The sequence below is a fragment of the Podarcis filfolensis genome (genome assembly GCF_964270895.1).
Source record: "Podarcis filfolensis genome assembly, chromosome: 2".
Lineage (NCBI taxonomy): Eukaryota > Metazoa > Chordata > Lepidosauria > Squamata > Lacertidae > Podarcis > Podarcis filfolensis.
In genome coordinates, this window is record NC_139605.1 from 43340694 (window position 1) to 44350294 (window position 1009601).

The 1009601-nt window shown below is 41.2% G+C and overlaps 11 protein-coding genes and 3 long non-coding RNA genes across 66 annotated transcripts; 8 read left to right on the top strand and 6 right to left on the bottom strand.

The window, feature by feature from the left end:
* Nucleotides 1-1950: 1950 nt before the first annotated feature.
* Nucleotides 1951-490524, bottom strand: CACNA2D3 (calcium voltage-gated channel auxiliary subunit alpha2delta 3). Of its 2 annotated transcripts, XM_083602944.1 has the most exons (38): nt 489423-490524; nt 488701-488782; nt 381280-381396; nt 327602-327661; nt 291889-292051; nt 272795-272926; nt 267706-267766; nt 267460-267610; nt 260093-260167; nt 249395-249484; nt 246836-246949; nt 188826-188904; nt 175994-176127; nt 151483-151500; nt 139446-139517; nt 138209-138289; nt 131951-132025; nt 116055-116138; nt 105515-105586; nt 105161-105222; nt 102426-102493; nt 100748-100793; nt 100505-100602; nt 99226-99319; nt 97135-97230; nt 95886-96007; nt 95166-95246; nt 57258-57319; nt 55421-55465; nt 52527-52589; nt 49227-49297; nt 39702-39777; nt 37970-38022; nt 36256-36311; nt 32161-32272; nt 3828-3943; nt 2970-3049; nt 1951-2394 (listed from the first exon to the last, which is right to left on the bottom strand). In XM_083602944.1, exons 1-38 carry the CDS (start codon nt 489530-489532, stop codon nt 2302-2304), a joined length of 3264 nt encoding a protein of 1087 aa, XP_083459070.1. In that variant the 5' UTR covers nt 489533-490524; the 3' UTR covers nt 1951-2301. The 2 variants fall into 2 exon arrangements, with proteins under 2 accessions (XP_083459070.1, XP_083459071.1); XM_083602945.1 differs by lacking the exon at nt 151483-151500.
* LRTM1 (leucine rich repeats and transmembrane domains 1) lies at nt 76742-92509 on the top strand. Its single transcript, XM_083603116.1, has 3 exons — nt 76742-77395; nt 79385-79981; nt 84720-92509. Exons 1-3 carry the CDS (start codon nt 77389-77391, stop codon nt 85154-85156), a joined length of 1041 nt encoding a protein of 346 aa, XP_083459242.1. The 5' UTR covers nt 76742-77388; the 3' UTR covers nt 85157-92509.
* Nucleotides 490525-505088: 14564 nt separating the features above from the next.
* LOC310757702 lies at nt 505089-644949 on the bottom strand. The gene is made up of 3 exons (XR_014545430.1): nt 644084-644949; nt 641624-641767; nt 505089-505302 (listed from the first exon to the last, which is right to left on the bottom strand). It is a non-coding gene; the product is annotated as an uncharacterized lncRNA (long non-coding RNA).
* LOC310757645 (parapinopsin-like) lies at nt 575459-588535 on the top strand (the record flags this gene model as incomplete). Its single annotated transcript, XM_083603119.1, has 4 exons — nt 575459-575786; nt 583349-583677; nt 585579-585821; nt 588259-588535. 4 exons carry the CDS (start codon nt 575459-575461, stop codon nt 588394-588396), a joined length of 1038 nt encoding a protein of 345 aa, XP_083459245.1. The 3' UTR covers nt 588397-588535.
* SELENOK (selenoprotein K) lies at nt 590639-598179 on the top strand. Of its 2 annotated transcripts, none has more exons than XM_083599912.1 (5): nt 590639-590765; nt 594267-594357; nt 595071-595151; nt 596306-596398; nt 597873-598179. In XM_083599912.1, exons 1-4 carry the CDS (start codon nt 590687-590689, stop codon nt 596391-596393), a joined length of 339 nt encoding a protein of 112 aa, XP_083456038.1. In that variant the 5' UTR covers nt 590639-590686; the 3' UTR covers nt 596394-596398; nt 597873-598179. The 2 variants fall into 2 exon arrangements, with proteins under 2 accessions (XP_083456038.1, XP_083456039.1); XM_083599913.1 differs by lacking the exon at nt 590639-590765 and adding an exon at nt 591701-591847.
* ACTR8 (actin related protein 8) lies at nt 599729-613855 on the top strand. The gene is made up of 13 exons (XM_083603055.1): nt 599729-600238; nt 601700-601870; nt 602838-602948; nt 603795-603899; nt 606182-606355; nt 607599-607692; nt 608698-608830; nt 608907-609060; nt 609306-609401; nt 610520-610660; nt 612415-612679; nt 612910-613073; nt 613615-613855. The coding sequence occupies exons 1-13, from the start codon at nt 600107-600109 to the stop codon at nt 613756-613758; spliced, it is 1884 nt and encodes a 627-aa protein (XP_083459181.1). The 5' UTR covers nt 599729-600106; the 3' UTR covers nt 613759-613855.
* Nucleotides 614538-632940, bottom strand: IL17RB (interleukin 17 receptor B). Of its 2 annotated transcripts, XM_083603084.1 has the most exons (11): nt 632785-632940; nt 630345-630369; nt 627444-627569; nt 624580-624698; nt 622232-622358; nt 620821-620868; nt 619806-619957; nt 619558-619623; nt 618748-618832; nt 618206-618313; nt 614538-616231 (listed from the first exon to the last, which is right to left on the bottom strand). In XM_083603084.1, exons 1-11 carry the CDS (start codon nt 632854-632856, stop codon nt 615720-615722), a joined length of 1440 nt encoding a protein of 479 aa, XP_083459210.1. In that variant the 5' UTR covers nt 632857-632940; the 3' UTR covers nt 614538-615719. The 2 variants fall into 2 exon arrangements, with proteins under 2 accessions (XP_083459210.1, XP_083459211.1); XM_083603085.1 differs by lacking the exons at nt 630345-630369; nt 632785-632940 and adding an exon at nt 628649-628727.
* On the top strand, nt 640108-686453 carry CHDH (choline dehydrogenase). 8 transcript variants are annotated; one of them, XM_083603064.1, is made up of 9 exons: nt 640108-640818; nt 646174-646980; nt 648362-648513; nt 649512-649641; nt 649862-649996; nt 650882-651024; nt 653073-653175; nt 655011-655078; nt 679891-680893. In XM_083603064.1, exons 2-8 carry the CDS (start codon nt 646227-646229, stop codon nt 655070-655072), a joined length of 1479 nt encoding a protein of 492 aa, XP_083459190.1. In that variant the 5' UTR covers nt 640108-640818; nt 646174-646226; the 3' UTR covers nt 655073-655078; nt 679891-680893. The 8 variants fall into 8 exon arrangements, 4 of the variants coding, with proteins under 4 accessions (XP_083459190.1, XP_083459189.1, XP_083459188.1 ...); XR_014545352.1 differs by lacking the exon at nt 679891-680893 and adding an exon at nt 656574-657060 and having other exon boundaries at nt 640109-640818; nt 655011-655643; XM_083603063.1 differs by lacking the exon at nt 679891-680893 and adding an exon at nt 685763-686453 and having other exon boundaries at nt 640110-640818.
* CACNA1D (calcium voltage-gated channel subunit alpha1 D) lies at nt 661658-857122 on the bottom strand. Of its 35 annotated transcripts, none has more exons than XM_083602889.1 (50): nt 856139-857109; nt 851304-851622; nt 849936-850041; nt 788998-789137; nt 787094-787236; nt 784223-784375; nt 782525-782721; nt 773133-773236; nt 762072-762241; nt 754435-754522; nt 753441-753467; nt 748210-748370; nt 747073-747298; nt 746697-746904; nt 742441-742561; nt 740666-740780; nt 739344-739413; nt 738543-738612; nt 736760-736898; nt 736128-736257; nt 732689-732748; nt 730651-730757; nt 729476-729563; nt 728273-728380; nt 728041-728093; nt 727798-727944; nt 727155-727356; nt 726620-726778; nt 726231-726341; nt 724236-724265; nt 719806-719889; nt 719405-719488; nt 708717-708761; nt 708157-708285; nt 706192-706257; nt 705148-705239; nt 702456-702615; nt 701990-702117; nt 701774-701870; nt 700311-700413; nt 698808-698909; nt 694208-694338; nt 679196-679309; nt 676534-676925; nt 675705-675731; nt 674458-674607; nt 672883-673046; nt 668930-669051; nt 666014-666334; nt 661658-663851 (listed from the first exon to the last, which is right to left on the bottom strand). In XM_083602889.1, the coding sequence occupies exons 1-50, from the start codon at nt 856173-856175 to the stop codon at nt 663558-663560; spliced, it is 6594 nt and encodes a 2197-aa protein (XP_083459015.1). In that variant the 5' UTR covers nt 856176-857109; the 3' UTR covers nt 661658-663557. The 35 variants fall into 35 exon arrangements, with proteins under 35 accessions (XP_083459015.1, XP_083459013.1, XP_083459014.1 ...); XM_083602887.1 differs by lacking the exon at nt 732689-732748 and adding an exon at nt 732549-732608 and having other exon boundaries at nt 736760-736901; XM_083602888.1 differs by lacking the exon at nt 773133-773236 and adding an exon at nt 772421-772524 and having other exon boundaries at nt 856139-857108.
* Nucleotides 813831-825640, top strand: LOC310757683. Of its 2 annotated transcripts, none has more exons than XR_014545405.1 (3): nt 813831-814383; nt 817086-817206; nt 823819-825640. It is a non-coding gene; the product is annotated as an uncharacterized lncRNA (long non-coding RNA). The 2 variants fall into 2 exon arrangements; XR_014545406.1 differs by lacking the exon at nt 813831-814383 and adding an exon at nt 815529-816421.
* Nucleotides 857123-897706: 40584 nt separating the features above from the next.
* On the top strand, nt 897707-937272 carry DCP1A (decapping mRNA 1A). Of its 4 annotated transcripts, none has more exons than XM_083603073.1 (10): nt 897707-897949; nt 901871-901911; nt 910982-911109; nt 916198-916264; nt 919809-919932; nt 923485-923595; nt 926287-927036; nt 928024-928089; nt 928894-929112; nt 932582-937272. In XM_083603073.1, exons 1-10 carry the CDS (start codon nt 897815-897817, stop codon nt 932660-932662), a joined length of 1722 nt encoding a protein of 573 aa, XP_083459199.1. In that variant the 5' UTR covers nt 897707-897814; the 3' UTR covers nt 932663-937272. The 4 variants fall into 4 exon arrangements, 2 of the variants coding, with proteins under 2 accessions (XP_083459199.1, XP_083459200.1); XM_083603074.1 differs by having other exon boundaries at nt 928024-928080; XR_014545356.1 differs by having other exon boundaries at nt 897726-897949; nt 928024-928080; nt 928894-931600; nt 931982-937272.
* Nucleotides 937273-939670: 2398 nt separating this feature from the next.
* TKT (transketolase) lies at nt 939671-975112 on the top strand. Its single transcript, XM_083603078.1, has 14 exons — nt 939671-940058; nt 951414-951531; nt 952593-952706; nt 954307-954404; nt 959436-959627; nt 962172-962290; nt 965477-965670; nt 967043-967207; nt 968392-968548; nt 971218-971348; nt 971939-972022; nt 972156-972249; nt 973544-973666; nt 974773-975112. Exons 1-14 carry the CDS (start codon nt 939952-939954, stop codon nt 974958-974960), a joined length of 1884 nt encoding a protein of 627 aa, XP_083459204.1. The 5' UTR covers nt 939671-939951; the 3' UTR covers nt 974961-975112.
* A 1942-nt stretch (nt 975113-977054) lies between these two features.
* TMEM40 (transmembrane protein 40) lies at nt 977055-997374 on the bottom strand. Of its 5 annotated transcripts, none has more exons than XR_014545359.1 (12): nt 992658-992816; nt 988969-989054; nt 985075-985131; nt 984117-984212; nt 983478-983513; nt 981694-981726; nt 980657-980725; nt 979526-979597; nt 979368-979442; nt 979116-979178; nt 977993-978682; nt 977055-977961 (listed from the first exon to the last, which is right to left on the bottom strand). XR_014545359.1 is itself a non-coding variant. In XM_083603158.1 (12 exons), exons 4-12 carry the CDS (start codon nt 985121-985123, stop codon nt 978663-978665), a joined length of 513 nt encoding a protein of 170 aa, XP_083459284.1. In that variant the 5' UTR covers nt 985124-985131; nt 988969-989054; nt 992658-992721; nt 997128-997374; the 3' UTR covers nt 977055-978662. The 5 variants fall into 5 exon arrangements, 4 of the variants coding, with proteins under 4 accessions (XP_083459284.1, XP_083459285.1, XP_083459283.1 ...); XM_083603158.1 differs by adding an exon at nt 997128-997374 and having other exon boundaries at nt 977055-978682; nt 992658-992721; XM_083603159.1 differs by adding an exon at nt 996777-997081 and having other exon boundaries at nt 977055-978682; nt 992658-992721.
* Nucleotides 997375-1001060: 3686 nt separating this feature from the next.
* Nucleotides 1001061-1008279, bottom strand: LOC310757696. The gene is made up of 4 exons (XR_014545424.1): nt 1008137-1008279; nt 1005792-1005915; nt 1001427-1001553; nt 1001061-1001123 (listed from the first exon to the last, which is right to left on the bottom strand). It is a non-coding gene; the product is annotated as an uncharacterized lncRNA (long non-coding RNA).
* Nucleotides 1008280-1009601: the final 1322 nt, after the last annotated feature.

Consider the following 1009601-nt stretch of genomic DNA (forward strand, 5'->3'; position numbering starts at 1 on the left):
TGTAATCTGCCTTTTTGGCCAACAACGAGAGAGTATGGGAGTTGCAGTACAGCAGTGTCTGACGGGCACCATGTTGACTATCCCTCATATAGGCCATATGTGCTCAGGGCCCTTTTTGTTCAACTTGTGAATTGTGTGAGCAAATAAAATAAGAGACAGAAGAAGTTAAATGGGTGCTATCCTGAAAGTAAGTTCATATCAAACCACAGTGCTTTTTTCTGGGGGGACGCAGGGGTACACATACCCCTAAGCATTTTGTGAATCTAAGTTTGGACTTACTGAGGGCCAGTATTTCAATGTGAGAAGGAAAATGAGAGTACCCCTAAACATTGTTTTAAATAGAAAAAGCAGTCAAACCCTATAATATACAGTATGCAGACCGATAAAATAAGTTTGTTTCATTTAGATGCAGTGTGTGGTTATAGTTCTATTTCCCAATCCATCCTCGATACTGAACCTTTTTTTGCAATAAATAAATAAATACGTATGTTGTATTTCTGCAGTTGGCAAAGATAATCCAAAGATGTTTCTGCTAGAAACTAGAAAAAGCCAAATGTAACAAGGGTGAATGGGGGTGGGGGATATGTTGTGTTACTCCCTTGAGCAAAAATAAGTTTTGTGGCATGTTAAAGCCTTAATAAATGCCGTCCATACTCCTATGTATACTTGCTTGGGAAAGCAAATCCCATTTGAAGTCAGTGGGGCTTACGTCTGAGTAAGTATGCACAGGAACAAGCTGCATAACAAAGAATCATGAGCAAAGGCACAAAGAGTTCCTTTAGGAGAGATATAAGCAAAACAACTACAAATGCTCGGTCTTCCACCTTGATCTCCAAACCAGAAGGGGGTAAAAATGCCCACGGCCTGCAGGGTTTCAGTTCTGAGGGGGAAATGGTCCTTTATAGTTGCTTACACAATGAAACAGTTACTGCTTCTTTTGAATCAATCTGCCTCAGGCAGCCACCTGTTCAGGACACATTGGCAGAACTGAAAGGAGGCCATGGATTGAGAGTTCTAAGTGACACAGATGCAAAAAAAGAGAAAAAGAAAAGAGAGACAGAAGACAGCACAGCTGTAAACTCAAGGGCTGGCAGGAGTCTCTAAAGACTTCTTTGCAGCACAAGCAGATGCATCTAGCACACTTTATTAGATTTTGGGTCTGGCCTTAAGCCTCATTTACTTGTGCCGGATTGTAACAGCCCTAGTTTTTGCTATTCAGATATGAGGAATAACTGTAAATAAATACAAAAATCTTGTGGTTGAATGTGATTCCCTAACCATGTTTTGTTAAGCACATGTCAAGAAAAATGACTGAATCACACATATAGATTTAAGCAATGATAGTTTTGTGACATTTCTAAATAATATGGTTTCCAGCAGGGCTTAATTTAAATGAAGAACTCTGGTTGATCAGATAGCTCTACCCGTGAGAGTTTGCATCATTTATCATAAATTGCAAACAGTTTTATCTACAACACATCAGCGAAGACACAGTGTTGATGAAAATGACAAGAAAATGACAGTGTGGCATACTACGTTTAATCAAAGTGGCAGGAAGGCTGATCATTCCCCCAATACCTGTATTCTAAAGCTCCATCTTTTTACATTTGCTGCTGTACTGTGTCAAAATCAGACACACTGTCAAATTAAAAATGGGCAAACATTCACTAGTCTGATTTAGAATTAAGAAAAAAAGAAATCAGCATTAACTGTGTGTGTGTGTGTGTGTGTGTGTGTGTGTGTGTGTGTGTATAAAGGTTAGTCTGTTTCCCCCAATTAGTTCTGAATCAGGCTGAAAGGAGTCTCACACATTCAGGGTTATCAGTAAGCTTATAGGTTCACTGTGTCTCCCTGTTTTCACCCGTGTAAAATGTTTTGGAGGCGTAAAATACATTCTTTTGCACAGAGGCTTGCTTCATGGCTAGGTTAAATCAAACACCTGCTAGAAAATTGTGATTTTAATATACTTTATTTAAAAAGTACACAGTTTTAAACCGTTTTCCATGGAACAAAGCAGAAAATAATGACCATCTGTTTCTATCTACTGAAGTCCTGTTCTTGATGAATTGTGACTATTGTATGGCAAATCCATCTTTGCATGATGCACCAAAAAAAGATAAATCTCTCCCTCTCTCTCTCTTTTTTTACATAATTTGGAGAGTTTATATCATCCCACCATTTAAAATCATGAAATGCTGATGTTTTGACTATAGTTTCATGTCTTCTAAGTTGCACCTTTTCTCAGTTCACAGTTTATCCATGTATTGTTTAGCATGCCAAGTGATTGCTTCTCAGTCAGTGTCACCTTGAGAAAACGGCCAGAAGCAGAGGAAGCGCAAGAAGAGCAGGCTTAGCACTCAGGCCTAAAACACCACCACATTCTCTGGCATTCTCCTGAAAAACAAACCCACAATAAGTGAAGCGGGAGAAAAGCAGAGTGTTACAATCGTTCAAGCCAATATTTACCAACACACACATTTTAATAACACATTATTAACGTTCTAAGCTAAGTGGAATGTGACCCTTACAGCTTTCCTTAACCCTTTTAAATGTTAGAAACCATGGGTGTAGATCTGTCCACAGGCAAAGACAGGAAGCTCACGGTCCCCTCTTCGCTCACCAAATGACTAATCTGGTAACAGGGGGAGGGAGCAATATGAATAACCACCGAGGCGTTAGGCTCTGCACACCCCAGCACACTCACTCTTTTCTTTTTGGACCCCTGCCACCAAAATCATTGGATGGGGTGAGAAAAATTTGCTTGGGGAACCAGATCAGGCCCCTAAATGGGGGCTTAGCCACCCCTGTTTAAGAAAGAAATGTGGGAAAGTCCGTCTTGTGTATACCGAGTCTGCGATAACGATGAAGCACCCTAGCTGAAAACAAAGGCGGTGGGAGATGCAGAAAAGGAACAAATACACTTTCATTCATTCTTAACACACCTTTTCATTGTAAACTAAAACACATACCTCAGGATGAAATCCATGGCAAGACTCTGGACGTCTTCTAATCTTGTGGGATTTTAAGCGTTCACATTTTAGGGATTCATTATGTTCTCAGAAGTTAAGGATATGCCTTAAAAATCAGGATTTATCAAGCTCAAAGAAACTCCCAAACCCCTCTAGTCCAATGCCTGTCACAAAACAGGAACATCTATTTGCAGTACCACCTCCCCACAGGTGCCAACTCCCTGGGGCCCCGGGTGCCCAGGCACCCACATATTTCAGTGCCAGGGCCATACATGTTGCATGGCACCCACGGCCCCGGGTACCCACAGTCTTGGGGCCAAGCAGGCACTCCTGTTTGGTGCAGAGGTGTGTCCTGAAATCCACAAAGCAAAAACCAGATAAGTTAAACCAACTGGACTATCAGATTCGCCACCCTTCCCAGGACCCTACTATTAAAATAGATTATCTAATCTAGCATGCTATCAAATGAAACCTCATCACTTCTGCTACAAAGAAAATATAAAATAAATTCACCAAATAAAGGTACTGTATAGTTTTATAATCTCTCTCATTTTTTTTTTTTTTTTGGCATTCTGGACTTGTTTGTCTTCCCAAGAGCATCACTGAGGCAAGTGCTTACCAAGAGAACTAGCCACAGCCCCAAGTTTGCCACTGCTGCTGCAGAGAGACTATGGCTGTGGCAAACCTGCTATTGTTGAATTCACAAGTGCTCAAGATTTGGCTTTCTTGGTGATGGAATTGCATTTGTGTGGCGGCAGGGAGGTTATATGCAGTCAATTAGCAAACCAATTACCACTTTACTAAAAAGTTCATATTTGCATTGCTTGTCTGAGGTCGTGTCTGCATCAAGTAAAAGGATATACCTTATTTCTATTGGTTCCATGGTAATTGGCAAAACAGACTCGCAGTCACATTCATTACTTACTACCACCATGAAGAGATTGCTGTTTTGAATTTGCTGGATAACGAAGGACCTGTGAAAATAGAGTCAATTCAAATATCAGCCAAAGAATCACAGAGGAAACAATCCTGCATATGTAGGTTTACTCAGAAGTAAGCCCTACTGTGTTCAAAAATGCTTACTACCAGTTGTGTGTACAGTGGTACCTCGGGTTAAGTACTTAATTCGTTCCGGAGGTCTGTTCTTAACCTGAAACTGTTCTTAACCTGAAGCACCACTTTAGCTAATGGGGCCTCCTGCTGCCGCCGTGCCACCAGAGCATGATTTCTGTTCTCATCCTGAAGCAAAGTCCTTAACCTGAAGCACTATTTCTGGGTTAGCGGAGTCTGTAACCTGAAGCGTATGTAACCTGAGGTACCACTGTACACAGATTTCCAGCCTTGATTTCTAAGGTACCAATAAAGATTAAGACTTTCTTCACCACTGGAAGCTCAGTGGCAGAGCATCTGATTTGCCTGCAAAAGGTCACAGGTTCAATCCCTGGCATCTCCAGGTAAATTGACCTCTGTCTGCAACTCTGGACAGCCTTTGCCAGTCAGTGTAAATAATACTGAGGTCACTTATGTGTCACTTATGACCATTATTACAAGACAGCAGAAAATATTTTTTTAAAAAAGTCAGATCAGAAGAATCTTTATTTGCAGCAGCCACTAGCCATGGCAATAAAATAAAATAAGTTTTTACCTCTATCTTCAGTACATTTTAACTATACAAAATACATTTTGGAGGTTTACATGAATAATCAAATAACAGATCTTATTCTAATTGCCCCTGCTAAAATTGTTGCAGTTTTTGCTGTCACCTGATTATCTTGATCTGCTAGAAGAAAGGACACAGTAGCAATGGTTGAGTGACCCAGCATGGACAGTATAAAGAGTGCAAGCCAGAAGCACATGGGCCACTGACTCAATACTGCCATCTCCACATGGACATAACTGTTTTTCCAGCTGAATTTTTTGAAATCGACCCTCAAGTATAGCCGATGGTAGTGGCGCCCGCCCTGTGGAACGCCCTCCCATCAGATGTCAAGGAAATAAACAACTATCTGACTTATAGAAGACATCTGAAGGCAGCCCTGTTTAGGGAAGTTTTTAATGTTTGGTGTTCTATTGTGCTTTTAATTCTGTGGGGAGCCACCCAGAGTGGCTGGGGAAACACAGCCAGATGGGCAGGGTATGTGTGCATGTGTGTGTAATATTCAATCTTGCCTATGTGAAAGTGCATCTGTATTCTGGTATTGTTAAATTTTGCAAATATTGCAAATAGGGTGCCAATGTGTCAAAATGGAAAATAATCATACCATGGACAAAATTTCCTAATCGTGGCCAAATTATTCTGTCACTCAATATCATATAGGCATGGTCAAATTAGATTATTTGTTTTACTGAAGCAAAGTGTTAATAACTGTTGTGATAAACCAGAAAAGTAAACTTTTGGTTGACAATTTTAGTCCAAGCGCTCTCATGACAATCTTGCGATACTAAAGGTAGTAGACCAGTGGGATTTAAATTTAGCCAAAACCAGTAATTAAATGTCCTACACCAAATCTATAATTCAACAGAGGAGAGATTAGCCTCCAAGTGCAATGAAGCATTTGGAACATAGGATGGAACAGAAAAGAATTGCCTTAGGAACTTAGACTGAACAGCTTCTGTAGATCCAAGGTGAGCGCCTGTCCAAATCTGAGCCCCATAGAATAACACTGCTAGGGGTTTAGCTTTAAACACTTCAAGTGCTGATGGTATGTGCTTGCCACCTTTTGTACGAAAAAAGCTGTCAGAATTTTGGCTATTTGAGATGCTTTTTCCTTTGCATATTTCTGATGTGCTCCCCATGACCCCAATGACTGAAAAATAAGGCCGAGGTATTGAAAGACTTGTTCGATCAACTGATTATCCATATACCATCTATGGGCCCTATAGTTTCTTGAAAACACCATGCCTTTAGTTTTCTTGTATTTCACAACCAGCTGTTCTCTTTGGGAGTATCCTGAGAATGCCTTCATCAATCTTTTAGGCCCACTTTTGTTTGAGATAGAAGTACCGCATCATCTGTGTATAATAATATTGAGATGGCTTTTGTGGCCCATTTAGGGGCGTAATACTTTGGGGATGTTAAACTCTGGATAATATCATTTATATATAAATTAAACAGTGCGGGAGCTAGGATACAACCTTGCTTAACTTCCTTTGTGGCTGGTACGGATCCTGTGAGTTGCCCATTTGTAGAGCAATGCACTTTCAGCACAGTGTTTTTATATAGACATTTAATCAAGAACAATAATCTTTTATCTATACTTGAAGAGTTGAATTATCGCACAGTCTTACTCGAGAGATTGAATCTAATGCAACTTTTAAAAATGTAAGTCAACAAAGTATTTTAAATTAATCCACAGATAACAGTATGTGCCGGGGGGGGGGGGGGGAATTAAACATTGAAAGAACTGCTCATGCATGATGTAGAAATACCAGGAGCTTAGAAATTACATCTGATTTCAAAAGGCTCCTATAAAAGTCTATCCTTGCCCTGTCAAGAGAGGCGCATCCCAGTGTTCTCCTATCTCCCCGCAGTGGTAACTGTGGTCAACCTCTATGCTAATCTTTACATCAGTTCAGTATAACATGCTGTGACATGTATTGCCACCAAATCCAGAATAGATGTTTTCAGTTTGGTGGTCTGGCAGGGAATGTCTGAAGTTAAGTGAGGACTTGACCATGTGTAGATGTGGACAAAAGCATATTTCCACTCAGACGTCTCTACTTAAAATACATATTGTCTTACTAAGAAAATGCTCTGCTTTTTCCAAAAATCACAGAAGATGGGGGGAGGGGGCAGACGTGAAAGGGAGGACGGCGTCTTTGAACCAATTCTGGGAATGAAACAACTGGGAAGTCTGCAATTAAAGTATCGTCAACAGAAAGATTAAATGCTGCTTGGTATTCTTCAAACCTACGGAACCTCCATTAAAGTTACACTTACCCCTATCTGTAGTATGAGAGCTTTGTGATGATAAACACAATGTGCATTTTACAGTATCTCTCACACACAGGGTTTGAACTTTCTACAGAAACCTCCAAGCAGCTGGACCATGTAGGGAGGCTGACATCACCGCAGCGGAGCATCTGTGGCTTTGTGTGTGGGAGAGAAGGGGCCAATAAAAAGGAAAAAGGAGGGAAATTCTTTCACAGAAAATAACAGCTACATTTTTATATACGGTGCTATCTCAGAAAGTTATAAATATATCGGGTCTTGAGGGGAATAAAATGCAATTCCCGTTTATCCATTTCAAGAACTGAAACAACCCAAATCCTACATGTTGTGCAATATTATATAGGGATTGTATGTGCAAAATTAGCTTAGGAGAAGCCTGAAAGGAGATACTCTGTAGTGTTGACACAATTGCTGTTTGCCTTGAATCGCTCATGGGATTTTTTTTTAAAGAGGGTTTGGTGTGGGAAGGGCTGCCATGTTGAGGTCTGACTACAGTACGGTATTGTGCAGACTGCCCCACGCATGGAAATGCTGCCAGAGGACATTCAAAGCATGGGAGGAAATGTAACATGACAGACATTGGTGGGCTGACACACAGTCTCACATCGTGCATGCTGAGGATGTACTGTAGTAGCTTTCGTGCTAGAAAACATTAAAGCCTTCCCTAGAGCTTCACCTACCTCACAGAACCAGCATAAAAAAACCAGGCTTTAAGGTGGCAGTTAAGTGTGCATTAGATGTTATTGTTAAAGGGGAAGGATTTCTGGCAATTACAGCAAGGAACCCACTTTCAGCAAGTTCTTGGTTTTCAAAGAGAGCTCACAAATATTTGAATCGGCACCTATGTGTGCAAGTTTTAACTGCGGGGAAAAACACCACAGAAACCAGCAGGAACATGGGGCACCTCGCTACGAAACATCTTGCCAGTTCATGTATTTCCCCAGCCAGATACCCAACAGCCAAAGAATTAATGGCTACTTCCCTATTTGGAACAATACAGCATTTAATGCAAAGACCCACATGAACGCCTCCCCCCTCCCTAATCCACCAAGAACTGATTGAGGTAACACATTCAAGTACTGACTCCTCTGATTCACAGCAAGTTTCAATTCAGCTGACAACACACTATGAAGAAGAAACCATCCCAGAGAGAGCCAAAGAAACCAGTCCAGCTTCAAGGTACATTTAGAAACAGATAATAAGCATCGTCATCACAAAAACAACATCTCACCTCTTCCGACCTCTCGTATGTTTCACTAAAATAAATCTTCCCATACTGCTATTCAAGCTTCAAACATTATACCTCTGGAGATCAGGTAACCTTCATTGGCTCCAGCTGACCCCAGTTAGCACTCCATGGACTAGAATGGATCGGATTTCTAGAACTGGGCTGGCAGGTCATTAGCATCAGAGCTGAACCATTTTCAAGTCCTTTCAGGGCTACCCCATCCTACTATGGCAAAGCTGTCTGTGTACAATAAATAGACCACACACAGACCACGTGCTGTCTGTAGAAACTGCAGATAAAACTTTTTGGATTTCCTCAAGTCGCTCTTATCACAAAGTTTTCATGTGTGCATAATTTAACAAAGTATTGGCTGCTTCCCCATTCCCAGAGCCTAATCTCGACACAAAGCTGCAATGGTGAATTTGTATAAACGCCCAGGCAGTTCCACGCTGGGTCATAAGCAAAGGATTAGGTTGTCACTGTCAGATGAGGATGAAAGACGTGGCTGGAGTAGTGCTCTGTCTCTAATCTCTGATGTGCAATTCATCAGAGGAATTTATGCTGCCTTTCTGCTCGGTAGAACAGCAGGTCACATTATTCACAAATATGCAATGGGTTTCCCATTCAGTAGATTGACTTCAAACAGTTATGATGCCTGGGAAAAAATTACTGAGATATGCCACATGGTATGCTTTCTGATGCAATTCAGGCAAGTTCTCAAACGCATGTTTTTACTATAAAGGGTGAAACCCACAGACTGGAACTGGGAGTTCTAGCTTCTGGGCATGACTGGACTCCTCAATGACAACACTCATGGCAACCAAGGCTGGGTCCTTAAAAGAGTCCAGAGCCATGTGAAATGAAATAGTTTTTTCTAGTGTGGCTTTCTGCATCGCTGCACCATTGTGGTGGAATTGTAGTACAGTGGTACCTTGGGTTACAAACGCTTCAGGTTACATACGCTTCAGGTTACAGACTCCGCTAACCCAGAAATAGTGCTTCAGGTTAAGAACTTTGCTTCAGGATGAGAACAGAAATTGTGCTCCGGCGGTGCGGCAGCAGCGGGAGGCCCCATTAGCTAAAGTGGTGCTTCAGGTTAAGAACAGATTCAGGTTAAGAATGGACCTCCGGAACGAATTAAGTACTTAACCCGAGGTACCACTGTAGTAGCAGCTAGTTGGTTATTACCCAAATGTCTCCAAGTGACTTACAACACACACATCATTAGTGCAAGCTCTGAAGCCAGCCAGATGGAATGATCCTCTCTTCTCCTCCTCTCGGCACTGCTGTGGGGGGTTATTCTAACACCCTTAGCCAACTTTGGGAGTGTGGGGAGGGCGCAGGGGGAAGAGAGGTGGAAAGCTCCATTGCTTGTGCTGACAGGCACATTAAGCGAATCCCACCCATTATGCCATAAAAACAAAGTGAAACAACTCCCACAACAGCCATAGCGAGCTTAGCAGCACACTAATAACAAAACAACATCTATCAAAAGTCTGGGTGGGGAGGAGTTGGCACCAAAACAAAGGCACTGAATGTGTCAGGCAGACCTCGCAGGGGAAAGCATTCCACATAACACGAGCCACCACTGAAAAGGCCCTCGTCGCTACCCTCCAAGACTGCCTCAGCGGTGGAACTTGGAGACAGGCCTCAGAAGAAGAGCTAAGAGGCATTCCAGAAGGTAACGGGGTCCTGAGCCATAAACAGGTTCAAAGGTCAAAACCAGCACTTTGAATTGTAATAGAATTGGTGTTATACGATTGCTTAACTTTAACCTGTTGATCGTCAGGCAGCTGCATTCTGCATTAATTGAAGCCTCTAAATCATTTTCAAAGGCAGCCCCATGTACAGTGCATCACAAGAGTCCAATCCATTCATTAGGTTACCAGAAGATATATTACTGTAGCCAAGTCATCCCTGTCCAGATAGTGCCTAAGTTGATGGAAGGCACTCTGAACCATCAAGCTGCACCTGATGAAATTCTGCTTTCTATGCAGCACTTAAAGGTATATGAGCCTTCTTATGGCTTGTAAATTACACTCAATGCATGGGTAGTGCCTTCTCACTGTGCCCTCGTAACAGCACTCCTTAGGCGATAAAGCAGAGGCAAAGGGGAAGAGAAATATAGGCCACAATCATTCTTCTTAATGCCCTACCTGCATAGTGGTTTTGGCTAACACCTGGAAGGTGCTCTGAGCAATCTACAGATGCCTACAAAGAAACCTACTATTAAGGGAAAGGGATTGGAGAAGCGATGGCGCCTGGTGGTCTCCCAAAGCCATAACCCTTGTTCAAGCTGGTTTAAAAAGAAAAATGCATTTTTGTGGCTGCAGCATGAACTAAATTAGACTAAAACTAGGTTGTGGGGAAACCAGTCTTTTCAAATCATTTAGAAAGGTTTATACTTATGGCCTATCCTCAATTCTTTGATTTTTAGGGCAGGTAAAGTTATTCTCTAATCTTTTGTTTCCATTTTCAGGTGGAAGCGAAGATGAGACAGTGGCACCCAAATCCACTGACAGTAAGCTCTAATTTGAACCTAAGGCAAGCAACCTAACTATGGATTACATTGGATCTATGCAGTCAACAAATACAGTTGCAACTTTGGTGAAACTTGTAAAAATACAGCAGAAAAATGAAAAGCAGAAGGGATCTCATTGCAATGGCTGCAAGGGAACTTTTTTAATATAAACACACACACAAAAAAAACAAAACCCTGCATTAAAAAGTGCTCTGCTTTCAAAGGATTCTTCGAATCTTGGATTTTAAGGTACCCTCAGGATTTCAAGGGAGAGTGTGTTCTGAACCACCTGCTGAGCTAAGGTGACATTTATGTCACTAGCGATATGGGAGCTGCAGCTCAGGGGAAGATAAAGGTTTCTTTTATTGAGCTCAACAACTGGTCTAAAAATCAAATGAAGGTCTAATGTTGAATATTTATGGTGAATGTTTCATGTTTAAACAAGAGAGCTCTTTTGAAGTGAAGTGACGTAAATCAAGAATTTGAGCCGTTGCATTTTACAACACTGTCGTCGTCAGCATCATCACCAACTGCCATTTGAGGTAAGGTAATGCCACAATAGATAGCAGCAGCATGCAAGGAACCTTTTCTTTTGAAGCCATAATTCAAGAGCCTTCTTAATTATCTCCACTTGTTTGAGACTACTGCTGAATTTAAACCAAAGTATTTCCTGTGCAGAAAACTTCCTAAAAACAAAAAAAGGCCTCAAGACTTCAATTTTCTTCATAAAAAGCAATGTGGAAGGAAGGGGGAGATAAATCACTCAAAAGAAAGGAAAAACAAATACTAGATTGCTAGCAGCCCATCCATTAGCACAGGGTTATGTTCAGGACCCTAATCTTCTCTCTCCCAGTGGAGAACCACTCCAAGAGGCCACTGATTTTTGTGGTAGTGGTGGCAAAAAGAAAACAAATTTAAAGTTTAGGGAAGTTTAAAGTTTAAATGTTTGATGTTTTATCGTGTTTTTAATATTCTCTTGGGAGCCGCCCAGAGTGCCTGGGGAAACCCAGCCAGATGGGCAGTGTATTAATAATAATAGTAATAGTAATAATAATAATAATAATAATAATAATAATAATAATAATAGAGACACATTGCTGGGGCATATGGAGCCCAGCACCCTGATCAGGAGGCAAAGCCTCCCCTTGCTGGTCCTCAGTCTGATCATTTGATGTGCAGAGAGGTGATGAGGGAGGGCATAAAGAGAACCATACTTTTAAAGCATAAAAAAAAAACCTGGCCAACAACTGGTTTTGCTGAAGAGTTTATTATGGAAATAGTTGAATAGCTGTGCATTTTGATACGCCCTTGGTCATGTGAGCCTTTTCTCTAATTGGACAATCCCCCCTTTTTTGGGACACACATACCCACAGACCACAAATGCGGCCTTTATATTTAGAAGTGAACTTGTGCGGGTGCCTTTCACTATGGCAGGCTGAGGGAGATGGAGGGCCCTTGGACTGCAGAGAGCCAAAGGAGGGGTATGCAGTACCCGAAGAACAAGCCTTGACAAAGGAGAGGCACCAGAGCCAAGGTAGGCTGCCCAGAGGGAAAGAGAGGGCCTCTGAGTCTTGACACTCATGGCGCCACTGCTTCTGCAGCACAAGCAAGGGAAGAAACCTTCTCGCACGCGCCATGACGAGGTCGTATTTGAGAAAGACCCTTCTCAGCAGTAACAGTCACTCTTGCCACAGCTAAAGACGGCAAAGCAAGGCCTTCCCTGCTCTTGCAAAGCACCAGAATCCCCCATCATATCCAGGGATCAGCAAACTTTTTCAGCAGGGGGCCAGTCTACTGTCCCTGAGACTTTGTGGGGGGCCAGACTATATTATTTGGGGGGAAATGAACAAATTCCTGTGCCCCACAAATAACCCAAAGATGCATTTTAAATAAAAGCACACATTCTACTCCTGTAAAACACGCTGATTCCTGGACCATCCGCGTCCAACGGTGAATGGGCTGGATCCGGCCCCCGGGTCTTAGTTTGCCTACCCATGATATGTACCCTTTAGGCCAGGATGACATATCACACAGGAAATACAGCACAATCATGCAACAGCAGTCAGAAAACATTTTAGGTTTATGATTATCAATAAGCCAGGCATTATGACCAAACATGTGTAGACGTGTGAAGGGCCTGTTTATTTCAGGGACACCTGAAGGCCTCTTGCTATGTATGCCAAGTCAGTTGCACAGATTTTTGGATTGTGACTTCAGTTGGAAAAAATGGCAGGGGCATCAAGAATATCACTTCAATCCCGATTAAACAATTTAAACCTGCAAAATCAACAATGAAGCTTTTTACCCCCAGGGCATGAGTACATTTTCAGAGGATCAGGATCCGAAGAACCAGTCAGCCAATATCATGAATCCAAGGGATATGTGTGTTTCAAAATGTGTGCGATCACACTGCTGTGGGGATAGGAAGGCCTAGTCTGTTATTAAAAAAAAAAACAAAAGCCCAATAGGGACTGTAGGCCTTGTGGGTAGCCCAAAGAAGGCTTCTAGATGGCCACAGTGGCTGAGAAACTGCAGGGCTCATTGACTTCCTTAGGTGCTATAGGTGCTGGGCACCTGTTAAAACAAAGGCCTTTTCCTACGGGGGCCAAGATAGGCAGCTAACTTTCAGGCATTCTATTTTAGCTTGCATTCTTTAGTGGTTACTATGGGATCTCATTTCATAGCTGTCACATTTTGATTTTTCCTATTGTTGGTTTAAGTTTAAAAAAGAAAACACGCATGCACACACACACACACATCAGGATGTCGTAAATGGAAAATGATGTACAGCCTATACTCAAATATCTGTTACTCACATAATTGTCAGTTGCATAAACCAAACCCTAATGGAGTGGAACAAACTTCAACTGTTCAACATGCAGATATCTGTTGTTCTGGTTTCCAAGTCCTGTAATGTGTTTTCCAGGCTGCTGGCTATACTTCTAACTCACATTTCTCTCATATCCATTTTTTAAAAAGAAAAGAAACCATGAATGAGTGTAACATCTATATTGCCGTCATAAATTAGGCTGCTCAGGATTTTGAACAGTAGATGAAATAGAGAATGGAACATTTTGGGACAATTTAAAATAATAATATGTATTCCAGTAGCTATGGCTCAGTGAACCTTAGATTTAGATACATGAAAAGATAAATCTTTAGGTCAGACATTGTCTGAAGCATTTGTGCATCTAGGTCCATTCAGTCATCCCCACCATGTGCAAGTTGTGTGAACTATGTTTATTGGCCCTGCTTCTGAAGTCCACCCTGCTCGCAGCACATCCAATGAAACACCTGCAATGTATGCTGTAGTTGCATAGGTATTATGTTGGATTGGGCACCCTATGTGATTGGGTTTCCTGACTGTGCAGTGTGCCAACAAGGTAAGCTATATGTGGTGTGGTGCTGAACACATGGATGTGAGAAGGCAGGCCACCAAGGTGTGACAATGTAAGGGTGCAGCCACTGAGTGCAGTTCCATGTCATTCTTCCCTGCAGAGCCTACACATAGAGAGAACAACTGAACACACCCCCTCCAGTGATATGGGGCCCACTGTTTCTCTTGAAAAATGATTGCTAAACTGTCTGAAGTTTTATATTATAGTGTGCAGAGAGCAGGACTGAAGCATTCCAGATTATAACAGGAATTGCTCCTATAAGATCCCACACTTTGCCTTTCCTTTTCCAGGATAATACAGGAAAGCAGATCTTCACATGCATCCCTCCAATGCAGCACCTAAAGGAGGAGCACTGGAGATGGGAAAGTTGGCAGAGTAGGAGAGGTTCTTTGCCATTGTGCAAATGCTCAGCTTCTGACCCCAAATAACTGGTGATCAGAAACATCTCCTGCTGCACTCTCCCCCTCCCCGTCAACAGCAACAACAACAACAACAGACACAACAAACCGACATGGGCTGAACATTTTCCATGTGCTCTACTGACAGGGGCTCAAGGTTTGTGTGGGAATCCCCTACCCCCAACAATATGTTCATGGTCAAAGAGTAATAAGCTTGCTTCTATACCGCCCTTCAGTTCTAAATCACACATGGACGGTGGGGAAAGAACCTTGGACTCAGGGAATTAGTTTTATTTTTTTAAAAAAAATAATTTTTATTAACTGGCCAATCACATCAAATTAAATCACATCACATAATTCCAAATTACAAAGCCAAATGTTAATTTTTGTTGGGGGAACCCATACTTTAAGATCCAAAGGGGGATTCAAATCATCTTCTTATTACTGCGTTAATGTCCAAATCAGTCCCATTCCACATCATATCTTGTTCATATAATTTCTATTTTTCCTTTACGATCTCTTCTGTTAGTCTCCTTAAGCCGATAAGCAAAATAATAATCCTGTGTGGATTTCCCGTTCCTCCACTAAGTCCAGATGGTTTCCATATTTCTCCTTCGTAGATAGCATCGCTCTTTCCATCATGAATTTGGCATTTGTCGCTCTTAAGTCCCACCGAGGAGTTGATCCACGATATGTAAACAACTCTATTTCTCTCTTTCTCCTCCGAGACCCAAGAGCTCCAACAATGCCTCCCAAAATGGCGACGGCATTTTTAACTGCGTCATTCCAAAACTCTTAGCTTTCCAGCTTCATCTTGAAACATTGCTTTGGTTCGAAAGTTTATCTCCACACAGCTCAGGGAATTAGTTTTAATCTCCCTGTATAATTTAGTGTAACAACTCCTATTCTACGCAGGAAATAAGAGTTATCATTTGTTTATTATTCATTAAATTTATATCCCTTAATCTTTCAAACTGAATCTCCTGTTTCAACAGCAGTAATGCTTCAATAGGATTGTTGTATTGTGCATTTTAATGGTGGATGTTTATATTTTAATGTTTCTGAAACTGGTGTTTTACTATGTAAACTGCTTAAAAGCCTATCTGGGCATTAAGCAGTATGTAAATAACAGTAGCAGCAGCAACAACAACAATAGCCCACCCATCTTCTCCAAAGGGTGCCTAAGGCAACTAACAACATAAAATCCAGTCAACCACATCCAATAATTAAAATGGAAGTTATAAAACCTATAGTACAAAAATATACCTAACCACTTGCAAAGGCCTGGAGGAACAAGAATGCTACCTCATCCTCCCTGATCTCCCCAGGAGGGAGTTCCAGGAATGGGGTGCCACAACTAAGAAAGCTTCCTCTTGCATTCACAATCTCCTTTACCATCCACAATGGTGTTTCTATGAGAAGGGCCTCTGTCTCTGTCATAAACTACAGGAAAGGCACTTTTTCAAGTAAGTTGGAACACTAATAAAACAGCAGAACAAAACAGTGAATAAATTTTATTTTCCACAGCCACATTAATATATTGTTTGGTGCTGTGTATGCAATAAAAACATTTCCTCTGACTTGTGAACCACTTTTGAGTTTTTCCCGGTGCTGAAGGTATATTCTATGATTACTTAAACCTCACATTCTCTGACATGCAGCACCAAGGTCACTGCAGATGGCAGAGAATGCTGCATTCTTGCTTTTCATCAATCAAACATTGCTAATCAACTGCAAAGATTTATTATTCACTAAAACAAATCCTTACCTAAATAAGGGCCGATTCACAGGAATATCTAACTTTTTAAAGTTGGCTGAAATGTATTTCTATTCCAGTTTTAATCAATTTTCTTAACACAAACAATTCCTCCCATATATTTCTAGTGACTTAGCTGAAAATATTATGACAATAAAAGTCTCCTTGTGTTTAAAATGATCCCCTCCCTATGTAAACTATAATCATTAGGTTTAACTTTTTCTGCGGTATGTTACAAATGGAAAGTCATTCCTTGGACTTTTCAGCAATGCCTTGTTATTAGTATTTTACAAGAAGAAATATAGTCAGTCCCAGATTGTGGATGGGGGAAGAAAAGGTCTAGTCATGGGTGAGCTCCCCTCTGCTAGCTTCAGAAAGCATTCAGTTTTTCCAAGCTTTTTCATAATCTCCTTGGAAAAACTTTGGGTCTTTCCAAGCCATTTTTGAGAAAGCTCGGAAAAACCAAACATGGAAAATTGTCTCCAGTACTCCCTGCCACCCTTTCAGTCAAAGAGGACCTTGTGAAGACTTGGGGGGACTGGTTGTAGAAAGGGCTCCCTGTAGCCAAGAGAAGCCATCCAGGTTTCTTCTTCACTGGGCCAGATGTTACTGAGCATGCTCTAGGTCAGCACAGCCATTTCCTGCGATTTGTAGTTTCTCAGGCTTCCTGATTCATAATACTTTACCCTGGCCCAGACTGTCCTGGCTCCACCAGAGAACCACACTTGCCACTGGTCACCCTGTCCCTTTCGTAAATAAAAGTTGCTTAGGGAAGGCAGGAGGAAGTGGGGGGCTGGTGTTGGTCAAGCCCAGGTACAAGCTGGGTCCAAATTCATTTGGGCTTGGACGCAATTCAATCTGGGTTCATCTAGGAAGTCTGCACACAGCCCTTCCTGTCACTACACTTATGGTCCTAGAAGTTCACAAATGACAAGGTTGGAGAAGGCGGAGATGATAACGTCTCCTAGGTAAAGGTCTGTCTTTGCACATTCTATGAAGGCACAAAATCACCAGAAAGAAACTAGCATTGCAGAGTTAAAAACAACAACCCTGTTTGATAGAAGAAACACGCCCTGCCAAAGCAAATCTTTGCAATGCACATGCAGCGGTTCCCTCGCTGCCAGAAGCCAAGTTACAGAGAACCAGGCAAGTGGCGTAGCGTGGGGGGTGCAGGGGGGGCGGGCCGCACCGGGCGCAACATCTGGGGTTAGGGCAAATCCACGGGTTAGGGGGCGCAAATCCACAGGTTAGGGGGCGCAAATCCACAGGTTAGGGGGCGCAAATTACTTGCCTTGCCCCGGGTGCTGACAACCCACGCTACACCACTGGTCGCAACCGCCCTGTGGAACACCCTCCCACCAGATGTCAAAGAGAAAAACAACTACCAGACTTTTAGAAGACATCTGAAGGCAGCCCTGTTTAGGGAAGCTTTTAATGTTTAATAGGTTATTGTATTTTAGTGTTCTGTTGGAAGACGCCCAGAGTGGCTGGGGATACCCAGTCAGATGGGTGGGGGTATAAATAAATAAATTATTATTATTATTATTATTATTATTATTATTATTATTATTATTCTTCACAGATTCCTCCCCACAGAAAGGAAACTGTGGAAATGTTAAAACAAAAAAAAAATTTCCTTCCAGTAGCACCTTAAAGACCAACTAAGTTAGTTCTTGGTATGAGCTTTCGTGTGCATGCACACTTCTTCAGATACCACAGCAGACTTCGTGTGCATGCACACTTCTTCAGATGTGGAAATGTTGACACAGTTTATACCTTCAACAGGTTCTCTCTTCCACTGTTAACATTAAATTGGCAAGCCAATCCTACTCAAATATACTGACATAATGTTCATGCAATGGAATCTAAGATGTTGGAATGGTCTAGCGGTTGGTGATCAACTCCTCATAAGTATTTGGCTGCAATCCTAAGGATGCTTATTTACTAAGTTCTCATAAAATCAGTATGGCTTAGGGCTCATTCACCCTTACCTTTTGCCCCATGCTATCTAGGAACAGCTCGTTTTCCTGGTCCGTGTCTGAGTGCTTCTCTTTCTCCCCCTGCTGGTTTCCCCAGGAAAACCTTATCTTTACTGCTGAATTGGAGCAAACAGCAATTCAGGTTTTCTGCAGGTTGCTGTTTGCTCTGATTTAACGGTAAAGAGTGGGTTTCTGCAAGGTAAGTGCCAAGTTCTACTCAAAGCAGATCCATTCAAATTAAGGTGCCAAAGTTAGTCATGTGCAGTAACTTCAATAGGTCTACTCGGAGTAGGACTAACGTTGGCTCCCACTCATAGACAATGGATCCCATTTTACCTGTCATGCTTAGAGCAGGCTCATTGAAAGTGATGACACCTGTGCTGACTCTGAACATGGCTATATGTCTGCATTCAACCCACATTGACTAATCTGCATGAAAAAGAATTGGCTTGAATGGAAAAGCACAGTGATCATTTATTTTATTTTAGGTGGGTGGGGCATGTAGCTTTCCAGTTTAAATAATCAGCAAGAAGGTGATGTGAAAGACAGAGTGGACAATAATGGGTGAGATGAACAGAAGGTCAGACCAGGCATGAAACAGGTTCCTAAACTGTAATAACAAATATTTGCCTTTATATCACTGTATGAGCATTTCAAACTAGACATTGCTGTTGTTATAAGTCTGGGGGTGGGTGAGTTGTAAAGGTAAGTGCCCAGAATCCCTGGAATCTCATGCCACTCAGAGATTGGGGTGGCATGCAACACTATGTTATGCTGAGAGGTGGCTGGCTGAAAGGACTTGAAATGGTTTTTAATACAAAGAGTTATAGCTATTAAGAAAAACTTTCATTTCCCCACCCCAAAACAAATTAGAAAAGGTTTTTTTTGTAAGTTTACAAAACGCTCCTTTAAAGAATCTGTCATGTTTCAAATTCTTATTTATATATTAAGTACAAATGCATTCAAGAGTTTTTTTGGGCCTCCTTTGATCTGCAAAGCTCATTTAAGTCTCCAGCATTGATGAAACCTTTCCAAAGTAAACAGATAAAAGGAGGATCAGAGCCAACACATAGATTTGTACAGTTTTGACAACTCATCGGGCAGTCTCAGATGAAAAAGTGACAAGCAGATGTCTTCTTGACATTGAGATGTTCTGTTGCACACTTGAAATTGAAGATCATAAATATGCTTTAAGATAAGAGAGATACTGTATAGAATGCTTTCGAAGTGCCCAAATCAAACAAGTTTAAAAGATGATGGGAAACATGTTTCATTTCACCTATATTAAAGCTGTGCATTTTTATAAGGTGCAAAATATTTATTAATTCCCATCCTTGGTGAGTGTTAAAATATCCAGAGAAAACCCTTTGCTATCACACATTTCTAGCATCTTGCAGAAACTCCTTGGATATATTATTCAGTGATTGCAACTTATACATTATGAGATCAACATTCTAAAATATTTTTTTTCCTGGTGGGGAATATGAATCTCCCCCTCTGTCATAGCTTCCAAACAACTGTTCTCTGAACTAAAAATGAGTTAATAACAAAGTACAATGATGATATCCAGTTACACCCATCTGCCAGGGAAGCAGATACCGCAGCAGAATTGGACTTCCTATTCCTAGTGATAGGAGATTAATTTTTATGCTGTGAACCTTGAGATCTTTGGATGAAAGGTGGTGTGCAAATTTTACAGATAAATAAATAAATAAAATAAATGGGAGAGAATTTTGATTTAGATCACATTTTAACATGAACCCAGCAAATTTGCACTTTCTGAAACAATGCACAAACTGAAATGCAGCTACCCTCCAAAATTCACACTTCTCCAAATTTTGCAATACAATTCTCCAACTAAAAATAGTGTACAAAGTTGCCTATTTTAGGGGAAACTGTCACAAAAGTGCATACATTAGCGAAAATAACATAAAAATGCATTGCATTAGGTGAAACGGCTTCTAGTAAATGAGGCAAAATTGCATTAAAATGTATATATTAGGGGAAATGCTCACTAAAATACTGATGATTTTTGTGAGAGCATTAAAAAAAATAGCAAAGTGATGCAGAAAAGTAGTGAACTGAACTTAAGAACAGAAAACAGACAGATTTGCCCATCCCTACCCTTTATTTTTCTTTCCCACTGACAGCCTCTCTCTCACACACATCAAATCTGCTTTAGAAGAAGGCTGGGGGAGGAGGAGAAGGAAAAAGAGAAAGAGGAAATATTCCCATATAATGTTGGGTATTACCCAAAGTTCGTACTGGAAAATAGTGGACCAACAGAGCCATTCCAAGCACCAAAAATCACTGTCATGCCACACCAGGCTCTCAAGGTCTGGACACAGAACCAGTTTTGGCCAGGAGATGTTTTGCAGAGTTGTACTGTTACTTAGAGCTGTAAACAACTAGATGTACCCTGTCTATGCTGGTGGCCTGTATAAAAAGCAAGTTCTTAACTTATCATCTGAACGTAGTCAGGGCTTAGAATAGCTTACAAAAATTATGTTTCTTACATATAACAGTGTAATGATTATATAGAGAAGGAATCATTGGCCAGTATCACTCAGTATCACATTGCTCAGTTATAGACACTAGGCTGACAACAAGGGGAAGCAATCATGTTGTGGCAATTTGGCTGAAGGGAGAAGGGAGGAGTGTGGTTTCCTCAATCCCCTCTCTCCTTTCCAGTGGATCCTAGGCTATATGTGGGCTCCCACAATCATGGCAATCAAACATGAGCTGGAAGATGCTGCACATCTGTACAGCTCAAAAGTGAACACTGTGCTTCAAATTAGTTCTCCCTGTCGAGGAGAGCTATTATTCACATCATGTACTGTGTGCATTGTAAACTATGAAACACAACCCAGAATCAGAATCATAGAATTATAACAATTTATAAATTGTTTTCTCCATGTAACACATACAGAGGAGAATGAAACCCCCAATTTCCACTTGAAAAGGTTTCTTCCCCACCCAACCCATACGGTGTTATAGCATTATACTGTGTGATACCTGTCAAGATCCGACTTTGTATATGAAGAAAATCAAATAGAACCTAAATGGGTGCTAATTTTAACACATTTTAATGTGGTTAGCTGATCTGTTTACAAGTAAACAGTATATGCAAAGGGTATATAATTTTCCTCTCCCATAGGGAACTGAAGTGAAAGTTAACATTTTACAGCAATTTGGCAGAGCAACAGAAGTTAATATCCTTTAGCAGCTTATGGTATTTCTCAGCTTTAAGTGGTTTATTTTTAAAAAAAGGCATTTTAATGCTTACAAGTAATTCTATTCACAGCACTAACTGGTGCTTCTTGCTTCCAGTATAGGTCTTTATTTATTTAATAGTTGCTGGGTTCTGCAGAAATTCATTCCAAATTAGGCATGAAAAACTCTTACGCAAAATTTTCAGTGGTAGCTACTGCTTCCCTATGCCCTGGATAAGCATATATACCAGCTTTGCTGAAATTTCAATATAATCTGCCTTCTTTTCATGCCAAATGATGCAGAACAATGTCACCCTTCAGTAAAGTTATAATTGTACCTGATACGCTGCAGTAACTTTAGTACAAAAGGTTTATCACTGATGCAAATCAGAGGCACTGACTGTGCTCACACCTTTAAGGTGTACAATATCCCATCTTAAAGTTCTGGGCTGGGTTTCTTTCTGGGTGTTGTCTTACAATAAATGTCAGCAGCCCATGGCCAAGGTATACATTATAATAGGCACATGTAACTCTACTCTTGTAACTCTACTTTTGTAACTCTATTCTTTCATTTTATGCTGTTGAATGGAAATTGTAATGACATCACAGAACGTGTTTCCCTGTTCTTGTGAACCAATGATATAACATGGGGCCAGGAAAACATGCAACATAATTATATAGGCTGTTTGTTTTAGACGTTACACAGAAGAGAGAAGAGAAAGCGATGGAGAGCTTTCAGTTTTGTTCCTCTTATAACATCTTGTTTGGCCATTAGGCTTGCTAAGAGCCCATCCACACTTCCCTTTATCCAGTGATTTCAAGTGATTTTAAGTCATGGGTCCGAGAGGTGGGGTTTTTGTTTTGTCCAACCATGTCCCTGGGAAAACCAGCTGTTTACTGCTAAATTAGAACAAGCATCAATCTGCAAAAAACCAGATTGATTCAACATTAAACAGCAGGTTTTCCCAGAGAAAGCGGTGGGACAAAATTAAAACCACTCAGACCCATGGCTTGAACTCATGGGACAAACAGAAGTTTAGATGGGCCCTTAGTTAATTATTTATTCCCAATATTTATTCCATTTATTCCCAAGACTCATAGAATGTATATAGAGTTTCTACACTCTCGGAGCTACAAACTGCAAACAGTTGGGGCTGAAATCTATTCATAGAACAGTTCCATGACTGTTTACTCAGAAGTAAGTCTCCCTGTGTTCAGTGGGGCTTACTTCCTAGTAAGTGTGTTTAGGATTGCAGTCATAGTCCAGGAAAACAGCTAATGGCATTTGGAAAGAAGTAGCTTGTAATTTGCTCCAAGTATAGCTGGTTTGAATTTTTGAGCGGTGAACTTGTATTTCTGTGAAATACGCATTTGCTGCTTTGCTCCTATAATCACACCAACACAAAAAAAGTGTAAGGATGTCAAATGCCACCACACAGATTCCTCCTAAGACTGGTGCTCTATCATATTAAAGCCAAATCATTTTAAGGACCCTGCTATTTAGATATAAAAAAAGCACAGGCAAACAGAGTCCTCAGATGAACTTCACAAATTCAAATCTCAGCTCCCAAAGAAACTGATCAACAGCAATCTCCTTCAGTACAATCTGATAGCACAGTACAATCTTTGGTCAACAGACCACAGACCTTGTGCGACTCCTGGATGCCAGGAGAAACATCTTATTCCCTTTGCATACCAAAGAGTTTACAATCAACCTCTAACCAATCCCAGATCTCAACTCTCTTTGATAATTCCTTCAAGCTCTTTCTTTCTCCGCCTAAATCCAGCAGGATTGTAAAACTACCAAATCACACTTCCTCCCTCCCCATATCTTCCCCTGCTTTGATGTTACATTTATTTATTAATTGAAAGTTATATACCAGTGTTCACAAAAAATGTCATGATGTTCTTTTCCTACTCCATCATAGGTATTGGGTAACTGGGACCCCCAATCCGCTTTCTGCCTCATCCTATGTAGATAACTTTAGGAAAACTATAACAAAGCTTTCATCTCAGCTCAACATCTTATACTACCTTTTCTTCCACTATCCAATGAATATTACTTATTCATATGTTAACAAATAGCACAGGAGGCTATTGCTACATTCCATGCCAAATACATTCTTCAAATACCTGCAGGGCACTCAGAGAGAAGAAGGCAAAGAGGCGTGTTCTCTGCTTCCTCAGAAGGCAAGGCTAGATCCAATGGACTCAAATTACAGGGAGAGGGTAGATTTCAGCTGAATGTCTTGATGGTAAGAGCAGTGCAACAATGGGACCGGTTACTTTGATAGGAGGTCTGTTCTTTCTCTCTGGAGGTTTTCTAGCTGGGCAACTGTCTGTTGAGGATGCTCAAGGTATGGATTTCCTGCACTAAACAGGAAGTTGGACTGGATGCTCAATTCCATTCCAGAAAATAATTGAGGGACTCCCTGGTTCAGATTATGCATGTGGAAAGGGGAGGCTGAAAAGATGGGTGGAGGTCTGGGAGCAAGTCCAAGGACTACTCCTAACCTCACCATGAATTTATTTGGGAATAAAAACATCCTAATAGTCCCCCTCTCCGTCCAAAACTATAATAAAGATGAGTTAGTGGCCCTGATTTATTTCCATTGTGTGCAATCTTTAAATATGTAATTGTTAAAATTTAACTAATGCTACAGGGACGCGGGTGGTGCTGTGGGTTAAACCACAGAGCCTAGGACTTGCCGATCAGAAGGTCGGCGGTTCGAATCCCCATGATGGGGTGAGCTCCCGTTGCTCGGTCCCTGCTCCTGACAACCTAGCAGTTTGAAAGCACGTCAAAGTGCAAGTAAATAAATAGGTACCGCTCCGGCGGGAAGGTAAACGGCGTTTCCCTGCGCTGCTCTGGTTCACCAGAAGCGGCTTTGTCATGTTGGCCACATGACCCGGAAGCTGTACATCAGCTCCCTTGGCCAATAAAGCAAGATGAGCACCGCAACCCCAGAGTCGGTCACGACTGGACCTAATGGTCAGGGGTCCCTTTACAGATTTCAAAAATACTACAACAAACAAGAGGATAAATCATTTGCGCCCTGATAGGCAAATAAAGAGGCAGACATATAAGATGGGGTTGAACTGGGCCACTTTTATTTAGACCTTAAATTGAAATCAGCAGAGGGGGATGGACTATGAGTTGGAAACTAACTTAACTGTATAACTGTAGACATTGGGCGATCCGCCCTTGCCTAAGGAATTAGGGCACGGCTTCCAAGCCTGCCCCAATTCCTGGGCCACAGCCTGAAGGTGAGAAGGGAGGCCTTATCTTGTCACCACCTCCAGGGACCACAGAACCCCAGGTAGGCCCCATCTCACCTTCTGAACCGCGGAGTCCAAGAAGTGAGCCTCGGGGCTGACCCATCACCTGAAAGCTGCCTAAAGGGCATCACCAGGCTAAACCAAACTATTTCTTTTCTTGTACCTAAAATGCCCAAAGTGACCAAATCAAGAAGATCAACCTATTTAAACAACACAGCATACCATCTAGCACTCCATCCCGCTATTCAGTGTGAAGCAGGCAAAAAAACAATTTGCGATCCAAGATGCAGATTGGGAAAAATTTCTAGCGGCGACAACAAAGCACGCTGGGAGACAGGCAGGGAGGGAGAGTGCTGCTGCAAACAGAGAGGCTGGAGGGAAAGCAGATTGTACCTTAACTAGGGATCAAGCCCTGCCCACTCACTCAGACCACCATAGAAACGCACCAATTGGTGCAGGGAATTTTCCTGCTCTGCCTCTCTTGCCCAACAGGTCGCAAAAGCGTCCAGCCTTCTCGGCACCATCTGGGCCTTTTGGCTGAACGTTCATATGTTACCAAAACTGCTCTGTGAGATGTGCTCATTTTTCTTCTTCATAGGATCAAGATTTGACTCTAAAGGTTGTGTTGCAGGGAAACCTAATAACCAGTATCAGCGCATAGCTTTAAAATGTATTTTAAAACAAAAACAAAAAAACTTTAGTTTTGATTCAGCTAAAGCGAGTTGTGACTACACCAACAAAACAACTTGAATTGAATGAAACAACTCTGCTGAAACCAGTCTAATACATGTTTTGCTTTCAAAGTGGCTGAGGCTGCAAGCCTTAACACACTTACTTGGGAGTAAAGTCCATTGTGCTCACTGAAACTTGTTTCTGAACAACCATGCTTAGAGTTGAACAATCAGTTCATTTTTGCTTGATTGGGACGGCCAACTTATTCTGTCGATAGTATAATAGTGTGAATCTACTTTAAAAAAACTGCATTTTAAATGAACAAGAATAACTTACTGGAAAATACTAAAAGCAATCCAGTTTTGTGTTCTTGTTGACAGCCCCAGATGCTTAAAAAAATATGGGCTAGCTTGTTTTCAATTGATTTTTAAGTAGAAGATTTAAAAGATTCATAATCAGTGGGATATAGGATGACAAAAATTATCGATTGGGGCAGCCAAACCATAACCATAATGGCATTCTTATATAATCCTTATTTTCTTTCGGGCTCCTACATTCTCTAAGGCGTCTATATTTTGGAAAATAATTTAAACATTGCACATCATGAAGTGCGAGTTATTTCTTCATATCAAGTGGAAAGAAAGAAAAGTAACCCACACCCACGTATAGGATGTTGAGGACTGGATTAATTATTTCCAGGTTTTGATCCTGGGTTTTCTTTTTCCAAGTTTAAGAATCTAGCAACTGCATTACTCTTGGTTGAGATGAGGCCACTCACTATATTGCAGTTTTCTGAAGGGTGACTGGACCCATGACAGTACAGCTGTTCACACAACATTAATTATGGTGGATGAAGCTTTGGTTGGGAGGACAACACCCATGAACATTTAGTTCAATAAGTGCAAATCTGTGCATGCTAGTAGGCCTCTTTTCAGTCAGTTGGGGCTCCTAGTTATAGGGAGAAGTCCTCTACCAGCACTGGGGTGAATACATGTAAAGAGCACACAACAACCCCAACCCCAATACATTCAAGTTCTTCTCTGATGTATGTGCCTTGAGAATGAGGGTCTGCATGCAGCTGAATGCAATTAGGAATCAGGAATCCTGATTTCTGACCAGAGAGGACTCTAACAGTGTCATGGTTAGACTCACCCTTTGGACCTTTAGGGTAAGGAGAGGAGAGGGCAGGCCTGGTACTCACAGGGTCACTGGAAGCAAGGCCAGTGCGTACCCCCTGTGCCAGTTTGAGTCCTCACACGGTCACCCCAAAACCTGAAGAAGGCTAGAAAGTTCCACACCTGTATAGACTCAATGGATTCAACTGAATGCTGGGATAGGGCCTGTCACTGTGATGCCCCTCCACCACCTTATTCACTCAGCACCATTAAGTTTCATTTTTTATTTCTTTATAAAACTATTTATATAGCGTACAGAAAACATCTAAGCAGTGTCCAGCAAAATGAAATGGGCAAACACTTGAACATTTTACTTACAGCAAAGCATAGCTGTCAACTTGCAGATTTGAAAATAAGGGACCAGCAGCCTTGAAAATAAGGGACCAGCAGCCAAAATAAGGGACCTGCAGCCTCACCTGTTCCAGGCACTCCAGTCTTCCTGTCCTCCTGCAGTCTCGTCAAACTCATGCTGGTAGCTTCAAGAACACTGTCCAACCAACTTTGTAACCAGAGGTTCAACTGAATAGAATCTGAATCACATGCACCACAAGGCCTATGCAGCCTCAACTTAAGATGGCTCCCCGGCCTGGCTTTGCACTGCAAAGTTTGCAGCAGCACGTGCAACAAAATGGCATCCAGCATTCAAAAAACCCCTCAGCTTGCATTAACTAGCCACACACAAGGCATGCAAGCTCCACCCCCCAGTCGTTCTTAGACTTCTTACTGGGTGAGCAACACAGCCAAGCAACACAGTTGGCGCCTCCCTCCTCCCTGGCCGGCAGGGAGGGAGGGAGAGGAGCTGCTTCCTTTGAAATTTAAGGGACATCATTTAAGGGACATTTAAGGGACATCTATCAATAAGGGACAGCAGCGGGACATGGCGCTGGAATAAGGGACTGTTCCTTCAAATAAGGGACACTTGACAGCTATGCAGCAAAGCACTATACAAATTTCATTAAATAAGTAAAACTATAAAGGCAGAAAATGTCATAAGAAACTGGCCCATCACATAAAATCCATCCAACTGAATACGGCTGTTGTTGCACGAGTAGGACTTGGGACAGGATCAGAAAGTGTGTCTGCAAAGGCTTTCAAGCCAGATTATTAAAACATTTAGAAAGAGGTGGTATCAGGGGGGCAATTTAAATTTACTCTTCCAGATGTGGTACCTCACTGGACCTAGGGGCACCACCTCAGAATTCATGTGCCAATATGTCAGCAACAATATTAGGCTTCACATTTCATCATTATAGATTAGGGAGAAGTGCTTAGCCCGGTTGTAGGATGCAGTTTTAATGCAGGGAATCTTTATATAAGAAATCTCCCTTTCCTATGAATTCTGAACTAAGAAAGTCATGTGAAAGCACTATGCTGTCAGAAACAGAACATTTGAATCTGCCCAAAGTCATAATTTGTTGATTGTTAATGACAGTAATTGAATAAATTACACAGTGAACGAAAGTGTTCCCATGAGCCTCTAACACTTACTCAAAATTATTTCTTTTTGGTTTACCATTGCTTCCAGAGAAAAATAATGAGTGTCTTGAGATTAGAGTATTACTAACATAGGGAGGTTTTCTTTCCACTATGGAATACAAAATGATTTTCTATGAAAATTATCTTAGTTTATTATTTTTTAAAATACTATAATTTTCAGTAAACTCAGTTTCCAACTCACTTCATCCAAGTACTGCTGAAATATATTATTCCGTTTGACCTGAAATTATCTTTAAAAGAGTCGGCTGGATCTCTGTCTTTCATCTGGGGAGAAAACTAGCCCTGTTAAATTAAATCTTTTCTTCATTTAACTGAAGCCTTTTTGAATATTGAAATAATAACAAAAGGCTGCCATCCTAAACACACTTACAAGTGAGCAGGACTCATTCAATTCAGTGGAATTTGTTTCAGAGTATGCTTGCTTAGGGTTGCATTGCAAATGCTTTTCAGAGTTCTCAGCTCTTTGAGAAAGGGAAGCCTAGTTTGGCACCAGGGCCTGGAAGGCTATGGCCCTTGCAAGGGCATTCTGGAGACCACAGGAAGTTCTGTATCTCCCCCTCTGAAAGAAGAGAGGCCTTATGTTGCCAGTGGAGAACCAACATCATTGGGCCCCTTCCTACCACCAAAGAAAACTCTGTGACTTGCCATCATTTGAGGGTGAAAGAAAGCATTTACATATACTTCAGGCATAAAGATATAATGGTATAGGGGAAATACTGTCCCACGAAAAAGCAAACACAAAGTAGACATTAACCCAGAGGTTATTGGGATATATTGAACATTATTTTGTGAGGAAATCCTATGCCTATGTCTCGGACAGCACAAAGATGCATGCCTTCGTATTATTCACAAGGACCCAAATCAAGAAAACATTGGGATTGGACTGTAAACGAAAACTCTAGGAAAGGACAGAGGAGTACAAAGAATGCCACTCCACCCACACATCTGTCCCGCCATCACAAGCTAAGAAGGGAAATGGTAGTTCATCTAACTTTGCTTTTCCTTCCTCATGCATCCACAGTGTGGAAAATATCACAATGATTGTATTGAATTAAAATACAGGCTGCAACCATTTTGGGCATGTAACAAAAAGGGCCAAAACAGGGCAGGGGCGGAATGAGATGTTCACAGGCTTTTTCAACGTTGTTCCAAACATGCGCGATTTCACTTAAATGCACGGTGCCTTGGAACATAATCCCTGTGTAAATTGGGAGTTGCCTGTATCCCCCCAATTCTCCTTTAAAGAAGGCCAGTCCACTTAACCTGTTCTCATTCCAGGGGTGGATTTAGGGCAGTGTGACCAGTTCCACTGTACTGGGTGCTGAGCCTAGGGAGTGCTGCAACTATGATGTAGTGAACAGAGCAGAACAGAAGGTAAGGGGGGGGCCCTGAATTTTGGCCTCACACAGGGGCACCATTGAAAGACCAAAACCCGCCCCTGCTCATTCCTAGGTTGGTATATTTAGGCATAAAGATGTAATGGCACAGTGGAAATTCTTCTTAGGACTGACTTTGCTGGAAACTCAAACAATTGACGCAGATGTTATTGGGTAACATTAGTCATTCTCTTGTGAAGATATCTTACGCCTGTGGGTAGAACTTCACAAAGCCGCATGTGTCCATATAGTTCCATTTAGCAATGAGGTCTACATATCCTAGAAATATGTACAAAACTTTAAAACTATGAATCTTCACTTGTTTAGTTGATTCTTGGTGGATGCAAATAAATGGTCACATAGGAGAACAAAGTAGTAATGTGTGGTTTGACAGCTGACAGCCATTAGCTTCAAACAGTGAGAGTGCATTCCAAGGACACTGGACCTTCAGAGTGTGGTCCCATTTTCGGATCCAAGTAATTTTCCCCTTAGATCAACATGAAATATTACATTCTGAAGCCACAATCCTCGAACTTGCCAGCTCTGGGGTTGTCCCCTCATGACCTCAGAAGTAGAACAACACAACAGAAAGTCGTCTAGTGACCTTCAGATTCCAATGCCACTCTCAAAAAGCTTTAAAAATGTAGTAGTTGTGCCATATGAAAATTTAGTATTCAGGCACATTTCTGATGTTCTCAACAGGAGAAATACAAAAAACACCGACAAGTCCTTCACTAGAATTAAGATAAATGACATGTTTTAAGGCTTGCCTCATCATTATTAATCAGCAGACTAGGGCTACATGCTAGCAACAAGACAGATTTGCCAGCATCAGAAAATTAACCATTACAAATATCCATATACAGGACAATCCTTGTTTTCAAAAAATGTTTTCATGCTGAATTTATATGCTTCCCATGTCAAATGTCTGGTTTCAAGATGCAACACTCAGTGCAACTTGGATTCATTTTTAGTTGCGGACAATGCCACAAACAATGAATTATCTCTTGAGGGAGGCCTTCTTGGCCCAGTGTCTTTGATAAGCAATACACACACATACACACAGGCTCTGTAATGTTTTTATTACAGCACTGCTATTTTTATGCAGTCTTAGGAACCTTATTCTTTGCTGCTTTTATTTGCAAGCAGCTCCAGGGGTCCTTAGTGCAGGGTATGAAGTATAGAATCATAGAATTGTAGAGCTGGAAGGCACCACAAGGATAATCTAGTCCAACTCTCTGCAGTGCAGGAATGTTTTGCCCAGTATGGAGCTCAAACCCACGACCCTGAGCTATCCCTTGTAAGATAGACACTGTGACAGACAAACATTTTTTTGTGATAATCTTTGGACTGAGATATGGCTGATGAAAATCCTGGCCTTTAGCACCTAATATTACCACCACCACTACTACTACTACTACGACAACGACTGTTATACTGACTATTATATTATTATACTGTTCACATAGATGGCTCACATTCTATTATATCTATTTTTTGAGATACATGCATCTCCAAATTTTATTATGCAGCTATCCAACCAAAAATGCAAATAAAAGTGTATTCTAGGGGGTAAGTGTGCAAGAAAAATTATTACTAAAAGTAACATTCAAAATTGTTATGCAGGAAAATTGATTGCAAAAATGCATATAACAGGCAAAAGTCTATACCAAAAGTATATTGGGAGAACTTTCATGTGGATGTAGTTGCTGAGTACTGTGTTCTAAGGTATGATAAAGTAGTCTGGGATGTGGAGAAAAACTAAGCAAACACAGAATCATAGAATTGTAGAGTTGGAAGGGACCCTGAGAGTCATCTAGTCCAACCTTGTGATGTAGTTGCCTAAGTTATTTAAAAGAGTATGTCCCTTATGACTGTAGCTCCTCTGTAGCTGAAAATACAGCTAAAACTAACAGAAAGAAGGTTGAAAAATGGATTTTTAATTCCTTTATGCTTGGTACAATTTGAGGCTACAGAGCCAGACTCCAGAAAAGTTACGCTGTACTTGGAAAATCTTTTATCATGCACACATATAAATAATATACAGTAAATTGTACATTTTATTTAGCAACGTTCACCCTTGGCTAGGAATACTGAAATTGATACAAATTCTTAACAATAAGCTGAGGAGGCTTTGATCAACAAACTTCATTAAAGGACTAACAGAAACTGCTCAATAAAGCTGACATTGTCAATTCAGAAGACACAAGGACTCAGCACTCTATCCAACTTTGAACTCTACATCCTGAAATCAGAAGAAAGGTTGGCTGTGTTCCCCAGGTTGTGAGGCACCTGCAATGGGACTAGCCATCTGTGATAAGAGCTTCAGTACAGTTTTAGAAACAATGTGGACACCTAGTTTGTTGATAGATTGCAAAGTTAGCCACTAGGAGAGCTGCAATTTATAACTAGCTAATAAGCTAATAAATCAGATGGAGATACAGTGATTTGAATATGGGATCAGACCCAGATCAACCATGTGATGCAACTAGTTGCTATTGTTGACACTTTTGACCAGCAGAGTCCTGGTGGCTAGGACCACACATAAGTCTCTTCCAATAAGCTAGAGTAACTCATATTTTTATAGATAGCCAACACATTTCCTGGTCTCCTTGACAACTTTATGAACATCAAACTTTAACCGTTATCCATTCTCCCAGGATTAGACTAGACTAATTGCAGCAGTTTGTAGCACAGATTTTGGTGTGAAGTTTAGAATTTCGCAACCAGTAAGAATTAAGTACTTACTTGAAACAATCATCGCAATCAATATTGCCTGTGGTCTCCTTGATTGTGCGTTCAGAAACAAAGGCTGGGTATTCAGTGTCACAAGGCTCTAGGGTTTGTTTCAATCTCTGAGCTAAAGCAAATAAAAGAGATTGATGGAATTTGGTAATAACTTCACTCAGAATCGTACAGTGTAAGATACTATATCAAACGCCTTACAGTGGATGAAAACGTTACTCTGCTTCTGCCACCCTGTGATTTATATAGGTAATGCATAAACTTTATTTTACAATTAACAAATCCATTTATGAAGAGGATGTTATTTTTCTAGGGGATGTTATTAAACTAGATATTCACGATTTGCCCTTAGCTAACCCAGGGTGCACAAACATTTCTGACACAAGCTAAACTGTGTGCATGAACAAATGTGACTTTAGTATCTAGTATACAAAACAACAGGGCTGAAGGTACTGGAAACACTCTCTGACCAACAAACCCCAGTTACCGGGCTTACGCTTGTTGCTGTGCTCATTCCGGCAGCATCACAGAGGCTGAGGAGAGCAGTGTGAACAGACTAGGTAAGGCTGAAGGCTGCATCACAGAGGTAGTTAACCTGCAGTCCGCAGACTGCATATGTCCCCCAAGGGGTTTTTGGTGGCCCCCAAGACCCAGTAAAATTTGTCAATTTTAAATTTGTTTTAAAAGTTATTAGTTTTTTTTCCTTTTTGCTGCTCCAATGGGTCCCCTAATATGATGCAAAAAATTTTGTAACCCCTCCCTAAAATGTGTATTTTCAAAAATAAAAATTGCATTTTTTGCATGCTTGCTTTGATATGCAGCTCCCAGACAGCTGGCCATGGATCAATATGTCCCTCTGCCCCAAAAAGGTTAGGCACCCCTGCCATATAACAGTATTTTTGTACAGTTTGCCAAGAGTGTCTAACCAATAGTATTTTATTATAATTGCTAGAGCACCTACAATTAGCTCTCATTTGAAAAACTCAATTGAAGGCAAAATCTTCTAAGTTGATGAACGTGTCCAAAATAAAAGTGAACTTGCAGGGGTCCCACACATTCTTTTCATGTATACTTGACAATGGATGTGAACACACATATACTCATTTCTTCCCAGTTAATCTCCATTCTTTATGGCCTATACCGGCTACCCATTAGTTGGTCTGGGAGTACCTGATGCCATAGGATTCTTGCAATTGTGAGCCCTGATTGGAGACTGGATATGTGACCAATAGGAGCCACCTAAGTCGCCATCAATTTTACAGATTAAAAGTGGATTGCAAGCATAATAAAGGAATAATTCCAGGAATATTTCTCACAACCACAACAAAAGGATAGGGCTACTTTGAGTGCACTGTTCAGGAAAACAGACCCAGTAGATTTAATTCTCAATAGAATAGACAGAGAGGAAGACAACTCACTGTCTAGCTCAGGGATAGGGGCTCAGTGCTCCCAGACTTGGTTGGGCTCCAACTCCCATCATTCACGGTGACAGGGACTGATAGGAGTTGGAGTCCAACATCATCTGGAAGGCCACAGGTTCCCCACCCCTGTTCTAGTTTCTGAACCTGCTCTCTTTAATGCCTGCTAACCACCTTCCATATCACTGCCAGCTCATCCACTTCTAAACTATAAACACAAGCTGCATTAAAATGATACCTTTCTAGTGATCAGGATGAGGGGGTACTTTCCAGTCTCCTGGTAATTAAAGAAAGGGATCAGGTGAAGTGTATAATTACATGCTCTGCTTCCAGCTATAATGTGAATGAATACCCCTCAGGCTCAGTATCTTTATCTAGTGAGGTAATGGCAAACCTTTGCCCTTGAGGAAGGAAGGTTGCAAGGTAATAACACTGTTACAGTGGTAACACACATTTATTTCTATTTGTTTTGAGGAAGAGAGTCACGGGCCGAAAGGACATTTCATTGGGTAGCGTAATGTATGCCATTGGTGGCGGCGGGGCAGGGGTCGCATAAGGACACTGTATGATTTCATCAGTACTGCCCCAATCCAGCAGACCAGAAGAGCATCAGAGGACTACATTCGGCTGCTGTGTGCTACCCACACATTCTCCTAGCAGACTGCCAATGCTGGAAATGCTAGCAAAATGACCAAGATCACAACCCAGATGGTCTGCTGCACCTTGCATTTCCCTGTAGGATCCCCTGGGTAGGAGGAGCTGCACCAGGAGCTGTGTCAGGGGTAGGGGGCAGATCCTTCCCCCTTTGTCTACTGTAATGTAGTGCTTTGCCCCAAAGACATGTTAGCCCCATTCAATCAGGTGGGAAAAACTTTAAAAAGTACCCTCAGGGATTACTAGAATAGGAGCTAAAACTATCCCTGGTCCAGGAGATTCATAGAATTGAGGAGCTGGAAGAGAGCCTGGGGATCATCTAGTCCAATGCATGAATATCAACTAAAGCATCTATGACAGATGGCCATCTAACCTCTAATTCCTCCACTTGGGGAGGGAATTAGGGGGCAGTGCTATTTTTCTAGAAAAAGAGGTGCCGGAGCTCACCATAAACACCTTCCTTGTTTTCTTAAGAGTAGCAATGGCGCCCGCATGAAAGGAACTGAGTTCCTGTGAGTCCCCCCCTGAGAAAAAGCCCAGCTTGGGCGCATGATTTCACTCAATTTCTCCGTTGGGAGAAGAAATTCTCCAACAGCTTTTCAGGCGTGGGGTCACCACAAACAATTTATTTGTTTTGTCTAAAGGTTTTTAGTTTTTTAAGTGGCAGCAGCAGCAATAGCTTTGGCAGTCTATCTACCATTTCACATTCCTGGACTTATTGTTGTTCTAGGGGGCAAATATTCAGGTTTTGCAAGGTGGGGGCAAATATTCAAGTTTTGCAAAGTGGCCTTTGTTGGGGCCCTGGGATGAGAGAAAGAAAAGTCTTTGCAATTTTATCAGCGGGGAAAAAACTTCTGGGAAATTTCTGCTCTGCTCTCAGAGAAGGGACAAATAAGGAGCTCTTCCCATGTTGCTCAGTTGGGAATACCGCTTCCAGCACTGGAATGGGAAGATCAGCAATTTGCACTGGTTTCCCTCTCTCTTTGCCCCCCACAACCCTCTGGAGAAGATTTAGGGGGTGTGCAGAAGCATTGCAAGAAGGAGGTGGACTGCTGAAAACTGCTTCCCTCTCCCTTCTGCAGACAAAACCGGACACTGAGATCCAGTGCCGAGGGCCTTCTGGCGGTTCCCCCATTGCGAGAAGTGAGGTTACAGGGAACCAGTCAGAGGGCCTTCTCGGTAGTGGCACTCACTCTGTGGAACACCCTCCCATCAGATGTCAAGGAAATAAGCAGCTAACCTATCTTCAAAAGACATCTGAAGGCAGCCCTGTTCAGGGAAGTTTTTAATATTTAATGCTGTACTGTTTTTAACACTTGATTGGGAGCCGCCCAGAGTGGCTCGGGAAACTCAGCCAGATGGGCAGGGTATAAATAATAAATTATTATTATTATTACTGTCCCTTGAGTCTAATGAATGAAATAACTACAATAAATCAACAGGTAAGAAAGCTACAAAGCTCACTGTGGCTACAATCCCATACACAGTTACCTGGGAACAGGTCCTACTGAACTCAATAGGATTTCCTTTTGAGTACCCATGCATAGGATTGTGCTGTAAGAGGAAAATGGTTTGCATTCTAGAGAATCATATTGGACCAAAGGAGGAAATAAGTTTTGCTCTACAATATTCTCTTTTGCCTTTGCTGCAAAATGAAAGTGTTATTTCCAAATGGTTAAACATTTTGCTTTATGCCCTGTAATCTCACTGCAGTTTTAAAGCAAGGCTGCCATCAGATAATGTAATGGGCTTTGGCTGCAGTCTTCAAACCACTTACCCTTAAGTAGTCTCCATCATCTTACTATGCTTGACCCACAGGTTTCAGGACTGTAGCCAATGCCTGTCATCAGAAGCCCGCATGTGCAATGGAAAATGTCCCTGTGCATGGCAGGCTTCCCTTCTCATAGCAGAAAACTGGAAGGGCCTGCACACATGGAGTTCCATGGATCTTTTGGAATGCTGCCTTGTGTTTATAAAAGCAAATAACATATTTGTTAATGTCGCCATGAATACAAAGTGTGCTTACCCTTTGTTGTTAGATCTGAATGCCACCAATTGCATAGATTAAATTCCACCAGAAACCTAAACCACAAAAGATCAAATATATCAAATGATTACATCTGGCATGTTCATACCATTAGCTGTCAGTAACAGGATTCCTTTCATTCTATTCAAAATAAAGATAAATGTAGCTTAAGATGAACTCTTTTCTAACTGTTGTTAATTTTAACCCAGTTGACTTGATCCTGCCACTCCAAATTCTGCTAAAATTGGTATTCCATTGTATAATCAAGAGATCCCACAGGTAAAACTTCTCATAGTTTCTAGTGTTTGGCAGTCTTCAGCTATCTTAATTTTCAGATAAGTTGCAGAGTTATTTTTCAGTACGGTCTATTTTGATTCTCTAATTAAAAATAATATGTAGATTGAACTTTCATTGCTACTGTATTAAAATTCCATTGCTATGGTACAAACCTTCATTAGTAAGGTAAAGGGACCCCTGACCATTAGGTCCAGTCGTGGCCGACTCTGGGGTTGTGGCGCTCATCTCGCTTTATTGGCCAAGGGAGCCGACGTACAGCTTCTGGGTCATGTGGCCAACATGACAAAGCCGCTTCTGGCGAACCAGAGCAGCGCAGGGAAACGCCGTTTACCTTCCCGCCGGAGCGGTACCTATTTATTTACTTGCACTTTGACATGCTTTCAAATTGCTAGGTTGTCAGGAGCAGGGACCGAGCAACGGGAGCTCACCCCATCATGGGGATTCGAACCGCCGACCTTCTGATTGGCAAGTTCTAGGCTCTGTGGTTTAACCCACAGCACCACCCGCGTCCCTTTACAAACCTTCATTGCTATGGTATAAAAGAAGAAATAATGACATTATTCCAATTCTAGCCTTCATTCTACGCTATGGTATGACACTGGCATCCTAGATGTTACTGGACTTCAACTCCCATCAGCCCCAACCAATATGATCTATGGTCAGGGATGATGGAATTTGTAGTCCAGCATCCATCCTTGCTATAAAAAACAATATGTTTTTGATCATAACTATGTAGGGTGCAGATTGCTTTGTTCAACTTGATCTTAGTGATCACCAAGTTTTGATTTTGAATTTTACAAAGATTTTCATTGGCAATTAGCAAACACACCCACACATTTTTTTTCTTTGCTCCTTTCAAGAAATTCAGCTTTAAAACTGCATGCTGGGAGTCTGCAAAACCAGGTCAATCATATATTCCTTGGTCTGCAGATGAGATTATAATAAAAATGTTAAAGGTGTTTTGTACAATCTTAGTGTGGTTGAACTGCTTAGGAGCACTGCCTACTCAAGCTTTCATCCATTTTAATTTTAAATATTATTAGATAATGACAATAATTTATTATAATGCAAGAAACACAGACAGAGCTTGCATAAGCTTCACGTGTGACAGCCTATGTGTTTGAATCCCTTATGAAACTGCAGAACAGAAGATCCTCTGAAAAAGGATACTTGGTTGGGAACAGCCCACCCAAGCAGCACTGGAAACAGCCAAATATTCATATTAGATTTAACTGCAACCACAATAATAAATTTAGTTTGCATGTTGGAAATGACTACATCACAAAAACAGGTTTTAAGCATGTTCTGAAATTATGCACAGGAGATTTGAAAATCGATGCAAATTGCTGTATACATGAAAAAACATGCAAGATGGAAAGGTACAAATAATCTTCAAATCTTAGTAAGTGTTACTTACAAGACAAGTTCAGTCACAATCCATTTTATTGCAGCAAAGAAAGCTTTATAAGGCTGGAGAGAAGCAATTTGTTTAATCAAAAGACTAGAATATATAATATTTAAGTGTACCAAGTGATGGATTTATGTAATATTTCAAGAACATATAGTCTTTTGGTGGTAAATACCACCCCTTCAAGATTTTGTGGTTCAGTTAGTTTTGTAATACATTTTTTAACAAATGAGGATCAATATAATCAGTGGCCCAGAAGGGAAATGAATAAAAGGGATATTTGATTTTTTTTTATTGTTCAGTGGCTACTATTTCCCAGGCTTGAGCAGATTCTGGGAAGTGCAAAGATCTGGAGGAAGGATGAGGAATCTACTAGTGGATACATTTTGTCAGAGGAAAAGACACCATCAGACATCTCCCAGTGATGACGTCTACCTGAAATGATTAACTCTGAAACCTAATGTACAGCAGTAAGTGAAATGAAAAAGTAGAAAACAAAACATTGTATATTTCTTTACCTTACTTTTTCCATTCTAAAAAGAATATGATGGATCATAAAACAGTGAAGTTAAGGATTTCTAATGAAGGTTAGTCTGAGGTAGAAAATAAAATTCTTTCCATTGCGACTTTTTTTCCTTTTTATTTTGCTTCTGAAGAAAAATCACCCAAAACTGAATAAAATACTTAAGTCTATTTCTCAGTTCTTTCAAAACATTCAATCATAAGCCCAAAAATATTCCATTTCATTGTATATAATAAACGGTGAAGGTTTGGTTTGCTTCCATCACTTTGTGTTTTCAAATTTAAGAAATGGTAGGTACAAAACTAAGCTTCCTTTTCTACAGAGCTTCATAATTTTACAGAATTCTACTCATATTCTGTTGACAATTTCAGCAACCATCACACTGAAGACTAATAAATAGGCAAGGATTCTATTGCAAGTGAATTAAAAATATTCATGCTATATAACTGCCATTTTGCGGTGAGATCTAGTTGTGCGGGTCGGCTTTCACGATGAAAATATGCTTGTGCAATGGGGCTACCAGTTTTTCTTTCCCCCCCCTCCAGTCCTCCCTGAACCCAAACAATCTGCTCCCCTTCCATTCATTAACCATACTCACAAATCTTGCAGAAAATCCTGAGGCTCAAAACACACTAGGCCTCTCTCTTTATAATTTTAATAAAGGTGCATCTGGAGGAAGAACCCTTTTTGTAGGTCTACAAGTTAGATGCTTAGAAAATGAATCTATTGTTCATTAATGGCTGAAGTGTTGTTGGTTTTAATGTTAAGCTGTGGGCTATTGAAATTCCCCTCATAATTTAAAATATAGCAAATGTTTATAGGCAATTTACAAACTCCAGAAAGCAGGTGTTCATAACAGACAAAGACAGCGACAAAGCTTTAGTGCTAGTCTGGGAGAAAATGCTACTGTAGAGTGTTCTGAAATGGCAAATGTGGATCACACTGGGTGGTATGCAACACTAGTCCTACTCAGAGTAGACCCATTGAAGTTAGGTTCATTATTTTCAGTGGGTCTACTCTGAGGAGGGCTAAGATGAATACAACCCATTTGCCTTGATTTATTCCAAACCATTTTTCTCGTGATATGGAATAGTGCTGAAAGGCAATCTGAGAAGACTTCTGAGAAGGCTTGTAACATAAAGATGACACACATATACTGCATTTTCTCTCTCTCTCTCTCAGCAACAATGCAGGGATGTTCATGTGAACTGTACTTACATCCAGTAAGCTATGGGCGCTGTCGCTACTTTCTTTGGTTGTTTTGCACATGGCTTGGTAGTCATAAAGAGTAATTCTAGAGAGAAGAATAGAAAAAAAGGCTTGAGTAGAAGAAAGAAAACACATCTGGGGAAAACCGGGTGAAATACAACAGGACTTGCCCACAAGGCAAGTAGAACAAATAAACATTTAAAAGGGAGCAATGGGGTTAGAAAGGATCATTAATACATATTCCAGATAAAGAAGAATAAAGGGCAAAGGGGAAGAAAATACTGTAAAGTCTGTAAGTATTCAATAAAGCTGTGAGATTTTTTTAAAATAGGTATAATTAGAAACACTACAGACACAGAAAACAAAATGGGGGGGAGACAAAGAAGGCAAGGAAATGGGTAGAATGCACTCCATGTAATGCTAAGACAGCTAACCCTTGGTCCAAAATTAAGGGCCAAAGCTCATTAAGATTCAGTTAGTTTCAAAGGGAAAGAGAAATGTGTGCTTAAATCTCTACCATTATAAATCAATGGGACTCAAAAGTGTTTAACTTTGGGTTTGTCACAGTCCTGTGGTTGAATTTTGGCTTTAGAAATCATTTCCAAAGCGAGGAGACTGAAATATTCTTGCACTTCCATTTTTTGTGGCCTCCTAAGGTGTAGGTGGTTGAGTTTCAGCCAGAGGAGTTTTCATTACTTCAGCCTAAAGTATATAGACAGTTCTACCAAATAAGCCATATTTACACTTATAAATGAGCCTTGATCAGCACAAGGTGGACTGGCACATGACTTCTGCAAAATACAGAGGAAGGTAGCAACCGAGTGATGAAGGAAAGTTTTCAACTATTTGTCCATTTCGTCTATTCATTTTACATTTCATAAAAGCGGTTCAAGCACAGACCTCGTCTGCGGTAGTTTTATGATGAAGTAAGAAGAGTGGTGGTTTGGAACATGGGAGAGTCAGATTTAAATGTCCATAAAGATTATACATTGAGGTGCTACATTTAAAAAATGGTTTGAAATGTGACTTTCTTCATACTTAAACATATTTTTTTTAAAAAAATAGGACCCACAATATGACAATATTTGCAGAACTATCTTCATGAAGCTCAATGCTGACTACATTCAGCTACAAGACCTACAGTTTTAGAATTGCCATTCTAACACAAGTAGTTTCTCTTCTTCCCCACAATATGTTGCAGAGGCTGAATATGTCACAGTGGACAATTTGCCACAGGTCTCTGTGACCTAGAGGGGAAAGAAAGAAATCCATTCCGAGTTGGATTAGCCCTTTGGCTAAGAACAGATGTATGAATGGAAATATGACACAATTTTCTTATAGAATGAACAAGTTTGTTTGGGGAGGTATGTGGAGCTGGATATCATACAAATGGTTCTGCTGTGCCTCTCAAACAAGTGAAAGAAACACAAAGTATGCCTTTTTTTAGCCAAAGGTGCTCAATGTACATTATAGAAGAAGCAGAAATGTACAATGGGTGAAGCGCTCCTTAGCCAACACTACCTGCTAGATCAGCAGAAATTGCGTTTAGAAAGGGGTATGTTAATACCTAAAACTGTAGAGTTGCAAGGGACCACAAGGGTCATCTAGTCCAACCCCCTGTAATGCAGGAATCTTTTGCCCAACAGGGGACTCGAACCCACAATCCTAAGGTTAAGAATCTCATGTTCTACCATCTGAACTACCTGCTACCTGTAACATTACATAACATTGGTAGGGATGGGTAGTACAGTAAAGGAAAGGCACTCACTACAGTTAAAGCAGTAGCTCCCAGTAGGTGGTCTATTGGCTAAGGAAAAACAGTGTTATGACCTTGGCTCTCTTCCCCTCTCCATTTCTCATTGCCAAAACTGGAACAGGATACCATATGGGACTTAAAAGTAACATAATTCATGGGTTACAGTTGAAGGCCCGGTGTCCAAATGATCATTATAGAAGAGGCTGTACTGAACATCTGTCCACATTAGAGCAGCAAATTGCAATAACATATTTAGAAACCTTTTCCCATGGTACGCAATACTGCTGTCTGACTTTCCTGTTCCTTATCCAATTGTTGTCTCTGGCACAATGCCCCTTGGCCTTTTCCAATCTCTCCATGTAATGCATCACAATATGAAGATATACGTGGCTTTACTGTTCTTCTATATGACTAACACATTAATATTATAGGGATATCTTTGTACAAGAATGTGATGGATCTTGTGTTGGTGCAAGTGGCCTTCTGGTTGTTGTTTTCTCTCTGGGCCAAAGGCAGATAAGAGAGTACGGCAATGTTTACTTTTGCTATCCTCTCAAAATCGTCTAATATGTTCATATACCTGAAGAAATGCCTCCACCCCCATCGGACACTAAGGTCGTCCTCTGAGGGTCTTCTGCTGGTTCCCTCATTGCAACAAGTTACGTTACAGGGAACCAGGCAGAGGGCCTTCTTGGTAGTGGCACCCTCCCTGTGGAATGCCCTCCCTTCAGATGCCAAGGAGATAAAGAATTACACAACTTTTAGAAGACATCTGTAGGCAGCCCTGTATTGGGAGGTTTTTAACACTCGGTGTTTTTATTATATTTTTAGATATGTCATAAACTGCCCAGAATGGCTGGGAAAACCCAGCCAGATGAGCAGGGTATAAACAATAAAATTTATTATTATTGTTATTATTATTATTATTATTATTATTATTATTATTATTATTATTATATTACAGAGCAGTTCAAAAAAGCTGGTGATGGGGAGATTCCATCACAGAGGAGCCACTACTTCCTAACTCCTGCTGGCTCACGGCAGCCAGGGAGAAAGGAGTGCCTGCACAAGAGTGGCCTTTTCCATTCCCAGTTCCCATTCAGTTCCCAATGAGACAGAAAACAGCCATAACAGCTCCAGAGCTGGCAGAAGATGCCAGGGGAAGATGCCAGGGTAAGAAGGGGACTTTGGATCCATTCCAAAGTGCCCCCTGATCCATTCCTGACACACCCCATTTGTGGACAACTTGTTCGTGGAGCACTCACCGTGGAAGATCAATAGCTCCAGAGCTCTCCACCACCATACCAGGGAAACCTCTGCCTGCGGATCTCCCTCTTCACCCACAGAACAGGGTGCCCACAGCATCCTGCAGCCCCTCAGCCACCCTCCCAGAGAGCATAGGATTGTTTATTACTTGTCCAGTGCAGTCTTGTACATATCTATTCTGGAGAGAGTCCGACTAGTTTACAGTCAGCTAAGTGGCTACAGACTGCAGCCTTAATTGCCTCTTTTATTATTGTTTGTTTAAAATTACATAGCAAATGACCCAGAGTAAATATTATGAAGGGGGTGGGGACATGTGCTTGTTTTCACCCCATTGTTTAAAAACTAATACACCTGAAACCCATTTCATAAGATCCCAAAAAGATCCTACTGGATCAGGCCAATGGCCCATCTTGTCCAGTGTCGTATTCTCACATTGGCCAACTAGATGCCTGTGGGAAGCCCACAAGTACTTGTAAACTAAAAGCTGCAACACCGGCTTCACTAGCCTGGTGCCCTCCAGATTTTGGTGGCATGGCTGTGCTGGTTGGGGCTGATGGGAGCTGAAGTCCAAAATTTATGGAGGGCGCCAAGTTGGGGAAGGCTGCTGCAGAAGAATAACTTCCAGATTATCACCCCTTCTTGTAATGATTGTGTATCTTTTGAGTATCTACATTTTACAGATAGCCGTTTCCTCTTTTGCTGATTATAGCTAAAGAACACACTAACTATCTGCTTTCCCTCTGAACTAAATTTAAATCCATAAAACTGGCCCAGCCCAAGCCTTGGGCTGCGCACCACTGCACTTAGCTTCTGTGCTTTATTTTAGCAACTGATAATAATATGTCTGAGTGTTTCTGACATCACTGTGCTAACTGCCTGCAACCTTGTCATTATCAATGACCATGGGATAGTTTCTCTGTGTATCAGGCAAAAAGTCAGGTAAAACACATTCATGAGAAACTTGTTCCTGGAAGTAATGCCATAGAACCTTTTTTAGCGACTTAACATACATCCTTTTAGAGCAAACACCTTGAGACAAAACCTACTCTTTTATAGACAATTTCCTGATGTAGTAAAAATCAAGGTTTGAACTCTGCAATGGATTACAAGGAGAAAAGAAAAGCTGTCTGAAGTCAATTTAACTTCAAAGGATTACCAGCAGCTCAGGTTATGCCAGCAAATTATAACAATGTTTGCCCTGGGATGCTCTGTAGGCATCTCACATTTCAATGCAAAGTGTTCAGTTACATTCTCAAAGAGATATTCATGTGACTTACATGAATGGAAGGTCTTTACTTTGAGGAAAGTATGATATTTACCCTTGGACAGTTATTCAAAATATTCAATACATTTGAAAAACTCAAACTGGCAGTACAAAAATTTATCAATATAACATTATGGTCCAATTCTAGAGAACTACTGTCCATTGATTTTTAGGTTAGCATCATGTCTGGAAGCATATTGTGCCACATCTTTCTCAGAAGAACGTAAAATGCCCCAATAAAAAATTGTCAGATCAAAGCGACTGCATGGAAAGGGAATTCTGTTCCTAGAAACAGGAAGAACATTTGGCTTCCACACCATATAAACCTCCTAAAATGCACGTGATTCAGTTTTAAGGATAGCAAGCCTACGTAGTCACTTCATGCCTTTAAAGATTCATTCCAATTTGCTCACAATACATGAAACATGGTGGTTTTATTTTGGAAGAATATATGCACTGTGTACATTTCACAAGAGGGAGAAACATTTGCTGTTCTTTTCCACCAGAGACTAGTTAGCATCTTGGCTTTATTGAAATGGAAAGAACTAACATTTGACAATATGTATACTTTACACTGTCCAGTTGAAACTCCTCCAATGTTTTATAAATGTTCACATTTACACCTGCCGTGGATTTTAGTAGTAATGGGTGAAATCACAGGCTTGGGTCCGTAAGTCTGACAGAATTCCACTCAGGAAATGCTCCTGCCCAGGGAAGAGGGGGGAGTCTATTTTCATCAGTTCCTCATACCCTCCCTTCTCAAAATCCTGAAAAATGAGAGTTGGAAGTACCTGTAGAACAGTGTGGGACATGGCACAAAGGGGGGAAACTACCACCCTCCTTCCAGAAGGATCCTCCACTAGATCTCAGCCCCTTCCATTCACGTAAGAGACACTCTGGATCCAACTCATGAGCATTATCACCAAGTGCTGCAGATGTGCTTTAAGTGGTGGATAGGTGTCATTGTGACCCATGAGTTTTCCCCTTCCAGATCTCAGGGGTTTGGGATTATGCATATGTTAAAATAGGCATGTGTGTATGGGGAGGGGGGTTACTCCCTTCCAGCTCTTCATTAGTCAATTAAAAAATGTTGAATGTAGAGTAGATGTAGTCATATCCATTTTCCACAGCAACTGGGAAAATAGTCCAGCTGGAAGCTTCCTGAAAAAACATGATTACAATGGCCAAAAAAAAAAACCCAAACCAATCAACAACAACAAACAAACCAAAACAAACCCTCTACTGATGTCTTCTAACTATCCATTTTGTAATGTATTAAGGCTTAGACATCTGCCTATATGGAAACCCAGACAACACATAGCACTATAAACTGGATGCAAACTCCAGCAGCAATACTGGTGCAGTAAATAAAAAGGAGAAAAAAAGAAAAATGCTCATAAGAAGAACATTTTGCATAAGCAACATGATTTGAGACTGGTCTTGTAATATGACAATTCTGTAACATTTTGATACAAACTAAGTTTATCTGAACACACCACTGCAACACTTTAAGCACCAGGGTGCCCATTAGTTATTATATTGTTAAGCTCTCTGAAAGGGGAGCTTTCAAAATGCATCCGTCCTAGGTGAAAATATTCCTCAATCCAAAATGTGTAGGAGATGGTTGTGGCTATTCAGTGTCACGCCGTATACATGCTCAGAGGCACTCCCAACTATCTAGACTTTGCAACTTCCAGCCTTAGGTGCCGTTCATTGCAACCAAGCCTGAAAAGAAGGGGAATCAGAGCCAAACCACAAGTACAAGCCTCCTGTGACATTTTGGCTGCTTCTATTTGACTAGGTTTCCCTGTATCCACAGTAATGTTTTTGTCGTTTAGTCGTGTCCGACTCTTTGTGACCCCATGGACCAGAGCACGCCAGGCACTCCTGTCTTCCATTGCCTCCCGCAGTTTGGTCAAACTCATGTTAGTAGCTTCGAGAACACTATCCAACCATCTCGTCCTCTGTCGTCCCCTTCTCCTTGTGCCCTCCATCTTTCCCAACACCAGGGTCTTTTCCAGGGAGTCTTCTCTTCTCATGAGGTGGCCAAAGTATTGGAGCCTCAGCTTCACGATCTCTCCTTCCAGTGAGAACCCAGGACTGATTTCCTTCAGAATGGATACGTTTGATCTTCTTGCAGTCCATGGGACTCTCAAGAGTCTCCTCCAGCACCATAATTCAAAAGTATCAATTCTTCGGCGATCAGCCTTCTTTATGGTCCAGCTCTCACGTCCACAATAATAGCCCCTGTTAATTGGAAGCCATGTGAGGCAAGCCGGTGATGTTGTTCATTCTCTCCACTACCGTGGGGCCTTTCTTTTTTGGGGAGGGGTGAGCAGCACAGGTGTGGGAAATGACCACATTGTGTACTTGACATCTCTCACATGGTTCCTGTTTAGAGCAGTTACTGCTGCAGCATGTGGAACTGCCAGCCAGGTTGTTGCAGTCATTTAGATGAATAGGCCCTAAGTGACTATTCATAGCTTTGACAAAGGAAGGGGGGACTGCAGAAAAGTCTATGTTGCAGCTGGGCTATTTTAAACACCTCTGCTGTTTGCCTGCTTTCTCCCAGTCTACAACAAAAATTATCTGCTTTGCAGAGAGGGAAGAGGCAGGTGGGTTACTTAGGAAAATTACCCTATTTGGGATTTATCTCCTTTTTAATTGCCAGCTCCTGTTGTTTAAATAACCACCTCATTTTCTTTGTGTGCTGTCTTCAGGATGGAACTTGGTTGTTCTCAGCGTATTAACTTTTCAATCAATGAGCCGTCTCAAATTAGATACCAAGGCTATAAAAGGGGCTACACCCACTTTAGCTTTAGTCAGTCCCTAACTTTCCCTAACTCAGTATAATGCTCTACAACATATTACATGACAAAAATATAAGCCATGTGTGCATGAAGGTCTGTTTGTTTGCTTTTTAAAAACGCTAACACATTAGTTATACATGAAAGGTAAAGGTAAAGGGACCCCTGACCATTAGGTCCAGTCGTGGCCGACTCTGGGGTTGCGGCGCTCATCTCGCTTTATTGGCCGAGGGAGCCGGCGTACAGCTTCCAGGTCATGTAGCCAGCATGACTAAGCTGCATTACTTGCAATAAAATATGGTTGTGGGATGGGATTAGCTTTTCAATATAACTTGGAACTGGATTTCTTAATTTCTGCAGGTATTTTATTTGTTAACTTTTAAAAACATTTCTGTTTCACCTGAACAAAGTCTATCTTGGTTTAGCAATGATTTGACAGTTGTTAGATATTACAGTTCAGGAATATCTGTGTGTAATACAAAGGCAAATTCCCCCTGAGTATACCTCTAAGGTCAGTAACTACTTACATCAGAAAGTTAGCTGATGTAAATAAATTGTCTAGCCTCACTGAAGAAACTTTTTTTAGGGAGCTTCCATGCCTCTCCCAACCACTGATCACTGATCAAAAACCCAATTCTTCCAGAGAATATGTATATGGATTTTTCTATGAATGGCCCGCAGAGCAGGAATAGTAGCAAGACAACTAAAGATGGAGGAGAAATGTATTCCGTTTGCATTTAAAGGAGCATCTACGTAATTCAAACGGTATGTGAACCAAAACACAGGTATTTTTCAAAATTTACACTTTACCATTTGTGATATATTCTGTCAACAGAATAATGTGTACAAAAAGGCAACAATTACAATATGGGCTATAGATATTGGTTACAACATAGAATTGTCTGCATGGGAAAAATTATGGGGGCAAACCATGAATTTCTCTGCCTTCTATCTTATTAAGGAAAACCTACAAAAGATGATGTCTTCACCCAGCAAATTAGTGAAAATGTACAAAAGGGGGTTTAATTTATGCTGGAAGGTAGAGGGAACCCTGATTCATATGTGGTGGGCGTGTAAGTACACTAGAGAGTATTGGGAAACGATTCACATGGAATTTAAAAAGATTGTAAAACTCACATTTCCCAAAAGACCAGAGGGAATAATAGGTGATGACATTCCAAAAAAGGCACTCAATATATTTTTATACACAACCGCTGCAGCTAGAATAGTATATGCGAAAAAACTGAAAGAAGAAGAGTTTTGGCAGAACAAATTGATAGAATACATATAATTAGTAACCATAACCGCAAAACTAAGGAATAAGGATGAGTTAAAGAGAAGAGAAGAGTGGAGGTGTTTCGGAGATTAACTTAAGGGTACAATATACAATTTAACGTACAAGTAGGAGTTAACATGTAAGCAGCAGATAACATCAAAAAAGAAGACTTGAGAAGATAATGCATGAAATATCAGGATATGCAGCAAATCAAGATTTCCACAGAATGCTATCGAGAGATGGACTGAGAAAAGAGTTCAGTGATTGATATTGTATGGTGTGTGTATAAAAACTGTCAAAATTTCATAAATAAAAGCTAAAAAATAAAAACAAACAATGTGTACAAAAATTCATATACTATTGGAAAGTGTGCTTAATCCATATATTAGCAAAGATATACTAATACAGAGTGTTCATATATTCATATATATGCATATATTAGCAAAGATATACTAATACAGAGTGTAATAAGTTCCATCAGCAGATGTATTTGCAAGGGTGGGGAAAGCCCAGAAAAGTGCACTGGGGGGGGGGGTCCATTCATTAGGCCAAAATGGAATGATTGTCTTAGTGTGAATTCCTTCTACTACGTTAGTGGAAAGATCCAGTCTGGATTTCTCAAAAAACAAGTCATGCCAGATGAACCTCATTTCTTTTTTACAAGCTGAGTGGATCAGGGGAATGCTGTGGGCATAGTGTATCTTGATTTCAGTAAGACTTTTGACAAAGTCCCCCATGATATTCTTGTGGAGAAGCTGGTAAAATGTGGGCTAAATGAGGTAACTGTTAAGCGGATTTATAGCTGGTTGACTGACTGAATCCAAAGAGTGTTCACTAATGGTAAGTCCTCATCATGGAAAAAAGTGACAAGTGTGGTGCATCAGGGTTCTATGATTGCAACAGCCACAGTTAATGATAACTCTTCCGGGGGTGTGGGTGGGTTGGTGGAAGAAATACCAACCCAGAGCACTGTGATGCCCACAGGGGAAAGAACCAGGCCCAATGTGATTGCATTTTCACATAAGCCGCCTCAGACAGAAAATCAGGATAGAAATAAAGGAAGCCATTACACAGAAACAAGCAAAATAATTTTTGAACTTGTCTTCCTATGTATTATCATTTTTGTTTGATGACTGCGAAAAGTAGTGGAGAGTAGACTTCTTACCTTTTAAAAGAACCCATTATGAGCAATTTGTTCATCACTGCACCCTCAACCTCACCAAAGAAGTTTCCAGTCTGCAAGAGAAAACATAACCGTGTCCGGAGATTTAAATAAATGCCAATCTATGCTGGCTGCAATGTACCATGGCAGCTCCTATGAAACCATTGGAGGAGTTTTGACAGCTACGTAATGAAGTTTTAAGGGGTACTTCTCTTTCATAAAAATTGAAAAAGGATTTAACTGTCAGGACACGTTACAGGGATTACAAAATAATCCCTTGAGCAGATGTGAGAGCTTACACAATAGACTGGGGTTCATTGCATAACATCTGATGTTGGAAATAAAATAAAAAATACACTCAAACACTAAAGCTTGTAAAGAAAATACTCTAATCTGAGCATAAACCCATGTGATTAAAAAGCTGCTCCATAAAGATATAAACAGGGTTTGAAAGGATTTCCTAAACAAATCATAAAAAAGTATTTTTTTGTAATTCCTATATGACCTGCTTAAACTGTTTGAAACTACATTTTATCAGACGTATAAATGTTTATATTCTGTTTCTGTATGAATAGCTTCATACTGGGGAGTGCTGCATTATGGTCTTGTTCACTAAATTAAAGAGGCCTGGGATAATGAAGATAAATCTTGGACAGGAAAACAACCGTTTGGGTTATAGGTTTTCTGGGCAATCCCAAAGAGACCCGTTATCTCCCAGGCAGGCCTCTTTCCTGACATACAGTTTCGAAAGCCCCATACATATGTACTGAAGTGTCATTTTGTAGCACAGAAACTTGTTCGTTAAAAACCCTTGAGTACGTTGCTTCATACAACCGCCCCACCCCCCATGAAATTCCTGCATGCATTCTATCTACTCCTTAAAGGAGTAATCCCAAAATTTCTGTGGGAAGAAAAGGGATGGTGTGGATTCCATGGGTTTTGTTTTAATGAAACCCTGATACCATGGCAAATGATAGACATGGCCTCAAATATGCACCTGGGAGTTTGTTGGCAAAGAAATTACAGGCTAAGCCAAAAACAGAAGCATTCCTCTGCTTAAAGAACAAGCATTGCCTTCTCTACCCGAAAGTATTTGGGTGTGTAAATCTTGCTAGGAGCAAGGAGATCATTTGTACTTTATTGCTTTAATACATCAGGTTCACTGGGGCCCTGCGAGCAATGAATATCAAGAGGCTAAGGGTGTCAGGCATCAAACAGGCCCCAACAACTACACTTTCCTCAGCTTCACAAAAATGACAACAACCTATATCATTTCACAAAAAGAAGGAAATCTGATTCTACAACTATGCATCAGTTGCAGTTCAGCTTTAAAGGTTAGCTTTCATCGCATAATAATAAGCTTTGAATAATTTGAAACAATAGTAGAATGATGCAACCAAGCATGTTTAATTTCTGTTGGTTTATATGGGGGGTGGGTATTTAAGCATGTATTGAGATCATGCAGGTTTAGCTGGATAATGTTTCTAGAATTTTCTGCTTAACTGAACTTAATTTGACCTTTCCATTGAAAATTCCATACTAAGAATTTTCTAGAAAACACAATGCGAGTGCTTCTCTGGTTACCCATAAATGAGGAGTTTTCACAATATCCATAGGATGAAAAATGGAAGAATCCTTGTTTATCTTAAAAGTTACTGTAATTTCAAATATTTTGTGTACCCAATAACCTTTGCCTCTGAGTTGCTAGGACCATTTCCAATGTCCTCACAGACCTCAAAAAACTATGATCAGATATTCAGATTGCATTTCTAGGATATCCAGGAGGGGAAATACACATCAAGACAGTGTAACTGTGGCCATTCAACAATTTGCTGTCCTCCTGGGTCCTGCACAACTCTAAGGAGATATCTGCCCAATCCTCCTCTGTTCTTTCACATACATTCTCTCTGGTTTGAGTAGTTAACTCAATCTGTTTTAACTTTGCTATGCCAGGGAGTGTATCATAAAGGGGAAATAGGTGGGGTTGCCATATGTCCTCTTTTTCTAGGACCTGTCCTCATTTCGATTAGTATGTAAAATGAGAGCTGTCATAGAGATCCATAGTGAAAAGCAGAAGTCAGCAAATATGTCCTTTTTTTTGCTCTTCAAAATATGGCAACCCTAGAAATAAGTGTAGCACTGATCAAGGAAGTCACAGTTAAGGACAAGGATTTTGGGACAGACTGATCACAAAGTACAAAACAACTTGTGGAATTCAGTGACTTGAGCTGTGATGGTGCCCATGGTCAAAAAAGAGGAAACACATCAACCAGAAAGGGCACTGATCTGCAGAAATTTGCACATGCTAATTTATGTGTATAGATACAAATTTAGAAATGATTACTATAATGTAAACAGAAATATAATACATCCCCACACAGTGGGGAAAACTATGACCAGGGACCTGTTGTTGGGCAATGGCAAGGCTCCAGCTCTCCCTTCTTACGGTTCTTTATCTTTAAACAGGACTTTGACCAAGCAGAAGACTGCTCTTTGTAAAGTAGGGCTCATGGTTCCCCTAGAAGGCCACTAGTTTAAGTGGCTTTAAAAGGAGATTAGACAAATTCATGGTGGATAAGTTGAAAAATAAATATCTCCCAAATATCTCAAAAGTGTTCCAAAAATATTCAACTATGCAATCATAGAGTTGTTATCAGTGGATGCTTTTCAATTTAAATATTAAAATTTGATATGTTCTGCAGACTTATGGTCATTGTTTTCATACACTGTTTGATCCAAATTAATTTAGGTCTACGAAGTTACTTCAGCATAGATATGTATTGCCAGAGGCTGCTATATTGGGCCACTGCTAATCCGTATTTTCTGAAGTCATGCATAACAAACCACATTCTACTTGTTCCTAATTCTTCCGGTATATTCATTAAATAACTTGATTTTCTATCCAAAGCCATGGGCAAACTTTAACACTCTATATTAACAGCCATAATTGTATTGCTCATACAGAATTGTTTTATCTTCAAAATGTTAGAACAAACCTTTCTAATTTTTTTTTGGGGGGGGAGACTTTCAGAGAAACCTCCCTCTCAAGGTAAAAATTCCTAAAGAGTGACAGACATGTCTGCAGAAAGGAGTTCTATAAATTTAAAATTTTATGAGCTTTAGAGCAGACCCACCCTGCTGTGAGGCAGAAATTATTTCAGACCCCCATAAAGATAGACTACATGCTTTTGGGCAGGGAGGTTGCATTTATTTTTTAATCTTATGCTACTTATTTCCTCAACACAGATCAGACAGAAAACCTAATTTGTATGAAACTGATTTTAAAAAGAGTTTTACACTTACCTGTGTGTAATCTTCTGAAACTAGTATAAATCCATTATTATCAATGAGGTAACAGTTAATATTCTGTAACATAACACAAGTTATGATCAAATGCTTGATTTCAAGAATTAAAGAAGTTCACTGATGAGCTATATAAAGGGGAAATGCTTTATTCATATGCATTGGTAAATGTTCACTGTGGAGATTCTGTCTTTATGTTTCTCATCCAAGCACATAATAGTGATGTTTTCCATCTCTCACAAAAGGCACACTCTGCGCAGGTCTGGAGGCCAAACAGCACTTCTCTGAGACTGCACAGTGGTGCAGTCAGTTAATATTAATCTCTAATATATACTTTACACAAGATTGTGGTGTGTTCATTCTTTCAAGAGGGATATAAGGGGACTTACCAGGAATGTAATAGTGAAAGGCTTACACAAGCCTGCAACAGCTATCTGCTGTGCGTTTAACAGGGGAATGTAAAACTCTGCTAAGTAAAGGAACTTGCTAGCACAACTTAGTAATAATAATAATAATAATAATATTTTTTTATTTATACCCCGCCCTCCCCAGCCAAGGCCGGGCTCAGAGCGGCTTACAAGCAATAATAAAACAAGATTAATGATTACAACTTAAAAACAAAAATAAAATACAACATTAAAATAATGGAACATTAAAATATTAAAATGTAGCCTCATCGCAGGAGGAGAAGGAAAAGAAAAAAGAAAGAGAGCGAAGGAGGGAATCAAATTGGCTCCAAGCCAAAGGCCAGGCGGAACAACTCTGTCTTACAGGCCCTGCGGAAAGAAATCAGATCCTGCAGGGCCCTGGTCTCATGAGGCAGGGCGTTCCACCAGGCCAGAGCCAGAGTTGAAAAGGCCCTGGCTCTGGTTGAGGCCAATCTAACTTCCTTAGGGCCTGGGACCACAAGGGTGTTGTTATTTATGGACCTTGAGGCTCTCCGTGGGGCATACCAGGAGAGGCGGTCCCGTAGGTACGAGGGTCCTAGGCCGTGAAGGGCTTTAAAGGTCAAAAGCAGCACCTTAAATCTGACTCTGTACTCCACCGGGAGCCAGTGCAGCTTGAAAAGCACTGGGTGAATATGCTCCCATGGCAGAGACCCCATGAGGAGCCTCGCTGCAGCATTCTGTACCCGCTGGAGTTTCTGGGACAGCTTCAAGGGCAGCCCTGCGTAGAGCGAATTACAGTAGTCAAGCCTGGAGATGACCGTCGCATGGATCACTGTGGCCAGGTCGGGGCGGGAAAGGTAAGGGACCAACTGCTTGATGCGGCGAAGGTGGAAAAATGTCACCTTGGCTGTTGCTGTAACCTGCGCCTCCATGGAAAGGGAGGCGTCAAGGATTACACCCAAACTCTTAACGGAAGGCGATGGCACTAATTGGGCCCCCGCAAGAGAAGGGAGTTGGTCCCTCATCCCCATGCCATCCCGACCTAGCCAGAGGACCTCTGTCTTCGAAGGATTTAGTTTCAATCGGCTCCCACGAAACCATCCAGCCACAGCTTCCAAGCATCTGGTCAGTGTGTCCGGGGCCAAGTTGGTATGGCCATCCATCAGCAGATAGAGCTGAGTGTCATCAGCATATTGGTGACAGCCCAGCCCAAAGCTCCAGATAATCTGGGCAAGGGGGCGCATAAAGATGTTAAAAAGCATCGGGGAGAGAATTAGGAAGGATATGAATAAACAATATATCCTCTCCCGCCTCCCTGAACATTCCCACACTTGTGACCTCCTCAGTTGATGGAAGAGAAGATTTGGAGTGACCTACAAGCCACTCTGGAGGGCTTTGTGCATTACTTCACTTCCTTCAAAATGTAGTAAGCCAGCCCTGACCATCTGCTAAATGGGGCCTGAGACCTTTGTCCCAAAGTCCTGTTTTGATGACATCATGGACAGTGAGAGAGGATAAATGCATTGCAATATCCAACAGCATAACGTGGATGGGTGACATGGGCTTGAGGATTTTGCTCCATGGTTTGTAAGAGTTTCCATTCAGGGAAGGAGATGTGCACTCATGGAAGGATTCAAAAACTTTGGGTCCAATTCATGTTGTGGAGCTCTAGATGTTGGAACATATCTATTTTGCCACAGTGTTTGCAGATGACAGAAGGTGTGTGCATGTATTTGTGGCAATTTGTTAGGGGTGCAAAGTCCCCTGCCCTGCAGATGCTGTGAGCAGTAGGCCTCACCACTCCACAAAGCCCGGCCAGCGGAAGGTGGAAGTTTGGATGGCATCCAAACTGCACAATCTCAGATAAGGATGCAGTTAAGCACATACCTTGAAATGAACTCATTCTTCTTTTAGTCAACAGCACGGAAGGGGAATCTGTAGCCCTCAATATGTTGTTTGACTCCAAATCCTATAATCTGGCCATTTTGGTTGGGGCTGATGGGAGTTGGAGTCCAGCAACACCTGCAGGTTTTCTATCCCTATCTCTGGCCAAGAGCCTTAGCACAATATAAAAGGTATAACCCATTGCTGGGCAGCTTTGGGGAGGAAAAAAAGTTTCAAGAAAATGTTGCTTTATATAAGTAATACCAGGCCAAAACAATGGAAAACTCCACCTTTCTGTACATTTAAAATAATGGCAAAGAGAAGAAAAGCCCACATACTTCTTAGTAATATGTTTGCTTTTTACATAATCATTCCCCCAGCATTCAAGCATACAACCACCACTGGTATGTTCATATGTCCAGGAAAAGCTTCATCACTGGATCTTGTAGATTACTGGTAGATAAATTGACTCTTAGTCCTTTGGTGGGGTTGGTTGAAGGTTGTGTTGCGTATTCATTTGTAAATACATGCTTTAAGAAAATAAAAATGTCTCCAATTTTTACTTGTGTTCACTTTGCAACCCTGCAGGTATTAAATGTTAAGAAAATATCTTCTGCTTACCTCGTCATCACAGCTGATAGAGCATCTCCCATCCAGAGATGTACACTGTAGGAGAATATATTTATCCCATGAGAATACTGTTTTATTTTTCTGCTATTGAACTTAACAAAGATGCTTGATTTATAAATAATATTAAGAGAGTAAAATGAAACCTATGTGATTCCTACTTGATACTGGGATCTAGTTCTACAACAGACTAAGAGCTGTACCAAGTACTTATTTTACTTTAATAGATTTCTAATCTACTCTTCATTGCCAGTCCCAGAGCAGGTTACAGTGAGACACAATCATGACACAAAGTCATAATATTCAACAAATTCAATTACATCAGACCCGAGCAGCAAAAAACCACATCATTAAAACCTATTAAACATACGCTTTTACCATAGATGCGATTCAACTCACATCTCCCACATGTATTAGGGAGGGAGGGTTGTTTGTAAAGAAACCAAACACACTCAGACTCACTCACACAAGTTCACTTGGTCAGGAAAGGACTGGTGGTGGGTTGAGAGGCAGGCTAGAGGTGGGCAAAGAGGAAGAGAGTGAGCCAATCAAAAAAGATTGTGCCTGCAAGTATGGTCAGGAGAAATGTCTGTCCAAGTATGATGAAAGCATAAGGCAATCAGGTTTGGACTATAAGGGGATAATTAAAATAAGAAAAATGTGGATTTCTTTGGTAGCAATTTTAAGCAATGGTATGGAAGAGACCTTAAAGGTGAATGTGACCATAAGCCACAGGTGGGGAACCTCAGACTCCAGGGCCAAACGCCACCCTTCAGGCATTTCTAAATGGCCGTTGGGACTCTCCCCTGCTCTGTGCCCTCCTCAAGTGCTTTTGTCTGGCTGGGTCATGTCCTTGGACTGTGACCATTCATCTTGCTTGTTTGGATGGGAAACGGAGAGATGCTTCTGCGTGTAAGAGCCTCAAGGTTTCCATGGTTGGAATGCAGCCTAAGAGCAGCTGCTCCACCCACTTTTACCTCTGACCACCCACACTTCAGTACCTGGTCCCAGTGGCATAGCGTGTGCTACCACTGCCCAGGACAGGCAGGCGTGCACCGGAGGGGGGAAGGTGCAGAGGGAGCCCGCTGTGGCCACACCAACACTACTGCATCAAATCAGTCTTGGTTGGACTAATCTGAAGGGTACACTCACACCACCCTGGCAGCCCTGCGTGGCTTTGCGAGGCTGCGATCAGACTGTCTGACCCAGCCTCGCAAAGTGGCATGGGGGATGCACTCACATGCCGGAGCCCAGTGGAGAAGAGAGGTGGTGAGGCTGCCGATGCCTCTCCTTCTCTGCTGCTTACGCTTGACCTAGGAGTGGAGCTGCGGCTGGCTGGTGGCATTGGGCCATTGCACAAGGAAGCGGCCTCCCCAGGGTTCCTCGCGTGCCAGAGCCCAGTGGAGGAGAGGGGCAGTGATGCTGCCACAGCATCTCCACCACTTCCACCCCTCTTCCTCCCTCCTTGGTGGGCAGTGGCAGTAGCTGCGCCTTCCCCTCCCTCTTGGCTTTCAGTTGGTCAGAAATATTGATGTGGAAGATATACCTTGCATTTTGTTCAATCGCCTTCTTAAAAGTGCCTATAGACCGGTTCTGTTTTGCATGTAGTCCTGGTATAGCAGTACCACTTTGGACTTTAATGGATGGGGTGACTGGGGTGACTAAACTGATGGGCTTTATCTAGCAGGGAGTCTTTAGATTTTCTATTTAACCATAATTCACTGGAAACCATTGTTTCATTGGGAAAAAAATGCAGCATAGGTTCTGCCAAGATCTTTACCTCTTCTTCTCTTCGTGGGATAAAGCTATCCAATACCCAACTGTAACATACCTGTCTACTAGCAGTCCAAAATTTCCTCTGGAAAAACTCAAGTTTCATCTGGATACCAACAGCTGGTGAAATAATAAAGAACAGGGGTTTGTTTTGTAGGCTTTTTATGCTTTCATTTAATAATTTACAATTCAATGCTTTTTAAAACTGGAAACAATTGTAAAAAGAAAGAAAGAAAATCTCTCAGGGTTAACACCTCAGAAGGAACGTGGACAACAAATAGAAATCAACATGCAACTCTGCAAATAAGGTAAGCCCAACCTGAGGATACAAACTGACTTCTGCTTTCAATTCTAAATGCATTTATGTAGAATTAACATTTTTTTCAGTGGAACTGACTTCTACGCAGATTTACTTAGCTTTTGCAGCCACACAGCCATTTCTTGTGGCTGTCTCCACTGTGGGCTTACTCTCAAGTAAAAGGCTGTTATTGGTGCCATAGTTAAGGCTAAGGGGACCATAAAACATTGAAAGAGCTACTAGTGCATCTTGCTTGACCTGCTTCCTCTCCAAGCTAAATTCCTACACTAGTCTTTTCCAGTTTGGCGAGGTCCTCTCCCCAACAGGCTATTTATTCAGGGCCCTTTTCTGAGCCTGCTGGCCTTATGCTGTTGACCCTTGTTTTTTCCAGTCTGAATAATTCATTTTAACAGATGATAAAAAACAACAACCACGAGAATGCATCTAGTTTGGTGATAGAATACGGATATCAAATTCTAAATTGTTTTATTACATTGGTTCTGCGCAAGTTTGGTTCCATGTCTTCCTCATTTTTATTTATCTCCCCCCCCCCCCCACGTAAGAAATTTACTTTGGGCAAGGTAAAGCTAGCCTTACACGACACAGCAGAAGCCAATTGCCCTCAATGCAACTTGCCTTCCGCAAACAAAATACTGCAACCATTCATTTTCCGGAACAAGAGGTTTAAAGGCAGGGTCCAGGAATAGTTTCTGAGTAATACCGTGCCAACATATGGGAACTAGATAGAGACGGCTACTTTCCAATTGGCTTGAAAATGTCTCTTGTGGTGGCTGGAAAGTGTGAAGAACAAGTAATCTGTTGGCTTCATCCATGTGGGGAACTGTTATCATGCTCCTTCAACCACTTGGAAATGCAGAGATGAAAAAGCATGATGATGTTGGATTCCACACGTAGCTGGAACCTCTCGTTGAATGGCTCTCCTTGTGGATGAAATACCAACACCGGGTGATATCTGCATGCTAAGGAAGAGGGAGGCAGGTTCCTGGTCCTCCAAACTTCAGCTTCAAGGACTGATAATGTGACGTCTGAACTGGGTCTAAATCTCAAATGCAAGCATGTGTTGGAGGGTTGTGTAGTATCCACATCAAGGTACAAAAAACAACAACAAAAAACAAACATCTTTTAACAACCAGCCTACACCCAGCTTATAATGCTAACATTCACAGGCCTTCACAATGTAAAGACAGACACTATTTAATGGTGTCTGTTCTGCTGACAGAAAGCTCTTTGATTCAGCAAAGCCTTCCATGCATAGAGAAGGGAGGGGAAGGTGAATATTCTCCTCATGCAGCCCCTCCCACGCCCTACCAAAAGAACAAGATCAAAGGGGAAATGAGAAAGCAAGACCAGATCACAAGCTAAGAGTCAGGCCCAAAGAACAAGTCAAAACACACTGGAGACAGAATACCAAGAGAGAGAATACCATGAAAAAGACCACTGAGTCAGGAAGTGCTCTTCCTCCATTTCCTGCTCAGGCGGAGTTAATGGTCAGCCTGGGTCGAGTCAGTTCAGAAGGTTATTCCCTGAGAAGCTTTAGTGATGCTACTGTACATGGGGTGATTTAGTGATGCTACATGGGGCAGTGGTCAGCTCTTCTTAACAAGATTACAGAAATCCACATTGTGAGCAGGTAACAATCTTAGAATTACTCAGGGCTTTTTTTCAGCTGGAACTCACAGGAACTCAGTTCTGGCACCTCTCAGGTGGGTGCCATTGCCATTGCAAGAGAACAAGGCAGCTGTTCATGGTGAGTGCTGGCACCTCTTTTTCTAGAAAAATAGCACTGGAATTACTGGCCTTGGAATAAGATGGGGAAAACTTCCCTTACAACAATGTAATACTTTTGAGATCTCATTTTGATGACAGGCTTCACATTCAATATGCAGAAGAGTGGTAAGTTTATAGCAGATAAATCAAAGAGACTTTATGTTTCTTATAACATCCATACTGCATGGGAAGAAATTAAAATCTGTGATGAAACAATTATACAATGGATCATCTAGAAAACATTCCACGTGCAGATTATTTTTCTACTGAATGGTACTGTGCAATGTTTGACTCCAAAGGACAATTCAAATCCTGGGACTGATTTCTGCAAAGCTTAAATTATTCTCATTTCAAAGTAATGAGGAAAAGCAAGAAATTGCTATTTTGTGTGGTGTCACTCTTAAGTGTTTTAATGATTTTTTTTTTAAAAAAACTGGATTAAATAGGAAATAGAAGATCAGGCAGAATCACTGGACCTGCTCCTGCTTGTCTGCATTCAGGTAGAACACCTACCATTTTAATGGAATTTTTTCTTGTTTAAAAATGGCAGGACTGGATTTATTACTATTTTCCCAGGTGTTCCATTCTTTTTGATATCTTAAGCTTTTGGCTCATAATACAGCTGCAGCATTAACTTGCAAGGTACAGCTTAGCTATAATATTTCAGATGTGTAGCTGAGGCGATAGACTCAAACTGCATCATGATAAAATCAACAAATGTCCCATGTGATTCTTTGATGGGAGAGAACAGAAGAAAATGCTCCCACACACACTTGATGGGAGTAGTGGCTGGACCAAGAGTTTGCTTTGAAGAAACAGAGCATAGCCTGTCCTCTTACTCAAGCCTCTTTTATTGTTTATATGTTGTATTTTACAACCTTTTTAGGAAGACTGCATAGGGTTTTATGTGCCTTTGGAATGTCTCCCCAGAATTCATTTCCCCCAACACACTACGCTTTGAAAAGTCATTGCCATATGAAGCATAATAAATGGCAATTATGAATGTTTCCTGCTTTTCAGGTCATAGTAATTTAATTGGACTGATTTTCAGAAGAATTAGCAGCACTAGTGAATAGAATACTAATTTTCTTTTGAACCTCAGTGGCAAAAACAAAGCAATGCTGCAGGATTTAGTGTGAGAAAATATATGTATATTTCTTGTGCTTCTCAAGAGCAATGAAACAAACATAGGTTTGTTTGTTTTTTAAATGTTTGGATCATCTAATGCTCTGAGAACCATTCCACTACACACACACACACACACACACACACACACACACACAACCCTTCTGGAGCCAGCACATTCTTCTTCTGCACATTCTACAATCCAATCCGTCAATATACCAGAGCTTCAGAGTTCAATAGCTAAACCCCAAACTGGTTAATATTTGTCAGCGTCCTACAAATCAGTTGCACTTTTAAAAGGCAATGACTCAAACTTACAGCTCCCATGCCGTTAATTTCCTGTACAGCCAGGTTCATGAATATAGCTGTTGCTTTTAATGGATGAGTCAGGAAACATTTCATTGATGCTGACAACATGGTAGGGGCATTAAATGGCACTGTGCTGAGCCATCTCTATTGACCAATAATAAGTGTGGGGTTGGACTGTGTTGTTTCCTACCACTGTGTTTTGGGACATATGTGTTGTCATTTCCTAGCAACTAGTAGCCGACTCATTGGCCACACTGGCACAACACAAAAGGAAGGAGCTTATGGCAGTGCCAGTGAGTGTGCCCAGCAGCTGGCAACCTCATGCAGAGCTGGCATCCTAGGCAAACATCCCCTTTCTGCTAGAGCTCTGCTGGGCCAGGGTTCATCACCGACTATCTGGAAATAACTTAAAGACTAAATGCAGATGCTTGGGGACCTAGGAAGCTGCCTTATTCTGAGTCAGACCATTGATCTGTCTAGTTCATTGACACTCACTGGCAGCAGCCCTCCAAGGTTTCTTTCCCAGTCTGATCTGAAGCCATCATGGCCTGAACCTTGGGACCTTTTGCATTTAAAGCATGTTCTCTACCACTGAGCTATGGCTCTTCCTGGTAACACCCTGTCTTCCCTCAATTTATTTCTTTTCTTCTTTTTACACCTTTGACACCTAACTACCTGTTTGGACCATTTCTTACTGCATTAAAGGATGCTCTGTTGTTAGTTTCTAAGGGCACAGGATGCAATCCAAACACGTCCAGCTCTCATCAGTGCTTGGATGGGAGTCCACCTAACAGCTCTCATTGACATTGCCTCAAGGTGGGACACAAACATATTAAATAAATACAACAATAACTATAAGAAAGGGTTGAATCCAGGAGTCCTCTTTCCATTTGCAGAACAGGCTCTGATCCAGCAGAAGCTACTGTTGGAGAATGGCTAGCGGGTGGGAGAGGCAATTTTTGGCCAATCTCTCCCTTCCTCTTCATCTTCCACCCAAATTGGATTGGATTTCAATGTCTAGAATTAATAGTACATCAATGATATAAATACTAGGGCTCCAATGAAATCTGCCACCCCATTCCCGGTGGGGTGGGGTAGGGTGGGGGCACTTGCCATCGTGGTGAGAAGTAGCTCGTCAGCAGCAATCTCCCCCCAGTGGCTACAACCTGCCATTCTCCCCACCACAGCTAGGATACCCCTAGAATGATGTGGCATTTTGAGGGAAGCTAAATGGATTACTGCAGGGAATTAACTGAAGAGTTCTAAGTACATTTTAACAGTTTAGACTTAATATAAAGCGGCGTGGGGGTGGGGGTGGAGAGAGGAAATTGTCACATTTTGGCTCATTTCCTTTCCAATCCTTTCCAAACCATCCAACCCACTGTGAAGCAGAGGGAAAACCTCCCCCACCTCTTATTTCATTTTGGCGATATGCACAGCGGAGTTCACAATGAGGTTTGTCTTGGATTTTGTCGCAAAGGAAGAGGAGACATGAGTTGGAAACTTATTCATTAAAGCCTCTATATCTTGCCCTCTTGGTGCAAAAGCATCACCCAGGGTGGCTTACAACATTCAAAACGGCAATTTCATGAAAGATGATAATATAATAAAACAATCAGCGAAGGAGGCGAAACTAGCTGTCAAGACCAAGCATAAATGCAGTATTTGCCACATACTACAAAAGCCTGCTGGAATAAAATGGTCTAATAAATGATGAATAACAGTGACCTGGGAATGATCAGAGTTCTAGTCCATTACCTTTTGGGCACCCAAATATGGAGAAGGTTGCATTACATGAACACAGGAAAGATGGGAAGCAGGACCTACAACCTTTCATGCATCTACATCCCTAAAAGATATATTGTATATATTCATACCAGTAGATATATTAATATGTTCTAAATCAATATTTTATTTTTAAAAGTATCACCTATCTGCATAAAGATGCTTTAGAATCACTCACTTACTCATTCAGAGATATGGAACACATTTGCTGGGGTACCAAAATTGTTAGCTACTTCATCGTGATACAAAAAGCAAGTTTAGGTATGTCCTGATTCCTAGAAAAAAAAATCTGACAATGTGCTTATCTTCCTAAAAATGGTAACTATGAAATTCAGTCCAAAATAATTGAGGTAATTTACCACTCTAAAAGCTGAACTATGATACAAGCATAATCTGAGTAAACTTGGTTGTTGAGAAAGTCACTACCCTCTAAAGCGAAAAAAGTTAATGTGCAGATCTGTCTGAAAAAGAGCCACAAATCAATGCTAGATATATTTGTATGGGCAGCATACACCACCACCACCACAACAACAACTTCATAAAAACTGCTGCTCAACACATGTTGAGAAAACGTCTCTTCAAGGACTAATGTTACATGTTCTGTTTAAAAATATGGGAAGTTCGGTGCTGGCAAATGCCAGCTGTCCCATGACAAAAGCACAGATTTTGGAGGTACTGGGGAGACAAATGTGCATTTATTACACATATACCAGCAATTATGTACAAAGATCCCACATAGTTTGTATGAAAATGCATGTTCCTGTATTTTTATAATAAGGATGCTGGCATTTATAGAGATTAGCTGTTAAGAGTAAATTCCTTTAAAGCAGCTTACTCGTTTGTTGTCATTATCTACTGCTAGTCATTCATTCATTTAATATTTGTTTTTAAAAATGCAGCAGTTTCTAATCTGTGCAGAAGATAGCACCACACTAAATTGTTCAGTGATACTCAATGTTCAATATAAACATAAGGTACTTACTGGGTTGGCTAAGAGCCATCTATCCTGAAGTACCCTGATCTTTAGTTCTAAGCCATGTTGAAACATGAAGTCATTAAATCAATCCCAGCAAGATTTTAACGTAAACTGCAATGCTGAGATTTCCCTTTTTCTAATCTACCTTCATCCTGTAGCCTCTCAAAGCAGGACAGGGTTGTGCATATCTTTCTTTTTAAAGGACAGAGCAGTTGTGTTTATATAGCTTCTCAGAAAGATAATTGTAGGTGTGCCTGGTAAGATTCTATTGAAATCAATTTTCAATGGTGCACTTATAATAACTACATACTGGCAGGATCATTGTAAAAACCTGCAGTTTAAAAAATATATATGAGATATATATCAGAACAGATGAATAAAAGAATAAGTTAAGACAATTTGGAGTATGCAGGAAAGGACAAAAATAAATGTAAGGAACTGCAGAAAGAGGGAGAAGGGGGGTTGAAACTGAAAATTGTAAAACTTTGCAAAATTGTAATGTATGAATAAATGAAAATTACACACACACACACACACACACACACACACTACATACTGATAGCCTCTTGGTTTAAAATAATTTATCATTTCATTGGTATATGGTAAAATGGGGAAGCAGAAGACATGATCCTCAGAACTGATCCACTGATTCTCTAATCCACTGAAATCTATAATCTGTGACATGATTTACATCCTATGCCCTTTTAAAACGTGTTGGGGGTTATTGGGTTGTTGTTTTTATTTTGATTATGTATTCTGTGGTTTTATATTCTGATTTTATTCTGTGAACCACCCTGAGACCTGTGGGCATAGGGCGGTATATAAATAATAAATAATAATAATAATAAATAAATAATAATAATAATGCAAGTGCAGTGAAGATATGGAACACGTTAGCTGGGCTGAAATAGGTCACAACTAATACACAATACTCTTTGTAACTTGCCAAAATTGCAAACAACCAACTTAAGTCCATAATGGTGAAGAAGCAATGTTTTCCCTATACCCTTTTGGTGTGATGCTAGAGCAGGCATAGGCAAACTCGGCCCTCCAGATGTTTTGGGACTACAACTCCCATCATCCCTAGCTAACAGAACCAGTGGTCAGGGATGATGGGAATTGTAGTCTTAAAAATATCTGGAGGGCCGAGTTTGCCTGTGCCTGTGCTAGAGCATGAAAGAAGCCTAGGAACTGACATACAGTAGATTACATTTTATGATTCATCAGTTGTTACACTGAGAAACCCATCACATTTACAAAAAGAAAAACACACACCAATAAACAAATTTTAGAAAGGGGCAAGATTAGATGTAGACACACAAAGCATTTTTTTAAAAAAAACAACCAAGACTCCTTGTGCTCCACTCCCCCTTTCTTACCACCCAGGATGGCCCTGCCTTCTGCCTGCCCCTCAGAGTCAGCACATCACACAGGGCTGGGTCTCCTCCTCCTCACCCACTCACCAGCAGCCACTGCAAGCTGCCCAAGGGAGGAGGCCAGCAGCGGAGACCATAGAGATGTCTTGGAGAGACGATGGGATGCTTCCTCACAGCTGCTACCACTGCTCAGGACAAGCGGTAGCAGTACTGGCAGGGGGAATAGGGACACTCTAGGGTCAAATCAGACGGCTTTCATAATTCCAGCACTGTTCCTACAAAATCGGGACACTTGGAACATATGGCAACCACTGTAAATAATTATTCAATGGGGTGGTGTGAGCAGACACCTCTCAGAGACCAGGGGAGGTGGCAGCTGCTGCCTGGAGGACTCCCAAGGAGAGGGAAGAGGCGGCTGAGGGAACACATCACAAGGGAGGGTGTTTGAAAAGGGGTGAGGGACTGCCAACTCTGCAGGCAAGGGGTGACATAACGGTCCTGAAGCTTGGAGCATGTTTCCCCAAAGGGAAGCCTCAGAAAGAATGTAGTTGGAGCTGTGGACTCAAAAAGGTTGAAAACCTCTGCCCTAGGGAGAGCATTCTTCCTAAAATATCTAGATTTTTCACTACTCACATCTTAGCATCCCTTGGTTCAGTTATTAGAAAGAACATGTTCCAGAATTGCTCAACTTCTCTGTCACCATGGGTGCAATACAGACAGTTGCACTTATTAGGGGCGTTAGAGTAGCCTTTATGTTCGTGTCCATTGACTCTCCCTTTTGAATATACTTTTTGATGCAGCACCCATTCATTCTTTTCCCAAATGTGACTGAATTCAACTGAGCTTCCCTGATAGCAGAAGAGGCTGAGAGTGCCTGATGATTTTACCTGCCAAATTACTAAAATATATCTAGGCATTTCCACTGGTGAAACACTATACACCATCCCCGGGCTTAAACGAAAGCAGATTCCACAGCATTCTTGCTGTTTTCGTAAACGTGTGCTTTGCAATAGATTTTCTTTATAAAACAAACCCCATAGTGGCCTGCTTTGGAAGTGTTCGACAGCGAAATCAGTATAATTCATCCTCAATTGAGTGTTCCAAGGATTTATTATTTCTGACAACAGCACAATTGTGGTACATGTGGTGAAGAATGAGAAGTTCACCCATATACCTTGCTTTCCTCTCCGCCTTCATATATTTATATACATATATATAAGTTTTCTGTGGGTGGAAAAGAATTTTTAAAACATGGTGGGCACAGGCTAAAAAAATCTGCTTGTAGTTAAGAAATATGCCAAAAGCTCTCTAGGATGTTGTGGCAGATATAAAACTCTCTGCGCTGTCTGCTACATCAGTTGAAACAGAAGGTTAAAAAAAAAAATGCTGGAGGAAGAGGAATGGAGACACAGGAACAGCAGCCTGCTGTATATTGCCTTGTAAAACATACCTGCCATTGAAATGAAGAACAGCAGCAGCAAGCAGAGGTATCCCATGTCGTTCATGCTTGATAGCATCATATGGAAAGTGTTTGCCCCCTCTGTGCACCATTTGGGAAATGTCATAGAGAGCAGTAACACAGATATTCCTGTTTCTGCCTGGCTATTATACTCACATACACTACATGGCTACGACAGCTACTGATCACTAAAGAGGACCACTAGGTAGCATTCACCATTAAAGGGTATAGAGAGCATAGGGAGTGTGACCTTGAACAAGTGGGACTCTCTCCCTCTGGTTTCTTGTTGTTGTTGTTGTTTAGTCGTTTAGTCGTGTCCGACTCTTCGTGACCCCATGGACCAGAGCACGCCAGGCACTCCTGTCTTCCACTGCCTCCCACAGTTTTGGTCAAACTCATGCTGGTAGCTTCGAGAACACTATCCAACCATCTCGTCCTCTGTCATCCCCTTCTCCTTGTGCCCTCCATCTTTCCCAACATCAGGGTCTTTTCCAGGGAGTCTTCTCTTCTCATGAGGTGGCCAAAGTATTGGAGCCTACCCACCTTCAATTGTCAGCCAACATTTTGCGGCCATGGGAATGCTCAGACCACAATGGGTTACTTTGCTTCTCTTTGGCCCTTAGGTTCTTACCCAACCTTTCTGTACTTATGCAAATGTTGGGGTCTCCTCAAGCTTGCTGATACTTACCTCCTATGTAGAGGGTCTCAATTTGGCGATGTAAGTAAGCCAGACATGGAGAGTTTAGTTCAGTGTTAGTATACACATACAAAAACACACACACACACAATGAAATGTTTGGGCTTTGGTACATCTTTCAAGCACTTATTTCAAAGAAATGTCATCTCATGGGGAAACTGCGACATCCATCTAAGCAGATCTCAAATAGTCTATTCAACAAAAATCTGTAGGGAAAGATGTCTTGATGCTCTCCACTATATGGCCATTTCCCACTCATGTGCTTGTTTATATCTTTATGTAGGCCTACTACTGATCAACGTATGTGAAATTCTTTTTGTGTATGCAAGAATAAAACAAATCACAGAAGCCAGTATTTTGAATCTGAAGCTTTAAAAAAAAAAAAAAAAACAGGCTAAAAAAACCCCTATTATAAAGGCTTTGCATCCTTTTTTCCTTTTTTTTAGATTGATACTTTGCTTTAAAAAGATTGGGCACCCAACCCTCTCAAAACAACTCCATAGTCACTCTAAGATAGAATGTATACATTATTTCATTGTCATTGTATGAGATTGACAAATGTAATGCCATAATTTAGAACAACCGCAGAGCTACCAACTTGCAAAAAAGAAAAGCACCAAGACCAAGACAACATTGGAATCTTCTTTGATCTAGCCATGGATAATGTGGGCTATCCATCATAAGTGAAAATGAAATTGAGTAAAATGTATAGCCTTTGAGAAGAAATGATCTAAAATATCTAAATAAAACAACATGTAAACCCTGCGCTTAATCTCAGACATGCTTTTCTAATTCTTCCTTTTTCTTGATCCCTTTTGTTTCTATTACTTTTATGTAAAGTGTCATCTGCTTCTATTTACTGCAACAATATGAAGTCACTAATTAACTTTAATCATGCTTATCTGCTCGACATTTTCTCTGTATCTGCAAAAGGATGCACAGCACACACAACTCTGTATGTAAGCGGAGAGTTGATTGAAAAATTGAAACCTGTTTTTGCTGCCATCACTAAATAGGCAGACACATGAAATTTGATTTAAAGTCTCTGGCTACTACTTTATTTAACTTGCAATTAAATGTAAGCTAACCCAGTCTCTCATTTCCCTGGGGTAGTACCAGACTCACAAGGCCCCCTTTCCCGCAAACCAAAATGCTGGTGCGTAGGGGAGCCTAGCTAGTGTAGGAAAAGATTCTTGTATCTGGGCCAGATCACCGAAAAGCATGCTCTATGTATTTATATCCCACCTTCAAATGCTTATGGCTCTCCTTGTGCCACAAAGAGACCCAAATTTTGGGACTATCATACCCAGTTGCTCTTAATGAGTCATGGTTTTTCAAAACAAGTGAATGGATTCAAGCTGATTCTCCCAATGGAATTTGAAGTATAACCTCAAGCTAAGTAGCAGCAGAGCCAGTAGATAAACTTTGTTGCATCCAGCATAGAATAGAATATATGAGACTTCTTTGCATAATATTGGAAAGATCTCATCATCAAACCCCCAATTTGCTTCCCAGGATCTAATGGCTTAACTTTTAAAGGGATTGGGGGGTGGGGCGGGGAGAACCAAATTATTTTACCTACCGGTAGCAGTCGAAGAAACCCGATCCAAGTCCATTGAAGCCCAAAGACTAAAATTATTCAAAGTTTTGGACTGAGTCCAGCAGTAATATAATATGATCTCCTATTAACCCACTGGAAGCAGTTGGTATGTCTCTCACTAATCACCAAGCCACTTAACAAGGAGGAAGCAGAAACCCTGTATTTTAAACTCTCTCTGACATATAGTTCAACATTTTCTTTGAATAAGGGATCTTGGAACATTAATACAAAGTTCATTTAGAAAGCTCTGAGAAAGAGAAGCTTTAGAGATCTTTGTTTCATGACACAATACATGTAAATACATATTACTGATGTCCTTGTTTTATGTCCGGAAAAGCCACTTAAGCAGCAGACGGTTTGGATTGAAGAACCAGTTTGGGAATGTGTTTAACCCATTTGGGGACTGATTTCATAGCTCCAAATCATCCCCAAACTTCTTTCCCCCCAATTCAAACGTGCATTTTGGAATTGACAAGGGGAATTGCTTGGAAGGGTGTGTTTAATATGGAGAAACGATTGTGCAGAAAAGACTAAGCCCTACTACAAACATCTTGTCAGTAAGTGGCTTTTTTCAGGGTGGGTGGGGGCAGTGTTATCCAGTGCTTTATTTGAAAAAAAGGAGGTGCCAGTACGCACCCCTCCTCCCCCCCCACTTTGCCTATTTCCTCCTCCACCACTGCTTCCTGCCCCCCCCCCGGCATTTTGGCATGACCCACCAAAGCGTGTTTACCACAAAGTGGTGCGGCTAGAGCAGCCGGTGCAGCAAGGAAAGGAGGGAATGAAGTGTTGGCTGTTCTAACCCTGGCATGTTGTGATAGAGCAAAGCAGTCCTCCTCTACCACAAAGTGGCATGGCTAGAGCAGCCTGGCTAAATAAAGGAAGAAGGGAAAAATGTCAGCTGCTCTAGCCACACCACTTTCTGGTAGGCCCACTTTGTCACGTTGCACCAAAATGGCTCCAGGGAAGCCACGGGGGAGTAGGCGAAAAGAAACATCTGGTGTTATCAAGGTTTGGCTACACATGTTTACTCTTAGCTCCTACTTTCTAAACACAATGCATCTCCAGGAAAGCATTTGTTAGGCAAGTGTTCACATAACGAGCTGATGATTTCCATCATTTCCTATAGGAAAATAAAAAAAAAAGTCCAGTAGCACAATTTTTAATTTTTATTTATTTATTTAAAAAACATATATATTTCGACTGCGTCAGACCAACATGGCTACCTACCTGAATCTATTTCCTATAGGAACACTTCTAATCCATCCTTTCCCCCTCTATGCTTTCTGCCTGAAACTGCTGCAGCCAATCAGCAAAAACCAAACAAAAACTGATTTGTCTGATCTCTCCTGTTCCCTGATTTCTCCAATCTCTTTTCTTCCCTCCATGGTTTATGCCTGAAATGTTTGCCGCCCACCAAGTAAGGAAAGGAACAAACATTGGCTATTCAGATATGTGATTCAACCACTGGTGTAGCAAGGTTTGGGTATAACTTTGTGTTTGGCTGAGATTTCAGATGATGAGTGTTCTGATAGCGGGACCTGCATGCACTTTTTTCTGACTTCAGAAGCTTCAGATACTGTCTTCCGTATTAATTTTTGAACATTTGCTGAAACCTTTTTATGCGGTTAGGCTTAAGGGAAAAAAAATCTATTTCTGTAATAGTCAGTGAGCTGTGATTTAAGGGGGGAATTGTGTGTGGTTTTTATTGTATATATAATTGTTGTAAACCGTTCTGATACTATTTATGAAATTGTGGTATATAAGTATTTTTAAAAACAAATAAATCAAACAGTGCAAAGGCAGCAGCTTGTGGTTGCTGACCAGTTTGAATCTTGAAGATCGTATTACAACAGTCCTCAAAGGGACGCACTGGCTGCCAAGGTGCTACTAAGCCAAATAAGTAATCACTTATAATGTCCTACACAACTTAGGACCTAGATATTGGAAGGAACATATACTAACACACTAGCCTGATAGTGCACTAAGATCAGGTCTGCCAGGTTTTTCTACATCCTAGGGACAACCATTATGGTCTATGCACATGTTACTTCTAGATATGCTTAGTACTTTTTTTCTGGGGGGACGCAGACCCCTAAATATTTTGTGAATCTAACGGGAGAAGAAACTAATTTTAAAAAACTTTTTAGTTTCTTCTCTAGCATGGTGAATCATCAGTTCTGTTGCTACCCCCAATGGCGGCCTCGTTTCCTGTCACTGTGTTTTCTGAGTCTCATTTCTTTTTCATTTTTCTTTGTTTGTATGCTCGTTCCTTTTTTCTATTTTTTTGTATATTTGATGTGTGTATGTATATGCAATATCAAAATAAAATTTAAAAAAGAGAGTACCCCCAAACATTTTTAAAAGAAAAAACAAACACTGTGCTTACTGTAATTTGCTTTTTTTGGGGGGGTCATCCTTGAATTTGGTCTGGAAGCAGCAGCTATTGCAAAATGCTGCTTCATAACTGCTCTCTGGAGCAACTTATCAGCAACATATGATACCTTTGTTTAAAGCATTGTGATGACTGCCAATCTGATCCTATTTTAAGTATTATTGTCGTGAAATGTTTTACTGGTGACTGGATTTTCAAACAGTTGTACAAACATCAAAATTTGTGTAAAAGGTTGCAAAGAGCAGCCACAGAGATGATATGCTCCATCTCTGTAGCTAATCAATGGGGTGCCTTCAATAGAGAGGTAAAACTGAAACAGAGTTTTAAGCCTATTGCCAATTTTACCTGCGCTGTGAAGTGGCTTCTCCCTACTTGCTGCAGATACAAGGCTAGTACTTGTAAGTTTCACTGCTGCTCTCTTCAGCCCGTCCACACAACTTCTCTGAACTTATGACATTCTATTCAACCCACAAAGGCTGCAAAGAATGACACTGAAACTGACAGGCTCAATTCAGAATAATTCCCCATAGACGTAAAACTGGCAAGGGGTTTCATATATATTGTCAATTACTTTTCTACTATTAAGGAACCACTCAGTTCCACTGCTGCTCTTTGTGGCCCTTGAATTGGGACTACTTAATATGGAATTAACTCCTAACTTTCCAGAACTGGCAGCTGGTTGGTGGGGGGGGGGGATGCACACCTGCACTGAACTTGTTTGGAAATGTTGAAGATATCGGAGACAGCACTCCTCTGGATATCTGACACCCAAGGTTGGACCAACAGAAAACTCTCAACAACATATAAGGGACAATTCTGTACATGCCTAGTTTAAGCAGTTAAATAACAGTTGCCAGACTACATTAGAATACCAAAAGGAAGCTTGCTATTTTTTAAGTGACCAGCTTTAAGAGTAGTTTTCAAGATTATTCTTTTTTGTGCTCACAAGTTTACATTAGAGTTTTATCACAAAGGATAGGTAGGGTGGGGGAGGGAGGGGAAAAAAAAAGAAAATTAAAGAGCACAGGAACATCTGTGTACCCATTTTTATTGCCAATACCCTCAATAGGAAGACAGAAATAGCCACATAGGAATAAAAGGTAACTTGACAGCTCTAATCATATGTTGCCAGAAGATGGACCAAGTAGGAAGGTTTGACTAAAAAGGAAAAAACAACAACAACAACCAAAGGGTAATAATTTCTTCTACCACAACTCAAGAGTGCATCAAACAAGGCCTGTATTATTGTTGGAAAGGAACCTCACACAGTGCTGTAACTTTTCACTGACCCTGCTCTGTGAACATCTTTTCAATTTGTTAGTGCTAAAAATAACACAATTGTAGTTGCAAAGGATTACCCAAACTAAGAGAGGCAGTTGAGAGGCGTTCTTTAAAGCTTCCATTCTGTAGCACACAGAGCTGCAGGATCTTGGGAAAAACACCTGGCTTGGAAGACTCGTCTTCAAGACAATGGTTATAAAAACAATTTGTCATCAAATAGATATGCAAGCCAAAGGAAAAGTTTACTAAGCCTATAGAGAATTCTGAGCCGAGAAAAACCATAAAAGCCACAGCAGGAAGCAATAATATCTATATTACTGTTCTGTATCATACATCCCGTTCAAGACTCATGGGTGGAGCCTGGTGACAGTCATCATAATGAGAAGAGATGGGCTATGTCAAGAGTGGAGGGAATTTTATTTGTAGAAATTAATACAATGAAGCAGCACATCAGAACTTTCAGGTTGCCACAGATACTAGCAGCAAAATATTTTGACCCAACATTCACATCTAGGTTAAATGCAGAAAATGTGGATTGAAGAGTTTTGTTGAGTGACGGTGTAATGCCTTCACCAGCTCACACTTCAGATCACATTAACCACACTTCTGTAAAGAACAAGGCAAAGCAAATGCAGATAATGGCTATTATTGTCTACTTCATTATGTACCAGGCTTCTAGAGATCTATTCAGCCTACAACTTCAATACAAGATGTCATCTTGTATGAGACATCTTGTATTGAAGTTGTAGGTTTTGGAATAAACCCCTCCTGAGATCTGCAATCTCACTTCTTTATTGGCCTTCCAGGGGTGTGCAAAACACTTACCCCCCATTTGGCCTTTGGTTCAGCTGGCTAGAGTTACTTGGTTCTACTAGCTTTTCTGTTTTTGTTGGCTGTTGAGATAATTCATTTGTGGTATACCAGCTTGAGTGTGGAAGCATCATCCTAATCCACACAGAATATTCAAATAGACTCATCTATTCATGGTCTTGCGTTTACATCTGACTTTTTTCGATCATGGGACTAAGGTGGCCTGATGTCATGAGCCCCACAGCAGTGTGGGATTGAGTTTGGGTTGGCAGACCCTGATGGAGAAGCAGAAAGAAACAGAGGGGGAGCTTAGCTGAACTGGAAGAACCTGGGTTGGAGGAGGGGGGGGGTTCCTCTATTTCTATCCCAACTTCAATTGCTTTAGAAGGGGAAGCAGAGATGCCAGCTCTCCCCTCCAAACTTTCTGCAGAGAGGGACATCTCAGTGGAGGCTGGGGAGTGCTCTGATCAGCCAAGGAGGTGAGCTGAATAGGCAGCAGCAGTAACTGAACAGGAGCCTGAGCAGGAGAGGGTACCCTTTTGGCCTAGAACCAGGCACTGCCTTCACAGATGGCAGCAGAGCTGCCCTGATGGATTGTGCACGTGCAATCCCACAAGGTGAGGTAGTCTCGCAAGGGTGCATGCCACTCATCTTTAAAACCTTGACAGGAGAGGTGTGGAAACACCCATCACTTGTGTCCCATTCTGAACTTTTTGCCCTGCCCTTGAACTCCTGAACCATAACTCCTGAGAATTCTGTCTGTTGTCAAGCATGTACCATTGCTTGCTCGATTACTTCCAAGTAAGAGCCTCTGTCTGTGTACTTTGCGCAGGAGTCCAGAAGAAGAGGAGGAGTTTGGATTTGATATCCAGCTTTATCATTACCCTAAGGAGTCTCAAAGCTGCTAACAATATCCTTTCCCTTCCTCCTCCACAACAAACACTCTGTGAGGTGAGTGAGGCTGAGAGACTTCAGAGATGTGTGACTAGCCCAAGGTCACCCAGCAGCTGCATGTGAAGGAGTGGGGAAGCGAATCCAGTTCACCAGATTACGAGTCCACTGCTCTTAATCACTACACCACACTGGCTCAAGACACATACATGTCACTGTCCATCCAAGGACTACCTAGACTCAAGCCTACTGAAGTTCAAAAGTGGTGGCCCCATGTCCCTTCAGACCATACCCTGTGACAATAAGGCATGCTCCAGTTAACACTTCCCTATTATATACCTGCATCTGAAGAAGACAAGTAAGGTTCCAATAGGACAGTAGGAATCCACACAGTACAATGCCAGGATGTATTGACCTTGAAGTGCATACCCATTTTAGGAAACAGGGGGGTTTGAAGCCCAGCTTGAGTGCCGCACAATCTACATTCACAGGATTCCAGCAGAGTCATTTGCCCTTCAGTGTTCGCAGCATATCACTCGTCAAGAGCATTATGAGCTAAACTCTAGCAGATGCTACAATAGCAGAACAAACATTTGGATGAGAAATCATATTGAGTGAATGCAATGTCCCAGCCCATGTTCAGCTTGGCCCACTTTCCCATAGCGTCATCAGATCTGGTACCAGATGCAGCACCTCAGAGAAAAGAAGAGGGACAACAGAAAAGGTGCCAGGAAATTTTTCTGATGGAAGTGCATGCAGTATTGGTGACTAGCCTTTCTATCAGCTCTGAAATACTAAAATATAAACTATATCTTAATTAGCTACCAAAAGTTTCTAATTGTGTTTTGCGATAATCCAGACTAGAACAGTTATAGATTCATAGAATTGTAGAGTTGGAAGCGACCCTGAGGATCATCTAGTCCAACCCCCTGCAGTGCAAGAATCTCAACACGCAGTCCCCCATCCAACTTGAAACCATACCAGACCCTGCTTAGCTTTGCAAATGTGGTAGCAGTTTTATTGCTGCTCCATTCCGCAGACAACGGAATAAATGGGAGACCTGCAAAGGGTGTGTTTGATAGATTCCCTGCTCAGACCACTCAGTCCATTTCAGTAGAGTAAAGCAGTTTCCCAACTTTTTTTTTTACTGTGGCCCTCTTCTGATCTTCTCTCCTTCCGGTGCCCCCCATGGGCATAGCCAAGGGGGGCAGACAGCTACCACCCATAAGTAAAATCAATACAAATCAAAACAATACATATTTGAGGCTCCAAGGAAAGAGAGTCCAGAGCCTCCCGAGGGAGATCCATCTTCCATGTGTTATAAAAAGTAAACCACACTTATTTGACCCCAGTTATTTGACACAGAGGGAGAAACCTACAGATACAGCCCAAAAGCTGCGCAGGGAGTTTTGTAAATATGGGAAAATTTTAAAAAGCCTTTGTTCCTCACTTGACCTGGTGCAAAAAGATCTTGTTATCTGGAGCAGCCCTGGTTGCCTAGATAAAACACTATAGCCCCACACACCCTTACCTGAGAGTAAGCCCCACTGAACTCAGTGCGGCTTTCTTCTGAGTAGACACTTAGTTATTTACTAGATGCAAGTTAGCAGCACCAGACGATCCTGCTTGGGTAGGCACTGGGGTGGATTTCATCCTGCACCTTGCAGAGTCGCACCGACACTGCCAATGGGCCCTGCTTCATTCGGCAACATCCGAAGGCCCTGATCCACGGTGCTGGGGTAGACTGCTCCCTGGACCTTGCAAAGTCAGGCCCAGGCTGCCACTGGGCCCAGCAATGGCGGCAGCAACAAGCAGCTCCGGCTTGCCCAGCCCTACCCATTGCCACCCCACCGCTGCACTTACCTGACCTAGGGGCTCTGGATTGCGGGTTCTACTGGTCAAAATGGGAGCCTCAACGATCACCCTCTCCCACCAGAAACACACCAGGACTGCTCCAAGGAAATGCAAAAATGAGTGCTAGGCCCTGGTGGTCTGCCGCCTTACCCACTTCTGATTGGTCAAGCAGATAGCCAGCCAATCAGGATTTTTTTTAAAAATGGATTTCCCCCTTTCACTTCTCATTTCCCTGGAGTAGAGTATGGTGGACTGTGAATTTTACATCTGGTGAATTAGGGAAGACTAATGGACCTGGCAGGCCCAGGCAAATCTCCTATAAAACACACCCGTTATGTAAATATCAGTTTCATTTTAGCACTCTGCTGAATCTTCTGTGAAAATGGCAGCCAGGTTTCACTGGAAACGTGAAGTTGTGGGACTGTAGAAGGAAGTGTTATATTAAGAATTAAGAGAAATGACTGGATGCATTGGGCCACAATTCTTCCCAGCCCCCACCTTGAGAGCCCTCTGGGCACCCCACCCCACCCCATTCACCAGTGGAGAAACTGTTTCTAGCATTTTTGTATTAGGGGCTGGTCCTGTTCTTTATGTGACCCAAGCACTTATTCAGAGGTTTGGTAGGGAATTAGGAGGAGGAAGTTCGGTGTTTTCCTCCTGTTCCCTCAATGGCAACCTAAACGCATAAGTGAAAGCGATGATGAGTTATGTCAGGCATGTTCAGCAGCAGTGGCACAAGTCACTATACCCACAACTGCAGCATAAAGCTAATCCATATATCAGTTAAGGTTGTTCATTCTTGTTTGGGGAAAAAGAGAGGACTCATATTTTGAATGTCTGAAGTTCTTGGGCATTTTTTTTTTCTTCAAAAAGAGAAACACAAAAATTTGTTTTCCCCCTTTACAATAAAATCCTGTCAGCACGGCTAATCCCTAGGGAAATCTAAAGTATAAGCCCCAGAACAGTAAACAAGTGCACGGTCAAAACCATGTAATCAAGATGAAGGCCTCCTCGTACTGAGATTACACACCCCATTGCCTCCAATCACAGCCAAGGACGGCGGGAACGCAAGTTCAGAGTCATCTGATTTTGAACGGATTGACAAAGCATGGCTAACAATCCAACAGAAATCAAGAACTACATGGGATTTAAAAAGTCAGCTTTATTTTTGTGCCTTGGATTTGAGGTAGATTAAATAATTGAAAAGGCTAGGCTATTAGGTCATGATTTCTGTGTTGCAGCTGTCTAGCCCAAGTTGACAGACACTCTGCAAGGCCTGTTGATTTAATAAGAGAGGCATAGGAAATCTCTGTGGGTAGCACACGACGAGCAGTCAATGAATCTGAAAGGAAACATGATTGAATGGGGTGGGGGAACTAACCAGCATTTATAAAGCTGTGATTAGCTGGAGGTCCTATGGCAGCTACAGTTGTGTTTTCTGAATAAGTGCAATAATGCATATGCAGCAGTGAAGCAACTTTGCTACAGAGAGTTATTGCTTCATATAAAACTTGAACTGAGACCTGCAAGCTCGACAAGTGAACAGCCATGAAAGGTAAGATATACTTTTATGTAGACGTATTGTGAAGGGGTATTACTTTGCAAATAAACTATGCTTTAAAATCCAGACAAATCAATAAACCACAATTTTTTTGTGGACTCAAGGAAATTGTTGCAGGCTAAGCATACTGATTCAAAATGCATCTCCTTATCTTCCTTATATGAATGCAACATTCAGAAACAGTAATCAGGCATTTGTAGGGTCAGTTCAAATATTTGTAGGGGGACTTCAACACTATTTTTGGCAATGAAGTTTGAGAAATTATGTACAAGATAAACTGTAATCTCAGAAAGTGAATGGCTTCGTATGAAGGCTGACATGCTTGGTTATTAAATCAAAGGCTCTTAAATATCTGTATCTTTTAGGAAATTTAAGTTCTACATTCAGTGACTTTCCCTGAATATTTCAATACTATTTGACTTGAAGCTAAACGTTGTGCATGTTTGCCAAGTGCAAAGTCCCTCTGATTTCTTTGGGATTTACCCCAAAATAAATGTACACAAGACTCAAGCCCTTAAGACTCCTGCTTAGAAATAAGAGATACTACTGATCTGCCTCAGGGACCATTCATGAAAGGAGACGGAAAGCTTTTATCAATCTGGACATATGGCTCTTAGCTATCATTGCCTGGTATATGATTGCTTTTACTGTGTGCATACATACAAAGAATGTTGTCTGAGAAATATTATTTATAAAAAATAGTACTCATTATATTGTTTGCGCCATTGTAAGGAACTGTGTGAACTTCATTCACTGTTTCAAAGACAGGAGACATTTAAGATACCAGAGAATGCTGAGAATGCTTATGGATTATAGACATGAACAAGTGAACCATAATATGAAATATTGGTAATAGAATTAATAGAACTATAGATAATAACAGCAATAGAGATGTTTAAGAACATTTGTTCAAATAAGAGTTACTAGTTATCGTACGGTGTACAGTACAAAAAAGGAATAGACTCACGGAAATTAATGAAACTTAGTCGGGTCTATTCACTTGCATGGATCTGTTGAGAATAGGATACAACCCTCTGGTTTTATTTTTTTGATGTTTGATCCAGAAAAGCATCCCAGACACTTGCTCAACACACCAGATTCAGTTCACTCAAATGTGCATATTGTCTAGATCTCTAATGCATGTTGGCTATCTCATTCATTTCAATGTGCAAGCCGGTGAGCCACTGGAAAGGAATTCATAGAACTTAACAAGGAAGCTCTAGAAGGCTGGAAAGTTTCTAAACAGTTAAGAATGCTGTAGATCGGAGTGACTACAGATCACATGACGAAATATAAGAAGATGAGAAAGACTTGCTGAAGTAAACAAAGCCACTCATAGTCACTGGTTTAAGTGTTTTTCATAACCATGGTCTTAGTGTCTCCCAGGGAGCAGCCAATGCGAGGCTCATCAGTGAATAAGTAACATGGATGAAAAATTCCTTAAGCAGCAGTTGGACCTGCTGTTTTATTATGAGGCTTGACCAAACCATTAATACTGATAAAAATAAAATTACAATTACGCTCCACTGAAAACAGTCTGTTGAATGTTTTCTAGCTCCCTCCATGCTGTCAGTGGAATTCATTTACTATGCTGGGTGTAAAATTCATAGGGCACATTTGCATTTCTGACAAAGTTTTAGGATTCTCCCCAACAAAGCTTTGAGTTAACCCTTTGAATTTAATGGATCTAAATGCTGTACTGTTTTTAACACCTGAGTGGGAGCTGCCCAGAGTGGTCATTAATTTCAATTGGTCTACTTTGAGTAGGACTAGCATTGGCAACAACCCATGGAAACTTGGTTCATTTAGATACTGTATATTTGAGAAAATTGCTGATATGCATGACATGAGGATTTTATGACTATAACTACAGTTCATCCTGCTATTCAAATATGCAAACTTACTCTGTACATATCTTCAATATACTAACTGCCATCACAAGATGCAGAATGTAACACTGATACTTCTTTTCTTGTTGCATAGGTTCATTGCTTTTGATTTCAAGTGTCATCTTGCTAACAGATGTGCTGAGTGGCTGTCCTCCAAAATGTCTGTGTAATCGCTTTTTAAAGACAGTGGACTGCAGGAATCGAGGGCTTGTTGAAGTTCCTTCACACTTACCTGCTGAAACTCAAATACTGCTGTTGTCAAATAATCGCATTCAGAAAATCAGTCAAAGTGCTTTTGTTGACACTCTGGCCCTCAAAATCCTGGATTTATCTAATAACTCTATCACGGGTCTGTTGCCTGGCACATTCAAAGAACTGCAACATCTACAGATACTAAACCTAACGAAGAACTTCATTGAATATGTAGACAACAAAACTTTTAGTTCGCTTTCACGCCTAAAAGAGCTGGATTTATCCTCCAACAATATATTAAGTATGCCTGGAACTCTGGGAAAAAATACAGGGAACATAACTTTATTGTCTATGAAACATAATAAACTTCAGAAAGTAGACAGACTTCTGTTGGAATCGCTCCCAAACCTGAAAGTTGTTCTGTTTAAGGGTAACTTCTGGCAATGCAATTGTCAAGTCTTTGGCCTTAAGTTGTGGCTGGAAAGTTTTTTATATAGAGGTAAGTAATTTTTCTCTGTTACATATATAATGTATATCCAGCAAATGTCATTAAGACATATCTCACCTTCGCTATTTATTGAAGTTTTAATTCAAGGGAGCATCTAATAACATGGAAAATGGATTTGGTGGGGGGAGTCGCTGAGTATGGATGACTTCCTGATGTAGAATTTACTGTATAGCCTATACACTTCCTACACTTGATACTGTGTAACAAGGTTTAAATATAGCAATAAGTGATGATGGTTAGGGTTGCCGATATCATACATTACAACATTCTTAACTCTATACAGCAGTTTCTATGACTTCTGCTTATTGAGAGGGTTCATATTACGTTTAGTAGTACATACATGGCTTTAACAAATTGTTGACAAGGCAGCTACTTGCACACTGTAAGAGCATGTTGGGAAGTCTGGACCATTCACTTATGTTATATATACTGAAGCCACAACGTAAGAGCCTTGCTGGATCAGGCGAAAGATCTGTTGACCCTGATCTTTTGTTGGTAATGGAGACCTGCTAGATGCTTTCCTGATGTTTCTGAACAGTTGTTTGTCCCCCCAGCAGCTAGTATTGGGACCTTTTCTGTAAACTATACCTTTCCTGTAAACATGGAGCCAGGGGCCATCATGGCAGCAATTTATTTATTTATTTGTCATTTCATATCAGTGTCTTTAGGTGACCCTAAGTTTTAGAATCTTGAGAGCGAGCTTTGTATCTACATTAATCAACAACTAACATCAATTCATTGGTTTTTATCCCAATCTGTACTGAATTAAATGAATTCATGGATGATAAGACTATCAATGGATACTAGTCATTAAGGCTATGCTCTGCCCCATTGGTCATAGACAGTAATGCTTCTGAATGCCAGTTGCTGGAAACCACAGTTCTTGCACTCATGCTATGCTTGCAGGTTTCTCAGAGGCATCTGGTTGGCCACTGTGAGAACAGGATGCTGGACTAGATGGGCCTTGCCCTGATCCAGCAGGCTCTTATGTTCTTGAAATGTTATAAATGTGTGTATTTATTGTTGATGTTTTTATTGTTGAATCACTTCAGGATGTTTTATGTGAAGCAATTCATATAGCTGCAATTCAATACACATGTTTCAACTCAATCAATTCAACCACTTCTAACACAAATAAGAGCATACCCGTTACAAAGGAAACAAGTGGAGACACTGCTGTCATCTTTCCAAAATTCAGCATGGTTTCAAACTAGTAGTAGTAAGAGCAGATATATTGATCATGGAGCAATACATCATGCAGTTCTGTACTCAAAATATTTATTCAGAAGTAAACTTCCTAGTTAGCAGGCTGAGGAATGAAACTAGAGGAGTCCAGCCTTCTTACCTTATGTGATGGACACCTTAGCTACTGACTACATGGGATCATGATTAAGCTAAAATGTAGAAGAGAGAATTGGGGGATGGAGCTTGTGGGTTTCTTTACACCTCCTGCTTTTCCTGGAGGAACCCAGCCTGATGGGTGGGGTATAAATAATAAAAATATTATTATTATTTCAGAATTTGAGTACTGGATAAAATATACTCCCAAGGTGGTCATCACTTTCCAAGAGCCTTGAACGGTTAAAATATTACTAAGTAATTTCTTTCCATCCTAGGATATATTGCTGGAGTCATGCTCCATACAGACATCTTCTTATAAGCAAAAGAACATAATGAATGAATATAACTTAACTGTTAAGTTTGAAGAATAACTTCATAAATTTATCTCAGGGAAAGAAGCTTTCCAAGACAAATTAAGAACCCTTTTTGCTTTTCCCATCTTTGCACCATTCTAATCTGCATACATTTGTAACATGAATAGAAATCAAGTTACTATCAATGCTATCTGGGAAAAGCACATGTTGTATATTCCACCAGCAATTTTTCATTTCACTAGCAGTTTTCTTGTAAGACTTGCATAAAGCAAACTGATATATCCTGTGTTAATGATGCCCAATCCTCTCCCAGATCCACTAAATAATCTGCCCTAACTTAATATCCCCCAAATGGATGGATGGGCACATACACACACACACAAACAAAAATAAGAATGAAATGTCCACCTTAAAAAAACCCACACACACAAGTAAAACAGCATAACAATCTGAATATTACCTATGCTAAAGGTACACTAGAACAAAAAGTTTTAGCCTGGTGTGCAAATGTCCAGTTGTGCAGTTAGATAATTGCTGAGGATGGATGCAATGGAGGACAGTGGGGATGGGGGGGAGTTAGATAATAATATGTAGTCCTTCACTTACTACAAAATGTGGTAAGCAGTGTTTCAAAGGAGGAACCTTTCTGCTTGTGGGAGAAGCTATATTTTTGTCCCAGGAAATACAATTTAATCACATGGCATCTTTCTGGCAACATTAACACCCATTGTCAGAATACAAAACAGCCACACTGTCCACCTGTCAAATTTGGCCCATGAGGCAGAACCTGATAAGGATCTCACCCATGGAGTGAAAAAGTGTTAGGATATAGTTCCTTTCGACCTTAAAAGGTTCCCTTGACTATTGTATGTCACATGCCTGTTTACTTCCAGCACTTGCTGGGAACTTCCGTTTGCATATAGCTTTTGTGTTACTGTTTTGCTGGAGACGAAGGGAAGCAGACATGTTTTCCTCTGTTCCTAAACTATGCTGAATAAAATGCTGTACATTATGCTTACACATTTCTCTGTCTGCCTCTTTGGCTGTGAGAAGACTTACGCATTCTGCTAATAGAGCGTGCACGGGTCTCTAAGCATATCTGAGGCTCGTGTTGCTAATTGATGCTGTTCCAAGGGAGACTGGCTGCCGGCCGGTGGCTGGAGCCAGCCTGATGCCTGCCTGATACCCCCATCTTCCCGGCAGTATCCCAACAAAAAGATCCTCCCCACCACTGTTGTGCATGTTCTACTCAGATGCACGTTACAGTGAGCCCAACTGGGCTTATTTCCAGGCTACTGTGCATGGAATTACAGCCTTATATGATTCTTTTATTGTTTTTTCCAAGCCATTCATCAGCAGTTGTGGTGGACAATCCCATTGTAATTATTTGCTGGACAACGGAATAATCTTCTTACAAGATTATGACTGAATTTTGAGTCTCCATTATTCTTTCCTACCTAATCCCATCAACGTGCAGTAAATTGCAGCCCAATCGTATCCATTTTAATGCACAAGTAATTTCCACTAAGTTCAACTCCTACATAATGCGTTTAGGGCTGCAGTTGTACAGGACAATCCTAAGCAGTCAAAATTAAATCCCATTCAGCTCAATGGTGTTTACTCTCTGGTAAGAGTCTTGGGGTGCAATCCTATGCACACTTTATTGGGAGTGAGTTCCACTGAACTTAGTGTGCCTTCTTCCTGAAAAAAACATGCATAGGAGTGAGCTCTGAGAATATTTATATTACACTGAAGGGCATCATAGCATTTTTTAAAACAAAAATCACATAAAATCTTACAGTCATGGCAGCATGAATTCTACATACAAAATACTGCAGATCTGACTAAATTCCAAGTCTGAGAGAATGGGAGTGAACATTGTTTGAATATGCAAGGAGGGCCTTTTATATACAAGTTAAAGAAGGCAGACAGAAAGCAGATTTGTTGAAAAATGGCTCGCATTCAATAACTCTTGGGATAGCAAAAAGCAACAGACATATTACATCAGTTTTACTACTATATAACTTTTATATCTGTAACTTCTGTGTCCATACTTTTTGCTCACTTCATTTTATACCTATATGTATACTTATAAACAGAAACAATAAAATGGAAAAAAATAGGAGATTCTTCCCACCCACCCCTTTGTATGCTCAGACTGAAATTCACTCCTCAAGTGATTGAAGACATGTGTGATAACATTTTTGTCCCTGGAAAAAGAAACCAGAACCCTAGAAACCAATGTAAAGTCAATCCAAAACTAATTTCTCTGCGATCTTATACATACAGTTGTTTAAATATAAAGTGCAGTCAAAGAAAGTGTAGTATTTCCTACCTGTTAACTATCTCCTACCCTCAGTCCATCTCTGTTTCTTCTCTCCTCTTTAGCCATTGTATCTTCTGGGCCCCTACGTCCTGGTCCTATCTCCTGGCTCGTCTTGCTACTGAAACTTCCCTCAGCCTCTTTGCTTCCTGAGCTCTTTGTCTCTGCACTCAATTTCCACCAAAAGCACATAGACCTTCTTGGTCCCAGACCTTTCACTTCCTTCACAACAACTGTTGTTTTGTGGCATGCCATCACTCAGATCAGGCCAACTCTCTGACACTGAATGGAAAACATCTGATCATTCTCACATTAAAATAGGACCTAATTTGCTTTTGTCTCTGCTCAGCATCTATTTAACCATGGTTTCCAAAACACTGTTACTATATGGTGGCCATTTTAAACTTTCTCCATGTTGGCTTTAATCACGGTAATGTTGGGCTTCAAGCCAATGGTGTATCCCCCCCCCCCATTTGTAACCTTATTATCACCATTTGTTTTCCTTGGTTGGACTGTTTTCCAATAGCATCTATGAATGAAAGGAAAGCTTAAGTTTCACAAATGACTAACAAAACTACACACTAATATGAGGTTTTTCCATTGTTGTAATTTAACTGTAAACCAACTAGCATAGAAGATGGTTGTCATTTTTATACAGGAGAAAAATCAGTTTCTTCATTACTTTAGTTAGTGGGTGTTTGGTTGGTTCTTCTGAGTGAGCAAGAGCTTGACAAATGCTCCTTCTTTTCAGGAGGAATTAGTGACAGTATCATCTGCTCAGCGCCTGATCATCGGAAGGGAAAAGACCTCCTGAGAATTCCTTATGAATTGTATGGAATCTGCCCTCCTACAGCTTCTGATGTCCACCAGGCCAATGCTCTTCACTATACTTCTGAGCACAAAAGTTCTCCAAAGCTTGCCCATCACAATGAACACGGAGGAGACAGCAGCCGGTCACACTGTGAACCGAAACCAAAGCCACGGCCCGTTAGCTTGCGTCATGCAATTGCCACTGTAGTAATAACTGGAGTGGTCTGTGGGATTGTATGTCTCATGATGTTGGCTGCCGCTGTGTATGGCTGTGCTTATGCTGCAATCACTGCAAAGTACCACCGTGAAAAGAACCCCTCTGGCAAGGAGAAGAGGAGTCTTGAGGAAAAAGAGTCATTTGAGAGGTCATTGGCTTGAGCTACTGATTGCTATGGGCTTTCAGAAACATATACTACTCCCCTTGCCCAACAAGCTGAGTAGAGTCAGAATATGGCTGATTTATTAGTTATTTGATTTTCCACATTCAAAACTGTTTGCATATAACTACAGAGGTGCCAACAAGATTTTTCTGGCCACTGGTATACCATATGTAGATTGGGCAATCGGCTGCACTTGCCAAAGACACACATTTGCATAACAAAATATATTCAAATGTCATGTGCAGATTTGTACCCTCTTTTGCAGGTGGAGGTGGAGTGCCAAAAATAAAGCCAGTAATAAGTTGTCCAACAGATGGAATGTCAACCAGTGAAGTTTTCCCCCTAATTGTAGTTCTATACTCCACATTCTACCTGCCACATACCTGTTAAAGGTACAATAGCCCTACAGTCCTCCAATGCCAGGGAGACTTTCAAATTTCAGCAGCACCATGTGCCAGGCCAAAATTTGGTACTCCCCCACCTCTCTTCTTCCTTTCTGCTCAATTCAATATGTCATAGGTCTGATGCCCTGTGGTGCCCTCTAGTCTAGATGCCCAGTGCAGCAGAACCAGTCGTGCTGCCCAAAATCCACCTCTGCCAATGCCAATACTAAACTACACAAAGAACTCAAGTTTCACGAGTTGCAAACAAGGTGTGTTACTGTAGGTCATGGGTAGCCAAACTAAGGCCCAGGGCTGGGGATGGCCCAATTGCCTTCTAAATCCAGCCTGCAGACGGTCCAGGAATCAGCGTGTTTTTACATGAATAGAATGTGTGCTTTTATTTAAAATGCATATCTGGGTTATTTGTGGGGCATAGGAATTCGTTCATTCTCCCCCCAATAAAAATACAGTCCAACCCCCCCCCCCAAAGTCTGAGGGACAGTGGTCTGGCCCCTGCTGAAAAAGTTTGCTGACCCCTGCTGTAGGTCTCTCGTGTGCTGATCTTAGGGCTCCAATACTATGTTAAGTGGAGGGAGTAAAAAGTGATTTAAGATTCATAGCAATTCTGTTCAGATACTCATGCTTGGATAAATTCAAGATTTAAATAGTTCAAACCCCAGTATTCATTTGTTGTGGTCATTTATTAATGCCCCAACAAATACACTCATGGAGTCTGAACTGGCGGTGACGGACCAGGACTGAGACCTTGGGACCATAATACATGGCTTGATGAAGTTATTGACCCAGTGTGCAACAGTGGTGGAAAAAGCAAGTTTGATGGGAGGAGGCAGCAATGCTTCAGAATAGCAATTTCTGGAAACCACAGGTGCTCTTCCACTCAAATCCTGCTCGTGGGCTTCTCATAGGCATTTGGTTGGCCACTGTGATCACAGGATGGTAGGCTAGATAGACCATTGGCCTGATCCAGCAACAATAACATTTTTTTCCTTTTTCTTTTTTGAGCCAAAATGATTTGACACACCCACTCAGCCATGAAGTTTGCTCGGTGCCCTTAGGTAGGTTTGCCATATTTCAAGCAGTGAAAATTCGGACGGGGTTTTTTTTGGGGGGGGGGACAAAGTTTTGACTAAAGTTGTTGGGCTTTTTTGGCAAAGAGAGAGAGCCGATTTTGAGCTATTTTTATGGAAAATTGGCAAAAATGGCACTGCTGACATAGGCTGCCGTACATCTGGATTTTCCCAGACATTTTACCATTTTCCACCCAGGCACTGCTGCCAACTGCAGTATTCAGGATATGTCCAGGAAATTCCAGGTTTATGGCAATCCTAACTTAGGCCAGCTTCTGTTTCTTCACCTAACCTACCTCACTGAGTTGTTGTGAGGGTAAAACAAAAGGAAGGAGAACCATGTACACTGCAAAAACCCATTTAAGTTTTTATACCAGCAGCACCACTCCTCCCTGGAGAAGGAGGCCCTAAAGGGTGGTGTAGGAAAGCAGAGTTCGGCATGAGGCTGTTATCTCTCTCAAGGCTGGTCTTACCAGCATAAGCACTGAGTTGCATCTCGCCTCACTTGGTCACAGTCTTGGAGTTGCCAAATTGGCTAGATGTCTGTACAATAGCAATGAAGGCGCAGGCTACTGCATCCCAGCTCTGGAGTACCTGTGACTCATTTTGTGTGTCCCCTGTCTCAGTATTCCCACTCTGAGCATCAGTATGCCCTTTTTTGACTTGATACATTTAAAATCATCTGCACATTACATTATATAGAAATATTTAATGTGTTCCGATCAAAAGGTTGCGGTTCGAATCCCCGCGTTGAGGTGAGCTCCCATTGTTCGGTCCCTGCTCCTGCCAAACTAGCAGTTTGAAAGCACTTCAAAGTGCAAGTAGATATATAGGTACCGCTCTGGCGGGAAGCTAAATGGCATTTCTGTGCACTGCTCTGGTTCGCCAGAAGCAGCTTAGGCATGCTGGCCACATGACCCAGAAGCTGTACACCGGCTCCCTCGGCCAGTAAAGCGAGATGAGCGCCGCAACCCCAGACTCGGTCACAACTGGACCTAACTGTCGGGGTCCCTTTACCTTCAAGCCTATGTGTAGCATTTTAGCCCACAAACAACTAGTTGCAGCAACATGCTTACTAACACTGCAGATGCCGGCAGACATTTCAGACGTGGAAAAATATAGATCTAATCATTTAAATTAACAAATGCAAAGCTAGCATTTTGCAACTTGGGGCATTTTATGCCTAATGTAGTTAGATGAAAGGCATCATTTGCTATATATTCTGCGAGAATAAAAAATTATCTTCCACAAATGCTTGCAAGTAATTTTCAAATGCATTGCAGGTTATTTTTAGATACTCATTGGGTACCAAATAGCAGGAATCCCTACTGGAATGCCCTTAATTTGCAAAGCACTGGTGTGAACATCTGCTCCTAAATACTGAAATTATCTGCATGGGCTCATTTAATTTTATGTCTCAAATAAAAATATCAAAAGCAGTTTTCTAGAATCTGAAACTTAGAATGGAAATACATTTTATTTTGTATCCAATTTAGAAACATTTTATGATTGTTATTCCTTTAACATCTTCCCAAGTGAAGTTGCCTATGCCATTTTAGTTCCAGAAGCTATATATTATGAACAGACTTGTTCATTTGTAATTTTTAACTGTGATAAGATAAAGATTATGTTCTCATGCCAGAGATCACCAACTTTTTTATACTAGTGGGCACATTTTGAGGGCACTGGGGTTGCCAGTTACAAAATAGCTGCCAAGGGCCCATGGCATAGCATAAAATGACTTCCATGAGGAGTGTGGTATAACACAATATTAAAGAGACATCCACCATTCCCCAGGGAGAAAACATAGACTCAGCAGCAAACCAGATGTGATACTGATTGTGAATGCAATTGATGTGCACATATTTGCTATGCAAATAGCAGTCATGGGGAAGCCTAATCAGCCTTGTTTAACTATCTTTCAGACACAACCGAAGTCCTGACAAAAATCACCTCTTGGAAGATATATTTTTTCCAAGTGAAGTCTCCAATTTGATTTTCCCTTGAAATCCAAAAAGCAGTCTCACTGAGGAGATTTCTGTCAGGATTGTGTGAAGGAAAGAGTTGAACCCCTCCACAGCTGCTATTTACATAACAAAAAAGTAGCACATTAATTGTGATAATCATGTCTAGTTTTAGCCTGCATCATTTATTATGTTTCAGCTAGGTTGGGCATTCAGACAACCCAGACAAACAGAGACTAGGATATTACCCCTAAGCTCTATCTTTAAGGACTGGGGATGTGGGGAGCAGGGAGGAAAAAGAATAGCTATAGTTCTTGACAGACACCTCTAGCTTCCAACCAGTGAATAGCTTTACCGGGGCTCTTTTTTAAAAACTTTCAATCTCAGTGCTTCTAGAAGGGATGTAGAAAGAACTCAGCTTTTCAGCTGGTGCCAACCGAGCAGAAAACACACATCTCAAACAGTTTATCATTCAGCATACTTCCTAATTCTTGCATCTATCCTATGTAGAAGGTTATTTATTTTCAGGTACCTCTATGAAGTATGCTATTTTCATTCAAATTGCTCCAGAAAACATGGGAGAGCTGCACCATGCCCAGCTCCACATTCACCCTCTGAACAGTGAGGGCTCTGGCTCCCTCAAAAAATACACTGGGGGGCGGGTCACAGTGCCTTGGGTCCTAGGAGTCTGTGCACAAGCCCTGTTGCACTAATCTGTGTGAATTTTTGGCAGACTTCACCCCCTCATCTGAAAAGAAAATAAGCTATAGGTATACCCTAAAATGGAAAAGTAAAGGTGACTACACAAAATATTCTTTAACCTATTTGTCTAAAATATTGCAGTCACCCATGCACTAGCAGCTAATACACCTGCAAATTTCATCATTTTTAAAAAAGTTATGGTTATTTTACTATGCGGTCAATGGGGCTCCATTGAATTTTCTGATCTATGGCTCACTTCTTCTGCTTCTACAGAAAGTTCCAACACTGGAGTGGAATGGGCAACATGTTTCTGACACTTTCCCCATTTCCCATTACCGATTACAATGTTTAATATAACGATTATAATGTTGAGTGGGTTGCATTCTGAAGCAACAAGTAAATATATTTCTTGATTGAAAAAGGTAGCATAGACTCCATTTTGTTTGTGATGCACTGCATTTCCCCTTACACTTCCCTTGAAGCCATAGCATTCAAAGAAAATCTCTAATAGAGTGGATATTGTTGCAAAGGATTATTCATGCTTGTAAATGAAATTGTTTTCCATGTTTCTGTTGGAAAAATCTATCAAAATAGATTTTAGACTGGAAGAAATAGATTATCTAAACTAGTGTCACAGTTGATAATAAATCAATAATGCAAGAAGGCCTTCAAGAAAAAAGAGATTTGAGAGTAAAGAATATGGTGTAGTTTGTTTTTTTTTAAAAAAAGCTCTAGTCCGGCTTCTCAGTTTTAGGATCCTGTTTTCAGTATTTCTTGGAGAATGAGGTGGGCACATATAGAATCCTGAAGCTACTAAGCAGGTTACAGTGCTTTAAAACTGTATGTTGGGCATCCCTAGAATATTTTCCTTTGTGTTAAGAGGACACCAGCAACAGTGAACGAAAAGACACCTGTTAAATGCAGCTGATACTTCTTTGTGGTACATACCTTACTGCTATATTTAAATCTCAAATAGCCATAGGAAGAGGATACGCCCTCAGAAAGATAATGAGCATGATAGCAAAAGATAGAAGGCATCTGACTTTCTCTTCTTCATATTTTCTCTATTGAAATGAAAAACCAGCAACAGCATATAAAACCAGTAGTCAGACTTCAGAACTAGGTGTTAAAGACATGCTATTAGAACAGCATGGCTCTGAACAGGGTGGCTCTGAACGCATTCTAAGCATATATCTTCAGTAGAAAGTGATTTCATAGACCTTTCCCACAAAAGTCCAGTCCTGATTAGCTTTCTTCATTTGCTGTTTTGTTGTTGCTATTGTTAAACAGCTAAGCTCCTTTGGGAGGAAGGGTGGGATATAAGTTTAATAAATAAAACATCTGGGAGTCTACTAGCACATCCTGATCTACCTTCTGATCACCCCTAATCCATATACGACTTGGGAAAGAATCAACATTGGTGTTCTCAAATTCTTTTGGAATGCCAGTAAAAATGTTGATAGTGGCAATCTGATTTATTCACCTTCATTTTGTTTGTTTTGCTAAAGTTTTCTACAAACTCTCTCACGAAAGGTTCCTAAGTAAACTTAACCACTTGGTTGTGAGCCTGAGTTTTAGCTTCTGTGCAGCCAATGAGTTAGAAAGATTTCAGAGAACTCAGAGGACAGTTCCAAGTACCGGTAACTAATATTGTGGTGAAGAGCACCTGTTCTTCTCACTAGCCAGTTTATCTAATAATAAACTATTTTCTGCTGTAACCTTTCCCATTATGAAAGGAGTTTGATGACATTCAGACCACATGGTCAGCATCCTATCTCCAGTGAAAGATAACCAGAACATCTGCTAATGTGCAATTAATGCTCAGTGGCATCTCCTGCTCTTCAAAGTGCTTCTCATTCAAAAAGTCTAATGTTACTTTAGCACATCCTGAAACATTAAACATGTATTATATGCAAGTGTTCCTTCATTGGTTGAAAGTTGCATAATCTTATTAGAAGCACATTAGAGTTTTTCTGACTTACAAAGACATTCAATGCTGCATTTCCCTGTGGGCAGGGCTCTCTAAAACAACAAAATTTTGTAAAAATGCATTGAAGCAAAAATAAAAGTTATCCTTTCAGTGTGTCCTGGAAGTGTATCAGGACTGCATTGATCCTCAAGCTGTGTGGTTGGGCTAGGGATGTCAGATAATTCCAGCAAAAATGGAAAGTGGAACAGAAATTACCAACATTAACAGACTCATCCCATTCCCAGAATAAAATTCAGTCTAGAGAATACGATCAGTATTCACTGTTGTGATTGTTTTCAACCCACAAAGGATACATAATGATATGTAATTGATTGTTTTCCCCACCGCTCTGCAATCTGCCCTCTGTTTCTTTTGCACTGAAATGAATTGTGTGGAACAATTCAATGGTAACATATGATAACATAATAATAAGCTGACCTGAGTCCCTGTCAGGGAAAAAGATGAGATATTACTTAATAATGGTTAATTATGTAATTGATTTCAAAAACATTTGCTCTAGTAGACAGTGAGACAAATAACAGCAGAACTGTGACAGATCATAAACAGTGCTGATTGAAACAATTATGTGGGAGTGGACATTCCTAGCTTGGACATACTTAATATGTGATAAGAGCATGCAATAAAGTTATTTAACAACAAGTGTGCCTTGATAAATTAAGCCACATGTTGGGTGTATTCACCACTGTATGCCGAGAGTGGGAAAGTTCCATGCAGCCAAAATCCCCACCTCAGTGCCATGAGGGGTCAAGAATAAGGATGTACCAGGAGTCCTTAACACACCTGACAGCTGCATGGAATCTCTAAACCAGCATTGCTTCCCCAGAAAGCAAGCTCCCAACTACAGAAGTTGTAAACATTTGAACATGTAAGGGGGACTCTAGCAAAGGCAAGTACCCCTAATCAAATGTTTATGAGCAGAACTTAGGCAAAGGCAGCTTTGCTTGCATGGAGGAGTGTGTAAAGCTTATTGGCCTTGGGATGCTCTGCCAACATTCATATCAAATGCCCAAATGACTTACAGCAGCTGGGTTTCACATGCCATTTCTTAACATTTTGGATCTCATTATCATCGATGGTACCTTGTACTCAAATAGTATTCACCAGTAAGGCTAGGGGAAAGTTCTGTTCATTTTGTATTTTAATACAAACTAATTCACACTTCCTTGAACAGCTATCTTTAAAATTCACACTACTCTGAATTTTGCAATGCAGTTCTTCACCCCCCCCCCAAATAAGCATTCATGTATGAAAACAAAACACAAATGCATTACAGCGGTACCTCGGGTTAAGAACTTAATTCGTTCCGGAGGTCCATTCTTAAACAGAAACTGATCTTAACCTGAGGTACCACTTTAGCTAATGGGGCCTCCTGCTGCCGCTGCGCTGCTGGAGCACGATTTCTGTTCTCATCCTGAAGCAAAGTTCTTAACCTGAGGTACTATTTCTGGGTTAGCAGAGTCTGTAACCTGAAGCGAATGTAACCTGAAGCGTATGTAACCCGAGGTACCACTGTATGTTAGGAGAAACGGCTTGCAAAAATGTTTATATCAGGCAAAACTGCTTGAAAAAAGCTGTACATTATGATTAGAATGTGCACTAATCTTTTTTGTGATTTTAAAGTGTTGTGGGAATGCAGTGAACTGAACGTAAGAATCAACAGCAACAAAACAGCAGGGAAAGGCACACAGGGAAGAGCGTGGCTATATTGGATATAAATAAAATGCAGCATTACTGATCTGGCACTATTCATTACAAAATGAAAACATTGCAACAATTTATATCATAGTTTTATGTGAACAAAGTTCTAATTTGGTTATTCAACTATTGGCTCTGCCCCCAGTAACATTTCAGCCTCAGGCCCTCTTTCTATGCACACACCAGCTCATATACGAAGTCTGTACTTTTTGTGTACCCAAAACGCCTACTTTGCCTTGAACAGAAACCAGGAAATCCAGTATTCTGGAAGTTGGGTGGGAGGGTGGATTGTTGTACCTGACTGACACAGGTCAACTTAAAGATGCGCACCCACACCAGGATAATATGCCAGCCCAGTCCCACTCTTGAAAGTTCAAGTTCTCTTTCTTTAAGCAGCCCAGATACCTCATCTCAACCTGTAGACGGGAAAGGATTCTTTCATATTTGCATGGATTTCACTACACAGTGACTGATAATTTTACAATGTGAAAGGGAGAACACCATAAGAAGCAAAGAATAAAAGACTGCTGTCGGGGAGTGAAAGGTTTGTGAATAGCGAAGATGTATTTCAGAATGGTTTGACTCAAAATACTGCTTTTCACACCACAATTTAAAGATACTTTTTCACTAATCACATTTGTATCATTACATAAGGAGTATCCCAGATCCAGCCAGTTTGGTGCTCTTCAGATATGGCTGGACTGCACCTCCTTCCACCAACTTTGGCTGCTGGCTCAGCTGCGCAGCTACCTGGGCAGGGATAGCCTAACTTCTGTTTTCTGTGCTCTAGTAATCTGTAGGTTAGATTACTGCAACGTACAGGGCTGCCTCTGAAGACAGTTCGGAAACTTCAGCTGGTGCAGAATTCAGCAGCCAAGCTGTTCACCGGGTCAAGATGGTTTGAGCACATTAAACCCAACCTGGCCTGCCTGCACTGGCTGCCAATCAGTTTCTGAGCCCAATTCAAACCTTAAATGTCTAAATACTGTAATACCTCAAGAACGTCCTCGCCCAATATGAACCAACCCAGACCCTGCAACAGTAATAGTAATAGTAATAGTAATAGTAGTAGTTATAATATATTTATATGCCACCCATCTGGCTGGGTTGTCCCAATCACTCTGGGCGGCTTCCAACAAATTAAAACACAGTAAGACATCAAACATTAAAAACTTCCCTAAACAGGGCTGCCTTCAGATGTCTTCTAAAAGTCAGATAGTGGTTTGTTTCCTTGACATCTGATGGGAGGGTGTTTCACAGGGCGGGTGTGACTACTGTCATCATCTGAGGCCCTTCTTTGTGTGCCCCCTCCATGGGAAGTAAGAGGATGGCAATATGAGAATGGGTTTTTTTCTGAAGTAGCTCCCCGCTGTGCAATATTCTCCCCAGAGACGCTCACCTGGTGACTTTGTGACATATCTTTAGGTACCAGGCAAAAACATTTCTCTTCTCCCAGGCCTTTGGCTAATTAAACCATCTATGGCCTTATAAACTATGTGTTGCGGGGAGGCATTGCTTTGTTTGTTATTGTGTGTTTTTTATTTCTATCCTGTAAACCACCCTGTGATCCTTGGATGAAGGGTGGTCAATAAATTAAATAAAGGGAATAAAACAAATATTAGAAATAAGCTCCCATCAACCCTGACTCTTGGCCATGCTGGCTGGGGCTGATGGCAGCAACATCAGGAAGTTAGGACATTGAGTATGAAATAGCTTGTGGAAAACACTGGTGAACTCCAGTGCTGCTTCAGAAGTACTGTTGTCCATTGATGTTCCTGTTAAGCCAGTTGTATATATTGTTATTCTCAATATATACATTTGCAGCTAACTTCATACACACGTATGACTAATAAGGGTCCACCTATGTTAATTAAAATTTATAATAAGAAAGGTTTGTGATTTCAGATTTGCCATACTGAAATTTCGGTAAATACTGCCTTGTTAATGCAAATTAAACCCCTTCCAACTTATAATGAAGGATTTTCGTGTCTTCAGGGCATTCAGAATCAAGCATTTTAAGGTGAGGAGGCCTGCGATGGTCCAGACATTAGGTCATTAAGTTGCACTTCATTGAACTTACTTCCAAAACAGTCTTTAAGTGAGAATTTTTATAGGAAGTCTAAGTAGCATAAGAAAGCAAAGCCTGTTTACAATATTGATATAGAAAAGGAGCAATAATTTTTACCTGCTACCACTGGAGATTTTCTGTCATCTAGAAGCTGAATGGCAGTACTTGCTGTTACCACATTGCTTTTGTTTGCTGTTTCTACAATAAAAAAAGAAGCAGTTATTCAAATTAAGATTCTAACTATGTATTTTTAAACAACTGGTGGTATGTTTTCACAGTAGCAGATTAAAATAAGCTTTGCATGTCATCTGAACTGGAGATTGTAGTCAAGCTCCATCCTGCTAAACCATAATCTGTAACCAAGAACAAACCTTGGTTAAGGAGGGGAGAGATTAACCATGACCCCACATTCGAATGACATGCTAAGCCACACATTAATTTAGTTGCTAGGTTGTGCTGAGCTCAAAGGAGGGGCTTAAAGGACTGTGGCTGCCCCCCTGGAAGCCAGTATGTTTGTGTGTTCACGCTAAACAACAGTTCTTTGTGTGCACAGTGCAATTAGAAACTGCGAAATTACAGCATAATATTAAATTAAATCCTGCAAATCTTAACTGCCTGTAGTTTTAAGTAAGCAGAAATATTGGGTACCAATCTGGATTGATGGGTGCAATTCCTTCCTTCCTTCCTTCCTTCCTTCCTTCCTTCCTTCCTTCCTTCCTTCCTTCCTTCCCTCTTTTTATTTACTTAAAGGTTTTATACCACACATTTCACGTGTTTCTCAAAGTGGTTTTGAGTGTATGAATTAGCTATGAATCGAAGCACAATTAAATGACAAACCTGTGCTGAAAGGGATTGAGTAGACAAAGCTTCCTGGTATCTGTTCTGCAGCTCTTCTGTACCAAAGCGGGAAATGATCAGCATTGAAAATATTCTCCTTGTCTCCAGCTGTCAAGAAGTCTCTTGAAACAGAAGAAAACATAATATGTTTGCCTGTTTTGGTTTTTACATCTTAAGCGCCTTAAAAAACAAAAGTTTTCTTTCTTTCCTTCCTTCTTTCTTTAGTTCTCCTGAAAGTAACTTTAGAATAATGTAAGCTACCCTCTAGATACCAGAGTCACTGGTGTCAGGATGGCAGCCCCACATGCGCCTGGTTACAACTGTGTTTACAATGCCTTCCCAGGTAGAATGCACCTAAAATAAACATGCTGCAGTGAATAAGCATGGCTGCTGCTAAGAAACAGGAGCTGGAAAACCTGTCTCCTCCTCAGCTTGTAGGTAGCCCCAGTAAGTAAGCAATGAACATCTTCCAGGAAGCGTAACAGAAAAGCACATTAGGCCTTACTTTATTGATGTTTCAATATTTGGTTTCAATATTTGTATTTTTGTTATTTCAGTTTTGATTGTGTAGGTTACTTTGAGACCCTTTGGTTGGTGTAAGAAGCGACAAATAAATACAATAACAAATAATAATAGTAAAGTAGTCTTGAGATTCTGGGCATTCTCACTTAAAATGTTATTTTGTAGCTAGCAATGCATGATGAATTGGGTGCAAATGAGGAACCATTTTTCTTGGGAGATTCAAAGTGGGGGGGGGTCAAGGGGATAGATATCCATTGCCTTTTGGGGGTATATGAGCTGTATTAAACCTGCTAAAAACAGATCTGCATTCTTTGTGTGATGAGGCAGGATGAAACAGTTTGAAAATTGAATGAACAATCTGTTATGTACAAGCTTCCCAAATTAAATTGGAACAGAGAAGGCCTTCCCTGGTTGCTACCAGATGCATTTCTGCAGACTGTAGTGCAACCAAGAGGACCTCATTCTGAGATCATACTGGCTAGTCTGGTCTAAAGAGGTGAAGGTATCTCCTCATATAGCCAGGCTCCAAGTTGTTCAGGGCTTCCTAAATCAACAGCTGAAGCTCACACATGGCCCAGCAGAACTTAGGTGTCCTTTGTTTTGACACATGGAATCTGAACTAGAATGCAGAGAACTAGTGGGAAAGGGAAAGAAGGGACTATATAAAATTATGTGCATGGTTCTCTACTTCCGGTACTGCTTTCTTACATTGCCATATACTACTTACTGATTAGTTAGCTGTTCCGGTCCCACAAACAAATTGACACGAGAAAGACCCGTCCGAGTTCCAAGGAAGGCAACTTCCACTCCCTTGTCTGAATTTCTAAACGAGAGCAACACACAAGGAAGAATTACATTTCCAGACGGTAAATGGTATGCAGATATTCTGAGGTCACAAGAAGTGCAAGCACAAACCAGGACTGCAATTTTAATCAGTTTTAATAAATACAATAATCAACTTAAGCTTTAACTGAAATTAAAATATTTCCCCAATTAATCAGTGGGAGTTGGACTGAAAGGATAAACTGTTAAGCAGTCAACACAGATGCACAATCTCCCTAACCTATAGTTGTGTGCAAATGGCCGCTTGAAATTATCTGAATTATTCTATACATCTGAAGGCAGCCCTGTATAAGGAAGCTTTTTAAAGTTGAATGTTTTACTATGTTTTTATATATGCTGGAAGCTGCCCAGAGTGGCTGGGGCAACCCAGTCAGATGGGTGGGGTACAAAATAACAACAACAATACACCCTACTTTTTGATGGGTGGGAGCACCATTTCTCTCACTTTTTCAAGGTGGGGGAATAAGAAATTACCTAGCAGGTGTTTTCAGGGGGTGGTTGTGGGGTTCACCATTACCAGTGGCTGTAGCACAGCCTCTTCTGTTTTCACCTAAATTTCTAATATATATATGGCACTGGTCATGATGGCAGAAGCAACTATGTTGACATTGTGGCCACCATTTTGCATCCATTTTGCACAATGCCCTGGACCCAGAATTGTTCTGAGGTCTAGTGGCAGAGAAAAGTGGGCTGCTACCATTTAATTTAATTTAATGGTGGAGAATATTCTTGGGAAATTATGTGAGGCGAACTTTTTCTAGGGGTACGGGGGGGGGAATCTCAGAAATTTCCCCAGCTCTAATCTGATGCTCTATGGACAAGGCTGCAACCCTGTGCATTCTTAGGAGTAAGGACTAGCAAAGCCAGGATATTGTTTTTCATTGTTCCGCTTACCCTTCAAAAAGAAAAAAGAAAAAATGACACTCCACTATTCTTCATGTGCTTTTAGACATTGCCCAATTGGTCCCTTAAGTGAATCTTCTATATTCCCTTCCCAGTTTCCCTTTTCAAAATTGGTTTTTAATGGCCTCAAAATGTGGCTTTAATGCACTGATTTTATGCAAAACACTCTGAGAGCAAGTCAGCAGGGGCACTGCATGTCAATCTTGTTTTTTAAAAATTATTATTAAATTAAATGCTGTCCATGCAATTTCATTTTGCTGCTCCAGAACAAATGACGCCATGAGGGTTGTCAGGTGGCTGCATAGAGATTCCCCCCACGGCCCTTTAATGGGCTGCTAACTTGGAAGACGAGAGAGTCCTCATTTCTCCCATCCATTATGCTGCAGGCTCTGTCGTCAGCCTCCCTCCTCAGCTGATGTACAGCTCACTTGCTCATTACAGCGGGTAGTGGATGATTGTGGGGGAATGATGGGACTGAGGATAGCTACACAGCTGCCCAATCTTTTGTTTTAGTAATGGGTTTAAAGGAAAAGAGAAATAGCTTAGCAACTCTACATTGCAGGGCTCCAAGTGAAGTCACATCACAGCCCCAGTTTTAGAAAATGCCAACGGTTGGTAGCAGCACCTGAGAAGAGAGAGTAGTGGCACTCTCAGGATGCCAGGACAGCAAAGCCTGTACCAGGAGAACAGTCTAGATCAGGGGTAGCCAGTATGGCCATTGGCTTTGGGTTGATGGCTCCTGGAGTTCAACAATAGCTGGATCACACCACATTGGAAATCTATGATTTAGGTCATTATTCTGGAAGTAGTATTTTAATAATATATAACACCCATTACTCTAGTACAGAAGATGTATGTAGGCATGTAGAGGTATGAAGACATGTAGAGGTATCTAGAATGTAGACATGAATTGAATCTTTCCACTGATACAAATGGAAGAGTCTATAAGGGCAGGTGAATTATTTCTGTGCATCATATATTTAAAACAATGAATGAATTGGTGAAAAATAAATGTATGTAACCGAGTGAAGACATTATTAAAAGAATCATAAGCAATGCTTTGTTCACTTACTCTGATTTGTTCAGTGCAAGGCTGGTCCAATAAGCTTCTATTGGTGCGCTGACCACTGCATCAAACAGTACTTCCTGTATTAATTCTTTATCACCTATAAAGTTTTAAAAGCATTAATAAGGAGCATGTGTGCAGCCTTCTTACAACAGTAAACTTGGAGTCAGTAGATATTGGCAGGAATGCTACATGTCTGTTGTTAGAGACTGTATACTTCACTGCGGACTCTGGCCCCAGAAGAAATTGTAGGTACGTATGTGATGGAAATCTCACCTATTTGAGATGAGACGGGGAGGAGGGAAATCTCACATACCATGGCTAGCATCTTTCTCTTGCACATGAAAATCTAAATTTCCTGGATTCCTTGCACTAATCCTTATATGAGTTCCATATGTCCATACTATATTTCATCCAGGTACTATCATGCTTGGTAGCATCATTCCACAATACTGGTTGCGATCCACCACCACCCATATTCTGTCCCAGTACCAACTATAGAAGACACAATTAAATGAACACATGGAACATTTGCTTTCTGTGGCCAGCAATGGAAAATTCCCAGTTTCATGTGTAAGGTTGTGCTGCAGACAATACTGTCTCACATCCCAACCACAGCTCAATTAAGTTTTTGTTACCAAAGCACATACAGGTATGATCATCAAACAGTCTGAACATCAAAATCCATTTTGGTTTTCTCAGTAATACATGCCAATGTATTTCTAGTGAAGCAAGCAAAGGTTTCACCCAGCAGTCTGCTGTATAACATCCAGTACAAATAGAACTTTCTTAAGTAAGGCTACTTAGTGTTTGTTTGGAAAACCGTTATAAGGATATGCAATGAAATTCAACTAAGGGGAAACGAGGAAGTCGTTTTACAAAGTAAATAACTGTTATTTTCAATAAGGTTATGATTTATGTTTGTTATGTTTTGTTTGTTTTATGTTTTTGTTTGTCGCTGATATTGTAAAAACTAATAAAATTTTTGCAAAAAATAAAAAGGATACTTAGTGTTTGTGTAGCGTTCAAAGAGCTTCTGAATCTTTATTGTGTTATAATCCATTCAGTGGTAGGTCAGTATTATAACCCCAATATCGCAGATGGGGGAACGGAGGCTGAGAGAAAAAAGCTTGCCTAGACCAGCTATTGATTTGATGGTTCAAGCAAGCTCAGGCCCCCACCAATGATGTACGCTGCCCATTTCCTGTGTATTGCATTAAAAATGAAGCTGTAAAAGGCAAATACAGTTTGGAGGAATACTTATCAAAATTAATCAACAACTCACAAGGAAGCAATGGCTCTTTCCCCATGAGGTAGTTTTGAATAGCCTTCAGCTGAGTCATTTGGCGGTGCTCAGGATGCAAGTCTGTGTTGCAATATGACCTGAGAACATAGCATGGTTAAAAATAATTTCAACAAATATTTGTAAGCATGATCTCCCATTGTCATTCTGCAGGAGGAGTCAGGCACACCACGCATGAACAAAAAGGGCAACACAAATCAACAGCATGCTTTATTGAAGACTTACCATTCGTCTGCCAAAGATACATCAGGCTGTTCTAAATCATTCAATCCTGAAATCGGAATATGTGACAAGGGTCATTTTCTGAAAGCTATCAGCATCAGTTCAGTGTCTGTATACAGTTCATGACAGTCATTCCTCCTTTTTTGGGGTAGGCAAGGGACTGCTAGGTTATATACCATAACTAATCTAAATTAAGTGTATTTCTATCAGTACTCAAAAATATGCAAGAACCAAGGGAATGCATTTGATTAAACCTTGGGAACTGAATATCATTATATATACAGGACCACGTAGGTTAGACAGCTGGAAGACACCTGTACAAACTTCAAGCTGGTCTTCAAGCATGTTAAGACAACAGGCGCTTTTACCCTAGTTGTCCCACAAGCATGATATCCTAAGGATTGTAATCAGTGGGTTGTATCCAATGCTGAGTGAGTGGAATTCCATGCATGCGGCAGGACTTCCTTTTCCTCTCCTCTCCTAGTACACTACCCAAATATACTTTTATGAGTGCGCAGGGAGCTGGAGGGGACAGGAAAGGAAAAGGAAGTTCCATCACATGCACAGAAGCCGGTTGCACCAGTGAAGCTGCAGTGTTGGGAAATAGCCCAGTGTGTTTCTCTATTCCTTTAGTGATCTTGTGGTACTGTTACATATGCTCTTTTGTTATTGCTGTCTGTATTTTTTAAAAGTTTTTTTAAAAAAACAAAACTCATGAAGACGCACAGGCATAAAAAAGCATAGGAGGTGGGTATGAGAGATAGTCAAAAAGGCAAGTAGCTGAGGATAGGAATGGAAAAGGACGCTGAGATTATGAGTCTCAAACTCTACTGACTGAGATGACAAAACAGAATTTTTAATACAAAATTAAGATGACCAACGTAGGCTTGGGTGATTGTTTACAGAGGAACATAGGAAGCTGCCTTTTAGAAGACCCTATGCTGTCCACTCTGGCAGGCAGTTTCAGAAAGAGGTCCTTCACATTACCTGAATCCAGATCCTCTTAACTGGAGATGCCAGGGACTGAACCAAGGAAATTCTGCATGCAGAATGTGTGGTTTAGGCTGGAACTATCTATCAAGAGTAACTACAGGGGAATGAAAACTCTATCTCAACCTCAGCTATCATTGTCTGAACAGCAGGACCCAGGTTCTCTCGTATGTTTTGGCTCTAAAACATTCAAGAGTCCCACAACCGTGGTTAGCAGGCATATGGGTATAATTCAAATAGTAAAAGTAGAGGATCTGATACTCTGATTATGATGATGCTTTGACCATGAAAAACACAAATTGGCACAGATGGGGTGGGGGTTGTCCTGCTGGGCAAGCAAGGTGGCTGCATAGCTCTGCGGTCCGATCCACCTAATAGGCCTAATCAATTAAAACCACAAATCTAGCACAAAGATGCCCACAAAGTGAGGGATAAAATGATGCAGCCATGTTGCCGCTTTCTATGTTACAATGAATCTTTGTTTTGGGCATTGTCCCCATAAATCTCTCACATATATCTTTCATCCAATTAGATATGTGTGCATGCACACACACACACGTCCAAAACATGCACAAGGTCACTGGACAATAAAGCAGAAAAACTGCTTGAGAGACCTCCATGCCTTAAGCCCCATTATCATGCAACAGTTGAACCAATGCCTAGGAAATCTGATTTGCTGTGCAAATGCTACCTTCTTCTATAGTCACGTTTCCTCTGAAGAAATATTTGCCGTGTCCTCTAGAGAGAGCCACACCTAAACTGTGCAGATAAACAAAAAGCAGGCCATGAAATCTGTCCCACACACAAAGTTAGGAAAGTTCAAGAGAAAATATATACAATTTCTCCAAGCATTTTTAGTCCGTGCTCTAGAAACTAGAATTTCAGTGTCGTTTCCAAAACCTTGGTGGTTGCATTTATTGCTCAACCAGCCACTTCAGTGCCATTTCACTTTTACTGTGCCAGGAGCAATGGACTGTATCTATTTGTGTGTTTAGGGGTGCAGTAACCCGTGCCTTCTCTGGCAAGCTCAAATGCAAGCCCCACCAAGGTCAGAGTGGTTCTTCCAGCTGCTTCATTTTCCAGCCAAGATCTGAACATGCCCATGGGCTCACCGAGATGGAGGCTCAAAAATGAAAGTCATCTGTGTGCATGGGGAGGGGGGGGAATGGACTGCCCTTACTGATAGTTTGGGCGCCAGTAGAGCTGCTGAGTGCAAGGAAATACAAGAATGTGTTAATGGGGGTCATAATGACCCACTTGGCATAATTCTTTGTTGCATATTTTGGCATGTTAATATTTTATGTGATGGAAATAATACCGCATTGGGCTTATCTTCTCCATATAACACGGTCACACACGGAGGACTACTACTATATAATGTACAGCATGGACGAAGGGCTGGAAGACATTTCCTCTGTTTTCTAAAGCATTCATGAAACTGCAGTACAGGTGACTTGGAGGCCTGGCAAGAGATCAATAGGATAAAGCCCACATGGTTCCCACTCGGAGATGCAATCTATTCTCTGTGGTCAGGTATCTAATTTGTTTGAGAATCTACAAACCTTTGGAGAGGAAATTCCAAAGACTCTTTTTTTGGTACAACAGAAATGTATGCTATAAAAGCACGTTTCCTTTTCTGCCCTTTAAACCATCTACACACTACTATCTCTTATCAATATAAGACCCACAATAGAAAGGCAAGGATCTGGAAAACAATGTTCTACAAAATAGCTTTTGCACTGCACTTCTGTTTTGGTTGTACTGCTCTCTCATAGGTAGATGGGCATCCAGATCCACAGCAGAGTTAAGACAAGGGGCCAACCTGAGGCATGGATGCCACAAATGTCAAGAGCCATTACCAGAATCCGGTAATCTTCAGGCTTCTGTGCTAGTTACTGGTGCAGTGAGCTACCAGAACTATGGTTTACAACAGCTTTCACTAAATTATTATTATTATTTCCATACCATCCTTCATCAGAGGGTCACAGGGCGCTTTACAATATAAAAGCACAAAATATACAGTGCAATACATATTAACAAACAAAAACAATCCTCCCCCATCTAAAAGGCCTGGGAGAAGAAGAATGCTTTTGCCGAGCACCTAAAGATATGTAACAAAGGCGTCAGATGAACCTCCCTGGGGAGAAACTTCCACAAGCAAGGAACCATCACAGAAAAGGCCTGCTCTCATGTTGTTGCCCTGTGGACCTCTTGTGGAGGAGGCACATGAAGGGCCTCAGATGGTGATCACCGGGTCCGGCTCAGTTCATACAGGGAGAGGCCACTCTTGAGGTATTGCACTTTCCATATGTTTTTACTCCAACTCCCATCCCCAGACTGGATGGGATGATGGGAGTTGTAGTCCAAAACATCTGGGCAGCAATGCATTTTCAGGCTCCGGACTACCTACCCTGATTGGCTATTGGATCTTCCTGGACAGGAAGGACTCCAGAAGGCTTCCGATTTGGGATGAGATTTTGCCTGAGCTACAACAGGCTTCTTCGCTCTGGTATATTTTGGAGTGTCTCTCAGCTCCATTGCCACTTGGCTCTCCTCTGTCTGATGCCTAAGACTCAGAGCTGATATGCAGGCAGTAGGGGCTTACTGCACAACTGGGCAGAAAGAAGAAGAACTGGGGGCCCATTGGTGCCACAGCCAATAGTAAGCTGCCTGCTTACTACAGGCAGACCCACTTGCAGCCTGGAGCCTTTTACAGGTGTTATTGACGTGAAGGCCTGTCCCTGGAGCCACACAAATTCTCGCAACCTCTCATGCAATGAGCTTCTGGAGTGGGGAGTCTTTCATATTCATGAAAACAATAGAGAACTTTTATCTTCCTAGGTTCTCCATGAGGGGCTCAGGGAACGTTTGGAAATTTGGGGAAGAGCTAAACACACAGCTCTGGAGTCCTGCTGTACCCTTGTTGCCTCTTCAGTCTAGTTAACACCAAGTCAGGAGAGGCTGCATACACACAATATCATACTTTGAATGGCTTGTGGCTCAACAAGCCTCCTCAGTTCAGATCCATGGTGCACACAAGAGATGCATTTGTTAGTGTAATTCTTTAAATGGCGCCATTCCTTTCCCAGAGCTTTGTGCAAGCAGAGCTGCCTCTTCTCTGGTGTGGCAGGGGCAGTTCAGTAGAGACAGGAACACACACATGCTGCTTTCCCCAAGCACTGAAGGGAACGGAGGACTTCCTGAATGGAAGGTCCAGATCACAGCCAGGGAGTTTACCTTTCACAAACTACCCATCCCTGAATGAAACCTGAAAAGGCACGTTCGGAAACCTTTTCCCTTGCTCTTTGCAGCATTGTCCAGGAGTATTTTATTGTCAGCCCCTCCTGATGAGATTTTAATGAGCTCGCAAGGCTTGCAACTGCAATGAGCCTGATGAAATGTTCCATTTATTATGGCCAGCCCTACCTGAAAGGAGTCCCCTTGATGTCTGTATAATAGTAGTCATTTGTCATCACCAACACCCGCTTCTAGATTTAGAAAAGGAAAGAGAAACAACAACATGCCTGTTAGGAAAGGTTTGCAGGGTTAAATGCAAAAGCAAACTTAAAATCTGTGACAAGATTAATAACAGCAATATGCACACATACATGCAAATGTTTATATCTGACCCACAATTAATAAACACTGTGGACATCATGTCTCAGGGAAAGTTTTCCACTCCAAACATACACTTTAAACCAATGGTTTGTGGGTGGGTGTTTTTTTAAAAAGCAATTATTTGTTTTACTTCTAGTTGAAAAAGTATTTTCTATACGATACCCCTTTGTCCACGGTTTTCTTCACTTCCATAGAGAATTTTCCTGTTTTCTGATTCACCATTGCATTTCGAAGCTGAAAGTAAAATACAGTCATATAGTTAAACAAGGAATGAGAGAAAAATTATCTTCTTTGTAGTTCGCGTATTTGGGCAAAACGAAGATATTTCGCATAGCTGCCGAAGGCGTGTGCACACAGTAACCTTCCACCTTCGTGTAATTTAACTACCAAGGATGAGAGGTTTTCAACTCATGTTAATGGATTATAGATTAGAACCTGATAGGATAGATAAAAATGCATATTTGGATCCACAGGGTTCTGCTTAGACATCTTCAGGCAACGTCCTCTCAGCAAAAAACTTTTCCCGCAGTCTTCTTGGTCATGGGTTAAGTGTGTGGACACAATTAATATGAGGTTTGTTTGTTTTTCATGCAGCAGCCTTGTGTGGTGAGCATCAAAATTAATTTTTTTCTCTTCTGGCCATTGTTCTGACAAAAAAAAATCACTTTTCTGAAGCTGCTACTTTCAATGGAAGCTTCTGCTTGTAGGGAGAGAAGGATTAGTATGGAAACAAGACACAACCCACTTTAAAAAAAAATACACATTTTTAAATATAATGGCTGCCAGGAGCCAGAGTCAGGAGCAGGTCAGCAATAAAACACCCAGTGTCAGTGAAGTTAATTGTTTATTGAAAAGAACCCAAACAGCACAGGCCTAGCAATCACAGCAACTCTTCCCAGTAGGTCTTGCCCCAATGAGCCAGTTGTGAGGACTGAAGGTTCCCATCTTCCCACTACTCTCTAAGGCTCCTCCCCCAGTTCCTCCCCCAGCAGCCTAAGGTTCTCTCAATGTTCCACCTTCTTCATTTCTCTGCATGCTCTGGGAGCTACTCACAGCAGGAGGGGGAGACTCCCTGGCCTCTTCAGCAGCCTGCCTCTACTTCACCTCTTGACCCCCCCCTCTGCTTCTGCTGCTGATTCTGGACTGCTTTCTGCCACAGCCCCTTCCTGCTCACTAAACCCTGTTACCTCTTCAGTTTCTGACATGTCCTCCTCCCAGTCAGTTCCACCTTCTCCCTCCCTTCTACTAAACTACATGGGCATGTTCAGTGTTGGGGTTTCTGGGTTGGATAGAACATGCAAGAAATTCTGAGAAACCCTAAAAGAGTTCCATCCAAATTTGCAAAAAAAAATATGCACGTGGCGATGGGTACCCTATATATCTCCAACTGGGATCCTTCTGCACTGTGATATTACTTGTTTCTCACCAGACTAGATGACCTTTCGGAACCAAGGTCTGCAAAGAAACACTCCACACAGTGAGAAATAGTCATAAGACCAGAACTGTCTCCTATAATAATAATAATAATAATAATAATAATAATAATAATAATTTATTATTTATACCCCGCCCATCTGGCTGGGCCTCCCCAGCCACTCTGGGCGGCTTCCATAAAAACCAAAAATACAGTAAAATATCACACGTTAAAAACTTCCCTGAACAGGGCTGCCTTAAGATGTCTTCTGAATGTCAGGTAGTTGTTTATCGCTTTGACATCTGCTGGGAGGGCGTTCCACAGGGCGGGCGCCACTACCGAGAAGGCCCTCTGCCTGGTTCCCTGTAGCTTTGCTTCTCGCAATGAGGGAACCGCCAGAAGGCCCTCGGCGCTGGACCTCAGCGTCCGGGCAGAATGATGGGGGTGGAGACGCTCCTTCAGGTATACTGGACCGAGGCCGTTTAGGGCTTTAAAGGTCAGCACCAACACTTTGAATTGTGCTCGGAAACGTACTGGGAGCCAATGTAGGTCTTTCAAGACTGGTGTTATATGGTCTCGGCGGCCGCCCCCAGTCACCAGTCTAGCTGCCGCATTCTGGATTAGTTGTAGTTTCCGAGTCACCTTCAAAGGTAGCCCCACGTAGAGTGCATTGCAGTAGTCCAAGCGGGAGATAACCAGAGCATGCACCACTCTGGCGAGACAGTCCGCGGGCAGGTAGGGTCTCAGCCTACGTACCAGATGGAGCTGGTAAACAGCTGCCCTGGACACAGATTTGACCTGTGCCTCCATGGACAGCTGTGAGTCCAAAATGACTCCCAGGCTGCGCACCTGGTCCTTCAGGGGCACAGTTACCCCATTCAGGACCAGGGAATCCTCCACACCTGCCTGCCTCCTGTCCCCCAAAAACAGTACTTCTGTCTTGTCAGGGTTCAACCTCAATCTGTTAGCCGCCATCCATCCTCCAACCGCCTCCAGACACTCACGCAGGACCTTCACCGCCTTCACTGGTTCTGATTTAAAAGAGAGGTAGAGCTGGGTATCATCTGCATACTGATGAACACCCAGCCCAAACCTCCTGATGATCTCTCCCAGCGGCTGCATGTAAATGTTGAAAAGCATGGGGGAGAGGACAGAACCCTGAGGCACCCCACAAGTGAGAGCCCAGGGGTCTGAACACTCATCCCCCACCACCACTTTCTGAACACGGCCCAGGAGGAAGGAGCGGAACCACTGTATGACAGTGCCCCCAGCTCCCAGCCCCTCAAGACGGTCCAGTAGGATGTTATGGTCGATGGTATCAAACGCCGCTGAGAGATCCAGCAGAACTAGGAAACAGCTCTCACCTTTGTCCCTAGCCCGCCGGAGATCATCAACCAGTGCGACCAAGGCAGTTTCAGTCCCATGATGAGGCCTGAATCCCGATTGGAAGGGATCCAAATGGTCCGCTTCTTCCAGGCGTGCCTGGAGTTGTTCGGCAACCGCTCGCTCAATCACCTTGCCCAAGAATGGAAGATTTGAGACTGGGCGATAGTTGGCCATCGTGGCCGCATCTAAAGATGGTTTTTTAAGAAGCGGTTTAATAACCGCCTCTTTCAGCGGGTCTGGGAAGGCTCCCTCACGGAGGGAAGCATTCACCACCCCACGAAGCCCATCGCCCAGTCCTTCCCGGCTAGCTTTTATAAGCCAGGATGGGCAAGGATCCAGGAGACAGGTGGTTGGTTTCACTCGTCCAAGCAGCCTGTCCACATCCTCGGAGGTAACAGATTGGAATTGATCCCACTCAACTTGACTAGACAGAACTCTAGCACTCTCCCGCCCCGGCCCTGCTCCCACGGTGGAGTCTACTTCTTCCCGGATCTGAGCGATTTTATCTGCAAAAAACTTTGCAAAATCATTGCAGGAGAACATGTGGCCCGTACTGGGCCCCGATGTTGCAGGTGGTTCCGCTAAATTGTGAACCACCTGAAAAAGTCTCCTGCTGCTGTTTTCTGCAGATGCAATAGAGGCGGTGAAGAAATTCTTCTTCGCCGTCGCTATCGCCACTTGGTAGGCTCGACGTTGAGCTCTAACCTGTGTCCGGTCAGATTCGGAATGAGTTATCCGCCACCGGCGCTCTAGCCGTCTCAACGATTGTTTCATTGCCCTCAGATCCGTGGAAAACCACGGGGCTGTCCGGGCTCCATGCAATCGGAGAGGGCGCTTCGGAGCCAAACAGTCAATAGCCCTGGTTAACTCCACATTCCAGCGGGCCACCAGGGAATCAGCTGAAAGGCCATCAACATGGGATAAAGCATCCCCTACCACTCTCTGGAAACCATTTGGATCCATTAAGTGGCGGGGGCGGACCATCCGAATTGGTCCCACCTCCCTGCAGAGGGGATGGGTCGCAGAGAAGTCCAGTTGCACCAGGAAGTGATCTGACCATGGCACTTCTTTCGTTTCGCTTTTACTTAGTGTCAGATCACCAACATCCATAGAGGTAAACACCAGGTCCAAGGCATGTCCATGGCTATGGGTTGGGCCAGACTTATGCAGGGACAGCCCCATGGAGGCCATGCTTTCCACGAAGTCCCGAGCGGCCCCTTGTAAGGTCGTGTCGGCATGGATGTTAAAATCCCCTAGGACGACCAAGCTAGGTGTCTCCAGGAGAACATCCGCCACGACCTGAAGCAGCTCGGGCAGGGAATCCTTGGTGCAGCGGGGAGGTCGGTACACCAAAAGGAATCCTATGGTGAGTTGATAGTGAAAGAAGGAGGAAAATGAAAAATGAAACCTTATGAACAAGTAAAAAAGTATGTATATGATTGGTTGCATTATTTTCAAGTAAATGAAATGTTTAAAAAGGACCTTAGAGAGAATGGATATGTTGAAAAAGATTCAAAATTTCAAATAGAAATAATAAATAATGATTGTAAAATTTTATCAAAAATGTATAAAATGTTGTTGGAATGGCATACGAAGGACGAGGAAGTCAAGTCAGTTATGATACATTGGGCTAGAGATTTTGGATATAATATACAACTAGATGTTTGGGTAAAAGTATGGAAGGAAAATATAAAATTTACAGCATGTACTGCGTTAAAGGAAAATGTTATGAAAATGATATATAGATGGTATATTACACCGGTCAAATTAGTGAAAATGTATAAAACCTGTAATAAGTGTTGGAAATGTAAAGAAAAAGAAGGGACATTCTATCATATGTGGTGGGAATGTAAGAAGGTGAAGGGTTTCTGGGAGATGATATATAATGAATTGAAAAAAATGTTGAAATATACATTTGTAAAGAAACCAGAAGCTCTTCTGTTAGGAATAGTAGGAAATGAAATAAACAGAAAGGACTGTAAACTTTTCCAATATGCAGTTACAGCGACGAGAATATTAATGGCCCAAAGATGGAAACAGGAGGAAGTACCGACCCTGGAAGAATGGAGAATGAAAATGACGGACTATGCAGAATTGGACAAATTAACGGGGAAGATTAGATATCAATGAGACCATAAGTTCATCGAGGACTGGGGAAAATTTGTAGAGTATCTGAAAAATATATGTGATGAACAAACAACGTTCGTGGGATTTCAAGAAGCTCTGTGAAAGGTTGAGGAGTATTGTAAAAAAGAAAAATAAGATTGGGAAGGTATATAAAAAGGCAGTATTAAATTTAGGAAATGCGTAACTAAAATTTGACTACGGATGATTGGCAGATAAGCTGAAGGAAGTCCATAATATATAATTTGTGATAAACCTTTGGTATGGTATCATATGTATATTGTATTGAAAACTAATAAAAACTTTTATTAAAAAAAAAGACCAGAACTGTCTCCAATTTTTAATCAATATGCAGATTTGAGGTGAAGGTTTCTGCTCAGGAGGAATATCTGAAGAGTTTCAGAGAAAGCTAAAGGAATTTCTATAAAACTGGTGGGACTTCTAAATGGGTTCCACACATTCTTAATTTAAATTTCTTTCTAGAGATTACAGGATGTAGTCCAAAGTTGGAAGCTCCCTGAAAGCATGGTTCTGTGCCTGACAATGAAGTAATATTTGTGGGATGGTCATGTGAGCACCAGAGTTTTGCATCTGAATTATGGACTGGGAATTCAACTCACAGTTTTAGTGCCAGGACATTTATTTGCCCAAGCATTTTAATGTTTTTACTTTATAGTCAATTTAAACTGGTTTTATACAGTGTTTCTTCCCTCCTCCCTCTAGCTTTCTATATTTACATTGCTATAAATGATGTCATTTTCTTGTTTTTGGTATATTGTCATTTTGGTATGTTCTGTTTCCCATGCTTCAACCTCCCTGGTATTTATATAAATGAAGAATGTGTTCAATGCATGTCAGACTCAGAAGGAAGTTCCACTAAGTTCAGTGGGGCTTAATCCTGAGAAAATGGATGCAGGATGGCAGCCTGAATAATATTTTCAATAAATAAAAAAATCATTTCTGCTTTTCTTTTTTTCATTTTACCTTGAACTAGCCTAACAGAGCACACACAATATAGCATTTGAATGTGTAAATAATGCATACAGCCCTGGAGAAAGAACCTTTCAGAATACCTTAAGACACTGCTGCATTCCAGGATTTGAAACCAGTGAGCTTATTCTGCTACGACTGCACCTATTTATTCTTCTCCAATCCACTTGCATGCACCATGGATGATTGATTGGACAATAGGGACAGGCTTTTTTCATTGTCGATTTGCTATCAATGTCCTCCTGAAGGAGGCCTGTGCTATTGGGGTGGGGTGGGGGGTGGAATTGTTGCCAAAGCTTGTCAAGGAAAGAGCTGTTTTTGTTTTTGTGAAGAATTTGAGCATGGCTGACAAACTGAAAACTGCAATGTTTGCAGCTCTTTAAATTTAATTCTGGGCCATCTAGATCGGAGCTAACAATCTTACTCTTCAGTCAGCGAGTGTAAAAGAATAATTTTTCGCTGGAGGCATATATAAAATAAAACATATATTTTACTGTAGGTTTTTTTGTACATATATATATATATATATATATATATATATATATATATATATATATAAACACAATGCGTAATAGGCAATTCTGGAAATATTTTCCCTTTTTAACTTTTGTGGTTTTGGACTAGGAGAGCTGGTCTTAATTAACAATCTACTTTCTAACGTTTAAAGAACTGTTCCATTTATCTTTAACATGTTTCTCATTTTTCTCCATTTCAGAGCCTGTAGTCTTCCAGCGCCCACTCCCCACACAACCCTCGGGCAAGTCACAGACTTTACAAAAAGGGCCCCCAAAACCCTCGTAGCTTTTAAGATCAAGTGTGCATGTGGGAATTAGATTTTTTTATTTTTATTTTTTTAGCCTCTGAATGGAGTTCTTGGCTTTGTAGCTCAGTTTTTCATCTATTCTGTAGACTTTTGTTCTGCTACCTCTGGGGTTGAAACTGGTGACCAGTGATATGGATGCAGAACATCTTTCATCCAAAAGCAGGCCAGATACTTCTAAGTAACACAATGTACACTCCCAAATAGAAAGCTTCGTTTTCACTACGGAAGACATTTTAAACACAAAATAAAACTGTACCTCCTTTAATCTAATTAAAACTGCATGTTTTCTAGTCTTGTTAATGGACACAATGCCACAAAGCAATCTATAGAAAATGGGTAAAGAGGCAGGCAGACATGTTGACAAACGTATCACAATATAAGCTTGCATCCTCTACACCAGGCCTGCCAACTGGCAATGCACTCCCTGACTTGTATACAACCAGGTATTGCAGCTTCAGGTTTTGGGTGGCCCTGAGCAAGGTGTTGTTAATGCCCACCCCCCATCCCCGGGCAAAAAAAGGTCCCCCCAGAACTCACCGCCACTCCTCCCCACCCCAGTGATGTTGGTGCTGGAACCACCAGCAGTCTCTCTGTTCTATGAGTGAGGAAGCCAAATAGGCTTTTTCGTTTGTGGCAGTAGCGCCATAATAGGCTGGAAGCCACACAGCTGCTCAGCTCTGATGGCAGCTTCTACATATCTCTATCAACACTAAGGAAGCCTTTTTGGGTTGGACTGTTGGTGGCTGCAGTATTGCCATGGTCGACAGCAGTCACATTTGAACCAACAGAGGGCCAGAGCAGGGGCATTGACTTGCCCCCCCACATTGAGGGTGTGTGATCATGTGACGGGGCGTCTCGTGATGCCACCTGGAGTGCGCCAGGCAGGGGCAGGATGCACGGAGGGCAATCTCTGTTTGCTCATCCCAGCCACAGTCCAGGAGCTCAGGAGACAGGTGGAGGCTGGGACGAGTGAATCAAAGATTGTCCACGCTCCTCCCAGCGGTGCAGAGTTTGGGACGAGCATGGGTGATCTTTGCTTCATTCATCCCAGCTGCAGCCCGGCTCCTGGGCTGCTGGGTGGAGGCTGGGGCACACAGAGGGCATCCAGTGGCGGATCCCTTAATATTGTGGAGCACTGCCCCCTGCCCAAAAAATATTGGGGGAGCTGAAGCCCCTCTGCCCTCTATAGCTGGCGCCGCTGGGCCAGAGTGTTGGCTGAAGTCACAGTAAGGCTGAGATGAGGATGTGGTCCCAAACAAAACGCCGGCTACAGCAGATGTCCAAGTAATTGGAAGCTGACACTGGACATGTTTGTGTCCAGAGTCAACCCAAGATATTGCGTTGGTGCAGTTTTGCTGCCATTGCTATAGGAGCAACAGTTGGATGCCATTTTGAATCAAGATAGTGGATTGAAACATCCAGAGCTGCACCAAATAGCTTCTATGCCTCTGAGATGTACTGAGTCAGCAACCACACTTTCAAATATTCTATTGACTGGCAGGGAATAAGAAAAATAAATCTCCCCACCCCAGCTCCAGCTCCAACCACGGAGACAACAGGATCTGAGGTGTACTAACAGTTTCCTACTACCCTTGGTCCCTTTCTTGATGAGAGCAGCATTATAACAGCAGGCCCCTCCCTCGACCTCTGCAAACTAGTCTAAGGACAACATGCATATCACGGTTTCAATTTGAAGGGGGGTCAGTCTTTTCCCTTCTTCTAGAAAGCTTGATAGTGCAGATGCTCTCCAGTGAGTGATAATGAACAGATTAAACAGAAGTCTCTGAGTCTCTGGTGAGATGTTCAATGGACTTCAGCAATTGCAGAATCTGGGTATTTTGATTTGAACTGCACAAGTAGGGAATTTCACTCGCAAATCTCATTTTGAAATGAATTAAGCCCAAATTCTGGTTGAAAATGCAGAAAAGAACGTAGGAAACATCACAAAATGTAGTGGAAATGTTTAGGAGCAGAAATCACAAGAGCTGAAGGGAAGAAGTGAAAAGTCCCTGAAAAGATGAGCTGATTTAATCAGCAAAATAAAGAAAGACTGGCACTGCTAAACCCATGAAATGTTTCATTATTTATAAACTGAGTAGGGGTGGGCTGACAGAATCAGACATATATTTTGCAAGGGAGAAGGAAAACATAAACTTGAGTTGGAGAAAAAGGATAAGAAATGCCTACATCTGAATGCTGATAATGCTCCAGAGGCAGACATACGTGATGAATCCCAGATTTCAGAAAGACGTGACACTGTAAATATGGGAACCTTCCGTTGATATATTCAAAAGCTCTCCAAAATGAGTGGGTTTTGGAAGGATATAGGGGATGCTAATGTACTGCTGATATTTGAGAAGAGTGCTAGGAAATATCTATGAAAATGCAGACATGCAAGCATGACTTTAGTCGGCGCAGACATTATGGGAAAAGCTCAATAACAGGAACCGAAAGGAGAACACCTGGAAAGTTATGATTTAATTAAGGACAGTCAGCATGGATTTGCACAAAACGAATCATGCCTAACAAATCAGATTTATGGTGGAAGTAACAGAAAGACCAGGCAAAGGTTAAGCCATGGACATAAGGAAAACTTTTGATACAGTACAGCTCAAGGAATTGACGTGTAAATAAAGAATGACACAGAAGGGAGATGCAAACTGACTGGACAACAGAGATATGGACAAGGGAGGAGCATGATCTTGGAACAGAAAGAACTTAACTGAAAAGATTAGCACATACCTAAAAGAAGGTGTTAGATGGACAGCACTAACATGATCCTGCAGTTCTGGATTCTGGGGTTTGGACAGAGACCAAAAATGTGGTTCTTTTTAAAATATTGGTTGGTTTCTGGCATTTTAAACTGCTTCATAAGCAAGAGAGAAACTTCTTCAGAGATATAGAGCAGCCTGGCAAAATTTGGCACAGGATTTGTTCTTGTTGTGTAATCTAACATCTAAATGTTATTTACTCAGCAGGATCTAGAGGTGACTCCTGGCTTTTGAAAGTTTAAAATTCTGCCCCTATGGAGATGGTGGGGTTTGGCACCTCCTCCTCATTCATCTTACCAAGCTCTATGGCTGGGGGAGCTTGTAACAGGACTAGTCTCCCTCTGCCGATCCTTATAGCTGTATGTATCATCCATCCTGTGATTATTTATCACCTTTATTTCCCATCTTTCCACTAAGCACATTCAGGTTATTTATTTATTTATTTCAATATTTATACCCTGGTTTTTCACCTTTCAGGCTTCACAAGGTGGCCAAGTGTGTTTGTTTCGTTTGACCTATACAGCTTTGAGAAGCATTAGGCTGAGAGAGTAGGCCTGAGCATGGGTTTGAATATGAGTCTCCCTAGAGAGACCAATCCTCTCCACATGACATACAGATTCTGGCTTCCTGAAACCTTGCTGCCCCTTCCTACTGCAGCTGGTATATCAGCTGGGTTTCCACTAGTGGGGCACAATAGTTGAATCCCACCCAGGCTCCATATAACACTGGGCTCTCTTCGATTCTCTCTCTCTCCCCCGCCCTCCCAGTCACTGAGCAGCAGACTAAATGAACCAAGTGAACCAAAGCAGTATAGGGATTTATACACACGGCCTCTTATTAAGTGCTTCCCTGGACCACCACCCAATATGGCCTGCCCTTGAAGGTCACTTCCATGGTAACCAATGGAACGCAAGATGTTGTGCAGAGCAAATGGCAATATATCCTTGGTACATCTATACATGGGGATACGTATGTACGAAGCGGAAGGAGAGCGAGAAAGTCAGTACTGTATATACCTGGGGGGGACGACTAATACAAAACGAGAAGAAAAAAATAAAATTTGAATGGAGAAGGGGAAGAACATGGGCCATTATCTTTTGCTTCTTTTTTCTTCCTGCTGCTTAACACTTGAAAGTGGTATATTAGTGAATGCAATGACCTTTCTGACAAGCTCTGACAGAACAAATAACTCACCACATCATCCCTGTCTTCCCACTCCACCTCGGAAAGGTCGACGCTGCTATAGTTGGGCTTCCTTCGCTTTTTTACTTCTTCATACTAGAGTTTAAAAGAAAAATTTGTTGTTGTTTTTTTAAAAAAAGTCATTGGACAAAATGATGAGCCATTTCTTTACAACCTCAAGTTCAGCTTTTATGCTAGATAGGTGTTTAGATGCAATGGGTGGTTTCAGCAATGATTTTGGTTAACCCCAAGGTAAGCACACACAGCTTTACACAAACAAATGTTTTGTTTTGACACAACTCTTGGCGGCTCCAGAATGGATTTCCTTTCATAAGAACGTGCCCTTTTCACAGACTGTAAGCACAGCAATTGTCAGTGTACCCTCGACACCGAGGAATCAGGGACAAATAAACTTGGACACCTAATAAAAGAAAATTGCTTCGTATGAGCACCACAGATACACCACAGACTACCAGCTACTACACCATATGGAAAGTATGCAAGTCGTACTCTCAAAGTTTATAAAATACATCCTGAAATAGTTCTTGCAGCCATGCAGGAAGTGATATTTCCTAAAGTGTTATCAACAAAACGTTTACATATTTCTCTTTAAACAAGATAAGGCCCTATTCCTAGGAAGTTTGGTGTTAATATCTGCTGATACTGTAGTTTATCAACCCTTTCACGGGGGCAGATGGGTGGGAGAACACAAGAAGCACGCTAATAGAGACATGCTATTTGTTTTTATCACTAATATGGTAACACTGTAAATCTCACATTTTAAAATAAGCATCACATGATGACAAATGGCTTTGACACTGGTGTTCCTGTAATGTGGGAAAATCCTGCCCCCTGCTGCACATCACAACTGAGAGACCCTGAAGAAACACCTTGTTATGGGTTAAAGCTAATACCTACATTGAAATGTTGTGAGCTCACCCAAGAAAATAAATCAATGCATTCTGTTACGAGTACATCTCAAGTGCACACAGTCAGTTATTCTGTATTACTCAGTGTTAAAACTAAGGCTGTACAAAATCCACAGAAAGACATCCATCTGAAAAACTCTTTTCTGGCACCAAGCTATGAATTCTGCCAAAAATCTAACTGCCTATACAAATTCTGCCAGCATTACTCTGAGGAAATGTTTGCTTCAGGAAAAGGTGTTAAATTCTTTGAAGCACACATGCTTTGTTCACAGCTGCACTGCACAATGGATTCTGTAATCTCAGTGTGGCAATCTAGCAACATTTTTACCTTTATTCACACAGACGTGAGAGAGGGCTAAATTTCTGAGGAGTGTAGCATCTTCTGAACATTTTTGTTTTGGTCGGCATGTTTCACAACATTTCCACATTTAGGGCAAAATACAACCTCCCCACTCCACACCAGCAGGGTTCTGCAGAGTGGTGGAATTATTTACTACAGCTACAGCTCCACTGCAATGGAAGAGGGGGAAGACCATTCAGACCTGCTCCTTCACAAGCTCCAGGCTAGCATAGTGATTGGGTTTGAATCAGGCTTGAGGCCATCACCCAACGGCAGTGAAACTTGCTTAAGAGATAGCAAACTGCCACCTCCTCCACTCTCAGAACAGCACATTTTGGGGCCTTTTCTCTGGGCTCTGCCGACGTTGGTATAACCAATACTCTTGCCTACCCTCATATATGGCAGCAGGCAGCAGGCCTGCTCAGACAGCAGAGCTGCGCAGAGGGAGACTTCCACTCAATCCAACCCTCTTCCACAGCCTGGCAGAAGGAAAACTTGGATTGTCCTCTCAATCTCACTCTAATCCTCTTGAGGTATTACATACCCTCCAACATTCCTCAAATGAAAATAGGGAGATTTCTTTCTCCCTCCTGCAACTGACCCTCCTCAACCCCCCCATTTTTTGTCATCTACTCCCCCCCCCCGAGCATTTCCTCCACCACTACACACCCTCCACTGTCCTGAGATTTTGTTTTATTCTTTGGTAGATTTACAAAAAGTAAAACACATACAAATAAATAAATTTTAGACAGGAGCAAGATTAAATGCAGACACACAAAGCATTTTTTAAAATAAAAAAATCAAGACTCCTTGTGATCCGCTCCCCCTTTCTTCCTCTGTCTGCCCCTCAGAGCTGGCATGGGACGCAGGGCTGGGCCTCAGTGGTGGCAGCCTCCCCTCCTCCTTGCCCACTTTCTAGCAGCCACTATGAGCTGCCCAAGGGAGGAGGCTGGCAGCATTGGCATGCTTATAGCAGTACCAGCCTAATGCAACATGTATGAAACCCATAACAAACATGGGAAAGCACTGAAACTCCTTGTTTTTGGAAGGCTTTTGGGTAACTGTTACAGGTTTAATCTGGCACGTTGCCGAAACGTTAATATTGCTTTTCTTATTGTTAACATGCTTTTATAATTATTTCTATCTCAGTTTTTCTCTTTCTTTTATCTTGCATTGTTGCTCTGATGATTTACTCAAGTTGTTATAAGTAATGCAGGGTGTAAATCACGTTAATATAAATAAAACAGATTGGCTTGAATCCAGATAGTTGATGTCCAGGCGCTGGGGAACAACCGTGGGAGAGGGCTATTATTGCCTGCATGTCCTGATCGTTGACTTCCCAAAGTCATCTGCTTGGCCACAGTGAGAGACATAGGATGTTGGACGTGATAGGCCTGTGGTTTGATTTCAGCAGTGCTCTACTTCTGCTTCAAACTTCACTCACAGAATAATCCCATTGCGGGGAAAGGAGAGGGGGTTTTCATCATTTCCCCCCTCTTTTTGGAAAGCTTCCCCAGAGAGTTGGGAACCCTTCCTGAAGAGAGCGGGCTACAGTGGGAAGGTACCCCCCATCTTCCTGCAGCAGGAACCTCTGCTGGATCTTGTTCCCCTGCATTGATGGAAGAAGCAGAAGTTAAAAAGGGCATGCAACAGTGCCAGGTGTTGCCGGTGGAATAAGGAATTTGTTTAGTTCATATATCCAAATGACTCAAGCATGTAATAGGGAGATGGGGAGGGGGAGGGGGAGAGTAACATTTTAAAAGCAACATGCAAATCCAGTTTGCTAATATCCTTGGCTCTAGACAACATACTTTCTTAGCGAGTGAGCACTTAACAAGGTAAGGCAGAAATATCACGTGACAAGTCTAGCCCAGGGAACCCCACCCAGTGTTGGGTTTCATTATTAGAATGGAAGTTAGGCTTCAGCCTTTGGAGTTGCAAAACTACCTCTCTGCTCCATTTATCGGAGTTAAATTCCCAGAGGAAGAATTAAGTTGGCATACGTACAACTCTCCCCCTGGGGATGTGTCTGGGAGCAGCACGGGCTCTCAGTTTAAATCTCCACTGGCAGGCTTTTAAGCTTTTTTTATTTAATTTGCTTAAAAAAAAAACCTGGTTTCCTGCAATCCTAGTATCATGTGAGCTGCATTTATTTTGTAGCTGAGCATGATCCTTTACTGAGCCCTGCTGGGCCCTGAATTTGTAAAGCATTTGAAATGTGTTCACTCATAAAAGGGTCCTTGTAAAAGCAAACTCCCAAGATTAAGATTAAACAAAAGTGTGACTTTCTTTGCTTTCTTATAAGAGAATAAGAGCTAACCTTTTCCCTCCCTTTCCAAAGAAAGAGCTGCAGACCAAAGCTATAATTTAAGATTTTAATCCAGAAATTCTTAGATTATGGTTGGCAATGAAGACCAGTTATTTTGGATTGGATGTCCATGCCAGCTGGCAGTAGCAATCTGCCATGCAGTAAAATTTCCAACCCATAATGCAATGAAAAAAACCCAACCCTTAACTATGTCACATAAAAGGAGGGGCAGTGGGTGGGGGAATAAACCTCAGCTTTCACACAGGGGGAAAAAGGGAAGCAAATAAAGATGTACAGCCCTGAAAGAATCCCCTAGCAATGTAACATATGAGAAAATTTTGATTTCTCATCCCCCCCCCGTACACGCTTATGTTACAAATAACACAGAACACATCTAAACCTGTGGTTCTCAAAGTGAAAAAGTTAAGAGTTAAGGGACCCTGAGAGTAATCTAGTCCAACCACCTGCAATGCAGGAGTGCATGAATATATGAATGTATGAAAAGAAGCTGACTAATCCCTCCTCAGGCAAGTCTTTGTCCTAATTCATCAAACCTACCTAATCATAACAATGCAAGTATTGTAAGGAATCAACCAATGCAACTGATAATGGGAGCTATTGGAACTTCACCCACCTCTCCCGTAGATATTTTCAACTTTGGATAACTTTGAAGCAGAAGGTAGATCAGAATGCCCTGGCTAGACAGAAGATAGATCAGCTTCCACTAGATCTCAGACTGATTTACAGCATATCAGCAAGGATTCTGACTGATAATGTGTGATTCTGACACACTGATAATAACAATAACAACAACACCCTTGTAATTTAGGCTGCTGAGATAAAGTTTGTTGGGGTAGGATTTTGTGTGTGACAGGACTATGAGGATATGCTCAGAGGCACGCTGTTACTTAATTCTAAGAATATGCTGACACCCCCATTACTGTTCTGACTCTCGTTGGTGGATCCTGGGATTCTAGTAAAAAAACTAACTAAAAACAGAGCAGATCCCACAAGCCTGGAGTCTAAAGGCCCTCAAAGCCCCATTCTTTCTGAGCTGAGAACCTTTGCTATAGACAGATTATACAGCTGAGGTATCTGTATTTTTACCTTGGCCATCCTCTCATGCTACTTCTGAGGAGATAAAGTCACTCTTCAGTACAGTTGGAACTTGCTGCTTTTCAAAAGTCCCCCTCCCCCCTTGGTAAATACTACTTTCACAATGTGAAAAGGCAGCTGTATGGAATAGCCTGAAGCACTTAGATCTTGTGGTAAAATGCCTTGTGGAAATTTTGTCATATGAAATAGAGAATCTGCCCTCTGTTTTGTATTTCTGGAGAGCCAAATGGATCAAGCATGACTAAAAGGGGCTTCCTTACTACAAGGCTTTAACAAGTATTGATCAAAATAAGGGGTAGACAACATGGTGCCATCCAGCTACCTTTGGACTCCAATGCCCATCAGCCTTGGCCAGCATAACCAGGGATGATAGGAGCTAAATAAAATGTGGAGGGTACCACACTGGCTACCCCTGGTCTAAATTAATGACAGAGAAAATAGTGCACAGGTCTTTATGTACCTATAAAGACTGGGTAAACAATACCTTCAGATCAGATCAACCACATACAAGCAGATTAGTAGTGTGACGGGTACTTGATTCTTTCCACGGCAAACCCTCTTAATTTAGGATTTAATTTGCATTCTTAAGACCTTATCATTCAGGATTATGTAAAACTGACAGCTGCTTATAATTATATCTTCTTAGAGTGGAAATAATTTAAACCATCTGCCATCATTTCAACATTACCAGACTTAAAACTCGGTGAGCTTGTTTCTACCTAACGTCAAAGTTGAAAGTAAAGAAGCAAAGTAAACTGCAAGTATATTACTACCAAATTTCTTGCATTTCATTTGTATGTGCAACTGGTTTTTCCAGCAAGGCATTCAAACTGTTAATTATCTTTTTAATATATGTAATTTAGGATTGCTAATTAGATAGCAATTTAATGCCCTCACAGGGATTCAGATGCTCTTTCTTTTTTAACATGTAAACTCCGACAGGAATAATTGTTGACATTCAAGTAATTGAACTCTTCAGTTATTTAAATGAACACAAGGCATTTACACTGTTCAAATCATTTAAATATTCCACTGTCAGCTACAGCTGTAGAGTTTTATGGAGTCTCTGAAAAAGCAAGGGTAAGTGTAGGTTATCTTAGTTTTCAGGCAGGACTCCCCAGAGAGAAATGAGATTTGCTGCTTATGAAAGGCTAACACCGTTTAAGTGGGGCATTAATGTTTCCTCTGAGACTTGGATTTCTCTGTTTTTCTATATTAGGAGAAACAAATTTTCCCAGAATTTACAGCTATGAAAGCCTTAATACTGGTTTAGTAATCTTTAAATACACCGGGTCTTTTTTGCTACATACAATGCATTGTGGCTGTTAACATTTACCGGTAACTTAAACTCAGCAACTTGCTTTGGGTACAAAACTGCCATCGTATTTAGGGGAAGGTTTTTAATCTTTCGTTCCTATATATATACACAACTTCCTTTACCAAGGCCAATGATGAAAACAATTGTATAAGGGCAGTTATTATTTTGTGAATATTTTTCATGTTAACTTCCTTTTGAAAGAAGAACAAATAGTATTTTGTAGAATATAGGGTTACTACAAAAATGAAACCAACACTGTCATCATATCTGAACTAATGTTGGGAATTTGTGTTCTTATTATGTACATGAGTTGCAGTTTGCCTGTAAGGAAAGTTTCATTTGCACTGAGCTATCCTACGTGACGAGAAATAAGTGTGAGATCACGTGACCGCCTGCGCCTGCAAAGAAACAGCCAAGTTAAGCTGTCACATACTTGTGGTCGTAAGAATAGGCAATCGAAGAGGAGTGGAACTAGAAGCAAACTGCATGATTATTTTCATGCAGGGCAAATGCAGAGAGCTCAGTGCAAATGGTACCTGACCTGGCTAAACTGTTAATATGGAGATCTTCCTTGATGGAAAATACATATTGTTAAAAGAGATTATATACTGGTGCTGATGGCCTGTATGCAGTGCTAGCATGGAGTAAGTGGGCCTAATGTTTGAAAAAGTAAGAACCTATCTATGGCGATGAGCTGATACCCTTTCATCAATTATATGCTTCTGGGTTAGAGTGCTCCTAGTGGCAGATTTGCTCATTGAAATCACAGGGTTTTGGCATGCAGGTGCGAAGGTTGCTGGGCATCATGAAATGTTTTGATAAATTGATGAAAGATGGTACTGACCAGGAGTCAGTGTTCTTAGCATATGTGGGCACCAATGTCAATAGAAAAAAAGTATACCCTTGAACCCTAGATTCTGGAGGCAAGTGGCAGCAGGGGGCTATTTTCCGCTTGTCTTTGTATGATCTATTATAGAAGCTCTTAACAACGCATGGAAAACCTGGTGTGTGGTTTGAATCTCTCTTTCAATTTTTTAAAATACCATTTATTGGGGGGGGGAATAAAACCCTGTGGTAGTTTCTCAATGTCTTTTTCTCGCTTATGGTTTGATAACATAATGCTAACATTACATTCCTAAATTAAATTGTGTCTAATCCATGATGTTTCTCAATCCAGCATTGGTGCCTATAAACAAAACAAAGTACAACAGCTGATGAGGTTCTTTTCAGAAAATGAAAGTTCAACAGCCTGCTGTAAAATAATAACAAATAACATTTATTATTATTATTATTTATAACCCACCCATCTGGCTTGGTTTCCCCAGCCACCTTGGGTGGCTTAAAGCATATCTAAAAAACATAATAAAAACATCAAGTGTTAAAAACCTCCCAATACATGGCTGCCTTCAGATGTCTTCTAAAATTATCTCTTTGACATCTGAAGGGAGGGCGTCACCAGCAGAAGACCCTTGGAGGAGGACCAGGCTGAGTGATGGGGGTGGAGACACTCCATCAGGTATACTGGGCCAAGGTCATTTAGGGCTTTGAAGATCAGCACCAACACTTTGAATTGTGCTCAGAAACGTACTGGCAGCCAGTGAAGATCTTTTAGGGCCAGTGTTATATGGTCCCGATGGCCACTCTCAGTCACCAGTCTAGCTGCCGCATTCAAGATTAGTTGTAGTTTCCAAGTCACTTTCAAAGGCAGCCCCACGTAGAGTGCATTACAGTAGTCCAAGCAGGAGATAACCAGGGCGTGCACTTGGGTGAGACAGTCTGCGGGCAGGTAGGGTCTCAGCCTGCGTACCAGATGGAGCTGATAAACAGCTGCCCTGAACACAGAATTGACAGCTGTGAGTCCAAAATGACTCCCAGGCTGCATACCTGGTCTTTCAGGGGAACAGTTATCCTGTTCAGGACCAGGGAGTCTCCCCTCCCACCCTGCATCCCCCCAGCAAATCGAAATTATTAAACTGAAATGTGTTACTTTATTATCCCCAAGACCTTTGATACATTTAAGTAGGCAGGGAGAACACACACCACTTTGCTCTTGGACAATAATAGTACTGGAGTCACAGATCGGAGTTAACATTTATATACGGCTTGATTTTAGCAAAACTTCAAGCAGTTTACAGGAATAGTTCAAAATCCTAAACTCTCAACAATAATCACATTTACTTGGAAGCAAGTTCAAATGATTTCCAAGGAATGACTGGTCAATTTTCCTTGCTACACTCTTGTGGAACAACTTTACAAATATACTATTGGAGCAGTTTTCGCCTGCGCAAGGGCTTCCACTTATGTAAAATTGCTTCCCTCTCTTCTGCTGCACAACCAAAATTGGGTCTGGAGGGGTCAGGAGAACCCTCAGAGCAGTGTGTAGGGGAAAGAGAGGGCTGATCATTGTACCTGGCAAGCTGAAATGCTTGCACAGATGGAGTGTCTGTAATAGCACAATATTGAGATCTATCCTATACAACAAGATTACATTTAACACATTCCAAGGAAGGTTCATATTTTATTGTCTCTCAAATCGTGTTTATGTCAAACATTGGAGTATGCTCCTATTTACTGTTCTGTTCCATTTGGAGCCATTTTACTAGCCTCACTTGGGAGGGCGACAGGTCCCTCAACCCGAAAGTAGCGGATCAACTGCTTTTTCAAGACCAAGGTCTTAATGCGGTATCAACGTGAAATTGGCTACGACTCAGAATTGGAAGCATTTACACATGCTATTAAACTTTATTAGAGCAAATAGTCCCACAGAAATAAGTTTAAAGCTGTATAACTCCAATAAGCAAACTGAGAAACACACACCTCAACTGAAACCAGATTTTACTGAAAAGGCGCACTGATTTCAATAGTTATGAGAGCCAAAATTCCATATTCAGAGGCGGTAAACTTTTAATTGCCTCTGATTTATACTAGCGCACTATTTGGATCAGAATGCATCTGAATTAAGTCCCATTTGTTTCAGCTGGATTTATTTCTCAGTCCATTGAGAAATTTTGACAGTATGAGGAGAAATATCCTGAATATAGTTGGCATTTTAATTTAAAACACTTCCAATGTTATTTATACAGTATGGACCTAATTTTGTCCCACTTGCAATGTCCATGCTGATACATGGTGGCTGAAACATCTATAACCAAGGGAGAAAGATTGTGTACACAAACTTGGCTATAGAGCTGGCATCATTGCATCTACCACAACAAGGCACTTTACATGGAACAAATGTTAAAGAATGGTTAGAAGGTTCCTATGGATGAGAACAAGGCAGCTCATTTCTTGATGAGGAGCTTTGGATGGTCCAAGCACAGAACACCACTGCTGGCCCACAGGACAGCTTGCCAGGTAGCTTGTGAAAACCACTGAAAATCTGAGTGTATATGTGCTCACACTGAAAGCCCAAATAGTGTAGGCTTTTAAGGGTGCAGTTCTACCAGGAGCAAGGGTGTGCAATGGCAGATTCATTGCTGTTGGCTCCTGCTGGCTAAGGCAGAAGGTGAGGGAAGAGATGCTGTACCTATTTTGCTGTGCCAGCTTCAGGCTGCTGCAGCTCAGGGGTCCAAAATTAGACTCCTCTCCAGGAACTGTGTTTGCTTTGATCCATTGCCAGACCAGCTCTGACCTCTCCCCCAAATCACTCTGAGGACCTACTGCTGGTTACCGCTGCTTGAAATACCACCTTTGGCAAGGGCCTCTGCAGTGGTGCAGCCCACTGCTGGTGAGGCCTGTCAGGAGGACACCTCCTAACCATAGCGAGCAGCGCAAACTGGGATTACTCTGCCCAAATTCTAAATTGTTTGGGTCTCTCAGAGCAGTTACTCCCTTATAAGCCTTCATTCAGCCCAATTTCTTTTTCATCACTTGGGGGAGAGGAACTAGGGGGTGGCAATGCTCTTCAAAGTTTTAGGAAGAGTCTCGACAATTTTAGAGGTGTCAATTAAGTGAGTGACTTTCACTCACTAAAAAGAAAAACTAAGTTACTGATTGAAGTGGCTGGACTCAGCAGCCCAGCTGACATTCAGCATGTGAGAATGTCTCTGTGAATGATACTATACCATGATGTAGGGTAACAAAACTCTCTCTCTCTCTCTCTCTCTCTCTCTCTCTCTCTCTCTCTCTCTCTCAGTGTGTGTGTGTGTGTGTGTGCGCACCTAAGAATTTTTTTTTTTACAAATAATATATATATATTACACCACTATATATGTATTAAGATCAGAATTTTATGTTTTTAAGACACACGATGAGAACAAATGGAATTAATTTGAGGATGTTTCCTGTGCTCTGTTTTACACAGTATTACTATATATTCTAATCTGTAATACAAGAGGAGCCATTACTATTGTGTTTAGAATTGTGGCTGGTGTTTTTCCTTTTTTGTCTCTCTGACGCCTACTAGCTTTCCCGTTGTGGAAGAGAATATATATATTTATATATTTAAAACTGTGCGTTTTAAGTATATGCATTTTTTCAAGGCTGCTTCTTTGGACCGTGGAAACATTTCCTGTTAATATTTCCATACTGCAGCCAAACAGAGCTTTCAAATGTAGCAGAAAGTGAAACATATAGAGTTTCTGTTTCCTTGTTGCCATATATGATTTTATGCCAGTGGGGCTTTGTTTCTGCATTTTAATAATACTGTGTTTTGCAGTAAAGAGAAACACATTCAATACAAGTCTTAACTTTCACTTTTTACATAAACACAACATATTCAAAACATGCATATGTGTGTGTGTGTGTGTGTGTGTGTGTGTGTGTGTGTGTGTGGTTTGAATAATGGCTCTGCCTGCTCAGATTCCAGTGAAGGCTATGTCAATGGTTGATTATACATGGCAGTGCTATGCTGCCATCTAATGTCTGATCTTACATAGTTCATCACCAGCACAAGTATCTATAACGAAAGCTGCTCAGATGATTTGAGTTACACTCACCTTTGTTTATCCATAGGGTTTGGAAGATTCTGTGGCTAATTTAAACTTACTGCACTCCTCTGAAGGTCAACTCTAGCTTTCTTCTTGAAGACTTGATCAAGAGAATGTCAACTTAATTGACAATGATCACAATTCAAAGTGTTATTGATGTCAGGAATGCTGAACCCTCCAGATTGCCGTTAGGCTCCAACTCCTATCAGCCCCAAGTGGCACGCATGATGGGAGTTGTAGTCCAACAACCTATGCAAGGTCACAGATTCCCTCCTTTCTAATTTGTGTAAACCTGGCAGGGAACGGAATCTCAACAAGATGATTCAGTTATAAAGTTCAAGTCAGCAAACATATCAATCAAAATATGGCTGAAATGAAGAATTGTTAGAGAGCTTTAACTTGACTTTTTGTATAATGCACTTACTACACATGTTAGCCAGTTTTTCTAGTCCCCTCCAAAGGGGAATGTATTTCACAATACCTCCTCCTCTTGCATGGCTAACACATCATTTTTAAAAATCTTCATAGTCCCAATAACTTATATGATCTGAGAGCAAATTTCCTTCATACACATAATGACTTCTGGCCCATTCACATTTACAATTTTCCCACCGTAACAAACCATTCCAGTAATCACTGCACCACTAAAAATAAATAAAACATTAAATGGGAATTTTCTATCATTAGTTACTACTGGTTATTAGTTTATCATTTGAGTTCATTGCAATTAAGTTGCTCTTCATCCCACAAGCACCTCTGACCTGCACAGAATACACAAGCTAATCAGGATATATGTTCATATCCTTCAAATAAATGAGAAAATGGAGATGGCTTTTAAGTTCCTTCTATTGCTGCGCCTATATGAAACCATGCTGAAGGATCCAGATTAAAATAAAAATAAAAATCAGGACCCTAAAAACCCACGGAATGCATATAATGTAGTGAGCTCCCTGGCCTCACAGTTTTATTTATCTGTGCACTTACCATTGGAATGATTGTGTATGGTAATGAGCCAGAGATGTGCAGTGATGTGAGGAAGGGAAACATCCACTTTTTCCCATTAAAAAAACTGCTGTCGTGAACAAAAACAAGGAAGGAAGATTACATCATTTGCCAATCTGTCTTGTATCATTTATTGTTGCTGGAATTCATTCCACATTTCCCTCCTAAACAAGGAATGCATGAGATCTAGTTTATGGAACCCATAATTAAAGAGAGGAAGAAGACAAGGTAAGGGCCCTTGTGTTACTTTTAAGTTTCACAGAGCCATGTAGGAAGATACCTGCCTTGCAGGACCTACTTTGTACTAGAATCCTGAGATCCACCACCTGGATTAAAGGATTCTGAAAGCCCAGGAACTTGTTTTGAATACTAACCGAACAGATCTCACAGTCTTTACACAGTCCTTTAGCTTGGAGCATAACTAAATGGAATATCAACGAATATCCTCCTGGATCCCTGTTCTAAAATTAGTATGTGCCTTTTGTGTGGTCATGGATTCCTTGCAGAAACAGGATACCCATTCATTTAAATGGAACAGAAAGGTATGTACTGCTGAGCAAAATAAGGGTGCTGCTGCACATAAAGAAGTTTATGTGTTTACTAATGGTCCACACAAGGCTTTAGTTCAAATGCTCTTTTTGAATGAGATACGTATTCCTGCAGCATATACATATTTACACAAATGAATCCTTCCATGTCCTTTTGAATCATTATAGAAACAGGCCATGAAAGAAAATGGGATCTAGTAAACACATAGGATGAAATCTAATGTCTCATGAGTGGACTTCCCTGAATACCACAGGGCTGCCCTTCCTCCCTTCTCTCTCTCTCTCTCTCTCTCTCTCTCTCTCTCTCTCTCTCTCTCCCTCTCGTGGAGCTCCCAATAGCCCCCAAAATCTGCTCCAAAGGGTCTCCCATAACAGAGCATACAAGGGCCTGCAGGGGAAGCAGAAGGGGAAATCCAGTTGTATGAGTGGAAATCCGTGGGGGTTTTTTGTTCTGTTTTTTGGTGGATGGGCATAATAGGCTCACAGCCATCTATGTAATGCTCATTGAGGGAGATGTGAAAGACTTTAGGACCACTCTAAACAGCTCGTGTGACTTTGTTCAGTACATCAAATAATGTCAGTAAAATAGGATGTGGGAGTTCTAGGAAACTGGGGAGGACAAGAGGTTTCTAAAAGAATCCATGAATATTATAAATGGTCTCTTTTGACATTTTGTTCCTACGTATGCAGAAATTAAATAGCATCTAACAATGTTATTAGCAAAGCTTTCTGAGGACTTTTGATTTACTTCCTAAAGAATTCATGTTGATCTAGTCCAACCAGAAAATAACATTCTTCTTATAATGCTCTTAAAGTGCAAAGCTGGTTTCAAAGAGTGTGGATTTTCCTATAATACATTACAAAGCATCACATATATCTACAAAGGAATATATAGAGTTGAACAAAAGCTGAATACTCACAGAAAACTATATTTAAGTGAAACAACATTTGCTGAGTTTGTGTGTGTTCCACCTAGCAATAATAAACTAGAATTAAACTCTCCAGGAGTTTTTCTTTTAAATTTCACTGCTGAGAACAAGGCATGGTGAGATATTTGTCCATATTTTCTATAACTTGTTAATGTAGAAAAGGTGGGGAAGGAGACTATACAGGTTGTAAGAAATCCTGTTTACCCAAATGACATTTTAAAGAGTTATTCACAAACTCTTTTTTAAAAGCTGTACTAATGACAAAGCTAAGTACTGATTATATCTTGGCCACAAATTAGTGGTACATGGTAATTATTTGTTGTTGTTGTTTCTGAGGGGTGGGGGGACACACCAGACAATATGTATGCACACAAACAGGTTTGTCTCTTGTACCCTTCCCACCCCCACCCCCCAGAAGCAGGGTTACATATACGACTGAACATAACATTTACACTCTGCATACAATTCTGACCAAGGGTGCCCAGCTGGAAAGGACAGTTACTCAGCAGCTAATCTAAGAACTGAAGAGCATCCACTGCTGTTGCTCTGCTAGCACCACACTTCTCTTCCTTGCAGCCGCTTCCATGCATAAGGGGAAATCTCATTATGTGAGTGGAACTTCACACATGCGGCGCTGGATTCAACCCACCACTTCCAGATTAGCTTTGTACAATATCCATTGCAGCCACTGTGTTGGATCTGGGAGATTCTGGGTTTCTTATTTACAGATTCCCTGATAGCAACTAACCCACTGCCTCCTGGAATTTGTTCCCTATTTTTAAAATGGAAACCACACTGATCTACCTCATGGGTTGGTATTGGGGGGGCGTGCGGGATGGGAGACAGAATTAAATAGGAAATGCATAAGACTGTTTCAGCCATTCTTCTCTTGAACAACTGTAATCACACCAGGAGAGAACAAGGTTATGCTTGCTGGTTCTGACCCCCCGCTATCTACATGTGTGTGTGGGGGGGGGAGAGTCTGAAGCAAAGCCCCACCCCATTAGAAGACTGAATGATAAACAAAGGAAGGCTCCATTCAAGCAATTAGCAAATGAGTGTTTTGAAATCTAAAAGCAAATTGCAGGTGCTGGGAGTGACTATGGCCCCAGCACAGGAGGCAGACGCAAGAGGCAGACTGTGTCCTGTTGCAGTTCTGATTTGGGGTCACAGCACCTGCTATTTACAATTAAAACAAAAGGGAGCTTCCCTCTCATTGCAATCAGCCGGTGCAGGGGGCCTGATCTAGACTGAGACCACTGCAGGGACACCCCACACCAGGATCCTGCTCCCGATTTGCTCTGTTCATGCCTGCAGTTCACTTTGAGAAGCAATTCACATAATTGCTAATAGCATGACTAACATCACATCTATTGCTACCCCCAGCTTTACACTGCTGCTCCCATCCCAAAATACTAAGCAGTTTTTATAGGTAGGATAATTTGTCTAAATTTAGAATGTCCCTTAAAACAGTTTATACCAAAAAAGTAATTCCACTGCCTTTTTGCACTGTTCTCTTTTTAAAACAAAACTTCTTCAGGGTGGAAGGAGGAACAGCCAGGAAAATGTTGGTGTTCTGACAATTTCATTTCATCTTCTCATCAAAACCACTCAAATGTAAATATTAACCAAGTGTAATGCCTAATCCAAACGTTAGAGGGATAAATGTTTGTGCAAGCTCCAATTATGACTCCATCAATCCTTCTGTACAATAATCCTGATTTTTTTAAATATGCAAATACCCCTCTGAGATATATTGCTGCTTTCTGCTTATATATTGTTGAATTCTGATAATTACATTAAGTGCCTACCTGAGAAATGGCATCCATATTATATTATAGTGAATTCACTAATGCCACTCCTTTAGTTAGATTCAATGGTGATGAAACTCTTAAAGTGTTCCTATAAAACCAAAAAAATGAAGCTACAGCCTATGCTATCATTCAATAAACTTTTATATAACAGGCACATCAAACTTCTTTCTGACTCTGGTTAATTAAAAGAAGGCAAAAAGGGTAATGGAAATGAATTTTCACTTTTTAAAAAAAGAGTAATTGGGGGAATAATCCTTCAAGCGAAGATAAAGAAGAGAAGGAGCTTGCATACAATATCCACACAGTTTTAGAAATTTGAGTCCACTTAAACATGACAAATAGGGGCTATTACTTAGAAACACAGAATTCCACTTTAATGTAAGTGTACATAATTGCAGCAATTTATGGCTTTGCCTTGCACTTACAGGGGTTTGGGTCTCTCACCATACAACCTGTGCATTTCTATATCACCCAAAGGCTTATGTTATTATTTGCATTGGAGCTTCTAGGGGAAAAAATGTCTGCAGCATTTATGTTTAAATAGTAGCCTTTTTAGTAGTCGTCCTTGTGAAACCATTACACTCTGCTCTTTAATTCTGTATATCTTAAGAAGAAGAAAATGTAAACATCTCTATCTCGGCATGTATAAAATCGGTCAACATATTTTTTATCTTACCAGAGGCCTGAGTTCTGGATGAGTCAGAATGTATCCATTGTTCGTGATTGCGAATGCATATCCATGAATACCTAACTGTAAGGATATAGGAAAGAAAAGAACCTGAATAAATAGGGCCTACAGAGCAGGTAAACTTTTGGAACACAAAGCATCAGGAAGTTCTCTGGCACAGGACCCATCTAAAAAATGTGAACTGCACAGAAATACATTTCAGTAGTGGGTTTTCAGGAAAATTTCCTGGTGCTTTGTGCCTTGGCACTTCAAACTTGGCCATTATAAGCCTTTATCAACAAAGCATTTTGCTCAATTTCAAGTGAAGTCCCTTTTACTTAACATGTACAGTGGTACCTCGGGTTACATACGCTTCAAGTTACATACACTTCAGGTTACAGACTCCGCTAACCCAGAAATACTACCTCAGGTTAAGAACTTTGCTTCAGGATGAGAACAGAAATTGTGCTCCGGTGGCGCGGCAGCAGCGGGAGGCCCCATTAGCTAAAGTGGTGCTTCAGGTTAAGAACAGTTTCAGGTTAAGAATGGACCTCCGAAATGAATTAAGTACTTACCGTATTTTTCGTCCCATAGGATGCTCCGTCCCATAGGACGCACCTACTTTTTTTTGGGGGGGGGGAAATAAAGGAAATTTTTTCCCTTTATTTCCCCCCCAAAACCAGGTCGGGGAACAGTGGGATGGCGGCACTGCGCCTCCCGGCTGTCCCCCGAGCTTGTGGGGCTGGCCGATGTCTGCCCGGCGCGAGGGGCGCTCTGCTTCAGGGCGCCCACGCACCGGTGCGCAAGGCTTGCCAACACATGCGCGAAGCACGGGGCGTCCTCCGAAGGGCGCCCCGTGCTTCGCGCTGCAGGCTGCCGCCCGCAAGCCTTGCGCGCCCGGGGGGAGTTCCCCCCGGTGCGCAAGGCTTGCCGACACCTGAGCGAAGCACGGGGCGTCCTCCGAAGGGCGCCCCGTGCTCCGCGCCGCAGGCTGCCGCCCGCAAGCCGTGCGCGCCCGGGGGATCTCCCCCCCGGGCGCACAAGGCTTGCGGAAACCTATGCGAAGCACGGGGAGTCCTCCGAAGGACGCCCCGTGCTCCGCGCTGCAGGCTGCCGCCGGCAAGTCTTGTGCGCCCGGGGGGAGTTTCCCCCGGTGCGCAAGGCTTGCCGACACATGCGCGAAGCACAGGGCATCCTCCGAAGGGCGCCCCGTGCTCCGCGCTGCAGGCTGCCGCCTGCAAGCCTTGCGCGCCCAGGGGAACTCCCCCCGGGCATGCAAGGCTTGCGGCTAGCTTCCTGGAGCCTGGAGAGCGAGAGATGTCGGCGCACCGACGCCTCTCGCTCTCCAGGCTTCAGCGAAAGCCTGCATTCGCCCCATAGGACGCACACACATTTCCCCTTCATTTTTGGAGGGGAAAAAGTGCGTCCTATAGGGCGAAAAATACAGTAACCTGAGGTACCACTGTAGTAAAAAAAAAATCCCTATAGCTTTGGGGACTTCAGTATATTAGGGGTGGGGAGGTCTGGGCAACCTTCTTGGGGGTGTCACATAACAATGATGGGCAGGGCTAGAAGCAAAAGATAAAAGGCAAATTCTACTACTACTACAGTGGTACCTTGGAAGTTGAACAGAATCCGTTCAGGAAGTCCATTCGACTTCCAAAATGTTCGGAAACCAAGGCACAGCTTCCGATTGGCTGCAGGAAGCTCCTGCAGTCAATCGGAAGCCGTGGAAGCATCGGACATTCGGGTTCCAAAGAAAGTTCGCAAACCAGAACCCTCACTTCCGGGTTGGTGGCGTTCAGGAGCCAAAACGTTTTACACGCAAGGCCTTTGGGATCCAAGGTACGACTGTCCTACTACTATTTTTATTATTGAATTTGTATACTGCCCTTAATCCACAGATCTCAGGATGGTTTTTTCTACACACATTTCCACAGCCTGCTCTATCTGCCATCCAGGCAGCAAGAGCATTACCAGAGTTCAAGGACACTCAGGGAGGATGCAAAGAGGGGCTGGTGAGGTGTGTGGCATGGGGACAAACTGAAGGGCCCGACAGAGAGGCTTGGAGAACTGAATTTGGCTCCCGGGCCTGAGGTTCCACATCCCTGCAGGAAGCAACAGAGCTACAATATCCACCTCATTGCATGCATGCATCTTTTCTTACTCTCTTCTGTATTTTAGGGGAAATAAACAGATATATACACATCAATCTAACACATTTAGTGCTGCCAGTAGTGGCTGTGGGATGGCTTCCAGGGCACAGTGGGGCTCTTGGCCCCTTCTTTTCCTCCTCTAGCCACACCTCTCTCTCTTGGCCCCATCCCTTTAAACTAAAACACATATTGATCAGTATGGCAACCCACTATTGTCAAATATTAGTATTTCACTCGTTGCCTTTTTATTTATTTATTGAGCCAGCAGTATAACTTGGACTTCACCTAATCCACTACCCTATACACACTCATCTGGGAGTAAGTCCTACTGAACTCACTGGGGCTTACTTCTGAATAGACACATGTGATGGAACAGGTAAAAGGTAAAAGTAAAATTATTACATGATGGATTTCCCTGTCACAAGTAGACACCTATCACTTATAGAATCCCATGCCAGGAAAAAGTGCAAGAAGATGCTTAAGAAGGCTCTACTTGCCACCAGATCTCCACGACCATCCTTAGAATATATGGAAGCAAGTTTTGTTTATTTTAGTTTCTGTGGTTCCTTTGGAAAGCCCCCCAAATACAGTCTTCCCAGAAACTGGCACAGCTGTCACTGACAGAGCTTATGACTGAGCTCAATGTGAAATCTCAATTGTTGTGCTTTGCAAGAAATCCAGCTGTCTTACTAAATTAAAATGAGGGAAGGAGTTTCAAATATGCCTGCTCAGGGCTCCTCAGATTTTTAAATTAAAATATCCTGGATTGGGCTATGATGCTTACCATTTACACCCCAGGGTTTTGGCAGGGCAAACGTTACCCCTTCTCCAGTTCTACTGGCAGCAGAACTTTGGCTTTACAGAAGGGAAGAGAAAAATGAAGCATCCCTGCTTCCTTTACTGAGCAATATGATTTATCAGAAAGAAGGAACCTAAAACATAATTAGCAAGTGCGGAAGATGTGCTGCTCTTTATTTTCCATGGAAAATGGAAGTTGTTGTTTTAAACTTATTGGAGATAAGGAAAAACCTTGATTTGGTTTAAACCACTTCAGTACTGAAAGACAACAGGAGACTCTGGTAATTGGACCTAGGCACCTTACTGTCTGTGATCAAGAGAGTAAAAAAATAATAATAGATGGACATAATACTATATGCATAAAAAGGGACTATTTCTAATTCAGAGGCTCATACAATTTCCACTTTCAAACCTCAGAGATATATTGGAAGTAATCTGAGAGCAATGTAGTGTTGTATTAGGCCTGAAAGTACATGCATAATCAAATTTAGCACTGCACTTATTTCAATAGCAATCCTACCCCTTTTGACAATGCTTCTGTTACACAGCTGACTGCCCTCATTGATTGCAATAAATGTATCTTCAAATCACTGATGTCTAGTCATTAAAATGTCCCCTAGTGAAAAAACCCCGCTGCTGATAGCTTTGGCAGATGTTCTGTACAACACAGCTTTACCGCTGGGAAGGCAGATCAAATACGGAAATAGTTTTAAACCTGCTGGGTTGGGTTTGTGTGTGTTTTGCAGTGCATAATACAACTTATTTCTAAAATTGCCCAAATCATCTCTTAATCAATTGTGACTGTTCTCAAGACATTCTCTAGCTTAAAGGTCACATTGCTTTATATGAAAGGCCACTCTCTTCAGATAAGGTTCATTCTAAAGTAAGAATCAATCTTATATACCACCAGGGAAACTGTGGGATGGATCCAGCGAAGCATAAACAGGTTTCTGCTTACAAAACAGGGCTTTTCTCTCCTCTCCATCCCATCACTTTCCCATTTCTCCCCTGGCCCTGAAAAGCTGCTCTTGAAGGTCAGGGAAATGGTGTGCTATAGGACATGAGGGACTATAGTTGAAGAGGGAATCAGCATAATTCAAGAGCCACAGCTTTGATGGTACAAAGAGGTTGACAGCTGACCTGCCCTTGAACAGCCCTCATCACGTGTGTGCACTTGTACTTACACACACACACACACAGAGAGAGAGAGAGAGAGAGAGAGAGAGAGAGAATTATCAACTGAGGTCATTTCTAATACAATGTGGTGCATAATCAGGTACAGATTGCTTTGAAGAAAATGGCTAAGGACAATGAAAAGGGACTCCAGTCCAGTGCACTTGAAACTGGTACTGTACTCTTTTGGCTATATTGGATATTTTGGATATTATCAACTATATTGCACAAGGTACATTGGCAGACTTAAAATTGTGATGCAAGAATTTACTATTACTGCCAAAGCCCTGTCCTTATTTAGCTACTGTTTGAACCCAAACTAGTAATGTGCTGCCTTAGACCTTACTATTCACCTCAGCAAACCTTGAAGATACCAAATCACATATGAGAATTTCTCCTCAAGACCGCTTTGTAGCTAATTCAGAACCTTGGGCAATAATTGTAATTGCATACCCAAACTGTAACTCCAGTAAGATAGATAGCCACAAATCTTACAGAAGATAAAAAATGTGTTTGAGAAACTCAAGCTTTTTTGGGAATCTATGAAGAAGTGCTTAAGTCAACAATTAATCTCTCTCTCTCTCTCTCACTCTGTGTGTGTGTGTGTGCGTGTGCGCATTGCTGTATTGTCCTCTTGTATATTTGTCTATAGTTTTACAAGCAAAGGAGTGCATTAGTTGCATAGCAACGACTTGAATCTAAAATTCTCATTTGCCCAATATCTTATGTCATTCTTGCAGCTTGGCTAAGCAAGAGGAAGTCAGTGATATATTGTGCAGCCTGCAGTGTGGAATGTGGGAGAGGAAAAGCCACACATAGGCTTGTGTGGGTTATAATAGGCCACAACTTTATTGGTTACAGCTCACTGAGTTTTGGTGTGGCATAGGATGGGATCCAGTTATCAGGCAGCTGTTGATGGAAGTTGCATGACTTGCAGGCCAACCACTGTATGCACTGATACCACAATCCTATCATACAGCCTGGAATGCAATATGTGTGCTACCTCCCTGAGGCCTTGAAGCACCACCCAGGATCCCTTAAGGGGATCTCCCAGAGGGAAGAGAGGTGCTCATCCCTGCTCTGGATTCAACCCAACGCCTCTCCACCTGCAATAATGAGTTGTGGTGAAATATAAAATAATGAACAACAACCATCAGAACACAAATGTTGCTACGAGGAAGGTCAAAGACCCACACCAGTTGTGAATGTGTATGAAATTCCTTCCCAGCCCTGTCAACCAGTAGCTAACCCTCATTCACAGCAAACTTAAGTATCTTTCCTAAGAGTTTTCCCTACAGTCTGCTCCCTGGTTTTGCTTCCTAAGCTCCACTGGCAGCACTGGTTGTTCCTGAGCAGTGGTAGCCACACAACTGGGCAGTGCCCTACAGCGGAAGCAGCACTAAAAGGATTTGGGTCTGCTTCCCTTTCACATCCCACGTGGTGCAGCAAATTGATGTTTCCAGAAAGCGAGGGCTTGTAAGTTATTATCATGATCATGCAGGAGCTTGAGGATATGCTTAGCAAAGTTTTGAAGGGTTTATTAAAAACAACAACACACTTCTTTTTAAAAGATTTGGAAAATGTAGCAATTTCCAAAAAAGGGATAGTACATTACTGAGGAATATCTAAGGTATTAAGAGATCTGGGATTCCATTTTGGGGGGAATGATCTGTGAAGAAAGCTTACCTAGACTGGCTTTATTATACATAAGAAGCACACCCAATCAATAATTTGTTTGAATAATATGGGTTGGATCCCGTTGAAGAAATGATACACCCGTTGAAGAAATGATAGTACTGACAATGTTCTGCAAATAACAGAAGGCTCAGCACAACATGATTTATAGCATGAACACATCTTGGAATGGTGTGCAACACTTGGAGCAATGCCTGGCAAATGTTGTACAAGGCCTTGTGAAAGAGATTGCACAAGAACTTGCGCTACAGAACCACACAGTTGGATTTCACTTCTCTTTGCTTGCACAATGGTTGTGTGTTACATTAAGAAAAGCCCCTTCCCTTGCAGAAGAAGCTGCTCATTTGCAGAAAAGCATATCCGGATTCAATAGATATTTTGCAGCATATAAATGTAATTTACTTTTAAGTCAATACAATGAACTGGTAATCAAAAAGTTATTTACCTTGTATTTTGGAATAGTCTTTAGAAGTTCTTTCACTGGAACATCTGTGCCCACCACTCCCAAAAGAATGCCTTTCGATCTCTATTTTAAAAGATTGTTTGGAAAAAATGCAGATTAGTTGGAACAAACAATTACAGTTAGAGCACAGTAATTCAGTCAATAAGTATTTCCCATATGGATTAAAACTGCACTGAGCACTGCCGATAACTAGCTAATTCTTCCAACTATTTGACAAGGTATTATGGGTGGCTGCAGCTAATCTGGCTGAATACGCACACAAACAAAATCAATAGATGTCTTCTTTCCCCTACCCTAGAAATAAAATCAAAGGTTGTGTGCAAAGTTGCAGCTGATAAAGATGCTTTCAATTAAACACTCTGACTCAGGAAGCCCCATCCAGACAAAATATGGCATAGAAAAATGCAATTTATCTTCTGTTTCAAATAGCTTGCGAAGCCCATGAGGCAAGAATTAAATGTGAAGGGCAAGGTAAATGCAAATATAAAATGTAAATAGATTTTTAAAAACCAAGATCCCTATTATAGAAATATAGTAGAAATATTTCTGGATATATACACTAGCACTAGTCTAAGAAAAGAATAATTACAGACATTTGCTCCAATCAGAAAAACCACAGTGACAGCAAAAGCACACATGTTTGTGTCTGTGTGCACAGATGTACAGTATCTTATGCACAAACATGTGCACATGTTGTTGCAGGGAATTTCTATGGTAAAATTGGTTACAGGTGCACACGTGTTACCTTTTTCCTGCCTGTGATCTATTCCACCTTGAACAGTAGGCTGCTGTTCGCCCAATACAATAGTGTGGCAAATCTGAACACTTCAGGGAAAGATTGGGGTGCTTAGATCCTATTGAAACCAATAGCTTCCAGGCATAAATAAAAAAATATTTAGCTTTACCTGGATTGCATCCTATTTGATGTCCAAAAAACCCCCAACTATGCTAAACAGTATTTAAAACTTTGATATTTGTATTTTTAATGTGTGCTTCTTCTTAAAAAGGGACAAGGCGTTTTATTTCAAGAACCACTGAAAGTTTACTTTTCAGTTCTTTGCTGCTAAGTATGTTGTATGGCATTTATTTTAACACCAAGTACACATTTATGGGGAAAAGGTAGAGGATACCAACAGTCGAGAAATGCATAGCTTCATCAAGACGTTCACATTTGTGCTGATTTTGTAGCACATGGCTGGTGTATGGCGTGAGTACTTACAGTCTCATTTTGCTTACTAAATACTGGCATGGCAACAGTGGTCATCAAAACCAATCCCTGATCGTCTGCAAGCTACATTTAAAAAATAAGAAGAGATATTAATACAGAGCAATATGAGATGGGACCATTATCAAATCATAGCTATGAAAGCATCCAAAGAAGTTATCTTCTGATTAATGGAAATGATGTTTAAGAGCCCATTGCAACCTGCATTGCACTGCTTTTTAGTGCATCTGAGTGAGGCTCAGTCCAAAACATGTGCCTATCAGAAAGTGTTGTTGAAATCATCTTTCATTTAAAGAAAGAGAAATCTATTACTGTAATCTTTTACTCATCTGTTGGATATGTATTGAATATTTTTGTATTCAGACAAATCTCCCTTAATTTTCTTTACATTTCCACTTCTCGTGGGATCCAATTTACAACTTTTTGCAGGACGAACACTCTGATGGTAGTAGATGACGGTAGCCTTTGGGCTAACACCTACACTCCACTGGGCTGCTTCTTACATGGCTTTCATGCCAGCTTGGTAAGAAGTGAGTTGAGAGCTTATGGCTCTCAGCCATAGTCATTTCCACAATCTCCGATGCATTGCAGCTATGTTAGAGATCATGTACGACAATGCTGCTGACCTCCGTGAACTCCTGGCTCACAGACTGCATATAGCTCATGCAAACACAGATGACAGGCAAATTCCCTGTTAGCGAAAAAACAGTGCTATTCGGTGGCTGAGCCAGTCTTCTACCTCCTGCTTTCCCATGGTCTAATTCAGCCCCAGCATTGGGAAACAATCAAATTCTATGTTGTCACCAAACATATGGCAACCACATATTAAGATTGTGACTAGAAAAACGGGGACATATTTTCCCCCACCCCCGGTAGATTTGTGATGGACAATTTTGACTGTTTGCGAAACTGTTCCTGGAAGAATATAAAACTAAGTCTTTATATGATTCCTCATATCTCAAAGTTCATATGTCCAAGTTTTTTACCTGTAAAGCTGGTATAATGTGGTTTTGCCAGTCAGTGGGAGTTGAGGCATTAATAGTTAATATACGATAGCCTTTCATGTATTCTTATGAACAAAGTACACATATAAAGAATTGCTTTATATGGATTACTACTCAATATACTATTTATTTAGAAAGCACATTAAGTGGCAGATTAACACGGTGACAGGATATACAGAATTAAGTCACACACACATACATGCACTAAATTGTGGTTGGGGGCAAGCATATGTTTGGAATTTTTTAAAAAAATTCTCTCTGGATCTTCCCTCCCACACAATTCCCACACATCCCTCAATCCCCTCTAGCCAGGGGATGTTGAAACGTTCCCTCCCAGCCACAGAGACATCACTTGTAGGAGCACAACAATGGGTCCAGACAGTATGGCTGAGGTTTCCAGGGTGTAATGCCAGGAAGCATGTGGGTTATGCACTCAGGTGTGTGCCCACAGTGTCCTGGAGCACAGCACTTTTGGTGGATGCAGAGTTTTGCCATCTTACAAATGTATATTGGCATGGATAGTTTACAGATACAAAGAGCTTTCAAAACACGCTGCCATTTCCCCAGGGAGAAACAATTGTTCAAGCAGTCCACTGCCACTGAGAGAACGCCACACCTCAAAGTATTTTAGAAAGTCAAGAGCAAAACACCAAACATTTAGCAGAATGTATATTTAGCTAAAGCACCTGATTGACAGGTAGGGATTGAATAGAAGTTATGGGCTGACTCCAGAATTAAGCATCTATAATGGGGCTGGTGGAACTGATTTCTCCGCTCCTCCTCCCTGTGAAATAGGGTGCACTGTGGCATGGGGAGGGCTGAGGGGGGAGGAAGGATCCTGAAAAACTGGGCAAAAGTGTATTTCACAAGCAGAGCTCCCACTCTCTGGGGTTGCCTTTGCCTGATTGGGGGGGGGAATCACCCATCTGCCCATGCTGCAGCCTATCCATTCAGCAGGGTCCCCCAAACCTTGATGGACCATTTTTGAGGAGGCTGCAGTGCAGAGGAGAAAGCAGGCACGTCTGCTGCTGCCAGCATTGTTATGTACGCTTAATTCTGAATCCAACTATTCACTTTTGAAATTCTTTCATAGCCATTTTATTAAATGGCTCTTTGATATAATTAGGCAAAAAACAAGGCCAAGACATGATGGAAGCTGGAGGGTGTTGTTTTCTCTTTGAAGGTGGTGAACCACCCAAGAAATGTTGTTCTTGGACAGTCAACAAATGCCTAAACAAACAAATGCTTTAATTGGTATGTTCCACTGGAATCCATAGGAATTCTGTTATCGTGAAATAATGTAATCATAAGCACGTGTAAGTTTAAATCTAAAATAAAATACTTTTTAAAGGTAATAAACCAAGTGGAAATTAGCTAGCTTCTGAAGACAAGAGTCTTAACGTAGTTAGTAAAGGAGTCCCATGGGTTCAAACAACATATTTATTAATAATTTGTATAAACAGAGAAGTAGGACAAAATGTTAAATGGTTAATGCATCAGACTGAATGTTTTTACAGCTGCCAAATATCACTATTTTCTGAACTGGAAAGCACATTGTGAAAGGAATGCCCAACATGACCGAAACTGTTCAGACATTATGCATTTGCTTTTTAAGTTATAAAATGGTTACTTTCTGTTTAAAGGTTGTTCTTGCCAGGGATGCAAGATATCATGGAAAATACAAACTCAAGAAACTGAAACTTAAGAGTGGGAAGGAAGAAGAAACCTAGTTAATATAGGAAACAGAAATGTAGTGAACTATATTGCCTTTCCGGCTGGCTTATAGTGTTGGAAGGTAGTTTGAGATTAGTGTATAGAAATGAAGCTGGCAAGCATACAAAAAGAGTGAAGAAGAGCAAGAAATCAGAAGTAGCAGCCAGGACAGATAATACTGCAGAGAAGGTTATGGGAACTGTAATCCAACAACATCTGGAGGGCACCAGATTGGCGGAGGCGGGTGTCAGGGCCGGATTTAGGTTTGATGAGGCCCTAAGCTACTGAAGGTAATGGGGCCCTTTATATGTCCAGCTGTCCTTTGTCAACAACAAATTGTCGCTGTTTTTTGTTGAATATATGCTATAGGGTAATTTATGGACCTAATAGGTGTCTAAAGCCATTTGCACCTAACAAAATATGTATTTCCTCAAAGTAATTGTTGAACTGAAATACAATTAAGAAGTATATTAATAGTGAAATACTTTTAACTCCACCGCCCCCAAGAGAGTGGGGCCCTAAGCTATAGCTTGTTTAGCTTATACATAAATCCAGCACTGGCTGGTGTAGATTATGTTGCAAACAGAATCCCCCTTGCATCAGGCAGGGTATCCCTCCGCCTAGTTGTGCCAGCCTCTGCTTGGGGAGTGTTGCCTATACAGAATTCTCCATTCCACCAGCCCAATGTGTAAGTGGGCAGAAGTGTCACTGGCAGTATTCAGGCTAGCGAAGTGATATGCCTGCCTCCTTCCAGTCTTCCACCTCAGCCAGCATGAGCTGAAGGACTGCCGCTCCATTAAGACACACTGTTCTCCAGCCCCAGAGGTTGGCTGCAGCCTTAGATGCCCTTGAGTTATCTCAGACAAAGATAACTTAGGCCTTTAAGGACAGGAACTGAGACGTGCTTCTCCATGTCAACTATGAATACGATGGCTTCCAGGGAAGCAGAAAAACTTTCAGAAAATCAGTGAGGTAATATGTCCATCTTCCACAACACTTTGCTGCTGATTTCAAGAGGCATTCCATTCCTATCCTTTATACCTGGTCAACAGAAGATGCTTCAAGCATCTGAAAAAAAGTAGTCTCTAGTCCACAGTAAGTTATATATTGCTCCATAAATCTGTTCGTCTTTAAGATACCATAAGGTTAACATGGTTGCCTTCCTGAAACGTTCCAGCTTAACTTTAATTGTTATGTTAGGGAAAACATTAACATATTATGTAAGAAGTGGGACGCCACAAAGCAGAAGCAATTGAAATTAAAAAAACAGAGCAAGTCTTCCAGACATTGCATCAAGCTTTCTGAATGTTTCTCTTTACATAAATGGGTGAGCAGAGCTGAGTCACTTTTCCTAATGGAACTTGTTAACTATGAGTTGGTGACCAAATCAGAGAATTTCCTCCCAAAGATTAATGTAATATAAAATTTAGCCATCCTTGACATTGCTATATATTCCTGGCCTATTAATTCTATTCTTCCTAGAAGTTATTGTACTATATAGCTGAAGGTGTTTAATAAGCTAGTTCTAGACAGGATTTTAATAAAGTAGAAGAGCAAACCAAGTGCAAAGTTTTATAAAGTAAGGGTCCAGAATTCTAGGCATACATAAGAGAACTGTGGGAAGGTGGGATCAAGTCTTCTTCCTGAGCCTGGTACCTAGATGGATATGTATGGCAACACAGAAAATAGAAGGCAGAGGTGAGACAGGAGGCTAGTGGAGAGTGCAAACTAATCCATCAAAAAACCCTCCCTTTGTTCCATGGATGTCTCTTACCCTTCCATTTACCACTGAAGGAAGGACTGTTTCCCCCCAGCTGAGACAACAGTGGTAGCTGGTGAGGTGAAAAGCAAGAAGCCCAATAGTAGGAAGAGTGAGAACCAGTGTCAGGTGGAATCAGCTAATTCTAGTCTGGTCTTCATCATCCACCCAACAGTAAGCAGGCACCAGTGCTCAAAACTCCAAAAAGTGGGAGTGCAGTTTCTGGGGAAACCCTTTTCCTGGATGGATTGAGAAAGCAAGCAGTTCCCCCAGATAAGCGATTTGAAGCAAACAAGCAGGCAGAAAGAGAGAGAGAGAGAGAGAGAGAGAGAGAGAGAGAGAGAGAGAGAGGGAGAGGGAAGAAACACCAAGGCAAGGGAAATCTGAATACCTTCAGCCTGGATATTACAAATTCTACGCAAGATAGAATTATTATTATTATTATTATTATTATTATTATTATTATTATTATTATTATTATTATTTTCTATTTCTTGGACAGAGGGCACAGTTCACAGCAGAAGCAGGGATTGACGAAAGGCAGATGGAGGGACAATCCCCAAACCTCATTCTGAAAGGATTGTGTTCTTGGTTTTATTTGTAAAGAATGGTTTCGAATGCTCCCCTTCTAACACGACCAACTCTATAAACATTTCACACTATGCTTGGAAGACATGCTCTCCACATAGGGTGACAGCCTCCTGCTTTGGCTGGCCCAAAGACTTCCAAGGACTGTGCTCAGGCAGTATGTGATTGTGTGGGAAGGGAGCTCCCCACCCCCTGGCCAACATGTCGGTGCAGCTCTCAGGAATATGGCCACAGTATGAGGTATTTTGGTGGAGACGTCAAGATTCCCGAGGCCAGAGATCATTTACAAGATTTGTGCCTGCAAATCATGTTGTGTGAACTGGCCCAAAAGTTCTGCCTTTTACAACAAGTGTATATCACGAGGTTAGTGCACGTTGTCTTGCCTGAAATTCTAATACGAAAAGCCCCCAACCCACCGTTTGTTTCTGTCAATGTTAATACCAACTCCTCCTTTGTGTGTGTGTGTATAATAGAATTTATTTTTAAGATCTTCAGCATTCCTACTCCAAATAGAAGGGTGTGTGTTTGTCCTTTGAAATGCAAGAATAATTAGATTAAACCCAGTAACAAAGTCCAGATTCTCCCACTCCCATTTGCTTTGATTTTTAAAGGTAAACACATTGCCATTTCTTTTTAAGTGCTATTGCAAAGGGGTATTTTTACATTTCATGAGACATCTACATTTCCTAATTGTAAATGATATGCACAAAATTTAAATGGAAGGAAACTTCTTAAGAGATAATGATTTTGGGAGGGAGGGGGAGGAAGTGTGGGTTTTTTGTTGAGAAATAGAACTTTGGGTTTTATATTCTGACTCTCCTTTTGAGGTTCTGATAACACCAGATTTTTTTTTAAAAAAAAAACTATTCAAAGGACCAGTTCAGCTTTTAACATAGTAGAATAGTCAAATTCTACAGGCTCACAAGAGACCAGGCACTCCAGCATGGGGGGCTTCAGGATGCTGTGCATGTAATATAATAAGAACTGAAAAATAAAAAGCTGCTCTCCCCCCCCGAAAATAAATAAATCAGATTTACTTTTAGTTACAGCCTGCCTACATGTGTAGAACCCAGTCTTCATAGGCATGAATAATGTGATCCAGTATGATTCAGTTTTGCGATATACAGATCAGTGATTAGAGTCTACATGTGTTGGGATCTACCTATGCTGATGTTATGCTCAACATCTGGAAATTAAGTGTGGATCATGTGTGATCATGATGCTCCTCCAGGCACACAGACATTAGCTTTAAAAAGAGTTTAAATGCACTGCAAAGAAAATAAGCAGCACTGCAGAAAAACAACAACCCATAAATAGCTACTGTACCATTATATTGTTCTTTTGTACTTCATTTGGTTCAATTTAACTTTTTAGATAACTTTAATAAAAATGCTAAAAAAAATTGCTGATGCATTTCCACGGCAATATCAGGGTTGCAAATTTTCCAATTTTTCCTTGTAATTCAGCACCTTGAAGTAGGAAAAAGTAAATGAAGCAGCGAATGATAAATGATGTGTCTAGCTTTTTGGAAACAGAATAGTGTCAAGATAAAAGGACAGCAAGCCTTGCCCAAATAAGTTAAGACTCAAAGAGAAAAGAAGCTGCTGGAAACTTAGAGGGAGTAAGATTATATGCCAGAGGCATATTCTAAAAACATTTCGGGCAGGGGGGAACAATGTTTTCAATTTAGCAAAATTATATTTTCAAGGCTGACTCTCTTTCATTACTATGGCTAATATATAGTCCCTCCTGTTTCATACAGGCTCAGTACTAAATACCTCGCAACAGGAATAAGATAACACAGCTTGAAGCCTGCTGTTTCAACAAAGCAAGTAAAACAATGCCCCAGTGGGCTATTACACAGGAGTAGCTTATGCTTGAGGAACAGAATAGGTTAGGAATCAGGAGGGCTAAATACACAGATTCAAAGCCCAGAGTAAACTAATTGCTTCTCTGAATTAATTATTTGGGGTTTTATTGATGGCATCACAAGCCTGGAAGGCTCATCCAAAAACCAAATTATTCGGACAAGTCCAGATCTTATTACAGCATGTCTCTTCTTACATAGTGATCTAAAACTCATATTCAATTCTTATGTTTCAGAAGTGCCACAGTAACCCCTTCAAAGGATCAGTGCCATTCCAGATAGGAAGCTGTGTGAAACAGCACACCGGACATTCGCTCTGTTTACAAACTCCCCATGCAATATTTAACTCTTATGTCCTTGTGTTCATTTCAAGTAGTACAGTTAATCATATGCATTTGTAGATATGAGGTCTGTCTTGCATCTTGCGCTGTACCAAATGTTAACTGTTTATATAGCCTGACCAAAACATCACACAGAACTTCACAAAATAACAGATGGTTACAAGTTGAAAGATTGCCCCATACTGTTAAGCTTGTGTAAAATTTGTGAGCAAGTTGCTGTCCTAGCTCCATCTCTTCTCTTTTTATGGTAGTCATAATTTTTAAAAGTAACACTTCCACCTGTTGCTGTAGTTCTGCTGTTTTTCTCTTTAACCTTTAGATGACTCTAGAATGCTTCCAGCCATTACTATAAGAAATGCCACAGAAAGTTTGGTAACAAATACCAACAGAGAGATTGTTCTAGTGAAAATATGTTTGATAAATGTTGACAATTACTGATAAATCATGGAAATGGATTATACTGAAGGCACTTGGTTATTCTTCAGATGTTCTGTTGAATGACAGAAATAATTGAGTCGCCGGGGCATGACAAATGTTCCCTTTACCAATAAATTATAGAAATGTGAATGAAATGTGGTCATTTAGGTTTTAACCTTATGTACATTTGCCTAGAAGTCCCATTAACTCAATGGGGCTTACTTCTGAGCATTCCTGTATAAGATGACATTGTTACTGAAGGAACTTTTGAGTTGCATCCAATGTTCTATTCAGAGAAGACTCACTGAAATTAATGGGCATTAGTTACTTACATTCATTAATTTCATTGAGTTTACTCTTAGCAGTACTAACACTGAATGCAACATTGTTAATTTTCTTACATTTCTTGCTGGCAGCCTAAAAACGTATACTGGTAAATGTCAATTTGTCCTGAATTTCTACCAATGTCCATTGCATATAGGCATCCATATTTTAAATAACACGCACACTGCTTCGTATCTGGTAGGAATTTATAGTAGTTAGCTTACTTAAAACCATTTTCAGAATTATTATTATTTTTGCAATAAATACTTCGAAGTCTACAGTTAATAGTAGCATAAGAGAGAATCTGCCACTTGTCGCCAAAATGGTTGTTTATATCCACAAAGAATAACCACACACAATCCCTAAAAGTTGATATGAGATTTCAGGCAGATAGAAGTTTTAAAAAGTAAAGTTGGATGGCAACATTATTATTCTAGAAGCATCTGAAGATTAAAGTGAGCATGTTTATAGAGACATGACCATTTAAAATGTTTATACAGAAAACATTTGTAGATGATACACAGATTCCAACAAAAACACAGTACAAGTTCAGATACCATATGGCAAAGCGTACACTAGCATTGATTCAAGTCATTCACAAAGACAAGCATCAGTCCTGCACTGGTCTTCCTCAAACAAACAAATGCCAAATGGATTTGAAAATTTCTCATCATGCTTCAGTACGTTGGGGGGAAAGTCTCAATGTTAAACATCTCCGTGTTATTCAGAATGGGGAGAACTAATTAGTACACTCAACAAAACTCCATTTCCACTCAGAATTTTATACCAAGTTCATGTTAGCTATCAAACAACTCCCTGTTGCTTGATACAGATCTGAAGAAGATGATGTAGCTCTGTAAATATTTCTGTTTGAGGACTGCCTTATGACTTCATGAGCCAAATAAGCCATTAGATAGGCACACATACACTGCATCCAATTTACACTGCATGTCCTTAGCATTGCAACTGCTTATATATCACCGATAACCATTTACAGACAAGTTGCAAGGAATGGGGCTACTGCATATGCAAGCAACCTCGTTTATTGAGCAAAAAGGGATTTCTACTAATGAGTGAAGGTAGATGCTACTAGTGCCTTGAAAAAACGTATGCAAATTAAGGTGGGAGTGCTAAAAATACCATGACTGCATCCAACATCTGCTAACCATAGAAGAGGCTGGAGCTAAGCCTAGGAATAAGCAGCAGTAATATTACATTTTAAACCAAACCTGTGGGATGAAAACTAACTATGAGATTTGCAACAATAACTGAAAGACAATTATGATGCTATTCAAGAGAATGAAGTAGAACTGAGACAATAAACTTGACTGATGAGAAAAGAATAACTATTACAATATGGAATCCCTTAACAGTTTTGTAATATCACAAGGGAGACTGGCTTCTGAAGGCTGTTCCAAGTCAACTATAGAGAAACACAGATAAATTGCAGCAAGATATCTCCAACACCTATTATTGTTTCATACTTTTCACTTTTTATATCCCTCTTTCATTTCCCTGTTTATTTCCCAGCACAGGGCCCAAGGCTGCCTGGAAATTGCACCTAGTGACTTGCAGGTCATTTTCCTAACAACGTCTGGGGGAGCGGATTGTGGTTACCCAATGTTTTGGAAATGGGACTGTGCATATGCTTAACGATGAGTTCATACTTAACAGGGCTGTTCCTGGCATTAAAAAGCGGTTCAAAGAATGAACAGCAGTGATACCTAAAGGAAATGATTTTATTCCTTGGCGTTTGAGATGCTAAGAAAGCAACAATTCTGCCTTTAGAACCTAGCGTTAGTGACTCTGTGCTTGAGAATATATGGAAGTCTTGTAGATCTGTAACAATGAACAACAGCATATACTCCAGAGCTGGGAACTGGTGGCATGATATTGGCATACTCTTAACAGGAATCCGCCGCTACTTTAAACTGGTAATCATATGCCCATAACTGACATAGTGCTTCTACCTTGGTTGCCTTTGCCTTAACTCTAGTAATAGTCCTAACAAATCACCGACACTGTACACAAAAGCCCCTTTCATCTGTTCATTCCATACTGAATAAGCACACCAAAGTGGCAGGCTCCGCCCCCTCAAAAGCCATACTGATGTTCTAATTCAAGTATTCTCTCCCCCCCCTCCTGTGGATGGTTATTCTGAACTGAATGAACAACTAAAAAAGGGGCTCAAGCATTTTGGTAGAAGAGTTTAACCAAAAATTGTATTTACTAAATAATGTAGAAGGATAATGAAGCCACAGTTTTGCTAAGTCTAAAAAGGCTATTAACCTTTACAAATGGGTTTCAGGAGTTTAAAAAGATTATGGTCAGCACAATCCTACAAAGTTGAGGCAGAAGTAAGTCGCACTGTGTTCATTAGTTCTTGTTCTCTCGTATGAGCATTTAGAATTGAAGCTGCAAGCATCTTCCTAATGATTTTGCTTGCTCTGGAAACTAGAAACCAAAGGACCGTAGTTATTTTTGCACTGATAATTGGGTTGGAATAGATTTGGCATTTAAAAGTTATTGGTCCTCAATGTATTATTTATTTACTAACTACATTTTGATACGACCCCAAAGCTAAAGCTCCTTGGGTGGTCCATAAAACAGTTAAAGCGGTTTACACCTCAGTGACAATTTGAGTACTCAGTGACCATTATCATGAAGGCATAGTTCTCCTCACAGAAAACAACATGGAGGCCTCCACGTATGTGTGACCCTGTGTTTGTAATTGGACCATCTAAACTACAGCCATTGGCTCTGACCTGGAGCCAAGCTACATGTGAGGCAGAAGAAAGATTTTTGTTTTTGTGTTTTAACTTTATTACTCCAAACGATCAAAGTAACAGCTCTGAGGAAAGGAGCTTAAACCTGTCCCTGTAAGCTCCCCCCCCCACCACCACTTAAAATTATAATTGCTTGCCCCTGCAGAAGAAAATATAGTGGGTGCCTGTGTATTTTTCTCCTCGAGGAGAGAAGCAGCTGGGGCAAGGAAAAGCTTAAAGATCGCCTCTCCCATGCCAAAGGTTTTCTGCCACTCCGGCTTCTTTTATCCATACCATGCTACTTTATTCTCTCTGCGTCGATAAAGCAAGTTGTGCACCTTCATGAAACAAAAGTGAAAAACAGCAGTGGCAAGGGAGGCTTTCCTGCTCAATAATGGCAGGAAAAATCCAGCTGAGCACACAAACAAAGGGGCACTTGGACTTTTCCATTCAAATCTGCTGATCTAGTAATAATTACGGTAAAACAGGCGTGTGAGGGACAAAGCTATTTTGTTGTAATCACACAGGAATTCTGGGAGGCTAAATGCAGCAGCCCTAATAACACAATGACATTCTAAACTGTAACAGTGCGTGTGTGTGTATATACACACATGTGTGTTTCAATTATATTTGTGAATTATACAAGAATGATGCAACAGGCATCAAGTGATATGTTGTGCTGGCCACAATTGTTGTTTGTGATATCATGAAATGCAATGGGGTAGCTCTGGATCATACCATATCAAAGCAGAAGCTGTACAACAACAAGAGCATGTTGCATGGAAACCTCCTTGGACAAACCATATGCTAGATGTACTGAGAGGCTTTTGATAAGACAATACAATAGGGACCAGTGAAAGAATATAGCCATGCCATGAATCCCATTGTTCCTCCGGTGGGGAATGTAACGGCCTAGCGATGGCTTCTTCGTAACTGCCATGTCCATTTGATGGTTGTCTATTATTTTCAAAGTGATAACAAAATGGATCCTTTATTGTGCAACTCAGCAGTCCACTCCATGTCCATTTTGTTCAAATAGCTCTCACATTGTGTCTGAATTGTAACTCTCAGTGGGTGACTTGACTGCTTATAATGCCTGGCTTTGATTTAAGCAATGTTATGCTCTCCAGTTCATTACAGCTGTGACATTGTAAAGCATTTCACTGATCACCATTGTACCATATTCATGACACTGTGGAAACATGAAGAGTTGGTGATTTCTTTTGAATAAGTATTGATTGAAAATAGTTTACCTTTTGAGCCTGAGGAAGCTGGAAAAAAACAAGAACAGAATAGAACAAGCCATCATTATATAATTGATGTGATATATTAACGTGAGTTTAGCTGCTTCATTAATTTAAAAAAATCACCAAGCTAATAAAAATAGAGGAAGTAACAGGAGAAATATTTCCAATTAATTCAATCTGCTGCATAAACATGGGACTATAGGAGGAACGAAAGGACAGCTTCTCTGCTAAATATCACTAGCACTATGCAATTTGTTAAAACACTGCAGTGCTAGAGGAAAGGGATGGTTTCCCCAAAAGATATGGTATCACACTTGAATTGTGAAGTTCCATCTTCCTGTACACAAATATAATTCAATGTAGAGGTAACTGCATCATTTAAAAGGCCTTTCTTGTATCTTTAAGGCCCCTCTTACAGTTAAGATCCATTCCAATTAATGGACCGTTCAAAATACACATTCATAATTGTGTGTGCACATATTTAAACACAAGTATGAGCTGCATTTGAGTGCCTGTGCATAAGACACAATTATGATTTTGTAAACGAAAGCTTCATGCTACTAAATGGCAGAATGCTACTGTTACTACTGAAACTGTCACAATCATTTGCAAGAACTGTAAAATCTGTGCCATTTGTCTTACATACTTCCAAACTGATCAAAGTTGCTGTTGATATCTAAATAAAGGCATACGCCAGTGTAAAGCTACACACTAATTTATGTCACTGAAATTAGTGTGAGAGATGATTTAGAGATTTCAGTAGGAGAGCTGAGAAAATATTTGACCCTTCTGTAGAAATCACTACGCCACTGAAATGCTAAACTTTGCCTACATTACTCCCAAAGAAGACATGCTGATTCCGTCCACATAGATGTACCCATCAGGTATACCATGAGCTACGACTCAAATGAACAATCTAAAAGAGGGCTCTACAACTGTATATCATACATTATAGGGATGAGGGAGAAAATGGCTTGCATTTTAATGTGAGCGTACTTAACTTGCCCTTCCCAAACCGTTATATGACTTGAAACGCAGCTATCCTTCAAACTTTGCACTACTCTTGTTTTTGCAATGTAGTTCCACAGTGCACCAAAGTATACAAAAGGGTGTATTTTAAGGGAAAGTGCACACACACACAAAGTATATTAATGAAAACAATGTGCAAAGGTGCATTATATTGGTGAAAACTTCCTGAAAAAAATGCATACAGAAATGCGCAATGTGCATGAAAATACATACAGGCTTTTGGGAGAACTTTTAAATAAGCATTGCAAAGTGATGTGGAAATGGAGTGAACTGAACTTGAGACTGGAAAAGTGAGAAATCCAAAGGGACAGATTGGTACATCCTTACACACGTTACTAGCTAGGTAAAACAACTACATTGCATAATACCAACTCCAGGGGTGGGAGGGTAGCCACTATGTCTGGTATTTTGTCAATAAAACTGAGCATTAACCAGTAGAGTCAATTACAAGCCCCCTCCCCCCACCAACACACCCACACACCAATCCGTTAGTATTTTCATTCAAACTCAATTAACTTCCAACCCTGAAGTGTCTGTCTTGATCTGATCCCCTAAGAAACAGTGTCAGCAGCAAGTGCTTTCATTAGAAGCATCAGATGAAGACAGAAAACAACAACAAATTTATAAAATGCATTGCATGCAATGTAAAAACACAGATCAATATTAGCCAAAGAGAACAGCTGATAAAATACTTCCCAGCTGGAATCTACGAGTTGCTGACCTCTTCCTTAAATATTCTACTTCCAATTTAGTTTCCAACAGACAAGTGTAAACATTACAGGAAGAACCCATGTTCCTCCTAGCCAATTTGACTTCCATCCAGTCTTGCTTGCACTGACTGCCATGCCTTCAGTATCATCAACTGCTTGTTTCAATTATAGGTTTCCATGCATGCCTTCTTCACACATGCTAGCTCATGAGTTTTACAGTCTCAGGGCTGACATGCATCAACAGGCATTCTTGCCCATTTTGCTCATGGGAATAAGAATGGCTTGGCTGGGAAGGGTTAAAAAGAGAGAATTATCCTCTGAATTGAAATGGTTCTGGATTAGAACCCTGAGAAGTGCTGCTGTGACATCAGTGTCATGCTCCAGAATTTGGAGGACAAATCTTACCAGCACTGAAGCTGAGGCCTCTAGGCTAAAGCATATCGGGTGGTATCCAACTAAACAGCTCTGCTGGTGCAAGCAATTTTGGCTACACAATGGCACTTCCTCTCCCTCTCCTTTCCACTTTCTCCTAAATATATTCTGGGGTTTCCTCCAACCCCGTGGAGCAGATTTATGGGGCATGAGGTAGTTGGAAGAGATGAAAAGGAAGTGTCGCTGTACATCCAAAACTGTTTGTAGAAAACCAATGCAGCTATGTTCAGAATGCATTTTAAGTCATATGAATAAAACTAAAGGAAGAAGGAAGGGCTAGTTAGACAGAAGTGGCTGACTTGATGGGGCTAGAGTTGCTTTACTTGCTTCCTGGCAAGTGAGTTGCTGTTGTTTACTGGGAGGGGAAAGGGCTGGGTTGAGGTGGTGGGGAGGTTGGTGCAGTGATACTGCACAGCAGAAGCACTGGATTGACTCCACCAGCGCCTTTCGATAGGTTGATCTCTGCACTGCTTCATCTCTCCTGGTAAGTAGGAGAGGCACAATTGAAAAGCTAGCGTAGCATCTCAGTCCCCCAGCTGCTTCTGCATTTAGGATAGTCTCTTCCCAAAATCTACTGGATCCACATGGTTTCCATAATTTTTCAGGGAAGTGTTTGACTGACTCTATCTGGTTTGGCATTGTTCTAGGCACACAAGCAACTGACTTAGTAACTCCCAGGTTGTCTTCTCTTCCTTGCCAGGAGAGTTCAAGCATCTTCCTGGTTTACTGGGGGAAACTGAGGGCAATGGGGCAGCATGGATAATGGCTAAAGCATAGTCAGAGAAAAACTGAGCCTGACCATGCATGAGACACAGAGGGCATCTGTTACCGTATTCCGCATGGTGAAAAGATTGTGAACCCCTGTTCAATGAGGGCTTTGAAATAAACTGTATCAAATTTGAAAATAAAACCCTATATACATCCCCTGTCTCTTTCCATGGGGATGTAGGACTCACACCCAGTTCTTAGGTTTCATTGGTGATGCAATAAACACTCCAAAAAAGGGATGCAATTCTATACGGAAAGCTGTATGAAGCACCTTCTCACATTTAGCACCAGGCATTCCTTCTATTTGCAACCCCGCTATGCAATATTTAATATACCATATACTTGCACCCATTTCAAGCAGTACAGCTAATCATATGCATCTGTAGGCATGGGGGTCTGCATTTTATCTTATACTGTAGAAAATGTTAATTGTTTATATAGCCTGACCAAAACATCGCACAGAACTTCACAGAGTAACAGATGGTTACAAGTTGAAAGATTGCCCCATACTGTTAAGCTCATATAAAAGCTGTCAGCAAACTGATGTCCTAGGTATACCTCTGCTCTGTTAAAGGCAGCCGTAATTTTTTTAAAAAGTAATACTTTTGGAAACAATTTCAAATTCACTGGATTGACTTCAGATGCAAATAATCTGTAGGATTTAAGGCTCCTCTGACTGTAAAAAACAAAACATTTTAATTGTTTTAAACAACTTTTTAAATGACATTAAACATAGTAGTAGAGAGAAGCTGATCTAAAGCATCCTTTTCACGTTCAGTATTAGTGCAAGTCATCATTATCAGTGTCAGGCTTTTGACTACCACCTCAGAATTCCAGTACAAGAAGGAAGGAAGCAGCAGCTCCCAAAGGCTGGCTTTTGGAACTGCGTAGTCCCTGTAATAGCTCATTCATCAGACTTGAGAATGAGGAACCTTAGCAGTCCCCAAGTGCTGCTTGCCTTGCAACCCAAAGGAAGATTCAAATTCCCGCGGTCAGGGAGAGGGGAAGGAACCGTCAGCGCCCCTTCTACACACACATGGCCTGAGGACTTCACACTCGCTTGTGCTTCTGCCGGTCCACAGAGTCAGCGATGGCCTTTAATTTATTCCTATCCCATCTTTCTTTCATCATGGATCCCCAAAGCAGTGTGCATGTGTTCTGGTATCCTCACGTCCAGGCAACTGACCAAAGCAAGCTACTGACATTGCAACTGAATCTCAAAGAGATTGAGAAAGTGATCATAAGAAGAAGAAGGCAGCTGATAAGGGAAAGGCAAGGCAAACAACGCAGATCGTACACTCTCATACAAATGGACAAAATGTTTTTAAAGCACAAATCACAAGCCTGAGGAGTAGACAGCTGGAGAGTACACACACAAGAGAGAGAGAGAGAGAGAGAGAGAGAGAGAGAGAGAGAGAGAGAGAGAGACTGCTCTGGCTCAAAATGAGAAACAACCTGGTCAAGAGGAAGAGAGGAGCCAGTAATGGACAAAGACTTGTGATTCCTGTATTCGGACACAAGAGGGCAGCATAACTTATTGATGCCATGCATTTACCACCTCTGGAAAAATGCCTATTTTTGGGGGGGGGGGATAGTTAACATATAAATATTTCTGCAAATTTTTGGAAAATCACTAGATTCCTATGGAAAGGGACTGAAAATAACTCATAGGAATGAACAGATCAGGTCAAAGTGACATGGATTAGAAATTTGACCATCCCTACCTCTAAACCAAATAAAATAAAGATAAAGATAAGGCACTGTCTGTTCTTGGTAATCCTTGCTCTGTCACATGTGCCCAACCTAACCCTGTGCCTGTTGACAAGCACATGAGCCAGGGTGGACAGCTTACGAAGAGGATATAAAATGACCCTGACTAAGCTGTAGCTTGGTTGAGTTGGGGAAATGTTTCTAAAACTTTATTCAAACAGTTACCCAAAATTTATGAAATCTCCCATTTGCACAGCATTACTGATCCCAAGACTTGGGAGTGTTCCTAAACTGTGCCCTGCTTTAAGGGGGAAACACATTGTCCAATGTCCGTGTAGGTTCTCATTCCTCAAAACATGCTAATTTCAACACAAAATTCAAAACTCATTAAACTTTGGCTCAGCTCTTGTATTTTGACAACATGAATTCACCTATTATGATATGCAACGATTCTTAAGGAAATTCTAGCTGTTTGGTGAACTTTAGCAAGAGTATAGGAAGAGTTTTAGCTCCCGTGGAGCCGGAAGAAAGATTGGTTAAGTTTGGTATGTTGTAGAACACCTCTCTCAATTAATCTTTTTGATCCACAAAGATTAATAAATATATCGGGCAGGGTTCAACTAGGGTGCTGCATGCATGGAACGAGGTCCACTTGTGCAATGGGATTTTCACCCCACTCCTCCAACTTTGTGCCCCCACACTTTCCTCCCCACTGTGTGCAGGCAGAAGAGGGGAGGGGAAGTTTTATTGTGTGAGCAGACTCCATCCAACAGACGCACAGCCCACTAAATACTAAAGTACTATGTTGCATTCCACCCAACACTTTGGGTCATTTTGGCCCCTTTCAGAAAGTGGCGTATATATTATATTGAACTGGCCTGACTTTTGGTGCTCCTACCTCTCATCTAAAAGGCTTCTTTAAACCATCACATTCCTAATAATTACAAGAAAGTATAATAAGAGTACTAAAACATGACTATTCGTTGACTGTTTGCCTTCAAATTTAGTCCTAAAAAGCTGTCATAGTAAATATAAAATTGAAAAAAGTCTACTAACTGCAGCACAGATCAAGAAATATCCAGTTCAACAATGGATGCTTTCACATCTTTTTTTAAAAGGCTGATTAGCCATTATTAACAAAGGGTTAGTTAACCACTAAGGGTCTGACTTGCTGGACACTTAGTGTGACAACCAACCAAGTCTTAACCAGAGGAGATCAATGCGCTTAATTCTATTCATCTGAATGGGTGTGCTCTGCATATGACTAACACTAGGTATCACCACCTAGCTCAAGATCTAAGGAACCATTGTGTGATAAATCTTCATTCTGTTGCTAGATTGTTTAGAAGTTAGTTGTAAGCAACTCACATTAGACCTGGTTAGGATTTTCTTTGAAATTACTTGTGCTGCTTTGACTGACACTTTCCCTCCTGAGAGGCCACAGGAAACAAACAAATTTCATAACAGTAGAAGCAAGAGTTCTTGGCTGACCCTTTACAGCAGAGCATACAAATTACTTATCTCTGCAAAACCCGGTGGGTACTATTGACTCCAGTGGTTTCTTCAGGCTCTGCCAAGACAAGTGTTGAGCAAAAGAAAAGGCTCCTCAAGCTTTCTAATCCTCAAAAGCAGGGTGTAACAGTTCTTTTTCTTGCATCTAATGGAAATGGTTCCCCCCCCCCCTTCCTCATACCTTTGCCGAAGTCTTAGAGTATTATATGTCATCTGTTTGTCTTTTCAATGCCAGCATTTTTAATTCAGCTTTTTAATTCAGCATTTTTAATTCAGGTCCACATTAGTATCTTACTTAAATAAAGTGCAAATAATCATGATTCAGTTTCAATCCCTTTCTATGTCTTGCACATGTTTATCATTTTTATTATATATATTTTGCTAATGTTTTACAAGGCAGACTTATAGGCCAGTCAAAAACAATATCCACTTGGAGGTCCCACTGAGTTCAATGAGACTTACTAGGAAGGATGCTTAGGACTGCGCTCCAAGTAAATTACAAGACAAATATTTAAGGAAGAAAAGACAAAGCTGGCTGTTTTGAGCACTGGGGAATATAAAAACAGCTCAGATGAGAAATCACCAAAGCTCACTTTTCATTATTGGAGGATATTCAATAATTACAACACAGGAAGGGCCTCAATCTGGCTCTGGCCCTGCACTTTAGTGGCTAATTTATTCATGGTTCCTCTTATCCATTGCGTTAAACTATGCTATGAAATTGCATTACAAACAATTAGCATGATAATAAACAGCTTTCCAACACACCTAGCACACGCTTTCCCTTTTTACTGTCATTTGTTGAAATCTGAGAAAAAATATTTTTTACGTTTACAGAATGTTTTTAAATTATCTACCACTCTATACCTATAGGAAGTAGGGTGTGTGCATGTGTGATATGCCCACTGATATGTGGATTTCACATAGCCCTGTTCTATGCATGTATGCTTGGAAGCAAACCCTATTATGTACAAAGAGGCTCGCTTTCTTGTAAGTCTGCACAGAATGATTGCCATAAGCAGGCAAGTTGCCCATTCATTTAGTGGAGGGGGAGCTGTAGACAGTGACCCCTCTGAACACACTGAGCTATTAACTCAACTAAAACAAACCATGGAACTCTAGTGCTGAGCAGAACTCTCATGCCTCAAACAAATGATTAGAAGGTCATCCAAACAAGGACCACTGAGATTCTTTCTGAGAAGAAAGAAATCAAATAACAAAAAGGTGCCAGGCCGAAAACTGTGTTGCTATATGTATCATGCCATTTGACTAAAGAGAGAATGTTATCCCAAAGTCCCTAGTTTGGTTATGATGTACTGTTAGATGATGTGCTATGGAACACCTAATAAGACATGTAGATAAAGAGGCCTCATTCTCCAATGAGATCTGTGAAAGGTAACCGGACACCATTATTCAACTTTTTGGTTGTAATGATTTTGGAACTGAAACTATGATACTAGCAACCTTTGATCCTCCAGGGGTTTGTCTAATCCCATGTTAAAACCATCCAAGTTGGTGGTCATCACTAAATGGCAGCAATTTCCCTTATTTTAAGTTCATGCTTTATAGTTCCCTCCCACTTCACCTATTAGTCCTGCACATCCTCATACCCTGCATTGAGAGGGATACCTTCCAAGGCCTAGGCCAAGTTTCCTACATCTGAAATTCAATAAAGTTGTGGCTTAATTTGAACCCATAAGCTGGTGTCATGTCTCCTTCTTGGGGGCTCCAGGGACAGGGGTTCAGCGTGTGTGCTCGTAATTTCCCTTAGTTTAACTGTGAAGCACAGTTCAGTTTGTCTTGAATCTTCCACCTCTGAGCTTCCTTGGATGACCTCCAGTTCCAGTGGTATAAGATAATCTTTTGCAGGAGGTATCCCATTTTACAACACTGCTTTCTATGCCCTGAAAAACAGAATCTCGGTTTCGCTTGGATTGCTAACTTATGTTTGATCTTGTTGTGCACAAGTTTTTAAAACTTTCTTTTAAGACCTATGTCTCATTTGAACGGATGGGTTTTTATTATTGGCTTATCTTTTATTTGCTTTTTCATCACTGCATAAATGTAATTATAGTTGTTTTATATAGTTAATGGGTCGTCTCCAATGATTCTTGAGAAAACGTTTGGAACGGGAGACTGAAGAGGGGAGGAACTGGTAAAGCAGCCTCCCCCAAACTCCTCTCCCATTCAGGAATCGTTGAATACTCATATGTATGTAAGATTTTATTAGCACTGTGAAACATATGCCTTGTTGAATGGAGCCAGGCAATGCCAAACCACTTCTGCAATTGGGAATGGGGGAGACATTCCATTTTGTTGGAATTTAAGAGTGAACTTTGTAGCTTTCACTTTCCAAAACAGGATGTGAACCGAAGCACGGCCATCCAGCATAATTTGCATTTCATAGGGTTTTGTAGGTTTATATTGCTACTGTCCCATTCTACTACTTCTGCTCTTGGCAGAGCAAAGAAGAGGCTGTGCCTTATCAAGCCATACTAGGCTGACTTTGTTATTCGCCCTCCTCCACAACTTGACAGCAAAAGGGGAGTCATTTCCTGCCTGTCTACCTACTGGGTAGATAGGACAGAAAATGGCCACAATAGCAAGAGTAGGGAAACTCAGGCCCAGAGCCAGCTGTGGCCCGCCAGGCATCTCTACCCTACAGCTCTCTCTGGTCCTTGGAACTCTTCTCAGGCCACATTCCTCACTGGACCAAACTTTTTTTTGTCTGGCTGGACTGTGTCTTGCAACTCTGATAATGCCTCTTGCTTGTAAGGAATGGACTGCACCGAAGTAAAATATCATTGGGTGGAAGACTGTTTCTAAACTGTTTTAACTGCTTCTTGAATGTTTTTAACTGTAACTGATTTTAGATGTTTTAAATTGTAATCATTTTTGGGGGGAGGGGGGAACGTCATACTCTGCTTAGAATAGTTTTGTTTTGCTTTTGTTTCATCTGTCTGCTGAGCTCCTGGGGGAGGAAGGGTGGGATGTAAATTAAGTAAATAAATAGTAAGATTTAAATTAATTCCTCCGCTCACTGTGATCTCTAGTCCTGCCCATCACTGGCATGTGACCCTCAGAAGATTCCCCAGCATGTCTATAGTAATAAATAAAACAAATTAAGAATTCTGAAATAGGGAAATGGCTCCTGAATTCGGAAACAATGCAGGCCACCAGTGGATTTTCACCAGATTTTGTAGCGAGTATGTTAGGCCACCTTCAGTGAGCATGTATTTGGAAGAAGATTTTGTATTTTCCACAACTAGAAATGTATCCCTTGAAACGGGTGGCTGAAGGAATGTTACTATTCCTCTCAAACTCACATGAAAGCAGAAAATTAAATTTGTATATATAAAAATCTGTAAGAAAAGGTTAAGATACCCAAAATGGGAGCTACTCCCCTCCCCTAGCTTAATATAATTGAGTTAAACTCATATGGTGGAAGTATTTCACATCCCATATGAATATCCAAAAATAAATGAATGGGCAAGAATAAGAAAAAAGAAGACATGCATATATGCATATACGTATATATACACACACATTGTAGATGGCATGTATTGCAAATTGATGTCACTTTCCAGTCATTTTAGTTAAATTCACCATTATATCCCACCTTCGATAAGCTTCCAATACAAATTACAGGGCATAGCTGTGGTTTTCCCCACCCTTGCTACTACCGCTGCTTTTAGCACTTATTGGCTGCCGTACAAAGATGCTTGCAAAGCAGAAAGCATAATTTTAATTACTGCGAAGCCTAATCATTTTTAAATGAGGTATTTATGAAAATTGATGGGAAGGTGAAACACAACAGCAGGACTATCATTTCTCACACAGGAGTACTCTGGCACGAAAGGGAAAGGGGCATCGACGGATCACGTAAGTGTATGGAACACACGCACGCACGCACGCACGCACGCACACACACACTTATTTATTTTCTAGTTTGTGACAGATTAGAAAAAGGAATGACAGGTATAACAACTCGTGTAAAAGGGCAGGAAAATAAATGGCCCTGTATGTAAATGCTTCAGCATATGTAACCCTGGGTGTGTATGGCCCTTTAATTATAGAATTATAGAAGGTGGTGGCACGGGTTCACGTCTTGAGTGTTTATGTTAAGAGGGCTTCTGAGTGTCTGCTTTGCAGTTACTGGCCAATCAGGGGAGATTAGGCCTAGTTGGGAAGGAATTAATCTTAAACCCTGAACAGCTTGGCTTAGGTAAATTAGAATATTTATAAATTATGAGAAAATTCATAAAATATTTCATAAAAATATTCATCCTAATTTCTGCGTTGTTAAGTGGATACATTCTGTCAGGCGATGGTGTGCTTTTGTTAATTGTCTCAGAGTTTCTGCTTTTGCATGTAACTCTCTTTCCGCCACTGCTTTGGGAAACAGGGGAGGCTGTGGTTTTCAGGCTTTATCAGTTAATACATGGGCAAGAAGTTCCTCTGTAAAGTAACAGCAGGAAACATACCTTGGTGCTGATATTGAAAGAGGAGTAATAACTGGGACTGTGGGAAATTTTAATAATGGAGCTTTTTTGTCATTCTCATTGTATACTTCTGTTAGGCTGTCTAACAAACTGTTATATTGATGGATAATATAAATGTATTAATTTGGTTTATTCACCTTAGAGTATGCTTCCATGGTAGATCTTCTACAGTGAACCCTGAAGAAAGTAAGAGAAGATTACAGTGGTACCTCGGGTTAAGTACTTAATTCGTTCCAGAGGTCCGTACTTAACCTGAAACTGTTCTTAACCTGAAGAACCACTTTAGCTAATGGGGACTCCTGCTGCCGCTGCACCGCCAGAGCACGATTTCTGTTCTCAGCCTGAAGCAAAGTTCTTAACTTGAAGCACTATTTCTGGGTTAGCGGAGTCTGTAACCTGAAGCTTATGTAACCTGAAGCGTATGTAACCGGAGGTACCACTGTACAACACTGGAGGAAGACGGAGGTGGGGAGAGTGCACTGCCCTGGCACCACAATCCCAGTGGGGTGCCATCGCGGCTGCCCCCCTGCGCTGGAGCCATGCCCCCGCAGGCAGTGCGCCATGCCACCAGGATGTGCGCCACGCCCCTGGGATGCACGCCACACCCCTGCGGGCAGCGTGCCACAACCCTGGGACATGCACCATGCCCCCCGGGATGCACGCCAGCCACGCCCCCACCTGCTCTCCACCCCCAGTGCCAGAGCACGAAGCTCCGCCACTGGATTACACACATTCCCCCCCCCACACTCTCATGTTCCCAAAATTGTTTCCCACCTGCAGCTAGAATCTCAGAATGGATAGTCAAGGGACAGACCTCTAGCCCTATTTGGGTGTACAATTGAAAGGAAAGAGACTTGCACCTGGGACCCCAGAACAGCAGCCTTCCACTCCATTGCCATAATACAAACCTAGTAAAGTATTATCCAGTTCAATCCTATGCATATTCACTTAGATGTAAGTCCCATTGTTTCTATTTGAGACTACGTCTAGGTAAGTTTGTAAAGGATTGCAGTCTGGCACAACTAAAACAAAAGGATGCATCTGATAAAGCAGAATGTAACCTACCAAAGCTCATGACACAATCCTTTCATTAACTTTTATGATGCCACAGACAGGATCCGTGTTTGAGTTTCCTTTAAAAGACTAGCATGGCTATTCTTCTGGAATGTTGCATCTGCCTCAATCATAGCTTTTCATCTGTATTTTCCAATACTTTTCCAATTCGTTTGTGAAAAGTTCATTTATGTCTAGTGTCGCCCTCAGGAACTGATGACAGTACAATCAGTTTCTTGTTCAATAGCTTTACTCTGAGCAATGGACGGTGCACACCATCTGTTAATAACTCTGAAGTTAACACACTTCACTACTAGTTTTTAAAGCTACAGCTTATGAATTAGCTGTTCTGGGCCATTTCAGGGAGCTGCTATGTAGAATGAGTATAGTTTTGCAAAGGGATACATACTTTGTTCTTTCTCCATACTACAAACAACTCTGTAAAAGACATGTAGAAACTGTGGGCTCACTGGAAACTACAGAAACCAGCCCAAGGGAATAATTGGAATGTTTCCACCTTCTGCCATTAGTGCATTTTCAAAAATGAGAATTTTGCATAAAGTTTATTATTATTATTATTATTATTATTATTATTATTATTATTATTACTATTATTAAAACACATTAGTGTGTTTTTTCTCGTTTGATCTAATACATGAGAAATGCAGAAATAAATTCTTTCTTCATTTAATGATTTGTTGCCTTTTGATTTTCAGGTTTGGGTCCTGACAGGCACAACTAAAATTCCAGTGAAAACAGGTCTGAAAAATCTAAAAGCATTCTTTGTCCTCTCAGAGAAAGGGGTTGTACATCAATGACAAGTTGAAAAATTCCTTGCCCTGCTATATCTCCAGCACACAGGTGTGGAAGACATGTGTAGAGAAGAGTTCCCATTGGGATATTCTGGTAAATCAAAACTGAACACCAAGCCTGCTGCCTGTGATTTATACAGATAATTTTCCATAGCAGAAGACTGTGAGTTAAAGAGACAAACCCCTGAGCACTATGAAGAGCATCCTCAAAGATGCAGCACAAGATTCTCTTATAAGCGGTTATCCTGTAAATTCTAAAGTCACTAGGGTTCTTTCATTTACAAGGTACTGCTGTACTGGTGTATTTCACTAATGCAAATGCAGATCGGGGTCACACTGTAAAGAATACATGTTTGCAAAACATGGTAATACCAACTATGCCTTCCTAGGATCATACTAGCCTGCTGGCTCCCTGTGACTGCTTTGCTCCTTCCTGGTCTTTTCAGCAGAGCAGCTAAGCCAGTGATGGCCAAACATGGCCCTCCAGCTGTTTTGGGACTACAGTTCCCATCATCCCTGACCACTGGTCCTGTTAGCTAGGGATGATGGGAGTTGTAGTCCAAAAACAGCTGGAGGGCCAAGTTTCGTCATCAGTGAGCTAAGCCCAGGATTGGTTTACTGTGTCATCCAAACCCAGGCTTGTTATTTCCTCCTTAGCAATGAGCTGTAGTCAAGAACAAACCTTGGCTACAGCTTGTGATTAAAGGGGACAGAGACTGATATACAGCCAGGGTCCAGGTGCCACACTAAGTCAAACCTTGGCTTAGCTGCCATGCTGCACTGAGCTAAAAGGACCAGGATGAACAAAGCGGCTATGGCCACCTCCCTGGATGCCTGAATGCTCACACTAGACCATGGTTTGGTTTAGTATTATATGTGAATGCAACCCCTTTATCTCCCTTGGGATGTGAAATAAAAAAGTGGATGATTCTTAAGTCGCATATAGTACATTATATTTCTTTGTCACACCACACTGCACCACACCTTTGTGATTTCTGATCACAGAGAATGACTGCACACACACAGGGTGCATTGAAAAGAAGTCTTGCAAAAAGGAGGAGGAAGATGGAGAACAATCACAGTACTTCTCCCTCACCTCTGTGAAAAGTGAAAGTTTGGGGGAAAGGGCTTTCAAATGAAATGCTTCTGTGCAGGTGCTTATTGAGACTTAGCACCACCACCCAAAAATATGATGATAAGTCATGGACACTCAAACTTCCTTCCCAAAGATTCATTCCCAAACACCGAAGGTTAAATGCTAAAGAAAGGTGAGGAAGGGGGCTGGGGATGTAGTTCTGGAGGATGGAAGGCACTCTCACCAACAATAGTTATAATATAACATGTTTGACGCATATAAAATAAATCTGAAAAATCCCCGAATAAAGTAGCAGAAGTAGTGGGATAACTGCAAGTTGGTGAATGTGTCATGATTCATGAGAAAGCAAGAAGCATACTACCACCAAAACCCCCCACGCTCCTAATGTGGACTGGGTCTAGGTTAGAGGGCAATTAGAATGTACAGTAGGTTGACTACATGGACTAATCCAGCAATTTCTCATTTTTGGCACTGTTTTATGGATTTGATGTCATTAGACCCTTCAACACCTCCAGCAACAGTAGAACACATTCACTTAGCCATTTGAAAGGTCTGGATTTCTTTAGCTCTTTTTTAATCAAAGACGGGGTTTGAAATGTCAGCTCATGCCAGGGCTTAGATATAATGAAACTAAGCCACACTGGAGCTGCCAAAATACATTATTTAAAGAATGTGCTAATCACACAAGAACAACTTCAACATCCCTCCCTTTCGTAGCGTGGGAAGAAGGGGGAAACGTGACTGCAGGGATTTGTAAGTTGATGACCAGAGCAGACCAGGTCTCAAAAGTTTTGAAGAAAGAACCACAGATACAGTAGGTGAAAGAAGAAGGGGGGGGCGGAATGAACCTGGGGTAGGTGATGAGGAAAATGAGGAAATGATTGAAAGTTAAAGAGCACACTGCCAAGAGTTGTATAGATAAGAAATACTTTCCTCTCTCCTTAAAATTTGAGAACTTGGGTTTATGTTTGGCCTGTTCACTGCATTGTTGTCTTGATACATGTGCAAAAGACAAGTAATTGCCGATTAATTCTCCAATCCAATTACGATTTTTGTTATAAAAATCCTGCTCAATGAACTACGTAAGAGAAAATGACAAGCAATGCCAATTGGAGGACTGTTTCTGAAGTTGGCTAACACCTTGGTCTTACTAGATGCCAGTGATTGCCTTTTAGTTTCTGATGCTGCATGCAAGTCAAATAACAAATTAGAAGTGAATCTAATATGGGAGATGGAGCTAAAGTTCAGCAAAAATGTCCTTAAACAAAAAGTGGGATGCTGCAGGAAAATTGAAACAATGGCAGCCTTCGACACTTCTGAAGTTACTGTACATGAACAAAAATAATTAGAGTAGTCATTTGTTTCAATTGAAATAAAGTACTTTAATATTTATAGTCTGTGCCAGTATTATAATGACTCTGGGGCTAGAAGTGAAGTGTCACAGCATGTTCCACATGTTTTTAACACTGTTTCTAAAAGCTCTAGAGGCTATTAAATTTAATGAACCCATCTGCTACGAAATAGAGGTCCAACATAATCAGTTTTCTCAGTGCCATATAATGCAGATGGCATTCCACAATCCACGTGCCGGGATAGTTTTGTTTTTTATGGTCTTCTTTAGGTGTGTGGGTATTTTTATTTTACTTTGTTTTGATGGTCTGAACATCTTTTATTGTCTGTGCTATTTTATTTTACAAATACAGTGTACATGATGCCTGCAATGCAAAGTTTAACTAATTAAAATAAATACTGCCATTTAATAACACCCTTTCCCCTCCGTAGCAGTTTTGACAACCAGCAATTAGCTCAATGATATAATACTCTGCAGCTAATATAATCATTGAAAATTGCCCTAAGAACTTCCAGGTCTAGCACTAAGACAAAAGCAAACATGTAATTTATCAAATACAAAGGAGTTTGTTTCAAGAATCAAAGATTCTAGGTAAAAGACTAGATGTGCATAATGCAGTTTATTCATGATATTGTAAAAGGTCTTAGAAATCAGGTGTCAGTGTGGAAATGGAACCATTAAATGGCCATCTTTACAATAGCTTGTCCATCTCCTCATGTGCTCTCTTTTCAAGTGCTTTTATTTTATAAGAAGTGCTTTTACTGAGCCGAGCAACTCGACAGCTTCCTTAACCATTTGGAAGTCATCACAGCCCCTAGACTTTCACTGAAGCAGCATGTACATGCTTGTTCTTATTAACATCCAGCTGCTGAGGACAGGTCATCTTGGCTGCGCATCTACTGATTAAAAAAACACACCACTGCTCACTGCACTTTGAGCTCAAGTTCAGTCAAGATTGGAAGGGTTCATTATGTTTCGGCCAATTGCTACTTTAGTTTTTTGTGTGTGTGTCATGTAATGCAATGGGTGTCATGAGCAGTTCTATAGTTCACCTTTAACAAAATAGTCAGTAATGAAGTGAATATGGTACACTTGTCGAGAAAGCAGGATGCTTGGCTGCAACAGCTAGAACTCTGGAGCTAGGTCAGTCTTGAAAAATGTACATGGATATTTTTGGAAGTTTTTACAAAGGCTTATTCTGAACTTCAGAAGTGTGCCTTTTCCTATATTTGACTGGTTTGTCAGCAGCCACACTAGATGCTTCAGAGTCACCAGTTGGTACAGAATGCACGTATAAGAACTCTTATAGAAATCAGACTATCAGGGCATATTATACATATTCTGTTTCTGGGCCCAATTTGAAGTGCTGGTTTTGTTTTTAAATGCCTTGGGCCAGATTGTCTGAACACCCAGCTTCACGAGCCTGCCTAAACTCTTAAATCAGCTTCAATTCAGCAGCAATACCATAAAAATATGCCTTACCAATAGAAAAAAAACCATGCGTAGGGAGCACTCCTATGTTTCTTGTTCTGTAGCTTTTAAACAGAACTTAGCACTGGCTAAGTTTTAGTTGTTTTCAGTCAAGTCAACACACAGCCAAATCTGATTGGTTAAATAATGTTTAAGCACCAGGCAAAACTTTTCTTTTTACGCAGGCATTTGCCCTTAATTTAAAGGGTTTCAGGTATCTGTGGCAAGATATATAAGACCTGTCATTTATCTCTATAGCTGTATTTATTGGGCTTTTATTGGTTTTGTTTGCTATAATTCATTTTTATACTATGTTTGTACATCGCTTTGGGTCACTTTTGTGAAGAAAGTGAACATTCCAACTCTACAGTTCTATGGTTCTATAAAAAAATAAATAAACATTAAATAAATAAAAGCAGCAATCATAAAAATCTTGAGAAATGGTTTCTACAATGATGGACATGTCATGACAGAGTTTTCATTTTTAGCAAGTAAGGTATCCACAGAGGTTACGTATATGGAGAACTATCCAGTGTTTGATAGTCAACTAGTCTTTTGTCATTCTACCTACAGCAAAAAATGTAAGGGGGAAATAGTAGAAGTTCAAGTAAGAAATCTATGTCTGAAAAGAAAAGTACAAAAGGCTGATAGCAGATGCTACCACAAAGTATGGTGTTTAAAGCTATTTTGATTTTGTGAGATACTTGTAGAACAGGCACAAAATGAATTTCATTATTCCCTGCATAAATAACTGATTCACAAATACACTTCCTCCTCTCACCTTCTTATAAATGTTTTTTACTATACTTTGCATTCACAGTAATTGCTAATATTTACTTGCCGTAGTCATGTAAGAGCATTTCAAACTAACTGTGAAATATTGCAATGGGCTTTCAGAGCAGCAATCCATAATGTGCACTAGAAATAAGAGACCCTGGGCTCCTTTTACTGTGCTGAAAATGCTAATTATATTCACTTATGATAATAGCTCAATTAACAAAATGCCGTCTTTGGGAATATCATCTGGAAGAAAGAGAGTGCGAAATTACTTTGATTTCTTCCTAAAACCTGATAAGACATGGCTCTTTTATATATAATGCTGAAGAAAGGTGATTTGACATAAGCTCATAAAATCTCTGCCTAAGTCTAAAAGGAGAAACTCCTGTCCTACTGGATGCGGTTCATCCATAGGGGCAAGCTGTGAGCCACTCTTACCAACACCATGATCTGAACTGAGCCATAAATTGTTCTTCTCTTTGGTATAAAGAGGATCTATGGATGAAGTAGCAGGGGTGGCAAGACATCAGTGGCAATGAAGTGGCAGAATATTCCCAACAAGCTTCACCAAATATGGGCAAATATGGACTAGAGCTCATTTGAAGGTCTACCCAGGAGTAGCCAACACACTGCCTCCCATTGTTGCTGTTCTCCAACTCCCATCAGTCTCAGTCATCATGGCCGATGGTTAGAGATGATGGAAGCTATATTTCAACAACATCTGGAGCATTCGGTACCTCTACTGCAAGTCATGATCCCAGAATATAGTGTGCTGAAAACCCCACACTGGGCTACCCTCTAACATATTTCCAAGTGCTACCTACATTTGCCAAGTGTGCATTCATTGAACCCGACAAGGAGACATAGGACACAGGTGTACCTTACATTTAAAGAAGAGCTAACAGACATTTAAAGCCCAGAGCTCCCCCCCCCCAAAAAAAGCATTATATGAATTGTAGTTTCTTAAGGATAGTGAGGGATAAGCTAAAGTTCCTAGGATTCTGTTGTGGAAGCCATGTGCTTTGAATGTATAGCATGGATGTTTCCAAAGAGAACAAAAATGGCAAGAGTTGTACAGTGGTACCTCGGGTTACATACGCTTTAGGTTACAGACTCCACTAACCCAGAAACAGTGCTTCAGGTTAAGAACTTTGCTTCAGAAATCATGCTCCGGCGGCGCAGTGGCAGCTGGAGGTCCCATTAGCTAAAGTGGTGCTTCAGGTTAAGAACAGTTTCAGGTTAAGAACGGACCTCTGGAACAAATTAAGTACTTAACCCGAGGTGCCACTGTATATGATATTCCTTGGCTACCTCTGGGCTCCTCTATTGTAGTGGTGAATGATTTCCCCTAAAGCTGAGTGAACAATTGTGCAAGGAGAACTTTCAACCACATTTGTAAAGGGAGAGCTAGAGCAAAAGGGGAAGAAGGGTGGTTTGATGGGGATAATGAAAAGACATAGAAGCTGCCCATTCCCTCAACACAGCCCACGCATGTTGAGGAGTGAAAATGCAAGACGGGTTTGTACTGAGTTCTCCACCTATGGGTGAATGGATTGTGTTCTTACCATAAAAATCCCGAATGCTAATCATTCCCAGTGCTGAACCTTTCTTCTTTTTATTCCCCCCCCCCATTGCCTACTTTTTGGTGTGTTCCACAGAGACCCCAATATCTCTTTCCAGAGTACAGTCAATTTAAACCTCATCAATGTTTATGTGTACTTGGGATTTTATGTGTGTGGCACTTTGCAATTACTTACACTGGATCTTATCAGCCATTCTGTTGCCCAGTCACCCAGTTTAAAGGGAACCTTACAGAGCGGTTCAGAATCTGATTGGGATTTTATTATCCAGAACAATTTGTGCCATCTGCAAACTAGGGAACCTCCTTGTTCACTCCGACTCCATGTCATCCCCCCCACCCCAGCTGGAAATTGCAACTTTAGGTTTCCTGAGTCTTCCCTTCACTGAAATTAATCTTAGCCTTCAGGCTTGAAAAACAGCTTTTATAAATAATGGAAATATAGCTAATTCCGCAATAATCCACTTGAAAACACATTGAAGCTGTATTACAGTGATAATATGTTGATGTCAAGGTAGAGCAATTTGGAGTCTTGGTCACAATCCAGTGATCTTGAATTTGTAGAATTTTTAAAAAAATATATACAAATACAAATAGGCAGGAAATAAAGTGTAGCCTGGATTCAACCAGCCAGGTGCCCACACAGAAGCCAGCTCAAGGGCTCCCTCTAGCAATGGAACTTCCCTTCCTCCTCCTTCTGTGTCCCACCCCCAAATATGCCTTGAGGTTTGGGAGAACCCCCAGAATAGTGTGAAGGGGAGAAAAGGAGGACCATGCCATCTGGCAAGCAGAAATGCTTGTGCTGACAGAATGATTGGAAGAGAGTGACATTGAATTCCTCCCTATAAATGGATTTTGCCAAAGAAAGCAGTTTAATTGCACTGCATTGCAATGTTTATCAAACCAACATAGGGCTGCCTCTGAAGATGGTTTGGAAACTTCAGCTGGTGCAGAATTTGGTGCCCAGGTTGCTCACCGGGGCAAGATGGTTTGAGCATATTACACCAACCCTGGCCTGACTGCACTGGCTGCCAATTAGCTTCTAGGCCCAATTCAAAGAGCTGGTTTTGACCTAGAAAGCCTTGAACAGCTCAGGACCACAATGCCTCAAGGACCACCTCTCTCTATATAAACCAATCTGGACTCTGCGTTCATCATCTGAGGCCCTTCTTTGTGTGCCTCCTCCGTGAGAAGTCTGGAGGGTGGCAACACCAGAACAGGCCTTTTCTGTAGCGGCTCCCCGTCTGTAGAATGCTCTCCCCAGGGAGGTTCTTCCAGTGCCTTCATTATACACCAGGCAAAAACATTCCACTTCAACCAGGCCTTAATATTCTATGGGCTTTTAAATGTGTTTGTGGGAGGGGGCATCGTTATTTTATTTTTAACTATTTATTTTGTGCTTTTATCCTGCATTTTTATTTTGTGAACCGCCCTGAGATCTTCGGATGAAGGGCTGTATATTAAATACATACACATACATGCATAGAGAATTACACTAACAAACGGGAAAGCAAGCATGGCAAAAACTGATTCTAACATAGGAAGCTGTCTTTTAACAAGTCCGATCAGCAGTCCACCAACCTCAGCATTGTCTACAATGACTGGGAGAATTTGCAGTCCTACCTGCAAGGACTAAACCTGGCTAGGGCTTTCAGCATATAGCATACAGCATACAGCATACAGCATACAGCTGAGCCTCTACCACTGAGGTACAGCCCTATCAGCAGTTTTGTGGGCAGTTACTAAGTGCTTCGGTTATAAAGCTCCAGTTAGCCTTCAACTGACAGATACTGCATCCATATGATAAGATAGAAGAATCCAGGACAGCTGATGCGCACAGCAATTTCACACAACTAACCATTTGGCTCCCAGACACAAAATAACACTCTCAGGGCCTTAACTCAAGTGAGAGGTGCAATCAAAATAACATTATCAGCTCTTTTCCTGCCCACATGAAGGCAAGCACTTATTGATGACCACACCAAATGTTGCTGTGAAAGACAGATGATAAGCGAGGTCATCATAATTCCAATGTTACTTGAAGAAATCAGGTTTAAAGGTAGCTCAAGAGAGTATGAAAAATGGTATTGCAATTGGAGATGCTCAGATGTGACTAACATTACAAAAGAGGGAGACTTGCACAAAGACAAGACTGTATATATCACAAAGCTACTGTCCTATATTGTGTAAGACCAGTTTGCATAAGTTGCACAAACAGCCCCTAATAGTATAGTTGATATAGTTGATTGATATGTTGGACTCACAGAAGGTAATGCTTCTATCATCAAAAATTCTCTTTATACCCAGGGAATGCAGCCAGTAAATATCAGTTGAATCTATATAGAAGCCAAAATGATAACCAGCTTAGAGTTCCCCACCAACCCACAACACCCTCCCCACTTCTCTTTGCTTGCTGCCAAGCTGGGAAGGGCAGTGGCAGAAAGTGAAAAGTGTGGAGGGCAGTATTTCCCCTCCCTCTCTCCCTCCCTCTCACACGTGGTGTCACCACAGGGGGCTGCCTTGACAGGGCCTTCTTGGTGATGGCTCCCTGTTTGTGGAATGCTCTTCCTGGAGTGATGTGCTTGTCTCCCTCATTATTAACATTCAGGAGGAATATGAAAAGATCCCTTTTCACCCAGGGATTTGTTGGCTGAAAGATACTGTTTCCAGCAACCATTAACCATTATTAACTGTGAGAATACCTGAATAGTTTTAATGTTTTAGATGTTCTAGGTGTGGAGAGGTTATCCTGTGAGAAGGAGGAAGGGCTTTCAGGAAGTCTTTTGAGGATAGAACGGAAGTAAAACGGGGATTCTTCCTTTGCTTGGATTATGATCCGCAGCAGAGAAAGTGGAAGGTAGTGGACTTATGCTTTCAGGTGACTCATTAAGAAATTCTGAAATTTGTCTCCAAGCCAAGGTAAAGAAAAACTTGACTGGCAACACTAAGAAGAAGCTGCTTTTATAGTAGTTGAACTATTTGTCCACCTAGCCCAGTCTCATCTGCTTCAATGGGCAGCAGCCTGCCGGAGTTTCAGGTAGAGATCTTTCACGTTACCTGCTGCCTGTCGCGTTTAGCTGGAGGTGCCAGGTAGTCTATGCATACAAAAACCAAAATACAATTGTACTCCTGCACAATGCAAGTAGGTGGAATTTATTAATGCTTCTCCCTACTCTTGAGGAACTGTAAGATTCTCCTTTCTGCATCACCCACTTTAAAACTCCCTTATTAAGACAGAGGGAAGAAAATGGGCCTGTGGGAAAAGATTCCTTCTTATCAGGTCCTCACCATATGCCAGACAGCTGATCACGTGAGACTCAATAATAGACTTTACATAATGGGCCTAATTATCCTGTTATAATGTCTGAACAAATATCAACTAAAGATTTCTGCCAGGAAACTGCAATTAGCAATAGGGAACCAGAGCTATCAATTATTATCCCTTTAATATCCAAAAAGACAACACAAAAACCAGAGCCTACGAAAAAGAGGACTAGAGAAGATGAGATCAAGATTGGAAATCCACCATTTAACCCTGATTCAAACCAAAAAGCATATTAAAATCTATCCATTGTCACAGAATAACACAGTTTAAAGTTGTACAGTTCTTTTAGCACAGCAATGAATGTGGATGCTAACAATGTTTCCAGATAGAGGTAATGTTAGTTCTCATATAAATTTGCACAAAGCTAATGAATCTCAAATTTATTTATATGTTTAACATTTTCAAAAAGTGAGATTGAGCTCACCTGGTGAGATTTCTGAGATTTGTCTAGTTCTGGTGGAGGTTAAAAAACAGAAAAGAACTATAGAAAATATGTACAGGCAATTAGAACAAATGTTAGATTCTACTCACACTAAGCTACAAGTGTGTGCGATAGCTATGTTTGTATAAAGAGATCCCACCATATGTTATCCCTGTTTAGAAATGTATTGTTTCTAATATAATTGTAAGTAAGTTCTACAAACAATCAAAATGATCTACTACTTACCATAAAAAACACGTGAAAACGAAACAAACACAAAATAAAAGGTTATATTGTCATTGGAAAACAATACCGGTTCTAATATTTTCTACCAATCATGCTTATAGGCATACACTAAAAGGAGAAAGGGTATTTACTCAACTTCAACATGAAAGGCATCTCCCTTTTAAAAATGTAATAGTACATTCTTAAACATATTGTTCACATACTAAAAACTCCCAAGGCATTTCTTCAAGGTTTCCTGTTGGAATCCTGAGCATACCAGCTTCTATGTACACATATCTTCAGAATATGATTTCCAAACTCACCTTGAAGTTGTTTCCTCCTTTTTTTGGTTGGGATTTAACTGGAGATGCCCCCTCTCCATTCCACCCACCCCAACTTCAAATTAGGAGTGCACAATTTTGGATTAGATCTATCACATATCCACCAGATTCAGCTTAACATCTGCCACATTCATGAAAATGGTATGCAGAATTAGTTTATTGCGTGTAGGGTAAAATATGTAGATTAGGAGCCATTCACATACCTGGTATCCTTGTTAGTAATTAACAAGTTACCTACCTCTGCTTTATAGCATTGGAACTATAACCTTGTGACTTGACCTACTGGTATTGACTAGGGGTATGTGTCAGCAACGTTTGCACCCCAAATAACAAGAGGAATTGGAGTGATTCGGGTCCTGATCTCACATTCCTCAGGCCAGATTGCATCATTAACAATGTATCTCAAGGTGGATCAAGGGACCCATAACTTCCAAGTTGCTCTGTGGTCTCATTCCCCCCAAAAAACCTTAAATGTGCAACCTATTTGTTTGAGCTTTATCTAGGGGTACTTCCCTTGTGTCCAGTTTTCAATCTGATTGTCTGCAAATAAAATTGGGGAGGGAACATGATTTCTATTTTCTATCACGCTAAAGTCTTCCTTTGCAGAACCGCTAGATTTTTGAAAATTGGTAGGCTTCATCCCCTCCAAAAGCATGACCAAGCATGCAATTTGCATTCAAATCTATCAGGAAATCAAAACATTACAGGTCTTTTCTTTGTTTAAAAAAATAATTTTTAAAGGTTCCTTGCACAAAACCCCCTGGATGGGTCTGCATGAAATTTGACATGGGAGGGCTCATTTGCCTGCAAATTCTATCTACTTATGTGAAAAGAAAAAAATGTTATAGCTATTTTGAACTCCTGAATTTTGGATGTAACAGATCAGATTCAGACCCAAAAAACTAATCAATAGAATGACTAGAGCAGGTCCAAAGCAGATTGGGCTGCTTCCAAATGCTACAAATACAGATATAAAGCAAGTCTTGTGGTTGTTGCACATACAAATTTAATAAATTAAATTTAAATTTAAAAATCCCTAGTATTGACTGCAGTTGTATGAGTTTTATATGCATTAGCTGATTTATACTTATGCCATACATTTGTACTTTATATGCTTGGCAAGCAAAATGGCAGCTTTGTTTACTGGGCTTTAATACACGAAGCCTTACATTCTCTACAAATGAAAGACTTCCCAGTAACTGCTGCAGGTGAAATTAGTCAATTCAATGTAATGTAATGTAAATTGAACTCCATCTTAGCAGCTCATGCACAATCCAGTGTCAAGGAAGCAAAAGCTCAGGACATTCTATGTAGTGTCAAATGCAATATGAGAACAATACCAAATTCCTTTGGGTGTTCTGCAAATAAACAGGATGTATTAAACGTTGCCTCTTGAAGACTTACAGTGCTGTCAACATAGGCTTCAGTCCATACCACGTCGTGCTCTTGATCGATCACTTTGGGTCGACTAAGCACATGGAGATATTCCATAACGTTTTCCTGAACATCGGCTAGAGTAGATATCTGAGTGAAAAACCCTGCGGAAGTTCAAAAAACACACACAGAGAGAGAAACATGAGGCCATGCAGACAGAGGGGAGCGTAGAATATGCATAATAATTACACTCATCTTGTCTTCTGTTTGCGCAGAAAGAAATAGGGGAAAGGAGGGGGGAGGGTGGACTTGAAGAAAAAAAATTCTGAAGAAGCCTTGTCACGCATTAATTTGTGAAAGCACAAGTCTGTGAAATGATATGTCAGTCCTGAAAGGTTCCATTCCTCAGAGTGTTATACACCATTGCACAGCCTGTCCTAATTTGTTTGGTTCCAAGTCAATTTTTCAGCTTCAGGATAAAGTAAAAGTGGAAGAAGTTTGTTCTTAAAGGTAAATGCTTTTTAAAAATACTAGGGATCTATTAACTTTTTAGAGCCTCCCCCTACCCCCACCCCATTCTAAGTACCCAGCATCACAAACGTAAGGCTGGTATTGTAAAAAATGTCTGGTTGTATCCAATTCTTGCTCTTCAGCAGAATACAGAATTCCAAGCACCATAATTTCTTCTTCTGCCCATTGCAGTGGCCAGATGCTACATACAGTGCAGTCCATAGTTATCCGCTGAGCCAACTAAATAACTCTTATGTACTGAGAGTACTATGTGGACTGCATCACTAGGCTTAGGGAGTGATCCTAACTCAAAGTTTATTGTATGTTAGGAGTAATCCTAAATCCCAATCTATAATGGGAGTTGGAACCTGTATCCCTTCTCTGGCAGAGGGACTCGATCATGATGAAAATCCCTGCTGTGTCCACTGCAGATGTGAGCTATTGTGAAGCCAGCGCAGCAGTGGTAGCCAGAGTAAGTTCCCAAATGGGGTTTTCCAGGGTCAGGGCAGAGCTAATAAGTCTATTTGCTGAAGAAGATCCTGATCTTAGCCCCTCTGCTGTGCCAGCCAGAAGTTGGCAAGGGTTCGAAAGTGTTGGGTAGCTCCACTGCTCTGAGTGGCCCAGTCCTCTGTTAGGAGTGCTCATGCTGATATTTTAAAGACTTTTTTGGGTTTATGTGCATTTGTTGATATCTGGCACTGTGTGTGTGTGTGTGTGTGTGTGTGTGTGTGTGTGTGTAAATTTCACGTTCTGAGATTTTGTCAGTTTTGAGCATCACATTAGTCTCTGCATAGAAAAGGACAGCTGTGAAAAGAGACACAGCACAGTACTTGCAGACATTATTACAGCAAGGAAGCTTGAGGGCTAACCACACATATTGCAAGCAAGGCACAGACGTGTAAAAAAAAAAAAGCCCAATGGTTGTTTTTCTTAGGTGAAGTAGCTTCAGGAGCAGGATCTGGAGTAGAGAACTAACACAGAGGCAAGGGTACTTGAAATGCTGAATGAGGTCATCCACTGGTTTGAGCAGAATTTATTTGTTTTGTTTATTAAACCATTTACATACACCCTTTCACTTTACAAGCGCCAAAGCAGGGAAATCTGTGGATGGCACCCAACTCCACTACTTATTTCCACCAGCCACAGGTGGAGCAGTGGGAGTGCAAAGTCAGTGCCAGGATGCAGCAAAGGTCGGGAGGAGAGCCACCAAACTGAAGCTCAATCCATACAAGGCAGAGGCAATGCAAGTGGGTGGTTCACCTGCCAGGTAAGTGGTGTTCAACCTGTTCCAGAGCGGGTTGCACTCCTGCTAAAGAGAACTTCAGGCCCAGAGGCTAAACACAGCCCTCTGGGCCTCTCTTTCTGCCCCATGGGCCTCTTCCCCAGGTCACAGCCCCTCCCCAGCCACATTCCCCTCTCCCCAGGCCACACCACTCACCAGCCTTGCTTCACACCCTCCTTGAGTGTTTTTGCCTGGCTGGAATGTATCCTTGAACTCTGATAATGACTTTTGCTTGCCTGGATGGAAGATAGAGAGGGGTGTGTGAGAGTGTAAGTAGAAACTAGTCTAGGTGCTCAAAGGTCAAATAGACACCTGTTATTATGCCCACTTTTGCCTCTAGCCCTGCTGCCCCCCATAGGCATGTGAGCCCTAGGAGTTTTCTCCAGCCCTGGACTACATAGTCAGGTTGATAGCCTGGGGGTGCACATTGATCCATCTTTGTCATTGGGGAGACAAACTGCCTGGATTGCCATTGGGTCCGCTTGAGCTGGTATGCCTGGTACAGCCTTACCTGGGAAGGAATAGCCTAGTTTCAGTCACCTATGTACTACTAATCCCCTACTTGGTTTATTGTACTGTGCTGTAAGTGGGGAAACTGATAGAGGTCCAGAAACCTTTATCAGTTCAAAATACAACTGTGAGATTGATAACTGGGGAGGGGGAAAATATGTGTAAAACACTTCATCATCTTCACTGGCATGCAGTCCATTTCCAAACCCAGCTTGAAGTGTAAGGATCATTTCTTCACATCTGTATCTATCTGGACCTCTGAGGTCCTTATCAGAGTTTCCCACCTGGTGGGTTTAGCAGATTGCTACAAGTGAAAGGGTCTTTTCAGTGGTGACATGCCAGCTGTTGAATGAGCTCCCTAGAGCTCACATGGCACCTTTTCCATGCTAGACAAAGCCCATCTGATTTTTTATGCTGTATTACTTTTTCTTGTTACTTGTTTTTTCTACCATTAATTAATTTTAACTTTTGTATTATGTTTTAGGTTGCCTGGACATCTAAAGCTGCCAATAAATACAGTAAATAAATAAGTAAGATGGACAGTAAACTGGCAAGTGACAGTTTGGAACAGAAAAGCAGTGAGAACAATAACTAAGTGCTCCCATAACAGCTTTTCCCTAGAAAAAAGTCAGTGCCTGCTTTGTTACACTTATGCAGGTAGAATGCCATTTCATCCTTCATTGAAATGTGTGAGCCATTCTCTGCAGAACATCACAATTTAGGATACTACAGCAGTGGGTCTAAATAGCCAATCTTTTAGTTATTTCTTAGTGATATAATAACTCCACAGGTTCAACTGCCTCTTGTCACCATTTTGTCCCCACACAGACTGATGTATTGATGAATTTTCTCAACCTCTTTCATCAGTGTTATGTAAAGTGTGAGGCACATGGTGTACAATTAATATTTAAATAAACTAACATTAAAGGGAAGGGACTGTCAAATTACTATAGTGAGGTAGACTATTTTCTTAAAGACTCGCCTAATACTGGCTCTTTTGTTTGTGGCTAACTAAAACATTGAAGTACGCCTTTGTTTTCACAGCTGGCAAGCTTTCAGTTGTAATTGACTGTTGAGGGAGAGGCATGGCCGAATCCCTTAAAATTTGGCAAGCCAAACCTTTGGAAAATGTTACTTGTGCATCTGAAGACCTTGGTAACAATTTGCCCCTTCTCCTACAAACTGCTAGGAAGATAGTTGAAAACTTTCATACACTATTCTGTCGCGGTTTTGGGGTCTTGACTGTTTTAATGTATTTAAAATGGGCTGCCGCTCTGCCTCATTAAGCCCATGCTCCCTCAAGGTATGGCCTACTTATGTAAGGGAGAAACATGCTGCGGTAGGAGCGGGAGTTGGTGGTGGTCTCCTTCAGTGTGTGAAATTCCACCGTGATCCAGTTCCAGAGAAAGGATTTCACTATCCACAATCAAGTCGGCTGGAAATCTTTCAAACACCCTCCATCTCTGCTGTGTGCTTCCAAGGAGAAAATCACCACGAGGAAAATTGATTCTAGGGGCAATGACCTCTATGACAGCTACACGGTTTGGCTTACCCATCCATGCAAGAATTAGACTGCAGTGCAGTCCTTCTGAGACTCCGCAGAGAGGCACTGCCAGGTCTCAGTCCTCTCTTGCTGATATTATCTTTCATTCTCCCACCCCACAAAAAAAGAACCCAGCAGTGCTTCAGCTAATAAGGATACCCTCCTACTATTCCATAAGTGAAAGAAACTTGTGCTGCAGCATCTATAGGGGTAGGGTTCAATTAACATGACATGGAGTAGCAGATAAATTCATGTTGCTCTTGACACTCTAAGCAAAGGTTTATGGAGATGTTAATGAAACAGACAATAAAAGGTTCTGCTGACTTACACTAATTCCTTTTTTCTTTTTAGCTTTGGAATAAATTTATGCAGGTACAGAAAGAGGATTATTGGAAGATTTTGTTGAAAGATTTCTACCTTGCCTTTTGACCCCAAGATGGCTCTCTACCATAAAATAACTACAAAAGACAATGACAACGTAACAATCAAAATCGATAAAACAATTAAAGGCATCAAGAGAATCTGGCGAAATCTAATCTAACAGTAAAGCAGAAATCAAACACTAGTTTTGTTGAGACCAAATGTGTTGCATCATTAGAATCAGTGTGGTATCCGCTGTCAAATTGCCCTAAACCTTATTGGTTTAACCAGTGAAGCAAAGGAAATGTAGACAATCTAAATGAACAGTGGTTTGTTTCTGCTTTAGTTCCACTCACATGGCTCCTCTATCTAGTTGTTACCAGAGTGGTGTGAGATTGGAAGAAGTCAAAAAGCAACACCGTGTACACCCTTCTGCTAATATATCAAATGCCTAATATGCATCCCAGGATATTCTAAGGCATGGGTAGTTTATGTGATGTGCCCCATAAGTTGTTGGCATCCAGCTCCTCTCAGCATGGCCAACAACATCTTCAGGAAACCACTTTGGCTGCCCCTGCTCTAGGGCATTGTCTCATAAGACATTGTATTGGAAATCTTAGACAGGACTACTTCACTCAACTTCCGGTCAGCGCCGGCGCTTAATGGCGGATCTCAACCGGAGCTCCGGGAGAGATCTGCTTCGTGGGTTCGGGTCCTGTCAGCTACGGCGAAGCGGGGACCCTTAAAAATCACAGGCGCGTTGCCTGTGAACTGGAGACTCGGCGGGCACCTTTGCGCCCCCCCGACGCTGCGAAATAGCCTTTTTAAAGGCTCCGGAGGAGCGGAGGGGTCTTGGAGCGGTGCTGAGAGTCGTCTTCACCCAGCCTGCGAAGCGAAGCCGCGTCGCCATTAGCGGAGAGCGCTGACTTCTTCCCGGGAAATTGGATTAAAAGAACAACTATCCGTGAGTAGGATTGACCGCTAAAATATAACTGGACACTAAAAGTAAAGAAATTGGGCACCGAGACGGACAAGCACTAAAAAGGAAGTCTGCTTTCCGTTCTGTAGCAAGATCAAAGCGAAAGGCACTCTAGCTGTAACTGCTTGAGAGGAAATTTGCGGGATTTAAGAAATCCACCACCAAAGCAAAGAACTCCCCCCCCCCGAAGGCAGGAGGAGGGGGAAGAAGATTTTAAAAGTGTTTCCCTGCCAATTTAAAAGAATTGGATTAAGTATCGCTGCTCTTTAACCTGGGATCGGACTGCCGGAGAAAAGGAACCGGCTAAGGACTGTTGCCATAAGAAGCTAAAAAATATCTCAAATTGACTTTGGTTACTTCCAATTTGAAACACTGTTTCTGTGGCATTACAAAGTTACTTACAGGACACTATTGACTGGGATCCCCTTGAAAAAGGAAAGAAAAATTGAAAGGGACTAGGAAACTTTTATTCCTTCTTTTTTGAAGAGTGTGGGATTACTTTGAGAAGTATAGAACTGACTCTACGCCCCCTAGAGGACCTACAAATTGTTTCAGCAACAAGTGGAGTTTAAAATTTGAGAACTTTGTTTGTGAGTTTCAAAGTCTGGGAATGACCTTGACTAAAAGACTTTGTTATGGCAGATGGTAAAGAGAAAGGGGAGTTACAAGAAACAACCTTGAGATCTGGCAGACAATACAAAATTGACACTTACATGCAAAGAAGGGCTTCTGTAACAGGAGCCTCTGGAACTATAGTGGCTGCAAAGCCAAAAGCGAAAGCAATGTCTACAGAAGAATCATTTGCCAAGGTATTGGAGAAGATAAATGACTCTTTGGAGGAACTAAAAAAGCAAGGTGCGGAGACTAAATTGCAAGTTGCTGAAACTAAAGTACAAGTTGCTGAAACAAATAAAAAAATTGAAGAAATCTCTGGGAAAATTGACCTAAATACTAAAAGTATAACTGACCTAGGGAATAAAGTGAACTCAAATGCAGAAGCAATTGGGAAATTATTGGAAGATTCATCTACAACACGAAAGATAGCCGAGGAAGCTAAGGAAATTGCAACTGCTGCGGAGGAAAAATTTCCACCAGTTTACAAGAAATTGGATGAATATGAACTGGCACTCTCTATGCAGGATATGCAACGCAAGGAGAGGAACCTGAGGATCAGACTTGTGCCGGAAAAGGAAGGAGAGAACTTGGTGGATGATTTGACAAAAGAATTTTCTGACTTTTGGAAGCAGGAGCTGAAGAAAGAAGATTTTAAGATAGAAAGTGCATTTAGATTGGGAATAAGACAGAAGAGAAATCGACCCAGAGATTGTCTTATTACCTTAAGATCAAAGGAGGAGCGAGATAAAATATTGAACCTGCACTACCAAACAGCCCTTCGAATTGAAGACTTTTTTATTGAGATCTTTAAAGACATCCCTAAGAGTATCTTGGACGCAAGAGGACATTATAAAGACCTGGTGACACTGCTGAAGAAGAACTACATACCATTCAGGTGGGAATTTCCCCAAGGCTTGTCTTTTAAATATAAGGGAAAGAAGAGAAGAATAAAGACTGTAAGTGATAAAGACAAGTTCTTGGGAGAACACGAAGAAGACCTACAGAAAGAGACATTTCCAGGACAAGGGCATCCATCACTGGACACGAACACGGTACCACCGACAGACGAGGAACAAAAACAGGGAGCTGTAGGAGGAAGGAGTAAATAATCCCATCATGGCTCTGCAACTTCTAACCTGGAATTGTAATGGCTTAAATATTCCCAGGAAAAGAAAAAATATATTTCATGCCTTAAAGAAAGACCAATTGGACTTGATTTGCCTACAAGAGACCCACGTGACAAGAGCACACAGAAAATTATTAATAAATAAAAGACTGGGACAGGAATTTATATCTTCAGACAGAGTAAAAAAGAGAGGAGTGGTGATCTATGCAAAAGAAAAATTGCAACCGAAACAAATTTTTAAAGATGATCAAGGAAGATATTTGGCAATTGAAATTCAATCTCAAGGAGAGAAGTATTTGATAGTGGGAATCTATGCACCAAACGAAGGGAAAGCTGAATTTTTTAAGAAGTTGCATGAAATTTTGATGGACCATATGGATTACAACTTAATTTTGATGGGAGATATGAATGGAGTGGTTTCAACAAATATGGACAAGGCACAAAGACAGGTAATAACAAAAGATGGAAGACTACCAAAGACTTTTTTTGAAATGACTGACAATATGGACTTGATTGATATTTGGAGAACAAAACACCCATTAGAAAGAGAGGGAACCTTCTTTTCTGAAGCCAAAATGACATGGACAAGGATTGACCAAATCTGGGTGACTAGCAGTATGGCTCCGAATATAAAAAAAGTAGAAATCTGCCCAAAAACTTTCTCCGACCATAATGCTGTAAAGATGGTGATGAGGCAAACAACAACTGGTTCCTTCAGATGGAGAATGAATGACACCTTATTTAGAGACGAGGAGATCTGTAAGAAGGCCCAAAAAACCTTGAAAGACTATTTTGAAATCAACTTAAGGTCTGAAGTAGAAAAAAGAATAGTATGGGACGCAAGCAAAGCCGTGATGAGAGGGTTTTTGATTCAGCAAAATACTTTAAAGAAGAGAAAGCAAAATGAGAAAAAGGAGAGAATTTTGGAAAAGATAAAAGAAAGGGAAAAACAATTAAGATCGAAGCCAAAATCCCAAGAGATTCTAAGAGAAATCAAATTTCATCAAACACAATATATGGAACTGATGAATCAAGAATTAGAGTGGAGAATTAAACAAATGAGACAAAAGACTTTTGAATCTGCTGATAAATGTGGCAAGTTACTGGCTTGGCAAATAAAGAAGAGACAAAAACTCAACACGGTAACAAATATAGAAGTGGAAGGAAAAAACATAAGCAACCCAGCGGAAATTAGGAATTGTTTTCAGAACTACTTTAGACAACTTTACACACAAGGGCCGCAAAAAGAAATGGACATACAACAGTTCCTCGAGGAAAATGGGCTGAAAAAGGTTTCGCATGAAAGTAAGATAATATTGAACCAGGAGATATCAGCACAAGAAATAGAAGATGCCATTCAAGGCATGACGCTGGGCAAATCCCCTGGACCGGATGGACTGACTTCCAAATACTACAAAGTTTTGAAGGAAGGGTTGATACAACCTTTGAAGGAAGTCTGCAATGAGATTATGGAAGGGAAAAGGGCACCCGATACGTGGAGAGAGGCTTACATTACACTTATACCAAAGACAGAGACTGAAAAGACCCAACTTAAAAACTACCGACCCATCTCGTTATTGAATGTGGATTACAAAATCTTTGCTGATATTTTGGCAAAAAGACTGAAGAGAGTTTTGATGGAGGAGATTCACGGGGACCAAGCGGGCTTTCTCCCAAAAAGGCACTTGTCGAACAATGTAAGGAATATAATTGACATTTTGGAAAAGCTGGAAGTGAACATAAACACTAAAGCTGTTTTGATATTTGTGGATGCCGAGAAAGCCTTTGACAACATTTCTTGGAGTTTTATGTTGAAGAACCTCCGGGGGATGGGGGTAGGCCAAGGGTTTGAAAATGGTATAGGTGCAATATACTCTGAACAGAAAGCCAAACTAATTGTAAATAATGTGGTTACAGAAGAGTTCAAGATTGAAAAAGGGACACGTCAGGGGTGCCCTATCTCCCCATTACTTTTTATATCGGTCCTGGAGGTTTTGCTTAATATGATTAGGAGGGACCAGTTGGTTAAAGGGATTCAGGTCGGAGCCAAACAATATAAACTGAGAGCATTTGCAGATGACTTAGTACTTACATTGCAAGAGCCAGAAGCTAGCACGAAAAGAGTTTTGGAAATAATCCAAGAGTTTGGTCAAATGGCAGGATTCAAATTGAATAAGTCTAAGACAAAGGTTTTGGAGAAAAATTTGACACAGATAGAAAAGGAAAGGTTCCAGAATGAGACAGGGTTGACTGTGGTTAAAAAAGTGAAATATTTGGGTATAAATATGACAGCTAAAAATGTGAATTTGTTTAAAGATAATTATGAAAAAACTTGGAGAGAAGTGAAAAAAGATTTGGAGATTTGGTCCAACTTGAAGCTTTCCTTGTTAGGCCGTATTGCAGCTATAAAGATGAATGTATTGCCAAGAATGTTGTTTTTGTTCCAAGCATTGCAAATAATTGATAAAATGGATTGTTTCAAGAGGTGGCAAAAAGACATATCTAAATTTGTCTGGCAGGGCAAAAAGCCCAGAATTAAATTTAAGATACTAACGGATTCAAAGGAAAGAGGGGGGTTTGCCCTGCCAGACTTTAAACTTTACTATGAAGCGGCAGCTTTCTGCTGGCTGAAAGAATGGCTACTTCTTGAAAACACAGACATTTTGGATTTGGAAGGTTTTAATAACATTTTTGGGTGGCATGCATATTTGTGGTACGACAAGGTTAAAGCACATAAAAGTTTTAAAAATCATATTGTCAGAAAAGCACTACTAAATGTCTGGGACAGATATAAAGACTTGCTGGAAAATAAAACTCCAAGGTGGCTGTCGCCAATGGAAGCTAAGGCAGTTAAAAAGTTAAATATGGAGCCCAAGTGGCCAAGATACTGGGAAATTTTGGAAAAGGAAGGGGACAAATTGAGATTGCAGAGTTTTGAGAAATTAAAAGGGAAGGTGAGAGATTGGTTCCACTACCATCAAATTAATGAAGCGTTTAAACTGGACAGTAAAATTGGCTTCCAGGTGGAAAAATCAAAATTGGAGACAGAACTGTTAGAACCCAGTACTAAGAATTTGTCCAAAATGTACAATTTGCTGCTGAAATGGAATACACAAGATGAAACGGTTAAATCGGTCATGATTAAATGGGCTCAGGACATTGGTCATAATATTTTGTTTGCTGATTGGGAAAAGTTGTGGACCACCGGGATAAAATTTACGGCATGTAATGCCTTAAGAGAAAACATTATGAAAATGATATATAGGTGGTACATAACCCCAGTCAAGCTTGCAAAGATTTACCATGTGCCTGACAACAAATGTTGGAAATGTAAAGAAACTGAAGGTACATTTTTTCATCTTTGGTGGACCTGCCCGAAGATTAAGGCATTCTGGGAAATGATCTATAATGAACTTAAAAAGGTATTTAAATATACTTTCCCCAAGAAACCAGAGGCCTTTCTCTTGGGTATTGTCGGCCAAGGGGTGTTAAAGACGGATATAACTTTCTTTATGTATGCTACAACAGCAGCTAGAATACTCATTGCGAAGTACTGGAAGACGCAAGAACTACCCACACTGGAAGAATGGCAGATGAAGGTGATAGACTATATGGGCTTGGCAGAAATGACGAGCAGAATCCGAAACCAGGGAAGAGAAGCAGCGCAAGAAGAATGGAAAAAATTCAAGGACTATTTAAAGAAATATCATAAAGTTAATGAAAGTTAGAATGATGTTGGACTGGAAAGTAAATGGTTACTATTAGCAATGGTTAAGACAAGGAAAATAAGGAAGAATAGTCTAAATTTAAATTAAAATAAGGGAAGATTTGCTGAACAATCGATAAGAATTTGGAATACAGAAAGGGGAAGCATGAGGAAGTCGGGGAAGATAGGATATGAAATTAGGATATGAAATGATACATGTTTTTTGTTTTGTTTTTGTTTTTGTATGTTTATGTTTGTTGTATTGTGTTTATATGGAAAAATAAAAATATTTTTTTAAAAAAAAAAAAGGACTACTTCACTCAATCTCAAGATTAAATACTGAAACATTTGCTTAGCAACCTTCTAACATATTTCCAAGTGCTTCCTACAGGCATTAAGTGTTTACACACTAAACTGGCAGGGAGACTTATCTGGGGGCTTTTAGCGTGGATAAGGTCAAAAAGGAAGTGATAAAGAAACCATTAGGATAACAAGAGCGTTCTTTCAAAGACCACAAAAATATGGTGCAGAGCCATATATGCTATTTGTTCTTGGCAACCAACAAAATTCTTTATTTTTTCATTTATTGGAGATTGGGCTAGTACATGCCAAATTAGAAGAGAGGAAGGAAGCCACCGCCTCATGGCCCTACTTTCTGAATGGCTGCGGTTAGATCTTTATGAAGCACGGGTAATGTACTGTCTGAAAAGCTAGCATACTTTGTTGTTGACGAAACTGTCTTTTAAAAACTTGCTTCAAAGGATTCTTATACGGTGACTAAGACTAAATCCTAGCGCAATATTAGCTGATTAAGACAAGTCTTTAAATTGAGTAATTTCCATCAGATGGGCACAGACAGCGGTTACAGCAATAATCCATGACTAAATGGGTGTACTTCAAGTGAATCATTAGAATGTCATGTGGTGCGCACACACGCAAGAGTGGGAAAACTTCAGTACATGAAGCGATGACAGAAAGAATCGTAGCTTCACCAGAGCTTTCTATCACTGCGCTGTGATTAGGCCACGGCCAACCTGACATGTCTGCTTCAGTGTCTGCACATAGCATAAAATGAAGCTCCATTCCTGAGTAATACAGAAAGTAGCTCATTCCTCCAACACCCTCAGGGTCAAAATCCAGGGAAAAGGGCACTGCGGTCCACCTATTATCCGTGCCCCAAACCCTGTCTACAAACTGAACAGAAGAAAGCTCACATCCTGTTACAGGGTGTTTGGCGTTCTCTTATGGTAATAGAGCACAATACAGGAGATGTCATTCATCTTTGCTACATTATTTCATTCTACACTATAGAACTGCTAGATTTCATTTATTTCCAATTTCCCCAGTGTTCAAGGTAGATTAATTATTAAAACAGCACCAGTTTAAAACAAACAAAATACAAATTATGTTCTGAGGACTAAGAGAAACAGATCAGGCAAACACCTTTTAAATATCCATCCTAAAAGATGTATCAAAAGGGGAAGGATTTTGCCAGCCTTCCAAAAACTGCAATAATATTTTGTTAGGGTACGATATCCCACAGAGCTGGAACCTCAACAGAAAAGGTCCCATTTCTCCCTGACAATCTTGCTTCATAAAAGGAAGCATTAGCCAGATATACTGGGCAGATTCAAACAATTCTTTGCATGTTTATTTAGTCCCACTGACTGTGTTCACACATACATATGCACAGGATTGTAATCTTAACAAGGGTCTCCTGCAGCGAGAGGTGCTCTTAAACCTCAGTACCCAAGCCGTGCTTAACTTCGAGAAAAATCCAGCACCCTGAATTATTCCTAGGGGCCAGTTCCCTGTATCGCAGAGTAGATTGAGAAAGTTTCTGCTTTCTCACTACAACTAGTACTAGTCTTGCACAGAATGCATTACAGTAGGTGTGAAGGATGGTGACCAAATGAATTTGTTTCCTCTAGAAGCACTTCTAGTTCACTTTACAAGGTTACAAGTTAATTCTGCAGAAATAGTCTGAAAGTACCACCTTCTTGCACCCACCTGTGGGGTAGTGAAATACAGGTTTGTGCACAGATTGTGAGACCACAGAGTTAACTGAACCATACTGGGATGTGTTCCTTTAGCATGCCATAATTGGGATCACAGTTCAGTCTTCCTTCAAACAAAGAGTTAAAATGAGAACAGAGAGGATTTTACAGAGAGAAAGAACAGCCACCACAGGAGGAGGAAATAAACATATTTTGCAAGGAAAATTAACAAACCTTTGTTGGCACAAGCCATCCACTTGAGGTTATCAGCAAAGGCAGCTTCTCTTCCTATCAAGTAGGTGAATATACGAACCTGAAAATACAATGCTAAATTAATGTCTCTCTGCTACAGAAGTGTATTTAAAGGAAACACCTTAACCAAACTGATGAATGAGTATTAAACTGGTTATACAACACAGCAACATTAAATACAATCTAATATCCTAATCATATTCTACCGGAAATGCTCCACTGGTTTCAAGGGAACTTTATTCTGAGGATCAAACTACATGTCACACTTAATGCATAAAGGGCAACTTTGCCTGTGGTTTTTCTTCAATTATACCTCCCCTTCCTGTGAACAAAGAAGAAAATTGTGGTCCCTGCAGAGCTAAGAGGACTGGAAAGAAAAGTTCCCATTGATGTCAATGAGTGAGTTTAGGGTATCAGCCAAATAAGATATTTATGCTCCAATCAAGCATTGTTTAACCAAATTATATCTCTGTTTGTTTTTGTAATAACACACACACACTATCTGGCATTTTCCACAAACTAAGAGTAAATGCAAATGAGAACTTTACACTACTGAGGTATAGCCTGAAGTCACATGATAGAGAAGTCTGTTCTATGGTTCAAAATAGACTGTTCTGGTCTAAAGCTTACATTTAATTACTACACAAATTATTACTACAGATGTGAAACATGAGATGACCTACTGGCAATGCCTCTGCCTCTCTAACGCGTGATCATATATATATTAATATGAATCTTCCCACAGTATAGAAGCATGGCTACATTCTTTCAAACAAATTTCCCCACCCACACTACCTTGGAAAGAAAAACCTCAGAAGAATCCAACACAGTCTTTGTTCATGAGGTGGACAATTAATTTAAAATATCTTGGAACTCCGTACCAGACACAGTTATATGAGAAAACCTGACACAGTTAAGGCTGCGAAGGTCACATCACATTTAAGAAAGGCATACTCTCCATATTGCTAGAGACAGCCCTATTTTAGTTGCTGTTGTTAGGTGTCCCTGGTAAATCACTTTCCCTGTTTCTGCACTTTGTGAAGCCTTCATGCACTAAACTCCAGTCAAAAAGGCCTTGTCACAGGCCTTACACTGGGTCAGGGTTGCCACTTACACAGCACCAAAAAAAAAAAAAAAGAGGGCATGAATCATTTAAAAGAGAGAGACAGAGAGATCTAAAAGAGGGCACAGATTTACAAAAATTACATAAACTAATTTATGTATAAAGGTGCAAAATTAGAAATAATTACTGTAATTTTAATAGAAGTATATTTCACCACAGTGCAAAATACTGTGACCAGATGACCTGTGGATTGCTCACTCTGCTGTCCCCCTTCTTATCATTAAACTGGACTTAAACTGGACAGCCCTTCAGATAGAGGACTACTCCATATGACTGTCCTATGACAGCCCTTCCAAGAGAGATTTATCCACTGTGAAGTAAGACACATGGCCACCTTGCTTTTGGTGACCTGAAGAATGACCTCTGGAAAACACCTTAATGCCTGAACAGGTTTGTGTGCGTGTAAGTTTCCTTTGAAGAACACTTGTCCCAAGTCATTTACAGCTTTGACATACTTTGAAATGTATCAGAAACCGGCTGGGAACTACAAGCCAACGTATTCTGTTCTAGCATTAGTCTTTTTTCTACCATGGAACCCAAGCCAGCATACACGTGGTTCCATTTAGGCATTGGCCAGACCCAGATCTCCTCACCTTCCACAAGTTATTGTGGCCTCATATGCTTTCAGAACACACCTTAGGTTCGCTCAGTAATCAGCTGCTGTAATTAGCATTGACAGAAACTTCAAAGTCAGCCTCTTTATCTAATACACTGCAGTATATGGGATGTAACCAGTGCTTGGATATCAGGCCATCTCTTTACAGGAGAAGGATTCAGCATCAATGCAAAACTAAAATGAAACTGTAAAGAAGGATATGAATTCATTCACTGTACTCACACACCACCAGTCAATATAGGTTCGGATCATTCATCCTCCTCTACCAAGTTTATTGTTATCAAACTTGACAACATCCCTATTTCCTCCCCAAACCAGTTTTTGAAATCCAGTTTGAAATGAGAAGGATTGCTTTCATTTATTTATTTTGCATGCCCAGCTGTCAGTACAGTGCCTTTATTTATCCCTCTCTCCACTTTTCCCTGGCCAAAGGTCAAGGTGTTTGGCTATGGAACTCAAGCGCCCAAATGGAACTTTAATAAGAGAAATGGCAAGAAGAACTTCATTTTACACATTCAGCATAAGTCAATAAAGTTTGGGCATACCACCAGACACCACCCTCCCACCCCCCAAAAAAGGAAAGAAATATACTTGAAGCAGAGAATGAATCCATCAGATAGATTTATGTCTGATGGTTTCCTTTAATCTACACATAATCAAAAAGCAACGATGTTCTTAATAAAAGGAGAACAGAGAGAAGGATAGACAAATGTGGCAACAGGCCAGAGCAGCATACTTAATTAGATGCAAGTAATCAACTTTCAACAACTGTGTATTGAAGATGCTACAAGAAAAGGACAGGATTTTATCAGTTCTATGTGGAGGATGCTAAATCTTATCTTCCCATCTCCAACCACCACTGCAGAATGTAGACAAATACAAGTCCTAATATTTAGTACCTAAGAAAATTTAATAGTATTATTCATTGCTACTGAACTACAAGGTGCAACATGATTTTGTGAAGCTCATCTTGCATATTGTTTGTGATGCAGCTAGTGACAAGAGTCACAATTCCCCAGCCTTCATGCTGCACCATACCTGGTTTGTTTTTTGCTCTTTTGGGTACCTTGCCCTTTCTATATTCGAGAATGCATTTTTTGCCAATAGGGCTTTTAACTGTGTTTCATGGTTATCCCCTCTCTCCAGATCTGATCTCCAGATCCCTTCTCAAGAAGGGATATTTCAACAACAACAGCAATGGGTTGCTTCCAACAAAATATAAAAAGACAGCAAAACATAAGACATTAAGGAAAGGCCTTCAAGGCCACTAGCCAAACTGACCTGAAGGAGGGGAAATGTTTCCAATTCCAATGTTTGCATAAATATGCATTCATATTTCATTTTGTTTTATCAGAATAGTTAATGCACTGAAAATTCACCTTTAACTGTGAATAGATTATGATGAGGGTGGTGCTGTGGTCTAAACCACAGAGCCTAGGGCTTGCCAATCAGAAGGTCGGCAGTTCGAATCCCCGCAACGGGCTGAGCCCCCATTGCTCAGTCCCAGCTCCTGCCTACCTAGCAGTTCGAAAGTACGTCAAAGTGCTAGTAGATAAATAGGCACTGCTCCAGTGGGAAGGTAAATGGTGATTCCGTGCGCTGCTCTGGTTCGCCAGAAGCGGCTTAGTCATGCTGGCCACACGACCCGGAAGCTATATGCCGGCTCCCTGGCCAATAAGGCGAGATGAGCGCCGCAACCCCAGAGTCGTTCGTGACTGGACCTAAGGTCAGGGGTCCCTTTACCTAGATTATGATTATTTAAATGTTTATCGGACTGCTACGGAAAATAAAAACAACAGTCTCTTGCAGTGTGATCAGCACATTTTATGGGAAATGCCTTCTGTAGTGATTTTCAGTGAGCATACCACTACATGGAAATAGTAGGTAGATTATGTGGGAAATATGCACAAGTGTCACAGTATCTCTAATACAAAGTTAATGAGCAATCAGTCACACATGTTCTCCATTGATTTTTTGTTGAGCCAAAGAAGCAGAGTTGTACTCTTAAACTGATTGTATAAAATTGCCATCTACCCAGGCTGCTCCCCATGTATAGCACACGACCCCGCGTTACACAGATATGGAACTCAGGTGCTTGGGAGAGCAGCCAAAAATGAAATATTTTAATTTTCAGCCTTAAGCCTATGAGGCCTAAATGACCTACTACGCCTCGTAGAGATTATCCTCTGTGGGAGAGGAAGTATGCTTCGGCAGAAACATTAGTTTTCAGTTGTGAGCACTGCTTTATGTAACTTTGAAATATTGGACCACAAGCATATATTGCCTAAAAAGAAAAAGAAAATAACAATAATCCTGGCTTTGTTACAGCTCTGCATTTGCTATGTTTGCAACTTTGATATGGATGCCCTACAACCCCTACTGGCTTGTAGTGCTTTGGTGTTTTGAGAAGTACAAATAATTAACAGTTGTCTTACTTTTTCCACTTAGCATTTTCTCTTGGCCAAGTCATTTTTATTACTGCAGCTTGCCTTGAGTTAGACGACAGATTTATTTACACAGCCTTCTGTCCAAATCCCATCTATGTGGTTTTCCCCCCAGTTAACTTGCTACTCTTACAGGTCTGAAGGGTTCAAAGATTATAAATCACATTTATAAATGAGGTGTCTGGCTCCTACCTTTGGGAATATTTTGTGAGAAGGAAGAACAGCATCTTAGAAAGACAAATTATTCATTATTTAAATTTAACCCCACCCTTCATCCAATGAGCTTGGGTTGGTGTACATGTTGTCATGACCCCAGACCATGACTCTTCAGAGTCCTCTTACAACTGCAGTTCTACAGAGGAGATGCATCCATGCCCTAGTATGTCCTGGGTCTATCCACAGGCACCAAAGCTCCCCTGCCCTCCCCAGAGCACTGCTCAAAGACCTCTTAGCTGTAAGACTCTGATGGCTGGCCACAGACTTCCTGGAGAATCACGAGAGATTCCCACAGCTGAGAACCCATTACCTGCTTCTGCAGTCAATGGCTGAAGAAGAAACCATTCCTTTAAATGGCCAGGAAGCAGCCCTCAGGGGATGAGTCTTCCAGTCAATGACTTCCTAGGCCCTCTATAAAACTCAGCCAGTTGCTGAGACAACTTGGATGTTTGTTCAGCTGCAGGAGCACTGTCCATGGTCCTGAACCCACACCTTGATCTTCTGAAGTGCTGACTATTGCCTTTAATTGTTGTGCCTTGCCCTGTTGACCTTCCCTTGCTTAGGACATCATCACCCCCCTGCGGTAAATATTTTGCAGATAATGACTGCCCCTGCACACACATTTGATTTTCATACAAACACTGTGATAGGTTGAAAAATAGTGTTTGAGGATTTGAACTCATGTCTCCCCAGACTAATTCAAGTGTTCTAATAATTCTTTTTTAAAAAAGCAGTCCAGTAAAATGTTCTTGTGTGAGTGATATTTCAGATTAGAATATGACTATTGGTGCTTACAGAGCATATCCCTCTCAAGCTCACATTCAGAATGAGGGTAGCGCTTAATGCTCTCACTCTGAACTGGCTGTGTGAGAAATTATTGTCCTTTTTTGTTGGGATCGCTGTCCAATGAACAGCAAAAGGACAGCAGGGTGGGGTTGCACTGTAGCAGTAGTCAAGAGGGACTGGCAATACTATGTATAATTTATTCAGTATTTATTTATATGAAATATTTGTAAACTGACTTTCAGGATACAATCTCCCAATGCAGCTTCCAGAAGTATAACAATATATAAAACATAATTAATTTAAAATGAGGGAGAAAAACCACAATAATTAGTGAAGAGGTACCATGAAGGAGAGGAGGTTGAGAAACATTTTGCACATGAATGTATGCAAGTGCTTAATAATATCCCTCCCCCCCCCCCGCCGCCCCCCGTCTGGCAAAAAAACAGCAGGTCTGTTTGGACAATGGTGAGCAAAGCTGGCAAGCTGCTTTGGGCTTTGTGAGCGACAAGTTGTGGACACCCACTCTAGAAAGCATGTGATTTTCCTTTGTCAAGCATTCTTCTCTATGTGCTGCTTTAAAAAAATGGAACGAAGCCTTTTGTCCTGCTCCTTTAGATGCAGCAATCCAGGAGTGGGCATTGGCTTGGGGGGTAGCACAATCCTAAGAATATTTACTCAGAAGAAAGCCCCCCCCCCTAAATTCTCACTCCCTAAAAAAGCATGCCTAGGATTGCAGCCTCAGTTAAAAGATAATGCTATAGGATACATCCTCCTGCAGCTGACAGTGGAAGGCTCATTATTCCCTGCTGAATGTTTCTGGAGGCCCGAAGTCTCTGTGTGATGCGCAACAGCTGGCCAAATAATAATCTTAACTACTTAAATTTACTAGAGGGAAAGGAGGGGACTTTGGCTTATAGCCGCCAGGGAAACAGAGACCTTTGCCTACAGCTGCAAGCCATTTCCATGGACAGTACTGTCTGAATAGATTTCCTTACTCACTTTTCTCCCAAGAAATGACAGCTGTCTTTATTGCAAAAAACAAAACAAAACCAGAGCCATGTTAGACTTTATTTAGTCAATAGCCAAAAAGACAACCAAGCAGGAGGAGTTCTTTGCAAACTCCTTTTAGAGATCCTCAAAGCACTTAAAAACAATTCACAAGTCTGTAGAGTAGCCCTGAGTACCATGAAAGGGCTCAGCAGACTTTTGATGCACTTGTGCCTTTGAGCACATATTTTGCTGTGTACTTAAGAACATGAGAGCCAGCGTGGTCCAGCAAGCACTGAAAGGAATTGTTAGATGTCCTGCATCTATCTCTGTATCTGTGAGCAAAGATACACCAAAGATAGATACAGCCTATATCATGTAGGTAATTGGCAGGTCCTTGGTCCTGTCTCAGTTCACTATCCACTTGGATTGGTGTGTCAAAGGAATGAAACTAAGGGTGGAATGGTGCAAATCAAAGGCGATTCAGTTGTCAGTGGCTCCAAATGAGTTTCAAAGGGCAAAATATCAAGAGCTGCAACTTGAAGGGTGGGGAGACTCTTCTCTGTGGGTAGGGGACATTTTAGCTTTCAACCTGGTGGGTGTTTGACTGTCATCTAAAATAAGTGAATGACTACCAACTGGTCTTATATAAGAGCTTTGCAGCTGGGAACAACATCACAGTGCATCCAGTACTTGCCCATCCTCTGGGATGGCTTCTATTAAGAGGGATTAGTTTGCACACACACACACACCCCACGAATCCATCTAATATACTGGCCCACCATTCCCACACACCCTGTCTTTCAAACGCATAAGCATTTGGCACATGCTTAAACAAAAGGAATTGGCTGCAGTCCATCTCTTTGTCATAGTCTTTACTGTCTGCCCAGTTGGTGTTGGTGAATAGCTGTTGGGGTGCTATCTGTAAGCGAGCACAGACCTGCCACCCAAGGCCTGTCAGAGGGAAGTGTCAGTGTCTAGGTTGGGATTTAAATCACTGGGGATATGTCTGAGCAATTTTAACTTGTTGTCACTTAGAGCTCCAAGTTCAAAATAATTTGTATGTATCAGCAATGATCTACAGCCCCTTGTCCTGGCCAAGCCCAGCTAAAGAAGGCACATGTCTGATAGCTAAGTCTTTATTGACAAAGGAAGCACTTACAGCAACTTCCACAGTGCTGCAGATGCACATGCACACACACGCGCTTCTAGTCACTAGGCACCTGTCCCTCAGATCTGTGCCCTACAGAGCAGTTGCAGCAACGGTGAGACCCTTCCCCCTCTTCCAGCTTACATACCCTCCCCTGACGGGCTGCACATCCATAAGCTGATTCTTCACCTGTGTTGAAGTTGCCATTGCTCTTCTCACTTCAAGCCCCTCCTGGTTCTAGAAGACAGCAGGGCAGGCAAAGGTGGGTAGTCTACTGACTCATCTAACACCAGAATAGCCTCTTCGTCTACCAAATCCTGCACACTTTCTCAGATGGCCTGACTCTTCCTCTTCCACCTGCCCTGGCTAGTCCCCTCTCCTGGGTCACTCCCCTGGTCCCCTGCCTCCACCCCACACACTTCAGAGCCCTGGCAGTCCCTGACACCCATCCTAGATAAAGGGGTTGAATTCAACACAAAGGTAAGGATATTCCATCAGCACAAGCATTTCTGCTTTCCTGGCACAGCAATTTCCTTAAGACTTTAAAATTATCTGATAGTCAGTACCCACCCACCGCACCCAAAAAACATTTTCTTTCCCCTCAACAATAGTTTCATAACACCTAGAGGAAGAATAAACAAAACAATCAGTGAAGACACATGCCTAGAAGTTTAGTACAACAGGTAAAGGTAGAAGACAGATCCAGTAGGGAATAATAGAACCAACAAGAACTCCATGCCGGTGTCACCCAAAATAAACATGTTTTAGAAAACAGTGAACTTACAGTAACAGATGAAGCTACCTTATGGTGACCCAGTTTGCACATAACACTAAGCCAAACTATGACTTAGCATGAATAAGTAAAAATGTGAGCTCCTAGAGCAGAGATCACAGCCAGTTTGGTTCTTTTCTGAGCTCAGTCATAGTTTGACTTAGCCTGGTGTCCAAACTGGGGCTAATGGTTTACCTATCTCTAGACAAACTGCAAGCTCTTTGTATAACACAGCAGTAGAAGAATCAGGAAGGAGCAAAGCATGCTTGCTAGTTTTCGCTGAGCCACAGTTGGTTTAGTGTTACATGAAAACAAGCCTAATGGGTTACACCACTGGCCTAATCATCTTCTGTCTGCTTGGATCTGTAGAGGTCTCCAAGTAAATCAGGCAGAGACCTTTCAAAACCTTCCTTTGGGATCCTTTAATCATATATGCCCGGATTTAAATCTGAAAGCTCCTGCATGCTTAACATAGTTCTACTACAGAGCTATAGTCACTCCACACATTCTCTCAAGTGCAGGCTTGATTTCCCTTGGCCAGCCAGGCAAGAACAGCTTTCTGGGATTGAATTTCAGGGAACTTGCAACCTAAGTCAGAAAAATGGTGCTTGACAAGCAAACTTCACTTTTCAAGCCAATCCTTCTGACCAGTCTGCTTGATTTCTTAAGCAAAACTAGTGCAAATACTAAACTTTGCAACATCAATGTGGAAAAGCATTATCATGCATATTTAACTTGAGCACCCTCAAGAGATGAGGAAGCAAGAAAAAGGATAAGGTGCTGAAGAATGTTTGTATGACTTTATTTATGGGTGTTTATAGGCCACTCTTTACCATGCAGTCCCAGGGTGTGGTTACATAAAGCTTAACACATGTAGCATCTTCCAGTCCCTGTGCAAAAAAGTATGCCTTGACCTGATGTCAAAATATATACAATGCTGAGGCCAGATGCACCTCAGAGATGGTATTCCATAGCCTGGGGACCACACCACTGCCCTACAAACTTCACATGGCAGTGGAACCACTAGCAGGACCTCTCCTGAAGATTTCAACATCTGAGCACATCTGCATTGGAGGATGAACCCCTTCAGATTTTTAGGCCCAGGTCATTTAGCGCTTTGTATGTCAACATAAGCACCTCAAACTTGGCTTGGGAACCCACTAGCAACCAGCATAGATCTTTAAGAAATGGTATCATACATGACTAGCCAGTAGTACCATCCAACACCCTGTCTGCTGCATTCTGCACCAGTTGCATCTTCCATACCAGTTGATTTTCAGAATGTGTCATTTCTGGCCAGGTTTAATTAGACTGTAACTAATTACAATCTCTGTAACTACAGAGTGTAGCTAATGCCACAGTACCATAATACATTTCCTCCTTTCCCCTCCCTATAATAGTTAGATTTCATCACATTCCAAGTATCCACGCTGCCTTCCTACTTGCAGCGGGTGGGGAAGAAATGAGGTGTCAGCCACAGGTTTGAGTCTAATGTGTATTTCAGCCAAATGGTTTGCTTCCAAGGGTTTGCATTGATATACAAAGTGGTTTATTGAAAAGGGTATTTCAGCAGCATGTGATGTGGAAGTGGGGGAAATATATCTTAAGTTCAAGCTTGGCATGACAAAACTAATTGTGTTTTAACACACAGGCGACCAAACAATTTAGACAAAAGAACTTTGTCATTAACCCAAATGAAGCAGGTAGAAGTTACGGGAGCAACAGTAGTGCAGGTGAACTAAGCAGCCAAAGGTACAGTGGTCTTGTTTTATGTCTGTCAAGCAAGATAGAGCTCAGTCAGCCTGATTTCCCTCCCCCCAAGCCAAAGTTATAAACTCCCCTATTTACTCCAGATACTCAAGATAGCTGCAGGATGTTGCAGGGAATCAGGGAGAGACATTCACAATATATTGCACTCTGCACACAGCAGACAGAGATTAGTGGGATGACATAATGGATAAAGTGCTGACCTTTTACCCCTGGGATTCTGTCCAGGCTGCAATCCTATCAGATAATGAGTTTGGCAATTGCTGCGATTTTCTTTGGACACTAATCCCCATCATAGAATCTCTATAATTCATAATATAATTTAATACACCTGGCAGCCTTACTCCAGTTCATTCTTTTGTTTTGTAATAGCCCAATGTGAAGTCAAAGGTGATAAACACTCTGATAACAAGCTCTTATCTCTCATAACAACTGGTTTGGAGGGGATTATTGCAGCTATAAACCATTTTGTAAAAATTGTCAACCAAGACAGCAAGGTAACAAAATAAGGTGACATTTGAAAGGTTTGCCACTAATTGTCTACCTACCTGCCAGAGATTTGATAGCATCAGAAATGCTGGAGAGAAAATCTCAGATTAAAGATACAGATTCTGGGGCCAAAAACAGAACACAAAGTTTCCTAAAATTCTAAAATGAGTGATGGGGTTTCAGCCTTGAGGTTAATAGCTTCCCTGCCTTCCTTCCTGAATTTAGCAATATTTGTAACTGAGTAATGTATTCTGCCTGAAATATATTACCTACATTAACTGTTAAGTAACTATCAGGGCAAGGGCCACAGCTCAGTGGTACAGTGCATGCTTTGCATACAAAAAATTCCAAGCTCAATCACTGGCATGTCCAGGTGCAGCTGGGAAAGACTCCCATCTGAAACCCTGGAAGTGAAGACAAACCTGTAGTGAAGACAATACTGCGCTAGATGGTTTGCCCAGCAAAATACAGCTGTTGGCGTGCTGTGTTCCTCTTGCATTTTCTAAGGATCTCAGGACAACTGCACACATAGTTCTACCCTACAGTTTGTAGGTCCCCTGTGAGATTTTGCCTCAGCCCTCCTTGGTTTCCCTACTCTTTCAGATGCCCATGTTTTCCTCGGATACCTGTTTTCACTGCCCACAGTCCACTTTGGAGACCTCTGGATGCCCTCTTTATTGTGCATTCATGATGATTTGCATGCCTGATTGTATCAGGATGGTTGTAATACACAATCCCACTTTCAATACTGTTTGCACATGCAAAAGTTTTGGGGCGGACATACTGCTTGGCTTCCAATTGGTGCATGTCCTGTAGCATCCTGCTGACTTCCTGGAACTTCCATTTCATACCACAAATGTCCTGGGGAGAGGGGAGTTTGCTCTTGATCCTGCTTTTGCTGTACCATTGCACATGAGTGACTCCAGCAATGTTGGGAAAGCATCGCTGAACGACTAACAAATTGGAATTATGTGCGGACAGCCCAGTATAAACCCACCACTAATTCACTATTACTGCATCAATGACATGTTGCACAATATACCTGCAGAAATCACCAGTTTGAAGGGGCCTTTGTTCCATTTCTTTTAGTCAGTACCTTCTGCTCTAAAGCGCTATGAGTTTCTTCAGTGCTCTTTCTTGCCTCGTTTCTCCATCTCTGTTGCAAACATTCTGACTATCCCGCCCCCCCACTTCCCGGACAGCTTGAATTGTTCACAAATTGAACTATTCACAGCAGCTCATGCAATCAGTGCCAGTGGCTTCGTCACACAAGCAGCATACAAAATAAATATTGAAAATCTGTGTTAATTAGACAGCTGGGAAGTATTTCAGGCTTCAAAATGCAGGAGTGATGAAATTAAGTCAACTCCCTTTATCTTGATGTTTCAGCAGACTTCGAGGCAATTGCTTCTTAGGCTATCAGCATACTGCACTCAAAACTAAAATCAGTACATTGTCTTTATCTTTGATTAAAAATTAAAAATTAACTCCCCTTTATCATTTTTTGTAGCTTCACAGAATCCATGCGCTCCTAGAGTCAAATCAAGATGGACTGAATATTTAATACACTATTCTAATTAGCTACAAACTGTTACCTGATTTCTATCTGTAACTGAATGTGAAAAGCCTCTGGAGGCCTAACGTTAACCTTCATCCACTCCAGTTATATTACAGGCACTAATTAGACTCTTTAAATGGCAAAGAAATAGAATTTTCATAACTAGCTTATTAAAAGTCTAAGGCACCCTTGGGACAGGGCAAATTGCTTCTACCATGATCCGCTTATCCTTGTACGACACCATACAGAAGACTCATGTTGTCTGACTTACACAGCTCATATTTCTCTCAAATTAATGAGCAGTCAAATTATTCCCACTGCCCCCTTGGCACAAGGAAAAATTGAAAATCCATGGCTACCAAGTGACGTGTACAACCCAGATGCTAAATAAAAAACTGCTTAAGGGGACACAGCTGCTGCGGTGCCTGTTTACATTAAACTAAGGAAGGACACGAATATGGAACAAATTCTTAAAGACAGCAAAAAACTGCTTGACACAGTGGTTAAACCTTTCATTAGACAGGTCATTGAAGGCTACAGCTTCATTTTCAGACAGAAGAGACTGAAGCTTTCGCATTCAGAAGAATTCTGTTGAAGAAAGCGACCGCAATTTGTCACTTGCCTAATTCTTCCTGGAAGCTATTGGATTAATTTGTACCAATGCAAACTTGTTGAAATCATAATGGATGTTTCAAATTCAGAAGAAATTCAGTTTGCAAAATTTCACATGTTGCTTTCAAGGCCAATTTGGTTGTGAAAGAAAAGCAGGGTGGGGTGGGGAAACAACTATTCTGAACATAAAAATAATTTCTTTAAAAAAATTAATTAATTGTGGAACATGGAGGTGGGAAGGCATTAAACAATTCCTTTAAACTTAAAAGAAAGAAAATACCGTAACTTAGGGCATTTTGCACAGAAGATTGTCCTACATAATTGCTAGCACTGGAATAATCACCCTCCAAGAAGATCTCTTGTGGCTCAGAAACTCTGTGAATCATTAGGGTGTGGATTATGCTCAGTTTGAATAATGGAGGCGTATCTAAGAAACACAGAGCTGGGAATAAGGTTCATCTAGGGAAAGAGAAACACAGCACTGTGTGTTTGGAGTTTAGGTTGCACAATGGGACTTTGCCTTCCTTTCCTCTCCCAATGTGCCCCCCGAAATCTGCTCCGAATGGTTTCCTAATTCTTTGCAGCAGATTTTGAGGTGCACAGGGGAGGGCCTACAGTGGAGAAGAGGGGGATGTTCCAATGCACAAACAAAGTTTGTTGTGCAAGTGGAATGGGCAGCATTGTACACAACCCTGTATTCCAAAAAATGTCTCCATCAAATGGGATGAGATATGATATGAAGAAAAGTACTTAGAGATAATTGGTAGCAGCATACTAAATGTTGCAAATGTTTTTCAGGGTAGAAACTGAATACACAGACAGCTAACAGGGGTGGTGTTGTTATTTTTTCTATGCAAAATTTGAACATGTGTGTGTATGTGTGTGTGTGTCCCTCCACACTGATAAAACTACATTTGCCTCACAGTTGTTGGGCTTTACAGAATGTTGTTGTTGTTAATATCCTGCCTTTCCCCCTGACAGTGACCCAAGGCAGCTTATAGCTATAATACTAACAGCTAAAAACAGGGGGAAAACAATCATTTAAAAACAAATTATCATTAATATGATAAACAACTGTAAACCATTAGGCGGTCTCCATTCTTCCATTGTCCATGCCCTTCTCTGTCTAATTCAGTATCTTTTGTTATACCGGACACCATTTCTAAATGCACATCTTGACCCAATGTATTCTTAACAATCAGCCAGAAGAAGCAAACCATAATTCATTTTCCTCCAAATCACATTTATTTGAAAGCATTTTTAATGTAAAAGTAGAAACGGCTAAAACCTGCTGGTTTACTTTTAAAGTGTGTTCCAATTCAATTTACCCCTCTGTGAATCCCAGGAGTCAAAGATCCTCTAGTGGGCACTTAAACTTCTTCCTTGCATCGAAGAGCTCTAACCATTTTTTCCACTAGCTGCAACGTCTTGCAACTGATGGTGCTTTAGAGGCTTTCCCTACCTTAAGAAGCTGGGTGGTTTTGTTTTGTTTGTTTGTTTGTTTAATGAGGCTAATGAGAAAAAGAGAAGGGAGGATCACGGGAAGGGAATGCAGAAGGCTTGGTGTCGACTATGAGATGTCCATTTCATCACAGCCATTCTTGCCCAGCTAAATTACTTCTTATGGTGGGAGTGGAATAGAGACTGATATGTGCAGGTGTGAAATAAAATCTAGTGAATGTTTAGTTCTGTTCTCTTCAGCAACTAGTTTTAGAGGGTCACTCTGAGGAGCGATTGGCAGGTAGCAAACCAGGCCATCAGTCCCTGAAATGGGCTGCAGACAAACCAGTCTGCCACTCCTTCTCTACTCTCTCTTTGCGAAGGCAATTGATGACACTTTTCCAGACCCAAATTTGCTCATCCCTTTCACCTGCCTTGGATTATCACTATGATTACAATTGCAATGTTCGAGAAATAAATTAATTTGCAAATGATGTAAATTAAACTTCATGTGATGCCTTTTAAACTGGGGGGGGTATTGTTTCTGTTTGTTATTACAGTATGCATTTTTGTGTTTTTATATTGTACACCACCCTGTGATCTTTGGATGAAGGGCAATACAGAAATTCAATAAATAATAAAATAATAATACTAATACCATTAAAGAAACGACAATAGAATCTCCCAGTTCTTAAACCTAATCTCTCAGTCCTTAACAAAGAAACTCATTTGGCAAATTATTCTTGGGTTTAGAATTGTTACTACCTTTTTTTCTTTAGTGGGCTTTAATAAAATATATTTGAAATTCTGTGTTTTTAACTGTAAAAACAACCTGTTTGCTATCCCTTTCATTTACATTTTCTTCTCTCCAAACCATTAAAGAGAGAGAGAGAAATGTCATTAATGCATTATACACAGGAGAAAACAGATGAGCATTATGTAAACATGGTTTTACCCTAAAACACATAGCCTAAACAGAGGAATTCCATCTCTCTTCATAATAAGTGAAGAAAAATGAGCAGTGGAGAAAATACAAAACAAAATGAAGACATGAGGACTTCCGCATTTGAACAATTAGGGAGATTTCCATATGTAGCAGCCGCAACCTGATTCAAGCTGATTCATCCAGGAAGTCCAAGGTTCAGATGCCAGGATTTCCAGTTAATGCAGGAACCTGTGACCTTCCAGATGTTCTTGGGCTCCAACTTCCATCAGCTCTAGCCATTTTGGCCAATGGTCAGGGATGCTGGGAGACCAACATCTGGAGAACCACAATTTCCCAACCCCCAAGTTAAATGATCTCAAGTTGAAAGTTTTTGGAAATCTTCTGGAGAGGTCTTGCTGGTCAGAGTATGTAATACTAGATGAGTCAATTGTCTGACTCAGCATGTCAGCTTCATATGCCCCATAGCATTTAGTCGTATTTTAATTACACAACAAACCCAGGTTGTCCTTGCCCCAGGGTTTCCAAACACTGAAAGAAAAAGAAGGAACCCTAGCTTGGACTTTATATAACCTACTTTCCTCTCCCAAGAAATTTATCAGGGAAGGGCCACAATCGTTTTGGTGACTGTATTTTTATTGAAAAGAAAAGTATTCATGGATGGAGCATGATAAGAACAACGCATCACAACAGTATGTTGTCTACTCAGAAGTAAATTTGGTGGGTTCAACGTATACTTACCTGCAATCCTATACACAACTTGTCTGGGACTAAGCTTCAAGAGTAAACGAGAGTAGCCATGCACAGAAAGAGGAGGAGAGGGGAGATGAGAGCAGGTGAACCCAAGGCCCATCCTTGTAACCCTAAACCATGGTATGGCTTTCAGTGCAGTTGCAGCCTATAAGGAGATCTCGTCAGAATGGCATGCATCAGGAAAAGACCAATTCAGAACAATGGCAAATGGATACCAATCACCTAGTCCAATCTTTAAAGCAGGAAGAGTCATTTTCTATGTTTAGTTCTGCCAACCCTATTGTACAGCTGGGCTTAGAGGCTCTGCTTTCGTTGTTTCTGCAGGTATTTGTTTTTTAAAAACTTCACAACTTTCTCAAACTCTTTTTCAGGGTTGAAATTTCTGTCTGGGTGGATTTTTTTTTAATTTGCCAAAATGTCTCTGGCTGTACTTGCTGGATGAGACATAGACATAGCTGGTGGTTGAAGACTTGCTTCCCTCTTCTCTTCTCCTGCCCACACCCCCCCCCCAGCAATATATCACTGTTTCTATAGCCTACATATAGCAGGGGTATTTAAAATGAGAGTCATCATAGAGTCCTCTTTTTTGCTCTTCAGAATATTGCAACCCTATGTGAACAGATACAGAAATAATCAACATGCCTTATTAGGAGGGAGACTTAAGAAGTTATGAGCGCTACACCTGTCCTGCTCACTTGAGTTGGCTTGATCACAGTTGTAGCAGCCTGATGTCTAAATATCAGGGCAAGCAAGGTCAGGAAAAAAATAAGCTTCAAGTCACAAGTTTTTGAGGTTGTTGTTTTTTAAAGAAAAGAAATAAAGCATTTTGCCCAAAGAGCTATGGTTTAGAAGAGGCCTTATTTCTTTGAAATGTTCTTGACACACTATATCACTGTACACATTTTCCTTGTGGCAAAGGTTTGAAGAAAATAATTGAGTCTATTCAAAGAACATCTTTCCTGACTTTTTACTGCCTGCATGACTACCCTAGTTACAAAGTTTAAAATAATGGCAATGAATCAGAGCTCTAGGGCATTTTAATAGGTAGCAATGTTCTTAACATCTTAACACTCCTGATCTATCCAGAGTTTTATCGCAAATGACTAGTGCTCATTTCTACCTTCAGGGCAAAGAGAGAGAGATAAAAGTAAGGAACAGATTGATTCACAACTAGAATGACAAAGGGATATGTAGTGTTCAAAATGCTTTCTGAAAACCACAGCTCCCTTCACGAGGTTCAATAATGTATGTGGTATAGTTTCGATAAAAAGAATATAATTCAGTTTATAAAACTCATAATTGAAAACTGACCAATGAAGAGACAAGCCTACAATGTATAATGTAGGATTTATTATTAACAGTAGCAGTAATACGTTATATTGCTCTTATTAGCCATCCTATAGCAAATTTTAATCTGCTTCACAATCCTTTAACTTGTTTTTCCAATATGATGTGGTATTATCCCCACAGTTGGAGAGGGACTTGTGCCTTGGAAAGCCACATGATCATTCCTCATGACTGAACAGGAATTTCAACTCAAGTTTCCCTCAGCCAAAGTTCAACATGTCTATCCCCTTCTTCATCTATATAGGAATAGGTGTCGCTTCCAGAAGGGTTTGATCTCTAGCATTTGATCACCAGCTCCCATGGGTCATTTTAATGCGAAGTCCATGGTACTGCCTTCCATCAAAACGCTGCCCTTTCATGACACCCAAAACCAGACGTCTGTGGCAGCTGCCTAACTGTGCCTAAGGGTAGAACCGGTCCTGCTCAGCACAAGTACAGGTGTAGTTATCCACAGGGGGCAGTTCCTGAGGAAGAAGCATGCCCACATATTGGGGCTGCAAGGAACATAGATACCTGCAGTCCCAGCCTGTCAGACCTTCAGGAAGCGTCCCATCCTTACCTCCCACAACCTCATTCTGACCCCTGAGAGGTAGGCTTGGAAGAAGAGCAAGGCAAAGTGAGCTAGCCAAGTATCCAAGGTAAGGAAGCATGTACAACACCTGGCCATATTTATGCTTGGCTCAGAGGTATTCCCTTTGTGGCTTTTCCAAGTGCATGAATGCCAAACTCATCCCAAATAATAAATTTCTATCTGGAGAACGAAAAAGGAGGTGGCGGGGAAAGCTTCCCACTTTAAACTGCAGCTGCTCTGATTCTTTAGGCAATAACAGGAAACTGTAATTACACTACAAAGCAATTTTATGAATGACAATAGAGGAAAAATGCACCCCGGGGCCTGAATTATTATATAATAATTTATGTTGAAATGCTGTCAGCCAGCAACAGCTCTACAAAGTAAATTATTAGAACATACTTCCATCTTTGCCCTGTCACTTCCTTAACCATTTAATGCAAAGCTGACAGTTAATGGAGTAGAGGGCAAATTTTTTATCTCTTCTAAAGCTTGACTCTGGCAAAATTTTGGTCACCAATTCATACTCAATATACTCAGTATAACATATTGGTGTTTGGGGAGGGAGGATTCAAATCTGGATAGCATTCCATTGACAGAATACCTCTTCTCCACCTCTCTTGGCTTTTTGAGCCCCTGGTGTTGCAGGGACAGCCAATGTGAAGCCCTCCAGATTTTGTTTAACTCCAGTTCCCAGCATTTCTGAATACTGGTTATGCTCGCCATGGTTTGGGAGATGTAAACCAGCAACATCTGGAGGGCCACACACTATTCCTGTGTTAAAGGAAGAGCTGTAGCTCAGTGGTAGAACATCTGCTTTGATGCAAAAGATCTGAAATTCAATCCCTGACATTTCCAGGTGGGGCTAGGAATGTTTCCGATCTGAAACCTTGAGAGTCACTGACAGTCAGTGCAGTCCATACTGAGCTATATGGACCAACAGTCTGACTTGGTATAAGGCAGCTTCCTTTGTTTGTTTGTTTTGTTTGTTTATGGCATTTATATACCAATTTGTATGCAAAGAGAATTGCAAAAATGATCAATAAAAGGAAAAGACTACAGTTTATTAATATAAAGTTAAATTGCTGCTTCTCCTCTCCTCTCAGGACAAAATGGTCCTTCAGAAACCCCTCACCAGCTTGTTTCTGGCTTGCTTCTCAGGGCAGGGATTGGAAGCCACGGTGTTTATAAGCCTCTGCAGAATTGGAACCTCATGCTTTAAGAGGATTCTCAATTGCACAGAAGGGACCAGAGGAGGAATGACCGCTGGGAGTAACGCAAAAAGAAGAAATGCCATAGTGCACCGATAGCAGCAAAGCCGTACACCTTCATTTGCCCCAGATGCAAAAAAAAAACATGCCTCCAGTATCAATCTATACAGCAGGAGCTGGAACTCTCCAATGGTCTGACTTCACCTCTGAAGGCACACCCTTCCATTGTCTCCCTAGCGTCTAGGGCAGCCTTTCGCAACCTGTGGGTCCCCAGATGTTGTTGAACTACAACTCCCATCACCCCTAGCTAGCAAGGCCAGAGCTCAGGGATGATGGGGGTTGTAGTCCAACAACAGGTTGAGAACCGCTGGTCTAGGGTGGATGCCAACAACTAACACTGAGGGATAACAGAATGCCGCTTACTATTGCCATTCCATCAGGTTTCTGATATTCCCCCTTTCTGTAAGCTACAAGGAATAGAAAGTTATTACCAATATTTATCAGCAGCAGAAAAGAAAATACATTTTAAAGAATTAGCTGAATTGATTTTTTTGGACCAAAAGATCTGAGAAAGTCTGTTTTAGTTTAGTTTTCTCACCAAGAACTCAAAGGATAGATAAAATACAGAATTTCCCCAGATTTGGGTGTTTAAATTGTGGGAAAGGATCATAATGCATCTTTCCCTGAAATATTTAATTGATTGGTTGCCTGTTCAAATAATGGTCCCCACTTTCCTTCCCCCCCCCCTTTTTGGCATACTTTGGCTAAGTTTGGGCGTAGAGCACTACTAAAGCTCTACATTTCATGCTCTTCATTCAACACATGTCTATTATAAATATCCAGAATTCCATTTTGGCAGCATTCCAATCCGTTCCAATCAAAGAGATTTTGTTCAGTTTCATTCACTGGATTTCATGGCCTTTTTTTTGTTTTGTTTCTCCTTTGCAAACTATAACATCCCCAACAAACTCCTGCTAATGCAAACCTTCAAGCTATCTATCTCATGACAGAGATGCTCCCATTTCATTAATATACACATGTTCACCCCCCCCCAAAAAAAACCTGGCTCTTCTTTATCTGTTTAGATGTACCATTAAATTTATAACAGGTTAGACCCTCCAGATATTTCTTATTCAAGTAAGTTACAAATCAGGGGAATGGAATGGAGCTATGCAGACATGACTCTTGGAAATAGATATATGGTGGATTTATTTAACCCTCATTTATCAGAGCCAAGAAATGCAAAGCTCCAGGGGACCTAGACAGTTGCATGACTCTTGGCACTTTAACAAGGAAGAAACAGAATCATAATAATTCCCTTTCCTAGCAATGACTTCAGCCTTTTTAGAAACTATGTGCAGCAAAGCAGATTTCAGGAATATTCTGTATATGCCCCAAAATGAAAAAGATCCAACCCCCTATTTTAATTCAATTGGTTTAAACAATAGATTACAAAAATGCTTGTTAATATGTGCACATTGTGAGATGAAAATAAATATTAAAAATTACTTCTATAATCTGCACTGGTGGAAAGCTCGTTCATGCAGCAGGCAGGTGTAGCTTTTTGCCACAGTGAATTGTTTCCCCAGACACCCCAATCACAGGGATTTAGGGGAAAAAAGTAAATAGAGTTGTTCTTCAAATGGGGCACCATTCTCCTCCGGGTTTGGGTGGTGATTGTAAGTTGGAAGAGGGGTTGATGGTGTCACAGAGGGAAAAGAAGTTCTGTTGCACTTGTGGAAGTTGTTCTGCACACACAAGGGTTTAGTTGGAAACAGCCCACTGCTTTTTGGCTTGATCATGCTCAGACTCTCTAACTGAATTTACCTGTCACACACCTATTGAGAAAGGTTAGTTTCTTAAGAATACTTGGAAAGTTTTTGAAAGGTATTTCTGCTTATTACAACTACCACTACATTACTCTTAGTTTTGGAAGCCATTTTATAATTATTCTGGAGAAGGATGGTTGAAAGCGACTTTAAATACATAAATAAAATAATAGCTTTAGACAATTATTTGTTAAGGGCAAGGAACAAAGCTGTCATTAATGACATCAGTCCTTTAATCTGCACAGCAACCCAGTATTTCCCAGTCCTACTCATCTAGCAGCTGTGATCATAGGTTATCAAAAGGATAAGACAACTGCCATCCTCGTGGATGGCATCAACACACAAACCCAATTGGAAACCATACTGGCACTTAATTTACAGCTATTAACAAATGTTCTCTGAAAAGACCTGACTTTTTGCAATTGGGGCAGCAGAGCAGAAAATCCCAATCTGTTCTCTTTGATTACAGCATACTACAAATAAGTATTAGAGGGGAAAGTGAATTCCTGTTCTCTTTTGCTTCTGGGCATTCTTAAACCTTCAGATAGTCCTTGCCTTTGGGAGAAGAGGCAGATGCAAAAGTGTAGACTGACTCCAAGGAAATGCTCTCATAGACTGGACTTGAAAGCAGAAGAACCCTCATCCTATGAACATTAAAAGAATATTAGAAGAAAAAGCAATGCCAAACATGGCATGCTTGAAAGGCAGCTGTCAGGATGGATAAAAACTGATGATTTAAAAAAAAAAACACCATCAAAAAGTCAAGTTTAATTAAATCATTTTTTATTCTTTATTTTTTAATTATACTGTCTTGTTTAAAAAATTCAATACAGCACAAGCAAATATAATACACTTAACATTTCTTAAAACTGAACCTTGAGCACTTCTTAAACAAGATTGAGCTTTTTATGTAAAAATAGATAAAAATATCTCCCCTCTGAGGCTAATGACTATATAACTGACATAAAATCAAGATACTGGCTCTTCCCCTCCTCTTGCATACTTCACTACAGAGGATACTTTCTGGTCTCTTAACCCACAGTTCTTCCATAATATCAAAACCAAGAAACTGTGATTTAATCCAGGTTTGCAATCCTGATTTGTATGGAGCACTTAAGCCACAGCTTTTTGCTTTGGAAACTACTGGAAAGGGGCAGGATTGAGGCATCATAGTTCCAGACTACTGATTTCATGATATTTGAGATATCATAGTTCCAGAACCAAATGATTTCATACTAAACCACCAGTTAGTGTAAAGAGAAGAAACCACAGCAAGCCTCTGATTCCTTTCCCTCCTCCCTCCATCACAACCAAAAGAAAGAGGCTGGAAGCTTTAGACATAAATTTTGATTGGCTGCTGTTTATCATGTTGTCCAATCCCTAAACTGTGGTAAATATTAATTATGGTTCTTTAAGCAAGCCAACTTCTTGGCCCATAGTTTGACACTGGCATCTTTCAAACAAAGCACAATAATGATTAATCACTGTTTGTTAGATTCGGACAGCATGAATCTAATCCAGAAACAAAAACTTGAACCTTTTTCCCCACAGACACACCAAAGAAAGAATGGGAGGGAGAGCATGTTTGCTGCAACTCATTGTCAACATACTGAACTATGGTTTAGCCTGCATGTCAGACAAATAAATAAGACAGGAAAATGGAGCCTAGGTATAGGTATGTAAGCACACATACAAGCACATACACGGAGAATAAAGCATATCCTATAAATATGAGAAACAATGACCTAGGAACTTAAAGAGAATGAATCCATGACAGAATATAAAATAATTGACCCCCTAAGCTCTCCAGCTATATCTCTTCATATCCTAAAGTATATATCCTAAAGTATATATCTCTCTCAGAGATAATCTACTGTTCGCCAGAGATAGAACAGTGGTCGCAACTGCCACTTATTAAATCACTACTTTCTCTGCAACTGCCAAATAGCAGCTGTTCTTTTCAATCCAATAAGAAGTCCTTTTAGGATCCATTTCTGGGCCTTGTAAGCCCACAACCAGTCCTGTCATCCATAGGCTCAGCATTTTATTCAGTTTTGAGTTTTGTTATTTAGCAGGGAAGAAAAGAGAAAGGAGGGCTGCAGTCAGGAAGTAAGCATGCACAGTTTCCCCGTCAGCAATCCTTGCCCAGCACTGCCTACTTTAAAACTTTGTTTTAATCTTTACCTGAATTTAAAGGGTAGTTTGGGGACTTGACGTGAAAGCTGCTGATATAGGAACTCACTAAGAAAAACATGTGTGCCCAAGGAACCATTTTCTGATCAGTAGCTCCGGCACCAAATCCCCAAGGCTGGTCTTTCAAACTCTTCCAGTTAGTTCAACAAGCAGTTTACTGGTTCAGTGAGCCGAGCTGCTGATCGAGGTACACACTGACAGACACCTGTATATATAAAATGGTGCATTGTATTTTAATGGATTGTTGTTTACCACTCTGGGAATCTCAAGGCTGACAGATGGGATATAAAGCTCACAAAATAAATAAATAAATGGTGGTGATGATGTTCCAAGTTGGTAACAATATTCAATATTATCCCAGTAAACAGATATAATATGGCAGCAGATTTATTAGCTTATTTTAGCAGAAGCGTTGGGAGTTGCCTCATGTGGAGTCAGAACATTGGTTCAGGCAGCTCAGTATTGTCAACACTGATTGGCAGCGGCTGTAGAAGAGGACTAAACCTTGGACTTTATGCATACGAAGCAACTGCTCGCCTCTGAGCTATGGCCCTTCTCATAACGGTGGGATGGGGCTCCCATACATGGGGACATCTGAGAAAAACAGGAGCAGTAGTACGTATTGAGGCCGCCCTTCAATATATACTGAGTTACACTAACACTTCATGTACAGCTTCTTGAATTTCATTTCCAGAAGAAAAGAAAGAGGGCATGTTGAGAGATGGTTCTGGTGAGCTCTGGACCACCCATTCTCATGCATTAGATCACAGATGAGGAATCTGAGGTCCTCCAGACACAAACTCCCATCAGCTTAAGTTAGCATGGCGAATAGTTAGGGATGATGGGATCTTCAGAACCAGTGGAGTGTCATAGGTTCCCTATACCCGCAACAGACTAAGATGCAGTTTAAACATATTTCAGAGGTGACACAAGTTGTTTGTCACAGAATCATTTCATATAATCATTGTTATTACAGTCATACCTCGGGTTAAATATGCTTCAGGTTGAGCATTTTCAGGTTACGCTCTGTGGCGACCCGGAAGTAACAGAACATGTTACTTCCAGGTTTTGCTGCTCGCACATGCGCAGACGCTCAAAATGACGTCATGCACGGAAGCGGTGAATTGCGACCCGCAGATGCGGGTTGCGTTCACTTCAGGATGCGAACGGGGCTCCAGAACGGACCCCATTCGCATCCAGAGGTACCACTGTATGTGAAACCTTTGGAGGCCTGGTATCACTTTGTAGCTGTCTTACATTTTTGCTGAATGTCTCTGTTATTCTTGCTACAATTCCATTATCTGCTCTCTCTCATTTATTTACAAATACATTCCGATATTAGGCTTTGATATGGAAGAGCCTCTCAAAATCTGCCTTCTCTTCTTTATAGCAGAATGTGCACATATCAAACATGTGCAGAGCAGGAATGTGGTAAACAGCATGGACGAGCCAAGCAAAGCATATGTTGGTCCTGAAATGAGGCACTAACGGGAGGTGGGGGGAGAACTGTGGGATTCTTTCACAGTGAGATGAGTCCCCAACTGTCTTATGAAAAAGCTGATATCATGAGTGTAGCAACAACAGGAAGGCCTTTCCTTCAAGCCTATCACTGCGCCTCTGGTTCACATTATCCCTCTGGCCCGCCCGGCTGAAACATATTGTATCATAACTCCCCAAGAGGCTGCTGCTTCCTATTATCCTGATTGTGCCCAGCCTGCTTTCTTCAGTAGGGTGAGCATCAATTGAAAAGACAAGGATCCGCCTGAGTAAAAGGAGAAATGGGGTGTTGCTGTTCAGCACTAGCAACTGCTTGGCAATGTTCTATTGTGCTATGCCTGCACCATAAATACATATGTACCCAAAAGCACGCACATTGTAATGTAAGAGGCTGCCTAATACAAAGTGAGATTGGTCCATCAAGCTCAGGATTGTCTACTGTGCCTGGAAGCAGCTCTCGCAAGTTTCTGGCACAGTCCTGTTGCCTGTGATCCCAGTGATAGGGATCACCCATAGACACTGTGCTTTGAAAAGATCCCTGCCCATAGGGGCTCACAATCTAGAAACTGAACACAAGAGAGACAACAGAAGAAGGGGAAGGAAATGAAGGCAGGGCTAAGCAGGGGAACACAATATGCTATTATTTCAGCTGCACGTGTGCAGGCTTGGTTACAGCAGAATCTGGGAGAAGGGAGCTGTGCCAAAAGCTTCATGGAGCAGGTGGGTTTTGAGGAAGAAAAGGAGGGGTAGAATCACAGAGGCATTCTGAGAGGAAGCTCCAGTTGTAATGGGAAGCAAGGGAGAATCGTTAGGGAACCTGGGCGTTTCTGCATACAAAACATCTATCAGTGAGTCAGTACTGAAGATCCTGGAACAGAGGTTTTGATGTTCAGCCAGCCACTTGAAGGGCTGATAATTCTCTTTATCCTGGCTGATAAGGAATAATTTTGCTGTGCTTTATTTATTTGCAATTTTTGGCGCTAATTTTAATTATCTGTTTTTAATTGCTATTAACTATTTTTATTGATATTTTAAGATATTCCTTGTAAATATTAAAGGTTTTCCTACAAAAGCACTATATTAATGCTGTTTTTAGGCTGGGGTGACTTTTCAATTAACTTTGGCTAACCATGTTTCCCTGCACTAGTTCCATCCCTTCCACCACCATTAATTGCTAAAATGTTGTTGGTGGATACACTGTATGAATGTGGAGGTAGGAAAGTTCTGGGAGTGTATGTGGCACTAACCCACATGCTGTCCTCCGTCTGTTTTGTCTTCTAGAGATAGTGAACAGGAGTCAGCTGAGCAGCATCCTTACTATATGAGCAGTTTGAGCTCGTAGCATCAAGTTAATTCTTGCTGCTCTGCTCATTTGCTCACCACTACTATCTAGCCTCCCATTTCATGTCAGATGAGTGCAGGTAGTGATGGTGAGGATTACCAAGATGAGCACTCTTCCCCTTGGCAATCACCTTTTCTGTGCCTCTGGAACTAGATGTTCCCTGTTCTGGCCCCCACAGTACCAGAATCACTTATTGCAAGAGTTGACTAGGTATATTTCCTTGGCACCTGAGGACACGTCTGTACCAAAACTGCTTTGTGAGATCCTAAAGGGGAGAATGGCAGCCGGGGGGGGGGGGGGGAGAGCATCATCACTTAAATTCCATCATGACCTTGCCTATATGGGGTGGTGAAAAGATGAATCTTCAATAGCTTCCACTCCCAACATACATAAGTATTTAACAAAACACCATTCCTTCCCGCTCTGCCCCCTGTAGCAGTAGTCTTGGTATCCACTGACTTGGGAGGTCTGGCTTTGCTGAAAGTAGTTAGCATCTGAGAGAAGGAACTGGTCACATACACCACCCCCTCTCTTCTTTGGAATGCATGGAAAATAAGTAAAATCTGTGCGGCTTGGGATGCTGAATGAGGAACAGGATGAGCAAAGCAAGACAAGGGTCACCTACAAAAAAAAGAGGAGAAAAGCACTACAAGCGTTCTTCTGCAAGTCCCCAACTGATTTATATTAGAAGTAGTATTTAGGGCAATAACCCAGAGGCTGTTCTTGTGTCGACACACAGGGTCCTTAAGTAGTACACTGTGATGGTTATTATTCTGTTAAAGATGGTCTTGGCAAAACTCCGCACTTACTTGTTGCTCCCCTCTCTTCCTTGCTTTGTGTTAATCATTCCAATATGCATCTTTTTAATTAATTAATAGATTAAATGTAAGCTCCTTGGTGCAGGGACCTTTTTAGAATACACATTCTGTTTACCAATATGTTTTTCTCTATCACAGTGGTTCCCAATTAGCTAATGACTGAGGACCTCCTTGTTTTTCAAAAGCCAAGCCACGGACCCCCTACTTTTGAAAATTTTGATAACTCTATGGTAGTTACCTCTGGAAAGCAATTTTCTGAACATAATGTGGGGTAGCCCCTAATGAGCAAAGGATTTTAGATATACTAAAAAACAGACCAGGGCTGAGCAGTATCTGGTTTTCAACACTGTGATATACCAGCAGCTAAACATAACGGTATTCTGATATATTACGATGTCTGAAATTGGAGATCAGGCGTGGGGATGAGGGAAGGAGAAGTCACAGAGATTGGATGGGGGGTGGAGAGAAAGTGGAGCCACCTCCACCGCATGGTTTGAGTGGAAGAGGATGGGTTTCATCAAGCCACCGTCAGCAGTGCAGCCAGCAGTGGCAGCCAGTGAAAATGCACATCTGCTGTGGCTACTTCTGCTTTCCTGCTGACTGAGAAAAGCTGCTCCGCCTCAGTGCCAGGGAAAGGTAGTGCCACAGTGCCTTGAAATGAGGGCAGCCAGCTGCCCTGTTTTGCCTTGGCGTGAGGGAAGGCTGCAGCATTATCAGCTGGCCTGGTCTCCCTCAGCGTGAGGGAAGGCAGCTCAGATCAGCAGCCTTACTGGCTGAGATCATCATGCAATATCGGCAGTGTGATTTCAAAACTGATTTTGGCCAATATATTTAAAAATCGCACAGTGCTAAAACAGACCATAAAATTTGTGATACTACCATGCAAAAACAACAATGAAAAATAGTTGGGGGAGGCAAGGGATGGGGCTGCAGACCCCCTGGGTGCATTCCACAGACCCCCCCAGGGGTCCCCAGACCCCTAATTGGGAACCACTGCTCTATCATATTCAGTGACAGTGATTACCAAAGCATGAACGCATCAGCTTGGATCCTGCAAACAGAGGTCTGTTGACTGGGATATTCCTGGTAGCTGGTGGAAAGAGAGGGGGGGATTTTCCTCTGATTCCACCTTTCCTCTGCAAGCCCCTGAAAAATGGCTCCAGAACATTGGGAGAACAAAAATCTCTCCTAAATCACAGCCCCTTCCACAAATGGAAGGTGGGAGAGCAAGTCTGGATCCAAGCCAATAAATCACCAGAATGATCATCATTGTGACTCATAAAGACAGTGCAGTCAAAACCCATCTGGGCAGTTGTGCTCATATTTGTAGCTATTCAGTTCATGTCCTAATAATGGGAGAGGGAGGAGAATCCAACATGCTTCACATTGCTATGCTAAGCAGACCAAAAACATTATTTAGGGAATTATTCTGGTAATCAAACCTGCTTAAGTGACCTGAAACATCAAAACTGCTTAAGTGACTGTTGGCTTTCTGTGGGGTGAGGGAAGGAGGCAGAGACAGATCCAGGTTCCCCACAGCAGAGACTCATCAGACATAATGTTTCCTACTTCACCCAGAATCTTGTCAGTTTTTCCATTCTGCTTTTCCAGATATCCTCGAATGAATCATTAAAATTCCTTGCTTAACGAATGTGTACCTATTCCTGGACCATTCCCCCACCCCAAATAACCTCCCAGTAATGCCCATTTGTAATAAATGCAAAAGAGTAGTCTTACTATCCTGCCCAGTATCTCATCTTTGAAAGTAACCAGTGCTTGACTAAATAGGAGTATATTAGCAGAAGCTGCAGAGCACTGACAGAGTATTCCACAGTATTCCTTATCAGTTGCTTCCAGCTTCCTAAATATAAATATATATTCCTCTTACCAACAGTCCCTATTTTAGACCTCTATCTTAAATAGGCTGGTACGATCTGCAAAGTGTCCCACTTCGTTTACTTCCCGTTTCCCCCAGGTTTTCAATATGTTAAAAGAGCACATGCCCAATGCACATCCACGCCATCTATACATTCACTTCAGTGTTGACTTTTTCTACTGTGGAAATCTGTCGATTACAGCCTTATCTACAGCGAACCAGAGAAAATCCATTAAAACACTCCTGACTACAAGCTGTGTCAGCTAATCACTCCTCAACTGTTCTGAATGCTCAGACAGTAATGGCGGCTAATTAGCAATGGCCTAACCCTTTATTTTCTACACTGCTGTTCTTCAAAGAGGCATGTGCTGAATTCTACACACACACACACACACACACAAATCAGGCACACATGAATGTGAACTTGGGATTGTGTATCCAAATTCCATATGGTTGGTGAGAACAGGCCTTAAATGTGACAATGCATTTTCTCTCCTGATCTATAATCCTGGAATAGAATCCAGCATTCTGCAATGAACATTAGTGCTGAACCATAATTTGGGAGGGAGGGAGGATGTTTTGCAAAACTTTCCACACTGTATGAAAAGCAACTGTGCACAAATTCTAAAACATACAGGAAACCTCCACAAGTACAAGAGGCTTCCTGCAGCAGACCCTTGCCCTCCAACCCATTAAGGGCTATAAAAAGGACGAAGGTGAGGTGCAGGGTTAGGGTTTGCAGCCTTGTGCTTTTCGTCTTTTAAGTTGTTTACATCTGAGGTGTTGTTTTGCAGAGTTGGCCTTGCCATGAGCTAGGCAGAGACAGCTGATTCAGGGTGTCATGAAAGGGCAATAAATTGTTAGCGATTCAATTTATTATTGGCCCTTAAGGGGATTTTCTGCCTTTGGGCCAAAATGACTTGACAGACTAAGGTTCTATGTACCTTGACTTGGGATGGGGAAATGGGGGGGGACTACACTATTAGCTGCTTTGCTTCAAAGAACAAAATATCTCTCAGTTGCCCTGTTGGCTTTGTACTGAGAATATACTGTACTGAGGCAAATCATGGCAATCTGCTTAAATTTTCCAAAGTTTATGCCAACTTTGGAGGAGGATCTTAGAAGCCTAAGAGACTGCACCATACAAACTTGAGGCAGATGACACCTGGCTTGTGTAGATTTATTGAAGTTGAAATTCTCCACAGCAGCATGTGATCATGGGAAAAGAATGCAAACTTTTTTCCTTGACTTAACATTAATTTTTATAATTACATTTCCTAGGGAAGCAATCTTCTGATTTCAATAATGGGAGGAAAACAAATATAACTAATGTATTTTCCCTAATAGATAACATTTGTGTTCTTGAAGGAACATCTTTGGCTCCAACAGTACTTAGATTTCAGTCTCTGGGGAGTCATTAACTATCTAAAGGCCAAAGGAAAGAGGCAAGGTTAATGTATAACTCAACATATTAATTTGTTCTGTATGTCACTTGGGTTATACAGAGTGTTATTTATTCTTCTAGCATGCAAAATGAAGCTATTAGGATCCAGATGTGTTAAACACACACACACACACACACACACACACCTTATCTCTAGGATTACTTAATAAAAATACATATAAACAATTTGCACAGGATTAAAAATATATATACTCAGATAAAAAGAAAGCCACCCTGAATTTTTTAAAAAGTTCAAAGGCATGGCCCCTCAATTTCTGCACAGGAACCACAGGACAAACAAGACCACCACTGCAGTTCCAGACCTGAAACAAGTGAAGAACTACAGACAAAAAGCAAAAGGCAAATACGCCGTGTAATACCAGAAACACTTAATGTAAAAAAAACTTGTTCTCAATGCATTTCCTCTAAACATGTTTACTGAGAAGTGGTTCCCATAGAGCTCAGAGGAGCTTTTTTCATGGAAAACGGGTCCAATATTATAAGTTATGTGTAACTTTCCCCAAGTATGTGGGTGTGTGTGTGTGTGTGTGTGTGTGTGTGTGTGTGTGTGTTTAAGGAGGTGCAATTGGGGAGGGGGGGACATCCTCATAGGAGTTGGGCTGAAGTAGAGGATAGGTGAGCTTGGGAGGGACAGAGGTTGCTTAAACTTCTAATTTCTGGCCATTTTTATCCTCAAAATTGTCCCAAGCTATTTTACAGGACAGATGGAGGTATTTGTTTTGTCCTGCAGAATAAGAAGCTATTTAGGGAGATGATTGCAAGGGGAGATGTGTTGTGCGTACCCTTCTCCTGATCATTCCTCTCCTTAAACTCACCACCTACAAGGCTAATTTAGCTTAAGGCGGGCCAGGATAGTTACACTCAGGGGTGGTAATATCAGTGCTTTTCCCCCCTAAAAAAATGTTTAGGGGTACTCTCATTTTGATTCAAGAAAATCACCATTTTATAGTTCAAATCGGGGGAGGGAAATAAAATACAGTAAATGAACAAAAACACAAAGATTCACAAAATGTTTAGGGGTATGAGAACCCCTGCAAACCCCCAGAAAAAAGGCACTGGGTAATATCTAGTTTGGCCAAGAGTATATTTATGATTGAATTCTATTTCTCCAGTCCACAAGCTCCATTCATTTAATAGCATTTATTATTTCTTCAAAACTTAGCTGCCTCAGGGAACAGTAAGTTTCTTTCAAACAACGATATGAAATATTTGTTAGAACCCTGAGACTTAAAAATAAAAATATATATATTTACAATCTTCTCATTCAGCTTCCATCAGCACCAGCCAGCACAGCCAATAGTCAGTGGTGATGTTATGGTACAAAACATCTGGGGAATACCAGATTAATAAAGGTTGTTCTAATTAACAAGGCTGTCAAAAATCAAATAATAGGTGCATCATATGATTCTTCGCTGTCTGCAACACTCAAATTTTATCACGTTGCTCACATTACCCTGAAATTCACACTCAGCTCGTAACTGACATTTCAAGCCGATATTCTGCTTATGCATCTGCTCTGGAGTCAAAATGCCTGCTGGGCAAGTCAGATAGCCACTATTGGTATATGCAGACAACTTGGTTACACTGACCGCTTATGAATGGTCTTTTCCCATTGTCCACTCTTAGTCTTATTTTTACTGCAAGGGGAAGGGAGGGGGGAGATGGGAGGTAAAGGGTTCCCATTCTGAATTTGCCCACCATCTCAATTTTTGTTTCCAACTGGGAAATCATACTGTCATTTACCAGCATTAGGCTCTAGTTTTGGAAGGGGGGGAGAAGGATGGGTGGAGAGAGGAGGTCCTAGAGCAGTTTCCTGCTATGGGTGTGGGACAGCCTCCTGCTGACTGGTATGTGATTGCTGCCATCACTAATGCCAAGAGAATGGCTCATTCCCCCTCCTTTAATTGCAGGGCAAATTCTGAAAACATATTTTTACTGTAGTCGCATGTGGCCAGCAGGGGGCTAGATGCCCCTGACTTCATGCCCAGTGAAGCAAAGGAACTATACTATCCAAGGTGCAGCTACTTGGATTAAATGCATGACATTAATAGAAAGAGGCTTGGAGACATGTGGATTCATAACAAGTAGAAAGGAGTTACATGGGTAGTAGCATTCATGAATCTGAGGGCATAACAGAAGGAATAATGCCTTGTTCTCAATTAGACCATCAGTTTATTTAGACTGGGACGCAGGTGGCACTGTGGGTTTTTTTTTTAATTTATTATTTATACCCCGCCCAACTGGCTGGGTTTCCCCAGCCACTCTGGGCGGCTTCCAACTGAATATTAAAAACAGTACAGCATCAAACATTAAAAACTTCCCTAAAGAGGGCTGCCTTCAGTTGTCTTTTAAAAGTAAAATAGTTGTTTATTGCCTTGGCATCTGCTGGGAGGGCGTTCCACAGGGCAGGCGCCACTACCGAGAAGGCCCTCTGTCTGGTTCCCTGTAACCTTACTTCTCGCAATGAGGGAACCGCCAGAAGGCCCTCGGCGGTGGATCTCAGTGTCCGGGCTGAACGATGGGGCTGGAGACGCTCCTTCAGGTATACAGGACCGAGCCCGTTTAGGGCTTTAAAGGTCAGCACCAACACTTTGAATTGTGCTCGGAAACGTACTGGGAGCCAATGCAGATCTCTCAGATCCGGTGTTATGTGGTCCCGGCGGCCACTCCCAGTCACCAGTCTAGCTGCCGCATTCTGGATTAATTGCAGTTTCCGGATCACCTTCAAAGGTAGCCCCACGTAGAGCGCGTTGCAGTAGTCCAAGCGGGAGATAACTAGATCATGCACCGCTCTGGTAAGACAGTCCGCAGGCAGGTAGGGTCTTAGCCTGCGTACCAGGTGGAGCTGGTAGACAGCTGCCCTGGACACAGAATTAACATGTGCCTCCATGGACAGCTGTGAGTCCAAAATGACTCCCAGGCTGTGCACCTGGTCCTTCAGGGGCACAGTTACCCCATTCAGGACCAGGGAATCCCCCACACCCGCCCGCCCCCTGTCCCCCAAAAACAGTACTTCTGTCTTGTCAGGATTCAACCACAGAGCCTAGAACTTGCCGATCAGAAGGTCGGCGGTTCGAATCCCCGCGACAGGGTGAGCTCCAGTTGCTCGGTCCCTGCTCCTGCCAATCTAGCAGTTCGAAAGCATGTCAAAATGCAAGTAGATAAATAGGTACCGCTCTAGCAGGAAGGTAAACAGCATTTCCGTGCACTGCTTTGGTTCGCCAGAAGCGGCTTAGTCATGCTGGCCACATGACCTGGAAGCTGTACGCTGGCTCCCTCGGCCAATAAAGCGAGATTAGCGCCACAACCCCAGAGTCGGTCACGACTGGACCTAATGGTCAGGGGCCTCTTTACCTTTACCTTTATTTAGACCAATATCGTCTACTTAGACTGCCACCAGCTATTTATGCTTCCAGGCAGCTACTTCTTGAGATGCTTTTATACCTGGAGATGGCAGGGGCTAAACACCAGAGACCTTCTATATAGAAAACATTTACTCTACCACTGAGATATGATTTATGTGACCAGGTTTTAACAATCTGAGAAGAGAGATATGTGGCACGTAACAGGAGGAGATGGAACAACCCCCTTTCACTGCAGCCCCCAAGTGCTTGGCTCAGGAGTGGAGAAGCTGCAGATGTTCTCGGACTCCAACTCCCATCAGTCCCAGGCAACATGGCCAATGGTCAGGGATCATGGAGATTGGAGTCCAACAGTATCTGTAAGGCCACAGGTTCCCCACCCCTGGTTTGAAAGGTCTTCCTGGGCCTCTGGAGAAGCTTTTTGGAGAGGCGGTACAGCAGGCTGCAGAGAGAAGGGCAAGATGGGATTGCATGAGCTGGATTCTGCTTGTGCAAAGTTGGATTCAGTGCCATTTCATTAAATAATATATGGTAGCTGCAAGCTGTTTCAAAAGTCAGCCAAAATGAACCTAACACTGCTACTACTACAGTAGTACCTCCACTTACATAACCCTCTGGTTACGTAAACTTCTGAATACATATGCAGCAAACCCAGAAGTACTTTACTGGGTTTTGCCAGCGCACATGCGCAGAAGCGGTCCTCCAGTTGCGAAAGCCTCGGGATCTGGCCGGACCTCCAGAACGGATCCCATGCACAACCAGAGGTATCACTGTACTACTACTACTACTAATAATAATAATAATTTTATTATTTGTACCCAGTGCTTTTTTCTGGAAGAAAAATGTTTAGGGGTACTCTCATTTTCCTACTCATATTGAAATATTGTCCCTCAATGAGGCCAAACTTGTTTAGGGGTATGCGTACCCCTGCGTACCCCCCAGGGAAAAAAAGCACTGTTTGTAACTCACCCATCTGACTGGGTTGCCCCACCCACTCTGTGTGGCTTCTAGCATATACAAAAACAGACTAAGTATATGTTATTCTTCCTGCATAGCAAATACACACACACACCTAACCATGATGACACCAAGTGCAAGAAACAAAACACTATTCGCAATGGCATATTATTATTATTATTATTATTATTATCCTAGAACTAACTTTGCTAGTTTCACTCCAGCAAATTCCCTTCATTGTGCCCCACTGTGAGAGCTTCTGCTGAGACTGTGATGCTACTTGGACTTGATTCAAACCTCTTGGGCAGCCCAAAACAGATGTCACACAGAACTCTTTGCTGCTAATGGCTTGCTCTCCGCTGACACAAATGAAATCCCTGTGGAATTCACTTAACGCTGCACACATTGGATCGTGGTTTTGATTGTTACTTTTCTGCCATGTTGTTTTACTTAATGTAGCTAGTCATCTGGGGGAACAACTGCTGTAGGGAATAATAATTTGCTTCTAGAAGTAGTAACTCCAAAGTTTTGTTTTCAGATAAACATGTTTTAGTCCATTACAGCAGTCATTCCCTTGATTGAACATTGTGAGAGAATAAGGTGAGTGGTGTGAAAAATACATTAAATAAATTATGTATGGCTTCTGTGCATCCCTGAGGATCTACCCATGGAGAAAGCTCCTCACTGTAGCTCTCCTTGAGCCATTGGTCATGTACAGTGAATGCTGCCTAATACAGGAGAGTGCATTCACACATAAAGCAAAGCAGTTCCGCTTAGTTCAAGGCTGGGCAAAATGTTCCCCTGTGTCATTGCCCCATTTGCTATGAAATGGGAATCCACTTCAGTAATTTGAGGAACATGGGTATCAGCAGAAAATGGATGGGTTTTGATCCCATAAGTCTCTGCATAAGTGCTTGATGTATCATTTCACTTGGTTTGAAATGAACTCTGTAGATACTTTAGCCCTTCACATCACCATTGCTTCTTCCCTTCTCTGTCTCTGGGACAAGCTCAGTGAGATAATTTGGGAAATATATTTTAAAGAATGGCTAGTTTCTTAAGAAACTGGAAAATATTATTTAATATTTTCAAGTAAATCAAGTTTTTAAAAGAGCTTTCTCTCAAGTAATTTGATTCATATTTAACGCCCATGCAATGCCTGTCAGGACCAGCATGAAATACAGGTGTTTGTTCTTTATGGGTAATTTCACACATTCTGGTTAACATAAGCAAATCTGTGTTTATTTAGCTGCTGGGGTGTGAAAACTGTAAACAGCACACAACAGATGATTTGAGGGGCATAGGCAAATGTTACTGGAGCTATTCAAATTCTGTTGGATTGGCAGATGTGTTTAGATTTCCTATAATTTCCCATTCTGATGAACGGGGGTGATGGGGACATTGGCCTCCACACACAAAAAAGGTGGTCCCACTAGTGGACATTTCTTCACACTCAAAAAAATGCACATTGGAATGGAACACATGTGGAATTCCAAAACAGTAACAGCAAGTCCAGCAGAACGTTGATGAGCTCTGCTAAATTCTATTCCACCCCAATTAATTATACCCCAATCCCACAAAAACATGGAAAAAAGAAAGGGTGATTATCATCTCTTTCATCACTGACCCCCTCCTAATTTGGGCCAAGCTTCCAGCCTTTTCAGAGTTTGGTCTAGCTCCAGTTCAGATCTATTTAACTAAGCTGGAAAATTCCATCTATATGCTAAATTTCACCCTTTGGCATTATACCTTTTGGGATAATGACCGTTATGCCACCGACTGTGTTATTAAGAGCTATCCAGAAGTCAAACAAGATCAAGCTTTCAATATAAACTCCCATTCTTCCTTGCCAGAAGTGCTGCATTTTAGGTGGATTTGTGAAATCAGTTCACCCTGTTTTCATTTCATGAAAAGCGGTTAAACAGGATTCCACCACTGCAGGTGCATAATTTGTGGCAAGACAGCTTATGTCTGGAGCACAAATCAACTGCAATTAAAGTTTAAATACTTTGTGCTGAAGCACAGACCGCATTTGCTCATTGTCTGGTGCTAATGCAAACACGCATACATTTAGGGATATGACTTCACATATAACAGTTAAGTCTTTTCACTCAGCACTTTTTAGCCACCCTCATAATATTTACAGATCACTCTTTTTAGATCTCTTGGTTGGATGCTGTAGCTCAGCTGCCAGCCAAAAGGACCACATCTTGGCAGTATTCAGAACGTTTCAACTACTGAGCTGACATTTAGTTTTTTGGGAGGGAAATAGGTGTTTGTAAGCCCATTTACTGGTACGTAAAAAGCTTTTTCACATTTTCCAAGGTCTGGAATGGCTGGGAGCTATTTGATACGTGAGGAGAAGTTAACAGTTATTATGTCTTTCCTAGATGACTTGACTGACTGAAAGTAAAAAATGTTTCCTCCTGTAAGATGGGAGGCATTTCCTATCCACTATTTGCAGTCATTCTGATTGTTGATTTTGAGTTCCAAAATGCACACAACTATGATGGGACTTGTTAAACGCAAATTCTAAATCACTGTATACTTACTCACCAAGTGAGTAAGAAATTGTCTTGTAATATACAAGCCCTGGTTCTGGCATATATGGCATATATTTTATGGCATATATTCGTATTAGTACCTTTCACATGGTAGGGACCAGGACTGTATAGGACTATGGTGTGCATTGTATACCAAGCAGTTCTTATTCACCCAATATGCATTATCTGTCCTTCACTCAAAAGCAATGTAAGAAATAATGCCTATCAAGTGAACACCATACTCTCCTCTCAATCCCTCCACATCCATCCTTAGTCTCTCACTCTAGATGCCAGAAAAGAGACTAAGACAGGGAGAGAGGGATGCAAGCAGAGGCAGGGAGGGAGGGAAAGAGAAAGAGAGAAAGAGATGTTCCTGCTTCATCCCCTGCAATTACCCACTACTACGTAAGTTTGGTATAACAGAAGAAGCAGGATGTGGGAGAGAGTTGGTTGAGAGATGAAGAGTGCCTCTTTCTCCCCCTTGATTTTCTCGCAAATGCTTGAAAATACTCCTCCGTTTCTAGTTTCTGTGGACTCAGTCACCATTTCAAGGCCAGGGCCACCAAGCCAATATAAATAACACACAGCTTGTCTGTCAGGCAGCGGTGGACCAGAATGAGACAAATGCACCACATGGACTGGAAACTTTCCCAAGCGCTGCGGATAAGCCATCAGGAGAAAGCTAAGAAAACACAGGGCCTTGTCTGCTCTGTAGAGCTCAAGCATCTGCTCGGAGTGGAGCCCTGCCTGCTTCAAGAGCAGATGAGGACACAGGGGACGGTCCAGGAAACAGGCCATGGCCACTACCTCACTGGGTCCATGGATCAAAGGAAGCCTTACTCACTAACCCACACCATGATTATGGGGGGGGCGGGGAAACTGTCCCAGCATTTCCAAGAACAAGCAAGACAGGCCATCTGAGGAGCAAACTTATTTATATATTTATGACACGTATATCCTGCTTCCCAGCCGCCACCGCCACCCTGGAAACAGTTTACAATAAAATACACACAAATTATTATTATTATTCCAATGAAAGGTTGTTGTGTTGTTGGGCCTTTGAGAGTCCAGGCTGTTGATTTTGTGCTCCCTGCTGCTTTTTAAGGCCTGCGGTTGATTGATTATTTGTGCTGCTTGGCTGCTCTGTCATTTTTAGGCTTTCGTGTTTTTATTGTGGTTAGATTTTTTGTGTTACCTTGCTTTTTATGGAAAGGCAGCATGTAAATGTTAATTAAAAAAATAAAAAATAAACCCTATGACAGTCAAGTTATAAGAAAGCTCCCTAAAAAGGAATGACTTACTCAACTTCCTGAAGACAGGGAGATAGGTAGATGGGTCAGCCAGCAATATGTTTTGAAGTGGGGACCCTAAAACAGACAAAGGTCCTCCGCCTCATTGCAACACCTTCAGTAGATGAAGGCATCTGTAGCAGGTATTATGTTACAGATCTGAAGCTTCAAGTCTGAATATATGGGGAGACATGTGCATTATGTTTTTCCTAGCCTCCTTGAAAATAGTTATGTTGTGATATGTTTTCTACCACCCAACTGCCATAGCTGTGGTGAAAAAATTGATCTCTGAACCTGAAAGGCAGAATTTTACATGGAGCCTACATATTACCTGTACCCTCCTAAACTGGAAGACACTCTCCTAGCTCGAGCTATCATTCCAATGTTTCAATGGTCATGGAATGTACTATGTTATGTTTTGAATTTCCTTCTCCCCTTAAAACTGGATGTAGGGCTTATGTTGGTATTTGAACTTGAATGATAGGGTTATTACATTTATATACTGTACTGCCTTTCATCTAAAGATCACAGGGTAGTTTACAATATGAAAACACAGACATAGATTGGCTACTTATCCAAAGGCCCAGGAGAAGAGGAATGTTTTCCCTTGGTGCCTAAAGATATATAGCGAAGACACCAGGCGAGCCTCCCTGGGAAGAGTCTTCCATAAGTGGGGAGCCATCGCATAGAAGGCCCATTCTTGTGTTGCTGCCCTCTGGGCCTCTCTCAGATGAGGAACACAATGAAGGGCCTCTGATAATGATCACAGGGTCCAGGTCAGTTCATATGGGGAGAAGCTGTCCTTGAGGTATTGTCATCCTGAGCAGCTTAAGGCTTTATAAGCCAAAGTCAGCATTTTAAATTGGGCCCCAAAACTAACTGGCAGCCAGTGCAATCAGGCCAGGATTGGTATTATATGCTGTCTTGCCCCAGTGAGCAACCTGGCCACTGAATTCTGCACCAGCTGAAGTCTCTGAAGTGTCTCCAGAGGCAGCCCCACGTATAATGCTTTGCAGTAATCTAACGTAGAGGTTGCCAGGGCATAGATGACAGAAGTTAGGCTATCCCTGTCCAGATAGGGGTGCAGCTGGACCACCAGCCAAAGCTGATGGAAGACACACCCTGAAGCCACCTGAGTCTCAGACAACAGCAATGCGTCCAGAAATAACCCAAAGCTGCATACTTAGTGTGTAATCATTCAGTTCAACATTCACTCAATAGCTCAATTTTTTACAGACAGGGAAACAAACTAAAGTACAAATGAAATGCAAACAGGCAAACTAAACCAAATGTCTCCCATTGATCAGATCAGCCAATAATGGCATGATTGATTGGAAATGTGGCTGTTTTCACCTTGCTCATATGAACTTCTAGCTGGTTCACAGTAACACATGGTGGCATGGCTTCAGTTTCTTTTTATCACTGTTGCCAGACCATACTTTTGTCATGCATTTAATTCATTCAAGAATGTATGACTAATAAAAAAAAAAGTTGTAATGCATCCAGATTGACAATAATGGAGGATTAAAATACTTGAGAGCAAGTAAACCATTAATGCTAAAAGTATTTTCTCTGTGCCACAACAGCTGGTCTGCAGCACTGTCTTTCTTTTCACATTATACTTTTCCATCACTAACAACAAATCTTTTAGAGTCACTGACAGCACCACCTTATTCACATCTACTCAGAAGGAATGCTTTTTCTGGTGGTACTCACAGCTAAGAAGTACCATCACCTCTTTTTTTGCTGCTCAAGATCTGAGTATCAGAACCTCACTTTTTTATCCAAGAAAGAGCCTCACTGAACTCAAAAAAATTACTGGCTCCCAAATAAGCATGCATAGTGGGGATGTGCAGAAGAGCCATATCAATCTGAAATCTAGAACCAAGGCAGGGCTGCTTGAGACAGATCTGGGGCCTTCTGTTTTCATTTCTTATTTTCCTACTATCTGAGGGCCAACCAATGCAAGATGGCAGGCATGGGACTGCTACTGAAAATGGCTTCTTGTGTCACATTTTTTAGTTTAAGGATTTGTAACTCCATCAAAAACAAGCAAAATTGTGGATTTAAACATTCCTCTCCTTCATTCACACATAGTGCATTTTTGTATCATGAGCCTAGTTACTCTTTAGTGACATATATAAAATCTTGTACCTGTATGACCACTGTTTAATTAGCCAGAACAAGAGGAGCTGCAGCTCAAACATAACTTCGGATGTCCTCAAATACAACCCTAAATAGTAAGAGAAAGCAATGACAAACCTAGACAGCATCTTAAAAAGCAGGGACATGACCTTGCCAACAAAATTCCGTATAGTTAAAGCCATGGTTTTCCCAGTAGTGATGTATGGAAGTGAGAGCTGGAACATAAAGAAGGCTGATCACCAAAGAATTGATGCTTTTGAATTATGGTGCTGGAGGAGACTCTTGAGAGTTCCATGGACTGCAAGAAGATCAAACCTATCCATTCTTAAGGAAATCAGCCCTGAGTGCTCACTGGAAGGACAGATTGTGAAGCTGAGGCTCCAATACTTTGGCCACCTCATGAGAAGAGAAGACTCCCTGGAAAAGACCCTGATGTTGGGAAAGATTGAGGACACAAGGAGAAGGGGACGACAGAGGACGAGACGGTTGGACAGTGTTCTCGAAGCTACAAACATGAGTCTGACCAAACTGCGGGAGGCAGTGGAAGACAGGAGTGCCTGGCGTGCTCTGGTCCATGGGGTCACGAAGAGTCGGACACGACTAAATGACTAAACAACAACAACAACAAATAGTAAGATGCTCGCTGTGGTTAATCAGGACCAGAGTACACATCCATGGTCCACAGTGGACTTGTATGTGGCAAACATCCAGCTCACATTAATTGTCACATATTCTGACATCAAATCAAACACACTGCTTTTGAGTGGAGACAGTTCAAGTTCAGACATTCAGCAAAGAACACTCAGTAATTAAGTAACAATAGGTTGTGAACATACATTTGAAAATATGAAGGTGCCTTAGCAGGGAACAGTGGCGTAGCGTGGGTTGTCAGCACCCGGGGCAAGGCAAGTAATTTGCGCCCCCTAACCCGTGGATTTGCGCCCCCAACCCGTGGATTTGCGCCCCCTAACCCGTGGATTTGCCCTAACCCCCAGATGTTGCGCCCGGTGCGGCCGGCCCCCCCTGCACCCCCCACGCTACGCCACTGGCAGGGAAGGGCTCTAGACCAGTGATAGAGCACAAATCACATTCAGAAGGTCCTGCGTTCAATCCTTCGCATCTTCCAGTACATCCTAGAAAAGACTCCTGCTGGAAATTGTGGAGGACCACTCCCAGTCAATGTAGACAATACTGACCCATACAGTCTCAGTTGGTATAAGGCAGTACCTCTGTTTCCTTACACTGGGGTCAGACTTTTGGTTCATCTACTTCAGTATTGTCAGCAACTCTCTGAAATATTGGGATAATATATTGTTGGCCCTGCTACCTAAGATCCTTTAACTGGAGGTGTCAACGAATCCAGGACATTCATTCAAAGCATGTGCTCTCCCATTGATCTATGGCTCCAAGCGAAGTTTCGTGATATAGTGTTATGTTAACCAGTGTGCGAAAAGCATATTCAACTGCACTCCATTAATCAACATTATTTTACAAGTTCTAGAGTGAACACCTAGCACTGAAATCCATTGACTCCTTTCTACATCCATTTTAGAGTACATTTTTTTTCTAGCACTGAGGCTGAACTAAATATCAGGTAAGAAAACTTAGGGAGAGGTAACTTGTCCATGAGTATCAGACTGTACCTAATGCCTACGTAAAGTTTAATTAACCAGCACTTAATGTTAAGTAAATTGTCAACAAAGCAACATGTGAGCAGCAATTACTGTAATAATACAATAAGATTCCCATAAACAGAAGTGTGCTGTGACAATACTTAGCAGCGAATTTACATATTCATACTCAGCTGAACTGGAACTGCTAGGGCATTCCTCTCCCCTCCCTCAACCGACATGAAATGGAAAGACACATTCTTAGCATTTCCATGAGTTTGTTTTGTTTCTGCAAGGGGGTGGCATTAGACAGCTTTCTGTTTCTGCCAGCTAAGGAAGCTTTTGACGCAGTAGCACACAGTCCGGGGGGAGGGGCAGGTTACCTGACAGCATGGCTAATAAATGTAATTATGATAAAAGCCCCTAAACGGCTTCATTCTGCACTGTCACTCACAGCCCAACCTACTATTGCTCACTCCTGCTCCACAATATGACCTTTGTCATGCTTGAGAAAACAGCTCCCCACTGCTATTTGACTCTTACTGAGTGACCAGATGGGGCAGTTTTGCTTCATTATTTGTGCCTGTGAAGTGGAAACGCCAACAGAAAGATTCATTACTGTCAAGACCGTCACTGCAAAGCTCCCCTGATTTATTAGGGCATAACTGCTGTACTGGATGTAATGAGACATAAATGTTCTGCAAGGCCTATGAACTCAAGAAAAGGAAATACAGTGCCATCAAGAGGCTACAGCATGCCTAATTTATTAAAAGGTTGCAACAGTGCGGTGGGGCATGGGGATAGACTAGCAGTACCAACTAATGCATTTGTGTTTCCTTAACTTTCCAGATTGCAATGGTAAAAATTATTGAACATTAGTATCTTGGTAGAAAAGTGATGCAATTAACCTTGTTAAAAAAGAATCATTGATCTGTTGATATTCCCTAGATGGAATGTTCAATAAAAAGTTAAAATTGTATGTACATATGTATAAAAGACACGTGGGTGGCGCTGTGGGTTAAACCACAGAGCCTAGGGCTTGCCGATCAGAAGGTCGGTGGTTCGAATCCCCGCGATGGGGTGAGCTCCCGTTGCTCGGTCCCTGCTCCTACCAACCCAGCAGTTCGAAAGCACGTCAAAGTGCAAGTAGATAAATAGGTACCGCTCCAGTGGGAAGGTAAACGGCGTTTCCGTGCACTGCTCTGGTTCACCGGAGCTGGCCACATGACCCGGAAGCTGTACGCTGGCTCCCTCGGCCAATAAAGCGAGATGAGTGCCGCAACCCCAGAGTCGTCCACGACTGGACCTAACGGCCAGGGGTCCCTTTATCTTTAGTTTTATGTGTGAGTATGGAAAGATTTATACAAACTTCTGTTTCTCTGACTCTGCAGATCTTAGCAACTAAAGATGAATCCACGTCTGCTGTTCTGAAAATGAAAGTCATACAGATCTATGCAGAGTTCAATGTGCACTGAAACAAAACCATGCAGGATTAATGTTCCACTGCAAGGGTCCTCGATAGAGATGGTGAGTGATAAAGTTGATCCTGCATGGCTTTCACAGGCTTTAGTCATTTAGTACCACATGCATAGCAGATTGTGTGAATGTTGATTTCACATGAACCTTGCCATTGTTTCAGTGCCAGGCAAAAAAAGACACTTTTGTTTTCCCAGGAATTTTGACAACACCAATGATACAACCATATTGTGAAATCTGTTTCTAATATGTTTATGTGATTTTATTATTGTATTTTTTACTTGACTGCAAATCATTTTGGGACTTTTTCTTTTAGTGGGAAACTATCCATAAATTCAACTGAACCCTAAACCTAACATGAACATTTCAGAATGGACTATCTATCTATCTATGTGCCAGCATGGAGACAATTTTTAAAACATTTGCACCAGTATGAAAGACCATTCGCTATTTATTTCTGCACATGGAACTGGCATTCACATAACCTCTTCTGCAAATGACACTGTCTATAAAAGTCATCTGCTAAGCTGTGGCTGCCATACCCAGAAAAGCCCTGAGACAGCATAGTAGTGTAGTAACTTAGGCACATATTCAAAGAATCACACAACAGCTTCAGTAGCAAGCCATTCACCGATCCATACTCTTAGTATGCTGGAATAGATGGTGTGTATTGACTGAGATTGGGCCTTTCTAGTATTTCAGTTTAACTGGTTTGTAATTTGGCTGCTACTACAGTAATTGTAGAGCAAAACACAACAGAGAACGGTAGCGGTTTTTAGGAGCCTCATCCTCTTCCATCTCTTTTGCCATGTCTCTTGGCAAAGTAGAAAATAACAGTCATTATATTTGTGTGTTATAGGAGTAAGCAATGCCACTAGAATGTCAGTTCAATCTGTTTTCTGTCATTCTGTCTGCAAAATGAAACTCATTTCATGAAAGACCATCATAGCAAGGGTCCTTCAACTATGCCAGTGCTTCCTTGATAGAAGCTGAACACCTTGCAGGTATGTGATGAAGAAATAGGTGATCAGTAAGGTTGTGCTTGGAACTAACTTATGTATTTATAACTGAAGGCACCAACTACGTCTGACCAAACAAAATGAGATTATAGGAGGTTCATAACTGGTTCTCCAACCATTGTTATTCTTATTATTTTTAAAGTTAAAGGCAGATGTGGAGATGGGCACACGCTGGATTGGGGCCACAACACCATGGCAAATGATTAACTGTTTTGCCTCATATCATTTCTCCAATCTAAATTGTTCCCTATCACAGCTGCTGTTTTTCTTTAGGCAATATTTGACTATGTAATCCTTACTTGTAATTTGGATTAAGACAACCCCACGTGCAGGGGCTTACCACATGTTTGTCTGAACTCCTTGATTGTCTTCATTTTGATTTCTTTTCAAACTAGCCAAGTGTTTTCTGTCAGTCCAAATCCAGACTAATTTTCTTCAGAAACCCAAAATTTCAGCTTATATTGAATCTTAAGGTAAAAACCTAGTGTTAGTGAATAGAACAGTAGAATCAAGCAGCCATGTTTATTCCTGATTACCTGATGATGTCAATTGCACAATGCTCTAAAGCATATAGCATGACACTGTTACTATGCTATGCAAAATGCACTACAGTCATACCTCGGGTTACAGGCGCTGCAGGTTGCGCTTTTTTGGGTTGCGGACCGCCGAAACCCAGAAGTACCGGAATGGGTTACTTTCGCGTTTTGGCAGTCGCGCATGCACAGAAGCGCTAAATCACACTTTGTGCATGCACAGAAGCGCCGAATCGCAACCCACGCATGCGCAGACATGCCGCTGCAGGTTGCGAACGTGCAACCTGAGCGTCCACTGTAATAATAAAAGAACAGAAAACCAATTAGACACATAAAAAATGTAGCACCCTAAAATACAGCATCATTAAAGTATCTTAAATATTGGCATTCTTCAAAGGTTTAATCTTTATAGTATCAGAGCAATCCTCATTTTATTTTATAGAGGCCACCTCGCCTTCTTTTCCTGGGGGAAAGAGACCAAATAAACATCCTTCTCTTTGTAGTCTTGCACCTCAACACAAGAGAGCAAAAACTGCGAGACTGGGAGCTTTCCGTGTTTACTCACAATTAACTCCTATAAACTGGAAGCTGAGTCGCCACTGAGCTCCATTGGACTTACTTCTGTGTAATGGTGCCCACGATTGGGCAGCATGATACTTGCCTTCTAACAACTGCACATTGTTACGACTGAAATCCAATCATCTTAATATAGTGGTAAGAATAATTAAGCAAAAGAGTAATTAAGTAAAAGAGTAAGGCCATATGCCTCTTGCAGTTCTGTAACCTCAGCTTTGACTTTAATAATGCTCCATTCCTCAGTGAACTGGAACAGTTTATATCAGCCCAACTCCTCCTGGAATTTATGGGTCTTGTAGAGACTGAAGTGCTGTTAGCACCTGATTAAAGAGTAAGATGGGAATAAGAGCCAGTTTCTTTTGCCACTCAACAACCCATTAATAAGTCACTGTGGAGCACCAAAAAAGTAGCTCAAAAACATTTGTGTTTTGTTGAATCACTTTATTTTGGTAAATCTAGCTTGATACCTTGGTGGAAAAACTTAGTTCATTAGGAGTGTTTTATACATTGCTCAGTTTGCCTTATGGTTCCCTCATGCCTCTTAAAACATGTCTGTATTTAAAATGCTTTGAAATGAACTAGAGAAGCCAGGTGTTTTCTCATTAAATTATGGATAAAAGGACACTGGCTCCATTTTACTTATCTTTGGGTTTTTATTTAGTTTACTGTTAAAACCATCATAAGCAACAAGCCCTTCGTGCATGTGATCTTAAATGATTAGATTCAGTGGATATCTAAGCTGATACAAGCTTTATAAACTCTAATGTCAGGAATTGACACAAATATTTGAAGGCTCAAATGCATGAACATGAATTGCGGCTGGCTTTGGTAGCCGGTCAAAATATATGCTTGCCACTGTTCCTTTATTACTTCAGGGAAGGAATGGAATGAGCCATTTTTTAGGCACAGAAGAAATGCTTGCCGTTTGGTTAAGTTTCAGTGGTCTTGGAAGATCACTTAACGATTTCTCTGTCTGTTGTACCAGTTGTTGTGTTCTATGCTAGATGCTGTATGGTTTTTAATTATATTTCTTGCTTATTTTATTTCATATATTGTATTGTAATACAATACAATAACATATAAGAAACAAAAAGCAATAAAAATATACTTTAAAATTAATATGGTTATTTAATGCAGACATGCCACCTGAATGAAGTTCACAGACCACTGGTGATCCACAGACCATGATTTTGGAACCCCTGGGCTAGACAGTGTTATCTTGTCCTTCTCTCTTTCTGCTGCCTCCTACCTCCCTGTAACCTCAACCTTCCTTTTTTGTGGCTCCTAGGGAATCAAAAGGTTACTCAGAACTAACTACTTTCTATGGCATTTGTTTAACAATGAATTTGTTTCATTTTCCGCCCTTTTTCATTATGAATCCTTTGCATCAACCCTAGATCAGTAGCTAAAGTAGACAACAAAGCTAAACAACGAATCAACAGAGTGATAGTGCAGCAGAACAATTCAAGATGGATGTTGACAAGCTGTAAACAATTTAAAGGAGAGCAACAAATATGGTCCATGAAGGAAACCATATGAGGGGAAAATATTTATCAGGTGGGTATATTTTGGCAATTTTAAAATATTCAAAAGAATTTCAGAAATAAAATAATCTTATTCACAGAACATAATGCAAAAAATATTTTTAAAGGTGAGTTAAAATAAAATAAACTATAAAGGTTATTTACATTAAATAGCCTGGAGCTGGGGGTAGGAACACCTCATAACATATGCAATAAATTGTTCATGTAATTGCAGAATCAATTATTTTGGTTTTTTTTTAAACTGGACAGAAAGGTCACCTTAAATTCAGACTGTGGACTCCAGGCATTATATGCACGACGAGCTGGAAATGGCAATGACATAACCTATGAAATAAACTGCTTTTTGTATTGACGCAGAACAAATGCCATAAATGACAGTAATGAGAGTAAACAGCAACCTGTGAACATCACAGTTCATATAAAGGTGAATTCACCTGTTATGTCCTCACAGTACTCAGTGCTGGCTAACTGTGTAGCATGATAAGGGGAAATGGTACATCTATTTATTTTTTAAAAAATTATGCCCCAGGTTTCAATTCACAATACAATAATATGAATACAACAATGGAATAGCACTGAAACAAACAACGCACAACCACAAAAAAGCCAAAGAAAACAACATCAGAAGCATTCAAAGCAAGGAAACTAAGTCCAATAAAACAAGCAGCAATAATATAACAGAGGGTTGTGCCAAGTGAAGTCACGAGACTAGTGGAACTTGTGCAACAGAACTTCCCTTGCCTCACCCTTCCCGCATCTCCCCCAGTTTGCTCTTGGGTCCATCCCCCCCCCCAAGTATTTGGAGTAGTTTTGAGGGGAAGGGCACAGGAGGAGGAGAGGGAAGCAAAGCTCCACTGTTCAAGTGGAGGTCATTCTACTCATGCAATAAATTTGTTTATTCAATTCAAAATCGCTGCACATAAAACAAGGTTTTTAACTATGCATCTGAAGGTAGTCAAGGTGGGTGCAAGGCAAACCTTTCCAGGGAGAGAGTTTTAAAGTTGAGACACCGAACCTTGATGATGGAAGGGGCACTTGGGAAAGGGCCTCAGGGAAAAATCTTACTTAATGAATGAGCAGGTTCATAGGGGAGTAGGCAGTCTTTCAGATGTTATGCGTGTTGACTAAAGTTTAACACTTCCTAATGCTCTAGTCTAGTAGAAACTGCAGTTATCACGTGAAGAGAGTTTATGTGAAAGCCTTCCCACAAGAATAAGATTCAGGGTTGCCTATAATTGTTGCCAGTTAGAGGTGGAAGATTTGTCATATATATACAGTGGACCCTTTGGATACGAATTTAATTCGTTCTGGGGGTCTGTGCGCACCCCCCAAAAAAGTACCTGAAAGTTACGTAACCAGAGCGGTACATAACTGGAGGGTCCACTGTATATATATATATATATACAGAGAGAGAGAGAGAGAGTTAGTACAACAGTACAGTGGTACCTCGGGTTACATACGCTTCAGGTTACATACGCTTCAGGTTACAAACTTCGCTAACCCAGAAATAGTGCTTCAGGTTAAGAACTTTGCTTCAGGATGAGAACAGAAATCGTGCTCCGGTGGCACGGCGGCAGCAGGAGGCCCCATTAACTAAAGTGGTGCTTCAGGATAAGAACAGTTTCAGGTTAAGAACGGACCTCCGGAACGAATTAAGTACTTAACCCGAGGTACCACTGTATAGTCCTTTAACTGTGATAATGCCTCTTGCTTGTTTGGACTTCGGTATCTCTCTTACAAAGGTAAGAGTCACCTCAGACTTTGCATCTGGCCCTGCACACCACTGTTATGTGGCCCTTGGAATGCTGCCTACAAGAAAACATAGCACTCAGAATGGGAAGGAAAAGTTTCCAGACCCTACTTCAAAGTATTTAAGAGAGGTGGTTCTTTTTTACTTTATTAAAATATTGTTTTAAAAAATCCAATGCCTAGCTGTTGGGTTCAAGGCACAGGAGAAAAACAATAAACCCTTCCACACACGTGGAACTTCAAAACTGTACATTAATTGAGCACATGCAGAGTCACGTACTGGTGGAGCAACAGAATCAGAAACAGGAGGGCAGTAGGGGTTTGTTTTCACCAGCATAAGCAGTGCAGCTGTTTTAAAATGTGTTATATGAGTTCTGAATGGAACCTCAGCCGGTAATCTGGCCGCTGCAGTTGTTTCTGGGTCATCTTAAAGGGCAACTCCAAGTAGAGTGCATTGCAACAATCCACTCTGGAAATTACCAGACTATGAAGAACCATGGCCAAGTTATCTCTGTCCAAAAGGTTTGCAGCTGGTGAACAGCTGGAACTGGGCATTTCTAGTCATCAAGGCCACTTGAACTTCAAGCAACAACGTACTGCCAAGCTATCAACCTGCTCCTTCCAGGGAAATCTAGGACAAGCTGTCTTCCCCCTTCCAGACTTAAGAATTTAGAACATATAACACCTCTGCCTTTTAAGGATACCGCTTCAGTTTATTGACCCACATCCAGCCCATCACCATCTCCAAACACTGGTCTAGCACCTCAGCTGCCTCTCCCAATTCAGATGGAACAGAGAGGTAGAACTGAGTGTTAACTGCATATTAATGACACCTCACTCCAAATCTCCTGATGACAGCTCTCAGAGGCTTCATATAGATGAAGCATGGGGGACAAGATGGAAGCCTGCGGGAAACCACAGGACAGCTCCCCTGGTGCTGAACAGTAGCTTTCTAGAAATAGCTCTGGAGATAGGAGCAGAACAAGTACAGTGGTACCCCGCAAGACGAATGCCTTGCAAGACGGAAAACTCGCTAGACGAAAGGGTTTTCCGTTTTTTGAGCTGCTTCGCAAGACGAATTTCCCTATGGGCTTGCTTCGCAAGACGAAAATGTCTTGCAAGTTTGTTTCCTTTTTCTTAACACCGTTAATACAGTTGCGACTTGACTTCGAGGAGCAACTCATAGAACGCAGTGTACATAGTAGCCTTTTTTGAGGTTTTTAAAGGCTTTGGTGATTTTTGAAGCTTTTCCAAAACTTCTTTTGCAGCCATTTGGTAAGTTAAGCTTTTAAAACTTTTTTGGGGGGTTTTGGATTTTGGGTTGGGTGTTTGGAATTCAAGGACTTGGTGTTGGGGAGGGGTCTGCAAGAATCTGGAAGCTTGTGTGTTTTTTTTCTGCATTTTTATGATTTTTTGTGACCATTGGGGCACTCTGCTGTTTTTTTAAAAAAATTCTGGGTTTGAATTTTGAAATGCTCTTTACAGTATGTGTGACTTTAAAGAGCACTTAATAAACTCTTGTTGTACCAAATTTGGCTTTGTTTGGACTTTTTTTGACCATAGGAACGCATTAATTGATTTTCAATGCATTCCTATGGGATTTCATGCTTCGCAAGACGAAAAATTCGCTAGATGAAAAAATTCGTGGAACGAATTAATTTCGTCTTGCGAGGCACCACTGTAGTACCATGTCTCCAAGCACCAGCTCCAGAAGCATACCTTGGTCAATGGTATCAAATGCTGAGGAGTAGACTGGAGGAAAAGGCTCACAATGACTCAGTTCATCTCCATCCTGCTATGGAGTAAGTTGTTCAACAGGACCTCTCTATAGAGCTTCAACTGCCGGTCACCCTTGCTATCTTGGGTGCTATGTCTGCTGCTCACTGCCTTATCTTTTTGATGCTATAACTGCCACAGGGTCTTGCTACTCTGCTACTGTCCCTTAGGGGTACCAATTACAGATAAATCAGAATAGTCACTCAAGGCTTCTATGGCATGTGAAGCTGTTGTGCTGTCATGGATGCTTCATCACTATAGTGGCACCAGGAGCAGTGTGTCCCGTAAGTAACTTTGCCACGTCTGTGGGCCACAAGCAAGCAGCTTGGCAGAACCAGAAATAAGACTGCTTGTGCAGCCATGGCTCAGCCCTTTCATGTGCATAAGTTTTGTATGCAATCTAAATTAAAACACATGATCATATTCTCTTCTCTTCCTCAGACACAGATATGAATTTTCATGGGAAGTGAACATAAAAATAGGGGTGTGAACTTGATCAAAGCAAAATCATTCAAATCTCCGGGAAATGTTTATAGTAATCCACTTGTTTCTGTCACAGATGTTTCAGCTGGTACAATTTAGCTTGCGTGCACATTTACTTAAAGAAATGATTAACTGCTTCTCTTTTTGCAGATAGTTCTCACAGAAGAATGAAAAAAAAATAGACTTCATCGCTTTCTTTTTGTTCCACAGTATGCTTTTCTTATGAAATGAAATTAGCAAGCATATTTAAAAATATATCTGGTTCCGCACAATAGTCAGTTTTAAGGTAATTAAACACAGGCGTTTGCTATCCCCCAAAAAAGAGAGGGGGAAAAGAAAATTTCTTTTTCAGTTAAGGTGGGCATAAAAGATAACACAGAGCTTTTCCTGGGCAAGGAAGATTAACACGTAATCCATCACTTGATTGGTTGCTTTGCTGCACACATTTTGGTTTAAATTCAACATTTTAAAAAAGAGTTGACTACAGTTCCTGGATGCCATTTAATGATCATGATCATGTTCCTGGAAACAGTATTACTTGGATCCACAGCCAAACCCTGAATATTTCCTCCACCAAACCTCCATCAGACCATGTTCCTGCCCCCTGGTGTCCAGCACCTTACAGAAAGTTGCACAAATCAAAATGCATTCAAAGACTGGTGAAGGCAACTTCTGAGAACTCAGAAGGACAATAAGTTATGCCTCCTGACTATCCAAAGTTCTTTCCCACTATTATATAAAAGTAGCGATCTCTGCGACAGATCATATGGTTCCCATTTGTCAATGAGGGGTTGTTTTTTCAGCTGGTCCTTGGACTGGATAATTCCATAGCCCTTGCTGGGCATACCAAACCTTCTCTGCTGTATCAGTGCAAGACTGTAGTTCTGATTCAAACAAAATATACTCACATGGAAAAGACAACTTGTTTTCATTGATGAAGAACTGGTTTAATGTCTGGAGAGCTTCTCTTATGCCTGTTCTCCCCCTATGTGTCCCCCCCATGGGGCCCTGCTGAAATTTGAGAGCCCAAAATCCACCACTGGCAAGAGAAACAGATGCTAAATCTTTGGGTTGCTCTCTGCTGATCCAAAGGGTAAGACTAGAGCCAGTGGGTGGAAATTGCAAGAAAGCAAATTTGGACAAAGCTTTAGGAGAAATTTCCAAAGAGCTCCCCGACCTTGTTATAGACAGCCTTGGGAGGTGGGGAGGGAGGCGTTCTCCTTCACTGAATATATTTAAGCAGATATGGGACAGTCATATGTCAGGGGTACCATGGCTGCACAATAGACTCTGTGTGTGTGCTTGTGACTAGATGGCCTCTAAGGTACCTTCTAATGCTAATGATTTTTCATTCTAGAAATAGAATGTAGGCAGGTAATTAACAAAAAAGCAAGATAAAAATGTATAAAATAACTAATCTTCAGCATAAGAGCTATTTAAAAGAAAAAAGAAAATAAAAAATAGAATGGTCTTTTGTTAGTTCAGTTGTGGAGTCAGCCTATTTTATTAAATCATAACACAGAACAACTTCACATTTCTACTATTATTGAGGTACTCATGATGGCTTCTAATTTTTTAGCAGCATGTCAAACAACAGATGGTGAATTATACAATGAAAAATTACAGTGCAGTGAGATATGTTCTCCATTAATGAGTCCCTAGTGATTCATGATTCTGAGGTGTATTTTCAAGATATGAATCCCCAAGGAAGAAACACCACAAAACAAAGACACTGCGGAGCATCCAGCCATAAATTCAACTCATCTTCCATGTTATAAACCAGGAAATATTCTTTGATTGCTCTTAAGGGAAACCTCAGCTATTTAGATTAAAGCTTAACGGAAGTCGGTGCTCCAACGTTTTCCCATAAAAACAGAATGTATTTACTCTGATGTATAAGTCACCTCAACTTTTTATACAACCAATTAAAGTAAGAGCTGTAGAGATGGTTATGTTATAGTGCTAAAAATAACTCCAGTATTTAAAACCTTTGCACAGAACTGTATATGCTGTAGGACTTGCTTTCTGGTGGGCATGGGAAACAATCAATTAAGTCTACTAATGTTGATAACTAATTTAATAAACGCCCATCCTTCTCATAGCTAATAGTCAAATAGTGTTAATATCAGTCCCAAATATTAGGGGTCATAACGAAGATTACTCAGAATTCTGATCTTCCATTTGTACTTGTTAATGTCTGATGATTCCCCATTGCCCACCGGGCTTCTTCTCCTCCTCCTCCTCCTCCTCCTCCTCCTCCTCCTCCTCCTCCTCCTCCTCCTCCTCTAATGCTGAACTCAGATGGCTCCACACTGAAGCCACCCAGATTATTATTTTTTCAAAAATACCCAGGAGATACCTATAGTATACACATGTACATAGCATGAAAATTATTCTCTAAAAGGGCACCCAAATCAGGAAAAAATCCAGAACATTATTGTGTATGTATGGCTCACACAACAGGCTGGGAAGGCTTTTAGCAGCTTCCCACAGAGGAAGAAGTGTAGACTGTGCTTAAGATGCCCAGTGCATTCAGAGTAGGTATGATGGAAATTCCCACCAAAGATCTTTGCCACACTTTGAGAAGCAGCAGAAGTATCAGGATCATAGCCACCATTCTCCTACTTGAGATCATTTAATTAGAGATGCAAGAAAGGAAACTGGAAGTTCTACATGCCAAATATGCACTTTACCCATGGATCTAATTTCCCCCTCACATTCCCAATTTGGAAAACTATATTCCATTTCACTACAAAATCGTAACAGCAAGAAAGCCCTCAAAGGGTAGATAATCATCCTGTTTCAGGTTACAATGCCCTAGAAGGTGTCTGAATCCTTCCTTTTGCTCATGAGACACCTCATGATTCAACACACAGTACACACTGACCTTTGAAATATTCTGACTCTTTCTTAAGAAAAGAAAATCAATTTAATAACACCAGGACAACAGCGATTTGCCGTTCCTAATGTTCCGTGCGTGTAGCATCAGCATATTGCTAAGCTACACAGGGTTGGTTAACATTCTAGGGAATGCTTTAATCTCCTTGTAGATGGCAGTCTAGAGGAAACAGATAAATGGTCACTGCGGTTATGTCGTGGTCCAGCTATCCATTTTGCCAAATGGATGTTAATGTTCTTAAACATTATTTTACCCTTGTGGAAAGTGAGGGGGAGAACCATATGCTACCCTTTCTACTTTTTAGAAGCTCTCTACAGGTACTCTTGTACACTGCAGGGTTACAGTTTGTTCACTGAAATGCGGCATTTTATAGTTGCCTCAGCTCGGACTTGTATGGTGCTTTACTCATGAGTCTTTATTTTATAAAACTAAACATCTTGGTTTCTACTTGTGCAGGTTATCCATGAAGCTTAAAACCATGAAAGGTCAGACTTCTGAGTTGCAGTGAGACCCTAGTAAAGGTAAAGGTACCCCTGCCCGTACGGGCCAGTCGTGTCCGACTCTGGGGTTGCGCGCCCATCTCGCTTAAGAGGCCAGGGGCCAGCGCTGTCCGAAGACACTTCCGGGTCACGTGGCCAGCGTGACGAAGCTGCATCTGGCGAGCCAGCGCAGCACACGGAAACGCCGTTTACCTTCCCGCTGGTAAGCGGTCCCTATTTATCTACTTGCACCCAGGGGTGCTTTTGAACTGCTAGGTTGGCAGGCGCTGGGACTGAGCAACGGGAGCGCACCCCGCCGCGGGGATTCGAACCGCCGGCAAGTCCTAGGCTCTGAGGTTTTACCCACAGCGCCACCCGCGTCCCTAGTGAGACCCTAAATAAGTTTAAAAACAAAAAACCTGCTCCATGCTGCAGAAGTTACACTTAACACACAGGAGGCCAGGATTAGCCTCCTGACTGCCTTCACATGAGTCATACCTAGGTACACAATCAACTTCCTAGGCATCGATGACTGGTTCCCTGATTGGTGCCAGAGCTAAAGTTTAGGAAGCAGCAGTGGCAACTGTATAAATAGACTGTATAGTTTGAGCCATAAAGTGACTGTGACATGTGCATCATGTACTCCAGCAGAGACTAGCCAATAAGGCTGCTTCCCTTCACATCTTTTATAAAGGTTTTAATGACAAAATGAATAGCTGCCAACAGCATCAGTGTCAAGTGAAGAAATGTGTCAGTTTTGATTATCTACACTGTCCTTCATATGTATGAAGATGCTACTGCTGCCATACCATGCAAATAAGGTGCATTTATACCATTAACATCACACAATATTAGGGGAAGAAAACCCAAAGACACAAGGCAAATAATATTTTTATATTTCATCTACTACATCTACTTTGAACTAAGTTATCATGAGGTATACAATTATCAGGGGCAACAGGGTACAGTACAATTCAGGATACCTTTGCATGTGAAATTTTACTGTCTTTAATGGTTTTGTGTGGGATAAAATTTGGGGTACCTTTGCATATGTGTTTTTTTTTTACTCTGTTCATAATGGTTCTTGGACGTAGCTAAGGGGGGCAGGGAAGGGCAGCTGCCCCTGTTAAATCAATAAAAATCAATAAAAATACTTAACTAACTGAGGTTTTGTTTCCACCCATGTAATGGTTAATGTGTGATATAATTCAGTGTACCGTTGTATAAGAACATTTACCATTTTTAATGGCTTCAATGAGATATGAATGATTCAGGGCACCTTTGTATGCAAACCTTGGCCCTGGTTCTTTTGTATCTAAGATTGTGTATCAAAGACTGCTTCCTTTCAGACCTCTTCCTGCTTCCAGGTGGAAAGGGCAAAAGGGGAACAAAAAATAAAGCCCAAAATGCATGCACAAAGCCCAGAGAACATCAGATCACCAGTGCTGAACCCTTTTTTGAGATTAGAAATCTCACCTGGATTCACTATGGGCCACAAACGCATACTGTGTGCACATGGCAGGGAGCCTCAGCAAGCTGACCCTAAGACAATTACGTGTATGTTGGTCCTAATTTTCACAGGCTTCAGGGCACTAAAGTGTGCTCTTCCACAGCTACTGCCAGAAAGTCCGACTAGATTCCAGGACAGCACTTCAGCCAGCACACATTCTGCAGTCCTAAACCATCATCTTCCAACAGGAATGACCTTAGATTTCTAATTTCTAGTCAGTTCTACAAGCCCAGCCAACTTTCAACTGCGAAATTCAAAACACGTACTGTTGTTTCTGACTCAAACTCATGCATTTAAGATATTGCCTTGCCCATCTCATACCTCATACCAACACAGCAATACTCCTGAATAAGCAGACCTTGGGTGGAAGTCCTTTTCTCCACAGGATTTGGAAGTGTATCTCATTTAAGTTCAATGTGCTGGTACTAATGTACAAAGCCCTTGGGACCAGGATACCTATGAGATGGTCTCATCCCTATTTAACCGAACAAGCCCTGTACTTCGCAGGAGAGAGCCTCATGCAGATACCATCTCAGCAAGAGGTCCATCTGTATGATGCAGGAATTGGGCCTTTAGCCTGGCAGCACTTATCAAGCCTTCAGAACTCCATCCCTTTACATATCAGACAGGCAGCATGTCTCTTTGCCTTTTGTTGTTTAGTCGTTTAGTCATGTCCGACTCTTTGTGACCCCATGGACCAGAGCACGCCAGGCAAACCTGTCTTCCACTGCCTCCCGCAGCTTGCCTTTTACCACCTATTGAATACCTTCCTTTACAAATAAGCCTTTTAAGTTATTTTTATCCTAGTCTGTATCTGATTTGAAGCTGGTTTTATATATGAAATTGCTTTATGTATGTTTTTGTTGTTAAATCATTTCAAGATGTGTTATAGGAAGCAATTCATAAATGGAATTATTATTTTCTCAAAAAAATGTTTTTAAAAGGCAACTACTGACAAAGCACATCCTGCCTGATCATGCAGCATAAACACAATTACTAACCATTATAATTCTTTTCACAGCAGCTCATTTTGCATTTTTTATTTCGTGAATGGCAAGGGTGATTTTCTATAAAATCATCAGAAGAAATTAATTCCTGAGTCAATCCCAGACAATTAGCAGATACTCACACCTTCATTTCAACTTTACTAGGTCTAGCTGTCTTTCCCAAAAATCAGAGATACACGGCTAGAGTATAATTTCACTGTTGTTTAAAGCTGTGAAATTATACTCTAGCTGTGTCACAATTTCTATGCCATTTTACCCCAAAGTCTAGTAAAGTAAATGGGAATACTCTAAAGCAGACAGATTACTAAATACACCCCAATTCAGTATTTTATGCTGTCACTGAGCTGCCCCACAAATGGTAAAACAATTCATTTTTTTTTTAAAAAAAAGGAAAATAGTCATGCAAACCCAGCAGCAGATTTATAAGTATGTTCAGCATGGGCAAAATTAGAGGTCCCTGAGGTTGAAGTGCTCCCAAGTTATTAGCATGGAATGATAAGTGAGCCTTTGAAATGCAACTACAGACGGTGAGTTGCCATTGTTGAATTCTAGCATTACAAATTGTTGCATTGTTTCCACTCTTCATTTCTCCTACTCCCCAATTAAAGTCAGTGGAGGCTGGTCCAAAAACGCAACCAGGACCTAGCTCTACCAAACGAAATGTCAAGCGCATTTCTTTAAAGTTCTCCCCAAATCTCAAAGCCACACTCTTTCCTGTCTCATGCATCCTTCCATAAATATGCAGTTTCTCAACACCACTTTTTTAAAAGCAACAGTTAGGAGAAGATGCATTTACACAGGAAATGATCCATTCTAAGTTTGGTTGGGTTTTTAAAACGCAGCAAACACACATATAATAAGATAAGAAGAGCCCTGCTAGATCAGGCCAAAGGCCCATATAGTCCAGCATTCTGTTCTCACAATGGCCAACCAAATGCTCTTGAGAAGCCTGCAAGCACAAAAGCATACTCCTGGTCATTCTTAATCCAGATCGAAGCTTACCTGATATTGTTTGCTCTGCTTTTCAGTTGACAAATATCTGCCTTAGAGCACAACTCTGTTGGTCAAGGTTCCACTAGTAGAGAATATTTGTATTTGAGAGCATCAGGGCTATAAATGTACACCTTCTTAAATCAAAGAAATTTGCACGAAATATGCCACAATTTTGGCATGGTTTTTTTGTCATCATCAGATACATTGTTTCACAGATACAAGATATAATGGACTTACCTTCCTATCCGGCCAATTATACTTTTCAAAAATGGCATCATAAGTGTCCACAGCACCATCCGTAATCAGCATTATGGCTTGACTGCAAATACTCCCTTGTCCTGTATGATTGAACTGGGAAACAAGCAAACAAATATTCATTGAGTTCTGGCATACTTAGCTAGGCAAATGAGTATTTGCTGTAAGAAAACCATGCTCATAATTCCAGTGTGCATATGCTTTACTGAAAAGCATCCAGTGCTATAGCCATCCCTTTCCTGCTTGTTCCCTCAAAAAAAAGCAAGCTGCAGATGAAACCCCTATGGAATTTAGTACTACATCAGGGCTATAAATGTACACCTTCTTAAATCAAAGAAATTTGCAGGAAATATGCCACAATTTTGGCATGTTTTTTTTAATGTTAAGGTGAATGGGATTTACAATCACAATGGCGAGGGGAAAATACAACTCCCATTTTACTCATGGCTCTTTTTTCAATTTAGGGTATTTATCTTCTTGGACTCCTACCCGCTACTTCCCCTGGACTCACACCTACACCCAATCCCAAACACAAATTAAATCTATAGATTTTTCAAAGCAGATAAGACTCCCTCATCTTCTCAGGCACCCTGTAACTTTTCTGTCCCATCCTGACCCCACCAATTGTTTAGCCACCAATGAAGTACAGAAACCAAGGTTCCACCATAATGTTTCCTTTGCACAAAGTAATTATGTTATCTGTAATTCTGCATGCTCATATTAGAAACTGGGGCATGAATTAATCTAGCAGTCAAATCTTTTTCCAGTTAAACCAACCTCCCTTTGTAAGGAAGGCAGTTTTAATAGGAGTTCTTGTAGTGCCCAGATCACCCCATCTAGAAAGAGATTATATCAATGACTGTGCAGCAAATGTAGCAACACAGTAATTGGGTAATGGCATAGGTGCCAGTAAGTAACAGGAGGTTGTGTTTGTTTCTTTAACAACCAAGCAGAAGACTCCTCCCTCAGTGCTGTTACTGAGCCTTAGATTCCATCTACTTGGATTCCCTACTATGATGGGAAACAAGTCTGCCTTGCTGAAAATGGGGTGATTGGAGGAGAGGGTGGGGAAAATCGCACCTGCATTTTCTTTCACTTCTGGGATTACCTCTGGGGTTATAACTTGGCAACCACTAAGTAATGGTCAAATGTGGCGTTCAATGGCAACTTGCCAAGATAAAACCAGCCAAATCAGGGCCCATGACTTCTAAAAGTAGAAAACCCTTTTTGAAAAGGGACATTTCCCGTGTCTAAAGGCACCTGTTGTTCTTCCTGAACTAAATCAAGGACCGTATGTAAAAAAAGAAATGGTGTATTAAAATACCTTGGAGGTGGGCTGTCTTCATCTCTTTATTTTAAAACATTGCTTTATTCTGTCTGAATCTATCATATTCCACAGAATAAGCTACCGTATTCTCTTTTTAAAGCAGGTGATTAAATGTAAATGCTTTGATGAGTAATATCTCCTCATATGTGTCTAGAACTTTTTTTTTAATTTTTATTGAATAGAAGGAGTGATGAAAGTCTTTTCCATAATAATAACAATGACAAGAGCCTTATAATGAACTACAATTAACTCAGTGATTCATCAGTTACCACTGAAAATTTCGATGCATCCTGACATTTGTAGCTCTTGGTTGTGATTAACAGTCTTTGAAATGTCACAGATTTTTATTTAATTGGTTAAGACTTTTTTTAAAAAAAAAGATAATCACGGCAAAGATCACATTTATCCCCAAAAGAGATAATTGCAGTTGTCACATGATATAGCAGACATTGACTGCTGAAACAAGCATTTCTGTAGTCCTGCAGAAACCTATGGGAGTTGAATTTATCAAATGTTGGGGAGAGTTTGGACATAGTTACGATCACATCTTTCAAAATCATTTGTACCAACAACTATTAGCTCTTTAGCAAGCTAAGTTATACTAAAATACAAGAAATTATAAGTGAAAATTAGTCAAGCTTAAATGCTATAGCCTATGAACCAGTCTGAAAAGCAAGACTCAGTAGACTAACATAAGAAGAACACATTTAAGCATGAGAATGTGCCAACCTGTAATTCTGAAGAATAGATTTACATACCACATACTGCTGGATAAAAAGAAAATTACCTAAATTATCACTCTAAAAATATAGCACAGTGTCTTTTGATACTAATCTGTATCTGTAAGAATGCAGGAGGAAACCATTAATTTTTTTCATAGAAGGATACATACATACATACATGTATGTGTGTTTCCACAGTTTAAACCATGCTCAAGTTAGCTTACAACATGAAAAAATACAAAAATACAATATAACAAAAGTAGTTGTAAAGAATAAGTAAAACATAAAAAATGCACAAAACTTAACAGTTTCCACATAAATCAGAAGATCTGTAATAAAGATACAAAAACCCCAACAACCCAACAGCCACAACTTCCCACAACAACAAAAAACCCCAAACAATACCCCAGCCTAAGCAGGTGACAACTGAAACAAAATACAAAACTTATAAAGGCCAATAACAACAAAACTTAGCAAAAAGCAGTAACTTACATCACTGAGCATGTTGAAAGCTTCAATTAAAGCTATATCCAACATTCCGATTCCTTTGGCAAAAAGTTTGTCAAGGTGCTCCCTGAAGTGCTGGGGAGGTGAGAAGAAAATAAATGGTGTTTCAATCAACGTATTTGTGAAGATTTTTGCTTTACACCTACCCTTGAAATCTTAAAGGCAAAATCAAGGAATGTGGCTTCTGGAACAGCATCAGGTGCTTTTTACGAATTCTGAAAACAAAAGCTCAAATAAAGCAGGTCTTTGCCCCTCTGGTTTCAAGAAGAACGCTTTAAACTTTTAAAGAAAAGTGTGCCTGTCAGATATATTTATTGTGACAATTTATAAAGAAAAAGTACTGAAGAATATACAACAACAATAAAAACCAAGTGAACAAGTTCACAAAAATCATAAGATATATGATTCAAAGTTAAGTCCAAAGTGTGCTATATAGGTTATCTGGGGACAGAACAATGCTTCTTAACCAGGTTATATGATTCAATGATATTTACATTAACTGTTAATCAGTAAGTATTTAAAATTGTCTAAAGAATGCACAGTGTTGTCTCCACAGAGAATGAAATTCAGTGGACTCCTGTACAGGAAGACATGGCGGCTGTCTGGTCACAATATCAAACTTCTATTGTCAACCGTGGAAAGGGGAGAACTAGGAGGAAGGGAGAACAAGGAAGGAAGGGAATACTGCTCAAGATGGCTAGTCCAAACAAAGTAGAAAGACAAAGCTTCCTCAGAGCTCCAGAAGGCAGGGCCTAGGTGTGGCCTCACAAGAGACTAGTGGCATCTGAAACACAAAATGGAGGTTGCTGCTGCCTGCACTGTCCTAGGCAAACAAGAGACAATGCTCTAAGTCAGCAGATTGCATATATACAACCATCACCAACAGGTGGCATAGACAAGAGGTACTATGAATACAGCACAGGCTCTGTTTTAACACAATCCGTTTGCTAGTCTTTAAGGTGGCACAATGCTCTGTTTCTTCAGATGCGACAGACAAATACAGCCATGCCTATGGAACTCAAGATACTTGCAGTAGGATGAATTTTATTTCATATTCGTTTTGCCTGCTGTATCTTTTTATTTTCTTTTAAATGACTGAAAATGCTCAGTATGCAACAGCCCTTTCTAAAAACCAGTAATTTAAAAAAAAATTACACACACGAAAATATATATGAAAATGTAGCCTTTAGATTTAATAAGGAAAAGAGTGGCACACTGTTAAATAGGGTTCTATAAAAGGAAATTGTACGCACTAATTCCTTGTATGAGTTATTTTTCTAAATTTTCTCTGTGAAGCATTTTTTCCTGCTCTTTAGTGAAATAATGCATTCACATGGTTTAGTAGATGAAAAAATATTATGAAACTTTCATAAGTTAAGAAGGAAAAAAATCCCTGCTTAAGGCAATTTTGAAGCATATGTTGCTGCTGCAAAACTAGGCAGGTTTTCCAATGCAATTAGTGTAGCTTAATGTTCATGGTGACCCAGTAAATATGGTTCACACAGCTCAATATTTCAAAACACCTAACGGCAAAATCTTGTTGATCTAAATAAGCAGTTAAGGCATAATGAATCTTGTAGCCAAGATTGTGGAATGTGTTTCACAGCATTTTGCTATTAAAATTTAAGCAAACGTTGAGAAATATGTCTATTCCAACATGTTTCATTTTAAATGCTAGTGACATTTTATCTTCTTAACTTAGAAAGCATATCATGAATATAAAATCTAGGGACCAGAACAGGGATGGAGGTGGGGGGGGGAGAGATATTCAGATTTATAAAGCTATCTTGAGAGTCGGCTTCTGGTGGTTATGTTACATTGCAAACCTCTAAACTATGTTATAAAGCTGAGAAAAGGCCAAGAGAGTCCATGTTCCATTAATGCATCTTGTCCCTTCTGAAGGCAAATTTCACTATCCTATTGCAACTACACACATCATTATGGGCACAGCTATTAACTGTAAAGCTACATCAAGGCCAGCCAATGTGATGCGCTCTAGGTGATGTTGGACTCCCATCAACCCATAGGTAATGGTCAGGAATGATGGGAGTTGTAGTTCAGTACCATTTGGAGGGCAGTTATCCCTGAGATTAAAAATAAAATCTGCATAACCAAGGTTTGGACAGATTAACCCTCTAGTTCTTTGTTGGTTGGCATCTGCCTGTCATGAGACAAGGGAGGAGTACACCATTGCAGTCAAACTGTTGGAAGGTTGCAGCTCCTGCTGTAGCTGTAGAGACTGATGTGGAAAATACATGTTTTGTTGCAGGTGGGGAAGAAGGTGTCCAGTTGTGTTGCTGCAGATGCACCATGGTGTTTCTTCTCTCTGCACTCCTCTCAGCAGTCATTCCTCCTCTGGTCACTGCTATGGATACACTACTTGAGTAGCTTTTCAAACTGTTTCTCGAAATTCAAACTCACAAAGCGGTGTCCAAACCCTAGAAACTGCCGATGAAAACTCAAGGGAATGGCAAAGGCATCCCAACGTGGACCCTTTGACTACACCAAAGTCCTGTGCACCATGGCATCTGCCTTGGCATTACCACACCATTCAATCTCCAGCAGCGTTACAATTCTGGAAAGACAGCAGGAACACTGGTGGCTTGGTGCATGAGATATAACACCATTTGTAGCTACAAGTAGTCCCTGTGGCTTGTGTGAGCGGAGGGAAGGAATGTGATGCAACATTTCGGAACTGAAAACATAAGCAGACTTAAACTTTTGAATATTTCCAATGGGGAACAATAAACTTCCCTAATTAAATATGGGAACAGTCTAACTCTCACCCACCTTAACCTTGCACTTCTGAAACTGAAACCATGAATTAGACTGTACCGAAACGCACCTATGGGACAAATCAAAAAAGTGTTCCTTTAACATTAATAGGAAACGAGATGGGAAAACTTTTTTAGCCTCTTCAGCATGAATGTTTCCCCAGTAGCACTTCTTTGGATTTTAAATTTTTAAGCTTGCAGTAAGCCTTTCCCCATTATATTTATACGCTAACATGATGTTAATTAGACAGTGGCATGCATTAGAATAATCAACCAATTAATTTTAGAAAAAAACATTGTGGGGAAACTTTGATTACAATCTGAAACAAACAGTGTACGATCAAAGAAAAACCACTACAAAAGTTGGCAAATAAATATTCACCAATGTAAACAGAATTTCACTGTGTGTACTCAGGAAATAAGCAAATTTATTTATTTATCTATTCCCCATCTACTATCCAAAGACCTTGGGACGGCTGACAGGATATCTTAAACACAACAAAATGGACAAGAGTTCTTCTTCTTCTTCTTTGGCAATGACTCATAGCCGAGTAAGATTGTCTTCCATAAACACGGTTTTAAGAATGAGTCTGTAAGTGACTGTGGAGGCCAATTCTTTACCCACACATCCTTCAACAGTGGGGACATTGGTTCCCGGGTGGGAGTTGATCATGGTGTGGATTTGCCAAGCGTGCCTTCCTTTTAGCACATTTCTCCCTTGCGTTCTGAGTTTGAGTACCTTCAAAGTCCATGACACCTTTTGTAAAGGCTGTTCTCCAACTGGAGTGCTCACAGGCCAGTGTTTCCCAGTTGTCAGTGTTTATACTACATTTTTTAAAATTTGCCTTGAGACAGTCTTTAAACCTCTTTTGTTGACCACCAGCATTACGCATTTTGCTGCTGAGATTGCTCAAGGAAATGAACACCAGGATTTCTGGGGCTATATCCAAAGTTGCAGCTCTGAAGGCACAACAGGCTTCTATGTTTGCCATAGAACTTCCTTTTTCCCCCTGTACCCTCCACCTCACCCCATCCCTGCCCCTCAAAATCAGCATCAGATTGGGGAACCCTCGGAGCAGATTTTGGCAACCTGCATGGGAGGAGAGGAAAACAGAAGTTCTACAGCATGAGTGGAACTCTCTTCGCACAGCACTGGATACAACCCCTGTACTTTGATGCAACTTTGTAGTTTCCCAGGGTTTCTGGATCCCAAATCACAATTCTCAAGAACCTGGCACACATGTTTCTGCTGCTGCCTGCTAAAGGCCCCAGCAGCAGTCCCTATCATTGTCACAGAAAGCTAATTTTCAACAGAAAGGGAACATATTTTATTAAGTAGGAGCAGGGAGAGTTGGTGTTGAGTCGTTTCAATATGAGGCTCAAATTCTGAGTAATTTGGGTTTGGCCTATAATTAACTCTTGACTTCCAAACTGGGGAATTTCTTTTTCAAAATTTTCCAATTCTACATGTCAATTGTATTGCTAGCAGATACCTATTCATAACTGGGTTCCTGTTCTCAACTTGGCTCCAATAATTTGGAAGCCTGAAAACCCAGCCATGTATATGTTTACTCAAAAGTAAGAGTATAAATCTCTTCTTCAGTTAGGTTGATGCAATAAGATTCCAGTTTGCTCCAGTCGGTTAAAGGAAAGTCTGGTAGGTGGCTGCAGGAAAAACTGGAGAAATTACCTCCACTTCCCATTCATGGAAGCCTTCTGTGAGTAAAGAGACACAACTGGATATGACCCTGTGCTGATGAAATAAAATTCAACAGAAGGTTCACATTGCTGCAGAGAGAGGAAGGAACAACTTTTGTTATACTCTGAAATTTGATTGTATATTGCTATCCACCTTGTTGTTTTTTTTTATAAATATTTATTGGGGTTTTACAGAACAAGTAGAGTTTTACAGAATGAAAAAAAAAAACCACAAAAAAGGATAAACAATAAAAAAGAAAACACAAAAAATACAAAAATTCATACAAAAAACAAATAGTTAAAGAAGAAGTTAAAAAACAAATCCATATTTTTTTGATATCTTTAAATTCATATTGCTATCCACCTTGAACGCTACCAAAAGATGGGATACATTCTTTTTAATAATAATAACATAAGGTAAAAAAAAGATATGAGGGCTGGGCACAACAAATGAGGAAAATGCTTTTATCGTGCCATAAATTGACTGGGCAATAGGAACATAAATGAGATAGCTGAACATTCTGTGTCATTATACCAGTTCAGCCAACCAGCATCATAGATCTCACTGCCACAGCTATAGTTGCAATATATATAGGGGTTGATTCCTAATTTCATTTATTATGTATCTATCACTGAGATGCTCTGTCAACTTAATTTCATCTGGAAGTATTTAGAATAATGTGTGTAAGAGAGAGCTTAATGTATAAAGCAAAAATGCAAATTGCGATACTGTTGCCGTAAATGTGGAGTTGCATTAAATCAGATAGTCATATAATTCCTAAGAGGTAGGAAATTGTAATATGGAGTTTCTCAGACATGAAAACCTCTTGGCCCAACTAAACACGTATTAAACCAGGCAATTGCACATGTTTGTAATTTTGCAGGAAAAGTACAGACAATGATAAAATACTGTCTGCACTATTTCCCACTTTGAAAAGAAAAGAAAAAAATGAATGTTTTACAAATTGATACACTGAAAGGCAAGACCAGCTTAATAACAAAACTATAATATAAACCAGACTGGTACTATGTAAGAGCAGAAATGTATGTTTTTACTGTTTAGCTCAAGGAGATGCAAATCCAGATTCCCGCATTATACTTAAGATGATTGCAAATTTCACCATACACTGAACTTTAGTTTTGAGTGAATATGGCAAGGTCGACCCACATGACCACTTTAGAGGTAGATGATTAACCACAGAATTGCTTTTCCCATAAATGTTTACATATCAAGGTAAGAGTTCTTATGGATATGCCCCCACATTGCAAGACCGCAAGCTACTAGATCCTAAGATCACGTCAGCTGGGATCCAAGGGGTGGTTGCGTACAGCTGCACTGGAGTGCTTCTGAGCCCCAGCTCTTCTTCTGTCAGAGTTATTCCTGAAACTTGGAGGAGCTGGGGGATGAAGGGGGCAGAGATAAAACTCTCTCACACACATACACATTTGAATCCCATGTTTGTTAAGTTTTACAGCCATGGCAATTTGCCATATCACCAAAGAGGGGCACTTTGACATGACCACATGGAAATTGATAGGAATATCCACTTGTGGCAACTGTTCTACATTAAAATTGAAATTCGAATCTGCCGTCAGTCTAGAGGGTAGTTCACATGGTTCCATAGTGTGTAGTTTCAGGCTTGTGTGAGCCCCAACCTCACACTGCACATGGAGTATCACTAGGTGGCCTATACCCATAGAAAGGCATAATCCATTGTGTGCCCCCTACACACACACTGTATGTTTCTTGGTTTGCACATATGGGACACAGAAGTATATGTGTACACCCAGTGCTTTTTTTCCTAGAAAATATAGGTTCTGGTACTCACAATGAAATTATTACAGTAAGCACCGCACTTTTTAACAAAACAAAAAAGGGTGCTGGTACTGCGTACCCTTGAGTTTCCCCCTCCCTCCCCAAAAAAGCACTGTGTGCACCCCACTTTGCAAAGGATGTTCTATAGACAATAAAAAGTAAAACATCACAAGCCTCCTACAGCAACATATTGGGAAATTCAATGAACCAGCACAAGCACATTTATGGGAACCCTTTCAAATGGGACTGAGAAGCCAGCATAATAGAAATGCAAAACAAATTGACTGCATCAAATTATGGTACTTAATTTCAACTGGAAACTCAGTTGGTACTACATAGTTGCCTATATTGCACACACACAAAAAGCATACACTATTCAAAACCAGTGTTTTATAATTATAACAGAAACAGAACATCTTAATAAAACATTTTGGAACTAGGTGGCCTGCTTCCTCCCCATAAATTTATTCTAGTGCATGCTGTTCATGTAAACATATCAAATACTTTAACATCACCCTGTCATATCTGACACTAACCTTGCCACTTAACTCAATTCATTAAAACACTTCATTTGATTCAGATGTTTCTCAAAACTCTCTTTGTCTATAAACTGACAAATGAACAGTCTCAACTAAAGTAGATACAAATTAAACTTTTTGTAAAAAAAAAAAAAGCAACAACATGAATACTTACTGGAACAACTTTTTATTACAAAATGCCTGTAATTAAGATGGGTGGGGTGTATACAGAGTAGGAACTTATTTGTTGCATTGATCTGTGCAAGGAGCATAGAGAGAAATGTTGCATTGCAGGGCCAAATGAGATGTGATGTGGGAGACTCTAGACTGGATATCCTAACATTCCCCCGCCCCCGCCCCCAACTTTGGTTAAATACAGCTGTTGGCAGGCTATGGGTTATGGGTGGAAAACACTATTGAACCAGAACTATTGTGCTGGAATTAATAAGGTGTGGGTGTATTTAAGCTTTTCCCAATTCTCTCAGAAGGTACTTTTAATTATGGGTGAGAAAAGTTGCCAGTCCTGTACATGTCTATTCTTCATGTGTGGTTAATACGAGCAGAGGAAGGGGAAAGTTTAAGTCAGAAGAACTGTGCAAGAGCCAGAGTTAAGCCCTCCTCTTCCAGTGCAATGGTCCCAAGGTAAATCCTCCCTCCACCCATGGTTGCTAATCCCCCACCCACCCATTATCTAGAGAGTTTGCTCTCTTGAGGTTTGGTAATCCACTCTCAGCAATAGGTAATTTTTTCCCCGAGCAGCATGTTGATGCAGAATTTTACCCTCACCCTTAAGAGTGGACAGTAGAATGAAGAGGATACCAATTAATATGCTACAACATAAAAAGAATCACAACTTTCATCTGGCCACTGAAAAATAGCTCAGATAAAAATGTCTTGGAGTCTTGAAAATGGGACTAGCACCCCTTTCTCATGGATGAGAAGCCAGCCATAGGGGGTTTTGCTTATGCTCATTGGGCGGCATCCAATGCTGCTGTGGACTGTCTGCAGCCCCACAATTGGGACTCCCTCTGGAGCAGAGTTAATGGAGCTGCAATGGAGAGGAGGAGAAGGGGAAGGCCTACTGCATAACTGGAAGCCCACTGGTACAGCACAGAATGTTCTAGATTGATGAACTAATAACATACAATTAAAGACTACCTCTTGGCTGAGCTCTCCTTTAACTCAAACCCAGACAATAGGCTTTCTAGAACCTTTAAAAAAATGACATAAACATGTTTTAGGAGCAATACAATCAGATGGGTGGGATACAAGCAAGTAATAATAATAATAATAATAATAATAATAATAATAATAATAGACTGTCTAACTTTCAAGAGGAGAATTCTAATCTGGTTATAGCCAATATATTTCATCGGGACATTAGGGTGAAGGATGGGTAATAAATTATTATTATTATTATTATTATTATTATTATTATTATTATTATCATCATCATCATCATCATTATTATTATTATTAATGCAGAGATATGTTGCCCTATATTTTAATAAACTTGGATTATGAATTGCTAAAGACGTTTTGGAACTTCTGCTTTGTAGGTGTTATACCATGCTAAAATTTAACAGTCATCACCACTGCTCCTTTAGTCTTTCAAAACTATGTTAGGGCCCTGTTTATAGTATGGTATGGTATAGTTTAGTATTTTACAGTATAGTATAGTATCTTTACCCTTTGGCAAACATCTTTGTATGGTTTCAGAACACAATATATTTCACCCCTCTTTTCATCCTAAAGAAGGCGGTAAAACTAGAAGATATTTTCCATCACAGGACACATGTTTTTACAAGAGGATGCTTCTGCAATTAATCTTCAGACTATTCAATAGTATAATTACTGTAGCACCAAGTACTAATTAATAAGTACATAATGGAATAAAATGGCATTAAGCAAGCTGTCAGTTTACCATTGCTTAACACCAGTTGGCAAAAGCAGCACATTCAATCTGTCAAAAATAATTCGGATCAACATGCAAACTGTAAAGCTAAGAATATGGTCTACATTTTTTTCTGTGGTATCTAAAAGAATGATTTTTAAAAAATCAGCCAAATCTTAAACATGTATATATATATATATATATATATCTCTGTAACATCCGTAAAAGCAGAAAGAAGGAGACTGTATCACATGGTAAAACAACAATACCAGAAACAATACAGAATGAAGCATTAAGAAAGATACAAAATCATAGCGTTCTTAAAACTATACATGGGCTTAAAGCGCAGGGTTGTTTAAGAACAATTGTAAAATAAAGCCACAATATATCTAGATACATTTGCCATTACTACCCCCTTACTCATATTAATGGCATAAATTACAGCACATTGCTTTCCATGGAAATTTGCCTAATTCTATACAGTTTGGGTAATGTGAGAGACCTCTGCCAGTCAGAGCAGGCAATACTAGACTACATGGGCAAACGGTCTGAGAAGGCAGCTCCCTGTGTTTCTTAGAGTATCAGCAGAGCCTTCCCAGACGGTTCAGCTGAGGTAGCTTTTGACACTGCCAGCCCATACTGGAACCAACAGAGACCAACAACACCTTGCAAGATCAAACTTGTTGTTGAAGGAGTAACAACTTCACCTTCGGTTCAGTTCATACTGTAACTTTGCCACATGGGTGGCCATTTCAAACAGAAATGTGTGGTGGAGGGCCATTTGTGTGAAGCGACTTGGCTCCCCACATGCTTTGGGAGATTTCAACCACTTCACCACAAATCTCCACAATGCTTTTTCCAAAGACCATCTAGGGAAATGAAGCTAATGGCTCTTCTAGACTGCAGAAAAAAAGAATGAATTAATCAGAGATCTTTGTTTTGAGAGCCAAGAGCCGAGTCTGCAGCCCACTCTTGTTTAACCCTTTATTGGTCACATCTATTTGAGGTTCTTGTTGTCAACGGCCCTTTCTGCTTGGAGTGCCTACTTATTTTTATGTAAGCTCAAGTTTAGCTTCTCTCTTTTTTCATTTGTGCCCAAAGAAAGGAATCCGTGAGCTTGAACATTTGTATCAGATTCCAACAACAGATGTCAGTTCCACCCAACTTTAATGCACCACACAGTCACCTAGTTTGCTGAAAGCCTCAAAACCATTCCTAGTCTCATTAGCTGCAGTTATGAAGACATCGGCTAAAATGTTCCCCGGCTGCCAAGTATTCCAGACCACTTCATGTGTATCTGATTGCCTGCACCACCCTTTACTTTGCTTACATTCTGATACTGAAAGCAATTATCTTCTGGCAGACTGGGTAAGTTCCTGGTAATATTGTTACAGCAATGAGCACAGTGAGGAGCTGTTTCTGGAAACACACAGTGAACAGATTAAGAAGAAAGCCTAAAAATTGGTGGATTTTATACCAAGTACGTAGACTAAAACTGGTTCAATAATAGACGGGAATTTTATGAAAGAACCAACAATACTTATTATATTGTTATGGTTGTCCGATACAGATTCTATTTTAAGCAAGAAGTACACCCTGTATCATGGGACTTTTTGGTGTGGTCCTTATATGGAACTAACGGAGCAACATTTCCAGCCACTTTATAAAATGTTGTATTTCCCCACATAAAAAGCCAGGAACCCAGCCTCCTCAACACTGAAGAATTCCAAGGTTTCAGATGCTCCCCCGCCTTTGAAAGGAGAAATACGGAGCCCCTGAAGCTCATTCCTTGACCTGAAAGAGGCACACTTCAGTGATATCTCCACTGATCATATGCAGCCTCATCATACACCTGTCGTTTAAATGAGCAGAAGAACCATACGTTGCATCCAATCAAACAATGGGATTTCATCAGTTAGGAAATCATGGTAGTCATCTCACACATGGCCTTTGCTGTTTCATACAATTTCCATTATTTCTTACCTCTTTGTTGGCTCTGTCTGCTTGAACTAATGTTCCATTCAAGCAAGGTTCTACGTAGTGCAGTTCTTCATTGTACTACAGACAACGGGTGGGAGGAAAAGGTTGGACATTTAATACAAGCCTTTGAAAGATCTAAGTTAATGAAAGCAAACAATGGAGAAGATTTATCTGGACACAAAACCAACATAAAAAGCAATGGTTTCCTTTCAAACACGTAAGCTTTGTCTTTGCCTTATAGACTTTGTTTTCAAAAAGGATGGATCAGAAACTACCCCATCATGTATATTTGAATGTGCCATTCATGTCAGGCCCTGGCTGAAATGTGGATGATACTAGTTCTCTGCATCATGTGAGCAAACTCTTAACAAATATTTAAATCAGGGCACTGCCCATTGGTTTCTGTTGTAGCTTTGCTTCTGTGAGTAGAGTTTATATTCACAGAAAAGGGTGGCCCTGCCTCCCCCTTTGCTCTACAGCCTGCTGTCCCCTCTTGAAAATCTGCACCTGCGAGCTGGTTAACCCTTGGGAATGGTGTGGGATGCAGTGCAGGGAATAACAGGTGGAGAAGTTGGCAGAGTAGTTTAGTGGTATTTCATGCATTGTGACTTGCTGTTATTTTTATTGATTAGAGTTTAGTAATTCTTCATTGTAACTGATAAGTGTAACCTGTTTAATTATTATTTGCTGATATTGTTGAATATTGCTTTATTTGATATAAGTTGTTTATTTCAAAGTTATTGTGACTTTTTGTATTGGATCAGATTGTTATTACTAATGTCTGCCTTTTTATTACTTAAAAAAATTTATTCAATATTTTCTTGGTGTACAAATGCATGTCTATGTGAGGACCTGATTCTTGTCTCTTTTTTCAGGTTGTAAAGTCTTTACTACAGATCAGTTACATTAGTTACATTTGAACCAGACAGAGGGCCTTCTTGGTAGTGGTGCCCGCCCTGTGGAATGCCCTCCCTTCAGATGTGAAGGAAATAAGCAGTTCAATTGGGAGCTGCCAGAGTGGCTGGGGAAACTCAGTCAGATGGGCGGGGTATAAATAATAAATTATTATTATTATTATTATTATTATTATTATTATTATTATTATTATTATTATTATTTTGTTATGAGACATTAATGGTGAGTACAGTATAAAGTCAGGGAAGAAGATTGAGTGAGTGTTAGAAGCCACCCAGAGTGGCTGCACCCAGAGTGGCTGCAGCGACCCAGCCAGTTGGGCGGGGTATAAATTTAAATAACAACAACAACAATTAAATTCTGCATTTTGTGAATGGAGGAGCCACGTAGGATCCAAGCGGGGGAGTTGGTGTATAAAAATTATCAATTAATCCTAAAAAAATTATGTGTCTCTCCACTTAATTTACATGGTAGCTGTGAGGACCTGATTCTTTTCCCATTCTGCACAGACACTGAGAGACAACAGAATCACAACTAGTAGGTGAAACCATCAGACATTTAGCCTAATTATCACATGGGAACGAAGACAGCGTTGCAATAATTCATCTACAGGGGGGAGCAGGGTTAGTGAATTGCCTGAGAGCATCCTTGGTTTGTTGTGCTGTGCCTTCTCCTCAATTAAGCTAAGCACTCACTGGTTGCAATCTGCTCCATCTTGGACATCTGCCTCCATCACTCATATGGACAGTTCAATGCTCTCTGATAATCCTTAATTAATTACCCTGGCACGCAGGCAAGGGTGTTTAATCTGGACCATGTCAACCATTACTGAATATTAATCTCCTATTAATAAAACAATCTGAATTCAGATACTCATCCCTTTGGTGCAATCGTGTTTGGCGGCCACTTTCTGGATAACCCCATTTACTGAAATTGGGGATATTCTAATTTGTTTTAAAAATACCCATAGGTATTTTTAAGTTTTAAAGATATCCTGTTTGCAAAATATATTTCTTATATATTTTATGGTAGATTGGTTTGTGGACATCTTAGGATTCTGGAAGATTCTGAACCCAGTTAACATCCACACATCATTGTTCTCTATGTCTCTTTCATAAAAAGGACCTCTATTCTATATTGAAACACCTTGTGAAGACCATAATCTCTTTTAAATAAAAAATACACAACCAAGAGGAGTTCACTCAACTGAACTTGGGGAGATTGTTCTTTTCAGGGGCCACCCAGAAAATAAAACTTTCCAAACTGCTCTTCAAACTCATCAAAGTTCAAAAAGCAGTTTGGGGATTTATATATTTTAAGGGGGAATTAGAATGCACACAGCAGCTGCATTTGCCCTTCCTACATCAATTCCCCAAACTGCTTTTTGACTTTATGGGAGTGTAAACAGCAGTCTGTGGATTCTGTGGAGGTAGCTTGTGTGTGAAAAATAAAGTTTACGAATCAAAGCAAACGAATTCCAAAGAATATTGGCAAAGGGTCCTTTGAACCACAGCTTAAGCCAGTTTCATATTCTACCCTTTAATGACTGCATTATTTTTCACTCCAGTCTTTACCATTCTTCCCTTATTTTTTAAAATAAAATAATATTGCTGCAATTGTTAGCCTCTTTCACCCATAGTACGTTTTTTTAAACCCTGCAAGGATATTCTCTTCAGTGCATACTTACAAAAAAAAAAAATGTATATCCCACTATTCAGCATACAAGCTTCCAATGGGGCTAAATAAGGGACCACCAAATTTAAAGTTCAATAAAGAGCTTTGCTGTGTGACTAACATCCAGAATTCATGGCTGATGGAATTCCTGTGCCGTACAGCATTAGTCTGACCAGCCCACATTCTTTTTGCCTTAGTAACAGGATATTTCACTACAAACATCTTTATGACACAGCATATTTCATTTATTTATTTTGCCACCGATTTCTGTAAATCACAGCATCTCATGGTTTCTTGGCCCTTTCCCTCTCATTTCTCTCATGCTTCACATCCAAGATCTCTGGCTTCTGCTCCTCTGCTGTCACCTCTGTGTTTCACCACATTCTGCTCCTGATCTGATAACTCCTCCATTCCCCAGCTTTATCTGTCTCCCTTTTCTCATGCAGTGGTCAAGCCACAATAAGAGTTAAAATTGTGCACATTGTGATAAAAACACAAGGCTTGGTATATACAAAGTATATATATTATTCAGACAATTCCCTTGTTCAGAGATGACAATGTCTCCACATAACACCTCCAGTTTAAAAGATTTCCGGCAGGAAATATGTCTGCCCAAGTCTCAGGCAATTGGCGTAGATAGTATGGGACAATTGACTCAATTTATGGGAAGTTTATATGTAGTCCGTTTTCAATGTTACACAGGAAGCAGTCTTTAACACTGGTGCATTTAGCTTAGTATTGTCTTCATCAGCCTTCCACAACCTGGTGTCCTCCTCAAGATGTTGTTGGACTAAAACGCTTGTTGGTCTTGACGGATGGGGCTGATGGGAATTCAAAACATCTGGCATCAGGTTGGGAAAGGCTGGTCTTCACTGATAGCTGTTTTCCAGAGTTTCAGGCAGAAGTCTGATTACCCAGTCCTAGCTGAAGATACCAAGGATTACATCTGAGACCTTCTGCTTGTTAGCCATAACCTTTATCAGTGAACTACAGCACCTTCCCAGTAGTTCATTTCATATGACTATCCTTTTACTCTGAAACAGGAATTTGCAATCATCTCCTCCTTTCTGGGTACCTTCCACATAGTTTTTCTAGTTCATACAGGACTATCCTGCATATATTAAAATGAGCAACTGTGATGGATCTCTAAGGTCAACCATATTGTCCTTCCTCCTCAAAATGATAAGACAATAATGCTGAAGTAATATTTTGAGGAAGTAATACTTTTCTCCTGCCATAAAGTTGCTATAATACTGCTGAAAATCTTTAATTGAATTAAAATTTCCATCCCAGCCAGGGTGTTGTTAATTTAATGGCAAACTCATATTTCTATAAAAGCATTGTCCCCAGGTTTCAGCCCCAGACAGAATTAGCACTATGCTTTTTATGATAATATTGTTAATTTAACGCTTGACTTAGTATTTTACTTCAAAGCAGATCAGGAGAAAATGTCTATTTTTCTTACTACAGACATCTCTGTTCATGCACTGATGATCTGACCTTATATCTTAACTTAGGCCACACAAAATCAAGTGCATTGTTTAACAGTTCTTTTTGTAATTCAATCATCTAGTCCATCAATTTTAGATAGATTTTGCAATAACTTACCCATGAAAGCGACAATTATTTTTTTGGTACATTATCTTTTTATGTTTATACTCTGGAAAGGTCTGCATTGGACATTTGTGTGCCATTTATTCATGGGTATATTTAGAAACATAAATTATTAGAGGATGAAATGAAGCCAATACATATCAGGAAAATAACCCATTTATCTGTATCACTGAACTATTTTTCAGTATTCAATTACAATAATTTTAAGAGTTGATTAAATTTTTAATTATGATCATATGTACTCGCATTGTTGATAATGAGAACTATAGACATAATTCTATGCATGGATGATTGAAAAGATAACCTAAACTATTGCTATGCAAGACAGAGAGATTTGGGGGGGAAGTTTCCCAAATTTATTATATAATGTGCTTGAAGACAGAAGGGATTTCAGAAAGTGAAAGCAGGCTGAGCATTTCTGAAAATCACACCATTGTACAAGGGGGATTTCAAGTGACAAAGAAGTAGCAGAGTGTCATTAAGGATCCAGCGCCGAGGGCCTTCTGGCGGTTCCCTCATTGCGAGAAGTGAAATTACAGGGAACCAGACAGAGGGCCTTCTCGGTAGTGGCGCCCCTCCTGTGGAATGCCCTCCCTTCATAAGTGAAGGAAATAAGCAGCTATTCTATCTTTAAAATACATCTGAAGGCAGCCCTGTTTAGGAAAGTTTTTAATATTTAATGCTGTATTGTTTTTAACACTTGATTGGGAACCGCCAAGAGTGGCTGGGGAAACTCAGCCAGATGGGCAGGGTATAAATAATAAATTATTATTATTATTATTATTATTATTATTATTATTATTATTATTATTATTATTATTATTATATTACTTTTCTGAGGAGGCCTGTATCTCAATGTTTTGCATACAGAAGAAACCAGATTTAAACCCTAGGTTCTCAATGCAGGGCTAGGAAAGACTCCTATCCGAAACCCTGGAAAGTCACTGTTGGTTAAGGTAGACAAGCCTAAGTTCTTTATGTATTTTATTTATTTAATATATTTGTTGGTTGCTTTTCGTACCATGTAACTCACAAGCAGCTTACATTAAGGGCCTGTTCTCAAGCAGCTGATTTTGGGTGTTATGAAAAAAGGGGCAGCAAATTGTTATTTAATTTATTCTTGCTGTATTTTTTTTACAGGCGGGGAAAGTTTGCATGGGGTTTTCTGCCTCAGTTGCCAAAATAAGTTTGTCGGCCTTGGGAGCAAAGGCTATGGTTGGGAAAGGCGCCATTTTTCTACTCTGAGGCAGAAAAATGCTTTGGGCCGGCCTTGAGCTTACCCATCCATGCCCTCCCAACAACCACAGCTGGGAAACACAGGAGAACACTGCATTTCCTGGTTATATTTTCTGCCTCTCTTGAATAAGCAACAACTGGAGCAATGTTTTCTCACAGTATGTTTTAAAGCTTCTTTCGGACAACAGAATGATCTATTGTGTCAAAGCAGGTAGCAAGAAGATGGGAGAAAAATAAGGTTTATTGCATCACATTACATGAAAATAGGGGTGTAAATGGCAGAGTAGGGCAGGGACTCCATTTCCCATCTGCCCCAGCCAGCACAACCAATGTTGAGGGATGATGGAAGTTGTAATCCAAAGCAAATGGCCAAAGTTTCCTCACAGGAGTAGGAACTCAGAGCAAAAATCATGCAGTTTCAACCAACTGACTTTTGCTTTCTAAATACAACAACCCAACAGTAAATATTGATGGTGGTAGGGTTTATAAATAAGGAAAGTATTTTCTTAAAATACACTAATTTGTATTTTTTGAAAAAACATGCAGAATATAACTACTTATTAACCTCATGATTAACCACTAAATGCACCTATTTAAATATTTTGATAATTAGGTTGACACATTTAGTCTCTGAAACTTATTTACTGGAGTTTTTGTTGGGCAATAAACCGTTGCTGATAGAGAAGGCAATTAGGCTTTCCTTTTTTTTTTTTTTTTTTGAGCTTCTAGTGATATTAATGTAGTGAGCAATTACAGATTAATAATAAATAGAAATACAGATTAATAAGATTATTAATAATAACAAACCTTTCTTGATAGAGAATGCAATTACACTTTGCTATTATGTAAGCTTCTGGTAATAATAATGTAGTGAGTAATTGCCGATTAATAAGATAGATACTATTTCCTAACATTGTTATCTCTTAAATATACAGTATGTTTGGAGTCTAAGTGCCGTTATACCATTTGATATTAATGTGTGTAGCTGAACACAAGTTTGACACACATGAAACACCAATGGGTATCCACATTCAGTTCAATGGATAGGTATAGGTAAAGGGACCCCTGACCATTAGGTCCAGTTGTGACCGACTCTGGGGTTGCTTTATTGGCCGAGGGAGCCGGCATACAGCTTCTGGGTCATGTGGCCAGCATGACTAAGCCGCTTCTGGTGAACCAGAGCAGCGCACGGAAACGCTGTTTACCTTCCCGCCAGAGCGGTACCTATTTATCTACTTGCACTTTGACGTGCTTTAGAACTGCTAGCTTGGCACGAGCTGGGACCGAGCAACGGGAGCTCACCCCGTCACGGGGATTCGAATCGCTGACCTTCTGATTTGCAAGTCCTAGGCTCTGTGGTTTAACCCACAGCGCCACCCGCGTCCCCATTCAATGGATAGCACAGTTCTTAATACTCTTGCATTTATGTTTCCCAAAACTAAAATAGAAAACCAAATTTCTGCAACCTGCAGATAGGTTGGAAAAGCAGAGCATGTTGCTGTGAAGACAGAATAATAGAATTGTAGAGTTGGAAAGGATTCTGAAGGCCATATCATCCAACCCCCTGCAATGCAGGCATCTCAACTAAAGTATCCATGACAAATGGCCATCCAACCTCTGCTTTAAAACTTTCACAACCTCACAAGGGAGTCCGGTAGACTGTCGAATGGTTCTTACTAGAGGAGAATTCTGTGGGTCCTATCTACAGTGGTACAGCCCAGATCTAACTTTGCCATATCTGTGAAAAGTGTGTGTAAACAAATGAGTTTTCCAGGCAGACTTGGACTCTGGCACGTCTCTATTTCTAGAGATTTGGTATTATCCATGATCTTGCACACTGTCTTCATCTCTTGTCCTCTGAATCCCTGTGTGGACTCAAGGGGGAGGGGAAATAGGGGGGAATAATTAAGCAGAAAGTTAGACATACTCACAGCAATTATGTTAAAAAAATCATCATCTCCCAGAGTATCCAAAATGGACGACACAGTCTGCTTGGCAATTGTCAGGCGGAGTCCTTTCATGCTGCCACTGACATCCACTAAAATGACTACATCTTTGGGAGAAGTGGCTGCCTGGATATACCTGGATAAGCAGGGGAAGGAGGGCAGTATAAATTGAAGTTACAAGATTGTAGCTCCTGACCCCCCTGAAAGTTTTAGTGGACAGCTGTGACCTACCATTTTCGATTTCTGCAATCAAATGCAATCACTCCATTTTCGTCTGGCTCCCATTTAATTCCTGGAGAGAGAAGAAACAGGGTAGTATAGCAAAAACAAATTTTTATGTTTCAAAGTTTGAAAGAGAAGTCTGGTATTCTTATTCACTGTCCAGACTGGCTAAATGCTTTTTCTTTGTTGGGGTAGGTAATGATAATTGAAATAGCTACATTGCAGAATTCCTCACAACTGACTTTAGAACAAAGGCCATTCCCACAACACAGTTAGTGTCTTTCAAAGGGTGATTAAGATACTCAATATGCTAGAAGACGGGAACTGGCAGGGCCATGTTGTGCCAACGTTCCTCCTCTAAACTAACTTGCCAACAGTGATTACTGTCATCATGCCTAATGGTATTACTCACAGGCTGGGTGTCCAGACATTTTGGTCCAGATCCTATGATCATACTGAGGTAATGACTCTGATTAGTGGATCATAGAAAAGTATGTTAAAGGACATTACTGTTGTCATTTTTATTCACTGTTACTGTTACTACTTGGTATTCAAATCATGATGGAGGAAAAGAATTAACCACACTCTAATAATGGCATTAGGGCTGCAACTTATGGGATGAATTCGTGAGTGTTTTTATCATTGATCACAGAGTAATTAGAACCATATTTGATCCTTCCTAGTGACATGTGGATATCAACTAGAGAATAATCAAACACATTTCCTGCTTGACTGAACTGTGGTGCTTTCCGGTGTCAAAATGTAAAAGAAATGGAAATAACACTGCAAGGAAGTGAAATCTGCCAGGTTAAGGAGTTAGTCCCAAAAAAACTGAATTATGTTAGAAAGCTTTAATCTGGGTTGGCTCTGTCATGCAACACAGTGAAGCAACTCAGCTCAGGGAGTGCTACTAAAACAGGTACATTTTTATTGCTTGTAGGCAGTTCAAGTAGCCTCAGCCGTTGAGGCTGGATTTTATGTATGATGAGATATTGAGACTGAATTTTGATTGATCTAACAATGAGGTTCTACCTCAAATTCAAGATGACTGCCAATATGGCTGTTGCTGTTCTTAAAGTATGAAGCCAAATGGATTTCCTGATAACCCACAGGACGAAGAAGGACCTGCCTTCCCAGGAGAGGGGTGAAGACTCCGAAGGGACTGGAGGATGGTAAGAGAGTTCCAAGACAGGTGCTGGGGGAGCTGTGGTCTTGATATCTATGGCTTAGTATGTTTGCTGACTGTTCCTTTCCCCATTAATTACCTCCATGTTTTTGAGCACCAGACTCTGGGCACCTGAGTAAAAGTTCCACAGCAACTGTTCCTCAACAAGAATCAACAGCTGAAAATGACCCCTGGAAATTATTACATATATGAAATTAAACATGGTCTGAAATCTGCATGACTACATTGGGAGAATGTGTGTGTGTGTGAGAGAGAGAGAGAGAGAGAGAGAGAGAGAGAGAAAGAGAGAGAGAGATAATGTCCCTGGCAGTGGCGTAGCGTGGGGGTGCAGGGGGGGCCGTCCGCACCGGGGGCAACATCTGGGGGGGCGCGCTCGCACTCGCAGCTCTCTGCCCCTACCTGGCTCACTCACTCTAGGGGGCGCAAATTACTTGCCTTGCCCCGGGTGCTGACAACCCACGCTACGCCACTGGTCCCTGGAACAGAAGAAAGCAAGATGTATGTACTGCTTGGTGCTGCAAGTTGTGTTGGCCTTATTTGGGATCTATTTCAGGTAGCAAAATGTTCTGGGCCAACATTGCCTTTAATATGTGACTTTTTAAACTGAAACTATTTATGATGAATATTGTTTTGATTGTTGGGCTAGCTAAGAGCCAAACTACACATACAGAAAAGCATGAGATACAGTTGTCTTCAGGCTACAAACAAATATCTGAATGTTCCCAATGTCAGCAACTCTCTTCCTTGAAAGTACAAGCATGGCAGGAGGAAATGCCTAGTCTTCCTGCTGACAAGAATTTTTCTAAATGCTGGGAATTTTTGATGGGGCATTCAAACATGTGACCTCACAATTTATTCCCAAGTTATATAGCTCCAGGAGGCCTGAACGTGTATTTCAACTCCAAGCAATAATTGGGGATTAAACTCTGAGGATGTAATTTGAATACATTGTAATCCTACCCTGGAATTCAATTCAAACTTCAGACAAATAATAAGGGAATTAGATTCCACTTCTGAAATACTGATTATTAATGTGATTCCATTCAGACATCATGCTTAGAACCTAAATCAGGTATGAAGAGGCAGCAGTGATGGTGTTGTTCCCCTCAGCATTCAGGAAAAAAGCAAAAACACTGAATGGGAGGCATAGGCTTGATGAGGAATCAGAAAGATGAAAGCTGAGAGTGGACAGAAGCAGAGCGAAAGGAACTATAAGGACATACTTCCATTGTAGGGTGAGCACCTTATAAGCCCAGAGATAAGAGTGTGGTGCTCTCTAAAGCAGCATTCAAATAAGATGGGAGGCGAGCTCTCACATATAGAATAGTAGGGGAACAAAGTCCCAATAGTGAGCCTATAACAGGATATGGAACAGTAGGGGCAGAAAGTGGGACAAACGACAAGCCCAGGGAAAGATTCCGGTGAGCTCTTGTAACAATGGCCCCATCCAGCATAAACTAAACACAGGGTATATTGATGCTCTGAGGAGACTTTGGGCATGGAAGGTGGTGGATAAATCTAGAGTAAATATAACACAGAGGTGTGTATTTTCATTACTGTAATAGTTATTATTATTTCTTATTGGTAGAAGGCAATGCTAACTTAAACTTCTTCGTTTTGCTGTCTGTATAATTTTCTTAAATAAATAAATAAATAAAATAACAGAGGTGAGCAGTCATTTTTCCATTGAGGATACATTCCCTGGAGGGCCATCTGTGAGAGCCACACATGCCAGCAGCGGGAGGCATGAAGACAGCTGTAGGAAGGACCACTTCTTTTCCTCCCTCCCAACCACTCAGTTGCAACAGGCAGCTCTTACCAGATGTTTGAACTGATCATCTGCAGAGGGCTTATGAAATTAGTCCAAGGGTCACATGAAATTACAACAGGAGTTGTATGTATCTCTAGGGCTGCTGATTGTCCAACCCCAATCTAAACCATGGTTTGAATTTCCAAATATGCACATGAGCCGTGCTTGCTTTCATTTTCCAGCTGTTCAGCACTCTCCCATCTTCCCATGCAGCAGCCTCAGGAGGCTGAGCAACAACTATAATTATGGTTTACCAATTAAGACACATGATTAGATCATAGTTTGCTGAAACCATTGGTTCCAATTCTGGTTTGTCAGACGATCATAGTTTGTTGGGTCAAATATAAAACTAAACATTGTTAAGCTTCCTTAACAATGGTTTAGTGTAATGTCTGGATTGGATAAGGTTCATGGCTCAGTGGTAGAACATCTACCTTGCACACAAAAGGTGTCAAGTTTAATCCATGGTATCTCATGCCTGAAACCCTGGAAAGACACTGCCAGTTAGAGCAGACAATATTGAGCTAGATGTAGTACTGAGCTAGAAGGACAAAGGATCTGACTCAGCGTAAAGTGGCTTTCTGTGTTCCAGCCTGAACCATTAACAATCAGAGAGTTCTCATTCATTAGCAATCTTATACTAGACACGATGCAGCCAAAGTGTTTTTAAATCACAATAATTTTAAGCAACCACTTATGACTTGAACTGCATAGTTGTTGTTTTTTTAAAAAATGCTTAATTTTGGTTGGATCGTGTCCAATATAAATAATTTCATTTTAGCAGGCCAAAGTGTTCTAAATAGCTTATTTGTCCCTACAGGAACCTTCTGCAGTAAGCCCCTAGTAATTAAAATTTTCAGATGAGAAACTGAGGCTAAGGAATAATATTTGCCCATTGTCACCAAGTGAATTCAGAACTGAGGAGAAATTTAGAGCTGTGTTTCCTATGTACTTTCCGAGATATATATAAAAAAGTAACTCCAGCACATAAATCCTTAGAATGAAAGCCGCAGAACTTACGTTACTGTGATCTGGATTTCCAGAGATTTAATTGCAAATTATTGAAAGGAGGACACACAGAGTTATCAACTCAAAGCCATTCTATTATCACAAGATAGGATGGTTTATTGTGAGATTGGTGCTGTTGAAGCAAACAAGTTTTTCACAACACCCACACATTAGCATCACAATGGCATCCAGTATTATTTTCCTTGTTTAATCTGGATTTATCCTTTCTGCAGAAAATACAGTACTTTTTTAATGTTTCCAACAACGCTTTTGCAATTTTAAGTCCAAGTTTGACAGCACTCATAGTCTATAATTGCACTGCATATTTCTGTTTGATATAAATGGCTGCAAAATAAAACACATTACTAATGCTTCATCCTTTTGAACAAACACCAATCAAAACAGCTAGCAAAATAAATATTTGACAGCAGAGAAGAAATGGTGTGATCATATTAACTGTATGTAAGAAAACCAGGAAACAGTTAAAGTGCTCTAAAATTATCTGTTTAACATCATTATTTTTACTTATGTGCTTTTATTGCCACAGCTGCGGTGTCAGCACTACCGCAGCCTCAAGTCATGCTTTCTAAATTCCCAAGCAAAATTAAAACTTCCTTTCTATTAAAAATTCAAATGTTGCTGCAGTAGGAGAGATATCCTAAGGGTTTCAGCTGTTTCCTTCCTCCGAGAGAAAAAAGAAGACTATTTGCTGCTTCAGAAGGTCTTGGAGTATATGCCTGAGCTAATGGTGCCTACACTCAGAACAAATTCAACTTGAATGAACTGCTCTGATCCTAAGTCCAGGAAGCAGTTCACAAGAAGGAATATGCCAGCCATACCTTGGCATATGTGCTTCTGCTTCTCAGTACAAGCAGAGGATGGAAGGAGAGCAGAAGGGTGAGTCAAGAAAGGGTCAGTTCACTGGAACACAGTAAGCCAAGAATGTGTATCTTCCTTTTCAAAGAGCAATAATTTACTCCAGCCAAGTGCTGTCCATAGAGTACCATAGCTACTTCACTAACAAAAGCAAAAATAAAAATATGAACAGACCAGGGTGGAGGGAATCAGTTCCCCTCCCCAAAATGTCTTCTTACCTGGGTATTGCCTAAAAAAGCCCTTTGCGCTTCCAAAATATTGCCATATAAGGGAAGGGTCACGGTCAAAGTTGTCAACAAACACTTTGTTTAATGATTCAGACCAAAAGACTCCGTTCACAATAGCAGGATCTGAAAAAGAAGGAGGAGAAGGTGTGAGAGAACTTTGGTTGGGTAATTATCATCCAGGAACATCTTCCCCAGCGGCTGCAGTTGTGTGTTGGCATCTGCCTGCCTTGAAAGAAAATGGAAGAGCACACCTTCAGGGGTAAAGTCAAGCTGTTGGAGAGTTACAGCACCTGCTATGGCTGTAGAAACAGAAATGGGAGAGACATGTTTTATTGCAGGTGGGGCAGATCAAGGTGCCCAATATTGCTGCTAGAGGAAGACTACGGCGTTTCTTTTCTCTGTGCTCCTCCCAGTGGTCATTCCTCCTCTGGTCACTGCTGTGGATACATGACCTGACTGCCTCCAGGTACTGCGATCTGCAAGGGATTTCCATATGGCAGGGTCAATGTTGTCAGCCTCCATGTCATGATTGCAGAAATCTTTGTAATGCAGAGTTGGTCCGCCAACAGCCCTAGTGCCTGCACCTAGCTTCCCACGTCCTTGGGAATCCTGCCATCTTCCTTCTGTGGACATGACCGTGGGGTTGGCAGGGGGATGGAAACTGACAAAGATTCTTATAGCAATCTAGCCAGAGGTTTTAAAAGTCATTTTTAAAAAATAACTATCGGGGGGGGGGGACACTTTAAAATTCCTCAGTGTCAATGCAGAGAAACACATGCCCAAGCGTTCAGTACAGTAGTTCCAATGACGTGTAAAATAATGGTTGATCTCAATTGACTTAGTTTAATGGGGTAATTTTAATGGAGTGGAAAAGAGGTGAATTGTTTTCTGCACTAACATTCATCAAGGAAAACACTAGGAGAGGAAGGAGCAGCGAAATTGTCTGAGCTACATATCTTTGAACTAAGCTTCCATCTAAATATTTATATTTACAAGCACATGCTGTTCATTAAAACAGAGCAGACTTTGTTTAAAAGACGTGTCTCCCTTGAGCGGCATGCTTTTCTAAATATGGGAGGGCATGAAAAATTAAAACCAACAATACCAGAGATATCCTGGACAGGAACCATTGTTCTAGCTGAAATAAAACCGGGCTAAGAGGTCAGGGATCATCAGCTTGGAAAGACAAAAACTACCAATTTTTACTAGTTGAAGCACAACAGCCAAATTTTCAATCTTATGCACTACAGATGTACCCAGGTCTGGGAATTGAGGAGTTGAAAAAGTCGCTCTGAGAGAGCAGGCACATAGTTTGGGGATGCTCCTAGATCCATTCTCTCTCACTGGGAGCTCAGGTAAGCTCTGTGGTGAGAAACACCTGTTATCAGCGTAGTTTTGTTTGCCAACTATGCCCTTTCCCATACAGACATAGTTTAGTCTAGGCTTCCTGAACCTGGGCCCTCCAGATGTTTTGAGACTACAATTCCCATCATCCCTGACCACTGGTCCTGCTAGCTAGGGATAATGGGAGTTTTAGGCCAAAAACATCTGGAGGGCCGAGGTTGAGGAAGCCTGGTTTAGTCACTGTGATTCTGTTAAGTTGTGGGTGAACATATCAGACGACACAGCGATTCTTCCAAAGCAGCTCTTTATTTGTAAGCTGGAACAGAACTGGACTGAAGAGCTCAGTCAGCCTGTTTATATAGAGCTCCAGAACAACGTAACTGTAGCAACTTTCTAAAACTATCCAATCACTGAACGCCACTTTTGATCCTTCATTTGCATAACTACCTACAGTATCCCCCTGCTGGCCCAGGGTGAGAACTTCAGTACATAGCAGATTCATGAACTGGTTACCTCACAATTGGACTACTGTAATGCACTCCATGTGGGGCTTCCCTTGGGATTGATTTGGAAACTGCAGCTGGTACAGAATGCTGAAGCCAGGTTGTTTCAATACCAAAATAAATAAGGTAATGAAATATTTTCCCTGTTACTTTAATCACACTTACCACAGCAAACAAAATGTTAATCACTAAAAGCACCAAACTTTACATTTAGGAAGTTGAAGCCAAATTGAGGCCATTAAGAGTTTGTGGTGGTTCCCAGGAAGAATACCCTCTACCCATGCTGGGACAGCATAAGATGTTTGGATGTGAGGGGATCATCCTTGTGTTTTCTTCTCTTCTAGTAGCACCATGGCCACACAAAAGTGTTTTGGAGGGAAACAGCTGCCACATTTCTCACCTCTGGAAGCTGAGACCAAAGGTCTTTGACTTGGTCTTTCACACCTACACTAACTGAAATGGGTGCATGGTTCACCCTGCTCTGCTCTCTTGCAAAAGGGGAAAAAGCCAACAATTTTGGCTTTTCCATTCCACTTCCCTACACAAGGGAAACAGCCCACCATTTATCTAACAATGGAGCAGGTAGGAAGATTTCTCTTTCACGCTACTGTAGATTTAAATGTTGCTGCTGGAGTAGGGAAATGTTTGTTGCGGATGCTGCCGCTGACACCACACTAGATGTAAAATTGACCTCTATGTAGAACAGGGGTTTTTGGGTGGTGGCTTCTCACCTGAAAAAGAAAGTCACTTCTATCTGCTTTTAGGATAGCTGCAAAGATGCTTCTTTTTAAACAAGCTTATAATGGATTGGGGAAATGAGGAAGCTACATTTGCTTTGATTTGCTTTTGATTCTTGTGCTACTCGTAGGCTATAATTGCTTACTTTTAAAATTTCATCATTGCATTTTTATAAACCTACTTGCGTTATTATTTTGCTGTCACCTACCCTAAGAATCAAAATAACTGAAAACAAGCTATATGTTTTTTAAAATAAATGAAATGGAAACTATTGGCTGGTTTCCTGTGAACATTTCAAAATGTAAGTGGAAAAAAGATTACCTAGGGGAGGATAATTTACCCTAGGCTATCCAATAAATCATTTTCCAAGCCAGAGAATGAACACAGATCCAAGTCCATAGAACATGACCAAGTCAAGTTCTATATTCTCTGGATTACATTGACTCTTAAAATGACCAGATTATACCTACTCAACCTGTAGAATATGGAGATCAAGCCTCCTGGGTATGTAAAAGATGATGTTGAAAAAGACTATTAAAATCCTAACCATTTGTTATGATTAGAATTTCACAGCAGCTCTTATAACAATATGCAGAAGACTTCACTATTCATTCTATAATCCACTTCCATGAATTCCTTAAATTGTCACTGCTTTATCTGAAACATTTTCTCAATCTTACGGGTACTCTGTATCCTCTACTACTTAGATGTGAAATGTGTAAATTATTTTGGGAGCAGTAATAATGCAAAGCAGGGCGGAGATCATCCTCCTTCTTTCATGGAATAGAATCAGAAGCCAGCAAATTTAAAGCAAATCAGAAGCCAGCAAAATGAAGCAAATATATTTCACTTCTCTGTCAGTCCTTTAAAGGCCTCTCTTGATTAGCCTTTTTCAGAGAAGTTTCCCGGCAACAACCTTTGCAATAAAAAACCCCCGGAAGCTTTCTCCTTTCACCCTTTTGATAAGACATATGTGGCAATGTACAATTTGTTTTAGTGCCATTTCTGCAGTTGCTATCAGGTTCTTTATTGATATTTAATATAAACAGTGCCTGTGGACAAACAGGTACACTGACAGGAATCTGAAATATAATTGTCCAAATGCATGTAGCAATTAAGTTGTTGTCATAGATATTATTGACCCTAAAAGGTAGAGCTGAGACAAAGACTGCATTCAGCCAGAACAAATGCAATGCCATGGAATGTACAAAGGGAAAAGAAAGCTCACTGATAACACTTCTTGGCTCTTATATTTCTTCAGCTGATTAATATTCTATGGCCGTTTAAATGTGTTTGTTATAACTATTTATTTTGTGCTTTTACCTTGCATTTTTATCTTGTGAACCACCCTGAAATATTTGGATGAAGGACAATTTAAATAATAATAATAATAATAATAATAATAATAATAATAATCCAATGGTGGGCAAAGCCCCGTTTCCACAAGCATTATGCATTCCAAAAGAGAGGTCTGTCAAAATAAAGCATGTTTCTAAATAATATGCCTTAAATTCCAGATAGTCTAACTCAAGCTTTACAGTATCACACACCTGCTATCCACAAAGAGATATACAATGAAGAGTTTACAAGCAGATCAATTTTAACAGGGGCTGGAGAGTAGTAGTCTCCCCACCCCACAAACCCATACCTGGCCAGCTCTTACCAGTCAAGGCCAAAACAGGGAGATTTTGGGAGAAAACTTGGAGAAAAGGGAGACTGATCTGTCATCTACAGGATACATGGATACATGGCGTTTCCATGCACTCTGGCTTTCTTCACGGTGTTCCGTTGCGCCAGAAGCAGTTTAGTCATGCTGACCACATGACTCGAAAAGCTGTCTGCGGACAAATGCTGGCTCCCTTGGCCTGAGAGCAAGATGAGCACCGCAACCCCATAGTTACCTTTGACTGGACTTAACTGTCCAGCGGTTCTTTACCTTTACCTTTTACATGACTATCTGAAGTGTACGTGTGTGCGCTCAAAATAGCGTTTATATTTCTGTGGAAACTAGGGTTTATTGCTAGGCTATGGAAATAAGAAAGTTTAAGAGTTCACGTGCTTTTTGTTCTAATTGCAGCATGAAATGGAACAGAATTAATTATTGCCCAGACACAAATTTGTAATGTTCATGAGTCTGGATAAATTGGCAGACTACGTTGTCCAGACATACTTCATCAAGATGATTTTGATGTATGCGGCAAACTGTGACAGCGCTGCATACAGCCAGGTTTTAAGGCATCAGAATGTGCTGAAGCTATGCACAGCTGCACATACGCTCACAGGAATCAGTAGCATAAGTTTTAGAAATGTCTCCAGTTCACTATGAATTGCCTGAACATCTGGAGTTTTACATAGACAGCCCCTGGATGACCTGGGAAAGCACTTAATCAAGATCGGCTTTATTCGTGGCTGGCATCTGTGTCCCCACGCCCCCATCTCTTTTGTTTCAGCAGTAGGTAGCAATAGTTGCTACCATGCACTCCAAGAACACTGTAAGAATAATGCTAGACAGTTGTATTCTTCACATTCAGAGTAGCCCTGTTTTGCCTTAATACAACTGTGCTTTTGAAAGCTTATAATCACTGGTTCCATCATTGTTCCCCCTGCACTCCCAAAAAAACTAGGGTGCTCCTCGCTATTTAAAGGGTGCCTAAATTATTACAAGAATGTTGGAGCTGGAAGGGACAGCTATGTAGGAAGTTATGTAGTCCAATTTCCTGTTCAGTGCAGGATGCAATTACATCCATAAGAACATGAGAAGATCCTGTTGGATCAGGTCAGTGGTCTATCCTGCTCTCTCTGTGTCCAACCAGATGTCGATGGTAAGCCTGCAAGCAGGACCTAAGTAGCTCAGTCAGTAGCTCAGAGGATGAGGTCATGGGTTCAAGCCCCACACTGGGCAAAAGATTCCTGTCCTTCAGGGGTCTGGATTAGATGACCCTCATGGTCCCATTCAACTCTAAAACTATGATTCTGAGCATCTGCATATATGCTTCTAGTGAAGGAAAACTCACCATCTCCCAAGGCAGTCTTTCCTACTGTCAGACAGTTCTTGTTAGGAGGTTTCTCCTAATGCTTAGCCAAAGTCTGTTTCCCTGTTATTTCTCGTCCTGCCTCTGGAGGCACAGAGGACAAACCTTCCTATTCTGCATGCCAACCCCTCAAATATTTTGAAGACAGTGATCATGTCTCCCCTCAATCTTGTATCCTCCAGACTAATCAGACATCATATGTGAAAATCACCCATGACCTCCTAGCCTCATCATGATACCACTTTCTGTGGAGATGAAACTCTAAAGATTTGCTCCTGAGACCTGATTCCCAGACTGATTTGCCCATATTGTGTGGCTAAAATTACAGTATGGAGACAGTTTATGTGTTTACTCCTGAGACAAACACGGATATGCCAAGAATCTGGGAATAGTTAAGCATGCTCATGTCTGTCTCATTTGTAGACAGGCTAATAAATCCTCCCCATGTTGCAAATGTTGACAGAGGAGTGATTTGTGGGAGTGCTTCTCTGATGCAATTGTTAGCATGGGAAGTAGCCTCGAATGGTGATAAGGAGTTATTTTCAGCCTAATTTTTGTTTCCCATCCAAAAACTATACCAACGTTTTGAATTCATCTGGGTACAGATTTCGTTTCGCATTAAATTGCTTATGAGCTTCACAGCATATATCAGGGATGGAGCCAAAGTCCTGAGCAGAATTAGACTAGCTGGGCAGAGTGGGTTTGGGATCTGGCCTGCCTAAAAAGCTAGAGGGCTCTGAAAGAAGAGCCCGCTTCTGTTGTTGCGCTCCGGGCAAGGGTATATTAAATGATCACCTTCCCCACATGGTTTAAGATCTTCAGTGTGTGTGTGTGTGTGTGTGTGTGTGTGTTAGTCAGACATACCGAAGTCCCCTTAACCCAGACTCTATATTCCCCACTCCCTCTCTCCCCCTGGCTCAAGCAACTTGCAACAGCCTTCAGGCAGTGGAGCCCAGCCAAGGAGCTCTGCAGAACCCATTAATAAATCAGTTTAGTTTCACCATGCCAGGTATGGAACCTTACATCATATCTAACAAATCTTGTGTTAAAATTTATCCAGGTCTTGCCTGGATCCAGTATTGTAGAAACAAAGTCTAATTTACCTTGAAAAAATTATGTTGCTCAGATTCTCCTTTCCAAAGATACCTTCAACAAGTGAGTTTATTCATTAACATAATGTTTCAGATTCTCTGCTTCTAGTGCTGCTTCCACATTGGGCATTTCATGTAGAATAGCCTGTTTTCAGCCACAGGGTACTATAGGACAACATACACCCTCCTCTCTTCCGGCTTCTGCTGGTGGAAAGAGCACCACTGGTGGAATGGCTCTGCCATAGTGGAGTCCCCAAGCTGCACGTGATGGCTGAGACACAATGCTGGCAGTAGCCAGCAGAAATCCCAGAAGCAGGGTGTTTTGCACCAAGGGCAGGCTTGAAGGTTTCGCATTCATAGGATCAAAATCCCATGGCTGCCAATCTTTGGGATTCTCTGCTGCACCAATCTGGAAATGGCTGCAGCAACTTTTCTCCCATCCCTCACAAAAGACCCTGGCTAAAGCATGTGTGCCAAACTCAAGGCACCAGACTACACAAAGGTACTTTTCAATGCCCCCCAAAAGATGGCAGAGATCATAGAGTCATAGAACTAAGCTCCAAGGCTGCCATCAGACCAATGTTGTCTTGTTCTCTTGGATTTGGTCTTTAAGGAAATACAGTACCCATGGCTCAGGGACTTAACATATTCCATTCAGGATCCAATGATTTCTAACGTAAGGGGTTCACATGAAACTCTTCTTTTTTTTTTTTTCATTTTTTTTTTATAAATTTTTTATTAGATTTTAAACACATAATAAAAGACAATACAAGACAATACATAGACAAACAAACATATAAACACGTATACTTTCTTAACATTTTTTCCTTAACCTTCTTTCGGCGACTTCCCCATACCTCCCCTTTCTGCATCCCTGTTATCAATCTTTTCAGCATCCCCTAATTTCCATATAAGACTTTCTTTAGATCTTGTTTCTCATATCCAATTGCTAGTCGCTGCAATTCTGTTTTGCATTACCCAAAACATTTTAGCATTCATTAATTTTACAGCAGTTCTTAAGATAGATTTTAAACTTCTTCCAATCTTCTTCCACCGTCTCTTTCCCTTGGTCACGGATTCTGCCGGTCATCTCAGCCAGTCCCATATAGTCTATTACCTTAGTCTGCCGTTCTTCCAGTGTGGGTAGTTCTTGTGTCTTCCAATACTTTGCTAATAATACTCTTGCTGCTGTTGTAGCGTACATAAAAAACGTCCTGTCTTTCCTTGACACCAATTGGCCTACCATACCCAGGAGGAAGGCTTCTGGTTTCTTCACGAACGTGCATTTAAACACCTTTTTCATTTCATTATAAATCATTTCCCAGAAAACCTTGATCCTTGGGCACGTCCACCAAAGGTGGTAGAAAGTACCTTCAGTTTCCTTACATTTCCAACATTTATTATCGGGCATGTGATAAATTTTTGCAAGCTTGACTGGGGTCATGTACCACCTATAGATCATTTTCATGATGTTCTCTCTTAAGGCATTACATGCCGTAAACTTTATACCGGTAGTCCATAACTGTTCCCAGTCAGCAAGCATAATGTCATGGCCAATGTCTTGTGCCCATTTAATCATAGCTGATTTAACCATCTCATCCTGTGTATTCCATTTCAACAGCAAGTTATACATTCTTGACAAATTCTTAGTATTGGGTTCCAAAAGCTCTGTTTCTAATTTTGACCTCTCCACCTGGAAGCCAATTTTCCTGTCCTGTTTGAAAACTTCATTTATCTGGTGGTAATGTAGCCAGTCTCTTACTTTAGACTTCAACTTCTCATAACTCTGCAATTTCACTTTCCCCTCCTCATGTTCTATAATTTCCCAATACTTTGGCCATTTGGATTCCATATTAAGTTTTTTCACTTCCTTAGCTTCCATTGGTGACAACCACCTGGGGGTTTTGTTTTCCAGCAAATCTTTGTATCGAGTCCAAACCTTATACAATGCTTTCCTAACAATATGGTTCTTAAAACCTTGATGGATTTTTACCTTGTCATACCATATGTATGCATGCCAGCCAAATCTGTTGTTAAACCCTTCCAAATCCAAAATGTCTGTGTTTTCAAGAAGCAGCCAACTTTTCAGCCAGCAAAACGCCGCTGATTCATAGTACAGCTTTAAGTCCGGCAGGGCAAACCCCCCTCTTTCTTTTGCATCAGTTAATATCTTAAACTTTATTCTGGGCTTTTTGCCCTGCCAGACAAATCTAGATATGTCTTTTTGCCACTTCTTGAAACAATCCATTTTGTCTAAAATCTGCAATGTTTGAAACAAAAACAACATTCTAGGCAGGACATTCATCTTAATAACAGCAATACGGCCTAACAAGGAAAGTCTCAAATTTGACCATACTTCTAGGTCTTTCTTAATTTCTGTCCAGCATTTCTCATAGTTATCTTTAAATAGATTCACATTCTTAGATGTCAAATTAATCCCCAGGTATTTCACCTTCTTTGCTATCATTAAACCAGTTTCACTCTGGAACTTTTCCCTTTCAACAGCTGTTAGATTTTTATCCAGTACTTTCGTTTTCTGTTTGTTCAACTTAAAACCTGCTACTTGACCAAATACTTGTATTAGTTCTAAAACTCTTTTCGTACTAGTGTCTGGCTCTTGTAAAGTTAAAACTAAGTCATCTGCAAATGCTCTCAGTTTGTACTGTTTAGCTCCGACCTGAATCCCTTTAACCAGCTGATCCTCTCTAATCATATTTAATAGAACCTCCAGGACAGATATGAAAAGTAGTGGGGATATTGGGCATCCCTGTCGTGTCCCTTTTTCAATAGCAAATTCTTCAGTAACCACATTATTTACAATCAGTTTTGCTTTTTGCTCAGAATAAATTGCACTTATACCATTTTCAAAACCTTGGCCTACCCCCATCCCTTGGAGATTCTTTTTCATAAAACTCCAAGAAATGTTGTCAAAGGCTTTCTCCGCATCCACAAATATTAATACTGCCTTAGTATTGATATTAACTTCCAATAACTCCATAATGTCTATTATATTTCTCACATTATCTGACAAGTGTCTTCCTGGAAGAAAGCCCGCTTGGTCTTTATGAATCTCCCCCACCAAAACTCTTTTCAGTCTTTTTGCCAAAATGTCTGCAAAGATTTTGTAATCCACATTGAGTAATGATATAGGGCGGTAGTTCTTGACCTGGTTCTTCTCAGTCTCTGTCTTTGGTATAAGCGTAATATATGCTTCTTTCCACGAATCAGGTGCCTTTTTCCCCTCCAAAATTTCGTTACAGACCTCCTTCAACGGTTGCATAAGCCATTCTTTCAAAGCTTTGTAGTATCTGGAGGTCAGTCCATCCGGTCCTGGAGATTTTCCCAATTGCATATTTTGAATGGCTCCCTCAATTTCTTGGTCAGTTATCTTCTGATTCAAAATCGCTTTATCTTGTTCCGAAATTTTTTGTAATCCATATTTTTTAAGAAATTCTTCAATTTCTTTGTCGTTCACTGGCCCTTGTGCATAAAGTCTCCTGAAATAGCTCTGAAAACAGTTTCTAATCTCATTAGGTTTATAAATGTTTTTTCCCTCAACTTCTAAGTTGGTAACCGTATTCTGCTTTTGTCTCTTCTTCAGCTGCCATGCCAAAAGTTTCCCACATTTGTCTGCCGATTTGAATGTCTTTTGTCTCATTTGTTTTATTTTCCATTCTATCTCTTGATTCATCAATTCCATATATTGTCTCTGATAAAACTTGATTTCCCTCAGGGTTTCATGAGACTTTGGTTTAGATCTCAGTCTTTTTTCTCCTTCTTTTATCTTATCCATGATCTTGTCCTTTCTCTCATTCTGTCTCTTCCTTTTTACGGCATTCTGTTGTATTAAAAATCCTCTCATGACAGCTTTACTTGCGTCCCAAACCACTCTTTTTTCCACTTCTGTTCTCAGATTTATCTCAAAGTAGTCTTTAACTGCCTTCTGGGCCTTTTTATATACCTCTTCATCTCTAAATAGGGAGTCATTCATCCTCCATCTAAAGGAACCAGCTGTTGTTGAGTTCAATTCCATCTTTACAGCGTTATGGTCGGAGCAAGTCTTTGGGCAGATTTCCACTTTCTTGACCTTTGATGCCATCCCACTAGTTATCCATATTTGGTCGATTCTTGTCCATGTCATTTTTGCTTCAGAGAAGAAGGTTCCCTCTCTCTCTAGAGGGTTCCTTGTTCTCCAAATGTCAATCAGATTTATATTGTCAGTCATTTCAAAGAATGTCTTAGGTAATCTCCCGTCCTTGGAGATCACCTGTTTTTGTGCTTTGTCCATATTTGTAGAGACCACTCCATTCATATCTCCCATTAAAATTACATTGTAATCCAGAAAGTCTGTTAATGTCTCATGCAGTTTCTTAAAAAATTCCGACTTCCCTTCGTTTGGTGCATAGACTCCTATTGTCAATAATTTTTCTCCTTGTACTTGGATTTCAATTGCTATATACCTTCCTTGTTCATCTTTGAATATTAATTTCGGGGCCAACTTCTCCTTTGCATAAATCACCACTCCTCTTTTCTTCACTTTATCCGATGAGATAAATTCTTGTCCTAAACTTTTGTTGATAAGTAATTTTCGGTGTAACCTAGTCACATGGGTTTCCTGTAAACAAATCAAGTCCAATTGTTCTTTTTTCAGAATGTGGAAGACTTCTCGTCTCTTCCTAGGAAGGTTCAAACCATTACAATTCCAACTTAAGAATTTCAAAGACATCTTGTTATTTATTCAGTTGCCCCTCCAACGGCTCCAAGGAGATCTTCTGTCGATTTTCTAGCTCCAAAAGATAAATTCGAAATGTCTGGTAGGTTTTCTAGGTCCGTAGGTTCCGCCGTTTCCTTAAGAAGGTCCTCCTCGTTTCTTGTCAGGAACTGTTCTTTGTCTTGCACTGTCTTTATCTTAATTTTCTTTCCTTTGTAGTTAAAAGACAGACCTTGTGGGAACTCCCATCTAAATAGTATGTTGTTCTTTCTCAATAGGGTGACCAAGTCCTTATAGTGGGTCCTCGCTTCCAAAATATTTTTAGGAATGTCTTTAAAAATCTGCACACGTGAGTCTCCAATTTCAAGGGCTGTATGGAAATGCAAATTCAATATCTTATCTCTCTCCTCCTGAGATCTCAGAGTTATAAGGCAATCTCTTGGGCTCTTTCTGTTCTGTCTCCTTCCCAGTCTGAAAGCAGTTGTTATCTTAAATTCCTCCTCTTTCAAGCTGTCCTGCCAAAATTCCAGAAATTCTTTTGTCAAATATTCTATCAAGTTATCCTTTTCATTTTCTGGAATCGATCTCAGTCTTAAATTTTTATTTTTTCTCTGTAGTTCCAGTAGAGACAGAGCAGCCTCATGTTCTTCCAGCTTTTTACAGACTGGTACTATCTGTTCCTGTGTATTTCCTGCAGAAAGTTTTGCTTCCTCTGCCGAAACTTTTGCCTCCTCTGCAATCTTTCTAGTTATCTCGTTCTCTTGAACTAATTTATTTATAGTCTCTGTATTCAAATCCAATTTTGTTGATAATTGATTCAGCTGTTTGGAGTTTTCAGTGCTCTGCTTTGTTAGCACTTCTAGGGTTTCATTTATTTTGACTAATGCTTTGGTTATTGTTACTCACATGAAACTCTTCATGCATTAAAACCACGCTCAGGAATTATGAGAGTTGTAGTCCAGCAACATCTGGAGGGCCACAGGTTAGCTACTCTTTCAGTAAACATTCATGCTGTGCTCCACAGCCTTCCTGGCTGCCAATGCGTCCTGATTCGAAAAAGGTCCATGGGAGAAGTTGCTTCATGCTATCTTCAACTGGGCTTTAATTGGTGCTTTTGTAATCACCTACCCAGGTGGACTGTTTTGCATTGCTTTAACACAAGCCCTCTTACAAAACACCACATTCCTTTGGTAAATAAGGGCACTGTGGTCAGATATAACGAGCTTCCAGCTTTTGATTTGGGGGAAGTATATAAAAATAGAATTCTAAAATTCTGTAAAACTGAAATTAAGCTTGCAACCCAATGTACGGTGGCTAGTTTTATAGAACTCACAAAACTGATTTTAGTTATTTCTGAATAAATATCAGTGTTGTGCTGTATGAACTGCTTAATTTATTTCTAGAAACACTGCACATTGCATAGATTGGGTTGTTTTTGTTTTTATAATGTATTTTGTGTTTCTATATTGTGATTTTATGTTGCAACCACCCTGAGGTTACAGGGTGGTATAGAAACTTAATTAATAAATAATAGAAGAGTTCAGGATACTACAAATCCAGAGAAATTATGTTCAGTGCCTAAATAGAACTCATTTTGAATTGTGTCCAAGTAAAAATATAAAGAACAAAAAAGATTGGATAATCTAAAAAAGAAAAGAGAGGGAGACAGAGAGCAAGAATTTGTAAATTCTCAAACCTAGTTCTTAAATGTTGTACACTTCAGCTAAGTATTAACGCTAAGCAAGTAGAAGGCATCTTTTTTCTTTTCTTTTTCCAATACAGTTCCAAAGTGTGATCTGTTTTATATAGAAAGGAGAAATGAATAATTACCATATTCTAAGATAACAGAGTGAAGAAATCCCACCATGGAATAAGTGCTTAAGAAAAAGTGTGCATGTATCTTTTGTAGATCTTTAAACCTTCCTTCTATACTATAAATAAATGTTGTAATATTTACATTTGCCTCACAACCATCTGAATGTAAGCCTGGCATGGCCAATCCCAAAGGACTTCAGAAAGTACTGATTATGACGTCATTTGCCATTGAGTGCAAAGGTTTAGACTTGCTCCCAAATGCATATTTTCATGGCAGCTATTGCATCTGTTTTTGGTTGAAAGGGCAAAATAGTATTCCGTTATTCATACTGAAAGCAATATCTCTAGTCCAGAGATCTGTGTCCCCCTACCAAGGATTGCACTCTCATTTATTTATTTATTGCATTTTATTGTGGCCTTTGCTGTAAACATTCCGGGGGTGGATTCATCACAAACTGGACAAGGGGTAGATTTTAAAAAACAAAACAGAAGCAAAAAACAGAAACAAATGAAACAACCTCCTGATGAGAACTCTTCAGATGTATGGTGTAAATATATTTATTTCATTTAGCCCATCCCCGGAGCTCAGCCACTTCGTCCCTGGTGTAGGGACTGTGGCTGAAAAATCCACAGCAGTGAACTGTGAACAAGCAGGCTATCAATTTAAACAATGGAGCAGTTTTGCAGGAACGCAGGCTTGGAGGGAAGCTATTATAAATAATGGTGCCTCAAAGAAAATAGCTCTGTGGAATACAAATAAAAATCTATGCCTGCTTGCGAAAAGATTAGATCACTTGTTGAAAGAAAGCTGGTGCTGGAAAACATCAATACATGGTGCACTCAATTTACATTATAGGCCATTTCTACAAAGTGCTGCTGGTATCTCCCCACCAGTATCTCCCCAGAATGTAACTAATGCCTAGAATCAGGGCTACTGCACATCCCACTCACCTCTTTTACCAAACAAGATAAGCTGGGATGGGGCAGAGTTGCAGAGAGACACAGTGCCTTTTGGTTGTCGATTGCATTTTCCCAACCCCTTTGTTTCATCCCCTTTGTTTATATGCTTTTTCTCAATGAACTGAACATACTGTTCCAAACAGATCATACGAAATACCCACAATGAGATTTGAAATAGCCACACGATCTTTTTGTTTTACTTGCTAGGGTCAACGTTTGATTCCAAAATTACAACATGGGGGCACAGACGTGAGTTTATTTAGAAATATATCACTCTTAGGCACAACCACCTTGAGTCTTAGCTTCCAATTTTGTTGCAGAATATTTTTGGCTCAATAAACCTATTTCTGTGCACCTGGAGGCTTCCTAACCTTTTCTTTCATGGATTTTGTGGCTTCCCATTCCTCCCCTCTGTTTATGCTTGTGACATCATCAGGTCTGCCTCACGAACCCCTTGAGAGTATAATACTATTATAAAAATCTTGCATAAATGAAATTACTTAGCTGGGGAGGGGGCGTCCCCTGCCTAAGATACAAGGTACAATTGCTATTCCAAGTCGCACACAATCTAACAGCAAACTTAATTTACTGTTTCATAGATGACGAGAAGTACAAGGTTGCATGCCGCTATATCCATTTTCAAAAATCTGGTGTCCAGCACACAGGTATTTTCAGCTCCATGGTGCATAAAGGCTTATCAGCCATGAAAGCTAACAAATTAAACACAGCAGTGACAGGTGAAATTTTATTTCAGGTCTTCACTACTAGGCAGGAAGATAGATGTATATATATAGACTACAATCAATATGCATCATTCAAGGGATGAAAAATTTCTAGTTATAATATCTTAGAAAATAGGTAATCTTAGCTTGACAGTCACTTGGAAAGAGCTGCTAGGGAAGTATGACTGAATGATATTCATAGCTCCTTTTAAGTGGCAAATTGAAAAAAACCCTACTTCATCAAAAGTGGCTGTGGTTCATCACATTGCAATATATTTTTGAGAAGGCTCTATACACTCAGAAGAACTTCTTCTCCAAGGCAATCAGAGCATTGATTACAGTTTGCATTTATCAACTTTCAGCAAATCAACTCATAGTGTGCAGGGGAGCCAGAGAAAGCCATGAGATGGGGTTACGTCCCCCCCCCCAACGTGGCCTTCTCTCCCTCTCACTGGGCCATAAAGATTAAGAGACCTTTTAAGTTCACTTTCAAAAATCAAAGTTTGGAGTCTACCATCACCATAACTGCTGAGCTGGGAGAAGCAAATGACAAAATCAAACTACAAATGCATGTCCCACAGAGATCTGAACTGGGGGTGGGGGGAATCCAGTCTTTGTAAAGTTTCGTTTTTAAAAAAGCCAATTAGTTAACAACACATAACATAACAAAATAATACGATACAACCCCATCTGTTTCACTATACTTAGTTATTTTCTACATTTTCTGAGTGGTTTTTGTTCTACTGCCCAAAGGAAAGGAAAGTGTGAGAAATATACTTGTTATGTACGTGACCCCTGTTGCTATCTTAGCTGTTAAAAAAACAAAAAACCCAAGAAACAAAATTGCCATCCTGAATAGGAAATCAGTAGCAGATAAAAAAGTCATTTACCCAAACTAAATTATCCGTGGGCAAGATACCTGCAGCTGCATTCCTTTTAACTCCTGTCCGATGTATGATGCTGAAATCCCCAGAGACCAGTCCCCACTCCTATGTTTACGCTTTGCACTTGAAGCCAAACTACCATTCCCCTCAATGGAAGCTGTCCTTCTCACATTAGTAGCAGATTCAGGGGGGAAATCTGGACTGGGACTGCAGTGGGTGTAGGATTAGAAAATAGCTACCCCCACACCAGTGTTCTGATTCTGTTCAGCCCCACCATACCATTAAATAGTCATCTGTACAATGGCTCATCTAGTCCAGCATCCTGTTCTCAGAGTGGCCAACCAGAGGCCCATGGAAAGCCCATTAGCAGAACCTGGGTGCAACAGTTATCTCCTGTATGATTCCCAGTACAGTGGTACCTCTGGATGCAAATGGGATCCGTTCCGGAGCCCCGTTTACATCCTGAAGCGAACGCACCCCGCGTCTGCATGGGTTGCGATTCGCCACTTCCGCGCATGACGTCATTTTGAGCGTCTGCGCATGCACGAGCGTCAAAATCCAGAAGTAACACGCTCCATTACATCCAGGTCACCGCAGAGCGCAACCCAAAAATGCTCAACCTGAAGCTACTTCAACCCAAGGTATGACTGTAACTGATATTCAGAGGCCTTTGACAGTGAAGGTAGAACATATCCATAATGGCTGGTAGGTGTAGGTAGCCTTATCTTCTGTAAATTTGACTAATCCTCTTTTAAAGGAACAGGCAGGTCCTTGAGACAGGCCTCAGTTGAAGAAGGGAGGAAGGAGGGGGTTATGACAACCCTTTGCTACTTTTGCTGCATGCCCCGCAGCATGGATTGTTCCAAAGTTGTTGTGGGGGAGAGGAGCCCAGTGCAGAGGTGTCATAGTGATAATGGTGATAATAATGAGCATGACTAAGTTAGGGCCATTAACCTCTATGGGTTTACTCAGAGCAAAATCTAATTGAACGCCACACTAAATATCGGCAACTGTGAAGGACAATAATTCAGCTCTGTGACAACCAGCTGCCTAGCCCATCTAAAGTGTACATTGAAAAGTGAAAGACCTGTGTTGATATTAAGCAAACTGCACAACCGCTTCTGAGGAAACATCTAGTCATGATATCGCTAGATTGCCAATGACATCGCTTTGGGCCTGCACAGTCATTTTGTTTGGGAGGAGAACTGCCTCTCACATTCCTCCCCATTCCACCCAGCAACGAGAGCAAGTGTCAAGTGAACATGAATTAACTGAGTATAACTCAGACTCTCCCAAAGCACCTGATCTGTCCTCAGAATTCAGAGCAACGTTAACCAGGTGTCTAGAAATACTGTGTTCCACTAAAGGCAGTATAACACAGCTCCTCCATTACTTTATCTCCACAGGGAAAGGGACACACATACAGCCAAAGCTCATACTGGGTCAAGCGCTCTCCCCAGAATGTAATAACTGAATAGGCCCTCAGGATTGCTCCGAGGATTGTTGGGATGATAAATGAAGTAAGAATTGTTAATGTGCTATAGAAACCAAACGTTAATATTTTCCCTTAAACTTTTGTTCCAACACTGGTTTTGTTTCCAGATTAGCAGACAGATGGATTACAGAGTGGGGAAACAAAAGATCCCGACTTTTTCTTTTCTTTTGCAGAGTTGCATTCCTGTATCTGACAGAACGGTACCAGCAAAACTGGTCCATTTAAAATGTCATATAGATACATAACTTGTCACTTTATACGGTGTGAATGAGTATCATTCGCTGCAATATAATGATTGGAAATTAGTCAAGTTTTCTCAGTGTCTTTCTTCACATGATTGAATTTCCCGTCCTACATTTTGTGCGATCCATATGTTTTGATATAAAAACTTGATAGCACAGCTTCAATTTTTCGGCAACATATTGTTTGCTTTATATTTGTCAGTTGAGCTGAAGTAAAACATATCCCCCGCTTACAGGAATGCCTGAAAATATTCATGGACTTTACCATCTCTCAAGGAAAAAACCTCAATAATTCTGGTAACACGGATAAAATCTTTTCCTGCGTTTTCTTGAAACTCACTGCAGTACAAAGGGATTGGGCGGGGGGGCAGCTTCAGAAATAAAAATGCACCAAAAGTATACAACAATATCTAGCTTTGGTGATAGAGCAGCACCCAGAAGTCACCACTTAAAACAGAATTTGATTATTTCCCCCTTATTTGGGACAGGATTGAGAAATGTACTTTCTCATGAATTGCTTTATATTTATTAGCTGTATTTTTATTTTCTACAAAGGTGTTGGACTTTAATATATTGGTTCCCAGTAGCTTCTTTTAGCGTTGCTTAAACTCTAACAATGACTAGCTTTATCAAACTACTTTGCGTGGACAGGCGGAGTCCCCAGATCCTGCGCGGTCCCCCCGTCATGTGGAATAACGACTCATGACAACGTGCTATGGGATTAAATTGGCCACAACTTTATTAAATTTCAAATGTGGGTAGACCTTGGCTCAGGCATTGGGCGTTCTCCCTCCCCAGTCCCCAGCCAGGGACCTAGGGAGCATCAGGGTTATTGAGTGTGGGGGGGGAATGGGCCGGCTCTGGAGAACATATGTTCAAGCAGAGATAGCCGCCCCCGTTACGCCGCCGCCGCAGGGGAGAGCAATGACGACCTTTCAGCGTACGGTCAAAGCCTCCCTTCAGAAACCCCTTTAACGGGGAACCCTGGAATCGCCGCCGCAAAGAGGAAGATGGACTAAAGGATTCCGCCCAAGGCCTGATACCGCCAAAGTTGTGACGTTTTGCTACGGGAAAGGCGAAACCTGCCAATGCAGGGAAATTCATTTCCGGCCCTTTAACAGCGACCTTAACATAGCAGCGCCCGCATACCTGTGAAGAAAAGTTAACCTGCAAAACCTGTGAAGAAAAGTTAACCTGCAAATAAGACATTAACTGAGGGTGGGTAGGGTGGGAGAAGCTCTGGAGCCAAGTGAGGATTCCCAGGTAAGATCCTCCCTCTATTGTGTGGGCAGGTAATCCCTCCCCTACCTGGCCTGGTCTCCTTGGCAACGCTTCCCCCAGGTGGGATTGGACAACTGACTGAGGTAGGCGGAGACCTCCAGGTATCCCACCTGAGGGAAGGCAAAACAAGCCTATGCTGTTGGAGCCGCTCCAGATCTAGGGGCTGCGCGCGTCCACGCAAAGGGCGCCCCCCGTTTTAAGCGGGGAGCGGTCATTCTTGCGTGAAGAAGCAGCTTTAATGTCATACAATGGAGTACTTCCACTTACCTTTGTTGTACATGTTGGTTGGCACTTGGACATCACTCAGGGTAACATTCACAGGCAAGTTATTAAAATGGTCATTTGGTTCTAGGATGAATTCCTTCCCCAGTTCTAAGAAGTTCCCATCTTCATCCCGCTCATTAATGAGGACAGCATTGAAATATTCATACTGAAAAAAGAAATCCAGTAATGACATTACCAAAACAGCACTCTTAAGTACTTAAAACATGTTTATGCACTGCTTCAGTATTCATTAAATCCTATGATATGCAATATTTGGATGAGAATGTAAGAAGAATCCTTGTGGATTAGACCAGCTAGTTGAGCACTCCATTTCCTAACAGAGCCCAATCAGGTTCCTCTTGGGAAGCCCACTAGCAGCACACAAAGACAATAAACCTCTTGCATCGTTGGCCCCCAAAAGTATAATGCTTATGATCGGAAGGGGGGGGGTGTTTGCATATAAACCTCATGACTTGCAGCCATCAACTCCTTTCTGTGCCACAGCTTTTACCTAATGGCTATGGCACAATCATATATACTACATCACACATTGAACATATAGCCCATAGCCAAGCCAGGTGTTTCACAATTACATCAGAACAAATGACTGCTGCAGGCCGCCAACAACCAGGTGTGGACTGACTCTGTGAGCCCAATATTTAATGTTCAATCCACAACTGCACATAAAGATGGCACCTAGTTGAATGTGGGTGCCAAAGGAACAACACACAACCTGCTCAGCATCAGTACAACAAACACATCCATCTTTATATTTAAACCTAACTTGTATTGAATAACAATTTTTGAAGTCTAAGCATTCGTTCTTTTAATGATTGGCCCTGCAATTATTTTTAGCCAAATGAGTTGCATTTGTGGTGTAATTACTTTCCTCTTTACTACAGGCGTATATACCCTGATATGGCATTTGAAGGAGAAAGATTTGCAGATTTCTGGATAGGCTTTAGCCTTTCTTCAGACATTAAATAAAAGATAAGCAAAAGCAATTTAGATAAAAAAATATTGATTATTTTTGTGTGTGACCTAGGTCAAACAAGAATTCTATCAGATTCTATACAGAGCAAACTAACCTCTCGGTTATCTTTCACTCATAGGGAATTTTTTAAAAGTGAAAGTAAAATAATGAAGAAAATATAACATTAGAAGACGTGTTAACTGTTTTTGTTACTATACTATTGTTTCAATTTTGTATTATTATTTGATAATCTTTCACAATAGAAAAATTAGCCAACTATAACTGATTCAACTATAACGCTGTTTAGTACTATTAGCATAAATTACTCTGGTTTCTCTTCAGATCGTAGAAATCTTTCACCTTTACTAATGAGGAGCTTAATAATAATAATAATAATAATGATGATGATGATGATGATGATGATGATAATATATTTATACCCCGCCCATCTGGGGGTTTTCACCTTTCACCTGGCACAGTAACCAGGTGGGAAGACCCTCACACCAAAATGCAATACGGGTAGTAGTTGTAGATTGTGATAGCATCTACAATACCCACGAAATACACAATTATTATTCTTTTTTTAAAAAACCACACATTCTACACAGGATTGTATAGTGTTGACTCCAGGAGAGGCCTATTCCCAAGAAGCCACTGTAGAGGTAGCATGGGAGTATGGAGTGCCAAGGAAGCAAGACACACAGTCTCCAAGGAGCAGGTAGCAGACACCACTGCTGCTGAAGGCTTGATCTGCTGCCCCTGTGGATCCTGCCACCCTTCCTCATGGGTGGGCCGGCCCTGATTGAGGGTGTCTTGCCTAAAGGCCCTCCAAAACCAGGAGCCAATGCTATTCTTGTATCATTCTACTGTTTCACCCATTTCGTGATGTTGTGTAGTTGTTGTTGTTGTTGTTGTTGTTGTTTTCGCACTTTTTAAAAACTGTATTTTATTTTTTGGTGTAACCTACCCCAGGAACACTTGAACATTTGTCACTGCAAATGTGTGATATAAAATGAATGAATGGATGCTAAATGAATGAATATTAAGCAAAGTATTTCACTTAATAAATAAAATGAAGCCACTTTCCTGCTTTTCAAATCCAATACTTCGTGTCCTGTAGATGTATAATAATGAATAGCATTTTTTTTATCTCTAGCTCTCTGTGGCAACCACTGAAATATATGTACACAGTGATCTTTCTCATTCTTAATATCCTCCCCTAGCTAATCATACACGGCCCCTGCAACATTTCCTCTTCTTACACACTTGAATTATCTCTCATTTGCCAAGCTGAGTAGCACTGTCACTTCATGTGGCCAGAATACTATATTGTTTTAAGATTGGGGAATTATGACAGGAGAGAGTTTAATGGAGCCAGACATGCTGCTGGAGCCTCCCTTAATCACTTGTGGCAAAGTTTCCAGGTAATTTTGTGGGTGGAGCAGGGGGGCTAGGGAGATTTCTTGTAATTAAACTAGATAAGCTGGATTTTCCTTTATTCTAAAAGGGTGCATGACTTTCCCTCCCCCAGCTGAGGATGATGTAACCTCGGTGTCTGTCAATGGAAACAACAAAAATATTTCTAACCCACCCTTCATTATGACCGATCTCAGAACAAGTTACAGATTAAAATCCATCCAAATTCAACAATCACAATGGGGGAGGGGGAATCCACTTAATAACAAGACCAGATAAAATGAATATATTACAACCAAATCCTTAAAATACAGATCTTTAAAGCACAGAGTGGGCTATAACCTAAAGCTAATGCCCTGCAAATGCCCAAAGAAACAAAGAGGTTTTCGCTTGGTGCATAAATAAGAAAATAATACATGCCAAGTGTATCACTAATGAGAGGGTGTTTCACAACTGAGGTGCTGCCACCCAGAAGGCCTTTTCCCATGTCATCATACAGCCAATAGGGGGACAATTAAGAAGGGCTTCCTCTGAAGCTCTTGGCGCATGGGCAGCCCAGTACAGGCAGAGGCGGTCCTTCAGGTATAATGTCCCAGGTTGTTCAGGCTCATTACTAGCACCTTGAAAATGGCCTGAAAGCATACTGGCACCTAATGTTAAGTCTTTCAGAAATGGTATTATATCATTCTGGCCAGTTGAACCACTTAACTCACTAGCAGTCACTTTATGCACTAATTTGCAGAAAGTGTGGAATGAAGAGATTAACCAAAACAAGTTTCTGCCTTCCCTCAAAAAGCCTCATTATCTGCATTTGGAGGAAGTCTATGATGCCTACACCATTTGCTGAGAGGGGAGAGGCTGAGGTGCAAATCCACCTACTCACTCTCCTTTTCTCTGCCCCCCCACCCCCGCAACACACCTGAAGGTGGGTACAGAGGGCAGCCCAGTATGAAAGAGAAGACCCAGCCACCCTGCACCCTATGATATTTGGGAACTGCCTCTCTCTGGAGACTTGATGTGAGGCAGTAGATCTGGAGTGTTTGAGCTATGTTTCCACCTATGTTCAGTCGGTATACTTGTAATATACACATCTAACACATAATACATATTAACACACATGTTACAAAATGTCAATATGCTTCTTGTGACCTTCATCCAAAGGGAACAGTCCTGCATAAGCACTGTGTCCCTGGAGCTTCTCAGTGCCTAGAGACATCTGGCATAACAGAACTTCCACCTGAGTGCAGAACTTTGAGTAAAGCACTACTTCTAAAGGAGTAGAGATACCTGCTCAGTTCTATCATTTTACTCATGCACATTTATTTGCTTTTCCTTTGCTATATAACAGCACTTTGCAGACAAACCATATTTTGATGTTTACAGGAGGGAAGTCTGCACAATATTACTTGCATTCAACTTGGCATTGATCCATTAGCAATCTTTTCCCAAGTACCACTTTTCTATTTATTGTGTAATCATTTTTATTATCATCTTATCTTTCAAGATAACAACTCTCTCTCTCTCTCTCTCTCTCTCTCTCTCTCTGTCTTTCCCTCCCCACCCTGCCAGGCTTATATAAATATTCAGGTGCTGAACTCCACCCAGCCTCTTTCAACATTCTTCTTTCGGAGATAGTGACTACTGACACAATAGGTGGAATGTCACACTGGAAAATTTTATTACTTGGTTGACTTTCCTCTCCCTCCTCCTTTGACTCCCCATTCCTGCCACAAAGTCATGCTTCATATGCACACATGTTCTCTTTATTGCCCATTTCCTGGGTGCCTAACACCTTGTTTCACATACTTACCCCCCCCTGCTCTCTCACACAGAGGAAAAGAGCAGCGCAAGCAAGTTGGAAGGGAAACGTCATAGCTAAAGGAGAAGAAAAGTTAACGTATCCAGTCTCCTATCTCCTTGGCTAGAGTGTATGCTAATAACAGAACTTGTGAGGTGGTTCAGGATGGGGGTGAGTTTGCCTCCATTATTATTATTTTTCCTCACCAGGGTGTAATTAGTATCCTCAGCCAGAAACAGACTACGTTCACTAATGCTTATACGATAACGCTGGGAAAATCCCTAGTGGAGAGATTAAGGAAAGCTTTTTTTTTTAGACAGAAGTCATGTTGTACAGCATTTTCTCTTGTGAACATCTGCAATTGATTTTGAGAAGGAAAGTGTGTGTGACAACTGAAAGGTGGTAGAAGGAAAATTAAAAATAAAAACTGGGTTTTTAAAAAATGGAAAGTGAATCTATCTGGCTCTCTGACACCACATTTGAGATAATGCCCCAGGGAAAGGTGCTAAAAGCCATATTTGCTGACAACACAGATACTCGGAGCAGCTAAGCTCTAAGAGAAAATGACTTCAATTCAATCTTGTCAATAGAGGTCAGCCTGTAATACAACCTTAACAAGGTGATTCCAGAGACAGCACAGTACGTTGTGTCTAAAACATATTAGCCTAATAAACAACAAAATGATTGTTTACATTGGGACAACCCCAAGACAGACGGTGACATGAACACAAAGTGAGATCAATTTAACGGACCTAGAGAGAATAACAATAAGAAAATCTTGGAATGTAACCTAATAGCAAAAGTACTTAATAATTAGCATTTATATGGTGCATTTCAAAGGTTCAAAGCAATCCGTATATATTACAGTAATGAATCAACAATTCAGCGTCACAGCTATTATTATTTCCTTATTGTGCATGAGAGAGTGAGAGGCTTATAAAAGGTACTTAGTGAGTTCATAGCTGAAATACAGAGGCTGCCATGGTTGGACACCTGCCAAGACCCAAGCCTGAGAAGAGGACCTACTGCAGACCAACGCAGACCCCATGGACCTCTTGCCATTGCCCCCTACTCACCCACTCTGTCTTCCTGGCATGCAGGGAGAGCAACAGCAAGCAATGGATTGAGCAGCTGCCCCTTCGTGCTCACTCATCTGACCTGTGAATAGTGGTGGTGACTGGGACCAGATGCAGAGGGAGAACATGGTTGACCATCGTGCTCAATGGCTGACCGAGGGAGGGGTCTATTGAATTCCCAACCAGATCTCCTAAAAAAAAATCCCAGACTGACCACTGGTGAGATTAGTGTTGAACCAGTGACATGATGGCTTGCACTTCTTATTCCTACACTGGAGCAGCCTTTAATAACAAGTAGAAGTCATCTAGCAAAAAAATTAGTGTTGATATTCTATTGCACTTGTGCAACCAACCAAAACCTTCTTGTACATGAGTACTACTTACATAGTTCACACAACATTTCCCTTGTGTGATGACAGACAGATGAGGGAGGTAATTCTTCTGAAGTGGGGCACCTCTTATCATAATGCTGCTGTACAAATGTATGGTATGAACACACTTGGAATAGCATGTACAGTTCTGGTCACTTCGCTTCATAAAGGATACTGTAGTGCTGGAAAATATTCAGAAAAGGGCTACCAAAATGATCAAGGGGTGGTGCAACTCATCTTTAAGGTTAGAATAGGATGCACTGGATTATTGCAATCCACTCTATGTGGGGCTTCCCTTGTGCTTGACCTGGAAACTACAGTTAGTGCAGAACACTGCAGCATGGCTGTTGACAGGAGTGAGACCCTGCCAGCATATAACACTGCTACTCAGAGATCTGCACTGGTTGATGATTCATTACCGGGCCTAGTTCCAGGTGTTCCTTTTAGTATATAAAGCCCCTAATGGCTTAGGACTAGTTTACTCATAGAATCACCTTACCCCATAGATGTCAACTTGACCACTTGGACCTGTGGACAGCGTTCGAAACTCAAATTGTTCTAGGCATGTTTTGAGACAGGTAATTTCCTTAATGTGGGCAATTTTTTATCACTGGGAGTAGTACTGCGCCTAAGGTTTCAGATTAAACTGCCACTGCTGAAACAAAAGGAGGATCTTTTTCTGCCTCCCCACTTCCAGCCACTCTCTGAGGACTGGAGAAGGGACCCTCATAAGAATATTAAGGGGAAGTATGGCTTTGTTTTTAGCAGTCTTCAGATGAGGACTAGACTATGTGGAAGCTGAAGAGAAGATTTTAGCTGCAGTTCATTCATTTTCAGCTTTGTAAGGTAAAGGTACCCCTGACCGTTAGGTCCAGTCGCAAACGACTCTGGGGTTGCGCGCTCATCTCGCTCTATAGGCCAAGGGAGCTGGTGTTTGTCTGCAGACAGATTCCTGGTCATGTGGCTAGCATGACTAAGCTGCTTCTGGCGAACCAGAGCAGCGCACGGAAATGCTGTTTACCTTCCCACCGGAGTGGTACCTATTTATCTACTTGTACTTTCGGTGCTTTTGAACTGCTAGGTGGGCAGGAGCTGGGACTGAACAACAGGAGCTCACCCTGTTGCAGGGATTCGAACTGCCGACCTTCTGATCAGCAAGCCCTAGGCTCTGTGGTTTAGACCACAGCGCCACCCGCGTCCCTTTTTCAGCTTTGTATTCTTGTTATAAAAAAGCAGGCTAGACATTCATTTGCAGCGCCCATAACCTAGGTTTAAGGTGCCATTATCTCCTAGCTTTCATATATCAGTTTCTAACACTGCCTGCAGAAATTGCAGTGCTGCAGGTGCCACAAAATACTCATTCCACCCTGTGGTGGCACCTCCATTTTGGAACTCCCTAACTGTTAGCTGTAGTCTTTTTGACAGCTGCTTAAAACTATATTTTTATGCAAGCCTATAGAGACACACTGATGTCAGCATATAGTAGATTCCACAAGCTCCTGCATCAAACCACATCAGGTCTCCACAATGACTTATTCCGAAGTAGATGAATTTTCCTTTGTGATGTGCAGCCTTGAATTGCAGTTCCTGCTGTCCTTCTAGAACATCCTCCAGCTTTGTTTGATATTAGACAACATAATTAAGCAACGCTTAAAATCATCTAATGCAGCAACTGGTGAATCTTAAGTCTTACCATTCCAAACCAATTTCTTCAAACTGTATACAAACAGCTGAGAAAGGTGGGTGAAAGGGTACAAAATTACTGAATGTATTTGTAAGTAAAGTGAAAGAGATTCTGAACTGAACATGTACAAATCCTCTGCAGATTATTTATTGCTCTCCCATGTAATGTAGCAATCAGGTCAGCTAAACCTGCAGTCAGAATAACAAGGCCACAATGATGACTTAATTTTTTAAAGTTTTTTTAAAAGCACATCTGTCTAGAGCCAAAGAGTTTTGAAAAAGTAAAACAAATGCATCTGTCTTAGTCATAAAATCTCATTTTGACACAGAATTACTTAAAGAAAAGGAAGAAGAGAGGTAGTGAGGCTGTCATGCTATACAAACTTACTTGGAGCAAATTTGGTGGAATTTTGAATAGATATGCATAGGATTTGTTTCCATTCTTATATAGGACTGTACTGTACTGTAGTCTTGCTGTTAAATGATATCCAGGAAAAATCTATAAACAACTCACTAAATACTTGTAAAGATTCATATGGATGCTGCCCAAAGGGCAAAATAAAAATCTAGAATTCCATATCAAAAAGTTTATTATTATTGTCAGGGTAACATCAGAACTTATTAATAGTATAGTGTGCAGAAGTGCTGATTTACTCTTAAAAACTTTCTTACTGAGATTCAGCATCTGCATACAATAAATTGGATAGTTCTCCATGGGGGGGTGGGGAGAGAGAGAGAGAGAGAGAGAGAGAGAGAGAGAGAGAAATCAGCTCCAGTTTGATTAATAATTGCATTTGTACATTCTCTATATATAATAAAAATGCAATAATGTCACCATGCAGCCCCTATAGGAGGATTTGTAGTGCCACATCACAATCATGAAGTGGAGTAGGGAAACAAACCCTCCACCAGCAACAAAAAGGGAACAAGTTTTAAAGAAGACTGCTGCCACTGCCAATGACCTGTCCTCAAAAAAAAACTATTTAGAGACACACACCCAATAAGTGAAATGGTCCCCTACTCAGGGGGAGCTGAATTTCACCTAAATATGGGTGAATTTCACCTAAATCCTAAAATTATTGCTGAAAGTTGCCTTTGAATTACTTTTAAAAAAATACAGATGAGCAGCAACAGCTTCAATAGCAATTAATAGCTCAGAAATATAATATTATGTACAATATTTTATTATACTTTATTTTATAAACAGATCTCCCAGAGTAACATTTTCACAGTAACCCTTTGGCTATTTAGTTAAACTCCTTGTTAGGTATACTGTGAACAATTTCTAGTTGCTACATTAATCTGAAATACCTGTGAAACAATTTACTGGTATGATTACTGAGCCATAGACATGTCATTCAAATCTGAATACATTCAGAATTATGATTAGATTGTCAAAGTTTAAAATAGTATTAAATCAGCCAGCTTCCTAATTTAACCCCCCCCCCCCCCCAGATTAACAGTATTCATTGTCTAACATCAATTTGTATGACGTTGTCATCTACAGTGGTACCTCTGGTTACGTACTTAATTCGTTCCGGAGGTCCGTACTTAACCTGAAACTGTTCTTAACCTAAAACACCACTTTAGCCAATGGGGCATGCTGCTGCTGCTGCACAGCCGGAGCACGATTTCTGTTCTCATCCTGAAGCAAAGTTCTTAACCTGAGGTACTATTTCTGGGTTAGCGGAGTCTGTAACCTGAAGCGTATGTAACCCGAGGTACCATTGTATTTAAATCGAAACTAGATCATGCTTCTGGCTATGAAGTTCTGTTCTGAAAACAGTGCAGTTGATGAATTGTATTTGCTTTATTTACTGCCTACGATGAAAACTGGTTTGATTCCATTAAGTGTTTCAAACTCCAAGAAAACAATCCAGAAACAGAGATATTTGAAGTATATCTAAAACATTGTGCTTTGGAGGAAATATATTTGCGTATTATCATTATTATCATTTATCATACTGAGTACAAGACTGGAAACGAACGTCACACAAATGGAAGTCACAATTCAGAGCATATATTATTTCTCATTTTAAAAATAAATAAAAGTGCAACACTACATACTTTTTGGTTTATGACTGGATTTTTATTTCACCACTTTTAGAAATCCCAATTCTACTATATATCTGGCAATTAATTTGGATAAATGCTTTTATTAATCTAATAGCTTCAAATTCTGAGGGGAAATCTGCTTAAAACATGTCATCAATGGTATTTTAATTGAATGTGATTTACAATCTGAGTAACCATTGCTGCTGCCATTGTAAGAAAGTCAGTGCAGGGTTTTGTTTTGTTTTATTATTATTATTTTAAAAACACACCAAAAATGGTGAACAGATAAAAATGATACTTGAAAATTGTTCTATTCTATATTGAACTGATTAAAAGATATAAAAGGGCCAAAGATCCATTGTATGTGTTATTAAAGTATTCCTACATGGCTATAGAAGAAATTGGCATGGAAGAGGTACTGATTATTTTGACAGCTCCAAAAATAGTCATTGATTCTTTTTGATTCTTATTGAAAGAAGCATCCCCATCCCCCTTTATCAAAGAAGTTTTGCAGAATACTATCTGGAAGGGCATATTTTGCAAAACAAGCTTGCACAAAAGAACAAAAATCTTATTTCTTTAGAATAACAATTTTCAAGGTGCTGTAGCCCTGTGCACTCTTTTCTTTGACATAACAAAGACAGACATAAACCCTCTCTCCAAGTCAGCCAGGTGTGCATCCCAAACAACTACAATTTCCTCTCCTCTCCAGGAATCTTCACATTGTTGGAGGTTGTGCCGCTTTGTACGTTAAAGGGTCCTTTTAAACAAGTTAATTGGGATTGGATGGGAAAGCATTTCCTCTGACCTAAATCAATCTTCCATCGCAGGACATTTCAATCTTCCAAAGGGATGGACCTTCTAATGATAGCTGAAAGGATGCTTGAGGGAGATACTGGGTTGAAATATGCATACCATTAGGCACACATCCCACAATTTCACCCTCCACTCTCCCATGTAGCATGGGGAATGGGGTTTATCCCCTTTCAATGTGTTGTATCAAAGGATCCGGGGATAGACATGCCAGACCCAAATTTGAGCACTACGTCTACTGTATTTATTGCTTTATGATTCCCCCCACTTCCTCTAAGGAGTGATGGATGGGGTATGAGTAATAAATTATTATATTAAATTATTATACGTATATCCATCTTCTCCAGCAAGCTGACCTCTGTGGAGATTCCAAGCAATGTTGTGGAATAGTTGATGTCAGGTTTTGTAGCTTAAAGAACACGGAATTTGTTGCAGCCTGCATACACACACATTTCCTTTCTTTCTAAGACACCCAACCCACGACATAAATACAAATACACAAATGTTTCTCCTCCTTTTCCTTTCTGTATTTCCCATCTGTGCTTTCATTTGGGGCCATGATGTACAAAAATGGCATGGTTGTTTCGTACTGCTCTGAGTTGGTACACTGCTTTGAACAGTCCAATTTTCAACTCACTACCAGGAACTACTTATCCATAGTTTGGCAGTTCTGGATTATCAGACTGTAGTCAGCACAAGAAGATGGAATGCCAGGTTCACCCCTCCCAACCACCCAAAATAGAGCGGGGTGTGTGTGTGTGTGTGTCCACTTAAAGGGTATGTAGATAGGGCTTGGTGGCAGAAACACTAGCAAGAAGCACAGCATGACAAAATCACTGTCCTGGCATTGGTTCTTGGGGATTCTGCAGCACAGGCTACTCACTTTTCTTTGTCATTTGGCAGCCCTGCCAAGTGAATAAAACTTCCCTGGTAATCAGCAGTGGGACTGGTTGTAACCCCTGGCAAAGCAGCAGCATGCAAAGAATGTTTTGTTCGTCATTTCCTTGGAAACATAAGAAACTGGGCCAGCAATTCAGTCTTCTTTACCTAAACAGCCGCTTGGTGAGAACCCAATTACCTCTCCCGCCACTCCATTTGACTAAGCATGCAGAGCCCAGCTGCTAAATCAGGCTGGGGAGGCATGCATTCAACCCTCCTATGCACATATAATATTCCTCTTAAACTGGGAATATGCACATAGAAGCCTGCTTCCACCTATATATTGCCCCTGCTGGACTGGGGCACTGGAGTATAAGATTTATCTGACAGGAGGAAGTCAAAATAATGAACGGTCTACAAGGCTGACCCAATGGCTATTAATTCAGGATTTCCAGACCTAAGCTGCTTCATTGATGAGTTGCTATATGTAAATTCCAAGGGTAAAGTTGCAGTGAGTACCTTTATCTGCCAAGATAAAGACTGAACAAGGTCCTCCTACCTAAATATAGTGCCATAATAACACTTCATTAAGTAACCATATATCATTTCTTATTGTGGCTACAATAATATATGGAGTGACCAGACCACACAGACATCACAGCATAAATGCATACAGCATGTCGCGAAAAACCCAACACACAGTATGTATCTTTACCACTTACCGATTTGTACTTTAAACCAACACGGAGATTTAAACCAGACTTTCCTTTTTAAGATTTAGTGACAAAAAAATGCAAGGCTTGGTTCTCTTCACACTGGCAATACAACCTCAAATGTCTTCTAGCAATGTGGAAGTAATAATGTGAATCTTAGCTTAGCCAGTGTCCAAGAGTATGAACTGGGAGTATAGGCAGAGTTTTCCTCTGTTCTGGGATGGTACTGAAAAGTCTTAGGAAAGTGAGAGTAGAGAAAAGGCATCAATCAAATCAACATCAGGGTTTGTTTTAAAGGAATTTTTACAGTACAATAATATTGCTTTTGCGGGAGAAAAAACATGAGAAGCTATTGCTCTATGTGTTTACTTACACACGGCAACCACATTTGAATTTTGGAGTCAGTGGCTGCGCTTGGACATAATGTCAGTCAATCTAGACAATACTAAACTAGAAGGACCCATGGGGTCTGCGTGGGTATAAGGCAGCTTCTGATGTTCATAAGCCTGGATGAGTTTCCTATTTACTTATGTATGATAGCTCAGTCAGTAGAGCATGAGACTCTTAATCTCAGGGTCATGCCCACATTGGACAAAAGAGTCCTGCACTGCAGTGGATTGGACTAGATGACCCTTGTGGTCCCTTCCAACTCTACAATTCTATGATATATTTAGATTACTTTTCTGGGCAAATACCAACCCAACTAAAGGTTGCCTCATGTGTTGCGAAGCAGCACATTACTGGTTACACAGGTGGGGTGTGTAGAGGTAAGTGTAATGTGAACTAGATGTACACATCTACATCGTTTCAGGGATTCTTGCAATATTGGGGAGGGGGGATTAAAAATGCTAGCTGAATTTCCAGAAATTAGGGCTGTGACAATACCTACTGCTTGCTTGAAGAACTTCAAGAAGGTTTTCAAGGGTTCAAATGGCACACTAAAGGGGCCTAAGGGAATAGATTATCTAGCATAGAGATGAGAGTCCCTTCATCTTCAGAGAAGGGATGCTGGAAGAATACTTTGGTGTCATTTGTTTGCCAGTGACGGTCATGGGGTGAACTACAGGGAACCCATGATCCCTCCTGACCCACCCCCACCCCCCCAAAAAAAATCCCCAAACACTGCAGTGTCATTTCCCTGAATGGAGAAAAAGACCTCTCGCATCTTCACTGGAACCCTCTACAGACTGCCACCCTTTCCTCTTTCCAAGTCCTGCTATTTTGTCCTTGCAAAGGGTAACTTGGTAGGATCCAGGTGCGTGAGAGCAGAATCAAAGTGAGGGACTGCTTGAGTTGGGCTGCGAGGAAATTGAGGAAAAGAATGTGTGGATTTTCAATGGTATATTTTTGGTGTGTGCGTATACTGCATACACACAGACAAAATATACCATCAAAACTTGTATATTTTTGCAACTTAGGTGCAGATTGGTGGCAATAAAAATCAGTGGGGGTAAACAAGGCAGTGTTGTACTCTCAATTCTGTCTTATGTACAATCTGCCACTTCTATCTCCCTTGGCCAGATGGGGGAGGGAATCAAGTGGAGAATGGAAAAGATTTCTGTATCCAAATGTGCAGTCCAAATGTAGTTAATGTTCTTAAAGTGGGGAGGGAGAGCAGCATGCCTTGGAAAATGGCTTCCAGATCTACCTTGCTCTAGTGGGTCATAATCATTCCCAGGATATACCAAAGAAAAGAAAAGAAAACTTTGATTACATGTATTTTGATGAAAGATAGAAACATGTGAACTAAACCTCCCACACCCAAAAGCTTTTCCATCAGTCTTTATTGAGTGCCATGGGTATCTCAGAGAGCCCCCAGCGCAGAGCTACGTTGTTTCTTAGCCAAATCTCATCATCCATTACACAAGGTTCAGTTTCTCCGTCATAAGGCAAGTCTATATACGAAAAGTAAAATGTGTTTTTATTCATTCTTGCCAATTCAGTACCATTTTCATAAACAATAAAAAGATTAGCTCACTACCTCTCCTCTTGCTTTCCAGATTATATGAAAGATTTTTTGGATCGCGCTTGCTGTGTTTAATTCAGAAGGTACCATAAGTTTGCTATTCCATCGTTGGCCTTAAGCTTAGGTTGGCTTTTTCGTTATAGCTCGTCATAACAAAACCCATCTGGAGGATTCTTCCTCCTCTCTGACCTGTACCTGCTTTCCATTTCTTTCCCATCTAATTTTATTTCTTTATATAGACTATGGAGTGAAAATCCAAAGCAAGCTGCATACTGAAATCCTACTGATTCTTAACAGCACACACTACATACAGGTCAGGAGAATCTTTCAAAGATATCATTCCTAGAAACACAAGAAAGCTGCAACACACTTACCAGAGTGTAAGGCACATTGAACTCAGCTGGGCTTCCTTCTGAGTAGACATGCATAGGATTGCACTGCTCACTGCCTTACACTGAGTCGACTCATTTGTCCATCTAGTTTAATATTTGTCAACACTAAAGAGCAGCACCTGAAAATAACAGGGGTTTAACCCGAGACCTTTCGTAAACAAAGGATGTCATCTATCCCTGAACCACAGCCCTTCCCCATAGTTTTCGCAGATGAACCTCTAAAAATAAAATGAACCCTGGAAATCCTTAAAATTTGCACAGAGAGTTTTCCTTAGGTGGCAGTGATTTCTCCCAACACTGTCCCAACCCCAGTCCTAGGTGAGCTCACCAATGGATTGATCTGTAAATCAAGTCTTTGTTACTTAATTCACTTGCAGAAAGTTTTGGGAGCAAAACATTGTTGATGTGCGGCTATATATTGTATATGCAGAACAGCAACCAATACAACTAATACAATCTCTATTTGCTGTTGTTTTCAGTCTGCAAACAATATGAAATTGATGACTCCCTCCAGATTTGCATTGCTTTTCCTTTGCATTAAAATGAAAAAAAGATAATTACTTTATAAAATTCCACCACAGCGGGCAGCAAGACGAAAGACGTAGTTTTTGTTAGAAACCAAACTGCATTGGAACAGAAAGAGTGCTGCATGCAGCGAACATGGACTGGAATGGAAACCGATGTTTTATTACATCCTTACTCCCAATAAAATAGGCATCTGTTTGACACTATTACTCATCTCTTTAAAAAACTGTGTCTTTCCTTCTGCTTTCAATTCTGCCTCTTCTTGATTACATCTTCACTCTCCTGTGTGTCTTGTTAAAAAAGACATTTTCAACCATTCTTCTTAATGTAAGTGTTCTGAATTTTGATATTTATGTCTCCTAATGGAAGCCACAACTTTTTTTTCCACCCTCCCCTTTTCCTTTCTTTAAAGGCACACAGAAAATCAACTTGGGGATTTAGAGAGTGGCAGTAGCTTATGTGAAGCTTGCAAAGCTTGTAGTTTAATAGCAGTGCCTTGAGCACCAAGTCTGCAGGGACATTAAAGTAAAATTAATTCTCATTTTATCTTGCTCTTTCAGTTTTTGCTGTTGGCCAGCAAATGCCAGAGTGAGTAGTGTGTTCACTACTGAGGAATCTTTCACATCAGTTTGTAACATGGGGATTAGTAAATCTCTCAGAGACAGAGATGCTTACAACATTACTTTGCTTTTAATGCCTTTTTATTTTATTTTCCGTCAATAGGTCTTTGGGGCTTGTAGGAATTGAATGCCTATTTCGGAAGGGGTCTACATTTGAGGGGGTTTATTGTGGTTTGCTGTAAGGCTTAGGTCGGAGGAAGCAGACTTACTGCACAGAGTTTGGAAGAGTCTGGTGTTACTATGGCCATATTTTGCAAGAAATGTTTTCTGTGGATCACTGGTTCATGAAGCACACTTCTTACACTTCCCATGTAATGTGGGGGGTGGGGTCTTGTACAACACCCCTGCAGTCACCCAAATGGGAGGTGTGCATGTTGCACTTGTTATACAGGAGGCACAAGGCTCTTGCACTCATGCTATTGTCACTTGTTTGTAATGCCCAAAGGCACTCAAGGTCTCAAGTCTATGAGATTTATTGATGTCAACCTTCTGGAAGCATTTTCTCAGGCTCCACTTACTTCAATGTAGTGATTCAAGAGTAAGAAAAGTCTTGGCCAAAATTACTGATAATAAAAGTGCAAAAGAAAACTAGGCTCACTGGTCTGTCCATTCATGCTTGTATCGTACCAAAAAATTCTTAATAAACTGAGGGGTTTGGGGTTGTTGGTTTTTTTGCACAATTACCGTATTTTTCGCTCTATAAGACGCACCAGACCACAAGACGCACCTAGTTTTTGGAGGAGGAAAAAATATTCTGAATCTCAGAGGCCAGAACAGCAAGAGGGATCACCGCGCAGTGAAAGCAGCAATCCCTCTTGTTGTTCTGGCTTCTGGGATAGCTGCGCAGCCTGCATTCACTCCATAAGACGCACACACATTTCCCCTCACTTTTTAGGAGGGAAAAAGTGAGTCTTATAGAGCAAAAAATACGGTAGATAGTTAGTTGTTAGCATAAGTGGATCCCCTTCTGCTTAAACCAAAATAAATGCCTTAAATGAGCACAGCTCTTAGAGGCGTTCGTATCTATAGGCCTCAATGTTCCCAATGGGTCAGGAGATGGGGGAAAATGAACTTATAGAAACTGATGGTGCCATCATGGAACTCATCATTGCTTAGTTTCATGGGTGGCAGCGGCGAAAAAGGCAAATTCCATGCTGGGGATCATATGGGCTGGATCTAGACACATCAAAGAAGCGTTTCAGTTTAAAGCGTTGTAAATTTAAACAGGGAAAACAGGTATAGAAAAACGGGACTCCACATCGCCATCTGGTGGCAAAATGTTATATTGCATATATAATGCAAATGAATCGCTTTTTCTTTACCAGTCTAAATCTAAATCCTTGGAAAGAACTTGAAAATAAAACTGCCAATTTGTATAATGCAATTGTACAAATCTATGGTACAACTACATTTGGAATACAGCGTACAGTTTTGTTTGTCTTACCTCAAAGGGGGTGCTTTAAACTTGGGAAACATTCAGAAAATATCAACCAAAGTGCTCAAGGGGGTGGAGTGACTCCCCTATGGGGAAAGGTTACAGCATTTGGGGCTATTGCGCTTAGAGAAAATGTGAGTGAAAGGTGACGTGATAGAAAAAATTAAAATTGCGCATTGCATTGTACCACTAGAACTTGTGGACAGCCGATGAAGAACAATGGAAGATTCGGGACAGAGAAGAGAAAAAACTTCTTCATGCAATGTATGAACTATGGCACTTGCTCCCACAAGAGGCAGTGATGGCCGCCAACTTGGATAGCTTTAAAAGAGGATTAGACAATTTCATGGAGGATAACACCATCAGTGTCTACTAGCCTGGTGTACCTTATGCTCTTTTGAATACCACTTGCTGGACTGGAAACCTCAGGATGAGAGAGTGTTCCTGTGCTCAGAATCCTGCTTGTAGGTTTCCCACATGCATCTGGTTGATCACTCTAAGAACAGTATGCTGAGCTAGATGGGTCATTGGCCTGATCCAGAAGGTTCTTCGCCTGTTATTTTTGTTCTATAGTGGAAACATAAGATTCTTCATCATCGGACATGGAAATGTCCCATGGTATTGCAGGATGAGCACTACAAGTCTCTGAGGGCCCATTTTCACCTTCATAAACTAGTATCATTGTCATCCCTTTCTCTGCTAAAGAGGTCCCTTCACTGTTGGTGCTGAGACCTCAAAGCACCATCAGACTCTGAGGGTTTACCCCCTGTTCCATCTGCTTGTTCCACAATCCTCCTGTTGGTGCTGTGGCCTCAGATGTAGAGTGATTTGTTAAAATTCACTCGTGTCCTCTTTCAACTTCATCCCAGCTCCTCACAATGGAACAAAAGCATGAGCTGCTTGTACATTGACCTTTCACCCCTTCAGACATTTCTGCCATATAACCCGCTGCAGACCTCACACAGCTTTGTATAGTGGACAGGAACTGCATTCAAACAATGGTCTGTTCCTTTCCACAAACAGACTTAAAATGAGCAACTCAGGCCCATGGCTATGTTGACATACACCTTACACTTGGCCTTCATTTTCTGTGGTTACTGATTCTTATAGTCTCTGCCAAGTTGGTGCTTTGGGTTGTATCATGAATCACAAAAGTCTCTTGCCCATCAGTACCAAAACTCTGATGCAGCCATGGACATCAGATGTTTCTGAATAACTGAACCCACTGGCCTTAGCTTAATTTTTCTACTTTAGGCCCATGTCTTTCCATGTCATAGTTTTGCTCAACTATTTTCCTGGAAGTGTAAATTACCAGCAAAGCACATGAGCAAAGCAGCAAAGAATAATTAGGTCTGACTATGACACATGGCAAACAATTATGGACTCACATACACAGACTCATTGTCAAACTTGCTCCAGGCTTGGAAATGTCTTCACATTTTTCCACAGTTTATAGAGGAATTTGGTATGTATAAAGTATATAATTAGTATTATTAAATGTGATTAATTCATACTGTGGGAAAATGTAGAAAGAACTGAAAGATAGTTTGGCGAATTCCCTCCCCTCTCCCCATTGAAAATGCAATCAAGCATGTGCATATTTGTCTCCCTGAAAATCCAAACAAAGCCAGAACACAATTATGGAATCTGGCTTTTTTCTCCCCTAGCTGAAGTAATGTATGCCCCATTTTTCATTGTCAGAATCTGTACTGAAAGTCCTTTATTTGAGTCATATCATTTCACAACACAGTTATTGGGGTCAGCTGGCTCACCCTGATATCACTCCCTATGCTCTTGCATGTCTTTCTTCTCATTCCTCTCTCAGGTTTTTATTTGGCTGCTGGTGGCAGTTCAGCGACAGACACTGCAGTCACCATTTCTAAAAAAGAAAACCTCTCATTCTCTCTCTCTCCCCCATCTCTTTCTCTCTGCAGAAGCTGTGGGAAACACAGCAACCTGGGTCTTCTTCCCATTGTTCTAGAGAAACCCCATTTTGTATCCCATTACATTGGTTTAAACGCCACATTTCTGTGTTGAAGATTAGATCACTGCAGTGTGTTTTTTGTTGGGCATCCCATGCATTTGGTCTGGAAGCCTTCTGTTAGTGCAGAATGCTACAGTGCAGTTGCTGAGAAGGAATGAGTCCCTCTCAGCATGTGTCATCTCTGCTCAGAGATCTGCACTAGCAGCTGATTTGTTACCAGTCCCAATTCAAGGTGTTACAATTAGGATATAAAGCCCTTAACAGCTAAGGATCAGCTTACTCAAAGGATCACTTTATCCCATATACGCCCATTCAACCACTTCAATCTGCAGAACTGGCACTTTTACAATGGCTGCATAATGTTCATTTCTCAGTTGTAAGGAATTGATCTTATAGTGTGGTAGCTCCTAAACTCTGGAACTCCCTGCCCACTGACATTAGGTAGGCGGCCTTTCTTGTATCACAGAAGAAGAAGACAATGATTCTTTCGGTGCTTGCTAAAAGCTTTTTTGTTCAGGCAAGCCGACTCAGACATGCAAAGCTGATCTGTAATTATAATGTACATTTTAAACTGTTGAATTTATTTATATTTCTATTTTTAATGTAGTTCTAACCTGGACATCTATTAACTATTTGAATGTATATGTTATACATTTTTAAGCTGCTTGGAGGTTTTATTTACTAGTAAATAAATTCTGTTAAATAAATTTAACAGAGCAACTGGAGATGCAGCAAGTTAAGGGATGTGGTCATGTCAGCTTGTCAATCAGGTGGACTTCACTCACTGTGCTTGAAATGTTCTATGAGGATTGGGGTCCTTTGTTTCAATCCTGGCACCTTTGTGCAGCTGCTGGGGCCTAAACCTGCCGAGTCCCTCTTTTACAGTATGGAGCTATTACGTGGCTATTATTCACTTTTGCTATGGTGCCCAAGCCTGCATCAAGAATTAATTGTCCTTACATAAAAATTCAAAGCTCTAAAAGCAATTAGGGAGATGCTGCAACTGTTAAGAGTTCTATATTATAGTATTCCATAGATACAGAAGAGCTTTTAGGCCTCTTCAACCACCTGTGCCTTGACCAGCTACATTTTGTTACACAATCTGTGGTGCATTGGAAGCAATCTACAACCTTTAAATTCCAGCCATCTATGCTCCTTGGTAGGAATGGGGTAGGCAGTCCCAAGAAGACTAAAAACTGTCTCTGCTTCCAATGTGCTGTGGTTAATCTGAAGATAAGAAACTTCAGTGTCTTCAAAATATGGTGGTCAGGTTGCTGACTGAAGTCTGGTATGTTACCACCCCCTACCTGCTAAAACAACTGCAATGGCTCCCTATCTGTTTCTGGGTTCAGGTTCAGAGCCTCAATTTGGGTCTCTATAACTATAAATAGTTTACAACCAGTGTATCTGACTTCATTTTCCCATATGAGTCTGCCTGTGCATTAAAATCATCTGTATTCCCACCTGTGGTTCCTTGATCTCAAGGAAAAGCAGGATATAAGTATTTTAAACAGAAGTAAATACTGTAAATACCCTAAATCTGGAATTAATTTTACAAGTTCTTGGGTATAGGGGATGGTATACATGTTGCTGTTTAAGCACAGAGTCAAAGCTAGCAATATATGCATTCATTATGCCACTATGGTCTTATTTCACTTAAACATCCGTAAGAGAATTGCAGATGGCTTAAGGGTTGCAGTCTTTCACTGTGAGACAGACTAAGTGATTTTTGTGTCTGTTGCACTCAACGTATTGCATATGCTTTCCTTTAGACAATAAAAGAAATTTTCAACAAATTGATTTTATTTGATTATTTGACATTCCTCCATAATGTTCCCATTTTAAACTTGAGGAAAACATTCTGAATTAATAAGATTTTGAGGAACAAGATCTAGCTTAATTAAGAGTGGAAATATGTAATGTCTGCCAGATATTTATTTCACTGTTGTGGTGCAGCAGAGATGATATATACAAAATTAAGATGTACCATTTGCTGATGACCACAAAAAGCTCTTACTGAGTGAGCGGAAGGCCATTACCAAACAGATTACCGAGTCACATACTTTCAGCCATTGTAATAAGGTTTTACTACATTACACATGTGGGAAAAGGTAAACAAACAGTTAGGTTAGGGGAGAGCATGACCTACATATTTTAAAATGTCTCATTTATTGCTCAATTTTAAGAAGATGACACACTTAAAAGTTCCATTTTCCTGTCTTCTGTGTCATGAGTCTGATGCCTTATTTCCATAGCCATATCAGACTCTCTTTGTCTTCTTGTACATTTGATCTGTTTTAGCGTGTGTTTCGAAATTACAGATGCAATCCAATGCACAGTAACCTGCCTTCAATGGCAGCACAAATTGCATCACTGCTGTGTATTTGCAGGACACACATACAAGGAAAAGCAAGGAGAAAGGACAAATCTATATGAGGGAAAAGGATAATCAGAAAGAATGGGAGAGGGTATACTAGTGGCCAAGTACATTGGTGGCCCAGCAAGTAAATCACAACATCCTAAATGTGGGTGGATTCCAGATTTTTCCCATAAATTTTTGTGTCTCTCTTCTGAAAGCAATTAATTTCATAAAAGACAAAACATTTGCCATTTTTGGCCCACAGTTTGACTCTCCAGGAGGTTCTTGAGCTTCAAATCCTGCTAGGTCAAAAACAATGGTAATAAATTTAAATTTTCCTGAAATAATCCCAAAGCGTTTAAGAATGGGGTATCAGAGTTTTAACTGTTGTGCTACAGAACAGTAAATAGACGCACGACTAAAAAGTGTCATTTGCTTGTATCCTAAAAGAAAAATTATCACAGTGCAATTCTACACATGTCTACTCCAAAGTAAACACCACTGGATTGAATGGGACTTATCCTGGGGAGGAGCACATGGGATTGCACTCCCAAGTGAATTAGTGAGTCACATATTTTGAGTAATTTCTATTAACTTTTACTATAACGCATAGGAAGAAATAAACAAATGGCTTCATTGGGGCAATTGTTACTTAGTGTCAGACAATTTGAACCTTTATTGGATCATCGTTCCATTTTCTGTCTGATGGAGCTAAGCTCCACCTAGAAAGGAGCTTCACAAATGTAGTTCAAAGCGCTTCAGATTATACATTTTATAATCTGGGTTTTCAAGGAAAGGGGCCTTCCACCTGTTTGTTCTACCCATACCTTTGGGCCAAACTAGACCTACGCAACAGAAGCTGACGGATTTGGCTATGAGGTTTAGGTGTGTGTTTAAAATTTTAGAGTATACAAAGGGAGGAGAGCTTTAAGATGTTTCCCCCAATCTGTTTCTGATATCACAATACAACCAGCAGTGAGAAAAAGCAGCAGAGTCCAGAGATGTGAAGTGGGGAAGGAAATGTTTCTCTCCCCTATCCTGTACATTCCTTTTACTGGATTTATTCTGCTGCTCCGATACTTTTATGCCAGCGTTCAGAACTACAAAGCCCTTTCAAGGGGCACACACATCATTAAAAAAAGAAAAGAAATATAGAACATTGGATGGAAAACAGCAACAGGAGTACTGTAGACCACATAAGGCATATAAAAGGTGTTAACCTCCAACCCACTTTCCAGACAAGCTGATAAGTGCTAGTTTAACAAACACAGGGATGTCTGGTTTGGCTCTTAGTTGGTATGAGACAGTCATGTTGTGGGTGGACCTCCGGATGTTGATGGACTGCAGCTTCCATCAGCCCTGACTATTAGCTGTGCTGGCCAGGGCTGATGAGGGTCGGACTCCAACAACAACATCTGGAGGGCAACCAAGTTCCCCATTCCTATGTGAGAACAATCTTACAGGGGTCCATTCTAAAACTACCATCAGCAGAGATGCTTGTGGTATGAACCCCACCACCACCACCAATTTTCTGCAGCTGGACTATGATTTGGTTAGGTTTCTGAAATGCACATGACTTTAGATTTAGAGGAGTGTTCAGAGCAACAGAACTACAATTCTCAGCATCCCTAACAAACTACAAGTCCCGTTCTTCTTTGGGGAAAGCTTCAAAAGCAGGGTGCGACCTATGAGTAGTGTTTTTATACCAGGTTGTCATGTTGGCAGAATTCTGAGAGAACACCCCTGTTTAGATAGATACAAAGAAGAGTACAGCTATAACTGCACATGACTTGAAGGGCATTCATGTGAAAGGGATGCCAGCATCCTGCAATTTCAAGGACAAATACAAGGCACAATACCGTACAGATATAACACAGCATAAAGTACATGTGAAAATGCTATAAACTATGGGGGGGGGGGGATTGGTTGTGGAAGGAAATAAATTATATCAACAATAGTGCAATGTAAAAGCAAAAATGCTCCAGACACCCATATTCTCTTACATGACTTCTTTAAAGACTTATTTTTTAAAACAAACATAAAAATTCATTCTATTGTACTGGTATAAAACAACAGTGGCATCTAGTGGCTAGTGGTATTATAAAATGCCTTTTAACTGTTTTCACTAGTAATTCATTACATTCCTCTAGATTGAACTTGGATGCCTTGCAACTCCCATACTAATGAAAATATGGAGGAAAAGTTATGTTTTGAGGATATTACGGTACATATTATTCCCTGCTGGCCCGAGTTTTAAACGATTCAATAAGTTAATAGATGGTGGTGAGGGAGTTAAATCTCTAAGCTTATTTAGAAAGGAAGCATTCACAGAGCTTGAGAACCCCTTCAACACAATAACTTCAACAGTTATTATGTTAATATAAAACAGTGTCTTATAAACCAACAATTTTGGTTTTCTGTTGACTTAATATGATGCATACTTGTTTCAAAAGCATATTAAGGAAGAAAGATACATCTGCAGAATGTGCTCAAATTACTTCTATTAATGGGAACTGTTGGGAAAGTTCAAACACACACACACACACACACACTTTAGAAGAGTGTAAGAGCAGTGATTTCTTGCATCCAGTTTAATATTAATGTGCTGTGCTAAACTAAATGGCCATGCTCCAAATCCACACAAGAAGTTAACATCCAGGACGTTCAAGCATTCCTCACTTGCAGAAGAAAAGCTTGAGTCCCTCCAAATACTAGTTGCTGGAAATCACCAATGGAGCAGGGAGTGTTCTTGCACTCGGGTCCTCTTTGCAGGCTTCCCATTGGCCAAATTGAGAAGATGATGCTGGACTAGATGGGCCTTTGGCCTGATCCAGCAAAACTTTTCTCATGTTCTTAATACTGTCCAAAAGAGATTGCATGTTGTTTCCTGGCTATTGCCCATCAATTAATAAGAAAATACACTGCATTCAAATATTCTCAAAGGGTAGAGGAAATTTTGCTTAAATTCTCATGGGTAGGGATTCCAAGTAACTGTTCTTTTTTGAACTTTGCTTACTTTCAAGGTAAATCCCATCCTCAGAAAGGAACCTTATCTCTTCTGGTTTTCTTGTGGAGCCTTAGGAGTGTCTCCCTCCTGCTTTCCCGCAGGTAAAGCATTTCCCTTCACTCACCTTTGCACCTCATACCAAATGGAAGTATCACATACAAATTATGTATGCATTAATCATGCATATGCCACTATGTGTCCCAGACCCTGTTCTGTTTTAGAAATGCTTCTGAAGTTTCTAGCTAAACTAGAGGACAGAGGGGAACTTCAGCACCTCTTCCTAGCCAGAGTATATAGCCCTTCCAACTTTCTCAGACCAGAGGATAAGCCACCAATAACATCCCCACCCCCTCCATTTCATAAAAGCCAGTGCCTGCAGAATCAGACAAGGTTCACTTAAAGGAGCATAGCCAAGGCCTTAGAGCCAACTACAATACAACTTTGCCAGTCTACTGGCAGCTCACTGCTGGGACATCTTCCATATCTCAGTCAGCAGGCCAACTGGGAGCTGTCTGTGGTCCTGACTTGCCTAAAGATTTGCTTTGCTTTGGTCTGACTCTATCTGCCTGAGGCTGAATCTAGACACATCAAAGAAGCGTTTCAGCTTCAGCGAAAACAGGTAGAGAAAAACAGGACTCCACAGTGTCACCTGGTGGCACAATGTTATATTGCATATACAATGCATATAAATCACTTTTTCTTTACCAATCCAGCTGAGTCCTGGGTGGTGGTTTCCATTTCCCCCAGTGAACTACAAGACATCTTGGCATAACCAGGCACACAGTTTTGTAAAGAACATCTTTTTTTCAAAAATGGTGTCATGTCTGTGCAGCACCTAGCACACAGATGGCACTTAACAGGTATTAAATGGCAATTAAATGCTACCCATAGCTACTGAATACTATGGTTGGACTTTGTGTTTACAATTCACTTTTTCCATTATGAGGCTGCTCTTTCTTAATGATGGTAATAATATTTCAACTATAGTCATTACATTAAAGATCTATCATCTCAGGCGACATGTTAATTGGCATTAGTATTTATGACTATATAATGACACTGATAGTCAGTGAACAGTGAAAGCACTGTTATTAATATCAGCAGTTAAGATGAATATGAAAATGAAAAAATGTGAATTATTAGTTGTCATTTGCAAATTTAATTACTGCTAAGGAATGCTGATTTTGACTGAGATACAGAAACCTATGGTTGCAATACTTATATTTTAGCAAATACAACAAAAGCACTGCTTAACATTTAAGAAAATTGACAGCTCAGAAAGTAGAAATGTCAACAGTGTGGTCTCACAGGTGGCTGTACAGATTTTCAAAGCATATTTCAGGAGCTTCAGAAACAAAAACAAGGTTATGGTCATAGTTACTTCCCTATCAGTAAAGTAGATCCAATTTTCAAAACAAACACAGTGATAACTGAAAATTCCACAAAGATTACAAAGGAATCCAGTTATAACAAGCTGAGATGGAAATGCAGACATACTTCCATTCTGTCACCCCTACCCCACCCCCTGCCTTCCCAATGTAAGAGTCAAAGACTTGTAGTATATGGGAATGGAGACAAATTCACATGCTGATGGATTCATTCTTGCCTGAGTCCCTAGGGATGGTATTATTTCTCTCATGCATCTAATTACTACTAATGAAGGTTAAGGCTTAAATTGATCCCTTAATATAGCATAATTGCATGCGTAATATTCTGATGATAAAACAGAAAAAAGAAACCAATACAGCAAACATTCGGTGATCTAAATTTAATCATTATCCAAACTCACTAGGTAGTGAATTCCTGGCTACTAAAGTGTTGATGCAATGATTCTTCAACATCAACTTCGTTGGACTGGTCATGTTGTGCGGATGCCTGATGATCGTCTTCCAAAGCAACTACTTTATTCCAAACTTTAAAATGGAAAGCGTAATGCTGGTGGTCAACAAAAGAGGTTTAAAGACTGTCTCAAGGCAAATCTAAAAAAATGTAGTATAAACACTGACAACTGGGAAACACTGGTCTGCAAGTGCTCCGGTTGCAGAACAGCCTTTACCAAAGGTGTCATGGGCTTTGAAGACACTCGAACTCAGGATGCAAGGGAGAAACATGCTAGGAGGAAGGCACGCTTGGCAAATCCACACCGTGATCAACTCCCGCCCAGAAACCAATGTCCCCACTGTGGGAGGACGTGTGGGTCCAGAATTGGCCTCCCCAGCCACTTGCGGACTCATTGTTAAAATTGTGTTTATGGAAGACAATCTTACTTGGCTACAAGTGATCGCCAAAGAAGAAGAAGAAGACTGAGTTGGCTGTTCAGGAACTTACCTGGAGCTTAATTTCAGGGACAGCTTTTCACATGCACAAAAACACACGTACGCTTGGCCTATTTCTGCCACAGAAATTATTAGGATGAATTATTAGGATGTTCTTGCTTATATGGGAGTTCTTTTTGTGCCCGGGAATTGCTGTGGAGCTTTGGATTTGAGTGTGTGTGTCCCATCTCCAACCTTTACTTAACCATTTTACCAGTAAGACAGTCTAGATCCTCAGGCCACCTGGGTAAATGAGATTGGGCTTTATCTGTCAGTTCTCTTTTACACAATTAAAGCACAATCTACTCAGAAGTACATCTCAGTGAGTTCAGTAGGACTTTCTCCCAGGAGTTCTAGTTAAGTAGATATAGGACTGCAGCCTAACAGCACAACCATGTGAAAGTCTATGTAGACGTAAATCCTATTGATTTAAATAAAGCTTATTCCCAGGTTAGCAGGTTTAGGACTGCAGTTTTCTTTGACATTCCTTTCCCCTCTCTTTGAATATTTATGTTAAGAGGGCAGCGCCATTTAAGACAGAACTACGCATTTTTGAAATAACCAAATCATTAATTTATGTTTTATGTAAATGCCAGAAGTCTTCAAGTGCTCATTTATCAAATTGCCCAAATGTATTCAAAATTATCAATTTGCCATTGTTGTTTTTTAAACTAATTGAATTAAACAGGTTTTGTTCCAAGAGTTCATGAATTGAGTGCACAACTGAATGGTAACTTCATTTTTTTCCTGAACAAAAAAAGCACTGCTAATGAACACACTGCAATTAAGGGGGAAGTCAATGTTTTCTCTTAAATGCCAACTTAGTCACAGCTCTAATGATCTGAAACAGGGGCAGGCAACCTAAGGCCCAGGGGCCGGATGCAGCCCAATCGCCTTCTCAATCCGGCCCGCAGATGGTCCAGGAATCAGCATGTTTTTACATGAGTAGAATGTGTCCTTTTATTTAAAATGCATCTCTGGGTTATTTGTAGGGCCTGCCTGGTGTTTTTACATGAGTAGAATGTGCACTTTTTATTTAAAATGCATCTCTGGGTTATTTGTGGGGCATAGGAATTCGTTCATATTTTTTTCAAAATATAGCCCAACCCACCACATGGTCTGAGGGACAGTGGACCAGCCCATGGCTGAAAAGGCTGCTGACCCCTGATCTAAAAGCACAGGGCACAATCTGCTGGCTCACTTCATTTCAAAGTGGACTCACACAACAAAGTATTAAGTCTGAGCTAGGTTGCCCTATTACAAAAAAACAAAACAAAACAAAACAAAAAAGCTAGAGCTAAATGGTTAATTAACTGTGTGGATACAGCATAGCATGAACCCGACAACTGACTCCATAAAATGTGTCCTGCTCTGGTTAAAATTATAGAGCTAACCATAAACTAGTAGAACAATAGTAAGCTGTTGCAAAACCAACAGAAACCCTAAATGCATTTGAAAGTTAAAGTACTAATACATTTGACTACATGATAATGGAAAACAGAGCTCACCATTATGCATCAAATGATAATCAGTTACAGAAATCTGTTAATGCTTGCCCTTCAAAGAAACCCATCAGGAAACTCTATCGAAATATATGTGCAGATCACGAAAGGAAATAACAAAAGGGTTAGCTGAGATCCCCCTTTTTTTAATAAAGACACTTTGACAGATTTCCTGACCTCATTTTTATGAATATGAGTATCAAAATAGTCAAAAGCTATGGATATATCTATATGGAGGGTGTTATATTCAATCTGGGCTTGAAATGTATATGCTGCAGCCAATAGCAAAGGTTGTGTCCACGATATTCATTATCAGATTTGTACGTAAATGCCATGATATCATCACTTAGGAGCGTATAAGTCATTTCACATAATATAGTTTTATGCTACCCTGCTGGAGTTCATTTGCAGATAGGCTATACTGTAATGAAAAGAGAATTCATAATGATGCCTCAAGACTCTGAGATGCACAGAAAGGGATGCAATTCCATACAAAAGCCAAGTGTCACATTCAGAAACATCCATTTGTGCCACACCATAGCAGGAATTATTGCAGAAATGTGGTCTTCCAGATCCCAAACAAAATAACTGGGAAATTACACCCATTGATTGAAGTAGAATTTAATTGCTGAATGAAGATGCCACTTTAATTTCCAGTCCTATGCTCCACTGCTGTTGTTTAAATAGCAGAAGTTAAAGCTTGGGAACACGATTGGGTTGCCAGTGGAACAGTTTGCATTTTTTTCCATACAAGGTAAGAAAACCCTGCATATAGGCACATACATCTCACAAAGCATATGGATCTGTTATGAATGAATTCAAATCTACTGTGTTTTTGATAGTGGCTCCCAGTTCCTACTAAAATGTCAATCCCATTGGTGCTGTTTTAGGCTCTGGGCTTAATGGTTTAACAGAGGCACACAAACCACTCATTAGATGGAAATGTGTATTGCTTCAGAATGTGGTAAATTATCCATGCTGTATCTGGGAGCCTTCCTACTCATTCTGCTGAGCAGAGCCCTAGACTTGGCAAGCCCTGACAGCACTAACAGCTGTTCCAAGCTTTTCCCCAGCAAGTTATGACATGAGTTTTCATCTCTTCGTTCTCCAGAGCTTTCCCTTTATAGGCAAAAGGTAGGTCTCAAAGACCAGTAGTTCTCTCATACTAGGGATCTACCAATCTCTCAATTTTTCATTTTTTTCAATCACAACCAGTTTGTGATTTATTTATTTTTAAAAAAAGGCATCACAAAAAATCAGGCATAATTTAGTGCAAATATTTTCCTAACATGCACATTTTTCCAAAGCATTATTCTCTAATATAAAGCACTGTGTTATTTTCACAAATGTAGACATTTTACGCACATTTTAACATGCACATTTTGTTCACATTATCTGATGGGAGAACTGTGTTCCAGAATTCGGAGAAGTGCAGATTTCAAAGGATGGTTGTGTTTTAGTTTGCATATTGTCTTTGAAACTGTGAATTAGGTAGGTTTGCATTTAAATGTTGACTGAATCAAAATTATCCTCCATGCTGACCTTAAGCAGGCCCTCCTAAGTTGCCAGCTATAACACCAAGCATGCCTTGAACCAGCTCCCTCACCCATTTTAATCCCTCTGGCAGTAAGGTTCCCCTACAAAGTATGTTACAGTGCTCTGAACACCATCTGTGATCTGCTCGCATTTACTCACTTTCATATAATGCAATGCTCTGAGACAGAAAATTCGATTAAAGCAAATAATTGCACACTGACCTCTATTTTTCCTCCTCATATACATTCCTTAAATCTCTCTCAGCCCTATTATATTTTGAAAATGATTGTTAGTCCTGTTCATGCATCTAAATAGGGTAGGGCGACTGCATTGTGGGGGGAGCATGATTACAGTGGCAGCTCCCCTTCCCCAATTTCCACTTATTAATTGACTCCTCTAGGCAAAATCGGCCATCATAATGTTTGCCACCTGTTGACTCTCTACCTTGTTGCTTAGGTGCATGAATAGAGCTTTTGTGTTGTGAACAAATTGTTCTAACATCAAAACATGAAAAGCCCCCAATTACTTTCCGCTTCCAAACCCGCATTTATTTTGTTCAGTCTCACTGTAAATTCTAAGCCTGCAATCCTAACTCCTCTCACCTGGGGATTAAGACCCATTGAATTCAGTAGGACTTACTTCTGGTTAGGCTTGCTGGGTAACATTTTAAAATTATCGCCCAAACCTAGCTAAATAATTCTCTGACTACATCTTAGTATAGAAACACATTAACCAACATGTGTTCAAATGGCTTTGGTTTTAAATTTATTTAACAGGCAGCTAAGACAGTTTGTGGAATGGGTAGGTAGAAATTATGGATATTTTGTTTTGTTAAAATAGTGTTCTGAACATATTTTAGTAAGCCTCAACACACAAGAAATCAAGTGTAGTGCATACCAGTCAAGATGCAATGACAGTTATTGCCTCTTGATCATAGGGGAAAAACAGTTAGACATCTCATACAATGATAGGTATCCTGAGGATCATCTAGTCCAACCCCCCGCAATGCAGGAATATGCAGTTGTCCCTTACAGGGATCGAACTTGCAACCTTGCCATTGTTAGTACTATGCTTTAACCAACTGAGCTATCTAACATTTGTAGTATTCACAAAGTGCTCAGCAAACAGATTTCAGAACCTCTCCGTATACCGTATTTTTCGCTCTATAAGACGCACTTTTCCCCCTCCAAAAATTAAGGGGAAATGTGTGTGAATCTTATGGAGCGAATGCAGGCTCCATGGCTTCAGCGAAAGCAACGCTGAAGCCAGGAGAGCAAGAAGGATCAGTGCGCACCAATCCCTCTTGCTCTCCTGGCTTCGCTTCGCTGGAGAGGCACTGTGCAGGGAGAGCTGTGCAACGCCCCTTCAGCGAAGCGGGAGGAGAAATGGAAGGGGCTCCATTTCTCCTGCCACTTCACTGAAGGAACGCTGCGCAGAGAGGGAGAGATTTTTTTCCCCTTGTTCTCCCCCTCTAAAACTAGGTGCGTCTTGTGGTCCGTTGCATCCTATAGAGCGAAAAATATGGTAATTAGATCTTGCTTTGGCATTACAGGATGGCAGAACTGGAAGCACTAATGCAATTTCTGAATCTGTTAAAAAGGTGTCTTTTAAGAAATATCGTATCTGGGACACTGTCTATTTATGCTATCAAAGCAACCTGCTGGCTAGCTGTCTGCAATTGCTATTAAGGCAAAGGACACAGAATTCACAGGGCTGTGGTCAAATAACTGATGAAGGTTTGGGGGTTTCTGAAAGAAAGCAGGCTGTACTTCAATGATCTTTATGGAGATATATCTTTCCTAAGTTAGCTTCTGGTTCCTAACAATGCAAACCTGAATGCTAGTCTTACAGTAATAGGTAGACAACCTCCTTGCAGGAGCACATAATGGATGCTCTCCAGTTTGTTTAATACAGTCAAACCTCGGAACTCGAACAGCTCCGTTGCCAAACGTTTCAGTTCCCGAACGCCAAAACCCAGAAGTGTTTTGGTTTTCAAACATTCCTTGGAACTCAAACATCCAATGCAGATTCCACTTGAGTGCAAGAAGCTCTTGCAACCAATCAGAAGCCGCGCCTAGGAGCAAATTTCCAGTGTTCACTGACAGACATGCAGCAATCTGCTTGCTTTCCTCTTCCCTTTTGTATCATGTCTATTAGATGGGGATCCTGTGGGCAGCAGTTGTCTTGTTTTTTAAATATATGTACGCAACTTAGAAAATGTTAGGCATCTTGTAAGTGTTAAATGATAATGATGATTCTAGTTCACAAAGAAAAGCAAGAAAATCATACTTTCACGGTGAGGCAAAGAAAAGCATATTTTGGATTGTATGTTGACAGAGCTTTCTCCCTAATGCCCCCCTCCCTAATGCCCCCCCCAAAAAAACCTGGTGGAACTACCTCACCACAGAAGTATGTAAGGCAGCTTCACTTTACAGTAGGCAATAATTGAAGATTCCTCTTCTCTTTGGCCTTTGACAGGGGAACTATAATTTTTATTATCCCCCTATATATCAATATGTATGTGCTGTATTGTGTGGTATTATGTGGTGGGGTTCTTTTATTTGTATTGTTGTACAATACCTGTATTAACTGGTGGGTAGCAAATGCAATAAAGAAATAACATAACATAACATAAAACATAACATAACATTACATAACATAACATCATAACATCATAACATAACAACATAACAACAACAACATAACATAACATAACAACATAACATCACATCTCTGGAATTTACTTGCACATATGAGTTTAAGATAATTAACGCGATAGGTAGGATTATCTGCTGGTAGATTTAATTTTTAAAAGCCACAAATGATCTCTCTTGAGCTACACCCACAGAGGGCCATCCATGCTGTTGGGCAGGCTGCAGATCTTCTCATTGAAACTGATGCATTCTACCCTTTCACTACTACAGATCTACTCAGATGTTAAGGCACTAGCCTAGCTTCCTAGAAAAATACCTGAAATTGACAGAAAAGCAACAATGATCCAGCCATTAGAAGCATGAATGTTTGGAAAGTTCAGCTGCTACCGGGATATTACTATTAGTGCCCATGACCCTTAGACCTTGCAGAAATTCTGTCAAGGCCGAATGCAGCCAGTGAAAGCTTTAAATCCAGATATGCTTGAGGTTATGCTCTCCCATTCATCAAGCACATGGTATTTGATTTTAGTGAGACTGACAGTCCTATCCCCTATTATGATTTATTTCTTTAAAATAACAGGCAGCTTTATTTATGCCCCTCGCTATAGATTCCTGTGATTAATTCAAATAGGTCCAGTGTCAAGGACCATAATAATGCTGCACTCACATTTTATTGCATAGAAATTATATGAAGCAAGGGACGCAGGTGGCGCTGTGGTGTAAACCACTGAGCCTTGGGCTTGCCGACTGAAAGGTCGTGGTTTGAATTCCCATGATGGTGTGAGCTCCCATTGGTCGGTCTCGGCTCCTGCCAACCTAGCAGTTCGAAAGCCCGTAAAAGTGCAAGCAGATAAATAGGTACTGCTCTGGTGGGAAGGTAAATGGCGTTTCCGTGCGCTGCTCTGGTTTTGTCAGAAGCAGCTTAGTCATGCTGGCCACATGACCCGGAAAAACTGTCTGCGGACAAACATCAGCTCCCTCAGCCAGTAAAGTGAGATGAGCGCTGCAACCCCAGAGTCATTTGCGACTGGACTTAACTGTCAGGGGTCCTTTGCCTTTACCTATATGAAGCAAAAACAATATGGGAGATAAATGTACAAGATGGGACCGAGAGGGATGGCTTGGGACATGGTGAACAAGCTGCTTGCCGTTTTCTGAATTTGGTATTTCACAATAGACAAAAAGTAGTAATATTACATGATTTCCTCTTTATCAGCGCATATTTAGTTACATTCATGGGCTATCAATGAAAGTGGTGTAACATCTGCAGAGGGTCCTGAAAGAGGATCATGAGGCCATTTTTATAAGGATGAAAACCATGCAAGTGAGCACCATAAAACACACACATCACTTCCTGGATCTCAGGCTATAGTGTAAGTCAGAGGAACACTCAGACATGTATCTGAATGAACATCTGGGTGAAGATAGGGCTTACCAGCACTGTATTATTTGGAAGAACCTTCTGTGAATGGAGACACACAACTGAATACAACAACTCTCTCATTTTTTTGTGCCGCTAGAGTTCAATTAGACGCTGCAGTGCAGGCAGCTCGTCAAAGCAGCCATGCAACTGCTTTTCGCTGAGTTGCTTTTTGCCAAGGAAGATGGCAAAAACCTTTTGGTTCCACTTTGATACGTTTAAGTTTCTCTCTCTTTTTGTATTTGGCTGCCTTTCTAAATTGTCTTGCTTTTACTGATCCCGACGCTTTTAACTGTGCTTTAAGGATTTCATGTGAAACCACTGAGAGGACCCATGAAACAGTTCCCAGAGTGTTATAATACTAAATCAAGCTCATCCAAATACGACTAATACAGTCTTTCCTGCTTACTAGAAAGCACTAATGGTTCTTACAAATTTCCCCATTCCAAAGGAAAATTGCTGAAAGAACAATGTCCTCTTTGCCTCGCTTTCACTCTCAACCTGGTCATTGTTTTATACTGAGCAGATGGTATTACGAGATTTCCTTTTGTTAAATAAAGAACAACCATCTCCCTTCAAGGGTTGCAGAGAGGTCACTGAAACCAAGATTAACAATTGATTAGTTGTAATGGACCATGGCAACAATAAACAACAAAAGGCCTTGTCAGAGATTAGGCTCTGCAGCTCATGCTGCCAACACAAATGGCTTTTAACCTGAAAGTGCTAAGATCATCAACATTTCCCCAAACCTAAGGATTTAAGGAATGAGGATGAACTGTGGTGATAAGGCATCTTTAATAATGGTTTCTATAAATGTGCAGCTGGTTTATTCAGGCAATAGATCTGGCTTCTTGTGGATATAGGGAAAAGGAAATATGATAGATTTGCAAAATCAGAGATCCTATTCATTAAAAAACATAAGAAGAGTCCTGGATGAGACCACAGGCTGATCTAGTCTAGCATACTGTTCTCACAGTGGACAACTAGATGTCTATGGGAAGCCTGCAAACAGGGCATAAGCACAATAGCCTTTTCCTATGTGGTTTTAGAAGGGTTTTCAAATATTCCATTGATTAATATTGTTTCTAATTGTACAGAAATACCAAAGTTTCCATAGCTCCTTAAAACCAGCTCTCTGGTTTTTTTTACCTTTGGGGTTCAGTTTTAATACTGCGCAACATGTAATGTAGATTGACAGTACGTTAGACCTTTACTGAAAAGCGAAGTAATGGATTTTTTTTTTTCAGCTTCAGTTTTCAAGTGCTCAGTACTATATAAGCTAATCAACATGATAAGTGCTGGTCTTGGATATGGATACACATCCCCATTTCATCAAAATATGAATCCAGACAGTTCAAGAGAGCTGAGATGTTTGCTGTGCTTCCAATGGGAATAGGGCCTTTACACTGGAAGGTAATTGGAATGAGCCAATGGACTGTTATTTCTACCTTAATTTTCATGTGAATTCTTCATGGGCTACTTGCTACGCATTAGTCCAAAATGTATTGTATGCAAGTAGATGAAAGAGCATTTGGATTATTGCCTTGCCCTGCCTTTTAGACCCAGTTTAAGTAGTGGCTATCTAAACATGAAGTTCAACGCTTTTTCAAAGAGCAACATCACATCTCTAATTCCATCTCTGTAGGTTAAATTTCCTAAAAAGCAATTTCTTGCCAGTAGATTTTATTTAGTTTTCTTGTCTGCCCTTCACCATAAGGTCCCAAGGCAATATAATGCGCATTATAATAAGAGATAAAAGAACTGCAATTGTAAAAACAAATAAAACCATTTCCACCTGAACAGAAAAGTATAATTCCAGCAAAGAAGTGAGTCCCCCAAAAACAAGATACCGTAACTGTACACTGCAACTACACCTCATGCTTCTGGTTCCAGAGTTTGAAGTCTTGCCCAAAATTGGAAATTTTGATTACATTGCTGAAAAATTCAGCCATATCTTGTCATAATCAATGAAAGTATGAGCCTACAAAATAACTCAGTCATCTTCATTGCATAAAGGCACTAGGCCTTTTATGATACTGTATTTTCAGATGACCATTAGTTGTATCCGAGGGTTCTACACCATGAGCAAAAGAAGGTCCATCTTCCACGCATAGAAAAAAGGTCCATCTGTGAGCAGATCTCTTCTTCCATGAATGGTGACTCTTTCCACAACAGAATGTTTGGATTCAACATACTAACCTCAAAAAGATATATTTTTTCCTACCTGTAAATCAGCGTCAAATTCATGTTTCAAATGAGCATCTTCTGCAGCTTCAACAAGACGCTAAAAAAAGAAAGAAAACAAAGTATTACTTTCTAGAAATTTCAGGTATATTTTCAGGTATATGTTGATTAGCTGATAGACAATCTTGCACCCAGTTGTGAATATTTAGTAAACTTGGTGGTGGTAGCACCACTAAACTTATTGGGTTCTGGGGAGCCTTCTGTTCCGTCCTGTCCCCAGTTTGGGGAAATACAATTGACTTGCATAGGGGAAGGCATAGATCAACTAAAAAACCAAACACCTTTTTTAGTCCCTCTCCCAAATCACTGGGATTGGAGTAACCTGGGTAAATAACTGACTGAACAAAAACTAGAAATGTATGTCAAAGATAAAGATTCCTCAACCCCTCCCCCCAAGCTCTGGGTGTTTTTCAAGTCAGCTTGGTTTTGTTTCTCTGAATTGTGTGCGTGTGGAGGGAAATGGCCTCTGCTAAAGCCACATAGACACTTAGAAGCTTAGGGAATCCCTAATCTACCACAAGGTGCCTTATTAACAAGCACAATCCAACTCAGAAATTGAGTTTTCCCCAAATCATCCCGATTCACTTCATCATATGAGGTACAAACAAAGTTGATATACATCCATAGTATTTACTACTTAAAGGAGCCGCAAACAAAGCTCACAGCCGGGTCACCTCATGGAGAAAATCGGCTGAGGATCAGACAGAAGGATTTCAGAGCATTTATTCATTTACGGCAAAAATGTTTCCTATTATACATGAGTTGTTGGAAGCTGCTTGACAGCAGAACCAGGCATCAAAAGTTACTTGCTCTCCTCTTCACAGTGGGTGGGGATCTAGACTTCTGTAGATGTAGAGAGATCATGCCTGGGAGGCAACTTCTCCTGATTTCCCGTCTCTCCCTGCAACCCCCTGCACCACCTCCCATATTGTTCTGGAGGGTCCCATCCCCCCGCATCCTCCAGAACAGTATGGGAGGGTGCATGGGAGGTGGCAGGGCAAATCAGCAGAAGTCATCTCCTACAATCGCCGGAGGGAGCATTCCCTGAATGGAACTCTACTTAGGGGACGATCTCACCCACAGAAGCGAAGTCTGGATCGATCCTCAATGATGTAACACCATGCATGGCACGATGCATGTCCATCCACCCACCAGCCAATGACCAGCAGGTAGGCAAATGAATCGTGTGCTAAGCTACAGGAACCGGAAAGAAAGAGCCAAAGTCTGATAGAAGTTGAGATCTCGTGTAAAATTGAGTTCTGCCTCGGTTTTTGACAAAATGCTGTGTAAAAAAACAACAACCTTCAAATCACTAGACAACCTGACGAACTTGAAATATTATACTGTCCTACAGAGTGTTGTTTACATGTAGTAAACATACTGATCAGCGCTTGTTGCATTTATTATTGGCCAAAATAGAAAAACAGGAATTTGGGAAGAGCAGGGATTCAGGCTAGAAACTAAGTCAACAGCTGTAATCTGGACTCAGAGATCAATATATTTTTATTGTGTTCATTTTTTACTTATCAAATTAGTTATTAATAATATTTAAATCCTATAATTATTTTTCCTTCACTAAAGAAAGATAAATCATGAAAAGTATGTATTAATTACAACTGATAAGCACTGGGAGGACAAATATGAAATGGAACATATAAAATTCTCCACTGAATAATCCTTTAATAAAAATGTAACATTCATTTGAATGCCTTAAAATATTTCAAAATCAAGTCTCTGGCTTACCCACTTCATGTGCATTTGAAGTACCTGCCCTAGCAGGTTATGTTGGCTGTCCCTAAACCATTGGTATTCCATTAAAAATAGTGAGATCAGTCATGGTATAACTCAGTGATATAGTTCATATCAGTTTGGGTAAAACACAACATTTTGTAAGAAATAATAAAACAGCTTTCTGTATATAGTACTGTTAAATTGCACAAAATTAAGCAGAAATATTCAAAAGGCACACAGCTTAACCTATAATATTTCAAACTGAACGGCTAATTAAATGCCCCCCCAAAAAACAGCATTTTACACTCATTTCAGAAAACAGCATTCATATGACAATTTTGAGCAGCAGCACGTCCATAAAATCCAGTCACCAGGGTGTAATAGCAGAATAAAGCCAAGATGAAGCCGTTGTTTCTGGTTGTTAAGAAATAGTTATTTTATATTAACATATAAATTTTCAAAGCAACATCAGTTACACACACATTCATAGAAAAAATGCTTTCTCAGGAAGGGTGCATAAGATCATACATTGTACACTATGCACTATCTTTGTTCTTTTTGTTAATTAACTTATTATATTATTATCAGTCTAGGAGAGTTATACTGTATAGTAATAGCATTATGCATATCAGAAATAATGGCCACTTGTACCCAAAACTACATTTATAATATAACTATTTCCCCCTTCCACCCAGCCTACACACCCAGCTTGGGGAGTCAAAGAACAAACTATTTTTAAATCACTGTAGCGATTTGCTGCACTGACGTCACTGCGGAAAGATTACAACAGTACTCTGGAGACTATTCAATAGTAGATTATCAAAATAAAATAAAATAAAAACATTACCAAGATCCACTTCCCGTATTACCTCATTGGTGGGTTCATTTCAAAAGTGGGGAATAGACTTCAGTCCTAGCAAACTTTGCATGTTTGCAGGTGCCTTTCTAAAAGGTTGCTTTTTGTCGAGAAGGGCTTAGATTTATTAGTGTGGAGGGCTTTAGGTAATATTCTGGCATAGATGGGTAAATATGCTGAAAGTTCATCTTAATCCCATCAGAGTTCTTCACTGTTTTCCCATCATTTATATGTAAAGGCTGGAAAGGTAACAGAACAAAAGATTCCATTGACATCATTGCAATTTATCAAATTTAAAGAGAAGGGCAGACCAATTTCCTCCATTCCATTTTCTAAGTCTTCTGTGGATTAGCTGTGTCCAGAGTTCCACTCCACCAGTCTTCCAATTTCTCAGATCATTTCTGTAAGGTCCATGCACATTTTACCTTTGCTACATCAGTTTGTTTCATATGTTTACATGGCTCTACTACCCTCCCCACACAAAAAATAAGGTAATCTACATTTAGGAGTGATCATGTGGCAACATAATTGTAGATTGGATGGCTAAGGCTACAGTTAGCAGGCCACAGTCAGTCAAGTCCCGCTGCTGGGCTAAGGGAGAATAGCCTGGTGGCCTTCCAAATTCTATGCTATACTCCTTGGTTTGAACACCTGTCCACCCTTTTCCAAAGAGGGGGAAGGTAACTTTTTTTTTAATTCCTAAGAGCAAAGGTATGCATCAACCTTTCGCCCATAAGGCTATTTTTAAGACAAAAACCAGGCAATGCAATTTCAGTCATGGAAGAGGAAGCGGTGCCAATAAGCAAACTGGGTCTTCAACTATGTCAACAAATGTCAGCTTTGTTCATGGACAAATCCATGGAGGATTAGGTTACTGAGGGTACCAAGTCACAATGGCTGTATGCTCTCTTCAGTATCAATGGCGACATGCCTCTGAATACCAGTCACTGGAAGTGGAGAACAACAGTGCCAAACTCCCCATTTTAGCCAAGTCATGGCCATCCTCTGGCCTTCCGAAAACAGTAGCTAAAAAGGCCATAGTGAAAGATAAGGCCAGGCCTCCTCAGCTCCCTGAACATGAACAGTACATTCATATATTGTTATACATATAAAATTTAGCAACTAAATTCAGGAATGCATTATTAACAAAATGAGGCATTTATCCTTTCTTGCTTTGTTTTGTTTTTACAGGTGTTTTATGTGGATTTGGAACCTTTTAAAATTTTGTCTGTGCTAAACATATGTAGTGCTTCTTACATTATCAGAGGGGTGTGTGTCATGAACACATCATGCAAACCTTTGTTTAAATGCAGTTGATTTGAAAAAGAAAAAAGTGGCTTTGGTGTAATTTTTTTTGAAAAGTAAATTAAGAGCAAAACACATTTGCACCTATTTGGTCTAATAACTCCTCACACCAAATTGTCAAATTGCTTTTTTAAAAAAAAATCTGTGGAGTTCAAAGAGCATGGCTGGCTTTCATGAAAAGGAAAGTAGGGAGAAAAAGAATGGGATTCATGCATGGAATATGTTCACTTGCCATTTGGCGAGGGGGGTGGGCAGTCTTAGCTGCTGGCTGGGGAACCAGGACTTGACAGAGTGGGACAACTAGAGTCACATCCATAGCCCTGTCACTTGCACCAGCCAGGGTGGAAGTGGTGGAGCAGGGGAAATATGCCCCTTCGCTATTGCCAGCTCTGAGGCTAGTGCAGCATATAGGTCTGAACACACCCATGGTGGACTTCCGGGTCAGCGCCAACGACGAATGACGGAGTTCCTCCGATTGGAGGAACGGGCTCTGTGGAAATTGGGTCTTCCCGCCGCGGCGAAGGCGGGGGCCCGCTAGAAATCCCAGGCGGAGAAGCCTGGGAACGTGGGGTTTGGCAGAACACCAAGAGCGCCTCCCCTACTCACGAGGAAACCCCTTTTCGGGGCTCCAGAGTGAAGCGGGGTGAGCAGCGCGGTGCTGCGAACCGATCGCTATTTCCATGGAGGGAAGCCGCGCAGCCATCGCCGGAGAGCGCTGACTTTTTCCTGATGACATTTGGACTCTAAATCAAGTACCCGTGAGTAAAAACGGAGAATTGGATTAAGAAATTTGCAAAACTTATGAATTAGGCACGAAGCGGGAAGGTTTAAATAGGAAGTCCGCCTTCCGCTTTTTGTATATAGACTGAAGCAAAGACCTTGCAACCTAATAGCCTGGAAAACTGCTTTAAAGTTGGAAATTTCCTGCATCCACAACTAATAAAACCCCCTTGGAAGCAGGAGAAAAGGTGGGGGGGAATTTGACTGTTTAATCCTGCAGGAGGAGAGTAAAGGAATTTAAGTTTCCATCGTCCCAAACCTGGGGACGGGGTGTCGGGACAGAAATTGTTTGAGACGTCCATTGATTGAAAGCGGAGTACTTTTGACAGATAGTTAAAAAAAAAAAGAGAGAGAGAGAAACAAATTAATTTCAACGCTACTTTCTGCATTTTTGCATTTCAAAGAAACAAAGTATCTGAAAATCGAAAGGATTTGAAATCGAAAGTAATTTCCTTTGTTGGATACATTTTAAAAATGGATACAAATAGAAATTGTGTCCCCTAGAGGGAGCCTGTCAGTTTGTTGCTACAGTTTACTTGGAGACTTTACAGCTGCAAGATTTGGATCGTGGGACCAGCCGTTTGACCTTGACAGAAATGTGTTGGAAGGAAGGTTTGGTGTCTGCCCTTGGCATGACAAATGTTTTGCTGGAGCAGCTGCATGAGAAAATGAACTTGATGCATGAAAAATTGGACTTGATGAGTGCTGTGGCCAGTGAATATGATTTAACAGAGAATAAGGATAAAGAAGTTATACAGCGATCAATTCAGGAATCTGGTTTAACAAGGCAAGTCCAAGGGCAGATGAAGAAGGAAGAGGCAGTGATTACTCCTCAAACAACACAAATGGAGAGACCCAAAGTCCTGCAGGAACAAAAGCCACTGCGTTGGAAGATTGAACTTGGAGAGTGCTGGGAAGTGTTTGAAGTCAAGGAAGCTTTTAACTCTAGTGGGACTATGAAACAGGTGAATAGCTATCTTTTGGATAAATATTTTTTGGATTACAAAGATGACGATGGGGAGTGGAACTGGGGGGAGGGGGCCAGTCTGATGAAGGAAAATGGAAATTATTACCTGATGGAACCCTCCGGAGACCCACTCCCCAAGAAACCAACAATAGACAAAGAAGTGCATAAGCACAAACAAGAACAAGAAAATTTGCAGAAGGGGCCTAGAAGAGATTTAAGGGCCTCGGACTTAAGAACACCAGATTGATGGACTGGATGTAATGGACAGAAAGGACTGACATAACCCGAAACCAGGAAGAAGGGACGTTGGATAAAAATTAGAGATATCAAGGGAAATTCTTTTGTTAATCTTGGAATTAGTGCAACATTAATGAAATATCAGGGAATATGCTGGAAAGGAACTAAATTGGCTTTAGCAGAAATGATTTAAGGAGATATGTATGAATATGATGTAAACTTTGAAATTTTAAGATTTTTAAGATAAGATAAGGTTAAAGAGATTAAGGTAAAGTGAATAACAGATTATATTAAAAGATGGAAAGGTTATGTTGAATCAATAAATAAGATAGATTGTGAAGATTAATCATTTAAATTAAAATTGAGAAACATGGGAAGAATTTGCTGGAATAACAAATTAAACTAGAATACAAAAAGGGAGGTGTGAGGAGGTTCAAGAAATAAGCAAATGAAAAGTTGTAATTTAAGATTTGTATTTTTCTTTTCTTTTTTGGTTTTTTCTTTTTGTTTTATTTTTTTGCTGTATTTTTCTGTTTTTCTTGTTGTTTTTTTCGTGTTTATGTACTGATGAAATTTTGAATAAATATCATTAAAAAAAATGAACACACCCACAGTGATCATGTGACAGCAACAGGGCCACCTCAAGATCCAGCGGCCAAGATTCTGGGCCTGGTCAGCACAGCCTTGAAATGCTTTGTTTCAGAGTTTTCCACTGGCTACTGCCAGCAGGGATGGCAGTGGTAGCTTCTACCTACTGTTTTTGCAGACACACTGACGTACTCTGTGCTGGTGAGGCTTTACAGCTGACAGTGGAATGCCTCCACCAGTGGAGGCAGGTGGAGCTTGGCAGGGCTGGCCAGAGGGACACCTCCATTCCATCAAGTCCCCTCCAGGGGGGGATAAGGGGTCAGATTATTCTTCTCAGCTACAACCCTATGCACAGTTACCTGGAAGTACATCCAACAGGGACATAAGATCAGAGTCAGGCCCCAGTTTGTCCAGCATTCTGTTCTCACGGTGGACAACCAGATGCCTAGAGGAACCTCACGAACAAGACCTGAGTACAACAGCACTCAAGTAAACATGCATAATATTGGGCTGCATATGCAGATCCTAATAAATGTAACTTCTTTGTGAATCACGTTGTAAAGCCACATGTCACTCAACTAGAAACTAAAAGTAGGGCATGGAAATTAATCTAATTAAAATAAATGTCCTTGCAATAAAGCATTACTTAGATGCTAAGAGTGAGAAATCCACTTAATTAAACAGATTACACAATATTGTCTCAGTTAGATTGGGAGGCTCTGACTTTCAGCATATTGAACAACATACTGAACAACTCAAACATCTTTCTGTGTTGCTATCATGATAAGGATTATGCCCACTTTTATCACTAAGGCCTTGACTTCAGCCTCCCAAAATGCTTAAATAAGGAAGTGATTACAATACACAGACTTGTTCATTGTCTCCTGCTTAATTTTCTTTTTTGAGTAGGTTTTGTGTAATATTCTTAACAACGCAGCAGAAATAAATACAGCAAGTAACATCGTAGATATAATTTGAAAGACACTAGGGGGCAATAATTGCTGTTCAAACATCCTAACTATTCAAAAGCTCATACTCCAATATCATGAGCACATTGTACTTGAACTGAGATTTTGGCACAGAGCTTGACCAGTTTGTCTTCTACTTACAGAACACACCTGAACTTTTGATAGGATGGAAAGTAGCATATCCCTGGCAATGACACAGCAACACCCACACACTGTGATGTTGTATGGTGGTTTTTGATGCTGCAAGCCTGGCTGTGCCTGTATATTTGTAAAAAGAGGGCATCTTCATGCATCTGATGAAGCAGACTTCTACTCCCAAAGGTTTACACTGTAATAAACATGTTGACCTTTAAGGTGTCCGAAGACTCTTTGTCAATTTTGATATACGCATACTGTACTTGAATTATGGGAGGAAAGGTAGGAGGCCCTTTAAGAAATCCACAGACCCCAATCTCACCCCCTGCTTGGCTCCCTGCTTGTGAAATCCTTTCTCCATGGAGACTCACCTGGTGGCTTCGCTAGATATCTTCAGGTGCCAAGCAAAAACATTCTTCTCCCAGGCCTTTGCCTAATTAAACAATCTCTGGGTATTATTATTATTATTATTATTATTATTATTATTATTATTATTAAACTGGGGGTATTGCTTTTGTCTGTTACTATGTTACATATTTTGTAGCAGTAGTAGTAGTAATGATGATGATGATGATGCATAAGTCTGATGTGGGTTGTTATAATTTAACTTTAAAAATGCAGCTAAATTCAGTGGAGGCAAAAGGAGAAGAAATGGACAGAATGAGGCATTTACTTATTTTTTAAAATTTCCTTGTGTAGATCAAGAGACATTTCCCCCACAAAGCTCTCAGCCACATATTACGACTGAGCTACCCATGTTTTGTTTTGTTTTGTTTTGTTTTGTTTTGTTAGTTTCAAAAGTACAGACTTCTTTCCTTGTAATATTATTGGTTTCTGAGAGCCCTCCTGTGGCTAAAACCGAACATCTGCATATTTCCAGGGACTTGCAAGAAGGAAGTACATCTCACTGGATAAAGTGCTTAGTGGTTTTTATTGCAAAATGATGACTTAAAACCCAAAGGGGGTTGAACTTTATGAAGAAGTGTCTGTCACATATTCTGCATGTCTACTGAACTCCTAAATTTTCGATTTTAATTGCTTTTATAATCCTAAATATATTCATCGTATAATGCCAACTACTTAATATATTTCTGACCAAAAATCACAACCCAGAATAAAACAATCTGAACTGATGCCCTGCTATGAGAGAAGGAATATTTTCATCATTCTGATCTATCAACCCACCCATATGTGATATGGTATACACTTGAAGTTCCTACACCTACAAACTTCCCCCATTTATTTCAGTGGCGGGAACAGTTCTGTGCAGGCGCAGGTCTAAGCAGGAACAGAATTCCAGTGCAAACACAAAACCACCTATTCTCTTTAGCAGATCTGCTCGCTTCACTGAATTGGCTCTTATCATTAGAAGTGGATCATGCCATTTTATGGTCTAGTCACTAGATGGCACTGGGCTTAGTTGTAGCTGGGGGGGGGGAAAGAGTCTTCCCACTTGTTAAAAAGAGACAGTACAGTTAGCTTGCTGAATCATGTGTCCTCAAAGCATTCTATGACAAGGGGAATGCTTGTCTATTACTTTGTGTGATGAGCATGCATTATCCTAATCTTATTGTTGCTTCCTAAAGGAAGAGGGGGAAGACCTTATCCTTGTCTCCAGATGGAAGAACCTCACTGTTGGTGCAGCTGCTGAAGGGAGCATCTCTTTGATGCGCTAGTTAAAAATACTTACACCCCACCATTTGCCAAATAGCACCAAGGCATCTTGCATAAAGTCAAACAAGATGCAATATTAAAATAAGACACAGTGCAATCCTATACATGAAAGATTTGAGTTCACTAAGACTCCTACCTATCATGGATTGCAGCCATGGTATTTAAAACATAAACATGAATACGTCAATTACTCATAAATTCATCTTCCATTGTAACAGAGCAATGGGCCCTGGAAACAGCTGATCAACCCAATGAAGGTCTATGATTGGACTGGGAGATGACTAGTTACTTTTCTCACCTATATCCCCAGGGAGAGCAGTTTTGAATGTTACACAAAAGCAGTGGTGAGGGGAGACCCCAATACTCATGCTTCTTTTATGTATTTCCTCCCTGTGAAAAACTCACACTCTGAAAAGGAGCTCTAATATCTTCTCCATGTTATGTTGTTTTCAGGTTAAGCAAGTGAATGCCTGAAAGCGCTAAATTTCTTGTGTCTGGTAGGCTTTCTACGTTGGCACAGATTATTGTATGCAACCATGCGGGGCTCAAGCCATTATTCATTGCTCTGTATTGCCTGTGGCTTCTCCACTGAAACCAATGAGCTTTTTCTACACTAGGATGACCAGAAGTATTTGCATCATGCTTTTAAATTGCAAAATTTGCATTCACTCAACCACTGGCTATTAGAATGTGCAAGTCTTTTAGCCAGTTTAAAATCCGTCTGAAGACTTATTTATTTGACTTAGCGTTTAATTGGACTCTTTGCTGCTACTTTAGCAGCCACATGCCCTTTGCAGATTAGGGATTTGCCAATACCACAACAGTGAAGTAAAAGTAACACAGGAAATGAAAAGTAACTCATGAAATAGTTACTGTACTTTAGCTCTGCAAGATTGTGATTATTCTTCTGTTGACACTGGGAGTACAAACGCAAGGGGAAAGGGTACTTCGACTATCATATTTCATTACATTTCTATCCCACCTATGGAGCTCAGAGTGGCATACAAAGGATTCTCACACAATCTCCTATCCATTTATGCTCTAGCACTAATGTCCTGCACTGAGCAAGGGGGTTTGACTAGATGGCCTGCAACAGGTGTCGGGAACTTTTGGCCTTCCAAATGTTGCTGTATTTCCACTCCTGTTATCCCTTGCCATTGGGCATGCTTGCTGGGGTTGATGGGAGTTGTAGTTCAGCAACATCTGGATGGTGAAGGGTTCCCTGCACCTGATGTACATGGTCACTCCAGCTCTATGATTCTATGGGCACTGACCCACTCAGACCTGTTTAGCTTCAGCATAGTTGCTAAGCTGTTCCCCCAGGCCAGGCCTAGGTGACAGAAACTCACCTCATTTGAAACATAACGGGTTATACTGAAGTAAGTTCTACTCCAAGTAGATCCACTGAAATTAATGTACTTAAGTTAATTGTGCCCATCAGTTTCAATGAGTCCACTGAGGAAGGTTAGCAATTGATATAAACCAGTGTTATATCTACTGTATTCATTTAGTTACTGGAAGATTTTCACTGTCACCACCCAGAAAGTCCATAGAAATATATCAACTTAATTAGCAACATTATTCTAACAGTAGGGACAACACAAACCAAATTCTCTTCCATTTGGAAATCCAAAGCCTATTGAAAAATTAAAGTCTAAATAGCTCATCTAAATCACGGGTAGGCAAACTAAGACCCAGGGGCTAGATCCGGCCCAATCACCTTCTAAATCCAGCCTGCAGACGGTTTGGGAATCAGCATGTTTTTACATGAGTAGAATGTGCCCTTTTAGTTAAAATGCATCCCTGGGTTATTTGTGGGGCATAGGAATTCATTCATTCCCCTCCCAAAAAAAAATAGTCCAGTCCCCCCCCCCCAAGGTCTGAGGGACAGTGGACCGGCCCCCTGCTGAAAAAGTTTGCTGAACCCTGATCTAAATGGACCAAGCTCTTCAGTGCTACTGAATCTCACAATTGCAGCACAGCAACCAACAGATAACACTCTATCCATTGTTGCAGTGGCATCTTAAATTCATCACTAAACTTCAGTCATAGAACTTGTACATTTTGGAGTAGTTTGCCCCTCAGGTACGCTATACAGAGCTTTAAAGTTAAACCTGACTTGTATAAGCCATTCAGAGAGCCTTTTAGGAAATAAATGCAGGAAATAAATAAAGCCAGCACTTTGAAATCAGCCTGAGAGCAAGCATGCTCCTGTGGTATTGGTGTCATATACTATGGTGCCTTCCAGTGGAAACAGTTCATACTTTTAGCTTACAGGCATCAGCTGGTGTAAGAAATTCTGTGATGTACATGTAACTCAACAAAATGTATTTATCACATGTCAATGCATTTAGCTCATTAGTTGGTGCTATGAAAGCTCTTTTCATAGCATATACTCCAGTAATCAATCCTCTCTGCCTTCCTTAGGGATGAGGAACCCGTGCCATGTAAGTTGTTGTTGGACTCCAATTCCCATCAGCCCCAGCCAGTATGGCCAATGGTCAGTGATGATGGAAGATGTAATCCAATAACATCTGTAAGGTCACAGGTTCTCTGTTCCTGTTCCACATGAACCTATCCACCCACTGCATTCATAATCTGAGCCCTTTTACAATGCCTGTTCCCATCTACAAGTTTGAGTGGCTGAGACACCAGACAGGGTCTTTTTAGTAGTGGTGCCCAAGTTAAGGAAATCCTTTCCCTAGGGTGGGGGGCGTGGGTTAAATTGTTGTTTATTTCTTAAAATCATTTTATAAACTGCTTCTCAGCCAAGTGCCCTGAAGCAGTTTACAGAATAAAATTCCAATACTGAAATGTTAAAAATATAATCAAGTAAGTATTAAAATATACAGAACATCCAAATAATATTGACAATGAACAATGTCAAGCATACACAATATCTAAAATGGGCAAATAACTTAATCAGAGAAAGCCTGGAAGAAACAGATCTGATTTTAACACAGGCACCCTACTGTGGGAGTGTTCTAAAGAGTGGGTGCCACTACAGAGAAGGCCTGTCTCTGTTATTAGCATTCAGACATCATTTGTAACCCTTTTTCTTCCACCATGCCTTTAGTTTGATTTAGTTTTGTCATCCTCTGTTGATTTGGCTTTTTACGACTCTGATTCATACTTTGACCCTTTTTTTTTATTTTGTTTTGTTTGTTTTGCATTTTGTTCTTGATTGAGGTTGTGAGCAGTCCTTCCTGAACCAAAAGGCAGGATATAAATGTTTCAACTTCAGAAATAAAATATATCCTGCCTTTTCACAATGCAGCCCATGTGATATGTATGGAGTTTCCAGGTGATCTCCCATCCAGACACTGAACAGACTCAGACCTGCTTAGCGTCAACACAGTTGTTGCATCATATGCCTTTAGACACGAGCCCATTATCACAAAGTTTATTATAGAGTTCACCTGAAAGTTATCAACTAGACACATTTCCCCATTTTGAACATGAAAACAAAAATGACATAATTCAGTTCTTCAAAGGACAGATCTTGGACAAAGCTCAAAGAAAGAGAGACTGTGAAAATATTCCTTTTCCTGTTTCCATTTGTGGTATGGACCGAATAATTTTCTGAAGGCAGGAAGAAAAGAAAAGAAAAAAACCAAAAAACCTCTGATCTGTATGTGGCATGGGCCATGTTGAAATCCCTCACACACAGAAACTTCCTATACATGTCCAATTGCATTGAAATGCCCTTACTCTGTATGACTCCTATTTCCACGTACTAAAGCAATTGATGGCTCTATGTAGTGCTAGTATACAGGGTAAACAGAATCATAAAGGAAGGGACAGAAGAAAGGACAGGGTCCATGAACCAGGCCTGTCGGTCTAGACTCTGAGAGCATTCCTCTGCCTTTAAGACCTTTGCAGAAGGGACTATTCAGCAGCATCCCTTACCATCCCTGCATCATTACGACCTAGTAGCAATCCTAAGGAGGCAAGGAGGAGCAAGAGGCAGGGAAAGCATGCAAAGCTAATGTTCACATATTGATTTGAATGCAGTGGCCAGTTATTTGACTGTAAGCTTCTGGCTTCTATTGATATGTCATTAGTGGAGCTCCAGTTTATCAAAATACAAGATAATAATAACTGCATTTTCCTACATAATTTTGGAAAAAAATACATTTTGGCTGCAATCCTAACAACAAGCACATCTGAGTTTCAATTTATACGCCAACATGGCAGCACAAATAATCTGAATTTTCCAATAGAGTATTCACTGCCTGTTTGGTCCAAAGTACCACGGCAATATTTTACTCTTGTAAGCGGGGAAATGCAAGATCCAGTAGGCTCAATTGCTGTTTGCTTATTTGTTTTTTTAAAAAAACAGCAGTTTAGTCAGAACTGGCATAAGCAGGGGAGCTCTGGGTTCAAATCCACAGTCAGTCAATAAAGCTCAGTATGAGCAGCCCCAGGCTAGTCACTAAGCCTCAGGTAATTCTGCCTTCCATGATCATAGCCACTGTTACCAGCATGTGAAAAGCATGATCATTTGAATTCACTCATCTAACTTCATTTGTACGCAATAGATAACAGAAGGATAGATATGGGCTGAATAAGCCATTCTGCATGCAAAAGGTCTCAGGTTCAATCCCGGACATCTTCAAGTAGGGCTGGGAGAGACCCCTGTCTGAAAACCTGGTGAGCTGCTGTCAGTCAGTGTAGACAATACTGAACTAGACAGACTAATGGAATAACTCAGTAGAAAGCTGCTTCCCACATAGATATAGTGATAGAGATATACAAAATCTTTGATTGGTAGAATGTTTTTAAATATGAGCTTGCATATTTCTCATTTCACGTCTGGAAAATTAGGGTTCAAGAAGGATTAGCAACTTGCTGATAGAACTGCAAATGGATCATTGGGTTCATCTGTTCTAGTTCCCTGGATGGGTAATTCTTCCTACAAATCAAGCCAAAGGCAATGCCCCCGTTGAGAGTAGAGGAAAAACTGATTATTATTTTTTCAGTACAGAGGTAGAAATTCTAATGACTCTAACCATGATTCTGATCCTCTAAAAAGCAAAAAAATGAAGCCATCCATTTGAATATCTTAATTCTGGCTAACTCATTTATATTCAGGTTAGAGGTTTTAACAACTCATTTCACTCACAGCAAACCAAAATGAAATTGAACAAGCTTATTTGATAAGCTTTGCTTAAAGTGAATTCTTTGAAATTCAAATATATTTTGCTCTAGTGCCGATATAAATATTTGCACATGTGTTAGGGGCTGTTAAAATTACTTTTTAAATGGACTCGGCCACAACTAACAGAGACATAATTGGGTTCCCATCAATGATCAAAAGAAGCCAGTTAACCCTGGGATAAATAATTAGCTCCTGTTTAATTAAGATAATTTTCCATTTTAAGACCGAGGGATTAAAATTCAACCCACACAAAATTCCATTTCTTTTAATGAACTTCAAAAGGCACAATCATGTTTTTACCTATGGGAACTATGAAGGAAGATAAAAGAGGTGAGGCATGGCAGCTGCGCCATCTACCCATCTGGCATCAGAGCCTTCCTGGTTTTTGTAGAATGGGACAGCTCAGGGAAAGCTGGCATGTGAACTATTTACTGATCCTTTGGGCAGCTTTCAACCCTCCAATGTTGTTTCCAGTGAAAAGTAAAATAGGCAGCGAGCAGATTTCAGGGGAGGGGCTTGTGTTACTGATAAAACTAGGCTCATTTTGAGAATGTCACCTACACAGTGACCAAATATGACGCATGTTGTTTAAATAGCTCAGCAGACACACTTTGTACAGTACTTTATACATCATATCCTACATGGTTCTTTTTCTGGAGCTAAACTGCATGCTTTCCTCCCCAGAATATATTTCAGTTCCTGTAAATGTGGGTTTGTCTGAGCCAGTTCTTTTTACCTGTCATGTAGAATATTAGGGATGCCTAGCCCTAACAACTTCTTCTACTACTTTATTTCCCCAGCTCCACTACTTCTGTCCTACAGTGACATACAGAAATAAAAAACAGATTCTTCTTGACCCACAGACTGCTTCCCAGGGTTTGAACAAGTATATGACTTGCAGCCCATTTCTGTTATTATGTTTCAGCTCAGTGTTTGTATTTATCTCTGTCTTTATCAAGCTGTTTTTGTGCTTGCAGTTTGGTATACCGCTATTAGATCATAACCTAATTTCACATGATTCCTAATATAAAGGAGCAGGTTTTTCACCCATGTTTGGATACAAGCGGATGCCATTTTGAATCAAGAAAGCAGACTGAACCTTTGGAAACTTCACTGACTTTAACCACCAATTTCAAAGCCTTGCTGATTTCTTAGATTCCTGAGCAACCTCTGGAATTAGTTCCTAATACAGTTCAAGCTTAAGACTTTCTGGAGAGTGGCAAGGCATTCACGTATTGGCTTTGGGGGCTTCTAATAGATATAGACCTATATTTGTAATGCCTAATAACGGTTTGGCAAAGTAGAAGTAAGTAATTTCCAAACAGAGGATTCATAAATCTTTCTTCTGGAGAAACACGTGAGAACCAGGAATGCATACAAACATGATCACCACCAAATAGGTAAACATGCTTTTCCTTTCAGATGTTGTACTGAAGCACGGGTGCTCTGCATTTGATGTAGACATTATGGGATCCAAAACCAAAGTACCACTGTCCATTACATAGGACTGTTAATGTCAGTCTCAACTGTACAGCAAAGGTGACAGGACGAAGCAAGGAGGACCTGAACAAGATTCCAGTTTAGGTGGTAAGCAGAAGCCAGAAGTAATCCTGTTTAGAGCCATCCTGGCTGGAGTGTGGACAAACAGAGACCGGTTAGCCACCACACATTAGGCACCTGATGTGTCAAGTGGATGACACATCCAAGTCACCAGGACTTATTCTCCACTTAAATATATTTAAATTCTCTGGAAGCCTTTGCCAAGCAATTATACTTACTGGTCCCTATGGGAGATCATTATCAGTACAGTTGGAAGCAATAGTTCAGGGTCAATCCATTTTAACAGGCCACAGAGGACCCCTCATCAGAGGTGTTCCTCCAACATCCCCTTGACCCCCAAACACACATGATTTATTTTATTTTTACAATTTAAAATGAAAGTTGTTTGTACTATTCCCTGAAGAAAATTATTGCAATTGGAGGAGTAACAATGTACAACCTCTCAAGCCCCCTATATAAATGCATGGGTTGTTGTTGTTTTTTTTACAATCACCTTTTCCTGTTGATCAGCATCAAAAAGAAATACACAGATGTAATTCTAATGTAACAAAAGAGTTCAGTACCCTTACAAATGAGTTTCTCTGTTTCTTGCTCTGCCGTTCTGAAAGCCCCATGAAATCAAGTGAAACCCCCTTATTTTTCCCATTTCAGTAATTGCCGCCTTAAGGAACTGAACTATTTTTGCGCAGGAAAAATAACCCCAACAAGATGATACCCTGCAGGCCCTGCTTCAGCCCAATCTGTTTTCAAACCGCTTAGATATTAAGTCCTTAATAGGAAGTCAAACTGTTGTGTTTCCAGAGGAACATATTGGCACCCAGGGGCTGCTAATGTGCCATCGGCAACATCTTGTATGCAGCTGGGGCTATTGTGTTACAGTATTATTTTATTTCACTTGTTCCAGATGAAGATACAAACAGAACTGAAAGTCTTCAGGGCTGTCATGGCATGTGAATTGAGGGTTTGCTGCAACCTCTGGCCTAAACATTTTGATCAAAATGTGATATGACCCCATCAGCTGGGTTATGCTGTGGTGCCTGCAGGCAAACATTCAAGCTTTTTAATTCCCCTAACCCAGTAAAACATATTAACATGAAGCATCAGAAAAAATCTGTCCAAGTTGCCCTGCCATGCAGACAACTCTACTAATGATTCCAGCATCTTTCCTCCCATTTGAACACCAGGTTAAGTTCAAAACATTACTCCGTGTGCTCCTATAAACTTGATAAAGTCACTGCTACAACTTATATGGTTTTGAGTGTAATTTGGCAAGTTTGCAGACTTAAGCAGACTTCCCTGATCGGCACCTCCCAGACCGATGTGTCAAACTGTGATTCTACTTTGGAATCTGCATTCAAACCAGATCCCTTTACAAAGTGTTCTGATGAGAATATCTGATCTCTGTGTGTTTCCCTGCTAAAACAAAACCCTACTAGATGATTGGGGCAGCTAGTTCACACAACTCCTGCTAGGCATGTTGGAAAACTTACTGCAGTTCCCCCTGGGAGTGACAGGATGTAGTGCCATGCCTTCATTCTCAGGGAGAGTATATGGCAAAAACAAAACAAAACATGGCTGCCACACCATGTTTTTCCCACGATATATTGTCCTGTTAGGAAGATTGTACAGCAAGGAATGTGGCTTCTCTATGTTTTTTGCCACATAATTTCTATGGGAGTGACAACACATTATGATGTCCCATCACTCGAAGAAGGATTTGTGTTTTAACAGGTGTAATGGGAGCAAAGCATTCTCGCCACTCCAGCCAACTAGAACGTTTCAAACTGGGGGGGGGGGGGAATTGGCATCTGAGTGTCTCCTGTTGGGATAACAGCTCCTGCTCTAGCGCTAGATGCTGCCCCTGAGGACCCTATATATACCTATGTTGGCACAAGCAATGAGCCTGGAAGGGGATGGCTATGCTCCAGGTTAGAAGGCTGGCCCTTTAAGGCTTTCCACTCCTCACAGAAGGGGGAATTTGGAACTGGAAGAATAAAACCTTTTCTAGTTTCAGATGTCTTTGGAGCCAGTTGCTCACTCGGAACTCTCCAACGTGCTGCAGTGACAGGGCTTACTGGGCCCATTATGCCTAATGGGCTTGCTGTCAAGGTCAGGACTGGATAGCAATGACCAGCAACACTAATGTTTATAATGGCCCTAGGAAAAAGAAAATGGTTATTAGGCTATGGTCCCTTTTTGTTTTTCCTAAGAACGTGAGCCACACAGCCTGCACATTCTCTCCATACCGTCATGTGTGTGCTGCTCTGCACATGAAAGCTTCTTGCTACTGAGCTTTTCCCCTTCTGTGTAAGTCATCCACCTGGGTGAGCAGAAAGCAAATCAGAAGGGACACAAGATGCTAATGGATGCAGAAGGAACCAATGGGAGAGGACCCTAAGTTCCTTGTGCAATTGGCATCTGTATATAAAGTCATTTGACCAAACTGCGGGAGGCAGTGGAAGACAGGAGTGCCTGGCATGCTCTGGTCCATGGGGTCACGAAGAGTCGGACACGACTAAATGACTAAACAATGATGACGACGACGACGATATAAAGTCTAAGTCATATGCACAAGGTCAGTGCTTGTCCAAAATATAGTTTCCAGCTAAAAATATGCAACTTTGGGAAATACAATCTCTCTCTTTCCCTCCCTCCCTCCCTCACCTTAAGACTAAATTTAAATGTGGATGTCCTTGATCTGAAGGAGTATGCTTTGTCTTAATTCTCATCTTACAAAAAAAGGTTGTCTCACACAACAGAACACGAGTACACTACTGCAGTGTACTTAAGGGTCTATCACCATAAATGTTTTCCTACTCTGTAGAAAAGGAGAGGACTTCTGAATTCTTCTATGAATGAAAGCAACTAACACAGATGAAGTAAGCTCAATGGTAAATATGAACTTGGATTAGACTTAGTAACAACTGAAACAACATGGGCACCATCCAGCCAAATACAAGCACCTTTAAGTTCAATTGATTTTACTGGAAAAATTAAGTGCCTGCCCAAATCTTTCCCATTTGAAATCAATTAGGCTTAAAGTGATTAACTCTGTTTTTTGACTGCAGGAGCAATCTCCCTTATTAAAACAACAGTAGCAGCAAGCACCCTTATTTGACAACTAACTTTATAATAGCTTGTTACTATAAGTTTCCTAACATTGATTGACTGTACAATTCCACCTGGACTATGGGAATTGTATTACTTGCTTTCTTTAATGGATATTGACCACTTCCTTCAGTGCAAGGATGCCACTGCATTATATTTAGTGAAGAAAAGAGTAGTGTAAAAAGTATTAAAGAACTTATATTTTTGTGGGACGTTAAATATTTAAGTTGAAGAGAGAGAGCAAAGGAAAGAGCTATAGCTCAGTAGCAGAGCATCTGCTTTGCATGCAGAAGCTCCTGGGTTCAAGTCTCAGCATCTCCAGATGAGCCGGTGGAGACTCCTACCTGAAACTCTTCAGAGCTGCAGCCAATCAGTGTAGATAATACTGCCCTAAATGACCCAACGGGTCTGCTTCCTATGTTCCTATATTGTAGCAGCTTCCTATGTTCCTATATTGCAGAAGGGCGGGAGGAAACGAAAGAAGCAAAATATCTGTAATGCTGTACCTACTGAGTCACACTGAGCTCAGTGGGGCTTACTCCCAGGTAGGGGTGTATAGCAGGGTTTCCCAAATTAGATCCTCTAGCTGTTTTTGGAATACAACTCCCATCATCCCCAGCTAGCAGGACCAGTGGTCAGAGATGATGGGAACTGTAGTCCAAAAACAGCTAGAGACCTAAGTTTGGGGGACCCTTGTGTATAACATCGCAGCCTTAGTTACACTATGTTGCATTTGTAGGCAACAGGTCTTGTATTCATAAACAGAACTTTAAAAAAAAACACAGGCAAATGCAAACTACTCTGATCACTTCAATAATATATACTGTAAGGATAGAAAATATCCAAAAGGCCAGGCCAATTTATACAACCTTTTCTCCTGTACCAGCATTGCACACAGCTTTCGCACATTTCAGTTGCTAAAATGGATAAAGCGTTTGATGAGTGCAATCCTATGGTCCCGGGGAGCTTCATTGCCAATGGTGCTCTGGTGGGGCGGGAAATGGGATGGCTTAGAAATGCCTCAGCTGTTCAGGCACCTGAGAAACAAGAGGATCCACGGCTCTCTCATTCCCCAATACTCCTCTAGAGCTGGAATAGTCAATTGCATCCCACCGGAAGCAATGGGATGACTCTATTAAAAAATGCCTTTATATCCACCTTCAGCCTTAGCCGGTAAGAGCTATCAGGGCACAAGAAATGTTGGTAGCTCTGCCATGGTTCACAACCCACTAAAAAAATAAGGGTATATACCTCTAACAACCATAAGAAACAAAGAAATGTAAAACTGCTTTATGCATAAACAATTCATCTCATATTTTAAAATGGACCCAGAATCGTTATAGGGACCTGTCAGACAGCAGAGAGTTTAGTGTTGCAGCGCTAGTCACTAAGGTTGAGAAATGCTGCAGTTTTCTGTGTCCTCACATTCTGAACCTCCATTATTATTTATCTCTGCCCTTAATGGCATGCAGTGTCACTGAATATTTGTGAAGGCCATTGTTGTCAGATAAATGTTAATAGGACATACAGAATTAGGTGGGCTTTTAAGGTTGTTATTTTTTTTTTAAATGTATTTTTTGAACAGAATAATCATTTTGCATTAAGTAACCTTTGCCTGACATTTCAAAGCGATGTTTCAATTGCTACTTGCAAACTTTAACTATGGAAAGTAAGCTTCCTAATAGTATATAAAACTTGTGGCTGATCTTTTCTCTCTCTCTTTTCCCCTCCCAAACAATGTCAATTTAAAAAGTTTCATTTGCAGGATATTCTGTCCCTAGCAATATTCTATGGTGATAAAAAACAGGCTTGATCCAATTAAAATACTGTTTGCTTTTGTATTCATATGGGGATCTATAAGGCATGCTTCAGCCTAAAGTTGCTGATCTGGAGGCTTATAGAAGAAAGTATGTTTATATCAGAATGTGTTTAAGAGGGCGTATGGCTATGCTGATGAAATTTGTAGTCGGATACTCCTAGAGGCACCAGGCCAGGGAAGACTATGATAAATTGAAACTCCTAGCTGAAAAAGAGCTTATATTCCTAACATTTCCACCCAAGTTTGCCTTTAAATTATAATGTAGGACGAAAAAGCTGCACAGCATTGTTCCACATTTCAGAACACAGAAGAACATCATTATGTTATTTTGAATGCTTTCTCTATCACACATCTGCTTATAAATATTTTGAGAGCTCCTGTCTAGTCACCACTGTAAAAGCAGAAAGAGGCTTATGGCAGGAAATGTAAGCAGCAGAATCCAGATGATCAAAACCTCATTTTTATATGAATTTGTGTGTCCTATAACGACTTTTCAGTTTCTTCCAAACTGAATTTTTTGAAGTCCTAAACAATTGAAATAAATTCAGTTACACTACATTTCTTAACTTTAGGGGTTTGACATATAAGTTTTCAGTAAAACACATGTTATTCCCATTGTAAGAACCTTAGAAGAGTCCTGCTGGATCAGACAAAGGTCCATGCAGTTCAGCATCCTGTTCTCTCTGTGGCCATTCAGATGCCTATGAAAAACCCACAAGCGGAAAATAAGCTCAATGGCACTCTTCCCATTCATGTTCCCCAGACACCTGGCTGCATTTGGCCAAGGAGGACACCTCAATAGTACATTTCTGCCTTGTTCCAACAAAAAGAATTCCTGCTGAAAAATGAAAGCTTTTTCTGGAACCCATTGGGCATTAACAACTACAGTTAGTCTGGGGGGCAACTCTTCTCCTTTGTTCTCTTGCATTCAGTGCCTCCCTACTCCCCCCCCCCCTTTTTATATACCAAATCAGGCAATGGTTCCATACAGCTCAGAATTATCCACACTGGCAGGCAACAATCCCTTGCCCTCTTCAGCATCCTTAACCTCAACACACCACATAGTTAAAACTGGGGAACAGTCATCTAAACCCCTCCATGCTTCGTACAGTTTTGCGCCTCCAGGGGTGAAGTCAAACCGCTGCATTTGCAGCTCTCAAGTGACGACCACCACTTTGGCTGCAGGAGTTGCTGGAAGGTGACATATAAGGTACCATCCAACCATATTGGGGACTCCACTCTGGATTTGTGTAGGGTTTACTCCTTAGTCTCCTCCTCCTCCCAATATATCCTGCAAGGCATCAGCAGTTTAGGATATTTTCTTCTCCTAGATGAGAGACTTTCCCAGGATGACAAGTCCCACCTGCCCCTCATATTCCTCTACAGCAAATGCAGAAACCACTTTCTTGACTGTTAGACCTACTCTTGTCTTGTCTGCTTAATCTGCCAGAGCCTGTCTTTACATGAAGAGAAAGTCCATAACTGTCAGGGACAAACCAGAGGTCTCAAGTTCCCCAGAGGGAGGGAGAAGCCTGGGAGCAGAAGATGTGGACGAGGTGCCCAAGGGGGGGGGGGAAGCAATGAGGAGAGAGAGATTGGAATAAGCCCAGGAAGGGCTGGGGAGACGGAAAGTTCACGGGGAATGCAGGGGTTAAGTTCAGGCTCAGAATGGGGGGGGGGGTTATGACCGCCCTTGAGAGGCGTGTGATAAAGAGGAGGACTGAATGATGGGGCAGGAAACTTCACCATTTTATGAGCTGTTGGAGAGGCAAACGGCAGGCCTCAGCAGAGATCTGAACTGAGTGACTCTGATGGATGAACGGTGTGCTAATGACCCATTGTAAATATTGTAAATAAAGACTATAAAAACTTCAAAAGGCTCCCACGGCATTTGTGGTGAGGAGAGATGCCCACAGCTCTGACAATGACTCACTGAGGGTTTGAGACCTATCGGCTACCCTTACCTGGTTTAGCTGGCCAGTCGAACCTGTTCTTGGGGTGTGGTCATTATCGCATGCTGGAAGCCACTGGTGAGAGCTGAGTGCAGGGTGGAGACCAAAGGTAGACACCAGGAGGAACACAATGTGTCCCCCACCAGAGGTACTACCCCTCGCCTAACACTCAATACACTCTCTTATTTCATTTGCTCCAACCCAAGTGTTCAATCTGGATGTACAGAAGCCCTCAAGTGTTCTTGATCCACTTTTCAATTATAGTGCAACCCTAACTAAGGTTTGGGATGGAGACAGTGCACTGGCAAAATTCTACCATCTCAGGCCAACTAGAGCAGGAGGTGGGGGTGGGGTTGACTTACCCCATATGTATATTATCTTTTTATTTATTTACCCACATTAATTCCAAAGGGAAATCATGCCCCTGGCCATGCCAGGTGCCAGACTGATGTAGATGGTGGGGGCCTGATCCTAGAGCGTCTTGGATGAACACTAAGGACCAGTGAATCCAAAACTCACTTCCTCTTGCCCCTGCTACACCCCAAAGCCCCATATTTCAGGGCCCAATGCCAGTCACCAGCATCAAAACCACAGTGAGAAGTACAGTAGATCTATTGATGCAGAGCTATCTGTGAATGTACTAGGGATTTCCATGTCAGACTTGCCAATCTGCTGGCAAAGCTCTTTTCCAGCCCCGCTACTCCTTCCTAACCTCCTTCAGCCAGGCAATTCAAGGGTTAGGATTGGTCAGTCACTCTCCCCAATGCATTTGAACACCAATTGTATTTTAACATGACATCTTTTGAATACTCCTGGCAAAATAAAAAATTAAGTGTTATTCACAAGAGGAGGAAGAGCTAATTTCAAACACTATTTGAGCGTTTGAGTGAACATTAAAGTTGCATCTAAAGCAAGCTAAATATGGCTATTTATAAGAAATACATAGGAGAAGAAGCTGTACTGAATGAATTCAAATTATGTAATGACTAAAGGTTATTACCATCTGTGGTTGAAGACGAAATCACAAAGAATTTCTAAATATCTGGGGCATCCTTTTGTTCACATTAAAAAGGATTTAACTTGACAAGGCAGGTTTCACAATCATGAAAGGGGGATTAACATCCCTCTTGAAAAATAGATCACATACACATCATATGTTGTTTGGGTTTTAACCAAAATTAAGGGATTCAGCAAACAGTATAACAATTTTGAATCTGCCCTGTGAACAATATGTTTTAGTTATTAGGTGTATGAAATACCCTTCTCTAATATATGATTTAGGTGTATGAATCACCCTTCTGAGCAGTTGCCATTAAAACATCATGTGCCAGTAAATTATTAAAAGTGGATGTTATTGTGATGCAGGCATCATGGGACCGAGCAGGCTGAGCACTAACTTGGTAGGAGCATCACAGGATCCAGCCTACTGGCCTATTGAAGCATCATGAAATCAGGGATCAAGCTCAGTGAAGGCATCTAAAAGGAGAAAAAAATATTCCTCTCTTCAACCGGGAAAGATTTCCAACCAAGAAAGCTGGAATCAAGTCTCAGTCATGCTATGAGGAAGATGTCAGTACAGCAAATGGGCCCCCACTATACAGTTGCCTAGGTGACGCTTGAAAGCAAGGAGTTCTCTGGGGCACACTCAGCACGTGCTGAGATGTAAAAATCATAGCAATTTTTGACAACCATTGCTTTTTAAAAGAAAGATCTCTTAAATATATGTCAAATGAATGCCAGATGTGTTTGACATCCAACGTGCCAACAAGTTAGGTCACAGATTCTTTGTACGGGGCAAGAGCCAATGTTATACCAGTGGGTAATGCTATGCCAATGCTATGCCAGAGGACATGACCTCCACACCCACCCACAGCCCCCACAGCCCCCTGTAATCTTGGATCTGCTTTGTAGGGTCCCCAACTCACCAGAGCAGATTTGAAGGGGCACAGAATACTACAGGGTGGAGCAGAGCGCAGAGAAAGGGGGAGTATGCAAGCAAAATATGTTGTGCAATTTGGACAATACAAATGAGTATCACCTAGTATATTTTCAATCTTTTTAATCATGCTGCAATCCTTAATATTATTTTAGTTCTGTGGGATATTTTATTACTCTTTTTCCTGCTCTTAATTGATATGTTTTTATCTTAACTGGTGTGCTTTATTTGCTGCATCTTATTGTAACTTGACTTTAACTTCAGCGTTTTACTCTGAAACAACCCAGAGAGCTATTATTGGGTGGCCTTAATACATTAGTAAATAACAGCCTCTTTTTCTTAGCTGTAGACTGTTCCTAAGACACGGCGCACATGATACTGCAAATTCTTAAATCTCTCTTGGAAGAATTAGAAGCTAAAATAAATAAATGCAAACTGAAATCTGACAGCTGAGCCTGCATCTTTTACCTTCTGTTGGTTTAAATAGGAGACAAAACCTCGTGCTGAACAAATCAGGGCACAGTCTCATTGCCTGCTGGAATCGCACAGAGTGAAAAATTAAATCTGAACCATTCTGTGCTGTTCACAAAACACAAAAGCAATATTTGAGGACAAGGATTCCCTCAAAGCACATTCTCTACACAGCTGCGAAACTGCTCAAGGATGCCTGAAATTTAAGGGCTGTCCATACAGAGCGAATATTAGATATTTCCCCTTGGCAGTATGTGGCCGAAGTCGTAAAACGGGAAACGATCAAAATCTCTGCCTGAGGCAACCACACATCTTACAATTGCCAGCAGCAGGTTGTGGGGCACAGCTGCCACTTAACGACCCATGCAGGCCGTCAGCAGGGAAACGCAGCATACGAGCAAGAAATTTTAAAAAGTGGGCCTGAACAGCTGACAGGAAATCCTACCGGTCAGAAATTGTAATATACTTTTCATAAATGAGTAGAACAAAGGCATAATTTCTTCCAAGATGACCTGCTTGCAAGCACTCTCTAGAACTCTAGATTCCTGAGCCTCTGAGGAGCAGAGTGTCCTTAACTCTGAAAGTTCTTCTTATTACACTTCCCCAGCTGCCTACTTCTTTTCAGGCTTCCTGCTGCGTCTCCTTAGACTCAGCCAGTCTTCTTGACAGATCTGAGCAATTCACCTCATACACATCAACAGATTTGAACTGAGTGACTGAAAGTGCTCCTTATAGACTCAACAACATTAGCATCATATGGTTAATGAGTTTACAATGAGTCATTTGCTTTGAGGAGGCAGTTTCCATCCCCACAGTTAATCTCTCGGGAAGTCTACTGTAGATGGCAAAAGATGCCTGGAGGCACATTAATATACAAATGAGATTTTGAGTTGGTCCTTATTGGCCCAGAAAGCCACTGGAACCAGTTGGTATGTGGAGTGCAAAGAATTGGAATTCAGGGCAAAGTTTATATTTATCTGTAGCCAGGAAGAAGAGTTGCCCCGAAGAAGGAGTTTCTTAATTCCAAAACGCATTGGGCATAATAAAACATTTTCACACTTTGAGAACCTGTTATCCTTTGGAGTGGAGGAAATTTCCTACTTGTGTTGGACCTTGGAAAAGTGGGGTGCTTTTAAAAAGGCCTGAAAGCAGACAACAGTTTGTGGAGGGAGTTCTCCAAAAAGGTGGTCACTGCATACTGATCAATTGATTTTTCTCTAGTCAAAAAAGTGTTTCTTTTAAAAAGATTTCCACATGGTGACAAAAACTTAGCATAATTTCAGTGTCTGCCTCCAGGCTATTCAGCAGTAAAGAAACTGGCCCCAAGAAAGCCATGCTTTTCATAGGAAATGCTATTCCACCCCTCAGCAATAAGAAACTTGAGACCAGAGAAACAGTTTTTCCAGTGCAATTCCTTCTACTTAATAAAACTAATATCCCGCTCTTCTTTAATTTCAAGAAGCCAAAAGCAGCTAAAAACAGTTAACCCTGCAGAATTTAACAATGCCATATTTCATGATAGGATTGCTTGAATCTCTTCATGATGATTTAGGGCTGTTCTCCTTCAAATACCCACAGGAAAGCATTGACAAAGCATCCGGAGATTTGAATACTTCTCACAGGCAATAATGAGAAGAATGTGATAATATGGAGAAACACTTAGGGGTCATCCACACTTCCACTTGTCTTGGCACTTTCTCTCGGGGAAACCCACTGTATATCACTGAAGCAGAACAAATGCCAATAGTTTTTTTGTAAAACTGATGCTTGTTCCGATTCAGCAGGTAAACAGCAGGCTTCCCCCCGGGGGGGGGGGGGGAGGTAGGACAAGCCCAAATAAAACCACCTGTGCCTAGAGAGCATGAGACAAGTGTAAAATCTCTCGGATCCATGCTTTCCAAGCACAGGACAAGTGGAAGTGTGGGCAAGCCCTTAGCAGGTAGTCCATCTGATCAGGGAGACATCCTGTTTGTGATGCACCTGCACTTCTACCTAAGGGATAGAAAATACTGAAGTCAAACATCTTTACCTTGGCTTCTGGTGCTTAAGGCATATGTTTTTAGGAACTGCCATATTTTTGAGACTGCAAGTTGTTTTAAACTGCTTTCAATCTTGTGTTTTAATGTTGTGAGATGCCCTGGGACCTTAGGGCAAATGGCAGGCAACAAACAAATAAATAATAATAAATTTTCTCTCCTTCCCCCTGGTCTTCATCTAGGCACAAGCACACTGCAACACATCACCCTTCTTCCTGAATAATTCAGTTGATTAGAGCAGGCATAGGCAAACTCGGCCCTCCAGATGTTTTGGGACTACAACTCCCATCATCCCTGACCACTGGTCCTGTTAGCTAGGGATGATGGGAGTTGTAGTCCCAAAACATCTGGAGGGCTGAGTTTGCCTGTGCCTGGATTAGAGAGTAGTGCTGATAATGCCAAGGTTGCAGGTTCGATCCCTCTATGAGACAGCTGTATTGCAGGGGGTTGGACTAGATGATCCTCAGGGTCCCTTCCAACTCTACAATTCTATTATTTCCTTCCCTGGGAGGCTCCTATGCGTAGATCCAATTGGCCTGACTACTAGGACTCCTTGATAGAGAGCTAGGCACAAGAGCCTCCCAGCTGCATACAGTAATGGCTGGCAGGACTCTCCCCGCTGCCGCTTACCAAGAGAGAGCAGGAGGTCGATGCAGGGCAAGTGCATTGTCTGAAGTGTCAGATTGGCTCCACTGCTGTGACCACAACACCAAGCTGCCACTGCCTTGCCCCTCCATCTCTCCCTCTCAGTAAGTGGCAGGAACACATGGAATTAGGAAAGTGGTAGGAGAGCAACACAGCTGGCCGCTCCTGGCTACATGTGTGCAGAGAACAATGGATCGTGACTGCATTAAGCAGCATCTCGATTGAGAGACAAGAAAACGTTATTTACAGATATAAAATTCAATTTCTGTAATTCAATATTTGAGAAAACTGTTAACACTTAGCAGGTGTAATCCCTATAAATTCAAACATACATAAACCTTACTGTGCCTTTGTACATAATCTAATTGTTGCTGAATGATATCCGCTTCATGTAAATGCAACACATTTTCAGTTTAATAGGTTACGGACCTACTGTTAATTGTATTTCCTGCAGGCTCAAATAGAAGAAGAAGAAGAAGAAGAGTTTGGATTTGATATCCCGCCTTTCACTCCCCTTCAGGAGTCTCAAAGCGGCTAACATTCTCCTTTCCCTTCCTCCAACACTACTGTTGGACCCCAAACAGGACAAATCTGATTTGTGTTGCTTGTTTTGTTACAATGGTGATATACCACCTCAGACTGCCAAGTTATGATTTACCAAGTGCTGCCAAGGTATAACCTTGATGCTAATAAATACTAATTAAAGAATAAAATACCAGATCAGCACTGTCTTTGTACTGACCTGAGCACTAATTTGTATCTTAAGTTTTTGGTGTTCTTGATACAAATGAAAAGGAAACAGTGGTTCTTAGAATTTTTAGCATAATTATTTTACCTGAACAACTAAAAAGATAACAAAATATGGTAAGATATCAGGAAATGGGGGCTTAAATTGTGCACAAACACACAGAAAGTTTGTTCCATGTTTCCCTCATTGTTCACTTGGACTTCTCTTGTAGGATGTCTCAGGAATTTCCTATCTATTGTGCATTTTCTCTTCTAAAATAACATAATTAAAATGATGTGTATCACTTAATTCCTTCAGCACACCAAACCAGAAGCTTTATTAGAAGACTTATACAGACATCCAAGTTATTCCATTATATTAGAATACACTCTCTATTTTAAGCTTCTATTCATTTCTCTCTCTTTTTATTTAAAAAACAAAAAAACCCTGGAAATAATTAACTACCACAAAGGGGAGGGTGGATATTTTCAAGGAAGGAGAGCTGTGTGAGAAGCTGACAGGTCTTTTCAAAATAAGGGGAGATATTAAACAAATACATAAGGCATTTTCAAACACAACCTTTAAATGCAGCGTGAGACTGATGGATTAACAGAACCATTTTGCATTTTGAAAAAAACAACGCAGTCTCCCCCCCCCCCTCTCTCTCTCTCTCTCTCTCTCGCCCTGCTGCATTAAGCAGGGCCCAAATCATTGTAACCAACCAGTAACAAACAGTCTTCATCACAACCAACAGCCAAAGAAGAGTACTGTATCATCCAGTTCTGTCCTAACTACCATGTAAAGTATTAGCTACAATAATAGATAAAGATATTACATGTATTTTTGTCTGATGGGACCAAAAGCCCCTTGGAAAGTAACGTAGATAAAGTTACGTGGGCTAGAAACCCCACCCCCTGCTGGTGGTGCTCCTCAAGTACCACTGCATGGAATTCCCGTACCTATTACTGCATAGGGGGTCTTGCTATTACACTTCACTAATTAATGGTGCAAAACTCCAGCTCTAGAGCTTCAGCTACTCTGGACAGCGCTATTTCCAGGGTTTTATCTTACTCTCGCAATGGCAACATACCGTAGTTTTCGCTCTATAGGACGCACCTTTTCCCCTCCAAAAATGAAGGGGAAATGTGTGTGCTTCCTATGGAGCGAATGCAGGCTTTCGCTGAAGCCTGGAGAGCGACAGGGGTCGGAGCGCTCCGAAGGCTTGCGGATAGCAGCCTGAAGCCTGAAGCCCAGGGAGCGCAGCAGGAGTTCCCGCTGCGCTCGGAAGGTTTGCGGATAGCTGCCTGTTCTGGGGGCTGGGATCAGGGTAAGCTCGGGCTTCTCCCGTCCCCAGCCCCGCAAACCCCGCAAACTCCAGCCACCGCTCCTGGACCTGATTTGGGGGCTGGGGTCCCCAGCCCCGCGGCTAAAAACGAAGCCAAGACAGCGAGTGGGATCCATCCCGCTCGCTGTCTTGGCTTCTGCCAAAGCCGCGCGCAGCCTCTCCCAGCTGGAGAGGTTGCGTGTGGCTAAAGAGAAAGCCAAGACAGCCAGCGGGGTGGATCCTGCTCGCTGTCTTGGCTTCTTTGCTCTTTGGGGTTGAATAATTTTTTTTCTTTATTTCCCCCCCTAAAAACTAGGTGCGCCCTATGGTTCGGTGCGCCCTATGGAGCGAAAAATACGGTAATGTAATTCGGACCTTATGCACTTCAAACCATTGGGCAGGAGAGGGTAGAAAATCCCATCTTCTCCTTTAAAGGTATCGCTGAATGAATGAAACCTTCCAGGCGACTCATTGCAATTCAATCCAAGTCAGCAGTGACCAGATGCTACCATTATCTGCAGGCTGTTTGATGGCCTGTATAAAATAAGCTGGTCATCTTGATGCACTTCTTAAGGGACAAATGACCACATGATCCACGTCATGTTCAGTATTGCCCGCATATGTTCAGAGCTTCAGCCAAAGCAGCTGGAGCTAACTGGACGTTGGTAGAGGAAAAAAGTCACAAGCATACAATGCTGTCACTGAGCATTTTTCAATCAAAAGTGAACAGTGAAAACATGCTGCTGCTTTCTGGATCACAGGTAATTTGCTAATGGCACACCGAGACAGGGACTGGGAGTTGTATTGTGTTTTTAACATTCAGTTGGGAGCCGCCTAGAGTGGCTGGGGAAACCCAGCCGGATGGGTGGGATATAAATAAATTATTATTATTATTATTATTATTATTATTATTATTATTATTATTGGAAAATAGCACCTCCTCTGGGATCTGCGGCATAAAGCACCTACTTCATATTGTTCTATGGGGAATCTAGCAAGTACATTTAAAAGTAACTATCTTATGGCTTGCTAAATAGCAGTTTGTGATGCTGTTGATTACTGCAAAGACAGGCATGTGTTCCTTTCCAAATTTAAATGCATATATATATATATATATATATATATATACACACACACACATTCACACACACACACACACACACACACACACACAAGTATATGATTACATGTACATTGTTCAAGTACAAGTTCCAGTAAGGAAGCATGAATTTTAAAATATTTAAAACCATACCTGTCTTCAATAGTGTCATAATCAAAAATATAACACACATTGATATGGCAAAAGTGTGTGTGTGTGTGTGCGCGCGCCCGCGCGCGCACGTGTGTAACTGTACAATGATACACACTAACTCTCCTGCCCTTTCCATACATTGCATATATTATTAGATGCAATAAAATAAAAAATTCTGGTAACTGCCAGATACCAAGAGAGCATGGGAGCTTGACGATATAGTAAACCTTCTGTGAAAAAGGGATGAAGCTATTTATTAGCTCTTAATTCTACATCCTCAACTGATCTCGAGACAATATATAGTTTCTTTTATTGAAAGAGATATAAACAGGATTTGGTTACTATTTAGGAAATTTGATGGAAGCCTCTATGATCTAGCTCAGACAATAAGGAATGGTTTAGATCACTGGTAACAAGCTGTGGCAAGCCTTGGGCTTCTGTGTTTCCCCCTCCTCTCTGCTCTTCTTTTGTACATGAGAGACAGAGGGGGAAGGCTTCAGTACAGTGGTACCTTGGTTCTCAAACACCTTGGTACTCAAACAACTTGGAACCCAAACACTGCTGAAGTCTGTCTGTTTTTGCTATTTATTTTGCGTATTTATTTTTGTGGCTCTTTTTGTTTTTGTGACTGTGTAGAACCCAGTTCAGATACTGATTGATTAATTGTGTGACTGCAGTACATTGTTTATTGCTTTCATTTTATGGATCAATGGTCTTGCTAGAAAGTAAAATTCATGTTAAATTGCTGTTTTAGGGATTGTTTTTAAAAGTCTGGAATGAATTAATCCATTTTGCATTACTTTCTATGGGAAAGCGCGCCTTGGTTTTGGAACGCTTTGGTTTTGGAATGGACTTCCGGAACGGATTAAGTTTGAGAGCCAAGGTACCACTGTACTTTGGGGGAGACTGTGAGTTGTTGTAACTAGTTAGTTAGCAAACCAAGATAGCAAATCACAATTTGATTCCAGTTTGTTCTAGACTTAGAATAACCTACAGTTTTTCACATTTATATATCACTGGTAACTTGGGTTAAGTGAAAAAATGGAAGTGGAAGCCTGCACTGCACTGCTTAAGCTATTTTGCTGCCTGCAGGTGTGTAAGACGACACTGTCCCATCACCAGTACTGAAGTAAGGCTCAAAAGTGAGCCTGGTCAACTTCCGTACATAGTTTCAAGGGAGCCACTTGTCCTTTGCCTCAGGCAGCAAAATGTCTTCAGTCAGGCTTGCAGTAATGTATGAAGAGCAAAGCTGCACCTATGAGGCCTTGATCCTGATTTCGATTGTCACACATCTGGCAAAGAGTATTGCAGGGCGGGAACACCCTTAAGGATTCTGCACATCTTTAGTTTTAAAGTGCCCTAACAGGGGAACATCTGGAAAGGAGAGTCTAGGTTAGAGAGAAATTTTATTTTACATTTTGTACAGCTGTACCTCCCCTAGCTGCTAATCGGTTGAGCTAATTAATTTCAGTGTTATTTTCAAAGCTTCCATTTCAGGAAATTGTTTATTTTTTGACTGCCAGGAGTTTCAGTTAGCATTTTCACTAGGGGATTGCACTACAATTACTTTGACTGATGGCACTCTTGGAAGCATCCACCAAAATTGGTCTACTGAGCCACTTTAGCTGGCTAAACACAATGCTGGCCTGCAGATGAGCTGCCAAATTCTATCTCCATGCCTGCAGAGAGCCTGCGGTGAAAGATCAGTGGGCCTCAAGTGTTATACTGCCATGCACACATAGGAAGAGGAATATTACACTACGAAAGAGGAATATTTCTAAAATCAAAAACATTTCTTCACAGCAGGTGAAAGTGAAAAAGACACTCAGCGCTGATTGCATGCAGAAATAGAAGTTAAATGCAATAAAACTGTATGCATACCAGTATCAAAGCTGATCTTCCTGGAGCCACATGCATTGCAGAAATTTATGTAGCTGCTTATGTTTATTGAAAATATATGTATACATGTCTCCACTAGTTGTATGTATGTAACTCACACACACCCAATCTGTATGAGCTTGGTGTTCTGATTGTGGGTTGATGTTAGTTAGATGTATTTAGGAGACAAAAACTAATTAAAACAAATGCTGTTTTAAACTCCTCCAGATTTTTTTAAGCTGCTGTGAGAAAATAGTGCAAGGACATTGCCGTCCTTTTTAAACTCTCTTGGACACTACTATAAAGGAAATGTTGCAGGCTGCACATGGCAATTAAAACAAAATCCTACTTGCCTGCAGGAACGTATTTCTTCCATAACAGGAACTTAATATTTTAAAGAACTGAGGACTTAACAAGGCAATATAATGTAGTCAGTATACCAAAGATTTAGAATTCCATATGGCGTGTTTCACATTTAAACGTGGGATATGTTTTTTGGAGGAAAATATGCTTTTATTGGCAACGTTAAAGGATGTATATAACATGAACAGATAACGTGCTGGAACTGAAAAGAATTTGCTTTTGCTTTTTTTTTTTTTTTAAAGAAAAGATGCCTCTTACATGGAGTTTTGGAGCTCACTTTGGTTATTATTGCTGTCAGTGCTGTGTGCCCCTAAACAAAAAATCCAAGTTGTGGAGTGAGAGGGGGAACAACTATTTGCAAGGCTCTCAGAAATCATTCAAGCAACATCATGCAGTAACACTGCAAGACCAACTGTGTAATCTGTAGGCTTGTGTGTAGCTTGTTGTAATGGGCCAAAAGGGCAAAACTAGAATCCAGCAGTCTAGTGCTCTGCACACCATGACTGGATTCCAAAGCCCACCAGATAAGTGCTACAAGTCTAGGCACACCCCTTCCATCTCACCAGATAAGGTCACATAAAATGCTATTCATTTTATTTAAAATACTTTTAAGCAATATTCTAAAATTATTTGAATAATATTAGGCCATCTTTCTAAGCAAATCAGCACACGATCAAAAACAACGATCGACAAAAAGATCAGTAATGCAAAATTGTAAAACTTAGAACTGCAGCTCAGCAATTATATAAACAGGGGTAGATAAAGTGTATTTCAACAAGGCCATCACCCAGCTCATGAGCATCATGGAAGGAAAAATGGGGAAATAGCTCCTCGGAGCCTTCTGAAAAAGCTTGCAATGTTGAGATTGGATGTAGGTACGATGGAAGGGAATCCCATAAGAACATAAGAAGAACCTGCTGGATCGGGCCAAAGGTCTATTTGGTCCAGCATCGTGCTCTCACAGTGGCCAGCCAGATGCCTGCAGGAAGTCCTCAAGAAGCTGTGGGACCACCACAGCTAAGGACATCTCCCTTGTGGCCAGCCACCTTAGCTACCTACACAGAATGTAGTCATTCCATTTGAAGGCACTGCTCTTTCCTCTTAGAGCAATCTTACTGTGTTGGGGAATGTCACTGGAGAGGCGGGCAAATTGGCAAATTTAAGAAGATGGGAACAGAGACATCCCTCCCCACCCTCCACTTTTCAGTCCTGGTACGCTTTTTCCCTTTTTCCAGGGATGTATCAAGAATGTAGGTTCCAGCAGATGCAAAAAAGGACCCAGCAGATGCAGCATGCTTCCTTTCTGCCCTTTGCACAACAGGAGCTCCAACAAAAATGGTTCTTTCTATACTGGCTGTGAGGAAGCTTCCAATGCAGATTTTCCTCTCTGAAGTCTTCAGAGGTCAGAATCAGAACCAGAACTGTAGAGTTGGAAAGCGCCCTGAGGGTCATCTAGTCCAAGCCCCTGCAATGCAGGGATCTTCTGCCCAACATGGGGCTTGAACCCACGGCCCTGAGATCAAGAGTCTCATGCTCTACCAAGATGCTCCCTGCACAAAAACGCAGAAGTATGCAAGTTTGAGTCATACTGCCTTTTTCTTTTACCAGATGCTGCCATTTCAAGTTACAGAAACAAAAAGAGACATTGTACCAGACCAGGATACAGAACCCAGCAATTTATGTTCAATTCAGAATCAATATGCAAAGCAAGTTTCTTTTTAAACTTAAAAATACAGATTCTTTTACCACAATCTTAGTCCAAAGAAACAGAAGTTTAACCAATGAATGGGGTGGCAACTTAGGCATCATTTTCTTAAGTAGGAAATGCATCAATGACGGTACTGCTTTGCACAACATTTCACGGGCTAATGCCTGTGTATGGGTACAATGTAAATAAAATGTTATTTAATTAAAATATTAAATTTAAACAAAAATACAGTGCATCTCACCATGATGCGGAAGACTATGAGCTAGTGAGTATTCAATTTGCTGTCAAAGGGCCCTTGTTCTCTATTCTTAGGATTCCTTATCTTTAATGAGCCCTGTGTTGGGTGAAAGATTCCTGCACTGTAGGGATAGACTGGATGACCCTCATGGACCCTTCTAACTCTTCAATTCTATGATTTTATTGTTCTGTGAAACCACCCTTGATCTGGCCAGGAAAGGACTCTTCTCTGTTAAGTAGGACACAGGGCCACCTTACCAACCAAACTGGTTATTTCCATCAGATACTTGGAGGGGCAGAGGAGAAAAATAAAGCATTAATTGAAGCACTTAGGGTATAAGATCCTGTTGGTATTATTACATCCCACATAACTGGGCATTATCCTCTAATTGAATGCCTGTTAACCTGACACAAAACATAAACAAGACAAATGGAAGAGTAGCATTAAAACCTACAACATTTCTTCTAAGTGCCAACTCTTGTTTGCTTTTATGGCAGCAAACCTTCTCTCCACTCCAAGCTTCTACTATAAAACAAACACACTCCGCAAAGGCACAATACAATAGTTCTTTTTTCCCATTTCATTTTGCAAGTGCAGTTCATCACCCAACCTTATGCACTCTTGCTGCTTGTCTGGGCAACAACATTGCTCCATAATGTAGTCTTTGTGCTTCAATGATTGCTGTAATCTAACCTACATAATAAAACGGAGAACCATTTTCTACACAACAATTTATAGAACAGCTTTGGAACTGTTTACTTCTTTCACCCAGCCTTAGCTTTTGATTGGGATTTACTGAGTTTGCCTGTCCCTGGGAATGTATTTATAGACCTGCCGTGAATGATCACTGAAAACACACGGCACGGCACTCACTTAAGCGAGGAACCATGAGCTAACCTTAAATCATCTGTCTCCGTGTCAGCATTAGAGAAGGTGCAACTTTATCTACTCTTATTTTTGATATTCTTTTTTTCTGTTTTGGCAAAAGCTGCAAATAATTAAATAAATAAGCCTGCTCATGTGAACAATAAAATGGTCTAAGAAAATGAGTGTTCTTTGGCTGTGCACTCTCTGGAGGGGGGTGGCAATTTGTTTTTAAAAGATGCACAGGATGAGTTATTTAAAATCATTTGTTGCATTATTGCTTGCAATGGGTTGCTATTTCAAATAAACTAATTCATTTAACAAGTTCACAGGTTAAAGATCATGTTTGTAACATTACAGGATGCATTTCCAAATATATTTCATTTCTCCTCTGATGAACAGCATATAATGATGATGATGATGATGAGATGATGACAACGACGACGATGATGATGACTGGGTGGCTTCCAAATGGTATTGTCTACTCAGAAGTAAGTCCCACTGCCTTCTATGGAGCACAGGATTGCTGCCTTAATAAAGTAAGGTGGATAGGATTGCTGCCTTAATAAAGTTCATTGTTACAAAGGAACTAGTAGAAATATATTAAAATGCTCTTGCGCTGTCAGTATGGTGCATCTTTCAAGTTCTGCCCCTTTCACCCAGATCCCTTGTGCTCATGATCTCACTTTCTTATTTTGTTAAGATACATTCAAGACAGAGCCATGTTTGTGAAATCTGGCCTTTCCAACTTTTTATGTAAAAGAACAAAAAAGGAAAGAAATATTTGACTTTCAAGGTCAAGAATGGTAGCTAAGACATAGTAAGCAAATCTATATGTTATTATGAGATTGAGGGCTCGACTGGATGACCTCCGGGAACCTTCTGAATCCACACTAGCACAAACCTTGGCATGAGATTCTGGGATGGAAATTCACCCAATTGTCAAGCAGAAGGATGGCATAATAGCCAGCGCTACTCCAGTGCTCTCCACATTGACAAAGGCAACATGTTGATCAGCCCTTACTATAAGTGGACATGCTTAAGGTTTGTTACACATAAGATCATTTCAGTTAGGTAAAGTAGGACAAAAGGCAAATGTGTGGAATTTTTCTTCCTGTTAGTCCTTCACGCTGAGGTCCTGTTTCTGCTTTAATGGATACTATGCAGAGAAAGCTGTTAAACCTTATTCATTATTCTTTTCTTGTGCTTAATAACCCTTAATAGACCTTAATTAACTCACACCAAGTAATCCATATGCAAGCCTACTCCAACATCAGCCAATGACATATCATTACCATACAAAAAGCAACTTCTCTAGGGAGGGGTGGCAGATGCAAACCTCTGATAACAAAGAGAATAATCTCTCTTATCTGCATGTTGCAGAGATATTCTAATAAGCTCCATTGATACAACAAAACACGCAGCTGAGGCACACAGCTTCAATGGAAACTCTATGGGGCCATAAATATATAAAACTGTAGGAACACATGGATGCTAAAGGGGGACAGGACAAAGTACATTATTAATATAAGAACATACTTGGGCACCTAAACTAGAGTAAATGTATCTGTGTTTTTTGCAAGTTGGTTTAATACTGCAGCAAAACAGGATCCTAAAACACATGAAGCCATAAAGAGTCTTGTGAGGTGTAGGGAACATTTGGCCTTCCAGGAGTTGCTGAATTACCAGAAACATGGCTAATAATGGCCAGAGTTGATGTGAGTTGCAGTTCAACAACATCTAGAGGGCCACAGGTTCACAACACCTGTCTTGATGACTAATAAACATATATGCATGTTGTGGTAATCTATCTGCATGTAGACAGAAGAACAAAAGGGTCAAACAATGCAAGAGTTGCCCGATGAAGAGCACAAATGGATAAAGAAACCAAACAAATAAGAGATCCAGCCAATGGAACATACGAAGCTGCCAGGGTTTCAGGCAGGAATCTCTCCTAGTCCTATGTGCAAATGCTGTGAGATGATGCCAGGACCTTCTGAACACCTTAAGGTCCCTAGACCTCCTTAGGCCCCTAAATCTTTCTTCCTACCTAGTACCACAGGCCCTAAGGTGTTGACAAGGACCTAGCACATTTTGATTACTACCCTTTTCAATGCATTGTTTTCCCCCTGTCTTTCAGTATCATTAGTAGTTCTTTTCATTCCATTTTAATTTTCTGTTGTCTCCTTGTTGTTTCCGTTTGCATTTGTTTTAGTAGATTGCAATGCAATCTACTAAAGGTATCTCCCTAACTATCTAAGGTATCTCCCTTAGATAGTTATTGGTCTGGGGCCTTGCGTTTGAGTCTTTCTTAATTAACCTGAGTTGTTTTATTTTATTTATTCCGCACTCAGTCTTATTATTATTGCTATGTGTGAGAGCCAAGAGATTTTTGTTTCATTTCTCATCAGTCTCAGCCTACTGCTATTATCATCATCATCATCATCATCATCATCATCATCATCATCATCATCATATATTATTACTCACAGTCCTGTGTGGGTCTGGTGTGTGCCACAACACAGAGATATACATATCATGTCAAATCCCTGAGCTACATGAAATGATTATGAAAGTTTGCATTCTCTACTTGTTTGATTAAGTCTTCAAATCTTTTCCTGCTGCAAAGGCATATTTTCCCCTAAATAGCTACTATCCATATAATGAAAAACACCTAAAATGTGAAAAATCTACTTCCATGCTCTGAAAATGCTTGCATGGAAAAATAGCACAAAATCTTGCGTGGATGCTCCCCACAACACAGAAAATCTCCTCCATATTTCTTATTTCTGTGGAGTAAAAAACCTACTATGAATCTGATCATTATGAACTACCAGGGCAAAGAAATGACTTAAGTTTTCAGTCCAGCCCCAGTCATACTTTACTGTTGCTGCAACAGCAGATTGGTGTGTACATTGTTATTCCAATCCAACATTCACTAACATGGGTGTAAGTCTCACTGAACTCAGTTGGGCTTTCTTCTGACTGTCTTCTGAGTAGACATACTTAAGATTGTACAGCACTGTAAAATACTATAAACTGCAGAGGTCTGGTTGCACTGCTGCAGGTAAACAAATCAGAATAGTATATGCAAGAGCAGGGCACCCTGTGTTGAAGGGGCAGCAAGGTTGTGCTGCTGACTGCCTCCAATATCAAGTAGTTCCCTAGCCCTGCCCAGCAGCATCCATACCCTGAGCTTGGAAGTCTGTAGTAGGGAACCCTATGGATGTAGCATCTGTGAAATTAGGCTAACACAGGACTGCATGGAAGCCTACACACAGAGGCTTCCGTACTGCAGATGTATACACTTTATGACATTGAGGGCAGAGCCAGTGGTACAAACCTGTCTCCCTTTAAAATGAGGAGCCTCATTCATGTCCTTAACAAATAAAAGGGGGCTAATGAATCTGGTTATTCTCAACACATTCCATGAAAAGCAAAAAGAGATGCTAGAAGGAAAAGATTTTTACTTAGTTCATGAAATTTATACACCAACTGATTGTAAAAAACCTCAAAGCGGCTTACAAAAAGATAAAACCATAAAATCGTGAGATATTTACAATATGTTAAAACATACAGGAAGTTAAAATACTAAAACAGATCAAAATTCACAGCAGCTTTTTTTAAGCATCTGGGTAGGCTTGACTAAACAAGGATGTATTTAAAAAGGTAAAGGTAAAGGTACCCCTGCCCGTACGGGCCAGTCATGTCCGACTCTAGGGTTGTGTGCCCATCTCACTTAAGAGGCCGGGGGCCAGCGCTGTCTGGAGACACTTCCGGGTCACGTGGCCAGCGTGACGAAGCTGCTCTGGCGAGCCAGCACCAGCGCAGCACACGGAAACACTGTTTACCTTCCCGCTATAAAGCGGTACCTATTTACTTGCACTTAGGGGTGCTTTCGAACTGCTAGGTGGCCAGGAGCTGGGACCAAAAGACGAGAGCTCACCCCGCTGCGGGGATTCGAACCGCCGACCATACGATCGGCAAGTCCTAGGCACTGAAGTTTTACCCACAGCGCCACCCGCGTCCCTTAAGGATGTATTTACCAGGTGCCAAAAAGAATACAATGAAGGCACCCGCTTGGTATCAATAGGCAGGGAGTTCCGCCACAGTTGCATTCACTCAGCAAGCAAGCAAACAATAACCCACAACTACAAGCAGCACAAACAGATATTAAACAGGTCAAGCAAATGTTATAGTGCAAAACACACACACTTGCTGGCTGGGAGAACAGACCAGGCAAGGACAAGAGTGGCACAAAGCCAACCCCTCCCTGTTTTTCTGTGGGCTTGCTCTCCTTTTTCCTTTATACCTTCTTGCGCCAAGCTCAGCTCTGAGGGACAATTCACAATATCATGTAGAGGCAATACTCTGAAGAAGGCCGACTTACTTGCACTTTTAACTTCTGACATAGCGCCCTGCCTTCTGTGTAGAGATGTATCAGACTGCGTTGCTAGTGGAAACGTATGTCTCAATAAGAATGAAATCTATGTGCTCACATGTGGATGTCACCATAAATGGGGCCAACCCAGTGCTATTTTTCTAGGAAAAGAAGTGCCAGAACTCACCATGGAATGCCTCCCTTGTTCTCTTATCATGCCAAGGGTGCCCATCTGAGAGGAGCCAGAACTGAGTTCCGGTCAGTTCCATCTGAAAAAAGCCCTGGGCCCATCTATACCTGCTTTGCTTAGAAAAAGGCACTGAGAATCATGAGTAAAAACCATGCTCTGACAATCCCACTTCTGTGGAATGTCCAAATCAGCCTGAAGGGGGTTCTCAGTTCATTAGGATCACACAAACGTATCTTTATGATTGGCCAAAGCATGAACAAAAGTCATAATACAAGGAACCAGCAAAACATGTCGCTGAAATACTGAATAAAAATATCGTTGAAACCCTTTCATTTGTTGCTGGTAATTAATACAATTATAGCCATCTTATTTTATTATGTCTTTATTCTGTCAGTTGAGACTATTTATAGTGAAACTTGGTTGATTCACCATAATTTCATTCCTCCCACAGCCCATTTCAGCCCTGTGCTCAGAAAACTGTATAAATTTATTTTGTATTTTAATATCACAGCGTCTGAAGGCTAAAAAAAGGTCTAGAAGTTATAAATTAAATGAAGTTGTGTGGTACTGAATAATCACTGCTGGTGGGGAGGCCAAGTCACATGATCCTCAGGATTCTGGGAGCTATTTGGAAGTCTTCTAGGCAATAGCTATAGCCAGTTTTTGCACACTCTAGCACACACCTTCATTTCTGGGCATTGGTAATGGTGTGAAGAAGGGAGGGAGGGAGGGAGGGAGGGAGAAAAGGAACAGGCCTTTGTTAAGTAATTCTAATATGTTACATTTTTTATTGTGAAAGGTACAGAGAAAACCACATTTATATATAAAATTAAATGTCAGTTGGAAATACATTTTTTCTATGTGCTGTGTATTTTATTATACACTTTTTCTATACTGTTGAAAAGGATTTCCTGTCACTTCTTCAAGGCTAGAGTGGGAAACAAAATCCTTGAGATAAAAAACAAATTCCATAATCATTCAAGTTCGCGTTCTCTCTCTCTCTCTCTCTCTCTCTCTCTCTCTCTCTCTCTCTCTCTCATCTCTCGCTTTCTGTCTGTGAAAGGGGGTGATTATTTTAAAGCAGTTAGTAAACATAATACATTAAGCATTATAAAAAATAAATCATACAACCATACATTTTTTAAAAACTAATTCATTACTATGGGCAGTATATTTGTTTGTATATAAAAACGGGCAGATTTAAATTATGCAGCACAATGACGTTGCTGAGAGAGGCAGAAGGGTAAGAGATTGTATTGTGCTGTTAAAACACAAAGTAATTACACATAAATAAGAATTCAAAAAAGGTCAAGGCTTTGGCCCCTGAGTGAAAACATTTTATACAGCCTTTCACAAAGCTTCTAGGTAGGGAATTGATTGATTTGATCGATTTACTAAATTTCTAGGCCACTTTTCATTGACATGCATCACAAACTGGCTTACAAACAATAAATAACAATAACATAATGGAACACCACAGATACAACATCAATCATATAGAATTACAATTTTTAAAACACCATTAACAGAACAACTAAAACAAAATAAGCAAAACAGCATAATAATAATAATTACAACAAAAGTCATATTCACAAAGTACTATAGCATTCGTAGTCTGTTGAACAATATTAGCAACGGTAACAAAATAGCACCCAAAAAATACACTAAGCACTGTTGAATTCATACACACACTCTCCCCATCCCCAGGAAGAGAAGTTAGCCAACAGCAGAATCATAGCTGGAAGGGATCCCAAACCTAGTCCAAACCTCTGCAATGCAGGAAACTTTTTGCTCAACATGGGGCACAAACCCATGACCCTGAGATTAAGAGTCTCATGGTCTAATGACCATCCCAACCATTCCAAGGCAAGGAAGAGGGGGAATTTAAGAGAATTAAGTGGGTAGACTCAGAGAAGAGAGGTTAGCCAAGAGCAGAATCATAGAACTGTAGAGTTAGAAGGGATCCTGAGAGCCATCTAGTCCAACCCTCTGCAATGCAGGCATTAGGGCGATGTATTGATAATTGTCCAAAACCAGTATGAAAGTCACATCATGATAACTGGTTTCATAATAACAACCTGGAAATATATAGCTAATCACAATGTGGACCGTCGCTTCGCTCAAGATTTCAGCAGCCTCTGGCTTTGCCGGCTTGGCTTTCCCCTGCCTCCTGCAGGCAGCAGCAAACCACTAGAGCAGGCAGCTGACGAAAGCAGCCAGTCTGCCCAGGAACTTTCCACAGAGTGCAGACGCCCTACCTGGGGACTTTCTTCTATAATATAGATGGCATGAGCTTCTTTTTTTAGAGCCTCTTATTTTAAGTGTAGGCTAGGTGCCAGGCTGGTAGATTATTTAACCCTCCTTCCTCACTTCTCCCTCTCCCTCTCCTCCCCCCCTCTCTCTGCCTATGTCTCCCTTGCATCATGAGGTCTCCAATGTCTAGGGACGTTGTATGTATTAAAAAAACAAAATAAAACAGAATTCAACCTAGGACGTAGATTATATTAACATTGGGTTGAATCCAGGCTTCACCTTCCACACTGTTCAAAAGGAAACCCACCCACCCCACCAGGGAGATGATACCACCGATGGCAGCAGAGTCTGAATCCAACCCATTGCATTTGCAGCAAGGAAAAAACTTACACAACACATGTATGAACCTGATTTAATATGCATCAGACCACTGGTTCATCTAGTTCAGTTCATCTAGTTCTAGCTCCCCTAAATCTAAAAGATCCATCTTTTAGATTTAGGGGAGCTAGTCTCAAACATTTGTTGGGGGAGACCTAGGTTTTTTTGGGGGGGATTTATTTGTCCTGTCTTCATGCTTTTTATGATGGAGGACCACTGTAGTCACCCCCAACGACACGTTCTCAAGATGGAGGGTGAGGGAACAGCTGCAGTCGCCTGCGGTTCCTGCGCAATGTTTGCCATCTTGCCAAAGGTTGCAGGCAGCTTTACCTGCAGCAATTGCATGTTGATTGCCCTCTTAAAAGACAAAGTCCAGCAACTGGAGGAACGTGTAGCTACGCTCCAAAGAATTAGAGAGCTGGAGCTCTTCTTGGAAGCAACAGAGCACACCGTCTCCACCAAGGAGGAGACAGGGGACTCCCCTGAGAAGGAGGCTAGTTCACCAACACAGGAGCCAGATATATGGAGAAACGTGACTCAAAGAAGTAGGAGGCCCAGGGTTCGCTCTGATTGTTTAGAAATACACAATCGCTTTGAGGTCCTCTCCCCTAGCATGGAAGAGCAGACTCCATTTGAGGATCTCTCCCTCATTACAGTCAATCAGGTATATGAAGACGAGCAGCAAAGTCAGTCCTCAGGGAATGTGCAGGCGACCTTGGAACGGACAGCTCACGGAAGAACCCCGACCAGACCTAAGAGGAGGCGTGTAGTGGTGATAGGGGATTCCCTACTGAGGGGAACAGAAGCAGTGATCTGTGGGCCTGACAAGATGTCTCGGGAAGTGTGCTGTCTCCCCGGGGCTAAGATCCAAGATGTAACTGAACGACTGCAAGGAATCATAAAACCCACTGACAAATACCCCTTCCTCTTGGTTCATGTGGGAACCAATGACACTGCAAGCAATAGCCTCCAGAAGATCAAAAGAGATTACGAGGCTCTGGGCAGGAAATTGAAGCAATTAAATGCACAAATTGTCATCTCATCTGTCCTCCCAGTTGAACGACGTGGCCCAGGGAGAGAGGGAAAAATAGTGGAAGTGAACAGCTGGCTTCGCAAATGGTGTAAACAGGAACGGTTTGGATTCTTAGATCATGGACTGCAGTTTCTTGAAGATGGACTTCTGGCAAGTGATGGGCTGCACCTCACAACGGTTGGGAGGAATGTTTTTGCAAAAAATCTCAGAAACCTCATCAGGAGGGCTTTAAACTGACTAATGTGGGGGAGGGAGACAGTGCTCCTGAAGGTAGGAGTCTATCAATTGATGAAGATGATCATCCAAATGTCATAGACCGAATGGAGCAAACAGCACGCAGACCTAGTGGTGGGAGGAAAAAATCCTTAAATAAGAGACACGGGGGAATGATTAATGGACTTCAATGTCTGTACACTAATGCGCAAAGCATGGGAAATAAACAAGATGAGCTTGAGCTCTTGGTACAGCAAACTAAATATGACATAATAGGCATCACTGAAACCTGGTGGGATAAGTCCCACGATTGGAATGTAATAATGGAGGGATACAATCTATTTCAGAGAAACAGACCAGACAAGAAAGGAGGAGGAGTGGCGTTATATGTCAGGGATGTGTATACCTGTGAAGAGATCCAAGATTTAGAACCTCAAAGCCAAAGTGAGAGCATTTGGGTCAAAATTAAGGGAGAGAAGAATAACAGTGACCTCATTGTGGGAGTTTACTATAGATCCCCAAGCCAAACGGAGGACATAGACGATGCCTTCCTGGAACAGATGGCCAAGCATGCAAAAGGAAGGGAGATAGTAGTAATGGGGGACTTCAATTACCCGGATATTTGTTGGATGTCAAACTCAGCCAAGAGCATAAGGTCAAACAGATTCCTCACTGGCCTTGCAGACAACTTCATTGTCCAGAAAGTGGGAGAAGCAACAAGAGGAACAGCCATTTTAGATCTGGTCCTAACCAATGTTGATGACCTGGTTAGTGGGGTAGAAGTGGAAGGATCATTAGGCGCGAGTGATCATGCTCTTCTGAAGTTTACTATACAGCGGAAAGGAGCAGCCAAGCATACTAGGACTCAATTTCTTGACTTTAAGAAAGCCAACTTCATAAAACTTAGGGAAGTGCTGGGTGAGATCCCATGGACAGTAATACTAAAAGGAAAGGGAGTTCATGATGGCTGGGAGTTTGTTAAGAGGGAGATAGTAAAAGCACAACTTCAGGCAATACCAATGAGACGGAAACATGGAAGGTGCCTAAAGAAGCCAGGGTGGCTATCTAAAGAACTTTTAACTGAGTTAAGATTAAAAAAGGATGTGTACAAAAAATGGAAAAGGGGGGAAACCACCAAAGAGGAATTCAAACAAATAGCCAGCACGTGTAGACACAAAGTCAGAAAAGCTAAAGCACAGAATGAACTCAGGCTTACTAGAGAGGTTAAAAGCAACAAAAAGGGCTTTTATGGGTATGTTCGTAGCAAAAGGAAGAACAATGAAACAGTGAGGTCACTCAGAGGAGAAGATGGTGAAATGCAAACAGGGGACACAGAAAGGGCTGAACTCCTCAATGCCTTCTTTGCCTCAGTCTTCTCCGATAAAGAAAACAATGCCCAACCTGAAGAATTTGGAGCAAATGATTCAGCAGAGGAAACACAGCCCAGAATAACTAAGGAGATAGTACAAGAATACTTGGCTAGTCTAGATGTATTCAAGTCTCCAGGGCCAGATGAACTGCATCCAAGAGTATTAAAAGAACTGGCAGATGTGATTTCAGAACCACTGGCAGTCATCTTTGAGAATTCCTGGAGAACAGGCGAAGTCCCGGCAGACTGGAGGAGGGCAAATGTTGTCCCTATTTTCAAAAAGGGGGAAAGAGAGGACCCAAATAATTACCGCCCAGTCAATCTGACATCAATACCAGGGAAGATTCTGGAGCAGATCATTAAGCAAACAGTCTGTGAGCACCTAGAAAGGAATGCTGTGATCACCAATAGTCAGCATGGATTTCTGAAAAATAAGTCATGTCAGACTAACCTGATCTCGTTTTTTGACAGAATTACAAGCCTGGTAGATGAAGGGAACGCAGTGGATGTAGCCTACCTTGATTTCAGCAAGGCATTTGACAAGGTGCCCCATGATATTCTTGTAAAGAAGCTGGTAAAATGCGGTCTTGACTATGCTACCACTCAGTGGATTTGTAACTGGCTGACTGACCGAACCCAAAGGGTGCTCATCAATGGTTCCTCTTCATCCTGGAGAAGAGTGACTAGTGGGGTGCCACAGGGTTCTGTCTTGGGCCCGGTCTTATTCAACATCTTTATCAACGACTTGGATGATGGACTCAAGGGCATCCTGATCAAATTTGCAGATGACACCAAACTGGGAGGGGTGGCTAACACCCCAGAGGACAGGATCACACTTCAAAACGACCTTGACAGATTAGAGAACTGGGCCAAAACAAACAAGATGAATTTTAACAGGGAGAAATGTAAAGTATTGCACTTGGGCAAAAAAAATGAGAGGCACAAATACAAGATGGGTGACACCTGGCTTGAGAGCAGTACATGTGAAAAGGATCTAGGAGTCTTGGTTGACCACAAACTTGACATGAGCCAACAGTGTGACGCGGCAGCTAAAAAAGCCAATGCAATTCTGGGCTGCATCAATAGGAGTATAGCATCTAGATCAAGGGAAGTAATAGTGCCACTGTATTCTGCTCTGGTCGGACCTCATCTGGAGTACTGTGTCCAGTTCTGGGCACCACAGTTCAAGAAGGACACTGACAAACTGGAACGTGTCCAGAGGAGGGCAACCAAAATGGTCAAAGGCCTGGAAACTATGCCTTATGAGGAACGGCTAAGGGAGCTGGGCATGTTTAGCCTGGAGAAGAGGAGGTTAAGGGGTGATATGATAGCCATGTTCAAATATATAAAACGATGTCACATAGAGGAGGGAAAAAGGTTGTTTTCTGCGGTTCCAGAGAAGCGGACACGGAGCAATGGATCCAAACTACAAGAAAGAAGATTCCACCTAAACATTAGGAAGAACTTCCTGACAGTAAGAGCTGTTCAACAGTGGAATTGCCAAGGAGTGTGGTTGAGTCTCCTTCTTTGGAGGTCTTTAAGCAGAGGCTTGACAACCATATGTCAGGAGTGCTCTGATGGTGTTTCCTGCTTGGCAGGGAGTTGGACTCGATGGCCCTTGTGGTCTCTTCCAACTCTATGATTCTATGATTCTATGATTCTAGTTCCTGGGAACTTTTGCATGCAAAGCAGAGACAAAGCTGGTGTTCCACCTCTGAGCCACGGGCCCTTCACTAGCACACCCATTTCACTACTTGCATGACAGTAATACACTCATACCTCAGAAGTCGAACGGAATCCATTCCAGAAATCCGTTTGACTTCCAAAATGTTCAGAAACCAAGGTGCGGCTTCCGATTGGCTGCAGGAAGCTCCTGCAGCCAATTGGCAGCCACGGAACCTGCGTTGGACGTTAGGGTTCCAAAGAACATTCGCAAACTGAAACAATCACTTCTGGGTTTGCAGCATCTGGGAGCCAAAACAATCGAGTTGTAAGGCGTTCGACTTCCAAGGTACAACTGTACTGGCATTATATTGACCAACCTAAACAATATCATACTAATAATGACTGCAAGCAATTTGCAAGCCTGCTGTAAAAGCACCTGTGGGCAGAAAAATATTTGTCTGCTGTCGGCGGTGTTTATGAAATGCAAATTCCAATATTCGGCTCCTTGCAAAAATGTGTCTCTACATGTGGAATTTCATGATAAAAAGCTTTAATGTCCCTGTTTTCTCTTGATAAACCCTGCTGGTTTACTGACGCGTGAATGTGCTGAAATTGAATTACTGTACAACAGCAATTACTTTTCACAGTACACCTATAATGGAAATCAATTCTGCAGCGAACACCAGATAGCCAGAAAAAGGGGCAAGAAGAAAGTAAAAACTATTAAAGGGAGGTGAATCTCCCTTTCTCCCCATTTTCCTGTAAGGCTAAGGCATCAAGGCTTCAAAAAAAAGAGAGAAGAATATATACTCTACTGCACTTCAGAAAGTAGGGATTTTTAGTGTTATCAATGTAAATCAAACAGCCATCTTTAAAAGCACTCTACATAAGTAAAATGAAAACTGTCACTTAAAAACATTTCATGCCACAGAAAAGGCTAAGCAAGTGTTTTTAGCAATAAGGCTGGTACTGCATTTGGCACATGACCTTTACAAAGCCTGGTCAATTTCTTGGGTGTTTTTTTCTTCTTCTTCTATGGGCCTTCTTCAAACAAATATAATGAAAGCAACATGACTCTTTTCTCTTCTTCCCAGGTACATTATTGTGGCAGCAAGAATGTTCTCTTCATTTGTAAAAATAAACACTCTGTAATTGACTAGATAAAGTGTGCCTGAACAAACAAAACAGTGTTTGATTTCAGGTTCCTCCAACACATGCTTGATTATTCAAACAATAATTAAGGTGTTTGCTTGTAAAGAGGCTGGCAAATCCATTCATTTATATACCACCATTCCTCCTGAAGGAACCCAAGCCAGTGTGCAACATAAAAAAAATACAAAACGATGCATCCAAGCCAAATTTGAAGCATGCTGATGCAACACAGGCTGAATTACTTTAGCCTTCTACTCCGGATGTCTTGGACTACAACTCCCATCATCCCCAGCCAGCATGGCCAATTGTCAGAGATAATGGGAAGTGTAGTCCAAAACCAGGTTGGAGAAGACTGGATTAGATAGTCATAGAAAGAACATTGAAGAGAACATTTACATTCACTTGAATTTCCAGCACCAAATAGGAAGAATTAAAGCACAGCTGAAGGTAGTGTTTAAGAATATGCAACTGCTTAGTTTTCAGAAATCAAGATATAATCTTGACTATGAAGAATTGACAACTGACAGAATCCAAGATTTGTTTAATAAAACAAGAAATGGGAAGCCGAAGAACAAAATGCTCAATAAGGGAGTTTGGGGATGTCTTTGTTTGGTGGCTTTTGGCCAATAATTCTCTTCAGAAATAATTGAGAGAACATTCAGAATTAAATTCATGAAATTAGGAAAGAATAAAGTAAAGCATATATGAGAGTCTGACCTTCGGTTGGGCACATTTACCAGTTCAAATATATTAGTCAATTGATTTGCCCAAATATTTCTTTCACAGCCTGTCTATAAGTTTTGTTGGTGTTATTACATAAATATTAATGACAATTGTATTTTGTAATTAAAACATCATATTAATCAGCTCTTTGGACTGCCCAATCTAGAGGATGTATAAATTGCACTTATAATATGCCAGCTGAGGAACACTGGAATATGCCATGATACATAGTTCATAGTTGTGCATATGCCACTCATATTTATTTGGTATTAGCATGCATTTCAAATACCATTATTAAAACATGGAAATATTATTAAAATATTATGGAAACATTCTTTTGTCATTGGGAATATTCAAAAATCACCAATACTACTAATTACAATTTCCTCCAAATGTTTCAGGTATGCTTTTTAAAAAAGGCTCTGAAATAATCCTCTTTTACTCTTATACAATAACTCTCTCAATGAAAAACATGCTGTGTTAGCACAGATGATTTTCAGCTAATTCAATTAGTTGCTAGGAGACCATTTCAGTCAATGATATCATTTGAAAATAAAAACAGTATTAATATTTAGATCTCAGAGCATCTTGCATTGTACCGTGCTTGTGGCAATGGAGATTGTCAGTGAAGAGCACATCGTTCAGTGAGGAAGGTGCCCTATTATTATTATTATTGTTTGTTTGTTTGTTTGTTTGTTTGTTTGTATCTGCTCTTCATCCAAAGATCACAGGGCAGTTCACAACATAAAAATACAAAATGAGAACACAAAGTACATAAAACAAAAACAAACCAATAACCCCCCTCCCACAAACACATTTAAAAGGCCATAAAATGTTAATCAGTCAAAGCAGATTAACTTGATTAATTAATTAGAGGCCTTAAACCTTGGGGTCTCAAATTTCAGCAGTGCTTTGCGCACCACCAAAATCTGAAAGCTTTTGTCTCTTGCGCTCCATTCTAAATCATAGTTGTGGCATCCCCTGTGGTGCCCCCGAGGCTCCATGCCCAGTGTAACTGAACCAGTTACGCTCCCCTAAATACTGTCTTTATTTTAATTAAAACAGGTTTGTTCAAAAGTTACAATCCAGTTTTGTCCACTGCCATAATATCGCAGAATGATCACTCCAATCTTCAGTCCCTCATCACTGTCAGGTAGTCCTGAGCTGTTAAAGGCTTTATAAGGTCAAAACCAGCACTTTAAATTTGACCTAAAACTAATTGGCAGCCAGTGCAGTCAGGCCAGGATCAGTCTAATGTGCACAAACCGTCTTGCCCCAATGAGCAATCTGGCCGCCAAATTCTGCACCACCTGAAGTTCCCAAGCCATCTTCAGAGGCAGCCCCATGTATAACACATTGCAGTAATCTAATCTAGAGGTTACCAGAGCATGGACGACAGGCGCTAGCCTATACCTATCCAGATAGGGGCAAAGCTGGGCCACCAGCCAAAGCTGATGGAAGGCACTCCATGCCACTGAGGCCACAAGCAACAGCAAAGGATCTAAAAGTACCCCAAGCTACATACTCATTCCTTCAGAAGGAATGTAGCCCCACCAAGAGCAGGCAACTTCCCACCCATCCAGTCTAGGGAACCCCCCACTAACAGTGTATCAGTCTTATCAAGACTGAGCTTCATTTTGTTGGCTCTAATCTGTGCAACAAAACATTCCAGCACTCCCTGAGGAGCCCCACACTGAAGGCTCCACTCCATGCAGAGCAGCTAGGAGTTGCCACTCTTTAGAGTTCTGTAAGCTGTCTCTTCCTTCTCAAATCCTCTCCTTGATCGATTTCTAATCAGAGAGACCGGTAGAGGGGACTATCTATCCATGATGCACACACAAGCGTGAAAAAGATGAGGAAGCCAACAAAGAGATTTAAAGTTGGAGCAGGAGTTGAAATCTAGCCACAACTGGAGCATGACTAATTCCCCAGCACTGATCTACAAAATCTCTTTTTTTAAAAAGAATATTTATTAAAGTTTCAAGGGGTACAAAAAGAAAAAGTAAAAAAACATTATTTTAAACAAAAAACAATACAACACATCACAATAGGTAAAGAAAAAAGGATAAAATACAAAAGGAAAAAAGGAAAAATAACAGAAAAATAACATCCATTAAAAAAAAGACAACAAAAAATACAGCGAATCTTCCCATAACTTAACTTTCATTAGCTTATTTCCTTGACCTCCTCACACCTCCCTTTTTTGTATTCTAGCTCGATTATCTGTTTCAGCAAATCCTTTCCATCTTTTCAAATTTTTGTCCTGTAATTTATCTTAATATAATGTAACTTTACTTTCGCAAAATCAAGGCAGTGTGGTAGCTACTGCTCGAAAGTGTTATCTGACCCCGAGTTTCCAACTTTTTATACTGTTCGTAAAGTACTTAGATTTCCACTGGCCAATCAAAAAGCAGAAAACCACTACTGTCTGATAGAGGGTACTTAACTAACTTGTCCAACACAAGGGGAGATGAGAAATGGTGACCTTAGCTGGACTATAGGATCAGGCTGCTTCATCTAATCCAGGGGTAGGCAACCTAAGGCCTGGGGGCCGGATGCGGCCAATCGCCTTCTAAATCCGGCCCGCAGACGGTCTGGAAATCAGCGTGTTTTTAAATGAGTAGAATGTGTCCTTTTATTTAAAATGCATCTCTGGGTTATTTGTGGGGCATAGGAATTCGTTCATATATATTTTTCAAAATATAGTCCGGCCCACCACATGGGCTGAGGGACGGTGGGCCAGCCCACAGCTGAAAAAGGTTGCTGACCCCTGATCTAAACACTGCAAAGGGTCACCATAGAATGGCTTCTAAAAGCAGAGTGGTTTTTACAATTCCAGCACAGCAGGATTCAGAAAGAAGTAGATCTTCTGCTCCAATTTTCTGCCAGCTTAAAATAACTGGTCCTTTGAATCTCTGCATGACAGAAATTATGTGTGCCTAAATCCACCCCAAGCTGCAATTGATCAAAATACCCCTAATCTTCTTCTTGCTCTAGAATTTTGTCTTACATAATTCAGACTGCCATTCTTACTCCTCTGCACAATCCATTCTGTTTTGCTAGTTGCAGGGAGGGGAAATGAGCTCTGCAGGGCATAGAATCTCCATGTCCAGTCAAATGAAAATGTTCCTCAGCCATCCCACTGGCTTCAGAAGTCTTAGCACATTTAGCATATCTTCACACATATCACCATTTTTAAAAAGGAAGCCAAAAGACTCAACAAGCTGAATCCTGCGTCCAATACACTTTCTGCACTCTTGCTAATTTGCGGAAAACCCATGGTCCTGCTTACTGAACCAGGAAATCTTTTGTTTGCTTTTCATTCCTTTTTAAATGTGTTCTTCATATAATATGGATATTTTTTTTACTTTTACTTTTTTTTTTAAAGTCCTTGCAGATTGAACTGAAAAGTCCACAGTAACTAATCCTCAGGAAAGTCCTCTTAGAAAGACAAAATAGCTATAGTAAAAAGCCATGTACCAATTACTGGCTACATGGCTTTCAAAATAATTCATGTGCTTCTGCAGTACAGGTAGATTCTGAGATCTAATTCCCGGTCTCTGACTCTGAATTGTTTTCTTTTGTAAGAAATATTGACTATGGAGTACAGCGTGTATGTGTCACAAGTATGCACCAATCACAGAGTGTAGAAATCAGGAAAGTGAGGAAGGAATTATGGGACTGCGTCCATTTTTACTCCTCTGGTGTACACAGTTTACTAAAAACATGTATATGTCCTTTGACATTGACATATGTTTTCTAAATAAAACACTCCCCAGAAGGAATTTGAAATGCACAGAAGAAAGAGAAAACGTAGTATCAAATGATTAAGGTTTCTGTTTTGTTTGTATCAAAATAGATATTTAGTACTCTTTCAGATCTTCTCTTATAGAAGGCCACATATAGCGCAGTTCTCCCAAGGCCTTTCTGTCGGTCCATTTCCACAGCATCATACTGAGATGCCAGGAGTACAAGCTCATTACCCAAAATATAAAAGAAAATTTTATCTGCTACCTACCCGTACAGCTTCAGACTTTTTGTGAAACATCTCCTCCATATTTTTTGCCAGCTTCTTCACAAGCTGAAGACCATCAATTTCTTCTACAGTAACATCCTTCTCATATTCTTTATATTTCTGCAGGAGAAAAAGAAGTTGCTCAGTGGAACAGCAGAACTAATCTAATGCAATTAGATACATAGTGTAACTTCTCAAGCTGTGTGGGGAAATACTTATTTTGGTGTGTAACCTACAATCATAGAATTGTATAGCTGGAAAGGATACCAAGGGTAATGAGTCCAACTCCCTGTAATGCAGGAATCTTTTGCCCAACAGGGCCTCAAACACACAACTCTGAGATTAAGAGTCTCATGCTCTACCGACTGAGCTATGAGTCAGACCTGGAGATGCTTCACACACACACACAAATTATTGTAGGAAAAGAAATGAGTTGCTAGGTGGTTCCCAAAGATAACAAAAGCAGGCTATTTCACCCATGCTTTTACATTCAGAGTTACCTATGTGCTGTGATTTGCCCTACCTATGGGTCCATTGGCTATGCTTAAGCCTTGATTCAGGGCTAATCCAAAGGTTATGCCCCATAATGCTCTGCTGTACAGCATCACCACCAAAGAGTCCATCATGTACAGTAGCAATTGGTGATGCATGGTTGTCAAATGTAAAGTGCACCCATGCAGCCCTGATCCCACCCACCATCACTCTGCCCCAACCCAGACCCATCCAGGTAAGCTGTTGCAATGTGTGGCACTGCCCCACAACACCAGCTGCTACTGGCTGACCCCTTCCAAGCCTCTCTCATGGGGGTGGGAGGGGGAACATGGAGAAAATGCCACATCACTTTTGTTTCCCTCTTATTCACAGTTTTAAGTGTTGTAACTTGATTGACATTGGTACAAATTGCAATACTATGTGTTCTAAAGATACTTGGATTTGCACTTTCCTTCCAGGCTCTTTGAGACATTTTACCCCTTTTTAATGCATCAAAACATGCAGTAGTAAGAAGAAAGCATTCTAACGCGCCTTTTAAGTAGGTTCTGCTGGCAAACCTGCCTATATGAACCGTAATAACCAAATTAACAGCATAAGCCAATGCATATTTACTCAGAAGCAAATGCTATTATGTTCAGTGTGTCTGTTTTTTACTCACAGGAAACTGTATACAGGATTGCACAGGTTATTTTACAAGGGGGGGAAAGAACTATATTGGATTACTTTAATGAGGGTGCTTTTCCTTCCACCTGCCCATTTTCTTTACAAACAGAACATGCCAGGGTTTGCACAATTTCTCCCTCAATTTGTGAGCAATTTGTCATCATCAACAAGTAAGAAAGTATGCTTTTTTCTCATCCCTTTGATCATATTGTCTAAGATCAATAGCTACTTCCTTCCCATTTTGATTAGAGAAAATCAGAAGATGACAGTGAACAGAAGAAACAGGCAGATTACAAGTCAAAACCATCAATATTCAGTTTATTGAAATCAAAGTTAAATTTGCTTTTCTTATTTTATCCCTACCCAAGTCCTCAAGGATTTATATACTCTCTGGAATTGAAGGTTTCACTTTTCACAGGATTCCAAGACCTGTGTGTGTGTTTAAAGAAAACACTCAGTGAGAGAGATGGGAGTGCTGAATATATGAAACAGCTGAGTAACTGCAGACATTTCAGGCAAACTGGTTGCATTAAAGGTTTAATGTTTCCCTCAAGGATCATGGTTGGGTTTTCTTAAAATCAATATCTAAAACAACTGCCTTAAAAAACAACTTTACTCATTATACTGACAGGTTAAGAAGCAGAGAAGCAATTCCCCATCATGTTTATTTCTGATAAGAACATATTTGATTCTGATAAAGGATCTCTCCTTAGCACCTGACCTTAGTCTTCCTTAAAGTTTGCTAACACTCTGTACCTTGAGAAACTGTTTTCAGATCTAAGACCTATACGCCCATATCAGGAAGCAAAAGCAGAAATGAATGCACTCAGCTTATATATGTTACGCAGTACTGGCAAGACATGCAACCAAAAGTTGGTTTGAGCTTGGTGCTGATAATGCCAAGGTTGCAGGTTCAAGCCCCAGAAGGAAGCATATTCTTGTATAGCAGGGAGTTGAACTAGATGATCCTTGGGATCCCTTCCTATCCTAAAATGTAGGGACTGTATCCTCACCACCTTAGCAGGAGGCCTCCTTTTCAGAGTTTTTTCAAGCCAGCCAGGCCCTTCTCCAAAATACTCTATCCTAGAAGCTGCTGGGACTCAAACACCCATCAGCCTTTGCCATCATGGTCAGTACCCAGTGATGATGGGAGTTGTAGTCCAACAACATCACATTGGGGACCTCTGGTCTATTCCATTTTTCCTTCTTAATTCTCCTGACTTGCTTAGTCCTCACTGAACTGATTGGGGTTTTTAGGGAGGATGACCCTTAGGTTTAAAAATCTTTTTCATGTTTCTTAGTGGTCTGTTTCCACAAAACAGGCATAGGTATTCACCAGCTGAGATCACTATTAGAGGAAATGATACAGCCTGCTCAGTGCATTACTGTCATCCAGGGGTTCGTTGCCTTAAATATTTGCATTAAAACAATAAATAGTATTTAATGTTTGCATAGCATGCACAAGCGCTTAAAGAGATTCAGAGACATTATCCATTCTTAAAACAACACTGTAAGATGTCAGTATTACCCTCCATATAGCAGGTGGTGGTATCAAGCTAAGAGAAAGTAGCTTGCATAAGGCCATCTGGAGTATTCATGAAAGAGGCAAGGTTAATCAAAGTTATTGATTCATAGCACTAGAATCAAGATTCTTGTTTCATAGAGCAGTCCCTTAGCCACCACGCTTATAGATTATTACAGATACTAATCTCCTCTTTTTGACTATGCTAACACATGAATGTAAGTGCCAGACTCCATAAATTGCTCTTTGAATCCTAGAGAGCTGGGTGCACATGAAAAACATGCATGCATGTGCTCCTTAGGATCCCAGCCATTGCTTGATAAAGTGAATGTGAGATGTCTACGGCCAACTTTAGGCTCCAATCTGTTTTCATCTACAGGTAGTTGAAGATGCTACATTGGGTCGGGAAAACCCTACCTGTGGGGCACAGTTCTGGAGTTATGTAACTTCACAGCAATATCCAAATCAGTCAGAGCAATTATACAGGCAGACCTTTCTCCTGGTGCCTGAAGACAGACCAATGGTCCAGCAGAGAGATGGACAAGGCAGGCAATTCAGTGAGGAATCAAAGTAGAGATTTGCTGAGTGAGTTCCTCAGCCAGCACCTGAGCAAAACATAGCTCAAAATGAAGAGCAAAGAAAGCCAGCAGCTTATTTAGGGTTAGATGTAGCCCTATGGCACCTGATCCCTACTTAGTTAAAAGCTGCTGTATCACTCTCTACTGAAGTGATATGGCAGTACAACAGATATGAAACCAGCTGTTTCCTCTTGCTCCTATCATAGTGCAATGACCAGGGTTCAAATTCCTCACTCAGCCATGAAACTCATTGGGTCACTGTTCCTTAGCCTAACCTACCTCACAGGATTATTGTGAGGATAAAATGGGGAGAGGGGGAACCATGTATGTCACCTTGAGCTCGTTGGAGAAAAGGTGAGATATGCTATGCTATGCTAAATTATACTATATCATATATCATATGAAATAATAACATTACATCACATTATGTAAAACTTGGTTCCCACTGCCTTACACTGTCGAAAGTTCACATGTCTTGAACCTTCTTGAATTCTGTGGTCGATTAGACCCCTGGCTTCGATTAAATAGGACAAAACTTTTAAACTGATTTAGGTGAGGGATTATGCTATAAGAGGTCATATCTTTGCATTATTCATTGTGTGTTTTAATTATATATGTGTACTTTTGTGAGTTAATTATATATGTGTGCCCAGAGATTCTTTTCCATTGACCACATTAAACAAAAACCAAAATCATTCTAACAGTACACATGCATTAAAACTACTAAAGAGAAGAAAACAGACTCAAAGTCAGCAGTAAATAACTGTTTTGAAGTGGAGGAGAAAATAATGAAAGCTGACAAGCACAGGTAGATAGGAATCTTGTCACATTCACGAAGTGAATATGCAAATCTCCATAAGACTTCAGATTTGATACAGTACAAGAAATATTCAAAACACCAATTCCTTTTGTTAGCCGAATCAGCATTTGGCAAGGCATGGTCCCAAGAACATTTATCATTTCTGAAAGAAAACACACACACACAACCCCCACATTAATTCTGCAGCATCTATTTTGCCAGATCATTTCACACAAGCACAAGGAAAAGAGAAACACTGCTTCACTGTCAGAACTTTTAATGTTGTTCATGCACTTGGGTCAATTTTTTAGTTGCGTGTTCACTGAGTATATGGTAATAAGGTGCCAAAAGCAACTCACAGGAACTTGAAGTGGAAGGTTTGCGCAATAAAAAAAAGGATCTTGTCTACAAGCTATATGATCAAGAGTGCTGCCTAGCCTAATGAAATTTTATATTTTTTATTTTTACTTCCTATTTTATATTTTTAATTCACAGTAGGGAACAAATTCAAAGCCAATGGGATTAGATATCAAAGCAATATTTTCTTGATGACTGATAGTGTAAGTCACAAGATACTAGTCCTCCTGCCCTCTAGGGGGTCTCACACACCAGAAGAACCCACTATGCCCAAAAGATAACCACTGACACTCCCACAGCAAGCAGAACACAGAAAGAGAAAGCTTTCTAGTCTCCTACAACTATAGTCATAGAATCCTAGAGCTGCAAGTGCAGAAATGTCCCATACGAGGATCCAACCTGCAACCTTGGTGTTATCAGCACCACGCTCTAACCAATTGAGTCCTGATCTGGTATTATCCCTGAACAGTGAATCACAGCAAAAGCAGGTGGTTAGGGACCATTCCTGTGTGTGCTAGCCTTCCAATAGTCAACTACCAGCCTTCCTATATTGATCTGGAAGCTCTGATGGGGTTACTTAGCATGTTTGGGTGAACAAATGGGAAGGAAATGTTGATAAGGCACAACTGCTGAGCAGCATTCCTGCTTGCACTGATAACCCCTCCCTCATCAAATGAAGTTGGTACGGCAGCTGAAATACCACATCCAACTTCTCTCTTTAGCATAGTTACGGGGGAGGGGAACAATGTTGGCAACATGCTAATCTAATTTGAGCTTTCTCTACCTAGATATATGGTTCTTGCCCATTGCTTAATTGTAAATATACAAGGCATAAACTATCCTCAATTTCATGCTTGATTATATTTGATTTGGGGTATGTGGAACTGGATTTATACCCTTTGTTTGTTTATTATACCGCCTTCAAGAATAAGCAGCTTTCCCTGCCAGCACACAACAGCTTCATAAAACAAAAATAAAAAAATCAAATGAAATGAAAAAATAAATAAATGATGACAACATATAAAACCACCACAAAATCAATCCAAAAAGGCCTGTACTGTATTTTATAAGCCTGTAGTTTTTGACATTACTGAAGGCTAGATGTTGGAGGTTATGGCAAGTAAATGAGTTATTTCCTTTAGTATGGGTGATATCCAATATCACATTAGTGGGCTTCCACTCACACAGTTGGTGTTCCCTTCTTCTTCTCCACGTTGCAGCACTCCAAAATCTATTTTGGAGCCTCAACCCCCAGCACAAGAGCTTCGGGGGGAGGAAGGGGAAGTCCTATTGCATGAGTGGAAGTCTATTCTGATAGTGGGAAAACACAGGTGGATGTTACCCATTAGCCGGCAATACTGATGCATGAAGAAACATTGGTGCTGCTGCATCAAGTAAAGCTATTCTAGTATCTAGAGGTGATGAGAAATTATGGGGACCCACTGAATTTAGAGGTTGCTAAATTGGAAGTAGCTGTCAACTTTAAACTGGATCATATTTAATTCATCCCCAAGCCAGAGTTATTTCCAAACCAGGAACATGTTATAGGATTGCACACTCACATGGACCCATCCTTTCTTTGATTTGATTTTCTCCCTGATTTCCCAGAGAGGAATTCAGCAAGATGCTATGGCAATCATTCTGTCAATGGAAACATTTCAGATTTCCAGAAGGAGAAATCCCCCTCCCATCGCTCCGCAGTACACTTTCAAGGGGTTGTCCCAATGCCCCATCGCTTTGCATAAGCCAGTATTGGGGACAAGTTTGGTAAAGGGAAAGGGAACAGACCTCTGGATGGTTAAGTCCAGTCAAAGGCGACTAGAGGGTGCAGTGCTCATCTCTCTTTTCAGACCAAGGGAGCTGGTGTTTGTCCACAGACAGCTTTCTGGATGATGTGGCCAGCAGAGGACCACGACGAGTGCCAGAGCACACAGAAATGCCATTTACCTTCCCACCACAGCAGTACCTACTTATCTACTTGCACTGGCACGCTCTCAGACTGCTAGGTTGGCAGAAGCAGAGACAGAGCAACAGGAGCTCACCCCGTCAAGCGGATTCAAACCGCTGATCTTCCGATCAGCAAGCCCAAAAGGCTCTGTGATTTAGACTACAGCGCCACCCACTGGGACAGTTTCACACTGCGCTAGCAGAAGTCCCTGTGCAGGCTTCCAGTAGAGAGGCTCATTAGTTGAATCAGGCCCACATTCACACAACCATATTGGCAAATTATACTTTGCACTTGCCCTCCAAATTGAAATTCAAAGCCACAGCTTGGCTGTTGTTTCTGATTCTGATTTGGAGGGCAAGCACAAAAGACAAGAACCAGGAAGTCACAGAGGAAACTGAAGCACATGAGGAGAGGAAGAAGGGATGCAGAGAGAGTATCTGAGTCATGGTTTGGTGTTAAATGTGAACCAGCACGTTGCCTCGGTTCAGCTTAATCTGCCACCAACGTATTGTCAGCAACCCATTTTGGCAAGGAAAAGTTGGCAGCAACTATTACAAAACTTAATTGGCTTCTCTGAAGGTTGTTTAATTCTATATTTGGGATGTCCTGACAATCAAAAGTAATCGATAAATGAGTCTGCAAAGTCATAATAAGCTTAAAACTAATACAATCTGCAGCTGTTAATGTGGTTTTCTAGGTCCAGAGCCAAAAGCTTTTGTCGACAGGCTTGGAACTCTGCCGTAATGAATTCTTTAGAGTCCAAAACTGAGCAATGAAAAAGAATGCATAGATGGGTTGCTAATGTGCCTCTGATATCCAAACAAATTGTTGTCTTTTCACTTTTCTTACATTTATACATACCTACAGTTACCAGTACCTACCCATGCATGGCCTAAGATCACCTCCTAGTCACAGTCTGGTCTGAGGTTACAGCTAATTCAAAACACTGCGCTGAGCCACCAGGCAGCTCTATAGGCTTCCTGTGATGTGTGCCCTTTTTGTGTGTGTGAAGGCGAGGCAAGGGGAGCAGGCTCTGCGTATTGACATCACGCACTATGCTTGGATACAATAAGTGGCAATAACAGAACCTGGGGCTGCTAATAAGTGGCTATGCAGTTGGAGGACAGACTCCTGGATTGGAGAGGGGGCTGTCGGAGCTGGGAAGGAGATGAAGTAGGAAAACTCTAGTGGTGCAAAGAAAAAGAAAGAGTTCATACTGGAACATTTCTAATCGCCATGTGGAACCCTTTCACATCTCCAAATCACCAGAGGTGTAAGCGTTACATTGATTTTAATAGATCGGGGGGGGCAGGGATGCCAACGAAATTTATTGTCTAACAGTTCGGTCTGGATGCTTAAGAAACCAAAGATGCGATGGAAGGAGCGTGCGAGCAATGCATCACTGAGGACAAAGTTTCATGTTCCCCCTTCTCTTCAATCCGCAAACTCCAGGCACTTTCTTGGACCAAGGCTTTTCTTGTCGAGCAAGGTGAATCAGGTGAAACAACAAGGAGTGTGTTTGGACACAAGAGGGCCCCTTGCAGAAGGAGGCCCTTGTGCAGTGGTTCCACCCCAGCCTCTGAAGTGAGGAGGCTGGCAAGAGAGAGGGTCTGTATGATTGGACTGAGGCTGCTTACACACCACACGTCTTTAAGCACATTTACTACCCCTCCCAGCAACAACAACAAAAGAATTGTAGGAACTGCAGTTTCCCCTCACAGAGTTACAGTTCCTGACACTCTTAACAGACTACAGTTCCCAGCAATCTTTGGGGGAAGTCATATGCTTCAAATATATGGTGTGTACACAGCCAGTAACTCCAAGTCTAATCCAATTAAAAGATGCTATCTGCTACTCTTAAGTGATCTCTGTGTGGGGGGGGGGGGGAATTGGCATAGCAGAAAAATAAAAGACATGTTTTGTGACGGTGCATAGATATGTAATTGCTTTTGCATTAATTGCCCCATGAAATGATGCTGAGACAGTATAGGATGTATGAAATTGATAGTTTATTTTACCCATCAGTGATTTTCAGTGTGTTACCTTGTGAGAGTGACCTGGGAAATGCCCTATTAATTAGACAGGGCCATATGTACCACCATCCTACGTTCACTGTGACCCTGGGGTGAAGCTCTGATGAAGCCCCAAGCAAGCAGGCGTTCCTACGCTCACTTTCAATCTCAGAGTATGCGGTTCCAGAGTATGGTAAGTTTGCCAAGAATGACAGCTAGAATAGAACAATAGCCACTTTAATTAGATACACAAATTCTGTGTTTTTGTAGTAGAGGTATTTTATATGATAATTTCCAACAGCATGCAAAAAGAAAAAAAGAAAAGAGAGAAAACCCTCAAAAATAATTAGTTTTATTATGCTTCCCACTACTGCTCCACTACTGCTACTCAGTGCTATAGTTGATGGCATGCTGATGCCTAACATGTTTCCCCATTCCTCAGAATAGATGCTTTTCCTTAAACTTTTTCTATATTGCTTTTCCTGTGCATTTTTAAAAAACATTTCCTAAATAAGGCATTTAAAAACTTTGCAACAAATAATATGCAAGATCCCCACAAGTCAGAGCAACTTATCTCTCTGCATGGCAGCCGTGAATGTGAGCACCATTACTGGGTTATTTCTAGGATTCTCACACTAAACATGTGACATATGAAGGGCAGGTTCCATTCTCAACAACTGGGCCCCACACACAGCAGTTGTGTTAAACTATAACTCCCTGTATAGGAACTTGTGTCTGCCCATCATGCTTTGCACCAGAAGTGGATTGCAAAGGGGTGGGATGGGGGGGCCACTAGGTGGCGCATCGGAAGATGGCTGACAATAACATCTCTCCGACCCACACGAGGTAATTTGGAGGCTATGATGGGGGTAATTAGCCTCCTTAACCCCCCCAGGATTGTGGGGGGGACGGCCCTTGCCTGCTGTGCCCTATACCACCCCCGAATTTGTGGGGGTGGGGGCACTAGGCACAAAGCCCTCCTGTGGGATTCCAGCACTCCTGGACGCAGTCCCTGATTCGCGCCGCTAGTTGCAAGCATCTTCAAAAGAAACAATATGGACGAGATAAATTGCACATGCTTCAAGGAAAAAGGGGAGTAAAGACTGCTGACAGAAGAGATCTCTGATAACAAGACAAGAATAAAATACGAGAAGATACGTCAAGATACGGTATGACTGAGGGGGGGGGAAACCTGCCTTCCTTTTTCTTATGTGATTTAACAAGAATCCCCTCCCCTTATGAGTCAGAAACTAAGGACTTAAGCTGTGGATTTAAGGCTGTGTGGAGATAAACTTTCGAACCAAAGCAATGTTTCAAGATGAAGCTGGAAAGCTAAGAGTTTTGGAATGACGCAGTTAAAAATGCCGTCGCCATTTTGGGAGGCATTGTTGGAGCTCTTGGGTCTGGGAGGAGAAAGAGAGAAATAGAGTTGTTTACATATCGTGGACCAACTTCTCGGTGGGACTTAAGAGCGACAAATGCCAAATTTATGATGGAAAGAGCGATGTTATCTACGAAGGAGATATATGGAAACCATCTGGACTTAGTGGAGGAACGGGAAATCCACACAGGATTATTATTTTGCTTATCGGCTTAAGGAGACTAACAGAAGAGATCGTAAAGGAAAAATAGAAAATATATGAACAAGATATGATGTGGAAACACCAAGATAAGACTGGATAGAATTATGAATTTTGTTTGGACTGATTGGGACTGATTTGGACATTAACGCAGTAATAAGAAGATGATCTGAATCCCCCTTTGGGTCTTGAAGTATGGGTTCCCCCAACAAAATTTAAAAATTTGGCTTTGGAATTTGGAATTTATGTGATGTGATTTAATTTGATGTGATTGGCCAGTTAATAAAAATTATTTAAAAAAAATAAATGCAAAGGGGTGGGATGGCGTCACTACGCTAGCTTCCTGAAAGGTTGGTTGCTGTTGCTTACCAGGAACTAGGAGAAGGCAGAACCAATCTGATGCCCCCGCCTGTGCATTTGTACCACGACAACCTCCCCGCCAACTTCCCTCTTCCTCTTAGCACCTCAGCTCCACCCCTCCAACTGCTTCTGCTTTGCATACCCACTCCAAAGTGGTGTTAACACTGAGACAGTCACAGCACCTGATTGCCATATGAAGTAAGAAGGGGGTCAACAATGTGAATTTGGGGTATGTATCTCCATATGGTATGGGAGAGTAAGAAAGTGAGCTCAACTGGTACCCATACTGAGAGCTCATCCCCCCGCACTCCACAATTGTTTCGGCAGCAAAGTTTTGCACAGAACTGGCAGGTGGGATGATTTAGAGTCACAGGTGGTTCTTTCTATTTAATTCCTGATCATCCCACACAATTCCAACACCCATGTGGCCCTCTTTAGCTGGGGCTATTTCCCAGCAGCATAAGGATGCAAGTAAACACAACATGGGACTGCTTGTTCAGGGAATAGGCAACAAAAACCCTGCTGTTTTTTGAGCCATTGGTAGAGATCCTCCTCCTCTTCCCCGGCTCTCCATGATTTAGGTCTCCAAAATGTCCACATACCCTACTGAGAACTCACTTTGATGATTGCCATGTGTCTTTGCCTTATGAGACTGATATTATTATTATTATTATTATTATTATTATTATTATTATTAAGCTGGTGTGTTATGGGGCATAGTATTTTGGCACGGGGATGAGAGGGGTTTAATCCTTGGGGCTTACCACAAACCAAATTAGAATCACCCCCACCATGCCTGCCATTCATAATAGGATGAAAGATCCACCCATACCCTGGTCTGGATCCAGTTGGGAGCTTCTCACACCAGCTATTTGTTTGCTTTTTAAACAGATGTATAAGGCCAAACATCACTATAGGGCATAACATCCCTGCATTAAGTCTCCGTGCTCACTCATTCCCTAACCCATTAAGTCAATATCACTTCCTACATGAAAATGTTCCTTTGCTCACAGATTCCACCGTGTCAGCATAAAGGCCGTTTCCTAAAATGTCACTCCTTTCAGAGCAGGTAGCTTTGTGGAGATGACTCCTAGTCTGGAATGAAGATAACTGCCCTGCTATCAGCAATGTTCTGAGAAAGAAACAAAAGAGCTGTAATCACTGAGGTTGCCAGCATCTCACTATATTGAAATCAATTAGAGAAAAAGTGAGGACAAGGAAGATAAGGAGTGAATCAGCAGCAGTTACTAGGGAACTCTGAACAGGTTTCTTCCAGTATCCAGACAGAAATGCAAAACACATCAACAAACTATTGCCTTTCTGTATTAGACAAATCAGTCAACCATGTGCCTTAAAACAGTGGACAACATGAGATCATTCACAAGAAATGAGACAGTACTGAAATACTCATTGTCAGCTGTTCAGTGCCACCACTCTTTGGGCAATGGTTTAGAGGTAGTGGGATGGCAACCCAGGAACTAGACACATTTCCCAGTCTCAAAGGGACTAATTAGTTTTTAACACTTGAGTACAGTGAGATCTATATTAGTCTTTCCATAAAGATTGTAACACAGTGGGGATGGCACAACTTCACCTTCATCTATCCTTAGGGGTGCATACTGTTACAGAAGTTGCCAACCCCACTTTCTGCCAAGTGGTTAAAAAACAATTAAACATTGATAGAATTAAAACCAGAGAGAGAGAAAGAGATTCTGTTAAAGTCATACAAATAATTACAATAAAAACAGCATGGCACCAACCCTTTCGTTAAAGGTAAAGGGACCCCTGACCGTTAGGTCCAGTCGTGAACAACTCTGGGGTTGTGGCGCTCATCTCGCTTTACTGACCGAGGGAGCCAGCGTACAGCTTCTGGGTCATGTTTATCTACTTGCACTTTGACATGCTTTCAAACTGCTAGGTTGGCAGGAGCAGGGACCAAGCAACAGGAGCTCACCCTTTCGTTAAAAACCATCAGTTCCCAAAAGCCTGTTGGAACCAAAAAGTCTTCACCTGCTGGCAGTGGTGCTTTTATCTTCTTGTGTCCTATTCTGCTGCTGCCTACCTTTAGCAACATTGCTAAAGGGAGGGTGATACAGACAGTTGAATAAATGGGGGGGAGAGGCATCTCCTTGCCCACATGATGCTTTGACTCTAACACTTGAGAGTAAGGAAGACAGGTAAAGGGAAAAAGAGGGAGAGATAATGTTGGCCACGCCAGTCATCAATGCTTGGCATCTTAAGGCAGACTGGAGGGGCCCCAGCAAGCATTTGAGATCCTCCCCACCAGATTACTCAGACTGGGAAGCCACCAAATATTTGCATTTTTACACAGTGCTCTGGAGTGTCTGCCATAGAGCTTATCGCATAGATCAGTATATCACTGGGTTTCTCTTTCTCTCTCTCTGGGAGAAATGCTGCTATTCAAAAGTATTTCAGAAGCAAAAGAAAGAGATGGCTTAGCCATAAACTAAACCGAAAGTTTAACTTCAGCAGAAGCAGGGGGCACTGACCCGCATATATTTCCCTCAGCTCAAAACTCATCATGGCTGTGAAGTTTAATAGGGTCTACGCTTGCTTATCTCTTTGAATAACGTCCTCCTAAAACTTCCCTTTCTGGATAACGTGGGCCATTTACAGTACTTCCACTCTCACATTGGCTTTATTTCACTCCTGGCACTACTCTGCTTCTTGTCAAGGACAGAGCATTGACCTCTTGCCTGTATTTTGTCACATTCTCTAACACTTCTGCCACCATTGGATCCACATCCATTGGACAAGGCGGGTGCGTGTGTCAAATGCGGCCCCTGGAGTTATTAGCAGGAAGCATGAGTGGGGAGGGAGAGAGAATTTTTATGTTTTCATCAGTTTCATTCCTTTTAGTCTGTTCTATGGGAGCTAAACGGCTTGTCCAAACTAGACATTACATGGCAAGCTGGTATCCCAACTTTTTGTTTAATGGAGCGCAGGTTGGAGATTGCAGCTTAGGTTAAAGGAACAGCGTAGAGGGGCTAGTTAACTCTTCCCCCTCTGGATTTCCTTAACTTAAAATTGCAGGCTAGTTGCTTTTTCCATCCTGGGGAAAAGCAACTGGGGAACAGTGAGTTTGAACAGAAAATGGTCAGAAGGGAAAGGGTAAAGCAGCCTCCATAATGCTTCTGGTTCAAGAGAGCTGTTTGCTATTTTTATTAAATCAGGAGGTTTTTATGCTGTATAGCATCTATTTTGAAATATATTTTAAAAAATTAAAAATTGTCCAGTAGCACCTTAGAGACTAACTAAGTTTGTTGTTGGTATAAGCTTTCGTGTGCATTCACACTTCTTCAGGTGCACACAAAAGCTTATACCAAGAACACACTTAGTTGGTATCTAAGGTGCTACTGGACTATTTTTTTATTTTTATCTATATTTCAACTGCATCAGACCAACACGGCTACCTACCTGAATCTAGAATCTATTTTGTCACTATGTATGCCGAAGACTTAAATTTTAATTACATTTTAATTTAATAGGACTTTTTAACACACACACCCTTTTTCAAACCTGATCAGTGTAAGCCTATTATGTATCCATTTATATTTCACTGTGGAACAACACAGAATTCAGTCAGGCCTAATGAAATGGGTCCATATAATTATCCTGATCCAGAGAAGAGAGTTCCATTCTTGAAAATCTAAGAAAACCTACCAAGGACTCCCACAGGGGAAAAAAGTGGAACAAAAAATGGTCTTTCTTGGGGGTGGCTATATTGTACTTCCATGCTGTTGGGGGCATTATGCCTCTGGACATCAGTTGATGGGAATCATAGGGGAGCAGTGTGCTGTTGTGCTCATGCTTCCAGGCTTCTCATAGGTAACTGGCCGCCCTCTGTGAGAACAGGATGCTAGACTAGCTGGGCCACCAACCTGATCCAGCAGAGGATTTTCTTATGTTCATATTTTATATCCACATATCAAATTATATCAGTTATCCTTCCATTGTTCAAAATGGAAATGCTGGGGTGCATATAATATTCAGATCCGGAATCCATGCACTCCAGGCCCTGTTTCGTGTTCCCATCTATGCGCAGCAGTCGCCTTTGACAACAATATATGGCACTTGCAAATAATGAACTAAGAATGCCACTTATAGAGTCATTTCCGTAACTGCGACACTAGAAAACACTAGCTGCTTCTCAATTCAGTTTGCGCGCGCGCGCACACACACACACACATTTATGAGCACAGATGCAGAGGCTTTCCTTTTCCTTTTATCACACACTTTTAGTTAAAAATGAAGGAGATGAAGCTTGAAACCTAATTAAGGAAATGGCTGGTACACAAAGAAAACAGCCAGAGCTCATTATTCATGTTGTAGCTCTTTTCAGTTTTCTAGAAAAATGTTGATGAATAATCTACAGCTTACAATGCCTCTAACAAATATCATGTACCTACCATATCATATCAAATGCTATTATAATCAATCAAAACAAGCAACAAATGAACACATCTTCCCCTCCCCGCCTGCACCACCGCAGGGAGGAACTAGCACAACAAATGTAATTTCACCATAACTTAAAAAATAATAATACTTAAATGCATTTGGTTGTTATTATTTAGAAAACTGTGATAGTTTGAGCCAGTTGTATATTATCTTGCTAACTGTATTGCCCTCTCTCCTACCCACCGCCACCCCTCTCTCAGTTAAGGACTGCACAAATGTGAATCGCAGACTAGAAGTCACTGCTGAAAATCACCATACCACAAATCAATATGGCACAAATCATTTAGATAGCCACATCAAATCTGTACCCTCTACAGAAATCAGCAAAAGGGGGGGGGGGACATACCTCATCACACTCTTTGACCAGAAGTCTATTGTTTTCTACGTTCATCTGAAGTTATATCACCATATCTGATAGGGGGCTTTTACATAGATGCTTTTCAGTGACATATGCAAATCAGGGAAGGAGAGTACATACTTTTAATTTAAGCAAATAAGGAAGACACAAAATCCAACTTTATGATAACTCACATTTTCCACTGGGAAAAGCTGTATTCTGCAACTTGGTCCACTTAGCTCAGCATTGTCTACACCAATGGTTCTCATTTTTTTTCTCTGGGCCACACTTTCAGAATAAAAATATAGAATAAAAATGTAGATGGTAAACAGGTTTACCATATCCATTTAGTCCATCACCCATCTCCTACTACCCTCCTGAGAAAAACCCCACCCTGCCCTCCCACCATATATAAGGGTCTGGTGACTTCTGTCTCAGAGTATCTGAAGAAGTGTACATGCACATGAAAACTTATAACCAGAACAAACTTAGTTGGTCTCTAAGGTGCTACTGGACAATATATATATATATATGTATAGAATAAAAATGTGTTGTTCATGCCACCCTGAATTTTGTATTGATAAGAAATGCATGGGAAAACAAAAAGAAACAACTCCTAACAGTGCTTGATTTATAACACAGAACATAACTACTTCACAATATAATGGGGCATCCAGAAAGCATAAAACAATGCAGCTATATAAGAACATGAATCATTCCCAAAATTTAATTATAAACGAGCCTCTTACATATGTGCTCCTTCAGTATGTATACAAACTCGACGAGAGGTGTGCGCTTGCTTTATAAATGAGGTAATCTCATTTTCATTAGGTCTAATTTGAGACAAACGAACCCTCATTTCCTCATCAACATAAAGAAGTTTCTTTTTTTCTGGAGACAACAATATTTCATGGAGAACTGTAGAATAGCCAATGCTATACGATTTCTGGTTGTATGTGGGGGAAAATTATTTTGATACTATACTATAATACTGAAATGTTAAAATGTTTATTTGGTTGTCCTTGAATCTTCCCGCCACGCTTGCCATTCTCTCTTGCCACACTAAAGTGACATATCACACCCTCTGAGAATGCAGGCCAGTGGAGGAAACAGGAAACATTCCTTCTATGTATTTCCCTAAATTAACAAAACCTAGGCCCAAAAGAAAATGCAACTATACACAATCCCTTTACACATCTGTGTTTTCCTTATTGTCATTGCATAAGCTATACAATCAGTAATTCCTTCCTGAAGTTTACTTCTCACTGAAGAACTGAAAGAGACCCCTGTGCTTGGTATTGAGTGCAGCACTGCATTTTCTACTTGGGGAGAGGAAAGACTCTTAAAACATCGTGCTGCAGATGTACCGTTTTTCCTTTTGCACTTTCAAAGTCTCTTACTTTGAAGTCTTTTGAGGATATCTTGTATCTTTCAGTATTAGCTTTCTGCATCCAGGAACCTCAAGAACAAAGAAATGACAGGGTAATAGATGGCCTGGGTTTAACTAAGTAAGTGATGGTACAGATGAGGCCTGATAAGCTTAACATTTCATCTCCATGCTGCCACCATGGGTTGCGAGAAGATTAGAACTGTCTTACTGTGAGGAGGGCAAGCTCCACAAATTCACTCATACATGGCAGTTCTATAATGAGGTGATACTTCATTCCTTAAACTACTGAACTAGAACTGCACAAACAGATGTGTGCCTCTGGCAGTTCTTGTCTATGCTGCGCAAGCTCTGCAGTTTTCCACATACTGCAAACAGAATGTCCAGTTGCTGCAATTATTATTCAGCACTGGCAGATGCCAAATAATTGCATCCGGTGTGTTTTTGTAGATTTCCAAAAATTCTATTCAAAATGTCTTTTTGAGGCCAAACGTGCTGCCTAACTGTGCAAGCCTACTATAGATGCCTAGTTTTGTTTTCTTTTTTTAAAAAAACTTTCTTCTGGTGCAGAGTACGTATTTTCAGAATGCAATCCTAAACACACTTACTTACTAGGGAGTAAGCCCCATTGGTAACAAACAGAACTTACTTCTGGACAAACCTGCCTAAGACTGAAAAGATTTGCCGTGGGTGGATTTTACCATATGCTCTACTCTACGTCTGAACCTGATGTTTGGTAAAATTCTCATCATACGGCAGAATATATCTTTAAAAATTTGCCCAGTTGTCCAGCACAGTAACTATCTGTCTTCCAATTGTACACCTAATTTTCAGCCACAGTTTTGTTGAAAGTAAATTCCACAGAAGGTAACTAGAGGAATTTCCAAGATAATATTCTTAGGATTGCACTCTTATAGGCCAATCCTATCCATGTTTATTTTTTAAGTCTATGATATGAGGGCCAAGCTATATATGACCTGCCAAGCTTGAGTGCAACCTTTTTGTTTCACACGTTGTCAAAATGGGGGGGGGGGGCCTCCAATCCAGACTGGGACCCTGGCTGTGGGGCAGAATCAGCTCACTGGATGGTGGAGAGACACTATGCTAGCTTTCCAACAGGTGAGTCATTGTTGCTTATTGGGAGGGAGAAGGGAGATGCTAACACACTTTAAGGGGATGGCCTTTAATCTTACTGTTGCCATCCAAATCTGGGTCAAGGGCACTGTATCTGCCATTTGCATTAGAAGGGAAAGCTTGCATTCATTCCAATGAGAGTCTCTCCCCTTTGCCCCTCACATTGAAATTGTCAATGCAGGGACCTCAATTTGAATTAGGACCACAGCAGGAGCTAAGGATTAAACCCCACATTTCTTGCTTAGGGTTCCAATCTAGATCAGAAACTATGCTGAGAATTTCTGAAGCAAAAATATAGCACTAAAGGGCAAACTACACCATTAATGCCCCATATAGTTTGGCCCTGAATTCCACTTTATCAGAGAAGGAAGTATGCTTACTCTGAAGTATACAAGGATTATAGTCTTGGTCCAATGATTTGTTCCTAGAACAGTGCCTCTTTTGAAGGATTTAAAACAGCCCTACATAAACAACCTGTTCTATAGTCAGATAATAGGAAAGAAATTCCACCACAGAGAAACAGCAGTGCAAATATTAGGATAATGACATCTCAGAAGGTGCTCTCAATAACAGGTCCCATGTTATTCTAAAAATGTATTTGTTTATATGGCAATACTTTATTTCTGTGTTATGTACCAAAGTAAAAATGCAGAAACAAACCAACAAAAACTACCCCAAATATAAATATGACTTAACAGTTAATGTCCCTGGGTAATATTATGATTGCGTGGAGGGCCAAGATGGTATTACTGTTTTTAGTATCTACAAGGTAATTCTCTAATTATGAATTAAACAAAGGAGCAAAATCTATCTGTATTTGGCTTACAAATTAATAAACTGCATCCATTAGCTAAGTTTGCCACTTAGTCAATTTTTAATAGCCCCAGCTGATTTCTAGCCTTAGCGGTAGACAATAGGGAGGATCTAATTTGCATTTAAATGAATTAATCTATGCAAAAGAGCAGTGGCCTTTTAAAAAGAGATGGCCTCCTTCCAACTAGGTGGCCAGTGAAACTGAACTCGTTCATTTGGAAAACCTACATTTTTTAATGTATTAATTAAAAATAAAAGCTATAGCTTTCACTGGGTTTTGGTTTCTCTCATAGCACATTTAATAACAGTTTGAGAAAGAAGATGTGAATGAGTCCAGAGACTGAATATCAGAAGATGCTCAAGCTTTTGAAGTTTATTTTGCAAGCTGAACTCCCTCAATGGAATTTTGGGTCCTTCATTTAAAATGTACTCATGGTGCCTGTCTGCATCTGACTGCAGGTAGAATGTATTCGTAGAACACTGTGTCTGAATATATTGTTTCCCCTTGTTAATTAAAGAGGAATCCATCCTAACACAGTGAAAACAACATAAATAGCTCTTCCCTATTGGTGCAAACTATATCTAATCCAAAACCTGTGTGAGCTAGTTCTAGATACTTTTCTTTTGCAAAAAAAAAAAAAAATATTGATTAAATGTATGCATGGATATTCCACGCACTCTTTAAAACACTTATTTGAACGGAACGTGTTTATGTAAACATCGCTGCAAAAACTGGGATTCGTCATTCAAGTAAAAGCTGGAGGACTCTGATTCCGAATTGTGCAAATCCATGGGAAGTGGATGAGCCACTGCCCAGTGGTAGAGCACATTGCTCTCCATGCAAAAGGCCCAAGGTCCCTCCCATCTTCAGGCAGGACTGGAATCCCCTATTTGAATCCCCCAAGAGCCAGCCTGTGTAGGCAATGGAACATTAAAACATACTAATAGCCCTGTTGGAACAGTGGACCACAAGCAGGATGTGAGGGCAATAACCTTCTTCTGTTGTTCATCCCGAGCAGCAGGTACCAAAAAATGCCCTGCCCTGGAAGTGACTGGTCTGATAGAATAGCCTCGGAGGCAAATGAATGTAGAAGTTATGACCAGATTCCATGAACACATTCTCTTCTTCACTGTCACGGAGTAAATTCTCCTACATTCACCAATATATGGCTTGTGACCACAGTTGCAATCTTGAACAAAGCGACTAGTATTTGCTCCTTAAAGATTATCACATTTTATGCCAAAAGCTCTTGTGGACCATGTACTATTTCATCATGCATCTGATGAAATGAACTTTAGTCCACTAAATTTATGCCATAGTAATTTGGTTAGTTAGTCTTTAAGGCGCTAATATGCTCTGTTGTTTATGTTGACTAGCACAGCTATTTATCTAGAGTGGTGCCTTTTTACTCCACCTTCTTGCTTTTACATTGCTATTTACCTTCCAAAATTGATTTCTGCTTATTCCCATAAGGCCAGATTCTTCAACAAAAATCACCACTGAATTCATTCATATTCCTAAAATGATACTCTACTGCTTTTGTTAAGGATGAACACAATGGTTGAACAATCAGTTACTTATCCCGCCTAATTCAAGACAGCATCTAATAAAGTGAATTATGGGATGTCCATTGTCTCCGGGGGATTTCTTTCCGTGTATGTTTTTATTTAAGTCAGGTAATCAGAATTTGAATGATCCGACTGAAATAATAAAGCGTAAAGGAGGTAATCAAGAAGGTGAATTGGTTAGATGTTTCCTACACTGAGGGTTGGAATTTTTACTCCAGGTAAAAGCAGACAGCATTAAGACAATATTTGACAGGGTCCAGTATTCCTATTAATCGGCCCTGTAAATCTGTTACAATATTTATTATTTTAGATTTCCCAACACACACTTCACATGGGTATGATTTCCTCCATGTGAGAAGCTGGAGATGGAAGACATTAATCAAACAAGCATATCTTTGAATTCCCTCAGCTTAACATGTTATAAAACAAGCAGAACAAAAGGTCTGTCCATGTGGAAACTATTTTCAGACTGTAAGGGAAAGAAGGCTGAAACACTGGATGAAATGCCTAAAATAAAACCTCTATGATCACAAATCATATGGTACACTGGCAACAAAGCAGAGCAGATTATGTTAATTAAGATGCAGACGGATCGATAGGAGCATCTTCTGAATCAAGGAGACTCAGCAAATAAATGGTATGGCATAATCCATAAAGACAATATGATCTATTGCAGTAAATTGTAGCCTAGTCTACCTCAAAGAAATTGTTCCCTTGCCCCTTTTCATTTACCAAAGAATTCAAAACTTTTGAGATGAAATTATTACAAATTGTCATCTAGATACGCATTTATTGTCAGAAATACAGCAAAAAAACCCAACACTTGCAAAAACAAAACCAGGGACTAATCTAAAAGAGACATTTACTATCATAGTCAAGGACACATACTTAGTACAATTAAGCGAAGATAAACGTGTATATAAATGACATAAATACTGTCCTAGACCTCACGCTTTTGAGAGCAGCATCCTTACTACACCAACCAAGCCCCATTAGAGACCTCAGAAGATGGTCCTGTTTTCTGTTCAGACAGGAAAGATAACCTAGAAAGGGAAGGCAGGTTAGACCTATGTAGACAAGGCCAGCTTGCACAAGAGATGGGCTCAAGCAACCACTTCAGGCAGTGGGAGCCTGCAGGGTGGCACCCTGTGGGCAAACCATTCCTGCCACCACACAGTAGTAGCTTCTTCTGTCAAGATCTCATGAGAGTTCCACAAGATATCACTGGAAGCTGCCACACCAAAGTCCTGGTAAGTGAGGTTTCAAGGATGGGGGGTGGGGGGTGGTATGGTCCCATTTCATCTCAAGTAGTGAAACAGGACCCAGAGCTGGCCCTTTTCAGTGGTGTACACTTGACAACAGAATCTTCTTCCAAAGAAAACTGTATTTAAAAGTTACAAAACCTTCCAATGAACTTGAGAAAAAGAAAAGGTACTGTTATTTCTGTTTTACACCCATACTTAATGCGGATGGTGTGTAAGCTGCTTTGTATCATAGAGAAAAACGGGAGTCAATGTGATTGAACTCTAAATAAGTAAAAGAAATGAGGAATAAATAAAATGCAATAAAAGAATAAAGACAAAAAGTGGCAGATACAATCCTTTGCTGCATTGAAAATACACTTTAAATCTTTGTATTTATAGAAATGCGCTATCAAGGCTTCATACACATCCAATTAAAACTGATGGTACACTTTACACCATCATTACATTACAAAGCTTTCAAGGCAATTAATACTATTCATTTCCTACTGATTGACAACAGAAAGGCTCAATTAGGGTTCAAATTGAAAATTATCTTAAATGCATTCAGTGTTCTCTGACAGTTGTCATTCAAAATACCCTTGTAATATGAAATAGTTCAGCACACAACAAACAGGTAAACTCTCGGAGGATGCTGGCCTTAAGAAAAAGTATGTTTCCTGTCTTTAAGTGAGAATTATGGGGTTCTGTTGATAAGCTGCCCTGTAAACTGAGGCTGTCAAGTATGAGGAAACAATATAAAGATCATTTCTGTAATGAAGGGGTGGGTTTAAAATTTATAAATAAATAGATAACCAACCAGATTGACAAAATGCATAAAGCACTGTCCTTGAATCAAGGAAGAGAAATGCACGAGTAGAATACTGTGTATATGTGTATATGTGAAGAACAATGTAGTGGAGTCAAATACGTAGGTGCTGCAGGTTGTGGTCATGGTGTTCAGGAATGGTGACTGTGCCACAAAACATTTCTGACTCCAACAGCAGACATTCTCAATAGTTTGTAAGGTATTGTGGGCAGACCAAATTCAAGCATCGCCTTCTTCCACACATCTACATTGAAGACTTTTTGTTGAGCCTAAAGCTTCAGTTTAAGCTTTCTTTCAGAGGAATGTGGAGCTCAGGATGTTACAGGAGAGAGGGTGGAAACCAAGCCTTATGAGGAACGGCTGAGGAAATTGGGTATGTTTAGTTTGGTAAAGAGGAAACTGCAAGGAGATATGATAGCCATCTTCGAATATCTAAAGTGCTCTCACATAGAGTATGGATTTTTCTCCTGCTCTGTAGGATAGACAGTGGAACAGCTCCTACAAAAGGTGGTGGACTCGCCTCCCTTGGAGGTTTCTAAGCAGAGATTGGGTGGCCATGTCTCATGCATGAGATAGCTGGGATTTGTGCATTGCAGGGGGTTGAACTATATGACCCTCAGGATCCCTTCCAACTCTACAATTCTATGATTCTATGAAACATCATTTTTTAAATATAGACATTTATACTCCAATTTTCCCTGCTCCAGTTTTCCTTACTCAAAGTGGCTTACCAATTATAAAAGCAAGCCTGAAAATAACAATATGCCATCATTCAAATACAACTTCATGACCAAAGTAGCACCAAACAGAAAGAACACCAAGAGCCAAATCAAGTAACTGGGTTTTTTTTTTTAAGCAGGCAGCAACAGAATTAAAAGGGTATTTAAAGACAAATGTCTTCAATTGCTAATGGAGCACAAATAGCAAAGAATATGACCTAAATTATTGGAGAAATGTGTTCCAGATATAGTCCACCACCACAGAAAAAGCACTTTTCTTTTCCAATAACTCTTTTTATTAATGTAAAGTATCTACCATCTACCAATGGCTTCATGGTTTGAAAGAAAGCCTGGGAAGGGGGGCCATTTAACCTTTTCCTTGTTCATGTGCATTCAGGCAGACACTTGACGGCAGTATGAGAGAATATGAGTTCAGTTGGTTTTTGTAGTACTTCTAAAAACTGCAAACCATGTTTAACCAGATAACGTAGTGGTACTGAAACAAAGAATTTGTGTACCATAGATGCTGACGGTTCTCAAAAAGGCTATCGAAAAGGCATGAACTCAGTTGGACTTGACTTCTGGGTAGACATGCATAGGACTTCACTGCACATTTCTTACTAAAGCTACCTCTTTAGATCAGATTTTTAAAAGCCCAGCAAACCTGAGATGCATTTAAACATGCAATTTACAGTACAGATGCACTGATGAATTTCGAGTTTTACCTAAACGATATTTGCCATAGCATTCACTCCTCTGTTTTGAGCAAGTGTATTTAAACGATCCTTTAAATTAAACATTTCTGAATTTCATTTATTTTCCTTCCATTCACTGCCAACACACCTGAGTCTTGGATGTCACACTAAGATAGCATTTTATTTAATGACAGCATTTTATTCAAATAGCTCCCATGCTTGAATTGGTCTTTAAAACAATTTTCATTACATTTAGAAAACCTAGGGGGAAAGAATGTGTTTAGACTACATTGATTTTTAATTAGCATTTTACAAACTAGATTTACGGTATATGTTTGCATTCTGTCCTTATCAAATCTTATTGAAAGAAAACACATGAACTGATGGATTATTATGACTGTTGGGAGATTATGGGTAACTCTGCCAAAATGTCCAGGCAAACGAGATGCAATCCTGCTGTTACAACCATCATTCAAAAAGGTGAGACTTCTATTCAATATGAGGATTTCCCCTCTATGTGCTCCACAGAAACTGGCACAGCTCCCAAAGTGGCACATATTTTTCTCCATACCAAAATCTTCAAATGAATATCTAGCATAGGGATAGGAAACTCATCTCCCTTCGGACGTTTACAGACTACAACCCCCACCATCCCTGACCATTGACTATGCTGACTGGGAGTAATGGGAGCTGGAGTCCAACAACATCTTGAGGTTCCCCCATCTCTTGACTAACCCATTGAGGGACCCAGTGCATAGTCAAAATCGTAGAGTCAAATGTTCATTCAAAGGCATCCTTGACGTACTCAACAAAGCTGCACAGAATGCGGATCAGCAAATACAGTAATCAATCCCTAACTTTTATGACTTCTTACATCGCAGGGCATAGAATATATTCATTCCAGTTCATATTTTCACACATGATGTGTGTTATTAACTGCTACTCTCAGCCATGGTATTAGGAAAGTGTTCAATCAATACTTTGCAAATACTCATTCAGCTGGGCAGAAGGGTCTTTTAAGGGAAAAGCGGAAGTGTTTCCAGCCACGAGTTAAATTAATCTTTCAAGCGGTGTTTTTAAAATTCATTTTAGCTCGTTTCTTACAGAATGGTAATGCAGAAATATCTGTTGATCAACTTCCACCACACTCAAAAGAACATTTTCTTGGAGGTAAATCCCATGGAAATCAATGTGCTGAGTGAGTAAACGTATTTAGGAACCTGGGGACTAATCTAGCAGGATGGTAGAACAAAGAAAAAGACAGAGTTTACACACACAAACACACAAAATATCTTAATAACTTTGAAGGCTTCTCTGCATACCACTGCTGAAGGAGGTGCATTATGGGGTGATGAGAGAAAGACTTCTCTGTAAGCATTCTTGACCCCAACATTGTTTATTATTTATATTTTTTATTAAATTTGTATACCGCCCTATACCGTAAATCTCAAGGCAGTTCACAACATAAAATAATAATTTAAAACGACACAAAATACATAATAAAAACAAAAACAACCCAATAACTCCCCCCTTCCACAACACATTTAAAAGGGCATTAGAGGTCAATCAGCCAAAAGCCTCATTATCATTTTTCTGCCAAGTAAAATCTGCCCAGGCAGTTTCAGTGTATTCAGTTTATTGCTGGTAAGTTACTCTGCTCTGTGATCTTAAATTGGATTTTAAATTTTTTTTATTGTGCCTTAAGCAATGTTTTGTATTCTGAATTTTGTGCCCCTCCCAGGAAGAGATGAGGGGCCAAGCTATATTTTAAAAACAAATAAAGTAATAATTTTAAAAATACATTATAGTTAAGGTTCCAATGTGCAGGTACAACAGTAATTTGTCTCTAAAAAGCTGGTATATACTAATACACACACACACACACACACACACACACACACGCACACAACACAAATCTGTGTTTGTTTGTTACTTGCATTTCACAAAAACAACTCTTCATCAAGGCACAGTTTTGCTGAAATCACAGTTTTAACTATTAAAATCAATAATAAATACCCACAAGCTGAGACCCAGTATCATATTCCTCACACTTTAACTATAAAGCCACACAAATTGTCCTTCACTACCGATCATCAGTTTGGGTATAAAAACCCATGAATAATGTTTTGTGCTTTCAGTGATCCAGATGTTAGTTTTAAGCTGCATGGGTTGAATCCAGGCTTATTCTTCTGCGAATGGAAGGCGCTGAGATCCAAGAAAGGGTCAAGCTGAAGAAAGGCATAGGCATTTTTCATCAACTTCCCTTTTCTCCATGCCACCTCCCACACTTTTCCAGAGTAACCCCATACTCTCCAGAGCAGATTGTGGGCAAGTACAGGTGGTGAAAAATCACAAAACCCACCTTTTCTCCAGCAGAATTGTGCTATGAGTGAAGTTTCACTCATGAAAACTCTCCTACACATAACACACACACACACACACACACACACACACACACACACAGAGCATTTCCACACACATGGGATTGGACCCAGTCTTTCTTCTACCTTTAAGTCCAGTTCTAATATTATTATATATTTTTATTTTCTCACCTTCAAAATATTTACTTTCTACCGCCAATGTGGAATTTCTTTTTGAATAGGGGAAGAGTATTGATTGTCTGGGTTCATCTAACTAAAAACTATTCTGAGGCCTAAGAGAAAAAAATCAAAAGTTGATAGTCAACGCAAGACAAAAGAGAGAGGGGGACACCCTAACATAGCAAAGGGGGTCTTGTGCTCCGAAAATACATAACAGCAACAAATTACTCTCTCAAAAGAAGAATGCAGGTCTTACATGAAGTGGAACAATTAATTTCACGCTTGTCATCCCAGCCTCAATAATGTGTTGATTTGAATCAGATATTTGTGGTGCGTTACTCCATGCAGTGGAGAGGCTTGGTGCCTCCTGAGCCCTCGTACTGCCGTGATGGCTACCATTGTAAAACAATCCATCAATAAGAGTAATTACAGTATTGATCAAAGCGGTTGGCTGTTTCGTATCAGAATCAATTTGGAGGAGTTGCTAGAAACAGAAATGTCTAATGGACTATTCCATCACTAGTCACCGCAGCAAGTGAAACAGCTAATATTCTGGAAAGCTCTTAATAATTACTCATTGACTGTAGATTTCTGCTCCAGCAGTTAACTATATACCCTGCTTACTGTTGCTTGAAAGTCAGTGGTTGAAGGAAGGTCCCAATGCAAATGTATTAAGTGCCGAGATATGCCAAAAAGAAAGAGAAAGAGAGAGAAGTGAAAACACCTTAATTTTTTAGTGTTCTGTTAATCAGGGAACTAATTACATTTCTGCTGGGTGTTACATTGTTGCTGAATGAGGAAATGCATTCTAGATGTAGACAGCTCATTTTACAGTGACTGCTCTCCCACCGTTTTCAACAGGAGCAGCAAAATGCTTTGCGGTTTTATTGTAGACAATAGAAAGAGTCATGTCACTAATGTGAAATTGTTGTATACTGCATTACAGATTTCCAGAAGGTAAATAGATGCCCAGTGCCTTCCAAACACCTTAAGTTAAGGTTCAGGTACCATGCAGATAATAAAGTTTGGACCAAAAGAGGAGGCATGTAACATTCCTCCACTGTGTCTATTTTGTTGAAAGCAAGCTCAGGAGAATATGATTCGGAGTGAAAGAGCAACAGGAGAAGGGGTCTTTAATCCTTTTGCCACTAGCTATTTTCCCACCCTCCTTTTTTTTATTCTTTTCCTTGGAAAAAACTTGAGAATCTGTATCTTTTCCCCCAAAGGAGTATAGAAAGCAGAAGGTTTTTTTAAAAAAATAAAATAATAAATAGAGGTTTTCAACATCTCTTAAAATCAACTTCTTGATAAGCACCTTCTACATACATGCCCACAAACACAAACAACTACCAAGGCTGGTTTTTTTCATTTTTCTTTACAAAATCACTTTTTTGTAAAGCTTTTACATGCATTTGCTTGTGGCGAGTGATGTTTGTTTGTGGCAGTCCACTCACATAACAGACAACTAGAAGGAGACACATTATTCATAAAATGACACAGCTAACCCAACAGGTGTCTTGTCCTTGTGAAGCATGTTACACAACCCTTATTGGAACAACTATTGTTATTATAACCAGGGAAAGTTGCATTTATGTATAACCCCATGCCCTACCACTTGTGAAACAATGAGAACTTTCAAATTTCTGGTGCTAATATTATGCTGGATTTGACCCAATATCTAGTTTTAGCCTTGGACCTACAGACTGCAATAGCACATACCCAAATATTACAAAACAAGGGGCATCATCCTGCACATTTAAATACCATTCCGTGGAAATAGATTAAGCATATGTTGGAATCCTTTACTGAAATTAATGACACTTAACTGTTACTCAAAAGGCACTTAACTTTGGCTGCGTCATATGGCAGTCAGAGATGGTCTAGTAAATATCTGTTTTAATTAACAACTTGTGCACCAACAACTAGTATACAAATAATTAATATTTCCTTTTGAAATTGTTCAACTTGTATTAATTATGCATACTTTGTTTTAGTGTCCATGCATCATTAGCATAACTTAATGGGATACTACCGAACCATTAAATATTTTCTTCTTACAAAAGATTTCCCACAAGTCCATACCATGACTGACCAGCTCTAACTTGGATGAATTTAGAACTTTAACTCAGCAACAACAGCATCCCAATAAAACAAATACAAAACAACATATATTTTTGGTTGGTATCTGTCTGTCTTGAAAGACAATGGAGTGTGCCTCCAGGGGTGAAGTCAAACCATTGCATTAGCAGCACAGAAGTGACCTCCCTGAGGCACAAGCATCGGCAGTGTGTATGGAGGTCCTGAGCTGCCCAGACAAGACCCCCTTCTTAGCCTCACTGATGTGGTCCAAAGGAAAGAGCAATGCATCTGGCAGCAAACTGACTGCAGGAGTTGCCAGAAGGAGGCGTACAAGGTACCGTCCAACCATCTTAGGGACTCCACTCCAGATTTGTGTAGGCCTTTTCTCATGAGCCTTTTCTAAACCCTGCAAAACAGTGGAGGTTTAGGATCAGAGTATTCCTTCTCCTAGATACAATACCTTCCCAGTTTGATGAGCCCAATCTGCCCCTCACTTTCCTCTATAGCACATGCAGAAACCATCTTCTTAACTGCTGGACCCACAATAGTGCCCATGAGGTCTTCTGCTGACACCCAAAAAGCTTCTGAGCACTCCACGCGTGCGCACACACGCATTGCACTCCTACCTCGGTCTTGAGGTGGGGAGAGTGTTTACCTTTATTTCCCTTGAAAATTACTTAGAACTGAAGGAGGAACTTGGGATAATGGTGCTCTTTCCCATTTCCTCTTTTAGCGCTATTTTTTTCAAGACTACAACTACTGCTTTTTCCGTGTATAAGACACCCCCTATTTTGGGAGGCTCAAAATTAAGAAAATGAGGGGAGAATGCCCCCGTGTATAAGACTAACCCCCCTTTTTAACATTATTTTTTAGTAAAAAAAAACCCTAGTCTTATACACGGAAAAGTACAGTAATTCTCCTGAATCTGACTTTTACCTAGATTCCTCAGAAAAGTGAAGCATCTGCACTCACCTTCTTTCTGCCTGTCTCTTTGTGGAGAGTTTTCTCTAAGGGAGAATTGACTGGCGTGGAAGTGCCTATGTCACTCACTCAAAGATCCAAATGCCCCCATGGGCCTAAAAATGTTGGCAACTCCTGCAATGGCAAGCTAATTTTCAAACCAAGAGGAGTTCCAAAGTACTTTGTGATATGACATGGGATGCAGGCATTCTAAGTAATAATAAAAAAGTATATGAGCACATGAAAGTCCCTTGTGTGAGCCTAAGCAGCTGATTTTGTCTTAAACCAATTCTCAAACTTGGGGTGGCTGAACTTTAGTGACCCAGAAGCAAGGTATGTGATAACCAAAATCAATCACTCTCCTGTGTATGGTGAAGGCAAATGGAAACCTTATCTCCCTGCACACCGAGATTGATCATGCCATCTCCAACATTACCCACCATCCACACAGGTACATAACGGTAGAAAATCCAGTGGACGTATTTTGTCTGGTTGATATCATGGACAAGAGTGAGCTATAACATCCTGCAAGCTAGTTCCAACTCCAGAAAGGACTTCAGAGACACACCGAGAGATGTCCTCAGAGGCTACCCTCAGCTGCGGGAATTCCCTCCCCTCGAGATTCACCACAGCCTGAGTCAGAACCTTTTGTTCCCTCACCACAGATAGAACGATATTTTTTTTAAAGTTAGTTGGCATTTGGTAGCCAAGTATAGTGTTGTGACATTTTAATATTTTTTATGTTTGGTTTTAACTGGTATATATTAACTGTTAGCAAACCAGACCTGCAAAGCTGCATTGTATGATTTGTGTGATTCACACACCTGTCTGTGAGGAGCGTGAGAAGGGAAGACAGGCTTATCTTTCTTCTTCAGATAAGACTATAAAATTGTACTTTCACTTTTACATTGTGGATTCTTCTGCTCTCGGAACTGAGAGAGAGCGCACCATGATTGCTGGTCTGTATATTCTGTAAATAAATTAGTAGTTTAGAACTACAAAGTCTCTAACTTCTTGCTGTGTTAAGCCAGAAGGATAGTGTGCTTACACCAGCTGGTGTAGGTCGCTGGGAGCGCCCTTGGGAAGAAGGGGATGTCTTTTCCAGAGCTACACTCACCAGAGTACGTCCAGAGGAATGGGGGCTGCAGGCACCCCAGGGCGTTTTCTCTGACTATGCCCTTAAGCACAGGGCAGGCAGCAAAAGCCTAAGAAACAATATAAAAATAACACTAGCATTTCATGCAGCAGGACGGTGGGCGTTGCAGATGATTCATTCCAGCTGGGATCAAAAAGGTGTAACACTAAGGTAGGAGAAACCTACAGGTACTTCAACTGCCAGTCCTTCGGGAGACCTGATTGCACCGTTCTGCAGAGAAAATTACTATACTGCAATCCAGACACAAACTATCAGCACTTAGAGGGTGGGTAAGCAGCGACAAAAGGTTAAAGACTCAGCGCAGCATGATATCATACTGTCAGACCTTTGTAAGAACGTATTCTCTTCTCTTGCTGCTCATGTCTTCCCATCAGAACAAATCAGACAAAAGCATCCTTCCAGACAGCTAGGTTAGAAAAAGATTAACCTTTTCTAAATGCTTAAGACATACAGAGTGAAGACATACAATTGATAATATGCACAGCGATCGAGGGGGTTTTCCCCTCCCCGCAAAGCAGCAACATTTAAAGAATAACAAAAGTGGTTCCTTGGAGGATGTTTTCAAAGCTTTCACTTCCCCACAGAAAGGGGAATACATTTTCCCTTTTTCAAAAGAAGATTGTGTTTAGGTTGCACTGCAACAGCCAAACTAGACATAATCTTAATTATGTGGATGCAATTAGCATGGACACATTTTGTGATGTGAACCTGAGAACATGCCACATCCTACCTATAGGATGCAAAACTCTTTCTCTTCCTACAATCCTTCCCATAAAAAATGCTTCTCCAAAGGTGGTATTTGCCTCTCAGAGATGGTATTTGGCACCAAGAGAAGCTTCTCTTGAAGTGCAAATAAACAATGATCTCAGGCTGAGGCAGGGAGAGTGGGAAGGAGAGAAACTTCCCCTCCCCACCTCTACGATCCCGAGGCTGCTCAGATAGCTACTTACATAATGAAAAATGTGCACATTAATTGCATTCGTTAGACTCTAAGGCTAGTTGGGGTAACCAAAGGATACTAGGCAGTTGGCTCATATTACACGGAGCCTCTTGGGCTTGCCAATCAGGAGGTTGGCAGTTCGAATCCACGCGATGGGGTGAGCTTCCATTGCTCGGTCCCAGCTCCTGCCAACCTAGCAGTTCGAAACCACTCCAAAAAGTGCAAGTAGATAAATAGGTACCGCTCCGGCGGGAAGGTAAACGGCATTTCTGTGTGCTGCTCTGGTTTTGGTGTTCCGTTGTGCCAGAAGCGGCTTAGTCATGCTGGCCACGTGACCCAGGAAAACTGTCTCTCGTCCTGTAAAGCGAGACGAGTGCCGCAACTCCAGAGTCGTTTGCGACTGAACTTAACTGTCAGGGGTCCTTTACCTTTACCTTTTAACACTAATTTTGCATCAGTAGCATTGGTTACCCATTTGTTGCTAGCATTGATTTAAAGTCCTGAACAGTTTGGGACCAGGTTATTCAAAGGTCTATGGTACCCCTGTGGTTTATCCTACCACTATTTACTCAGAACTAATTCTGCTGAGTTCAGTATACCTTGCTCCCAGGGAAGTAGCATTAGGATTTCAGCCTCAGAATCCCCATTCTTTAGCCCGTCACTAAGATACCAAGGACATGGGCTTTTCAGGAGTGGCCCAACACACAAGGAACACAGCTTGGCTTCTCTCTTGTGGCATTTAAGTAGACCCCAAAATCTTTGTTATTTTGCCAAGGCTTTTACTGACATTAGTGTAGGATCATTACATATAATTTTATATGATGCTGGTTTTTTAAATACCGTATTTTTTGCGCCATAACACTCACTTTTTTCCTCCTAGAAAGTAAGGGGAAATGTCTGTGTGTGTTATGGAGGGAATGCCTACGGGTGGCGGGGGGATCTGCTGCAGTCGTGAGCAGAGGATCCATGGTTTCCCTTCCTTCCCTCCTTCGTGGCTCACTTTGAAACAGCAAAGGGGGAGAAGAGCCGCTGAGTGGGGAGGAGAGAGGGACAGAGAGCCTGCTTCTTTAAAGGAGCAAAGCTCCTTCTTTAAAGGAGTAAGCGGCTCCTGTCCGGTTGGTTCCTTTAAAGCAAGCAGGCTCTCTGTCCCTCTCTCCTCCCCACTCACCTCGCTACATAGCAGCAAAGTTTTTCAGCTCGCTAAGCCGGGGATGATCGGGAAGGAGGGAGAAAAGCAGAGCCTGCTTGCTTTAAAGGAGCAAAATGGGAGAGGAGAGGAGCCTTCTCCCCTTATACCCCTCTTCTTCATTATTAGCAGCATCCTTCTCCACCCACCCCACGCGTGTTCCTTGTCCCTTGAGTGCTTTTCCTTCCCTCCCCACTTAAAACGTGGTTACAAAGCACGGATCCACATGGATCCTCAGGATTTTTGCATTGGGCTACTCCAAACTCACTGTCAGATCACATGTCTGTGGCCACAGCATGAACCACAAAAATCATACATCCACTGTTTCGTTTAGAATATTTTTTTTCTTGTTTTCCTCCTCTAAAGACTATGTGCATGTTATGGTCGGGTGCGTGTTATAGAGTGAAAAATACGGTACATATTATTTACTCCACTATTGTCGTGCTTTTAACATTACCATTACAATCCTCCTTGTGATGACTTGCTCGAAAAGGAAGAATAGAAATAAACAAGCAAATAAACCAAGGTGATTTGAGAGATAACACCCCCCCACCCTGCCTTAAAAAACCACCTGCCCTCTCACTCACTCTTCTTCCCTTTGGCTGTCCATCATGTTAGCTCAGTTGCTATGGGAAACAAAAGCTACTGTGCTAGTGCTATGCATGCTAGAGAAGCCCTACAACCCAGGAGGGCAACTCTTGAGGAACATGGTTTAGTCTTCATCTGTCACCAATTTATGTGCATATCATTGCATGCATGCCAATCTAAGACTTGAAATCTTCTCCACACATAATTGGAGTAAGTCTCAATGAACTCAGAGAGAAGTACTGGCAAGTAAACATGCACAGGACAGGACTGTCAGGGGAAAATTAAAAACTTTTGTACAAAAAAAAAGTCATTCAGTTTATCTTCCTTACAGCTTCCAGGCTACTCTATAACTTGTTTTGCCCACCAAATCAATCCTAAATTTGTCACTTTAAAAAAAGAGAATAAATTGACTCTAGTCTTTTAAGGCCACAAGTAGGGCTGAGCAATAACTGGTTTTCAATATCACGATATATCACCAGCTAAACATTGATATATATATATATATAAAACAATCAACTATGCAGAGGCAAACAGGACAATGTCCTGGCAACTACTACTACTTAAGGGTCTAAAACTGATAAGTGATGATGTTATCAATCACCTCATGGTCACTTTCAGCAGCATGCAAGCCTAAATGCATCCAAATGAGACTTTTGGTTTGGGGCTTGGCTCCGAAATGGTGGTATTCAGGATAATCCAAAGTACAGTGATAAGTCATAGTGAATACAAATAATCTGGGACTGCTGGACTGCCAGCCGGCCTACTAGGAGGCAGAGAAGGTTGCAGTAGTCCGGGGAAGAGATAACCAGAGAATAACTGGACAGAGTGGACCAGGCAGTGGATTTGTGTAATGATAGCAAGGGGAAGCAATATGACTTGGCAACTGATTGTATGTGAGGAGCAAATAAAAGCAAAATGACATAGATGAAGACACTATCAGCAAGCAGAATAGTGACAGCATCGTTGGAAATCGGAATGAGCTGAGCAGAGGAAAGCTTTGGAAGAAAGAAATGTCCTGAACATCCAAATGGATGCATGCAGAGATGACCTGGATGAAAAGGGGAGATTAAAAAGATTGAAAAGGGGAGAGTAAAAGACGTGCAGCTGTGTGTCATCAGCATATATGCAATCCTGAAAGCCATGAGACTGGATGACATCACCATAGCAAGGAGAGGACAGAGACAAGCAGAGACCCAGAAGAAACCAAGAAGCAGAAAGTTAAGCTTCCATCCTCATCACCCTACAAGAAAATAAACATGGTAAAAGAAGAGGGAAATCACAGAGAGCTTGAGGGGAGTTGCTCACAACATTAACTCGTAGCCTTTCAGAATAATACTCATTATACAATCCCATGGCTAAAACTAATGTACTGTGAATTATCTACTACTTCATTATAATTTAAATGACTTTTTCTCCTATTTTGCAATTCATCATTTAGTAACTTTACCATGGGATGTGATGAAATATTCTATCTATCTATCTATCTATCATCTATCTATCACCCTTATTTTAATACTCAGATATTTTACGGATCCTGGTCAATAGTCTCTTGATGCCCATGAGGGTAAATCCACTGAACGAGCAAGCTTTCAGTCAACTCTGTAAGCAGTGAATATGTATTCAGCAACTAAAATTCATTCCATGCTGCACTACAAATGGGGCTAAATATTATTCAAATCCATCATCATGGCTTGGATTCAGAGAAGAATCAGTGGAAGGGGGTGGATGGAAAATGAATTTCCTACCAGCCTTCTGAGCACCCTCACCTCTTGCAAGGCTCAGGGACCCTCCTGGATGTGTCAGGTGTGGCACAAGGATTGGGTGAAGAGGGAGGTTACAAAAAAATCAGGCAGATAAACACAAACATTTTAAAGCAAAATGATATTTTTGTAACGAACAGGTGCACAAGTTAGAAATTAATTGATTGAAAAATTTGATATCCTCCAAAAGAAGTGCAAATCTGAAGGAACACCTGAGAACTGTAAACAACACATGGGAAACAAATGTGCATTCATTACACAGCAAGCTGATCCCCAAAGCAATTTCAGATAATCAACACAGAAAAAGCCTCTTCAATTATAAGCTTGACCTGTCAATCACAACTGAGTTCTCCTTCCATGCTCTCACCCAGTTAAGATGTTTGCTCTCCTTATCCCTGTTATCCCACCACTGTATTATGATGTTATGGCAAGTTTACTTTCAATTTCAGTAGACACTTGTGAGAACATTTTTAAAAAAATGTCTGGGTTGCTTAGGTGCCAAAAAGTGCCTTAGAAGTCCCTGCTTCAACTTCAATATAGACTTTCCCTTAGATAATCCCAAAATACCACGAAGGCATTCCACTTTACCTCAGAATCTAGGATTCATCCAAATCTAGTGCACACCTCTAGTTAATGTTTTCTTTATTTTGCTATCATACAGTAGCAACGAGAATGATTCGTGTTCTCATGCAGCTGCCTTGTTTTGCACTTTCTGGATGTCCCATGATGGTAAGTAATTGTGTTCTGTATTATAAATCAAGCACTGCTAGGGGTTGTTTCTTTTTGTTTTCCGATGGATTTCTTGTCAATACAAAATTCAGGGTGGTGTGAACACATTTTTATTCTGAAAGTGTGGCCCAGAGGGGGGTAAATTGAGAACCACTGGTGTAGACAATACTGAGCGAAATGAGCCAATGGTCAGACTTGGTATAAGACAGCTTCTATGTTGTTGTGTAGAAAGCTCTCATGGGGAGCCTCGCTCACCCTGATCTCTCACACTGATGTAACGGGGCCATGACATGCACCTAACCACCTGATAGCTGAGTTGTTGTTGCTTACTAGGAAGCAGGGGAGTGCGGCCAGGTGGTGTGGAGATCAGCACAGGGCAAACACAACAGTGGAGCTAATCTAGCACTCTTGCCAATACATTTGCATTTCTCTGACTTCCATGCCACTGCCTCCTGCTCTCCTTCCCAGAAAGTAGCAGCACCTCAGCTGTCAGGAGGTCAGGTGAGGACTGCTGTCCCATCACAATGTCCATTACTGAGTGCTGGATGAGATGAGTTGTACCAGGGAGACATCTTGTCTAGTGACCCATGCCTGTCTCCTTTGGCATCGCAACAGAATGTGTCACAACTTTCCCTCCATACCGGTATTGACAGCTCACCTGACATGTCATCTTCTTTGCAATGTTGAATCTCAAGTACGAGTCCTCATCTTTATTCTTTGTCCCTGAAATAAACATCTTATAAAATCTTTTATGCTTACCACAAGCAGTTCTGGTCATCCAGAAAGTGTCAATAATCAAGAAATGACCCAATTTGATGTGGAGCATGACTAACTAAAGATGTTGCATGCATGTTAAGCTGGCCAGAAGAACAAACTTTTGAACTGTGACACAAGACTCTTAGCAGCAAATTTGACTTCATAGATTCATCTCTTTATACAGTGGCCCACTGTGCATTTTACTAAAGCTTGCTGTTAAATGACCAAAATCAGCCAAGCATTGGCCCAGCTCGTTGAATTAAGTTGTATGGTTGAGCTAATTACAGTTTATATATGAAAAGTAATTTAACAGTTAGCAATTGCTGGATACATAAGTTTGTAGGAATGAGAAAATTTAAAAAAAAAGACATGACAGTACATATGAGGAGTACATAAATCGCACCAAAGATTCCTAAACTATTCTGAGCTTTAATACATAATCTGCAGGTCTTGAGATGTTCTTACACAGAGTTCTAAATCCTATTAAAATGGATTATGAGAAACACAGCATATAGAATACAAAAGATAATTTATAAATTATTCTAGTTGGACAACTACTGTGATAAAATATTAGGAAACAACAATTGAGTTTGGCTATTATTTGCAATATTTGCATTTATTTTACAGCCGCTGTTCCGTCCAAAGCCTCCTACAATTCTGAGTACAGTTGATAAAAGATCATCTCTCAGCAAAAGAATTTCTAATGAAATCACACTAATATTGGCTTAGCGCTACAAAGCTTTTAGGATTAGCAATCAGTGCAATCAGTACGATAGGAGAACTCTTAATATCTGGTTTGTACTTTATTCTGCTCCAAATTAAGCACTAAGAATCGTGTTGCGGTTACTTAAAGCTGACCCATCTAAACTAAATAACCAGAATGTTTCATTAGAATTTTTCACTACAAAGATTGCCGAGATCTGTTTCCTTTTCCTTTTCTTATTATTGCGTGCTTTACTTTGAGGGCAACAACACTAAACGATCTTGTGTTGGGCTGGCTTTTGGTGGTGACCTTAACCACGAGTCATTTTAGTCACCAGCCCAGCAAATCCTTTTATGGCGATAGCTCTGCTGGTCCATAATCCCTCTGAAGATGTTGGCTTTTAACACTTAAGACAGCCGTCTGATGTAATCACTCAATGATGAATTGGTTGCAAGAGACACTGAAATTACCAGCATCCAGCAAGAAAGAGAGAGATTTTTGAACCGAGTGTAGGATCTAGCTAGTTAGGTACTTTAGGTTACAAGCCTATGCCCATTTACCAAGGAAAAGTCCCATCGATGTCAGTGGGATGTACTTCTGAATAGACATGTCTAGGAGTGCACTTTTAAAAGTCCATTGATGCCAATGGGAATATCAAACACATTCCTAACTGCTCTTAACTTTGGCTGGATATGCTTATAAGAAGTACAAAATGTTTGGAAGAAAAACCATGTTGTCAGATAGTCTAAGCTGCCAAGGTCAGAGTAATATATCAGCTTTAAAGAGATTCTAGCATTTGCTTCTATAGACTGAAACCTCTACCAAAATGCATTTAGCCATTTGTTCTCTGTGACTCTGCTGCTTTTTAAAGTTAACATGTCAGCTTACTGACCTAGCTTGCACAAAATGTTAAGCATGCTTAATAAACTATTGTTAAAGCTGAGACATCTGGCAAAGATCACTTAAACATTGGTTTGTTAAGTCACAGGATAGTTAAAAGCACCAGCAAGACCAATTAAGCCTTGAGAATGATTTGATTAAATTTTGTTGCCACTCTTTAATCACCGCTTTTGAGTGAGTAGGTTCAGTTTCACACATAATGCTAAGCTATGTTTAACGTTAACTAGGGTTTGTAAACCAGCTACTAACCTTAGTTAATGAGTGACCTTTAACCATAGTTGATAAACCAAAGTTAAGCTGTTAGGCTGAGTACACACGTAAACAAACCCAAGGTTTTGTAGCTTAATAAACCATGGTTTAGTGTTATGCATGACTCCAAACCACGGTTTGTCACAACAGAAATGAGATGTAGCATCTTGGTGTCATGTACTCACCCCCTCCTATGGGGAGGCCACCAGGCAACATCAGTTTAGCGTGTTGTCTGAATCTGAGTTACTCTGCGCTTTGAAACATGCTAATTTCGTAAACTACAGTTTGAAGTTTCCTTCTTGATGCAAATGAACACATGAGCTGGATGGCTTACATATATATTATATTGTTCTTCTACCCATCCTCTTAATAACTCTTGGGAGTATACATTATTCTCCCTACCTGTTTTAATCTCACAGCAACCCTCTGTGGTGGGTCAGTCTGTGGCAGTGTGACTAACCTCAGTTAATTCAGCTTTGTGGCTGAGTGAGGATCCGAACCCAGGATTTCCTCAGTCAGTCCTAGCCTGACCCTCTAATCGCTACAACACTAGCTATGGTTCGCAGTGCTTTAGTAGTTTGAGATTGTCATCCCATAAGGCTTAGATTATAATAATGATATATTCTTGTATGTGCACTCTTGGGGAGGAACTCAGTGAAGAGGGAAACATTTGTTGCCTAGAGGAAAAAGAGAGAGCATATGAAAGGCACAAAAAGCTACCCTGAGATGTAAATTGTAGCATTGCTCCTTCTTCACAGCAGTAGTCAGCAGGTAACTGTTGTGCAATAGCCAATGGAATTACCACTAAAAGATGCCCACCTGTGTAAAGGACGGCTTTGTACAGAAACTAGTATGTGTTTGAAGAAATTATACAGTGTGCATTGCAGATTTAAGGTTACGGGAGGGACCAACCAAAAATGTAAACACAGGAGGAAAATAATAATAACCTATTTGATAGAGGAAATCTACTCCTGGTAGTTCTGCTATTATGGTATTATGTTTCCCACTCCCTACTGGTTGGGAGAACAACAACAATTTACTACTTTTCTCATGCTAAAAAACCCCAGGCTTCTAGAGATGAAGGTAATCCTTAATTTAGTAGATGATGGGCAAAATCAGAGAAGCATGTCACCCTGGCTTTCTTAGATCAAGTAAGGGTCATTCCAGTGCAATCTAAGGCATGTTGACTCAGTAGTAAGTCCCACCATCTTGAATGGTGCTTACTCCCAAGGAAGCGTGTTTAGGATTGTGGCCTCCAGCCAGGCAAATAAATAAACACATCTGTAATTATGGCCACGGGAAGAGGACAGGAAATAGGCTGTTATCTTCCCCAGACAGACTCTTATCAACACATCCATTAAGGCTCAGAACTGCTATCAAGGATAAAATTACTGGAAAGGAATGCCAAATGCATTATTGATGTACTGAGGAGTAAACTCCTGTCGCTGTATTTCGGAGTTAATGTTATGTGAATCATAGGGTAACACATCCAGTGCTGCCTTTTCCAGCTCAACTCACTCCACATCATGTGGTTTTGCTTTGATTAGGATTAAAACCATAGAAAGCGAATTGTTTCAGCACCCAAGGTATTCCAATTGGGAAGGTTTTCCGCTGCTTTCCAGTGAAAGTTCATCATCCCATCTCAAATAATGGTAATACATACTCAGTAATGATTAATATATGTTGAGGGCGATAAAAGGCTGGTAATCAACCACCACCAAAAGAATGAATACTTTTATAACATTTGCATGGATGAAATATACTCTTCCACTACTTGATGTTTCATTTAGATTTTATTGAGTCAGTGAGAGTTGTGTGATTTTGGAATAATATTATATTTCTGTAAAGTGTGTTAATTCATTTGAAACATCCCCATCTGTCTCTGTCTCTATCTGTCTCTCTCTCTCTCTCTCTCTCTCTCTCTCTCTCTCTCTCTCACACACACACACACACACACACACACACTTCTCTATTGCAGCTCTGCCTTTGCCTCCTGAAAATCCCATACAGAAGGTCATAGCAGTATCTACCAAAGCAAAAGGCTAAAAGCAAAGAAAGGTGAAACTATTCACCACCTGAATATCCCATCCCATTCCTTGCAGGTCTTTCATCTTCAAGTCTTCTTTCTTTTTACCATTGTAAATGATGGCAGAGCAAGAGAGGAACTAAGACCTATGGGCAAACTAGGCCGGGGAAGAAACAGTGGCTAACTTCTTGGGCTATAAACTGCTGCACCATAAGCAATGCTCTGGCGTTGTTCTATCATTACTTAGTTCCCAAGTCTTCACATTTCAATGAAAGTGGAATCTCCTTGCAGCCTGCCTATGAATGGCTCCCCTTGTCAAGGGAACAGATGGAGGAAGATTTGAAGGATACACACCCCAAAGGGCATGCTCTCACTGCTCTTGCTAGGTAGAATAGGTTGAGAAGCACCATTCATTTTTATTTACTCACAGCAGCACACCACTATGTGAACTTTACTAATGTTGGTCATATGGAAACCAGACCTGCGGAGCCACCCTTTGGAGAATTTGTTGGACTGCCTTTGCTCCAAAACCTTGGAGCTTAGACACATGGCTAGGCAAATGGACAGGAAAGATCCTTAGTTTACAATGCATTTAGTATTTTTCCAGAGTTCCAACAGATGCATTTTATTCCAAAGATTTAATACAAAGCAAGCAGAAAATCAACAGTATGAAGATGGTAGAAAATAAACCAGATATTTGGGTTTCTTTCTTTGTGCCATTCTACAGAAAATACATTTTAAGTATTTTTCAGCTTCCTTCCTTGGATGTGTCGTAGACTTTCTTCCTTAATGGGGTCCCTAGACTCTAGTAATACTATCCTAATGTGAATATGTATGGGCAAATGTCTGCCCATTTCCCCTCAGCTCTGAAGGAGCAAAAAAAAAAGCAAAAAAAGCCAAGAAAGTAAGTTGCTCAGCAGTAATTTAACAAGTGAATATGGGGTCACACTTTGAGTTACAGAGTGGGGGATTACATCGGAACAAAGGGCTTATAAAATATGTCAGATTCTTTTAATCTCATGGTAATTCAACATCTTCGTTCCATATTTTTGGAGGATAAGATAGGCACTTTAAATTAAAAAGACTGATAGATGTGACCTTAATCATTTTATATTTTAAAAAAAAAATCTGTGCAATAGTCTATTTTAGAACATCAATTGAAATAATGGCCACTGAAGTTCACTGGAGTGGTTAGTTCAGAAGAAAATGTACAGGCTGAAGACAAGCAGCTAGCACCCTATGGGAGGAAGGGCAGCATAGAAATTAAACCACAGGTCCTTTTATGAAACTCACAGACATCCCCAAAAGGTACACCTTTCACATGTGAGAAGCAATTTTCTTTTGAAAGATTACATGGGTGATTTGATTCTATAACCTGAAAATCAGCAAGAATGGAACATTCCCATACCTGGGTGGGAACTGGACCTATATAGGCCTGAAACCTTCCAGAAAGGTGGCCCAGCTCCAGCTAGCAGGCAGTAAAACATTTATAATGGTCCCACTACTGAACAGAAAAGTGGTTAGAATCATAGAGTTGAAAGGGACCGTGAGAGTCATCTAGTCCAATCCCCTGCAATGCAGGAATCTTTTGCCCAACATGGCTCTCGAACCCACGACTCTGAGATGTAACTCAGATGTTTGATTCAAATATAACAGAACGAAATGCCCATGTCATTCAGTTTAGCTTTCACTTGAAAAATATTTATTTTGTTTTAATTTCATTTCTGGCAGCCCCATTTATTCCATTTTCCACTCATTAGTGTCTCATTTGTTACCTTTCCATTCCTCCCCCCCCCCACCCAATTTCTACACGGGTTAAAATAGATACCGCCATCATCTAATCGTTATAACACTGTTGTTTTCCATCCAAATGGTATGAAACATTCAGATGTTGTACAACTTATGTACAGCCTAAGACTTGCCAATTTTCAAACATATTGGACAAAGGCTCCTCTTTTTATTAGATCTTTAATTGTATAACGCGAGGCGTATCCTCTAAGCTTCCAATTGCTCTCGGCTTCAAATTGAAAGTGAGAAGACATAGGAGCTATCCAGAGTTCTCCAAGATCACCATCCCTACAGAATATTCTCTGAGTATATCAGTTTGCTAATCAATGCAATGGAATGCCTTAGAGACATTTTGCAGATGTTGAATTAATGTTTCCGTGTTCCAGATAGGACAGATTCTATGTTTCATATGGGCTAATTAATTTTCCTTTGAAAGAACAGATAGGACAGATTCTGGGTTTCATGCCTTGTCAGCTCAGAACTTTCCAAGAGCCCTCCAGTCCTCCGTACAAACAGCTCTAGGAATTTTTCAATAAATATCAGCTTACTAAACAACACAATGCCTCTTGTCAGTTTCAGGGAAACATGCTAGGAAAGGCCAATGAAAACAAAATGGACAAGAGAAGAAATAAAACAAAAGGATTTTCATACATTTCTCCCACGTTTTAAAAATTCATTTGTCTCTCATAGCAACAAATTAGAAATTAATGGAGGGCATTGTTTCATTTTTCTTTCTTTTTAGAAATGAATGCACACCACAAGTTTCTACTCACTCTGACTTCAACCAGAACTGAGTCTCCTGAAAACTATTCTCTAGTAAAGCGTCACTAAGCAAAACAAAAACAAAACTGTGTCACATCCTCTGCATACACACTCTTGCTAATAAAAGCAAAGTTCACACCAAATGATACCTAAGCCATTTGAGGTTAAGTACAGGACTGATTTCTCTATGGAGGCACAACCCATTTTTAAAATGACAAGCAAAGTGAATTCATTCTTGAATACAGGTAGGTAGCTGTGCTGGTCTGCCGTGGTCAAAACGAAATAAAAAAATTCCTTCCAGTAGCACCTTAGAGACCAACTACAAATACCAGATTATATGGGAGCTCCTGGGTTCCAGTTTAATGCAGTCACTGTGACTCCCAAATTGTATTATATAGCAATTGTATAGCAATGTCCACATTTTCTTGAAGACCTTGAGCATCCCAAAAGTTTCTGTAATCTTGATTGCTCCTTTAGGATTTGAACTCTAGGCATGGGATAGAACTGACATTTACTACACAATTTGTTTACCTTCATTACACTTCAAGAGGCTCAAACTATTTGATATCTGAGAGGAGAAGCTAGGTACAATGAACCTCGTGAAGCTGGATTTCAACTAATCACAAACATATCAAAACTTAAGCAAGCGTTTCTGTTTTTGTTTGAACTGTGCCATGTTTGCTAACCAGTTTTCCACACATGCTGGGGAGAGGAAATTAGCACTGTATCTCATAAATAATGTAAAAGAACTAATTTACAATAATTGGTATGTGGCATTTATCAACAGTAAATAATGTGGAAAACATGCACATAGACAAGCTATTTCATCCAGTAGCTAACCATCAGGAATCAGTCTGTCTTCAGCATTTCATACATCAAGACAGTCCTTGTGTGCATACCAATGAAGGATGCTACCTAAGCAACGGACAGAAACAACATCTTTTAATGTGGAAAATTGTTTTAAAAGTGTAACATAAATTAAGACTTTATAGGGCATAAATATTCATAGCTTCTGGCCCACCTCAGAAAACATTCTGACAACAGTTAGATTTTCCACTTTCAATGTACCACTGACAGGCTAATTTAAATAAAGTTAAATTAACATCTTAAAAGCCCTGTCGTTGTGAGCATTTTTCAGGAAACCCACCTACCATTATATCAAATCAGCAGAACAATGTTGACAGCAAAATTCCTAAATAAATGTTGACAGCAAAATTCCTAGATCTGTCTATCTAGATATAGATAAATGCTCTATATCGTCTCTCATCAGTAGGTATATCAAAATGATGACTGTACTGCCATATAGATGGAAAGCTGCTTTTGGTTATGGAGAGGGGAGTTCAGCACATTCCAATTAAAAGAGAAATATGGGGCGGGGGGAGAGAACTCTACAGAATATGTGAATGTTATTATGCTATATCTGGGCTATAGCCAACATCAGTAATAACCCACTGAAATTAATGTAGACCCACTGAAATTAATGTACATGACTAACAGGTTTAGTTATTTCAATGGGTCTATTCTGAGTAGAACTTATTTGGCTACAACCCACTATCATATATTGTACATAATAGCCTAATAATTTGAGGGATATTAGATTTTTCTTGACCATAATATAATTATCTTAGCCAAAACCTAAGGCTCCTTTGACATTGCAGCTTGCAGCAAACACTGCCAGAGGGAAGCTACGTAATTAAGATTTCAAGGGGGGTGGGGATTTCAAACTCTTCCCTTGGTTGTATGCTGCATACTGGGATAGGAGTCCCTTTGCATAATTTTGTCTCTATGATGGACAATTTTAACTACTAATTCAACCATTAGAAAACCTGTTGCTTCTCAGATGGAGAAATCTTCTGGGGATCAAATGAGAAGCAAGACATGGTGAGGCAGTCATATCTATTTTAACAATAAATCTGCCCTGTCCACATAAAAACTGGGGTCAAGGGTTTACTGTTCACATCAAAAGCAGGAGGAACGTGGGGAGCGAAACACATCTCATTTGGCTCACTTACCGTATTTTTTGCCCTATAGGACGCACTTTTCCCCCTCCAAAAATGAAGGGGAAATGTGTGTGCGTCCTATGGGGCGAATGCAGGCTTTCGCTGAAGCCTGGAGAGCAAGAAGCGTCGGTGCGCACCGACACCTCTCGCTCTCCAGGCTCCAGGAAGCTATCCGCAAGCCTTGGGCGCCCAGGGGGCCCAGGGGGATCTCCCCCCAGGAGCGCAAGGCTTGCGGGCAGCAGCCTGCAGCGCGGAGCACAGGGCGCCCTCCGGAGGACGTCCCGTGCTTCGCGCAGGTGTCCGCAAGCCTTGCGCGCCCGGGGGAACTCCCCCCGGGCGCGCACGGCTTGCGGGTGGCAGCCGGCAGCGCGGAGCACGGGGCGCCCTCTGGAGGACGCCCCGTGCTTCACGCAGGTGTCCGCAAGCCTTGCGCGTCTGGGGGGAACTCCCCCCGGGCACGCACGGCTTGCGGACGGCAGCCTGCAGCACGGAGCATGGGGCGCCCTTTGGAGGACGCCCCGTGCTTCACGCAGGTGTCCGCAAGCCTTGCGCACCGGGGGGAACTCCCCCCGGGCACGCACGGCTTGCGGGCGGCAGCCTGCAGCGCAGAGCACGGGGCGCCCTCCGGAAGATGCCCCGTGCTTCGCGCAGGTGTCCGCAGCCTGCCGCCCGGCGCGTGAGGCACCCTGAAGCAGAGCACCCCTCGCGCCGGACAGACATCTGCAGCGTGGGGAGCCCTGCGGGAGTTCCCGTAGGGCTCCCCACGCTGCGGATAGCAGCCTGCCGCCCGACGCATGGGGCGCCCTGAAGCAGAGCGCCCCTCGCACCGGGCAGACATCGGCCAGCCCCACAAGCTCGGGGGACAGTGGGGAGGCGCAGCGCCGCCATCCCACTGTTCCCCGACCTGGTTTTTGGGGGGAAATAAAGGGAAACATTTTTTCCTTTATTTCCCCCCAAAAAAGTAAGTGCGTCCTATGGGACGGAGTGTCCTATGGGACGAAAAATACGGTATTCATTCATTGATTCATTTTACACAAAAAATTATATCTTACTTTTCTAGTGCTTATGTACCAATCAGAACAGTAAAATACAATTAACTAGAAAAATGCAATAATGTTTTTAAAATATTCTAAAATCTAGGCACAATATAATTTAATAAAAATGGAGGGGCAAGTTTTAGATTTTTTAAAAAAAGAAAAAATATGGGTTGAAATTACTGTTTCTGCAGATTTAATGTGAATGGTATTATCATTAGATAATAGTTACTTTAAACACAGGATCTACCATGTATAGACAAACTGAATGAGAAACTTCATAGAAAGTTATATAGAATTTTCACCCCTATGCAGCATCCTTTTATTATGTATCAGTGCCATCATTTTAGGTTAAGTCTAGAAAATTATTGCATGTTTATATTATATAATTTTATGTCAGATAAATTTTGATGTATTATGTCAGATATGTCTATATATTTATTTAGGATTGGATAGATGTTTTCATGTTATAATACAATCTTTAAAAAGAAAAAGTCTCAAAGAGCCACTAGCCCAAACACATTTTTAGTAGCCCATTTACCAACACATGCCAGGACTAGCCATTTGTGGCACACTTTTTACAAGGAGAACCAGCTCACTTCTAATATACAAAAGCTTCTCTGCCTATTTGCATGGAGCGATATGTACTTGCCTCGAGCATAAGAATGTAAGTGTTAAGTTGTGGGTGAACATATCAGACGACACAGCGATTCTTCAAACAGTTCTTGCTTATTCACAGGCCAGAACAGAACTGAACTGAAGGGTTCAGCCAGCCTGCTTACATAGAGCTCCACTACCACAACTTTCTGTAACTATCCAATCACTGAACGTCACTTTCAATCCCTTATTTGCATATGTGGACCTGAGTGAAAACTATCTACAGTATCCCCCTGCTGGCCCAGGGTGAGAACTTCAGTACATAACAGTAAGATGAGCCTGCTGGATCTACTCCAGCATTGTGTTTTCACACTGCCAACCAGATGCCTGTGGGATGCCTGTGAATAGTCAACCAGGTGAACAGGTGCTTCAAAGCCTTTCACAGAGGAAAACAACTTAATTTCCCATTTTAAAAAGACTTAAAATTTAGGCAAACCAGTACTAATCCACAGGTAATTAATTCACTAACATCTAGTAAGATTTGCACTGCAAGCAAAAGCAAAGGAAGTCTTATAAAAATGGCTAGCTGAATACCGCGAACCATGTTAGTAAATGAATATCACAGGAATGTTGTATCTGCAACTGGCATTATACAGAAAGATGCAAATTATTAACATGTTTACATTAGGAAATGATTGGCTGCAAAATTGCCAATGCAAAGTGAAAGCAGGTTTTAAACCATCAACACATGATTTATACAACTATATAAGATCTAAGTTATGCTTTATAGAAATTCTTCTAACCATTCTTTTCAAGTGGGGAAAGGCTTTTATCAAATATACTATGAATGTGATGCCACTGGAAACAAGATTACTCTTTTATGTATATTTTATTTTGCACAATTGCCTAAGGGCTATGCTTGTATGCATCTGTTTAGCACAACTCTATATATTCACCTCCCAGGCACAAAAATACTTCTTGATTAAGAATAGCCTTCCTTCCCAGCAGCAGTTAGATGGATTCATTTCTTAATCAATCTATATTCTCTGCTTGCATGTTCCTTTTGTTGAGCCTTTCACCTGAACAGAAGCATCAATTTCAATCTCACTGTGGAGTCAGCAGTCTGCAGTCCAAAAGTCTGTAGGTAATATGCAAAGCATTGTGGGGTTTGTAGTTCAATGAGCACTGTTTGGCTTCAGGGATGCGCAAATATTTACTCCGCTCAGTATTTAATTGCTGTAAATAGCAAAGTACAAAGAACAATTAAAAAGAAGCTGTCAAAAAAGAGTTTCCAAACAGGTGTCAGATTGTTTGTTGCTTTTTGCAATCTGCTTTAGTAATTCAAATTTGCTTGTACATACAGGCAAAGTGAACAAATATCTAAGTGAAACTTAAACACAATATGGCAACTGGACTGTTCAAGTCTGCTTACAATCCTGATTTATCAGTATTTGTTCTGGGGGGGGTTAAAAAAAAGATTGACAACAGTATTGGCAAATGAGGATATTGCTATTCAAATATAAACTCAGAAACTACAAAGTTAAAATGAATTAGGCTGCCTTTCCTCTGAGTTCTTAATGACCACAACACTACAAGCATACATTCCAACTATCTCAATTTACAAGCAGTAGTCCCTGTTTCTGGTATCTATCCCTATGCAGTCTAAGGTCTGAATGACCAGGTCACTTGCACAAGGAACATTCCTATCCCTTTGTCTCACCGAAGTCCCCTGTGTCTTCAGTAAGACTCTCATGAGGATTGGGGACCTACCCAGAAAAGATTAGCTGTGTTCAAGGTGCTGCAGGCCAACAACCTGAGTGGCAGCATGGCTATAATTTGGATGGACAGATCTATCAGACTAGCAGGACCAGAGGCTTAAATACTGGAAATCAATGAGGGCTCCAGCATCATTACTGGCCAGTGCTAGAACCTGAGACCATGAGATGCAGCCTTGTATCTGAGATGCCTGAATCAGGGCCTACTTTCATAAGAGCATAAGAAGGTCTCTGCTGTATCAGACCGAGGGCCCATCTGGCCCAGCATCCACTTACCTACAGTGGCTAACCAGATGACAGTGGGAAGTCCACAAGAAGGACATGGGGGCTATCAGTGCTTTGTTTGGTTAAAAAAAGAACTAATATTCATATATTGATAAAAGTGCCAGTGAATAAAGTCACATAAAAAGCCCTTGGGGCAACAGCCCTCTCCCACTGTGCCTGGGATTTCCAATGCCTGGTATACAAAGGCATAATGTTTGATCCTGACTTGTATGAATCTGTCTCATTCCTTGTTAAAGTCACATAAACTGGTGTCCATCACTGCAAGCAAATTTCATAGTTTAACCATGCACTGTTAAAACTCCGGAGCCATCCATCTCCGTACCAAGGACCTTACACATTCTGCTGGCAGCACAGGACAGGCAGCAAACCTGGATGCAACTGTCCAGGAGGAAGAAGAGTGAGAGGCTCGTGCCAAAAGTCTTTAATGTCTTCTACTCCTCAAGTGAAGGGTGAAGTCTGGAAGAGGTGATCTGAACCAGGAGGAACAAATGGCTTAAGTGCAGCCCTAGGTCTTGTTAGAAAAGCCTTTACCACCCCAAGTGCCCTCCAAGTGTTTCAGACTACAACTCACCTGGAGCTTCAACTATGGTGCTGCGACTATCTGGTTGCCTTGCTTCCTTGCCCCATGGACTTCTTGTCAAGATCAGCACAAGGCACAGTGAGACAGGAGGAACCTCTCAGTGCTAGGTGGAGGCAGCCTACAATTTGTGTCAATTCCCCCTTCACACAATAGCTACATACAACACAGCCCATCTTGTTCAGGATTATATCCTGCCTTTCTATGATAACATCAAACTCAAGGCAGCTTACAAACAAAAATGTGTAACACAGCAGAACTCATGTATGTATGTATGTATGTATGTATGTATGTATATGTTGTTGTTGTCCTTTCCACATCTAATATGCAGCTCTGATCACTACTTGTATCCAAGTAATAAATTACATTATGTAGCTCTTTAAATTTGCAAAGTGTTTCTCTCCCCACCCACCCCACCCCGTCTCACTACTCTTGCAACATGAAGAATGCCACGATCATTGCTTCTGCTCTGTTCTTTTTGCAATGGTACCCACAAGTATGGAGTACCCATATCCTGTGCACCCATAGCACAGCCACTATTATTCCTATTTAACAGACAGAGAACTGAGGCCAAGAAATCCAAAGCAACATACAAAGTTTATACACAAAGGAGGTGGTAAAACTGTTTCTGGGCTGGGCAACTTCAGTGTCTAAATGTGAAAGCCACATAACTGAATGCTCTGTTCCACATGGGAAGCTCTACAAATGCAAAATTAGCACACCAGGAAGAATAGTTCTATCCTAGTGCTTGTTTAGTTTATGAAGCCTACACACAAACACACACAAATGGGGAAACCTTCAATCATATATCCACCTCTTCAGTCTGAATTGGAATTTCACTCCCTTCTATGCTTCTGTGTGAACAGGCAAATTTGTCTGCTACAGGTGATCCATGAACTATTGAGGTTTCTCCTGTAAATAATACAAGGTCATCTTTATACAGTTGTACCTTGGGTTGCATACGCTTCAGGTTACATATGCTTCAGGTTACATACGCTTCAGGTTACAGACTCCGCTAACCCAGAAATAATACCTCGGGTTAAGAACTTTGCTTCAGGATGAGAACAGAAATTGTGCAGCGGCGGTGCAGTGGCAGCAGGAGGCTCCATTAGCTAAAGTGGTGCTTCAGGTTAAGAACAGTTTCAGGTTAAGAACAGACCTCCAGAATGAATTAAGTTCTTAACCTGAGGTACTACTGTACTAATTGATGGGTTCTGGATAAAGTGCATTTTCAGAAATATATGGTTTTCACAAAATTCTGACCTAGAAATACTATTTCAAGAGAAAATTTATAAGGAAAAAATGTGTTCCATTTCCCAGCCAATCATTTATATTCACTTTTTAGACATGTATTTTTCAGAACACATAATTCCCAATTCTTTGTAGACTATTTTAGAAACATCAGTAGGCTTTTGGATTTTTTGGAATATGAACACATAGTCTTGTAAGCATAAACAGCAGCTAAACACTTTCGGCACATTATGCATTGGTAGAGCACAAATAACAACAGTATTATCAGCCTGCAGATTGATTCACTTAACCTATAAAAAGATTACTTTGGCTTATCAAGACATTTAGGAAGTTAACTTGGAATCCATTGCACTTTGTCAACCATAATAAGGTTTTATTCTCACATGAGAAATTGCGGTTATCAGCTTGACACAGTCAGATAAATCCTAATTCCTTTAATCTGCAGAGGAAAGGCGGGGGGGGGGGGGGACCACAAGATTTCCAAGACCATCAAAACATATCAACTGGCTGATGTCAAGTGCTAAGTGAACATCTCCAAAGGAACCATACACTATAAGTTTACTGATATTTTTGGATTAGTGTCACCCTGTCAATAAGCCTAGAAGTAGTTAAAGCTGTAAGCCAATAGCGAGGAATAATCAGCTTTGTGCAGTATAGGGCTATCCTTTCTAGCTCCCAACTACTTGCTATAATACCTCTGGCCCAGACTGAGCAGAGACTGGCTAACACACCGGGTTCAGGAGAGGAGCAGAAGGTCAAGACTTGATAGAACAGGAGCCCACAAGATGGGCCAGAATTTGTTGAACCCTAATCAGAACAAGCCACAAAATGTATACTGGGTGAGCCAAAATTGATGCAATAGTGTTTATTCTCCCACTAGAAGTTTTCGTTTTAAAATGGTTTTATATTAAGATTACAAATCGATACCTAATACAGTCATAAGTATACTCTGGACACTATAAATATAATACAATCCTGTGGTCAATAATTATTTCATCCCTGCAAACACAGGAGCTGGTGAACCTGAAGTTGCAGGTTTGAAAGGGCGGTGGGGGAGCTGTCTAGGCAGGAAAGAAGGCTAAGCAATAAGCGCTTGGACATAATTGCAGAAACAGCAGGGGAACTGCCCACAAGGTACCTAAGGCTATCTGGTGTTGAGCAGGATAGGTGTGGCAACAGCACTAGCCTGGCACTAACTGACAGCAGAGCTTACAGAATGTTTCCTATTTGGCTTTTTCCCGCCAAGAGAAAGGAGGGGAAAATAGAAATAGGAACAGATGCTGTGGTCTAGTCTCATTCAGAGCAGCTGTAATTATATAATTTTAGCAATTAATTCTGGCTGGCATTTTGCACAGCTTTGAATGCTCTATAGATCATTATTCAGAAAGCGGCCTCTTGTCATTGGTTTCTTCTGTGCAGCCTAGAACTCTGGTGAGCGTTGCTTACAAGAAAGGGAAATACTAGTTTTATTCACTTAATTTTACATGCATACCTATAGTCAGACACGACTAAATGACTAAACAACAACAACCTACAGTATGATCCACATTCATGGTGCTTTGTGGATAAGCAAAGCTTTGTGGATAAGCAAAATCAAGGTCCAAAAAGGATTGTAAATCTAAATGTCATCAGTACAGATGAAAACAGAGAAAGAATACTTGGTCATTCTGAAAACAGGATGCTGCAATAGATCAGTATTTGGCCTGATCCAGCAGGGCTCCTTTTCTCTTCTTATAAGCAAATGCAAACACAAATAAGAGGTTAATATAGCCAAATGCAATTGTACCAGCTAGACCTTAATTACAGTTGAGGATGTGGGTTTTTGGGCTACACCGACAGCCAAGAAAGTGACCTTATGACTTATGACAAAGAAGTGGAAATTTAAGCTTGTTAGATTTGCTTTCCTCTTCACTAAAACCCCATGGTCTCTTACATTAAAGAATTAAAGAACAGGATGCCTCTGACCACATCCTAGGACAAAGAATTTGTGTTCAGTACCAGCATCAGAATGCTTTAACAGAAATACCCATTACTGGTTCATTTTGGCCAACTGAATTAGGTAGAAAAGTTGCTTTGGTGTTGCTACTGTTAAACATTTGTTTGCAGTTTTGGATTTGAATGTTTCAAAAATGAAAAGTAAACTTCGGGGAGGGGGAGTGATGTTCTCACAGGTCATGAGACCAGCTCATTCCTCCACAGCCTGCTGTTGTTTAGTCGTTTAGTTGTGTCTGACTCTTCATGACCCCATGGACCTGAGCACACCAGGCACTCCTGTCTTCCACTGCCTCCCGCAGTTTGGTCAAACTCATGTTAGTAGCTTCAAGAACACTGTCCAACCATCTCGTCCTCTGTCGTCCCTTTCTCCTTGTGCCCTCCATCTTTCCCAACATCAGGGTCTTTTCCAGCGAGTCTTCTCTTCTCATGAGGTGGCCAAAGTACTGGAGCCTCAGCTTCAGGATCTGTCCTTCCAGTGAGCACTCAGGGCTGATTTCCTTTAGAATGGATAGGTTTGATCTTCTTGCAGTCCATAGGACTCTCAAGAGTCTCTTCCAGCACCACAATTCAAAAGCATTGATTCTTCGGCGATCAGCCTTCTTTATGGTCCAGCTCTCATTTCCATACACCACTACTGGGAAAACCATAGCTTTAACTATACGGACCTTTGTCAGCAAGGTGGTGTCTCTGCTTTTTAAGATGCTGTCTAGGTGTGTCATTGCTTTTCTCCCAAGAAGCAAGCATCTTTTAATTTCGTGACTGCTGTCACCATCTGCAGTGATCATGGAACCCAAGAAAGTAAAATCTCTCACAGCCTGCTACTCAAGATCAAATCTTCTTTCAGTATCTCCCTTATTTATATACTGAAAAACTGCTGCATCTATCCCACCTCTACCAATCACAGGATACTTCCCTATGTAATAGTGACATAGACCCTAAACCCCTTTGTTCTCTATATGGATCTCTAGAAATTTCTCTTAATTCTCCCTTAAAGCCAACAACCACTTCTATCTCCTGCTTTGCAGCAAGTGCCAGAACCTCAGTGCGGCAAAGGTAAGGCGGGGGGGGGGGGTGAGGGGAATGAGAAAAGAAACTGAATAAGCTTTGAAGGACCCTCAACACATGCTCAGAAAGGACAAGTATTCTGAGGGAAATTAGATTTTCCCCAAATCCTTGCAATTCAATTTCAAAAGAAGCCGGTTACAAATCTGGGGTAGCGGTTGCCTACATGACAGCAAATAAGGTCACAATTGCTTGGCATCCCGTTGTCATTCTGTTTAGTGGCACAGTGACTCATCTCTTGAGCGGCCAGATAAATGGAAAGATGAAGTGACACATAAAAGTAGGCCACGATAAACATGCTGGGGAAATCTGTTTGTTTGCACAACACTCATCTGCCACTGGCAGCTTGGGAGGTGTGTGAACAGCAGCAGTGGGTATTTACACTGCACTCATTATCTCAAGTGAGTGGCCTTTTTCTATTTTTACGAAACTCCCTGGTTAACATCTGAAGAGTTAAAAGCCCTATTGAGGTTATTAGACTTGGTGTTTAATAACTTATGTAGAGTCTAGGGGGAGTTCACACAGTACCCCTGTGCCAAACACCCTCACTTCTGGCCTTATGAGTTTATGAGCATGTACTCTTCCTGGTTTAAACTAAAAGGAGCTTGTGATTAGGTCCAAATTTGGGAAACCATGGTTTGACCCTTCCTTATTTCAGCACACCACAGTTCAATCTTAATCGAACCAGCATTTCCCCAGTTTGGACCTAATGATAAATTCAATTTGATTCAAACCATGAAAAGGATGCTTCTGATATCTTCCTTGCAGGTGTGATAGAATGAGAGAGAGCAGGTGTGCTTGTGAAAGCCCAAGGCTTTCTTCCGCATGTTCACTGAGTGCTAACTACAGTTTTCCGTCATGACCAAAACAAATATAAAGCCATCCTCCCCGCCCCGTCCCTGTAAATAGATTTACCCATACTTCTCAAAAGATTCTAACAAGCTTGCTTTTCCCAGATGTGTGCACCTTTTCCTGTTGCTATAACAACTTGATTCTCCCTTTATATCGAATAACCCACTCTTGATCTGTAGCAATATGCCATCTATGTAAACTTGCACCAGCAGCTCCTTAGGCTCAAGGAAGTTCAACATTTCCTTCACCTTTTAATAGACCCGTTACAGAACACTGAGAAAAGCATAAAGGATTTCTAACCGTAATTGTTTTAATCTTCAGCTCTCAGCAAAATGCCTACTTATTAGTAGTGGTATTCCTTTATATAAGTATTTCTATACCACCATATAATAAAGTATCAGGGGGTGTATAACATTACGAGTACTACTAATTTTAATTATATGCCAATACTAGTACCAGTACTACTATCATTATTCCAATTATATGCCAATGTAGACATTCTGCCATCTTTTGAAAATGCACCTGTTTGTCTTGCACCTTGATTTCCCTACCCAAGTCTTCTGCTTTAATGGCTGTGCTCATTTAATCAGATTGTTTTGTTGGGTGTTAAAATTACAGATGCTTACATTTAATGTTCTACTGTATATTTTAATTGTGGGTGTTTATATTTTAATCCTTGTGTAACTGGTTTTTTACTTTGTAAACTGCTTTAAAGTGTATTTTGGCATTAAGTGGTATATACATTTATTATTATTTTTAAATATTTATCCATTTTTACCTATGGAGTATTAGGGAACATCCTTATCCTATTCAATGAAAAAATGAGAATAAGGTACAGAACATACATTTACTGTAGACTGTAGTGAAGATTTTGACACATACCCAAGTTTAGGAACAGCATTCGTCAGAATTGCAATTGATTTGCTGGGGGGCAGGGGCAAGACCAGAGAACCGTTGTTGTCCTCATTCTCTGCTTTGTGGGATTTCCAAAAGCATCTGACCTGACACAGCTGGAAACTTGACAAGCTTGACCCTTGGTACAATCCAACAAAAAACTTCTCATGTTCTCACACTTCATTAGTCTTTAAGGTGCCACAAGACTCTTGACTAAATGACCAAGTTCCACTGACAGAGCTAACTTCAGTATTCTGGGGGGTGGGATGCTGCTCTTCAGAAGCAGGGAGTCTTTAATAGAAATATACAGAGCGCGTGTTCTTAGGTAACATAGTACAACACTTTCTGGTGAAATAGTTCCTCATACTTATAGTCCAAATTAAAAGGGTCACCAAGAGCTAGACCCTCTTTATCCACCTAGACCCTCTTTATCCAGTTGCCCAGGAAAATGCGGAGTTTTGTCAATCCATATAGCAGGAAAATGTGCTTTCTGGGAACCAGTTGCATGTGACATGATGCGCCAGACTCTGCCCGCTTTCCCTCTGCTCGATTTCTGGGGTGTATACAACATGCGGATTTTGATCTACGAAAATCTACACTGCTTGTGGTCTCTACAAAGCTTGATGCCTTGGTCCTTATCTTGATATTTCAATCCCTGTAGCATGACTAGTGGGTAGTTTTAGCTCCTGTATCTGCTGGCCTTTTAAAGTCCTGTTGTTTGTATTGTATTGTGCTGTGCTGAGCTCTCTGCATTTCAGGTTTTCTGCTGAGTTGGATTTTTAAAACTTATTGTGGATTTCCATTAAAACATTGTTTTAGAGTTATGCTTTTAACTGATTCTGTATGATGCCAAGACAACAATAAGTACGACAAATATTAATTACTTAATTAATCCTGGGATCCAGGGCTTTTTCTCAGCAAGAACTGGCCGGAGCTCAGTTCTGGCACCTCTCAGGTGGGCACCATTGCTATTATAAGAGAACGAGGGAGGTGTTCGTGATGAGTACCAGAATCTCTTTTTCTAGAAAAATAGCACTGCAGGAATCACAATGTTGCAGTGAAGTGTTTTTGAGGGGAGTAGATTTAGGTGGGAGGATAAGCAGCAGCAAAGGAGGAGAGATCAGAGAATTAAACATAAAGGGAAGGTGATTATTTTTAAAGTGAGGGAAGCCGACCTTCCATTAATGTGGCAGCTTCCTTCAGTATGACTCCCTCCCCCACCCCCTACCTCAGAAACTGGTATTCATTTTAATCTGCATTAATACGTTCAAATCCTCCACAGGAATTTTTCATCCATAATCGCTACCCAAATAAAATGTTTTGCAGAACATATTCAGCTCAGTTATTATGTTAAGATATGTAAATATACCTACAAATAATAATAATTTAAAATATGATTGCAGCAATTCCATGGATCTATTGAAATTATGCTACTGCATCTATTTACATGGCACTACTGCATCATTTTAAAAAGTCAACGTGAAGGAGAATTCTTATAACATCTGTTTTTACTGGGGGCGTTACACCCTCACATCTGCTCTTTTGGAATATATATGCCTGGAATATTTTACTAGAAAATGAAGTGGCCGCTTTTAACAACCCTACTAAAGAAAATACAAAATCTGAGGCTTACATAAAGGAGGACATGTGAGAAAAACCCTCACCTTAGAAACAAACAACATCAAGCGCCCAATGTAAATAATTTATTTCCTTCAAAATCAAATGCATGCCTCTTAATCTTGATCCACACTGGCAGCTGAACTGGCGTAAACTTTATGCCTAAAACTGGAATGGACAAGAAAAATACAGAAAGGCTAAGCAAAAGGCCACTGGAAGGTCACAAGACGCAAAAAGAAAAAGAAACTGAAATGCAGAAAAGGCAAGCTAAGTACAGTGGTACCTTGGGTTACAAACGCTTCAGGTTACAGACTCAGCTAACCCGGAAGTAGTACCTCGGGTTAAGAACTTTACTTCAGGATGAGAACAGAAATCGCGTAGCGGCAGCGCAGGAGGCCTCATTAGCTAAAGTGGTACCTCAGGTTAAGAACAGTTTCAGATTAAGAACAGACCTCTGAAACGAATTAAGTTCTTAACCAGAGGTACCACTTTATCTCTGCGACCGCAGCGATGGAGGAGGGCACCATGAGGCCAAGGGTCACTCTGTACTTACCTTATTACTCACTATGTTTATATGCTGCCTTTTCGCCTTTGCACTCAAGGTGATTTAACATTTAAAATGGCAGCTTACGAATAAAAAAGATACCAAACAAAAGGGGGGGAAAGATTGGGAGGCAGGAAAAGAACAACCTTTTTCAGGCACCGGCTCTTTCATAATATAAGGAACATAGGAAACTGCCTTACACTGAGTCAGACCACTGGTCCACCCAGTTCAGTACTGTCTACACTGACAGGCAGCAGATCTCCAGGGTTTCAGGCAGGAAACTCTTCCAGCCTTACCTGGAAATGCCAGAGACAGAACCTGAGACCTGCACAGTGGCGTAGCATGGGGGGTGCAGGGGGGGCCGGCCGCACCGGGCGCAACATCTGGGGGTTAGGGTTAGGGGGCGCAAATCCACGGGTTAGGGGGCGCAAATTACTTGTCTTGCCCCGGGTGCTGACAACCCACGCTACGCCACTGCTTCTGCATGCACAGAGAGCTCTACTACAAGGCTGTGGCCCTTTCCATTGTTTTATAACAATTATATACATGGAATAGACACGGATGGGAGCAGCTGGTCCCAGCCAAGCAGATAAAAAGAGGGGCTGGGCTGTTTCCTTCAGGTCCACCATTTGGAATAGTCATAAAACTGTAAAGTTGGAAGAGGTCCCAAAGGTCATCCGGTCCAATCCCTTGCAATGCTGGAATCACAGAAAACAGAACACTGGACTAAATGGGCCATTGGCCTGATCCAGCAGTCTCATATCATGTTCTTATGCCTTCTTGCTTAGAAAGATGGAAGAGCAGTAAGGAAATGAAAATTATTCTTGATTATTATTATTAACTTTTGTTTCCTTTCTTTTATTTCCTCAAGTCCTGCATACCCATCACTTTATATTACGAGCCCTTTGGGAACACCATTTTGGATGTAAAACATGAATTTGGATGAAATGGCCATAAGTTGCCCTGAGTCCTTGGGACAGGGTGATATGCTAAGATAATAGGTTGTGTGGGTGGGGACAAGAAATACGCCTTGTCTCTCACTGTTCACAAATAAATAAAAGAATCCAACAAAGCTAGAATCTTTTGCAGCTAGCCATTCTTTGGAAGGAAGGAGAGGTTACCAGTTTTCAGGCTAGCACAGGAGATGCCAGCATGGTCCTCTCTGGACGTTGTGGACTACAATTCTCATAACAGCCTGCTGGCAAGGTCAGGGGTCACAGGTGATGAGAGCTGTAGCATAGCAACATCAGCAGCATCCTGGCCTAGTGTTACTTTTGGCTACTGTTACTTCTTATGTCTGATTGTTCTCTTGCCAAATGGTGGACTTTTTGCTATAAGGAGAGACCTGATCCCATAATATGTTATTCTACTGGTCAATGGATGGGGTCAGCCTGCTCTGCTTCTTTCTCCTTTTATAATCCTGGCACTCCTATCTGGGCAGAGGGGTAGGTTCATATACTCCTGGCGAGTATCATTTCTCTGACTGACCCACGCCACCTTTTCTCCAATTCCAAACTGCTTATGATTTTTCAAGCATGATCACTATACACAGGCAGGTATTAATTATCACCTTTGCTAAACCACGTACAAAATCACCCTGCATATTTGTCTCTCTGGCCTGCTGGAAATAATCGGCTAGATAAATGCTTGGAAGCATTCACCAGAATATATAGTTTTCTTTCCAGGTGCCTGCCTTTGATATTTTAGGACACAGATGTATTCAGCATGGAAAGCGGGTCGAAACTGAAACACTGCATTCCAAGATCCAGCAACCCACACCCTACCTTGAGATAATTTATTGAGACGGCAACAACATTGTCAGAAGCCTATAAGTCATAGGAAGTTTCTACTGTCTGCTAAAACCTGAAGACCCAATTATCTGGCAGTATGTTATCGAAGGCTAAGCTCATCCCAGCTGCAGTAAATAATAATTTCCCTCACTCCAGCAGTGTGTGTGGAAGCAATGCACAAAGTCTTTCAGGCTCTTCAGTGTACACAGATAAACAAAACAACCAAAAATGTCTGACACGTTCACAAACAAAGTAATATTCATATTTATATTCATCCCAGAGTAAATTAGGTAGTTTGAATGCAGCAGCTTGCTTAATGCGAGTAAATTTGAACAAACAGATTGATGAGGGGAAAACATAGGAGAAAAAGATGGGGGGAGCAGCACCGGTTATGTTTTTATACATTTGCGTTGAAGTGGAGGCTGTATAAGGCACACTCTTGCAATGTGCCAAGCATTCTACCCTCCATCAGCAGAGAAGCATTACATTGTGATGACTAGTTACTTAGTGCCCTACCTTATGACTGCATGGTGAAAGCTGTTTAACACAATAAAGCCTCACAAAGAATGTTGTAGAATGTCAAAGAGTTCTTCCTTTATACCTTATAACAACCTTGAAGGGTGGGTCAGGATTCCCACCCCTCCGACGCAAAGCTGAGGCAGAGAGAATAGTGGCTTGCCTTAAGAATGCACTGTGGGAAGATTTGAGGCAGAAACATCGTGGCTCAAAGCTCTCTCGCTCTCTCTTAGCATAGCGCTGTTGTGCTGACAATTTGGGCCAATGGGTTTTCAGCTGTCAGAGAGGGGAGGGGCAAAAAGAAATCCTCCACAAAAACTGGGGAGAGGGGAAAATGCCAGTGAGAGCCAGTATGGTATAGATTGCTGGACTAGGACCAAGTAGGCCCAGGTTCAAATCACGACTCAGCAATGAAGTCCACTCGATGACCTTGGGCCAATCTCTCAGTCTAACCTACCATAACGGGGTGGTTGTGCCTTGAGCTCCATGGAGGAAAGGTGGGGTATAAAGATTATAAATTATAAATTATAAATTTGTGTGTGTGTGCATGCTCTTCTATTCACTTTAAAAACAAAATTCTTTCCAGAATGCTAAACAGGCTCCCCAGCTGGTGATATCATTTTATAGGTTCAGAGTTTACTTTAGGAAATGAGAACTGAAGCTCCTCTGGGCATTCAGTCAGCCTAGTTTCTAACACCTAAAGATGAGCCCTTAGGCAGGCTGGACCTTATCTTTTTATGAAAAGCATTATCTGGGATCTGGGGCCTTGTTAATCACTGTTGTGGAACAATATCCTGCTTAACTTTATTGGGAAATGACATTGTGGGAAGGGGGAAAAGATGGGAACACATATCTCACAAGCCAATAAAGGAGAATCTATTTAAAGCCACTTTGTTTAAAGTTGGAGCTATGGAAGAAACTGATACCCTTTCTAAAATGGGAAATAATAGGGCATAGAAAGGTTGACAATTCCTGACTCTTCAAGGGTTTTAATTCCAGAGAATTCTCTCTGCATTGCATTAACATTTTATCTATCTTTTCAGAGAGCAAGGGCCCTTTTTATTTTTAACTTTCATAATAAGCACCTTAGACAGCACCCTGCAGGTGCTCTGATATTATGAATAGAATCCCAACAAAAGTGCTTATCTTTGCATGTGTCTGTAGAACTGTGTAGGCACAAACTAGGACCTGCACTGGGTGTCCTCATTGAGAAATGGCTATTGACCGTTTCGGAAACAATGAGTAGGCAGTGGGGAAGTCCCAAAATGGGAGTCACTTTTGATATTATAGGAAATACTGTAAATAGATATAGGCATAGACATAGATATATCAGTCAAGATCTATCATTCAAGAAAAGCTCAAAACACTTGAATGTAGAAGGCATTAGCGAAGAAGACATATCCCCTAAAATTCAATGTGCTTAGGCTCAAATTGGACGATACTGAATATGCGGTCCCTCTGTGCTAATTTAAAATAACAGCCAGAGGGAACCAAATCTAAGATAAATACCACAGCATACCTGTGCATGTTAAAGGCTATATGCTCCCACGCAGTGGGGTACAGCTAATGGCATGTTGAGGAACAAATAACAGCTTCACAGGGTATTTGGGGCAGGAAAAGGGTGCATTGAAAATGACTCTCTCTCACACGCACAAGCCTCTGTAACAGAAGATGCTCAAAGTGCCCTTTCAAGTAAGATGAGTAGAGGGGACCCTCTTGGTAGCTCTTCTGCCCTCAGAAGTGTGGGGCAGCTCCTAGATTGTGGAATCTTGTAGCATCAGCTCTACACAAGCAGCAACATGCTACAAATACTTTTTTTCCTATTCAGCTAAAAAACTTGCACAATAAATAACTGAGTAAGGTATTTTTAAAACATATATTCCCAGTGCTGATTAACTGGATGCACAAAGTGGACTAGACAATCTTCCAAGGCAACAGTATGAATTATGACATATTTTGAGATGGTAACGAGGAATGATAAAGTAGTAAGAGAAATGAAACTCCCTTAGTTGTTCTGAAACTATCAAAATTCTATTGTTTTTTCTAGCAGAGTGTTTCCATTCCCAAGTTAAATCTTAAGTACAGATCAGGTCCCACGTTCTGAAATATACTTCATGGAGAGATGAATGGCTCTGAATTATGAAAGGAAGCTGTGTAGTTTTTGATATGATTAAAAATGTAACTCTGAAATTAATCTACCAAATACCATTATAAAAGACAGATACTAAGATGGAAAGAATGGTTTTCAACGTTCCCCATTTCAGGGGTGCTTACTACTGTAAACTTTAAAACTAATTTTAAAATAATAGATTTTGAAATGATATGAGAATATGAATGTGGTTTAGTGGTTACAGTTGGATTTGGAATATGGAAGATGGGGATTCTAGTTTGGTATCTGCCATGCAGGGAAGCTGTGTCAATAGTATTTCTCTACCTTGCTTCCCTGAAAAATGATCAATAACAACCTTACAGGGTGAACAAAACACATTTTGAATATTATGGTGCTATTTAAAATTACTTTATAAGTGACACGGAGTAGCTGTAATTTAGAATGTTTTCTTACAAAAGTGGCATATTTTGAATTTTTTTATAACTCCATTTTGTAACGTTGTTCTCTGACACCTATTAAGACCTCTTGTTTGTATCAAAAATATTATCATTTTCTCATAAAAGGGTGGGTGCTATTGGTGATATCCTACTTTATGCTTGTATAGTTAAAATTCTCAAGTTTATATGGGTCATACTCCCAGGTATGCCTTGTTATATATGACAGTTAGTCAAAAGCAAGCAGCTCTTTAATTGTTTTTCAGACCTTGACCAAAAAGACCCAAACACCTGCTGAATGATACCTTTCTGGTATCTGTTAAGGTTACTGGAAGAAATCATCAATCATTTAGTATCCTCATAAAATAAAAAATACTGCTGTAAAATAGTCTAATAAATCCAATACAGTTGTTATACTGTTAAGCATTGGTGAAAGGCTGCAGATTTCACAAGTTTTAGCCAAGAGTATAAGGAAAGTAAACACAGTTAGTTTTTAAAAGTCAAGTCCTCACATGTAAGTAATATCTAACCCAAACTTTCATAAAAGGCCATAGCCACATCTTCAGGGTAATGACCCTGTGAATTTACCTACCGCATTTTCAATTAATCTTCAGAACAGAACATTAGGATAATTTTCTTTTGTATTCATGGGCTTTCAAGGTGAACAGCTAATAACTGGCAATGAGTTACTTGCTTAAGATTAATGGTATCCTGTGTAGAGCATTGTAATTTGTCCTGTCATCCTTAGTAGGATATATGGATGACTGAACATGATGAAAGAAGACTGCCAATGGTCTTCAGGGCCACTGGACACACTCCAAACAGAGCAGTGACTTTTTCAACCTTGGGCATGCCCTTTGAAATAAAGTGACAATTTACCATTTTAAATGCATTTATGCACAGAATTAATATTTGTTTCTACATAGGACAGCAGCTCTCTAGTAATGCCTTCTCAAATCAGATGCCCTTCAGCTATCTTGGATTATACCTCCCATCAGCCCCAGCCAGCAAGACCTGGCTGCTGCAGCTGCTGAGAGTTGTACTCTAAAACATCTGGTGGGCACAAGATCAGGCAAAGCTCATCTAGTAGATGGCAAACATTAGGCTGACAGTTCACAGAGACCTGAAGTTCCTATAGCAGAGTTTGCCAGATTCTGAGCTTTCTTTCTTTCTTTCTTTCTTTCTTTCTTTCTTTCTTTCTTTCTTTCTTTCTTTTCTTGTTTAAGAAGTCTCTAGCCCTCCTAGAAAGAAAGTTATCAAGCAATATGTGCAGGTATCTTCTAAGCAATTTCTGTGAAATGAGAGTGATGTGGCCACCTTGTGTATTTTCCCTAGTACTGAGGAATGCTCCCAGTTATTAGACAACAACAGCACGTGTGTGTGTGTGTGTGTGTGTGTGTGTGTGTGTAAAAGAGAGAGAGAGGGAGAGAGAGATCCTCCTAATCAGGACCAGCAGGAATATATTTCAAATCAGAAGCCTCAAGTTGATTGATGAAGTACACCACTTAGGACTTGTCTCACTCACACATCTATGCAGCCTGGGTCCATGCTGCAAACTTGCAAACTTGTACAGCAAGGTGCTAGGGAATCATGGAGTAAAGTCCAGCTGGTGTGGACCAGTGGACCTGAGCAACATTAGTTCCCTACTCATGAAAAATCCCATAACTGTGAAGGGTCTCTGCATTCAAAGCCAATGGGATTTCAAACTACTAACAGAGATTGAGTTAATGGCATCCAACTTCCATAAGAGTGTGCCCTGGGTCTGTCATAGCATTCAACACATATTTTCAAAGTTGTGCATGTCAAGACAGCAAACTATGGAGTAGGTCACACAGCACTAAGGTGTAAATGTAGGTTTCTAAATTGTCAGCTCAGATTTTCCCAAATACAACTGATCTGGGGATTCAAATGCTGCCCCCTCCTGTTTCCCTGGTGTCACAGATGCCACTGCTACTTTTCATTTTAAGTGGAAATAGGATGCTTGCTGCCATAGGGCAATATCCAAACAATTAGTTACATTAGTGTAAGGACTTTGTTGTGTGCAACTGAACTTCTACATCTCCTTTCTTTGCGCACGTCCCATGAGTCCCCAAATATGTTCTGGGGTTCCCCTCAACACTCTGGAGAAGATTTGGGAATGATGGGGAGGGAGGGAGGGAGGGAGAGGAAGTTCCACTGGACAGCCAGAAGTCCTTGCACTAGTGGAACTACTTCTCTGGATACTGCCCATAGAGTGGTTTAAATTGATAGAAGCACACATGTTTTAATAAGGGCTTGGTGGGGGAAATGAGCTCAAGGGTAAAAGTGTTTGAGACCAGGCACAGGGACACCCAATGAAGTAACCTCCTTTTTCAACACCAGTCAGAAGACAGTTTTCCATCAGCTTCATGTTCCACTATTCTAAACTGAACTGATTATCATTCTTGCACATCAGATCTCATTACAATAAAACAAATCAACCCAATTTTTTTACATTGATTTTAAATTGATCAAAGTCTGTGAATGGCAGCTCCTAATTCTACAAGGTGACATTATTCAGCAGAGCTGGGCCAATATTCAAACAATTCCTTTAGGCACACCCAGAATATGGTTAGTTAGTATTTTTTTTAAGGCTGCCTTTTAGGGTGTGTGAAATAAAACCCTCCCAAATCAGCTTACAATAAATGAAACGCTATGAAGTTATCATAAAAATGTTGGATGAATAACTGCATAAATCTGACTAAGAAATAAACTGACTAAGACCAAATAAACAAATATCATTACTATAATGTGTATTAGAAGTAGAATACAGCCCCCTCATGGTGAGCCTGCAGTATTTGGCTTTCCTGAGACTTGAAAGCTTGGGGTGTGGTTTTTTTACAAAATAAATCATGGGCACACCTATTGGCTAAAGCCAAGTTTTTGATGGACATGACTACCTCATCCAATTATAAAGTATAGAGAAGGTTCTAGTTTTTACAACAAATACGGGAGCAGAGTTGGATCTTCCCATTGGCCCCACCTTATTCCCCTTACTTTCTGCTGGCCAAGCCCTTATACTATAAATGAGGCTGGGGTGAGAAAATGTGTGAAGGTAAGACAGGGGTGCATTCAGCTCCTTTCACCTGTATGCCAATAAGACCTCCACCTAGTGCTTTTTTTCCCCAGGAGGGACTCAAGGGTACACAGTACTAGCACCTCTTTTTGTTGTCAACATTACAAAATTGTGGCACTTGCTGTAACAACTTCATAGTGAGTACCGGCAGCTCTCTCTTTTTGGTTTAGAAGTGTGACGTTTACTGTAACAAGTTCATCATAAGTACCGGCACCTTTTTTCTCTATAGAAAAACCACCTCAACTTTAGATGTGAATGGGACAGAAGTGTGAACAAATATATATAACTGCCCCTATCGCTTCTAGTTTGACACTAAGTAGATCTCCACAGAGAGAAACTGGTCAGAGAGGCTATCCACATGCTTACGTTTAAAAAAGTAAGTATTCATTCATGCATTTTCTCTACCTGGTTAAGGAAAAGTCGGTTGATTCACACCCACTGCACAGGGCTTCTTGCAATGATCACCTTTCGAGATAGATGTGGCACTCATTCCTGAGACATGCTTGAACTGTGTTTCATTGAAGGCCCTAGTCACCATAAAAATGGCAGGCATCATAATCAGGCTGTCTCAGTGCTCTGAGCATGTGCTGTACCTTCTGAGAATACAAAAATCTACATGGCACCTGCACAAAAAAAGAGCTATATACATAGTAGTTATCTCAGTTCCTGAAACTGCTTCACACGCATTATCTTAGAAAGCCTTCTGTCAGGTAGGCTAGTTTTATTACACCCATTTTATGGATGGGGGCTTGGCATAAAAGAGGGCAAGTTGCTTAAAGTCACCCAGGTGGTTCAAGGCTTCCAAGAGATTCCATGTGCTCTTCACCACCATCCCATGCTGCACTGTCATTGTGTGGTTACTATGGTCTACGCAGCAGTCTACAGAGTCCTCTGGCAGATGTGCTGTAACTAGAAAGCTTTCCCTTCCTCCCACAATGTACTTTTAAAGCAAATAAAATCTGGGCTTTCTTCTTTTGTAGATGCTTCAATGCAAACTAACTAAATAAAAAAAAAACACAATACCAGAAAAAAAATATGCTTTTCCATAGAGTGAAAGAAGTTATTTGCTTTCAGGAGGAACAAAAGCTGGCTGAGCATACCGTTACTGGATATAAAAACATAAAGGAGAAAGCAAAATTTCTATGTACGGCGACTCACTGAGGAAGCATAATATTTGTGTTAATGTTGCTAAGTGATAAGATGCAAGACATTTGAACACCATCATTTTTAGTCAACAGTCGACTTGCATAAAATGTGTCTTATCCACATCCCCACACCCTGCCGAGCACAACATATGAATTCTATTATATTTGATAAATTCTTTTACATGAAGAAAAGGAGGGAGAAAAAGTAAAAGGTGAAATCATGCACATTCCTACAATACACTGTGAGTGACATACATGTATCCCAGCGTTTTCAGTTCTCTAGTTCCAGATCCATTTAGTATCTATCGTGTGTTTCCTGCAGTATCTACATAATTAGCTTGACTCAAACCATTACAAAGCTTTTTTAGGTCTTTGCAGATCATTAATTTGCTTTCCTCTCATATTGCTTTAATGTTTTGCATTGTTTATTGCATTATTTTTTAAAAAAAAGACTCCCTTGTAACTGCTGCGAGATCCTTTCTTTAAAACTGAACTGAACTAAACGAGGAGACAAACCAGAAATTTCAGTAATGATGCAAACAGCTTCATGCCCACAGCAGTGTAGACTCACTCACAGGCTATTTTTATTTACTATAGGTGACCAGACCTGCCAAAGATCTGGACTGAAATTTCATCAACATTCATTTGGCTTGTATCTTCCAACAGCTTAGCTGTCATCTCCACTAAAGGTGTGCACTCTCCTTCATCTGAAGTTTTTAAGCAGAGGTTCTCGAAGCTACCAGCATGAGTTTGACCAAACTGCGGGAGGCAGTGGAAGACACGAGTGCCTGGCGTGCTCTGGTCCATGGGGTCATGAAGAGTCGGACACGACTAAACGACTAAACAACAACAACAAGAAGAGGTTGGATAGTTATTTGTCATGGATGCTTTAGCTGAAAATCCTGAAATGCAGGGTGTTGGACTAGAACTAGATGACCCTTGGGATCATTTCCAATTCTACAATTCTTTGATTCTATTATCTGTATCACTCATAGTTATACTGCTTTATTGTGTTCAAATACATCCTTTGATTTTTACAATGTTAAACTACATTCAAGTTTCCAAACTTTAGTTAAGTACTAAAAGTGCACATCCTTTGATACTATTTTGAGCTGAGGGCAAGGTGGAGATGAAGTGTGTCATGAAGGTCCCACAGGATACCTGAATACCTGAGTTTGGCTCTGCTTCTCCCTCACACAGTGGCAGCACATCATTCAAGTGCATGGATAAGAAGAGAGCACTTGTGTCTTGTAGTTGTTATCCAGGTCACAGAGCAAAGAAATCACAGAGGTGAGCCTGGTTTTCCAACTACAGGCCACCCAACAGTGCTGGTCCAGATGACAGGAATTTGCTGGCTGATAATAAAACAGAAACCTGCTAGTTTTTCATTAGTGCGGTCCAGAACATTTGGAAATTCTGACAGCTCAAAGATTATAATGGACTTTTGATGATAAGAGTTTTGTATACTATTGGAAATGCAACAGGCAACTACAGTGGTACCTCGGGTTAAGAACTTAATTCGTTCTGGAGGTCCGTTCTTAACCTGTAACTGTTCTTAACCTGAGGTACCACTTTAGCTAACGGGGCCTCCCGCTGCTACCGCGCGATTTCTGTTCTCATCCTGAAGCAAAGTTCTTAAACCGAGGTGCTATTTCTGGGTTAGCGGAGTCTGTAACCTGAAGCGTCTATAACCCGAGGTACCACTGTAATAGCCATTAGTTCTCTTCCTTTTCTCTTGATACCTGGTACATTCTCTATGATTCAGGGCTGGGGAACCTGTGACCCTCTAGATTCTGCTGAACTCCCAGCTGGCCTAGCCAACATGGCCAGTGATCAGGGATGATGGGAGTTGTTGTGCCACAACATCTGGAAGACCACAGGTTGTCTATCCTGGCTACAGACATTTCAAAGGCTGGAAACAGGACACAAAATAAAGACTTATTCCCATTTCAGCCATGGTGTTAGGCCCCCATATGTAGGATACGAATGGCTATAGCCATTCACTGGGAAGGCTGGGTAGGGCAAAGGCAGCAAAGATTACTAGTCTCCAATATTAAGTAATGAACAGGTTAATGCTCTACAGTCTATTGTTACTGTATCTTAGAATTGTAGAATTGTAGAGCTGGAAGCATTCCCCAGGGCTATCCAGTCCGATCTCCTGCAATGCAGGAATCATAGCAAAAGGATCCCTGACAGATGGCATCTGTTTTAAAAACCTCCTGTGAAGGAGAGTCCACCACCTTCTTTGGTAGTCCATTCCACTGTTGAACATCTCTTGCTGTCAGAAGGTTATCCCTAATGTTTAATCATGAGTCTGCTTCACACAGGAAGGCCATATGCTCAGAAATCTACAACTGGCTGTAGGAGCTATTGGTTCTGTCATAGGCTACTATTTAGGGAAGGGCTGTAGTTCAGTGGTAGACCATCTGCTTTGCATGTAGAAATTCCCAGGTTCACTCCACATCATCTCCATAGGGCTGGGAGTGCCCCCTTTCTGAAACCCTGGAGAACCACTGCCAGTCAATAAACTAGTGGGCCAACATGGTATAAGACAGTCTCCTATCAACCAGCGAATCTCAGGAGTTTCTCTTACAGTACCAGAGAGGGGCAAAGCCTGACTTCCTGCTGCTCTCCCGTGCATCTCTGAAGGATGGGAAAGACAACGGCAACACAGAGAGAGGGCTTGAAAGGGGTTTGCTGCCAGAACAATCAGCTGAAACAGCCAGCCAGAGGTTTCAGCCACACAACCTGGAACATCCCTTCAGGACTCTTGTCTGGCCTCAGATTTGTGAAATCCAAAGCTCAAACAGACCTCTTAGCAAATCACAGTTTGTGGGCAATGCAAGAAGTGAAGCATTAAAGGAAATCCTCTTCACATTTTCCTCTGCACAGAAACTCTTCCCAGTTTGATGATTAAGTTTATCTCCAAAACCCAGCATGGCTACACAGTGCTGTGTCAAACGATAACATAATGCAGATTTAACTGAGAACAGAACAGAACACATTAGTAAGTAAAGGCCACACAGTGAGAGAGAATGAGAAGTAATGACTTTGGGTGGAGGGGCAGGGAGAGTCTTCAAAGTGCTTCACAGTTTCAGCCCATTGTGTGACCTTCAGGTATTTGGCACTTTGACAAAGATGAAAGCAACAGATGGGTCCATGTGCCAGGAAAATGAATTAAGAGCTGAGTGAAACAGGCACAAAGAGTGACATGTGCCACTGCCTGGGAAGCTTGAAGTTCCATTTGGGTCAAAAAAATATATATAGTACCTTGTATTTTGCTTGATACCTTTGTGCTTTCTGCAGAAACTATCCATCCAAACACCACCCCCACCCCAACAAGCTTGCAACATAAATGTTGACAGTCTGGCAAGACAACACAGAGAGTAGTATCGACTGATATTGACCCATTTACTTATCAACATACTTCCATCTTCCCAGTGAATTGACACAAATGTCCATAGGCATGGTGCACATCTCAGCAGCAGAACAACAATAACTGCTCTCTAGAGAAGTGGACTGAGTGTGCTTGCGTTGTGAAGAGAAGAGGGCTGCACTCTGATGGGCAGGGCCAGCCCTACTGTTAGGCACAGTGAAGCAGTTGCCTAAGGAGTATGGTGTGTGTGCAGCCTAGGACAGAATGCCCCATGGGCATGGTGCGATGTAGCATCATTCTCAGGGGTATTCTGAGGGATGTTGTGGGAAGACGCAGCATTGGATTTGGGAGCAACATTGTGGAACTTCCTTCCAGAACAACCCTGCCAATATGCTGCAAGGTGAAGCAACCCACCCACAAGGGAGGCCACATGAAGGCAAGAAGTAGTGTCCGAAGTGAGTAACAGTACTTTAAAATGTTAGTGGAAGAAGATATGGAGGACAAATAAGCCCCTTCTTGGCATACTTCAGTTACTTTTAAACTTCTGTGTATGCCTAGTTCTCTCATTATTTGGAATTGTGGGTTTTTTAATGTGGACTTTATCACCGAACTTAATATTCTTACCACATTCACAGCTGTATTTGTGAGCTGGCATCTTGGGGGTAGGGTGGGAAATACATTTTTTTATTTAAAAGGAGTATAAACGTGGAAACAAACAAAATTATTTTGGCCAGTGATGAGGCCAAAACAGGTAGATTTTGAGGAACTGTCTAGAATAGGCGGGTATTGCATTGAGTCCTGAGTAAGTATTGAAAGCCTGCACGTTTAAACAAACAAACACGTCTCTTCGTGTTATTAACTTCTTTGTGCTGTGCTGCCCTTCCTGCACAATGCTCATCCTTTAGAAAATCATAGGAAAGTATACAGGAGGGAAATGCAATGCATCTGGCATAGAATAGCTCATGCCTGGGTAGTTTGGATTAATCCATTATGTAACCAAAACAGGCATGTCTGCCATTTGAGGGCAGGCAACAGAGTTCACAAAGAGCTTCTCCTAACCAAGTTCCACTGAGAGCACAACTTTTGTGTAATTGTCATGCTTCTCAACACAGTTTGAGCAGGCAAAGTTCCCAATAGATTATGTCCTACATCTGAAACAGGGGTATTCTATAAATGGCAAGCCCTCTGACGGCAGCGCTCCAGAAGTATATGAAGCCCAGACTTCAGCACAATTCTATTCCCTTTTAACATCCGAGGTGTGCTACTTGTCCTATCATGACTTTCCCCATGCAGATTAATTTAACCAGGGTGAATAACTTTGGTATTTAAAAGCCAGACAGTGTGATGCTGTGATGCTGCACTGTTGTTTCCAAGCACAAACCTCTCAAGGAACAATAAGGCACCACTCCAAAAATCTTTGCACATGTCAAGAAAGGCACAAGCTTGCTTCTTTGAGTGTTTTACTTATGCTGCCATCCTGTGACCAAACTTGGAAAATGCAGAACAAAAAGCCCTCAGCACTGACACACGACACAATGCCCCCAAAGATAAAACTCTCACTTGAAGGTGCCTGGAAATGCTAACATTCTGTCCTTGATGAAATACAAGTCTCATAGTGGTGGCTACAAAAGAGTCTAGTAGTTCTGCACTTTAAGCACATCCACTGATATTTTTAAACAACATTTAACATTTCGGAATATAGCAGAGAAGTGCTGTTCCAACTTCAGAAAGTTTTTCACAGAGTAAAAGACAGATTTTTCCCAACCAGGTGCCCTACAGATATTTTGTACTACAACTCCCATCATCCCTGGCTACAGGCCATGTTGACTGTGGCTGATGGGAGATGTAGTCCAACAACATCTAGATTGCCACATGCTAGCCCACTCGCCCTTCTTAATCCCTGACTACTCACGCTGAACTGAAACAAGGCCCAAATCCTTATAGCTGATTTTGTTCACGTTCATCTCTTATTCTATCTCCCCTCCTGTTCTCTCCCATTCTCTATGGCTGAAATGTAGATTATTATTATTGATTATATTTTTAGTCACCTTTTTTTTTAAAAAAAAGAGAGAGAACTCAACTTGAAAATACTAACAATAAATATAAAACAACAATACAGCAACTTTAATACAGCTAAAACACCAAATGCAGCTCAACCCCACCCCACTAAATTGGTTCATGTGGGGGAAAGGTGATCCTTGAGGTATTGGGGTCCTGAGACACAAAAAGGCTTTATAGGTCAAAAACAGCAGTTCAAATTGGGTCCAGAGACTAATTAACATCCAATGCAGTCATGCCAGAATTGGTATTAAGTATTCAGACCATCTTACTCCAGTAAGCAACCTAGCCACTGAATTCTGCAGTTTCCAAAGGCAGCCCATTTATAACACATTGCCGTAATTTAGAGGACACCAGAGCAGAAGCTACAAAAGAAAGGATATCCCTGTCCAGATAAGGGCATAGCTGGGCTGAAATTGATGGAAAGTACTTCACCCTGTCAAAGCCACCAGAACCTCTAGCAACAGTAGTGGAACCAGATGTACCTTGAAGCTATGCAAGTGCATTGGGGCAGAGGTCTAACTTGCTTGCTAGCTCTGAGACAGCATAAATAGATTGGAATGGCCATAGCTTAATGGCAGAGCATCTCTTTCACATGCAGAAGGTCCCAGGTTCAATCTCATTTGAAGACATACTTCCAGCACCAATCAGCCAACTGACATAGGAATTGTGCCTTCAAAGATGCTCTCTGCAACTGTCGATCAGCTAATTGCCAGCTACAGGGAGCCTCTTTGAAGTCTCTGCAGTGGAGAATAAGCTCCTAAAAATGGAGCATTTCCCCACCTGCCGAGAAAGTGTTTTACTAAGTTTGCAGTCTTTTGCATTTTGTCTTATTTTATTGGCTATGCTTTAAAAAACCACAACTGAAGTAAATAAATAAAGGAAAAGGAGCCAGTACTTGCTGAGGGATGCCTACTTTAGTAGCACCTCAGTCACAGTGGGCATCAGGGCTAGGCATCATTAGGCACCTCTACAGACCCATAACCTTGCATGCAGGGGCACTGATGACCCTCAGAGCCTCTTTGATAATAATAATAATAATACAGTTGTACCTCTGCTTACGTATCCCTCTGGATACGTAAACTTCAGGTTGCGAACGCGGCAAACCCGGAAGTGTATACTTCCAGGTTTCGCCACGCACGCAAGTACAGAAGTGCTCTGCATGCAGCCCATGTGCACAGAAGCGCTCAATCGTGCCGCACATGTGTGCAGAAGGGTGCCTCCAGTTACAAAGTTTTCAGGATGTGGCCGGGCCTCCAGAATGTATCCCATTCATAACCAGAGGTACCACTGTAATAATAATAATAATAATAATAATAATAATAATAATAATAATTTATTTCTACCCCGCCCATCTGGCTGGGTTCCCCCAGCCACTCTGGGCAGCTTCCAACAGAACATTAAAAACAGGGGGAAAACTTAAAACATTCACAGATCAGGCCCAGATGGAATAGGCAATGGAGTTAGCAGCAAGTAGGAGAGGGAGGTGGGCCTTCTCTCACGGTGTGGGCCCCAAGAGCTGCCCCAAAATTGGAGTAAGCACTAAACCCCACAGCACAATGTGGAGTTCCACCTTTAAAGTAATGAACAGAGCATAGTGAGGCTGGGTTCCTGTGGTCCAGCTGCACAAACCAATGAGCAATTATCCACATGAGTAGCCTCCAAGAAACAGGAGTGAATGTTTTCCACATTCTGGCTCTAGAGCTTGGCATGGCTTGCAATCCTCCATTCCAATATTGTGTCAAACTGGGTGGGATAAAACCGTTATCAATATAAACAGATTTGCCTGTGGAAGAAATGAAAGCTAAAGGAGCCAGGCAGGGAAGCATGAACAGAAAAACAGATGATAGCAAGATAAATTGGTCGAGAGCTTTGCATATGCAGAAATGTATTTCCCTCCCACCCACCTCCACCCAAAAGACCACTGATTTGACCATGCACTGGAAACAGGTCAGATGAAGAGAGGAAGCACCGTTAGTCATCTTCTACAGATAGCTGTTAAGATGAGACTATAGATACCGATACTTATTTGACTGTGCCCGAGAGATATCAAAGGCAGTTCAAGCTGCTAACAGACTTTCTTTTTACATAATTGATCTGTAGAATATGTTATAAAACATTTTGCATGAACTACTCTGAAATGAACTCAGCTCCTTTGAACATTACACTCATCTGAGTTTTGGTTATCTGTAAAAAAGAAAAAAGAAAAAGACTTAGCCTGACAAGGGCTCTGAAGTTAGGCTGGCCTCATTTTGCTATCATACCCCACTATCACCCCACACCCCACATTACAAATATTCCCTTTCAAGAGGAGCTACCAAGTGGAGGTTGCCACTTTTCTCCAGACAGAGAGGCTCTGTGCTTTCTACAAATACAAGAGTTCAGGAGATGCACATGTTCTCGGCATCGAGGTGTCAGTAACAGGTTAGATTGCAGAATTTCTTCCCATCCTGTAGGCCCCTTTCAGAACTGACAATCCTGCTCATCTGAAACCATTCCCAAAGCAGAGTCCTTCCTTTAACAAGTGGTGCCATGACATGTCACAGTGCACAAAACCTCATACCAGCTCATGAGCCTTAAGGACAGGCAGTGCCCCTATCTAGCATCCAGAGGCAACAGTGACAGCTTGCTGCAATTGCACCAAAGTCCCTAAAATCTATGCACGTATGCATGTTGCATAGAGGCACTGCTAACTGATGAAGGGTGGTTTAAAAATGCAGATACATCCTACAAGAAGACAAGAGCCCTGCAGCCATGGCGTGCACACACACACACACATATTTCTGGGCACCTCTTTGAACTCTATACACAAAGGGACTCTCCCTGCTATCACTGAAGAAGATGACAGTGATGGTGAAGAAACCTACAATTCACAGCATGCACTGAGCAGACTGAATGGAGACCCCAGAGACTACACAAGAATCTAAGCACCCATGGCCTGTTTAACATAAACTGAAACCTTCCAAATGCCTCTGAGAGGAAAGTAAACTCCTTTATAGTGAACAGGTTGCAATCTAAGCATAAACCTAATAATCGGTGATGTAGGTTCATGACTTCATTTTCCATCAGTGGAGACTAGAAGCATGACATGTCAGTAAGTACAGTAATCTGGTGGATCAGAACAGCTACTGCTCCACCTTGTTTGTTTCTAGCTGCCATATTTTTCTCAGAATGCTCTGGAATGATGGGATACTCTGGGGAAACCATAGCAGCTTCCTACAAAGATACTGGAGCTAAAATACAGTTTTTAAAAAGAAAATCATTGCTACATAAAATAAGCCCCACAACTTTTTTTAAAATAAACCCAACCTTCCCCTACTCACGAAATTCTTTCCAATGAAAGCTACCATGACACCTTCTGTTGCAAATAAAATAGTGATTGAAGCAAGATGAGTAATAATTATAATGTTACTTCCTAAAGAAGATGTAGCTGATGTTGGACAACTAAGTTTCAGTATTAATATATTATTACCCTATTGTAGATATGAATATATAATATATTGATATAACCATAGAAACAGATTCATGCTAATTATAGTAATATGATATAACTCATCAGTGAAAATAAAGTCATGAGAATGGATTCACATACATTTTTTCTCTCAAAAAATAAAACTGGTTTGTTAGTTTTTTCACGGTCATGTTGTGGTGAGATCAACATGGAAACAGGTTATGGGAAAGATCCAAAACTTACTTTAAGTCTAAGTAAGAACTAGCCTCGTTTAGGAGCTATCATGCACCCCCAAGATATGTAGCTCATGAGTACAGCAACAAGGGTGGAATCTATACACATATTAAAAACACTGTGAAAATGCTTTTTTTAAAAAAAAAAGTTTTGAAAAACACATTGAATTTGGCATAGCTCACTGTTGCCATCTAGTGTCACATTTATTTATTGCACTTTGCAACATTTAAAATGTTTTATTTGCAGCTGTATAGCTGAGTCCAAGGTGTCCGTGGCCTTATTTATTTTATTCTATTACATTTCTGTCCCACCGCCACACATCATAGGATCCAAGGCAATTCACACTGTGGCTCCAAGGCAGACTCCCACCCAGGCACAGGCCAGCCTCAGACCTGTTTAGCTTCAGCGAGGTAGTAGTCCTGTATGCTTTCACGGGAGAAAAACACTTGGGGCTGATCATTCCAGCAGAGGTGAAATCGTTGCAGAGATATATATTCTACCTAAGCAATTTTGTCCATTAAACCCATATATGTCAAAGAAGGGTGTCTATTAATAGACTGGCAATGAGCATGCTGTGTACACATGCATTGGATAATCAGAGCATGAAACAACCAAAACAAACAAACATACTCTAATAAATCAAATGGGTTGAAAATACAGCAAATTAGTTTGGGGAAAGAACAGATGTTCTTGCTCCACTCCCTGCTATGTCCAGTGAATATAACAGAGGATGTGCCCACATATTACTACAAATGCCAAACATTAATGGAATCTGCGGCACAGTTTGTTCAACTTGCCATTCATTTCTCTTTTGAGCAGCAGTAAAATGCAAAAGATTGATAACATCAATTTGCTGTTGTTGATTTGTTTGAATATAAAATGAACCAGAAATCTGCAGCCCAAGAACTGGAAGGTTAGTTAAATATGAAATCCAGCCCCATTATTCTCCTACTTTGGGTTCCTCATTGTCTCTTAGTGTTATCACATCACAATGCTGCAGTGACAGCAGACTACTGGAAGGGTGTCCCCCTGTTGTAGTCTAGACTTCAGAGCTAGCCCACCAGTGCTACTCTGGCACCCTGACCACAAGCCCTTTCATACATTCAGTGAATGGATGGATGGAGGAATCAATTGCTGACTTCTGTGCATTCAGCTGAAGGCGCATCCCTCTTCACCTGTTCAGTGTACACATGGAAGGTGGGCCTCGGATTCTGCCCACTATCCCCACTCCCAACTTCCACATGCTCAGGTAAAGCCTGTGTGCATACAAGTTGTATGAATATAGGCTGCCCGTGTGTGATCAGAACCTTAAGGGGTCACTGATTGCACATAGACTCTGTTCAGATCTTTGTGGTTGAGAGTGGGAAAACCACATGCAATCTGATTCCTCCCTCCATGAGTTCAATGTATGAATGGTTTTCATGTGTGAAGGACCTATGGTTTCCCTGGCCTCCAAATCTCCCTTGCCTGCAGCCTTCATGGATTAGCTCATGGGTAGGCAAACTAAGGCCCGGGGGCTGGATCCGGCCCAATCGCCTTCTAAATCTGGCCCGCAGATGGTCCGGGAATAAGTTTGTTTTTACATGAGTAGAATGTGTCCTTTTATTTAAAATGCATCTCTGGGTTATTTGGGACAGTGGACTGGCCTTCTGCTGAAAAAGTTTGCTGACCCCTGGTTTAGCTCTCCCCTTTTGATGTTTCCATCTTGCTTCTGCCTTTCTTCCATGGCTCCACCATGTTTGCCCCTCAGGTTCTACTGCCTATGGCCATGCCCAGCTCCCTAGCGTGCATTCTGCTCAGCTCCCTAAGATGCTTCACTTCCTTGCAACAATGCCACACAGTCCCTCCATAAGACAATGCTGGGAAGTTTTTTCAAAGCTGATGAATAATTTCTTGCCCCAGTCCCTCCATCCTCTGTCTCGAGTCTCGTTCTCCACCTTCCATTTCCTCCAGAAGGTTCCTTCTTCTCAGCCCTAGCCTAACCTGTCTCTTAATGTCTCTAAATTCTAGGGCATCTTTTCAGCCTTAGTCTTCCCATTCTTCACTATCCCAGTCTTTATATTCCTCAAAGAAATGGGGCTACACACTGTTCAATTCCATGAGCAACTGAGAATCCCATGACACCACATAGGGCTAGCCAAGTACTGTTAGTGGCTTTGAGCCCATAAGTGCAATAGAATGGGATGTACATATACACCATCAATGCCTTTAAATATTAATAAAACTAGGTAAGACAGTTCTGCATACATGGTAAATACTATACGTGGGGTCCAATATCTTTATAAAATATAAGGAGAACAGTACGTCATATTTATAAATGATACCAAACCGAGAAGCAATGAAAACTTTACAGTTGACAGAGTAAGGATTTGAAATGAACTCATTAAAATAAACAGTTGCACAGATTGCAACAAAATTAATGGTATCTGACCACAGCAGGGGACAGGTGATCCTCACTGCCGTATTTATTTTTAACACTAGCTTAGCCTAAAGAAGACTAGGAAGTGTGTCAGGGGAATTGTGCCAGCTTTCAATTTTTTTGAAGCATGCAAGAAAGAAAAATAAAGAACATTTATTTTATCCTATTCACAAATGAAACAATGAGCAGTATTAAGCACAATCCACAGAAAAGCAGATTGGGCAAAGATCCTAAGCATAAGTGTACTTAAATAGTGAAATATCCAAGAAGAAGTCAGTGTCACCTTTGGGGATGATTATTAGACACAGGGTATCATGTATAGGTCAGATGTTTGGACAGCAAATTGAAACATACTTACTGGAAAGTAAATCCTACTGAACTCAATGGGACTTGTGTCCAAGTAAATGTGCTTTGACCAGATGAAATTGAGGGGCTGTTACAAATTTAGTCTATACAGTAGACAAAAAATAGCTGAACGCTATGCAGCTACAGAGGTTACAAGCTCTGTTTTGTAGAGTTGCAAAGCTGAGCAGAGAGGCACAATTTGCCATGCTTGTAAATTAATTACATGAAACTAAAACAGGCAACCTACCTATAATGCTATAGCTCACCATGATACAGTTCCAGTGTGGCATTCAAAGCCCACACCTGCATTTGCCAATCTCTGTATTATTGAGCACCAGAAATTCAATTAACAGCATTAAGAACAGAATGCAGGAAGTCAAGGAGCAAGCATTTGTGTATCCAAGCTAAATGAACACAGAGAAAATAAAATGTTGTGACATCAGTAGAGGTCTGTTTGGAAAATTGCCTAGAATGCCTAGATCTGTGATGCTTGAGAAGGCAAAGTCACAGATGCTACCCCTGCTTTAGGTTTCACTGAGAAGAGGCTAGCCCTGGCAGAAGCTAGAGACAAAATAGTGGAAGTAGTACAAGTTTGCATTTCAGTGATTCCTAGAGGCTGCAATGCACTGGTTGGTAGATAGGTTCTCAGCAAATCAATAATAAAGTTTTCCTCCTTGTAAAATTCCAACAGACATGTCTTATCTAAACATCTCAATGCTAGCAATGACATTGTATCACATGGTTCTGTCTTCCAAAGGAATGTCCTTGTGGTGCCTTCTGAAAATTTAGCAGAAGCTCAAAGACAAGAGCTTTTCCATGTAGGTAACACAGCGCTATAGTAAATCAATGGAAAGTTAGGCATTGACTTCAGTGGGATTTTTGTTTCAACTTTAACAGCTTCATTAAACCCCACTCATTTTAATGGAAAAAGATAAGCAGGTGCTTAACTCTCTCCCACTGTGCCCAGTGTGGCTGGACCATGCTCACAAGGAGCTTGCACCCTTGTCTTCTACTCTTTTCTCTATAAGACAAGCAGTTTACAAAAGAAAGCTCTCAACTGAGTAGCATGAGTGGAGAAGATCATTATGTAGCCATTAGAGCTAATGAGATGATGGCAAATTCAACAATAAAAAATAATAATGATAACACAGTGCAGAGGCCAAGGATTTAATCATGGTTTTCCAAACAAGATGAGTATTGCAGAGTCTTCATAAGTCGGGCAAAAAGTAGCTTGATTAGGTAAGCCAACAGTAAATGCATTAACTATAACATAATACTAAAAATGCCTCCGGATGTTTTCTCTTACATAAAAGGAAACATGTATTTATTAATTATAGCAAAACTAATAGGTCTCCAATTCCTATGCTTCAGGCCCTGCTACCACATAAAATCATCATATAGAAAATTATCAAGTCAGAAAATCTATTATTTTTAACATATGCCCATTAACCCTTCAACATTTTGCAAAGATCTTTGATAACTGTACGAACACACCATTCCCCCAAATACACCAACACACACTGCCATTTTGTGCCGGCACCCATTGAACTTTTATCAGGATACAAGTACAATCACCTCAGTTTAAAACAAAAAAAGCACTGTCAACAACTGATGTTTCAGTAAAGAAGATACCAAAAAAAAAAAGCCTTTAGACTTTATTCCTTCATAATGAGATGACTGAGGGGGAAAGGAGTGCTTTACTGTATTGTTAAACTTACCCAGCTTGCGTGGAACTGCTGTTCTGATTTTTCCATTTAGGTAATGAAATAATAAAACAAAAAATGAGTCTCTGAATCTGGCTTCTTGCCGATGAAAAGGTAAAATGGTGCATATCTCATGCATTTGAAGAACAGTTAAAATAAATAAATATAACAGCTTTCCTTCAGTGAATGGAAGGAAGTTTATGGAATGGGGCTTTCCCAGCTCCCTCTTCTCTACACTCTAGACCAGGGGTAGTAAACCTTTTTATACCTACCGCCAACTAATGCATCTTTCTTGATGGTAAAATTTTCTTACTGCCTACCAGTGCTTGATGGAAGGAGGATTCAGCTTGTGCCGTAGAACCTCCTACCGCCCATCTAGAATCCTGAAACGCCCACTAGTGGGCAGTAGGGACCAGGTTGACAACCCTCTCTAGACCAAAGAGTACCTCTGCACTCCCCTCCCAAAATACAAAACAATGTTAATAAAGAGCATGGGTGACCAACCTTTAATAGGCCAAGGGCCTGTTTTTTTGATAGTACTCACCAGTCCAGCACCTCTTTTTGCAGCCCAAGGCACTGGCACTCACATATGTGATTTAAAAAGACCACTGTATAGATTGCTCAGTAAAGAATGAACATAAGGAACTCAGTTCATATATGTTGACAGTATCAAGGTTACTTCATGCAAGCAAGCAAAGATTATAAACTACACCGAAAAAGTAAATGGATTTATAAATGCTGGGAATTTGTATCATTGACAAAATTGACACATTTTATAAGAACAAGAGGAGGAAAACGGTAGCAAGTTATTTTTGAAATGAATTGGGAGCCATTTATTGAGGGGGCTTTCACACTATTTTGAATTACATCATTTGAAATATGATAATATAATGGCATTTTAAATGCCCATATTTTATAAGAATCATATCTGCTCACCTAGGGGTTGAGTTTTAGATAGAGAGGGAGGGAGGGAGGGAGGGAGGGAGGGGGAGAGAGATGTGCATAGATAAGTAATACTTCATAATTACCCAGCTAGGGCAGTACAGTATAGAACTTAGAGATGGGCATGAAGTCACGACGCTTTTTATTTAAACTTGCAAACAGAAGTATCAAGTCTTGTTATACAATCAAACAATACAATATTCCTATGGATTTGATACACTATGCATTGTTTGTTTTTGTTTTCTCTTTTTATATTATTGCTGTGTTTGGAACATATCAAATAATCATCATCACAAAAATTAAACCAAGGACTTGATCAGTTAAAAACACACATGCAGTTCAAAACAGAGAAGCCCAGACAGTGAAACATAAGCCGTTTAAAAGGCCTAGGTAAATAGAAAGGTTTTCATGTGGGGCAAAAACCCCATCAAGATGATGCCACAATAATAAGAATAAGAATAATCCATAACTCGGACACCAAAAAGGCTCTCCCCCTAGTGATGGTTTTCCACCTCACTTCATAGAACAAGCATATCCTGAGCACAGCCTTACAGGATGACCTTAAGGTTTGGGTGGGGAGCTGTGGGAGAAGATGACCCACTGATCCTGGGGTCATGGGTGGAATATGAGGGTGGCGGGTGGAGGTGGAGCTTTCAGAAATCCACCACAACTTACCATTGCAGCCAGTGTGCACCAGTCAAAGAGATTTTATAATTACTCTCAGCTACAGGACTGGATCATTTCTCTTGCTTAAGAAATGCTCTGTTGTCCAAGGCATCATTCATCTTTCTGAAGTTGTGCTGCCCCATTGAAAAAAACAGCCTCATCACTTCCTACATCTTATCTCTATAAAGCAAAACCCGATAGGTTGCAGATCCATTTCATTCACAATGCAAACAATTATCAGGGTGCTGAATGCATGCCGTCTCTAAGCTTATAGTGTTCTCCACAAAAGCACTGCTTCTGTGTCTTTTAATATATTCCAGACAATTTTCATTTCAATGTAAAATAACTAGCTGCCAATTCAGCAGCATCTACCTCCCTCAGTCTGGACTAAATATTCCACCTTATGGTTGGCATCAGCAGACATAGTATTCCCCTCAGGCCAGTGTCGTGGGATTAATTTTGACTTCTGCAGCCAGCAGTTCTTTTATATAACATCTAAATAGCAAAATGCAGCACGTAAAAATTCTTTGCAACATTCAATCTCCAGAAATGATTTAGTTCCAGCTATATTTGATTGTTCCCCAGGAAAACCAAAGAATGAAAAGCAGCACCAATGGGGGGTGGCGGCTTAATGCACTAATATTAAGGGGCGAGGAGAATTCATGATTGTGGCACTTATTGGGGGGGGGGGTTACTAGAACCCCAAGATCTACCAACCAGAGCAAAGTGCAAAAGACATGCACTTAGAATGAAGGCACAGCATGCATCTACACAGATTCTGGGCTAGGGTTGCCAGGTCAGGAGCATCTCAGCCTGAGATTCCAGGGCCCAAACTCTACACCTAGGGGCTCAGAAACATTAGTTAATTAGGTGTGGAGGAAGGCAGGCACCCACCATAGTGTCTATGGTATACTTTGCAACCAGCTCCTCCTGGCCTTCTTAATAATTTTTTATTGTTATTAAAGGTCACTCACTCACCTGGAGATTCAAACTCTCCATCTGCCACCTGGAGGGGAGCAAGGAAGTCTGGGGGTCTAGCAACCCTACTCTGGGCCTAGGAATTTGTTTTCAGGACATCCCATCAAAGAATACACCTGCTTAGCTTTCTTCAGCAGCCCATTTTGTTGTTGCTCTTGTTAAATAGCTAGAATTCGGGAACCACTGCTGATCTGGTGCAAATCTCCAGCAAACTACCAGTAGACCCCAATCTACCTTCTGCTGATGCCTGCTTTATAAAGTCAGAGATTAGTGGTAACTGGCAAGGTAAGGTGGGGCAGAGAGAAGTAGGCAGCTGTTGCTACTGCTGAGAGTATGAGCAAGTGTGGGCCTCTTAATGGAGGTCACTGCTCAGCAAAAGAGGAGACATATTGGGATCCTTGTGCATGGCAGGTGAACAGCCAGAAGTGCAGTCTGGAGGCTCCTTCCCCTTGGGCATTTATGAGGGAGTGGTTATGGACTGGCCTCCACTCCACCACTGATCTCTGACCTTGAAAAGAATCCATGTATTAAATTGTCTTCAGCACAGGAAGGAGGAGGGAAATAGGAAAATGTCACCACCTGATATTGTGGAATGGTGCATGAAGGCTATGCATATTCTGCACTGCCCAGGGGAGTGTAGAATTTGTCACCAGGAAAAGCTTGTTTCTGCAGACTGTGAACATTAAGAAAATTGTATCATTTCAATAGTTTGGTTTGTCTTATTCAGCTCATTGAAGTGGGCAGGGGAATCTGAATGCATGGTGAATTTATCACACTAGAGAGCTATGGAATGGAACGGAAGCAAACATTGGTCAAAAGCCTCTGGCTCGTGGTTTAAGTAGGCCTGAATGTCTCTTGTCTGCCTGGCCAGTGGAATTTCAGAAGCAGAAGATGCTGACAAGCCCTAAAGCTAGGACAGCACAGTACGCCAGCATTACGAAGATACAAGCTTTGTTTTACCATGTGTCCTTCACTAGTACAGAGTTATGTGGGCAGGACCTCTGAGTCCAAAATAAGTGACGTGCTTCCACTCTGAGTGATTGAGTTCATAACTACAATACATTGTCAATGGTACAGACTTGGGATTATTAAAACAAGTCTTTTAACAATGAAAAGTAAAACCACGATTAAAAAAAAAATCAAAGTAGTATTTTTCAAGCTGTTAAGAGTTAAAAACATAAATGTGGGCAGACTGATTTACAACAGCCGAAGTCTTACGTTCACACAAGGCCAGCTTGTGGAAACCCCTATTTCCATGGCAAAAAGTCCCTTTTATCAATTGCATTATTGACCTCTGTAGGATTAATGGTGCAAGTAAGTGATCATTAGTGCGTATCAGAGAGCCCATTTTGGCACACAGCACTTTTTAATTCCAGTCTTCCATGGTGTGCTGAAATGTGTTGCTTGGTTGAACAATGTAGGGGCTGCATTAAATCTACAGCTGCTGTTGTATAATAATGTAGGAGCAGAGCCCAAGAACCTATCATTCAATTTTTGGCTGTCTAGGAAGATTACAACTATTTCCTTCAGATCCAGATCTTACTGTCAAGGTGCATGCATTCTGTCATCTTTGTAATGGTTTATGAGACTGTATTTGTTCTTTTAGACAGGAATGGCGCAGAATGTTGTGGCCAGAGATTCAGCGAAAACAAAATTTACAACCTTAGCTCTCGCTCATAACACCCTAAACAGGTCAGAAGCAGCTTAAAGTGACCTTATTGTCTTTTATGTCATGCAGCCAAAAAGGTCATCAGGAAGAATGCTTGGCTTGTTATGATTTAAATGAAGCCAGAATCAGGTTAAATTTTATCACTTGCCTGTACAGGCCACTTTCCTATTGTGATGCCGAACAAATAAGGGGTATTGTTCAAATGGTCCGTGCCATGTGCTTCACCAAGGCTATGTACACACCATATGTTTAAAGCACATCAAAAGCACACTTTATCCCTCAAAGAACCCTTGGAAATGTAGTTTGTTGAGGATGCTGGGAATTGTAGCTTTTAATTTTCTGCAGCCCATAAACTTAGGAGGAGCACTTTTCCTTTGCAGTATACCTATCCTCTGCTTTATTGCAGTCAACTGATTCCACAGTCTGATCTATGGTGAACTTCTCGTGAAGACATTCTAGTGTTGGAACCTGTTCTTATGCTTCCATGGGAGTTCTTTGCATAGTTCATGACTTTTAATTTTATCAAATTTTGAGGATGAATTCAAAAATTGCTAGGCTGGTCAGGCTAAAAAATCCATTAGCTATGCAATGAACAGTCTTCTTCCCTGAGTGGCTTACATTCAAGGAAAAGCAGCAGACTAGGACGATGTTAAGATTTGGGGGCCCACAAGCCCATGGACACAAATTTGCAATTGCTAATTTATATGTACAGATGCAAATTTAGACTTCAAATGTCACAGAAGGCAAGCAAACTAATTTCCAATCTATATCAGCCCAGGTAAGTTCTTTAATTAATTTGCACCCCACCCATACCAGTTCCTTTGCAATTCACTTATACTCAATTAATTTCCCAACAGATTCTACTCCAAATCAACTCAATTCCCCTTCAATTACCCACATTCATTACCCCACAAATAATATCTAGATGCAGTTACATTAAATTAATTTAATATTCTACCTGGTAACAAAGATCACATTCCAATTCTCTCCAATTCACTGTTTATTACAGTCATTTATATCCCACCTTTTAGAATAGAACTCTAACCAAGGCAGCTTACAAGTAACATTTGAAGCACAGCTAAAAGACCCTCCTCCAGGTTGTCCTCTGGTGAGGAATCCCCAGCTGAGACATCGCACCCCACTGTGCCATCTGCTACTGCCACCGAGGGAGTGGAAATGGGCTTTTCCAGTCCAGGGGCAGGTCAGATCACTCCCAGGAGCCCTGCTAGCAGTTTGGGAAGATGCTATCTCAATATCGCCCTCCCCCACCCCACCTTCATTACCTATCCAGAAACACTGGAGGACTCAGAAAAAGATCCAAGGCGTATGCTTCACAGACCCACCCCTAACATCGCCCTGCAGTGAATCAGCAAATATTTGTTTCCAACAACTAGAAACCAAGAAATCAATGCTGCCTCCAAACACAGAGGTTCCACTTCTAGCTATTAGAATAAATGAATGTATCCAGTATCTATTTTAAAGATGAGCATGCAGTAGTGATCCTGGAAACTGAGAGAGGAAAGAAGCAGGAAGTATTTATGAAGAAATGCAAACCTTAAAGCAGTGAATGCAGAATCCAGCGCTGCTGTGACGAGCTGGAGGCAGGAGGTTGGAACTGAAGCCTTGAGCTAGTGAGCAGGGCTAGTCCCACATGAGGCCAGGAAGACATGTGGAGGACCAGGTTCGCTTAGGTCTGTTGTGCACAGGTGGGGAGTCAATTTACAAAACATGCCACAGCAGCCTACCCCCTCATATCAGCAGCTAAAGCCAGGCTCTGCATCTCATCTTTTACTGAAGTTAGAATTATGAATGTGAAGAGCAGGGCTTTCGTGGTCATATTCTTTCAAACTGGTTAAAATAGGCAGCATTGCCACACACAGTCCTGTTACTTTTTTTTTATTGACAAACTAAAGCTTTTTTTTTTTTTAAATTGAGGAAGGCATCTTAAAATAGTACCAGGGATGTCATGAGAATCAGAAGTTGGGTGCTTGCATAGGCAAAAAACAAAAAACCTGTTCAAATTCTTGGAAAGGCCTCCTCCTTAGCAAAAATTGTTAAGCACACAACATCCATTTCCCCCTAGGGATTCTGGGATATGCACTCCTAGTCCTCAGTGAAAAGAGACACTGCTACAGAGCTACAGGGATACGACCTCCTCTGCCAACCACAAGGCAGATTTTTTTTTCATTCATGGGGAAGGGAGTAGTGGTAGATGCTACAAGGAATTTTGAAATAATCACAAAACTCTAAGCATTTCTAGGCCAATAAGAGAGTATCATCATATTAGGAGCGTCCTACTCTCGTGTAGGACCCTGGCAGAGACACATGCTCGACTGGCATGTTCTCTCCCTCCTGGTCGTTCGTTTGGGAGCTTCAAAAGCTTTCTCCAACCCAAACATCCCAGCAATTGATGCCTTGGAGACATCAGCACACTTAGGGATCCGCAGAGTCTTCACAGTTTGCGTAACAGAAGCAATAGCACAGCATTTTGGCTAATCTACATTTATTTACATATAATACACTCAGAGCATTCTGACTTAGCTCCTTCCTCTTTCTCATCAGACAGCAAAAAAAAGAAAGAACAAAGGACAATAGTCCCACTTCACGGAACACAGTAATACCAAAACATTGTCTCCGTCACTTCCCACACTGTGGAACATACACCGTCATGTGATAGACAACAATCCCATGACTGCAGACACAGGGAATGAATCTCCAACACATCAATCCTGAAATAATAGTGATAGGTAATTGAATTGCGCTTTATTTAAAAATTTCTGGTTCTAACCTGCTGTTGGTTTTAAAGTATTTATTTTACTGTTGATTTGGGTGTGTGCTTTGCATATGTACAGAAAGGACTTTTAAAAAACCTCTGTAAACAATTAACAAGTAACATATTCACTTTGTGCACTGTACACAGTTTTGAGTTTTCCAGAACCAGCATCCCTTAGCACAGCGACTGCGAAATTTACTCTAACCAGGTAATGTTACACAGGAGAGATGTCCTGCTGAACTAAAAACAGACTACTCAATTCCTAAGCATTTACAGTAATTCCTTAGAGCCCACTCATGTGGTCTATTAAGCAGGCAAAATTCCCACCGCTCTCAAAGTAGGACGGGGGGCCCTTTAAATAGGTTTCTTCTCATGTTTCCTTGAAATATAGTCAGGAATTACTGTACAATACAACAGCAATTTCTCAGCACACAGCTCAATACTGAGGCACCGGAAGTCAAAAGTAAAACCAATTGAAACAGGCAGAGGAAATTTCAGTTAGAACAAATGCAAGAAAGAAAAGCTGGGAAATTATCAAGACAGAGTGTGTAATGGAAGGGATCATATGACAGCTTGTGGGGGGAGGGAGAATTCCGTGTTCAAACTCCTCAAAAGGCAGATGCCTCCAGCAAAAAGATGACCTCTTCTCAGAAACATCAAGCAATTTTTGAAAATGGTTCACAGACAAGAAGGTCTCTTCACTGAAAAAGCATTTTTACATTCACCAAGGCCATAACCATTCTTTCAGCCCACCATCCAACTTATCACTAACAAAGCTTAACTATACCTGTTTTGCAGTCTCTATATACAATGGTACCTCAGGTTACGAACTTAATTCGTTCCAGAGGTTTGTTCTTAACCCGAAACCGTTCTTAACCTGAGGTACCACTTTAGCTAATGGGGCCTCCTGCTTCCACCACGCCGCCAGCGCACAATTTCCGTTCTCATCCTGCGGCAAAGTTCTCAACCCAAGATACTACTTCCGGGTTAGCAGAGTTTGTAACCTGCAGTGTTTTTAACCCAAAGCGTTTATAACCCAAGGTACCACTGTATTTCATCAATAGTCTACTTTAGTGCCACATCGTACTCTTGGTAGTTTCACCACCCCTGGAAGTTCTATGTGGTAGCCCCTAAACTGTGGGATTCATTTCCCACAGAGGTCAGTTTGGCACCTTCAATTTACAGTTTTAGTCATATGCTGAAGACACATTTTTATCTTAGCCTTTGACATATATACATATTAAGACATCTGCCAGCTGTACTGTTCACCTTTTTAACAGCTTGCTGGTTGGCTGCCATAAATGCCAATGGCAGAAAGGGAGGAAGGGGGGGAGACGAAGATGGGGGGGAATTGCATTCGCTCCCATCGCTATATAATAAATGTATTTCAGCTATCTGTGGTAGGTACTGAGCAGTTGAATTCCCTGGACAGTCCCATTACAGGCTGCAGGTGAGACTTCCTTATTTCACTGCTTCTACTGAGAAAAGAGAGAGAGAGATTTCCTGCACAAATGCAAATTACATTTCTAGGAGAAGGCTAAGAAGAGGCCGTTATTCTAGTAATTTTGTCTGTCCACTCAGCATTTGAAAACACAACCCACCACCTGCAGCTTGACATGTGTAGATAAATTTGGTAGCTAAATTTAGGTAGATAAAACACAAAGTAGTCCTTAGATGAGTGGAGGGACTGTCTTGTTACACCCATGCTGTTCATGCTTGAACTAGGTCAATATAATCTAGTAGTATAGGGAGGAGAAAATAGATTAAGAGTAAGAATATTCAAACTTCAGCTTTTACAGGTTTGAAGGAAAAAGGCTTTCATTTCATGGCAGCTGTGCCAAATCTCACACTGTTTGTACATGATGCTATCATGTTACATTAATACACTTTTTTTCTTTACTGATAATGGAAACTGGTAGGAGACTAAAATGTGAAATGAAGTGTTTTGCCTTACAGACATGGGCTATCTGCATCCAGCAGATTTATTGCCTCCTGTGTATATTTTGCTTTTTGCAGTATTTCGGCCTACATTTTAACAAAGCCCAATACAAGAGGTGTTACAGATGACATGGCAACAAAGAGTTTTAGGCACCCAAGTTTCAAAGCTCTCATCTTGTATTTCAAAGCTCTCATCTTGCAGCGCACAGGTTACAGAATCATCAGAGGCAGAGAGGAGCTAGAGCATCAGCCAATGTCATCTCTACAAAACTACTGGACAACAACAAAAAACATGCACTTTATAAAAGAGCAGAGGTAAATTCCTGGGCTCCATATTGCCAGGGGAGTGGTCAAATTCATTGATAGCTCAATCCCTGCTGGGTAAAAGGGTCTCAGATGGCACAGAGGAGTCTCTGGCCCTTACCACCAAGATGGGCACTCCAGTCACAAGAATAGCAGTATATAAGCTTTCAAATATTTGGGGGGGGGTTGTTGTTGGTTTTTCTGAAATGGTTTCCCACATGCAACTGTAATATCTAGATAGGCTTTCTACATAATTGTGATTGTGTGGAAAGATGAGTCTAGTATGTTGGATACTACATCACCATGTGGGCAATGCACTTCACATGAGCCCTGTTCAGGCATTCTGAATCACTCCCGCAATGAGGGAGAATGAGAATGAGCATGCTAGCTCAGCCCCGACCACCCTACAACAGTGCAATTCAGATGTATAAGCTAATTGTCAAATGGTACCCTTAAACCTAGGTTACGGTCGCCACAATGGAATGATAAACACTGCACCGCAATTATTGCCGCTCACCATTTCTGGAAGCAGTAACTTCTGAAGTTGGGAGCCTGTTCTAGTGGTGTGGGGAGCCAGGAAAACCAGGGTTCTAGAATGCACAGGGAGCCTACAGGAGTAGAGTGGGCTTGCTTCTGCAGCCATTACCCCTGCAACTTGTGACAGGTAATTGTAGTGAAGAAAGCATGATATTACTCTTCTTCATTCAGTGCATGAGGGATTTTGACACAGTGTGAGAGACCAAACTGGAATAGAGTAAGGCCCCACCTGGTAGGAAGGGAGCGAATGGTTATGTTGCTTTTTGTATTATACTGAATTGCCACAGATGGAGGTGGGTGAAAGAGGTGTTTGTAAATTGTGCTTAATGTGAATACTATTTTTTGTTTTCCTCTCTCTCTTTTAAATTCAGTCACATTTACACATATCTTTCTGTCTGTTATAAAATCCCTCACCCCTTTTCGGGGGGGGGAGCTCTATGCAGAGGAAGTAATTTAATTGCAAGTGAAATGCACAGAATTGAATTAATTGTGTGTCCTTATTGATGAGGTAAACACTGCCTTTGTTACTTTTTTATTAGTTACAGAGGAAAGCACCCTTCCCCTTCCCAAATATATATATATTTAAACTACTCTAATTGTTCAAATGGGGAAGGAATGATTTGAATGAATGCAGTTCCCAGATCAAAGACTAGATCATTATTTACAACGGTTTCATTCTAGTGATCATTACCGGTAGTATGGGGGGGGTGACAAAATGGAGTACAACACTTTGATGGCAAGGAGGTTGCTCAACTGCCAGAATTAACAAGTCAACACAACATTTTAGTCAAGTATATGCAGAGATATCAAATTAAAACAAAGACGCTGCAAAGCTGGATAAAAGAGAGAGTTGCAAAAGAAATAAACTGGTCTCAGTTTTCCTTGTGTCTGTGCAACTTCAGAATGCAGGAACTAGTGATTTAAATATTATCTAAGTTTAATAATTTACCTAAATGTATACATTCTAAGAGTGCGATCCTATTTCCACTTGAAGGTTGGAAAAAGGGTCCTATGATGTAGTGTATGAACAGCAGAGGGGGCCCCATGCTGACGTTGTGCTGAAGGCGGGGTGTCTTCCAGTAGTGTGGGGAAAATTCAGAGATGCAGAGAGTGCTAGAGCATGGAAGGGCAAGCATGGAAGCACCAGATCCAAAGTCCCCTTGTTCCTCCAACACACCTGAAAGGGGGGGACTGCACTATGCCAACCCTTGGTCTAGCACTGTAAATTCAGGAGGGTAAAATCAGAAGGGCACTTCCTCACTTCCTGCCCACATTGCAGTACAAAGACAGGGCACAGAGTGTGATGGAATGTTAAGATATAGACTGGGAAGACCTAGGTTCAAATACCCACTCAGCTCAACCGCTTGTTAATTGACCTTGAGCTAGTCACATTCTCTCAACCAGGGTTGTTGTGAGAATAAGTGGCAGAACCTTGTAAATACATAATATTCAAGGTTACAGTCCTTACATCCCACCCCTCTAGGTGATAGTGAATAAAGTAAAGGTAAAGGTAAAAAGTAAAAGGGACTATGGGGTGCAGCGCTCATCTCACTTCAGGCCAAGGGAGCCAGTGTTTGTCCACAGACAGCTTTTCAGGTCATGTGGCCAGTAGTTTAGACCACAGTGCCACCCACACCCCTAGTGAATAAAGTAAGCAAAGTTGATAAGATCTCGCCTAAAGCAAAATTTAGAGCAGAATTTGAGCATTTCTTCTCAGATGAACAAATAATTTGGAAGTCGGGAGCTTAGTGAAAATTCTGATACATTTTTTCAAGAGCAGAGAATACACATATCCTGAATCCACAGAACAACATCTGCAGACTCAAATGAGGCGCAAATTTGCATAGCCAAGCTAATTTCCTCTGGACAGAAAATGGAATCTTCTTATTTCCTTCGCCTGTGGCATTTCAGTAGAACATTTTTAAATCCAGCCGTCAAAGGGAAGTGATTTTTAAAAGATGCTTCAAAGCCTTGGAAAAAGACTCAGTCAGGGTTTGCTTGTAGTACATCCAGTGGCGTTACTGGTTGCATTTTCCAATTTAGATCCTAATCAACATATCTGAATCCAACATCAGGAAATTCTGATAAACATTAATAAGAAAATAACATATTTAGACATTCTAAAAGAGAACCGATAAGGGGATGCGCAAGCCAATGCCTCAGAATACCTTTAAGTAAATCAAACTCTCATAGATCCATCAAGGGGAACTCTTATGTGAGGTTTATCATAGGCAAAAGAGCTTACTAGTTCTGTTTGTAAGCTTTGCAGCCCAAATGAAACTGACTATAAACGCTTTCCAGTGATGGGGGTATCCTCTGTCTAAGGAGATATATAATATATATTAGCATGCTTACCTCTGAGCTCAACTCAAAGTGGTTCAAAATGCTTTAAGCCACCATGTCGGACAGATGAATGCAAACTAACCTTTGAGAATCATAGGGGCCCAAACTAGCTCATCAGATTAGTAACAGCATTATGTGCTGGGATGAAGTGTTTGGGAGCTTCGGAGCTGCCTGACATCCTGTACTTCCCTGAGGTCAAGGGCATGGCAGGGGGGAAAGCAAAACTATGGCTGCATTGCCAGAGGAGGAAAAGGGGGGGGGGTGATATGCAGCTGTTTTAGTTGCACGCGTTTAGGCCGAGTTACAGCAGGGCATGGGGGAAGTAGTACACAGGGAAACAACATAAATCTTGTTAAGTAAATAAATGAAATGAAAAATCCTACGGCTATTGAGAAACCTCCCCCACCTCCATTCAGCACTCTGTGTGCAGGGGGCAGAATGTGGAGTGCATTTGGACTATTTTTCAAGGATATGAATTTTCCCCACGAGTTTCAGGGAGTGTTTATTAAATTCATGACCAGAGAGGTGGAGCAGTGTTGCCTACCTGGCTTCCTAACACAGAGATCACTGCTGGTAACGAAGAGCGAGAGGAATAAGGTGGTAGTGAGGTCAGTGCAGGAGAAGCGCTGGATTGGCTCTGCTGCTGCGTCTGCACCATACTGGCCTCCTGACTCCTCTCCCTCTCTGTTATTGGCAACAAGCTCCATGTTGGGAAACCAGTTATGCAACTGCATCCCAGCACCACTACGCCAGCCACCAATTCTGGCTTATCATTGAAGATCACAGCATTTCCCCCCTCCCCCCCCTTCTTTCTCTGCCATTTCCTGTGACAGTGCAGCAAAGTTCCTCACCATGACTGGTGCCTGCAAACTACCATTATTCTGCTCCAGAATACCCCTGGGATGTTGTTATACCCAAAAAAAAAGGAGTTTCCTTGCAGGGACATTCTGGGGGAAAGAGTGGCACAGTCAGCAGTTCTACTTCTCTCCTTTCATGCCCACCTCTCCGGTGGCCAAGTGAAAAAGAGGCCAGGGCTCCCACACCACATTCAGCAGGACTCTGATGTCCACTGCAGGACTGGAAGTTTTCATATGGGAGGAGACAGCTGTGAATATATCTTGATCACAGGCTGCTTAGGGCTTTAAAGGTCAAGACCAACCCTCTAAATTGAGCCTGGAAACAAATTAGCAACCAACGGTGATGACATAATAGCAGGGTTGCATGATCCAACCTGCAAGCCGCAATTAACCTTGTAACCAGTCAGTATCCGCACTTGAATTAAAATGGTTGTAATTATTATTTTTTTATGTAATGGTTTTAACTTTTTCTGTATACAAAATTGTTTTATGTTATGTTTTATTGTGGATGTCTTGTGTTCTTTTCTTTTTTTTCTTTTTGCTGTGAAATCATTTAAAGGTATCTCATAGAAAGCATTTCTTAAAAGAAATAAATGAAATAAAATAAAATAATTTAAATATTCAAAGATGGCCCCACAGAGAACACATCAAATACCTTGTGACTAGGGTATGAATAGATAGAATCTGTCCTTGTGATTGAAATTTGTTTTGAGGGGGGCAAATATCTTGGCTTTTAAATTGTTGTGACATGCCCCGGTGAAGGATGGGGGATAAATAAAATTGCTAATTATAATCTAGGAAAGGGTGTGACTAGCCAGAACTGGTAAAAGGTACCAGCACTAACCAGGACGTCCTGTTCCCTAAAGTGGAATTCAACTCCATCAGGCTGTCTACCTAATCCCAGAGCACAAAAACTTATAAACAAAATCATGTGGTTTGCCAGCACCAAGGACACTGAGGATGAGAACAAGCAAGGCCAAGGACTGGAGGGAAAAACAGGAATAAGGAAAATCGTGCAGATAAGCAGATGCCAGAAAAGAAATGGATGCCAAACAGCAGCAACATTAGCAAAACTATACAAGATTTGGCACGTTTGTAATTTGAACTAGTTTGCAAAAGCAGTGCTGTCATCTGAATTCTGCCTTTTCAAGATTGCTAGTTTGATAAGGAAGCAATCAACACTCCACAGACTTTTGAGCCTTTTCCCTGGTACACAGACAGGAGAATGGGTGTACCACTGACAAGTGTTATCCTGAATGGTGCTATCCTGCCCAATGAAAAAAGGAATACAACACATATTCCCACTTGTTCTTTCTCTCTCCACTAGGGTTAGGGAGATCTGAGCAGTGATTATATCACTCAAATTTTTCTAGGTTTGCCCCCAGGTAAGATTCCGGACAAAATGCTCACGTTCACAATCATTAAGCTTGACACATGTCTCCAAGAATTACCATTATTTTGTACCTGGGCCACTGCATCAAACTTTGATAGCCCATGAATGATGGTCATTCACAACAACAACCTCATCATGTGTAATGATAATGCCATTTACAGCTTTGGGGATCTGCATACACCTTGTGCCCCCCAACACATTGTCCCAGTACTAATTTTCAGACAGTTCCCATGCACATATGCTTCCTCCTTTTGAGGTGATGAGAAAGGGTGTGTTTTTTTTAATTTAAAAAATGTATGCTGAATATATACATTCCAAAAACTCTGCTGTGGTGTGAAACATTTTATAGGATACAACCACCTTCCACCTTCTATTAGTAAGGACTCTTCGGGGAATAGATGGATATGGGTAAAATCAGCTTTTTAAAAATTAACTATAAAAGAAAAGAGGAGCTTGACAGTGAAGAAATGGAGATGGAACAATGGCACAGATAAGAAACACTGAAACATTTGTCCAAATTGAATTACAAGAATCATATGCTGAAAACACAGAGCCAGAAATATACAGCAAATTGGAGCCCTTGCGCATGACTTAACACTTGCATCTTCTGTTTACTGAAATGAGAAGTATTATGCTAACGTAACCAAAGTAAACTTTTAGTCGTATAAAGATTGCATCTATACAGGCAAAATGATACATTATCTTTTATCCCGTATTTCCTAGGAACAACGATGGTTCTAGCTCAACAAACTGGGAAAGATTAATGTCAAGATTAGGAAGTTTCAAGATACTAGAAGTTCACATATCTGTGTAAAGTGAATGCTGTTCACATTTCTGTGCCTACCTGCCTGAGGTGAAACCATTTAAAACATGTAAAACCCAATTTTGGCAACTTGAGCTTGTCAACCAAGGTGTTTTTTTCAGATGTGATATGCATACAGAATTAACATCCACCAGCACCACAGGCTCCATGTCCTGACCTATTCATTATAATGTCTGAACATGGACCCCACTTATACATGTGGATGCTCTATTTTAAGGAACATCTGAAGGTCAAAGGTAGAGCTGCCCACCTAGAGCATTAATTCTATACTCATCTTTACCTATTTATTTATTTATTTATTTATTTATATCCTGCCTTTCCTAAAAGTTCAAGGCTGCTCAGAAGAAAATAAAAATACAATTAAAACCATTTTTTAAAAAACAAATCAGCAAGCACCAGATAAAAACAAAAAGGAAGGGCAAGAACAGCAAAGATAAGCATTAAAAGAATCCAAAGGAATTAATAAGAGAAAGAAACAGATTTTTTTTAAAAAAACAAAACAAAACCCAACATCATTCAAATCATCATACAGAGAGACAGTGCAAGTAAAATCCAGAACAAGATATAGCACCACTGGAGAGGCAATCGAGGAAGGCCAGTAGGATTCAGTAAAGCTACCACAGGCCCAAAGCCCTCCTAAAAAGGATGTAGTTGGGTCACTAACATATTGCTACAAAAGAGGAAATGAAGTGCCTTCAGAAAGTAGGGCAATATGCCTTTTTCTATGTAGGAGCATATTTAAATATAATTTATACGTAGATGAAACATTAAGAATAATTTATATGTTGATGCAAATGTAGAAAGAAATGCTGTAAACTGAAGGGAAATACAACTAAACATAGCAGGTAAGATTGTGACCTAGTGACGTGTGCCCGCCTCTGTCCAGTGGAGGAGCGACATGCTCCAGCACCCGGAGCAGGGAACAGGCAGGAGCATGGCTGGCATGCATCACGGGGGATGTGACATGCGTCACAGGGCACGCATTGTGCATCACAGGGTGCACAGCAAGTGGCGCGTGTCTCCTGCGATGGCAGCCCCCCCCCCCGGGATGGGCCACTCCCTCTCTCCTCACCTTCTCTGTCTACTGTCCATATGCTGACTGCCAATGGGCAACTTCAAAGCCTCTCCTGCTTTCCTTTCTTGGGAACCTTTGCCTTTAAACTTGATTTGTACACCTTCAAATAGAGGAGTCCTTCTAACAGAAAACTGTTTGCTGCAAGCCAGTAAGACCACGGTAACAGGAAGTCCTTCCCAGTGTGATAGAAGGTCATCTATTTGGGGACTATTTTGGAACACACAAGAGGGCCTCCCCTGACAATCCTAGTGTATGAGCAGGGGCACATTGGATAAGTCAGTCCTTCATATGTATAATGTCTGAAAAGGGCTAAGATACCCAGAGAAACTCAGGACAGAAAATGAATAAAAAACAAATTTACATGTATTTCTTATTATTACATTTATAGCCAAGGATCTCAAGGTGCTTCTCCCCATCTTTTATCCTCACAACAACCCTGTGAGGTAGGTTAGGCTAAGAGGCGATGATCAGCCGAAGGTCACCCAGCAACTTACATGGCTGAGTAGGAATTTGAACCCTCGTCACCCATATCCAGTACTCTAACCACTACACCACTTGGATTCGAAAAACTGTTTGTGTTCCTCGGTTTAAAAGAGATAATTATTAAAATATATAATCTACTTGAGGATTTTTTCCCCCCTCAGGAAAACAGCTTACATGCAGGCATTACATACTAGCATTTCATTACACACTTTGCATACTAATGATGCAGGTTTACCACCTGAGTAAAAGATGGCTTGTGTGTAAGCAATGTTAAGATATAAAATGAGGAAGCTACCATTTCCTGTTCTCAAATTTTGTGGTATTGAAACAGCTTGCTTTGGGAGATGTATGGGGTTTGTTTACGGGTTCTGATGATCTTTGGACTGTAATTTTTAATTATGTAAATGTGGCCAGATCCCTTGAACATGAAAGGTTTTTTCTTTTTCTGTCTCTTCCCCCCCCCCTGACCCCCAAAAATGATGTGAGACAACAAAACCAGCTATGGATGAATTATAGAAGAAAATTAGCTCTTGAAATAAAAAAAAGCTAATGTATTCTCTTTGGATCATCCACTTAAAATTTCTATATTAAGAGACTTTTTATTGAAAACGTAATATGAATGTGCTATAAATGAATTGAAGGCATCTCATATTTCCATCACATATCAAATCACATATCAAAGGCAGAGCACTTCACATTTAATCATAAAAGTAATGGGATCATCCCATGCATGCAAAATGCAGTGAAAGTAGCAGGGTGAGACAACACTGAGGTGAGTAAGCACCAAATGGCTTGAAATGACATTTATTTTTTCTTTCAGTTAAAAAGAAATCTAAACAATATTACATTTACACTGAAGCAAACACAGATTACATGGTTCAGGATCACACATCTCAAGAAACAAGCTGAAATCCATGAAAACAATAATAAGAAATTAGGAGGTAGGGCGGAATACAATTAGTCTCTGTCAACTGGTGGCTAATGCAGACCATAGAGAAGCTTCCAGATCTTGTATGACTTTTTCCAAAAGCTCTGAAGACTTTCGAAAGGAATCAAGAAAGCTTCCAAACAAAAGGAATCAGTATTTGGGTTTAAATGTGGGAAAACCAGATGAAAATTCCTGTTCAGACCTGCAGCTTACTGAGTGGCCTTTCTTTAAGGCTCACCACAAAGCGATCATGCCCTACCATGAGACAGAGTGAGGTGGTTGTATCAGGGAGGAGGTGCTGAGTGCCAAGGAGATGTTGGAGGACAGCTCTGTATGTACCACACAGCCTGCCTGGTGGCCTGCTCTCAGGTATGGTGGGGGATGCTTCCTGTCACCAGTACTGAAGTATCAACTGCTAGTGCCTTCCAAGTTTATACATGGAATGGGAAAGGGCTCCATCTTGTCCTTTGCTATGGGCAACGCAACCTTTTGGGCCAGCCCTGATCACGCCTAATGCCCAAGGAAAGACTAATCCCCTTGTGATACTTCAGGGGTTCTCTAAAAGGCCCTGGTCCATGGAGGTCACTAGAACACTCGCCTAGCTCAGTGGTGGCAAACCTATGGCATGCGTGCCAGAGGGGGCACTCAGAGCCCTCTCTGTGGGCACATGTGGCGGCACCCCTTCCAACTCCCCACAATCCTATGATTCGATGGTTAGCCCGCCAGGCTGCACTTCTAAACCCTGCTCATGCAGGAGGGAGCAAAATGCCGCCGGGCTTACTGACAGTTCTGCACCAAGGCGCTTTAAGACAGCGGAATGGAATGTTCATGTTTCAGCTGAAGCCTGTGGGCAGCAAATGCACGGCTCTACTTGGCGCGTGCGCTGCCCCTACGAACTCTGTGCTGGGGCGCCTCCCTTCCAGGCTGTGACTGACGGCAGCGGAGCGCTGAACCACTAAGCGCTTCTGGGCTTCACTCCGGGATTTCTTTTCGCCTACTTGGCCAGGCCAGGAAGCAAACTTTCGAGCTGAACTCGCTCCCATCACCATCCCCTGCTAGGGGATACACAGCAGAGGGCAAAGGAGACTGTTGTTTTGTTTTTTTCATAGGATTGTGGGGAGTTGAAAGGTAACCCGAGGGTCATCTAAGTCCAACCCCTCTGAGATGCAGGGATCACAACTATAGCATCCATGGCAGATGGCCATTCAGCTTCTGCTTTGAAATCACCCAAAGAAGAGTTTCTTGAAGGGAAATTATCAAAATGGCCGTGTTGTCTGGGAGTAATTCCCTTTTTCATGATTTCCCAAAGAAGGATAATGCAAACTTTTACCTTTCAATACAAAAGTTGTTTGTATGATTGAAAGCTCTGTTATTTCTTTTAAGACAAAATATGTTAAGTGGGTTTTGGGTTGCAGTTTGGGCACTTGATCTCTAAAAGGTTCCCCATCACTGGCTTAGCTAGTCCATTTGGTCCAGAATTCTCTACTATCGCCTTTTATTTCCATTGTTGTGTAATTCAAAGCCAGAACCTGGAGAGAGATCTGATAAGGAGAAGCCAGAGGCAACGGCCTCCTGACAGCAGCACTGTTGCCACTTATTGGAGTGGTGTTGGGACAGGGCTGCAGCCACCCTCAGTTTGCCGCCACCCTGACCAATTCTGCCCCAGTACATGGCAGTGATGCCATGGTCAGGGAGCTCATGATGCATTGCCACCCCATCCTACCAACCAGTCCTACCACTAACCTAGAAGCACCCAGACCAGAACATATTCTATAAACTTAAAAAAGCAATGCATATATTTATTTATGGAAAACAGCAATCAAAACATGGAGTCATTTGGTAAATAAAGGAATACAAATAAAGGTGTTGATCTCCTCACCAAATATACTTGGCTCTCCACTCACAGCAGGCTAACTCCCAGCCTTTTACCTATGCCTCCACTCTTTCTAATCTCACTCAATCTTCAGTCTTTCTCCATAGCCACTCTTCCTAAATGTCAACCTGTCACTCCATCTGACTCTATCCACCATTCCAGTGCACTCTGTCACTAATTCTTCCACTTGTTGTTCTGTTACACACCTTCTAAAGCTATTGCTACATTTTGTGTTGTTCTATAAATTAATTATGCATTGTGCGAAGAGGTACTTTCGCCCTCTAACACCTGTAATGTGACTACTGTATGAAAAGCATGCATTTTCATTAGTCTGGGGCATGGTTTTTATGTACATGATGTGGCCACCTCACTAAAGCTGAGCAGGTGAGGGTCTATGTACCTCATCCTGAGTTCAAGTGTTACCAGCTAAAGGGCAGGTATGAAATTGAATAAACAAATGCAGGCAGAATAAATGCTCATAGCAAATCTTTCAATCTATCAATTATATTGACTTTAGTAAGAATCAGTAAATGAGCACCCATACTATGATTCTGAAGTTGGGAGAAAGTTGAAAAGCAGTTTTGTGATATAAGGTTCATTGGTCTGGAAAATTCTACTTTTCACTGGGCAGGCCCCAAGCCTAAAAAAGACCATTTAGAACCTGGCCCAAGCTACTTAAGTACATGGCATAATTAAAAGGAGTTAGCAAGCAAAAGGAGAAAACAAGCAATTTCAAAGGCCGAGACTATGATTGAAGGCATTTTGCATCCTTGCATATATTTTTGTATATTTAGTTAATGATTTTAATGTTAACTGAACAGTAATCCTACAGTGATTTTGCTGAGCCCCAAATACTAAACTATTTATACTTGGGATTTACAGCTTGGTATTAGCATGATTAACACTATTTATTCTTGTATATTTAAAATGACAATAGTATTTCCTTTTAACATTATTAACTTGCATCTTCATGATTGCTGCACTGGAGGCTTGAAGTCATGGACTAAAACTGTCATAAAAATAAAGCTGCCGCTCAACAAGACTGTCATTCATGCCTTTCCTTAATTTGTAGGAACTCTCATAATCTTACTGACCCATCCCCCAGTAATGACAGTATTAACTGCAGTAGCTTGGCGGGGAATACTTAAGAAAGAAAAACTAAGCATGCCAAGAACAGGAGAAAGAAGAGCAATTAATGTCAAGATGACTGGGGCACGTTTTTCCTAGATCAATATAAATGAAAAATTGAGGAATTTAAGAAACAATTATGTATTTTAAAACTAAAGATAGATGTTCTGCATGAATCAGATGTGTTAGCTGAATGTTAATTTATCTGAAGCCTCAGTTTTTATAAGCCTCAGTTTTTATAAGCCCATCAGATGTCAAAGCAATAAACAACTACCTGACATTCAGAAGACATCTGAAGGCAGCCCTGTTCAGGGAAGTTTTAAACATGTGACATTTTAGTGTATTTTTCATCTTTGTTGGAAGCCGCCCAGAGTGGCTGGGGAAACCCAGCCAGATGGGCGGGGTACAAATAATAAATTATGATGATGATGATGATGATGATGATGATGATGATGATGATGATGTCTGTATAGTCTCATCTCTCAACCCTTGGTTTCCAAAAAAAGAAGACAAGTTTAGAACACAAAACCTTGAAGGGTGGAATGCAACAAGAATGCAAAACACACCCTTTTAAAAAATCAAACCATCCTCTTATATATGAATGCTAGTGCCACCCTGCGTACCTATATACCATTGCTGTCCTAAGTGAAACATCTGCATGGACAATGAAGCAAAAAATAAAGCATTGATAAGATTATAAAAAGCTGAGTTTGAACATGAGGCTGAAGCCCTATGCTTAAATCTATGTATTTTTCTTGGTCTCAGTTAGGTATACCTACTTCTGCATAGTACCGGGCAAGAGAAAATCTCAGCACTGAACTCACGGTGCAGTCTTGCATGACTTATTTTATTAGTCTGTCTACCACACATCTCTAAAATGTACAAAACTAATGGAGGTGAGACCTGAATTCATTTAAAAAACCACTTTTCACACCAGATCCACGGGGCCTCTTGTTTCGTAGGAGAATATTTTGTTGCAGATCAGCCTCCTGCACATTCTTAAGTAAGCATGCCATGGAAGCTTCTGTTCCCAACCAGCTAGTCAGGTTCCAATCCTGGGATGAGGCGGCATTACCAGTGTTCATCCTACCACCAAACACAGCACACACCCTCAAACAATGCCACCTGCCTCACTGGCTGCTCCACTTTCTTTGGAAGAGCAAATTCAAGAGAGCTGTTTTAAAAAACATCTATTTAAAACATAGGTTTGCCTTATTTCCCTGATATGGCATTCCGGTTTTCTCAGGCGTGGGAAGGAACGGAGCTCAGAATTGAACCAGTCTGTGGTAATCCTTTCACCTGCCGTCTCCGGATTTTTGTCCCGCATTTCTTTCATTTTTTGCCATTTAGGTGCTAATATTCCTTCTAAGCAACCAAATACTTTTATCCCTCTTGGCAGGTGTAATTTTCAATTCCCCTGACATTTCCTCTTCAACTACTCCTCAAGTACCCCGCATAGTACGAACTGCCCGTGAAGAATTCCTTACTTTTACAAGCATTTCTCACATGCTCAAACGCACACGCAGTCACACTTTGTCACATTCTCACTAATATGCCATCCTTCTTTTGCTACAGCTTTGCTACTCCCTTACCACCCCCTTGACGTGTGACACTCTTTATGTACAGTTCCTCAATAGGCTCTGTTCTGGATCCAGCCTTTGCACAAACTCCCATGCTCTCTATGCCCAGTAGAATGGGGTAGGGGTGAGATCTGAGATCAAGAGGGATTGACACTGCCATATTGTAGATACTGTAAGAGAAAGAAGTTAAAATAGTAGGTAGCAGACTCACTGGGAAGATTCATCTCAAGCATTTCTAGACAAGGTGAGCCGTACCACTTTGAGGCACCTACCTTGTCTCATTTGTGAAATGCACCAAACATGTATCAGCTAACCAGTGGCCTCTATCTGCACAGCCGCCATGTTTTTATGGGGTGGTGGCGGGGGGGGGGGAATCCACCTCAACAACATACCAAACTTCAAGAGCGTGTATAGCTAGAAATGCTGTTATTCAAATATTATGACGGTTCCTTTGATCCACTTCAGCTGCAGGATTCAAGGGGGAAAAAAGAGTATTCTTTCTTATTTTTAACCTTGAATACACTTGGCACAATTCTTCTCTCAACAATTCTCCATGATGAGAAATAACACAGAAAGCAGACATAATCATTACTGTGAATGCACAGTTCTCATCTGCATTTCTTTTTAAAGAAAGGGGATGCGAACCTAGCATGATGATAGATGTGGTCCATGCATCCCCAGTGACAGCCCACTCGCCCTAGAAGAGTCCTATACATGTGAATTCATTTGTGCTTATAATGCCCTGGACGTATCAGATAACCAAGAGCAAATGCATTGTCAGTAATGTAAGCCAACGCCTGCACCAGACAGATACCTGCAGTGCAGACCTAGGTTTAAGCGAACACCATACTTAAGGAAGACCTGAAAAGACCACAGAAAAGCATATATCTCTTCCATCTGCAACCAGAAATGAAAAGTCCCTGATGCAAATTATTAATGAATGGTGCTGTTAAAGTATAAGCTCCATAGTATGAAAAGGAGCAGAATATATTGTTCTTTAAATAGTGAGTCGTTTTATTAAAGGTATTGCCTATGCTTATACTACAGATAATAAAAATTAATAAAAAAAAATAAGGGGGAGTTTCTAATTCAAGCCCAAGAAATTCCATTAGGACATGCATGTGTGTAAACCTCTACAATTGACATCTCAGGAAATAGGCTGCATAATTAAAGAAATTTTGGGTGTTCTCATTCCATTTACATTGTTCTTTAAGTTAAAGGCAGAAATTTGTATCTCTGTGAACTAATAGGTACACTATAGCTTACTATACCTAACAAGAGCAACTATTGTTAACGGGTAACTTAAACAATGATAAAACTTTAGAACGCAAACAGATTTCAAGATTCAGCAGGTCCCACCGTAGAAGAAAACATGGTCTCACGCCTTTAAACCCTGCCTTTAATCTGGGGTGTAAAAATGCCACCTTTTATAGTGAAGTATTGTACTAGGCTTTTATTGTCATTCAAATAATCTGCAACCACAAAAAGTACAGGAACTTCACCAGCGTAAGCACAACTGCAATGAATGGGAGTATTCGGTGAATTATGTGTGATATTTGGCAAATATGGTTGTTTACAGTATGCCAGCCTAGAAAATGAAAAGGAACACTTTTCCAAGGTGCAGATAAAATCATGATCATTCAAACCCCTCCTCTAAACTTCATTGCAAATGGGCAAGTTGGATATACCAGTATTTGGAGCTAAATCCAAGTTTACCACCATGCCCCCCACCCCAGTGTTTGCTAATGAAGTGAAAAATATGCCTCCCGCTACAGAAGCATATAGACAATTTCCTTTACAGTGCAAAATTTACATGACAACCAGCATAGGAACTGGGAAGATCAGCCATATCAAAGAAACAGTGTTGTGGTTTCCCCCCTCCCATTTACTATACTGCAGGAAGAACAGCTCTGTTTCCCTTAAAGGTAAATGAAAGACACTCAAACCAACTATTCATCCTGTATGGGGAAATATCCTTATTTGTCTGGAAGCAGACCTTCTTGAATTATTACTGAAAAGAATGAGATTATGAATACGTTAAGATTTCATTGAAAGGCACTGAGGAACAAAAATTAAATAACCCTTGCATTGGCTGGGAGGGTAACAACACCATATTTAGGCCACACAGAGAACACAATGCAGAGTGCAGAACAGAACAGCCCTGTCCAAAACAAGTGCATCATCATCATAGGCTTCACTGGAATGAACTGGGCTTGCGGCACCAATCCAGAGTCCTGCATCTTTGTAATTCAGCTTAGGCTTTGATTTTAAGTACAGTGAAGCAGAAGTCAAATCTAGTGACCCAATGGGACTTCTTTCCAAACAGGTATGTCAAGGTTTGAAGAGCTACGTCTTGCATTGTAACATCAGTCCAAAAGGCAGGTGCAGGTTTCCTATGCATGCTGCTCCAGGCTACTAAATAAGGTGCCCATAGCATGTGTACACTCTACATTGCTTCTACTCTAGAGCATTTGGTGGCTACAGTACTGCAGAGTAATGGCTCATGTCACTATCCACTGTAACAGATTCCTTTGCTTTGCCTTAGGAAATATTCTATTATCCTTCCATCCAAAATTAAATGCAAATTATCCAGTGAAACAAGTATGAAACAGGATACCTGGGATTAAAAGCAAACTAAATTTTGATCCCGCAGAGCCCCTTTCTGTCTTTTTGCAAATGGAACACAAAAACAAAAACACCATTCACGCTACTACTTGTACACTTAATGCGGCACTTTGATTAATACTTTGTTACCATGAGAATCTTACTGCATGTCCACGGGTGTCACCTTACTCATTTTTGTCTTCCGGTGGCACTTGAGTGTGACTTATGTTAGAATTTCACTGTTTCTACTCTCATCATTAGTATCTTTTTACTCATAGAGACACAACAATGGGCCGTTGGGAGGTGAGATGAAAGCCAGTAGCATTTGGGTTAACTCACTACTATCTCAACATCCAAATGGATTATTCTTCACAGCCAGATACTAGGAAGGGGTTTCACATCTGGGATGGTGCAATGATGTCATCTTGCTAACTGTTTGGATTACTACTGTTCCAGTGGACTAAATATTATTGTTTATGCCTTGAACTGTCCCCCCTCCCCCACAACTTTGACACATCTGAAAATGAAAATGCCAGGTATGCCTTTGTCTCAACAATGTTAAAAATATAAGCTATTGCAAAGACAAATATTCGAAACACAATCCTGCTGCTCCAGTTCTACAGAGAAATGCATAGTTTACAATACAGATGCCAAGTCAAAATTTAAAATACACTAAGAATCCTAATAATAATAATAATAATAATAATAATAATAATGCCACCCAAATGCTAGGATAGCCTAAAGACATTAGCAGTAGTACAGCTCGAAGTGCCCATCTTATCAGCATTGGTGTTTCCTGTTTCATTTAGTTATGGTATTTCAAACCAAAACACAATATATTTATTTTTTTAAAAAAACAACAACCCGCCAGATGGGAATTAAATACACAATTATCAAGATGCTGACAGAGGAACACAGTACTGCCAGTGCAATTGAGAGATGATGAAGAGAATGTAAAATGAGCATTGTGGTAGCTTCCGATTATTTACACTGCAGTATAGCAACCAATAGGAAGGTATCCTACTACTTTAGATAATATTCTTTATTTCAGAACAATCTACCATAAGCAGATGAGGAGTTATTACAAAGAATACCATTTCAGAACTCTTATGTCCTTATTTTTCTATGCAACTTTTGGAAAATGGCAAGAGACCTCATTTTATACAAGGATTCTGAGCCAAAGGGGTTTCCAAAATTAAGGACTGTATATCTTGGATAATAACTCTTTTTTAAAAGTACATTTTAAGAAGATTAGGAAGCCTGTATATGCTGTTTTTAGACATTTACCCATACCATCCTTTTAAAAAAACCAAAAAACTGGAAGGGGTGTTTTTACACAGTATCCACAGAAAAATTCTGTCAGTGAAGGAAGCATTATTTAATAAATGCTGAGTATTCCACTTTGGTGTATAAAAAAGCTTCAATAATTGGGAAATATTTCAAAAGACCTCAGGCCCAGAACTGTGTTCTGCCATAACTGTTATACTTTTTAAAAATCTCCGTTTTCAAATACTAAGTAACATTGAGAGGAAGAGTATTTTCTGCTCAGTTGTTATGTTTCTTTAACAGCCATTAGGTTTACTGCACTAACGGTAATTAGTGAAGCATAAAAGTTTCTTTGCCTTACCAACGCAACACAGGAGCAAGGGCACTCTTATCAATAGCAAACTGTTTCAATTCACTGATCTGAATGGCACTAGCCCTTACCATGCAAAATACACAGCACATTCTTTGCTCGGAGCAAAATCTTATTTATTTAGTTGTTTTTTTAAAAAAAATCTATTTAAAGTTTAACTTGGTCCATTGAATCATTTCAATCCAAGCTCTAAAAATTGCATCTGGATAGCTGAATTTCACTTCGAAAGCTCATGTCTTCAAATCATGCGGAACTGCAACCCCGGAGCCCTTTTTCAACTTACCACCGGCCTGGATTTCTCATTTATTTTTAATTCATCAACAGCTATATTTAAACACAGGTTATCTGAAAGCAGGATTTTAATATAAGGTTGCATGTTTAAATGAGACCAGATGCAAGCTCTAATAATCTATAAAAGGTCTAATAATCTATTCTCCATTCTCATTACTCTCCAGAATTATGGAGACTTAGCCCAATTTCTCAAGTTTTTGCACTACTTCACAAGCTTATTACCCAGCTGTGCAGCTGAGCAGGAAGATAACCACATTCATTCTCCTTATCTGTAATGATGTAATACATCCCAGCACTGGCCTGAGATGATTGGAGGAATAATAGGATTGTAAAAACTGCAGAGATGACAAACAATAGTCAAGCCTTTGGGTCCCCCACCCCCCACCCATTGCAACGAAGTACAGCCAGAGAGAGCAAAATAAAATTTGCCCGGTTTTTGTACCTCTTGAATGAACTGTGTGTGTGTGTGCATGTGTGTTTACACAGAAAAACTGCTGCTAACATCATAATCCCCACCTAGGAAGCAAAACAAAAGCCAGGCACACTTCTAAATCTAAATAGCTCCACCACAGAGAGACAAAGTCATCTGGGTGGGCTCCGTTTAAGAAAGGGAGAGTAATCTAAAAATAACCAGTGCACGGTGAAGTCTATAGTCTCTGCAGTGTGTAAAAAGACAGCAGGCAGTTAAAAGTGTGGAGGGAGGGGAGGAGCGGAGAATCTCCTCTGACTGTTTCTTCAGGGTACCAAACCAGATTCCATTTTCAGCACTAAATCCATCACTCCGGTGCATACACCTGAAGCGATCCTTACCTTCTGCAGAAGTTGGGAACCTGAGTATTTCGCTGCGATGGATCTGATCTCCCCACCAAATGCAGAGGCCCAGAGTTTCACACTGCAAAGAGAGAAAGAATTAAAATGCGGAACGGAGGCAAATGTAACACATGACAGTTAACAACAACAACACCACCACTCTACCCACAATTTGAGCTGCAACTCACATATATACCTGCAGCTCAGGACTACAGTTCGTGCCTCGGGGGAAGCGGACTGTGGTCCACAGAAGCTCACAGCCACAAGACATTAGCTTAGTCTTCCAGGTGCCACAAAACTATTTGTTATTTCAAAGCAGGAAGGGTGCGCTTTCTCAGTTTGAACCCCCCTCCCCGTTGAGCTATTCCACTAGGCAAGGCGAGGGGAGTGGGGAGGCCTCTTTCGTCAAACTTGCCGGAGATGAAACTTTATCAAAACAAAACCTCGCTCTGCAGCAGCGGCGGCGGCGGCGTTTGTCAAGAGCTCCGTATTTGTGTTCATTCGCTTGTCCCTGAGCTCCTCGGCTGAAGCGGGACTGCGGGCGAGGAGCGAGTCGAGCGTGTCCGGCCAGTTGCCGGCCCAAAGTTCCCCCGCGGAGGGAAATTTGGGAAATAATAAGAAATAAAGCTCCGTTTCCCGCAACCCCAAATCGAAACGGGGAGAGACAAGGAGCCATCCGTGCCAACCCATTTCGGCCACCCCGCTCTCCCTGCGACACTTACACGGCCAAGGGGATCTGCTGCTCCGAGCCGGCCACGGCCACCAGGCTGAGGCAAACACCTGCCCAGAAGAGGGCGAGGAGCCCCGCGGAAGCCCTCCCGAGCCCGGGCATGGTGTCGCTCCTCGGCGTGCCTTCCCAGCGACGCTGCTCTCGGCTTGCGCGGCGGCGGCGGAGAGGGAAAAGCGAGCGGGCGGGCGAGCGCGGAGCCGGGGCGCGGCGGGGCGCGGAGTCACGGCGCCATCCTCTTCTCCTCAGCTCCGCGAGCGGGGCGGCTGGCTGGCTGGCTTCCCTCCAGTTCCTGAGGCGGGTGAGGAGAAATGGGGTGTCCTCGGCAACCCGCCCCACCGGCTTGCCACGCTGCTGGGCAACCACAACTCGGCTCCGCAGTCGGCGGCGCGCCGGAGTTACTTCCGCGAGTGACCTCGTGGCTGCTCCCGCCGGCGCCTTGAAGTGCAGAGCCCGGCAGGTTTGGGCGGGAAGGAGGGAGCTCGCTGTCGTCGAGGGTCAGGTGGGGAGGAGCTCGGCGGCCGAAGCGCGGCTCACTTTGCCCAGGGAAACGCAAAGAGGTCCCTCCCTCCGTCCCCTTTTGGGCGACGTGTGTACGCGCGCCTCCCTCTCGCCCGCCTCCCTCTCTCTCTCTCTCTGCGTTCATTCAGCGCTGCGCAGCTCCAGCGCAGCCTTCGTCCCGAATCAAGTCCGCGCTGCTAATAAACCCTGGTGGAGAGCGGCGCGGCGTCGGCCGCCTTTTAAGGAGATGGTGCGCGCCGTCAGGCAGGCATCGCAGGGGGAGGGAGGAGCAGCAGGAGGAGGAAGAAGAAGAAGAGCGAGCCAGGGCCGAAAGTGTCTCCAAGGCGGCAGAAGCGGAGCAAGTCCGCAGGAAAAAGTGCAGGACGGGAGGCAGGACGATCCGCGTTGGGATCAGCGGCAGCAGGGAGCCGGAGGGAAAGGCGTCGCCGCCAGAACCGCAGCCCCGCCGCCGAAGGAAGAGACCTGGTCAGTTTCAGGCAGCGCGCTCCTGCGTGACAAGCCCCGGTTAACGCGGCCCCGGCGATGAAGGGCTGAGGGGATCGCTTCACCTCTTCCACCCGCGGCACTTCCAAGTCGCAGCGCGGGAGGGAGGAGGCGGAGGAGCGGAAGGAGGGAGGGCGGCGGCGGCGAGGAAGGCGCGCAAGGTCGCTCCCTGCCGCTCTGCCCTCCTGCATCGCGCTGACGAGGAGCCAACCTGCGGGCGCCCCCTCGGCCCTTCAGGTCAGCAGCCCGCGCGGGCGGAAGGGCCTTCTGAGCTCCCCGCGAAGCGGGTCGCCGCGCGGGCCGCCCGCAAGCATGGTGTCCTCGGCGGAGGCTCCCTCGGCTGCGGCGAGGCAAGATCCGAGAGATCTGGACGGGAACCCGGGTGGGTGAAGCGCGGGGGGGGGGGGAGGATCCGATGAACGGGAGGAAATGCAGCACAAGGAAATCAATGCGAGCCTAAGTGACTGCTGGAGCCGGGGAATAAATTATTAATCTGGCCTTGTGGAGGAATCCCCTTGGTAAGGGGTGAGGGGCAGGATCGCGAGCTAGTGGTACAACTGAAGCCAAGATGTGTGTGTGTGTGTGTGTGTGTGTGTGTGTCTGTGAGAGAGAGAGAGAGAGAGAGAGGCGCTAAGGAAGCAAAAGATGCTATTTTCAGTTACTTAGGGGAGGGGGGGTAAACTGGTCTCCTTAACCTTTCCACCTCCCCCACCTCCACCTGGTAACTCTTACCTTCAGTGCATCAGAAATAAAGAATAAACAGTTGCCCACCTGATTGTAAAATAAGCATCCTAAGAATTAAAGGTGAGCTGAGTCATCCTAGTATTGTATTACAGGAGAGGGGGGGGAGAATGTACAGGAGCTCTCTCTCTCTCTCTGTAAGGTGACAGTGACTATGCACTCCTGTTTCAGGATGCAGTATCCAAGGCACCCACATGCCTAACTTTCTTAATAACTTTTGAACTCTGTTCAGAATCCCACCTTCTCCACCAGGGATTTTAGAAGTACCAAGCCCCTGTGACAAGTCTTGGTTCTCACACACACACTCCCCCCACTTTTTAGAAAACTTTAAAAGAAAAGAAACTGCTTATAAGAAAGCTGAGCACTCTGCAAAGAGAGGCACTAGTGAGACCTCGGCCCCCACCTCCTTAATTTCCCAGAGTCATCTATACATATAAATTAGCATATGCAAATTTGTGCTATTATGAGACTGTGGCCTGAATCCTTTTAACTACCTATGAGCCCTCCTGCTTTCCAGCATGCTGGTCACTCTGCTTACAATGCGATACACTGCCTGCTACGGTCTTTCTAAATAAGAGATTTTGCCTCGAGAGAAACGAAAGGTTTCTGCCAACCTTACCTTTATCAATCAAGCTGGGCCTATAGGATTCAACAGCTACTGCTGCAGCAGCAACCTAATGTTTATTTGTGGAGCAGGATCATCAACATTTCTGTATGTATAAATCCATGCTGCTTTTCCTTGAGCCATGTCATCAGGTGTGGTGTCCACTATCAGCTGGCAAACTGTAAAAAAATAATAATGTGTGACTGGGTAGCCATGTAGCCAAAATGCGCTTCCATTTAAACAGCCAGGTGTTCATAAATACACACACCTGGGCATCGAGGGGAAGGACTGTAACTCAGCAGTAGAGCATCTGCTTTGCATCACAGAGGGTTCCAGACTTCATCCCTGACACCTCCTGGTGGGGTAAGAGAGTCTCTAATCTGAAACCACAGAGGGCCACTGCCAGTCAGTGCAGACTGTGGGAATGTTAAGGAAGGTAGGGGGTGATATATTGTTTTTATATTACCCCTCCTCACTCACGCTAGTGAGGAAACAGCAGAGTACATTCCCTTTGCAACTTATTGGAAGCAAGTTGATGATTCATTAGAATCTTTTAATTAAGCAATCCAGTCTGGATTGTCCAGTCTGGATTGTTCCTGGTAAGTTTCCCCTTTATTTCCCTCTTAAAATAATAACAACACAAATCAGTCTTCTTTAAAAGCTTTGCTCACATTCAGTTCACAGCAGTAATCTGAAGGCAGGCTTTATTTTGTGGTTACAGTGAAAAGAAGTCCAAGCTGTCTCAGATTTTCTGCTTGTGGCCTCCATCCTATGTGAAGGTTGAGCCATGCACTGGCTAAGAGCCAGGAGAGCAAGAGTCCAAGAGTAAGAGAGTAAGAGTTCAAGAGAGAGATGGTTGTTTAGCCAGCCCTTTTATCTGGTCAACTAGTTTCACACCCATCTACCTGGTCACACACACGGGGAGGAAGCTCCAGAGCAGGTATGACAGGAAGTCCTCCCTGTCTGGAACCACATTCCCCTATGTGTCCATTCTACGCAACAGGAAAATGAGGTACTTGACTGCTCTGGCAATAATACATCCCACACAGACAGTACTGAAGTAGGTGGAGCAGTGGTCTGGCTCAGTATAAGGCAGATTCTTGTGTTTCTGTGTGACCTATCTAGTACAGCCAGAGTGAAGTACTCCAACAATTCTTTATGTGCATGTATCTTAGAAGCAATGCAAACTGGCTGTTGTTCCCACAATTTATAGAATCGTAGAATAGTAGAGTTGGAATAGACCATGAGGCTCATCCAGTCCAACCCCCTGCCACAGACAGCTTTTTCAGTTCATGTGGCCAGCATTACTAAACCGCTTCTGGTGCATGGAACACCATTCATAGCAACACTTGCTTCATAGCAAGATGCTTCATCTAGCCATGGACCATAGCAGCCAACATTATGCCTCTCAAACCTGTGATACCATTAGTAACATCAAATCTGAAACATTATATCACAGAGTTTCTAAAGCCATAATGTTTGGTGGCCACGTAAATTGACATATTGAAGGTTTTTCAGAGGATTTACATATTGATGTATCAACAGAGTGAAAAGAAACATTGGACAACTTGCATGATTTAAATTCTACAACCATGGAGATAACATTTTTAATATATAATAATCATGGGTTAGATCTAGACTTAAGGCAAAATTGTTTTAAAGTCTGTAAGAAGCCAGTGTGGTGTAGTGGTTAAGAGTGGTGGACTCGTGATTTGGTGAACCGGGTTCGCGTCTCCGCTCCTGCACATGCAGCTGGTGGGTGACCTTGGGCTAGTCACACTTCTCTGAAGTCTCTCAGCCTCACTCACCTCACAGAGTATTTGTTGTGGGGGAAGAAGAGAAAAGGAGATTGTTAGCTGCTTTGAGACTCCTTAGGGTAGTGATAAAGCGGGATATCAAATCTGAACTCTTCTTCTAACTGTTAATGAAATTATGCCAAACTGAAAGCCTGTCAAATATAGAAGAGGATCGGAAGGTTCCTTCACTCAGATAGGCAAAGCATCCTCCAATGGTCTTCCTTTGATAGAAGGACTATTTTCATTGGAGGAAGGGAATCTTTAGATCCAACCCAATGTGTTTAAACTACAGGAAGGTTGATCTAGAATCTGGATCAACCTGGTGTCCTCCATGTGGTTTGGGCTACTACTCTGTAAGCTGGGGCACCAGGTTGGCAAAGTTAGGAGAACATCCTACACAGGAATAGTTACACACTGGATCAAACTGTTCAGAAAGGTGGTGCAATGTTGTCTCTTGGATTTGCCATGAAAGGTTAGATGAGTATTGGTTTCTGGTACTCTTTAGGAAAAGTATGTACTGCTTCATTTTAGTGCAATGGATCAATCATTAAAATGTCTCTAATCAAAAGTAGGGGAGAAACTAGCAGACTTGAAGAAGGGTGTGGGTGGTCTATTATGGGAAACTACAGCAAAGTCACCTTGCTGCTCAATGAATAAGCATTAGCTAGACAATTGTGCAGGGATCAGGGAGTGTTACATGACCCACTCTGGCCTATTGTTATGAAAAGATTTCCTTGCTGGTCTGGCTAGTCTTTTCCTGCAGTTCTTTGGCCACAGGAACTATTGTCTATATTGCACAGCTGCTGAGCTCCAGGTTTCCATCCACCACCACCCCAAGACAGAAGACCTGTCTTCCAGGTCTATCTGCAGATGCCAAGCATTGAACCTGGGGCCATTTGCATACAAAACATGTGCTGAGCTACACCCTGTCCCCAGCTTCTGGTCCCTTTGAGGATTTGAATCCTGACTTACAGTTCTGATTTTATGTGAATGACATACTTTGTATCCCTTCCTCAGTCTGGTACTGCTGTTCAATATTTTAATAAGGGATTTGAGTGAGAGTATAGTTCTACATCTTTAAGATCATAAAATATTTGAAAGCCTTTAAATGCTTAGGAGAACAGAAAGAAATGCCACTAACATTCAACAGTGGGAAATCTAGGAAAGAATTCAAACACACACATACAAAGTGGGAGATAATTGGCTAGGGAAAAATCACTGCTGCGAAGGAGATGTGATTTATAGTGGAACACAAACTGAACACAAGCCAGCAATGTGATGCTGTAGCAACAAGGAAAATGTTATTTTGCATATCATTAGAAGAAGCAACATATCAAAAGCATGGGAGTTAACAGCACTATTAAACTCAACAGGATTCCTCTGTTATAGTGGTGCAGAGTTGTTGTTTTTAAGGAATGGATCTGCATTAATGCAGAATTGCAGAACAATTAAAGGTAGTATACAAAGCAAATGCAGCCATGTTGGTAAGCTATAGAATATGTAAGTTATGCAATGTAACACACAAGGAAAGACCAGGGATCCTTCACCTTCATCCCCTACCATCATCTGTCTTCCAATTCCCATATATTCAAGTCATAAAGCAATAATGGATGCAAACCATGGGTGGGAGAGAGACATGGCACCAATGTGGCCTAAGCCGATAAAATCAGGAGAGTCACAGTGCCCTTCATCAAATAGAGTCTGGATGTGAAATATGCTTCTGCAAACTTAAAGGGTTTGAGGAATTTGTTTAGCATGCATTGGAAGCTGCCTTGTACCAAGTCAGATCACTGGTCCATCTAGCTCAGCTTTGTCTATATTGACTGATTGCAGTTCTCTAGGGTTTCTCCAAGCCTCACCTGAAGATGCCAGAGATTAAACTTTCTGCATGCAAAGCAGATGTTTTACCACTGAGCTATGGCCCATGGTTTACAGGGAATCTTCACCCATTCTTTTTTAACAACAGAGACTGTTTGTATTGTAAGGCTGAAATTCTAAGCACCCTTAACTGAGAGCAAGCCCATTGAATGCAATGGCGTATTATTATTTTTTAAAAGAAACTTGAGGAGGATTGTGCCGTAGATGTCCTCAAACACTACTTTTAGGGTTGGACTCCTCCTGCTGTCATATTTTTGTTTCCCACTCTGGTTCAGATCATGCTTCACATTTGCGCAGACATGTTTTTCCTGAAGCTGTGCCTTAAATTTCATACTCTGCATATCTCTTTTTTACATTACTTTCCTCGCCTTTCATTTTAGAATGAAATATATTCATATATTATAGGCATAAAAATAATCCCACAGAGTTTGAAGTATGGTGGATTTGCTTAAAAGAGTTGGGCTTACCAAATTAACATATAAGAGGTCAAAATAGCATCGCTCTCAGGGAGGGAAATGGCCCCTCCCTCCTTGCCAACCTTAATGCGAAGGCTGGTACGCTTGCACCTCCTTCTGGCTGGCAGGAGCAGCAAAGCAGTATGCTCCAATGAAGATACTTAGCTGAGATCATATGAAACAAGGAGTTTGCCTCCATCAATACCCTGGTGAAAATAAGGCCACAGTTGTGGGTGGAAAGAAGGCTACAGTTGTGGGTGGATACATGAACAGTCCTATCTGAAACTTGTCAAGGAGCGGTGCTAATATGTCTCCCCACATTCTTAGAGTCACAGGAACGAAAATAGCAACTGACTTCCCTCTGATATTGCTATGATCAGAAGGTCGGCGGTTCAAATCCACACAACGGGGTGAGCTCTCATTGCTCGGTCCCTGCTCCTGCCAACCTGGCTGTTCGAAAGCACATCAAAGTGCAAGTAGATAAATAGGTACTGCTCCGATGGGAAGGTAATCAGCGTTTCTGTGTGCTGCTCTGGTTCGCCAGAAGGAGCTGGGTCATGCTGGCCACATGACCCGGAAAAACTGTCTGCGGACAAACATCCGCTCCCTCGGCCAATAAAGCGAGATGAGCGCTGCAACCTCAGAGTCGTCCACAACTGGACTTAACGGTCAGGGCTCCCTTTACCTTTTACCCTTGGAGGGTGCATCAAACGACTGGGGGGGGGGGTTTCGAATTCCAGTCACTCGATTTGAGGGCTAAACCACCCATGACTTTAGTCATGTATTTAAATAAACAAGCTTAGCCTGGCCACTTTTGCTTGGGAGAAAAAGCTATTGGAGCCCAGACTGTGGAATATGCTTCTGAACCAAATATTAGCACAAATCTATTTTTCTGCTTTAAAAAATCACCCTCTGCCTGGCTGCTGTTTGCCCCCAGAGGTGCTACTTGATTTTCAAGGGTAGAAGGAGGGGAGGAATCAAGTGAGCCAGATTTTCAATACATTTGGAGTTGGTTTTTATGGCTGCTTTTTCTACAAGTAGGTTAAAGTGGCCAGGTTAAATTAATTTATTTTAAACATGTAGTTTGCTCTTAGAGGAGAGTTTGATCTGTATCTTTTCATCAATTGCCTCCAATACTTAAGCCTGTGCCTTTTCTGTTGGTCATGCATCAACTACTTTGGAAACTTCCAAATATCATTTTTCTGTTCATTTGCTGTTGCTTTTAAAATCACAGCAAAGGTAGCAACTAATTCTAGTCCAAGGATTCAAGCCTCAGCATTTCTGTAACAGAGTCCTGGGTCCTAGGCTAGTTCTAGAGCATCTGAGACAAGGTTAGGCAGGCAACAGAAGCAGATCCATGGGTTAATAGCTCTTTTGCTAGGCACAAGATTGTGAAAACTCCAAAACCCACAATGGGGCAATACAGTGGTACCTCGGGTTACATACGCTTCAGCTTACATACGCTTCAGGTTACGCACTCCGCTAACCCAGAAATAGTGCTTCAGGTTAAGAACTTTGCTTCAGGATAAAAACAGAAAGCGGGCTCCGGTGGCGCAGCAGCAGCAGGAGGCCCCATTAGCTAAAGTGGTGCTTCAGGTTAAGAACAGTTTCAGGTTAAGAACAGACCTCCGGAATGAATTAAGTACTTAACCCGAGGTACCACTGTACCTTTATTGGCACTGACCAAAATGTCACAAGCAAAGCAAGACATTTTAAAATTTACAAGAAACTCAGAGAAAGTTTAACAGCTCTCAGAACCATAACAAGGAAGTGTGCTAGGCACAGAGACAGTCTCCCAACAGCCACAGAGCAATTCTCTGTATGACAGGTATGCAAAGCAGACAGATATTTTGCACCGTCAATCAAGCCTAAACTTGAGAACCTTTATTTTTACCTGCAAGTAGCTTATTTGGTTCAGCCCTTCCCAAAGCAATCCCTGAGTTTCCTTTTGCAGTTTCTCTTTTCTATAACTGCTCAACCTAGGGAGCGTGTACTCCTGGGAGCTTGCCTTAGCCAAAGCCATCTGCATTTGCTGTACCTAGCAGTGAGAGAGTGGGATTATACCTAGGTAGTAGAAGCACCCCAGCAGAAAAGAGGGGGTGCAGAATAACTGGAAGCATGAACATTATGGGCAAAGGGTAATCTTCTGTGCCTAATGATTAGCTGCAGAAGGGGTTTCTAGCACCTCACGATTCATGTCCAAGGAACACTTGCATCAACATCCTACAATGGAGGCTATGACAGGTACCATTTTCATACCTTAAGAAACCACTTTGCTTGTGTGCATTTGTCTATATTTTTGGCCAGGGTGGTATTTCATTGGTTTTTGGTGTTGTTTTTCTGTTTTGTGTTATTCTGAATGAGCTCCTGGCTGCATGAAAAGTGACAGTGCTACCAACAAAGACTGCAATCGTCTTCTACCCATTTACCTGGCAGTAAGCCCAATTAATCTGAGTTGAACTTGCTTCCAAGTAGACATGGATCCGATTGTGTTGTTAGTGTATATTTCTTGAATGCAGCGACCACACAAAAAGCCACAACTTCAGAACCTAGCATATAAAATAGTGAGCTACATCTCTGACATACACACTCAAAATTGTCAAATCCCTGCTTTAATATCTGACTGGCAACTCAACAGCTTACCTGAAATTACACACTTCATAAAGAGCTGCCTGGCAGATAGCAAGCAGAGACTTGGAGACTGTTGCTATAATTTGGTGTTCTTGGAATAGTGCAATCAACCAGGGGAGCAGAAAAGAAAAGGCATAAACAGGTGCTGGAATGATGAACGGTTATCCATTGATCATAGGCTATTTAGTCCATAGCTCCACGCATTTAAAAGGCAACAGGACACCCTAATGGAATGGGAAAACCCTAATTATCAGGTTTTTGCACCCTGGATACACTATAGGTTTTCCACCCAATGTTTTTTTTCTAGAGGCTTTTTGTGGCAAGTGTGCTGGTTTCACCTTACCTGCACTGTACTGGTTGGCAGGTACAGATATTACACCTTGAATTCCTGGGAATTTATGTTATTTCCACATTTTCAAACATGTATTCCAAACACTGGAAGAACGACATGAAAGGATGGCTGTGTGACATGCTTGGCTTCGAAAGGTGCAATTACTGCACCTGAAGAAGGAAATTAGGAAGGAGATTTTGGCTGGGCATATGGAGCAGGGGAAACAGCAAGTGAAAATGAAATAACTGGCATGAATGTTTATTGTGCTTCATTTTCAGGCAGCTACATACGGCAAGCTCTACTCAGATGTGTGTGATGTATAGCATCAACAAAAATAACCAACTTTCTGATATCTGCTTTTCACCCCATATCCATGGTTTTGATCTACCCATGTGTCTCAATAGCAGAGGAGGGCAATATTCCAAAACCTCATGCAAGTGTTAAACCAGAACTCTTAAGGCTGTAACTGTTTTTTTGGTGGAAATTGAAGGCATAGTGCACAACTCTGCTTAATTGGAGAGCAAGGTGTGGAATGGCCATAAGTAAGTCTCAGACTTAGCATTCCTATCTCAGCTTCTTCTGCACCCAGCATTTCCCTGCTATACTGGTTGAGCTTCACCCTTGGTGACCCAATTCCTTGGCAACTCCCTCATGCCTCATATTAGACCATCTAGCAGTCCAATCATGCCCAAGCTCATTAACCTCCTCCCCTTTGGCTCACATTTAAGGATCTATTCACTCAATCAATTTAGCATGTCCGGAGAGGGCTGATAGGATCCAGACTGATTCATCTGTGGTCATGGTGAAATGATTGTGAAATTGCAACACAATGGGTTCAAATAACAGCTGGGCACTCCAGCTTCCCCATAGCTATTGAAATGTTGATGTTGGTGTTCTCAACCGATCTGTGGAGTTGAGGTGAAACACGAAGAAATGGTAATGGTCTGAAAGACCACCTCGTTATCTACAGACCCTCTTAGGTGTTAAGGTCAGCAGAGAGAACCCTCTTGGTGGTTCCACCACCCTCAGAGACTCAAGGAAGTGGTGGCAGCTGGCACATTCACTGTACAGTTTTTGATGAATGCTGAAGACGGACTTATTTACCCTGGTCTTTGACACCTATGTATATTTTCAAGACTCACCCATCTCTTGTGGTTGCAATTTGTTTTAAACTGTTTTTAATGTATTTTACATTGTTGTAGTCCATCGTGGGATGTTCGGGTAAAGGCTGGCCTCTTCTTCTTACTATTATTATTATTACTACTACTACTACTACTACTACTACTACTATTACTACGGCTGCCGCTAATGCTACTCCTATTACTATTATCAACCCATTCAACCAAGTCTGACACATAAATATAATCTTCACTTTGGCTCTCACATTTACCTTCTAGTTGAAGAACATTCCATATTCAGATAACCGCAAGATCTCCTAGTTTGATTCTCCTAGTTTCTCTGGGGAGAATCCTGAGGGAAAATAATGTCTAAATCAGATCTGAAAAGATGGGCTTTTATTCTGGCAGATCCACCTCTACACTCACAATTTATTTATTTTTAAAATTTCTAAGTGGTATAAGAAAAAAACTGATGCAACCACAGACAAAAATATAGAAATTTTACATTAATACAAAGTTACTAATAGATATACAGTGGTACCTCGGTTTTTGAACATAATCCATTCCTGAAGACTGTTCGACTTCCGAAATGTTTGAAAACCGAAGCATTTACTTCCGGCAGCATTTAATTATGGAAAACTCAAAATGGAAGCCACGTGGCATGTTCGACTTCTCAAAAGTTTGAAAACCAAAGCAATCACCTCTGGGTTTTCGGCGTTCAAAAACCGAAATGTTCAACTTCTGAGACATTCAAAAACCGAGGTACCACTGTAAATCCATTCATTTTCCTTCTGAGACACACTTCCTCTCAGCTTCTGGGTTCCTACCAAGGGTCCAAACAAACTCTCAACTCACTCACAAAAGTCTCACAATGAGAAGATTTCCTGGAAACAGTAGACATCATCCTAGTCTCTCACTCTAGACCTGCTTTTTATGGACAGGCCCAAGGTGGCCATCACTTCCTCAGGCTGCCCACAGTTGTGTCCCATTCAGCTGCATTCTCCACACCCAGTTCCAGCTTCAGCAGGTTTGCTGAGTTTCCCAAAGGGTCCAGAGGATGGGGAAAGGGACTCGCAGCTCTTTCTTCACCCGCTGTCCTCTCCTCCTCTCCAGCTGCTTATAGGATTAAAACTCTGTTAAATTCCATGCAAGTTCCTTAGTTAACTAATTCACAAAGTCAGGATCAAATCTGAGGTCAAGAAACATTTTTCATAAGTTACACTACCCAATAATCTGCATGATTCCAACTCGTACGTAATAATGCTATTGATAAAGCTTAGAAATATTTCAAAGTAATCTAGTTTTTTAAAAGGTTTTTATTCCTACTGATCTGCCATTAATTTCTTTGCAAGTCGTAAAAAAAAAAACTGAGCTAGAAATTTAGTTCAACAGATACAGGTTGCAGTTTAAATCATTTCTTGAACAAGGCCATAAAACAAAACTTAAGAATAGGGGAAAGATAAGCACAGTGGAAGCAATATATCAGGTACTATCTTGTCATCTGTGTTTTGCTTTACTAACTCAAAATCTTACCTCACAGTTTGCCCCTGCCCCAAGGAAATGATAGTTAATTGAGCTTCTGAGGTGGCTGCATCAAATGTATTGAGATGGCCACATTCAGCTTCAGCAAACCCACCATGGGTTAAAATGCCAATGATCAAAGCACGTTATCACACCCTAGCCAATCAGAGCTCACATTCCATTGGTAAGCTAGAATGCTTTAAGTTAATGATGTTTTTAGCTAACCAAATCCAATTTACCAGGCCAGTTTTGCTCTGGACCCTTAGCCCTGTTTCATATAGCTTTAATTTATTTTCAATTTTCAGTGACAGAGGGGGTGATGAAGAGGAAGACCCATTTTTTGCTCCTTCAGAGTGTCCAGCTGAAAAATGAATTCTCAGTCTGCAAATTATCTTTTTATATACTGCAGGCAGGGTTACATCGCACACGTAATGTTGTCGCTGCTCTAGAAATGCTAGATACCCGAGAGCTTGTGAGAAAATTGAGAAACTGTAATTGAGAAATATGGCATATAAAAGCATGGCTTCCTGGAAAAATGAGTGGGGGGGGGAGAGAGACCAGGAAAAGGTTTCTTCCCCTCTTTTGGCTTGCAATGATGAAAAGTAAAACAGCAATCAGAACATTGTAATGGTTTAATCTAACACATGTCCATTACAATAACTTGTACACTGGTTGTATAAATAACAGAAATTTGGATCTTAGAATTTTCCATCTGAAAAGGAGGTGTTTGAAGGAAGATTTTGGGTCAACCAATCATGCTCAGATTTGGCCTATCTGAAACAAAATGTGCCCTTCCTCACACACCCATGGGTGCCCTACAGCTTATCCCCTTATAGTGCTGTTGAAAATTAACAGTCCTTCTGGAGACTTGCTCCCAAGTATGTATGTTTAGGATTTCAGACTTAATCCTCATTCTCTACTGGAACCAAGCTTTAAGTGGATTAAATTGCATTTGCCACATTCATCCCTTTATATCTTACACTTCCTTCTTGCCTCAAGGGATTTCCCCATAGTGTGTTTTAGATTATAGCATGGGCAGTGCCAGAAAGGGGGCAAGTGCCCCCAGGCAAGGAACTCATCCCCTCACTTCTGAACTCCTGCAATTAGCATTTTTTTCTTTCAGAGAACAACTAGCCCACCTAGAAATATACCGTATTTTTTGCTCTATAAGACTCACTTTTCCCTCCTAAAAAGTAAGGGGGAATGTGTGTGCGTCTTATGGAGCGAATGCAGGCTGCACAGCTATCCCAGAAGCCAGAACAGCAAGAGGGATTGCTGCTTTCAATGCATAGCGACCCCTCTTGCTGTTCTGGCTTCTGAGATTCAGAATATTTTTTTTCTTGTTTTCCTCCTCCAAAAACTAGGTGTGTCTTGTGGTCTGGTGCGTCTTATAGAGCGAAAAATACGGTACTTTGCACTCTTTCTGTGCCCCCAGCACCAGCACCCACACAAATTTGTAGAGCCTCTTTGAAAGCATATTTTTGCCTAGAAAACTCCGGAACATGCCAAGTTTACTAATGGTGACAACAGCAACAACATGGAGAACAAGGCTGAAGGAGCACAATTTTTTTAAAAAATCGAACCTAAGTGATGAAGCGGGGGAAACCAACTCCAGTAAAGGAGGAGTCACATCAACTGTTACTTCTCACAGGGCAGTTGGTGTCAGATGGCCCTGTTGCCATGGAGGGGACAAACCAACTGGAGCAGAGACCTTTGCTTGCCTCCCTTGCGCTAGCCTTCCTTCTGACCTTTTTAATCCATCTTCACTTTTTCCTGTTGAAAGTTTTCCTCTCTCTTATTCCATGTGCTTCTCTACCTTTCCCTTCCCTTTTCAGTGATGGGAATGTAGTTGCAGAAAGCCCTCTAGAAAGTCAGTTGTAATAGTGTAGTCTCCATACATTATTAGGCTACTTCTTGCATAGTAATCTTGTGTGGCTCATAAATCATTGGAAAACATGATGGGCAAATTTATCTTTTTCCCCCCTTTATTTTTTAAAAAACTGACCTTGAAACAAAAGAACTGAGCCAACATCCCTTTTTAATCCTGATCCTCTCAGGTATTCTGGGATAGCTCCACCTTCTTCGCCCCTAATCAACAGACGACTGTTTGTAGGGTGTAAACTGCAAAATAGCCAAAATTTGTTCACTCAGAGAAGGAGCCTCAGCAAGTTTTATAATGAAGGCAGAGCTTATGGTTTTAAATATGTATAACAAATAAAAGGAGGATTAATAACATCTGCAGCTGTATTTGTGTTTATGTCAAAGGGTTGTTGAAGCATAGATACATTTCCACTGCAAGGACTATTAATCTATCATTGTGACACTAATGTTGTAAGAAATTTCAGTCAGACAGCTATGCATATTACTATTTAATGGATCATTCCATTTTAAGCAAGCAAGCCACATATTCAAGATGTAATGTAGGTGTCTAGAGTTACAAAGTATAAACCTCTACATATATGTATCTTAGGTTACAGAGTACATGCATACAGTATATGATCTATAGTATTGCTTTTAATCACCCTGGAGGAAGTAGATACACTTACAGAAGAGGCTTAAATAATTGAATGAAACCAGCATTTCCTTTAACACTTACCTTAGAAAAATTATTTTCTAGTGCTTCCATCTTTTATCTGCCCACTATAAATTAACTGTATGAACTATAAGTTACTCTGGTGTGATTTACAATACCAATACCACTGCTATATACAATATTCAATGAGTTATGGGTTATTAATTAGCATGGTCAGCTGTTTGCAAGAAGCTTCAGAAAAAAATGCAGTGCTTGTCTGGTTTTTTAAAATTCTTCCATAATAATAGATGTGTAGAACCATTTTTCCTGTAAGAGGGGACTTAACAGAAAAAGAGAATCTTTAAGGACAAATTGCTTTGACTTAAAAAAAAAAGCAGTATACAAATATTTTCTTAAATAAGTAAAATAGTACTGGAGGGGGGAGAAAACAGTTGGAGGAAAGGCATCAATTTGCCAATGGACAAGTTCAGCAGATATTATGAGGGTGAAGTAGGAAGCATGCAATGCTAGACTCAAAGTAACACTACCAGACTGGATGACCCCCAGTGTCCCTTCCAACTCTTCAGTTCTATGATTCTAGGATTATAATGCTCCCAAATTTTGTGCCACCAAAACTCAAGCTCCATCTACCAGCTTTTCTTTCCTTTAGATCCTGACTGAGCAAAGCCCCAGCCTCTGTCTTCCGAGCACTTGGGCTTGACTCCCAAGGCTCCTTTGCGTAAAGCGCCATCTAACAACTAGAATGTCCTGTCATGGGCTGAACCATGCAAAACCTAAGGCGGGGTGACAACCTTTTTGACCCAGGGCTGTATTCAGACTTCACCAACCTTGCAGGGGTTGCATGCCAGTACAGTGGTACCTTGGGTTAAGAACTTAATTCGTTCCAGAGGTCTGTTCTTAATCTGAAACTGTTGCCATGAAGCAAAGTTCTTAACCCGAGGTGCTATTTCTGGGTTAGCCGAGTCTGTAACCTGAAGCGTCTGTAACCTGAAGCGTACGTAACCCAAGGTACCACTGTAGTGCAATCCATGAACTCTTTTTCTGTACCATGGACAGCTCCCAGGCATTAGACATATTCTAAGAAGGCCAAACTCTGAAGTGAACATTACTGATAACCAGAGCTCTGATCCTCAAGTAAAGTGGCAAGGGATTTAGACAGACAGCACTCTGGTCTGTAGCTATGCACTGAAGTACAGTGGTACCTCGGGTTAAGTACTTAATTCGTTCCAGAGGTCCGTTCTTAACCTGAAACTGTTCTTAACCTGAAACACCACTTTAGCTAATGGGGCCTCCTGCTGCTGCCACGCCACCGGAGCACGATTTCTGTTCTCATCCTGAAGCAAAGTTCTTAACCCGAGGTACTATTTCTGGATATGTAACCTGAAGCGTATGTAACCCGAGGTATCACTGTATCAATAACTGCCCTCAAATTGTGCCCATAGCCTCCAGCTCCATTTGGGAGAGAATAGTGTTGGATGATTATGGAATAGATTGGTCATCCAAAAGATCTGGCCTGCCAGTTCTAGGTTCAGGATCCGGCAATGCATCCTCCTAAGAGGAATAGTCTAAGGAGTCTCTCTTCCCTCAGAACTAAGATGCCTATTATTATTAACATTATTAACATTATTAACATTAACAAGATAGAATACCACAGATAAAACAATGAAAACCAGAAAATTTAAAATAATAAACAATGCAATAGCATACGAATAAGGACAAGTCCTAGCCACCCAACAAAAAGATGAGCCCCGCTATATGGCCCAGCTTAATTTCCAAAGGCCTGCGGTCTTAGCCCAGCGCCTTAAAACTGATAAGGATTTAGTCAAGCATGCTTCCAGGATGGGGTGAGCATTCCACAGACGGAACCATCACTGAAAAGTCATGTTCTTGTGTCGCCACCATCCAAACCTCTCTTAGGTGGGGCACATGGAGAAGGACCTCTGATGAATACCACAGGGTCTGGGCTGGTTCATCATGCTTGCCACTACTTCTGGAGTTGCTCCCACATTGTTCCAGGAGCACATAAAGCTTCTGTCAACATGATTCAGCTGCACAGCATGTTGATATAAAACAGACAGGTGACCCCTGTGCATTGCTGACATATTTTGCTCCCACCCAGTGGAAACATTTACAAACAGGGGAGTTTCCCATACATCAGACAAGCCCTTTGCTTAGTATGGTCTTCTCCTTCAGGGTTGGAGTAAAGGAGAATTGCTTTTAAGTTGTGTGCCTGCAAGTCAGAGGTTGGAGCCCAGAATAAAGACCACAGGAGCAGGTGGCGATTAGTTTGGGAACACATTAGTCTGCTTTCTCCTGAGAAGGATATGTTCCCTCTGTCTCTCTTTTCCATCCCATGCACCATTGCACTCTTTGCTTATCAGCTAAATAAAAACAGCATGGGAATGAATACTGAGCGATTGTCAAGATGCTTCTGGTAGCTAATAGCTATAGCCAACGTAATGCATTGTGTCCCTAAGATGCACATGTCTTCCCTGTGGCCCGGGATGCTGTCGGATAACGCAATAGTGCTGTGTCAGGAGAAAGCAGCATTCCACACCAGCAAACACGACTAATTCTGAAAGCAAGAAATGCGGCTTTTAGGAGGGTTTAAAAACCAGGGAGCTGCAATGGTTGGAGATTTCTAAGATGAACAATGTTACCTTTTGCCATAAGAACTGGTGTGATCATTTAATATAAAACTGGTGGGGGGGGGGGAGATGCTGAGAAAGGATATGGGGGACTAAAGCAAAACAATGCCATGATCAAGGTCATTTAGGTCATTAAAGGGAACATTTAGCACACACTGACATACTACATAATCACTTACAATGCTATCGCCCATGAGACCAAGATAGGAGCTAGAAAACCCTCGCTCCTCTTGAATATGAATTGCCACCAGGGACCGGTAATAATCTCAAGGCTTGCATCATTTCACAGCTGAGTTGTTTGAAGACAGGAAGGCTGGCCATCCCTGGGAGCAGCTGGAACGTTTGGCGTCCTCTCTCATTCCTGCATAGTCTACACTCCCAAAAATTCTCCCCCATTTATGACTCTTCCTTTCAAACATGCTGTCGCTAATTTAATCCCCAGTAAAAAATAAAAGGGCTCCTTTTTCATCTTGCTCCTTTCTTTTAATTCCCTATAGAAAGCCTCTTTAAAGTTGTTTTAAATGCACTGATGCTGAACAGAAGCTAGCTAGGATGGCACTACTAAAGTTGGGGGGAGATGGGGGGGAGCTAGGGGATGACTTTGCTATCCCCAGGTAACCCCTTTCACTCTCTCTTCCCGCCCCCACCCTGTCACCACTTGGCTCGCAAGCATTACTTCAGCACTTTTGTGTGCAGCTTGGCATTATCAACTAACAGAAGGAACAAAGACACTCGTCTGTATTTCTATGGCACAAAAAAGCCAGGAGTAATGAAAGCCCATTTCTGTGCTTTTACTTCTTTTAATAGGCCACGGAGATACTGCTATCATTTATCCTGAAAGACTGGATGAACTGCTACAGACACATAGATCAACACACACAAAAGCAAATAAAACCACTTTAAAAATTAGGCTGAACGCATATTTTAGTTGTAGTATTTTCCCCCTTTGGTTCCATGGTGTTTTCGGGCTTGAAGATATCTGTTCTGCGCAAGAACTGTGTCACAGTTATCAAAAGTGCTGCACAGCACTTCCATCTATTGTTACACAGAGGTACTTGTATCATTGTAAGTTTACAAAAGCATAAAGTGGTAGAGATGCAGAAAATTACATGTATTTTAGAGATGAAGGTGTAGTGGGCACTCTGAAAGATATTGAATATTATCCAGTGTGATTGTCAATCGATATAACATGATACACACAGATACACACAGACACACTTTTTGTTCTGAAACTATTCATTACCATAGGAGTTTAAATTTGTTCTGGATGAAATATATGTTTATCTCCTCTGATACCTCCCTCTTGTACAATACACAAAATCTTTGTTCCATTAAAATCATTATCAAAACTACCATTGGCATGATCAGGATGGCACCCATCTGTTACCTACAAATGCACAACATGTCATCAGACTGTTCCATTAGTCAGCCCCTATTTTGCCGAATCAGCACTTCCAGTGACTGGGGAAAAAACATATTGCTAGCACAGAGAATATATATTTTTTTTTTTTTTTATAATATATTTATTAAAGTTTTCAAATAAAGCATATATTAGATAAGCACTTATCATTGTCCATTTAACATCTCTCAATTGTTACATGGGACTCCCCCACACCTCCCGCATACACTTACATCATTATTAAATTAATTTCAAACAAATTATCATTTAACTCATCTTAATTAATAATCTTAATTTGGTTTGACATATAATTCAGCCTTAAATCTAATTTAATGGTAGACAATTGTCTGCACTGGCATCCAATTCAGCACTCAGCCAAATTACAATATTTTTGTAAATAAATCTTAAATTTCCTCCAGTCTTCTTCCATCCTTTCTTCTCCCTGGTCTCGAATTCTGCCGGTCATCTCGGCTAATTGCATATAGTCCATCAGTTGCATCTGCCATTCTTCCACAGTGGGTAGCTCCTGAGTTTTCCAATTCTTGGCAATTAATATTCTTGCTGCTGTTGTTGCGTACAAAAAGAATGTTCTGTCCTCTTTTAACACACTCTGGCCGACAATACCCAGGAGAAAGGCCTCTGATTTCTTAGTAAAGGTGTATTTAAACACCTTTTTTAATTCATTATATATCTTCTCCCAAAAGGCCTTCACTCTAGGGCAGGTCCACCAGAGGTGAAAAAATGTTCCTTCATTTTCCTTACATTTCCAACATTTGCTATCAGACGAATGGTATATTTTAGCCAGTTTAACAGGGGTCATGTACCATCTATACATCATTTTCATCACATTTTCCTTCAACGCATTACATGCAGTGAAGTTCAGCCCAGAGGTCCACAACCTTTCCCAATCTTCAAACATAATATTATACCCAATATCCTGCGCCCATTTTATCATTGTTGATTTTACCATTTCGTCATGTGTGTTCCATTTCAGCAGCAAGTTATACATTCTTGAAAGTACCTTAGTCTTAGGTTCTAACAGTTCAGTTTCTAACTTTGACTTTTCCACTTGGAATCCTAGCTTTTTGTCATTTTTAAACACTTCTTTAATCTGAGCATAGTGTAACCAGTCTCGCACTTTGTCTCTCATCTTTTCTAAACTCTGCAATTTCCAGTTGTCACCATCCTTTTCTATTATCTCCCAATATTTTGGCCAGTTGGCCTCCATATTGGCTCTTTTCCGAGCCTTAGCCTCCAGGGGTGACAGCCACCTCGGAGTTTTATTCTCCAGTAAGTCTTTATATTTTGTCCAGACATTAAAAACTGATTTTCTGACAATATGGTTCTTGAAGGCCTTATTTATCTTAGCTTTATCATACCATAAATATGCATGCCATCCAAACGCATTATTAAAACCTTCCAAATCCAAGACATCCGTATCTTCAAGAAGTAACCAATCTTTTAACCAGCAGAAAGCTGCAGCTTCATAATACAACTTTAAATCTGGCAGGGCAAAGCCCCCTCTTTCTTTCGCATCTGTTAATATTTTAAATTTGATTCTGGGCTTTTTGCCCTGCCAGACAAATTTAGAAATATCTTTCTGCCACTTCCGGAAGCACTCTGTCTTGTCTACAATCTGCAGTGTCTGAAACAAAAATAACATTTTTGGCAATACATTCATCTTGATGGCAGCTATTCGGCCTAACAAAGAAAGTTTTAGTCTTGACCAACTATCCAAGTCTCTCTTAATCTCTGACCAACATTTTTCATAATTATCTTTAAATAAACTCAGATTTTTTGCTGTTATGTTTACCCCTAGGTATTTAACTTTTTTAACCACATTTAGTTCTGTCTCTTTCTGAAGCTGTTCCAACTCAATATCTGTCATGTTTTTCCCCAAAACTTTAGTTTTTTGCTTATTTAACTTAAATCCTGCCACTCGACCAAAGTTTTGAATCAATTGTAATACTCTTTTCAAACTAGACTCCGGCTCCTGTAATGTCAGAACTAGGTCATCTGCAAAAGCTTTAAGTTTATATTGTTTCGCTCCGACCTGAATCCCTTCCACCAACCGGTCCCCCCTAATCATATTCAGGAGCACTTCCAGAACCGAAATAAACAGTAATGGGGAAATCGGGCAGCCTTGTCGTGTACCTTTTTCAATTTTAAACTCTTCTGTAACCACATTGTTAACTATCAGTTTAGCCTTTTGTTCTGAATATATTGCCTCAATCCCGTTCTCAAACCCCCGTCCCACTCCCATTTCTTTTAAATTCCCCTTCATAAATTTCCAAAAAATGTTGTCAAAGGCTTTCTCCGCGTCTATAAAAATTAAAACTGCTTTAGTGTTTATGTTTGTTTGTAAAAGTTCCAATATGTCTATGATGTTCCTTGTGTTAGTAAACATATGTCTGCCCGGGAGAAAGCCTGCCTGGTCTTTATGGATTATCTCACTTAAAACTTTCTTAAATCTTCGTGCCAAAACATCTGCAAATATTTTGTAATCCACATTTAAAAGGGAGATGGGACGGTAATTCTTAAGTTGTGTCTTTTCAGTTTCTGACTTTGGAATCAATGTGATAAATGCTTCTTTCCACGATTCAGGCGCCTTCTTCCCCTCCATTATTTCATTACTGACCTCCAACAAAGGTTGTATCAAATAATCCTTCAATGTCTTATAGTAGTTAGAGGTCAGTCCATCTGGCCCTGGTGATTTGCCCTGTTTCAGACTCAGGATGGCCTGTTCAATCTCTTGTCGTGTTATTTTGCCATTTAAAATTGTTCTATTTTCTTCTGACAGCTTTGCTAATCCATTTCTCTCCAAAAATTGTGTAATCTCTATTTCATCTTGTGGCCCTTGAATATATAACTTTTTAAAATACCTCTGGAAGCACTTTCTAATCTCTCCCGGGTTCTGAATGTTCCTTCCTTCAACCTCTAAGTTTGTTACTGTATTTAATCTTTGTCTCCTTTTCAACTGCCAAGCTAGCAGTTTCCCACATTTATTTGCCGATTCAAAAGTTTTTTGTTTCATTGTTTTAATCTTCCATTCTATTTCCTGATTTATCAGCTTGGAATATTGCGCCTGATAAAGTTTGATTTCTCTCAGAATCGGTTGGGACTTCGGGTTAGATCTTAACTTCTTCTCCAACTCTTTGATACTTTCCAGAATTTTATCTTTCTTTTCATTTTGCAGTCTTTTCTTTAAGGAATTCTGTTGAATCAAGAACCCTCTCATCACAGCTTTACTTGCATCCCAGATAGTTCTTTTTTCCACCGTAGTGTTCAAATTAATCTCAAAATAGTCCTTTAAGGTTTTTTGGGCCTTCTTTACAATTCTTTGATCTCTAAACAGGCCATCATTCATCTTCCATCTAAAGGAGCCGATTGGGATCAATGTCATATCCATTCTCAAGGCGTTATGGTCGGAGCATGTTTTGGGGCAGATTTCCACCTTCCTCACCTTAGGTGCCAGACTTCTAGTTATCCATATTTGGTCGATTCGTGTCCAAGTCAGTTGAGCTTCAGAAAAGAATGTTCCTTCTCTTCCCAGGGGGTTTCTAACTCTCCAGATGTCAACCCAGTCCATATTGTCAGTCATTTCAAAAAAGGTCTTAGGTAGTCTTCCCTCTTTAGTAATGTTCTGGTTCTGTGACTTATCCATATTTGTTGATACGACCCCGTTCATGTCCCCCATCATGATGACGTTGTTGTAATCCAGATAATCCAGCATGATCTCGTGCAACTTCTTATAAAAATCCGATTTTCCTTCATTTGGAGCATAAATTCCTAATATCAAAATTTTTTCTCCTTGATACTGTACTTCTATTGCGAGGATTCTTCCACTTTCATCTTTAAAGAGAAATTTTGGTGAAAGGCTCTCTTTTGCATAGATCACTACACCTCTCTTTTTAACTGTATCCGATGATATAAATTCTTGACCAAGCCTTTTATTTATTAACACCTTTCTATGGAGCCTAATCACATGTGTTTCTTGTAAGCATATAATGTCCAATTGTTCCTTTTTTAAAATATGAAAAATTTTAGACCTTTTTTCGGGACTGTTACAGCCATTTATGTTCCAACTCAAAAGCTGCAGAGACATCCTGGATAGGTCTGGTTATTCTTTCTGGGGTGGTACCTTGTTCTCCGGTCCTTGAGGATCCGAGGGGGCGGGCTCCCCTGGAAGTTCTGGCGCTGGCAATCCAAGTCCTTTGTGGAGGTCTTCTCCGTGTGCTCCCAAAAACTTGTCTCTATCTTCCACTGTTTTGATTTTGATCTTTCTCCCTCTGTAGGTAAAGGATAATCCTTGTGGAAACTCCCACCTGAAGATAATTGCGTTGCTTCTCAACAGTCTTGCCAATTCCGTGTAGTTAGATCTAAGGTCGAGCAACTGCTTAGGAATGTCCTTGTAGATTTCAATTCTCTTGCCCAAAATGTCTAGTGACTTTTCGTAGTGCAGGCCCAAAATCTTGTCCCTTTCCTCCTTTGATCTCAGTGTTATCAAACAATCTCTGGGCTTCTCTGTCCTTCTGACTCTGCCAAGCCTGAAAGCAGATACAATTTTAAAGTCTTTTTCCTCTAACTTCCAAAACTTGGCAAATTCCTTAGTTAGAAATTCAATAAAATTATCTTCTTCCACCTCTGGTATTGACCGTATCCTCAAGTTGGTCTCCCTGTTTCGCAGTTCTGTCATCAAAAAGTAAATCTGATGTTCTCCAACTTGTTTGCTGAGTGGTCTTACTTCTTTCTCAAGTTCTTCCAATCTTTGACTAGTATCTTCAGCCAGTTTACGATTTTCACCTACAGCCTCCTTTAATTCTCCAATAGACTGGGCATTCTGTGCAACTTGTCCAGTCAGCTTATTCAAGCTTTCTGTGTTCTGTTCAATTTTAGCTGTATGCAAATCAGCCTTCTTGTCCAGAGCCTCCAGTTTCTCCAAAATTTTCTCCAAGACAGAGCTACTTGTCCCTGAAGCCATATCTCCCAGGTGCAGCTCCTCTGTCTCACCCTCCCCTGCCTGTATTAGGGAGGCCGCCTCTATGTCTGGAGGCAAAGTGGAAGGCAAGGCCGGCACAGAAGATCTACGCTGTGAGGCTGCAGATAAAGTTAGAGTTGTTTGTTTAGTCCTTCCTCTTCTCCTTGCGCCACTCATTCCAAAGTTATCTGTAATCCAAGGTCAATCCAAGTTGTTCCCATGAGAAAGCAGAGTCCCAGATGCAATAGTCAAACAGAAGCCGGGAAAGGGAAAGTAAAACAAAGTCACTGCTGTAAGTCCAAAATCCTCTAGAGGGAGCTTAATACGTCTTCAGGGAAAAGATCAAATCCAAGTTAAACTTATAAATTTAAATCCATGTCTATCGCCTCCACAATGTATTATTTTTAGCAGAGTAAAACTTAAAGCAAAACAGTGTTTCTTACAGTGCCTTGACTGCAACAGTTTCAAAGTATCCAGTTCCAACTCAGAATGTTTCAAAACCTGAATTCAATGTATCCAAAGTTGCAAACTGGTGCTCATCCAGGCAGCTCCAGCACCAGAGATTCTTATTTATTTTATAATCCACTGGTACCACAGAAGAAGGATATCAGTGCACCCCGAATATGACCAGCAAAAGTCAATAGCTCAAAGTCTTTCACTCAGAAAACTGCTTTAACAGGGTGCCAGCATTTAGTTAACGCATAACTTTTTGTCTCCACTCCTCCTGCTCTTTGCTTAAAGTTCAGTATAGCGGGAGATGGGCTTCCTGCTTATCCTCACTCCGTTTTCAGCCAGATTTCAACTTTTTAAAAAAGTTTTAAAAGTTTCATAAAGTTCTCAAAAAGTTTCAGAAAGTTGACAAAAGTTTCAGAAAGTTTTCAATGTCCAAATTTACTCACGGGTTGTAGTTTCCAAAGTTCAGAAAAGTTGCAGGAAGAAAGGACAGCGCTGACCGGCAACAGCAATGCGGCTTCACTTCGCTGTTTGCGCAACGACCCACAGCGCCGCTACCCCCTCCGCGATCCGGAGCCCCTTACGGGGTCCCTTCAACGTTTTGGGGGCTGCTTCTGGCGCCCGCCGGGTCCCGAGACCACAGGCTTCTGCCACCTGTGGTTTTCCTGAATGGGTCTCCGCTTCGCCGTAGCGGACGACCCGTTTACAGCGGAGCTCCCTTCTCCTTACTCGGAGAAGGCAGCCATTACCGGTCGCGCCGCCTCCGGAAGTCCGCTAGCACAGAGAATATAAAGGCTCAACAGAAAAGGCTGAAGAAGATTTTCCTCCAAGAAATATTAAAATATTTGTAATTACAAGAAATATTTTTAACATTTTGGATGGAGAGCGGAAAATGCAGAGCACATGGAGAAAAATAAACTTAGGTTAATAATTTAACAGACTCCTCTAAACCCAAAACTAACAATTTCACTTGCTTTTATTTGCCTCGTAAATCCTCTACAATAAGAACTCAGTACTTTAGTAAAATCCTCCTGTGCAGTTATTTATATGCTACTTATATATAAATGATCTAGACTTTTTTTTTAATATGCAGTTTTCCAACTGAAAAATGAGCCCATCATTGAACAGCATTGCACAGTGGAAGCGATCTCCTCTGCTCCAAAGCAACACTCACAGAAAGTCACCTAATATATCAATCACATATTAACAATACGACCACCCTTTTATCAGGCCTTTTCCAACACATTAAGGGAAAGTGCTCTTGGAATCTATCATCCCAATACGACTGATGAGTCTTAGTAAGGTGTAATGCAGGAGATTGCTGCAGAGTTGGTGTATTATAAAAAAAAGATAGTGGCCGTAATTAGCATATGTTGTATAGCATGGGTAGGCAAACTGAGGCCCAGGGGCCGAATCTGGCCCAATCGCCTTCTAAATCTGGCCTGCGGATGGTCCAGGAATCAGCATGATTTTATATGAGTAGAATGTGTCCTTTTATTTAAAATGCATCTCTGGGTTATTTGTGGGGCACAGGAATTCTTTCATATTTTTTTCCAAAATATACTCCAGCTCCCCACAAGGTCTGAGGGACAGTGGACCAGCCCCCTGCTGAAAAAGTTTGCTGACCCCTGTTGTATAGTTTGGGTGCTGCATATTCATCAATTGATTGGGTACTTTTTCTCCATTTCAGCTTAAGCACTATGAAAACTGGCTTTCAGGTTATAAACTCAGCCTAAGATGTCACATCACCAAGTCCCAAGTCTAAATCCTATTTGGGGAAATGAATTTCTCCACTGACAACACAAACCAACCCAAGGATTTTCCATTTTTATGAAAGCTTGACAACCTTTTTTTTTTAAAAAAAAGTTCAGCATATTCAAACTGAAAGTTTATATTAAGTAAAAGCAAATCCCATAAGACATACCCACATGTGAGAAAAATACTTTGCAGATGGGTCCCACCACTGGTTTGCAAAATGTGGGTGCCAGGCATTTGATGTGATCCCCACCCATAATGCAAAGTTTGAATGGAGATACTGTTTTCAGTTCATCTGGCAACACCTTGTTGTACACAGCTATATCAGAATGAAAGCATCTGCCCAATATCAGCCCACAGTCATGACCTTCAAATCACTGCTAACTTAAACAAATTGGCCATACCATTTCAACTAAGGTGGATATACACATTTTGACTCTACAAACAATTTTCACAGCTGTGTGTGGCCATGCTAGGAAAGTCTAATAGATCATAATATGAGATATTGCCTGGGCTCTAATCATTTTGATTGTCTTAAAGGTAAAGGTAAAGGGACCCCTGACCGTTAGGTCCAGTCATGACCGGCTCTGGGGTTGCGGCCCTCATCTCGCTTTATTGGCCGAGGGAGCAGGCGTACAGCTTCCGGCTCATGTGGCCAGCATGACTAAGCCGCTTCTGGTGAACCAGAGCAGCGCACGGAAACACCGTTTACCTTCCCGCAGGAGTGGTACCTATTTATCTACTTGCACTTTGACATGCTTTCGAACTGCTAGGTTGGCAGGAGCCGGGACTGAGCAACGGGAGCTCATCCCATCGCGGGGATTCGACCTTCTGATTGGCAAGTCCTAGGCTCTGTGGTTTAACCCACAGCACCACCCCTACCCCATAAAAGAGGAAGCCTGGAGAAGCCACATATTTCTGAATGGAAAGAAAACAAACTCACCTAATTTTATGATTTTTCTCATTTTGTAAACCAGTCAGATGACTTTTTGTGGGTGATCAATGTAGAAATGTTATAAGCCAACGAAGAAAACACCAAAGAAATAAAATAATTCTGAGGGGAACAAAAAACTTTCCCTCTGGAAGATGCAACCAGACTAGAATGAAATCTAAATTCCCTAATTTCTCAAGCTGTGCGCTTTAGCTGGAGGAGCAATTTTTTTCCTTCATTGATTTAGCCTCCTTTTATGCTTTCCAGGGAACATATTTGGACTGTTCAATAAAGGAGGAAATTCATAGAGATTTGGAGGAAAATATCAGAGGACAAGCAAATCAGAAATATAGACAAGAACTTGATTGTTTCTCTTAAACTAAAACAGAACAATGAGTTGTATCCAATGAAGTCATATTAAGAGTTAGACCAACTGAAATCAGTGGGCATGCATAGCTTAAGCCCATTGATTTCAGTGGGTGTACTCTTGAGTATAACTGCACTGACTTCAACCCAGTAACAGAATGTGGCTTCTGATGAATCCTGTAACCTCACAGCAGGGGGATCTTGATTGTAGGATGACACCCTAAAGCTGCTAGAACAAAGAGCTCTGGGCAATTTCCATTAAGTATATCAGTGGCTACATGATGGCTATGTACTACTTCTGGTACTTCTGAATACCAATAGTTGAAATCTCAATGAGGAAGAGTGTTGTTGCACCCAATATCTGCAGATGGGCTTCCCATAGGCATCTGTTTGACCACTGTGAGAACAGGATGCTGGAGCAGATGGTTCTTAGGTCTGATCTAGCAGGACTTGTCTTACGTTCTTACAGATTCCCATTGTCCATATTAGCTTGTTAAAGTAGAAGAAAAGTACATATAAGGAACTATGTATAATCTGTGCGGATTGAACATAATAAACCTAAATGAACTGGCAGACAGATAGGTAGGTAGAATCGGTATCAGCAGGTGGCTTCTTTAGAGCATATTTGGCATGCTTTTTCTTCAATGGAGCCTTAAGCTAGTTTTAAAAAGTGTGCTGACTGGTTTTAATTAAATTGTAAAGTGGCAAAAAGTAATGATTATATGCCTGTGGGTGGTGAATCTAATGTGTCTCTCTGAGGAGTAGTCTGATAAACCTCCAGTCTAAGGAGGAAATAAAAAAAAGCCTGATTACTTAAAACTGGTAGCCAACAGATTATAATGTGAGTTTCCGCTGTCAAGTCACTTTGCAATGGAATGCTTGCTAAAGGGCAAGCCCAGTTCAACAGCCTCAAGAACTGAAACAGAACAACCAAATGCCCAAGCTAGCCTGTGGGGAGGTAAGCCAAAGACTTATTTTAATAGAGAAGAGATTCCCAATAAAATGCAGCCCTATACTGCAGTACTGTAAGCTGCAATTGAATTGAATGGACTTACTCCTGAGCAGTGTTGTAGCAGAGCAGGAATGGGAAGAGCACAGTTCTGGTACATCACTCACATGAGCCAGCATAGGAAGGGAGCTCCAAAGCTTGGGCAACACTATGGAGAAAGTCTTGCCTCTGGGTACGATCCATATGACGTCGGAGACATCTAAACCAAGGTCTCCTGATGAACTTAGCACATTTGAAGATTCATATGGCAGGCAGATGTCCACTTCCAGTTGTTTTATGTGAGTTGCATTGTGAATTTCACTTAGCAATGCACAGAATACCAGTTTGAATGTTTAAGCACTGGGACAATGTGTTGAGAGGAGCATATCAGATGCAGCATATCCTACATCTGAACCAGTTGTGACTGTGCAGGCACCTAACATATGAAATATCACTATGATAACATATGAGAGCCAGTGTGGTGTAGTGATTAAGAGCAGTGGACTCGTAATCTGGTGAACCGGGTTCGCTTCCCCGCTCCTCCACATGCAGCTGCTGGGTGACCTTGGGCTAGTCACACTTCTCTGAAGTCTCTCAGCCTCACTCACCTCACAGAGTGTTGTGGGGGAGGAAGGGAAAGGAGATTGTTAGCCGCTTTGAGACTCCTTAGGGTAGTGATAAAGCGGGATATCAAATCCAAACTACTACTCCTCCTCCTCCTCCTCCTCCTCCTCCTCCTCCTCCTCCTCCTCTTCTTCTTCTTCCCCACAAATGGCGTAGAAAAGCATGCAATTGCTGTATAAGTTCCTGTGGAGCTCAGCAGGGGTGTCAACTTGAATAAAATATTGTGGGGCCCAGGTAAGCCCTGCCCCGCATAATCAATCACGTGATGCGGTGCACACACACCATGTGAATGGCAATGGTCATCAACTTTGCGGGGCTCCAGTCCCCTCAAATATTTTATTTGGGGATCAAAGTCCCTTTTGGCCCCTAGGGGTTGGCTCCTATGGTGCTCAATCAGCTGCATCCACAAACGTATGTGAAATATTTAATGCCTCTCTGTCTGAAAATTGTCACCATGTATTAATCCAATAATGGTGTAAATTTAGTACTTATGAAAAAGTTTGCAATTATTATATGACTCACTGTTTGCTGCGTCATACTCAAATAAAAACATTAGTTAAGTGTACAGTGGTACCTTGGTTTACAACCATAATCTGTTCCAGAGGTCTGTTTGTAAACCAAAACAGGTTGTAACCCAAGGCGCGCTTTGACCAATGGGGCCTCCAAAAAAAATTGTTTGTAATCCAAAAAGAAGAAGAAGAAGAAGAAGAAGAAGAAGAAGAAGAAGAAGAACAAGAAGAAGATAGGAATCCAAAAAAAGGTTGCAAACCGGGACACGCACTTCCAGGTTTGACGTGTTTGTAATCCAAAACGTATGCAAACCAAGACGTATGCAAACCAAGGTACCACTGTATGCATTCTCTCTCTCTCTCTCTCTCTCTCTCTCTATATATATATATATACAATATCATATGCTTCTATATCTGAATATGATCCATATGAATTGGTCAAAAATGTTGGAAATTTGGTGCTTTTCTGAAAAAGTGTATGGTTGGTGAGGAATGGCGCCATACTAAATATTGCATTTTCTTTCTATTGTTGTCCTCATAATGAGCAGCTCAGAGTAACAGCCTGAAGAAGGTGACAGCCAGAGACTCACTCATATAATTAATAATGAAGCGGTACTTAATAAACATAACAGAACATTCAAAATTCAACAAGATGTAGTTCTGAATGCAACACATACATTCACCACGTACACCTCCCACACACAGAAAGGAAACAGCGTGAACAACAACTGCTGAGAGGGAAGGGCTTTCTTCTGGGTGCTTGTTTCTTATCGGTTAAAAATTACCAGTTTTCCCATACATATCTCCCTGTATAGTATGCTTTTGCCAATGAATTCCAGTGGGTAGGTGCAGATTCATGTTATAGTAGTAAGACAATGGCACCATACACCACAAACAGCACCTCTGCTTTTTTAGGTTACAATTGTGAAAGCAGAGACTCCCTTTCTAAATACAATAACGCATTGAAAAGGTGGAATTAACAATCTAGCCATGCAATCCGTGATCATAACATAATAAGGGATATTAACTGGGTTTCTAATACACATAAAACAATTTTGAATATATAACTTTACAGTTATTTCTTGGAAAATGGGGGTAAGAAACTTTTGGCCCTTCAGATGTCAAACTCCAACTGTCATCATTCCTGACCCTTAGCTATCCTGGCGGAGGCCAATGCAAGTTGCAGTTCAACAACAAAAGCCATCTCTGATGTAGCAGTTTAGGGCAACCATTCCATCCCTCTTGCTGATTCCTGCTAGTCTAAAAATGGCCACTCTGGCTACAGATTAATAGCGTCAGCATTAAGGATGTAAGAAGGCACCCATTTCCATTCCATTGAGACGCGGTTTGGTTTCCACCAAATACTATGCTATTCATCTTGCTGTCCACTATTTAACATAATCTGTGTAGTTATTTACGTAATTTATGTAAGTTATGCATTTAATACAGATGCAATTATATCCATACTGTTCATTTCAATGTAAAGGAAATATCAGAACAATGGGGGGAAAGTAATTAATTGCATATGCAGGCTTTAAAGAAAATAGTAATCATATTTTTCTGGATTCATACCAATTGTATTTGCTGGGTTGGTTTCCATTCTGCTTCCATTTCCAGTGGAATTCTCTGGCACGCCAGTTAATGCTGCTGGAAGAGTTCAAAGGTCAGCATTTTAAGAAAAGTATTTATTCATATGCCAATAGATGCACATCTTCCAGGGGAAAAAAAGAGAGAAAGAAAGGGGGAGAGCAAAAGGTAAATACAGAAAACAAAGGGGGGGAGGAAATTGTGTGTTTATATCAAGTGACAATGTATAGATTTAATAAATCACACGTTAACTTTTTTTACATTCAAAATTCCAGAAAGTTTTTCTTCCCAGTGCCCTTCATTTTACCACTTTCCACAACTATATAAAACTTAAATTATTGAGTTTAGTTACACAAGAGGATATTAATCCACATTAATTGTACAATGTTTTTGTCCCTGAGCTTAATTAGGTTCAAAGGCCTCAAGAGGGCAGAAAAACTCATCAGAAAAAAATGGAGATGCAGGAAACAGTAAATCTATGCTATACATGAAATGTAAGGGAGGGGGTTATTTTTTACCTCAGTCAATACCATTTTTATGCAACTAGCAGCGGATTACTGGTGGAGATAATGGTCCTGGCTACTTTTAGTTACCACTTCGAAGCTGCTGAAAACTACTACATTTAACCTTGTCAGTGTCTCAATTTTGAAATTAGGATCATCTAAGGAATTAGCCTTATTTTTTCTCCCATGATGGTTACAAAGTACCCTACCTTTGATGCTTGAAATCCACCACTGAGATAATTAACTAGACATAATTACAATGCGCGTTGCAAATTATAGCTTTGCCCTGTGTGGAAAGGACGTGTTTTATTTATGCTTGCTCCCTTGTGGCCTTGTGACTGATCAAGCATGAAATTTAATATTAAAGGTAAGTGGCTAACATGAACCCTCATTTTCTGACCGCTAGTGAGCTTACTGCTTACTTACCCAGGAGTAAGTGCATTCAATAGGACTTGCTTCTGAGCAGACGTACCTAGGATTGCATTATCAAGCCTTCTAAATTACTATGTCTGTGCTGAATTAATTCTTTCTCATAGCAGAACAAAATATTTACACAGAAATAATCCAGTTTGTAACTCTCAACATGGAATCATGGCTGTAAACTCTGGGTCAAATAATGCATAATACTAAATTAAATGCTTTTTAAAGTTTGTAACTCTCAACATGGAATCATGGCTGTAAACTCTGGGTCAAATAATGCATAATACTAAATTAAATGCTTTTTAAAGTGTTTGTGCTGACCACTTATATTTTGAAGGAACAGCAGCCATGCAGGGCTCTGATTCAGATCGTGCACTCAATGCAGATCAAGGCATCACAGCAGTTTCCTGCTAAGAAAACCCCTTTTTGGCTATTTACCCACAAAAGTGCTATTGGCCACTTTAAGGAGAAAACAGCAGCCCAGGGGGTGATCAGCAGCAGAAACTCAGCACAGGGTTCTGATCCAGACTGAGAGAGTGATTTGAATCAGACCTCCACTTTTCCTTCAAATTAAAAGTGTCAAGCTACACTTAAAACAAAAGTGTGCCTAACATAACATGCATTCATGGCCCACTCCACAATTCATCTGTTGCCATTTATGTATTATTATTTATTTTATTCATTGACCACTGTGCCATTGCCAGGTAAGTCCAAGCACTCTTGGATGAATCCAATTTTCGCCATCCATTACAGCTGAGTTTCAGGCCAGGTGTTGTCATGGAAGCTATAATGGTCATCCTGAACTTTGCCAGGACAATGATAAGGGGAATGTATCCCGATTGTTTCGCCTGGACATCATGGCAGCATTCAATACCCTCAACCATGGTATCCTTCTGAAGAGGCTGTACTGAGTGCTGGGAGTTTGACTTCCCAGTGGTTTTGCTCAAACCTGGATGGCCAATTCCAGAAGGTGGTGCTGAGACATTTTTGCTTGCCTCCTTGTTATTTATGGTTTAGGTGGTCATTGATAGCCTTGTCCTCCATGAATTTGTCTAATCCTCTTTTAAAGTATACCTGAAGGAGCATCTCCACATCCATCATCCAGCCCAGACACTGAGGTGCAGCTCTGAGGGCCTTCTGGCAGTTTCCTCACTGCACTATGTGAAGCTACAGGGAACAAAGCAGAGGGCCTTCTAGGTAGTGGTGCCCACCCTGTGGAATGCTCTTCCATCAGATGTCAAATGGATAAACAACTATTTGACTTTTAGAAGACATCTGAAGGCAGCCATGTTCAGGGAAGTTTTTAATGATTGATGTTTCATTGTGTTTTTAGTATTTTGTTGGGAGCCGCCCAGAGTGGCTGGGGCAACCCAGTCAAATAAGCAGCATATAAATAACAAAATTATTATTATTATCCAAGAGATCGGTCTCTCTCTCCCTGCACACTGTCCTCCCTCATCCTTCCCCTCTTCCCCTCACATGCTCAGGGTGTGGGATGTACTTCATTCTTGGCTTGTATTAAACCAAAGTTCAGTTATCTGAACCCGCCAAATCAGCTGAGCACAGCAAATGTTAGTTAACTAACGCTGGTAACAAGCCATGATTGGAGCCCGGTTAGTTAACTGAGATTAAACCAGAGTTCAGATCTAATGGGAAACTCTGGTTTAATGTTAGGAATAAAGCATCAACGCCAACATACAAAGAGGAGGAGATGTGGGGGGGGGAGACAAAAGAGGAGTGAGAGAGCCTAACATTCATTCCTAGCTAGCTTCATAAACCATGATTTATGAAGACAAGAAAAATTACCCAAACCAAGCCATTGTCATATACACCCATTGAAACAAAGCAAAAAAACCCCAATGACCTACTTGACTCCAGTTTCAGATTCATAAAGTCTCTTGTCGATATAAGAAGGTTAAAATGTGCTGATCTGGACTAGGGATAAAATGAGCTTATCGCATTGGTTGCCAATAAGAAAAGCCTGCTTTCCATGACAAGACGGGAGAACGGCAGTGGAGAAATTTAGCAAGCAGCATCAGAAACAACAGACTACATAAAGGAGGTGTTTAAAATCCATAGAATGCACATGTGCTTTTACACATTATACAATTACATATTGCTTCTTTTGTGCTGGCACAAAATTTAATCCTGATTAAGACCAATTTCCTTTCTAAAAGGCACAATATATATTTAAAAAACTGCCTCTCTTTCCTTTGTGAAGATTCCAGTAAGGTTTTGCCGACTCTCTTCTTTAGTCCCCCAGCTTTCTTTAGGGGAGCCCAGCATTTCATTATCGTGGCATGAGGTGTTGCTAATGGCACATTATAGCACTGCAATTAAGAACTACATTCTGAGCGACAAATTAAGGGGTATTTTCATTCTCCCGTGCCCCATTTAAACAAAAAACATACACACAACTCTTTCTGACCCCTGTTGTCAAGCACAAATAATGAAATACTATCATAAAAAGCAGGGATTTTTTTCCCCCATTTGTGCTTACAAAACAGATTGCAAATATTTTTGAAAGATTACTCACCTGCTCTTGAATGCCCCGTGGGTGGGTACATTTCTACTGCAGCCATTTTTTCTCCTGTTAAGCCACTATTGCTTTGCATTTGCTAATTACATATAAGCGGAAAAGTGTACATACACCAGGTAGGCTTTATTCCTCAAAGTGTAAATTTCGACTTCTATCAAACGGACAGGGAAGCATTTTGCATCATTCAAATGAAAAATGTCAGTGAAAAGTGTTTTAAATACCTAATAAAGTGCATAACAGTGAGATTGATGAAGCAGGCCTCCCTGGTTTTAAGAATCCAAGTCTATAAAGTTGGTTTGGTTTTTTGGCATGCCGAATCGCCTTGTGTACACAAACAGGCGCTTCCACATCTACAATTCTGCAAAGGAGGCCCAATGTGTGACATGGAAAAGGTCAGATCACTTCACCAAGAGTCAGTTCTGCTAGATTCTTCAGTGTGTAGGTTCACTGATGTCTATGAGCAAATAGGAGAGCTGGGAATGAATGGGAAGCTGCATGCAAATGTGAATGCAGATCTTCACTATCCAATGTGATCCTGTGGACATTGCTTGCTGGCTTGCTCCTTTTTCTGTGGGCACTTTCGTCTTTTCTATTTTAAAAATGGAACTAACAAACACACCACTACACATCTCACCGAACAGCGAAAGCATAAACTAAAACACGAACATAATCCTGTAAAACAAGAATAAAACAAGAATAACTTGACATCTTTGTAGCCATTATGTACAGCACAGTGTATCATTGTTAGAATGCAGGTGTGGGGAATCTGAGGCCGTCCAGATGCTGTTGGACTCCAACCCCCATCAGCCTCAGCTAGCATGGCCAATGATCATGGATAACAGGAGAAGTAGTGCAGCAACATCTGGAAGACCACAGGTTCCCCATCACTGTGATTGTAGGATCACAGACTGGAGATAAGCCTTTGCCTGCTCTTTGACAGTAGAAAGCAACAGACAGATGCTTATCTCCGATCTTGGCTCTATGGTCACAAACTTTCAGATCTAGGGGGATCTCAGAGGAGGGCCTCGAAAGTATTTAATATACAGACAGATTGATATGGAGGCAAGCGATCCTTCAAATACCATAGTCCTAGCTCCTTGAATTGTGTGCAGAAATGAGCCAGGAACCTGACCCCATTTTACAGCCTAGCACCAACCGCATCCCTCAGTCTACACCACTGAGCCTTTTGGGCTTGCCGATCAGAAGGCTGGCGGTTCAAATCTGTGCGATATGGTGAGCTCCCGTTGCTCTGCCGCAGCATACCAGTGCAAGTAAATAAATAGGTACAGCTGTGGTGGGAAGGTAAACAGCGTTTCCATGCGCTTTAGCATCCATCATGGTGTTCCATTGCGCCAGAAGCGGTTTAGTCATGCTGGCCACATGACCTGGAAAGCTGTCTGTGGACAAATGTTGGCTCCCTTGACCTGAAAGTGAAATGAGCACCACACCCCATAGTCACCTTTGACTGGACTTAAACTGTCCAGGGGTCATTTACCCACCTTTACCTTACCTTACAGCCTAGCAAATGTAATGTCAACTGACTGCCATTTCTAGACAGCCATGCAACTGGAAAAGAGGTCCAGGCAGGGCACTTAGATGACAGGTTTTCTTTTACCCAGACTTATGCCTTGACACTACTCATTTTATACATTTATTCCTGCCCAGATGGAAGGAAATATATCCAAATAATGCCATTAATGATGTTTCTTGCAGCAATGAAAAGCTGAAAGCTTGTTACTATGGTTCTGTTCCCTAGTGGGAATTGAGGAACACTGTTTAAAAAGAAGTGACTAAAAATAATCCGGATTGATGGAAGAAGGAACAACTCCAGATTCCTCTTGTTCCGGCCTGTCATGTTGCAGAGACAGGAGGGAACTGGCCACAATGGCTGAACTCTGCTTCCAGTGACAGAAGCAGTGTGCTTCTGAATACCACCTGCTGTGAATTGTATGGGGAGATAGTGCTATTATTGCAAGCTTCCCATAAGCAGCTGGTTGGTCACTGTGAGAAAAGAATGGGAGACTTGGGTTGTAATGCCCACCAGCTAGAAAGCTGCAATGTCCTGTCATCTGTACTATATGCCCAACACATGCAATTAACATTTGAATCAAATAAGTATATAAGTATATCCTTTGGGTGAAACCTAGGGCACCCTGTTGACTCCTATGGGGCAAAGATCTTATTCCTTATATACTTGGCTAAACTTGTATTCTTGGAACTTAACTGTTTGGGCTTGTAGTCAATAAAACACATCTGTATCCACTGTAGTATTTCCATTACCTGCAATAGAAGAGCTCACAACTATCATTTAAGAGCGGCCCTCTCAATCAGTACAAGAATGATCATACTCAGATTTACACACACGCATGCAGAGAAATGGATGTTGAGAGTTTGGAGTGTCAGTCTGCATGATGCATGGGTCAGTCTCTTCCAGTCCTTGGGTTCCTTTATCTATGAGGCCAGATAGAAAGTATGAAAGCAAGTTTACCAAACCCATCCCTTGGTCTAGGCAATGGTTGTGGCTGACTCATTAAGCACCATGATTAGCATAACCAAAGAAGCTGCTCTGTGCCATAGCATTAATGGGTGTGCCTCCCCACCTAGCTGCTGGGTAGAAGAACAATAGCAAGAGAGAGTTTGGAGAGGGGTGCCGAGCTGAAATCAGGCTGGAAGCTGGATGCAGAGACATGCTTGCCCTGTGCTGGATCCAAACCTGTGTTTAATAGAAACAAAATCTGTTGGGGTGTTAATGCCGTAAGCCCCTCCATCTTATACTCAGTTTGTATATATGTATAAATAAAACCATATAGTCTAAAGACACCACAGTCTCCATTGGCTTTCATTCCAAGGAAACTGAATCCTAGGTAAGCCCCTGGAACCTCTAGAACAAGGGTAGGCAACCTAAGGCCCGTGGGCCGGATGCGGCCCAATCGCCTTCTCAATCTGGCCCACGAATGTTCAAGGAAACAGCATGTTTTTACATGAGTAGAATGTGTCCTTTTATTTAAAATGCATCTCTGGGTTATTTGTGGGGCATAGGAATTTGTTATTATTATTATTTTTCAAAATATAGTCCGGTCCACCACATGGTCTGAGGGACGGTGGACCAGCCCACTAATGTAAAAGGTTGCTGATCCCTGCTCTAGAATCTCTCATCACTCAGAGATTGGTGTGGCTTGTAAAAATAGAATAATTCACGATAGTTAATTATTGGGTTTAGGTTTTCTATTATTTTGCCACATATTATGCACTTACAGACAGTTTTTACCCTGCACCAACTGGCAAAGGCATTTCTATATTGATGATGACAGCCGCCAAAAAACTCTGAAATAGTATAAAATAAAAAAGAGGCGATTTGACAGTGCAAGCCTATAAATACTTACCGAAAAGTAGGTTCTATTGAGTGCAATGGGACTTACTCCCAGGTATGTGTGAATAGAATTACAACCTCATTCTGAACATAATAATGCTACAGCACAAATACATACCAAACAAAGCCCAGCACTTTTCTCATTTATGTTTCACCAAATCTGCTTTCAAAAATGAACTGTTTAAAATTGTTACTTATGTAACCTTTGGACTTGAACAGTATGGGAATGAATGCAAGAAATGCACTGAGAAGCATTTACCTTATATTAACACAGGGGTAGCTAAGACCATGCTCTCCAGATGTTGTTGGACTGCAACTCTCAACAGCTCTAGCCAGCATGGACAATGGTCAGGGCTGATGGCACTTGCAGTCCAGCAGCACCTGAAGTGCAGGGACTATGTTGGCTACCTCTTCGGCTCACATTTTATCAGTAAAAGCTTGGATTGGATCCCTAAAAGCTTCTCCTGAGTGTCAGAAGAAGAGATGGGAGAGAAATGGATGAAGGCACCTTCCATGAGTGGGATCCCTACTCATGGAAAGTTCCTCCAGATGATTTTGAAGGGTTTCCCTCTCTCCACCCCCCTCACCCCCTGCTACCACATGCTGGCATTTCTCTGAATCCATCCATATCTCTCCCTCTCCCTCTCACACTCTTTTTCTGCAGATTCATTAGGGCAGAAGCTGTGTTCTATACTCCTTTCTCCTTTCGATAATTCTTAGAAGAGGTCTTAAGTACTGGAGGACCATATATAAGCCAGCAAGAGCAGAGGTGAACAAGGTTTTGTAGAAGCATAAAAGCAAATGGGAAAGTCCAGCAATTGTAAAACACCTCAGATTGTATATTTAATCTAGCTTTTCACACACTTCGAGTTATAAGTATAAAAAATGATGCACTACAATGTGCTGTGCAGTAATGGTCTAGAGGAGAACAATGTAGGCAAATAATAATGCAGTGTTTTCCATCTTTACAGTTGAGTGTATTTTCAAAGAGCAGGATAATACAAATGGCAGACTCGACCAATGTACATCATCATTATTTATGCTTACTACAGAGGCCTGTGTGATGAGTGCTCTGACAAATCTAATGAATAGGCCAGAGGGACTTGGGGAATTTCTGTTATGTGTGATAACGACAGAGCCAAAATGCATCTCATTTCGCACATGGCTTCTAGAGAAAAAAACATGACTACACTGCTTTGCCTCTCCCCCAAAAAAAGTACTAGAAATGCTAAATAGAACTTAGGTGTACAACCAAGAAGAATGAAGCACCTCCAGGGAAAATAAATTGAAAGAAGGGGGAAGCAGTTGATCAGCCCTGCCACTCCAAATAAGACTTGTTACCATAATCCTTTAATTAAAACTGAAATGATGGTATGAAATGCATACAACAATATAGACATGAGATCCAGTTTGAACAGTAGTCATCATGTATCTGCAGCCTAAAACAGTCCATTGGAGATACGCACACACACACACCCCTACTTACATTGTTGGACATGAAAGAAAATAGATCACCTCTCAGAGGAGTTGAGGAGATTAAAGGAGGGACTTCAAAAGAAACATTAGTGCTTTCCCTTACGCTAAAGACAGCCAGTACCTGGCTCAAGTAAGATATAATAAAGGTAGTTTGTCTTATTAGTGTAATGCAGTTCAACTATGAATACTAGCTGGGAAGAGGACTTTTGGATATGCTCTGAAAGACTAATCGTGAGGCAGTTGTGTGGGTCGGCACAGTATTCTTCAGGGTGTGTTTTCTTTGATATCACCAGAGATTTGGGGGATGAAACAAAACAAACACTGCTTGTGTAAGATGTCTCTACAAACAGCACAGAGGTTGAGGGAGCCTAACCTTGGGTATGAACTTTGTGAGGAGGATAGAAAAGAGGTTAAGAGGCCATTGTGAGAGAGTCAGACAAACTTTAAGATCATACAGCCCACTAGTCTCTTCCTAAGGTGCTTTGTGAATTTTACTAAAGAGGAAGCAGGATAATACTTCCCCTCTCCTTTAAGATCGTACAGCCACACATGCTTTTGGGGCCTACAGGAATGGCCCATCTAGTCCAGCAAATTTTAATTTAACATTGGGAGGAACTTCTGGTGGTGGGAGCTGTTGGATGGTGGGGCAGGCTCCCTCAGAGGGTGGTGGGCTCTCCTTGGTTGGTTTTTAATCAGAGGTGGGGTGATCATTTTACAAGGATTCTTGAGCTGCAATTCCTGCATTGCAGGGCTAACTGACCATTGGAGTCGCTTCCAACTCAACAATTCTTTGATTCTAAGGTACCAAGCAAGCCTCTCTGGCGAGGGCTGCTCCATAGCTTAAGTGCCACTATTACAGAGCCCCCCTGATTGATAGTCACCTGCTTGACTTCACTTGATGGGGCAACCAGAGCTTAAGGTTCAGGACCCATCCATCTGCCAAAGGAATGAGAAGCACAAACAGCTATTCAACCATGAACATCAGCAAGGAAAGAGCAGCGTTGCCCCCACTGCTTTTAGTTTGCCTGTTTTCAGTTTGTCATTTTGCTCTACCCTTCCTTCTCTTTTTAGTTTATAAGCCTAATAGCAGAGCCTTCCTCTGTTTATTTTTATTGATGTGATCAGCCTTGGGAGACAATAATTGTCTGGAAATCTGAAACAATATGTGGAACTAAGTGAGAGAGTCAGGAAATCAAAAATTCCAACGCTATGCTACTGCTGCAGTGCTTTGCAGAAAGCAGTAGTGTTGAAAACTGTGAGTATCCACCATTGTTTTGGGTGCCAATTGTGGTCAACTATACATTTAAGCTACCCCATAGTTTATCTGTCACTGCAGTATTCCAGATTCCGAGTGATCTGGACATGCCTGGAGTTGATGGATGTCTCTGTTGTTCTGGACGTGCCTGGAGCCAAGCCTGAAGTTCACTGAAAACCATTTGGATGCCTTTCAAATTAATAATGAAGGTGTCTTTGCTTATCACCTTTGCTTTCCAGAAGTATTTACAATAGAGGAAGAGGCAGCAATTGCCATCTGAAGTGGCATATGCCATACCCAAGTTAAGACAATAAGCAATTGTTGGATAAAAGTATCATATAACCAACATGCTTATGCCTAATTAATGCATGAAGGGGTTAATGACATAGAGTATGCTGTCCTGTCAGGCTTAGCTAGGCCACTCCCCCTTACCTTGGGAGGAAGGGAAGCCTATTGTTCCCCTTCAGTCTACCTGAGATACTCAATGTGTGAGGTCTTAGCTGGTTGCTCCAAGCTCAGACCACATGGCTCTAACAAGGTTTTCTTGAGATCCAATACCAATAATTTACAGACTTTAACTGCTGTAACCAAGCCAAGTTGTACTGACTGTGTTTTCTGACTGGTGTATGGAAAAGCACATGAACCTAACTTTGGAAGAGTTTGTAAGTTTGTAAGTTTGTAAGTAAACCAAACTTACCAAACTTGTGGCCTTTTCTATGTTAGGGGAAGAAGGGAACTTTGGGAGGAAGTTACAAGGGCCTATTTTAAAGGTCTTAACAGCCTATATATCCATGCTTTACTTTGCTGCATATTTTGTTATTTTAAATTTCTCCTGGAGTTCTCTCACCAAAGAGTACTTGCGCCAAACCTGGATCTTGGCATCCAAGGAATTCTCCTTTTTATATACCTATTCTTTTGCCACCAACAATTAAACCCATTGAAATCAGTGGAACTTCAGCATGCAGAAATGGGCATATCCCAGCAGGCCATTATTTGTACCCTATAGATGGAGGTTAGATGGAGAAAGTGTGACTGGCCCATGAAAGAATTCCATCTACAGACATTATAAAGAGTACAAATTTAGGGAAGGGCCAATATCTGTCATAATCTTCTACTGAACAAGAGGTGGAATAATACATTATGTGAATAAACAAAGCCAATGGCTATTAAGCCATCGAAAACCTGCCATTCTACCACTTGTTTAAAAGGTATAAAGCTGATGGTTGGAGAACATAAGCCACCCCTCTGTACTGTGCAGCTTCCATTTTGATGTGACTCAAAGAACTCTCACTCACCCCCATTTTGTTGGATCCTGCAAACACTCGTATGCTCATTCCCACTGAAACCAATGAGGCACCATAGGGCACACATTTTCTAAAAAAACAATTTGCCATTTTATTTCTAATGCATACTGTGAATGTGTCACTAACAAATAACTGCAAGTAATAACAGAGAGGTGAAGGCATATTTAGGGTCCAGCCTCAAGTCACTTCTCCTGGTCATGCCGTTTTATAGCTTTTCCCGCAGTGGTTTGGTTGTATTTTTTCTCAGCAGAGCATTTTAATGTTTGGATTTCAGAACCTGACTTCTGCATGCATCTGCATCGCAGGGGGCTATGAGACTAATTTAACTAATGTTTGCTTGGCGACTTGAGAGCCTTAAAAGAAGGTGTTATTGAAATGTTAAGCCTCATTATAATTTAGTGTTATGAACTCAGAAACCTCTATCCATGTGGTTGCCATTAACACAAGTATTACTATTATTTTAAAGAGTCGGGATATTATACATGTTAATTTAACCACATTCATGATTTGAACCCTTTTTGCAGCATACTCATTTGTGTATTTTATTCCAAACACCTGTGCTATACATTGAATGGCAGCCAGAAGATTATTTTATGATGCAACCAAAATAAATATCACTGGAGAATGTTGACTAACAGTGGGCCTTGTTATGCACAGGATTTTTCCAATTTTCCCTAAAGCAAGAGGAAAAGACTCTCACAGATGGTTAGAATCTCCCTGCAGCATTTTAATTTGGTGTTTGCCACTGTTTGTTCTGCAAAAGGCCTTCAGGAATTCCCTCATTCATTTTCATCACAGTCTCGAGGACCACCTGAAAGTACTGCGTGGACCACAGTTTCACAGTTTCTGCTTTAGTGCTTCCAATGGCCTTTCAGAGCATAAGAGAACCAAAATTTTAACAATGTATACGAGAAGGGAATTTAGAGCATTTTCCTCCTGTACATAAACACAGGCTTTCAAGGGAAGCTCCTTTAAAAGGAGACATTTGACCTTGGCAAATCACTGTGCTGTGGTGCTGTTAAATCTCACAGGGGGAAAATGCCTATTTTCCTTACTGTTAATTTCTCAATATAGCAGATACATCTAAATTTAGACTTAGGGAGTTATTGAACTTCCTCTGAAAAAAGGTAACTGAAGCTATGCCAGCACCTGGAGCCAATCCCTGTCTCTTCATCTTTTCTCTCCCAAGTCTCTTGATTTAGTAGAATACTGATGCGACTGATTTAAATTGACCTTGCTCCATTTCATGAGGAAAAGCTGAGTTTTGCCATTGATGTTCACTGCTTGGTGGCAGTCAACATCTGAGAAGTAAAGAATGGCCAGGTGTACTAGTGGGAATGTTAGCAATTAATATTTTTCAGCAGCAAATCTCCTCTGTATCTTCAGATTATTAGCTAAATGTTGCAAGTTCAGTTATGTGTATGTGTATTACACTGCCTTCATATATTTTATGAAAAGTGTGGATTAGAAAATGATGATGATGATGATGATGATGATGATGATGATGCTGGTTGGTGTTGCAAAGCCTGACAAATCTTGTTTCCAATCACTGTCACCACTATCCTCATAAACTGTTGTTGAACCAAAAGTTGGAGCCATTAAGTTGGAGCCAAAAGTTTCATTCCACTCGTGGAAGGAACTTCTGTTCACAGAAGCCTTCAGAGTAGAGACCTTTATTCCAGTCAGTATAGCTTCAAGCAGGGAGGCTCCATCCCGCTTCACCACCTGGGGAAAACAGGAATATGCTGCCTTCTTCCCTGTTGCCACTGTGCTCTACCTGCCACACCACTTCCACCACAAGGCCTTGTTGCTTGGCTTCTCTGCCTTGGGGGTGGGGAAGATCAGCAGCAATGCTGCACACTGGAAGGCCCCTCATCTCACTGAACTTAGTGAGGGGGGCCATTCCACAAGACCTTGGCATTCATCTTCTCTACAACTGTGGCAAAGAAAGAAGAGCAGCAATGTCGCGCACCAAAACATCCCCCTCTTGCAGAAACTCAGTGAGAGCGGAGCATTCCAGTGGTGGCCAGACCCTCCAAGTGTCCCTATTTTCCAGGGACAGCCCTTATTTAGAGAAGCCATCCCAGTTTCTGATTTGATCCTGGAATGTCCTTAGGATGTCCCTTTTTTCATTGGAGAAATGTTGGAGGGTATGGAGTTATCCAACCCCTGAGCCGTCTGAAGTCAATCCTGTATAGGGAAGTTTTAAAAATGTTTAATGTTTTATTATGTTTTTATATATGTTGGAAGCTGCCCAGAGTGGCCGGGGCAACCCAGTAATATGTGCGGGGCATAAATCGTAAAATTATCATTATGGAATGGGATGTCCCTGTTTTCATTGGATAAATGTTGGAGGGTGTGTGGGGCTGGGGGGACATTGCCTCTTGTGCTTTTGCTGCCTGAGGCAGATGGTTCACCCCAACTTATGGGTGAGCAGACTCTGGCCTCTAACTTTCCTTAAAAGCAACACAACCATAAGGAAAAATGAGTTCGGTATTGGAGGTGTTATTGATGGGAGCAGAGGATTAAGAGGAATTTTTTATTATTTTATTTTTCTGGGCTCACAGATTTCTGGGCTCACTAACACATCCATGGGGCAAGCATTGCTGCTGCTGTTCCCTTTCAGTGTGTTACATAGTGACCTCTAAAGATGTTTTCCTCACAAAGACATCATAGGTGTCCAATATTCTCGATCACCCAGGGAAAATAATCCAGCAAATTTGAACATCTCACCACTTGGGAGGCAGAAAGGAAAACCCCAGGCAGGAAAGACTCAGACATTTTGCTTACACTACATGGTTCCAATATTCAAACTAATTCCAAAGTCAGTGACATGAATCACCCCACAGGGAATTGGTTCCCACCTTGATGTGTGTAAATGTGTCCCAACACACCTTATATTCAATGGACGGAAGCTTTTAGATCAAACCTTTCCAAACTGGTCCAGGGACCACCAGCGATCCATGAGCTTCGTTCAGGTGGTCCATAGTGTGTCCATGGATTTGTGGTTGAAGATGGGAGACAGCAGATCCATCACATTAAATATTCCTGTTGATCCGTACTGGCATTTTATTGATTGATTGATTGATTGATTGATTGATTGAACTATATTTATTTAACTATATTCTGCACTTTTCATAAAATGTATTAAGGTGGCTTACAATACAGGCAGCTCCCCATTTGCATGCATTCAATATGTGCATGACCAGTGCTTTTTTCTGGGGGGACGCAGGGGTACACATACCCCTAAACATTTTGTGAATCTAAGTTTGGCCTCATTGAGGGGCAGTATTTCAATATGAGTAGGAAAATGAGAGTACCCCTAAACATTTTTTTAGAAAAAAGGCACTGTGCATGACCATATATATGCACATCAAACCGAACCCGGAATTGATCCAGAAATGTCAGAAAGACATCGCTGAAACATAACTAAAAGGGCAAAATGGGGTGTTTGCAGGCTTTTTCAATGGGTTTCAATTATACACGATTTCACTGAAGCACAGTGCCTCAGAGTGTAACCCCCGTGTAAACGGGGGGCTGCCTGTATTATAAACAGAATAAAATAAACATCCATAGAACATAATTAATAAAGCTCAAAATATTGATTCTTTTGCTCTTTATATTGTATTTTAGTTTGAATTCTATGGAATTCAAGTAATAATACAATAAGCCACAATAGATAATAAATAATAAATACAATATATAATACAATATATAATAAAATACACTTAAAATTCATGCAGCATCTAGCCCAGAACATTACAATAGCTACAACGGATAGAAGCATCATTAAGTGATTTTCAAAGGCCCTCAGCAAATTTCAAGTGCTCCTTAGAGGGAAAGGGTTTGGGAACCACTGTTTTAAACAATTTTGAAGTTATTTTGCTCCATTTTCTATGCTTATTCTGGGGGGGGGGGAAATCCACTTGAACATTAAGAATATTTAAAAAATAAGAAAACTCAAGAATAAAACTAAAAATAAAATAAATGAAATAAGTTATACAGAAACAAAAGGGAAATGAACTTTTGACTGGACAGTGGATTTGCAGTAACATTAAAAATATCTCTTTTGTGAGCCATTGGGATGGGGGGAAAGAGAACACCAGCTGCAGTTCCCGAACTGTTTTCAAAGGCCGCCTCATGTAGACTGCATGGCAGTATTCTAACCATTCTGGACTCACAGCTGTCCATGGAGGCCCAGGTCAATTCTGTGTTCAGAGCAGCTGTTTATCAGCTCCATCTGGTACACAGGCTGAGACCCTACCTGCCCGCGGACTGTCTCACCAGAGTGGTACATGCTCTGGTTATCTCTCACTTGGACTACTGCAATGCGCTCTATATGGGGCTACCTTTGAAGATGACCCGGAAACTACAACTAATCCAGAATGCGGCAGCTAGACTGGTGACTGGGAGCGGCTGCCGAGACCATATAACACCAGTCTTGAAAGACCTTCACTGGCTCCTAGTACGTTTCCGAGCACAATTCAAAGTGTTGGTGTTGACCTTTAAAGCCCTAAATGGCCTTGGTCCAGTATACCTGAAGGAGTGTCTCCACCTCCATCATTCTGCCTGGACACTGAGGTCCGGTGCCGAGGGCCTTCTGGCGGTTCCCCCGCTGCGAGAAGCCAAGTTACAGGGAACCAGGCAGAGGGCCTTCTCGGTAGTGGCACCCACCCTGTGGAACACCCTCCCACCAGATGTCAAAGAGAAAAATAAGTACCAAAGTTTTAGAAGACATCTAAAGGCAGCCCTGTTTAGGGAAGCTTTTAATGTTTAATAGGTTATTATATTTTAGTGTTTTGTTGGAAGCCGCCCAGAGTGGCTGGGGAAACCCAGCCAGATGGGCGGGGTATAAATAATAAATAATTATTATTATTATTATTATTATTATTATTATTATTATTACCTGGAAGTTACCAGATGATAGGCAACTAAAGCCAGGCTACCCCCTTCAAATAGGATTGCAGTTGGCCTGCTAAGGAAGGAATCCTATAAGACCTTGGAAGCACATAATTGGCCTGGCTGTCATGATATAGATAGCTCTATCTGTGGACACACCCAAGCGTACTGTGGTCCATCCTAGGCATCTCTAGATTTGAACGAAATTTCAGAATCAAATTTTGTACAGCTGCAATGACATCTAAAGCTACTTGCATGTTTCTTTTGGAAACGACTGTCTGCTCCACACAACTTAATATAGCATATCAAAAATCTAAGCTATTTTAGGGAGTTTCTCATAACCTCCCGCTAAGAGATTCTGTTAGAGATGCAAGACGTAAGTATGCTTTTAGCACCATCATTGCACAGCATTTAGATGAGTGTTGATAGTGCTTTGGTGCTGATTAAGGCTCTTTTGCTTTCAATGGACCATAGTCCATTATATGCACTTGAATATGAAATCCTTGCTTTATTTCACGGCATGATAACTCCCCCCTTTTATATATTCTTCTTTGGGTGACAGCAGCAGCAGCAACAACAACAACACACAGTTAATTTAGAACTAAGCAGAAGCTAACTTGATGTCAAATTTATCTAATTGTCCCAGTGGAAATGTTAACAGGTCAGCTTTTATAAGAGGTCACCTGGAGACAAATTAGTTAGAAGACCGCGGGGAATTCAGATATTGATTAGGAAGCAAATCTATTGGCATATATGTATTAGGCTCCTTATTTGTCAGCTGGGCTTTAAATCCGGAAATGAACTGGCATAAATTGACAAGAATTTCAGTAACCTGTTTGACAAAACATAAGGTGTCCATGTTGAATCTTGCCTCTTCCATGTGAACTTGCTAGTTGGCCTTCCTGACAAGCATTGTGTCTTGAAAATCCTGAACGTAAGGTATGCGATGAAACTCTTAAATAAATAAATGTGTGAGCATCTGGCCACTAGTGGTCATGTTGTTGTTGTTTAGTCGTTTAGTCGTGTCTGACTCTTCGTGACCCCATGGACCAGAGCACGCCAGGCACTCCTGTCTTCCACTGCCTCCCGCAGTTTGGTCAAACTCATGCTGGTAGCTTCGAGAACACTGTCCAACCATCTCGTCCTCTGTCGTCCCCTTCTCCTTGTGCCCTCCATCTTTCCCAACATCGGGGTCTTTTCCAGGGAGTCTTTTCTTCTCATGATGTGGCCAAAGTATTGGAGCCTCAGCTTCACGATCTGTCCTTCCAGTGAGCACTCAGGGCTGATTTCCTTCAAAATGGATAGGTTTGATCTTCTTGGAGTCCATGGGACCAGTGGCGTAGCGTGGGGGGTGCAGGGGGGGCGGGCCGCACCGGGCGCAACATCTGGGGTTAGGGCAAATCCATGGGTTAGGGGGCGCAAATCCACGGGTTAGGGGGCGCAAATCCACGGGTTAGGGGGCGCAAATTACTTGCCTTGCCCCGGGTGCTGACAACCCACGCTACGCCACTGCATGGGACTCTCAAGAGTCTCCTCCAGCACCATAATTCAAAAGCATCAATTCTTCGGCGATCAGCCTTCTTTATGTTCCAGCTCTCACTTCCATACATTACTACTGGGAAAACCATAGCTTTAACTATACGGACCTTTGTTGGCAAGCTGATGTCTCTGCTTTTTAAGATGCTGTCTAGGTTTGTCATTGCTTTTCTCCCAAGAAGCAGACGTCTTTTAATTTCGTGGCTGCAGCCACCATCTGCCGTGATCATGGTCAAAACTGTTTTCTAATGTTGTTGGACAAAAAGTCATGGTGACCCCTTGTGGGCATCCTGATCCTCTTTTTCTTTAAGCTGATCACCTGATTGGACTTATGATCATTCTTATTGTTTCTTCTGCTTACTTACCTCTGCATTCTTCAGTCCACATCCCGGATAATGTTTAGCTGGCCCTATTAGACACAAACACAATTGATAACAGAGAGAGGTTACCTAAAGCAGTCCCACTGACTTGTATTTTAATCGCTTCTCTAATCAGAGCAACTGAACATTCATCACAAAGCAGCACATTATAACACTTTTACGTTTTTGTTTGTTTGCAATGGATAAATCAGGGTAAAGGTTCTTAAAATAAAATAAAATTGCACAAGGTTTACGGGGGGGGGGACATTTCACCCCAACCTACAACTAAGCACTCATTACATCTAGTCAACCGTCCATGTCTGGCATGTTCCAGCCAGGATGGGTTCAGAGACAGCTTGCCATAGACTGTACAGCTGCAAGCACCTTTCCCACATTTAAGTTGTCAGATAACAAGACTGGAGAAGATGCTTGCCTGAGATACTAGGAGAGAGTTGCTGTCAATCAGAGCAGAAAATACTAGATGGGCCAGTGGTCCGACTCAGTAGAAGGCAGCTTTATATGATCATAAATAATAAACTGTCAATCTTCCTAAACTGCATATCACCAAGATTTCTTTTTTTTAAAAAAAAAAAAGGCTATCAAGCTGATACTCATTTTTAACTTCATTTATATTGGACATATTCATTTATTCCTCAGATAATTCACAGAAAACTGCCTTGTAACTATAGCAACTGAGACTGCAGAGATACAAAAATGTCAATACATCAGTGGGATATTCATTTATTCATGTATTATTTCTTAATCAAATATTAAAATAAGATACTGCAAAGCAAGCACCTGCCTTATCTAGTGGTTAATGAAGCAAGATACATGACTATCAGTGCAATTATATACATGCCAACTCAGATGTAAGCTCCATTGAGTTCAATGGGGCATGCTCCCAGATAAATGTGTGTAGACTGCAACCTGAAGCTTTAGAAAAGAACATGCCATTCTGATTGGGGTGGGGGGAGTCAGTAATAGCTAATTCAATAATTCCCAGGAAATATAATATGAAAACAAAGACAAATGTGGACATCTCTAATTACTTTGAGGCAAGAAATGTAGAATGTATGGCTAATTTCTACTGAACAGATAATTGAGCACAGTAAACAGTGGCAATTGTGTGCATTCAGACTGAGGCATTAGTCCCGGTTAGTCACCCTATGCAGAGTGACTATGCAGGGTCCAAAGATTCCTGATTATGCTGTCAATCTATGCAAGTTCCCTGACATCACTTGGAGTCTTACATATTGATTAGGCAAATGCTGTCTTTTTGCACCCTTTCTTCCTGTGAATGTTTGCAGTATTTGTGGAGATTCTCCATTCATTTCATACGAGCGTATATGCAAGCAAGTCCAGCAAAACAGTGAAAAATGTAGGGCATGAAATAGATGTCTGCATTTCCTTGCTTTGAGTGGCTTAAGTATTTTTTATGTTTTCCTAGTCATTCATGTGTGCGCGCTCGTGTTTAAAAAATTGAACAGTCTGTTGCTGAGATACAGCTACAATCAACGGTAGCATTCACTTTGGGGGCTTGTTCATTTTGCTCTTGCATTTGGTTGCAATTTCTTCAGCAAATAAAAGGTTGCAAAAATTAAGTTTGTGTGTCTGTGTAATTGTTCATCACTGCATACTTTTAACCATGATCTTTGTTTCCTTTTGGGGGGGAGGGATTCAATGTATCTCTATGGCAATTGTTTGGTCAACACAATCATTTCTGCCTGCCAGGCGGAATGATACCTGCTCTCCTACCCCTGTGTGGTTCTGGGGGTTCTCCTAGCCCCCCCACAAGACAATTGGGGGTGCATGGGGGAACCCTTGTTGCACTAACGAAAGTCCTTGCGCAGGTTTCTGTTAGCAGAACTGGGTTGTTGAATCTGCCCTGTTATTTTTATTCTCTGCAGCACACCCCCTTTGCTTGAACTTCCTTGCTGTGCTCAGATACTACTTGCAAGGTGAAAGCAGAAAGTGCATTACTGCTAATATGAGCTATCTTTCTATCATTCAAATGTTGTTATTTTCTACTGCTATTTCCTATAATGTTTCTTCTTAATGGATGGAGAAATAGGGAGTCTGTCAGAGCATCTAATTGTTTTTAACTTTTGCTCTTATTCTCTTCCTTTCCAGGGATGTGTAAAAGCATCTTTCTTTGAGAGAAATTGGTCTCACGGCAGTTCTTACACTCTGAGAGGCATTATTGTACATGGAAGTATAGATCAAAGATCTGGAGTGGGCTGCCTCACATCCCACAGATATGGGTGATTTTGCTGGAAAACCAGTAACTAAAGTGTGCTAACTTTCAGGGTTAGATTCATCAAGACTTACAATGCAATCCTAGGCATGTATACTCACAATGTATATAGCACTGAAATGTTCAACGTATTTTTCATAAATGGACATGTTTTAATGGTTGATCATTTGACGACTTTAAAATGTTAGAATGTTTATATAATCAACTTGAGTTATTTGTTGGATTGTCTTGTGTTTTGAAATAATTTAGTATTTGTTATTCTAATGATTTATTGATTTGCATTTTTCTATTGTGAGGCACTTTGAGCATATTTGTCTGGCAATGTGGCGTATAAATTGTTGTTGTTTCCCATTGAGGTTTGTGGGACTTATTCTCAGACAAGTGTTACAGAGTTGCAGGCTTAAATCATAATGAGAAATATGCTGAGCTTTATTTCCTTCATTTTCTAACTGGAAAATGTGTGCTTGGCAGGCATGAAGTACAACATATACAGTTAAAAGAATTGGGGTTGTTGTTTTTTCTCAAGTCACTCTTGTTTGGAGTTCTACAGTGCTGGAAAATGGGCCTCAGTCAAAGAGCACCACTGTGTGGACATCAGCCAGTTTACTTCTAAAATAAATATAGAAATCAACAAAACATACTTCCACATTGTAACTTGTCACTGTATTGCCCCCAAGGAGTCATTGTTTCCCCACAAGGAGACTGGCACACAAAAGGTATTCGTTGTAGCAACTATTCTTCACACAACAGTTTATCAGCTAATTTATCAGCTTGTGGAATAGAATAGCTTCACATACATGGAAGTTTAAAATGGATTCAATGTATGCGCATGTTTTTCCATGTCATCCACACAGTGCTGTGTTCATTCAAGTGGCAGCTCACAATTTCCTCCTGTTTTCCCAATCCTCAGATAATGCAGAAGGGGGGTATCCAACATAGAATTGGATGTTATCCAGCTGTGGATGTAGTGAAGCACACTGTGTGGTGAAGATTCCTTGCATGCATTGCGAGGTTTGGCTGAGTGCCATCCATTACAACCCAGTGGGCTGCTGGAAGGGCCAGGCACTGCACATACTTTTTGATTTTTTAACCCACTGTTTTTTGCAAGACTTTTACAGGTCCTCATAATCCTTGACCATTGGCCATGCTAACTGGGAATGATGGGCTTTAGAATCCCCAACACCTGAAGGTTCCCACTCATGAGCTGTGCCTTATTGACAGTGAGAACATGGTACAGAGATTACATGTTTCCCTGGTTATTTATGTTCTGCACAACCCCTTAAAAACTATGCAGAGTATAAAGTTAATGCATACACTGATTATAAGATTTCCCAATATTAAAAATTCAAAGACTCATCAAAACAAGCCTTGCTGATATACTGAAATGATCACTTAGCACATCTGAAGCCTACTTTAATATTTTAATTACTCACTAGGGAAAATGAAGATGTGGTGAAATATAACTTTATTACACTGATGTTTTGACTAGGGAATGTTTGATAATCTGAGGACCATTAATTTTAGTATAGTAATTAGCAAAATGCACTTCATTATGATGTGTGTGTGTTTATTGGGAAGACTTGTATACTGGCAAGGATCCCTGGGGGACTGCATTGTATCTCAGCACAAGAAAACACATTGTGCCCTGTGAAAGGACCAATTTTTTGTTCACAAGCTAATGACAACTATCCAGTTAGATGAAAGACAGCAAAGGGTACACTGGGGAGTGGGACACCCATTGTGTTACCCATTGATATCCAGGCACAATTAAAACACTAGGAGTACTAACCATTAAAGCCTGAACAGTGAACCCACCTGGGCTTCAGAGGCTCTGCTCTTTAGCCTGGCACTAAGGGAAATCAGGTTGGCCTGTACCAAGCCTTTTCAGTGGTGGCCCCACACTTATGAAACTTCCTCCCCACCTTCTCCCACCTCTTGTGGCCTTTATTCTGCCAAGCTTCTTCTTGATTTTGTACATATACATATAATCTCATAAGGACTTGCCCTAAAAGGTAGGGTTGAAATAAATAAATAATCTAGCCTGTTGAAATCCAGCTCCCATCAGCCACAGGCAGCATCGTCATGGGCCACTCACTTCCATCAGGATATGACATTGTTTGGCAGCTCCAGAGGGAAGAGGAGGAGGAGGAGGAGGAGGGAGGAGGAAGAGCAGTGGAGAATGGAAGGCTGGCACCCAGGGATGGAGGTCCTCCCTTTATGACTCTAGATGTCAGAGAGGGGGGAGCCAATCTGTCAGATCTCTCAGCACACTTCCTGTGGAGCTCAAAGCCTCATCAGGGAGGGGACTTTGACCACAAGTTGGTGGCAGTGGAGCTGGAGACAGAGAGGCAGGACACAATCCCGTCACCAAGAACTAGGGACCTCCTTAGGAGGTGGGACCAGACACCCCTGCCATGACAGAGCACATGTGTGCAAACCTGTAGGGTGAGAAAGTATTGCGAGTGAGCTCACCCAGCCTTATCTTTAAAAGCTTGGCAGGAGGAGCAGGTCAACCATCAGGACATCTCCATAGTTTCTGTTCAGTTATGAACATCTTGCCTTGCTCATGTGGATCAAACATGCAAGTGGGACCTCCAACAAAACATTGCCATGTGGAGTTCTGCTGTTCAGGATTTCAGCCACTATATTCAGCTTCCCCTTTTCCACCAGTTTGCCATCTCCCACAACAGTCACCATTTCCATGGCCACTGAGCATACCCAGTCTTCACTGGATGACTTGTTTGTTTTTCTCCCCTTAGGGTCTCCACTCCTAAAGTGTTTGGGGTTTTTTTTTTGTCACTGGGTAAGTAAAACTTTCCCCAAACCTGGTGATACGTCCATCTTCTGTATGATTGGTGCTGCTTTGGCTTCATAAGCAATGGCACTTGAAATATACTCGGAGTCCTGTAGTGATTTCATGCTCTTTATTGCAGCTTGTAAAACAGTGATTGAATTGCCCCCCAAACCCCAGGCTTTTATATACATTATTTACACAATGAGTTCCATCTGACTGGCTGATTCTGCTTCCCTCCTGGAGACTGATTGGTCTTTTCCTGCAAGCCAATCAGTTGTTGCATTCTAGGATCCTACTTACCTATTGTTCTAGGACCCAAGCTTAGTACCTGACAGCACTCAACACCTGACTGCTGGAGACGGAAGGAATGATTGAGTTCTGCTTGTTATACAGTTGCTGGAAACCACAGAAGGAGAGAGTGCTTTTGTGGTTTCCCATGGGTGACTGGCAACTGTGAGAAAAGGATGCTGGACTAGGTTGGCCACTGTCCTGATCCAGCAGGGTCTTTCCACGTTTCCTACTTACACACTGATATATGCTTTATTTCCTTGTCTCGGGATCACAACTTAAGCAATCAGAAGGCCACTAGTTTAAGATTTGCAACTTGTGCCTCTCGCCCTGCACAACTGAATACTTTTCTTCATGATTTGGCTAATTCTTCTTCCTCTAAAGCAGCAAAAAAAGGGGGGGAAAGAAAAAAAATCCTGCTTCTTTCAAATTTGCATCAAGTCACATTAGGCTGTATCACAGATGTCTAATTTAACATAACCTGAATATTTTAATTTGGCAATTTTGAAATCAATTATCTCTTACACACAAAAACACACAAAGGTAAATGATTATTGCAAATACGTAATATAAAAGCTAGGGGGGAATAAAAAAAAAGTGTCTTCTTGTATTATAGGGTAACAGGAGAAAGTTAATAATCCAAATGAGGAAAATGCCTTTTATGCAATTGAAATTAATTATACATTCATCAAAATATATTACTTGCATAATAGATCCTAATTTTCTAACTGATTTTGATGCTGCTTGCTAGGGATTTCACTGCTTAGCCTTTATTTTGAATTACAATAAACAGATATATAGCTATATAATAAAATACACGATAATTAATGGGATATATATTAAAAGGGGGAAAAGGATATGATCTATCCATAATTAAGCACCTTCATTTCAATAAGAAACACACTATAAAGCCTATACTCATCCCTCCCATTGAAATCAGATGAATGAAGGTGCTTCAAAAGAATATAAGACGGTGCCTCATACTGAGTTAGACCACTGGTCGATCTAGCTCAGTATTGTCTATGTTGACTGGCAGGGGCTCTGCAGGTAGAAATCTTGTCCTTAAGCCAACATCCATGATGTAAGACAGAGAGAAGTTAACAGCAACATCAACAAACTCAAATCCAGCTTGAATGCAGATTAAACCTCTGAATCACCACAACAATTTATAGAGGGAATCTAAATTTACAGCATGTTGTACGCTAAAAGAGAATTACCGTATTTTTCGCCCCATAGGATGCACTGGCCCATAGCACGCACCTAGTTTTGGGGGGGCCTGAGCTTCCCCCAACCCCAGCCCCCAGAACAGGCTGCTATCCGCAAGCCATGGGAGAGCTGTGCGAAGTTGCGCAGCTCTCCCACGGCTAGCATAGAGCTGCACGAAGCCCGAAGCTTGGGGCGTGCTGAGCTCAGTGCGCCTCAAGCTTCTGGGTGCTGGTAAGCTCTCCACTAGCTGTGGGAGAGCCGCGCGACTTCGCGCAGCTCTCCCATGGCTAGTGGAGGGCTACGTGAAGCCCGAAGCTTGGGGCGTGCTGAGCTCAGCACGCCCCAAGCTTCTGGGTGCTGGCTAGCGGATAGCTTCCTGAAGCCTGAAGAGCGAGAGGGGTCGGTGCGCACCGACCCCCCTCGCTCTCCAGGCTTCAGCGAAAGCCTGTATTCACCCCATAGGATGCACACACATTTCCCCTTCATTTTTGGAGGGGGAAAAGTACGTCTTATAGGGTGAAAAATACGGTATATGAAAATGATGTACTGGTGGTATTTGACTCCTAGCTAGCAAAAAAATGTATGGAACAAGTACAAATACTTGCTGGAAATGTAAAGAAAAAGAAGGTACCTTTTATCATATGTGGTGGTCATCTAAAGTAATAAAAGCTTTCTGGGAAATGACATATAATGAACTGAAAAAAATGTTTAAAATAACTTTTGTTAAAAAACCAGAAGCCTTCTTATTAGGAATTATAGGTACAGACATCCCAAAGGAACAGAAAGGACTCTTTATGTATGTGACAACAGCAGCACAGATGCTACTAGCCCAGAGATGGAAAGAAGAAAGAATCCCTACCAGAGAGGAATGGCAATCCAAGCTGTTAGACTACGCCGAAATGGCAAAACTGACCAGAAAGCTCAGGGACCAAGAAGATAAAAGCTTCAAGAAAGAATTGAAAATTTTTTTAATTTACTTAGGAGACCATTCTAAGCAGATGAAAACATTAGCAGGATTCTAACCTCACTTGTAATGTAACAAATACTATGGACAATATGGATAGATATAAAATATAGATTATGATATACTGTAATATCCCTAGCTAGCAGGACCAGTAGTCAGGGATGATGGGAATTGTAGTCTCAAAACATCTGGAGGGCCGAGTTTGAGGAAACGTGCTCTAGAGCCAAAGAGCCATACAAATATTTAAGTCCTTGAATCAGAAATTTGATTAGGGGTCCTGTTTTGAGGCCATATGGTCTAATGACCAAGTTTATTGCAACCCTTCCTGGGAAGAACTGAACAGCATGGGGGAGGGTGTTGCCTATTAGTATTCAACGAGACTAACTGCTGCAGCTGTAGAAGTTGTAGCCATCATTAAAACTATTTTGAACAAGTGTTCTGGTCCAGTTGAGTTTGAAGGGGAATTTAATAAGACCTTCAAAAGAGATGACATAGTAAATTTATGCCGGCAAGAGATATTTCACATTTGTGAAAAGGAAGCAGGGAGAAAAGTACACGGTAGGAACACACGAGGCTGCCTTATACCAAATCAGACCATTAGTCCATTTAGCTGAGAGTATCACCAGTTGCTGAAACCTGTAGTAAAAGAGAGAGTTGTTGCACTCAGATCCTGTTTGTGGTGTTCCAATGGGCATCTGGTTGCGCATGTAAACTAGATGGGCCATTGGCCTGATCCAGCATGCTCTTATGTTTTAGTATTGTCAACACGGATTGGCAGCAGATCTCCGAGCTTTCAAGCAAGTCTTTCCCAGCCCAGCCTGGAGACACTAGATACCCTCTGCATGGAAAGCATGTGTTCTAGGGTCGAGCTGTGGCCCTTCTCCTATAGCAGGGTTGTGGAACCTTCATCATCCTGATAGACACATTCCCTCCTGAGCAACCTTCTAGGAGCACATGCCAGTGGTGGGACCACATGCAAAAGTGGGTGGAGCAATAGATGTATATTTCACCACTGTAATGTAAGCTAGTTTCTACACATACTCACATTCTTGTCTCTATCCTGCACCCAGGGACTAATGGGGCATTATTGGAGTTGAAGGACACATTTCCGCCAGCAGAAAGGAGGGTGTGAATCAGGACCAGTGAGACGTGGGGAGAAGGGGAGTGTTGGGGGGAGAAGGTGGGGTGAGAGTCCCAAGGGCCATATTTTCTATGAAAGTACAGTTTCTACACTATCGTGGACTGGTTGGATGCAGAGGAATGGTGAGAGGAAGCAGCGGTGAGAACCCCCATGGAAAGAAGACTCAGAGCCTGGGGACTGGTGGTGGGACAACAATGAGTGGGAAGAGGGAGGAGACTGGGAACAGCAGGTGGAAGCTGAAGAGATAACAGGGCTTAGTGAGCTGGGAGAGTGCCAGGGGGAAGTCCAGAATCAGAGGCAGAAGCAGAAGCAGAAGCCAAAGCAGATCGAGTGGCAGGAGCAAAGCCAAGAGGCAGAGATGAGGCAGGCTGGTGAGGAGTCACAGGTGTCTACCACTCCTAATGTGACAAATTCCCCTCCCCCTCTGTCTCCCAGAACCAGAAGAGGGCTGAAACAGGAACACAACAACAGACTGCATGCAGGTGCAGTCTCTGATGGCTTGGGAAAAGCCTGGGGAGGGGGGTGGCTTAGACAGCTGTGGGGAAGTGGGGACATGCAGTCTCCGCAACTGATTCATGGGTTGAGACCTAACGGGGATGGGCTGCTGTACTCATTTGGCCTGACACTCAGCCAAGTCTGTGAAGATCCTGTTTTTGCTAATAAAGAGTTAACTCCATCTTTGAACTGTGGGAGATTTACTGCTAGCTCACTCTGTGACATACACGTTTAAATAATAAATAATAGATGTAGAGAGGCTTGGAGAACCTCACTTAGCGCTCTGGCCTGAAGTTCAACACTCTTGCCCTTAGGGGTGAGGCAGACACAAATAATCTGCACCTAATATTTGCCTGTTCTGTGGGTGAGGGAAAGTTTCTGTGATTAATGGCTTTCCCCCCTATATATAATATGGCTCAACCAGCCAAGCCATAGGATTGCCAGCTGAACACTGTTCAAATGGTTTTGTTGTTGTTGGCAGGGCACTGAGAGTCTGAGGTATATACTCAGCTGGATGTTACTGAAAACAATGGGCCACAATTTAGCCAAACTTCTAAATGCTTTTACGTTCGCCTGATTTACATTTTGAGGTGGGGGAGCAGGTGGAGGACATGTTCAACTCTAATGTTGAAACCAATGAGCCTTAAAAATAGAAAAAAAAATCACAAAATGGGTTACAAAAAAAAAAAAAACCCCACAGGAAGAAAAACTGCAACACATAAGAAAGTAGCTTATTGACAGCACCTTGCATCATAAGAACATGAGGGCTGTTTCACACAGCTTCCTATTTCCAGTAGCAGCCAGGAACTCGAAAGCAAGACACGATGGTGAGGGCCATATTGCTGTAGCTCTTAGCATCCTATATCCAGTCAGTGACATACCGCCTCTCAACACAGGAGTGGCATTTCACTAGCATTTCTGAAAGCTAAAAGAATAGACCTGTCCTAGGGACTCTCAAAGGAAGCCATCAATGTGTGGCAACTGTGTGTAGCTCTAGACAGGAAAAGTGCAAGTCCTCCCTTGTGCACATGCAAAGGCCCTTCCCATTCTCTTTGGAAGGGCTCCGTGGAATCTAAGCATACTTTGGCAGGGGAATATTCCCCACTCTTACACTGAGCTTGAGGTTATCATCCATTGAAAGGGCTGGATACACCCACCAATAATTGCAATTTGATCCTTCTGGTTCTACTCATTGTAGTTTATTTTCTTTTTTAAAAAAATCAAGTATATAGTTACTGTGCAAGAGCTTGGCAACTAGTTAACTGCATTATCAAACCCAGTAGACTATTTATTTGGGTGAGCCTGGGTTAATCTGGAATTATTTGCAATTACCTGGAATGCAGTGCTGTGCAATATTCATCCCTTTAGATGTATCCCATTAGAGGTGGGGGGGGGACCCTATTAGAGCTGATAAAGGCAGATTCAGATGTCTGGTGCTTTGAATGACATTCTAATGATGCTCAGGGATTCATCAATGTGTCTTTTTTTAAACCACCCTAGATTGTAGGGGTATATAAACAGACACACAGAAAAATTACTGCAAGTCCCGTTTGTAACAAAAATATTTCCAAAGATAAAATTCATAAGCAGCGGAACTTGAAAACAGAGTATATTATTTCAGTGCTGAAAAATTCTAAAATTATAATGAGATGGTTCATGAACATCCTCATTATGCTAATCCAGATTCCTTCAGGAACATCCAAGATAAAAGCCAAAACTGACAGAACCTATTTGTGGATAAGCAACAGTCCCTGCACTCAGATTGCTGAAGTGCATGTTAGTTCTACAGAAATGCTTTGTTCCTAATCTCTTGAGCTGTACTTCATTAGACATGTAAAGCTCACGCTAGTATAATTTGACTAGGTTGAAAAGGCAAAAGGAAAGTTTAGATGCTGAGTGTTGCAGCCTAGCTGCAGATGAATATGGCCAGATAATTGACACAGTTATCTGAGATGATCAGCTGATATCTTCTTTTAACTTGCTTTAGTTGAAGAAAACCTTCACGAACAGAAATTATATCTTAGAGCTACAAAAAAAACAAAACAAAAAAACAAAAATAAAGCTAGAGATGGGGCAAGAAACCTTTGACCCTCGGATTATTTTTATGTGGGTAGAAAAGAGGAAGAAATGTGGGGAAAGGGAGAGAAGGGGGTGGCAGAAAAGGAGAGAGTAAAAGGTGATGGAAGAAAGAGAGTGGAACTCCCATCAGCCTCAGAAAGAATGACCAAAGGGATGATGGGAGTTGTTGTTCAGCAAAAGCTGGATAGCTACATGTTCCCTCCCTTGGTTCTAATGAATAGACTAGCTAATATTCTATTATAGCCCTACTCAGTCCCCATGACCCTTGGCAAGTTTAAAGGCAACTTTCTGAAGTCTGCTTCTGCTGATGTAGGCTCCTTGGGTGGTGTACAACCCTGATTTTTGAGGGTTCTACAGTTTGCAGAAACCTCCGTGAGTACAGTAGGCTTGAATACATAGAGGGCAATGGGGTTGAGGAGGTAGAGCATGTCCTCACACCCACCTCGCACATTGAATTTCCCATTTATAACAACACCTGCGTGTGGTTATGTACACTGCTTTGTGCTGGTGGAATGGATTTTTTTATTTACCTCAGAATTGTCTGAACTGACTGAACTCTCTAAAATTTCAGACTAGTGTCTCTCCCCATGCTACCTGGAGCTGCCAAGGATTGAACCTGTGACCCATCTGCATGGGTTATATCAGAAATATTATAGATTCAATGCAACATCTATGTGTATATCTCACCTTTCACCAAGGACCTCAAGGTAGCATTCATAGGTCTCTATTTTCACCTCACAACAATCCTGTGAAGTATGTTTGGCCAAGAAATTGTGACTGGCCCAAGGTCACCTTGTGAATTTGTGGCTTGGTAGGGATTTGAGCCTTGATCTCCCTCATTCTGGTCCACCACTCTAACTACTACAGCACACAGGCAGATAAGACAATGCAGCTTCAATATTTGTATATAAAATTAGCAGGCCCTCACTGATGAGGGTGAGGCCACCTCAAGACATTTTGCTGCCTGGGGTGAAGGACAAGATGGAGCCTTTCCCCAAGGCACAAACAGAAGTGCGTTTGACTGGTAGTTGAATCTTGCCCCAATATTGGGGAAAGGACTGTATCTTCCACTGCACCTGAGGGCAGAAGACTAGTGTCCTCCTCATACCTCAGCAACTGCCTCACTCTGCCTCATCATAGGATCGTCCCTGGATGAGGGTACACATTGTTAAGGTACAAAAGACAGAGACACATTTGGTACAGACACACTTAATGTGCCCTGATGACTATTATCCACCATGTCATGCAGCAAGCACCTTTTATTTTAGCTTGAGAGTCCCACCCCCACCCCCCACCATCACCACTCTGTTTCTCTTCTTGGCTGCAGGAAAACACGTAGCATTGTCTTGTCTGATGTTTGGCACACAGGCAATGTGTAGCTCCTTGCCAGAGCCATCAATATTGAGCAATGCCAGTGCAGTGTTCATCATTCTTTCATGGTTATTCAGATCACTTTGTGTCTGAACACTGAGACACGGTGTGCTGGCCTTGTCAGTCATTGCTAGCATCTGCATTTTGGCTAGTGATGCTCGGGAGTTTTCAGATTTCCTTGGCAGCATCTCCGTGTGCTGCTCCATCTCTACACCTGCATCTTTGTGTGCATCTGTATCAACAAAGGCAGCTTGTGGTGGATTCACCTATGATTGTACAGGTCCCCAGTGCTCTTTGGAACACATCTGCCTTTGGGTATACATGGTGCTCTGAAATGCTGTGCTTAAAACAAACAAACAACATGTGATGTTACAGTTCAGCCTTAGGAAATCATGGCTCCACAGGCTAGGAAGCCAGTTTTAAAATTCCACAATCTGAGCAATATATTTATATGTGTCAACAAAATAGTTGTGCATCTGTGCCACACTGACCTGCCCACTGTGTTGCTTCTCCCTTTCAGTAAGCAGCACTGGAGGTGACAGACTAAGGGAAGGTAAGCCATGGTGCTACAGGAGGCTTTTGCACTCTACCATCACCTGCACACTTGCTAAACAAATATTTAAAAAAAAACAGATCTCTCCCACCCTGCTGCATGTGCAAATTGGGGCACACATGCAGTCCTCCAAGTGTCCCTATTTTTCAGGGACGTTCCTGATTTAGAGGAGCCGTCCCGGTTTCTGATTTGAACCTGGAATGTCCCACCTTCATTGGGGAAATGTTGAAGGGCATTGAGTCATCCGCACCCCCAAGCCATCTGAAGGCAATCCTATATAGCGAAGATTTTTTAATGTTTAATGTTTTGTTATGTTTTTATATATGTTGGAAGCCACCTAGAGTAGCTGGGGCAACCCAGTAATATGTGTGGGGTGTAAATAGTAAAATTATCATTATGGAATGGGACGTCACTATTTTCATTGGAGAAATGTTGGAGGGCACATGGCTTTAGAAGCAAAAGCGATCTACTATGATGTGTAGTTTGAGCCTGAGGTAAAAGGCCCTAACTGCTTGTAAAAGCCTGCTGGTATCTGTAAGCTTCTTTTTGTTATTTCTACCCAACTTTTCTGTTTAAAGGAAGCCTCAGAAACCTTACTAACATTAAAGTACACAATAAAAATAGTTAAATGGGCAAAGTGATCTGAACACCCCCAATGAAAACAGCAGCCATATTAACAGAGGACTGTAGAAAGATTAGCTGCCTCTTTAGCCTTGTGCAGCCATTTTGCTGATCCCAAGCGAGCTTCAGGACCCCAAGCAAGAAGCCGCTGCCCCCTGCCCAAGGCTTGAGCATCTTTCTTCCATTCCCCTCACCCTTGTCAGGAACCTTTGATAGATCTAAAGAGAAGAGACAAGGACAGTGCCCATGCTCAATGACACACAGCCCAATTAAATTATCTTTTCCATCTGTCTTACAGCCAAAATATGCCGTTTAATCTTTCCTGTCTCCAAATCGTAGCGAACACTAAGCAGTGCATTAGAGGCACTGGGCTGTTCTCTTAAACAACAAAACAAAGGTACTGTCCTTTGCCCTTTTGTATCAGTAAGCCCGTTGCATTTTGATGAGGGCCTCTCAAAAGGAGGTGTAGCAAAGCAGCAAATTAGGTTTTTAACGAAAAGCCCAACCGTACATTACCAGCCAAAGACGGCAACATTTGAGGCCACGTTTCATGAGCATAAATTGAACTGCCCTTGGGGACGAAATATCATTTATGCTACTGAACCTCCTTTTGTGCATAGATGCCATTTCACACCCCATGAACTTTTAAACATTATTCATCTAAATCAAAGAACCAAATACAAAACCTGGCAGCTGGGACGTTGTAGGGATTTTGGAAGCTCCCTGGGAAAATGCAGGGCGCTGATAGCACTGGAAGCATTGAAATGGTTTGTAGAGGTGGGGGATTTCCTCCTCTTCATTGTATGCCCCCAAAGCCATTAATATAATAAGGGGAATTATAATTTTGCCTAACTCTTTTCAATGCAAGGCAACATTATGTGGAAACAGATTATACAATGAACTGCGGCTGTAGTGAGTCTTGGCATCAGGCATGTCTCAGAATCAAATTAAGGACATTTCATCTGCTGCCACCTAGGTGCTGCCAGGCTGTGGTATGTTTTCTTTATAGCAGAATCCCCTCCAATGAAATGGTGCAGTGCATTTTCCAGCTTTGTTTGATTCCTTTCCCCTCCCCACACACTTTAAAAAGTCACAATTAGCATTTGAGATTAAAGGTGGGGGGAGCTATTCTCGTGATGTGTCTTTGAGAAAACAGAAATAAAAATGCTACTTGCACTTGCTACAAATGGCCTTTGCTTCTTTTAGCATCTCTGTATATAAATGCTCAGTTTCTCTGGACTGGTTTAATGCTCAGTTTCTCTGGACTGGAAAATGAGAATGAAATGTGGGGCAAACCCACAGATGAAGATAAAAATGTGGGTTGCAGCTGATGAAAGTGACTCTTTCTTATGAGAGTGCATGCCTTCCACGTGTCACTCTCTATATGTCTACTCAGGAGTAAGTTCAATGTGGTTTTTGCCCCAGATTACAGGAGGTGGATAAATTCAGTTGGTTAGAGTGTGGTGCTGACAACGGCAAGCTTGCAGGTTTGATCCAGCTGCATATTCCTGCACTGCAGGGTGTTAGACTTGATCATCAGGGTCCCTTCCAACTTTATGATTTGTTGAGGCCTACCATGCATTCCTACACACACTTACCTGGGATCAAGCCCCATTGAACTAAATTGAACTTACTTCTGAGTATACATTCATAGGATTTTATTTTAAGCCCCTTTGTTATTAGATACTTGTACGACTACTTCCCTCCAATTAAAACCAAAGCTCTATACTAATCAGATTATTAATGAATATATTTGAAATAGAACAACTTGGCACCAGTTGTTTTAAAAATGGTAAAAAGAAATGTAATTTTGACAACATGACAAAATTATTGCTTAACAATCTAAAATAATAGATTTGGGGCTGAAGCTTAGGGAAAACACCGTTGCATATCAGAACAAAATTGCCTAGGGAGGTTAATAGAGGTTTGATTGTTGTCATGTCCCAGCTCCATAATCAGTTATGTCAATGGCAACTGGTGATGAGCTTGAGATTTGAAATCTGCGAAAAGAATGAATAACCAAGCTTGTGGTTTGTTTGTTTTTTAATGCCCCCTCCCCAACTCTTTTCTTTTTGTGTCACATCTTTTAGATTGCAAGCCTGGTTGGTTGGCATCCTTCAGTCTCCAGAGACAATGGATTGTGCCTTTGGGGGTGAAGTCAAACCGCTGCATTAGCAGTACCAAAGTGACCGCCCTGAGGCACAAGCTTGGGCAGTGTGTGTGGAGGTCCTCAGCTGCCCAGACGACATGACTCTCCCCTTGGCCTCGCTGATATGGTCCAAAGGTCTGAATACTGAGAAAGTTGTGGGGGGGGATAATTTTCTGTTCTGCCTTGTTACAAAATTCTCTTGGACACCTTGTCAATAAGTACAACTCAGTCATCCTGTCTGAGCTTCTGTAGATCACCTGTAACTCTACTTCGACTAAAGAGGATTTTGGGATTTGGACAGAGTGAAGGCATATGTGAAGAAAACACTCTTGTCTATGAATCAAAGAAGTGACAAACCTGCAGGTCAGGTACTGTCTAGCTTTTTTCTTGTTTTGACACATGCATAGTTGGAGAGCAACACTCCATTCTCTTTTAACTTTTCATATTTTTCTTCAAATCCTCAGACATCATTTTCTCACTTAGCCTTCTTTCTTTTGTAAACTTGATCTCCTTAGGGCTTTATAAAGTTTTGACAATGAACCAATGGATATTTTCACACTCTTTGAAATTTTATTACATAAGGTAGTTATCCTTTTTCTTCAGCCTTCTTTTCCTGTACAAAATGTCTGAAAATCGTAATAGGGCAACAATAAAGCAAACTCACCCCAAATATAGAAACTGATTTGCGATCCCTCCCACTTCTTTCAGAGATGATGGACTCTGAATTACAGCCCCCTGAAAACACATAGACTCCCCAGTGCCTTATGCAGAAGGCAGAATCCTGTGAGCACATGGGGATTTGCCTGCTACAAAAGAGGAAAGGGGGACATGGCCAGCTTCGGATCTAAAGAGTCCCCTTGCGAAGTGTCTTCTCACTATGGTCTTCTACAAGCTTGCCTGCTGCCACCAGCAGAAGCAGGTCTTGTCTTTTAACACCTACATAGGGCTGCCTCTGAAGACAATTGAGAAACTTCAGCTGGTGCAGAATTCGGTGGCCAGGTTGCTAACCGGAGCAAAGACAGTTTGAGCATATTACACAGACCCAGATCTGACTGTACTGGCTACCAGTTTCTGGGCCCAGTGCTGGTTTTGACCTATAAAAGTCTTTTGGCTCAGGACCGCAATACCTCAAGGACCATCTCTCTCCATAAGAACCTACCCACACCCTGATATTGTCTTCTGAGCCCCTTCTACGTGTGCCTCCTCCACGAGAGGTCCGGAGGGTGACAAAATGAGAACAGGCCTTTTCTGCAGTGGCTCCTCATTTGTAGAATGCTCTCCTCAGGAAGATTCAACTGGCACCTTCATTATATACCTTCAGGTATTTATTATGGGAGCCTTTTGGTGGAAGCTGGTTCAGCTGCACCATCTGGCCCATGGTAAATCTGGCAATGGAAAATTTATGTGGTGCCCCCCTTCCCTTGATGCCCAAAACATGTGCTTATTTTGCTTAATGGTTAATCCAGCCCTCGTCATGAAGCTCACTGGGCAACCTTGAACCAGTTGCTGTCTCTCAGCCTACTTCACAGGGTTGCTGTGATGATAAAATAAGAAGGGGAGAGTCATGTATGCTGCCTTGAGCACCTTGGAAGAAAAGGTGGGATATAAATGGAATAAATAAACAAGAAAGCAATTCAGCACTGGGCCCTGTCAAGGTCCCACAGCTGCCTAAGGGTGCCAGGTGCGAAACAAGCCCAGAGAAGCATTACCACGCAAGACTACAAAGTACATTGCTTTTAAAAAAATTGGCATTTCCTCATATTCCATCCTAGTATGTCATAGAACTGGGTTGCATTTACCAGACGGATCTCATGTTCACTAGAAACACAAAGATAGCATAACTTTAGGATGAAGATCATGGAAAAACTCATAATGTTATTGTGAAATGCAGCATATGTGTTTCCCAGCTGTAAGGCAATCGCTACACGTGCCTGCATGTATTACAACTGCAGAACTGAATTGAAAACTATAACTAATATTAATTTATTATTAAGAATAATTCCCTTATGCTGAAGGGTATGTTACAGGATGCCAGGAGATAATTAGACGCCAGTGATAAACTTGTTACACAAAACTAAGTTCCATGGAAACCAAAGGGACTTAATTCCAAGTGGTTTGTGTTTTCATATTTTTTTTAGAACGTGTTATTCATTGTTGGCAGGCTCTGAAGGAATAAAATGTATTGGAAAAGCCAACATTATCTTACCATAGAGCAGAGTAAACGGGATGAGATTATCTACAAAAGGAATGCCAGCAGCCTGGAAAATGCAGACAGTGAAAATAAAATCAAAAATAAAATAAAATTAAGAAGCTAATAAAAAAAAGTCACACACACATATACACCCAACTACACACTAATTATAACTGACAAAAGTTACTAGCAATGCAATTAGTACCATTTCTACTCAGAAGTAAGTGCTACTGAATTCAGTAGGGTTTACTCTCAGTAAGTGGGGTTAGGATAGCAGCCTTAGCTAAATATGACATGATGATACTAGGACCACTCATAAGTACATGCATCGTTCTCAGAGCTTCTCAGGGCTTGTTTCCAAATCTTGTGAACAAAGATTCTTTCATGTTCTTTATATGAAGTCCTATATTTGAGTTGGTTTATGATTTAAACATTTCCATACTGCCCTATGTACATGCCCTGGACCTTTCCAGCTCACTCAAATCGGCAATGATGAGCAAGGGTCAAGAGCACATGTTGCCACAGAAAGCACCATGTGCACATCTTCAGATCTCAAAAAGCTGAAGCTGATCCCATAAAACCAAGCCAGATAGTGCACCAGGCAACTTACTCAGACTTTCTTCTAGATGTGCCTTGCAAACCTGTCAAAGCAGGCTTCCGAAGGTTCCACCACGGTACCATTCACCAGAGTAGATGTTCTTAAGCCCTGAGCCACTTGGAGAAGCCAGACAGCGCCTCAAGGATGCAGTGGAGACATGAAAGAATGCTCTCTCCACCACTTCCACTGCCATGCAGTAGGTGATCTAGGGAGGTTCACCTGAATCCCTTTGCACACTCAGAGAATGTGTAGGGGGATAGTACTGCATATGTACAACCCGAGCTCTCCTCCCCTGCCAGTACTTTTGGATCCACTTCTGTTACGCAAATCGACTGGAATGACAGAGTGTATGTGACCATCCCCAAATAGTCGAAAAGCACCAGTTGCCCTGGATGCATATTAAAAGTCCCATCTGGAGGCCCCCACAACTGCCAGGGTGCATGGGGAGGTTCTTGCCTAGTCCTCTCCCAAGCATTCTGGTTTCTTTTGTGCAGGAATTTCTTCATGTGGTAGAAGTTTTTCATACAGGCCCCTACCAACAGCCTGAAATGGTAGTTTCACAACATGGCATGCTCCTGTTCAACGTCCCAAGCAGTCACCAGCGCCCTCTCCCAGGATACTCCATTCCACCTCCCTCTCACCTGGGACACCATTGCCCCTCAACAGTCAGGTGGGATTCCATGGCCACTTGGGTCACATCCATACTTGGGTCACTATACATTTAGCATACATTTACCGCACATGGTGTTCCCCAAAAGAATCCTGGGAAATGTAGTTTACCCCTCACTGAGCTGTATAATTCTGAGTACCCTTGTAAACTACAATACCCAAAATTCCTGGAAGCAATGTGCTTTAAAGGTATGGTGTTGTAACCCCAGTCTTCGTTGTGTTGTTTTAGGGTCCTCTTTTTTAGAGTCCCCTCAACTTGAAGCTTTTTAAAATACTTTTCTCAATGCACACACATTTCTAAACATATTTTATCCTAACATATAATGATGATGATTGTTTTATCATTTATACACAACCCACCTGGCTGGGTTTCTATGCATTTCTATGTATTTTGTACTTTTGTACCCATCTAAGAACCATATTACAAAATTTGCAGAAGGGTGAAATGTTCTAATTGGGTATTAGTCCAAGAGGTGTTAATTGGGTTGGTTTGCATAAACTTGTGGACCAAACAAAATTCTCCTTCCCTCATTATGCTTGGATGGTGCTGTTTTGGCTACATGTGGCTCCACATTCAAGAACTTTGGCACTTCAGAAGCAGAGGGGATGCTCCTACTGTTATGTCTTCCCAGACTGCTGATACTGCCACCCTCTATTTAACATTACAGCCTTGTCCCCCATCTGCAATTAACACATAGGCTCATAGCCTAGCATGCGTAATGCCCCACACTGTTACAGCTCTCAAACACCCAGGGATGCTCTGCTGAGACCTTCCTCCCACTTGCAGAAGATGTAAGGCTGCTTCAGAACCTGCATGCACCAATTAGTACCAGCGTTTTGCTTTCATTAAAGAGTTGTTTGATTCCTTCAACATCTTGTACAGCCATGGATAAATCATTAAAATCTGAAAATGCAGCTATTCCTTGACATGTGTTAAAAAAAAACATATGTTTCCAAGTCTGTCAAATCTTGGTTGAGTTTAAATGTATAAACGAACAACAAAGCTAATCTTCCTTCACTCCCGTGAATGGTTCCTGCATATGGCTTAAAATAAATACATTTCTGATTTCTGTCTCCTCTTAAATCATGTCAGTGGACTTGGGAGAGCACATTTTATTCCTAATAAGTCTCTTTCATGGGCCAACTCTAGGTATTTGGATCACCATAAATCTAGACAGACTTCTGCATTCTGTCATCTCTCCATCCCAGAGTTCAATCTCATGAATTAGAGCGCTTGGTTGCTTCAGTTTTTGTTTCCTTAAGTCATCTCAGGCAAAGGATCGTTGTCAAAAGGTGACATGAAACCTTCATACTCTTGCCAGATTTGCACCAAGGACAGCTCAGATTTAGGGTGTGGGACAGTTGTAACTGAGTACAGGGTTATGCTGTGTCTGCACCATACACTTAAAGTATACCCTTCCTAAGAATCCTGGGAACTTCAGCTTATGCCTCTCACAGCTATGATTTCCAGCACCCTTAACAAACCATACTCTAAAAGATTCTTGGGTGGGCAAGAGGTATGCTTTAAATTTATAGTGTGTATGCAGCCAGGTTGAGCTCAACAGGTGCTCATCAGTAGTGATGACCCTGTGGGATAGCAGGAAACAGGATGAGCAAAGAGTCCGAGCAACCACGGATCACTATGTGATTGACTCACAGTTGTATTCATTCTTTGCCATCCTAACATGGCTGGCAAAGCTGAGACCCAAGGTCACTCAGCAAGTAATTTTTGGGTGTATCTCGTTACAGACTGATATATAGGGAAAGCTTGTACCTGCACAAAAGGAAAACCAGCCTTGACCCTTGGAAGAATTTTGAGGGTGAATTTTCATGTTTAAAGTAATGACAGCTGGTGCCCACTAGACCAAGTGGGGCTATTGAGAAGTCATGGGGCTGTGGCCACCAAGAGGTCATGGGTACATGACCAAATTCTGGTTTTCTCCACATTCTCCCTCCCCTTGCAAAGGTATTGTGGGTACTTACCTAAGTATTGCTATTTTACAAACAGCACCTAGCTAAGCTAACAAATGTCTTACTTTGGATTAGAAGAGGTCATTGCTGTCACAGTTGCTTATCTGTTGGGAGAAAACTTGTGCAGCCTCCATCTGTTCTGGTTCTTTCCCTATCCTCCTCCTTTGCCTAGAACAGTGGACACTTAAACATTCAGAGCAATGTGAGGTAGCATAAGCAAAGTCTCAGCAGCAGTTCGTGTGCAGAGGACGGCAACCAAGATGATCAAGGGTCTGGAAACCAAGCCTTATGAAGGAGTTGGGTATATTTAATTTGGAAAAGAGGAAACTGAGGGGAGATACGATAGGCATCTTCAAACATCTAAAGGGCTATCACGTGGAAGATGAAGCAAGCTTGTTTTCTCCTGCTCAGGAGGGTAGGACCCGAACCATTGACTTCAAGTTACAAGAAAGGAGATTCCAACTAAACATCAGGAATAACTTTCTGACAGTAAGAGCTGTTTGACAGTGGAACAGACTCATCTGGGAGGTGGTGGGCTCTCCTTCACTGGAAGTTTGAAAGCAAAGGTTGGTTGGCCATCTGTCATGGATGCTTTAGCTGAAACTCCTGCATTGCAGGGGGTTGGACTAGATGACCCTTTCCAACCCTATAATTCTATTATTTTGTGTTTGGTGATTTATTTATTTAAAAATATTTCTGTACAGCTTTTCATTAAAAAAAAAATCAGAGTGGCTTACAACAGTAAATCAGGTGGACATGCAAATGGCATTGAAAGGAAGAAAAAGAGCAGCCTTACCCACATAGGTACTCCAGATGCCTACCTCTTAGCCACGCAGCATCCCACATCACATGTGGTCCTGGCAGATGTTGCCCAGACGCGGCTCATTAACGTCCTGGTGCATGGAGTAAAGAGCCTTTTATACTCGATGCTAGACCCGTGGAACACCTACATGGATAAGTGCTTTTCAGAGGGCTGTGTGTGGCAGCTGCTTGTGACCTTTAAATCTGACTTCAATCTTTGGATGCTGGCACTGTGAAAGGGAGCATTCAACACAACTGAGGATCAGGGTCAAGTAGCTTTCAATGTCAATCATAATGCCACAGAACAGTCTAATGGATGGAATCAGAATGTGCTAAAAGTCTGGAGGGTAACAACAACTCAGGATTGCTTAGTGCAAGAAAAACAAATCAGATAAATCTTCTTTGCTATTAGAGAAAGTTACATGGCCAAGCACATCTGTGCTTTTTTGTATTGGAATTCTGCTTTCTTTCCAGTCTATATTCCCTGCAAATTATAGATGGTAAAGTGATTCCTGCATAAGAAACAAACACACAAATTAAGTGTAACGTCATTACAGACTTCACTGTCTAATGTAACTTCATTGACATTATTCCATAGTGCATGTTTGTTCTCTCTCTCTCTCTCTCTTTGCAATTATTAAATATGCATGATATAGTGCATCACTTTTGCTGCCATTCAGTGACAACCACGTGCAAACTGCTGACTAACCAGCCACAGCTGTACAGGAACTTGCTGTTGTAGCAATTCAACCTCTCTCAGTTAGTTGCACACTACAAGCTGATGTGGCTGAAATATTAAGGAAGGTGTAAATGGAGGTCACAAATAGAAACTAGGAGACAAGTTCACTGTGTTGAAGGAAAACAACAGGTTAAAAACAAACAAACCCACAACACCACCCAACTCTACAATCCACAAAACTGCAAAATGATTGCAGGGGCATTGTAAAAATTGGTTACGCAGAAAACATCTAGGGGACAGCACAGCAGCAAATGTTTCATGTTCACAGGAACTGATAATGGCTCTATTACTAGACCGAACCAGATCATTATGGGACCTGACAGAGTGGCCCATTCACAGCAGTTTTCTGGTGGGCAAGCACTAAAAAGAATCAATTAACCACACCCTTCCCAATGGTACTGCATAATGTTTAAATCAATATGAAACAACAACTGCTTTTCCTAAGCTTAAATCCATACTCTACCCCCATCCATCTATCTTCCCCAACAGGCCCACTTAAACCTAGGGTCACAGGAAGTTGCCTTATACTAGGTCAGACTATGCATTTATTTAGCCCACAATTATTGTTTACTATGGCTTGCTGTGGTTCTTCAAGATCTCAGGAAGAGGAAAAAGAGGACACATGACAACTCTACCTACCATCCTTCCCCATGCAGATGTTTCTAGGTGCTCTCTTTTTTAACACAGTAAATATGTGGCTTTCACTCATTTGCTACATCAGATCCAGATGCTTATTTTCAGGGTAGCATTTCTATTATTTCCTTGTATTACCTTTGCCCAAGGCTTCAGATGCAGTGTGTGGTCACTGGGGCAAAGTTCTTCAGGTCGGGCTTCCATCGCTATAACAACTGCAGGGGAGATCTTTTCCTCAATGCAGACCAAGATTCTGCAGTGCTCTGGCTGAAGCGTAGGATAGTCCACTCCAGGAATTGCAGAGGAATCACCACTCTGTATGTTACTGGGGGCGAGGAAAGAACTCTAAAATAAGCCTCTTCTTTTAACAACCATAGTCTCAGTCCATGTACTGATTTTTCTAAGAGGCCCTGGCCTCTGAACTCAAAACTGGTGATGAAAGTGATAATCGATACCACTAGTGACAATGAAAGCAAAACAGAAAGAAGACACTGAAAGTAACAAGAACTAAGAGAGGGTTCTTTTTCATGCACCCAGATGTTTGTTTTTCCCCCTGTGTGGTTTATATATGAGATAATTCAGCAGGCCTTGAACTCACCACAGAAGCTATAGAGCAGGAGTTGGCAAGGTTTACCTTGCCTGGGCCGGTTCACTCCAGCGGAGATCACTCCGTGGGCTGGATCTCGCATGCATGCGCGCAATTTCTGGCATCTGCGTAGAGACGATTTCCTGCGCCATAGAAGCAAGTCCCCATGCCGTGCTGCACTGGTTTAGCGCAGCGTGCAGGGACTTGCCGAGCACGCAGCTCGGCTCGGGGGCATCTCGTGGACCGGTTAAATGACCCCCGTGGGCTACTGGTGGCCCATGGGACTTAGGTTGCTGACCTCTGCTATAGAGGTAAAACTTTATTTCCTTCTTTTCACTGAGAAAGATATCATGTGTGAAGTTTATTTAGATCACCTATGATAATCTCTCACATTAATCCATGAATGTCTGATTCCTGTTAATGTGGAAGAGAGGTATTTGTAATACAGTGGTACCTCAGGTTACATGCGCTTCAGGTTACAGACTCCGCTAACCCAGAAATAGTGCTTCAAGTTAAGAACTTTGCTTCAGGATGAGAACAGAAATTGTGCTCTGGCGGCGCGGCAGCAGCAGGAGGCCCCATTAGCTAAAGTGGTGCTTCAGGTTAAGAACAGTTTCGGGTTAAGAATGGACCTCCGGAACAAATTAAGTACTTAACCTGAGGTACCACTGTACAAATGAGAGTTTTTGCCAATGTTAAATAGAACAGATTGTGTAAAAACCATGTATGGAAAAAGTCTTGATGGTGTATTGATAAGATTCTGGAGCAGATCATTAAGCAAACAGTCTGTGAGCACCTAGAAAGGAATGCTGTGATCACCAATAGTCAGCATGGATTTCTGAAAAATTAGTCATGTCAGACTAACCTGATCTCGTTTTTTGACAGAATTACAACCCTGGTAGATGAAGGGAATGCAGTGGATGTAGCCTACCTTGATTTCAGCAAGGCATTTGACAAGGTGCCCCATGATATTCTTGTAAAGAAGCTGGTAAAATGCAGTCTTGACTATGCTACCACTCAGTGGATTTGTAACTGGCTGACTGACCGAACTGGCTGACTGTTCCTCTTCATCCTGGAGAAGAGTGACTAGTGGGGTGCCACAGGGTTCTGTCTTGGGCCCGGTCTTATTCAACATCTTTATCAACGACTTGGATGATGGACTCAAGGGCATCCTGATCAAATTTGCAGATGACACCAAACTGGGAGGGGTGGCTAACACCCCAGAGGACAGGATCACACTTCAAAACGACCTTGACAGATTAGAGAACTGGGCCAAAACAAACAAGATGAATTTTAACAGGGAGAAATGTAAAGTATTGCACTTGGGCAAAAAAAATGAGAGGCACAAATACAAGATGGGTGACACCTGGCTTGAGAGCAGTACATGTGAAAAGGATCTAGGAGTCTTGGTTGACCACAAACTTGACATGAGCCAACAGTGTGACGCGGCAGCTAAAAAAGCCAATGCAATTCTGGGCTGCATCAATAGCAGTATAGCATCTAGATCAAGGGAAGTAATAGTGCCACTGTATTCTGCTCTGGTCAGACCTCACCTGGAGTACTGTGTCCAGTTCTGGGCACCACAGTTCAAGAAGGACACTGACAAACTGGAACGTGTCCAGAGGAGGGCAACCAAAATAGTCAAAGGCCTGGAAACGATGCCTTATGAGGAACGGCTAAGGGAGCTGGGCATGTTTAGCCTGGAGAAGAGGAGGTTAAGGGGTGATATGATAGCCATGTTCAAATATATAAAAGGATGTCAAATAGGGGAGGGAGAAAGGTTGTTTTCTGCTGCTCCAGAGAAGCGGACACGGAGCAATGGATCCAAACTACAAGAAAGAAGATTCCACCTAAACATTAGGAAGAACTTCCTGACAGTAAGAGCTGTTCGACAGTGGAATTTGCTGCCAAGGTGTGTGGTGGAGTCTCCTTCTTTGGAGGTCTTTAAGCAGAGGCTTGACAACCATATGTCAGGAGTGCTCTGATGGTGTTTCCTGCTTGGCAGGGGGTTGGACTCGATGGCCCTTGTGGTCTCTTCCAACTCTATGATTCTATGATTCTATGATAAAAGATACAGAATATAGAAATATATTTAGAATCTATATTATGGAAAGTTGTTTGTCCCTTCCTGTGCATGGATTCCAAACTTTCTTTTGCTTCTCTTCCAGTGTTCTTAATGAACATCCCAGAATAGGTGTGTGTCTGTGTGTGTGCACATGCGCACAAACACACACACACACGTGCACACTCACTTACTTTGCCAAAGCAAAGGCAAGCATACTGAAAACATACCAACAAAGCAGAAGAAATGCTTTCCTCATCGTGCTGAGAAGATGCAAAACACTCAGAATCCTTTATCTTGTTTATCCTTGTGAAAACTAAGTGCCATGATTTGTTTGTCTCTGGTATCAAAATGACTCAGATTGGAACAGACTGTATGACCAGTTGAACTGGTTGCAAATGTAGATAAAGTATACAGGGAGACTGCATTGTTGTGTGAATGTGAAGTAATTAAGTGTTGTCTTGTCACCAGAGCTGGTTCTATCATTAGGTAGAGTGAGGCAGCTGCCTCAGGTGGCTGGTGCTGAAGGGTGGGAACTGGATAGAGCTGAGTGTGCCACATGGTCCGCCCTGGGACCCCGAAGATACCCTACCACCCTCAGCTTTTGGTCAGCTTTTGTCTGTGGAATAAGAAGGAGGTGGCTTTTTGTCTTTTGCTTCAGGCAGAAAAAATGTCTTGGGCCAGTCCTGCTTATCTCTGTTTCAAAGTAACAATGATTAGAACTAACAATGGAGATTACAAATTGGCAGTTAAGAGAAATTGTATGTTGTGGAGAAGGAATAACAGTCACTACCAAACAATGCTCAATCTGTATTGGGCCAGGTTTATAGCATCAGGAGAAAAAGACTTTGAGTGCATCAGTTCCACAATATGACAGAAGACTTATTGACCCAGCAATGAAGTGAGGAAAAGTCCAGGTAGCCTAAATGTGGTTCTTAAATAGTGTCAAAGAACTTTATTTCTTCTGAGGAGCAGAGTGAGACAGAGAGACTGGCTAGCATACTTAAGCTCTCTTTAAGCCAAAGTTTATTGACTCCATTATGCATAATTTACAGCAGAAGAGTATTAAGCAAAATGTACATTAATATTCACACCATTTCCTTACTTCTAAAGATTACAGATGCTCTATGTAGTCAAATGGAGTTTAGTTCAATTTATCATGTAGTATGGTGTCACCTAGTGGAAAAGCAGAAGAAATACAACAGTGAATCTGACTGAAAAAGGATTTCTAATCTATACCTGAGTGTTTACTATCCATTCTGAGAGAAATATTGATGAATTTCACTCTACCCCACATCCCACACTCTCAGTGATATTCTTTCTTGATAAGGAGACACATTTGTATTCTTCTCAGCCTCAGATACATTTTCTTATTCTGTTATTTTATTCCTATTTTACAGTTGTTGAAGGACAAAGCTATAGCATTAAATTCAATAAAGAATTAAGCATTATCCTGTTTTAGCTGCGGAAGAGCCTAAGCACACTGCCCTTATTAAGTATGCACATACTAATTAAAAAGCTCAAATTGAATATTTACATTTCTGTTCAATGCTGTCTTCCTTTGTCCACTAAACAAAAGGAAAACAGCATCAGGGCAGAAATACAATTCAGTTGGATCCTTTTTGCTTCCACATGTGTACTGGACATAGGGTTGAAAATGCTAGAATTGGCAAAATGTGTGTTTTAGTCTTAGGGCAGCCAGGAGCTAATAGTTCAATACTTGCTTTTCGGCATCTAAATCTACAATGTATACACTCTGTCTATAAATATCTGGCTATAAATACACACACACACACACAGAGAGAGAGAGAGAGAGAGAGAGAGAGAGAGAGAGAGAGAGAGAGAGAGAGACTGCATGGGACAGTGCTTATCAAGTTGCTTTATGGCTTCTTAGAGAAGTTTTCCCAGCAACAGGGCAAGTGGCTGGAAAGCTCTGGCAGCTACAGCAGGAGCAACAGCAGCTTCTTTGATCAGCTGTGCCATCTTTAAATGCTCACGATGAACATCTTCAAAGGTTTCCACTTGTAATTCCCATCAGTGCTATTATACCAGTTTGTGGTGCCAACTTTGCAGCGAAACAAAATGACTTTTTACCAGGGTACTTTACATTCCGTGCCAGCAATTGTCATGTTTTCAGATCAGGAGTTTTAATTTTTTTTAAAAAAAAAAGGTTAGTCACTTTTCATTTTAAGATAGATCCTCTTTCATTTTACTTAAATCTGAGCAGGTGGCAGGACTTATTCCTTATTTGGTAACATGATGGAGAGAGGAACGGTTTTTCAAATCAATCTTCTTTTGCCACAGTTCCATGAAATATGTGCAGCTCTGTCAAATCTAGTATTTGCCTTTTGGCAGGCACTTAAAAAAGGACAGTTATTTTAAACAAAATATTAATATATTAACCTTTTAGCACAACCTCTCTTCTTTGGAATATTAGATCTCCCAATCAGGACCCACAACATACTACAGATTGAAGGGGATACCTTGCAAGGTACCAAGCATTATCTAAATTCTCAGGTTTGTGGCTAGGGCCATATGCCAAACTGGATAAGAATACAGCCCTCATAGCATTCATTCATTCATTCATTTATGATTTGTCTTTTATTTTTTTTATTTTTTTAATGAATATTTATTAAGTTTTCCAATTTTATATAAACACCAAAAGAAAAAGAAAAAGAAAAATATTAAAAACAATTCAGTTTCAATAACAGTCTTTCAATCGCATGTTTCTTTGACTTCCTCATACCTCCCCTTCTTGTTCTCTAGTTCATTTTGTTAATTCAGCAAATCCTAATCTCTTAACCTTCCTTTTAGAATATCACCTTATTTTCCACTCAACTTTTTTAAATTTAATAACAAAAACAATTATAGTCCCCATTATCTTTATCATAACAGCTAGAGACCACCAAAGTTCAAACCAACATCTTTTCAAAGTTCATTAATTTTATAGTATTTCTGTAGATATTCCTTAAATTTCTTCCAATCTTCTTCTGCTGACTTTTCTCCCTGGTCTCAGATTCTGCCAGTCATTTCTGCCAGCCCCATACAGTCAATCAACTTCATCTGCCATTCTTCCAGAGTGGGTAGATCTTGAGTCTTCCAGTGCTTTGCTATGAGTACTCTTGCTGCCGTTGTAGCATACATAAAAAACGTTCTGTCCTTCTTTGGCACCAAATGGCCGACTATACCCAAGAGAAAAGCCTCTGGTTTTTTCAGAAAAGTATACTTAAATATCTTTTTCATTTCATTATAAATCATTTCCCAGAAGGCCTTAATCTTTGGGCACGTCCACCAAAGGTGAAAGAATGTACCTTCAACCTCCTTACATTTCCAGCATTTATTATCGGGCAAATGATATATTTTCATTTATGATTTGTCTTTTACAGTTCTTTCAAGGTGATTTACAAACATACCATGAAAATAGTTTTACAAACAACAAAAGATACGTTTAAAAAACGTAAGGTAAGATAGGGAATATGCAGGAGAAATGATTTTGAGAAGATATAGAGAATGTTTGTAGAATTTCTGCTGTTAAAGGGGGAAAGGGGTCAAACCATCACAAGAGGTGTTGAAATTTTCGGAGGTTGGATAGGTACAGTGGAATGGTCTCGGTGGTGGGGTGCACATGTATATTCTACTTTATTTATGATTATTACATTGTCAAAATAAAATAAAATAAATACAATTCCAAATTAGCACCTTTTCATCCAACTGGAAAAGCTTTTTGATACTATAATGTCTTCAATTGTTTTTGGAAAGTGCAGATAGTAGGACTCAGGGGAAGACTTTTGGAATCTTTCATAAGATGGCGTCCTGAACAAGGCCAAAATTTGGCACCCCCAAATGGATCTTCTCAATTATGGATCTTCTTATTTTTGCACGCACCCCCCTGGCTTGGCGCCCTGTGCAGGGGAACCACCCACACTGCCCTAAATCTGGCGTTGTGGGCACCCGTCATATCTAAGTGGAGATACAAGAGGGGAAGCCACACTGAAATCCCTGTTTGGAGTTATTGTGGAGCAGGCTTCTGATGTTTTGGGAACTCAAAGGAGAAACTATTTTGCAGAACGCAGTAACCTATTGGGTGTATAAGAGATAAGGTGCTCTCTCGATGAACCTAGTCCTTAACTGCATACTGTAGATGCTAGTACCAAAATTTTGACCTTGATTGGCAGTCAGTCAAATGCCACAAAAAGATGCCACATGGTGGTGGTAATTTGCGCACGCACGCGCGCACACCCACCCACCCTAACCACTGCTTTCTGCACTAGCTACAGCCTTCAAGGACTACATCCCCAAACCAACTGGAGGTTACCAATGCTGGTCAACTATGGTCAAGTTAGTTGTCAGTATAAGAGTTCCATTATGAATGACCCACATCTCTTTGGTCCTTGCTATCACATGTCTAAAATAACACTGAAGCAAATGCTCCAAGTCAAAGCCTTCCTATAGGGAAATTTGTAAGGTCCCCATTGTGCACTGCTAGAATTCAACAAATTACACCAGCACTGCAACTTTCCAGCTGCTTCTCTAGAAATCCATTATATTCTCTGTGTTGTGTTGTACTGCAGCTTTTGATATTCTTAAAGGATTGACGGCATCTATTTCCTTTAGAATAAGGCCGTTTTCAATTTAGTGCCATTCAGCAACCTGCAGATTGGAGTCTATGAGGCACTCTTTAGAATATCACTTTCAGATGACGGATGTTTTGCAGGTGGTTTTGTAGAGAACCATGAAATGCAGCTGCCATGAAACCTTTGATGAGACGTAAGTAGAACAACATCAAAAAGTATGCAATTCTTTTGAGCGAATACATGAAAGCGCAAAACTAGCTGACACTGTCACATCACAGAATTCATTTTTGTTAGCAGGCACAGACCAAGAGGAGACAAGCTTTCTGTTTTCATAGCTAGAAATTCAAGTAAAAGAGTATGGAAACTGCACACGTGTGTGTGTGTGTGTGTGTGTGTGTGTGTGTGTGTGTAACCCCACTCATTACTGAATCCAACTGCCCAGTTGACCCATGAGATGCATTCCTGAATGCAAACCACACTGAAATTCATAGCAATTGTTTAGGAACAGTGCCTCTCTGGAGAATTGTGTATTATGTCTGAAATGCCACATGCAAAAATCCTATTAAAATAGTCTTTAATTAAAGTAGGATTGTACCCTATATTTGTGTTTCCATAATTAAAGATCTCTCAGTATTTCAACTAAAACACAGTTTGTTCCCACCACCCAGTACAGCTAAAAATCTGGCTGATCCAGGCTTCAGTATTTTTTTAATCTTGGGTTGCATTCAAGATAGCGCTGAGGTGAACATTGTGTCAGCACAAGAGCTTTTCCTTGCACAGTGGAACATTCTCCCCCTCTCCCCCTGCACACACCCTAAATCTGTCTGGGGGGAGTTTTCCCCAACCCTCCTGAGCAGATTTGTGGATGGCGCAAATAGGAGGGAGGAGATGGGGGAAGTCCATTGCCCAAGTAGAAGCTGTTTCACTCGCACCATCTGAAACAATACAGGACCCCACTTAGCTTTTGTTTAGTTGCCTGACACCCCTTATTGGAAACAATTGGGCAGTGCTTTATCCTGGGTTCAGAACTGGGCATCTTCAAATAAGCTCCAGTCTGAAATCCTGGAGAGTCGCTGCTGTTCAGTGCAGACAGTGCAGGGAGCGAGATGGCCAGCCTCAGCATAAGGCAGCTTCCTATGTTCCTCCATCAGATCCTTTGGAATCAACTGGTGCTTTGAACACATTTAAAAGCAAGTTCTGTGCTTATTTGGCCATCATATCCATGTTAGATTTTTCCTCGAGCTGTCTCCTGCCAAGTCTTTCTTAAGAAGCAGTCACTGGGAGACTTAAGGGCTGCAATACAACAAGGAAGTGGGGGGTAATTATCTTTTGCTTCCATGCCAGACCCTTGACTTAAATCGCCATCCTAAAGCTACTGTTAGCTATAGAGAAGACAACTTACAGTCTCCTTTTTGGTGCTTTCCCCTCCATAGCTAACATCAGTCTTGAAAGGGGCAGCTTGGACTGGGCCTTCAGTGTGGGGGCAGAGCATTAGACTCCTCTGCTTGCTGTGGCCCCAACCCAAATCAGCCCTACCTCCTCCAGGGGCTGCTTTTTAAGAGACAAAAATGCAGAGAGCTCCTCCGGTCACAGAACACCCAAGCCATGTCAAGTTTGGGCCTCTCCCAGCACATATAAGAGCAGTGGGGAACCTCCAGTCTGCAGGCCTAATTTGGCCCACCAGTCCTCCCCCTTTGGTTGGCATAGTGGTTTTGAGTGGGAAGGTAACATCTACCTCTCTATCACATGATGTATGAGTCACCGGACTAGTGAAGCCATGGCCTAAAAATTCCACAGTAGAAACTGAGAGTGTGCTCTAAGTGCACTCCTAATTCTTCCTTTTCAGCCAGTGGAGGTATGCGGGTGGTGCTGTGGTCTAAACCACTGAGCCTCTTGGGCTTGCTGATTGGAAGGTCGGCGGTTCAAATCCCAGTAACGGAGTGAGCTCCCGTTGCTCTGTCTCAGCTCCTGCCAACCTAGCAATTTGAAAGCACACCAGTGCAAGTAGATAAATAGGTAGTGCTGTGACGGGAAGATTAACGGCGTTTCTGTGCACTCTGGTTTCCGTCATAGTGTTCCATTGCACCAAAAACGGTTTAGTCATGTGGGCCACATGACCTGGAAAGCTGTACGTGGACAAATGTTGGCTCCATTGGCCGGAAAGTGAAATGAGCACCACAACCCCATAGTCGCCTTTGACTGGACTTAACCGTCCAGGGGTCCTTTACCTTTCCAGCCAGTGCTTTCTTTGTGCATTTTTTCCTCTGTTGTTGTGCCCCCAGTTCCCCCATTGAAACCACACCAGGCCTGCAAAGCAATAACAGGGAGCACATTTAGAGCATGCTCCTAATTCTTCCTTTGCAGCTGCAGCTTTATATTTGAATCACCTGTTGCCCTATCTTCATAATCCTCATCTGTTTATTTGTCTGTCACTTTCCCACAGAATTCTGCCCACAGTTGCTGATAATATCTCAAATGAGCAATAAGTACAATGGCTCCAAAGGCCTAGGAAACAATTTGAAATAACTGCAATATGAGCAAGACAGTCCTGCCCACCTATCAAAACGCCTCATGGAGGATGAGCTGGTTCTTTGTCTGTTAACACCAATGGGATCCTGTTTACCACTCCTGGTATAACAGAATGCAGAAACCAGAAGAAAACTTCTTGATAGCATTTCTCACATTAATATAACCCGCTTTCCTCTGAGGAGCTCAGGATGAAATAATAGGGTGTTCCCCATTTTTTCCTGACACCAGTTCTGTAAGGTTAGATTGAACATGTGTGACATCTATCCTGAATGCACCCAGGTGGCCTCTGGGACCTAAGTCCCAAACCCTAATCACTACACTTTATTGGTTCTTTATTTTTAGAGGCAGATATAATTTTATGAGAATCAATAAATATAGTTATTTTAAAATGTAAAAGAAACCAATTGTTCAAAGTATAACTTAGTATACATTTTAAAATTAATTCTGATAGCACTGTGACCAGTCAAATACCATATAAATAGATTGCATATACCTGACAACAATTTGTCCTTTTAAACAATAGAGTAGATAGACAGATCAAAGTGTTAAAGGCAACTTATATATTCAATGTCCTGTTTTACCTTATTAAACAAGTACCAGCTAGTTAGCTGTCACAACAATGTTAAAAAGAGGAGTTTTGACACAGAAAGAACAGCTTCTGTAGCCTCAAGTTATGTTGGTAAGACTTTAGGGATTTGTACAATGACTGACAATGAAAGAGCATCAGCCAGGATACTCCCCAAGTTCCTTTTTCCTTGCAAAGCAGGATGTTCATTAACAATGAAGAATGGCTGTTATTAGGCAAGCTTGATGACAGTTCCCAAATGTCACTGTCAGAGCAACAGAAGCAGAAGGGCATTCCCCCAATAACATTACAAATGTTCATTAAGGCTGTTTGCATGCAGCTTCAAGTCAGACCTGAATCAACCTGCTCCAAGTCTCAGATCCAAATCCATGAACATGTTCACAAAACTCCCAAGTCCCACAACCACAGCTGCCGCCCCCTGTGCACTGTTCCCCTAACCTCTGCTTACCACTGCCATTTTAATGCACTGTGCATATGTGCTTAGATATCAAAGTAGTCACTGAACAAAAAGGGAAACAGGAGTGAATTTGAGGCTGTGTGGAACTCCTTGTGTGGTAACCTCTCTCAATAAAGATGGGACTGAGGTAATGTGAGTTTTTTTGAAATTTAGACATTCCCTAACACTTGAGAGACCTGATATTATCTGTATGTGGTAGTGTTTTCTTGTAACTAGCATCAATGAATTTTAATAATGTGAAGGGAAAACTTGTGACCACTTCTCTCTTAGCCAGAGAATCAAAGCAATGATGAGGTGCTTTGTAAACAAATCTGGAATTTTATTTAAACACACTCAATGAAGGTTATAGCTCTATGGTTACTCTGATAAAGCATAATACTTGGTTTCAGCCAAAAACTCTGTAGAGTTTTGTTGTTCAGCACCTAACACAGCTTTTTCCAGTCCTCTGCCCTCCCATCATCCCGAAATATTGACCGTGCTGGCTAAGGCTGACAGGAGTTGGAGCCCAAAACTGGCTGAAGAAGGCTGATTACCTTGTGAGTTTCCATGTTGTGCAGAACTCTTCTTCAATCTACATATCTGGGGATAAAATAAGCATTTGAGACCAGCTTGTTACAAATTTACAAAATACCATGCCTACCTAGAGTAACAGCAACAGTGCACTCCCTTTCCTTTCCAAGAGCACAATCAGGGGATTATGTTAATGATAATTTTGCCTCTGTTCTTAACTTCCACAATACTTCCCCCCACCCACCCCAGCATGAAAGAGCTCTTCTATTTAACACACACAACATATGCAAATACACTGCTAAGTATTAACGTCTTTAACTAAGGTAAATGCATTAGCAAGAACATGCTGACAGTGTTACAATTAACGACCCAGTGCATTAGCATGTGATATTAACATAATGATATTAATTGCAATATTAGGCCTGCTGAAGAACAATCAGTTCAGTGCCCCTGAAAATCCTGAAGCAGCAACTTTATTCATAACATTAAGGGTGCAGTGACAGCTATGCTCTTCAAGTAACTACAAACTTTCCAGTTATTGGAGAGGTTCAAGGGTGGGCTACTGTTTGCGTCACTATGAAAGGCTTTTGTGTCCTATCCTCAACTGTTTTCATGTTATGTACAGTACAATCTGAAAAGAGGAGTTGGTATAAAATTTGCCTGGTTGACCTACACAAAAGCTGTAAAGTCAAGTCTTCCTTGGCTCCTACTTACCGGTTTCAACCTGCAGTTTATAAGCTCCAAACTGTACCTAAATATGGAAAGACAAAAATTTGAATCTTGCTGGTGACTTTGGCAATATCCTGTTTAATTTCTGTTTGTTCTGATTTCTGTAATTCAAATAGATAGGAGAGGTTAGTGGTTTGAGCAGGCCCAGCTCTACCATTAGGCAGAATGAGGCTGTGTACACACCATAAATTTAAAGCACCCCCCGAGACTCATGGGAACTGTAGTTTACACACCACAGAACTATAATTCCCAACAAACTTAACAAACTGCAGTTCCCATGAGCTGGTTCAAGGGCCGACGCCAAACACACTATATCAATGCATTCCCCTTCCCCTGTTAGATACATGTAGATATCTTTCTTGTTTGTCCATTAGGAATTATAGGGTTAATCTGAAAATCTCACAAATACCCTCAGGCTCAGATATCAAGATTGGGAGGAAAACTCCACTGCTTGTGTGAATAATCTTGTCTAAGGGTGGGAAAATTAAAAAGCTCCAAACTTCTTTGAGCCTGTAACCCGAGGGGAAGAGGATGCCCTAACCATAACACGCATTACTATTTCATTGATGGCAATGAATTGTAGGAGAAGGAACTGATAAATGCTGATGGAAAACTTTGGAAACTGCAAGTGTATTTTGCATGCAATAAATGACAGCTTCAAATATAGCGTTGCACACCACCACAATCTCTGAATGGTGCAAAATTCCAGGGGTTGCAGGTCTTTCCCAGGTTTTGTGTTTCCTTTTGGAAATGAGGCACAGTGGAGACTGCAGCGTCCTTATATTGTTTATTTATGCATATATACAACCTGAGCCAGCAATGGAGGGGTTCACAGCATTAACACTCCAAAAGGGTATTGTTTCTTTCATAGCGACAGCCTTGCATTCAAACAGAAATCAAACATTGTTCTCGTTGCTCTGATTCTCCCTCCAGCTTGCTGCTTTTCTTCTAGTTCACATCACTGCAACTCAGTTCTAAACACTGGCTTTTCCTTCCAACTAACCGAGAGCTGGCCCATCACCCAGGCTATCACCTCAACACAGGAACCTAGCCTGGCTTATTTTTTTTAACAGTTGCTGGAACCAGGGGTTAGAAGGGTCCCACACAGAGCCCACTTTTGCCCTACCCTACCCAACTCATAACAAGATATACTTACCAATCATAAGCCTGTGGGGGATTTTATGCATGGAATAGGGACATGTCCAAAGTATTTTAAAGGTGTTAAAAGGTGACCAAAGAAAGGACACATTTTTTGCCTGTGTTTGTATGCTTAGTAGAGAAAAGCACACACATGTTGAAAAGTGATGGTTTTGTGCCATGGCAAATCCACAGCAAAAGCTGTTTGCTTGTCAAGGCTTTCACCAGTATACTGAGGTTCTTTTCTGAGAGTAAATAAATTCCGAGCCAATTTATGTTGTCAGGGGTACCATCTGCAGAGAGAGTGAAGAGAGAGTTTAGGGAATGAAACGGAAAGGTCTATAATCTCCGTTCTGTCCCCTTTCATTCTGACTTTCCAGTTGACATGGGGAACCCAGGTGGAAAGATTCACTCAGCATGTCAGGGAGGGAAAAACATAATTGATTATTCCTATTAAGGAAACTGCTTTCCCAAATGCATTTAGATTGCACAGGTTCATTCTTAAAATGAATTATGCACTCCACTGCCTTAGGAAAAATAAGAAGTTCTGTGCAAGACATATTTCTCTGCTGCAGTAATTATGATGAGTGTAGTGCTAGATTAATTAGAAAATGAATGATGAGGGGAGAATTATGATCAAAGAAATCCGGATCTAAGGATTTGCTTTAAATGTTGTGTAATCCATGGAATATCATGCCTTGTATTTCTTGAAACATCAAACGAGAAGGGGTTTCATAGTCATCTAGAGAAAAGAATGACTGGAGACTGACAGGTAGCGCAACGCAAAAAAGCTCAAATAGTATTTTATCTCAGCTTGGTGTCTTAACAACAAATGGATTCTCTGGACACCAATCCCTTGTCAGTGAATGTCAGCACAGGAAGAGTGGTCTTGATGCCTCGTATTGGTTACACTATAATTGCAATTATCATGGCAATATCTTGCACTTTATCAGTAATTCTGAATACAACCGTTATTGCAGTAACTATTAAGTACAGACAGCTTCGTCAGCCAATTAACTATTCCCTGGTCAATTTAGCCATAGCAGACCTTGGAGCAGCCTTGTTGGGAGGAACTCTGAATGTAGAAACAAATGCTGTTGGCTATTACAACCTGGGTAGAGTTGGCTGTGTCACCGAAGGCTTTTCTATGGCATTTTTTGGTGAGTACTTGTCTAAAACTGATTTGTTGCATCATAAGTTAGAATGTTTAAAGTTAGCACAAGCAACTAAATTGTCTTTGCATGGCAGGAAGAGCAACAGATTTCTGTAAGACTCCTAGCTGTGCTAGCATTTCAACAATGCTGGTCTCTTATTTATTTTTCTCCCTATTGCAGAAAATATGCTTACAGTTTTAATATGTGTGTGTTTTAATATCATGCATATTTTTTATCACGGTCTTTTTAGCAGGTAGAGTTATGGCTTAAAAATAAAATTACATCTCTCTTAGCTTTGCATAGGTGCAAAATCAGGGGGCGGAAATGGAGCAAATTGGACCTTTGTCTCTGACTTTGCTATCAGTAATGCAGTTAGGTAATTTTAAATAGTCTTTGGTGGTAATGTCACTTCTAAATGTGCTGCATTTGGGAGCCCTCCTGCTGATTCTCCTGTGGGGGTGCCCTGAACCTCTGCCCTAAAATATTGCCTCTGTTTGCCATTCAGTCGGTTGGTATTTAACTCTAGGAAGTTAAATAAGCCTCCATTGCTTCTCTGTGTGCACCACCTATCAAATAGAAAAAAACTTTTGTCTTTATGTGTCTTGTGTATGGCAATTATTTTACAAACTATTTATTATGGAATAGTCTTGGAGTATTAACAACCTAGCACTAGGGCTGCAGAAAAGGGACTAAGCTGCTTCTGGCGAACCAGAGCAGCACACGGAAATGCCGTTTACCTTCCCACCAGAGCAGTACCTATTTATCTACTTGCACTTGGACGTGCTTTCGAACTGCTAGGTTGGCAGGAGCTGGGACCGAGCAACGGGAGCTCACCCCGTTGCGGGGATTCGAACCGCCGACCTTCTGACTGGCAAGTCCTAGGCTTTGTGGTTTAACCCACAGCGCCACCCGCTACGCCTCTGTTATTATCCTTATGTTTCATGGAATGGGGTTTTTTGCTGAGGATAATAATAGAGACCCCTAAGTGAGTCCATTGCTAAGATTTGATCCAGGGACTTCCTGGCTCATACTACATGCACTTAACAATGGCAAAACAAAGCAATGAAACATTCATAATCTAACTTAGGCTTTAATTGACAAGACAACAGAATATGCTTAGGAAACATACATGTTCAAGCATACATGTTCACATTTTTATGTTAAATCTTTACTAATTAAGATACTGGCATGTTTTTAAAATGCTGCATTCCTTCTAAAAACATTTTCCTGAGATGAAATGTCATCTACTACACTGTCAAAAATTCTATGCCCTTTGCCAAAGAACTCAGCTGAAATAATTGCCAGCCTAGAAAGCACATATACTGTTAGTTGTTGCAATACCAAGGGCTATTGCTAAAAAATAAATAAAAAATCAAGGGTTTGTCAACATATAAAAGAGTTTTTTCACAATAGAGAAGCATTTCTTGAGAACAGTTGTGACAGAAATTTGGCTCCAGGCAAGCAAATCAAAAATAGCAGCTTCAGTGTGTTTCAGAAAAGAAATGGGTTTTTATAGTGATGCTCAAAATGTGTTTGTTTTTTTTAAAGCTCCTGACATGGGAAAGCATGAGGTGTCACTCTCTTGGATGGAAGTGCAGTGACCCAAACATGGGGAGGGGGTTGTTCTAACAAAGCATTTCTAAAGAGCCTATTTCTTCAGTGAAGATTATGAAATGAAGTTAGCCTTGTAAACTCCCTCTGAAAACAGAGGCATGATTCCCAAGCGCTAGGGCTTCAGAATGAGGGCCCACCACAGAATCTAACTCCCTGTTCTTTCTTAACCTTCTTTCATGGATGCACTGTGTACCAGCAAACCCCCAGAGGGCCAGGCACTCAAATGATGGCTAATAATAAGAATAATAATTTATTTATATGCCACCCATCTGCCTGGGTTACAAAGTGCAAAGGCTGGCAACCTTTTTCTGTTAAGGGTCACATTCCCGCGGTAGGTGGAGCCAGGATCTTTGATGAGCACAGCGAAAGACAAACGTGTCCTGGATTAACCTATAGAGATCACCATTCTCTGGTTTTCACCATGGCTCTCTCATATTAGAATTGCCAATCCTATGCAGGTCTTTTCAGGTGTAAGCTCCTCCAAGTTTTCTGGTGGCATGGTTTGGTTGTTTTTTTCAGTTAAAGCACATGTAACACATGTAAAACTAATATAGCTACTATTCAAGAAAGCCAGAGAAGGAAATTCATTTCCTCTACACACACACACACACACACACACACAGAGAGAGAGAGAGAGAGAGAGAGAGAGAGAGCGAGAGCAGAAATCTATCAATTTGCTCTTTCCCACCAAGCCATACAACCAGATTTACTTATTTATTAAAAATCAATTAAATAAAACATTTCCCCTTCCAATTGTTCAGAAACTACTTTGAAACGAAGGGGGAGGACCACTTCTAAAAACAAGGACAAAACTAGAGGGGGGGAAAGGGGGCAAGCCAGGAGAAATATAACAGGAAGGAACTCTAGTGGAATGGAAGAATGGGGCACCATCCAAGAATGAAGTTAGGGGCTTCACAGGATTGCCCACGTAAAGTCCAAGCCACTTCAACTGCATTCCCAAGCCACCAATGAGGTCCCATGCTGTTCCCAGGCCCTTTTGCATTGCTATTTTAAAAAGTTAAGCAGCAATTGAAGCTTCAGCTGTCCACCATAAATGGCATAATATTATAACATCAAGAATAGTTTCTTCCCATATAGTTCAGTAATGCTGCTACATTTGTTAATAGCTCTTGGTGTGCCCAAAATGCTTTGGGTGGTACATACCAAGTTTCTCTTTTGCCCGAGAATGCAAACTGAACAACCCTCACTTCCAAACCACTATTATGCACAAGTACAGAATGGGAGAGGAGGCGAGAACCGTAGAAGCCAAACTACTTATTTATATAATGTTCCACAAAAGGCCCTTATATACTGTCCTCATATTATACAGTGGTACCTCGGGTTAAGTACTTAATTCGTTTCAGAGGTCCGTTCTTAACCTAAAACTGTTCTTAACCTGAAGCACCACTTTTGCTAATGGGACCTCCTGCTGCCGCTGCGCCGCCGGAACCCGATTTCTGTTCTCATCCTGAAGCAAAGTTCTTAACCTGAAGCACTATTTCTGGGTTAGCAGAGTCTGTAACTTGAAGCGTATGTAACCTGAAGCATATGTAACCCGAGGTACCACTGTATTAAAATCAGACATGTTGTCCTTCCCTCTCTTATACTAAGCTGTCATTTACATTAGGGGTATATTGATCCCTGTGAAGCTTTCTAAAATCACCCCCCTCCACCACATAAAAAAGATTAATAATACAAGGTTGTCTCTGCAAATAGAAATGTGCAACTGACCCTAGTGGGCATCATTTGCACTTCTGCAATGTTGATCCTAGACAACTCCCGCCCCCCCCCCCATTTCATTTATTGCATTTATGTATATCTCACCATTTCTCCCAAGGAGCTCAAAGTGGCGTACATTGTTTCCCCCATCCCCAATTAATCCTCACAACGGGTAGATTAGACTGAGAGGCAGTGACTGGTCCAAAGTCCCCCAGTGAGCTTCATGGCTGAGTGGGGGGTATGAACCTTGGTCTCCCACGTTTTAGTCCAACACTCTCACCACTGCACCACATTGGATTTCAATACAACACATTCTCTGTAGGGCTGTTCTTGACAACTATTGAAAGTCAGAGTGCTTTTCATCATATACTTTATTTTGAGTTTATTTCTCAAAATAATGGTTTGACAGAAAGCCCTATATTGCTTAGGCCAAGTGTATTATTCTTGACTATACCATCTGTCTTTGTGCCCGGTTTATACCAGTGTAGTGTTGTGTAGCATTGAGTTTGGAGTGGACAAGGTCATTGGGTGACTTGGGCCAGTCACAGTGGCCTACTTTATATTGTGGTAGTAAATCTGTGTTTAGGCCAGGTTTCCTCAACCTCGGCCCTCCAGATGTTTTGAGACTACAATTCCCATCATCCCTGACCACTGGTCCTGCTAGCTAGGGATCATGGGAGTTTTAAGCCAAAAACATCTGGAGGGCTGCAGTTGAGGAAGCCTGGTTTAGGCTATGCCACTTTACATGGCTGGCGTTCTCCCAGATTCCGACACTGCCAGGGCTGAGCTGTATGCAGCTGTCAGAGCACAGGAATAGGGAGCCAGGATTGTGCAAAGGAGTCGGAGCAGGGAGCCCAAGCTAGGAGCCCATGCCAAGCCAAAGAACTCTTCCAAATGCCTCATAGCTAGGAAATCCATTGTTGCTCAGGCAGACAACCAGCTTAAACAGAAAATCCTTCTACACAGCTTCCTTTGTAGGAGTGCCCAATGGCCGGTTTGGGTAGATGAGACCAGTCTAAAGGCTTGAGAATATTTCATTGTTAGGAAGCTGCCCTAAACTGTAGTTCTTGCAGGGTGTCACACAGGGTAGCTGTACAGAGAAACAAAGTTATAACCATGGCTTCTCCATTTTGGGGCGGTATATTTTCAGCAGGGAGCGTGTTCTTATCCAAGCATTCAGGATGTAGAGCCCTGATCTTCCTGGTTTTGCATGGGGAGCCAATCTGAGTACAGCAGACCCCTGCTGCAGTCCCAAACACTGGGATGGAGGAGGTTGCAGAAAACTTGGGGGTGGAGAGAGACTAATAGGGTCTCCCCCTCTGCTGCAATGATATTTAAGGGGTGGGAGTGGGGAGAGAATGAGTGAATGGGGTTTCAATATAAAAAAGGCATATAGGATGCCTGCAAACTGCCTGTTTAGAGGGACCCAGCTCACTTTTAAATCCATGCAGCATTTTATGTACATTACAACAAAACTACTTTTTTTCTCATCTATCCCCACAATGCACATTTCCTTTTTATATGCACCCGGCATCCTTTCTTTAAAAAATCAATCTTCATTGCCATTTCTAAGCTTGCCACACTGTCTATTTTTATGATGCAGTAATTAAAACATGGCTCAGTATTCATGGGATGGCTTAACAAGACATTTTATAATCTCATCAGTTCTTTTACTTGCATCCCATTGTTCAGCCTAGGAGCTCAACTTCATATGGGCTGTCCTTAGAGAACTCTAATTTTTATAGCACTTACTGGTGAATGAAAATTGCACTGTTTTCAACACTTTTCTTCCTGGTGCATTAAGAGATGACAGTTGAACTGAGATGAAGTATCAATAAGAAATTACACTTTACTAGCTGCAGTTAGTTGCTTGGAATACAAAGCTTTATGACTAAGGAGTGAAGCCAGTATTTATCAATAAAATAAAAGCGGGCAAATAAAAACACTGAATGCAGCACAATTACAAATCTCTGAGGATAGTTTTCTCAAAGCCGGCATCTTGATAGGAGCAATCCTAAAGTGCATGTAGCCTGTTTCACTCTAGCTAGCCAGATTTTCCCAGGAAGGTCAATAGCCGAACATGAAGGCAACAGTTCTCCTCTGATGTTTCTCCACTCCCTACCCCAGGAACCAGCATTTACTGGACCACAGATGAGCCATCTTTAACAGTGTGAGGAAAACGTGCAGTCTCCCATCTCTTCCTCTAGGAGGAGGAGTACCATATTTTGTTCAACCACAACTTGCTGTGTTATTTCAGCAGTGGAGGCTCATTATTTAGGGTGAATGGATCACTATCCCAAAAACCTCAGTCTGCCCTCAATCGGGCCCCACCTCCCTGTCTTCTTTCTTACACCAGGTTCCACTTACAAATTGATGCTCGATAAACAGGTTGTCTAGAAGTGACCACCATATCGCAATGTGCAGGTTCTTCATAGCTAGGGCCTGCTTCCTGAATGAGCTTAAAAGCCCCCTTAGACCTTTCTGCTCAAGATGGAAAAGTCAGGGTGAAGGGGGCATGCACGCACTTATTTAGTGAATGAAGCTGATATTATATATGAGTCTGCTTTAAAAGCAGGGGTGGGGAACTGGGTCCATCCAGCAGACCAGATCCTTATCTCTCCCACTCCACGCAGGCCAAGTTTGACAGATGTGGAGCTGGTCTTCTAAAATCAAAATGCTGTTGGGTAACCTGTATCTCACCCCCACCCCATGGTATGAAATCAAACTGTACAAAAGCAAAAGCAAAGTCCCATGCACAGTGATCTAACCAGTGGCTCTCTTCAAATATTCTGTTGTGTGTTGTATGAATGATGATGATGATGGTGGTTATGTTGTTGTTCTGAATGAAGTGGCAAGCTATTAAAGCAGGTGATCCCAAGTTCTACTCTTATGGGTGAGGGATAAAAGTTTTACTCTACCACTTCTTCCACACTATGTAGAATTTTATAAACTTCCTTCATGTTCAAACTTAGCCTACCTCTTCTCTACACTAAAAGAGCTCCAAATGCTTTAACCTTGCAGCATTGAGAGTTTTCTGCTCCTTTTCTTGCTCTAGAACTTCCTTCTTCAGGTAGAGTGTTAAAACCGTATGCAGTATTCCAGTGGGGTGGTACCATACATTTTTATATGGCAATATTATATTGGTGATTTTATTTTCAACTCCTTTCCTAATAATCCTTCACTCAGAATTTGATTTGTTCAGTGTTAATTTGTAATCTGGGGCAACTCCATTTAAAATTAAATGTGACCAAGCTAAATTTCCTGAATGTTGCATATATTAGCACTTAGTCTGTTTCTGAGTTCTGGTAACCCCTAAGTTAGATTACTTCACCATGCTATGCATGGGACTGCCTTTAAAGACAGCAGAATTCAGTGGCCAGGTTGTAGCACCGATCCTGGCCCAATTGCACTGTCTGCCAACTAGTTTCCCGGCCCAGTTCAAAGTGCTAGTTTAGAATGATAAAGCCTTAAATAGCTCAGGAGTTCAATACGTCAAGGACCAACCCTACAAACATCATCTGAGGCCCTTCTTCATGTGCCCCCTCCACAAGAGCAATGTGGAATGGGTGTGGAATGCTTTGTGTGGAATGCTCTCCCCAGAGTGGCTTGCCTGGTGCCATTATTATACATCTTTAGATGGCAGCCAAAAACATCCCTCTATAACCAGGCCTTTGTCCCTTTTCCATGGCCTTTTAGAAGTGAGAGAGGTGGGGAGATGTTTTCAATGTATTTCCTCCCTGGTTTTAATATACCTATGTGGCTTTTGTTTGCTTGCTTGCAAATTGATTTGGGTTGCCTTGGGCAAGATAAAGCAATGGACAATTTTAATAAATAAGAAGTAGAAGAATCAGGTGATGATATTGGAGTGTGGAACCTGTGACCTTCCAAATGTTGCTTGACCCCAAACTCCCACTAGCACAAGTCAATGGCCAATGGTCAGGGGATGATTGGAGCTGTGGTACAACAGCACTTGGAGGGCCACACAGGTTCCCCATCCCTGATCCAGGAGATACTAGTTGAAAGTAATGTTGTCAAGGGAAGGAAGATTTCCTGTGAAGGATGTAATTCAAAGCTACAGCAGAATGTTGCAAATTCCTCATGCTGGCACCCTAGAAAGGTAAGGATTTGAATGCATCTAGGCTCTTCAGAAATTCAAAAGTACCAGTTGTGATACAGTTTGTGTAATATTCTTAATATTAAAAGGAATGAATAACATGTTTCCACTTCAATTGCAGGCATTGTGGCTTTATGCACCATAGCAGTGATAGCTATAGACCGTGCGATTGTGATCGGCAAGCCTATGGGAACACTTACTTTTACCACCAGGAAAGCCATGATTGGAGTTGCTGCGTCCTGGGTCTGGTCTCTCGTTTGGAACACTCCCCCTCTTTTTGGTTGGGGAGGATACCAGATGGAAGGCGTCATGACCTCCTGTGCTCCAGACTGGTACAACAGTGACCCTATTAATGTTTCCTATATTGTCTGCTACTTTCTATTCTGCTTCACAATTCCGTTTGCTGCCATCTTGGTTTCCTATGGATATCTACTATGGACTCTGCGCCAGGTAGTGCTGCATTTCATATTATGTTTTGCTTAATTTGCTGACCTTAAAAGTGTTTTAGCACCATTAAAAAAATTTCCAGAATTAAAATGTACTGACTCATTCAAAAGACAATCTGGCCCAAGGGCTTGAGCTACATTTTATTTTATTTTTTACTGGTAAACATCAGCTACTTTATGTTATATACCGTCATCATTCAAGGAATCGGAGCACATGGAATCTGAATTTAGGCAAATGTTAAACTGGTGTGCTTAGGCTTCACTAAGCATGGGTGCTCATATCTTACATATTTTCCGTACCAAACCATAATTTCATTAACAATTTATTCAGATTCACACATAGCATTGGGGCTGCTTTTGCCACTCACAAGGGCTGCGTGTGCACCCACATTAATGTGTGCAATATAAGATAATGTTAGGTGCTCCTAGATCCATCACTGTCACTGGAAACACAGGTGTCCTCTAGTGTTCATGCATTGGCAACCTCAAATGTGTATTACTGCAACGTGCTCTATGCTCTATCCTTGCAGCTGGTGCATAATGTGGTAGTTGGGTTGCTTGTGGTGGCAAACCAGTGGCAACATATTACAACACCTTGTTTGTGGGATTTGCTCTGGCTGCCAGTCTGCTACTGAAGCAAGCACAGATTTGCTGAACAGAAACCCACACCACAGGTTAGCAGGGAAACTGGCTATGAGACAAATTACTGCATTGTATTTGGAAGATGTTTTCGGTGCTAGTTCAAATTTTCAAAAGGTTGTAGGTTCAGTCTTCTGTGGCTTCAAGTCGGATGGGGAAAGGCTCCTGCCTGAAACCCTGGAGAGTCACTGTCAGTCCGTGTTGGCACTCCTCAGCAAGATGGAACAATGGTCTGACTTGGTATAAGGCAGCTTCTCACATTCCTGGCTTTGAAAAGTGTTTAAAATTTGTTTTAAATTCACCCTCTTAACTAAACGCCAAAACAGATATTTCCCCTCACATTTATCAAGCAAACCTTCTGTGTATAACATATGAAGCACTTCTTTAAAGTCTGCTCAGATGAAAAAACAAAAACAGGCCTACAAGGAATTTATCTGTCCATCACACGGCCAGTTTCCGTGTAGTAATGGAGTTTGGTCCGTGCCTTTACTGCTTTCCTCGCTGCCACATTAGAGCGTTCAGGCCCAGACCCTGTGGCATTCCTGTATCTTGGCAAATTGCATTTCCTCTGGCGTGCCTTTTTCCATCATATGCTATGTTTAAGAGAGAACTTTGGTCACTCTGGATTTCTCATTTCTTCCCTACCTCCTGGAACTTATTTTCACTGTGCTTTCCAATCTTTGGCCTCCCAACCTTGTTCTCACAGCTCCTCCTGTTCCCAGCTTTTGCAGCCAAATGTCTTTTAGGTGAACTCGTAAGACTACGCAGTTGCGAACATTTGGAGGCAGACAGACTGAATCAAGGGTACCCAATGTGCTACCCTCTAGATGCTGATCAGCTCCTATCAGTCCCTACCAGCTTGGCCAACGGTCAGGAATGATGGGAGTTGTAGTCTATAATGGCTGGAGGGGACCACATTAACTATTCCTGTTTTAAGACATCATATCAGCTCAGACCATGGATGCCACTGTCACCTTTACATGTCAGATTGCCAGTATCCATACACTTGCTTCTGCATCCCTCAAGACCTGTTCAGACTGGATATTTGCAAATTAGCAGATTATTACAAAAGCCTCCTGTTCTCTCTTTCCCAAAATAAACTTGCTCTGTAAAGGCTGACCTGAACTTCCTGCTGGCATGCAGAATAAAACATTCTTAAGCACTTCCACATGAACTGTCATCCTATTCTTTTATGTGCAATGAAATGTAATTACACTGATGTATGTCCTATTTTTGATAGGTATTGAATGTGCTATTTTTAACTAGGTTGCTAAAGTTGGAGTAGCTCAACGAGGCTCAACAACGAAGGCGGAAGCTCAAGTGTCACGGATGGTGATAGTCATGGTGATGGCATTCTTGATCTGCTGGCTTCCTTACGCAACTTTTGCCCTGGTAGTTGTGGGTAATCCTCAAATCTACATTAATCCTATTATAGCCACCATTCCTATGTACCTGGCGAAAAGCAGCACGTTCTATAATCCAGTCATCTACATTTTTATGAACAAGCAGGTGAGTTTAAACTCAATATGATCTGTGGAGCATGAAAATCAAAGTATAAATATTGTATAGGCTCAACATCCATTGGGAGTCTTTTTTTTAAAAAAAAAATCCACCACCCTGTGAATTTTACTTCCAAATCCCTCTGCTCTATCTTCTGAACTACACTGCAAAATAAAATCCGCTGCCCTGATCTTAACCCCCGCCCCGCATGATATGTAGAGTATACTATACCACAAATCATCTATCTGCAGGTCTGGACTTTCCCAAGTAAATAAAATTGCTTACATTGCTTTTATATCTATTCAGGCATGCCAGCTTTCCTAGCAGGCTCACAGGGATGGTACACATTGCAAAAAGGGAAATGTTCTCTAACCAAGAATTTTGTATGTGCTTGACCTGCTTTTTAGGTTGCACAACAGATCAAACACACATTGCTGTCTGTTCACTAGTCAGGAAGTAAATTGAGCAATACAAAACATTCTTGTGCACAAAGAATATAGCATAATGCTCTGGTGGGTTTGTCCCAGGATTGCCTTAAAGCTGCCTGCTGTATGTGCAGAATTATTTTCTATGCTGCCACCTTGTGGCTAAATGAATTCTTATTATAATGATTTATCAAGGATGCTTTTTCTGTTTTCTTCATGCACTTGTTTCAGTAACAATTATATCAACATTCAGGATTTTTTGCCCAGTTACACAAAATAAGATCCTAATCTATTATAGCATAAAAAATGCCTTTGAAACGTTCATCAGTGCATAAAAATAGTATGAATGCTTAATGTGCTTATATTAAGGTAAAGGTAAAGGTACCCCTGCCTGTACAGGCCAGTCGTGTCCGACTCTAGGGTTGTGCGCCCATCTCACTTAAGAGGCCGGGGGCCAGCGCTGTCCGGAGACACTTCCAGGTCACATGGCCAGCATGACGAAGCTGCTCTGGCGAGCCAGCACCAGCGCAGCACACGGAAACACCGTTTACCTTCCCGCTATAAAGCGGTACCTATTTATCTACTTGCACTTAGGGGTGCTTTCGAACTGCTAGGTGGGCAGGAGCTGGGACCGAAAGACAGGAGCTCACCCCACCACGGGGATTCGAACCGCCGACCATGCGATCGGCAAGCCCTAGGCGCTGAGGTTTTACCCACGTCCCCATATATTAATAACAAATAAAAAAACGCAACAGAGCTAGGAAGCACTAAGCCCATAGAATACAATGATCTTAAGCATGCCTAAATCTGTGCTGGATTTAAACTTAAATATCATTTTAATAGTAAACGAGTCTTTTGACATACATACATACTTAAAGAAGATAAATACTTATTGCTTAGAAATTTATGTCATAGCATGCATAATAATATGTTGTCTTTAGAGCAGTGGTCATTTTGGGGATCATTGACCCCTTTGAGAATCTGATGAAAGCTGTGGAACCCCCTCCCTAGAAAAATGCATATAAATATAGGCACATAATTTTGCATACAATTTGTTTTATGACATGGTGGGGGGCTTTCTTTTTTGCAGCCATTTAATGGACCCCTATGAAGCCACAGGTGGAAAAAAACCCTACTTTAGAGAAAGAGGGGAAATACCTATTCTAGCTGTTAATATGCAGGAAGAATCTGTTTTCTAAACTGCTGGCACGCAAAAACTATGTGCTAAATCCCAAATCAATTTTGCTTTTTGTTCTGGTTTGTTTTTAAAACTTGTGGTTTTCTCTTCCCGCCTCCGCCCCCATAAATCAATTCCTTCTTCTGAACGTTTCCTTCATCCTTTTTGTCTCAATGCCCCCTGTCCTTATCTCAGAGGCAGATTTGGGGCAGCACAACTGTTTCCGCTGCACTGGGCGCTGACCCTCCATGCCTCAGGCTGCTGTTTAAGGCATAGGAGCAGGGCCAGGGTTTCACAGTGGCAACCCAAGTTGTATGCGACGGGTTGTTACCAGTGGCGTAGCGTGGGGGGTGCAGGGGGGGCCGGCCGCACCGGGCGCAACATCTGGGGTTAGGGCAAATCCACGGGTTAGGGGGCGCAAATCCACGGGTTAGGGGGCGCAAATTACTTGCCTTGCCCCGGGTGCTGACAACCCACGCTACGCCACTGGTTGTTACATACCAAACATACTGGGCTTTATCCAATGCTGTGCCACTGGGGTTCCATTCCCTCTTCTCCCCCCCACCTCCCCAAAATCTGCTTCAGAGGGTTTCCCCCATCCCTCCAGAGCTGATATTTGAGGATGCAAGGGGAGGAGCGGCAGAAAGGAACAGGGAAAGAAGAGGAAATTTAATTATGCACATGGCAGCCCCTTCTACCCATAGAGCTGCAATGTTGGATACAGTCTTTACGTGTCTCACAGCAATACACACACACAAACACATATATATGTGTTTGTGTACATGAATGACGTATAATCAAATGTGGCATGAGCCAAAAGTAAATTTGTACTTTTCATTTCCAGTTCCGCGATTGTCTCGTTAGGTGTCTCCTGTGTGGAAAAAATCCATGTGCTTCCAATCAAGCGGATGAAACTGATCTAGAAGTTTCTACTGTTGCCCCTGCTTCCTCTTCAAGATGCGGCAAAGTTTCTCCACAGTAGAACACAATTCAATATATGTATTTTTATTGACTTACAGTAGAGCGCTCTGCATGTTTCCTCAGAAGTAAGTCCCACTGGGTTTAGTGAGGCTTACTCCTCTATATGTGTGTTTTAGCACTGGAGCTTTTGTTATCCTCTTTTTCTTTCTTTTCCAGTTATTGTCTAATGCAAAATCTGAAGGCCTGACAACTCTTTCTCGGCCTTTGAGTCTTTTTGTGAAAGGTGGTTTTATGGTGTATAAAACATCCTGCAAATAATCACTGTGTTTGATAGTGTTGCTCCTACTAGTATTTATTAATATATTTAATATCTCATTTACACTTTAAGGCACCTGAGGTAGCATCCAGCGGTTAAAAATAAAATCGGAAAAAATAACAATAAAATACAAATACAGCATTAAGACTCAACGGCTTGTTAAAAAGCAACAAACAAGAACAAACACAAATGAAATGCAAGCATAAATCAAATGCAAATTAGGAATCAAATCAAATGCAAACAGTAAAAGCCCATAGGGCGTGAGAGAAACAATTAATTGAAGTTCAAAAGAATAAAGTTGTTCTAAGTCGCTGGTGGAAAACAATGAGAGGGAGCAAGACTATACAGATGGCCACATCCCACTAGCTGGGAATAGAATGCTGCATGTACTGCAATGATTTCAAAAGGCCCTAAAATATCAATTTATCAGCAGTCGTATCTTCTGTCCTCCAGTCCCTGTATACTGGAGAGATAAGAATTTAAGATGAGCCTGCTCGATGAAGCCATTGACCCATCTAGGTCTGCATCGTGTTCTCACAGAGGTCAACTAGATGCCTATGGGAAGCCTTCAAGCTAGACTTGAGCACAACAGCACTCTACCTTCTTTTTAGTTTTTGAGGCTTAGGGCCACGAACGTAGGAATGGAAAGTTATGCTTTTGCAGCAGATCAATCTGCTGTTAAAATGATCAGCAACAGATAACAGATGAAATTGTGGGTGGTTTTCTTCTTAATGAGATGTAGAATTAGGTGCACCTTTTAGATAGATTCACAATGCATTTGTAGACAGAGCCTATACTCTAACCCTCATCTTTGTGGGCTGCAAACCACCACCACTCAGCTTAAGCAGCAATTACGCTTAGAAATAAACTTCTATCGACATGAATATCCTTTTTCCTAAGCTTAAATGCTGCATGAGGAGCAGGAACAAGGAACAAACTGGATCCAAAGGATCCACTAGAGGCCACATATGACCTGCAGGCCTGAAGGTCCCCATCTGCACTACAGAGAGGCAACTCTTTGAAAACAACGTATAGTGTTCCAATCATGGGAAGTAATAGTCCCTCTCTAGCCTGCCTTGGTCAAACCACACCTAGAGCACTGTGTCCAGTTCTGGGCAATTTAAGGATACTGACAAGCTGGAACGTATACAGAGAAGGAGGACCAAGATGATCAAGGGTCTGGAAACCAAGCCTTATGAGGAACAGATGAGGGAGTTGAGTATGTTTAGCCTGGAAAAGAGGAGACTGAGAGAATGTATGATAGCCATTTTCAAATATCAAAAGGGCTGTCACATGGAAGATGGAGCAAGCTTGTTTTCTCCTGCTCTGGAGGCTAGGACTTAAACCAAGGGATTAAAGTTACAAGAAAGGAGGTTTCAATTAAACATCAGGAATAACTTTCTGACAGTAAGAGCTGTTTGACAGTGGAATGGACTCCCATGAGAGATTATCCTTCCCTGGAGAATTTTAAGCAGAGGTTGGATGGCCATCTGTCATGTATGATGTACATGAGATTCCTGCATTAGAAGGGCTTAGACTAGATGTCTCTCAGGGTCCCTTCCTACTCTACCATTCTATGATTCTATGTTAGGACATGTCTGAATCAGCATAGTATTAGGCTTGCAGATCTGCTCCTGGTGTTCAGGCCACTGAGTACAAAGACCCCTGAGTGATGAACAAGTACTGTGGCAAATGGCGCTTTTTAATTGCCCACGGAACATCCTGGATTCCATCTCCAGGTAGGGCAGAGAAAGAACCCTGCCTTCCTGGATCTCCATTGCCGGTCAATGTGGACAATACTGAGAGAGATGGACCAATGGTGTCTGACTCACTATTATATGTACCTACAAGACAGCAGTTTTATACACACTTATTTGGAGGTCCCAGAGGATCCGGCTGGAAGTACACAGCTTAAGCTTCAACGTATTATTACATGCCGTTGGCATGGCAACAGTTGTGAGGCAGTCTATTATCTGCGCTCAGCCAGTAATCCCTCTTCAGCTGGAGCTTTCTTCTGTGCTGAGGAAGAGGTCCTATGAGGTTGTGGAGAAGGAGAAAGGCAAGAGAAAAGAACACCTGGGAGGCAAACACAACAATGCCCTATGTTTCAAATGGTGAGCTACAGATACTGGCACTGATCTGAGAGAAAAAGAAGAGTAGGAGGTATTTCAGAAATTATGTGGAAGGGATATTGCCACCAGAGGTGTATTTAAACTCCATTGTGCCCTTGGCAGGGAGCTGTATAGGTGCCCCCTGTCCCTTGTGCTCTTTGGCAATGACAAATATTGGCATTCCTGTGTCCCTTGCGCCCTTGCAGAGGAGCCTGCATGCCACACCCAGCCACCCAGAGCAGCAGAGGAGTGGTCCAGGGAGTGTGTAGACAGGCTCCTAGCCGCTCCAAGCCAGAGTGGGGAGGCACAATTGTTGCACACTGTAGCGGGGAGTTCCCTGGGCTCAACACACACCCCGGGCCTGTATTCTTCTTGGGGGGCCAACCTATCCAACACAAATGATCTCCTCTATTGGCATGAAATCATATAATTGCTTTTGCTCAGACTTCTACACTTTTCATCCTTTCGCTCTTGCGTTTTCCTCCATGGTTATGCTTATTAGTTCTTTCTAGCTTACAGAACCATAAAGACAATGCACCAAGAATGCTCCAGTGTATCCCCTTAACACCTGGAAGCTTGTTTTTTTCTGGTTCCAGCTTCTCATGTGCAGGCTACCCAGGTTGCAGTCCTTAGGTGGCATTTTGACCAGACTTCTATGAACTCCCCACACATTGCTCAGCTTCTCATATTGAATCTGGCACACAAACACACCCCATCAATCTCCAGTCGTGTACTATGGCATATCAAAGCCGCCGAGTTTCTCTTTATTTCTGTTTCCAGCCCACCGAGGAGCGCAGGGCGCGCTGCTCTACCATTTTCCTATCTCTGTGGTCTAAATGAGGCGAGTATGCTGTCAGAGCCGCCGAACTGGCAGGCCAAGGGCGGAAGGAGCGGCTGCGGCAGCTTAAGGGAGGCAAAGTGGTGACGCAACGGCCCATCCCGTGATCGCTCGGCCTATGGCGTCTTCCCAGCTCCGACTTCCTGGGTGACAGAGGAGGGGCGGGGCTGGAGCAGGAGAGAGAGAGAGACCTCTGAGCGTTCGGATCCGGGACGGTGGGGCGAAGCCATGGTTTATATTTCGAACGGTGAGGGGCAGAGATTCCGCGGTGGGGAGGGAACCTTTATTATGGGGTGGGAGTGGGGCAGAGCATGGGGATAGCCATGATTTATTTTAGGGGGGCAGCCTTTATGTTGGGGCGGGTAGAACAGAGTTATCTGCAGCGCAATTGGTTAGTTAAGTATTTTTATTTATTTATTTTCTTGATTTAGGGAGGCAGCTGCCCCCCCCCCGGCTACGCCCATGGGGCAGAGGAAAATTTATGCCTGATCCTCTTTTTTTCTGCTCCTTTTGTATTGGAAGTAGTGGAGGTGGAGGTGGTGTAGATCGAGGCCCCCACGCAAGATCACGCTTTATGCAACCTGGTAGATCCGGAAAGCTGCCAGTAGTGTTTTCATAGTTGCTGAATAAACTTACATAATTCCTGCTGTTCCTGTCTGTGAAAAGATGCACTGAAAGGGTTGTCATGTTCGTATGACAGGGCTTGAGGTTGTTTTTCAAAGGGTAACTCCGAAAGAACCCGGGCGAATGGCTTCGTGCAGATTAAAAGCCTGTTTTATTTTTCAAAAGCGGGATAATTAAATCGCCTTGTGGGCACCTCGAAGTCATTATTCAGATGCACAAAGAATTGCCTTGGTCTGTAAATCACCTATAAGGTTAGAAACAGGAATACAATTATCATTGCAGGTGTCAACCCAGTACATACCTCTTCTGATAAATTCTGGCTCACGGCCAATGCAGTTTTAACTAGATTTCGATTCATATTTTTAATTGCTTGGTTTGCCATCTCAAACCATTCTTCTGCCTCCTAATTTGGACTGTCACCCCAGAAGAAAGAAATTGTTTATATGCCTTAATTTACAAATTTGGGGTGGAATTACTTTTGGCTCCTCTGCTTCATGTTAGCAGTAGGTGATAATCTTAAACTCTGTTGAACTCTGTTGAAGTAAGCGTAGGATTAAGCTGTACAAATAGCATTTCAGAGTAACTATTCAATTGATCTACCTAATGTGCGTTGGTTCTCTGAACCTTGACTATTGCTCAGCAAATTAGAACTCAACTCTATACGTTCTTAAAGAATAATATACTTGACTTAAATGGTCATTGATTTGCGTTCTCAGTGCTGAGACTAGCAGGTAATTGTGGTTTGATTAGTGCTTTTGGGGAATGGGAGAAATCTAATAACAATGATAAAAAGCCTAATGATTAAAATACCTTTTTTATTATTAGGGTGTTAATAAGCCTGCAGTAGTTCTTGCTAGTTTGCATTTTCCCTCTTTCACAGACAGCACTGAAATGTAAGGTTATAGTCTTTTAGCAGTCTGATTAAAAACAAACAAAACATTTCTATCAAGGGAACTGCTGGTGGAGAGGTGGGATCATATTTCCCCACCCTGGTTTACTGAGTTTTCACTCTGGTTGTGAAGGAAGGTATTTTTCTTTTTCTGTGCTATCCAAGTAGGCTGACGGTGGAATGATGGAGCAATCTGTCCCTCCTCCACCAGCCTTCTTACTGGGTTGCTTGAAATTCCTGGTCACCTGTTGTTAAGTACAAGACTGGGTTTAGCACTAGAAGAATTTAAAAAATTAAGCATTGATTGCAGTTTCGGCTGGAGAACTAGTGTATCTTGTCTGTAGTTTGTAGTAACAAAAATGTGCAGGAGTACGGAAGCTAGGGCTGCTATGCTGTGTTCATTTTTAGGAGTAAGATTTTCTGACCCGTACATAACTTCTTAAATATATAGGACTAAGCTATAAGAGAGCTTTTAGGTGGAAGCATTTGCTAGTACAGTACTGTACCGATGGTTGTTGCTCCAGATGGGTTGAACATTGGAAACATAGCAACTATGATGCAAGAAAGTAGCATTGTTAGGTGTGGGGGGGGGGAGATGTTTCCACTTGATTTGTTACACATTAATGTGTGTTGCAGGATGGACGAGTAAACTTAGATTTGAACAAACAGAAATTTGCAGTTGGGCCCATATCTCCAGTTACAACTATTTTAAGTGACTATTTTTATGTCAAGTGAAATGTTACTTCCAGTAAACCAGGGGTGGGAAATTCTCCGAGTTTTGTTGGTCTCTTAACTGTCATCAACTCCTGACTAGTCATTAGAGATGATGGGAGTCAGTATAGCAACATCTGGAGGACCACAGATTCTCCACTCCTGTAGTAAATTATGTTAGGGAAGCATATAACAACTGGTAAAGTACATTCCTTGGCCATGTTCCCAGGCTTTATATTTTTCAAACAGTAAGTCCCCATGCCACATGATTAAAGGGAAATAATACTGACTTGTGTTTTAACTTCTAAAATATCAATTTTTGTGAATAATACTGCTTCCTTCATAATGATGTATACATTGTTATTTTGAGATGATATTTATTATTTTTATTATTATTATTATTATTATTATTATTATTATTATTATTTATTTTATATTACAGGTCAAGTGTTGGATAGCCGGAGTCGGGCTCCATGGAGTTTGTCATTTATAACTGACTTCTTTTGGGGAATAGCAGACTTCGTAGTTATGTTGTAAGTAGAATTGTTCTCTTAATCTAAATCTTAAATTGTGCAACTTGCCTTCAGAACCATCTGGGACTAGTCTTATGGCAGGACAGATAGATAGATAGATAGATGATAGGATGCAGTTAACAGTCAATTGAACACCAAGCAAAGCTTTTCTTCAGTAAAATAGACCTAGATTTAAATCTCTCATTGTGAAGAGCAGTATGCATCTGATAATAAATCCTTTAGGTCGTCCCTTCTTTTAGAGTCGTGAGATGACAATACTCCACAAAGCAAGAAAGAAAAAGAAATGATTGATTAAAATTAAATTGATCAGTGCACAGGAAACTTAATAACATGAGATGCTTGTGACATCTGAAAAAAGGAATCCAGCATTCTAGGCTTCTGGGGGCACCCTGATAATATTTTGATGTCTCATAAAGGCTATTTAAAATAAGTCCTGACTCAAGTTTAGATTTTGTCAGTCTTCCATTCAGTTGACAAATGTTGGACCGGGAGAGAGAGAGATATAGATAGATAGATAGATATTCTCTTCAGAAGATATATATATCTCTTCAGAGACATATATATTCTCTTCAGAAGTAAAGATAGAAAAAAAAATTGTAGAAAGGCAATTTTGCTGTTCATTTAAACTTAATACTACTACTGAACTGCTTAACCCTGCTGCTTAACCCTGTTATTTGTGGCACTGGATTAATGGGAATCTTTTGTCATTTCAGTTTCCAGAGCATTATTCACCCAGACTTGACAAGGAGAGGCTACACATCTACCTCCTCTTCAAGATATGATGATGGAAGGGGGTACTGCTTTTTCATTTTAATTTAGGGTGGGAAACTTGCTGCACTCCCGATGTTTTTGGATTCCCATATCCCATCAGCCTAACCAAACAGGCAGTCGATTTAGATGGTACACAAAATACTGCTATCTTATTAAAAAGTCAGGTTGTTATGTGTGTCTTTTACTGAAAGAAACAAAAAATTATGTACAAACAATATGTGACAGATTATATAGAAACAGAAGATATTTAGGCCTGATTCACACCCATCCCCAGTATTTAGATCTTGCACATGGTAAAGAACAGGAGCAAGGTGAGGGGGCTCAAGTAGAATCCCTATTGTGAGTTTGAGCCTGAAAATCCATTTACAAGTAAGCTGTCACCAGATAACCATCATCAGAGAGGATCATACGATGTGAGGCCCACTTGTGTCAGCCTTGCTCTATGCTGAAAGTCTGTGCATAGCCCAACTGGATGCAAAACTACATGTAGAGACCATATGTGAGCCCCACCCTAACTTCAGTTATTAAAATCTTCCAAATTTAGTTCAGAATGAGAGGTGCTGCATTTACTTCAAGCTTAGCTGGCCATCCTTGTAAAGATGCCTCACATTATAAAGGTATAAAGCAGAGCTTTCAAAACTCTGTCACAACACGTTAGTGTTGCCATGTGTAGGTGTACCATGTGAGCGCTCCCTGCACTCGTCCAAGGGCTGGAAAGGGGTTAGTTTAACCCAGTGCTTTTTTCTGGGGGGACGAAGGGGTACGCATACCCCTAAACATTTTGTGAATCTTTCTTCTTTTGTCCATTTACTGTATTTATTTTTCCTGATTTGAACTACAAAATGGTGATTTTCTTGAGTCAAAATGAGAGTACCCCTAAACATTTTTAAGGAAAAAAAGGACTGGTTTAACCTCTGGTTTGCTAGTAAAACTGAATTACTGCCTCATGAAATGATGCATGTCTAAAAAGTGTGTCACCAACATGAAAAGTTTGGAAAGCTCTGGTATAAAGGTATCTCATCTGTTGATAAGGAATCTTGCATTTTGGGGAGCCTAAGAAAGGAAAACTTATTTTACCAATCTTAGAAACCCATAATCTGCTACATCTGAAGGTGCTTCTCTGATGGGATTTCTTGCCAGGTGTTTTCTCTTCACATTTTGCTTTTGTTTGTTTTAGGCCTCCAGGGATTCCTCGTCGTAGAATGGGTCGAATAAACCACTTTGGAGGAGGTCCAAGTCCTCCACCAATGGCTGGAGGTGGATGAGGAAGGTAACCTATGATCTGTCCTTTTTTGGATTCTGAATTAAAAAATGAACTTTAGTTTGGCTTAGGAACACAATTTTTTCTTCTGCAAAATCATAGAGGAAAAAATCTAGTAATTGGTGGCTGCAAAACTAAATAATTTTATAGTTTTAAGTGCATATAGGGCAGATGGGTGAGCTTTTTTTTTTTGCCCTGTTCCTCCTCCTGCCCACTATTCAGAAAGGAAAGGTGTCTGCTCTACATGCTTTGACATTAGGCAAAGATCTGCGAAGGGAAAAACCAGTGTTCCCCTTTTTTTAGTACTGTACTTGGTTTGGGATGTAATTTTAATCCCATTTACCTGGGAGCAAGCCCCATTGAATTAAATAGAACTTACTTCAGAGTAGTGTTGTTAGATTTGCACTGTGTCCAGACCTATAGTGTTCTAATATTTTGAATACTTAGTGGATTTCAGTAAGAGAAGTTGAGAGATAAGGAGCTGCATAATGTATCAAGGGGATATAAACTGAGCAGCAGTACTATACAAGTGGGACCTGCAACAAAATGTTGCATTGTGAAGTGCTCCTGATCAGGCTTCTTGGTAGCTATGCTCTCTTCTCTGCCTTCTGTTCCCCCTTGGCTTTTCATTTATTTCCCCCATAGACATCATTTGATCTGTGGCAACTATGTTCAGCCCTCATTGGGCTATTTTCTAATTTATAAAAAAAATCTAAGTTTTTTTGCACTTCTGCAAACCTAGAAGTGTGGATGGTACCTTTTTTGTTTTTTTTTTTGTTTGTTTGTTTGCTTTTGTTACATAAGGAACAGCACTCTGATAATGAGTGACCTTTCTGCATCCTAAGAATATGCTGAAGCACATTACCAGGACAATGACAAACTCTCCTTCCTGGCTGTTATTGTTCTTTTTTAGCACGTTAAACATCACTTACTTTGGATTTCCATGGTCACAGCTTCCACACTGAACTTCAGCACATGTCAATTTTTGGTCCAGCTCCAACAGGAACTTATTTGTAGAGAGCCAGCTACTTCAGTAAAAAATCTCTGCAATTAGAATCGGTCATTAGAATCCATCCTTATACTGTACAGAAATTCTTTGTATATTGAGGATGATTATGTTTTATGCTTTGTGTTAAATAATGTTTACTTAAAAGAAATATACTTGTATTGATATCTTACTGTAAATGTATCATACTTTGTTTAATAGTCAGGATTTTAAAAGCTACTTAAGACTCAAGTAAATCTAATGCGATTTTAGATTTCTTTTCTTTTCTTTGACTGCCCCATACTACATGACAAACCATGTTCAACATTTTTCTGGGTTCAAAAGCAGTTTTGTCAGGTTTGGTGGAGGTTGCCGCCTGAAGAAAAACAAATGTGATGACCCCATAAGCTCCTGGTGCAAATTTCATTGTTTGTAATGTATGGAATGTATGCAATCGCAACATAGCCAGAAAACTAATCAGTATTTTCTTCTTCTTAGGTAAATGCCTCTTTTGAGAGGCAGACAACTGGACATACATTTGCAACACTGAAATGACCTCCTGGCAGATGGACCAAATGGGTCTGAGTGTTGTGTGTGTGTGTCTAAATGATTCACTGCTCTGTGGATTAGCAGAACAATGAAGTTGTGCTGGGAATTCCGACTTCCAGGATCCAGTGTAACTGAAATGCAGTTCTATTAAATTAAATGCACCTGTTTAATGTCTGTTTTAAGCCTTTTTGTATAGTTTGTGAAAATTTTGTTGTAACTGTAAAGTTATAAGAAATAAATATAGCTTTGCAAAAGACTGGCTTGGAATAATTTTCTTTTAAAAAAACTGTTCTAAAGGTTCACAAATCATCCCTATGACAAAACTTTTTTTAAAGGTTGACTTCAGAATACATGAATTGAGGAAAAGGATAGAATCAGATTCACACCCCACGCATATCTAAAAACAGCATTTCCTGTGAAACCACTACTTATGAATGGCAATAACTCATCCTCGCTGGATTGTGCAGCCCCTAAACTAGTTGTGATTTGCTCCATCGCTACTGTCTTTAACTTTAAATTTATAGAGCTTATGGTGGAATTTAAGAATTGATTTAAATTTTTATTCTTTCATATGATATATAGTTAATCTTCAAGTAATTTCCAGTGCCATAGAATATCACTTGTGGAAGTCCATAGCTTAGCAGTAGAGCACCTCATTTGTTATACCATATTCAATCCCTGGCATCTCCAGGAGGGGCTGGACTAGATTCCTGTCTGGGGAAGTTGCTAGCCTTTTCCCAGCCTAGTGTCCTTTCTTTTGAATCCCACTCCCGCCAGCCCCAACCAGCAGTGCCATAGTAGTTCAGAGCATATGGGGGGTGCCAGAGGTTGGGTGGAGAAGGCTGTTGTAGCCGATACTGAACTACAGTGGTACCTCTACTTGCGTTCACCTCTGGTTATGTATCCTTCGGGATACGTGTGTGGCAAACCCGGAAGTATTTTTCTGGGTTTTGTCCTGCGTGCATGTGCAGAAGCACTCTACACCATGCGCAGCACTCTACATGCGTGCATGTGCAGAAGCACTAAACCGCACCATGCGCAAAAGCGGCACCTCCGGTTGCGAATTCCTTGGGATGCGACCGGAGCTCCAGAACAGATCCTGTTTGCAACCGTAGGTACTACAGTAGATGGGTCGCTGCCGGGGCTGGCCAACCTGTGAGGTGACTGCTTCAGGCAGCAGGATCCACAGGGTGGCAGATGCCAGTGTCGCTCTTTCTCCCCTGCCCCCTTAAGTAAAGGTAAAGGGACCCCTGACCATTAGGTCTAGTCGTGACCGACTCTGGGGTTGCGCCGCTTACCTCGCTTTATTGGCCAAGGGAGCTGGCGTACATGTGGCCAGCATGACTAAGCCGCTTCTTGCAAACCAGAGCAGCGCACGGAAACGCCGTTTACCTTCCCGCCAGAGCGGTACCTATTTATCTACTTGCACTTTGACGTTCTTTCAAACTGCTAGGTTGGCAGGAGCAGGGACCGAGCAATGGGAGCTGAACCCGTCGCGAGGATTCAAACTGCCAACCTTCTGATCGGCAAATCCTAGGCTCTGTGGTGTAACCCACAGCGCCCCCCCGCCCCCTTACCCTTAACATAAACCTTCCCTGGCGGGATGAGGAGCACCATTTTGGAGTCCACCTCAGGCGCCCAAACATCTTGGACCGGCCCTGGTGGCTAGTGTGAAGTATGACAGCTTTCTGGGTGCCTAGGGCCAAGAGATAATCCCACTTGCTCTCCCTGAGCGCCTTTGCCATTCCCCTTGCCTAGGCAGGATTTATTTATTTGGGGAGGGGGAGGCAGAATCGATTTATCTGCGATGCAATAGGTCAATTAAGTATTTTTATTTATTTACTTGATGGGGGGCGATGCACCCCACTGGCTACGCCCATGCCTCGCCTATAAAAAAAACACAGCAAGGCAGGAGGGGAAGAAGTTAGTACATATCGGGAAGCTCAGCTGAAGCACTAAAACGCGACTCAGGCCGTCTTGCGGCGGCCGCTCACTTCCGCCTGGGCCTTGTCTCTGCGCCACACCCGCCGCCGGGTGGCTGGAGGCGGAGGAAGGGGTCGGGCGCCGGCTTCCTCGTCGCAGCCTTTTCGGGGCGGAGAAGAAGCGGCCTCCGCCTCCGGCTTCCCGGAGCCTCCCGCTGCCTCGCTCGAGCGACCCGCGGAGGAAGCGGGTCGGGGTCGGGGATGACCCAGGCGGAGAAAGGGGAAGCGGCGGCGGCGGAGAATGGGAAGGACAAGGAGCGCGACAAGGAGAAGGAGCAGCGCGGCGCCAAGAGGCCCATCGTGCCTGCCGCCGTGCCGGAGTCCCTGCAGGAGGTGAGCCCCGGCTTAGGCGGAGAGGCTCCTCCCCTGGCCCTCGGGCGGTCGCTCTCGGCTCTGGCGGCGGCGAGGCCCGGGAAGCACGGCGCTCTGGACGGGGCTTCTGCGCCTCCGTCCTCGCTCGCAATAGCCTCTGCCCAGCGAGATCCCCGCGGAACAGCCTAGGCCCGATTTCATAGGGCCGGTGGAGTCGAGTGGTGAAGCTTTCCCTGGGCTGCGCCCCTTCAGAGAGGTGTCCCACGATGGGATACTTGCACTTGCCTTTTATTTTAATGACTTGAACTCATTGCAACATGGAATAACGCAAAGCATGTCAGCCTCGTGCATCCTCTTTTCTGATAGGCGGAACACAGTATGAATGCTCTATGTATTAAATGATATTGCAGATCTCATTTGCACCTATACAGTATTTCCAAGCAGCTGTTTACTCACTGATCTTTAATTTTATTTGTAAAGCACTTCACTTATATGCCAGCTGTATTGCCACCTTAGCAAGGATGTGTGAAAAACCTTGAGCTGGTAATGAAAATGCTATAGAAGTGAAGTACTTTCCCCTAGGGCAAGCTAATGCTGTTTCAGTGTGTAGGGGCATTTAACATGAATTTCACGCAGCAGGAACATATCCCCTATAGCATCCTATGAAAAGAGGTTCATAATAGTTTCTAATAGTAATATTATAGTGCCTTCTCCTATAATGGATGGTGCTCACTATTGATGCTGTCTACTGATGTTGACTGTTTGCCTTGTTGTCGTTTTGTCGTTTGCAAATGAGATCTGGAATATCATTTAATACATAGAGCATTCATACTGTGTTCCTCCTATCAGAGAACAGGTTGCACGAGGCTGACATGCTTTGCATTATTACATGTTGCAATGAGTTCAAGCCTTGGGTTCTCGGAATGTCTAAATGATATTAGCATTTCCATATTACATATTTTGATAAAATTGTCTGCATCAGATGTGCCACTCAAGGCATGCACCCTTTCTGTCAGTTTTTCAAATACAGTGGTACCTCGGGTTACAGACGCTTCAGGTTCCGCGTTTTTGGGTTGCGCACCGCATCGAACCCGGAAGTACTGGAATGGGTTACTTCCGTGTTTCGATGCTCACGCATGCACAGAAGCGCGGAATTGCGACCCGCGTGGGCGCAGACGCAGAGCTGCGGGTCGCAAACATGCCTCCCCCACAGATCACGTTCGCAACCTGAGGTTCCACTGTGCAGCAATTGTCCATCTAAAACACTATTCCAGATGTGCAAAAAAGCTTACGTAAATGTCCATTGTGGGAGGGGAAAGCACTGTTACAGAACTTAATAGCTATATTTTGCTGATGGCAGCTCAAAGTGTAAAAAGATACAGATTTTCAAAATGAGGCATAGACTGTATGTTTGGGCACCTACCGAGTACTGTGCTTTGCTGGTTCCTGTTCCTGTTTGTTTATCTATTTTACTATTTTTAGCAAATACAGAGCAACTTCATTGTTGTGATACATCCTGGCTCAATGACTTTAAGGATTGGAAGAGCTACAGACACACTTCCTATTGGCATTCCTCACGTCATTGCAAGAAGGCACAAGCAGCAAGGGCAACCCACATACAAAGACAGTTGGCTTCTAAGGGAAGGACTCAATGTAAGTCTTAGAATTTGAGTATTATGTTAAATTGAACTGTTTCATTTGAACTACATTTTTTTTTTGGTGTGCTAAATTTTCCTAGTCATCCTTACTTCTTTGGGTTGCACAATAACAGCTTGCCTCTGTAATAACATGCGTTTGTCTTGCATCATCTATAGCAGCTACATATGGGAATTAATGCAGGCTATGGCATTAAACTTGCTATAAATGGCACAAGATTTAAGAGGGACAGATTTTTGCACCAAGCACTGAGGACCACATCACACAGGACTCTCTTTTATGTAGATATCAGTTTGGCACAAAAAAAATTGAATGTACAATGTAATATTATATATATATATATTTTTATTCAAAGGTCACCAGCAGTTCTTTAATTTACACAGGCATTTTCTGCAGAGTAGTGTAGCAAGTATAGTTTTTCTGGCTTCATTGATAAATCACCTGCTTCTGACAATGGTGGCTATCATGAAATCACAGTCAAAGGAAAAGTAAAGAAAAATGAAAATATTGTCGAAATGAGTGAGCCAGCAGATTTTTAAAAAATGACTTTTTAAACAAGGAGTGGGAAAGGTATTGTTTTGTGGATCTGAATGGGAAATGCATTAGCCTACTCTGCTCCTCAAACATTTGTGGTCTCTAAAAATGCAAAGTCCATGGACAATATAAAGAAAATCATAGCAGTTTTGCAAAGGACTATGCTTGATTCTGAGCTTTCTTTTTGGGGCAGAGGGAGAGAATGTCAACGTGCTTATGCAGCTGCTTACATTTTATTGTTAGAGAGCTATTTTAATGATTATTTTATATTTTTAGGGTGTTTTAGGTTTTATTGAATGTATTGTGCCTTGATATTTTACACGAGTTTTAAAATATTTGCAAAAGTATTTTGAAAATAATTTCATTAAGAAAGTCAAAAGACCCACTTCTATGTTTAGAGAACGGTTACTTATTGTTTGCTTTTATTTAGAAACCTGAAAGTACTGAACAAAGACAGAATGGTCTTAAAATGGTTGACCAAGCAATATGGTCCAAAAAGATGTCAAATGGTGCCAGACGTATACCAGTGTCACCTGATCAGGTATCTCATTTATAAACTGATTGATAGAAATTGCTTTTTGAGTGGTGTAAAAGCAGTGAAAAGCCTTGTAGCAGCACTAATAAATCTAGGATAGTATTCAACTATGTTTTAGTCAGAGTAGGCCCATTGAAATCAATGATCATGACTAAGTTAGGTCCATTAATTTCACTTGATCTACTATGATTAATCCTTACTTGAACACTACCCCAGTCTTCAAAATACAGTGGTACCTCGGGTTACATACGCTTCAGGTTACAGACTCCTCTAACGCAGAAATAATACCTCGGGTTAAGAACTTTGCTTCAGGATGAGAACAGAAATCGCGTGGCAGTGGCACGGCAGCAGCGGGAGGCCCCATTAGCTAAAGTGGTGCTTCAGGTTAAGAACAGTTTCAGGTTAAGAACGGACCTCCGGAATGAATTAAGTACGTAACCAGAGGTACCACTGTAGTTTAAAGGCAGGAATGGACCATAGCCCTGGGCTTGACATTCAGAAGATCTCAAGTCCAATCTGTGGCATCTGAAATTTAAACAAGACCAGGTAAGCAGCTGATGTGAAAGACCGAGGCCCTTGTTGCTGACCACCAGTCAGATTAGATAAAACTTAGCCTTAGCGGGCTTGTCTAAGGCAATCTCCCGTGTTCCCTCTGGAAATTTATTTTTTGTCGTATAATAGTTCAGTAGAGGGATAGCAGTTCAACAGAGGGATATAAATTACGATAAATTTTGAGCAACTCATATAGCATATGACTACACATGTTTGTGCTCTTAAGATACTTTGAAAAATAGTTTAATTTTAAGTGTGACCATTTCCCCCCCTATTCCTTGTTTCAAATTTCCATTTCAGGCCCGATCTTACAATAGGCAGATGAGACCTGCTATTTTAGATCATAGCTCTGGAACAAAATGGACAAACACTTCCCATCACCCCGAATATGTCATTGGAGAAGAGGTAGGAACACCTTGCCTCATTTCATTAAAAGTAATTCTCCTCCTGTATCTAATGTACAGTTCAGCAACCATAAGTATTTTTTAAAAAATGTATTTGGGAAAAACACAGTTTTTACATTAGTTGTTTGTGGCACATGGATCTCCTGAAGTTTGAAAAAGAAGAAGCAATCATCTTGCAGTTCACGCAGAAATCCCTGCTGGGTTGCCTTGAGGATATTCCTAATGCTCACAAAGCAAGTGGCTGTTTACAAGCCTGAGGGAAAGAAACCAAATTAGTGAATGCAGATGGGAACACAGTAATACGTTTTCATATGTAACCTATCAAATATTAACTTTTAAGCTGTTTTTATAAAAAGGTAAAGGTACCCCTGCCCGTACGGGCCAGTCGTGTCCGACTCTGGGGTTGCGCGCCCATCTCGCTTAAGAGGCCGGGGGCCAGCGCTGTCCGAAGACACTTCCGGGTCACGTGGCCAGCGTGACGAAGCTGCATCTGGCAAGCCAGCGCAGCACCCGGAAACGCCGTTTACCTTCCCGCTAGTAAGCGGTCCCTATTTATCTACTTGCACCCGGGGGTGCTTTCGAACTGCTAGGTTGGCAGGCGCTGGGACCGAGCAACGGGAGCGCACCCCGCCGCGGGGATTCGAACCACCGACCTGACGATCGGCAAGTCCTAGGTGCTGAGGTTTTACCCACAGCGCTACCCGCGTCCCAGCTGTTTTTATAACAGTCTTCAGTTGAATTTTTAGTGTTTTAAACTGGTAAGAAAAACATCTCTGTCAGGATTCCTCCGCCACCCCTCTACTATTGACACCAGTGGCAGACTTGGGGCTCTCAAATTTCAGCAGCCCCCTGTGCAACCCTAAAATTCAGTCCCCCTGCACCTGTTGCTCTCCGTTCTACAGCCCCCTGCAGTGTGGCCAAACCAGCCATGCCAACCTAAAACTGTTGACACTCCACTCATGCAGGGAAAATAGAACTGAAGACTATGCAAGGCAGCTGCTTTTTCCATTCACTGCTGCTGTAATATGGGTTCTGGAACACAGGCCATCAAGGGCAGAGTGGCAAAATGCAGTGTTTATGATGGTCTTATTTTAAGAACAGCAGCAAAAAGAATTGCTAGTTTTCTACAGAGAATATGGCATTCGGAACAGCATTTTCCAGTGGGAAAAATGCAGTTGATACAGAGCAATGGGCGAGCTTAATAATAAATGGTAATGTTACAGAAAAATGCAGCATTAAAAAAGGGACAAGGCAAGGATGCCCTATGTTGTCACTGTTATTTATCCTAGTGTTAGAAGTGTTGACTAGAGAAATACAAAAATTGATGAAACAACAGGAATTAAGGTCGGGCAGGGAGCGTACAAAGTGAAAGCCTTTGCAGACAACATTGTGTTGACGTTGGAAAATCTGATAGTAAGCGTCCAAATGATAATAGAAACTATAACAAAATTTGGCAACTTAGCAGGATTCTGTATAAATAAGGAGGGAAATTGATAGTAAAAAGTCTAGACTCGGAGGCAAAAGATAAACTTGAGACTATCACCCGGGGGGGGGGGGCGGGGAGGTTAAATATTTGGGGATATGGATATCCGCTAAGAACTTAAACCTTTTCCAGGATAACAATGTTAAAATCTGGAATGAAATTTTAAAAAGTCTAGAAAAATGGACTAGAATGAACCATTCTTTGTGAGGAGGAATATCCGTAGTCGCAATGAATGTTTTGCCCAAGATGATCTCTTTATTTTAAACATTGCCCGGTGATAAATAGCCCAAACTGTTTCAAACAGTCGAAGAAAGATGTGACAAACTTCATTTGGCAGGAGGAAACACCCCTGAATTAAATATAAAAATCTGACAGATGTAAGAGAAAGAGGGGGCTTTGCCTTTCCAGACCTCAGACTTTATTATGAGGCATCAGATAAGATCAAAAAAGGAAGACTTGAGATGATAATGGGTGGAATATCAGGATATGCAGCAGATCAATATTTCCCTAGAATGCCACCGAGAGATGGACTGAGAAGTCTTAGAAAAGTGATAAGTGGTGGATATTGTACGGTGTGTGTATAAAAGCTTAAAATGGCATAAATAAAAGTTTTTGTCTTTTTTTAAAAAAAAATTTGCTAGTTTTCTGTTACCACTAAAGGCTGAACAGTGTTGTATGTTTCAGTTTGCTTTGGAATGCTTTTTTGTGTCGAAGTGTTACTGACTAGCAAATGTACAGAAATTCCAAGTGTTCACAATTAAACTTTGAACGAGATAAATATAGTCAATTCTTCTTTTCAGGCATTATATGTTAACCCTATGGACTGTTACAATGTTCATTGGCCTGTTCATCGAGGGCAGTTGAACCTTCACTCAGGGCCAAGTGGTTCCCTTACTGCAGTCCTAGCTGATCTTGAAGTTATATGGTCGCATGCAATACAGAAGTATTTAGAAATACCTCTGAAGGATTTGAAGGTGAGCTATGGCAGACTTCATCTGTTCATGACAGTGACTGTCAACGTTTCATCATTGTTGCTGCAAAAGGGTTTGACTGTTGAAGCCTTTGGCAGTCTAGGTCCTACATTCCTTAGCACCTTCTTCCATGTATACTTCCCATCGGATCATCTAATGCACTACTCTGTTTAAAAACCTTTAGAATAAGAGTTTAATTAATTCATTAATATCCTTATTCATTAATATTAATTCATTAATATTAATATTAATTCAATTAATATTCATTAATATTAATTCATTAATAATTTCTCTAAAGGAGCCCATGGTGGCAAACATATCAATACTGAAACAATAGAATGAAAACAGTTAAAAACCCCTAAAAATAATTGCCTACCCTCAAAACAATTGATTTCAGGGTTTTCAGGGACAGGTCTTTCAGCCATCAAGTACCTGGGTAAACAGGAATGTTGTTAAATTGCTCCTAAAAGTTAATGAGAGAGAGCAACACACCTCACAGGAGAGGGCATTCCACAAATGGGGAGCAACCACCAAGAAGGCCCTGTTAAGGAGGTGCTTAGTTTATAACTGTGGTGTTCACCTTGCAGTTCCCTACCAAGTGAGCTCTAGTTGTTTATAATTAATTCCTTTATTTTTGAAAATACTTCTGCCCCGCCTGATTTCACAAAGGAAGCTAACAAATCAGATAATAACAGTAGAAGAACAAATGACCCCAAATTAAACCTGCTTGTAAAATGCAAAATATAAGCCTGAGTATCAAAACTAAAGAAAAGCCAGAGGAAATCTGGTTCCCTCCCTATTAAGATTTATAGCAAATGGTTGTGGTTGGCTTCAGGAGAGGGAGAGGATGTCCTGTTGTGCAGATGGAAGGTCTTGTGCTAGTTAGTACCTGTGTGTGCAGGCCACATCCTCACCACTTTGTGGCCTCCCTTGTGGGTTGTCCAAGGGAGAATGTAGACTCTGGCATTCTCCAGAGAGTATGAAAATCCTGCAATTAGCCCTACTCCATTACAAGAATTGGTTCAACATCCAGGAGGAAATTTGGCACCTCACAGCCAAGCTGTTAGATTTCCCCATGCCCTGGATTAAAACATTTCAATGATGTAATTGGCCCTAGCTCTTAACCAATATTTTCTCTTCCGTCAATAATTGAAATTATTTAGATAGCTCATGGCATCAACCCGTTCCACTGTATGAAGACCAACAGACCGGAAAATGAATCCTAGTTTGTTCTTTTCTCTTTCAGTATTACCGGTGTATTTTGCTAATACCAGACATCTATAACAAGCAGCATGTGAAAGAAATAGTAAATATGATCCTAATGAAGATGGGATTCTCAGGTAATAAAGCAACATCTGTGGTCAGCTGCTTAGTGCAAGGGTTTTGAAGGTACCTTTTGTTTCTAAGTTGGAATCATGAAACTTCCAGAATGTTTTTTTGCCCTTACAGCCACTCATGTCTCAACCAGGTGAATAAATAGCTCAGCCTTTGGCAACATACCGTATTTTTCGCTCTATAAGACGCACCAGACCATAAGACGGACCTAGTTTTTGGAGGAGGAAAACAAGAAAAAAAATATTCTGAATCCCAGTAGCCAGAACAGCAAGAGGGATCACTGCGCAGCGAAAGCAGCAATCCCTCTTGGTGTTCTGGCTTCTGGGATAGCTGCGCAGCCTGCATTCGCTCCATAAGACGCAGACACATTTCCCCTTCCCTAAAGAGGGAAAAAGTGAGTCTTATAGAGCAAAAAATACGGTATATCATGAAATCAGTAATGTGCAACTCCATGGCCAAATTTTAAAGAAATTACTCCAGTGTTTGGTCAATACAAACTTGTGTTTGCTGAGTCAAAACCATCTAATCTACTTACGTATCTTACAGAGCTTCAGAGGTATTGTCATCTAGTTTCCACTATAGGACAGGCCCCAACTGGATGTAACACTACTGAGATCCAGAGCCTCTGCTACAGTCACTCCAAGCTGTCTCCTACCAACAAGTGCATTGGGCAGATGAGTCCTGCTCCAAATAGCAATTTTCAGCTCACTGTCTTAAAGACTGAAGTTGATTGGGAGATGCAGAGACATGAAACACTGATTTTAAAAAATGTTAAAACAGGGAAGCTGGAAAATATTATCATGGTGACATGTTGATCTATTTATGAAACACATGGGTAGCAATAAACACATTTCTTCCTCTCTTTTGTTTAAAACACTTCCCAGAGTTTTATATATATAAAAGAGGGCATGTTAAGGGAAGTGTTCAGTAGTGGGGCCCATATGAGTAATGTTTCTGAATAGGGTAGCAAAACAGTGTATATAACAGTATTCCTGCCATTTTGTTTTCAGGCATAGTGGTCCATCAGGAATCTGTCTGTGCTACTTTTGGAAGTGGTTTAGGTAGTGCATGCGTCGTTGATGTGGGGGATCAGAAGACAAGTGTCTGCTGTGTCGAAGACGGTGTTTCGCATCGTAACACCAGGTAATTATTATAAAGTGGCAGTAACATTCAGGTGAAAAGAAGCAAGTCTTCTAACGGCTGCTACTGCTTTTTTTAGGTTATGCCTTGCATATGGAGGTTCTGATGTGTCAAGATGCTTTTATTGGCTTATGCAGCGAGCTGGGTTCCCTTACAGAGACTGCCAACTAGCTAAAAAGACAGATTGCCTTCTCCTGCAGCACTTAAAAGAAACATTTTGCCATTTAGACCAGGTAAGTTCAAAGACCTAGATAAGGAGCTCCACACTTCTGATTTGCTGTTTCCCATGTTTGGTCACAATCTAGTGTGACATTACAGATTTTTAGCTGTATAATTAATGGTAATAGAGGTTATGAAGTTACCAACAGTGGGGAGAAAACTGAAAATTCACATGTGTGGCTGATCTCTTCTCAGTGTAGTTTGAAAGATTTGAAAGTTCATTAAAGCGTTAATACCTTTTTCTATGTTTTATTATCAGGATTTATCTGGACTAAAAGATCATGAGTTTCAAGTCCGTCACCCAGATTCTCCAGCTTTGCTGTATCAGTTGCGCTTGGGAGATGAAAAGTTACAGGTAAAGACTGGGTGGGGTATACATGCACATAAGGTGCAAAGAGATTTTCCCTTCTCTCATCCCCCTCTGTCCTCCCTAAACCTGTTATTTTGGTTCTCCTAACCCTCCAGGGTAGATTTAGCAGGATGCAAGAATGCAGACCACATTCTGTGTACACAACTTAGTTGAATCCTGCCCTATGATATGTTGGACTTGCGTTTGACCGAGCTACTCCTCCGGTCGAGTCCTCCGACGTTGATTAACGACCTGAGCCTTTGATGAGGCTTCAGGCACGTTCCCTCATTACACAGAGTATCCAAGCAGCAGCGAAGGACGAGAAATATGAGCTACATTGCTAAGAGTTTATTTCTAACTACGTAGACAGAAAAGAAACATCCATCCTCTCTCTGTGAAAGCAGAGGCAACTGGACAAAGAAACAGGAAACCAGTTACATCAACATCCGTCTCCCGTGAGACTTCCAACAGTCTGGAATGTAAACAGAGTCTTGTGACTCCAAGCACTGCACAGTGGCAACAAACAGAAACCTAACATGATAGACATGCCCTGGGATGTAGATACGGACTTAAGTGCAGAAGTCAATGGAAAATAGTGGGGTGTTAATTAGTTTTCAGCAGCTCAATCTGCATGTTTCTCTTCTTATAGTCTCATTGAGTGCTATGATATTCAGGAGATACACAGCAAATACAGATGTGGCATAACTAGCTCAAATGCTTAAATGTTGAATTAAATAAACTTGACATATGTTTCTATCTAAACCGCTGCTGACAAGTATTATATCATTTGGAAGACGGGGCTGTACCCTATGCAGCTCTAAGTAGCTTGTTACATCAGCAGAAGGATTTAACACAACATAACTCCCCCCCCCCCCCCCGCACACCCCCTAAATCTGTTCTAGTTGTTCCTCTAGCCTTCCGGAGCAGATTTGGGCAGGGTGTGAGAGGGGGAGTGTTCCATTGTGCAAGCGAAAATCCTTCTGCTAACAGAACAAGTGCATTAGATACCACCCAAGATGTTTATCTGCTTCTGAAACTGATTGCTCTGTTAGAAAGCAAGTGCAAGCAAGCATTGATGAAATGGTAAAGATAATTTTAAGCTCTTCCCCATCTCTCACGATTAGGCTCCCATGGCATTATTTTATCCAGCAACCTTTGGAATTGTGGGGCAGAAAATGACATCTTTGCAGCAACGATCACAAGGTGATCCTGAGGATCCGCATGATGAACATTATCTCTTAGCTACACAAAGTAAGCAGGAGCAGGTGTGTTGTGTGTCTTTTTCCTTGTTTTCTCTTCCTAGGAGACTTTTCTGCACAGATCTAATTATACTTAATTAAAGCCTTCCTCTTGGAGAATAGCTAGAAGGTTCATGCTAATGTTGTAAACCGCCATGTGATCATTGGTTGAAGGGTGGTATAGAAAATATATAATAATAATAATAATAATAATAATAATAATAATAATAATAATAATAAAGGGTTCATTTAGACCTCTGGCATGGCTGCAAAGAGGAGTTCAGAAGCTTTTGCTTTCATTTTAGAACAGCAGCAGCTTGCTTTGTCATTTGAACCTGGATGAGTGGTGGTTAATCTCAGCTATAGTTAATTGTAGGAAGCCAACTTCAAACCACAGTTTATAAAGCTGGCTTGTTCCAGCTAAGCATAGTTAAAATTTAACTAATTTTTGGGTTTGGACAGCATGCTAAACAGCAGTTCATTTAAAACAGAAGTAGCAGTTTCTGATGTTTTCATAGTCATTCTGGATGAGAGCAAGTGAGCTCAAGGCTGACAGACTTTTATAAAGTTAATCTTTGCTTTAGGGTTATGTCTGAAGGCAGGCATAGTGTGTGTGTGTACATACTAACAAGAAGTACTAACAAGAATCCTTTCAAAGCGTTCCATTGTGTAACAGCAAGCTATCACTCTGCTTGGGAACACATTTTTAAAAGAAAAGCCTGACTAGCTTTTCAGATACATTTTAATTGAATAACTTTCTAAAGCAATGCCTGAAGTAACTGATATTCTAGTTTGAAGTCTTGTTTGTTCTGTTATGTTTTACTCCAGGAAGACCCATTTATCCTAAGTACAACCCAATAAGGCAGACATGTATCTACAAAATAATTTAGTTAAAAATGTGATCCCATTGAGATCACAAGATGAAATTTTACAGGTAGATCTTAGAAATATTTAATAATACAATTTCTTTGGAAATTTTAAATCAAATTAATTTTTTGAATCGCTTTTTAAAATTTAAAATTTTGTAACCTAACTTTGAAATGTAAAGTAAGCCCATCATGTGACATATCATATTAAAGCCCACAATGTTCTGAAGAGATTGGTATTTTTTAGTTTTGAAATATCTTAATTCTGGACTGAGCTTTTACAGTTTTTGTGTAGTCAGACATGGCCAAAATTGTCAATTTTTTAAAATTTCCAACTATCATGACTCAAAAACAGGATGTGATAAAAAAATTAAACTTTTAGATTTAAACTATTCAACAAGTGTACAAAATATTAAGAAAATTGGATGACATGAGGTTAAAAAAAATGGATCATGATATGGAATGACCCGGTATGCTTGATTTTATTGTCATTACCTTAGTTATGTAAAAGCTTTTTACAAAATAATAAAAGCAAAACTTCAGTAGTATTTCTTCAGCTACCACTCTGATCCTACAGGTGGCTATAGTTTGGGTGGCACATGCAGTTGCTTCCACAAAAGTCGCTATGATGGTATACTGTGTATGGAATGTGCTGAATCATTGGAAATGGAAGACTTGGGTAAGGGAGCATATGGTGTTTGTGCCAAAGAATATGAAAATAATATGGCGAAAGGCCAGAAGTAGCAGTGTGGCTTTACTCGCCGCCCAGTCCCTTAGTGTCAGGTGTGATATGTGGGACTGTTTTTAGCTGCAACACTCCTCACACCTATTTTGGCAGATGCAGTGGAATGTGTTTTGCATCTAACAAAATTGGATCTTTTCAAATGATAACCTGCCCTGTTTTGCTTTTTAAAGTCCGCAAAAGCAACAGCCGACAGGAAGTCGATTTCCAAGCCTAGTGGATTTGAGGGGGATCTGCGTGGCCAATCTGCAAGTGTTGCTGAAAATCTCTATCCTCCAGAAGTCGAGATCGGCACTTCGCACGGTGACTGCATTATGGGTGGAAATGAGTCTGAAGAACCCCTTACAGCTCACATGTCCAGGAAAACTGCTGTATCTCAGTTTGAAGGGAAAGCGTTAGGCCTTGACAAAGCAATCTTGCACAGTATTGATTGCTGTGGTAAGAAAACTATATATACTTGTTTATTAACATTAATACTTTGGGCCAAGATAGATTCTAGTACAAGGAGGATTCATAAGTTTGCAGGAACTAAATATCTACTCTCGCTCTCATCCATTTCTTCTTTAGTTACCTGGTTCAATCTGTTTTAATGTTAACGGCTAATTCTGTATTGTTTCAATTCATTCTTCACAGTTTACATAAAACTTATTTTGATTTTGATTTCTCAGCATCTGACGATACCAAAAAGAAAATGTACAGTTCTATCCTGGTTGTAGGAGGTGGTCTGATGTTCCACAAAGCCCAAGAGTTCCTTCAGCACAGAATTCTCAACAAAATGCCTCCTTCTTTCAGGAGAGTTGTTGAAAACGTAGAAGTTATTACAAGACCAAAGGTATTTGTGTATGAATCTAGGCATACTTTTAGGTCAGGGTTGGGAAATATTTTCTTTTCTGTCAGGGGCCACGTGGCTGAAGTGGTGGGTGGAGCTAGAATCAAAGGTGGGTGTAGCCACCTCCTCTGTCTATGTTAATACACTTGCTACAGCAGCTCATATCCTCTTCTAGTTAATTTTAAATTGCAGTTAAATGTATTGGCCAGTACAGAATGTTATTTGTATATTCCAACAGTGTAGTATATAGTGAAGAACATGCATTGGTTCTTTTGTGCAAGGGGCTTGACTAATAAACTAAAGGCCATCCCCTTCTGCCTAAAATTCATTAAGAACAGCAGCAACAAAGCGATTCTTCTTTTGCTACAAAAGTAAATGGTATATTTTGTGCTGATTTGGGATTGTAAAGATTTTAAGCAGTGAGCACGTCTTACAGTAGCCCCAGTTAAAAACAGTAACATTCTTAAACCAGATGTAAGTGGGTTTGTGGGGTTTAGTTTACACCATTTACCTTGCCCATTTTTTTCCTTTGCATTCATCATAGGACATGGATCCTCGTTTGATAGCATGGAAAGGGGGTGCTGTTCTAGCCTGCCTGGATACAACACAGGAGCTCTGGATATATCAACGAGAATGGCAGCGATTTGGTGTCCGTATGTTACGCGAAAGAGCTGCTTTTGTCTGGTGATCTTGTGCAATATTTAGATAGGATAAAATGCTGAGTATTACTTTTTCTCTTTATAGCCCTGACATTTGTGTTTTTAATAAAATCCATATAAAAAGAATCATTTTTCTTCTGGGCTGTTTAAGAAAACTGTAGTTGTACCCAAGATTTTCTTAAAGCTTTTCTCTAGTTTTATGCTTTGGAGTGGTCTCAATGAAGCACATGGCCCTGGTCTAGCTCATATTGTGACTAAATTAATAATTCTCATTTAGTATGCGGGAGGTATACAGCTAGGGGTTGTCTCCATCTACTGTCCAGAACAGGCAGTCATATGATTTGTTTAGCTCACTTTTCAGTTCCTTTCTTGCCTCCTCCAGGATCAGACCAATTTTTCAGCTATTCCTCTTCAGCATTTTCTCTCAGAACTTAATTCTTCCCCTACTCATCATTTGCTCACTTCTTTCTTGCCTCTGTTGACTTCTCCTCCTCCACTTTAAAATGGGATGAGTGAGGAAAGGTGACAGCAAAGCTGATAAAAAATAGCATGTGTTCATACAGCCAGAGGCTTCTAAAGGTTATTGAGCAGGCACTGTTGAGTCCCCAGATGAGAGGTACCTGTCAGAACCGTGGGGTGAAAACCCAGCTGGACAGGCTCCAGCCAGAGCGTCTCCCTTCTCAGACTTGCCACTGTGGAGACCCATCAGTCATCCTCCGACTTGCATCTGCGACTCAAGCTATTTAGCAGGAGCACACATTTGCTCAGCAGTGTAAACACACAACAGATCAGGCTCGAGGCGTGGATACTGTACTATACTATGCATTTATTATACATAAATCAGGACAAAGAAAAACATGGCCTCTCTCCTTGTCGTTCTTCTCGGAGAGAGAAAAAACGCAATACAGAGCGGATGTTCCGCTCATGGGACTCCAGCCATCTGTGCTGGAATGTAAACAGACATGTGACATGTAATAATCCCATATATCTGCAGCAAGGGTGGAATGGAATTCCCAACAGTACCAGGGTGACTAATGTCCAGAACAAGAGACAGACACGAACAGGACTTCAGTTTCCCAATTGATAAAATCACCCAGGAGTGATGCAACAATCTACTAACAGTCATAGTGAATCTCTTTTCTTGTCATCTCGTCTCAAGGCCGAAGGTCCAGTAGTAGGTCACTGACTGCCGTATTGTATAAAAATTGCAGAATGGGCTGAAACCATGAGTCTCGTGTGTGTCAGGTTGTGATTATGTGGAATCTCAAATGGTCTCTTCTTTGGTTAACAGTTAATAAAGTTTGAGGGATTTTCCTTGCAACTTATGTCACACTCCCTTCCCTGTCTCCCAGAAGCAGGAGCAAGCTCAGCTAGGTGGTGAGGAAATTAAAAGTTTCAGAATTTTATTCTGTGGAACATTTGGACACATCGGCTTCAGAAGCAAAATAGGATGAGCTCTAGAAGTGGGGGTACTAAAGGGTTCCAGGACAGCTTCTGCAGAGGATGTTTGGCACCTTCCCCCTCAGAAAGAGATGAAGTCCTGAGGCCTGGGGACTTCCCTGCTCCCTTCTCCCCATGCTCCCGGCATGAAGCAGGTAGATTTGGAAAGAACCAATTGTTTCTGCCTAGAGAGCTGCATCTTTGACTCCAAAGCCCTGAGGGGGCAAATGGGGGAGTGTTTCCAAGGTCAATAAATTTTATAAAATGCCCAACAGGGATCCTACTGGGCTTTAGGGTGTAGCCTTGACGACCACTGGAGTCTTCTGCACCATCTGAACTACGTGAGATGATTATAGTCAGTGCTTTTTTTCAGGCTCAAAGGTATGCAGTGCCGGCAACTTTTTTTTCCTAGAAGAAAAGCACTGATTATAGTAATTGTAATGTTATTCTTTATGCTAGTTATTGTGTGCTGCTTTGAGCTCTATATCATTGGAAAAGCAGAATGCAATTATTAAAATCAAAGAGATCTGACACTAACTTTGTACCTTCACTATACTTTGTGCTCTGAAAGGTCTCTACAAAAGGAATCAATATCCTTCATTAGGACATACTTTGGACAAATATTCAAAGGACTCGGGAGACTGTTTGTTAGATTCTTTTCACTGAAAGAAACCACCATGTATTTATGGAGAGAAGACTGGTTTTTCCAGTCACTGCAAAAAAGGTTAAATGCAAACTTGAACATACATTCAGAGTTCCCACTGTGGCTGTCTACAGTTGTTCTGCAAGTCGAATCACATGCAGGATTTGCATTGTTTGGACTGAGAAAAATAATTTTGTCAGCAATTTCTTTCTGAGTTGCAAGCCACTGTACTGGTCCCATTTCAGCAATTCTCAGTTTTTGCCATGCATCTATAATGACATTACTATGACAGCATTCATGTAGAAATTCAGCAAAAGCAAGGACGGTATGCTGAAAACATACTTCTTGGGAATATACAACAAGGATTGTAGCAGGTATGTGTTGCATTAGTGGAGAAAGAGCCCAGTTTCTGCCTGCACCTGTTAACAAAAGTAAAACCCACAAACTGTTAAATACAACCTTTTAGAGCAAGCAAAGTTCATTCTTAAGTGCCTTTAAAAATAGCATTCGTTTACTTGAACTTACAAAGCAGAAAGATTTGTTTTAAAATACACTTGTCTAATATATACAAAATACTAAACATAAAGAAACTACACCATATACATTAATACCAGGAGGGAAAAGGTTTGTTAATATCCGACCTGCTCCTGCTTTTTGTAGAGAAAATGGAAGCCAGTAGTTGATAACACGTTCCTGTCTGCCATCCCTCAAATTATATATATTCCATAAATTTGGGAATTCATTATTTTCCCAATCCTAATCAGAAATGTTTCATCCCTGAGCCTCCCAAATATTTGCTACAGTATTTGCCAACAAGTGCCAGACATGTATTTCAGTCCTATGCACACTAGCGGGGGGGGGGGGAATGCACCGCCCCCAGCAGCGTGATCCCAGCGAGGTGCCATCGCGGCTGCCGCCCCTCCTGCACACCACGCCCCCAGGACGCACACCACACCCCTACGGGCATGCCAGCCCCGCCCCTGCCTGCTCTCCACCCCCTGGTGCCAGAGCATGAATCTCTGCCACTGCCTATGTATATCAACTCAGAATTGAGTTCTGTTGCCCTACGGTTAAATCCTAACCTTACTCACATATTAAAGAGTAAGTCACAATGAAGCTTACTTTGCTACTTCAATAAACATGGCTTTGTTACCTGAATAGCACTGGACTGGATATAACTAGTTGTGAAATATCTGCCAGGCTACAATACACATATGATCACTTACATCTAACTTAGTGGGTTACAAGTTGTGTATGCCTGGTTCAAAAACTTGTTCAATGACTTTAAAGCTAACATGATCCAAAGTAGATATTCAAAAATGAATGCAATACTGTGGTGAATATCATGGAATTAATATTCCACCTTTCTATGCCGTTGGTTGTAAACTAGTTTTATTGGTGAAACAATTTAATTAGATGTTGGAGAGCCATGCTGCCTGAAAGTCGAGTTACTGTAGATTCCGGTGTATAAGGCGACTTTTGAACCCCAGAAAATATCCAAAGCCTTATATGCCGGGTATGGTTGTGGCAGGTGGCGACGGCTGCGCAGGAGGCAGCCAGGCAGCGGCTGCGGGTTCGAGAAAAGAACCGGCGGCGACTCTTCCCACCCACCCCGTTCCAAGCCCTTGCCCTCTCGCTCGCTCGCCCTGCCACCATGGGGACCGCTGGATAGCAGGAAGCTATCCCGAAGCAGCAGCAACTGCAGCCTCCCCTTCCCGTGGTGAGGTGGTGCGTGGCTTCAGCTGGGGCTCCAAGGAGCTGGGCATCCCCATAATTGCCAGAACTACCAGCCAGTAAGCACAGCCCGCCGCTTTGCTGGATGGCCGATCAGGGCTCGCTCGCCTCGCCTCAGGCTGCTGCTAGTTGGCTGCAGGTGGGGGTAGTCTTATACAGTGAGTATATCCCAAACTCTAGATTTTAACAGGAAAAGTTGGGGGTCGTCTAATACGCCAGTCACCTAATACGCTGGAATCTACAGTACTACTCCCAAATGTTCTAATCTCCTATTTCCCTCTGTACTGGATACAAGGGAATGACGGCAAAGGAAAGGTCAACACATAAAACCTCAGTCAGCTTTCCCTTCTACCCTCCCCTTGAGGGAAGATGCCAAGGAAGAAGAAAAGGCTCTCTTCAAGCAAGAAAATTTGTCATCTCATATACACTCAAGAGCTTTGTCTCTCCCTCAAACTGCTTACAGAAGTACATCAGCTTTGCAGCCCGTGTAGTCACAGCAAAACAAAACACATACACCATCCTTCACACAAAGTGCACACTTGCATATTATTTTAGTGTAGGAAAATTGGCATGTGTGAGTGACTGAGTCTAAGGAAACGAAGTGTTTCTTAAAAAAAAAAAAGCCTTATGGCTTTCTCTGAGGAAAGACAAAAACTTACCATACTTCCTCTTGTAATACAGTAGAGCAGCAACCATGCATACTATCAGAAATAAGGAAGCAAGTAGGCAACAAATAATTATGTAATTGCCTACAAAATCTGTTGAGACTAGAAGAGAAAAAGAATTGTCAGTTGCATAAGAAACAAGTTGTGAATAACCTAGTAAAGCAAAGGCCTAGTATATATAAAAAAGCTAAAATTGGCTTTTCTACATCCACAAAAGCTCTTTTAAAAAGTAGCTCAGTTGGACATCACTAAGAAAAGTTAGAAAGTAAACTGTAGAAGCAATGTTCTAAGGCTTAACAAAGGCAGGAACAGATAATTTCCCCTAAGAGAGATACATTTGAGGGGGAAATCACTGGAGAAAAAAAAGATTTGGCCAAGATTAAAAAAACGAGTCCCTCTTCCTTCCACTGCTTCATCTATTCCAATTTTTCCTTCATATTCCCCCTCTGCCTCTTTCGTCCTTCTGATAAAGCCCAACCACTACACCAGCTTACTGTTGCCTACACTGAAGTGAAATTCAGCAGGTTTCAGCTAACCATCTGCAGGTTCTTCAGTACACAGCTCCTGATGCTCTGCGTGTCTTGGGCAATGACCTTCGCATAGTGGAAAACGAGGAATTAGCTGGAAGATTTAAAATAAACCCACAATGCAGCTAAATTATGTGCTCACAAAAATATTCTTTTTATTTTTCTTAACAACCTTGTATCCCTGATTGGCCCCTCCAATTTCTTATTGTAGTACATAAAATAAAATTCAAATCTGAAACTAAGGACTATATCCAAAGGCTCTGACCCTCTGACTAAAGTAATCTTACTCCAGCTGAGGAAGGGGACCTTCGGATACAACTCAGTATTTCCTAAAAATATTTGTTTTCTTTTTCAAACTTGACACAAAAAGGCTTAGCACAGTATAATCCTATACATGTTTACTCAGAAGTCAATCACATTATATTCAGTGTGACTTATTTCAAGTGTGACTTACTGGTCATAGTAATCCTAACATCTGAACTGTGCTGTAGGTGAGGGGGGGGAGGGTTCTAGGATTCATTGTCACCAGTAGCAGGGGACTGCATGACAAATGCCACAGGTAGTTTGAATCCTAAATCCCCTCTCCAAAAGCATATTATTGTTTCAAAATAAAAAAAATGGGATTGGGTCTCTCTTAAACAAACATGTATTTGAGTATAACGTACAGTTAGCCCTTTAATATGGAAAAAGGTCTGAAAATATGTTTTATTAGATTTAAGCAGTAGTATGAGAAAGCACATGCAGAACGATAATTAGAAACAGTGTCTAGAACTCACAATAGATTTGTTTTTTTCCTTTTAAGCTGAAGTTAGATTTTACCTCTTTAAAGGTTCTGTTGCTTTGATCAGTCAACAATATTTTTTCAGAAATTCTAGTATCATTCCCCTAATCCAAAGAAAAAACAAGATAAAAATTATATGCCTAATTATTACTTACAGCTTCAAAAAAGCAAATACATATTTGTACAGAGCCCTTTGGATTCTTCTTCTTTTTGCTTTGTAAAATTCTTGACTATTTTTCTTAAAAGCAGTAAATTTGCACTAATGCTTGTTACTCTCTTCACCTACCTTGGTAACCACGATATGATCATACAGGTCACCTGATGGATCAGGCTCATGAAGGCGGATTACATATTTGGAACAAAAGGGACTTGCTGTAAAGTTCACTACCACTTCTGACTTCTTGTGGCATACTGTTATATTTGGGACCCACAAGCTTCCTGTGAAATAGAGAAGTGTCTGATAAAATCTTATGCCAAAAAAATTTCTATTGAAATTTCAGTAGTCCTTAAAGTAGGGTTATCCTACATGGTGGTGGCCTTCCTATGTTGTTGGACACCCAACTCCCATGAGGCCCAACCATTGTGGCCAATGATCAGGGATGAGGAAAGCGGTAGCGCAGCATCTGAAAGATGACATAATGGCCACTCAGCCGTAAAAAGCAGGTGCACAATTGCTGCTAAGGCACCATACCCAATCAGCACTAAACATACAAAAATCCTACATTTTCAGTTAAAGAACTGATGTACTGTAGCACTGATGTTTCAAGTGCTTTACTTCAGATGGCCAACCACCTTGCAGAGGTAATGGGGTGGAAAGGTGGGAAGCACCTGTTTTGAATAATGATCAAATAGCCCTGAGCCACTCCTCCCACCACTACTGCATTCTGCTTTCTACATATTGTATCCCACGGATAGCCTAACTACTGTAATTGATGCTCTGGTAACTACTAGGTTAAATTGCTCTTTCTCCCCTTGCTTGAACAAGACGTCTTCATTGGATACAACCCATTACAGTGGTACCTCGGGTTACATATGCTTCAGGTTACAGACTCCGCTAACCCAGAAATAGTACCTTGGGTTAAGAACTTTGCTTCAGGATGAGAACAGAAATCGTGCTCCGGTGGCGTGGTGTCAGCTGGAGGCCCCATTAGTGGTGCTTCAGGTTAAGAACAGTTTCAGGTTAAGAACGGACCTCCAGACTGAATTAAGTACGTAACCAGTGGTACCACTGTATTTGAAACCCTCTTTTTATTTGGAATGAAAATACTTTTCAACATCACTAATGAATAGTTTGCACTTACCTTTCTCTATGCAGGTTTTACAGTATTTTAACACACTGTCTTTACAACCTGAATTTAAATAAAGAGTTTTTATAATTAGAAACTGGGCAAACTTTTTATATCAAGATACAGCATATTAACTGAAGAATCTCATTTGCACAAAATCTTTTCAGAATGGAACCTAAATATCAAATACTAAACTGTTGGTTCACCTGGAAAACAGATGTTAAGGAATCCTATCATGGCAACTGGGACACAGGTGGCACTGTGGTCTAAACCACAGATCCTAGGGCTTGCCGATCAGGTTGGCGGTTCAAATCCCCACGACGGGGTGAGCTCCCATTGTTTGGTCCCAGCTCCTGCCCACCTAGCAGTTCGAAAGCATGTCAAAGTGCAAGTAGATAAATAGGTACCACTCCGGCGGGAAGGTAAACGGCGTTTCCGTGCGCTGCTCTGGTTTGCCAGAAGCGGCTTAGTCACGCTGGCCACATGACCCGGAAGCTGTCTGCGGACAAACACCAGCTCCCTCAGCCTATAGAGCAAGATGAGAATGCAACCCCAGAGTCGTCCATGCCTGGACCTAATGGTCAGGGGTACCTTTACCTTTACCTATCATAGCAACTGCAGTAGCTTTAACAAATACTGCAGAAGTATCTTACAATTGCTTTGTAGCTCGATGAGCTTTGTCAGTAAAAGAATTCTCATATCACTCTGTTTAAGGTTGTGTGTAATTGTAGTAGTGATAAGGGGGAAGCACTGTAGCTAAGTAGCAGAACATCTACTTTGCAGAGGCAACAATTCAAGCTCCTGGCATCTCTAAGCAGGGCTGGGTAAGGCTCTTGTTTGATACTGCTGAGCTGCTGCCAGTTAACATAGAGAGCACGGCACTAGATGGCCCAGTTGTCTGCTTGGTATAAGGCAGTTTCCTATTTTCCTTTTCTTTTAAAATGTTTCAGTCTCCCAATCTTGAAATAAATATATTTTCAATGGTTAGGCTCACTTTAGTTAACAAAATATTTTAAAATGTCAGAGAAAGGTTCGTTTTACACATTACACAGCTGGGTTTGCCATCACATGGATAATTAATTAGCAGCATGCCTTGGCTGATCTCATTAATTGGATAATTCATGTATTTATTGTGCATCCATGTTGGTTGCATTTACACATTGCATTGGAGCCAGAAAAGCTTCCTGTGTCAGAGAAAACTTAGCTGGATCCATTACTTGTTCAAAGGGGGGTGTGTGCACAATACACACATATATATCATATTAATGAATGAAAATATTATGATTTGGATAAACTGAAAACAGTTTATGGTTCTCCTTTTAATAGCTGTTCGTTTAATTTGAAGATAGACTGAAAAGCCCATCAAACTAAACTTACAGCAGGTATTTTCATGTGAAAATATTTAAGATCACATTTGTTCAATTACCTGGAGAAAATCGTTTTATGTGTTTTTTAGGAGGATCAAGACCTGGATTTGGTGGTGGTAGGTTGAAAACTTCAATGTGGTATTCATTATTTTCATCTACTGGAAATCCAATATAGTAGAATTGCCACTGAAATAAGACAAGTTTGAAGATCATAATATATTCATATTTGAGCATATTTTTGGAACAAAAAACGAAGATGCTAGAACAGGGCTCGGCAAGGTTTACCTTGCCTGGGCTGGTTCACTGGGCCGGATCGTGCGTGCAGCCGCAATTTCCAGCGTCTGCGTCTGTGCAAACGCGATTTCTGGCACCACGGAAGTGAGTCCCCACACCACGCTGTACCGCTTTAGCACAGTGTGTGGGGACTCTCCAAGTGTGTGGGGGAGGCTTGTGGGTTGGTTAAATGACCCCCATGGGCCACTTGTGGCCCATGGTCCTTAGGTTGCCCACACCTGTGCTAGAACATAAGCAAAACAAAAATGAATACAGCTTTCTTTCTCCATTTTCCACAAGTGACAATGTACCCAAATGAAGTAACGAACCAGACATTCTCCTGGTAGTATAGGAAGGCTTAGTGAAACTGGAGCTAAAATGAAGCATCAGGATGGACAATATGCTTGAGCATCTCAATAGGAGATGGTCACTTGATTGTGTCACGGTATTTTGGGGAGCCCAAAGCTTAGTTTGGGGGCATACCCCCCATTACTTATTCATTCAAAAGCAATTATTGGAATGGTTCCAGCATGTTTGAAATGTCTTGTGCCAAAATGAAGGGATGGCTCAGATAAGACTGTAAGCCATTTAATCAGGATGCAACAATCAGCAGTCACAAACAGCAGAGTACTGAAGCGTATAAGGATGCACACTTTTGTTTTATAAAATGAGGACCATTTTCCTTATCTGTCTGAATGCCAAAGTTAAACAACTGCAAATTTCATCTCACCTGGATGGAAAAATACCAAAATTACAGGGGCAGAAGACTGGTTGCTTAAATCAGAAAAAGATGCTTTGGCCATCTTGATATTGTAAAAAAAAAAAAAAAAAAGGCGAGTGGCTACTTAGAACTGATGAAAACACAATTCATACACGTATACATACACTTTTCAGAATGAAATTTTGCGGCCTTAAATAATACCAGTTTCTTGTCTGGCTTACAATTGGCCCAACTCATTTCTGCATCCGACAGACTGATCAGGATATAACAAACAGGAGCACCAGCTATAGCAACCAGAAGCTTCCAAAGGGTTCCCAGGAATATATTTGGATACATCAGTATTCATTGGTATACTATTCTTATCCTCCCTGCCTCCTTCCTACAGTGGGATAAAGCTGCTGCAAGGAGGATGGGAATCAAAGAAAAATCATCCACAACAAAACACAATCTTCCGGCTTAACAAAATCACAAAATCCAAAGTGTGACCTATCCTATCCAATAGTCCAATAACATATTTGGACAACCCCCTGATTATTGTACTCCACCCTTTTTATAAATAATAAATAAATAAAAATAAATAATGTCAGATCCCAAGCTAGCCTCTACAAAGTAACCTTGACATGTATGTTGTTGTTGTTCCATCAGACCAGTAAGTCAGTGGATCGTCAACACTAACAAACCAAAAGTAAAATTTTAAAATATAAGCCACAGAAGCATGTGTTTTGTTGGGGTGTGGGTCTGGCTGAATTAAGTACCAAAGAGATAAACGGATGATAACCAACTAAGTCAAGAGTCAGCAAACTTTTTCAGCAGGGGGCCGTCCACTGTGCCTCAGACTTGTGGGGGGGGCCAGACTATTTTGGGGGGAAGGTGAATGCATTCCTATGCCCCACAAATAACCCAGAGATGCATTTTAAATAAAAGGACACATTCTACTCATGTAAAAACACGCTGATTCCTGAACCGTCCACAGGCTGGATTGAGAAGGTGACTGGGCCCCATCCGGCCCCCAGGCCTTTGTTTGCCTACCCATGAACTAAGCCATACTCACAGAAGGCTTAAGTCCATTGATTTAAATAAGACTACCAGGAGTATGGCTAACATTATATGTCAACCATCATGCCTGTATGTGCTCTTAGAGGATAGCTATCTGAACCATATGGACAGATTTGCTAAAATGTGTTAAGATTCTGTGTTTCAGTGCAGGGAGTTGTGCTGCAATAGCCTTCAAGCTTCTTTCATTCCTGCAATCTTGTAAACGTTTGCAGTGTTTAATTCTCTGCCTGTTCCATAACCATATCGGTTTGTGGGCTCTTATCTAGCTTTCTGGCTGTAAATCCTTAGATAAATTAAAATGAATTCACATTCTTCCCCATTGCCCCACAGCAGCACAATACAAAATCGTTTTCTTACTTTTTCACCACTGAGCATGGTTTGGTTTTGAAACCTTTCTGTATAATCACATCTAATACAGCTTCGACTTCCTTCCTTCTGCAAACATATCTTGGAGGCTTTCAGGAATATAATGCTGCCTGGAAAGAGAACAAACAAAAAACTCGCGTTATCTTATTTGTGTTCGAAGTGTTATAGAAATACTAGCTGTTTACTAGGCATTGCTCTGGAATTCTAATATACCCCCCCCCCCAAAAAAAAATCTGAGGTTTTGAAATCAGCAATTAAAATCACTGCAGTGGGAATGCCGACCTATTAAACAATTTTGGAATGAAATATATGAAGAAATCAAAAAGATGTTTAAAATATCTTTCAGTAAAAAACCGGAGGCATTCCTTTTAGGTATAATCACAAATGATATTCCTGACAATCAAAGGAAAGTATTCCTTTATGCAACGACAGCTGCCAAGATGCTTATAGCAAAAAATTGGAAAGGGAGAAAAATTCCATCAATGAAAGAATGGCAAATTAAATTTTGTGAATGTATAAATCTGGCAAGCATTCATAAGGGGACAATCGGACCAGAAATTATTAAAAGAATGGGGATGTGCTAAAGAGTATATGAAAAAACTTGTTCTGGGGTAAGCATATTGGTATGTAATGAATGATGCTTTGCAGGGTTAAAGAAAAAGAAATTTGGTGTAAAAAGTATAAAGATAGAAGTAATCTACATTAGACACAACAATTTAGAAAAAGTAAAATTTTTGAGGTCTTAGAACAAAGGAAGGAAGTCAATATATGTATATGTATGTAATGACTAGATTAGAATGAAGATATGGTTTTATTTATGCTTTTTTGTTTTTTTATTTCTTTCTTTTGTGTTCTGTTTTTGTTTCTTGTTTGTATAGTTTTATTTTGGAATCAATGTTTGTAATTTTTGTTGTAATTTTGCATTGAAAATAAAATTTATAAAAAAATAAAATAAAATAAAATCACTGCAGTTTTGAAAGATTCAGTCTGCTGTCTTGATTCAAAGTGGCACCCAGTTGTCTCCAAACAGACAAAAACCTCCTTCTTAATCTCAGGAACCATTGTGCAAATTCTGGTTACAGCAAACAAACAAGTATATATTAATGTCCTAAATCAGGGGTGGGGCACTGGCTCTTTAGATATTGTTTGCCTCCCAACTATCATCAGTTTCAGCCCAGCATGGGCAATAGTCAAGGATGATGGGAGTTATGGTTCAGCCAACATCCCAACCCCTGCTCCAAGTAAATATGCAGTTAGTGCCTCTCCAAATTCACACAAAGCTGCTTCACAGAGTGACATCTCTGCCCACCATTATGTTTTGTTCCAGTTTCTACCACGTGTATCTGCATGCTTTAAATGGTGGTAAACATGTGTATGCCAGTTGTGTGTTCACAAAGGACATAAAAGTATTTTTGTATGTGCTTATCGGCTAGATGCCGGGGAACTGAGGAGGAAGAGAGCAGGGAAATAAGGAACTGGGGTGTGAGTTTAAGATTTCAACACCCACCCACACCAAACCATTAATCTAAGATAAATAATCAAATCAGTATTATGCAAAACAAGGCTAGGGGAAAGTGACCTTGTTGTGGTCAATCCTTCTCTTTCTCGTACTGTATGTGTGATTATTTCTCACATATCTGATCAGTTTTACTGGGTTTTCCCACACAGGTTTACAGTTAATAATTAAGTGAACTTAGGTATACACACCAGGCATACATGTACAGTCAAACCTTGGATCCTGAATGCCTCCGTTTTGGAACGTTTTGGCTCCCAAACACCGAAAACCCAGAAGTATATGCTCCAGTTTTCGAACTTTTTTCAGAAGCCGAATGTCCGACACAGCTTCTGCTTGAGTGCAGAAAACTCCTGCAAGCAATCGGAAGCTGTGCCTCGATTGTCGAACATTTCGGAAGCCAAAAGGCTTCCAGAATGGATTACGTTCAACAACTGAGGTTTGACCGTACTCCCTATTTTAGGAGAAAGGCTGTGGCTCAGTGGTACAGCACCTCTCTTGCATCACAAGGTCCTGGGCTCAATCCCCGTTATCTTCAGGTAGGGAAAGTCCCACCTGAAAACGAGGAGAACCACTACTAACGTGGACAGTACTGGGCTAGGTGGACCCAATGGTCTGACTCAGTAATAGGCAGCTTCTTATGTTCCTAAGTGATAGGTGATGGTGAAATTGCTGTGTAATTAGGAATGCAAAGAAAGCACCAACCGCAGAGGCTCTTAAAGCACTCTACATAGATTCTTTTGTTGCATTGCATTTATGTAAGTGGAAACAACCTTACTCTGAATATTCCTCCTCCCCACCAAACTGAAATGGAGCCCCTGGTTCTATTGCTAGCAGAAGTCAGAGCTGAAAGGGCCAAATCAAAGCAGGATGGACTGGTACTCTTGATGTATGTAAATATATGTTACACTTCAAACTTGAGTGCAAGATTTGGTGTGGGCTACACTATCCATTCTGAAGGAAATCAGCTCTGAGTGCTCACTGGAAGGACAAATCCTGAAGCTGAGGCTCCGATACATTGGCTATCTCATGAGAAGAGAAGATTCCCTGGAAAAGACCCTGGTGTTGGGAAAGATTGAGGGCACAAGGAGAAGGGGACGACAGAGGATGAGATTGTTGGACAGTGTTCTTGAAGCTACCAGCATGAGTTTGACCAAACTCCAGGAGGCAGTGGAAGACAGGAGTGCCTGGCGTGCTCTGGTCCATGGGGTCATGAAAAGTCGGACACGACTAAACAACAACAAGAATAAAAAAGACGGCCTCTATCCAATTTTATAAATGAATAAGAGTTTATAAAGTATGAGTTTCATAATCAGTCTGTTGCACTAACTACGAGACCTACCATCTACACCAAGGCTCCAGGTTATATTAAAGTTGCACTTTCCCCGCCTCTCAATGATCTTTGCATCGAGGCCAGAAATATCTGATGGTACAAATTCGTGCTCCTTCAGCAGCTCAATAGAAGGCCCTCGGAAAGACAAAGAATCAGAGATCAGTGCAACCTAAAGGATTACCTATTTTAAAATAAACACTGCTATATCCCGACAGTTGTCCAGAATTTTTAATAGTTAGTATCACTTAGCATTCAGGATTCATAGTACTGGCCAGGACCCAGAAAAAGACATAACATCAAAACATGGAATATCATGAAATTATTTTCCAGCTAATGGCCATTGGGGGTAAAATTCAGGTGTGTAAGCAAAACAAAAGCAACTTATCCCAGTGGCACGGGAGCGCACATATTCTGCTGGCTACTACATTTTCTTATGGATTTACCCCCACGCACAAACCTAGGAATAAGTGGCAGGAATAATTTTAAAAGAAAGCAGTGAATGAAACAATATGAATATATAAAGTGCCAAATCACTGCACTGTTCAGCTGTTTTCACTGCTTTCCTGCTGGCTATGACACTGTAGGTGCTTACGAGAATTTGGTGGGCTCACTGGCTTCCAGAGCAGGCTTTCTAGTTAAATTCTGGAATTTTAAACCATGACATAATGAACTGGACTGAATAATACGAAAGTGAGGGTAGCAAGAACTCCATCATTACTACTCCACAACCATTTATGTGTAGTGCCTTCCAATTGCGGGAACATATATATAATTTAGCAGAGTTTAAACGATCCCCTGTTTGAGTTTCTGCAGCAACAAGCGGGTTGCCAACTCGCTTGAGTCCTATCAATAATTATACCTTCCTGGTTGATAATCCCTTTCTGTCCCTCTTAAAGAAAACGCACATGAATCTGAATCATACTAACACAAACTACTTTACTATCAGATTCATTCAGGTTTACAGAGTTGTTCCTGAAGGCAGGCTTAGGTTACATAACAGATAAACTATATACAGTGGTACCTCGGGTTAAGAACTTAATTCGTTCTAGAGGTCCATTCTTAACCTGAAACTGTTCTTAACTGTTTTTAAAGCTACCACTTTAGCTAATGGGGCCTCCTGCTGCTGCCGCGCCGCCGTCGTGCAATTTCTGTTCTCACCCTGAAGCAAAGTTCTTAACCCGAGGTACTATTTCTGGGTTAGCAGAGTCTGTAACCTGAAGCGTCTGTAACCTGAGGTACCACTGTACTAGATAATAGTGAGTCATGAGAAGACTGCATCCGAGCAGTTACCAGTTAACGCTCGTAGCAGCAACTAACCGACCAACCAACTGACAAAACTGCCTGCCACATAGAGGCAGTTAGTCCTCTCAGAATGTTGGACTTGACTGACAGCTTAGTATCCCACACCAATTCAATGGATAACATTGTTAAATGCTATGATTGTCTCTTTCAATGGATGCTGGGTGGCCATCTGTCTGGGTTTCTTTAGCTTTGATTCCTGCACTGCAGGGGTTTGGACTAAATGACCCTTGGGATACTTTCCAACTCTACAATGACATTATTTACTACAAATGATATCAATCAGTGTTAGTGGCCCTTCACCCTTTCCACAAGTGCCCTCTGGCTGTATGACAACACAGTAAAAAAGAAAGTAAGAAATGCTTCACAATATGACCATTAATTAAATTTAACTTTAATTAGTAAGATTTTAATTAAATTAAGCTATTTATATATTTTTGTAATTTTGCCCAGCTCTGCTTTGATGCAGAACTTTGCTTTTTAATTGCATGTGTCAAGAAGTTCTTCTAAACCTCCCATTGATATATTTATTAAAGCATTCACATTAGCAAACAGAAGGCAAATTATTTCAGAGCATAAAATTCTATGCAGTGGTGGAAAAGAACACTAAAGCGTAATTATTCTGTCTGGGAACAACCAGGGATGAAACGCCACTTCATTCATTCCAAGAAGCAGCACAAACCAAGATCAGGTTGAATGGAAATACTGCATAATTGCTTCTGATAAGTTGTTCCACGAGAGTTGTGTGTGCCAGACAATTGAGGTGTTTCGGTAGGAAATGGCTTGTGTCTAATACATAAAATGTAACTCTGCCAAAAGGCCCCTATTAGTTTCTCCTCTAGGTTTTTAGAAAACTCTCGGCTTCTTTAAGTCAGTATAAATGCTGAAAATCTTCCATAGGGATGCAGCTTTGCTGAAGAAGTTACACTGGGTCTGGTTAACAGCAACACATTTCCAATCACCATTCTAACATGCATTGCCACCAGAAGCAGGGCCTGAATCCTTGCTGACTGTTGACTAGGGTAGGGACAGAACTTCCTCTATCTGATTTTTTTCCATGATTTGAATGATCTCTTTACATAAGAAACCAAGAACCCCTAAACTGTACACATGATCCAATTCTGATACATTTATTTCAAATGTTAAGTTTATGTGCTTGGATTTTAATTACAGACCCTAACAGTGCTCCCCTCCACCCCATTCATTATCCTTCCCCACCCCCCCAGTCCCCGACGGATAATCAGATAGATTAGGGTCCAGCACTCCATCTATTATACCACAGTGACTCATGAATCACCTGCCCTTTAATCACAATTAAAACTAAAGATTATTTTTGAGACACTAAAGGAAAAACTCAGTCATAATCTAATACACAGAAGTTGCCACTCACTGCTGAAAAGATATATTTTATTTTTCAATATTTGTTGCGGAAATAAAAAAGTCTTTAAAAAGAACCTGAAGTACATTCTTAACTTGCAATTTTGATATCAATTGATCAAAATTGGCCATAACCAATTGATCTATAGGTTAAATCTTGCAGCAATATCCAACATACAATAGGATTGCACTGATAAATTAAAATCTTAAAATACATGTTTTATTTATACATACCATTTTCTTCGTAACACTCAATGGACTGTAATAAAAAGAAAGTCAGGATTAAAAGAAAATGAGAAGATTTCTTCTTCTTATTATTATTATTATATTATTATTATTATTATTATTATTCCTTGCCACGGTTTACAGATAAAAATAAGGGCAGTTAAAAACATAGGAGGAAACAATTAAAAAACACTGATATAATTAAAACAGCATGGCAGCACCCATTCAATTAAAAACAGTCAGTTCCCATAAATCTGTCAGAACAAGAAATCTTCAGCAGCCAGAAAAATAACAAGGAGGAAGCCAGTCTAACATCTACAGGGAGAGAGTTCCAAAGTCTGGAAGCAGTCACTGAGAAGTAAAGCAAAAAAAACCCCAAAATGCTACTTTGTCCTAATAAAATAAAATTCCAGTTGTATAGACGCATGAATTTCACATGTAAATGTGGATTTTATGAAGCTAACAATCACCCCTCCTACAAAGCTCTCACTACTGGGATTAAAAAAATGTATTTAGCAAACAATGATCACAACCAAAGTGTGTTGGCATCCGTCTGTCCTGGGAGACAATGGAAAAGTGCACTTCAGAGGTAAAGTAGGAATTAATAAATCCAATGATTTTGAAAATAAGTACTGACACAGGCTCAGCATTCATTCTTCACCTCAAGATCTCCCAATACTAAACTACTTTTGGGGCCCAGTATCACTAGTCACAACGATTCTGGGGAGAAATCTGCCACTTTTGGGATTTCTAGCTAGCTGGACTCAATGCTTTTTGGGGGCATACAAAGTGGCACTCATCTCCACATCAGAAAGTCCTACATTGTCCTTCCTACAGAGTTTAAATGCAGGGATTGCTGAGCTTGTATTACCATTTTTAAAAGAAATCCGATACTCTAACCTAACCAATTAAACTTTTAGTTGACTATCCATCTACTTAAAACATTTCAACCGTATATTTCACTCCTAATTATTATTTTTAAGAGAAATGGTTTAATTTATTCCTTGCATTTACAGTCTGTCCATCATCAAAAAGTGGATGGATTACAAAGATAAAACATTTAAAGTTAAAGGTACAATTGAAACCTTTAAATAAAAACCACAAAAACGATCGGTATCGGCGTGAGGCAGCAGCACAAAACTGCAGGGCACAAAAATGCACAGCGATATGAGTTTGTTTACACACATCCCCGTGTCTGTATTCAAGATGTTGGAGTGCAGGGAAATGATTTATAATGAAATGAAAAAGGTATTTAAGTATACCTTCTTGAAAAAACCAGAGGCTTTTCTCTTGGGCATAGTTGGCCATTTGGTGCCAAAGAAGGACAGAACTTTTTTATGTATGCTACAACGGCAGCAAGAATACTTATAGCAAAGCACTGGAAGACTCAAGATCTACCCACTCTGGAAGAATGGCAGATGAAGTTGATTGACTGTATGGGACTGGCAGAAATGACTGGCAGAATCCGCGACCAGGGAGAAGAGTCGGCAGAAGAAGATTGGAAGAAATTTAAGGACTATTTACAGAAATACTACAAAAATTAATGAACTCTGAAAAGATGTTGGATTGAACTTTTGTGGTCTCTAGCTGTTATGATAAAGATAATAGGGATTAAAATTGTTTAAGTCATTAAATTTAAAAAGTTGAGTGGAAAATAAGGCATTATTTTAAAAGGAATGTTAAGAGATTAGGATTTGCTGGATTAACAAGTTGAACTAGAAAACAAGAAGGGGAGGTATGAGGAAGTCAAAGAAACATGTTATTGAAAAATTGTTACTGAAATTGACTTGTTCTTAATATTTTTCTTTTTTTTCTTTTTTTCTTTTTGTGTTTGTATAAAATTGGAAAATCTAATAAATATTTATATATATAAAAAAACAAGATGTTGGAGTGCAGAAGATGAGGTCCCAGGTTTAGTTCCCGCCAGGTCGGTCCTGTAAAAACTCTGGACTGAAAAAGACCCCAAGCGCCCTTCCCGCTGCAAGCAATGCTAGTTGGACCGGTAGTCTGACTCTCGTCTGAAAGCATCTTCGCATGATGCTTCGCATGATGGTCCTACTGGCATCCCAGAGTTTCCAAAAAGGGACCACTGTGAGCGCCGCACCCCACAGTCACCTTTGACTGGACTTAGCCGTCCAGGGGTCCTTTACCTTTTTACCTTTCCTACCGCATTAGTGTTACTCCTAACATTTAGGTAGAATCTCTCTGGGAAAAGGAGACTCGGTAGCACGACCCTGCTGCGCGGCGCGAACATTTCGCTCCCATCCCTGCTACCGTTTCGAAAAAGAGGTTGCAACCTTGGGTAGACAAGAGCTAAGTTATTACAGGCAGAAACCCGACAGGGGCTGCGCTGCAGGCTTCCCCGAGGTGCCTCACGCGGGGAGGGCGGCAGCTGCAACCCGCAGCGCACGGCGGAGAAAGAACAAAGGGGCTTTGAAGCCCCGCTTACCTGCCGAGCTTCTCCCTCAGAACTGCCGAAGTTCAGCCCCACGCTCAGCAACAGCCACACAGCCGCGTTCATGCTCTTTCGCGTCTGCGCCTCCGCCTCCTTGTTCTCTTGCTGGCTTCCCTTCCTGGCCGCCTTCCCGCCATTTATAACTTGCCTCCCCTCGCCCCCGCCCCTCACCGGCCTCCGGTCAGCCAGCAACTAGTTGCTTCAAGGCAGCCAGTAGCCAGCAATTCAGCGCGTTCTGTAGCAGCCCTCTCCCACCTTCCTGCAGGGCTCGAGGCCCCGAGTTCATGAAAACCAAGCGACCGAGATTATTTCCACGTGCAAGCTTGTTTGTTGCAGTTGCTCGGTCTTTGAGAGCAGCAAAGAGCCAGTTTTTCTTTCTCTCTTTTTAAGTGTCTATCTGCCGTCATTGGTCAGCAACTCCAAGGTGCCCAGGGGTCCCTTCGCTCCAATAAAATATTTGAGGGGGCCGCCCCTCCCCCCAGTTGATGGCCATTGCCAGGGCCGGATTTAGGTTTGATGAGGCCCTAAGCTACTGAAGGTAATGGGGCTCTTTATATGTCCAGCTGTCCTTAGTCAACAACAAATTGTCGCTGATTTTATATGCTGTATGGTAATTTATGGCTCTAATAGGTATCTAAAGCCATTTGCACATAACAAAATATGTATTTTATCAAAGTAATTGTTACAGCCTGTCCATGCAGAATGTGCACACCCTATATATAGAAATGAGCAAACCAGTGATATTTTAGGGAACAGGCTAGCGGGCATACTTACATAATAGGAGCGTACACAACACAAAACACTGTTGCTGTATGTAGGTTTTATTTCATTTGTTTTTTATCTTATATTTTGGAAAGGTACATCCAGGTAAAAATTTTTGGGGGCCCCAAGAGAGTGGGGCTCTAAGTTATAGCTTGTTTAGCTTATACGTAAATCCGGCACTGGTCATTGCCATTCAAATGGTGTGCATGCCTCTTGTGATCGAATATGTGGCGCAGGGCTTACCTGTCCCCCCCCATAATATATTCAAGTTGTCGCCCCAGTCAGCAGCCTGCAATAAAGTTCCTTTTGAAAAATGCTGCTCTGTTATGTTTCATGAGGGGAGTATTAAAGCTTATAAAATGCTGTTGAATTATGTTCCGCGAGAGGAATGTTTTTGAAGGCTATCATTAAACTGTTAGGGCAAGGGCATGGCAACGGATAGCCAGCAGGTTTTTGACAGAAGCATACCTTGGCTCCCTTGCACCCTCTGTATCAGAGACCCCCCTCATCTCTTGGGTACATCCCTTGGTAAGGAGATGTATCTGTGCTCCCCCCTTCTTTGGCAAGGAGCTGTACCAGCACCTCAAAACCCAGGAGAGACCATGGATCAGGACAGGGGTGCCAGCTTGCATAAAATAGGGGCAGATAAGCACTGTCCCACATAACTGAGCACATGACACAGCGCACACAACATTTCAGTGGCAATGCTCATCAACTTTGGGAGGCCCTGGCCCCTCAGTTGTTTTAGTGGGGGTGCTGACGTTACCTTGGCCCCTAGGAGTTGGCTCCTATGGATCATAAACTCAAAACAGCACTGGTGGTGATTGGGGAGGGCCCCATGCAGGGCTGCTGCAGTGGGCCGCGCCAGTGACCAGATTCCTCCGCCAAGGTGCCCAGAGGAGCCTGTGCTTCTTGCCTGGCTGACCAAAGCATCAGAGGAGTACCTGGGGAGTACATGGATAGTTTGGCTGCTCTGAGCCAAAGTGAAGAAACATGATTTTTGCGGGGGGGGGGGAGCCTGCACCCTGAGCGGGGGCCAACCTAACCAACCCCTGGGTACGCCCCTGGTCTTAGATTGGGGAGACCCAGAGCTGACATCTCTGCTTAACGTCAGCAAGCTACTGCGCAAGTTTTTAGGTGTGTGTTTGCTGTAACAGACAAGCATGACAACCTTCACAGAATGTATTAAGGCTTAAGCATTACAAAACTGCAAGTCTCAGAGTTATCTATGCTGCTTATTCCGTATGTGCACTATGTCTGTATAAAAGAGCCACTATACGTCCAGAACTACCCCCCTTTTTATTTTATTTTTATTTTATTTTACCAACAGTCTACTTGGCAGCCCTTACAGGAGTCACTTCTCACTGTCATTTTGTACACGCACACGCATAAGACTCGGGCCGTTGATCATTGGCATGGGTGTGATTTTCTTAATGCATGGAATGTAATTGGGGAAATCTTGCTACCATGTATTTTCCAAGGAAAGTGGCAGTTTAAAAAATGCCTCTGCACCATGCAGAAATAATGGGAGGTGCACATAGTTTGTACCCTGGGTATGTTTATCTAATAACATCATAGTAACATAAGAAGGTGCCATATATGAGGTCAGAGTATTTGTCCATCTAGTCCAACATTGTCTACCCTGACTGGCAGCCACTCCTCAAAGTGAGTCAGAAGTATTTCACATCATCTGCTAGTGCTCCTTGTAACTGGAAATGCCAAGGACTTACGGTAACTTGGCACTTTCTGCATGCAAAACAGGTACTCTATCACTGGTTCCTACCTGTAAATGACAGGCCATAATTTTGAACCTTGACCCTGAAGGAGTCATGTAAAAAGAACATTTTGCTCTTCTTCTGTTTGAAATAAAGTTCCATCTTATATTGAATTCCTCTAAGCAAGAATTCACAGACTTTAGTTTGTTGGGTCTGTCATCTTAGTTACATACAGGAAGTAAGATCTGTGAATCCCAATCAATTTTTTTTTTACATGCATTCACAAAAATAAAAGCAAACTGCTTTTATGTTGCTCTAAAATTATTTAGAGCAACATAAATTGAAATTGGGAAAGGAGTACGGCAAGGCTGTATACTGTCTCCCTGCTTATTTAACTTATATGCAGAATTCATCATGCGAAAGCTGGATGAATCCCAAGCTGGAATTAAGATTGCTGGAAGAAATATCAACAACCTCAGATATGCAGATGACACAACCTTGATGGCGGAAAGTGAGGAGGAATTAAAGAACCTTTTAATGAGGGTGAAAGAGGACAGCGCAAAATATGGTCTGAAGCTCAACATCAAAAAAACGAAGATCATGGCCACTGGTCCCATCACCTCCTGGCAAATAGAAGGGGAAGAAATGGAGGCAGTGAGAGATTTTACTTTCTTGGGCTCCATGATCACTGCAGATGGTGACAGCAGCCACGAAATTAAAAGACGCCTGCTCCTTGGGAGAAAGGCGATGGAAAACCTAGACAGCATATTAAAAAGCAGAGACATCACCTTGCCAACAAAGGTCCGTATAGTTAAAGCCATGGTTTTCCCAGTAGTAATGTATGGAAGTGAGAGCTGGACCATAAAGAAGGCTGATCGCCGAAGAATTGATGCTTTTGAATTATGGTGCTGGAGGAGACTCTTGAGAGTCCCATGGACTGCAAGAAGATCAAGCACACCCATTCTTAAGGAAATTAGCCCTGGGTGCTCACTGGAAGGAAGCTGAGGCTCCAATACTTTGGCCACCTCACGAGAAGAGAAGACTCCCTGGAAAAGACCCTGATGTTGGGAAAGATGGAGGGCACAAGGAGAAGGGGACGACAGAGGATGAGATGGTTGGACAGTGTGCTTGAAGCGACAAACATGAGTCTGACCGAGCTGTGGGAGGCAGTGGAAGACAGGGGTGCCTGGTGTGCTCTGGTCCATGGGGTCACGAAGAGTCGGACACGACTAAATGACTAAACAACAAAATTATTTGAATGTGTTGCCAAGTCAAACCCTTTGGTATCGAAATAAAAAATTTACATTTTTAAAAAAATGTCTAGTAGCACCTTATAGACCAACTTCAAGAAGTGTGCATGCACACCAAAGCTTATACCAGAACAAACTTAGTTGGTCTATAAGGTGCTACTGGATAAAATTTTTTAAAAAATTAATTTTTATTTCAACTGCGTCAGACCAACACGGCTACCTACCTGAAGCTTTGGTATCAGGTCGGTTAGAACAATTCAAGCAAAATTCCAAGAGTGTACTGAAAAGTACACTCCTGTTTGGGATTACTGTCCTCTTGCACTGTGTGTGCAGCTTCGGGTGGGATGCACATAGAGCGGTGAAGCAGGAAGGAGACACCTGCCTATAACCAGCCATATCAGTCAGATCAACCCTGGAGATCAGTAGAGTGACAGATGTTGCAGCCAGATCGTGCTCGCATCCAATTCCAATATACATGTTTGGAGATGTGCCCATTCATAAACCAGCTTCTGGACAGGAGTTGCAAGTCCATGGCCAATAAAATGTCTAGGAGAGAGGGACAAGCCCCCCCCAACCTCGATTCCTTGTACACCAAAAATACTGTATATACTCTTTACATAACATAACTATATTGCCTAGAGGAAGGCTGCTACTTAGCCTGCACATACTTTGCTCGGTTATTTGTTCTCAACCCTATGAAACAAAGCTTTGGAATTCTACAGTAGTTAATATAATTTAGCCATTCACCCATGCTTCACAGTACAAAATAATCCTATGATAAAAAGAGAGCCAGCAAAAAAATTGCATACAGCAGAATTATATCACTCAAAAAGAATGTTCTCTTTCTGTACAAATAAATGGTATTCTTTGAAAGAGATGATATAGTTACTGGTTAACAATATTATTATAATAGTTAATTAATACATTTCTGTTGACTTTTAGTTTAAGTTTGAAATAATGGGATTGAGTTTCAGCCAATGTGGACAGTCTGTGCATTAAAAGTTGGATGTTTACCAGATTTACATTAAATAAGTTTAGCAGATTTGGGTGCTAGAAGTATAAACATCATAATCACAGATAACAGCTGAGTACATTGACTTTTATCTGTTAATGTAGTCTTTACTTTGGAAACTAAAAGTCAACTGAAATTTGAATATGTAAGAGCAATTTGATTACTCCCATCAAGTAATTCTGATTCATTTCATGAGACTGTGTCAACACTGCAGGTACTGAGTGTAATCTAGTGATCTAGCTATACAGTTAGGACCAAACGAGACAACATGTTATTCCCATCTTTATCTCTTTCATGCCTGATTTATTTTAAACAAAAACAAAGAAACAAACAAGGGATCTGGAACATTAAAACACATGGTGGAATAGTCCTCAGGCTATTCTTCCTGTGCCTCTGCCATACATTCCTCTCTATTGTAAGGTTACCAGATTTTTTTCAATGAACCCGGGGATGCCTTTTTTTTTTTTTGGATAAGAAAAAAAAGTTATTAAAAAAAACCTAAGAATTAATATCTTCTCTTCTGTGGTAGGCTCAGCCACAGGTCCTTGCCCTCCCGGTGCTCTCCTACCTCTTCAGCGGCAGCGGCGCAGCAAGGTCGGGTCTTATTTCTTTTTTCTCCTTTCTCTCTCCTCCTCCTCCTCTCCCCTTTCCTTTTGTATTGGCTCTGGGGTTTTGCTGGCCTCGGAGCGCCACTGGGCAGTTTGCCGGGTGCTCTTGCTCCTGGCTCGATTTGGGTCGCGTGCGGTGTGTGTGTCACTGGCTCCCCCAGTTGATGCGCCAGGCATCCCCAGTTCCCCTTTGGTAGTGGCAGCGGCAGCAGCAGTCTCAGCAGCCCAGAGCAAGCCTGGTAGCTTCAGGAGCTGCTCGCTGCCATGGTGCCCGCCATGTTGCTTCACCGGAAGTCCCCATATAATGGGTCTTGTGCCGTTGAACCAACCATGCAACATTCATTCCCTACTAAGAAATCTACAACACTTAAAGTATAAATCCGGGGACATTAAATGAAATCCGGGGACATTCCGGGGATGGATTTTGTCGGGACAGATTTGTAAATCTGGGGACTGTCCCCGGAACATGGGGATGTCTGGTAACCATACTCTTTTGGGCCGTAGCCGCACTATACATTTAAAGCAGAGTCATACCAGTTTAAACAGTAATGGCTCCCCTACCACTAATCCTGCTAGCTGTAGATCATGGGTAGGCAAACTAAGGCCTGGGGACCGGATCTGGCCCAATCGCCTTCTAAATCCGGCCCTCGGACAGTCCAGGAATCAGCGTGTTTTTACATGAGTGGAATGTGTGCTTTTATTTAAAATGCATCTCTGGGTTATTTGTGGGGCATAGGAATGCGTTCATTCCCCCCCCAAATATAATCTGGCCCCCCACAAGGTCTGAGGGACAGTGGACCGACCCCCTGCTGAAAAAGTCTGCTGACCCCTGCTGTAGATTGTTAAGGAGTTGTTAGGAGACCCCTGTTCCCCTCACAGAGTGAGAATTCCCAGAATGGTTTGACTATCATTCCCAGTAGCTTTGACAGGAATAGGAGGGTCTCCTAACAATTCCCAGCATGTTGAATGAACTACAGCTCCCAAGAATCTATGGAGGAAACCATGATTGTTTAAAGCAGTATTGTTTAAAGTAGTCTGCAATGAGAGAACAACTCCCAAATTAAAATATTTCATTTACTGATGCTGTCACTAATACTGTCAGCTGGAAAAGATCCAGATGGCTAAGTAGAATTTAGAGCCCACTGACGTCAGTGTGAAAAATTGGCACCATTGACTTCTATGGTATCTAAATGAAACTTAAATCTAACACTATATGTAAATTTTCCCAAAACATATCTGAAAGAGTTAAATTGCATGCAGCAACAAGAAATTGGAGCTCCATTTTACAAAGGGAAAAGAAGCACAAAGGAGTTGTTTCCTAACTGGTTGAGAAGACCCTAGATTAAATGCTTTGTAAAACGCCTATGAAGGGTATTTTTTGTGTGTATCACCTTTCCCGTAACTTTTCATGTTTCAATATGCAAATGAAATTGATTTTTTGGCTAAGGCTGGTGGTGCAGCAGCAATAAAACAGCTATCACGTTTGCTAAAGTTAAGCAGTCCAGTATGATTTCAAATTGGGATGAGGAAATGCTTGACGAGATGTCTGCATTGCAGGGGGTTGGACTAGATGACCCTCAAGATCCCTTCCAACTCTACAATTCGATGGTTCAATCTAAGTCATCTAGTTCAGTGTTTCACCCAAACCGCTGGAGGCTTCAGTAGAACAGGAGATACGGGGTCTTCGCGTTACCTCTTGGACAACACCGGTCAGAGAAGGAAGTGGTGTAACACGAGGGAAACAATTTATGGAAGCATAGTTTTCAGGAGTCTGACCAAATTGCGGGAGGCAGTGGAAGACAGGAGTGCCTGGCGTGCTCTGGTCAATGGGGTCACGAAGAGTCGGACACGACTAAACGACTAAACAACAACAGTTTTCAGGAAAGCAACGCAGCACAAGGTATGATTGCCCACGTGTGTGTGTTTTAATCCTTTTCAAGTTACAGCTGAAGCGCGCTTCCTTTTCTGTGGAACTCCTAAAGTCAAATAACTCTTTCCTAGGAAGCGGCTATATTTATATCACCCCTGCCATGCTGATATAGAAGAAAAGCGGGGGAAGGGAGACGGAAGCGTCGAAAGAAACCAGATGCGAGCTGGAAAAACCTGCACGGCATGCTGAGATGTTTTCTGCTGCGGGCTAACTGCAACTCAGGGACACAAGGGCGCCATTCATTCGGCGCGCTTTTGTCCCTCCCCCTCGCCGAGAGAGAGAGAGAGAGACGAGCGGGGAGGCAGGGCTCCTCTTCTTCCCACACAGAGCGAGTCCAAGGGGCACTTGGACCGATTTCCCGAGTGCGCGACCGAGAGAGGAATTTTTCATTTGGACTTGGCAAGTCCCAGTTGCAATCAGGCAGCCTGCGAATGGCATGCAATAGAAAGGGGCGTGTTCCTGAAGGGGGGGTCTCTCTCTCTCTGTGTGTATACTGTATATATATTTGTATATATTTGGTACAAGGGTCCAGGCCGGCCAGCCCCCTTTAGGAACACGCCCCTTTCCAATGCCTGCCTGCCTGCTTGCTCTTTGGAATTGCCAAGTGCCCGTCAGCCCCCCGTCAAAAAAAGTTGCGCGTCTGCGCAACGGAGAAGCAAAGGGTGCGCGGGGTGGCGAATGAGTGAGGGAAGCTGCAGAGACGGCGGAGGCGCCGGTGCTTTCGGGGACGAGAGAACGAACTTCGGTTTGTGTGAGTGGGTAAAGTAAAGTGGCTGGAGGAGAAAACAACAACCACGAGCCTGGCCCAAGTCGGCGAGACTGCGGTTGGGAGAGAGAAGGGCCGTTACGAAGGCGGGAAAAAAGGGGGTGCAGGCCGAGCGAACGAGGGCGCGCGCGCGAGCGAGCGGGATGGCTTTGGGTGGCGGGAGTCGCCTCAGAAACGCGCTCTTTGCTCGCCCCCGACCCGACCCGCTTCCAGGCTCTCCTGCCTGCTGCTCTTTACGTGACCAGCCACCCCTATACAGTATATATATAAAAAGTAAGCCTCTGGCTGGGAAATATTATCTCATTCCGGCCCCGTATGATCCCAGTCAACAGCAGACTTGTTGGCTCTCTCAGCAGGTTGCTCGCAAGGTCCCGAACAGCTTAATTGGGGTTTCTCAAGGAAGCACGACGCAGGCCTTCACAAGTGTGGGCCAGATCCTTGAGAACTTTCCAGTAAGGCAGCAGGTGTTAAGGAGAGGTGGATGACAGCGGGAGTTTTCTTCATTTGGGGGCCTCGACTCTGCTGTAGGTGTTTCTCTCCCCTACTCCCGCCCCGCCACCTTTTTGCACTGCGCAGAAAAAAGAAAGTTTGCTTGCTCAGGTCCTTTGTTGGCATCTGAACAAAAGAGCCCTGCAGGACCCGACCTATAATATAATAATAATAATAATAATTTATTACTGATACCACACCCATCTGGCTGGGTTTCCCCAGCCACTCTGGGTGGCTCCCAACAGAATACAGTGGTACCTCGGGTTAAGTACTTAATTCGTTTCAGAGGTCCGTTCTTAACTTGAAAATGTTCTTAACCTGAAGCACCACTTTAGCTAATGGGGCCTCCTGCTGTTGCCGCGCCGCCGGAGCGCGGTTTCTGTTCTCATCCTGAAGCAAAGTTCTTAACCTGAAGCACTATTTCTGGGTTATCGGAGTCTGTAACCTGAAGCGTATGTAACCTGAAGCGTTTGTAACCCAAGGTACCACTGTAGGAAGAACATGATAAAACATTAAGCATTAAAAACTTCCCTAAACAGGGTTGCCTTCAGATGTCTTCTAAAAGTCAGATATCTGTTTATTTCCCTGACATCTGATGGGAGGGCGTTCCACAGGGCAGGTGCCACTACTGAGAAGGCCCTCTGCCTGGTTCCCTGTAACCTCACTTCTCACAGGGAGGAAACCACCAGAAGGCCCTCGGAGCTGGACCTGAGCATCCACGCTGAACAATGGGGGTGGAGACGCTCCTTCAGGTATACTGGGCCGAGGCCTATAGCCCCTCTCATCCAGCACCTTGTTCTCGCAATTGTCAGCCAGATACCAGTGGGAAACCTGCAAACGCCCAAGCACTCCCTTTTCCTTCAGTTTCAAATAACTGCTATTCAGAAGCATTACTACCTCCACACGGACTATTTCCATATTTTTCAAGCATCTTTGTTTCTGAGGGATGCCCCTCATTTAAACCTATTTTAAAGTTGTCCCTTGATAGTGTTGCAAGCCTCTTTCTCACCAGATGTGCCTGATTCCATAGACTATCCGCTAATACCACTTACACCCAAAATATGCATCCAAAATGCTTAAAAAGAGATATTTGGGCATTTAAAACTTAATGTAACTCCTTCATATGTTAATTGCCACAGGGCCCACCCACTAAATGTCTATACTAGATGACTCTTGGGGATCTCTTTCGATTCTACAACTCTGTGATTCTGTGTAACAGTTGCTTGTGAATAGGCTTCTGTGGGATCAGGGATAGGGAGCTCAATCATGTGGAAGCCTATGTGTGAACATTCTCCCTGGACTTCCTCCTCCATCATTAAAGGTCAGCGGCATGCCTGTGACTTGCAGTGGGCTAGGCAAAACAGCTCCAAGTAAACACATGGAGTCTTTTTACACGATGCTTACATATTATATTAGGACTGCTCAAAATGAGAGGGGCGAAAGGAAGTCGGAAAGTTAGGTTAGACTATATTTGTCTACAGGAAACGAAGTAGGCTGGCATCATCACACTCCCATTTAGTGTGTTGAGAATGGTGATTCCTGCCAAAATAAGACTGAAAGATTCTCAGAAGCTTTCCTCAGCTAGGAACTTAGCAAGTTGAAAATGTTTGTTTGACTGTCTAGGTCTAGGAAACAAGGACGTTGTAGCTTTGTTGAGGGTGCTGAAAGTTCTCTCTAAGAAATCCCTAGTCCTTCAAAAAACTTATTTATCTAGATTACCTTGAAGAACAAAGCATGAAATCAAGTTCCACCATCATAGTTGCAGTAGCTTGTACTCAATTAAAGTAACATTATTTTTTCATATTTATTATGAAACATTCCACCCCTTCCATTATTATTAGCCCTCAGAATGATCCTCTACTTTCACTGTACACAGATTCTGTTCTGTGAAATACACATGATCTGAGATTATGTAGCTCTGACAAAGCTACAGAAATATCTTAGCTGTGTCAATAATAAGAGAGCCTTGTTGTAGATCAGAACTTGGAGAAAATGGCAATAGTTTTCTGAGTACTTGGCACACAATTTAAAATATGCATGTTAACCCACTCCTAAAATAACCAAATTTAGATCCAGTGGCACTGGAGAATTACTATCCAGTCTCTAATTTGCCATTTTTGAACAAGGTATTGGAGTGGGTGGTGGTCTTCTAACACCAGATAGTATTGGATTATGTTGATTCTTTGAATCTACAGTGGTACCTCGGGTTAAGAACTTAATTTGTTCTGGAGGTCCGTTCTTAACCTGAAATTGTTCTTAACCTGAGGTACCACTTTAGCTAATGGGGCCTGCCTCTGCCGTCGCGCGATTTCTATTCTCAACTTGAAGCAAAGTTCTTAACCCGAGGTACTATTTCTGGGTTAGCGGAGTCTGTAACCTGAAGCGTCTCTAACCTGAGGTACCACTGTATTTCAGTGTGGCTTCAGAGCCATTTATGGAATGGCAATTGGCTTTTTTCATTCTGGATGATGACTTACACCAGAAAATGGCTCAGTGAGAGATGTTATCCTGTTCTCTTAGACCTCTCTTAGACCAGGCATGTCCAACAGGTCGATTGGGATCTACAGTGGTACCTCGGGTTAAGTACTTAATTCGTTCCTGAGGTCTGTTCTTAACCTGAAACTGTTCTTAACCTGAAGCACCACTTTAGCTAATAGCCGCGCCATCGGAGCACGATTTCTGTTCTCATCCTGAAGCAAAGTTCTTAACCTGAAGCACTATTTCTGGGTTAGCGGAGTCTGTAACCTGAAGCGTATTTAACCTGAAGCGTATGTAACCTGACGTACCACTGTACTGGTCAATTGTGGGGTCGATGCCCCCCCCAAGCTGAACAACTTTGGCTTTCCAAAAAAAAAAAAAAAAAGCTGAGCAACGGAGCCTGCCTGAGGGGAAGGGAGGAGGGTAAGGCTTGGTGTGGAAGGGGTTCCTTCGCTGCTGTCCTGCCCTCCGGCAGCTTAAAGGGGGAGTGCACTGTTATCAAGCTGCTAGCACTGGAGGTAGCAACCGCGTTACCAGGGCTTTGTTACATGTGCTTTTACCTCAGGGCTCTTCCCACCCACCCGCTTCTGAGCCTCGGGCCTTGCCGAGGGTGGCAGGTCTGGAGCGATCTGCCGGGCGGGCTAGGTTCAGGACCATGGCTGACCGGATCTGGCCCGCGGACCGGTTTGAGGAACCCTGTTCTGGGCAAGTCTACTCTAGACTCCTGTAATACACTCTACATTTTCAGCTGGTTCACAGTGCGGCTGCCAGAGCCTTGATGGGAGTATGGTACCAGCGACACCTGCGCTATATTGATTGCACTGCTTTCTAGTTTGTTTCTAGATTGAGTTTAAAGTACTCGTTTTAACCTTTAAAGCCCAGTACAGTTTGGGTCCAACATATTAATTGAACCGTCTGCATTTGCACCATTTTGCTCACACTATGACATCTCCCTCAGAAGCTCTCATATACACAGTGGGATGGGGGTGGGGGTAGGACTGCAAACAATGAGATAAGAGGAAAATGAAATGCAGGCAGTGCAGGCAGTGATAATTACACCGTTAATAAGAGGATAGTAAATTGAAGAAGTAAGTTTTATTAGCAATATGATTTTGGAGAACTGTTACAAGGTGATACAATGAAATTCAGTTGGGGATTTGAGGAAGTCAGTTAACAGTGAAAATTAAATTAGGTTTTAGAAGTAAGAAGTGTTTTTATTTTTTTCTCTTTTTCTATATTTAGTATTGTAATGTGTTTTCTTTTGTGTTTTGTATGTTAATTCTGTTATAAATGTGGAAAATTAATAAAAATAAAAATAAAAAAAGATAGTTACACCATTAACAGGGGCTATTCACAAAATCACTATTGGTGATAACACATACATCCTGGCATTGAAAATAAAAAGTCTTGGATTTGATGAATAATAATAATAATAATAATAATAATAATAATAATAATTTATTGTTTGTACCCCGCCCATCTGGCTGGGTTTCCCCAGCCACTCTGGGCGGCTTCCACAAAGATCAAAAATACACTAAGATGTCACACATTAAAAACTTCCCTGAACAGGGCTGCCTTCAGATGTCTTCTGAATGTCAGGTAGTTGTTTATCTCTTTGACATCTGATGGGAGGGCGTTCCACAGGGCGGGCACCACTACCGAGAAGGCCCTCTGCCTGGTTCCCTGTAGCTTTGCTTCTTGCAGTGTGGGAACCGCCAGAAGGCCCTCGGCGCTGGACATCAGCGTCCGGGCAGAACGATGGGGGTGGAGACACTCCTTCAGGTATACTGGGCCGAGGCCGTTTAGGGCTTTAAAGGTCAACACCAACACTTTGAATTGTGCTCAGAAACGTACTGGGAGCCAGCGTAGGTCTTTCAAGACCGGTGTTATGTGGTCTTGGCGGCTGCCCCCAGTCACCAGTCTAGCTGCCGCATTCTGGATTAGTTGTAGTTTCCGGGTCACCTTCAAAGGTAGTGCCATGTAGAGCGCATTGCAGTAGTCCAAGCGGGAGATAACTAGAGCATGCACCACTCTGGCGAGACAGTCCGCGGGCAGGTAGGGTCTCAGCCTGCATACCAGGTGGAGCTGATGAAGTGGGTGATATGCCAAAGATATTCCAAAGCACTTGTGCCACAATAAATTTGCTAGTCTTTAAGACGCTCTCTTGTTTTTGCTGCAACAGACTAATATAGTTACATGTCTGGAAAGTTATCAACAGGATAGCCCTGCAACTGACCATGTTTTTGTTTCTACTACAACAGTATTAGGGCTTAAATTTATGATTCAGACCACATATTTACAAACCTGTTTGTTAAGATTTATCTATTTGAGTCATACATTTCAATTATTGAGTTTTTTCTTTTCTTTTTCTAGGTTAAAGTATTTGAACCTATATTGTTTATACCAGAAGATCCACGGAGGAAAACATGTCTTATTTACTCAAAGAATTTCTAAAATGTGGTTTTGCCTGCCAAATGCATAGAGTAGGAACATTATTAATTGGAAAACATATGCTGAAAAATTCCAAAGCCTTCAGTGGACAACAACTGAACACTTCACGAGCTTTATCTCAAGTTAGTGCCAAGAATGTGGACTCTTTCAGTTATGTAATTGTTGGAGCTGGATCTGCAGGATGTGTATTAGCCAACCGGTTGACAGAAGATCCTCACAGCACTGTTAAACTCCTGGAAGCTGGGCCAAAAGATACCATTTTGGATAGCAAGCAATTGCTGTGGAAGATCCATATGCCCGCTGCACTAACCTACAACCTATGTGATGAGAAATATAACTGGTATTACCACACAACACCACAGAAGCACATGGATAATCGAATTATGTATTGGCCCAGAGGAAGAGTGTGGGGGGGATCATCATCCCTCAATGCTATGGTGTATATTCGGGGCCACGCAGAGGATTACAACAGGTGGAGCAAAGAAGGGGCTGTTGGATGGGATTATGAGTTTTGTTTGCCGTATTTTAAGAAAGCACAGACACATGAGCTGGGTGCTGATTTGTATCGAGGTGGGAATGGCCCACTTAATGTATCCAGGGGAAAAACAAAAAACCCTCTTCACCGTGCATTTTTGGATGCAGCTCAACAAGCTGGGTATCCCTTCACAGAGGATATGAATGGCTTTCAACAAGAAGGCTTTGGTTGGATGGATATGACAATACACAAAGGTTAGCCTTCAAATAATGTTTGTAAACTTGTCTATTTACCAAATAATAATAATCATTCTACATGGATAATCACAATTGTTTTTGAAACAGTGTGCCGTGAAGCCCTGAGATTCCTTGGAGGTTTGCCAAGGATTTCTCAGTAAAATCACTAATGATGGACAAGTTTATCCAAAAGACAGTTTGATCACTTCTGCTGATCTTTCTATGCTATGTATATTTGCAAGGTGTGTTTATTTTATGTATTCTGTTACTTCTTCATGCAGTGCATATTTAAACCATGGAACTTGCTCCCACAGGAGGCAGTGATGGCCACCAACACTTTCAAAGAGGATTAGACAAATTCATGGAGGAGAGGGCTGTTGATGGCTACTAGCCATGAAGCCAATGCTCTGCATCCACAGTTTGAGGCAGCAGTGCTTCTGGAATACCAGTTTCTGGAAACTAGAGGGTGGGGAAGTGTGCTCTTGTGCTTGAATCCAACTTGCGAGCCAAATACAAGACCACTGTGAGAACAGGATGTTGGACCAGATGGGCCATTTGTCTGATCCGGCAGGGTCTTATATTCTTTTTTTTATTCAACAAAATTAATATGTATAAGGAGTTGCTGCGGGGTTAGTTAGGGAAGCCAGAAATGAGTGTGAAACAGCAACAATAACCACACAAAGGTATCTAATTTGCCTCTCTTCTGGTAAACATGGCTTGTTGACTTGGATTAAATGATCAAATATGGAAATACTATGGAAACCAATCTGCAGAAAGCATTCACTTCAGTAGAACTGATTTGTCAGTTTACTGAAATTAGTTTTTCTGGCTGAATGAGAATGCCAACTGATGGCCATCTTTTGCACCCACTAAATTTCTAGAATAATCTTTGACAGCACTTTTAACCACTTGATTTGCATTTAATTCTTAAATGTAGATAGTCTCTTTCTCTCTCTCTCTCTTTTTTGCAAGGTATTATGCACCCGGTCCACAAAACTACTATTTGAACCCTTCCCTTGCCCCCAGCAAAGGTGATCAGCACTGTCAGTTTTTGGAGTCGGGTGGGATTAGGAGTACAGCAATAGGCATAGAGTGTTATATTTGTGATTCTATAGATTGAGGCAGAACTTCAGTTAGGGGCAGAAGTGATAAATTCACACAGCGTCCTGCCCAGCAGGGTGTCCCCCCCTTCCATATTATGTATGGGAGATATATGTGTGCGTGTAAACTTATTCCAGTGGGCAAGTTAATAGATCGCAAGTTGCTGGATTGGAGCAGTTATTTTAAAGGAGAAGAACAAATGCAGAATTTCAAAACAGCAAGGAAGTCATTTCTGTAGCTCTGAAAGGGCATAGATTATTTTGGTTACTTCTGTTATATGTAAACCTGTATTTTGTAGGTCAAAGATGGAGCACAGCTAGTGCTTACCTTCGTCCTGCATTGCCACGCCCAAACTTGTCCGCAGAAGACAGTACACTTGTTACAAAAATTTTGTTTGAAGGGACCAAAGCCATTGGCATTGAGTATGTTAAAAATGGAGAAAAGAAAAAGGTAAGATTTAAATTTCCTATCCATAAAGAAATTTCTGGAAAGGTAATAGATTTTTAGTTGCGATAAAAATAAAATGTTACTGCAGCAGAGTTATAATAAGGCTGCTGTGCTGCTTGAAGTAGTTACACTGGGACAAATGAAACTTTGATATACTACATATGAACATGCACCACTGATGAAGCCCATGAGAGTGAAACAAGGCATTATTCCGGAAATCCTTGTTAACTCGGTAGAACTGTAGTAGGCTCCAATATGGACTTTATGAACATACGTGGAACAGAAACTAGCAGATATTTGGTCTTTATGAATGAACTGATCTATTGGGACTTCCGTCTACATTATTGCACTTTATCGCCGAAGAATTGATGCTTTTGCGTTATGGTGCTGGAGGAGACTCTTGAGAGTCCTATGGACTGCAAGAAGATCAAACCTATCCATTCTTAAGGAAATCAGCCCTGAGTGCTCACTGGAAGGACAGATCCTGAAGCTGAGGCTCCAATACTTTGGCCACCTCATGAGAAGAGAAGACTCCCTGGAAAAGACCCTGATGTTGGGAAAGATGGAGGGCACAAGGAGAAGGGGACAACAGAGGACGAGATGGTTGGACAGTGTTCTTGAAGCTACTAACATGAGTTTGACCAAACTGCAGGAGGCAGTGGAAAACGAGTGCCTGGCATGCTCTGGTCCATGGGGTCACAAAGAGTCAGACATGACTAAACGACAACAAAATGTGTTGTTTATGTGCAAGATAAACATTTGATATTGTGATAAGAATATATAGAAGAGTATTGTTTATGTGAATGCACAGCCGGTTACATCTTGCGTGTTTGTGAAACAGTCAGATCCGGATGACTGTCTAGACTCCAGCTGTCTGGCCTAACACAAATAGTATGGAAATTGACATTTATGACCAGCTGCTCTCTGAAAGGTTGTTTTGAAATACTGATTTTATTGTATCAAAATTATATTTATTAACAATTAGCTTTCTTTTATTTCAGGTTTTTGCTAGTAAAGAAGTTATTTTAAGTGGAGGTGCGATAAATTCCCCACAGTTACTTATGCTGTCTGGAGTTGGAAATGCAGATGACCTAAAAAAATTAGGAATTCCTGTTGTCTGCAACCTTTCAGGTGTGTGTCTAATACTGTGTTTGGGTTGAATATAGTTCTACTTACACTGATCAACTGCTTGCCTTGGAATCTAAGATAAGTTAACTAAAGGAAGTTAGTCAGCTGCAGGGAGTGATGGAAAACTTTACCCCCATGTTGTTCCTTAAGTTACCTTATCTTAGAGTCCAAGCTGTACTTATTTCTATAATGTTGGCAGTTTTGTTGTTTTTGTTTCTACTAGGAGTTGGCCAGAATCTTCAAGATCATTTAGAAGTGTACGTACAACAGAAATGCACTCAACCTATAACATTGTATAAAGCACAAAAGCCTCTTCAGATGGTCAAGATTGGGCTTGAATGGTTCTGGAAATGTACAGGTAGGACTTAAAATAGTGTCACGTGATGCTGCTAGATAGGGATAGCAAATTGGCTTTTAAAATAAAAAGGGGCTATCCAAGTGAATGTACATACCTGTGAGCACTCTGATTAGAGAAACCTTTGACCAGTAAACACATTTTATCTATACCAGGCCCCCCACTAACCTTTTCATTCACCAACCCCACCTATACCCTTTACCAAGATTCCCTCACCAGACACCCCCCCACACACCTTGACAACTCCCCACCCCTGGACCTTGCCAGTCCCTTACAGCATGCCCAACCCCTACATCTAGCCCTTGCCAACACCCTCCTCCTCACCCCAATAACCCACGAGACCTTTCCCGTTCCTTCTCATGCTGATGCAGCCAAGCAGGACAAAGGGGTGACCTGGTAGGTGGAGCCCTGCAGGAAGCAGGTCAGAAGTGGCAGCCAGCTGGCATTGTGATCTGCCGCCACCACCTTATCCCTGCTGATTCTTTATTCTAAGCATTGATGAAGACAGTGGATTACTAGGCTGACTGGCTGCCTCTTCTAACCACCTTCCTCCTGCCTGCTCTTAGTTTGTCAGTTACTGGTAATCTTACTGACTTTAGTGGGGCTTTCTTCTGAGAACACGGCTGTCCAGGATCCACATATTAGCATCAAGATAACTCGTGGTTTCTTCCACGTGTTCCCCTCCAACTGTGTCTTCTACCTCCACACGGAGGAGTCAAATATCCCTCAGAAGCCTTCAGAAAGGATATTGCCAGGAATATGCTTTCTCTCAGCTGGAACTGTTTTTTATATAAAAAACAAAATTCAAAACAAATTTATATAAAAAACAAAATTCTCTTTCCCATTGCACAATTTCTGAATCTCCCCTATGGTATTTCCATTCTTCAGGTGATGGAGCCACTGCTCATCTAGAGTCTGGGGGATTTATCAGAAGTCGACCTGGAGTTTCTCATCCAGATATTCAGTTCCACTTCCTCCCTTCTCAGGTGATTGATCATGGACGTGTTGCTTCTCAACTGGAAGCTTACCAAGTGAGTGGTACAAGAACACTAATTATGAAGAAACAGAAGTACTACCTGAAAAATTGTGCTGCCATAATTCCATTTTACCTGTAGCATATACAGTGGTACCTCTGGTTAAGAACTTAATTCGTTCTGGAGGTCTGTTCTTAACCTGAAAATGTTCTTAACCTGAGATACCACTTTAGCTAATGGGGCCTGCCACGCCGCTGCTGCGCGATTTCTGTTCTTATCCTGAAGTAAAGTTCTTAACCCAAGGTACTACTTCAGTCTGTAACCTGAAGCGTTTGTAACCTGAGGTACCACTGTAAATAGAAAAGTCAGATTATGTCCTTCAGCATCCTTGGTAATCCCTCTGTCATAGTAAAACAGCAGAGAAAGTTCTAAACCAGGCCATTTCTCTTTCATGGTACCCCTCAACATGGCACCCACAGATGCCATTGTATCCATCAGATATTTTCATTGGTGCCCAGTGGAATTCCCTGTCACTTCTGGCTTTTTAATTTTTTAAAAAATCATTTTTGCAGACTCTCTCCTTTTTCTTTTATCTTCGTCTGTGGCTGGGTTGACTACAAAGAGACCCACAGGCCTGCACATGCTCTATTCTCTTTACTTCCCCTTCCCATTAATGCTTCTGGGCTGCATGTGGAATCAGGACATCTTGTTCTATTTTATTAACGACTTGGATGATGGACTCAAGGGCATCCTGATCAAATTTGCAGATGACACCAAACTGGGAGGGGTGGCTAACACCCCAGAGGACAGGATCACACTTCAAAACGACCTTGACAGATTAGAGAACTGGGCCAAAACAAACAAGATGAATTTTAACAGGGAGAAATGTAAAGTATTGCACTTGGGCAAAAAAAATGAGAGGCACAAATACAGGATGGGTGACACCTGGCTTGAGAGCACTACATGTGAAAAGGATCTAGGAGTCTTGGTTGACCACAAACTTGACATGAGCCAACAGTGTGACGCGGCAGCTAAAAAAGCCAATGCAATTCTGGACTGCATCAATAGGAGTATAGCATCTAGATCAAGGGAAGTAATAGTGCCACTGTATTCTGCTCTGGTCAGACCTCACCTGGAGTACTGTGTCCAGTTCTGGGCACCACAGTTCAAGAAGGACACTGACAAACTGGAACGTGTCCAGAGGAGGGCAACCAAAATGGTCAAAGGCCTGGAAACGATGCCTTATGAGGAACGGCTAAGGGAGCTGGGCATGTTTAGCCTGGAGAAGAGGAGGTTAAGGGGTGATATGATAGCCATGTTCAAATATATAAAAGGATGTCACATAGAGGAGGGAGAAAGGTTGTTTTCTGCTGCTCCAGAGAAGCGGACACGGAGCAATGGATCCAAACTACAAGAAAGAAGATTCCACCTAAACATTAGGAAGAACTTCCTGACAGTAAGAGCTGTTCGACAGTGGAATTTGCTGCCAAGGAGTGTGGTGGAGTCTCCTTCTTTGGAGGTCTTTAAGCAGAGGCTTGACAACCATATGTCAGGAGTGCTCTGATGGTGTTTCCTGCTTGGCAGGGGGTTGGACTCGATGGCCCTTGTGGTCTCTTCCAACTCTATGATTCTATGATTCTATTTATAGAAGCCGCCTTGAGTCCTGGACTGGGAAAAAGGTGGAATATAAATAAATAATATAATTATAGTAATAGTAATAATTTTTCATAAAGGAAAGAAAGAGGGTGGAGGCCTCACAGCCCTCACCTCAGAATTCTTCAGAAAAGGCGAAAAGGGACCTTGCTGCCGCCTGCTGAGTTAGGGGAAGGTGGAATGATTGAGGGAGAAGATGTCCCTGGATATTGTTTTTGAGGGTGCACATGTATTTCCTCCTGTTTTTGTATGGTGGTTTGTTTGGCAGTGGGGTGATTTGAGGAGGATGTTTTGTCTGCATTGTGGGTTAGGGATTAACTCTTCTGGAGCTGAGGTTCTTGTATTCAGATGTACTATGGACAACTTATAGAGAAGTCAGTTTTTAAAATTGTATTAATTTAGAAAGAACATCCTGATAGCTTATTTCATATCTTCTTTGGGGGCTGTTGCAGGTTCATGTTGGACCTATGCGAAGTACAAGTGTAGGATGGTTAAAGCTGAAAAGTACAGACCCAAGAGAGCATCCTGTCCTTGAGCCCAACTATTTGTCAACAAGTAAGTTGCATAGGTTATCTGTATTCTGTACCTTGTCCCTTTTAGTTTGTGGTTCAAAACCATGAGACCACTGCTTTGTATTTTGTTTTAGTATCATTTTCCATCCATCCCAAACTATGTAGGACATGGCAAAGTGGTCATGTATCATTAATGAGAGCCCAGTATCTCAGATAACTATGTTTCCCCACATGTGTAACTGTTGTTGTTGTGGTCGTAGTCACCACCATTATTAATTAATTGCCTTCCACATATGCCTCATGGCGATGTACAAAGCATTAAAAACACTAAAAATGACAGCAAATTTAAAAACAATACAGAGTACACATTCATGGCATAGACCTTTTTATCCAGCTGAAAAAATTTGTAGAAACAAAAATACCTTCAATTGTTTCTAGAAATTGTTCCTGAAAATTTGCCATTTCCAGGTTGGTAGAACCCAATGGAATCAGGTTGCATGAAGTGAGCCAATACAAAATAATAACAGTACAGGCCACAATTAAAATGTCTAGAAAGGCATGTTGAGGACCTTCTGTTTACTTCGACTGGATATTCCTAAACTTCTGGTTGTAGTATTGTGGTCTAAAATTTTGTGTGCTGTTCTGTGCATGCAAAGCTCTTGCAGCTGCATGATGCACCATTGAAGGAGCAGATACATAAACATGCATACCATGCAGCTTCCACGCCTATATGAATTTGCTGTATTATTAAAGTTTTCAGTTAGAAAATAGAGGGTTGTCTGAATTCAACACTAATGTTGATCACATAGTAAATCTTGATAGGAAAGTACTAACTGAGTGAAATGCTAAATAGAAGTGGCTCACTGGAGGGGACAGAGCTGCTGGCATGTGGGTTGCTGTTTTATAGTGGGAGAGGAGCAAGATGGCCAAAAGGTTGGCACGATGGAAATGGACCTTGGAGCCAGCTTTGGGGGAGATGCCTCTCTTTCTTGATTAGCAAAAAAGATATTAAATAAGGCAATACCCATTCCCTGCCTGTCCTGTTCTTGACTTCTCACATTTTACTTGCATTTCTAAGATATTGCCTGTATATAATAGGCAGTACAGTGGTACCTCGGGTTAAGTACTTAATTCGTTCTGGAGGTCCGTTCTTAACCTGAAACTGTTCTTAACCTGAAGCACCACTTTAGTCAATGGGGCCTCTTGCTGCTGCTGCGCCGCCGCTGCACAATTTCTGTTCTCATCCTGAAGCAAAGTTCTTAACCCGAGGTACTATTTCTGGGTTAGCGGAGTCTGTAACCTGAAGCGTATGTAACCCGAGGTACCACTGTACAGTAGTAATGCTCATTGCTGAGCACACTTAGAATCTTTGTCTTTGTCTTTCTTATTTACAGAAATAGATGTCTGGGAATTTCGTCAGTGTGTGAAGCTAGCAAGAGAGATATTTGCTCAGGAAGCCTTTGAAAAATTCCGTGGACCTGAAATTCAACCAGGAAGCCATGTTCAGTCTGATGGAGAAATAGATGCCTTCATAAGACAAAAGGCTGATAGTGCCTACCATCCTTCGTGCACTTGTAAAATGGGACAGAGTTCTGATCCCACTGCTGTGGTTGATCCCCAGACCAAAGTTATAGGGACAGAAAACCTGAGAGTTGTTGATGCCTCAATAATGCCTAGTATCGTAAGTGGAAATTTAAATGCCCCAACCATCATGGTAGCAGAGAAAGCTGCTGATATAATCAAAGGACTACCATCGCTTCAAGAGAAAAATGTTCCTGTATATAAACCCAAAACTTTGGAAACTCAGCGATGAAATAGCTATGATGTTCTCTGCAGAATGTATTCTAATAATAATTGAAGATCAACTTTCTATTTCAGTCAAACAAAGAGATTTGGTGTGTAATGAAAATTGTTCAGAAAATAGATGCACCCTCAAGTAAGAACAGGTAAAGTTATCTAAGAAACTGCTTGATAACAGCATGGCTGATATGCATAGATATTTATTACTTCATGTAGTAGGATCTTATGATGGATTGACTTAAGATCTTGATTAGTTAGGATGTAGTTTGTGGGCTTACGGAAGAATTTCCCTACACTATAACATGGATATTATATCAGATTTTCTCAGGGCTATACAAAATATAGAAGACTGAGCCTACACATTAAAGAGGACTGTTTGATCTAATACTTAAGAGTACACTTCAGAAAAATGAAGCCGCAACAAAGTTCCACTGAAAGCTTTGTTTTGGGATTTATCTTAACTGGAACAATTAGCACCAACTAAATTAGTTGAGTTGTGACTAAAGTTAGGAAACCCCCCCCCCCAAAAAAATAATTTTTTGTAGGACCATTTGTCCCCTATAAAAGCAATTAATGAGTTCAACAAGTGCACAGAATAATAGTATGGATAAACAAAAAAGGAGACTATCTCCAGCTGTCAACGGCTTCTGTTACTCTTAATAAATTACAGGTACAGCAAGTTACATAATGGTTGCCTATGAAGCATTAGATGTCAACTTGGATGTTGAGGACATGGTTGTTGTACAGCCTAAGTTTAGCTGAACCTTCTTGTGGTTATAGTAGCAGGCCCACATGTTCAGGTTTCTGTGTGCAATTTAGTGAATAATTTAGTCGTTCAGTCATTTGTATAGGAACTAAAATATTCACTGCGCCCAGGAGTACTGTTTCCCTGGGGAGGGAGTTCCAGGGCCATAGAAAGCACCTGATCTTCCTCTCTGAGGACAAGGAGGCTGCTCTGACCTTTAAAGAGGAAGAGCGGATGCTGGATTGCCCTTTTTGTCACCGTGACGGGCTTCCACAGCTGTCGCCCAACTTATGGGATCGCTCTGGTATTAGTAGGGCTGAAAAGAGGGGCGTCAGGGGAAGACTGGATTCATAATCAAAAGGAGGCAGACCCTTTCCAGTTTCCCAACACACCCCTAAATTAATGTTGCCTCTCTTTTCAGCCTTACCAAGCTTGGAGACCTTTTAGGCAACAAGTGACTAATACAGTGGTACCTTGGATTACAACCGTTTTGGATTACAACCACGTCAAACCCAGAAGTGTGTGTCTCTCTCTTTGAATTACAACCCATTTTGGGGGGGATTACAACCCCCTTTTTTTTTTTGATTACAACCCTTTTTTTTTTTTTTGGAGGCCCCATTGGCGAAAGCGCGCCTTGGGTTACAACCTGTTTTGATTTATAACTGGACCTCCAGCATGAATTATGGTTGTAAACCAAGATATCACTGACATTTAATAAACTTTAATAGTAGTAATAATAATAATAATAAACAACACCCAGGGAATAAACGAGTTAGCATAGTTTCTTCCCATTTATTATGTCCCACTTTAATTGAAGGGAAGTTATTTAAAAAGTAGAAAAGGACAGAAATGCAGGACCCCTTTTTGGTACTTCTGCATTGCTAGTGAGAATGCAGGTGAGAATATCACCTTAACCTAAACTGTACCTGGTTGTACTCATTAGGCTGGAGGGGATGGTGTTGCTATCATTTCTTCATGCAGTAAAATCCCCAGCAGTTTTCACAGGGCACACTGTAGCCAAGGCCAAAGGGGACAGAAGACTCTGGGTTTCCAGTAGGGTGAGGATCTTGGGCTACTGCAGTCACAGGATTTGACATGATAATGAAATAGAGCTGGGGTTGTAAATTTTTGGCATAAATCCAAATTGCACCATTTCAGATTTCATCAGAACCTCTGAATAAAGAACCTCATAGAAATAATAATAATAATTCTTTATCGCTTGCTTGAATGAATTTATAGGTCAATCTTAAATGTACCTTTTCTGTTATTGACTATAACAAAGGTTACCATGAACATATTTTAATTGTTTATAGCTATGGATGTTTCATTGTGTCACTTGTTTTTAATTATCTGGCTTTCAGTGTAATATATTTTCTAATAGCAGCTTGCTGTTTTTTCACTTTCATTCTGCTGCTGTGTTCATCTTTATTACTTAGTTGTCCAGGAAGAATTGCTTATCATTGAGGGCTATCACTTACTAGCCAAACTTTGGTCTGGGTGCTTACGTAAATGGTAGTCCCATGTTGACTAATCAAGGAAATCCTCCTTGTGTATTTTCCACATAGGATCAAAAGTAAGAGAAAAATACCATCACTGCTATGTCATCTAGTAGGAAATCCCTGGATCTTGTAGTCACACATTGGACTAAAATCACTTGACCCTTACTCATTACACTTTTCTCATATATTTCATAAATGGGTATTGCAATTTTGTCCAAGTTAAATTTCTCAGATCAGTGTTCTCTGTTTTGTACATTGTTGGCACAACCTTGCAAAGTTAGTAGTGGATAATGTCCCAGATAACTTGAGTTTCATTGATTTCATTTAATGAACTCATGATTAACTTACTCTGGGTTGAGCCCTTTGTATATAATATTAAAAAGCAACTGTAGAAAATGAATTCCTGATGTTTCTAAACAGGTACAGTTGTTTAGAATAATTATTACATGTTCAGAATCCTTATTCAAAATGCAGCTAATGTAATAACATGCTTTAAAACATTTTCTAGTGTGCTGCTAATCTTCTCCCCCCATATTTCTAGGATATATTTTTGCATTTGCCCTCTGTAGAATCTGTTTTGAAAAACTGTGTAAAATGAACTTCCCTAATTTAACACCTATAATTTGCTGCTTTGCGAGGCAAAAGCGGCACTATGATGTAGTACGATATTAAAATACAAAGTATAGATTTAATGCTGTGCACAGTGTACGGATCTGAGTATGCTCTGTGAACTGCATTGACATATCAGTACTTCTGAAGCTGGTGAACAAATGGTCACCAGAGTCAGTTTTGATTAGGCAAGAGTGGCTTTTCTCACCACCTGACACAGATCACTAGTACTACCATTGCTGAGTGTACCGGCTGTCCAGAAGGGGCAAGTGCACGTGGACCTACTCTATCATAAACCACTACTTTTAAGTGCTTAATGTGTGTGTTTTATTTTTGGTTTTTAACCTTTGCAACATAATCTAGCCATAGGCATTGCACACAGAAGGCCCCTATTCTACGTACATTCACAGTGGGGAGCAAGGGCCATTTATGTCAGTGGGACATATATGGTTGGCTCACACAGGCATGCAAATAAACTTATTTCTCTACACTTAATGTCTGCCAACTGAACGTTTGAACTTGGGCTAAAAAGGTTTTGTGTTTAAGCTGGTGTGTGATAATACAATGTCATTTGTGTTTGATCAACCACACCATTGCAGCCCTTGAGTCAACAGCACATGAGTGAACCAGCCCTTCTAAGTAAACAGGCACATGATTAGGCAGAAAGCCAATTTGTACATCTGAATCATGCTTGCTGGACCAGCGAGACTAAAACCATCTTCTCTGTTTACTTTTTACATTACTGTAGTTTTATAAACTCAGATAAATTTTCATTATGAAATGAGTTAACATTGGCCAATACTGCAAGGAACTTGGGAGGATTATGGGAAGTTTATTATTATTAATAGAATTTATATCCTGCTCTTCCTCCTGAAGGAGCCCAGGGCAGCATACACACCTACAATTAAAAACAAAACATTAAAAACACATTATTATTATTATTATTATTATTATTATTATTATTATTATTATTATTAAAAAAACAATTCTAATGCAGCTGCAGACTGGGAAAGATTTCAGCTTAAAAGGTTTGTTTAAGGATCTGAACCCAAGGTATTGTTTCTCAGCGTGTGAGCAACATAACAAGTGCAGTAATCAGAACCTTTTAACTGTAGTTAGTCCCCTATTAGATTCCTTGGGACTTTCAAGGCAACATCATCCACTTGAGAAAAGTGGAAACAGGTTAAAAAAACCTGCTGACTCAAAAGCTGGCTGGAGGGACAACTGCAGATGCTCTAAGCAGGTCCTGCTACCTGGTGTTGCTGCAAAGCAGTAAAACTGGAGCATTGTAATTAACTGGGAAGAAGAACGGCATGTTGGCATAAGAATGCTACTGAAGAGAAAATGTGACTGCAGTGAGCACTGTCCCATAAGAAATCAGGTAAATAATTTCTGTGATAAATGTTCTGTCATTAAACTGGGACCAAAATGATTTACTCATCATGATAAAAGTCGTAGATCAATCAGTGTGATGCAAACCGTGAGTTTTTAATAGAGAGACTTTACTGAGGCAATTGTAGTGTGCTGTACTGCATTCAGGGCATTCAGTCCAGTATAGCATGATTACCTTTGTGGCGTTTAGAATGCAGAGATCTTCCAAATCATATGATTTATTAGCCCACTATGATGTGATTGATGTAGAGCGCCATTTTAAAATACTGCATATTACTGAAAGATGCTGTGGTAGAAGATAAAATACCTGGTTTAATAGTTGTTTACATAACTGCAGATGATTCTCCATCCATGTTATTGTATAATATATATGAACCTGAAGGTTATTGTAAACAGTATAAGCAACTGTTTATCATGCTGCCAGAACAGTGGTGCTTAATCCCTATATTCCATTTTTGTGTGTGCGTTTCTGTTTATTTCCCCCATGGTTTATTCAGCATGATTTTACTATCATGACAAATGCTGTCCTGATTCTATGGTGTGGCTGAATTTACAGCAGGTAAGGGATCTGCTTCCCCAGTTAATAGTTTATAAAAATGAGCTCAGCATTTATAACTCTCCAGCTATATCCTAATTACAACATAGAAGTAATATGTTAATAAGAGAAAACACTTTGCTTTGCATCATAGCTTATGAACCTAGAGGCCCAGCAATTTGCAGAAAAAAAGTTTGGGGCAAAAAAATAGTCATCAGGGGGTGGAGGTGGGGGATGAAAAACAGATGTGCCTAAATTCCTGTATCAGCACAACATGAATGTACATGTTCAGCACCAATGAACTCTGGGAATGATTGCAGTTGCCATAGGAACATGAGGTTCTGAGAGGGAAATCAGCTGAAACAGCTGAGGTTAAAAATGACAGTTGGGGACTGTACATTGTATGTCTTGAGCTGCAAGAGATGAGAGCTTTCTGAATTTCCATAGTATGAAAAAGATGAGTTGTTGGACACAAGACCAGTATAGCAAGGGCATAGCAAGTTGAGGGCAGTTTGGGCTGGGCATCTGTGAAGGGCCCTGGAAGTCTGTAGGCTCTGGAGTGGCAGCAGGAGTGGGAACAAAAAGGGCTTGTAGTTTTTCGTTTTTCAGCAGGATTGGCAGTGTGTGTGTGTGACTTTCCTTCTCTGGCATAATGAGGCCTCTTGTGTGCTAGGCGGCAATAAGTTTATGTATTTTCTCTGGCAAGGCTAGAAAACCGTAGTTGCTGGATTTTTGCTAGGGATCTACTTACATTGTGCAATTTATCATGAATTACTGTTCTATATTATTATTATCATTTCTACAGTGCAAGGTGCAAAGTTCTTCTCAATCATCTTGTATTTTATAGCAATTTTCATTATAGAGCAAACATTTGGTCATTCAGTAGAGGGTTTTTGAATCTGCTGTTTGTCAAGTTGCATGACTAATTTAAATCGATCCAACTGAAATCAGATAGCGTATAGGGCAGCCTTTCACAACCGAGTTGGACTACAACTCCCACATCCTCCTGACTATTGGTCATACTGGCTGGGGCTGATGGATGTTGGGAGTCAGCAACACCTGGAGAAAACCAGGTTGGAGAAGGCTGGTATAGAGACATCAAAGGTTGCTGAGTCTAGGTAGTAGCATCTCCATTGCTCCTAATATTTATGGCCAACACAACTTTAGTAATGAGGAACTTTCCAAACAAGTTACCAGCCAAATGAAATGTGCCATTATTTGGATTCTGCTTGTGATGGAGAACAGAAACAAGTTCTGGAGTTACTGGTCTTTTGCCACCCTAAATTGAACCTGGAATCTGATTCTACATAAAGGCCCCATTCGCATAATCTGTCCCCATTTTTCCCTGGCAGATGGATTGAGGCCTACTCATGTAAGGTGCTTATATTTGTAAACACACACACATACACACACCGTTTATTTTAGAGCTCTGGTATAAGCCCAAGGCTGGCTTCCATGCTGTGCTGCATGGTGGAATGAACAGATACAGAGAGTCTACAGGTGTGAACTAGTCTGAGAAAGTCATTCTCAATTAGTTTTGTTGAGATGGGAGGCAGAGCCTGGATGTAAAGAGCAACCTGATCAACTATATTGGTTTCTGATACTTGTACTTATCTGACCCTGAAAAGTGTCTTGCCGAGGCTGAGAGCTTCTTCTCCTCCATTCTTTTTCCATGTAATTGCAAAACTCAAATGTTTCCTCCTCTATCTAAGCAAATCAACCCAGGAAAGGCTACTGACAACTTGAGAAAGTGAAAGCCTTTTCTTTTTTACTATTTCTGTATGGCTCATAAACTCCTGGGAGATTGTTCTGTTGAAGCAAATTGCACAGCTCCCATTTATTATAGGGATGCTTGTGCAAGAAGTACTTATTTACCTATGGATTATGTGTCCATGACGTCCGGAGGTAACACCTTCAGGAAGCTGCTAGTAAAAAGAGCCCCAAGTATAATAAAATTATTACACATTTTTATTCCGAAGAACATTTTGCATTTCTTTTCATACAAAATGATGTAGGTCAAGAAACAATTTACAAACCCTTAAATTCTCTCCTGGCATTTGAAAGAATGATTCAAGAAGAGGTCTGTAAGGTATCCATAGCAAATTGCCACTGTGTACAAAATGATTATATTAACATAGTTTGTATAGGTCACACTTTTTAAAATGTGATTTGAATTGCTACCTATTTTGTTAATACAGATAAACCCTGATAAGGTTACTTGGCAAAGCAAGTCAATTTATCGTGTTAATAAAATAGATTTTTGATATTCACCTGCCTCCAAAATTGCATTAGCCTCAATATCAGGATTTTACTGCATCATGGACAAATGTCTAAGCCCTCCTTTGATTGCATAAAAATAAATCCTGGAAACAGTCCACATAGAACAACAAAAGTTGAGGCCACCATGCCATCCATTTCCCCAACATATTAGGAATCTTTTGGTTCTGCAAATGACTGCTTCATCACACATTCCACTTCAAGCAGAGTAACTTGTTAACATTTTGCATCCACCAGCTAAATTATTTCTTCATAAGAATTCTCTACACCAAGTAAAATACTTGGTCAGTTAATCTGTAAATATATATACTTCAAGGTTAAAAGAAAACCTTGTTAGGCGTAGCCTAATTCGATTCATTTCTTTTTATTTACCTGTTATTGCAGGAGTTGTAGTATAAATAAAAATCAGAAGTTTCCAAATAAAAAAGATAACAGTTAATTCCAAATCTCTTAACTTTCCAAATATAAGACTGTAAATAGTCATCTTCCATGTTTTAAATAAAGTGAGACTCCTATAGGCCCAAAATATTTTATAAAATCTCTGTAGCATCAAGTTTCTCAAATCTTTACCTCGAAAGCATTTTACAATGAAGAAATAAGAGGTGGCTCTATTTAAATATTTAATCCTAAAGCTCTATACAATCCAAGTAAAAATACTTCTATCTAGAATTCTGTGGAGAATTACAATAATTAGGCTCCATAAATATTGCTGCAGTTCAATTACGGTACAATAATTACAAAATATAGAACATCTCTTTACAAATACAAATGTTTGTAGATTACAATTTATTTACAATAATTTCTGCTATATAATTTTTAACAAACTATCTTATCTAACTCTACTTTAACCTGGTTGCAAGTGCATTGGTAAAAATGCAATTATTCCAGTATATTTTGCCCTTAATGTGACAGTCATAAAACAGACTATCTTTAATGATATTTTGCTATGTAAACTGGTGTTACATATGAGAGAAATGCTCTTTAGCATCAGTCCAATATAACAATCTCATGTAGGTAGTGTTTGACAAACTGTATTAGACAAATACTTTAAAAAAAAGGAGGCAAATTTGAAAATAATATCTGAGTGGATATGTTGAATGTAGTGGACATTTGATATGCCATATAATCAGAGGTAATGACACTTTTGATTTTCATCACCATATCCTTCTCATGCAGACTTTCTTTTTTGGTGCCAAACCTTTTTCCGCTGAGAAAGTTTTACACTCTGAAGGGCAGCAGCACAAAACTGAAAGGCAGCAATCTTTCAACTTTTTCTTCAACATCTGAAAACAGGCTGGTTAGAATCTCTTTCAGTCTAATAACCAACCTTCACTCACTGATGAGCTCAGGATTCTATAGCAAAGGACTTATCAACATCCTGCCATTCTGATCCTGTTTCACCACACTGGAGATATTTAAGAAGAAATAAAAGTATGGCTTCCTCGCAATGTGACATCATCACTCGTGCAAAACTTGATTCCTTATTAATTCCAACTAGTGCCTAGCATCTTGGAACTATGAGGCACTTTTGTTTATTTAAAATCAAACTTTTTTTTTCTTGCTAAATACTATAAGGTTGTAATGCATATCATTTCATCAGCTAAGTCTTCTTCATATTTACCAGTATCTGGCTCTTCATCACTATAGCCAGGACCAAAGTCTTGAAGTTCATAATCTTGTCTATTTAAAATGGGGAACATGTCACCATTGGCTCCATTGCTAATGTTCCCATTGAGAAGATTACTCGCAGCACTTTCCATTTCATCAATAGTCATGTCACAAGCATCAGCAATCTCATGTTTTGTAGCAGAAACAAACTTCGGGTCTTTTGCATACCGTCCTAATCCTTCAGATATAAGTACCTGAGAAAGTAATACTATAAACATTAATTTGGCACTTAGGATAAGAAATCAAAAGCAAACAGTGACAAAGCTTCAATACTTTAATTCATTTTAGAGAGTGCAACCCTTTTCATGTTGCATTATTTTTATTTCAAGTGCCTTCTGAAAATCTACTCCCTAGATATTGAATTGTCCCACAACTGTGTAAAGAAGACCTTCCCCATAAGCTGTGTGTGGCTGAGTTTGGAAGTGACATTCTGATGAAGCTAGGAGAGGAGTTGGGATGATGCATGACTGAGGGCCACCTGGAATACACTAATGTTTTCAGAGAAATTCTGGAGTCCATAGTTGTAATCAAACTCACTCTATCTTACATGATTCTTGCTGTAAAACTGATAAAGAATGCAACCAAACTATGTTGCCTAGTTAATATTGGCGGCTTTCAGCTTCTGTCCTGTTTTGTAGACACAATGGGGCAAAAGTTGACATGAAACAGTATGGCACATAGGGAGGATATAGCTTAAATTGGGTGGGGAAAATAGTTTTGTCTCCACAGGCCAGATCCTTTTGGGGACTGTCCTTGTGGGGCAAATCTGACAGATGGGCGATCTACTCATTTGTGAATCACCTGATATCACAATGACATCAGGTGTACCTTGCAAAGTGCTGCTAAAATGAACATCTCCCCACTTCATCTTTGCAGGGAATTCTGATGCAAATCATTTTCTGAATCCGTTTTTACAACAGAGGAAAAAGCCTTTGTTGTAGCAAGGGATTCCATGTAAGCCCCTTCCTGAAACGGGAAGGTGCTTGTATGAAACCTGCCAAGCTGTGCAGGATTTAACACACACACACACACACCCCGTTGTCAGCCGAGCAGGGTGTTAAATCCTGCTGCTTTAGGGCTGCATGCCCCCCTTTTGTAGCTTGAAACAGCCAACATAGGATTTTCAGCTGACTATACAAGTGACTTTTGATGGTGGGCAAGGTGTGGGAGAAATGGCTTCGTTCTGCACCTTGGCTTAAACCATTCCTCAGTCATTTTGCCTTGGGTTCTCATCCATGGGGAACAGGTAACAGCTGAAGTGAACATGCTCCCCCAAAGCATCAGGGAGTGCCTATCCTAAACAATCTTCTGATTTAACAGAAAAAGACAAAATATCCGGCTCCCTCGGCCAATAAAGTGAGATGAATGCCATAACCCCAGAATCGGCTACAAATGGATCTAATGGTCAGGGGTCCCTTTACCTTTACTATAATAAAGAATATGTCACTGCAGGGTGAAAAGGCAGAATATGGTCTTGCACTTGTCTCTTTGTGCTTTGCCCTAAGTGACACTGCTGTTACTGTATCAGTGTTCCTTCCTTATCTGGCAAAACTCATAAAACAGCCTTCTCATAAAACAAAACAAAAAGCCACCTGTTTCTTTGTTTAATATGTTGGGATGTTTCTGTAAGCAAATGAGCCTTCTGTAACCAAATTAGGCTTCTGTAACCAAATTAGCAACGTGCACCTGATAATATCACCGCTGCATCATCTGTGTCTTCCCATCAGCCTCAGATTTTGAGGGGCATGGAGTAGCAATACTTCAACCGTCTTCTGCTCTGAACTCTATCACTACCAAACGCAGAGACAGTGGGAATTCCTCCTCAGCCCCACCACCCAGCCTTTTAAGTAGACACTGCAAGCTGTGGCTGCTCCCAGACAACTTTTGAAATCATTTGAGGCACCTCATCTGATTCTGTCAAGACTTCCTCGGAAGGTGGTGCACACTCCTTCCTTGGAGGTTTTTAAGCAGATGGCCACCTGTCACGTATGCTCTAGTTGAGATTCCTGCATTGCAGGGGGTTGGACTAGATGTCCCTTGGGGCTCCCTTCCAACCCTGATTCTATGATTTTAGGATTCCATCTGGGGCCCTTTGAAACATCAGTTGTTGTTGGTTTGTCTTGGAAATGCAGCAACCTCCTTGATCTTCTTCCTGCTCTTCACAGCCTATTGCAGGGCTAGTGATCATGGCTGGCAAATCTCTCAAGTGTCCTTATGTGTTGTAGATGGAACAGGGCTAGCTCTGCTGTTTGTGGCCTCTAGCGATTTAAGTATGTGTAATGGCAGGTAAGCCTTTGTTTTCTAAAACGACTTAAGTAACACCATGCAGCTAAAAACAGGAGCTCAAAGCACTTACCGCTTCTACCAAACTATCCGCACTTCTCTGCTTGTCACTATGCTTATGCCTAAAGTCGCTCGGTACAGTCAAATTAGCTGGCGTAAATGTCCGATAGGCAATATCAGGATCATCTGTGTACCAGGAGCTCCTATGCAAAGACGGGAGGCTGCCGTTCATATGTTCCGTTGATTCTGCTCGGTCCACTTGGATAAGAGGCGTATAATAAGGAGTACGGTCACGATTGGGTGGGGTAGCTGGTGGTGTGGCCCAGGAACGTGTTGAACGGCTGGGGGAGTGCCGGTGAGCTTTAGTGGCATCCAGACCCGCAACAGCCATGACCTGAAGAAGATAATTAAAAGCTAATACACTCACAGATTTATGAAGGCAGTAGCAGATCACATGCAAAGTAGTTTCAGCCAGTAGCCACACTTGTCATCTCAAGCCAGTTAAGGTTCAATCAGACATTTGTTTGTTTTTAGATTTAAGAGTGAAGAGTGAACCATGCCATTGTTCAATTTACTTATGATTTGCATTTATGAACGTGGTGGACAATGAATGTGTTAAACAAACAGGAGGGGTGTTCGTGAGAGAGCGTGTGTGCGTGAGAGAGAGAGCATAGAACTTTGATTTATTACTTCTCTGTTCTCTCAGCAAAACATGTGAAAGATGGCTTAAAGCTCACTGCATTTTGGGGTTGTCAGGAAATATATTGGAAACTTTTAACAACCCTGAAGTTGTGCTGGGTTAAAATACTGGCCATAGTCCAGAATTATATTGTGTTTAACTTCCACTGATTGCGATGAGACTTAATGTGCCTAGCTGTGCACTGAACTGTGACACCCAAGTCTCAGCTAAGGGAGTAACCAGTGTGCTGTAACTCTTTGGCTGCATGACTGAGGTCCATCCTGTGTAAGCACTTCGGAGAGCAAGAAACTCTGAAACAGATCCTGGCTGTGTTACCCAGTGTTCATATTTTTGAATATGGAATGGTGCAAAATAGGCATAACTGAACCCAGTATTCAAGACTTGGGGCTCATCCACACTAACCTTTGGCCCCACACTTTCCAAGTGTAGCTCCACACTTTAAAGCTACATTTCCAAGCATTTTTTTTGGACTGTCATTTCCCCAGGAAAATTTGATGCTGAATCAAAACAAATGGGAATTCAGGTTGTCTATATATTTGCATTTGTTCCGATTCATAGGGAAAGCTTCAGGGCTAAAAGAAAAAGGGCTCAGATGCAATGAAGATCTGTGCGGCACAAAAGGAAGTCTGGATGAGCCTTTAATGTGACCTAATATTGGGGAAGAAAAAGCATTAGTATTAAAAATGCACGGGATGCAGTGTCCTAATAAATTACAGCAACTTCTACTGAATGTTTGCAGAAATAAATAATTACATCAGGGATAGGGAAGCTGTCACTCTCCAGTTGTTGCTGAACTGCAACTCCCATTGTCTGTGAACATTGCCCATGCTGGCTGGGGGCTAATGGAGTCCAACAACATCTGGTTGGTCACAGGTTTCCCGTCTCTGAAATACAGAACTTTTTGCCAAGCTACTCAACCTTTGCAACTACACCATGAGACCAATGGTTTAATTTTGGGACACGCTCTCAGTACAATCAACTCCTGTTACTTCTGAGCAACCACACATAGGATTGGCTTGCAGTCTTATGCCCACTTACATGAGATTAAGCCCCCTGAGTCAGTGGGACTTAGTTCCAAGGGAAAATGCACAAAGCCAGATTTTGCTGTTTAATGTCAGCCCCAGAAAAACCCATCAAAATGCAACATACACCATTCTTCAGTAGAAGCATTAATAGGATCGTAGACATAGCTGATTGTAACTTGCAAAAGTTGTAAGGGAGGAATTCCACGTTGTGCTAAGGAGATTGTTCTGTTAGCACAAGCGTTTTTCCTTGCCAAATGGACTGATCTCTCTCCTCCCTCTGTATGCTATTCTGGGTTTGGGATTTGGGGAGGGTGCAGGAGGAAGAAAGGTGAGGGGGAGCCCCACTGAGCTAGCTGGCTTCTGCTGGTACAGCAACTTAGTTGAATCTGGCCCTTTATAACTAACTAGGGAAGTATGAGTTGCTTACCAAACCCTTTAAGGATCCAAATTGCTCTTTGTCTTGCCCATCAGGACCATTTTTTCCTCCTGAGACTGGACTTGGTGAAGAAACAGTTGCTGAAAAATAGTCTAGAGGCATAGGAGCACCCTTCCCATTCCCCTGCAGTCACGTTTTTCTCTCTCCAATTCAGGATTCAGAAAGCTGAGCTCTCAGGAGTTTTAACGTGCTGGGGACCTTACAAAATCCCTTGTCGGGCATTTAGAATGGGGCTTAAGGCAGCTAACATCCTCCCACCATCCATCCATCCTTGCTATCACACCTCCATGTGTTTGAGAGAGATTGCCTGCCCTAACTATCTATATGCACTGGGGAGCCTTGATTTTTCCAGTTTCAAAAGGCACAGGAGCCTCCATGAGTACATGAGGTTTCCTCCTCACAAACAGTTGTCTTGGAACACCCAGAAGGTGACAGGGACCGGATGTGGAGCTAGCATGCCCAGGCAGGCTCTTCTATAGAATCATAGACTCATAGAGTTGGAAGAGACCACAAGGGCCATCGAGTCCAACCCCCTGCCAAGCAGGAAACACCATCAGAGCACTCCTGACATATGGTTGTCAAGCCTCTGCTTAAAGACCTCCAAAGAAGGAGACTCCACCACACTCCTTGGCAGCAAATTCCACTGTCGAACAGCTCTTACTCTTCACGTGTTTGCTTAAACCCTATTCAGGACACTTGGAAAGGGATTCCTATCTTTCGTCACCCTGAGTGTTGCCAGTATTGACATATTCCAAAGAAGTGGCATAAAATTAACATATCAAACATAGAATTCCGCAACTAAAGTGTGAACACTGTGTTTTAACTCACCTGCTGTTGCATTAAATGCAGCGGCAAAGCAGTGCGGTGGTGAAAAGTGGGGGATAGTGGGATTTCATCCTGACTGCTCTGTCTGCGCAGGCATTCAAAATTAAAGGAAGAGCGGCGATTTGCTGAAACATGAAAAGATTGAATTGGTGATTACTATTTTCTGGAGAGAGTTTCAAGAGGAGCAACTACTAGTCAATTGCAGGAAAGGTGGCAAATAGTTTTGGGTTGTCTTAAGGAGTAACTTACTGATTGCTAGCTACAATTACCGTATTTTTCGCCCCATAGGACGCACTTTTCCCCCTCCAAAAATGAAGGGGAAATGTGTGTGCGTCCTATGGGGCGAATGCAGGCTTTCGCAGAAGCCTGGAGAGCGAGAGGCATCGGTGCACACCGACCCCTCTCGCTCTCCAGGCTTCAGGAAGCTATCCGCAAGCCTTGCAAGCCCGGCGGGAGTTCCCGCGGGCTCCCAAGGCTTGCAGGCAGCAGCCTGCAGCCCAAAGCACGGGGAGCCCCCCGGAGGGCTCCCCGTGCTTCGGGCGGGTGTCCGCAAGCCTTGCCTGCCCGGCAGGAGGTCCCACCGGGTGCGCAAGGCTTGGGGCGGCAGCCACGACTGGGGGGGGGGAAATATATTTTTTTTATTCATTTCCCCCCCCAAAAAACGAGGTACGTCCTATGGGCCGGTGTGCCCTATAGGACGAAAAATACGGTAGGTCATTTTCTGGTATTGCCATTAGGATAGACAGATTGGTCTTTGAAGCGTCAGGCTGCAAAAGCTAATAATCCATAAAATCCAAAGTTCTGATAACTCTCCAAGGCAGTCTGCCTGGCCCAAGGAGGGAAGTGTGATAATGCAAAATTACATTACACTCAGTAAAAACCACAGCTCTAATGGTGTGGGGTTTTGTTTTGTTTTTTGACACTTTGAAGAAAACATATTGAAAGGCCAATTATGTCTCAAAAGTGTTGACAGAAACCCAAGACAGTCTTCTAGATCGCACAGCTGAGATAACCAATATAAAATCATGATGTAAAATAATGTATCATGCTGGGTGTGAATTAAATAACTTAGGAAACCTTCTTTACAACCGATTTTTCCTTGAGTTAATTTCATCCTTCTCTGGTATCCATAATCAAGAAGCCCATGGTAATTATGTTAACAGAGGGAGTGAAAAGGACAAGACATGTGCTGGTAAGTAAGTCACTGAAATAACAATAGTATTTATTTAATTTGTATCAGTACTATAAGCCTGTGTATATAAGGGAAAGTTTGCTTCTCCAGGAACAAATGCAACACTAATTCACTTCCTTGTGATCTCAAAATTCAAATCGCCCGTCACATGTTGCATCTGACAATGTTTCCTTCTTGTGCATAGCAACCTTAAGTCTTCCAGCATTGAACCTTAGATTATGTTACCCCAAGGGTGAGGCAGATAGGATAGAAACAAGATAGAAACAAAGATGCAGGCCTCATCTATGGCTTGGTTTGCATGTAACTCTAAACCAAGGTTTAGCATTACGGTTGCTTCCAGTTGATGAGTTTACTGAGCAGCCTTATTTGTTGTGTCAAGTAATTGTTATCTCACACCTTTTAATGTATTTTCTCATCACTTCCCTGAGGTTTGTTGTGGCTTATTCTTATAATACTAAGCCTTAGAACAGAATCACATTTAACTGCGCTATTGTTTCTGTTGGTTTGTTGCAAATCTATTTCACAACTAGCGAAGGGAAGCTAAATGGCATTGTGGTAAAGGTAAAGTGACCCATTACCTTCAGTAGCTTAAGGTAAAGTGACCCCTAACCATTAGGTCCAGTCGCAGATGACTCTGGGGTTGCGGCGCTCATCTCGCTTTATTGGCCGAGGGAGCCGGTGTACAGCTTCCAGGTCATGTGGCCAGCATGACTAAGTTACTTCTGGTGAATCAGAGCAGCACACGGAAACACCGTTTACCTTCCCGCCGGAGCAGTACCTATTTATCTACTTGCACTTTGATGTGCTTTCGAACTGCTAGGTTGGCAGGAGCAGGGACCAAGCAAAGGGAGCTCACCCCGTCACGGGGATTCGAACCGCCAACCTTCTGATCGGGAAGCCCTAGGCTCTGTGGTTTAACCCACAGCACCACCAGTGTCCCTAACAGCATTGTAACTTCACAGCAAAGGAAGTGATCCTGTTGCCTGGTTACATGTTGCAGCCTGGGTCCAAAACAGCAAAAAGTTACATGACACTATTTTTTTTTTACAGTAATGAGTTTATTTTGGATCACGTAATTTTATCTCTTAGGAGGGAAGGGTTTCCTGACAAGGTGTATCAATTTTCTACAGAATGCCTTAAGCTTCAGGCTCGCATTTCTAGACTTCAAGTTCTATTTTTGGGTAGTGTATGTCATGGTACCATAACTGCCTTTGTTGGGAAAGAGTGCAACCCTGCTTATTCTCCTTGACTTCTCTTTGGATTTTGACCACTGTAGACCATGGTATTCTCCTGAACTAAGCACTGTATTTCAGCAGTTCCATCCCTACCTTTAGGGTTGGTTTCAGAAAACACAACTGAAGCTATTGCTTGCCACTGGGGGGATTGACCTGTGGCCCGGCATCCCAGAGGGGTCCATTCTGTTCCACATGTTTTTTTTTAACAACTATGCTTTTGGAAATGTCATCAGGAGTTTTGGAGTGAGGTGCCATCAATGTGTGGATAACATCTCTGTGCACAATCTTAATCAGGAGAGACATTTCAGTAGCTAGGCCAGTGCCTGGATACAGTAATGGGCTGAACGTGAGCCAAGAGACTGAAAGTGAAACCAGACAAGACAGGAGTGTTACATGTTCCAAGTTCCCAAGCCCGGGAGGTGGTGAGGCAGCCTGTTCTGGATGAGAATGACCAATGGTGTAGCTGGGGGCACTGTTGGATGCAGTGCTGTCGCTGGAGGCCTGTGTGGCCTAGGGACTTAGGAGTGCCTATTTCTAGCTACAGCTGGTTTGCCAGCTATAGCTCCTCCTGAAGAAATCACTTGCTCACTTTACTCCATGCTCCGGTAGTGTCCAGATTGGACTGTTGCAGTGTACTCTATGTGGTGGTGCCCTTGGAAAAGGTTTGGAAGCTGCAACTGGCACAGAATGTGGAAGTCAGAAGAATGTCTAATATGGCTGCAAGGATTCATATTACATCTGTTTAGAAACATCTGCTCTGGTTGCTCGTCTGTTTCTGAGCCCAATTCAAGGTGTTTGCATTAGTTCTACACTCCAAATATAGCCTCCTCCTATATATGCCAGCTCAAGTACTGAGATTAGCAGAAGTGGTTCTCTTGGTATTGCCACCTCACAGGTCCAGTAGTTTTAAACAGGGCCTTCTCTGTGATGACCCCAAAACTGTGGAACTCCCTCTTTGCATCTTTTGCTTAAGATAAACCTGTTTCCTCTGGCCTTTGGAAGTGAAATAGGATATTTTTTTTGTCCTCCCTTTACATGGTGTTGCTAGTTGTATCTGTTCTATGCTCTTGTTGCTCTTCTATGGTTTGTTAATTATGCATGTTTATGTGATGGTATTGTCCTAAATGTAACCTGTCTTGTGGTTGGGGTGAAGGGCAGTTAAAAAATAACTCCATAAATGAATGCTGTTTTGGTAACAGAGGGTAGATTTCAAATGCTAATCTGGAAAGTATAGATCAATCTGGATCAATTCTAATTCTGACTGTTAAAGAACGTCAGCAACTCGTTTTCAGTTAAAGGACTGGATGGTGGAATAAGTGTCCAGAATAAATTCCATAGATGGTCGACTATTTTCTCTGTTTGTTAACTATCGCAACAGTGTTATTCTGTGAATGAGTTGCCTCTGGCTTCTGACTGTTTATGGTGAGTAGAATAATTTTGATACCATGGGGCCAAGAGACATCCACAGGTCCTGCAGCAAACCAAACATACGTCCATATAATAAAGTCAACTTTCCCAGTTGTACTCACGTGTGGGTGTTGGAGGTAGCAACCGCCTCCTCGGAGATCTTTTTGAATCATAGCACATCTGGGAGTCATCTTCCTCAAAAAAACCATGTGGGTGATGGTAACCCTTTGGCCGTTCGAAGTCCAAATCATTACAGTGATATCTACTGGGATAGTCATATGTATACCTGCGGTAGAGAAACAGATGATTAATGCCCGTCATACAGGAATAGCCCAGGACATTTTGCTGTCTCAAGTTGAAGCAGCAAATAGTGCCCTTCCCCCAAAAAATCAAAGTGCAGAGTATGTAAGGACTGTAAATTATCATAGTACTTCAACGGCCACAAGTGCCTTCCCTCCATCCCAGGCAGTAAAAAAACACCCCATAAATAACATAACAATTTGCTGCCCAGCTGCCCTCCCATCAGATGTCAAAGAAATAAACAACTATCTGACGTTTAGAAGACATCTGAAGGCAGCCCTGTTTAGGGAAGTTTTTAATGACTGATGTTTTAATGTATTTTTAATCTTTTGTTGGAAGCCACCCAGAATGGCTGGGGAAACCCAGCCAGATGGGCAGGGGTATAAATAATAAAATTATTATTATTATTATTATTATTACTCAAGGCATTTCTAGCTCATAAAAAGTAACCATCTTTTTATTCAGTGGCTCCTCAAACCCTAATTATAGGTGTTTCTTGCAGATTTATCATGCCATACAGAGGCTAATCCAATATTGGGATAACATGTGACTCACTATCAATATATGAGGTTTGCTGATCACAGGATAAATACCGGTAATACTGATTTTTATTTTTTGCAGCAACCAACTCCTTGCCCTGCATTTAATTAGAACTAGGAGTTAACAAAACTTTAATCCAATGTAGGTCATGAATTGAAAATCCCCAGGTGATGTTGGAGTGTAACTCATCAGACCAAGGCAGCATTGTTTATGATCAAGAATGATGAGAGCTGTGGCCCAATTTTGTTTTAGGTGAATTGTCTTCTCATAAACACAGATGAAAGGATCTCACAGAAGTATGTTGAGGAAAACAAAAACAGCACAATAGTTCTGATGACAGTACTCTAATCCAGTTACTGTGCCTATTAGATCTTCCGACCTGCAATCTAGTGGCCATTCTAGTATCAAGCATCTTCATCTTCTTGCCACTACAAGATTCTCCATTCCCAAATATTAAAATCAATTTCATGCTTTCTCCCAAATCTTCTGCCTGCCTAGTATTTTCTGTTAAACTGTATTTCCTTGACCTGGATGTGTGCCTTCCTGTGGCCTCTTCATGTACTCACTTAAATTAGGGAGCAATGTAGATTTAAATAAGCTGTGTGGCCATATGTCCAGCCCCGCCTCAAGGTGATATGGCTCCTCTTGGCCCCTTGTGTGTTCAGGGTAAATTCTGAAATAGGAAATCTTTTCCATCTGTGTAGGCTCCCTGCATACTACAGAACTCCAGTAGCACATTAAAATAGTTTTTCTTTCTTTGCTATATAGAACATAAAATTATCTTCATAATTGATTTAGGTATATACAAAAGTTTTGGTATATACGAAACTTTTCCCAATAAAAACTAGGAATCTTACCTGCTTCCTGACAGCATACTGTCTTCTTCATAATATTCTTCACCACTAAAATATTCCTGATCATCCAAGTAGCAATCATCATTATAATAATCTCGAATTTCATGATCTTCTCGGCAAATTGTGGGTAGATGTCTATCTCCAGATTCTGACCTACAGATAGGACATAAGATGTTTGGCAAGGCCTGATTTCTTGAAGGAACAATGTTGACATAAATTGTAGCTGCACTTTTCACAAATTTCCCTTCTTTGGAAACATTGCTGTCTTGTCTTTTACACCTATGCATAAATCATTGTAGCAGAAACGTGGTCTAATGCCTATCACTGTGGACTTTCGCTTCAGGTATGCTTTTCTAATGTCATCTTAAAAGATAACACACATGGTTTTAGAATTTAGCAAAGTAAAAAAAAGTTCTTGTTGCTTTTTTTATAACATTCATGAGAAGAAAACACTATTATTAGTTAGGACGAAGCAAGTCTGGCTGTACAAAGTTTGGGTGTCAATGATCTTACTTTAGGAATATAAAACACTTAAGGTTATGAGGACAACTGCTTTAGTTTCATTTGGTTCAAGAATAAGCCACATGTCTCTAGTATTTTCCTGTATTTCATGGCTAGAGAAACTATTTTTCTGTTGAAAGGGAGGTAATCTGTCAGGAGCTACATCTTGGCAGTGGGTGGAGCTGTAGCCAGTGATGGATGGGACCAGAACCAAAGGACATCCCCTCTCCCTCCCTTCCCCCTCTGCCACCACCTTTCCCTCATTTTTCTTCCCTTGCCACCTGCATGAAATTGGGCTGTGGGTCGCATGCAGCTCTCTGCTTTCCCATTCCTTTTTAAGGTTCAAGTTATGCCCAAATAATAGTTTCAGGCCCTCTTCAGTCTGACGCTGAACATGCAGCAGCCACAGTGGGGCTGATGCAGATGTCAGTGTCATGGAAGCATGCCTGGCATGTGGAGTTTGGAACTGACAGGGTTAAAACTATTCTTGTTACCCCTTTCACACATTTGGATACCCACAGTAGTTTAATACTCATGAACTGGAGTAGTCTTAATAATTATTCTTTCTCATGATGCCCATAATGTTCTGAGAAATTCTTATGGGCCCCACAGTTTATAATTACCCCAGTGTGAGTATCACAACTCATGTTGTTTTTGCTATGGACTGAAATTATTTTTAAAAGCATGCTCAGTTGTATCTGGGCATGTCAATACCCTTTTGCCAAGAGCTTCACACTGTATTTACTTACCTAATGTAAGTTTCATAATAGCGAGATCTATCCAAGAGGGGAAACAATGTAGGAGGAGAAAAGAAGTATAGTTAGCATTCATGAACTGGTGATAATAAGGTACTTGTTTAATAAATTTATCTACAACAAACCACCCCCGAAATATATTTTAAGATATGCTGCTTTAATAAAAGAGAAACACTAATTTGCAATTAGTTCTTGACTTAATGAACTGTAGAGCAGGACATGCTATTAATGCTTGTATCTGTTGAATTGATCTGATTCTCGTCACCACAGTAAGGTAGTTCTCATGGGGATTTGCTGGATCAGGTAACCAACTAAATCAGAACATGTAGATGAATAAAAAGCTAAATGCAAGCTATATACTGAAATACAAGTTTCAAGTAATCTATAAAACGAATCCAGGCCAGTGAGATAATCAAGGATAAGTGGTCAAAAAGCAGCCAAATTTTTATTCAAAGACTGAAAGGAATGAAGGATTGAAAATGGTATGCACTTTTTTGTAAAAAAACAAACCACAAACCCACTACAGTGGACGGTTGGGTTGCGAACGTGATCTGTGCGGGATGCACGTCTGCAACCCACAGCGGCGTGTCTGTGCACGCGCAGGTTGCAATTCGGCGTTGCTGCACATGCGCAACCACTGAAACCCAAAGGTAACCTGTTCCGGTACTTCCGGGTTTTGGCAGGTCCATAACCCGAAAAAACGCAACCTGAAGCATCTGTAACCCGGGGTATGACTGTATTTGATTAGTTCATAAGCATTATGTACAGCAATGTGACTGGGATATAGAATGGTCTGAACCCAAACACCGTATTTCAGATTTACCTCCTATTGGCAGATCTTCTACGTTTCTCATGACGATCACTTCTGGAGTGGGAACGATGCCCAGTTTCAGATATGTACTCATGACTTCCACCACTTGTGTGTCTTCCATTAGCCACTTTGGACATGTTGGCATTATTGAGGTTAGCATTTGTTGAGTTTGGAACATGCTTCCCTACAGAGTTGTGGTTATGATGGCTATGATGACTATGGTGGTTGTGGAATAAGGAGTTTCCTGCTGGAGGAGGCACATTTTTCTCGGTAGTCTCAACCGCAGATGGAATTGAAGGCCTTTGGACATGCAGGGGACGGTGCGTGGTATTGATCTGCTGAAATGAATCCCTTGTATCATTGCTAACATGGTTTACATGATTTCCAAACAGGGCACCATTTCTCTGCAATATACAAGTTAATCAGTTAATTAATATAATACATTGCTGAAACCAAGCTTGCATCAGTGTATGTGCATTCTATTATGTGGTACATTCATGGTCCTGAGGTCAAGCTATTGCACCGTCATAATGTGTTGTTTTATACAAGGTCTTCTGTAGTGATATGGGGGTGCCCATGATCATGGCAGCTATATTATGCTGCTACATTGAAAGTCTGCAAGCAATGCCAATAAGTGAGTGTTTTAAAAAGCACTGTGCCATAGATACTCAGACTACAGTGTCTGTAGTTGATAGCCAAGCAAAATAAAGTCATCAAATATTATAGCATTTACAAACTATACTATAGACAGCATATATCCTGAAATTTCAACTGCCCGTTAAAACTATGACTTAAAGCCATGCCACAACGATCTTGGTGTTGCAGATAGTATCAAGAGTTCTGTGATTCTGTTCTCATACAGCTGGAAGAGCAAGTTGTGCTCCACTGCAACTGCCCACGCTGTGGATCAAGTTGACCATCCATGCAGCTCAACCTATATGCATGGATGGCGCATCATACAGTAAAGTGCTCAGAGTTTCTTATGAAAAGAGTGAATGGCATGCAATTCTATGATTCTTTTTACACCTAACCCAGATGGTGCAGTCTACTCAGGACTAAGATGGAGATAGGAGCAGTATCTCTTGGAGCTCAATCTAGGGAAGACAGAAGCAATGACAATTGGCAGAAGAAAACATCTGGTGAGGTGTCTGCCTCCAAAGTCTTAACAATCCCCATTCTTGCTGTCAATAACTCTAAACTCAAGCCATCTTTGATCAGTCCAGCTTTCTCCCTAGGCCTTCCTATGCTATTGGAAACTCACAGACAACAGGACACAGCCTTCATGCTTAAAGAACATGTAACTAGGAGATCAAACCTCTCTATTCTTAAGGAAATCAGCCCTGAATGCTCACTGGAAGGACAGATCGTGAAGCTAAGGCCCCAATACTTGGGCCACCTCATGAGAAGACTCTCTAGAAAAGACCCCGATGTTGGGAAAGATTGAGGGCACAAGGAGAAGGGGACAACAGAGGACGAGATGGTTGGACAGTGTTCTCGAAGCTACTAACATGTGTTTGACCAAACTGTGGGAGGCAGTGGAAGACAGGAGTGCCTGGCGTGCTCTGGTCCATGGGGTCATGAAGAGTCAAACACGACTAAACAACAACTACTGTAGGAGATTTCTGGGGTTGATATTGCAAATGCTGTTATCATTCTACAGTGGTCCTGGCCAGACATTTCAGGGAGGAATGCAGTCCAAACCCCTTGCGTATTTGAACTATAGAAATGATCTTTGTTGTATGAGAACATCCAACTTCCAAAATTACCGTATTTTTCGCTCTGTAAGATGCACCAGACCACAAGACGCACCTAGTTTTTGGAGGAGGAAAACAAGAAAAAAAATATTCTGAATCTCAGAAGCCAGAACAGCAAGAGGGATCGCTGCGCAGTGAAAGCAGCAATCCCTCTTGCTGTTCTGGCTTCTGTGATAGCTGTGCAGCCTGCATTCGCTCCATAAGATGCACACACATTTCCCCTTACTTTTTAGGAGGGAAAAAGTGAGTCTTATAGAGCAAAAAATATGGTAACTGTTTGCTAGTTGTGCTATTACAGCCCTGCTTTATTCCATTGAAAGATGGGAGGTCACCAAGCAGCTTTTATTTACAATCACTTTATCGACTTGGCAGTTTTATGTGTTCTAGAGAACTTATGTTTTTGAAATTAAAAATAGTTTAATTCTAACTCTTTATGTGAAATTCATGTCAGGTGACATGCCTATAGAAAATAAAATTTAATTTAAAATCATGATTATTAAAAGTATTAATGCCCTCTTGACTCCCCCCCCCATTTTGATGTACTTTTTCTGCACTGCCTTGGATGTGTGGCTGTTTCCTGTAGTGCAATAAGCACATCTTGTCCAGATATTACAGAGAGAAATTTCACTGACTTCAATAGACCTTACCTGCTCATAATGTAAGTAAATTAAGCACTGCAAATTGCTTCACATAAAGACAGTCTATAGTAAAACAACTGAGGCATAAAGAGAATGCACTGAACCCCTTGAAAAAATATTGCAGTGTTGAACAAAAATGTTTACTTTCAGTCTATATATGTTTACTCAGAAGTACAACCTGCTGAATTCAACAGGACTTCAAAGCAAGCATGTATAGGATGGCAGCATAATTTTGTAAATTTCACAAGTTCGAGCCAACCAATTTGTTATATGTCCATTTACTTTATATACTTCCTCTTCCTCATGGTGATTTTGCTCAGGTTCATCTTCTTGCAAATCACAGGATATAGCACGCCGAATTTCAGGTCCAATATCATGAAGCGTCCTTAGTCCCGCCTAAATGGGTAAAACATAATCATTGTGCATTAAAAAATAATGAACTTTTCTCTTTCCGATTCATCACAGTTAAGGGACTGATGTGAAGAGTTTTTGTTATATCCTTCGATTAGCACCATGCTTGCTTTTGTTGACTTCAGATTGGTTTCTAAGCCCCTTTAACCTATATATTTACTGGTGTTGCTGCTGCTGCCATTGCTCCTTTGGCAGTCGAGGAATGTGCAAATACTTCCGAGCACATGGTCCTGCTTCCTGGTAGAGATTTTTACAAAGTGATGACCAGACTTAGGGACCAAGCATTGTTTGCATGGTTTGTAAATATACCAAGAAATCCAACTGCATTGACAAAAATCTCTACCACATACGTTAGTGTGAGAGCCACAACAAACACTATACCACAACACTCATAAAATATTGGTACTACAGACCAGAATCAGGCCAGTCTTGAAAGAGCTTGAAGCTATATGTACTGAAGTCCTACCTCCAGAGCAGGAGAAAACAACATGCTCCCTCCTCCATGTGACAGCCCTTAAAGTTATTTGAAGATGGCTCTCATATATCACCTGTTTCCTCTTTTCCAGGCTAAACATACCAAGCTCCTTCAAGCGCTCCTCATAAAGCTTAGTGTCCAGACCCTTTATCATCTTGGTCGCCCTCGTCTGCACATCTTCCAGCTTGTCAGCATCCTTCTTAAATTGTGGTGCCCAGAATTGGACACAGTATCCAAGTGTGGCTCGACTAAGGCAGAATAGAGTGGTACTACTACTTCCCTTGATCTGGACACTATACTTCTGTTGATGCAGCCTAGAAGTAGTTCACAGATGGAAATATTCATCCTTTCAAAAGGCTGACAAGCAAACATCTAGAGCCTCTTTGTCCTAAAATCCACGTGAGTGATTGGACTACGATCCACAGAACCTTCCACAGGTTTTGCATCCCTTAAAGGAATCACTGGAAGTTTCCTAACAAGATTGGGGGAGGAATTATCTGCAATAATCTTAAAAGGAAGAGCATGAGACAATGATGGATGAATAAAACCAGCATAATGTATTATTCTTGCACAACAAAAGGGGATCAAACACCATCAAGCAACCCAATATCACACTTGCTACCAAGAAAGCCATGTGGCTACATAGACTGACCTACCACATTGTTGTTTTTATCTTTACAAAAAATCAAAGCTTTAACTTTATGCTAATATGCATAGAACATCTTCCTAATCAGACCTTTACACAGCCTTACATAAAAAAGATTATAGGGCTATTCAAATTATAACACTGATAAATATAATCTGATTTAACATCAAATGTTGACATCTAATTATAGCAATATGAGATAATCAGTGTAGTATGGGGTTTTGATTTATTTCCCCTAACCAATAATATTAAATTGCAGGAAAGATTTCCCCCCGCCACCGCCTCAATATCTGGCCTATCACCATTACTTTCATTCATTTATGAAATACAAATGTGGCTGGTACATACGATAAATTTACATTAACAGATATGCCTGCAATGTTGATGGTGATTGTCAGGAGTCCTACCAGAGTCATGAGCGGGTCAGCAATAAAACACCCAGTGTCACTGAAGTTAACTCTTTATTCAAAGGAACCAAAACAGTACAGGCCTAGTGATCACAGCAACTCTTTCCAACTCTTGCCCCAATGAGTCAGTTGCAAGGACTGAAAGTCCCTGCCTTCCCTACTCTCTAAAGCTCCTCTCCTGGTTTCTTCCCCAGCAGCCTAAGGCTCATTCACCTGCTCTTTCTTGCTCTGCCCTCTTCATTTCTTTGAAGTTCTGGGAGATCAGGGAGGAGGGAAGCAAGTAACAGCAGGAAGGAGAGGTTTCCAGGTTTCTTCATCAGCCTGCCTCCACGTTGCTTCTTGATCCTCCCTCTGCTTCTGGACTGCTCTCTGCCACAGCCCGTTCCTGCTCACTAACCCATTACCTCTTCAGCTTCTGACATCTCCTCCTGCCAGTCTGCTCCTCTTTCTTCCTCTGACCACTCATTGTTGTCCTACCACCACTCTCCTGGCTCTGAGCCCTCTTCTCCTGGGGATTCCCCAGCTGGTTTCTCCCACCACTCCCCTGCATCCAGCCTGTCCGTGGTGATCCACTTTCAACTTCACCCAATTTTTGGCATAACAGGTACAAACTCACAAATTACACTACAGTGGAACCTTGGTTCTCGAATGCCTTGGTACTCAAACATTTCGGCTCCTGAACGCCGAAAACCCTGAAGGAAGTGTTCAATTTTTTTCAGAAGCCAAATGTCACTGTAAAGGTACCCCTGACCATTAGGTCCAGTTGCGGACTTGGGTTGCAGGCTCAACTTGCTCTATAGGCCAAGGGAGCCAGCGTTTGTCCGCATTTGTCATGTGGCCAGCATGACTAAGCCGTTTCTGGCAAACCAGAGCAGCGCACAGAAATGCCATTTACCTTCCCGCTGGAGCGGTACCTATTTATCTATTTGCACTTGACATGCTTTCGAACTGCTAGGTTGGCAGGAGCAGGGACTGAACAATGGGAGCTCACCCCGTCGTGGGGATTCAAACTGCCGACCTTCCGATCAGCAAGCCCTAGGCTCTGTGGTTTAGACCACAGCACCACCCAATTCCCTCACTGGTTATACTCTTGAGTAAACACTGTTGAATATAACTCATTAAAGGTATATTTTTCCAGTGAGCTATTTATTTGGTCCAAAGCTCTATATTTCTTGGGTAGTATAAAATTGCTTTCAGTCTTCTTGTTAAGCAGATGTTGGTTTTTGCAATAATTTGTTTCCAGAGACTCTTTGACAACAGCAATACCACAAATGGGAATCAAAAGGGGAAAACCCTTAGCCAATATCCAAATAGAATGTCTCTCAAAAGCTGTAACGTCTTCCCTTGAACTGCCCAATTTCTCCAGGCTTGTTGTATGGTTCTTGGCTTCCAAAAATGCTTCAAACATTGACCCAAAGAATTCCATTCCAGCAAGAGCTTTCAGAGCTATGGGGAACCAAGATTTGCTTTCTGGATCCATAACCCAGCTTCAGGATTATTTTAGTCACCATTTGTTCCCCCACCCCTCAATTCAACCTTTCGTTTAGAGCCAGCCAGTTTTATCAAAGCTGGTGCAGCTGAGAGATATACTTCCTATGACTTTGCCTCAAGCCCCTTGTGCAAGTAGTAATAAATCATGCTGTAGAATCAGTCACCTGATAAAATGAGTAATTATCACCAGATAACTTTATGATGTTCAGTGCTAGTTCCCACCCTGAAATGTTTCCTTAGCTCTACCTGGCATGGTAAAAACCTGCTAGATAAGTGTAACATGTACAGGATGAAATAGAATGAACAGCCCAGTCTCCACAAGGTTATAAGTACCTCTCAAAGAAAACAGTGGTTTAATCCAGTGGTTCTCAGCCTACATCAAATGCTCAGACAAGTAACTTGAGAGAAGCATACATTTGAGGAAGTCTAAATGAAAGGCTTATATAATATTATATAAACTTATATAAGTTTGGGACCCATTACTCAGATGAAGGGTGCAACAGTAATCACCATACAAATATGGTAACAAAAATTAAGAAATGGGTCTCCAAATGTAAGTTTGGGTCGAAGACTACTGTACCATATCTGCAAGCATATATCTGCTTATTTCAGAGCAAATCCCACTGAACTCAATAAGGCTTGTTTCTAAGTAATAATGCATAGGGACTCCATATATTACAGTGCTTCATCTGAACAATTCAGTAGGAACAGTCATAAATAATTCCATGGTCTATGCACTTTCCCTTTTATAGTCTTGCATATTGTGTTCTGCCTGTCTCTCAGGTACTTCTGGCTGTCAGGGTATTAATTTATTGTATGCCACAGACCTATGAAACATGATCCTTAAAGCCTAGGGTGGGGTGGGAACAAGAAAAGACTTTGGGACTCCCTGGCCTATAGTTCAGTTTTGTGTGTCCCCAGAGATACTTTTTAAAAGCACACTTCATTCTGACTGTTGTCCCCTTACCAATATTGAAGTCTAACAGTGATATAACAGATTGTGTTTCCAGCTCCAGAACCAGCTCACCACCAGCGTTTAAAACTGCTTTCCTTCCGCTAGGATGGGTAGGGTGATGGATGGTCAGGAATAAAGTACAGTGTGGTTCCTAGATCAAAACTTCAAAATAAAAGTCCACCGTGCAGGTTTTGTACCAATGATCACTAGAAAGCAGCCCAAGACTCAGTGGTCAGAAGAGAGACCCAAGGAAATTTACTTTAAAATCTTAAATAAATCCTAAATGATGGGACTAAGCACTCTGACTAACAAGGACTTAATTATTGCAGAATGGCCTCAATTACTTAATCGCATTGGGGCTGTTTCTTCAGTAGTTTGTTCCATAACACACAAGAGTATAACCTCTAATTGATATAATTCAATGCAGTTGTTCTTTAGAAGGGAAAGGTAGGTAACTTTTCAAGAAGGCCGTAATCAACACACCCACACTGTATGGTACCTAATATCTGAAAACACAAATAACTTCCCCTTTGAAAAAGCAAAAAATGAAATGGACACACATGCACACATCTGTTGGCTTTTTTTAAAAAATGCAATCATATGATATCGAGGAATGCTTCAATAGTTAATATGGTCACATTACTACATTTGTCATTAAGAAGTAAGCACACAAACACTTTACATGGATTTAAAAATATAATGCAAACAATAATCATAACGAAACCTAAATATGAGAAAAGATGTACTGGCTTTGGAATTAGGATAGGTTTAATAAATATCAACACTTTCTCTCTCCCTTCAGTTTGGAGGTAATATTTTAGATTTAAGAAGGAAATGCTTCTTAATATGCTTGCAAACAAAAGCTGTTGCACATACACACAATGCGCTTATAATCAAACATAAATTGCAGTGCTTTCCCATACAATTCCTCTTCTACGCTCTATAAAAATTTATCACATTCCTAAATAAATTCTAATCTATAAATAAAAATGAAAAAGAGTATGTATTTTTATATCTGAACTTTTATATATGTTCTATTCTTATATAAGTATGCCTTTTAAAAAAGCTTCTTTCATTATATTAATAAAATCCACAGAGTCATTAACAGGTCATGTAAGCAATATTTAATACCTCTATTAGTATAACTATTGAGCAAAACAAATGTTGCATTGGTTGACTATTTATACTATTCTCTGGTAACTGCCTAGAAAGTAGATAAGAACTGTAAGCCCAAACAAGTCATCTGAAATGTTGAAAGGTTTGCAGATACCATGGAATCTAATATAATTTTATCATGGTTCTGAAACGGCTGCTGCTAGCTTTCAGGTGTCACTTACTTGCATTGATTTACAGTGAAGGAAATACTTCACTGCATACTTATTCTGATCATTTTACCTTACAAGTAATCAGTGCCTAATAAAATAAAATGCAATACTCATTTGATTAGAAAAGCATACAGAACATCCAAAAACCATGCCACCCCCCAAAAAAGCTATAGGGCACCTACGCTGTAGCAGTGAATGTAAGAAACATAGTAGTCGAGTCTGCAATCCTCAGAACCATTTATCTTCGTAGAGCCCATCCTATTTCAGCCCCCCTGAAACTGTGTTCCCTTCACTCCTCCTGTACAAAGGGTTCTGTGATCTACTGTCAATTCCCGGCGCTGTTCAGCTGAGCTTTGATGTGAGCCCATTATAAACATGGCACACCAATGAAGTTGAAGCAGAGTGACGTACAAACCCCCCGTCTGCATCTGATAGCCATTGATAATCTTTTCTAAATTTCCATCGTAATTACAGCAGCTAATTGAGGGTTATAAACATTTCACAAAAGTAGCACAGCTTTGTTAAACAAAAGTGTGTGTGTGTTTCTACATACAGGAAGAAGCATTTCTATTAGATACTATTTCATATAACATTACGTGACTAATCACATAGGTATAGATAATCCATACATATCTTCTCCAGCGGAAATGTAATGAAAGGGCAACCTCTATGCTATGTATTAGACATAAATAATTAAAGTCACTCATGCTCCACTAAACACTTATTTTGCTATGAATGCAGAGCATCAGTTTTAAGTTTCCATCATTTACTGACAGATAGTTAACTGCAGCCCTGCTCCTGTACTACTAGGTGATTTTGCCGCTGTTTATTGAGATTGGAAATGGTGAAACAAGGGTCAAAGTGATACGTTTGACTATGGGAAATAATCACTAAGGCCCAGTTCATATTTCATTTTATGAGTAGGAATGACAAGTGGGGATTTATTATTAGATTTATTTAGTAGTATTTATATCCCATCCTTTCTCCCAAAGTAGCTTAGGGTGGTCTAGAGACGGGAACATACAAACATTAATACTCCATCATTAATAACCATGAGAAGAGGGTTTTAAGTGAGCATAAGAACCAGGTCTAAGAAAATTTATCATGGCTACCTTACCTTCACTTTATTTGTTCCTTAGGTTCTAGATAAAGCATACAAACATTGCAACAGAACTGGAATGAGGAACCCAACGCAAGATAGTGAATTAGATGATCTTACCACCTTATTCTGTGAGCTGTTGCTCACAGGTGGGATATAAAACTATTGGTTAAATCTTAAAGAACATGCTTGGGCTTTATTTCCACATGGCCTTCCAGTTGGTATTCTAAAGTATGTGTTTTACTGCTGACTTGTATTGATACTGTGGTAGGGTGTGATTGTATGGATGTCGCCTTAAGAGAGATATCAATCTAATAAAATTCAACTATGTTTTACTTAGACCCAGCGACATTAATGGACCTAATTCAGCCATGTTCATTCATTTCAATGGGTCTACTCTGAGTAAAATTTAGTTGACTACTGCCCTTTATTTTTGTAGTGTGTTCTCAAGAAAGAATGTAATGACATAGTTGTTTTTGAAGTAGTTGTAATTTGATTTATATTATCAACCATAAACCATGTATTAATTGTACTTTGGAGAAACATGAAACTTCATTTAGTGGCAGAGAAGCATAGTGGATCATCCACACAGCGTCAAACAGATTGTTTTCATATGGATCAGTAGTTACATTTTTTGGTGGTTTAACAGGCCACAAATGTAACTTTTGTATAAAAGTTGTGGCCTAAATCGCAGTATTTTTTAGAGGTCTAGACTTCTTGTATTGCAACTAGCAAATAAATACTGAACCAATAAATACTGAACTACAGAGAGCAATTCATCTATATTCAGAAAACGAAAATCCCTTCACAAAAGAGTCCATCAAATAAATAATTCAACCCAAACTAATTTTAACATGTGCTTGCTGCAACTGATTTTCTAAAAAGGAAACTATAGCCATCAAGTGCTTTTCAATCCTTATCTAGTTCCAACCCTTATCTTAATACTGAAGACAAATGGTAGACACTCTAAAATTAGTTTCTGAGATCTCTGTAAGTGGAACTAACTTTTATTCAAATGTCTCGTGCTATTGGCCCTGCAGCCTTCTGGGGTCTGGAGGAGGCCATTCCAGGGGCCATAACAAGCATCAGATCTCCCTGACATAAGGTGGAGGAGGCAGAACCTTGGAGACAGAGCTCCTGTGCTGGATGCTTCTTCTCCCCATCACAGAAAATTCTGTGGTCCTTGCTCTCGTGTATGGCCCAAAAGGGGGTATGCCCTGGGTGGGTTAGGGGAAAGTACGGATCCAAAAGATCCATAGCCTTCCCTTTCCCAATAGGCCCCTAAATCAGGGAGAAAACTATACATACTAACTATACAATACCACTAGAGTTGTATTGAAATACTTCTTGGGAGTAGGAGGATGGAAGAACACAGCAGCTCTGCTCTGCCCATCTTCCTGCCTGCAAGATGTTGCTTGTGGTGGTTTAGTCACTTTCAGTTCTCTCTCACACACTGAACTTATGGTTGCAGCCTTAAAGGCCTAGTCTAGACATAATGCTTAACCATTGGTAAACATGGGCCATGGTTTGTTCCCTTAAACCTGGCTAAGATCTCAAACATGACTCCATGGCTTAACTTGCTGAGTTAAGACAAAGGGTAAGGAAGTGCCTTAAACATAAGCCCTATTCATGTGTTCTGAAAGCCAGGAAAACAACATGTGAGGGTGTGGGAGACATACGTATGCTACCTTCACCCTATCCCTGTAATTCTGTTCCAGTTGAAGGGTGACTGTATTTTTGTTGACAGCTGATCTACGTTTTGCAGTTGTCATTATGGTTATATTTTCTCCAGAACTTTGTTATTTGAAACTACACTACCTGAAACTTCCTTATGGCGTTGACGGGCATGTAGTTTTGAATGTGCTAGTGCAATGTACGTAAAAGTTTTTTGCAGCTATAGTTCACAGAACAGGGAAGTGGCTGGCCCTTCACCACAAACCAGTTTCAGCTCTGGGGATTCCCCACCTCTCAAAGAGCTTTGTTGAGAAAATCCACCTCCACTTCAGGCCCAGTCTTCCTATTGGTCTGTTAATATATTCTGAGTACCACAACCTGCATTTCTTGGCATGCCCCCCCCCCCGTTGACAGTGGCTTGGTCTCCTTATGGCTCTGGAGATTCCCCCCCCCCCGGTTTCTGATGTTGGGTCTTCCCACAGCATAAAGAGCAGCAGACATTTCAACCCACGCATATCCCTGATTTGGATCAGTCTGCTGCTAGACAACAGGTGATCCAATGCTGATAAAGCTTACCACTAGCAGCAGCATACTGAAGCATCTCTTATAATCAATGAACATTAAAAGGCACAGAATACTTAGAAGAGCTCCACAAATATTATTGTTTGTATGCATGGTAAATAACAGTACAGAATGAAACACAAACTTTCAAATCCAGCAACGGGCCTTCTTCAGGCGTTCTGACACCATGCTAAGTAAAGACGTGAGGGGAACTATGGGGACAAGCATGCCAGTTCTGCCCTCCATTTTTCCTGTTGCCCTCTGTAAATTGGACGGTGAATGTTGGAAGTATGGGGCCTCCTGTACCTATGTGTTTTAGAACCCTGGTAGTTCCTGGTTTACCACAAATGAACCTATTTGGACTATGTGCTAGTACATGGATGAAACAAACCACAATCCGTGGCTTAACAGAGCTCACGGTTTGTTTTGCTCCAAAAAACCATGATCAGTAATCAAAAGAATAAAATAAAATCTTGCCTACAGATTGTGTTCTTTGGAGGAGGAAAACAAACCACAGTCCTAACACTAAGCTTTGGATAATGGTTTGTTTAATGCAGTGAGCCATGGTTTCTGGCTTACCATGCCATGTCAACGTGGCTACTAAGTAGAAACACTAAGACTCATAACACATAAAATGTTTCAGGATGCCATGCACCTTTAGCAGTTACAACCAGTTTGGTTATGCACACTCCTTCACAGTAGTAAGAAACAGAGTAAGAGGCAGCAAAGACCTTTGTATATGAACTTTGTATATGAATATTCTGAATGACATTTGAGATCTTTATATGTGAACTTTGCTATGTGACATCTGAGAAGGTTTTCTGTAACTGAAACTATTGCTGTTTTACAACTGGAAGAGTTTGGCAATCAGCCACAGAGCTTGGGGTAGGGTTAATGATAAACTGCAGTCATCCAATCAATCTTCTTCCTAAGATCCATGATGAAATCTTCAATTTAGCTCACATTTGCATGAAAAAATATTACTCAAGGTATTTACGTCAACATAACATTTTAACATCCATGTGGTCCTGCAGGTCCAATAGGGGTGGGAGAAGATATCTGTAGTTCTCAAACTCTGTAATAGCGAACCTCCCTAAATCAAACACAATAAAGGAGCCACTCCTCCATACACAAATATATATCCACACAGAGAATGCTTCAGCTGACGTCCAGCATTCTGAAGCATGCATCCTGATTTTGTTCCTCTGTTGCACTAAGTGGAGGGCGTGGAGTGAGCACATCACAGAAAGGATAGAAAGAATTCGGGAAACAGGTTGTAGCAACAAAAACATAACTTCTCCGTAAAAGCTAGCGTGCTTTTACACGATATCTGAGCATATGATGGGAGGAGATAAAACCAAGGTAGTAAAAGACACCAGGGAACAGTTATTTGAAGTTTTTTTTTCACATTAGGGTCATCCAACTATCTCGTTCCATCTGCACAAGAGTTTCTTCCTGTGTAATGCAGCTCCCCCCCCCCCTTTCCTCACCCTGCATGTTCCCTGTGCCTTCCCAAAATCTGCTCCGGAGGGCTGGGGAAACCCTGCTAGTACAGATGTGAAAGGAAAGGGAGGGGAAGTTCCATTGTGCAAGTGGAAATCCTTGCATTGTTAGAACAAGTAAGTTGAATACTGATGTGAGTTTGAGTATCAACAGCTCTTAGGGGAGGTGACCTTGGGCAATCACCCTAATGCTGATGATGCTTCTAGTCTAACATGTGAATGGTTTGAAGCATAGAGCAGATTGAAAAGGCCAATTTATGCTTAGGGTCCCTGTGGTATTCAAAACATTCAAAGGTACAGAAACTCATCAGACGCAGGTCTATGTATATGACCCAGTATACTGCACCTTTCTAGCTCTTCTGGCTTGGAGAAAACCTTCATAATATCTTGCTAGTTTCTACCTCAAACTTAATGCAGAGAAGCCTCTCTCTCTCTCTCTCTCTCTCTCTCTCTCTCTCTGTGTGTGTGTGTGTGTGTGTCTGCTTGCCACTTACATAGTGAAGTTTATCCTAGTGGCATGTATGTATTATGTCTAAAAGTGCTTAAACTGTTAGGGGGAAAGTTTGATCTTTTGAGATTGTGGGTTAAAAAGCAGAATGGCTTGAAATGGTTCTCACTAGCTCTGAGAGATCAGCACTCTACAAAACAAACAAAATCACAGAGTACCTTGTCCCACAGAACTCCAGTGTTGATGCAACATGGACTTGGCAGATGTTATTCTCAACTATTCTCTGAAAATAAGGCACCAAGTAGAACCCTTTTCACTTCCCTATCCTCTGCTGAACACAAATGGGATTCTAAAGTAAAGGTAAAGGTACCCCTGCCCGTACGGGCCAGTCTTGCCAGACTCTAGGGTTGTGCGCTCATCTCACTCTATAGGCCGGGAGCCAGCGCTGTCCGCAGACACTTCCGGGTCACGTGGCCAGCGTGACAAGCTGCATCTGGCGAGCCAGCGCAGCACACGGAACGCCGTTTACCTTCCCGCTATAAAGCGGTCCCTATTGCACAAGGGCCTCAGAAAGAGTTGGAGATAGATCAATTTTTAAGGATAAATGGACTACCAAAAATAACCCAAGATAAAAGATCAATCTTGAATTGTAAAATAACTCAACAGGAAATTGAAGGTGCCATTCAGAATATGCAACTTGGCAAATCTCCAGGCCCGGATGGGCTTACCTCCAAATACTACAAGACTTTGAAGGACTACTTGACACAGCCTTTGATGGAGGTATGCAACCAGATCATGGAGGGGAAGAGGGCACCGGAAACGTGGAAAGAAGCATTCATCACATTGATACCCAAGCTAGAATCTGAAAAGACCCAGCTTAAGAACTACCGTCCCATCTCACTCCTGAATGTGGATTACAAAATATTTGCAGACATTTTAGCAAGCAGACTTAAAAAGGTCTTAAATGAAGTAATTCACAAGGACCAAGCTGGCTTTCTCCCTGGTAGACATTTATATGGAAATACCAGAAACATCATTGACATTTTGGAACTATTGCAAACCAATAGGAACACAAGGGCGGTTTTAATCTTCATTGATGCGGAGAAAGCATTTGATAATATATCTTGGAAGTTTATGAAGAAAAATTTGGAAGGGATGGGAGTGGGACGGGGGTTTGAAAATGGAATAGAAGCAATCTATTCAGAACAGAAAGCTAAATTAATAGTGAACAATGTGGTGACGGAGGAATTTAAAATTGAAAAAGGGACACGACAAGGGTGCCCTCTATCCCCTCTTTTATTCATTTCAGTCCTGGAGGTGCTATTGAACATGATTAGGGAGGACCGGTTGGTACAAGGGATAGAGGTCGGAGTGAAACAATATAAACTGAAAGCTTTTGCAGATGACTTAGTTTTGACATTACAGGAGCCAGAACCCAGTACAAAAAGAGTTTTAGAACTTATTCATGAGTTTGGTCGGGTTGCAGGATTTAAGTTGAACAAACAAAAGACTAAGGTTTTGGCCAAAAACTTGACATCTACAGAAACAGAGGGGTTTCAGAGAGAAACAGAATTAAATGTGGTTAAAAAGGTGAAATACCTAGGGATCTATTTGTCTTCCAAAAATTTGAACTTATTTAAAGACAATTATGAAAAATGTTGGTCGGAAATTAAGAAGGACTTAGAAATTTGGTCAAGATTGAAACTTTCCTTGTTGGGTCGAATAGCAGCTATAAAGATGAATGTATTGCCGAAAATGTTATTTTTGTTTCAGACCCTACAGATCGTGGACAGAGTGGAATGTTTTGGAAAATGGCAGAAGGATATATCTGGGTTTGTCTGGCAGGGCAAAAAGCCTCGAATAAAGTTTAAAATACTAACTGACTCGAAAGAAAGAGGAGGGTTTGCCCTGCCGGACTTGAGGTTATATTATGAATCTGCAGCCTTCTGCTGGTTGAAAGATTGGTTTTTGTTAGAAAACACTGATGTCCTGGATCTGGAAGGGTTTGATAATGCTTTTGGTTGGCATGCATATCTATGGTACGACAAGGTTAAGGTTCATAAACTGTTCAAAAATCATATTGTCAGAAAATCAATTTTTGCAGTCTGGATGAAATATAAGGACTTATTAGAGAGTAAAACCCCGAGGTGGCTATCACCAGTGGAGGCCAAGGCTCGAAAAAGACCCAATATGGAGGCCTATTGGCCGAAATATTGGGAAATAATCGAAAAAATTGGAGACAACTGGAAACTGCAGAGTAAGGATAAACTAAAAAATAAGGTGCGAGATTGGTTACACTATGCTCAAATTCAAGAGGTTTTTAAATTGGATAAAAAAGTTGGTTTCCAAGTGGAAAAATCGAAATTGGAGACAGAATTGTTAGAACCAAAAACTAAGGTATTATCGAGAATGTACAACTTGCTGCTTAAGTGGAATACACAGGATGAGACAGTTAAATCTGCCATGATAAAATGGGCACAGGATGTCGGACATAACATTATGTTTGAAGACTGGGAAAGGTTATGGAACAACGGGATAAAATTCACGGCATGTAGTGCCCTGAAAGAAAATATTATGAAAATGTTATACCGGTGGTACATGACCCCAGTCAAGCTAGCTAAGATATATCACCTGTCTGATAACAAATGTTGGAAATGTAAGGAGGCAGAAGGGACATTTTTTCATCTCTGGTGGACCTGCCCAAAAGTGAAGGCCTTCTGGGAAATGATTTACAATGAACTGAAAAAGGTATTTAAGTATACCTTTCCCAAGAAACCAGAGGCCTTCCTGCTGGGCATGGTAGACCAGAAAGTGTCAAAGAAAGATAGAACTTTGTTTATGTATGCTACCACAGCAGCAAGAATACTCATCGCAAAGAATTGGAAGACACAAGATTTACCCACGTTGGAGGAATGGCAGACGCAGTTGATGGACTATATGGAACTAGCTGAAATGACCGGCAGAATCCGAGATTTGGATGAAGAATCAGTCGAGGCGGATTGGAAAAAATTTAAAGACTATTTGCAAAAATACTATAAGCTGTATGAACTTTAAGACAGTGCATGTTTTTGGAAAGGTTACGCTTTAGCAAATATGATTAAGCAAATGGTAAAATTAATGACAAATGAGAAAAGAAGTCAATGTGAATCAAACATTTTATGTTTATTTTAAAAGGTAACAAAGTTAAGATACAATATACTGAATATGGGTACATAATAATGGAAAGTTCCAACAAGGTTTGAAATAAGGTAACAAATTGCTGATATTGCTACTACAAAGAACGCAGATCTGGAAGGTGTGGGGAAGTCCAATGGTTTTCTTTTTTGTTAAAAAAATCAAAAATTGTTTCTTGTATTTGGGTTTTTCTGTATTGTATTGAATTGTCAAAATTATGAAAAGAAACGTAATAAAAATTATTTAAAAAAAAAAAAAAATAAAGCGGTCCCTATTTATCTACTTGCACCCGGGGGTGCTTTCGAACTGCTAGGTTGGCAGGCACTGGGACCGAGCGACGGGAGTGCACCCCGCCGCGGGGATTCGAACCGCCAACCTTTCGATCGGCAAGTCCTAGGCGCTGAGGCTTTAACCCAAAGCGCCACCCGCGTCCCTATGGGATTCTCATAAACACTTAATATTCATATGCCACCTACCTGCTTGTACTGATATGAAAATGCTTCTTTTTACATCCACCCACCCATACCAGTGTTCCTGGGAAACTGTATTTATTCATTCCTAAACATATTGCATGGTGGTGCTAATAAGAATAGGGTGTCTCCCCCTCTCAGCTTTTGCAGTCTGTTATTGCTGTCCAGATGAAGCATTCTAACGCATACTGCAAATGCTTTGAATATAGAATCATTGTATTTTGAGACATTTGTTTTCAGGGGGAGATAATGTACAGTGTGTTCAAACCACTTTGACTCTACTTACAGTGTGTGCCTCTGACTCTCTGCTTTTCAGATCTTAGGATATTCGGAGAAAGAAGGGGCTTGTGGAGAGTAGTATGAAATAAATAGTCAACCAAAAGTTTGTGTTTTCAAGAGCTGCTTAACCCCCCCCTTACAATTTCTACTTGAAAACATTATAGAGCTTCTGCTACCAGTTGCTGCTTCTTTTACAGAAAAAAAGGCTTTGTACACTTACCTTGTAATATACAGAACAATACTGTTTACTCCTTTTAATGGCGGAAGACCCCAAAATGTCTCAATAAAATACAGTCCTTGTGGCACCCACAGTCATTTACCTGTTGTTATCAACAAACTTGCAACATGGTTAGTTAAAGTGTAGAAAACAAAATCACCTGTAGTGCAACTGTGGTGTTCTTTGCAGGATGTTTCCCCACCAGTCCTTGTTCTTTCCGTTTCTTGAATTTCCTAAAGTAGTCCTGTATCAGGAAGGTGGCATAGAACTTCCCCACGGTTACCTCATCATCTAAATGAACAGACCAGACAGATCTCTCCCAAGTCAGCACATTTCATTAGTAGCCAATATAAACTCTTATCCAAATCAGGAAAAAATGTGACAGTGCCATTGGCACAAGGGTTTTTGTTGTTGTTGTTGCTGCTGATAATAAGGCAGACTAAATCTAGCATAAAGCAGTTTTAGCAAGCAAACAAGACTAGGCAGTAGAAGCAGTTGATAGGTGAACTATTTCCTAAGAAAGGAAAAGATGCTAATTTATTAAAGTTCAAAGAGGTAAGATTATCTTTTAAAATGCAAATGTCTACATGACTCTGAAAATGCAAACTTTGATCAGTTTGAACCAGAGTGTTATAAAAACTATAATAGGAGGAGGGCCTTTTCGTATTTGCTGCCTTTCAAGTAAATTATCACCATAGTGAATTCAAATATATCTAATTATTATTGTTTCTGTCTGACCTATTAAAGTGCCATATAAATTATCTCACTCCCTGAACACCTAGCAGGCAATATTCATATTAAGTAATATATCAGGCATTAGAAACCAGAGTTTGGGGGCAAACCCTGGAGACTAAATTTGGTAAACTTTCACCTGAGAGTCCAGTTTGGTAGTCTTTTAGGAGAGAAGTTAATACTCTCTTTTGGCAGTGATTGGTTCCAAAATAACAGCAAAGATAGAACGTAACTCTATCTTAGATCATTAGTAAGGCAGGTAAATTGTGAAGTGTTCATATCAAGACTAGGTGTTAATACAAATGCTTTCCAGCACGCATTAGCTTTTGCATTTATCTGACAGTATTAATACTGCTAGGTTATTTAAAAAAGACAAAGCACGATGAGCGGACATTGTTAATTATTGGACTATATTTGCCATTATTGGCAATTTAGTGAAATATCTTTTAGTAGTTTCCTTTTATTAGAACAGTTCCCAACCAGAACACAGTGTTTCTTTTCCTTGTATTTTGTACTGGTTTAAGGAGGGAGGAGGAAAAAGCCGTGGGTAGTGCAATCCTAAATATATCTACTCAGAAGTAAGCCCAACTGAATTGAAAGAGACTTAATGCCAGATAAGGATATATACAATGGCACAGCACTTCACTGGAATATATGTTTTTAGTCAGTTTCAATTACCTATGTCTATCAACTATGGATTTTATATTTAAAAGAGGTCCCTGTGTCAAAACTAATCCATTTACATTATCTGCAGTCCCAAATTATTCAATTGTAGATAGCTTTAAACAATAAATCCTGAAATTGACCATATACCAGAACAGGTAGGGCCTGATAGGATTTGGTGTGGTATGTGATATGTTAGAAGATGTTAAAGGATATCTTATGAAAGAAAACAAGAAACAAAAAGATTTGAAGTAGCTTGGTTGGGAGCCCTGTCTGTTCCATTCCGACTCTTAAATAGCATCATTTGAGCCTGCTCTCACCATGTAACAAATGCCTTATTAAAGGATACATGGTCTATAAACCTCCACTAATTACAATGCAAGTTTAGGGGCTTCAGTACTAAGGATCAAGTCTTAAAAGCTGGGAGGGAAGACCAACAAGCTGTTTTGTTAGCCAAAGCTGCAATCTCGTAAGTTAAATAAGCGTAAGATGTGAGTTATCTGTACCATAAGTTGGGATGGGGTTTGCACCATATATGCATGTGTAAATGTGGGCATACACACAATTCACATCTGCAAAGCAGCAAGTTCCTGGATGTAGTTAAAAAGCTAGGTGCAAAAGGGACATACCCACAATATATTTCATGGACAGCCATGGGTACAAAATCTGTCCAGACTTTTGAGAAAGACAAACATAATTAGATATGTGAAGGAAAGCCGTGGAGCAGAAGTGATCATACTTTAAACAGAGTGGAAATCAACGTAAAAGAAAAACCCAAGGGAACGAATTTCAGCAAAACAAGTTTGGGGAGAAGACAGGAGGGTGGCAGATGGGCTTCAGTGGCCTCTGAAAGTTAAAGAATAGGGAATTTAGATAAAATATTGGGGTAAAAGAAAGGAATCTGTACTTAAGTGACTTCTCTTCCTGTTTCCATTATATATTAGCAGTGTTAATTAATCAGTGTTAAACTGAACCTGAGGATTTGCAAGTAATTTGACATTTTAAACCTCTTGGCAATTATGAGTAAATTAAGGAAATGGTCAGTAATGATTAATCTTGCTAGATTCATTATTCCTTTATTAAGTCTACTTACCACAAAAAAACCAGGGATTTGGCTTTTTCTTAGCTATAACATCCTGTTTGAGAGATAATACTTAAGTGAATGCAGGAATCTGACCTATCATGTAAGTTTGTGAAAAACCCGTGGTTTATATAATGCATTTCTTTATAATCCTGGAACCTTTGCAGTACATTAAAAATTAAATAAATTTTATTTATTTATTTAGGAGTATTTACACTTCTCCTACTAACCAAAATTCTTAAAGTCTTATTCACATTGTTGTCTACTTTGCAGCTTTCCTATCTTGTGTTTTTAATAAAACATTACATTACAATAAAACATTTTATTATGTTTTCCCATATGTCAACTTCCAGGCATGAATAGTTGCAAAAATGTCTATTCCCTTTTCACTGCAATTTGCCTAAAGTTGTGAAAGATTTCCTGTTTGGCAGTGTTCTGTTTTCTGCATTTTAGTGGCATTATCTATTCTTTTTCTCTAGACAAGTTCACTGTACTTTGTTGTCTATGCAAATGGAAAATCAATATTCACTTTGAAAGCAGCAATGAAATGGAGCTGAACCTTTAATTGCACTCTGTAGAGGAAAATGTATTATGGTTTATTCTCTAGATGCACACTCAACAAATGCTCTCCATGTGCTTAATTTAGGAAGGCACGACTCGCTATTCTGAAGCATGTGTCTGTATTTCAATAAAAAGAAGGGGAATCAAGTTGACCCGAGGCAACACTAATTCCATGCCACCACCCTAAAACAGAATTGCTTCAGAATATTCTGAAAAGACTGATAGTTGAAAGGAATAGAGGCTGCAGAAAAAGCTCAAGCACATAGTTACAACAATAACAAAGCAATTAATCTAGGCCATGCAAGCACTCAGGTGTAAGGTTAGAAAAGAGCAGAGTAGTTTTAAATGTGCAGTATCGGTTTTCACTTGACAGCTCAATTTCCCTAGATATGATTTGACATCATCCCATCTGTAGTCTGAGCTGCCAGTTGCAAGTGGCTCTTCCAGCAACAAAGCAAATATTCCTTCTTGCGCCATGCTGAAGAGTTGGACAGCCAGTATTGTTCTCTTTCCCCTAGAGATTGAGAATGTCACCTTCAGAGAGAGATCAGCTTCTACCACTCGAAGTGAACTTAGGGTCACTTCCATACCTGAGCCAAAACCATATTGAAAGCTGGGTTAGCACTATAAAAGTACAGTAAGCTATAATAGAAGCCACATAATGAACTGAAATGCATCTGTCTCTTGGATGTCTGGGATAGGACTGATATGGATTGCATTATGCAACAGATTCTGCACTTTTAAAACATGAAAAGCAAGTCAAAACATCACTTACAATCAAAAGTTCATCATTATTTTATACTGAAGAGAAATATATCTTGGTGTATATGTTTCGTATATAGAATTGCATATTATAAAACCTTGGCTATGCTGTCTTATGACAATTAATAATAGCTTACCTAGTTAGTTCTAGCTTATATATTAAAATCAGAAGACTAATTCTGTATCCTGTACCAGTGGCGTAGCGTGGGGGGTGCAGGGGGGGCCGGCCGCACCGGGCGCAACATCTGGGGTTAGGGCAAATCCATGGGTTAGGGGGCGCAAATCCATGGGTTAGGGGGCGCAAATCCACGGGTTAGGGGGCGCAAATTACTTGCCTTGCCCCGGGTGCTGACAACCCACGCTACGCCACTGCCCTGTACATCCTGATTAACTTGGTTATATTTAACTGTTTTGGGGTTTTTTGGAGGAGGGAAATGGGCTATATTCAGTCTATATTCACTGTTTACTATAAAAAGTTCTCTCTCTCTCTCTCTCTCTATATATATACATTATAAAATATGGCACACAATTGTCCACCAATCTAGTGCAAATTTGGACTAACTTCATTACCTGCAGATAGCATAATCAAAAAGGATGTTCAATAATAAAAATAAGAGCAGAACATAGGCTCTATTAATTTAGCAGTACATTATACTGAAACCTGTAAACTGAAATGTTTACACATAAATAAATTATTTACAATCACAATATTTAGAATTTTTTCAAATGTTATCTTCCCAAAATAAATGTTTATATTTCTATTTAATAGAGATACGTTTTCCCAACATTAATTAGCAAATAAGCATCTAAAATATTTAATGAATGGTTTTGCATTTTATAATTTAATTTATCATTTAATTAACACTATTATTCTGATTTTAGTGCCATGGTAATTTTTTTCAAAATTGTATCCATATGTAAGCATTGAAAATGTAGAAATGTATGAGATCATCTCACTAACCACCAGCGGGGGGAACAACTTGGTCAAGAAGCTTCATGCTAGTTTTCTTCCAGATTTTCTTTATAACTGCCCTGAGTTCTTCATTTGCTTGCTCTAAGTTTCCTGAAAAGAGGGGAACAAGAGAGAGAAGGCAGGGAGGCCAAATTTGAAAATGTTAAATTTAATTTTGGGAATAGTAATTCAAAAAAGTAATTCCATTTCATATTGCTGTGATCAGGCTGTGCTAAAATGGAGACAAGGGCTCCCAAAAACATCCTATGAAAAGCATTCACTGGGGAGAAAACATTTGTAGTGAGGTAAGGAAGATTACCCTCACTATAACTTTCCTTTGTGATGTCATCACATCACAAACTTTTATTGGCCACATCAGGAAGTATATTCAGAGTGAAGACAGTGCCTTTATGATTTGTTCTTCTGACATTCTGTGAGCACAGTGGAACTTCCCATCCTTCTCCTTCACTCCTCAGAAGTGATCTGCTCTGTAGGTTCCCTCAATCCCCTGGAGCAGTTATGAGGGTGGTGTGAACAGATTTAGGGGCAAATGTGAACAGGGGATGAACAGCATGCAGAAAAGGATACAAATGTGGGTTTACATGAAACCCTTCCTTTCCCCAAAAGCCTCTCCTTTTGTTTCAGAACATTTTGTGGGCGGAAATAGAAAATTTTCCTATTTCTTAGGAAAAGTAGAATGTAGATTCAGAAAGTCATCTGGAAACTCCAAATTCAGTTAGCAATGTTTCACCAAGTGTAAAATTTTCTCTGAAAATTATTTCGCTGTTTGTGATGAAGGAAAAGCCAATGTGCTGAAGGAATGATCCTCATCAGAATTACTGACCTAACAGTGCTTAAAGATCGAGAAAGACAGAGGTCCGACTTCTGTAAAGAAAGTTTACATTTGCACAAAAAATGTAGAACCCAGACAAGATGGATGGTACACAAATGCAGTCAGCAGTACTGTATAGTTAGGGGCTTATAATATTTCTTAGACATCAGAGGAGAAGCAACAAGATAATTTTGACAGTCCAAGGCAGGTTTCCCTTATAATGCTTTTGAGAGCAAAGGAAAATATCCCCCCCCCCCAAGCTTGGGATATATGGCAAGTAACTCACCTGGGAACACTTAGAAGAACTGTCTGTACAGCTTTTCATGTTTGGAAAATCTTAATGGGGTGGTCACCAGCTACACTGGTACCTTGGTTTACAAACATAATCTGTTCCGGAGGTCTGGTTGTAAACCAAAACAAGTTGTAACCCAAGGCGTGCTTTCGCCAGTGGGGCCTCCCCCCCCCAATGGGTTGTAATCCAAAAAATAAAATAAAATGGGTTGTAATCCAAAAAAAGGGACACACACTTCTGGGTCTGATATGGTTGTAATCCAAAATGGTTGTAATCCAAAGCGGTTGCAAACCAAGGTGCCACTTTATATGAGATTCTCAGTACAAAGCAGTAATGTAAGAAGGAAAAATTTAAAAAGCACTTGGAAATATGTATCTTATTCTCTTACCTTCTGTTTTAATCTTCAGGGCAGTTCTTACTAAAGCAAATAAAGTAGCATTGAACATAACCGTTCCATCGCTGTTTAGGGGCATGTTCATGGCTACCAACCTCTGCAGATGTTCAGAAATAAACAAATACAAAGGAATTTCAGTGCAAGACACTGAAAAATATATATATACCAAATACATGTGTCCATTCATATGTATATGTGTAAAATACATATATATGAAAAGCAGATAAAATGCTTGGGAGACAAAATAAGATAACATGACATTGTCCCTAACTTAGCAAAATCTACCAGAGGCTTATCCTATGGTTGTGTCACTAGAAAAAAATTCTGTCTGATCCTCAAAATCTATTGTAGACATTATGTGGTATATGTGTAACACAAAAATTAGAATGTTAAAATAGCTGGTATCCTATGGTTTTACACATTTAATTAATACGTGGCATGAATATTTGGGGAATATCTGGCACAATGCAGCCAACATTAAGCAAGTCCCATTGCTTTAAACTTTGGTGATTCCTTTCCAACTCTTTCAGCAAAATCAATGAGCTCTAAATGTACTCTAATAAATTTTGGCAGGATACTTTTGGCCTACACGCTTATTTATTACCAAACTGCCCAAAATACAAGTATTTGGGTCTGGAGTCAAGATAAAAAGGTGACTTCACATAGATGACTCTGGATCCTTCGATCTGAAATGCCCATGCTTTCATTTTAAGTCTTGTTCCAAGTAGCCCCATCTAATAATGCAGGTCCTATTTACCTTGCTTGTTCCAAAACAATCTTATTTAACAGATTCTGGGTTAAACCAAAGGGTGCTAGTTCTCTTCATCATGTCCTCCTTGTGGGCAGTTGAAGGACATTTGTCTTGTCTTAGCTGGTGGCAGAATTCCACTCTGCAAGGACTTCTGAACTGACTCAGTACGGCAATTTTTTTTTGTTTTTAGCTGCTGAAGCATGACAGCTTGATGTAGCACCAAACCACTGTGTGGCATTGTGTCTGAACCAGCCCATTACAACAAGACAAATATTATACAGAAACTTAATGGCATCATAAACAAATGTATGCAGCATGCTGCATTCCTCCAAGAAGCAGCAGCAGGCACCATTATTCATGAAAATATGTTGGAAGGTTCTACATGCATAGCATAGCTTCGGCTAGACAGGTACAGATGGGGATTGTTTACTTCCTCGTCAAAGCTGGCGAGCAAGGAATGACAATATAGTTTTGCCGCACCTATACTCTCTTCTGCTACCACTCACAGCCACATTTTGTTCTAAATCAGTGAGTCAAGACAAAGAACAGGAAGTTCTGGTTTCTATTAGATTGAAAGGAGCCTGTGGCTATAATTCATTGAATCAGGCACCTTGAATTTACAGCCATCTCTGCACTAGCAAATGATATTAAACAGAAGTACTGACACAATAAAAAAGCAAATGCTCTGAAAGACAGAAAAGCCTACCTTACACGCAACTCTGTGGGGGCATAATTTACCAAAGCCAAGTGGAGGCTGTATGCGTCGCAACAAGGTAACAACATCAAGGTGTTTTATCCTCCCCCTATGAAAAAGGTATAGTATTAATAAAATAGTTTCACCTGCCTTTAAGTTACCCTCTTGTTTTTGGTTCTTTGGCTCCTTAGGTAGGCACACACTGCAGCACAATGGTGTCTAACTTACTTTGCTTCAGGATCATATTCTGACCATATTCTTTTAAATTCATCTAGATGATGAGGACCAAGAATAGACCAGTCGCGCGTCAGATAATCAAAGTTGTCCATGATGACAGCCACAAATAGGTTGATAATCTTAAAAAGAATTGAAGGAGTTATTTAATTACATTTATATTCATATGAAAAATGCAAATTATTAATATTATCCTGGAATGTGTGTGCACAGAAATGTGTATGAAAATTTTAAATACATATATCAAATTATAGATAGTGATTCAATGTGTGTGAATGAAAATTATACACACACACACACATCAAATTATAGCCAGGAATTAAATGTCATGCTAAGGTGATCATTCCTTCAGGAAAACATTTTGGCTTGCCAGATGGAGCAATATCCTCTCCCCACCACCACCACCACCACCACGTGCTGTTCCAGGGGTCTAGGGTCGTATTCCAGCTTCTGGACTCACCAAAAAAGCACACAACATATAGAAACTGATGAAATAAATAATGGCAAAATTGCTTCCACATGTGAATTCTTCTCCTGGGTTGAAATCAGACTCTGGATCACATCGCTTTCCTGGCATGCAGGCCAACATGATCTCCTGCCAAGCCTCTCCTGTTGCACACCTTTAATTTGGAATAAAGCATGACAAAATGAATCAAATGGTATTATTTCAATTAGAATGATACTGTTGTTCTTTTTATTTGTTAACAAGGGCTCCAGACGTGTCACAGGAGTGCACAGTGAAGAGGGTTCATGTATGTATAAGAGCACTAGAGGTTGAGCATGCAGTCCCATCACCCTATCCCAGCAACCTCTCATCTCCTTGAATTGATGCATATAGTGCATCCCTGTCACAGGCTGTCTTAGCACAGGGCTACCCCAAGGCTTTTGCTACCTGAGGACAAAGGCAACCAGCCCTCCCTCCCCCTGAATACACTTCTTATTTTCCTAGCTGTTAAAAATGTCCCCACTTTCTATGTAGTTTCAGTACAACTGGAAGGGCAATAATTTATTTGATAAAAATAAACAAATGCTTTTAAAGACACTATCTGAGAACAAATTGGTAAGCTTCTGCATTGTTATGTATGCATATATATCTTTCACTAATGTTAGAAAGGATTTACTTTCACTTGTTTTCTAGGGCAGTTGCTATATTGGTATTATAGTACCAAAAACCCATATGTATTATTCTTATTCTTATTCTTACTAGTTTTGTATGTTTATTTGAGCGTAATCAGTGGAACCAGTGATTTCAAATTACAAGAGAGGAGATTCTGATAAAACATTAGGGAAAACTTTCTGAAGCTAAGAGCTATTCAAACAAGCTTCCTTGGTAGGTAGTGGACTTTACTTCACAGGGAGGTTTTTAAACAGAGTTTGGATGGCCATCTGTCAGGCTTTCTTTTGCTGTGACTCCTGCATTGAAGGGGGTTGGACTAGATAGTTCTTGGGATCCCCCTCCCAACCCTGCAATTATGTGAAGCAATCCCATCATGTAAGATGAGGCTTGCATCTGAACAGAGCTGCAAAAGATTGGGAATTAAAATGGGGAAAATTGGAATAAGCATAGTCTTTATTCCCAATCAGTTAATCCAGTGCTCTTTTGTCTTTGACTCCATCCATCATTAGCTTTGGTTCTGCCCATAAATTACCCCACAGAGAATGTGGTCTTTGACAGAAAGGAGGTTGCCCACCACTGTTGTTGTTGTCATTGTTATTAAATTTGTTACATCACTTTATCTTGTCCAAGACAACCCAAAGACACTTAAAACCAACCAACCAAAAAACCCACATGGCTACATTAAAACCAGGGCGAGGGGAATATAATACATTAAAAACATCCCACCCACTTCTAAAAGGCCACAGACAATTAAAGGTCAAAGAGGAGACCCTCTTTACTGTCATCCCCTTCAATGGCAGGCCCACCCCCACAGCAGTCATTCTGAGGGTGATGCTTGGGGAGTACTATTCGGCCCTGTGGAGCCTTCCATGTGGGGTTCCTTGGGGTTTGAGTTTATCCTCCATGCTGTTTAACATCTACATGAAACCGCTGAGTGGGGTTCCTCTCACTGACAGGGATGCATGGAATGGAAAATTACAGCAAGTGCATGTTGCCTGTCATCGTACTATTGTGACTGAAAGAGCAGCACCTTCTGACATTTCTCCCTTCCATAACTTTGGATTAATGTTTAACCTGAAATAAATGATGTTTTGGAACTTCCGTCATAGTAATAGTGTTTTATGTGACAGTATTTTAAAGGTGCCAACATTCCTGTTCTTCTTATTGCAATGCAGGCTTTAAAAAGAGTGCCTACAACATCCTGCTTCCTTGCTAGTACACTGGGATAATTTAAAGTAAGCTCATATACTCAGGGTTTTTTGTTTTTTTACATTTCACTGTCTAGGTGTGTTGTGTTACGTGCAGGCAGGAGGATAGCAGAATTAACACAGTAGAAGGGAAGAATGGTATGGAAGAACAGACAGCCTGACAGGCAAAGAGAAAGCAGCACCAAGGCAAGGCTGGAGTCTGGTTATTGTCAAGGCAAAGATCCATTCCAGGTCTGGAAACTTTTTCGGCCAAGGTTAGATACCAATAGGTATCCTGGAGAGGGGGTGAAATAGAGCCATCCTAGGACCTTAGTGGACAAGACTGCCTTTTTCTTCTTCACTCTGTACCACTGAGTGGCTCTCAAGGGACACCAGCAGAAGAGAAGACCAAACAGATCCACTTAATCTTGGATCAAGGTTCACTTACTGGCCTTTTTTCATATTTATCACACTGGAAAGTGAGCATTAACTACATTAAAAAGGAATTTTGAAAAATGAAATAAGATTAAAGAAGAAAGAGAAAGAATAAAAGAATAATAACAAAAAACTATGCAAACAATACTAATGGTAGGCCACCATCAGTTTACATTGTGGATACAGTGATCCTCAGTATATGAATCTTAAACATGTTAAGTTAATGTAAGCCCTCGAGATCTCCAAATAGCTTTCCACATGAAATTGATGCCTATGTGTAATATGTTCAAATGTCCTCAAACTATTGTGAAATAGACATTGTACCTAGTTTAAGAAAGAATTTTAGAACCTCTGCTGTCTACCAGTTTTATAACTCAAATGTCAATTGTAACAAAACAACAGATAACATCTACCGAAAGAGAAGCAGCACCGCTTGGGGGAAAGTCTGAAAGTTGTTGTTCCTGTTAATTTGACTTCCGTCTTTCAGAGCAACTTTACCAAACACCTAAAAAAAGAAGAAAAGGACAAATGTCCATCCAATATGATTTTGTTTTAGTCTCCAATAAGTCTGGTGATAAGAATATCCTGAAAGTAAAAGCCCTCCCCACATTGTTTGATCTCAGCAACTGGGATTGGGTGGCATACTGAAAACAGAGGTAAGACTTAGCCAACATGGCTGAGAACTATTGGCAGAACTATCCTCCATGTGGATTTGTCTAAGCCCCTTTTAAGTTAGTGTTAATGGTCATAGCAAAAAACTACTATGACTTGGATCTGAACTTCCCTTCCATAAATATTAGAGAGTTCATGTTTAAAGGCAGGACTTTCCTCTCTGCTCCTTCCCTGCATGTGCCTCCCCTGAAAATCTACTCTGGGGTTTGGGGAACCAAACAAGCCAGATCAGTCTCTGACCCTAACACTATGGCAGGTAGGTAGGACAACCCACCTGTCAACTCCTAGAAGTCATTATGCCTGTCAAAGGCCCTTCCACAGCACTTTCCACAGTGCCTGACAAACAGCTGGTTGGTGAGCACCTTGGGAACCACAGTGCAAAAACTGCTTTCTGCAGCAACAGACTTCGCAACTGAGTTCCGCTGATCCAGCAGGATTCAGCCTACCACCCAACATCTGACTGGTGGTGAATCCTACCCTGCTTTTTGCAGGGACAAGTTCAAGTTCCCCATAGGAAACCGGGTCACAGTTGAGCCAGGCATTTCTATCTGCCCCACACCACATGAGGTAGGTGCTGATGGGGTAGTGAAAATGGCCTCACATACCAAATTGGGGCCCATGTTAGGCAGAATTAGGCCCATGGGTCAAGGCTCCTCACCTTTGCTTTAGAGAATACACATACACAGTTAAGCTATGAATGAAATGTTGAGGTAGGCAGTTTCTATACATTATAAACTGATCAATGACAGCCTCTTTGTTTCTGACGAAATATGGTTTTTAATTACCTGCATTCCGATAACCGCATAGATGAAAAACAGCATTGCTATCAAAAGAGCAACATATGGCAGAGCCTAAAATGAAAAACAATATTATTATTTTAAAAAACAAACAAACTGGTATATCCTTTGAAACTATTTTGCATCATTTTACCAATGCAATTTGATTGCAGTTTTCAAATCATTTATCCCTCTCTGCAGTCTCCCTGGAAATGTTTGACCTATTCTGCTTGGGAACTGAAACCTCTGTGGATATTTAAAATGCTATGAACACAAAAAGCTCCCTTATACTAAATCACACCACATGTCTAGCACTATCTGCTGTTTGTTGGTGACTCTCAAGGGTCTCAGGTGAAGGTCTCTGCCAGTGCTGTTTCTGCAATGGCACAGATGCTGGGAATTGGACGTGGAACCTTATCCACAAAGGGCATGTGCTCAACCTCTGAGAAATGAGTGCCCCACCTTAAAGGGCTGGCAAGCTGTCTTCAGGTAGGCTTAAACTACATATCTTATCTATTGGCAGACAAGTAGATTGATCTAATGAACCACAGAGACCAGTGGTAAGAAACCCCTGAAAATACATGATCTTTAGTACTACTTGATCCGCAGTCAAATATTCTAGTATTACATTAATCTGTTTTTAACATCGCCTTATTAAATGGTTGTAATTCACCCTGGAATGTTATGATGACAATGACAACACTCCCTTGTACACTGAATTTCTTTTTTAAATGACCAGTTGTTTTAAAAACTACCATCAGCATTTTGAATTTCAAAGCATGAGAATGCATGACCTAGTTTCTTGAGTAGAGCATATGGGAAAGTTTCGACCATTTCTAGTTCCTAAAAACGTTACAAACCTCTAGCTCTGATGCTAGTGTGTGAAAAGTATTAGTGATTATATCAACTGTGTATCCTTTTGGGTACCACACCATAATCATATCGTGAATGGCAGATTGCAATCATACTTCATGTTTTCACTTTTACAATTACCCAACATCAAGTGGGGTTAGAAAGCTGAAGTAGCAACATGTTATATCAGATTAAAGTTTCCTTGCACATCAAGAATTCTCAGTGAGCCAGTAAGAGCCAAATTTGGACATGGGCTTAATTTTAAAAAAAGAAAAACTTAATGTGGAGCCAGACTGAGAGATATAATTTTATGCATAAATAGCTAACGCTTACAATGATATATTATGCTAAAATGCCAATCCTTTGAACACTTACTTCAGAGTAAGCCCGTTTGAACTCACTGAAATTTACATTGGATTAAACGGACAAAAAAGTAGGCTTTATGGCTAATAAATACTTCTGCAGCTATTATGGTAAAAGTCAAAATGTTTCAAGCACCTTTTAAAAATGATTAAAATCTAATTGTTTAAGAAAGTTCTTATTTTCAACCTGCTTAAGAACAATTTAAAAACAACAACATGAAGGCAGACAATTGGAATGAAGAATTGGCACTGCTGGAATGAGAGCCATATCATTAGCCGGGGAAAGGAGACTTGTTAAGCCAAGTCACTAACCCCTGTGCGCAAGGAGTAGAGAACCTGTGGCTCCTTCAGATGTTGCTGGACTAAAACTCCCATCATCCCTGACTGCTGCCCATGCTGGCTGGGACAACTGGGAGTTGGAGTCCAACAACAACAGCAGGGCGCAGCTTCCCTACTCTTGCTTCAGGCTCAGTTGGAATGCCACGCTAAATTGTTGTGAAAATGATTAAGTACTCTCAAGAAATGTGCACAGTTTAAGTGATACATAGATCACTATCATGTGTAATGGATCTGGATGTGTTCTCTATGTGTATGTGTTCTCAACAGAAAATATATATCTCCATCCAACTGTTGCCTTTTGATGTGCACCTGCCTATGTGGTTGTTTCACATAACTAATTGGCCATAACTATAGGGTCATTGCTATTCAAAATGATTGTATTTTGACCCCTAGAAGCTAGGAGTTTAACCATTAAACTTACCTGAAAAGACTTAATAAATGTCCACAACAAAGTTCTTATCCCTTCACCCCTGCTGAGGAGCTTTACCAATCGCATCACTCGAAAAAGGCGGAAAAAGGTGATGGAGATTCTAGCACTCTCTTCATTGTTCTAAAAGGGTACGATGGAAACATCAGATCACGCAAAATGCAAAACATGCAACATTTCAGGAAAAGAAAAACAACAATAAATGCAGAGGTGAAAGAGGTAAGATTTGAAAATGTGTCTCTGGGGTCTTTTCCCACTTTATAAACATGGTATGACAGGAAAAATTACATGCTAGCACACAGGACCTGCAGAAATGCTTCACACAATGCATGCATTTCCAAGTTTTCCAGTTTGTTAATAGGGTCACGTTGGGTTTGTCTGTAGTAAAGTTTGATAGGTACATTGACAACAAAACCAAATCACTGCATACACCTTTCTAGTAGGACAATCATGAAAAAAATACAGAAAAAACCAGTGGAGAAAAGAGACATGGTAAAAAGAATAAACTCAAGTAGAGGTACAATCAATCACTGGGGTCAGTTTACTAATCTTACCCCAGACTCATCAGTTGTGACAGTGACAGTTTCAGTTGGCTTTGGCTTTAAAAAAATTAAGAACATTATATATTAAAATCAAAGCAAAGACCTTTAAAAAATAATGTATGTTGACTATAAAGGAGAAAAAATGCCTGTAGCTTGAAAAAATTATGAGCATAATATATTAAAATAAAAGCAAAGACCTTTGAAAATAATTCAACTTAAACACAAAGAGGCAGCAAGAACAGTTTGATAATTTGATGCTGATTGGAAAGGGGGAAAACACATGAAAAGCTCTGCTTTATCACTGCAGCTTACATTTCTGTGACAAATATTGCATGCCTGCTATAAATAAGTAAGAAAGCATTCGTTATAGCTGAATTATGCGAATGTACTAAAATTATGTAAGGCTTCCGTAAAACACTGATTTTCAACTGGTGGGATGCAACACATAATTGTGTCGTGATCTGATGTAAGGTTGGTAGCAGCAGAAACACAACAACTATCTTTCTGAAGAAGAGAAAGACAAAAAGGAAGGAAGGAGAAACACAGACAGAAGAGAACAAATATATGTAAATCTATTGAAGTTAATAAATAACTGGGGATGAATTGCTGAATGGGCAATTCCCATGGCTCTGAGATGAATACTTGGCAAATTATCTTTGAGAAACAGCAACTAACAGTTTTGAAGGCTGCATTTGGATATGTCAATATCCTAATGCAGACTCACATGCTCCCCAGTCCTTATCCAATATGGCCATAAGGAACTGAACTTTCATTTTTAACTAACCAGAGTTTCACATGTAGAAATATGGGTGGGGGGGAGAGATATTTCATTTTAAATAACTATAGGATACTCAAATGAACCAACTTTAAGCCCTTGTTATGTAGCTGGCTTCTTCCAATAAACCATCATAAAGATTAACCACAGTTTATGACTCAGACAGAATGCTAAGCTATGATTAATTAGAAGTTAAAGCAACGTTTAGTTTCTCCTTGCAGCTGTGCTGGAGGAAAGTGGAGACGGCAAACACAAACCCAAGGCTGTGCATGCAATGCTAAACCATAGTTGCATTTTTAACCATATTGTTGTGATTGAACTGTCGAATTGTTGTGCTTACCCTTGAGCCAGAGGCAGAGTGAGAGAGCCATGAGTTGTCGGATTCTCTCTTGGAATCCGATGCAGGCAGATTTCTTGCCTTTTGGAGAAACAGGTGCCTGCCATGTCTTTGTTAGAAGAGGTATTCCAGAACATGAGATCAGAAACACTCAACGTCTATTTCAAGGCAGCTGGTACTCTGAAACACGGGGAACCACTAACAGTGCTTCTCAGGAAGATCACTGACTGAGCTGGGATTTACCTGGACCCAAATTGTTCAGGGCTTTGTATATTAGCATGATAACCTTGAACTTGGCCTGTAGTATATGAGTAGTCAGCACAAGTGTTTTAGCAGAGTTGTCACATACTGTGAGCTATTTGGCTCCATCAGCAATTTAGCCACTGCATCCTGCAGCAGATGGAGCTTCCAGACCAGACCCAAGGGAGAGAACTAGGCCTTGCGCTCCTTGGAGGAATGGAAGGATGAAAATGTAATAAATCACAACTTCTCTCCTGAAAAAGAGATGGATGATCCACTTGAGAGATTGTTGCAATGTCCATGATATCTCCACCCTAGCTAAACTATTTCTCATTGGTCATGTGGGGACATAATATGGTGCTGGATTGTTCAGAAAGGGAAACAGTATTTGTAGCTGTACTGTAGTGCTTTTAAAAAAGAAAGAAAGGGGACACCACAAACAAAATAGTAACAGGAATGGAAATAAATTATTTGCATAAAGTAGTTTGCATGCACTGCCAAGTGAATGGAACATTGTTAAGGAAATAACTGTGAAATGTTGACAGCGCATCTTTATGGTACAGTCTGATGCTGTGCACACAATTAAATTCATAGAGAATAAGGCTACCAATGGCTACTAGTCTACCTCAAGGGTCAGAGGCAACATTCCTAGGAGCGCCAGTCACAGGGGACAACAGCAGGAGAGGACTCTTGTGCTCACTGCCTGCTTGTGGGCTTCCCATAGGCTCTGGAATGCTTTCTCTACACAGCTGGAAACTATAAACCAAGCTGCTTATTTAGGCCTTTGGGCACTTGTGCCACTGTCTGAATATTGGGGGCATGCTGTTTCATTGTATTTTTGGTGTGTTGTGCTAATTTTGAGATTTCAGCGTTTAGTTGAATTTTATCGTTCCCCATCCAGAGCTATCTGGGTATAGGGCAGGATATAGATAGACCAAAATAAAATAAACGGGCATCTGGTTGGCCACTGTGGGAAACAAGTTGCTAGGCATGCTTTTGGACAGGATGCCTTCTGCTGTCTGATCCAGTCGTGCTCTTAATGTGCTCTTATGAGCGCTCACTATCACTGTACGCATCATTACTTATTGCTAATCTTAAGAGAACAGAAGAATGGGAGTTAAGATATTGTGGTCAGATAGGCAAATCAATACAGGCAAGACAGGACAGGACAGAAAAGCACAGATCACATAATCACTTATACAGAGAGTGGAGAGGTTAAGACTCACAAGACAGAGATAGCTGAGATATAAAAAAGGGCACTCAGCACTATCAGCCAACTATAGATACAGACAGACTCTTCTAAAGGCTCCACATGACTATGAAGTTACAGTATGACCTACTTATATCAACCACAGGCGCTATTTGAGCAGACACACAGACCGTCAAAATACTGATTGAACATTGGCTGAAGCACATGAGGTGCTGTCTCCTAACGTTTGTGCCTATGGAAGAAGAGGGCTACTAAATCTTATTTTAATAGTTCCTCAAATAAAGCATGCTCGCTCTGCAACACAGATTTCCCATATGTAAAAAACCTTTGTTTATAAACTGCAGTTTAGCAGCCTCAAGTGAGCTAAAAACTAGCAGTGTTTTGCTTATCTTTAAATGTTTTAATACATTTAAAATAGCACACACACACCTGAATATTACATATTAAACTTTTACTCACATTTACTCAGAAAACAGGTTCACTATGTTTAGTAGTGTTTACTCCCAGGTAAGTATGGTTAAGACTGCAGCCTAATTAATAGACAATAGTCCTTCTCAGGTGCCCATTTGAGCAAAATGGATGATGGTGGCAGGAACACCTTAACCTATGTGTATTCATTAGAAAAGCGCTCTTCAATCTTGGGTTCTCAGGTGTTGGACTACAACTGTCATCACCTGCCTGGGAATGATAGGAGTTGTAGTCCAACAACATTTGGGAACCCAAGGCTGAAGAACACTGCATTAAAATGCTTGAAGAGGGACCCTGCATCATGCATGCTGTACCTTCCTTCTTACCTCTCGCCACCTATTTTGCATCTGTAAATATTTTGTATATTTCATATACGTATCGTAACTCTCAATGCTAATTTCCTCAGTTTGCCTACAGCAGCGGAGGCCACTATACTGGAATGTACTCAGTTTACTTTTTAATTTTGTATGCCTTCTTAAGAATGCTTACCGTCCAATCATTAAGCTAGAAAAATGCAACCTGTGCTGCTGATAGAAGTAGTGTGACTCATGCAACACGTTGGCGAATCATTTGTCCAACCATTAAGGGCAAAACAATCTTCTGTCCAATCGATATTTAAGAAATGCATCATCCTCAAACAAACAGTGGGACAGGTATTCAGGAGAATGACACAAAATTCTGTTTGTTTTTCTGCTTAAAGGAGGAACTTTTCTCTGTCCCTTCCTGTCATCACATATCTCCTTTGGCTTTAAACGAAGCAGTCTTAATCATCTGTTTGTAGCAGCTAACCTGCAACTGCTGAGGATAGGGTTATGATGCCCTAGAAATGGGATTGTTTGTTAAGAACAACACCATGAGAGTGTTGCTGCTACTATCATGCTTAAGCATGCCCCATTCTAAACCCTGGGCCACTATATATAATCTTCATATTTGGCTATTAGGGCTTTCTTCACAGATGATAGCAACCAACTACAGTCTGAATACTAATGTAGCATTATATTGGATCACCCAGAGCTAGTAGAGCTGTATCATTCTCATTCCTTAAGAACTTCATTCTTCTTCCCTAGGGTGAAACTGAGAACCACCAATAGAAAACAATGGAGAAATCCAAGACTATATAGCAGTGCATACACGTGCACAGCCAAACAGCAACAAAGACAGGAGCTCAGGCCTTTGGCATTCAGTGGGAACCTGGAAGTTCTATCTCCAGACGGATGCGAGTTGCTATAGACTTTTTTTATTTCTATAGGTTTAATTGTTATATTTATTCTTTAAGACCTAAACCTCACAGGTTCATGTTAAACCATTGCTAAAAATGCCTTCTTTTTTTAATTAACAAACTAATATACTTTTGAGTACCTAGGAAATCACCTGCCTCTGTGGAAACTACTTCCATTTTGGGACGGTCCAGTTTCACTTCTAAACTGATGGTATCCAACCATCTGAATTTGCTGTTAAGAGGGAATGACTGCAGTAGTTTATACTGCAACAATTATCGGGGCCAGCCCACCCATGAGATAAGGTGAGGTAACTGCCTCATGCGGCAAGACTGACAGGAGCAGCAGATCCCAATGTAGATCTTTGTTCTGCCCTTGTTCCTGATGTTGATCTTCTACTCACCCCTCCCTGGTGGGTAGGGGGGCACCATTTTGTGGATCATCTCAGGTGCCAAATGTATTGGGCTGGCCCTGATCATTATACAGCTACAATCCAAATAACCCTATTAACCTGAAAGGATTTGCTTTCTAAGGGGGGGCGGAATCACATTTCCATTAAAAAATTGGATTCAGAAATCTGAGCATTGAAAAAGAAAGTTTCTCCACAATTGAGTTTCTTGTTGGGGATTCAGGAAAAACCCCTTTTCTGGAGATGCCCTCAGCCGTGCCAAGTCATGCTCACCTCCATCTTTATTCTAATTTCACACTATTTGTTTGCATCAGTCTGTCTCAAGAAACAATGGAGTGTGTCTCTGGGGGTGAAGTCAAACCACTGCATTAGCAGCACTGAAGTGACCTCCCCAGGGTACAAGCCTGGGCAGTGTGTATGGAGGTCCTGGGCTGCCCAGATGGCAAGACCACCCTTCTCTTGGCCTCACTGATGTGGTCCAAAGGAAAGGAAAGCAGTATGTTTGGCACCAGCTGGCTGCAGCAGTTCCTGGAAGGAGACATACAAGGTGCCTTCCAGCCACCATTTACCACAATAATAGTCCACTAAATCCTATATGGGTGGATATTTTATTTGGTTGTTTCAGATAACTGACACTCCTCCCTTCCACTTAAAACACAGCCTAATGTGACTTACAAAAGTGCTAAAAACAAGAAGCACAAAACACAAAAAATTATAAAAGTAACAAAATAAATAAAATAATAAAAACCAAAATAAGGTAATGCTGCAGAGTTAAAGTCACTGAAAATATTACAAAGTGATTGTAAGATCAATGAACCAAGAAGAACACATACATCAGCTTCAGTTGTTTTTGGTTTAGTATTCATGTGTTAATTAATTCTAGAGAAAATTTACACAAGCACTCCAAAAAGAGCCACCCTTGTGATGAAACAGCACTCATGTGAGGGATGGTTGCACTTCTTCATGCCTACTCCTGCTTCTATTTAACAATCATTTAGTGCCAAAGTGAACCAGGTGCTTCTTAAGAAAAACGCCCCATATTCAACACTACTGGCTTGATGTTTTAGTGCAAAACTGGAAGGGCAGGAAATGAACAAAGCCAGTTATTTCCCCCCTATGTCAAAGAAGCATGAACCTTGCCCTCCAGATTGCGCACAAATGACACTGGTCCTGTAGTCCTCTTTCCAACGCACTGTGGACAATTAGGGAGGGGGAAATAGAGGGCCACTGTAGTTGGCATTTAATTATATCTCACCACTCTGGGAATCTGAGATGCAATATAAAAATGCTATTTACATTAAAGCATTATCAAGTAATTTGCTTCTTGGCATGTATGGACTGTAGTGGTTGGAAGTGTACTGGATACAGTCTCTCCAAAACTACCAGCCAGAGGTAGAAAGTCCTGTTAACTAAGTTTGTTCATGATGCTTGTGGTTGTAACCCTGTGACCTCTGGGTGATGGGTGGCATGTAATTATAATTGCTCAATAATCTTCAGGAAACTTTTCAGGTGATAGCAATATGATTAGGTTTTCTTAAGCAAATTCCATCCGTTTACTTGAGACCCTGTTTCATTGTAAACATGTTTACTGCTAATGAAGTTCACTAGATAAGAGATATAAGAGAGCAGATAGTTGTCAGGACTCGTGAGAAAGCAAGGCAGCAATCACCTAGTTCTGAATACCACCACCTGGTCCTGACCAGTGAAGGAACTGAAAGGAGGTAATCCGCAATTGCAGAAAACCACAGATCAGTTGATACTTTCAGGACGTGGGAAAGACTTTTGGGATATGTTTGTTTGCTGTTCTGAGCAGCTTTAAGACTCTGCTCTTACTGGCTATGTACATTTTGCCCTAACCTCAACAACTACTAAGTCTGGCAACTACTAAGTCTGACAGTGCACCCCTTCAGTGCTTTCTGTTAGCAGTCCATCAAACAGGCAAAGTAAATGGCATTTATTTTTTTTAAAAATCAACCTGCTCTTTCTTCTACACCACCATGACTGAAGCTTTTTAAAAAAATCAAGCAGTGTAACACAAAGTGAACATGCTCTTGAGGAACCCCGCAATAGCCATCCAAACTGTTTCTTACCCTTGACATGCTAAAATTGAGAACATTACAATCCTTACAGGGCCAAGGCGTCTGAATGTCCCAAAACGGCATTTCAGAAATTGTCCAACTAATTTCTTTCAAGTGAGGTGAAAGTTTGGTGGTTATTTATAGTACATATGTATAGAAGTGTAGCACAATTAAGGCCCACTAGGATATCCAAGGAAAAATGGTACGAAATAGGCCCTTCAATTAATAATTATATAGTTGGTCTCCAGAATGTAATGTTCACGAATAACTCACATGTCCGAGTGAGATGGAAGCATTTAGATGACTAGAGTCGTTCAGGGGTTTTGTGTACAATGTGGCATTTCCTTTAGACAAAATGTGAGCAAATATACAAAGATATGTTATGGCCTTTAACAGACCTTTTGATCTGTAAACTCTTATACCGTATATATTCACTTGCCTTTAAAAATTTCTAAAAGTAAAATGAACATGAAAACCAGTTAAAACAACACAACAGAAATGCATAAAATTCAGCAGTATTGCAATATAGCACAATATTTGAACTATAATTCTCACAACACACCTATTCCTGCAGGCTTTGGTTCAGAATGGAGTAGTGGCTAAAGTGCTGGGTTTACATGTGGGCAACCCTGATTGGTCTAGAAGTTCATTGCAGAGCAAGTAGCTCTCTCTTAGCATAACCTATCTGACTGGTTACCGTAAGGTTAAGGTACCTGTCCCTGAGTTTATTGAAACAAATGCAACAATAAACATTGAAGTGGAGTTTCAAGACATTTTCTAGGCTTTTGAGTGTATCCTACAGCAGTTTCCTGTCCCTCTCCTCCCCAAAGTTTCTCTGGAAGCTTGGTGAACTTCATTTCCCAATCCTAGAGTATCACAAATATTATAAGACTGACACATATTCGCAATGCTACAATAGAGTAGAATATAATAGTATTTAAGAAGTCCAAGTTGCTCACTTGTATAAATGTGTCAAAATCGTTCTTGTACAAATGACTATTGCTATTATTTTAATATAGCAAATGTTGCCATCCTGCAAACTGATGTCACCATCTTGTTTATGGGCCTAGAGCTACTTCCATTTCCAAGAATGCACCACCATGGAGACATTGCTTTCACATAAGAAGCATGCAGTTAGGCAAATTTAAAGATGACAGCTGGTACTCGAGACACTGAAAGGAAACTCAAATGGTACCTTATTTTAAATGGGATGTGTTTTGTGGTCTTGCATGCTCATGCATCATCCCTAGTTCCTTGCCCCACAGTAGAAAGTAATTTTGGTCCCACTAGAAAAGCACATCAATTTGTATTGTGGATTTCTCTGAATCCACTATTTGACCCTCTCTTTCAAAAGAGGGAGGTAAAACAAATTCAGAGAAATCCACGATAATTCAGATTAATATGGTATTTAGCCAAGTTGTTCAATGCTTCTGGAGAGCCAGTGTGCTGAACTCAATTGTATGTCAAGATGCAGGTCAGAGAAACCTGGTTAGCTTCAAATCTCATTGGCTAACTTTGGCTGGCCCAATCATCTTCTCTCACATTACCCAACCTACAGGGTGGCTGAATGAGAATAAAACAGGAAAAGGCAAACCATTTACACCAATCTAAGTTCCTTCGAAGGATGATGGGATAAAAATGTAATAAATATTTTTACCCAGAGAGGATGGTGCATACGTGTGCATGAGCCCAATGCTCTACATATCAAGTTCAGAAACTAATGCCTAACCAGCCTCCTCCTCATTTCTAAAATAAGTTAAGGAATAAGGATAAGTTAAAAATTATTAGGCATGGATCTGGTCATTACTCTAGTGAGGAGTATTAATCTATTCCTGTCCCAATATATATGACAAGGTTTTAGGCCCTCATTACAGAGGATTTCAGTCATTACTGGATTAAGAAAACATCAAAGAGAAGGCACATTGCTTGTTTAAAGCAGCATTTTAAGGTTAGAGTAAAAATAGTGTATAATTTAATTGGGTGGTAGTATTTGAAAATATTAAACTTTAATTTTAAAGTCTTCTTGGCCACTCTCAAGAACGGCATTTTTCTAGGATTATAAATAACCTGACATCATTATCTTTAAAAGAAGAAGACACAGATTATTACAGATGTTATTAGTATACAGCGTGAAAGTATCTATTCATTGCAAGTCAAATGTGTAAACTACAATATATGTTAAGCTGTCAGCTCTGTTTACAGCAGGCAGCTAAGTTCTTAAAGAAACTGGATATGTTTTCAAGGAAAGTATTTCTTGCATAGGGTTGAGCATCTGAGTATCTGCTATTCCAAATTAGTTATGTTTTGGGCTAGTTAAGTATTGCTTGGTGAACAAATCTTTATGTGCCCCCTAAATGCAAAAACACTGAGCAAGCACAAATAAAAAATATTTCATTTTATTACATCTGGAAGTCCAGGTTTTGAATCTGGAGCAACTTTTCTTCTAAATGAGGAATGCGCAAATAGAAAGGGAGGAATCTAGCATCACACGCTTCTGACTGTTCTATCAGCAAAAGTTTTAAGCTTGCTAGATAAAATGATCCCCTCTCCCCTCTCATGCATGCTGTTCTGGGGGTTCTCCAAACCCACCCCAGTTCTTTGCTTCATCTGTGCCCACTAACCTTTACCAGCTGATAATCAGTGACGAGACTTCCTGGGCCCTACTTTCACTGTCCCCTTTTCTTCAATATTTAGAGGCCACAGAGCAGTAGAATGTGCCAAGATCTGTGTATATCTCAAGGGCAAAGAGGAGAATCTGTTCAATCAAAGTTTCATTCAGATGAGAAACCCTCATGTGTGAGATATATGCATGAAAATAAAATTTGGTGGTATCTGTGTGCTTTCTTATGAACACTGTACTCCAGAAAGCCAGAGGACAGTATTTCTAGGGAACAATAATACATGGCATCTGCTAGGTATTAAGATTCAAGAATCAATTTTGAAAGGCTTATGTCCTCTTCCATGAGTTGGAAGGATGGCCACCTGAATTCTAAGCCTCTTGTACTTGTGAAAGTTCCCTATGTGTTTTAGAATCCTGGAAAATTAGAGTTCTAAAATGTGTGGGAAGGCTCCAACGATCAAGGAAGTTTCCCAATTCAGACCTTTGTCCTCTAATTTACAGAGAACAAGAACAGTGAGTTCATTTAAGTCTGAAGAGGGTTTAAGATTTCAAAAAATCTCCAGAACCCTGAACTCAGAGATGATGGAAGAGAATGGTTATTTATCTGTGCAAGTGAATGTCTAAGAAGGGGGAAAACCCTAATTTGGAAACTGCTTGAATCCTGTTAGACTTGAATAAAATCTTTTGTGGAGCTCTATAACCCTCAGGAAATGGGAACTATCTACCTTCTAATGGAAATATGGAGACTGTTTCCTTTGGGAGAAGAGGAATAAGGTATTTGGAGGCAGGGCAGCAAGCAGCAGCTCTATGTGCTTAGCAACAACTCCAAAAGAATAGCTTAGAAATACACTACAATTGCATCACAGACATGGCCAATAAAGTGAATTCTCCAAAAGCAATGGAGGTTCCCCAGTTGCTTACACTAATCAGGTCTAGGCAACCTATGAGTCATCAAATCAAGTTTAGCCCCTCAGCCATTTATTTTTAATCCCAGGCAGGCAACAAAGCAGGAAGTTTACTCAGCCCCAATCCAGCTACTATTTATAGTTGGTCAACTATGAGACACGGGAGAATCAGCAGGTTGCACAGGTCTGAATTTCCTTTAGACACCTTTGTAATAGGATGGCCTTGAATTCATTCTGTCTTAGCTTTTGTGCATCCGTCAGCAGCCATTACTGCGTTAATGATAGAACCACTGCTTCACACAGTACTAAAACAATTCATTCCTCGGAAACAAAACCAAAAACGGTGTTGGGATTCATGGGTCGTTAATTCTATTTCTACTTTTCTATTCTATTCTGACGGACAGCGATTACTTTGTAGTGGGGTGAATGGTGGTTACTTACATTAACTTCTGTTATAGCAATATCAACGACGCTACCAACAACAATTAAGGCATCAAAAGTGTTCCATGCATCAGTGAAATAGTGCTGTTAGGACAAGCATTCAGTAGCACGAGAAAACAGAAACAGAAAAGAAAGAGAAGAAAAAGGACAGTGTTATAACACAGAAACACAATCTGAGCTTCCGCAATGCACCAGTACTGCATTTTTCACCTCAAGTCTGAGAAAATGGGAAGCCAACAGCAGCTAGTTGTTTTCCTAAATTGCCATAGCTGAACTATGAACGGCTTGCATTCAGTTTAGAAATATATCCAAATTCTGTGACTTGTCCAGATAATAGAAATAAGTAGGAAAACAGAAAAGAGAGAAGTGGGACTGAAGGGGTTTGGCTGGGGTATACTCACATCGGCTTCACTGAGAACGATGTCTACTATGCTGCCAATAACGACGAGGGAGTCAAACGAGTTCCAGGCATCACTAAAATAGCCCTGAACAGAGCAGGCAGGGTGCAAACGGTTGTGATTACATATGAAATGTCAAAATATTTGCATAATTCTGTTTAGTTTTTTCATAAACAGAAATTACTTCAAACAAAAATCCATGGTGTCATGAGAAAAACCAAACAATATTGTCTACTGAAGGAAAGGCTGATATGTGACATGATTTGATCCCCACATGCTGACAGAAATCTGAAGAGCAGTGTAAACAGGTTTGTATAGGACAGGGTGGAAATTGGATCCTGTTGGTGGGTCTGATTAGGCCCACAGGCCAGATGTTCCATACCCCTGCCCTCAGAGGAGTCCACTTTCCAATCCTTTTCCAAAGGGTAAAAGGTTGGAAACTATACAACAACTTAGGGTGGCTATTATGTTCTCCTAAACTACTGGGGCTGGCGATAGGCAGATCAATCTGTTCCCAATCTGTGACAATTTCACACGGGCTTATTCATAAATCCATTCCATCTGCCTTCTGCATTATTCTGTGATTATTTTTTTAATGAAATATTTAAATGCATTTACACTTCTAAATGTATTTTAGGCCAAAATACACATTTTTGGGGGGGGGGGGGAATGGTACATTTTTTGAACCAAGCAGTGGATTACAAAATTTGCATAAGTGCACATTCCCAGGGGCTCATTAGATTTTGATCCACACATTGGGTCCAGAGTGTGCATATCATGTCAGTTTGCACCGGAAATGACAGAAATCAAATTCCTATAGCATGCCTATTTGGGGGAAAAGCTGACCCTTGGGCAGCAGTAAGATCAGTCGGTTGCAAATTGCCTCTCCCAGGTTTCTTGTACAGGATGTCCTTCAATACTCTGATGCATCACCACTATTGTTTATGAAAAAAAAATCCCTGTAGTCATGAGCTGTGAAAAAGCTAAAATTACAGCACTCAGAAGATTCAGGGGAGAAGGGGATGTAAATGTGTGCTTCTACGAGTTGAGAAAGCTAACATAGTACTGAAAATCAAAAGATCAGCAGAGTAGCATTGAAACATATGTGTGGGCTAAAGTAGGGTAGCCAACCCAAAATTGCACCACTCATAAGCAGACAGTTTTGATAGCTGTATGATTAAGATACCTTAAGAAGCACTTGAAAATGAACCAAGTCAATTTGAAATGGAAAAAGATGGTACTCAGAACAGAAACACTGTGACATAATGGTGAAAGGCAAGACAGACTACATAAAGCTAATGGGCAGCATTTAAGCCCCTTGCTCGTTTTAAGCTACTTGTGTGTGCTTATTGAGAAATATTTTTAAAACAGCTTTGAAACAGTTCTGCTCTGTACTATTAGTGTATCTTTTAATCTCAAATTTGGGAAGGAAAATAAAAACAAACAAACCAGCATAACTAGCACTTCCAGATTTTATTACTTGGGTTATTCCAAACCACCAGATATTTCTGAAGACTCATTTGTTCAATGAAATCTCTAAAGGGTATGGAGTTTTATTATCAGGTTCTTTCCTGATAATCCCATGATTATCCCATGAAATACCCTATGAAATACAGTCTTCATTTTTCTTTGTAATTTCACATTCTGTTCTTACAATATTAGCATAAAAAAAGAATTTCAAGCAATATAAAGCATTGTGAGCCATGTTTCTATTAGAATCATAGCTTTGGAACTCATTGGTTTGGGTCCTATGTGACAACTTTCAAGTATTTGAAGATTAACCATGGACAGGAATCAGACACCCCTGAAGAAATGCTGATGGGATGAAAACCTTCCCCTCAAGACTTCCGGGTTAGCGCCATCGGCGAATGGCGGAGTTCCTCCGACTGGAGGAACTGGCTCCGTGGAAACTGGGTCTACCCGCCGCGGCGAAGGTGTGGACCCGCTAGAAATCCCAGGTGGAAGAAGCCTGGGAACGTGGGGTTCGGCAGAGCACCAGGAGCGCCTCCCCTACTCACAGGGAACCTCATTTTGGGGCTCCGGAGCGAAGTAGGGTGAGCGGCGCGGTGCTGCGAACGGACTGCTATTTTCACGGAGGGAAGCCGCATTGCCATTGCCGGAGAACGCTGACTTTTTCCTGTCGACAATTGGACTCTAAATAAGTACCCGTGAGTAGAAACGGAAAATTGGATCAAGAAATATCCTAATTTGGCACCGAAGCGGGAAGGTTCAAATCAGGAAGTCCGCCTTCCGCTTTTTGTAAATAGACTGAAGCAAAAACCTTGTAAGCTAATAGCCTGGAAAGTTGTTTTACAAAGGTCGAAATTTCCTTCATTTATAACCACTAAAACCCCCTTGGAAGCAGGAGAAAAGGGGGGGAATTTAACTGTTCAAGCCTGCAGGAGAGGGAGTAAAGGAAAATAAGTTTCCACCGTCTCAACCCTGGGAACTGGGTGTCAGAGGCAGAAATTATCGGAGACGTCCATTGACTGTGAACGGAACATTTTGACAGATAGCAAAAGAGAAACAAATTGATTCCAATGTTGCCTTTTGCATTATAAAGAAACAAAATATTTGAAAATTGAAAGTAACTTTCTTTTGTTGGACATGCTTTAAAAAGATGGATACAAATAGAAATTGTATCCTCTAGAGGGAGCTTGTCAAATTGTTGCTGCAGTTTACTTGGGGACTTCACAGCTGTGAGATTAACATCGTGGGACCAGACTGTGACCTTGAATAAAAATGTGTTTGGAAGAAGCCCTGGTGCTTGCTTTTTGCAAGACAAGTGCTTTGTTGGAGCAGCTGCATGAGAAGGTGGATCTGATGAACGAGAAGTTGGATTTGATGACTGTTGTAATCAGTGAATGTGGACAAATAGGGAATACTGACATAGAAATCATACAGGGACTAATCCAGGAAACTGGTTCGACTGGGCAAATGCAAGGGCAGATAATAATGGAGGAAGTTACGGTGGTACCTCAAGCAATACAAATGGAGAGACCCGAGGCCCTGCAGGAGCACAAGTCGCTGTTTTGGAAGAATGATCTTGGAATGGGCCAGAGGGTGTCTGGAGCTGAGGAGGCTCTTAACTTTGGAGAGATTTTGAAATATGCTGTTAAAGATCTTCTGGATTATATTGATGGCTGTGGGGAGTGGGACTGTGGGAATGGGTGGGTCTGATGAGGGGAGATGGAGATAAGTATGGGTGGAAATCCCCCGGAGACCTACTCCTCAATGAGAAAGGAAAGAAACTAAGAAAGAGACCAACAAAAGACAAGGAAAAGTGCAAATATAAACAAGAAGAAGAAGATCTGCAGAAGGGGTATGGAAGAGATTTAAAGGCCTCGGACATAAGACTACCAGGTTGATGGACTAGATGGAATGGATAGTAAGAACTGACATAACCCGAGACCAGGAAGAAGGGACGTTGGATGAAAATTGGAAGAGTCTATAAAGAAAAAATTTTATTTTGGGAATTAGTGTAAAATTAATTAATATTAGGGAGAACGTTGGAACGAAATTGTCTGGCTTTAGTAGAAATGATATAAGGAGTTATGTATAAATAAGCATTAAGTTTTTAAGTTTTAAGGTATTTTATGGTAAGATAAGGTTAGATAAAGTAAGGCAAATTGAATAACAGAATATGGTGAAAGATGGATAGGATGTATAAATTATTGAATGTTAGAATGATGTTGGAATGAAGTTAACTGGTTTTAGCAGTAATGTTACAAAGGAGTATGCAAAAATGGATTGTTAACAGGTGAGAACGTAAAGTTATAATATATCAAGATAAAGGATTAAGATAAAAACAAAGAGGGAAAGGATTTGCTGAATTAACTAACTGAACTGGAATACAAAAAAGGGAGGTGTGAGGAGGTCAGGGAAACAAGTAAATGAAAGACAAGATATGGAAAGATGGATTTGTTTTTAATTGTTTTTATTTTTCTGTATTTTGTATTTTTTTGTTGCTTTTTTATTTCTTTTTCTTATTTTTGTAATTCTTTCTGAAACTTTAATAAATATCATTTAAAAAATAATAATGAAAACCTTCCCCTCAAGCAGAACATGAGTTACTGAGCAGGAGGCAATTAGAAGACCCTATCATCGTGGTGTGATAGTCTTGTGCAGACTTTCTACTTGGAAGGAATGAGTCCAGTGGAGATACTATGGGACCTGCCAGAATATTGGAACATGTCACATATCAATCTCTTAAGGCAAACCTTTCCTGTCAGCGTGTACAAATATTGTTCCCAGCAATGTGCAAAGCCAAAGCAAGCAAACATAAATAAATAAATAGATAACACTAAGTAAAAGAAATAAAGATGACTCTGGAAAAGGGAGAATGCAATATATGGACAAGTCACAGCAAGTATACTTGCATCACACATCTCACAGCTTTCATCACTGCAAAAACCCAATGTACATCTACTTACTAGGTATCTTTTCTTTTTTGGCACACAAATCTGATTCAAAATGGCAAAAGGAAACAATTCCATATCTAATTAGGCAACAGTTGTCTTTCATGAAATTATACATCTAACATTAGTTTCAGCTGGCATTCAGAATGGTCAAGCACTGCGCATGGTATGGATGTTCTGTAATTGGATCGCCTGATCAGGACCAGCCCAAGAGGTGAAGGACAAGATGGCACCCTCCCTCCCACTTCACATACGAAAGCCAACCAAACTGATAGTTTAATTTTACTTCAATGCTGTCAGCAGAAGAAAATCCTCCACTGCACCTGAGGAAAGCAGGCTAGCTTAAGGAAAGCAGAACAGGTTTCATGGCTCTGCCCTTCAACAGGTCCTCACCCATCTTTGCCCCTTGCCTTTGATGCCTGAAGTGACCACCTCTTCTAACAGTAGGACTAGCCTATGCTCCTGATGCTGTTTAATTTCTCCAAAACCAGGCATGGCCCCTTCAATTTAGTTTAGGGCTACAGTGAGGGGCACTGACCCTCTGCCTTGCACTACTGCCTTCACCTAAACTACCCCTTCCAAAGCTGGTATCAGCTGCAGAGGGGAAAACTTGACAGACTTAAGAATTTAATCCATACAGTTCTCTTTTCACAGCTAAGAGCACCTTGGAGGAAGGGGGATACTGGCTAGTAATCAATGTGGGGAGGAACCCCACCCTTATCCAAATTACCCCTTCCCCCAGATGCTTTTAATAAAATAAGAGGATGTTCCAGCAATGGAACTTCCACGAACACATAGGCTGACTCTCCTTTCTGCAGGGAGAAGAGTATCGATGCAGCACGCTATTGTTCTCCAAAAAAAGAGGAAGATGCTTTTTATTTATTTATTGCCTTCAAAGAAAAAACTGCATTTTAAGTCAGGGTGGGGAGGCCAAGGCTCAAAGGCCAGATGCAGCCTGTGGCTCCCATCCTTCCACCTGCCATGTAGGGTTGTTTTCAGGAGCTTCACAACTGGGGAAGGAAGGCTTAGCCTTCCCCATGCACTTTCTACGGAATATGCCCTACACACTGCAAGTAGACATGTGTGGTGGGAAATTCCTATAAGAACTAATAGAAGGTACAGTATTTTTAAGTCTAAACGTGTACGGATGGGAGGTAGGAGTGAGAGGCGGGAACTGTGCATGACAAAACAGGTGTGTGACTGAGTGAGTCAGTGAGAGGATGGATGGATGTGTGTTGTGTGCAAGTGTGGTTTGTGTTTGTGGGCTGGCCACACCCACTTTGGTCTTGGCCACGCCCAGTTCTGGAATGTAGCCCTCAGGCTGCAAAAGCTCGCTGCAAGGCCACAGGCACAAGAAAATGGTTGAAATTAGATTGTACATAAGAAATCTACATCAAAATTATAAAATTAACAAATTCTGAATTTTAAAAAAAGTTTTGGTTTCAAATTCAGGTTTATATGAAGTGCTCACCATTGCTCAAACCTGCTGGTGTCTTTGAAAATGTTTACTAACAGCTGTCAAAAGAACCAATTTGTAAATACTTGTGTGTTCAAGCAGCTTTAATTTTGACCATTTATGTGACAGTGGTTTGTGATATTATGCTACTAAAGTGGTCAAGTGTGCTAGCTGATCCATAGTATTTATTTAACCTTAGTATTGTCTACAAAAGTTCATGAATAATTGTTGTGTTGTGTATGTACAATTTAAGGTGGTGGGAGAATACTTTTCAGCTCTTGAAAGGAATTATTTAGAAAGAGGGGCGTTAACAACAATATACTCCTGACCGCATCTATTACTCAGCAACCATTTAAAAAACATGTCTACATCTCATTTCCTGCAGTTTGCATGCACAGCATTATCAGATGGAATAGTTCTGTGAAGATTTCTCTGATACTTTACCACGAAACCTTGCTTGCTATTTGTCTCTTTAATCAGAAAAAACATGTGGTTTTAAAATAACTGATCCAAAGGCATAACTAATCCTAACTAAACAATGCAAATTCTCTTACCTTGGGCTTAAATGCAATGAGTTTCAGAAACATTTCAACAGTAAACACTGCAGTAAAAACCATATTTAGAATATCCATTGCATCATTAAAAGGTTTAGACTGCCCATAGTGCTGCAAATGAAACAGATGAGAAGACTATTCAGAATATTTGTAGGCAGTAAATAAAAACAAAAAACAAAAAAAACCCCTTAGTTCTTTTCATAATCTTGAACCAATGAATGTTCTGGTGCCTTTAACACCTGCACAAGGCTTCATCCTTAAATTATGCAAGCAATTAGAATTCTGAATTATAATTAAATCTACTGCAAAGTGGCTTAACATTAGTTTACATTACAGTTTCCATGTGTATTCTGTGCCTGTGAGTAATTGGCAGTTTGTTCAATTCCTACCTGCATAGCCAAGCATAGTGTGTTCAGCATGATGAGGACAAACATGATGTATTCAAAGACAGTAGAGTTCACCATATACCAGAATTTGTATTGGTATGGGTTTTTTGGAATGTATCTACGCAAAGGTCGAGCTTTCAAAGCATATTCCACACACTGACGCTATAAAAGGCAGAAATTTCAAACACAGCAGTGAGGGTCACAATTTAACTGGAAATAACATCAAAACAAGCTTCGCATCAGAGAAGTAACCTAAGATACCTCCATTATATGCAGGCTACCTCACATGTGGAGGGGTTTCCTATTTCTGAAACAATTTATTTATGAAAGAAAGACATGAATGTGTAGTATGGCCATGGTTAACTTTTCAGTTGCCCAAGTCTGCATGCTGCACTCTACCGCTATCCAATGATTGTTCATGAGGAAATTTACTCTTTAATAGAAATAAATAAAATGGAAGAGCATCCTCTTCTGAAACAACAGATACTAGACGTCGCTTTCCATGTTAATAACATTTTAAAAGTGTATTCTTTATTACCTGATTTTTGTCCAGTTCACAGTTCTTGTATTCTTGTTCTCCCTGTTCTTGAAATGTAACGATGACAAAACCAACAAATATGTTCATCATGAAGAAAGCAATAATGATGATGTAGATGATAAAGAAAATAGAGATCTCCACTCTGTAATTGTAGATTGGACCTATGTTCTCTCCATTTGAATCTATAGCTTTATACAGAAGCCTGCATATTTTTTATAAAAAAAAAATAGAAAGAAGGTGATTTAAAGTAAAGAAGACTGAAAGTGTTAATTCTAGTTGCAACTGGCAGGTGAGAACTATGAAACAAGACTATTGTATTTACACGTTTTGCAAAAGTTTCACCTAATTTAAAGTAAAAATGCAGAGGTTTCAATTTATTTATTTTTTAGCTTTATTTAAAGACTAAATTATCTATTTGGAAAATCATCAGGAAATTCCACTGATCTTCCTAAGTGGAAAAAAACTCCAGGATAAATAATAAAAAAGTTATTAAGACATGTCCTCACTTCCCATTACCTTCAGTGAGAGTCAAGGATCCTAGTCCTTCCAAATGTATCATGCCGAAAGGAAGATGATGTCCAACATAAGCAGCTGCTCACTATTTAAAAATAGCAGCAAAGACCTTCATAAATGGTATACTTACGCAGGCCATCCTTCAAAAGTAGAAACCGTAAAAAGAGCCATCATAGCAGTAAGCACGTTGTCAAAGTTGAAATCACTGTTCTGCCATACTCTCTCTCTCACCATTGGGCTCTCCACATCTCCATCTTTATAAACAATAAATATTCCCCTACAGGAGGAAAAAGCAGATAGCTACTGTGGAAATGCAATGCTTTTTTTTAAAAAAACCACCAATTCAGGAAGATTAAGAGGAAAACGTTCGTACCGACATTCCACAGGGTTTTGTTTTGCTTCATCTGTGCACCGATAGAACTTTCCCTATGGATAAAACAGAACATGGAAGTAGAATCCATGGCACAGAACTATTAACTACTCTTATCTTTTTTTACATGCATCTCTACTGGAGTTCAGTAAGGCTTGCAAAGAATAATTTACTAGTGCAGTTCTCTGGAATTGCTAGGTTTGAGGCGGGGGCAGGGTTAGAATTCTCTTCTTACCTTAAAGAGCTGGACTCCAATACATGCAAACATGAACTGGAGCAGAGTTGTAACAATCATGATGTTACCAATAGTTCGGATAGCGACAAAGACACACTGAACAACATGCTGTGGGGAAGTCAAGAAAATAAAGGGTCAGTGCAATTTTCATTGGGTGTTTTCATCATCATGCTCAATGAACTTGCATTTCATTAATTATTTTTTACAATGCATGTCATAGAATCATAGCATTATGGAGTTGGAAGGGACCGCAAGGGTCATCTAGTCCAGCCCCCTGCAATGCAGGAATCTTTTGCCCAACATGGGGCCCGAACCCATGAACCTGAGATTAAGCGTCTCATGCTTTTACCGACTGAGCTCAGAACTAAGGGCCACTTGCTCCTAGATAAATGTGTATACGATTGCAGCCTAGCAAATTAAGAGATCTCATTGGCATTCCAAACAATGCTCTTTCAATTTCATCCTCAGAATTTGTAAGCAATAAGGAGCAGCATCTTAAAGGGTGATCTCACTGCTATTTGTAGTGTTGCTATCTCTACTAGGCAATCTGAAACAGCTTCACTAGAAGCTAGCAGTGTGATCCTAGAAATTCCAACACAAAAGCAAGCCCTGTTGAGTTTAGTGGGACTGACTCCCATGAAAATGTATAGGTTTGCAGTCACAAACCTTTACAACTAGAGCAGATGGAAAAGGTTTTCTGTTCCCTAAGCTGCCTCAATGTAAATATTTCTGTTGCTCTGCAATAGCTGGGGCAAGGAAGAAGGTGGGCGAGGAATTTGATAGGACCAGATCCAGGGGAAACATGGAATAACAAGCAGCATACCACTCAGAGGAAAATGAGAAGCAGAAACCCTCTGTGATGCATGATGGCTACAAAGAGACCCCATTAGGGTTTGGGGGAAGGTATACTATTTAACAACAAAGGAGAGGGTCTTTTCAGCAGTGGTACCCAGTTTATGGAATAGCTTTCCTAAAGATGCCTGCCATGCACTTACATCGCAATCAGTACACATTTTGGTGTATGTAAATGAATAAAATGTTGCTGAATGTTGCTGAAAAGCAGTTTTATTCTAGGAAGCATAAACATTGGCTCCAAAGCAGCCATGACTTTCTAACATTAATTGATGTTTCTAATGGTAAATGCCAACTAATGTTTCTAATGTTATTTGTTTGTAATTCAGAAAAGAAAATTCAGATAACAACCTTAAGTCCTTTTGCTCTGTTTATAGCCCTTAAGGGTCTTAAGACTCTTAAAACTCTCAGTATCTTCACAACTGAAATGGCGCTTGATCTAGATGAAAAGTAAAAACAAATAAAGCATTAACTTGCCATCCCTTAATTTCATTCCTCAGCTCTGACAAAATTAGGTCATACTCATGCACAACAGCTCATCACTTCTGAAATAATTGTATTTACTTATAGGAGTAAGTATTAGTGTATGAGTTCTTTCCATTCTTCCTTCCCCTCCTCTTCTCCTTTGCTAAATAAATAAACCAACAGGGTGCTCAAGGGGGTTCTTACAAAGTGCTTTCAGCAACTTGTGAGTAATCTATCTAGCCTAGACAGGGCTGAGTATACTCCACATTTATAAAACAACGGTTCCAAGGTAAGTAGCTGCAGAAACAGTTATAGACCAGGCTCCAGTCAGGTTTGTCTCCAGCACAGGAACCATCATAGAATCAAGCGTGAATAACACCCCATTTGCAACCTGTAACCTTCTAACTAGCGCTGTGGGGAATCTTTCCTTGTTTTCTTCTCCTGTTCTTTTTTTTTAAAAGAAAAGAAGCTAGACAGATTCAAAATCTGCACCCTCTATTAGAAGAACTTTCATCACAGTCATAAGGACAAATCACTTAATGAAACCTGAAGCTTGCAATAGGTAAAAGGCCAGTTCCCAACATTTTGTCACTACCTGAGATTAAGAAACAGAACTCAGGATGGGGTATACAGATGCAGGGTCAAGAAAATGCAAATAGAGTCAGGATTGGTTCACAATGGGAAGATAACAGATTTAGCCTTCAGTTCTATTATGTCCCACAGCACACCTTTTTAACTTACTCTTGCATAAATGACCGGCTGTACAGGGACCCTGTACTATTCAGGATATTCCTTTGCTAGCATTTTTCTAGTTATTAAACTACACACTGGAAAAGCGAACATTCCTTTGTTTCCTTTCCTCAAAGTATAGCTATAAGATCAATAATTTGTTAATGGTCTATTGTTTTAAGCTTGTTCAGTCCAGGAACTATGGCAATTGTCTGCTTGTTGGTAGGCCAGTTATTAAATACAGAAATGAGTGCTACTTGTGTACCACATCGCAGATACACATAACAAGGAACAGCAGCAGTAGCCCATAATATATTTATTGCAATACTTACTGAATGCCAAACGACACAAGAGACACACCCACTACCAACAAGTCCAGCAAATTAAAGTAATTTCGGCAGAAAGATCCTTTATGAAGGAATGCTCCAAACACTGTCAGCTGAAAACAGAAAGGTCATAGTTAATTATTTTGTTTCACCTCTGCTTGATTCACAAGGCTGTTTACAAGATGCTTGCACTGAATGAATCTTGCTTAGTGGAGAGACTGGAATACTACAAAAAAGACCAAAATTAAAGAATTTGATTGATGCAACACTAATGCACATTTTGTCTTTGGCTATCCACAATACAACACTGATAAATAAAATACTGTGGACTGAAAAATGCAGGCGCACACACAAAATGTAAGCCACCAGAAACTACGTTCATGAATCAGTAGCAGATGTTTCCTTTTGGTTACATAATCCTGAACAGCTAGGTTCTGGGTTTTTGATGTGTTCTAATTTTAGGGCACAATTCACTTCAAATGGCTATAGCACAATGTAGCATCCACTAGAACAGGCTGACCCCTGGCCTAGGGGGGAAATGAGCAGGCTGGGGGTCATAGCACAGTTCAGGTGAGGAGGGGGTCTGTGTGTGATGTGTGTGTGTGCGTGCATGCGAGAGTCGCATGCACCATTGGTGTATGGTTCCTGGGCAAGGCTGAATGAGACCCTTGGGCCAATAAAAGGTTAGCAATCCCTGCACTAGAATGAGGAACAGCTGTGTTATAATCTAAACAATCTTCTTTACACCATATATCCCTTTATTTCAGTCCCCCTAATATCATGCTAAATAGTTTCCCACTTTCCTGCAAAACATGCCAACAGAAGGGCTAAGAGACATGCCCTTTTCAAAATAGCATGCTCTGAAATGCTACACTGGTAGAAATATGAAACACATTCAGCACATTTTAAAAACTGAAACTAAAAACCTTATCCCTTATCAAACTGAGCATATCTTGTAAACAGCCCAAAATAGTTTCATTATCAAGTGTTAATCAAAATGCACTGTAAAAAGAACACACAATAATATGAATAAAGCAGGAAATAGATTTGTTATGTTTGATCCTCAGCTGGAAATGCAAAGTTTATGTACTGATTCTTATAATACCACTGGGTCCTGTGTCATATCCAGGAATACTCAATAAGCAACTTGAGATGGAAGTGGCTACAACAGATGATCCCAATCTCGAAGGCATCAAAATGCATGCTCACATTTTCTATATGTTCCTCCTTATTCTGCAATGGTGGAGCAGCTTGACTTCAGCATCAATTGTGCACCAATGTAATCTGTACATCAGAATTCTGAGCGCCCCTGGTGGATGTCCTTGATAATCAGTACACAGACTATACATTGAAATACCAGTTCTGAACTCATGCATGGGCAATACATTTAAGTAAGCATGTTCATGCCTCTTCGTGTATTTAAATGTATACCCAAGATAAAGCATCCTAGTAGGTTTTAGAAAGGGTAGAGTATCTTGCAAGTCCCTTTGCAAGAAAATAGTGGTCTACTATTTTAACTCTGTGAATATATAGTTCAGAAAGAGAAATGAGTAATTACATGCTCCTCCTTTAAAAGATTTAAGATCTTTCTCTTTGAAATGCCAGAAAAGGGAGGAGGAAAGCTCATGCGTAGTGAAATAGTTTTCCTTCTTCTGACAAACCGGAAGTAGAAAAAAAGGATAAAATGAGCTGTCAGATTGATGTGATGGTAAAAAAGTAGCTTCTACATGCACCCAAAGGTAAAATAGAATAAAAACCATGAAGAAAAATATCCTTTGGTTTCAAAAAAAGGTTTAGATTTGGTTGTTGTGTGAAAAGGCGGAGAACACTTCAAGTGCCTTTTCGTGGCAGGTGACACACAGAAAAAAATCCTTTTTAAGTAAACTTCTTTGTAAACCTGTTACCTTCAAAATGATCTCAAATGTAAACATACTAGTGAAGACATAATCTGCATACCCTAGGATCTGGAAGGTAAACAAAAAGTTACAAACATTATTGCTAAAGCTGTGTCTGAGTTAACAAGGATCAATTAACAGTTAATTACCTTTAACAGGATTTCAACAGTAAAGATGGCTGTGAAAGCATAGTCAAAGTAACCAAGTATCTGCAAAGCATAACATGTGCCACAGTAAGAAATTCATCTACAAATACTACCAGAATTTACAACTTTGATCACATACAGAGAAATGTCTACTTTAGGAACATGTGTAAATTTAGAGAAATAAATAGATGTACAATGACCAAACAACATTTATTTGTTTCACTGAAAATTGCCTCACAGTTGTTTACTTACTTCTAAGGTTACCACTTCATCTTTCAATGGCCCCCCAAAGTACAGGTGGCACCTGGCAATTTAAACAAATTGTTTTCCTTACAGCAATTACTGTATTGGACCCAGACTTTTGCCCTTGATGGTTGGGAATGCTCCTTCCATTCATGGAAGGCTTTTGGTCCATCAGATGATCCCACTGGGAAAATGGTGAGGGATTCTGCATATCCCCCTCCCCCTACAGACCCCAGCAGCGTCTCCTACACTGTTACGGTGGATTTCCTAAAGCTTCTCCACCCACCCCTGGACAGCGTGAGATAAAATGCTGGTGGGGTGCAGGTGAAGTGGGAAACGGCAGAAGTCACCTCCCTGGTGCAGGATCATACACCAAGTAAAATCCTGCCTGGGTGATGCTCTCAGAGCCTGGGAGTGACATTTGGATTCAACCCATTATGTTTTAGTCATCACAGTGTTCTTGTAAGAATTGCAAACAAATTATTAACAGGTGCAACTTGTTCTCGGAACATAATATAATCATACTAATGAAACAATCTCTGCATTGTTTGGTTTTTGGTTCTTATCGTATAGAGAGTACTGAATATTCAAATATTCTGAATGAGAATACATTACTAAGCCAGCTTGATGTGGTTGGAAGAACCTCCAGAAATTCTCTAAACACACGGAGTCCTTTTTGCACAGATCACAGGGCAAACTTTTAAGGGTATATCTGTACATTGATGTGTCCATGGAAAAAAAGATACCCATTTTTGCTAATTAAAAACATTTCAATCAGGTGTTGTCATGTCATCATGTTACAGCATGAATTTATCTTCAAAACAACATTTTCTCAAAGTTGCAAGTGTGACTGATAGACATTTGAGCAATTTCTTCTATATGAAATAACAAGAGTTCATGCCGCTTGCAAAGACTCTCCTATTTTGTGTTCACGAGCTATTTACTCATCCTAACATCTATATACCCAAACATAGTTTCCTATAAACCCAAGAAGACTCATTTCAGCTTTGGGATGCTTCCTTGACACATATACAATTTGGCTGTAATAAGTAGCATAACTCAACCCATCCAACAAATGTGGCTGGTGCAATTACCTTCCACTATGCCACTCACCTCTTTGGAAACAAGAGGAGTCAGCATCCAAGTCCCCTCTTCCAGTCCATAAAAGGAGATGAGGGGAGTAGAAGAACGGATTCAGATTCCCACCCCAAACAGATGATCAGCACTATCAAAACAGACAACACCAACCATCTAGTCTGCCTTGCATGTGGAGCTCTGTAACCACTTGTACCTTCTGTGCATGAAGCTCCCTACTGAGCTTGTACATGAGAAAGCTTTATACCAAGCATGCTGGGATGGGATGTCTGCCACTTCAGGCAAAGGGCTAAACTAAATAATAGCAGCTGATTTAAACCTAGTGCAGAAAACATTTCTTCGTAGGCACTACCTATTACACTGTTACAACTAAAGATCTTGGTGCTTACATGGAATAAAATCACACCAACCTTGAATGGGTACAATTATTCTAACAATGCCTTCTGTTGGCAGGGCCATACCTACGATTTTTTCTTCTCTGCATACATACACAATATTTTTAAGGTGAGTTTTTTTAAAGGAATAAGTGTTTTTCCTAGAATGGTGTTAGAGAGGTTTTCTCATTTATTTTCTTGTTTAAATGGAAGGTGAGAAAATATATAAATGGAACTCTATAGGGAGAGAGAGAGAGTTTCTCTCATATATATATATATATATATATATATATATATATATATATATATACACACATATATATGTGTGTGTGTGTGTGTATATATATATATATATATGAAATACTTTAAAAAGCTGGAGAAACACCCTTGACCAAATATTTCTGCCACAAATATATAAAAAAGTATAAACTGCTCACCTCCAAAAACAGGAGATGGTCTCAGGTCCCAAATATCTGGAAGACCGTCCCCTTCCCTACAGACCCCCTTGGGTGTTAAGATGAGCAGAGAGGGTCCTCTTGGTAGTTCCATGACCCTCAGAAGTTCCTTCTCTGTGGCAGCTCCAAATTATGGAATTTCTTCCCCACAGAGGTGTGTGGCATTTTCATTATGCAGTTTCCATCATATGCTGAAGATGCACCTCTTTCCCCAGGCCTTTTGACACCTGGGATATGTATTTTTAGGACCCACCCTATTCTGGCAATAGTAGTTTGTTTATACTGTTTTAATATTGTATTTTAAATTGTGGTGACCAACCCTGGGACCTTATGCTAAAGGGCACGTAATAAATTGAATAAATAGGTAACATACAAATGCACCCTTGATTTGAAATTGCCTTTTTGTAGCATTTATTGTTTTATAGAATATGCCTAGAATATGCCTTTTTTATTTTAGAAATAAAAAATGAACACTATAGACAATATTTATAGCAGCATTTGTACATGAGAGTTGCATACAGCATATTATACACCCACTTTAAATAGAAGTAAAATCTATGTGTAGTTGTATTGCAGACTGCAGTTTTCATATGCTTGTCCCATTTCATTTTCTAATGTTGAGGTCAAGGGAGCGGACAACATGGTGTGGAGGCTGCAAACTAGGAAGGAGGGGAAGGGGCAAGGCAGTGGAGAGGTCAGTACTGTGCAAACGCAATAGCAGAGCTAAGCTGGTACTACTGACAGTGAGTTTGCACCATAGCAGCCTCCCCACTGCCTCATCCCTTTCCTTCCCTGGAAGCAACAGGGCTCAGCTGTCAGGTGAGCGCCACTACCACACCACATCATGTGCTACTGCCATCTAGCTCAATACTGGTCCATCTAGCTCAATGCTGTCTCATGCTGACCAGCAGCGGGTCTGCAGAGTTTCAAACAAAGTACATTTCCAACACCCAACTAGGAATTTCTACATCCTGAATATTATTAGTGTTGTAACTGAGCTTATGAAGACCCCTTCACTGTAGAAACAAAAACAACAACTGAGGCTGCTCTGTGACTCCAGGCTCCAACCACAACAAATCTCTGCACTATTTTTGTAATCTCCAAGTTGGTTCCAACATCCTGTTGAATCTTAAGAAAATACCCACATGCTGCTGAATTTCCAAAAGCTACACTTATGTACCGATCTATTATATTCATGGTTTGCTCCCATTCCGAAGGCACCATTTTAAAGACGATGTGGCATGCAACTCTTTTGGGGAGCCTGTTTTTTCTTACGTTGTTGCGAAAAGAATGACTGCGAATTGGATCTTCTGCTGCAAGAGAAGCGCTGCTAAGCATAATGAAGACAAGGATGAGGTTGGTGAAAATGTGGTGGTTGATCAGCCTGTGACATCCCACTCGAATCCTGAAGAAAAGAATGGCAAAACGGAACAATGTCATTACAAGTGGGAAGCGAACTGCTCCTGAAGCTTAAAACTAAGCAACTGCAGAGCTTTATTTTTTAAAAAAGTTGTTCATCTGGAAAGCAGCCACGTTGTCTTGTTAACTGCACTAGTAATTCTGGAAAATGTACATTTATATGTATCATATAGGACAGCATATGTGAGTATCTTATGGAAAGTGGCCAAATTTTATAACTTGGACGATATTAAAAAAACACACATTTGGATATAGCTGCTATTCAGACCATGTTATTCAAGTAATACGTAATCATTTAAACAACCTACTAGAAGTTTGGTTTGCAAAGAAATGACACATCTGAAAAACAGCTTTGTATGGTCATTCTGTTGCTTTTTTGTTGTTGTTGCAGCCAGAAAAAAGTGTTGCTATTTTATACGGAAGCCTCAATGTGGTAGTACTATTTAATAACAAACAATTCAAGGGATATAAATAAAATGGTTATTTACGGGTTTGTATTGCTGAAAATAAAGAAGGAGCTTCCTTCAGGAATTGGTGTCATCTTTTCCTTCATATTCAGTTCAGATATTCTTCGGGGTCGGGGGCCAGCTGGCACTTCAGGTTCTTCCTCTTCCTCTTCCTCTTCACCTACTTCAAATTAATTACTTTCTTTAATATGTATATACAAAATATGTAATACTAGAAAAAAAATATTGGAAATAGATTATAGCCACTAGATATTGAAAACAAATGCTAGTTAATATAAGGTCATTCCTGCCGTTCCCATCATTATAGTTTGCAACTTCCACTCTGAGAGGCATGTGTCTCTAAATACCAGTTGCTGATGGGAAGAGGGCTATTGCACTCAGGTCCTGCATTTGAGGCATGTTGTTGGCCGCTGTGAGATGCTGGCCTAGATGGGCTTTTGACAGGGCTCTCCTTTATGTTCCCAAATATAAGTTACTACAATGAAAAACAGTGCATCGATTTTAAATTCTTGTCTGCAGCTTCTAGCTGAGAGCATGTTTTCTAGGCTGCCCGCTCCCCTTCCTGTTCTGTGCACTTTTCACAAATTCACTGTCAGGCAGGTCAAATCATCCTCTATTGACACAATCAAAGCAACGAGTTTTTTCAACTGTCAGGGTGTAAATAAACTGCTTTCCCCACTCTGCCCATGGAATACTGGTAAAGCTCTCCATAGACGCGATGCAACCAAACTCCTTTGTTTGGTTGCACAGATCACTGAAAATGTGCCACAAGAACATTTTGACTATTGCATGACACTCCTGCCAGTGACTTTTCAGTGACACTGCCCTGTCTGCAAGTAACAGGCGGGAGCGGCGGCCTTGCTATGATGGTGAGCACGGCTTAATGCAGGTACAGTAGCTATGGTACTATTCTCTGCATGTTTTCATCTATCTAGAGGTGTGCTCCCATGCAGGAGATACAGGCTTGGAGTCGAATGTTGCGTGAGAAAAAATGTCACTCAGGCAAGGATTTTCTCTTTCCCGCACTCTCATGTAGCCAGCCCATATGCCCTTGAAAACCCTCTCTGAAGAGTCAGAGACAGTGTGCCCTCTGTTGAGGGGGCTGCAGCAGGAAACAGAAACTGCCCTTATTCAAGTGAAAGCACGTTGCCCAAGAGTGGGAAAGTAAAAAACTTCTAGATTTTTTAATGTTTATTTTAAGTCATAACTATAACTGCCTCAACCTGTGTCCGTTATTTAGTTTGGAACATGGTTTGTCCATTTGTCTGTTTTCTATGCATTCTGATGCCTCTCGAGATAGCGTTGCCAAACTCAGAATAATGGTTCCTGAGATGGGGGTGGCAATTTTTGTTGATGTTAGGCCTCTAGCCATTCTGAATCAAGATGGCAGACCAAAACGTGACTTTGGCAAGACTTTGCCCACTTTTTGGCTTAGGTTCAGCTGCCTCTGATCATGGCCAACTTGTCATGAGGGTTCCCTAGGTGAGGGCGACAATCTTCATCTATGTTTGGATGCCAGGTGCCATTTTGAATCAAGATGGCAGACCAAATTGTGACTTTGGCATGACTTCACCCAATTTTTGGCGTGACAAATCCAGACTCACAAATACCATCCATTTAAAAACCACAATATATTTTTGGTTTCCAAAAAATCCTGGGGAGCACCAGGAATTCCTTGCTAGTATTTCATAATTGCTGAAATGTGTGAAATCTATACTGTTTCTTTTTAGTCGTATTAATAAATAGCATGTAGTACACTTGACCCAATATTTTTTCTCAAGGTATATGTTAAGTGCATTAGTACCTGGAACATCGCAGGGTGGGTAGGGATCTTTGTCTTCATCTTCCCCTTCTCCGTATTCATTTATCGTAACCTATTACAAGAACAAAAACACTTCAGAAGAAAGGTAAATGGGAGATGTAAACTGATGCAACACGCTAAACCAAGCCACTCTTTTTCCTATTCTGCCCTCCGCAAAGCAGCCCCACCCCAATCCCAACACTTTACAATTTTTAATTAATTCAATAATTCTGGTTAGAGAAATAAGCAGTAAAAAATGTGCTTACAGCTGGATTGTCTCATAAAGAACCCATGCAGCTTGGGATAAGTCAGAGGTCAGCATTCCAGTGATTTCCATTAACTCAAATTGTTAATCTTTCAGTAAACCGAGTATAAATACGCAATTAAATATCAAATACTTATTATGTTAGAAAATAAACCTTTTACTCCATCTATTATTTTAATGATACTGTCCAATAAAATCTAGCAGGTCATAAATAGACATGTTGCTAATATTATCTAATTTGCGTCTCTAAACACACACACACACACACACACACACACACACACACAGAGTAGAGGAGATTTGGGGACAGTCGATGCAAGCGTCTGGGGAAAAAATCCTCTTGCTTGTGGCCTTGAGGCTTGATACAAAGTAGACATAGGCGCCCAGCATATGAGAGGACTCAGTGCATTCTAAGAACTTGGCAACCCACATGAGGTACAACCACAAGCACGGATGGAGACCAGTCAGTTTGGAGTATTGGCAGGTGTTTGTGCATTTAAAGAATATATAGCACACAGAAGTGAAAAGAAATAAGGTACCTTAGCATCCTTGCCCTTCTTTTGTTCACCTTCTGGCTTGTCCCCCTTTTTAGTATCCAAACTCTCTTTTCTACAAGGAAGAAAACAAGGGGGTTGGGAAAATAAAGGAGCTCATGTGTGGTAGCTGTGAAAAAAGTCAATTGCCAAGTGAGGCATCTGCATAGCTGCAGCCAAACCAAAGCTTTCCCAACCTCACCACTGCCTGACTGCGCCCCTCCTCTGTCCCAGCAAGTGCAACACTGCTGCCACTGGAAATGTTTTATTTGCTACTGAGATAGCTTATGTATATTTTACTGTCTGAACACATGGCAGTAATTAGGCTTTCAATTATGGCTTACTGAAGCAGGTACAATGTGGATGTCTTCACACATGAGGGAGTGCATTTTTCCCCATCCTCCAGGTAGGAACAATATTATTAAATTAAAATTCCAAAATCTACAGCTGGGCAATACCTTTATTGGGAGCAGCCAAAATGTAACAAAAGCTTAGGAAGCTTTAGAGTTCCCAACAATTCTTCAGCTGGCAAGATGCTACACAAAGCATGGGGGGGGGGTTAAAATTAAAAAGTAGCATAAAAATTAGGCTGTTGGTATACCCAAGAGGTCAGCTTATAGATTCACTTCCAAGATGTTGACTTCAGGCTGAATAAGTCCCTAGCTGGTACTGCAGTCTGGTAATGTTGGTAACCCCTGGGAAGGACATATTAAGCCTGCAATCTCCATCTTGGAACTCACTCTACAAGCTGACCTGATGACTACAATAAAATTCTATTTTCAGTCCTTGTTCCGCCACCATCATGAACCGTTGAATACTCAGTCTTTAAAACAACAAAGTTGTGTTGAATCCAACTAAGTCATTGTGCATGAGGAATGACTTCTCTAGCCCAAGGGAACTTTCCCTCACTCTCCTTCTGCTGTGTGCCCTCTGCATTGGAGGGAGGAAAAGTTCCATTGTACTTGTGGAAGTCATTCCTCAAGCACAATGGTTTTGTAGGATACAACCCATAGGTTCTTGCATAACTCAAGATAAATTGTAATGGTGATTTTATATGCAGTAGATTTTAACAAGTTAAATGACTATGGTGGAGTCATTAAAGAAGAGTTTAACGTTGCCAGCTGACCATTTTCAGAACTGAAAAGACATGTCTAATGCTTATTTGTAATGATAAGTGTGCTGTTTTAATAGGGACAGGACCTCCTCAGTTCACACCAGCTTTCCAAAGTGCTTACAGTATCCCTGATTCTTTAAGGATCTTTACAAAAGAACCATAGGAGAAAATCAAGAAAGCTGCTTTCACATGTACTGTGCCATTTCTCCTGTACCTGGCAGTCTTTTTCCTTTCCTTTTCCTCTGCTTCTTCTTTCTGAGCAGTGTTCAGACTTTCAGCATCTGCCAGGTTATCCACCGCAATGGCCAAGAAGACATTCAACAAGATATCTAATTCAAACCATTTTAAGGATACTACATAGGTATTATAACCTAGTTCCTTTGCCAACTGGGAAACATGAAATCCATATTCCTAAATTCAGTGAAGGGCATAAGCAAATAGGTATAGGGTGTTTTTTATTTTTTTAAAAAAATCCCATGCCTCACTTACATTGGTTTACAAGTCTGTAGTAGCAAATAGCAAATTCACATATTCACTTGAAACCATCCATGGGGAGGATGCACACACAAGCCCCATCCCCAGCATTCCTGCTCCTGTGAACTCCATTCCCAACTTTCATGTGTTGAGCAAGGAGGTCTGGGGTAGTGGTAGGAATTCATGCTTTAGCTGCATGTTTAGAATCCTCCCTGTGTTTGGGGACCCTGCACAATGAATCAGGGCTCCTAATCAAGGGAAGGATTCTAAGTTCATTCATTTCAAACAGGAGAAGAATCTCCCTTCAACCCTTCCATTAAACACGTAAACACTTGAGGCTATACCTGGCAGGAACAATGCTAGATGGAAATAGCATGCACAACCCCAATCCTCCCCTCAGTACGTTTTCAGGCAAGCGTATGAATATGCTTTGGTTTCTGTGAAATGCTTGGGATGGCTATTACATTCCCTGGCAAATTCTCTTGGGCAAGACAATGACAGTGAGCACAAGTTCTCTTGCACAAACCCAACTGAAATGAAACTAACATGGAAGGGAAATCTAGACCTAAACAACTCAAGCAACATTTAAAAATTTACTCGATCAAAAGTAGTTGCTGATTTTAGCCCTAATCAGGTGACACTTCCATGCTGACATACAGGTGCTGTGACAGCTCCCAGAGAGGAATGACTCCTCAACCCACTTCAATACCAGGGGCCACCTCTTCACATGCTTTGGGTGATAGCCAATGTTGCACAAGTGGATTTCCTCTTCCTCTGCTTTCCCTGCAGCCCCCCGTGGCCTCTCAAGTCTGCTCCAAGGAGCTTTCCAACTTCTCAGATTTGGCAAAAATGGGTGGGAGAAGGAAAGGAAGGGCAAGTCCCATAACACCAGCAAAAGTCTGTTCTCCTTGCATACAGGTATAATTGGAGATCACGCATAATCACTGTTTGCTTGTTTGTTTGTTTGTTTAATCACTATACCTAACATAAAGGAATTTCATAACTAATTATATCCTTGACACAATCCAAGTATTTCTCCCAATTCTAATTCTAATAATAATTTTATACTCAGCCTTTCTTCCTGACAGGGACTCAATATGGCTTACAGACAGAGTTACAGATAATTCCACCAAGTAGCTCATTGCTATTGTTGACTGGGAGTTGCACAGAGTCCAGGTCAAATTATCTGTGATGGAAAACCAGAATAGGTAGAGAAGGAAAACAGAATGGAGCATCTTGGAAGTGGGCATCTGGCTGGCTGGCAACCTGGACAGAAGCATTCCATGCTGCAACATTTTGTTAGAGATCCAGCAATTCCTTATCACAGCTATTTTAACCAAGAACAGAATCAACGTTATCAGTAATGACTGGTTAGGAGACCAAAGTGTTTACACAAATTTAACTGAGAATTTTGAGAGTGGGGAATCAGAATGTGGAAATCTCTGATTTAAGTATTTTATATTCATGTTCTTTATATTTCAGAATTAAGATTAGTGTCTAAAAATGAAAGGATACAGTTACCACAGATGAAGAGGATAATGAAGTATATGCAGACTACCATTCCTGATGATGATGGGCCTCCATAGGCCATAATACCATCATACATTACAGCATTCCAGTCTTCACCTGTTAGAATCTAAGAAATTGATTCTTTATTAATGAGTGAACACGGAACATTAAAAATCAATTATGTTTCTGCTTCAGTTCACAGCATAGAAAAAATACTCCATTAGCTGTACTTATATGACTAACAACATTCTAACCACTTCTCTTTGCTTTATACTACTATAAAATAAGGACATACTGTTTTGGTGACGGAGCTTTAGATCTACCAAAGCCTTTGCCAATACATTGCATTTAGGGTTTTCGAGAATTACTTTTCTAAAAGGACTGCTGAAATTGTTGCCTATGTGAACATTTAGGGAGATTTCTGACATGACATTCGTTATCTGCACAAATTATCCCACCTATCCTTGAGTACACGATCACATATACAAATGTAGCACATGGACCTAGCATTAATACTCATAATTTATTTAGAGAATTTCAAGTGCTTAAAGCTCTTCACATACACTACCTCAACAATTCTTGCAATAGCTATATAAAATAATATAGAATGATCATCCCCATATTGCAAACAGGATATGTATGGCCTGATGCAGAGAGAATGGTAGATTCTCTTAAGTCCGCAAAGTGAATATGTGGCTGAGATGAAACTTTAACAGGAGACTACCTGGTTCACTAGAGATACACCAGTGTCAGGGCTCCACTCTGTCCAGACCGTATCTCTCACCTCCTCAGATGAGAACTAAGGAGAGCAAGACCCTTCAGCAGATCTCCACACTGGGAACGACTCTGACTAGACATTTACTCTAGACATCCCTACCCTGTACCCTGGGCCAGGAGGCTGCCATGCCAGCTGTCTCAAGGCCACAGGAGCAGAGGGAACAGTGAGTAAGGCAGCAACTTCAAGGCCATCACCAAAGTACCCAGCAAGCTACACATTAGGCTATTAGGGAGAAGTGCATGAAAACACCTGCTTGGATCAAAGCCTGGGTGAGACCAGAAAGGGGTGGAGCCTCCAGCTCCTATGCAAGTAAAAGCTCTCTTCCAAGCTCCAATCTTCCTAGCCTGGGGAAACAAACAGACAACCAGCTCTGAACTGGGTAACTGCTAGAAAAAGAAACTCTGTAATATTAAAAGTTGCAGTCAGCAAAGAGATCCCTTGGTTCACTTTGCACCTATTAGCAATGTTTAGGATGACTTAAACGGATAAGAAATGTATTGGCTGAGCTAGCCCCAAGACTGGCTGTGGATGTAACAATCCATTAGTCATTCATGCATCCAAGCTCATTGTTTTCTTGGCACAACCAAAAGCACCTGCAGACACCTAACTAAGCAACCTCTGAACCAGATTTCAAGGGTGCACAGGGAGCCGCAGGATAAAGGAGTTGTGAAAAAGGGGGTTTCTATTGCAGAAGCAGAACAGCAGTGCTTGATACAACTGAAAATGATCAAGGGAATGCAATGTGATAATCTTTATTAAACCACCAAGATTCTGCAAATGAGCATTTGATCAATTAACTGAGAATTTTAAAAAACAGTAACTTTTTACTGTTTCTGAAACAATGCAGAGTACAAAACTCTAATCAAAATGTATCCAGGTTTTTTTCCCTTTGCTGTTTTATTGAGATAATTCAGCACCTAATCAGCTAGCTTGCACATATTTCATCTGGGTACATCCATAATATGAATGGAAAACAGTCTGAATATGGTTTCAAATATGGTTTGTTTGTCATAGCTTGGCCCAAAGAGCCCTAGGAACTATAGTTTTATACAGACATTGTAGGTTTGTTCTTGAATAACACTGGGTGATATCCAGTTGTGCCTATCTGCTAGAAGAAATGACTTCCACTCACAACAGGACTTCTCCTTCCTCTCCTCCTGCGTACAGCACTCTGCATGCCCACATCTGCTTGGGGGGGCCTGGGGTATCCTTTGGAGCTGATTTTGGGCTCTGGAGGCAGGAGAGGAAGGAGACACTGGATACCAGAACCTATAGAAAACTATCATTCCCGAAAGCAATTACCATTAAACCAGCTTTGAAACTCCTTTAAATAAATAATGTAGACACACAGTGCACAGTGCACAGCCAAGCAGACACCAAATTTTTTACTGAACGCTATAGTAACACTGCATCCAGACATGATGCTAAGCTAAGGTATAATATTACATGAACAAGCATCAGGTTTCTGCACTGCAGTCACAAGGAACCAGAAGCTTTCCTCTTTGTAACAGAAGGAGCAGTCACTCCACCTCTTCACTGACCATCACTGACCACCACCTCCCATGCTGCCAAACTTATGAGCTGCAGAAATTAATTGGAGGGTAGGGAACTACTGTTAGCAAGCTCACAAATCTGTCGAAGCAAGGGCCCAACGTGCTCCTTTAAATTATAAGAACAGAAAAGCACTAGGAAAAATGCGTAAGACAGATCCCGAGTTAACAGAATACTTAACTCCAGAATCAAGTGGGATCTAGTATTTTGTAAATGTGCTTCAGCGTGAACGCGAGAATGACTACAAACAGATAATACATGTACAGCCTCACCTCAAGGCCAATTCACTATTGTTTCCCCCCCCCCACACACACATGAAAACTAATCTCTGTTGTATAAAATGCATGTCATTTATAATGTCTGAATGGATGCACTGTCTGTTTTTACTTTCCAGATTAAAGAGTTGGAAGCAGCCACAGAAACATCAGCGTCCTCATTTATGCACCTATGCTCCAAAAGTTACTAATGCTGACCCTAAACCTAGCAAACATTGCTGTCTGTAACATCTTCAACTAAGGCTGCAATCCTATTATATACAGTGGTACCTCGGGTTAAGAACTTAATTCGTTCCACAGGTCTGTTCTTAACCTGAAACCGTTCTTAACCTGAGGTACCACTTTAGCTAATGGGGCCTCCTGCTGCCACCACGCCGCCACTGCGCAATTTCTGTTCTCATCCTGAAGCAAAGTTCTTAACCTGAGGTACTATTTCTGGGTTAGCGGAGTTTGTAACCTGACGCGTCTGTAACCCGATACGTCTCTAACCAAAGGTACCACTGTATACCAAATGGAATTTTCTTCTGAGTAAACATGCATGGTCTTGCACTGTAAGTAAACTTGCCTAGGACTGTGCTGCATGATTTGTAGCAAAAGCAAAGAAATATACCAGTTGTGCCAAGTCTGGAAGATATCCCAGTAGCGCAGGGACATTATTTGGGCACCACAGGTAGATAAATAAGAGGAAACTAAGGGTTGTCTGGCTTTAGAGCTTTTGTTTTGTTTTAATTACAATAATTTGCCACTAACATTAATGGCTACAAGCTAGTTAGCCCTTAACTTACATTTGAGGGCATGTGTGAATTAGTGGTTCTTTGTTTCCTTCTTCATTGTTTTAACATTGATTTATATCTATTAGTAACTTTGCATTAATGTAAAATTTTATATATAACTGTATATTTGTGTAATAATTTGTTTAAGTTGCCTGTTGTTGCTTCAGTTTTTTGTACACCACTTAGATATATTTTAAATATATCAAGCAGTATAGAAATTAAAGCAAGCAACTTGAACAGCAGGTAACTCTTCCTGCATACTTCTGTCTCTCTCTCTCTCTCTCTCTCTCTCTCTCTCTCTCTCTCTCTCTCTCTCTCTGCCTCTTCTCCCAGTGTTTCTTTTAAAAGTTACCCAAATTTCAAAATCAGCCTTTCCTCCAACACTGGATTTTTGTGGGGTTTTGAGGGGGGAGGAGAAAAATCAAATAAATATACTTTTTTGTATGTGCAAATCCATAACACCTGCACCTTTGGACTGTAGAACAAGATTGAGATAATTTACCAATATACAGTTTCAAACAAGTGATATGCAAACATTTTGGTTTTTTAAAAAAGACAGTTAAATATAAGGGAAGATTTTTTTTTTACATTAAATAACTTTACATTTCTTATATTTTGGATGAACAAAGACAACTTAATATTAATGACGTTAACATAAAAGCTATGCTGAATAGATAGATAGAATACATGATATGAACAAATGGTACAAAATGATGCAAAATTACCAGAATATTGACTTTAATGAGCAGAATGCTATTTAACACAAACAGAATTAATAGTAGTTGTGGTAGTGATTTTTATTTTTATTTTTTAGGAGACAGGATTATTTAGACAGTTTTTGTTGTTCAAAGATAAAATGTTTTATAGTGGGTGAAAGAAAGTTACCTGGAATACAGTTAAAAGAGCTTGTGGGAAATTATCGAAGGTGCTCCGTTTTGTTTGAGTTTCATCAAAATTAAATTTGCCTCCAAACAGCTGCATTCCAAGCAATGAGAAGATTATGATGAAGAGGAAAAGCAGAAGCAACAGTGAAGCAATGGACTTCATTGAGTTTAACAAGGATGCTACCAAGTTGCTCAGGGATGTCCAGTGCCTACAAATTAAAATGCGTGTGTTAACAAAAAAAAAAACCGTAAAAGAACAGTGCGTGATGAAATATTACAAAAGAGCTGCGGATCATACAAGTGTCAGTAGAACTCAGCACTAAGTTGTTGTCGTTTTTTTTTTTAAAAAAAGCTCATTGCCTTTAATTTGATCTTACCTGGTTACTTTAAAAATACGGAGGAGACGGACACAGCGGAACACTGAAATTCCAAGGGGTGACATAATTTCCAACTCCACCAAGATGGTTTCAACAATGCCGCCACATACCACGAAGCAGTCAAAACGATTAAATAGGGATACAAAGTATGACTGCAGGCCCAAACTGTACATTTTTACCAACATTTCACAGGTGAATAAAGCCAGAAGAACTTTGTTAGCAATATCTAGAGGGGAAATATTCAGAAAATTATATTGGTTTTTACACCTCTGATTCAGTTTCATATGTTCTGCAGAAAACAATGACAGTTTCTATTTTGACCACTTTGAGCAAACAGAATCCTTCACTCCACATTCTTCTCAAGCTATGATAATGCAACCTATCCCCACCAAACCACAGCTCAGAAATAAAGGAGTTTGCTTCATAGCATTTCAAAGCAAATTTTCATTTCCTTCTTAAAATACACCAGTTTTACCTTTAGTACAGAAATGATTCAAAGTTTAGTGGGATTCTGATGTATGCCATATACAGTGTCTGCTTTGTTGTATCGTGTGAGTACAAATACCCTAGTACAAATTTTGTAGTAGACCCAGAAAAACCTCTCAATGACACAGACCAGAGGTTTTTTGTCTTTTTGTTTCTGTACTATCGGTCACTCGATGTTTTAAACCCTCTGTTGCTTCTGTTATCTCTTTTTTTTTTCCCTCTCCCTTTAAGTATTTGCCCAGGACGATATCTACCTTTACCTTCCCACCCCCATTTTATGTTGTCATTTCTATGTATATCATGCTATGGCCACACGGCTAATGCAATAAAATCTGAAGACTTGGACCAGAGGTGCTTGATAACAGCACACAGTTATAGTCCACAATCCATTTGACTACAGTAAACTGCAAGTTCAAATTAGCCTAGATTGCAACCCATCTAATCTGTGGATTGCAATCCATCTAACCTGGATAAACTCTAGCTGCAACTAACTACATGGGGCTAAAAATTTGCTTATACCTTCCCATTGTTCTTTTTCGCAAAGCTTAAACAACCCAGAATGTCTACAAAATGCTAAATAAATAAATGGCTTTGTATTAAGTCTATAACAGTATTCTATTTGTTACTGAATGAATAAAATTTTCATTTTACCTTGTATTTGTGTCAACCAATCAGGCTGGTTGTAATGCTCAGATGAGATAGTTAATGTGTTCAGGAAGACCAGTACAATAACTAACCAATAAAACGAAACGGATTTGACAGCAGCTCTGCATCTTCTTCTATTGAATCGGTTCCATCGACGCCAACGTCGACTAAAATATAAAACAGAATAAAACCACAAAAATTAGGCTTGAGGAAATTTTTTCTAGGTAAAGACATCATGGTTGACTGTCTTGGTGCAACCAAACCACAGAAAGAACCCTGCTCTTGTGCCCATGCGCCATAACTCAGTTAGTTGGGGGATACAGCAGACACCCAGTAGATTTATCTCAAGGACCCGGTAGATGTGACAGCTGTAGACAATTCTTAACACACTTTGGTCCCAGGGTGTTTAAGGCTTTAAAAGTGAGAACCATCACTTTGAACTAATCTCAGAAACAAATAAGCAGCCGCTACAGGTTACAGTATCAGAGTTGGATCCAGATCCATTCTGTCTGATCCAATAAACCTTCTGACAAACGTTCTTAGTCAACAGAAGTTTCTGAACAGTCTTCAATAGCAGTCTACATAAGCAAGCATTACACCCATCTGCTGTGGCAGTGGATTCTGCAGCAATGAACAGACAAGGTTGTTACCATCGATTGTGGCAGCACCAATCATATAGTTTAGGAACAGGAAAATGAATCTCATGCCCCTTTCCCACCTCCTCAAGAGGGGGTATCAACAATTATATGTTTTAAGAGTCTAACAAGCAGCAATTGGTATACATTCCACTGCTTCACATAGAGATCTCTGGATCAGACAGGGAAAAAATCATGTCTGAATAAAGATTATGCAAATCAGGATTAGTTTAAAATTAGTTTCAGGTTAAAATTAGGGGCAAAGTCAAGGATACTATTTATACTTGATTTAAAAAAAGGAAGAAATGTGAAGATGAAATGGAGTCAGGATTTGCTGCTCTCATATTGTTGCCATTAATGACAAAGCTTTTTCATCTTTATCTGCGGCTGCCACATTCTACCTCTTAGTCCCCTGTCTCATAAAAACTGGCATTTCATGAGGTTTCCAATACATTTAAAATATTTTGGAAATATGCTACATTTGACTCAAGAGCAAATAAAAACAAGACTCAGGAGCAAATTAAAAACCTTCAAGGACTATGGTGTGCTGCTAATCTTTGGGAGTCAAATGAACATAAACTGTCACAGCTACGCCTTGAATGAGAATGTATGTTGTATTCACGTCTGATGGTGAGGAAAGATCACAAATACATTATTCATATCACAATATCATGGCCACTCCAGATCTTTGGTAATCAACTATACCAGTCTTCAGAGGAAGTGCTAAAGCTGACTAGGATGAAGAAGGTATATGCTGGGACCACAGAGCCTATTAGAATTTGCCAGTGAGGAAGAGGGGTTAGAAGAACCAAGGTTTCCATGTAATTCACACCAGCCCCTATCCCTCTAGGATGGCGGCAGGATGATGGTGGCAGCTTCAACACTGCAAGTGGTACCTCTGGTTACGAACTTACCGTATTTTTCGCCCTATAGGACGCAGTTTTCCCCCTCCAAAAATGAAGGGGAAATGTGTGTGCGTCCTATGGGGCGAATGCAGGCTTTCGCTGAAGCCTGGAGAGCACGAGGGGTCGGTGCGCACCGACCCCTCTCGCTCTCCAGGCTTCAGGAAGCTATCCCCTCAGCTCGGCAAGCTCCGAGAGCAATGGCGAAGCTGCGCGCAACTTCGCCATCGCTCTGGGAGCCGTTCTGGGGGCTGAGGTCGGGGGGAAGCTCTGGCTTCCCCTGCCCCCAGCCCCGCAAGCTCCAAGAGCAATGGCGAAGCTGCGTGCAACTTCGCCAGCGCTCTCGGACTCTCCAGGCTTCGCGCAGCTCTCCGCAAGCGGTGGGAGCCTAGCGCTGGGCTCCCACGGCTTGCGGAGAGTTGCCTGCATGCCGAAGCCTGGAGAGTCCGAGAGCGATGGCCAGGCTTCAAGCTTCGTGCAGCTCTCCGCAAGCGGTGGGAGCCTGGCGCTGGGCTCCCACGGCTGTGGAGAGCTGCCTGTTCTGGGGGCTGGGGTCCGGGGAAGCTCGGGCTTCCCCCGCCCCAGCTCCGTGCCTGGGAAAAAAAAATTTCCCCCTTTATTTCCCCCCCAAAAAACTAGGTGCGCCTTATGGGCCGGTGCGTCCTAAGGGGTGAAAAATGCGGTAATTCGTTTCGGAGGTCCGTTCTTAACCTGAAACTATTCTTAACCTGAGGTACCACTTTAGCTAATGCGGCCTGCCGCTGCCACCGTGCCACCGTCACGTGAATTCTGTTCCCATTCTGAGGTAAAGTTCTTAATCCGAGGTACTACTTCCGCGTTAGCAGAGTCTGTAACCCAAAGTGTTTGTAACCCGAGGTGTTTGTAACCCGAGGTACCACTGTATTGCAAAAAGCATTCCTTATGCTTAAGCTTGCACATCCTTGCAAACCTGTCTACTTTCATAAAATCACCTTTTTGCAGGAACTACCATTTACAATTGTGGAACACTTTGCAGTTTACTTTGGCTTTTATTCACCCCAAAAAATACCACCGTGTACAAGAACAACTACTCATGCAAGGTTAATATACCCCATTAAGTTATGAAACTGAATAAAACCAACAGGTGTAACAACAGGTATTTAGGTAGACTGAAGTCTATCAAATGCATGAAGTTGTGTGGCCATAAGCAAAAACATCTAGAGCTCCATATTAAAGAAGGAAGTGAAGGTGCAGTAAGCACACATGGACTGGGGCATATTTCAGCCCTGACAGCAGATTTTCTGTGAGTGGGAAAATATAGAATTCCTCTTATGGCTTTGGAAATCCTGAGCTATAGATCTTTAAATACATCTAGCCACCATTGTATATATAACCATAGTTATTGTCATTTTCTTCACTGCTGAGTCTAGGGAAGGAAAAAAACCATTTCGAAGATTCCTACCAGGAGAAATCCAAAATCCAATGAATGCAGTATAGTTTTTAAGAGTTTTAAGTCCAAGATTAAGAGATTTAAATTATAGAAAGAGAAGCAGATAAGGAAACAACAACCTTGAGATTTTTTGCGGAAAGCTTTCTTAAAAGGTAAGAAACTTTAGAGAAGAATACAAGCTACTTGCATTTGTATTCTTAGTTTTTAGTGTGAACAAAGGCAAAGTTAAGAAACAAAGCAAGATACCATATTGAGAATATGACTGATTTTTTTTTAATTGTTTTAAAGAAAAAGGACATTAATATTGTATGGGTGAATTTCAAAAGAAATAAAAATATTTTTGTTGTGATTCTGACACATTACAAAGCAGCATCCTTGGAATATGGCATAAAATACTTCAAGTACTGCCTCTCCTCATATGAACTGACTTGGACCCTGTGATCATCAGCTGAGGCCCTTCTTCATGTGCCTCCTCCAAGAGAGCTCTGGAAGGTGGCAACACCAGAATGGGCCTTTTCTGCAGTGGCTTGTGGAATGTTCTCCCCAGGGAGACTGATCTGGCACTTTCATTACACATCTGTAGGCGCCAGGCAAAACATTCCTCTTCTTCCAGGCCTTCAGCTAGTTGAACAATCTATGGCCTTTTAAACTGTGTTGTGGGTAGTGGGTATTGTTTTTGCTTGCTACTATGGAATGTAGTTTTCTGTTTTCATATTGTAAACCATCCTGTGATCCTCGGATGAAGGGTAGTATAGAAAATTAATAACAACAACATTTTTTCCCTACTGTGATAAAAATTATCTGCCCAAATAGATTTTAACCATATATATCCAAAAACCGTACAAAAATTACCACACAAAAAATTATTTCAGCCAAGTCAACTGTATGCAAGTTGAAAGAACAGAGTGAACTCTGAAGCTTGACTAGAAGATTTAGTCATCAAAATACAATATTTTGTATTGGGTTGGGGGAGAATCTATTCTGCCCATTCATGAAACACATTTCAGGAACACTGAAAAAGTCAGTGGAATGGTAAGTGGAGGGGTGGAAGAGTTCACATTGATCTAAAGGATAGTAGATTTGAGACGGAGGAAGAAGCCACATCAGATGCATAATTATCATTAATAGTAACAATACAGTGGTACCTCCGGTTGCGAACGGGATCCGTTCCGGAGGTACGGCCGTATCCCAAAGTTTTCACAAATGAAGAGACCACTTCTGCGCATGCAGCGAAACACTTTCGGGTTTGCCGCTTTCGCAACCCGAAGTTTACGTTACCCAAGGGTAACGTAACCCGAGGTTCCACTGTACAGTGGTACCTCGGGTTAAGTACTTAATTCGTTCCAGAGGTCCATTCTTAACCTGAAACTGTTCTTAACCTGAAGCACCACTTTAGCTAATGGGGCCTCCTGCTGCTGTCGCGCCACTGGAGCCCGATTTCTGTTCTCATCCTGAAGCAAAGTTCTTAACCTGAGGTAATATTTCTGGGTTAGCGGAGTCTGTAAGCTGAAGCGTATGTAACCCGAGGTACCACTGTAATAGACTCTGCCTTCCTCATATAAAGCAACTGAGGTGGCTAAAAAAAGCAATTAAAAGCTGCACAAAAGCAGAGTACCGCACGATAAGGTTAAGATTGTTTCATTACTTATCATGTATCCAAACCTCAGCACGGGAAACTAAAACAGCTGCATATTCTTTTCTTGTTACTCCCCCCCACCCTCCATTTGCATTCCCTTCCTCTGCTGTTTCCTTTTGTCAACTTTAAATTGGAAGCTCCTCAGAGCAGGGACCTGCTCTCTTGTGCTCCATATGCTGAATTTTAAAAACTATCCCATTTCTATAGGACCAATCATGTAAATGGGAAGTGGTAGAGTACCCACTTCGAATTCAAAGGTCACAGGTTCAATCACCAGTATCTCCACATAGGGCTGGGAAAAACATGCCTGAATTTCTGGAAAGCTATAATAATAATAATAATAATAATAATAATAATAATAATAATACAGACAATACTGAGCTTGATTAATGGACCAATGGACTCGGTATATGGCAGCTCTTTGTGTTCTTTAAGCCATTATTGTTTATTTGTTTAATTACCTGCTCAAGTTTTTGTGGCTAAATGTTAGACTGCATATGATGCTGTATAATTTTTTTGTGCATTCACTAACCCATTTTTAAAAAAAGATTCAGTCATATTCAACCATAATATGTGTAGATTAACAGGAAACAGTTAAGGGGAAAGTGATTGAAAAGAGAGAGAAGAATACTGACCTGAACTTGGATTTTGAGATAATTTGACTAAAAGAAAAGGAAAACATATTTTTAAAGAAAATACGTAACAATTATTTACACAACTCCTTTTCCCTTGAAAGCTATGTTGGAAATTAAAAGCACTTAAAATTATTTCAATCTTGCATGTCTGCTTGATACAGAATGTTCTATTGGTGTAAATTGCAAAATAATGGCACCTTTTTACTGCTTTTGAAGGATCAGCGCAATAAAAGCTTGCATATTTTACATACATAGGAAACATTGTCTTTTTGAATTGATCTTTTACCAAAGCTTATCAGTAATGATACTATTAAGAAACCAATGTCAAAGTGGTTCAGAAACAGATTATAATCAAAATTTCACGATCAAAAAACCGTGGTTACCTGCTTTTATCTCACCACTCCTCCATGGCACTTACAGCAGATTCCCCACCCCCCAACAACCCTGCAATGTAGGCTGGAAGAAAATGATTGCCCAATACCATACACTGAGCTTGAAAGGGTTGAGCAAGAGTTTGAACTCAGGTTTCCAAGGTCTAAATCTAGCCACTACATCACACTGGTACAAATCATGGTTTGAATGTACTTATCAAGCGAACGGGGACTATCAGAAAACAATGTCTGAATTGTTAGGTAACAACACATGATAATAGCATCCATACCCTGTGCAATTTCTAGCAGCTGAACACTCACTACAGATTTATGACTTATAAAATAAGCAGTAAAGGACTACCAACTTAAATAAGCTTCAATGAGTGATTCAAGAAATGTACATCATTTTAATCATCCACATCTCAGAGAACTCCATTTTTGTTCAAAGACAATCTTCCTCAGAGTTTTCAGTTAATAAATTAACAGCACTAATGGTGTGTGTGTGCGTGTGTGTGTACACACACACACACAAAAAAAAACTTAGATGAAGAAAACTGTTCCTTTGCTCAGGAATTGCTAGAAATAAAACCATTGACATTCCTACCATGCTGATTTGTACTCACCACAAAGCTCCACAGCATGCTGGGCCCTCCCCTTCTCCACCAACATTTTCCGTATTCACAGACTCAGTTTCACTCGCTTGCATGCTTGCTGTTGGTAAGATAGAAGATATAATTAGAATTTTAGCTCAGCAAAGCCAGCTACACTTTGCTTTGTGTGTGTTGCACAGAAAAGCTGTGCATTTCTCAGGTATTTATTTAAAAGCTTGCGGGGGGAGCAGAAAGAAGTGTGAAAATGTTCACTTTAGTTAGCTGGCCTATGATAGTTTACTCTTTTTCTTCTGCGCAATCCCATTGTTTAGCCTGCGCTGAAAAGGATGACCCCAAATCCAGTTTGGATATAAATGGGTTACAGCAAGCGAAGTTACTTCCCTCGCAACTTCTAAGGTGCTTTTGTGGCCAGATTGCGTAGGGTTAGAATAGTTAAGTATAAAAAAGTTTAGCTTGAAAGGTTCCATTGAGCTTTCGTGTACCTTCTAAACCAGGATGGTGCAATGCACGGTCTGAGGGCTCGCAGTGCCTTTTTGGGTGACCCTCAGCAACACTTACTGCCCCACCAAGCCCTCCCTTCCCAAAGCAGGGTAAAAGAGATAAAGCAGTCGGTTTTGGGAATGATGCATAAGAGCTCTGCCAGGGTCCTAGAGCTCTCCCTTCCCCTTCCCAAAGCCTAGTTAGTGCTTTCCCAGCTTTGGGAAGGTGGGGGAGCTGTAGGATCCTGCCAGAGCCTCATGAAGGCAACGTGAGAGCAAGGGGGGGGACCCCTCATATTTGGGGCTCACTTCCCCCTCCCCTCTGGGTTCTGCCCACTGGGCATGAAAACTTGGGCTGCCCTGTTCTATAAGCTCAGCACAAAGAGCTTATAGAACCGCACAAATGGAAAAGCATCTCTGTGCCTTGGGCACTGATCTTCTTAGTTGCAATCGTAATAGTGAGTGGGGAGGCTGGCTGCTGCGCTCATGTCCTGCTTGTGGGCTTCCAAAAAGCGGGGCTCTTCTTAGTGCAAAAGGCAGAGCACAACAGTTTACATTTTTCTAAGACCCAGCATGTTCACCCATGCTTATGTTGGTATGGTAGCAGCTCAAAGAATTAACTACAAGCACCAGGAAGCTCCTGGTCTTAATCTTGCCTCTGCCATGCACAGCTCTCTCACACCGCTTGGGGGTAATAGCACTGATCTATTATACAATGTTGTTGTAAGGATTATTAAGCCCATGCAATATAGCATTCACAAGTGAACTGGTTCAATCTGTAGATGGAGGTTAGAGGTGGGGCTAACCCATTGACTGTGCATACTTTAAGAATGTCTGCACAGGGCCAGAGGAGCAAGGGTATAGGGAAAATTGACAATGCTTCGCATGGCAGCTGAGATGAAATTATTGCCTCAGCACACAGAATAGAGAGACAATTTCTTGCCAGTCCACAAAGACAGGCTGTCACCTAAAGCAGAACAAACAAACAAACAAACAAACAAACAAACAATAGACTGGCTTTTAAATTACCAGGACTCAGTTCCAGTCCTGGAACATTTCTGCCTTCACTAACTTCACAAGTTTTGTCAGGGACAATTCTGACAGCTTTTATTATCTTGGTACTTGTTCTAATTAAACAATTTCCTCAGGTGTCAATGTTTTGCACAATATTTGCCCCCATTAAAGTTCTGAAGTACTGCTAGGTTGAACATACACTGTTACACTGTCTATGGCTCACTCCAGCCTGAGTACAACACCGTGCCTAATTCACAACCATATGTTGTGATCTGCCAGGTGTAAATGAGAACCCTTCCCTTTTTTTAGTCACAGTCTGGTAGCAAGCAAAATAACCTAATGAAGGCCAAGATATGTGGCTAGCAGGGTTGCATTAATCCTGGTTAGCGGGGTCCACAATTCTTTTGAGTTGTTGTCAAACAACTCTCATTATGATCTACTCTGTTTAATTTAATGGCTTTCCAAGCAATCAGTATACATCTTGGGCTGCAATCTGATGCATACTTAACTGGGAGTAAGCTCCACAGATCATATGAGAACTTACTTTTGAGTAAACATGCCTAAAATTGAGCTGTTAGTCATTTGTTGCACAGGATTCAGACTTCTTCCATCAATGTTTCGATTCTGTTATCTATCACACTTTCTCAGTCCTTTCTCAGTGTGGCATGGCAGTGTCACCAAGCACCATTCAATAACGCCTGCATCATCACTACTAATTCCAAGCAATTACACATTTTATTTTATTTCATTTTATATTTTATTTTTTAATTCACCAGAGAGTGAGAATTTCTCCACTCTACCACTTAACCACTTGAAAGGTGGTAAACAATTAAAAGGCTACTCTCTGCCTCTAATTAATTTCTAGGGATTGTCTCCCCCTGTCTAATGTTGAAGCATGTGTCTCCCTGGGTTTTAAAAAATATAACGTGAATGTTTCAATGCCCCACGCCGCCCTGCCAACATAGCTACCCACATTTTAATCACTACCAACGCTGGTTTGGGCCTAGCGAAGGATAATTCTGAGGAAGGAAACATTATCCAGAAAAGTCCTTAAATTGATTTGCACGAAAAGTCACCAAGCCTCTGGACTGTCCCACAAAGCAAAGAAAGAAGTTCCAATATATCCATGCATTTGGAGGAAAGAAAACAGTTCATTCTGCTGGCACTGCACAACACCGCAAACATACATTTTCGCCATTAGCAGAACTACCAGATGTCCTTGTTTTTAAGAGAAAGCTTGTTCTTGGTCAATGCGCCATCATATCCTGAGAGCTTTTAAACACTTTATGGTTTTCATCACATTGAAACTAAAGTGATGTACTCATATCTGACTCATTTGCCTTTCTAGATCGTACACTTTAACTTGATTGAGAGCTATTCAATGGAAATTTAAACGAGTATAATGAAATTTCAGCTTACAGTTGTTGCACTGCAGCAACAATCTCTTTGAAGCATGCATTCAAGCAGCAAATCACTTCCATGCAAGATGTGTGTCCACATGCAATTTAGGGAATATATTTACTCCCAGGTGTTTGAGAATTTAAACAACAGCACTCAAAACTCATTGCCTAGATTGAAACACATCCACTGCAAAACAGAACACATTTTTTACCATGTTTGTTTGACCCACGGCAACATCTAAATCTGCTTTTCTTCTTGTCGTCTAATAAATCGGCCAACGTAACCCCTTCATGTTAAACACATGCAACCCCGTCAATAAAACAGCAGGTGGCAGCAGCAGCAGTGCAAAAGACAATAAAGGATCCACATTCAGTGCAATGCCAGTTGAGATGCTACATGACACAGGAGGACTATATTGGCTTTGCTATCAGCAACTGCAGCCTAAATCTAGGCCTGTGTAAAATTGAGAGGACTGAAGTGGCAAGGCTTCTGGATTTCATTAAGAGCACCCGATCATCTCCTCCCTCTTAAGCTTCCCAGGCGAAATCTGGAAGCTAAAAGGTGTGTTTGTGGAGGAGAGTAGCTGCACAGGCAGCTCTCCTATGGCTATCAGAAGCAGAATTATATAAAATAAAGCACGCATATGCCAAAGCAATTTCTGTAATTGATACACGTTGCAGGGCTGTAGCCGAGTTGTCAAGCATGCGTGCAAAAGGTCCTGAATTCAATTCACCAGATAAAAATGGGGATGCCTAGTATCTGAAAGGCTGGAGAGGCACTGCCAGGGCTTATCCAGGGCACTGCCAGGGCTTATTTACTGTGCTTTCTAGGCACAGGTCCCCACTTTAAAGCACTGTGTCTGAGTGCTTCTTTTTCTTTTTCTTTTTCTTTTTTTTGTCCCAGTGCTTTCCCCATGAAAACCTGCCCTTTAAAGCTGAATCGGAACAAATGGCAATTCAGCTTTCAAGAGGAAAAAAGTGTGCAGACACAGGACTTTAAAGTGTGGACCTGTGTCTAGAAAGGCAGCACAAAAGGAAGTCTGGATGAGCTAGATGTACCAATAGTCTGGTAAAGCAGCTTCCTGTGCTCCTAAAACCAATTTTCTTTGGTGCAGAATTTTGATTAGTTTTTGAAGTAATCGTAGTAACTACATTCTTGCTTAAATTAATTTACTCCTTACAGTAATTCTTGGCCAAGCTGGGGAGGGCTCACAATCCTGAGGGAACAGAGGTGAGTCATTGCTGGCAGTTGCACAGATCATAAACCGCTTTCTATTCAGTGATTAGTAATTAGCATCCTGATAGTTTTACAAGGGTATCTTTACAGTAGGGTATAAAGATTAAGGGCTGATTCACAGAACTGCAAATCAGGCTTGTCTTTCAACTCAAGTTAATTGTTTTGCCTGCTTGGGTTGAATGTGTCAACTCCCACAAACATAAATCGCACATGGATGCTAGCACACAATTCGTCAAAGGCACTGATACCTGAGATTTGTGTTTTTTCTATCCAGGCTGGCAAGCAGCTCTCCCCGGTCTTGGATACCCCAGATGCTGCAAGACTACAACTCTCATCTTCCTTGACCATTAGCCAAAATGGCCAAGGACTGATGACAGTTGTTGTCCAATAATATCTGGGGACCAAAAATAAGGTGGAAGGCCAGCTACTTTAGCAAATGTTTTAAAACCAATTGTATTTCTACTCTATCAGTGTTGTCTATTTCAAAGGAGAGCAGGGTGGATTTGTATATGCAGTATTAAGGCTACAGTTCTATGAACATTAACCTGGGGGGGAGGGGGGAAGCATCACTGAACACAGTGGGACTTTCTTCCAAGTAAGTGTGTGTAGGATTGGTCTGCACATGCAGATACCAGTTTCCCCATGGGTGACACAGCCCTGATCATATCCAACACTCTCTATCTCAGAACCAGAATAAAAAAACTGGGAATTAACAATGGACTTGCAGAGTTACTCCGAAGACTAGCAAGACAATAAAGCACCTTGCAAAACGGTGGATTAGAAGTAACATAAAGCTAAGTTGGGATGCGGGTGGCACTGTGGTTTAAACAACCATGCCGCTTGGACTTGCCGATCTGAAGGTCAGCGGTTCGAGACCCCGCAACAGGCTGAGCTCCCGTTGTTTGGTCCCAGCTCCTGCCAACCTAGCAGTTTGAAAGCACACAGTGCAAGTAGATAAATAGGTACCGCTCTGGCAGAAAAAGTAAATGGCGTTTCCGTGCACTGTTCTGGCTTCGCCAGAAGTGGCTTAGTCATGCTGGCCACATGACTCAGAAAAACTGTCTGCGGAAGTGGACAAACACCGGCTCCCTCAACCTGTAAAGTGAGATGAGCGCCGCAACCCCAGAGTCGTTTGCGACTGGACTTAACTGTCAGGGGTCCATTTACCTTTTTAAAGCTAAGTTAAAAGGGTCTGTTGTATTAAAACTGGTCGTTTCCACATCATCGTATTCTACAGCAATGAAAACAAATTATGTTGCTGCAGCAGAAGTGCAAAAAAAATTCACATCACTAAGGCCAACCAGCATCACTCTTATTACACTCATTTAAGAAATCAGTTGACAAAGTGCATGTCATTCTCACGTAAGATAGGGAGTAATTAATTTTCTGTAATCTAACTACAGTATCACACAATGGCATTTTAAGTGGCAGAATCTTCCAAGAGAATAAAAAGGAGAGATATGGCAGAGCACTATAGATTGTGTTTTGAGAAAGGCAGGTTTCTTAACAGAGCACAAATAATAATAATGCAGCCCAGCAACTTTAATGATTTCCTTGTTAAATTTTATGTTACTCAAAGATTTTCCGTAGCAATATTCAGAATGTTCTGAGTAGCTTACTCTGAAATATATTCCAAGGCGATATTACTAACAGATTAACTGTTCCATTACAGGATGTGATTGATATGGCACAGATTGCTGCTTTAAGATACCATTACCAGTAACACACAAAGACACTGGATGCTTGATCAGGGCCAGAGAACATCTCTGCAGAGGTTGATAATAGTAGGATCACTGCCTGAGACAGATATCATTGACTCTAAAATTAGCCAAGCAAGTGGCTAAAATTGCTGTTTCCCTTTTAGAAGCACCAAGAGATGGATCTCCAGATGGACCAATTTTCTCTACATCCACAAGATGTTGATAGGCAATTTGGGGGTTGTTCTACAGCTATCTCTGGCTTCAGGAAGAAGACTGAAAAGCCAAGGGGCTCCCCAGCTAGCCAGCTCTTCTATCTAAGCAGCTTAAAGAAAACCTAAATGTTAAGGAGGATTTTTGATTCTATGCAAAACTAGCTGTCAGGTCAGCAATTTATAGCCTGGTCCTCTAATAGTTAACACTTTGATGTAGAAAAATTGCTCTTCAGAAAATTACTGCTTGCTGTAATATACCCCCATTTATTTTGACAGTTTGTGAAAATAAAACAATAACAATCTTACAGTGTTGACATTCGTCAGTAAAATTTAAAGTAACATAAAATGCAGTCTGACATTTTAGGGCCGAAAATGGCTCTTGCAACTCATTGCTAGATCTCAAGGATGCAGGTTCTGTACATGCCAACCCTGCAAATACATATATGTGCATGTACATTTTTAACATAACATCTTGAATTAATACAAAATGTAACTGAGGTTGCAATCTATTACTGTTGTTATTGTTATTATTACATTGATTACACGCTTTTCACCGGCAGGTCCCAGGGCGGGTTACCACAATTTAAAATTCAGAATTCAAAACAGTTAAAACAGTACATTCATACGTATAGGGTGGATCCTGAAAACACACATAAAAAAAGGTAAAGGTACCCCTGCCCGTATGGGCCAGTCGTGTCCGACTCTAGGGTTGTACGCCCATCTCACTTAAGAGGCCGGGGGCCAGCGCTGTCCGGAGACACCTCCGGGTCACGTGGCCAGCGTGACGAAGCTGCTCTGGCGAGCCAGCACCAGCGCAGCACACGGAAACTCCGTTTACCTTCCCGCTATAAAGTGGTACCTATTTATCTGCAGCACACGAAACGCCGTTTACCTTCCTGCTATAAAGTGGTACCTATTTATCTACTTGCACTTAAGAGTGCTTTCGAACTGCTAGGTGGGCAGGAGCTGGGACCGAAAGACGGGAGCTCACCCCGTGGCGGGGATTCGAACCGCCGACCATAGAATCGGCAAGTCCTAGGTGCTGAGGTTTTAACCACAGCGCCACCCGTGTCCATATCAGGTGTCAAAGACAGGGTAAAGACGTGCATCTTCAGCATTCACTGAAGCTTGTATAGCAAAGAAACCAGGTGCACCACGACTGATGCTCTCTTCTGGGCTGCCACCACCTGCAAACTTCTGACAGATGTGGAACTGCTAAGCTGCTGATCATAACACCTGGGAAGGTTTGTAGGGAAGGAGGAGCTCTCTCTGATATATGGGCCTAAGTCATTTGGAGCTGCAAACACTAGCTGAGCACCTTGAACTGGGCCCGGAAACAAACTGACAACCAATGCAGCAGTTTATATGTGTTCCAAAGGCAAGCCCAGCCAGTAATCTGGCCGCCGCATAATAATGTTAGAGTGCAGGTAAAGAAAGTAGTCATTTACAACAGAAACAGTTATCTGCAGGTGGGGGAGAGGGGAGAATTACAGACATCTGAGTATAACGCTATTATGTGAGCAACAGTCTCTCCCATACAGTAAACTATTTTTAGAGCACACTATATTCTTTTGTTAGCAGTAATAAAGTGAGAAGACATGACATACTATTCCGTTTGCCTTCTCCATCACCTTCCTCTTCATTCTCAGGGTCAATATCTTCTGCTTGTGTAATCCAATCCAAATAGCCTTTGAGATCCTCTTCAAGCTGCTGCTTTTCACGCAGCTTCTGAAAATCTCCCCTGGCCTTGGCTTTTTCTCTTTCCTTGGAAAACTCCCTATTGGGTTCAGATAAAACGTAACAGAAATATTGATTTATGAAGCTGTAGGCTTTCTGAAGGGGAAAAAAAACCAGACCCCAGTATTTCTTTTTCACACAGTTAAACAAAATAAAGAAACTGTACAGAAAAGTGAACAGTTTCCACAGATCACAACATTGATACGAGTCACACAACATGCTTCATTCCTTATACACTTATTAAGCTCCTATGTACTGATAATAATAATAAAAATACAATTATTTGGTCACAATAACTAAGTTGACATCATGTTGGATCTTTCCTCCCATCCTTAAAAACCTCAACGTTACTGATATATGTAAGATATTATGTTGTACTTCTCATTTAGAAATTAAATGATTATTCTAAATAGCACCTTCTACTTAATAGGGCCAAGGTTTGAAGGCATAATGGCTTCGTGGAATTACAACTGGGGGAAATGGCATATACCAATGAAATGTAAGTGTGAACACATATTTGAGAAAAAGGCAGTTCATTTCAAACCTAAAAGCAGGATTTGTCCCCTTGAGTCACTTATACAAGGGTGAATCTCCTTTACGCAAAATATCCCAACAGAATTAAGGTTCCTATGTGGAAATTTCCAAGCTATCTCACATCAGTATGAATAGAGGGAGCCCATGATGGACAGTGGAGAGAATGTAAATGACAGAGTTTCAAGTCTGCTCTTCAATGCTGCAATTTGTCCTCAGGAGGGTGGGGGAATAAAACAATGCAGTGCAGCCTGCTAGATTAAATAACCAAAGACCCTCAAACAAAACAAACAAAACCCTTAATCTGAACAAAATAAAAAAAAATCCTTCCAGTAGCACCTTAGAGACCGACTAAGTTTGTTATTGGTATGAGCTTTCGTGTGCATGAACACTTCTTCAGATATTAGATCCCTTAAAATGAGTCAAATGCATTAGATCCCTTTAAATGAGTCAAAGGTACATGACAGCATGTGTTCCCAAATTGGAAATTCTTCATTATCTCGGAATAAGAAATGATTGAGAAGCTATCTTAACACCCCATTGTGCTGGGCTGGGTTTACGTGTTAGATTTGAGCCAGTCTCACTGCAAATCACACTGCCCCCCTCCACCTTCCATCCTGCTCATTTTGGATTTGGTGGTGCCATTGCTGCAGAGGAGAGAGGTTTGGATTGTGCCCTTAGGCTGTAGGAACATACTCTTACCTGGGAGTAAGTCTCACTGAACTCATAGAACTACCACTGAACTGAATGGGACTTACTTCTGACTAGACATGCATAGATTTGTGTTGTTAAACAATAAATGTGAGAACCTAGATAATGCATTTATTGTAAAGATGACATCTAAACTCATGTCACACTCCCCAAAACAGCCCAGTAAGAACTCAGCATGCTCAACTATTACCAGGAGACACAGAATCTTGAGTGTCAGTTGAAAAAGAAATACACAAAGCTGAAATATGCAAGAGAAAGTTGTGGCTGCCTAGAATCCTAAACAGAATAATTCCTGTTAGGGGATTATGATATACTGCCACATTCTGTTGCGGGTACCATTCATTTCAGTGGAACTTGCTCAGAAGATGTTCCACCAGAACCCTCACCATGTCTTCACCACTTCTATTAAATAATATCAGACTTCACAGATTGAAGTCAACCTACTCATCCCTACAGATGAGAGAGATTCATGAAAGACTATGCAGTTATGACTGCTACAACAGTACTATTACACCTCTGCACTTTCACTAGAACACCTGAATGTGACTTCTAATGGCCAATCAAGATGATGTAAGAAACACATGGCTGCATTTCACTCAACTGTTTTTGCTTATGTTAAATAGCAGCAGTGAAGAAGGGAGTGCAATTAATATTGGGGTCATGGTGTATAAGCGTGGGTTGTTGTTGTTTTTAATCAATTTCAAGTTACACCAAGATCACTTCCTGAAGTGGAAGTGATCTTTTCCTGTGGAAAAGAAGCTACTATTGGCATCTGCAGCCTACCAAAGCCCAACAACAACCTTGAAGGGCTGGTTTTCATTGGAATTGTGGCATTGAGAAAAGGTTAAGCCTTCCTCCTCCCTGCAACACTGCCATTTCAATCCTGAATGGACCCCTGGCAGCTGCTATTTAATAGAAACAAGAAACAAGATAAGCAAAACCCAAACCATGTGTTTCACATATCATCTAGTTTGGCACTAATTATATAGGATTGCAGAAAGTGAACATAATACTGAATGTAATATAATAGTTCAATTTTGTCATGGTTCATGATGTCCATGGTCTATTGCTTGAAATGATTTGGCAGATATGTATCCTGATGAACAACTATCCAGCAGAAACTCAAAGTGATCCCTACTGCCTACATGGCTTTGCAGAGATATTTCAGGTCTCTGCAAGGGGAGTTGGTGCCTTCTCTGGAGAACTGATGCCATCTTCACATCCAATAGTCGTCAGAGAAAAGCTGAAAGCCAATGGGGAGCTTTTACATATTTGGATGTGATCAACGGGAGGGGGGGGGGGCCTTGCTGCTGCTATTGATATTAATATTGTGTATATTTATTTTAGATCTTTCATGATTTATGTGGAAATTATTCAATTTGGTTGTGTACTTTTTATGTTTAATTTATTGTTTATGACCACTTTCTTTTGTTATGTTTGTAATTACTTTTTTTCATGTTGTAAGATGCCTTGAGCATAGTTTTAACTATAGAAAGGCGGTATACAAATAAAATGATGTACATATTTTATTTATTTATTTATTTACGGCTATTAGCCCATAAAAATGATGTACATATGTTTAATTCCACGTTGAATCTGATTCATTTTGCAACTACACATACTGCGGCATCAGGTTACATTTGACCCAGTGTGAGACAATGAAATGTGCTTTTTTCTTATTCAAGGAATAGGGCTGGGTGATATTTTGTTTTCAACATTGTGATATATTAACAGCTAAATATTGTGATATACTGTACTGATATATTACAATGTCTGAAATGTCTCTTGACTGATTCTTCCTCTGCATCTTATTTCCTACTTCCTCTTTAAGGACGAAATAAGGTGGGGAGGAAGAAGCAGGTGAGACACATCACCCAGCCCTACAGCTGAGCAAGCCCCCTTGCTGCTCCGACTCGCGGAACACACCTGGCGCTAACGGGAGTGTTCAAAAATGCTCAAAAATTCTGAAACCATTATCATGATCTGAAATTCAAACTTCAGTTCCAGATGATGTACAGAAACACCAGGAATAAATGCCTCATCAAACAATGGGTTGGATCACAGTTCAAAACGTTACTGAAACATGGGCTACAAAAGTTGGGTCACACACATCAAGGTTTTTAGCACACCATTTTAAATAGGAATGCTATTGCTTTTGTTTTTAATTCTTGCTTCACTGATATATGTGAGAAAAGGACACTTTTATCCTCTCATTTTGGTTTTTTTGGCTATTAATCCTTGACTCTGCTGAGAAAAGGAATACTGTCAAGGCTTGTTCATTTTCCTTTACAGGAAAACTGCAGCTGACAGTTCATTGCCATCTTCTATTTTGTGCATCATTATTTAAATGCCTTTCCCCATTAATCCTCAAAGTGCCATGTAGACAAGTGTTCTTAGGTATGTGTGTGCATACTGGCATATAGAAAAAACAACACTCTTTTTCATTACATGGATCCATGAAAAAAACAGCATGATTGTTGTGCTAGAATGCAATAAATGTCAGGAAAATATATGCTAAATGAATAAAAACATTACTTTCACCCGCAGTGCCTACAGAAGGATGCATATGGGGACACGTCAATATATACTCCTTGCTGTCCTCGAGCAAGGAAGTAAATACAACTTACAGATATTTATTAAAGTGTGTTTGGAAAGATCTTATTTTGTTCCCATGGCTACCCAGAGAAATAGTAATGCCTTCAGCAGAATCTGTCTTCAGTATAAAGCATCTTTTAGTGGTTAGAACTATTCTTGAGAAACAGATTATCACGCATCATTAAGAGCTGGTCCACTTGTAAATAAGGAATTGTTTTCACAACTTCCAGTTTTCTTTGTTTAACAATAAAATAGTTTCAGCAGATACACTGGTAATACATTCAAAGTATGCCATTTAAATTTTATTTCTGCATAAAAATATATTAATTCAAATCAGAAATGCTACTTCCACATTATTAAGGCAAAATCCCTGAACTGCTTGCTAATGCTTTGACCAGATAACCTCAGCAAAGAAACGGTGTAGGAATTGTCTTGCTGAACAGATCAAAAGGTTGCCAACCAAATATTCCTGGTCAGGCACAATTCCTGTTCCTTGCACCCTAGTAGAGGTATGTCACTTTTGCATGTGGAGGCTGAATATTTTGTTATCATGACAACAGCCATTAATTTGTTGTCTCCTCACACCTTTTTGAAGCTATCAGCTATCTGTCTGTTTGATAGTGAACATCATCAATTAACTGGTGGTATAAGCTTCAATTATTATAAGAGGGAGAAAAGAAAACATGCCTCTCCACTCCAGAGAGAGTTCTCTGAAGCAGCTTTCAGTTTAGATTCTTGTAATTAAACTGTTTTTACAGTCTTGCAGTGTGTCAGCTAATTAGAACTGTTTAGCCATTTGGTTTTTAACCAATAATATAAATCAATTTACCAAAGGAATAAACAAAAATATATGCATACTACAAGGCTCTGTGCACTCAGAGCTTAGTAAGAGACCCAGTTTTACATTCATAGCTCACTCCAGGAGGTTTTCCTTTCCTTGTGATAGCTGCATCAGTGCCTTATGCTCAGCTGAGTGTTAAATTTTGAGCAAGAATGTTCACATCCCATCCTAGCTGTTGACTTACTGGGTGGCCTTGACTTTGTAAACTCGAAACACTGCCTCATAGGGTGTTTTTTTTTTTTTTAGAATAAATGAGATTAGAAATCTAAAGTACCCTGCACAGTTGTTTGAATTTTATATAAATAATATAGAGAGGGAAATGTCCTAATAATAATAATATTCTAGCACTAAAAATAGGAGTGTTATACATAGGTGTATGGCTATCCTTTGCACCAATCTTTATTCAAAGAACTAAGTCTGGAATGTGCCCCTATAAATGTGCCTCATACTGAGGCTTGCAGGCATAAAGTAATGTTTCGTTGACAGATTCAATTTTATAACTTAAATGCACCTAGAATGTGGAAATAAATTGAAATCAGAATGGGTAAAATATCAAGCATTCTACGGAAGGAACTACAGACAAATCTGAGTTGACTCAGCAACATTCTCATCTCAAATATGACCAGGGTGGGGTGGGTGGGACTTCAACAGAAATAAAACATTACTTTCAAATGGCTTAGGTCCATACATACAATATCCTAACAAATTTGTCTACTCCAAAACTAGAGTTCTCCAAGTCATTAAAATTGTGCTTAGAACCACTATGTGATAATGAGAAAAGAAATGCATGGCTGTTGACAAAATGAATTACATGAATGATAGCCATCTAACATTTGTGCCCTTCAAATGCTTGGAATATATCCTTTGCTGTCAACAGACTCCTTAATTTAAAATAATATTTACTAAGGGCATTCCCTATTCTTGCAGTCTATGTTATCTTAAAATTACATGAAAATTATATTAAAAAATGACCTCCACTTTAAAATCTTGTGGGTTTTTTTTAATTATTATTCTTTTAAAAACAATTTCAACATTTCATTCTCACATACTCACCTTTAAAGAAGGCTAGATGTAAAACAAAAGGTCTCTCAAATTATATCTTACCTACATGTACATCATTCTATAAACACGTCAGTCATGCAGTTCACAAACACAACACACGAAATACGAAGATCAAAAACATTAGACACTTTTCAAAATGCTGAGCATAAATCAACAACACAGAAAATAGTCATATCATATGGAAACATCTTCAGCACAGATTCCAGATTTTAGTTCCTAAAATCCAGAGAACTAAATACAGCCATGTTTTTAAGGCACAGGGATTATTTGGGAGAGCTATTACCTTTTCAATGACCATCACCATTTTGCCTTGTGGAAGTCTGGTTATGTTTTAAAAATGTGCATCTATGCAGACATATGTGTTTATTAATCACATTATATATGACAATATGACTGATTTTATGAGCAGGGTTAAAAGCATATGTGACTACCTACATGTATGTCCCAGGGAAATCTTTCCTAGAAGCCATTCCATTAAAAAGAAACAAAAAAACCCAAACCTTTTATGTCTCCAAAACTTGGGTGACTTCAATATTTTTCTAATTAATACAGAGATGCAGGAGGCATATTTTACAACGCTCTTGCATCATTTACCTTGGAGATAATCTGTTGCATTAATTACTTCAGGGGGGGGGGATAATGCTTATTACCACAGGCATATAGAAAGCCTTATCCTTGTATCTATGCTAGCAGAATGATAGTATTTTTCTCATCAGTCTGAGAGATGCCCTTTATATATTCAGAGTTTAGGTTTGCCTGAAGCCTTCTATGCATTCTTCACGCAAAATAATAAGGCAATATTCTACTTTCTAGCACCTACAGTCCAAAAATTAATAGGTGATATCCAATGATGTCTGAGAAATGGAATTTTGCTTGTATAATGCAAGTTCCAATTTATCTTCTCCACCCTCCAGTCTCTCTCACACACAAAATGTGGCTGAGGGCAGCAGGAGTCAGAAAAGGAAAATAAGGCCCCATTGCAGGAGTGTACACTCACCCACACTAGGTTAGATTTCACTTTATGGTGCAAATTACAGATGTGGTGGGGACTGTTATCTTTAAACTGGAACTATTCTAATTCCAACAGACTGGTAAAACAGTGAAATACAACCTTCTGACTAGCTGCCCTACATTTTGAATATTTATCATAATTACTCTTTTTTTTATTTTCTAAACTAAGAACAAAATGGTATCAGTTTTGGCAACAAGCAACTTCTCCTGACCAAGCCCAGCTGAACAGGGAGAACACAAAATAGGTACCAATTAGCACAGTTTGCATTCATTTCAACTAGGTTTGCCCAAGAAGTTTCCAGGGGGGGCTTTTCTATTTATCCTCTAATTATATCTAACTATTATTTTTGTCTAGAACTTCGCTTTTTTATTGTGGAAAACCCATAGTATCTACCAGCTCAGAGCAGGACAGCTAATAAATGTCCTTTAACAAGAGTCACAGCTTGCATTACTCCATATCCTCTGCAACCATTTAAAAAATATTTTGTTAAGCCTCATGTTCTCTTCTTAGGTGCGTTAGGACATGCAAAGACTTATGCATGGTTAGCTAGTGCATATAGTTTACCTGAATTACTGGGGAAGTGCAGTCATATTTGCAGACTTAGGTTGTGTTCTGTGAGCGGCTCTACGAATGGGAGAGTATGGTGGCCTTGGAAATGTTGGTCTTGAAATAGGTTCAAATTCAAGAAGCGCACTAGTAGCCCTAGGTAAGTCACTATTCCTTAGCCTAACCTGCTACATAGGATAATACAAATCCAGTAAGTTAAATCCCACTGAAGTTAACTAATATGTTGAAACCATTGTGATTGCTCATTTACTGCGCAATCCTACACATCTCTCTCAGAAAATACTGCATATACTCAAGTATAAGCTGACTTTTTCAGCACAGTTTTTATGCTGAAAAAGCCCCCCGCGGCTTATACTCGAGTGAGGGTCCTTTCAGGCTGCTCCTTCCTCCGCCGCCACCTTTGCCACTGTCAGCAACGGTGGAGGAACAAGCAGCCCGAAAGCAACCCTTTTGGGCTGCTTGTTCTTCCTCTGCCGCTGCCGCCACCACCAGGTTTGTGGTGTGGTGAACCGGCTTATACTCGAGTCAATAAGTTTTCCCAGTTTTTGTGCTAAAATTAGGTGCCTCGGCTTATATTCGGGATGGCTTGCGTATATACAGTAAGTCCCACTGAACCAAATGGGGCTTACTTTGAGGCAACAGGCTACAGCATTGTAGGCTTAAGCATATACTGTTACACTAGGAGAGAAGCATTGATAAAAGATCACAATTCCTCACTACTGCAAGTCTGGAAAACACTTAGCCCTAGACTAGCCAGGCTAACAGCACAGGGTTTAGGTAGATCACTGGTCTGATTTTGTTTAAGGCAGCTATGGTGTAACAAATCAGGTGTTTTTCCCCCCCTTTATTTCTGTTTGTAAATAAAGATTCTGTCTTTATTCAAAATAGAGATTCTGTCTTTATTCAAAATTTCTAAGCTCACAGTAAAATATATATTTTATATTAAAAATATATAATCAAATATATAAACAAAGGAGGGCACTTTTCAGTATCTTCTTAAAAACATTTTTGCTGTAACATTGTCATTCAATCATAAATCATCTGCGCACACAATAGGAGGACGGGTGACACCAGAAGACTTGCTAGCCTTGTTACATTTATATTTCTACTACAGTACTCAGCTGAAAAGATTATTTGCCATTGAGTTAGCTACACCCTGCATAGGACTGCAAAAACATTCTGTTGTCTACATTTTCTTATTCGTCTGTGGAAAATATGTGTGTACCCATTGTGTAAGCTGCATTGCACAGATTAATGCAGTTAATGAGGTCAACACAATTTAGGAAAATACTGCCCAGTTTTAAGTGCCTGAAACAATAAAATTTCTGATAATTGCTGGAACATAGATGACTATGAACTCTAACTTACTGCCTATTGCTGTATCTTCCAGTTCAAATAAAGCCCTCTTCAGGTGTTTGGGGGGAATGCTCGTGGGCTCAACGAGGAAAGGGACAAGACTGTGCATGTAAGCCTCACCTCCAATATTCCCGTGTGTGCTGGTCCCACTTCAGATGGTCTGAAGCAGGCTTCCTCAAACTCAGCCCTCCAGATGTTTTTAGCCTACAACTCCTATGATCCCTAGCTAACAGGACCAGTGGTCAGGGATGGTGGGAATTGTAGTCTCAAAACATCTGGAGGGCCGAGTTTGAGGAAGCCTGGTCTGAAGGAAGATTCTAAGCACCTCTTGATGAACATACTTCCATTTTCCCTTCAGACCTTCCTGCTCAATTTGGAAAAACCTGAAGTAGAGCCAGCATGTGCAGAGAAATTGGAGGAAAGACCTCCTGTTTAAGTCCCAAATGCCCAAAAAAGGGCTTACCCAAGGCAGAATGCATGAACAAGCTTCCTTGCACCTGAAGAACTACTGACAAGAGTTAATAACATTATTAAACAACACAGCTTGAATTTCAGGTTCTGATTTGAAAGCCTGCATGATACGTTATGGATGCAGACAGTGATGTCAGACTAGCCCTACATCTGTATGCCACAAGCTTATTTGCTTACTATTTGCCATTTGACTAGTAATCACATTCTGTTTAATGCCAGAAGTTTGGACTGTGGCTATCTGTTTGGGTATTAATCATTTTCAGACAGTCAGACAGGCCTATTCTTCTGCCAATGTTGTTGCCCATGGTGGCTTGGAGAACTGAAGCTGAAATAGGAGAAGTGCTATGGGCTATACTGTGCCCACTTAGTTACATCTCCCTTTATGCAGACACCATAACTGGAGCCATCCTGCCATGCTCTTCTTACAATACAGGTAAGGAGCTTCAAAAACATATGGCGATAGTTTGACAAGCTTTTCCTATTGACAGCTATAGCGATGTTTGCCTACTTGTGACCTTCACAGCCAATGATGAGAGCCAGCTGCATGCACAATGTCCTGGATATTCAATAGCTTTAGGTAAGACATCTCCACCAATATACAGGAGACATCAAAGGATTTGTAAAAAACATACAACCAATGTCAATAGAAGCAGAAAATGTGAAGCACCTGCTAACAGGCATATCCTGCTGGTAGTTACACAAAAGATATTGTATGTTTGTTTAGATAAGCTTTTCAAATGCTGAAACTAGGCTTTCAGAAATGGACAACGGCCTTTATCAATATTTTAAAATATATATGCTTACACAGGTGTCATCTTTCGCTCATTGTGTGCAAAATGATGTCTTTAAGGAAGTTAGTACTTCATTTAGTTACTCTTCAGTGATGGGGGGTGTTGGGAACCACTGCAAACACAGGGTGTCATAGACAGGCAGAAACACAAAAGTTCAGACATTCAGAAAAGCAAACACTGGTAAAATGACATGCAGAAAAGCCATCACTGTGAAGCTTGTGCAAACGCATAGGCCATTTCACACACTGCGGTGGAATATACAAGGTTAATCTAACTGCTTACCCACTAAGTACACCAAGAACCAGGTTAAGTACGAAAAATGAGCCAAGAATGATAAGACTAACAAAATAGATCCATGGCCATTCACATCCTATTGCATCATTTACCTGTAAAATGTAAGGAAACATGTTATGATTCAGCTATTCACTACACAGCAGAGTCCTCCTGCAATTGACAGATCACATAGGTATTCAGTGTACCAGCAGTATCCCTCTCACAGCTCCATCCCTTACTTACACTGCAGTTCACCATGATGCCCAATATTGGCAGTACTATAAAAAGACTTCTAAGCTACTTTTGGGGTGAAGAAAATGTGTAGAAGATAATTTAGGAGCTTTAAAATATCTAGATTACATTTAACCATAGCAATATGCACATTTCAGAACCTATGCCCTACGGGGGTTGATAATTTGTTTAACGGTTTGGGGGGGGAAAATATTGGAATTTAAGGTAGTGGTTAATTAATTACTAAGCACAAGTCTATTATGATCTCTTTACGTTTTTACATCTGCCTATTATTTTATCAGGAAATTGCCCTTGCTATTGTACGCTGCATGGCCTCTGAAGGATACATGCTGTTCTAAAACGAAAAATCCCAGTGTTTCATTTTTAAAATCTTATCCCCAATTATTGTGATCTTTTCATAATATACCTATGTGTTCATGGCAACCGAATACAGGACTCTGCTTCTAGGACGAAAAAGGTGTATGCTTACCCGCTCAATACACCAAGAACAAGATTTAGAACGAAAAAAGACCCAAAGATGACGAGACTGACAAAATACACCCATGGCAATTCAAATCCCATAGCATCATTCATCTGTAAGAAACAAGATGATCTTATAGAAACAGTTTAATTTAATTTTGTAATAGCGAACAGTTGGTGAGGAAGAAACACAGATAAGTAACAGAAATGCACCCCCTTGCACACAATCATCAGGGGAAGAAAATACGACCCATGTATCATCACCATTCCAAAAGCATAATAAAAAATACTGTAAAGCAAGAGAGTTAGAACTCAGCATAACTATACAGCCAAGGTTTTAAATCCCATTTAGAAGACATAGGAGGCAATATGTAGAAAGAAGCTACTAAATGATAACAAAGAGAGACTTTGGCTCAACTGTGGCTCAAGCAAGGCAGTAAAGGGTACAGTAAAGCACAGGGTTGTGTTACTATGGCAAAGAGGCTCGGGTTTGATATATAAATCTGAATTAAGTTTAAAGTTTCAAAATCTTATTTAATTGTTCAGCTTTCAGTTTTCTACGCATAAAAATCCAGGACTTTAGAAGCTGAAACCCAGACACAAAAATATAAAGCAAATGGGTGATATCCAATGCACTTGTTCTGTTAGCGCAAGGATTTCTGCTTGTGCAACGGAACTTCTCTCTCTCACACCTTCCCTGTGCATACACAGTATCCTTCTCAAAGCTGCTCTGGGGGGTTGGAGAAAACGCAAGAACAGATGTACTGTATAGGGAAGCCTTTTAATGTGTAATGTTTAATTATGTTTTTATATAGGTTGGAAGCCTGACCACTGGTCCTGTTAGCTAGGGATGATGGGAGCTGTAGTCCCAACATATCTGGAGGGCTGAGTTTGGGGATGCCTGCTTATAACCAATGGGGGCTCATTACCAACCTCAGTTTTGCACCTGCCTTCTAACTTCCAACTCCACGGGGCTATCAGATTCCTTCTCCTTATACATAGCGTCACCCTTGTAGAACTCAGTAGGAAAAGAGGATCAATAATATAATTACTTGGCTCTGCCAGTTACTAGCTCTGGCTCCACCTATTGCTTGTCTCCCTGCTGCTCATAACACCACAGCTGACACACCTCTCCTCCATTCCAGCAAAATTTTGTCAATATTTTACAAGTTGTATGTTTCACTATAAATGACAGCTATTCTCTGTATTTTTATTAAGTGTCTAGAAACCTACTGCACTGCCATAAGAAATCTTCATAATTATTAATAACTGTTTTGAAAACGGGGGAGGGGGGGTGTCTGTCTGTGCCCATCTTTGATTTCTTTTTTAAACTAGTAAAAAGCTCAGTTTTTCATATTCATGGTAAATGTGCAGAGAGTCATAATCCACATTCTGATGTTAAAGGACTGAAGGCAGAAAGGATATATTTGCCATTCCAATTCCATTTATAGTCCCAGGTCTAAAAGAAAGTGCTTCAGTCACAGAACTGTTTGCCACCCTTTAGTCAACTAATATTCTTCTTTTTATTTTGTGCATTATTTGTGTAATGGCTTTAGGGGTTGCTTGTGCGTAAGTTGCCGCCGCTCTGGGCTAGGTTGGCTGGTTAAACCATTTCTCGCTGGACAGCCATCCACTCCGTGGCTGTTCAGTTGCTGGCAGAATCCGTCAGTGGGCGTTTCTTAAACCTCTTCCAGCAAAGAAGTTCTTTGACGCCAAGTCGCCGCCTACCTTCCCTGCGCGGAAATCTTCTGCGCAGGGTGGGTGTGGGCAGCGGAGGACCTGTGCTCTCCTCGCTGGTCTCCTGCGAAGAGTCCTGGAGCCCCCTCTCTGCTCTCCCCATCGGCCGCCCTCTATCCCTGGTGTTGCGCTGATTTTCTTCCCCAGCCGGAGACCTGCCTCTCTCCCTGCTTGGCCCCTCTCCAGCATCGCTGTGGAGCCTCGCCTCCTCCGCTAGTTCCGATGGCAGTTCCCTGACAATTTGTAAACTGGATTTTAAAAGTTCATTTCCAACACTATAAAGACATTCGTATTTGAGAGCAATTGCTTCAGACAGAGGACAACCAACGAACATTTCTGACTGCCTCTTAGCTTCCTAGGAATTATATCAGTATTTTACTAAATGCCAGATTAAGTACCCTTGCACCTCAGCCTCTTTTACAGCTCTTGCATGGGTAGAAATTATACCTTTCTCACTTGGTTTTGTAACATTTTAATTGGCATTTAAGTTGCTGGTATTTTTATCAGCATCAAGAATAGCCTTGGAAATCAGGGTTTTCTGAAAGAGTGCGAGCTGTTCCAGCAAGCTTTGATATCTGCACAGTAGGTCAGCTGACCCTAGAACAGAGACTTCAAAGCCTTCTGGTCAGCTTCACACTCTTTGGAGGATAACAGGCAGTTTCTGAAAACCTTGCTGGTTTCAAAGACTCTGCTCTGAGATCTCAGAGGCTCAGATATCAAGCTGATTTAAAAGGCAATGCCTTTCAAATCTAACAGCTTGCCAGCCAGCAAAACCAGCCCGACTTCTTCCCTATGCTCTTTGGGCTTCAGAACACAACCAGACCACAAGTTCCCTCTTGTCCACAGCATATGTCAAGTGAACAAGGAAGTAGATGTTACAAGAATCATAGCACTACCACCACTCCATGTCTCTTTCGGCCCTCTTCCTGGTAACATGGAATATGAAAAAAAATATGCTGTCACACTATGTGTTCCTTAATCCCTGCCTCCAACAGCATTGGTTTCCAGTTCATTTCTGGGCCCAATAAAGGGTGCTCACTTTAGTGTTTAAAGCCCTAAACAAATCAGGCCCCCATATCTGAAAGACCACCTCCTTCTCTGCAGATCATCTGAGGTGCTAAGCTCAGCAGAAGTGGCCATCTTGGTTGTTCCACCACCCTCAGAAGCATGGGGTGTTGTGGCGCCCCGAGAAAGGACACTCTCTGTGACAACTCCGAAGTTACGTAACTCCCTCTCCACAGAGGTGCATCTAGCACCTTCATTATACAGCTTTCAGTGAATCCTGAACACATGTCTCTTTAACCAGAATTTTGAAACTTGAGGTGTATATTTTCAGGACCCACCTTATTTCTCAGGCTCAGCTGGGGGCAGGAGTGCTTCTTTGAGCCTTCTTGCCCCCTGGCTGAGCAAGCCCCACATCCCACCAGCGCGTACATGTGCCAGAGGGCCGGGGGGGGGGTCCTTGTTTGCGCTCCTCAGCCAGGAGATGAGAAGACTCTCCCTCTCCCCCGCTGCCTGAGCAAGCACCATGTCCCTCCAGATTGCTCAAGCCAGAGGGACATAGGGCTTGTTGAAGCAGAGGGAGGAACAATCTGTATCACGCTCCGGTGATGCAACTTGTTTCTCCCTCTGCAGCGGTATGAGGGCAGACAGCAACAGCGGTTTCACTCAGCAGTATATCGCTGGTGAAATCAGCACCACTTCTGAGGCCCTCTGCTTCCAGGGTCTGGCTGCCGCTTGCTTTTCACTCAGCGTGCTGGGTGCTCATAGCAGAGGGACTCAGGAGGCGGTTTCACCAGCGATATACCGCTGAGTTAAGCTGTCATCGCAGTCTGCCCTTAATACCGGTCGTGGGCGATATATCCACACACTGTGTGTTTGCTTTTTTCACTTTTAATAACAGCTGGAGGGGAGGCAGAATCAGGACTGGGTCTGTGGTAGACAGGGAGGGTTTTCTAAAGCAATTTTCTTCTCTGCCATAGTTCTAACAAAAATTTCCCTGTGGTGCTGCCGTTTGGAAGGGAAGCTGCCCTTGGCATAAAACTACAGGGTTAACACGACATGCAGCTGGGAACAGGACTGCACCATAGAAAAAATGTCACATCACACATATATTCCATATTTCTAGGAAGAGGTGGAGAGAAAAAAATCAAGGAGCATTTCAACATCTAGTTGTACCTCAGTATACACTTTATTGCAAATCTGTGGGAAGTTTCAATTTTGCAGAGTGAAAGCAGAAACCATTCCTAACTTGGCAAACACAATGCCTATCATGCACAAATAAAAGCACATCAATCAGATATCGTACAAGCACTAGATTTTGGATCCAGACAATGGCCAAATCAATCACATTGACTTTTTATATTCCTAATCTATTATGTGACCTCAGTGTTATAATGGCATCTGCTGTGCTTATATGCTATTTTAACTGCCACACACATATTACATTAAGTTTTATAAGTCATTTATAGGAAACTTTAAGGAATTAAGTGATAGATTGTTTTTTAAATATGCCATAAAAGCATAATGATGGGCTGTTATACCCAGATCAGGTTACCCAGTTACCTATTGAACTCTGGGAGCCCACAATTTATTGCAGCCAGCTAGCCAATGATTAAACCATATTAAGGGCTCTCAACCTGAGATACAGGATGCAGCAGCTAGAATAAGCAATGATGACTCATCTTCTGATCCAACCCAAGTCTTAATGCATTAGGTGTTAAAGGATCAGGACGCAAATGATAATACTGTATGGTGGCTATAATTAATAGACCACTTTGGTTCTGTTCCCCCAGACTTGACTTGATTCACATGTTTCTGCCTTCTCTTTGTTAAAGTTGATTAATATTCACTTACTTGAATACATCTTACAGGACTATTTTTAATCATATGAATAGGAAATGGTTGTTTGTCCTGTGCTCAGTAAAAAGCCACCCAAAGCTCTGAATTTCTAGGCTGAAAGTCCTCTCTTCAGATTGTTGATCAAAAGCACAGTGAGAATAACATTTTAGCTGAGTGAAGCACAATTCACTCAAATGGAGATCATGCTGGATTACATATGTCTCGTGCAAACACTGCACTGGGACCTAGCACAACTGGGTCCTCTGCAATTAATCACCCTCTAGTGGGTCACATTCTCCACTGGCACTGGTGGTGACAGGCAGCAGTGCTCTGAGATCTGAGCTGCCATTTTAATTTCCCACAATGCCCCTGATATAGTGTCACTCTGGTGCACTATGGGAGACGGGCACTTAAGATAGATGTTAACAGAGTGCCCAGTTGGGAAGGAGTGGCAGGCAGTGACACCAGCCCTAGTAATCACATGCTTGAAGCCTTCCGAAAGCTGATTGGCCACAGAACACCTGGACCATTTTGAATGAAGCATTTTGAATGTAGAGAGAAAGCTGGGCATCTGAAGCCAGGCATAGTTCTTGGCTTTCTGAATCAGTACTTATTTGGGAATATGCACAGTGATTTCTTACAGGATAGTAGTCCCATGCTGCTCTGACACTGTTAGGTGTCAGAGAAGCCTAAGATACAAGGAGTTGTGTCAGAGCAAACGATAGTCCATTCTGCTGGGACAGGTATTTTCTTGTAAAGTAGTTTAAAATTATTTTTCTCCAGGAGGGTTTAACATGCTACACTGTTCATTTGAAACTCAATGCTCAATCGTATCTCAGTGCTCTCTGAGTACTGAGTGGTAATATTTACTCTTTTTCCTCTGGTAACATCACCTGTATATCTGAATGTTACTAAGATATCTATAACCGTCTCTCTGTCTCATAGACTCATTCTTTCTGCTTGGACTTCCCATCTCTGCCTCACTGGTGGATGGGGGCAGGGCCAGGAACAACTATGTGACCACAGGGGCAGAGTAAATGGTAAGGCCCCACTGAACCTTAATTGTGTAAGTTCTCCTTCATGTGAGTAACACATGAAGCAGAGGGTACTGTGCATACACATTTAGACCCGTGAGCTAGTTAGGACATACCAGAGTGAGAAAGAACACAGAAGCATGAACCCCTGCAATGTATTTCCTGTACCGAAGCAATAAAACTGAGCAATAACCAGAGTAACTATTTAACTTCAGATTTGTTAATTGTTCTGTTATTATAAAGTTAAGTTCTGCTGAGCATAACCTGGTTTCACCTACTGTTCTAGCTCCTTATCTCTGTGTTATATATTGTATCTGAAAGGGCAGCCATAATTTTCATTGGCTCCACTGAGGTCTATGAAACAAAGGAAATGGGTTGCAATTGGGGGTAGGGGTAAAATCAACCACTCAAGTCTTGGGGCCCCAGGGACAAAATGTGAGTTTAGACCCCATCCCCTTCACTTTCTCTCACATAGGTAAATGTCTGTCTAGTTATTGCAATGACCAAAACAAGGGAAAGGGGGGAAAGCAATTGATACACTTGAGGGCAACAGGACCTGGAAGGCCTAGGTTCCACCAATGCTGAAGTGAAGTGTTGCAATGTACTTCTGAGTATAGAGCATGCAGAGATACCCCTTTCCTTCCATAAAGGCCCTCTCACCACACCTACAGAGCCCCTGTGTCTTAATAGCAGGTATTTCACTCGTTTATAACTAATTGGCAGCAGCAGACAAGAATAGCATCAGTGCCAATTGTTTTTGTTGCTGAATATGTAAACACAGGGAGTAGTTATTTTCTGTTTCCATGGGTGGCAGAAGCTACTTTAGAAGTTAATGCCACATGGGGAATAATGGCATTACTTAATTAAATCCCTGTGGGTTGCATAAACACTTAGCATTAGGGCTGTTCTTCTGTCACCTTCAGTGGGAGACTGCCTTTGGTCACAGAAACAATCCTCCATGTATCACAGCACTTTCTACCTTTAATGACAGTTGCCAGCTGTCATTGTGCATGTACATGCTGTACAGCTATGTTTTAAACGAAATAGTTCAGCATATGAGGACAATGCATCTCCTCCAAACACTTGACATCAATCTGCTAAACTAGTTCCAACCATAAGAAAGCAGAAATAAAATAAACATACTGAAACATATTGACATTATAAGTTAATCAATATTTTGCTCCAGAATAATTCACTGAATATGTATCTTATTAAGCCATTTGTTATGAACTGAATCACAAACACTCATTACCAAATAATGCATATATTATAGTAGGTCAAACAGAATGTGGTTGTTGTATCATCACTGGCATGCTAAAAGCAGGTACCCATACCAAATCAATTGTACCTAGGGTGATGAAGCGGATTTGGGTAGACGACACCCTCAAATATAGCCATGGTAATTTTCAAGGTCACATCATGGCTTATACTACTTTCAGGAAAAACATTGCATGGCTGAAAACAATGGGTCAATTTGGACACAGATATAGGAGAGAAACAACGAACCTTTGGTAGCCCAAGGGAGGCATTCGCTTGAGGGGAACCATCCAGGATTGTGTGCCAGTGGAGGGACCAGAGGCGAAAATGGCAAGAGCAATGGATGTGGCTCCAGCCTTCATACAGAAGCCTGCATCCCAGCCACACATAAAGTCAAAGGGTTCTACAATCCCATGAACACACAACTTTATATCCTCCACACAGACAAAGCAAGAGGAGTTATTAGCGTTCAAGAACAGTTACAGCAAGGCATAGTACTTGAGGAGGATATCGGGCAGGGTTGGAAGGAGTTGTGTGTGGCCATTGAGGAGAGGACAATGCCTAGGGAAGAGTTCCCAAAGCTGGAAGGTTACATTTGCCCTCCAGACCTGAGGTTCCCCACTCTACTATATACCAAAATGACGGTAAACAGCTGAGCTGCCAAATACATAACAGCACTGGAACTTTAACAGATAAATTGCTTTCAGCATCAATCCAATTTGGACATTCCATGCATTAAGCTATAGGAAATGAGTTGGATAACAGTATGTAATAGGTTTGATACAGCTATAAGGGATTCAAACAGCACTGCAGTCTAAATCCATGTTTTTGCAATAGTTCCTAGGGTTTTTATGTTTTGTTTTGTTTTGTTTTGTTTTGCTGTTTGAGCCTTAATAGCAATTCACCCATCAAAAACAGAGTTCCAAGATGATTATATGTTTGGTAACCAAGCTCCTTACCTTCAATTTGGTGTACAGTAGGTCTAAATACGTCCATTACTTTCAGAGCTCTGACAATTTCCCCAAAAGTAGTCTAAGCCATACTGTGAAGTGATATGTAAACATTGGAAATGACCTTGGATGCCATTTCTGAGGTTGACATCTACCCATGTTTCCTCTGTCACCCTATGCACATGAGTGCCTTCTTTTAACGTGGCAATGCAAAGTAACACATTTTGTTTGTTGGCTGCATTACTGTTTAGAGTTTACCTCCACCCATTTGAAAAGTATTCTAGAAGAGCTTGAGTGTCCAGAGATACCTTGGTCAGAAAACAAGACAGGTAGAAGGGATGGCTGTGGTGGTTGCAGATAGGGGAAAGAACAGTGTAGGGAAGAGACTTTATCGGATAAATAAGGGACTCAGACACCTGCAGGCCATCCCATTCTACAGATTCATGGTGGACTAACTACTGTGCCCTCTGGTGTGTTGGCGCTGTTGGTGAAAGGCAGGTTGGTTTACAATAAACTCTCATGCTCTGCAGCACCAAACAAGACTAGAGGGGTGATAGTAGCTGTGGTTAATAAAAGTATGATTTTGCTCACCAGAAAACCACTTTGTCCTAAGTTCAGGTTATGAGGTTCAGGCCATAACTGAAGAAAAATAATGGCTGCTATCACTGTACTACCCAGCCTGCTTGCTCAGTGGCTTCCCTGACTGAGCTATTCTTGGATATGATGTTGGATATTAGGAGGGATATTATTATTATTATTATTATTATTATTATTATTATTATTTCTTATCATCATCAACCTTTGACCTTGGGTTGAATACATATTCTACAAACAAATGGAACAACTAATCAGAATTCTTTGATTTAGACTGAATTCCTAAACGATTTAACAAAAGAGTAAGCCCTACTGCACAGTGGGATATACTTCTACATAAATATGCATATAATTGTGCTGTTAACATTTTATTTAACATTTTGCCAGGGATTTACTATTACCTTAGTAGCACTGGTATGCTCAATATGAATACTCATGTGTAGCCACATGAAAGTATACCTGCAACTGAAAGTCTATAGGCATAATTTAAATGGTTAACTAACACTCCTTATGCTACATCTTCCCAGCAGCGGGCACTACATCAATAGCTAGTAGCTCTAAAAAACTGGGACATGATTCATTGCCCTCTTATACGGAAGCTGAATCAATTTAATCACCAGTTTTGATTATACTTCATAGGCAGAATGCTTGCAAAATGATTTATAAACTCAAAATAATATAAATTTATTTCAGAGCATGCTGATACAAAACTGAAAGTAAATGAAGCAATTGCAAAAAAAATTAATGCTAAATGTCAGCTTTAAAAATAAACATAAAGTACCTTGACAAAAGCAAGTTTTTAAATGAAACATTCGAAAGCACAGAAACACAAGATTCGACTTGCAAATGTGGAACTTGTATAAAGTTAAATGTACAGAGCACACATTTAACCTGAAAAGAAAATCCAGTGACAGGAAAAAGAGTATAAGAGGATGCTTCAAAGCAAGGTTATTTTCCTTTACGCACAAAAAGTATCACTGGTGACTTACCCAATATAGCACATCAGTCCATCCTTCCATTGTTATACACTGGAACACAGTTAACATTGCATAGCCAAAATTATCAAAGTTGGTTATGCCTCCATTTGGTCCAGGCCAGCCACCCTTACATTCAGTGCCATTCATGGGACACTGACGTCCACTCCCTGAGAATGCACAAGGTGCAGGATCCTCTTCAGCTAATATATCTAAAAATGGATCAAAAACATTTCAGGGTAGGAAGTTCTCAACATCCGGCTTGGAAAAAGCAGAGCGGTTTTGAAATGGAGTCAGAAAGCAGCTGAGTTCAGAGATTTTACACACACACACACACACACACACACACACACACGGCTTAGTTTCTGCTGAAAGAAATTAGCAGAAAAATAACTGTAGAAAAGCTTGTGACATATTAATGAGCAAACTAGGAACACCAGTGCAGACAATAACTGATCATAAAACGTGTGCAGACCACACTGATTCCTTCTCAGTACTATACTCAAAACTGCCTGGATACAACCTTGGCCTATTTTAAATCTGCACTATGTAGATTCCTGGTGGAAACTCACTTTATTAAGGCAACATCACACACTTTTGTATACATTATCACACTGCTCTACAGTAGTGACACTCTATATCTATGTCAGTAACAGCGGAGGCTTGTCCATTAGGGTGAAGGAGGCACTGCCCAACCAACTTCAGTTTGCTCCTATATTTCTTCTAATTTACAACCAGTCCAGTGGGTGACAACTGGCTGTCAGCTAACCCCTCCTTAGTCTAAGCATTGGCCTCGTAGAACACAGCAAGTAGGGGGCGGAGACAAAACTAGAAGTAGTTGTTCCTGCTTCCATTGGCCCTGACTCCACCTGCCACTGGTTCTGGCTCCACCTACTGTTAGTCTCCTGGACTTCTGTCCTACCTATCTCAATAGGCGAACACCATCAATGGACTGTAGTCCTTACTTTTCCACAGTTAGAAGAACTAACCAAACATCTGTTCAGTGAAATTGTGAATGATGTAAACAGGCTTGTGGTGATCTGCTCTAGAGTTAGTTGAAACAAAAGTATATCATGTGTCAGACAGAGCCTGTGGAATGAAAAGTAGATTCCCAGATCTTACTCCTCTTCCACTGCAACTAGCAACCTTGATAAACTGTATTTTTGACTACTAGCATTCATATTTAGGATGCCCTGTAGCATCTCTAGCCCTGTAGCATCTCTAGATGTCCAGTGTCTCTATTAATCATCTCAATATTGCTTCGTTCTTTTAGTAACAGGGAGCTGCATCAGCCTTATGTGTGGATTAACTTCCAGTCCAACTGCCAATGGTTTTAACATGAGCTTATTTTAATAAAGTAGTAGCTTCCCTGTACTTCAATCTGAGGTTGACAATGTGTTTGCAAACTGCAATAAAAAAGGAAACAGGCACTGAACACTTCTACTTAGGACATGTGAGGTAGGAAGCCCTCATATATCTCTTCCAAAGAAAGATCCCAACAGTCCACCTTGTGTGTTGCAGCAAGCCACAAGTGTCCCTGCTTCTGGGTATTGTCCAAACTAGCCCTGACTACTCTCATTTCTGAATCCTCAATGTGAAGAACATCAAGGTTAACAATATTTTAAACATTCAGGGGTGTTGTTGTTTTTCAAGCCATGGATTTAAGGTACAACAGTTCTGTTCCGAGTTATAAATATCAGCTTCTTTACTCACCTGAATCATCAAAGAAACATGATTTGTGCATTTTTCCAATAAAAAGTTCCAATCCTATAATAGCATAGATTATGATTACAAATAATACCAAAAGGGCAATATGGAGCAAAGGGACCATGGCTTTTATAATGGAGTTCAGGACAACCTGTAAACCTGTGAAGCACAAAAAGCACACAGAGAGATATTGATACTATTTTGTATAGTCACATAACTAGAAGCAACCCAATACAAGAGGACAAATAGAAGGCCATCTTCATAAAACCTTGGTGCCCTTAGCACAAAATCCTAGAGCAGGCATAGGCAAACTCGGCCCTCGATATACTTTGGGACTACAACTCCCGTCATCCCTGACCACTGGTCCTGTTAGCAAGGGATAATGGGAGTTGTAGTCCCAAAACATCTGGAGGGCTGAGTTTGCCCATGCCTGTCCTACAGCTACAGTCAGAAGTTTGGAGGTATTCCATTAAGAGGATTGTCAAAGCTCAGAATGTTCAGCATGAGTTCTTTAAAAAAATATGTTCTATTTCAAAAGTCTAGCAAAAATCCACCAGGCTCTTTGTATTACAAATTGACAAGCTGACCTATGTGTAAGCAATTCATAAAGTATTAAACAATAGCAAACTATTTTAATATATCCCCAGTCCCTAAGTGGAATACTCAACTAGCCAAATTAGATTGAATTATTTTGGGAAACTAACACCTAACACTTAGTGGTTCTTAAATTATGGTGGAAATTTACAACACCTGGGTTGTAAATACTTGGGTGGGGAAAGACTTGCAGAGCAATCCAAACCCTGAGTGGGGTTATGCTGAGACAGAAGTGGCTCTCCAACAGGCTTCTCCTAGTAGGGATGTATCACAATTGCAGAACAGCCACTGTTGCGCCCACCAAAAGTACAGTGCACTGCAGGGTGCTGCTGGCACTGTCCTCCCCTGGGTAGGCACTGAAAGGTTCTGAAACAGGAGAGGCAGGATAGGGCCAGGTGATGGAGCTGAAGACAATCCAGGCCACTCTGCTATGCCAGCTTCAGGCTGGCACTGCCAAAAAGTAAGATTAGCTTCCTGAACACACCTTTAACCCTGGGTGGCACAAGCAGCAGAGTCTTGGTTGAAAATGTGGATCTGCATCATTCATTTCCACCCCACTGCTTCCAGCCAGGGCTTTGCATTGCTCTCTTAAAGAATACTTGGTCAAAGAGAGCATTGATCAAAAAGTACAGTCAAAAAGTACCAGCATAATTTTTAATAAGTGTACGTACTAAGTGAAGATGCCCTTGAGAACAGAAAAACAAGCTTTTTAAAACACACACACACACATTCTAATTCTCTTGTTACTTAAAAAAAAGAGAGAGGGAAGGTCAGCTCTTGCTTGTATCGAGAGAGGCGCATGTATAAAATTAGAGATATCAGTCTGTTGGCAGTGAGAGTTTTGCATCTGACCAAAAGGCTTTCTCCCCTCTCATGGCATCTTTCCTACAATAGCCTGATCCTCCATTGAAGTAATTTTGCTAAATCTGTACCAATTACCATCATTTCCATGGCAACAGATTATGGTCTAATAAACACAGCATTATGACCTTGCTTCTGGATCAAATGTTAAAAGCAAGAGATGAGAGGGAGAGAGGTTTCATTCAATCCGAAAACAACCTCAAAAAAAGAGACAGCAATGAATGGCAATGAAACAAAGGATTATATGCAAATCCACATGTCATTTGTGTTGGACTTGCTTGTTTTAGTAGTTCTTCCACTTTTAGCAGCCCAGCTTTCATTTCCCAGAGCCAGGTTTCCCAATGTAGCTGATATTTACCTCCCTGGCACTCTGCATCAGGTGAATAAATGCCTATGGTTCTTTGAATTTTCTGACACATTTGTATTCTTTTTTGTTTATTGTTTGAAAATTTGATAATAAAACACATTTTGAAAAGGGCCTGGGGAGAAAAATGTTTATGAGGTATAATGCAAAACAATAATAATAATTAAGAACTATGGCCCTCAGGAATGAACAAAAGGCAAGTCTCGAATAAGGTGATTCTACAACAAAACAGTATTCTCAGATCATCCTGTTTATAGGTATATAGGTGCTATATCTTGACTTAATTTCATTTGCATTCCTAAGAATTTGGGTTGGGGGTCAGTGGCAACTTCATAAGCTTATCAAGGAGTCCCAAGTCAAAAATTTGGGAAAGTGTGATCTAGAGCAAATGTTTGCACAATATTTCCCTGAGGGCTCCTCCAAAGCTTATTACATGGACTCTTAAACATTAAAAGAAACTTCCTAATGTCAGGAGCTGTTCAACAGTGGACCAGACTACCTCAAGAGGAGCTGGGCTCTCGTTCACTGGAGGTATTTAAGTAAAGGCCTAAGGTCCAAACTAGATGTGAAACATGCCTATTGACACCAAAAATAGAAGCCACATATCTAGTTCTCCCTATCCCTTCAGCATGGTCTAGTAGAATTTGCCATATCCTCATGTCATAGCTTGTTTCCACACATCCTAGCAGTAGGAGGAAAACAGAAAATAATCTGAGGTCAGGAACAAGTAGGTTCTACAAGGCCTTACAGAAGGGAACTATACATGGGACTGCCATTTTCAGAGACAGCTGCGTTTTTACTGTAGCATCTAGTTTGGCATTTAATTGATAGGATCAGTCCACAAAATCAATTCCTTTACCTGCTTAGTGAACGTTTATCATAGTCACACATACCATCCCAAAACTTTAGTAAACTATTTTGAGTGACATCTCAAAACAGACATTATCAAATTAATCGATAAGGAAGGCAACATCTACTATGTAGTTTCATAGACATGGGGGATCTCATCTCTTCAATTAAACAATTGTAAGAAAATAAATAAATAGATAATGACTCACTGGGCACTCCTGATACAAGCCGGAGGGGTCGCAACACACGAAAGGCTCTTAGGGCTTTTACATCAAAACCACCTGATTTCCCACTCGAATGGGCACCGTCTTCTTCTTCTTTGGTTAATTGTTCCAAAATTACACTAAACAATCTGGTAAACAAGAAATAAGAGATTTTATCATCTTTGATTTTGCAAGAAACCCAAAGTTGTTGTGCCCCGCCCCCCCCCAGGAAAATACACCGAAAAACTCCTGAATTATACAGCTGTCAATGTGAGGGGTTTGTGTTTTAAATTATAAAAGAGCAATGATACAATGGTAAAAAGCTTCTGTTGCGGTTTGATAGACTGCTCAGGGTGACTCACATGCTCCACAAAGGATAGCTTTCAACACATACAAATAAGACATCAGATTTCACACCATTCCTTTCTTTATTCCAGGAAGAAACTTGTTTGTGGGCTTGTGCCACAGAATATTCCACATAGCTTTATGTGCATCTTTCTTATTTAACTATTGCTCACCTCCTGTGATGTCAATGGCCTGCACAGATGCTGAAAACTTGAACTGTTCTACTTTGCTGGATGACAGGTTCAACTCATGTACCATTGGGGGGGGGCGTTTCAACAGTTTCCACACAAAAGAGTAATTCAAATCATATTACTTGGAATTCAACCTGATATTTCTAGTTCTACATTTCTGCAGCATGTTCACTGGTTATCATTGCACTATTTTAGTCTTGTTCTCCCTGTTTTGCCCCTTCTGGTTAAACATTCCCAGATTAAGACTGCCAAATAACAAATATTGGGCCTATTGAGCAGGCTGATAAATAATACTGAGGTAATTAATTTCTGTCCAACAATAATTGAGTCTGACATCTTCACATGGCTCTTTTATCAAAGTGAACAAACTCGGGGGAAATTCTGAGAGCTTTTTTATGCTTTTCTATGGCTAAGATCACATTTTCCCCACAATAAAATGCTTTGTTTCTTTAAAGAAACATTTGTGCACAAACTCTTCAGTTTCATAAGGACCACAAATACAATACCCACCTGCCCCACTTTACAGAGAAGAGTGTTCTATCTGAAGGGCTGTTAGAATACAGGCCTCTATTTAAAGGTGTCCTCTGTTTTAAGAACAGTCAATTCAGGTGTGGTTTAAAGGTAAAGAGTCACAAGACAGGAGAGCTGAAAGGTCTTGAAGTTGCCCATCAACAGTTAGTTTGCTTACCAGGTGCTAACAAGGCATGTAGGTTACCTAGTCATAGCGTTCCCCCACTATAGTGATATTGCATTTCTACTTAAGAAGGTTATTTTCAAATTGGCAGATATACATATATACATATAAAATGGCATATGAATATTTTATGCAAATCTGTCTCCTCTTTTTGACACTGTGTAACTTGACACCCTAGACCCAAGAGAACTCAAAACAATAAAGCACAGTTGTAATGCAGTAAAAATTGAGAACAGTGAAACCACTATATAAACAAAGTTTACAAAAAACCCTACCCATAGATAACAAAGTTCAAGCTCTTGTGCTGATTGTACCTCATGGTACACACACATGATTCTCTGCAGAAACATTACTTCTGTATAGGGAAAAATTAGCATATTAAAGAGCCCTAAACTTATTAAATTTTCTGGCTGCTGACTCAGTGGGAATACAACAGCTTATTGGAATACAACAAGAGCTTACTGTATAAACATCACATTTCCAGGGGGTGTGGGGTGGGGAGTGTATGTGAGCAGAGCTATCAAGCATTTGACAACCATGTTGAAGTCTAGGAAAAGTGAAGAAGGTTATTTATGACGTCACTAGTGTAGAAACAGGCATACATACAAAACGAGGTAATGTTTTCAAGCATTTTAATATATTGAAACTTTATTTATTGAAACTTTAAAAATCAGACTTACCCTACAATTACTATTACAAAATCCAGTAAATTCCATCCATTTCTAACATATGCATTGGGATGTAATAATAATCCATATGCTATAATCTTCAAAAATGTTTCAACTGTAAAAATTATCAGGAAGGCATATTCTACTTGTTCCTGTAAAAGAAATGAATTAAAATGGCAATCATTAATAGGAAACCAAAGTTCTATTTTGTTTATTTAAAACATTTATGGACTGCATCTCCAGAATGCTTGATGCATGTTAACAATGAATAATAACCAATGCAATAATATCCATGTAAATTTATATCACTATTTACTAGTCAGAGGACCAAACACAATGCTCAGCAACATAAACCCATACACATATATTAATAAACTTAAGAGGAATTTTTAAGAGGGAGCTGGCGTTTGTCTGCAGACAGCTTCCGGGTCATGTGGTCAGCATGACTAAGCCGCTTCTGGTGAACCAGAGCAGCACACAGAAACGCCATTTACCTTCCCGCCGGAGGGGTATCTATTTATCTACTTGCAGTTTTATGTGCTTTTGAACTGCTAGGTGGGCAGGAGCAGGGACCAAATGACGGGAGCTCACCCCGTCACAGGGATTTGAACCACCGACTTTCTGACCGGAAAGCTCTAGGCTCCGTGGTTTAGACCACAGCACCACCCGCATCCCTAGTGCAAGTTACTTTCTTTCTAATCCAATCAGCATGGCCAAAGGTCAGGAGGGATTATGGGAACTGTAGTCCAACAACCATGAGAAGGCCACAGGTTCCCCTGCTTGCTGTTGTAGATAGTTTGTGAAGACACAGCCCTATATTAAAACACGGTTTGCGGATAAACAAGTGCTGTGATGCAGCATACGAACAACATTGACAGCACAACACCACAAAGCCTGATATCAAGCCAGCACGGCAACACCGTAATGACAGTGTAGGAAATTGATACCTCAACACAAATATTTAGAAAACGCGTGTAAGATATTTATTTTCATTTAATTGAATTAACGTTTTTCTGCACTCCGGTCCAGTAATAGAAGTCTCCCCAGTAACAATGGCTTCCATTTACATTTCACTGGCAAAGGACACTGAACTGAAATCCTGGCATCAACTGAACCCTAACCACAAATTAATATGAGTAGAATTACTGAATAGAATAGTGACTAGTCAAGTAAATGATTACAACTCATTACACCAACATTGCCCCATCCTAAAACCCTCAGTTTCACATGGGGCGTTGTTGATTTTTAAAAAATGGCATGAAACATCACAGCCCATATAAAAAAATTAGTTCAGTAGTGGCAGCATAGAAGAAAGAAGACTAGACCATACATTTTCTCCTTTTCTCTCTCCCTCTCTGTGAAATCCTACACTTTTAAAGGGATTTTCACCTGAAAATGTTCCTTATGTCAAGCGTGGCATGCTACAGGCAATTTGTAAGACCCATAGCATCTCCATTAAGCATTTTGAACTAGCTCTCATTTTGTCCACAAGACACAGACTGTCAAACCACTCACACTTCCAGTCAGGAATATCTGCTCCTTACCTTAATCTACCTTCCCACTGCCCAACAATACTTGAATACCATTGCTTTAACAGTCCATTTAAGTGAAAGATTTGGAACAGGGTCGTGGTGTTTCTTGGTAGCACTTGGTACATGCATGTATGTATGTTTTGCCCCACAGGGTATAAGCAACATGACAAGGACATCTTTAGTTGAGAAAGCAGTGCAACAGACCCATCCTCCAGCTGGGATTGAGGATCATCCAGTCTAATGGCGTGATTAACAACTAGATTGGTTTTATTATTATTTTTTTACTTGTAAATTGCCCTGTTAACTTTTATTTGGCGCTACATAAATAGTTTAAATCGTGTGTATTTAAGTGTGGGCCAATCTAGGGTGCAGCATCAGGAGAAGCAATTGCATGTTCAGAGCAATGACACATTGAGGGAAACAGTCCCCTAGGGCTATTTATGTTTGCTCTCTCTACCTCAACCTGATTCTTCTGCCAGTATAAGAATAAAGGCTGTGCTAGGGGAGAAGGATGCTCCTTGCAAATTTCCAGGAGGTAAAAGATTACAGGGATGCAAGGCATTTACCCAGGATTCGTGTTTCCTTTGGAAATGAGGCACAGTGCAGACTGTGGTGTCTTTATGATATAAGGTGTATTTACACACACATAGCTACAGCCTTGGATTCAAGAAGAAATCAGCCATGGCTTTCTCTCTGCCTTTCCGGCCTGCAGCCTTTTTGCATCCAGCTTCTGGCTCACACAACTCTTTGCCTCTAACCTCTCTACTCTAAACACTGGCTTTATCTGCTGAGGGAGCCCCACCCATCCAATTGCTGTCTCTCACGCTTGTTCCTTTGTTTGCTTACTGGCCCATCACTAAGGAGATCAACTCAACAGAGGAAGCTAGTCTGGCTTAATTAGCACTTAACACTTGCTGGATCCAGAAATTTAGAAAGGTCTAGCACCCTCAAACTCATAACAATTGTTAAGTTGTGGGCGAACATAGCAGACGACACAGCGATTTCTCCAGAGCAGCTCTTTATTTGTAAGCTGGACAGACTGAACAGCAAACAGCTCAGCCGGCCTGCTTTTATAGGCAGCCGGCTGTCAACATTGTAGCAACAACAACCCAGGGTTTCCCGCCTAAAATAACTGACGTGGACCTGAGTGAAAACTATCTACAGTATCCCCCTGCTGGTCCAGGGTGAGAACTTCAGTACATAACAATACAGAGGAAACTATGTCATAAATTACATATGAATAAGAAGTGGTTAATTGCTGGTATAGCACTTGTGTCATATGACGTATTCAGAAACACAATACTTCTCAGCAGAAGTGGTTCACACCATCAGCTATGAATAATGACATCACGAAGGCACCTGTGTCTCCTCAACACAAAGAGCAATATTTCATCTCTACTACCAAACATTCGAGCTCCAGGGCCACAAAGAGGCAACCAATATTGCAGCAATCAAATATTTTCAGCGGGCTAGGAATTCAGTACATGCCACCAACAAATTAGTATATTAGAAGTTCTTGAGGCCTCACAAAACACACACCAGCTTTTTCTGATCCCCCAGAGTTCCTGTAACAATCCAAAAGAAGAGACGCCACTGACCCTAATCTATGGAGTAAATATTGTTATTCTAGTGCCTATATACTGCTATTTAATAATTTGTCACAAGATATTAAAACCTCATTTTCATAGCAGAGGGATGGGCTTGCTTCCTTCTTATAAGCAAATCAGCTTAGCAGAAACTGAGTCCTCAGTAAGAAATCTTTTCCCCCCAGGCAGATGGTGCACATTAGTCATCATTTATCTTTGTATTTTCAAAATCTTCAAAGAAAATATGCAAAGCTGTGACTACATGAAGTAAGCACTGAAAGTGTGTTAAGAAGTTTCACAAAAATGGTTTTGAAATAAAATATGGATAGCTTGCAAAAAATATTTAAATTATAATGTTATAATGTTATACATTAAGGGTCCTCTCCCTCTAAATTTATCTGCTGCAAGGACATCTTAGAGCTGGATTAATTTGCTACATTTTTTAAGTTCAACAACTTCATTCATAAAGTACTAATTTTCCAAATCCATGAATGAAGATGGGAAATCCTTAAGAGGAGTAATTCGTCTAAGGGAAAAAGTCAGCCTCCTAAACTTTCTTATCCCAATGGGTGCAAAAGAGTATGCATGAGAATGTGCTTGTGGTATATTTTATTTTTATGATTAATATTTTTAAAAACCCATAGCTTTAAAGCAGACCAGTGAGGCTCAACAAAGTATAGCAATACTGGAATTGTCTACAATTGCAATGATTAAACAGTTACATCACCTATCACTTAATGTTTAAGTCAATGGTGTGTGCTGGATTTGCACGCAATATTCCTTCTTACAAAATATTCTCCCACTTACTTGGATAAATTGGATAACTCGCTCTTCTGGGTGGTACAAGCATTCCACCCAGGGCCAGACAGGGTAGTGATAGACCTATCTGTGGTCTACTGTGACCAATTTGCAAAACATTTCCATCTGCTCTGACGGATATTAAGCAGAGGGACATTTCTGCACAATTATTACTGAATTTGTCACTGTGTATCAGAACAAAAGGCATATTAACTGGCAATCTACTCACTCTTGACAAATGAGACAACCTGCCTATGAATTTCTGCTGTCAAAGGACAGTTTGAAATTGTTTGTTCTAAAATGGCTCTCATCCTGAGTTGTATAATTATTATACTTGTTCACTGTTTTAAAAATTACTAAATGCTTTGCTTAAAATTTCACCTAATCCAGGTGTTCACTTAATACCTTTTATAAAAATGCTGTGTTTCTTAATAAAAAAATCACTGCGTTCAGATGATCGTATAGTGATTAAAAATATATTTGTAAATTGCTGTAACCCACCCGGGGAGGAGGATGGGTACAAAATAACTACATCAAGAAGAAGAAGAAGAACAGCAGACATAAGAACTTGAGAAGAACCTGTTGGATCAGCCCAATGGCCCAACAATATTTCCTGAACAAATTCCTACACAACCTTAAAGCTATTTCCAATTTTAAGAAATATTCTCCCCCAAGTAATAATTCATAAAATCACTGTATCACATTACCTCAGGAAGAATGAAAGTTGTGGGTTATACCTGGCCTTTTGCCCTGGCCTATGTAGCCCTGTGCAACTCACCCACAAGCCACTCTCTTCAGGTAAAGTAGAAATCTTCCTAATGCACAGGCAAGCTGCACAACCAGTTACAACACTGGCTGCCATTTTGAAATTACGAATAGTTCTCTACTTGAGCTTCACAGGGTGCCCCTAAATATGTACCAATCTTTGTGCTTTTAGCATAGTATTGCAACTTATTTTTTTTTTTTAATAAGGTGTTAATAACATAAAAAGAGCCTGCTAGATCAGGCCAATTGCTAACCAGCATCCAGCATACCGTGCAAAATTCCTCAGATGAAAATCCTCAACTCCTCATTTTTGTCCCCTGCCCCGCAGAGCATTTCCACCATCACTACACCAACTAGACATAGCAAACACACACACCCCACCGCCCTGAGAAAACCCCTTAATCACAATTTTATTTTTATTCTGCAGTAGATTTACAAAAAGAAAAAAATCATACACACACCAATAAATAAATTTGAGAAATAAATAAATCCATGAGACATGGATACACTCCATTCCCCCTTTCTTCCTGCCAAAGGCGTTCCTGTCCTCTGCCTGCACCTCAAAGCCAATGCATCATGTGGGGCTGGATCTTGGCGGCAGCAGCCTCTCCTCCTCATCGCCCATTCCCCAGCAGTCGCTGCAAGATGCCCAAGGGAGGAGGCTGGCAGCAGCAGCCAAGGAGAGGCAATGGGATGCTCTCCTCCAGTGGCCACTGCCACCGCTTCTCAGGACAAGTGCCAGCTCATCCTCCTCCCTGAGCTCAGCGACAGTGGCACTGGTGGGTGAAATAAGGACATTACAGAACCAAATCAGAAGCTGGGGTGGCTTTTGTAATTCTGGGACTGTCCCTGGAATATAGGGGCACTGGGGGGGGGCTATGCATCCTGTTATCACAGTGGCCACCCAGATGCCTGCTGGAAATCAGCAAGCGGGCCCTCAGCACAAGAGCATTTTCTCCTCCTGCTGCTTCCAGCAACTGGTATTCAGAAACCAACTGTCTGTGACCATGGAGGCAGAACACTGTACTATAGCAGGTGGGGAGCTAGAGGCTTTCTGGGACAGAAACAGAGAGTGTGCCCTGCTTTAGTGAGACACGTTAAGTGTGCCACATATTGTGATGCATGTTTAAAAGTTGAAAGAAAGTTGAAAGAAAGAAAGATGTAAGGTCTCCACCAACCCTTTCTCAAGGAGTTTTACCACACATTGTGCTTTCTCTATCCAAGGTATCCTCAGTTTTAATTTATGAAGGTCTGAGGTTAGAAATATATATATATTACCACTGTAAAAACGGTTATTTTCCTTGTCCTTTTATTATATAATCTTTTGAAAGCTGACTCGGTGTTACTTGGTATGCATGTTCTAAAGAGAATGGAGCCCTCCGTTTTCATTCTGTAAGGTGCTGGCAGTTCTACAAAGGTTATTTTTAAAGATGCAGGGAGTTTACAACTTCCTGTAATAGGATTTGGCATCAGAATACAATAGGTTTATATGAAGCTTTAGTAGAGGCAGTGGAAAGAGACAGCACTAACCCTACTTAATATGGATTTGTTTAGCCATACATCGAAGAAAGAAAAGATACAGGGTTTGTAGTACAGTACTTATCTTTGTGGCATTTTGGCTTCAGTGTTTATGATATGTGTGTGCACCACTTCCTTCTAATAGTGAACAGAGCTTGGAAGTGTTGAAATGATTTTATCTTTTAAAAAAGAAAAAAAAAAGAGCCACAGTGAAACAAGGAAGGTATCAGGATTCTATGTGGAGGGGTCCAAATTTTTCAGATATACAAAAGCTAATTTAGGGTGGGTAAACTAAAGAACAACTCCCCCCCCCGCCCCCCAAAAAACCAGCCCAATGAGGACAATGTTCAGTAGCCACAGAATGCTATGGGTTTGTTCTGGAGAAGGAACAGCAAAACAAGGGGAAAGGGGTGACAGAAACAATGAGCATTCCCTGCTGCAACATTTTGTTGCAGGTCCCAGATCCCATCCCACATGGGTGTCCAGGCCCACCAACTGAGGATAACACTTAATGCATCCGAAGAAATGGGTTCCAGTATACAAAACCTTTTCTCACAATATATATGTTCATTCTTGAGGAACTAGACATCAAGAAGCTTAGTTTGGTCAGAATCAAGTATAAACTCCCAGAACTAACATTAAATACATTACATCTGGTAAATGAGCCACCATAGCCACATATGGATGATTATCTATATAACAAAAACAAAGTTGGCTTTTCCACACCAAGAGTATGGCGTATTCTCAGGGCCCATAATAACAGAACTTCCTGCAGAGACAATCAATGATCAATTCCTTTCCCTGTTAGAACAATTGACACCTTAGAATGAACCGCTGATATCCCATACAAATATCTTAATACATAAGACTGGCATATTTAAACAAAGACAACATGATTTATATTGTGCAAGCTGCTCCTCTTCTATTTAATTTTTTTTACTGCTGTTAACCCATATAAATATAACTAATCACTACACATCACAATTCTCCGGATGCGCCAAAAGCATAAAATAAAATAGAAATCACCCAGAGTGAACTCAGACTTTAGTCAGTTGTGGTTGTGTGTTCTTAAAAAAAAAAAAAAAAGCTTTCCTTTCTGTTTTTGCTCACTACAAATCTTATTTTGAGAAATACCTTAAGGGCTCAATCTGCAAGGTACTGAGAATCTTCCCAACAGCACTGACTGTTAACAGATAACTCTTTGAGTGCTTTGTAGGATTTACTTACTTAAAGAACAACAAAATGCGTTAATTAAAGCTGCTTCTTTTTGCTTACTGCTTTTCTTTTCAAAATTAGGATATGCTGAAGGCTGTGTTTTACTTGCATTCCAATGGAATACTTAGCACAGCATGAAATAGATGGCATCTCCTTTGTAGCAGAAGTGAAAGGTTGACTTCTGCCTTGGGCATCCTTTATTCTCCACTGAAAGCTTCAAGCTAGAAACTGAAGCATAACAATTGGACCTGCAGTGAAAAGTAGTGACATTCTAACAACTGTTTCCTCCAAATGATAAATGTTGTGATAAAAGCTGTTTAGAATTAAACAGCTATGTAATTAATAGATAAATTAGGAAACACTGAAGGAAGCACCAAGAAATGCTCCACAAGGATATGGCCTGACCTCCAGGGGGAGAGTTCTTCAGATATGCTCAGAGCTATGCCGGTGGTAGGCAAAGCTGCTGATAGGGATACTATGAAAGACAGAATATATAATGAGAGAGAGCTTGACTTGACTTTTATTTGGTTCATTTTGATGGAACCTTGTGCCATATTATGGTATCAGCTCCCACTTAACCATCAGCGACACAGAATGCAAAATCCTACCTCCTGACCTCAAAGACTGCCAGAAGGCAAGTATTGATAAGTCACCAGTGACACTGGGGGAAACTCCCAAACCAGTAACTATCAGTCCCTCCAGAGAACATTAGTAATACAAAACTCATGTACGCCAAATTCAGCAATTTGCACCATGCATGCCACATACACAGGATGACAATCTTTAGGCATATCTGGCAGGAAAGTTATCAACTCTTGCTTCGTGAGAAACTTTTATTTTCCCCTTCCACATCATCCCTTTCATTCCCATTTTACACACAGAATTATGAGATCCAAAATCTCATTTAAGGTTAAGGTTTTGCATGGGCTAATCAGCACAGCATGGTTCCAAGTATACACCTTCACATCACTTTTAAATAACAACAATTAGCACTCCATAGCTATCACACCTAGCGATTTGTAAGATCACTATTGTATGGTTGCCTGTTGGTTTGGAAGGTGAAGGCATAACTCCACAGGCAAAGAAATTCCAATCCTAACCTTGGAGCCTGGTCCCCTTCCATTCATCTAATTGCAGGATCACTCTAACAAGAGATGGTAACAGTATAACTCTCCCCCTATCCCTAGTTGATAACTAACATTATGCTCACCCACTTTGTTTTCTTGTAGATTAAGGTGCTTCAGGGGTGTATGGAGTGTTAGGGGAGGGGTAGTACCGCTTGTGGGGGACACATTGTGCTCCTCCTGGGGTAGTTTGTCCATCTTTGGTCCCAACCCTGCACTCAGCTCTCAACTGTGGCTCCTAGAAGCTGCCAGCATGCTTTGACTGGCCAGCTAAACCAGGTGAGGGTAGCTGATGGGTCTCATACCCTCAATGACTTAGGGACTTCCCTTGCATGCAAAAACAGGCTCTGTCAGATTGAACGAACAAAACCAATAGTGGGTCCGATGGTCAAGAAAGTGGTTTCTGCACATCTTGTAGAGGGAAGTAAGGTGCAGATGGGGCTTATCAACCTGGGAAAGTAGCCCATCTAGGAGAAAGAAAAATCTTAACCCTAAACCTCCACTGCCTTGCAGGATTTGGGATATCCCCACACAAATCCGGAATGGAGTCCCTCAGATGGTTGAATGGTGCCTTGTACACCTTCTTCCAGCAAGTCACTTCAGTGCTGCTAACGCAGTGGTTTGACCACCCCCATACACTGTTGCCTCTCAAGACAGATGAATGCCAACAACAAGGTCCTTCATTTCTCTAGATATGGGGACTGTCAATATGTTAGGGAACAGTTATTTGTATGTATGCTCATAAGCCACTCCATATGAGTTACTGCATCTTTAATTTATGAATGCTTGCTTTCTTCTAATTAACAACTTCTTTTTATGTAGCCTTCTGTGAGCATACACTCTTAAGGGTATTAAGGACTAGATTAAAACAGTGCTTGACTGTTTCTCCAGGCAAAAAAATCTCACCTCTTAAGGGAACATGTCCAACAGATCTTATGTTGGGTGGGCACACACACACTGGTGGTTCCTAACACATTTGCAACAGATCTTATGGATGGTTTTACTCCACCCTAGGGAACAGGTCTGGTGCATAGAATGCACTGGATTTATGTGGCCTAGGAAGAACTGGAGGAGGAGCAAAGCAATCACAATCTCCTTTCCAAAAAGCTCCTATGTTTGCAGTAAACTATGGTTTGGCATAATTCTACAAGAAATTAAAATCACCGGGCCACCTGATCGAGACTGGGGCTAAGGCAGGATCTGTGTGTAAGAAAGTTAACATTATAGTCCCAATGACACCTCTCCCACCCACAAGCTACTATTTGCATCGGGAAGAAAGTTCCCATTGGCACCAATGGAACCTACCCTGCCAATTCAAACAGAAGCTTCAGGGGATAAATTTTTGTCAAGATCACAGCAGGAAGCGAATTAAGCTCCTCCTCTTCACCTATGGTAATTCCAATCCTAATTCATATAGTTTTTGAGAGAGATTGCAATGTTAAAAACCCTGTGCTTAACATTACGTGTAGTTTGGCTCTAAGAACTGCTGTCAAGTCAGGAGAAGACTGCAAATGGTGAGAACAGCTCTGTACCTCGTATGTGAGATAGTGCAAAGCCAGCCCACATACGAAAAAGAACAACACAGATAAGTTAATGAAAATAACCTGCACATGGGAAAAAAGGAATCTATGCCAGTGTTGAATATGTAGAAACTGGCAGGAACCTATTTTTCAGGATAAACTGGATAAAAACTGGATTACTGAATCAAGTCCTTAATTTGTCCTTCATTCAGAAATGTCAACTAGCAGCTCTGCAACTGCTACAGAAGTGACAATGTGTAAGATTTTTGTGTAGATGTCGTTAAAAAGAGCTGCACAGCATGCCAAAGAAATCACTGCACGAGTATAAAGGCAGGTTCCAAAAGAACAGCTGAGACTTACGTAAGTGCCTGTTTACGCTTACTTTCTAACAGAACAAAATGGAAGTTATCATCAGGATGTACAACAGTTATAAAGATTTCATGGACAAATACTGTCCAGTTAATATTACATCTGATACCAAAACACTGTGGAATCTTGTTCATCTCAGAAATCTCTGTCAAACAGCCATCTGATAACTGGAGGATGGATTTCTAATAATGTAGTTAATTCCCCAAAGGACCCGTGAGCTAAGAAGCTGCAGAATCTAGTAGGCTGAGATTCTCTGGAATCCTTCCTGATTTCTGGTGTCAATTTGGTTACCTGATTTGCAGTACTATCTATCACTTTCTTGCAAGAAAAAATGCAAGCAAGGGTGAACATGATACAAGTGTCATGTTCTGTTCCAATCCCAAGGAGCGCACCGGTCATGGTAGCATGGCAGGTTGGTTGTTGCAGTACCACCAAGGGTTGCTCCTAGTGAGCAACTTCTTCTGGAAAGAGCACGAAGTGAACAAAGCCTTTTGAGTGCCTGTCACCAGATACCTCTCCCATGATATGCCCCCTGCATTGGAGTACCAGAAACCCTTAAAAGGGACAGTCTTTGGGCCTCAAAATGAACATGTCTCCTTTCCTCCATGGTCTCCTATTTGGCATGCTGCCTCCACTGCTAGACTAGCAAGTTGGCATGGGATATAATCAGTTCCTTGAGTGTGGAGAAAAATGCCTGTGACGGTTCCAGCTCTGGTTCTACAGAACCTGAATGCTGTGGCATCTGGGTCAGTGCATTCCTGACTTCCAGCTTAGGTACACCACCATCCACAGTCCAGAAACATCAAACCTATAGCCAGGAACCTGGTCCAGCTCTTCAGATGATGGCACTGCAGGCTCTGATGATGTCCTAGTCACTGATGGACTCTGGGCATTATTGCATGTGCAAAGTTAAGCATGGGGCAGAGAAGCGGATAGAGATAAGCTTTTCTCCTTCTGTCATAACATTACAACCCAGGACCATTCAATGAAGTTGAAGGATGGGAGATTCAGGATAGACAAAAGGAGTAGATCTTCACACAGTGTGTAGTTAAACTATGCAATTCACCACCACAAAATGTGGTCCACCAACCTGGACAGCCTTAAAAGGGGATTAGACAAATGCATCATCCATCAATAGATATTAGTCATGAAAGCTATACAGTTCCTCCAGGTTCAGAGGCATCAGGCATACCGTCTGCCAGAGGAAACAAGCAGGGGAGTGTTGCTGGACTCAAGTCCTGCTTTGAGGCTTATCTTCTGGTAGGCCACTGGAGGAAACAGGATGTTGGATTAAGTGGGTTTTTGGTCTGATCCCACAAGACTCTTCTTATATTTATGTGAAATGTGAGACAGTGCACATGGCTCTGGAAACCCACTGCTTCTGCGTGCGATGAAGGCTTTTGAATTCCCAGATTCTGGTTTTGTTGTTGTTATTTTACTGCAGTTGTTGCAATATCAAAGCAGCAAGCTCCCAGTGAGGTGTGTCATAACTAATGCAACAAAATTAAGTTCATTATAATTGAAAATAATTCATGCTGTCATATTTACTGTAACAAGGGGTCACATCTCTAGGGCTATAGAAGCTGCTCACATTAATTGTAACTGACACCTACTTCCTTCTTCAGGAATAGTCAGCCACACTACATAGCTCACTCCAGATTCTTTTAATATAATGAAAAATGTAAACAATGAATATGAATAGGAGGGAAATTAAAATTTGGATTAAAATATGTACAAGTTTCAAACATATACTATACCTACAGAATCACAGAACTGTAGAGTTGGAAGGGACCCTGAGGGTCATCTGGGCCAGCTCCCTGCAATGCGGGAATCTCAACTAAATCATACATGACAGATGGCTATCCAATCTCTGCTTAAAAACCTCCAAGGAAGGAGAGTCTACCATCTCTCCTGGAAGTCTGTTCCACTGTTGAACAGCTCTTCCTGTCAGAAAATTCTTCCTGATGTATAGTTGGAATCTCCTTTCTTGTAACTTGAAGCCATTGGTTCAAGTCCTCCCCCCTGGAGCAGCAGAAAACAAGCTTGTTCCATGTGGTACAGCCCTTTAGATATTTGAAGGTGGCTATCATATCACCGCCTCTTTTCCAGGCTAAACATATCCAATTCCTTCAACCTTTCCTCATTAGGCTTGGTTTCCAGACCCCTGATCATATTGGCTGGCCTCCTCTGCACATATTCCAGCTTGTCAACATCCTTGTTAAATTGTGATGCCCAGAACTGGACACAGTACTTCAGGTGTGGTCTGACAAAAGCAGAATAGAATGGTACTATTCAAACTATTGCTTTGCGCTGGTACTATCAGTAAGTTCTAACTAAGTTAACAATAGATTAAAACCCCTGTAGCAAAAAAAGAGAGTTTGCAATGTATTTGATGTTCCTTTTCATTTCAGATTCACTTCCCTTTCTTGAATCCTGTCTCACCCTCCTGGAAAAGAATAGTGCAATAAATACCTTGAGAATCAGAGTGACAGGTCATCTAGTCCTAAGGCAGCTTCTGGAAATTTTACTGGAAATTGTAGTCATACCTTGGTTCTTGAACAGCTTAGTTGATGAACAAATTGGCTCTCGAACGCCAAAAACCCAGAAGTAAGTGTTCTGGTTTTCAAACGTTTCTCAGAAGCTGAACGTCCAATGCGGCTTCTGCTTGAGTGCAGGAAGCTCCTGCAGCCAATCGGAAGCTGCGTCTTGGTTCTCGAACAGTTTCGGGAGTCGAACAGACTTCTGGAACAGATTAAGTTCGAGAACCAAGGTACCTGTGTATTTCAGATCTGGCTATGGCAGTAATATTTGCAATAATATTTGAATTCAGAAAAAGTGGATAATTCTCTTTCGAAGAAGGACCTGTGTCAACAACAATTTGACAGCATCTGTCAAAGATTTTTGTAGTTTATATTAATAGAAAAAAATAATTTGCTAATTACCAAAATCTCAATATGGGTTCCTTTTTGGGTAATGTCCGAGAACTTAAAATTCTAACTGTGTGAGCGACTCAGAGATCTAGTGTGGTATAGTAAAGATAGGGCTGAAATCCTGACTCAGCCATGAAGCTCACTGAGTGATCTTAAGCCACTCAATGTCTCTCAATGTAGCCTTCCTCCCATGGTTGTTGTGTGAATAAAAAGAGGGAGGAAACAATCATGTATGCCACCTTGAATTCCTTTTATGGGAAAAATGGGGTATAAATATAATAGTAAATACATTTTAAAAGCCTATTGTTAATTAACCTTACAGTTAAAAATAATCAAGGCACTAAACAATGGCGCTTAGACAATAAATCAATATCAATTAAAGCAGAAGAAATTCAAGTAGTGCAAGTAATTGGGAGTTAATTCCAAAGTTGGGGCACACTTTGATGTTCAAAGGAAAATCTTATTTACTACTTCCTCACTCCCATAATGAACGTGTTGCATAAAAAGCCAAACCTGCATCCTGGTTTGGCAGGAATACATACATAATGGTTGAGTGTTGGTATCATAAAAGAGAGAACTTAAGTGCAGAATGGCCAGTGTTAATAAGGTAAAGTATCATTTCCTGTACTTTGCTGCATTACATTTCCCTCTGAGTTTGAGACGCCTCCACCCCCAACACCCCGCTACTCCCATAAGAGTGTAAACAGTCTAGGGGGGAAACAGTGGCCAGCTAAACTCAAAGCTGATTAGGGTGAGCCATGGCCTATGAGGGAATTGGCTGACCTACTCAACGTAAGAAGACTAGGGCACAGCTGAGAAAGGGAAGCTTAGGAGGAAGAAGAAGCTGACCAAGAGTCCCATTTAGCAAACACTATCAGTTGTCCAGAGGAGAAAAGGAGAACCTAGGTGCTATCTGAGGTAAAACTGTTGGAATAAAGCCTCAGTAATATATACAGAACACCAGGAGGGCTGGAATTATACATTTAAGGCATCTATAAGAGCTTACAAAGGTGACCTATGGGTACTATCACACATATCTCTTTAAAGCTGGACTAAGCAGTATAGTCTAGTCCAGTACTAACAAATATAATAACCGCTTCAGTTTACATGAGTTCCTTCAGAAATCCTTATTCCTGAATTTGCCCATTTCCACCCTGATAACGAAGAAGTTATTCAATGGATTGGTTCTTGTCACTACTGTACTACTCCCTGTTTAAGGGCAGCAGGCACCACTCCACACTGGTTTTCACCAGCTGGGATGGGCAGGAGTAAAGAGAGCAAGACGTGGGCCATATCATTGCAAGAGTCCCATCCACATAATCAGGTCACATAAACTGAAATCGATTCCACAAAGTATGGAAAGGCAACTGCATCGGACACCTCAACTGGTGTTGCGACAACAGTGAAATCCAAAGCACTATGGAGATGAGCACCATGCAAATTCCTCACAACATGCTGCCAAGTGCTCGCCCAGCCAACACTTGTGGTACAACCAGTTTCCAGACCACCCAAAACAACTTTGCTGAACAACTCTTTGAAGCATACATTGGAAGCAGCATGTGAAGCTGCAGTTCTTAAAAAGCACAAACACTGTGCTATGAAAATGCTTCTGGAAAAACCGGATATAGACCGAACACTTCTTTCTGCATTTGCTAATTCTATCTGTTTTGGGAGAAAGAGGAGGCATAATTAAGGAGGGCTATTGTTTACCTGTATCCTGCTCCAGTCTTTTTAAGCTTTCCTTGGTTAAAAATATCATTACAGTCACAGCACAAAAAAAGGGACCATCTGGCTCTCTGAATTAAATTGTGGTGTGCTTTATTTTTTGCTTTTGTATTTGTAACTTATCTTGTCCTTTATAGGGAATGGAGGGGGAAGCAAAACCGTGAGATGTCATAAAATACTCTAAAATTAGAGAGACTTCCGAGAATCCAGGTATTGACAAAGCACATAAAGCCTTCAATCTGGTGCCCTCTTGCTTAAAAGACATGGGCCACAGTCTTATGCATGCTGATGGCTGTATTTTGGCTGAGTGTGTGGATATGTGGTGCTGTCCTTGGGTGAGAACATGGCATAGCTGAGGGAGAAGTTAAAATAAGTGTGGGGAATATCAAGCCCAGCTCAGTAGCGTAGCCGTAAGGACCTTTGGGGGTGGCATGCTGGAACCCAAGGTGGCATGCAAGCCCAGGCACCCCAGAGCCCAGCACACCGCTCCCAAAAGCAGTGCGGCCCAGGGCTGGGCTCACAGCATGCCAAACTGCTGCATCCCCCACCCCCAGCTGCCAGAGGGTGGCCAAGAAGGATGCAACTAACCCCACAAGCGGCACTGGGCCTGCAGCTGGAGGGCCCCTGTGAGTGACGCAGCAGCTTGGGCACCCTGCAGGCCCCACACTACCCAAAAAAGCAGTGCTGGGTGGCATCTGCTCCCGCCACCTCCCCCTCAGTAGTGTGGTCTTTTGTTTGTTATCAGAGATTTTCTAAGCATTGTAGAGAGTGGGGGAGTGTGATTGTAGGTGAATGTAAGGACATATGAAGAGCCAATGGCCCATTTAAGTGCAGCATCCTGTTTTCACAGTAGCCAACCAGATGCCTGTGATCCCAGTGGTTTCCAGCAATTAGTATTCAGAAGAACTGCTGCCTCCAACTATGGAGCCAGAGCATAGCCATCGTGGCTAGTAGTCGTCAATAGCTCTCTCCTCCTCCTAATCCTCTTTAGGTTGGTGGCCATCACTGCATCTTTGGGGAGCAAGTTCCATAGTTTAACTATGTGCTGCATGAAGAAATACTTTATTTTATCAGTCCTGAATCTTCCAGCATTCAGTTTCCACAAGTTCTAGTGCAGGCTTCCCCAACCTCAGCCCTCCAGATGTTTTTGGCCTACAACTCTCATGATCCCTAGCTAGCAGGACAAGTGGTCAGGGATGCTGCGAATTGTAGTTTCAAAACATCTGGAGGGCTGAGGTTGAGGAAGCCTGTTCTAGTGTTATCAGAGAGGGACAAAAACTTTTCTCTGTCCATTTTCTCAATGCCATGCATAATTTTATAAACTTCCATCATGTCACTGCTTCTCTAAACTAAAAAGTCCCAAAAGCTTAACAAGCAGTCAACTATTGATTTTAACTAGTTTGTTTTTATTACTATCTATTTCATCATGATGTTTTAAATGTTGTAAAGCTGCCTTGAATCCCAACCTAGGAGAAGGGTGGAATATAAATATACTAAATAAATAATAAAAAAGCCTTTGGTTGCAATCCTATGCACATGTACCTGAGCATAAGCACCATGGAATGCAGTGACACTTATTTATGAGTAGGCATCCTTTCTCTTAATGAAATCAATGCTTTCCACTTGTGTTTCTAGAGTGTCAACCTCATCTCGTGTTGCTTTCGTACACACAGAAACAAATGTATAAACATAGCAGGAGTTTAATGTGTGTTTGTGAATTTTACCTTGTGTGTGTGTGTGTGTTTGCATTTGGTGTTCATAAAAAGATGAACGTGTCTTATAAGAAAAACTGCACACACAGATATGGTACTCCTACACATACTATGCCAGTGCTAAAATGTTTGTAAACAGGAGCTACCTCACCAAAATGCTACTCAAAGAAATCACTATGACAATATATAACACATTTAAGACTTCAGTTCCTTCCTTCATAGGAAACTGATCAGACCAAACAGTGAGGCATTACTGTTCCATCAGTAAAGAGTATCTTTGGGTCTATCTCACTTTAGTCATAGAAAGCCATGGTGCCTGAGACTGTCCCCGTTCAAACTCAAAGCTGAACGTTCACAAAAGCTACCCAGCTTTGCCATCTGGAGCTAATTGACAAAAGGGTAATAAAAGCAACCTGATTCTAAGGATTTGATGAAGAGGAAGGACATAAAGAGTACAAAACAGCCCTGCTGATCAGACCAAAAGTCCAAGGTCCATGCAGGCTAGCCTCCTGTTATCGCAGTAACCAATCAGATGCTTCCAGGAAGCCTACAACCAGAGCATGAAGGCAGCAGTCCTATTGCACTGCAGCTCCCTAGCAACTAGCATTATTCAATGGCATACTGCTTCTAAACTTGGGAGGTTCCATATGACCATGCTTACTTACTGGTCATTGATAGGTTATCTAAGCTAGTAGTTGGCACCACAGCATGTGGCACAAAGTTTCAAAAGTTCATTGTGAACATAATGAAGAAGTACTTTCTTTCGTATCTGTCCAGAATTTACTGCCAATCAATTGTATTGGATTACCATTCTCTCCCTAGCTTACTCAAATCTCCTTTCAGCGAAGCTCAGTTAAGAAATATGGATACAGAAAAGTCAGCCATATTTTATATTGCATATGTCCAAGTTAAGATTTTTTGCTGCTTATATGTTTACTATAACCTGTATTCCAGGTTTGAATACAGTGGTACCTCGGGTTACATACGCTTCAGGTTACATAAGCTTCAGGTTACAGACCCAGAAATAGTACCTCGGGTTAAGAACTTTGCTTCAGGATGAGAACAGAAATTGTGCTCTGGTGGCGCGGCAGCAGCGGGAGGCCCCATTAGCTAAAGTGGTGCTTCAGGTTAAGAACAGTTTCAGGTTAAGAACGGACCTCCGGAACAAATTAAGTACTTAACCCGAGGTACCACTGTATGTTTGTTTTGTATAGTTCTTAAAAACTAATGAAACAATGTTACCCAAAAAATTGCATTGGATGACCCTATAAAAGAGAAATTTATTTATCCATGTTGTCCAGACCTTGCATACAATTTATGAGCTTCTACCATGTCACTCTCTTGTTCACTTTATTCCTAAATTAAAAGCCCCACCCCCAAAGCCTTTCCTTTAAAGGAAAGGACCAAGCCAAAATATGTAGACTGCTATGCATATTAGCAGTGCTATATGTACTGCATGTGTAACAGTGTTAATACCACACATTGTATATATCTTTTAGTCATGATATATCATCAACATTGTTGTAATATTTTTCTTCCAATGTAAAAAATTGCAAGCGCACATACAGCGGTGCCCCGCAAGACGAATGCCTCGCAAGACGGAAAACTCGCTAGACGAAAGGGTTTTCCGTTTTTTGAGCTGCTTCGCAAGACGAATTTCCCTATGAGCTTGCTTCGCAAGACGAAAACGTCTTGCAAGTTTGTTTCCTTTTTCTTAACACCGTTAATACAGTTGCGACTTGACTTTGAGGAGCAACTCATAGAATGCAGTGTACATAGTAGCCTTTTTTGAGGTTTTTAAAGACTTTGGTGATTTTTGAAGCTTTTCCAAAACTTCTTTTGCAGCCATTTGGTAAGTTAAGCTTTTAAAACTTTTTTTGGGGGGTTTGGATTTTGGGTTGGGGTGTTTGGAATTCAAGGACTTGGTGTTGGGGAGGGGTTTGCAAGAATCTGGAAGCTTGTGTGTTTTTTTCTGCATTTTTATGATTTTTTGTGACCATTGGGGCACTCTGCTGCTATTTTAAAAAGAAATTCTGGGTTTGAATTTTGAAATGCTCTTTACAGTATGTGTGACTTTAAAGAGCACTTAATAAACTCTTGTTGTACCAAATTTGGCTTTGTTTGGACTTTTTTTGACCATAGGAATGCATTAATTGATTTTCAATGCATTCCTATGGGTTTTCGTGCTTCGCAAGACGAAAAATTCGCTAGACGAAAAAATTCACGGAACGAATTAATTTCGTCTTGCGAGGCACCACTGTATTTTTAGTAACACAAAAGTGTTCTTATTGAAGCCATTCTTCCAGATTTTTTAAAAAAGTGAGTTATGGAGGTGGCACAACATACAAAATTACCTCAAACAGAGAAGTCTATAAAGAAAAATCATCCTTAATATATGTTTTCCTTCAGGCAGTATGTGAATATTGGCTGGAATCAATAGCAATAATTGGTCAGACTCAATGGAAATGCTGTTTTCACAACAATTCTTCTAGATAAAAACAAAGTAATCAGTTTTGGATGGTCACAGCATACAAAAGAATGATATCCAGTAAACCATTTTTGAAGAAAAAATATCCTTAATATATGCTTCCCTCGGGCTGTGTGTGTTGCCTGGGAACAACAGCAGTTAAGAGTCTACACACGCTTACCTGGCTGATTATCTGTGTGTGGTAAAGGAGCAGGAATGTTCACCCATTGTATGTGATGAGTAGTGTGTGGTATAAGTCTGCAGACATGTAGTCTTGATTGTGCAGTATGTCCCTCTTTTCACTGAGGGCTTCTTTTACTTGAGCCTTTATGCGTAAGGGCCAATCTACCATCATTACTTTGTTAGATTTATGACTGGACTGAATTTAATCATATGGATTGCTGGCTGTTTTAAACTATGTTTTTATGCCACAGTGTGATGCAGAGTTCTGATTGTAGAATGTGTGCTTCTAATTTAAAAGTTCGGCAATATGTAAAATAGATAATTAATACTAAATGGATGAAGCACAAGCAGCATCTCAGGAGTTTATATTATTTGTCAACAATGGATATTAGCAACAATTATTATATTGTTTATGAGTTTGTGGGTGCCAGACACCTATAATCCCCGGGGCCAGCATGTGTTAGAATTTAATCAAGCAGGCCTCTTGAACCCCTGGATTCAGCAAGTCCTAAAAGACAAATCAGGCTAGCTTCCTCATGAGGTAATCGCCTAGGGTGATGGGTCCCCATTAAGAAAGCAATGGAGAGAAGGCTTCTCTACCAGATGGCTAATGGGTGGGGCCCCTCCTGCAGCTCTTAGATAAAAGAAGAAAGCCGGAGTTGATGGACAGAGTTTGCTGTAATGTGACCTAGAAGTAATGTTGCAAGCTGGAAAGCCAGAGAGGCAAAGAATGATGTTTGATTTCTGTTTGAATTCAAGGCTGTGGCTATGACAGAAGCAAGGTGGTTATGCTGTGAATGCCTCCATTGTAGGCCCAGCTTATATATGTGTGTGTGTAAATAAACCATATATCATAAAGACACCATATTCTCTGCTGTACCTTATTCCCAAAAGAAAACATGAACCCAGGGTAAGTGCCTGGAACCGGCATGTAACAGCATCCTACCCAGAACTGCATTTGATGTCCCACTACTGGTGATTACTCAGCAATGCTTATGACAGGGGTGGCTAGCTTTGGCTCCACAAGAGGCTTGTGTCCCCCTGAAGATCCTCCCAAATTTTCCATCTAATTCTTTTTATATTAAGACATTTAAATTTTAGAGAGAGAGAGAGAGAGAGAGAGAGAGAGAGAGAGAGAGAGAGATTGCTCCTGAGTCATCTGCTGTGATGCCCCACTCCATTTGTCCTTTTAAAAAAACAACCGCTTGGTCACATCCTACTTTGTCAGTGTGGTCCTCTGTCCTAAAAAAGATTACCGTATTTTTCGCCCTATAGGACCCACCGGCCCATAGGACGCACCTAGTTTTGGAGGGGGGGAAATAAAGAAAAAAATTTATTTCCCCCCCAGGCGCGGGGCTGGGGCGGGGGAAGCCCGAGCTTCCCCCGACCCCAGCCCACAGAACAGGCAGCTCTCCGCAAGCCTTGGGAGACCGTCGCGACTTCCCACCGGGCTCCCACTGCTTGCAGATATCTGCCTGAAGCTCAAACCAGGTCGGGGAACAGCGGGATGGCGGCGCTGCGCCTCCCCGCTGTCCCCCGAGCTTGCGGGGATGGTTAGGGGGGAAGCATGCTTCTCCCCGTCGCCAGCCTCCAAACCAGGTCGGGGAACTGAAGCCCGGGGCGTGCTGTGCAGCGCGCCCCAGGCTTAGAGATGCAGGCTGCTATCCGCAAGCCTAGGGAGCCCGACGCAGGCTCCCAAGGCTTCCTGAGAGCTTCCTGAAGCCTGGAGAGCGAGAGGGGTCAGTGTGCACGACCCCTCTCGCTCTCCAGGCTTCAGCGAAAGCCTGCATTCGCCCCATAGGACGCACACACATTTCCTCTTCATTTTTGAAGGGGGAAAAGTGTGTCCTATAGGGCGAAAAATACGGTAGCTACTCCAGATAAAAAAATTTATACAATCACCAATTACTGCAGTTGTGAACATTCATTGTGCTTGTTTTGCATCTGCTTTTAAGCTCTGCTTGAATGGTCTCAGACTGTACTTTTTGCACTTCATTGCCACCTGACGCCAGCTTCTCCATTTGTTTCCTTTACATCTCTGTGCATATGTGAATGCCAGCTGAGGGTTAGCCTGAGTTGTAGCCTACAAAGGCTTACACCATAGAAAATACATTACTCTTGAAGGTATCACAAACCACTTCCTTTTTATAATGGTAAAATTTTGGATTCTGTACCTGACAAGAGAGGAAATTCTAAGAATTTGTGTAAACAGCCATTTAATTTCACAACCCTTCAGAATTTTTCACATCAAGAATAAGGCTATGAAGAGAACTAGTCTTCCTGCAGAGCTTTGGGTTTATTTTTATTCTCCTCTGTAGTGCATTGGTGTGTTGTTTTTTTCTTGTTTTCTTGTTGAATCCAGGAACCAAATAATCTCAGCTAATATCCAAGTTCTCCTCACCTTAGTTCTATAAGATTTGATTCCACTGGCTATGCTCATAACAACACACAGGCTGAAGCCACAAACAGATTTATTATGACTCTTCATAACTACATCTAATAAATTGAGTTCTAGTCCATGAAAGCTTCTGCCACAGTAAATCCAATGGTCCTTAAAGAGCCACCAGATTCTTTGTTATCCCCTGTAGTTGATGACATACATTAAAAAGCTTTTTGCATATAAGTTCCATTGAAATTAATGGGGCTTGCACAAAAGCATGTTTTAGCAGACGTTCTTGGTAGATTATGCTGTGCATTTTTTCCCTTAAAAATAAACAAGTAGCAAGGGAAGGCTTCCATGGAATGTACTTTCTGAGCTGCCACTTCAAATAAACAGAGAACTTTAAAAGGTTTAACCAAAACAAATTTCTTAGAATGTGTGATGTAATCAGATCTTCTCCAAAATGCCTCATTGCCTTTAGGAGTTAGTTTTGAGTTTTTAAACTTATATTATGTTCACCCAGAGAAATGTAAAAACTTAGGTTCTCTAAGCATGGGGGCGTTTTGCATCTTAAAATGGTGGACTGGCTATTTTTTAAAATAACATTACAGATTTGACCATGTATCATGCAGATATATTTTGGCATGATTTTTTTTTTTTAATTAAGAGTCTGCTGCACTTGCAGTGTCCTTCCTTTCTATTAATTACAGCCAAAGTCAATCTGTTAGTGCCAAGAGGCTCAGGCTCTGAATGCTTCTAGAGGGAAGATGGTTGCGCAAATACCAGGAAGTCGAACAAGCTCACTTGCCAAGAACCAGTAGTAAGCACTTTGTGGACTGGCACAAGTCCACAGACAAGTGGTTCAAAGCCACAGTAGTAATGCACCCAGCAGTGATTTTATTATCATTAATATACTATGCATAAGCAGGAACTTCACTGTTGCATACCCTGTTATATGAATGTTTCCCAAATGGTCCCTTGATATATATTTTTAAAACTGAATTAAATGTCAGTTCCTTGTTATTTTAGAAAGTCTTCTTTATACAGGGATTCTACCAAAGTCAATTACGGTAAGTACTAATTGATAGAGAAAACAGCACTGATTCTGAACAAGCATGATTTTACATCTATATTTTAAAGTGGTCCTTTCTCTTCCTTGCCAATAATCTTAATGTCATGTGTAGTTCAGAACCCTGAATCAGAAACTCAATTCACCACTCGAGTGATGTTGTTGCAAAAAAATAAAAACCTTTGTAGTCGAAAACGTGCATAAGAAAATTACTGACTTACATAGCCTTAAAATCTCTCAGAACAAAGCTGACTTGCAGCTGCGAGCGTCTACAGCCGGTTAGTAGTGGACAAAAACACCATCCACAACACATGGAAGAGTGATATAAACCAGACAAATAAGCAGTGGAGGACCAACATTAGGTGTGGAAGGAAAGGTGGGTGCTGCTGCTTCCTTTAATAAAAGCTACTGTTCTTTTAAGAAACAATTGTGGGCTAGTTTAAACAGCCATATTCATTGCTTGATCTCTCAATAATTAATTACACAACACTTTTATGATTCTCAGCCAAATGTGTGAACTGATTCCTTTGAGAAGCATTGTGTTGTGTTTGAATTGCCTGTTAACTAAGCCAGAGTACATGTAATTGAAATAATCACTTATTCTTCCCCACCTACCCTTGTCTCCACTTCCAACTTCCTAAATAAATAACAAGGTTCAATTAAACATTTAACCACACCTGATGTGACAGCCAGCAAGTGATTAATATTCAAATGTGAACAAGCCCGAACTTAATGAGTCCATGGTGCCTCAATAAAACAGAAGCCCCAGTACTCTAAACAACTGGATAAAATCTACAGGAGATCTGCCAATAAACTAGACTGAAGTTTCTTGGGTATATGACTTGATCATTTTTACAAATTCTTTGGTATAGTGCCAACATAAGTGTATTTGGTTCTTCAGAGAAGCAGAATCTTGTTAATATGCACCAGTAGTTTTTCAAACTCTGCTCTTAGGAGCCTTGGGGTTCTCTGGAAATTTATGGGTGAGAAGAGAGAGCTGAAAGGTCTAGGTGACAGACAAGGTTCCGTGTGGAGTCAGTGTGGCCAATATCATTTTTTTTTGTGTGGCAGTGAAGTTTGACCTTGTCCTGATGCTACACTAGTGCAACATCTAGAGCAGGCTTCCTGAACCTGGGCCCTCCAGATGTTTTGAGACTACAATTCCCATCATCCCTGACCACTGGTCCTGCTAGCTAGGGATAATGGGAGTTGTAGGCCAAAAACATCTGGAGGGCCGAGGTTGCGGAAGGCTGATCTAGAGGCACCTTGACTTAGTGGTGGAATGCCACTCATCAGGACACAATGCATGGGGTCTTCTGAGTGATCTTATGCAGTTATTTTCCAAGACAGCAATTCCTAAGATCAAGGAATTAATCATTTTATAAAACAAGTTTTCAAGATTCATACACTGAGCCCAGGTACATTTTGCAACAGTCATATAAACCAAGATGCAGTGGTAAAAATCTCCTTCTCAAACAGTTAGCTGATGTATTTTAGACAGTTATTCCTGGGACACAATAACTTTGCCCCCCACCCCAGCCTTTATTTACTAAAAGTTGTTTCTTCTCCATTAATAGCCATATGAAAAACCTTCACTACATTACTAACTCAATTCCTTTAAGGAAAAAAAGAGGGAATTTAACTATATAAACATGGACATTCATTAATGTTCAAAAATATTAATGCTATGTTTCCCATTGCCTTTTTAGGCTAATCCCAATAGTTACAAAAATAAAAGAATATTACAATGTCAGTAAATAATATTTTAACAGAGTCTTGAGAAAAAGAAGTGAAAACAGTAAACAAAACATGTTTATGACAGTATGTCAACTACAAAGGCTTTTTCATCATTTTGTACCACTTAAACTTTGCAAACTGTCTAGAACTGTTTATATTCTTTCAAACAGTTGGGTACAAAGCTTATGAGTTTTCTCTTGATCTTGAAACAAGAAAAGTTTTAAACCTCTCAAAGAGAATTGAAATGTCAGAAGTTTAATAACTAGAATGAAGCGAAGTCTTTAAAAATAACCAAGTATTTATATACTTGGTCAAATGCTTACATTTAAACCACAATCCTAGCATATCTGCTTGAAGTAAGCCCTGTTCAACTCTATGAGTAAACCTGAATCTGTAATACGTATGGTTAGTCACATCTATGTGAGAGATCCTTGCTATTCCTCTCCCTTTCTCCTTCACATTGGCAGGTCACAATGCTGGAGAATCTCTCCTCCTATAAGACTCTGAAAAGGCTCAGGACTCCTCTTAGAACCTAGACCTGCCACCCTCTATGCCACCATGGCATCCTAATGAATAGTCCTGAGCCTTTTCCTCAGACTTTTTTCTCCTCTACCTGCCCTGCCCTTCAGGCTCCTGTAATTAAACTCAACTGCTTACTCTCCCCTGTGCCTTCAGCTACTCTGCTGCAAGTTCGCTGTCTTCTGAGAGCCCATCTACACGTCCGTTTGCCCTGCTTCCATTTCCCTCAGCAAAATCCACAAACAGCAAGTGGGTTTTCCATAGATTGCCATTTGTTCTGATTTAGCGCTAAAGATTGGTGTTCTGATTTAGTGCTGGATTGGTTTTTCTGTGAGAAAGTAGTGGGGAAAAGGCAAAACCACTCAGACCTGTGCTCTCTAGTCATAAGCAAAAGTGTGGACAAGCCCTGAGTTTTCCTCTTAGTCAGCTCTCTAGATCTCTCTTAGGCCCTGTTTTAATCCCATACAAATTTAACTCTTTTTCTTACGTTCTCATAGAAGGTAGGAACTATTTTGTCACTGTTTTGTTTCCTGAGCAATTGGAACAATTGCGCACTTGGTGTAGCATCACACCAGATCAAGAAGTTCACGCCAGAGTCTTCACTAGTACTAGAGAAATACGATATAGGTTGTTTCTTGTTGTGCTGGAAGAGGGAGGAATGCTGAATACCCTCAGATGGAAATCTATGCTAGGACTAATTGTCCATTTACATTTTAATAGAGCAAAATATAGTAAGAAATAAAAGAGGCAATAAAATACGAGCAAAACCAATAGAATATTTTAATGTGAAAGGCACACCTGTTGTGTTAAACAAAGCTCTTTAATATTCGGTGTAATATTTGTCAGCTTGAGTATTGGGACAGATTCAGCATTCGTCCTGATTCTGCCAATGTATTGACTCTCTATTCCTTTCAGGCCTTGTCAGCTTTTTCCTACTCAGGAGATTCCTCCATCTTGGTGCCAGCTGCAGCTCTAGTCCTCTGAGAAAGGCAAATCTCTCTCCCCACCGCCAATCATTTCCTGTCCATCCCAATCACCTCCTGGGCAGACCACAAAATTTGGAGAATGACAGAGCAGCCATTGTGTGTGTGAAAGAGAGAGCACACTCACTCACACACAAGAGTTCTTCACAAATGTGTAGCTATGCCTCTCTGCAGAGCTGCCACAACAGGCCATCTGAATGAAGCCCACAGTCCACTTGTGGTCTTTGGACCACGCTTTAGTAAGCCCTACAGCATGGTTCAAGCAAGAAGCAAGGAGCACCATGCCAGAAGCGCATTCAGCATGAGGAATCATATTTAGTAAAAAGAAATAGAGGTAGCTGTAGCAAGTAAGCTGGGCCGCAGAAATAAAAGCAATAAATTGCTTCACATGGTATGTTGTGGGCATCCTTACCTTATTTCAAAGTATTCTGCATTTCCCACACAAATAAGAATTACCCGGTAAGCCACTAAAGGTTTCTATTTTTATTTTTAAAAAATTCCAGCATATAGTTTTCAAACAAATGCTTCCATGCAGTGTATCTGGCACCTTTCCCAGAGGTGTATTTAGTAGGTCACCTGTGTGCCACTCCACATATCATTTATGGCTGAAACCAAGGGAGGCCCAGGGGTCAGCCACAAATCCATGCCTTTGAATGCTACTGAGTAGGATCCCTCTGATGTTCTTGATAACATATTATTTCAATTTACACCAGCCTATGATTAAAACATGATTATATAATTGGGCTTCAGCTAATTGACTTGGATACACCATACACAAAATATACCAGTAAAAATAGCACACACATTTTACTTTGCTAAACTGTACTGGAATGCTGCAGCAGCTGCTATCTATTAAGCCACTCAATTATCTTGAATAGATACTGAAAACACAGTAATAAAAATGACAAAATCTTCCTTTTTGGGGGGTTTCTGCTTGGGTTTCTTAAATGAGTGGTGAGTAGTATATAGAGTATCAACCCACTCACGCCTCTTGTTACTTCAGTCTGAAGTAAATACCAAGGAAGCAAATTAAGAAGAGATTGCTAGAAAGAGGACATAAACGTATTTACAAGTGATGCAGATGCATAGTAAAATGGTTGCCTGTACAACCAAATTCAAATAGGGCTGTAAAGCTAAATGGAACACTAGACAGAATGAACTTGGTTCTAACTCTCTTCCACACCAAAACTGCAATATTTGATGTTTGCTCTCATTGTTGTCACTTGTGAAATGGCCTTCAAGCTCCAGATCCTGGTAGTCCAGTTAAGGGAAAAGGAAACAGCATTATGGAGTCATGGGGACAAGTGAGTAAAACTCGCTTGCAAGGAGATCTGACAGTGAATGGGAGTCCAGGTAAAGGGACAGGAACTGAAATCTGATAGGATGGCAGGCAATTATGTATAATTAAAGTATGGAACAAAAAGTCTCATCATAAGCAGAAGTCAGCTAAATTGGCCACACTGAAGCTATGCCCACATATAGCATTTGGTGGGGGCACACAAAACAGGTCAACCTTCAACCCTCCTAGTACTCTATACAAATGTTAGAATAGTGGCCCTTAACTCAAGAGTGTAGTAGCTTCATTATAACACTTCCCCCTGAGGACCACTACATCTAGGTGTGGCCCTATGTCTTTCTAATGTATAAGAAGGCCAAGAGGGTAATCCTAAATGTGCAACGGCGGCAGCTGAATGGTGAATAATCTGCCACTTTCAAAACACTGCCAGCTTGCAAGAGACAGGGACATTTTTAAAAGTTAACTTTAAAGTTCGCTCATTTCAACGGCACTATTCTGAGGATGACTAACATTGGGTATCATCCCTTGAAAGCAAGCTTTCTACTGATGTAAGGGCAAATAATAAATAATCCAAGTACAAAAGTGTGAGCTTTCCCAATAACTGATAATTTAAAAAGAGAACCAGAATAATTGGACCACGTAACTCCTCTCCACACTTCGCAAAAACTCAGGAAGAAAAGCTGGACTGGTGGTCAATTCACCTAAAATATGGTGGAAGGCTGCTTTGCTGGAAGGTTGCAACATGGATGCCATGGAAGAATTCATTGTCAGGACTTGGGATCATAAGAGCAGGTAAACTGGACAGAAAAATTGCTGTTCTAGGCCACTGTATGCATTCAGATGATGGAGGAAGTTTGTGTTTACTGTAATTTTTAGTCAAAATTCTTTCTAGGGACTTAAAGCAGAACATGTAACTTTTACCACTGTGGATTTAATGCAACAAAACAAAAAAACTGTCCCTAAGAGGCTCACATGATAATGTTATTATGTAATACAGAATGAAAATAAGGGTGTTCTACAAATAATGTGAGGCCTCAAGTTCTACCAGTGGCTATAAATTATTATTTAGATTGCTATTTTAAAAGGGAGATTTATTTATTATTTCCTTCCCTCTGCAAATACATTTCATTCTAAATCACTTGCAAACCCTAGCAACTTTGGAGCTTACATTATCACTACTGTTTAATAATGCTGTTTATTTTACTTATATACAGAAATCTGGCCTTAAAATTGGGGCCAATGACTGGGGCCCAGTTACTGGAGACAAGCCAGTCTGGAGACAAAGCCAGTCTCTGCTCCTGCCATATGCCTTTTGCGCGTCGAGGTCCCCAAGACACCCCCCCAAAGCAAAACACAATTGACACTTAATTTTTGTTTAAGGTTTTTGGCATAATTTTGGCCACAACTTTATTCAAATTACAGCAATGTGAGTGGTTGCTTAGGCATTGGTAGCACTAACTGACCCCGCACGGGGACAGCTCTGACATTCGAACCCCCCGCGAAGTCAGCAAGGGTAAGTCTCCTAGGGAGAGAGACGGGACTGGGAACCATGCCTCACCTCTCCCCAGAATATACAAAGCAACCAGCAACCAGCAAGTGCACACAAGGATCAGCAGCGGAAAATCATTTACACCAAGGAAAGGACATAGGGTTGTATGTACCTGTCCCTAAAACTGAATTTCCTATCGAAGTAAATCAAAAGAGGCGAGGCATCAGTAAGAGATCCCATAAGAAGAAAGCTGAAACTAAAAAGAAAAGTAAGAACATAAAAATTGCAAGGAAATCTGTTATAAATCGACGTGCATGTAAAGTATGCTGGAAAAGACTATATAAGCTGATCCCAACAAAATCAAAAACAAACTCTAACAAACCTGCTATACATGGTAGCAGAGAGAACAACAGTGTGGATTCAGGAAAAAAGATCCAGCTGAAGTCTTTGAAAGAAACATCATCGCTGCCTAACAAAACAAGTGAGGAAACGGAATCACAACCCGGGTGCTCTATGCTGAAACCCCAAGGATCCATAAATATTAAAGAAGACTCACCCCATACCATTGATCATGGCAGATCTCAAGTTGAGCCAGTATGGAAACTGATGTTGGCAGATAGGAAGTTAGCATTTCTTAACTACCCGAAGCCAAAGGGCTTCCTTACACAGGAAGAACGCTCGGTGCATTTTGTGAATACTTTAGATGACATGCTGCCAGGGAAAATAAAATTAAAGGACATTACCTCAGTAGATTTTATATTCTACAATGGATACTCTCTGCGAGTGATTGCCTCCTTCAAAGATCAAAACTTGGCTAAATATATATATAGATCAAGACATTTGCTGTTAAAGAAAAGGATAACGGTAACAAGATTCTTTGAAAACAGCACATGTTTGAAATTGTTTCCTGATGAGTTTACGACAGCTGAGATAAGATTTTCTTGTAAACCAAAGGTGGAGAGAGGACACTCAAAAGACAAACTGGAACATACTGAGCAAGGGTCCTTGAAACTAAGACAGGAGATGAGACTGCCTAATGAGGGGACGGATAACTTCTATCCAGAAGAAAAGGCATTAATAAATCAGTTTGGATTGTTGCCTTTCCCTGCCCAATCTGAGATCTTGAGAAGATTGGAGACCCTTAGAAATAAGCTAACAGAGATGAATGCTCCGGAAAAAGTAAGAGAGAAAGAACCGGCAACGGACCAATTAAAGAAAGAGAACCTCTCTGAAAAAGCCAAGACAGACCCCATGAAAGATTACTCTTATAATACCTCTGCATCTGCAGAGATAAACCTGTTAACAACAGATCTAACACAGTGCGCAAGGGACAAACTACCATCTAAGAAGGAAACCATCCCTATGGCAACCATGAAAGACTACCTTTATAATACCTCTGCAGTTGCAGAGATAAACCTGACAGCAACAGATCTAACACAGTGCGTAAGGGACAGCAACAATCTACCATCTAAGAAGGAAACCATCCCTATGACAACCACAACGCGCTCTTGGACCAGCATGAGATACCTGGATGAGGATGAACTTGGTACCAGTCAAATAGAACACCTCAAGGTAGATTCGCCAAAAAAAGGAGTACTGATCACTAATGTTAGCACGCTGCACCCTTCAATTGATTCCATTGAGTACCTGGGCGACAATACATCTATGGATATTGCCAAAATGAATGAAATCCAACTAACAGATAAAAAGATAGGCCCAAAAAATCTTTTAAAGGCAAATTGACTAAGATCAATGTTTGGCAAGACAGCGTGCAACCTTGCCTTGCTAACTTGGAATATTGCAGGTTGGCAAAAGAGGGTTTCTGACCAATCCTTTGCTAAATACATCCAGAGACATGACATTGTGTTCCTCCAGGAGACCTGGAGCACAAGTGAAGTGGAGCTAAATGGTTTTTCTGCGTTCTCCCTCCCAGGTCTTTTAAGTACTAGAGGGGGGCGAGTTAAAGGTGGGTTAGTTACCCTAATTTCAACAAGGCTAAGGGCCATATTTAAAGAACTAGACCCACTAGACCATCTGGCCACAGCTGTGCATGTACAGTGGAGAACCCACAGCTTGCTGCTGATTAACGTATACCTACCCCCACAAAGAGAGAAAAGATTGATAAGAAACACTTGGGCTCAGTTAGAACAGTATCTTGACAAACTATCAAATCAATTTCCTGATGCCTCTGTAGTGGTGGCAGGCGACCTAAATGCCAGAACTGGACAATCTGATGAGGCTTTGTATGCCCATTTCCACGAAACAGTCCCCATTATAGAGGAAACCCACCCAATACCAGCTAGAGTCTCAAAGGATAAAGGCTGCAATTATGCCGGCTTATGCCTACTACACTTGGTCAACAACTTGGACTTGGTTATACTAAATGGCCGTACAGAGGGGGAGAAGGTTGGAGAATTCACATTTATATCTAACAATGGCGCCTCCACAATTGACTATATAATCGTGTCGTATGATTTTCAAAACAAAGTTCTGGAATGTAAAGTGGAGGAGCGCTTAGACAGTGACCATCTGCCATTAAGTGCTCTCGTAGCTGCGGGAAAGGATTTATCCTGCGCTGAGAAAATCGAGCATTCGAGCCCTACAGCTCTGGAGCTCAGATATTCGCGTATCAGATGGACAGATGAACTGCATAAGGAAATTTCAAGTAGGCTATGCTCAAAGGAATTCCTCACTAAGAGAGAAAACCTTATAACTTCCTCTAGACATGAACTAAAGATAAATCTATTTCAGGAGTTAATTTCACTCCTTCAAGATTCCCTGAAGGAAAAAAGGAACAGGCCAAGTAGGCAATCTTCAGCATATAAAAACTCCAAACCCTGGTTTGATCAAGAATGTCAGGACATGAAGCTAAACTTACTGAAAAAATACAAGAATTATAGATCTGCCAATTTACCCCAACTCCCCACGGGCTGGTTTGAAGATAAACGAAACTATAAAATTCTGATCAAAAACAAAAAACTCCTGGCACAGAAAAGAGAATGGAAATGCCTAATAGATGCATCCAGAGAGAGAGATTCAGCCACCTTCTGGAGACTGGTAGCAAATGGAGTGCGATCTACTTCCTCAGAAGTGGAGTATACAATACCTGCAGGGACTTGGGAGGCATTTTTTCAATCTTTATATTCAGCTCTGCCTTTGACACAGCCACTAATACAGTGTGCGGCAGGTGATGAGTGGCCTCCGGTGTCGGTTGCGGAGATTAGGAGGCTTATTCAGGCACTCAAACATAGAAAAGCCCCGGGAGCAGATAATATCTCTCCTGAGCTTCTCAAAGCCAATATTGACTGGTGGGCCCCAGTCCTTGCCACCCTTTTCACCAGCATAGATCAAACAGCAATAATACCAGAGGACTGGGGACTGGCAATCATCGTTCCCATATTCAAGAAAGGCTGTAAACTTGATCCAGCCAATTACAGACCAATCAGTCTCTTAAGCATCATTAGCAAACTTTATGCAACTCACTTACGTGAAAAGTTTGCGGACTGGCTGGAACAGGAGCACATCCTAAAGGAAGCCCAGGCTGGTTTCAGGGCACATAGATCAACTCTAGACCAAGGACTGGTACTGCAACATCTAGTGGAGAAATACACCTCAAAGAAAGGAGGCTCTCTCTATGTAGCCTTTATAGATTTCAAATCAGCTTTCGATTCGATACCCCGGCATAGACTTTGGGAAAAATTAAATGCCACAAACATCGATAGACGTCTTTTGCTTCTTATCCGTAGACTACATGAAAATACTCGGATCCGTGTTAGATGCGACCGTTATGGGAACCTATCAAAGGAAATCCAAAGTTTCCATGGTGTCAAGCAAGGCTGTGTTCTTGCCCCTATTCTATTCAACTTCTATATAAACTCCTTAGTCGGAAAGATGGAGGAAGCAAGTACTCACTCCCCAAACCTAAACAATATACCAATCCCAGTCCTTTTGTACGCAGATGATGCGGCACTTATCTCCTTCTCTTGTGTGGGTCTAAGAAAACTTTTACGAGCTCTTACAGAGTATTGCGAAGCTGAACACCTAATAATAAATTACACTAAATCAAAAATTATGGTGTTCCCCAAGAGAAAACTCCGACATAAATGGAAAATTAATAACCAACCTATTGAGCAAGTAACATCTTTTAGATATCTTGGAATAATTTTTGATGAGAAGGGATCTTGGTGCCATCAGATTAAGAATTCCATTGCAAATGCGCAAAGATCTTTTAGAGCTATCATAAGATTCTTTTACAGAAAAGGAGGTCAATATGTTCCTGCCGCCTCCCAGGTCTTTGTTGCAAAAATACTTCCACAACTGATGTATGGCACCCAGATATTTAACTGCCAAAAACTCAAGTCCCTGGAATCTGTACAAACTAAATTTTACCGCTCCCTACTAGGGCTACCTACCTGTGTCTCCAACACTGCCATTAGGCTGGAGGTAGGTCAACTCCCTATTAATGCCAGGATATGGATCCTGAAGATTCACTTCTGGCTAAAACTCATATTTTTCCCAGTGGGAGTGGCTCCATTGACTTTATTAGACCCGTTTCAGTCTAAATGGAGATTGTCGCTTTATGAAAAATTGAAGGGCCTGGGGCTTTCCCTACAAGAACTTATAGCCGCAGGTTTTGAAAAGGCTAAAATGATGGTGAGCCAGCGAATAGGAGATGTAGAGCTTCAGGACCATATGAGCAAGATAGATAAATACCCAGCTATCCAAGATTATGGGAAAGGGTTTAATTTAACCCCATACTTGCTGGATCTACAAATCGCAAAATATAGGCGGGCGTTTACCCTTACCAGATTTGATGTACTGCCATCTGCCTTACTAAAGGGCAGATACGAGGGCACACCCTATGCCGAACGAGTTTGCCCATGTGGTCTGAAGGAGGTGGAAACGGCTTCACATGTGTTGTTACACTGCGACCTCTACGGGGATATCAGGTCACTGTTTATCTCTCCTATCGTTCAGAAATTTCCAGGTCGATCTGAATCTCAGCGGCTGAAAATCCTACTAGGAGATAAAAACCCAGAAGTAACACTGAAAGTGGCCAAGTTTTCTGCGGCCGCGATCAAGCGGAGGGCATTAGTTGTAAAAAAGTAAAAGATCTGACCCTTGGACAAGCCCCCCCCCTTTTTTTTTTTTTTTTTTTTTTTTTTGTGTGTGGGTGTGAGTGCATATGTGTATTGTTTTTATGTATAATTTTACAACTTTTAATTGACACCATCATTCCCTCGTAAACTGCTGTTGTCTTTATGTTTTTTCCTTCTGGTCTATGACCGTAATAAACTTATTCATTCATGCCTCACCTCTCCCCAGAATGCTCCCAGGGGCTTGCGTGGCCCTAGCCCCTTGCCAGGGGGTTTCGGACAAAAGCATGGGGAGCCCCTGGGTTCCTTTAACGGAAAACCCTTGAAGCAGCAGCAGCAGCATTTTGGAGGGGCAGGCACAGCCGAATCCATACCCCTCCACCAACCAATTCCAAGACCAATGCCTAACCGAAAACATTACAAGTTGTGACGATTTGCTACGCAGTAGGCAAAAACCAAGTGGCACACACTAATCAGCCAAATGGACAAAATTCCTACCAGGCCCCTGCCCCAAAGCAGACGACCCCATGACAGGCATAGCAAGGTCAAGCAAACAGCCTAAAATTAGGGAAGGGAGGGCGGGTGATCCGAAGTAAGCAGCGAAAAGAGGAAGTTCCTCGCTGTGAGCATTGTATTTAACAAATAGGGCTGTCAATCAACAAATGGCAACATCTAGATTTCCCCAGTAACAACCCGCCCCTATTTAAAGGATGGCCAAACCATTTGCCTATTAACAGTGAGGTGTCTTGTCAGCCCCGCCCGCAACCCGTGCTCTCCATGAGGGAGAACACACTTTGTCCTTCCTTCCTTTAATTTCAGAGTTAAACTTCAGCCCTGAGAAGATAAGGCGTAGTGGTTGACTGGCTGTGAACATATATAGAGGAATGAAAAAATTAAGGAGTCATGAGGAAGGAAATCTGACTACACCAGTGAGAAGATGCTTCTGCATCTCAATCTTGAAGGGAAAAAAAAGACTATTAAAATATTGTGCAACATTAATAAATAGGTAATATAATACTTAAGATTGCACGTGATGAACAAAGCAATCCTAACTACAAGAATCTGACGCTGATGGCGTAAATTATGGGGGCTTAATTTAGGAGGAATTTGACTTGCACCACATTTTTGGCCAGCTTAGTTCCACAGCATGGGTAGGCAAACTAAGGCCCAATCGCCTTCTAAATCCGGCCTGCGGACGGTCCGGGAATCAGCGTGTTTTTACATGAGTAGAATGTGTGCTTTTATTTAAAATGCATCTCTGAGTTATTTGTGGGGCATAGGAATTCATTTTTGGTTTTGTTTTCCAAAATATAGTCTGCCCCCCCCCCAAGGTCTGAGGGACAGTGGACCAGCCCCCTGCTGAAAAGGTTTGCTGACCTGTGTTCCACAGGGTTGCCAGGTCACATGACTGGGCTGAAAGGGGTTTGGAGTGGGTGTGAGCCTCTCCTTGTCCTGTCATGCCTCTGCCACACCCTGTAACTCTGCTTTTTATGGACTTAGGGCAACATTTTTCTGGACCATGATGATCTTTGGTTTAGATGTAATTGTAATTCAACCATTACCTTTTCAGGTGCCTCCAACTGGCATTTGTTGAGCTGAACTAGATAGACCTTTTGTATGACCCAGCAGCTTTCTTCTTATGTTCTCATCTTTAGGTGTATTACAGTAGCCAATATTTATGCCAGGTAATTCCTTAGCAGTCTTAAATTACAAGCATCCCCAAATGATAATTTTGTGTAAGAGACTGAGCACAGGGGAGACACATCAACCACAGACCACTAACTGTACCAATTAATTTGTAAATATACAAAATAGCAAGAAAAAGCATCTCTGTGTAGCCTTCACAGACTTGCCTTCTGCCTTAATAATGTGTGGTACATTATAATATCCTACTCTTGTCCCCTCCAGCTGATTATAGCCCAGGTTCACCAGCAAGTAGATGCTTTTAGCTTGCATGCTTTTCCTGTGTGCATTTATAACCAGTTCACGTTTCTTCTTTCTAAGTCCACCTGGAGAGAAGTAGTGTGAAAAATTACTGTTAACACAAGTGAAACAAATGTCATCTGCAGAAAGTCATCTCTCATCCTCTGAGCAGTGTAAATCAAAGGAAGTCAGAAGCAGTGATAGTCATGTTTTATTAAAGAATAGGAAAAGCATAAAGGATAGTCCCTTATGATTAGCTCTTTTCCTTCAATGTGTTTCTGCAAACCACTCCCTAAACCCTTCAAAAGGTTCTGCAGAAATTCTGTTGTACACTCCACTACTATTCTTTACTGCTTATTGAGCGCTTGGGGACATTGTGCAAATATAAGGACACAACAGCTTGAAACTTTCCCCCCAAGCAGCTCCTTTAACAGCCTGCCCCCACATGCATATTATTTGAATGTAGGTCCCATTAATTTACAAATGAACTTACTCTCAAGTAAGCACACCCTGGACTGAAGCCTAAAAGTTGTTTTTTCAATAGTAAGACTTGTATTTATAGAATCATAGAATTGTAGAGTTGAGACTCCAAGGGTGATGTAGTCCAGACACCTGCAATGAAGAAGGAATCTCAACTAAAGCATCCAGAACTGATGGCCATCCAACCTCTGCTTAAAAACTTCCACCACCTACCAAGGGAGTCTGTTCCACTGCTGAAGCTTAGATTTTTCCTTTCCCCCCCCCCACAAAAAATTGCTTTTGTATGCTGAATATTAGTAAAATATAGAATTTTCAACATACAAAACTATTTCAATGTCTTTAAAATCACAAGTATCCTATTTACAAGTATTGTCTCTGTCTCAGAATTTCTGTACTTTATTCTTTCTGTTTGAAGTGACAACACAGCCACTTCACAACTTTACTTGCAGTAAAAGTTAATATGCCTTGCAAAGTTAATAGTCTCTTAAAATCTGGGAATGAGAAGTACATCTCAGATAAGCTATTCAGAAGAAAATGGGAGAACATTTCTTGTATTTTTATTAGGTAATAATGTCTCCAACACCCTCTCCACTCCACAGTGCCTTTACATAACCAGCTTATGGAAATAAACTCTTATCAATTACCCTTTAATGCAAAATATGAAACCAATAAAAGCTAGCACAATCTCTTGGGGCAGAATTAAAAAGCAATGTAACATCAGGGCTGATGTCTGGCACCTGGAAATCGGCAAGCATTTTAGCCAATGATTTTCAGTACTTTCGCTATTGTCGTTATTATTATTATTATTATTATTATTATTATTATTATTATTTTAAATCCCTCCTGCTTCTCTTATTAGTGACTCTCAAGGTAGGAAAGAGTATTTTAAAACACCAAACACGTTAATACTCACCAAATTTAAAGTTATGTCTGCCAGTGGTTATGTATATTTTAGATACTAAAGTACCGGGGGGGAATCTAAATAGTTTACAGGATTAGTAAACACTCATGAATATAATTAATATTTTTACTAGTATGAAAAACTGTTTGCCAAGAGGCACATGTGTGGGATCCCTAGCAGATGACAGAGAGGGGGTTGTAGCGTTTGCCTGACCTCATGGTAAGTATCATAGGTCAATGATGCTTACTGGGAAAGAGAGAGTGGGAAGGGCAAGGCAGCAGGGAGGTCAGCACTGAGCAAATGCACTGATGGAGCCAATCCAGCGCTTCTGCTGGTACATTTGCAGTTGCACAGCACCAACCTTCAAGCCACCTTTCGCCTCCCACCCTCCCTTCCGGGAAACATCAGCAACTCCACCATCAGGAGGTCAGATAAGCCCCTGAAGACAGATCCATACAAATGTCTTAGGCTTGGGAGAACTTCAGTGCAGCCAGTTCATTCTCTAACTAAAAACATACCTGAAAGGCATGATCTATATTTTTAGTGACTCTAACTGCATTCTCCTATGCTTTGCTATAAAAGTATAGAAGAATGCTCTTTAAAGAGATAGGAAAGGATGCTTCTAAATATTCTTAGCAATGACCTTTTAATTCTTGGCTCTAATCAAGCAAATATTTTTAAAAGAAACATTAAACCCCAAGCACATGTATCAATACACTCCATTTATATTCTGCACAAGGTGTTCAATAAAATGCATTGCTGCTACCTCTTCAACTGTTTTACAAATGTTCAAGATTTAAAATAAACAAATTAAGAATTATAGCTACAGTTAACTAACTACCATGTTGTCAAAAACAACTGCAACTATAAGTAAATCACCCAAAAGCAGAGACACAGAATAAATATAACCATCCTTTGCAGCTAATATGCTCTGACACTGCAAAACAGACATCTGGCTATACAAAGTTGACATGTATTTAGATATTATATAGGAAACACTGCAGGCGCCAACCATGTGATTTATAAGAAGCTACATTCTGGAAATACTTTGCTCAGAATCGTAAGCTGGGGTTGCAGTATGTACTACAATAAAGCCACCTTATTTCTTATATTCTTTTTCTAAACGTTAATCAAGCACACAAAATATTTGGGAAGGACTGAGGGCTTCCTTTTCATTATGTTAAACCATGAAGATGAATTCTTAATTCATTATAATATTATATAAAAAAATTAAAAATGCTTACAAATACTAGATGGCAGTTGAAATTGCCACCCAATGTAACATAAATGAGTGAATAAAAGAGACTTGTAGTTCTCTTATTCTTTAAATTAGAGTTTAAATAATTAATTGATGCATTAACGCTGATCCAGTCAATCTTCTCCCTCAACTCTGAAAGACTCTGCTAAAGTCAAATAAGATACTGTTTCGTGAATTAGCATCCCTCTTGTTTAATGATTTTGAGGTATACTTCAGCAATGACAAGCAAATCCTATATTCCTTTCACAGCTGCCCTCTACACCCGAAAACATAGCTAGAAAGTCATGCTTACAATTGGTCCTCAACTTGGAAAAATGGCTAAGTTGAACTTCAACCCCGAAGGAAGAAGCAGAAGAGCTGGTCTTCCTTTAAGAACTAGAATTGGGAGGGGAAATGCAAAGTGACTACCTATGCCCAGAAAGCACCACCTGAGAGTATTCTGAAAGCAGGCTTATTTGTCTTAATTTTCCTGATAAGCAGACAAGAATAGGTGACTGCACAACGCTTATTGAGCACAAAACAGTTGGGAAAAGATGTCTGCTAAAATCCTTATTGATTATTTCACATCACTGTACGGGAGCAGTGGGACACAGTGTGTGGTAAATCCCACGTGGAAGAAACTGAGAAGGGACAGGGAAAAAGAGGGATGTACTATTATACAGTGTCCCTACTATAAACTTCTGTCACCTCTCTATCCTTCCTGCCTTCCTAGACCACACTCACAGGGATTATAAACCTCTGTTCCTCTCTTGCATGCCATAGGGCTGCCTTGGAAACTGGCTTTGCTTTGAATAATTTTAAAATGCAGCTGCTCTTTAAATACTGTATAATACTCTAATAAAAAGGAACGGAACAGCTCAGGTGTGATCAGAGCTATACAAATAGAACTAGTTATCTTGAGCTCATGTCCAATAACAGTTTATGAACACTGCTAAAGGTTGCTTCACACATGCATTCTGAACCCTGATCTCCCAGGTCCTAGTCTAACACTCTATAACCACTACACCATGCTAGCTTCCTAGAGTACTTCTGCTATGGGGCAGCTATATAAATTAGGTAAATAAATAAATATGGGGGAAACAAAATGTCCCTTAGAGAAGGATCTGAAATATTTTCCTTGAAGCTTGAATTTGTTTTAATCGAGATTGTTTTATTTGATGTTTTAATGAGTTGTAAACTGCCTTGAGATTTTTTCTTTAAAATATAAAGCGGTATAGATATTATTATTATATCACCACAAAAGACACGTAGACATTCCACTGTGGCGATTGTAACCTAGGTTAAAAGAGCCATTTGGTGATTAGCTTATATATCTGAGTTTATAACACTGTTTTGATCATTTGCAAGCATTTGTGAATGAGTCTCTGAGAAGAACTTTGATATCATTCGATGTCACCTCAGAAACAATGCTTTGCAATGAATCGATTACCACATTCGGCTGTCAAGTCACCAAGCACCAAGGAATTGATCATTAAGGTCATGAACACATGCATGTGAACTGGCCCACAATTTCACAATATTCCTGTGGGACGGGTAAACATTTAAAGTGAGGGCAGCTAAAATATCTTGTTCAAACCATTCCCAGTTAGCTATATATGGCCAAGAATTTATTTTCGCAAAAGAGTCTGTGAAGAAAAGGCCCCATAGAATAGCTTTTTGTACTACAAGAAATGGTAACTACAAAGTATTGGGTTTCCCTGTTCACTGTAATGAAGGGTTCAGCATTTTAAGGTCAGCCGACAAGTGTTTTGTTATTATTTTCCTCACAATACCCAAACTTTCATTTTTTCATATAAATAAAGAAGAACGCTACGACCTTTTCAAGCTGTCAAAATAAAGTAAATGTTTGCTTTGGCATGACAGCCTTGGCATAAAGCTGGAGGCAGCGAAAGCCTGTGAACCCTTACCTAACTCTTCCTGCTGCTTGGTCTGCATTGGGCTAAAGCACGGGGACTCAGCTGACTTCTTTCTGGCATAACCTCATTTTGCAAATACACATAAATATAGTGTGACCTCATTTATAAATAAAACGTTATTTCATTTATCTTCAGTTGCATATTCATCATCGGGAACACACATTAGCAAAAATGTACATGTTCTGCTATGGGTGTTGCTTGCTAATTAATGAGGTGCCTATCACATTCCAAAGAAATATTATTTGTTTATATGAAGCAGGTATTCCATTTACAGCAGCAGTGAAAATTAACATTACCAAAACTCATATGCCACCTATCTGTTCCATCATCAGTTTTCCTGCTCTGCCAACCTATACAGTGGTACCTCGGGTTAAGAACTTAATTCATTCTGGAGGTTCATTCTTAACCTGAAACTGTTCTTAACCTGAGGTACCACTTTAGCTAATGGGGCCTCCCGCTGCTGCCACGCGATTTCTGTTCTCATCCTGAAACAAAGTTCTTAACCCAAGATACTATTTCTAGGTTAGCGGAGTCTGTAACCTGAAGCGTCTGTAACCTGAAGCATATGTAACTCGAGGTACCACTGTAGATTTAAAAAACCCACCTCTTATTCCTATGACATGACTAAAGGCTACATAGTGGCAGTGTTTCATATACTCCTTTGATCTTGTTACACTTAAGAGAAAGAAATAGCGTCAACCACTTGTTGTATCTGTTAAACTAAAAGGTAAACATTTGATGAGTTATGATGGACTTGTACGGGTTTCCTTGGAATTTTAAACTCTTGTTTCATTAATGGTGGTATTATTGCTTGTTAACTGCTATATGGTGTTTCTTTTAAGCAGAGAGCTATACAAATATAATACATAAAATAAAAGAAAATGGCCACACCCTATGTCTTCATGACTTTTACTTAACATAGAATCATAGAATTTTAGAGTTGGAAGGGACTCTGAAGGTCATCCAGTCCAGCTCCCTGCAATGCAAGAAGATTAGTTCACCTTTTCAAATAAATCTAGGCAGGGCAGTTTCCATTACCTGGTGCCTGACAAATATTTTAGACTGCAGCTCCCATCACCCCTCACTATTGGCCATGCAGCTTGGAGCTAATGGAAACTGGAGTCTAAGAATATATGGAAGACACTAAGCTGGAGAAGGGGAGGTCCACCCCATAACCAGCAGCAGTGACCAGGATACTCTCAGTTGTTTATCCATTGAATAGTTAACATACTTGCTCCAAGTAACCTCCTGTACCTTTGCATGCTTTATGGGAGGCAGGTGGGGGTGTTTTTAGTGTAGAATTAGTGCCCTGCTCTCTTCTGAGATGGTGTCCAAGACACAAGATGTGACCTACTGGGGTGACTAGGTGGCAACCTCACACATAAGTCGTTCCCCTATCAGGACCACCTCCATCCCAGATTCGGCCCAGAAAAATAAACAGGACAACATTTATATTTACTTTGACAGTTTTAAGCTGGCAACTTGTAAGGCAGAAGTGTCAGATTTCATTTACAACCCGAATATTTTCTAAGCCAGCTTTGAAGAAAAGCATTCAGTCCTATATTACAATGAACTTTGTAATTTGGCCTGTTTCAATTTGTATGGTGCAAGAATGAAAAATGACTACTGATGACCTGTTAAGGAACTGGGTAGGCTTTACATATAAAAGCACAAATGGAAAAATAATAGTTTTATTTTTATTCCCTAAGTTGGTCTCTCTATTTCATCTCAGAAACGATTTTCAATTCAAATACCATATCTATTTACATGACACTACATTTCTTCTTCACACACTTTATAGAATTCTCTCTCATGCCTGAGCTGATTGAGCTGAAAAAACCAATTTCCACATGCCAAGCATTGCCCATTTTAAATTCACTGCTCAGCTGGCAGGTTCAGGTTGTTAAATTGCTGAAAGCCTCTTTAGGCAGAAGTAGCTTCATTTGTCTTGCGCTTCCACGTAGAGAGAGCCTCGACCCCTTCAAATGAGAACACCTTTCAAAACGATTTAAGCTTTTTACTTATTCTGCACCACTCAGCGAAGTCAAGGAACATCCATGCAATTCTCAGTTTTCCATTTGGATAAAAGATAATTTCCATCATAAACTTAAAACTGAACACAACCAAATTATTGCTCTGCCCTGAGCAGAAGATACAAGCAAATGGTTTATTATCACACTCATCCTAAAACCACCTTCAAAGCTCTAAGCATTGCTATGAGCTGTTTCCACAAAAAGCAAGCAAAAAAGATAATGGAAGGGAATAAAAATCCCTTGTTTCTATACTTTTCTTTTTTTAATGTATATTTTTCAAAAGGAGTCATGTATAACAGCACACTCTGCCTCTGTAACCTCCTGGTTGCAGAACCCATCTGGATCTGTATGTAGCCCATGCAGGACTGCTTGTTCAGTGAAGAGGAAATTCCTCCTTAAGGCAGATATGAATCCTCAACACGCTTCTTCCTTCCCAGACAACCAACTTCTGTCTTGGTTTTTGAAGATGACAGAGGGAAAATATGGCACAATGCCTGGGTTCTACAACAGGAAGGACACTCAGATCTCACCAGCAAATTAAATACCATGTAAACCAGGGGGAAAATATTGAAAAGTCATCTAGCCACATTCAAGCAGTACTTACTCTAACTTATTACTAAGATAGTTTTTTCAACTCTTCTTTAAAACCTCTGAAGATATTCCTCAGCTTCCCTTCAGGTATTTTCTCCTTTAACTTGTCCATTCCATGAAAAAGGCTCTCTTCTCCACCACACACACATTCTTACACAGGGCAGAATGACAATGGAGAGCCTGTGGCCCACCACCTACTGTTTTTCAGGGACCTCAAAGGATCAGACAATTATATTTTATGTGCTAGATGCCACCAATTATTCATTTCATATATCCCACCTTTACTCCAGAGACCTTAAAGTGGAATACAGACTCCCATCCTGATTTTTGCCAAGCCCAAACCTCCTTAGCTTCTGCAAAACTGCTGCATCATCTCCCTTCCTATCATACCCTAGGATCAATGAGACAGGAGCAACTAGTGCCAAGACGTTTTATATTCTACAGTTGTGGGGCTGCATCAGGCAATGTCACACTGAATACAGCGGCCTGTATCCTTCACAGTGACCTGAAGCTATTAGTCAGCATCACTTGCTGGCTGCCTGGGGCTGATGGGAGTTGTGGTCTAAAACGTCTGGAGAGCAATCAGGTTGAGGAAGGCCACTCCAAAGCAAAGTGAGCCAGCATTTCCAAATCACAATCAGTAATCACAAGCAAATGATTCTGCACTGGCCAGACATCATCTGGAATACTGTATCCAGTTCTAGGCACCACAAATGGGAACAGGCTCAGGGGAACACAACCAAGATGGACAATAGTATGGGAAACATGTTATGAGAAAAGTTGGAAGGGCCTGGGGCATATTTAGCCTGGAAAAGGGAAGACTGAGAAGGGCTGTCCCATAGAAGAAGTCAAAAAGATTTGTTCTCTGCTGCCCCAGAAGGCAAGACTAGCTAGATCTAAAGGACGTAAGTTGCAGGAGGGTAGATTTCAGGGGAAGCTCAATAATAATAATAATAATAATAATAATAATTATTATTATTATTATTATTATTTATTTGTACCATGCCCATCTGGCTGGGTTTCCCCAGCCACTCTGGGCGGCTTCCAACGGAGATTAAAAATACATTAAAACATCAGTCATTAAAAACTTCCCTAAACAGGGCTGCCTTCAGATGTCTTCTAAACATCAGGTAGTTCTTTATCTCTTAAGGGAGGGCATTCCACAGGGTGGGTGCCACTACCAAGAAGGCTCTCTGCCTGGTTCCCAATAATAATAATAATTTTTTATTTAATGGTGAAAAAAGTTTGGCAATGGAACCAGTTATAGAGGGGAGGGACTGTCCCTAGCTGAACATATTCAAGTAGATGCTGCAGAGCCATTTTGTAGCCCTTGACTTCCTGTATTAAGTTGGGGTTTGGATTGGGTGACCTGCAAGGCTCCCTTCCAACTCTATTATTTTTTTCCCGAACACAGGGACCATTTCAATTCCATTCCATTCCAAAAGAAATACTTGCCTATATTTTATCAGATCAGTTGCTACATTGTTAAAGGGAGACCTACAAGAACTGCCACTTGCTTCACATTTAATGCTTCACATTAAAGCAGAAGCTCAGTAAAGGACTTGAAGACAGCTTTAATATTTCTCTTTTATCAGTCGTGTCCTCCTACATATCCTCTCAGACCAAACACTCATCATTGCCTTAACTTATTGCTGACTAATCTGCCCAGAGGCTATCACATTCATATTTGTGTTCTTTGGCAGTTGCATAAAGGTTAGGAAAAATATTTTAAGTGGTTATTCAGTGACTATTTCCTGCTAAAGGGTCTCCAAGGGCTGGAGAATATTCTCTTGCAAACATTTTCAGCTGCAGAGTTTCAGAGAAGATGAAATGTTGCCTCAGAGCTGCCTGATAGTTGCCTTTTTCACAACTGTTCACTAGTATTCACAGACACTCTTAGCTGCTGCATTAATGACACTTTTACATGTTGGTTTCTTTTTTTCCTAGGTCACTGTGATCCCAGCTAATTTTGGATCACACTGTGAAAATGTTGTCATTGTGCCACATAGAAAGTCAAACATGATCATGAAGACAGCTCAGGTGATTGCTATCACTCTGAATTGGCTTCATGAAGATACTCTACACCATGAGTACGCAAACTAAGGTCTGGGGGCCGGATCCGGCCCAATCGCCTTCTAAATCTGGCCTGCGGACGGTCCGGGAATCAGCATGTTTTCACATGAGTAGAATGTGTCCTTTTATTTAAAATGCATCTCTGTGTTATTTGTGGGGCCTGCCTAGTGTTTTTACATGAGTAGAATGTGTGCTTTTATTTAAAATGCATCTCTGGGTTATTTCTGGGGTATAGGAATTCATTCATTCCCCCCCCCAAAAAAATATAGTCCGGCCCCCCACAAAGTCTGAGGGACAGTGGACCGGCCCCCTGCTGAAAAAGTTTGCTGACCCCTGCTTTACACTGCCTCTATATTCTAAAATGCCTGTGATATAAAATTTTGAAATGTACTATGCAATTCTTGAAAGGCGTAATATAGGACTAAGAAATGGTAATACTTAATGGAAAAGAAAGAATAGTAACAAAAAATGGTATATTCCAGCATCATTAGAGCATGTGTTGTTGGAAAGGTAGGGCATGCATTCAGTACCTCTACAAAGCAAACACTTCTTTCCAGCTGTTTCTACAAAGCAGCCTGAGGTAAGCAGCTTCCATAAGCCAAACAGTTATTCCCAATCTGAGGAAAAGTTTGGAATGGATGAATTCCTGTTGTGGGATTTAACCATGTCATTCTGTATTGTACGCTGTTCTTTGAACAGAACACTGAAATAGTGTCATTTTCCCAGTATCAAAATAACCTAACTTTAGAATCTTTAATTCTTTTCTGGGCAGTGTCACTATACACTTCAGTTAAACAGTTATGATAACTAACATTAAGCGCCATAATTGAAATCAGCTGCAGATCTGTATTTTTAAAGTGTCCTCATAAATATGGTAGAGTGCACGATGAGACCACAGTGTGTCTGATAAGCATAATACTGCTTTAGGGAACATGCTATTCAGTTCTGTGAAAAGGCATTTTTACTACTTGGCCACTCCGAAAAAAACAGTCCATCTTGCCTGAGGCACTTCCACCACTGGCGAAGGGCAGCCTATCCTTCTGTCACACTGTTTTTTATGGTTTCCACCATAAAAGGACAGTTATCAACTGAATAAACCACATTAAAGAAACATAAACAGAGCCAGCCGTTTGCTTTTTATGTAACACAGATGGAACTAATATTATGACCTTCCTTGTGCTAGGAGTTAAAGGAAACCGAAGTGTGGAAAACAAACTTTCTAATGCAGGACGGCCCAAGTCATTTTGCTGCCTGAGACAACGACCATCACCACTACAAGTCCACCAGTCACTACTTACTGCTGGTGCCGCAGAGACGCTACCTCAAGTTTTCTGAAGTTTTGCCAAAGTGCCTGGGCCTGGCAGCTGCCAGCAATGCAGGGTTGTTCTGACACCCCATGACCATGGGAGGCAGGCAACTGGAGAGATCTCTGCTACCAGTCCATAAAAGAGTTGGTTCTGTTCTAATCACAAGCCATTTGGCTGCCCAGACAGAGCTAACCAAGTTAGTGCAACCCCAAATGCACCCAATGTATTTCAGCCAACAGCTGCAAGGACCATTTACAAATGAGAGGAACTGAAAGAGAACACCATTGTCTTGTCTCATCAGACAGCATATCAGTCCAATCCATTTTACATCCCTATGATTAGAACTTGGATGCAGTTATCAGCAGTTTTGTCTGTAGCAATGAGCGGGTGGCAATAGCCCTATTCTGGGATTCCTCCTTGCATGATTAAAACTGAAACCGAACGGAAGGAGTGTAGCTCATCTGCTTTGCATGTGAAAAGTCCCAGGTTCAAGCCCCAGCACCTCCAGGTAAGGCCTTGAATGTTCCCCATCTGAGCCACTGTCAGTCAGTGTGGACATTGTGGACTAATGGGAGTCTGAGTTGGCAGTGATGGACTAGGAACAAGACCTTGGGTTCATAGTGGATAGCTCAATGAAGATATTGACTCAGTCTGAAAGGTATGTTGTTGTTTAGTCGTGTCTGACTCTTCGTGACCCCATGGACCAGAGCACGCCAGGCACTCCTGTCTTCCACTGCCTCCCGCAGTTTGGTCAGACTCATGTTTGTAGCTTCGAGAACACTGTCCAACCATCTTGTCCTCTGTCGTCCCCTTCTTCTTGTGCCCTCAATCTTTCCCAACATCAGGGTCTTTTCCAGGGAGTCTTCTCTTCTCATGAGGTGGCCAAAGTATTGGAGCCTCAGCTTAACGATCTGTCCTTCCAGTGAGCACTCAGGGCTGATTTCCTTAAGAATGGATATGTTTGATCTTCTTGCAGTCCATGGGACTCTCAAGAGTCTCCTCCAGCACCATAATTCAAAAGCATCAATTCTTCGGTGATCAGCCTTCTTTATGGTCCAGCTCTCACTTCCATACATCACTACTGGGAAAACCATGGGTTTAACTATACAGACCTTTGTTGGCAAGGTGATGTCTCTGCTTTTTAAGACACTGTCTAGGTTTGCCATAGCCTTTCTCCCAAGGAGCAGGCGTCTGAAAGGTATACATTTCAGTATTACACAGTATAAGGCAGTCTTTGCCGGAAACATGGGTCTAATCTTATTCAACCCTCTTAGGTGCACCTGGAAACCAACTAAAAGGCCAGTGCTGATCACCGAGTACAGGTGTGATATGCATGCTTTTAGCAAGCACCCTTTCATCAAACAAGAAGTTACACGCACTACTGACTGGGGTTTCCAAGAAGCTTAGTAGAGCAACGCAGTGGGGAAGTAACTGCAAGTGTGGTTTTTCTGAAACATTTGGCTTATGCTTTATTTATTCAGTAGTTGCAGAGTCTTGTTTATTGAGAACTAAAGCTTGTAAGGCTGGTGCTAGCATGAGGCTATCCTTCATTTACTTTCACTGATAGCTACATTGGTCAGGTTATATTGCTTTTATAACCTTGTGCTGTTTACATTTCAGATAAAGAGCATCCCATGTTTGTCCTTTCTGTGATTTATGAGAAGCCCGATCTTTCCCCCATAATTCTAGGCAGTCCTGTGGAACCTTAAAACTTTAAATGTCAACAAAGATAGCTATTTCTTACAGATCCCTCTTCAGAAATAACAGCTAAAATGTTTATTCAATGTGCTGGAATTACCTACGCTCTCGGTTGCATATTTGAATACACAAATCCCATTCCCTTTTTGAGCAAAGGAGGAAATTAAATGGTGCTGTTATCTTTGTAGGTGGTCCTATGGCACATAACTAAAAAGCTCTCAAAGTGGGGCAAGGCCGCTATCTACAGTGGTACCTTGGGTTAAGTACTTAATTTATTCCGGAGGTCCGTTCTTAACCTGAAACTGTTCTTAACCTGAAGCACCACTTTAGCTAATGGGGCCTCCTGCTCCCGCTGTCACCGCGCCACCGGAGCACGATTTCTGTTCTCATCCTGAAGCAAAGTTCTTAACCCTAGGTACTATTTCTGGGTTAGCGGAGTCTGTAACCTGAAGCGTATGTAACCTGAAGCATATGTAACCCGAGGTACCACTGTATTTAAGAGCATAATTAAGTGCACTTTAGGTACAATTGGCAAGTGTTGTTATCTACTGCTTTTGTGTAGTCTTACAACTTACAGGCATTTTCATCCAAGCACACTGTACAGTTACACTGGGGTTAGAAGCAACGGTCCATTCTTTTGTTTAAAACAAGGTCTTTGTTGGAAGCTCCCTTTTCCCTCCACCCAAATTCAGTTACTAACTGTAAAGATTAAATCCTGTACTCCAGATTCACTGCCTGGAGGTGAGGCAACTCGGGCAATACTGGAAGCTTGGCTGTGCTAGTGTTATCTTGGGATATGCCTTTGCCTGTGGGAATCTGCCCCTACAACATTGTGGGCATGCCAACACAAAAATACTGTTGGCACAACTCTGTCAGCAGAAGGAGCAAAATGTGACCAGAAAGAAGCAGGCATATACCAAATCCTACACTTCTTCAGACCCAAACCCCACAGTGATGGAATGTAATACCAACCTCAGAGGTGGAGTAAATAGATCTCACTGAACTCAATGGAAAGGTGGGGGGGCATAGAGTTATGCATGGGGCTGTTAAAAGCGTGCCAGCCTATGACTGCTTTGAGTCAGCAGTATTGTTATGGAAGCTGAGAACGGGGATGGCAATGTTGCTCCATTCTAAGCTTCTCGTTTCTTTTTCCTGCTCCACTTTTGTGCCATACCAACTCTACATTGAGCCAATTTATACTGCTAAATGGCTGGCCAGCATGATGAGGTCATCAAACTTTCTGACCCAAGTACTGAAAAGACCCAGGGCTCTTAAATCTGTGTACAAGTTAAATTCCAGGGATATTGCCTAAAGTCAAAATAGTTTATAGTTAAAACACATGGGGTTCAATGGTAGATGGGATTGCCAAAGTTTTTTAGTTTTTTTTTAAACCTGTCCCCATTAAAAAAAATTGCCCAGAGCGTAAAGCCGAATGTGCACAAGTTAAATGTGCCTAAGTTGCGAGTTACCTGTATAAATTCCATTTACTGCTGCTTATCTTTTTCAGTGTGTGCCACTGTTTTAGTTACAATTGTTATTACTTTGATTGTTGCCCAGCAAGTAAGTATGGTTCCTGAAGGACAGATTTTGCACATTTAAATTAAATAAAATACCTGTGTGGCTTGCTACATTTCTGTTATAATAGACAACTGAAAGAATGTGAAGATTCACAAACCTATGCTGTACTTTACTCATGTCAAATCATGCTAACTTCTCAACTACAGCCAATATACTTTGTGGGTCAGCTGCAAATGATTACATGAAAAGAGGCACTAGCAATGAATAACAACCTTAGGATTGCTTTGATTCACCCCACCCCCATTTTTCTACCCATAAAAAGATGAATAATTGAAAGTTATTTTTTAATATAAAGTAAAGGTAAAGAGACCCCTGACTGTTAGGTCCAGTCACGGATGACTCTGGGGTTGCGGCGCTCATCTCACTTTATTACTTCTAGCAAAATCAGCCAGACTATGTAACACTAGCTTTCACCTGCAGGGCTAAACTGTTTTTTGGGGTGGGGAGAGACCCTCTAGGAAACCTCGAGTAATTTATTCAAATTGCTCCTGAGAAGCTTAAGAGATGTCCCCAAGTTATAGATAAAGTGAACCAGTGGCAGAGAGAACAGACATTTAAATGGTTTTTATTCTTTTTTGCTTGTATGTAAGGAATCATCCCTATAGCCCTAAGGCTAAACAGCATGTTATTCACATAGTTTGCCCTGAAGAGCAAGCTTTTTCTTTTACATATTGCCAGTGTGGAAGGTCTGATTCAGATCAGGATCCTGGCATCAGATATATTGTAAGGATAGATATGGCATAGTGCATCTGCAGCAGCACAAACAGACCCCTCCATCTGCCCCTGCTGCAACAAAGCATATCTCTCCCATATCAGTCTCTACAGCCACAGCAGGCGCTGTAACACTTCAATGATTTGACTTCACCCTGAAAGGCCCACTACTCCATTGTTTCCCATGACAGAGGGATGCCAGCAACAACAACTTTGCTCCCCGCTTCAGTACAATCTCGCCAGATCACTGCAAGACTAGACTTAAGTTTGCACGGGGATGGGGGGGGGGATTCCCATTCATTCCAATGGCAGCTTTCCACCAACAATGAAAATTGCAAGTCAGGGGAGTGGGCTGAAACAGATCAGGTCAACAACAGGGATGAGAGGGTTAAAATTCCCCTATCACCTTGACAGAATCCCAATCAGGGTCTACAATGAAAAGGAAAAAGCTTGCACTCAAGAGCAAACTATGTGAGTAACGTCACATACAGTTAAAATTAAAAAGGAAACCATTATATAAGTGTCCAGACTACTGAGTTTACCATCTCCCTTTATTTGTAGTATCTGAAAATGAAATATAGGCACACCAATTGCAGCCCTATCACCACCCCTGCTTTTCAGAAAACCTTGCATAGTCAATAAAAATTGCTTGTAAATACCTATTGTCCCTGACATTTATTTCTGTTTTTAAAATAACAGTTCTTAATTTGGTTTGTGTGTGCGTGCGTGTGTATATCTGTGAGCACATGCACATGCAAACACACTGCGTGTGTGTATTCTGCAAATCATCTTGGGTGTCATAAGTGATTTGTAAGTTTTCAAAACAAATAAATACAATTATAAGAATTTTAAACACTACTTTTAAAAAATGACCAGGCAGATCTTATCAAACCACTGCTACATGCTTTATATGAGAAAAGACATGCTCTACCAGAGCTAACATAAGCCAGGCTACTGTGCCTGCCATAAAAGAAACAAGAAGGCTTGTCTTCCCCCTAGCATGCTAGTTTTCTATGCAGATGGACAGTTTTGTACGGAGGAAAATGCAGTCATGTGAGTCTCCTTCTGCAGTCTGATATGGAACTGTCTGGGCACAGATTTACTGCACCACTGAGAACTAGACCAATATCTTTGCAGGATCTCAAGTAGTAAGAGAAGATAAAAGAGGTCGTACACTTCAATATATCACAGAGCTAGCAACATTAAATTCTCAGCTTGTATCTCTGTTCTGACAGAAATGCAGTGGGTGGCTTTTTGCAGGCTAATATAGTTTGGGTTTACCCGTCACGAAAAGAGCTTTTAAGCTCTCTATCACACTCAACACACCACCTCTGGAAGGTTCTGGGTGCTCTCATGAGATCTTGCAGGCCAATCCAAGTTCCCACAAGATCTTGCACAATCATCCCTAGCCTTCCAGAGCTGTTGTGCTGAACAAGCCTTGCCATCCAAGCAAGGCAAAAAGTTCAAAAGATTATTCTGCAGGTCTGCTTGGGTTACCTAGCACAAAAAGAGCTTTTAAATTCTCCACCTTGCTTGCTAGCCAAGACCTGCTCGGCACAGCACCCCTGAAAGTGCTGGGGGTGTTCTCTCTCCTCCTCACCCGCTAGCCATGCTGTGGCTCCTGTTGGATCCTCTTGAATTCATAGGTAATGCATGTGTTGCTTTAAACCACCAGAAAGTTCTGTATAGTAATCTAGCCAGCATTTGCTTGTAGTCTTTGCATTTGCTGAAGTTAAGCCACTCCTAAAAGCTGAGTCCATTTTTTGTTTGCTGTTCTCTCCAGACAAGATGTCTGCTATTTCTCGCTTTGTAGCTCCACTCATCCTGTAAATAGTTCCTGCATGAATTAAGCCCCTGAACTCCGGAAACTGTAAATTTCCCACCTTAATTCACCCTAACTATAAGCAGACCTTTCAATTATATGCAATTTTCATGTTGATGCAAAAAATTAAGGATGAAATAAATTGTAGAGGAAATATTCAGTGCTGAGTAGCCAAAATTCAGGCCCCAAGCACAACAGAAAATAAATAAATAATAGGGCTAGAGGGACTACAGATAACCAAGGGCGAGAACCAGGAGGATATACACGAAATAAAAGAGGCACACATTGAAACAGCACAGCTAAGAAAAATCTGGAAAGATGATCAAAGCACCCTCAGCCAAGGAAGGCACACATCTGATAGTTCATGCCTTACTGACAAAAAAAAGCACCTACTTACAGCAACTTCCATGGTGCCTTGGATCCATCCACCCACATCCTTTTAGCCTCTTGGCAGCTGTCTCCAGGTCTGCGCCCTACAGTCCAGTTGCAGCACCAGTAGAACCATGCCCCACCACCAGCTTATGTACCCTCGTCTGACCAGGGCTGGGGACACAATCTGAAACTTCTCCTACACGGAAGCAGTGACTGCTCTTTCCTCTTCAAGCCCTTCTTGGTCCTAGGAGACAGTGGGATGGGGGAACATGGGGACTTGTCCGGCCTGTCCCTGACCTGAAAAGCCTCTTCCTCCGTTTTTCTTCTGACACGTTCTGCGCTCCCACCTCTGCTTTTGGCTGCTCCGAACTGTCCTCTTTCCTCCTCCCTGGCTCCTGCCTTGTGAGAGGCACTAAACCCCATAAGGCACTAAACCCCGTAAATCGCTGGTTCCCTCCCCGGGGTCAGACCCCAGAGCCCTGCCAATCCCTGCCAGAAGACAACCAAGGAAAAGAATGTCATGAAAGCAATAAACAGAGCCAGAGTGTGCAGAGCCAAAGGTACTGCTTAGATAAAATCTGATTCTCACATTGTCCCCACAGAGAAAGGAGCAATTCTGAACACAATCTCACACTACCATTTTGTTCCAGAATACAATGTCATGTACAAAGCAGAACCATCTTCTGTATAGGATCCAACAAAAATTGGCTGATTCAGTGGCAGGGGAATCTAATCAAGATAGTCATGAATATTGCTTGCACGCAGTCAGTAAAAAAGCTTTACTAGCAGCAAGGCCAAATTAAAACAGTACAGACTTTCAAGATAAGGCCTAATGAATATTAGCAATTATCCCAGCGGGTGTGCTCATCAGGAAGGCAAAAAAGAGCAAAGGAAGAAAGAGATATTGTTCTTCTCACAAAAGACCATTCAGAGGAATCACCTTTAAAAACAAACTGGATTTAAAATTGTGTTTGTTTGCACAGTACAGGGTTTCTGTTATTAAAGAATGGACACTTCTACCTTAAAATTTAAATTATTCCTGTTTGTGAGATGTGCACATCCAGCCAAGGAGGAGAAATGGCCAATACTGTAGTTAAATTCTTTATTGACAGAAGCATGTGCAGCAGCTCCTGAGGCGCAGAGAATACACATGTGCTCACACTTCTAGCAACCACATAAAAGGTAAGGGGACCCCTGAGCATTAGGTCCAGTCATGGACGACTCTGGGGTTGCGGCGCTCATCTCACTTTATTGGCCGAGGGAGCCGCCATCCAGCTTCCGGGTCATGTGGCCAGCATGACTAAACTGCTTCTGGCAAACCAGAGCAGCGCACAGAAACGCCGTTTACCTTCCCGTCGGAGCGGTACCTGTTTATCTACTTGCACTTTGACATGTTTTCGAACTGCTAGGTTGGCAGGAGCAGGGACCGAGCAACGGGAGCTCACCCCATCGCAGGGATTCGAACCGCCAACCTTCTGATCAGCAAGTCCTAGGCTCCGTGGTTTAACCCACAGCGCCACCCGCGTCCCTTCAGCAACCACATAGCTGACATTAACTTTCCCAGGTTCAAAGCAAGAGTGGGACCACGCATCCCCCACCACCAGGCTTATGTACCCTCATCTAACAGAGTGTGTGCATGCAACAGTGCATGCTGCGCAGAAGATATCACTGTCCTTACCTCTTCAAGTCCCTCCTGGTTCTTGGAGACAGCAAGGCAGAGGACGGCATGGATTCGACCAGCCCACCCCTTTGCCTGAACAGCCTCCCCCCTCCTATTCCAACTTGTCCTCCACCTCTTCCTCTGTCTATTGACTGCTCAGGCTCTTTGCCTTCCTCCAGCTCTGGCTTCTGCCTTGCAGGTGGCACAAAACCCCATAAATCACTGCCCCCCTCTCCTAGTTCAGCCCCTGGACCCCCTGCCTCTGCCAAACACTTGTCAGAGACCTACCAGTCCCTGACAGCACATTTGCCTTTGAGTTTTCTATTGGGGTATTTTGTTGCTTTGTTATTGCATTTTAAGGACATCTTTCAACTACAGACTTGGTATGTTTTACAGAAAAATCCTACGTGAGGTTTGGGAGAGGCACAGACACAGATCCACTGCTGCATCCCCAAGCCCTGCTGGCTTACTTTTTCATTGCAACAGCCATTTCACTGCAACAGCACAGCTGAGCGGTCCAAGTCCAAGTCCCGTGGGCAATCTGCAAGGCTTGGACCCTCCGAAAGAGTACCAAGTGCCCTACCTTTCCTCTGCTCTCACCCAAATGCAGTTTCAGGGCTTTCTGCTTGCTACCATCACTAGGAAAAAAGCCAATAGTAGCTTTCCGTCCACCTGAGTATAGCCCGGGGCCCCACCAGAACAGCCCCCCATCCTCCATCAGCACTCCTCTCTGATTGTGAAGGCAGAAGAAGGGCAACAATATGAATCATAGAATCGTAGAATCATAGAGTTGGAAGAGACCACAAGGGCCATCGAGTCCAACCCCCTGCCAAGCAGGAAACACCATCAGAGCACTCCTGACATGTGGTTGTCAAGCCTCTGCTTAAAGACCTCCAAAGAAGGAGACTCCACCACACTCCTTGGCAGCAAATTCCACTGTCGAACAGCTCTTACTGTCAGGAAGTTCTTCCTAATGTTTAGGTGGAATCTTCTTTCTTGTAGTTTGGAACCATTGCTCCGTGTCCGCTTCTCTGGAGCAGCAGAAAACAACCTTTCTCCCTCCTCTATGTGACATCCTTTTATATATTTGAACATGGCTATCATATCACCACTTAACCTCCTCTTCTCCAGGCTAAACATGCCCAGCTCCCTTAGCCATTCCTCATAAGGCATCGTTTCCAGGCCTTTGACCATTTTGGTTGCCCTCCTCTGGACACGTTCCAGTTTGTCAGTGTCCTTCTTGAACTGTGGTGTGGTGCCCAGAACTGGACACAGTACTCCAGGTGAGGTCTGACCAGAGCAGAATACAGTGGCACTATTACTTCCCTTGATCTAGATGCTATACTCCTATTGATGCAGCCCAAAATTGCATTGGCTTTTTTAGCTGCCGCGTCACACTGTTGGCTCATGTCAAGTTTGTGGTCAACCAGGACTCCTAGATCCTTTTCACATGTACTGCTCTCAAGCCAGGTGTCACCCATCTTGTATTTGTGCCTCTCATTTTTTTTGCCCAAGTGCAATACTTTACATTTCTCCCTGTTAAAATTCATCTTGTTTGTTTTGGCCCAGTTCTCTAATCTGTCAAGGTCATTTTGAAGTGTGATCCTGTCCTCTGGGGTGTTAGCCACCCCTCCCAGTCTGGTGTCATCTGCAAATTTGATCAGGATGCCCTTGAGTCCATCATCCAAGTCGCTGATAAAGATGTTGAATAAGATGTTGAATATGCCTTTCAACTCCCTCCAGCCCCTCCCTCAGCAGGGCATATGTGTTATATTGCACACTTGATAGTTATCCTGGGTTTGCAAAAATTCTGGGAACTGTAGGTCTGTAGGAGAGAGACTAGGAATTTCTAACAAATATGATCAGTACATTCACCAAGCTAAAATAGCCAGGACTCTTGGGAAGAAGGGATCACAATAGTTATATTAAGACTTGTAATGCTGCTGTAACCTATGCCACATCCTGCTTTGTTATTATCCACCAAAGATCAAAAGTCCCCTAAGAAAACACATGATGAAATCCAAAGCTCATTCTGCTTTCTGCAAGGACCTCCGTAACATCTCATTCCACCCCAAACGTAAGCAATGAGGACAAAACCGTGGACTTCAGGAAAAAGAGAACAGCTGCAACAATTCTCCAAGGCAATGAATTCTCTACACCAATTGCTATTAACAGAAAAAGTCTGGAGCATATTGCTCCAGAAGTATTTTTGTCAATTATGATCCTACTTGTTCTAGTCCAGTGAAGTAAGTGCACAGCAGCTGGAGCTGCACACACTGATCTCTTCTTCTTAAAAAAAGAAAAAAAGAAAATCAGTTGTTTGGCAGGGAAGGGGAAGGTTTTCCTCCCAAACAGCTGATCACCAGCTTTTTCATATATATAAGAAAAGCTGCTGGATCAAAAAAGGAAGTGCACATGCAGCATGTAGCTGCACACATACCGTAGTTCCTCGTGTAGCAAGAAATATGAGCACAGAAGTCTGCTTCTATATACCTATTGGTGGTAGGGCAACTAACTATTAGTTTTTATCAGGAGTACACTAGTACTAACATTTTAAGAAAGGCTAATGAGTCCATTTTCAATAAGAACTGAATTTTGGAATTCATGTCCTCTTTGCTATCCTACTCCAATTCCACTCCATCTTTCTTTGGATTGGGGGGGAAAATACATCATATCTCTCTCTCTCTCTCTCTCTCTCTCTCTCACACACACACACACACACACACACACACACCATTTACGGATTTGGGTTTCTGAAGCAGTATGATAACATTTTCTGGCTTTATTATACATTTTTAAATATCACATAACATCCTATTTTATTCTGAGAGACAAAATGCTTTCTGCTTATGTTTTAGCAGAAGCTATCGCATTTTATCTGAGTATTTATTTTTGGCCTAGCAATCAGCTTTCTTTATTTGTAAGGTTATTCCTCCACCAAACTACCCGCTGCTACCAAAGTTCAGTGCTTTGAAACTGACGATGTTATGTCATCAGTGAACAGGCACATGAGGTTTTTTAAGGCCGCATGCTTAACTTTACACTGCCGCATGCTTTTTAAGGCCACATGCTTAACTTTACACTGACAATGCCATACTATACATGTCTACTCAGAAGTAGGTCCTATTGACTTCAATGGTACTTACTTCCAAATAGGTTTGTATCAGATTGCAGCCATAAAGTATTGCAGAAAACTAGCTGCAAGAGGAGATCACAGTCACACAAATGCCTTTTCCTGAAGAATCTGTAGGCAAAGTATTGTGCTGAGCAAGCTGAAATATGGGGGTCATCATTTAGTTTACAAAGTTCTCCACTGTAAATTGATTCAAAATGCCTTGGATGAGTTGATGGGTAAATTTTATTTATAAGTGATGTCAGTCACAATTTGTATTAATCTAACATTTACTGTGAGAATCCATTTGGGGGCGGAAATTGATTGTACAATTAATAGTTTCACCCACCTTGCCTACTGTGTTGATTGCATTCCATGGAAGATGGATTAAACTTTATAATCCGCCATACAAGTCACCTAATAGAGAAGCTGACATACTGATATTATTCACTAAAGTGAACTGCTCACTGTTGGTGTAATCAGTTATGCTGCTAGTGATGCACGTAGTCTGTACAACAATAAAATAAAAATATCTTCCAGATCTCAGCAATTCCTTTTTACCCTTCACACAATACGCAGAAGAATGTCTTCATTTCCTAACGTAGGCAGGGAGTGCCACCAGTGTAAACTAAAACTTAATCTATTATAAAAGAGGCACTTCTACTGTTTGCATTCAAGGTGCACAATAGATGATGGCATTGGCAGATATTCTTCCTATATGCTGCTTTGTTTTGTTTGTTTTTTATTGAGTTTTATAAACAAGAATAATGTTATACAAATAAGTATACCAAGTTTTCTCATGTCATTTGTATATCACAAAAACAGCATAATAAATGTGGAAAAATATCTACAGCATATATTTCATTATTAGTGGTCAACATATAAGTTCTTGGTTCATGAATTGGTTTAAACAATTAGGAAGAAAAAGAGAAAAGAAAAGGGTGGAAGAGGAGGAGGGAAGAATGGCGAGTGGAGTGGGGTGGTTATGCTTCTTTTATTCTACTTAGTGGGGAGGGGTTGTGTCAGTGTTACTTGTAAGGGTTCTCTTACTATTCATTTGTTGTGTTTCCTTGGTGGTGAGAGAGGTTGGGGGTGGCTTAGGGCGTGGTTGGTTGTCTTTGGTTGGCTGTAGTGAGAATTGTGCACAAGCAAACAAGCTGTCACCTTTCCCCTTCTAAAGTTCAGAACCCTGCCAATTATATGTAGTCAGGCTGTCAGATTAACCCAGAGACTGTGGGTGCCACCCAATGCAGCCATACGCAGAATGGACCCATTCAAAGCCCTAACAGTCTGGACTAGTCTACCCTGCAACATGGGCAGCCGACCTGTGGCCAGCCCACCCTGATTTATAGTCAGTAAAATTTACTGTAAAATACACAATTCATGATACAGGGGCTATCAATTACGGTCAGTGGTACCTCGGGTTACAGACGCTTCAGGTTACGCATTTTCAGGTTGCGCACCGCACCAAACCCGGAAGTACTGGAACAGGTTACTTCCGGGTTTTGGGTATGCTCAGAAGCGCTGAATCGCGATCCGCACAGTACTGCGGGTTGCGAAGGTGCCTCCCTCATGGATCACGTTCACAACCCGAGGTTCCACTGTACTGTAGAATTAAATATTACAGAGCTGTTGTTTTTAAATGTTCCTCATCCATCTAAATAGCTTTGTATGCAATAATCAATTCAAATAAATTGTAGCCAATTAAGCTTTTCCTCACTGCTCAACAAAGTCATTAAGGATTTGTGCAAATGTAAAATGTATTTCTCTGAACACACAGTTGCATAATACATACAGTCCAATGAGAGCTCTACTGCCAATACCCAGTGTAAAACTCTGTGAAAAATCTACAAGGTTTTTTTGTGTAAAGAAACGTCAAAGGCATTTTTCAAAAATGAAAGCAAGACGTATAAAAATAAAATACTTAAACTTGCCCATGAACTAAGCCAAAATGATTGGTTTTGAACCCGGCATAAAGGTGCAAAGTTAAAACAAGATGAACCCAGCTAAAATTCAATAAACTGCCAGCCTCTGATGCAGACAGATGCTTTACCCACTTCAAATAATGCTTTATGATATTGGTTATTAGCAGAGACCTCCTAGTGGATTGACAGTGTCACAGAGATTTGTGTCCTAAATTTCCGGGAGCAAAAACAGACTGCTCAGACACACCGCTACATAGATTGTTCTTTACAGTTACCTGAATTGTTTTTTCCAGTTTTTGTTGTCTGTAGCTGTTTAATATCATAATCTCAGTAAATTAAGAATACCGAAGGCATTATATATATATGTGTGTGTGTGTGTGTGTGTGTGTGTGTATATATATATATATATATATATATATATATATATATATGCACACATACACACACACACACAAACAAGTAACCAATGTTTTAAGGGGTTTTTCAAACAAGTGCCTTCATTGTGCAGTGGCAAAAAACCCCAAAAGAGAAACAAACCAACACTATTTAGTATTACAGACTTCAAAGCACTCCTCGTATACAGAATCTGAAGCTAAGATACGAGCAAGCAAAAACTGCATATCAAGAAATGTTGAATTCTTCCTGTTTGGTTTTATATGTTTCAATCAAAAGATACCAAAGGTTTGCTGACCCCTGCACTAGACCACAGAGTCACAATGTATGGGGAGGGGGGCAATTGTGTTACAGTATGAGAAATGTAGGTGTTCACTGGAAGACACAGGCTGTCATATTGAACTCTAGAGGATCATAAAATGATCCTGTGAAAAAGGCTGGAGAGATAACTTGCACAGCAGAGAAACTTATTTGGGTTTGGGGAACCATTTTATCATTACAATCTACTAGTTTGTAAACAGTGATTCCATGGGCAAAAGTGACTTTCCACTAGCAGAAGAATACCTTTGGATACAAGTCCATTGTTTTAATATATAAACCTTGGTATCTGCTGCATTTACATGGGTCAAACCCCACTGATGCTCTCACCGAAATCAACAGCATTATGATACCCTTCCCTCCAGGGTCTAATCTTTTAATTAGGGAGCTAACTTTGTCCATTACTTCCCAGTAAATCCTTATCACAGAATAATGCATTTAAAGGTACACCTCTACTGATAATATAAACCATTCAATGCTACCATGATTTTTATTTTTAAATGTGGAAATAATTGAAACTACATGACTAGAGAAATAAAAGTTCATGTGAGGGCTGAGCACTAAGATGGCAGACAGTATAAAACATCAGCAACATATAAATCCAATTACTGTGTTCCTCAAAATGCATTTGTATCACCCCAAGAATCATCATAAACCATCTTATTATATCAGAAACCAGAGCGTGCCTATTGGAACTGGCAACCAAAGCAGCAAAACACATTTTAGAATGTTGGTTCTCATCTCACCCACCCCAACCAAATGTATAATTCATTCCATACTTTTATTAAGGTTTCATGTACATTTTTTTTTAAAAAAAGAACTTCAAGCACAGGAGGGAAATCCAAAAAAACCCCCACATACTTACCAAGTTTTGATTTGTTGAATTAGAATCATCTTCTGGGAATGGGATGTAAACAGCTAAGGCCACACAATTGGCAAAAATAGCCAGTAATATAAATATGTCAAATGGTCTGAAGTATCTTGTTAAGGAACATCAAGTGTTGGGATATATTTATATACAACTCAGTCTAATTCCTTACTAATTTCTGCATTAAGGACAATAGGCTTGTTTCCGAAGTAAAACTGACATGTTCAGGCTCTTCTTTTGACTGATGGAAGTGACAACCCCTCCTCCACAAGCATCCATTATATTGTCTCATCTAAATCTTTTTCAGCACATGACCTTTCATCAATGCCCTCTTTTTAGTAAGAAACTGCACAATTACATTATTTCGCACAATATATATACAGTTTATAGATATAGATACAGATTATTAGCTAGGGAGAAAAATGTAAGAACATGCTAGTGAAAAATCTGTAGCATTTATAGAATATAAAAATAACAGTTTTGACCAGCCACATACTTATGCATGGGTTGGTTCAACTGAAATTAAAGCTGCAATCCCATTTACCTCTGAGCAACCCCAATTGAACTCAGTAGGACTTAGTTCTGGCTACAAATGTATAGGATTGTGGGGTTAGTATGCTAACGATATAAAAAAAGGCAACTTTTTTTAGCAAGGTAACATACTACCCATCTTGCCCAAAAGGCTCTTCTGTACATTCATTTTTGAAGCACAAATTTATCCTATCAGAACGAAGTTCTAAATAGTGATGACAAAATGAAGTCTCATCTTGTGGCATCAGGTAATTTGCTTTAATAAGCATATATGAATCTATGCATGTGTATCTAAAACACCTCAACAATAGCTTAATAAATGTGAAATAAATCCTGAAGTCCAAAACACTATGTATTAAAGGATATTTTTAGAACTGCATTTTAAGAACACAAGACCTTGTATCTAAGGCTTACATAAAAGTAACATTCACTCCTCTCTGCCACATTTCATAAGTCCAAATCAACATGGACAGGCTATAACTTAGCAGTTTTAATCCCCTACCCAGGCTGCTTTTTCACCCAGAGGAGAAAATCTAACAGGGAAGATTTCGCCACCATCACCTCAGATGAATAAAGGAGGCTTAGGGGGAGTGATTTTTAGTTGGGAAAGGGTTAAGCAGCTTTTCTCTACTGACATTTTCTCCATTCCAATTTCCAACTTGCCCAGGCTGATTTTGGTTAAAATGAAAAGGGGGGGGGGAGTAGGAATACAGCGATAATACAGAATTCTGTGCAATATGTAGTCTAAGCCCAGGTCAATGTCTTTGACACACTTTTGAGTATTCAGAGTAGAGATGGTAAGAACAAAAAAAAACACTGATAAAAAAAGGATACTTCCATTCTACTATACCAATGCAGGCTCTCCGGATTGGGTTATTGAGGGATAAACAGAAAAGGGCCCGGGCTGGCCGACTGTTGGATGTATTACCCTGTTTTTTGCTCTTGGCATATTGCTGGCGTTTTCTTTGGGACAGAGATCCTACAGGTTGGGCTGGGGTGGTGCTCATGCTTTGGGCAGCCTTGGCTTGTCTAGCAGCATCAATTGCAGCTTGCCAAGATAGCACAGTTTGCTTGGATGGTGCTGAGCTGTTTGACTGGAGAATTGGTCCGTCACCAGGAAGAGGAATTTTGGTGCTATTTGCATAGCTTGCTTCTGTAGGAAAAAATGGAAAAAGGGGAGAAGAAGATGCATTTATCCTGTTTCAAAATAATCCTGTCCTTTTTAAACTGCTTAAACTACTATCTTTCACTATATTTTGAAGCATTTTTAATAATAATAATAATAATAATTTAAAGACTGGGGGAATCACATTTACAAACATTAGCATTTGTCTTGACACGTTCTGAAGTTAACACACCCTGAATCCTCAAGGCATATTAAAGATATATGAAAGAAGCTGAATTCTAATCAATCAAACCAATTTTACAATTGATAAAAGAGTCCAGTTTCCAGTTAATAGAAGTTTCTTCATTTGATTGTTTGGTACAAACTGCCTCCGCTTGTTCTGAATGTAAGAGCAAACATTACGGATTCTCTTAAATCCATAATATGTGAAGTCATTTCAATCACTACAGAAACTGGAATGTATCCCTGCTGACATAAACAAACAAGCAAACCAATCCTTTCAACATAAATATGCATTGCTTCTTGGCTAACATAGTAATTCTCTTTGATAACTGAACACACTTTCCCCAAAAGACAGTTATCTTTAATGCTATACAGCAATTACTACTACTATGGATCCACAAATTTTGTCTAGCATTACTTGTGTTTGCTACTAACTCTGCTCCTTTCCTGAGGCTACTGCATTTTGAAGAAACTCAAGATTGCCTCCAAAGTACAGCATGAAAACAGAGGCCACCACTGCAGCTCTCCAGGCTTGGGAAAGGGGTGAGTCTTGTCTCTTCATGTTGCATTTTGTCACACTGCATTTTGGAGACTCCTTTGGGTGGTGTGACAGCAGAAACAAGGTATGGGGGAAGACTGCAGTCAACCTGGCAGTCAAATTTGTGAACCCTTGATAATAACTAGCAACATGCCTCCTGTGATGACGGATAAGAGAACTTCTATAAAGGGAAGGCATGTATACTGCAGAGCACCCTGGGGTGGATTTTGCTCTCACCACAATACTGTCCTAAGAAAAGCTATTTATTTCCTCCTGTTGAAATGAATGGCAGAAAGTTAAAGGCTACACTCAGAGACGCCACAGGATAAGGGGGGGGGGGCTTATTCCCTAAACCAGGCCCCTGAGTCTAAGTTTTAAAATTAAAGCTATAAACCATCCCGATATCTGTTTCTTGGACATGTCAGAGGGTGACAGAATGTTTGCATGGTAGTCAGAATTGTGGGCACAGATTTTTGGATGTCATTCAGCAACAAGAACATCTGTATAATGAAAGCAGCTTGTGTTGTTTTTTCCCCCAGAAGCCCTTTACACACCACAGCACACCCAGGTATACTAAATTCATAGCATCTACAAGATAAAGATGATGCTGGTGGTCTATGGAAATGTACCTTTTTTGTAAGTATGTACCTTTTTTAGATTTAAAAGCTAAAGACTTAATTCTTAACAGCCAGCCTTCTGCAAAACTCTTATTATGGTGTGCATTCTTAATCAAAAAGTAGAACTGGAACATCAGAATCTGCTCTGCTTGTGGATTCTAAATATTTAATTAACTCATTTCAGAGAGAACCTGTTGCAAAGCCAATGCCAATGTACGTTTTACTGTTAGCTTATACATCCAGCACTCACCCTCCTCCTTTCTCCTGCTGACTTGTATATTGAATCAATGCTTGAGTGCCCCCAGTCTTATATCCTTTTCTACATCCTTCATCTATTAGCCCATATATAGGCTATATATAGCCCATAGCCACCCATATATAGCTTGTCACTGCTAATCCAGGAGTGGCCAATGTGTGATCCTCCAGATGTTGCTGGACTGCAGCTCCCATCACCCTTCAGCAATGGCCATCTAGAGAGCCACAGGTTGTCTGGGTCCTGTTGTAAAGCAAGCTAAGCAGATAATGAAAAATCCAAAATGAAAGCAGGTAGGGATAGCAGGGGGGCAGTGTGCCCTGATCCCCATAATGGCCATTGCCTACAGTGTCCTAAACTTCGGTGTTCTCCTAACCTGTATGGGAGGACAACTGGGACTGAAAGACCCAGCTTGGATGCTCAGAGACGAAGCGATAAACAAATACAATGTGTGAGACTGCAGAGCATGCTTATTGCGTGCAATATGTGGAGGTTGGGATGAGAACATAAGAAGAGCCCTGGATGATCAGCGAAAAGGCCCATCTGACCAGTGTTCTGTTCTTAATGTGGACAACTGAATGTTTATGGAGAAAGCCTGCAAGCTGGACCTAAGTGTCACAGCACTCTCCCCACTTGTGTTCCATAGCAAATGCTAATCAGAGGCATGCCACCACCAATAGTATAGACAGTATACAGCCATCATGGCTAGTAGTCACTCATAGACTTATCCTCCGTGAATTTGTCTAATCCTCTCTTAAAGCCACCATTGTTACTATATCCTGCAGTACTGAAGTCCATAGTCGAAGTGTGGCTTGTGTAAAGAAATACGTTGCTTTGTCTGTCCTGAGTCTTCCAACATTCAGCTTCATTACATGACTCCAGATTATAGTATTATGAGAGAGTGAGAAAAATATGCCTTTTCTGAACCTTTCCCAACCCTACAAATATACTTTTCCAGATACAACAATCAGAACTGAACAGAGTCTCCAGGTAAACTTGCACCATATATTGGTATAGTGGCATTATAACATTGGCTGTTTTATTCTCAATCCCTTTCCTTATGTTCCATCCCTAACATAGAATTTTCCCTTTCCACAACTGCTGCACACTGGCTCAACACGTTTATCGACACCTGAACTTATCCTTTTGCTGCCTTTTTTTGTACATGCATTTAGTAGGTGCCTTAACTCTCAAATCAAAGGTTTTTTGATCCTAGAATACAGAATAACATTAGCAATGAAACTGGAATCTCTCTAAAGTTTACAATTAAAGGATTGTTTGGAAGAAGCAGCCTAAATTACAAAGAAAGAAGATGCAACGGACCTTGATAAGGATCTTAGATTCTAGCCTACCAAGTGTGCCTGCGGGAAGCAGCTTCTGTGCTCTAAACTTGAGGATATATGTGAGGGGGGAAAGACGAGGGATGCAAAGGAAATTAGAGAAAGAGAAATTGACAAGAAGCTTTGCACAGGCAGGGGGTGAACTAATATCTTTTGATCACTGCTCTTCAGACAGAACAAAGATGTAGCAATGATACCTTTACAAATGCTTTTTCTCCCTTTACTTGGGGGGGTTGCCATGTCCTGTGCTCCTTTGCATAATCTAGTGACAAGAACCTAGTTGTAGCTTCTTGTGCTGCTTCACCTCCAGTGCTGTGAGCATATACAGAGATGCAAAACAGAGGTTGATTGGGGGACAGCTTAAGATGGCTCCCTTGGGGTGAGTGAAGGTTGGGGAGAAGGTAACTCTTGGATGTTGCTAGCATGTTTCCCACAGACCAAAGAATTAATGGATCTTGCATTAAATCTCAGAGAAGGGAGAGTGGGGACAGAGTCAGAGAATGTTGAGTAGCTGGCCCATCAGATTGCACGGGTCACATCAGCAGCTGGGTCCATTGCTAGGTTACCCAAGGAGAAGAAGAGTTCCTGCCTCAGGTGACCGTTTGATGCAACAGCAAACGTTGTCAGATTCACTCTACAATTATTTCTCCTAGAACCGTTTCGTAATTCCGCCCCCTCCTCCAAGTTGCACTGCTTTCTCCTTCTTCCTCCCCCCCCCCCCGCACTTCCGTCTTTCTATTTTTATGGGATGTCAAAAACGAAGGCGGTCAACCTCTTGACCCCTCTCCTTGGCAAAGGGGCACCACTGAAAGTGAACTCCAAAAGAGGGAGTGGGGGCTTATCTTGCCCCTGGCGCGCGCGAGGAAAAGCACGCGCGCGCGTGCGATATCAAAGTCGCTGTCAATTTCAGGAGAGATGAATCATTTCCACGCAGCTCGCTCTCTGGGAGAAAGAGGAGCGGGAGGTTGACGGGGGGGGGGCGGCAGCAGCGCCTGCCCGAGCCTGTTTGCAAAGGCGATTAACACACACGAGCCCCATGTGTCGTCTCTCCCTCGGTGCTCGGCGAAGAGGTGGAAGGGGGAGGGAGAGAGCGCTGCTCGCCCGCCTTCCGCAAGAGCCTTAACCACCACGGCACAAGCCCGGGGCGCCCACAGCAAAAAAACAAAAACCCCAACGCTCCCGTCGAAAGGCGCCGCGTCCCGCTTCTCGCCCTTCCTTCCCTCCCCAGCCTCGCGGCGAAAGGCAGACGTGCGAAATCAATGCAACGCGCTCCCGCGGGAAGGGGAGGCGGCCGCGGGGAGTCCGCGCACCGGGGGCGGCCGCGGGAGGCTCGCCCGCCTTCGCCTCGGGAGCCTGCCATAACCCCGTGACCCCCAGCCCTCCAGCCCTTCCTTTCGCCAGCCCCTTAATCCTCCCCGCGGTTCCCTCCTCTAATCCCAACATCCCCAAAATCCCTCGCTCTTTTAATCCCAAGGCATCCTCCTCCTGCTGCTGCTGCCGCGGTTGTTGCTGCTTCGGGAGGCGGCTAGGGATGGAGGTGGGGGGCTGGAAGGTGAGGGCGGGCGGCACTTACCATCAGGGAGCTGCGGCTGCTGCTGCTGGGGCATCATGGTCACTTTCTTGCGGGGCCCCCCGAGACGCGGGCGCCGCTCCTTTCGCCCTCCTTCTGCCCGTCGCCGCTCCAAGCCAGGCGTGAGGCGATGCCCCCCTCTTGGCCCTTGCCCCTGCGCTGCCTGCTATCCGGCGGTCCCCATGATGGCAGGGTGGGCGAGCGAGCGAGAGGGCAAGGGCTTGGAACGGGGTGGGTGGGAAGAGTCGCTGTGGCTACTACAACAACCACCGCCACCGCCGCCGCCGCCGGTTCTTCTTCTCCGCCGCCGCTGCTTGCAAATCCCTTCGAGTTTGGGCCAACATGACACTCACATCCGGGTGACACGGGCGCTCTCCATCCCTAGCAACCCGCCGCCGCCGCCGCGGTTGCACCCTCTTCCCGCCCCGGCTGCCGCCCCTCTCGAGCCCGCAGCCGCTGCCTGGTTGCCTCCCGCGCAGCCGTCGCCACGCGGGTTAACTCTCTCGCGCCTGCCGCCGCCGCCACCTGCTGCTCAGCGAGGAGGAGGAGGAGCAGCGAAGGAGAGAGGCAGGCTGAGCCGCGCAGTAAGCAGCCTAGAGGCGAACTCCAGACCGGCGTCCACAAATAGCAAAGAGCGCGGCGCGGCCTTAACCCCTTCCTCCCTCCTCCTTCGCGCTCTTGAAGGTCTTGGAAGCGGGAGAGCGCAACTGCGTTGCGAGGGGGTTCAAGGCCGCCGGGAGACCAGGCCTGCCTCAGGCGTGCAAGCTGCGCTTCGTACTCCCAGAAGAGCTGCGTGCGTGCATGCGTGCGTCTGGGCGTCTGACCCACCTCTAGCTCCTCTAACTGGGCGTGAGCCTCTCGCTAAGGCGGCCGGGCGCGTATTTGCCACCAAGGGAACCTTCAGAGTCAGAGGCTCGCAGCGCCTGGGCTTTGCGCGCGGTTTTGCCCATATGCGAACTTCCGGCGGCATCTGGGCGGCGGATGCTGCTGCCCTGGTAAATAAGAGCAAGGGAATTGTGGAGGGAGGCCTTGCGCGTGAGGGATGGGCACTTTTTACACAGAGGGGGAGAAAGCAGCAAAAACTACCCTGAAGCTTCTTGTGTTGCACACGTGTTTGTGAAAGCTGGCAATGCGGGTGGAAGAGAAAGCATCTCTTCGTTGTCACCCAGGGGGAATTTTACACTTGCCTTAGGTCAGGACCAGCCACGTGTTGAAAACGCGACGGCCAGCAGGCTGTTCATATTGGAAGAGGTGAAGTTGTGAGCAGGATGCCTTTTCCTCCTTCCCACTGCAATCCATATCTGAGAGTTAGGAGGGAAGGGTTTCCAAGTCAGAACGTGTGCATGCGCTGACAGACTCAAATGAGCCCACCATCACCATGCCTTTATTTTATTTTTTTAAAGTAAAGCACTGTGGAGGAGGCTTGATGTGGCTCCTCATGACTGAAGTAAATGCACTGTGCATACCTTCTTTTGTTAGTACACGAAGAGTCAATCAGCTTGACAGGGAACTTTGACACTCAGGGAGGGAGGAGAGTAGGTGGGTTTCTTCCTTACATAACTTGCACCGCTCTCTCTTTCATCATTTCTTTTCCCATTTCTCCTCTTTCCTCTACTGCCCACTTTTGGCTGGAAAGGTTAGCCAGGGAGATTGGTGCTGGTGGCGGCAAAGATGCTCTGGTCAACGTTGAGTGTCCCTGTTTGCAAAATGGCAACTCCTCCTTTTGCTGCTTCCACTATGGGGCAAGAGAGTTTGTCTGGCATAGCTTAGAATGGCTTGAGTGGAATGACATATGAGAGTCAGAAGATGGAGGGATGTGCACCCTCTTTGCAAGGCACACGGAAACACTTAACTAGCGCTCCTTCTGCTTCTTGTCACACTAGTGCCTAGGTGGCCAAGTGGCACTTTCTTTTCCTCTACCGTCCTAACTACAACTTCAGCAGCCTAGTCTTGCCACTGAAAATGACAGTAGTTTAGAAAGATTGTACTTATGCATCTTTCATCCATCACCTTCCATGATGTATGCTTTCAGATCTATATCCATGCCACCATTTACACCCACTTATTGATCCCCTGTTCATTCCAAACCTCTTTAATGAGGCAATACCGTACCAGCCACTAACCTGTTCTCTTTCCATGTGTAATAGAGGCAGCCAGTTTTATCTAGATAAATATACAACAATAACCTGACTTGGGTCCTCATTGCTCACATATTGAGGAAGCAACTTCTGCTAGTCCCTCCCCCTTAATCTGCAGCCTCACCTATCATTTCCCACCCAGTTTCCAACAGTCACCCAACCCTGAGAAGCAGGTTTTTTGCAAGAGGGGATACAGGGGGCTGCAGAAAGAAGCAGGAAAGCCCAATTCCATGAACTTCAATTCAAAGAAAAGAAGTTAGGATCCAAGGCAATGTTTCTAAGTGTTCTCACACTGCTGACATTTTACTTTTGCAGCTCAGATAGCATATAGTTTAGTAAATACATCAAGTAATTTAATGCAAATTATTTATCTTTGTTTTGACACTCTGGAGTTGTAATTTTTTTAAAAAAATATTTACATTCATACTTCAATATCATAATTTGTAATGTTAGAACTGCATATGAAACACTTTAATTAAATTATCCAATGAAATAGACGCTAATGAATACAGTCATTCATCCTGCAGAATAGGTGATTTTCATCTGCTTTCTTTAGTAAACTGAGATATCCAATTATTCTGCCAAAATTGATTTGTTTTTAGTACATTAATGGAATACAGTGTTGACTGTCTTATTTGCTATTACATTACTTACATGCTCAATGTTAATACTTGCCTATGTTTATTAGCAAATGCTGTGAATAATGAGATTTTGGAGGGGGAAATAGCTTTTAATGGAATAAACGCAGTGTTCTTGTCTGCAATGTTATCCCTGTAACATCACATCATACCTTACTGAAATAATTCATTCACACTTTTATATTAGTGAAATGGCATGTGAAAAAGCTAGCCTGTTAATTGTTCACTCTCTCCCCACTAGTCTGAAAAATCTTGTATTTTTGTTGCACCAGCTCCAGGGTGGCACAGAAGAGAGGCCCTGGTTGGGCTAAATGCTGGTAGCTGCACCATCTTAGAATTCAGCAGATCCATTTTGGGAGTATACAAGAGGTGTAGACAGGAGCTCTGTGACAGCAAAGGTCCACCCCTGATGGAAGTTCCAGCACAACCATGCAAACCTGGACAGAGAGACATCTGCACCTCTACCAAACCCCCTCCAGTGTGGTAGATAAGTGTGAGATAACAAGCCTCATAATTAATCTGTGTAAGTCTAATCAATGCATGAAGGGGTTAATACTATAGAGTAAGCTGTCCTGCCAGGCTTAGCTCACCTTGGGCACTCAATACTTTCTTCCCCTTCAGTCAACATGTGAAGAAGGCTGCTTGTTGCTCCAAGGTCAGAGCTTATGGCTCTCAAGCCACACAAGTTCCTATACCAATAATTTAGGAACTTTCACCACTTTGCAACTAAGCCAAGTTTTTCTGCCTGTGCAGTTTTTGGAAGCACATGAATCTCACCTTTGGAGAGTTTGTAAGTAAACAAATTTTAAACTTAGCAAACGTGTGGTCTTCCCCTATGCCAGGGGAAGTGGGAAGCCTTGGAACTCACTTTAAAGGGCATATGTTAAAGGTCTGACAACCTGTATTTTTACTCTTTGCTGCATATTTTCTGATTTTAAATCTACTGGGGTTCTTTCACCAAATAGTACTTGCCCCAAACCTGGGTCTTGGCATCTAGGAAATTCTCCTATATATACATTGCTCTTGCATTGTTGGCATCTGTCTATCACGGGAGACAATGGAGTGCACCTTTGGGGGTGAAGTCAAAACTGTTGGAAGGCTAGACCGCCTTCTCTGGCTGTAGAAACCGATATGAGAGATACATGTTTTGTTGCAGCTGGGGCAGATGAAGGCATCCGGTTGTGCTGCTACAGATGCACCGTGGCGTTTCTATATACAGAGAGCAATAATTCTACTTCTTTTTTTTTAATAATATTTATTAAAATTTCAGAGGAAATAAAAAAATATAAAAAGAAAAAAGAAAAAAAAGACAAAAAAGACAAAAAGATACAAAATACAGAAAAATAAAAACAAAAATAGTTAAAAACAAATCAGTCATTCCATATCCTATCTTTCATCTGCCTATTTCCCTGACTTCCTCACACCTCCCTTTTTTTGTATCCTAATTCAGTCATTGTTTCAGCAAATCCTTTCTATATTTTATCTTATAACCAATTAATTAACTCTATACATCCTATCCATCTTTCACCATATTCTGATGTTCAATTTACCTTACTTTATTTAACCTTATCTTACCATAAAATACCTTAACCTTATCTTAGCATAAAATACCGTAAAATACCTTAAAACTTTAAAACTTAATACTTATTTATCCTTATATCATTTCTGCTAAAGCCAGACAATTTCATTCCAACATTCTCCCTAATATTCATTAATTTTACACTAATTCCCAAAATAAAAAATTTTCTTTATAAACTCTTCCAGTTTTCATCCAACGTCCCTTCTTCCTGGTCTCGGGTTGTGTCAGTCCTTATTATCCAATTCCATCTAGTCCATCAACCTGGTAGTCTGATATCTGAGGCTCTTAAGTCTCTTCCATGCCCCTTCTGCAGATCTTTTTCTTCTTGTTTATACTTGCACTTTTCCTTGTCTTTTGTTGGTCTCTTTCTTAGTTTCTTTCCTTTCTCCTTAGGGAGTAGGTCTCCGGGGAATTTCCATCCATACTCATGTCCATCTCCCCACGTCAAACCATCCCATTCCCCACAGTCCCACTCCCCACAGTCATCAATATAATCCAAAAGATCTTTAGCAGCATATTTCAAAATCTCTCCAAAGTTGATATCCTCCTCAGCTCCAGATTCCTTCAGGCCTAATTCAAGTTCATTCTTCCAAAACAGCGGCTTATACTCCTGCAGGGCCTCGGGTCTCACCATTTGTGTTGCTTGTGGTAGCACCGTGGCTTCCTCCATTATTATCTGGCCTTGCATTTGCCCAGTCGAACCAGTTTCCTGGATTGGTCCCTGTATAATTTCTATGTCAATATTCCCTATTTGTCCACATTCGCTAGTTGCAACAGTCATCGAATCCAACTTCTCATTCAGCAAATCCACCTTCTCATGCAACTGCTCCAGCAAAGCACTTGTCTTGCAAAAAGCAAGCACCAGGACTTCTTCCAAACACATTTTTATTCAAGGTCACAGTCTGGTCCCACAATGTTAATCTCGCAGCTGTGAAATCCCCAAGTAAACTGCAGCAACAATTTGACAAGCTCCCTCTAGAGGATACAATTTCTATTTGTGTCCATCTTTTTAAATCATGTCCAACAAAGGAAAGTTACTTTCAGTTTTCAAATATTTTGTTTCTTTAGAATGCAACAGGCAGCAGTGGAATCAATTTGTTTCTCTTTTTTCTTGCTATCTGTCAAAATGTTCCATTCACAGTCAATGAACATCTCTGATAATTTCTGTCTCTGGCACCCCGTTACCAGGTTTGAGACGGTGGAAACTTATTTTCCTTTACTCCCTCTCCAGCAGGCTTAAAGAATTTAATTCCCCCCCCCCTTTTCTCCTGCTTCCAAGGGGGTTTTAATGGTTATAAATGAAGGAAATTTCGACCTTTGTAAAGCGACTTTCCAGGCTATTAGCTTACAAGATTTTTGCTTCAGTCTATTTACAGAAAGCGGAAGGCGGACTTCCTGTTTTGAACCTTCCCGCTTCGGTGCCAAATTAAAATATTTCTTCTGGGTTAGCACCATCGGCGAAATGGCGGAGTTCCTCCAACCGGAGGAACTGTCTCCGTGGAAACTGGGTCTACCCGCCGCGGCGAAGTTGGGGACCCGCTAGAAATCCCAGGTGGAAGAAGCCTGGGAACGTGGGGTTCGGCAGAGCACCAGGAGCGCCTCCCCTATTCGTGGGGAACCCCATTTTGGGGCTCCGGAGCGAAGGAGGGTGATCGGCGTGGTGCTGCGAACTGACTGCTATTTTCACGGAGGAAAGCCGCATTGCCATTGCTGGAGAGCGCTGACTTTTTCCTGTCGACAATTGGATTCTAAACAAGTACCCGTGAGTAGCAATAATTCTACTTCTTTTTTCCACCAGCAATAAGACCATAAGACGGACCTTGCTGAATCCGACCAAAGGTCCATCTAGTTCAGCATCCTTTTCTCACAATGGCCAACCAGATGCCTATGGTAAGGTCACAAGCAGAATTGGGAGTTTCGATTGTGCTGTATGTTCAGCGGATCACTCAATGCAGGGATGTACAAGCAACCCACAGTTAGCCCAAGAAAACATCCTATAATTTGCCCCCAAAGCAGTTGAGCTTTTGCAAGTGTTCCTTTTCAACACTAACAAAAGATTCTATGATACCTGCAAAGCTCACATTTCTGCTGCCTTCTCCCCACTTCTCTTGCTCCCAATACGGAACAAATTACCATTGGGGTGACAGGATAAGAAGGTGGTTGCAGTCCTTCTCAAGATCTCTGGCAGAGCATTCCACACACACACCCCGCCATCTATGACAGACTACCAGAGTCCCAGGGCAGCAGCGACTCCTTAAATGAATTGGGGAAAATCAGGAATAGCAGCACAAGTGTGAAATGTAGACAGCAAAATCCTTTTTTAGTTAAGGCCACTGGAAAACAGAGATATTAATGATATACTGCTGTCAGCAGCAATATTTCTGCAAAATCCTTGACTTATGCATTCATATTTTCTTCTCTGACTTATGAAATGCACACCTACCTGAGACAGGTTCAAAATATGTCAAAAATTCTGCTTGATCATTGTTGATATCAGGTGTGCAGAAGAATGTACAGCTTTCTATATTCCTAAGCTCTCTGTCCTTCTCCAAAATCGCCTGGTTAAAATTGTTTCCACTTTAGAAAGCATCACTTTAGAAATCTGATAGCTGATACCATGGCTTAACTGAAGGGCAAATAATAAAGGCATCTGCCTATGTATATATGGGTAGGATATGCTCACACTTAAGTGTCTTTGCACTGGCACTATGTCACTAGATGTCATCTTGCTCGATCACAGCTCCAACCCCACAGCCTAAAAACTGCAGTGGAACAGTACTAGACTGTACAGTTCAAGGCCTTGCATGCCCCCTAAGTAGATAGGAGTATGTGGAGAGAACTAAAAAATACCCCTGGCTGAGACCCTGGGCATCTGTTAGAAGAGACCTTATGCTGTCCAGAACATCTTTTTTGGTCTAAGGTCACTTCATATGCATATATATGTTCAGAGATGCACATTAGCTACAATAATTGGAAACCCAACTTGAATACCAATATAGTCTGCCTTGATTAGCACCTTATATCTGTGAAAGTTAGTAAACAGATAATAGCTTTCCCATAATTTGTGGACAAGCATATGCCAGTATTTCTCAGCCAGGCCATTTTCTCTGCTGGAACTCACCAGGAAGTTGTTACAGTAAGTCGTTGGGCGACTCAAGGCAGCCCTGAACAGATGCCGGTTTGACAACAGCTGCATTCACACCACCCACACAGGTGGTAAAATCTACAACATACTGTCTCCCTAGCTCAGGTGTTGGCAAGGTTTACCTTGCCTGCACCGGTTCACTCCCGTGGAGATCGTTCTGTGGGCCAGATCGTGTCTGCGCATGTGCAGACACAACTTCCGGCACTGCAGAAGCAAGTCTCTGCTCCACGCTGCGCCACTTTAGCGCAGCGCGTGGGGACTCACCAGGCAGGCAGCTCGGTTTGGGGGCAGCTCATGGGTCGTTTAAATGACTCTGTGGGCAACAGGTTGCCGACCCCTGCCCGAGCTGGTTGCCCCTGGTTCTGGTGCAAGTCAAATAAATGTGCCCCCACCTCCCTTGTTCTCTTACATTCTGGCTGATGGCTAGAGCAGCTTGGAAGGGCCCTCACACACACATGTGCAACAGTAGAGGCACACGGCTAGGAGTGTAGTGACTAGGAACTAGGTGGAGTTACAAATCTAAAAAACAGGCCACATGCTGGCCAGCTTCTGTTTTGATTTTAAATGTTCATTTTGGGCTTCTCAGAAGTACGTAAAGGCACAAAGTGGGCAGGAGGAGTGCTGGCCCGCAATGGAGTCCACCTGAGAGGTGCTGGAACTGCACTCCGGCACACTCTGGCTGAAAAAAAGTACTTTAAATGAAGTTTAAACAAAGCTGATTTAAGCTTCCCTTGCTAAAATAATCTGTTTATAGTACTGTTCCCCAAAATATAAACACTGATCCTGTACAAGTTGCCCTGAACTTTGCAGTTGAGTAAGGGAATGGAAGCAAAAGTATTGATCGAACAATTACAACCTCCAGAACACAATAACAGGGAATCTACTTATGTGGAAGGAAATTCAAGCCTTGGGGCTGAATATTAGATATTGCACAGTAATTCATAACAACAATGTAGGAAAGAGCTGTGTTGGATTTCGTAAGGTAACAGAGAGTGCTCAATGACCTCTTCTCTATCATGAGAACATCTCTGATGTCCTGGAGTAGTGATAGATGAGATATTATAAAATGCTTGAAACTTATCCAGCGCAGTATCAAATTAACGTTTCTGAAATAACAAACAAATCATGGGCTATATGCCGACTTCCTACAAGTTGCCCTTGAACATAATGGAAACCCGTTGAGAACAACCACCTCTCAATATTCCAAGGCTCTGAGCTGATAGATGAGCCAAATCATTACCATGAAATTATGGTTTGGAAGCAAGGGTGTAACATTATTTTCCAGAGACTAGGAAATTTACATCTCAATATAAGTTTCTAGTTTCCAGTAATTAAATAAGAATTATATATCCAAATGAATGGATGCTGGCAGGTACATCAACACAGTACAATAAGGTTTTTTATTATTCATGCAAAGTAAAACAGGCTTAATTGGACCATATCTTGGGACCCTTCCAGTTTGCTATTGTATATTGGTTCTTTGAAAGTACCTCTCGGAACAGAGACCTGGCTATGAAGAGTGCTAGGCATTAATATCTTCAGTCATTTAATCTGCACACTGTAGTTCTTTGCCCTGAGGTCATTTATTCCCATCAATTAAATGCATGGTTCTCCAGCAATGATTCTTAGTCAACCTGGCAAGTATTGCTTCAAAAACCATTTCAACCTGAGAAAGGTTTGCATATTGGATAAGAGATCCAATGAAATTGTTGTTAAAATTGACTAATAGCAAGAAAGATATGCTGGTGACAATTATTAGGGAGACACAGTTTGAGTTTACTGTCCCATAGATAGATAGATAGATAGATAGATGATAGATAGATAGATAGATAGATAGATAGATAGATAGATAGATATTGTGGGATGACGAATACAAATTTATTTAATGTAGAATTGTGGTGATTTATTTGAATGGGTCTCTTCTATGTTTTCCCTCCTTAACTGAAAATGTACTTTGGCACTGGGGTCTGCTTTCCAGGTAATGTATTATAAAGCTCGCTTACAGCAATCTTGTAATATTTACTCATAAGTAAGTCTCACTGTGTTCAATGGGGGTTACTCCTAAATGCACTGGGACTGCAGCCTTATGTAACAATTTATCTTGGAATAACAACACTTAGTTTATGGATAGGAAAAGTTGTGGGACACATAGGACGTTGAGGTGCAAAGAGCAATGAACACTTTACATGCCACCTTTTCTAGGTAGCTTAAAGCATTTGGCTATGGAGCTGAGTTGAGAGCAGGAGGAAGATTTTCAGAAGAAGCCATAAGAAACTAGAATAAGAAGTGATTAAGTGGAATATAGTTGATGAAAGCTTATGCCATAACAAATTTGTTAGGTAAAAGGTGGTGACACCCATGATGTGGGACAACCTCCCTTTATAAATCCATCGCATTGTTCTCTTCTTGATGCTTTCAGCGAATGCTGAAAACCTTCCTGACACACAAGCACCACCTGATTATTGATACTGATTGGTGCATTTGCTTGGTCGCTGTGGAAACTGAAAGCTATATTATAGTTTACTATTTTATTTTATTTTATTTTTGTCTGTATTTATTTGTTTGTTAACTACTCATTGTATACTGAAATATTTTGTACATCATTCTCAAGTGCAATAGTACCTTGGGTTACAGACGCTTCAGGTTACAGACTCCGCTAACCCAGAAATAGTACCTTGGGTTAAGAACTTTGCTTCAGGATGAGAACAGAAATCGTGCGGTGGTGGCGTGGCAGCAGTGGGAGGCCCCATTAGCTAAAGTGGTGTTTCAGGTTAAGAACAGTTTCAGGTTAATAACGGACCTCCGGAACGAATTAAGTTCTTAACCTGAAGTACCACTGTATTTTAAATAAAAATAAAACTTGTTTTTCTGCAACAAACTGACATGGCTACTACCCCTCTGGAAATTGGGAAGGAGGGAGTTAATATTTCACCTAGAGTCCGTGTACTTCCCTCTCTAGCTAGATATGGACACCTAGAGTCCATATACTTCCCTCTCTAGCTTCCTTTCTTGAGTCTTGAGAGGGAAATCATGGGTGGCACTTCTGTGTCAGAGAAACCAGCAGCTTTCTCAGCTGGAGCCATAGAAATTCTCCATTTGCCTTGACTGTTAAAGTACTGCTTTTTCACCATCATAATAGGGTGCTTAACATCATAGCATGTATAACAGCGGGAGAATGAAGTGGGTGTAGTGAGAGTGAGTGACAAGTGGAAGTGGGTGACGGGTGACGGGCGAAATGAGAAGAGCAGATAGGAAAGTCAAGAAAGCAACCGGGTAAGAAGGCTAGTAGTTAAGACACCAGTTCAAAGGGGGTGTCAGGTATGCTGGGAAAGTCTATTAGGTAGAAACAATTATTCGTTATTCCTTACTGAATGACAGCACAGCTTCTAGCTGTGTTCCTAAAATACTGTAGCTGGCTGACATGGCATGCAGCAGTGGCTGGCAGGGGTTGGGCAGCAGCACACACCTTGCCTCCCAGCACCAGTGTCAGTGCAGCTTACTGGGAAGGAGAGGCAGTGGTGAGGTCAGCGCAGTATAGATGGACTGGCAGAGTCAAAGCAGAATGCTGGTGCATTTGCAGAGTGCTGGCCTCCCTGCCACCTCACCCCTCTCTCTCCCAGCAAACCTCAGTGCTAAGCCACTGAACACCTAGCTGCTCTGGATTAAGAGAAGGCTGAACTAGAGGAGCGGGCAGAGCACATGCTTTCATGGGAAAGGTTCCAGGTTTAGTCCCCGGCATCTGCAGGCAGGACTGGGAAAGGCTGTGTCTGAAACCCTGGGGAGCCATTGTCAGGCTGTGTAAATAATAATGAGCTAGGTGAACCAATGGTCCAACTCAGTGTAGGGCAGCTTCTTGCATTCCTTACACAGAGACTCCTGAACAGCATGCAACCACTTTTTCTGGTTATTTTAGCTCACTGAATGAACATCTGTTCAGTTGTTTCTGCACCGAGCTCACCTTGTTACCTCTTAAGATTTCATTCCAGTTTTCCCAATGGTCCAACATATCTCTCTGGTTTTCTGATTGTTGAAGACAAGCACTCATTTAAAAAATACGATGTGTTGTTTGGGTGAAGCTGAGGCAGAGAAAGTACAGGACCTAAGAGTTCTTTTCACCTAAAACTCAGCAAAATAGCCCCTGTACGTTCCTCAGCGTACCTGGCTATTTCAGAGAAGAGGCCATTGCAACTGACTCTAGAGTATACATGTGTAGTTGGGCTTGTTTAACAAGTTCAAAGAAATCAAAGAGCAAAAAGTGAAGTGTATTCCAATGTATTTGTAAGGCGTTTGATATTTCTTTTATGTATGCCTTAAGAATACATACAAGGAGGAGGAGAAGGAAATGCTGCACTACCCTAAAACAATCAGGAGGGTTTGGAGACCTAGTGATGATAAAAGGTAAAGGTACCCCTGACCGTTAGGTCCAGTTGCGGATGACTCTGGGGTTGCGGCGCTCATCTCACTCTACAGGCCGAGGAGCTGGCGTTTGTCCGCAGACAGCTTCCGGGTCATGTGGCCAGCATGACTAAGCCGCTTCTGGCTAACCAGAGCAGCGCACAGAAATGCCGTTTACCTTCCCACTGGAGTGGTACCTATTTATCTACTTGCACTTGACATGCTTTCGAACTGCTAGGTGGGCAGGAGCTGGGTCACAGGGATTCGAACTGCCGACCTTCCGATCGGCAAGCCCTAGGCTCAGTGGTTTAGACCACAGCGCCACCTGCGTCCCCTCTCTGATGATATCTCCCTGGTGATTAAGGCTGGTATTTTCTACTAACAATCTGAAGTGCCAAAGCAAAAGTTCAGAGTGAAATGTAAAAAGCACAGGCAACAGCAGCTGTTGATGTAAATTGTAAAACTTCTGATTTGCACATTAGGGCAATGCCATTATTAGGAAAAGCAAAATGTCACAAAATAGTGTGCGGGCAAGGGGAAGGGAGGGTGTTGAGGAAGGGGGAAGGGTTGGACTGGCAAAAGTAACATCTGGGAGAAAAGAATAAGAGCTGGAACACTTTTCCAGGAAGCCTTTGGATCACCCTTCTAGTCCCTGTAGCTTATTGAAACTAAACCAAAGTGCGTGTCATTGAAATAATCATGAATTTCCCTGCTTAGCCATACCTACATATCCAACCTTTGCAAAGCTCTTTGGGATAGGGACCACTCACACCTGTTTTTTTTAAAAGCATCACTTACATAGATGGCTATATAGGGACCCTCCAGACATCCTTTTTAGTGAGCATTCATGACGATTCATGCTCATGCTGGTATCAGGGTGGTTATACACAATCCCACTTTCAATACTGTTTTCACCTGCAAAAGTTCCAGGGCAGACATACGGCTTCATTTCCACTCAGTGCATGTCCTATAACTTCTTGCTGAGACCCTTTAACTTTGTATACCACAAAATGTTTAATGGGGGTTGAGTTGCCCCATGTTTATTGGGCTATAGTGCAAAGAGGGCCCAGTCAAAAGTAGGGTGCTGACAGTGGGGAAGCATCAGAAAACAAGTGTGGAATGATGTATGGATGATCCATTATCGCCCTATTATTGCATCAGTGGAATGCTGAAGAATCCACCAACCAAAAAGTCTGGAGCAGCTCATAGCCAAAGTCCACAAAGTTGAAAAGACCACATGTTCTTCTCCTACCTAAGCCATGCCTACATCCCCCACCTTATCTATTGTATCCCTATATCTAATTTAAATTGAAAAGCCTTTTGACCAGTTACAGCTGCTTTTTGTACAGCACCATGGACATAGATGGTGATGGTAGATGTATAGATATATAGTGATATAAAAGCTATGGATGTCTCTGTAAGGAAGGCTCCAGTATTTGACAACAACCTCAAAACAGACGTTCATAAGAAGAACAGTGGAAGCTCCAGGTCTCCATCTCTCCTACCTCATCATCTCCACCCCTTCCCATCTCCTTGAAGAAGTCCTTTCTCCCTTCTGCACTCCTTTAAAATACATTTATCTATCTGCCTTTGAACCACTAATTGAAGCTAGTTTTGCTACAGCACATTCAGGCTTCAGCTTCAAGTGCAATGCACATTTCTGTACTGGAAAGCCTTCCTGGATGCTTCTTAAGCAACATTCCACTCCAATCTTATAAAATGTCATCAGTGACGCTTGTAAATTGGGTTCTGAAAGCAAGATAACTGGTGGAGGATATAAACTCATTGGCATGCGGGGCTGTATTTGACTGGCTTCAATAGCAGTACAGAGAAGGAAGAAGTAGGCTGGAAGATTGTCCACTCATGTATTGCCAGCCATGGCCACCTGCTAGTGCCAGCAGCAATGCTCTGCTATGCTTATCCCCCCCAATAGTGCAATCCATGGCTGATTCTGATTAGGGCTGTCTTGTGTAGATATTGGCTATGCTTGCTTTCAGTTCAGCATCAATGCAAATGAACAGCAGACCATTCTCCTCCCTGTCTCAGAAGAGTGGCAGTCTTTCAGGGCCTGAAGAAGTGTCTGAGACAACAAATGTGATTATGTATTTTTGTGATGCATAGCAGCCGAGGCCTTTTTTAATATATAAAATCAGTCCCAATGGCTGTGTAGCTGGTTTGTCAACATGTGCGTCAAAGGGGTGGCAAAAGACAGGGGTGTTTTGTTTCTCCCCTCCTCTCATTTTATCTTTTGGGGATTCTAGCCTAAAACTACTGGTGCTGCTGGAGGTGCACTCTAGTTTCCGAGATCTCTCCCTCCTTGCATCATTGCTCAGACTATTGTTTTCTTTCCTAAGCATCAAAATCCCCCTCTCTTTGTTTGTGCCAGTAGCACCAGTGGTGCCCAAGTTCCACTATTGAAAGGAGCCAGCAGTGATGTGATGGCTTAAAGGCAAAGGCTGACTCAGAAGCACTGAAGCTAATCATTTATGCTTCCTCCACACAGAAAAGCAGCTCGCTATTATGGAGCGCGGTGCATGCCTGTGTAGTACTTCTTGCAGCAGAGCCATAACAGATAAAGGATAATAAATATGAAACCATGAGGCCAGGGGACAAGACAAAGGGGACATTGCATGAGAAAGGAAGATGCAAGTTAAAGGAGTGAAAGAAATTGGGAGCAATGTAAATCAAAAAGGAGAGGGGAGAGCTCCAAGGATGAGCTAAGGATGGCCTACTACAGGATTTCAAGGTTATAAGAGGCTGTGCAAATTTGCTCACATATAATGTTTATACAAAATCTCTGCTGCAGTGGTTGTATTCACGGCTTGAACTTTGGACCCCATTTACGCAATTCTGTCTGGCTGTTTGTGCACCAATCAAAGCGTAAGCAATAAGAACAAAAATATTATTTAATAAGAGCACCACATGCAGAGAAATCAAAATAGTGTGAGGTAAAACTGAACGGGGACCACTATAGAATATTATTCCCTCCTTACGGCCCTTGAATCGGTCTGTTGTAGACATATACAGTGGTACCTCGGGTTAAGAACTTAATTCGTTCTGGAGGTCCGTTCTTAACCTGAACCTGTTCTTAACCTGAAGCACCACTTTAGCTAATGGGGCCTCTCGCTGCTGGAGCACGATTTCTGTTCTCATCCTGAAGCAAAGTTCTTAACCAAGGTACTATTTCTGGCTTAGTGGAGTCTGTAACCTGAAGCATCTGTAACCTGAGATACCACTGTGGACCACAACATGTCTGGCCAATCCTGGGGACAAGTGGGCATTTAAAAACAGAGTTTGCTCTTGAAACCTATTCTAATTGTCAGTATAGCAAATGTTTTTTTTTCCTTTAGAAGTGCACTTCTACAAACCTGGGAATTCCCCCAAACCTGCTGATACCTCCCTCTCATGCATAGATTTTCCCATTTTCACTACATAACAGTCCACGCTCAAATAGTTGAGTTTGCCCTATCTAGCCATCCATCCTCAGTACTGCCCCCTCCTCAAATACACAATTGTTCCATGCATGTCTATTTACACATGCACCCTGGGAATTAGGTAGGAAATCTGTGTGTACCTTATTTCACGAAACAAAACAACCTGCTGTACTAAATTAAAAATTATCCATTCCTATATTGTCTTGGCTTTTGGACAGTGTGTTTATGCAAATAGGTTTGTATATTTATAACTTTAAAAAAATAAATCACTAATTGATTTAAACATTTTTACTTTATTTATTTATTTATTTTCTATCCTACCTGTTTCAAAGAAGCTATCAAACAGTAATAAAAACAGAATAAAATATTCTCCTAGAAAAAGGCATTATACATTCAAATTTATATGTCAACAGTCTCCATATAACAATTTACAGAATGAATCAAAGGCCTTTTGGAAAAGCCAGATTTCTTCCAACCACCTGCAGCAGTACACAGATGAGGCTTGATGGACTTTGCTCAGCAAGACATTCCATAGGAGAGGTGCTACAACAGAAAAGGCCCTACCCACTGCTGGCACCAGCTGAGGGATTTTGAACAGACCCAGATGACAATCAGAGTGTGTGGGGAAGAATAGACAGGAATAGGTGTTTCCTAGGGTACCCAGGTCCCAACTGAGCCTGGACATTAATTGCCAGTGTAAATCATCATCATAATAAATAATAATAATTTTTTATTTATACCCCGCCCTTCCCGGTTCACAAAACTGGGCTCAGGGCAGCTAACAACAAATTCAAAACACTTAATTGTAAAAGCAGCATAAAATACAGTATAAAAACACGAATAATAATAAAATTCAAAGTTCAGAAATCAACTTGGGGAAAATCCATCTAATAGACATTAGATAGTCACCAGGGCTAGCTGGCTGAATTAGTCCTACTTGGGCCAGCGAGGAGGCCAGGGGAGAATTAGCTATGAGGTCTCAGAGTGGGTAATCTTCATAAAAGGGGAAGGGGAGGGAAGAGAAGGGAAATAAAAGATCAGGCTGAATTCAAATTAAAGGCCAGGCGGAATAGCTCTGTCTTACAGGCCTGACGGAAGGAGGTTAAATCCTGAAGGGCCCTAGTCTCATGGGACAGAGCATTCCACCAGGTCGGAGCCATCACTGAAAAGGCCCTGGCCCTGGTGGAGGATAGTCTGACTTCCTTAGGGCCCGGGACCGCTAAACTATGGTTATTCATGGACCTTAAGGTCCTCTGCAGGGCATACCAGGAGAGGCGGTCCCGTAAATACGAGGACCCATAAATATAGAACTGAATTGCCTGGCTGTCATCAGCATTCTGGCTGCAAGCATTTTGCACTAATTAAAACATGCACATGCCATATCATTTTACCAAGCATCAAACTAAATACAGGCTGAAGTCACCGCAATGGTTTAGAGAGGCCATAAGGAAGCTGATGGCAAACACGCCCGCTCTAACTAATTCTTATCATCGCTTGCAGTAACACCATATAAAAGCTACCTGGATAACGGTATCTCTTTGATCATTCCAAAGGTTCTCTTCTGCATCTATATTTTATACCCCAGTGCAACATCATCCATAAAGTCCCCTGCCACTTCCAAGTGATCTAAAACAAAGCTTGATCTCAAAAATGTCAAACACAGTGAAAAACAGAGAGCCGGTTACAGCTACCTCTGTAGTCCCCACCCTCAAAGGCTCTGCGGTTTTCTTTCAACTCTGTTAATTACAGCTGACTTGGAGGAACCAGCTACCGTTACCGCTGCTGCTGTTCCCAACCTGGTTGCTGGCGCGTGTTCCCTCAGAAGAATACGTCTCCGAGAATAAGTTTCCGCATTAGCCGCCAGTGTCCCAGTTTACCTTTATGAGTACAATGTAATTAGCACATGTTGTGACAGGGATTGGAAGGTACAGGAAACTTGTGATTTTTCTTAGTATTGCAGTCAGGATTCTCCAAGAAGAGAGGCTCAAGCCTGACTCCAGTGAAGTCCGCGAGCTGGTTAGCTGACACCACAAAAATGCGCATGCATTCTTTCGAAAGGAGACTTACCTAGTGTGGGAGTTTGGCAACACAGGAGTGTTCCTCAGGGACATCTGGTGCCCATTGAGGACTGTTAAGGCAGGAAGACCAACAGTAGGTGGAGCAAGAGTAAATGAATTGCAGGAGCCAATTCTATCTTTCTCTCCTTCTCCCCATCTGAGTGGTACAAGGGCAACACAAGAGACTGAGGAGGAGGAAGAAGAAGAGTGTCTCCTCCACAGTGGCGTAGCGTGGGTTGTCAGCACCCGGGGCAAGGCAAGTAATTTACGCCCCCTAACCCGTGGATTTGCGCCCCTTAACCCGTGGATTTGCGCCCCCTAACCCATTGATTTGCCCTAACCCCAGATGTTGCGCCCGGTGCGGTCCGCCCCCCCTGCACCCCCCACGCTACGCCACTGCTCCTCCAGACTAGTTTTAAATAAGAAGGTAGGCCCAGTGGGACTAGCTGAGGGCAGAATGAGGTTGGTGGGGCAAGGACACATTCTCCTTAATGAACCAGCCTCCACTGTGAACTGTTAGTAGGAGTGAAAACAACATTTAGAGACTTTGGAACACAGAAACAAAGGAAAGCATCAAACCATGAATTCTAGCAGGCTGGAGGCCACCAAAATTGTATAATTTGGCATCTCAGTGATTGGTATTATTAATTGTATTATAATTTGGCATTGTTATAATGAGGCTGTTATTGGATTGGATTGTGGTAATTGAAAACTAATAAAAATTATACCAAAAAAAGAAAACAACATTTAGAAAGGATTAGTCGACAGATCCACCACAGAGAAAGAAATCTCTCCCCTGCCTGCGCCTGACCTGTCTTATCTACCCGCATTCTGATGCTCTAAGGTATTTTCCCCAGCCAAGCTCCAAAACCTGAAATGGATCCTGCAGCACTGGATAAGATGAGCATGTAAAATTAAAGGAAAAGCAAGACAGAATGGTTAAAAATAATGTGGGGAAGGAGGTGGGAGTTGCCCCACTGCTGTTTGCCTTCTGCCATCTTTCCCAGGGAATTGAAATGTGTTGGGGAGGGGGGCATTATTGGTTTTTTGTTGTTGCTGTTTTTTATATTGTGGTTTTATGTTGTAACCTCCCTGAGACCTGCTGGTATAGGGCAATATACAAAGAAAGGGTGAGATGATGGAAATGCTTTGGAAATAAATTAAAAAATTGTCCAGCAGCACCTTAGAGACCAACGAAGTTTGTTCTGGGTATAAGCTTTCGTGTGCATGCTGGGTATAAGGTTTCGTGTGGTATCTGAAGAAGTGTGCATGCACACGAAAGCTTATACCCAGAACAAACCTAGTTGGTCTCTAGGGTGCAACTGGACAATTTTTTAATTTTTTTATTTATTTTGACTGTGTCAGACCTACCTGAATCTAGTGCTTTGGAAAGTTAGTGAACAGGCAGTTAAAAACAAGTAAATCCTTCAGCATGTATGGAAAATGGTGCTGGGCTTGAGAAAGGAAAAGAATGCTGTTAGTCATTAGGTAAGCATGATAGTCACACAACTACATGTTTCATGCAGCACCCATAATACAATCCTTTGCATTTTCTAGTTATGGGCTGAAGTGCAATTTCCCAGCAACTTGATTGAGCAGTGTGATTTCCGCAGAATGGAAGTGCTTGCTAGAGGGGTATTGTGGGGAAATGAACAAGAAACAGCTGCCAAAGCCCTGTGCAGAATTCGTGTTGTCTTGAAGGGCGCTTGGACTCTTATGCCCATTAGCAATGCCCAGCTGCAAACTGAAGTCTCCTCCAAACTAGGAATGGGAGTATTGTCAATTTTGGTTTCTTTCCATTCTAATTTTTTCGATCTTAAGTTCAGTTTTCCACATTTCCACATCAGTTTCTGAGTTTCTTTTAGAAGTCCTCCTTAGGGAAAATTTCTCCAAATATACATATTTTGTATGCAACTTTGCCTAAAATACTCATTTTTGCAAACCACATTTCCCTAATATTTATCCCCCCCAATATAATACATTTCTCTGTGTTATTTTCACTAATGTGTGCATTTTTATGCACTCTTTCTCCTAGTAGATGCATTTTAGTAGATGCATACTTGGCTGCAGAACTGCATTGCAAAATTCAGATTTCAAAACATAGCTGTGTTTCAGTCTATGTGTTGTTCTGGAAGGTATGGATTGGGTAAGTCTGCCTTTAAATGTGAGCAGAACTGAATTCCACCCAATTCCTACTCCAGACTGTATTTTGCAAGAACAATTGAGTTACATACTGAAAGTTTCAGTTTGCACTGGATTAAAGCAGTCCCCCCTAGCTCAACACATCCACTTAAAAACATTAACAGGCTTTGGGAGGGCAGGGTTAGGAATGAGACAGCGAAACACATTGAAAAGTGTGGAATGAACGAAAGATTAACAACAAGGCATATAAACACCTTGCAAGCAAATCAGGATAAATACTTTATCATATAAGCACCCCACAAAGAAATTAGAACACATTCCCAATAAAGACTGGATATCATCTAACTTCTGCATAAGCTTTCTGCAAGCAAATCAGGATGGATCTCAATAAATAGGTCATCCGAGGAAGCAGCATGATTTTGTTCATTGGTTTGAGAAAGCAAAGCCTGTGTAGCATTCGTGTTCACCTTGCCACGAGATGCTGTGTAATGAGGCAGAAGAGAAGCACCCTCCTTCGCTAAGACCAATGAAAATGTCAAGGCCAAAAGTGCAGGGAAGATGGCTGAACTGCCATACCCAGGAAAGGGATATGAGTAGGTGAGTGGGAGAATAATGAGCCCGGTTTCTGGACTCTTAACGCTGGGATTCTAGAGCAACACCTCCCACACCACCACCTCCAACTTCAGTTTATTATTTTCTAACAAAATAACTGCAGTTGTTCGTTGATTTTCTGTCTCTGCCATCTGGGAATGAAACTGCACTTAATTCTGCCAGTTGAAGGTTAAGTGCAACTGAAGATCACCTCCTGTATTCCAGTTGCTGGGAAATTATTGCTGTTTGCTGAAGGTATGGATCAAATATACCAGACTACTTTACAGGCACTCTTGTCTGTTCCTTTCATACAAAATTATGATATTTGGGAGATGCGGTGATTTTAGTGCACCACTGCTGCTAATGTAACAGATGGCAAACGGCTGCATAATGGGGGGGGGGGGGGAGAGAAGCATAAGAGATTCTGTTTTTGCTGTGTCAGTATATGAGCTTTTAAGAGGTCAATTTTAAAATTACTGTGTGTGTGGTATTTTTTTGATAAATGTGCATAGTTGAACTATGAGCCAATCCACACTTGCCAGCAAAATCATGACTTTCATTGTTCAGTGTGTCCATACTTGTGTGCTTTCTCTTTTTGTCCTCTCCAGAAAACCCATGTTTCTTATTCGAATTTTTCTAAGTGTATCTGCCTTGTTCTGACCTCTGTGCTTGTCAGGCCTTAGAGCAGCAGGACACTCTAGGCTTCCAGGATTTGTTGCTCCTCCCTCCCTCCCTGTTGTTAAGAGGAGTTCCTAAGAGTGTTTTGGGCTTCTAAACTCATTGCTCCTTCCTTCCCTCTTGCTTCTCTGAAGGAGATGCTGGGTCATTTTGTGTTTTTTAGAGGACAGGTTTTGCAATTATGCAGAGATGTGGCACAATCAGAACAGAGGTATGAGGTTTTTGTTTTGTTTTTTGCATAGCAGGGTCATTTGGAAAATGTGGAGGGAAATCTTGTGTCCCAGCAAGGCAGTAACTGGAAGCGAGCAGTTCAACAGAGAAACTGAAATGAAAACTTGACCATTAGGAGGCGAGTGTGGGAAAAAATTGAGAAGGTGAGAGTTAGTTTGGAGTACTGGGATGTATGGACCAATGGTAAAAGGCAATCCAATTTGGTATAAGGCAAGTTTGCAAATACAGTGGTACCTCGGGTTATATACGCTTCAGGTTACAGATTCCGCTAACCCAGAAATAGTACCTCGGGTTAAGAACTTTGCTTCAGGTTGAGAACAGAAATCGCCCCATTAGCTAAAGTGGTGCTTCAGGTTAAGAACAGTTTCAGGTTAAGAACGGACCTCCGGAATGAATTAAGTTCTTAACCCGAAGTACCCCTATATAGAGAGAGTCTACTTTTATCTATGGATTGCTATGATGACTCTACCCAAGAAAAAGAGGATGTGTCCTGGAAAAAGAGGGCACATGGCAAACCCAATATATATACCTTCTAATAGGGTATATTGTATTTCTATTTAAATTATAGCATTTATTTCTAAGTAGCCACCCTTGTTCATGTTCTTCTGAATTATCCCATGTGTCTCTGTTTTCCTGAACATGCTCTAGAGACCATTTTGGTGCCCACCAAAGGAATGGTAAGAATATTCAGGCCTTTCAAGGCACTCTACCCTTTTGATATAAAGCACACAAGCAATAGGGAGTGTGTGCTTAATACTTTTTTCTTTATATTGTTACAAATGCCCGGTGCATGTCCCTCTCTCTGCCTTGCAGTGGCCAGAGCTCATGGGGCCACAGGCACACACAGAGGGTTTGTGTCCCTTTGGAGAATGGAAGAAACGGCGGAGGCTGTCGTGCTTTAAGAAATAGGGTTTAATTGCCTATTTACACCTTCAATCTGCATGGAGGGAGTCCAGATCTTACAGCATGGCCCACAGCATTGCAGGTAACCTTCCCTCTCTCCCACAAAGATAGATCTCAGCCTTACTTCCTCCTCCTTCTTCAACGGAATCCTTCCTTCAAAATTCCTTTTTCCTGCCCCCTTAAACACACAGGCAAGGATGTGGGTGGCGCTATCGTCTAAACCACTGAGCCTTGGGCTTGCCGATCAGAAGGTTAGCAGTTCAAATCCCCTGCGATGGGCTGAGCTCCCGTTGCTCGGTCCCTGCTCCTGCCAACCTAGCAGTTCGAAAGCACAAAGTGCAAGTAGATAAATAGGTACCGCTCCGGCGGGAAGGTAAACGGCATTTCGGTGCACTGCTCTGGTTTGCCAGAAGTGGCTTAGTCATGCTGGCTACATCACCCAGAAGCTGTACGCCGGCTCCTTTGGCCAATAAAGTGAGATGAGCACTGCAACCCCAGAGTCGTCCGCGACTGGACCTAATGGTTGGGGGTCCCTTTACCTTTAACTGACCAATTGCATCACAGATAACTCAGTTCTGTCCCCCCAACATAAATCATGCCCTCCTAAAATAAATCCTGGCCACGTCCATGCTAGCAATACAGACAAGATTCCTACAGAGCCAAAAACCCAGTTCCTTGTTTCTCTTCCTGTGCATCTCAACCAACCTACTTTCTCCCCACACCCTAGCTTGAAGGAGGATGACCTCCCCACTTCTCTGTAAAGCTTCCCTGTTCGGAACATTCCCCAAATGCTCCTGAATCATCAAGAAGCAGTTGTCTAACTATTTAATTCCCATGGCAACATATCAGTTGTAGTTTGCCTAACAAAAGGATGCATCTGGCCACCTTAGAGCAGTCCTTCTGGTCCATTAACCCACAATCTTGCAACAATACTATGTGGTAAATATGTTTTTCACCCTAATGTACATTTTCACCAATTATGTAACTAGGCAGAGGCTGCTGCTAATTCTTGTTTGTTTATACTGTGTTGCTTCCCTTCAATACACCTCCTGTTACTCCCTTATCCATATAGTAAATGTTGCTGTGTGTGTTTGGGCTGCAGCTAGTCAATCTAACCATATCCATCGTGAGGGAAAACATTATGTTAAAACAGTAAGGTTTAAAAAAAATTAAAAAACAAAACACTCAAACTGTTATGATCAATATACACTAACACACCTGCTTCAGAAGCCTGGGTGGGACAGGCTATTTCAGAGTAAATGAATCCAACACAGAGCAGATGGTGAAGAGTTGCCAGCAATATGGAACAGTACTAGTGGGTGGTGCAATGTTACAAGAGTGTCCTTGTTTTCCCCTCTATGAAATGTTGGAGGGTTTGCACAAATTATTGTTGTTCCTTAAAGGATCAGAAATCAAATTTAGTTAAAAGGATCCGCGAAGATAGAGACAAGTGACAATCTAGCACATGGAAACCATGGAAACCAGCTTCTCTGTGTGTGTGTGTTTGTGTGTGTGTGTGTGCACGCACGGTGGGGTAGCTGTGTTTAAGTTTAGCTGAAGCACATCAAAGCGTGCATCAAGCTAACCAAAAGAAATTGAGATGAAAAAGCACTCCAATCAGCAATATAGAAAGCAATGGTTGCAGCAACAGCTCTTACTCAAACAGATTGCAACAGCAGCTGCTCTAAGAACTAACCGGAGACTATTTGGGCCATATCAAAAGCCAAGAGCAACTACATGACAGGAGGTCCCTTTATCTGTTTGGGAAGATATTAATTTCAGCATTCCACTATAGGGCAAAGAACAATAACCACAACCTTTAGCAAAGCAATAATAATGATTGCTGGTATTGCTTGCAAAATGCCTTGGTATACAGCTTGATTTTAGGGGAGGGATCAATGTTGTGACACTAAGAGCCATGTGATTCTTGGCCAATATGCACTTCAAAAGAGGGTCTTGTGCACCCAATCACAGAATTACCACATTAAACAAACAAATAATAATAATTGCTGCTAAGTTACCTGTTCCATCTGCACCCTAGTAAATCACTAATGGCATTTGTGTTTGAACAGATTTTTACAACCTTCTTATTTCTAAACCTATAGGTGATCCTCAAGCAATTGGGTGTAATATCCCCATTTTAACACGTTGAGGCTCTTCTAGGAAAACTAGCAGCAGATCATAATTCCAGAATAGCTGCTGGCTGCATTCTGGCATAATGCTAAACCATGGATTGGTGTTTCAAAAATGAGCCCACCCATCCATGGGGTCAAACATTCCCCCTTCCCTCTCTTCCTCCAATTTGGCTGTGAGGAGGAGAATGGATGCTTCCAGTTCAATTTTAGATTAAAAGCAGTTAAGGATGCCATCCAAAACTTAAATAGTAATAGTTACAGATAGGTAGCCGTGTTGGTCTGCCATAGTCAAAACAAAATTATTTTTTTCCTTCCAGTAGCACCTTAAAGACCAACTAAGTTAGTTCTTGGTATGAGCTTTCGTGTGCATGCACGGTGTATCTGAAGAAGTGTGCATGCACACGAAAGCTCATACCAAGAACTAACTTAGTTGGTCTTTAAGGTGCTACTGGAAGGAAAAAAATTTTTTTGTTTTAAATAGTAATGTCAACTATGGTTATTAAAAGGAGGCAGGTTCATAAGTGATGGTTTGAAGTTGGCTTGTTTCCACTGACCATGGTTTAAGCACAGTTCACCTGAGTTCAGAAAATATGGCAAGAAACAGAAACAAAAACAGAAACAAAAGCTTCTCAACTCCTCCCTGATGAGAGGTAGGAAGCACATAATCACATATAATATGAATGGTCAGGGCTCTAGATTATGGAAAAGCATTTACAGTACAACTTTATGTTTGAAGGGTCTTAGTACATAAATGAGCAGAAAGAGTCAAGAGCGGGAGCAGCAGGTGTGGTCCTCAGCCCACCTCCATGTGTTCACTGAACATCTGAAAAAGATTCATCTTTCTGATAAATTCCAATTACAAAAAAGCATTTCATTACATACATCCCTTAGACTGCTATTTGGTTAAGCATTTTATAAATCTTTCTAAATAAAATAAATAAACTCCAAGGTTTAGCTTTTCCATTGTCTTATTCAGTTCTAGCTTGCCAAGCAGTGATTAGTTCCTGGTTACAAATGGCAATGAATTATTTCGCACTGCATACTGAAATGCATTGCAAGAGGAAACACAGTGCAATTACAGTCCAGCACTTATTAAGACGATCTTTTATCCATGACAAATTGTTAATGATGTTGAATCAGTGAGCGATCAGTATAAAGAAATTCGGGGCTGAGACCAATCACCACACACAGAGATATGCTTGAAAAGGGGGGTGGGGAGGATAAACTGAAAAGTTACTCATAGAGACAGAGCAATTAATGTGCTGGAAGGGAATAAAACCACAGAGCTATTTCTTCCTACCCTCTAGAGGCAAAAAGAAAAATAGAGCTCTTCTCTCTCAAATTAACAATTGCTTTTGCTATGGGAAAAAGGGAGGGTGGGCGCTGGGCATTATTTTTTGTCCCCAAGGTGTTTTCCGAAAAATGGCAGATGAGTATTTGCCATTTGACCCTACACCGCTATGGACTGCTGGCACACCTCAACTCTGGTACTCTGCAAAACATGTGGTAAATTTTATTAACGCAGCTAAACTGTGAGAACAAAGCATGGAGGAGTGTGGGAAGGGCCTCATTAGCATCTTGATGTAATCCCTAGCTCTGTTGTCGGTATGAGGTGCTGAATATATTATAGGAGGAATCGATTATATAATAGCTACAAGTTCTTCTCACTTACACCCACACAGTTCCAGTGACGTCAGCATCTCTGAGTGGAAAGCTAAGCCTTCCTTATTCACAATATGCACTGAAATACATCTATCTAGTTAGCTATCTGAGCTTTACTCTCTACCTAGCTACATGTGTGCGAGTAATGTGAAATAAGTGAAGGACCGGACAGAGGTTTCAGATTGTTTATGTTCTACTGTTCCACCCTTCACCAAAAATGGTCACAGGGTGGTCTACAAAAAAATAAGACCATATAAAACATGATAAGAAGAAGATAAAAATAATTTCTAAACATTCTGTAAGAACATAATTAGCAACATTACTCAGCCTCTGAAAGCCTGACCAAAAAAAGATGAGTCCTCTCTTGGTGTCTGAAAAAAATATAAAGTGGTGGTGAGGTGCACCTGTGTGGGGAGGACCCCCACCCCCACAGACTGATCTTCAAACATGGGCTGGTGGATACAGAAGGAGGTGTCTTTAAATGTTTTGGCTTCAGTCTTTTTCAAAGGAACTCTGGGAGGTAAGAGGACATCATCTCCTATGGCATTTTGCCTGTTGTGGCTCTTCCTGCACAGGCAGCCCCCCATTTATGCATGTTCAAGATGTGCACGGCCGTGTATATGCACATCACGCCAAACCCAGGAGTGACCTGGAAATGTCATAAAGATGTCATGGAAACATCGCTAAAAGGGCAGAACAGGAACAGAACAGAACAGGGTGTCTGCAGGCTTTTCTAAAGGGTTTCCTTTATATTCAATTTCAGAACGTAACACCCGCATAAACAGGAGGCTGCCTGTAGTCCCATCACTGTGTGTAGCTTGAGGCTTGGGACTGGTGATTGCAGAAGGCTCCTCCTCCAGAGATATTGGTGGTGCCAACATAACTTAGCTTCCAATGCCTCCTGAAAGCCTACCACTTCCTTTGGTGAGGGATTTGAGGGATGGGAGTTGATACATGGGGCCACCTGGCTCGAGCAGGTTTTTAGGGTATTTACATGGCTTTAATTTTCAATGGGTTGATTTTATTGTGTGTATTTGTTTCATTACTATAAAAATCTGTTCTAAGATCACTTGCAACAAAGACCAGGATAAAGAACCCCAAAGATCAATTAAAAAGTTTTCACAAGAGTTTTATAAAAAGAACAAAGCAAAAACAAAAATGCTGGATAGAAAAATTAGGTGTTGTCATGAAGGTTGTGCAATATTTAGTGTGTTAAGCCTTTCATTTGAGTTTTCTTCCTTCTAGTATCCTAGGACTCGAGGGTTTCTCTGTAGGAAATACTTCCAAATCAAAGAGATTGTAGTCGTCAGAATTAAAATATTTTAAAAGCAGGCCACGTGACCTTTTTATGATTGCTGATTTTTGGTTTCTAAATTGCATATGAAGGGCATAATGTTCCCTTTTGGCCAGACATTTTGTGTCCTGGGACTGCGGGAGTGAACAATCTAATCAAATTTGGCCCAGGAGTTGGGGTGCAGGAAATGATCCAGTTCCCCACCTCTGCTCTAATGCACGCAGAAGAATGGTAATGGATCATGGCAGCACAGCGGATGTGACAGAGGATCAGTGCAGGAACGGTAATTGTCTGCTTTCACAAGGCATGCTGAAAGCCTTTCGTGTTCCAGCCAACAACAGTAATAATTTGTTCCCTCACTAAGTACACTTTGTACAAATACTACCCACTACGAGAACATCAGGCCTCAGATCCTTCCAGCTGCAAAACATTTTGGGATTTATTTATTTTGCCGTACAAATATGTATTATATTTAGTTACCTTTCACAATATTAAGTTCTCCAGAAGCTTTGCAATACTTTTGGCAATAGGCACACTGTACATTCTTTGCTTTTGGGGCGACAGAGAGACTGTGGTGCTCATGGTATGATTTGACCAAGACAAGTTGAAAATGTAATAAAGGAGTGACAGTAAGAGAGTATCTTAGTCAATGCATACAGAATAAGTGGCTCAACGAGCATGAAGACAGCCATGAACTTTCTGGTCCACCTCAGGAATATAGGAAGCTGCCTTATACAGTGGTACCTTGGGTTAAGCACTTAATTCGGTCTGGAGGTCCATTCTTAACCTGAAACTGTTCTTAACCTGAAGCACCACTTTAGCTAATGGGGCCTCCCACTGCCGCCACGCCGCCGGAGCACGATTTCTGTTCTCATCATGAAGCAAAGTTCTTAACCCGAGCTACTATTTATGAGTTAGCGGGGTCTGTAACCTGAAGCGTCTGTAACCTGAAGCATATGTGACCCGAGGTACCACTGTACAGTCATATCTGGGTTGAAGTAGCTTCAAGTTATATATTTTCGAGTTGCACTCTGAGGCAACCCGGAAGTAACGGAGCACGTTACTTCTGGGTTTTGCCGCTTGCGCATGCACAGACGCTCAAAATGATGTCATGCGCATGCACGGAAGTGGCGAAACACGACCGTGCACACGCAGATGCGCAGTCGCATCTTACGTTTACTTCAGGATGTGAACGGGGCTCCGGAACGGATCCCGTTCGTATCCAGAGGTACCACTGTATATGCTATAAAGGTAAAGGTAAAGGATGGTTAAGTCCAGTCAAAGGCGACTGTGGGATGCGGTGCTCATCTCGCTTTCAGGCCAAGGGTGTTTGTCCACAGACAGCTTTCTGGGTCATGTGGCCAGCATGACTAAACCACTTCTGGCGCAACAGAACACCATGATGGAAACCAAAGCACACAGAAACACCGTTTACCTTCCTGCCACAGCAGTACCTATTTATCTACTCGCAATGGTGTGCTTTCAAACTGCTAGGTTAGCAGGAGCTGGGACAGAGCAACGGGAGCTCACTCCATTGCGGGGATTTGAACTGCCAATGTTCCAATCGGCAAGCCCAAGAGACTCAGTGGTTTAGACCACAGTGCCACAAATCATAGAGGGGGAATAGGAAAGTGGAGAGAAAGTGGAGATTAAAAATAAATTTTGGTACTTTTTTGAGAAGACAAATGTATTGCAAAATTTGAGGAAGTGAAAAAGCAGTAAGAATATCCAATGTGTATTAGTCTAGACTCTAGGAAATGCCAGTCAGCTTGGTTTGCTTGAAAATGCAGGCCAAATTAAATCCTCAAGTATGCCTACCTTATGGGCAGTAGCACAAGAGTTCAGTGCAACTAAAGGCTCTGTGGATGGTTACATAATAAATATTTAGTCCACAGGGCAGGCAATGTGCTCAGAAGGCAACAGGAGGAAATTAAACCATGGCTTTCCATTTCAGAGATACTTTTGTGGCTCAGGGGAAAGGTAAACAACACCTGTTCCTTAGCCAGAAAACCCTAATCGATATGTGTGACAGCATTCTTTTTGTGTAGGGCTTAGTGATACGCCTTTGATTCATTCTTTAAAATAGTGGGATGACATTGCCCTTCAATCATCTCCATGGCTGGCCAGTAGCCAGTGATCCACGCAGAGCATGTTGCATCAGTGTGACGATTAAGCAGAAGCTGATAAGTAATTTGAGATTCAAGTGATGGTGGATCCAAAAATTAAATTCAGAAAGAGGAAGACAAATCAAATCACCACTCAGATTATTGTAAGGAAGCATCCTAAATTGTTAGTTTAAAAGAAAAGTCAATTTAATCCTTCACAACATTGTTAGCAACTCGGTGCCCAGTGTGGGGGAACTGGGTGTGAGACACTGGGTGCCCTATATCTGGCTCTGCCTCATGCCTCCCAGTGTGTTCCGGAGGGTTGGGGTAATTCCTGGAATAGATCTAGGGGGTTGGGAGGAAAGGTGGGGAGAGTTCTGTTGCACAAGCAAAAATCCATGTACTAATGGAACTACTTACTTAGCACTAAGTTGAATCCAACCTATCTCAGCTGGAATTTTTCGACTGAATGCATTTTTTAAAAGGAAAGGAAAAATGGGGTATTTATAACGAGGGGTGGGTGGGTTCCAGCTTACAGGCAGGAACTAGATCAGACAACATGCTCTGAATTGTTTCTAAAGACCATTGGAAATTAGACAGCATTTTTCTCGTTAGTTTAAAGCTGAGTGCTCTGGTCTCTTTCTTTCGTGAAGGCAATGGCACAGCAAAAGGCTAAAGTAAACAAAAGAAAGCCAGGGCTTCAGCTTGATAGTGAAAGAATAAAACTCAACTATGTGTTAGCTGGGGCCAAAATAGTTGAACTCAACAGCCCTGCCTGACCTTGACGTTAATATTATGCAGGCTTCTATTTTCTCCTTGAAGTTAAAGAATCCGAAATATCTATCAGCAAAAGTAGATGTGGGGATAAGCAATACAGTGGTACCTCAGGTTACATATGCTTCAGGTTACATACGCTTCAGGTTACAAACTCCGCTAACCCAGAAATAGAACCTCGGGTTAAGAACTTTGCTTCAGGATGAGAACAGAAATCGTGCGGCAGCAGTGGGAGGCCCCATTAGCTAAAATGGTGCTTTGGGTTAAGAACAGTTTCAGGTTAAGAACAGACCTCCAGAACGAATTAAGTACTTAACCTAAGGTACCATTGTATCCGATGTATGGAAGTGAGAGCTGGACCATAAAAAGGTTGGTCGCCAAAGAATGGATTCTTTTGAATTATGGTGCTGGAGGAGACTCTTGAGAGTCCCATGGACTGCAAGAAGGTAAAACCTATCCATTCTTAAGGAAATCAGCCCTGAGTGCTCACTGGAAGGACAGATCGTGAAGCTGAGGCTCCAATACTTTGGCCACCTCATGAGAAGAGAAGACTCCCTGGAAAAGACCCTGATGTTGGGAAAGATGGAGAGCACAAGGAGAAGGGGACGACAGAGGACGAGATGGTTGGATAGTGTTCTCAAAGCTACCAGAATGAGTTTGACCAAACTGCAGGAGGCAGTGGAAGACAGAGCCTGACGTGCTCTGGTCCATTTGGACACAACTAAACGACTAAACAACAACAACAACACTGTATCCTGTTTTGACCCCTATGTATATCAGAAGAGGAGCTTGGATAAGATGTTGCTTATGGAAGTATGTGAGGTCCTTCTTAGGAATTACAGTTATATATCTACCTACAGCAGATGGGGAGGATTGGGGGGTCTAATTTCAGAAGCCTTTTGCAAATGATCACTTCAGAACTCTGGCGACAGCGATCTGTACCTTCTCCAGCAATGTGCTGGGCAAGGATAAAGTGAGGAGAGAGAAGTGGGTGGCAGACAGACAGACAGAGAGATGGCCTGCTTACTTTTGGACTGGCCTCACTCATTACTGACTTTAAACAAACCCACAGCTGCCATGCAGCCCCTGACAGACCTCTGACAGATTAATCCTGAAGAAATGTGGCCCACTCCCAACCTATAGAAATGGATAGTACATACAACTGTAATCAATATCCAGTACAAAATTTAAGCAAAAAGCTTACTAAAGCAATTTACATAACAGCAACAAATTGTGAACCTAACATGATGTGCACCATTTGGTAATATGTGCAATATTAATGCAACACATAATTAAAAAACAAATGCCATTACTTTCTGCAAAGTCAGTATGGTTTCGTCAGGGGAAACATTCCTAATAATGAGTAACATTTGTATTTAAACCAATACAGAAAACAATACATTTGTATCATTCACTCTGAGTAAGCAGAATGTGTCATACAAACATCATTTTTTAAACTGTACATGTTTAGACTCCTGAATTATAGTGGCACATGTTTCAGAATACTGAACAGGGAAGAACTAGAGGACTGAACCACCTCCTGGTCCATAGAGATATTGTAAATGACATTGTATTGTAATGCTCTTCTGGTTTTGATACCTAGGACTTGAAAAACCACAATATATCGAATTCACTGGTCACAGAATATTACACCTTACTGATCCAGAGTGTATGTGTCTCTTAGATCTTCCCAGGAGTCTAGCTGTTTGCCTCAAAATTGAAATATTATGTGCTTCAGATCGCTCTGGTACATTTCAGAATATATATATTTTCCCCTTGTAAAGCTGAAGGAACAAAAGCCACATTCTTCTCTATCAGATGCATGCATAAATATCCCCCACCCCACACACTTTGTAGCCCAGTTGCCACATAAGAAGAGTGCTCTTCAGAACAGTAAGACTGGCATTATCAACAGTCACTATGGCGTTTGCTGAGGCCTACATACCAGTAAAGGGCCAATTATTAATCAGAGCCTCATAAACCACTGCTGGATGCTGCCATCTTGCTGCAGCACTGCATGTGTGCTCTGACATGTTAAAGGATGCACCTTAATGGTATTAGCAGAGCGCTTTTAGAAGACATCTGAAGGCAGCCCTGCTTAGGGAAGTTTTTAATGATAGATATTTTATTGTGTTTTTAATATTCTGTTGGGAGCCACACAGAGTGGCTGGAGAAACCCAGCCAGGTGGGCTGGGTATAAATAATAAATTGTTGTTGTTGTTGTTAGATGGATCAATGGTCTGATTCAGTATAAGGCAGCTTCCTTTGTTACTATGTTCCCTCTATGAGGGCTGATTTTTTTTTGGCTATTTTTAAGTATCCTTTTTGTGGAATACCTCTGCACCCAGAGAAAAGGCTTTCTTGGAGGTGGGGCTTTATTTCTGCCTTTTCACCATTTGAATCCAATTTACAGGGGGGTCTCCCAGCTCTGGCTCCCAGCAGCACCAGTGGAATCTAGCTGACATGCAAATAAAGCCTTAATTTCTCTTCGGAGCTTATGTAGCTCTGCAAAGCTACTCTGAAAATGGTACTTACTTCCAAATACATATTCAGACAGAAAAAAATAAGGTGTAGATTTGTATGCTGGCATAGCATAGCGGCTAAGAATCTGAATTTAGCTGCTTAGAAGCATCTTTTGACATGATGGAGCATATACTATTACAAAAAATAATCAGTTTGAATTTTGGCTTTGGTGTGTACAGTAAGCCTGCAACTTGCTTAGGGGATGGCACCTAAAACCAAAACCACATATAGTCAAAACACAATGGGTTCAATGGTGGGTGGTATTGCCAGAGTCTTTTTCCCCAAATGCTTGCCCACTCTTCGCCCCCTTAAAAGAGTTCTTTTTGCCAAGCACGTAAATCTGAATGCACACAAGTTAGATGTTAGTTTACTGTACTCATTTAGGCCAGCTGCCCTCTCTCAACTTCTCCTTTTCCATCCACAATATGGGAAATAATAATACTGACTTGCCTTACAGGGTTGTTGTAAGGACTTGGGCAGCTGAATACTAACTGTATCCTTCATTTCTGCTGGGCACAGTGCCAGAGAGGCAGCCAAGCCTCCGCAGGCTTCCCCAGCATCTGCATATTATTTATATAGCCACTCTCAAAAATATGAAAGCATTGTGACATTATCTCTCCAAGATTATAAGATGTACAATTAAGCATAGATTGCAGTATATTAATTAATGTGAAAACAAGCATTGGATATCTATCATAAAGGGTTTGAGGGATCTATTCCAGCCTGTCATGCAAATTGGCACTGAGTCTTTAAATAGTTTCTTCTATTATTATGACAGTCTCTCAGGCAAAGTCTAATAAGGCCACTCACCAGTGACCTAACAATAATATGTCAGGCCTGCAGAAGTTCCCTGGTTTTATTCTAACAGTGCATTAAGACATAGGAGCCAACTCCTGGGGGCCGAGGGGTCTTCACCCCCTGCAATAAAATATTTGAGGCTAGCCCGCCCCCAAGTTGATGGGCATTGCCATTCAAATGGTGTGTGTGCACTGTGTCATGTGATCAGTTATGCAGCGTGGGGCTTACCTGCCCCCCCCCATATTTTATTCAAGTTGGCACCTCTGCGTTAAGATCATGTGGTGGTGGTCATACTGCTGAGATACGTTTACAATGCAGTAGGAAGACACCTCCCTCATCACCATGGTTGCTGGTTCTCATTTCTTTTCTACCACTCCAGTTAACATTAGGCTATTAATAGGATTTACCATCTTCCCACTTTTAAGATTAAAGTAGGTGTGTGTATGCATTCTGATTCTGAACTTCGGAAGGAAAGTGCCCACCATTCTGTAGCCAGAACGGCAGCTCCATGCACAAGCCAGCCAGCTTGGCAGCATCATAAAATCTTTCAGGGGACGTGGGGGATCCTAAGGCAGAGAAAACTCTTCAACCAGCCTAATGGGGAGTGGAAGCTGGTCCATTAGAGTGAATGCAGTACTGCCTCAACAATGTTAATCTGCTCTCAGCCAGACCCACTTGCCTGCTTTCTTACAACCAGCCCTGTCAGCTTCCTTCCTCATTATGCCCTTGTAGAATGCAGCAGAGAGCAGGACAGTGACAAAACTAGAATTAGTAGGCTCCGCCTGCCTCTGGCTCTGCCTATCATTCGCTCTGGCTCTGCCTGCTGTTGGCCTCCCTGCCTTCCACCCCACCCAACCCCCAATGGGCATCAGCCCCCACTGCCAGTGAGGACTCAAGTATGTTAAGAGACTAAAGCCCCATTTGGTTGTTAGCTCCTGAGTAAATCAATGTGGGAGCAAGGAGCAGGGCTGCACTTGAGTACCAATCATGTTTGGCCTAATAAAGATACAGTGGTACCTCGGGTTACATACGCTTCAGGTTACAGACTCCGCTAACCCCGAAATAGTACCTCGGGTTAAGAACTTTGCTTCAGGATGAGAACAGAAATCGTGCTCCAGCGGTGTGGCGGCAGCAGGAGGCCCCATTGGCTAAAGTGGTGCTTCAGGTTAAGAACAGTTTCAGGTTAAGAACAGACCTCCGGAACGAATTAAGTACTTAACCCAAGGTACCACTGTACTAGTTTTAGAATTCTTATGTGCCAACATGGCTACTTTGACTTTTTGTTTGAATTAAGGACTACTCCAACAGACATTCACCTCACCACTTTCCTTGCCCAAGCAAACATTTTGGGAGGCCATGTTCTTTATCATCACCATCACTACCACCAGGAGTTCTTGCATGCCTGTGTGTGTGTGTGTGTGTGTGTGTGTGTTGGTGGTGGTGGTGTCTGGCTAGAGTATAAAATAATCTATGTGAATAGGAAATGAATTGTCTTAAAGGCAATGGCTGGCCTCCATAATTCTAAGGCAGTGGCTGGTATCTATAATCTTATGTATACAGTTTTGTACTGTATGATAAGGGAATAACTGATACTGGTTCCAGGGAATATCTCTCAAGTTTCAGTTCTCCTCATAACTGAATGTAAGAGGCGTTAGCCAGATAGCATCACTTGCTACTTTCTAGTAACTACTATGCTCTTTTTTTAATGAAGAGGCACATAAACGTATGTTTGTAAACTTAAGCGGAGAGATCAAACTGCAAAACACCCAGATCCATCAGTTCAGGTTAAAATAATGAAGAGGGGCTGTTATGAAACACTTAAGCTTTTTTGCGTGACAAAGTATCAACAATACTGACTTAAAATCTGCGTAATTAAAATACTTGGCAAACAAGAACACCAGAATTATTCCACAAGGGGTACAACTTGATAAGTGTCTGTTTGCAAAGCAACTTATGTGAGTATAAAACACATTGCTAATTCTGAGACGTTATACTCAGTGGAATCCTATTTAGCCTCATCTGAAGAATCTGCCTGTTTGCTAAACCGTGGAAGAAAGTTGATGCAACGGCAGACATATATACATGCACACGAAAGCTCATACCAATAACTATCTTAGTTGGTCTCTAAGGAAGGAATTTATTTGTTTGTTTATTTGTTTATTTAATTTATGTTTTATTTTGTTTCGACTATGGCAGACCAACACAGCTACCTACCTGTAACTAGACATATATACGGAGAGCTTTGAATGCTGGAGCTTGATTTGCCACACCAAATTTAGAAAAAAGTTGCCTTTTTAAAATGTCATCATATTTACAAGTATCTTTCAATTGCAGAAGTCTGTTACATGACGGATTCCCAAATCTTAGGTTAGAATTCGTAGGTGTTTGTTGGAGACTTCGTGGGCAGAAGCATGATGATGGCAGTAGGTTCAGGTGATAGTGCAGTGCCATGCAACCATAGATCGTAAGCAAGGATAGGGAATCTGTGGCCCTCCCAATGTTTTCAGACTCTAACACCCCTCTGCTCCAGCCAGCAGGGACAAAGGTCAGAAATGTTGGGAGATTGTAGCCCAGCAATATCTGCAGGTTTCCCATCCTTGTTGTTGAGCTTATGGCTTCGGTCAGGCAGTTAAGGGCTAAAGTGCACATTATGTCAATCACACCTTTTCAAATGTCTACTTAATGCTGCCACTTACGATTCGTAGGCAAAGCAGCTGCAGGTATCTCAAGGTATACTGTTCAGGACCCAGACTCTTCTCTCTCTCTCTCTCTCTCTCTCTCTCTCTCTCTCTCTCTCTCTCTCACACACACACACACACACACACACACACACCCCTGTTGCTATATACCACTGCAGGCATAGTTTACATTAAAAAGTTTGGACCTAATCAAAGACAGACAGTCCAAGACTACTGATGAGGTTGTCTCAGAAGTGCTTGCGATTGATTTCAGTGAGACTTGCTTTTAGGTAAGAATGCATAAGATTGCCTTTCTATTTTTTTGCATGGTGGGGAGGCAGGTTCAGGAGGGGTTTCCCCCATTAATCAACCACAATTGTTTTCTATGGCATTTGCTCACTTTCTAATGACAAAAATGGCTGATCTTCCACTATTTCACAAAGGAATGACGTTCGCTGTTTATGTTTGTTACAGCTGCAGATTTAAGCTGTTTACTGCAGACCTACAGTAGTCTTATTGAAATTATATTACCTGTGACTGAATATTGCTCAAAACGTTAACATTTAGGAAAACAGAAGAACAAATATTTGTATACTGTAAGGGAACAAGAGAGTTCCCATTGCATTGGTAGAGACTTCCATCACTTTGCAAAGTGCATGCAAGTTTGCTAAATGTGCCAAAGAAATCAGCAGCTTTCTCGACTCTTACACAAAAAGAAGCAGAACAGAAATGCAAATTGCATCTGTGGTGGGCTAGCAGCGTTAATGACAAGGGAGGATGTCTTATTTTACCACAAGCTGCCTTAAGAAAACAGATCCTCTTAAGAATAATAATAATAAAAACGGGTTGCAAGTTGTGAGCGGCACATTTACAGCTCCAGCTTTACCTGTGTCATTAGAACCACTTACCGCCCTCAGACGGAAGATGTCATATTCATGAAGCAAATTCCTGCAATTTGTATGTCTCCAGCTGGCAGGCCGATGCTGCCTTTCCAGAAAAGTTGCCGCCTTTGCACAATCCCCTGATGAAATGGCATCCCATGTCAGAAGGATGCAGGAGATTGGATTACCTGTCTGCACCAGATCATTGTTTCTAGGAGATAATCCATAAATTATTAATCCTTCTAATGTTCTTGAGCAATGTAAGGAGGGCTGCCTGTGACCTATTTCAACCTTTCCTACTGCTGTGGTGAGAACAGCCTTGGTATAGAAATGAAACTGGCTGCTCATCGGCAGCTGTTGTTATTGGATCATCAGGGTGGTTTATAGCCCTTTTTGTTCAGCAATGGCCATTCCACATCTGTTAGCTGGAACAGCCACTAGTTATGGTTAGTTAATTCCACAACCATAGGGGAGCACACAGAAGCATAAATTGTTCTTCTATGCTGTTATACTTGTACTCTATTAAATTACATGGTTTCAATTATTCACCATTTCTTTAATGTTTCCTACTCTACATTTATTTCCTAAAGGATTTCACTGGCTTCACAGGAAAGAGCAAGCAGTGTGTATTGATTCACATTAGCCTCCCCACACTTTATCCTTTCCCGGAGGCCTGGGGGTGTGTAAACTTAAGGATCAAATGCAAGAATCAGAAGGCTCCTAAAACAAGTCTACATAGATAAAAATAATTGTTCTGTGTTGCAAACACTTTGGGGCAATTGTACATTACAGTTTATTTACTGTGATTGATTGAGATTAGCCCTGAGCAAAACAAACAAATGAAAGCTTCTACAAATATCAGGATGGAAATTTCAACAGAAAGGCGGGGGATTTTGGTGCATATATTATTATTTTATCAATGCTCTTTATGATACTTTATGAAGGCAGTAATGTAGCATGGTTTTGGTGCTTTATTTATTGCATTTTCTCTAAGGTGTGTACAGAGTTCTGCCTCCTCTGTTTTATCATTACAACAATCCTGTGAACATGTAATGGATGTCATGGTCAGATTCCAAGGAAGAGCTATGGGAGTTGGGGCTGAAGACCTTGGAAAAGGTGCTAGCAGGATGGGCCAGGTTAAATCAATAAGTACCAGAGGCCAGGAAGGAGGCCAGCTGTTCAGGGGACAGAGCGCTGGATCCTGAGGAGGGATCAAGCAAGTTGAAAGAGGAGTGTTCCACCCCTGTGAAAACTGATACACCCCTAGTCAGACACCTCCTGCTGTTGAGCTGGCATCTCCTCCTGTCAGTGATGAGCCTCTCCTTTGGGAGACGTGACTGAGAGTCAATCAGATGCTGAGCTGGTGCCAACCCCGTCTCTGCCTCCAAGGTCATGGAGACACCAGGGCACACAAACCCACTCAAAGGAGTGCATGCTTGCACTTCCAGAATGCAACCTCGCACTTCTGTCAGCAGGCATGGAAGGAGCCAATACACTGACTGATGGGAACAGGGGGAATTGGGGGGTGGCATTGCTACCTTCTGTGAATCTTAGGCGCACTGTCTTTTCCTTATGATCTTGGTGGCTGGCAGTGCACAGAAAACATTATGACAGCCCAAGATGACATGTTGGCTCCAATGTATTACTTTGTCAAGGGGCCAAACTCCCAGCTTCTAGGGTCCATTTTGAAACACCATGGTTGCTATTTGTGTCTTTTAATGCATCTATTAAAAAGTGACTAATGTAAAACCAAATAGAAGTTTATAAATTATGCACGGCATGGAGAAAGTGGATGAATGTCTCTCATACTCTGTCATGATGCTCGAACTCATGAACAGTCAATGAAACTGAACGTTGGAAGATTCAGGACACATAAAAGAGAGCACTTCTTCACGCAGTGCATGGTTGCACAGGAACTTGCACAGGAGGCAGTGATGTTCACAAACCTAGATGACATTAGATAAAGTCATGGGGGATGGGGCTATCAATGGCTTCTAGCCATGATAGGTACATTCTAACTCCCCTGTCAGAGGCAATATGCCTCTGTATACCAGATGTTGAGAATTGTAGGTGGGCAGAGTGCTGTTGTGCCCATGTCCTGCTTGCAGGCTTCCCACAAGCATCTGGTTGGTCACTGTGAGAACAGGATGCTGGACTAGATGGGCCATTGGCCTGATCCTGCGGGCTCCTATTATTTTCTCAAATTCTTATGTTAATGAAAATAGCATCTAAGAAGAAATCCACCAGAAGTGGTGTTAGAGAACTAAGAAAATAAACTGTTGTAAAATTAATGAGTGCTAAAATGTCATGGGTAATGTAAAACAGAATTGCAGTGATAAATAATTGGGTAAGAGGAAAAAGATTAGAAATTGAATTACAAGTACTGAAATTAGGGGTTGCTGGAAAAGTTTAAAACAGGGATGCAGAAAAGGGAGGTATGGGGAAGTCGTGGAAACAAGGTTCAAGAAAGAGAGGTTAAGAAATTATACGTGTTTACATGTTTGTCTGTTTATGTGTCGTCAATTGTTAGTTGTATTGTGTTTTAATATATGTCGTAAAATCAATAAAAATTTATTATAAAAAAGAGAACTAAGAAAATAATCTATTATCAGAAGCTGTTATGTGTCAGCCTGCTTCATATTGCACTTTCACAGGGACTTAAGCACTTGAGAAGTTGAAAGCTGCCTTCACTGAGAATTTCTCTTTACATTTGCTACAGCCCCTTTATACTCTGGGAGGGCGAATTTAATTCTGAGTTTCTACTGAAGCTCAGTTAACTAACAGCAAAGGTGTGAACCCAGGGTCATAAGATGAGCCAGGTTGAATCAGACCAAAGGTCCATGTAGTCTAGTATCTGCCTCCCACAGTGGCCAATCAGATTCCTATGAAAAGTCCACAAGCAGACTTGAATAGCCCTTTCCTGTTGTTGCTCCTGCAATAGGCAAAATGAGTATATTCATTTGGAATATGTGAGGATTTTTTTGAAGCTCTCCCTGTACCTCTGGAGAGGTCAAGTTGGTGAATTGTGCCCTCCTATACTGCTCCTTTTACTGAGGTCTTTGAAAAATTTTCATCAAACCCAGGACAATCAGATGCATTTTACATTCTTTTACTCACCTCAGATCAAAACACATCTATCACTCTCAGTGGCCAAATACTCAGCTGCAGCAAGCAAACCCCATCAGGAACTTGTTAAGTTGTGGGAGAACATATCAGAAGACATAGCGATTCTTCAGACAGATCTTGTTTATTCACAGGACTGAACTGAACTGAACGGAAGGGTTCAGCCAACCTGCTTATATAGAGCTCAACTACAAAGCAACAGTAACAACTTTCTGTAACTATCCAATCACTGAACGTCACTTTCAATTCCTTATTTGCATATGCGGACCTGAGTGAAAACTATCTACAGTATCCCCCTGCTGGCCCAGGGTGAGAACTTCAGTACATAACAGAACTGACTCCAGACATCTTGAAATTTTCTTCTTTGGAGATCATTACGTGACCATAACTTTATTTTTTTATGTTCATTTTATTTTATTCTGTTTTACTTTTATTTATTATATCCAACTATGCACATCTGGACCAACATCTATGTTCTTCTTAATTTGATTGTTTAATGGTAGTCATTGACCATAACAATAAAGATTTGATTTGAAAGCTCCTTCCATGCTTTACTGTAGCCTTTGCCAACCTGGTGTCCTCCAGCTGTTTCGGCCTACAACCCTTATCAGTCCCAGCCAGCACAGCCATGCATGTTGGGCCAGATGGTAACAAAACAGCTGGAAAAGTCTGCTTTATTTCATGTATATGCCACTTTTCCTCCACAGAGCTCAGAGCCACATTCCATCCTCACAAACATTCCAGTAGGTAAGTCAGGTTGAGAAATAGCAACTTAAGGTAGATCTGCATACTTGTAAAATTACATTTGCATAATGTAAAATTACCCTTGCAGTACATTGAGCATGGCTATCAGTTTTGGAAGTAAAACAAAAACTAATAGTTATGTTCCTGTTTGAACCTAAGGTTATAACATGGCTATACTTGGTAGATTATTCATTGTTATCATATGTGTTTTTATAAATGAAGCGTTCTTCACGTTCTTCATTTGACAGAGTGGAATGCAGAACAAAGCAAAACAAAAATATCCTAACTTCCAATAATCCCAGAATGCTAAGAGATTTAGAAAGCAGTGCTGCTTTTCACAAAGCTATTTACGTGAAGTCAATGTTTTCTTTATATAAAAAAAAATTAGGTGCCTGTACCCAAATCTGGATAAACCGTAAAACCCCTCCCTTCCCCTCTTGCTACACACCTCCCCACTTCTATACTGAATTTGTGATTAGCTTTTAATTAAATAGTTGATAATAAAACGGTGTCATTACATTCAGGGCTTTCTTAAACGTACAGTAGTTACATTTTCGCCAAACAAACAAAAACCGTGGAACTATTTGAGAACCAACAATAACTTATGGAATCTTCAGCTTGAAGAGGCTCCAGCAGGAGAAAGCGACGGATTCACTTGACTTCTGATGTGTTTCTGAGCTCCTGGCATTTCTGCAGGAGCTGGTTTGGTTATATAGCCGGGTTTTATTTCTGGGTGAGTGGGGGGGGGGGGCGGGCGACGCATTTCGATTGTGAAACTGGCCAAGCCTGGGCGTGTGGAGAAACGAGGACAAGACAGAGCGACCAGAGACTAAGCATCCTCAGGGACCCCTGTAGGACCCCCGTGACCCTACGCGCTGCAGCGACGGAACCGAAGGCGCAGGGTAGCGGTTTCCGGCCGGCGGATGAGGAAGCGCTGCGCACAGGGCTCCTCCGCGCGGCTGGCTGGCTGGGCTGGCTGTTTCCTTCCTTCCTTTCCCCCCCTTCGCCGCGGCTGAGATCCCGGGTCCAAGATGGAGTCTCTGAGCAAAGCGGGGCAGGACATGAGCCTGGCGGCCTTAAAGCAGAACGACCCCTACATCACCAGCATCGCCGACGTGACCGGCCAGGTGGCCCTGTACCGCTTCAGCCCCAAGGCCAACGAGTGGGTGAGTGGGGCGCTGAGCGGGGGACCGGGGGGGCCAGGCGGCCGGGGGCGCCCCCCTCTCAGCCCCGGCTGTTAACCCTTTTCTCTCTGCCTCTCCACCCCACCCGCCCTCGTCCAACGTCTCCTCGCGGGGTCCAAAGGCTCACAGAGAAGGAAGGTCCCGATGGAAGAGGCGCACAAAAGCGCCTTCGCTTGGCGCCTGCCCCCCCCCCCGCAAGGAAAGAGGGTGGGTTGGGTTGGGGGCGGGCGCGCACGTGCGGCTTTGCCTCCCCACCCCTCCTATATATTCGCGACTGTCCGCAGAGGAATGTTTTCGGTGGGGGAGAAGAGAGGAGGCTGCCCGGTCCGGTTGGCGCAGCTCTTGGGGAACACGCCCACCTCCCTTGGTTTTCCGTGGTTCACCTCCTCCTCGTGCTCTTCTCCTCCTCCTGCCACTAACTCGCTGGGCTCAAAATTCAGGGCGGATTAGTTAGCACATAACACACCCTTTCAAATTAGCCGACCTCAGTTGAGGATGGTTTAAAAACTGCTGGTAGGAACTAGTACTGGAGTGAACTTTTCTTTCCGTCGGTGCTTTTTCTGAGTCCTAGGAGGCCCTTGTGGCTGGCTGCTGGTCCACAGATTCTGAAGACTGAATATGCCTAAAATGCTGCTTTTAGTCATGCCCACATCCTAGAATGGGTCTTACTGGATCTTGCTGTCCTCTCCTCTCCAAAATATGAAATAGCATCCCTGGCCAGCCTTCAGATTTGCATTAGTTGTTGAAATTATGGATCCAGAGAATGATGGCTTATGTACTGTTGGTGTGTGTATACTGTCAGGGCTCATATCTGTTGGTGTGAGTATATTTGTGAGAGAGCAAGGTTTTAGCGACAGGGTCTAATTATATAGTGCAGGATTATGAAAGCTGGAACTGAACTTCATCTGAACCAAGTAGGATTCCAGCTTGGCTTGTGTACATTTCTCCTCCTTTCCTTCATAGGTCAGAGCCAGCCCATGTTCAAGGCTTTCTTTTAGATTATCTGATTATCACTATGATTCAGACTAGGATGAGGAAGACGCAGGTTCAAATCCCCACTCAGCCACAAAGCTTGAGGATTGTTTGAAGGTGGATTTCAACCCATCACCATTTTGCAGTCTAACCTACGTGATAGGGCTGTTGTTAGAAAAAAAAACATGTGGTTGTGGAAAGACCTCTGAGTTACTTGGGGAAAGGTAGGCTAAATAAATAACAGAGCTCCCACCTACACTGTTTCCTACTTAACCACATATTTTAGAGCAGGTGTGTGGAACCTGTGCACCTCCAGATGCTGTTAGACTCCCAACTTCCATCAGTCCCGGCTGGCATGTTCAGTAGTCAGGGCTGATGTGAGTTGTAACCCACCCAACTGCTGGAAAGTCACAAGGTCCCCATCTCTGTTTTAAAGGGGGCATTACTGAACTGGTGAAGACTCTGCAGTTGCACTCAGCTTCTTACTTAGACATGAAAGAGACCACAAGGTGGAAAGTACTCGTCCTTTCTAGGGACTGTTTATAAATTTTTGATTGCACACAACTGTACCCAAACAGGATTTTAGGTCATTGTCATCCAGAATTCATGACTTGTTCCATGTGGATTGACAAGGCTTGGACCCTTCTTAGGACCAAATCAGAAGTTGATGTACATCTTTTTTCAGTGAGCAATGTGGCATATGCCATCTCTGTTCTTACTGTATAGGAAGCTGCTTTATAATGAGTCAGATACAGGTCAGTATAGTTTACACTGACTGGCAGTGGCTCTCCAGGATCTCAGACAGGAGTCTTTCCTAGCCCTGCCTGGAGATGATATTGAACCCCTGGGCCTTCTGTATTCAACACATGTATTCTACAACTGAGCTATGGTATAGCTTGCAATAATTTTACTGCCCCCCCATCTGCCCTTGCAGGACATTTCTGCATGGTGGTTAGTGGTGCAAACATATGGGTTGCAATAACAAACAAACAGCTGTTACCCTCTCCACTATTTCAACAAGTCATGCAAACTTAGGAATAACATGTATATGTGGAAAAAAAATTAGTGTATGAAATATTCCTTTGCATTCACTGAACTATCTGCATAGTAAGTCTTGGGATTCATTAGAAGCACTGCATTATATTTACCAAGAGAGCCTCACTGACAGAGGTAGCAGAAGCTTCTTTTCCTAAATGGGTCGGTATCAGCCATTTAAAGGCCACCTCCTCTCATCTGAACTTGCCCACTCCTCCTGCCTTCAGATATTAGGATGGAGAATATGTGGGTAAGAGCCTTTTCTGCTGTTGTGCGCAGTCTTTAAAGCAATCTTTTCCAAGATAGCACCACACACTCTTGATCTTTTTTGCTCTTTAGTGAGCCTACGTTACCACTTACGTTACAAAGGAATGGTAACATAGTGGTAACATGTTACCAAGGAATGGGTTACCGCTCTTTCCTTCGATCTTCTACTGCAGAACTTCCCAAACTTTTCATGTTGGTGACACACTTTTAGACATCATTTCACAACACAGTAATTCAGTTTTACTAGCAAACCGGAGGTTAAACTAACCCTTTTCCAGCCCTGGAAGGTGCACAGGGAGTGTTCGCACTACACACCTACACATTGCAGCCGACACTAGCGTGTGGCAGCACACAGTTTGAAAAGCTCTGTTCTACTGAGTTGTTCTGATTTGCCTCCAGTGATCTCATATTTTGATTTGATTTTGTTTGTACTTTTTCTTATTGCAAGCATATTTTGAAACTTGCATGCCACTTCATCTCTCCCATGCAAGTTGTCTCTGCAATGAGTAATGCTTGAGAGACTACTGTGGTCAGTCATCCATTAACTTAAAAAACCTTAGTTTTGCAAACATATACACCATTTTAATATTCAGTATATATTACAGTTTATAGCTTTTAATAGAGGTCACCAGGCTTTTTGGGTCCATGGGCACATTTGCTCACCAGATAAATTGTTGTGGGCACAACACACATACATACACACATAGCACAACCTAGTCTATTGGCTACAATTATTCTTTCAAGACTAATTTCATCAGAGGCTGGGGACCCTATATACGTCTGTGGGCATCATCTTGGCAACCCCTGACTCAGAAACAGAATAGTAATGTGGAAAACTTCATGTGCTTAAAAAGAAATTGCAGACTGCAATTCTGCAGTGACTTTGACTGTCTTATTTATCTTATTTGCCCATTGTGTGGCGTAGTTGATGCTATTTAATAGCTTACTTTATCTCTCCCTAGTTGCCCACAGAATTAATGGAAAAACAACAAATAATTAAACTTCAGTTTTTTAATACGAATTTAGCATGACTATTACAGATCAAATGTAAAAGTACATGCAATTTAACACCTTATTTATTTATCATTACCTTTTGAACCATGCCAATGAATCAACCATAGATTTTGTTTAAAGTTCTAAATATTGAATGGAGTGCTGTGCCTTCCTGCTTGCAGTCCCCTTACGTCATATATAGGAATATTAAATGCCACCATGTATAAACAGTTGTATTGATGTATTTTTCTAGACCTCTAGCATAATTTCAGGGTTTGTTTTCATTAGGTTGGAGCAGATGTTAGTATGTACAACTCAACCACCTTCTTGACAGCACAGCAAGTCTTAGAATTCAGCCATAACAGTTGTATTCTTAACCATGAAAATAAATAGCACCCATTAAGTGCTATAGTTATAATTTTATGTTAAATGTAAAGCTCAGGGGAAGAGCTGAAGGCATTTGAGCTGAAAACAAGCAGTTCTGGTGAGCGATTGTTTAGAAACCACAAATTCACCACCTTGGGTTCCATGATGGAAAAAAGATGAGATATAAATGTAAGAAAATAAAGCAAGCAGGGGCTGTAATGCTCAAATTAATTTATTGCTACAATAAATTATTCTTATTGTTTGTTATAGGAGAAGACTGACATTGAAGGTACTTTATTTGTATATAAAAGGTAAGTGTATATCAATCTTATTCTAGAGTCAGTTTTGCTTTCAACACTATGAACTGCAAAACTATTTGCTGTTTAAATAGAGCATGCCTATTTATCCCTACCTGCAGTTCCAAGAAAACAAATTTGGGCTTTCTTTTGAGAAACAAGGTTTTCAGGAAAGCTTGCATGCTACTGTGTTGTGCTGGTGTTAGCAACCCTGTATATGATATTATTTTAAAATTTGCCATATCTTTTATGTAAACAAATATGCTTCAAATTCTGGTGTTTGTAAGGAAGAACCTCCCTGTTCCTTGGTCACATTAAATGGTATTTCTGTACCTGTCCCAATTCTTGGATATCCTTCTTAAGAAGGGGTAACTAGTACTGTACACATTTGAAATGGCTATAGTATGCTTAAATAAAGAAAGAAAATACTTTCCTAGTAACTGTTTTCACACTAAATTTGCCTCTTTCAAATTTCACTGATTTTTCCTCCAGTGAACCAGATAAATCTTTCCTGGATAATCACAACCAGTTTAGCCAAATTCTCACAGGACATGGCTTGTGGCATATGCCTTCAGTGTGGAAAGCTTTATAACTCAATAAAGCTTTCCATTAGCTTCATTTCAGCATCTGCCACAAAATTCTTGTTATTTTTTCCTCTTTGTGCAATATCCTTTCTTTTTACCCTTGTTTTCCATTATATACATGCCTGTGACTTTTTGTTCTTCAAAATTTATCCCTTCAGCCCTCCCACAAGTTCCATTCTATATATTCCTTGCTGGTGCCTCTGCCCAGAGCACTGTCTCCCTTCAAATCCTTCATCATGATGCGCCTTTCCTGTGAAGCCTTTGGCTTAACTTGTTTAGTCCTTATCCCCAAGTAAAAGGCAACCTTAATATGTACTTGGTTTTTTTGAGCCCTCACATTTCTTGCTTCTGATTTCCCTCTCTACCATTTGTTTCCCCCGCAGTCAAAATTCTTCTTATTTATTAAACTTGTTAGTTTCATAATACAGGTGCTCCTGTAGAATGTACAATAATAATTAGATTGTAAGTTCCATGACCCCTTCATGGATCACTGCCTTGCCGTGGCGAAGGGGCTTGAAGAACTCAGAGAAGCTATGAACTACGCCGAGCAGGGCACACAAGATGAACAGGTCATAGTGGAGAGTTTTGACCAAACGTGATCCACCTGGAGGAGGAACCGGCAAGCCACTCCAGTATCCTTGCCAAGAAAACTCCATGGACAAAGACAACAGGCATATAAAAGTTATGACGCTGGAAGATGAGCCCCTCAGGTCGGAAGGCGTCCAACATGCTACTGGGGAAGAGCGGAGGGCAAGTACAAGTAGATCCAGAGCTGATGAAGCGGCTGGGCCAAAGCCGAAAGGACGCTCAGTTGCAGATATGCCTGGAAGCGAAAGGAAAGTCCAATGCTGTAAAGAAAAATATTGCATAGGAACCTGGAATGTAAGAACCATGAACCTAGGTAAGTTGGAGGTGGTCAAAAATGAGATGGCAAGAATAAATATTGACATCCTGGGCATCAGTGAACTAAAATGGACGGGAATGGGCGAATTCAGTTCGGATGACCATCACATCTACTACTGTGGGCAAGAAACCCGTAAAAGAAATGGAGTGGCCCTCATAGTCAACAAAAGAGTGGCGAAAGCTGTACTGGGATGCAATCTCAAAAATGATAGAATGATCTCGATACGAATCCAAGGCAGACCTTTTAACATCACAGTAATCCAAGTTTATGCACCAACCACTGGTGCTGAAGAAACTGAAATAGACCAATTTTATGAAGACTTACAAGACCTTATAGAAGTGACACCAAAGAAGGATGTTCTTCTCATTATAGGGGATTGGAATGCTAAAGTAGGGAATCAAGAGATAAAAGGAACAACTGGCAAGTTTGGCCTTGGAGATCAAAACGAAGCAGGGCAAAGGCTAATAGAGTTCTGTCAAGAGAACAAGCTGGTCATCACAAACACGCTTTTCCAACAACACAAGAGACGTCTCTACACATGGACATCACCAGATGGGCAGTATCGAAATCAGATTGATTATATTCTCTGCAGCCAAAGATGGAGAAGCTCTATACAGTCAGCAAAAACAAGACCTGGAGCTGACTGTGGCTCAGATCATCAGCTTCTTATAGCAAAATTCAAGCTTAAACTGAAGAAAGTAGGAAAAACCACTGGGCCGGTAAGATACAATCTAAGTCAAATCCCTTATGAATACACAGTGGAAGTGAGGAACAGGTTTAAGGATTTAGATTTGCTGGACAGAGTGCCTGAAGAACTATGGATGGAGGCTCGTAACATTGTACAGGAGGCAGCAACGAAAACCATCCCAATGAAAAGGAAATGCAAGAAAGCAAAGTGGCTGTCCAACGAGGCCTTACAAATAGCGGAGGAGAGAAGGCAAGCAAAATGCGAAGGAGATAGTGAAAGATACAGGAAATTGAATGCAGATTTCCAAAGAATAGCAAGGAGAGACAAGAAGGCCTTCTTAAACGAGCAGTGCAAACAAATAGAGGAAAACAACAGAATGGGAAGAACCAGAGATCTGTTCAAGAAAATTGGAGATATGAAAGGAACATTTCGTACAAAGATTACCATAATAAAGGACAAAAGTGGTAAGGACCTAACAGAAGCAGAAGACATCAAGAAGAGGTGGCAAGAATACACAGAGGAATTATACCAGAAAGATATGGATGTCTCGTACACCCCAGGTAGTGTGGTTGCTGACCTTGAGCCAGACATCCTGGAAAGTGAAGTCAAATGGGCCTTAGAAAGCACTGCAAATAACAAGGCCAGTGGAAGTGATGGTATTCCAGCTGAACTATTTAAAATTTTAAAAGATGATGCTGTTAAGGTGCTACACTCAATATGCCAGCAAATTTGGAAAACTCAGCAGTGGCCAGAAGATTGGAGAAGATCAGTCTACATCCCAATCCCAAAGAAGGGCAGTGCCAAAGAATGCTCCAACTACCGCACAATTGCACTCATTTCACACGCTAGCAAGGTTATGCTTAAAATTCTACAAGGAAGGCTCAAACAGTATGTGGATCGAGAACTCCCAGAAGTGCAAGCTGGATTTAGAAGAGGCAGAGGAATCAGAGACCAAATTGCAAACATGCGCTGGATTATGGAGAAAGCTAGAGAGTTCCAGAAAGACATCTACTTCTGCTTCATTGACTATGCAAAAGCCTTTGACTGTGTCGACCACAGCAAACTATGGCAAGTTCTTAAAGAAATGGGAGTGCCTGATCACCTCATCTGTCTCCTGAGAAATCTCTATGTGGGACAAGAAGCTACAGTTAGAACTGGATATGGAACAACTGATTGGTTCAAAATTGGGAAAGGCGTACGACAAGGCTGTATTTTGTCTCCCTGCTTATTTTATACGCAGAATACATCATGCGAAAGGCTGGGCTGGATGAATCCCAAGCTGGAATTAAGATTGCCGGAAGAAATATCAACAACCTCAGATATGCAGATGACACAACCTTGATGGCAGAAAGTGAGGAGGAATTAAAGAACCTTTTAATGAGGGTGAAAGAGGAGAGTGCAAAATATGGTCTGAAGCTCAACATCAAAAAAACGAAGATCATGGCCACTGGTCCCATCACCTCCTGGCAAATAGAAGGGGAAGAAATGGAGGCAGTGAGAGATTTTACTTTCTTGGGCTCCATGATCACTGCAGATGGTGACAGCAGCCACGAAATTAAAAGACGCCTGCTTCTTGGGAGAAGGGCAATGACAGGCCTAGACAGCATCTTGAGAAGTAGAGACGTCACCTTGCCAACAAAGGTCCGTATAGTTAAAGCCATGGTTTTCCCAGTAGTGATGTATGGAAGTGAGAGCTGGACCATAAAGAAGGCTGATCGCCGAAGAATTGATGCTTTTGAATTATGGTGCTGGAGAAGACTCTTGAGAGTCCCATGGACTGCAAGAAGATCAAATGCATCCATTCTTAATGAAATCAGCCCTGAGTGCTCACTGGAAGGACAGATTGTGAAGCTGAGGCTCCAGTACTTTGGCCACCTCATGAGAAGAGAAGACTCCCTGGAGAAGACACTGATGCTGGGAAATATGGAGGGCACAAGGAGAAGGGGGCGACAGAGGATGAGATGGTTGGATAGTGTTTTCGAGGTTACCAGCATGAGTTTGACTAAACTGCGGGAGGTAGTGGAGGACAGAGGTGCCTGGCGTGCTCTGGTCCATGGGGTCACGAAGAGTCGGACACGACTAAACGACTAAACAACAACAACAAAAGTTCCATGAGGAGGGCATAATCTGGATATGATGTGTATTGTTCACTGTAAATTACAGGCATGCAGGAGGTAGATTGGGATCTTCTGGTACGGTCATATCTCATGTTGTGTCCGCTTCAGGTTGCATGTTTTCGTCTTGCGTCCCACGGCAACCCGGAAGTACCAGAACGGGTTACTTCCGGGTTTTGCCGCTCGTGCATGCGCAGAAGTGCTAAATTACGCACCTGCGCAGACGTGGGGCTTCAGCTTGCATCAGTTCCGTGTTACGGATGGGCCTCCGGAACGGATCCTGTCCGTTACACGAGGTTCCACTGTACACCTCTTGACAATTTGAAGTAGATTGGCAAGGATTTCTGACTTCCCAACTGATTAACAGTGACAGCAACAAAACAGCTCCCCCACTAACTTATACTGTCGAGATGAACAAAAGTGGGAATACTCAGGAGAGGGATTTTGTGTGGAAGCCTTATGAGTTCAGTTCCTGGAATTGTAGAGTTTGAGGGGATCCCTGAGCGTCATCTAGTCCAGTTCAGTTCTGCTACTCATAACAAATTCCTGGGTTCAGAATGTTAACTGTATGCCTTTTGCACCAGGCTCCTAGTTAAAAAAAATGAAATGGCTCCCTCAAGTCTGTACACTCCTTCTGTAAATAATGGCAAAACACTCACTTAGACAATAACATAAGTTTTTGTTATTGCGGTTGTTGTAAGACAATGATCTAGTGATATGTGGTTAAGATTTGGTCTTCATATTTAATAGGGTGGGGTAGGATTTTAATGTTGCTGCAAGATGAGCATTTCTGGTTTATTAAGATTCTCTTTTATGTATTTTATATTTTGTATTATATATGCTTTTATAACTGTTAGCTGCTTAGAGACATGTTTGTAGTCAGTAACAAATAAATATAAATAATAATGATTTAATATTTTTAATGACATCAAAAGTGTTCAGCTACTCTTTCCATGGATGTTAGTGGTTGACCCCTAGTGGTTCCCATGCAGAATTGGGCCCAAGGGGAGGTAACCTAGTCTATTTCAGGTTCTGCTTTTGCACTTCTCATATAGGCATCTGGTTGGCCACTGTAAAAACAGGGTGCTGGACTAGATGGGCCTAGATGGACTAGAAGTGGCTTGAGAGCACTACATGTGAAAAGGATCTAGGAGTCTTGGTTGACCACAAACTTGACATGAGCCAACAGTGTGACGCGGCAGCTAAAAAAGCCAATGCAATTCTGGGCTGCATCAATAGGAGTATAGCATCTAGATCAAGGGAAGTAATAGTGCCACTGTATTCTGCTCTGGTCAGACCTCACCTGGAGTACTGTGTCCAGTTCTGGGCACCACAGTTCAAGAAGGACATTGACAAACTGGAACGTGTCCAGAGGAGGGCAACCAAAATGGTCAAAGGCCTGGAAACAATGCCTTATGAGGAACGGCTAAGGGAGCTGGGCATGTTTAGCCTGGAGAAGAGGAGGTTAAGGGGTGATATGATAGCCACGTTCAAATATATAAAAGGATGTCACATAGAGGAGGGAGAAAGGTTGTTTTCTGCTGCTCCAGAGAAGCGGACACGGAGCAATGGATCCAAACTACAAGAAAGAAGATTCCACCTAAACATTAGGAAGAACTTCCTGACAGTAAGAGCTGTTCGACAGTGGAATTTGCTGCCAAGGAGTGTGGTGGAGTCTCCTTCTTTGGAGGTCTTTAAGCAGAGGCTTGACAACCATATGTCAGGAGTGCTCTGATGGTGTTTCCTGCTTGGCAGGGGGTTGGACTCGATGGCCCTTGTGGTCTCTTCCAACTCTATGATTCTATGATTCTATGATTTTATGTTCTTAGCTGCCTCTTCAGGTGGCAGTCTCTGCCAGTGGCAATGTATCTTTCCCCCTGACTGATTTTAGTAAGCATTGAATTTGCAATGAAGAGGGGAAGTGTATAACTGTGAGAGTTTCCCATAGTATCTTCAGACCTATGGTAGAGGGGATGTAGAGGATTGGTATTAACAGTAAGTAACTGGCGACACTTATGTAATATTCTCCCCTTCCTTCCTTCCTTCCTTTTTATTTTGACTTACTGAAACTAAACTGGCTTGAAAGAATGGCCATAGAAATGCTGTTTAGCAAAAGAATAGTAGTTGCAGTGTATCATCATTATACAAAATAATTTAATGTGACACTAGAGTTTGAGGTTAAAAGGAGTATTTTAAATATATGGTAAATAGAGGGTATAATCTTGAAATAGAGCTGTAGGAGTTTTTTGAGGGAGGAGGCCAACTTTAACTGTTGTAAATATTTAGAGGATGAGTTGGTGCTTGAAGGTGGCACAGAGAATCACTTTACAAGGTAGTGGACACTTGTGGTCAGCAGAGTGTTGTAATCTGTGGGTGATGATATTAGGAAATGTCTTCATCACCAAAGCAATTTAATCTTTGGGTTTACTTAGGCCTGTAACATAGATATGCTGTGTGCTTCATTCTAATGGTTGACTGTTGCAGATGGAGTGTCAGGTTGCAACTGAATATGCATGCTTTTTAACTACTCTGTCTGTTGGCTGAGGGTCTTTAACTCTCTGTTTCAGTTCTTGAACTTGCCACTCTCATCCCTCTTATCATGCATACTGGACATCTCTAAGGACCCTAGTTGGGATTGTCCTTACATATAACTCGGAGGGTGCAGAACATGAGAGTCCTTTTATGACCTGCTCAGTTATCCATAGAAGTTGAGATGGGTACTTTGTGGTCTGTACAGTTTAATGTAGGCTTCCAGGCCTATTTCCTGATACTTAAGGCAGCAGTCCTAACCCTACTAACCTGGAAGTAATCCACATTGCATTCAAAAGGACTCACTTCTGAGGAGCCATGGTTAGGATTGTGCTGTTCTGATTTCCTTCTGCTTGTGTATATGTATACAGTTAAGGATTAAAAAATAACTCTTTAATAACAGTCTTCTCAGTAACGCTTTAATGCTAGCAGTGCTTTTAAAACTGTTCTTGTGAACCATTTATTTTATTTTGGGCAGCAAGAAATATATCAATATGATCAGTTCTCTCCAAAACCCTTCTCTAAAAGGGTTATCTAGAGAAAATAAGTCAAAACCAAAAATGTCACTCTTCTTGTTTACACTGTTGTAATGCCTTTGGGCTTTCTACACATGCTATTTCCAGACCTTTACTGCTGTAATCATGACTTCAGTTGAATTTTAATTATTTTTGACATGCCAACTCAGGCTGTTAGTCCATCTGTTATAATAGATGTAGAAAATAAAGAAGAAAGTATGTATTAAAGTGACCTCTTACGTTTCTCAGACACAGCCCAATGACACTTTAGGCCTGTTAACTTTATGGGATAGCATGCTTAGCAGTGTGCTAAGTTTGTGTTGTTTTTCTCTTGCATTCCCAATAAATATTTAATTTATAGTTATTTAATTTGGTTTCTAACACAGCTGTTCTCAACACAGATATACTTTTTATTTATATAAGAAAGGGTATGTTTGCAATAACATGTTTGGTTCCTAGAAAATAGCTCATCATTGAAAATACATACTTTATAGCTATTTTTGGTATATTTGATACTTTTGATCCTGAAGTGCTTTCTGAAGTGTATTTTGGGGGGACGGGACTCTATACCTGCACTGTTCTGTTTTTTGTTTTGCATGAATTAACATTTATGAAAAGTTTGAGAACTGGATTTAAGTGTGCCTCGACAAGTTATGTTTCCCACTCCCTCTCTCTGAATTGCTATTGATAACCTGAAATGTTTGTTTACCATTCTGCTCTAAAAGTTTTGCTTACAAGCTTGTAAACATACCAAAATATCCTTCGGTGTTTTTTCATGGCATGTGAAACTTGCTATATAATTTTAAATGAAGGAGAATAATGAATTTAATCCTCTTTGGAGTAGCCTTGAAAATCAGTTTTCTTTTCTTTTCTTTTTTTTTTAAAAGATTGTGCATCTCTTCTTCCCCTCCCCTAGTTTTAGTTACAATATTGCTAAATAATCATTGCTATCTTTTTGATAGTCAGATACAGAAATACAACAATTCATCTGGTTAGATCCAAAGGTGCCAATCTGTGAGCTTGGCCTCTTCAACAAGCACATGTGTGTTGTCTGATTTAGGAGGAGTGCTATTCTTCCTGCATGAACTTTTGTCTTGGCTCTTGAATAATATCTTCCATTAGCCATTGAACAATAGTTCACAGAACAGTACCACTCCCAGAATTCCTTATGCTTGTGAAACACCTTGTGTTTCAAATAGCAAGCTTGCATGGCATTTTGATTTCACTAAAGTCATTTGGGTATTCCCAAAGGAGTAATTGCTGATGGAAAAGCTTCTGTCAACAGAACCAGGAGGGAAGCAATTTGGTGATTCTACCTGCTCACTGGAGCCCCCTTTCTGCCCCTTTCAAATAATTTTTCTTGTAAAGTGGTATAAAAATTATTAAATAAAAAAAAAAGTTCTCCAAAGAGCTGAACCCCCCCCCATTCTGCTTCACCATCATTTGAGTGATAGTGTTGGATACATTTCATCACCATCATTACTATTGATTATTTTCCTGAAAGCAGGTTGTTTATTCATATAATGCATTTATTTAATAGTTTTTTTCCTCTGAATATCCATGTTATGCATTTACACCAGTGGTGGCCAAACTTGGCCCTCCAGCTGTTTTTGGACTACAACTCCCATCATCCCTAGCTAACGGGACCAGTGGTCAGGGATGATGGGAATTGTAGTCCCAAAACAGCTGGAGGGCCAAGTTTGGCAACCACTGATTTACACAGTTGTTTTGTCATTCTCTTGAAATAACAGGTCTGCGTCACCTTACCATGGCTTCACAATTGTGAATCGACTGAATATGCACAACTTGGTTGAGCCTGTAAACAAAGACTTGGAGTTTCAACTACACGAGCCCTTTCTTCTGTACAGAAATGCTAACTGTGAGTATAAACTTGGAATAATGTTGTTATGTAGGAGACCCCACTCTTTGAACTGCCCTGGACCACTTCTGCCATTAAAGTAATATACGTGTGACATGACAGTAGCTAGTTAGACTCTAAACACCAGTTCAGTTTCTGGGGTGCCACTCTTCCAGCTGTGTTCCATCCATAAACAGTGTTAATTCAGTGTGTTATATAGTCTTCTGTCTTTCTGTTTCGACACCTCTCTGGTCTTTTTGTGTCCTCGAACACCTGTCTCCATAATTCCAATTGATTGACTAGTAGCAAATAATGGTTCTTAACTGATGTGTTGAGGTAGGGTAATATCAAAGGCTAGCAGAGATGGGCAGATGCTTGGTTAGGGGAGAGGCAGGGGGGTGAACTAAAATGTCTTGGGAAGCAGCATGCAGTGGGTAGGCGATGCTAGATTTGAGCGTGCATTGTGGCCCTTCTCCAAGTCACCACTGCTCAGAGCTAATTCGGGCTGGCACCCCAGCCAGCTGGAGGCAAATTGCGCCAAACATGATGGGCCTTATTCAGCATAGCATGTATTTGCTATTTTCAGCATTTCTGTCCTACCTTTCATTAGCACTATTATTCCAGATAGGAAATGGGCACAAGCAAATTATCCCCAAAGATCATAATTTAATTACTTTAGTTTGGCACAGCCCTATTTCCTTTCATTCAAGGCTTTGCTATGAGATCAAACACATGTCACATAACCATTCTCTTGCCACCAGAGGTAATGTTTGCAAGGACCTGAGAAATTCAAAAAGCAGGATATTTTGAATCAGTTTGGCAAGTCTGCTGGATCACTGTCCTCTCTTGACCACAGTATCTTTAGCTGAGGGAGCAAGGCATGCAGATCTCCAGCCTTTTGTTTTAGGAAAAATTGTGTTTTTCCTGATAACAGCAACAGCTGGATTATTCTTTAAATCTTTTTTAAAAGCTAGCATCACTTATGCTAATTATTCAGTATGTCACCAAAGACCTATTTTAATCTGTATTGAGAAAGTCACTAAGTTAACTTCAGAAGCTCTAGAGAAGACCATTATGGAATTCCCATCTTTTATTCATAATATATTAAATATGTTTGTAACATCAGTGATATGCTGTAGTTACCAAACTGCATAACGGGAAGCAATATAAAGCACTCAGTGACAAAAAGAATATGACTGCAAGTAAAAACATTTCTAGTATCCTACAGGGTTGGTAATTGTACCTTTCTCCATAAAAGGCTTAAAATCTAAGCATCAACCACTTAATAAATTCATAGATACAAATGTGATCAAAAATTTCAGAACCTTGGGTTTGTTTGGTTTTTAAATCAACAATTTTGAACTTACCTCCAAAGGTCTTAAAGAAGTATGCTTCCAAATCAGTTTCACTCACAATTCTTCCTTTGTATCTAATGTCACTGTCTTGATGTAGAGAACGAAATTCCATGCTAATATTAAAAGATAGGTGGTGGTATACAACTCTGAATTCTCAAATGAAGATATTGCCTGCACTTGTTCCTTTTCTTCTTTTTTGAGCTCTGTATGTCCTTTTTCCAGTTGAAATGCAGCAGCAGAGATATAATTCCAGAAGGATGTACTTGAAACTCTGTTACCCTGGTGGTAACAACAGATTGCTCCCTAAATATACTTTTGTAGCCAGGCAGTCTTATTTCGTTGCTGTGAAAATATCAAAGTGGGTCCAGAAAGTTGAAGACCAGCCACATGTGGATATCAGCAGTGTTGTCAGAGTGACATGTGTTTGATCAGGGAAGGGGAATGGATCTTTAGTAACTGCTTTAACTCTGCCTTCTCAAGAAAGATAAGGAGTGGGACTGCTGTTGCTATTTCTGTAAAGAGAAATGGTAAAATTGCATTTAGGGTGTTTATAATGGAGTTTAAGTTGAGGGCAGCCAAACATGTAGAATAGTGTGGCGCAATGAGCTAATGTGTTAAACAGCAGTCACTTTCTTGTTCTGTGTTCTGTTGCAAAGCAGTTATCTCTTTTCTGTCTTCGATAGCTAGCTTTGTTCAGGACAAATCCATTAGTACTTGGCTTTGATATCCTCTTAGACATATGTTTTGTTTCACCGTGCTAATAACTCCAGATTAAATCAAAGACTCTCCTCTCCTCTCCTCTCCTCTCCTCTCCTCTCCTCTCCTCTCCTCTCCTCTCCTCCCCTCCCCCCTCCCCTCCCCTCCCCTCCCCTTCCCCTTCCCCTTCCCTTTTCCTTTTCCTTTTCCTTTTCCTTTTCCTTTTCCTTTTCCTTTTCCTTTTCCTTTTCCTTTCTTAGCATAACCTTTAACAGAAGTCAGCAAACATTTTCAGCAGGGCCACTGTCCTTCAGACCTTGTGGGGGGCCGGACTATATATATATTTTGGGGGGGGGAATGAACGAATTCCTATGCCCCACAAATAACCCAGAGATACATTTTAAATAAAAGGATGCATTCTACTCATGTAAAAACACGCTGGTTCCCGGACCATCCACGGGCTGGATTTAGAAGGCAATTGGGCCAGATCCGGCCCCTGGGCCTTAGTTTGCCTACCCATGCTTTAAAACCTTGAATTGTTACACCCTGTCTTTTATAAGGTATATTACAGTTGGTAGTTGTTGCTACTTTGCAATGAATTCAGCTCATATTATTAGTCTTACAAGTTTTCCCTTGAGTTAGAAAATGTTTGTGAGAAAATGTCGCCTGTATTTACAGTGGTACCTCAGTTTATGAACTTAATCTGTTCCGGAAGTCTGTTCTTAAACCGAAACCGTTCTTAAACCGAGGCTTACTTTCCCTAATGAGGCCTCCCGCCGCCGGTGCCCTTCCACCATTCGGATTCCGTTCTTAGACCGAGGTAAAGTTCGCAAACCAAGACACTACTTCTGGTTTTGCAGAGTTCATAAACCAAATCATTCGTAAACAGGACTGTTCTTAAACCGAGGTACCACTGTATTATTATGATTTACTAAATTTCTATACTGCCCTCCTCACAGGGCAGTTTCCAAAAGTACATACCATAATAACAAACAAAAACAGTACTGTACCCACCCACCCCACATACTTTAAAATGCCAGAGATTGTTTAATTAGCCAAAGGCCTGGGAGAAGGGGAATGTTTTTGCCTGGCACCTCAAGATATGTAATGGCAAGCCACCACAGAAAAGGCCCATTTTCATGTTCCCTCCTTCTGGACCTTTCATGGAGGAGCCACATGAAGAAGGGCTTCATATGAGGTGGTGGTCCTGAGCCATTTAAGGATTTATAGGTGAAAACTATCACTTTGAACTGGGCCTGGAAACTGATTGGCAGCCAGTGCAGTTGGACCAGGATCGGTGTAATATGCTCAAACTGTCTTGCCCCAGTGAGCAACCTGGCCATTGAACTCTGCAGCAGCTGAACTTTCCAAACAGTCTTGAAAGACAGACTTAGATATATAATTGTGTTGCAGTAATCTAACCTAGAGGTTACCAGAGCCTAGATGACATAAGTTGGGCATATCCAGATAGGGGTGCAGTTGGGCCACCAGCCAAAGCTGATAGAAGGCACTCTGTCCCACTGAGGCCACCTGAACCTAAAGCGACAGCAGTGGGTTCAGAAGTACTTTCTAACTGAGTATTATTATTTTTTTGATGTTTAGGACACAGCTATGAACCAGTTTCCATAAAAGATCGTTTTGCATTGCAATAGTCACCTGCTTTCAAAAATTTAATATTTCACAATGCTTAATGGAATCACATCTCCCCATTTTTATTTAAGAATTTGTTTGTTACTGAATCCCAATTTTTGTTAACTATGGTTTAGTGTTTTGTGTGAATAGAAGGCCACAAGTTTCCTGTTCCATGGAATTATGGGCCTGCTAGCTTGATCCAGTTCCCTAAACCTGTTCTAATATATAAATTATCTGTAGTATATTATATCTTTTTTAGAGTCCACAGTTATTTCAAATCAGATTACTAAACTGGGCATCACTCATCCTGCGTCTTCATTTTGTCTCTACCCCAGTAGCAGAGCTACTCTTCTTCCTGTTCTCATGTGATGGTTTTCTTAACAGTGCCCTTTCCTTTGTTTATTCTGCTTCATATCCTTTGCTTCCTTTACCCATCCTCTCTTGGGACTCTGTTATTTAGCCCGTTACTTACTTCGTCTCTCTTCCTCCAGCTGCCTTGCCTCCTGACCTTGAGTTTCCTTCTTGCTAGATCCTTTTTACCACTTCGCAAGAATAGAATGAAGGTTTATAGCCAGGAAGGTGACACAGAAAGGATTCTGTATATGCGTGTCAGATGAAAGGCTAGAAGTACAGAGTGAAGGAAAAGGAAAGACTCATTCAGTCTGACAGATTTCTGGTTCCTTTAGTTTAGACCTTTTCTTTTTCACTCCCAGGGCAGAAAGTGAAATAAACATTTTTAAATGTATTTAACGCTTATACAGAATTCTCTTTTGAGTTAATGTTGTTAACTTCATATCATTTTAATGGTACAAGTGCACACATACCTACTCAGAAGTAAGTCCCACTGAACTAAATGGGACTTACTGGTACATCCAGTGAACTGTATAACGTTAAATCCAAAGTCTAATTTAAGCTGCTACTGACTTCTAAGTGAATGGTTCATAATTATCAAACACATATAACTGGACTGAATGTTATGTTGATTTGCACTGCACTTTGGGTTCTGCACTAGTCTTAAGTGCTCATTTTATCTGACCTGCCTGTAATTTAACCTGTCAGATCAGGAGCTTTTTACATGTAACCTTTTTTTGGCCTAAGATTAAAGCTTTTGCCTGGAAACAAGATGTTTGTTTTCAATATGGTTGTACATATTAAATTGTTCACTAGCAAGTGTAATACCATAACCTAACATCTGTTTTATTATTTGCTGCCCCTGTTTCCATGAATATTTGAAATTACCCAGTAGTACTGCTCATATGTGCATAAATCATTTTAAGTACAGAATTTGTAATCTATGCATCCTGCTGTTTTCTATTTGAAGATACTCTGTAATCAAAATGATATAATAATAATAATAATAATAATAATAATAATAATAATAATAATATAATATATTAACTGTATTTTTTTAAATACCTTCCTCAAGTGTCAATTTACAGTATCTGGTTCTATGACAAGAATGACTGTCACCGAATAGCAAAACTCATGGCAAAGTAAGTATCTCATTTTTTAAAACAACTTTGTGTTATTTCTAGTTTGCATTTTATAGCATTTCCTATAAAACCATGTATCTTTGCCAATATTTGTGCCGTCAGTAAAAATTCATGTTAACTTAGTTTGTAATGTACTGCTTAATTTTGTGCTTAGAATAAAGGACATTTACTTTCCTTGTTTGCATGCAATTCTAAGCCAAACTATGTCTTAGCACCCAGGCAATGTGATATGAGCTCTCTTATAGTGCATGCAAAGTCAAAATATCTGGAGGATAATGCTATATCAGATAGCCCTGGTACCTCCAGTATCAGACACTACATGCCTCTGAATACTAGCTTATTTGATGGATGGATTAATTTGTTTAATTAACTTTCCCCTCCCCCATTTCTTCCGAAAGAAGCCTAGAATGGCAAACAGCAAGTGAATAAAACAATTTGATACAGATTCAGACTAGACAAATCCTATTGCTGGGGGTCACAGTCAAGAGAGCACTGTTGCCCTGTGTCCTGCTTGTGGGCTTTCTGTAGACACCCGGCTAGCCACTGTGAAAACAGAATACTGAACTTGATAGGCCCTGGGCCAGGTCCAGCAGGACAATTCTTTGATCAAGAATTTATAATAAACTGGTTCATTTTTATAATTGTAAAGTAACAGAATTATTGAACGGGTGCGATCCGTTTCTCAAAATGAGTGAGGAGTTGCAGTGGATCACTGTACATAGCACTCCTGATTCTGCAACCCAATGCTGGGTTCAAATTCTGGTCAAACCAATGGATAAGAGTGGGGATTAGATTTGTGCTGGAGAGAGAGGGATTTATACCAAGTAGCACACGATCCCATGGCTACCAGTTTTTTAACCGTGGTTACAATGTTAAGAGCATTACATCTGCATTGATCCACTGATACAGAATCCAAATACTCAGATCTGAATCATGCAAATTAAGATCGTCTGTGCCAATTAGCGAAGGTTTGCCTCTCTTCTTGTTGTGTAATTTGGTGGCTTTATCGCAGCGTGTGCCCTGCATGCCCTCTATATTACCTATAGTAATGTCATGTCTTGGAGGACAAACCACACTTATTTGGCATCAAATAGCTACATCAGCAAATACTTTAGAGCTGAGAGAACGGACCACTCTCAACCCTCTCCAGGGAATTTAATGGTATTTATGATCTTCGTTTCTGTGAGTTTTTCATTCTAGACTGAGGAAACATTAATGTAATGATGGAGTAAGCTATTGGGAGTTAACTTGCCCTAGCATCCTTTCATGAAGAGAAGATATGGCGTGATTGACATATTCTGTGATTGTTGTGATACCACCTTTTGGCTTTCCCATCAGCTGCCTGTAATATAGCCTGATGCTTTTGACATGGCATTTCCTGTTCTTAATAATCAAATCTACTCTCACTGCAGGAGACTAGATTAAAAAAAAAAAATCACTACTCCATCTCATTGAAGGTTACTGTGTGTTAATTCAGGTGGCTTTGATCTAAGCTGTTTCAGGAAAGGGGACCATTAAGTTTTTAGCAGGCTACCAAGTAGGGACCAAGCACTGACTATTCTGAGCCAGAGCCTAGATCTCCTGCCCCTTTCCCTCCCATTTTAAAAGCTTTGTTGAAGGAAGCTTTGTTTATAGGGTGACTGGATGCCCTCTGAAGCAGAGTGGTGTTGATATCCAGCCACCCATCATCTTAAGCCACATCTGCATTATACATTTTTAAAGCATTATCATACCAATTTAAATAGCCATGAGTTCCCTCAAGAATCCTGAGGACTGTAGTTAAGGGTGTAGAAATTTGCTAAGAGACCTCTATTTTCCATTACTCAGCTACAATTCCCAAAGTTCCCTGGAAAGAGGGAGTGATTGCTACCCTGCTATGGTTCCCAGGATCCTTGGGGGGGGGGGAGCCATGACTATGTGGTATGATACTATGTTAAATGTATAGTGCAGTTGTGGGCTCAGCTGCTGAGAGCCATCTATGTTTATAAATTAGCATCTCCAAATATTATGCATCAGGGGTGCCATCTTGTCCTCAGGATTGTGGGTGCCTGTTGCTGCAACATGGGTGTGCTACGTCACACACACTACATGCAGACGTGTGTGTGTGACATCACATGTCCATGTTGCGGCGGTGGTGGCTTCTCTTATTCCTCCTCTCCGCAGCTAGCGGTGCACTGTTTTCTGTGGGGAGAGGCTCAGACTCGGAGGCAGAGAGACTCTGCCTCCACGTCCAAGCCCCACGCCCTGGAAAAGGATGCCTCACGCACTGGCTGCAAGGACGGAGCTGAACTGCTTCTGCCCCTCAGAGGCAGCACCACTGCTGCCTGCTGGCTTTTCTCATTGACTTTGAGGTGGCTCAACCTCCACAAGTCGTTACTGTGGGAGCCCACGGCCCCCTGGAGATGGCTCCTATGTAATGCATATTTAGGTCATGGGCTTGTGCCCTGATCCTTTAAATTTCTAGCAATGTTCCTGCTCTGGACCAGTGGGAGAGGTTATGGTAAAATAATAGTCTCCTTTAAAAAAACACACACACACAAAATTGATATCCCATCTTTCTATGCATATGTAGACTGAAAGTTACATTTAAAACAAAATAAATGTGACAGTATAATCCACTTGCACAGTATATTGCAAAACAGAAGCAAAACAAACCTTTAAAAGGCTCCGACTAAAAATGCAAGTTGAAATAAAATAGTCTGTAAGTGTGCACTTGAAAATAGGCCATGAAGGGATCAGACATACCTCTCAGTGACTAGACTATATCATTTGTATTTCTTTCCCTCTAATCTTATTCTTTCTTATACAGAATTTTTCACACAAACACGTCATCCAGCTGATGAGAATCAGGCTATTCCCATAATGCACTTAGAGCTTCCTATGATAATTTGTGCCAAAAAATGTCATTATAAACTGGGCTCTATTGTTTGACAATAAAACATTTTTGGAGTAGTGACTAATAAAGGATTTTATAGAGGAATCTCCTGGTGTTGTTTTTTGATGGGCTGCTGCTGTATTTCACACTGTATATATTGTACATGTCTACAAAGTTCACATGAAAAGTGAACTGGGGAGTCTTGGTGACTGAGCACATTTACAAGTAGACCAAATTCAAAATCCCTTCAAATGCGCAAAAGCTTTTTGTTTGTGTAAGTAGTCTGCTTTTTTTAAGAAAGTACATTTACTCCTTCTGCTACCTTGAGAATGGCCTAACTTTGTCATAATCAGTGGAATCACAGGTGTTGGTTTACAGTATTACTTGCTCCCATTTACATGCCTTTACTGTTAGGTTATCTAAATGCTGTACATAACCACTGTACAAAACCCTGCCTGTTTTGGGAAGTAGAAACCAGCAATGAATTGAAATTATAAAATTCAGGTTTAGAACGTATAGCTCTGTTGGGGTTAAGATGTGCACAGAATTCATACAGCATGTATTCAGTTCAAAATATGAAGCAAACTGCTTCTATAGTGAATGGTGTGTTTTGCTGTACATTTTTAATAAAATCTAATCATATGCTGTTTCCCCCCTCCTCTATCATAGAGTAGTGCAAGAAGAAGCTCAGAGATCCCAGCTGCTGTTCCAGGACAGAAGAAGTGTCAGCAGGATTAATGGATGCACTGATATCCTAGAGATGCTTAGCAAAGCTAAGGTTGAATATGAACAGGTAAGGAAAGTATCTGTATTAGAAATCAGAGGTCAGGCTTGCATTACATATTTTAGTGGGAGCCAAAATAAACTTGGTGTACCTTTGCTGTTGGATGGTTATCCCTCAAGGATTTCCATTCATTCTCTTTTCTTTTTCTAATAGTAAGCACTGGCAAAATGGGGCTGTCCTGCCTTGTTTTTCTGAGAATAACTGGATTTCCATTAATGTAATTTTTGTGTGTCACTGTACATAATTAGGCTTTTGAAATTGAATTTCAGTCTCAAATGGCTGCCTTTCTGGAAGCTGAGATAAATGTCAATGGAGGTGTTGCATACTATTACTCAAGGTTCATGTTCCTTCTGTGCAAACTTGATTATATTACCAACAGTCCTGGAAAAGTGGGCAACAACAAAGTTGCCTGTATTTTAGTATCCCCCCAACACAACTTCACACTCTAGAAACTTTCCTTACAGTCTTCAGTACTATAATACAGTCTGTTTTCTTTCTCCTTACCCAAACTTGCTGAAGGAGAAAGAGTGAGCAGTGAATCATCATAGGCAGTGCATGGCAATATTACAATGCCTCAGGGCATGTTGAATCATGAAGCAAATGGCTAAGGGCTTTCATCCATCCTGGAATACCAATTTTAGACACATTGGTGTTTATCCAAGCTAGAATAAGTCACTGTACCTTTTAAAAACAAAAACAGTAGCCTGTCATGGTTTATAAAATAATGGCGACATAATCTGTCTTGGCTCTGACAGTATTGACTGAAAACTTACAAGGAGAAACAATGAGAGAGAGAGACCCCCCCCCAAGCTTCTGTTTTATTTGGGAGAAGGGGCATAGTTATGTGAGTTAAACATGCAAATATGGTTTTGCCTTAGTATTTTACATCTGATCAGTTTAAATTTCTTCGTTCTATGTTTAATGCCTTCCCAACCCTCACCTTCAGTAGTAATCTATATAACGTAGAGTTGTCTAGCTCACTCTGTGCCTTCTTAATTGCATTGCAACCACACATCCATTACTGCCTAGGTTCTATTAACTATGGCAGTCTCCCCACCATCCCTCCAATTCGCCTGTGGTGGGGTGTCCAGTCCTTCAGAAACGTGTGCACTGTGAATGCCTCATCTACTTCCAGCCCCCACCCATCTTGTTCCCTCCCTCCTCAGGAAGACATGTTAAATGAATCAGGTAGGACTAGAGGTAATAAGAGAGAAGAGAATTAGTAAGTGCTCCTTGATTTTGATCTTTTTAAGGTGGTGGAGTAGAATGAATTAAGAAAAGGAACAGTTTCAATGAGTTGGGTCCAGAGTATCTCCTTCCATTTTTTGAAAGAGGCTTGGATCCACCAGAAGTTCCCGTTCATGGATGAGAAGATGATTTATGGCAATTTTCCCATGAAGCCTTATTCACCACCTGCCACACTTTTCTGACGGGTCCCCTAGTGCTAGAGTATACCTCCCCCCTCCCCCTCTTCATGTGTGGAATGTTTTGTGGCTGCAACGCTGTTCATGGGATTTCTCAACACAATTCAACAACACTGAGACATTAACATTATTATTACTGTATCTACATAATGGAATAAAGAAAACCTTCATCTCTTAATTTTCTGCTTTCCATGCTGTTAAAGACAAAGGAGAAGCCCAGAAATAATTTGGCAACCTTAATCATGTGAACCATTCTGGAAAATATGTCTACTTGTCTGTCTTGTAAACGTCATTGTAAGCTAACTTTCTGTCTAAATCTGCATGCCCTCTTTTCTCTTGGGGTCTAATATGAATAGCTTGGACAGCCTGAATTGAATCACTTGATTAAATGTATACACCATTCTGTACACTCAAGGGCAGGTTGAATTCATTATAATGCTGCCTCCTCCATCTGTGGGAGGCAGGGACTCTGACTCCACATTCTTGCACATACTTTGCATAACTCCTCCAGCTATTGAAATGTGCCCTAAACCACAGCTATCCAATTTGGTTTTCAGAGGTGATGCTTCTAAATATGCAGATCTGTAAAGTACCTGTTTAATGAAAGAAATGAGAGGGAAGCTTTAGAAATAAACTCCTGGTATAAATTGAATTAGTGTTTTATGTTGTTGTGGGTTCTTTTTGTTGCTGTGTCATGTGTCTTACACATTATTGCTCCTAATTGCATGCTTTTTCAAGCATGTGTATGTTTTTATGTCATTCCTCTTACTAATTCCTTGCCAATTATCTTGAGTCTATAATAATTATAGATGAATTTGCATTTTATAGAAAAATCTGCCTAGTACAGTCCAGATGGATCATAAAATAATCCTGCTGTGCAGCCCACATGTGATGGGCAGAGAGTCGGCATGAGAATGGGTAGCCAGGAGTGAGAAAAGAGCTTTGTAACTGCCTGAGTGATTTAATATAGGATTCTAAACCAGCTTAATCTTTCATGTACTCTCTGCATCCATTCCGTATGTGAAAATGAATGAGTTTGGTTAGTGGGTGGATTCTTTTTTTTAAATAGCTAACTTTCCCCCTCCCTCTTCAGAAAGATTATAACACTTTTTGTAACCTGGCCTTAAACAAGCAACGATACTTTGGGATCGCGTTTATAAACAATGAAATTGGGCTTAAATTCCTTACCAAAATGTTAGCCACACTAAAAGTGCAGGAAATTGGGGGGGGGGGGGGAGGCAGAGACACGGCAGACAGGGTATTGTCAATCTATTTTATGAATTTTAAATCTGTAAGATAAAGTAAATCTTTACATATTTATGCAAAGTTGTAGTGATGTGGCAGGTTTCCATTGCTGGCCATGTTTGCAGCTTGCTACAGTCGGCTTAACTTCCTTGTGTTGATGGTCAGCTCATGAAGCTTGAAGCTTATACTTGGGGAAAAACTTTGCGTAAGGTAATATATCGACTGAATTTTTTCTCCAACAGCAGCAAAGACTGTCAACTTCAGCTCTGTTGACTGCATCATAAATGGCACACTCAAAAGATTTAAACTGGCAGGTCTCTTGAACCATGAAGCTGAATCATCACTTTATTTTAGTGCTGTTAGTACATTTGCCTAATGCCTGGAAACATGCTGGACTCATGACTGTTGTAGCTAATTTTATAATTGTTCCGTGTACACCTTGGTGTGTATTTTCACAAGTGTAAGCACATCTACCCTTTTAGAGGACGTGCACCCGGTTGTATAGCTGTAAGAGATGTTTAAAAACTCTGTTGCGTAGACATTCTGTATCTTCTCCATTCATTTGGGTGACCCAAATGGCCTGAGTCATGCATTCGTGTCTAGCTGACAACAGCTGGGAGAACTGTTTGGGTTGAAGCTGGGAGATGCTGGCCATGATGTTTAATCAGCTTCTGATCAAGTTGTGCCTTTAGCATGACACTGGCAGAACTATCATAGGATTGTGCAATGCGATAACCACAATATTGAATAGATAGTATGTTGTGAAAAGCATAAAGTTCAGAGAGAAGAAGAGCAGGCGAGGAAAAGATCTTCCTGGGAGGTTTATAGAGGGCTGCGGAAAATGAACACGTCTGAGTGGGAATTAAAAACAATAATGCATTTTATTTTCTAGAATCAGAAGAGTGACCTCATTAGTTGGACACAACCAAGTGCAAATCCCACAAAGACGGAAAATACAGAGATTTCAGAGCATGGATCATCAATGTTACAAATGCAAGACCATGTATGTTCATTTTAAAGCACTGTGACACTACTGTACTGTTTTGTTACCTTTATAATAAATGGATCATGGGGTTGCATCCAGTGCTTTTTTTCTGGGGGGACGCAGGGGGGCGCATACCGCTAAACATTTTGTGAATCTTTGTCCTTTTATCCATTCACTATATTTATTTTTCCTGATTTTAACTATAAAATGGTGTTTTTCTTGAGTCAAAATGAGAGTACTCCTTAACATTTTTAAAGGAAAAAAGCACTGGTTGTATCCAATGGTAGTATTGAGAGCCAAGGCACCCCATTTTCACCAATTCCCCCCAACAATTGACGCCCTCTGTGCTATATCCCATAGTGTTTCAGAGGGTCCTCTTTTGAGGGGCATAGGGGACTTGTCCTGGGTAGGAGGGATCAGTAAAATCGGGGGCCATGTTTTGTGCAAGTGGAAGTGCTTAACATCAGTGCAGAGCCACCAGTTAGAAACAACCATTATGAGTTTATAGGTCCTTCTAACCAGAACATGGTGTTCTGTAGATTGCATTCAGTGCTGTTCATAGGCAGCTGTTTGGATCCAGCAGAGGCTTCTATAAACAGAAGGGGGTGGGAAATAATTTTCACTGATTTCCCCCTTCCCTCTGGAGACCCTCCAGAACAACATGGAAAATCACTTGCCAAAAACAAAACAAACAGAAACCCCCAACCCCCTCCCTCTTCTGCTGGATCAAAGAGCCTTTTGTGTACAGAAGGGACAGCATTGGAAACAACCCCTGGGTCTTCATTTTAAAGGTATAGATGACCTCTGTGTTGAAGTCCACCTGCTGAATAATCACATATTATATTTGTTGGGGCCGCCTCAGGTGGCGTGATCTCAAGCTTCCCCTGCTGCTTTAAAAACAACAAGAGTTCCTAACACAAGAGAAACAGGCTAGACTGGAACTTTTCTTTTCCATGGTGCTTTAAGCTTAGAAAGAAGAATGTGAGAACCGTGAGTGCAGCGTTCACAACTCTGTTGTATGTCTAAACATGGGGCAGCGCTCATTGGATTCTGCCCCTTCTATAGGTTGCTTTGACAGCAACAGTAGGGAAGTCTGACCACCTAGGCCAGCTTTTGGCCCTCATCGGACATCGTAAGGCTTATTAGTCAACTAAACAGGAGCTTTGGCTAAGAAGTGAGACAGATAGCCAGGAGAGATACTGTATACTAATACAGAAAATTGGTTGCAAGAAATAAGATGAGCAGGTCTTGCAGGTCTTGTGCCTGCTAATAGTGCCATCTAATGGAGGAAAAGGAGTGGTGCACAATTTAATCTTGGAGAGTCTCCTAGAAATGGGGTTTTAGGGCCATTTTGTCTTACTGAAGCCACTGAGGGTTTTTCACAGATCTACAAGTTGGATGTTGGATGTTTCGATTTTTAAATTGATGCAGTTGATCAGAAGTAGTCTTATCTGCCTTTTTGGCTCTTAATGGGGTTTGGGGTGCATAGTCCCAATTATTAGTATGGAATTGAAGATTAAAGTGAATCAGTGCTGTAAGATTCTAAAATGTTACTCTTCTAGATCACAGGAGTTTTTCCCATCCTTTTTATTTCTCTTTCTCCACCACATTTTTTCCATTTATTATTCTCTTCTCTCCCTCCCTTCCTTCCTTTTTGGTGTCTTCTATTCTGGGCCATTATTGGGATTATACAAACATGGAAGGTAATGGGTGGCTGGTGAAGGACCCTGTGTGAGAGGCAGGGAAGGGAAGAAAGGGAATCTCTCAGGAGATAACTGGAAGGGTCAACCCCATTCTCTGTGAGACAAGGGCTAAGATCTATTTGAGAGAGGACGTTGCTATTTCTTTTTCTTTTCATTTAGATTCGTTTGTCTTTTATTATATTGTATTATGAAACGGCTTCCAAAAAAATTATGATATAAATGAGTTTTGCAGTTCTGAAAGTGGCAGGGAGCTAATTTTCTCACCATGAATATTTGCTTCTGTGCAAAGGGAGCAAATAAATCCTTGCAGTAATAACACACAACCCCATTTCTCCTCCATGCTGGAGCCCTGCCTTGTGTACAGTAACACACCATGCCATGCAAAGTAACCCAATACCCTTTTGTTGGCCTTCTAGCAGCTCATTCCTTCCTATGTCCATGTGCAGAGCTTACTTCTACTTTAAACTCCTTTTTTGCACTTATCTATTATAGTTTGCAATCTTTACAAATTAGAACTACCAGTACTTATTTGTGAGGCGAAACTGATAATTCTTTGAAGTATCATTTGGACTGCCATGAGATAGGATGGCAATATCTGTGCAGAATGGGTGAAGGAGTATGAAAATAAGTAGCTTCTTGGGGCAAGTCTGTTTACGGCTGCATCATTTTTTTAAGTCTCCTGATAAATATTCTCTCCTTAAAGGTATTTGCAGATTAAAATGCTTTGCAATTTTAAAGACAATGAAAAGCAGTAGGAAAACAAACTCTTACAATTGGGATTCCAAGAATTGGTTGTTAGCGTATATTGTTTCATCGTGATATACAAGCATATTGTGCCACATAAGTATAAAAATATTGTTGATAAAACCTATGGCCCGTAATGTGTTTTTTGCATGGCTTTACAACTTTTAGCAAGCTGTTCTCTTTTAAATTCTACACACTACCACTAATTTACTGGAGACTTTTAAGCTGAGCTTCTGGTTGTTCTTTTTTTCTCTATTTCTAGCCGTGCTCATCCATACCAAAACACCTAACAGTGGAAGAGTTATTTGGAACGTCATTTCCAAAGGAACACAGTACAGTTTCCTACTCTAATCCAGAGAGAACCAAGAAGCCTGACTCCTCATGCAGAGAGCACAATTTGCTCCTTCCTTTTTCATTTGAGCAGTCGACAGTGATCCATCAGCCTCTGGGGAAACTGGATGGCTCAAGCTTCAAAAGTAATTCTTGTACCTTATTGCCACAGGAGTGTATGCCGCCCTTACTGATTGCCTCACCTTCTGCCCCACAACCTGAAGTGAACAAAGCTTCAAACTATGCCGTACAGCTAAGCCCTAACCTTAATTCCACTCTGGCCACAGAAGCTCCCTGTGTGCAAATGCTTCAGAGCGGCAGCACAAACAATAACATGCTGCAAGTTATGCAGCAGGCTGCCAAGCAAATGTCTCCGCTTGTGAATCAGCAGCCGTCTGATATGAACCACGGTCCGCAGAACATCACTCCCAGTCAGAACCAATTCTTAACATCTTTGGCTGCAACCAGTACAGAAAGCGCTTCGAACATGCCGCTTGCAAATACGGATCTCCTTCAAAAACTCAGGTTGACCCCACAACATGATGTTATGCAGCAGTCGGCAAATAAAGCGCCAGTAGCGTCTAACTCTTCTTCTGCCGCTAGTCAGCTGGCGACCCCAGATCGTTTCAAAGAATCCCACACCAAACAAGCCCTGACTGGTAAAGCAATTCCACCTGTTCAGGTCAGTTCTCCTAGTGTATAATAAAATGGTTAGAGTGTTATCACACTGCTGTTCACAATAGAGAAGCAGGCCCAGGTATGGAGGCAAGTGGGTGGAGCAAGCAGTTGGAGTGCAGCCCAGGTGAGCTGCAGAAGACCAGCTTCCCATCAGCTGTCCTGCTCTGCTGCCACTGAACGCCTCTCATGGCTTTTGCTATTCCAGCCTCATCAGCATGGAAGGCCAGGGAGGGAAGTGGCAGCAGAGCAGGACAATTGCTGGGGAGCTGCCCTAGCTTGTCCTGCCTGTTCCTCTGTGGCTTGCCTGGGCTGCTGCCTAGGCGAGCTGTGCGGGGGGAACTGAGGTGCATGGCTTGGGCGAGCAAAATGAGCAGGGGTTGCGGCTCCTAGTAAGTTAATATATGTAGATTTCTTCAGCAATAAGGTTGATTGTAAAAACATTGGTAGGTTAGTGCTGTTAGCAGCGGTTCTCATGTTATTACACTATGTTATTTGAGTCTGAAAGTGCCAACACAATTTCTTTCTTGCCAATGGGTGAATTGGACGTTTGTATTGGATACTAGTCTTGTAAGGGGTGCTTTATAACGTTGTTCTGGCTAGGCAGTTAGTTATTTTTTAACAATGTTGGGTTTTCAGTGTTTTTCTTTAAAAGTGATGTATTGATCAGAACACTTTGGTCCAATACAGATGAAATTCTGTATCCGGCCAAAACAGTATTTGTTGATTATGTCAGTAGAGACTAGATGGTCAGAGAACTGTGCTTGAATCTGGAAGACCAAGTCTCACATTTCCAAGCGACCATGCGGTGAGGAGCAGTACAGTACATAACGTGACAATTTTGGTTACGAACTCTTATAATAGGTCACCTTAGGTATCTTATTTAACAAATGAAGCAATAGCACGTGTATGTGTATGCATTTTTTAAAGGGGGAAATGTAAGAAGAATGCTGGATTGTTCAGATACTACGTATTTCTTTCTTTAAAATTGTAGGTTGCACAGCAAAGCAAGGAGCTTGAAACATTTTCACACCCCAAAGCTTTGTCAAAGGCAAGCCAAGTATGTATTTAAATCCTTGCATCACCAGAGTGTCTTTCCCTGTCTGGATTTGTGCAAAGGCCAATTCTCAACAAAACCTGGTTCCATCCAGGCTGACAGGCCAATGTGTCTTGAATCCTGATCCCTATCCATTAATTAGGATGACTTAGTTCTCCTTTACTAGTATACTCCTTCTGGAGACCTCCAGGTCTTGTAAAAATTGAAATATGCCTAGCCAACAATCCTTTCCCTTGTAGCTCATAAAACAATAATGCAATTGCCTGCTCTCTATAAAAGTGCCCAATTTTTCCAGAGCTCATCTTAGTCATCTCTCATTTCTTTATAAGATCGAGTTTATATGCTGGTACAAAGAGTCCAAGAAGGCATCAACAATTGTACTGCTATCCATATTAATGTAAATTGCTACAGAGTTCTCTTTGAGCTACCACATCAGTATGCCAGAATAAAAATTTGGGTTTATTAATTATTTCCTGACCGGCGTTGTGATCCAGGTTGGTCACAGTGGTTACTCTTAGCATCCATAGCTTTTGTGAGGCCCTTTCAACTTAAGCCACTTCATTTCTGCATGCAAGTCCCTGCAGCTTGTGTAATGTTGGAAGTGCCCAGGTCACATAAGAGCCAGTGAAGCAGCCGCTTCTTTTGCCAGTGTGCCAAGGAGCTACATCACTGGTTCCTGCTATTTTAACTGGGGCTTCAAACAGTACCAAAAAGGTAATGTCAGAAGAGGCTTTAATATCTCTAGATAGTTCTTTAAAAATGAGGGGGGAAATCATCCCCATCTCATTTGATTTCTTGTTTTTGCAGGTTGCTTCCCCACAGTTCGCTGCAGCTACAACCACAATGGCACCTTCAGTCCTCTTGTCACCTAGTGTGTTCCAACAGTCAGCTATGAAGTCCTCCGACATCGAAAACAAAGTTGGTTCCTCTTCTCCTCTCACTCTTGGAGCAGTAGATGTTCCAACATTACCTCCGGCAGTTCTTACTAGATCTCAGCTTCAAGAAACCTTAATATATCTAATAAAGGTACAGTCAGTGACTCATTTGGACTCTTGATTCAGAATAAAGTGCTGATTATCAGTGGGTACCATAAAGAAGGTTAGGAGGAATAACACCGATAGGTGTGTTAGATCATTTAGCAATAAAAGCAGCAACTAGAGAACTGTTACCAATATTTTAAGTGGTAATGATACTGATAACCTTAAAAACATGAGAATTGTTAATTCAGTTAAATAACACAATTTATTATTAAGTATGCTAACTTAAATGTCATCTACCAAGGACAACTCTCCAAGTACACTCATTTTGAGTCCTCCCCGTTTAGGGTCCATTTCGTTGAACATCCATGGCAAACCCAGAAGTACCGGGTTACTTCTGGGTTTGCTGCTCGTGCATGCGCAGAAGCACTAAATCACACTTCTGCGCATGTGCAGAGCTGCGCTTGTCGAGGGTCTCTTTTGTTGAACGGATCCCGGACACAAAAGGAGGTACGACTGTAACTCACTATCTAAGGATTTTGAGGCAAGAGGTATGCGCTTCAGGACTGATTCAGAAATATTTGGAGTTCATGTTTCTAAGCCAAATGATAACTGCTGAAGGGGAAAAGTGGATAATCAGGACCTCCCAAGTTGCAAATTTTGTTTTAAAAGTCTGCTGTGGCCATGGCACCTGAAATGTGTTGGGCACGTAGAGGGTTCTGATTTTTGAACTGTCCAAATTGTTCACAATCAGAGGAAGAAATGTGTGCTGTCTGCATTTTAAAGAACTGCTCAACCTTCCCTTTGTTCACTTCTTTTGAGTGAATCTAATCTGTAAGTTCAGAAGGATGGGAAAAATAAAGATGGAAGATGTTTGACTTTATACATGAAAACCTTTAGCAAAATAGGTTACAAAGGTGTAGTTGGAGATCACAAATCAACCTGCTTTACCACAGGAGTTTGTTCATTAGAAGTTCCAAGTGGCTTGGCCATTCTCAGTTTATTCTGTTATGAAATATTTGAGAATTCATTGACGCTCGTATTTAGTCAGCAAAAGCACACTGGCTGGCTTGAAAAATTGTTTTTTTAGTTATGTATTGGCTTCAGCTGCAAGGCTGCTTTGTAAGTGTGCCAATAAATCCAGTGAATCACAAAGAGAGATCTTGCACCTAGGACAGGCTTACATTAAGAGGATTGTTTTGCCCTTTTTGTCATCGCCAGGGTCACAAACCTTTGTGCTACATCAGGGCTCTCTAGTTCTTTCTATACTGATATCAGTAAGTCTTGCATACAGAGTACAGATCTAAAAATAACAGGACACAGAAATTAGTGTTTTGGTAATAGAATTGTTAGGAATAAAATGGGCCTGTACTCGGGTCACATAATCAGCTTTGTGGCCTCTGTTTTGTTTCTTTGTAGTTTTTTTTCTGCACAACCTGCTGTTTCTTTTCCCCTGTCAGAACCGCAAGTGAAACAAAGAGACTTGCTGACTGTGAATGGAGGGGAGAAGAGCCCCTTTGAACAGAGGTCAACTGTCAGCAATTTTACTTTGTAATTAAAATCATGCCGCACTTTCAGTGATCTTGAGAATGTGCTTTGTGTTGTCTTAAACCTTCACAAATGCTGTTTCTGACCTTTAGTCAGCTCTCTGCTTTGTGTATGTCCGAACTGGTTAACAGTCGATAATATTATTATTAAACTCCGCTTCCCTTCAGTGGAGGAGTTTTAAAAAATAGTGCTACAATGTTCCATGAGCTATATGTAGATCCAAAATGCATAGCTCATCTGATTGTTACATTTATTATAACTAGAGTTCTTTAAGTGATGAATGAATAAAACAATTTAAAACACCAGTCCAAATAAAACACCAGTCAAATGACAGCACAGAATCCCTGTAAAACAAAACAGCTGGAGCAGAGGCTAAAAGTCAAGTAATAAAACGGTAATGGAGAGCCACTACACATCCTCACTAAAACCATGTTCCAAGTTTCCATTAAATGTAGATATAAATGAATTAATATAGCTGATTCTTAAGAGAATAAGAGAGGATTTTTTTTACTATGGAAAGATATTAAAATAGGTGAGAGGCGAGCCTTTTCTGGGAGGTGATTCCTGTGTTGGGGCATTACAAAAGGCCCTCACCCTTCTAAATGGCACTTTAGGTTCACATTCCCATTAGAATAAGGCCATAAAATACCGAATGGTCACATCTTTTATGTTTGGCTAATTTTCATGAATATATTGGCTTAGAATTGCCCACCTAGGACACAAAGGTATCTTTTTTCAATGAAGAACCAGAAATACGAATAACTGGCAGGATGTTTGTTGTTGATGATGTTTAATTTGAGATGCAAATTCACATGATGGGAACACTGAAAGTCCCAGGCCATGCGTATAGGTAGATTTGTAGAGGCCTGGGCAATTATGATGATGATGCCAGCTCAGCTGGTCCATGGAGGTCAGATAGTGAAAATGCCCTGCCTAACTCAACCCAGGCTATACCTAAAATGCAGGAAGAGACTAAATGGAAATGTATAGTGATCCAAACCTCAAGGCAGGTAAAATCCTACATATGCAGATGCTGACTTTTTATTTCATTCCTGTCTGGTTCTTAGTTATCATCCAAAACAAATGAGCCTTCTTGTCTTTAAGAGTGTGCTTGCTGTACTAATTCAGATTCTTCTTGTACTGTTGCATTCACTTATGCAGGTTTCCCTCATTAGCTTTCACTTTGAGACTTAACATGGATTTGTTAGTTCATAATACTCCCCTGTCACTAGTTTTCGTCACTTCTCTTTGTTTCTCTGTACTTCCGCATTCACTTTACCTTTTCTTATCTTAGTTGCTTTGCAAGCACCCTTCTAAAAGGTTTCAAGTAGTGTACCCTTGTAAATAAGATTGATCCGGCTTTAATGTAGAAAGAATTCATTTTAAAATCCATACTGCTTCCTCAGGTTGAAAACAATCTAAACAGCCCAAATTAATTTTGATAGCGTTACCAAGTTACACTGGAATAGCCTTGAGCACTGAATTGGGCAGTTACATTTATCCCATAAGGTCAGGACAGAGATACCACTGTATATGCTCAGTGATATTTCTGAGCTATATATCATTGATAGTACAGTGGTACCTTGGGTTAAGTACTTAATTCGTTCCGGAGGTCCGTTCTTAACCTGAAACTGTTCTTAACCTGAAACACCACTTTAGCTAATGGGGCCTCCTGCTGCCGCCGCACCACCGGAGCATGATTTCTGTTCTCATCCTGAAGCAAAGTTCTTAACCCAAGGTACTATTTCTGGGTTAGCGGAGTCTGTAACCTGAAGCGTATGTAACCTGAAGCATATGTAACCCTAGGTACCACTGTATAGCTTTATTAAACTTCCTCCTTCATGCCTCCTACCCAACTCCTAAACTTACAGGTTTTGTTAATAGGTGTAGAATAATGAATTGGGTAGGAAAAAGTAATGAATTATTTCTGTCGTTGGTTTAATTATGGTTCCCCCCTCTCTTTCCTTCAGAACGATGCGAATTTTCTTAGTACGCTTCATGAAGTTTATTTACAAGTCTTGACCAAGAATACGGACAGCATCAAACTATAACTGAAGTAAATACAGTTCAACTTACCACCTAATTGTTTCAGAAACAATTATGCCTCTTCTGTGAAACTGTTAATATTTTTAAAGGTTGTTTTTAGTTGAAGTTTTAAGTTTTGTTAAAGTAAGGAGACCTTGTCCCTTAAAATTGCATAACTAATGTTCTCAGAAGTGATCTAGGTTTCACTGTGACCAATCACCAGCAGGCTTTTATTTCTGTATGCGGAAAATGGTCTTCATGTTTAACAGCACATTATTTTTGAGTGGGTTTAGAGTAATATGAAAAACTGTTTTGATTTTTCTTCATCTGGTACATACATCTAAATAATTAGGGTGAATGTGGCCTAAGCCATCTTTGGCAGCTGAGTAAAGATAACAAGTTGTGAAGCTAACTTCTGATTTAAAGAGCTGTGGACGGAATGCAGAAGATTATTTTAGAGTTTGCAAGGAAACAGTGGAAAGCATTGTAAAAATGCTGGGGTTTTTTTAGCCTTAGAGCTGGATGGACTCAGCATGGTATTGACCATCAAACTGACTCCCTTAATATGCAGTGCTGGCTTATGCATCCCTATGTTTTACTAAGGCAAAATGAAGGTGGATTATGAAATACCCCTTTAACAATACTTGCAGTGTTCTTATATTTTGTTAATGATACTATTTTCAAGCAAATAATTTTTAAACAGAAATGGATGGAACATCATTGTGGTCACCTTAATGTCCTTTCCAGGCTTACTGCAAATTTTGGAGCTTTGCCTGTAGCATAGATGGGAAGGAACCCAGAGAAGTGTGTATAATTTCGTTTTTGGTGTTTAAAAATGGGGACATAAACAACAAGTGCAGTCTGCTCTTCTCCCCATATTTTCCCTCCATTTGCAGGTTTTTGTGAGTTCTCATAGAAGGTTAAGATTTCATTACCACTGTAAAGATCAAACTTCTTCCCAAAGGAAGTTGCTCTGATCTCCTTGTAGTTTTATATGCTGCTATCGGTCTCTCCTTGACTTGTATTTATTTCATTATGGCATGTGATAGTAGCTAGCAATACTCTAGTGTAACATAAATCTCAATATGTTCAAGCAATACTAATATTAAAAGGATGGGGTGGTTTTTGTTTTTTAGTAGAAGGTCTTTGTTTTATATTGTGAAAGGTAATTTTGTAATCCTTTTAACCGATCAACACACTTCTTATTTGTCAAAGCATTGCTGGAATGGAGGATCCATGTGTTACAATCAGTTTCCTGTGCAAGCCATTGAAATGAGTAGGGCTTGATAAAAAGCACAGCCAGGATCTTATAAAACCCCCTTCTTTTGGTAGAGTTTGCAATGGAAAAGGTCCTGAATTAGAATGTACCTGTTGCTCTTAAAATTTAAATGTAACGATGATCCCTTCAAGGTGCAGATACTATCTGTAATTCATCTACCAAGCTTTAATTATGATTCCACCACAAATCAGTGTTTTGATATATAGCGTGTTGGATTTTAAAAAAATCAAAATATGAACTTCATTTTGAGTGATTTTAAGTAGGTGTTTTTATGTTTAGCAAAATCTGCCTTTTGAGAGAACCTCTTCGGCCTTTGAACTCAGTGTTTCTAGTTGCAAACATAGTATTTTATATCAGATATATGTGCAGAATTCAGGGAAATATGTTAGTAGTGATATGCATATTCGACTAATGTTTTGGCTTTAATGGTAAAACTCAAATGCTTCTTTTCAGGCTTTCTAGACCTTTTTTTTTTCTTAAAGGAAACATGAGAGCTCTATTTAAATGCTGGACCTTTGATAGCACACCCATGTATGTGCACCAAGAAAAACATGCTTGCTTATTTAAACAGAAATATTCTGTATGAAGCTTTTTCCGGGGGGCGGGGCAGAAATCAAGCCACTGCAGTACTTTTCAGTTTATTTTAAGTGGCTGTATTAACCAAACCCCCTGAACCAAATTTATATAATGCTGTGTTTGTAGATAATAAAGACTCAAGAACAGTCCTTAATTATTGTGTATGGAAAGAAGAAAACCTTCTTAGCCATAAGCATAATATTGGAGGAATAATGATATTGAGCTGAACTTGGTCACAGTGGTCAAAGTAAGCATTGTATCCAAATATCTGTGGAAATGAAACGGAAGTAGCCAGTGTGGTTCTCTCCAGATGTTGAACTGCAACTCCCTGACCACTGACCATACTGGGTAGGGCTGAGGGGAATAGTAATCCAACATCTGGGGGACACGTTGGCTACCCCTGCTATAAAGGGTTCCCTTATATTGAATGTACCATTACGGTTTTGTGACTTCAAGGGGTTAGTGAGAGAGAGTTTTGCTTCAGACAGCATCACTGTTTCAAAGAATATTTGTCACCAGTATACTTTGTCCTCCTGTTTACTATTTTGCATTATAATTCCCTAGAAACCTCATCTGGTAGCTTAGCAGGTCAGAGTTTTCAACTGATAGAAGTATGTGCAGCATCAATAAATAGTTCTCTGCTTCCAAAGAGAATTCCCTTAGCTAGAAGAAAGTTGAATTTATTTATTTTTTGTCAGCAGATTTGCATTAACCTAGGATCTTACAAAACGTCGTTAACAACATTTGTGTATGTAGCAGGCTCAAGCTGGGAGGTCACAGGCAAGCTAGGCAATACAAAGCAGCATTCTGCTTTTACTGCTTATTGTAGCATGAGAAGTTAACAAACGAAACAAAACCAAACATTTTAAGAATTGCTTTGAAAAACAAAACTCAGCTGCAAGGTGAAAATCACAGATGCTTACAAAATGCAGAAATCACTGGACAGCTTTAGCCTGATTACATATGGTCATATCCAACAGTAATCATACTCAGAGTAAACCTATTGAAATTAATGGAATTAACTTCCTTAAGTTGAATGATTACAATAGGTCTGTTCTCAGTGCGATTTGGTCTTTTAATCTCTTGTAGAAGTTTAGAATTATAATGAAACATTTTATTCTTGCTTGCATGCAACAGTAACAAGTACATAGCTAACCGACTTGGGCCATTCTTTTCAAGCTTATATTTTAGCAAGGTTTTATTTCCCACAAGCAAACGTATGATTTTAGACCGTCCTAAAATCAATATTCAGTATCTTAAGCATGTATTTTTTCGTTGCCTATATGCAGCATTTTATTAAAAATTGCTTAATATTTGTCCATCCAAAAGTGGCTTTAAAACAAGCAGCTTACTCAATAAGAACTCATTGCTCTTTTGTTCTGTTGCATTAACAATGTTTTGTTAAAAATGTGCCTAGCAACTCTGTATTTGTGACACACCCAGCAAAATGTAAACAGTCTGCTAAGAGCTAAGGCACAATATGACAGCATGACAAGTAAAAGCATGTCTTATTCTGACATGGGGTTGGATTCAACGTTTCTTCCATGAATAGAAAAGCTCATTCTGTGGAAGAGACAAATGTTGCTGAAGGAAAGGGGGAAGGTGATCTTGCAGATCCCCACTTCCTCCTTGCCTTCCCCATGCCACTTCAGTTTTCTGGAAGGTTCCTTAGCCCTCCAGAGTAGTTTTGGTAGAAAGGAAGAGTTGGTGGAAACAGCTTCCACATTTCCATCTTCTGAGAGTGACATTTCACTCCCTGGAACTTTGTATCTAAGCCAGAGAGTATAATCATGTTTCAGGCATACTAAATGGTATCTCCCCCCCCCCCCCCCGTAGTTCTCTTTTGCTTGAATTTAGGGCATTCCACCAATGCCATGTTTAGGCATGGGTATAATTAGTGTGGAACTTTCCAGGAAATATATTTAATGTGGAGTGGTCTGACACAAAAACCCAGCCACCTCTTGTTGGCTTACATGAGTTGCTTCTTAAGCATATCTTTAAAAAGAGGAATGTGTGCAATATATATTTCACCTCAGTTTTGGACATCTTTTGTGAACATGTTAAAGGTGCAATATCTTCACTTTAAGTGGGAAACATTTGCAATAATATTCCCCCTGTGGTTTGTTTTTGTACCAATTTAACATTGTGGGCACATGGTGGTTCTCTGTTAAAAATGCACACTACACTCAGTGTTTGGGTTTAGCGCTTTAATTTGCACTCGCATGCATATCAAGAGTTTGAGGTGCTTCCGATCTTTTGGATTTTAAGTGATTACTTTAGGAAAACAATGGGCATGGTCCTGTTCCACAGGCACAGCATTCATACCTGAATGATTCCCAGAGGATCAATAGAGCCCTGTTTCCCCATTTTTTGTGGGCACATAGGAAGTACAAGAGACCGATAGGAAGAGGAATGGAACTTTTGTACGCGCGTCTCATTCATATTCGTAGTCCTTGACTGCTTGGTTGAAGTTATTCATCCTTCTACGCACATATATAGGTGGGGGTATTGGGAGCTGATATATATTGAACTTGTTGGAATCCTCTACATACTGGCACTGCACCTGTGGTGGCCTGGATTGTGCCCACTAGCATTTGAGCAACTTTTAAAACTGTCACCATAATGCTTCATTAACATTTCAGTATATGGGTATGTAATTTGTGCCATCTTATTATATTGGCAAATATTAAGTTATTGCATAAATGTTTAAGAATAAGCATTTTTCATTGAAAATTTTGTATGTTTGCAGATATATTTTTGTAATAAAACTTCAAAGACAAATGTTCTGGTCTGTCCTGATATCTTCTTGGTGGCAGTTCACCTTTTGAAAAGGGAGTCCAGCTTAGGAGAGCTGTTGAAAGCTTTTATGAAGGTTTGATAATTGGGTACCGTCTTCAAAAACCAGATGTATCTGTACTTTAACACAAAAATGTGACTCTTGGGATTGTAGCCAACTAACATTGAGTAGACCCATTGAAATTAATGGATCTGAGTTAGTCGTGCCCATTAACTTCAATGGAGGTACTGTATGTGGACTAACATTGAATGCAACCCTAGATTCTTGCATCTGTGTTCCTTTTCGTTTGCTTTAACACTTTAATATAAATCTTTAACATATGCTATACAAACATCTGATGCCACACTTACCCAGGGAATATACAATTATGAAATTGGGGGAAGAAGCTAAGGAGAAGACATAATTGAAGATGGTGTAAGACATTCATCTGACAGGCTCAGCATCTTTAAAAAGCCAGGATGTCTTCTGAAATTAACTGTTTCATTCAAGTTGATGAAGATGTAACCTGAATACAAGCATCCCCTTACTTACGTGCGTTATACTTGTACATGACCGCACATATGCACAGTGCTGAGAAATAGCAGATTGGCCTGAATATAAAGCCACACCTTTAAAATTGGAGGGGGGGGGAAGGAAAAATACCCGAACATAAGCCGCTCCATTCCTCGCTGCTCCTGGCTGGGGGGGTGGGAGCCATGTTGTGTTGCCGGTGGCCCTTCCTCTTCCTCACTCACTCCCTTCCTGACCTGGGGGAGAGGACGGGGGACTACGCACAGGGCAGGCGCTGTTTTGCCATGCTCCTGGTGCTGTTTGCCCCACGCTCCTGGCTGCATACCATAAGGTCACGAATATAAGCCACCCTTTAACTTTTCATGGTCGGAATTTGGGGGAAAAGAGGGTTATATTTGGGGCAATATGGTAAGTAAATAGAACCATACCTTCCCTGGAGCCTAAAGAGGATGTCAGTGACGGCAGAGGAAGTCCCAAAGAGACCAGAGGCTCAGTGGGGCTTTGTTTAAGCCGCTTAGCCTCCCCACTGAACAGCTGATGCACGGGGTAGCACAGCAGCAGTAACTGCCGCTTTTCCACGCGGCCTCCAGCCAACCCCAGAGCTTCAACTCCAAACTCTTATTTTGGTCTGGAGTGGAGAGAGAGCAGGACATAGAGCTGAAGAGCAGGGGGAAATAGGCATATAGAGGGTGTTCCCCACTTTATGCGATTCCACTTATGTGCATGGGGCCCTGGATCAACCCTTACGTAATGCTCCTGGACTCAGCCCTGAGCATGGATGCCCATGTCTCTACGGTGGCTAGGAGTGCATTTGCACAGTTAAGGCTAGTGCACCAGCTGCATTCGTTCCTTGAGATGTATTTGGCCAGCGTGACACACGCAGCTTAGTTACATCCCATTTGGATCACTCTAACACACTCTACATGGAGCTGCCTTTGAAAAGTGCTCAGAAACTTCAACTGGTCCAAAGAGCTGCAGCCAGATTGTTGACCGGGTCTGGTTATAGGGAGTATTAACAGCTCCACTGGTCTGTAAGTCAAAGTGCTAGTTATAATGCTCTGTGGGTCCAAGCTATCTGAAAGACCATATTCCTTCTTATGAACCTGCCCATGTTCTGAGATCTTCAGAGGAGGCCCTTTTCTCAGTCCTGCCACCCTCACAGGCACGCTTGGTAGGGACACAAGAGAGGGCCTTCTCAGCGACTTCTCCCAACTCTGGAACCCCCAAGCAGGATTCCAGGGGTTTCCAGGCACTCACCCAGTGTTTCCATTGGGAAAACTGAGGCACAGTGGAGGCTAATCTATTTAAGAAATATGGTTCATTTTACAGCTAAAGTCTTCAGTGGAGGGGGTGCAGAACATTATTCCCAGCGCTTTTTTCACTCGGAACTCTTCTCAGGTGGGCCTTATTGCCATTCTAAGAGAACTTGGGAGGCGTTCCTGGTGACTTCCAGGCCTCTTTTTCAAGAAAAATAGCACAGAGTGTCTCTCAATTTTTGAGCGCCCCCCCCCCAAATCTACTAGTTTGCTCCGCTTTAAAGCCAAGCAACACCGCAAGCACAGAATGCCATCACAAGGCGGGGCTGGGGGAAACCTGCGGGGCCGCCAGGTGTTCTTGGACTCCAATTCCCAGCATCCCTCACCATTGGCTGTGCTGGCTGAGGGTGATGGGAGCCGGAGTCCAACAGCACCTGGAGGGCCAGTTAGAAAGGAAGCCCTGCGCCCTACGCGGGCTGAGTTGCACCCTGGGCTTTTCCACTTCGTCGCTGCGCAAATGGCGCTCAGCCGCGCCCTGCTCACGTTACGCGCGGAGCGAGAGGGAAGAGGACGCGGCTGTTTTCTGCGCCTCAGCCGCGCCTCTCTTCCTCGGGAGGGGAGCGGCTGGCCTTCGCAGGCGGGCGGGAGAGCTCAGTCCGCAGGCAGCGCGCTGCTGGGGAGGCGGGGGCTTTTCTCCCAGGCCGGCAGGCAGGACTCCGCCCGCGCGCCGCTAGCAGAGGTGGCCCCGGCGCCTGGCCCCTCCTCGCCCGGCCGAGCAGCTCCGCCTCTCCTGCCTCAGTCGCCGAGCCCGGGCCTGTCCAGCGCCACACGCTCCAGCTCCTGCCGCCGCCGCCGCCTGCAACCCGAGCCCGCCGCCGGCCACGTTCCTGCTTCGCCATGGAGGATTATCACAAGCCCGACCAGCAGACGCTGCAGGCCCTGAAGGACACGGCCAATCGGCTGCGCATCAACTCCATCAAGGCCACCACCGCGGCTGGCTCCGGGTGAGCCAAGGGGGAGAGGGAGGGAGGGAGGGAGCCGGGCTCGACTCAGGCAGAGCGAACCTCCCTCACTAGAGAAGTGCCGGGGCTCACACGCCTGCCGGCCAGTCACGCCTTCGCTCTTGGAAGGCCCCGGATCTCGCAGATGAGGGATCAAGGCAGCCTGTCTTGCTTAGCACGACGAAGGAAAACTGCCTCACACCGTCAGACCTTTGGTCCTAGCTTAGCGTTGCGCGACTCGGACTGGCAGTCGGCACTCGGGGTTTCCAGGCAGAGAGGTTCTCCCAGCCCTACAGTGGAGATGCTAAGGTTGAACCGAGCACCGTTTGCATGCCTTTCCCCTGTAATACACGCCGCTTCCGGAGTGCAGACCTGTTTCTCCAGAGCTGAGCGTTGGCTGAAATGAACTCACGGAGGGATGGCGGCAGTCTGCCTGACATATTCAGCACTGCCCGCCCGCCTTTGATCTTGCCCCACGTTTCCCACCCACAGTGTGGGGTGGGGGCAGAAAGTTGCTCTATTGGTGCCTTCTGTAAATGTCGCATGCCACCTTTATCCCAGGGTAGATCTTACTTGGGTACTGGCTATCCTCCTAAGAACAGACCCTTACCATTTTCTGAGCAAGGTGGGGTCAACTCTCTTAACATCTATTTTTTTGCTCCCACCCACAACATATCAAAGCATTATCCAACTGCCTGAAGGTAGGAAAATGCACTTGCTATCTCCTTAAGCAGATCATACCATTATTGGCATTTCACCCCATAAGATGGATAAGTTCTCGTCTTATGGACTCGTCCCTTCACTCTTAATAATCATAGCTAGCAAAAGGTAGCCCCTACTTAACTGTCTCTTTAGTACTGTGTAGCCCAAGAAGATAGTTGTGCTTTCCTTCCCTGGTCCTGCTACAAATGAATCTAGAGCAAGGCTACTAATGTGTCGAACAGCCTTGACACTACCCCCTGTTTGTGTGGACTTCTGTGCCTCTGGATGAAATTTGGTCCAAATCTTGCTTCTTACTGTTGCGTGTGTGTGCAGTCCAGGGGATTTCTGCAGAGATCTGACTTTTGAAACCCATTGACTTATGCATCGGTCATCGGTACACTGTTACCTAAACACTGTATTTGAGTTCAGTAGGGTGTTTCTTTTGGAGCAATAATTCATTTCACAGCTTTGCCCAAATGGGCTAGTGATATCTTAAACATTATACCTATTTGCATACCACCTGTTTTTTTTCCTTTTCTTAAAAAGCAATAATGACAAATAAAATATAGAGCTGAAGATCTTTGTTCTTACTGGGAAACCTTGAATTTTGAGTTGCAAAATGGGCTCAGAGCTTCCATTAGGTTTTGAAATGCAGGTTTAAAGCAATCTTTAGGTGTCAGTTATGTTTCACAACTCATGTAATAAGCAAACCTGGTTTGGCAACCTAAAGCTTTCAACAGCCATACAATTTAATGGAGGATTTTCTTTGGATAGAAGATGTAGCCATTACAAATCACTTTAGAAGGTTGCAGATATAGCGAAGGTGCAAATAGAATTGGATAGCTTATTTGCTGCATCTGTAGCTGGATTGAATTTGGGATTTGTGTAAGTTCCAAGGAGCTGAACAAACCCATTTTCAGCTGGTGCCTGCAGCCCTATACACATTTATCTGGGAGTAAGTCCCATTAAACTCAGTGGGGCAACTTTTGAATAGACCAATGTTAGGATTGTGCTGGATGTAATAATTGTCCCTGGAAGATACAGATCAGAACTATATATGCAGCAGTTATCTGCAAATACACTCGGGTGTGAAAATTATTACCTCACCTGTGGCTGTGAAAAATGAATAAGAATGATAAAACATTGAACACTGGATGTTTGTGTTGATGAAATATTTTTGTGTTTTATATGTTTTGATAAAGGGCTCATTGCATAACAACCCTTTTTACATCATATAGATTGGTTCAAAAGCTTATTTTTTAGAAAGAGAACGGAGTTAATTGCTCTTAAATACTGTATAGGGGCTTTTCTGATTATACTCATACAGTTTGTTTATGCATGTAGTGTGTGTGTCCAAATGTTTGGCTCAGTGTGGATAGCGTGCAGAATCAGCCCTTCTACCATAATGCTGTCTGCTTTAATCATGTGCAGCTAAATCGGGCAGCTAAAATCAGAGCGTCCAGAAAGCGTGAGAGTATAATATTGACAGTGTATTTTTGACACAGATGAATTGGATTATAAGGTTCTTCATGCATATGATATGACAGAAAGGGAACTCAGGAATGCTCTCTTGACACACAGTTGGAAGAAAAACAATTTATGCTTTCGGCCAAATTCTTTCTTTTGTACCCAACAGTCGTAACTAATTATCGGCAAAATTTCAAGTTCGCCAAAGTGGGATTATTTTTCAAATGCCTGAAGTCTCATATGGGCAGTTTATTCAGGCTTTAGAATAGAGGTTATTTTAGGCTCTGTCTGCAGATTCCAGAGTTAGTCTAGTTTTGCTTGTACTCTGCGATGGGAAAAATCCATTGTCTTTTGATGTGAAAATCAAGCTATTTCCCCACATCAAACAGGTTTATTTAATGTTCCATTGACAAACACTGATTTTCTAAAATCTCTTTACAATATATTTACTTTGTTTCAGCTAAGGATTGTATTTTTTTCATTTTCTGTTGATTGTGTGTGCTATATTATTTAAGGTTCACATTGTCACATTTTAAAATTTAATTTTTAGAAGCAAAAGTTTTCTGTAAGGTTGAAACATCTGCCCACGTTTTAAATTCCTTTTGTCTGTAGTGATCTCACTGAATTTTGTAAGGTGCATGAAAATGCCATCGTCGGAGGCATTCCTGCACTGAATCTCATTTAAATGGAATGCTAAATTCTGACAACCACACATTCTGTTCTGAGGTCCATCTGAAGGACTAGGGATCATAATACATACATATATATATATATATATATATATATATATATATATAAATGTAAACCCTTCCACCTTGTGTTGGGCAACAAAGTTGCAACAAAAGAGAAGTGATGGACCCATTTTGAATTTGAATGAATTAAAACAATTGCACCATAGTTCAACCTTAACGTTAGTTCAATGTGACATCAGACCTGAGAAACCATTATTTGTAATGGAACTGAAAATTACAACCGGGAACATGATATGAAGTGATTTTGCTTGTACTAGCTGTAATTCCATGATTGTCTGAATTGACACACCATAGGTATGGCTGATGCCTTGGTGTACCATTAAGGCAGAAAAGCTGGGGGAAATGAAAGGGCACATGTGACTTCAGGTGTAGCATCTTCATGGGTGCTCTATTCTGCTCGCAGGATAGTTCTCCTTTTTCATAGCTTTCTCTGTAGCTGTGTTCAGGGCAGCTCACAGTATTAGAGGAGTTCGGAGCAAACAGTGAATAGCCTTATAACGAGTCCCTTTATAAGAGAAGTAACAACAGCAAGAATTTAAATGCAAGTGTATTTTGAAACTGATATTAGTTCTAATCACCGTTCCTGATTTGTCTTGAATGGAGCGTGTTCTGCTTGATCCTAAAGTTCACCAAGTCATGTAGAAGGTGGCAAAAACCTTATTCTCCCAGATGGAGCTCAAAATGACTTTATATTGGCTGTGGGTGATGTTAGTGACTCGGCGTGCGGCTTCACCATCCTCCTGCAGCCACGCTGTTCCGTGGGCGGTTGCTCCGCCCTCCTGGCCGCCGCAGTGCCTGATGGGTTCCCGCCAAACCCAGATTCAAATTCCGGCCTATCCGCGACGGCCTGGGGGTGGGGCAAGAGCAGCGGACCGAGTTGGAGCAGGCTTCACTCTGGTCCGCTCCAGAAGCATAAAAAGGGGCCAGAGCTGACGTTGGCAGCGCTGTCGGCCCAAGAGCGTCACCCACATGTAATCTTGCTTTTTCTTACAGGCTAACCTTTCTCCTTTCTAGGTTCTCTGGCGTTGATATGGTTGTACGATGGTTGCTGTTTTCTCACAGCTGGGAAAGAATTTCCCCTGCTCTACAGGTTTTGCAATTGTCACCACTTTGACGATTTTAGGCATTGGGCAGAATCCTTTAGTCTTAACAACTGAAAAAGGGGTAAAGCAGTGACTTACCCCTTCTGCGGCAGCGACACCAGGGTACCCCATTAGAGGGGACTTGAGGGGAATCTCTGTCCACAAGGGCACAACAAGTGGGCCATAGAACTCCCCCCAGCGACATGGGAGAGAGCCAGTTGTGTAAACACACATTTTGCAGTGGCCCCATATTCCCGTTCGACCGTGACTTGCCTCAGACCCCCAGTAGGGGGGCTGAGAGGGATACACGCCCAGTGCCTATGCCAAGGTTTCCTACATGTGAAATTCAATAAAGTTGTGGCCATTTTAATCCCTAAAGATGTTGTCGTGTCTCCTGCTTGATCCTGAGGTCTGGTTCACAGAGGGGTGGGGTGGGGACTTTGCCTGGGCACGCAAAAACCATTTATAACTAGCCACCATTGCCAGCTGAGCTTCAAGCAGCAAATCTGGATCCAGAGCAGCAAATTGATTCTGTCAATGCCATGACTCTCCAGAGCAGGCAATGCAGCCTCATTCTGCGATCTCTATTTCTTTTTAATTTAGCTTCAGCCTTCCCAAATATATATCATGCATTCTTTAGCAATCAACTTAAGAACTTGCAAATGGATAGAGAGGCAGTTTGGATTCACCAGACTTTGAGTGTTCCTCTAGTTGAGGGCAAATAGCATACCTCAGCCTTGGTCACAGCTCTTCTGTACTTTCAAAGCCTATGCTAATTTTTATGCGCATTAAAATGTGACTCTGTCACAAATTGCTCCATCTCTTGTAATAAAGTAATTTGTTAAGGCAAAACCATTTCTGAGGAAGGATATGGAATGACTGGGGGGAAAACGAAGCAGGTTATGGGGGCAGGGGAAGAAAGTACCTAACCATAAAGCAGAACCCTTAGAAGGAAGTTGCCTTTCTTATTCTCGGTGTGGTGTTGCAATAGCTATATTTACCATTTTACAACATCAAGGTGGTTCCTGTTTTATTTTTTGAGGTCAGTTGGAGTTCTGTCTGAAGGAGACTGTGGGGATGCAAAGCCTAGTGACTGGGAAATTAAGAGATGGGAACAATGTGATTGTACAGTACATTCAAATACAGGATCAATATTTATTTGAACAGTCTCTTTAGTAAATAGCAGGGAGCAGAGACTCAGTACTGAGTTCGGCAAGATCTAATTCCTCCTTTGTTATCCCTGGGGCCTGATACTAGAATGAATAGATGTAGAATGAATAGATGGATATCTGTTCTTGCCACTCCTTGGGAGCAGAAAATGGCCAGAAGAAAATGCATGAGCATGCCTATGATGAATCATGTTATGGGGCTCTGCAAGTCTCCAGTTGATATGCCCTACCCACTTCTTTGTTTGCACTAACAGAAAAGTGCCTGAGGACGCTTGGGTAGTCTTTTAGTCCTCTTTCCCTATTGTGTCCAGACTGAGCCATCTAGTAGAGTCTTAAAAGGGTCTCATGGCCACCAGGGGGCGGGTAACATGCCAGTTGTGGGAGGAGCCAGAGGTAGAAGTAGGTGATGGTGATGGTGACAAACAATCCAGAGCTGGAAGAAGGAGGCAGCCTTTGTCCATGAAAACACTTATCTTCCTTGAGTGGCAATGATGAATGAGTGCATGCTCAGACTATGTAACTGCCTTTTCAAGGGGACTCTGACTGCACCCAGAACAGGCTGTCCACCTAATTCCAGAGAAAGCAATCTACTAACCTACAGGACCTCCCTCTTGTCCAGATTCAGTATATACTTACTGGTCCTCATAGAATTATAGAGTTGGAAGTGATCCCAAGGGTCTTCTAGTCCAACCTCTTGCAATGCAGGAATCCCAACTACCGTATTTATACATGACAGATGGCCACCCAACCTCTGCTTGAAAACCTCCAACAAAGGAGAGTCCACAACCTCCCAAGGGAAACCATTCCACTGTCAAATAGCTCTTACTGTCAAAGTTCTTCCTGAGTCTCTCTTTCTTTGTTTTTTGTAACTTCAGTTCATTGGTTCAAATCCTATCCTTCAGAGCAGGAGAAAACAAGCTTGCTCCATCTTCCGCGTGACAGCTCTTTAGATATTTGAAGATGGCTATCATATCTCCTCTCAGTCTCCTCTTCTCCAGGTTAAACATACCCAGCTCCTTAATCTGTTCCTCATAAGACTTGGTTTCCAAACCCTTGATCATCTTGGTTGCCTTCCTCTGCACATGTTCCAGCTTGTCAACATCCTTCTTAAAATGTGGTGCCCAGAACTGGACACAAGTCCAGGTGTGGTCTGACCAAGATAGAATAGAGTGGGACTATTACTTTCCTTGACTGGAACACTGTACTTCTGTTGACGCAGCCTAGAATAGCATTAGCTTTTTTTGCTGTTGACTCCTGACCTCTCTTGCAAGTCTGAGATTTGGCCCACCTGACCTTTTCCCTGCAACTGCTGGTAACTCATGTATACTCTTCCTTTGGGATTTCCCATTTCTTCCATTTCTTATTCATTCCCTTCTTACATCTCAGCTCATCTGTAAGTTCCTTATGTTGCCACACTGGTTTCATTAGATGCCTCCCATGTGTCTGGGCACTGGTCAAGGATTCAGATGACAAGGAGAAGTAGAGCTAGATGGCGTCTGTGCCATGTTGCATAGTGATAGCAACTTCCTGAAGCATCCCTGCCTTTAGCACAAGCCCTGAGTTCACAGACCTGGTAACTGGTGGCTGTAGGCTGCTGGCTGTCCTACCCAGCTGGCCCTGCATGCTCAACCTGAGCAATCACATTAGTTTTTGCAGGTCCTTTTCAGTGCAGCAACTCAAGGTAGTCTCTTGACTACTGCCTCCTTTGCCAACATCTGGAATAAGTGACTTTCTTAACATGGGTTCACAACCTCCATGTTAAGAAAGTCACTTATTCCAGATGTCCAAATGTCTCTTCTTGGTAAAAGCTGAAATTGGTTGTTTTATGCTTTCACGTTGTTACGCCTTTCTACTCCTTTTGGTCATATTTGCCTTTGCATAATTCCACCCCACCCGCTGGCACTTGGTGCGTTTTTGCTTAATCAACTGTCCATGCTGAGTAGGCATCTTTTGTATTGCAGCTCTGTTTGTTTTGTGTTAATCCAAGCAGTTTGACCAGAACTAATAGAATTTGACGATTGAAAGAAGAGAGGTTTGATTTTCTTTTTCTTTTTCAAAGGGGGAAAGAACAAATGGTTATTGTAGTTTCGGAGGAATATTTTATTTTTTAAGAAATTGCAAGAAGGAAGTTACGTATGAATGTATTTCCATAGAATCCACTGTGTTTGCATTCCTTTTCCAAAACATGTTGTCCATATTGGGAGTGCTGTTTGCAGATGTATAGGGAACAAGTTATTTTGCACATTGGCCAATAGTTGAAAATCTCTAGTTTCAACAGGAATTGTTTTTTACATGGAATGTGTTGAATTTCAGATATTGGAGCGTAGCTTGGCTTATAAACTGAATTCCAGTTACTGATGGAAACTGAAAGGTAGAGGATGTGCTCTACTACATCTTCTGCAACACCTTAGTTCATTTTGAAATCTGCTTGAAGCCTTTTGCAGAAGTCTCATGAAAATTAGTGGTACTTGCAGAACACTATTGCTTAGTGTATTTGCAATATCAGTATTTTGCAATCTAATCCTAAAGCTGCTGTCATACTCCCACATACCTGTAAGTAAGCCCTGTTGAAATCAGTAAGACTTACTTTTGAGTAGACATGGCTAGAACTGTGTTGTCCATCTTGCCAAATTTAATCGGACTTGCTTCCTGGTAGCCAAGGTTGCAATCCTAAGCACATTTAACATCTCCCCCTCCAGTGGATAGTTAGCTCAGTTTTCAGTTTTTATATTTTATTAATATAATTTTAAACCTGCTTTAAATTTTTTTTAATGCTAACAATTATTGAAGTCCCCTACCACAAATATATCTACATATCTGTATTTCTATAACTATATATTTATATCTGTATCTATATCTGAGTGCCCAGAGGGGTAGCTGTGTTAGTCTGCTGCAGCAAAACAGCAAGAAGTCTTGTCTGATGAAATGAACTCTTGTCCACTGCAACATATGCTGTAATAAATTAGCTAGCATTTAAGGTGCCTCAAGATTCTTTGTTGGAATTGAGAATTGTTGTGGTAAAATGTTTTTAATTGGTTGCTTTAATTTTTTTAAATGTTTGTTTTCATTCCCTGTTTAATTTTTCTTCTTCTACATGTTCACCAATAGGTTTATTTAAAAACTTTACGCTCAGAGCAGCAGTTCTTTAGAGAGATGGTTAAGTATAACATTTATAAGATTTAAGGAATGAAAGCCTTTTAAGCAAGCATGTAAGGTTTACTGATTAACAGCCATGTGTAAATATTTACTAATACATGTCTTTGAGTCGTGACTTAAATCTAATTATTTTAATTCCTAGCGTGCAAGTACTTAACAAAGGATGAGCACTAACCTTTACTCCTGTTTTTTTAAAAAAGCATTTGCATGTGTTTTAAGAAATTGTTAACGAGAGTGCTGTTCCCAAAGGGGTTTGGATTAGGAAGCAATATTTAATTGGCAGCTTGATAATTAGCACATTATATAGCCTTAAGTCCTGTGGATGTCATACAACTGTTGTATCATGTGTCTGGATTTATGATTTTAAAATGCTAACATGCATGGAAAATGTAGTCAAAGGGAAAATGCCTTGTGACAGCCAAACTAGTAGACTGTTACTCTATGAACAGGATTTCTGGCTGTTAATTATTATAGCTGCCCTATAGCATGTCAGCTAGTACAACTGACAATTCATTCCACTGGATCATTACAAGCTACTGATGCTTTTAGACTAGAAATATTTAAAATTGAGCATGATCCTGGGTCACAGATTTCAGCCATAAATTTACGAACAGTTTTACTCTAATTCTGCAGTCCATAATACACTTATACTAGGGAGTAAGCCTCATTGGGACGCGGGTGGCGCTGTGGGTTAAACCACTGAGCCTTGGGCTTGCCGATCAGAAGGTCGGCGGTTTGAATCCCTGCGGTGGGGTGAGCTCCCGTTGCTTGGTCCCTGCTCCTGGAAACCTAGCAGTTTGAAAATACGTCAAAGTGCAAGTAGATAAATAGGCACCGCTCTGGCGGGAAGGTAAACAGCGTTTCCGTGCGCTGCTTTGCTTCACCAGAAGCGGCTTAGTCATGCTGGCCACATGACCAGGAAGCTGTATGCCGGCTCCCTCAGCCAGTAAAGCTGGATGAGCGCCGCAACCCCAGAGTCATCTGCGACTGGACCAAACGGTCAGGGGTCCCTTTACCTTTACCTTTTAAGCCTCACTGAACCCAGTAGGACAGGAGTGAGGAACCTCCAGCCCAGGAGGCCAGTTTTGGCCTGCCAACTTTCCCCATTTGGACTGCAAAGCCATTTTTGGCAAGCCATGCTCACCTGTCCTACATCTGAGGGTCATTCAGATAAGGGTGGGGGGCCTTTGAAATGCTGCACAAAACTGGTACCCAGCACTAAGCAGGATTGCCCTCCTGGTACATTGGCAAAGAAAGGGTGATCCTACAGGAAACTCCCTCACACACCCAAATCTGCTCAGTTTGACTGCACTTTCAGAGCACTCAGCAGGTAGCAAAGCACTGCTAAAAGAAAGCTTTTTCTTCATTTCAGCAGCTGTTTCACTGTAAACCCCTTGTAGTGAAACAGATGTTAGCAGTGCCTTCCTGCCTGCTACAAACTTAGAAGTCCTGACTTTGGGATTTCAAAGGGCAAAAAACCTTGATATTGTTTGTGACAGAATGTGGGTTGACAAGTAGGCATCCTCACTCACTTGTTAAATTTGGCCCATGAGTTGGATCTGGCCTGTGGAGTCAAAAGGTTTCTCCACACTTGAAGCAGGGCTAAGTAATCATACATAGGGTTGAGCTGTAAAATTCTGTTAAACATATTAAAATAAATGATATATTATTGATAAGTCCAAATTCTGAAATCCAGATGCCTTGCTTATGGAATAATTAACTGTATGCATTCTTATAAATTCTGTCTTTTAGAGACAAAGTAAATCACACTGCAGGGTAATGCTTGCTTTCTCAGTTTCTCCAATCCCTAGAAATGTTAATTTCTAGCTTCCCTGTGATAATCGTTCAGGGTAGGCAATATCTTAAAAGGGTATGACAAATGTTCACAAATGAAAAATGAAGTGGGGGCAAGAATTCCCACTCCACCATTCAAAAGCCAGATCTATTGAGGTTTTTCTTTTTCTTTTCAAGGCAAGTTGGGGCTTTTAGAAACCTCTTAAAGAAATTAGTTTAACAACTGTGGAGAATCTCTCTTGCTGCCCGAACATGATACTCAGGTGTGGTACTATAAGAATTGTTTGCTGTTGATCCTTAAGATCACATTGGGATATATAGGAGGAGGAAGCAAGCCACTTCAAGTTTATACTAGGTTAAACAGAATTGTGCTTGTTTCTTGTCCTGAAATAGCCTAATAATCTGCAGTGCTAGAAAGGGCATCTCTCCTGTTCATCTTCCTTTTAGTGATGTACTGACATGATTATTTTGCAAACCAACTGAAACCCTTCCCTGAAGCTCAGGAGAAAATCATAGATGACGTGCTCCTTCGCAAGGTCATTGAAATCCCTGCTGCAAATCTCCTTCAACTTGTGCTCTCGAAAGAGAGAAAACATATCCAATGTCATAATGCACCCATTTGTTTTCTGAAGCTTAACTTTCCTTTATAAGTGCTCATTAAAACTTAACATCTAGTCAGATAAGTGCTCTTTCAAAGTGGCACTTTCAGATATTGCTGGACTACACTCCCATCATCCTGGCTGGGGCTGGTGAGAAGTAGAGTCCAGCGGCATCTAGGTGGCGAATACCCTTTAGCCACATATAATAAACCATAGGCGAGGGGCCATTTCCCCAAAATACCTAAGTATTGTCAGGGCTTCGTTCAGGTCAAGGAGATCTCCTTGCGCTTTTCACAGGAAATGAAGCTTTTCTCTAAAAGTAGGTGAACACAATAGCTGCTGATTCTGATGCTCTTTCTTGATCTTAGTGGAGAGAAAGTAGCTCAAGGTGCCCTCTCACTGAAGCTTACATTTCGGCATCCATTTTGGGGGAGATAACACGACATCCTCTTCTCTTAACTGCTTCAGAGCTAATGGATACTAGGATGATAGTAGATGGAAGGAGTTCTCACAGGCACCTCTAATGGCACATTTCCCTGTGGAAGCCTGGAAGGATGAGCATGTTGGTGTTTCAGTGACAGGAATGTGACCTGACAAGAGGCTGCAGTTGTAACGCTCCGTGTGCTTTGATTTGCAGCCACCCAACGTCATGTTGCAGTGCTGCAGAAATCATGTCTGTGCTGTTCTTCCATACCATGAGGTACAAGCCGCAGGATCCCAGAAATCCTAACAATGACCGGTTTGTTCTTTCCAAGGTAAGAGCTAGATCTTTTTCATTACTCTCCTGAAGGCTAGCTCTGATTGAATACTCTACTCTGTTTCCTAATGGCTCTTTGCAACAGGGGAAAAAAATATCATCAGCAGTGTTCTTATACAACAATGCAAAAAATCCAAAAATTTCTTTGCCATCCTTCACAATTTCTGCGCTGACCCTTGGATTCATGCACTTGTTTCAAACTCCTTGGGCTTTTGAGACATTGGCTCAAAGTCATACCTAAGACTTTGGAATCAGTAGGACAAGTAGCCAACGGGACATTAATTTCTTATTAAAAGCCGGCTGTCTTTTGCTTTGGGCTGTTACTCCTTATCTCTACCTCTTTGTACACCCTGAGATGGGGAGTGGGGCTCAAACTCACTTATGAAGAGAAGCAAACCATTAACCAGGAGGCCCCATATATTGCAGGATCCTTGGGACTTTGTTTTCTCATCTCTCACTTTGGGCATTTGCTTTTTTCTACAATGAGGAGAACAGAGGAGGGACTGGGAGAAAGTATTTGCAGCCTTCTGGTCTTTGACTTCAAATATTTTTTCCCCTTTGCACATGTAGACATACCTATTTTTAAAAAACTTTCCCTTATTCCTGTTCTAACTGCTTGTCTGCTCCCACTCTTTTCCATTACTTCCTACTCCTGTTTTTGCCTTGTTTGCCATGCTGTTTCCTATTCTAGAACAGCCATCCCCATTTTCTGTTGAGCCCCTTTCCCCCTTCTACTAGTTCACTGTCTCTTTTTGCTTCATTTAAACTCTCCGATTTGAATAAGACCCTTCAGCAGGGACCATGTCACTAGTATGATATCTAATGGTTTTTCTCCTCAATAGTTATTTTTTAAAAAACAGCAACACAAGAGCTTTGCTGCATCAAGCAAAAATCCCATCTACCCTAGCATCCTGTTCTTGCAGTAGACAACCAGATGCCTGCAAGCAGAATATGAGGGCAACATGTTGACATGAGCATTTCCATATCCTTGCATGCTATTTTGCCTCACTTCTTAAGATGGTCTGCAATTGTTGATTTTGTTTCTTCCCCTTCGTCTAGGGTCACGCAGCCCCAATCTTGTATGCTGCCTGGGCTGAAGCAGGCTTCCTCCATGAATCAGAGTTATTAAACCTGAGGAAAATTGATTCCATTTTGGAAGGCCACCCTGTGCCAGTGAGTATTTCGGGAAAACACAGGGAGATTGCCTTAGGAATCAAAAAGTTTGTGCACCTTTTACACTACTGTCGACACCTGGTTCATAGTGATAGTTTAGCAATGGTTTAGGTAACAGAAATAAATCCATGGGTTGACAACAAATGAAGTATAGTTAAAGGTGTCCCGTACCCCCAGAAAGCAACCAAAGAAGATTACTTTTACATTTTAGAAGAGCACTCAATGCCTTTACTTTCATGCATGTCAATATTAGCTATGGTATTAAAACAGGCTCCTGCCAACCTAGCAGTTCAAAAGCAGAAAGTGCAAGTAGATAAATAGGTGCCGCTCTGGCGGAAAGGTAAACGGCGTTTCCGTGCGTTGCTCTGGTTCTCCAGAAGCGGCTTAGTCATGCTGGCCACATGTTGTATGCCGGCTCCCTCGGCCAGTAAAGTGAGATGAGTGCCGCAACCCCAGAGTCATCTGCAACTGGACCTAATGGTCAGGGGTCCCTTTACTTTTACCTTTATTAAAGCAGGCTACTTTTTATGATGCTCTGACACATCTCTCATACCTCTGAGAAAGGATGGATGCTTCATCACAAATCCCCTCCACACACTGCCACTGCCTGCCCTAGATACAGAAGCCCATGGAAGTAGCTGTAGAGTTTGATCTCTCACCCTCTGCTCTTGAACGTGGTAGAGGGGCAGATCCATGGACAGTTGCCTAGTCTCAGTCTGCTTTGTCTCTGGACTGATGTTAAGAGGGAGCGTCGCCAGGCACAGGTTCACCTAGTGAGCAGCTGTTTTTGAAATGTACAGTTGATCAAGATAATTAGTTCAGCATGCTTTCTTCGTTTGTTAGAATCTATTTAACATGACCATTGCAACAGCTGCCAGCTAAGAGCAGAAAACGGGGCTTTAAATGTTTGGGGCAGGTGCAGCTTTTGCATCTCAGACCTTCAGAGATGTGCAGTATAGGTTATGACTGCAGAGTAATACTTAACTCCTGACACACCTGTATTGCATTAATTTACTCATGTAGGGTTGCATCCGGTGCTGCTGAACTGCTCGCACAACATACTACCTCTTGCACATGGGAATGTCTGCTTCCTCTTCCCCGCAACCCCTTGTGCACCCTTAAAATCTGATCCAGAGCAGATTTTGGGTCACACAAAAGACATAGGGGTAGTAGTCTTGTTGCATGAATGGAACTCCAATTGTATTGGATGCAGCCCTTAGGCTCTTCTCGTGACTTCCTGAAGTGCTCAGAGGGAGTGCTTGATCTGGCAGCTAAGGCTGATTAAGGGCCAGATTTCAAGGGCAGGGTGGGGTTGGGTAGGGTAGGGTACTTAGATAATATAGATGGCTAAAAAGATGAGTATTGATGGTGAAAAGGTGAGTTTTACAAATTAGTCTTCAGAGAGTTAGGCTGGTATCTTTCCCTGCCTCACTAGATGTACCTGTGGGAACTTTGGGTCAGGGTTGAACATGCAGCCTGATCTGTGAATGCTTACTTGGAAGTAACCCCAACTGGGCTCACTGCTGGTGTGCCTAGGATTGAAAGCTTAGGGTTTATGAAGTAGATATTCTTTTGATTACATGCTATTGCTTCTTTTTAGAAACAAGCATTCACTGATGTAGCTACTGGATCACTCGGTCAAGGATTGGGTGCTGCATGCGGTATGGCCTATACCGGGAAGTACTTTGACAAAGCCAGGTATCTTGAAAATATTTCACCCTCTTTGCTTTCATGGAGGTATATGGATGGATAAGGAAATGAAGCAAAACTGTCCTTGATGCTGTTACACAATCAAGTTTCCAGTCTCAAGTTTGAGAATGCAGACCCTGCTAAATTAACAAGATTCATCTGTTGTTAAATTGGGCACAGAGCAAAGAAATGCCAAATCTGGTCCACAACCTTTTGAATTGCAATTATAGCTTGTTTGGTGCCCATGTACGTATGAGAGAAAGAGCGAGAATCTCCGTACCTCTGCAGAAATAATGCTAGTGACAATGGAATAGAAAGGTGACTTTATATGAAAGCAGTATTTAGCTTGAGTGAAAGTGAATTTTGTTCAAAGATTGTTATGGCAACACAGCGTTGTCCAACAAAGGTGTTAGAAGATATTATGCAGAAGAACCCTGTTGTGCAACTCGTAGTGAGTTCAAGGGCAATAGTCCTGTTAGAACTGGTATGAAAATCTTCATGTGGTGTTAAAGAAAAGTAGATATCCAAAGGCATTTGTCTGTGTGTGTTGGGGAAGTTGATGTATTTTATGTGACAGTATTAGAGCATGAAAATCTGGGTTGCTGAGTAAATGCAATTTTACATTGCACACTTCACTTGCTTGAAAGCATTTCTGTGTACACTGATGTGCTGATCTTAATGCAGCCTGGCAGGTGGTATTCATAGAAAGACTTTATCTCTGCCTACGGTTGGTGCTCACTGGCTCTTTGCACGTCATGCTGGGGAATAGCCAGGGTTTTGTAAAATCGTAATTTAGCTAGGTGACTAATAAAGTTTGCAGATACGTGCTCTAACACAAATGATATTTACTGTAGATGATAGCATGAACTGCTCTCATCAGTATTTATTCCTGTCTTGCTGTATTATTGCCAGCTTGCTATATTCACACACCCCACCTCACCTCTCACACAAATACATTTAATTTGCACACTGATGTTTCGGCAAATAGACAAATCAGCCCAGAAATTATACAGTCATCTATAAAGTATTTGAGGAAGTAGGAAATGCAGAAAAGCTAAACTGGGGGGGGACGGGACGGGACGGGACGGACCCTGTCACTTGGAGTTGAGTTTGATTCACAAAATCTTAAGGCCGAGAGAGGGATGTTACATCCATTTAGGATTGTCAACTTTGTTCCATCAGCCTCCTGGGCTTTTTAACAGCTGCATATTAGGTTTAAATGCTGCTGCCAGTGCTTTCCCCAACATGAGATACTGGGATGGGTCGCAAATCACCCATTAAATGTCAACCTGTCTGCCAGAAAAAAATGGCATCAAATTGCGCAATGCAGCAGTTACTTCACAGTGGCTCTTTCTATCCCTTGCTGGTCCCTACCAGGATGCATCACAATCCATATTGGCCTTTGCTCATTTGAAAAAATCATGAAGTAGAACTGTCACCTGATTAAAGAAATGCTAGTTAGTTGATCATATGGTTTTTAGTTGACTATGTAAATTTGCATCAGAATAAACAACAATGCAAGCATACTCTTGAATTCCTGCACATGTTGCAGTAGGCGCCATCTTACTAGAGACTTTTCATCCTCTGTAAGAGAGAGGGGACAGGGGATGCCTCTTCAAAGACAACACCTGCCCTCTGCAGCTTTTTCTAAGAACGTTTTTAAAATCCGTTCTTTTGCTGTGCTTTTTAAAACTCACAGACCTTGTAAATAAGCCCATAGAAGTTAATAGCCTGCAGAAATGTTTACAAGCTTACTGGCGGCTAGCAAAGGATGGATGGAGAGCTCTGTTCCTTTTGCAACAAGCTGTGGCATTTGTGTGCTGGAAGCAAATGGGAAAGGGTTTCCATCCTCCGGCAGCTCCCTTAGTCTCTCTGCTGGTTGCTCAGCAGGGACAGACTCGTCTATCCCTCTGTTAACACCACTCACTTGCCTGCTGAGAATAGCATCATGCACTTCCTAATCACTTGTGACTACCAGGCTAGTGCTTAAATGCAAGGCTGAGTCTTGAGCACCTTTTTAATAAATCAAAAGATTTCTAATCTATATTAATATAATCAGCTGTACCAAGAAGGAACATTGCTGTGCAAGACTGTCACTCCCAGTGCTTTTACTTGTGGCAGATGCTAATGACACGAAAGAAGTGGGGGTAAACCCAGTATAATGGAAGTGGGGCTGAACCGTTTATTTAACTGCAGTAGGCCACAACTGAGGGCCAAATTAAACATGACTCTAAATGCATTTGGAAGTTGCATTTGTATGTTTGGTTGTTGTTTTTTTTACAGCTAATAGCGATATGTGGGTGGGAAATTCTATCTTCTGCTTAATATGCCTCATGCTGTCACTTCAACCCAGAAAGGGAGTTTCCATTGGTGCTGGTTGGAGCTATGAACTATAAAACAAGCAAACAAAACTTCAAGCATTTTAGTGTCCCAACTTGTTTTCCCTTGAGGTATAGCAGTTCTTACAGGTTAAGCATTTAGACTCAAATATACATATTGAATAATGTGCAAATCCTTGCCTCTGGCCGGATAGATTATAAGCAGCACTTGTTAAGTAATAGCTGAGCTTTCCCAAGGATTTTGCTGAGTCACAGTGATGGTGTGTTTAGCAGGCACACATTCATTCCAGCTTTACAGTAAGAGTCACTGTTAGAGCACCTTTCCCCCCTCAAGGTTACATTCTCGTTCTTACAATAATTGGCACTAATGACTCACAGCTTCCCTCTGGTTACTCATTTTGATTACCTTTAGGTGAGGCTTTGACTTAGGCGGAAAAACCAAAAGTAGAGAATAATGTGTGTTTCAGATTATTCTTGCTGCTCATTACAAGCTTCTTAAATACTTTCTAGGGCACACGGGCACACATTATTAGGCCTCTTAACAACCGCAGCAGCCTACAGGAACAAAGGAAGTTAGTTCAGTGAACTACACCAGGAGGGCTTGAATTTTGGTCTTAAAAACCTGCATTAAGGAGCTGAATAATGCTTGTCTGCAGCCCTGTTTCTCATGGTGTGCGACTATGAACAAAAGCTGTCCTCTCAGGGCACGTTTATGTTAGAATCCTAAAACCAATATTAACCTGTAGTGCTTAAGGTTCCAGTAATGTCAGACATAGCTTCCAAATGACTGTAATTTTGCATGGGTGCTGATAAAACTATTACAGAGCCCTGTTGTCATCAGGGCACAATCCTGCTGCATCAGAGCAAAGACCTATCTAGTCTAGCCGGTTAGATGCCCCATGGCAGCCCACAAGCAGAATATGAAGACATTTCCCACTATTGTTTCCAGCAACCGTGTTTTAGTGGCGTCCTGTCTAAATCTGGAGGTAGCATATAGCCATCATAACTAGTGGCAGCTAATAGCCTTTTATAGTCTATGAATTTGTCTAATCTGCTTTTAAAGCCATCTAGGCTAGTGGCTGCTACCATATCCTGCAGCAGCTCATTCCATAGGCGCATTCCATAAGGGGGAGGGCTTTCTAATAAGATCAATACTTTCCACGATTCTTGGGGAGGAGGAGAAGCCATGACATTTAAGGCAGGCTTATGTCTGTAGTGCAAGCCTGATCGTAGAACAGGACATCGGAGAGCATCCACAAGCCTTGTGTGACCTGTCAAACCAAATCCCCAAATGCAGGCATAAATCTTGTGTCCATACCCCTGCGGATGGCAGCCATAAGAAATATGGCATAGCTAGCATAAAGCTTTTATTTGCACATGTGTAAGCTTTCTGTGATTACTTTGACACAGCCCTAAAAAATTGTGTTCTCTTCCTCCTGTCTTCAAAACTGACTCGTTATTTTAAATTTGATTTTAAAATTATGTTTAATTTTCCAGAACACATTTGCTGGATTGCTGGTAGAAACAGAAAGCTGGACTAGATGAGCCTTTGTCTGATTCACCTTTTAGGCTCGTAAACTTTATTTTATGTCGCATCCGGTACTATAAATCACTTAAGCTTTTTCAGTATAAATGAGTCACAAACCAACACAAACAAGACATTTGGATCGACCCATCTAATGAGGATTGTATACTTTCTCTCTGATTAAAGGAATAAATCAAAATAAACTGGTCACCAGAACAGAAATAACCCAAGACATCTTAATGCCTTTAGTATCATACACCCAGAGAGCATGCTTTGGAAACATTATAGCAACTGTTCGCAAACTTGGGTCCCTGGATGTTGTTGGACTACAACTCCCATCATTCCTATCTACCAGGACCAGTGGTCAGGGATGATGGAAGCTGTGGTCCAACAACATCTGGGGACCCAAGTTTGAGAAGGCTGTGTAACAGTATGGCAAGCGCACTCATTCTGGTTGTAGCAAAGTCAGTGGTGGGAAACTTAAGACCTTTCAGATGTTGCTGGACTAGAAACGTCTGTTCAGCATGGCCATTGCTCAGAGATAGTGGGCACTGTAGTCTAAGGGCATACGGGCAGCCACAAGTTTCCTGCCCCTGTCCTAATGGTGAAACCGAACGTAACGGCAGCAGGTCTGTGTTGAAATCCAGTTCTTCCCCAGCCACACAGGAAGCTGGGGATGGTGGCAGGGTCTGAATAAAAGGAAGTGATATACCGGACTTTCCATGGCTGTCACTTGAAGTTTTTTTGATACCAAAAGTCTGTCAGGCTAGGAAGCATGTGCCTGGCATGATGGGCTTTAGAGATGTAAGTCACGGAGGTGTCCTGTGCCCCTGCCTGCCTTTTGCTCCTAAGATCCAAACCTATTTTCTCCAGATACACAGATATGCTGCTGTAACACCTAACTAGGTTATGTAATAATGATGCAACAAAAAATGGAAAAAAGAAAGGAAAGTATTCAAAAGCAAAATTCCTCAGAGGGCTGAAGCATGTTATAGGCTTTGAAGAAGAGCCAACAAAATCTATGTAGAAAGAGTGTCATTTAAAGGCAAAATGTTTCATTGGGGCTACCATTGTATTGTCCATACTGTGTAGGCTTATCTGAAAAAGTGTTTTTCCTCCTTTGTCAACTTACGATACTGAATATTTAGTCCCTGCTTTTTGTTGTTCAATACGCAGCTACCGTGTTTATTGTGTCCTCGGTGATGGAGAATTGTCTGAAGGTTCAGTTTGGGAGGCAATGGCCTTTGCTGGGTTCTACAAGCTGGATAATTTGGTTGCTATTCTTGACATTAACCGACTTGGACAAAGTGACCCTGCGCCTCTGCAGCATCATGTTGAAATCTACCAAAAACGTTGTGAAGCCTTTGGGTATGTATGTATGTATGTATGTATGTATGTACAGTGGTGCCTCGCAAGACGAAATTAATTCGTTCCGCAAGTTTTTTCTTCTTGCGAGTTTTTCGTCTTGCGAAGCACGGTTTCCCATAGGAATGCATTGAAAATCAATTAATGCGTTCCTATGGAGACCGCCTTCAGACCAGGTCCGGGGACAGTCTGTCCCCGGACCTCTTCTGAAGGCTGGCGGGGGGAGAAGGACTTTTCTCCCCACCGCCAGCCTTCAGAACAGCCTTCTGAAGGCTGGCGGTGGGAAGAAATGCCCTTCTCCCGCCGCCAGCCTTCAGAAGAGTTCCCCCAGGGCTGCCTAGGCTGCGGATAGCAGCCTGCAGCCCCGCGCGAGGGGCGCTCTGCTTCAGAGTGCCCCTCGTGCGGGGCAGACATTCGCAGCTTGGGCAGCCCTGCAGGACTTCCCCGCAGGGCTCTCCAAGCTGTGGATAGCAGCCTGCTGCCCCACACGAGGGGCGCTCTGCTTCAGAGCACCCCTCGCGCGGGGCAGACATTCGCAGCTTGGGCAGCCCTGGGGGAACTCTTCTGAAGGCTGGCGGCGGGAGAAGGGCTTTTCTTCCCACCGCCAGCCTTCAGAACAGCCTTCTGAATGTTGGCGGTGGGGAGGAAAACCGTCCTCCCACCGCAAGTCTTCAAGACAGGTCGGGAACAGAGGAGAAGCGCTGCGCACCTTCCCCTCTGTTCCCGGACCTGTCCTGAAGGCTTGCGGTAGGAGGAGGGCTTTCCTCCCCACCACCAACATTCAGAATGCTGTTCTGAATGTTGGCGGTGGGGAGGAAAAACCCTCCTCCCACCGCAAGCCTCGGGAACAGAGGAGAAGCGCTGCGCGCCTTCTCCTCTGTTCCCGGACCTCCCACCGCAAGCCTTCAGGACAGGTCCGGGAACAGAGGAGAAGGCGCGCTGCGCTTCCCCGCTGTCCCCGGAGATTTCCCTGTGGGCTTTCGTCTTGCGAAGCAAGCCCATAGGGAAATTCGTCTTGCGAAGCCGCTAAAAAATCGGAAAACCCTTTCATCTTGCGGGTTTTTCGTTTAGCGAGGCATTCGTCTTGCGGGGCACCACTGTATTTGAGAAATATATGATGTCTTCAACTTCGGTTGCTCTGTGCTCTTTTCAATTTGTGGATTGGGTTCGGAGTATCATTAAATGCAGAATCAAAATCTCTATGGGCAGCAGTCTTCCCACAGGGCTCTCCCGCTGAAGGAAGAGGCCATTTCCCCCCAATTCCTCCCCTAAAATTCCTGTGCTCTCTGAAAAGCTGCTCCAGAGTGTCAGGATACAGAGCCCATGGGGCTACACGGAGAAGACAGATTTGGTGAAAATCACCTTGCCTTCTTCATGCACTGGGAGCCTCTACTGAATCTCAATCCCTTCCACAAACAGAGAAGTCTGCATCCAACTTGGAGCCATGATAGTCAATATAAAGGGATCATAAATACAGTAAAATAAAGGCCAATACAGGTCGTTAAATTTTGTCCAGGAGTCAGTCTGTTCTTTCATTTGAAGAGCACAAAATGGCAAGGAAGCTTTTTTAAAATTTGTCTAGCCATTGACAGTCATGCTTTCATAGCGTTTATTTCTGGCTCTGTTGAAATTTGTCACATTTGAGGAAACTGGCTATTTCCTCACTCCTTAAAACGCTTAAAGGCCCCATTGAACTATTTGAGTCTTTAGGTCTCATAGGTGTTGTCTCTATTTCAGAAAGGATTTATTGTTATAGATTCTTGTGTCCTTAACAAGTATTCTAGACCTTGCTTTAGTTTATAGTTATTTTAATAAAGTGGTTAAACAGGTTGAAGGCAGCTTTGAGCCCACAAAGAGAATGCAATAGTAAGTGGAAAAAGTAAAAACTTATTATTCAGAGAGATAATTCTTGGTTTTTGCAAAGGTCCTTTATGCTTATGAATACTTGGAAGATATTTATCTTTTAGTCCATGATACATTCTTGCCTAATATTCTTAGCTACTGGTTCCTTTATTATTCATTTATAAAGGTTAGGCTGAATATGCTAGGACTAAAATTTGCTACTGTTCAGCGTGCCATAAGTCAGAGACGAAGACGAATAAGCTAAGGCTACAAGCCCAAGTGCAACATTTTCTGATTCTGACATGTCGCTGGGATCCAGAGAACTGTGCTCATTCCTAAGCATCCAGGAGAGCTTGGTCTTAATTTCTTTCAAACTGCAGCTCCCCAGCCCACATGGTAAACTACTAAGGAGTTTGATACTGAAGAGGCATTATAAAGCGAACTGTGATACAGCTTGGGCTTGGCTGTTCAAAAAACAAAGCAAAACATCTCATTGGGCGTGCCAAGCCCTTTGGTGCACTTAAGCTATTCTTTGGATCTTAGCTGCATCTTGCAACAAAAATTGCCTTAGTATAGTTTATTAATAATATATAACTATATGTACCAGTTCAGTGCTTGCTTTTGCTTATTCGGCACAGAGCTCTTATAAAAAGCTTTGCCTCTGCAAATCCTTTTAAAAGCTAATCTGTTTGTTTGCATTCCTAGCTGGCATGCTATCGTCGTCGATGGGCACAGTGTGGAGGAACTGTGCAAAGCCTTTGGCCAGGCCAAACATCAGCCAACTGCAATTATTGCCAAGACTTATAAAGGCAAAGGAATAACAGGTGATGCCAGGCGGCAGACTTTTCAGCTGAGCAGCAGCTACCGCTATGATTTGCTTGTTAATAGTATTTCTAGCCACTTTTTTTTATTAAGGATAAGGATGATGATAAGGAATGACATAGTGCTTTCATAACACTTATATTGTCATGTAATCCTTACAGCAACCACCCTGCATTAACATTAACACTGTTTTGCTGAAAGGGGTCTGAGACTGAAAGAGTGGTTTGCCTATGGCCACCTAGTAAGTTCAAGGCAGATGTGAGATTCAAAAGCAGGAGTTTCCTGACTACAAGTTCAGTCTTTTCACCACTATGCTACACCAACTATCACATTTATTTCTCATACACACACACACACACACACACTCATATATACGAATGAGAGAGAAATAAATGTGATAGTTGGTATAGCATAGTGGTGAAAAGACTGAGCTACAAGTCAATATATATACTGCTTGATTTCAGAAAACCTCAGATTATATAACAGTGTCATTAATGATCTCATTAGAAAATGTTTATGCCACATCACTAAGTGTGAAAGGCTTGATTTCCCCGAGTAAGACTTCAGTATGAACCAGTTATTTGAAATCAGTTCCTCACTCAAGCCGAAACGCCTGCTAAACATTTCTGCATTTGCCGGTGACTAAAATGGCAAGATGGCTGACACCTTATTACAGAGTGGCATGTCGCCTTCCAGACATTGCAGGAGTACAGCTCCCTCTATCCCTGAGTGTTGGTCAGTGGCATAGCTAACTGCTTGAGCGCCCGGGGCAGCGCAAATGCCCTGCGCTCAGGGATGCTGCAAGCCGCTGCTGCGTGGAACCTCCACAGAATCCGCAAGCCCCACATTGCTGTTTCGGGCAGCGCGGAGTCTGCAGGTGTCCAAGCCACCACATCACTCCCCATGAGAGATGTGTGGCTCGGGCGTGCTGCAGGTCAGGCCCCGCGATCATCCCCCCTCAGTGATGAAACCTGGGGTGGCCCGCATTCACCGCACCCCCTTCCTACATCACCGGCATTGGTCATGTTGGCTGGGGTTAAAGGACACCATGTTGTCTATCCCTGCCTATAAGGTGACACAGTATGTGCCATAGTGGGAAACACTAGATCTGAACTCTAAGCCTTTTCTTTTCACACCAAGCTTCAGCTGTAAATTATTCCGTATATAATCATAACCCTTTGCTATATCTGATATTTAGCCAGATTTATATACACCACGAAATCAAAAGCAAATCAAAACACTAAACAAACCTGATTAGCATACCTCAGGACTTGAATAATAGTCTTCCACACAAATTACATAAAATGTGATCAATCTGGGATATTAAGCAGAAATATTTTTAAAAGCCCTGTTCTTAAGGGAGCATAACTCATTGATTATTGTAAAGGAAAAGCTTTTTGTGCAGTAAACATGCTACAAAAGTGTCAAGCATGGTGCTGAGATGTAAAGCTAAATAAAATAGAAGTTTAGGCTCAATTCAAGGGGGATGAGGGAAGAAGAGTGGGCTAGCGTAAAGGAGAATGCCTGTATATGTACTTCCATATTCCTGAGAATGGTTATGGTCCAAAAATTAAGCCATCAGGAAAAGTGGAGTGTGCAGTATTCAAACCATAAATCAAGAGAATCACATGGACATTTTTTTAAAAATTCAGTAGTTGTTAAATATGAATGAGATGCTCACTCATAGCATATATTTATATCAAATGAAGTTTGAGTTAGCCTTCAAAATATCTCTTGTGCTTTCCCTCCTGCTTCACATTAAGTAATCTGCCACTTTTTGGTAAATAGCAGGCAGGAATCGTCTTCTGCTTGGCTCTCCAGTATGAATTGTGAGCTGTCACAAGTGGCAGGACACATCAAATGTTTCATTAGCCGTGCAGCAGAGATATTTGTGCTCCTCCTGCCTGCTTGGCAGTCTGTGCCCATTAAAAATTAAATAAAGCCCAGGCACATCTGCTGAATTTGGATACGTGCAAGGATGTGAATTCCTTTCTGCTCTGGTAGAGAACCAGCTGAAATCACAATGAATAATGAATCTCTTTGCGCTAGGCAACTGGGGGTTTGTGCCACTATGCATTTATCATGTATTCCCCACTCCTCCCCATTATGTTACATTTTTAATCTTGTGCATCCATCAGCTGGCTTAAGCCATTTCAAAAATAGCTAAATAAACTTAGGATATTTGTCATTTTTCAGGAACAAATGCTGCCATTCTGTGAGACTTCTGTATGGCGAAAAGAATCCAGTATTTAGCTCCTGTTACTGTGAGAGCTCAGTCTGTCTGATGCTCTTTCCCGAAGCAAAGAGACGTTTCGTGCTTGCACAGAGTGCCTGCTTATTCAGGTCCTTAATTACAGAATACCTAGCATGTCATTATTGCAGTCAAGGTTATTGATTTGCTGGCTTGATTTTATTCATTTACTTGAACACATAGTGCAACCTGCTCCAAGGGTTTAGCTAGTAGGATTGCAGAAGCAAAATTGTGATGATACGTGTTGCAGAGGCTCATGATCTAAAGAGGACTAAGAGAGGCCAAAAAGGGATAATAGCAATATGCATTTATGTTGTAATTGAACTGATGCAGATGTGTGTGTTATATTGTCATTCTAGTGGGCCCAAGCACCAAAGGAGATTACTCTAGAAAGGAGGTGACGAGAAGATGAAGGGAGGAATTACTAGGACTATATTTTTCTTAATTGATTGCTAGGTCCTTGGGAGAAGCTCAGGAATCTCCTTCCCCTGCTTCCCAATTTGAAACTCAAAGCAGTTCTGTAAAGTAGGTCAGGCTGAATGATAGCGACATTGGATGCGTGGGGGGGGGGGGCGAGTGAGTATTTTAACCCAGGTATTTCCAGTCTTAGTATGACACTCTCATGACTGGCTCAGCATCAGCATCTTTGAATAATGGAACCGGGAGTATAATGGGGAGGGAGAAGGAATTCATCTGTAGGGGCATCAGGGAAGTGTGTCAGGAGACTTTCTGCAGGATCAAAGGAATACAGTAACAGGAATGAGGCAGGCTAAGGCATTGCTAGCTTAAACCTCATAGGAAGATGTTTGCATTTGCAAATAACCTTATTAGCTTACTTGGGCCTAACTCAGAAGAAGCTGCTGATTTTGGCACTTTGAGAAAGTGTATTGTATTTAACTTATTTCCTATTTTTAATTATGTGTATGGTAATCCGCAGGTGTTGAGGATAAGGAAAACTGGCATGGCAAACCTCTTCCCAGAAACATGGCTGAGCAAGTCATTTCAGAGATTGATGATAGAATCCAGAACAAGAAAAAGCTTTTTCCAGCCCTTCCGCAAGAAGATGCACCAGTTGTCAGTATCAGAAATGTCAAGATGCCTTCACCACCAAATTACAAGTTGGGAGAGAAGGTATGATGGTCTTTCTCTGTTCTCCTCAAGCAATTCTAGCTTAGGTTTATATTTGTGATTGGAAAGGTGCTTTTGCTCACTATTCTGGGAACTGCGTTTTTTATGGAGCTGATTAATAAGAATAAACAATTTTCAGTCCAGAATTCTGTAAAATATTCCAGATGACATTCAGCCGCCTACTCAGTGGAGTTCCAATTGTAATTAATTCATCATAGTAGCAGAATGCCCATTCAAAATGTCACACCTTTTGGGAGAAGAGTAAACGCTATTTCAAACTATTGAAGATGAGCCATACTTGATCTTGTACATGTGAGTCTCAAAGCAAATGTTTTACTTCATGCCTGTTTAAAAGGCTAGGCCATAATTCTAGTGAGTCACTTCTAAGGTAACTGCTAAGAATGGGACTTGTGGAGCCATCACACATGAGATGCCTTGCGCATTCAGGATGGCTGCAAGTGAAGGCTGCAGGTCCCTACTTCAGACTGGAAGGGATCCTGATCAAATTTGGTTGCCATTTCTAGACCCAGGCAGACTTCTTGTTTCTTTAAGAATGAACCAGGTAGAGAGTTTGCCTGTCCCTCTTGTCTAGTAGTGGCAAAGTCACATGACTGGCCAGTTGTCTCCTTCACCTGCTGTGATGCAGAGCAAGTTATAGCTGTCAGGCAGCTGAACTAATGCAGCAAATGGGAGAAGAAAAGGAAGACTTACCAGTCTCTCTCCCTGTCCTCAGATTTGAAGAGCATGGAAATCTTACCTGAGCCTGCAGACAAAAACCTTATGGAAACTCTTAGATGCCAAAGCAAACAGAGACAGAAGGAGAAACTCATGGAAGGGTGGTTTGGGGTTTCCACTTCTCTAGGGAAGCGCTGGTTGTGTTCCCATGTCTAGCTTTTAGTCAAGTAAAGGACAACACTGCACTTGGTGTGACCGTATGAGGACAACCTGGCTTCTCTCAGCACAGTTTCCCCTGAGGCCTTTTCCTAGGTCTTTCTACTTCAGCTGTGATGTGTTTGATGACTAGAGGCATAAAGACCCTTGTACTACTAGCACAACACCAGAAAGCTTGAAGTTAACCAGGATTGCAAGGACATATTATAGATGCTTCAGTTAGCTATGACAATCTTTATGCTTAGGATCAGAATGGTAAACATTTAAAATGTTGGCTGTAAGTATAAGGTATTGATGTGACATACTATAACATACGGGGGAGCATTAGAGATTCTTTGAAACTCTTCAGTGTAATATTGGTCATGCAGAGTTTTGTCTTGGACTCATTTTCGAAGGTTTTTATTTCTGAGATTTGCAATTGCAGCATAACAGAATAATTGAACATAATGAAAACAGGGCATCGATGTCCTTTTCCTCTCCACAGTTTGCTACTCGCAAAGCTTATGGCTTGGCCCTTGCCAAACTGGGCCATGCCTGTGACCGTGTGGTTGCTTTGGATGGGGATACCAAAAATTCCACTTTCTCTGAGCTTTTCAAAAAAGAGCACCCCAGCCGTTTCATTGAATGCTACATCGCTGAACAAAACATGGTAAGGTGGTTTGTTTGGGTGCTTCTTCATTTGTTTCTTCCTTCAAACTAAGCAGGGGTTTTTTGGGATAAATTCTCACTCTCATAATTAAACCATTGCCATTACCCTACCTTTATAAATAAGGTTTCGTATTCAACTAAGTCATCCTTGAAGTACAATAGACTTAAGTTAGTGCTGTCTGTTGATTTTGGTGACTCTGCTCTGAAGATGACTTGGTTAGATACAATGTCCTAAAGAGCTTAGAGCAGTGGTTCCCAACCTTTTGAGGGGGGCATGCCCCACCTAAACATCTCTAAAATCCTGATCCTCCCCAGTGACATATAATTCTTATTACTGTATTCAAAAAGAGAACTCCTATTCACGTGGAGGAAGCTAAAAGGTCATTAACTTGGTCTAACTCATTCTCGAATTGCCCCCCTTAAAAATCAAATTGCCCCCTGTGGGGCGTGTGACCCATGTTGGGAACCACGGGCTTAGGGTTTCTAGGTGCACTGCAACATGCAACGGCTAGGTTGATTCAAGGGCACATTTCATAGTGCATCAGCCCCATAGTTCTCCTCCTCTTTCAGCCCCATAGTTAACCACCTCTTTCCCTCCCACCTCTTTCAGAGCATCTCCTGCCCTGTTTCTCCTTTCCCTCAGGCCTTGGACAGCTTGCTGCTGCTCTCCCTATATCCAGCCTACCATTGTCAGAGAGCTTCTGCTTCAGAGCTCTGCAGATCAGGCTGCTGCAACCAGAGCCATTACTTCCAGATTCTTGAGGAGCTTAAGCACATTTCGTGCACCACAAACATGTGCACGAGAGCAGGTTGCACTGCTATGATCATTCTGTCGGCACATGTAACTCTTATTTCCTTTCCCACTCCTCTATGCACTCCAGCTCTATTAGTCAAGTAGTGACGTAGCAATTGGACCAAGAGCATGGAGACCAAGTTCATTCATCCATTAAACTTACCAGCTGATCTTGAGTCACTCCCATCTTTCTCTACCTTGTTGTAAGGATAACATAGGGAGAAGGGAAGAGCTTTGTATACTGCCCTGAACTTCTCCTCGGAGGAAGAATATAAATATATAAAACGTGTATCGTTTATATAGGCATAAAACATTTAGCTAACTCAGCATGTAGCACTCACATTTTGCTGGAACTGGTTAATCTGCTCTTCCCCTCCCTCCCCACATTACAGGTGAGCGTTGGCGTTGGTTGTGCAACCCGGGACAGAAACATTGTGTTTGCCAGCACCTTTGCCACATTTTACACCAGGGCATATGATCAGATCCGCATGGCAGCAATTTCCGAGAGCAACATCAACCTCTGTGGATCTCACTGCGGTGTATCCATTGGTAAGCATCTTTAAATTTATTCAGCAGATTGCCTTAGTCTCCCAGATGCAGGCACACAGACAGCTCATAAAACTAAGGGGCATGGTTAAAGTTTTAACTCCATACGAGTTTGAAACAAATATTCAAATCTAAACTTTGCTTTACCCGTGAAGTGGAAGTAATTTCAAAATACTGTTTTGAATCTCTCCCCCCCTACCTTATTATCGTAGTCTACAGATTTTATTCTCTGCTTTTTATTTGATATCACTTGTTGCATCATAGAGGAAATGAGGCTTGTAAAACTGATGGTCTGCTAAGTCCTTTGACCAAAGTGTACTTTACAAACCTCACATAGTTGATCTGCCTACAATAGACATTCCATGTATACATTAGAGACAAATAAAGTGAGTTTTGGATGTATCAGAGAGTGTTCCAACATGTGCTAGAAAATGCTGTGTATTCTCATTTAGTTCCAAATGACCATTACACTTTACCATTGTGTCAACGTGCAGTACGCTCTGGCTATACCCAACAAAATTAAAACAGCAAAGCAAGCTTTTCCCCCAAGCTTTTATTCTATTATTGCTATATGGATAATGACCTTGTTTGTACATAATACTAAACCAGACTATGACTTAGCAAGAATAAGCAAGCATGTGGGTGCCCAGCATGAAAACTGATGCACTTTGTCATTCCCCTGGTTCTGCTGCACTGCCATGAGCCAAATACATGCTTTAATTTAGCATTTTGTGTAAACTTATGCTTGTGGTTCGTCTCTCTCCCAAGAAACCAGAGTTTATACCAAGCAAAAACCTTGGTTATTTGGGGGAGACAAGCCTCAAGTCTGTGTTCAAATGTAACCCTAAGCCAAACCCAGGTTTAGCTACAAGCAATGCAATAGCATGACCAGAGATAAGCAAAGTAGCCATAATTTTTACTCTGGGTACCTGCATGCTTGCTCGTTCTGGCCAAGACATAATTTGCCTTAGGGGTGTGTGCAAATTGGGTTATTATGAACAGTGTTTTGTCTGATAGATGTGAGTATAAATCACCTTTGCCAGCAGCTGCCAAATCTTTGGGAGCAATATTGTTCCTTCATAGCTCATTGACAAAGTGTATGGTTCAGTAATGATACCATACTAAAAGCTGATTAGAACTGCAAGTGGCTTATCACAAATTTCTTCTTAAATCTGAGCTTTGGAAAGCACAGTGGAAGTTTCCTTATTGGCTTAAGTATTGCTCATGCTGCACTCAGAGTTTGCACTGGAAATGTAAGCAGTGAAGCCTGAACAGCTTGGCAGTGGTTCAGGAATTTTCAGCTTGGGCTTTGCTATACTTGTCTCTCAGTGCTGTCGCATGTTCAGGTTGCTCGCTTTAGCCATTAATTAGCCTCAAGATTCTTTCTAACACCACTTGCCACTTGTGCTTCTCTTCAAAGAATTTCCAGTTGCTTCTTCGACAGTACAGTGAAGCCCTCTTTTAAGTACAGGTGCCGGTGTATATTTCAGTGCACACATTCTATTACTGTTTGTAGGGTGGGACATGTGCTTTTGTTTTTTGCACATGCCAAGATCTTATTTCAGTAGAACTCTCACAGCCATCAGGATAAAAGCTTTGCCTACTTCTGAAGTGTGTGTTTGTATGTAGGAGGCTGCAGGTTCAATCCTTGCCCTTATCAGGAATGGGATCTTAAGTTCCAATGATGAGAGAAACCTCTACCCCCTCAAGTTTATTAAAATGCAGAGATGCACAACCGACTGGGGCTTTTTGGGGTCCTTGACTAAATAGGTATATATATAAAGGATGTGGTAGTGCCATTTCCGTAACTCTTACTGCATCCTGTGTGGCAATTGTACTGAAACAGGAAGCAAACACTATTCCACATTTTTAAAAAATGACTTTGGAGTGGCCCTCTGGCTGCTTTTTAAGGCAGACAGTGTTCACAGGTCAGTTCAACCAAGTAGAAGTTGGAAAAAATGCACTCAGTTCTTCTAACTGGTTTCCTGTAAATACTTTTCTACCAGAAGGGCACAAGTGCATCCACAGCTTTTCCTACTGCTGGCCCTGGAGGAATTAGAACTGTGCCATTCACTGCTCTACACACCCACACCCACACACCCAAATATATCCCTAATTATAATGCATCTCTCTGTGGGTTTCATTAAGCAATCTTTGCTGAAAAGTAAGCTTCTTATGAGCTTCAAGTGCCCCCTCCCAGGATGGGACATTCTGATAGAATCATGAATTATTCTGTGTTCCACCAATAATTGAGACATACCTACTGTCACCTTGTACATTTTTCTTTTGCCAGTTGGCTAAAATCGTGTATTTATTTCCTTTCATTTCTGTACTCATGTATGTAGCCCTATATCCCTTTTCCTTCTCCTTTTGCCTCTGTGGGTAGTGGTGATTTAGTTTCAGCTTTATTGTTTTAGTTACCATTTACGTCTGCATTTTTCCATGATTTTTCTTTATAACCCTAGTTTTCTTTCTTTTTAGTTTCCTTCTATCTTCTTTCTTTGCTATTTCCAAGTTTAAGCAGAAGAGGGTAGGTAGCCTTCCATGTCCTGTGAGTGCCTTATATTTATTTTGGATGCCTTTTGTTTTAAGAAGTATACAGAGAAGTTTGTTCACTTTTCGACACTGATATTTTTCTTTCATCCCCCGCCCCTAAACCATCTCTTTTCTAGGTGAAGATGGACCTTCACAGATGGGGCTGGAAGATCTGTGCATGTTCCGTGCCATTCCTAATTCAACTGTATTTTACCCTAGTGATGCTGTATCCACTGAAAAGGCAGTAGAATTGGCTGCAAATACAAAGGTATGCAACTCTTCCGCAGTGTACTTGCTTGGGAGTTTTAGAGCAGGGGTGGGGAACCTGCTGGCCCTCCCCATTTGGCCGGCAAGCTCGTATGACATCAGATGGAGGATAGGTAACGTTGGGACACCTCATTGTGCAGCACTTCCCGAGTGCAGTGGGCATTAGGAAGGAAATGTGCAAGGGACTTTTGACAGGCGTCAATCGCCTGGCATCCTCATGACATCAGATGATTGACAGTTGCTGCATAGGGATGGGGAAAAGATAAGGATCTGGCCCATTACTGCCTCCAGATCTGAAGTTTGCTCTCTTCTGTTGCAAAGGCATATAGGGAAGGGTGCCCATTGCTGTGAATTTGTCAGAGTTTCATTGTTGGTTGGCTGTTTATTCCATTCCATTTATACCCCTATTTTCTTCTGTCATGGAACCCAAGGTGTCATGCTTATAATACCTGGGTGATCACCCATCCAGAACTAGACACACTCAGCTAGTTTTAGTGTTTGGATTTTTAAATGTTTTTTTTCTGTTTTGAAGTTTAATTCCATGGGCTATTGTGGGTGTTACAATCTATCCTGTGTTCATTTTGAAAACAGGGCATCTGTTTCATACGAACCAGTCGTCCAGAAAATGCTGTGATCTATGGCAGCAATGAGGATTTCCATGTTGGACAAGCCAAGGTGAGCGCCATTTTGAAAGTTGCTAAAAGACTTGAACTACAAGAACGTAGTCATTGAACATAGTGATTATTACTAGCTTTTTTCCAGTAAATCTAGAACTTTCTCTAATTCTTTGTTTTACTGTTGTTATCAGGTGGTATTCAAGAGCAAAGATGACCAGGTCACGGTTATTGGAGCAGGAGTAACTCTGCACGAGGCACTGGCTGCAGCTGAGCAACTGAAGAGAGGTGATTACACCAAACTCTTTTGAGAAATGCACACCAGCCATCTTGTAGGGAAGAACATGAGGGCTATAAAGGGGGAGGGATAGGAAATTCTTTAGAAGTGTAATCTAATTACTACACCTTCCCTTGGAGCCTTAAGTCTATTTTAAAAAAAACACAAGAAAAAAGTTAGTTTAATATATAAAATCAAACCCAAACATGTACCTTATCTGTAGCAATGTAGCCCTGGTACGAACAATAGAGACTTGAAATGTGATATGGATTTGCATGGCCTCTCTTCCTTGTGAATTTCCATGGTTTGTTTAACAATGGTGTAACATTACGCCACTAACATCACTGTTAAGAATAGCTAACTAGATTCCCATTTGACAGGGACTGGTGAATCTGATGCAAACTGGTTCTAAACACTTGAGGTCACCCTGGTTCGGAGTAACTATGATCAGCCTCAATGCAGTGCATGTACAAGACGAACTATGGATGAAAGGGAAGGAGGGAAAGGAGAAGTCAGTGAGCATGTGGTATATTGATTAGGAATATTGCATCTGCACAAGATCTTACTAGATGGATAGTCCTGGATAAGTAAACCATGGTTTGTTTCACAGTAGATGAAATGTCGTCTTTCCAGAAACATATAGGTTGCACCATACCTGAACACTTTCAGTTACAGGCTACCTAACTGGCAGTAGGTCGCATATTCCCATCCTCATTTTGCTCCTTGAAACACATGTGTTGCTACTCATTTCACTGCAGATATCATTTTAGTATCGGAAGTGTACTGGGCCATGATTATCCAAGACTATTGGCATTCTCCAACATAACCTTTGGTGGAATAAAGGAAATCTCACTATTGAGAAGTCCACAAGATGATAGTACTAATAAGCTAATGCAATTATAGCCATTGGATAAATGAGCAGGCAGCTGTGCTTTAAGAAGACTGAAGTTGAATGATGACCTTGTGCTATCTAGTTCTTTAGATATTCCATAAGCTAGCTTCTGGGTGGCTTAATTCTTCTGGAGATCAATTATCATAGTAAAGGTCCTTGGAAGTGGGTTATGAGTGCCCTCATTCTAGGGAATGACAAAACGAGAAAGTAAGGCTTACGCTTACTTATCAGTGAGCTTGTTTTTGACTTATATTCTGGCCATTCTTAGAACCAGATACTTAGTGGTTTCAAAACCCCCATTGGGATGCTTTAATAAATGTGTATGAAACGTTAAACATTAGCGAGTCCCCTCTCCTGTGTTTTGTTGAGCCACATGCTCTGGGGCATAATTCTGTTCCCATTCTTTTTCTCAGAAAAAGTTTCCATCAGAGTGATTGACCCTTTCACTATAAAACCTCTGGATAAGAAAACTATACTTGAAAACGCAAGAGCAACCAAAGGCAGAATTATCACTGTGGAAGACCATTACTATGAAGGTAGGTCAACACACATGATAACAAAGGAGAAAAATTCAGTACTGTATATGCGTCTCTGCCATGGGTGTCCATTTTTTATTGTTTTTTAATTCCTCTTCTGTGCTATTTCCTAACTTTGGAGGGTTTTTTATATTTTGTATATTGCATTGGACATACATGGAAGGTGATTAATAACGATGATGAGAAATACATGGACACTGATTATTTTCTAGTTCCTGTGCTTCAGCTCTACCTATACATGGTACAGACACCTAGAGAAATGAAAGAGATTTCTCTCATGACTATCCTAGCTTGACAATCCTAGCTTGGGTGTGCTCTTGCAACAGTTATACTGTTGGAGTTGCATTTCCTGCTGTTGTAGTGGAGCTGCTGACTCTCCAGATATTACTCTGTTATCCCTGACCATTAGTTGGTTGGGGCTGATGGGGGGTCCAACATCATCTAATAAGCTATATATCTAAGACATTGTTTCCTCTATTTCAGATATTCAGGGTACGAGCGCCATTAGTTATATAGCCAAAATGGCACCATCCTCGCAGAATGGGGAGGTATCAGGCTTGGGTGAACCCCAATGTTCCCATAAAAAAATTCTTTGGGGGGGGGGGAATAGCTAAGGAACCTCAAAGATGTCCATTGAGGAATGAACAAGCTCATTGTGCTCAGAATGCTGATTGTTTGCTGTGGAGGGGCGGGGGAATGATATAATGGAATGGAATTTTTGTGGAGGAAAGCGTAGCTAACTGGCTGGCTGGAACACTAAAAAAGGAGCACTCCACACTGCAACGTTTTACCACAGGTCCTCCTTTAGACATTTATAAAATATAATTTTTGTATCTCCTGTGTCTTCATGATCAACTACTCTACTTGGATGGCTTGTGTGGACTCTTGGAGATCAGCTGCCTTGATTGGGCATCAAAGCACTAATCTTCTTAGAAGAAAAACTGTTTAGGCAAAAGCTTCTCATGGGACAAACAACTTTGCAACCTTTCCAATCCCGCTGAACTATCCAATTGTTTTCTTTGTAAGCAGCTTAATCCAGCTATTTAAAAAGAAATAAAGCTTGTTAGCCTTGACTTATCATCCATTTGTATATTATCTTTCCCTAGGTGGCATTGGAGAAGCCGTTGCTGCGGCTGTGGTTGGAGAACCAGGGATCACAGTCTCTCGCTTGGCTGTGTCCCACATACCAAGAAGTGGAAAATCAGCTGAGCTGCTTAGGATGTTTGGCATCGATAAGGATGGCATCATCCAGGCTGTGAAGGTGGCAGTGTCCAAATCAAGGAATGCAGAGTAGTTTGTGTTGTACACCCATTGTGTTCTGGGGGCAGTGTTTTGGGATAAGGATGGTTAAAAAAAACCAAACACTGTAGCTTTCAAACAGGGTTGAAATTATATGCAGAGTTTTAATGGAAGAATTCTAATAAAAGTGAAAGTTTTGGGAGAAAAGTCATGTTTTCTGTTTTGAACTGTTAGGATTTCTGGAAACCTAGATGCTGATAAGGCAATAGCACATAACGTAAAACAGAAAGATCCAAGTAAATTGCTGTAATTTAATGTACCAAAATGATTTATAATGCTTCTCTCAACACTTGTGGGATTGTGAATTTTATGGCTGACCATAGGGCTTTGAATGTAGCACTGTGACATCTCAGTCCCTTCTTCTCTTTCTTCTGAGAAACTTTTCTCTCTCACATAACTGCCAGCTTGTCCAGAAATACTTCCTATTTGGCACAGTAGTGAAATACGATATACAGAAGCAAACATTTCACTTCAACTACCTGCTTCCTATGTTCAGGTGAAACATTTCCATGCACTGTATTTTCATCCAAGAGTAGTGGGGCTGTTATTTCTTCCCATCCTCCTCCTCCTCTATCGCCAGCGGATTCTGATTATATTTTCTGGTGTCCCTTTACTACCTGCTGTCAGCCTCTGCTTCTGCAAACTGGCTGGAGACTGATGGGAGTTGGTTACTCATCCCTGTCTTAAATACTGACCAAACACACTTCTTGTGCATGTGCTGAGAGAAGAAAACAGCATCATCCATGGGTTTAGGAAGGCCAAGAGCCCAATTTTCTGTCCCTCGGTCCTGTCTGCTTGAGATCAGTGCTGACTGAGCTGGAATATCTGGACTGAGTCATTGGCTCACCCATCACTGATTTAAAACAAACAAGTACCCACAGACAGCATGTCCTTGGGCTTCTCTGAGGTTTATGATCTATTATTAGCCTGCTCCACCATCTGCGCTCGGAGCAAGGTGAAGCATGCCATCTCGAGTGTATGGGGAAATCAAACAGAGGTTAAGGGAGTGGAGGAGGAAACAGCAGCTTCTTATTATTTATTCATTATTTGTATCCTGTTCTTCAGCTGCAGAGTTCGGAGAAGCTTGCAGATTGCTCCCAGATGGTCTCCCATCTTGGGGCAGACCTACTTGGCTGCAGCATGTTTGTGCCTGTAAGTGTGTACATGGCTCCTATTGTCTCCCAGTGCAGTTCACCAAAGTGGTGTTCCTGAACCAGAATGTCATTCAGCAAGCCCAGCATGGGAAACTCCCTTGTTAGGGAATCAGATCATTGGTCCGTTTAGCTCAGGGGACAGCAAACTTTTTCAGCAGGAGGCCGGTCCACTGTCCCTCAGACCTTGGGGGGGGGGATGGCCTATTTTTTTGGGGGGGGGGGAATTGAACGAATTCCTATGCCCCACAAATAACCCAGAGATGCATTTTAAATAAAAGGACACATTCTACTCATGTAATAACACGCTGATTCCCGGACCGTCTGTGGGCCAGATTTAGAAGGCAATTGGGTCAGATCCGGCCCCCAGGCCTTAGTTTGCCTACCCGTGGTTTAGCTTAACTTTGGCTGCACTGACTGGCACCAGCTTCCCAGGACTCCAGGCTTGCCTTCCATTCTCAGCCTTGCCTGGTGATGCCAGGGATGATTAATGAGGTCTTCTGCATAAAAGCAACTACTCTGCCTCTAAGCTTGGGTCCATTTGGTAGCGAGATTTGGGTTGCCTTTGGAAGCCAAAGGATGTATGCACCTATTTCACTTTGAAATATAATTCTGCTGTCTTCTACAAATGACATTTCAGGGCCTCGCATGAAAGTGTGGTGCCTGATCTGACTAGATGTGTGTAGCCATCGAGTGCATACACTGACCTTCTGCATCTACAGGAATCCTTACTGGACTTTTGTGATTCTAAATGAAGTTATGATACTTGCAGAGGTAGGACCATGCACAAACAACAAAACGGAAAATCTAACTTGTTAACATCAACAGTAGCCTTTCATATGTATATCAATGTAACAACACAGCATCAATGCATTTTTTAAAGGACACAATTCAGACATCATTCAGGCCAGCATGAAATGAAGCAAAGGTGATATAAATTCCAATCATTCAAGCCATTGTTCTTTTGACAGATATTTTTAGTTAAGCATAAATTGTTATTAGTGAAATAGCTGGATTACATTAATACAGTTAAGAAGAATGTTAGGAACTTCCTCCCACCTCCTAATTTTAAAAATACTTGCTCTTCCCCTATGCATTTGATACAGGGCATTTATTTCAAAATATTTCCCCAGATTTAGTATGACTATTTCAAAACAATTGCTTTTGAGTTTCAGCTACTTTTTGTGTTTGTTTGCTTTTTTACAAACTGGAAGTACCAATATTACCAGATCTTCCAAGTTTACTTTGCCATTTGAGCTTGTATTCACTTTTCAGAAAATTCCTTGCCACAGTCGTCCCCCCGCCCCGAAACGCCAGTTTTTTAAAATTTGAAGTAGTCAAGATTGAAGACTGGAAGAGGTATTGAAGCTGAATTCTTGGTCAAATGGCCAAGAGGGAAAATAAGACCTGCCCAAAGGTATTAAACATTAATGAACTAAAGCAAATCAGGTATGTTCACATCAGAGTTCTTACTACTTTCATCAAACAATGAAGACTTTGTTCCCTACTGTACATTTACACTGCCCAGCCTTTTCGTTACCTTATCTTACCATGCCTTACCAAAACAAACAGTATCCTGATAAAGGTACAGTAAAATTTCTCACCTGAATGTAATGCATAGCATTGTGCTTGATGCCCCATGATCCAGATAAAGGCAGGAGCAACAGAAGGTTGCTCTTTGAAGAGATGGGGAAACACTGCACGCAGAATTACACCTTTGAAATAATACTCAAGATATGAGCATTAGGATTGCCCATTGCTTGCATTACGTAGCATAATTTTTTTCTAAAGCATATCCCATGTGTTAGCGAGAAATGGGGTATTGTTCCTGCGACATTGGCAAGCCTTGCAGTGTGGATGACTGCAAATGGATGACAGGATGATAGGACAATGAAGAGCAAGAACCAGCCAAGGACGTCTGTAGAAGTTCCACCACAATGAATAGAAGCTGTCCCACAGCAATGGCTCATGGCTGCCACATGGAGGCCACTTCCAAGTTGTTCCACAGGCCAGCTGTGGTCATGCACAGTGATTACCATGTGACCTAGCTTTTCCCACACAATCACAAATGACTTGAGAAACGTGTCTTGAAGCTATTTCACATACTACTCATCATATGAGCTGGCTCACGGAATATGTAAAGCATTTCCCATGATGTAGCCATGGGCTATACACAGTCTTTTGTCCTGACCAAGTGTAGGGAAGGTGATTTCAGCCATAGATAAGAGCAGCAATGTTCAGTGTTGGTGAGACCTGGTGCATGGTAGAATACAAGACGGAGTGGAAATAGCTGATATTCCTTCACAAAGTGGGGTTGCAGCATACAGCCACAGACCCAATGAATACGAAAAGGCTGGCAACTTTTACATAGATCTCTCAACATACACCAAGGAAGCAAAGGATTCACTGTAAGCATGATTCTTTTCTCCAACTGAGGAAATTTCACATTTGTATAGTTAACATGTTATTTTACATTGGCCATAATAGCCCTGTAAACATCTTGTCAATATTAACAGGATCCACCCAGCTCTGTTGACACCTCCGATTTAGTTAATCTTTTTCAAACCTACACAATGACAAAGGGAGAGAGAGAAACTCGTCAGTATGATTATTTCAAAATACCGCACATTGGTCTGTGGGTCAGAAAAGATAGCACTTCGATGTCACTTTCATGAGCATTTAATTTAGAAGCAGGGATTTTAGAGAGAGGCAGTCCCAATAGGCACAAGCCTGCTGGTTAAAAGCACGAAGAAGTCTGTGCTTTTAGTACTCTGTCTCTAAGGACCCTCAGGGAAGTTTACATGGGTCTCCCCTCAAAACCTGGAACCATGACAGTCTTTGGAGCTGACACACAATCTCTTAATCCTGAGCCCTTTTTCCTGGGATGAATAGAGTTTTTCTGTTAAAAAATGGCAAAACTACAACTATTATCTATGTGCTGTACCCAAATGATTCCACGGGGGTATATAAAGACACATCAAGAGGGCAGTAGGTATTACCAGGTGTCTTGACGCTCTGAAGCAGGGGGATAAAACTTTCCAGGATACTTCTAATGCGGTGCACTATTAGGGAAATGAAAGACAAATAGTTATATGCAAAGCAAAGAAAACTGGACAAGCTAATAGCTCCACTACAACTCAAACTGTAATATAAACATCAAATGAATGTTGGTATATTTTAAAGTTTATACCTAGGTATAAATACGAAGCAGCTTATTTCGCTGTCTCAAGTGGTACATGCGAAACACTTACCTAGACCGAAATATATTCCAGTTGTTTCTAAGCCTGCGAAGGTCATCAAACCAATACCGAGGGAAACTGTCCAGTCTAAAAATATACATATATATGTTTGTATTACATTATGTTCTGTGTTACCCAAATGAAAGCAGTGCATTCCAGTTTTGATGTACCTTTATATCTGTAATAGCAAACCAACAGGGTTCCAATGGCAAAACAAAGAATGACAAAATGGAAGAATTCATCTGAAATGAGAGAGAAGAGACAGTTCTTAAAGGATATCACAAAATCAAACTCAATGCCCCTATTGGCTGCAATTTGAAATTTTCTTCTACTAGTGAAGGTTGTGTCCTTTTGGAACACATATGTTTGTGGAGAGGGGTAAGGTGATGATTACTCACATACTTTAGACCAACAGCCAGTACTTTCACTAACTGCACTGTACATATATATAATTTATGTATACTTTCCAGAGGCATCAACTCAAGTGAAGAACTTAAGTCAGCAACCCTCTTAGCCATATACATTATTTAAAATATGGAACTATGCTTTATTCCCACACAGCTAAAAACGCCAAGAATCAGCAATTAAGTTTACTGATTAATTACTAGGAACTTTATATATGGAAGTCCAAGACATGAAGTCTATGATTATGCAATGTTGTGGAAAAGGCACTCTGTCCTTCATGTGCTCACATGCAGTATTTATTTACTTATATACTATTTAATGACAAAATGGTCTTTGAAGCTGTTTGCAAGTGTGTAAACCAATTACACAAGTATTAGAATCTAAACATCCATAATTAAACCACCACTACACTGTTTATTCACAATTCTAGGAATGAATTCTAGCATTTTTATCAGGTACCTGCACATGCGAGAACTTCTGGTTCACACTGAGCAGTTTTGCAATTAAGGGCATGTGCATCTTAATGGCTTGAAAACACAGCTAGGCTTTTCCCCTCGTGCATTTCAAGTTGCATTCTAAAGTGCTGTACGTGCTATGACCTGATTTGTTTCTCTGTGCCTGCAACCTCGCCGCCAAGCCCTATTCAACAGAGTTGTGCATGCACAATGGATGTCTGAAACATACAAGTCTCAGCTTAACCTTGGCTTACATTTTCAAATAGGATGGAAACACATGTCTGAGGGAAATCACATGAAACAGCAGCGTTACTCAAGAAACCACAACATACATATGGATTCTGGCTAATGTCACGTGTACTCAGGGGCGGGAGTGCATTGGAGCCAGAGTAAATGGTAATGTGCCCACAGCCTGAGTCTGAGGGTCAGTAAAACTCTTACCATCTTTTCGTATGCCTGGTAGCCACCATCTTGGGTGGTGAGGTGGGTGGCAGGGAACATTTTCATATGCTATGGGAAATGAAATTTCAGTTAAAGTAAAAGTCAATCCCATGTACACAAACTGAAGCTAAGCCACATCATATTAGCCACTGAATTCTATTATTTATTATTATTGTTGCTATTTTTCTATTTGGTGCATTGGTCAATGGACCTCAGGGCATTTTACAACACCTAAGGACAAAATAAGGCCCATCCAATCCAACACTCTGCTCTCACACTGGCCAGCCAGATGCCTAAGGGAGGCTTGCAAGCACACCTGAGCATAAAAGCAACCTCCCCACCTGTGATTCCCAGCAATTTAGTTTCACTGCCTCCCACAGTGGAGGTAGTTATCAAAGGCAGCATTTCTTAAAAGGCTATCCCTGGGAGCAGGGAATAGGGTCAGCTATTGCAGGCCCTGTGCCCTGGGGGGTCTTCCGCCTGGCCAGTTCTGCCTGTCTCCTGCCCACCCAGCATAGGCGCCAACTCCTATGGGCTGAGCCCTCTATATGGTTTAACAGAGGGCTCAGCCCCCACAATATTGAGGGGGTGCGTAGGAAGCCAAACACCGAGCTGCACCTGTGGCCACAAGCAAGGACTAGTTTGAAAACTGGATCAATATGCTGTTTTTTGTTTTGTTTTAGGAAATCCGCCATCGAGTGGCCCAAAACGCTTTAAAATATAAATCTATTTCACAAAATATCGTAGAACACTTTGTAAGTAAAAGCAAACATTCTCCTTCCTTGGAGGTTTTTAAGCAGAGGCTGGATGGTCATCTGTCATGGGTGTTTTCAGTTGAGATTCCGGCATTGCAGGGGATTGGATGACCCTCGGATCCCCTCCAAATGTACAATTCCATGATTATAAGTTTGGATGATATGGCAGATCATGCAATGTTGAAGCTTTCATAGCCCAGGCAGATAACATGGTACTTGTATGAGACTTAAAAGGCATGAATTATATAGAAAAGAACAACATAATCTGCAGTTTATATTTACCAGTTGCTGGTTCCCCGTCTCTGCACACAACTTCTGAAAAATAACACAGACTGATATAAAAGGTGCTTTCAGACTTTCACGATTTTGAGGTGGGATTCAGTCACATAGTGACAAATTCAGGGTGTGCAATTAAAGTTAATCTGGCAATCTTGTGCAACAAGCCTGCCTCTTCCTCCTCCTCCTCCCCACCCAAAAATGAAAATTGTTTTGCTAGAATTAAAGTGATGGGGAAATGCATTGGAAAACATGGGATAATTACTTAATACAGTGATGTATAAATCTCCCTGCAAACAAATGAGAGTGAATGTTCAACAAACAGCTGACATTACCTAATCTATCTTTGTGGAAACAAATCAGAATGAATATTCAATAAATAGGTTGTCTGGAGGGGACCAAAGCAAACAAGCATCTCCTTTTGCAAAACAAACCAGAAACAAACCACATTGCAATACTAGGAAGTGCATATATGAAGATTCTTCCTACCTGGCCAAAAATAAACCTCTATGCATTGTAACAGCTACTTGCCTTGCTCACCATGCTTCTCTGCAACTCATCAGCCCAAATAACAATATTGTTTTATTTATTTTTACTTATTAAATTTGTATGCCACCCTTCATCCTAAGGTCACCGGGTGGTTCACAACAGTAAAACCCATGCACAGAAGCCGTTGAGTGAAGCTACCACTAGAGGGAGCAATGAAGACTTGTCTTGAAACATCCCAAAGCTAGAAAATTCTAGCTGCTTTGTTCAAGTTCGATATAAGCCATTTCTTTCCATGTGGGGCCTTTTGTTTAAGGAAGAATTCAAATAGGGTTTACCAATACATGTGTCTCTCGCAGAAGAGAGAGGCATGTCAATTTGGCCCAGAAGAGAAGCAAAGAAAGAGAAGAAAAGGTCCAGGGCCATCTTTAGCATATGCAGCACCGTGGTGCAAAAATCCGCACAGCGCCCCCAAATTTAGGGCCTCCCCAAAGTTGTTAAGCTTTTTTTAGGGGGCCTCCCAATATTTAGTGAGCTTTTTCTAGGGGGCCTCCGCGCTTTTTTAAAGGAGGGACAGATCAGTAATAAATGACAAATAATACCTTCGCTGGAACTAGCACGCAGCACCAAAAACAGCTTTTGTCAGCCAAAGCGCAGGAAAAAACAACAACAAAAGCTGTTACAACCAATCAGGAACAGCCACTGACGCAGCCAATTGAAAAAAGGACCAATAGCAATAGACAGTCTCCAGCTGGCAGGAAAAAACAACACCGTTTCCAGATTAAAACTGTCAGGCACGCACGCACACCGTGGCAAGGGGGGTGGAGAGGCTACAAGGCAGGACTTTGAGGCAGATTTCGGGGCTGTTGCTGCAAGATCATTGAGCCTTGAGCCTAAATTACAAAACTGTACCACTGTAAGTTCTCACACAGCTCTTTGAGGCGGCTTTTTCCACGCCTTCTCCCTGCCCTCCGCCTCACTCTTCGGACCTGGTGCTGCAGAGCGGAACAGGGTCCAAGTGCCTCTGAAGGGCACTGAAAGCATGCAGGCACCAAGCCCCAGCTCCACCTTGCTTACCTCCTCGCTCTCCCCTCCCTGGACTCTCCGCCAGGCGCACTCCACAGCTTGGCGCCCTGGCTGCTGCACCACTACACCCAATGGTAAAGACATCCCTGGTGAAGTCAACAGCAGCAGCAACATGAAGGAGGAAGCAGTTGGTCCACTCACAGATGCAGAGTGTGGGGTATTACCCAAGAGCCTCTCAAACCTAAAAACGGTGCTGCTCAGGATTTTAGCCGACTTACCTGATTCACCATATGGAACGACTTCTCTGGGTGAATCTAAAATAGTACACAAATATAGAACAGATAAAAGTATGGTTAAGGTAAAACTTTCCAGCTTATGTTGCTGTCAAAATATAGAAACTCCTGTTATAGTTTGTTTTTGTGGTTTAATTTTTCTTTTTGTGCCCTTTTCAATTGAAAGGCAGGTTATCATTTCCATATCTTTAATAATTTGACATAGCGTCTAAAAACAAATACTAACCTAGTGAAAGGCAACAACAAAACTTGACAAGGCATTACAAAGTCCTGTGCATTTATTATTACTGATTTATTGAATTCATATCCCACCCATTCTCTCTCTCTCAAAAAAAACCCCAGGGCGGCAAATAGATGAAATACTGTAAATGGGTCTACAGCTGATGCCAAAAGTTCCTCAGTGCCAGCCATATCTCAGAGGGGGAATGAGTGAGTGAGAGAAAGGTTTGCGAAGGTCCACCCTGTTTCAGCTCAGCACTAGCCTGAACTTGGCTGCTGGGTTTATCTGAATATTGATTGGCAAGTGCTTTTTCCATGTTGAAGCTTGGCACTCAGGACAGCTCCCAAGTGAAGATCAGTTCTCCCTGCACACAGACAAAGCATCATAAAATCTTCTGGAGTTACCTTGTGACGGACTCTCTGTTCTAAGCTCCTCAGAAGAACTTTCACCCTCACTTTCTTTTTGCGGTTTTAATTTCTTGCCTCGTTTTGGTTTCCCACCTGTTCAAAGTATAAGAGAAAAAGATTTTCTTGATATACTACTGATGGTAAAGCACTTTTCATGTATTATTTACATATCTAAACAGAGTTAGCCTTACATACTGTAATAGTAATAATAATTATTTATTTATTATTTATTTATTTATACATACCCCACCCATCTGGCTGGGTTTCCCTAGCCACTCTGGGCAGCTCCCAACAGAATAATAATAATAATAATAATAATAATAATAATAATAATAAAGTGATAAAACATCAAACATTAAAAACTTCCCTAAATAGGGCTGCCTTCAGGTGTCTTCTAAAAGTCAGATAGTTGTTTATTTCCTTGACATCTGATGGGTGGACATTCCACAGGGCGGGCGCCACTACCGAGAAGGCCCTCGGTGTTAGTGCTGACAGCCATAGCAATTTTTAAATGAGTGTTCAGTATAAGCAGATAGTGTTTTTATTGTACATTGCCTTGAGACAATTCTATAGAAGGTGAATACTAATAATTAGAATAAGAATAATCTAATCAGAGAGTAATTTCCATAAAAATAAAATTTACCTTAATCAGGAAAGCCTAAATTACAGACAGTGGTACTGTTAAAACTGAAAGAGAGATCTCACCAATTCACATATCCCATTCCAAGCCCAAAATCAGGATGTGAACATGCAGACTTTGGTATCCAACTATTTTATGCGTTTGACTCAAAATATTACAGAAGAATAAGCTGAAACAAAACACATGGATGTCTGCCTTCTGAAAAATGTCGCTTTAGTACAGCCAAGCACACAAAAATATATTATACTTGGTTGCCCAGTTGTCTTTTAAGCCAATAATGTGCCCCCAGGCTTAGTCTCCCCATCTTTTCATTACCTTGTTTTCCTCCTGTATGAACTAAATCAGCAGAATTTGAGTTACTCATTGTTGTGTCTGTTTAAAAGAGATGGAGAAAGAGATTGTAAATCTGGTTAAGTCCTTCAGATCTTTCATAATCCATTTCAAATCTGTACAGGCAGAAAGTGTTAACAACCATTAAAAAATAAGGAGGGGAAAGCAAATAAGAAAACCTGAGAGTTCCTTGAGAAAGAACTGCTTCACGCATGAGTCATGTGACACGACATTTTATTTACTGCAGTAAGGCTGCAATTCTAAGCATGCTTAACAGGGAGTAAGCCCAGTTAACACATTGTAGGGTTGTCATATTTCAAAAAGTAAAAACCAGGACACCCTGAAAGTTGTTATGGTTTTCCGATTGACTTGCCCAAAATCTAGGACAGAGCACACCCCCCCACCCAGGTACCAATTCCGCCTTTGAAGTCCTGGTAACACATTGAGACATTTATGAGTACCTAAGATTGCACTGAATGATACAAGAGAAACACATGAAGCAGTCACATGACTTGCAATGAGAGCATATTTCTGAGGAACAGGTTTTATTGTCAGCTATAGCAATGCAAAGTTACAAAACAGGATGTTATAGTGGCATTCTGGTCACATGACTTATCCTGGATCTTTCAGTGGCACTCATTGCCATTGACCATTGTTCATCTACAATATCTTTGTTGGGATTTGGGGGCATCATACTGTGGCATTTCTGTCCCTACCCGACTGATTGGTTTCAGAAGATAATGCTGGATGTTTCCTCTTCCCCATGGCTTTAGGGCCAGGAGGTCCCATAGAGCTCTATGCTGCATCTCATGCTACATGCAACTACTCAGAAAGGTTGCTCAGGGATTTGGCATGTGGTGCCATCAATATGGGATGCCATCATCAGGTGAGGTAGAAGAAGTGCTGAAGAGCCTGCAATGAGCTGAAGACTACTCAGAAACTTCATTTCAACATATGGTAGCCACCAGAAAATTAGTTAAAACCAACTTGTCAGAACACTTCATCAGTATTAAAATAGCTTTACTCCCTTCCAGTTTGTTTCTGGGGGCAATTGGGGATACTGGTTTTGGCCTTTTAAGCCCTAAAGAGCTTGGAACCAGGGTATCTGGACTGCTTATTCCTTTATAAATCTGCCCACGATTTGAGATAATTCTCAGATGCTCTGCTCATAGCTCTCAACTTTCCCCTTTTCTTGCGAGGAATCCTATTTGGAATAAGGGAATTTTCCTTTAAAAAAAGGGAAATGTTGACAGCTATGGCTCTGCTCCAGCTCCCCCGACTCGCAGAAATGGTGCAGGTAGTGACTAAAGTCAGGGCTTCTTTTTGTGATCATGGTCAGGTTTCGGAATGATCTCCCTAATCTGCTAGCATTTAGGCACCGGCTAAATAAAACATTTTGCTCTCATGCTTTTAATAGGTGGGAATCCTATGGGACTTCAGATGCTGTTGGGCTACAACATCCCTCATCCCGGTCTACTGGTCAGTAGGCTGATGGGAGTTGGAGTCCAACAACAATTGACACCCCCCCCAATTTAATTAATTATGAACTACCTCTTCCTTCACTATTTTTACTTTTAGTTTTCTAGCATAGCGTTGTAAGGATTTCTTTCAATAGTTTATCATTCATTGTTTCAATATTTTACTCTGTTCCATATTTTGCCATTCTTCTTGTTAGCTGCCTTGACAGATTTATTCTGAACGATGGAGACAAAAATGTCTACAGCAGACAAACAAATGGCTAGAGGCTGGTTCCCTGTTGTCAATGCTTAGACTTTACAAAACGGTCAACAAGCAGGGTAACAACAACACAAATCATCAAAACCATGTAATGATGACAAGCTTACAGACTGTCCTAAAATGTAATGTACCATTTCAGTGATGCTGGAACCACCTGGAAATCCACATCATTCAGTTTGTTCAGATAATTTTGGGGTTATTTTCCTTCACTGGAACACAGCCTGACTGTTGGCTCTAGAGTGATCAACTGTCTCACATTTGAAGGGATATTTCTTATTCTATAGGACTGTCCTTCATTTCCTCATTTCTGAGCCTCACAGCTCTTTACTGAAGTAATGAAAATAGACTCCAGACGAGCCTCTTTTTTTATATATTAAAAAATAGCTTGATCTGACAAGTGGCCTGCAGTGAAGTAGAGGAGCCAATGAAATGGCTTTATGCTTGGATGAGTTGCTGTGAATTGTGTTGAGCCTCAGAAATGGAATTCATTTTAATTGTTATGCTTTTCCTAAGCCACTGGAATCTACTTGCTCGTTTCCAACTCAGTGAAACAAAAAAGGTTCAAATAGTTGTGAGACCTATATATACCTGCAACATCAGTTCTCTGCACTTGTATTTTATAATATTTCTTGATTTCCACATAGGAATCTTACAGGTTTGAAAGAATGTTGCTATAGGCAACAGACCATGAGAAAGGGTGAGGTGGTAGGGTGGAGAAGCCTGGGTGTGCCTTGGCTTCTCTGATACATTGCTAACAAGACACAATTAAGCTTGAAATGCATGAATAGTAATTATAATATATTTGTCTAACAAATACATCATCAATGAAGTCGATGCACAGCAGATCAAGTGGTTAGGTGATATCAGTTGAAGCAGTGTATCAAGTATTGCAATTCCACCAAGAAAGGGTCAGGGAATTGCATTATCTTATTTACATGAAAAGTAAGTAGCTCAGTGGTAGAGTCACAGTTTTATACACAGAAGGTGCCAGTTTCAATCCTTGGCATCTCCAAGAAGGGCTGGAAATGTCCTCCGCCTGAAATCCTGGGAAGTCACTGCCAGTCACTGCAGACCAGGCTTCCTCAAACTCGGCCCTCCAGTTGTTTTTGGCCTACAACTCCCATGATCCCTAGCTAGCAGGACCAGTGGTCAGGGATGATGGAAATTGTAGTCTCAAAACATCTGGAGGGCCGAGGTTGAGGAAGCCTGCTGTAGACAGTACTGATCCAGTGGGACCAATGGTCTGACTCAGAATATGTCAGCTTCCTGTGTTCCTAGTAATTAGTAGTAATATCTAAGTATTCATTTAGTGATAATAGCTTAATTAAAAATAGTTTAAAGTTTAATAATAGTTAATTTAGGCTTATAGCTCTTATAGAAGTAGAGACTGAAAAATAATCTCTGCCTACACTGCATTATTTTAAAAACAGAACTCCAGAAAGAGGACACTGCTTATCACTGAAGCAACATGTATATTGCTAACCTTTCATCGCCAAAAGCCTATTTCATCAAAGGCACAAAGTGGACAATAAAAAAACATATTTTTTTTGGCTCAACATGCACATTGTATTGAATTATATTAAAGACTCAGACCAGCCTCTGCCAACCTGGTGCTCTCCATATATTGTTGCCTACAAAACCCATCAGGCTGTGCCGGCTGCGGCTGATGGGAGTTGTAGTCCAACACCATCTGGAAGGCTCCAGGTTGGTAAAGTCTGACTTAGAACATTTTGAATAATTTCTTTCTACATTTCTCTTTGTTCAAACTTATGGTGCCTTATCAATTAGGTAGTAGGCAGATTCAGACTTTCTTTTTTTACTGGCTTTTGACTATGTATTGGGAATCAAATGGTCACAGACTGAAGAGGCCCAGTGCATTAAGGTTTCTGTGGTTTGTTAGACATGCTAGGCTACAGTTTCTTCAGCAAGTGTTGGCTGTGAATCCAACATACCCCTGCTTCACACAACCTTCTGCCATTCAATCCCCACTCTACGGTGCCTGAAAAAATGTTAATATCGGAAACTATTTATCTGAATCCAGTCAATGAGCCTTAAATTCCACACATGGAACAGCCATGTACTTATAGAAAAACAACTATCAAAAGAAAACAACATAGGCATAGAAAAAAATAACCAACTGACCTGTGATGTTAATATGTATAATTGTCTCTTTGGTAACTCCAAGTAAGTGCTATTCGTTTGGTCTTTCTATTTCAGAGATGAACTTCCTGAAAGAAAAGAGAGAACTGTGAATGGCCAAGGAATGATTCTTTGCTAGAGCAGGGATAACTGGGTGTGTATCTCATGCAGGATGTCACTGTGCATCCTGAGTTGGGTGTGTGACAAATCATAACTCTGTGTCGAGTAATCTGAGATCAGCTGTTGTAGGCAACCACCTGACTCACAACAGCTGGTGCAGTTTCAGTTCACCATGATCTGAGTGGGCAAGACTGTTGTGATTTTGCTATCATTGGGAGCATAGGACATGAGAGCGGGGTGGGGTGGGTGTTAGAGAGACTGAAGCTATCTAGCAACTGCTGCTGGCCTGGCTCTGAGTGCTCTCCACTGGCATCCCTGTTGCTTTCAGTGGCAATCTAAAACTGGCTCATGGGAACCAGCAGTTACAGTGCTTGAGGCTGATTGTATGCAAATAACTGGCTAGGTGTTGCCAGTCACAAGGAAAAGTTGGTAAGTGTCCTTGCCTTTCCAGAAAGCCATTTTCAATGGGGTTTGGGGAAAAATGATATTTTTTCTGGTGTTATGGGCATGGAGTCACACCACAGTGACGCAGACTCCAAACAAGAAGACAGACAACAGAAAGTGAATGCTGATAGAGGAGAGAAGGAGTGGGCTCAGGCTCTGCAAGACTGGTCACAGTCTGCCAGTGGTCATGGGGCACTGACCATTTTCTTCCTAAGGACAAGTCCCCAATGCTCTTTAGGCCCCAAGACTCTTGAGGTCTGAGCCTCAGGAGACCAGTCACCTGACAATATCAGGAGTATAGATTCAAATTTAAGTGAAGAAAATCTCATTACATTACAGAACCACTGAGATAGCAACTGTAGGAACTCCCAGACATTGGATTAGCATTAATGCACACCACTTCATGTACAGCCAACCAATAATAGCTTTATATCCCTTCTTGGACACAAAAGCCCAAAGGAGGAAATGCAAATGGGGTGGCAGGAGATTGTGGTTTTGTTTGCATCTAGTCTTCCTAACATGCCAAATGTTGAGAACTGGATAAAATGACACATAAGGGCAGCACGTTATTGCATGTCTCTTTTACAGTGAAAGGCTGGGAGGTACCTAGTTATTAGCTGCTACAATGATACTGAGTTTATTTCCTGTTTTCAGTGCCTTAGGAGATGGCATGCAAATATATCTTCTGACTCTACTGCTACCACACATTCATGTCCAGATCATATGGGGAAATTGGGAAGAGTGGTTATCAGAGATGTGCTCCCAAGAGAAAGTATAGTGGGCAATGCTATTTTTCCAGAGAAAGAGGTGCCAGAAGTCACCATGAACACCATCCTCGTTCTCTTAGAATAGCAATGGTGCCTACCTGAGAGGTGCCAGAACTGAGCTCCAGAGAGTTTTGTCTGGGGAAAAGCCCTGATAATGGGCCTAGAGAGGAAGAAGCTTTGTGTGCTTCAGCAGTTTCATGCGTTCAAATTCAGTATGGATGCAGATCTTAACATCTAGGAGACTGGTTTGTGGGACCTTTGAGTCCCAGGCCCCAGGCTGTGCATGGCTTTAAATATTATAATCAGCTCTTTGAATTGTGTCCAGAAACATATAGAAAGCCAGTAAAGCTGAGGAGGCATGTTTTGACTGGCCAGTTCCAGTCACTACTCCTGTAAGGTAAGGTAAAGGACCCTGGATGGTTAAGTCCAGTCAAAGGCGACTAAGGGATGTGGTGCTCATCTTGCTGTCCACAGACAGTCATGTGTCAGCATGACTAAACCGCTTCGGGTGCAATGAAACACTGTGGTGGAAGCCAGAGTGCACGGAAACGCTGTTTACTACTCCTGTGACTGTATTCTGGCACCAATTGCAGCAGTAGTTTTCAAAAAGACAGACCCATTTACAACATGGGTTCCATTGAACATTTCTTTTTAAAAATGGTTTGCCTTATGTGGAGTGTCATTTTGACTTCCCTCTCCCAAATTGTGAGGGCTAGGGGATAAATTTGGGAGGTTTTTTTGGAGGGGATCCGGCATTTACCATCTAATTTTGCTGCTTCCTCCTTTGAGCCAGGAGCAGTGTACCTGTAGCCCTCCATATATTTTAAGACTACAATTCCCATCATCCCTGACCACTCATCCTGCTAGCTAGGGATCATGGGAGTTGTAGGCCAAAAACATCTGGAGGGCTGAGGTTGAGGAAGCCTGGTGTAGCCTTTCCAATGTTGCTAGACTCCAACTCCCAGGGGCAAATAGGAGTCCATCAACTTCCAGAGCAACAGGGGTCACCCATCCTTGTTTTAAACTGTTTAAAAGTTACTCTCTCTGTTGGTGACTTAAGGAATAGGAGGAGGGGGGATTCTGACTGCTGTAACCATGTGTGCCCTGTGAACGATGCTAGCTCTTCATGCCACAGATACCACCTGGACTTCTCAGGTAATGGAGAGATCCAAAAGTCCTTCCCAACTGCAAACTTGATTTTTAAGGGGAAATACAACACCGTCCAGAAGAGGAAACCCCACCTCATTGATCAGTAATACAGGAAGTTGTCTTAGACTATTTGTCTGGCCTGACTGGGGAACCTGTGCCCCTCGCTGATGTCGATGAACTCCCATCAGCTCCAGCCAACATGGCCAAAGGCAAGGATTCGTGGGAGATGTACTTGAGCAACACATCTCATCCTTTTAACTAGAGATGCTAGGAACTGAGCCTAAGACCTTCTGCCTGTGCTCTGTCACTGAGCTATAGTCACTCCCATAAAGCCAGCTAACAACAATACCCCTGCCTAGCCATCTAATAAATTGAGCTTCAGTTTATGAGCCCTAATCCAGTCCCTGGCTCCAGACATCTCTTTAGCACATTTACCACTTGAACTGCATTAGATTAAAAGGAGAGAGACAGCTGGATGTCTTCATTATACAGAGGATGATGAAGACACACCCCTTTACCCTGGCTTTCAACACCTGAGATGTATATTTTTAGGAGCCACTTATTTGTTCTAATGTTAGTTGGGATGGGGGGCTCTTTGTAATTGTGTTCATACACTGAAAATCAATAAAACTTATTATAATGTTGCTTTAATGTTGTAACCCCCATTGGCACCTTAAGGTGTAGGGTATCTCAACACCTTAAGGTGTTGGTATCTCAGAGATACCAAGAAATGTGTCATGATAAGTGTGGAATCAGACCGTATGATGTCAGATGCAGAGGTAACCTGGACGAAACGTCTCATCTTTTCCTTTGAAGTACTCATTGAACTGTTGATTTATGGTAAATCTACATTACATATTTAAACTAGCTGAAAGAGGTTTAGTTGCAGGTAGTAGAAATTGTTTGCTAAAGATCACTGCCCTATTTCTCCCAGAACTACAATCCCCATAGTCTCTTGCTTGAGAGCATTTAGCATTAAACAGATTTAAAGTTCAGTTAAATGTGAACTGCTATCTTATAGTGGTTGTGAACTATCCATTAATTAGAAACCAGAACAGATGGATTTGAAACCTTTCTTAACCACACAATGAGAAATCATATTTCATATATAACACAAAAATCACCAGCCAAGTAAGGTTTACTACATACAGCCAGACAGTAAAATTCTTAAACTTTAATCAGGTTAGACAGAACACCAAACAAATCACTTACCAGCAAAATATTCTTGGTTTCGAGCAGTGTGTTCTCAGCTAACCACAGCAAAATTAGCACTTTGCTGAAATAGTAACAAAGAAGGATAACAAAATTCATGGAAGACAACACCTCTCTGTATTCTCAGGAACAAGACTTTCTAGTTAGTTTAGCTATGCTCCTCCCTCCTGCTACAAAACATCCTATAAGGTTTGATTGTTACTCATTGAGTTCATTACTAATTGCAAAAGCTATACGCTAGTGGCTCATGCTAATTGTATTTAAACCTAAAGGTTTCATAATGTGTTGACAGATTGCAACAACCCGTTCCTGCTCACATTCAGAGTGATCTTGCACAAGAAAATGTGACTTCCTCCAAAAAATTGTACTCAGAAGCTAAAGGCCACATCTGAGACATTTTTAAATGAACTGAACTGGAGTTTAAGGGTTTGTACAAGGCTAATTCTGATCCTTCTGTTGTCTGGAAATGCAGACACTAGAAGATATTTCCCATCTGTCTAAAATCAATCTCAGATCAGATATTTACATAATTGTTTAAAAGTTTGTTTGAGAATGCTTTTCTTTGCAGCTGGTAAAGATGATTGTATTTAGAGTACAACCTGCTCTCCCCCTGAAGCCATGAGGAAGTTGGGAGCCTTTTAAGGCTGCATTTCATATCAGGCAACATTAATAAGAGTCCTTCCTTGTCTCTCCCTCAGCATCAGCAGAATATTCAGGACCAGGGCCAGCCTGAGACATTTTGGCACCTAAGGAGAACCACAAAATGACACACACCTACACACCCTGCCAGGGAAGAAGGGGTGAGATCTACGTTTTGATCTGCTGCCCCTGTGGATCTTGCTGCCTGAGGCAGTTGCCTCATCTTGCCTCATAGGTGGGCCAGCCCAGGACAATTTGATGTCAGAATTGGGTAGTGCATTCTAGTCCAGCATATTGCTCCATGCTGAGTCTCATTCTCTGTGACATACACAATTACTTCAAAGGCTTCAGTGTTTACAACATTCCGTGGTTTGCAACTTCAAAACAGCAGGTAGCAACTCTGGCCAATTATCTATCATGTGTGTCAAGTTTGTGCAATGTGCCCTTAATTGGGAGACGCCTTTCAATAAAATAGTCAGGGTTACAGATAGCAGACATCTTTACCACAAGTGCATTTATCCACAACTTTGGGGGGTTTTGCTCCATACCAGTATTTACTTGCAAAATTTCTACCCTGCCCTCCCTCCAGAAGGAACCCAGGCTGGATCTAGACACATCAAAGATGTTAAACATGTTAGGCCGAATAGCTGCCATCAAGATGAATGTATTGCCAAAAATGTTATTTTTGTTTCAGACACTGCAGATTGTAGACAAGACAGAGTGCTTCCGGAAGTGGCAGAAAGATATTTCTAAATTTGTCTGGCAGGGCAAAAAGCCCAGAATCAAATTTAAAATATTAACAGATGCGAAAGAAAGAGGGGGCTTTGCCCTGCCAGATTTAAAGTTGTATTATGAAGCTGCAGCTTTCTGCTGGTTAAAAGATTGGTTACTTCTTGAAGATACGGATGTCTTGGATTTGGAAGGTTTTAATAATGCGTTTGGATGGCATGCATATTTATGGTATGATAAAGCTAAGATAAATAAGGCCTTCAAGAACCATATTGTCAGAAAATCAGTTTTTAATGTCTGGACAAAATATAAAGACTTACTGGAGAATAAAACTCCGAGGTGGCTGTCACCCCTGGAGGCTAAGGCTCGGAAAAGAGCCAATATGGAGGCCAACTGGCCAAAATATTGGGAGATAATAGAAAAGGATGGTGACAACTGGAAATTGCAGAGTTTAGAAAAGATGAGAGACAAAGTGCGAGACTGGTTACACTATGCTCAGATTAAAGAAGTGTTTAAAAATGACAAAAAGCTAGGATTCCAAGTGGAAAAGTCAAAGTTAGAAACTGAACTGTTAGAACCTAAGACTAAGGTACTTTCAAGAATGTATAACTTGCTGCTGAAATGGAACACACATGACGAAATGGTAAAATCAACAATGATAAAATGGGCGCAGGATATTGGGTATAATATTATGTTTGAAGATTGGGAAAGGTTGTGGACCTCTGGGCTGAACTTCACTGCATGTAATGCGTTGAAGGAAAATGTGATGAAAATGATGTATAGATGGTACATGACCCCTGTTAAACTGGCTAAAATATACCATTCGTCTGATAGCAAATGTTGGAAATGTAAGGAAAATGAAGGAACATTTTTTCACCTCTGGTGGACCTGCCCTAGAGTGAAGGCCTTTTGGGAGAAGATATATAATGAATTAAAAAAGGTGTTTAAATACACCTTTACTAAGAAATCAGAGGCCTTTCTCCTGGGTATTGTAGGCCAGAGTGTGTTAAAAGAGGACAGAACATTCTTTTTGTACGCAACAACAGCAGCAAGAATATTAATTGCCAAGAATTGGAAAACTCAGGAGCTACCTACTGTGGAAGAATGGCAGATGCAACTGATGGACTATATGCAATTAGCCGAGATGACCGGCAGAATTCGAGACCAGGGAGAAGAAAGGATGGAAGAAGACTGGAGGAAATTTAAGATTTATTTACAAAAATATTGTAATTTGGCTGAGTGCTGAATTGGATGCCAGTGCAGACAATTGTCTACCATTAAATTAGATTTAAGGCTGAATTATATGTCAAACCAAATTAAGATTATTAATTAAGATGAGTTAAATGATAATTTGTTTGAAATTAATTTAATAATGATGTAAGTGTATGCGGGAGGTGTGGGGGAGTCCCATGTAACAATTGAGAGATGTTAAATGGACAATGATAAGTGCTTATCTAATATATGCTTTATTTGAAAACTTTAATAAATATATTATAAAAAAAAAAAAAGATGTTAAACACGGTGTATACTTTGTATGAGAAACTGGGTTGGCAAAAACAGAACTCCACAGTGCCATCTGGTATCACTGTGTTATAATGCATATACACCACATATAAAGTGCTTTTTCTTTGGCAATGTAGCTGAGTTCTCAGTCAAATTACAGGGAATTTGTCCATTTTACTTTCTTTGCCTAAAATATTTATAAACCACCTTTCATTGTACAATCAATGCAATAAAACAATCAGATATTTAGAACAGATAAAACCACTGATGCCCATGAATACCAATAGAGCTGGTCCAAAAAATCTGCTTGGGAAAATCCTCATGAATACTTGTATCTTCATGAACAGGTGGGAAACCATCATCATAAGTGCCCACCATATCTCTAGGGCAGTCTTTGCCAGACTGATGCCCCCCAGAAGCTTGGAACTACAACACCCATTAGGACACCAGGTTGGCAAAGGCTGCCCTACCTTTTGACCTCTGTTCATTTCTAAGGTCCCATGGTGTGCTTATCGCTTGATTTGCACTCTTTTGGCACATGACTAGAGTGGGCGTGTTTTGTTTATCTCACATTGAGACAGGTGGAAGAATCCTGCCTGGTTTTGTATGACAGTGTCAATAGAGGAATAGGCAGATGAGACCTCAAAAACACAGCTACACACATACACTGTTGGAAAAACGCCCTGGGAAGGTTGCCAGCTTCCCAAGTCTTTGGAGCATCTCTCCGGTGGTCCTCTCTGGCTGTAAATCTCCATCTGTCCAGAGAGAACGGTAATAAGCGACCCTTCTCTCCTGAAAAGAGCACGCCAGTCTTCTGGTATATCACAGCAGAAGAAAGACTCATTCGTAGTTCTAAAACTACTTTATTTATAGTCTTATATACAGAGACTCCATCAGTATGTCTGTGTTCTCTGAACACCAGTACAGAACTGCGACACATACAGAAGTGAAACCAACTTCCAACAGTACTCAGAAGGAAAAGTTAAGACAGACTTCCTTTATCACGCTCTCCCAGACACTCACATGATGTACGCAAATCATAGTACCATAGTACCTTTCGCTGGAGCAGCTCGGATAGATAAAAATCCTAACATACTCCCCATTTTTAGGTAACTGTAGCTGCATAAGCTAGTGCAGCATCAAGGTACATAAACAAACAGTTGTCATACACATAATATACCGCTGTTGTACCAGTTCCATCTTTGGAACTACCTGCAACTGGATTGACGGGTTCAAACCTCTGGTTACCTTTCTTCCGTGGGACTAGAGCTCTTGCTCTACCTTGGTCTGAGGAAACAGTGTTGACTCTTGCAACCTTCAGGTGTGGACAAACTTTGTACCTCACTCAAGACCTCAGTGTCTGAAACCTGGTTTGAGCTGCTAGCCACAGCTTTATATGCAACAGCCATGTTAACAAACTTCCGAGAGTACCTCCTGGGTGGCAGTCCCTTTGTGACTCTCTCAGATCTACGTATCAGGTGCAGCTCCTCCTTGCTGGCTGGTTCTAAACTACTTTATTTACAGTCTTATATACAGAGACTCCATCAGTATGTAAGAGGGGATTGGGAGATTGGGGGACATTTGTTATCAGCTGCTTACCATTCTGCTTTTCTTTTGATCCTTGGCTTGTAAAACTGAAAAACCTACACACACCACAGCCTCTTAGACTCAGCTGCTTCTACCAGAGGCCTGATGTTAGCCAGTAGCTCTCTCTGCTCTTCGTCTTCCTGCCTGCTTCCTCTCTCACTCTTACCTCACTTCTGCTGCTGCCCATATACGGCTGACATACCATGGGTAAACACTCAGTGGCTTGTAAATACACGGGGTAGGCTTGAAGACAGCATAGATACACCTGGAAGAGAAAAATTCAATACCTTGTTTAATGTTAATATTAAATGACCTTCTCAACCTCTTTTTAATATTCAGTCATTCCAACACCAAAATACTCTCTGTTTTATTCTGCAAGGTGTTCAGTGCAGCATGCCCCATTTCAAGCATTCTACACAGGCTTCAACCTTTAATGATGTGGTTACCAAAAACTCAGTGTATGCCTAAGTTATTAACAGTACAATATATCGTATGTATGCCTGACACATTAAGAAAAATCAGCTGGATAACAAATTTGCATTATTTAGCAGTTTTGTAGTTTGGAAAATTGGAGAAAATCTCACCTTTATTTCTTCCATTTTTTCATAGTTTTGTTTTATGTTTTTTCCCTTTTTATGTTATATTTTATATCTTTGCATGAAGTTACTCATTAAAAATACTTTAAAGATAAGAAGGTTATACTGTATTTTCTGTGTATAACACACCCCGTGTATAAGACCCCTATTTTTGGGGACCCCAAATTAAGAAAATGGGGGGAGTTGTTGAGCCCAGAGTTGTTGAGCTTTTTTTTCGGGGGGGGGGTGCCAACAATCTCTCTCACCCGCCTGATGACCGCCACTGCCAATCGATCGCACACCTCGCCTAAGTCAATGGTCGTCTGCCCGTTCACCGCCAGCACCAGCCAATAGCACACCCAATTGCTGCAGCAGCAGTCAATCACCAGCAGGCCTTGCCACAGCCACTAATCACCCCCCCATCACCACTGACAATCTCCTGCTCGCGGCTGCCACCAATTGCCATCCCCCCTCTGCACTATCCATGTATAAGACGACCCCCAATTGTTTAAATTTTTTATAATAAAAAAACAGTCTTATACATGGAAAAATTCGGTATTTTCTTTTTCGAATTCAGGGCTCTTTGAACATTCTGCTAACAGTGCCATCATTTTGCTGTTCTGCTTCCAAGAGCTACAAACCATTGCCCTAAAGGTAAAGGTAAAGGTACCCCTGCCCTAAGGGCCAGTTTTGACAGACTCTAGGGTTGTGCGCCCATCTCACTTAAGAGGCCGGGGGCCAGCGCTGCTCCGGAGACACTTCCTTTTTTTTTTTTTTAATGATATTTATTAAAGTTTCAGAAAAGATTACAAAGATAAGAAAAAAAGAAAAAAGAAACAAAAAATACAAAATACAGAAAAATAAAAACAATTAAAAACAAATCAATCTTTCCATGTCTTGTCTTTCATTTACTTGTTTCCCTGACCTCCTCACACCTCCCTTTTTTGTATTCCAGTTCAGTTAGTTAATTCAGCAAATCCTTTCCCTCTTTGTTTTTATCTTAATCCTTTATCTTAATATATTATAACTTTACATTCTCACCTGTTAACAATCCATTTTTACATACTCCTTTGTAACATTACTGCTAAAACCACTTAACTTCATTCCAACATCATTCTAACATTCAATAATTTTACAGTATTTCTGTAAATAATCTTTAAATTTCTTCCAATCTTCTTCCACCGACTCTTCTCCCTGGTCTCGGATTCTGCCAGTCATTTCCGCCAGTTCCATATAGTCCATCACCTTCATCTGCCATTCTTCCAGGGTGGGTAGATCTTGTGTCTTCCAATACTTTGCAATAAGTATTCTTGCTGCTGTTGTAGCATACATAAAGAAAGTTCTATCCTTCTTTGGCACCAATTGGCCAACCATGCCCAGGAGAAAGGCCTCTGGTTTCTTCAGAAAGGTATATTTAAATACCTTTTTCATTTCATTATAGATCATCTCCCAGAAAGCCTTAATCCTTGGGCACGTCCACCAAAGGTGAAAGAATGTACCTTCAGTTTCTTTACATTTCCAACATTTATTATCGGGCAAATGATAGATTTTTGCAAGCTTGACTGGTGTCATGTACCACCTGTATATCATTTTCATAATATTCTCTCTTAAGGCATTACATGCCGTGAACTTCATACCTGTGGTCCATAACTGTTCCCAGTCAGCCATCATAATATTATGTCCAACATCTTGTGCCCATTTAATCATAGCAGATTTCACCGTTTCATCCTGAGTATTCCATTTCAACAGCAAGTTATACATCCTTGACAGAGTCTTAGTTTTGGGATCTAACAGTTCTGTTTCCAATTTTGATTTTTCCACCTGAAAGCCAATTTTCTTGTCCAAATTGTATGCCTCCATTATTTGATAGTAATGAAGCCAATCTCGCACTTTGTTTTTTAGTTTTTCAAAGCTCTGCAATTTCAATTTATCTCCCTCTTGTTCCAGAATTTCCCAATATTTCGGCCATTTGGCCTCCATATTGAGCTTTTTCTGAGCCTTCGCTTCCATCGGTGACAACCACCTTGGGATTTTATTTTCAAGTAGGTCCTTATATCTTGTCCAGACATTAAACAATGCTTTCCTGACAATATGGTTTTTAAATGCTTTATGTGCTTTGACCTTATCATACCACAGATATGCATGCCACCCAAATACATTGTTGAAACCTTCTAAGTCCAAAATGTCTGTGTTTTCAAGAAGCAGCCATTCTCTCAGCCAGCAAAATGCGGCTGATTCATAATAAAGTTTAAGGTCTGGCAGGGCAAATCCACCTCTTTCTTTTGCATCCGTTAGTATTTTAAATTTTATTCTGGGCTTCTTGCCCTGCCAGACAAATCTAGAAATATCTCTCTGCCACTTCTTGAAACAGTCCATTTTATCCAAAATTTGCAGTGTTTGAAACAGAAACAACATTCTTGGCAATACATTCATTTTTATCACAGCAATACGGCCTAGCAATGAAAGCTTCAAATTTGACCATATTTCTAAATCTTTTTTCACTTCCATCCAGCATTTTTCATAGTTATCTTTAAATAAATTCACATTCTTAGCTGTCATATTAACCCCCAGGTATTTCACTTTCTTTACCAATGTTAAACCTGTCTCTTTCTGAAACCTCTCTCAATCACTGTTAGATTTTTCTCTAAAACCTTAGTTTTTAACTTATTCAGCTTAAATCCTGCAACCTGACCAAATTCTTGAATCAGTTCCAATACTCTTTTAGTACTAGATTCTGGATTCACTTCCGGGTCACGTGGCCAGCGTGACAAGTTGCATCTGGCGAGCCAGCACAGCACACGGAACGCTGTTTACCTTCCCGCTGGTAGGCGGTCCCTATTTATCTACTTGCACCCGGAGGTGCTTTTGAACTGCTAGGTTGGCAGGCGCTGGGACCGAACGACGGGAGCGCATCCCGCCGCGGGGATTCGAACCGCCGACCATGCGATCGGGAAGTCCTAGGCACTGAGGTTTTACCCACAGCGCCACCTGCGTCCCCTAACCATTGCGCTACCAATATTCAAAAAGATGTCTAGCTTCCATAGACAATTTTTAGAGTTCCATGAGCCAGCATGGAGAAATTGGTTTCCATTATTTGCACTGCTTAATGTGCATAGCTGCAGGTATTCTCAGTGCTCCATTTTACCAGCCCTGCGGCACCAGACTTCTGGTAATCAGATTCAGTAATAGGCTGTTGGATTCAGAAAGTAAAGGCAATCAAGCAGAGATTTTGTCACATAAAAACGAAAGAGATTGAGAATCAGATTACATACCTGGGAACAACTCAATTGCCCAAATGTTATATTGAATCAGGGAGAGGATAGCAAAATATTTTAAGGCATAAAAGAAATATGAATATTTCTTATACTTCCACCAAGACTGCTAAAGCGAAGACAGATGGCAGGAAAGAACCCAAACAGGAAAAGGAGACTAACTAAAAAGAAGACCAGAGACTGGTAAGGCAAAAATAGAATAGCTAAAGGCAGTGCTTTTTATATAGGAAAAAATGGTCCTGGTAATCACCATGAAGTTGTTACAGTAAGTGCCACACTTTCAGCATTAAAAAAGGTGCTGGTTCTGCATACCTTTGTGTACCCCCAGAAAAATGTACTGGCTAAAGGCAAGAATGAAGTAATTATTCATTCATGCATTCATTCATTCAGCCTTTACTGTCATAATTTAGACAATAAAATCATAAAAGAGGGGGGACATCCCAACCCAATTTTATTTCATTTACCTAGGAACAGGAGTTTTGCAAAATCGCAGTGTGATATGTGCTCTTATGGAATGGAAGCAGAATCAGTTCCTTATTCCAGAGGATTTGTTGGAAAGGCAGCAAAACGTCATCTGCAGGAACTAGGCTCCTGTGGACAGACCAGAATAATAACAATGTCTTTTGTTTTGCATATTGACCTTTTTGCAAATTAATTTTTAAGATTTTTTGTATGTTTGACAATTCAATAGAGCGTTTTTAGAGACAACTTTCTGCTTCGTTCCTTTAATTCCACCAAACTCTGCCAATAAAGGCGGGTCTCAAATTTCAGTTGTGTCCTTTGTGATGCCAAAATTTGCTCCCCTTTCCATTCTACATAATAGTTGTGGATCCCTCTGCAGCACCACGAAGGCTTCATGCCCAAACTGGTTGTGCTCCCCTAAATCTGCCTCTGTTGCTGGAGTGCTATTCTCAAAGGCATTCTTCACATGTAAAAGCATTACAATTGAGCCAGTAACCTTTATGTTGAGTACCCCACATACTGAGCCATTCATGGGTGGCAGGCAGCTTTGGGACAGTTCGTGAACATTCATGCAGTGAGAATTTAGAGGATATACCTGGTGCCCTCCAGACAACAACTCTCATCTGCCTCAACCAGAATGACTGTTGGCCCATGGTAATGGGAAGTGTAATCCTCACCTGGAGGACCAGGTTGGTGAAGGAATGAAAAAGTTCTCCTAAAGCAGGGATGGAGTAACCTGTAGCCCTCCAGATTTAGTTGGACTCCAATTCCCATCACCCCCGGTCAAGGAATGAGGGGTGGACTGTGGTCCAACAACATTGGGAAGCAGGTTCTCTACCCATGTTCTAAAGCAGGATTCTGTGTCATCGTCGTCATCATCATCATTAATGGCATTTTCATCCCATCATTTCTCTGAGGAGTTGGGGCAAGATACATGGACCTCTTCCCACCATTTCATTTATTATGTTTTCAGAACATTATGCCAACTTGCCCCTCTAATAAACCTCAATGTAGATATTGAGGAGTAGATAAGGTTACCAGACGTCCCCATTTCCCGGGGACAGTCCCTGGATTTGCAAATCAGCCCCCTGACAAAATCCATCTATTTAGTAGGAAGTTGAAAAGTGTCCCCGGATTCATTGAAAAAAATCTGGTAACCTGAGAGTAGCATCAATTAAATATCTTCAGGAAAAAGAAGTGTAATTTCTTCCCTGTGGCTGCAGTGAAAGCTACATCTGATGCAACAAGCTTATAAAAGACACCGCATAAAAGAAAAAGAAGAAGGCCTCTTTGGTTGTCTGACTGTATTCCACTTCCTGAAGGACTGAGGTATTTTGTGAAGAATTATCACCACCTTGTGGCCTTGTGTTGCATATAATCTTTTTATGACGAGGAATATGCTGAACAGTGTTTCTTTTATATAATGCTAAACCCTCCATGTAACTTTTACCTGGCAGGTTGTTTTTTTTTTAGTAACCAAAAGTATTCTCAGAGGGCAAAACTGCAAATGATAGCTAAAATGTGTGAATGAACCATCCTCCTTTTACATCCTTCCCCTCCAAATAGAAAACGGAGAAGGGCTAAATCTGGATTTGGATCACAGCACAGAGATGTGTGTCTTTTAGACTTTTCTCTTATGAAAATTGCCACCTGAGACCGCTGTTTGCCTATAAATCTACACAGGTAGTTTTATTTTGGTTTTTTAAAAAACAAAAGAAAACAAAGCGCCAGAGCAAATAGTGGCTCTCGGTGTGAGATTTTCATTAGGAAAATGGTGCAGGGGCAGGGAGGGGGGTTAACACCTTTACCTCAGACCACACTTCTGATTCAGCTCATGCCCCCACTCCCAGCTGCTATTTGGGAGTGAGAGATTAGGGACACATGAATGCATCTCTGTTATCACATCTAATTTGGCCTGGGAGAAGGCTACAAATGTAAGGGGAGCGATAGCAGAGAGGGGCTGTTTCATCCCTTCTCTCTTAGGGACATTTTTTTCCCCGCTCAAAATTTCTCCAGTCTGCATTTTCTCTGCAGTAGGAAAATATGTAGATATCTTGGTATCTTGAAATAAAATTAAAATAAAGTAAGGATCTTCTCCTATATTCTGAAATTGATACACACAGAAGAGAAAACTTAATGTAATCTGAACATTATAGCTGCTATTCTTCTTACATTGGTCCAAGGGCTACTTCACACTGCTTTTAATTTTCTTTTCTTTTTTTTCAGTTCACCATGCCTAGGATTCATTGTGTTCATGCCTCAGATCACTTTTCAAAGCCTCATCTTGCAAGAATATTTTCAGTCCTGTTTCTGGTGGTGTTCGGCCAGCAGGTGTCAAGAACGGTTGGGAACTGTAACAGCCTTCAAAGAGTTGCTTTTTCACCTTGATCCATCCTTACCTTTAGAATCCAGTCATCCAGTTTGGCCACTTTTTCATGTCATGAAGTTGTCCTTGATTGGCTCAGTTTAAGACACCTGAAACTAGTTAATAGTGCCATCCTACTGCAATCCTATACATGTATACTCAAAAGTAAGTCCTGTTGAGTCCTAAGGTAATCATTTACAGAACTGAAGCCTAAGTTATGTATACATATATGTTTTAAGTATGTGGGTGTATGTGGTTAGATTAGGGATTAGGGAGGCCCAGGTTAAAATCTTAACTCTGCCATGAAGATCACTGGGTGGCCTTGGGCCAGTCATTGTCTCTCAGACTAATGTACCTCACAAGGTTGTCATACGGATAAGATAGGAAGGGGGAGAGACTTGGAGGAAAAGTGGGATATAAATGTGATAACGATAAAGATAATAATGCAATATGGCAATCAGACTTTGGGGCAGATAGCTGTGGTGAGAAACACATGTCTTGTTGGAGTTTATTCATTTGTATGCTGCTACTCCATTCTGCTCTCTGAGTGCCAGCACTGATCCAACCCTTTGTGGATATAAGACTCCTCAGGGAGCCTACATTATTACTGATATATTAATTACCTAATGTCAAGGAGCCAAATCAAGAGCATGTGGAAAGGCAGAAGGAAGGAATTATAACTGTATAATATTTCATCCACAGAGATGATGGCTTCGCTCAGTTACAGAATACTGACAAGATTTAGGAAACCCTCTATGCTTGTTATAATTTGTACATAAGCTGTGGAACTTTTGTAAATTTACAAATGGAAATAATTTTAGGCCATGTGGCATGACAAAACAAAAGTAATAATCCAAAGCTACAATTCCCTTTCTGGGCAGATGAAGAAAGAACCAGATTTACCTCTGCATGTGTTTGAAAATCAAGTGTAAATGTTTATTCTGAGTCTTTAACACCCCAACTCAAAAAAGTCCACTTACTCCATGCAATTTCAATTTGCTTTGCTGTTCTCCAAAGTCCACACTTCACAAAATGTTGCCACTTACTTTATCTCTCAGCCACTTAAACTCAGCGTTCGAAACTCCCATTGTTCTAGGCACATTTTACGACAGTGAATTTCATTAGCGTGAGCACATTCTGAGCTCTGGGTGCAGTATCGTGCCTAAGATTTCAGATTAAAACTGCAAAATGGAGGGAAAGGAAGACAATTTTCTGCCTCCCCACTTGCAGCTACTCTCTGAAGACTGGAGAAGAGACCCTCTTAAGAATATTAGGGGGGAGGGCAGGGGAAGGACTAGACTAGACTAGACCATGCGAAAAATGAACGTATTTTAGCTGCAGTTTGTTCGTTTTCTGCTTTGTATTCTTGTTATAAAAAAGTGTGTCTAGAGACATTCCGTTTTTGCACCCATAACCTAGGTTTAAGGTGCCATTTAGCTTCTCACTTTCATATCTTAGTTTCTAACACTGTTTAAACTGCATGATGAAATTCATCACCAAATGCTATTAAAATAACTTCATCCGATGCCATAGAATATATTGGTTTTTTTTAAAGTTACACAGGGCTTCCTTTGTGCAAGAGAAATATAAAAGAATCTGAAATTTAAAAGAATCCAGGTATTCTTATATCTGAATTTACAACATGCAATTCAGACTCACAACACAGCAGCCTTGAAAGATGACATGAATTTCATGTGGAAATCATGCATGTTGGTGCACATCTATTTACCTAAGCATATGTGACTCCAAACTACTCTTCTGTTTCTGCATCAGTGCATTGGAAGGTCTGCAGAAAGGTCAATGATCATTTGATCAGATTTCAGCTGACGAGCCAAGAGGAATCTGGCCTTTAAAGGAGCCAGGCTTAAAATCATGCGGCTTTGCTTGTTACACAATTAAATTATGCACTTCAATGCAGTATTTCAGAGTTGGCACAAAACTCCCCAGACTGTATTAAAAATATCTCTTTTCTCAATCCATCTTCTAATCTAAAGTGACATACCTGCAGGGCTTGGGAAGCATGCTGGCTCCTCTTACTGGTGAGCCTGGAGAATTTTCCTGCTAAGGAGCTCATGCCACATCTTCTCCGTAAAGGCACACCACCAGGATTCCTTGTAAGTATATTCCTGAAAAGGGGAGATGGGATACAAGCAGGAAAAACAGTAATCCCATAACCACCACCACAACCACCTAGAAGTAGCAACCAACACACACTACATACATAGATCTACAGTGGTGTGCTTTGCCCTACAGTATTCCAATATAAAGCAGTGTGACAATAGCCACACTGAAATTTACTGGTAACTAATGGAAGGACTACATAAAATCCACATTTGATAGGATTTTGCTGGTAATGGATTTTTCAGTTCTGTTAGCATAATGTACATAGTAAGGTTTGCCTTCCTAAAAGTTATCCATATTAATGTGGCAAATAGTACTATATACCACTTCCAAATGTCCTTACCTGGGGTTCGATAGGTGAGAAAAGCTTGACTGTGATTCTCAAGATCTAGCCATTTTTTTCATGTCACTTTGGGTCATTGCAGCTGTAATCCTATACCACTTACCAGTCTCATTTAGTTTAGTGGGATTTATCTCTAAGTATTTATAAGTTTGGGCTGCAACCCTAAGCACACACCTGGGAGTAAGGTCCCATTGAGGATAAAGGGGTTTATTTCTGTGTAAACATGTATTGGCTTGCACTGTGCTGATTGTGGGAAATTTCAAATCCTCACGAACAATCTATTAGTCACTATTGACGTTAGTCAAAGAGAACTCCCCTAGTAAGAACAATTACATCACTGCTAGAAATCCAGTAAAACAGAGCTTCATAAGCAGCAGCTACAGTCATCACAAACCACAGCAAAAGGGATGCTGCTTTTGCATACTATTAGCCTTTGGGCTATTTCCAATGTTAGTCCTCCCTGACCCACTGAAATTCATGGTCATAACTAACTTAGGTCCTGTAATTATGTTTGCCCATGCATGTTATGATTATGCAGTTGGGAGTGGATGGAAGTGGTTTTATACCCACCCACTCATGTCAAGAGGCTGCACTGCTATAGAACTGAGCCCCTCAATTAAATATAAGAACTGCAGGATTTGGCAGGCTATGAATTTTCAGACCTGGGTGGTAGAATTTGTTACATGTGTTAAGGTTTGATTTTCTCCTGTAAAAAGACTCCATCACAGCAAGAAGCAATCAGTCTTGTGCCCCGTGGGTGTGGGGTGACCTTTTGGGGAGACAAAGCATCAACACGAAAGCATTTGTCTAAGCTCTTAAAGGCTTAAGGAGGCACATTGTCCGTCCAAGGGACAATACTTATATGGGGCAGTGGACATATGCCAAACACCCAGATTACCTATTAACAAAAACTCTTTAGGAGCTGGCCTCTGGGATTTCCTCAGGAAACAGACCAAGTAGGAGGACAGGGATTATAAACACCGACTTAAAAACTTGCTTGTTACAGATTGGGGGCGGGGGGGGGAGGCAGATGAAAATAAAATATGCTGCTTTATGCTGAAAAGTCAAGTGTAGAAAAAAAGAATAAAGGTTACAATAACATTTCAGAAGAGAGATTCTCTTCTCTCAGTGAGTTAATTTCCCCCAGCTGACTCCCAAATGCTTCATACGGATCCTTAAATTGCTGCTGATAGACTTCCCTTTGTTGGATATATTTCCATCTGCGGAGGCTTTTTGAGCAAACACACAGAGGTATAATAAAAAAATAACAACCTATAATGCATCCAATAACTTCTCTGTCACTTTCCGTTATTGAATGGTGTCACTGAATAATTATTCAGTTCAGCATTGTCTGTACCAGCCACAAGGCCTGAAATTGCCTATGCCATAGGAGTACCCTGGCTGTCAACTCGACACAGAACGGTAACAAAGGAATTCAAGAGCATCTGCTTGTTCCTAGACTATTATACTGTCTGCTTTTAGAAGTGGAATGATCTGTTTCGTAGGATGAGTGTAAAAGAGCTTCTATTTTGAAGTTCATCATAAAAAGGGTGTATGCACACCTGTGCTACTAATGGATTTTAGCATTGCAGAAGAAACCTGCATTTTGCTTCCTGCGTCTGTGACTGTAAGTTAAAGCTCTTTCTTTGGTTGGCAGCTATTTGGACTATTTTTTAATGCCTTCTCTGTGCAGAAAAGGGCACAGAGTACAGAAGAAAGAGGAGTAAGCAAGGGGTGAACAGCAGGCAGATTACAAGCAGAGAGGATTGGAACAGAAGGGAAGACTTTAGGAAAAGGATGAATTAATGTTTTTTTTCTAAGGGAAAAAAACTGCAGGAACTCCCACCTGCATTCAGAACTGTTGTCTCTGAAACCACTTCCACCTTCCATTTTTGGTCCCCTTTTTAGAACTCCACTTTCTTTTCCCATTCTAGAATCTTCAGTTTCATGTGCTTGCAAAAACTGGCTGATGACCCATTATTTCTGCAGCTGCTGCCTACATTTAAAGGACATGGTTCCCGTCCCTAAAGAATCCTGGGAATTGTAGTTTACCACTTAAGAATTGCAATTCAAGGCAACCTTTAAAAACTACAGTTCCCAGGATTCTTTGCGGAGCAGGCATGTGCTTCAAATGTATGGTGTGGGTGACTCGGGGCTGATCCACACTTCTCCTTTCCCCTGCCTAGAAAGCATGCGTCTGAATGGTTTTCTGCTTGTCTTGTGTTTTCTAGGCCTGGGTCTGAGTGGTTTTCTGCTGATCCCACTGTTTTCCCCAAGACAACCCACTCTTTAGCACTGATTTGGAGCAAGTTCCAATCTGCAGAAAACCCAATTACGTTTGCTCCGACTCAGTGGTAAGACTTGGGTTTCCCTGGGAGAAAGCAGGAAGGCAAGGAGAAGTCTGGATGTGTCCTCAGTTATGGAAAAATGGGCATGATCTTTAACCTCTTTTTTCCAATACAGTGGTACCTCTGGTTATGAACTTAATTCGTTCTGGAGGTCCGTTCTTAACCTGAAATCGTTCTTAACCTGAGGTACCACTTTAGCTAACGGGGCCTCCTGCTGCCGCCGCGCCGCTGCTGCACGATTTCTTTTCTCATCCTGAGGTAAAGTTCTTTACCTGAGGTACTATTTCTGGATTAGCGGAGTCTGTAACCTGAGGTGTTTGTAGCCCAAGGTACCACTGTACTACTAACCATCCAGCTTGTATAGTGCATGTTTGTTCTGTTGACTGTTCTGCCACACGCAGAGTACTTTTTCTTTGGTTCTTTCCAAATTCTGTATGGCTTTGTTAGTTTAGTTTAAACTTTAAATTACAACTTGTCAGCATCTGATTCAGATGTGATTTGCATCCATCTCTCTGTTTTTGATTAAGCTTCAACAAATGCAGGGCAAGAGCGTATCAGGTCAGGGTTTCGGTGCCTACTCAAAAGTGCAATTCCTGACAGCCTGCAGGCATCCTGTATCATTTCAGAGAGGCTTCTTGGGTGCTTGTCATTTTCTCGTATTCTAGAGATTAGTAAACTGCAAAGAACCTGAAAGGAGTACTACTGCATTTAGAGTGTTTTGAAGACATCCACTAAGTTGCCCTCAAAGTTTGCAGGATGCATTGTTCATTAAATGATTCTTACAGTGATGGAAAATCATGTCATTAGATACCAGGTAGAGATCCTAACAATATATAAAAATTATTTGATTATGAATTTCCTTTTTGATAGTTACATATTTACAAGAAATCTGTTCAGTATATTATTCTTTTACTGTCAAGCATTTGATGTGGCTTGTGGTTGCTGAAATTGGTCTTCAAAGTGCCACAAGACTCTGGGAATAGATAGCAGTGATGTTTCC

Coding starts and splice junctions, on each gene's coding strand:
- LRTM1 (XM_083603116.1), top strand. Junction 79,982..84,719: donor GGAAAGTTTTTTATATAGAG/GTAAGTAATTTT, acceptor CCTTCTTTTCAG/GAGGAATTAGTGACAGTATC.
- CACNA2D3 (XM_083602944.1), bottom strand. CDS start 489,532: ATGCCCGGGCTCGGGAGGGCTTCCGCGGGGCTCCTCGCCCTCTTCTGG. Junction 292,052..327,601: donor AATTTGACGCTGATTTACAG/GTAGGAAAAAAT, acceptor TTCTTTTTTCAG/TATGAATATTTCAATGCTGT. Junction 32,273..36,255: donor TTCAGATCTAACAACAAAGG/GTAAGCACACTT, acceptor TATTTGCTTTAG/CTCAGAGATTGAAACAAACC.
- SELENOK (XM_083599912.1), top strand. CDS start 590,687: ATGAGGTTGTGGAGAAGGAGAAAGGCAAGAGAAAAGAACACCTGGGAG. Junction 590,766..594,266: donor AATGCCCTATGTTTCAAATG/GTGAGCTACAGA, acceptor TTTATATTACAG/GTCAAGTGTTGGATAGCCGG. Junction 595,152..596,305: donor AGATATGATGATGGAAGGGG/GTACTGCTTTTT, acceptor TGTTTGTTTTAG/GCCTCCAGGGATTCCTCGTC.
- ACTR8 (XM_083603055.1), top strand. CDS start 600,107: ATGACCCAGGCGGAGAAAGGGGAAGCGGCGGCGGCGGAGAATGGGAAG. Junction 601,871..602,837: donor TTCTAAGGGAAGGACTCAAT/GTAAGTCTTAGA, acceptor GCTTTTATTTAG/AAACCTGAAAGTACTGAACA. Junction 607,693..608,697: donor AATGAAGATGGGATTCTCAG/GTAATAAAGCAA, acceptor TTTTGTTTTCAG/GCATAGTGGTCCATCAGGAA.
- IL17RB (XM_083603084.1), bottom strand. CDS start 632,856: ATGAACGCGGCTGTGTGGCTGTTGCTGAGCGTGGGGCTGAACTTCGGC. Junction 630,370..632,784: donor CTGAGGGAGAAGCTCGGCAG/GTAAGCGGGGCT, acceptor TTTTTATTACAG/TCCATTGAGTGTTACGAAGA. Junction 624,699..627,443: donor CTGGAGCCTTGGTGTAGATG/GTAGGTCTCGTA, acceptor TTCTCTTTCCAG/GCAGCATTATATTCCTGAAA.
- CHDH (XM_083603061.1), top strand. CDS start 646,227: ATGTCTTATTTACTCAAAGAATTTCTAAAATGTGGTTTTGCCTGCCAA. Junction 649,642..649,861: donor TGTTGTCTGCAACCTTTCAG/GTGTGTGTCTAA, acceptor TGTTTCTACTAG/GAGTTGGCCAGAATCTTCAA. Junction 651,025..653,072: donor CTCAACTGGAAGCTTACCAA/GTGAGTGGTACA, acceptor GGGCTGTTGCAG/GTTCATGTTGGACCTATGCG.
- CACNA1D (XM_083602887.1), bottom strand. CDS start 856,175: ATGATGCCCCAGCAGCAGCAGCCGCAGCTCCCTGATG. Junction 727,945..728,040: donor CAAAACCCTGTGGAATGTCG/GTACGAACGTTT, acceptor TTCCTCCTGTAG/GGGAATATTTATTGTTTATA. Junction 706,258..708,156: donor CATTTATTAAGTCTTTTCAG/GTAAGTTTAATG, acceptor TTTTCATTTTAG/GCTCTGCCATATGTTGCTCT.
- DCP1A (XM_083603073.1), top strand. CDS start 897,815: ATGGAGTCTCTGAGCAAAGCGGGGCAGGACATGAGCCTGGCGGCCTTA. Junction 916,265..919,808: donor ATAGCAAAACTCATGGCAAA/GTAAGTATCTCA, acceptor CCTCTATCATAG/AGTAGTGCAAGAAGAAGCTC. Junction 923,596..926,286: donor TGTTACAAATGCAAGACCAT/GTATGTTCATTT, acceptor CTCTATTTCTAG/CCGTGCTCATCCATACCAAA.
- TKT (XM_083603078.1), top strand. CDS start 939,952: ATGGAGGATTATCACAAGCCCGACCAGCAGACGCTGCAGGCCCTGAAG. Junction 962,291..965,476: donor TAAAGGCAAAGGAATAACAG/GTGATGCCAGGC, acceptor GGTAATCCGCAG/GTGTTGAGGATAAGGAAAAC. Junction 965,671..967,042: donor ATTACAAGTTGGGAGAGAAG/GTATGATGGTCT, acceptor TCCTCTCCACAG/TTTGCTACTCGCAAAGCTTA.
- TMEM40 (XM_083603158.1), bottom strand. CDS start 985,123: ATGAGTAACTCAAATTCTGCTGATTTAGTTCATACAGGAGGAAAACAA. Junction 984,213..985,074: donor TCATACAGGAGGAAAACAAG/GTAATGAAAAGA, acceptor TACTTTGAACAG/GTGGGAAACCAAAACGAGGC. Junction 979,179..979,367: donor TGGAATATATTTCGGTCTAG/GTAAGTGTTTCG, acceptor TTTCCCTAATAG/TGCACCGCATTAGAAGTATC.